Source organism: Heterocephalus glaber, unplaced genomic scaffold (assembly GCF_053883595.1).
Source record: "Heterocephalus glaber isolate CG9 unplaced genomic scaffold, H.glaber_assembly_v1.0 deba00000768, whole genome shotgun sequence".
NCBI lineage: Eukaryota > Metazoa > Chordata > Mammalia > Rodentia > Bathyergidae > Heterocephalus > Heterocephalus glaber.
The window spans coordinates 2,833,045-3,727,004 of NW_028258162.1; the positions used below are offsets into that span (position 1 = coordinate 2,833,045).

At 38.5% G+C, this 893,960-nt stretch overlaps 5 protein-coding genes, 3 long non-coding RNA genes and 1 pseudogene across 26 annotated transcripts; 4 read left to right on the plus strand and 5 right to left on the minus strand.

Annotated features, from left to right (window-relative positions):
• Positions 1-22,913: 22,913 nt before the first annotated feature.
• Positions 22,914-107,204, minus strand: Mindy3 (MINDY lysine 48 deubiquitinase 3). 7 transcript variants are annotated; one of them, XR_002387798.2, is made up of 16 exons: positions 106,871-107,045; positions 95,846-95,925; positions 91,413-91,473; positions 89,423-89,596; positions 86,181-86,232; positions 85,176-85,290; positions 82,570-82,643; positions 81,001-81,080; positions 68,804-68,874; positions 63,795-63,875; positions 41,381-41,453; positions 34,969-35,041; positions 32,094-32,181; positions 26,922-26,993; positions 25,528-26,340; positions 22,914-23,897 (listed from the first exon to the last, which is right to left on the minus strand). XR_002387798.2 is itself a non-coding variant. In XM_087207088.1 (15 exons), exons 6-15 carry the CDS (start codon positions 85,230-85,232, stop codon positions 23,748-23,750), a joined length of 819 nt encoding a protein of 272 aa, XP_087063214.1. In that variant the 5' UTR covers positions 85,233-85,290; positions 86,181-86,232; positions 89,423-89,596; positions 91,413-91,473; positions 95,846-95,925; positions 107,129-107,204; the 3' UTR covers positions 22,914-23,747. The 7 variants fall into 7 exon arrangements, 6 of the variants coding, with proteins under 6 accessions (XP_087063214.1, XP_004860039.1, XP_087063215.1 ...); XM_087207088.1 differs by lacking the exons at positions 25,528-26,340; positions 106,871-107,045 and adding an exon at positions 107,129-107,204; XM_004859982.4 differs by lacking the exon at positions 25,528-26,340.
• LOC110344879 (uncharacterized) lies at positions 107,101-572,209 on the plus strand. 5 transcript variants are annotated; one of them, XR_015449604.1, is made up of 7 exons: positions 107,101-107,253; positions 109,678-109,769; positions 113,092-113,204; positions 481,670-481,799; positions 482,313-490,231; positions 493,299-493,450; positions 500,880-501,136. It is a non-coding gene; the product is annotated as an uncharacterized LOC110344879 (long non-coding RNA). The 5 variants fall into 5 exon arrangements; XR_002387799.2 differs by having other exon boundaries at positions 490,132-490,231; XR_015449606.1 differs by lacking the exons at positions 481,670-481,799; positions 482,313-490,231; positions 493,299-493,450; positions 500,880-501,136 and adding exons at positions 564,511-564,651; positions 567,724-568,290; positions 569,620-572,209.
• Positions 161,467-248,548, plus strand: LOC147829064 (uncharacterized). The gene is made up of 2 exons (XR_015449607.1): positions 161,467-219,069; positions 219,155-248,548. It is a non-coding gene; the product is annotated as an uncharacterized LOC147829064 (long non-coding RNA).
• A 7,804-nt stretch (positions 572,210-580,013) lies between the features above and the next one.
• On the plus strand, positions 580,014-633,532 carry Pter (phosphotriesterase related). 6 transcript variants are annotated; one of them, XM_087207091.1, is made up of 6 exons: positions 580,041-580,062; positions 606,532-606,681; positions 608,541-609,014; positions 610,291-610,556; positions 627,126-627,266; positions 632,724-633,532. In XM_087207091.1, exons 3-6 carry the CDS (start codon positions 608,583-608,585, stop codon positions 632,932-632,934), a joined length of 1,050 nt encoding a protein of 349 aa, XP_087063217.1. In that variant the 5' UTR covers positions 580,041-580,062; positions 606,532-606,681; positions 608,541-608,582; the 3' UTR covers positions 632,935-633,532. The 6 variants fall into 6 exon arrangements, with proteins under 6 accessions (XP_004860038.1, XP_087063217.1, XP_004860036.1 ...); XM_087207090.1 differs by lacking the exon at positions 580,041-580,062 and adding an exon at positions 580,093-580,202; XM_021240446.2 differs by lacking the exon at positions 580,041-580,062 and adding an exon at positions 580,747-583,366.
• A 1,473-nt stretch (positions 633,533-635,005) lies between these two features.
• On the minus strand, positions 635,006-642,833 carry C1ql3 (complement C1q like 3). The gene is made up of 2 exons (XM_004859977.4): positions 641,914-642,833; positions 635,006-636,297 (listed from the first exon to the last, which is right to left on the minus strand). The coding sequence occupies exons 1-2, from the start codon at positions 642,499-642,501 to the stop codon at positions 636,118-636,120; spliced, it is 768 nt and encodes a 255-aa protein (XP_004860034.1). The 5' UTR covers positions 642,502-642,833; the 3' UTR covers positions 635,006-636,117.
• Positions 642,834-643,396: 563 nt separating this feature from the next.
• On the plus strand, positions 643,397-645,892 carry LOC147829065 (uncharacterized). Its single transcript, XM_087207092.1, has 3 exons — positions 643,397-643,680; positions 643,779-643,877; positions 644,653-645,892. Exons 1-3 carry the CDS (start codon positions 643,397-643,399, stop codon positions 644,858-644,860), a joined length of 591 nt encoding a protein of 196 aa, XP_087063218.1. The 3' UTR covers positions 644,861-645,892.
• Positions 645,893-650,443: 4,551 nt separating this feature from the next.
• On the minus strand, positions 650,444-651,496 carry LOC106007548 (purine nucleoside phosphorylase pseudogene; annotated as a pseudogene).
• A 47,291-nt stretch (positions 651,497-698,787) lies between these two features.
• On the minus strand, positions 698,788-887,710 carry Rsu1 (Ras suppressor protein 1). 4 transcript variants are annotated; one of them, XM_004859976.4, is made up of 9 exons: positions 887,539-887,709; positions 887,233-887,344; positions 863,751-863,801; positions 848,018-848,138; positions 843,384-843,502; positions 841,667-841,749; positions 841,281-841,395; positions 788,236-788,368; positions 698,788-701,230 (listed from the first exon to the last, which is right to left on the minus strand). In XM_004859976.4, the coding sequence occupies exons 2-9, from the start codon at positions 887,339-887,341 to the stop codon at positions 701,128-701,130; spliced, it is 834 nt and encodes a 277-aa protein (XP_004860033.1). In that variant the 5' UTR covers positions 887,342-887,344; positions 887,539-887,709; the 3' UTR covers positions 698,788-701,127. The 4 variants fall into 4 exon arrangements, with proteins under 4 accessions (XP_004860033.1, XP_021096055.1, XP_021096054.1 ...); XM_021240396.2 differs by lacking the exon at positions 863,751-863,801; XM_021240395.2 differs by lacking the exons at positions 887,233-887,344; positions 887,539-887,709 and adding an exon at positions 873,514-873,610.
• On the minus strand, positions 762,288-785,264 carry LOC147829066 (uncharacterized). The gene is made up of 2 exons (XR_015449653.1): positions 775,689-785,264; positions 762,288-774,727 (listed from the first exon to the last, which is right to left on the minus strand). It is a non-coding gene; the product is annotated as an uncharacterized LOC147829066 (long non-coding RNA).
• Positions 887,711-893,960: the final 6,250 nt, after the last annotated feature.

The window sequence follows — 893,960 nt, forward strand, 5'->3', positions numbered from 1 at the left end:
AGTACACTTCATATAGCTTCTAGAAAAATTGTTTAAGAGTGATTTTCATAAACCTTATCTGAATTCTTCAAAAATATCTACCTAGTGGCATTCTTCTTCAGTTTGCACATAGAGAGACTGGGGTTGGGGTGAGTGAGGTAGTGGAAAGGAAGGACAACCTGGGAGATGTGTTTATGGCACTAAATTGGGAGTAATCCCTTGTGTGCTCCTTGGCTTTGTATTGTTTTTGAAAACAATAAAGCCCAAAGTTCAATTTGTTTTTGATTAGCTGAAATTGCTGAAAAGAGACCCTTTGTCTCTGGCAAAGCCAGGGAGGAGTTTATATAGCAGTAATCCAATTCCAGATATTTGATTTGGGCTCCATTATGAAGCCCAACAGTGATAAATGCAGACAATTCTCAGGAGGAGCACTAAGGCGATAATGTGTAAAAGGCTGTGCATGGTGCTACATTCGAAAGGCAGGATTTCAAATGCTTCTGCAATTGCAAATTTGCTCTTGTAATGTAGGTAAGTTGTTTAAATCAGAGGCTCTGGACTTCTGAATAGTACCAAGTTACATCTCAGTCCTCATGAGGTTCTACCCCACAGCTGTGTGTGTGTGTGTGTGTGTGTGTGTGTGTGTGTGTGTATGAAGCTTAGCTCTCTACAGTTAGGATGTGAGAGGCTCTCTTGTATTCTGTCATTGTCCAAAAAAATTTTTTCTTTTAAGACTCAGACATTCTAAATCTCATGTGGAAGTATTCAGAAGCACCATAACTGGAAAGACTTTAGTGAAGCGATTAACGGCTTGCCACTGCAGAATAAGGAAATGCAAAACGATCTCACTGGTACTGCTGAACCTTTGTGTGGATTGCAAAGCTTTTCTTGGTCACAAGACATGGCTGCCTAGCCTGCTGTTTGTCCTCCTCCACTACATCTGTCTTCCATGCAATGCTCAGCTCTCGTGGACCTGGACATAGAGAACACTGAGACATCTTTTTTGTTCTCACCAAAGTTCTTGGATACACACACACACACTTCCAAGTAACTCTTTAAATTTGGCACACTTCAAATTTTAAGGAAATTAAATCAAAAAATTAAAAACCTCAATTTAAATATAAATTCACAAAATCTTTCATTTACATTGCCAACTTCATTATATAATCTCATAATCCTGGCAGCAAATGGACAGATTTGAATACGTAAATCAAAGTCTTTGAAACAAGGATATCACATTATATTAAATGAATCAGATACATAATCTGCATTTTTTTTCCTGGAAGCACTAAAATATTACATGCTAATATAATGATATAACTTGCCTTTTATTAAAGCAATTACTTTGTATTTCCTGTGCTGATTGCTAAAACATAGAAATAGGTACATGTAGCCTTTCTATAGTGCTGGGCAAGTTTATACCTACCAGGACTTGGGGCAAGAAGATTTTCTCATGAGTTGCTGATATTATCCTGAATATTGCTAATATTCAGCCTGTATTTTAGACAAATTTCCACACATATTAATATGCTAGAGCTGTGTGTAATTACTTAAAAAGTCAAATTGAAATAAATCTATTATTTTCCTTACAAAACCAATACATTTGTGGAAAAAATAGGATATACAACTGAGCATAAAATAGAAAATAAAAAGAGTTTAACTTTCCCTTCCAGAATTAAGTACTACTAAAGCCTTAGGGCACATTCTTCCAAGTCCTTTGCTATGTGGATACTTAAGTGGAGGGTCTACATGCCCCAGGTTGCCTAGAATAGAGGTGTTTCCTGGGGTACTCGGCTTTTACTTTCAAAATTGGACAGTCCTGGGTAAACTGGGAGATTTGGTTTGTATAGAGACTCTATGATTTGCACACATGCACACATTATTTGCACACATATATAAAATCATTCTTATTGAGCACTTCAAGTGCAGGGCCAACTCCAACCTTTTTTTATGGATTATCTTTATTCTCAATTTCCAAAAGGATAAACAAGATGAGGAGAAGTGTTTTTTATTAATAAATGTCCGTATTACCTGAAGTCTATTATGCTACTGAGGTAGAGTGTTGATCCTCAGCTTCATTTATGTATTTTTTTCTAGTTTGCCATTTCCTTTTTAAATTTACTTATGATTTTCTATACACAGAAATTACAAAATTGTATGTCAGTGCTGTAATTTTCCTATTTTGTATAAAGTTTAGAAAGTCATTTTCCCTCTGAAAGCCATATACTTCTAGGACTACCTTGGAAATTTTACCAGTACTCTTACGGTGTCAAGTCCATTTGGATTATATTTTAGTACCAGGTGTGAGGTAGGGATCTAATTTTTTTCCTTGTATGGAGACAGAATGGTACAGAATTAAATACCCTATTCTTTCTCCTTGGATTGAAATCCACAAATTAAACACATACGTAGATTCACATGCATGGGCTCATTTTTCACCTATTCTGCTCCAATTGTCTCTGTCTATTTCTGAGATCATGTCACACCGTGTTAATTATTGTAGCTCCACCTGTAGGGAAAAAGGAAAGGGGACATTACCCGAACTCCTGCAGTGAGTCCTGGTCTCCTGTGAGTCTCAACAGAACAAGACAAATTAATGAATAAAGACAGGAAACAAAACTTAGAGAAGCTGAGCTTTGGGCCCCATCAATGCTGCTCTGAGTGGCAAAGATGAAAGCCCCCCAAGTTTGCCACACCTGTATTTGCTACATCTCAAGTAACAGATGACTCAGAGGGTGGTAGTGATAATCTAGAACAATGAGGAATTTATGCAGATGAAGATCCTAGTTCAATAAGGAACTTAATGTTGATTAGGAATGTGTCCCTCCCCACCATGTCTTCAGACTATGTAATCCTGCCCTGGAGCATCACAGAATCATGGGGCCATTGAGGTTTTAGCTGTGACCAGAGGTGAAAATGGAGTTATATCTCAACATGCCATAGCTGGCCTGTAGGCAGGAAAACTAGGTTTAATCATAATTTAATTGTGAAATGATTTTTCCCAAAATTATGTAGAATTGCTCGCAAGATCCAACAGGAGGCCAAGATGGACAGAAGTGTTAATTCTGGCATTAATTTAGGAAAGAGGAAAGCAAAGGTGTTTTTTTTTTCTGGTCCAGGGGAGACGTTCAAGCATCAGTTTTCTTTTTTTGTTTTCCCCCATTAAGTTTATTGGTACATTTTCGGTATACAATACAGTTATATTCATCATTGGGATCTTGTACCATTACATGAGTCTCTTGGTTCTTATTTTATTTTCCCCTTCCCTTGCCCTCCCTTCACCCCCTCCACCCCTCCCTATTTGCAAAGACCTTGTTTCCATTTTTTTTCTCTTCTCATATTTTTTCCTTTCTCTTTTTTCCCTTCCCTTACCCCTCCCAATTCCCCTGCTCTTTTAGACCTTTTCTTCCTGTTACACAATATCAGTTATACATTTTTTAAAATTATAATATTAAGATCTAGGAGACATTACCACAGATTTTACAGAATTTAAAAGGATATAGAAAGCATATTACAAAAATCTGTTTTGAAATAAATTTGACAACTTCTAAGAAGTACCTTGGAAGGCAAATGAATGAAACTAACTCTGGAGGAAATATAAAATTTGAATAGCACCTATTAAAGAAAGTATATTCCTAGCTTGAAAACTTACCTATATGACAATAGCAGGCTCATAAACATTTTAACTGATAAATTACATCAAACATTTAAGCAGAAAAAAGAAGGAACACTTCTCCCCTCATTTTAGGAAATCAACATTCTGCTACTCCAAAAACTGGATAAAGATAATAGAAGATAGAAATTTGTTTAACAAAACAAACTATTAGAAGTCAGATCTGGCAGTATGTAGAAAGTGGTTTTGTTATAGGGATGGCAGTGTTGGTTCAGTATTGGAAGATCCACCCCCAAAAGTTATCATTTAAACAGAGGAAAGGAAAAACCCATATGACCCTGTCACTAGTTGGAGAAAAAGTATTGGAATTAATTCTACAGCTGTTTGTGGTAAAAGCTATCAGGAGACTAGAAGTAGAATAGAAACTTCTCAACAGATTGACATGTACTTCATACTGCCAGCAAGAATGCCTTATATAAATGGAGAAGATACAATGCTTTCTCCTTAAGGTGGGGAACAAGGGCAGATATGCTTACTCTTTATCTGTCCATTAAACTTTGAAACCTAGGCCCCACCAAAATAGTCTGGCAATAAAATGATACAACTAGGATAGAATTGGCATGGCAGAAGCAAAATCTTTATATGTAGATGAAATGATCATCTACAGAGAAAATATTAAGAAATCTCTAGGAGCCCCTAGAACTTGTACTTGAATTTAGCAGGATTAGAAAACACAAGGTATATATAAAAATTCAGGTCTGTGTATATTTGCTATAAATGAAGAATTGGATATTGAAATTTAAAAGTTATGTAGGAGTACAAAGGACCTAGAAAAGTTTAAAAATAAAAAACAGTGTTGGAAGACATTTAGTACCTAATTTTAAGACTTCTTCTAAAGCTACAGTAATCAAGGCAGTGTTGGTGTAAGGAAAGACATATAGATCATTTGAATAAAACAGAGAATCTAGAAATAGAACCACACTTATATGGTCCACTGAGTTTTGAAAGATTATTTAACATCAGCATTTTATAGAATATAAACTAAATTCAAAAGCCGAGGAAGAGAGAGTGTTTTCAGCAAACGGCACCAGAACACCTGGTGTCCATATATAAAAAATTAACCTGAACCCTTTTTTTCCATACATGAAAATAACTTGAAGGGATCTATGAACCTAAATAAGAAAGCCTAAAAGTACAAAACTTTAAGAAGAAATTATAAGGGAAAATATTTATGAATTCAGGATAGGCAAGAACTACCTAGGATACAAAATACATCATGTATAAAAGAAACAAATTGATAAATGAGATTCCATCAAAATTTAGAACTTTAAATGACATCATTAAAATGAAAAGTAGTCCTTAAACAGACCATATTTACAATGCATATAACCTATGACCAGAATATATAAAGAATTCTTAGAGCTCATTAATAGACAACCCAATTAAAATGTAGATATAAGAAAATGATAAATAGCCAGTATAGCACAAGGAATGATGTGCAACTCTAGAATCAGAAAAATACTAATCAGTACAATAATAAGATTGAATTATACACTCATTAGGGAGATGAAGTCAAAAGTTTTAAAAGCCTTGTCATGACTTTTTCTTTTTGTTGGATTCTCCCCCTTGGCATTTAATTTGTCATGCCCAGCGGATTCATTCTGCTGGGTTTCCTGGGGTTGTGATCCTCATTGTCTTTTCCTAGGGTATTGTCTAAAATTTTTTGGAGTGCCGGTTTGATATTCATGAAGTTCCTGAGGTGCTCTTTATCATGAAAGTATCTTATTTCTCCATCAATTTTGAAAGATAGTTTTGCAAGGTACATCAATCTGGGTTGGAGGCTGTTCCCTTTAGGGCTTGAAATACATCACTCCAAGCTCTTCTTGCCTTGAGGGTTTGCATTGAGAAGTCTGCTGTGATTCTGATGGGCTTTCCTTTGTATGTGATTTGTTTCTTTTCTCTCACTGCTTGTAGACTTTTGTTCTTCTGTTGGATTTCTGGAATCCAAACTATTATATGCCTATGTGTAGATTTTTTTTGATTAAGGCTAGCTGGAGTCCTACATGCCTCACTTATCTGTATGTCAAGTTCTTTTCCCCTCCTTGGGAAGTTTTCTGCCATCACTTCTGTGAACAGATTTTTATGTCATCTGCACTCTCTCCTCTTTCTTCATTGACTCCAGTCAGTCTTATGTTATTCTTCTTTGCATTGTCTAGCAGCTGCTGGATTGATTTCTTGTGTTCCTTTATAATTTTAAAGCAATTTTTCTTTTCCTCCTCACTAATTGCAATCTTACTTTCTATATGTGAAATTCTATCCTCACATTGGTTCATTCTGCTGTGCAGACTTTTGATGGAGTTTTTAATCTCCTGAAAATCTGTTTGTATCTGTTTTATAGATTCCATTTGTTTCCTATGTTGGGATTCCATCATGTTCCTCAGATCCTCTATTTTTTATCTGTGTCCTCTCTAGATTTATTAATCATGTCTTGCACCATGAGCAAAATCTTTGGTGTTATCTGAGTAATTATTTCTGATTTCATTTTTCCCAGATTCTCTTTTGTTGCCATTTCAGAGAGTCCAGGTGGTTGAGTATCAGATTGTTCCATCATGTTTCCCTTTGGGGTTGCTGTAGGTGATCTGGAACTCTGTTTTTGAGGCTTGCTTATGTGTTTTCTCATTTCCATGGGGTGGGGGGTGCTTCTGGCGCCCATATGGCTCACCTTCCCTAGGGAGCTTCCTTCCGGGTGCTGGGACTGGCTCACCTTCTCTGCCCTAGGAGCCTGGGATGGAGGCGGGGACCTTCCTAGCAAAGGTGGTTTTACAGATAATAATGTAGCCATGAAAGCCTTCTTCCAAGTCAACTATGGGACCAGCAATGGGAACAGTCTATGCTTCAAAGTCATGTGTTGTTGTTTTGCAGTTCCCATAGAGACAGGCCAAGGAGACCTATAATGAGATTTATCCTTGTAAAGTTTTTAATAGCTCTAACAGACCACTTTTAACCTTAGCCTCTTGTTCATTTTGTTGCTACACAGGGGCTGAGCTTTCAGTGTTCTTTCACCTTGAAGGTTCCAAGTTCATCACTCTTGAGGGGGGAGGGTTTTTCTACTGTTTAGACAAACATGGAAACTTAGAGGGTGATGAACACAATGATAATGAAACTGCAGAAGGGAAATGGCTGCAATTGGAAGGGTCTCACAAAGCCTAGACTTCTGATCACATTCTCAAATTCCAGTCTTGGCTTCCTCTACGTCCTTAGAAATAATGGTAACAAGAATAAGATAAAAACGGAAATATCAGGGGCACTGTTTAATTGCAGTAATAAATACATTTTTCCTTATTTAGTGATACTGCTAAAAGCCTTAAACTGGTTTGATCTGTTTGCTCAATAAATGTAATTTAAGCTTTTTCACATTTTTTAAAGCACTGAGAATAAAAGACAAATGATTTCTCATTTTGCTTATAACATCTTAGTGGTAACAAATAGGTATCTTACAAAAACATGCTCAGCCTGTTTACAATTTGCTTTGGCTATAAACTAGTGATAAAAGTAGCTTTAAAAGTTCATCAAGTTTTGATAAACATGCCAATTGTTTTGTAGTCAAGTCCTTGAGTGTGTGTATAACTTTATGTCTTTCCTTTCAGATGTGGTGTTGTACTGAGCAGGCAAAGATATCCAAAAATAGCCAACTGAAAGACAAAATGCTTCTACAATTAAGGCTTTGTGGGAATTTATAATCAACTCCATGCATGCTAAAAATTTAATTTAGTTCATAAAGAATGCATTAAGCAAATGAGCTTTAAAAGTCAAATATAAATCAAACATGCAAAACCTATACCAGACTGGTTGCTCAGTACACAATAACCAAAAGAGGCAGGGACTTTCTTTATCAATGCAGTGGTGGTATTTGTGGCCAAACTGTCCTAGAAGACAAGCTAGCAGCCTCAGTCTCTCACTTTTCATTTCTTTTTCATGTTCACCTTAAAAAATTAGAAATGTCTTTAATTCGCACATTCATTAATCTATTCAATAATTTTCAAATGCCTGGGGCATGCCAGATACCAGGTGCTTAGGATATAACAATGAGCGGGTAACAGTCCTTGCTTTCATGAGGCTTATATTCCAGAAAGAAAAGATAGGCAATAAAGTAATAAATCAGTACAGACATAAAAATGTCAAATAGCAAAAAGTGCTGCGGAGAAGGATGGCACATGTTAAGGGAGACAGCAAATGCTTGCCTGACCATTAGTGGTTGAGTGGCTGCTGCTATCTGATTTGGAAGAGACTGAGAAGGACTCCACAGGAAGGCGACATTGTGTAATCTCTGGAGAATACAAGGACTGATCAAAACATATGCTATGTGTTCAAATATTTTTTTTTAATGTTACAGTAAAAGACACAATGCCATGAATCCCTCTCAAAATATTCCCCTTCATTTCTTACACACTTATCCCATCCTTCTTGCCAGTTCTGGAAATCATTTCATGAGTGTCAATAGGAGGTGTGATAAAAACTTTGGTTGAGTGCTGTTGTCACTTGCCATTCAGTGAAAGGGTAGGCCCATGAAAACATGACAGTGTGTCCTCATACAGATGATTCACTTGACCTGACACTGCAGCTTCTGACTCCTCTTGGCCAAAGTCAAAATGACCATGAAAAGTGAATGTTTTGAATTGATTTGGAATATGGAGTTAGCCAGGACAGTGCAACTAAAACACAAAAGATGACTTCCAGAACTGCTTCAGAAAGTGGCAAGAGCAATGGTATTTGAGCAAGGGGGAGTATTCTGAGGAGGATTCATGGCAGTATGTCTTTATTTAAACATTCACTGTATATTTCGATGACTCCTCATATGAGGAAATAGGTCATGTGAGGATCCTGGCCAATAGCATTACAGGAAGAATGAGCCAGAAGGGCCTGGCCCAGCAAATTGCAAGTAGAGCAAGAAGGTGGCATTAGATGGCATTCAGGCAGGGAGGGCCAGGGGTATCCAGGAAGAGGGCAAACAATTTGGGATATTTTGGCCAGGTAAGGATGTTGCTTTTAGTCTAAGTGAGATGGGAAGCCTTCAGGGGATTTTGAGTGGAGAGACAACTTTTTAGTAGGACATAGCTTGGGTTTTACTAGGGTCACTCAGCTCCTATATTGAGGATAAACCCTAGGGTCTCAAAATGGGATTCAGGAGTCTCAAGAAGCTGGGTAATAATCTGAGAAGATAAGGGGGGCTGGATTGTGAAGATGGGAGCAGTGACTGGTTCACAGTGCATTTTGAAGAAATGGACAGTGCCATTTGCAGATGGAGTAAATGTTGGCTATAGGAGAAGAAGAGGGCTGAAGGAGCACTGTGGCTTTGGGTTGGGCAACTGGAAGAGTGGAGATCACGTAACAAATGGTGGCAATTGTCCTCTCCCTGATTTCCTTCTCTTTTCCTCAGCCTGACCACTCTACACATCCCATTTTTTTTTATATCAATGAAGTCTAATTTATTAATCTTTTTCTTTTATGGATCATGGTTTTCTTTTTTTTATTTATATATTAATTGGTACGTTTTAGGTAGGTATACAGTACATTTACATTTATCATTGGGTGTTTGTACCTGTACATGATGTATCTTGGTTCTTATTTCTTCCCCATTACCTGTGCTCCCTTCACCCCCTCCACCCTTCCCTATTTACATAGATTTCATTTCCATTTTTTTCTTTCTCATAATTTTTCCTTTCCTTTCTTCCCTTTCCCCTTCCCCTCCCTCCACTCCTCCACCTTTGGACCTTTTCCTATTTCAAATTATCAATTATTCATTTTAATCATTTTCATCCTTATTTACACTTTCAGTTCCTCACACTAGAGAAACTATTCAGTATTTACACATGTGTGTCCTATTTATTTCACTTAAGAGTATGGCCTCGATATGCATCCATTTAGCTATAAATGACTTTAGTTTCTCCTTCTTTATGGCTGAGTAGTACTCCATTTTATGCCCATCAACTGGAAACTGGATAAAGAAGATGTGGTTTTTTTACACATCCCATTTTAAAAAATTAATAAAATATATTTTTAAAGCAGTTTTAAGTTTATCACAAAATTGAGTGGAAAGCACAGAGAACTCCCATTTGTCCCCTTGCTCCACCAGACAACTCCCCACAAGTGTAGTGTTTGTTATAATTGGTGAACCTACATGACACTGCATCAACAGCCAGAGCACATAGTTTACACTTGGGTTTGCTCTTGTTGTTGTACATTTTATGGGTTTGAACAAATGTACCTACCATTGTAGTATCATACAGAATAGTTTCATTCACCCTAAAATGTCCTCTATGCATCTATTCATCCCTTACCTACCAACTTCCCCTGGCAACCACTGATCATTTTCCTGTCTCCCTGGTTTTGTCTTTTCCAGAATGTCATACAGTTGGAGTCATATGGATAGGCTTCTTTCACTTAATAATCTACGTTTCAGTGTTCTTCATGTCTTTTTTGGCTTGATATCTTTTTTCAGTACCGAATAATATTCCACTGTCTGGATATACCAGAGTTTGTTTATTCATTCATCTACAGATATGGTTGTATTAAAAATGTCCCTCAAATGTTTCACCCATGTATTCACAAGTAGGGCTTTTGGAAAGTGACTAGATCATGGAATGGAAGGTGATTGATCACTGATTAATCTGATGAGGTTGTTAGGAGGGACAGAGGGAGTAGTTCACTGTGGGAGCATGCCTGTGAAGCTGTGTATCGCTTCTCTGCCTCCTTTCCTCACCTTCTCTGCTTCCTGGATGGCCTGACTTGCACAGCTTTCTCCCACTATGATATTTCTGCCTTGGAGCCAGGTGACCATGGACTGAAACCTCGGGAACACTGCACCCAAATAAACCTCCTTCTGAGCTGGCTCATTCTTCTCGTTCAGGTCTCAGGCTTTCCCTGACCTCTCGAGGCAATGCAGCTCCCCATCAGTCCCATTTATGCTGCAGCCTGTTTCCTAGTTTTACTTTTTGCATAGCACTGATATGTTACCCCTGGAAATTATCTTGCTCACTCACCTGATTGCAGTCATGCTTCTCTGTAGAATGTTAGCTCTCTGAGGGCAGAAGCCAGGCATTATTTGCCAATGAAGCTTAGAGTAAGCTTAGAGTTTAGAATAGTGCCTGGCTCATTCTCAGACCTTAAAGATATACCTCCTGAAGAAGTAAATGCTTTGAAACTCAGTACAGCCCCAAATAACTCATCATCTCTTTCCTTCCATTTGATTCCAGATGATTTGCTTTGCCAAATCCCTTTTCTCACTCAAATACAAATACAGCAATACCTCAGCTCACAAACTTAATTGTTGTTCAGTTTTGTTGCAACCAGAATCATGGAAAGAATTAAGTTCATGAAAAATATTTTGGATCATGCTTATTTCTTCCTTCTTTTTGTATACCATATCCAATCCTGCCCTCAAACCAAGTCCTGTTCATCCTTATATCTCTGTCCTTTTTAGATTCCTTCTTCTCTTTCCTAGTCATGGCCCTCATCATTGTTGGTTTTTCCATCTTTGGTCTTTCTATATTTTCCTAGCATTGTGATGAGTGATGCTGGACTGACGTTTCTAAATATGTGTTTGCAAATTTCTGCCCTTATAGGGTACATTCCTTTTAAGAATTAGAGGCACGTTCGACAATATTGCCCTGTGTCACTGATACAGTACTAACCAGAAACATCACGAATCCGATGTGATTACTTGGTAAGGGTAACTAATGAACTATGAGGTGTTAGGTACATACTTTGCTATTAAAGCCGTTATCCTTGAATTTCACCCAGAAACTACCAATTTAAATTTAAATTAGTAGGAGATGTGTCCTTGGTAACATGAAGGTATTTAAATTCTGAAACAATAATTACACAGGTCCACATTAAGTCCTCAAAGAAGAAAGGCAGAGAAAAGTCTGGCTTTGTTGTCCAGCGTGGTATAGGGGCTCGTTACATTGATTGTAATAGCCAGTTCCAGTGACTGAGACAGAAATAGTCTTTGACTCCAAAACTAGCTGTAAATATTTTCCTGATGACATACTTTCCGTTTTTTTCCTGATGCTTTGCTGACCAGCAACTTGGAATTTGTTCTCCTGTTAAGCCTCCCCACCTCCATGGCCTACTGCGTGCATATGCATATATTTGGTACTGAGTTTGATATAGGCAGATTTCTCATGGAAAACTAAGAGACTGATGTTCTCACTTGTAAATCTGGCTTTTGAGAAGTGGGCTGGTGTATAATGGTCTCCTGGATTAGTCCACACTTGGATAAAGTGGAAAGTTTGAGGTTGTGAGTGCTGAATGGGTATTGGTACAGGTACTTCCTGAGATGCTGCGGTAGACCATGACCTTGGCTGCCCCAGTGACTTGCACTTCCTGGTGCTCATGCCCTGATGTAGCCAGCCTCCTTTCTGACCCTGAGCGAGCTTGGCCATGTGTATGACTTTGGGCAAAGGAACATGAGCAGATGAAGCCCAAATGGGTGTTGGCTTCCCTGGATACTTTGGGACTTGTCCCTTTGGAACACTCCTCTTTGGAATCCAGCTTCTGTGCTGTGGAGATGTTCCAGCACCCATGGAGAAGTCCACGCAAAGCAAAACTGGTGACTCAGGATGCAACCTAAGTTGAATTCCCAGCAACCAGTACATATGCACACCAGGGACGTTCAAATGTTTTCACTTTCCTAGTGAGTCCTCCCCAGTTGAGTTCTCTATTCTCAAAACCCCTTCAGTGTTTATATCATGATTCCTATTACATATAGTCTCTGCCATACCAGTAATGATAACAGGCAAAATAGCAAAAGTTTACACAGCATTTTCTATGCAGCAAGTACCTATCTCATGGTTGGCCGGGTGAGCGTAACTCTGCAGGAATATATGTGTAACAAAGTTTTATTTATTTCTTCTTGATCACTTCTTAAAATCATACTTTGATAAGTAATTCATTCAATCAATACTTATTGAGCTCCCCCAGGGTACTGTATACTGGTGATTTAATAATGAACACAGAAGTGAACAAGCCTTATTCTAATTAAGCCTACTTATATCATAGTGGAAACATGGAAAACGGTAAGTGGATCAGCTAGCTTAGAATGCATTATAGCATGGTAACCACCCATGAAAGCAACGAGAATGATTATGTTACATGGCCTTTGTAGGTTGACTGCTGTTTTCTCTGTATTACATTCAGAGAGTAAGAAAAACCCCACTCTGGGACAAGCTGGGTTCCAGGTGGAGGGAAGAGGACAGTGGAGGAGCACTGCTATGGTTCTTACTGCTTCTGCTGGAGAGCAACATATATCCCTTTTTCTCACACCGTGTTGGTCAAAGCAAGTCATGTGAATAATCTTTATTGGGCAAGGAGACAGATAATTGGGAATATTAATATACTGTATCACATTTAGTAAAATATGTTAGATGTAGGTAAGGGCTAAGTGGAAAAGTTAAGAAAATGAAGAAAGGCAGCGCTATAGGACCTCATTTAAAATTTAAATGTCATGGTCAGGAGTGGACTTATTTAGAGATCTAAGAAAGATCCAAAATAGCAAAGAGAGTGCATTGCTTTATCTTCCATTGCTATAACAAAATGCCTGAGGCTGGATAGTTGTGGTAGATTAACTAATGGTCCACTTGGAACACCCAGGTGAACTGAGTCAGCATGGTTCTGGGCATGGAAGACCCACCTGAGGATTGTTGCCAATGGAAGGGAAGATCATTGGCTGTTGATTTTCTTGGAGAAGCTTGCCATGGCTGGTTTTCCTGATGCAAACTTGGCTGTTCTCTCATCATTGAGGAGCTTGGGTCCTCACTGTCACTGGGAATGGCTCCTGTTCTCATCAGCGGACTCTGGTCTTCATCTTGAGTGTCACTTCCTGGCTCCAGTGCAGATCCCTCAAGATGGTGGCATAAATCCTTTACCCCACTTGCACAGGCCTTCTGGCTTCCACCACTGGCCTTTGGGCCTTCCTGGTGCAGATCCTCAATATGGACAAGCATGAGACATTGCGTGGGCTCTAGGCCTATGACAACTCATGGAGGACATTGCCTTAGGGTCTAGGCCTTCAACTGGACATTGCCTTGGGATCCAGAGCCTTGGCTGGATTCTTCAGGTCTCTAGTGTGTGGACAGATCTCTTGTACTCCTCTGCATTTGACTTTTTGAGTGAATATTATAAAATAATCCTATAAATTATGTGTCCTGTATTAAGTCTATTCCCTTGCAAACCCTGACTACAATATTGGTGTATAAAGAAAAGTTCATTTAGCTCACAGTTCTGGCATCAGCTTGGCTTTGGGGAGGGCCTTGTGGTAGATGGTATGACAGTGGCAGGACAGGATGCCAGGGTAGAGAGGCCAGTCTTGCTCGTGTATAACAACAGTAAGAACTAATCAAGGTCATGTGAGAAATACATAAATTTCTCCCAAGGGCAGTGCCCCTTGATGACTTAATCACTGTACACTAGGCCCCACCTCCTAGAGACCTCTCACCTTCCAACATCGCCACACTGAGGACTGAGCTATGAAACCATAGCAAGGAGTAAGCCTGAAAAGGTCTGGATGAAGAGTCTCCATAAGAAGAAATACAAGCGCAAAGCTCCTAAGGCAAGCACATGCATAGTGACTGGAAGAAGAGGAAAGAGGCCAGTTGCCTCCATGGTAGATGCAGACTATGTATACAACAACCCTGGGAAGGTTTTGAACAGCAGAGTGCCTCCATCTGACTTACATTTTAGCACAATCATTCTGCCTTCTGTGTTACACATAGGTCATGATGGGACAATGCTGGAAGCCAGGTTACAAACAGATATTCCATTTGAACCAGCATTTCCCCTCTAGGTATCTTCCTGAAAGAGTTAAAGACATCATACTACAGTCATCCATGCACACCCATGTTTACAGCAACACAACTCATAATAGCTAAATTTTGGAAGCAGCATGTATGTCCATCAACAGACAAATTGATAAAGAAAATGTGGGATTTACACACAGTGGAGTACTACTCTGTCATAAAGAAGGATACACTTGAGACATTCACAGGCAAATGCATGCAATTCCAGACCATAACACTATCTGAAATAAGTCAGTCTCCCTCACCACCCCACCACCACCACCTGGCTGGGAGAGCACAAAAAAGAAGATAGAGCAAGTAGAGGGACAATTTTCAAATGATAGGGGAACAAGAGATGAAGGGAGAGGGAAGGAAGAGAAGGGAGGGGAAAGGAGATGAAAAAGAGTTTAAGGGGGGAAATGATGAAAATAGAACTTTTGCAAATGGGAAGGGGACCAATGGTTGGAGGGAGGGGAAGGGTAGGGGATGAAAAAATAGAGAAAAAAGGATTAAGATGTATTATGCACATGTACCAAAGCCCCATGATAATTATAACCATTATGTACTGCAAACATGTACTAATAAAAAATTGAAAAAACAAATAGAGAGGCTTCCTTCAGTACTCCAGGCAAGACATGATGGTGGCTTGTATCAGAATGGAAGTAGCATGGTGGTGAGAAGTAGTTGCACTGTGCCTATTTTTGAAGGTAGAACTGACACGCTCTTGTGGGATGCAGAGAGTGTCAGGTTACAGTTGACTTTAAGGTTCTTAAAAAATACAGCTCTTGGGCTCATTCTGGCCCATTGTCAGCACAAGGATGCCCCTGCCTGCTTCCAAACCCAGGACAAGAACGTCACGACTATTACACTGCCCCAAAACAACAATCTTAGAGACATCTCTAATACCCCTTCCTCTCCTCTAATTTTCTTCCACAAAGCAAGAGAGGCAGAAGAGGTAGGACTATGGCTTGGGAACTTAGAAGAAACAGCTGGAGTATTTGTGGTCCAGGTGACAAGGTACTGATTGCAGAGGAGGCTCTTGCCCCCGAAGACCATGGACTCTGTCTCTCAGTGTAGCCTGGGCACAAGTAGGTCCTACCGAAAGGCATGTGTTGGAGTCCCTACTAGTGTGTGACCTTGGGCCTTAACTTCTGGGTTTTACTTTATCTTCTGTGAAGTGAAGAGGCAACATGAACTTTGCCAAGTATGCTCTGCCTTTCTTTCTGGATGGTGCCTTTCTGCCCGGTGTTTGGAAGTTCTGCCATCTTGTATTCCTTCGCTTTGGGGATCATTTTGGCTCCTAACTACTCCTTCTCTTACTCATGCTGATTATGATACCTTTTCTTTAAAGTTGTAAATGAAGGTGTTTGCATTTGGTCTCTTCCCACCTCCCTTTTAGCCAACCCTCACTCAATTTCCACCTCTTCCCGAGACACACAGGCCCTAGTTTCATACTAATCAGCTTCTCTATTCAATGGTCCATCCTAGGCCCCATATACTCCTGCTCTAAAATTACGAAACCCTTCTGCAGCCAAACCAAAGCTTTGATTCCCTTGAGATTTGGCTTAGTATTAGGAGAGATATGTTATCCTTACCACCTAAAGCTGTAATTCCTATCTCATTTGGCCAGAAGCTTTTACCTAATCTTCCAACCAACCCTGCTTCCAGTTTCATTAATGAAAACCCATCTGTGGCCTCATTTGTGGCGTGGGAGAACTGCAGTCAGCTGAAACTTCAGTATGTTACCTCCTTCCATATTCAGCTCTTATCCAAAGGTTACACTGGATGTTACACTCCTGAGGACAACTGGGGAAACCTCTTTAAAACCCTGAGTTTAAGAGAAAAATCAACTCATGTAATTGCTTTTATTCTGTGGATGAGGATTATAATGGGTAGCAGATGGGTATTGTGTTGAATACAATTCAGTGCACCACTGTTGAGACCCAGTTTTGTTCCATAAACTGATATTGGAACAACGTATTGCAGTGATTATTAACACTGTCAGTGAGGTTACAGAACTGTTTCTAGGAATCTGCTGAATACTGTTCCCCATTAGTTTCATTCTCCAAGAAGCTGGACTATTTGGGAGCCTGATTATTTTAAATATAGTTATATTTTTTGTCTACTACACAATATATTGTTTGTACACCATCTCTTTTTAGGGAGTAACACCCCACTCCATGCACACACATTCCTGATAGTTGGTATGAAAGGTAGTATACATTTTATTGGTTGAGTCACCGGTTGGAAATACTGAGTGGTAAAAGCTGATAACAATGCTTGTAATACCCACTGTTTGCTGAATACTTACTGTGAACCAGAAAATCCATGCTCAATGATTAGAAAGCTTGCAATAGCCTATTTTGCAGATGAAGGGAACAGAATAATTTTTTTTTTCTTTTCTGGCTGTGCCAAGGATTGAACCCAGGGCCTTGCATGGAATAGGCAAGAACTCTACAACTAAACCACATCCCCAGCCCCTCAGAAGAGAAACCAAGTAACCTTCTAAGGATATACAGTTGGTGATGTATGCACCATGCTAACTTCTGGCTCCAAACCCTTGCAAAGAAATGCTACGCTGTTAGGATCTGGGAGAATGTAACAGCAACTTTCTTGTAAGAAAAAAAAAATAAGGAGATAAAAAGGTGACGGTATGTAAAAAAGATGATATAGGAAGCAGAATGAATAAAAAGAAATAGTACTTTTCTTCCTTTTCCTAGAGCAGTGTGATTTTGATGCGCTGTGTTTCCCCAATAAAAATTTAACAAGATTATGTATGCATTTATAGACAAAACATTTTAATTTAATTCCGTAAGACAGCTGGGAATTACACACATTTGGTTTTTCACTCAAAATATTTGTTTAGAATTAGTCAATTGATTTAATGTGTAACATCAGTTAGTGTGAACAAGAAAAGAAGGGTAATTGACAAGGGAGGAAAATATTATTGCATAATGTAACCATTGTGTTGATAGAATGAATTAGTGTTCTTCAGTAGAGAAGTTTAGTATTAACTTTGATTTGGAACACAGTGAAAAAAATATTGGTACTGTATTGAGATCAAAATACCTTCACGGCAGAAACTCTTTTTATGCTCAGAAAAATGTTGCAAGTTACATAACCTGATAGAAATACGACATTATATAGCAGTGGGATATGAATGTATTTTTCTCCAATTAATTTGATAGCTCTATAAATTATATGTTTAATTGTAAATTATCTTTTTTGGTGCGTGTTAATAATATAGAACTGTGGTGTTCTTTTTGGCAGTTTGACACATGCAGTTTTCATATCTTCATTTTCAATCCCATTACTCCTCCATTTTCCTCCTTTGCCAACCCGCTTCCCCATCTCTGAAAGTCTCCTTTCTAGTTTTATCATCTTCCCTTTAATTATTTAGTTTTCTCATGTAAGAGAAACCATATATTTAATTTTCTGAGTTTGATTTATTTTGCTTAATACAATCTATGTATCTAGTTCCATTTATTCTCCTGTGAATAACATGGTTTTATTCTTTATTATGGCTGAATAATATTCCACTGTGTATGTATACAACATTTTATTTATTCATTCATCTTTTTACAGCCATCTAAGCTGTTTCAATAGCTTAGCTATGGTGAACTGTGTCACTATAAATATGTGTGTGTATGTGTCAGAATAGTTATGTTGCCTTTCATTCCTTTGGGAATATACTCAGAAGTACAGCTGGATCAAATGGCATTTCTAGTTGCAGTTTCTTGAGAGGTCTCCATACTGATTTCCCTATTGTTTGCACTAGTTCACATTCCCACCAGCAACCTTCCACCCAGCCTCCTCACATCTTTGCCCGGGATTCATTGTTTCTTGTATTCTTGATGACAGCCATTCTGATTGGGATGAGATGGAATCATTAAGTATTTTGATTTGAATTTTCCTATTGGATAAGAATGTTGAACACTTTTTCATATTCTTATTGGACATTTGCCTTTCTTCGGAAAAGTGCCTATTCAGTTCATTTGCCCATATTCTGACGGGTTTGTTTTGGGGAGGTTAACGTTTTTTGAGTTCTTTATATATTTATTCTAGATATTAATCTATTGGAAGCATACTAAAGATTCTCTCTCACTCAGTAGGTTGGACTTTCACTCTAAGTTTTTCTTTGCTGTGCAAAGGAAAGCGTTTTAATTTGATGTAATACTCTCTGTTGATTCTCAATTGAATTCCCTTGCTTTTGGACTCCTATCCAGGCAGTCTGTCTGTGCCTATGGCTTCAAGTGTTTCCCCTACATTATCTTCTAGCAGTTTTGTAGTTTTTGGTTTTATGTGGAGGTCTTTGATCCATTTTAATTTGCTTTTAATACAGAGTGAGAGATAGAGATCTAGTTGACTCTTCTGCCTGTAGATATCCAGTTTTCCCTGCGCCCTTTGTTAAAGAGGGTGTCTTTTCTGCTGCATATTATTTTGGCCCCTTTGTAAACAAAACAAAACAAACAAAACACCAGATGGATGTAGATGCATGGGTTTGTTCTGTTTTATTTCAATGACCTGTTTTGTGTCAGTGCCATGTTGTTTATGTTACTATGCCTTTGTAGTATAACTTGAAATCCAGTATTGCTTTTAGCATTGCTCTTTTTGCTCAGGATGGCTTTGGCTATTCTGGGTCTTTTTTGATTTCATATAAAGTTTCATCAGTTTGAGGTAGTCCTTTTATACTTACTTTCATCAGGGTTCTTATCATGAAAAGATGTTGAATTTTATCAAAGGCTTTTTCTGCATTTATTAGGATGATCATGAAATTTTTATCCTTGATTCTATGTGGTTTATTACATTTTTTGATTTCGGCATGTAAAACCATCCCTAGACAGAAACCAACTTGGTCATGGTTTATGGTTTTTACTTGATAGGTTGTTAAATTTTGTTTGCAAGAATCTTGAGGATTTTTGCATCTATGTTCGTTAAGGAGATTGGTCTGTAGTTTTCCTTTTTTTGCTGTTGTTGAGTTATGTGGTTTTGATATGTAACAGAGATTGGATATTTGGGAACAGGCGGTGAGAGGTGCCATCAGTCCTTGTCCTGTGGTCACGGTATGTTATACAAAGCTGTTGGATTTTTGCAGGTATGGGTGACGCTCACTTGATTCCATGTGACCTCCATGATTTAAGGAGAAGTCGGGGGCAGGTGTGAGGGCAGATTCAATCCTCTGGCCCATTAAAAAATTTAGTTATCTTTTTCTTTGATTGGTAGGAGTTCTTTATATGTTTCTTTTGCGGGGGTTACCGGGGATTGAACTCGGGTCCTTGCGCTTGCGAGGCAGGCGCCGGAAACACTGAGCTAAATCCCTGGCCCCTAAGAGTTCTTTATATGTTCTGGGGAAAGTACTTTTAATACACACACATATTTAATGCAGATATCTTTTTCTGGTGTTGCATTTGTACTCTCAGTATTGTCATGAACAGAAGTCCTTAATAAGGTCCAATTTATCAATCTTTCTTGATTAAATTTTCTTTCTTTTTAAAGAAATTCTTGACTACAAAGTCACAAAAATATTGCCCTGCATTCACTTCTAGAAAGCTTTAGTTTTATATTTCACATTAGGTATACTGACCATTTCAATTTTTGTGTATAAAATGAAGTAGGGCTTAAGGTCTATTTTAAAAAATACTCATAAACACCACTTATTGACTAGCTTAGTGATGGTGAATCTTTTTGAGCTTTTAATGATACACACAAAGGTTTTGATCAGACTGTGTGTGGCAGGCGTGGGAGGTGGAGGTGGCTGACAGGTGCCCTGCCCTACCCAGTGCTCCTCGTCACCTGCATAGTGGGCCCCTAAGCACTGCAAAATTCTCATAAGCAAAAAAATCACAGTAATGTTAACAGTTTACCATCTTGCGACCTGCATTACAAGCTGTCTGGGTTCACATGTAGTCCCTGGGCTGTGGTCTGAGCATGTCAGATAACTGCTGTACAGCCTCTATTGAGAGTCAGATGTGTTTGTGAGTCTGTTTCTAATGTACAGGTTGAACATCTCTAATCCGAAAATCTGAAATCCAAAATGCTCCAAAATCCAAATTGTTTTGAACACCACCATGATGCCACATGTGAAAAGCTGCACACCATGAAACTTTCATGCACAAAATTATAAAAAAATATTTGATACACACAGGCATGGTGGTGCACACCTGTAATCCAAGCACTCTGGGAAGCTGAGGCTGGAGGATCACAAGTTCCAACCTAGCCTGGGCAACTCTGCATTTTAGTGAGAACCTCTTGCAAAAAAACCAATAAACAGAAAAACAAACAAAAAAACATATGAGTTGGGGCTATAGCTCAGTGCAAAGGCCCTGGGTTAAATTAGTACTGAAAAAAATTGTATAAAATTTCCTTTGGCTGTGTCTATGAAGTATATATGAAACATAAATGGATTTTGTGTTGAGTTGGGTTTCATCCCCAACATATCTCATTATTGTATGCAAATATTCAAAAATAAAACAAAACTGAAACACTTCTGGTGTCAATCATTTTAGATAAGGGATATTCAACTTGTGTTTTGTTCTGTTGGTTTATGTGTTCTTCCTTGTACCGATGCTGCATTTAATTATTATAGCTTTATAAAATACATTGAAGACACATTGGATTCTCCAAATTTGTTTTTCCACTTCAAGGTTATCTTAGCTACTTTTGACCCCTTTCATGTATAAGTTGAAGAATCAGTTTATTAAATCCACAAATTAAAAAAGAAACTCGATGAGAGACTTTAATTAGGATTTCACTAATTTTTTTTTTTGCAGAACCAGGATCCAACTCAAGATCTTGCACTTGCCAGGCAGGTGTGGCGCCACTGAGCTACATCCCCAGCCCACACTGAATTAAATTTTAATGTGGGAAGAACTGACTATAATTCTATAAAGGTGGCATATTCCTCCAGTTACCTATTGCCTCATCCTTTAGCAATGCTTTCTATTTTTCAGTATAGAAATGTGCAAATCTTTCATTGGATTTATTTTTGGGTATTTAGTGTTTTTGATGTTACTGACAGTGAGTTTTAAAAAGTTATTCTTGTCTGTTTTTTTGTCTGCTAAATTGTTTTTAAACGTTGACCTGTATGCAGAAATTGACTGAATTCACTTAAGAATTCTAAATGTTTATGCAGTCTTTTGTACAAGTATATTATTTATGAATTGTTACCTATGAGTGACATTTTAACTTTTTTCTTTCCAATTACTTCAGACTGTTCTTCTTACTGCACTGGCTAGGATCTCTGGGAGAGAATGCTGTTCAGAAATGAAAGCTCATATCTGTCCTACTCCTGAATTTGAGAAAGCACTTAATATTGTACCATTAAGAATTTTGTTTGTAAACAGCCTTTATTACATTTAAAAAGTTTCCATTTTTATTAAATTTCTTAAAATCATGAAAAGTTTTCAAATTATTTTTCTTCATTGTTGAGATATTTTTCTTTATATTTTTAATGTGAAAACACACATAAATATGTATAATTAATTCATGTATTTCATATTTGTGTAGGAACTCGTGTCCATGATCATGGGAAATAATCTTTCTATCTTTTTTTGTGGAACCTGGGATCGAACTCAGGACCTTGTGGTTACCAGGCAGACACGACACCACTGAGCTACATCCCTGGACCAGAAATAATCTTTCTTGTCTGTCAGGTTTCAGTATTGTATTAGGGTCATTCTGAATTCATAAAATGAATTGTGAAGTTAAGTTTTCTCTATTTCCTGGTAGTATTTGTTTAGAATTGGTATTTTTTTTCCCCTGATGTGTTTGGAAACATTGCCAGTGAGGTTAGGTAGGATGGTTTTCTTGGAGGGAAGATTCTTAATTATTGACTACATTTCTTTAACAAATACAGGAAATTTTTTTCTTGCATCAATTCTGCTATGTTGTGTTTCCAGTACCAACTGGTACTAGAGAAATTAATTCTAGCATAATGTACATTATAGACATTTGAAAGCAGCCAAGGTAGGCCAAAAAGTATCATTTACAGCCAGTAGTATATTCCTGGAACAAAATGTCATCAAAAGTTAGACATAAATCTCATGGCACTTTTCTCCTGTGCTAAAATCCACTTAAATAAAACCTCAAACAGAGAGTCACAGAGGAAATATATTGGTGAAGATAAAGTTCAGTTATGAAGCGTAAATGAGAATATTAAATAACTGTCTCTTCTCAAGTGAAGGGAAGAAAGTATTTCTGGTTACTCAGATTTTAAATTGCTGGGCAGCAAACCTATTGGGATAAAGCAAGTATCACTCTAGAGGAAGTCCGACGGGGCTTCTGGATCTTTCTCTCTGCCACCAGCTGCCACCAGGCTCTGGTGCTTCTGGCTATGGGAGTTGGCAAAGCTTTTAGGCAAGCATTGTTTTTTTTTGTCAAGGTCCTTGGAGTCCATTAGGAACTTTTTGTACACTGTATTCTCGGGGTCCCAGGCAGAATATTTAAAAGTGTTTATTTTGAACAACTAATGTAAAAATGCAAGGACAGAGTTAAAGAAAAAAGTTTTTATTTATGCTATCAATTAGGACCATAATAAATAATGCAGTATACTAATGTAATAACAGATGTTCTCATGCATTCATCACATTTATAAATATACAAGAAAGCTGGCTTATGGGGCTTTGAAACAAATTTGGAAAAGTGTATTTGGCAATACACAGTGAAAGTTAACAGTGTCAAGACTATCAAACAGATTCTTGTTTCTATCATTTAAGAAATAGATACACCCCCACACACCTGTGAATAAATGGGAAGTTTCCATATAGTTTCTACATTTTGTAAACATGCCAGAGTCAAGCCAATTTTCAAAGGATCTGGGCTGATAATTTGTTATTTATCAATATTTCTAATGAAAAACAGAATTTAGAAAAAAAAATAAAATTAATTCTTCTGCGCTTCAGTATGGAGCTGATATAAGCCAGAATTATTCAAACAACAAATACGCCCAAATGAAATAAAACCCAAAAGTAAAGGTTGAAAAATGGTGATTCTGATATTTATTATAAAAATGCTACAGTATTTTGGTGTTTATAAGTAAGTATTTGATAAGTCAATGACCAAATTATCTGACTACAAGTGATGGACTTCGATGAAAGGTTAATTTTGCTAGTAAAAGTCACATCACGTGCTAAAATAGTATAACCTTTAACATAAAGCTTTAAAACAAATAATTTAAACATATCTTAAACACTAAAAAATGTGTTTTTAGTTATATTTACAGTTAATCAATGAGGAGACCACCGTTTAGCTTAATGTAGCCATGTGCCAGTCACAAATCTCTCTTTGCACATCTGTTATTACGAGCTTATAAATACTTAGGCAAATCAGTTCAGGGAAGGTGAGCGATCTGTGGACCAGAGCAGTTCAATGTATGGCCACTTGGTTTGGAGACAGCCTTTGATAGGAGTGTCATCTGTCTGCAGCCTCGGTTCTTCAAAACCCATAATAACTGCAGTTCCTTCTACATACATTACCTGTTGGGGAACAAAGGCACCAAGGTCAAGCAATATTTCCAGCAAATTCTTATGTGAGATACACTTTTTAAAGGCTGTCAAATGAGTTATTGCATGCCAGTGGAACTTCATTTCTAATTTTGTTTTGACAGAAATTATGAGCAAGAATATCTGCTACTAACATGAAAGAAATTTCATGAATGAGATGGTGACAAATTTTAATTGCTAGATGACCACGTGATTTTTACAGTTCAACAGGATTTTTTAAAAAGTCTATGTGAGTCACAAAACACATATAGTTTCAGATAAGAGAAAAATTACTTTTCAAATGATATATGCTATTTAGAGGAAATTTTAAACTGAAATTTACATATCACATTTATGTAGTTTCTAGCACTCTAACACTGAGGCACTTGGACATGAATGCTATCTCATGAAATGGAAATCCACAGTTAAAACAGAAATACAATAATTATTTTACACATTCTAACGAGGGTTTTATTTTTCTTCTTTCAATTTAAAGATTGAATTTCTGGAGCTGAAGACAATTGGCATGTTTGTCAATGACATTTGCTATTATTGTATTCAGTATTTCTGAAATGCAGTTCATGAGTGTACTTTGTACTGCATGAAAAATTATGAAAGAAAAAAAAGGGATGTCAAGACAGAAGCAAAAAACAAGAGGGTGAAGGATCAAATTAATCAACATTAGCTAAGTTGGGGCAATGATGACATAACATGTAAACTGGCAGACACCAGAAAAAATTTATTCTGATTTCTTTAAGAGAAAATAAAGTACTTAAGACATAATATACCAAACCAAACCAAACCCTAACTCCTTAACAAGGGTTCACTATATACATGGAAGTACTCTGTCATTCGTTTCTTTTAGTACCAAGAGAAACTAACTATAATTTAAAAGGAACAGACAGAGTTTATCTCCTTACAATGCATAATTACTTTTTCACATTCAATGGCTGACACGTGATTTTGATTATGTTCTTCCAATGCAGAAGCCATAAACTACTTGACCAAGTAGGCGAAAGAAATAACTCTACCAGCCTTAAATAAGGGTTTCCTTAAAACAAAGATGGTAGAAGTAGAGTGTATTACTATGTCAGATGATTTGGTTTCATAAATCTCATCTTTAAGAAGGTCTAAAGACATTGTTGAATGTAAAATTCATTTTTTTTGCATCTTTATTTTGGCTAGTGTTGATGAAATAAATTTACTATTCAAACTACAACTCTCACTTTTCAATTCCCCAAACCCAAAGTGCCTTTTCCTGAAATGTTTTCTGCAAGGCATAGAACTCAAGTTTTCACACTGGACAAATAAGATAGGGCCTACTTTTTTTGAAAAAACCTTCCACTGTGCCCAGTGTGAGACAGAAGTGGCTGGGCACAGCATGGTGACCTCCTCTCGGGGCAGGCTCAGTGGTCCTCATCCATCTGTGTCCGTAGGTGTCTTAAATAGTACCCTACTGTGCACTTATCACATTTCTGGCTCCCGAGTAACTTCATAACATTGTTTCTGCAACTTAATGACATACATGCTTTGCTTTATTGTTACTCTGTACTCCTGTCTCTTGATTTCTGATCTTTTGGTTAGTATGGCAGATGCTTGTCACAGGCATGATTTGAAAACTTACTAGAGACAGGCAGTGTGGCCAAGCAGACCAAGGACAGGATTGGCAGTCAGGAACTCAGTTCCAATCCCTGCTCTGCCAAGGACTTGCTGTGCGACCCTGGGCAAGTCACTTAATCTCCCTGTCTCAGATGCCTCATCTGTAAAATATGGGTAATATTTGACTGGCTACCTTGCAGAGATTGTGTCAGTGAATAACGAGTTAGTGACTATAAAGTACCTATTACAAAGCTATGTGAAACTTCATAGTCTACATAAAGCTCTCATTAATACACATTAATAGCATCCAAATTTTCTTGTTGACAATTTTTATTCTCTGCTATATTTATCAATAAATTACATTTTTGTGAAAAGATTTTGGATATAATAGTACTTCTCATTTATATTTTGCTATGAAAAAAATCAAAGGAAATTTTAGTCTTTTCAATTTGGTTTAATGAAAAGTATATGTTTAATTTAAATTATAATCTATTTTCTGCAAGCATCCTTCAATTTAGATACTTATGAAACCAGCAGTATAAATCAAATTTTAAAAAATATTAGGTATCATTCCTTCTAATATTAGCTATATGAACATTGTTACTTGAATAGATGCAAACAAGCACATCGCATATATACACAAGGCTGGTATTTCACCCAGAAACAGTGACAAGGTGAGACAAAGCTTCTGCTTTAAATGAGGCAGGTACATTTGGAAATGAGTCACTTAGGTGTCTTTGATGTACAAGGGAAAATAACAGCTGGGTAAAAATACAGGCTCTGAGCCAGGCTTCTTGTTTCAATCCCAGCTTTGCTGCTTCCGGGCTGCTTCCTTCCTCTGTAAAATGGGGATATACAGGGATATTTACTTCATAGTATCGTGTGCTATTAGGACAAAACAAACACAATTCCAAGTAAATCCTCAATAAATCCTCACTACTCTTACTCTAATTCTTTAAAATATTATTCTCAATCAGACATCTCCATTACCTTTTCTGTACCTAAGTATATCAGTATCAGCTTCCATTGGACTAACCATAAATGTTGATTTATAGACACATGCATGGCCAAGAGTAACAACGTGAATGTAGATGCAATTATTTTGTCACAGTGAATTTACTGGCCCAAAGTCCAATGAAAACCTTCAATGTAGAGTATCCTCTAGTGCTCAAAATGAAACATAACCAATTCAAAAATATGTTGTGGGGTCGGGGATTTAGCTCAGTGGCACCGTGCTTGCCTTGCAAGTGCAAGGTCCTGAGTTTGATCCCTGGAACCAAAAAAGAAAAAGTTGTGATAGCAAAGAGAGGCTTGGAATAGTCTTGGGTAGCAACTGTATGAGAATGGGTCACTGTTAGATACTCATGTATTTATTTCATCAATCCAGTTGAAGACAAGTTACTATGTGAATTATCATACCTTTTCATTATAATTTGATTGCTTCAGTCCATTGTAGTGGTAGACAGTAAAAGATTCTGGACCACTGGAGCCCTATTATAAATAAAGTACTATTAAAATTAAAATTTTATCTTTATATCAGGCAATTTCTAATGAGCAATGAATGTAAAATGCAAGTTTCTTAAATCCTCATCCTTTCATTAGGGAAGCATTTGGTAAAGCAAGAGACTTAGATGGAATTAACCACCAGAAAACCCAAAAGCAGAAATAGCTGCTTCTGCAGATGAGGCTGGAAAGCAGGGACCTGCTGACTGTCATTATGAGCTCTTCTGCACTTGTTTTTAACTGTGTGCATGTATTACTTTAATTTTTTTAAAGGACAAGCTTCTAAAACACAGTATTTCCTACAATATATCTGTGCTTTTTCTCTGTCAATAAATTGTTCCTCTCAATAAATATGAAGAACAGTAATATCACTTTTACTTAGATTACAAACATATATGCACAATAACTTCCAATTTATCACACAATACTGAATTCGGGGTTTGTGCTCCAAAAATATCATTTGAATATTGTTAACTTTTAATTAGTGTAAAGAGCACTATGAGAAATGAAAACAATTATAATAAAGAGACTTTAATGATTTTCAATAAAGAAAGGATATCCTAAAAATCACTATCCCACTAAATTGGCAGAAAAACCAATTACATTATGCTTATTTACTGTCTTAACCCTGATTTTCACCTAGATAAAGACCAAGTTCAACGCCCCCAGAGTGCAGGGCCATGGAGGGTCTGGCCCCCTGAAGGTGCCTGTCTCCCAGTGATCTCCATTAGGGCCCACATCCCGTGTCTTCTGCAAACTGCAACTGAGGGAAGAGAGCCCCTGTGGCTTTAGCTCCTAAAGAAAGATGGTGAAGGAAGCGCAGCTGCTTCAGAGAGGGAGATGGGGAGAGAGGCTCGGGCAGGGTCCGAGGCTCTGCTCCAGTCTCCTAGGCGCCAGGAGCCACTGGGCAGGGCTGGCTTCTTCCATTCCTTTGAGCTACCCCTGCCCATCTGTGCATCCTCCCCCATTCAAGCCAATTCAGGCTGGGTTCCTGCAATTTGCAATCAAGAATCCTAAAATACTGCAGGACTTAAACTACCTTTTCAGTCTTAGCTTCAACTTCTCAACTTTCTGAATCCTGTTTTGGACAAGCATATGACTCATTTTCCTGCAAAAAAGGCCTTTTGCATATTCATCTTTTTACTCCTTTCTAAAATTCCTCCTGTCCTTCCTCCTTTCTCAAGACCTGGTTCAAATCTTACTTTTTATGTACAGTTTTCCTGAACAGACCAGTTAGGTTCTTGACTAATTTGGAAGCTTTATAAAGAAAAGCTGTCTGAGTAATTAATTTGGGAATAAATAATATACTACTTTGTATCAACTCTTCTATCGCTATTTTGGCAGATTGTTTACATTTTTAATGTTTTTACTTCTCATGCTTTGTATTCCCAACTAAAATCTAAGTGCTCTTATATTTTTGTATCCTACTCAAAATACACAAAACAGAAAAATTCATAATTTATTTGATGATCATTTCCTTAGACATAAACATGAGTCAATTCAATTTGCTACTTGGATGAGTAATTTGACTCTTGTTTTTTGGAATTATTTTAACTTAGTAAATTTTTACTATAATTGAATACAATTTTCTCTAGCTTCAGTAACTAACAATTGGCATGAAATACAGAAACACCAACAAAAGGCACTGTAACACAGAGGGAAAGAGGTGAGACTTGGGTTAGACAGGCCTATGCTGGACACCTGGATCAGCCACTTAAGAGTTAACTCTGATCTTAAGCAACTTTCTGAAGTTCTCTAGTCTTCCTTTTCTCACTGTCAAAATGAGGCAAATAATAGCACTTAGTTTATAAAGCACACAGTGCTGGTGTATAGTATGTGCTTAATAAATGGTAGCTACTTCTGCAGGTCTCATTATACACAAAATGCCTCAAAAAGCTTGTGAATATTCTCACTACCCCCAAGCCCAGCACCTGAGCCTACCTCATAACACAGAAGTGCTTTTTTACTGCATCTAACTGTTGCATCTGTAAAGTCTACTGAAGTGAAGTATGTTACTAGCTGTGCTTCTGACTAGTTTTGCAAATTTATTCCGGGTTGGTTAAGTGTTTACTGAGTTACCACTATACTGATGTGTTAGGTACAAAGCAGTCTATGAATGATGGCTGAAATGAGTGACAGAGCTACTATGTGTTTATGATTACAGAAACAGAGGCCATCAGTGGTGTGGGCTATGTTAGAAAAGATGGGCATTGCGGAGGGCATCTGACGGCTCACAGGATGTGCACAGATTGAGATGGGACAGATCCTCCCCAGAGCAGCTGTCCTCAAACTGGGATTCCTGCCGGGATCTGCTGCAGTGCTCTGAAGACAGGCTGCTGCTACTACTTCCAAACCTGCCTGATTCAGTAGGTCTGCGGAGAAGCTTGAGAATTTGTATTTCTAATAAGCTCTTGGAAACCACACATCGCTGTAAAGGAAACGAAGAGGAATGGGAATGCTCTGGGTGAGGAGCGAGCATGAACTATACAGGGGCAAAGAACAAGCCAAGTTCAGAATGAGCTCGAAGAAGCAGACAGGAAGAGATGAAGCCAGAGGCTAAGCAGGACAACTACAAACAGGAAATCTGCTCCCTGCAAAATGGAGGGGCCGGGACCCTCTTTGTTACTTGAGAATACTAGGTTTAAAATAGTACTTCCTTGGACTAACAAGCTGTTAAAATAGATATAAGCAGCATCACATAACTAAAAATAAGAGATACACTTCCAAAAGAACTGGTAATGATCTCATACTACATTTCCTAAGTACTTTTCAAAATCTTGCCAAAATTAAATTAAAAACAGGAAAATTACTTTATTTCATTATACTTAAAACAAATAACTATTTCTATCAAATGTTCTGATAGCAGCCTAGAAATATAAGGTAAAATTAATATTATTGCTTTAAAAGCTATAATTTTAAAAATATTTATCAGGATATCTAAAGACATTAGATTCCAAGAACTTAAAAAATTGTTTTTAAAACTCTAGTGGCTGAAATGTGAACAAGGAGCAATCATAGTCCAATGTCAAAAAATAACATTGTAAGAATTAAAAGAATCATACCACAGTGATATATGTGCACCCATGTTCATAGCAGCACAGTTTGTAATAGCTAAGACTTGGAAACAGCCCAAATGCCCATCAACTGGAGACTGGATAAAGAAAATGTGGTTTTTTAATAAAATGGAGTACTACTCAGCCATAAAAAATGAGAAATTAGAGACATTTATAGCTAAGTGGATGCACATTGAGGGAATACTCTTAAGTGAAATAAATAGGACACACATGTGTAAATACCAAATAGTTTCTCTGGTGTGAGAAACTGAAAGTGTAAATAAGGACTAAATGTATAATAGGTAATGTGAAATAGGAAGAAAAGGGGCAAAGGGGAAGGAAGTGGGAGGGCTAGGGGAAAGGATAGAAGGGAATGGGATTAATATGAGAAAATGGAAAAATTGGAACAAAATCTTTGTAAATAGGGAGGAATGGAGGGGTTGAAGGGAGGGCTGGCCAAGGGTGAAAAATAAGAACCAAGAGAGACTATGTCAAGGTGCAAATTTCCAATGATGAATGTCATTATATTGTATACCTAAAATATACCAATGATTAGACTGAATAATCGATGATGTAAAATAGGAATAAAAGGTCCAAAGGGGTAGGGGTAGGGGGAGGGGCAGGGGAAAGGAAAAAAGGGAGAGGAAAAAATGATGAGAAATGGAAAAAATGGAAATAAAGTCTTTGTAAATAGGGAAGGGTGGAGGGTGTGAAGGGAGGGCTAGGAATGGGGAAAAAATAAGAACCAAGATGCATCATGTAAAGGTATAATTCCCAATGAGAAATGTAATTGTGTTGTATACCTACAATGTACCAATAAAAGAATTTAATAAAAAAAAATAATAACAATGTAAGAAAATAAAATGAATCTTTTAAAAATTATTTATTTATTTATTTATTTATTTATTTGGTACCAGGGATCGAACTCAGGACCTTGTGCTTGGGGGGCAGGCACCAGAACCACTGAGCGAAATCCCCAGCCCCGAAATGAATCTATTTTTATGAAGCATCTACCAAAGTTTGAAAAAGTCCAACTGCCTATACTGTGATAACCAGGTACTTTCTGAATTTTATCTTTATTCACAAAGACCATAACAATTAGATACAAGCTTAGAAACTATGGGTTCCTTTTTAATTATAAAGATTGAACACCAATAATACTGTGTATTCTGCCAAAGGTAATTTAAATCTGAGACACTACATTAATAATTACATCATGAAATTCAATAACTATATCTTGATGTTTTCCTTGCTGTCGTTTTTTACCATTTTTCTACTTATCAGTATATTTCTTTTAAAAAAGAAGTAGAACATTTCTATTGGAACATTTCTATTGGAAGTAGGCATTTTTATTGGAACAATGAACTTACACTATACTTTTATCTGATGAAATGACTACAATATAAGTACCTAAACAATTCAGCTCAATGGTAATGTACTTCATTTAGGTAAGAAATGAAGAAAAGGGAAGGGTAGGATAGACATGGCTTGGCAGTAACAGATATAGCTCAAGGGATCTGAGACAAGTATAGCTTCTTAATAACTGAGCTATCAAAGGCATATAGAAAACATGTCCCAGTAGCAGAGTTCTACTCAAACAAAAAGGTTTTCTTCTACTCAGGTGAAATTCTGCTGGAAATTAGGTTCACTAGTAGGAGTTCCACTACCTACTACTTTACCCGACTATCTTTACCTTTTTTTTCTGTATTTAAAAAGTTCTAAAAAAATATAACAAGAGCTGCCTGGGAGAATGAGTGTGGGGTGAGAGGTAGTGGAGAATCTTTTTATTCCACATACCTCTGAATTTTATTCTTGTTTTAGAAAAATAGTACCATTTGCAAGTGTTGGCCTATGACCATTCCCTGCTGTCCCTCTGCACCCCTGTGTCCCCGTGCTGGCACACTCACCCTTCTGGCCTCTCTGCATGGAAGGGAGTTAGGTAACAGTGGCTTTTCAAACTCATATTTGCATGTTAGGACATCGTAAAGGCAGTTGAACATCTCAACGAACAAGCAATACATATTAATTCTGTTACCTGATCAGGAAAAAATTCTTGAAGAAATGGACCCAATAATATGATTCCTAATCCTTCTGGATCTAATTTATTCTTCATGAGGTTTATACTACGGGAAGAAAAAAAGAAAAACAGTAGATACCAAAGAGAAAAAAAGAAGCTTTTCTTTCTCTTTCATGATTAAATTACTGGTAGTATAACACATTTGCTGCCAAAATCCCTAAGAGTTGTTCTTTTTAGAAACTTAATGACAAATACATAGGAATGACATTAAATTTGCCAAAACTTGGTTATTTTTAAACTAGTGTAATCTGTTACTATTTAAAATTAAAATTATGATGATGACTTTGGAATATTGCTCCTTATTAGGTAAAGTAATTTAAAAACCACAGCTTATAAACCCAGGCTTGTAACCTTCCAAAGGCAAATCCCCTTAGCGTCATCATAGGTATGCCAGAACTGACCAACCAAATGAAACATTTAACTTGAAAAGTTTATTTTAAAGTCCAAGGAGAAAAAGAAACATGTCAGCAGGCAGTGAGTGGTGAATCGGACAATATCTTAAAAAGCTTACTTCAAGAACTAAATGGGACGGAGGCTTACAATTCATGGGCAGCCTAACAGGAAGGCTAACGAGCAAGACAGTTCTCCTAGAGCTGTAGTCTGGTGGTCTGCACCAGTGGCAGGAGCTCCACCTGCCTGCTCAGCCTGACGCAGCCAGAGCTCTGGACAGCCTGTCCGCGGAAGGGCGTCAAGCTGTGAGCAGTGTTGTTAAGGCCATCTAGAAAGGGGGCTGAGTAAAACAGACTGTGGTTGAAAGGGTTTTACAAATGGCAGGGGGGGCGGTTCTCCATGTTATTTCCAACTAGAAATGCCCAGTGAAATTTAGCTTATTATGCAGCAAACAAAGCACTGACTCGGAGGGGTCAGGAGGTCTTGGTTAACCAACTTCCTCCCTTCACTTCAATTCCAGTCAAAGGCCAGTCTAGACTCCTTCCATGGCTCAGGGTCTCAAGAGGGGGTGGGAGGAGCAGGCAGGTGGCAGAGCCAGGCACAGTTGGGTCACAGTACCACCTGCCAGGAAGGTCTCTGTCTGGAGAACGTTCTTAGAGTTTGGGGGGGGGGGGTTCCTTGTCCTTTTCTTGGCCTGTATTCAGTCGGGTCGCCACCAGGTATTCCTTTCATTAAAGGAGGCTAAGGCTTCCTTGTAATGTAAGCTTTGTTTGAAGCTTTCAGAAGGTTGCATTTGCCTCCTGCTACTGCCCCGCAAGGCAGCTTCGTCCTGCCACGTGACACAGTGTCAGCACTGTGAGATGCTGCAGTGGGAGCACATCAGTCCTACAACCAGGACCTGCTGCTCTTGGTTAGCATGGTATGCAAAGGAGGAGACACAGAACTTTGGGTGTGCTCTAGGCCCGGCCCAGGGATTATACAGAGCAAATGAAGGCAAAGTCACATTATATTTACTCTATTTAGCTTATTTAATCTTTCAAATGAGCTGGTTTATAGGCTATCACATTAGAAAAGGTAGTAGGCCAAAGTATGAGTAAATAACTCAGTGCACTCTTTCAGCTACTTCTCAAAATATGATATGAATGAGTCAATTGTACTATGCTTCAAGAATCTTATGTATTCTGACAAAACAAGGACAATGAGCTATCTAGATAAAAATTTGAAAAACATCAAACCCCCTAGCAAAAAATTAAAAAAGAAAAGAAAAAAAACCCCCTTTTTCTTTGTCATTATCCACATCTTAAGAATCACCAAAAGAATCAAAGAATCACCGAAATTATGAATTTGATTCTCTTGTGGATAACAGCAAACGAGATGGGCTCTACTTGCAAATCTGATTAGAAGAAATTAGTAATTACTATTTCACCATTTATTGGGCTCATCCAGTTGTTTCTTTTTTCTTTTTCAGCTGAAAATGACATTTATGTCCAACTACCGAGAATCCAAAAACACATACCTGAACTTGTTTAAAAACCAAACAGGACCAAATTCTAAAAACTCGTGTTTCATGGTGCTTTTGCTGAACTCACTGTTTATAAGCTAAAGTTTGTTTGCTGTCAGAAAAAACTTGCAAAACATACAAATTGTGCAGAAAAAAATGGATGTTAGTACAGATCCTAAGTTAGTATAGACTCTTTATTTTTATTTTCAATCAATTCCTGTACCCTCTCTAACAAGGTAATATCTGATGGGTAATGAATATACTAAATTGTCTAGCTGCAGTGGTGTACACCTGTAATCCCATCACACTGGCAGCCTGAGGCAGGAAGACTAAAGTCAAGTCCATCTGGGCAACTTAGCAAGACCCTGTCTCAAACAAAAAGGACTGGGATGTAGCTCAGTGTGAAGACCCAGGCTTCAATCTCTAGTACTACCAAAACAGAAAAAAAAAAAAAAAGAAATCCTAAATTGATGGAAGAAGTTATAAACTTGACAGGGTATAAAACATTACAGTGGAGAATGAAGACAAGGCCAAGACAGTAAGATAATACTAATTAGCTACATTCTTGATATACTGCAGTGACCCCGAGCTCAGAGCAGTTAATCCAATCATCTGGAAATGCTCGGTGTCTTTAGTCATCTTTAAGATGGAAAGTCAGAGGCCCGCTGGTTACTCAAGCAGCACGACCAGCAATGCTGTATTTACATTACCCAGAACTATCGTTATTTTTACTGAAGCTGCAAAAGAAATACATAAAATATTAAAAAATGGAAAAGTCTTTCCAGAGAGAAAAATTATATTTAAAATTTATAGAAAAAGACATTTTTAGCACTTCTAAATCTTCGCTTTACATAAATTGCTATTATTTTGTGAATATTTTTTAAAAGGTACATAAATGTAGCTAATGTCCTAGATTTAATGGAATCCGTCTCTTTAGCTTACTATTCAGGATCTGAAACAAGGTCCAAAGCTTTCATTACATCTTCCAGAAGTGAATCAGGTATGAATCCATTGTCTGAGGAAAAAAAAAAAGAAAAGCAGAAAAACTGAAACAAAAATTTATTTCAAGAAATGCTATTGTTGCTGATCAGATTTTAGGAAAAAAAATCACATAAAGAGAATACAAAGAGTTAAGGAATGTATATTATTGGTTCAATGCACATTATTATTAGGTACTGTCATTATTTTCAAGGGAAATTTCATCTTAAAAAATCAATTATATAACTTCTACCTGAGAACTCCAATGAAACTTTAAAGTCAAATCACTTCTTTAAACACCTTACAAATATGTGCAGGGGATGTAGCTCAGTGGTAGAGCACATGCCTGGAATGTACAAGGTACTGAGTTCAAATCCCGGTATTCCAAGAAAACAAATCTGTGCTTTTTACTTAAAATTATAATAACTTAGTAATTGGGCATATCTTTCAACAAAGTAAATATTTAAATTCCCATTATGAAATCCAGTGAAAACAATTGTTTTTGACAAATTTTGTTTTGTTACAGTGTTATTTAGCTGTCCAAGGCAGGTAGTGATCCATTGTTATTTAGATAACTGACAACATAAGAACAAGAAAAGATACAACAGCCTTGGTGATTTAAATAAAAGCTATAGAGTTAAAGAGAAAAATTCAAAATTGAAATACAGAGTAGAATCAAATGTTGACAGTGACTTTTTATGGAAATTATTTTATGGAAAGTATTCCCTTTTTTCTTTTGTGGCTTGATGAGGAAACAGCTTTGGCAAGTGGCCCAAACTCTGATGACACAATGGCACATGACACACAAAATACCTTGTAAGGTAGTTAGAAATGATAGTAGTTTTAAACAAGTTGTTCATTACCTTAAATGTACAGTGCCCGAGTTCCCATACCCATTTACCCATTCCTAAAGACTGTTTCTGCTTCAACTCAGCATTTAACTCACAAGGTCTTTTCAGGGATTATATGTTTTTAAAAAAAATCTTGCCATGGCAAACAAGATGTGTAGAAGCCCTGGTCCTGTAACTAAACTACAGAATAAAGTGTGCAGTTGCTAGTTCAGGACATGCAATTGTACCCTCTCTCCATCACAAAGGAAATGGAGAAGTTGTAGTATACTCAGATCTTTCCTAGTTTTAAACATTGTAGACACGTTTATCCATTTGGAGCCAGATTTGCCTTGACTAAAATGCTATGAATCACTTAGGACAATTTAAAATGTACAACTTTTAAGGGAAGAGTTAGAGTAGTAATTCCAATTCGTGAAGTTACGAGTAATTTGAGATATAGAGAATAAAGAACTTGTTTGAAGGTACTTTTGAAAACACTCAAGCTTTGTGAGCTTAGCTTTGATGAGTCTGAAAGGTGGAAAAACATAACTTATTTTGCTTAGTCAAAGCCACAGCTAAGCGTCCATAATCTTTAAAAGAAATGCAATCTTTTTTTGTCCACCAGCACTCAAGAACAATTACTTCGATAAGGTGCTTTTTTATGGGCTACCATGTGTATCTACTTGATATTCAATGTTCTTGAGGAGGCACTACAAAATTCTGCAGTACAATGTCTTTAATATTGACTAATTTATTTACATCCTTATTCTTCCTGTTATTTTACAAAAATTCTTATATATACTTTAGTACAAAGCAAGTATTAGAAAACTTTCCCTGACAGAAAGATAAAAGAAAGAAACAAGGAAAAGAAGAATGCAAGGGAGAATGAGAAAGAAAGAACTTTCTCAAAACTGAAACACTTTGCATTAACTGGATATCTGATTCTTTTTTTAGGCTCTGAGCACACATATTAGTGTTTATTTTCATTTCTTGGGTTGAGATTACTCATTAAACCAAACCAAGTAATTAGAGTGATATATCAAGGTCCTGCTGAAATTAAAATTTTGGTGGTATTCCAAATGAGAAATTAACACTTCAAAAGTGTATTTTTGACTTTATAAGTATACTTGACATACTTAAACTAGCTCCTAAGATCCTAAAAAATCTGAAATGGAGATTACTGTAATTACTCAAGTAAATGAGTCAATATCAAATCTTTATTCCATTAAATTAGGAATGACAGTTCAAAGTAACGTCAAATTTAGAAAGATTAAAAGGTGCTGCTTTATGCCTTGAGCCTTTACGAAAGACATTGGTAGTGGAGGGGAAAGAGGGGCACTTGATCTCCTACAGAACACCAGAATCCTACTCTGGGTTCTCACAACCACATATGGTCCAATTATCTCATTTCCTAAGGGCAAAACAACGACGATAATTCCTATCTCCCAGATTTACGGTGAGGTTTAATGAGTTGATGGAGGAAAAACACTTTATAAACAGTAATGTTCCATGCAAATATCAGTCACTGCTATTATTTTTATGCAGGTCCTCCTTGTAAACTAGGCGTATGTCCCAACAGATCAATACTGAGGCACTTGTTTAGAATGTGAACGATGTAGTCTCCTAGAAGAATCAATGCTGTATATGGTGGTTAGCCTGCTGGAACAAGTCCAATAATTTCTTTTATAACATGCCTAAGGCATGTGTGAACACCCAAAGTCAGAACCACGAGGAGCAGCCAGTGGTGGGAGCTGAGGTGGCAGGAGGAATGAGATAAAGACACAAAGGCTTGTGGGTACCAGAACTTGACCTCTAGAGGAAGTGTGAAAAAGGACAACAGTCCCCATACCAGCCTCTGCTGAAGGGACACTAGAAACACTCAGAAGCTTCTCAGGATTGTTAGTGTATTACCTGTTCTGAGAAGACTTGATTTGCTCTTACCTTGAAACAAAAGCATGCTATGTTTGGGAAAAAATCACATTAGTGATGAGCAGATTAGTCTGTAAATGACTGAAAAGAGTAAAAATGAAAAATTATTTTGGCTTCTAATCCATCTGCTTCCTACAGTCGACTATAAATAGCTAAACTATTAGCAGTGACAGTCAAATGAGAAAGTAAAATATATCTTCATGGTAAATCATATACAGAAAAGATATCTATTGTGAGGTAGCTGAACAAATTCTGCTTAACAATTCAGTTTATAGTCCTGCTAAACTGAGACATATACAACTTTGTAGATGAAAATCATTTTACTCAATGAATAATTTCTTTCTGTAGTAGAAACACAGCAAATTTCCATATTGCATCTGTCATGCCTCAATTTGGAAAAACTCAGTTTAAAATTTGTGATTTAGTACTGGCAATATAAGAATTCTAATTTTCTTTGGTTAATTGGTAAAAATAAATGAATAGTACAAGCCTGCTACCTCATGAATGATTCAAGTAATTTGCAAAAACCAAATATATAAACCTACCTATGGTAAATATCTCCTAATTTAAAAACTCTTAAGTTTTGGTATCTTTGTATTATTGATGAATTTTTTTCATCCAGACTTTCAGCAAATGTTTTAAAGTTCAGATCTCCTCTTTTTGCAAATACTCCTGCTCTGAAGGCACTTCGCTATCAGTATGGGTAGAAATATGTCCCCACAGAAGTACTGCAACCGAGCAGGCATTTATGTGTATGTGCAGGACTGTGAGGTGGTTCGCTACATTGGAATGTGAGGTGTGTAAAAGCTTCTAAAAGGAAGTTTGACATATCAGGAACACTCAAAGACTGGGCAACTAAAATGAATAGGTATTTCTCAGACGACTAAGTACAAATGGCCAATAAATACATGAAAACATGTTCAACATCTCTGGCCATTAAGCAACACTGAGATCTCATCTTATCCCAGAATGGCCATCATCCAGAATTTAAAAAACAACAAATACAGGTGAGGAAATGGGGAAAAAGGAACACTTCTACATTGTTGGTGGGAATGTAAACTAGTACAACCACTACAGAAATCAATATGGACATTCCTCAAAAAACTAAAACTAGAAATTCCATTTGACCCAGCTATTCCACTTCTAGGTTTCTTTTTGAAACAGTTAAGGACATTATATTGCAGTGATACATGCATACCCATGTTTACAGCAGCACAATTCATAATAGCTAAATCTTGAAGTGGCCTGTAGGTCCATCAACAGATGAATGGATAAAGAAAATGTGATATTTATATATACAATGGAGTAGTACTCTGTCATAAAGAAGGATAAATTTCAGTCATCTGTAGGAAAATGGATGCACCTTGAGATCATAATGTGAAGTGAAATAAATCAGGCACAGAAGTTTAAAGATTGTGGTTTCTTCTATATGGAAAACCCAAAACATGAATAAATTAAACAGCAAAATAAAAGATGGGTAAATAGGAAGCCAGGAGATAGAAGTTCCGCAAAGGGGAAGGGAACTAACCGAGCAAGGGGGAGAGAGGGAAGGGGAAGCAGAGGAAAAAAAGAATTAATACACATTATGTATATTTATCAACTTCTCACAATGGATGCAATTATGTACTGCAAACATGCACTAATAAGTTTTAAAACGTTAGAAATGACAGAAAACAAAATTTTTGCCTTAAATACATCTTTAAGAGTATGCTACACAAAATTGCTCAACTTATTTCCTGAAATGTAGTTTGTTAAAAGAGAAATCAAAACCTTTATTATCATTACATTCCTTATTCCAATAACCTCTTGCCTCAAGAACACTTCACTTTAATAAATTCTATCGAATTCTTTTTCTTGTACTGTCTTCCTACTCAGGCTAAAACCTTTATTGGCTTTTCTGGGATATAACTTGCTATCTCCTACCTACATTCACAGATGTAACACTTTCTCTTCTTCTAGCTTCCACTTACCAATGTGACCTTCCCTCCTCAAGTCTTCAAGATATTGCTCCAATTTATGTTCAATTTATTTACAGCATTTCTTTCAATCTTGTAGTATACTATTTTTTTTTTGGTACTGGGCATTGAACTCGGGACCCTGCGCTTGTGAGGCAGGTGGTGGCACCACTGCACCACTGAGCTAAATCCCCGGCCCTTGTAGTATACTTTTTATATCAATTTTATTTTCATATTAAATTGTTACTGTTCCTAAACTCATCTTTTGTTAGATTTGGTGCTTAGGAATGATTACAAGTTGTTGCTTTCAATGGTGTAAGTGAATGTGCTACACATAGCAAAGATTCTAGTTAAAAGTTGGTTTGCTATAAGGCTAACATTCAGTGGTGGGAAAATGTGAGTGTGTAAATAATCCCTATAACTTCCTTATCTAAACAATCAGAAAGAAACACTACCAAAAGTTTCAAAGGTTATTACTTCTGAGGAAAAAGAAACTTATGTTTCTTCAGTGAAGGAAAAGGCATAATGAAAGAAGAAAAGAATGTAACTCAAGAGTCAACACATCAGTACAAGCAACAATTCACTCAGAAAGATGAGACTGCATATTGAAAAGGACCTACTCACATTATAAAGTGGCACTGGAAAACTGTTTTCCACAACATTATTCATCTGATCTTTATAATGAATCTAAGAAATAGGTGCAACCATTTTCATTTGGTAGCTAAGAAAACAGATTTATGGACCGAAAAGTAACTAAACTATTATACTGCTTATACGTGATGTGAGGAATGATATATTCCTAGAATCTGCGGGATTCAAATTTCCAGAGAGGAAAAGACAGATTTCAAAGAGCAAAAAATTTCAAGAGAGAAAAAAATGTATCTACAAAAATTCTAAATCAATTCAAAAGTTCACACAGGATTTCCTCTATCCAACAACTCTGGCTTCTGGATGGTGATCTACAATGAAACCCACAGCGTTAGTTTTTAAGTTATATTTGAAGTCAGTGAGTTAGCTGTGATAGTTAAGGCATAACTATTACCTAAGTACATGAACAGAAAGGTGACTAAAGCAACTCAGATTATAGTGATGAGACATTTAAAATATACATGTATATATATATATGTGGAGATATATATATATATATATATATATGACTATACACACACATATACACATGTATTGCTTATAAAATGAATTTTTAAAAACTATACTTTGGTAAAGCAAATAAGCACAAGTTCAAAAGGGAATGATAAAGATGATTTTCTTCCACACCCATACCCTGGCACAGTCACTCATACAGAAATAACCTAGAAGGTCTGTTTATTTAATATTCATTTAGATAAATAACTGAAGAAAATCATTTATTTGACTCTCAACCCCGGTATTCAGTACCAAACAGGGAACAATACCACTTTCTGAAGTTCTTTGAAAAGCAATTATCCCTTCAGGAGCCCAAGAAACACAAACACCACAGTGACAGGCACTTAATGTGCTATTTTTTTGGTTCCCATTTTCATTATTTCTCTTTCAAAATGTTTGAGAAATGCAATTTGCACTTCATTTAGTAATTCAATAAGTCTTTTGAATAAAACTCTGCTAAGTGTCAATATATTTCAAATACATAAAGGTATAAAACACAGAATTAACACATCTTTTTACCTTCTGGATCATAGGTTTGAAAAACCCTCCTGGCTTGTTCTGAAGGGGCTTCAGGAGCAACTAAAGCCATATCCTGAGAAGATAAAATGCCTAACGTCAACCAACTGTAATATTAAGACATTAAATATGAAATGCTAGGGTAGGATGAAGAGTTGATGACAACTGGGCTGAGAAGGACTTAGAGCTGCATTTCTATCTTAGGTCACCAACTCTCTAGAACTTTATTTTCATCTGGAAAATGGGAATACTACTACTTCCACCACAACGAACTGTTTTGAGAATTACATGTGAAAGTTTGACACTTGGCAAACCTATAATTATACAAGTAATTATCATAATGCAGTCTGAAAAAAACCCAATGATTTATAAATTTACTTTACATTATTGTTTAGGTGAGAAATATAACTTAAAATGTATTCTAGCTTTCAAATACTCAAAAGTATGGTAGTGATTTTTGTAGCGAAGGATAATACAATTACACATATTAATGCATATAGAATTCATCATGTCAGTAAGCATGATATAACAATATCTAAGCAAAGATTAATAAATCAAGTCTGTATGCCTAGCATTTTAATTTTTCTTAAAGGAAACATCCTCAGGCAGAAAAAAATGATCACGGCTAATTTCTTTATCACAGTGAGAATTACTAATTTATCAAAATTCATAACACAAAAATTCAGTCATTATTCACAAAGCTTTATTCCCTAAACCTTAGCCATTATAAAATTTTATTTGACCCTCATGAATATAAGTCGAGGTTCTTGTTGTTTATCTCCAGTTGGAGCTTTGGTCTGAGCTTTTGTTCATCAAGCTTGTGTTCACTTAGGCAATGTCGACAGAGAACAGTTTCCAAGTATCCCTTCCCTTCCTACCATCTTGAAATAGTTGTAAGAAGTTGTGGAGTATAAATGTTAAATAACATTTAAAATGTTTTTCTCCTGTGGAAAAATATTTTTGTAAGAAATGTGCTAACTTTTGCCCTAATCACTCCACCCTTAGCTTGTTCACAGACAAATGAATAAACTATAAGAATCAATTAAAATAATTTTGGCCAGGATTTAGCTCAGTGGCACTGTGCCTCCCTCACAAGTGCAAGGTCCTGAGTTTGATCCCTGGTGCCGAAGGAAAAAAAAAAAAAAAGAAGAAGAATCAATTAGAGTAATTTTTGCTGACCATGAGGAATAAGTTCCTCAGGACTTTAATAACACATTCAGTTTTTATGATAAAATAGGATCAGGAATCAAAATAAGGCAAATTATAAAACTCCTTATACATTTTTATATATTCTAATCAAAGAGGTGATACAAAGACCATCTGATAGTTTATAGAAAAGCTCAATAATGTTCGGTTATTTCTCATGTACCATCCCTTGACAACAATTTCTCATTCTCTTGCTTTCCTACACTCTGACATTATTTTCTAATAATGCACATGTCAAGTGACATGTACATCTTTGACTTACCTTTCAATGACTTTCTAATTTTGTGATCCAATCTTTTATTGCTATACACTAGACTGTATCTAATCTTTCTGCTATTATGAACAAAACTGCTTCAAATAAACAAACATGTAATTTCACATATTTGTAATTGTAGGTCAGATCAACAGAGAGGGATTGCTGGGTCAAAGAAAAACTGTGCTTGTAATTTTGGTAGATACTGCAAGGTTCACGAGTAATGTTTGCCTATTTAACCTATATCAATATTATTGCTTCAAAGTCTTTTTTTTTTTCCTAATGCATCACCGTTACAGCCTTTGCTCTATAACTAACTTTGTGCCAAACCTAGGATTGTTGTGCCAGCTCTCAGACTCAGGGACCAATTGCTAACATGGGAGTTATTATTTCTCCTTAGCTTATCACTGTCAAACCTTAACTGCAAAACATTTCCACATTTATTCTAGTATAAGCTTTAGCTTCCTAACTCTTTAGAACCCTACTATTTTCTTTTTCAATTCTCTTCTTTAGAATAGATGTTCAGATTTGATGAACACTACAAATAAGGATCTATGATAGAGTGATCCATGTAGCCAATTTGGTAACATACGAATTTTAAAATTTTGTATGTTGCATAGCAAAATTGAACAAAAATATAGAATTCCATTTAACTGACAGGCTTTTACAATCCTAAGGCAAGATATTTTAGTGAAAGTAGTATTATAACTTCCATTATCTTTCTTATATATATAAAGAAAATTATTTGATTAAAAGGAGAGGTAAAATAGAGCTTTCATGTAGTAAGTGCTATGAAGAACAATATGAAGAGGATTCTATTCCTCAGATTTTCCATTTTCAAGATTTAATATAGCAATACAGTTTAAATTTCATATTGAGTATATTTTCCCAGTCTAAGAACCCTCGACCCCCCGCGACGGTCAATCCTTTTAGATGGTAGAGACTTTGTGTACTGGAGGTCAAAGCTCAATAAATGAAAGAAGAAAATGTGTAACTATTTCTGTAATTATTAAAATTAAGGAATGCTGTATTTTGTACATGTACCAACTCCATACAAGGAATGTAAACATAATGTATTGTAAACATATATTATTTACAAAGAGAAAAGTATCTCCTTCAACGAAAAAATAAAACATACACTAATCTTCCACACCTCCCCCAAAACAATGAACTGTAATTCAGTAAAGAGATTCTAATACTGTTATTCTAAGTGATTTAAGTCAATAGAGTTACTTGTAAGTATTTTCTTCATCCCTAGTGGTACCATTTAGGAAAAACTTTTAAGGAGTAGGTGCAGCATCTGAAACTCTTAGGTAGGAAAACATCTGAATTATAAGAGTCAAATATCTAAACACTGTATTAGTTAGCTATTTAGGTTCTGACTTACCATCATTTATTTTCTATATTAATCAGATGCTTTAGTCAGAAAATATCAAGCAATTTCCAGAGAGAAGCTGAGCTGGTCCAAGCACCTGGAAGGAAGCTCTCCCGCCACCATCCCAGGCTCCTAGGGCAGAGAAGCTGTGCTGGTCCCAGCACCCAAAAAGAAGCTCCCCGCCGCCATCCCAAGCTCCTAGGGCAGAGAAGGTGAGCCGGTCCCGCACCCGGAAGGAAGCTCTCCTGCCGCCATCCCAAGCCGCACGGGTACCAGAAGCACCCCCCCACCCCTGCAGAAATGAGAAGACATGTAAGCAAGCCTCAAAAACAGACTTCTGGATCACCTACAGTAACCCCAAAGGGAAACGAGATGGAATAATCTGATACTCAGCCACCTGGACTCTCTGAACTGGCAAGAAAAGAGGATCTGGGAAAAATGAAATCAGAAATAATTACTCAGATAACAGCAAAGATTTTGCTCATGGTGCAAGACATGATTAATAAATCTAGAGAGGACATAGATAAAAAAATAGAGGATCTGAGGAACATGATGGAATCCCAACATAGGAAACAAATGGAATCCATAAAATAGATGCAAACAGATTTCCAGGAGGTTAAAATCTCCATAGAAAGTCTGCACAGTAGAATGAACCAATGTGAGGATAGAATTTCACATACAGAAGATAAGATTGCAAGTAGTGAGGAGGAAAAGAAAAATTGCTTTAAAATTGTAAACAAATATGAGAAATCAATCCAGCAGCTGCTAGACGATGCAAAGAATAACATAAGACTGATTGGAGTCAATGAAGAAAGAGAAGAGAGTGCAGATGACATAAAAAAAACTGTTGACAGAAGTGATGGTAGAAAACTTCCCAAGGAAGGAAAAAGAACTTGACATACAGACAAGTGAGGCATATAGGACTCCAGCTAGCCTTGATCAAAAAAAATCTACACATAGGCATATAATAGTTAGGATTCCAGAAATCGAACAGAAGAACAAAATTCTACAAGCAGTGAGAGAAAAGAAACAAATCACATACAAAGGAAAGCCCATCAGAATCACAGCAGACTTCTCAATGCAAACCCTCAAGGCAAGAAGAGCTTGGAGTGATGTATTTCAAGCCCTAAAGGAAAACAGCCTCCAACCCAGATTGATGTACCCTGCAAAACTATCTTTCAAAATTGATGGAGAAACAAGATAATTTCATGATAAAGAGCACCTCAGGAACTTCATGAATATCAAACTGGCACTCCAAAAAATTTTAGACAATACCCTAGGAAAAGACAATGAGGATCACAACCCCAGGAAACCCAGCAGAATGAATCCATTGGGTGTGACAAATTAAATGCAAAGGGGGAGAATTCAACAAAAAGAAAAAGTCATGACAAGGCTTTTAAAACTTTTGACTTCATCTCCCTAGTGAGTGTATAATTCAATCTTGTTATTGTACTGATTAGAATTTTTCTGATTCTAGAGTTGCACACCTTTCTTTGTGCTGTACTGGCTATTTATCATTTTCTTATGTCTACTTTTTAATTGGGTTGTCTATTAATGAGCTCTAAGAATTCTTTATATATTCTGGTCATACGTTAAATGCATTGTAAGTATGGTCTGTTTAAGGACTACTTTTCATTTTAATGATGTCATTTAAAGTTCTATATTTTGATGGAATCTCATTTATCAATTTGTTTCTTTTATACATGATGTATTTTGTATCCTAGGTAGTCCTCGCCTATCCTGAATTCATAAACATTTTCCCTTATAATTTCTTCTTAAAGTTTTATACTTTTAGGCTTTCATATTTAGGTTCATAGATCCATTCAAATTATTTTCATGTATGGAAAAAAAGGGTTGAGGTTAATTTTTTATATACGAATAGCAGGTGTTCTAGTGCCGTTTGCTGAAAACACTATCTCTTCCTCAGCTCTTGAATTGAGTTTATATTCTATAAAATGCTAATGTTAAATAATCTTTCAAAACTCAGTGGACCATATATGTGTGGTTCTATTTCTAGGCTCTCTGTTTTTTTCAAATGATCTATATGTCTTTCCTTATACCAACATTGCCCTGATTACTGTAGCTTTAGAAGAAGTCTTAAAATTAGGTACTAAACGTCTTCCAACATTGTTTTTGTTTTTTTTAAACTTTTCTAGGTCCTTTGTACTCCTACATAACTTTTAAATTTCAATATCCAATTCTTCATTTATAGCAAGTATACACAGACCTGAATTTTTATATATACCTTGTGCTTTCTAATCCTGCTAAATTCAAATACAAGTTCTAGGAGCTCCTAGAGATTTCTTAATATTTTCTCTGTAGATGATCATTTCATGTACATATAAAGATTTTGCTTCTACCTTGCCAATCCTATCCTAATTGTGTCATTTTACTGCCAGACTATTTTGATGGGGCCTAGGTTTCAAAGTTTAATGGATAGATAAAGAGTAAGCATATCTGCCTTTGTTCCCCACCTTAAGGAGAAAGCAATTGTATCTTCTCCATTCATTTAAGGCATTCTCGCTGGAAGTATGGAGTACATGTCTTTAATCTGTTGAGAAGGTTCTGTTCTACTTCTAGCCTCCTGATAGCTTTTACCATGAACAGCTGTGGAATTTAGTCCAATACTTTTTCTCCAACTAGTGATAGGATCATATGGCTTTTCCCTTTCCTCTGTTAAAATGATGACTTTTGGGGGTGGATCTTCCAATGTTGAACCAACACTGCCATCCCTACAATAAAACCACTTTCTACATACTGCCAGATCTGACTTCTAATAGTTTGTTTTGTTAAACAAATTTTTATCTATGTTCATACTTTTTTCTTCTATTATCTTTATCCAGTTTTAGGATTAGCACAATGTTGATTTCCTAAAATGAGGGGAGAAGTGTTCCTTTTTTCTGCTTTAATTGTTTGATATAATTTATCAGTTAAAATGTATATGAGCCTGCTGTTGTCATACAGGTAGGTTTTCAGGCTAGGAATATACTCTCCTTAATAGGTGCTATTCAAATTTTATATTTCCTCCAGAGTTAGTTTCATTAATTTGTCTTCCAAGGTACTTCCTAGAAGTTGTCAAATTTATTTCAAAACAGATTTTTGTAATATGCTTTCTATATCCTTTTAAATTGTGTAAAATCTGTGATAATGTCACCTAGATATTGATATTGTCATTTTAAAAATGTATAATTGATATTGTGTAACAAGAAGAAAAGGTCTAAAGGAGCAGGGGAAGTGGGAGGGGTAGGGGAAAGGAAAGAAGGGAAAAGAAAAAATATGAGAAAAGGAAAAAAACAGAAACAAAGTCTTTGCAAATAGGGAAGGGTGGGGGGAGGGTGAAGGGAGGGCAGGGGAAGGGGAAAAAAAATAAGAACCAAGATACTCATGTAATGGTACAAGATCCCAATGATGAATGTGACTATTTTATACCTAAAATGTACAAATAAACTTAGTGGGAAAAAGACCAATTTCCATTTAGCTAGTTTACTGGTCAATAGGGATAATAAACAATATGGCTTTTAAAATTACCTAGCCTCACCCACCCTTATCTGGTTGGCAAAGTGCTACTGAAAAGTGGGGACTCTCTAATATCCTATAATCATGAGTCACATATCTTTTTCACATAGCTCTTTCCATGTTGTCAGTGTAACTATTCACTGATCACCATAAACCTTTTAAAAGGTAACATTAGCTACCCTTTTAAATGTGAAAAGGTCTTTAACATTTATTCATTATACTGTTCATTATCAAGTGCAGTCTGCTTTCACGAGTAATTAAAGAACCTCCAAGAGGCTTACCTGACTTACCTAACTTCAGGAATGACTCTGTAGCTTGCATTTCATAGTGTTAGTAAGTGTCCCTCCAAATAACAAAAGTTAAACGGTGGATAATTATTAAGTAAAATTTTATTTTAAAATCACTTTATAATCTGCTTTACACTGACTCTTTGCCCGTTAACTACAGTCATACCTTGGCATTTGAGTGCTTTCAAACTCTTTGAATTTGGTACTCTATACATTTTTTTGCTAGGGATCAAACTCAAGGCTTTGTTGGTCCCAGTACTCATCCTTTGGTACTCAACCTGCGAGCTACAATGTGTTGGTGTCCATTGCCTTGTGTCTTGTAACCATTTCCAGCCAAAACAACTAGTCTGGTATTGATCATTTTTTGGTACTAATTGTGCCTTTGAGACCCAATTAAGGACAATCACCGAGGTACCATTGGACTTACAAACTGATTTAAAAATGGCTAAGAAACAGATGTCAAGTCAATTACCAAATGCTCTCCAAATACATAATATCACTTATGCATAGGTAAGAGGCAGTCTATTTTCTTTCTCTTTATTGTCCAAATGATGTGTAAAGCCCTAGGCTATCTCCAAAGCAGCTGACTGATGTGTGGCACCAATTTGTGTTCTGTCAGCAAAGTCTCTGGTAGGAAACAAAGAGGAGCCTTTTGAAGTTCTTCTTCCAGAAAAACAAAGCCTAAATAGCCAAGTAGAAATAAGGCAGTAGGAATATGTGAGGGATATGAGCTACTCTTACACTGCAAATCATTAAAGTTATTCATATTGAGTAGGCTTGCTTTTCTCCCTATCACCATAACTGTAAAACTCACTTTAACAATCTTTTCACAGCCTTTTCTCAACTGGTTTCTGCTAGAGGATTCATTCTTAATACCTAAGGTGTCCGTGTTGGTCAGGACTGTGCTATGCATCTAGAATGCTGTGGACCACCTTTGGGAGGACTGAGACAAGTCCTTCAAATCACTCTCTATGTTCTCTTACTGAGATAAAGAACCTAGTTAAGAAGAGCTGTTGGCATTTTAACTACTGTATTTCTTTAGGAAACCGGTTAATATAAGCCATTATCTCTAGGCATATGAATACTCACATTTAAAAAAAATGTATCTGGGTTGTAGATGGTGGAAATTAATATACACACTTACCTGGGTCAAAGGCTTAATAAATCTAATAGCCAAAAACTTTCTTTTTATTTCCAGGTAGAGACTGGGTCATCAGAATTCAAACCGTTAAATCCCCTGGCTGGACACGCAGTAATCTTTAGTGGTAGACTGCATTATTGTCCCAGCTCCTCCCTTCCTTTAAAGGATTATATATACCTGTCCGCTGCTGAGGTCCTGAAGGGTGTTTTTGTGGCAGGGCCTGCTTACTGACATCACGTTTGAATACTGTGAAAACCACTGCAATTTGAGCATGGATGTCTGTTACTGAGGCAAGTTGACACATGGATTTAATATTCTGGCTGGGGTTCGATTCTGTTTGCGGCGTGCATACTGTATGTGCTTTCTATTCACATTGGGCCTACTTTCTCTTCTGGTCTCTTCCCTCATGCTACTCAGTGACACTGATTTTAACAACATAATCTACAAGGAAGAAGGAAGGAAGGTAGTTGCCACAAATAGCAACTTCCTGTGTTTCACATGGAAATGAAGCTTAGGTCTACTGGGTCTCGGGTCTGCGTCTCGGGTCTCAGGAATTTATCCTTGGTAGGCTTCATTAGTATAAATGAAGAGCGGGGCACCCTCCACACCCCGCCCTGGCAATCCTGTCACCTTTGCTAATATTGTAAACTGTTTAAAAGACATAATACTCAAATTGATAACATTTTCAAATGTTACCGTGGCTTTACAGAGAAGCTTTTACCGTTTAGAGGTCTGCTTTACATTCATGTCTTGGAAAGTCATGTTTAACTTTTCATATTGAGATAAACTGTCATATAACAGAGATGATTTGGGAAAACTTTCATATAATAAAGACGATGGGAATAAATCGGATTATTCAAGCTGATGTGGGCTTTGCTGATATCTTAATATCTTAAGATGACTATATGGTTTAATTATAATAAACTAATTACTGTTCTCCAACTAATTACTAATTACTCTTCTCATACATCTTTGCTTTTCCTCAAAACCTAGAACATAGTTATCATTTCATATAAATCTAAGGACGCTTACTGCGTCCTTTCGTGCATGTCCTTTCATGCATTTCATTTCTTCTGCACCCAACCCTCCCTTTTTCCAGTCTCTACTCCATTCTAAAAGAAAGGAGGTAAAAGCATAGTTCAGAACTCAGAATACTGAATTAAGTTTGAGTCCTGGCTTTAGCATTCACTAGTTTATGATTTCTGGCAGTGGCTATATACCAGTGGTGGCGAACATATGGCACGCGTGCCAGGCTGTTTGTTATCACTGAAAGCTTGAAAAGGTTCGCCATCACTGCTATAGACTGTTCAATGTAGAGTCTATAACAGAGAGTTGGTTTGAGAATTAAATGAGGAATGCATATAAGAGACTTAGCACAGTGCCCAATACAGAGACAACACTCAGTATATGATGACAACGTATTATTAATCCTTGCATTTCAACAGAACTTAGCACAATGCCAAATGTTTGCTACATTGAGTACTGTAGGAAAACAAAGATCAATCAGGTAGTGTCTCAAGAAGGTAGGCAACTGGAGCAGCAGAGGAGCAAGTAGAAAGTGGGACTGGCAGCCACAATACAAAGGATGTCAGGACTAGCCCATGAATCTTAAACAGGACTTTAATAAGCTCATTCTAGGTGGTGGAGAACATGAGCAAAACATACACACATGCACACAAAAGGAAACCAAGAAAAATCAAGCTTACTATCATTCACTGACATTAAATACATAAGATTTTGCCCCAATGTGCTATCAACTCCACTGACTACCATGTTCTTCCTTCACTTATGGACACATCGCTAGAGGTGTGGACTGATCAATAATCACTCTAATATAAACTCTGACTTTATCCATGACAGGACACCTTTATCAATGATAGTTTATTTTTAGACAATTATTTGGCTTTTATGAAAACCAAACCAAAAATAACAACAACAACAACAAAAAAAAAACAAGAAGAAGCTGAAGGGAGAAAGGGACTTACTGTCAAAAGTAGGATGGTATCGCTAATATGGCTGAGAAGTGACAACTAAAAGAAAAGGAAAATTCAGAAATACAAAAACCAGATACACAAATCTAGCTGCATGAGGGCATTCAGAGTTATATAGCAAAGAGAACATAAAGTCAATTAATGTCGACCTTAAGGAGGCAGGAACACGTATATTTTTAAAGATTTCTGTTCAAAATAATTAAAAATTAAATGTTTGAGTGTTATGATGATACAAATCATTGTCATAACCCTAAATGAGGGAAAAAAATTATTCTCAAAGTGTGCAAAACAGAAAACAGTTTGTGGTTAAAAACTCATGTTTTTAATACTGAAATAATTAAAAATGCCTAGTCTATGTAGACTTCTTCCCACATTGCCAATCTTATCTTTTAGATAAGATTAATTTCAATGTTTTTTGTTGTATTCTTAAGAAAGTAGTTGTTCAAATCACTCAAGTTATAATTTAGACTTTAAAACAAATACTCTAGCCTCTTAAATCCATCTCCTTTGTCTCATAGATAAGGCATGAAATCTAAACATCAAACTCTAAAATTTGGTTAAAATCAACACATGGGAAGACTAAACTGCATAAAACTATAGAAAAAAATAACTTACAAAATGTTTGTGAATTTTTCTGCAACAGTAAAGGCAATAAAGCATTTTTTTGTTAACGCAGAACTGTGCACTTTTCAAATGCCCAACACAAAGGGCTCTAACACTAATTGCAGCGTTCTTCCTGACGTTACACAGGACAGCAACAAAGCAGCCTGCTCTGTAGCGATAACTGCACCTCCACTCCCAGTAACGGATCCCACTGCAACAGCACTGCCCACTCACGCAGGAACAGCTCAATGCTTTGTTTCTCCTTCACATTAAATTCAGTTTCTTTCTAGATTTTTAGTTTAAATGGTAATGTGTTTTCATGTGTTCTTACCTGAAATGAAAACTGCTTTATTGTACGAAAGGTCAAAGGTGACTGTAGGCACACATATACAAAGAGTCCTTTCTAACTGCAATAAGAGGAACAGAAAAGGGATGTAAAACTCATCTCAGCTTCAAAGGGAGTTTGAAATGGATTACAAGGAAATTAGTCACTGATCTTCTGCAGATGAAACTAGATGCTATAGGTAGGGTCCAATTATTTTCATATTCAGCCAGCAGCTGTCACCCCACAGTGAGATTCAAATACACAATCAAAACTAAAAGACGTATTTATTTTGCCCACCATTTATGCACATAATTCTAATATTAAAAGTATCATGTTTTCAAATTTAAAGACCTTATCTTGACTTTACATTGAAAATTAATTTCATTATTAGTTTTCAAAGAGGAATTCATGAAAGTTGCCCAATTGTTTTATTCTTAAGACCCAAAACTAAAAAAGACAAAGAACTTTGGGAAAACAATGGACAGAGAGGAGAAAAAGAAGAGAAGTGCTCAAATATTTAATCAGGTAATACTTGAGTCTTTAAAATATTCAAAAAGATAAATTTAAATATAAGTTTTAATTCTTTAAACATCTACTTTTCAATACATATTTCTTTTTTCTTTACAGGTTTGCAAGTTCTCAACAACCCTCATCCAAAGTACCATGGTAAGATTTCTCAAGACCTGTGCCCACAAGGCACATTCTCTCCCATAATACAGCTCTGAAGGTTTTGTTCTGCCGGGGCTCAGGTGACCTGCTGGGAAAGTTCCCCATCCTACGTAACAGGAGTTGAGTTTCCTTCCTTGAAGAGGTCCATTTATGTACTACATTTCACCTCACCCATGTCCTCTCAGTAGAAGAGTTGGTGGGAATTTGCTGTTTACAGTTCCTATAAGGTTCTTGCAGTTAGATGCTGTGATATCCCCCTGATTACTAACTACAAAATGCCCATTCACATAGGATGCATATCTGCATTTCTCACAAGCAGACTCCTGAAGACACTGTGTCATTCAGTATAATATCAGTTTTGTTGTTTCAGAGGCTGAAGTTAGATTTTTTAAAAGGCCACTTTCTCTATATCACATAGAAAAGATGACTTACAACACATAGTCTATCAATTTAAAAACTTTACAAAAAATGTCTTCATAAAAAGATAGAAAAGCTGTATATACTGGTACACACTGTAATTCCAGCTACTCATTCAGCTGAGGCAGTCTGAAGCCAGCATTCCTGTATACAAATTCACTGAGAGAGGAATTAAGGAAAACACACCTTTCACAATAGCATTGAAAAAAAAAATGAAATGCTTAGGAATCAATCTAACAAAGGAAGTAAAAGACCTTTACATTGAAAATTACAGTACCCTGAAAAAGGAGATCGAAGGGGAGATCAGAAAATGAAAAGATACCCCTTGTTCTTGGGTAGGAAGAACCAATATAGTGAAAGTGGCCATATTTTCAAAATTGTTATACAGATTAAATGTAATACCAATCAAAATACCAACAGCATACATCACAAAACTAAAGAAAATAATCCTGGGGCTGCCATAGCATCGCTCCCAGTGCAGAGGAGGTGAGCTGCATGGGTGCCAGCAGCACACACCCCCCATGTCAAAATGAGAAGACACATAAACAAGCCTCAAAATCAGACTTCCAGATCACCTACAGCAACTCCAAAGGGAAACGAGATGGAACAATCTGATACTCAACCACCTGGACTCCCTGAACTGGCAACAAAAGAGGATCTGGAAAAAATGAAATCAGAAATAATTTCTCAGATATCAGCAGAGATTGTGTCCATAGTGCAAGACATGATTAATAAATCTAGAGAGGACACAGATAAAAAAATAGAGGAGCTGAGGAACGTGATAGAATCCCAACATAGGAAACAAATGGAATCTATAAAACAGATACAAACAGATTTCCAGGAGATTAAAAACTCCACTGAAAGCTTACACAGCAGAATGAGCCAATGTGAGGATAGAATTTCACATATAGAAGATAAGATTGCAATTAGTGACCAGGAAAAGAAAAATTTCTTTAAAATTGTAAGGGACCATGAGAAATCAATCCAGCAGCTGCTAGATGATGCAAAGAAGAATAACATAAGACTGATCAGAGTCAATGAAGAAAGTGGAGAGCGTGTAGATGACATAAAAAACTTTTCACAGAAGTGATGGCAGGAAATTTCCCAAACAGGGGAAAAGAACTTGACATACAGATAAGGGAGGCATACAGGACTCCAAATACCATGATAAAAAAAAAAATCTACATATAGGCATATACTATTTAAGATTCCAGAAACCTCTTAGAAGAACAAAATTCTCCAAGCAGAGAGAGAAAGGAAACAAATCACACACAAAGGAAAGCCCTTCAGAATCACAGCAGACTTCTTAATGCAAACCCTCAAGGCAAGAAGAGCTTGGAGTGATGTACTCCAAGCCCTAAAGGAAAACAGCCTCCAACCCAGATTGATGTACCCTACAAAACTATCTTTCAAAACTGATGGAGAAATAAGATACGTTTATGACAAAGAGCACCTTAGGAACTTCATGAACACCAAACCAGCACTCCAAACAATTTGACAATATACTAGGAAAAGACAATGAGGATCACAACCCTAGGATGGCCTGCAGAATGAATCCGTTGTGCGTGAGAAGAAATTAAATGCAAAGGGGGAGAATCCAACAAAAGAAAAAGTCATGACAATGATAAGTCAATATGTATCAGTTATAACCATCAATGTTAATGGTCTCAATTCACCAATCAAAAGAAATAGACTGGAAGAATGGGTCAAGAAGCAAGATCTAACAATATGCTGCATACAAGAAATACACTTAATTCAAAAAGAAACTCATAGATTGAAAGTTAAAGGGTGGAAAACAATATTCCATGTGACAGGAACCCCCCCAGAAAAGCAGGAACATCTAACCTCTTTGCAGATCAAGTGGATTTCAAACTAAAATCTGAAACACTTCTGGTCCCAAGAATTTCAGATAAGGGATAGTCAACTTGTATGTACAAATCTATTGTGAACATGTGTTTTCATTCCTCTTAAGTAAAAACTTAAGAACAGAACTGTTGGTTCTTAACAGTAACACAAGTAATTTCTATATTGTTTTCCAAAATGGTTTTATAATCTTACATTCACATTAGCAGTATTTGAAAGTTCTAACTGGTTCACACCTAAGCTGACATCTGTTCTTTTAAAATTTTTAACTTCATCTCCCTAATGAGTGTATAATACGATCTTGTTATTGTACTGATTAGTATTTTTCTGATTCTAGTGTTACACACCTTTCCTTGTGCTGTACTGGCTATTTATCATCTTCTTGTGTCTACTTTTTAATTGGATTGTCTATTAATGAGCTTGCCAATCCTACGCTAATTGTTTTTTTTTTATTGCCAGACTATTTTGGTTTGGGCCTATGTTTCAAAGTTCAATGGACAGATGAAGAGTATGCATATCTGCCCTTGTTCCCCACCTTAGGAAGAAAGCATTGTATCTTTTCCATTCATATAAGGCATTTTTGCTGGAAGTATAGAGTACATGTCTTATCTGTTGAGAAGGTTCTGTTCTACTTCTAGTCTCCTGATAGCTTTTACCATGAACAGCTATACAATTTAGTCCAATACTTTTTCTGCAACTACTGACAGAATTATATGGCTTTTTCCTTTCCTCTGTTAAAATGATGACTTATGAGGGTGGATCTTCCAATGTTGAACCAACACTGCCATCCCTATAATAAAACCACTTTCTACATACTGCCAGATCTGACTTCTAACAGTTTGTTTTGTTAAACAAATTTTTATCTATGTTCATATTTTTCTATTATCTTTATCCAGTTTTACTATTAGCACAATGTTGATTTCCTAAAATGAGGGGAGAAGTGTTCCTTCTTTTTTCTGCTTTAAATGTTTGATATAATTCATCAGTTAAAATGTATATGAGCCTGTTGTTGTCATACAGGTAGGTTTTCAACCTAGGAATATACTTTCTTTAGTAGGTACTATTCAAATTTTATATTTCCTCCAGAGTTAGCTTCATTAATTTGTCTTCCAAGGTACTTCTTAGAAGCTGTCAAATTTATTTCAAAACAGATTTTGTAATATACTTTCTATATCCTTTTAAATTCTGTAAAATCTGTGGTAATGTCCTGTAAATTTTGATACAGTAATTTAAAAAATGTATAATTGATATTGTGTAATAGGAAGAAAAGGTCTAAAGGAGTAGGGGAAGTGGGAGGGGTAGGGGAAAGGAAAGAAGGGAAAAGAAAAAATATGAGAAAAGGAAAAAAAACAGAAACAAAGTCTTTGCAAATAGGGAAGGGTAGAGGGGGTGAAGGGAGGGCAGGGGAAGGGGAAAAGAATAAGAACCAAGATATATCATGTAAAGGTACAAGATCCCAATGATGAATATAACTGTATTTTATACCTAAAATTTATCAATAAACTTAATGAAAAAAAAAAGAAAATAATCCTAAAATTCATTTAAAACCAGAAGAGACAACAAAGACAAGGCAGGGGGCATCACAATCTCTGACTTGAAATTATACTACAAAACTGTTATAAAAATAGCATGGTACTGGCAAAAACCAAAACCATACAAAACAGACCCAAGGGCCAATGGAATGGATTAGAAGATGCAGAAACAACTCCAAACACACTCAGCCACCTTATCTTTAATAAAGGGAGCAAACACGCTCACTGGAAGAAAGATAGCCTCTTTAATAAATGGTGCTAGAAAAACTGGCTCTCCACGTGCTGAAGATCAAACCTACAGCCATATTTCTCACCATGCACTAAACTAAAATAGAAATCGATCAAAGATCTAAATATTAAAACAAAAAGCTTTTTTGTTTTGAGACAGGGTCTCATCATGTGGTCCAGGCTGGCCTTGAGCTCATGGCAATCCTCCTGCCTCAGCCTCTCAAGTGCTGGAATTACAAAAAAAAAACTAGAAAGAAAAAAATGGAAACAAAACTTTTGTAAATAAGGAGGAAAAGAGGGGTTGAAGGGAGGGGAGGGAAATGGGGATAAAGGAGACGTGAGATACCTCATGTACAGGTACAAATTCCATATGATTAATGTTATCATTAATGTATATCTAAAATATACCAATAAGAATTTAAAAAAACAAAATATAAAGAGAAATATTGAAAAAGACAAAAGGAATTAAAACAGAAACATTAAATATATTGGAAGACTGAATAGGTAGAACTATTGAAGACATAGGCATAGGTAAAGACTATGAACAAAACCCCAATCTCATAAGAAATAATACAAAGAATCAACAAATGGCATTTCATCTTATTAAACAGCTTTTGCACAGTGAAAGAAACCACCAACAGAGTAAAGAGACAACCCACGGAGTGGGAAAAAAATTTTGCCAGCTGTTCCTCAGACAAAGGACTAATATCTAGGATACATAAAGAATTCAAGAGAATAAGACCCTTCCCCCCAAATTTAGAGACCCAATCCAAAAATAGGCATCCGAAATGAACAGACACGTCTCAGATGAAGAAATAGAAAAGGCAAATAAATATATGAAAAAATGGGGCCGGGGATTTAGCTCAGTGGTTTCGCCGCCTGCTGCACAAACGCAAGGACCCGAGTTTGATCCCGCGTACCAAAAAAAAAAAATTAATTAATTAATTTAAAAAATATATATATACATGAAAAATGTTCCACAGCTCTGGTCATTTGAGAGGTGCAAATTAAAACACCGAGGTTCCACCTCACCCCAGAGAGAATGGCTGTCATCAAGAAATCAGCCAATAACAAATGCTGGTGGGGCTATGGGGACCTATAGAATTCTTATGATCAAAGACAGTTCAGCACTCCTAAGACTGCACCTACCTCTCCATACCCCTCCCCGTGGCTTGTCATAACACAATTAGGGGTGAAATCAATCTTCAGTCTCTGGAAAAATCGATCTGATGATCCTGATGCCCTACTGATACACAGGAGAAAGCAAAATGCGAAACTTGGAAAGAGAAACACCATTCGCATGGGTAGGATTTGTAAACCTCACTGGGGGGTTATGTGGGCTGTTTGAAAAGTGATACCCCAAGCTGTGGTCTCTTTATCTTTTTTTTTTGGTCTGGTCAATATGCCTAAAGGAAACTCGTGTAGTTTTCTGCTCTCAGTCTTCATAATTGAGATTTCACCAACCAACTCTACATGTATCTTGTTCCACTGCCCAAACATGATATCTCACAGCTGCTTCCAGACTCCTCCAAATGATCTCTGTTACCAAAGAGTTAGCGCATATCTGTTTTGGTTTGTTTTCCCCCTTCAGTACTGGGGATAGAACTCAGGACCTTGCGCTTGCCAGGAAGGTGTGGTGCCACTGAGCTACCTCCCTGGCAGTTAGATCATTTCTAATAGCCAAGTCCCAGTGGTCAGCCTCGCTTTGTAAGATCAATACAATGGCTCAGATTGTGCGGTCACTGAATCTTAATTTTATCTCACATTTGTCAATGTCCAGCTGTGTAATCTTGACCAAATCAATGTGCCTTGTTTTATATGAAAGGATACAAAATCCAACATTTATGTATCATTACGATGGAGCCTACTGACTCAAAAGCTCTAAAGCTTGATGATGCAAGATTAAAGTCACTTTGACATTTTTGAAGATTGTTAAATAGGGGGCCTGGGATTTAGCTCAGTGGTGCCACAGCCTGGCTCGCAAGGTCCTGAATTTGATCTCCAGTACAAAAAAAAAAAAAAGATTGTTAAATGGGTCTGCACATGTTTACTTTTTATAAAATTATCTATAATAAAAACAACTTTTTGACACCAGATGAGTAATTTAGGAGAAATGCACCCAGGAAGAAAGCATAGCAAAGTTACTTCCACAGGGAAACTCACAGACTTTGAAAGGTGCTATTTTATCAAGTCACCAAAAGAAGCAGGGTATTCTAAGCCAGCCGTTTTCATATTACATGTAAGGAGAAATTTTAAATTTTAATGAATTCAAAATAGTGATAGATTAAATGGTGATAAGTACTAGCATATGTATATAAAAGGTACCACACTAAATTTAAGGCATTCTCGAACCCTTAACAAATAGCATTCAGTCTGGAAAATTACTTAAGGCTTAAGACTGAATTTTGCAGTTTGCATTATTGCCAGAAAGTTTAAGTTAAAGAGATTTACTACACCTCTAATTCCTTCTGTGGGTCAGGTAGTTAAGCAAGATAAGTACACGATTATCTGGCTGAAGTAAGAATAATGTCAGTAAGATAACTCTTAAAACTGTTTACAGTTCATGAGATTCTATTATTTCCTCTACTCCCTCACCTTAAAGTCTTAATTTTTCCACTATGCACAATAAAACACTGTATCAAACCAATATTATTCTATTAGAAGGAAAATTGTAACTCATTGATAATTTTCCTTTCAAGGTGAATCGGAAATAATTTGATCAGTGGATTATCTATAAACATAAAATACAATAAATGCCATAAAAATCAACATCAGAAACTGAGGTCAAATTCTGAATTAAAAAAGATATAAACAGCTACAGTACAGAAAATTTACTTGGATCTATTTTTAGAGAAAAAATGCTGAAAAGAGCATCTGTGGGATTATTCAGAAGGTAAATTATTATTATTCAGGTGGTAAAACCACTCAATTCTTACGTTGGTATCTTCCTTTTCTGTATTTTAAAATTAACCAAGCCAGGTGTTGTGGCACATGCCTGTAATACCATTTGGGGAGCTTAGGCGGGCAGATTGCTGTGAGGCTAAGTTCAGCATAGGCTAAAGAGGGACTTCAAGGGCAGCCTGAACTACATAGTGAGACCCTGTCTCAAAAAGCAAAAATAAATAAAATAAAGCAGCATAAATAGATTAATCTTGCAACTGGAAAATAAGCCATGCTGTTGTAAAACAATACTAATTAAACCGTTCATTTTCCAAACTAAGTTCATTATTTTGATAATATAAGTCAGCATGGGAAAGTAGCTTCAATTTCTTAAGGAAAGATGGTTGGAAATACAAAGGGTAAAGAAGAAACTAAGAAAAACCAAAGTAAGAAATTAAATAAATTTGAATAAATATAATGTACAATAAAACTGAAGTTGAAATATGAAAGATTTTTTAGGAAAGAATATGATAGAATCTTAAAAGTTGGTCAGTATACCATTACTTCTATCATATGCAAAAGATGAGGCCTTTATTTATCTTGTACATAAACATATAAATATTTGGAAAATTGGCACATTTGCAAAATTGGGAAAAGTGAGCCAAAGTCATTAACCACTTGACAATGGAATATTTTCAGTCAAGAGGCTAGGTGAAGAATTGATGAAAACTTAAACGTAATATTCTTTGGCACAACATAAATACATATAATTCCTAATTCAATATATGTGGGGAGTTTATATACACACATAACACATCTTAATCTTTTTTGTCGCCTTCCCCAAATGTAATTATTCTGTAACTCAAGCATGTACTAATAAAAAATTTAAATAAACTTAAAAAAATTCAATGTATTTTAGAATATCATTGACTTAAAAGACATACTTTTGAGAAAAATGAACAGAAATCAAAACTGCTACTATTATTTGATAAAAAGTCAACGTATGCTTTAGCTTACTCTACAATGTAGTTAATATTACTCATAATTTTTGTTCAAAGTAATTAATTTTCAGGGTGAAAAATCACATTTCTGCCTTTTCTTTTTATTATCAGGGTCTAATAAAGTATTCATTTCCATAAAAATTTAATAACATGCATATGGAGCACATAAAACAATTATAATCTAAAAATTAAAACTAAGTCCCTGTAGATACTTAATTCAGTTTTCACTCTACATCTACAGTGTAATGACAATCTGTCATTTTAGTAAAGCAAAATCAAGTTCTATTAATTTCCATACCCCATAATTTCTTGGAAATAGTATAATTATTCTTTCTCCATTATTTGTGTGTTAAATCTTCGAGTAATGGTTTTTACATTGTTAGTTTGTTTACACACATCTTTTCACCCTATGCAGGTTAAATTCAATACAGCTTCTAGTTGATTTCATCGTATCGTACTCTATCTTGGCTGTCAGCTTTCTACTTTCCTTGCCATATACGTAATGTTAGAAGTTTTCATTCCTCTACAGACTGTTTTCTTTTGACATAGAGAATGGAATTTGGGTCAAATGAATTCTAGTAATTCTTACTGGCACTAAATTTCAATTAAAAAATGAATATTGTTTCTATCTTCTACAAAGACAGATATTCTCCTATCACTCCTCTTGAGGGAAATACAAGAAAAAAGTGATCCCAGAGCACCTACAGCAATGAGAGAAAAGCAACTAAGACATTAGTCATCACAGCTGTAACATTCTAAGTATGATCATTTGAGCAAGGCTATCCTTCACTAGAATGTACACCTCTTTAAGAACAAGAACTATTCCTGTTTATGAACACCTCTATAATCACAGCATCTGCCATAACGCCAAGCACAGATTATAAGCCCATGAGTATAAATGCCTTGATAAGTGAGCATAACACTAAACAAAGGCAGTTAAAAGTTATCATCTTCAGTGGATAAAAAATTCCACTGCTTTCCAATGGCACTGCACAACACTAAATTATAGGTTGCCTTGAAAACAGAATGTGCTTTTCTTTACTTTATTATAACCAGTATAAGGAAGTCAACATTTAAACACAAATACAGATACACAAAACAGTTTCATAGAAGAAGACATCAATATTTACAGTAAGCTGCTGAAGAAAAAACAATATTGCTCATTCAGGCCATGGAACACATAACAGAGAGTAAATAAATTCACCAAAAACAAATAACTCAAAATTCAAAAATAACAAAAACAAACCCATGGCCAAATGATTGCTCAAATGTAGAAGGACCAAATAATGAATGATTCTCGATACAATTCCAGGAACAGTAAAATTTCCAGTTCTTTCTATATGGCGAAGAACACAATAATCTTCCTTTATATTTAAAGACATCTAAAATTGGAGTCAGTGAGTGTTATTATCAGTCTCACTTACCATTTACGTGATGTTCTGGCTTGATCTTTATTTCAGAGGGGAAAAAAATTCTTAACCAGAAATTCTTTTTAAAGATTACATGTTTAAACAATCCAAAGTTTCTAAAATATACTGAAAAGAAAATGCCTATGCTTTTTAAGAACTTCAGAATGAGTCATGAAGAAATATTTTCAGGGCATTCTGGTATCACTGGAAACCAAGGGTGGGAAATTTGTGCAAAAACCATTCATTTAACTAAACAAATCCTGTACCAAATGAGCCACACCATACATTAGATCCTGAGACTATGAAGTAAGCCTCAAAAAAAAATTAGTATGAATTCAAAAGTTCTATGCTGGGCAGCAAGAGCAGCTAAAAGTTTTGATGTTATTTAATGTATTTAAGTCTTTATTTAAATAAAACTTGTTTTCAAAAATAAGAAAAAACTTATACAACTTACTAGTTTCCTATTGAAAAAGAATAGTGTTGGTGATTGAAACAACTGGCTTAAAATATATTTAGTAAGTAAACTGAAACTGATTTTTCTTTTGTTTCTGTAGATCACATTTGGCTTTTAACTTCTTCTGCCTTACTTTGGAAAGGAAATAAACAGCAAAAGCTTTCAGACTAAAAGTAACACATCAGTAAAGCCAGTTAGAGCTGTACTTGGAGCCTTCTTGGTTTTTATGGAAGAGGCAGTAAGTATGTATCTTGCTCTAAATCTACTAGCTGTATATTTGCTAGCACAGTAAAAATAAAGAGAATATATAATGAATTATACCTATAAAATTTAGCTTTATTCAGTCTTTGGTACAATTTATACAATTCACACTTGCAAAAAAACACATTGATAAATACATTTGAAAGCTCAGGGAGTAATCAAAAAAGTGTGTTAGAATTAAGAAACTTTAAAAACTACAATTTTCTATTTCTCCCCTTCAGTTCCACATCTAACAATTTTTTCCTATGATACAGATGTTTGATAAATGTTAAATGAATAATACAAAAAAGATAACATCTAAAATTTACTGAGCATTTAATCTGCACCAGGCACTGGTAAATATTTTACATTTAAGCCCGAGAACAACTCTAAGAGCTTTTATTAACCCCCAAGTTAGAGACATAAGAAAAAAAAAGAGATGTTAGTAACTGACAAGCTGAGAATTAAATAAAGGATGTCTCATACCAAAGCTCTTTTTAGTCATTCAATTGTGGAAAAATATTATAGTTAACAAAATTCAGAAATAGTTTTTCGAAATTTCTATATGAATTTGATGTAAACATTTAAATGGATTTCGTCTAGTTAATCTAATAATCAAGTACATCTTAAAATTGTGGAAAATAGTCTATCTCAAAAGAGCACATGGCTTTAAAACCACTGAAATATTAAGATGTTTAAAATTATATTTTAAGCAGATGTTGCAATTCAAATATTTTATATCACATAAGTTAGACTTTTACCCTTACAAAAAAAGCCCTTAAATTCAATTGTTTGCTTCATAACACAAATGATTTATGGAAAAAATAATGACAGATTTTATTGAAATGATTCTAGAATTAGAGCAATAGGGCACTATGTTCGTTAGTGTTGATTTTTTTAGATTTTTGGAACAAGTCATTTATTAGTGGGAATAGACGGCATCTGCAGCAAGATCCAAACTAAATATGGACTGCTAGTCCTTGTTTTCCTGATGTCATACTGCAAACTAATCCTTCCATAAGCATACCTTGGCAAAAAACACAGTGAGGTGAGTTTCACTGCCAACAATCCAAATAGGGTATTTTGGAGATTTCAAGTAAGATCCAACCTAGAAAAAAATGTAGCAAAATAAAACAAATAAATGAAAAATTTATACTGCCTTTTAAATATCTGTCCACAAATATTTGAAACATAACTAAAATGTCCAAATCCTATTTGAATATAATAACTTATTGTGAGAGTACTTTATCTCTAGAGATCAAATTTTGAACATATAAAACAAATATTTCTCTTCTTATATTGTACTTGTATATTAAAATAATACCAGGTTTTACTAAAGTGATAGAATGATTACTTTTCTTTTTGACTTGGTACCTCAAACCCAAAGCCATAAATTTCATAATTATTTTATAAAGAAAATAATTATAAGTTAACAAGATGTATGAACAAGTAAAGACAAAAAATAAGACCATTCTTTTTGTCAAAGAATCTCGGGTAATATGATAATCCCTTATGAAAAAGATGCCCTCCAAAACATTTCAGAATATGAAAGAATTCTGTCATTTGGCTTTTCATGATAGAAGAGTTCAAGATTTTACAATCTCAATAGTCTTTTTAAAGTCTACATAAAGTCACATTAGAGTCTGCCTTCATGGTTATATATCTATATAAACACTACAGTAACCAAACACTTGAAAGTATTATTTTGTGTGTGTGACTAAGAAAAAGAAGGTTTGATACTCAACAAATAAAATGGATTTGCACAGCCCATCTTGTCCACAGTCAACTGCATGCTCACATGAGGACAGAAAGCATTACTTGGAAACAACTATCTTACCAGTCAAAGTTGCTGAATTTCTTTCCCCACACAGACTGACTATAATTGGGAAATTCCAGTGACTACTTGCAGTCATTCTTTCCTAATCAGCCAGCCGTTCCCATTTCACCTACCACCATGTCCCTGTGGAATGTATTCTTATCGCTAAGAGAGAAGTGGAAAATAAGCACTTTTTTGTATTCGTGGGTAGAAAAATTGGTATGTTTGTCCTTTGACAGGAGGGATGAGTTAGCTGAGCTAACATGAGAATAATGAGCCAATAAAATAGGAAGCATAAGTTGGAGACAGCAGAGAAGAATAAGAAGAAAAGAGTAAAGGAAAAGGAAAAGCTCTCATCAGCTTTAGAGTATAAGCTGTGAGCAGTGCAAATTTTCCAATTTATATAAAAGGAACTTGAGAAATGCACAAGATAAGAGCCTAGGTATTGCAGGGCTAGGATTTAAACTTGGGTCACCTGACTACTACTCTGGTGGATTTCTAAAACATCATGTTGAGTTCTGTGGAAAAATCATTTAGATATTGTTTCATTTCTCTTTCAGAAAAAGCATGTATATGTATTTAAAATAATAAGCTAAACGATAAGATTTTATATAGAGGATCGAAGGTAAATGAAGGTTGATCTTAAGTGCTTTATAATAAAAATAAATTGAGTGCACAAATATAATTACTTTGCAAAACAGTTTGACAGTTTCTTAAAAAGGTAAATAAAGAATTGTCATATGGTCTAATTTTTTTACTCCTGGGAATAAACTAGAGAAATAACAACATGCTTACAAAAAAAATGTACATGAATGTTCATGGCAGCATTATTCAGAATAGTTAAAAAGTAGAAACAACCTACACATCCATCAACTGATGAATGGATGAGCAAACAAAATCCGTACATTATACAGCAGAGTGTTATTTTATTTAATTATAAAAAGGAAGTCAGACACACAGGTCAGACACAAAGATCATGTATCCCATATATCCTAAGAAGTCAAAGGTTATATATCCTAAGTTTCCATTTATATGAACTATCCAGGAGATGGAAAACCATAGAGACTGGAAGTAGAACAGTGGCTGCCAGGGACTGGAAGGAAGATGAAGGGGCATCTAGTGGTTAGAGCGTCTCCTTGAGGTAAGGAAAACATTCTAGAATTAGATAAGGGTGACAGCCGCACAGCCTTAGAATATAGTAATACCCACTACATTGTGTACTTCAGAATGGTGAACTTTATGATACAAGTGTAAGAAACTTAGTTTCTTAAAAGCGCACAGTCAAAAAACCAAGAATCACCTTCTTTGTTGGGCTATGTGTGTATGCGGGAGGGGTAGTGCTTCACTTATATTAATGAATGTATGGTCAAAATGATATGCAAAATTTAATTTCACTTTTAAAAAGCAATCTGCTACACTGCCATGCAATAAGGAAATGTGTTTACGTTTACAAAAATAACAAGCATAATTATTTCCCTTATGCCATTGCTCTGAACATCTGGTAAAAAAAGAAAATGTACATAGATGATGAGAATTTATATATACAAATGAACATCACGGTCTAATATAGTTTTGTTTTGTTTTTTTAAATGTTGACTCAGTTTTGAGGTTCTGGCTAGAAATTAGTCAGTCTCCTTAAAAAGGATAACAGATGAAATTCACTTGGCTTACAGATCTCTCCCAATCTTAAATTAGCCTGATGCCAGGTACCAGACAACTAGGGGCAGTCCTTCTGCTCAGAGGCTACTGAAATAAACCAAATCAGCTGCTCCACAGAAGCGCAAGAAACCTAGCTAATCCCACGCCACTTTCCACGTGTCAGGGCTCCTACACCTCCAGCTGGCTGTTCCTCTTCCCCCAGATGTAACTGCTGCGTGGCCTTGCCCAGAAGTCTTCTCTACCTTCTACTACCCATGTATCAGTGTACTGTATTGTGCCACTAAAAGAATGTTTTATCTAACTAGGAAAAAAACCCATGTAACTGCTAGTACACTACAGCAATACATAAACAAATAAATACACAGCAGGTATTAACTTCCTACTAAGATTCTGATGAAAAATCACACTCTTCTGTTCTACCTAACAGTGAAAAAAAGCAACAGGAAACATTTAGAAAACTTTATATTTCTGGTAAAATTGTCCATTCATTCAACAAGTATTTATTGAGCACATAATATGGACCCTGCAAGACAATGCTTTTCCTTCAAAGAATCTATATTCCTTTAGCAAAGATAACAGAAAAACAAATATTTTTTAAAAGCGACTAAAAAGGTAACCACAGAGTAGTTCTCCCTATGAAAGAATGTGAAAAAGAGTAACTGAGGAAATGTCATGGAAAGAGTCATTCAGACATGATCTGAAGTACAAGCTCAAGGGGAGAGTGAAGCATCCACTTAAGGAGCGAGAATGCTCCAGGTACAGAGGGCAAAGAGGTGGGCAAGTGCAGGCAAGTGACAGCAAATAGTGTGGCTGGGGCACAGGAAGGAAGAACAATGCAGCCCAAAAGACGCGATCTACATCATCAGCTCTTAAGTTACACGCTAAAGCTTTCAAAGTATAAAATCCCTATAACTCAGCCTCCTGCAAAACACATGGGTCTGCATGCTCACACACACACACCTAGACAGGCAACTTACACACGTACTTCCTTTTAGGATACAGGAACGTGCATGCTGGGGGGGAAGGGAACACAGTTTGATTCTCTGGTTGCCAGGATGTCTCAGAGTAGCTTTAGCTTGTATAATGAAAGTAATGGAAAATAAAGAAGCTGCTATTGTTTAACCATATGATAACTGCTAAGGAGTTAAGGGCAGGATAAATCCTATTTGATTACCATACCTGTATCACCTGTTTAAGTGTCATAGAAGAGGAATGTTGTCTGGTAAGCAGCAATAACACTACCAGCACTATTAAAATACATTCATTTGTACATGCATGCATGCATGCATGCATATAAACACAGACAGATGACAAGACACTGTTGATATTACTAAAAATAAACACGACTACCAGAACTACTACTATGGAACTCCTTTAAAATGGGAAAATAAAACTATAATTCTTCTTCCTTTTTCCAAAATTATGGCATCTTAGTAAGTGCAAACCATTAAAGATTTAAACCCCACTTAAAACTATTTGGCACACTCGATGGTTATTTCAGATTATTTCAGATTCTGTAGGAAGGCAATTAAATGTATAGCAATAAATGAGCATTTTATGGCAATTCCTGACCTTAGCACATGTGCTAAAGAGTTCAATGTTGTGAAATGCATGGAATTTGTGTGTGTGTGTGTGTGTGTGTGAAATCATTTTTCAGATGGGAAAAATAAAAGAATTTAGACACTTGGAAAATTCTTTATCTTTGCCTGTTATTACCAGTTGTTTTCGTAAAGCATCCTCTTTTTTATTTTTTTTAAGCATTCTCTTTTTAGTAAAAAAAAAAAGTGCTTTTTCTTCAGCTTATGAAATACATTTTTTAAATAATACTTGTCTCAATTTTTATGTATTTTTTGTGGGTTCTGTCACCTATTCTGCTCACAGGAAATGCAGCATGGTCAGTCAGTTTAACTATCCTTAGTAATCTGTCAGTTTAGGGTGGGAGATCAGGAAGGAGGCGAAGAGAGTGGCATATAACAACAGGCCTCAGTTAAAATGTGCCATTATGGGGACAAAACTAGTATCCAAAAAGCAGTGGGCCTGAGCATAAAAACTGTTGAGGACCAGCCATGATATGTATATATTGGTGGGGTCCAGGCTGCAGAACCTGCAGTCCTGAGGCTGGTGTGACTTGCTTTAGGAAAAGGGAAACACGTGGAAGGCTGCATGTTTCCTGGCTGTTATCAGGAAAATGCATGATAACAGCACTCCTAAGGAAAGATAACATCTGCTACGGACAATGCAAAAAACTGCACAAATCCAGGTATGGGGAAGGACTTAATCCCCATTAATTTGTTCCTCACTGTTGTTGCCCCATTCTTACTGCAGTCGCTATTCCAGGAAAAAGTACATTACCCTCCCCCTGTACTTCTTGCTGGCTAATAAAAGTAGGTCAAGAGTAGAAATCATTGAGTCTGCCCACTAGAGTCAGGCTCCCCAAAGTGACGCCTTGAACCTTGAATATTGTCTGTTTCTCTTTATTCCTTGTCATCCCCCTACATGTATCTGGGGTTCTGATCAGTCCTGGCAACAAACTATCTAAAATATCTTAAAAATCAATTTACCTTACAGTATCTTAAAGCTTCCATTAATGTTAAGAATCCTACAGCTGCTTGCTCATGTATACCAAGAAGTTCTGCAAAAAACAAAGAAATCAAACAACACTGTGTTAGTATATATACTCTAAAAGAGACATACATGTATGTGTATAAATATGCATATACATTTATACTATACCAAGACTTTTACTTTTACCCAAAACTATGAGCATAAAAACATAAAAGAACTCTGGAGAAGCTCCTTCTGCCATAGTCTATCAGTGATCAGTTATTTAGACATATATTACAGTGTGTTGTATTCATTCTAATACCTCATATATCAATCAACTTTTTCAGACAAGAGCTAAGGTCGGATGTAGAGATTTGGGAATCATTATGATAGAAGTGAAACTTAACATCATGGAAGAAGACAAGACAGAGAGACAAAGCATAGAGAATGAGGTAAGAGATCACTTAGAGATGTGACTGATGATGATAAAATCTGTCCACTGACTACAGCTTTTAGCTAATCTACATTAACTAGAACTATAATAGCACATTTTCATCTACACATATATCTAGAAAACATTTATTTTCTGGTTCAAACTTGTGTTTATATATAATTTTTGTGTGTATATATAATTTTGCATTTTTTTCACCATCTGGTCATTTCCAACTTTCTATTAGGATACTTTTTTATCAGTTAATGCAGTAAGAATATTAATTCCGGCATTTTTGTTGCAAATATTTTACTAAGCATTCTTGAGTACACAGTATCTCTATAGTAAAAGGTAAGAAGCAGTAGTTTAATATTTTGGATTTGTAAGTTCAAATCTAAAAGGTGGTACATATACTATCATTTTATATTGAGATGTGACTTTGTGCTTCACAGGGCCTTTGAAGACACTACATCAAGTCAAAACATTTTTGTAATGTGACATTAATTGCCCTTTTTTATTCTCACTCTGTCATGACTGCAGAGAAAATTGAGAGGCTAAATATTGTGCTCTATCACAACAGTCTGAAATCATAAACAGATATAGAAATCTACTGTCAACTAACGAACGAGGCTTTAAGGGGATTTGCAAAACTTTAAAACAATGCCACTACTAATTTTGTTTTTAAAAATAGTTTCTTTAAATTATTTAAAGTGATTTTGGAATCAGCATAAAGATGAGAGTTAATGTTATGGAGATCAAAAAGACAGACAAAGCATAGAGAATGTTATTTATATTGAGAAGCAGGGGGCATATTATTTTATTTTTAAATGAATTAGCATACATTTTAAATTTTTCTCAATTTCTCACATGAAAAATATTGATCATTAAAAAAATATTGATCATTGTTGGCTTATAATCTATAAGTAAAACTTCTTTGGGATCCTCAATAATTATTAAGAATATAAAGAATACATGACCAAGAGAGTCACAATTTCTAAAATCAATTACCACCACCTAGTGTTACAACCAGATACTACACCTTCATTTAAACAAACATATAGAATAGTGTGTTTATATCATGTTACTAAATACAGCAAACTAGCTTTTCATAAATCTTGTGTGATGAATTATTTGGATTATGTCAGTAATCAGATGCCTAAACATCCAGTTTGGATGGCAATGTTTAAAAATGTATTATACCTATTTCTTTAAGCAGAACATATACTTAAAATTAATCTCTTTAGATAATTTAAGCACATCATTAAAAATATTTATTTTTATACCAAGCTATAATACAGTGAGGATATAGTATTCTCACCTATTACAACATGTAGAATTTAGCTGTGTGAGGCTTTCTCAATAAGAAGTCTATTTACTCTTGCAGAAAATTCTACTAAGTTTGTAATGATATATTTTTATTGCCAATATTTATCTTATAAAAGACTTAAAAAAGCATAAAGACTCATCCTATTTCTGATTGAATTTTTAGGAGTATTGCATATTAGAGTACTACTAGACAGCACCAGACATTAAGACTATTCTTTGGCCTAACTATAATATCCATGGTTATCTTTGACTTTTAATTGACAAATGTGTATATATTGATGATGCCTGAAAATACATATATTGTGGAATGGTTAAATCAGGTTGATTAATATATGTATTAACTCATGTACTTATTTTTATGGTGAGAACCCTTAAAATCTATGTCAGTGATATTCAATAGTTGTCCCTCCAATATGTTGAATAACAGATCTCCCAATCTTATTTCTCTTTTCTAACTGACATTTTGTATCATTTGACCAACAAATATCTTCCAACTCCCTCGTATCCCTGGTAACCATCATTTTGCTCTGCTTTTCTGATTTCACTTTCCAAAGATTATGGGAATATTTTAGAATTTCTATCTAATCTGGTTTTCGTAGCCTAGCAATTAAGGTTAATCATTATCAGTCCCCATCACCCTCAGACTGACCATGTGTCTCTAACCCTAGTTTTATACTCTTCATACTTGGATTTGCTGTGGTATAGTCTTTTCTCCTTTCCTATCAATCTGTCAGGGTGTCTACAGGAGTCTCTCTTGGACCTTTCCAAGTGGACCTGACTTGGAAACCAGGGAACTGTTCTAAATTGATTTAACAAACATAGCCTGAGTGTCGAGGATTGTAAAGAACACTGCTAACCACAGTTCAGGAATGCAAACTACAACTGGGAAGATGATGATCAAATCCTTTCAAAGACACTTGAGTAATAGGCAGTAAGGGACAAGGGAGGATGTGGTAAGTGGCAGGTAAGAAAACTTCTCAGAGTTAAGATCATATTCAGCTGTGAAAATCAGAAGCTGTGCTGTTTAGAAATAGCACATCAAATGGACACTGAGGGACAGGATAGGTATAGAGAAGAGGGATATAATGTGGGACTTTAGACACAGGGACAAGCATGAACAAACATTTTTTTAAAAGGCAAGTAGCAATATTTTTCTCAAGTAGCTTGTGATGGCTGAAAAATAAGCTAGGATGAAACTGAGTAATGAAAAAAAATCTGTAATTAAAAATTAGCAAAAAGGGCTTGGGATTTAGCTCAGTGGTTCCACCGCCTGGCTTGCAAGTGCAAGGTCCTGAGTTCGATCCCCGGTACATAAAAAAAAAAATTAGAAAAAAAAGACTTTACAAGACTATTACAACAAAAACAGAAAGCAGTAAGATACTGAAAAAAGCCTGAGTATCTCACCAATAGGTAAAGCTGCCTGCAATTTGAGGCATGAATTTATGTTTGATAGTAAGCTTTTTAAATCCACTTACCAGTTGTTTATCATATTCTTGTTAGATTGCTAGACTAGACAACCATCTAGGATTGCTAAATTTAACAAATAAAAAAACCATGATGTCCAACCAGTTAAATTTAAGTTTCATATACAAAAATCAACTTTTAATATCTTTGAAATATTGTACGGGACAAAATTATTCCAAAAACATTGTTTCTTTTACAACCTGAAATTCAAATTTAACTGGACAATCAGTATTTTATCTGGCAATCTAATTCCAGTTAATATATTTTTGCAAGTAATAAAACTCACGGAAAAGAGCATTTCTGATCTTTTCTCATATTAATTCTGATAAACAAAATACAATTCTAATTTTTATAGTACTAGCCATGCATTTGCAACTTATATCAATTAATAAATATCAGAGCTTCAAAATGATCTTATTCTTTGGTGTTTAGATTCACTTATTTTCTGTATATCCTAAGTTCATGAACTTCAAATAACTGTGGTCAATAGGCTCTAATACTGATTTCTGTTTTTAGGAAAACCAAGAAAAAAAGACAAAAAATGAAGGAACCTTCAGGTTTCTTGTTCAAAACAATTGACACTTGCTATTCCAATCCTATGAAATAAAGAACGTATTAATAAAAATAACCATCAAATAAACATCCCAAAACAATAAATGTGTAACACAAAGAGTGTACATATATAAAGGATTCCCTTAAAATAAAAAAGAGAATATGGAAAAAACTGGCCTACACGAAAACCAAATCAAAGAAAACCTTAGCTTGAAATACATATATTACTACACAATGAAGACAGACAAGGGTAGATAGGGGACTGACCCCAAAATGATCTCAGTCCCTTAGTAAGGAATTTGGATTTTTTTTTTTCAGTACATGGAGAAGCCAGCCATTGAATGGTTTAAGTGAGAAAGAAACACGATCTAGTCCATAACACGTCACCTCAGCCACTATGAAGGAGTGAGGGAGTAGGCAGGAATGCAATCAGAAGATCAGTGCTACTGCAGTTTATTTCTGTCCATTGCAGAAGCAAAGGCTAGTTTAGCAATTCAAACAAAATGAGGAACATGGATTTACGACCCATATGATCTTTATGATAAACTTTTTTACTAAAGCACACACAAGACAATCTGGATGGGAAGACTTACTACTGTAAAGATGTCCTTTGATTAAAATAATTTACAAGTTGAATATAACCTCAGCCCAAGTCCTCACAAACTTCTTAAAACTAGAACTGAAAAGCTGGGGGGAAAGTTCAATTGGAAAAGCAAATACAGAAATGACTATGATAATTGTGTGTGTGTGTGTGTGTGTGTGTGTGTCGCGCGCATGCACGTGCACATGCATGGGCATGCTGGAGACTGAAACCAGGGTTATGGGTATTTGTCACTCAGCTAAATCTCCAGCCCTGATAATTGTGAAAAAGTACAATATCAGGAAATATGTGCTAACAAATCTCAAAATATATTATAAAGCTACATAACAGTAGTTTGGCAGAAGAACTCACAGATCAGTAGAATAAAAGAGTTCAAAAAGTGACTTAATAAACATGGGAAATAATGTTTTTTGATAAAAGAAGTGTTTTGTACTTGATTATATGGAAATCAGAGCTTAGGTAATACTTGAGAAAAAGTAAAAAGGTAGGGCTTGTAGCTCAGTGGCAGAGTGCCTGTCTATTATGTACAAAATTCTGGGTTCCATCCTCAGGATTAGGAAAAAAAAAAAAAAGAAAAAGAAAAATGTTAGATCCCTACCTCAATACCACTCAAATCAATAATCTAGATAAGCTAAGGACCTAAATATTAAAAAAAAATAAATCCCACAAAAGAATCTGAAGAAAATATTAATATTAATTTAATCTTGAGGTGAGAGAAATATAGAATTGATACAAAAGGAAAAACAGCACAAAAAAACAAGCCAAAACAGTAAAGATCAAACAATTTAACTGCATAAAAAAGAAAACCCTGGGTACAATAAAAGACATCATTAGCGAAACTAACAAGAAACAGAAAGCACTGGAAGAAAATATTTGCAACATAGAGTTAAGACACAAAGAACTAAAAGAATCTATAAAGTCCTGGACGTTACAAAAGAAAAAATAACCTCTCCTCAAAATACCAAAGGCTAGTAAGAGGCAATTCCCAGAAAGAACATTAAAGGGGACAAACTCATGCAAATCATGATGAAGCTCAGGTTCACTAGGAACCAGAGAAATGCACCTTAAAACAGGCCGTCCCTGGACAGTAAACTGGGCAAACAAAATGTTAAAGACGGTCAATTCTGAGTGTTACCAGGATGCAGAAAAATGGGGACTCTCCTTCACAGTTGAAAGGATAAGTTTTTACTTTAGTGGTTGGTGATACAGATTTCAGAAGGAAATTTAGCATTATTTATCATAATTTAAAAGATGCTCTTCAAAAGGTTAAACCTTATGAGTTAAACTATGAGACAGGATTTCAACTCCAAGGCATATAATAAGGAAAAATGAAAACTATGTCCTCACAAAAAAATTACACATAACTGTTGTTAATAGCACTACTCATAATGGTCAGCTAGATACACTCCAAATATCCCTTAATGATGAATGAAGGTGGTATATCCATGCAATGATTTATTCATCAGTAAAAAGAAGTGATGTGGTGATACATGAAAAACACTACATTAAATGAAAGAAGCCAGTTACAAAAACTAGACACTGAGTGATTCTATTTATATGAAAGATCCACAACATGCAAATATGTAGAGGAAGAAAGTGGAAGGAATTAGAGAGAGTTGCTGTTAATGGGGACAGTTTATGTTCTAGTTTAGACCTCTAGTGTCCCCCAGAAATCTCATGTGTTCAGAGAAAGCTTTTGGAAGGTGGGGCCGTGGGGATTAATCCACTGATGAGTTTCTAGCTAAATATGCTGTTAGGAGGTAGGGCCTGGTCAGAAGGGATGTGTGACTGGGGATGTAACCTCAAAGGGTGAAGTCTTGTCCTTGGCTCCTTCCTTCTCCCTCTGCTTACTGACCACTGTAAGCTAAGTAGTTTTCTTCCACCAGGCCCCTATGCCATGGCATTTCTGCCTCAGAGCCCGCCAACCATGGGCTAAAACCACTGAAACCATGAGACAAATAAATCTTCCTCCGTTAAGTTGCAGGTGTCAGGTATTTTGTCCCTGCAACTGGAAGAGAACTAATAGTTTCTTTTTGTGTAAGGAAAATAAGTAGAAACTGATTGTGGTGATGGTTGCACAATTCTTGAGAACATACTAAAAGCTATTTAATTGTCCATTTTAAATGGGTGGCATGCATGATATGTCAATTATGTTTCAATAAAGTTATTAAGCATGTTAATAGATGAATAAATCTTTAACACATAGTCTACTTTTAGAAATTAATTCTGAAGGAATATTTGTAGAGGCAAGATTTAAACATAATGCTTATGATAGCCCTGGTAGACTACAATTCTGCCTGAAAATTCACATAGGCAAAACTAGAAACAATCTAAATGTTCACCATAAATAAACTCAAGGCAAAAGAGAGACTACAAAAAACATGCTTACTATCTATGACAGAGCAAGCATTGATAGTTGTAATAAAGATGAGAAAAATGACCTAGTCATATCTTTTTTCACCTCATTCCTGGGGTTGGAACGCAGGCTCCTGTGCATACTCCCTTGAGCTGTATCCTTGGGCCTCCCTGTTTATCTTTCATGGAACCGTCTTATTCTTTCCTGAGTAATACATAGTATCTACTTTCTCTACAATTGCCAGATTGATGATTATACCTAAGAAAATAAAACTAACTCTAATTTAGAGTGGTTGGGTCTACTTAACATCATCTAAACTCTTGCTGCCAACTCCAAAATTGAAAAAATTTCTCTTGCAATGTCTTTATCTGTTTCTCCTTCCCAGCAGTTGTGCAACTTTTCTTCTCTGCCATTCTCTAACTTGACTTTTGCCCATTCACATTCAGCAAACTTCCAAATCTTGAGGTTTCAGAGTTTAAAACTTTCACACATCAAATTGCCTTTATCTTTCTTCAGCCTGTTATTTCTTTAAAAAATTTTCATCTTCCCAAGACTACTGCTAATCTTTACCCCGTTTACTAGTTTTATAAAAGTGGTTCTCCTCCTAGGTTTTAAGCAATTTAGGCAACTTCTAACCCTTAAAAAAAAAACCTATGTACTCCACTTCTTGGCTTTGTTACCAGGCAAAGACAATTTCATTACCTATATTTCTAAAATATTACTCCCTATGATCTGGCTGCCATCACACCTGTTCTTTTAAAAAAAATCTTGCTAACTACTAAATTCATAGCTTTTTCTGAGGCCTCATTCCCCTTGAGTGACATACATTTCATGGCTCATTCACCTATTCTTTACCATGGACACGAATCTTTGGATTAAATCATTAACTTCAGTTCTTTCTCTATAACACAACAATCTAACACTCAGGGTTCCCGTGAAATTTAAATAAGATAAACATCTTCCATGTTACCCCACATACAAAGTGTGATTAAAAAAATAAATATTTAAATCTAAAAATACTCAAGACAGTAGAAGGCATATTACAGTGGACCCCTGACTTATGAAGTCGATTCATTCCTAAGGCCTGGTTGTAACTCAAGTTGGTCAACTGAAGGCTCAGGCACAGCCTTCATTCAGTCTCTCTCCACAGCCTTGAAAGTCTCTCTCCTGTGTACAGGCTGATCTCAGTGTCCTTAGACAGACATTGGGCCAGGATTTCTCAATTTAACCCCACACAGGAAAGGATGCTGTAATATTCCTTTCAGAACTCTTTAAGGATTAAATCTGTATCTGAGACCATCTGAAAGCACAAGAGGCCAGCATTCAGGTCATAACGCAAGACTTCGTTCGTAAGTTAAAATTGAAATACTGGTCATAACCCAAGTTGTTAGAATGTCAGCCAAGTTGTAACTGGAGGGTTCACTGTACTATTAATCTCTCTCAAAAAACTCTCTCTTGCTTCAAACACGCTTAGCTCATCATTCTCGCCACTTTCTGAAGCAGTTCTAGAAGTTCTCTTTTGTCTTTGGTTGCTCTGCTGTGGCTGCCTCCTTGTCCTGAATGGATTCAAAACATTTATCGTTCATGGTCATTTTGACTTTGGAGAAGAGCCAGAGGTCACATGGTGCGTGATACAGTGAGGAAGGTAGATGATGACACACTGTTTTTAGGAGTCTACCTTTTCACTGGATGGCACTGGGTAGCTGAATTCACCAAATTTTTGCTCACACCACATAAGGACACTCATGAAAGAGGACTTCCAGAACTGCTTCAGAAAGTGGCAAGAACGATGGGATAGGTGTGTTTGAAGTGAGTGAATTTTCAGGGAGATTAATGGCTAATCTATAGAGAAACATGTCTTTAACTGTAATCATTTCTTTTTAAAGTAAGCATACAGAATTTTTTTTATCAGCCCTTGTACATATTTTACACTAAGGAAGGAAATGCAGTACAAAAGGCAGTGTAAATTGTAATGATTAAGTACCCTGGCTCTATAGAATCATACTACCATAGATCAAATCTTAGGTCTATTTACTACACTGTGTGAAGTTAAGCAAGATACTTTACCATTTGGTACTTCAGTTTCTTCATCTGTAAAATGAGAATAATGAGCATAGGATAATTATGTGAACGAAGTGAGCAGGAAGAGATGAATATCTGTTATTTGACTTTAGGCAAATTACTAAGTTTCTAAGCCTCAGTTTTCTTAACAAAATTGAGTGTAAACATACCTATCTAAAACACACTGCTCGGCATAAAGTACATCAATAGTAGTTTCTCTTTTTTCAAAGTGCATGAATGGCAGGTAGCTATTATCATCATGTCCCCCTCTCACCTGTTTAGGCTACGTTCTACAGCTCTCAATTGGTGACTGCACTGAAACTTGCTTCTGCTTCACAAGTCTGCATTTCTCTGCTCAATACCTTTAATGACTCTCTTCCTAATACTTGCCAATTAAAGTTTAAACTTCTTAGTGTTCAAGAGCCTCTGAATTCTTACCCAATCCTATGTTGATAATCTTTCTTTTTTATAGTTTGTCAGAAATCCAGGGTTCTAATTCACTGGTTCTCAAACCTGGTTGAACATCAGAACCATCCGAGAGGAATTTTACAATATATACCCATAGCCCACCACCTAGAGATTCTAACTTCACTGCTCTCAGCTGGGGTCTGAGTAGTCCTGTATTTTGAAGCTTCCCAAATGGTGTTACACAGTCAGAATTAAGAACCATTCTTCTGCTCAGACTGCTTTGCCTGGCTACTCCTAAACATAACCTGTACTTTTCTTCAAGTGCTCCGCTGTTCATTGCACATGGTTCCATTGACATGTGAACTCCTTTTTAAAGTCTATTTACCCGGCATAACACAGTAGGAAAGTTTCCTCCTTCCTCTGAACGTTTTGTCCTCTGAATATGTCTGGCGTTTTATTTCAACATGCTTCATTTGCCCGTGAACCATAGGTATTTGGGTACATTTTCTGCTTTCTCTAACCCAAGTGCACAACCACTTGACGGAAAACTGTGTTGTTCCTATTGGCCACTGTAGGCATTTTAGAAATCTGATCTTAATTTCACAACAACCCTTTGAGGACAGTATTACTTCCATATTTTATAAAGATGGAAACTGACACCGAAAGAAATAAAGCAACTTGCCTATGCATTTTAAAATTAGCATTGTTTATACTTTTTTTTAATATTACACACCCCCTACCATGTTGCCAGAGCAGGAAATAAATCCAATAAATGCTGAATGAATGTACAGATTTTTAAGTTTAGTTAAGTGAAAATAGATTCAACTTCAAGTCAACATTCCTCATGACTGAGGAAAAATGCCAAAAAGATATTCTATTTTCTTTTCTATTCTAAAATAATTATTTCAAAGTCAGTGCTTAGTTTTGATCTTTAAACTACAGTGGTACTTCAGTTTGCAAACTTAATTCTTTCCATGATTCTGGTTGCAAACTGAATTGGAAGAGAACCTAATCATATTCAATGATTAGGTTTAATGTTGACCTTATAGGGAAATTTATTTAGTTTGCAATCAGAATTGTGGAATTAAGTTCAGGAACTGAAGTACCACTTTTACTTATCATGTATCTACAGGAAGATGACAGCCTTGAAAGGCAATAGTTCAAGAAAGAGAAAAGATAAATTTGTATATATCAAGAGCCAAAACTTAATAAATGACTTACATTTTCAATAAGGCAGTAACTTCGGGGCAAGAGGAAGAGCCTATGGAACCCAGAGGATGTGTGGTGAGAAGCCCAAGGCGAGGAAGGAGAAGTGCATTGTGGGAGTAGGACAGGCTTGGCAGAAACTCAGATGAATATAAAAATGGACCACAACAATTAGTAGTGTGTGCCAGAATAACGTGGCTGAGTTATGGCCATAGCACACAGGAGGAGGTAACAGGGACAGAGGCCACATGGGTAGAGAACCAAGTTCAGTAAGAAACAGATGTTCCTTCCCTAATCGATTGAAATGATACACTTCAGAGCCTAGAAACCATTGGGAGAAGGAGAAAGAGGGGCGAGAGGGGGTGAGACCAGAGAAACCTGAGTATTACCCAAGAGAAACCGAGATTCTTTTCACTGGGAGGATCCCATTCTTTCAGCTATGAATCATAAAAAAATTTCAAGAATAGGATGCACTTAATTACACAAAACAAAGCAGAATAACCTGAGATTCTTTTGTTTTGCTTTGTTTTGTCCATGAATTTCACCGCTTAAATTTTGACCTTTACCAGAAATTGGCAAACTGAAGTTCTCATTCTAACTTTATCACTCACTGAATAATTTTGCAAATATTAAATAATATAGAGAGGAAATTAGTTCTTAAATTTCTGAAACAGTAAAATGAAGAGTTGGACAGCACTACGATGCCTTTTAAGTTCCATAATTTTTACTGATTTTTTTTCTTAACGTTTTATTCCTTCATGTTTCTGCTAATTAACTATACATATTTCTAAAATGCAAGAAAAAGTCAAATTGAAGATCAATAATCAATTAAATGGGAGCAAAGAGTAGTAGCTTATTTTCTCAGTCATATTTATTGTTTTTATGATGGTTTAATCTAAGTATAAATTAGCAAAAAATTATAGGATAATTTTTCCTTGTGAACTATAGTAACTACGGAGCTTTGTGTACTATATTATACACTTCAGTGAGAGGTACACAGTAGTTAGTATAGGTTGAGCAAGGAAACAAATAAATTTAGACTGAGCCAGGAATAGCCAGAGTAATTTTATTCACTGTTGTATATCAGCTCCCCTTAACGGAATAGAATGGTTGATGTATTTCTCTTCAACATTCATAGCGACATAAGAAGTTTCAGAAAAGAAGTAACTGAGATCAGAAAGTGGTGATGGAGTTTAAGTATTTTAAGTCTCAGCTGACATTAAATTATCCCAGCAGTTTAAAGAAAATTATGCATATTAAAAGTAACACAGGCAAACTCACTGTATTCTCTAAGCAAATGTTTCAAGTCACTATTTGATTTGTAATTTTCCTCAATTTTATACAACAAACTCTACATTGTCTCTGGATAAATATGTACTGTTTATTATTTTAAGAGACTTATTATTCTCTCTAAAGATGTTAGTCCTAAAATCCCTAATCTCATACTAGAGAAAACAAAGGGCTCGAGAAGTTCGGTACACTCTTGGGAATGAAACCCAAGATTGCCTGGCTCTAAAAATTCATGCTCTTAATATTTTAGTACCGAAAACTGTTGTGGAATCTTCTATTAGGAAGCACTTACCTTAAGCTCTAAAGTAGGGCCATTAAAAAGATAATATAATCAATTATGTTGTAATGATATATTAACCACCAAAGATATAACCACAATAAAAGCTGGGCATGGGGCACGAGCTTGTAGTCCCAGCATTCTGGGGGACTGAGCCAGGAGTGTCGCAAGTTCAAGCCCAGCCTGGACAACTTAGCGAGAGCCTGTCTCCAAGAACAAAACCACAGCAAAGAATATACTTACGCATTCCTGAACATTCTCTATCACCATCCCATACATTGGAAACAGCATGCCCCGTCAGTAGGAGGTTAATTAAACTTTGGCTATTAATAAAAATTAAAAAGTAATTAAAATATGAATAAAACAATGTTCAAGTAATTCCTATGGTAAGGCATTAAAATAATGACTTTTTCCATTAAATTATATTATGAAACAAGGGGAAAACTTACCTTTTCCACTTTATATACTCATCTTTGTTAAATGAAACATGAAATGTATCATCACAAAAGCATCTACTATTTTACATAATCATACAACTTTAAGATACCATTAATTAAAAGGATGAAAAAATAAACAATATTTTGATAATTTACTTAATATTTATAATCGGCTTCTAAAACACATATATAGTTACTAATAACATGTTTTGTTTTTGATGGAAGACATGTAAATTTTAACCTGTGAGGCAGAAAGGTCTACAAAGAAGGACTCACTATAAGAGTACATTAACTATCATTGTCTATTGATTTCAATAAAAATAAGCTGTGACAGGCTTGAGAGGGACAGTGGTCCCAGAGGAAAATGGAATTTTGTTTTTCCTTCTACAGAGGAAAGTATTGAAAAGTGGGTTAATAACATACTTCTCAGTTGGCATAAGTAAATTTCATCTTTTAAACAATTTCATAAATGAAACAAAGCATTTTTCTTAGAATACCCCCTCCATTATTACCTTAAAATACCAGAATAAATGCAATGCATACTTAAACCTAAACTGGAAATTAACATTTAATGCATAAAGCAAGCAATGCATAAAGCACAAGATATTCAAACCTATACACATTAGGCTCTCAATAGTATTGGCAAGAAAAACCACCTGACTCAGCTGTGTTTTATCTTTTTCTAACAATGGTTAATACATGGTTTATCATTATCTTCCAAGTAGTTACTCAGAGTTCAAGACATAGATAAAAAAAAGATTCCCTTTTACCAAGAAACAAAGGAATTCTAGCATAAAGATTTCTTTTCAATGAACTAAGAGAAACTAGAAGTAGAAATGAAACAAACATATACATTGAAATATTTTTTGAAACAACAGAATAGGTAATTTGGAGAATTATTTAAACTTCTCCCTACTTCCTATTTATGTTTCTTCTATTTTGTGCTTTATTGGTATACATATTTTGAGTTTCTCATATAAGGGAAACAATGTGATATTTAAGCTTGTGTGTCTGACCTATTTCTTCATTTAACATTGTGTTCTCAAATTGCATCCAATTTCCTACAAATGACTTAAATTTATCTTTCTTTATGGTACAGTAGTACTCCATTTTGTATAAATACCATGTTTTCTTTATCTATTCATCTGCTGGTGGACATATATGCTGTTTCCAAGATCTAGCTATTATAAACTATACTACTATAAACATAGGTATCTGTGTACCCCTGTAATATGATTATCTTAGCTCTTTTGGGAAGATACCTAGAAAGGGGATAGTTGGATCAGATGGAATTTCTATTTCTAGTTTTTTGAGGATTATCAAGTCAAGTTTCTAAAACTAAAGCCAGCAAAAAGAGATAATAAATTTTAGTTACCTGCCATGTCCATATACAGGATCTATCAAAGGTTCACTTGCATCTTCAATTTCATTTTTTATGTTTTCAATGCCCTGAAGAAACCAAGAATTCATTTACTTGAAGTAGAATTATGGAACACAAACTAGAAATGTATGAAATATAATTACTTAAGTAACTTTTCTTTTAAAGAATTACCCACTTTTGAAGTGTGGGTGCATTTGAGACGATAACTGTAAGATGTAGTTCTTCAAAGTATATATTTTATTGTTTTTCATGGGCTTTATATAAAGGACACTAATAGACACATGGGTACTTAAGTCTAATATTGGTTAAAGGAGTAGAAAGAGATATTTAACTTCCAAGAGGAAAGAGAAAAATACTTAATACAAAGGTAGATATTTGTTTAACTTTAGGCTAAATTAAATTTAAAAATAATATTACCTGCTAAGGCAACTGACTATTTCAAGTCATTTAAAAAACACATCAGTAGCAGATACATACACAAGGGAGTACTGACAAAGACATAAATGTAAATACACAAAAGATATAAATGGTACATAAGAAAATGGAAAGTTTACTTCCAACTGTGCTTTCTCTCAAGTATTGATAATTCAAATGTATACTGACAATGTAAGATATAAATTAGTAGGGCAAGAAGTTTCTTTTCTTGAAGATCAGTTTCCTGATCAATTTTAATCCCCCCACAGGGCACTCAAATTTCAAAAGTTCTGGATAATGAATGAGTATTACAAAATGTAGGTAATTTTAACTTCACCAACTCAAGAATGACCTAGATGGAACTGACATTCATTGTGCTATTCACTCCCTTTCCACCACTGGTTTTATCCTAGGGATTAAATAGTTGATTATGCAACAATGAAAATACTTAATCACTGCCTAAATGTTGCTGGGGTAAACAGTGTAAACAATCTTGCACTTGCCATCCTTGAAAATAACAACACAAAGAAAGCTGACAGGAAGAAGGGACACAACCACTGGGGAAGAAAGGGTATCATTTCAAAGAGCACAAACACCCAGCATGTTTCCTGACTGTCCAGGACAACAGACAAAGTATCAAAAATTTCAAGCATAAAAAAACTGGGAGCAATACAGTCAAGAAGAAATCCTACAATCATCTAAGGTGCCACCATCATTGCTATTCTCAAAGTATAGCCAGCTACCAAGTACTTCGGTTCTTTCTCCTGTTTATATTTAATAAGACAAAGAAATATGTATATTTCTCTTGTTATTTGTATTTCCAAATGTGTTTCCCTTCTTCCTCATTCTAGTCACGTTTCTAGTTCAGGTTTACCTATGGCAATACCGACTTTTCTACTTTCCCTGACTCTAGACTTTTATTCCAGATACCAAATCTCTTCATTCTAAATTCTTACCCTAGTTTAAGGCATATTTTATCAACAGAAAGATTCTGTTACTCCTTTCTTCAAAATTTTATTGAGTTCTAAATTCTGAGCAGATGAAACCGAAAGTACTTTTTGCACAATGTCCAAGGACCTTCATATTCTGAGATTTGAGTCCAGTTTCATTCTTTACAATTGCCCATCTAGAATATTATGCTGCAGTAATACTGAATTCTTTACCCAAACCTGGTTATACCCCAGTGCCTTATGACCCTTAAGACTTGCTGTTCTCACTTCCAGGAAAATTTTCCTACTACTTTTCCACAAGAAAAACTGATTCATTCATCAAGTCCCTGACCTACCAAATGGTTGCTACTACATAAAGTCTGTCCTTGATTACACTCATTAAACTTAGGCTTATCTTCTATTTTCCCATCATTCTGTGTATATTAAAAAAACACACACACCAAAACACTAAAACTTCCATAATGGTTGCAATTTTTAACATATCATTTTTGTACAACTCTGAATATAAAACATTAAAAAGTATGAAGTCAATGCTCAGTAAATATTTGTCAAAGGAACAAGTTTCAGTTCATACAGTATATCCAGCAGGATATTCAATTGAGCCTAACAGGCTACGAGAGATACGAGATTGGCATTTGGCAAGAAAATATCGGACTGGAAGTGTACACGTTGGAATCTGCCATACGGAGAGTGAAAGATCTGAGAGAATGAAATATTCAAAACAAAATAATATATAATATCCAGGGAATGAAAGTTCTAGAACACTAAAATTCAGAGGGGGATAGAAAAGAGTCGAAGATACACATAAAAAAGGAAATGAGGCTAGTGAAAAAAGTGACAATATTAACCAAAAAAAAAAGAAGCACTAGCCAACGATTTATCAAACAAGTGAAGAAAGGACTGGGGGTTAGAACGTGTTCCCAGAAGCAGTTAAGAGTTTGAGCTCCAGACATTGCTAAGGTCAAAGAAAATAAAATTTGGAAGAATCAACAGCTTTTCTTACTTAGGATATTATTGATAAACCCACAGACCAGAAGAGTAAAGGTGAGAATCAGCTGGGAAGTGGTTACATAACAGGTGAATAGAGAGGAAAGTGGAGTTAGTTCCTTATTATTGACATAAGAGATCTTTATTCTGAGATTTAGAAACAGCATAGGAATAAAATTACTCCACATCACAGCAGGAAAAACAGTACTAAACTAACAAAGGGTAGGAGAAACAGCTGCTTACACAGACCTTTGTCAATAAGACAGAATACAGAAACAGCAAGACTCCAAATTTGTTTCCCCACATGGGATACTGGTCCAAAACAGCATCTTTTAATTCTGATAAATTTCTGAACGATCTTTTTCTGGGGGAGAAAAAAGAATTAAGTATTAGTATCATAATGAGATTTATTACATTCATAAGTGGGAAAAATTTAAATTATCTTATGTACTAACACAGATAAACATAAGGGATTTTCCCAGGTATCTCAAATTTTCAAGTACAAATTTAACCATTAAAAGCAAAAACTATAGCTCTGACAACTACCACTATAAACAATGTTCACCATTAAGAGAAAGGCTACTTAGCAGGAAAGCCTTTCAAATATCTGTGTGCTCATGCTATCTTATATATTTGTGGCTTCTTTTAAAAGAAACTAATGCTAAATTTCAAAACAAATGCCACCTGTAATTCTAATAACATAGACATCCTTACCTTTTATTTTGGAATAAAAATAAATCCTCCAATGAAAACATGGGTACTTTTAACAAAAATGATAGAAAGCATATTTTGAGATATGAAATAATTTTAATATTTATCCCAACAGATATATTTATATTCACCCAGGACAGAAAAACATTAAGCTAAAATGCTTTTTCTCATTGTAATGATGAACAGGCTTTTAATGTTTCTTTAAAAAGTGTACTTGGGAGTTAATTTAGGGCTAGAATAATTAAACGTGTACAATTTTATTTTTTTAATTTGGAAGCAAGACTTTTTTTTTTTTTTTTTGGTACCGGGGATCAAATTCGGGTCCTTGCGCTTGCGAGGCAGGTGGTGGAACCGCTGAGCTAAATCCCCGGCCTTTCCATTTTTTTTTAATTTGGAAAAATTAATCCTCCAGCTAGGGATTTAAAATTCAGGTTTAAGTAGTACAGTACTATATAAATTTAAGAACCTTTCCATAGTATGAACAGACTCAAAATGGCAATGTGTCCACAAGGTAAGTATTTTAAATGTTCCAATGTTACTTACTGAATTAATGCATGAAATCGCTCAAAGCCAAGCTCTTCGACAGCCAAGGCAGCTATACATAAAAGACACTTTTCAGCACTACACACGGCAAATAAATGACACAAGATACACACAGCAGGCTGTAAATACTTTCAAGCAATCAAAATTTTCCCTGTTTCCTTATTCCCTTAAAATTCTCAGTTTATCTGTAACTTTACTGTAACATGAATTTATATCTCGACCACTTAATTAACCATAGTTATAACGAAAATGGGTTTAATACTGAGAATGTAGAAGGGTTCTGAAGAACAAACATTTCTTTTCAATTCAGGTATGCTGGTATAGTTTATAGGAGGAGAAATTACTGACAGTCAGTGCGTCACACATCACTGACACGAGTCTGGCACTTTAAAATACAGTCAACTCATCATAGCTAATTTTCCTCCTTTAGAACATAAACCTTTTAGGTTTAATGCTTCATTATTAAACAAATGTGTACAAAAAGGCATAGCATTGAAACTACAGAGGTTCAATGACAGCTTCAAGTTTGTTTCCTCGTTCATTTGTGTAACTGTTAAGAAGTTTTCAGTAACTAAAAGTTTAAGAAAAGAGAAGAAAGCATTTTAATCAAAGATGATGGTTACTGGGATTGCAACGAGTCCCAGACCTTTCTTTTGTCACTGCTGGCAGGGCTGATTTCATTTAACCCTCTTTAGTCCATTTTATAGACCGGGAGCTTGAGGCTCAGGGAAGAATCCGCACAGTGATGGAGAGCAGTGCTGAGATTAAAACTCAGTCTTGGCTCCCGGAAGATAAAGTCTTTTCTAATATCTCAGCTGAAATGTCTACTTTATCACAACCAACAATGCCGCATGCATTTTATAAAGCAAATCTTCACACTTTCAAAGATAAATTCTCATGAAGGATTAAGGAGATTGATTCATTCACAATTCATAGTGAAGATTGTTTTACTTACAATTTATTTTTTTTTTTTATTTTATTTTTTTTTGGTACTGGGGATCGAACTCGGGTTTTACTTACAATTTAAAATGTCACATTATGCCAGCCCTTCAAATGTTAGGTTTGATTTTCAAATGTTTCAAATTACTGTTTAAAATCTTTAAAAGTCCTAACAGTTAATTTAAATAATCTTTTATGTGGGAAACAAACTGAAATTGAACCCAAGTATTCACTACTGCAAACAAGTGTGCGTTACCAACAAGCCAAAAATATACACACCACATCAGCCAATGAAATTAATGTCTGTACAGAATGTAACATTAATGAAGGGAAACACTTGACATTTAAAATTTCAGCATAAAACAAAAATTCTGTCTAGCCTTTTCTAAATTATACTGTTGTGCAATGCATGATTATCTCAACGATTTCACTAAGAATACCATGAAAATAGACATAAGGAGAGTAATTCAGAGAGAAGAGGCAAGCAAAATAAAAAGCTTAGCAGGCAAGGATGGTAGGAAATAAAACACAAGAAAAAAGAACATAGCTGGGAATAAAGAAAAGAACAGGTAAAATAGATTGTTATATGGAATAAAAATTTTAATGTAAGTTCAATTCATTTGTTAATATCTAAGGTAAAAATCTCATTTTTTCAGTTAGAATATTTTAAGTATGTACAAAATTAAAAACAGATTTCAAATATGGCGTTAGGTCAACTTTTAAAATGTGGCACAAAGTAAACTGGAAAATTACTACAACATAATCTTCAGAGAGGAATTCAATATAATATGCCCATCTAAATTAGTTACTAAAGTTAACAAATGTAAAGGATTATGGGATCATTTAATATAGCCCAGTTTATCACTACAGAAAATACAGATAATTCCATAGTAAGTACAAAATATACTATCAAGATTCCAAGTGAAAATGTTACATAAAAAGATCTTAGTATTTTTTCATAGATTAATATATGGACTGGCTTTAAATACATAGTCCTTAAAATCTTTTACATAATTTAATTTTTCCTCTCTCAAAATTTTAATATCCTAAATAGAACTATTAAACATGCTTACATGCAATGTAGAAAACTTGGAAAATATTTTAAAATCCATCTTAAATGACATGTTTTACTATCATCCTTGTGAATGCTTTCTACTTGTCTTCAAATGTCATTATCAACTCTAAACTATGAAATTCTTTTTGAAAGGCAATGTTTGAAAAGTCTGAGAAAAAATACAATTCAATTGTTTAAGTTTTAAATTTTACTTCTTGCACATACAGTATTAGAGTTTGCTAGGCTTAAGGCATTTAAATGCAGAGGTAGGAGAGAGAAGACAAGGACAACATGAGGACATTTCAGCCCAGGGAGCCAATGGCAACTTACTAATCCTATATGGAAAGCAAGATGCCTATCACAAGCAATCCAACTTTACTTTCTAAAAATCAGATAGCTAATTTTTTAAAAACAACTTTTACAGAGATGATAGGTAATGGAATATATTATAAGTGGAATATGTCATTTATTCAATATGAGGGCTTGAGACTACCAACTGTCAAAAATCACTGACTACCATGATTGTTCTTCAAAAGCAAGTCAGAAAAACAACTCTTATTTAAATTCCATACTACCAGAAGCCTCCATTTTGCTAGTATACTCTGGCAGATTTTAGTCAATCATGTAAGAATTTTCAAAGATTAAAGACAATAGAGTGTATAATTTTCATTCATGAGAATAGCTGTTATTTATTTTAAAGAGAAAAGTCTTCAATCAACGTATAAAACTTAAGACAAAATTAAATCATAATTAAAATTACCTTAAAATAATCCACATATATAACAATGTCCAACAATTTCAGGAGCAAAAAAGTCAGCGTGTAATTAAGAAAAATGTCCCCATCTTTGCTCTAGAAGCAACTAAAGATATTTAAGAAATTTACTGATGTCAAAAGTCCCTTTTATTTCCAATACTAAAGAAAAACATTAAAACATCTGAAACTAATGTTTAGAGATTTATGTTATTTAAATTTTCTAAAGAGTTCTAAAATCAAAAGATTGTTATCAAGCAGAAGATAGCTAGAACTTTTCCAAAAGTCTAAGAGATAAATGCATTTCTTGTTTTGAAACATGTAGTATCTTCTAGTAATTAACATAACTGAAGCATAAATAGAAATTATTAAGTCATTAATTCAGTGTATGCTAGAAAAATGAGATAAAATTTAAAAATATTTTCTCTTCAAAATTTTCAGTAGTTTAATAAAACAAAAAGACAAGAAATCACTTCATGAATTAAAAACATATCTTACAAGAGTGTTCCACTTGGCAACTAGACTCTGCAGGACTTCCAGAAATACTAGCAGTTTCCTCAGCTGTCCTTCCTCTCAGCCACGAAACCAAACAATATGATCCAGAATTGTCACAGCAGGTGCTTTCTAAAATATCACATAAGGTGTGACAAAGGAGTTCCTTCTGCTCTTCCTCTAAAAACAACCAAAGTAGAAGTTATAATCCTTTTCCTTGAAAAACAATTCTGCCACCCACGAACAACAATACTGAGAATGTCTTGATTTAATGATGGAAATTAACTATTTTAGGAAGGGAAAAAATCCACAAACAACAGAGAGTAAAATACACTTTGTGAAACAGTGTGCTTTAGGGACTAAAATACCCCCACTTTATATACTGCCATAGATTAGAAAAAGAATCCTAAAACATGCAGAATTAAACATTGTGAGAAAGAATGAATATGCTATTTGGAGCAATCTGACACTGATCATCCCTATCTTAAGCTGCAAATGTAGCATTTAAGCCATGAGGTTCTCTTTACTGCAGAACCAAGTACATCAAAGCCTGTTGAGACCTCTATTGTCCCCTACTCCTGAATTCTAATGTCATTGATCATCCTGTTCCACAAGAATGAGATGGGACATCATCAGCACATATGAGACCACAAACCATTACATTTTCAGAGGCCACCCAATAGCACAGAAGCTACTGACACTATATTGTGATAATCTGAGCATTAGGATTGTTGAAATTAGCACATTCTGACCTTTTCTTTTCTCTTTCTGCAGTACTGGGGCTTAGTGAGCTTTACACCTCAAGGTCACTACCACTGAGCTACATTCCCAGCTCTGTCTGCCATCTGTCTCCCTACTGACTGGCAGGATCTCGCTAAATTGCCCAGCTTGGCCTCAAACTTGTAATCTTCTTGCCTCAGCCTCCTGAATGGCTAGGGTTACAACCCTTCGGCCCTATGCTGGATTGATCATTTCTGTCGGAACCTTAGGTGCCCCTCTTTTTTACAGGTATTGTTATTCCCTAGAAGTAGTTCTATTTTCTGAATCTTTCTAACATAGGACATGTGTGCACATTCTATACAATGTCTTGGGACACAAGCAGGTTTCTGTCTCTTCTAATTGCTTAAAAATTATTTAAAGGCAGGATCTGTGCCATTTATAACCACCGCGGCCTTTATGATATTTATGACAATGCTTTATAGATTAACAAGGTGAGTATACTTCTGTGCAAGAAATATACGTTTTATTAATAAGATTATATTGATAAGATTCTCTTGGATAGTTTCTTTACAAATAACCTGCATGTTGGTAAGTTATATGTTAATAAAAAATATATGAGTATGCTACCTTAACTCTTAAATTAAAAATCATTAGTAGGTTCATAGTTTGGAAGGGAAGCTGTTACGTCCTTACATACAAAACTGGGATACATCCTACCTTCTTTCAGAAATTATTTTGAGGTTCACATGAAATAGTGTAAATGAAGGAAAGACCTCTGTAAATTATCAAGTGGAATGCAAATGTCTGCTATTATCAGGTAGCACCATATATCTCTGACTTAGGGTTGCAGACAGTTTAACAGCTTCATTTATAATTCAATTCAGATTTCCGGTATTTGCACTGTAAAATGCATTATATTAAAATAAGCAGAAATAAAGATAATTCTGAATTCTTGATCAGAGATAATTAAAAGAAATACCCCATAAATGTCTATTCTTTATGGTATGCTAGTATCTAAAAGTTCTAGGAAGTATACATTTTAGCAAGAGGCCAAAAGGACTTCCCTTAATCATAGAAAAACTGAATTCAGAAACAAATGTCTTAAAATTTGGAGTTACAATTCATAAAACTTTCTGAAACATTTAAAAAAGAACCTCAGAAAAAAAATCCCACTGATAGTTTAATTGAAAAGTTTTATCTTAGAAAAGTAAACTTGACAATGATCAGCTTTAAAACAGAATGGCATAAAAGTTTTAAAAGATAGCTATAATTATACCTGAGCAATCCCGCCAAGATGACTTCTCCGAAGAAAACAGGAGCTTCTTCAAAAGAAATGCCTTTACACAATTAAAGCAATAATTAGAATGCATTATAAACATATCTCATTTTTTTATTTTAAAATGGGAAAGCGAATATGCACCACCTTCTCTTTTAAAGTTTTAGACAAATTTCAAATGTTTTTTCTTCACAATGGTGCATAGTAGTTGTTTACTCAGAATACACTACTATAAACTTTATTCTAGAACCATAAAATTAATCATTCTTAAGTGGAAGAATTGACTCAAGTAATTAAGACACATAACTTGAAATTACAGAATCTTACTGCTCCATTCATAAAGTGAAGGCCTGATGGAACACAAATAAGTTGACAGTTCTCTTACATTTCTTATAATAAAAGAAATCTAAATATAAAGGTGATTCTTCAAGTTGAGCTCTGCATGTGATAACAGGCTACCACAATTAGAGTCAACACTTTTATCATAAAGAGCTCCTAAATTCCTTAGCTCATAATGCTATTAAGATTTAAAAGAAAAAAACAAACTGATTTCTCATCTTTCCTTCCAGCAAGTCAACTAGCTGTTACTTGCGTAATCTAACAGAAACGAGTACAGGACAGTGTTTACTCCTCAAAGCGTGGTCCATCTAGCTCATTCATTTAAAATGCAGATCATCTATTGAATGTGAACCTTTCAAGGGCAGATCCAAGAAAAACAGGTTACTAAGTTGATTCTTACCTGTGGTTGAAACCATGAGAGTGCAAATTAAGAGGACTGTTTTTAGTTAGACAGACCTGTTGGAATTCCGGTTCCAATACTAACTACAAATAATAACAGTGCAAACTTTAAAAAGTCACAGAAAGGATTATATGAGAAAATTTATGCAATGGATTCAATACAGTACCTAATAGCTAATTATCAATACACAGAATTTTTTTAAAAATTTCATATTCACATAGAAATAAAGCCTACAAGTACTATAGTCAAGTACTCCTGATTTTTCTCCAAAATATCCGCCACCATAAAATTGAGTAATATAACTACATTACAAAATTTTGGAAGTGAGATAAAGATATTCATTATTCTTTCATTAATACAACCACCACTGGCATTGTGATATATGGTATTTTCTTCCAGTCTTTTTTTTCATATTTATTTTCACAAGGACAAATCATAATATATATATATATATATATATATATATATATATATATATATATAAATATAAATTTCCATTTGGTTTTCCTAAGAAATTCATAAATATAATTCTTAACCACAATTTGTCTACCAAGCTATTGAAATTTACTTATTTTTTCATGTTTACATTATATTATTGTATATTAGTACAATACACAGTAGCATATTACAGTTCTATTATAATGTGAAATTCTTTCCCAAAATCAAAGTACAAATTTACTAGATAGTAGTATATGAGTGTGCCAGCATCATCCCATCCACACATCACTGGTAATTATAATTTTATGTTTAAATATTTTTAAAAATAAGAAAGAGACTCTAGTTAGTTTTACAGTTTTATTTTTCCTTTCTTGGAGTCTTAGTGGGAGTTACTGTCTTGATTCTTTCATTTTCTAACATCATTCTACTAATCCTAACTGCATGCCCATGTCACCAGCAGGGGTCTTGTACCAATTTGTACAAATTCCTTGCATAAGACAATATCCTCTTATTGCTAATAGTCACTAAAAAAAAATTTTTTTTGATGGTATTGGGGATTTAACCCAGGGAGTTTGCACTGAGCTACATCTCCACTCCTTTTTTGAGATAAGGGTTTTACTAAGTCACTAAATTTCCCAGGCTGAACTTGCAATCCTCCTGCCTCCGCCTCCCAGAGTGCTGGAATTATAGGAATGTACCACCACACTTGGCTAACTGCAACTGTTTTTCAGCTTAAAGGAATCTTTTCTTACAGTGTTGACAATCCATTAATTTGTTTTGTTTTGTTTTGCATGGTTGAATAGTCCAAGCACATGTCTGGTACTTGGTATGAGATGACCTAAACTCATTTTTTCCTCAAATTGTCAACTAGTCATATTGATGGCATTTCTGGAACTTCATGTTATGCCACCACTGACCTCACTTCTCTCTTTACAATGGAATGCTATAAACTCTGCATGCAATGCTGTACAGAGTAAGGGCCACGAGTGAATTACCTATTTGACGCCACTCTCGTAGCATCATGCTGTAAAGTTTATAGTTTTAAAAAGTTAATATCCATACTCATATATTTCTCATGACTCTTAATCATTTAGTTTTGACATTTAAATTAAAATACTAATGTAAACAAAATTCTTTTATCAACTGAAAGGATTTACCTGCCTCTTAAGCTATCTCACTGCCTCAGAGGTCCATAAGGACAGCTTCAGGATTTAACAATTAGCCCTTCTCCCCCACTTACAAAACTATCATCTCTGAAACTGACTGAATTTTAAACTGCTGTGGTCAGTAAACATTGCAGTTAACTACACAGAGTTTCACTAAAACCCTTGGGTCCTATCACTGGCCGAGAGGGGTGGTCTTTATAAAATCTAATTTCCATATGGACAAGACAGAGTCTCCATGTTCACATAAGGTTCCTACTGGTGACCAAAACATGCCCAGTTACTCAGCACAACAGGTATAATTATTAATTCATAGCTAAATTCCATTCTTTAGGTTCAGTAATTCTGAGCTAAAATTCAGACATTCAAATTTTTCAAATAATTTTATTAATGCAAATAAATTCAATTTTACTCTGTAAAGAAACAGTGACCCAACTAGGATTAGAAGTCCCATTTGACTCAGCTATTCCCCTGCTGGGTATCTTCCCCAAAGAATTAAAAGAATCATACCACAGTGATACGCGCACACCCATGTTTATAGCAGCACAGTTTGTAATAGCTAAAACTTGGAAACAGCCCAAATGCCCATCAACTGGAGACTGGATAAAGAAGATGTGGGCTTTTTTTTTCTAAAATGGAGTACTACTCAGCCATAAAGAATGAAAAACTGAAGATATCTGTAGCTAACTGGATGCACACTGAGGCTATACTCTTAAGTGAAATAAATAGGACACATGTGTAAATACTGAATAGTTTCTCTGGTGTGAAAAACCAAAAGTGTAAATAAGAATCAAAATGTATAACTGATATCGTGAAAGAGGAAGAAAATGTTTGACAGAGTAGGGGAAGTGGGAGGGGTAGGGGAAAGGAAAGAAGGGAAAAGAAAAAATATGAGAAAAGGAAAAACATGGAAACAAAGTCTTTGTAAATAGGGAAGAGTGGAGGGGGTGAAGGGAGGGCAGGGGAATGGGGAAAAAACAAGAACCAAGATACATCATGTAAAGGTACAAGATCTCAATGATGACTGTAACTGTATTGTATACCTAAAATGTACCAATAAACTTAATGGAAAAAAAAAAAAGAAATAATGACCTAAAAGTATGTATTTTGGAATCAATTGCAAGAGGAGATTTTTTTTCTTTTAGAGAAATACATTTTCAATTTAATAACATAAGCACATTTACGAGACAAATTTACTTTTAGCTAAAATCCAGAAATGTATTTTTATGCTTAATGAATAATAAATTAGGTATTTTCAAAATATGATTAAAACATAAACTATGAATTACAGCTTCATTTATAGTAGTTCTAATGTTATACTGCTGTTTAGACATTGTTAGCAAAATGGTAAACTGAAAATTCTGGATTGTAATAATGTAACATCATGGTACATTAGTCTATGATTCAAAAACATCAAGATTCAAAATCAAGTAGACATTCAAGTAAACCTCATCTTTTGTGCAAAGAAAAATTTATTTTTGAAATTCTGCTTGAAAGCAGTTGCTACTAATTCTATTTAGAAAGCTCAAAGCTACAATCCAAAACACTATATAAATATTTGAAAAATATTAACTCATCTTCAATTTTTTTTGGGGGGGTACCAGGGATCGAACTTGGGATCTTGCGCTTGTGAGGCAGGCGGCGGAACCAATGAGCTAAATCCTCAGCCCTTCATCTTCAACTTTTAGGCCACAAAAATATTAATTCATGTTCTTCTTTTCAGGAAAATCTTTTTTATGGAAAGGACAAGTGACAATAGTATAATTACTATAATTGTACCTATTCAGTGTAGAAAATGTTATTACTCAGTAGGATCTTTGTTTCAGAAAAGATGACAAGACTAGTAATTCCTAATTTTCTTAAAAGTCAGGGAATACTTACTATTTTTCCTTGAAAGTTAGTTCAAAAGGCTACTACTATGCAACTCACCCACATTTTGAATGGATTTTAATTTTAGATATTTATAGCAATTTATATAAGCAAAAAACTTAACTGACTGCATCTCATGATTATGCTGAATACAGACATTAGATAACAACAGCCAAGCATGAAGCATGTGAACTGTCCCTCCAAGGGGTTGGTAAAGTAGTTACCTGAACAGGTGCAATGACAGCGCAAGGACCACCTTCAAACTGTTCTAATGCAGATCCCTCTGATTCACTAAACACAAACCCTGAAAATAAAAGCAAGTAGCAAAGATTAAAAATAGAGTTCAAGTAGCAGCTGAAAGAAATTTTTATGTACTCTGCTTTGGGAAGGATCACTTAGCACTACAGCAAAATATCTACAAGTCATCAGCAACAGTGATTGTTAACTGTCAGGAGGATAGAGGAACCCTTTTGAAAACACTACGCAACCAATCTTTGCCTTCCCAAAATGCAATAAACATGTGCATGTACACATGCTCACAAAAACGCAAATAAAATTCCACACCTACAGACCACCTAGAACGATAGTGTAGATTGAGTAAAAGGACACTACATCTGACATTTCATTCATTCATGCATTCATTCATTCATTTAAACACGTGTTATGCCACTGAGCTATACTCCCTGCCCCTAAAAATGACTTTTGGTAATTCAATTTTCTATAAAGAAAATTAGATAGTCTACTGAATTCTAACAGAATTATAGGACTTATTCTGCACAATAACTTTTTTCATTTCAATCTTTGAGTCAGATTCTGTAAGTTAAAATTTAAATGACATCACAGAAGATAAATGTACTTAAATTGGCTCTGTCTTACTTTAAATATCATCCAACCAGTACTGACTGATGGCAGCTAGTAGAGGATCCCCAGAAGGCCGAGTAAGAAGTCAGAGTTATTATCTGCATAACCTTGGGGAAATCATACTTCCTTCCTACACCTCAGTGCTCTTACTCTTAAATCATCACTTTAAATCAAATTTCATTAACGATTATAATCTCATCTCTCAGCCACCAAATATTTAACAAACATTAGCTATATGACAATCATCCAGGATATGTGCACATGGATGTCACAGTCCCTGGTCTGGAGGAGCTAACCGGCCCAGACAGATCAGTACTAACACAAAGGAGTAAGTTAATGCTCTAACAGAAGGACAGTGTGCAGACGGTGTGGTGGATATAGAAACCCATGACTTAGTCTGCCCAAGTTAGAACACATGACTGCAATGCTAGCATTGCATAGGAGTTTGCCCGAGAAGCAAGGGTGAGGAAAGGAAATGCAGGTGAAGAAAGTATCTTTAGTAAACAAAAAAGGTTTGTAGGGCCGAGGAGAACTGATGAATCAGAGGGAAACTCAATGTCGCTAAAGGGCAAGGTGACAGTAGGGTAGTGATAGCGGGGACAGTAAACGAGCGGAGGGAGTGACCTGAGGTTCATCCGCACAGGGCCAACTATGACTGCACCAGTACTCATATCATCATACTGAACTTTTTCAAAGGAGGAGAAAGGAAAGAATGTTGCTTCAAGAGCCCTACAAAGATACTGTCAACCTAATAAATCTACTTAGTGGGGAAGAGGAAAAACTGTTGTCAACTGATATTTCTGAGGTAAAATTAAGATTTGACAAATATGTCAAATCAGGCTTGATGAAGAAGGAATTACAGCTCACTCTGAAGTGTTCAGATTGAGACTAGCAACACTACCTACAGAAGATCTCATCCCATCCTACTTTTCTTTTCTTTCAACCGCTCTCTTCCAAACACCATTTAATCCTGTATCTAACATACATTTCTTAAAATACTTTGGGAGATCCCACCAAACACTCCCACACTCTCTCATTTTGTCCTCTCAAAGTCCCCCAAGATATCTATGTGCAGTAACTCAACTTTTTTATCTCATTTCAACACACGGTAAACTGTTTTTTGATCCACGACTACACCAAATTCATTCTTCCCCAGGTCCATGGATGACCAATACAGGCTACTTTTGAAACTTTACTTTAACTGCCCAGAAAAATCACCTAAAATGCTGACAACAACTTCTAAAAAAGTCACATGTCCCTTGGATTTTGGTCCCTCTTGTTCCAAGTTTTCCTTTTCTGTTTCTTTTTAGTATTGTCGATGAGCTTTTAAATGCTGATGTTTCTGTGCACTAAGATGTATGCCATTTGCATGCTATATATTCTCCCTATGATGTCATCAACTCCTGGCTTTCTGTTGCTGGTTATAATCAGGCAACCCCAAATATAGCCCAGACTAGACCTTCACGTGTGGACAGAGTCTAAATTTCCTAACTCAGTCCTGTATGATCTGCCTTGTGCCTCTCTGTCATTCTTCACTCTGTCATTCTTCCTCAAGCATGCTGAGTTTCTTTCAGGTCTTCAAATATTGTTTTCTCTCAGGTTTCTTGCCCTTTATGAATGATGTTCCTTCCGTTGGAAAGATCTGCTAACCTTTCCTCTGGGTAGTTCTAATTTTTCTTCTAGGCTTCACTCTAAGACAAGGTCATCTTGGTTCAAAGCTACAAAATATACCTTGTCCATGTCCATTTCTATATCATGTCTACAGTCCACCCCTTAGTTCAAGCCACCATCCTCTCTCGCCTACAAGACTAAAAATTTCCAACCAGATCACCCAGCTGCTCCCTACATCCCTCTTAACTCTCATCTACTCACTACAGTTGCCAGAATATTTTTTAAATGGAAATCAGATTTTTTTCACAATCTGCTTAAAACATTTCAATGGCTTTTCAGTGCAATTAGAATAAAACCCAAACTCCTTTTCATCCTCTAAAAACACTTTGCGATTTATCAATCCAACTGATCCTCAGTTAACTTTTACTTTTGTTATCTACAACGACCTTGGATCCTTGGACCTCCCAAGGTCTTTTCTTGGGTTTTCAATGCTAGCAGTTCTATAGGTCAAAGGTTCTCTCCCCTATTTTCTTCATATACCTGAGGCTTTCTCATTCTTTAGGACTCATTTTAGGTGTTCGCTTTTCAGATAGTTCCTGACAAACCTATCTAGGTTGTCTATCCTATCATCTCCCAGCACAATCAGCATTCATCACCATCTAAATAATACTGTCAGTTTACTCATTTGTTATCCACCTCGCCTTACAAGTTATCTTGCTTATTTTACTGAAAACTGTTTTCACCTAGTATGTTGTAAAGTCATCATTCAATTAATGTTGAAGTTTTTGAAAGGGAAGATAATGCGGGTGTTTGTTTCCAGAATGCAAAATACAGTTTCAAGAAGCGTGAGGCAACAATTTAGAAGTGGGAGATATGGGTCCGGCACTTAGGGGAAGAGTTGGGACTAGAGATAGCAGTTTGAATCATCTGAAATCATGCACAATAAAGATAATGAAGTTGGGAACTTTAAAAAAGTGAGCACAGGCTGAGTAAGCAATGGACACTGATGGAGATTAGAAAAATAAAAAAGAAGGGAGGAAACACATTAACTGGGGTTCTATAAAGCAAAAACCAGAAGCAAAGAATAATCACTTGTTACAAATGCTACTAAGTAAAGATGTCAATTCTGGATTAAGGATGTGACTAGAAATATTTTTTTAAGAGAGAAAAGAGAAAAAGACATTTAGAGTGCTAGAGAGATTAGCTAAACTTTAAAAGACTGAAGTGTGGTTCAGAATAGGAGAAATAGTAAAAGTGAACAATTTAACAAGCTTGGCAGAAAGGAAAAAAAAGCTCGAAGGGTAGGTGGACAAAGAAATACCATTTTGTATAGACTGAAGAGTAAGTGAATTACAAAAAACGAAAAGGAATATATATGGGGAAAAGAAACTACTAGGATTTCAAGTGTTAAAAGAGTTGACAAAGTATGGTGTGGTAGTGGTGGGACTAGCTAAAGACAGAAGTTCTCAACTGTGGTCCACAGACCTGGAATTCCTAGAGATTCTTTCAAGTGATCCAGTAGTTTTCAAGAATTTTTTTTTCCGGTACCGGGAATTGAACTCAGGACCTTGCATTTGCCAGGCAGACACAGTGCCACTGAGCTAAGCCCCAGCTCATAACAAAAAGAAATTATTTGCCCTTTTCATGCTGTTGACATACACAGTGGCCACACAAAAGCAATGCTGGGTTAAATTGCTGGTTCCTTAGCACATATCAAGGCAATGACATCAAGGTGCACTAGTACTTATTATACTAGTAAACACCACACACACACACACATTTCCCACACTCCTCACACACTCTTTAAGAAAGCCCTTACTGTGCTCACTTCGGCAGCACATATGCTACGAAAGCCCTTACTAATGTAGTAAAAACTGCTAAATTCACTAAATCTTGCCCTTGAATGCAATGTCTTTTTCAAATATTGCATGTGACAAAATGGAAACTGCCCATAAAGCACTTCTGCTACATACAACAGTAGGATGGTTTATAGCAGTGGTAGCAAATCTATGGTACAAGTGCTGCAGCTAGCTGTTAATTATCATCAAAAGCTCTAAAAGGTTCGCTGTCAATGGTTGATAGTTATCTTTGGTAAAAGCACACGTGTAATCTTTTAAATTGCAAGCTAAATTTGGTGCTTTATAAAATGGAGTATTGGTTTTTGGTTTTAGTTTTACTCTGAAGAACTATCAATCAAATATAATTATTCAGATTTGAGTATCTTGCAGACATCTTCTCAGAAATGAATTACAGATGACATGGGAAGGAAAACAACTGGCTACATTTTTGCCTGTGGTAAAATTTCAAGTTTTCAAGCAATAACCTAGAAAAACCTGTATCCATGACTATAAGTTTGACAGTTTCTCAATGCTTAAAGATTTTTCTGAGATCAGTGCTGACAGTAACAAAAGTGACTTTTAATACTGTATACTGTATTACACATTAAATTTAGAAGGGCTGTCATAATCCAGTGGACCGAGTTTCCACATGACCGAGGCATGCTGTTACAAATTAATGTATAGGCGAGAGATCCATTCAAAGTACAAGACAGACCAATGGATTTAAATGTAAGAGTAAGAGAAGTTAACGATGTGCCTTCAAATTCCACATTGTAACCAACTTCAAAGACTTTACCACCTGTCAAGTTCCATGGTGGTACCAAAGAATATCCACTTATTTGAAAGGGCTATTGCAGTATTTTTTTCAATTACCTATCTGCGTGAGACTAGATTTTCTCTATACACTTCAACCAAAACCACATATTGCAACAGACTGCATGGAGAGGAATATCCAGCTATCTAACGAGCTAGACTAAAAAGATTTGCAAAAATATAAAGCAATGCCATTGGTTTTATACTAATTTTGTATTTTTCATATTGAAGCCCTTCATTTTTAAAAGGATAATGAAAGCCTGTATTCAAAAACCTTTAAAGCCACTAATCTTAGAGCCTCACACCAGCTCTAAGATGTAAATCTTAAGTGCTTCTAAGTTGAGTAGACAGGCAAAGAGGAAGTGAAGAGATGCTACTTACTGGAAGTGAGAGGAATGAGCAGGGTAAGTAAGTGAGGATGCTAATCCTGAAAAGCACAAATAAAGCTGACAGAGATAAGAGCTAAGAACCACTGAGAGCTCAGCTAAGTTTTAATTACTGCATTTGTATTGATCCTGGGCACAATTTTCCCCAGCAATGCACAGTAGACTGAGAATCAGACAGAACAAATGGGAGAATCAAAAACAGATAAGGTAGATGGGACAAATTTAAGAAGGACAAGTGACAACTGAAGGTGCTATTATTGCATTAAGACAATCAAATCTGAAGTCCAACCTGGCAGCAAGGGTGAAGGCAAGAGGCCTTCCATTTGCTCTGTGGAAATAAGGGCTCCTGGCGCTGTAATGAGTGGAGGAGAAAGGCTCTGCTATATTTCCAGGGTGTGCAATGAGTGTTAATTAGTGATGGATTATAGCTCTCCTTAAAAATTCTAATAATGTGATGCAATTTTCAAGATCCATGGATGAAGCCTATAGTTAGACCTACAGCACAGTGGGTTGCTTTTGCATCTTGCATATTAGAATCCACGGTGAGAACTCTAGGCAGATAAGCTTTATTTCAATTTTTAATGCTAGTATATACATTTGAGTGCATTAATTAATTATGACGAAGGCTACTGGAGCATAAAATTAATTAAAGTCAATCAAATGGAAATTAAGTATTCTGTACTAAAAGATGACTATGGTAAGTATTCGCCTGTAAGTTTTTTTTAATTAATTTTAATTTGAATTTCTTAGGACAGAGCTACTTTTCTTGTCTGACATTTTCAATTGTTTTCTAGTTTTAAAAAGAATTAACTTATCACAAAATGGCTGATTTCTTTCTGATTAGAATATTACCCATCTCACAACTGATCCGAAATATATCATTTTATATCACATTTCAAAGTACTATAGACCAAAGAAAAGTCTGTTTCTCATTTTATAGCCCATAATTAATTTAAACCTGAGCCCTATCTTCTTTGAAACTTTCTGCTGTCTTATTTTCATCTCTCCCTCAATATATATACACATTACTCAAACCAGTTTGACAACTGGGCCCTCAATTATTCTAGCCTCCATATAAACACAGGCCATAGAAAAGCTTGATCTGACTTTGTGTAAGTTAAATGATCTTGGCTGGGTCACGAATTTGAACTGGGCCTTATTTTCCTTATCTACAGAAATGAGGATAATTACAGGTGTCCTTCCACATCTTTCAGAGTTGCTGTAAGAATTAAATACGACTTTCACAACTGTTAAGCATAATACATATGCTTTATGATGGCTATTTTTTAAGTCTTTGAATAAAAAACTTAGGTATTAAAAGTACCATACAACTAACTTTATTACGTGTGTTTACAACTTGTGAATTTAAAAAAGTTGGCTGACAGGTGGATTATGATTTTATGTTGGAGAAAAGAAAAAATATACTGGAGAGAAATAAAAGGCTTCTAACAACAACAAAATCTTGGAAAGGGTGAGATCCACACTACTCTCCTCAATTTAAAGAAAAATTAATGCTAATGTGTATCTTTTTATTACTTTGGTATAATTCTAATTCTAACACTATAATAAAAGCCCAAATATACTTTCAAAACTTTAACCCAAGCAAATTAGCTAATACATTTTATACATATATTTTTAATTCACCCTTTACTTTTATTAAGTAATGTAATAAATCTCATTTTTCATATCATGTAATTAAGAGTGCCAACTATAATAAAAACCTAAAACTGTAATTTCAATCAAATACAGCTTTTGTCCTTACTCCTCCTGAATCGCCACACCGCCCCCTGCAAAAACAAAACAAAACAACCTAAATAGCAAAATTCAGTTTTTCTCTTTCTGGCTAATCTTTAAGTGCAACAAGAAAGTAACCTAAAGGCTTTAGTATTAAAGATAGAAAAATGGTATTTGAAATTCATAATCTAAATTAGGGACTGGCAAACTACAATCTTCATATGCTTTTATAAATAAAGTTTTGGAAGAGCCATCCTCATACTGTGGCTGCAATCACAGAGAGGAGGAGTATTAAAAAAGAAAAGAAAAGGCCACTGGCCTTTCATAGAAAAGATGTGCAAAAACCACTATGCTGCACAATCAATACTGAAAAGAATGAATTCCAGTAAGTAAGTTCAATGTTTTCGTTTATAACACTGACACCACCTCTATTAGATCTAGATGATTCTCATTCTGATGTCGCTGGGATGTGGTCAATCTGAGCACTTTCTTCCACTTTCTCACTACTACTGTTCTCATGCAAACCATCATCTTTTCTCCCGAGTTACCGCAATGATCTCTCATTTGACCTTTCTGTTCAATTTATCCTTAAACACAGCGACCAGTCCTTTAAAAATTTGAAAGATCTTACTCCAAACCTTTCAAAGACTTCCCACTTCAGGGTAAAAGCAGAAGAACTGGGAATGGTCTAGAAGCCAACTATGACTTGGCTCATACCATTTCTTTCATCTTTTATTACTCTCCCTTTCCCTCCCTCTCTCCAGTCACTCTCGCCTTGTTCAGAAACCCACATGATCAGTGACTCCAAGCAGCTGGTCAAATCACATCGCCAAAGCAGGCCCATCCAGGCTACTCCACTCCAGAATCCCCATCCCTTCACCTTCTCAGGACTGTCTGTGCTTAATGTGTGCTATACTACGTTTACTGTCTTCCCTTCCACTTTACCAAGTCTCAGCTGAAAGGGCCTTAATACTCATGTAGTTTAGTGATGGTGAACCTTTTACGACTTTCAGTGAGAACAAACAGTCCACTGCCACATGTCATAGGTTCGCCACCACTGGAAAATAAGTGGTGCTAATAAACTAAGAGAGTTGAAAAACACTTGCTTGTCTTTAAACAGTACTATAGGCAATTGAGAAGGAGGAAACATGGAGGAGAGAATACATTTCCAAGTTAATTTTTATTATTGTTTTGTGTTTTGCAGACAGGGTCTCACTATGTAGTTCATGCTGGCCTTGAACTCACTATGTAGCCCAGACTGGTGCCCAACATGTATCGATCCTCCTGCTACTGTCTCCTGAGTACTGGATTAAGTGGGGGCAAAAAAGGCAACTTCAAGCCTTTAAATTAAGTGGTTTATTATTTTTAAAATAAAAACAGGCAAGCTGGGCATGGTGGCACATGTCTGTAATCCTGGTACTGGAGAGGCTGAGACAGGAGGATTGCCGGGAGTTCAGAGCTAGCCTGAATTACATAGTGAAACTTTGTCTCAAAAAATACAATGAAATGAAATCTGGCAAAAATGAAACAACAACTACAAAACCTACCTCACATTTTTTAAACATAAAAGATTTGCAGAATTATCTAAAAATGTCAAATCAATTTTAAAACAGTAACTGTATACCACTCTTATAGCTTATTTTAACAACCACATCAAAATAATTTAACTTAACCAATAAATGCAATTTATTATACAGAATGGAAGATCTGTACATAGAACTTTTCATTTATTCTACACATTTTCATCTATAACTTGCTTCCAAATGACGGAAACTGCAGTTGTCAATTCAAGTACAGTTATCGATTATAAAAATAAAGCCAGTGTTGATGACACATGACTAATGCGGCAAAGCAGTGTCTTGTGCCTGTTCCCACAATCGCAAGTGACTGCCACAGCAATATTTAGCAATGACCTCCAGGGATGAAGGAATGAATACAACAGTTTCAATACTAATTAATAGCATTCCCTTCTGATTTAGAGGTGATAATTAAAAAAAAATGTTGCCTTAAAATCTTGACCAGTGTAAAACCAGGAAGAATCGTAGATCCACAATATAACTATCTATACTCTCTGGGGGAAAAAATTCTTTATTCTTGAATGAGACTCATTGAACTAATCTTTAATCTTGTTAAGAAACTTTCCCCTGAGTAAAGGGTGGTAGGAAAAGCATTCTAATATGTCATGATAAAGTATTTTTTAGAATAATGATTACCTATCAAATAAACAATCATGTCTTAAAATTGTCAGGGCAAAGTCACATGATCTTTGGCTCAGTCCACAGTTACATGCTTTTTAAATTAATACAGCAATAGCTATCAATTGCTGAGCATTTACTATTGTGCTAATCAGCTAAATGTATTTATGTGGCCTTTAATCTTCATGACAACCTTATTATGTCGGCAATACTTCTATATGCATTCTACAGAGAAGGCAACTGAGGCTTTAAAAATTAAATAATGTGAACCCATAACCCAAGTACATACTTAATCCAAAAACTGTGCTCTTACTAGAATTGCCTAAAAGTTTTCCTTGAATTTGTATCACGTTATAAACAAACATATCAACGTATGCTACATTGTTAAATGCATAATGAGCCTTGACAGATTCCAATGCAAGTAAAACTTTCTGAATCCTTTAGTTTGTGTATTTAGAACTGTTCACTATTAGAATAAGTAAACCAAAGGAGTTAAGTTTTAAAATAAAATCTGCAAATGCAGGTGTCTAAGATTTCAGAAAATATTAGTTAAATGACAAAATGTGTAAAAAGGGCCAAACTAAAAAAGTGGAGTTTAGAAACTCAAAGCAAAATAATGAAAACAGAGCTGAATCGGGAGCTGAGAGACTTGGAATAATTCACTCCTATATCTATCAATTTGTGCAACTTTGGCCCAGTCATTTAACCTCCACCATTCACTTTTCTCATTTGGAAGACAAGAGCAATATACTAATTAGTCCAACTGACTCTAATAAATCATTATTCTAACTTTACTGGCTCTTGAAATTGACAGAGCTATAAGAGAAGAAAGGATTACCTAAATCCTTAATTTTTGTTACAGAGTTACACATTTGGAAATAGGGATTCATATTTACTGTGCTAAAAAATCATCCCAATTCTTTGGGAATAGATTTCTATAAATAACAATAGTGCTCAACATACATAAGTGATCTGACTCCAAAAGTATGTTCTTAACATCACCGTATTTTTCTTAAATTACCTTAAGAATGTGTTATATTTTATTATGGAAATTTAAAAACTAAAGATAATTACTAGTATAAAATGCCCAGTATAGAGGCCGGAACAGTGAAGAAATTCAATACGTGGTATTTTAATTTCCTTATTATCTGTACCATTAATAAAGCTTCTTATATAAGCCAAAATCCTGTCTGGATAACCCTAGACTGGCACGAGAAACGCTGTGCCTGTTTCTTTTACACAGTAACAGATACGATCAGATACTAATACATTATCTCAAAACCAGGGATGCCTGGGGCCAAGGGAACACTTCGGAGCAAGCAACCCTGCGTTTGCACTCAAGGTACCACCCTGAACCACATAACTACAAGACAAACAACGAAACTGCTTTCTGGCATGGGCCACCTTAACCTTCCTGTGGACTCCTCTCCCAAGAGAAAACAGACCAAACCTTAATCACATAGCGCTGTTAGTGGGTAAAGGTCGGGGCGGCCACAACAACAGGGGCTGGGAAACTGCCCCGCGGGCAGGGGACACACCTTCGCTGTCCACTGCAGGCCAGCAGTGGGATCGACCTCTCTGTCGCCCCTTGTCCCCAGCTGCAAGGTAGCACGGAGACGGCAGTGGGCAGCTGTGGCCGGGCTCCAGCCAGCCAGCCCCACCCCCACCCCCACCCCGGGCGGACAGGGCGTTTCTAGAAAATCCAATTCCACGCCGGGCATCGGGACCGGGGCAGAACGCCGGGCACCCGAGGGGCTGCAGCGACAGGCGCCACAGCCACACTCTCGCAGGTGACAGACCAGCGAGGGTACCTTGCGTCCAACGGCAGAAGATGGTATCCGAGAGCCCGGGGCTGCTCTTGGTGCCCCACACCAGCTCCATCAGCTCTTTAGTCACTTCGGACATGACGGGGAACCGGCGGGCGGGTCTTGGGTGTCAGGACTCCTGCCCCGGAACATAGGGAAGGGGCGCGTTCGGAGACAGAAGCTGCGGGACGGTGGCGGCAAACCAGTTTGAAGGTTAGACAGGAGCGAGGGGAAAGGAGAGAGCGCTACTTGCAGGAACCGCACCTGTCAAGCCGGGTCAGGGTAGCAGCTAAGTTTCCCGTACCGGAAGTAGGGCAACTTCCGGCTCCTCTCTAGCCCCGCCCCTCATGCCGGAGGGCCCGGAAGTCACATCCCCGGAAGCGGAAATGGTGAGCGAGAAAGGGCGAGGAAGGGGCTGGTAGCTTTTTGAGCTATCCGGTTCCTTTAGGCGGGGCGGTAGCTTTTTTTCCCAGCAGGGTAAGCTCGAGAGTGTTGTAGTATTTCTGCCTCTCTGAAACACCGCTTCCTGTCTCTCTCCTAACCCGGCCACTGCTGCAGTTTCAGCTGGAGGCCATGAGACTCAAGCTCTAAGGCATTGAACGTATGCCTATTCCTTAAAATTCATAATATTAATTGTGCAAAATTAAGGCACTGGCTGGGTCATGTACAGATAAATATCTTTAGCCCTGTAGAAAGCTGGCGTGAAGTGAAAGCTGCGCTTCTATGCCTGAATAAATTACATAAAATCAAACTACGTATCTGGTACCTGCAAACATCTGAAAATTAAGGTGATTAGTGCACCAGAAATAGCTCTGCCAGGGCTATTTGTAGGAAAACAGACTCAAAGCAACCTGTTCATAAATTGTATATCATTGTCACACCTAATTTTGGGGCAACATCTTGACTCAAAGACTTTCATTCACTGACTGGAATTAAGTTAAATTTAATTTATATGAAAGCTTGTGTTTGCACGAAACAGGTCAAAATCTGGCTTTGTGAAGCTTTTGTTTTTGTTTTTGTTTCATTTTTCTGCAAAGTAGAGACATTGAGGTGCTCCTTGGAAACCACGCCCAGGCAGACCTTAGCTTCTGCACTTTGTAGCAGCTTACCTAGTTTCCACCTTAGCTTTTTTCTTTCTAAAATAGGGATAATGTATATCTCATATATGGGATAAATGGAAAAATTAATCTGTGCAAAGAATTAGGTATACTTCCTGGCATATGGAAGGTATTAATAAAACAGGATATTTTCTTACCTGAGGAAAGCATTTTGTAGCAATTGGTTGAAAGACTAAGATTTTCTGACTTTTTAAGTCATAAATTTTAGGCACATGTATTTTAGTATAGTTCAGAATATGTAGTTCCCAAATTTCAAAAGCATATAGCTTCATGTAGAAGAATACATTAGCTAATTAAAATTAACTTACTGAAGTTCACCATGTTACAAATAAGAGAGGTTTATACTCTACAATATTAGCACCCTTTTCTATAGTTCAAGGGAATTACTCTAAATGTCGCTACTACATATATCCATAGTTTTCCTCGTTTTTATTCTCTTTAGAATTTTTTCCCCACTGTGCATATTTAATCTTACCTATTATTCTTCAAGAAAGAGCATGCATGATATATTGTAATAAAACTTTCTCCAGTTATTTTAATCTAATAATTACAGTTTATCAATTTCACAGTAGCTTATCTCTAACCTTATGACAATTGTAAATCTTGTATTTGCAGATAATTACTTACTTTTCTCCTGGATTCAAGCTTAAGGTTGCCAAGGATTTGTCTTATGCATAGCTCTAGCATGGAGCCTTGAACTGCACTGTGTCTCAATAAGGATTTACCAGAGGAACAAAACTCACATGTACTGAAATTTAAAAACTTCACTGTCAGTGGAGCACAGTGGTACATGCATATAATCTCAGCACTCTGGTAGACTGAAAGAAGGAAGATCACAAGTTTGAGCCCAGGCTGGACAACTTAGCAATGTAGTGAGACTCTATATCAGTATTTTTTTAAAAAGCAGGGGTAGCTAGGTATGTAACTTAGTGTGAAGGCCCTAATTCATCCTTACTACCAGAAAAAAAATTCTTTTAACTGTGCTTTCATCAAGTGAGAGCAGGGGATGTAGTACTGACTGGTTCAGTCAAATGTCTAATATTTGCACATTGCTGACAGTTTCTGTAATTCTTTCACTTTCTGGAAGACATTGGAGAATCCATACTCATAGAGCCCTTTAGTGACAGACCTATAAGTTCAGAGGTATTTGCATATTCTATTTCTTTCCATTAATGTATGGAAATAGTAATGGTATAGTATATACTGTATAATTCTATATCAATTGTTCTTTCCATTAATATACACATAGTAATTATGGATTTGATTGTATAAATACAGAGAAAAAACTACTTTCAACATGTATTTTTAAAAGTAGAAAGTTTCTTGACTTGTGATTTTTCTTAATTTGTAGCTATAGTGAAGCTGGCAAAATCTTGAGTAGACATTTATGTGGATGGCCTTTTCATCTTTCCATTATATTGCTTATTTGTTGTGTTTTAGATTTTTTAATTAACAGGACATTTTTAGCAAGTAATATTTGATTAATGTTAAATAATTCATTGGCATGATTATTCATTTATTGTAATATTTAAATTGCTTGCTTTATAGTAGAAATGAAAATTAATATTCATTTAACATTTTCTTAGTAATTTTACAATTACAAATGTGTACCACTTCACAGCAACAGTATTACTTATTATCAAACCCTAATACCATTTAATTTATTTTCCTGTCTCCCACAAAATGAAAACATAGCAGCTTCATTATCCAGTTCCTAACATGAAAAGAACATGAAAAAAACAAAAGAAGAACAGTTCTCCAGTTGGAAGCCCTGAACTCCTGATTAGGTATACAGTTTTGCATTACTACTTATGTAGGAGAAATCAGATCTTTCAGACACCCCCCTGCAATGATCAATAATTTCTGGGTAGCTCATTACACAACTCTATACTAGCTTTTTCTTTAGTTTTTATTTTTATTAGGACATATTTGCTGCACATAATGGTTATATTCTTTGTGGGGAATTTGTACATGTACTTAACACATCTCAATTCTTTTTGTCAACCCCTTCTGATCCCTTCCTCCTCCTATCATCTCTGATCCTCTCCTCATTTGAAAAAGATCAATACTCATTTATTAATGAAACATACTCATTTATATACTTTCTGTTTCCAATAACAGCACAAATCTGTCAAAATGAATGAACGTCTTTTGCATCATTCTAATTTCAACTCATCAAGATAATTCTACTGAGCCCATGAGTGCCTTTCAGACCCACCATGGTCATGCCCAAGAATGGCATGGTACATCATTTTCCACAACATTCCCTACTGACACTAATACATGGTGGGAAAGGTATTCTGCCATTAAATTCTGGGTCACGTAAACAGATTGTTCACTGCAACTCTCCAGTAATGGAAATTGTAGCCAGTATTAAAATGACATTTCGGTCATTTTATTCACTGAGCTCACATAGTTTATGCTCTGAGAAATGCTGCTAGAGAAATCTGGGTAGTAGAATAAACTTTTGAATGAAATTAGAAAATCTGAATATTAGCTCCACTTTTGGCACTGTAACCTTGAGTATATCACTTAACTAGGTGTAGTTTATTTTCTTCATCTGTAACTTAATAGGACTAAATTCAAATAATCTCTTAAAATGCACTCACTCCAGATCCTGTCACTTCTATGATTCTAAATATTCGCTGTCTTACACTTAAAATATATGGAAATTATGGGAGTAGAGAAGAACTGTGAGAAAGAATATGGAATCAACAGCTTGCCTTATTCTTCACTAAGATATAGAAGAAAAGAGATTATTTTCCATTTACCACTTGTGCCAACATTATGGAATGAGGACATCAAATTCCATCTTGGGTATTAATCCAAGATAGGATATTAAGGGAACATCGAATATTTGCACACTTTGCTGTTCACGGGCACCTTAAATTCAATATGTGCTAAATCAACCACATCGTTTTCCTTAAACCTGCTTCATTCTCAGCACTTCATATACCAGTGAATGGTACCATCATATACCTTAAAGCTCATTCCTTTGTGTTCTTAACTGTGATAGAATGAATAAAATGGATAGAATCAATCTCTTTGATTCTTGATTGATTAAACAAAGTTGAAAACAGGTGGTTTGATTCTAAAGCTGATGGCCTTAATGTGCTCAGTACTACCTTGTTCTAAACCTATAAAGGTAACAGGAGCTAGTAAAGTTTCTTGAGCCACGGAGTGAAAAGACCATATTTACATTTTTAGTGATAACTGGCAGGAAGCAGGGAAGACAGTGATTTAAGATAAGACCCAGAAGTGACAAAACCAGTTAGAAAATGACTGTAATAGTCCATAAAAAGATGCTTAGGGCTTAATTATAGCAGCAGCAGTGGTGATTTCATGAAGGGGCGGATTTCACATTTTAGAAGCTGAATGGGTGAGACTTGGAGATTTACAAAGAAGATGATAACAACTAGGCTTAAACTGTTATTTCTGGCAGGATCTCACCAGGTCAGTTGGCAGAATAAGGAAGATGGTTTGCACTTCTATCTGATTTACTGAATGAAATAATACTGGTACTTTATGGTGTGAAATCTGGGGCTCTAGGACAATGGATAAAATATTTTTATGCAGGAAGGGCTTGAATCTGCAGTTCTGAGGGGCAGACTGTGGTAGCCAGTAGCCTTTGAGATGGCAACTAATGATTCATGCCTCTTCATACTCATGCCCTTGAAATACCATTGAAAAGGACTGAATTGTGTGGCCAACACAATATCATATAGGTAGTGGTATATAATTTCCAAAAGTAGGTCATTACATGTATTGCAGTTTTTGCCTGGTGTTCTGGCTCTTGTTGAAAGCCACCTTCCATACAGTGAGAACATGTGAGTTATCTGTGAGAAGCACCCATAGATAAAGAAGAACTGTGACTAGATATTTCCATTCCATATTCTAATCACATTTCTTAGGAGAGGTCTGATGTTAGCAAAGAGTATTATGCTTTCTCTGAAGTTCTGCTCTCAGTAACTCTGACTTCCAGCCTCCTTCGTTTTGCTTACTGCATGCAATAAATTTTTGTTTGCTGTTTGGAAAGGCTGCTAAGAATTTTTTACTTTCGTACTTTGTCTTAGATTAATGATCACTAAATATGAGCATGTTTCTTTCAACATCTCAATGGTATTTACAAAGCAGATAGTCAATTGTTACCTCTGATTACCCCTGAGGCTGTAATTTGTTCTAGAGCATTTCTCTGTATAAAGGAACACTTGTAGACTTTAAGCACCAATAATTTACAGTAGCTTGACGATGGATACATTCACTGGATCATTGAGAACAATCTAGATGGAAACTAGTACCTGCTGTTTTACAGGCACCAAAATTTAAAAAGCCTTTGGCAACATCATATTAAATGAAGAAATTTAGAAGGCCTCTCCATTTAGATTGGCAAGAAAAGGAAGATGCTCGCATATAGTCATTTCTATTCAACATCATAAAGGAGGCCCTAGTCAGCAAGGCAAAAGACAAGAAAGAAAAAAAGAACCATAAGTTTGAAGTAAACTGATCATTGTCCATCACCTGTCCTGTGTTTCATTTTAGGGTTAACACTTTATGGATTTCTGTATTACATTTTGTCTTTAATGCTCAGAGTCTCTCTTGTTGTTACTTATGGTTCTTTAGGGGCTTATCCATCTGAAGTCCCTCAGAGCCCCTATCCCATCCCTGCTGAACAGATTGAGGCCCAAATAAAAGCATATGGCATTCACCTTCATAATTTTTGCCAAGATAATATTGAACTTCTATATTGTAGATGAAGAATGGCAGTTTCTTTTGGGCTAAGCTCAGAAACTTCATGGACTTGGATAACCAGAAAAAAAAGTTGTGTATGTTTTGAACCAAGTAATAACAAAACTGGATACAAAAAATCAGTTCTCTTTATTGAGACTACCTTTAACCCCAGATGGACCTCCGTTATAATCTGGGTTCTCTTAATTAGGATTTTAAATGTCCTCCAGTGGCCTACATTTGGATGACTTAGTGCCGCTGGGAGGTGGTGGTAGAACCTTTAAGAGGTGGGGCTATGGGGAAGTGCTTATGTCACTGGGAGTGTGCCCTTGAAGGACACTGTGGGACACCAGTCCATTCCTCACTCTCTTTCTTGATTCCCAGCCATGAACTGAGCAGTTTGCTTTGCTTCATGCTCCTGCCATGATGTGCTGCTTTGCCAGAGGTCCAAAGACTACAGGACCAATCAATAATGGACTTCTAGAGCCTCTTCAACTGTGAGCCAAAATAAACATTTTCTTTTTATGAAGTTGATTTAGTTCAGATATTTGCTATAGCAATGAAAAGATGAATAATAAAAAGGTATACAAATTTGCTTGGTTCAGAGTTGGCGTTGGAATAAGTTCAAGCCCAGCCTGGGTAACTTAGCAAGACCCTATATCAAAAGAAAAAGTAGATGGTGCTGAGGATGTTCCTTGAGCCCTAGAGTGCTTGCCTAACATTGTAAGATGATAGGTTCAGTACAGACACCCAGATGAGGACATGTCTGATCATTGACTCCCCAGTTTGATTAGTGTCATGATCATCATCATGGTTGCTGTCCAGGCAGCATACCGTGCTTTCTAAAGAAGAAATGCCTTCTGCTCTGAACATTTCATGTATTCTGCAGCTTTAAGAAGCAGCCTTAGGTGCCTCTGGGGCCCACACAGATAGACAGACAGACAGACAGAGACCTAGCTCAGCTCAGTATCTTCCAAAGCAAGTGATAGCAAAGCCCCAAGACTGCTTGCATTATCTTTGGTTTTTATTTGTGAAATTTATTATTATAAGAATTTCAAACATGAAAAAATAAACAGAGGAATCAAACTGATTACCTATATTTAATAATTAAATCATGAGTTTCATGTATTTTTGATACATTTTAAAATACAAATTACAGATACAACTACTCCTAATTTTTCCAGTATGTTTCTCTAAAAATTGACATTTTTCTACATTACTACAACATTGTTTCTAATTAGCACATATTTCCAGGACATAATGATTCCATTTACTGTGGTTACATCTCAATTCTTTTTCCCCCTTCTCCTCTACCTCCATTTAAAATTTTTTTTCTTTTTTTTGCCACCATCAGATTTACCTGTTATGAGTTATGCTCCTGTACACATGGGTATACATGTATTACACGTAATAAAATTAATAATAGTTCCCTAAAATAAGTTAATATCTGTCTTCACCCTTCCCTCCATTCAGTTCCATGTGCCTTTTAAAGTTAGTGTCAGGCCATGATTCAATCAGTGACAGTATATGACATTTCTGTAAGGAATATTTAAGTGTAGAACATTCCTCTTCTAGTTTTTTTTCCTTAATATTAATATGTTCAAGAAACTAGATCAGTATTCCTTTAGATTATCCAATTTTATAAACAAGTGTGATTATTTCCTGGTGGGGTTGTTTAATTTGGGCTTTCACCTACATTTTGTTTTCTCTTGAAAATGTCCTGTAAATTGGAAGTTTACATGTAAAGGTTTCACTATATTAATTGATTTTAAGAAATTAATTAGCAAAATATTTGCAAGAGCACTTCAGAATAATGCTATCCACTTCTTACTATACCATATCAGAAGTGGCCAGCTGTTAAGAGTGCTGTCAGCATTGATCAGTGGTGTCAGCTCTGTGTCAGTTGAATCATCTGTTACCCTTTTACTTAACGGTTACATAGTCAAACCTTCTTATCTAAATCAGTTATTACATTGAGAATTACAAAATTATCATATTCTATTTATTGGTTTTTCTTCTTTCTACCTTTTTGAGTTGGGTGATTAATTCATTATTTTCCAAACTTTTAAATGCTTTCTAATATGGGATTTAGTGATATAAAATTTCCATCTAGATTCATAAGTGCTTTGGTATATATCTTCATAACTATTAAGTTCAAATATTTAATGATTCCTATTATTTTTTTGTCTTTCTGAACCCATTAATTATTTCCAAGTATTAGATTTTTCTTGTGTCAAACATTGCTTTGTATGTTGCTGTATTGTGTACTAGGTGCCTACACATTTAGAAATGTTATATTTATCTAAAAAAATATTCTTTTTACCTGTAACATCATACTAGAATAAATAGTTAGTGATTGTGACCAGTATTTCTTTCTTTCTTGTCTGTGTAATCCCTAAATTAGTCTTCATGTCTTTGTTTTTGTTTTTGGTACCAGGGATCAAACTCAGGAACTTGTGCTTGCGAGGCAGGTGCAGTGCCACTGAGCTAAATCCCTGGCCTATTTTGTTTTTTATCATTAAAGTTTGCATAATTACCACTTTCTCTGTTTACCATTCCTCCTTTTTGAATTTAATTTTTCACTTTTTAATCATATCTTTTTATAAAGTTATTCCAATGAGAAATTTTTATGATCACTACATGTTTATAAAAGAAATGTGCTTGACATTATTCTTAAGCAGTAATTTTGCTGAGATAAAACTCCAGATTCTAAGATTTTTCTAGCCATGAGACATTGAGAATAGTACTTTAATCCCAGTACTCTCCAGTTTTCTCACTAGTAAAATGAAAATATTACTCCTACTTTATTCGATTATTATGATTATCAAATTATGTCAGTTAATTCACTTTTAGAATGCCCTTTGAGGTAAGTGCCATATAAATGTTAGTTAAATAAAAATAAAATACTTGAATAGGGCAAGAGTTGTTTTCTCTTATCCCTTAAAGATAGCCTTCTCCAGTTGTCGGCCTTTACCATACTTTTGAAAACTCTGTAGTTTATTGAATTGCCATTCCTCTTTAGAAAATTTCCCTGCCTTGCTGTATCCATTTGAGATGACTTATTCATCATTGGTTTGCTGGGTTTTCATTGCATTCCTTATGAGCTTCATTGCTGTTTATCGTGTTTGGTGCTCGGTATGCATTGCCAACTGGGTATTCATTTTCTTCCTCAAATTAGGGAAAATTTCAGCCATTTCATTTTTTATATTTTCTCTTCATCATTCCATTTCTTGTCCATCTTTGAAAATCTGGATAGATATATGTGGGCTTATTTACCCCATCTTCCGTGTCTCAACTGCACTTTTATATTTTCGATTATTTATCACTCTGTGCATTATATAACTCTAACATGGCCTTCCATTTATTTAAGTATTGGTTTAGCTCTGTCATACCCGCTTTTAAACAATCTATGAGTTTTCAATCTCAGTAGTTATATTTTTTATTTATACAAGTTCCATTTGTTTTCAAAATTTGCTTGAGCTTTTATGTTAAAAATCTCACATATTAATGAAAGGTTTCCCAGTTAGTTTTTTGATTTTTGAGTTATGAGCTCGTCTTCAGTGGGAATTTTTTTGTGGGAATCCTGTATAGCTGTATGGACTAAAGTAAGTATGTGTTAAAGTGAGTATGTTTCCCACAGAGGTGTTTTGAATTTGTTTCATCCAAGTATTTCCAGTGATGCCGTGCAGTGATGCAGCCATCAGTAAGTTTTATCTTAATTCTCAGCTGAAACATTCCTGGAAGATATAGTGGGAATAAGAACTTCAGCGTGAGTTCTCTCATGCCAAATAAATCATAGAGCAAAAAACAGATAATAGGAAACAAGGCAGTAGATCTTCTGCAAAAGGGAAGGAGGCCAACAGATAGAGGAAGGAGAAGAGAAGGGGATGAAGAAGAGTTAAGATGGGTGAGGTACCCCAAGGTGAATGTAATAATTTACTGCAAATATGTTAATGAAATGAATTTTCTCCATACAAAAGAACTTCAGCTCACATGAGGAATATTCCATCATGGTGAATTCTTACACGTGACATTTTATTTGCCATCTAGATCCCAGATCTAGACAGAGAAGCTTCCGGCTATCTTTCTGAGTTGGGGGGCAAGTGTTTTCTATTACACACTCTCACTAAGGGTATAAACATGTGAGTGGCTGTGTTTCAACTAGTGGCATCACACAAGTTCAAGTTATAATCTTTTGATTATTTCTGCATTCTATTCCTTGATTTTTAATTCCAGTAAATGTTTGCTATCATGTTGTAATTTTAGGGTTTCAATTCTGCCATTCCATCGATAGGTGGTGCTGTTGTATTATAGTTTGGATTTTGTGAAAGAAAAAGAAAAGCACTTGGTGTTGCAGCTGTAAGCATTTCACCCTCTGTAGATGCTTTGATCACTGCTTGCAGTCCAAGGAAAATTAATTTTAGAGTTTAAAAACATGTACATAGTACTAGATTCTTCTAATGTAGAATTCTAGAAACCGCAGGACTTTTGTGTGCCGTTATGTCTGCAAAACAGTTAATAACCGAAATGACATTTATAATAAGCAACTATATGTTTTGATAACTAGAGATTTGTTTTAATATTTTAGATCATGGCTATTTTCATGTTATATTTTTTAAAATATTGTGTGTATTTGTAAAAAGAAACCTCCATTTTTTTTTTTTTTAATTTCAAGAGAACCACAACAATGCCCAATGGCTTTTTGTGTTTCTTCTTTCATAAATGCTATTAAATACAACATTGGTAATGGCTCTTCCAAGAAACTCTTCATAGTAAAGTTTACCAGAAATAACGTTCTGGAGATCCTTTCCGTGTTGTAGCAAGTCAGTTAGGAAGAGTTTAGGATAGGTAACTCCATGCGCCCTGTCCTGAAGAGAATGACATTGGGCTCTCACATTCCTAGCTCTGCCTTCCATTTACCATATGAGCAGGAAATGCTCTTTGCACAAGCGTAGTTGTCAGAGTCACAGTGTGATCACAGAAGGTGGTAATAAGAATTTGGCACAAGTCACTGACAGAGAGATTGGCTCAAGGCTTGTTGTGATTTTCCTTAGGGATTTCAGAAGCAGTGAGCTTTTCTGAGCTAATTAGTTCAATGTTGTTGATATGGATGATCTGAAAAAAAAAAGCATTTGAAAATAATGCAGCTCTTTAGGAATACTAAAACTGTTGACAGCTCAAATATCAAGAAATGAAATAAACATATTTAGAACCACTTGGATCAATTAGATAAGCTGGTCAGCAGAGGGAAAATTCACTTTCAAAATAGAAAAATAATGTATTTTGGAGATGAAATGTAAGTTAGGGGATATATGTTAAATGATGCAATATCAACACACTAGGTACATTTTATTAATAAACTAGGAGATATTCTTAAAATAATTTCCTTTAGTCTAATTTTGAATGTGTAACTCTCATAGTATATTTCTGTAGTTCACAGAAACATTTAAAAATTTGTTCTCAGATTTATTCTCATTCATTTTTATTATACAGCTGTGTAACAATGCCCATTTCACAATTAAGATAAATTTTCAAAAGTTAACACAGAGAGTAAATGATAGAGCCCAGACTAAAAGCTAGAGCTCAAAATTATGTGCTTTTTCTTATTGCACAATGAGGACTAGACAGATTAAATTTTAACTATAACTAACTTTATTTGCTCTATGGAAGAGTAAGTGAGGAAGCTTAGCAAAAACAGCAACATCTTCCAGACTATTGCAAATATTACTTTTAGTAAATTGTGACAATAGAAATTATTTACCCTAACCTCTCCACAAATTGTGGCACCATATTTTTATGTCTTAGGGTTTAAATTGGCTGGGTAGAATCTCTTCAACCTTCAGATCTGGCATTTTTTTCTAGTTGGAGCCGTAAGTAAGGGGTGGGAAATATAATTTTCACTAGGAGAAGAGTATGTGGGGAAATCCAAAACTATTTTGTTAATATTCCCTTGTGCCATTATACTCTTTAAGAATTGTTTGCAGTTCTTTATCTATGCCTTAGTTATATTCCTCATTGCTGAGTCACAATAGCCAACACTTACAAGTTAGAGGAGGAAAGGTTTATTTTGGCTTCTAGTTTGTAGACGTTTCAGTCCTTAGTTGGCTGACTCCAAGACAGAATGGCATGGCAGAGAGACATCACAGAGGAGAAACAGTCCATGGCATGGCAGACAGGAGGAAGCAACAGTGAGCCTGTCTTTTTTTCTGCTGTTTTACATTCCATTCAGGCTAAAAGCCTATGGGTTGGTGCCACCCACACATCCAGGATGGGTCTTCCATTATCCACACCCAGAACTATGCTAAACCAATTTAGTTATCACACATCCTTAATCCTAGTATCACATACCCTAGATCAGTGATGACAATCCTTTTAGAGCTTTCAATGATACATGCCCGCTGTGGCATGCATGCCATAGGTTCACCACCACTGCCCTAGATTCAGCCACCTCTGTAAAACTCCACCTATGAGTGCATGAAGCTTTGAGGAGACATCTAGATACAAGCCATAGCATTCCACCCCTGCCCTCCAGAAGACTCATTCACATCCCTTTATGCAAAATGCCTTTGTACCATCTCCAAGAGTTGCCAAAATCCTAACAGTATTAGCATTGCTTAAAAGTGAAAGTCCAAAGTCTCTGAGATTTAAAGCAAACTCTTTTAACTGTGAGCCCCTGTACAAATGAAAAGTCAAACACTTCCAACATACAATAACACAAGATAAACATTCTTATTCGCAAAGGTAAAAATATGGGCATACAAAGGAATGGGGTCAAGCTCAAAATCCAGGAGGGGAAACATTAAGTCCTGTAGTTCCACGTCTAGTGTCCTGGGCAATCTGTGGCAAGGTGTAAACTCCAAAGGGCTTGGATGCCTCCACCCCTATGACATGGCAGGTGGTTGCAAGTCTGACAGCTTCCGTCTTTGGCCAGCTCTGTTCCCTCCTTGCCACTTTCCTCAGGCAATCCATGTTTCTGGCTTCTCCAACCTTCTAGGGTCTCTATGAAATTTTCAAATGCACACTCACAACTTCACATACTGCCCTCTCTGGGGCACACTGCCTGGCCTCCCAGGCCTTCTGAAATCTAGATGGAAGCCTTACTGACCCAACAACTCTTGCATTCTCCATGTGCCTAAAATCAGCACCACATGGCAAGGTCTGCTGCCAGTTGGAGCAGTAGCCAAGCTTCCTTCTCTGTTAGCTGTAGGGATCAAGTACCTGGATTGCTGAGCACTGTGAACCAAATCCCTAGGAACAAATTCCCTAAGCCTTCTGGAACATGGTGCTCTGGGATTCTCTTCTCAAAGGAAAGTCTTTTCTTTGCAATTTTGAGGCTGCACAGGCTAGAGTCCTGCTGTGTCTTGTGATACCCTCTGCCCATCCTGTTGTTCCAGTTCCAAAGTACATGGATTTTTATTGCTAATCTTTTCAGCAACCAAGTTCTCCTCTCTTCCATTCTTGAAGGCCCAACTTTACTGGAGCTTTCTTTCTGGCCAAACTCAAAACTTTAAAAATCATTCTGGTAGACCACTTGCTCTCAGTTTTTAATATATGTCTGGCTAAAAACCCCCAATAGTAGCCATTCCACCTTTTCAACATTAGACTGCCTTGGAAGTTCTTCCACCAGATTAATTAGTCCACAGCACTTAATCTCAGTCTCCTCCAAAGTCACACTGTACATGAGCAAAATGCAGATAAATTGCTGTGAAGCATAACAACATGATCTGGAATCCAATAGCCAGTAGTCCTTCTCAATTGAAACTCTTTGAGCCTAGTCTTTTCCAGCTGCATTGTAGTCAATATTCAGGTCTTCTGGGCTTCTATCAAGCTCAGCTCACACCATTCCAGGGCTGCTTCTTCAGCCAGCATCTCCAAGCCTTCCTAAACTCTTACCACAAGCCATTTCCAAAGGCTTCTGAACCACATGCGCAGGTACAGTCACAGCAGCAACCCAGAATCTGGTACCAAAATCTATATCACTCAGTGCTTACTAGAGATACAGATTTAATGACATTTAATTTATATATATATATATAATATATAATATATACTATATAAGGATTTTCAAGGTACGGTTGCAATTGCTGTGCATAGAGTCAGATGTGGAAGAGTACAAAAGGGCTGTCTGCACGCGGGAGCTCTGAGGGAGCAAGTTAAATGTCTAAGGCCTGGTGCTCACTGTAGTGTCCTGATCCATATCAGGAGGCAAAGGGTCTGCAATGGAAGGTTGAAGAGTCTGTGGTGGAAGCCAGGAGACCATGTCCAAGGTGTGGTGAAGACGAGCTCCCCGGAAGGAACAGAAGAGAGCCTTCCTTCTTCCTTTCCCTTTTAATTCATTCAGGCGGCAAGCCTTTTGGCTGGTGCCATTCACATCCATGGTGAATCTTCTGATTTCAGTAAAACCCTTCAGCCACAACCAGAACTATGCTGATCCAATTTAATGGGCATTTCTAACTCAAATCAACACAATCAGTTAACTCTCACAGTCTATTTTTGCAAGAGACAATGTATGCATTTCTCCTTTATCCTTTACATTAGGGAGGTGAATGATGGTTTTTTTAAATGAAGGTAAACTTTTTATTTACTTTGTCTTTATATTTTTTGATAGTAGAAAGCATTTGAAATAATACAGTTCTTCAGTGTGCTAGTTACTTTCTCATTGCTGAGACAAAATACCTCATTGCCACAAGTAAAAGAAGGAGAGCTTTCTTTTGGCACACAGTTTGTAGAGATGCCAGTGCATAGATGCTGGCTCCATGGCAGGGCAGCATGGCAGTGGGGGAGTCAGAGGAAAACCAGTTCATGTCATGGCAGGCAGGAAGCAGAAGTGGATCAAGGGAGTAGGCATGATATATACTTATATACTTCCAGGCCACACCCTCAGTGACCCACCTCTTCCCAGCAGTCTTCCTCTCCTAACATCACACCCAGCTCTAAACCCATCAACAAACCAATGCAGTGTCCGACACCCATGATCTATCACCTCCCAAAACCCCCACCTATGAGGGCATGAGGCTTTGGGGGACATCTAGACATGAGCCATAACATCCAGCATTTTAATTCACTAAAAAATGTGGCTCAGTTTTTCCCCAGAAGTTTTATGCAGACTGGTTATAGATATTAGATATGACATTAAATATAATAATTAGAGTTTATATAAGGACCAGATGAAAATAGTTTAATTTGTTGTTGGAGGTCATAAAAATGAAATTGGAGCTGCAAAGATGACAATGTGCTTCCACTGGAAAATATACCAAGAAATAAATTCGAGGGCAGTGTTTGCACCCTTAGTCTGATACAAGACTGTATGCCTTTTATTAAGAAAACAAAATCGTAAGGATAGAAAACATTGGGTAACATATCGATAGGTAGGGAGGTAAAGGGAGGGGGATGATACAAAAGCAATTTAGTTGGGAGAAAATTGAAAAGAAATTAAAAATAGCACAGGAATAAAGATGTACCAAAGAAGCAATAAGGAGCATAATTAGTATTGTAGAAAAATCAATTCAGCACTGAAGTAGACTGACTTGACTAATCCTTCCAAAATGCATGTGAAAGATTCAAGCAACACATAAATTGGTTGCAGGTAAGGTAAACAGAAAATGGAATAACAAATGAAAATAGTTGGTTAAAATAAGCTGTACAGAAGGGGAGAAGTTATTTTTGATTTGTTCACTGCATATCAGGTAGTATCTGGAGCCGTAATGGGTAGTCATTATGTATTCCTTGAAAGCATGATTTGAATTTTTGAAAGTTATTGAAAAATTAATGACTGCATCAATACTTTTATTTGCAAGCCAAGGAAAACTCCACCTGAAGTGACTTAAAATATTAACAAATATAGTTAGCATAACAAGAAGCCCAGGAATAGGATAAAGCTCAGAATGGGTTGATCCCGTGGCTCATCAATATCATCAAGGTCCTATATTCTAAGTTCCCCTCTTCTAGCATTTTAAATGTGTGGTTCATAAGGCTGGTTTCTAGCATGTCAACTCCCTCAGCCACACACAGTGAGATAAAGAGAATACCTCCCCCTCAACCTTTGAACAAGCACCCTTTCTTTTAACTTGGACAGCTTGGTTTATACACCACCACCACCACCACCCCACCCCCCCGCCCCGCCAACTCTTGCCAGGGGATGCTGTACTGTGACTGGCTTAGGCTTGAAGTTAGAAACCAGTCAACAAATTAGAAGCCATTTTTGGAGGTTGGGCCAGTGCTCCCAACCCTCTTGCTGTTATAGGATGCCAGAAGAATAGAATTGGACTTTGAGGAGTTAACTACAACGATCTTTACAAATTTCATGAAAGAAGAAGTTGAGAAAAATAATATAACAAAGCTGTAATTTTTACTATTCTGCGGAAGATGCATGCATATGTGTGAGTAAGGTGATGTCAGTTCTTGGTGAATATGTATGAGGAAGGTGATGTCAATTCTTGTCTTCCCCTTGACTTTCATGCCTGGACTTCAAGTCTTCTCCCTGATGCTCGTGGTTGTCTGTTTGGTCTTGTGGTTTGCTGAACAGCGTATGACACATTGGATGGCGTAAACAGCAGAAATTTATTTTTGTGTAGTTCTGGAAACTGAAATTCCAAGATCAAGGTGGTGTCAGGCTTGATGTATGGTAAGACCTCACATCTTGGATTGTAGATGGCCTTCTCTCTGCCTTCATATGGCCTTTCCTCTTGCATGCATAAAGAAAGATCACTTTCTCTCTTTTGTTTTCTCATAAAATTACCAATATTATCAGATTAGCAGTCTATGCCCATAACCTCATTTAATAATTAATTATCTCCTTAAAAAGTCCTATCTCCAAATCTATTTACATTGAGGGTTAGATCTTCATCATATGAATTTTATGGAGACACAATATACTCCATGACAATGGCCTTAAAAACTTCAAAATTACAACAAACTCTTCTGTAGAATATCACTTATTTTGAGTTTGTTTTATGTTTTTGTATGATGAAATGTGTATGATGAAATTCATCTTTGGTGGCAAATGTCACAATTGTGACAGCCTTTCTGGGGGCACATGATTTCAATTTATACCATAATTTTCCCTTTGATTACTTAAGGCTTTCTGACTATAAAGTTATTGTATGTATTACCATGTAACAGTTACTGAGCATGGCTCCTAGCTTGGAAGATCTAATGGCCTACATTAAGTAAAGTTGAGATGCTAGAACAGTCAAAGGCTTTTCAGGGGATCAATAGGATTAAAGAAATGACAGTGCTACAATGATTCTACTATACCAGATAAACTGCCAATAGCTTTCTTCAGGAGGGCCAGAAAAATATTACATTTACCAAGTTGAAAAGACATTCCTCTCTGATCGGAAGGGGTAATAACATTTCAGGAACCTCAGTAGTATCCTTCTTCTGTAGGTTGGGGTGAAGGAAGCTGATTTTATTGCAGAGCAGAACTTCTTTTTTTTTTTAATTAAATTCTTTTATTGGTACATTGTAGGTATACAACACAATTACATTTCTCATTGGGAACTGTACCTTTACATAATGCATCTTGGTTCTTATTTTTTCCCCATTCCTAGCCCTCCCTTCACGCCCTCCACACTTCCCTATTTACAAAGACTTTATTTCCATTTTTTTCATTTCTCATCATTTTTCCTTTCCCCTGCCCCTCCCACTACCCCTACCCCTTTGGACCTTTTCTTCCTATTTTACATTTTCGATTATTCATTCTAATCATTGGTACATTTTAGGTATACAATATAATGACATTCATCATTGGAAATTTGCACCTTTACATAGTCTCTCTTGGTTCTTATTTTTCACCCTTGCCCAGCCCTCCCTTCAACCCCTCCAGTCCTCCCTATTTACAAAGATTTTGTTCCTATTTTTCCATTTTCTCATATTAATCCCATTCCCTTCTATCCTTTCCCCTAGCCCTCCCACTTCCTTCCCCTTTGCCCCTTTTCTTCCTATTTCACATTACCTATTATACATTTTAGTCCTTATTTACACTTTCAGTTTCTCACACCAGAGAAACTATTTGATATTTATACATGTATGTCCTATTTATTTCACTTATGAGTATCACCTCAATGTGCATCCACTTAGCTATAAATGTCTCTAATTTCTCATTTTTATGGCTGAGTAATACTCCATTTAAAAAAAACACCACATTTTCTTTATCCTGTCTCCAGTTGATGGGCATTTGGGCTGTTTCCAAGTTTTAGCTATTACAAACTGTGCTGCTATGAACATGGGCACACATATATCACTGTGGTATGATTCTTTTAATTCTTTGGGGAAGATCCCCAGCAGTGGAATAGTTGGGTCAAATGCGACTTCCAGTCCTAGTTCTTTGAGGTATCGCCATACTGATTTCCACAGTGCTTGCACCAGTCTACACTCCCACCAGTAGTGGAGCAGGGTTCCTCTTTCCCCACAGGCCTGCCAGCATTTGTTATTGGTTGATTTCATGATAGCAGCCATTCTTTCTGGAGTGAAGTGGAATCTCAGCATTGTTTTCATTTGCATCTCTCGAATGACCAGTGATGTTGAACATTTTTTCATGTATTTATTTGCTATTTCTACTTCTTTGTCTGAGAAATGTCTGTTCATTTCAGCTGCCCATTTTCAGATATGGTCGTTAAATTTGGGAGGTCTGATCTTTTTAAGTTCTTTATGGATTCAAGATAGTAGACCTTTGTCTGAGGAAGAGCAGGTGAAGATTTTTTCCCACATTGTGGGTTGTCTCTTCACACTGCTGGTGGTTTCACTTGCTGTGCAGAAGCCTTTTAATAAGAAGAGATCCCACTTGTTGATTGTTTGTGCTAGTTCATGGGCAACTGAAGTTTTGTTCATAAAATCTTTTCCTACACCAATGTCTTCACGGGTTCTACTAACCTCTGTTCCAACTGATTCAGAGTTTCTATTTTAATATTTAGATCTTTAATCCATTTTGATTTTAGTTTAGTGCATGGCAAGTGACACAGGTCTAGTTTTAATCTTTGGCAAGTTGAAGCCCAATTTTTCCAGCACCATTTATTAAAGAGGCTATCTTTCCTCCAGTGAGGGTGTTTGGCTCTTTTATTGAAGATGAGATGGCTGAGTGTGTCTGGTGTTGTTTCTGCATCTTCTAATCTGTTCCACTGGTGCTCAAGTCTGTTTCTTTGCCAGTACCATGCTGTTTTTATCACAGTAGCTTTGTAGTATAGTTGCAGGTTGGGGATTGTGATACCCCCTGCCATGTCTCTGTTACCTAGAATTGCTTTTGCTATTCTGAATTTTTGGATCGTTTTCTCAAGGTCCATGAAGTATGCTGCTGGAATCTCAATTGGAATTGCATTAAATCTATAGAGCAGTTTTGGAAGTATGGCCATTTTCACTATATTAATCCTTCCTACCCAGGAGCAGGGGATGTCTGTCCATTTTCTGATATCATCTTCAATCTCTCTTTTCAGAGTGCCATAGTTTTCAGAGAAGAGGTCTTTTATTTCTTTCATTAGGTTGATTCCTAGGTATTTCAGTTTTTTGGATGCTATTGTGAAAGGAATTATTTGCCCCATTTCTCTCTCGGTGAGTCCGTCATTGGTGTAGATGAAAGCTATTGATTTTTGTGTGTTGACCTTGTAACCAGCTACTTGACTGAATTTGGTTATGAAGTCTAGAAGACTTTTGGTGGAGTTCTTGGGGTCTTCTATATAGAGTATCATGTCATCTGCAAATAATGACAATTTGACTTCTTCATTACCTTTCTTCCTTTTATTTCTTTCTCTTGTCTAATTGCCATGGCTAAAGTTTCCAGAACTATATTGAACAAGAGTGGTGATAGTGGACATCCTTGTCTTGTTCCTGATTTTAGTGTGAAGAATTTCAGTTTTTGACCATTTAGTATGATACTGGCTGTTGGTTTTTCATAGATGGCTTCTATCAGTTTGAGGTAGAGACCATCTATTCCAATTTTTTGTAGGGTTTTTATCATAAATGCATGTTGGATTTTGTCAAATGCTTTTTCTGCATCTATGGATATAATCATATGGTTTTTGTCCTTGGCTCTATTGATATAGTCTATTACATTGATTGATTTTCGTATATTGAACCATCCCTGCATCCCTGGGATGAATCCCACTTGATCAGGGTGTATGATCTTCTTGATGATCTTCTGCATTCTTTTTGCCATTATCTTATTAAGGATTTTTGCATCTATGTTCATTAGTGAGATTGGCCTGTAGTTCTGTTTTTCAGTTGGGTCTTTCTCTGCTTTGGGGATCAAGGTGATGCTTGCTTCCAGGAATGAATTTGGGAGTATTGCTTCCCTTTCAATTTCATTGAAGAGTTTAAACAGTAGTGGCAGCAGATTCTCTCTAAATGTCTTGTAGAATTCAGCAGTGAAGCCGTCAGGGCCCGGGCTTTTCTTAGTTGATAAGTTTTTAATTACATTTTCAATTTCATTGGTTGACATTGGGTTGTTCAGAATTTTTAGGTCTTCTTCGTTCAACTTTGGTAATTCATATGTATCTAGGAATCTGTCCATTTCTTCTGTGTTGTCCATCTTATTGGCGTATAGGTTTTGGAAGTAGGTATTGATGATCCTCTGGATTTCTACTGGGTCTATTGTAATTTCACCCTTTTCATTCCTAATTGCATGGATTTGGGTCTTTTCTTTCCTTTTTCTGACAAGGTTGGCTAAAGGTTTGTCAATTTTGTTGATTCTTTTGAAGAACCAACTCTTGGCTTCATTGATTTTTTTTGTATCATTCTCTTAGTCTCCATTGCATTGATTTCTCCTCTGATCTTTATAATTTCCTCCCTTGTATGAGCTTTGGGGTTGTCCAGAGCAGAACTTCTTAGTAATGAAAAGGATGCTACATACCAGGATTGCAGAGGCCAGGAAGCAGACTGTAAGACTCAGAAGCAAGAGGACCATGATTACTGTAATCAACACAAGAATGGAATTGCAACTAGGGGAGTCTGACCTGGAGGGATATTGGGAGATTTTATAAGGGCCAAGGTCAGGTTTTCTAGGAAGAGAGCAGATTGTGTATTCAAGTATGCTCTTGGGATTGAAACTCATAGAATAAAAGGGAAGAAAGTAGCATCAGGCAGAGGGAGATGCATATGCAGGTGAGGTTGATCTCATGGTGAACTGTGAACAAGAATGGTCTTGGAGCATCACCCCCGACTGAGCTGATATGACCAGGCCTTTGTTTCCCACACTGGTCAGTGGAGTAGGTTGCTGTGGGTATTTGTCAGGTAGGGCTTCTCAGAGAAACAGAAGTAACAGGAAGTCTAAAAATCTAGCTCATTTTCTCTAGAAATAGATTTGGTACAGGGTATTGCTTCACATGATTATAAGGAATTTGGATGCTGATTGTGAAGGCAAGTGTAATTCTGCTGCCAGCAAACTGGAGACTCAAATGCTAGTGCTATGGATTCCAGTCCACATCTAAGTCTGAGTCTTAGACTTCCATGGGAAGATGAGGTCCCACTTCAAGCAACCAGATAGAGAATTCAACTTCCTTCCACCATATTTTCTCTTCGTGCACTCGGTGAATTGGATTGGATGATGCCCACTCACATAGGTGAGGGCCGTCTTTCCTACTCAGTGTACCAATTCAAATGCCAGGCAGTCTCTTCTAGATTCACCCACACAGACACAACGCAAAATAATGTTTAACCACAAGAGTTTGGCAGCTGAAAACTATCTGACAATAACACTCCTAGGACCTGGTGCAATGAGATTTTTTTTACTATGGAAACATGGATGATGCCTTCGGGTGTTGAGTGCAGTCTAGCTCTTTTATATAGTTCATCATATATTTTCAAGGAGATGCTCCTATAACCAGCATACCTCTCACCCTATAGGAAACTTAGAAGAGACAGTTCTGAGTGCTGTATTTAATTCTGAGTGTACACAAGCTAAATCCTGAAGTTTCTGCTTTCTCTTTCAGGTCCAGTGTATTTGTGACTGTATTATGTTGTGGCTTAACCCGAATTGTGGACCTAGAAATCAGCAAAGATGATAGGAGCAAATCCTAAGTGGGGCATACTTTGTTTTGCAAGAAGGAAACTTTTACATGGTCCTCAAGTAAGGTGGGGAATGCCATCTCTAAGAGAGAGAATGGGGTCAGGCTCAGAATTCAAAGGAACCTAGAGATTCAAGATTTGGGGACCATCAAGCCAGACATCCCTTTCCTATGTGTCAGAAGCAGTTCTTTCCAAACCAGATCCTGATGTCTGTATAGACTGATCGTGGTTTTGAATTCTCTTTCTAGAACAACAGTTTATACCTCAGCGTGGACCTCAGGTTTCATGACCGTCCCAATGTTTGGTGTACTACCTAGGATGCCATCTGGGTTTCCAACTCAGCTTTCAATTGACCATGAGTCACTCAGCTTTTCATTATCCTTTTCCAGAGTTTAATACAATTCAATAATATCCATTCAATTTCATTGTGTAGCTATTTCCCCGCATTTCTCAAATTCTGACACCCCACATTAGATAGTGCCTTCTTTTCTACTCTTTTGCTATCTCAGTTTCCCACCAATGAAAGTTCCTGGGACATTGGTTCTCTGCCTACCACCAGTGATGTGGTCCTCATTGCCACGCAGTGCCAAGTGTCAGTTCAGAAAGCCCCCATCTCATCTTCTCCTTTCACAGACTACTGTTATACCAACTTTTGCAGGTTGGATTCCCTGTGGGACATAGTTAGATGGTATGATGTTCATAAGGAGTAAACTTGGAATCAACACCTGTGAAGTTGTGGAGGCAGGACTGGGTACATAGAGATCCAGCCGTGTTGCAGACTTAATATCAGTGTTGGCCAGTAATCCAGGAGTTCTAGAGCCAAAATGGCCCAGAGTTGTCTTGACTTGAGGTGAGATCCCATGCATTTATATTCCTGCCACAAGCAGTCATTGGCCATAGGCCACTCTGGGAAGGAGCACAAATGTAATTGATAGTCTTTCTGCACTTGAAGCAATACAGAAGGGTACTGGCAGCTGAAGGCTGTCTGCAGTTAGTGCTCCCAGTATCTGGGACCTCAAGTAATTCATTGAAGGAACATCTGAGGGGTACATCATTCCCCATAATGGTGTCAATAAGGCCCTGCTTACTGTAATCAAAAAATGTAAAGAGTAGATGTGCATAGGCTGAGGTTTCTGTCCCAGTAAGAAATTTGGAATCTTTGCCTGGTATGTAAGTCCAAACTGTTTTTAAGATTCTGAAGTCACTGACTAAAAAAGAGGTCTGGTCCCCATAGGGAATTTTTCTGTGATTTCACAGCAATTATATAAGATAGAAATTCTCTTAATTCTTCAAAAATGGCATCTAGGTCAGTTAACTTGGATAAATATACACTGGGGAAAAGGACATGCCCAGATATGTTATATGTTGTTGGATACAGGATCTAAGTTGGTGCTGATATTCAGAGACTGAATGTGGTATAATTCTTCCACATCCCTCCACTCCCCACTCCTTACTCAAATACATGTATATGTGGTAAGGATAATAAAGTCCCATTTCACTCTGTGTCCTCTGTTTCCACTGAAATTACACTTAATATAATTGTCAATTTGATGAGCTTTAAATCTATCATCTCACAATTAGTTTGCTATTTGTTCTATCTGTTCTTTGCCCCTCCGTTTCCTGACTTCTCTTAGAATAAAATGAGATTTTCTTTGAATTCCACTTTGTTTCCTCAGTCCATCTTCTCTTGTAGTGGCTGTTTTAGGTCTACTACTTATCTTTAATCACAGTGTACTTTTACCTCTTCATACAGAAGGTGTGAATTTCACAACAGTGTACTTTGATTTCCTTTTTTCTGTTCTTCTGGCTATTATTGCCTGACCTTTAACTTTTACAGTTATAAACCCGACAAACTTTACCAAGTGTGGAAGTGGGTATATCATTTCCAACTACCTTGGGTAGGTGTGAGGCCTTATATATTGTCACCTCCAAATATCATAAAACACTTGATCAATAAACTCCAGCCTTAGCAACCACACACACACACACCCTACCTGTATTTTACTCCTATGAATTCTCCTTGCTTTTTTTTGAAGCAGAGCTTTTCATTTAAATAGGTTTGTTTTACCTATCATTTCTAGTTAGTTTGAAGTGGGAGAATTTTTTAGGATGTCTAATCCACCATAGTCCTGGAAATATGAGTATATATGAATATACTAATATAACATGTCAGTTTCATGCATGTATGAATATAACATGGTTTGCTTTTCAGAATAGTTATATCCACTTTCTCTAATAGTTCCTTAGAACAGGGCGCCCCAACCCTCGGGCCACAACCAGTCCTAGACCTGTTAGGAGCTGGGCCACACAGCAGGAGGTGAGTGGTAGGCTAGCAAGCAAAGTATCATTTGTATTTACAGCTGCTCCTGATTTCTTGCATTGCGTTATGACCTGGGCCATCAGATTCTCATAGGAGTGGAAACTGTTCTGCTAACTGTGCATGCGAGGGGTCTAGCTTATACACTTCTCATGAAAATCTAATTACTGATGATCTGAGATGGGGCTGAGGCAATGATGGTTGGGGAGCAGCTGCAAATATAGCTTAACATTAGTGGAGAGGTTCGATGACATAGAGACCATAATGCATCAATTGCTTGCGGATTCATATCAAAATTTTATTGATGAGTTAAAAGTGACAATTAAACTGCATCAGACACTTACTTTAGTCTGCATGTGGCCCACCCATTACTTTATTCACTACTTCTATCTGTGCCTCTTTTCTCAGTCAAAATTTTGGTAAGCCCACAAGCTAACTCTAGACAAAGTGAGTAAAGAACAAACATCACTGGAGAGCTGCTTTGAAAAATGAGAGAGACCCAAAGATGAGACAGCAGCACACTCTAATACTGTCAACAAAAAGAAAGCTGCATCCCTACTTGAATTCCTGCATCAGATGATTCACATTCTGCAGCCCTGTTTTGTAAAATATGTGGTGACCAGCTATCCAACAAAGCAATGAAATGTTCAAAACTACATCATCACATGGAGATCAAGAACTCTGTATTAAGAGACAAGTCTTTGAAGTTTTTAAAAAGAAAAACAGGCAAACATGAACAGAAACACTTATTAAAGGCCACCACTTCATCAAATGTGTCTGCATCATTCTTAGTGGCCAACTGCATGGGTAAAACTAAGAAGCCATTTACTATTGGTGAAAAGTTGATCCTGCCTGCTGCTGAGAATTATTTGTCATAAACTTTTAGGAGAGGCTACTGTTTTCAAGTTGGCAGATTAAGTGGATGCACTCTAAGCCAAACTGGAATTATGGGGAGGGGATGGGGAATGAATGAATGTTGGGATTTTTGAATTTTGAATATTTCAGACATTGGCAGAGATTTTGAAAGGGACTGAGGGAGGGACTTCTTTCTCCAAGTGATGCATGAGCACCTGCCTCAGCTTTCAAAACAGTTTGAGCTATACTTCCCAACCACAGATGACTCTCAAACTGAAAAGTGATGGATGTGCAACCAACTTGTGAATAAGTCAGGTGAATTGACTCTATCCATACTAAAAGGGGACCAACTGCTTGAGATGGCAAATGACAGTGATCTTAAAAGCATTTTTGTATCCATACGTTCCGGGTTAAAGTCAAGGAAGACTATCCTGAGATTGCCACAAAGGCACTGAAAAGCCTGCTTCCATTTACAATATCCACTGTCTGTGAAGCAGACAAAAGAGCAAAGTTTTGTTTGGCTCAAATTTTTTTGTAGGATTCAGCGCAAGGTCACTTGGCCCTGTTGCAGTTGTTCTGTGGGGAGGCAGCACAATATGGTGGAGTGCACATGGTAGAGCAGAGCTGCTAATATCATGGCTGAGAAGCAAAAGAGAAGGAAGGGGATAGATTCCCACAATTCTCTCAAGAGCACGACCCCAGTAACGGAAAACCTCTCCCCAGGTTCTCATCTTAAAAGTTCACTGGCCAGAGGTTTAGCTCAGTGGCTCTGCCGTCTGCCTCGAAAGCACAAGGTCCTGAGTTCGATCCTTGGTACCAAAAAATAAAAAGTTCAAACATCTCTTAATAGTGCCAAGTTGGGGACCAACCCTGTAATACACAGGCCGTTGGGAAATATTCTGGATCCAAACTGTAGCAAAGATCTACTTTCAGTCTGCAAAAAACCTCCTAGGAAACTGAATAACAAAAGCTTTCTTAATGTAAAAAGTGTGCTTCTGAGTCCACTTGTCAGAGGGCGTACTTAATAGAAAAACCCTGGATGCTGGAACAAGATGCCTGATATTTGTGCTATTTTTTACTAGTATTGTTTTAGAAGTTCTAGCCAATGCAAGGAGATGGAAAGAAGGAAAGAAGCAGGGCGGGAGGGAAAAGAGGAGGCAGGAAAGGAAGGAAAGAAGGAAGGAAGGGAGAAAGGAATAAAGGAAGGGAGGCAGGAAGGGAGAAAGGAAAGGTCCTAGTCACTTTCTTCTTGGTTACTGGGACAAAATACCTTGACACCCACAACTTAAAGGAGAAGAGGTCTTGTATGGCTCACAGTTGAAGTCCATGGTCGTTCACTCCAAAGCAGGAATAGGATGACAGAGAGCATAGCGGAGGAAAAGTGCTCCACCCATGGCAGCAGGTAGCAGAGAGCAAAGGAAGGAGCAGGAGACATGAACGTGCCCTTCCAACTTGCCCCCAGTCACCCACCTCTAACCAGACCCCACCTCCTGACAGCACATTCAGCTACTGAATTCACAAAGGACGAACCCATTGGTGGGTATACACTCTCATGATCCAGTCACCTTCTAAACACACAGGGCTTTGGGGAGACATTTGAATCTAAACTATAATAGGAAGGAAGGAGGAAAAATAGTTTTAAATAACAGAATGGAGATAACATATGAATATATGATTTTTTCTGTGGAAAGACTAAGAAAACCAACTGAATGGATATATAATCTTGGAATACAAGAGATACTTCTAACTTTATGCTCAGAAGCAGAAATATAGATGCTAAAAATTGCTATAGGTTAAGTTCAGATAAATTTGAAACAAAATGGTCATAAATCTACTATAGTGAAACTAAACATCAAATAACACTCCAGGAAATATAGATGCAACATACATGCTAAACAAAGAGCTGATTTTTTATATTTAAAAGACCTTTATAATCAGTGAGGAAAATGTGTATCCTTATAAAAATGAATTAAGACCATAACTACAAGAGAAATAAAATGATTCATGAATGAATGAATATTGTATGCTTTACTGATCACAATGCTGTGCCTCAGAACAAGATACTTCTCTACTTCTATTGAGCTATCTAATGTTTACGGCTGTTTTGATAAATTGTCACATATTTTTGGACAATTATGCAACATTTCTAAAAAGTTTTCAAAGATGTACTTCTCTTTGATCTAGCATCTTTACTTCCATAAATATGTCTTAAGAAAAATTTCAAATTAGTATGTAGATAGATGTGTATAGATTGTTTATGTAAGGTAGGCATTAGTTAAATAAATGATAGGGCATTTATCAATGTAAAACTAATTTTGTGGTCATTAATGTAGATGTGATGAAACTATATTTATTAATATAAAAATATCTCTAATATATTACTGAATGAGAAAAGGGAGTTTACCAAACATCTTTGTGTGTGTGTATGTGTGTGTGTGTGTTTGTGAAGGCGTGCGTGTCACTGCAAATGATGACGCCAGTTCTAACTAGCCAAAGAAGAAAAATGAGGAATCTCTTTAAAATACGAAGATATAGCTCAAGGATTCCATGGCCACTTAGGAGAAATATCTCCAGGGAAAGCTTAACCACGTATTCAAAAGCTGTCTGGATTCTTTATTTTTCATTTTTCTTTTACTCTGTGTATTTAAGTCCATGATTCATGTGGTAGATTACATCCATCCCAGAAATCCCAAATTCATATATTCTAGTCAAGCTGTATCTCAAAACTGCTTGGCATTCTATAAATTCCAGTTCAAATTCCTAGAGAGAGAGCTGGGCAAAGAATATGTGAATCTAAGATGTCTATCCTTAGGGTAACAAGAAAATAGACTTGGGCCATGACAAAAGGGGCTGCCAGAAGCCAAGTGAGTTTGGGGAATTGATGCTGTTACTGGAAAAGGAGGATAAGCTGTAGCCAGACATGAGTCCCACAGGTGTCATACAAGCACATGTAAACATATTCCTAGAAAGCCGAATCACCTATCGGTCTTCATTCAAATAAATCAGAAAATGACATCTTCCAAAATTGGACATTCCTCTAAAATTTGAAGAGCAATTTAAATCTTCGTTACTGTAGCATGTGACCCATATATTTTGTGTTAGTTTTCTGTCGCTGTGACAAAATCCTCTAGGAGGAAAGATTTATTTCGGCTCATGACCACCATAGGCCTGTGGTAGGGAGAGCACATGGCAAGGCAAAGATGACCTTGCCAAAGAGGCAGTAGTCAGGAAGGAGAGAGTGCCAGTGAGCTTTGTTTTTTGATAACAAAGCTTGTCCTCCAAACCCTTTAAGCTGTGAACTCAAAAGTGGGTGGGTTACTCTTTTCCTGAGATCAGATCCTTCATGATCCAATTGCCTCCCAAAGGCCCCACCTGGAATACATCTGCTCCTTCTGTGGCAGGCCCTACACGTTCAACATGGGGGTTTTGCAAGGGGACATTTAAGATGCTCCAAAAGCGTGAGCAAAAATAAATATTTTCTCTTTATAAGTTGATTATCTCAAGTACTTGTTATAGTAACAGAGTACTGATTAGTATTTTTGGTTAAACTTGATTTTCTCATTTTGTTTGAGGGTTTACTTTCCATATACCTATTAGTATTATGAGAAACCTTGATAAACTTGAGACATGAGTATTTCCCAGAGTAGTACTTGCCTGTTTTTGCCCCAGGCATCCATCCCCCTTTACTTTTCTTTCATTTGATTTTAGTCAGTAACTATTCCTCTCTTCTCCTCTTCCTAATACCGAGCTGTCCAAACAATGGCTGCTAAGGTGCAAGAATAATTTCACTTCCCTTGACAGTAGCTGATTTTCCTGCTGTCCTTCTGCAAGAGTCTTGGAAAACATTCCAGACTCCTCTGCAAGAGGAAGTACCCATTGGGAACCTTCTCCTGATGGGCCTTGTTAAAAGCTTTGGTTGAGGGTACTCAACCAAAAGTTGGTTGCTCTGGCAGATTTTTTTCCAAAATATGAATGATGATTAATATTAGGGAAGTCAGGTTAAAATATGACTTGTTAAAGTTTTCCTGATCTAATAAGAACTCTGATATGTTAGAACAGTGGAGTATAGTTGAATATGGTAATTATGTTATTTTCGGTATGTTTATACCTCATGCAAAATGTAATATTAGGTACCTAAAATCAAGAAAATCATTCCCAAATCATCTCCCACTGTGCTTGATATCAAGAGTAGAAACTACTTCCCAAGCAGCAGAACTCCTGCCAAAAGATAAATCTTCTAGTTTGCATAAAATGTTTGTAATTTGGACTCTGTTCACAGACTAAACAAATTTTATTGTTGAGGATGATTATTTAAGTTTCCAGTGTTCCAGAAAGCACTTTATTTAATTCTCCAAAATATCTGAAATCTTCACCGATATATTGAAATGAAGATTTAATAAATGCTTAATGAAAGTATTCTTATAAATATTAAGATAAATTATCTAATTAACTTTTTTAGGCAAGGAGAAGTTGTCTTTCCAATTTGTAAAACTGTACAAGGGTCTTATTGTATGGAAATTTGCCTGCCCAGCTTTGTGAATGACAGCTACCCAGGATGTATTCTTTGAATAGGTTGAGGCATCCCTTAGATTGCAGAAAATCCATTTACTAATATTGTATCAGAAAATAACGTACCATGCCTTAGTATGATTCAATAGGCATTATGTTTTTAGGCAATTTTTCCAACCTTGGAAAAGTTTGTAATTCTGCAAGATCATGGGAATTGAGAGCCTTGATTCTCCAAGAAAACAAAAACAAAAACTCCTTGGCCGCCTTACTCCTCCACATCATACCCTTGGAATCTTTATTGTGCCATTGAAGTTACACATAACAAAATACAATTGACTGAAATATTTCAGCTTGAAAAAATGTCTTCTTCCCATTTATGCGCTGAGAGCTGGGGAAGAAACAGAAACAATCTGTCTCATGGGATTTGCAGTTCATAAAAGGGCCTGTTGGGGTGAGTCAGGGAATAGCAAGCTGTTAGTATGAAAATGGTGATAAAAAGAGCAATTGCATAAATTATTTGAATAGGAAGAAAAATGGGCTAAAGACTCCAAGAAAAAAAATAAAATTCATTGGTGTCAAAGTTATAGCATCTGGTTGGGAAGATTGCTAAAACTTCCTGGGGTGGCGTGGGGTTGGGGTTTAAAGGGTGGACAGGATATCGACTCCCAACACCCATGGCTAAATTAGAATCTAACAAGGTGCCTTGCTCTGTGAGTTCTCCATGCCCAGTACACTTCCTGCACATAGTAGACACTCAGAAATATTTTTCTTGGATGAGCAAAACAAAATTCTTCTTGAGCAATTTATCAGAAATTATAAAATCTCTTTAAGTTTTTATCTTGTGGTGATTTAGATTTTTAAAGGTAGTATCTATGGAAAAGATAGCATTATGCTACTTCCTACTCATAAAGGTTGTCCTCTCATCTTGGCAGTTAGAAACTTTAAAAGCTCAAGGCTCTTCCATTTCTTTGCCTCACAGATTTTAACAGAAAATTCTACTGTGGGAGGAGGGCAGTTGAGCTGAAACCTCAAATAGAATCTCATGAGTCATACACATGTCTGGTAACAGGAGGAAGAACAGAGTGGATGTATAATCTGGGAAAGTAATGGAAAGGGAGTTACTTAATTTTTTCCTTCTCATATTAATCAGGAAAAATCCTTCCCATTCCTGTTTTTGTATTCTACTGAAAAGAAGTACCTTAATGATGAGTCACTTCTCAAGAGACAGGGATTTGATTTTCTAAATACTTAGTTCTTTGTAGTTAGCAGAAATCCAACTGTGACATTTAAAAATTATTCTGTTTCTATAACTTGGCCACTCTTTAAACCAAGAGGACTTTGTATGTTGAATGGTGTACACCTACCTGATAATTCATGTCAACCATGTACTCACTACAAAATCTCAAATGCTTTCCTATATAAATCAGTTCTGAAACCTAAGACGCTAACTCATTAAAATTTACTTGAGATTCCTGTAACCTTTTCTCAGGAAGCAACAGCAGGTATAAAATGTGCAGGCTTTTATTTTTTTTTATGTGTGCGAAGCTTTAATTCTAGCCTATAAAAGAAATTCTTTTTTGTGAGTAGTCGAAAAATCTGGCAGAGGGTGGTCAAGAAAGTCATGAAATTTTGGTAGGTTGACATAGTAGATTATGGTAAATTAGAAAATTGTCACAGACTACTGATGGAAGGATGTCAGGCCGAGTCAGATTTTTCCAGTGCTTAGTGACAATAGAGTTATAAATTGAGTTCCTTTGAAAATTGCATTAACCTTTTCGGCCACTAAGTTGATTGTATTCACTTCTCCCAGATGCAGTGATGAAACCAGTTAATTTTGTATAACCCTGAGCACTTTGTCTCATGAAGTTGAAGAACAAAATCAAAGACAAAAGGAGGAAGTTGGAGCAGTGTTTATTAGAAATAATAAGAAGAAATAATAAGAAAAAAGCTCTTGGTGGATACTCACTACGAGGGGATAGAAGTACCATGCTCTTTCTTTGTTTGACCTTTTATTGATGAGCAGAACAGGGGACTTGTTTCAAATGAGTGGTTTTGTGGGTTTAGAATTTGAAAGAAATTAGTTATTTAGCGGATTCACTGGAAACTGAGTTCAAACTGGTTACACTGAATTTTTGAGTTTTTTCCAGTACCATTAGGAGGTTACGGAGGAGCTGCCAATTAACTTAGCAGATCTTCTTCATGAGAAGATAGATTCTTGTCTCTCTATTCTTGTCCTAACCTTTTATCCTGTGTTTTTGAGTTTTCTTTTATAGTTCTAAGCTTAACCAGCTGCTCGAGTTAGTTTTTAACGATGGGCTATTTTCTTTTATCCAACTCTGTTTAACTGCTCTATTTAACAATGCTACTCTGATTGGCTACTCTTAATAACTAAACTAAACTACCACAGTAACAATAATAGTGAGTCAGACTGCATACGTTGTAGCTGGTTTGTACTATTTATTGATAATTACAGTGTTAAACTCTGGCTGTCTCCTGTTTGAAAGAATCTCATTTCATTCTCTTGCTTACCAGTGACCAGTGACTTTACATCAACTACAGAATAATGTCACTACTCTTTAGCATGAAGGCCCAGGCCCTCCTGCCAGCTGGCCTGCTGCTTAGATCTCATTGTCTCACGCTAGTACTCACTGAAGTCCCACAACAAAATTCACTGCTATCTCTCCCTCCTTTATGCCACCACCTTATTTAAAGCCCTCTGTTAATGCATTCATCACAGTTATAGATTTATCCATAAACCAATCACATTGAAGACAGAGGTCATGGATTATTAACCTTTGCATAAGTAAAATGTGCTAAATAGAGTGCCGTAAATGCTTATTAAATAATACAAATATGCTCAGTTTTTCAAACAAAGCATAACAACTAACAAAGGAATATACTTGATAGGTGCAATAGGCAGAGACTATGAAACACCTCAATGACCCTCATCTTTGTGCAGTCCCATGGCCTTTTAGTGAGGTGAAACTTCTGCATCACATGAACTATCTCTCCCATTTTATAGATTACACACATTATACATAATTATAAGTTTCATTTTGTGTAAAACGGGAAATTATCTGGTTAGGCATAATCTAATTACACGAATCCTATATGAGCCAGGCTTCAACTGGTAAGACAGAGAACTCAGGGTCATTTGATGCTCCTTTTCTGGTTTTGAAGATAGTGAAAACCACATGCCAAGAAATGTCTGTGGCCTGTAGGAGCTCCTGCTGACAACCAGCAAGGAAATGGGAACCTCAGTGCCACAATTACAAGGGAAATGAATTCTGTCAATGTCGTGAATGGGTTTGGATGTGGATTCTTTCAGATCCTGCAAACCTCAAGCTGCTGACACCTCATTTCAATCTTAGATCCAAAACATAGAACAGGTTATCTCAGACTTCTGATCGACCTAGCAGTGATATATCAACCGAGTGTTATTTAAAGCCAGTAATATGTAGGAATTTTCATTGCAGCAGTGGAATTCTGGTATACTTAGTGCGCAACTTCATCAGATAAATTGGATATGTATAATCCGCTCTCTACTTTTATCATCTTTAATTTGTAAAAGGTTTTGCATATATCCTCTTTTTATTGTGTACTTAGAAACTCTATTTGATGCATTTAAAAATGTTTGCTAATTTTTTCCTTTTCTACTGCTTTACTCTTGGTGTTTTCAGGTTAACTAGTCAATAATATAGATAGAAATAAAAGTATTAATTCTATAAGCTTGGAATGGTTGAAGTGACTGTATATTAACTTGGGCATGCATATATATATGCCATATATATGGCATATGAAGAATTCTACACCAGCAGCCTGAAAACATAAACATAATATTATCAAACAGTCCATTTATAACATCTCTAAGACTTCTGAACTAGATATATCAGGCAGCAGTATGGTGATGACTATTCATGATTATCGTAAAACTCATCAAGTATTGATTGAGAACATCCGTGTGCACTGAATCGTGATAGATCCCATGGTGAATGCAGAACATCGGAATATCTAGGCCTTTTGGCTGGGAATCAAGACTTACTTCAGTTATAACTAGGGCTGGCTATGGAGTAGGCTAGCCAGGCAACTGTGCTGTTACCAGTCTGTAGGGTGTGCCAGACAGTGGTAGAAAACAAGACTGAGAAAATCGTATTATTTTTATGCACTCTGTGTACTTGGAATGAATATTTTTGAGTAGTTTCTTGAATAGGAGGAGGAAGAGGATGGTGAAATCCTTAGAGGACATGCCTACTGCAGGGCTTGTGTTTTGGGGAGAGCTGTATGAAAGTTTTGGGAATTGTAGGAGTAGCTGAGCTCTGAGTACCTCCTTCTTCTCAACCTCACCTATACATCAGGGTTGGAGTAACATTTAACCACTATTAGAAGGGTGTCAAATTATTAGCCTGTCTGATGTGCCCACGTATATGTTGGCCCATCAGTTGACAAGAATGCACTAAATACTACACAGCATATAGGAAGGAGTCTAAATATGAAGAACAGGTAGGATTGAGAGAGTTAAGATAGTAAGCCTGTAGCAATTAATACAATAGCTGTTGAGACTTCAGTAGACTTTGAAATAAATGAAGTTCCATTTTAATGCATGGGCTGTTTTTCTGCAGGAGACACACAGCAGAGTGGGGACCTGTTATAGATTGGATCTTGAATGTCTTCTCAAAGGCTTGTGCATTGCAGGTGTGGTCTCCAGCTGGTGGTACTACCGGGAAGTAGTGGGAACATTAGGATGTAGGGCTCAGTGGAAGGAAGCTGGTCCCAGGTGTGTGGCCTTGAAGAGCACTGCCCCTCTATGATGGGGAGGGAGTTCTGGCTACCATGAACAGAGCAGCTTTCCTCTGCTAGCTCCCCACCTCGATCCTCTGCCTCACTCCAGGACCAATGCATTGCAGCCAGCTTACCATGGGCTGAAGCCTCTAAAACCGTGAGCCAAAATAAACCTATCCTCCTTTAAGTTGCTTATCTCAGGTATTTTAGCACAAGGATGAAAAGCTGATTAACACAGGGCCAAAGAGAAAGAAACCTCACTGGAATTGGGGCCTGGGAGAGGAATGTGAGCAGGAGAGACAGGCCCAGCTGGTGAAGAGACTGAGTTCCTGCCAGGGAGAGATTTTTAGAGCGGATCTACTAGACCATGGGAACTACTGACTTTTGCTAAACAGGTGGTGCTAATTAATTGAGGATGCCAGGAGTCAGTCAGCTGTTCCGCAACAAGTTGGTAGCTGGAGAGTTTTATTTATTGAGCAGTATTTGGATTGCAGAAGTGCTACTCCAGTGGGTTTGATAACAGTCGCTTAGGGGCAGTTGTTAAAAGCAGAGATTGCTAAGTCCCTCTTGTGGTGCTTATATTTTACTGAGTTTAGCATGGAAACAGTACTTTTAGAAGCTCACAGAATAAGCCTTATTTATGCATAACTACCTTCTAGGAAGTTAGACAGTGTAGTTAATAACAGATTTACTGTTTTTCCTCTGACAAATTTCAGCTGGATTATGCAGGAAAAAAATTGATAAGGAAAGGAAGAACTTTGGTGAGGTTCATTGAATCAATTTGACACGAACCATTTAATGGTGAATTCCTCAACTTTTTGCGTCTTTGTTTCACTAGTTTCTGAATTGAGGTATCTGTGAAGGAGAAAACAGTTGTACAATTTAAGATAGTTTATGAAATTGTCAATATTAACAAGTGATTTATAATGCAACCTTCATATTGCTTTGGTATCACCTATGTTTTTCTTTTTCCTGCCAGTAGAGGGAGCAATAACTCTTGATATAAGTAGCTGTCTTTTTTTCCAGGCAGAAATACCACCAACTTACATATTACTAAATTATTATATCCTTGAATTTATAATTAATGCACTGGAAATATAATTTGGTCTATTTTGATTTCATAATTTATAATCTGGGCTTACACACATTGTTTATGATAGGCCTTGTTACATGTCTCCCAATATGAGCTGCTGTGCCAGCCCCAGTGGAATGCATTCCCAGATGTGTGGCTCTCTCCTGGCTTCTACCTTTACTCATGCTTTCCTCCTTCTTGGAAACATCAGTAGGATCATCTGCTTGCTGGACACAAGACACAAGGTTCAGAAACAGCTCTAAGGAATTTTTCTCTGACCTTCCACCTCTTGAGCATGGTTAGGTTCCTATTTGTTTCTTTGTTTTTGGTACCGGGGATTGAACTCGGATCCTTGCTCTTGTGAGGCAGGCAGCAGAACCACTAAGCTAAATCCCTGGCCCTAGGTTCCTATTTTGTAGCACTTATACAGCTGTTTGCTTTACGTTTATTAGAAGAGAAAAAGGGCTTTTAGTACTCTATTATATCACTATTGACCTGCCAAGTAAAAACAGAAATCTCCAGTGAAATTTCTAGTGAACAATAATTTCATTTTTTAGTATATGTCCCATGAAATATTTGAAACGTGCTTATACTAAAATTTTTTTATCCAGGATTCATATTTAACCAGGTATTTTGTATTTTTATTTGATGAGCTTGGAAACTCTAATCATAAACCAGTTTTTATTGCAGAGTTTTTGTCTCTTTCATATTCATAACTGCAAAGCACTGTGTCAACCCACAGTGGTTGCTCAGAAATGAAAGGGCCAAAAGGTCATATGTGACAAAGTTATGACAGGATGAAGGACTAGTACTTTTGAATGCTGTACCTGCTTTTAAATAACCTGCATTAATAGTACATTAATGTGTTGACAGTCAATTTTATTCACTCTAAAAAAGAAAATAATCATTTGTGCTAAGTAGAAATTTAAGGATTTAAAAATAAAAATTGGAGGGAACATTGAAAGATATTTAAGTGCCTTAAAATATCTCTAAGTTGTTAAGAAACATTATGCGGTTTAAGAAAATTCTCTTGCAAAATGATTATGGATCCTTTACCAAAAAAGTATGATTTTAAAAGATGCATTATGTGTTGAACCAAGACAAGTTATAAAAAGATGGTACCAGTACTATTTATTGTTAAGAATAAGGAGTTTATTTCCTTACTTTGGCCTGAAAGAGAAAGAAAGGTGTTGCTTCGTTATTACCCCAATTGAATAAATACATTTTGCATATTTAATTTAAAATATCTGTAAGTCTAGTTAGCCTAAGCCAAACTTGGGGCATTTCTCTACCAGCATCTTAAGGTTTTGATTTAACTGATCCAGAAAAAGTAGAGTAATCACTCATAATTTCCCTCATACCAAGCAAATAGTATACAGCCTGCAAAACTTCTGTCTTGTAACTGGAAGTCATGTGGAATAATCTCATGACCAAGTTTCATTATACTCACCATGACATGATGTTAGTATGTAGGAAGATGAAAATACATTGATGCGGCCAGTTCAAAAGGACAGCAATCTAAACTAGTTGTGGTGGCACTTGCTTGTAATCCCAGCACTGTGAGAGGGTTGAGACCATATCAAAAATTTGAGTTTAGGCTGGGCAACTTTGCAACCCTATCTCAAAGTAAAGAAAATCTTACCCTGAAAATAAATGGCCACCATTAAGAAATAAAAATAATAACAAACGCTGGCAAGGCTGCAGGAGAAAAAGGAACCCTTCTACATTGTTGGTGAGAGTGTAAACCAGTACAGCTGCTATGGAGATTCCCCAAAAAAGTAAAACTAGAAATTCCATTTGACCAACTATTCCCCTTCTGGGTATCTTCCTGAAAGTGTTAAAGACATCGTGTTACAGTGATACATGGATTCCCATGTTTATAACAGCATAATTCATAATAGTTAAATCTTAAAAATGGCCTATCTGTCCATCACCAGATGAATGGAAAAAGAAAATGTGGTATTTACACATAACGGAGTAGTACTCTGCCATAAAGAAAAGTAAACTTGAGTGATTTGTAGGAAAATGGAGACCTTGAGACCATAATGTTAAGTGACCGGAATCAGACACATAAGCTTAAATATCACATGGTTTCTCTTACATGAGGAACCCAAATTATAAATAAAGAGCAACATAAAAAATAGAAAATAGGAAGTTAGGAGAGAGATCTTTCTCAAGGGGCAGGAGACCAAGAGATGGGGGAGGATTGAAGGGGAAAGGATGGAAACAGGAATGAAGATGCATCCTGTACATGGGCCAACTCCGCACAGGGAATGGAAACATCATGTGCTGCAAACGTGAACTAAAGAGGGGGCAGGGCTGGAGATACAGCTCAGTGCGAAGGCTCTGCGCTCAACTCCCAGTACCATGAAACAAACAAAAACGGAAACAGAACAAAACTGAAGCAGTGACAAGCAGGAAAAAGACACAGGCAAACATACACATACAAATCATTGGTGATTGTAAATTGAAACTCTTCAATTCTCATTATCAACAAAAAATGAAAATAAAATTTATAACATTGTGATAAAATTCTTCACCTGTTAGCTACCTTGGTTATGGCTATGTACACGGCAGGGTACATGGCTGTGTATACACGGAGTACAGGCCTTTACCTATGAAGGGGCCCTTTCATAAATTCTCACTAAGGAAATATGCAGAAGCTAAGGCAAAGGCACATGTGCAGATAATCCCATTACATTGAGAGGAAGGAAGGGGTATTTATTGCTCTTGGTGGCAAGGACGAGCAGAAGTGCCCCTCAGAGTGCACAGTGCTGGCCTGCTTCTGACAGTGGTGGTCAGGAAGTAGGAGCCCAGGCTTGACTTTTTCTTAGGGCTTTCCTCTCGGCCCTGCTGGTTGAGATCTTTCCTCCTGCTGGTTGAGATCTCATTCATCCCCCACCCTAATCCCCAGCCCTGTTTTGCAGATGGCCTCACCGACTCATTGTGTTTTGATTGGGAAAACCACTCTTCTTTTTGTCCTGTGACCTGGAAAGACAGACTCCTTCCTCCACCCCTTTTCAAGTGACAGCTGAAATAGACTGGAGGATTGACAAAGAGGAACTACAGGCCCATCTACACCGATCGCTGAAGGGATCCAGAAGACCTGTGGAAATGTAGACATTTTCCACAGTATTCAGGATTCTGCTAACAATAGATTCCACCCAGTGCTTCTGATTATTCTTAGTTTCTTGGTTGAGGGAGACAATAATTCCAGGTTTTTCTCTAGTTGTATCTCACTCTGAGAATGAGATAAACACCACTCCTTGGCACCTATATTATATGTATGTTATCTACTTTGCAGGCATTCATATTTGAAATGCATTTTAAAGAAAAATTTTAATGTGACTAATCTTCCAAATTAAACAAAGTTTGGGACTTCAGATCCTAAATTAAACATTTTCTCGCCCCTGGCCTGCTTTTTTTATCTTCAAAAATGTATTCTGCAATTTTGTAGACCTTTCGGTATTCCAACCACTCTTGTAGTCCTCTAATTAAATTGATTAATTCTTTCTACTTTATTACAATAGGATAATATATTTCTACATTATTCCTTATGATCATTAAAAATTTAAAATATCAGGTATCCAGTTCTTACGTGTTCAAAATGAATCCAGATGTTTACCTCCTGAAAGGGTGCCAAGTTTTTTTTTCTTCATAGATTTAACTTGGGAAAATAAATTTGGAACAATTCTGTAGGGACTGTTGGTCACAGATGGCTGAGCGATAATAAATCCTCGAGTTGAGATAGAGTCCTTCTGGCTTCCAACACTTGAACTGATTTTAATAATTTAAAATACTCTACCTTGCATCCTCCAAGTAAACAAAAGGTATCTTAAGTTTTTCTTTTCTTTAAACACAAGATATGCAACGGTTTTTGACACGTTAACTTTGTTCTCACTCTTCATGCTGTAGTTGTATCTCTTTCAGAAATTTTCTCCTTCTCTCTGAGCTGTATAAAAGATTGGGTTTCTTCCATGTTTAAAAAAAAATCACTTTTGTTGCAGGAAACTTTCACTTGTATCCCACGCTGAGCTACAGTGTTCTTTCTCATATTCATCACTGTCCTCATCATATGGCACAGTGATTACTGGCTATTCTCTGAGCTTCTGAGAGGTGGGGACTGTTTTTTTTTTATCAATTGTTACATCTCCAGTGCTTAGCTAAATGGTTTAGGTGCCCACTAAAGGATGGAAGATAGTCTTTTAGGCCCATGATTTATATTGAGTCATTTAGGTTTCCTGGAAAGGATAAAAGAAGGATTTAGTAAGCTCTTTAGTCACCTTAGTTAAAATTTTTTAACTATTTGTTTTTTAAGCAAAAGAAAGTTTATGTACTCCATAAAGAAAATTTTGAACACAGTTTCTAGATGTGATTTATTAAATTTGAGAATTTTTTTCTGATGTTAATTTTAACCAAATTCAAGTATAACCTGATGGCACATCCAAATTAAGATAATTCATGTGTTGGGGGTAAAGGGACCACATTAGCGAAGTGGTCAGTAGAGAGATTACAAGAGCAGTGTTCTGGGTCTAACAGAAGGAATGTACCCACCATCAGACCAATGAGAAGAGCAGACATAGGGTGTGGGCAATTGGAAGGAGAGAATCATGTGTTTTGAGAGCTGTGACCTTCTGTGGAAGGTCATGACCACCTCGAGTCAGCCCAGCTACGCTCTCCTCTCTCCCTCTGATCTCTTGGTTGGGCTTACCATTGCCCAAGAGCAAACCTGAGGAGAGGCTAGGAGAGCCTGTTACTGTGGCTCTTGTCTGTTGGCCTCCCAAGGCAAAGGGCAGGGTGCAGGGAGGATCTTCAGGGACATTAGATGTCCTGGGGCACAGTAATGCTGTTTGTTAAAATGAAGGTACTTTCTCTGTAGAACGTCCGCATTGCTGAAAGAGAACCCCAACCAAGCAAGCAAATGTCCCCGGTAGCAGGACTTGCCATGTATGTAAAAATTTTTTTGGAGAGATTAAAGGAATACTGGTCTTCAGAAACTTCACAAGGTGACAAGATATGATAAGACCATGAATCTTCAGTTGTGCAATATTAGCCCAATTGTGGGTAAATTGTGCACCACAGATTGCATTGCCTGTGACCTCAGGTCTGCCATCTTATGAGAGTCCAGGATCACATCTGCACTAATGGGATATTTTATCTCATAAGGGAGTGCATTTCTCAATGTGCTAAAATGCTTTTCTCTTGCATCACTCTTTTTAATAATGTGGAGAGATATTCTCCAATGGCATTCACTGTGGATTGCCTGGAGTATGCAATTTTTTCCCAAATGCTAACCATCTTCAATTTAAATTTGAGTAAATGATGCTTTAGTTCTGTGAAAACTCTCTTTATGCTTTGTGTTGGATTTAAACAGATAACAATTTTCACATCTGGCTAAAGAGAATATTGACATCTAAATAAATTTGAGAACAGAAGGTTTTATACATATTGATTGCATCATATCACAGATAAGAAGCATATATTTGACATATGAAATTGGCATGCTGACATAGCAAATAAATGTCCTTAAAATAGGTATGTGGAGAATAGAAAATACAGTTCTCTATTCCTACAAATATGCCAATACCCTTCAAATGGGAAGGGCCACGAGTTTAGGCAGTGGGTGCTTGACTGACACTAATAGTTTAAAAATAATTAGACTATGTGCAAAATGGAGTAGTCAAACTACTGTGTCATAAGAAACATTGTATCTCATCACTGCAATGTACAGTGTTTAAGGTTGAAAAATATGAAGTCTTTTGGGAAAGATTAGTTTAACATGGCCGGCCAGTTAACCAGCACGTTTTAAGTAAAACTTCTTGCTGTGAGAATGTATTATTATTTTTACATATTTGGACTTTGTCACAGTTGGGCTAGGTTTTGTAGCAGACCCAACTAGTTTTCACTAAGAAGTAATTCATTCAGGTAGCAGTACCTATTGATTCAATACTTCAAAAAAGTGGATAGAGTAGGTAGCCTTTCAGCTGCTTATGAAAGAAAGCTCAGTCATTTAAGATGAAACTTTTGCAAAGAGAATAAGATTCGGAGTCAAGACACTACCGATCAAGCTGATTGCATTTTAGGAAATGGACAGCATACTGTGATAGAACTCACTGGGAAAAAAGAATCAAAGGTTACATCCATAATATTCCCATTGAGTTGGGGGTGGTTAATAGCTTGAACTCTGGGGCCTGACTGCCTGCATTTGAATCCCTACACTACCTTTTTAGTAATCATAAGATCTAGAAAAATTACTTAGCTTCTCTGTGCTTCAGTTTTCTTATATTTACAATGAGGGTTCTCATTTAACTACTAAATAGGGCTGTAATTATCCTTAAAAGTTCGTATATATAAATTCTTTTAAAAAGTGCTTGATATATTGAAGTGTTATTAAACTATTAGCTATTACTATTAATTGTGGAATTGAGTACCATTCTGTTCACTGATTAAGTAACAGGGTAGATTACTTAATCTCAGTACATTTCTATTTCATTAGCACCAAAATACATGGAGTGGCTCAGCTAGTAGCGAAGTTTTGTGACTATGCAACAAACATCTGTTGAAGCTCCACTTAGTACTGGGCACTGTGATAAATATTGGGGGAAGGATACTGAATAAGAGTGACATAGTCTCTGCTAACATGAAACTTTAGGTCAAGTGGGCCACGATGATACTATGGTAAGTAGAGCTCATGGTGATATGGTTGGGTCTGAGTGTTGGAGGTTATCCAATCTCTTATGAATAATTCTAGCTCCACAGCTGTCTTGTACTTCTTGCATCTCTTGAAGTTGGCAAAGATGTCCTGTCTTATACTGTAAGTCCTAGAGAGCTTTCCAGTGTTTAAAATTTAATGTCAGCAATCTTCAATTATGTAGAGAAGGTCACAAGACACTCAGAAACCTGATAGATACATCACCTCGAGAAGAGTGTGGGTAGTATGAGATTCTTCCTTCTCCACTGCCATCCCTCAGGGGTCTACTGCATGACGGTCCCATGCCGAGACCTTGTTGGATTGGTCCCTTCAGTGCCCAGGAACAGCACTTGGAGACAGAGGATTGCCAGACCCTTGTCTTGCTTCTCATTTCTCTAAGGATGCCTCCTAAGTCAAATTATTATGGACAGTATTTGCAAATGGAAATACAATTTGTTTGATTGGTTGACTCATTTTATTTTAAAATCTGTATCTGTTAAAATTAATATCTGGAGCTCTTTCGGACCTGATTAAGTCCTATCACATTTCTGCTTATGCTCTTTCATGTTTTCATGTCTCCTTTGGTGCTTAGCTATATTTTAACTGGTGCCCAATATTGCAGTCGCAGAATTGTTTATAGAAAATAGTTTCAGGCTTAGAATATCTTCCTGCAGAGGGGTTCCATGTGACTTTGACAAGTCTCTGAGAGCTCTAGAAAATGAAATCATCTCAGACCAAATGTCACAGTCTGAGGTGCTCTGATCTGAACTGTACTCCCTGGGAAGGCTGCTCAGTTTACACTTCACCTTCGGTTCTTATTTTGGGGTGCAAAACTTTGGCTTCCCAACCTAGCAATCCCTCTTCCCCAGTACAGAGCCTGTAGTCATTCTCTCTGCCATTGTCTTACTAGGCTATTAAAGTGCTTCTCAGTCTCTCAGAGGCCACTCAGTGACTATCTCTGGAATTAGTGGAAAAGTGGCCTCAACACCAACAAGCAGTAGAAAAAGGGGAGAGACAAAGGTATATGTGACGAATTCCTATCAATGTAGGGGCATGGGTTATTTGAAGAATAATAGTGCCAGGAAACTGGGTTAGAAAAACACAGTAAAAAAGGTGCAGAGACATGAATAAAAATAAGGGTTTGGAAAAAAAATAAGGGTTTGGTGTCTGTCTTGAAACTCACTGTGGGACACTTAAACTCTTTCTTCCTTTCTAGCAAACTCATTGACCAATCTGTACAGAAAATACCTGTCCAGTTTGCAGGTTACCATACAGTACTATGAGTTGGCTAGAGATTCCTTTGTAGACATTGCAGTGAAAGTAAAATTGGCCGGTTTGGAAGGAATAGGGAGGAAGAAAGACAGTAAATAAGAATGGAAAAAATGCACACTATTTTTGGCTTAGATTTAGGCTTCGTTACAGTCTGAATGTGCCACTTAAAAATTCATTTATTCCTAATCTCCATTGTTGATGATATTAAGAGATGGAGCCATGGGAAAGTGATTAAGTCCTGTTGGCTCTGCTCCCCTGAATAGGATTAAAGCCTTTATAAAAGAGATTGGAGAGAGCACGTTGGTTTCCTCCCACTATTTGAGGACAGACTGTTCATCTTTTCTATCATGAGAGGATTCAGGAAGATGTGCCATTTGGGGAGCAAAAAGCAACAGCCCCGAATCTGCTGATGACATGATCTCGGGCTTCCCTTCCACTTTTGTTAAATAACTTAAAGAATTTCTTCACCCATTTTATGTTTTCATTTCTAAATAAATTGTAGACTCAGCTTGTTAATTTCTTTTTAAAAAACCTGCTGGGATTTTTGACTAGAATTGTGTTGAATCCAAAGATTAGTTAGGGGTAGACTACCAAAAAATGTATATATCAGGAAAAGAAAACCTTGTATAAATATATTTTAATACTAAATGTATTGAGATATCATGAAAATAATACAAGTTACCTTTGGCCTCTACAATTACACGAGGTGCTCAAAGTGGTGGCCATTGGGTTCCAGACACTGATTAGTACAACAAACAGCTAAAGTGTGCATACAGTTTTATTATATATATGTTCTATATATGTTATATATAATGTATAATATATATTATATATATGTATATATAATATATATGCATATATATGCATGTAGATATTTAACTTTATCTATCCTATTAAATCTTTCATTTCTACCAGTTCTAATTTTTTATTTTTTGAATTTTTTATCAGCAATCCTTTTAATTTTAATTTCCACTTTAGAGTTTTGGCACACTTTTTATTAGCTAAATTACTAGGTAGTTAATGTGATTGTATATGATATTCTGATATTCTCTTTTTATATTCTAATTATTTGTTGAACTTATGTGGAAATGCAAGTAGTTTTATATATTGATTTTGAATCCTGAGACCTGGCTAAATTTTCTCATCAACATAATCATGTCTCTTAATAGCAGCAATGTATCAATCACTTTTCTTTCTTGGGGCAAAATATTCGATGGCCATAATTTAAAGGATGAGAGGTTTATTTTGGCTACCAGCTTCAGTGGGTTCAGTCCATGGTTGCCTGGCTCTAAGGAATGGTGGAAGAAAGCTGCTCACTCCATAGCAGCCAGGAAGCAGAGAGAAGGAAAGAGCCAGGGACAAGAACACACCCTTCAGTTTGCTGGCAGTGACCTACCTCCTTTAACCAGAGCCCACCTCCTAATAGCACATTCAACTATGAACTCATCAATAGATTAATCCATTGATGAGTATAGTGTCCCCATGATCCAATCACCTTCCAAAAGCCCCATTTCTGAACACGAGATTTTGGGGAATACTTTAGATTTAAACTGTAACAAACAGTTTCAGTCCTTATTTGCCAGTTAATCTTAATTATCAACTTGACCATGTTGTCTCCTGGAAAGGTGCCTGGACCACAGGGGTCACTCATCAATGGATGTAATTGAGTGGTGTTCATACCTGAATGTGCTGTTAGAAGGTGGGGGCCCACTTGGAGGAGTTAAGTCACTAGGGGCATGCTTTTGGATGGTATAATATATCTCTTGTTCTTGTTCTTCTCCTGTGCTCTACTTTCCCTGCCATGAAGAGAGCAGCTTTGCTCCACCATATCCTTCCACCATGATGTTTCTGCCTAGGAGACAGTTTTGATCCTGGATTGAAACCTCTGGAACTGTGAGCCAAAAAGAAACCTTTCCTCCTTTAACTTGTAGGTGTCAGGTAGTGTGTCTTAGCGACAGGAAAACAAACCAATATACCTTACTTTCCTATACTTATGAAATGTTAAAATATTTTAATTTTCTGATTGTTTTGAGTAAATCCTTTATTGTATTTTTGTATGCGAGGTTCATACTCTTGGCTTTTTCCTGATGTTGATTAAAGATTTTTCTTTGGTTTTTTTAAAAATGTAAGTGCTTTTATAACTACAAATTTCTCTTTTAGCATTACTTTTTGCTGTGTTCTTGTTTTGGTATGTCAGATTTTTATTTTCAATAATCTAAGTATTTTGTAATTTGCCTTGTGATTTCTTCTTTGATCCACTCATTGTTTAAGAGTACAGTTTAATTTCCATAACTTTGTGAATTTTCCAGGTTTGCTTATGTTATTGATTTCTAATTATTCCATGATGAGCAGAAAGAACTATATTGTCTTTCTTTATGTGATTTTAGTTTACTGTCTTGTGTCCTTTCATTTCATCTTGAAGGACAACCTTGGGTATTTTTTGCTTGCCAGATCTAATAGCATTAAGCTCCTATACCTTTTGGTTTATTAGAAAATGTCTTTAATTTTCCTTTACTTTTGAAGGGTGGTTTTGCTAGATATAAGACTTTTGGTTTACATTTTTTTCTTTTATTACTCTGAATGTATTGGTCCCACTATATCCTTGCCTCCATAGTTTCTGATGACAGATTTCATAATTCTATTGAACATCCCTTGTATGTGACAAATATTTTCAATATTATACCTTCAGCTTTGAAAATTTTGACCTTAATGTGTCTTGATGTGGGTTTCTTTGAATTCTATTTATTTGGAGATTTTTGAGCTTCTCATATGTTTATATTCATGTCTTTCATCAAACTTACAGTGTTTGCAATCATTATTTATTTAAATATTCGCTCTATGTTATAATCATAGAGTTTTCAAAATGTATATATCAGTCTGCTTAATGGTGTTCTACAGGTCCCTTAAATTGTATTCCTTATTCCTCAAACTTTTTTCCTTAGATTCAATAATATCCTTTGTTCTATCTTCAAGTTTACTGATTTTTATCCTACCTCTTCAAATCTGCCTTTCAATCACTCCAATAAATTTTTCATTTCAATTATTTACCTTTCTTTTTAGCTGTAGAGTTGCTTTTTAGTTTTAAATTTTTCTTTATTAATATTTCCATTTTGTTCACCTATTTTTTTTTTCTTGACTTGCCCCTCATTTTCATTTAGTTCTTTGAACATCTTCATGATAGTTGTTTCAAAGTCTTTGTTGGGTAAATCTGTCATCTGATCTTTTTACAGATAGTTTCTGTTGATTTATTTTATTTTTTTTCTGTTTTCAGGGGATGGTATGGCGATTGAACCAATGGGCTCATATATGTTAAGTATCTGCTTTACTCCTGAGCCATAATCCCAGCCCTTATTCCTTTCTTTTGAATGGGCCATAGTTCAAAATTACTGCCTCAGACAAATTCTGTCAATGCAACTGTTGTCTAAGTATAGAGATAGATTCTTGGTGCTTCCTTGTATTCACTCTGTTCAGAGTCTTCTGTCTTAACTTTAATGGACATTTTTGCTGGTTATAGAATTCTAGACTAGGGATTGGCAAATTATGTCCCATGGACCAAATATGGTTAATGGCTTATTTTGCTATACTTATAGACTAAATGTGATTTCAACACTTTTAAGTTTAAAAAGTGAAAAGACTATTTGTCATGTATTAAGCACTATTATCAATGTCTTATATGTATTAACTTATTTAAATAAAAAAGTAAAAAACTGTCATTTATTGAGAACTAGTATAAGTGCCTTATGTGTTATTTAATGCTAATAGAGTTAGAAAATAGGTACTAACATTCATGCAGAAAACATTAGAGGGAACACTTAAAGTCTAGCATTTGTTATTGGTTTCTGATATGCTTTCCATTCTGAGTAGATAGAAAATCTCTTTTCATTCTGAATAGATGATAAATGACCTCAAAAATGATCTAAACTATAGATGGTTATAGCAAATTGTCTTTAGGTCTCCTTGCATTCCTGAAAAAATTCCTATTTGATCTTGGTATGTTAGTTGCTGAATTATATCTTCATGCATTTGCATATTTTAAGATACATGCATAGTTTTTTAAAGTGTCCCCTTTCAATAAAAAGTTAGATTGATATTAAAGGATTAGTTGAGTGATAACACTTTCTGATAATACTTTTATTACCTTTGCATAGACCTTTAATTTTGATAAACATTTTATCTTGCCTCATCAATCATCAGATGATATGTAAATTTAATATATTAATAGATTATTTAGCTTGTGCTTTTTAAGGAAATATTAATATAAAGATTTGATCTGATTGAGCTTATCTTTGGAATATATTTGGCACCTTTCATGAAGCTTCTGTTGGGATACATCTTGGGAACAGGGCAGTTTCCATCACAGAATATGAACACTTTTAGGACAAAGACCATGTTCCTTTTCCTCTTTGCATTCTCTGATTCTAGCATAGTGAGTGACCAGTAAAATCTCACTGCCTATTTGTCAAATAGATGTAATTATTATAGCTTGGGTGTGAAGATAGCTTTTCTTTTTTGTAATCGACTAGAACTTCTTAGACATACTTCTTAGACAACCAAACCTTAGGATGACAGTGGAACCTAAGTGGAGCTATAACCCTGGTTATAAAAAGTGGTGTCCTGGTAAAAATATAGCCGAGAAGCCACTGATTTTCTGTTACGGTGTCAGTATGAGTGATGCTTGCTCTTCATTCTCCATTTTTTGTTAGATTAAAAAATCTAAAGTAATTCATTAGGCATGCTGCCATCAAGCACATAACCCAGTGGTCTTTGGTGGCCTTTATTATGTAAGATAGATTTTTCAGTGTCAAATCAAAATTTTTTAGCATATGATGTTATTATTAGTTTTTTGGTAATCTAGTGTTTATAAATGACAAAAGTCTGTTACTACTATTTTTTTGAGCTGAAGTCTCTGTAGTTTATAAATTTAAATCTGATCTTAATATAATATATGCCTCCTATAGCTAGAAAAGATGTTCTTATTCACACTGGTATAGTTACTTTGGATTATGATTTTCAGTGTCACATTTTTTTAAATAAAATGTTTTAATTTTCTTTCATCTGAACACTGTAAGCTTTATTTTTAGGACTGAAGATTTAATTCCAGTAGGATATGTTTAGAGCTCTCGTGTACTGGCTTTCTGAAAACATTGAGTTTCATCTTATTATGAAAAGTGTAAACAGGTTAGAGCTCAGGAACAGGTGCTGGAAAACTGAGCTCTTTGAACTTGATAGGGTGTCTTCCAGCTGTGCACAGCAGAGTGTTCACATGTGATTTAAAATAACGCCAAATTAGGATCTCACATCTTTCCATCCTTTTTCTCTTTGTTACCTGGCAGTACACAGGCTGAGCTCCATTCATATGTAAAATAAAAAAGCATCTCCTTCCCCATATTGTCAACACATTGCCAAAGGAAACCACACATCTAAGCAAAAGGAAACTTCAAAACAAAATGTTCATGAGTACAACGTTAGCTGTGATTTTTGCATGTGTATTTTTAATGAATTTAACAATATTTACTGAACATTTGCTGTGTGCCATTATTTCTTTAAGAGCATAAACACAATTGTGAATATGACAAGCAAGATCCAATCTCCTGTAGATTGCATTCTGGAAGAGAGAGATAGGCAACCAACCATCTCACCACCCAGCTATCCAACCAACCAGCCAAAAATGTCTTTCTAGCTAATGAAAACTGCCTTGGAGAATACAGTACTTCCCAGAGGGTAGAACATGGGTTGGATCATGGAATAGTTGGAATAGAGACATTTCATGTTTGATTTTTTTAAAATTTTAAAGTATTTTTTAAAAAATTGCTAGTGTTATACTGTTCCACCAAGTAAAGTGACCTGAATTTCTAAGAAGCAAGAACATATCACCAAACTGACAAAATAACATTACAATACTTAATAAAATTTATAATTAGTGTCATTTGATACCTGATGCACATTTAATTTTCCTTAATGGTTCACCAAATTTTTTAATGGTTGGTTTCTACAAACATAACTGAATCTAGGGTCATATATTGCATGTCTTGTAAATCTGTGTTTTGATCAAAAGCAAGTTCCTAACCCAGAGACTTAACCAATTTGTATGTTGAATATTCCACCTTGTGGACATTGTCTTATTAGTTCCTCATTGTGTCCTTTAATTTATCACTCAATACCTTGCATTTTCTGAAACCTGGAATTTAGTTCCAAAGTTTTGATTAAATTCTAGTTAAACATTTTTAGGTAGAATATATCAAAAACAATATATATTTTATACTCCATTATACCTGAATACATGATTCTAGTCATCCTATTATCACTGAAACTAAAAACCGATCAGTATATTAGGAAAATGACGGCCGTGTTATTCCATTATACATATAAATTTCCCTTTACAACAAGAAAATGATATGTATAGTGACACTGGTGCCATGTGTACATCCAATTCCCAATGAACCAATCATGTAATGGTCTTAAAATCAATTTTTAACCCTTGTCTGAATATATAATTTTATTAGACGTTTCAAAATAATGATTCTTTTCAGTTTTATTTTTCCTACTGTGACTATTAGATGGGAGTCTTTTGTAAGGTAGTTTTCCCTCATGAAAGCGGGATCATTGTGTTGCTCTGAAATATGGCTCCTATGGAAAGACAGAAAAACATGTTTAGTTGTTTACTCTGATTTCTAATTTTCAAAGATAGATAGGCTTAATAGCCTAATACAAGAGGCAACAATGAGGCATTTTTTCAAGATATTTTAGATGTTATTGTGGATTCATAGATTTTTATTGGTTCAAAGTTTCATTGAACATCCAATAGTCATCATGATGGTGTTCTTTTCAACGCTCAACCTATCGCAGTTTTGGCTGACAGAAGATCCTTAAACCTGCCTTTGGTTATTTTGATGTGGTAGTGGTTTGGAAAAGGAAGAGTTTGTGGAAATCACATCTATAAAATAAAACTTTGTTACAATAGACTTCATTTAAACAAAAACAAACAGATAGATTTCCCCTTCCAAAGACAGTACTGACCTAATGAGACAGCACTTGTAAGACCTGGGGGCCACGCTACTTTGACTGGTCAGATCCAGTCTTCCACAATGTGTACTTGTACATTCTGATGACAGGTGGGTGCACTGGAAAAGTACGACGAGTGAGTAGATTTTCCGAAACCCTTCATGTTAGATTAAGGAGAGGACTGGACCCTGTATTTCTATATACCCGTAAGTGTGCCTTTTGGAAGAGAATGTCTTTTCGCCAAGTCATTGACATAATGCCATTGTATCACTGGATGAAATGCCATGACTTTTGTCTTGGAGCGAACTTTCTCTGCTAAAAAAGCCTCTGATTTTGTAGGGTGAGACATTAAAGTCCTTGGTTCTCAAGAACTTTTGTTCACGTCTGTATTAAAAAAGAGGTTTATGAAAACAAATCCGTATTGAACAAAGCAATACAAAGCAGTGTACAATTTAGCTGTAAGGCTTGTCACTGCGCCTAGACTGAGGATTTACTGAAAGGACAGCAGTGAGTGACTGCAGACAACTCACTTTACATTCCCTATGTGCTGCACGCCCACTGATTTATGTATCACTGATTTTACCAGAAATCAGTGCAAGGAAGAACTGTGCCCCTATGCAGTGTGTAGGTTGAGGCAGTTTGGTTTTGTCTCTCCTGGTTCTTCTCTGTCTAGTGGCTTATGATTCTTGTCACCTTGCTTGGCAAAAGCAAAAGCCAAGCCTCCACTGAAAGATGTTTTGTGCTGTTTTCGCATTTTGGTACTGTGAACAGTACTCTAATGAATGTGGCTATGTTAATATCTTTTCAAGACCCTTATTTCAGCTCTTTGGGATAAGTATTCAGAAGTGGCATTGCTGAATCACATGGTAGTTTGTTGGGTTTTTTTTTAAGAATCTTCATACCGTTTTCCATAGCAGTTGCAGCATTTGGCATTCCCACCAACGGTGTACAAGGATTCTTTACATCCTTGTTAATATTTGGCTTTTGAAAAACAATGCTGCATTGTACATTAAACAGTTTGTTGAGGGAGTAGACTCTATGTTGTGCAGTCTTACTAAAATGAAATAAAGATTTTTAGAAAATGACAGCCAAAGGTGTGTGTTTATCACTGTGGCTAGTTTATATTTTGCACAAATATTATGATTCATATTTGACTGTGCAAATCACAGTTTAGCTTCAGGTTTTGATAGTGAAATCTGTATGGTATTAAAGTCTATTAAATAAATATAATTTCTGTTCAACAAGCAAATTATTTCTTGTGTACTGTTCGTAAATAATAGATTGTAAAATGAATACTTAAATAAGCCTATTAAAATAATGCACCATTTGCCTAAGTTTATGCAGTTAGCAGGATTTACTATAACCGTAAATCATTTTAAAATTGACTCTGGTGTTCTATAAATTTAATGTGTGGATAATTTGGCAAGCAGCCTACTAACAGAAATATTGAGTAGTTTCATTTACTTTTCCTGTTAGACTAATACACCAAAAAACTTGGCTATATTAATGGTTCTTATAGACATTTAAATATATTCTGTGAATATCAGCATGTCTATGAAATTGTGTTTGAGTGCTGTGCATTTTCACTCATATCTGCATATGGGCACACGTGTATTTGCGTGCATGCAGCTGCACAGTTGGCCCTCTGCTTCTGTGGCCTCCACACCAACACCTTCCACCAACTGAGATCAACAATATTTAAAACATTTTAATCTGTATATGTGATAATTAACTGAGAAATGAACCTGATGCTGGAACAAAAAAAGGGGGTGGAGGGATGAGGAAAACAAGAACTGAAATGTGTTATGTGCATGGACCAATTCCCTACAATTGGTGTAATTATATACTGTAAACATACACTAATAAAAGTCCAAAAAAGAAAATATTTGAAAAAAAATGTGTTTCTACTTAACATAAACAGACTTTTTCTCTTGTTGTTATTCCCTGAGTAATACAGTATGATGACTATTTACACAATATTTATATTGTAGTCTTAGACATTATACCTAATCTAAAATGGTTTAAAGCATATGAGAGAGTATATGCTTAAGCTATACACAATTATTGTAGCATTTTATCCAAGGGACTTGAACATCTGTAGATGTTGGCACCCACAGGGGGTCCTGGGATCAACCCTTCATGCATACTGGGGAATGATTGCAAGTATATATACATATACACATTCAAGAACTTTAAAATGATAATATGTTTACATGCATTTGTATATAATTACACATACATATATATATGTATGTATATAATAAAAAGTTTCTACCTTACAGAGAGGCTTTATTTTCCTTTTTTACTGTCAGTTTATAAGTCTTAAATCTTGGAAACCCAAAGCAGATCATGATTTTTCTGCCCTGGGACTACATTCTTGGGTTAGTTCCATTTTGACGAAATCTGTCATTGATAAAAGAGAGTTCAAGCTTCTCTAAACCAATTAAAATGTTTTTGCCTCAGGAGGTAAATAAAAGCACATGATAGAACTAACGCAGAGTGGAGAGTGGTAATCAGTATAGTAGTTCAGTATTGAACAATATTGAACACTATAACAATAACATCTAATAAATCATTCTGAAAGGTACATTGGATATATTTTTTCAAGGATAAATAAAGTATACTCATGAGGTTCAAAAGGATTCCTGTGTTATTTTTATGGTCTACTTTAGAAATACTGACTTTTTTCTAAAGTAAACTTTAAATTCCTTTCATATTTGGAACATATTTGAAATCTGCCATATTATGTTTAGGTGCATTATGAATTCGGATGTAAATAAACCTAGAGATTTATGAAAATCTATTTGGAATTCTACTTAAATAATTTAAAGTTCCTTATGTTTCAAAATATTTGTACTACTTTTGTCACAAAAAATTTTAGTGTTTAAGGCAAAGCATAGCTATTAGTTTTATTTTTAAATGTTATTTTTATTTAGCTTCAGTTAATGGAACTGTTAAAATATTCTTACAACACAATTAATACCAGTATTTTCCCTCTTCCTTTTATTACTGCTTTTTGGGTAGGAATTTTCCCATAATCTATGGCTTCATGATTATGATGCTAAAATTAGGAGACAGTGACTTTGAGGATATGAACCTAGTGACTTTCAAGAAACATGTTTGCCTATTCACTCATTTGTTCATCTGTTCAAGCTACCATCTCTCCCTCCCTCCCTTCTTAATTTTTAACCTCTCTGTCTTTTCATTTATCCATCGATTCATCAGTCCATCCGTCAATCCATCCATCTATCCATCCATCCATCTATACAATCAATCCATTCTTCCATCTGACCATCTATCCAGTATCTTTGAATTCCTGCCATGTCAGTCAGTTTCATTTCTCTGGAAGATTATTTTGATAACAGAAAAGATAAAAACTCTGAAAATGATAGGAATTTTGAGAAAGAAAATCACATAGTACAAATAGTAGGTGTTAATTTATTTCATGTTTGATGGGAAATGTATCTATTTGAGAACAAGTGTATTCTATCACCAGACTTGTTAGTTAAAAGGCACTGATTAGAAACTCAATGGAGGTTTTCTTTAACAGATTTTTATAAATATTTAGATATTGTTAAGAATTTGGAATAAAACATAGCTCTGTAAGTTGATTTAGTCTTATAGTTGCACTAATTTAGAGGTAAAATCTCTGTTTATCAGAGGTTCAGAAGAGTAGGGGTAAGGGAGGGCAGGGAAAGGTTGGTGGATGGGTAATGAGTTTATACTTAGATAAGATAAAAAAATTTCCTGTACTTTATTGCACAGCAGAGTAAATATAGATAGAGACAATGTACTATGTATTTTAAGAAAGCTAAAAGAAAGAATTTTGAGTATTTTTACCACAAAGAAATGATCAGCATTTGAGGAGATAGACCTGTGCTGATTTTAACATTCCACCTTGTATACATGTGTTGAAACATCATATGACGTCTCAAAAATAGGCACTTTTTATGTGTCTATAAATAAAACATTAAATAGGATAATGACTGTGTAAATCTTGAGTGTTGAATTCGTGTCATAGGGGTATGAGAATAGCTAACATACCCTTGCCAGTAGTGGATATTTCCATTGTTTTTATCCTTGTTAATGTAGCTGGCAAAAATTTGTGTCCACTTAATTTTAAAAATCATTTATTATGTGAATCTACAGTGTTTGCTTAGTGATCACTTACACTTACACTCCAATTATTGTGTGTTTGTGTTCTGATATTTGCCCATTTTTCTATTTAAATATTTTTCTTACAGATTCATAAGAGTTCATTGTGTATTAAATAATTATATATAAATGTGTTAAACTTGTTTATTGAAATTTCACATATGTATTACATAATTCTTTATAGGTAAAATTTACTTATTAAATTTGTAAATTTATCTTTTATTTGCTATATTTGATATTTTTCTTTGAAAATAGTTTCCTTCATTGTACAGATATCCTTGTGTATTTTATTCTGATAAATTTCACTTTTTATTTTTAACTGTTTACCTCCTAGAAATAATGCCAGTTTGTTGTGTGAGGTGGAGAGCACATTTTTATTAACATTTTGCCATCCAGTTGTCCCCAAATGTGGGACTGCTTCTATTAAATCAAGTTTTAACTTTAGAATAAATTTAGACTTGTAGAAATATTCCAAATATAATAAATATTGTTTCCAAATGCATATAGTTCCCATATATAACACACCCAGTTTCCCCTATTATTTATATTGGTTCATTCTCACAATTAATATAACCAAGATTGATACATTACTATCAAGTAAAATACCCAGTTTATTAGATTTGCATTTTTATCTAATATCCATTTTGTTTTCCAGGATCTTATCCAGCATAGCACTTTATATCTATTTATGTCATCTTAAGTTCCCCTTGGCTATGATGGTTTCTGAGACTTTCTGTGCTTTAATGACCCGAAAGTACTGGTTACACGCTTTGTGGAATGCCCTTGACCTTTCTCACCTAGTATAGGTAGTGTTTATTAGGTTTCTTCACTGTAAGTTTACTTCTTGTTCCCTTTCCATGTTGCACCTTCAGAAGGAAGTCACTACATGCCCACAAGTACAAAGTGGGAGAATTATAGTCCCTCCATTTGAGAGCAGAAGATCTACACAGATTACTTGGACTCTTCTGAACAACAGATTTATCTGCTCTCGGAAGAAGCACTTTCAATCTCTGTTCTCCACAGGTGTTGAGTGACCACAGGTACCATTGTTAGATTTCGTGGTGGAGGAGTTTCCTATCTGAGGATTGGGACAGATGGGAAAAATCTGCAGCCATTGTCCAGGTGGGCTCCGTTTCACTGTCCAACAGGTATCAGCAAGTGATTCGTCTCTAACTTGTTTGACTGTGGTATTTATTACTCTGAAGAGTGTTCTGTATGTCACTGCTTTGGGAAGCAGTACTCTGTGAACTCTGTCCTTTAATGCCTCAGGCTATTTAATGATACTTTCTGGTCATGAGAATCCTCTTGGAGAAAAATAATGTATTCAGCCTCTCTGGTTAACAAATTCTGGACTGATGAAGAAAAACATTTAGCTCTTGAGCTTATGACAAGATTGTTAATTATATTCAGTGTTTTAAAATTGTTCAATTCTGTAACACACAGTTTGATTCACTTCTAGGGTCTCCCTGTAAATATTTAAAAAAATCATTAACTCTGAGAGTTTATTTTATTCACTTAGATTATCCCAGCTAGTCTTCTGTTTTTGCTTTGCCAATCCAAGTAGTTCCAAGTCTTTTAGAGTTTGTAAGCCCTAATTGTGTGTCTAACACAATTAGAAACATGCTTATATTTATGACACAGTGTGGTACCCTGTAGGAAATTGATCCTTACAGATTGGTTCTTAAGACTTGTCCTTAAAATAACAGAATTCATTATTTGACTTTGATTATTCAAATGTCTTCTACAGAGTTGCATATATAGTAAGACATGTATAGTAAGATGTTTTGTTAGTAAGCATAGACTTAATAGTGATTTTGAAAGTGTTGTAGGAAAACTAATCAAATATTTGTAGAAATAAATATTGTATTGTTTATTTATTAAAATGCTTTATAATACACTAAAAGATTATTGGGATTTAAAGATCTTTAACAAGAATGTAGAACTATTTCAGTAAACCAAAGTAAGATTATTTTGTATTTCATTAGGGAAGAACAAAGGACATTCTGGTGGTAAAATACTCTTACAGTATTGAACTTTTAGAAATAAAATAAATTAAACTGAAAATAAAAATTCCTTTGTAGCTCTTCCCTCTTGACCTGAAAATGAGCAGCTCTGAAATGTGAGCCATGTGAATCCTGCTAAGAGTTCTTCTGATGACATTTTTAAACAATGGGATCTTTTTAGGAGGTTCCTTTCAATGTCGTTTATATGTTTAAAAAGCAGATATATATAACTCAAAATTTTAAGCTGCTACAGTTGATCCTTGATCAAGTGTCTCTCATATTACATATTTATCTTACTAAGTTTATTTAGCTGGAGTTCTTTCCTAATATCACCTAGTCAAATGGACAAGCCTAGTCTTTATTGTGTACAGGTGGAAAATTATTTTCTTGACCTGGGATGGATGGACCCATAATTTCATTTCTTGAGAGGAACTGAAGAAATGTGTCTAGTCTCCTTAGGTGCTTGAATGGTGGTAGAATTCTCTGCCAAAGCCAACATACTTAGCAGAGGCTCTGCCCTTAGCGTCCCTGGACTGTGACCTGAGCAGAAGCTTCAGACCTAAAGTGAGAATTCAAAGGGACATAGAAAGTGTCTGAAGTGCTTTAGTTAGAACATTCCAAGGGAAAATGCTGTGTGAGGTTTTTTTTTTTTTTCAAGTGTTGCATAGCACATTACAAGCTTAGCTTAAAATGAATATTACCACAAGCTTAGTAGCTTAAAATAACATATATTTATTATATGTTATGGCTTGTACCTAGCTGTCCTCCCAAAGCCTCATGGGATCATAAGTGGGGCTTTTCAGAAGTGGCTGGATCTAGAATGTGTAATGCTGGAATTGATTCATGGTGCAAAGCTAGGATTAAGGGTGTGAGTGCCACCTGCCCTAAGAAGCCTGGATAAGATATAAGGGAGAGAAAGAGCTGTGGTCAGCCCTTGTTGCTTTGCTACCTTCTGCTTGTGTGCTATGCCACCCTGCCTTGGAGCCAGCCAATTATGGACTGAAACCTTTACAAACTCTGAGCTAAATAAACCTTTTCCCCTTTAACTTTGGGTGTCAGGTATTTTGTCAGCAATGAGAAAGGTAACTGAGACAGAATTTGGTACCAGAGAAGTGGGGGGTCATAGCTGTGACTATACGGTTCAGCAGCCTTTGAGACTAGCTTGTGGGAAGAGTGGAATGGTTCAGAGATACCAGCTGAAAAACTAGAGCTGGAATGCCTTAGGCTATACTTGCTAGGAGATTGTGGTCAGAGGTCAGGAGACTGATAGGCTGGTAGAAATCTTGCTGGTAAAGACCAGGCTTGGGAAGTCTCTGATGGGAAGAAGGACTGCATTGGCTGTTGGACTCCAGAACATGTGTGTTATGCCTTGGCAGAACATCTGTCTGCATTTTGCTTGTGTTCTAGAGACTTCCTGAGACCGAGATTAAGGGTGGCACACTAATTAATCATTAAGGCAGTCTAATGTTGAGGCCATGGCTTCGCTGCGGTTGGGGGCTTTTAGCCAGATCTATGTTGAGAATCAAGAGCAAAGAGCTCAGCAGAGTGATTTAAAACGCTTTGAGTTTGGCCAGAAAGGAAGCTGCAGTAAAGCTGTGGACTGCAAAGACAGGAGCTCTTGCTTGTTGAGAATGAAAAGGAGAATGGAAAAGATGGCCCAAGGGCATCACAAGAAGCAGCAGGACTCCACCCTTTGTGGCCTCACAACCGAAAAAGTGAAAGACTTTTCTTTGAGAAGAGAGCCCCAGAACACCATGTTCCAGAATGGCAGTGGCCTAGAAAAGTTGTCCCTTGGGATTTGGTTTATAGTCACTGGACACTTACAGCCAAGAGAGAAGGAAGTCTCACTACTGCTCCAGCTGGCAGCAGACCTTGGCATCATCCACATGGTGCGCTGATTTTAGGTGCATGCAGAATTGTACAGCTTTGGGGTCAGGAAGGCTTCCACCCAGATTTCAGGAGAAGGCCTGGGAGGTCAGGCAGTATGCCTCTGAGAGGTTAGCATGTGAAGCAGTGAGTGTGAGGGCAAAGGTGCAGTGGAGAACCCAGGAATTTGGAGAAACCAGGAATGTGGATCATCTGAAGAAAACTGCAAGGAGGGAGCAGAGCCAGCCCCAGAGAGAAGCCATGGGAGGTACAGCCACCAGGAGTACCCTAGGGTTGGAGCCACCCAAGCCCTTCGAAGTTCACTTCTTGGCACAGATTGCCTTGGATGCTGGAAATGGACCTGTGGGATTTGATGTTTGCCCTGCTGGACTTTGGACTTGCTTTGTTCCATTCCTTTGTAACTTTTGGAATGGAAATGTCTATCTTGTGCCATTGGATAAGGAAAGTGTTTAACTTTATTTTTATTTGTACAGAGGCTTGGAGCTAAGAGTTTGCCTTAAATCTCAGAGGAGACTTTGGATGTGGTCTTTACAGTAATTCTGAAACTGTTAGGACTATGGCAACTTTTGGAGATGGACTAAATACCTTTTGCATAAAGCATTGTGCATGAGTCTTTGGGGAGCCAGGGGCAGAACGTTATGGCTATGTCTAGATGTCTCTTCATAGCCTCATTCAGTTATGAGCTTTTTCAGAGGTGGCTGGATCTAGAGTGTATAATGCTGGAATTGATTCATGGTGTAGTGCTAGGATTAAGGGTGTGAGTGCTACCTGCCCTAAGGAGCTGGATAAAATATAAGGGAGAGAAAGAGCTGTGGTCAGCCCTTGTTGTTTTGCAGCCTTCTGCTTGTGTGCCTTACCGTCTTGCCTTGGAGCCAGCTGATTATGAACTGAAACCTTTACAAACTCTGAGCTAAATAAACTTTTCCTCCTTCAACTTTGGGTGTCAGGTATTTTATCTCAGCAACAGGAAAAGTAACTAAGAATTTATGTCAGAGGTGGTGTGGATAGGAGTCTGCTAGAGTGGAGCTTCGTCCTTTGCTCATGGTCTCATAAGGGGCTTCCATCCGTAAGTGGGATGAGCTCCATTCCTACATGGAGGCGTGGCTTGAAGAGTCCTCATCCAAGCTCAGTCCTGGTTCCTCTGGCTTTCAGCTGGTCGCTGCCCTCAGCATTCTAACTCTGCCGCATGGACTTTCTGACATGGCCCATTGACTCCTTAAATCCAGCTAGGGAGAAGGAATCTTTTATATGCTAGCCAAATAGAGTCATACACTGTTAAGATGTCAAACCAATCTTTGCCCTATTGGTTAGAAACAATCTTGAAGTCTTGCAAGCACTCAAGGAGAGAGGACTACACAAAGACAGGGAACAGCAAGAGGTAAAGATCATGTCTGTTACCACAAATACTATGTTTTGTCTTAAGGAAGAACCAAAGGAAAAGCTTAGCATTCTGTTGACCTCTGATAAGCCCAGGAATTGGCCGTATGGTAATATTATATGGAACAAAAGACAGTGATGATTTTTAAGATTTTGCAATGACTGTTTTACTGTTTCAATTGCTGTTCCTTATGAAAGGCCCAAAACTGAGCTTTTCATTTGTCAAGTGACTTCTAAGGTCAAAGAATAAGTTCTTTTTTGAGGCACTAAGAGTGACTATCACTCAATCGAGTAGTTCCTTGCATATGGCAGGTTCTATTTGTAATTTGCCAACTTGTTGATCTTCTTGGATATAGATACACATATTTACTTTGAATAAAAAAATAAGAGATCTGGTCCAAAATTTAATTCTATTTGATTAGAAAAGCATGGAAATATTGCAAAAGTATATATTTTTTACTTTTATTAGGACATGTTTGCTGTACATAATGATGGCATTCACTGTAGGGAATGGTACAAGTACATGACACATTTTAAGTCCTTTTCTCCCCCTTCTCTCCACTCCCATTTTGAACAAAATATATTTTTAAATAATAGATTTTTCAAATTTAAGTATAATTTACATATCATGAAATACGTCGATCTTAAGTGTACAAATTGTTGAGTTTTGAATGAAGCATATATCTCTTTAACCAAAATCACAAAAGAAATAATGCACTTTCAGAAAATCAGATTTCAAAAATTAAAAAAATAAAAATTTCAAAGAGAGACCTGCACTTCCATGTTCATTGTAGCATTATTCCCAATAGCCAAGATAGAGAATCAACCTGTGTCCACTGATAATTGAATGAATAAAGAATATGTGGTACATGCATACAGTAAAATGTTATTTACCTTTTTTTTCATTAAGTTTATTGGTACATTTTAGGTATACAATATGCTGATATTCATTATTGGGAATTTGTACCTCTATATGATGTATCTTGGTTCTTATTTTTTCCCCATTCCCCTGGCCTCCCTTCAACCTCTCCACCTTACAAAGACTTTGTTTCCATTTTTCCCTTTTCTCATATTTTTTCCTTTCCCTTCTTTACTTTCACCTATCCCTCCCACTTCCCCTTTCCCTTTAGACCTTTTCTTCCCATTTCACATTATCTGTTATACATTTTGATCCTTATTTACACTTTTAGTTTCTCACACCAAAAAGAAACTATTCAGTATTTACACATGTGTGTCCTATTTATTTCACTTAAGAGTATGGCTTCAATATATTCACTTTTTAAAAAGAAGGAAACTCTGCCATTTGCAATGACATGGGTGAACCTTGAGGAGATAATGCTACATGCAATAAGCCAGACGTAGCATAAGAAATATTGGCATGATCTCACTTTTCTGTAGAATCTAAGCTACCCTAACTCACACAGGTAGACAGTAGAATAGTGGTTGCCAGAGGTTGGGGTATAGGGAAGAGGATGGTCAAAGGATACAAATTTTTAGTTTGGCAAGATGACCAAATTCTGGAAATCTATCATATAGCATGGTAACCATAGTTAATAATAGTCTGTGATATACTCAGAATTTAAGAGAGTAGGATTTAATATTTTCTTTTCCCCCTCCACATACATGAACACACTGTGTTAACTAATGGATATGTTAATTAGTAAACATTTCACAGTATATACATATATCAAACCAGCACATACACAGTAAATATATAGAATTTTCTGGTGAATTATATCTCAATAAAGCTGGGGGGAAATAAACAGCATATTTCCATCATTCCAGAATGTTTACTTATGGGCCTTTCCAGTCAAGCCCTACACCGTAGATAACTATAGTACTGGTGTATATCACCCCTGACTAGTTTTACCTGGCTATATAGCCCATAGTCTTTTGTGTTTCCTTTTTTTCGCTCCCCAAGATTTATCCACAATGTTGTGTAATTCAGTAGATCATCACATTTTATTGTCAAACCACTGACTTTTGAAACTAAAATACTACTCCCACACCATACAAGTTTATATATGTATGTAATGATAATAGCAATATCTCAATAAAGGAAACCCATTAAATTTAAAAGATTAGAGGTTGAAAATATTTTACCTTTTTTCTTTTTCTAAATTATTTTAATTGGCATTGTAATTGTACATCATTATGAGGTATGGTGTGATATTTCCACGAATATATGTGTGCTGATCAAATCAGGGTGAATAATATATCCACTGTGTTTGATGATAGATAATGTATCTATTTTCTCAAACATTTACTATTTCTTTGTGTTAGAAGCATTCAAAATCTTTTCTTCTAGCTATTGTGAAATATGCAACAAATGACTGTTAGCTGTGATTCTCTTGCCCTGCTGTGAAGCCCTAGAACTTATTCTCCTGGCTGCATCTTTTACCTGAGAACCAGTCTCTTACTGTTGCCACCACCTTTCCCAGCCTCTTGTAATCACTATTTCTGTGCCTGGCTTGCTTCACTGAACTCCTCTAGGCTCATCCATACTGCTGCATATAACAAATTCCTTCTTTGTATGGCTGACTAATATTCCACTGTGTATATATACCACTATTTTCTTTACCCATTCAGGTATTGGTAGACACCTGAGATGATTACACATCTGGGCTCTTGTGAGTAGTTCTATAATAAGCATGGGAGTGCAGATGTCTCTTTAACATGACACCGTCACTCCCCTTCCTTTAGATATGTGCCCAGTAGTGAGATTGCTGGACTATGTGGTAGTTCCATCTTTGTTTTTTCATCTTCTTGAAGCATTTACATTTCTTCTGAGTACTAGCCTTCTGGTTTGGACCAAAATGTTCCCAAAAAGGATTATGTGTTCAGAGATAGGCTTTTGGAAAATGATCATGGGGCTTCTAATCTCATCTGTGGATCAATCTATTGAACTCATAGCTGACTAGGCAGTTAAGTAGGGCCTATTTCGAAGAAGTAGGTCAGTTGGGCATATCTTGTTCTCACTTCTTCCTCCCTCTCTCTCAACTTCCCACCCTTCATGATATGAGCAGTTTTCCTCTTCCATGCTCTTCTGCCATGATGTTTCTGCCTTGTAGCCAGCCAACCATGGAGTGAGTCCTCTTAAACTTTGAGTCAAACAAATCTCTCCTCTTTTTTTTTTTTTTTTCCTTTTTTTTTTTTTGACCGGGGATCGAACTTGGGACCTTGTGCTTGTGAGGCAGTCAGCAGAACCACTGAGCTAAATCCCTGGCCCTCTCTCCTCCCTTAAATGGTGTATGTTATATGTTTTTTTCCTAGCAACCGAAAGGTGACTATCACAAGTAGGTACATGTTTACAAGTTCTAGTTGTCTTTTATTTTGAACTTAGCTTTAAAAGAAAGACATAAGACTCATTACCAAAAACTGTGATCAATTTATTAATGTCCCCTTTAGGACCATTCTAAACTTGCCATTTTTTACTTCACTGATTACATTCTTGGATTATGCTAAGCAAACCTCGCTCCATTCCTTTTTCAAAATTGTAAAATACTCCAAATTATCACAGTATTTTCTTTTTATAATTCAGCAAAATTTTTTATATATTCAGTCCTTTTCATTGTTATTTAAGAATCAATTCCAGTGCCTCTCTGTCTTCTCTAATGTTAGCTGGTATTTATGTATACATTTCCTTTGGGAGTAGTTATTTCCATATCAGTATTTTATTTTACAGCTTTCTTTCTTTTCCAGTGCTGGGAATCAAGCCCAGGGTCTTGTGAATACATGCTAAGATGTACATGCACAGTCATCCTCATCAGTATTTTAGATGCATAAAAGCAACTCTCACATAAAGGGAATGTTAAGACTTTGATATTACATACATATGTTTAATAGATATTCTGTAATCCTCCCAGATAATCAATGTTGTACTCCTACATTACGTACTTTAAAGAAGTTTTTAATAGTTCCAGGTAAATTATTAAACCACATTTTTGTGGTATTAGGTATTTGTGGTGCATCTTATTTGAATTTTCAAACTTCATTCAAGTTGTGATGGAGGTATTGACTAAAGAAACTCATTATGGAGAGGTTTATTCTTGTCTGAAGTTGCATATATGACAGATCAAATGATGTCCCCTAAAATAACTTAAAATTCTTAAATTCATTCTCACTGTGGATCTGAGGAATATTGATAACACTATACAGAGTTCCTCATTCAATTCAAGATATGTTGACAATGTGTTACTAGAAAATAGTTTCACAGCATCAAGTGATATTTATTTCATCTTAAGAGTTCTTTCAATTAGATCATGTTCACTAAACCAATTACAAAAGCCTCCAACTGTCTGGTTTGAACATGGTGCTAGTTCCTTTGAAATAACAAGAATGACTTGTGTGATTTGCTTATTTTTGGTTACCATCACTGTTGAGTGAATTTAATATTATTCTGATGTTAAAAACTCATACCAATGTTATATATCTTGTCCAAAGCAGAGAGCATTGTTACTGATAATAACCAAATAAAATTTTTGGTTCTTGAGTGATAAAATAGATCATGGAGAAACAAATTGATAGTATATATTCAGAGTTTGATGCTACATGACTCTTTTATCAGATACTTTGTCTCCCACTTGTGCTTTTTAAGTTCTTTAGTATTATGCTTTTTTATTCTTCACTTTGTATTTTATCTTCTGAAATGTCTTTTGTGCTTATTTTTCTTCAAGGTAGTTATGCTTTTTTATTAGATTAGTATATAAAGGTTGCTTGATTTCTGTCACTTGATTTGCCTTTTGACTCATGTTTATAATCTATTTGCTTTACAGAAATTTAAAATTTTTATGCAATGAACTGTTTCAGTAACTTTATGGATCCTAGGTTCTGTGTCTTGTTTGGAAAAACTTTATCACTTAAAAATTGTATAAAAGTTTATTTTAGTTTTCTTCTCCATCATAGTCTCATATTTTTATCTTTAGATATTTAATCAATTTATAGTATTGGCTATAAATATATAAGAACCTTGCTTTTTAGAAAACTCACTTGAGATATTCTCAGTACTATTTATTTAAAAAGCGTATCTCCTCACTTATTTGAAATTCTGTCCTTAAAATATCTTATTTATGTATGGGCAGTTAGGTGCATTTTTAAATTCCCTATTCTGTTTCACTGACCTCTTGTTATTATGGGGAAATCATAATCTATTTTATTGGTACAGTTTTATAAGTACTCTTAATACCTAGCTGGATTATCCATCGCTCATGGTACTTGTTCTCCTAGCTATGTCTCGTAATTGTCTTTTCCTATGACCTTTAGAATGTGTTTGTACTTTGGCATCTGTTTGGAGATTGCTTTAAAGGCACAGACTTTCTTTCAAAGAAATGATAATTTTTCATTAATGAATCTCATTAATGAAGTATGTCCTAAAATTTATTCTAATCTTCTCTTATGTTTGTCGGTAGGGTTCTAAAGTTCCCTTTTAAAAAATTTTGATGTAAATCCTATTTATTTGTTGCTAATTTTATCAGTAAAATTTTATATCTAATATTGCCAATAAAAATGAGATTTGTTTCTATTATATTTTCTAATTTCTTATTATATAAGGAAGAGTTGCTTATATTTTGTACATGGTGAGATATTATTTTGAAGTTTTAACAAATTCTCGCTTGTTATGTTATTTTTTTCTTAACTTTTAGCATTCTTTCCTTGGTAAGAAAGATGGAAATAACACAGAAATGCAAAGCAAATAAAAATAGACCTTTCTAGCCATTTGAACTTTGGAGATGTAATTGCTGAGAAGTAGGGTCTTCAAGAAAGCCCCAAATTTTGGGAAACATGTAAAAATATAAACATCAAATCTTCCTGTTTTTCATTTATTGAAATGATTCCTTGGGTGATAGGAAAAGAAGAGTGGGAGGGGAAGTAAGTGGTATTAAGTGATGAATGGGATCCCAGACACTCTTTTGGGCCACCTGGTTAGGTTCTGGGAAGGAAAATAGATTAAAAAATAAATACTGAGCTAAGTGTGGTGGCATACTCCTGTAATTTTAGCATTCTGAGAGGCTGAGACAGGGAGACCACAAGTTCTAGCTCAGCCTGTGCAACTTAGTAATTTAGGAAAAACTCTGCCTCAAAATAAAAAATGAAAAAGGTCTGAGTATGTAGCTTAGTGTGAAGGCCCTGAATTCAACCCTCACTCCTCCTGAAAACAAACAAACAAACAAACAAAAACTCCTAATAGGTCTGGGAAAAGCCAATGAAGAGAAGTCTTGTACTTTATCTTTCTGGATAGAGGCCTGGGAAGCAAACATCAAAAACAAGTAACAAACAGCAAGAGTAAACATCTCAAATGAGAAAAATGGTATGGCCAGTCTAGGCAGAAGATGGAAACGCTTCAAAGCATGGTGTGCATGCAGCAAAATGATGTCTGTGCTGAAGAGTGGCCCGGTCAGCGGAGGTGCAGCTTGGGGCTGGCGGGCGAATCCGACTGACTCCCAAATAGTAAAGTTTTCAGGCTCCCTGGCACTGAGCTCCTGGGGCTGCATAGTGCCACGTGAGGCAGGGACTGGACCCCTTCGAGGGAGTTAAAGCTCATTCATCCCGGATTCCGCTTCCTAGAAACACCGCGCTCTGGTTGCAAGGGGCGGTCCTGCTTCTGTGCAAATTAAGTTACACTTGGATGGCAGGAAGTGCAGAACACTAGCGCTTTGAACGCCCTGCGTGCCCCCAAGCCTGGACATTGTCCCCAAGGCGTTTGCTACCTTAGTTTCATGGATAGTTTTAAGATAGGACATGCGAGATAAAGTTGTGCGTCCGCCTCTCAATTCTGTTTCCCTGCCTGCCAGAGTCACTTTGAAAAGCCAGGAACCTTCTCTTAGTCTCCATTGCATTGATTTCTGCTCGCATCTTTATCATTTCCTTTCTTGTACAAGCTTTGGGTTTATTATGCTCTTCTTTTTCTAGGAGCTTGAGGTTCTGCATCAAGTTATTTAACTGAAATCTCTCTGTTATCCTAATATGGGCATTCACTGCCATGAATTTCCCGTGTAGAACTGCTTTCATTGTGTCCCACAGATTCCTGTATGTTGTACTGGCATTTTCATTTACTTGTAGAAACTGTCTAATTTCTTCAATTTCCTCTATGACCCATTGGTTGTTCAGGAGGGTGTTGTTTAATTTCCATGTGTTTGTGGGAGTTTTACGGTTTCTTATGTTACTGATTTCCAATTGTATTGCACCATGGTCTGATAATATACAGGGGCTAACTTTGATTCTTTCACATTTACTTAGATATGTCCTATGAGCTACCATGTGATATATTTTGGAGAATGACTCGTGTGCAGCTGAAAAGAATGTGTTTTCTGATTTTGTAGGGTGGAACGCTCTGTAAACATCTATTAAGTCTATTTGTTCAATAGCTTCGTTTAGTTCTAGAATTTCATTGTTAATTTTTTTCCTAGTTGATCTGTCTATTTGTGACAGAGGGGTGTTGAGATCCCCCACTTCAATTGTATTAGTGCTTATTTGGTTTTTCACGTCCATTAATATTTGTTTTGTATAGTTGGGGGCATTTGTATTTGGTGCATATATATTTAGTGAAAATGGCCATACTTCCAAAACTACTATATAGATTCAATGCAATGCCAATCGAAATTCCAATGATATACTTCACAGAACTAGAGAAAACAATCCAAAAATTCATTTGGAAACAGAAGAAACCTGGAATAGCAAAAGCAATTCTAGGCAACAGAGACATGGCTGGGGGCATCACAATCCCCAACTTGAAACTATACTACAAAGCTACTGTGATAAAAACAGCATGGTACTGGCAAAGAAACACCCGAAGATCAGTGGAATAGATTAGAAGATGCAGAAACAACTCTAGACATACTCAGTCACCTCATCTTTGACAAAGGAGCCAACCACCCTCATTGGAGGAAAGATAGCCTATTTAATAAATGGTTTTGGAAAAACTGGATTTCAAGCTGTCAGAAATTAAAACTAGACCCATACCTATCACTGCACACTAAACTAAGATCGAAGTGGATTAAAGATCTAAATATTAAGTCAGAAACACTAAACTTGCTGGAAGATAAGTTAGGTAGTACTCTTGATGACATTGGCATAGGAAAAGACTTTATGAACAAATCTTCAGTAGCACGGGAGCTAGCACAAAGAATCAACAACTGGGATCTCATTGTATTAAAAAGCTTCTGCACTGCAGGGGAAACTACCAACAGAGCTAAGAGACAACCTACAATGTGGGAAGAAATATTTAGCAGCTGTAGCTCAGACAAAGGTCTACTATCAAGAATATATAAAGAATTGAAAAAAAAATCAGACCTCCCAGATTCAAAGACCCAATTCAAAAATGGGCATCCAAAATGAACAGACATTTCTCAGACAAAGAAGTAAAAACAGCAAGTAAATATATGAAAAAATGTTCAACATCACTGGTCATTCAAGAGATGCAGATGAAAACAACACTGAGATTCCACCTCACCGCACAAGAAATGGCTGCTGTCAAGAAATCAACCAATAACAAATGCTGGCGGGGGTGTGGAGAGAAAGGAACCCTTCTCCATTGTTGGTGGGAATGTAGATTGGTGCAACCACTGTGGAAATCAGTATGGCGATACCTCAAAGAACTAGGACTACAGGTCCCATTTGACCCAGCTATTCCCCTACTGGGAATCTTCCCCAAAGAATTAAAAGAATCATACCACAGTGATATATTTGCACCTATGTTTATAGCAGCACAATTTGTAATAGGTAAAGCTTGGAAACAGCCCAAATGCCCATCGACTGTAAACTAGATAAAGAAGATGTGATTTTTTTATAAAATGGAGTACTACTCAGCCATAAAGAATGAGAAACTAGAGACATTTATAGCTAAATGGATGCATATTGAGGGAATACTCTTAAGTGAAATAAATAGGACACACATGTGTAAATACCAAATAGTTTCTCTAGTGTGAGAAATTGAAAGTGTAAATAAGGATGAAAATGATGAAAATGAATAATTGATAATTTGTAATAAGCAAAGGTCCAAGGGTTTGGGGATGGTGGAAGGGAAAGGGGAAAGGGAAGAAGGGAAAGAAAAAAAAGTATGAGAAAAAAAAATGGAATCAAACTGTGTAGATAGGGAAGGGTGGAGGGGGTGAAGGGTGCACAGGTAATAAGAGTAAAAATAAAAACTAAGATGCATCATGTTCTGGTACAAACACCCAATGATAAATGTAAATGTATTTTATACCTAAAATGTAGCAATAAATATATATATATATATATATTTTTTTTTAAAAAATTAAAAAAAGAAAATGAAAAGCCGGGAACTTTGGAGTTGAAAACCGGGCTTGTGCAGTGAGCCTTCCAGTTTAAGGGACTTCTGATTTTTTGGATTGAGTTTCCACCTGGAAAGGAAAAGTTTGGTAACACTGTGCCAGGACTTGCACTTGAGGTTAGCTAGCATCCTTCTGGCAGTTCTAGCACAGCAATAGGTCCCAGTGACTTTAGATTTAGTTTTCTGAACCATGAATTGGTTTTTGGGGAAAAGTTTTAAGCCTAAGTGTTTCTTTTTTTTTCTCCATTAACTTTATTGGTACATTTTAGGTAAAAAATACAGTTACATTCATCATTGGGATCTTGTACCATTACATGAGTCTCTTGGTTCTTTTTTTTTTTTTTTCCCCTTCCCTTGCCCTCCCTTCACCCCCTCCACCCTTCCCTATTTGCAAAGACCTTGTTTCCATTTTTCTCCTCTTCTCATATTTTTTCCTTTCCCTTTTTTCCCTTCCCCTACCCCTCCCAATTCCCCTGCTCTTTTAGACCTTTTCTTCCTGTTACACAATATGTTTTACATTTTTTAAATTACAATATTAAGATCTAGGAGACATTACCACAGATTTTACAGAATTTAAAAGGATACAGAAAGCATATTACAAAACTCTTTTTTGAAATAAATTTGACAACTTCTAAGAAGTACCTTGGAAGACAAATGAATGAAACTAACTCTGGAGGAAATATAAAATTTGAAAAGCACCTATTAAAGAAAGTATATTCCTAGCTTGAAAACATACCTATATGACAACAGCAGGCTCATAAACATTTTAACTGATAAATTATATCAAACAATTAAAGCAGAAAAAAGAAGGAACACTTCTCCCCTCATTTTAGGAACTCAACATTGTGCTAATCCTAAAACTGGATAAAGGTAATAGAAGAAAAATGTATGAACATAGATAGAAATTTGTTTAACAAAACAAACTCTTAGAAGTCAGATCTGGCAGTATGTAGAAAGTGGTTTTATTATAGGGATGGCAGTGTTGGTTCAGCATTGGAAGATCCACCCCAAAAAGTAATCATTTTAACAGAGGAAAGGAGAAAGCCATATGATCCTGTCACTAGTTGGAGAAAGAGAAAGAGTATCAGACTAAATTCTACAGCTGTTCATGGTAAAAGCTATCAGGAGACTAGAAGTAGAACAGAACCTTCTCAACAAATCAAAGACATGTACTCCATACTTCCAACAAAAACTCCTACTATGAATGGAGACAACACAATGCTTTCTCCCTAAAGTGGGGAACAAGGGCATATATGCCTACTCTTCCTCTGTCCATTAGACTTTGAAACATAGGTCTAAACCAAAATAGTCTGGCAATAAAATGACACAACTAGGATAGGATTGGCATGGCAGAAGCAAAATCTTCATATGTAGATGAAATGATCATCTACAGAGAAAATACTAAGAAATCTCTAGGAGCCCCTAGAACTTGTACTTGAATTTAGCAGGATTAGAAAACACAAGATCTATATAAAAATTCAGGTCTGTGTATATTTGCCATAAATGAAGAATTGGATATTGAAATTTAAAAGTTGTGTAGGAGTACAAAGGACCTAGAAAAGTTAAAAACAAAAACAAAAACAAAAACAGTGTTGGAAGATGTTTAGTACCTAATTTTAAGACTTCTTCTAAAGCTACAGTAATCAAGGCAGTGCTGGTGTAAGGAAAGACATATAGATCATTTAAATAAAACAGAGACTCTAGAAATAGAACCACACTTATATGGTCCACTGAGTTTTGAAAGATTATTTAACATTACATTTTATAGAATATAAACTCGATTCAAGAGCCGAGGGAGAGATAGTGTCTTCAGCAAATGGCACTAGAACACCTGGTATCCATATATAAAAAATTAACCTCAACCCTTTTTTTCCATACATGAAAATAACTTGAAGGAATCTATGAACCTAAATAAGAAAGCCTAAAAGTATAAAACTTTAAGAAGAAATTATAAGGGAAAATATTTATGAATTCAGGGCAGGCAAGAACTACCTAGGATACAAAAAACATGATGTATAAAAGAAAAAAATTGATAAATGTGATTCCATCAAAATTTAGAACTTTAAATGACATCATTAAAATGAAAAGTGATCCTTAAATAGACCATATTTACAATGCATATAACCTATGAGCAGAATATATAAAGAATTCTTAGAGCTCATTAATAGACAACCCAATTAAACTGTAGACATAAGAAGATGATAAATAGTACAGCACAAGGAATGGTGTGCAATTCTAGAATCAGAAAAATACTAATCAGTACAATAATAAGATTGAATTATACACTCATTAGAGAGATGAAGTCAAAAGTTTTAAAAGCCTTGTCATGACTTTTTCTTTTTGTTGGATTCTCCCCCTTTGAGTTTAATTTGTCATGCCCAATGGACTCATTCTGCTGGGTTTCCTGGGGTTGTGATCCTCATTGTCTTTTCCTAGGGTATTGTCTAAAATTTTTTGGAGTGCTGGTTTGGTATTCATGAAGTTCCTGAGGTACTCTTTATCATGAAAGTATCTTATTTCTCCATCCATTTTGAAAGATAGTTTTGCAGGGTACATCAATCTGGGTTGGAGGCTGTTTTCCTTTAGTGCTTAAAATACATCACTCCAAGCTCTTCTTGCCTTGAGGGTTTGCATTGAGAAATCTGCTGTGATTGTGATGGGCTTTCCTTTGTATGTGATTTGTTTCTTTTCTCTCATTGCTTGTAGAAGTTTATTCTTCTGTTGGATTTCTGGAATCCTAACTATTATATGCCTATGTGTAGATTTTTTTCGACTAAGGCTAGGTGGAGTCCTATATGCCTCACTTATCTGTATGTCAAGTTCTTTTCCTCTGCTTGGGAAGTTTTCTGCCATCACTTCTGTGAACAGTTTTTTTATGTCATCTGCACTCTCTCTTCTTTCTTCATTGACTCCAATCAGTCTTATGTTATTCTTCTTTGCATTGTCTAGCAGGTGCTGGATTGATTTCCCATGTTCCCTTACAATTTTAAAGCAATTTTTCTTTTCCTCCTCACTAATTACAATCTTATCTCCTATATGTGAAATTCTATCCTCACATTGGTTCATTCTGCTATGCAGACTTTTGATGGAGTTTTTAATCTTTTGGAAATCTGTTTGTATCTGTTTTATGGATTCCATTTGTTTCCTATGTTGGGATTCTATCATGTTCCTCAGATCCTCTATTTTTTTATCTGTGTCCTCTCTAGATTTATTAATCATGTCTTGCACCATGAGCAAAATCTTTGCTGTTACCTGAGTAATTTTTTCTGATTTCACTTTTCCCAGATCCTCTTTTGTTGCCAGTTTAGAGCGTCCAGGTGGTTGCATATCAAAGTGTTCCATCTTGTTTCCCTTTGAGGTTGCTGTAGGTGACCTGGAAGTCTGGAAGTCTGTTTTTGAGGCTTGTTTATGTGTCTTCTCATTTCCATGGGGGTGGGTGGGTGCTTCTGGCACCCATGTGGCTCACCTTCTCTGCCCTAGGAGCTTGGGATGGCAGTGGGGGAGCTTCTTTCCAGGTGCTGGGTCCGGCTGAGCTTCACTGCCCTAGGAGCCTGGGATGGAGGCGGGGAGCTTCCTTCCAGGTGCTAGGACCAAGCTAAGTGTTTCTAATGGATATTTTGTTCAACTGAAGTATGAGTCTTAGCTACGTGTTCCTCTGTGTTGTTCAATTGGTTTCCTAAAAAAGAATCGAGGCTGCCACTATAAAAGCAAAAGGCAACCACCATGGCATTGTCTATGAAAACAAAATTGAAAAAAAAAATTAAAAATTTATCACAAATTCAGCAGGTTATAGACAAGGCCTTATAGACAAGGCCAATTCGGTTTGCAACCAAAATTATGGAAAGAATTAAGTCCGTGAGCCAATGTACTACTGCAATTATCAAGTTACCAAAACCTTAACTTTCCCACAGCAGTGGGAAGCCGTGGTAGCAGCACTTGAGCTCGTCCAGCGCCCTCTGTCTCAGTGACTTCTTTACTGCCACCAGGGCCGCTGGGCTCTACACTCTCCTCCATCTTTTTGTTCTTGACCTTCAGGGTCTGGAGTCATGGCTGAGAGGGGACAATGAATGCCAGCCACACACAAGAAGGTACTGGCCCCCCGATGAACACTCTGGCTGCAGCAGAGCCTCGGTGTCCAGCGGCCACTGGGCTCAGCTCTGAGGCACAGCTACAACTGTAGAAAAATTGTGAGAAGAGAAATCTTTGCCATATTTCTGATTTCAGCAAGAAAGATTTGTGCTTCTCATCATGCACAGCAGCGATCATATCCATCAGTGTCTTGTAGATGTTCTTTCAAGGGTTACTACTGAGAATGTCCATTAATGAAATGTTGCTCCAAGAATGATGCAGGCAGGGTCAGCTGAAGAAGCCACGATGCAACCAGACTCATGGTCCCTAATATTGAAGATATTTGAAGTCTTTGTATTCTGAGATGGTTCGTTATGCAGTGATAATTGAACCAGAATGCTGATTTCTGTGACATCAGGATCTGGGAGTGAGGGGAGCTGTGCTGCCTCCTCCTGGACATCAGAGAGCCCCTGTGATGGAGGTGTGGAAGCCACACCAGCCCTGTGTACAGGATCTTGCTATGCAGTTTGGGCTGGCCTTGAACACAGTATGTAGCCAAGGCTGACTTCAAATGGATATCCTCAGTCTCCTGGTGCTGGGATTACAAGCATCCTCCACCACATCTGGAAGCAGTTAACAATTTGATGGCAACACGTGACCTGATACTCTCTTCCTGATAAACACTGCTGCTCTCAGCTGGCCACACAGTCATGAGGGGCAAATAAGCGGTGCTCTGAAGGGGACTTTCCTGTACAAGCTATCTTCTTCAGGTTCACCTCTTTGCAGATCCTGAAATCAAGAGTTCAGTAGCTCAACATTGCTGGTATCAGGTTGATCCTCACGTAGAAGAAATTTGTTATACAACTTTCTAGAGTAGGCCCAGGGACACCATAGCCACCTAAAATCCTCAGATGTACCTCTTGGTGCAAAACAGCAAAAAACTGGAGGAGCAGAGCCCCCACCCCCACCCTGTGCCAAGGAGGTGAGCTGCGTGGGTGCCAGCAGCACCACTCTCCCCCACCCTGGTGGCTGCACTGAGACAGTATTTGGATCCACAGCACAGAGGTGCAGGGGGTCATAAAGGACATTGTTCTGAGCTCCAGAAGATAGAGCAGAAGTGAGCAACAGAAAGAGGGCCTCTCTCAGGCTCCTTGATGAAAAGGGAAGCCCATTGGAAAAGTGAAGAAAATCTCTGCAATAAAGGCACACCAGACCACTGTAGTTGCACACTGAATCAGGCAGGATGGTGTGTGACTGCAGTCCCAGCACTCTGGACAGCTGAGGTAAGAAGGTCACATGGTGGAGTCCAGCCTGACCAATTTAGTAAGTTAGTGAGATCCTTAGTGGGTATCTGAAGTAAAATGTCTGAGGATATAGTTCACTGAGGAGATGCAGAGTACAAGCCCCAGTAATGCAAAAGTGAAAAACTAACAGATAGATGATAAATAGATAAAAATATTCATAGATACTTAGATAAAAATAACAAAATAAGTGGCCACTGATTTATTTAGTATGAAGAAAAAATGGCTGTCACAGGCAGAGACAGGGAGAGAGTCCCCACAGTCCGGGCCTGACTGTCCCAACGATGCAGAAGGTTGTAGAAGAATCAGATAGAGACCGAAAGCATAGAAGCAAAATTGTACTTTTATTCAGCAAGCATGCAAGAGTACAGCTGCCTTCTCACAGAGAGACAGGCAGGGGTGGCTGAAACAGAGCCACCATTGCAGGGGGGCTCAAGATGCTGGTTTTATAGTAGTTGGGGCCTATCCTGCCTCTGGCCTGAGGGTACCGCTATTTGATTGGCTAATGATTAGCTTAGCTCATTTCTAGGGACAACAAGGAAGGGTCTTTTCAGGGGCCCTTTACATCTTAGGGCCAAGGTTCTTTTTCCTTTTGATCTTATCAAACCAAGTTTTGCAGGGTACAACATGAAGAGGAGGTGCAACCTCAGCAGACTGTAAGCTTTTTATGGGTGGTTAAACCTGTTCTGCCAGCTATCTGAACTCCTTTGGGGAGGGGCTCATCTCTCTCTGCCTAGGAGTCTCTATCCCTACAGGGCTATAGGCTTTTCTATCACATGGAGACTCAGGCTATGGAACCCCCAAGACATGAGCTCACTTCCTTGGCAACAACTCCAAACAGAACTTGGAACCCTTGTTAATGGGTGTCACAATCTAGCAACAGCCGTCTCCCAAGCCCACTTGGCCGGAGACAGTCAACAGTGAACATGCTGAGCTGCTTCTCCACTTTGAGAGACTGCAGCCTCAGGACCCCAGGTAGAGAAAGTATCTGTGAAAGATTAGGAAGATGGCTGACTCCATCCAGATGCCACACAACTGTCACAGACACCCTAGGGACGGACTCCCTGGGAGTGACCACCGGTGACCTACCACAATCAAGGTACCCCAGCGAAGGCTCCCTAAGCCCAAATACCAATGCCACAGAAACTGGGGAAGTGTGTGGGGCAAGTATCACCAGACCCAGAAACACCCAGTAGCTCTGGGCGGCCTCCCCAGAGCCAGGCACAGGAAACCTAGAGAGTCAAAGTCCAGGGGGGAGACCAAAGTCACAGCCACCAGCCCCCGAGAGACAATGAGAAGCCTGGTGTACATCCGTCCAGGCCTGTCCGGCACTATTGGAAACAACTTCACAAAGAGCCTTGCAGGATTCTGGCCAGTGTGGTCCCTGTAGACAATCAGACCACTCTCGTTCTCTGAGCCCTGCCTGCCTGTTTCCCTGGGCAGCCAACCTGTCTATTTTCCCTTCTTCCCAGGCACCTCCACCACCCACACCTCTACCCAATCGGCCCTGATTTTGGGAAGAGACATCATGATAAGGTCTCTTGAGAATTCCATCCACTTTGAGGGCCTGTGTGATAAAGATCGAGATGTGTTGTGTTTGGGCAATAAACAGCTTTTCATCACACACTGGGTAGAGAAGGAAGGAGACCCATATACTGTGTCACCTCAGTTGGAGTGAGAAGAGGTCATTAGGCTTTCTGAGCTAAAGAAAGATTCTGAGCTCTTAATTCATTCATCGCCTTGTATACCAGAACATCCTAAAGTGCCTTGTCCAGGAGAAGAGAAATCCATCCACCACAGAGCTGCAGGCTGCTGGAGAAAGCTGTATTATGCAAATGGCCACACTTTTCAGGCCAAACGCTTTAGCAGGTGAGCTCACTGTGCTGTCTGCACAGACCGTGTAGGGGGACTTGGCCGCTAGGTGTATAAGTGCGCCAGCTGCAAACTCTCAGTTCACAAGAAGTGCCACAAACTTGTCACAATTGAATGTGGGCAGTGTTCTTTACCATCAGAGCCCATGGTGCCAGTCGATCCATCATCCATGGCTTCAGACCCTGCACACACAGCGATCCCACATAACCTTTCAACTCATGAGGCTTTAGAACAAGTTGATGAAGAGAATGAGGCAGGGAACACCAGGGAATGTGGCAAAGCTTCATCTGCTTTAGGTCTTGAGGACTTTGACTTGCTCTGCGTGATTGGCAGAGGAAGTTATAGGAAAATACTGTTAGTCCAACTGAAAAAATCAGATCATATGTATGCCATGAAAGCAGTGAAAAAAGAGAGTTTGTACATTCATCGGGTACAGAGGGAGAGGTGCATTCTACGACAGACTCCAATTGTCCTTTTTCTAGTTGCATTGTATGCTTGCTTCCAGACAGAAAGCAGACTGTTCCTTGTTCTAGACTGTGTCAGTGGGGGAGATCTACTGTTTCATGTGCGGTAACAAAGCACGCTTCCTGAAGAACATGCCAGGTTTTACTCTGCAGAAATCAGTTTAGCAGTCAACTATCTTCACCAGCAAGGAATAATTCACAGAAATTTAAAAATGTAAAATGTATTACTGAACTCAGAACGGCACATTAAACTCACCAATTATTGCTTGAGTAAGGAAGGCTTACAGCCAGGAGACACAACCTGCACTTTGTGTGGCACTCCTCATTTCATGGCTCCAGAAATTATAAGAGAGGAAGATTACAGTTTCGGTGTGGACTGGTGGGCTCTTGGAGTGGTAATATTTATGATGATGATCAGAGAGTCTCCATTCCATCTTGATGAGTGCATCAACGTGTATTTATCCCAGTGTAATAGATAAGGAAGTAGAGCCTGTGAGAAGTTAATATGCATGATTACACATCAACACGTGGGCCTTCCAGCCCTTACACTGAGGCTAGAGTCTGTCCAGGTTTCCTGACGCCATGCTGCCTTTGGAAAGATCATTGACGGCTTGACAGAACTAAGGTAAGACATGTTACCTTCTCACATTTGTGTGCAATTTTAGAAAAGCAGTGCCCACTTCTTATATTAGTCTAAAATTTAATCTGACATCAAATCCTCTTGGGGGTCTGTTTTCTCAAGGAGATCTAGTGCTTCTGCACCTACTGATGTTGCTGCTCTCAACAGTATTTCCAGGCTTCTCTTTCTTTGCTTGCCCCTCATTATACCAAACAAAGAACAAGTATGATGCTTGCTCATGCTTGCTGTCCTCGAAAAGGGACTGTTGTCTGGATTCTCACCTTTATAGGTTTTATAACTGGAAATCAGGCCTTGGCACGGTATCTTGCATGTACTATGTGCTTGTAAAGCATAGCTGGCCTCCTATAAAACACTTAGTATATAATTATGCAGTAGTGGAAAGTTTAATTTAACTGAGCAGTGGAGACCCATGCCTTATTCATTTTAGAAGCATGAAAATTTGTGTCATTGGTTTTCACTGGTGTTTATGATAGTGTGCATGTATGTATTGCCCCTAATTTTGAGAAACAGAGTCCTTTTCCTTCCCTTTCCTTAGTGTGAAGCATTTTTTTAAAAATCATGTATTTATTGGAAATGCATTTGAATTCTACTTAGCTTTAGCATGGTAACAGAAAAAAGAATTGATAAAATTACAGAAACAATTTAAAACTACCTAGAATTGAATTGGGGTTTAACTTGATTCATCATGATTATGATACAATATTAACTATATCCACTGAGAGAAGGTTGGCCGATAAATTATTAGTACTCATTTATAAAGCTAGTTTCTGAATTTCAAAGGTTTCAAAGCTAATCCTATATGCAAAAATCTCCTGAAGGCAAAGCTAAAGAATTAAAAAAATTATACTCCAAACTCAAAATTATATTACATCAACATGATATAAAAATTAGGTGCTAGAATATATCAGAATTTAAAGGATGGATAGATAGATTTTATAAAATTAAAGTTTAATAATAGCTATATTATTTTCAATTAATAGTGGGAACATATTGATATACTTTTTATGAGTGTAAAGGTAAAAGTATTTCCTCACTAATAATAATGAATGGTAGCATTTAGCATATAAATGATGCAGGCTCTTAAATTACCTTTACTTTTGCTTTGCGACTGCAGCTGAACAGAATTTAATGCCTTTTTTATGTGGTATAATTTTATCTTGCTCATACAATGTGAGACGAGTAATAATGATATTCTAATATTAATATAAGTACAAAATATACATATTGATGAATAATAGTCATGTTTTTCAGACCTCCTTGCCAAGTCATATTAAAATGACAAATAATTGCAATTGCTTCTCAGAGAAATGGTGCAGAATCTGTAGTCAAAAGCACATTAGGGACCAACAGTATCCATTTGTTATCCTTTGTCAGGAAAACATGGCTCCTAATGAAAGTGAATGAAGGGATGCTGGTTGAAGATGGTGACACTAACCCTTTTTCTTGACAGGAGTCATGACATGGGTATTAATAAGAGGACTGAAAGGTGAAGGCAAAGCTTTGGTTCTTAACAGCCTTGTATAATCTGGATTTGATTTTTGTTTGACTTATTTTCTTTTTATTACATCTGATAATTTTCATGGTTTGGGGGAGCATATCCATGGGGGAATGAAGTACAGTCAAAAATGTACAGAGATGCCCCAAAGACATTCCAGGGTCATTGTGTTCAGGCAGGATTCCCCACATGGCTGGAGACAATGTTATTTAAAATCCAAACAGCTCTCAAATCAGAATCTGAATACCTTTTTATTAAAATGTAAAAATCCTGCTGTTTCTCTTTTTCACCATTACATATTATGTTTCCTCTTAATTGCCTATTTTTTAAAAATTATGATTTCTTTATACAAAATATTGCTGTAAGAAAAAATTTTTTGACCAGGAAAACAAGTAGCCTGTTAAAAGGAAGCATAAAAACATAATTCTAGGTCAGGGATTTCCTGAAACAATTTTCAGGAATCTCGATGACTTTGTTATAAAAATAAGCATATACACTTTTGTTGCATTTCATATCTGCTGATTCTTGTTCCAGCAGTGTTTAGGACTAGCACTTCCTCTTTCAGATGGTATAAATATGCATGTACATTTCTGTGAACATTCAGGAAAATCACCTTGTAGTTTCTAGCAATTTATGCAACATTTTTGTATATCATATATCCTATGCAAGGCACTGTGGTAGGTTTGGGGAATATCATTGCTCACCATCTAGTGGGAAGACAACAGTTAGCAAATAACACCAACTATTACTAACTGAACACGTTGAGTAATAATATTTTGTCTCTGAAATTGCTTAGGATGGGGTGGGGATAGGAGCTAAGAAGAAAAAAGACATGTAGCAAAGGAAACTTTGGGTGAGTTTGATTATCAAATTGTTTACAGTAGGGAACAAGGAAAGGGGATGTTACCAGAACCCTTGCAGTGTGTTCTGGTTTCCTGAGAGCCACTACAGCCCAAGGTGAATTAATGAATAAAGACAGGAAATGAGATTTAGAGAAGTTGGGTTCTGGGCCTGATCAGTGCTGCTCTGGGCAGCAAAGACAGAGGCACCCCAAGCTTGCCACTATTTATTGAGTTCATAGGGATAACAGATGACTCAGAGGGTTTTGATAATCCTACATTGATGAGGATCTTATAGTCAGAGGAAGTATCAGATGTCTGCTGATGGTGGCGATAATCCTATGATCATGAGGACCTTATGCTGATGAGGATCTTATGTTGATTAGAATGGTAAGATGAGCAAATCATTCTTACAACAGACAGTGGGATGAGTTAAACTGATAAGGAATTTGCCCCTCCCCAGGTGAAACCTTTCTCTTACTACTTGGTTCTCAAGGAACCAGGATATCTGCAGTTGATGTAATCTTGCCCCCCACCCACAGTACCACAACATCACATGACCACTGAGGTCTCAGCTGTGACCAGAGGCAAAAATGAAGTTATATTTTGGCATGTCATACCAGCCTGTAAGCAAGAAGACTACACCCAAACATAATTTAATTCTGAAATGATTTTTCCCAAAAATTATGTAGAATAGTTCGCGACAGTTTACCATATACACTGCTAACTGTAAAAGAGCACAGAGCACATGTTATTTCAGTCCTCCCATATTTGTTTTTGTTTATTGTAGTGTTGTCCTTTGCTTCTTTCTATAAGCTTAATATGTGGACACAATAAAAATTAGTGTTAGGGTGAGTAAAGTAGATCATTAGGTGAGGCAACAGACTTTTGTAGACTTTAATTAAGTGAGATACATTCCTCCTAGTTAATAAAGACACTTCATAAGGTAGAACAAACAACAGTTTATGAGTAGAAAAAGATAATTCAGGTTCAGAAAAATTGAACAAATAAAATTGAACCATTCTTGAACTATTCAATTGAAATTTCTTTATATATGTTTATGTGTCCACATATGTGTGTATATTAAAACTTCATTTTTATCTGTATACATTAAAATCTCATTTGTCCCAATGTATTAGTAGATTTTAGTTGCTATAACAAAATACCTAAGACTGGGAAATTTATAAAGAACAAAAAGATTTTTTTCTCACAGTTCTAAGTCCAAGATCAAGGTACCATCATAAGCCGAGGTCCAGCTTGCTGTGTTTTAATGGTAGTAAAAGGCTGAAAAGCAAAAAGGGGTGAACACTCTCGGTCAGTAACTCCTTTAGTTAAGAATTTGGAGGGAACCATTCAGTCCAATACATACATGTATATAGAACTTGCCCTGAATTCAGTTTCCTGACCACCTCAAATTTTTCTGATAGAGCTAAGAATCAGAAAGTCAATAAAAACGAATTTGAGCATCCTAAATAATTTTACTCATTCGGTAAAATATATGAGTCCCCAGGTGCTCCTGCACAGTTTTGATGAAGGCAAACTTAGCCTGGCTCAGCCTCTTTGTTTTTCCCAGTGCAGGGACCCCTTAGCTTGTCACTCAGGGCCACTGTCTCTTACTGCCCAGAAAACTTGCATGTTATAAGTGACAGGATTCAAAGATGGGAGGGTTGGACTAGAAAGAAATCTAGAAATAGATACAGTAATAATAAGAAAAAGTAGAAACTAAGAAAGAAACAAATGACCAACAAATGAAATGAATGTCATTAAAACTCAAGAGCTTTTAAAATCTCTTGTGAATCATAAGTACTTTACAGTGAAATATACCATACAGTAACACTAGTGGCTCCTAATGATAATTCTAAAGTAATAAAAACAAATGATATGATTAACATTTACTTAAGATAAAATACATTTCATTGAAAATTTTGTCAACATTATACATTAAAATTATAAATCATTTTAACATTTAAAGCTCCTTAAAGGGATGGACCATAATTTACTTGGGATAAACATATACTTTTGTAACAATTGCCATGTGACTAAGGTACAGTGGCACTTCACATATTTAGAAAGATACACTGATATGCAGTTTTTCTTCTTTTGCCAACACCCCTGATGTCTTTGTGGAGCTCTTTATTCCTTTATCTCAGATAATCAGGTTGAGGCTCTATCTCTAGATCTAGGATAGATGGAGCATGTGACCCACACCTAAGTCTATCAAGATACCACATTTTCCCAACCACATAGTTGGGAGAAACCACACAATGGTGGTAAATAAATTTGTTCAATTGATCCAGTAGGAATACATCTCAGAGCTAGTGCTGGGAATGTGAAAAAAATGGCTATGCCCTTTCTTTCTAGATGTTAAATTGGAAGAATGCAGCTCTAGGAATTGTTGGCTGCCATTTTGTGACTGGAAAGAGATGGCTGGTCTGAGAATGGAGTCATGGTAAAGGAAGACCTGAGAAAAAGGGTAGCAGAGATCAAATCTTTATATTAGTATATACCTTTGTGAGCAAATCAATTCCCTTTTTGGTTAATAAGTCTAGTAGCTTTCTTTTAAAATGTATGAAGAAGAATCTTGACAAATCCAACAGATAATATATACATGGTTCAAATTAAAAATAACTTCAACACTATTTGTGGTGGCAAACACATATGTACACTTTGCAGTAAAAATGTAAAGTATTACAGCATTTCTAGAAACTTTCATTAGCCTTCATCTTTCTCCTGGGAATTTAAAGCTTAGAAACAAAAACATTTACAGGTCACATATTTCTAGGAACTGAAGTTGTTAATTGCAGCATTTTTTTTTAGCAGCAAAAAGGTAGAAACAAAATGAATGCCCATGAGTGGGGTAATGGCTGAATGTGTGACAGCAGAGTCACAGCATGGAGAGTTGGAACCATTGCGGAGGTTTGAAAGAATGAATTAAAGCCACATCATATAACTTGGAAGAATTTTCACAAAGTATTTTAGCTTAAAAATTGAGATGTAGAGAAGCAGTGAACCATGACCTCGTTTTTAAAAAACCAAGACAATCCTCGATGTGTTCTATGCATGCCTATATAGGATTATAGGAGTACAGAGAAAAATTGAATATTATTATTTTTTAACATGCATTATTTGTGAGGAGGTGTTTGATATCAATGAAGAGGGAAGCATAAGGGAAGAAAGAAACAAAACAAAAATATTTACTTGAAATAAGCATGTTTATGTTAATGCTTGTACATTTATGTATAATTGTATATAGGGTATTTGCATGTATATTATGTATTCAGACTATGCATAAAGAAATTAAAGATAAAGATATTTTAGATAGACTCCAGTTTTATTATTTTATCCCATAAAAAAGAAATAAGCAATAGCTGATTGAATTTGGAGACATCACGTGTCCATTTTGTTATGAGTAAATCTTCATTATGAGTCTGAACCACCATTGTACCAACACAGCATAAGTAAAGTCCCAGGGTTCTAGGCCACCATGTTCAGCTTCTACTACTAGAGGAGCAATCTGGAGGTTCTGGATGTGTTCATCACATGCTAATACCAAGGTGGGAGCAGAGGGAGGGGAAAGCAGGCATGGTCAACTGTTCCCCCATCTCTGCCGGGCTACATGGGTAGCCTTGTTTCCCAGTGGGCTGTTGTGATCCTTTCCTAACTACATTTTCAATATCTAGAGTCACTTTATATTACACACTCTACTATGTTATAGTGTACTCTGCTCTCATGATGTTTCATTGTATATCATTCTACTTCTTCTGCTCATATATATTGTTTCATGTCATATTTATACCATATCATATTTTTTGTGATATATACCTTTTACTAACACCTTAAATTACCTCCTTGCTCAATTTCTTAAAATTTAGATCCTAGTTTTAGTGTCTAATATTTTTAAGTCCTTTTCTTAATAATAGTTTTGTTGCAACAGAATTCACATACAGTAAAAATAACCATTTAAAGTGTATAATTGTTTTTTAGTATACTCACAGACCTTTGCAACAATCAGTACTGTATAATTTTAGAACATTTCATCATGCCATAAAGAAATTCCATGACTGTGGCAGTCATTCTCTTTTCTCTCGTCTACTAATCTACTTCTGTCTTTATGGATTTTCCTATTTTAATATTTCATATAAATCAAATTCTTTATGACTAGCATAACTTAGCATGATGTTTGTAGCATATCAGTGATGCATTTCTTTTTATTGACAAACAATATTCCATTGTATGGCTATACCACCATGAATAAGTCTTCTTATTTTTACATAGGATTTATTTTAATGTATTTATCCTTAATTTTTTAATAGTTTTGTAGTTTTTAGGCTATATCTTATACTTCTTTTGTTAATTTTGTTAATTCCTGAGTTAAAAAAAATTTTATGCTGTAGTAAATGGAATTGTTTCCTCAATTTCATTTTCAGATTGTTCATTGCTACTGTTGTGAAATTGATCTTGCATCCTGAAAACTTACTATTTCTAATTTTTGTGGAAACCTTAGGATTTTCTACATATAACATCATTGAATATGTGAACAGAACAGAATTCGTTTTACATTTTCATTTTTTATCTGCATAACTTGTATGTCTTTTTTCTTGCCAATTTTCCTGGATAAAACTTGAATTACAATGTTGAATAGAAGTCACATGAGCAAACACCCTTGTCTTGCTCTGGCTCGTGTGTTTTATTTATTTATTACTCTTTGAAACAGGGTCTACTCTTTGAAACAGCCTGTCTTTGCATTCAGTACATGGCTCAGACTGGCCTTAAACTTGTGGTGATGCTCCTGCTTCCGTCCCCTTGATGCTGTGAGTAGACATGCACATCACTATCCTCAGCTAGTTGTTCTAGGTCTTAGGGGAAAATATTCCATCCTTTACCCTTAAGTTAGTTAGTTGCAGGTTTTTACTGATGCCTATTCCTAGCTTGTTGAGAGTTGTTTGTGTGGATGAGAGTGCATTTCACTATTTCTGCATATATTCAGATAGTCCATGTTTTTCACTTTTATTCTATTAATATGGTATTATACATTAATTGAATTTTTGATATCTTATAGTCCTAGAATAATCCCCACATGGCAATGGTGTATACGATGCTTGAGCTAATTTGCTAGTATTTTGTTGAAGAGTTGTAGTTCTATTCAGTTGCAGTTGCATTCATAAGGGTTATTGGTCTGTAATGTATGTATACATTATATGATGTTCAGTTCTAGTGCCAGGGTAATACTACCTGTAAAGAATTAAATAGAAAGTATTCCACATTCTTCTTTTTGGAAGAGTTTGTGAAGAATCAGTATTAATTCTTTACAGGTTTGGTAGGATTTGCCAGTAAGCCATCTGATCCTAAGCTTGTGGTCCTCATGTTGTACACTCGACCACCTTGGACCAAGGGTCTTCAAACCTGGGGCTATGGACAGGTACCAGTCTGTGTTCTGCTAGGATCCAGGCTGCCCAGCTGGACAAGTGAGGGTTCCAATCTTCATCTGTATTCACAGCTGGTTCCCATTGCTCACCTTGGCACCTGAACCTCTGTCAGATCAGCAGAGGCATTAGATTCTCAAAGAAGCATGAACCCTACCCTGAGCTGTGGTTGCTAAGGATCCAGGTTGTGTATTCCTGCTAATCATTTCAGAGCCCACCCTCTCCACCTCCCACCCCACTTATGGAAAAATCATCTTTTATGAAACTAGTCCCAGTCAAAAAGGTTGGAGACCACTTTCTGAGGTTTCTAAACTTATCCACCCACTCACCTACATATCCTCATTTTTTCTCTTCCAAGCTCTGATAGCCACGGTTTACTGATCATACATTTTGAGATTTTTAGATGCACACTACAATATGTGAGATTATGAAATACTTTTCTTTTTGTGTCTGCTTTATTTCCCTTAGCATAATGTCCTCTAGGCTTATCAGTATTATGGAAAATGACAAGATGTCATTCTATTTCAGAGCTGATTTCTTTTATTTTTTCTACTTGCTTTAAATTTAGTTTGTTTTTCTGTTCCTGTTTTTAAGGTGGATGGTTAGGTTATTATTTACAATATTTATTTTTTATTATATACATTTATAGCGATATATTTTCTTCTAAGTACTACTTTAGCTACATCCATAAGTTTGGATATATTATATATTCATTTATCTGAGTATTTGTGTTTCTTCTTTGATCCATTGACTATAGAAGAAAAAGTTGTATAATTTCTACATATTTGTAAATTCTCCAAATTTCCTACCATTACAGATTTCTAATTTCATTTGCTTGTTGTTATAGAATATACATTGTATGATCTCATTCTTTGTAAATATTTTTGAGGCTTGGTTTAGGGTCTAATTTATTCTAGAGAAAATTCTGTAGTCCTTTCTAGAAAATGTGCATTCTTCTGCTGTTGGATGGTGGAATCTATTATGTCTAGTTGATATATGATAGCGGTGCCACAATGTGCTGTTTACATCATTGAAAGTTCTAAAAGGTTCGCCATCACTGGTACATCACGTGTTGTGGGAGCCTGAAAGTTTGTTCATACACTACATGTCTGACAATTTTTAAAAACATTTTTAAGATGGGGTCTCACTAAATTGCCCAAACTTGGTTCAAACTTGTAATTCTCCTATCTCAGGCTCCCAGAGTGCCGGGATCTAGTTGCGCACCGCCACATGCAGCCTGACGTTATTTTTGGCCACATTGTAATGCATCTGGTAAATAGGAAAAATATGTATTTGGTATTTGTTGGTATGATTTGTTATTTTACAGTTGCAATTTATCTTCTTAGGTAAACTAGTTCTCAATCTCTTAGGATTAAAGAATTAAATTGAGCCAAAAAGCAATTAAAATCACATTTGACTTTTAATACAGTAAAATAAATACATATTAGTAAGCTCTACATTAGCATATTTAAACTAAAGAGAAGTAAAAACTCCCTTCTATTGACCTAAAGGGATGCCTAAAAGTCACCTTATCCACCAGGACTTAACATGCATTTTTCTTTATTATTTTTTATTCTTAAATTCTTTTATTGGTACATTTTAGGTATGCAGTATGTTTACATTTATCATTGGGTGTTTGTACCTGTACATGATGTATCTTGATTCTTATTTTTTTCCCCATTACCTTTGCGTCCTTCACCCCCTCCACCCTTCCCTATTTACATAGACTTTGTTTCCATTTTTTTTTCTTTTCTCATAATTTTTCCTTTCCCTTCTTTCCTTTCCCCTTCCCCTCCCTTCACTCCTACCTCTTTCGACCCATCCATCCATTTTTTTTGAGGACACACTCACTTTCTAGAATCTAGGGTCCCAGAGCACCAGCTCTTTCATGATATGTTAACATATGGGCTGTTCACCCTCCTTTATGAGACAGGATATACATAAGAGTGTGTGTAGGGGGACGATGTGATATAAAGGGCATGGATGTTGCCTTGAGGAAATATTACATATCCTTTGTAGACTAATTCAGAACCACTTTCCTTGTAAAGTATGAGAGGCTCATGTACAAAGCAGGAAAAGATTAGGGTTCTAGTTCTGGCTATTCAATTAATTATTTATGTGATCTTAAACCAATCATCTAATTTCTGTCTGCTTTGCTTCCTTTTACTATAAAATGAGAAGTGTAGACAAGATGTCTCAGAGGCCTCCTTTCAATTTTTGTACTATCTTTTAAGGTGGAGAAATTACTCTGACCAGAATTGGTTATAAAATGTCAGCATTAGAGTGGGCATCAATAATTTGTGAGAGAGGGCCAGGGATTTAGCTCAGTGGTTCCACTGCCTGCTTCACAAGCACAGGGTCCCAAGTTCGATTTCCAGTAACAAAAAGAAAATTTTTTTGAGAGAAAAACAGGAAATAATGGAGAATTTAGAGGTGTACCCTCAAGCCCCCAAAGAGATTTAAATTCTGTTCTAGGAAAGACAGACTATAGATAGGTTGTAGGTTCCTTGCTCTATGCTTTCATTTCTGGGACTGCTTATTCTAGCTAGGCTGATGCCTAATCTTTTCAAAAGAATTTTAGAGATAGAAATCTCATGATTTTTTTTTGGATGCTGTCTTGAAACAAATGACAAGTATTTAAGCTCTGAACATGGCTTGTTACCTCTAAAAGCAAGAATTATCAAATGTTATGGTTAGTGTAATGATTTACAGTATCAAGTTGCATGCCTCTTCATATGTTTTTGTTTCTAGATAATGAAACCTTGAAAGATAGGAATACCCAGTAAGCAAGAATATTTGCTCCATGTTATTTTTATAAGGTCAGAAATTTCCCAAAAGCAAAATAAAAATCTAAGAATATCTAGGTCTACCCACACTAAATTCAATCTTCTGCATGGTTTTTCCTTCACATTTATAGCTTTTTCTGGTTTTTTTTTTTTTTTTTTTTTTGGTTTTTTGTTTGTTTGAGGCAGTGTCTCACTATGCAGATCAGACTGACTTTGAACTCACTGTGGAGTCCAGGCTCGCCTTGAGCTCATGGCTATCTTCCTGCCTCAGTCTCTCCAACTGCTGGGATTATAGGCATTTGCCACCACACTCAGCTGGAATTTTTACAGAAATATTTGATGTGCTTAATGAGCTTCTGCAAGACCTTAAAATCATCACAGAGGAAATGAAATATGGAACCATGCTAGTTCAAACCTTAGCAAGACCCTGTGTCAATAAATAAATAAAGGGAGCAGGGTGGTAGCTAATAATTTAAATAAGATCTTTCTTACAACTGTTCTAAAAATGTGACTGATTGAAACCTATTATTTTCAGAGAATTCTACTGCATAGTAGTAATTCTGCCCATTCTTTGCTGAGAATAATGCTCCTATTTTCTCCCTATCTTCCAATGTATTTGAGTTGAAGTTGTCAGGCCATCAATACTCTGCTCTTCCTTTTCCCCTGTGTACTACAATCTTCTTAATGTCCCTGCCATTTGTTATCCTCTCTGTGTCTCTAAAACAACCACAGAAGTACCCCTGCCAATTTCTTAAGTACATATACTTAAGCACGTCATAAAATGAGTATCATTAAGCCCTGATTTGAGATCATTAGCTATATATTTCCCCCCATCCCCATGGTACTAACCAGCAAAAAGATGCTCCCAAGGATAGCCAAACCTCCAAAGTATAAACTTAAACAGTCAAACAAAGAGGTACAGAAGAGCAGAGAGAAATTTATTTTTAACTCTTGACAACCTGCTTATTTCTTCACATATAAAAGTGATTATTCTCTTCTAAGTAACATTCCTACATAAGTAATTATTGGCTATAAAACTATCCCTAAAAGCTGTTCAGGATTTTGAATAATTAAAATTGTTTTTTGGCTATAACTAGATTAAATACTCAAAAGTGACACGTTAAAATTTTCCAAAAAAAAAAAAAATATTATCCAACTTTAGGTTTGTTTTAGGCTTGAAAACCTAGACTAAAGTGAACTTGTTGAAAGTAATTAAATGATGTCTATATTTTTGTGCAATTTTTTTATTTTAAAATAATGAAATAGTAAAAATAAATAGGCATTTGAGTATAATATATTAATATGTAAACTTGAATATATATATACCATATAAAATCTTTAAACTTTCTTAGAATTGTCAAATTTAGACTTTCTTTTTTTCTGTTCTATTCTAATCTTGACCTTTTCCTATTTTAATTTGATAGAAAAAGTATGTAAGGTTGCTATGCAGACAGACATACACTAGTCCTGATTGCATTTAATCTCTTTTTTAAGAAATTCAAATATCGCTGCTGATGGGACTAGAGCCTTGTTCAGTAATTTGGGGGCCTTGCTCATTCATTTTTCAAGGTGTGTCCATTACAATCACTCACTGAAAATTGTTATCTAGAATATTTGTTCTTGATGAAAACAATAGGAGTAAGCTATAGGGCTTTGGAAAATTGCTTCCATATTCAAGCAGGGCTACAAATACGCAGACACCTTGTTGATGATTTTACTGCCTCAAAGAAAATGTATTGCCACTGCCACAAGCCTGTCTTTTGGCACTTTATCACTTACAAGTGATGATAAAATTGTGACAAAGAGACTTCTTTTTAATCTTACAGGTCACTGCTCGTTGTCTGCGCTGTCCACCTTTTGTCCTCTTACTTAGGCTAGGTAAGGTAGAAAATTCCCGTTAGTTGTCTCCAAATTTCATTGATACTGTATCAAGCACAGACTTTGTCTTCTGATTTTCATGTCTCCTAATCTTTCAATGTATGACTTTTATTTTCCATATTTTAAAATTAATTTTTAGAAAGTTTTGAATGTGTTTGAAATGGTTTTATAAAACTGAATTACTGGATGTAATTTGAAGGGTTCAGATACTTTTATGAATCATCAGTATAGAAGATAAACCACTTGACATCATGAGACTGTTGAGTATAAAATGATTTTGTTATTGAGTTTCTTTTTATTATTGTAACCATTGGTTTTCATTAACTACTCATACAAGAATATAAAGATATTCAATCTAGCAACATGTCATTGCCAAAAAATAGACATGTCTGAGTAAACTTCTCTAATCATTGAGAAATTATTTCTTCCCTGTAGAAGAAATAGTAAAACAAATAATGAAGAAAACATTGGGGGAAAACACCTGTGCTTGAAGCAGTTTCTTTTGCCCCTTGATTCCTGAACTTTTTCATATGTTTTCTTCTGGGATCTTTCTTGGAAGCCAGGGATGCATAGTGTTGCAGTTTATTTCTCTGCCAAAGATTTTATGTGTTATTTTACCAATCTTTCAGCAATAAAGGAAGTTTTTATAAATATGTGAAACCTTATAAAAGGATATTTTAAATTATATAAATGAGGAAAAACTTACTCCCAAGGTAGCAAAGAAAAGCACTGAGGATACAATTCAGAATGTCTTTCTCTCATCAAGGAGTTCCAAACTATTTAAAAATGTAATTTCTGTCTCTGATTTGAATATGCTCTCTGGCTTCCTAGCCTCATTTTACAAGTGTATAAACCATCAAAAAGGAAAGTTAGCAACTTTTCAGTATCTACTAGGGTAAGTTAGGATATATTGTTTAGGTAGCAAAAACAGGCAAGGGATGAAGTCTTACGAAATGTTATTAGCAACAGCATCCATTTATTGCCACTCTGCTATATGTCCAGTAGAGATGTATACATTATGTGTGGTATTTACCCACAATGGAGTACTATTCTGCCATAAAGATAAAACTTGAATCATTTGTAGGAATATGGATGTACCTTGAGACCATAATGGTAAATGAAATAAATCATTTAAAAGTGGCTTCTCTTATATCAAGAATCCAAAGTATAAATAAAGAGCAAAATAAAAGATGGATAATAGGAAATGGGGAGATAGGTTTTCTCAAAAGGGAAAGAAGTCAAGAAATGAAGGAAACAGGAGAGAAAGGGAGCGATAAAAGGAATTAAGATGTATTATGTACGTGTACAAAATCATAAGGAATGTAAACATTATGTACTGCAAATATATAATAATACAAAATTTTTAAATTAAATGAATGATTATAAAAGTTAAAAAAAAAAGATGAGAGAACTGATGTATGAGAAGTCTGTCCAGCTAGTGAAGGACCAAGTCAAGATTCAAGATGTAGTTTTCTATTGACCACTAAAAATGATCTGAATAAAGTGGACTGTACTTTTTATTAGTAACAAACAGGCTTGGCAAGTAAGCAAAATGACAGCAACTCAAAGGCACAGTGTGGTGGAGCTTCCATTCCTCAGCCCTGCTCTGTGGAGGGCTGCTATTGGCTTTCAGTCTCCAGGTCTGCAGCTCAGAACCCTATCTACCATGTCCACTGACCTCACCACCATGAGCTCACCTTCTCAGCTTGTGTTCTGGTGAGTCAACACTGCTTGTAGGGCAGAGTTTGTTGGAAGAGACAGTTAACCGCACTAGATTTGCTCTCTCATTCGCTTTTATTTGAGCTTGAGAGCAGGGCCTGTATCCTACGTGGTTGTTTATGGCAGCATGGTTTCTCACCTGGGAATATGATGATGTACATTTGCCTTTAGAGGATGCCACCTACTCTTTGCTTCTTCTGTGTGGCTCAGTGGAAGTCTTATCTTTGTTGAATGACTTACAAACTCACCTATGCTGAAGAAATGGCAAGCAGTGCATTCAATAGTTACTTCCTTTTCTTTTCTCCCTGCTGTCACCATGAAGTCTTACCTGAAAACATGGAAAAGAGATGACCTCTTCCCATTGCACTGACCCTATCTAAAGATGCAGCTACTAGAAGTGCACTCAGGGATAAACAAGGTCAAGCAGATGTTCTCTTTAAATATGATTATGTTTGTCAAATATGTCTTAGGTGACAAGGGGTGACCACAGGTATTTAATACAACTTTGCTCAGTGCCTAGAGCAGCATTCAGGATGAAAAAATCACAGAAAGGCATTAACTAGTGTTTATGAAGCTAGAAGATTGCCAGAACCTTGACCTCAGGTGTTTTCTTTGTACAAATACAGGGGCCAGGCTCAGATTTATTGTGGATAGAATGACTGGATGCTGTCTCAGAATTTTATTTCCATAAATATTGCTTGAAAATCAGAAAAATACTTCTAAATCCTAAATAACTGTATTTTAGCTTTGAGTCTAAAGTCTTATTTTTGCTTCTAGTAGCTCTTTTTGAGTTTTCTTTATAACTATAACAAATGTCTGTATGTGTGACCAGAAATTCATTAATGGTGAATGCTTAAAAATCTAAAAGAGAAGTAATTGGGTCATTTGTAAAAATATCACAAACTGCAACTTTCTAAAGCATGTTTTTGTCTTATGCAAATGGAGAGGGACTCAGGATTTCCTTAAGAAAATGAATATTTCCTTAAGGAAATGTAGCAAAAGCTTTCAAATCAGAATCATCCTACTGAAGCTTTCCTTGAAGAGAAATTATTATTTGGGGGGCCTGGGAGAAGGGTAAGACTCAGAATCAGAAGCCTCCAATAGTTACATGGCTTAGTAATTTCACTAGGAATTGAGGTTTATTTCTTTAGACTTGTAGGTATAGAAACTGTATTTCATTTGTAAAAATCAAAGATTTTATTAATAATCGACTTGTGTTACAAAAGACTGATATATAAACCAGAAAGGTACTTTACTAATTTTAATGTGGAAATTCCAGCAACAGGAACACACATATTTCCTAGTGAAGTCAAGCCTTTAGCTCATGTCAGGATTCCCAGGAAGGCAGGCGGAGATGTCCTTAAGGAGCAAAATTTCAGAAATATTTCAGAGTGAAAGTGTGGGAGGACCACCCTATTGATTATGTCCAAGGCAGGCTGTGAGCAGTGCAGGCTGTAAATAGTTAACTCCACAATTGACTTGTTTATAGAAGTGAATCCGACCAAAGCCTACATGCCGAGGTCAGAGTGACTCTTACCCAAAATCTGTTCCCAGAATTAAAACCTTCTTTACAGGTTAATTATTAACCACAACCTGTATTTTTTTCTGTTCTGTTCCTAATTCAAGAATGCTTTGTCTTTTCCTTTACAAGCCTGGCCTGCATCAGTAACATGTCCATATCAATTACAAGCCCTAACACTTAGCCCCTTTTATCTCAGTCTAACTATGAGGTCACCAATAAATATCAACAGCTCAGGGTGTTCTGGGCTTTTGCTTGTTCACCCTTGCTTGCACAAGCATTGGTCATCCTGGCTCCCCTTATCTGTCTCTTTAACTCTGTCTCTAAGTCTTTTTCTTGTCATGCATTGTAGCACTGAGCAGGAGATCAGAACCTGCCACAAAGGTCTCCCATATGAAAGTCTATGGAAATATGTTTTATGCAAAGAAGACCATAGATGTCTCATATAGAAATATTTGCACACCCCAATCTCAGCCCTTCTCCCACTTATACAATGCTAAAACTCAAGGTGAACATTTGGATTTTTCAAATACAAGTTCTGTGGAAACCAACCTTACTAGGTTCTCATTGGTTCTTTGGATGTGTGTTTTTAATGAACAAAGCTGAAAGTTGAAGTCTAATTTCTTAATGGAACTGCAATGTTAATGAAAAATAAATAGCTTTACTTAGGTATTATTATTAAACTTCACATTTTAAACTGCATATATTTAAAATGCACAATTTGATAAGCATTTGTCTTTTCTTTTTATTCAGTTTTTATTTTTCCTTAGCACACTTGTAGTACAGAATCATTATATTCCTTGGGAGAGTTGGTACATATACATAACACTTCTGAGTTTCTTTTCTCATTCCCTTTCTCTCCGCTCACTTCCTCCTCCCCCATCTCTTAGTGCCCTTCTATCTCCCTATTTCCTGTTGGCTATCTTTGATTTTGGTCTTCATTTATATTTTAGGGGTTTTTTTTGTTTTTTGGGTTTTTTTGGTACCAGGGATCGAACTCAGGTCCTTGCACTTGTGCAGCAGGCGGCGAAACCACTGGGCTAATTCCCTGGCCCTATATTTTAGGGTTTTTTATATAGGAAAAAACATGATATTTAGCCTTGTGTATGTGATTTATTTCACTTAATATTATAAGGTGCATCCATTTTCTAAAATGACTCAAATTCTCCTTTATGGCAGTGTACTACTCCATTGTTTGTAAATACCCCATTTTCTTTGTCCATTCATCTGTTGATGGACATACAGACCTCTTCCAAGATTCACCTGTTATGAATTGTGCTGCTATAAGCATGGGTATGAATTTATATTATACACAATGAAACTAATACCACCACCCAGAGAGTGAACACTCATCATATCCCATGGTTTCCTCAAGCACTCTGCTTTCCTACCACCATCTTCTCCTATCTCACTTAGTAGGAAAGGATAGGTTGAATTTTCTAGAGTTTTATATAAATGAAATCATACAGTGTGTACCCTTTTCTGTCCAGCTCCCCTCACATGGCATAACTGTTTTAAGATTCATCCATTTGTTTGTGTGTCTCAATAGCTAATTCTTTATATTGTTGAGTAGCATTCTATTATATGGTTATGCTACAAATTTCTGTCCTTTACTTATTATTGATAGATAATAGATGGTGAGTTGTTTCTAGTTTGGGGCTCTAACAAAGCAGTTTCCAATGAATGCCATCAAAATTATTTATTACCATATAAATTATGGCATACAATTAAATAGAATGTGTTTTAAATACTTTACTAAAATAGTTCCCTATTATAATTCATTTTCATTGTTTTCAATTATTTTGTTAATTATGAGAATGTAATCATATTCTTTTTCACATATAAATTATGTTAATATGGGCCAGGGATTTAGCTCAGTGGTTCTGCTGCCTGCCAGGCAAGCACAAGGTTCGGAGTTCCATCCCTGGTACCAAAAACTAACAAACAAACAATAAATTATGTTAATATTTGGACATAATTTTAAAACAAAACTTACACTTTTACAAATTCACATTGCAGACCATTTCCTTAAAGTGAAGTATAAAGCAAAATGATTATGGCAAGTATTTCAACAAATTAGTTTCTAAAAAAGTTGGACAACTCATACTTCCATCAGCAAAAACGTAAGGGTGTCAGTCTCACTGCATGTTTCTCATCATGAATATTGTAGGTTTTTTAATTTGGAGAGATTAACATTTTGACATTTATTAGTAATTTGTCTCTCCTCTGTTTCCTCTGTGGGATGGTAGTGCTATTCTTATCAATTCTATGAATCATTACAAGTATACTAATGCTTATCAAAAATATTTCTTAAAACTCTTTCCCTTATGGTTAGTATTTAAAATTTATTGGTGGTATTTCTCCTTGGTTTTGTGCACTCAGGTATTTGAAATTTAGTAAAGTCTCATAAAAGTCCCTTTCTTCTCCTACGTCACATGGTTGATGTGAGGATTAAATGAAATAATGTACATAAAATGCTTAAAATAATATTTGATACCCATTAGTGACTACAAAGCAGGAGTAGTTTCTTAGCTGCTTCTCTGTCCATTTTTATGTAATCAAATCAATGCTTACTTTTATTTGTAAAGTATTTTATTTAGGTATAAAAAAAACATTTTCTCTAAACACCAGATTAATATTCTCTCTTTAGCCTCTTGATCTAATGAGGTTAGGTTGTGGCTTCTGCGCTTATCAGGCTGAAAATAAATGCTCTTCTAAAGGGAAGAAACTTCCCAGTGGCCCTCTCTTGCCTTCTTCAATTCAGTATCAAGTCCTCCATGGCTGCTAGAAATTCTTCAAGATTCTTGGCCATGCATAGCATTTTTCTCCAGCATGGATACAGAGCCTGCAATAAATAAACAAACAAACAAACAAACAAACCCAATTTAATCATTTCCCCAGTACTGTGGAAAGTAAGAGCTAGGTACCTTTACGTCATCACCTTTGACTTAACAACTATTACCATGCAGAACAGTCTTCTACTACTTGCCAATGATGGAATGACTTTCTGAAATTCTTTTGAACTACGTAGGGCTATTGGTACCACACCACCAGGCTACAGGAACTCATTATTATTGAGTTATCTAATCTATACTCTAATTTTAGGATCTCTTCCCTTATGCTCAGGTTAGGTGGTATCAGTTTTTGTTGTTGTTGTCAGTTTGCTTCCTTCAATATCACCAGTATCTAACTCATTGTATCTAATTTACTATAGAATGGGAAAGCAAATAAAACAGTAAAGTTGTATCTAAAGTACAATGCTGAGAGTAAAGGCCTGCAGATTTTATCGGTGAACATGGAGCTCATAAAATTTGGTTTATGTGTTATCTTTTTGATGTATTCAGATGTCTTTCTTGGTTTCTATTTGATATTTTCTGATAGTTGGTGTATTCTAGAGAATTGAATTTCCTAGACTAATGGCTTCCATATACATGAGATGTTACTGCATTTCTGTCACACATGGTCACTTTTAATCCTACAGGCCTCTGTGGGATCTGCCAAGCTAAGCTACATAGTAAATGGATATCTCTTAAAAGACACATGCTTGTGCGCACTCGCGCGCGCGCACACACACACACACACACACACACACACTTTCTCCAGGGGAGGTGTTATGGTTTAGCTCTAAAATGTTCTCCAAAACTCTCGTGTGCTCACAGGTTGGGCTTTTGAAAGGTGAGTGGACCATGGGGTGCTATACTCATCAGTGGATGAATCTCTTGATGAGTTCATAGCCAAATGTGCTGCAAAAGGTGGGGCCTGGTTGGAGGTGTGTCACTGAGGGATGACTTGAAGGGTATATTTCTCCTCCAGCTCTGCTTCCTGGCTGCCCTGATGTGAGCAGCTTTCCTCCGCCATGCCCTTCCACTATAACATTTCTGCCTTGGAGCTAGTTGACCATTGACTGAATCATCTGAACTCTGAGCCAAATCAAACCATTTCTCTTTTAAGTTGTTGTCAGGTATTGTTTCTCAGCAACAAGAAAGCTGACTAATGTAGGTAACATGTCATGAAGAAATGATTCCTCAAGATGCTTTAGCCTAACACTACTGTAACTTACTTCAAAACTGAGACTTGTAGTCATTTTACCATTAAATTATGACTTTCACCTAGAGAAAAATATATTATCCATTTTGAAATATCTCAAAATATTGCAAAATGTCCATTAATCAGGGCTCTAAAAATATTTATGATTTTTATCCTTTGGAAACCTTTAGCTAAAATTTTTTTGCTATTATTTTAAATAGCGCATTTTAAATGATCAACTTGCTATTGGTTTTGGTTTTTTTTAGCTCACCAAGTTAGCAGCTATACTTTCATACTATCTTATAAAACTTTACCATATAATCAGCATAAGGTCAGGAGAAGTTGGATCAAGTAATGAAACAGTCTTCAGGTGCTGACTTATTTTAAAGGAAACTCTCATTATTTTTAAAAAATAAATCTTATTTTTAAGATGACTCAAAAAGTTTTCTACTGAGTAACATTTAAGTTTATGGAATATTTTTCTTCTGCACCTTGCAATGGAAAGGTAATTAGTTTTCACTTTTATCAGATACATTTTTTCTATCAAGATATAAATTCTAAGTTAGCTCAGTGGTACCCCATCTGCCTTGAAAGCACAAGGTCCTGAGTTCAATCCCCAGTACTGGAAAAACAAACAAACAAACAACAAAAAAAAAGACATAAATTCTAGTAAGTTCCTTTGCTGATAATATTTATACAGTATATGCTGATACCGATGATTTGTAAATAAATAATTTTATTCCATTTCTTAATGTTATATGAAAAATTTTCCTTTCTGTTTCAGTTCAAATTTACTATTAAACAATACTCTGCAATATAATTCTTGAGTATAACTTCTGAATTAATTCAGTGTTCAGTTTTCTAGATCAAAAAAGGGAATAAGGGAATGCTAAATAGTACATTTCAAATAAGTCATATAAATTATTAGAAAATCAAGATTATATTTAACTTTGAAATGCTTTATTTTTTTCCATTAAGTTTATTGGTACATTTTAGGTACAAAATACAGTTACATTCATCATTGGGATCTTCTACCTTTACATGATGTATCTTGGTTCTTATTTTTTTTCCCCTTTCCCTGCCCTCCCTTCACCCCCTCCATCCTTTCCTATTTGCAAAGACTTTGTTTCCATTTTTTTCCTTTTCTCATATTTTTTTCTTTTCCCTTTTTTTCTTTCCCCTACCCCTCCCACTTCCCCTGCTCTTTAGACCTTTTCTTCCTATTACACAATATCAATTATACATTTTTTAAATTACAATATCAAGATCTAGGAGACATTACCACAGATTTTACAGAATTTAAAAGGATATAAGAAGCATATTACAAAAATCTTCGTTGAAATAAATTTGACAACTTTTAAGAAGTACCTTGGAAGACAAATTAAGGAAACTAACTCTGGAAGAAATATAAAATTTGAATAGCACCTATTAAAGAAAGTATATTCCTAGCTTGAAAACCTCCCTATATGACAACAGCAGGCTCATATACATTTTAACTGTTAAATTTCTTTTTGTTAAATTCTTTTACTGGTACATTTTAGGTATATAACACAATTACATTTCTCATTGGGAACTTGTACCTTTACATAATGCATCTTGGTTCTTTTTTCCCCATTCTTAGCCCTCCCTTCACCCCCTCCACTTTTCCCTGTTTACAACGACTTTATTTCCCTTTATTCCATTTCTCAGCATTTTTCCTTTCCCTTCTTTCCTTTCCCCTGCCCCTCCCATTACCCCTACCCCTTTGGACCTTTTCTTCCTATTTTGCATTATCAATTATTCATTCTAATCATTGGTACATTTTAGGTATACAATATAATGACATTCATCATTGGAAATTTGCACCTTTACATAATCTTTCTTGGTTCTTATTTTTCACCCTTGCCCAGCCCGCCCTTCAACCCCTCCATTCCTCCCTATTTACAAAGATTTTGTTCCTGTTTTTCCATTTTCTCATATTAATCCCATTCCCTTCTGTCCTTTCCCCTAGCCCTCCCACTTCCTTCCCCTTTGCCCCTTTTCTTCCTATTTCACATTACCTAGTATACATTTTAGTCCTTATTTACACTTTCATTTCTCACACCAGAGAAACTATTCCGTATTTATACATGTGTGTTCTATTTATTTCACTTGAGTATCACCTCAATGTGCATCCACTTAGCTATAAATGTCTCTAATTTCTCATGTTTTATGGCTCAGTACTCCATTTTATAAAAACCCACATTTTCTTTATCCAGTCTCCAGTTGATGGGCATTTGGGCTGTTTCCAAGTTTTAGCTATCACAAACTGTGCTGCTATGAACATGGGCACACATATATCACTGTGGTATGATTCTTTTAATTCTTTGGGGAAGATATCCAGCAAGATCAAATGGAACTTCTAGTCCTAGTTCTTTGAGGTAGCTCCATACTGATTTTCACAGTGCTTGCACCAGTCTGCACTCCCACCAGCCGTGGAGCAGGGTTCCTCTTTCCCCACAGCCCTGCGAGCATTTGTTATTGGTTGATTTCATGGTAGCAGCCATTCTTTCTGGAGTGAAGTAGAAGCTCAGCGTTGTTTTCATTTGCATCTCTCAAATGACCAGTGATGTTGAACATTTTTTCATGTATTTATTTGCTGCTTTTACTTCTTTGTCTGAGAAATGTCTGTTTATTTCAGATGCTCATTTTCAGATTCGGTCTTGAAATTTGGGAGGTCTGATCTTTTGAAGTCCTTTCTAGATTCTAGATAGTAGACCTTTGTCTGAAGAAAAGCAAGTGAAGATTTTTTCCCACATTGTGGGTTGTCTCTTCACACTGCTGGTGGTTTCTCTCGCTGTGCAGAAGCTTTTTAATAAGAAGAGATCCCACTTGTTGATTGTTTGTGCTAGGTCATGGGCAACTGAGGTTTTGTTCATAAAATATTTTCCTACACCAATGTCTTCAAGGGTTCTACCTAAACTCTGTTCCAACTGGTTCAGAGTTTCTATTTTAATATTTAGATCTTTAATCCATTTTGATTTTAGTTTAGTGCATGGCAAGAGATATAGGTCTAGTTTTAATCTTTGGCAAGTTGAAAGCCAATTTTTCCAGCACCATTTATTAAAGAGGCTATCTTTCCTCCAGCGAGGGTGTTTGGCTCCTTTATCGAAGATGAGATGGCTGAGTGTGTCTGGCGTTGTTTCTGCATCTTCTAATCTGTTCCACTGGTGCTCAGGTCTGTTTCTTTGCCAGTACCATGTTGTTTTTATCACAATAGCTTTGTAGTGTAGTTTCAGGTTGGGGATTGTGATATCCCCTACCATGTCTCTGTTACCTAGAATTGCTTTTGCTATTCTGGGTCTCTTCTAGTTCCAAATAAATTTTTGGATTGTTTTCTCAAGGTCCATGAAGTATGCTGCTGGGATCTCAATTGGAATTGCATTGAATCTATATAGCAGTTTTGGAAGTATGGCCATTTTCACTCTATTAATCCTTCCTACCCAGGAGCAGGGGATGTCTGTCTATTTTCTGATATCATCTTCAATTTCTCTTTTCAGAGTGCTATAGTTTTCAGAGAAGAGGTCTTTGATTTCTTTTGTTAGGTTGATTCCTAGGTATTTCAGTTCTTTGGATGCTATTGTGAAAGGAATTATTTGCCCCGTTTCTCTCTCAGTGAGTCTGTCATTCATGTAGAGGAAAGCTATTGATTTTTGTGTGTTGACCTTGTAACCAGCTACTTGACTGAATTTGGTTATTAAGTCTAGAAGACTTTTGGTGGAGTTATCATGTCATCTGCAAATAATGACAATTTGACTTCTTCATTTCCTATCTTTATTTCTTTTATTTCTTTCTCTTGTCTAATTGCCATGGCTAATGTTTCCAAAACTATATTGAACAGGAGTGGTGATAGTGGACATCCTTGTCTTGTTCCTGATTTTAGTGTGAAGGATTTGAGTTTTTGACCATTTAGTATGATACTGGCTGTTGGTTTTTCATAGATGGCTTCTATCAGTTTGAGGTAGAGACCATCTATTCCCATTTTTTGTAGGGTTTTTATCATAAATGCATGTTGGATTTTGTCAAATGCTTTTTCTGTGTCTATGGAGATAATCATATGGTTTTTGTCCTTGGCTCTATTGATATAGTGTATTGCATTGATTGATTTGCGTATGTTGAACCATCTCTGCATCCCTGGGATGAATCCCACTTGATCAGGGTGTATGATCTTCTTGATGATCTTCTGCATTCTATTTGCCATTATCTCATTAAGGATTTTTGCATTTATGTTCATTAGTGAGATTGGCCTATAGTTCTCCTTTTCGGTTGAGTCTTTCTCTGTTTTGGGGATCAAGGTGATGCTTGCTTCCAGGAATGAATTTGGGAGTATTGCTTCCCTTTCAATTTCATTGAAGAGTTTAAACAGTAGTGGCAGCAGTTCCTCTCTAAATGTCTTGTAGAATTCAGCAGTGAAGCCATCAGGGCCCGGGCTTTTCTGTGTTGATAAGTTTTTAATTACGTTTTCAATTTCATCAATTGATATTGGGTTGTTTAGAATTTTTAGGTCTTTTTCGTTCAAATTTGGTAGTTCATATGTATCTAGGAATCTGTCCATTTCTTCTGTGTTGTCCATCTTATTGGCGTATAGGTTCTGGAAATAGGTATTGATGATCCTCTGGATTTCTGCTGGGTCTGTTGTAATTTTACCCTTTTCATTCTTAATTGCATGGGTTTGGGCCTTTTCTTTCATTTTTCTGATATGTTTGGCTAAGGGTTTGTCAATTTTGTTGATTCTTTCAAAGAACAAACTCTTGGCTTCATTGATTTTTTGTATCATTCTCTTAGTCTCCATTGCATTGATTTCTCCTCTGATCTTTATAATTTCCTCCCTTGTATGAGCTCTGGGATTGTCCTGCTCTTCTTTTTCTAGAAGCTTGAGATACAGCATCAGGTTGTTTAATTGGGCTCATTCTGTTTTCCTAATATGCATATTCACTGCTATGAATTTCCCTTGTAAGACTGCTTTCATTGAGTCCCATAGATTCCGATATGTTGTATTGTCATTGTCATTTAATTGCAGGAACTGTCCGAATTCTTCTTTAATTTCCTCTGTGACCCACTCGTTATTCAGAAGTGTGTTGTTCAATTTCCATGTGGTTATGAAATATTTCCAGTTTCTTTTGCTATGGATCTCCAATTTCACTGCACTATGGTCTGATAATATATTTCCTTTGCACTTACTTAAGCATGTTCTAGGTGTGAGTATGTGGTCTATTATTGAGAATGACCCATGTGCAGCTGAGAAGAATGTGAATTCTGATTTTGTGGGGTGGAAGACTCTGTAAACATCTGTTAAGTTCATTTGTTCAAGAATTCAATTGAGTTCTAGTATTTCATTACTTATTTTTTGTCTAGATGATCTATCTATTTGTGATGGTGGGGTGTTGAGGTCCCCCATTACAATTGTATTAGTGCATATATGACTTTTCTTGTCAGTTTGTATTTGTTTTATATAGTTGGGCGCACTAGTGTTTGGTGCATAGATATTTATGGTTGTCATCTCCTCCTCTTGGATTGTTCCCTTTACCAAGGATGTAGTGTCCTTCTTCATCTCTCTTAATCAGTGTTGGTTTGAAATCTACTTGATCTGCAAAGAGGATAGGTACTCCTGCTTTTTTTCAGGTTCCTGTCACATAGAGTATTGTTTTCCACCCTTTAACTTTCAGTCTATGAGTTTCCTTTTGAATTAAGTGTGTTTCTTGTATGCAGCATATTGTTGGATTTTGCTTCTTGACCCATTCTGCCAGTCTATTTCTTTTGATTGGGGAATTGAGACCATTAACGTTGATGGTTATAACTGAAACGTATTGACTTGTCATTGCCATGACTTTTTCTTTTTGTTGGCTTCTCCCCCTTTACATTTAATTTCTTGTCATGCCAGATGGGTTCATTCTGCTTTGCTTCCTGGGGTTGTAATCCTCAATGTCTATTCCTCGGATATTGTGTAAAAGTTTTTGGAGTGCTGGTTTGGTATTCATGAAGTTCCTAATTTGCTCCTTTTCATGAAAGTATCTTATTTCTCCATCAATTTTGAAAGATAGTTTTGCAGGGTACATCAATCTGGGTTGGCAACTGTTTTCTTTTAGGGCTTGGAATATGTCACTCCAAGCTCTTCTTGCCTTGATGGTTTGTGTTGAGAAGTCTGCTGTGATTTTGATGGGCTTTCCTTTGTATGTGATTTGTTTCTTTTCTCTAACTCCTTGTAGAACTTTGTTCTTCTGTTGAGTTTCTGGAATCTTAACAATTATATGCCTATGTGTAGATTTTTTTTTTTGATCAAGGCTCTTTGGAGTCCTATATGCCTCACTTATCTGTATGTCAAGCTCTTTTCCCCTGCTTGGGAAGTTTTCTACCATTACTTCTGTGAAGAGTTTTTTATGTCATCTGCACTCTCTCCTGTTTCTTCATTGAGCCCAGTCAATCTTATGTTATTCTTCTTTGCATCATTTAGCAGCTGCTGGATTGATTTCTCATGTTCCCCTATAATTTTGAAGCAAGTTTTCTTTTCCTGGTCATTAATTGCAATCTTATCTTCTATATCTGAAATTCCGTCCTCACATTGGCTTATTCTGCTGTGTAGACTTTCAGTGGAGTTTTTCATCTCCTGGAAGTCTATTTGCATCTTTTTTATGGATTCCATTTGTTTCCTATGTTGGGATTCCATCATGTTCCCCACCTCCTCTCCAGATTTATTACTCATGTATTGCACTCGGAGCACAATTTCTCTATTATCTGAGAAATTATTTCTGATTTCATTTTTTTCATATCCCCTTTTGTTGCCAGCTCAGTGGGTCCAGGTGGTTGAGTATCAGACGGTTCCATCTCATTTCCCTTTGGGGTTGCTGTAGGTGATCTGGAAGTCTGGTTTTGAGACTTATTTATGTGTTTTCTCATTTTGACTGGAGGGGTGGGGTGGGGGTGCTCTTGGTGCCTGCAAGGATCACCTCCTCTGAGCTGGGAGAGGTGGGACAGGGGCCAGGAGCAGCGGTAGGGATGGTGGCCCAGGAGCCACTTCCTCTGGGCTGGGAGCAGTGGGACAGAAGGTGGCCCAAAGTCCCTTTCCTCTTCCTGGGAGCAGTGGGAGGGATGGTGGCCAGGAAGCCCCTTCCTCTGGACCAGGAGCAGGGGTACGGCTCAGAAGCCCCTACCTCTGGGCTGGGAGCGACAGGCCCAGTATTGTGGTCTGGTGGTCCAGTGTCCTCTGCGTCTTTGTAGTGTGGAACCAGGTGGCTCTACAGAGGAGCAGTGTGGGGAGGACTCCTGACCTCAGTAGGACGTCCACAGACCTGCCTATCTGCAGCAGGCTGATTCGGCATGTTCTGCGTGACTCACTTTAACTGTTAAATTATATCAAACAATTAAAAGAGAAAAATGAAGGGACACTTCTCCCCTCATTTTAGGAAATCAACATTTTGCTGATCCTAAAACTGGATAAAGATAATAGAAGAAAACAGTATGAACACAGATAGAAATTTGTTTAACAAAAAAACTCTTAGAAGTCAATTCTGGCAGTATGTAGAAAGTGGTTTTGTTATAGGGATGGCAATGTTGGTTCAGCATTGGAAGATCCACCCCCAAAAGTCATCATTTTAACAGAAGAAAAGAAAAAAGCCATATAAACCTGTCACTAGTTGGAGAAAAAGTATTGGACTAAATTCTACAGCTGCTCATGATAAAAGTTATCAGGAGACTAGAAGTAGAATAGAACCTTCTCAACAGATTAAAGACATGTACTCCATACTTCCAGTGAGAACGCCTTATATAAATGCAGAAGATACAATGCTTTCTCCTTAAGGTGGAGAACAAGGGCAGATATGCTTACTCTTTATCTGTCCATTAAATTTTGAAACCTAGGCCCCATCAAAATAGTCTGGCAATAAAATGACACAATTAGGATAGGATTGACAAGGTAGAAGCAAAATCTTTATATGTAGATGAAATGATCATCTACAGAGAAAATACTAAGAAATCTCTAGGAGCCCCTAGAACTTGTATTTAAATTTAGCAGGATTAGAAAACACAAGGCATATATAAAAATTCAGGTCTGTGTGTACTTGCTATAAATAAAGAATTGGATATTGAAATTTCAAAGTTATGTAGGAGTACAAAGGACCTAGAAAAGCTAAGAAAACCACAGTGTTGGAAGATGTTTAATACCTAATTTTAAGACTTCTTCTAAAGCTACACTAATCAAGGCTGTGTTGGTGTAAGGAAAGACATATAGATCATTGGAATAAAAGAGAGAACCTAGAAATAGAACCACACATATATGGTCCACTGAGTTTTGAAAGATTATTTAACATTAGCATTTTATAGAATATAAACTCAATTCAAGAGCCAAGGAAGAGATAATGTTTTCAGCAAATGGCACTAGAACACCTGGTATCCATATATAAAAAATTAACCTCAACCTTTTATTTCCATACAGGAAAATAATTTGAAGGGATCTATGAACCTAAATATGAAAGCCTAAAAGTATAAAACTTTAAGAAGAAATTATAAGGGAAAATATTTATGAATTCAGGGTAGGCAAGAACTACCTATGATACAAAAAACATGATGTATAAAAGAAAAAATTGATAAATGAGATTCCATCAATATTTAGAACTTTAAATGACATCATTAAAATGAAAAGTGATCCTTAAATAGATTGTATTTACAATGCATATAACCTATGACCAGAATATATAAAAAACTCTTACAGCTCATTAATAGACAACCCAATTAAAAAGTAGACATAAGATGATGATAAATAGCCAGTATAGCACAAGGAAAGGTGTGCAACTCTAGAATCAGAAAAATACTAATCAGTACAATAACATAACAAGAGTGAATCGTACACTCATTAGTGAGATGAAGTTAAAAGTTTTAAAAACCTTAAAAAAAAAAGTTTTAAAAGCCTTGTCATGACTTTTTCTTTTTGATGGATTCTCCCCCTTTGCGTTTAATTTGTCACACCCAATGGATTCATTCTGGTGGGTTTCCTGGGATTGTGATCCTCATTGTCTTTTCCTAAGGTATTGTCTAAAATTTTTTGGAGTGCCGGTTTGGTATTCATGAAGTTCCTGAGGTGCTCTTTATCATGAAAGTATCTTATTTCTCCATCAATTTTGAAAAATAGTTTTGTAGGGTACATCAGTCTGGGTTGGAGGCCATTTTCCTTTAGGGCCTGAAATGCATCACTCTAAGCTCTTCTTGCCTTGAGGGTTTACATTGAGAAGTCTGCTGTGATTCTGATGGGCTTTCCTTTGTATGTGATTTGTTTCTTTCCTCTCACTGCTTGTAGAATTTTGTTCTTCTGTTGAATTTCTGGAATCCTAACTATTATATGCCTATGTGTAGATTTTTTTTTGATTAAGGCTAGCTGGAGTCCTATATGCCTCACTTTTCTGTATGTCAAGTTCTTTTCCCCTGCTTGGGAAGTTTTCTGCCATCACTTCTGTGAACAGATTTTTATGTCATCTGCACTCTCTCCTGTTTCTTCATTGACTCCAATCAGTCTTATGTTATTCTTCTTTGCATCGTCTAGCAGCTGCTGGATTGATTTCTCGTGTTCCGTTACAATTTTAAAGCAATTTTTCTTTTCCTGTTCACTAATTGCAATCTCATCTTCTATATCTGAAAGTCTATACTCACATTGGCTTATTCTGTTGTGCAGACTTTCGATGGAATTGTTAATCTCCTGGAAATCTGTTTGCATCTGTTTTATGGATTCCATTTGTTTCGTTTTTTGGGATTCCATCATGTTCCTCAGATCCTCTATTTTTTTATCTGTGTCCTCTCTAGATTTATTAATCATGTCTTGTACTATGAGCACAATCTTTGCTGTTATCTCAGTAATTATTTCTGATTTCATTTTTCCCAGATCCTCTTTTGTTGCCAGTTCAGAGATTCCAGGTGGTTGAGTATCAGATTGTTCCATCTCATTTCCCTTTGGGGTTGCTGCAGGTGATCTGGAAGTTTGTTTTTGAGGCTTGTTTATGTGCCTTCTCATTTTCTGGGGTGGGGGTTGCTTCTGGCTCCCATGCAGTTCACCTTCTTGGCCCTAGGAGGGTGGGATGGCAGCAGGGGAGCTCCCTTCTGGGTGGTGGGACTGGCTCAGCTTCTCTGCCCTCAGAGCTTCGGATGGTGGCAGGGGAGCTTCCTTCTGGGTGCTGGGACCAGCTCAGCTTCTCTGCCCTAGGAGCATGGGATGGCAGTGCGGGAGCTTTCTTCCGGGTGCTGAGACTGGCTCACCTTCTCTGCCCTAGCAGCCTGAAATGCTTTAAAGATATCATAGAAAAAGTAACATAGAAAAAATGTTCAGACTTTGTTCCAAAACACCATCATACTTTAAAGTAATTTGTATTTATCTTTAGAAATTCCTTAGCTCATATACTATAGTAAAGAATATTAAAGCTTCATTGTTTTGCAGTATTTTCTAAGTTCATTTACATATATTAATCAAAGAATTTTATTTCATTTTAACTCAAGTTTTGTTTTGTTTTATTGTTTGTTTTTGTTTGAGACAGGGTCTTGCTATGTAGTTCAGGCTGTTCTTGAACTTGTGACAATCCTCCTGGCTCAGCCTCCTGAGTGCTGGGATTACAAGTGTGTGCCACCGTACCTGGCTACACTATTTTTCTTATAAAAATAATTGCACAGGTAAAAAATTCAAGTTCCAAAAGAAAAAAACTTAAAGCCTCAAGTCTGTTTTAAACCTTACAGTGTCGCAATGCTCAATGAATATATTATTGGCAATAAAAGAAATCTTAGCTTAAAATTTTGCAATTACCAGAATATAGTGAATTTGGTTTTTCAACAAATTATGAAATATTAGATTTATACTTGGAGATTATTTAACCTGAGCAAATATGAACATTGGAAGTTTGTTTGATGGTGTTAAAAAGTAAGTATACTTGAATGCTAGGGGCTAAGGAAGGAGAAAAAAAAGCTAGAGAAATGACCCATGGAAATGTAATATGATTTGTATCTATGTATATCTGCATGGTTTAGCTATATCTATTTTTTTTATCTGTCTTCCTAATCTAGTGTTCTTTTCCCTTTAATAATACTAAATCTTATTTTTCTGTTTTCACGTATTTCACTCATTATTCTTCACTGTTTATAAAGATAAATATCAGAGCTTGCTAGGAGTCAATTTAACAGAATACTAGATGATAAGGACAGCTCATCGTGGGGTATTAGGACCCCAGAGTTCATAATAAAATCTCATTTGTTTTATTGAGATGATGCACAGGAATGGAAATGGAGTAATCACTTGTAAAACAAAGTTCTTAAAACCATAGCTATACTTACCAGGGAAAGAGAAGACCATAAAAATAATTTGCAACATTTATAACCAAAAATGTCTCTTAGAAAGTAAATGTCCAAATATTCAACCAGTAAGATAAAAGTGAGTTGCCCAAAGTAGAAAATATGTGTAACAACTTTCTGTTAACATAGTGAAAGGCTGCCACTCACATTCACATGGTCTAAGGGTGGGAGGTTGTTTGAACAACCATGCTGTAGCAGTGCTATGGAATATTATGCAACCTTTTAAATAGGAATATATTCACTTTTGTAAAATCATATTATGATCAGCAGTATCTTTTCATAAAGTGTTCTAGTTCCTAACTAAACAGAATGCAACTTCTTTTTTTTTTTTTGGTATCGGGGATCGAACTCGGGACCTTACGCTTGTGAAGTAGGTGGTGGAACCACTGATCTAAATCCCCAGCCTGCAACTTCTGAGAATAAAAACTTGAGCCAGAAATAGAAATGCGAACCCTTGCTTCTCTGAGAACCATTGCACTCTTCAGGCTAACTAAACTAGTGGACAGAGGGTTCCTGTGTGGTAGTCATGAATGCCATTCACCACATACATCCACTTAGTTGGAAGAACTCCACTTCCCTGGTCCCAGGAATTAGGATTGGCTGTATGATTTCTTTTAGCCCATAATATATGGACAGAAGTAATAATGTCAGTTCCAGGAGAAAGGCTTATGACACAGGATGATATTGCACTACATTCTTCTGGTGACTGGTAATATTCCAGAAGGTAGCTCTCCTATCAACCTAGCCTCTAGAATGAAGGCAGGATAACACAGGCTCTCAGCTGATCCAGAATGATAGGTAGCATGTATGAGAAATAAATCTGTGCTATTACATCACTGAGACGTGGCGGTTGCATGTTACTGCTGCATAGCCCAGCCTATTCTTACTGATACACTCTCTTCTGCAGTAGCAACTTGCATGTCTCCTGGAATATGTCCAGCTGAGTCCTTATCTTGGAAATACCAGTAAATAACTGTGGCCTTGAGCAAATTATCTCAATGCCATTTTAGTCATGAAGATAATATTTCATGTATTGTTATAATGATTATCTATAATAGTGCTTAACATAGTACGTGACAAATAATAAACCCACATCAGACACCAGCTATTATAAGTACTACTATTATAAGGAACAGTTAAGAAAAATATCCCCACAGCCTACTTCTGATGGACACAAATTGGTAGAAATGTGTGGGTGTGGCAGGAGATTCTGAAAAAGACATGCAGTTATGCAGTTAGATCCTAATACATAAATAAGACCCAGTAAATAAAATGGGCCCAACAGTAGCCAAGTCATTATGCTAATGAACAGAAAACTGTCTATCTCTAAGCATGCTAAACCCAAAGGAGATGATGATGAGAAGATTTTAGTTTGGCAGCATAAAGATTAGAAAGCACAGCCAATCACTGCTATTACTTTCCTTTACCTCTCTCGTTGCCCATCTACCAATAACTAGGATTCCTCCTCCTTTGTTTATTTTCATCAGTATGATACTAGCAGTGTTCACATCACTCATACCTATAGGTGGCCTGGGAGACAATAATGTAAGGCACTTTGTTTTTTAGGTTTTCTCAGAAAAATCATCTTGAATGGGACCAAAACATTGCTAGAGGCTTTTTCCAATATGCTGTCCATCTTCATTATTTTGTTAGTTCCTTATTTGTGATGTTACTGATTCTCTACAGTTGTACGCTTTATTTCTAGACCCCAAATCAACAGTGAAAACCATTGATTTTAGGGTTATAGCTGGATTTTAGTGAGTGTGCAAATGTCTGTAGATGGGTTCCACACTCACTCATAGACATTGTAATGTCAGGATCTGAGTCATCCCCCAAGCAGCATCTCCAACTGAGATCGGACAGACAGCACTCTGGCATCTTGTTTCAGTCTGTAAACAAGTGTCTATTTCGCAGTCTTAGTGCCATGTTTTTTGCGTTATTCTGCTTTTTGTCTGTAAGTTTAATATTTTAAATTGCCCAGAAGAATAGTGCTAAAGTGCTGTCTAGTGTTATTAAATGTAAGAAGGCTGTGATGTACTCTAAAGACAAAATATGTGTCAGACATTAGTTATAGCCTGCTTGGCTGTGAGTTGATAATGAATCAAAATCTAGACTAAGTAAGGAGTCTGTTATAGCTTATGTTTAGGTGTCCCTCAAGACAGGTCTTAGGTGGGGCTTTTTGAGAGGTGGCTGGATCTAGAGGGTGTGATGGTGGAATTGATTGATGGTGCAATGCTAGGTTCAAGGGCACTAGGATTAAGGGGGTGAGTGCTACACACCCTGAGTAATCTGGATAAGATAAAAGGGGCAGAAAGGCGCTGTTGAGGTCTCTTGCTGCATTCACTGTCTTTTCCTGTAATGAACTGTTTCTCCTCTGCTATACCTCTCTGCCACATGCCACTCTGCCTTGGAGCCAGCCAACTGGATTGAGGCCTGTCCTCCTTTAACTTGTAAGTGTTGGGTATTTTGTCTCAACAACGAGAAAAGTAACCAAGAGGGTGCCTTTAGACACAAATACATGTAATCCAAGATTATGTCTTGATTAGTTGATAAAAATGTCAACCAGAGGCTCACAGGAATTTAATTACTATTTCTCCTAAGAAAATGGCTGACACAATGTTCTCAGGAACTACAGAGAACATAATTGTGAATGAAAGAGCATCTTTCAAGTTTGTATTATTTGAGCAGGCATGTAAAATGGCGAAGGAATAGGAACAGAGTATGGCGATAAAGTTAGTATCTACCATTTTCTAGGGACAGGTAGGAATTTCCACCAACCACAAAGCAGACAGAGACAGATTTTGAGAACCTTTTTCAATGCCATTGCCATAGCTAGTAAGATCCAACCTGGTTAATCCTAAACCGGGTATGTTCCAGGCCTGTATCTCTGTGGCTCAAACAGGGTGGAGAAAAAGATGCAATCACACTAACTGGACCACTGCTTTCAAAAGTTGCCTGCAAATGCCATATATCCCTGATCACACCTTTCTCTTTTATTCCTCTCTCTTCTCTCTGCTAATGATATGATCTTTAACCACTCCTCCTTAAACCTTTGACATCCTATTAGCAATTCTCACTTTTTCAGATGCTCTTGTTTCTCCCTAAGTGGAAAGATTCTGAAGAGCTTCCACAAGCTCCACCCTGCCTCACCTCCTGTTCTCCTGGATGGACTGTCTGTGCCCTTATAGAAAGCCAGCAGGTCTACTTATATTTTAGACATATCCTCTGTTGCCTATCCAGAGACATCATCGTCATAGTCTTTCTTCCCCTTTTAAAACAGAGAACCTTTCCGTGCTTCCATATGCCTATTTAAAGCGCTTGTTTCTCAATTTCTTTTCTTTTTCCACCAAAACTCCTAGGAAGAATTGAATCTCCTTGCAACGTTCGCTCCTTCTTTTTCTATCCTTTTGGTATTGATTGGAAAATGCTCTCAACCTAGAATTCAGTTACAGGAGAAAGGAAAGTGGATGAAGAAAGAAGAGATCCAGTACAGACAAAGCTTCCAGTCACACTTTTACTTGGTTTCTGTTTCTTTGAACTCAGGTGTAATAAATAACCAGCTGCCTGTTTCAACCCTGCCCACATCTTTCTTCCCCTCTTTTGTACCATTAAGAGAATCCTTGTGTCAGTGCCGGGGTCCTAATTTTAAGGCTGCTGACCTAAACTTTTCTATTTGGACAGAATCAGAAGTGGACTCTTTAAGCAGAAAATAAATCCCATGTACCATATTTCTCCAAGTTTCTGTTTCTGTTGGTCACGAAGAAAACGATGAAGTCATGCAAATTCAATTTTGGGTAAATAACAATGGTTTGCCTTACAAAATTATTCAGGTATGGGATACAAATAAAAATACAAAATTTTCTCCATTTTATTTTTCAGATTTTTGGATTATTCTGCTTCTCAACTAAAAAGAGCTATGAGAATTCAATGGACAATACAGCAGAATATTTTTTTAAAATTAAAAACTAACAAATACTTTTCTAAAGCTATCTTTGTGTGCTGGAATACTTACACTGTTCAGGCTACATGACTTGTGTAGGTAGTTGTGTTCTCTAAACAGTATGTATTTTTATGTGTATTTTTAACTAGTGCTAAAATGAAAGTAAACTCACACTTTACCGAGTAGGAAACACTTCTGCACATATTCCTAAAATTCTATAGGTTTAAGCTAATAGATTTGCAAATTACTTTGTTTAATGAATTATGTGTCTTCTCTACAATACCTCAGAGTAACAAATAGATCCCCTTTTCAAGGTCCCTTAAGATGATCCTGTAGCCTCTTTTGAATATTTATTTTTAGTCTGTCTGATAATGATGAAATATTTGAAAACATCTAATCATAAAATGCAGAAAACTTTTTGAACCTGAAAAGTCATGGATTTTGCTATTTTTTGGCCACCAAAAGTTCAATTTGTGTGTCATGTCTTTTTTTTTTTTTTTTTTTTTTTTTGGAAGAGAAGGGACCCAATTAGTCACATTCTGATAAGAATTCTTTGTTTGAATGTGTAATGAATCATTTCACTGGATCAATCATTAATTTTTCTCCAAGAGCCAAAGCTGACAAATTAGGGTGGGTGGTTTAAAAAAGGATAACAAGAAGCACACTTTACCAAAAATGAAATATCTATAATTTTTAGGCTTACCTCCCAGAATCTGTCCTATCCCAGAAGACAGAGTCATCGGTATTAAATATTTCAGAGTGCTTTTAGATTTTCAAAAATGACCTTCTGGTCTGGGAAATCATACATGGGAAACTTATCGAGACATGACTGAATCATAAGGGTATCCCAGGCTTATTACTCTTTCTAATTAATAGATCATTGGATGCCATCAGGTCACCCCAAGACCTATTACCATTCTGGAGTAAGAGTGCTTAGTTACAATATTTATTCCTTTCTCTTTTCATTCACCAAACACTGGTTGAGAATGTCTGGCTCTGTACCAAGCGCTAAAGACATGTGCAATTAAGACATAGCTGGCGCCTTCAAGAAGTTCAGGTTTAGTGCAAGAAACAATACAATCTAGTATCGAGTTATTGTGACTCTATCTGGATATCTCATCACAGTTCTGCCAGAATGATTTCTGAGTGTATTTTTGGCCATTTCTCTTGTCAACTCTTGCCTGAAATCCTTCTGTTATGAATCTTGGAAGGAGAAAGTGTTAGATATATTATATATGTAATCTTTACTTTCCCACACTTTCTTGTAGCAGGAACTGGACTTAGGCGACTGCAGTTAAATGCCTCTGTCATTTATTTTGAGGTGTGATCCTTGGGGTACCAGAGATTGGTCCTGGTGGTACTTAGCTTTGCATAGCACTGAACTGATATCTTCAATCTTCTTAATAATTTTCTAGGATACTTACTATCCTACTTTTTTCTTGCATATATCAGGTAGATACCTGAAGTTTAAATGCATTTTTAGGCAAAATTTTCTGTTTGTTTGTTTTCTGGTTGTTGCTTGCTTTATTTTGGACAGTAATGACCTAGATGCCAAGTCAATAGAAAGGAACTATGCTGTAACACTACTAGAACTTGATTTCACTGGAATTCATCCAGAAATTCACTAGGATCTTTTATCTTAAGCCAGTAGCTCCTGTAACTATGGAATTTTAAAGCCATATTTATCAGAAATGTCCTCAAGCTTTAAAACAATTGTTGCTGATCAGAATAATTCAAACTCTTTAAATATTGGTTGTATTTACCATTGCTTTTAGGCATTTTCTTGCAAGATCATTTTGATACTTTTTACTACAAACATGGTTCATTATTTTTGTCATTTTTGTTCTCTTTTTAGTTTTTTAGAAATACTTTGTTTTTGTTCACTATTTCTAAAAGTCTATTTTGAATAACTTCAATCATTTTATATAATGCTTTAAAATAATCATGCTGGAATAGCATTGTTGGGCGTAACATAGCACAGGTGATGAAAGTGTACTTGAAATTACTTTAACTTTTAATGTGATTATAAAGAAATAAGATGCCAGAGAAATGCAAAAAGTGATGTTCTAACAAAGTATATCTAAATTCCAATGACCGTCTAATTTGGGCAGTTATAAATTTAATTATGACCCTGATTTATTCCTCTATTCATGTTAATATCAGTGCTTAATTTTCTTTTCTTTTTCAGCTAATGGCTTATTGGCATCAGCAAAGTTTTTGGTAATCTCAATTATAACAATTATTTTTTATGAGGAGAGAAACTAACCCATTTTCTGAAAATAGTAACACTTTCACCTTGTTTTTATCTTTAGTCTCTAAAAGAAATAATGACCAAAGGTCACTTATTTGCATTTTTTACTATCCTTCATACTATTCTTTTATTTCTTTTTTTCCCCAAATTTTTTACTGTAGTAAGTTACATAAACTTCATCACCATAGCCATTTTAATTGTACAGTTTAGTACAATTATTTACTCATAATGGTATATGATCATAATTACCATCCATCTCCAGAAGTCTTTTTATCTTGTAAAACTGAAATTCAGTATCGATCAAACAGTGATTTTTTCATTCCCTTCTGTCTATAGTCCTTGGCAACCAACATTCTACTCTTTGTCTCTAAAAATCTGGCCGTTCCAAGTATTTAATGTAAGTGGAATCAAACAGTATTCTTCTTTTCATGACTAGTTGATCTCAATAGCAGAATATCCTTGAGGTTGAGCATTCATGCCTGATTATGTTCCATGGTGTGTATGTCTTCCATATTTCTCTTACCAATTCATTCATCAGTGAAGACCTACATTTTAGCTATTGCACAGAATGATGGTAGGAACATGAGTGTACGGATATTGCTCTGAGACCCTGCTTGTGATTCTCTTGGGTACACGTCCAATGGTAGAGTTTCCAAATCATGTGATAACTCGTTTTAAGTGTTTTGAGGCTCTGTCATACTGTTTTCCACAGCAGCTGTATGATTTTCCACTTCTATCCACAGTGACAAATGGGCCTATTGCTTCACAACACTTGCTATTTTTTTTAAATAGTGTCCATGCTAATGAGTGTAAGGTGGGAAGCCATTGTAGTTTTGACTTGCATTTTCTTAATGATTAGTGATGTTTAACATCTTTTCATGTGCTTACTGACTATTAATATATCTTATTTGGAGAAATGTCTACTCCAGTGATTTTCCCTTTTTTTTTTTTTTTTTTTTTTTTTGATACCCAGGATTGAACTTGGGTCCTTGCACTTGCAAAGCAGGTGGCAGAACCACTGAGCTAAATCCCCAGCCCCAGTTTTCCCATTTTTTATGAGATTGTTTGTTGTTGAAATTTAGATCTCTATGTTGTCTGGATTTTAAGCCCCTATGGGATATATGATTTGTAAAATTTTCTCCTATTCTGTGGGATGCTTTTTAACTCTGTTGATACTTTCTTGAGATATACAAATTTAAATATTTTAATGAAGTCTGTTCTTCTACTTTTTCTTTTGTTGTCTGTATCTTTGATACAATATCTAAAAAATTCATTCCCAAATTCAATGCTGTAAAGCTTTGGCTTATGCCTTCTAAGAGTTTTATAGGTTTATGCCCTATATTTATGTCCTTGACCCACTATGCATTAATTTTTATATATCGTATTTTATACAAATGTATGTTTTCATATATATGAGTGTTTTATTTTTTAAATTTTTTTTCTTCTTTTTCTTTAATTTTATTGGTACATTTTATCTATACAATATAATGACATTCATAATTGGAAATTTGCACCTTTACATAATCTCTTTTGGTTCTTATTTGTCCCCCTTCCCCTGCCCTCCCTTCAACCCCTCCATCCCTCCCTATTTACAAAGACTTTGTTTACATTTTTTCATTTTCTCATATTAATTCCATTCCCTTCTTTCCTTTCCCCTACCCCTCCCACTTCCTCTTCCCCTTTGCCCCTTTTCTTCTTATTTCACATTTCTGTTATATCATATAGTCCTTATGTACACTTCCAGTTTCTCACACTAGAGAAACTATTCAATATTTATACATGTGCATCCTATTTATTTCACTTAAGTGTATCGCTTCAATATGCATCCATTTAGCTATAAATGTCTCTAATTTCTCATTTTTTATGGCTGAGTAGTACTCCATTTTATCTTTAAAAAAACACATTTTCTTTATCTAGTCTCCAGTTGATGGGCAATTGGGCTGCTTCCACGTTTTAGCTATTACAAATTGTGCTGCTATGAACATGGGCACACATATTTCACTGTGGTATGATTCTTTTAATTCTTTGGGGAAGATACCCAGCAGGAGAATAGCTGGGTCAAATGGGACTTCCAGTCCTAGTTCTTTGAATATCTCAATACTGATTTCCACAGTGGCTGCACCAGTCTACACTGCCAGCAGCGGTGGAGCAGGGTTCCTCTTTCCCCACAGCCCTGCCAGCATTTGTTATTGGTTGATTTCATGATAGCAGCCATTCTTTCTGGAGTGAGGTGGAATCTCAGTGTTGTTTTCATTTGCATTTCTCAAATGACCAGTAATCTTGAACATTTTTTCATGTTTATTTGCCATTTCTACTTCTTTGAGAAATGTCTGTTCATTTCAGATGCCCATTTTTGGATTGGGTCTTTAAATTTGGGAGGTCTGATTTTTTTAAGTTCTTTATACATTCCAGATAGTAGACCTTTGTCTGAGGAATAGCAGGTGAAAATATTTTTCCCACATTGTGGGTTGTCTCTTCACACTGCTGGTGGTTTCTCTTGCTGTGCAGAAGCTTTTTAATAAGAAAAGACACCACTTGTTGATTGTACTAGTTCATGGGCAACTGAGGTTTTGTTCATAAAATCTTTTCCTACACCAGTGTCTTCAAGAGTTCTACCTAACCTCTCTCTGTTCCAGCTGGTTCAGCATTTCTATTTTAATATTTAGATCTTTAATCCATTTCAATTTTAGGTTAGAGCATGGTGAGAGATACAGGTCTAGTATTAATCTTTGGCAAGTTGAAACCCAATTTTTCCAGCACCATTTATTAAAGAGGCTATCTTTCCTCCAGTGAGGGTGTTTGGCTCCTTTGTAGAAGATGAGATGGCTGAGTGTGTCTGGCATTGTTACTGAATCTTCTAATCTGTTCCACTGGTGCTCAGGTCTGTTTCTTTGCCAGTACCATGCTGTTTTTACCACAGTAGCTTTGTAGTATAGTTTCAGGTTGGGGTTTGTGATACCCCCTGCCATGTCTGTGTTACCTAGAATTGCTTTTGCTATTCTGGGTCTCTTCTTGTTCCAAATGAATTTTTGGATTGTTTTCTCAAGGTCCGTGAAGTATGCTGCTGGGATCTCAATTGGAATTGCATTGAATCTATATAGCAGTTTTGGAAGTATGACCATTTTCACTATATTAATCCTTCTTACCCAGGAGCAGGGGATGTCTGTCCATTTTCTGATATCATATTCAATCTCTCTTTTCAGAGTCCCGTATATTTCAGAGAAGAGGTCTTTGATTTCTTTTGTTAGGTTGATTCCTAGGTATTTCAGTTTTTTGGATGCTATTGTGAAGGGAATTATTTGCCCTATTTCTCTCTCAGTGAGTCTGTCATTCGTGTAGAGGAAAGCTATTGATTTTTTTGTGTTGACCTTGTATCCAGATACTCTACTGAATTTGGTTATTAAGTCTAGAAGACTTTTCATGGAATTCTTGGTGTCTTCTATATAGAATATCATGTCATCTGCAAATAATGACAATTTGACCTCTTCATTTCCTATCTTTACTCCTTTTACTTCTTTCTGTTGTCGAATTGCCATAGCTAATGTTTCTAAAACTATATTGAACATAATTGGTGATCCTTGTCTTGTTCCTGATTTCAGTATAAAGGATTTCAGTTTTTGACCATTTAGTATGATATTGGCTGTTTGTTTTTCATAGATGGCTTTTATCAGATTGAGGTAGAGACCATCTATTCCAATTTTTTGTAAGATTGTTACCATAAATGTGTGTTGGTTTTGTCGAATGCTTTTTCTGCATGAATTGGGATGATCATATGGTTTTTGTCCTTGGCTCTATTGATATAGTGTATTACATATATTAATTTGCATGTGTTGAACCATCCCTGCATCCCTGTGATGAATCCCACTTGGTCAGGGTGTATGATCTTCTTGCTGATCTTCTGCATTCTATTTGCCAGTATCTTATTAAGGATTTTTGCATCTATGTTCATTAGTGAGATTGGCCTATAGTTCTCTTTTTCAGTTGGGTCTTTTTCTGCTTTGGGGATCAAGGTGATGCTTGCTTCCAGGAATGAATTTGGGAGTATTGCTTCCCTTTCAATTTCACTGAAGAGTTTAAACAGTAGCAGCAGCAGTTCCTCTCTAAATGTCTTGTAGAATTCAGCAGTGAAGCCATCAGGGCCCGGTCTTTTCTTAGGTGATAAGTTTTTAATTACGTTTTCAATTTCATCAGTTGATATTGGGTTGTTTAGAAGTTTTAGGTCTTCTTCATTAAACTTTGGTAATTCATACATACACAGGAATGTGTGCATTTCTTCTGTGTTTTCCATCTTTTTGGCATACAGGTTCTGGAAGTAGGTATTGATGATCCTCTGGATTTCTGCTGGGTTCATTGTAATTTCACCCTTTTCATTCCTAATTGCATGGATTTGCGGATTTTCTTTCATTTTTCTAATAAGTTTGGTGAAGCGTTTGTCAATTTTGTTTATTCTTTTGAAGAACCAACTCTTAGCTTCATTGATTTTTTTGTATTGTTCTCTTAGTCTCCATTGCATTGATTTCTGCTCCAAGCTTTATAATTTCCTCCCTTGTATGAGCTTTGTATGTCCTGTTCTTCTTTTTCTAGAAGCTTGAGGTTCAGCATCAAGCTGTTTAATTGGGCTCACTCTGTTTTCCTAGTATAAGTATTCACTGCTATGAATTTTCCTCATAAGATTGCTTTCATTGTGCCCCATAGATTCTGATATGTGGTATTGCCATTGTCATTTAATTGAAGGAACTGTCTGATTTCTTCTTTAATTTCCTCTGTGACCCATTGGTTATTCAGAAGTATGTTGTTCAATTTCAAGTGCTTATGAAATTTTTGCAGTTTCTTTTGCTATGGATCTCCAATTTCATCACACTATGGTCTGATAATATACAGGGGATAACTTCAATTTCTTTGCACTTACTTAAGCATGTTCTATGTGTGAGTATGTGGTCTATTTTTGAGAATGACCCATGTGCAGCTGAGAAGAATGTGTATTCTGATTTTGTGGGTTGGAAGACTCTGTAAACATCTGTTAAGTTCATTTGTTGAAGAGTTCGATTGAGTTCTAGTATTTCATTACTTATTTTTAGTCTAGTTGATCTATGTATTTGTGACAATGGGGTGTTGAGGTCCCCCACTACAATTGTATATATGACTTTTCATGTCCATTAGTATTTGTTTTATATAGTTGGGTGCACTAGTGTTTGTTGCATAGATATTTATGATTGTCATCTCTTTCTCTTATATTGTTCCCTTTATAAAGATGTAGTGGCCTTCTTTGTCTCTCTGAATTAGTGTTGGATTGAAATCCACTTTATGTGTAAAAAGTGTAGCTACTCCTGCTTTTTTTAAGGTTCCTGTTGCATGGAGTATTGTTTTCTACCCTTTAACTTTCAGTCTATGAGTTTCCTTTTGAATTAAGTGTGTTTGTTGTATGCAGCATATTGTTGGATCTTGCTTCTTGACCCATTCTGCCAGTCTATTTCTTTTTATTGGTGAACTGAGACCATTAACATTGGTGGTTATAACTAATACGTATTGCCTTATCATTGTCATGACTTCTTTTTGTTGGGTTCTCCCCTTTTGCATTTAATTTCTTGTCATGCCCAATTCAAATCAAGCCCATTCTGCTGGGCTTCCTGGGGTTGTGATCCTTATTGTCTTTTCCTAGGATATTGTATAAAAGTTTTTGGAGTGCTGGTATCGTATTCATGAAGTTTCTAAGCTTCTCTTTGTCATGAACGTATCTTATTTCTCCATCAATTTTGAAACATAGTTTTGCAGGGTACATCAATCTGGGTTGGAGGCTGTTTTCCTTTAGGACTTGGAATACATCACTCCAAGCTCTTCTTGCCTTGATTGTTTGTGTTGAGAAGTCTGCTGTGATTCTAATGGACTTTCCTTTGTATGTGATTTGTTTCTTTTCTCTAACTGCTTATAAACCTTTGTTCTTCTGTTGGGTTTCTGGAATCTTAACAATTATGTGCCTATGAGCACATTTTTTTTGATCAAGGCTATTTGGAGTTCTACATGCCTCACTTATCTGTATGTCAAGTTCTTTTTCCTGCTTGGGAAGTTTTCTGCCATCACTTCTGTGAACAGTTTTTTTATGTCATCTGCACTCCTGTTTCTTCATTGACTCCAATCACTGTTATGTTATTCTTCTTTGCATCTTCTAGCAGGTGCTGGAGTGATTTCTCATGGTCCCTTACAATTTTGAAGCAATTTTTCTTTTCCTGGTCATTAATTGCAATCTTATCTTCTATATCTGAAATTCTGTCCTCACATTGGCTCATTCTGCTGTGTAGACTTTCAGTGGAGTTTTTCATCTCCTGGAAATCTATTTGCATCCTTTTTTTGGATTCCATTTGTTTCCAATGTTGGGATTCCATCATGTTTCTCAGCTCCTCTCTAGATTTATTAATCATCTCTTGCACTATGAGCACAATTTCTCCTGTTATCTGAGAAATTACTTCTGATTTCATTTTTTCCGGTTCCTCTTTTTTTTGCCAGTTCAGGGAGTCCACGTGGTTGAGTATCAGAGTGTTCCATCTCGTTTCCCTTTGGGGTTGCTCTTTGTCATCTGGAAATCTGGGTTTGAGGCTTGTTTACATGTCTGCTCATTTTGATAGGGAGGGAGGATTGGAAGGTGTTTGGGGGGGTGCTGCTGGTGCCTGTGTGGCTCACCTCCTCTGCACTGGAAGCAGTGGTATGGCCATGAGTGGTTTTTTTTTGTTTGTTTGGTTTTTGGTACCAGGGATTGAACTCAGGTCCTTGCGCTTGTGCAGCAGGCGACAAAACCACTGAGCTAAATCCCCAGCCCCATGAGTGTTTTAATATATAGTGTAATCATCAGGAAAACGGAAGGCCAAACCATGAGATGTCATCTCACTCCAGTTAAAATAGTTATTACCAAAAGTCAAAAAATAACCACTGGTGAGAATTTGGGAACAAAATAACTCTGAAACACTGTAAGTAGGAATATATATTAGCACAACTGTTATGGAGAATACTATGATGGTTCTTCAAAGAACTAGAAATAGACCTACCATCAATTTGTTTAAGTTTTCTACTTTACACAACATATATTCTAATGTTAAAAAAGCATTGTAAGAATTATTCCTGTGAATATAAAGTGTATTTTATCTTTAAATCATCATTTCTTTAAAAATTATATTTAAAATATAATTATGATCACTTGGGTATATTTAATTTTGTATTTCTTAATCCAGCTTGGTATTACTATGACTTTTCATGGGAAAAATCAGAAACATAACTTGGTTAAGCCTAATTCAATCACTTTAGCTATCTACAAATACTTGATTTATGTGGTACAGGCAGTCAAACATCACATTCCTTTGCTGTTTTCATTTTAGAATTCTTTCATGGAAATATCTATATTTTTTCTTAAACTACATATTACAGAACTGGAAGTGTATATTTTATTGTAATTAATAGAATCACTTTAATGCTACAATGATACAAAATTATTAACACTGTCACAAAAGCTAAGACAAATATATTTGTTATAGAAGCAGAAATTCATGAAAATCATGTTAGAATGGGTTTGAGAATAATTTAAGATTATTTACAATGCAATTACCTAGGAGGTTGAAACTGAAAAGAAAACAAAAAGGACATAAATAGATGAAAAAATAAATGATAAGGAGAACACCTGATTTTTTTTTCTTTAAAGTGAAGACAGTTGGGAGAGGAATCAGCAGCATTTAAAATAGAGCTGTGTGTGGTTTTCTTTAGGTCTGAGAGCCACACTGTTGTCCTTTGAAGAATGAATATGAGACATTTATTGCTGCCAAGGGATTCCCTGGACTGCCCATGATAGGCTTGGACTGAAGCTGTGCCTGAAGGTTATGCGAAGAGTTTGTCATTCAAAGTCGGAGCACTGACAAGCACTATCCTCAGTAGGGTTAGACTGAGCTCTGGTGGATAAACAAAGGGGCAAGATATATTAGAAAGTGTGTGGAGTCCTCTTTCTCCTTACTATTACTCATTCAGATTGATGGTGTGTGATTGTGACTCCCTCTGGCCAGGGTCACTGATCGTGCTGTAAGGAGGGTCATGATCAATAAATACACATTGATCACATGTGTTCAACCATGCACAAGGCAGTGTAGACATCACTAAAGCTGGTTATTAAATTATGATCACACTCATATTAGATCCAACACGATAATTCTCTATTTTAATCAACCACTATTTTCAACAGACACAGTATTACATTATTTTCGAATGTTTCCAAACAAATCAAATTCATCCTCATAGACAGAGATTTACTGCTGGAGAGGATAGTAAGAAAAAAGATTATACAGACTTTAATAGCATTCTGTAAAAAGGAGTTCCCAAATGTTTGTAAAATGCCAGCATTTTTGAAATAAATGAAAGTTTTTCTAGGATGATTACTTTGAAATAGGCAACTCGTTTGCATTAGTAAGTTCTGAAATGTTCTCCAAAATATACTGCTTCAACTCTTGATTTTGCATTCAACCTCTGCTAGTGGAGTTATATATCCACAGATCTTTACCATTCCTGTAAATGACTAGTTTGCCAGTCTGGAACCTTATAGTTACCCCTGACTCTTGAATTTCTCATATCCTGCAACCAATCTAACAGAAAATCTTACTAGGGTAATATAGCTGTTTAAACATTCCTAAACATCTATCTAGGGATATTATCTATTAATTATAGCTGAAATACAGTTTATTTACTTATTTTTATTAGATTAAATTAGTTTTCAGTTGACATTAAAAACTGTAAATATTAATGAGATAATGTACTTGCATATATTGTGGAATGTTCAAGTCAGACTAAACCTATCTTTTTCCTCAAACTTCTATCATTTCCATTTTGTGAAAACTTTCAAAATCCTTTCTTCTAGTGTTTTGGAATGCATAGTGCATTGTAGTCACCTCTGGTCGTCCAGTGTGCAAGAGCATACCAGAGCATCCTGTCCCTAATTATAGCTTAATGCCCACCAATCAACCATCCCTCGTCCCTCCCTCTTCCAGTCTCTGCTAACAACCATTCCACCCTCAATTGAACACAGTACATTTTTTTGACTCCACGCATGAGTAAGATTGTGTGCTACTCATCTTTCTGCACCAGGCTTTAAAATATAATTTTAATGCACTGTTAAGTTGCTGGAAAGTGAAGTGATTCTTTGTCAGACAGTAATGAAGAGAATATACAAATCTTGAGTATTAAGTTTGTCCTGGGTAAGTGTGTATGACCAGTGGCCCATACCTTACATTTTAAGGGATTAGGAAAGCTGTGCAGAAAAATCAAATGAGAAGTCTGGGGAGCTATGAGATGGGGCTGAAGATTTGGTCCATGTCCTGTTAGGGTAGGGATCTGGGTAAAAAAGGAGAGCATAAGGAGTTTCTGAAGCATCCCTTACCATGAGCTCATATTCAGAGGAGTTAGGGCCTGAATTCATAAACTGTGTATGGTTTGAAAACTTCAAGCCCAAATGTTTATTTTGTTGAATCGCTTCTCAGGAGCCTGGGCACACAACAGTTCGTAGTTCTTTACACTCACATTTTGGTGCATGCTCACTCACACACATGTCTCCCTTGGGCCTGCACTCCACACACATGCCCAGCTGTCCCTAGCCTTCTCTGCTTTGTCTGAGGGGCACTTCAAGATCCATCACTGAGTTCCCAGTTTCCCCCCACTTTCCTCCAAACCAACTTCCTCCCAGACTTTCCATCTCAGTGGCTCAGACCAAAACGTTGGAATCATCATTCACCCTTCCTCTTGCATCCCAAATCCAAGATGGCAAGAAATGAGGTTGAATCTGTGTTTAAAAAATTACCTATTTTTGGGCCGGGGATTTAGCTCAGTGGTTCCACCGTCTGCCTTGCAAGCACAAGGTCCCAAGTTCGATCCCTGGTACAAAAAAGCAAACCAACCTAATTTTCTCAACCACTCTCCTACTGTGTCTGGTCTCTTAGGTTAGTGCAATAGTCTTGGAAAGGCCTGTGCTCCTCCCTTTGCCTTCCTATAGTTCATTTTCAGCCCGGTAAGTAGACAGAATGAGCCTCTCAAAATATAAGCCAGAGCACTTTGTTTCTACTCACATCTTACATTTCCCTCAATGAAAAGTCAAATTCAAAGGAAGTGGCCCACAAGATCCATGGAAGGCAACTATGCACCTCTCTGACCTCGTATCTTATGACTTTTCTCCTCACTTAATCCATGCAGCCACATTGCTGTCCTTAATGTTTTGGGAACACATTACAGACATTCCTGCCTTAGCAGATTTGCAGCAAATTTTCTTTTTCTCCAGACTGCTCTTGTTCAGATAGTCACAAGAGGTTTCCTTCAAACCTCAACTTCTCAATGACAACTACCCCAAACTCTTTCTATGAAATTATGACTTGCCCCTCACTTGGATCTCTAGTTCTTTTCTTCCTATGCTCCATTTGTTCCCTCATAACAATCATTTTAATATATAGTTTAACTATTCACTACATTTATTATTTATCATGTTAAAAGGTAAATTCTGTAAGGGCACAGATCTTGACTTCTTTGTGATTTCTCCAAATCCCCAGAACAGCAGTTAATGTACCAAACACTCAGAAAGATCTGGTGAAGGAATTAAATGAAACTGAAATGTGTGATGCCCAACTGAAAAAAGGACAGCATGAAAAAAAGGAAATCCCAGGTCACTTTCACTCCAAAAAAACATACAAAAACTCCAGACAGAATTCTACCAATCTGAATTGTCCAGTATGTAAAATTTAAGTTGAGTATAAAGATCTAAATCTGTTTCAATAAAAAGTTCATTCATTTTATTAATTTGTTATATGATTATATCACTAGACAAGGGAAATCACTTTGTACAATTCAAAATTCATATGAGTCTCTTAGCAAACTAGAGTCTAAGAAAATATTCAGAATCTCTTAAAGTGACTATAGTAATATCATGCTCAGTGGAGAATTTTCTTAAAGTTTTCTTTAAGATTAAAGAATAAAAACAAGGATGCCTACTATCAAAACATACATGCAAAATTTTCCAGATGGCATTAGTTAGTGACCTAAGGCAAGAAGAATAAATTAAAATCTTGAGGGGAAAAAGAAAGGGAAAAATAATGAAGAAGAAGGGGAAAATACTATTATTCATCAGTAATATAATTTTATATCAAAATCTGTAATAATTGATAAATTATTTGAATTAATAAAAGTTTAGCAGTATATCAAAATTCAGTATGTTTCTACACTTCAACAGACAATTAGAAAATATATTTTAAAAAGCATTGCCATTTACAACAGTAACAGCAATGTCAAAAATAAATACCTGGGTATAAATTTAGCAAACTATGTATAAAATTTTTGTTTGGTAAAATTTAAATGAGAGAGAAATAGAACATGCTCATGGTTTGAAATATTCAATATTGTAAATATGGCAATTCTTTCCAAATTGATGTATGACTAGATAACACTTCTAGTTAAAACCTAATTAAGATAGTTGCTTTTCTTCATGTAAATTGACAAGCTGATTCTACTTGTAAAACATATTTGGAAAAGCAACATATTTAAAAAATGAGGGACTCAAAGCTTCCATACCTGCAAACAAGACTTATTGTAATACTATGATAATCATTTAACTATGGCAATGTATAATTAGCATTGGGGCTGGGAGTGGCAAATAGACAAGTGGAACTTAATAACATAAGAATAGGCCTATCTGTATGTTAAAATTTGATATATGACAAACTGGCATTTGTAGGTCAGTGCAGAAAAAGGATCAACAGCCTCAAAGTGTACTCTGATGATTTGTTATGTACGGAGAAAAAACTAATGTGGGTTCTTACCCCTTGACATACATAGAAATCAATTCCAGATAGCTCAACAATTCAAATGTTAAACATAAAACTTTAAATTTCAAATGACAGTAATAGAAAGATAATTTTATAATCTGAGGAGGAGGGAATAATTCTTAAATTAGATCCCAAAACCCAAAGAATAAAGAAAAACATTGTTTTATTGCATTAAAATAAAATGTCTGATTATTAAAAGATATGATAAAGAAATGAAGGGAAGATATTTGCAACTCAAACAACTAATAAATGACCAGGCTCCATTAGAAACAAACAACTCCTTGAAATTAACTAGACAAAGATTATCAACATAATAGAACCATAGAAAAAAAACATCAAGTGGCCTCTCTTGGAAGAAGAAGCTATAACAGGTACAATATATATGTCAAAAATCACTCAATTGCATTCGATCAGGGAATTGCACGTAAAAACCACCCTAAAATGTCATTTCATACCCATTAGGTTGAGAACAATTTAATAAACTGGAAATGTCTACTGATGAAGAAATAAAACCAAAATCTCTTTAAAATTATTGGATAGCGTGCACGTTAGCTTTACCACCTTTCAAAAACAGTTTAGTGCTATCTGGCAAAGGTATAACCTAGGAGTTCTGCTTCAACATGTATCCTGAAAAAATTCTTGACCAAATGTTCCAAGAGATGTGGACAGGAACACTGGTGTTAGGCCATGATGCCAGGAACTGTGAAAGGGTTTCAGCTTGCATCTTGTTTGCAGGTTAATAAGTTACTCAGTCATAGTTTCATAGATGCTGGTTGGAAGACCAGAGATGTCAGAGTAAGAAGCAAATTATAATTTCTTATTCACAGCAGAAGCAACAGAGTAACTTTGTAGCTCCAAATCCCACAAATATTGAGTTGAAGGTCACGTGTCGCCTTTACAAACAATGGGAATACATTGGAGAGAGGAATCCTGAGATTAAGAGAATAATTTGATGCAAGGGCTCCTGGGAAAGCTGCCCTTCCTCCCTTCCATTATGCTATTAGTCTAAAATCTAAACAAATCTCTCTAGAGAGAAGAGGAAGACATCTCTATTTTTATTACCTTGGAATTCCTTTGAGAGAGCAATGCCTCTCCCTTTATTATTTGGGAATGTAAATAAATTATCTTATGAGAAAGTCCCCATCTCCCGCTTTCAAGGGCTAATTCCTTATAACATTCCTGAAAAGACAGGACTAGAATCAATTGGTTGTTAGGGCCTAGATGTTCAGCTATGAGAGAGATCAATGAAGAAGTGTATGCCAGTATTTCAGAACACCATGGTTTGTAATAGCAAAGCAATGCAAAACAAAAGCCATGAGGATAGAAGTTTCGGTAAATACATTATGGAGTATCTGAAGAAGGGACTGTTATGCAAGAGTTAAAAGTGAAATGAACTATGAAAATTGTTATCATGAATAAACCTGAGGTAAGAAAAGGAGAAATGCACAGAAGTACTGTACATACAGTTATCAGAGTATAGTACTAATAACATACCTCGATTAGAGTGGTACACATAAGAAAGTTGTAAAGGAAACAAAAAAAAGGATTAACTTAAAAATACTGTTTAACTCCAAGGGGAAAGGATGAGAATGTGATGGGGGGGATGCACGATATTCCAGAGGGTTTAGCAGCATTGTATTTCTTGATCTGGGAGAGGGTATCTTCTCATTAACACTCTTTACACTAAACAAGCAAAGTACTATACAGGATTTTACATATGTGATATATTTCACAATTTAAAAACAACGCAAATATTTTAAAGACAAGATTGTAAGTCAGGGAAGAGGAAGAAAGTAATGCAAACTTGCACATGAAAAATCCCAAGGCAGTACTTACTGTAGGCCACCATTTTCTGAATGAACTTTGTGATGATTGGAAAGATATATAATTCTGTAATGATCGATAATTATGCATGGTGGCCACATCACTAGAATAATAACATAGCAAGTTGCAAATCTTGTCATTCACTGCTTTTTACAGGATGTAGCTCAGTGGAGCCATGCCTGCCTGGCAAGTGCAAGGTTCTGAGATCAATTCCTGGTAACGGGGAAAAAAGGAAAAATTCAAACCTCATGTTATTTCTTATCACCCAATTGTTTTTAGTATCATTTATTATTACAATTGTATTATATTTTTCTTCTTTTTTAATTAAATTCTTTTATTGGTACATTGTAGGTATACAACACAATTACATTTCTCATTGGGAATTGTACCTTTATATAATGCATCTTGGTTCTTATTTTTTCCCCATTCCTAGCCCTACCTTCACTCCCTCCACCCTTCCCTATTTACAAAGACTTTATTTCCATTTTTTCCATTTCTCATCATTTTCCTTTCCCCTGCCCCTCCCCCTCCCCCTACCCCTTTGGACCTTTTCTTCCTATTTTGCATTATCGACTATTCATTCTAATTATTGGTACATTTTAGGTATACAATATAATGACATTCATCATTGGAAATTTGCACCTTTACATAGTCTCTCTTGGTTCTTATTTTTCACCCTTGCCCAGCCCTCCCTTCAACCCCTCCATTCCTCCCTATTTACAAAGATTTTGTTCCTATTTTTCCATTTTCTCATATTAATCCCATTCCCTTCTATCCTTTCCCCTAGCCCTCCCACTTCCTTCCCCTTTGCCCCTTTTCTTCCTATTTTGCATTACCTATTACACATTTAGTCCTTATTTACACTTTCAGTTTCTCACACCAGAGAAACTATTCAGTATTTATACATGTGTGTCCTATTTATTTCACTTAAAAGTATCACCTCAATGTGCATCCACTTAGCTATAAATGTCTCTAATTTCTCATTTTTTATGGCTGAGTAGTACTCCATTTTATAAAAAAACCACATTTTCTTTATCCAGTCTCCAGTTGATGGGCATTTGGGCTGTTTCCAAATTTTAGCTATTACAAACTGTGCTGCTATGAACATGGGCACACATATATCACTGTGGTATGATTCTTTTAATTCTTTGGGGAAGATCCCCAGCAGTGGAATAGCGGGGTCAAATGGGACTTCCAGTCTTAGTTCTTTGAGGTATCTCCACAATGATTTCCACAGTGCTTGCACCAGTCTACACTCCCACCAGCCGTGGAACAGGGTTCCTCTTTGCCCACAGCCCTGCCAGCATTTGTTATTGGTTGATTTCATGATAGCAGCCATTCTTTCTGGAGTGAAGTGGAATCTCAGCATTGTTTTCATTTGCATCTCTCGAATGGCCAGTAATGTTGAAGATTTTTTCATGTATTTATTTGCTATTTCTACTTCTTTGTCTGAGACATGTCTGTTCATTTCAGATGCCCATTTTTGGATTGGGTCTTTAAATTTGGGAGGTCTGATCTTTTTAAGTTCTTTCTAGATTCGAGACAGTAGACCTTTGTGTGAGGAAGAGCAGGTGGAGATTTTTTCCCACGTTGTGGGTTGTCTCTTCACACTGCTGGTGGTTTCTCTTGCCGTGCAGAAGCCTTTTAATAAGAAGAGATCCCACTTGTTGATTGTTTGTGCTAGTTCATGGGCAACTGAGGTTTTGTTCATAAAATCTTTTCCTACACCGATGTCTTCAAGGGTTCTACCTAACCTCTGTTCCAACTGGTTCAGAGTTTCTATTTTAATATTTAGATCTTTAATCCATTTTGATTTTAGTTTAGTGCATGGTGAGAGACACAGGTCTAGTTTTAATCTTTGGCAAGTTGAAATCCAATTTTTCCAGCACCATTTATTAAAGAGGCTATCTTTCCTTGAGTGAGGGTGTTTGGCTCCTTTGTAGAAGATGAGGTGGCTGAGTGTGTCTGGCGTTGTTTCTGCATCTTCTAATCTGTTCCACTGGTCCTCAAGTCTGTTTCTTTGCCAGTACCATGCTGTTTTTATCACAGTAGCATTGTAGTATAGTTGCAGGTTGGTGTTTGTGATACCCCCTGCCACGTCTCTGTTACCTAGAATTGCTTTTGCTATTCTGGGTCTCTTCTAGTTCCAAAGGAATTTTTGGATTATTTTCTCAAGGTCTGTGAAGTATGCTGCTGGGATCTCAAATGGAATTGCATTGAATCTATATAGCTGTTTTGGAAGTATGACCATTTTCACTATATTAATCCTTCCTACCCAGGAACAGGGGATGTCTGCCCATTTTCTGATATCATATTCAATCTCTCTTTTCAGAGTCCCGTATATTTCAGAGAAGAGGTCTTTGATTTCTTTTGTTAGGTTGATTCCTAGGTATTTCAGTTTTTTGGATGCTATTGTGAAAGGAATTATTTGCCCTATTTCTCTCTCAGTGAGTCTTTCATTTGTGTAGAGGAAAGCTATTGATTTTTGTGTGTTGACCTTGTAACCAGCTACTTGACTGAATTTGGTTATTAAATCTAGAAGACTTTTGGTGGAGTTCTTGGGGTCTTCTATATAGAGTATCATGTCATCTGCAAATAATGACAATTTGACTTCTTCATTACCTATCTTTATTCCTTTTATTTCTTTCTCTTGTCTAATTGCTGTGGCTAATGTTTCCAGAACTATATTGAATAAGAATGGTGATAGTGGACATCCTTGTCTTGTTCCTGATTTTAGTGTATAGGATTTCAGTTTTTGACCATTCAGTATGACATTGGCTGTTGGTTTTTCATAGATGGCTTCTATCAGTTTGAGGTAGAGACCATCTATTCCAATTTTTTGTAGGGTTTTTATAATAAATGCATGTTGGATTTTGTCAAATGCTTTTTCTGCATCTATGGAGATAATCATATGGTTTTTGTCCTTGGCTCTATTGATATAATGTATTACATTGATTGATTTTCGTATATTGAACCATCCCTGTATCCCTGGGATGAATCCCACTTGATCAGGGTGTATGATCTTCTTGATGATCTTCTGCATTCTGTTTGCCATTATCTTATTAAGGGTTTTTGCATCTATGTTCATTAGTGAGATTGGCCTATAATTCTCTTTTTCAGTTGGGTCTTTCTCTGCTTTGGGGATCAAGGTGATGCTTGTTTCCAGGAATGAATTTGGGAGTATTGCTTCCCTTTCAATTTCATGGAAGAGTTTAAACAGCAGTGGCAGTAGTTCCTCTCTAAATGTCTTGTAGAATTCAGCAGTGAAGCCATCAGGGCCTGGGCTTTTCTTAGTTGATAAGTTTTTAATTACATTTTCCATTTCATTGGTTGATATTGGGTTGTTTAGAAATTTTAGGTCTTCTTCGTTCAACTTTGGAAATTCATATATATCTAGGAATCTGTCCATTTCTTCTGTGTTGTCCATCTTATTGGCGTGTAGGTTCTGGAAGTAGGTATTGATGATCCTCTGGATTTCTGCTGGGTCTGTTGTAATTTCATCCTTTTCATTCCTAATTGCATGGATTTGGGCCTTTTCTTTCCTTTTCCTGACAAGGTTGGCCAAAGGTTTGTCCATTTTGTTGATTCTTTCGAAGAACCAACTCTTGGCTTCACTGATTTTTGATATGGTTCTCTTAGTCTCCATTGCATTGATTTCTCCTCTGATCTTTATAATTTCCTCCCTTGTATGAGCTTTGGGGTTGTCCTGCTCTTCTTTTTCTAGAAGCTTGAGGTTCAGCATCAGGTTGTTTAATTGGACTTGTTCTATTTTCCTAATATGCATATTCACTGCTATGAATTTCCCTCATAAGACTGCTTTCATTGTGTCCCATAGATTCTGATATGTTGTATTGTCATTGTCATTTAATTGAAGGAACTGTCTGATTTCTTCTTTAATTTCCTCTGTGACCCACTCGTTATTCAGAAGTGTGTTGTTCAATTTCCACGTGTTTATGAAATTTTTTGAGTTTCTTTTGCTATGGATCTCCAATTTCATCACACTAATGTCTGATAATGTACAGGGGATAACTTCAATTTCTTTGCACTTACTTAAACATGTTCTGTGTGTGAGTATGTGGTCTATTTTTGAGAATGACCCATGTGCAGCTGAGAAGAATGTGTATTCTGATTTTGTGGGTTTAAGACTCTGTAAACATCTGTTAAGTTCATTTGTTCAAGAGTTCAATTGAGTTCTAGTATTTCATTACTTATTTTTAGTCTAGTTGATCTATGTATTTGTGACAATGGGGTGTTGAGGTCCCCCACTACAATTGTATGTATGACTTTTCATGTCCATTAGTATTTGTTTTATATAGTTGGGTGCACTAGTGTTTGTTGCATAGATATTTATGATTGTCATCTCTTCCTCTTATATTGTTCCCTTTATAAGGATGTAGTGGCCTTCTTTGTCTCTCTGAATTAGTGTTGGATTGAAATCCACTTTATGTGTAAATAGGGTAGCTACTCCTGCTTTTTTTCAGGTTCCTGTCGCATGGAGTATTGTTTTCTACCCTTTAACTTTCAGTCTATGAGCTTCCCTTTGAATTAAGTGTGTTTCTTGTATGCAGCATATTGTTAGATTGTGCTTCTTGACCCCTTCTGCCAGTCTATTTCTTTTGATTGGTGAATTGAGACCATTAACATTGATGGTTATAACTGAAACGTATTGACTTGTCATTGCCATGACTTTTTCTTTTTATTGGGTTCTCCCCATTTACATTTAATTTCTTGTCATGCCAGATGAGTTCATTCTGCTTTCCTTCCTGGGGTGTAATCCTCAATGTCTATTCCTAGGATATTGTGTAAAATTCTTTGGAGTGCTGGTTTGGTGTTCATGAAGTTCCTAAGGTGCTGTTTGTCATGAAAGTATCTTATTTCTCCATCCATTTTGAAAGATAGTTTTGCAGGGTACATCAATCTGGGTTGGAGGCTGTTTTCTTTTAGGGCTTGGAGTATGTCACTCCAAGCTCTTCTTGCCTTGATGGTTTGTGTTGAGAAGTCTGCTGTCATTCTGATGGGCTTTCCTTTGTATGTGATTTGTTTCTTTTCTCTGATTGTAGAACTTTGTTCTTCTGTTGTGTTTCTGGAATCTTAACAATTATATTCCTATGTGTAGATTTTTTTTGATCAAGGCTCTTTGGAGTCCTATATGCCTCACTTATCTGTATGTCAAGCTCTTTTCCCCTGCTTGGGAAGTTTTCTGCCATTATTTCTGTGAAGAGATTTTTTTATGTCATCTGCACTCTCTCCTGTTTCTTCATTGAGCCCAGTCAATCTTATGTTATTCTTCTTTGCATCATTTAGCAGCTGCTGGATTGATTTCTCATGTTCCCTTATAATTTTGAAGCAATTTTTCTTTTCCTGGTCACTAATTGCAATCTTATCTTCTATATCTGAAATTCTGTCCTCACATTGGCTCATTCTGCTGTGTAGACTTTCAATGGAGTTTTTCATGTCCTGGAAATGTATTTGCATCTGTTTTATGGATTCTATTTGTTTCTTATGTTGGGATTCCGTCATGTTCCTCAGCTCCTCTCTAGATTTATTAATCATGTCTTGCACTAGGGGTTCACAATTTCTCCTGTTATCTGAGAAATTACTTCTGATTTTATTTTTTCCGGTTCCTCTTTTTTTTGCCAGTTCAGGGAGTCCAGGTGGTTGAGTATCAGAGTGTTCCATCTTGTTTCCCTTTGTGGTTGCTGTAGGTGATCTGGAAGTCTGGTTTTGAGACTTATTTACATGTTTTCTCATTTCGACTGGGGCGAGGGGCTGTTAGTGCCTGCACAGATTACCTCCTCTGAGCTGGGTGAGGTGCGACAGGGGCCGTGAACAGCAGTAGGGATGGTGACCCAAAAGCCCTTTCCTGTGGGCTGGGAGCAGCGGGAGGGATGGTAGCCGGGAAGCCCCTTCCTCTGGACCAGGAGCAGTGGGATGGCAGCACAGAAGCCCCTACCCCTGGGCCGGGAGCACTGGGAGGGATGGTGGCCCAGAAGCCCCCTCCTCTGGGCCAGGAGCAGCAGGACAGAAGTCGCCCAAAAGCCCTTTCCTCTGGGCTGGGAGCAGCAGGAGGGATGGTGGCTGGGAAGCCCCTTCCTCTGGACCAGGAACAGTGGGACGGCGGCTCAGAAGCCCCTACCTCTGAGCCGGGAGCAACAGGACTCAGTACCGTGGTCTGGTGGTCTGGTGTCCTCTGCATCTTTGTAGTGTGGAACCAGGTGGCTGCCTGTCTGCAGTGGGGTGATTTATTGTGTTCCGTGCCACTCTGGAATCGGTAGGGCATGGGCAGACCTGCTTGTCTGCAGCAGGGTGATTCGGTGTCTTCCATGGGACTCGGAACCTCGGTAGGGTGTGCACAGACCTGCCTATCTGCAGCGGGCTGATTTGGCATGTTCCGTGCGACTGGGGACCTCGGTAGGGCGTGGGAAGACCTGCCTGTCTGCAGAGGGCTGATTCGGCGTATTCCATGGGACTCAGGACCTCAGTAGGGTGTGGGAAGACCTGCCTGTCTGCAGCGGGGTGATTCAGCGTCTTCCTTCAATTTCTGACAGAGTAAGAAATATTGCTCTTAAGAGCTGTAGCCAACAGCACTACATTCTCAGCTAGACATTCACTTTGCTTCCTAGAAGCAATCAAATTCCTTCAGTAAGACCTCTTCCATCTCTAGGTTCTTTTTTGCTCTGCCGTTTTGCTTTCCACAGTTCAGTACTCTACCTCTTCACATATGTGAAATTCTGAATAAGTCTCCTTTTGTTGACAGACAGGCAGGGATAATGCTTTATTGATGTCCACTTCTTTAAACTGATACCCACATTCATAGTTTCAGCTGTCTCAGTATGCACCCTCCTGCATCCAAACTAGAAATATCTGTCCCAGTGCTGCGGTGGAACAAAGCTGCTTACTTCATGGCAACTACCTGTATTATTTTCTTTTGGTCTTCATCTCAGAATTACTTCAGGTAAAGACAATAAAGAGATTTGTGCCAAAAGAGTGAAAAATTCGAATCCATCTTTGACAATTCAAAGAAAAAGAAGCTATTTATTTGAAACTAAAGTGAATTTTTGAAAAAGCCACTGATCTATGCCTACTTTTTGTAAAGTAGCTGCAAGATATGTGTGATATTTCAATTTAAATTACTTAACATTAAAAAATGTGATACGGCTCTTAAGATGCATGAGCTAGATTTTAAAGCAGCTACTTGCTGTGGTCTGCTCCATTCTTCAGCCAGGCTGAACTGCTACTTGCTTCATGCTTCCGCTGCACCACACTTATTCCATTTCATCTCTGAACCTTCTACGTGTTCTTCCCTCCTTCCTAGAGCACTCTTTCTTACAGTACTTATATTTATTATGTATGTTTATACTGTAATTGTTACATCTTTATCTGTCTCTGTCCTGTGCTAGACGGTAAGCTCAGAGGAGCAAAGGCCCCATGTCTTTTCACTGTCATATTTTAGCAACAGTGAAGTCTCACCTAATAGTTGTTCAGTGAATATTTGTGGACTGCACATATTAAGCATGAACACATACAACACCTGACCCTACCCTGCCTCCTAACATCCCTTTTCTTGCTTTTCTTGTTGACTTTAGTTTAGTCTTCCTTTATCTCTCATTTCATCATAATAGCCTCTTGTCTTATCTCTATCTCGGGGTCTTTCCATTGTTTTGTGCATCACTGCAGAGTGCTGTTGGTAAGGTATAGCTCTGGTCATGTCATTTCTTTGCTAAGTAATTTTCACTGCTTGTATTATAAGGGTCAAAGTCCTTAATATACTCCCACAGAATTTCTGCAAGGAGCGATAATGTACTTTCTTCGTTTTATCTCTCGTCTCTTATTCTACTAATCTCCACTCCAGTAACCCAACTACATGCTCTGTGATTTTCGGTTCATGCTATTCTCCTCCTGTGCAATATACTTCCTCTCCCTCTAACAGAAGTTTAGCCATCCCTCAAGGCTCAGCTCAATTGCCGCTCCTTCACAAGTATTACTCTGACTTCCCCTAAGGACAATGCAGTTTCTTTCTTCAGAATCCCAAAGCAGTTTGTTGTTACCTTTTTAGGCACTGTTATATCCTACCTTCTGCTAAAGAATATTTTTGTTCTTGAGATTCAGCAATAAGGTAAAAATGGATCTTACCCACTTTCATATTCTCCAGAGGGCCTTGCCCATATGTTTTCAATATATGTTTGTTTGATTGAAATGTTAATTAGGGATATCAAGACTTAATCTTAAGTTTTAGAAAGTTATGCGTTTTACTCTTTATCCAGCAATCTATGGATGATGACCACACTTGCAAACTTAGTGCTGGTTTCATTCATGCTTTCTTCTTTTAGGCATAGTAGCTCCTTACAGTTGTATGAAAGAAAGATTAGTTTGACCAAGGTGGGAAATTCATGCACTGCTTAAAATATCATAATGAATAAAAATCATGCTTCCCATGTTCAAAAATTAAGTTAAAAATACAAGAGCTAAAGTATTTGGAAAACAAATGAAGCTCATTTAGTATTTCAGAAATTGTCCTCTGTGATGTCTTAAACTCTTCATATATAATAAGGTTATCAAAGGAAGAATTGTTCTTGCTATTGTATTTTACAATAGAGGCCATTCCTCTTGGAGTCTTCATCCAGTAAGAATTTTGGTTGCTTAAATAAATAAGCACCTATTTTACAGTACAACAACCAGGTGTCCATATTTTCTTCATTTCATTTGTAACCTAGGAAAAATTATGTCTCCTCTTCAGAAGGGATTCATCCCATGAGTAATATGGAGCAACCAGTACTTTATTGTAATGAGTGAGGGCAAGGAGCTTCTGTAGATGACCTAAAATACTTTCTTACTTTATGCTCTTTTCATCCCTCTGAAACTTTCATTTAGTCATACGTTCCCTGGCATAGTGAATTGACAAATTCTGCAACACTATCAATGCCATCATGATCACAAATGGTTTAATATGTTATTGATGGTGTGCTCAATATTTTGTGGAACTTATTGGTAGACTTAATTCTCTGCCCAATAGAAACACTTTCTGGGTAAGTTTGAGAAAGTAGAGGCCTCTGTACAAGAGCTTGCAGCAACTTGGAGCTATCTTTGCCCTTGCCATGCCTAGGAGTGGTCAAACATCACATAAGATTATTCTCTCAGCTAAAGAATTTGCTTTTCTGAACACTCCTGCCCCCAGGATGAGCTCAGGCCAATCTGACATCTGCTGTGAAGCACACACATCCTGGCCAGCTACTTCAGGTCAGTAGTCAGGAAATATTTCTGCTAGAATGAATTTCATGTGGAAATATTCTCTGAAATATGAGCCCAAAGCCATATCGAGTGTCAACTGCAAGTGACAAAAATTATATCTGCTCATTAGCAGCGTTAATAGACACCTTTCAGTAGGTCTTATTTCAAATCATGTTTTCCCAGGCATGAAGGAAGGGGCTTTTGAAATTTAATCAGGCACAGAAACATTACATACACTGTTCTTAGGATAACTGTGTTCACCTGATAGCAGTAGTATAAGCAAACTATGTTTTAGTGATCTCGACATCTTTTCACAGAGATCTATGGGCAGCCACAAATGGACTTTAGCAATCAATTCAGCATTTCATGGGTGGTCTCCCTTGCTAACCCCAAGCAGTATACAGGCAGCCAGGTATTCACTTCCTCTCAAGAGGCACCAAACTGTGCAGTGAGACACTTTCAGCTGCTGTGACACTTCTTCCCAGGGGAACTGACAACCACCCTCTCCTGAGTGGGTGGGGAGCTTCACATGGATGGAGGTGAAGCCACACCTGTCTGGGACATCCAGGTGGAGTTTGCTCATGGATGCTTGGGTAGACTGGTATTTGTATCAGATCACAGATTAGTAGTGGATTTTCCCCCTTACTCACCCTGGGCAGGTGAGCTAGGAGAATAGAACCCATCATCTTTCTTCACAATTTTTAATTGACACATTGTAATTGTGGGGTATGGTATGATTAGTTCAGGGTAAATGGAGTAGCCATAACCTCAGAACACCATTTCTTTGTGTTGAAAACATCCAGAATTCTCTCTACTAGCTACTTTGGAATATAAATTAACCATTGTCTACTACAGTTATTCTACTGTGCCACAGAACATTCGAAATTATTCCTTCTCTATAAAAACCTTTTTACTTCTTAACCATTCTCTCCCCATGCCTTCCTCCTCACTCTGGCAACAACCATCCTATTTTCTCCTACTTTAAGAATGGCTTTTTAGTTTCTACATATAAGTGAGAACACATGCCAATTGTTTTTCTGTGCCTGACTTGTTTTACTTAGCATAACATCCTCCAGTTCCATCCATGTTCCTACAAATGATAGAACTTCATTCTTTCTATAGTTTAATAATATTCCATGGTGTATATGTACCACATTTTCTTTATTTACACATCTGCTGATAGACAACTTGGTTGAAACACTCCTGTCACTACTGCCATAGTAAACATGAGAATGCAGATGTCTCTTTGATGTATTGAGTTTTTTTCCTTTGGCTATCTACACAGTAGTGGGATTGCAGGATCATGGCATAGCTCTTTTTCTAGTTTTGTGAGGAACATTCATTCTGTCCTCCATAATGTCTATACTAATTCACATTCCTCCCAACAGTGTATGGGAGCTTCCCTTTCTCTGCATTCTCATAGCATTTACTATTTTTGTCTTTTTGGTAATAGCTATTCTGAGAAAAACTGATATCTCATTGTGGATTTGAATGGAATTTCCCTCATGAGTAATGATGAACATTTTTTCTTAGACTTGTTGGTCATTTGTGTATTTTCTTTTCAAAATGTCTATTTGGGTCATTTGCTCATTTTTAAATAAGATTTTTTTTCTACTGCTGTTAATAAGCTTCTCTTATTTTTACTTTTAAAAAACTGTAATAAGAAAATTAACATGAGATCTACCTTTTTGTTACATATTTTATGTGAAAAATACAATATTATTAATTATGAGCACTGTTGTTCAACAGACATTTAGAATGTACTCATCAGCAGCAACTGAAACTTTAAATTCATGGTTATGCTGAAGACCCAGAATGTCCCATAAAGGCCTCATGCATTCACAAGCATTGTTTGTAGGAGGTAATTGGATTAGGGGGGCACTGCACTCATCAGTGAAATCAGCTACTGCTGGTTTCAGCAGCTGTGTGCTTTTGGAAAGTGAGGCCTGGCCAGAAGAGATGGGTCACTGGGGGAGGGTATGTCTCCCTCCCTGGCACCCTCCTGCTCTCTATCTGCTTCCTGTCCACCATTACATGAGCAGCTTTCCTCTATCAGACCATTCCACCATGACTTCCTGCCTTGGAGCCGGCCAGTTTTTTGTGAGCAAAAATAAACCTCTCCTCCTTTAAGTTGCAAGTATCGAATATTTTGTTCCAGCAATGAAGAATGTGACTAAGATACCCACTAAATAGCAACTCCCCATTTTCTGTCTATTTGTCCTCTGGTACCACCCTGTTTCTGTGAATTTGAGTGCTTCAGAAACGTCATACAAGTGGAATCACACAGTATTTGTCTCTCTGTGACTGGCTTATAAAGTTCGACAGGTTCATCTATGTTGTTGAATATGGCAGAATTTTCTTTTCTTCTTTTTCTGAAGCCAACTAATATTCCATTGATGTGTATACTATATATTCTTTATCCATTTGTCAGTCCGTGGACATCTGAGTTGTTTTTGAATCCTGGCTATTGGGAATAATGCTGCAATGAACAAGACATGCAGATGTCTCTGCAAGAGCCTAATTTCAAATAATCTTTATATATATTTAGATGTGGGTCATATGTTAGTTCTATTTTAATTTTTAATCATATGATACCTCTAGCTTTAAAACTAAATTTAAAGAAAACTGTGCTGTTGTTCATAATGACTACCCTATTGTACATTTCTACCACCCATTTACCAGGCTTTCAATTACTCTATATTCTCACCAGTACATGTTATATTGTTTTAAACAGTCATCTGAATAGATGTGAGTTGATACCATATCATGATTTTTATTTGCATCCCCTGATGGTAAGTGATGGGGAACATCTTTGTATATGCCTGTTGGTCATTTGATGAATTCTTTGAAATGATATCAATTTAAATCATTTGCACATTTCAAAAATTTGATTACCTGTTTTTACTACTGTATTATAGCAGTCTCATTTTCTTGCATATTTTCCTCTTATCAGGTAGATCTACAAATATATTCCCTCATTCTGTAAGTTGCCTTTTCATTTGATTGATTGTTTCCTGTGCAGATGCTTTGTAGTTCTGTGTAATCCCATTGATCAATTTTTTTTTTTTTTTTTTTTTGTACCAGAGATCAAACTCGAGTCCTTGTCATTGGTCAATTTTTGCTCTTGTTATTAGTGATTTTGCTGCCATATACAAGAAACCAGTGCCAACAGCAGTGCTATAAGCATCCATCCTATGTTTCCTCTATGAGTTTTACCATTTCAGTTTGTATATTTAAGTCTTTAATCCAATTTAGTTGACTTTTGCATGTGGTATACAACAGGTTGAGAAACCTTTTAGAGCTTTCAATGATAACAAATAGCTGGCTGTGGCATGTAGGCCCTAGGTTTGCCACCATTGATATACAATGTTTCCAATTTTTTTGAATATCCATTTTTCCACATTATTTGATGATCATTTGCCCATCATATATCCTGTTGATGATCAGTTGTACATGTATCATAGGTTTATTTCATAGGTCTATTTCACTCATCTGTATGTCTGGCGTTAGCTCAATTCCATACAGTTTTAATTCTATAGCTTTCTTGTATGTTTTTAAATCAGAAAGTGTGATGAGCCCAGGTTTGTTTTCTTTTTACTTAGGATTTTGCTGACTAGCCAGGATATTATGTAGTACCATATGAATTTTAAGATTGTTTTTCTATCTATAAAATGTGCCATTTGAATTTTGATAGAGATTTTATTGAATCTGTAGATTGCTTTGGGCAGAATGGAGATTTTGCCAATATGGAGTCTTCTAACTTCAGAAGTCAGGATATCTTTTTATTTTTTATTTGTGTCCCTTAAATTTCTTTTATCAATGTTTTGTAGTTTTCAGTGCATAAGTCTTTTACCTCTTTGATAAAGTGTCTTTCCAAGTATTTTATTCTTTTGATGCTATTGTAAACAGAATTGTTTTCTCAGTACATTCAACTGTTTTTATTTTAACTGTGTTTTTCTTTTTATGAGCAATTACTTTTATCAGCAGAATTCATCCATACCCATAAGAAAATATACTTGGTGATAAATGGCCAAAGCAAAATGTCTGTTATCAATGTATTAGTCTTTTAATTTTTAAAGGTAAATTAGTACTTTTTAGTACCTATCAAATACCAGGCACACTGTTCACTGTATGTGTTTTATTTCATTTGATCTTAGGTTTTTTTCTAAAACAGATATTTTAAAACTCACTGTAAACTCATACTTAGAGGGGTTAAATACCTTGCTCCAATTCATGTAGTCAGAAAGTGATGGAAGCAATATTACATCGTGGTCTACTTCTTCCAAAGTCCAAACTCTTGTCACAAATCAAAACTATCCTAAAATTAAACATAGGTCTTGCTTAGTTGTGTCTATTATACTGTGTACCTGAAACTATTTTTAATATAAAAATTTATCAAGTAAGGGATGATTAAAATTATTTTCGGTGTTGTTCACAGATATCTGTGAAGTCAAGATTTTTCTGGAATGAAATTCTGTATTTTGGCAGTTTTTGTAAACTTGTACCATTCATTTTTTGGATGAGGGAGTATCTGGTCTATTCATAGCCAAAGGATTCTCTAACTCTTTACTGTTGGCTCCTTTCTCTTTAGATTATGGAGTTAGACATCTCCTTGGAGGTCACAAGATCAAACCTCTCATTTTATGGAAAAGCAATTGACAGAAAAGCCTAGAAAGTCAAGTGAATTGGTTAAGACCACATGGCATGAGTGATAGGGTTAGAACCAATTTCTAAGTTTTCTAACTCTAACTCTGGTGCTTTCTTTTTTAGTGAAACCACTGCTTTCTGAACCAGGGCTTACATTCTTTTGGTACAAAGCTAATTTGGCCAATTAATTTTTTTGATAAACACTTGTATAGATTAACTACTTTCAACATGTTTACCACTTTTTGTTTTTCTTACATGTCTTTGTCACATATTCTGAGATGAATTGTACATGTGATCCCTGTAAACACAGTATGGCTCACTGAACATCTGTCTAGACTTTTTATACTGGAAACTAAATTTCTTAAGAATTTCCTTCTTAACTACCCTGTAAATATTCAACCAGTCATAATATTTATAGATGCTCATTAAACACAAGTTGATTACACTGTTTGTATGACAGTATTTATTAATGTCAGTACACTTCAAAAGCAATCTTTTAACAACTTTTATCAACAATCTTTTAACAACTCATGGCTTTATTGATACCTCTGGGACATAGGCAAAGAAGTGGAAGCAGTAATTTGTGCAATTATTAAGATCTTGCCTACACCTTTACTAATATAGCATGTGACTTTTTATTCACAGTAAAAACCAAATCAAAACAAAATTAAAACCCCAAAATTCTCATAATCTCCTATAACCATGTTGATAGGAGTTAGCCAAGACCAAAACAAGAATACAGAATGGTAGCCAGCATGATAAGTCTAGTAAGTGATGGAGTTGTACCATAATGTATGGTGTTTGTTTCAAACCTGGGAGAACCAGCTAAGGAAGAAAACAGATATAGGACTGCAGAAGGCATGAACAATCATGAAATGTTAAGTTTGTTTGAAAAATGAGCTCAACACAGCTAAGCTGTGGAATGAAAGCAAGTTGATTTATGTCGAAATAAATTACTGGGTGCCATTTCTGAAGACCCAGAAGATTCTGTAGGTTGAATATTAGTGAATTTATATCTAATTTTAGGGACCAGGACATTTCTGTTCTCTTCACCATTTTTCTTGCCATACAAAAGCAGACGAAAATAAATGCCATTTTCTGGGAACTAACTGATGGTTTCCTCAGGATGCAGTGTTTTAATTAGACAGATGAAAAGAAAAGGCCAGACTCTGCCGTTTAATAAAGAGAATTTCTTATAAAAGGCTTATAAAAGCATGTGACTGATTTTTATTTGGTAATGAAAAATGAAATGTGTAAAAAATAAATTGAAAAAAGGCGATAAGCAATGGACTAGGACTAGATAGAGTTTCTTTTTTGTAAATAACATTAGAGGAAGTTGGCACCTTTTGAAGCTAGATTTACATTTTCTATATGGAAAAGCATCAAAACCATTTGGAAATGACTAGATTAAGAAATAGAAAACAAAAACTCTCCACCTTATAGTTTGTAATATTTGTTTCAGTTGCTTTTCTTTTTCTCTTCCTCCTCGTTGTCTTCTTACAAGAAAGAACTATACATAAAAAGATTTCAAACTATGTAGTTTTTCTAAGGAAGAATAAATGTGGGTTATTAAGAGGCACTTATTTGATGTATTTTAATTGGATTATTTCAGTTATGGCAACCAAAGTGATTGGAAACTAAAAAAATTTTCTAAAGCCAATTTTGTGTACAATATTTTTATAAATAAAATATTTAGATTTTATAAAAAATGAAATTTGCATTTATATTAAATTTCAGCTCAGTTTTAATAATGCCCCTGCTAAATTTTACAACCACAGATCTGATCATCTTAAAAAATGAAATAATTATCTCATACATGTAAAGAAAGGTCAAAAAATTTTACATGCTTTCTGACATCCACTGAAATTAAAGCAAATTAAAAAGAGCAACTGACCTTTACTTTTTCTATCCTCTCTTGCAAATATAAGACACCATGTCAATATTATTTCAGTAAGTAGGAGGCAAAGCAAAACAAGTAAACAAAGCATGAATCTTACTTATTCATCTGGTCTCCTTAGCCTGTAGCCTTGGACCAGGATATGGATATTTGGAGTAAGAAGCCAGGCCTGCTCTGACTTTCTATCTAATTTTACAGAAAACTAGGACAATGGCAACATGTCATCACAGAGGGCATACTGTGGAAGATTTATCTTCCTGTGTTCAAACAGATCATTAGATTTATCCTTTTTGATATCATAGGTCTTCATCGAGTCAAATAAACCATATTTTGTTTACTACACTGGAAAGATATAAATGCTAAATACTGTTTAACTTTATTTTATGAGAGTGAATATTATATTCTTCTTTCCAGTGACCTTTTACTGCCTCGTGAATAAAGAAATAATTTGCTGGACAGAAATAGCAGCAAGAGAGTGATGGAATTTATGAGCAGACAAACTCTTTTAAAACTGAGAGATGAATATGATAGTTTTAGAATAAAAATAAGGAATTTTTCTGTACCCCAGTCTCAAAACTTTTAAAAACTTTATATCATCCAGTAAATAATATGTAAGTTTACATGGTAGACAACTCATCAATCTTTTGTAACAGAAAATAGAGTCATGATAGAAATGTTACTTTGCCAAATTCTTAAGCATTTGCTCCTTTACAAAATATCGAAAAAGAGCATAGAAAAATGGATGAAGAGATTACTTGCACAAAAGAAAAAATAACCTCCTAGCATCAGAAGAAACAGTATAGCATAGTGGTGAAGAGCTGAACTATAATAGAACTATAATAGAACATTTTATAGTTGTGTGACTTCAGTAAGAGATGTATATGAGATGAAAGATAAAAAATATTTTCATTCTACCTAGTGCATTTCAAATACTTGATGAGTATTAGCCAGGGTTGTTAATTTTACCAAATGGCTGTGTTTTATTACCAGATCCCTCTAAATTATGGTGGCATATATTGGAATTGTGCCCCTTTAGCAAAAAATTGCACAATTGAACCCTTCTATGCATTATGCAATCTTTCTCAAAATGTTCTGGAGAAATTTTGTAGTTTGAGTTAAAGTTAAATATCAAGTATTCAAGAATTTCACTTAAGCATACAGCTGGAAAGAATATCGCTAACATGGTTACGAGAAGATAGTTTATGGAATCTTAACCTTTTCTGAATGCATTAGAGAGCTGAAGTCACAGAGAAAACCTGAAGCAGAAGGTGGAACAGGAGGAATAAGAAAAACAATCCCCAGTTTCCATCACCACCCTGAACACGAAGTGTCAATAGAAGAATTTTAATCCTTGGGCTACACCGAATGTCAACTTGGCAAAAATAAAAGCCTAATTTCCTGAAGCTGAAGCTTCATTGACTCAACTCTGTACCGTAGTACTTTACCAAACAAAGAATTTGTGTCCATTTGTAGGCACAGATGCTGAAACATCAGAGGCTAGTGTCCTAAAAAAAAAATGTCCAGCATTCAAACAAAAATTATGAGAAACTTAAAGAGGCAAGGAAAAAAACCGCAAAACATTTGTCAAGAAAATTGACATCAGACTCTTACGTGATCCAAATACTGGAAGTCATACAGAGAATTCAAATAACTATATTAATGTGTTAACATTATTAATAGGAAAAAAGCATACAACATAGTTAAATAGATGGGAGTTCCATTAACAAGCTAATAGTGGAGACAAGAATGGAATCATAAGCTACTGAACCTACTATGAGTCAGAAAGACCAAAGAATAGATGGAACAATGTCAAATTACATTAAATATAAATCATATCAACATATTCCTTAAAAGACAATGATGATCATATTGCGTTACAACCAGAATGACCCAAATATATATTATCTACAAGTAACCCACAGTATGTATAAAGATGTAGATAGATGAAAATGGTTTAAAAAACCCAATTGATAACTACAATAAAATTATATCTGACAGATTTGATGTCATAACAGGGAATATTTTGAGACAAAAAAAATAATATTTAATAAAAGATTGGTGTACCAAGAAGAAACAATGATCCAAATCACGTATGTACCCAAAATAATTCATAAAAATACAAGAAGCAAAAACTTATAAATTTACAAGAAAAATATACAAGACCAAAATTATGATGGAAACTTTATGCTTCTCAGGAATAAAATAAATAGAAAGTCACAGCACCGTGAACCAACTTGATCTAATTGACACTTGTAATACATTCCATGAAATAGCAGCAGACTAAACTTTTTTTCAAGTGCAAATGGAACATTAAGGTATTTTGGGCTATGAAAGAAAACAGCAAGTTTAAGAGACTAGGAATCATGCTGGTATTTTTTAAAGATAATGAATTGTTAGAAATTGATAGCAGAAAAATATCATAAAATTCCTAAATAAACTTTCATAAGACTAAAGGAATAATATATTCAACTTTGTGAGAAATCCTACAAAACAAAGATAAAGAAAACCATGTAACAACTCAGAAAAGATCAGCTGGGTGTGGTGGTAAAATTTGTAACCCTGACATTCTGGGAGACTGAGGCAGGAAGACCGCAAGTTCAAGCCCAGCCTCTGCAATTTAGTGACTTAGTGAGATCCAGTCTGGAAGTAAAAAAATAAGAAAAAGGGTAGAGTTGTAGTTCATTGCAAAGGTTCAATCCATAGTACCGTGACCACCACCACCACCACCAAATAAATAAACAGACAAATAAGTGACACATACAGGCAAAGTGTAGAAAAGGAAATCAAAGTAGCTAAAAAATTAACATCACCAGAATCCATACAAATGTAATTTGAACTGATCAAATGCAATGTTATTTTCATCAAATTAGTACAAAATTCAAAATCCCAATAACCTCAAGTATTGACTAGCATATATTGGAGTAAGACTACTTTTTTGTGGTGGTGGATACATTTCTTTTAAAATAAATTTGGTAGTAATGAGTAGAGTTGAGGCAGCATGTGTCCAGTAATTCCATTTCTGGGAACATTACCTAAAAAATGTTTAATAAGTAGACAAAGCATTCTATTGCCTGATGTACATTGTTTGGATGAAAAACTAAGAACAATGTAAATATCATCAATAAAGGAATAAATTGTGGTGCAATCATTTAATGAAATTGATACATATATTAAAATGAATGAATCATCACAGACTAATCTCAAAAGTATAATATTAAATGATAAAAATGGTTATGAATAGGTGCTATATACTATTCCCGAACTTTACAAAAATATAATCATACTCTATATTATTAATATATCTAAGTTTACTAAGACTATAAAAATGGCTGGAAGGATATTTCCCAGTTTTAGAATGGTAATTACTTGGGAGGATGGAGAAGATGTATGTGTAGTAGTGATAGTAGCAGAGATCAGAAGATGATTTTTCAGTGCCTTTTTTAAAAAGGACCTGTGTTGACATGGTAAAACATTAATCTTTGCAATGTATGGGTGTTTCATAGCTGTTTCTTAAAATAGTATACTTGCAGATCTGGGGAATTAGGGAGAGGGGTCATGGTACAGAGCATAAAGATTTCTGTCTTTCCCCAGGTCTACTCCTGCATTATCATTTTCTTCTTTTTGATGTGATTTGAAATTTTCTTTTCTGCCTCTTACAGGATAAATTCAAGTCCTGTTGTGATCCAGGATTCTACCACAATTGGTTTAAGTAGTTTCCTCAAAACTAGAACAATGTTCTCTCTATATATTTTTTCCTTAATTTTTATGTATTTCATAAGCCAAAGAAAAATAGAGTTAATGTATCTGACATAGAATAATCACATTCAAATAAAGAGATGAGGAAAAATTGAAACTGGCAAAGTGGACAAGTCTTGGCACCTGGTTAGTTAATGAGGAGAGACAAAGGGAGGGAGGGAGGGAGGGAGAGAGAGAGATCAAAAATAAAATTAAAGTGCTAATCTTAGGTCAGTATGGATGTTGAAGTGGGTGGAGGGAAGCTGGATTGAGAATAATGCTGCTCTCAGCATGGGGCAGAAGGATCATGAAGGAGAGGAGGAAGAGTTTAAATTTTAAAATTCCTGATTTGGAGATGTGATAAGATACCTAGTTGTGGATGTCAGCAGATAGTTAAAAGTGGTCAAAGTGGGAACAGAAATTAGGGATGGAGCTGTAGTGTTGGAGATCAACAGACTTGATAACTGAATCTTTAAGTTAGAAACATTCCCAAGGAGGTGCAAGCTATGAGAAGAAGAAAAAAGAGTCACAGCAACATTCTTACTAGGACATCTCCATGGTAATATAGACCGAAGGAAGCCAGGACAAATGAAGGAAGAGACTCAGGAGGAAAATCAGGGAAAGGCCTGGCCTGGAAGCCAGTGGAGACGGGAGCTTCCTGGAGTGGTACTCCTCAGTGTTCAACATCGTGGAGAAAGGAGGGAAGACAGGAATGGCAGTACAGCTGTATTGTGCAGCAGCTGGGTACCTAATGACCTCAGGAAGTAGGAGAGATAATGATAGCTACCAGGATGAATTCCTGACTAGTAAATATATGCAGGAAGGATCAGTGGGCAGAACCAACCCCTGCTTCCTGGACCCTGTGTCAGCTGCCATCATCCTCTCTGCCCATTCTGACAGGACTGGCATTCCTCCAGGCCTGATGAGTTCTCATCCAGGTGCTGCCATCCGTCCTCTCACCTTCCTCTTGTGGGTCTTAGCCGAAAGGACTCAGAGAACTGACTCAAAAATAAAATGATTTATCCCAGCCCTGCATAAATAAATGTCACTGTACTATTCCCTGCCCCTGAATCACAAATATTCTATATTTCGCTGATCTTGTTTATCCTTGAAGTTGTCCTCAAACATTCCCTAGTCTCCTGCATCGCATACAAATGGGTGAGTATTTGAAAAGTGTAATTGCTGTTGTTTGTTATTTTGTCCTGCCACTGCACTTCCTTATGCCATCTGGACTGGAGGTGGACTTGTTAAGAAAAAAAAAAAAAACAGAAAGGACAGTCTCAGTAATTTGAGCCTTAAAGAGAGAAGGAAGTCCTTAGTCTCTCCCCAGAAAATAGATCTGTAGAGAGTTTCCTGGTTGAACAGGCAGCCAAGATGTGGCTAAATCTGGGAACCTTATCGAATGCAAACTGCGACTCTTCTCTCACAACTCTGTTCAGGTACACACAGTCTGCCTGTTGCTTTAAATAAACACCATAGTGATAATCATCACATACACCTGTGTGGTACTGTGCACATCAGTCACATTTTTTTCAACACATAGAAGATAATTTCATCATCTCAACAGCTCAGTGAGGTCCTGAGACTCTGAAAGGCTACACAATCAAGGCAAAAAGGATGTGAAATCTGTGATGGTCCCAGGTTTTGCCATTCCCCATCCACACTCTTCACAATCTCCAACTGTCTTCATGCTTGAACCCAGAGATATTTATCTTTGTCTACAACAGCAATTAGGAGGAAATGAAAGGGTAAATTTCTACACTATGTTGATAGATATAGGCACTATTTCTTTGTGCCAAAGACAGAACCAAATATATCCACTGATGTTCCTTCGAAGGAGACAACATTGTGTTTGTTTTGGAGAATTACTTAACCCAATAGGGTATAAGTGAATAGTGAATTTGCCCAATAAGCAGCAAGTGAATTTGCCTGATTACATTTGGAAGAAAGGGAAGGAAAGAAGAAAAAAGGAGTAGATCCAGGGGAGAACAGAAGCCTTTATGTCCTGTATCATGACCTATCTCTCTGATACCCCAGATCTGTAGGTATACAGTATTATGAAGCTTATGGAATGGTTGGCATGAATGCGTGTCTTGTAGACAATAGATGGATACTTCATGTTCAATTTAGTGGGATAGAACAATTTGAGGACAGAGAGACAATTTAGAGTGTTCCGTCAAGGATGTCAGTAAAATTATGGGAGGGGTCTGTGTGGTCAGAAGCCGTGGATTTGGGATTTAGGCCAAGTTCAACCACATTAATGGCAGGGCCTTGAGCAGACAGCTGGGTTACTTTAAAAATTAACATTTCCAAAGTTCTTATTTGTGTGTCTCTGATATATTATCTAATTAAATGCACAAAATAAAATGATCTGCATACATAGGTACACATATACAAATTTCCTTGGAATAATGTATTTATCCAAGCAAATTGTGATGTAGAATTTTAGTTTAAATGAGGAAGAGCATTGCAGTTTCACTTGTACTCTCTCACAGAGACAGCTTTGGCTAACAATGAGTGTGTACTGGGTGAAGATATTTAACAAGATGCTGCTAACATCTGTGAAGCACATTGTAAAAACAATGCCTTGGCTGCTTGTGACATCGATTCCCACCAACATTAAAATCTGTCTTTTATTTGTTTCAAGTTATGAAGGAAGAAACAAGCCAGGAAACAATGTCTACCTAAGACAGTTTCCAAATCTTTTTTTTTTTTTTTCGCTTTTGGGGACTAAACCCAGAGCCTCGTGCATCCCTCAGCTACATACCCAGCTCTCCAAATCTCAACAGCAAAAGGCAAGCATGGGAGGGAATTAGCATTCAACTGGACCTTAAGTTTCAATTCCTGATAAGGTTAGTCACTTTCTCTGCCAAGTTGCCCAACGTCAGCTTGATACTGAATCTAATTGTTTTTTAACCCAGACTGATTAGATTCTGAGGGAACGGGTTATTCAAGTTTCAGTACATTCATAGGATCTTTTTCAGATCTTTTATTTCACACTACAGGGAGACCTTTCCTCTTCTTCATCACTGCTGAAAAAAAAAAAAAATGTGTGTCTACTTCTCATTGCTAAAGAGACACTATGCAAAGATATTACACAGCATGGAAAATTCAAGTATAAACAAAATAAAAATCCCCCAACAACAACAAAACCCCTCTTTCTGTTTTGTCTGTTAACTCTGAACAGTAAAACAACCCAATGAATGGGGTCTGGGTGAAGGAGGTAGGAAACAGAACTGGCAGCCTGCTACCTGTGCAAATAGAGGGGTACAGGGAGAGGCTGTGGGGTTTAAACATCACATTGACAAAAGCATGAACATGAATGACTGGAGGCAGGAAAGAAAAACAGCTTAGGTAGAAATGACCTCACAATGAAGGAAGTGAAACAAAAAGCAGAGAAGAAACTTTTGGAACATGAGGGAGGTATTACAGGTGGACAAGGGGACATGAAAATTATATTGGTTTTCTGTTGCTGCTGCAAAAAATAGCCACAAACTTAATTGTTTAAAATAATACAAATGTATCATCTTACAGTTCTGCAGTTCTGAAGTCTAAGATCAGTCTCAATGGGCTCGGATTGAGATAGCACAGGCCTGTGTCCCCTCTAGAGGTCCTAACAAGAAAATTTCCTTGATTCTTCCTGCTCCTCAGGCTGCTGACATCTCTCCTCCGAGAGTGCTTTATTCTAATATCCACTTCCATAATCACTTCTTTCCACAGCCCCTCAAAAGAGTCCCTGTGATTGCACTGAATCCAACAGGATAATGTAAGATAACAACCATATTGCAAGACCCTTAATTTAATCACAGCCACAGTCATTTTACTATAGAAGCTACCATATTCTGGGATTAGAAAGTGGAAACCTCTAAGGGGCCACTGCGGGGTCTATCACCGAAGGTGTCCATAAATCATTATCAGGAATGTCTGTGATGCTCAGTAAGTATATGAATGGGCATTTTGGAAAACAGGAACCAATCAGACTAATTATCCTGGAAATCTTCCTCTATTACAAAATAGTTGATATCAAAATTGGTATAGGAACAATGTCAGGGATTTGGATGGAGAGGAAACATTTGGTCCTAGCTATGGGAAAGATACCTTTGCTCCACTTCTTCTTTCTTGTTCCTTTCCTAGAAAATCATTTAACCATCATTTCTCTACCTAGACGTTTATTTCCTTCAGAAAGTTTTATATGAGCCACCATGTCCTCCTCCAGAAAGAGGTTTCCTTGACCTTACCTCTCTCAGGAGGTGAGGAGGAAGGATGTTCTCTTTCCCGAGGCCCAGGAAGAAGGCAAGACTCCAAGAGAATCTCTGGTGAAGTTGATGAGTACTGGGGCTGTCCTCTGCTTCACTTGATCATACCTAGTATCACTGCTCGGACACTGCAGTGTTCCTAATTGTTTGGGGCTCATGGGAACAGAAGGATCTAGAACTAGATGGCAGTGATTGCAGGAATGGTATTTAAGCAACCACTTTCCCACTACTTAGCATGGTAATGTTGTGTAACTTTCTAAAAGTCATGTGGACACGGGGGGATGTTATTGAGTCAGCTTGCTGGAATTCCATTGAAGAGCAAGAAATGGCACTTACGATACCCAGCAGCCAGAGACTGCAGGACAATCCACCTGTTTTAGAAGCTGTGGAGTGAAGGGCGGATGGTGGAATTGCTCAAATCACAGTAACATCTCCCATATTAGCAACTGAGAAGTGGAAGTCCCCATAGGTTTTCCAAGACCCAGCAGGAGTGCTACAGCTGAGTGTCATTCATACAACCCAACCACTGTCCCCATAATCACACCCACCACGAGGCGGAGATCAACCATGTGCTGGACACACACAGTGCAGCCACAGCCAGTCCATCTTCAATGAAGAAGTCACATTGACAATCCCAGTGATGTAAAGACGCGTTTACCCTTTTCCATTTCCTTCCTTTCACCAATCTCCACCAAAGAAGAGCACAGATGTCAAAGAAGAGGAGGAAAAGTATTTGAGAGCAGGTCAACCCCTTCCCTCCTCTATGGGGACCACAGAGGGACAGCTTTGAGTCAGATGAGGAATTCAATATTTTAAATAAACCAAACTGAAACTTAAATACTGGACTAAGGAGTTTTCAAATAATTACAAGTGTCAGTAAAAGTAGAGAATCTAGTCAATATGTTATTAAGGGAGATTGTTATTGGCATAAATCATTTCATTCTTACAGCCCAAGAAGTTAGGTCCAGTTCAAAAACTAGTTAAAGAAGCAGTTAGACTACAGATTGTATTTAAGTCTTTGCTTTCACTATAACTTTCTGGAGTACAGGGATTATTGTGTCCTAGAGGATATTAAATGGCTAGGAATTTAAACCTGCTCAAATGATTCCACAGAAGGATATTAAGAGATGTCGCTGAAATCAAGAAGGACCTGAAAAAACAATCCTTGTGAACAAAGTAACTCTCAGTATCTCAGCAGCTGAGAGTTCAAGTCCAAGCTAATGCTTCACCAATAATGAGACTCAGCCAGCATTGTCAGGAATTTGTCACCATGTGCCACTGCAATTTTTCCACCTACTTTTTGAGATGTTTATCCTGAGAACCCTCTTCCTTTACTCCTTCCATGATATTTCAATACTTGGTGGAATAAGTATGTTTTAGTATATTATGTGCAACATCAAGAGATTAAGAAGATAATCCAAACTGGATGACCTCTGCAGTTTGGTGGGAGTGGGAAGTGGAAAAACTTGTTCACTCTTTTCCACTTGCTCACTCAAGGAGTTTTAACAAGAACACATGCAGTTTTAAAACGACCAACCTCCTTTACCAAGAAATTCTAATACGCCGTCAATATAATGTAATTCATCATCCCGCCTGCCCCAGCTATTCCGGAACATTTCTTCCAAGAGGCAAAGACAACAGGGAGGGGCCCAATAAGACTGAGAACCCCTGAGCTGAGTCAGTACCTACCTAACAGTTATCAGATGAGATCAAGTGCATGCAGGGTGGTATGGCCATAGACCTTAACACTCATCAGAGCACAGATGACACAGAATTACAATGGGATAGTTGTTATGGTTAAGTATGAAGTGTTGCCCAAAGACTTCCTTAGTGAGGGCTTAATCCCCAAAGCAGCAATGTTTAGAGGTGGGACCTAGAGAGGTTAGTGTGTCATGAAGACACTAACATCATCAATGGATTGATCCTTCAGTGAGTTCACAGCTGAGGTAACTAACAGGGGCATAGTTGAAGCAAAAAGGTTCCTGGGGGTGTGCCTTTGAAGGCTATGTCTTGTCCCCTCACCCTCTTTATCTCTCTGGCTCTTTCCCATTCTCTTTACTTCCTCCCCTCCATGAGGTGAGCATCTTTCCTCTGCCATTCCCTTTCGCCATGATGCTTCTGCTTTGCCTCAGGCCTAAAAGCAGTTCAACTGGTCAACCATGAACCAAAACCAAGGAAGCCATGGGTGAGACTAAATCCTTTCTCCTTTAAGTTGACTTTCCAAGCTATTTTTCACAGTGATAAAGAGCTGACTAATAAAATAATGAAAGAGACAAAATGACAAGAGATATTAACCAAGGTGGCTTTGAATGTAAATTTTCTCAAATTAGGAAAATTCCAGACTATCTCTCTCAAGGTTGTCTTTATATGATTGCTCTGAAGTAAATGGCTTTGTCTTCAAAGGTTATTTTTAGACAACTTCAAGTTCATGTAAGTTATTTCTTTTCTTTTTAATTCACAAAGACTTCCTCAAAAACCTTGATAGATATGGGAGGAGAGGAAGCATATGGAGGTGTCACAAAAAAGCTGCTTCTGCTGTAGAAAAGGCAGATATAAACGTAAGGTGTCAGAAGATGATGGAAAAATACAGCACAGGAAGTCCTTCCTCTTCTGGCACCGTTCCAACTTGCGAGTGTCATGGCTTGATGAGCAAGCTCTGATCTCAGAAACTGAAAAAGTCTGTACTTTCTCTCCCATGCTCCAAATTCAAAATTGCATGGATTTTCAGTTATTCTGTCAGGGGAATTATAAGAAACTATGAATGGAAAAAGAAAAGATGTAAAAAATAAAGGAAACCAGAATGCACTATGAAAAAGTCATCATACGGCAAATATGTATACATAGTCCACACAGATATACATGTTTATGTATAGATCACAGCAAATTGGTAGCAATAGAAATAGTCTTTCCAGTTCCTAAAGATGGAGCAAGGCAGTAAAGTGCAGCCCTCTCATATTATTCTCCAGGAGCTCTGAGCTGGATGTGACTCCACATACAAATGACCCATGCTCAGACTGTCCTGCATGTCTCACACCAGCACCTCTCTTCCTCTAGTGCAAGTCTTACTTAGCCTTTGCTCAAGGAATGAGTAAATAAACTGTAAACCAAAATATCTCTCACCTTGGTTTTTTGGCTATTAGGGCAAAAAAGCGATGAGATAGTAGGTAAGGAAATGTGGTTTTCCTGGAGCTAGCACAAATAAGTCATAGACGTGTTTTGTAGCATATTTCTTTAGATGAAGGATTCCTTTGGCAAATGAGCCATCACCTGGAAATCCAATCTCACTAAGACAGTCAGTGGGGAACAAATGCATCTCCCTCCACATCCTGGGGTTCTGCCCCAGCAAACTTCATGTTGTGCTGAGCAAATTTGAAATCTACTGTCCAAAGAAACAGATGCATTACAAAAAGAAAGTCTCAGTTCTTCAGTTCCAAATATTTACTTTCAATTCATGAGGAAAATGGCCTTATAAGAATTACTCTGATCTGGTCTATAAGATCTGTATAGTATATTTTCATAAGCAGTGGTATTATATTTTTCTCATCTGTAAGATGGGAATAATTTTACAGACTTCATAAAATTTACTGAAGAATATTCTTGAAAATAAAGGTAAAATCACTTTGCAAACAAAGTGTGAAGTAACTTTGTTCCTCTCTTTTACTACTCTTGACAAGAAAAGCAAAAAAAAAAAAAGTGGAAAACTGGGGCCTCTGGATTTAGGTGAATTGGAACGTTATTGGAATTAGCAAGATATTATCAAAGTCATATTTTCTTCTTTTCAGATAGGGACGGAATAAAGGAAAAATCCATAAGACTTCTATAAAAGGGAGTTGAGGGTTCTTTTTCTTCTTCTTCCGGAAGTCACCAAAAACCCAAGGATGAATTATAACAACAACAAAAAGATAAAACCCATCTTTAGCAATCTTCAGAGAGACATCTAATCAACAGTCGCAGACATGTGAGAGCTGCCTAAACAGCTGCAGTTGGGAGGAAGAGAGAAAAAGCATGAAGATTGGCAGGAGGGCTCTCCACCAGCCCACCTACACTGTTCTCCAACTAAGCACCAGCAAAAGTACACAGCTTGAAGGAAGGGGCTCTCATAAAGTACTGAAGCTGTATTCCTTGCTTACAGACATGGGTGTAGGAACCTGGATGAGAAGAGCTAGTGGTAGAAACCATTGGAAAGGTGGCTTGACCCAGAAAGACAGAGGCCGAACTATACATAGAATCCTGCAGAGGAACCGTTTCAGGAATGGGAAAGTTAAAGAAATTAGGTGAATCTTTGAAAGGAAAAACTAAAAAAACCAAACATCCCATGTTTTCTCCTTCGCCAGCCCCTCCACGCCCAAATTAACCTCATGGAACTATCTGGCTCAGAAAAGTTCATCTTCCTTTATGAGAAGTAAGGAGAAAAACAACAGACTTAGGAATGATGGAAAGATATCGTAAGAAAAAAAAAACCAGGAAGGAAGGAAATAAAGCAGTATTTGTAAACAGAAAGAAAATGAAGAAAAATGTAATCATGGTACAGAATAAAATTATAACAATATTTTGGCACAAATTTTAAAAACTTAAATAACCAAGTGAAATCAGTCTTTGAAGGAAAAGCAAAAGAAACAATATTATAATAGAAAATTAAATATGACTTAGCAGAAAGTATGAATGCAGGAAAGAAAAATAAATGTCATTTCAAAAAAGAAGACAAAATTTGAAGGAAAAGAAGAAATAATAAGTGTAAAGAAATAAAATAAAAATGTAAGAGGTCATTAAACAAAATGAAAATTTAAAATTTCTTTAAAGTGCTAGAAAAAAGAATAACAAATAAAAGAGACAACTCTAAGATTCAAAATAATCATAATTATGGCCTCTGGTTGGAACCAAAATAATAACCAAACAATAAATTAGGAAAACAGATTTAAAGCTCTAATTTCAGAAACTGTGTGAAATAAGAAAAATTTGAGTCTACATTTTATGTGAGCACATTATATTATCAAATTGTCTTGGGACTTTTCAACATCGCTGTGTACCATAAGAAAATTATTGAATTTTAAAGCTAAGTCAAGTCTTTCTGTCAAGTACACAAACAACATGTCACTGTAAGGCGGGATGGTTGTAGGATTTATCATCCAGATTAGGACACTTGAAAATGAGAGGAGAAAAGGTAAATGCTAAAGGAGATGCTGAGATAGGAACATGGAAGGACTGTTTTGGACAGGTCAGGACCTAAAATTATTCTACTTTAAGGTAGGAACATTAGGCTGACATAGAGCAACATTCAAGATTTTCAAAGAAAGTAAGCAACTTGTTATTTTAATAAATTTTCAAGTATGTAGACAAGGAGCATGAAATCCACCAGAACTCCAGGAATATCCTCTCCCAAATACTTCTTGAATAAAGTATTAGAGGATTAGTTTGGCCATCCAAGGCATGATTTGGGAAACTATGGTAAATGCATTGTTAATAAGCACACAAAGTATTTAACTGAAGAACTAACAAGATGTGCGGACAGGTGGAACAGAAAGGAAAGTAAACGCTGTAAGTCCTGCTAATACTAAATACCATAATTGTCAAAAATTGATAAGAGATTAAAAATGGGAGGTGGAGTCCACAAATCTGTGAGAAATCTGGGAGTTATAGGATACCATTTAAAGACAACAAATCTAGTAATGAAACTTTTTAATTTAAATAAAAGTATTTAGAAGAATAAAAGTAAATCCTAAAAACTGACTGAAGCTAAATGATGAAAGAGAAGGGAGGTAGAGTAGGATGAACTGTACTAAACCAATCAGTGGTTTGGGTAGATTACAATTATTATACAACTGTGAATAAATAGAAACCTTTAGGAGAAATTAGTGGTGACCAGATGGTAGAGAAGGTAGTGGGGAGGGGATCTAGATATTAGTTTATGGGTACAAAGGCACAGCAAGATACGAGGAGTAAGTTCCAGTGTTCTCTTACACAGAGGGTAAGGATAGGTAATATATAATTCAAAAGATAGAGAATAATTCAAATAGAAAGCATTTCTGAATGTTGTTATCACAAAGAAAAGATAAATGTTTGAAATGGTGAAAATCTAAGAATCCTGAGCTGATCGTTTTATAATGTATTACTGAAAATTCACATCATATTGCCTAAAGATGTTCAAGGCTATCAATCAGTCAATAACTAAACAACTAAATCAATTTAATAAGCCAACCTATATATAAAAGCAGCTAAATTTTAACAAAGCAAAATAAAACAGTTCAATTCTTACAACACGATTAATGAGCTCTCAAAGTAGATTAAACATAGAAAAATGAACACAGGTCATGAATGCAATTCACAGAGAGAAACAATTTTCACTCATAGTAAGAGAAATAAAAACTGTAACTACTTTGAGATACCATTTTCATCAGCCATATAGACAAAAACTTAAACGTGTCATCATATACTCTGTGGGTGGGGCTCTGGAGAGACATTTTTAAAATTGGCTTCATTTTTTAAAAGCAGTTTTTGTTTCACAACAAAACTAAGTGGAAAGTACAGAGATATACCGTATATCCCTACTGCATGCATGCATAGTTTTTTCTATTATCAACATCTAGTGCCAGAGTGCTAAAAGTGTTAAAATCAATAAAATTACACCAGTGCATCGTTATCCCCCCAAAAAACCATAGTTTACAATACAGTTAACTCTAAGATCTCTGGAAAATCCCCTGCATTTTGATTTAAAATTATGTAGAAATTCACCTACCATTTTTCCTAGAGATTAAAAATGGCAGTGGAATAACAAGATAAAAGAAAAAATTAATCATAAATCAGTGGATCAAGTAGCACTTAAAGAGATTCAGGTGAAATAAAAGACTAAGATTGTAAAACAGAAAACTTTTACTCTATGTTCTGCTCTCTTGTGGACACAAAGACACAAAGGCCCTGGAATATAAACAGATTTGAACTGAAAGTGTACATATTTGTGTTCATCAGCTTTCTATCACTGTGACAAAATACACGGGAAAATCAGCTTAAACGTGAAAAGGTTTATTTTGGCTCACAATTTCAGAAGCTTTAGTCCTTGGTGAGCTTGCTCCATTGCTTTTAGACCTGTGGCATCATCAGGGCAGAAGGATGTACCTGAGAAAAACTCCTCACATCATAACAGCCAGGATACAGGGAGAAAGAGAAAGAGACAGACCTGTGATCTCTAGTCTCCCTCTTCTTCCACTTTTTGTTCTATCTGGGCCCCTGGCCTATTGGATGGTGGTGCCTACATTCAGGACAGATTGTGCCCTCAGTTTACTGTCCTGTGTGCCAATTGTCTCTGGAAGGTCCCTTGCAGATATACCTTGAAGTGTGTCTTACTAATTTCCTGGGCATTTCTCAATCCAATCAAGTTGATAATCAACATCACCCATCACTATGTTCTAATAACTCTACTGGAAATCATGAAGAGACATGCCACCAAGCCAATACCTACTCTACTGTAGACACAGTGGAATCAATGATGAGAATATAGCATCCAAATACACTCTCTAATGTGAAGTTATTCCTACATAGAATTATAGAGCAATCACATCGTCTACTGAAGCATAAATACTGTTCTATCTAAGCCCCTTGGTTAGAAAAATTAGTCCCAACACCTATTTGTTTCTCTTTTCAGAGGCACTGTGGGCCAAGTCACATTAAAGAGCATCTCTAAATAGTAGACAGATTAGACATATGAATACTAGATATACTACAACTTTCCGTTTCCAAAACATGATGAATCCAGTCTGTATTGGTCACTTTTCTCTTGCTAGTACTAAATACCTGAAATCCATAACTTAAAGGAGGAGAGTTTTCTTTTGACTTATAGTTTCAGAGGTTTCGATCCATGGCCATCTGGTACCAAGGCAGAAACAACATGGCAGAAGGGGATGGCAGAGGGAAGCTACTAAACTCACGGCATCTTTGAGGCAGAGAGTAGGGGAAGATCCCAAACAGGAAGGGGCCAGAAACTGGATAAAGTCCCCAAAGCCATGCCTACACTCCTCACCAGAAACATCCAAAAGTGTGCTTTACTAATCTCCCAGCCATCTTTTGAACCAAACAAGTTGATGACCAAGAGTAACAATTACAATCTTGCTATAGTCCTCATAATAAATAATTTTTCATTACTATTACCATGAGTTCATTAGTGGTTAAAAATCATAAGCAGTTAATTTTCAAAAGTGCTTATATTTTACATCCAAAGTAAATGAAGTGTTTGAAAACTTATTCTCTTAAGTCTCCCATTCTTCTACTCTTGTAATGGGAAAACTTATCCCAAGATTTAATATAATATTGTTGGAATTAACTTAAAAAAATGAGAACAAAGATAGATTACATAAGGGCACAAATTTCCAATGATGAATGTCATTATACTGTATACCTAAAATGTACCAATAAAATTAATTTAAAAATTCATGTGAACAGAAAGTCTTCCTGCCACCTACATAATGGCCACCTACATAAATTTGCTGCATTTGTCCAGTAACCTACATAATGTTATATTTCTTTATTTTCTTTTTCAGAAATTGCAAATGTGAATCTCTAATTTTAATAATATACAGTTTGTTTTAGCTACTGAATCGTAGATCTTATAATATTAGGAATTTGTTTATGTCCTAGTGCTTTATTAAAGACATTAACTTTAATTAATAAAGTTAATTAATTTTAATTACTGTTAAAAAAAACCCCAATATAACCCAGATTTGGGACTGAAGAACATGAGAACCTAGAAATGTCAATCTGTGTGGATGAAGAAAAGCTTTGATAAAATCCCATTTCTAAACTGTTACTGCATTACTCCAAACACCACAGAAAAGCTGTAGTTTCACCCTTAGCTGTACTAAGAAAGATGAAGTTGAAGCCTAGACTTCTACTCTTGCTCGAATGAAAGGAGGCACCCAAAACCCTCAGCTGTGCTAGTGTTACTGTCACTCATGGGGAGGCAGGGCTTCTACCATGACCCAGGTGTTGTGTTACCATTCCTCCTCTCAGGTTCTAGTGACAGCCAGCTGGGTAGTGATAACAGGGCACTTCCACTTCTCCAAACCAAGGTGATAATAGGAACAACACAATGAAGAGTATGAACTTTCTTTGCGGAAAAATTTTTGACTGTCATTTCATTTTCTTTAAGTTGTTTTTGAGACTCTTATATGTTACATATCTTAACAAATTTATTCTAATTAAGTTTTCATGTTTTGGGCATAAAATTGCCCATAATATCCTATTACTATCCTTAAAATATGTGTACAATCCATAGTTTGCTTCCTTTTTCTTTAAAAATCTTTAAACTTTATTAGCCTTTTCCCTTTTCAATGAACAATGTTCTCTTTGTGAATTATTTTTCCTCTAGCCTCTCTTTCTTATTTTCTTTTTGCATCTTTATGCTGAATTCTAAATAATTTCTTTAAATATAGTCCTGCTTTCTATTTCTCTTTTGCTGTGTTCAGTATTTTATTAAATCATCTGTATATTTTTTAATTTTAATAATTATTTTTACATTTCTCTTTGGTTCTATTTCAAATTCTGCTTGGGTATTCTTTATGATTTCTGTTTTCTTTTTTTTATTTCTGTTTTCTTTGCATATATTTTTAAGTTTTTCTTTTCTTTTGTGTGTGTATTAGACATTGTTTTCTATGGTTTGAGTTTGATATTAAAGTATGCATGTGCTTTTTCTTTTTCTTGTGGATAATTCTTTGGGCTGAAATCAGAATTATGATTAAAAATATTTAACAATGGCTATTGTAGGGATACTATGAAATTAGTTCCAAATGAGAGGATATTAAAAATATTTAGCAACTTGTGTGGTGTTTACATCAAGCAATTTAAAGAGATTCTGACTCATTTGGAATTAGCACCGTGAAAAACCCACAGCAATGCAATAGTGTGTTCTGTATAATCAGTGGCATTTCCTTACAATTAAGCTAAATTCCCCTAGAGGGAATCTGCATTTGATTTTTATAGGTGGATTCTGGAAACTTACTTCCCAAGATCATTTTGCCTTGACATACTTTGGGGTCTAAAATCACATGAATTTTAGCTACAAGCTGTCCTGATGTCCATATTTTGGCTTCTAAATGTTCAGTGGTTCTGCTAACACATGTCTTGATATAAGTTCATTTTTTATGGAAATTCTTCCACAAGATGAATTTTTTTCTGGGTCACTCTTACAAGGGGATTCTTTACAGCTGCATCTTTAAAGGAGGGAGATGTTGATTTAGACCTCATGTTCTAGATGGTCCTTGAGTTTTGACTTTCAGGCTCTGTGCCATGAGAGTCCTGGAAAGTGGAAACACCAATTGTCTGAGGCAAAGGACCACAAGGCAAAAACCGGCTACAAAGAGAAAGGTGCCCAAAACCCCATGGACTTTTTGGACTGAGAAATTCTTATGTTCCTTCCTACTGATCAATAAATGTAAACAGTTTTTAAAAACTTTATCCAGAAATGTTTATTGTTTTATATCTGTGCCTGTTGGATCTAAGTATTCCTTGCTATGATTGGAAATGAAATTTCTGTGATGTTTCTTAATATAAGGTAGTTGAACTATATGTTGATTGAATCTGAGATGATAGCATTGTTTATTTGTTTGTTTTTTGTGATACTGGGGATCGAACTCAGGACCTTGCATTTGTGAGGCAGGCGCAGTGCCTCTGAGCTAAATCCCCTGCAATGATAGCATTGTTTTGACAGGACTTGGTCTACAAAGTTAACTAGAAGGGCACATTGATTTAATTATAATTTGGTATTTGGTGCAATTAACAAGTAGCAAAGAAAAATTTAAAAATTCCCAAAGGGCTTTGTTTTCTTGCAAGAAAAATAAAGTTTGCTTGCTTCTAAATTAGATTTAGTTGTTTTTGTGGTGACCAGTGTACATATGTAATTGTAAAAGTAGTAGGCACTTAAAGAAAAGAAAAAAAGAACACATATCTTAAAAGTTAATAATTGTAGTTGGAATTGTTACAGTGATTACACCATTTAAAAACTCAAATATTGATTTGGAAGCTTATTGGTCTTTGTGACATATGGTAATTTTTAGATAATCAATGAAAGAGTCATTAAACCTCCCAAAAGATGTAGTATTATATCCAGAAGAGGTACAAAACCACTTCCGAGGAAGATCTATCAAAGATGCAAGGCTTTATTACATGCAGACTAAGGAATAAACATTAAGCTGAAAGTGCCTAATAAAATATGGGCTCAAATATTTTCAAAGGGGGAATGTCAAGTCATTCTTGCTGTTTTTCTGAGTTTGATTCTCTAAGTACATTCTACCGGAATCATTTGGCCCAACCACACTGAGGAAACAGAAGTAACTCTGAATACAAAGGAATGTGGATAAGAGATATTCCTCACTTTCTGGTTTTCTGGGCAAATTAAATAAAGGAGAGGAAAAGAAGAATGTGACAACTATTTTAAGTGGAAAAAAAGGAAATCAAATTTCCATTCACATTGAGAGAAATGTGAAGGTTGCAGAATAATTACTGTTTAACTCACACCTTCTGAGAGCAAACAAAACTTACCAAAGAGAGCAAAAACCAAATATTTCTGATTTTTGAAAAATAGTTTTATTTAATACGAGTCAAGTGCTCAGGGTAAGCGTCTCTCTGTATTATGTACTATATGTCATATACATGTGCATGTGGGATATATATTTATATTGAGAAATAATGTATTTTGATTAATATATTGTGAATAATTACTGCTTTTTATTTCACTCCAGGACACTAAAAATGACTAAGAAAGATGTAGCACACAATACTACCTTTCCACTCCTGTAAAAGCACACCAGCAGTTGATAGCTGCTGATAACTTAGTCAACTGTTTTGGACATTTTTTTCTTGAAGCTGTTCTATTTCAGTTTTTCCCAGATGATTGGTCTAGAACAGGATTAAATAGCCTAAATATGTCTCTATCTTCAGAAACCAGTGCATTTAAAAAATATTTGCACGAAGCCCCTCTTAGAAAGACACCAGACAAAATGAAATTATTCTTACAGGCCTGGAAAAAATGTGTTTATTATGGATTTGGTGAATATTAGATTTCTTTATATTGGGTGCTAATCAATTCTAAGTCGCAGTTCCTTTCGTTTCTGAGGCATTTCTCTTGTTAGATTGGAGCCTCTGGCCCCTCACATGGCACTCAGTCCATGCCAGGTAGAGCTCTCCAAGGAACTGGCTGCAGGTTCAGTCATAAATCAGAGCCTTCTGAATACCCACTATGACGTATCTCTAAAAACAGGATCAATGTGTTTCATCCCTGAAACCTGAGAACAAGTGTGTCTATGAAGCAGTGTCAAGAGAGGCAATATTAAAAAAAGGTCAAACCTTAATTCACCTTGGTTCCCAGAAATACTCCTCAGAGCTTTTGGTTGAAAACAATTTCATAGCTCTTGATGATTACATTATGACAGCACCAGAGTGAGAAACATTAAAACTAGATATATGTTTGTTTTTATTCTAAAAATTCTTAGCTTTGGTAAGCAACATCCCCTGTTCAAGCCCAGGGAAAAATATAGCACTTCACCAATTTCTTGAACATAGATTCTCACATAAATATTGACATGAAAGTATGTTCAGGAGGCAGCTTCTACCAAAAAGAGATAGAATTTCAAGATGCATGTACTGTGTATGAAATGTGTATGGTAAAAAAACCAAAAAACTAAAAGAAGCATATTTGTATTCCATTTCACTGTCTTTCTTGATGCCTCAATAGCAATTATATTGCAAACATTCTCTTGAAATTCATCTGTGTAAAATATCGGTAAAATTATACCTTCAAGAAGAAATTGGAAGAAACAACTTTACATTTTTACTATCTTAAAAAGTATTCCTTGTCCCAGAGTTCTCGATGTTCCAAAAGATGCAGTTTGGACAAATAGCATTAACAACCTCTTGTCTTACAACTTTTATGAGTGCAAACTTTGAGTGATTTTCTGGTAAATCTAATTTATTTAAATTAGCTTTATTTAATTATACATACAGCTGTTCTGTGCCTTGAACATAGCCCAAGGGACTATTTAAAGTGCTTAAGTCTAAATGTCATGTTTTATCACTATGTAACACATAGCAAATTACAACAAGAAACTTTGGTTGTTCAATGGGTAGGACTTCAGAAAGAGAGCTTTCTTTTTATTTTTTTTTCTCCATGATGTGATAGTGATTATAATGCTATCAGCTATATGTAAGCAGGACTCTTTCCTTTCCTTTTGGGGTTTTTTTTTTTTTTTTGGTACTGGGCATCGAACTCCGGTCCTTGTGCTTGTGAGGCAGGCGGTGGAACCACTAAGCTAAATCCCCGGCCCCTCTCTTTCCTTTCCTTTGAACACTATTGATTACATAATTCAGCTTACAACTCTGCCCTCATTTAGACAGGACTCTTTTATTCCAAAAGCTCTATCCTTATTCCAAAATCCATATCAGAGCCCAAATTTTTATCTAGTTTTTTAAACTCCTATATTCAATGCCAACTGAACACTGCCTCATAAATAATCCCTATGTCCAGAATAGAATTTATCTTTCAAGCATCTCACATTGTATTCTAACCTTGTGAAATGGGGCTTCGGTTACCATTTACAGGTCCTCAAATACTTTGGAGAATAGTATGGCTCAGAGCTGATATTATGTATTTCCTTACGTGGAACGAACTGTAGCAGTATTACAGCTTAGCATATCAGAAAGAACTTGCATTCTGGAATCAGATAAGCTGGATTTAAACTCCAGCCCTACTGCTACTGACAAAATGATTTCAGCAAGTTGCTTTTCAAAGTCTTAGTCTCCTCGTCTACAGTATAAATAACCACCAAACTTTCCAATGCTATCTAGAGAATCCAAGGTGGAAATACGTATGAAAATGTTATGCAAAACCTAAGGCTTCATCTAAAAATTGATAAATCCTTTAAAAATATTCCTAAAAGAAGAATCCAATCAAGATGATAGGCCTAAAAGTTGCAAACCATGTTAGTTTATATAACATTAGTATATGAGCACCATTACCAAACAGTCCCCTAATACAAATTGGTTCTTTGAAGTTGCATTGAGACTGATTCAATTCTAGTGCAAAGGGGAAAAATACCTGTGAACCAAGCAAAGCCATACATTTAGAAATACAGGATGCATTACATTAATCTTTAGAAAAAGAAGGTTGTGATTCCTGGTCTTGCTAATATTATGGATCCTTTTACTTCAATAGAAATTAATGTGTAATGATTTTTATTACAGGAGAAGTCAGACCATTTCTTCTCTAATTTATAATTAGGAAATTGTTTAGGAATTGGGAAAACTATGATCAGGATGGACTCTCCTCAGAATTTAACTTTTATTAAAAAATTAAAAGACTCTTCCAATGCAACTTAATTTAAATGAGATGCTATCATAAGCTTAACTGTATAATCATGTCTCTTCATTATCCCAGGAAGCTCACCTCTTCCTGCCCTATTTTGGTGTATGTGTGGTGCAGATGGCACTTATTTAAAAGGATATGATTTCCTGTCATGACTATCTGACATGGAAGACCCACCTTGTTTTGATATCTCCCAAAACCAGCAAAAAGTTCCTATGTCCAAGTAGGACAGAACATCACTTATGTGGTAAGCCAGGGAGCCACACATACAGTCATTGGACCTTTTCCATTTTGAAAAACTCACTAATGGTGGTGTCTGAGACACTTTTCATCTTTTCCTCCCAACAGAGCAACTCAAGATGGCTTGCAGCACGCATTCCCAACATGCATGCTGTCACCACACTGTAACTGAACTTGTTTGTGCAGGTAGTTTCATCTCATGTTCTAACTTTTAGCCCATGAGGGTTGACAGTTTTATCTCTTTATCACATTATGCCAGTCCTTGGAAATCAGGATGTAGCATGCACCTGAACATCTTGGGGGTAATTATTCTTCCAGTAATTTTCAACACTAATGACACTTTTGTAGTTTTTTATGGTGTAAGTATTTTATGCTTTTAAAATTTGCAGTTGGTCTTTTCTTTGATATTTTTCATCCTGTTTGGGAATTTTACAGGTCTACTGTTTGTGCTGTTCATATGAAGAGTGTTTTCTACTCCAAAAGAAAGAAAATTATTACAATAAAACTGAAAAGGCCAGATGATGGACTTTATAAGAAAAAACACATATCATAAAACATTTATGTCTTTACTAGAATAAGAGGTTAAGGAAGAAATAGAATGAGACTATTTAAGGAGTTTGTGCCTCAAGGCACTGTATATACCTACACGATATCTGCAGATGTTATATCTTTAAAAAAACAAAACAAAACTATGTCAGACACCAGGTATGGTAGAGCATGCCTATAAGTCCAGCACTCTGGATGCCAAAGCAGGAGAATCACACGTTAAAGCCCAGTGTGAGTAACTTAGTGACTTAGTGATAACTTGTCTCAAAATAAAATAAAAATTTTAAAGGGTTGGGGATGGCTCAGTGTGAAAGACTTAGGTTCAATCCCCAGTACTGGAAAAAGAAAACAAGAGAAAAAGAAAAAGAAACAGAAAAAACCTGCATTTTCTGCCCCTATAGCTTTGCCTTCTCCAAAAGGTCATTATAAATAGAATAATATAATATAATTACCTTTAGAGTCTGGCTTACTTAACTTAGAAAAATGAACTTAGGAATCATTCATGTTGTTGCATGAATAAAATTTTTGCTTTATATTGCTGAGTAGTATTGTATTATGTGGATGTACTATAGTTTGTTTATCCATTCACTTGTTAATTGGTGATTTCCATTTTTTTGTAATTATGAGTAATGCTGCAATAAAATTTTATGTTCAGATGTTTGTGTGAACATGAGTTTATATTTCACTTAGGTAAATACCTAGAAAGAGAATCATGTATTTATTAAAACTGACAAAAATATAACTGGCAGAGATATTTTTCACAGTGACTATATCATTTAGCATTCCAGTAGTTATGAATGAGTAATGTTAATATTCTGAACTCTCATCAGCAGTTTGTACTTCCAGTTTCATTATAAAAAATATTTAGCCATTCTAACAGGTATGCAGTAGTGTCTTATGGTTTAAATACATACTTCCCTAAGGACTAATGATGTTGAACATCTATTTATAGGCTTATTTCCCATCTCTGTATCTTCCTTGGTGAAGTATCTTTTTAGATCTTTTGCTTATTATTTATTTACTTACAGTTTAATTTTAAGAGTTCTTCATATATTATGGATACAGGTTCATTAAAGGATTTATGAATTGCAAATATTTTCTCTCCATCTGGGGCTTGTCATTTCATTTTCCTACTGGTGTCTTTCCTACTGTTGATTTTGATGTTCAATTTATCAATTCTTTTAGGATTTGTGGCTTTCGAATAGTGTTGAAAAATTCAGCAACTCCAAAGCCACTCACATTTTTAACCCATGTAGAAGTTTTATAACTTTATGTTGCATATTTGGAGTATAATCAATTATGGGTTAGTTTTTACATATTATGTGAGATTTGTGCCGATCTCATCTGTCTATATATGGGTGTCTAATTGTTTTAGCTCCACTGACAGGATTATCCTTCCTCTTTTGCACTTTCCTCAAAACTTGGTTGACTCTGTGACAGTTTAGTTTTGGCCTCCTGTTCAGCTTCATGCTTCTCTTTTTTCCAAAACAACACTATTTTTTATTACAGCTACCTATAGTGAGTCTTAATATCAAGCAACAAACACAGGTCCTGCCTCCAGTAATATGACTCCATTGGCTTTGTTCTTCTTTTGAGAATTATTTTGGCTATTCTAATTCTGTTTGCTTTTCATGTAAATTTTAGAATTCAGTTTGTTATTATCATTTTAAATAGTTTGTTGAGATTTTGATTACTACTGAGTTGAAGTTATAGATCAAACTGGGGAGAAGTGACCTCTTAACAGTCTTCTTTATGAGCCTGTGTTGTTTTCAGTACACAATGATTACATTTATTGTGTGGAGTTGGTACGTGTACCTAACACATCTTAATTCTTTTTTCATCCCTTACACTTTCCATAAATACCACATTTTATCAATTCAGAATATGTTGAATGGGTATATAGGCCATTTCTCTGTGTACATAACACATCTTAATTCCTTTCTTTATCCCTTTTCCTCCCCTTCCTAACCCCTTCCTCCTTTTCTCAGTCTCCTTCCATGTTTTTTTCCAGTACCAGGGATTGAACTGAGGACCTTGTACTTGCCAAGCAGACACTGTGCCCCTTGAGCTACATCCCCAGCCCTCTTTCTCTTTTGCAAATGATCTATCTCCCTAATTCTTATTATCTACCATTTGTTTTGCTCTTTATTTATATTTTGGGTTTCTCATGTAAGAAAAACTATGCAATATATAAGTTTGTGTGTCTGATTTATTTCACTTACCATTATGGTCTCAAGGTGCATCCATTTCCTTACAAATGACTCCTGTTCATCCTTCTTTATGGCAGAGTAGTACTCCAGTGCATAAATACCACATTTTCTTTATCCATTCATCTGTTGATGGACATATGGACCACTTCCAAGATTTAGCTATTATGAATTATGCTATTATAAACATGGTATTTGTGGACCACTGTAATATGGTATCTTTAACTCTTTTGGGAAGATATCTAGAATGAGAAGGGAATTTGTGGGTTTAGTTCTTTGAGAAATCTCAGTACTGATTTCTGTAGTGGTTATATTAGTTTACATACCTACCAAAAATCTTGAGCATTCCAATTAATAAATATAGTCTATGTCTCTTTGCATACCAGTTTGGTTTCTTTCAATAGTGTTCTATAGTTTTCAGCTTACAGATCCTGCAAATATTTTGTAAGATACTTCATTGTTTTTGGTTTTATTGTAAGTGGTATTGTTTTCAAACCACAAATTTCAAATACCCATTTATGGTATATAGGTATATAATTATCCCACCTTGATATTGTATCACCTTTCTTAATCACTTCTTTAATAACTGGATTTTGGGGATATTCTCTGCAATATCCTACATAAGCACTCAGATTGTCTGGAAATCCCATTATTTGTCTGATGAAACTATACTCAATATCCAATGTACACTTCATGTAAAGGAAACCAATTCCTCCAACCACTTATAACACTTTGCACACAGTCGTGTCTGTATTTATCATGCTGTAACATAATTTATTCACATGTTTCCTCCTCTTCTAGACTATCATATCTTTACAGGCAGGACCTGCAGCTGTGCCTTGCATTCCATACACCTATAAAAATGCCAGCACATGAGAGGACTGTGTTAACTATTTATTTAATAAAGGACAGGCAACAGGAAGGATAAGAGAAGAAATCAAGGAAATAAGGAAATAAGAACAGAAAGAAAGAATGAAGGACTAAAGGAAAGAGGAAACAAGTTAAAAAAAAATTAGACCACTGATTAGATGTTCAAGGAAAATATAGTTTACATTTTTGTTGCTTATCTCTTAATCTTCCTTATAACCCTCACCCTACGTGGACAGCAAGAAGGGAGGAAAGCATTAAACTTTCCAATTGAATATCTCCAAGTCTTTTCATTAAAATAATTTCATTCAAGCAACTTAATGTGTTCAGGTACATGTTCAGTCTTTCAGATGTTGCTCTCCATCCTTTTATTTCCAAGATGGGACCTTGGTAGTAGAATCTGCAGAGGCCCCATACTGGCATGGAGAAAATCCTGGGATCCCAGAACCATGTCTTTATGCTGCAGTTGTGACTTCCGATTTCTCCTGCAGTGTCCTTTGATTGCCTTGTGGTATGATACTTACTTTGCTGGCATCAACCTTTGAAGTCCATACTTCCCAGTGGCTTTCTCCTTTTTTAGTGAATCCAAACTTGGGTGTTGCTGACTATAAATCCTATTCTAATTTTCAGCTACATTCTCTTTCTTAGGAATTCTTTACCCCACAAACCCTGCAGTAGTTATCCTAACCCTTATTTGAACAACAACACTTCAGGCCTCACTTTCTCTTACTCCACAGGATGCATCAGGAAGCATTTGGATTCTTTTCACAGTTCCTAGGAACCACAGCAGACTCTGGAAGCCTATCCTCTGCCTAACAATCTAATGGCATCAACTCCTTCAGTACGGTGGTCTCCACTCAGAGTTGAGAGCATAACATTTTTACAGTTCAGTGTGATCCTTTCCGTGACACTTTAGAACTAGAGGAGCTTTCAGAATGGAATGAATGTATAGCCTTCTAATTAGACTGGATAGTTATTTGTTTGGCAGCACAAACCAACCTTCGCTCCAGTCTGGCATAAAGGACTACAAACAAATGCAAATAAAACCTGACACAATAAGTTCCAGCAGGTCAATTATTCAATGTAGCTACCAGATGATAAATGCATTTATAATTTTTGGATTGTAGTATCAATATGGTGGAAGCTATAAACATGACAGATAATATTAAAAATCATACTTTTCCTCCTACATTTCTTGAATTGGATTTTAAATTGGACTACTTTAGCAGTTATATAAAACACTCTACTTTCACTAGGTCTCATTATGACTCCAGTTTGTAGCACCCATTTCTAAAAGTCAGTGGTAGACAATCTCTGGATATAACTTACATTTTTTTCAAATTATCAAAGGCATAAATGAATATTAGTTAAAATATTTATGACCATATGCATATATGTCTGTTATATTGTATTATGTATGTAACTTTATGTCTAATATTATATGTTATATACATATATGCATAAGATATATTCTAGTAGCTGATAGTTACCTCATTTTTTTTGTTGTTGTTCTTAAATTCTTTTATTGGTATATTTTAGGTATACAACACAATTACATTTCTCATTGGGAACTTGTACCTTTGCATGATGCATCTTGGTTCTTATTTTTTCCCAATTCCTAGCCCTCCCTTCACCCCCTCCACCCTTCTCTATTTACAAAGACTTTATTTCCATTTTTTCCATTTCTCATAATTTTTCCTTTCCCTTCTTTCCTTTCCCCTGCCCCTCCCACTACCCCTACCCCTTTGGACCTTTTCTTCCTATTTTGCATTATCGATTATTCATTCTAATCATTGGTACATTTTAGGTATACAAAATAATGACAGTCATCATTGGAAATTTGCACCTTTACATAATCTCTCTTGGTTCTTATTTTTCACCCTTGCCCAGCCCACCCTTCAACCCCTCCATTCCTCCCTATTTACAAAGATTTTGTTCCTGTCTTTCCATTTTCTCATATTAATCCCATTCCCTTCTTTCCTTTTCCCTATCCCTCCCACTTCCTTCCCCTTTGCCGCTTTTCTTCCTATTTCATATTACCTATTATACATTTTAGTCCTTACTTACACTTTCAGTTTCTCACACCAGAGAAACTATTTGGTATTTATACATGTGTGTCCTACTTATTTCACTTAAGAGTATCCCCTCAATGTGCATCCACTTAGCTATAAATGTCTCCAATTTCTCATTTTTTATGGCTGAGTAGTACTCCACTTTATAAAAACCCCCACATTTTCTTTATCCAGTCTCCAGTTGATGGGCATTTGGGCTGTTTCCAAGTTTTAGCTCTCACAAATTGTGCTGCTATGAACATGGGCACACATATATCATTGTGGTATGATTCTTTTAATTCTTTGGGGAAGATCCTCAGCAGTGGAATAGCAGGGTCAAATGGGACTTCCAGCCCTACTTCTTTGAGGTATCTCCATACTGATTTCCACAGTGGTTGCACCAGTCTACACTCCCACCAGCAGTGGAGCAGGATTCCTCTTTCCTCACAGCCCTGCCAGCATTTGTTATTGGTTGATTTCATGATAGCAGTCATTCTTTCTGGTGTGAGGTGGAATCTCAGCATTGTTTTCATTTGCATCTCTCCAATGACCAGTAATGTTGAACATTTTTTCATGTATTTATTTGCTATTTCCACTTCCTTGTCTGAGAAATGTCTGTTCATTTCAGATGCCCATTTTTGGATTGGGTCTTTAAATTTGGGAGGTCTGATCTTTATAAGTTCTTTATAGATTTGAGATAGTAGACTTTTGTCTGAGGAAAAGCAGGTGAAGATTTTTTCCCACATTGTGGGTTGTCTCTTCACACTGCTGGTGGTTTCTCTTGCTGTGCAGAAGCTTTTTAATAAGAAGAGAGCCCACTTGTTGATTGTTTGTGCTAGGTCATGGGGAACTGAGGTTTTGTTCATAAAATCTTTTCCTACACCAATGTCTTCAAGAGTTCTACCTAACCTTTGTTCCAACTGGTTCAGCGTTTCTATTTTAATATTTAGATCTTTAATCCATTTTGATTTTAGTTTAGTGCATGGCAAGAGATATAGGTCTAGTTTTAATCTTTGGCAAGTTGAAACCCAATTTTTCCAGCACCATTTATTAAAGAGGCTATCTTTCCTCCAGTGAGGATGTTTGGCTCCTTTGTAGAAGATGAGATGGCTGAGTGTGTCTGGCATTGTTACTGCATCTTCTAATCTGTTCCACTGGTGCTCAGGTCTGTTTCTTTGCCAGTACCATGCTGTTTTTATCACAGTAGCTTTGTAGTAGAGTTTCAGGTTGGGGATAGTGATACCCCCTGCCATGTCTCTGTAACCTAGAATTGCTTTTGCTATTCTGGATCTCTTCTTGTTCCAAATGAATTTTTGGATTGTTTTCTCAAGGTCCATGAAGTATGCTGCTGAGATCTCAATTGGAATTGCATTGAATCTATATAGCTGTTTTGGAAGTATGACCATTTTCACTATATTAATCCTTCCCACCCAGGATCAGGGGATGTCTGTCCATTTTCTGATATCATATTCAATCTCTCTTTTCAGAGTCCCGTATATTTCAGAGAAGAGGTCTTTGATTTCTTTTGTTAGGTTGATTCCTAGGTATTTCAGTTTTTTGGATGCTATTGTGAAGGGAATTATTTGCCCTATTTCTCTCTCAGTGAGTCTGTCATTCATGTAGAGGAAAGCTATTGATTTTTTGTGTGTTGACCTTGTAACCAGCTACTTGACTGAATTTGGTTATTAAGTCTGGAAGACTTTGGTGGAGTTCTTGGGGTCTTCTATATAGAGTATCATGTCATCTGCAAATAATGACAATTTGACCTCTTCATTTCCTATCTTTATTCCTTTTATTTCTTTCTCTTGTCTAATTGCCATGGCTAATGTTTCCAGAACTATATTGAATAAGAGTGGTGATAGTGGACATCCTTGTCTTGTTCCTGATTTTAGTGTGAAGGATTTCAGTTTTTGACCATTCAGTATGATATTGGCTGTTGATTTTTCATAGATGGCTTTTATCAGTTTGAGGTAGGGACCATCTATTCCAATTTTTTGTAGGATTTTTTTCATAAATGCATTTTGGATTTTGTCAAATGCTTTTTCTGCATCTATGGAGATAGTCATATGGATTTTGTCCTTCGCTCTATTGATATACTCTATTACATTGATTGATTTGCATATGTTGAACCACCCTTGCATCCCTGGGATGAATCCCACTTGGTCAGGGTGTATGATCTTCTTGATGATCTTCTGCATTCTATTTGCCATTATCTTATTAAGGATTTTTGCATCTATGTTCATTAGTGAGATTGGCCTATAGTTCTCCTTTTCAGTTGGGTCTTTCTCTGTTTTGGGGATCAAGGTGATGCTTGCTTCCAGGAATGAATTTGGGAGTATTGCTTCCCTTTCAATTTCATTGAAGAGTTTAAGCAGTAGTGGCAGTAGTTCCTCTCTAAATGTCTTGTAGAATTCAGCAGTGAAGCTATCAGGGCCCGGGCTTTTCTTAGTTGATAAGTTTTTAATTACATTTTCAATTCTATTGGTTCATATTGGGTTGTTTAGAATTTTTAGGTCTTCTTCGTTCAACTTTGGTAATTCATATGTATCTAGGAATCTGTCCATTTCTTCTGTGTTGTCCATCTTATTGGCGTATAGGTTCTGGAAGTAGGTATTGATGATCCTCTGGATTTCTGCTGGGTCTGTTGTAATTTCACCCTTTTCATTCCTAATTGGATGGATTTGGGCCTTTTCTTTCCTTTTTCTGATAAGGTTGGCTAAGAGTTTGTCAATTTTGTTGATTCTTTCGAAGAACCAACTCTTGGCTTCACTGATATTTTGTATCATTCTCTTAGTGTCCATTGCATTGATTTCTCCTCTGATCTTTTTAATTTCCTCCCTTGTATACGCTCTGGGGTTGTCCTGCTCTTCTTTTTCTAGAAGCTTGAGGTTCAGCATCAGATTGTTTAATTGGGCTTGTTCTGTTTTCCTATTATGCATATTCACTGTTATGAACTTCCCTCATAAGACTGCTTTCATTGTGTCCCATAGATTCCGATACGTTGTATTGTCATTGTCATTTAATTGAAGGAACTGTCTGATTTCTTCTTTAATTTCCTCTGTGACCCATTGGTTATTCAGAAGTGTGTTGTTCAATTTCTACATGTTTATGAAATTTTTCCAGTTTCTTTTGCTATGGATGTCCAATTTCATCACACTGTGGTCTGATAACATACAGGGGATAACTTCAATTCCTTTGCACTTACTTAAACATGTTCTATATCTGAGTATGTGGTCTATTTTGGAGAATGACCCATGTGCAGCTGAGAAGAATGTGTATTCTGATTTTGTGGGGTTTAAGACTCTGTAAACATCTGTTAAGTTCATTTGTTCAAGAGTTCAATTGAGTTCTAGTATTTCATTACTTATTTTTAGTCTAGTTGATCTATCTATTTGTGACAGTGGGGTTTTAAGGTCCCCCACAACAATTGTATTAGTGCATATATGACTTTTCATGTCCATTAGTATTTGTTTTATATAGTTGGGTGCACTAGTGTTTGGTGCATAGATTTTATGATTGTCATCTCTTCCTCTTGGATTGTTCCCTTTACAAGGATGTAGTGTCCTCCTTCATCTCTCTTAATCAGTGTTGGTTTGTAATCTACTTGATCTGCAAACAGATAGCTGCTCCTGCTTTTTGGGGATTCTTGTCACATGGAGTATTGTTTTCCACCCTTTCACTTTCTGTCTGTGAGTTTCCTTTTGAATTAAGTGTCTTTCTTTCTGCAGCATATTGTTGGATTTTGCTTCTTGACCCATTCTGTCAGTCTGTTTCTTTTGATTGGTGAATTGAGACCATTAACATTGATGGTTATAACTGAAACACATTGACTTGTCATTGCCATGACTTTTTCTTTTTGTTGGGTTCTCAACCTTTATATTTAATTTCTTGTGGTGCCAGATGGGTTCATTCTGGTTTGCTTCCTGGGGTTATGGTCCTCAATGTCTGTTCCTAGGATATTGTGTAAAATTTTTTGGAATGCTGGTTTGGTATTCATGAAGTTCCTAAGGTGCTGTTTGTCATGAAAGTTTCTTATTTCTCCATCAATTTTGAAAGATAATTTTGCAGGGTATATCAATCTGGGTTGGAGGCTGTTTTCCTTTAGGGCTTGGAATATGTCACTCCAAGCTCTTCTTGCCTTGATTGTTTGTGTTGAGAAGTCTGCTGTGATTCTGATGGACTTTCCTTTGTGTGTGATTTGTTTCTTTTCTCTGACTGCTTGCAGAACTTTGTTCTTCTGTTGTGTTTCTGGAATCTTAACAATTATATGCCTATGTGCAGATTTTTTTTTTGATCAAGGCTATTTAGAGTCCTATATGCCTCACTTATCTGTATGTCAAGTTCTTTTCCCCTGCTTGGGAAATTTTTTGCCATTGCTTCTGCAAAGAGTTTTTTTATGGCATCTGCACTCTCTCCTGTTTGTTCATTGACTCCAATCAGTCTTATGTTATTCTTCTTTGCATCCTCTAGCAGCTGCTGGATTGATTTCTCATGTTCCCTTATAATTTTGAAGTAATTTTTCTTTTCTTGGTCATTAATTGCAATCTTATCTTCTATATCTGAAATTCTGTCCTCACATTGACTCATTCTGCTATGTAGATGTTCAGTGGAGTTTTTCATCTCCTGGAAATCTATTAGCATATGTTTTATGGATTCCACTTGTTTCCTATGTTGGGATTCCATCATGTTCCTGAGCTCCTCTCTAGATTTATTAATCATGCCTTGCACTAGGAGCACAATTTCTCCTGTTATCTGAGAAATTATTTCTGATTTCATTTTTTCCATATCCCCTTTTGTTGCCAATTCATTGGGTCCAGGTGGTTGAGTGTCAGAGTGTTCCATCTCATTTCCCTTTGTGGTTGCTGTAGGTGATCTGGAAGTCTGGTTTTGAGACTTATTTATATGTTTTCTCATTTCCACTGAGGGGTCAGGGGGGTTGCTCTTGGTGCCCACGTGGCTCATCTCCTCTGAGCTGGGAGAGGTGGGCCAGGGGCCAGGATCGGCAGGAGGGATGGTGGCCCGGAAGCCCCTTCCTCTGGGCTCGGAGCAGTGGGAGGAATGGTGCCCAGGAAGCCCCTTCCTTTGGACCAGGAGCAGTGGGACAGTGGCTCAGAAGCCCCTTCCTCTGGGTCAGGAGCAGCAGGACAGACGGCTGCCCAAAAGCCCTTTCCTCTGGGCCGGGAGTGGCGGGATGCATGGTGGTCCAGAAACCCTTTGAGTTACGTCATTTCTTACTACACTGAATGATGAATAGAAAGGATTCCCATGGTTTCTTTTTCTTTTCGTTTCTGGTACCGGGGATCAAACTCTGGACCTTGTGCTTGTGAGGCAGATGCCAGAACCACTGAGCTAAATCCCTGGCCCGCCTGAAGTTTCTTTTCTCTAAATTTGAGAGATATAAAAAATTTCCACACATTCACCTTCTTTAGTCCTTAAGGAAGAGTTCTCCAGTTCTCAAACCACATGCTTCTTTCTTTATAATTGCTTGAGATGGTGCTTTTCCATACCAAGAATTCTTGTGAATAATAAACATTTAAGTACAGCAATTCATATTAAATTTGTGCGTCTCTGAAGTTAATTTTTTGATACTGCTCTGGTTCCATTGAATTAGGACATAAAACTGTTCTAATCAGTACAATCCTCTTTCCTCACATTCTCTCCTTTTCCTGCAAACACACAAATACCCTCATTCCATAGAAGTTTACAGTCAATATGGGAGAGATGGTATTTCTTCAGTAGATAAGGGTCCTGTAATTTAGGGGTTAGTACACATCAAATATGATGATCTTGGCATTTATATTTCACCATGGTTGTATAATTACCCTGAGGAGCACAAAGACAAGGAAGAATGAAAGGGGAAGAGAGGAAAGAAAAGGTGAGCTGGGGTAGAAGAGGGGTCAGGAAACCGATTTGGAGCTAAGGCAAAGGTGTTGGACTCCTAGGATCTTGGCAGCTGTGAGCTGTGGTAGGAGATGTAGCTAAACTTGGGAGTAGGGTTCATGGCTGGGTTGATAAACAAAATGCTAGCAGGGGAGATGGACCCTAGAGATTCGTGTTGACTTCTTAGCCCTTCCATGACCCCTGAGGACTCTGACTGCAGAACTCAGCACTCTAACGTTAGAATGGAAAACACTTGTCTAGTCACACACCCAACTTCTACAGAGATTAGAATCTGGTATCCTTCCAGTTTCACCTGTTTTTTCACAAGTGTTTACCTTCCCACTGTCACCAGAGCAGGCAAACTAAAGCAGTTTTGCCAAGACCTTTATGGCAAGAGGAGGGGTATGCCCTGTTAGCAGAGATACAGTATTATGGACAGTATAACCAGAAAAATTGCAAAAATAGTCATTTTCTTTAAGATTGCAAATATTTTCTATCATTTCATGTGTGAGAAGTAATACTGACTCTAGTTTTTAGAGGAAAGGAAAAAGTCAATGAGTGGGTGCCAGTGAGAGACACAGAGAGTGATGGTGTGTTTCTCTTCTTGCAGCAGATAATCTTGCATTGTTGCTAACCTACTGTTCTCAGCAGTGGATTCACTGCGAAGGCTCCGCAACTCTTGATTCACCCCTTAATAGATTTAAAATTATTAACTTCTGCTGCCACCCTAATCATTGGATTATAGAGCCTTCCTTTAACCTGTCATCGCTTATTAATTAATTAAATGAATAAATTGATTGCATTACTTTCATTCATATTAAAGTGTTCCAGCTTGGTTAATATGCACACACACACACACATGCACACACACACACAGACACACGCATGCACACACCTAGCCAGAAGACACATAAGGGTAAAATTAATGTTTCTTTAGAACTGCTCCTACTAATTCGCTTTCTTAAAGCAATCAGAATATGCACCTGTCATGTGGAGCTGGCTGTTTCCTGAAATGAGTAATTGTGCCCTTGTTAGGAGCTTCTTAAAAGCTTTCTAGAAAATAAAATTTGAAATAAATAATGCTGATTAGCCTGAAAGCAATAATAGAAAGGGATCCAGTGATAAATGGAATGAATGTTGTGGTGTCAAGGCAAATGGTGATAAATGGAAGGCCCGAGCTGTTGCTTACACGGGCACTTCGGTGCGCTGGTCAGTACCATTTATAATTGTGCTTTAGTGTTTTGCAGCCCAGTTATTTCATTTACACTAACAGTAACACTGAAATGACGAATTAGGAAGACGTGGGTTGTCTAATCAGCGGATGAGCAGCGATGCAGCTCAAATCAAAAGGAGAGCCATTCCGTTGCTTACCATGTTAATAATTAAGGAATGGAAGGATCATTTGGTTTGAAGGGCAATTTGCCAAATAGGCAATCATTCACATATTTCAGTGACTCATATTTTTAAAGTCAGTTTTCTTTTTATTTTAGTACTTCTTCAAATAGTCTACCTTTTATTTTAACCATCTAAAATAATAGCAGTGGAAGTGTTATAGAAAAATAGTGTATTATACCTTAACTATTACTGTTTCCAAAATATAATATTAACTGCAGACCATTCTGCTGTGACTTGGGACTTTGTAAGGAAACCATTACCAGCAATTCTTTTGCTAAAGTTTTTTTTTATTAGTACATATTTGCATATTCTTTTTTTGTCCCCTTCCCCCTCCTTGTTTTTTTTTACCTCCATCTTTTGCCCCTCTATAACCAGTAATTCTGCACCATCTGTTACTTTTGTATCTCTTAAGTATGTTCTTAATTAAGATTATGCATACCTTATAAGTAATGAAAACTATTTCAAGGTATATATTCTCACATTTTCCTTTATATATGTTCAGTAATAAAAATAAATATGCACTACTACAACTACTAATCATTGCTGCAGATTTAATTTTGTGGTTTTACAAAATAACTTCATTAATGACTCAATAATAAAGTTTAATCATTTTCCAGCAGAAAATTGCATTTAGGTAAACTCTTTGCAATCTGAAGTGATTTTATTCATGTTCAGAAATAACTTTTCTTTCTGTTAAGATTAACAAAATGAAGTGATAAATGTTAGAAGTGATGTGGTCATTACATGTTCTATACATGTATCGAAATAGCCTACTCTACATTCATAAATATCTACAGTTATTATATGTCAGTTTCATAAATTTAAGAATTAAGTATGATACTGGACCTGTTTTCCACTTTGAGGATTTGGATTTGCTCTTATTTCCAGTCAAACTTCAATATTATATACCATTGAGTTTCTTATTGTTTTATCCTTGCTCTCTGTAGACCATTAGGTTTTGTACTGGCCTGTTTTTCCTTGATGTCTATATACCACAAATGCAATCACAAATATCACTGGTTCCACTGCGCATATTTTTATGTTGAATCTCTTTTGCAAAGGTATTTTACTGTGTCTTATTTTGACCTGCCTGTCTTTCTCTCACTTTCAACCTGTTTGACCAATTTCATTGGAACTGTACCATCAGCTATGGTGTTTATTTATCTGAAACATTGCTTCTTTGTCATGAATTTCAAAGCAGTAGCGAAAACACACCTGCATGGAAGCTCAGCACTAACATGTGTAATAGGGACTGCTGGTGGGTAAAAGAAAGCCATCTATTTAATTAGATTTGTATCAGTTAAGTGTTAGCATTTTAAGTCCACTTATGGATATATAAAGAAAACGTGGAAAAAATAGAGAAAAAAGTGACAAAAGAAACCAGTGATTTGGAATATAATTATTGCTTTGAATGATACTCTCCTCTATTTTCTTTCATTTATAAGTCATTGGTTTCTATTTGTCTTCAGTTTTGCAGCTTGGAAGCCACTTCTCCTGTGTCACCTCTTTAATCCATCAAGAATGGATTAGGTATCTGCTGTTTACCCCAACAATTCCTGTTCACAGGCCCTGTTGTAGCACACAACCCTCTTCCTTCGTGGTCTCTGTGTCTGTCTGTCTCCAGCAGCATGTTACCACTTGAGGCAGCAACACTTGAGTTCACCCTTGAATCACCAGCACTAACTATGGAGAAAGAGCTCAGTGCACTGTGGTTTTTGAAAATGGCAGTGATTTTGTTGAGGATGTGAACTCAATACAGTACAAAGAGTGCAGTTCTGTACTGAACAGCCTTGAAGACTACTGATTTGGAAGACCTTAGATCATGAGCCTGTAATTTATGACTAAGAGCATTTACTGATTTCTCTTGTCCGTGTTCTCTTTTATAAAAGGCAAGACTACTAGTCTGATTTCTTTTATATGGGACCTTACAATGTTCAAACTATGAAGTTTTAGTACAATTGATATTATTGCTGTTCTTTTAGATGGTAGAGAAACCCAAGAAATGTATTTCCTATAACTTAAAAATTTTTACAGTTTTTAAAAATAGTCCCAGCAAAACACAGGAAAAGATTCAGATATCATATTTTCACATTTTGTGTCTTGCATTTGTGAACCACTTTCAGTGACACCATCTTTTAATCAAGGTGATGATTTGACTTGTCCTCCTTAAAGGTAATGTTCAACTTGGGCAGAGTCAAGATTGTGGGGGAAGAGGGAGAGAGATGCCCAGTGGAGACTGACCTGGGAAAGTGGTCACTTCTTTGTGTCTACTTTTGCAAAATCAAAATCCGACCAAAGGGACAGCTTGAATAGCTTGAATTAATGTTCATGTACATGGGGATCCCATTTGGTTTTCTGATTTATTTCTTTTTGGGAAATTAGAAAATCTGCCTCTAAATGGAACCCATGACCCATTTTTCCTGTGACACAGACAATCACTTGGGTGGTAACTAAACTTTTTCCTTGTGACTTTTCTTCCTACCAAAAGTCTAAATGGTTACTTGAATGGCTGGCTGCAATGCCTTTGATAGGCCATTTGCTTTTTCTAAAAATTTATATATTGTTGAACAAATACTTAGTGAATACATCCTACAGCAAAGTGTAGTCTCATCAGAAGGGCTCACTCTGTGGTGCTTACGGCACCTGTTATTTAGTTGTTAGAAAGATTTTTAAGTATGCTAACAATGTGATAGAAGGGTCTGAATTGTGTAGGTGTAAAAATGAGGTTCTAAGTTCCAAATTGGAATGGAACAAGCTCTGAGTTTTAAATTGGAAAGGATATGGCTTTTCTTAAGTCCAGAACTCAAAGCAAAAAGCCATATCAAGTAAGGGTTAGGGTTCTTCTTAATCCTATTGCAAACAATAAATATATCTGGAGGGTTCTCTTGTTTAGAGATGAGCAATGTTCTAAAACCAGATACTGATTCATCCTTACAATTCATCTAATTAATAAGCTAAGTATATTTGTTTCATATTCAGTTATTTTCCTTTTTTAACAATGACTATTAGTAATGAATATCAAACAGATTGGGATCATCATTTTGCTTTGTTTTGTTTTTTGGCAGCTCAGCTGGTACCCTGGGCTACATGTAGAAAAATGATGGGAGCTGAAACACAAGGCCACCAAACATGACAATAGAACTTTTCCAAGGGCAACAAATAGGCTTCACTTAACATTAAAGCATTTGGAAACATGCTCATTATTTCAGCTAGATTAAAAATGTACAGGAACCCAAAAATGTAATTAGGCAGAACCTAGAGTAAAGCATTTATAAATACAGTGGGTGAAAAATAATGAAGATGGTTATGAGGCACCTGATTTAGTTGGTCTCTTTTTCTCTCCAAACAAAGAATTAATTTTTCAAAAAAGAAAACAGAATTCTTTGAGTGAACTATTTCACTTTCTGCAGTAGAGCCTCAGCTCCAATAACATTAGGCACTTGGGATCCTCAGCAACTAAATAATGCAAGCTTTTATTACACATGCTTTCCTTGATAAGGGGCAAAAATTACATTTCAGATTCTGCTCCATCTCTTGTATCTTTGCTATAAATTGTCCCTGGATTAGTGTCATTAATCATATTTTGTAGACAAAGAAATTAGATACACAGTAAAGTGTAATTTTTTTCAAGATCTTAAAAGTTTGAAGATAAAAGACTTTACCAACTTCTAGTTTATACCAGTCTTTCAGGAAAATGCATTTAGCAATTTGCAAACAATCTGAGGAAAAACAACCAGAAACATAGGAAAATGGCCTAATTTTCTGCTGGCTTTCCTTTACTCATAAGGAAGTTGCTAAAATAATAATTTATTATAATCATTTATAACATTGAAGCTAATACTTTTATTAGAAAGTGGTTTAAAGGAACAAATTGTATATAGATGACTTGATGACATGGGCAAACAATTTGGGAACAGTGAAATAATAGCTCCACATTTTTAGTTCATATTCTGTTCTGGCAAACATCCTTCACTATAGAGACTGTATTTGAATTCAGATTCTACTCTTCAAATGCTGAAGCTTGAGCAAAATACTTGTCCTTGAGAGCAATCAATGAAATTGTGATGCAAGTGCAATGTATAAAAATAAATCACACTTTAATACTGTAATAATTCAAAGATATACTTTAAAATGTCATTTAAAATAGATACAGACCTGTAGCATAGCTAACGAATAAACCTCTTAAAAGATGAGTAAGACCTTAATGTGGAGAATTATTAAATTTTAATTAAGGAGCAAAAAGAAGAGCCTAGTAAATTTATATACTTGTATTTGTAAAATAGCAATCACAGTAAGTTGAAGCAAAATCTCAAGATATTGTAGATGGAAATTGTTAAGCTGATTCTCAAACTCATATGATAAAATAGAGTCAAAAATACACAAGCGATGGCTGGTGAGAAAGAATGAGACCAGAAATGCAACCTAAACAAAAACATAAATAAAATGTGATAATTAATACACTATGATATTAACATCAGAATAGTGAAAAATAATCACACAGGAAAATTTGTAGAACAGAGATATGATATCAAAAAGGGAAAATTTAAATTTTTTTTAACTTTTATTATATGTTTGTAGTATATAATGATTACATTCACTGCAAGGAATTGGTATGTACATAATACATTTCAGTTCTTTTTTTCTCTTTCCTCCACCCCCTTTTTATTTTTCCAGCATTAGATTTATTTATTTATAAGACTTTATAAGGTTGATTATCATATATTGGTAAAATAGGGAAGAATTTTAAATAAGCCACAATAAGCCACAAATTTCTGTTTAAAGAAATACTATAGGAAATGGACAAAATTAAATTTATGTTTAGAGACTCACTACAAGTGCAGTTAAAAAATAGTCACTGGAATATGTACCTAACATATATATATATATATATATATATATATATATATATATGTATTGCTTCTAAAATATATAACCCAATAAGAAAAGTGGATAACAGATATGCTGAAGTAATTCATGAAAGAAGAAATCTGAATGACTAATTTATATATATTTTATGCTTACCTTGTGAGTAATTAGGGAGTCTGAAAAATACTAAAATAAGATATCACTTCACAATCATCAGATTGGTGAAAGTTACAAAGCCTGATATTTATTTGTAAGAGATCTTTGCAAATTAAGGACAACAGCATTTGTTATCAATTATGTTGTAAACATATTCTTTTTTTTTTTTTTTTTTTGGTACCGGGGATTGAATTCTGGACCTTGCACTTGCGAGGCAGATAGCAGAACCACTGAGCTAAATCCCTGGCCCTATATTCTTATATTTTGACTTTGTACATTTTTTCTCATTAAGTTCTTTTAATTTTTATGAAGTCATAAAGATACTTTTCCTTATATTTCTCTTCTCTAATGCAGTCTAATGAGTTTGCAATACTATCACATCACTACTCTTGTATATTATACTTTTCCTTGTCATATTTTATCAATCAGAATTCCAAGTAGAAGGTTGAATATAAACATTAAAAGTTAGCATTTTTGTTTTCTAGTCCAAACAATTTTAAGTACTTCATAATTTAGTAAATTTCTTGCAGGTTTACTTTTTAGGACTTCATTATATTTGAATTTGAATACTTTTATTTGTAGTTCATTAATTTTGGTAGTTTAGTTTTACATTTATCATGAATGGTGTTGAAATTTATCATGTGCTTTTTACTACAGCTATTGAAACATGTTTTTTCCTTTAATGTGTTAATATGGTGCATTGCATCCATAAATGCTCTAATGATGAACCAACCTGCATCCTGTGGTGAATCTTGGTGACAAAATATAATGTTTTTTATAAATTACTATATTTCCTTTATGATTTTTTGTATATTTTAACAATGTTAATAAGGAAGATTTGCCTAAAAGTATGCTGTTTTGAACTGTCCTTGTGTAATTTGTATATTGAGGTTGTGTTAGCATTATTAGATGAGTTGTGTTATATTTCTCCTTTTTCTATTTTCAGATGCATTTATTGATACTAGTAGAACTTTCACTCTTGTATAGAACTTCAGTAAATCAGCCTGGGATTAAATTTCTGTGGTGGTGTAGGAGTGGGAGGATATTTCCAATTATTATTTGACATTTGGTTTTTTGTTGTGTGAGTCAGTTTTAATCATTTTCCTAAACATTTTTTTCATTTAATTGAGGTATTCAAACTTATTGGTATAAATTATTTATGGCATTCTTTTCCCATGTTATCTTTTCCATGATATTTATTTTTTTACTTTTATTTCTAACAGTTTAATCAACTTTATGAGATTCAATTTATGTGAAATTAAGTGTACTTTACAGTTGGTTGAGTTATGAGATATGTATAAGCATGTGTACCCCAAACAGGATAGAATTGTCCTCCTCTAGAGTTATGCACCACTTATATATCACATTGTCTTTCTGGTGTAAGACACTCAAAGTTTAAATAGGGACCAAAGTGTATAATAGTGTGAAATAAAGAATTGTTCAAAAGGAGGGGAAACTAGAGAGGTGGGAGAGGAAAAGGAAGGAAGAAAAAGAAAACAAATGGGAAAAAATGGAAACAGTGCTTTTGATAATAAGGAGGGGAAGAGGGCTTGAGGGAGGGGAGGGGAATGGGGAAAAAAAGGAATCAAGATACATCATGTACAGGTACATATTCCCTATGATACATGTGATCATTATGTATACCTAAATTGTACCAGTAAAAAAATTTTTAAAAGACATTATTGGTATTCCTGATTCCTGGGATAAAGGATAAACTACTCAATAAATTGTGTTGAAACATAAGAAAGAGAGAGAGAGTTAGTTATGCCTTCTTACCACCTCCCGTCTCCTCAGGCCAATGCTGTCTCTACTAATTCAGCTCAGATCAACTGACTTGGGCCAACTTTTTTTCAGATTAGAAGAGAGATATTTAAATATATGTATATCACTGTTACATATATGAATTTTGTTCATTTTTAATGGTGAGTACTATGTCACTTCGTTGATGGTTTTTAAATAAAAATTCATTTTCTTAAGTATACAGATATTCCAGTTATCTATTTCTTCTTCCATGAACTTAGTCAATTGTCTTTCAGAAACTTTATCTGTTTTGTCTGACTTACAGAATGTATTGGAATAAGTTTTCATTATATTCCCTTCTTACCCTTTAAATACCCATGTAGTTGTAATGATATCATTGATCTCATTCCTGAGATTGTTAATTTATGTCCTCTCTTTTTTTTCCCTGTGATCAGCTTGCCAAGAATTGATCACTTTTCATGATGTTCTCCAAGTAGTTTTCTTAAAAAAAATAGACTTTGAAAGAACAGTTTTAGGCTCACAGCAAAATTGTGTGGATGGTACAGAAGGTTTCCATATGCCCCGCTCCCCCAAACATGCATAACTTTCCCAGTTATCTGTATTCACTACCACAGGATATATTTTTCTTCTCTCATTTTTTACTTAGTTTTGAGCCTGGCTACAGTTTCTAGATTTCATTGATTTTTTTTTAAAACAGCATCTTTTGGATTCATTGATTTTTCTCCACTTATTTCTTGTTTTGAATTACATTGACTTTGGCTTTAATTTTCATTAGCTTTTATGCTTACTCTGGATTTAATGTGCTCTTTTCTAGTTTCCAAAGGTGGAAGATGGCAGAATCAACTTTAGATCTTCCTTCTAACATATGCATTCATTGCTATCAATTTCCCCCTAAACACAATTGTCACTGTATCCCACAAATTTTGATATATTTTGTTTTTTCATATTCACTCAGTTGAAAATACTTTTTAATTTATCTGGAATTGCTTCTTTGACTCATGTGCTATTTATAAATATATTGTTTAATCTCTAAATGTTTTGAAATTTTCCAATTATGTTCTTGTTATGGATTTCTCATTTAAGTGGAGGGTAGCATAAAAGCAGACACTATGTGATTTCTGTTATTTTTAAATTTGTTAAGGTGCATTTTATGGCCCAGGTGTGATCTAGCTTGGTGAATGTTCTTTGTGAGCTTGAGAATATTGTTGGATGAAATGTTCTATAGATATCCATTTTATCTGGTTGGTTGATGGTATGGCTGAGTTTAATTCATGTCTTTAGGTTTAAAGTGGATTTCTTGTAGACAATACCTAAATAGGTCTTTAATCCATTACTACAATATGTCTTTTAATTGATGTATTTAGGCCATTGGTGCTTAAAGTTATTATTAATATAGCTAGGTTAATATTTAAGATTTTTTTTTACTATTTTTCTATTTGTTGCCCTTGTTATTTGTTTATTTTTTGTCTTTCACTCTATGTGCATTTATATCTTAGTGGGTTTAATGTAGCATTTATATGATTCTGTTTTCTCAGCATATGAGTCATAACTTAATAGACTTTGTAGTGGTTGCCCTAGTATTGGCAATTTTCAACTAATTTACAACAGATTTAAAACTAATCAGAGTCTACCTTGAAATAACACTGTACTTCTTTACAAACAGTGTGAGTACTGTAATGCCTGATTTTAACAAAATAATCTTACTTCCTCCTTCCTGTCCTTTGTATCATTGCTGGCAGGAATTTCACTTGTATATAAGCATATACAAATATATACTTTAAGATAAAAAAATAAGCATACACAATTAAATATATTTTAAATATTATTTTAAATAAACTTTTTGGTGTCTTGTTTTTTGAGACAGGGTCTGGCTATGTAGCTTGGGCTGGCCCTAAACTCACTGTGTACCCCAGGCTGGCCTGGAACTCGTAGCAATCTTTAAGTAAACTCTTAACCAGGCCAGGGATTTAGCTCAATAGTTCCACCACCTGCCTCACAAGCACAAGGACCCGAGTTTGATCCCTGGTACCAAAAAAATAAAATAAAATAAAATAAAAATAAACTCTTAACCTTTAGCTCAATTAAGAATAAGAAAACCAAAAGTATTTATTTTATCTTCACTTGTTAACTTTTCCAAAGCTCTTTCTCTCCTTTCTTTATGTGGAGCCAAGTTTCTAACTCATGTCATTTTCCTTTTTCCCTAAACAACTTCTAAGTTTTCTTGGAAAGCAGGTCTCCTGGAGACAAATTCCTTTTCTTTCTTTCTTTCTTTCTTTCTTTCTTTCTTTCTTTCTTTCTTTCTTTCTTTCTTTCTTTTCTTGGTCTGAAATTTTGAAAGATAATTTTGTTGAGTGCAGAATTTCAGTTTTGTAGTTTTTCTCTCAAAATTCATTTAGTACCCCTGGAGTTTTAAATCTCACTGATTTATCCACACTACCTGAACTGTTGCAGGAAGGATGGCACACATGCCACCTCTCCATCAGATGGAAAGCAGACATGGTGACCAGTAACTGGATGTAGCTCAGTGTCACATGTGTGTGTGTGTGTGTGTGTGTGTGTTTGTGTGTATGTGTGTCTACAGTAGCTGAACCACAACTAATAAGAAAAGGTAATGTGCACTGGGTACTTACTATGTTCTTGACATGACAATCTCTTTCTGTTTTCACAATAAACCTATGAGCCCACACCTTTTAACAAGTCAGAGTCCAGCAGGGTTAAGTGATGGTCAGAAGGCTGTCAGATTTTAACAGTAGAAAAAGAGCAGGCAGTGTGACATCTTTGTCCCTTGTGTGCATCAGTCCGTTATGTTTGCTCTCATAGGGTCAGCAGAGAAGGGGCTGACTGACAGCTTTGAAAAGAAATAGCATCGTAGAGGAGTTTAATTATTTATTTGTTTAAATACTAATTTATTGTACATACGTAGGTCTTTTCTCATGTGATCATGCTCTCTTTTTTGGTTACTTAAATTCCCTGCCAACCACATCCCTTCAATCAGGTGATTTGTTCACACAGTGTCCCGTGTGGACCCCTTTATGTGGTGGAAGGGCTCATGAACACTGCACTGACTTGAGGACTATTGACTACTGCTGAGGTCCCAGCTCCCCAAGATGCAGAACTGTCTTCCTTCGAGCTGACCCTGCCATTTGTTCATTTTGCCCCTGAAGTAATTTTGAAAATTATTTTAACTGATATATATAAACAAAATTGTACATATTATTGGAGTACCATGTAGTGTTTTGTTCCACGTGTACACTGTATAATGTTGAAACCTGGTTAAACATCCCTACCTCCTCAAAACTGTCATTTCGTTACGGCGAAAACTTTCAAAATTCTTTCTTCTAGTTTTTGTGAAACATATACTACATTACTGCTGCCTGTAGCACTCCACTGTGCAATTGTGTGCTGAATCTTCTCACTGTGGTACGAATGTTACAGATGCATTGATAATTTTTCCTCATATTTCCTTCTCTTCCCAGACTGGTAACATCATCCTCCTGCCAACTTCTATAAAGTCAGCTTTTTTATATCTCATGTCTGAGTGAGATCCTGTGCCACTTATCTTCCTGTGCCTGGTGTATCTCACTTAACACAATGACCTCCAAATCCATCCAGGTTGCTGCAAGCAACAGGATTTTCTTCTTTAAAAAAAAAAAAAAATTATACCACTGATTTTGAGATGAAATTGTCCCTGGGAGTCAGAGAAGTTAACTGATATTTCATTTCATTATTTTAATGAAAAGAAACAAAAAAGCATCATTTTTCTTTCTTTATTTTTATTTTTTAATTTTTTTTGAGACAGGGTCCACTATGTAGCCTAGGCTGGCCTTTAATTCTCAGTGATCATCCTACCTCAGCCTCCTAAATCCTGGGATTACAGAGGTGTGCCATCATGCCCAGCAATCAAGCATCATTTAGATTTTATTACTATTTTAATTGGTTTATAAATTACATGTGTGTATTTATATTCTTATAAAAGAATGCCATTTATGGGTCATTTTCTTGCATGTACTGTAGGATCCCTCAGGAAGGGCCAGGGGACAAAGTGCGATACCAGCACACTTGAAAGCATTTTCTGAGTTCCTTCCCACCTGCTCCAGGAAGAAACCAGACTTTTCATTACTAGCGTTGCAATAGTTTCTTCTCAGAAGAGAAGTAGCGGTATTTTGCTGAGTTGGGTTATCAGTGGAGGGTCTGTAACATCTGTCTTGTAACCAACTGTAGTTAGACCATTTAATTAATGGCTAGGGAATCTGCTTTATCTTTCAAAGGACAGAATCTCATTGTGGTTCAAATTAAACAGTTTAATGAAAGTGAGTTCAGAGCAATTGATCAAAACTAATGGTGAGTATTTTGCTTTAGTTAAAGTAAGCCTCTTGTTTGTTTAGCATAAATACCTTTTGGGTCTGAACTGAGATTATTGATGTATCAGAATCTCTAGAGGAGGTACACAGCCAATTATTGTATGGAATTTTTTAAAAGGGAAATTGATCTAAGAAAATGTATTTTTTAAATTTTCCTATTCAACAAATATTTATAACATTTATAATATATGCTACATCCTAAGGACAAAATAAAGAATAATACAACCCATGACAATAGAAGTTAGAACAATAAGTATGAAAGCAGTGAATTTTGTCACCTTGAAATGATTCTTTTAAATTAATTTTATTCTTTGTATTTTACTTTCAAAACTTTTCTAAATTCCAGATTATTTTTAAAATTTCCAAATTTAATAAATAAATAAAGCAATGTATTCATTGTTGTAATTAAATCTACAGACGACATTATGCATTATTATTAACCCTCTTCTAATATTTATGGCAAGAAAAAATTAGAGAGCCTGAGGGGTTCCTAACACTGGTACTCCAATTGGTAGGTAATTTTCTGCCTCCTTTTTCTCTAGTGTATGACTCACTTTTTACCTCTAATTATCAGCAACTTAACATGATAGCTATAAAAAATGAATATCTAAGTAGAGCCATGTTCAAATTCACAATTTGTATGAGTGACGGAATGATAGGCCGTGTTGTACAAAAATATCTTAATCTTACAATTTAATGCCTTTCTTGAAGGCATTTCTGGAAGTACTAATTCTTCTTTTTTGAAAGTGTTCTATGGAAATGTGACTATTGAGAATGTTTTTGAAATGGCAATATATTCCCCCCCCGCCCCTTTTCTTTATCCAGTCCTCTAACTTGTAAGTATCTAGACTGATTCCTTGTAGAAAGAGAAAATTAACATGTTAAAAGCTGTATTTTATTTCTAGATGAATTTAATTTTAAAGAATGAAAGATTATGGGTTTTAGGAGTGTGTAAATAAATGATTACATTGAACATTAAGGAATAAAAAATAAAACATATGTAGGTATCTTAAGAAAATGAGCTTGGAATTGATATGTAAGAGACTTGTTATGCAGAGACAGGCTCAGAAACCAGTTACACCAGCTAGGCATGGCCAACCTACAGCCCATGAGTTAGACATACCTGATATAGTAAAAAATATTTTTAAATAAAAAAGAGTAAACCAATAACCATATATGAGAAATAAAATCCAAAATTAAAAATGGTCAATTGTTTTCCACAGAATTTTAGGTACACAGAAAGAATTTATACTAGCTCTAAGTATTTGTTAATGACATCAGTGACTGGTCTTCTAAAAATTATTCTGTAAAACTCTCAGGAAGTGTTTGCTTTTATGAAAACACTCCTGAAAATTTGTGTGTGTGCTTCATAACAGAAGCAAACATCTATTGGTGATATTTTTTTCTGAGTAACATTTTCCACGTTCCAATTTGCTTATTCTGACCATTATGATGTGTCAGCTTGACTACATTAAAGGTGTGTTCAAAGATAAAAGAGGTCATTTAAAAATATTCAATGTTACTAGTAAGAATAGTTTGTTGGCCGGGGATTTAGCTCAGTGGTTTCGCCGCCTGCTGTGCAAGTGCAAGGACCTGAGTTTGATCCCCAATACCAAAAAAAAAAAAAAAAGAAAGAAAAAGAAAAAGAATAGTTTGTTTACCATTTCTTTAATTACCTGGTCATAAATCAACCTCCTTATAACACTAGGAAGTTACCATTTTTTACTTTAAAATTGCATTATAATAAATTACTGTTTAAAAAATACACATACTGTAAACAGACACATTTTTGTCTTTTATAAGGTTTGTAGACTGAATATTTTCTAAAGTGGTGTTATGTTAAATAGTTTTAGTTTTTTATAAATATTAGTAACCATTTACTGACCTTTGTTTGGTCAGGTGTGTATCAGTGAAGAAGACAGGGAGAAACTGAGGGTCCAAAACTGTTCCCTTTTTCATTTCTTGAAATGTTACCACATCAGACATTCTGTTTTTTTTTAACCATGAGTGATGAGTTGGGATTGTTCTGTACTTACAATCACTTTTAATCATCTAAAGAAACATTTAAATACACATATGCAGTAAACTATAGAAGTGTGTCTCTGTGATTCACTCCAGATCCCAGAATTCTGGGTTTTAGTGTGGAATGAAACTATCCAGATGACAACTGAAGTATTTTCTGCCTTGTGAAAAATTGGATATTTTGTTGCTGTTAGAATGGGAACTTTGGACATTTTATATCATCCTATAATTTCAGAATTTAGTTTCCAAATCTTTTGGAAAGCATGATTATAGCACAAACATAGAATATAAGTAACCCATTACTATGACACCATAAATGTAAAACTAGTATGCTTGGCTGATAACTCTAACGATGTCTCTTATGTTTGTTTTTAAAATATGCATGTATTTAACAATTTTATCATAGTATTGTCATGAAAAAAATGTATTTTCTTGCATCTAAAGAAAAAGAAAAAAAATCTAGCAGATTAGTAAAGCTGGGTTCTGGTGTGTCTGTGGATGGTTGACATGTAGGCCAGTAAACTGAGGGGCAAAGATGCACCCCGGAAGTGGCTGGCACTGACCAATGGGCTTGCAGTCTGGAGGGAATGAAAAAGGGAAAGAAGGAAGATGTGTGCTTGGTCGGAGGGGCTCCAGTCTTCAGTGAGTGCATCCTTTGTTGCCAATGCACTGAGACATCACTCACTCATCTGTCACTGGAACAAAATATAGGACACTCGACACTCACAGTGCAAAGGAGGAGAGGTCTTTTGGCTGACATTTCAGAAGATTCAGTCCATGATTGGCTGGCTGTAAGGCAGAAACGTCTTGGCCGAGGAAAGGTGCTCAGCCAAGGCAGCCCAGGAAGCCAGGAGAGAGGGTGGAGATGGGGAGGAAGATATGCGCTCCAAAGACAAGCTGGAGTGGCATGTCCCTTCCAACCAGCCGCTCCCTGACACCACAGGAACTGCTGAACTCATCAGTGGATGGAGCACCTGATGAGCACAGCGCCCCCGCGACCCAGTTACCTTCTAAACACATGACACTTGCGGGGGATATTTTATACCTAAACCAGAGCACCTTTAATCCATGTGCTTTCATTAATCCTCACATTAGTGGTTTCCAGTGTCAAAGATAAAAGCAGACCTTCACACTGTACCTCCACAGACATAAACTGCTGCCACAAATCCTTTTCAACAAATAGTTACGAAGCACACTATGTGCCATGGATTGCTGTGGGCACTTGGGATTTGGGAGTAGCCTTTGTAGAACTTACACTTTAGCAGTAATAAAGCAAAAGATGTACAATATACATAATAAATTAGTAATTTACAAAGAATGCCGGAAGTTTTTATGTACTCTAGCAAAAATATTGAAGAGGTTGTGGAAGTCAAGACTAGGAGAAGCAGCATAAGAAGCGAGTATAGGGGAGTTCTAGGAGATCCTATTTTGGCAAGAAGCCATAGCAGTGAGGAGATAGGCATACAGAAGCCCAAGAGCAGAGCATTTCAGGGAGAAGAGGCATTCATTCACTGCAAAGGCTGCTTTTTACCCAGTGAGAAGTTTTCAAGAAACATGAAGGATGCCAGTTTACCTAGAGAGGAGTGGAGAGAAAAAAAAAAAAAAAGATGAAAGAAAAACATAGCTGGGTGTGGTGGTGCACACCTGTAATCCCAGCACTCTAGGAGGCTGAAGCAGGAGGATCTCAAGTTTGACCCCAGCATCTGCAACTCTAAAAATTAAAAATAAACTTTAGAAAAAGAGCTGGGAATGTAGCTCAAGGCAAAGACCCTGGATTGAATTCCCAGTATGGAAAGGAGGGAGGGAGGGAGAAGAAACGGGGGGAAATGTGAATTTCTGAGTTCAGAGAGGGAAGGAAAGAGGGCCCAATCATGTACGAATTAAACACCTGGGGGCATCAATTTTAGTTGCCTACAATTATCAGAAGACCCCCTCACAGAGATTTCCATCCACAAGATCTGAGGGTGAGGTGTAGGGCTCTGAATTTTAACTAGCACAACCCACTCCCTACCAGGTATCCTGATGCAGCTGCTATTCAGTTAGTGGTCTGAGAAGTACTTAGAGTCATTGTAGAAATGTTGGCTTTTATTGGAAGTGAAAGAGGACATTGCAGAATTTTGAGCAGTGTCATGGCCTGAAATGCATTTTAAGCCAATTATATTGACTCCTTTGTGGAGATTAAATAGTGGTAGTGCAATTGTGAAAGTGGGTAATGCATTGAAGGTCAATCCAAGTGTCTCAGATGAGAGTCACAGCAGAACAAGTGGTGAATGTGGGTTCCAGTTAATAGGTTGATCTTAAAGAAATTGATAGCAGTTTATATGTGGAAAGTGAAGAGAATAATCAAGAATGAGCCTAGGTCTTTTGCTCTGAGTTGGTAAAAGTCTGCAATGAGCAGAAATGGTGAAGCCTTCAAGAAGACCAAATCTAAAGGATAAGATTAGGGGTTTTATTTTGGAAACTTCTATTTGCAATTCTATTTGCAGACTTTGGTGTGCTTATTAAATATACAAGTAGGATGTCTAATTAGCAGTTGGATACAATTTTGAAGTTTGAGAAGGTCTGAACTTTAAATACACATTTAGCAATCCTCACCATATAGATGGATGCATTTTTTTAAAGTAAATGGAGAAAAGAAGGAGTAGAATATTAGTTTAAGAAAATGAGAGAGTGAATAAAATGAGAATTACAGCATAATTGTCTAGCAACATTAAGAATCCACTGAAATTATGGTCTTGAAATTAAATACTCATCAGTGTGGTTGTCTATTTTGCTCAACTATACTTATGCTGGTGAGTTTGGGGAAGAAAGCTGTAATCAACAGAACTTATGGTTTTTCTAAGTAAGAGTTACACAAGAGAACCAAAAGTGTAGGTAGTGTTTATAGAAATCTGAGAAGTTGAGGAGGAATGTGAAGAAGGGACAGAGAACACCAAAGTAGATGAAGGACAATAACGGGTTGTAGAATCAAAGAATTGGTCCTCTCAGTTACTACAAAGGAATTGAATGTTGGTATTGAAAAAATAGAGTGAAGATGGAGCTATTATAATGGAATGGGATGGAAGAAATTGACACTTTGGAGAAATTTTACATATCTGCCATGAGTAGTTCTAGGGTCCATTCATGAAAGTATAAGATTGTTGCTGGAGAAGGGTTCATAGAAATGGAAGTTCAAGGGATTTAAAGGATTATCTCTTCATTGAAATTATTAAAAAGAGGGGGAGAATTACCACAAGGGAAGAATTACAGTTGTAGAAAAATAAAGGATTCATAGATAACAGCAATACTGAGAAGTGGTAGATGATACAATCTTATCATCTCAGATATCATTAAATATGCTGAGTGGGAGGAAGAAAAGTCTAGAGTTACAGAACAGAGCAAAGACTCTTATGTACAAACTTAGAATAGGGCCGTGGAAGTAACACAGATCCAACATCCAAGAGAAGAGCCTGGCTGTCATCAGGGCAAGAGGGGAAGAGGAACACAGGGAAATGAAGTTAAGGACTAAGGAGATCTTTATGTTTTTTCCTTAAATTCTTTTACTGTTACATTTTAGGTGTACAATACGTTTACATTTATCATTGGGTGCTTGTACCTTTACATGATGTATCTTGGTTCTTATTTTTTCCCCATTCCCTGTCCTCCCTTCACCCTCTCCACCCTTCCCTACTTACAAAGACTTAGTTTCCATTTTTTCCTTTTCTTGTAATTTTTCCTTTCCCTTCGTTCCTTTCTCCTTATCCTCCCACTTCCCCTACCACTTTGGAAATTTTCTTCCTATTTCAAATTATCAATTATTCTTTTAAATCATTTTAATCCTTATTTACACTTTCAATTTCTCACATCAGAGAAACTATTTGGTATTTACACATCTGTGTCCAATATGCATCCATTTAGCTATAAATGTCTCTAGTTTCTCATTCTTTATGGCTGAATAGTACTCCATTTTATAAAAAAAACCCCACATCTTCTTTATTTAGTTTCCAGTTGATGGGCACTTGGACTGTTTCCAAACTTTAGCTATTTCAAACTGTGCCGCTATAAACATGGGTGCACATATATCACTGTGGTATGATTCTTTTAATTCTTTGGGGAAGATCCCCAGCAGGGGAATAGCTGGGTCAAATGGGACCTCTAGCCCTAGTTCTTTGAGGTATCTCCATACTGATTTCCACATTGGTTGCACCAGTCTACACTCACAGCAACAATGGAGAAGGGTTCCTTTTTCCCCACAACCCCACCAACATTTGTTATTGGTTGATTTCTTGATAGCAGCCATTCTTTCTGGGGTGAGGTGGAATCTCAGTGTTGTTTTCATCTTCATCCCTTGAATGACCAGTGATTTTGAACATTTTTCATATATTTATTTGCTGCTTTTACTTCTTTGTCTGAGAAATGTCTGTTCATTTTGGATGTCCATTTTTGAATTGGGTCTTTATATTTGGGGGTCTGATTTTTTGAAATTCTTTATATGTTCTAGATAGTAGACCTTTATCTGAGAAACAGCTGGTAAAAAATTTTTCCCACATTGTAGGTTGTCTCTTAGCTCTGTCAGTGGTTTCTCTTGCAGTGCAGGAGCTTTTTAATAAGATGAGATCCTACTTGTTGATTCTTGTGCTAGTTCCCGTGCTACTGAGGTTTTGTTCATAAAGTCTTTTCCTATACCAATGTCTTCAAGAGTTCTACCTAACTTATCTTCCAGCAAGTTTAGTGTTTCTGTTTTAATATTTAGATCTTTAATCCACTTCGATCTTAGTTTAGTGCATGGTGATAGGTATGGGTCTAGTTTTAATCTTTGGCAGGTTGAAATCCAGTTTTTCCAACACCATTTATTAAATAGGCTATCTTTCCTCCAGTGAGGGTGGTTGGCTTCTTTGTCAAAGATGAGGTGGCTGAGTATGTCTGGAGTTTTTTCTGCATCTCCTAATCTATTCACTAATCCTCACATCTGTTTATTTACCAATACCATGCTGTTTTTATCAGAGTAGCTTTGTAATATAGTTTCAAATTGGGGATTGTGATACCCCCTGCCATGTCTCTGTTCCCTAGAATTGCTTTAGCTATTCTAGGTCTCTTCTGTTTCCAAATGAATTTTTGGATTGTTTTTTCTAGTTCTGTGAAATATTCTGTTGGGATTTCAATCAGGATTGCATTGTATCTGAATAGCAGCTTTGGAAGTATGGCCATTTTCACTATATTGGTTCTTCCTACCCAGGAACAAGGGATGTCTTTCCATTTTCTTATATCCTCTTTGATCTCTTTTTTCAGAGTGCTGTAGCTTTCAGTGTAAAGGTCTTTTGCTTCCTTCATTAGATTGATTCCTAGATATTTCATTTTTTTTGGATGCTATTGTAAAAGGGATCATTTCCCTAATTTCTCTCTCAGTGAGTCTTTTATTTGTGTACAAGAAGGCTATTGTTTTTTGATTGTTGACCTTGTATCCAGCTACTCTATTGAACTGTCAATTAATACTAAGGAGATCTTGCTCACTGTGAGCTATGAGTTCAGAGGACACTGTGAAAGTGTTGGGTGGAGATGCCAGACAAGGACAGAAGAAAGCATGTACAAATCATTGGGGAGGCAAAGTGTGGGAGAAGAGGGCTGACCTGAGATTCTTGGGGTTTTCTCATGATTGATACATAAAGGAATAAAAGGCATAATGGAATTAGTTCTGGTGGATTTGAAACAGATGGTGGTAGTGAGCATGTGGCTGAGAGTGCTTGAAAGTCAGAGGGCCAGGTGTTTGGCCTTCTGTTCTTCTAAATCACTAAGGGTAGGGCCGGGGATTTAGCTCAGTGGTTCCGGCGCCTGCCTCACAAGCGCAAGGTTCCAAGTTCTATCCCCGGTACCAAGAAAAAAAAAAAAAAAAAGAAAGAAAAGAAACTACAATCACTAAGGGTAGAAGGGCTATAGAGGTGTCATCTTAGTGTACAGGTTCACTGTCACTTCTCTAATGATGGAAGGGAATTTGGGGTCCACCGGGGTGTCTACCCTGCTTCCAGGTGAAAGATCTGAAGGAACTCGGTGGATTGTGTACAATCTGTGGATTGTGTTACCTATAGAGCTCTGACTTGCCTTTTAATCTAGTGAGAATGAATAAAACAAGGGCTTTTTTCTCTTCCCTTCCAAATTTTGAGTTGTTATTTTTCCTTCTTTAAATTCTGCCATTATATGTAGGTCATCAGGTCAGCATCACCTATAACACAAAGTATATCCAAGGCGAAGCACCCACCTTGAAATGTTATTTTTGGGTTTATTTTTTAGGAATGTCTAGCACTGCTTTGGGGTGCTACAAAGTGAAATTCGAGAAAAATATTTATAATCAAAGGAGAAACAAAACACTGTGTAAAACAATAGCGTAATATATTTTTGAGAGACAGTTTTTCACAAAATATCACCTTTTTTAATGCCATAAATTACACAGTTTAATTGTGCTATAAATTCTCCATGAGGTATATTTGAAGAATTTTCATTTCCTTTGATCATGGTTGAATGTAATTTATGGTCTTTCTTTCAACTGTGTGTGTGTGTGTGTGTGTGTGTGTGTGTGTGAACAGTTGAAATTTTCTCTTCTTTTAGTTATATTAAAATTTGAAAAAACATTGTCCTAATGTATCTAATGTTTGCTTCCTAATTTTAATCTTACTCCTATATTTTAATTTTGCCAATCATTATGTAAAATTCACATGGTTCTTTAATTTAGCCATATTCAGCTGCTCATCACACCCTATGTCTTCTCTGGCTTGCAGCTTTTTCAGAGTTTACTGAGAAGGCTAAATTGTTTCAGATGTCAATTAAAAAACAACTAACCATATAGTCCAACAGGTATTGTGAATTTTGCAAAAATTCTAAGATTTTTGTAGATATTTTCTTTGCCCAGTTAAATCTTAGCCAAAAAAGCATGAATGTACTGCACATAAACCACTGCCAAGTGAACTTGTTTCAGAACTTGCTTCCCCAAGTACCTTCCAATTCACCATATGCCACGGATATTTTTGTGCATTAACTCCAGTTATGTGACAACATCTATTCATATTGTTCAACAAGCAGTTCTGTGGAGAGAGAAGCCATGGTTTTTTTAACCCAACTGTCAGTAAGGATAATTATTTATGTAAAGTATTGAAAATAAAATAAAATGTATAATAGCTTTGTAAGTCAGGAAATATAACAATTTTAAATGGTGATCTTTATTTTCCAGCAAATCAAATTTCTGTGTTTTTAATTTTCAAGGGTCTATAATTTGGAAGGTCATAAATCATAGTAACAAAAAGTGAAATCGCATTGATTCACTCCAAAATATAAGAAAATTAATGCCCCAACTATGGACTTGTCTTCCTAGTGAGGAACTGTTAGGAAGGATGGTATTGATTTTTTACATATATATGCAATAAATGCTTTACTTATATGTTACTGCATAAAGTTCAGGGAGGAAGTGGAAATAAGAAAAATGAATTTTCTTTTTTTGTACACAAGATCAATCTGTAATTTATGATACTCAAGAATAAAACCATTTCTCAACAAAGAAGTAAAATCAGCAAATAAACATATGAAAAAATGTTCAACATCACTGGTCATTCAAGAGATGAAGATGAAAACAACACTGAGATTCCACCTCACCCCAGAAAGAATGGCTGCTATCAAGAAATCAATCAATAACAAATGCTGGTGGGGGTGTGGGGAGAAAGGAACCCTTCTCCATTGTTGGTGGGAGTGCAGACTGGTGCAACCACTGTGGAAATCAATATGGCGATACCTCAAAGAACTAGGGCTAGATGTTCCATTTGATCGAGCTATTTCCCTGCTGAGTATCTTCCCAAAAGAATTAAAAGACTCACCTCAGCAATTATATGTGCGCCCATGTTTATAGCGGCACAGTTTGTAATAGTTAAAGCTTGGGAACAGCCCAAGTTCCCATCAACTGGAAACTGGATAAAGAAGATGTGGTTTTTTTAATAAAATGGAGTACTACTCAGCCACAAAGAATGAGAAACTAGAGGCATTTATAGCTAAATGGATGTATATTGAGGCCATACTTTTAAGTGAAATGAATAGGACACACGTGTGTAAATACCAAGTAGTTTCTCTAGTGTGAGAAGCTGAAAGTGTAAATAAGGATTAAAATGAGTAATTGATAATGTGAAATAGGAAGAAAGGGTCCAAAGGGATAGGGGAAAGGAAAGAAGGGAAAGGAAAAATTATGAGAAAAGGAAAAAATGGAAACAAAGTCTTTCTAAATGGGGAAGGGTGGAGGGGGTGAAGGGAGGACAGGAAATGGGGAAAAAATAAGAACCAAGATGCATCATGTAAAGCTACAAGCACCCAATGATGAATGTAAATGTATTGTATTCCTAAAATGTACCAATAAAAGAATCTAAGGAGAAAAAAAGAATAAAACCAATGAATCAGCATCACAAGAAATGAAGTGGGATTGGGGAACAATTCCTCAATAAAAGTGGAAAAATTCTAAAAATACTAAGCTGACAAATTGAAATTTTTTCTGGAAATGTATCTGTCACCTTCAGTTCAATTTTAAGAAATTTCTGAAAGTAATACTCATTTATCTGCCTCCTTGCATTCTGCTCTTGAGGAAGGAAATTAAGATACATATCATTTGGCAATATATTCAGAAACTGATTCTTTCTCATTTGGCAATCCATTATTTTGTTTTCTGCTCTACAAAAAGGACACTTTGGTAGGCCTATGGCCTCCATACTCAGTAATGTACTAGGTTTCTTAACAATTTTTCTTTCCCCTCATATTTTCACAAGTCTGATTTTGAAATTCAATGAAATATTTTGCTCCCTTTCCGCTGCTGTATTTCCTCCTCTGGTATATGTCACATTACTACCTGAATTTTTAGTGTTTTGATTTTATTCTTGTATACTTTTCATGCTATTCATGCCAGTGCTATACATTTTATTTTCAAGTTTCTAGAGGCTAATTTGCATAGTTATTGTGCTGGGATTCTCTTGAAACAGCTGCATTCTTAATGCGTATTGATATTTTTGTGGTCTTGTCACAGAGAACACAAAGAAGTTTGAGACAGTGTGAATGAATGACTTTTGTTATAAAGGTAGCTGAGGATAGGTAGTTACTTTAAGAACAGTCATTCTGTTGTTCCAAGGGAAAATTAATGGCATGGATAGGACAGTCACTTTAATTGTGGCTGCAACTAACTGAAATGCCATCCAATAGTGGATAAACTTCATTTTGTCATGTAACAAAAAGCCCAGAGATAAGCAGTCCAGGCAGAGGTGGCTGATCAACAGCTGGGTCTGTCCGAGTTCCTTTCTGCTTTCTGCTCCTCCTTGTTAAGGCCTTCATGCTAATGCTCACTGCTTTCATCAGTGAAAGCTCTGGAACATATTCTCTGGAAAATAAAGTTCAAATATACAAGGGGCAAAGGAAGGCCTGGCGGTGTACCTCAGTGGCAGAGCCCTTGCCTAGCATGGGTGAGTTCCCAGATTCCATCCCCAGCAGGAAGGGGCAAAAGGAGAGAGAGTAAAAGAGCTCTCTCCTTGAAGGATGAGGATTTCCTGGCTGTGATTTTATCGGCCAGAAATACCTCACTCATCATCCCCAGCTGGCGTCAGACTGTAAAAGTGAGAAGAAAAAGTTTTATTGTATTTTCTTAGTACCTGCCAATGTCAGATGATGGGATTTATTTGGGGGAATCGACACATGTATTTAATTTATTTTAATCAATTTCGATCCCATCAGCCTCCCTCTTCCCCTCCCCAGATATCCCTTTCCCTGTCTCCGGAAGTCTACCTCCTGTTTCTGTCATCTCTTCTTTATTTTAATTGTCTATTAAATTTATGTATTTTAGGTTTCTCATGTAAGAGAAAACGTGACATTTAACTTTCTGGGTCTGGTTAATTTCACTTAACATGATGGTTTCTAGTTTCATCCATTTTCCTCCAAATGGAATGATTTCATTCTTCTTCATGGCTAATATTCCATTGTGTACCACACTTCCTTTATCCATTCATCTGTTGACAGGAATCTAGACTGTTTCACAGCTTAGCTCCTGAGCTGCTATAAACATAAGTTTCCATTTTTCCAGACCTCTCCCTAGACTAAGGTGATAAAGAAGGGATTTGCTGATAACTTCTGACTAGCATTCATAGTTTCCCACTATTAGTGGTGGATCCTCTAGAACCTAATATTCCCCTTACACAGATAGGGATGTTGCATGGAAGTTGTTCCCCAAATAGAGAGTTCAGATTATTGCTTACCCACACTACTAACTGCACCCACGACTGGCTATTTGTCTAATTCTTACCAAAGTAATGTAAGTGGAGTGCTTCGTGTCACTTGCAGGCCAGTATTTTGAAGAATAATGGATATATTTTCCATAGCAGTCTTCTTTTACTGCCAGTGGAATGTAAGGAATGCCTTGATTTTAGGCAATGATGGAGCCATAAGATGAACCAAACTTGCTTTCCTAAATCTTTATGCATTGGTGGATCACTATTAAGTAGTAATACTTATATATGGATATTTTGTTAATGAAAAATAGTCACATAATACATAAATCCACTAGAAGTTGTGGGTTCTACTAATTTTACCTTAATTAATAACCTGCTCCCCTTAGAGTATGTCCAAAATTGCATTCCTTTAATATGCAATGGTTATATATGAAGAAGATTTTATAATCCTACTGTTAGTAGGAATTTCTCTTTCCAATTCTATTCTCTGATAGAAAATATACAGAATATATTGGGAAGGTGTTCTGTTTTTTTTCATATTCTGTTGTATGTTTATCAAGCTGAGATAGAAAATATTCACATTTGTTTTCTTTTCTCAGAAGAAACTTAAATGACAGTTTTAGATAACACATGTACAAATGGTTACACTTAATCCTCCTGTATTATTCAACAAAGGATTGCAGCTAGTACTTTCCCACTTCCTCATTGTTAATATAAGCCTTCCACAGTGACCACATATCTTACATTTTCTGGAGCTGTTCTGTTTTTCACCCCTAGCTTTGAACACACAGAAAAACATACCACATTTGTTTTTTGCTTCCCACTAAAAACAGCCCTTTGGAGGAGATGATAGATTATTAGAAGAGAAATGGGCAGAAAATATAAATATTATGTACATCATTGGGTAGCCACAAGGTAGGAGCCATTGGATAGAGCAAAAACCAAAGGTTCAGGAATTCAAAATGATCACCAACCTTGGACTGAAGAAATAATCAAAGAACCTCACTAAATGTAAAAGAAAGATATGTGGATGTCTGGGTCAGCGTGAGAATGGATTTTGTGGGCCTTACATGTTGATGCTCAAATACCAAAATAAATAATCTGTAAAAAAGATGAGCCAAGCAATAAGAATACCAAAAAAACAAATCCTACTGAAGTTAAGGATAAAAATATTTTAAAAAAGTATTCCACAGAAATAAAGAGGATTATAATAAGAACTATGTATGACTATGTCAACAAATTGGAAAACCTAGAAAATATGGTTAAACTCCTGTAATCACACAATTGACCAAAACTCCCTCATGAAGATAAAGTATTAATAGACGTATGAAGTGAGTGAGGAAATTGAACCAGTCATCAATCCCCCTAAAAAAGCACAAGTCCAGATTCATACTGGTGAATTCTACCAAACAGTTAAAGAACAATACCCATCCTTTTCAAGCTCTTCCCCAGAGTAGTGAAAATACTCTTCCAAAACTTTACTTTTACCAAAAACAAACAAATATAAGAAAAAAACTTTATGGGCCAATATATCTAATGATCATGGACACAAACTCCTTAACAAAATACTAGTGAACCGAATTCTGCCACACATTAAAATGCATGGGGCCCGGGATTTAGCTCAGTGGTTTCGCTGCCTGCTGGGCAAGCGCAAGGACCCAAGTTTGATCCCCAGTACCAAAAAAAAAAAAAAATGATCATGCATGGAACCAAGTGAATATTTCCCTGGCACACAAAAAACACTTAATGAGATGCACAGCATTAACAGAATGAAGGATAAAAATCATATAATCATCTCAATAATGCAGAAAAAAGTATTGAGGAAGATTGAATATACTTTCTGTCAGTAGCCATTCTACATAATTTGGGGGAAAAATCATTTCACAGTTAAATTATGATTGGGGCTTTCTGAGGCCTCAATAGTCCCATGACGCTGTGACACTCAAGGGCAAGATTACATCAGCTGAAGAAACCGTGGTTCTTTGAGAACCCAGTAGTAATACAAAAAGAGAACCTGGGGAAAGACAAATTCCTTATCAGTTTAACTCATCCCACTTACTGTTGTAAGAACACTTTGCTCATCTCACTGTCCTGATCAACATAAGTTCCACATTGGCCTAAGATCCTCATCAGCAGAAGATCCTCATTGTCATAGGATTAATGCCACCCTCTAAGTCTTCTGATACTCCCTAAGAACCCAATAAATAGTGCCAAGCTCTGGGTGTCTTTGCCTTTGCCCATTGTGAGGCACTGACCTCCCCTCCCGTGAGGAAATTACTCACTATAGTAAAAGCCACATTAGAAAAGCCCACAGCTAATATTAACTCAGTGGTGAAAACCGGAGGCTTTCTCTCTAAGATCTAGACCAAGAACAGTGTACATTCCTACCATTTTTATTAAACATAGTGCTGGAAATCCATGCCAAAACAATTGAGGAAGAGAAACCAATGATATTTAAATCAAAAAAGAAAATTATCTCTATTTGCAGATGAAATGATGTTATAATGTAAAAAAATCCTAAAGATTTCACAAAACAGAACCTGTTGGAAGTAACAGATTCAGTAAAGTTGCAGGAAACAAAAATCAATATAAAAATAATTTCTGTTTACATATATTAATAAGCCATCTGACAAGAAAAGTAAGGGAAAAGTTCAATTTACTGAATTAAATATAAAGGGATAAAATAATTAAAAATTATGAAATACTGATGAAAGGCAACAAACACAATTTCATAGATCAGAAGAATACTGTCCAAATACTGACCATGGTTTATATCTTGGGGCTATTCATGATACTTTCTTTATACCACCATGATCTCATACTTTTACTTTTTATGATTTGTAGTATCTTTTTTGTGTATAAAGGCTCATAATTATATACCTTTAATTTTATTCTTGCATACCAAGTGACTTTTACTCCTTTAATATTTTTTCTTAAATTTTACACTTTAACTTTATATTGGCATTTATGTTGTTTATGTATTTATTTGCATTTGTCTGAAATATCATTGACATTTAAGTTGTTCTATGGATATGAAATTTATAAGCTCTTATATTGCATTTTGTTTCTAAAAGTCTGAATCTTTCAGTAAAGGAAGGATAACTAATTTAATTTTAATTGAAACTATATCTGTATCTCTTACTCTGTATTACAATCAAATCAAAATTGACCAAAGACCTAGATATAGAAACAAACATTTTAACTGTTGGAAGACAACATTGGAGAAACATTTGAAGCCATAGGCAAAGGGAAATACTTCCTATGTTGGACTCCAGAAGCAGAAGAAAGAATATTGATAATTAACAAATGAGACTACATCAAATTAAAAGGCTTCTGCTTGGCAAAGGAAACAACTGAATGAAAAGATAACACACTGAATGGGATACAATCTTCACTAGCTGATTTTCTGATTGAGGGTTAATGTCTAGAATATATAAAGAACTTCAAAATATTAAACTCCATAAAAAAATGAACCCAATTTTTTTAAGAGTGGGAAATGAGCCAAATAAACACTTCTCCAAGAAGTTCAAATAGCCAAAAAGTATATGAAAAAAAAATGTTCAACATCTCTAACCAGCAGAGAAATGCAAAGTGAAACTCTATTAGATTCCATCTCACCCATCAGAATGCCTATCATCAAGAATATAAAATTGAAAAAATGAATACTGGCAATTATTTGATAAAAAGGAATCCTCCTACATTGTGGGTGGGAATATAAACTAATGCAATTACTATTAAAATACGCATGGAAATTCCTTTAAAACTAATCCTAGAAATACCATTTGACCCAGCTATACCACGCCTGAGCATATTTCTGAAGGAATTAAAAACTGCATACTATAGTAGTGCATGGATATCCATGTTTATAGGAGCACAAATCACAATAGCTAAGCAGTGAAATCAGCGTAGATGCCCATCCACAGATGAATGGATAAAGAAAAAGTGATGTATATACACAATGGAATGTTACTCAGGCATAATGAAGAATGAAATGATATCATTTGCAGGAAAATGTATGGAACTAGAAAGAAAACATAGCCAAACTTAGAAAGTTAAGCATCATATGTTTTCTGTTACATGAGAAATCTAAAGTTATGTAAATTACTATATAAATAAATGAAATCATGGAGAGATGACAGGAAACTAGGAGGCAGAATTTTGGAGATAGGAAGGAGATCAACGGGAAGAGAGAGAAAGGGAGACAGAAGAAATGGAATTGAAACTGATTCAGATATGTTAAATGGATGTACCAATTTCTCAAGACAAACCCTACCATTATGTACTATTAACAAGCACTAATAGAATGTCACTTAAAATGAAAAGCAAAATTAGAAAATCTGCAAAAAGTAAACCAATTTTATGTCATGAAATCATATCCTAAAAACTAAAATGAAAAATTAATAGCTAATAGCATAAAATTAAAATCACTGTAGTATGCCATAAAGATTTGTATTTGTAATTCAGTTGAGCATAAAGTAAAACATATAGATATAATTTCAAATAAAAGCATACTTTTATTTTAAAGAAGAAATAAAAAACCAAAAACTTCAATCTTTTGGAAAATAAAATGGATATATTCCACATCAAAATTCATGAAGTAAAAAATCCTCGTTTGAGCTATGACCACAAAAGTAGTATCAGATTAGGTTTGGTGTAATAAACAACTATAAAACCAACAACATACATGTGACAGTAACTTTCAGGGATTAGACAATAGGAAGTATAAGACAAAAATTCCTTCTGGACTCAGCACAATTATTCCCATTTTGAGAAAAATTTCAAGATGTCATAGGTATCTGATGCTCAATATTACATGACTCTCCTGCTACATTGAGGAGGAGTGACCAGATTTCAAAGCAACTTAATTGTCTGGATTACAGGTTACGCAACAGACAGGAAAGCTATCAGAAGAGCAAAGAAGAAATACTTAGATAAATAGTGTCGGGTAACTGGACTGAACATGTACAAAGTCTGACTACTCTGATAAACTGTTAGTGGAAAAAGATACTAGAATTTGAGCACCACAAGAGGATGTTGGATTTCTAACCGAATCTAAATGGAATGTATCTGTTAACAGTTTGGATCATGGGAAATCTACACAATAAATCAAAATAAGTGGAATGTTTTCTTCCTATTTCAAATTATCAATTATTCATTTTAATCATTTTAACCCTTATTTACATTTTCAGTTTCTCATACTAGTGAAACTATTCGGTATTTACACACGTGTGTCCTATTTATTTCATTTAAGAGTATGGCCTCAATATGTATCCATTTAGCTATAAATGACTATAGTTGCTCATTCTTTATGGCTGAGTAGTACTCCATTTTATTAAAAAACACATCTTCTTTATCCAGTTTCCGGTTGATGGGCACTTGGGCTGTTTCCAAGCTTTAGCTATTTCAAACTGTGCCACTATAAACATGGGTGCACATATATCGCTGTGGTATGATTCTTTTAATTCTTTGGGGAAGATACCCAGCAGGGGAATAGCTGAGTCAAATGGGACCTGTAGTCCTCGTTCTTTGAGATATCTCCATACTGATTTCCACAGTTGTTGCCCCAGTCTGCACTCCCACTAGCAACGGAGAAGGGTTCCTTTCTCCCCACACCTCCGCCAGCATTTGTTATTGATTGATTTCTTGATAGCAGCCATTCTTTCTGGAGTGAGGTGGAATCTCAGTGTTGTTTTCATCTGCATCTCTCAAATGACCAGTGATGTTGAACATTTTTTCATATGTTTATTTGCTGCTTTTACTTCTTTGTCTTAGAAATGTCTGTTCATTTCAGATGCCCATTTTTGAATTGGGTCTTTGAACTTGGGGGATCTGATTTTTTTTGAGTTCTTCATATATTCTAGATAGTAGTCCTTTGTCTGAGGTACAGTTGCTAACAATTTTTTCCCACATTGTAGGTTGTCTCTTAGCTCTGTTGGTGGTTTCTCTTGCTGTGCAGAAGCTTTTTAATAAAATGAGATCCCAGTTGTTGATTCTTTGGGCTAGTTCCCATGCTACTGAGGTTTTGTTCATAGGGGTGATAGGAGAGGAAGGGGAAAGGAAAGAAAGAAAAGGAAAAATTATGAGAAAAGAAAAAAAATGGAAATGAAGTCTGTGTAAATGAGGCCGGGGGTGGTGGTGAAAGGCACACAGGGAATGGGGAAAAAATAAGAACCAAGATGCATCATGTACAGGTACAAGCACCCAATGACAAATGTAAACGTATTGTATACCTAAAATGGACCAATAAAAGAACTTAAAAAAAATAAGTGGAAGAAAGCTAAGGTATCACTTAGAAGAAAATTTGTAGCACCAAATGCTTAGAAAAGAATGAAGTTCTCAAGTCAATAATCTTAGCTTCACATACTCAATGTATCTAGAATAGACAAACATAAAAGAAGTAGAAGAGCTTAGGAAAATAATAGAAACCATGAATGCTCAACATAGGAAAGAAATAGAATCCATGAAACCAATTCAAACAGATATCCAGGAGATTAAAATTTCCATGGAAAACATATGTAACTGATTGAACAAAGGTGTGGACAGAATATCTGGTCTAGAAGAGAGGATTGTGGTCCAACACCGCATTCAAAAAAATTGGAATAGAGGGTCTTTAACTCAATCTGATACAAAGCCATTTATGACAAACCAAGAGCCAACATTATACTAAATGGTCAAATCTGAATGAAAGCTTTTACTCTATAATAGGGAACAAAATAAGGATGGCCACCATCACCACTCCTATTCAATATAGTTCTGGAAACATTAGCCAGACCAATTAGACAAGAGAAAGAAATAAAAGGAATAAAGATAAGAAAGGAAGAAGTTAAATTATCATTATTTGCAGATACATGACACTGTACATAGAAGACCCCAAAAAATCTACCAAAAGACTTCCACATTTAATAACTAAATTCATTAGCATACCTAGATACAAAGTGAACACTTAAAAATCAATAGCATTCCTGTGCACAAATAACAAACTCACTGAGAGAGAAATTAGATAAACAACATCTTTCACAGTAACATCAAAAAAAAGAAATATTTAGGAATCAATCTAACAAAAGAAGTAAAAGATCTTTACTTTGAAAATTATAGAACTCTGAAAAAGGAGGTCAAAGAAGGTATTAGAAAATGGAAAAATATCCCTTGTGATTAGGTAGGAAGAACCAATATAATGAAAATGGCTTTACTTCCAAAATTTTTATACAGATTTAATGCAATCCTGATCAAAATACTTTTAGCATATCTCACAGAATTAGAAAAAACAATCCTAAAATTCATTTTTAACCAGAAGAGACTTAGAATAGCAAAAACAATTCTGGGCAACAAAGGCAGGGCAGGGGGCATCATAATCCCTGTCTTGAAATTGTACTAGAAAGCTACTGTGATAAAACCAGCATAGTACTGGCAAAAAAAAAAAATCAGATCTGAGGATCAATATAACATATTAGAAGATTCATATATAAGCCCCACAACACTCAACCACCTCATCTTTGACAAAGTTGCCAAACAGCTTCACCGGAAGAAAGACAGCCTCTTTAATAAATGGTGCTGGAAACACTGGCTTTCTACATGCTGAAGACAAAAACTAGACCTATGTCTCTCACCATGCATTAAACTAAAATCAAAATGGAACAAAGATCTACATATTAAAATAGAAACACTACATCTCCTGGAAGAGAGAATAGGTAGAAGTCTTGTGGACAAAGGTTTAGGCAAAGACTTCATGAACAAAACCCTGATCACACAGAAAATACTACAGAGAATCAGCAACTGGGATCTCATCTTATTAAAAAGCTTTTTCACACCTAAAGAAACCACCGACAGAGTGAAAAGACAACTCACAGAGTAGGAAAAATTTTAGCCAGTTGTTTCTCAGACAAAGGACTAATATCTAGAATATATAAAGAATTTTTTGAAAATCAGATCTCCCAAATTTAAAGACCCAATCCAAAAATAGACATCTAAAATGAACAGACACTTCTCAGATAAAGAAGTACAAATGAGAAATAGACATATGAAAAAATTATCAACATCACTGATCATTCTTGAGATGTAAATTAAAGCAACACTGAGATTTCATCTCACTCAAGAAAGAATGGTTATTACCAAGAAATCAACCAACAACAAATGCTGGTGGGCCTGTGGGGAAAAAGGAACCCTTCTCCACTGTGATGGGAGTGTAGGCTGGTGCAACCACTGTGGAAATCAGTGTGGAGATTCCTCAAAAAAAAAACACAAAAAAACAGGATTAGAGGTTCCATTTGACCTGCTATTTCCCTTCTGAGTATCTTCCCAGAAGAATTAAAAGCATCATACCACAGTGATATATGTGCACCCATGTTTATAGCAGCACAATTTGTAACAGCTAAATCTAGGAAATATCCAAAATCCCTATCAACCAATGAATGGATAAAAATATGTGTTTTTAATATAATGGAGTACTACTCAGTCATAAAGAAGGATAAACGAGATATTTCTAGGTAAATGGTTGCATCTTGAGACCATACTCTTAAATGAAATAAATCAAACATGTTTAAATACCACATTGTCTCTCTGGTGTGAGAAACTGAAAATGTAAATAAGGAACAAATTGTATGATACATATTGTGAAATAGGAAGAAATTGTTCAAAATAATAACAAGTGTCAGATAATTTGTCAATAATTAATAATTATTAATAATTAAAATGTTTTATGCAAGAAAGGCATAATTTTCTTAGGAGGTGAATTGAGAGATAGATTAGCAATTGAAAATGTATTCTTTTAAGATCATGATAGACAATGTATTTATCATTATTCTCTAATTACTTAATTATGAAATTTTATTTTTTCATAGAAGCATTTATATTTATTAATACTTATATTAAAATAAAAATAATCTTGGCTTCAATCCTAAGCAATTTTAAAAAGAAAGGGGAAAATAAACCCAAGGCAAGCAGATGGAGGGAAATAAAAATGATAAGAGTAGAAATCAGTGAAATCGAAAACAGAGAAACAATAGAGAAAACCTCAAAAAGCTTATTGTTTGGAAAAAATCAATATAATTAATAAACATTTAGCAAGACTGACAGAAAGAGAGAAACAGAGATACAAAGAGAAATAAATAACATCAAGAATGAAAGGGTCTATCATTACAGACTCATTAATATCAAAAGGATAATAATGAAATAACACAAATAACTTTATGCATATAAATTTGACAAGTTGGATAAAACAAACCAATCCCTTAAAAATCAGAAGTAAATCATACTCACTGAAGATAAATAGAATAGCCTTAGGATCAAGTTTTTAAAAGACCAAAACCAACAAAATAACAAAAAGACTAAAAAAACTCTATGCCCAGATTGTTCATTGTTTCACTGATGAATTCTACCAAATATTCAGGAAAAATTTTACATAAATTCTACACACTTCTTCCCAAAGTTATACAAGTGAACAGTAGCTAACTCATATTAAGGTAGAAGCAAGGCCCTAATTTAAACCAGAAACAAAACAAAGAAAACCAACATACTAGTGAAAGAAAATTACTAATATCCTCATAAACACAAATGCAAAAATATCAATAAAATTTAATCAAATGCAGCAGTGCATAAAAAGAATAATGCACCATGAGTGGGTTTTAGCATAGAAATATAAAACTAGTTTACTATTTGAAAATGAGTGTTTTCACCATATTAGCTATCAAAAGAAGAAAACTATGATCATGTCAATTGATACATCCGAAATTGAAAAAATTACAAATTCACTTTTGAAAGATTGAATACTTTCTCCTTGAATTTGGGGACATTTTTGAGGTCTACCCATAGATAAAGATTTTTTATGTTTTATATAAAAAGTGTGAGCCAGAAAAGGAAAAATTGGTAAATTGATAATTGATAAAGTTAGCAACAATCAAAACCTTTGCTCATCAAATGACACTTAAGAAAATAAATTATACAGTTATGGATTGGGATATAATATTCTCAATACATCTATCTGGCAAAAGAGTTGTATCATGGATATATTTACATATTCTACAACTCAATAATTAAAAGATAATAAATTTTTTTTTTTGGCAATACCAGGGATCAAACTCAGGACCTTGCTCTTGTGAGGCAGGCGCGTTGCCACTGAGCTAAATCCCCAGCCTGATAATCAATTTTCTTAAATTAGCAAAAGATTCATAAGATGCTTTGCAAAGGAAGATGCACAAGTATACATTAAAAAGAAGAAAAACCATGGGGAGAAAGGAACCCTTCTCCACTGTTGGTGGGAATATAGACTTGTGCAGCCACTGTGGAAATTGGTATGGAGATACCTCAAAGAACTAGGGCTAGAGGTCCCATTTGACCTAGCTATTCCTCTGCTGAGTATCTTCCCAAAAGAATTAAAAGCATCATACGACAACAACATATGCACACCCATGTTTATAGTGACACAGTTTGTAATAGCTAAATCTTGGAAACAGCCCAAATGCCCATCAACTGGTGACTGGATAAAGAAGATGTGTTTTTTAAAATATAAAATGGAGTACTACTCAGCCATAAAGAATGAGAAACTAGAGACATTTATAGCTACATGAAGGCACATTGAGGCCATACTCTTTTTTTAAAAAATTAAATTTATTGGTACATTTTGGCTGTACAATATAATGACATTCATCATTGGAATTTGTACCTTTACATAATCTATCTTGGTTCTTATTTTTTCCCCATTCCCCTGCCCTGCCTTCAACCCCTCCATCACTACCCATTTACAAAGATTTTTGTAAGTGAAATAAATAGGACACACATATGTAAATACCAAATAGTTTCTCTGGTGTGAGAAACTGAAAGTGTAAATGAGGACCAAAATGTATAATAGATAATGTGAAATAGGAAGAAAAGGGGCAAAGGGGAAGGGGAAAGGAAAGAAGGGAAAGGAAAAATTGTGAGAAAATGAAAAAATGGAAACAAAGTCTTTGTAAATAGCGAAGGGTGGAGGGGGTGAAGGGAGGGCAGGGAAGTGGGGGAATAAGAACCAAAATACATCATGTACAGGTTCAAATTCCCAATGATGAATGTCATTATATTGTATACCTAAAATGTACTGATAAACTTATTAAATAAAAAAAATGAAGAAGAGGAAGAGGAGGAGGAGGAAGAGGAAGAAGAAGAGGAAGAGAAGAGGAAGAAGAAGAAGAGGAGGAGGAAGAGGAATTCATAAGATTAGGTTTTAGGGAAAAGCAACTGAAATCAAACTGAGACTTTACTCTTCACTCACTAGAATGAGTAAACTACATTTAACCTGAATGTCCATCAGCGGGAAAAAAAAAGAGTTTTGTATCTGTACAGTGGGATATTTTCAGGCAGTAAAAATGAGTGACCAGTTTATGCATGATGCCATACGTAAGCACCTTTATAATGTTATCCAGAATGAATGAAGCAAAGTAATTCATACTGTATGATTCTACTTGTATGACATTCTAGAGTAGGTAATACTAAACTAAGGTGATAAAAGTAAGAAAGGTGGTAAAGTGGGAGGACTTAGAAAAGTAGCATGAGAGAACATCCTAAAATGATGTGAATGTCTGGTCTTCAAAGAAGGAGAGATTATGCAAGTTTGTACATTTATACATTTAAGTTCTACTCATTTCACAATATATTCTTAAACCCTATTGATGACTTGGATAGCAACTACAATGAAAAATACCTTTTACCCAACTAGATCAGTGAAAATCTGAAAACTAGGCATTGTATTCCTTAGTCAAGCTGATGGGCAATAGATACACTTATAAATTGATGCTGAGACTATAAATCCAAATTGGTATAATCCCCTATGGTAGAGAATTTACAATATCTAGAAAACATTCATATGCATTTACCATTTGAAATGCCCACCTTTTGAATCCTATTCTAGAGAAGTACTTGCAAAATACAAATGACTGATGAATAAATTTGTTCATTTTAGAACAGACATTTCTCAGACAAAGAAGTAAAAGCAGCAAATAAATATATGAAAAAATGTTCAATATCACTGGTCATTCAAGAGATGCAGATGAAAACAACACTGAGATTCCACCTCACCCCAGAAAGAATGGCTGCTATCAAGAAATCAACCAATAACAAATGTTGGCGGGGGTGTGGGGAGAAAGGAACCCTTCTCCATTGCTAGTGGGAGTGCAGACTAGGGCAACCACTGTGGAAATCAGTATGGAGACACCTCAAAGAATGAGGACTACAGGTCCCATTTGACCCAGCTATTCCCCTGCTGGGTATCTTCCCCAAAGAATTAAAAGAATCATACCACAGCGATATATGTGCACCCATGTTTATAGTGGCACAGTTTGAAATAGCTAAAGCTTGGAAACAGCCCAAGTGCCCATCAACTGGAAACTGGATAAAGAAGATGTGGTTTTTTTATAAAATGGAGTACTATTCAGCCATAAAGAATGAGTAACTAGAGACATTTATAGCTAAATGGATGCATATCAAGGCCATACTCTTAAGTGAAATAAATAGGACACACATGTAAATACTGAACAGTTTCTCTAGAGTGAGAAACTGAAAGTGTAAAGAAGGGTTAAAATGAATAATTCAAAATTTGAAATAGGAAAATGTCCAAAGGTGTAGGGGTGGTAGGAGTGGAAGAGGAAAGGGAAGAAGGGAAAGGAAAAACTATGAGAAAAGAAAAAAAAAAGGAAATGAAATCTATGTAAATAGGGAAGGGTGGTGGGGGTGAAGGGTGCACAAGTAATGGGGAAAAAATAAGAACCGAGATACATCATGTACAGGTACAAACACCCAATGATAAATGTAAACGTTTTATATACTTAAAATGTACCAATAAAAGAATTAAAAAAATTTTAAAAATTTGTTCATTTTATACTATTTTTAAAAATGGAAATACCGGAAAGCTCCACTGACAGAAGGTTGACCTATAACTTTTATAATTCACAATGTGTTTATACAGGATTGAAAAGTAGTCTTTCCTAAAACCGAGGAGCCACTAATTTGCATAATAGTACACAGTACTGGTGATAAGTGGAAAAAGAGGTGTGTGTATACAGTACTTCTCCAAATAGTATATGTTTGTTCCTAATAAGATATTCATAATAAGTTTGTTCATAATAAGATCTGAGGGGCCGAGGATTTAGCCCAGTGGTTCCGCCGCCTGCCTTGCAAGCTCAAGGTCCTGAGTTTGATCCCCAGTACCAAAAAAAAAAAAGTTTTGAAATTTTATGGAATTTTTCTAAATTATACTCAAGAAAATTTATGTAAATATTTTCATTATTAAACATGAAGGAACTAAAGGAGAAACAAGACACAAGAGCCATCATTTTGAGCAAATAAAACACAAATGTAGCAGCCATCATAGAAAAAGCAGTCATTCTGATAAATAAATGTAGAGGCTACCTCTTTAAAAAGTTACACCTATAGCAAATAGGACACATATGTGTAAATACCAAATAAAACAGGGTAATGGAAACAGATTGAGGGAACAAATCTAGAGAGAATTAAAATCATATTCATGAGTGTTTCATATATTCAAAAATTTTGACTTTTTTAGAAAAAAATAAGATGACCAAAATTTTATTCAAAAAAAGGAAATTTGAATAAAATTTAAAATTTGTCAAAGAATATCCTCCTCTAAAATAGACCTCCTAGACAGTATAATGAATGATTTCATTCAAATTAAGCTTGTAGTGTTAAGGAACAGAATGCAAACAAGATGATGGAGCTATTCATAACCCAACCAAGCACAGAAAAGAAACTATACTAATCTCATTTATGAAAGTGGCTGTTAAAATCCCAAATAACACCAGAAGCTGAAATCCAACTATATTATATAATAATCCAATATAATCAAATAGGGCTTATCTCAGAATTGCAACTGTAACTTACTTATTTCTTGAGTTCTTTATTTTCTCACACATACCTTAGAATGTCCCAGTGGAATACTTGGTGCAAGCATTAGAATTTAAGAATAGCTCTCTAAACCCATCTTTCTGGACCATGCATTCTGGTAGAAGTGATTGCAAATTGAGTGGTATAGGATATCTTTGGAGCAGTTCAGCCTAGAGGCAGATCCTAAAGAAAGAAACGATGGACAAAGGTATAGTCATGTTTTTGAGAATTGTCCAAGATACATGTATCTCTAGTTATAGGTAAAAAATATCACAGGGTTCATAGGGATAAAATCAATAAGAAATGCATGTGGGAGCAACTTTGTGTGTAACATAAAATTAATCTATTTAATTAAAAACCATTTATCATGACCTTAGTTTAGCCTATTCCTAGACCCGGTTAAAATTACAAATGCAGAGCCCTTAGGAAGTGGGGAGACTCACTAACCCTCATAAAAGATTCTGTTATATAAGAGTATACTATTAAAAATTCTTCCTATATTTTCTAAAGTGATATGAAGCCATTAAACTTCATACAAATACCCAGGGAAAGGAAATAATCAAATTTTGGTGATGAGGGAGAGATGAGAATGTACTTATGCTAATTTAGTACTGAGGTTTGAATATGGTTTATCCCCACCAAAGCTCATGCTGAGTCTTTGTCCCCAGTGGAGTTGGGAGTGGGAACTAGAGGAGGTATTGGGTGATGGGGGAAGAGCTCTCCTAAATGGGTTAATGGAATTAATGACTTGCTTACCTGAGTGAGTTCTTACTCTTGTGCACCCTGAGTAGTTACTGCAAGGGAGAAAGCTTATGATAAACTGAATTTGCTCCTTGTGTCTTGCCTTTTCCACAGCACTCATTTGGCCTTCTGCTCTCTGCCATGAATTGAAGAAGCAGCAGCTTGTAACCGTTGTATTCCCAGCTTCCAGAACTGTGAACTAAAACACACCTTCTTCCTTTATAAATTATTTAGTCTCAAGTTTTCTGTTATAGCAACAGAAAATAGGGCTGGGCAATACACTGAGGAGCAGCAAAGAAATGTATAGGTAGCAGAGTATAAGAAGTAAACCTTTGTAGAGATAACAAAGCTTGACACAAGCTCATGGCCAGTTTCTCCTTAGAAATTTGCCATATTTTGAAGCTGCGTGGGGGAAGAACTAAAGAGCTGAGCCTAAATTCTGCAAGAAAAGAAGTAATTCTTGCACAATTTCTGAGGGCTAAAGAGATGAGATTAACTAACCACAATCTCACTCTGAAGCTAAGACCTGCTAGACCCAAAGAAAAAGGGCACACCAGAGTTGAACTAAGATTCACTGAGGGTAGCAGGAGATAGAATAGTAAAACTCAAAAAAGTTTAATAGAAAATTTCTAAAACTTGAGAAAAAAACCAAACAAAATAGATTTCAAAACATATGTAACTGGAATATTAGAAAGTGTGTGATAAAGAATGAAACAGAAGCAGCATTAGAAGATATAAATGTTTAAAAAATTCTAAAACTCATGAAAGATAACTCACAAATTGAAACATCAGGGAAACTCAAGAAGGATAAATAAGGAAAAGAATACCAGGAATGAAAAACAAAGTATCTTTTATAGTTTTCAATTTGCTTTCCTTTCTTGAGTGTTTAACTTTGTATTTTTAGTGATTAGAGGCTACAACATGCATATTTATTTTATCAAAGTTTACTTTTAATTCATACTATAAAACTTGACAAGATAATAATTTTATAGTTGTGTATCTTGCATCACCTCCCACTAAACTTTACAGTGTTGTTGACCTACATTTTATATCTGGTTATAATTAAAACTCCATGATACATTAGTTCTGTATTTGTCAATTGACATTTTAAAATTAGAAAATAAAAGGCTTTTCATGTTCACTCATTTCTTTTTTTACCCTTCTTTGTTCCATGTCCATCTAAATATTTTTTAGTATTTTATGTAGTATCTTTCTATGGGTGATGAAGTATCCCAGCTTTATTTTCTCTTTTGACTCTAAAATGTAGTATATTTGTTTTTATTTTTGAAGTGTATTTTCTCCATACATATAATTCTGGTTTGATAGGTTCTTTTTCTTTTGTTTCCAGTGATTGAAAGATAATCTATTCTCTTCTGGCTTCTATTGGTGTTGTAGCAAGTCTGCTGTTAATTTAACTGTTCTTTGAATTTAGTGTTGTTGCTGCTTAACAAGTTCTTATCACCTTTGATTTTTAGCTGTTTGATCATGATAGGCCGAGCTGTGTTATCTTTGTGTTTATTCTATTCATCATTGCGATTGTCTTGGCTTTCATTAACTATTTCATAGATTCTGGAAAATTCTGGACTATTAACTTGTTTTGAGGTAGAAAAGTTATATTGAAAATACAAAGAGAGTAGCTCCTGGATTCTCAGGAAGGGACTTGATTGGACTGGGTTGCCAACTGGCCCCTCAATTTAGAATTATTTACAAGTAAACAGGGCACAGGAATTGCTTAATTGTTTAGTGGATCCCTATCACAGATGTCTCTGTGACATTAAAAAAAAAAATGACCAATTGGAACTCATGGTTCTTAGCCCAGTTCCTTTACATAATATTTACAGTACACTGGGGTCTTGGAGAGAAGTAGTTATTTTGTATTATAATTTCTTCAAAATCTTTAGGAGGCAGTGGGCTATGTTTCATGTCACAGGGGAAGTTTATTGTATTTTAAATTCCTCAAATGAGGTAAGTAGGTGATGGCATTTCTCTTTAAAAGGGAGGTGCCACATTTTCTAATTTTGTTTTTGCCCTACTCTATGTCCTCTTTTTTCTTGAACTGAAATTGCACATATATAAAACTAGTTAGAATTATTACAAAGATCTGTTAGCCTTTTCTGTTTTATTCATTTTATTTTCTCTCAGATTCAGGTAATTTTTTTAACTGTTCACAAATTCTATTTCTAATCCCTTCTTACCCTATCCAATGAATTCATTTTTCTTATATTGTACTTTTCAGTTATCTTTTGATTTTAAAAAATAAGTTTTCTTATCTTCATTGTAATAACTGAAAGCTTCACCCATTTTCTCAACTTTTCTTCTAACGTTTGTAATATAGTGTTAGCAGAGTTAGGCTAATTCTCATCATTCTTGGTCAGCCACAGGTTTGCTCTTTTTCCTGACTTTTTTCTTGATTAATGGGCCATTTACTTCTTCTTTGTATGTCACATAATTTTTATTGTATACTAAACAATTTTTCATTTTTAAAAAGCCAGTAGATGCTAAACTATTATTATTTGGTCCCCAGAGAAGACATCCAATAGGATCAGCTGTCTCTTCGAGCTAGTAGGTAGAGCTGTGTCTTTTAGGTTATTTCAGTTTACTTCTCATTTCCAATGTACAAGAATGGGATCAACCTTCTCCCTACAACAGGACTTTGGGATCAGAGTACAGCAGAATTAAGACTTCTCTGTTTCTATCTTTTTCTTTCCTGATTTCCTTTTGCTGATTTCCACAGCTCTTTCAGTTTCTCACACTGCTACATATTTAAGAGAGAATTGGTAAGTACAGTCCTGCTGATTCCAGTCTTCTATGCCACCACGCTCTGGGTAGCTGTCCTTGCTGGGTAGTTTCCGTCTGCGGACAGCAGCACACTTCTTCTGCTATGAATACCCTGAGTTTTTGCAAATGTCCTAGTAATTAAAACAGTTACTCATCCCTGATCACCAGTGAAACACTTGCCCCACTCTAGAATTTTCATTTAGGTTTCTGTGCATCCACAGCTTTAAAGATCTTTTTTGTAGGTTTTCTTAGCGTGTTCCTTTTGTTATGGCAGAAATGATGGAAATGGTGGTCTTTTTTAACACTAGAACTTTTCAGAAGCACAGCTTTCAGTTTATCTTTAAAATTATTTTTAATTTGAGTAACATGATTATTCCATCTTCTCTGTTTTAGGACTAGGAACTCCTAATTAACATATTTTCCTTGATGTTCTGGATGTAGATGTGTATGTATAGGTAGAACACAGTGATTAGGAGTTCAGGCCCTAGAGCCCAACTGTATATATCCAGACTCTTATTTGCTTGAGCAATAAAATCTGTGGATCCATTTAGTAATTTCTTTCCTTGTTGCTATTCAGTAATATGAGAATTTAGACCAACAGTCATCTCTCCCCAACCACTGCCCTTATTTGGCCTTTTGTCCCCAAATCCCTGCTATGAATGAGACTGAAAATGAAATGTGAAGCTCAGTCTGACAATGCCCTGTGATGATGCTCCAGCTAAGACTCGAGGTTTTATTATGCAGCTTGGAATGGGAAGGCAGATTGCTGCTGGTTGGGCAGCTATCTACACTAATCCAGGCCTCATAAGATTTCAGTGTAGTTTTAGTTGCAGATATTTATTTTGAATTTACTACATGGCTAATGGTAGGGATATTACATTTATTTTTTAAGCTGATAGTTATTCTTTCAAGCAGATGATCAATGTCAAACAAATCACTTAGCTGACTAAAAGAATATTGCTTATATGAGGCTTTCCACTACCTGAGGCAGAAGAGGAAAGAATAGAATTAGGATCTAAAAGAGATTTGATGGCTGTCATTTCCACAATAGGAATGTTGACAGGTGGAATAAATAACTTCTGGAGAGCAACTTGTTAAACTGGGTTAAAAGAAGATCTGTATGAATGTGGCCCTGTCTAATGCCGACTGCCAATCTGATTATGTTTTATTACTCAGCTGAACTGTACTCCATGATTCAGTTTGTGGTTATCTAAAGGGGTCACAAGCTGCAGCAGCTCATATTTCCTGAACATATTTTGGCAGAAATTGTGGATTGCTTTAAGAGAATGCCAAACAGTGTCAGAGATAAAGACAAAGGGCTTCTTTATAGTTATTTAACATTATCAAGCTATCAACCGAGGAGAGGCAGATAGTCTCCTTTGTGGGATTCCAGTGCACATTCAGGCACATCACAGAGCCACTGCATATCCTCTTCACTAGAAAACCAGACTTTACATGCAGAGGACTTATGCATATGTACCAAGAAGACCTTGACTTTAAATCTGGTTCCTCTGGGTAAATCTCCCTTGTATTATTTTGAGATTGCCATCCTAATCTAATGTCAATAGCCTCCCCTGGGTCTTGCCATTATTTCTTTTCATATTTTCCTAAAATTATTAACTTGGGTATTTTGTTTTTTTATATATCTTATTCCCACTATGATTGGTTTGTTTTCCAGTTATTTGGGTTCTCTTTCTTTCTCTCTAAACGATGTCTCTTCCTACCTTCACATGTTTACTTACCCTGTCTACATCTCAGGGTTAACCAATTTATTTACAATCTTAGTAACATCATCAATCCTTTTCCCTTAGCTTCCAGCAACAACTGTCCAATCTTAGGTAAAGGTAAACATCCATCTACTCTTCCCACATTAAAGCTATTTATGCTCCTGAAAAGACGAATAATATCCTAGAAGTGCACAACCCTGGGACCTAGTACTAGAATACTCTCATTGGGTACTCAGAAAATATTAAATATAAAAATAATATCTATCCTTCATCCTCCTCTCTCAGGAGCAATGTTCCTGGTTCTATGACGCAATACTAATTTCTCTGTATGGACTCATTACATTAGTGCTCCCTATCAGTGGTTTTGCTTTCCATGGTATTAATCATCACCAGTTGAAAATACTCTAAAATATTTAATGGAAAGTTCTTGAAATAAATGATTTTAAAATTGCATGCTGTCCTGAATAGCATAATGAAATCTTGCTCTATTCCATTTGGGAAATAAATCATTCCTTTGTCCAGTGGCCCACCTTGTATACACTACCTCCATGTAGTCACTTGGTAGCTGTCTGGATTATCAGATGGACTGTTGCAGCATCATAGGGCTTCTGTTCAAGTAACACTGACATGGTAGCCTAATGCTATGTCACGATGCTTACATTATTTACCCCACTTCATCTCATCATGTAGGTATTGCATTTTCTCACATCATTTCAAGAAAGGTGGGAATAGTACAAGAATAAGTTTTTACAAAAACAGAGGCAAAATTCACATAACTTTATCATGGGATATTGTTATAATTATTCTATTTTTCTATTATTAATAAGCTTACCATAACTAATTTGTAAATTAAACTTTATAGCAGATATTTAGGTACAGGCAAATATGTATATATTTCTTGACCATCCATGGTTTCAGCCATTTTGGGGGGCCTTGGAGTATATCCCCTCAAAATAAAGGGAGAGGGCACCACTGTGTCATTTCCTCATGATCCTTAATACCACATTCTACCATTTCTGCATCTTAACCTGTATTTTTCTGTCTCTCATAAACAAAACACACACACACATTCATTCTCTCTCTCTCTCTCTCTCTCTCTCTCTCTCTCTCTCTCTCTCCCTGCAGCCCCATGTGCCCTTTAAGTTCTGATCTTGTTTCACAATGATGGCCCTATGAAACTAGTTCATACTCATCTATTTCCCTCTTGCAACTCATGTCCTATTAGTCCATAGAAATTTGAAAAAATAATAAATACTTTTCAAGTTGTTACATTTATAGATATTAAATGCCACTTTTATGTTACCATTTATTGAATGTATGTGCCCAGCATGGTGCTAAACAATTTGGTGTATATTCACGCATTTAATTCTCACCACAATCCCAAGAGGCAGATATGAGGAAAAGAGGAAACAGAAAGCAGGTGGTGTCATCCACTCAGCCATCATCACCATTCTCCTTTCTGTGGGAGCTCCCACTTTGGGGAAGGAGACAGATTGTAAACTACTTACTTACACCAACAGAGATGAAAGCTGTTGAAGAAACAAAGAGTGTTCCATGATTGATTAAAAACAAGATTAAGCCCAGTGAGGAATATCAGGAGATCTCGCTAAAAGGTGCAGTTAAGCTGGTGGCTGAAGGTTGGAGCGTGGCTGCCAAAGAGAATTAGAGAGAGGTCCAGGGAAAGGAGATGCCATGTTCGAATTGAATGCCATGGGTTCAGACAGAGCTTTGGAAGTTGAAGATTTGTCTGGTCTTGCCTAATGATTTCAGAGACAGCCATGGATCTTCCTTTCCTGTGACACTGCATGCTCCATATCCATGTTTTGCCACCAGGCTACAAGCTATTTTAAGATAGGTATGCAGCTTCTAGCATGTGCCTCCCATATAATGAACAATTTACCAAACTAACAAATGGCAATCTATCTTAATGGTTAGTGACTACCTGATTCCGGGAGGTTTGAGAGCTCCCTGATTCGACGTGGGATCTTCACATTCTGTCTGGCCACTGTCTGCTCCTCAACTTTCTTTTACCAGGTTAATCTGTGGAGTTGTGTGCAGTCAACTGCTGGTAATCTGGATGATTAATGAGACTTAGAGACTGAGGTCCATGTGCTGTCTTAATGTCTTAATACAACTTCAGTATTTCCCCATCAGTACTTACCGTTGGGTTTTATAACAAATCACCACCAATTAGCATAAAAGTTTGGCTCCTAAATATATTGAAAAATGGTAGAGTTTTCTTGGGAGATTTATGAATATGCATGTTAGAAGCTGTTCTTCCTTCAGTGTGGCCTCCTGGAGAGAATACTAAACTGGAAGGTCAAAGCCCTCAACTTTATTCTTGGCTTTGCCACTCACTCCTTCAGTGACCTTGACAAGTTGCTTAGCCACTCTGCAGGCAACCATTTCTTTGTTGATAAAGATGTGAGTAATGAAAGCTGAAACCTCCTTCCATATAGGGAAGTTGTGAAGATTAATGAGATACTGTTTATAAAACACTCTGAACTCTCTGAAGAAGAGGAGCTGTATAAATACAGAGTGTTGCTGTTGTTATTCAATAGCTTCTTTCCTCCAAATTCTCTGTACTTACAAATCTGGGAAGGTAGTAAAGTCAGAATGTATGATTATTTCATATGATATCCACCTGCGATGTTTTTTTGTTTGTAGAACCTTTTTTTGGAAAAAAATCGATATAATTTTTTGAAAATTCAAGTGGTTTTGAAAAACATCATCTTTACTGATCATTTATAGACCTAGGACAAAGGGGAATCATTGAATAGTGAAAGTATATGACGTGACCCCGCCATACATTTTCATAGTAAGCTGCTTAAGAGACATGATATGGTTAATACTTACTGATTGATGACAATTTCAGTCTGACCTTGCATCCACATTTCCCAAGCCACTAATGGAGCAATAAATTGGAAACAAAATTGCCTATTTTCATTTACTTCTTCTCCCTGAGCTTGAAAGTCCTTCAGTGAAAGGAGCTATAGAAAAGGAAGGGGAAAACAAAAGACAAGAATCACATTAACTCTCATTGATTAGACACTGAATAGTTAAAAGTTGACTCTGTTGTGGACATACATACTAAAAAAGTAAAACTTCTTGTCATTCCTTTCATTTGTACCCATTATACTTCAAATATTGTGTTTTTCAGAACGAGCTAGTCTCTTAAATGAAATGCCTTAATATTCAGAATATATGAAATGTGGGAAAATTGATGTTCCTCTGAGAATCTCAATCTTGCATTAGCGGACTCTTTTGAATTTAATTTTATCCCCTGTTTATATTAAAGGCAGAAGAGGTTTCTTTTGACATAAGGGATTTAAAAAATGTGTGTAGGTAAAGTCCTTGTAAGTATCCTATTTTTCATCTTCTTGTTGGTACTGATGGGAACAGTGCTTTTCTCAGATTCTAAAGTTCCAAGTGACCCACAGTTGTTCTAAGTACATTGACCTTATGCTGTATTTGTTTCTAGAGAAAAGAACTGGAACAAGTAATCTGCTAAATGCATTCAGTGGCAGCCATTGTGTCAGTGTTTGAAAATCACTGGCTGTCTCTACATAAGACATGCCAATATACTTTTTTTATTATTACTATGGAAAAACCAATAGTTTTAGGATTTTTTAAATGATAAAGAGCGAGACATTTCAAAATAAAGTTATTATTCTTACATTTCAGAAAATACTAGGCATAACTTTGCATTATCTTTATTTTAGACAATTTCCTTGAAGGAAGAGAAAGGGAAATGATGTACATTTTCATGACAATAAAATGCAGGTCTGTTACAGGCAAATCAGAGACTAACCTTTCTGGTTCTTTGACTTCAGTTATAGAGTCAAAGCTGGGACCCATACTTCATAGTTTATCATGCCATCTCATCTTTCCAATATCCTCTAGCTTATCGTGCCTACTAGAGTCAGAACTCATGTAGAAAGAAAGGAAGAAGGAAAGGGAGAAAGAGAGTAAGGAGAAAACAGAGCTAGAACCAATGTTTTTGTATCAGTCTTGCTATCAACATGGGAAAAGAAACCATGCACAGTAGGCTGAAAAAAGCTCCCACTGATGTCCATGTCCTAATCCCCAGAAGCTGTGAATACTTTGCTTTATATGGTAAAAAGGGACTTGTTAGATGCTGGGGAGATTAACCTGGATCATCTGGGTAGGTCCAATATAATTCCAAGGGCCATTATAAGAGGTGTAGTGGGAGGTGGGGGGAGATGTAAGGACAGAAATGGAAGTTAGGAGCAAGAGAAAATGCAATTTTTCTGGCTCCTTAGGCACTATCAACCAAATAAAGCAAGCAGCCTCCAAAAATTGGAGAAAGCAAAAAAAAAATAGACTCTCCAGAAGAAACACAGACCTGCTGACACCTTGATTTGAGCAGAGTAAAACTGAGTTTGGAATTCTGACCTCCAGAGTTAATTTGTTACAGCAACATCAAGAAACTAATGCACCATTAAAACGGTGATCTAAGCCAGGGTCACCACCACTTCAAAGTAAGTTAATGAACAAAGTGTTTCTAGTGAATTACCACCAGAGGGAAGTGATTCATAGTTTCACCTCATGGTTTCAAGATAAGCTCAGAGTATTATTCCCCAGCATGCCACACAATGGCTAGGTTTCTGACTGTTGCCTGGCTTGCTTTTGGAAAGAAAGAGTAGAGCCCTCCCACTCTCGGAAACTAAAAATCTCCACAAACGCTAGATGCACCTTCTCTTACCATCCCACACGGCTCAGATTTACATAAACCAAAACAAAAAAAAAGAAAGAAAGAAACTAATTGGCCATGTCAGATCTCGTCTTTAAATATGATTTTAAATATGATTGATGTGACGGTAGCATCCTAGAAAATAATTCTTAGGAAACAAGAATATTTCACAGGAAGGCACTGCATGGGAAAAAGTTCACGTGACAGCATGAGATAACCAGATGCTAAGAAAAAATACCTCTAATGAGAACAAAGTATGTAAAGAAGCAGAAATCTAAATTTCTCAAATATTTACTAAAAGAGTCACCAGAATCACTATTTAGTGGTTCCCAGAGTAGTTGGTGTGACTTACAGTAATACCTCATAATCATATCAAATTTCAACTAAAATGTATATGATCAAATTGCTAAATTAAATTTTACATTGGTCCTTGAAGGCTTTATGGAGGCATTTCATTAATAACATTATGACCAGGAGGAATTCATCATGGCACAGAAGAAAGAGCCAAAGATTTAAGAGCAGGTAGATTCTAGTTAGAATCAGCATTTTTTAAAAAGTCAACAATGTTTTTAAGCCTTATTCCCATATCTTAGGATGGGTTAATCACTTCTTTGGGCCTCAATTTTCTCACCTATAAAATGAGGGTAGTGATGTCTTTATTTCATTGGCTGTTAAGAGAACTATGATAAATAATGCCTATAATATATCTTTTAAAGTCTGCCCTAGAAACCATGAAATGTTTCTTTTCAAAAGACTTCAGAAGTCAGTGGGAAGAGTATGATTAGATCACACAGGATAATTCAGGTGGACGGGAGCAAGGATCTGAAATGAGACTTATTCACTGAGTCAAGACAAAGTGAAATCAAGGAAGGAGGGGGCTAACTGCAGACGTGTGGGGGCGGAGTGACCAAAGAGGCTAACGTTGTTAAAGCGTCTCACCTTGATGTCCAGTTTTAGTCTAAGGAAGCGATTGACATCATGCAATACAGCCTAGCAGAATAAGGTTAGATTTGTCTACGGGCTGCAGGAGAACAAGGTAGAATTTCTTCCCATCAGGACATGGGATGTAATATAAGGTCAGGATATAAGATAAGAACGAGGCAGCTATCCATAAAGAAAATTGAGAAACACAGGCTACAGCCAAGTTCCATCATAAAAACTAGGACATACTGAGAGGAGTGAGGCTTGAGTTAGGCTCCACAAACCAGGTGGAGGATCATTTACATCATGGTCAGAAGAGCAGCAAAGTGGATCTAAAATCAGGTAGAACTCCTTCTGTTTCCAGCCACGATTAGTGTAAGCAGCGGGAAACGGGTGCGGACTATAGACGGTATTCAAGAAAACTGCACTAGGTAGAATTAAATAGGCACTGAAGGCTTCATTCAAGATATTTGAAGCAGTGGAGTGAGATTGAATTTCACCCTGCTGAAATAGAAGACAGGAGTGTTGTTAAGCAGTGGTGATGAAGGGGAAAAGAAGATATTAGAAAGGAAATTGACCGATATGACTGGGTCATCTGTCTGGTAACTAATGTGTATGGAAGGTCTGGGAATGTGCTGCTGTCTTTCTTGATGCTTACATGTCACTGAGAGGTCTCCCAGGTCCTTGAGAAACATGTCTCTGGGTATACGAACGGCAAGAGCTCATTCCAAGTGTTGTTAACAACACTTGTTACAATTGCCGGTGTTGTCAGCTAGCACTCTAAGAAAAGGAAGTTTCTGGGTCTATAGTTAGAAAGAAACCTATCCAAAGTTTAGTTGAGAGGAAGGGAAAGTTAAGTCCTTAATCAGTAGAGAATATACAGCTACAATTATGAGACTTTTAAGTATGGTTCTAAGATGACCTAAATGATACACAATTCCAACATGCTAGAGTAAAAACCTAGATTGCCTTTTTAGTGTCTGATAGTGACAAAACAGAAGAGATAAGGAGTCATGACTCACTTTGTTTTTATCAAAGCACTGTCCTATTGCCTACCCAACTGACTTTAATGTCCAAGTCACATCATCCTAAGAGTAAAATAGGGCCACTGAACAGCATCTCCTGAGCCTTGTTTCCTCAACTACAAAACCTGTGGAACTTCTTTAATTCCTATCAAAGTCTCCACCTCCTTCCAGAAGCTATTTGTAGGAGCCCCCAAGGATCCGTTATGGGTAATCACAAATCCTTTCAGCTAGCAACAAGCAACCGCCACTCTCCCTCTCTCCTCCCCTGAGCTCTTTTGAGATTTTGGAACTGAGCCTTGTCCCTGCTCTTGCTGAAGGTCCCTGTCAAGGAAAGTCTGCGCCAATGTCATCCTTTGTTCCAGTGTCTAGCACCACCAGGCTTAGCTGGCATCGCCTCTGGCTGCTGCTGAAGCTACAGTATGGATACTGCCAGGAAAGATGCAGCTCCCTGCTCTGACTACAGCTGCAGCCCCTGGAGGAAACGACGTGCTGGAGCCCAACGTGGTCAAATCCTGCCCAGGAGAAATGTTTCAGTTTCATTATACTCTGAGATCCTCTGGGTTTCCAGTGACTCCAGGGAGCTTCCAAGAAAACAGTGCTTTTGGTTTACTTCAGCAGCTCTTTTCCTTTCCAGGTCTCAAGGTCAATTTGTTGGGACAAATGCCAAGCAATGTCCTGTATTAAAAGTTACCTTGCTTTCTAGTAGGTGGAACACTCTAGTGAGCCAAACTTAGCAGACACGTCTCTCTCCCCTTAAGATGGGGTCTTCCCCAAGAGGCTTGTTTTTCTTCCTTTTATAAACAAATGTTTCCAGGGCCTGCCCCATGCGTCATCCTTGTTTACCCAGACGAGTGTGGCTGCCAGCGGTTTTCTCCATCACAAGAGCCACCAAGGGGCTCTGGGTAGACATAATACAGCCAGACAGATGAAAGAATAGTAAGAGCATCCTCTGTGCCTGTAATGGCCAACTGTGTGGTTAATGTCTGTGGCTAGGATTCAGTGTCAACTTTCTTTTTTTCTTTTTTCTTTTTTTTTTTAGTTCTTTTATTGGTATATTTTAGGTGTACAATACATTTACATTTATCATTGGGTGTTTGTACCTGTACATGATGAATCTTGGTTCTTATTTTTTCCCCCATTACCTGTGCACCCTTCACCCCCTCCACCCTTCCCTATTTACATAGATTTCATTTCCATTTTTTTTCTTTTCTCATAGTTTTTCCTTTCCCTCTTTTCCTTTCCCCTTCCCCTCCCTTCACTCCTTTGTCTTTGGACCTTTTTTCCTATTTCAAATTATCAATTATTCATTTTAATCATTTTAACCCTTGTTTACACTATCAGTTTCTCACACTATAGAAACTATTTGGTATTTACACATGTGTCCTATTTATTTCACTTAAGAGTATGGCCTCGATATTCATCCATTTAGCTATAAATGACTCTAGTTTTTCATTTTTTATGGCTGAGTAGTACTCCACTTTAAAAAAAACCCCACATTTTCTTTATCCAGTTTCCAGTTGATGGGCACTTGGGCTGCTTCCAAGCTTTAGCTATTACAAACTGTGCCACTATGAACATGGGTGCACATATATCACAGACATTTCTCAGACAAAGAAGTGAAAGCAGCAAACAAATATATGAAAAAATATTCAACATCATTGGTCATTTGAGAGATGCAGATGAAAACACTGAGATTCCACCTCACCCCAGAAAGAATGGCTGCTATCAAGAAATCAACAAATAACAAATGCTGGTGGGGTTGTGGGGAGAAAGGAACCCTTCTCCATTGTTGGTGGGAGTGCAGACTGGTGCAACCACTATGGAAATCAGTATGGAGATAACCTCAAAGAACTAGGACTAGAGGTCCCATTTGACCCAGCTATTCCCCTGCTGGGGATCTTCCCAAAAGAATTAGAAGAATCATACCACAGTGTCAACTTTCAAATCAGTGTTCTTCTGCTTAGTTAAGTAGGCAGTTTTAATGGGAAGAATTTACATTGCTTTTCCATCGTACTCAATAAAACAATTACCACTGTGGATTTTGAGGGAGGAGAAATGGCCTGTGAATTGTTCCCTTTTCTTATGCAAAAATTTTACCACTAATTTAGGAATGGAAGGGTAAAGTGACTAGCCTAAGATCACATGGTAATCAGCTGGAACCTGTATCAGAACCAATGTGTAACCATTATTTTCTCTATATACTTATGTATTTGTTTGAGGTGGTGGTCTTATTATGTTCCCCAGGGCAACTTCAAACTCCTAGGCTCAAGTTACACTCTTGCCTCGTCCTCCCTAATGTTGGAAGTTGTATGCAACCATGACACTTATTTATAATCAATTTACACTTCCTTAGAAGACTAGTTCTTCTCATCAATCTAGGGACAAGGAGAAAAGCTATAATAACACTATGTTCTGAGCAAAGGCAGGAGGGCATTGGCTCATGTGGGAGCTAGCCTCAGCTAACCGGGACTACCTTTAAGTTCAGAACTGCTTGAAGACTCTTGTGCATTCAGGGAGAAGTACTAAGGAACACATGGGCAGTCTCTCTTCAAATCTGCTTAAAATTCTTTTTCCTTAGACAGTTGAAGTACAGTCTTCCTCTTTTAAAATATAGATCACCAGCCTGGATGAGAGAATCTTTTTCCCTGTGTGGAGAAAATGTATCCTAAAAAGTAATATATGTTTATTATTATTAATAATATTTTGCTGTTGTTTTTATTAAAAATGAAATGATTGTTTGGGGCAAAGTTAATTTCCTTACAGAAGCTGAAAAGATTTTTGAAAATCATTGCGGAGTGATGATATGTTTGCTCCCAAAGTGTCCTCAGTGCCAACAATAGGCCCCGGAACACAGTGCATTCTCAATAAATAATAAATGTATGCTTGGATAAGTGAATGAATATCAGGATTTATAAAGAGAAGGAGTTAAAGGTAAAGACTTAATAGGGTGCACAGCTTAGGGCAGCTCTAGATTTCCTTCTGTTTCTTCAGTTTTCCAATCTGGACCTGGTTAGATGGTGTCTAGGACCTGGGATCTCTCGAATCCCTGTGCTTTCTCCATTTTCTTATTTGTATACTGCAGGGATTGGACAAGAAAGCACTAAGACTCCTTTAAGTCAAAAGATTTAATTTTCAGTTGCTAGACTTACAGGTGCTAAAAACCAGCAAGCCAGTGCTATTTCTTTCTTTTTCATTTATTTTCTTTTTTATTAATACATGTTTGCAGTTCCTAATGAATACATTCATTGTGGTTAGCTGGTACACATACATGGCACATCTTAACTCTTTTTATGGCCCCTTCCCTTCCTCTCCTCTGCCCTCCTTATATCTCTAGGTCCTCTTCCCATTGGCAAGCAGTCTGTCTCCCAGAGCCAGGTATAAAGTACTGTAGTTTCCAAATTCCTTCAGGTCTGCTAGGGGGCAGCTATTGAGACACAGTGGTTAAGAATGATTAGAATACAAAACTGTACTGCCTGGGTGTCTGTGGCATAGACATTCGAATTGTATAATACTTCACACTTAAAGATCCACGGTATTTTACAAGGAGAAAGCATTGACTTTATTTGGCAGATAACAGAGTGACTTGGTTGAGCATACAGAAATTCCACCAAAAAATAGAGGCTAAGATTGCAACATTTAGTTTGTTAGCTTTGAACATTGACCATCCCATGGCTGAATTACACAATGGTGGAATCTGAAGTTGTTGGGAAACTTAGAGGTTGTTGCACCCAACACTTAGGACACAGTGAGTAACTAGCTCACCAGTTTCACGTTTCCCCAAGCAGTCAGCTGCAGAGCAAGCTGAGGACCCAGGCTGGAGGTGCCCTTCAGGGTGACTTCCTTTTGAAGCATTCAGAAGGGATTTTTAAAAATCAAAGAAGAAAACATCTTGAAAAAATTGGCTGCTGGTGGTACTGTCTGCTCCAAGTTGACATCATCAATCAACCAACAGTGTAGGAGAACTGTCAGATTCCGGCAGTGTGAGGGACAAGAGAAATAGTCAGACATTTGAAAAATGGCGAGCCTCTCCGTCACACAGCTGGATCCCTGCTTGGTTGTTATTTGGGGAGAGAAAATATAATGGGGAGGGGGGAGCAGAAGAGGGGCTGTTTGTGAAGAAAACATCAATTAAAAATGCATCTGATTCATAATTTTCTCTGTCTCTTGGCAGAATAACTTTCTGCCCTGCCTAGTGCATTGTTCATGGCTACCTCAGAATTCATTTCTGAGCTGTTATTCATACTTCAGTTTGGTCTTCCTGAATGTATTCTTCCTCACAGTAACTGTTGACAGGTCCAGCCCTGTAACCATCTGGCTCCTGAAGTAATGAGACCAAATGAAATGGAGCTTGAAGAAATTAACATTCTTTCCTTAATCTATTAATAACTGAAAAGTGTTGATTTTGGTGACAGCTAGATACTTTATTATGAGGCATATTGGTTAATTAAGAGCATCATAATGAAGGTTATAGGAATGCACATCCCTCCAGAAATATACATATTTTTAATAAGCATAATTTGATTCTTCTCACAGGCTCAAAAAGAGAAAGTGAAATGTTATGCACAAAGAAAGTCTCAACAAAGAATAAACAGACATTCTGTGTGTATGGACCGAGGCTACTGTTGTTTTATTATGTTAAATGTGGCTGGGTGTATCAAACACAGCTGCTGCATATCAGTGGATGTGGCTGTTAATTACAGGTCTCCTAATTCCATCGCTCCACTCTCCTACAATTCTTTCCCCATCTATTTACTCTCAGCTGATGTTTATGGGTTTGTAGGATCCTTATGGGAGTGGGGAGGAGGGGTACAATCCACTTTGCCAAAATTGAAAATGCATAGACTTTGATATTTAGATCGTAGATAATGGTATTTCCTTGCTCTTCTCTGATGTTTGCAAACATTTTCTCTTTGCCTGTGAAACTTTTACAAAATCTCTGTCTTGCACACAGACCTGTCATTAATAATAGATTGGGTGTTGTGTCTTTTCTCTCACCTTTCTCTCACAGGGAGCCCAGAGAAGGTCTGGATGCCCCTTGCTGCGGTGTCGAAATGCATTGCTGATGCTCATTTCCATCCAGTTAGTCTAAGAATTTGCTCACAGACCTTATTAAGAAATTTCATTTTTCCTGTATTTGCAATCTTCATTCTACTTTAGTTAACATGAATGTGTACTGTTTAGGTAAGTTTGGCATCATTTTTCTTCCTGACTGGTATCCCATTAAAAAAACTAAACCCACAGGTAAATTCCCAAGGTTTTCCCTCCTGAGAATCTGAAATGATGTGTGAGTATGTTTCATTGCACACATTTCCTGCACTATCTCCTCATCCCCTTTTCATTTTGCCACTGCCTTTCCTCCAGCCTGCCAAGAATCCCCACAGAACAGCTGATTCGTCCCATTTCCTCTTCCTCTCCCAAGATATACTATGGACATGGAGTAGAAGAGTTAAGTTAAAGACATAAATAATTCAGGCAAAAACTACCTAAAGACAATCAGGAGTGTTTTTCTACTTTTGAATTCAGTTATCCAGTTTGGTTGTCAAAGCTGAAAAATTACTGAGGACCAGATCTTTAGTATAAATACTGTCTTTTTGAAGCGAGGGAATATATTTTGGTTTTCCATTCTCTTTGTTGTGTCCAATTGCCATTTAGGTTCTTCTTTTTATTATACCTTCTGGCATTTTCTCTATAGTGTTTCTTTAATCCTTTGCATTGTCAGGGCCAGGTGTGTGTCAGCACCTTCATGACATTGTGCTGTCACCATTAGACTCAGGAGACAGGCAGGGAGCTAGCTTTCCCATTCTGGGATAAGCACTTCTGCGAGTCTCTGGTACATGCTTATTCCTGTTTGCTTAGAGAAGCAATTCTATCTTCCGAAATATAGCTAAATAATATTATTAAGCAGAATGTTAGAGTCAACTTTGCTTATGGTATATGGCCTTCTAGAATTCCCATCCAGGGCTCTGCATATCATGACAATTAGACTGAGGAAGTGGAAATTGCTTCAAGACCATTCAGTGGTAGGTAATTCTGTGGCTGCAGTAATGCTTGATTCCAACGCTCAGGTAGAGGATCCCCAAGCTCATGGTGTGAGATGAGGGCCAGAAAACTCATAAGGCAGAGTCAAGAGCCACGATGGCTAAGTCAAGGTCATATTTCTTGGAATATACAGATACTGATGTAAAGATACAATGTAGAAGATGATATGTATCCAATATATGATTGGAATAGTCATGCTGAATTTTCCTTTCAAAGCATTGGAAATAAGACAAAAGAAAAAACTTTGTTCTGTCTAAGTCAGTGACACCTATATCCATGATAGAGTAGACTTCAGACAATGATCAAAAGATATGCTTTGTCTTTATTTCAGTTATGCCATAATGGCCCTCTCTGGACTGCTTTAAATGGATCTGTCCCTCCCACATATATACTGTCCTTAGGAGGGTAAAAAAGCCCAGCATCAGGCCAACTCCTTGGCTCTCAGATACTTCCAGGATTTTCCACTTTTCTTTTTCATCACCGTTAGAAAATATTTACTTTAGCCTTTCTTGGACCTCTTACCTCTTAGCTTTCACTCCTGTTCCCAGCAAACACCTTCCTTCTTCCATTCTCCTCGCCCTATAGTGGTTTAGATACTTTCTCCAGCTTGATCCCACAGTATTATCTCTTGGTCAATACTGTATTCTTCTCTCCAAGCACCATATTATATTAACTATAGCTAAAGTTAAGAATAGTTTTCCTATTGGATTCAGATTTATACCCACTTGTCTTAGTCACTGTCTTATCACTGGGACACAGCACTCAAAACTTAGAGAAAGAGAGGTTTATTTTGCCTCACATTTCAAGAGGCTCAGTCCTTGCATTGTTGGCTGGCTCCAGGGCAGGATGGCATAGCACAGATATGTGTCTGGCTTATCTCATGGTAGGGTGGCATGGTAGGATGGTAGAGTTCATCTCATGGTAGCTGGGAAGCAGAAAGTGAAGAAAGGAGCTTGGGAGGGAGATGAACCTTTCTAGAACATGCCCAGTGTCTGGCTTCTTCTGACCAAATCCCACCTCCTAACAGCAAGTCAACTGTAAATGCCTGTAGTCCAAATCACCTTCCAAAAGCCAAGTCTAAGACTGCATGATGCTCTTGGGAAACATCTAGACATAAACCACACCAGCCCATCAAGGTAGCAGAACTGGATAGCATTCCTTATATACTCTAACTCCAGACTTAAAATATTACTTTATTCTGGAGACCCCTGCATTTAGGATCCAGTATCCTGTTCAGTATGGGACACAGACCTGAGGGAAAAAAATACATTAAAAGACAGAACTAAGAAAGAGAAAGCAGGGTGCCAGGACAACCAATGCCATTGCAATTTGACTTTTATTGGCAATCAGTTGGGGTAAAGGCAAGCTCCGTGCAAGGCCAGGACTACATGAGGTTTCTGTGTAAATTAATGTAAACAAGGTTCGTAAAGGACAAGACAAAGCATTCTCAAATGAGGAACAGAATGGACAAAATATATGGTTGTAATTAGAACATCGTCCTTCTGGTCAGATGGTTTTAGCTGTGGGAATAGAATTTGGGTGTGAGTTACTGTGACCTTGGCACATAGCCAGACTCACTTCTATAAATAAGCCAGTTGTGAGGTTAACTCTTCACAGCCTTCGTTGGGCATAATCAATATTATGGTTCCCTGCAACTTTATAGTTTCTTTAGATCTTCAAGAAGAAAATAGCCATATAAAGCATATAAGACTGTGATAAGGCTTGTAGATATCTTTGATCACATAGTACAAAATGGTGTATTCTTATGAATGCTTCCTCATCACCAAAGGTGAGCAAAAAAGTTGGATCATTCCGTTTTGTTACAGATAATTGATACAAATAGAGGTCTGCTAATGTTAGGTTAGAAATTAGAGTACTATATGATACAAAATAGAATGATGAGGAAAGGAAAGAAGGGAATGAAATTAATATGAGAAAATTTTAAAAAAGCAAAGTCTTTGTAAATAGGGAGGGGTGGAGGGGTTTACGGGAGGGCAGGGAAGTGGGGGAAAAAATAAGAACCAAGAAAGATTATGTAAAGGTGCAAATTCCCAATGATGAATGTCATATTGTATACCCAAAATGTACCAATAAAATTAATAACAAAAAGTGAAAAAAAAGAGGGATGGCTAATATAAGCTTATAAAACTTGCCAAACTCATGCTAAGAAATTGAAAAAGCTAGGTATATAAAACCAAACAGGGTGAATAGCAACATAGACATATTCTGACTGGAAACAAGTAACTCTGAGCATTAGAAGAATGTTCCTTAAACATGTGAAAGCTATCTAAATGAAGCCTAAAAACAGATGTTGAGAATTTAGATGTTATGTTCCACACTACAACTTACATTTTCCTCAAAACATTTTACTTTGATAAATAAGAATATAACAATAGTATTAAAAATGTAACTCTGAAAGACTAACATTTTTGGAAGGATTCTAATTTCCTCAAGTTTCAGAATATTTTTCTTATTTCTCTTCACAAATGGACTATTTGATAAATTCACTAATTTAAATTGTGGGAAACCCAACAACATTAAGGAATATATTTTATGTTACATTTTTATCACTCTGAAGTACTTGCTATAAGTGGCGTTATCTAAACAAATAATGTTAAAAGGAAAGTCTATTTTTCTATATGAGTGGTTTTGTATAAATTAAGAATAGTATAAATAAAAAGTAATTATTGCTTTGAAATAGTGTTATAGTTGAATATCCCCAAAAAGTCTTATTTTCAGAGGTAGGATTTGTGCATGGTGATTGGATCATGGGGTGCTAACATCATCAGTGGATCAAACCATTGATGAGTCTATGTCTTTTAGGAGGTGAGTTCTAGTTGAAAGAGGGGATCTTGAGAGTTACCTAGAAGAGTGTATTCCCATTCATGATTCCTCCCTGCTCTCCCTGCTTACTGGAGGACACCAGCTTTCCTCCATCAAGAACTTCTGCCAAAATATTTATGCCTCGAAGCCAGACAACTATGGACTGAACCTCTGACAGTGTGAGCTGAATAAATCTCTCCTCCTTTAAATTGAGGATATTTGGTATTTTGTCCCAGCAGCGGGAAAGCTGATTAATACAGATCTTTGTACTGAGAATAGGGATGTAACTGTGACTATACCTGATCATGTTGTTTAGAAGTCTTTGGAACTTATAGATATGAAGAGTTTAGAAAAGTTCGGGGATGCATCAGGACAATAGGAAAGATGGCTTGAGGGCATCTCAGGAATTAGCCAGAGCATACTTTTCACAGGCTCAAGGGTATTATTGGGGACTCCTGCAGAGGATCCCAAACTCCTGCTCAGTGCTACAATCCAAGGAGAGAAGAAAGACTTAGAGACAGAATTAAAGTGAAACAGGGAGCTAGGATGGTCAGAGCTGAGCAAGCAGCAAAGACCCTGAACAGACAGAACCACTGATATGTATTGGTGGCACAATAATTCATTAAGTTGGGATGAGGTGCTTACATGTGGTTATGAGGGATAAGTTGCTGATAGAGGCAAGGCTTGTAAAAGAAGGGACAAAGCACTCTTGTGTTAGGAACAGAACAGATCAGATATATGTTGTGGTTAACATTAAGGTTTCATTTCTGGGAATAGAATTTAGGTTAGAGTCTCTCTGACCTTGGTTGAGCTCACTTCTTAAAACAAGCCAATTGTGGGGTTAACTCTTTACAGCCTGCACTGCTTACAGCCACTGGACATAATCAACAGGGTGGTCCCCCACGGGTTATAAAACAATAAACCCTTTTGAATGACTTTGTTTTGAAAAGAGATCTCCAAGGCAACTTACTCATTCAAGGCTTCCTAAAGAAGTTCACCCATTCAGGCACTCAGAGGCCTCTACAGCCATGGTCCAAGGAGGCCTAGCTATGCTCAAGTTGATGGCAGATATTGTTGTCATCCATATGGTGCTGATTTTTCAGGCATGCAGAATGCAAGAGTTCTGGGGTCATGCAGGCTTCCAACCAGATTTCAGAAGAAGATCTGGAAGGCCAAGCAAAAATGTGTGACAGTATCACAGTCACTGCCAGGAACGCATAAAAGGGTGATGTGTGAAGCTCTGAGAATAAAGCCACAGTGAAAACCTCAGAAAGTCAGAGATGCCACAGGAACATGGAACATCCACTAAGGAAAGCTGCAAGCAATGAGTAGAGCCAACCCAAGTGAGAGTCCATGTAGCTGCAGCTGTGAATGCTGCCAGGGTTGGGCTGCCCAGGGCCTTTGGTATTCACTTCTCACCACAAGATGCCTCAGATACTGGACATTGAGAGCTGAAGGATTTAATGTTTGTCCTAATGGGTTTCAGTCTTGCTTTTTTCCAACTCCTTCTATCCCTCTGTTCCTCCATTTTGGAATGGGAATGTGTACCCTGTGTCATTGGATGTTGGAAGTGTTTAACTTTTTTTTTTATTATTTCAAGGGCTCACAGCTAAGAGTTTGCCTAAAGACTCAGAGAAAGCTTTGGTTTTGAATTTTCATCAATCTTGGAACCTTTAAAACTAGTGACTCTAAGGGATGGACTAAATACATTTTGCATAATTAGATGGGCAGGAGCCTTGGGGGGAGCAAGGGCAGAATGTTATGCTCTAAAATGTCCCCTAAAATCTCATGTTCAAAGGTGGAGCATTTTATTGGTGACTGGATCATGGGAGTGCTATACCCATTAGTGTATTAATACGTTGAAGAGTTCATGTACCCTAGTTTAAGAGGTGGGTCACCGGAGCCTAGCCTGGAATGGTGTGTTCCTGTTCATGGGCTCTTCCCTTCTCTCTCTGCTTTCTAGCTGCTGTGAGGTGAGCAGCTTAATTCCACTAAAACCCTATCGCCCATGTTTCTGCCTTGGAGCCAGACAACTATGAACTGAACCTCTGATATCAATGTCCAAATAAAAACCACCTGTCCTCCTTTAAGTTGGGTGTTTGGGGGTATTTTATACAGCAACCTGATACTTGACTATTACAATGAGGAAGCTATTCATCCTCAGATTTTGCTTACTTGGTATGTTCTTATTTCACAAAGTTAACTCTTTGGCTCAATCATTTCAACTTCAAATGAATAAAATAGCAACATTTTCATTCAGTTGGGTTTAGAAGTTCCTAAAATCTCATTATTCATCTGAACCACTTATTTCATTTTCCAAATAAGCACTGGAAGCCTTACAATTTGTACTAACATATGCAAGTCACACAAGTTAGGTTCCAAAGAGGGAAGCCAAGTACCTATGGATAGTGTGAGATAGCAATGATAACACAAGTGTGTGGACATGACTGTGGAGAAGCTGTACAGGAGCAGCAGTGGCACCTGTTCTTGACAGGGGAAGATAGACAAGTGGAAGTTTTTCACAGAGCTGGGATTTCCAGCAAGCCTAGTATCCAGGGTGGGATTATGAAGGAGAGCTAGAAAGGGACCATAGATGGTCATTGCCTGTACATCAAGCCAGGAAGGTGGGGGTCGCTGGACGTGCAGTGGGGGAGAATGACAGCTTCACTGGCTGCCTTTTTGCGTGACACCCTGCAGAGTGAGGTGACTACTACTATAACCCCACCTTCCCAGTTCCAGGTGAATTGTTCTTCTGTACCCTCTAACTTAGTGTTATGGCTTATATCTAAGTGTCCCCCCAAATCCTCATATGCTCATAGGTGAGGTTTTCTGGAGCTGGCTGGATCTAGGATATGTGATGCTGGGATTAAGGGTGTGATATTAAATTAGTTCACTGATTGGAATTAGTCTAGTTCTGGGTGTGGCTGAATGGATTTACTAAAGACAGAAGCCCCACCCTGGGAGTGAGTGGCAGCACCCAAAAGGCTAGTAGCCTGGATGAGATAAAGGGAAAGGCAGGTTGCTGCTTGCTGCTGCCTGCCTGCCTTGCCATGGACTGTTTCTCCTCTAACATATCCCTGTGCCATTCCACCCTGCCTTGGAGCCAGCTGATTATGGACTGAAACGTCTACAAAATTGTGAGCCAAAATAAACCTCTCTTCCTTTAACTTTGGGTGTCAAGTATTTTGTCTCAGCAGAAAATAACTAAGACACTTAGGAACATCTCAGAAACAGGATTCAGGGAAATGCCATTCAAGTTAGTCCTGTTAATATAATACAAACCACCACAGTCATCTAACTGCAGTTAGTGCACTGAACATCCTGTGAAGTTGTTCCGGGGACAGAGTGTACAATGTATACAGCCCATCTTTACCAGGAGAACTTCATCTCAAAGGACAAACAAATGGCCTATTCAACAACACAAAGAAGCTTTCCACAAGTGTCAGAATGAATGCTCCAGGCAAAAATGCAAAATCTGCCACAAAATTGCACCTTCAAAAAGAATGATTTTTAAATGAGTTTGTCTCCATTATCTTAATAGCTTTTAAAAATTCTGTGTGAGAAAAAATAAAACACAGAAGGTCTAGAAAATGTGGAGTGATCTGAATAGCTTGCCTTATTATATTCATCAAATTAAAGATTTCATAAATTTTTCAGGTTTCAGACTAACCTTTGTGGTTATCACATTTGTTGAACATATGCTCTTTGAGTAAATGTGAACCCATTTTGTGGAAAGAATAATGTCTTTTCTTTAAGTTTAAAACCTTTTCATTGGTATCCAAGAGAAACAGGCCAAGAACCATAGAATAAACAGCATTGAAATCTATTTACCAGATGTGTAATTTTCAAGACTCTCCTTTCTTGTAAATACCTCATGGGAGAGGCACAGCCTTTGAGAAAGAAGCAGGAGAGAAAAGATCAGTTTGGATGATAATGAGATGTGCAAAGAGAGACCTTTACCTTTTTTACACAATGAGATAGACAGCTTTTTGATGTCAGTTTAGAACACCCATTAGCTATGATAGGAGTTATAGGTCCATCAGTGGAAGAATATACCCCTATGGATTAGGTAGCAAAGGTCTCCCTCTCTGAGCTTCATTATTATTACAAAAGGCTCATTCATACAATGCTAATAGGAGGTAGACACATGCTTCGGAGAATAGATCTCATGGGATAGAGACCACTGAGCTATGCTCTAATTCATGCACATATGGAAAGGGATTGTTAGAATGTGTTTTGTATAGATCAGCACCTTTGTACCCTCCTCCTTTTCTCCTTTTCTCATTGATCATCACCACCTCCTTCTCATTCCTCATAGCCACCCAAGGAAAGCAGCACTGTCCTTGTCCACTGGTGATCTTAGCAAACCTTCTGGGTTTACCGGAGAGGAGACGTCTGAAGGGACCTGTATCCTGAACTGTGTAGATTATTCTCTGCTCATAAAAAAAAATCAGCCCTCAAGATGTATTTGGTAATCAGATCCTGGGGGAAGAATGACCTCCCTGTTACTTTTTTCTTTCTTCCCTCTTTTTTTTTTTTTTTTTTTTTTTTTTTTTGACAATCTTTGACACAGCCATGAAGTCTTAAGTATTACAGTTTTTGAGGGGTTAGGGAATTGGTTGACATTATTCATCACAAAGTGGAAATCAGTTTGTGAGCATTTCCAAACAACATTTAGGAGAATCAAAATGATCTTTTCTGGCACCTGCGGGGAGAATTCAAAGTTTCCAAGTCTTATGTAATCAAGTCCAGGCACCTTGTGGGACACAAACATGGTGAAATATTGTGGTACCTAAAGAAGTTTGTAACTTTTGTAATTGTTTTACCAAATAAAGCTGTTTGGAAATTTAATCTGAAAGTGTTTATGAGATAACTGCTGTATGATAATAGCAAGAAAGGGTCAACTGAAAAGAACAAGGCAGACAGAACTCACAGAATTAATTAGGACCGCAGAGGCTCAAACATCTGTATGTAAAAAGAAAAACAAATACATGATTATTGCTACAAAGTAATTAGTCTGTATGACAGAGGGCTCTACTAACTGGCACTGGCTTAGATTTTCCTTCTTTCTTTTTAAACAAGCCTATATTTTTAAATCTGTTCTTTGTCAGGTCATCAAAATAAAGGCATCTGATCTAAACAATTGTTAGCCTCAGCTCAGATTTGGTGCAATCTCCTGGGATTTGCTGAGCATTCATTCCTCAAAAAAAAAAAAATTCTGTTTCCAGTGGTCAGTGAGGAGCTACACATTTGTGATGCATGCATTCATATTTGTCTATGCAGATATAAATATTCTAAATATATTTTATAGGAAGAGAGAAATTGTTTTTCATTTTTACTTTCCTCTTATGAGCCAAAACCTTAATGTGTCTCCTGTCTTCAGAGACAAGTACGTTCCCTAACGCTCTGTCGTCTACTGACATGAAGCTAAAGGGCCTCAGCAGGTCATCAGAGTAATTTTTTTCTAGCTAGTCTACTCAAATTAATACCTCTCACGATGAGCCTTGGGTAGGCTTCTTATGTCCATAGAGATGGAGCCTAGCTTGTAGCATATCATTTCTAAATAGTCTAACTTTAAACCCCTGATTATATTAGGCACCATCTCCTCTTTCATGTACTAAATGAGCCTTCTTATTTTTGTCTTTTTCTTATAAGACTGATTTCCAGCCTTCTTCCTATTTCTTCCTCATATTCTCTCTTTCCTCCTTTAGCCAAGAAACAGTAAGAATCTCTGCTTTAGAATGGATCAAAATAGAGATGAATAAATTTTAAAAGACCACACTGACAATGACCCTGAGAATCCATGTCTATTGTAGAAAGAATTCTTACGTCTAGTGAGAGTGCAGTCTAGAGCCTCAGGTGCAAACTGGCAGGCTGCAATAGAATACAAACTGCTTGTTTTTTAGGTTATTCTTCTGTATTCTATAAAAGTTTAATTTTAGTGCTTTCCAATAAAGCATGCACTCTCCCAAACACCATGAAGTGCTTCTCTCTGTGTTTTCTTGATCTCGTCTAATTCACAGAAAAATGATAATTACCCACTCCCAGTATCTAGGTTTAGTATCTTAGTGTCATTGCTACACTACTGACCCATGCTCAATTTGTGGTCCTCCATAAGTACTTTATCTTAGGTTATACACAGGATCCAGTGATTGCCCTTCTTTAATAATCTCCCTTTCCTTATTAGTCTACATGGGCTGCCATAACAAAATATTATGGGTTGGGTAGTTAAAACGTCACATATTTATTTTCTCACAATTGATCAAGAAGTCTACAAATTCAGTTTCTGGTGAGTGCTTGTCTTCTAGACCTACCTTGTTCTGTCTGCACATGGTGCTTCCTCCATGTTTGTGGGGAGAAAGAAGCCAATGATATCTCTTCCTCTTTTTATAGGGATATCAATTCCACTCAATTAGGATGCTATACTTATAATAATCCTGTTTAACTTTAATTATATTCCTAAAGACCTATCTCCAAATATAGTTACAGAAAGGATTAGGGCATAAAATATAAATTTTATGGGGACACAGTTAAGTCCACAACACTCAGTATAGCTGAAAGAGTGTTTGTTCTCTGCATCATTATCTAGGTCGTGGATAGATGTCCCACAAAACCAATAAAGACCCTTGTTTGGATTACCCTGGCAAAAATGTGTCTTTGGACTATGAACAAAGAGGTGACTAGCATTTATTTGATGACAGAAATACTAAAAGATCAAACAACATGAAGGTTTTATCTGAGGTTTCTCCACTTACACCAACATTATCTTCTGATAGCTTGAGTTATTTTTAAACAAATGTAATATCCCCACCTTCTCCCTACAGTGGACAGAATATGCTTCTCTGACCACTGAGCTTGCTTTGATAATGGAATATTAGCAGACATATTCCAGGCTTAGGGAATATGTGCTTCAGGCCTGGCCTGTTGTGCTTCAGCCATGGCCATGAGGAAAACGTGTAGTTGAATGAAGATGAGAGATGTTTAGACCAGACCAGTGTTCAACTCACATCTTAAAGCCAAGGTCAAATATGCACTTGACCAACCAAACCCCAGCCAATCTCATAAGAATAAAACAGATGATAATTCTGTGCCATTTAGTTTCACTGGGTCTCTTTTAGGTTGTGATCATGGAGATATTGTTATCAGAGACCAGATACTTTGGCACAGAAATGAGAATATGAATGAGACTGAGCCAACTGTTTCAAGCATACAGGTAATGGTTTATTGGCCAAGAGTTTAGCCCAGGCTGCCTGACTCCAGCCTGAGATGAAGGGGTAAGCACTGATTGAGAGAGGGACCAAGCTGCTCTCTGAAAGAAGGGGAAAACAAGATTTTGTTTTGTGAAGGTGAGCTAAAGGGCAATAATTTCCACTGACCAGTAACATGGTTTGAAAAGACAGTTTCCTTCTTCCACAAGATTCAGGCCACCAGGAAGTCATGGTCAACTTGCCCTTGGAACTCTTGAGTTCTTTTTGTAACTGGCACCATCATCTTGCATGAACATCCTTGTGGTTTGGTCTGGGCCTTCTGATAAGGCTGAAGTAAATGCATCAGCTCTGATGGGCAATCAGCAGGCAGAACTGTAGAATTTGACTCAAAGGCTAAGGTAGGAAGAGAAATAGCACAGTATGCCCATAGAGACGCCATGCTTTTTCATCTCCCTCCAGTCCTCCCTCAGACATGTGCAGGAAAGAATCAGTGCTTTTAGCAAAAGCAAGCTCCACGTCCCCAGGAAGTAACCTAGGCAACTGTTCTCATAACCCATGGGTCAGCAGTGTTGTCTTAGAGCAAATCTGGAGGGATGTTAATAAGATGTTACTTGTTATCTGTTAAGTAAACGAACAGCAAATGAAGCTAGAGGGTTTATTATTTTTTTCTTCTTCTTCTTAATAATTTCATCATCTTGCACCATCATTCTCTTTCTGTGGTTTTATCAGGGTCTCATGAAGGATCTTTTGAAATGATTACAAAAGCAGAAAAGCAACATGCCATGCTGTGTAGGATAGCAGTTTATTGCACCGAGAGGTTTATTTTGTTGTCCCAGCCTTTTGTCCCACCACAATGGTTCCTAACAATGTCAGTGTCAGTCTCAAGTGAGGTCCTTCTATAAAAACAAAACCTAAAATATACAGTAGACTCAAGATGTGGACAGTGAGGGATGGACAAGCTGTTTTAAAAAAAGCTAGATGAGTACTGAGAACATTTTAGGAGGCTGGAAAAATAATAATCTATGTTATATATTGGCACACTTATGATTAAGCTGTCATTTGCAATAAAGTAGAAAATAGAAAATTTGCGGAATGACATTTAGTAGTTGAGTAAGGAGATTTTGAGACAAAAATCTTGGGTCCGGGTTAGTATGTTAACAGAAGTACCTAATTATTGTTATCTAAGAATTACATAGAGTCCTTCATGTTGTTTGGCAAAACTTATTTTTCTTCAGTAGTGTGACAATGTGGCAAAGTTTTTCTTCTCTTTTTGTACATTGAAAGATCGCACCAAATACAAAAATAGAAAGAGTAGGGCATGTAAACTTCCCTTCAGTAAGCTCCATGTTTGCATGGATTGTGAAAATTTTAAATGTTTTGAAACCAAACTTGAGATAAGATAAAAGAGGTATAATTCCAGATCCACAAAACATTACAAACATAAAAATATGCAACAGCAATTATGCAAAATACTTTTACTTCCCTTTAAGGTAGAAGGGTTGTTATAGACTCAGCTTTAGCTTTCTCTAGACAGATCCAGAAACCTATGAAATTCTTTGCCTGGGTATCAGAGTTGACACACTTGAAGGGATTATTATGATTTGGATCTGAAATGTCAAAAAGCTCATATGTTGAAGACTTGCTCCCTAGTGCAGTAGGTTGGCCGGGGGTGGGGAAGGTGCTTGGACCATGGTGGCTCTAGCCTCAGCAATGGATTCATCCATCAATAGATTAGCAATTGGATGGCCTTAGTGGGAAGTGGTGCAAACTTTAAGAGGCGGGCCCAGCTGGAGAAAGCAGGTTGCTGGAGGACATGCCCTGGAAGGGGATATCTTGTTGCCACCCCCTCTTTTTCTCCTTAAATTCTTTTATTGGTACATTTTAGGTGTACAGTGCATTTACATTTATCATTGGTTGCTTGTACCTGAACATGCTGTATCTTGGTTCTTATTTTTTCCCCATTACCTGTGCACCCTTCACCCGCTCCACCCTTCCCTATTTACATAGACTTTGTTTCCATTTTTTTTCTTTTCTCATAATTTTTCCTTTCCCTTCTTCCCTTTCCCCTTCCCCTCCCACTTCCTCTACCCCTTTGGACCTTTTCTTCCTACTTCAAATTATCAATTATTTGTTTTAATCATTTTAATCCTTAATTACACTTTCAGTTTCTCACACTAGAGAAACTATTCGGTATTTGCACGTGTGTCCTATTTATTTCACTTAAGAGGATGGCCTTGATATGCACCCATTTAGCTATAAATGTCTCTAGTTTCTCATTCTTTATGTCTGAGCAGTACTCCATTTTATGAAAAAAACACATCTTCTTTATCCAGTTTCCAGTTGATGGGCACTTGGGCTGTTTCCAAGCTTTAGCTATTACAAACTGTGCCACTATAAACATGGGTGCACATATATCACTGTGGTATGATTCTTTTAATTCTTTGGGGAAGATATCCAGCAGGGGAATAGCTGGGTGGAATGGGACCTCTAGCCCTAGTTCTTCGAGGTATCTCCATACTGATTTCCACAGTGGTTGCACCAGTCTACACTCCCACCAACAATGGAGAAGGGTTCCTTTCTCCCCACAACCCCGCCAGCATTTGTTATTGGTTGATTTCTTGATAGCAGCCATTCTTTGTGCGGTGAGGTGGAATCTCAGTGTTGTTTTCGTCTGCATCTCTCGAATGACCAGTGATGTTGAACATTTTTTCATATGTTTATTTGCTGCTTTTACTTCTTTGTCTTAGAAATGTCTGTTCATTTCAGATGCCCATTTTTGAATTGGGTCTTTGAACTTGGGGAATCTTATTTTTTTCAGTTCTTTATATAGTCTAGATAGTAGTCCTCTGTCTGAGGTACAGTTGCAAACATTTTTTTCCCACACTATAGGTCGTCTCTTAGCTCTGTCAGTGGTTTCTCTTGCAGTACAGAAGCTTTTTAATAAGATGAGATCCTGCTTGTTGATTCTTTGTGCTAGTTCCTGTGCTGCTGTCTCTCTCTCTCTTTGTTGGTCACTCTCTCCCACCTGTTCCTAGCTGTCATGAGGTAATCAGCTTTGCTCTATGAGTTGCTCCCTGCCATGAAGTTGTGCTTCACTTCTGGCCCCAAAACAGCCAACCATGGACTGGAACCTCTGAAACTATGAGCCAAAAGAAACCTTTCCTCCCTAAAAGTTGTTTTTTGCAGGAATTTTGTCCACATGATGGAAAGCTAACAACAGCGATAAAAACTTGAAGCAGAATGCTCAAACTAGGAAGAGTGACACTGAGGGAATTCGGCACTAAAGTATAAAAAGCAGTGACTCTCTTAAAATTGTTGTAGTCATTTGATTCATATCCCAAGAAACCAAAAAGACCTATACATATGATCACTACCACTAAAACATAGATTTTCATGATATGTTATTTTTTTAAATGTGTTCAACAAAAAATGAAGTAGTGCTTGATCCTGAAAATGGGGGGAATATTAAAAATTAGGGAACTAATTTACATATACATTTTTATGTTTGTATGTATCAGCTAAGTATAAATTTGAATTTTAAAAGAGTAAGTACTATAGGAACCATAAATCAGAAAGATTTAACACTAGACCTCTGTGAAGTTGTAGAATTATTTAACAGATGGTATGTGAGAACTTAGAAGAGAAAAACAATCATTACCAGGGTCAGAATGTTTGCTTAAGGGGATCATTTTATACTTTTAAAAACACTATACTTCATAAAATTAAAGAAACATTAAACAAGCACCATGATTTTATATGGCATTAAGGAAGAAAAATAATACCACTTGAACCATGATACGACATCTATTCATGCCAACTTCAAATATGGTTAAATGTGAAATAAGCATGCATCCCAAAGTGAGAAAAATGAGATGTGATGATTTTCTTTTCAGCTGACTCCTTCTTAGTGAGGAACCAAGGGCTCAATGGAAGGCTAAAGGTGGTATAAAGACATTTGTTCTTCCAGTTCTGGTTCCTGTTTTATCTTTCCTGTTCTTTCCATCAGCCCTCCAAAAGTGCTACTTCATCCTGGCAGCAGTGTTGTCTTCCAGTAGTGGCAACTGTTTGCAGTTTCACAGCATTCTCAGAGCTGGCATCAGTGCCCTCACAGAGCCAGCAGCACCAGGCAGGTTCCACACCCTTCTCGGAGGACTTACATCAGTTCGGTTTGGCGGCTTCTCTAAACTACTGTTTTATGTTACTTGCAGTTATGCCTTTTTTTCTCTTCCAGCCTTAGGGCTGGTGGCAGATGCCACAGGTGCCATTCTGTGACAGCTTAGTGTTCAGTATTTGCCTTTTCCATTATCTAGTGTTTCATTGACTACAATCTATATTAAATTATCTGTTAAAATGATTCATGCTGTTTCCACCTCCTAATTAGAACCCAGTTGATAGAATATGTGCACACACACAAAGGAGATTAGGGAGAAGAAATGGGTACATGTTTCACTTAGATAACTCTACTAGGTTATGAGGAGGGACTTCTAATATGCTAAGCAGAAAAATAGGGAACATATTTTCTTAAAGAAGCTGTCCTAAAATGAAGGTAGATTTCTGAGCAATATAAATTAAATATTCATGAACAGTCAGTTGCTTGTTATTATGTACACATTCTATCAAATGTCTACTATAAGAGGGAAGTTGAGAAAAAATTGTTAAAGCAAAGACTACATGTGTATATAGTTGCTTTATTATTCACATACAAATTTGTGAAATACAAATTTAGAAAACCTAAGATGAGATTTGCTATTACTTTAGGATGGACCCCATTTGGATTGATTTTGTAACTTCCAATAAAAAAATACCAGTTACACTAGGTTATAGAAACAAATAGTAAAAACAAAACATGAGAGAAAAACAGATAGTGGAAACAAATAGTTATGAAGAAATACACTTTAAATACACATATTTCAGCATATTCAAGAACATATAAGAAAAGATAGAGATGTTTTATAGACTTACAATTAAACTATCATGGAGATCCTAGAACTGAAAAGTGTGACTATTAAAACTAAGTCGGATTTGGTGTTTGGTTTTAATAGCATATTAAATATGGAAAAGGGGATTCAGTACTGGTAGGTCACTGGAAACAAGCCTAATTAAAGCATGGGGAGAAGAAAGAGGAAATGAAAAAAAGTATGAGTCACACATCAGATAATGAAACTGAAAATCACAAATTGTTTACAAATGCTCGGAAATGAAGGTAACCTGTAACTTAACATCTATGTATATAAGAGTCGCCCGGAGGACTTGCGTGATGTTTCCTGAGCTCAAGCTTTAAGACTCTTGAGTTCCAATCCAGTGGTTACAGATGAAGTCTGAACAGCCAGTCTCCCACCTGGTGCCGTGCAGGTATCTGCACCGGGTTCCGTGAGGCATCAGTGCTTGCACACTTCTGGAATTTCTGCCTGGGACTGAGTTTCCGGGGGGCAGGAGTGTGCCTCTCCTATCTCCCTGTCCTCTCACCTCCCAGACAAATGCAGCATGTGCACAGGCTGGAAACTCATTGTCCAGAGATAGCTTCTCCCAGACTGGTCTCTGGATTGCAGGGCAATCACAGTACCAGTCTCAGTAGGGTTTCTATGCTTGCTGACAAGCTTATTCTAAAATACATTTGAAAATTCAAAAGGTCACAAATGACAAAAGAAAATGTAAGAAGAAAAGTACAGGGATTTATAGTCCTGAATATCAAAACATAGTACCGAATATAATAGTTTTTGCTATTAGTATGATAATAGTTGAAGGACCAATGAGTAGATTAAGAGATCAAAAGAGAAAGTCAAGAATATAGCAAAGGGTGGTTTTGCACATCTGTAATCTTCCAGCACTCAGGAGGCTGAGGCAGAAGGATCGCTGCGAGTTCGAGACCAGTCACATGTCCATTAACAATAAATTGTTTAAACAAATATGGTATATTAATGCAATAAGACATTACATATAAATGACAGAATGCTGCTACCTGCAGTCACAAGAGGAAAAGAAATCAGACACACAGAGTGGTTGCTGCATGATTCTGTTTATATCAAGCTCAAAATAGGGAATACAAATCTGTAGTGATGGCTGTCAGATTGGTGGCTTCCTTTGGGGCTGCAGTGATTGGGAGGGAACCTAGAAGAGACTCCAGGATGCAGACAAAACTTTATAGCTTGATTGAGGTACAGGTTATACTACAGTTCATAAAATTTTATCCAGCTGCACATTTAAGATTTATATACTTTTCTGCTCTTACATTAGGAGTGTGTGGTTGAAGCCCTTCTGCACATTCCAAGTACTAGGCAAATTTGAGGTTCATTTTTTTTGTATTTCCAGACATCAAAATAATTTCAACTTTATAAACAAAAGACAATGAATGTTGGCACAGTTATAGAGTAATTGGAACCCTTGTGCATGTTGGTAGGAATGTAAAATGGTGCAGCTGCTGTGGAAAATAGTATGGAGTCTCCTCAAAGCATTAAAAATAAAGCTACTATCGATCAAGTAATTCCACTTCTAAGGGTTTATCCAAAAGGGTTGAAATCAGATCTGAAAGAGACACTAAGCACTTCCATGTTCACTGTAGCCCTATTCACAGAAACCATGGTGTATAAATAAATGGATAAAGAAAATGCGGTATATTCATGGAATATTATTCAATGGAATATTATTCAGCTTTAAGAGAGAAGAAATTCCTTTCTATGCAACAACATGGATGAACCAAGATGACATTATCCATAGAGAAATTAGCCAGTCACAGGAGGACAGATACTGTGTGGTCTCACTTAATATGACACATCAACATTGTGCCTACAGTTAGCAATACTGTACTATCCACTTAAAAATCTGTTAAGAGGACAGGCATAGAAGTACTTATCTGTAATCCCTGCTACTGGGGAGGCTTGGCTCAATCCCTAGTACTGAAAAAAAAGGTAGAAAGAAAAGAAACAAAAAAATATATATTTTTCTTTAAGAGAGTAGATCTCATGTTCACTATTCTTAGCACAGTAAAGTAAAAATAAATATGTCCAATGAAGTCTCAATATCATCACAATTTAATGTTCACACTTTGCATTTTAAAAACTCATTCGTAAGCTCATCTTTATTAGGAAAACTTTACAACTTTCCACTTTTCTCCTTGAAATCCTATTTTATTTCACCTTCTTTGTATTTTATTCTCTTGCAATATGATTTTATTCTTGTGTCTTTTATTGGTTTTATAAAATATATGTCTGCCACAAACATATATGTATAAATTTAAATTTTATATTGTTAAATTATCTCTGATTAAAAGGCTCTTAGGGCTTGGAAATTATTTCTGAGTTCATTAAGATTATTAGTAATACATTAATATAATACAACTAATTACAATAAATGTATTGCAAATTTGGGAAGTGATTATAACACAGTAAAGGTTAAAGGCAGTGAATTTCATAATGAGATAACTAGAGTTGCTTTTTATTTTAAGAAGTTCATGTATTCATAGATGAATATTATTTATTGCTATGATGAGATGGGGCAACACAAATCCTATGAATTCATTGTATTTATGTTATAAAGCTGAGAGATGCTGCCCATATTAACTAGTAGATGTGAGTGGAAAGAATTTTATACCAATGTCATTCTTTTCTTCAAATTCTTCTTGAAGTATATGCCAAGTATCATATAGTGATGTATCAGCAAAATTATTTTTAATGATGTATGAGCTGACAATTTGATTAGGTCTTCCTTCAAGTGTTTTGAAAGGAAAGAATTGGGAGTGTCTTGATTTGTCCATAGATTCTTTCCACTTTGGAAGGGTACCAAAAGACTTCACTAAGATTTATCAAGGATCTATTAATTATGCCTGCTTGATGCACTTTGCACATCTAAATGCATTCAAAAAGAGTTTGAAAAATCAAAACATTGATTATTTCAACACTCATTTGCTATAATAGTAATTTTGATTTAGTGCTTTTATTTGATCATATGCTTAAATAACTTTTTGATTCCAGTATCAGAGATGCAGACTTACTGCCTTCCATTTGTGAAAAATAGTCTACATAGAGTGTAGTAAGAAAATTTAGTCCTTTTTGTTGAACAATCACCCCATTCAAACTTAGAGGAAACATCTGAGTTTATAAGGTGATAAAATTAATGTTCTCTAATATATTTTATTAATATACATCATATAAATTTGGTAAAAATAAAAGTTTTCTTTCCTCAACATGCTATAATCCAATATATTGCCTAGTTGATATTATAATTCACTGATGAAGTAAGATGTAGTATATCTTTTGTATATTTTGCTTAGCATGCATGCTTAGCACATGGGCATATTAAATAAAACATTTATTTTTGGTGGTACTAGGATGTAACCCAGGGGCCTTCACCCTGAACTATATCTCCAGACCTTTATTACTTTTTATTTTGAGACAAAGTCTCACTAACTCACCAGATTGCCCAGGCTGGGCTTAATTTTGCAGTCCTGCCTCAGCCTTCCAGAATGCAGGACATGTGTCACCATGACTGGCAAAACACATTTTTTAAATCATAAAAATAACAGCATCAATATACTAAAGCATTATCACTGTACTTTTCCTAATATTTAATGAAAAAACTATTCCTTAAAAATAGTTGGCTATGTAGTTAGAATATAATCAAACTTTTGGATAACAAGATAGAAGACATTAACCATTTTGTAAGATGAAGTAAGTACATTGTTAGATTGGGTTTAACATAATTGTACTATGATACAATTTTTGTACAGTGCACTTATCTTTACATATTTTTAACATTTTGTATAGTGCAATTCTTTTGTATAGTTTTTAATAGTAAACTTGCTATAGTACAATTATTTATCTGATTTGATAGGTTTTTAAATTCCTCTTTGAATAACATATAGACTCTAAAAAAATCAGTAAGCTAAATCATAAGTGGTCATTTGCACAAAACCTTACAAGGCCAGGCCTAGCAGGGGCCAGGCAATGTGGTCACATTATATTTGGTCAGTTATATTTTCATGTGGTCAGTTATATTTTCCCAAAATCTATATTAATAAGATGGTTTAGCTATTCTTCCTCTATACTTCTGCTACAGTGGCTCAGGATGTGTAAAGGTTCTGACTAAACAGAAGATGAGTTGAAGATATGTTCACTTTGGGTTGAAAGGGATATTTTTATACAATTCCTGACCATTTATGCTTCTTACTTTAGCTTCTCTGAACACAGAAATGTCTTTCAGGATTACTCCGCACACTATGATAGTAAGTGAACTTGAGTACTGTAATATGAACTTATCTGAAGAACTTGCTATTAGAAATTTGTAGGTAATGTGGGTAAAAAAAATCCTCTGGGGAAATTCTCCCATATCTTATAGCTCACATGAGAAAGAAACCTCCTAACAATTGTCCCAATTTGACAATAATCCTAAGCAATTAGGCCAGATATTAATGAGTCATAAAGCTGACAGAGCATTTTCCACATTATCAATACTAAGAAAACAAAAGTTTCAATCAATCATGCTAGAGGGAAGATTGGGTTATCTTTCTATTCTGTCCATGAGTCTATTTTCAATTTTAAAATTGGGTTATTTGTTCTTTTTGCTATTGAGTTTATTGAATTTCTTTTATGTTCTGGATATCAACTCTTTGTCAAGTGTACAATTTGCAAATATTTTCTCTCTTACTGTAAGTTGTATCTTCACTCTGTTGATTGTTTCCCTTTGCCGTGCAAAAACATTTTTAGCTCACTGCATCCCATTTGTCCATTTTTGGTTTTGTTACCTGTGCTTTTAGAATCTTGTTCAGAATTTCCTTGGTCATTTGTAATGTCCTGAAACATTTTCCTCATGTTTTCTTCTGATGCTTTCAGGTCTCACATTTAAGTCTTTAAGTACATTAAGTCATTAAGCACATTAAGTACCTTTTCAGTTAATTTTAGCAACTGCTAAGAGACAGAGGTCTAGTTTTCTAGTTTCGTTTTCCTGCTTGTGACTATCCGATTTCCCCGGCACCGTTTATTGACAACTCTAATCTTTATCCATCATATGTTCTTAGTGTCTTCTTTGAAAAGTAATTGGTTGTAGACATGTGGATTTACTTTTAGGCTCTCTGTTCTGTACCATTGTCCTATGTGTCATTTTTTATGCCAATACAATGCTGTTTTGATCATTACATCTTTGCAGTATATGTTGAAGTCAGGTACAATAATACCTCTTGAAAATGACAGATTAATCATTAAGTTAAGGAATGATCAAATCATATGCAGCCCAAACACAGAGAAGAATTATGAAATTTTTCATACATTTTGTGAGCATGTTATTTTTTCTGAACTTCGTTATGTTTTTGGCACTTGACAAAATTTTCTAGTTTTAAAAAATTAGTTATATCTAAATAATTGCTTTAATATGTAATTTTATAATATAATTTTTAATGGTTAGTTATACAATGGTAATTTATAATGGTCTTTTTTTCATAGTGAAGGATCCTCAAATTTTATAAGCTTAGCTTCTATACTTGAATTTAAAAATTCTTGTACAAAGAGACATACTTTTCCAATAGTTTGGGTATGAAAAAGGTGAAGTAATTAAACAAAACTGGTCATGATTCCTGGTCCCCTTGTACTATAAAATATTCAGTTTCAGAACATCCCAACAACCACAGAATATTTTGTTTCTAATACAATTTAACAGAAATATGTATAGGAGAAAGAGGAACGAGAAGGTTTATGAGTTTATGGCAACTTGTTTTTCCATTAAAAATAAAATCTCCAAAACAGTATCTTATATTTTCTTTTTATTTAGTTTCCTCATTTTTAATTTACATTAAATTTGCTTTTAATGGATGCATAAAGACATACAAGTCATACCTTTATTTATTGGCACGGGAATCGAACTCAGGACCTTGAGCTTGTGAAGCAGGCAGCAGCACCACTGAGCTAAATCCCCGGCCTTTACCTCATTTTTTAACAGCTCAGGAAATGCATGCCTGAAAGATTCAAGACTGGGAGGGGAGACTGTTCTTTAATAAACCCTAAGAAGAGCTGTTTTGAAGGAGAATTAGGAAGAGAATTCAGAGACCTGGAAATCAGTCACTTTAGAATTCCCCAACCAGTACGTCCCATGGAGGGTCCCTGAAAGCCTTCCTGGGCAGGTGCAGCCCCTAGAACCGTTGCTGTTCAGGAGATAAAATGGGACAAACCCTGGCCACTCTCACCAAGCCACATGCTAGCTGGCTCTCAATCTGTATTGGGTTCCTCCTTCTCCCTCCCTCTCCCTAACCTAGTTTCCCTCTTTCATAGTCTCCCACTTCATGTCCAGCCTTCTCCTTCCTTTTTCCTCTATTTGCCCATAATTCACACTTTGGTTCGGATGTCTCTATCAATTGCACACTTACTTTCTTCTTCCTTTTACTCCCACCCTTCTTCCTTTCTGCCCTCCTCTTTCTCCTTGTGTTCTCTTTATTGTTTAAACAGTTATGAATTAGAATCTTTGTAAGTCAGAGCAATTTTAAAGAAGGTTTAAATTTAAAGAAAAATACTGTTGAATGTACAAGAGTTCCCACATTCCATATCCCTTCCCCAGACACAGTTTTTCCCTTAAGCACATTAGAGTGCTACATTGTCACAATTGATGCACCAGTACTGATACATGATTATTAACTCAAGTCAGTAGTTTACATTGGGATTGACTCTGTACTATGCAGTTCTGCGGGTTTTTAAAAATGTCATTTTCGTGAAGAACAGTTTCACTTCCCTAAAAAATGTCCTGAGCTTTACTTCTTTATCTCTCCTTCCCACCCCTGAAATTATATTTTCTTAAAATCCAAACCCTCAAATTTGCTCTACATGGCCATCAACAGAATAAAAAACATCGATTTATTATTCATTGTCAAGTAGTCTCATAGATGTTTAATAACAATAGCTCATATTCTATTTATTATTGCATTTGATTAGCATAAGTATAATTTTCTGCTTTATGGATGAATATATCAAAGCTCAGAAAAGCTATATGACTTAGTCCAGTCTGTATATATGGCTAGTTGAAGATGGATGTGGCGTGAATCTAATATCCATGTTTTCTGAGTATTGACTGGCAGATGATCTTTTCACACTGCCACCTTTTAACATCGCTGGGCCTTATCAGAACTGATAGGAGTATGTTAAAGCAGACACTCATTTGTAGCTCCTAACTTTCCAGGATTTTTGTCAGTCCCTACTGATGACTTATTTTTTAGGAATTAGATAGAGCATGTGTGCCCCTAAACAGATGGTAATGCACAACAATATTTAATAATTTATATACCTAAAAATCGTTTGGAGTGAATTGTTAGCTAGCCTATATTTTATCAACCATAGTTTAGAGCATTTCTTCCTGCTCTTGTCCCTCCCTCCCAGTATTTTGGGGTTTATTACCTTAAGGGAAGAGCCAATACCGCATGTTTTACAATCAAACCAAATGTGTTAGCAACTTCCCAGGACTTTTGGTTTCAAATGCAATCTCTTACCCATGTATTTTTGTTTCATGTTATTCAGCCATTCTGTATTCTGCTGACTCATACACAAAGAATAACTTTTTAACCTGTGTGGGGACAGACTCGGTTATGCTTTTGTTTTAGTTTTTACAAACACTCTCAATGTGATGCACAGAGCACAGTTTTGTTTATGCTGACAGCTGTGTGTGAATATTTTTACTATTTTGAGAAGTGAACAGGTTGAATTTCTGGGTGTACAGGCAATTCAGTACATCATTACTGGCACAGTAGCACTTCCTTGCAGATTAATAATAGATTTTCTTTTCAATTCCAACTTTTTTCAGTGATACCAGCAGATCATGAAATGTAGAACTCTGTATAAATTCCAAAGTTTTCCACTAAATGAAATGATGAAAAATCTTTAAAATGCAATTAGTTGAGTGATTACTCATATGGCTGATAGAATTAAGGGTGCAATGGTGCAGAAGGTAATACCTGAACCAGACATTTAATCCACACTCTCTTTTGGTTGTAAGTCAGATGTCTTTAGGAGCTACTGGTAATTCTTTCAAGGGACCAGGATGCTAGGACATCAGAATGACAGCTCACTAACATGCACCCCCTGTATGCTACTAGTCATTCTATCTTGTTTCAAAGTTGCTTCATGACAAATCAACTTGTCCTGCTAGTCATCAGACTGATTTTTTAAAGTAATAGACTATCTTCCCCTCCTTCCTTCCTTCCTTCCTCCCTCCCTCCCTCCCTCCCTCCTTCCTTCCTTCCTTCCTTCCTTCCTTCCTTCCTTCCATTTCCCAGTACTGGGGATTGAGCTACATCCCTGGCCTTTTTTTTTAATTTTGAGACAAAGTGTTTCTAAATTCCTCAAGATGGGCTCGAATTTGAGGTCTTCCTGCCTCAAAATCTCAGAGTATGGACTCACAGGTGTGCACCACCAGGACCAGCTTGATAAATTATTCCTTTAGAGTAGTTTTGAGACGATGAAAGTATTACACAGAAAATACCTAGAGCTCTCCTATTCTCATATATCTCCTCTTCCTCTACCACAGTTCACTCCTATTAGTTTCTTGCCTTCATTTAGTACATTTGCTAGTCGTTGGACGAAATTTGATACATTATTATCAACGAAAATCTGTAGTGTAAACTTGGGTTCACTCTTTGAGTTGTACAGTTACACTGGGGTTTGACAAATGCGTAATAGTGTGCATTTGCCGGTACAGGATCATAAAGAATCATTTCATCGACCTAAAAGTACACTATTCACCACCTGTTCGTTGGTGTGCTTTTGATCCTTTGGAAATGTTGACCTTCTTACTCTGTGTATAGTTTTGCCTTAACAATACATATTTAAGGTGTTCCATGTCTTTTTTGCAATTTTTAAAAAAATTTTTATTTGTATTAGTGCGTGTTTGCAGTACACAGTGATCACATTTATCGTGGGGTGTTTGTACATGTCCATAACATATCTGAATTCTGTTTTTGTTCCCAGTCCCCTCACCTCCCCACAACCTTTTTCTCCTTCCTTCCTTGCGTCCCTTCTCCCTTTCCTTCCTTCTTTCTGGCTCAATACCACATAGTTTCATTGCTTAATAATCTTCCATTCTATGGAAACATTAATTTGTTTATCCACTCACCTGTTGAGTGGCACTTTGCCTGATTCCATTTTTGGCAACTATAAATACAGTCTCTATAGCTATTTTTGTGCAAGATGTTGTGAGAACATAAGTTTTCATCTCACTTGGGTAAATGCAAGGAGCACAATTTCTGCAGGAGATAGGAATATGCACAGATCTGTAAGAAACTGCTATATTCTTTTCCGAAGTAACTATCTTTTTGTATTCCCACCAGCAATGAACCAGAGCTCCCATTTCCCCCCTAACTTGCTGATATTTCTTATCAGTATTTTGGATTTTCACTGTTCTAATAAGTGTGCAGAGTTATCTTATGATTGATTTCTATTTCCCTAATGACCTACAATGGTTGCACAACTTTTCACATGATTATATGTTATCATGTGCTCTTTTCTGGTATGTTGTCTATTCAGTTGTTTTATCAATTTTTAAATTTTTTTTCTTATTGTTGACTTTTACTAATTTTTAAAATTTTGGATACATATCTTTCAACATATATATTCACAAATATTTTTCCCAGGGTGTGGCTTATCTTTTCATTTTCTTAATATGTCTTTCACAAAGCTGGTTTAATTTTAATGAAGTCCAAGTTATCATTTCTTTCTTTCATGGATCTTCCTTTTGTAGTTGTATCTAAAATCCCATTGTTGAACCCAGAATATCAAGCAGATTTTCTATTATCCTATCTTCTGGATGTCTTACAGTCTTGCATTTAAGATTTAGATTTATGATCATTTATGAATTAATTTTTACGTAAGTTATAAGGTCTGTGTCTAGATTTACTTTTTCCATGTAGATGGCCAGTTGTCACAACTCCATTTGTTGAAAAGAAAATTATTTCTCCACTGAATTACTTATTTCTCTTTGTGAGAAAGAAAGTTGGCACTTTGTGGGGGTTTATCTCTCAATTTTCCATTCTTATATTTTTATCTATTCAATTAATGAAAATATTAATTCTAGTAGTATTAACAACATTAACACCCCGATTTAATTATGGATTCAGTCTTTTTGATGGTGTGTTTCACCAAATATCTATTATTTAAGAATAAAACAACATTTGAAATATACTTTGAAAATATGCCTACCTGTTCTGCTTGTCTATTCTTTCACGAACTCCAGATTGTCTCGACTGCTGTAGCTTTAATATGTTTTAAAGTTGGATAGTGTTAAACTCTTGGGTATTTTGTTGCGTATTCTGGGTCTTTTTTTTTTCTTAAATTCTTTTATTGGTATATTTTAGGTGTACAATACATTTACATTTATCATTGGGTGTCTGTACCTGTACATGATGTATCTTGGTTCTTATTTTTTCCCCATTACCTGTGTGCCCTTCCCCCCCTCCACCTTTCCCTATTTACATAGACTTTGTCTCCATTTTTCCCTTTTCTCATAATTTTTCCTTTCCTTTCTTTCCTTTCCTCTTCCCCTCCCACTACCCCTACCCCTTTGGACCTTTTCTTCCTATTTCAAATTATCAATTATTCATTTTAATCATTTTAATTCTTATTTACACTTTCAGTTTCTCACACTAGAGAAACTATTCAATATTTACACACGTGTGTACTATTTATTTCACTTATGAGTATGGCCTCACTATGCATCCATTCAGCTATAAATGTCTCTAGTTACTCATTCTTTATGGCCGAGTAGTACTCCATTTTATTTTAAAAAAACCCACATCTTCTTTATCTAGTTTCCAGTTGATGGGCACTTGGGCTGTTTCCAAGCTTTAGCTATTACGAACTGTGCTGCTATAAACATGGGTGCACATATATCGCTGTGGTATGATTCTTTTAATTCTTTTGAGAAGATCCCCAGCAGGGGAATAGCTGGGTCAAATGGAACCTCTAGCCCTAGTTCTTTGAGGTATCTCCATACTGATTTCCACAGTGGTTGCACCAGTCTACACTCCCACCAACAGTGGAGAAGGGTTCCTTTCTCTCCACACCCCCGCCAGCATATGTTATTGGTTGATTTTTCTTTTTTTTTTCACAAATAATTAAACATATTTTTTATTATCTTGTTTAATCTTGCATATTTTTAAGTCCTCATCATTTAACTTGTTCACCCCTTCTTTTGCTTTTGTAGGAATAAAAGTAGGTTTAACAATTTGCAAGCTTGTTTTAAAAATTTCAATTTGCCAAAAGCTTCAAGGTCTTAAGATTTTCTATTCTTTGGCAACTTTGATGAAAAATTTCCAACTAATATTGGTACATTTTAGGCATACAATACATTTATATTTCTCATTGGGAACTTGTACCTTTACATGATGCATCTTGGTTCTTATTTTTTCCCTATTCCCACCCTCCCTTTTTGGTTGATTTCTTAATGCAGCCATTCTTTCTGTGGTGAGATGGAATCTCAGTGTTGTTTTCATCTGCATCTCTCAAATGATCAGTGATGTTGAACATTTTTTTCATATGTTTATTTGCTATTTTTACTTCTTTGTCTGAGAAATGTCTGCTCATTTCAGATGCCCATTTTTGAATTGGGTTTTTGAATTTGGAGGGTCTGATTTTTTTCAGTTCTTTATGTGTTCCAGATAGTAGTCCTTTGTCTAAGGTACAGCTGATAAAATTTTTTTCCCACACTGTAGGTTGTCTCTTAGTTCTGTCAGTGGTTTCTCTTGCAGTGCAGAAGCTTTTTAATAAGATGAGATCCCAGGTGTTGATTCTTTGTGCTAGTTCCCATGCTACTGAGGTTTTGTTCATAAAGTCTTTTCCTATGCCAGTGTCTTCAAGAGTTCTACCTAACTTATCTTCCAGCAAGTTTAGTGTTTCTGTCTTAATATTTAGATCTTTAATCCACTTCAGTCTTAGTTTAGTGCATGGTGATAGGTATGGGTCTAGTTTTAATCTTTGGCAGGTTGAAATCCAGTTTTTCCAACATCATTTATTAAATAGGCTATCTTTCCTCCAGTGAGGGTGGTTGGCTCCTTTGTCAAAAATGAGGTGGCTGAGTATGTCTGGAGTTGTTTCTGCATCTTCTAATCTATTCCACTGATCCTCAAGTCTGTTTCTTTGCCGGTACCATGCTGTTTTTCTCACAGTAGATTTGTAGTATACTTTCAAGTTGGGGATTGTGATAGCCCCAGCCATGTCTCTGTTGCTTAGAATTGCTTTTGCTATTCTAGGTCTCTTCTGGTTCCAAACAAATTTTTGGATTGTTTTCTCTAGTTCTGTGAAATATATTGTTGGAATTTCAATCAGCATTGCATTAAATCTATATAGTAGTTTTTGAAGTATGACCATTTTCACTATATTGGTTCTTCCTACCCAGGAACAAGGAATGTCTTTCCTATTCTGGGTCTTTTGCCTTTTAAACCACAAATAAGTTTGTTTTTATCCACAAAATAAGTTGCTGAGATCTTAAGTGAAATTGCCTTGAATCTTTAGATCAAGTTGGGAAGAACTGATAATGTTAATAATATCACATTCTGATATCCATAACCATGGAATATTTTTTCACTTATTTAGATCATCTTTGATGTATCTACTGAGCATATTGTAATTTTCTTTATATAGATTTTGTCCATACTTTGTTAGAGTCATACCTAAATATTTTAGTTTTGTGCTAATAAGTTAATATTATGCTTCCAATTTCAAATTCCAATTGTTTGTTGATTCTATAAGAAAGCTATTTTTTTTTATTTATTTGTACATTGACATTGTATCTTGAAACCGTGCTGTAATCATGTATTTACAAGACTGCTATTGCTGATTCATTAGTATTTTCTACATAGACATTCATGTAATCTGCAAATCAAGACAGTTGTAGTTCTTCTTTTCAAATAACTATATCTTTTTTTTCCTTTTCCTTATGGCATTAGCTAGGACATCTAATGTCTACATTGAATAGGATAAGTTGTGCTATTTTCAATCTTGGGGAAATGTCTACTTTCTCATTAAGTGTAATGTTGGGGTTAGGGTATTTCTCTTTGTTTTTTATCAAACTGAGGGAGTTCTTTTCTATTCCTAGTTTGCTAGAATTTTTATCATGAATGAGTGTTGGACTTAGTTGGACCTAGTTTTTGGTATATGTTTTTTTACATCTTTTGATACAATCATAACATTTTTTAATTAATATATTGACAGATGGATTATTTTAATTGATTTTCTAATGAACTAGTATATGTCTGGAATAAGTCCCATTTGATCCTTGTGTATAATCTTTTTATACATTCTTGGATTCAATTTTCTTAATATTTTCTTCAGTACGTATCAATGTTTGTGGGAGATTTTAGTTTGTAATTTGTCTTTCTTATAATATTTTCATCTGATTTGGGTGTTATGGTAATCATAGCCTTGTAAAATAAAGCCATATTCCTTCTACTTCTATTTTCTAGAGGAGAGTATAGATAATTGGTATTTCCAGTAAGTTATCAATTAAACATTTTGTATTTGTTAGAATTCACCTGTGGAACTATGTACACCTGATGTTTTTAGTTTTAAAATGTTATCATCATCATTAGATTTAGTTTCTTTTTTTCCCTCTCTAGGATAGATATTTCAGTTATTATAAGATGGAAATGTGGTTTTACCTTTTTTCTCCTTTTGCAATGTTCACAACATCTTTTGTTTTCTTCTCATTTTTTAAGCATATGTTTGCAGTACATAATGATTACATTCATCATGGGGGATATGGACATATACATAACACATCTTAATTTTCTTTCTTTGTGGATTTAATTTCTGTAATAAATATCAGCTGTTCAGTCTATGTATATCCTTTTCATTTACTAAATTTGTGGGCATAAGTTTTCATAACATTCCTTTGCCATCCTTTCAATGTCCAGAGGATCAGTAGTGATTCCTCTCTTTCATTTTTTAAATTATTAATTCTTGACTTCACTTGTTTGTCTTGATTAGCTCATTTAGAGGTTTCTCAATTTTACTGATGTTTTCAAATATCTAGCTTTGGTTTCACTTCCTCTATTAATTTCTAGTTTTCAATTTCACTAATTTGTGCTTCAATTTTTAAATTTTTCCTACTTAAATTGGACTCAATTTGTCCTTCTTTTTCTAATTTCCAAAGATAGAAACTTAGATTTTTTATTTTAATTTGTTCTTCTTTTCTAGTATATGCATTTAATACTATTTTCTTCCAAGAAATACTTTGATGTATCCTGCAAATTCTGTTAAGTTGCATTTTCATTTTTATTTAATTCAAAATGTTTTTATATTTTTCTTAAGACTTTTTATTTGACTCGTGTAATTTAGAAGTGTGTGCTTATTTACACTTTCAGTTTCTCACACCAGAGAAACTATTCGGTATTTATACATGTGTGTCCTATTTCACTTAAGAGTATTGCCTCAATGTGCATCCACTTAGCTATAAATGTCTCTAATTTCTCATTTTTTATGGCTGAGCAGTACTCCATTTTATAAAAAAACCACATTTTCTTTATCCAGTCTCCAGTTGATGGGCATTTGGGCTGTTTCCAAGTTTCAGCTATCACAAACTGTGCTGCTATGAACATGGGCACACATATATCACTGTGGTATGATTCTTTTAATTCTTTGGGGAAGATCCCCAGCAGTGGAATAGCAGGGTCAAATGGGACTTCCAGTCCTAGTTCTTTGAGATCTCCATACTGATTTCCACAGTGGTTGCACCAGTCTACACTCCCACCAGCAGTGGAGCAGGGTTCCTCTTTCCCCACAGCCCCGCCAGCATTTGTTATTGGTTGATTTCATGATAGCAGCCATTCTCTCTGGAGTGAAGTAGAATCTCAGTGTTGTTTTCATTTGCATCTCTCAAATGACCAGTGATGTTGAACATCTTTTCATGTATTTATTTGCTATTTCTACTTCTTTGTCTGAGAAATGTCTGTTCATTTCAGATGCCCATTTTTGGATTGGGTCTTTAAATTTGGGAGGTCTGATCTTTTTAAGTTCTTTATAGATTTCAAGATAGTAGACCTTTGTCTGAGGAAGAGCAGGTGAAGATTTTTTTCCCACATTGTGGGTTGTCTCTTCACACTGCTGGTGGTTTCTCTTTCTGTGCAGACGCTTTTTAATAAGAAGAGATCCCACTTGTTGATTGTTTGTGCTAGTTCATGGGCAACTGAGGTTTTGTTCATAAAATCTTTTCCTACACCGATGTCTTCAATGGTTCTACCTAATCTCTGTTCCAACTGGTTCAGAGTTTCTATTTTAATATTTAGATCTTTAATCCATTTTGATTTTAGTTTAGTGCATGGTGAGAGATATAAATGTATAATAGGTAATGTGAAATAGGAAGAAAAGGGGCAAAGGGGAAGGAAGTGGGAGGGCTAGGGGAAAGGATAGAAGGGAATGGGATTAATATGAGAAAATGGAAAAATAGGAATAAAATCTTTGTAAATAGGGAGGAATGGAGGGGTTGAAGGGAGGGCTGGGCAAGGGTGAAAAATAACCAAGAGAGACTATGTCAAAGTGCAAATTTCCAATGACGAATGTCATTATATTGTATACCTAAAATGTACCAATGATTAGAAAGAATAATCGATGATGTAAAATAGGAAGAAAAGGTCCAAAGGGGTAGGGGTAGTTGGAGGGGCAGAGGAAAGGAAAGAAGGGAAAGGAAAAATGATGAGAAATGGAAAAAATGGAAATAAAGTCTTTGTAAATAGGGAAGGGTGGAGGGAGTGAAGGGAGGGCTTGGAATGGGGAGAAAATAAGAACCAAGATGCATTATGTAAAGGTACAATTCCCAATGAGAAATGTAATTGTGTTGTATACCTACAATGTACCAATAAAAGAATTTATTAAAAAAATTATTTGTGGAAAAAAAAAAAGAAGTGTGTAGCTTAGTTTCAGCTCTTTATCACTGGGGCAAAATTCCTCATGTACAAAATTTAAAAGAGAAAAGGCATATTTTGGCTCATGGCTTCAGAGGTTTCAGTCCATGTTCAGCCAACTCTAGTGCAGAAATGACATGATGAAATGACGGAGGGAAGCCGATCAACTCCTGGCAGCCAGGAAGCAGTTCTTTGAACCAGATCCAGCCTCCTAACAGCACACCAGCTATCCAGGATTAATCTATTAATGAGTTCATAGTCTCCAAATATTTATGGATTTCCCAGGTATCATTCTGTCTTTGTGTAATTCATTTGCATTCTGAGAGTATAACTTCTCCTTCTTCAAAACCCTATTATGACAAAGCTTTGGGAAAATGATAACAGATTATTGCAACAGAAAGAACTGCAAAGCTCAGACTCTATTTAAGAAGCAGTCAGAGGGGAAACTCAGACAATATACCAGGGTGACAAACCTATGGCGGTATGTGTGTTGCTTTTCTTTGAAGACAGAAGATTTTAATGTATGAGTTATTTTTTTCTAAATTAAAACCTCATGGGCCAGGAATTTAGCTCAGCGGTGCCATGCCTGACTCGCAAGTGCAAGGTTCTGAATTCAATCCCCAGTACAGAAAAAAAAAACCCTCAGTATTCAGGTTTAATTGTGGTGTTGGCACTTTGCAATAAATAAGTGGTTTTTGGCTTGCAGCTTGGGTACTTGTTGCTAAAAGGTCTGCCATCACTCCAATAGAGGAAACAAAAGCAAGGACACTAACAGGGATAATAACCTTTGAGCAGTAAACATAGTCTAACTCCTATCCACAATAAAGCATTAAAGTTCTTTTCTTTTTCCTTTTAGCCTGTCCTTTTAGCTAATATGTCATTTCTCTGCAGATGATATGGGATTTTGAGGCCAAGAATTTAAAATAACTACTATTAATATAGTAAAGATGCTACTGGAAAAGTGGACAACATATAAGAGGGGATGGGTAAAGAGAAAAAGAGATGGAAATGTTAAAAGAATCAAAATTTAAATATGTTAATATATTATGGCTTGTAAGTAGACCCTCATGTGTTTACAGATGGGGCTTTTTAGAGCTGGCTAGATTTAGAATATGTGATAGTGGGATTAAGGTTGTTTGGTACTAAATTAGTCCACTGATTGGAATTAACATAGTTCTGGATAATGGAAGCCTCACACTGGGTGTGGGTGGCACCAATCAATAGGCTTATAGCCTGTATGGAATATAAATAACAAAAAAGGAGGCAGGCTTGCTGCTTGCTGTGGCTGCCTTCTGCCTGCCATGGACTGTTTATCCTCTGCCACACCCCTCTGCCATGTTGCTCTGCCTTGGAGCCAGCCACCTGTGGACTGAAACCTCTACAAACTGTGAGTCAGAATATCCCTTTCCTCTTTTAACTTTGGGTGTCAGGTATTTTGTCCCAGTAACAAGAAAAATACCTAAGATACAATATAAAAATATAGTAACAGAAGTGAGGACTATCTTCAATGGGTTCATTTGTGCACGTGAAGCTATGTTCATAGAAACATCTCAAGCTGAAAAGCCCAGAGGGGGAAAAATTGGTCTGAGATTAATACAGCTATCAGAATATAGCTCATTTTCTGAGGTTCATTTTCTCTCTGCAGACAAGTTTTCTTTTGCTTTTATAGCATTTTGCAATTTTTTAAAAAAAAGTTAGACATATGCATTAGCTAAAAGGAACTGAGATGAAAAGTCCTCTCGTGTTCACTTTATTGGGAAGAAGACATCTGATGACTGGCTTTAGTGATTCTGTTCAACTGGACTGTGATTTCCACAGTTTCTTCTCAGCCTCATTTCTGGAAGTCACAAGAAAGAGCTGGAGTTGACCCTTTCCCCTCACCCATATCAGCTGGTCCCTGGTAAATACCTTTCCGGGAGGACAGGCCTTTGTTAAGGAAAACAGGTCACTCTGCATGTATAACAAAAGGGTCACTTTTCCTCTCCTTCATGGAAACAGGAAGGAACTTTTCTCAGATCTTTGCCTGGAAGAAAAAGTCATGCAAATATGCAAGTCCATCAAGGATATGTCTCAGCAGTTCTCATTCCTCAAAGTAGTCCACACTCAATCTTTAGCAGTTGATCAACCATCACTTAAGTATTCTTACTAGTTTCTGACTCCAGCAACTTTCTGTTAAGTTATAAACTAACAACTCATTTTACAATGGAGACCCCTTTAAATGTGAAGTCCTCTGAAGTACAAGCATGCCAAAGCCTGAAATAGATCATTGATCTAAGGGGTAAGAAGTCCTTCATCCTAGCCTCTATAATTGGTGTTTGGAGCATATTTTCTGTAATTTGTTTAAATGTCTCTGTCTGGAATCCAGGTGTTAAGAATGGTAGGTAAGAGGCTGTGATACTTATTCAATAAACATTAAGTACTAGAATTTTTATTAATAGTTCTTTTCCCAGCCAATCAATTTCTTACTTCCTTTAAAATTGAGATAAATGTTTATTGATGCAACATTCTTCCTTTTTTACATACAAGAAAAGTGTGGAGCATACAGGATTTAGTAAATCTCTGTAAATACTAGAATTTAGCAAATAGAAATAAACGGTTGCATGGTGCTCCCTTTTAGGAGAATATAATTTTATATACTTCCATTTGGGCTGTGTTTGAGCTTATTTTTAGGCAGTGAGTCACTCAGATTTGAACTGTTGTATCCCCCAAGAGGTTGATGGTTGCCAGACTCCTGCTTAGGATAATAAAACAACACCTCATTCCATCACCCCAAACATAGAACAGTTGGAGAGCAAATGCTGACCAGATTGGAGTCTTTTCCTCAGCTTACACTCATTGATGTAGTTAAGTGCAAACTGCAGTTAGCAAAACCTGCCTGATATGATTTTGAAGGTCAGTGAGGAAGGTGAAAAAAATAAAAGGCTCTGGTACTGCCCATGACACAGTTCCCTTAATTCCAAAGTAATCTAGAGTAGTTCTGTCCAATGAGATCCTTCACAATGATGGAAATGCTCTGTGTCTCTTCGGTCACACGATTGCCAATGGACACCTGCAGCTAGCATGCATTTGTAATGCCACTAATGAAACTAAGAAACTTAATTTTTAATAAAACTCAATTTAAATTAATTTAAATTTAAATAGCCTCCTATTGCTTTTGGCTACAGTTGTTGAACAGATTCGGAGAGAACATCATCACATATAATAGGATTAAATTCACGCAGAATAAAGTTACTAAGGAATGATTACATAGAATAGGAAATTAGATTTAAGAGATTTGGGGATTTAGTAAAAATGGATATGTATCTCAAAGTATGTCAGGCAAGGTTCAAATCTCTGTTTTTCACTAACTGATTTTGTGATCTTCAACAACTCATTATACCTTCTGTCTTAGTGACTTTCTTATTTCTGGGACAAAATGTCTGACACCCAGAAGTTAAAGGAGGAAAGGTTTGTTTTAGCTCACAATTATGTAGAGGTTTCAGTCTATAATTAGCTGGCTCCAAGGCAGGGTGGCATGGCAGAGGGGCAACAGTTTGTGGCAGGGCAAATAGGAACCAAAAGGGGTTCAAGGGAGTAGAAAGAACATATACTCCTAGGCCACACCCCCAGTGACATGCCTCCCACCAGTTTCACCTCCCAACATCACACTCAGCTATGAACCAACCAATGAACTGATCCAGTATCACACACCCATGCTCCAGTCTCTTCGCCGAAACCCCACCTCTGAGCATGTGAGGCTTTGGGAGCATCTAGATATAAACCATAATACCTTCCTCATTCTTGGTGCCGTTTTATAAAACAAGTTAATAAGTGCAGCAGTGCTCAATAAATTGTCCTTTGGGAAAACAAAGCATTCCTTACAATATTTTCCTCTTGCTTAAAGAAAAGAAATGTTCGTTATACTGACTCGATCAGTATACATTGTGTACATGTATTCAAATCTCACATTTGCCTTAGAAATAAGTACAATCATTAAATGTTAATCAAAAGTTTTTAAAGTTTAGGAAGGAAAAAAAAGAAATAGCTTGATATTTGCTTTTTAATGACAGTGTGAAGATAACTTTATTACTAACTTTATAAATAATAACATAACTCTCTAACACTTAGTGACTCTTACAATGTGCCAGTTATACATATTATCTTCTTACGTCCCCACAACTGCTGTAAAAATTAAGTATTGATGTTTTTAGCTCCATTTTCACATGAGGATATTCAGACTGTGAGAGTTGTAATAACTTAATCAAGGTGATGTAGTTATTAAATAGTACAAACAGAATTTGAACTCAGATCTCTTCAGTTCCCAAGAAACTTCATACATCATGACAGTAGGAGCTGTCATACCCATTGGGAAAAATAAAGTGTAGCAGAAATTCTGATCATTTCTCCCACTACAAAAATCTAAAAGTACTAGAAAAATAAGCTTCCTATTAAGTGCATACTCGAGCATACACAAATGGAAGAGAAATCCCTTATGGTAAAACAATGAAGAGGAAGTTGTGACATAATTCATTAGAGAAGAAGATCTCATGCTTATTAGACATGACACCTCAGGGAGAAACCACTGAAAACATTGGACTAAAGATTTAAGATTTTTAAAATTAATTTCAAGGAACCATACAAGAGAGCAAAAAGACAACACATCTTCAAGCCAGAACTCACAGGACAGCTGCAGATTGAGATGAACTACATTTAAACTCTCAATCTAAAAGAATTAAGCTCAAAGAAACATGTAATTTAGGTTAAATGTCTATGGAAACAAGAAAAAAGTGTAAGTATAACTCTCAAAGATGTCAGATACTGGAATTACAAGACATTATTCCTATCATTATTTTTAATAATTATAAGATTAAAGAAATGATATAATTGAATATTATTTGTATTGGCATCAAGAACCATAAAAAGTGAAAAACAGGTTTATAAAAGAAATAAGTTGAGCTTCTACAGAAAAAAATATATAGAATCACAAATTTTTAAAAATTTTAATTTATCCTTTAGATAGGATTGCTATACCTAAAGAGGAATTTGTTAATGGAAAGATAATTATGGGCAGAAAACTGCCTAAAATGTATATATAAAGATAAAGGTATAGGAAAGACAGAACAGTTAAGACACATGAGAGAGGGAAAGAAATAAAGATATGATATAGGTGGGGTTCAAAAAGAGGGGAGTAAAATGGAGAAAAGAAATTATTGTTTCATAGCTGAGAATTTTTTAAAATTTATGAGATTTGAGGAGCTGCCAAAAAAGAATTTAAAATAATACAAATAAGAAAGATATTGCCTACAGATAAGTGACTAAGAACTGGGAGCAACTGTCTCAAAGCAGCCGGAGAAAGACTGAAGTAATTAGCTAATAATTTCAAAGTGAAAAGCAAAAATAACTTCCAGTCAAGAATTGTGTTCCAGGTGAACTATTAAGAACAACATTGAATAGAGATATTTCAGGCTGACAAAAGCAGATTTGCATTTCCAAACACTGTACCTCAATGATCCCATTTGTAAGATCTGAGATGAAAAAAGTAATGGTAGCCAAAGAAATCATGAATATTTACTTAAATGAGAGAAATATACTACTTCTACATCTTTGCACTTACATGGGTCAAAAGTTAGCCCTTCATCAGTTTCCTGAACTATCTACAGGACTCAGTTTTGCTCCAGATATTGTCAAGGAATGCCCAGAATAGTCCATTTTCAGCCACTTCTGTGTGTGTGTGTGTGTTTGTGTGTGTGTGTGTGTGTGTGTGCACGCTCACACACATGTTCCAAGGGCTCATACTACCTGACAATATTTTAATTCACTGATTTCCCTTTCTTCCTTTGCCAGAACCATGCAGTGAGTTCATCTAGGCCTGAATGGGCAGCACCTGCTCAGTTTCACACACAATTCCATCTACCAGGTGGTCTGACCAGTGACAGATATTTCCAGAGCTCGGCAATCATATGATACTAGAATTGCAAATGAGAGCTTGCAATCCATTATTCAAGCTTCAGAGATAATTGAAAACAAAGACTGTATTCAAATACACAGTCTCTTCCTTCTGTGGGATAGTCATTTCATTTATAATATCTGCTGAAATGATCATAAACTGGTAGGTTTTAAAACAGTGAAGCCCGACGCTTGCCATCCTATATGATATCATTAAATTATCTCATTCTTTTTCTTGAAGTCCAAGTTCTATGATTTCCCATTATCAATAATTTACTGCTGAAAGTGAAAGAGCTGAGAGAAGAATTTCGCCTCTTGAGTAAGCTTTCTGAAGAGGCCTTAGAGATCATGATGAGGTGGAACCTACTGTGAGTTTTCTTTGAACTACAGCAACTGCCCAGTATAATGGTGATCCATGTCCAACAAATGGTTTGCCATCTTTAAGGCAGACAAGAACAAAGCAAAAGATAAACTCAAGTGGAATTTGTAGCTTCTCAAAAATCTAATATGTCAGGAAGGAATAAGTCCTAAGAGTTGTCTCAGTTCCATCATAGAATTTTAGATGAAAAAAAATTGTAGACATTCTATTAACTCTGCTATTGAAAAGCTTTCCTTACATCATCAACCAAGCAATAAATAAATAAACCCCTGAGTAAGTTTTAAAAAACATATGGGTGAAGCTCAATATTCCAAATGACCAACTTCATCTAGAAGAAGTTGGCTTTGTAATAAACGTAGGTCACTTCCTTGATGGTTCACTGCCTTTATACACAGGGTGCGCAGAATACATTGCAAAACATTTATTTTCATTAGCTTTCCAATTGTTTAATTTCTTTTGGCAGTTGTGGTTTTTACAGCATAGATGATTTGACTAATTTATGTTTTCCTAATTGGACAGCTAAGTATTCTTGTATATATTAATTTTGCACAGCGCCTAGATATTTCCAGAGAACTTTAATAAACTAATTAAATAAACCAACACACAATCCAATTTATGATTCATCCATCATTCATCTGCTACCGATTCCAATATCCCCTAGCTTCCCTGGTGTGTGTGAGTTAGCAGATTATATAAGGAGAAAAACAAAGGTATAGTAATACTTTGTATTAGATTTCCTGTGACTGGCTGATAATTAATATTAAGATGATTATCCCTTATCCAAACTGCTTGAGACCAGAAGTATTTTGGATTTGAGATTTTCTTTGAATTTTGGAATATTTCCACATACATAATATTTCCTTAGAGGGGGAACTCAACTCTAAGCACAAAATTCATATATGTTTCATATACACCTAACACACATAGCTTGAAGGTAATTTTATACAACATCATTAGCATGCCTGTGTGTTTGACTTAGAACACAATAAAAACATAGTAAACAAGTTAAAAAAAAGGTCAGATGTGGGATTTTCCAATTGTACATCATGATTGTGCTAAAAAGTTTTGGGATTTTAGAGCATTTAGTATTTCAAATTTTTGGAATAGATATGCTCACCCTGTAGCAGGTGATATGTCCATTAGAAAGTCAGCTATGCAAATCTAGCATTGGGCTCCACGCCTTTTGTTTTGGGTTTTAAGGTGGACTAACTCGGAGTTACCAATTTATGAAAACATGTATGCCCCACACTCAATTAAGGACAGTTCCGGAAGGAAAAGAGACAGAGAAGACCCTGTAACTCTTGTATGTTTTGCAGTTGGGCATTGAATTTAACAAGAGAACAACCATATTTAGCCTGGAAATAGAAGTATTTGCTTCCATTGACGCCTCTTGAAATAACCCAATACATACAATATAGTCCTCTTAGAATGTTAGTGTAAAATTCTAACATATTTTGGGAATCCATTTTGAAAAGATTTTACAGGCATTTAGTATTATACAATTATCAGGTGCATATCAAATTAACTTAGAAAGAAGTTTAACATTACTGTTCTGAATTTTGTTTATTGTTAATAAAACCCTAAATCCTAAGTGTTAAAAGATTCTCCGATTGCCAGACTTGGGGGAGCACTCCTATAATCCCAGCATTCTGGAAGACTGAGGTAGGAGGACCTCAGGTTTGAGGCCGATTTGGACAACTCCGTACTTAGTAAGCATCTGTCTCAGAATATAAAATTAAAATGGCTGTGTGTTTAGATCAGTGGGAAGGTCTTGGCTTTAGTCCCCACTAATGCAAAAATAAAAATAAAAATTTCTCCAAGTTAACTTTCTAGTCAACTTCATTTCAAGGAGTTATGTTAAAAATTGGAAACTGAAAATTCCGGTGATTAGTATCTCACATATAATACCCAGACAGTGGAGAAAATTTTAAATGACCTGCCAGAAAATTTATTGGAAACACTAATACATTAAATTTGCTTTCTTTTTCTTTATTTGATTTGAATATTTCCTTACCCCTGAACCAAACTAGCCTTGGCAAACCAAATTACGAAACAATCTAACAGTCTTTTGTTTAGAATAACCAATCAGAGAGCCAGAGAGAAGTCTCCATATTGCATCTGGTGGTTGGTTTTCTGAGCTTTCATTACCTCGCTAGGTTTTTGAAGACCACATTCAAAAATAAGACTCCACAAATAAGCTTAGTATTAGAAGATAAGCAATGACCCATTTCATTTTGTTTTATTAAATGACTTCTTTGAATACATCACAGCTTGAAAACATAAGTGTGTAGCTATGTCACCGATACAGCGGGTTTTCTAAGTGGTTTTTTCACCTTTCTCTTTCCTTGATTATGGCTGCTCATTGTCAGTTACTCTAAATGGAGCAGCGAGACCAACCGTGTACAGGGGAGGCCAAAGCCGAAGGAAAGAAGACCTGCCGGCTAGCACCTGTAGGGGGTGACACCGCTTGTGAGGCACGTCTTGAAGCATTTCAAATTACACCTGGCAAGTGTATCATAAACAGATCCTCAGCCTGTGCCAGCGTGCTAGGCCAGTGTAATTAAAGTTACATTATAAAAAGCGCCTGCTGTTTCCTGTTGCTGAAAAATGCTGACAAGAGACTTCCTCCAACAACTATGACATTATTTCCAACACCTCTGCGTTTGCTATTCCTGTGGCTGCAAACACTGGCATCCGCATTTACGTGGGTTACGATGCAAACTAGAGAGTGTGGCGAGAAGCAACCAGCAGCGTAGCTGTGGATGAGACGGGAGAGCCTCCTTTGGGTCGGAGTTCAGCCTCCGCGGAAGGCGACAAGGGAAGGAAAAGCCATTTGGCTTTTTAAATCTCCAAAGGAAAAGACTTTTCTGAGACTTTTCCTAACTACAGTATCGTAAGTTAGGATGAAACAGAAATGTTTCTAAAGTTGAGAGATACAAAGCTTTCAGCGGGATACCAAAGAGGAAGCGTAATTTTGTTTCACAGAAATTTACAGAATTTGGTAGACAGCTACCTGGAATGGCTGAATACCTGGAAATAGAGGAACACATTAAATGAGTTCTTGAAGACTCAGTCATATAATTGGAAATGACAAATGCGTGCAAGAATGCTTCAGCACTCTGTGTCTAAACTTAGTACTCTTAAGAATTAAAAATAGTGACAGAAAGGTAGCAGCCGCTTTGTGGATCAAAATACTAGCTTCGCCTTTACTAAAAGAAAATGTGGGATACTTTTTTTAAAAAAAGTGTAAATGAGATACTTATAGAAACATGAAATCAATAGCAAATATCATAAATAGGAATAGGGTAGGAAACACATGGAGAATCCTCTCTACCCTCTTTAGTCTTGATATCCCACCCTTCCTAACTTGGTACCGGGCATCGAACTCAGGTCCTTGCGCTTGTGCAGCTGGCAGTGAAACCACTGAGCTAAATCCCCAGCCTGGACCCTTCCTAACTCTTAATGAGGTTGTCTGAAGAATTGTTTCAACTGTATGATCACAACAATCTCACCATGAAAGGAATAGTCTTAAATTGTTAAGTATAAACTACTTCAGTCAGATTTAGTTGCTGTAAACAAAAAAAAAAATGCCTTTATTTGATAATCTAAAATGCAACATTTCAGAGCTTTCCTGTGCTCATGAACCCCATTTCAAAGGTCATTTATTCATTCATTCCCACCTGAACGCTTACTGAGTATTTCAGTCTATGTCAAGGACAGATTAAGTTACTTGACATACAAAGGTAAATAAATTAGATACAGACTTTCTTCTTATAAAATATATTTTGCTTTAAAAGTCAGATAATACAGAATTAAATTTATCATAAGTAGAAGGGGTGGAATGAGTAAAACTTTGGAACACTAGAAACACTGATTGGAGTTGATCTAGAATATTATCATTCAAAAGTGTAGATACACAGTTCCATAGAAAATAAACAAGAAAGCCTTGTGGAAAAACACCATAAGTGCATATATACATTTGAATCAAAAGGCCAGTCTTTGACATTTAACCTTTATGTAGAAGTTTCTCTTTTTGTAAATTTAAGGTATTTTTTGCATCTACTTCCTGACCAGAGTTCATTGATCAGAATATTCAGTTTCACGACAAGACAAGCAAGCTTAGCCTCTTGGAAGTCAGCATACTCTTACCCTCCAGAGTTTTAATATTTTTCACCACCACACTTTTCTGTTTTTATCAAGACTTCCTCTTGATCACACTACTGTCTTCAAGGACTGTGTATCCTCATGATGCATGATTTGAAGAGAAGGCTAAAATTCTAGATATGATTTCAATGTTCACAAGATGTTATGAAAAAAGGACAGAAAATACCAAGTCTCTGCAAGTATGGAGCAACTGGAACTTTAAGGCATATTGGTAGGAATGTAAATTATTTTGACCACTTTGGAAGACTCAGTGACACAACCTTTTGAAGCTGACCATGCACAACCTTATGATCAAGCAATTCCTTTAGTAATAAGCCCCAAAGGAAGCAATATATATGCTTAACAAAAGACAGGTATTAGAATTTTCTTAACAGTATTATATGTAATAGCTAAAAACTATAAACTTCCTCAAACATTTCTTGCCATTTGATTGCAAAAATTGTGATATTTTTATAAAATCCACTACTCTACATTAATAAAAATGAGCAAACTATAAACATAAATATGGATAAATATCACAAATAATTGAGCAAAATAATCCAGGCACAAAAGAAAAAATATGAAATTCCATGCATATGATGCAGGAAAGCAAGGAGTAAGAACCAATAGCAATAGAATACATAAATGTGGTTATCTTTTGGGTACTTGTGGCTAGAGAGAAGAAAATTCGGTGTTTTTAGGTCATTATTACTATTCTGTTACTTCACCTGGACTCTGGTTGGACTGCCATACAGTGTTTGCATTATAAACACTCATTCATATGGGCCCTTATATACACATGTATTCAAATGCTGTTACATCTCAATGAAAACTCTCAATTAATTATTTTTAATAACAAAACACCCATCAATGCTAAGAAGCTTTAGTATTCATGGATTTTCTGGTCTATTTTAAGAGCTAATATCTATTAAGTCAGTCTCAACTCCAAAATAACCTGCATTCTTTTCCCTATATCAGCAGCCCTTTATGAAAACCAACCAATTTTTGAAATATTTGACAATTTTTCTGTGCTGTTGCCCTTCCTTTACCCTGACCATAATTCATCCATCCACTTTAAAGTCAAACTGTGATAACAATTTGCAAGTAAAGATCCATTATTTTAATTGACAATTTTCCAAACCAGATTGTGATGTGTTGCTATTTCCGTGGCTTGTTCTGCAGACAGGAGTGCTTTGGGGGGCTCTATGTATAGTCGTTCTAGAAATAGCAGGTGAGCAACTCTACTTCTAGTGGGGAATAAATAGTGACTTCTGAATGGAGCAGCTTTGGGGAATTGGTGGCCAAAATGAGGCATCATGATGTGTAAAAGTCCTGCCGAAAGAAATGGGATAAACTGGTGACTTAGAGTGACTTCAAGGTTGTTAAACCTCTCTTTCTCTGTAAGTCCCTTCATGATTTCCTGTTATCTCTCTCTGTCCAATTCTCCTCCTCTTAGAGTTGACTTGAACGTGTACTCCATGCCATCACTCTAGAGTCTAGTGTGGTGTTCAACAGGCATGGTCCCTTTGCCTGGTCATTTTACTACTGAGACTAGTAGTACCGAGATTATTCTTTTACTCCTAGTAGCTCATACTCTGAATTACAATTTCACCTCTACTTATAAGGATTCTTGTAAGGAGCCTTGCTAAATCATGAATGGAGAAAATTCAGTTTGTTGCTATTTTTCAAGCTCTGGATGTCCAACCCCCACCATTCCTTCTGCCTTTGCCATCCATTTTCCTGTTTTCTCTAGAATCATTAGAATGGAGTGATTGAACTCCAGCTTCACTTGAGTTGGCATCCTGTGACATTCTTCCCTATGAGGCTAAACATCTGCCCAGGTATTTCCATGTTCTGTTCTGGCTGTGATGTGATGCTATATAAAATAAATGTCCCACTAAACTTCTTGTTAACAAAACAGCGGCTTGAGAACTGGGATAAAGCAGACAACCAGCACTCTCAGAGTTCCAATGTATTCTTAGCTTTTAGGCTCTTCTATGGGAGAAAATTAAACTGTAGCAAGCTGAAGAGTCACACTGAACAATAATACAGATTCACCATCTTTTAATTCAAAGGGCTCTTAAAGGCAGCATGATTGAGGACAGCCAGATACCAGCAAACAGGTTCAGATGAGTACTGAAACAACCTATATCAGTGTAGTTTATCTTTTGGGACTAAAAACTGGGGCCACCCATTTCAACATGATTCAACAGTGTACTGCAGGAAGATAAAACCTTAAACCAGTGCATTACTTTACTATTTGCTTCAAGAAAATCTTGCAGAAAATAATGCTTTGAGACTAACAAGCTTGCTTATGTGTGCAAATGGTCCTTCTGTTGGGACAACAGCTGAGTGAACAGCTTACTTTTCACAAAACAGCTTAGTTTTTGAGACTTCTGCAAGACCATGATCCTGCCTTATCCACCAATCCAATTTGTACCACAAATCTGTCCAGTTTAAGCAGCCCCCACTCCTGATACACCACTGAGACATATCTATCTCTCCGTCTGTCATCTGTTTATCATCATCCTCTTCATCCTCCATTATTAATCATCATTATCATCATATATTTTCATCTATCATCTATATCTATCTTCTGTCTGTAATCTATATCTAAATACACATTTTTTTCTAGGTAGTATTCTTTCTTAGTCTGACAAACTTAGTTTTATGCCACTGAGACACATTTATCATTTTATCACTTTATCACCTATCTGTCTACCCTTCATTTATCTATTGTCTAACATCTATGTCTGTATTATATATTCATCTGTCATCTATATCGACCTATTGTCTATCATCTATATCTAAATCCACATATTTGTCTACCTGGTATCTTTTCTTAATCTGACAAGCTTAGCTTTGTTTGCTCAACAGGTTTTACTGATAGTCTTCTTAGGAGTCTTTAGTCTACAAGTAGTAGGAAGAAATGTTACTACATTATTATCAATGCCAATAAGGGGTTGCATTAGCCATAATGAACACACATTTAATGAATTCCTTTCTTTCATAAATTTCCATCTTATTTGTTATTAATGTTTAGATGTTGAAAGTTGCTAAGTATGTAAATATATCCAACTATTTTTAAGCTCTTGACTAAAAAGGAAATAAACTCTCTGATCCCATAGAAAGTACTTTAAATCAAAGGCATTGTGAAAGTGGACCTTAATTAGCAAGACTAATCTAAGGGTAATTATAACCTTATTCAATTTATTTTTAACATACAATTAGACTACAGAATTCTTAAGAAGCTAAAGCTTTTCAATAAGAAAAAGAAAAGGCAATCCAACCCCAACTGTAAATATATTTTTGAAACTTCACTCAGAATTGAGACAAAAAAAGCAATTTATCTGTCAGGTAACATGCACTAATGACTTAATTTAACCTCTAAGTAGATGTAAAACAAGGTATTAAAATAAAGTACAATCATTCTGTAACTAATGAACCTTCAAGCCTGTCTTTCTCCAGAGTGAACTGTGGGCATAGGCTAAAGATGCTCCTCTGTCCTTACTAATGTGCGGCTCCACTTCTAACTGCTGCAGGCTCCTACCTGCTTGTACATACAGCAGTACTAGAGTACACAGATGGCTTTGAAGACTTCATACAACAATGACCAAAACATTAATTGATTCTCAAATACTTTTTTGGGGGTTCCTACTCTTGGTCTACGACTCCACGTCTTAATCATTTTTAAAGAGTTATTTTTAAAATGGTACAGATTTGAGTACAAAACTTTGTTTATTACTAGTAGTACACAGAGGCTTTAAGGAAATATACTGTCAGTGTCAGTAGAAGAAGAGGTATATACTATTCAGAAATTTTGAATCAACACAACAGGGAAGAAATAACAAGAATATAACAGTACTGTTAGAAAGAGTTTCCCCTGCACCCCAAAGCATAGACCCCTTCTCTGGGTTCATAATTCCCCACCACCCACCCCTTCAGGGCTCCATGACCAAGCGAATGGCTGGACCACACCAATACCCAAGTGCCACACTTGACATTGTACCACCAGAAACTCAGGAGAAATGTTAAGATACTTTCTATTTCAGGATACCAGTGGGATAGGGGTGCAGCTCAGTGGTAGAGCACTTGCCTGTCATACACAAGGCCCTGAGTTTGATCTTCAGCATTGTAAAAACAAAATAACAACAACAAATTAACAAACGAAAACCAGAATGTCAAATGTACCAAGAAATAAGTCCCTTTTAAGGAACTTCTTTCAAAATGACCGAAATTGATCTTTAGGATACTCAGTAATGTCTTTGTAGTGGTAGCAGAAATCCCTTCAGCAGTGCTTTGGAAAGCAGAAAATTTTATAGTCAAATTTTGTAGGGAAAATTCAGAGCCATCTCAGAGTTAAAATAATCACAGAAACCTTTACAGCCTTACTACACAAGAAGGTCACATGCAGATAATGTAATCTGTCTATCTAGGTAAGAACTTGGGTGTGATGTCAGCTCCAGAATACTTCTTTCCTTTAGAATGAATTTGTTGACTTGCCTACACAAACAATTAACTCAGACCCTTGCTGTGCTGGAGTTGTAAAGTTGCACTGTGATAAAGTCTATGTTGAAATCCTCTACATACACAAATGTCCATGGTGTATAAACTGCTTTTAGTTTTGGTGGCATTTCAGTAGTGGTAAACTGATCCGTCTTTTTTAGGACATGTTTGCAGTACATAATGATTATATTCCTTATGGTGCGTGTATAGAACAGGTTGGTACATAGATGTAACACATTTTAATTCTTTTTACATCCCCTTCACACTTCCCCTCCCTTCCACACCTCTCTATCTCTTGATACCCTTCCCTTTTGCAAAAGACACATTTCTCTGTTCCTTTTTATCTGTCTTTTATTCTGCTCTGTAATTTATTTACACTTTGAGTTTCTCCTGTAAGAGAGACTACACGGTCTTTAAGCGTGTGTGTATGATTCAGTTTTTATTATGGTCTCAAGGTGCATCCATTTTCCTACAAATGACTCAAATTTATCCTTCTTTATGGCAGAGTAGTACCCCATTATGTGTAAATACCACATTTTCTTTATCCATTTATCTGTTGATGGAAATATAGGCTGCTTCCAAGATTTAGCTACTGTGAGTTGTGCTGCTAAGAAGGCAAGGATGAAGACACAAACAAAATGGTAACAAATATCCACTCACGTGCTCAGAAGTTTTCCGTATGCATTTCTCCTCCCTACTCTTAAAGATACACACTAAAACACACGAGACATTTAAAATGTTTGCTTTTCTGCATTCATCCTACTCATCATAGGACACACTGTTGTTTTTATATTGCTCCAAATAGCCTGTGATCATTAATTGTGATTGTCAACTTGGAATATGAAACACCGACTAGAAAAGCAAGCCACACTTCTGGCTGTGTCTGCGAGGTGTTTCCAAGATGACTGGCATGTTGGCCAACAAATTGAGGGGCAGGAAGAGCCCTGACTACTAATCCGGTAGGCTTGGGGCCCAGATGAAATGAACGGAGAAGAAAGTGAAGGCCTGCTTGCCTTTTAAAGCACTCCCTCCTGGTGACACTAGATGCAGCATCGTCAGCCTTCCAACACACACACACCAGGGCCTCTCTGGAGAGCTCCCAGGCCTTCATTCTTAGACGGGCATTGCGTTCTTGGTCACTCTTGTTCTGTGGCTTCCAGTGTCTTGATCTGAGCAACTCTTAGATCCTCTTGCTGTCCAGCACACAGGCAGTCCTTAAGGACTATCCTGCCTCTGACCTGTAAGATCTAGCTATCTAAGATATCTATCTATCTATCTATCTATCTAATTCTATTTGGCTAGCAAACTCTGACCAATACATAGCTCATCCAGATCATTATGACTAGGAGATAGACTTTATATATAATTTTATATGGAGGTAGATTTTATATATAATATATATTATAGGTAGATTTTATATATATATTATATATATATAATCTCCAACATTGGACATTGGTGATGGATTTACATTAATCTCATATCTGACACGATCGTTAAATGAGAATAAAAAAGACAGACAACATCTATTTGAGGATTATGTCCCTTCCTGGCACATTAGCCTATTTGTGTTGGATCCAACATGTCCATGTGAAGAAATAAACAATATCATATCTGTCCAGGGTTCCTTTTTCAAATGGGAAAACTACTTTAAACTATGGATTTTCTCATCATCATTTTCTTTCACTTTGAAAAATTTGAGATATAGACTAACTTTTCTCCATTAAACAGATAACATATACTGCTTTTAAAAGACTAAACACTGTGATTTTTAGTTGCTTTTTCTCTCATTCTTTCTATTTTTATGCCTCATATTTTCTCTTCCCTTGCTTCATACACTTAACCAAAAAAATATGAAAAGGTCAGACCCAAGGCATAGTAAGTGTAGACTATTAATTATAGTTTTTTGTCTTTTAATTATAAAGCCTAGGTCAATATCCATATCTTTCTATATATCATACAATGGTGCTATCAGACAAGGCACTTTGGAACTAATCACAAGTGTCCACAGTATTTTTCTTGGCCTAGGTATTTTTGTTGAAAAACATTTGACCATATAACATGATGGCTTGCTTCTAGGATCTCTGTTCTATGCCATTGAACTAAATGTCTCTCTTTATGCTAGTGAAAACAATGTTTTGATTACTGTTTCTTTATAGTAAATTTTGAAATTAGGAAGTGTTAGTCCACCAACTGCTTTTCTTTTTCAGGATTTCTTTGGCTATTTGATATCCCTTGAGACACCATTTGAAATTCAGGATAGTCTTTTTTCCTGGAATTTCATCATTGTTGGTATTTTGGTACCATAGAATCCATAGATCTATGATCCTTGAATCCATAGATCACTTTTAGTCCTATGAAATCTATATATTAAGTCTTCTAATCCATGAACATGGAATTCTTCATTAGTACATTTAATTTCCTTCAGTAATGTTTTATTTATACCATTATTTTGCCTCCTTGATCAAGTTAAATCCTAAGTATATTATTTTTTAGGGTACAAAGTAAAATTGATATCAAAATTTTCAGATTTTTTATTGTTATTGTATAGAAATGCAGCTGATTTTCTATGTATTGATTTTGAGTCTCACTACTTTGTTAGTTCATTTATTACATCTAAACTGCTTAGGAAATATTTAAGATTTTATACACACAAGATCATGTCATGTTTGAACAAAGGTAATTCTACTTCTTCCTATCCAATTTGAATGTCTTTTAGTTTTCTTCTTGTTGGACTGCTCTGGCTATGATTCCTACTTCTATTTTTCATAGAATTGTGAAGGTGGCATTATTCTCTAGTTCCTGAATTTAGGACAAATTTTTCAGTCTTTCACCACTGAGTATGCTGTTAGCTTTAGATTTTTAGTGTAGGCCTTCTGATATTGAGGTTAATTTTCTTTCTATTTCTAATTTATTGATTTGTTAAATAAAAAGGAAAAAGTATATATAATCTTGTCAGCTGTTTCTTCCGCATTGAGATGATTATAGTTTTTCTTCATTCTGTTAATGTGGTATATTGAATGATTTTCATATTTTTACTATCTTTGCTTCCAAGAAATAAATTGCTCTTGACCATAGTATATAGTTGTTTAAATGTGCTACTGAATTCAGTTTGCTAGATTTCATTGAGGATTCTTGCATCAGTGTTCAGAAAGGACATGGTACTCCCATATTGCATGAGTTGGCTGGCTTGATTATATTCCACAAGGCCCTTAGGATCTGTTCATTTTTCCTCATTCTTTTTTCTTTCTGTTTTTCAGATTTGATCATTTCAATTGCCCAAACTTCAAGTTTGTTCATTGTTCTTCTGCTTTCTCCAATCTGCTTTGAATCCCTTTAGTCAGTTTTCATCTTGGTTATTGTGCTTTTCAGTTGCACAATTTATATTTGGTCCTTTTCTGTAATTTCTACCTCTTCATATTCTTATTTCAATCATATTTCACTTTCCATTTTTGTAATTTCTTTTAGTTCTTTGTCCATATTTTCCTCTGTGTGTGTGTGTGCACACGCGCACACGTGTGTCACTAGGGATTGAAACCAGTCTTTGCCCTGAGCTGCATACTCAACCTTTCTCATTTTTTCATTTTGAGACAAGGTCTTACTAAATCACTAAGTTGCCTAGCCTGGGCTCAAACGTACTCTCCTGCCTCAGTCTTGGGATTACAAACATGTGCTACCATGTATGGGTTCCTTTAGCTCTTGTTGTCTATTTAAGACAGATTTTAAAATTTAGTATCTGGATTCTTAGGGAACTGTTTCTGTCATAATTAATATTTTGTAATTTTACAAGGGTCATAGTCTCCTATGCCATGTCATGTTGTGTATTTTTTGTTGAAAACTAGGCATTTGTTTATTATACTGCGGTAAATCTGTAAATCAAATTCTCCCCTTTTCCAAGGATTTTTTGGGGGCAGGTGTTTTTTTATTTTGTCTTATTCATTTGTTTTTAATTGTTGAAGGCTATAGTAACTGTCTTGTTTTATGACTTTTTAAATTTTTTTCAAAGACTGTTCTTTTTTGTGAGAAGTCTCTCCTTTAACCCGTGTTAAATTAATAGTTCGATGGATTTTCTTAAATGTTAGAAGAAAGGAGAGAGGGAGGCAGAAAAGAGGGAGGGAAGGAAAGGAAGAAAGAATAAAGAAAATAAAAGAAAGAAAGGAAGAGAAACCTCTTCCAACCATTCCAGATTGGTTCTGAGTTGGCTCATCCTTCTGTGGGGTGATGTCAGCTTGAAGTGAAAGCTTAAGATGTCCTCAGCACAAGTCCTGCCCTTGAGTACATGTGGCTAAGTGAGTCTTCTACACAGCTTCTTCTGAATATCCTAATTTCTCAAAATACCCACCCAAGGCTCTCCTCTGGGCCTTTAGTGGTCCCTTGTATGTCATAAGGCCTTGCTCCAGGAGTCTGTGGGCCTGGAGTTCTACCTGTAATTCTGCCACTTTCTGCACCTGAGTTTCAAATCAGGTGAGCCATGCACGTGCCTCATCCATTAAGGCATCTCTCAGAAAGGTTGGAGCAGATGTATGTGATACCACAGAAGCAAGGTCTGCTCCTCTTCCTTTGAAGGAGGAAACTGGGAACTGGGAAGTGGACTGCACCTGCTTGATACCCAGGACCACTGCCATGCCAGAAAGCACCCAGCCTGGGTGAATAAACAGAGTAGAATGGATCCTGCAGTGATCAGGAGGACTGACCCCTCCCTCTCTCCCTCCCTCTTTCTTCCTTTCCTTTCTTCCTCCCTTCTTCTCTCCTTTTTCATTCCTTGTTTCTTTCCTTTGCCTTTTCCTGACTGGGTGTTTGTTTGGTTGCTATAAATGTTTTCTAAAACACCAACAAAGTTTATTCTGCTGTTTGCTAGTTGGTTCTTCAGTGTTTGTGTGGGACAGTGAGAGCTTGGAACTATCTAGTTCACCGTCCTGCTGATGTCACAGGCTCCTATGTCCTCTTGATAAATTCTGGTTATCACTAATTGCTTTGTTGCCTCTGAGCACTTGCCTCAGTGTCATCTTGAGCAGGTCCTACTTCAGACCTGGTACTGGCAATTTCTACAGTGAACTGTGGTTCTTCTTAGTGTGGACGATGCTTGGAAATACAATCTAGCTGCTCTATGGTGCCTGCTGCTACTGAGTTGCCACTGATACTACAACTCTTTTACTGAACAGATTTGATGATGATTGATTGATTGATTGATTGTGTCAACTTGAGTAAGAGAAGCTCAACTATATTGGCTCAGCAATTCCACACCCTAGGAAGCCCCACCCTAGGGCGGCTCGTGGCCTGGGTGTTATAAACAGGAAACGAAGAGGACCTGCTTCTATTTCTTTGGAGGACCTCCAGTCTTCACCTCCACCTTGGACGTCATCTCCTGGCTTTCAGCGCAGACTTCAGCTTCTGGCACAAATCCTTCAGCCTTGCAGCATAGATGGTTGAGCCTTCCATCACAGATCCACCACAGACCCATTGGCCTCCTGATGCAGACTAGCACGGGACACTGCAGTGAGCTCCCGACCTTGACTGGATCCTTCAGTCTCCAGCGCACAGACAGACCCTCTGCCCTCTTCCACATCTGACTCTGTGGGTGGCCACTGTAAGCCAATCTTGTAAATTCTTATATATTCACATATTTTTTATTGTATCTATTTCTCTAGTAAACACTGACTGATACAACAGAGCATTTGTGTCTTGATAATCAGTATAAACCGTGAGCACATATTGATGGATCCAATTCAAAAATGTGATTCTACATTTTAATCTAACTTTTTACAATTTTGTGGTTGAATCTCTATCTTCTTCACCTTAATTCCTAGAAATTTAATAAGTTACCTTTTGTTGTACAATAAGTTACTTTAAAGATATTTGAACCAATTTTCCTCTGTAAGCTTATTATAGCAATTTTATAGACACATTGTCCATTACTTTTCACTTCCTTTCACCCTATAGGAATTGTTTCTCCTCTTTTATAAAATTGTGTTGAATTTTGTCACATGTCTTTTAAAATCTATGGAGATCATAACTGATATTTTTCTCCTTAAACCAAGTGTTTGGCTGAAATGTATCAATATATTTTCTACTATTGAGACATTCTTGTAGTCCTAGAGTAAACTACAATACTATTCGTATGATTTGGGTTCTTTCGGTTAATATTTTAAGATTTTAATATCAATATTTATAAGTGAAAGTGACTTATCGTATTTCTTTAAAATGCCATCTTTTTCAGGTTTAGTGTCAATATTGTATTAGTCTTATAAAAAGACTTCAGAATGTTCTCTTCTTTTGCTAAGACTTGATAATATGTGAATTATCTGTCTGTATCTATCTGTTCTTTGAAATCTTTGTCTTTCTTTTACCTCCAAAATTTTTCTTTCACCTTTTAAGAAATTAATTTTTGTATTAATTGGTTTCTCCTTTTTCTTATTTCTGAAAGTGTTTCAGTTTATTCCCTACATGTATTTTTAATCTTTATAGTTTATGTTTTAGAATATGTCTACCTTTTCTTTTTGCCTTTCTACCTACCCTCCATGTTCTTTTCTTACCTCTTTATTTCAATATCCTTTTGAAAAAGTTCATTTTATTTATTCTAAAGCATAATCATCTTAGTTTTGACTATCATAAAACCAAGTTCTCTTACATTTTATTGAGAACACAAAGAAATTTTACTTTTAAATAACTTGTTTTCTTGTGATCAGTCATTTCAAAGTTTATAATTGCCATGTAAAGATACACATGGCAATTGTATTGAAAAATGTTTTCCTAAATTCAATGATGATTTTTGTTTACCCTTAAGTGAGAAAAAGTCTTTCAAGGCTGGAGATTTGCCCATAAACACCATTGTTAATTAATTCTGTTGTTCCTCCTCACTATCAAGATTTCATTCTGGTGGGTTTTTAAAAATGAGAATTCTTGTGACCAGAGTGAATTAACATTTTTCAGCAATGGATACGAACCTGGAGTCATGGTCTTAGCAGTACAACATTTTTTGAAAAATGAAAAGCTGGAGAAAATGAAAAATACTTATAAAACTGTGTGATCTACAGTGTAGCAGGTAGACATTTTCCCCTTGGATGAGCTTTAAGTTATCCCTTCTTTCCAGATCCTACACATAGTTGTTTTCTTGAGAAAAATAATGTTTGAGTATTTGTCCTTGTTACATATTACAAACTCAATATCTAAGTATAGCCTGCCTTATAACAAAACCACAATTCCTTTTTTTTTTTTTTTGGTACTTTGATCGAACTCAGGACCTTGCACTTGCAAGGCAGGTGGCAGAACCACTGAGCTAAATTCCCACTCCAAAACCACAATTTCTATAACTTCTGAGTATTATTTTTTGCTGTGACTTTGTGATTTCCCAACTGTAAAGTAGGAATAAGCAATGTCTACCTCACAGGGGTGTTGTGAGGATTTGTAGTAAAATTGTGTTAACTTCTGTCAGTATTACTGATAAAAACCAACAATATACAAAAGTATTCTGTAGCTAAACCTATTAACTTCAGAGTTCCAACATGTAAATTCTAGAATGTGTTAGAAGCAGACATGTACTATTTAATATTCAATAACTGACAAAACTATTTTTTACAGATGCTGTAGAAATAATATTCAATTCTTTGAATTCCTATTGACTTATAGAGTAATTAGCACTTTTTTTCTTCAGCCTGCAAGGGAGAAAGCTATTGAAATAAAAACTTTGTGAATTTTAGCTTTATTTAAAGTTTGTTCAAAACTGGTTTTTTCACATGAAAAAGTAACAGAGAAAATGAAGACATAGAATTTTCATTTCTTTGATGAAGATGATCTGAATAGTAGATAGGAATAGAAAATTAGACAAAGATATAGTAATTCATTAATATCTTTTTAAATAGTAGTGGGAAAGCTTTCACAGAAAACCAAAGGAAGTACATATTAATCATGGAAAAAGATAATCTGAAAAATGTATACTTTCATTAAAATTTACTTGTACTGTACAGACAAATTTTGATGTTGTAACTCAGGTCCTAGATGATGAGTATCAATTTTTTGTAATAATTGAGGTTACCAATAGGCTAGTGAAGAGTTTTCATAAAGTAACATGTGTCTTTGTATGTTTTAAACTAAATATAGGTCTGTGGCATTTTAATGTAATTTTTAAATTCTTAAGAGTGAAATCTGTAAATGATGATTCTCTGCTGTATATCTGTATGTGGTTTTGTCTTTTGTTTTTGTTTTTGAAAACTGATAAGGTTACACAGTCCTGAGCCTGGATGTCTTAAATACAAGGAATCCCAAACTGTGATCTTTATCTTTAAGACCTAGAGGACTCCATTGTGCTTAAGTAGGTGTCTGTGGCATGCTCGATAACTTAGAAAATATTCCACCAGTGCAATTGACTTTAACTGTCATCAGCTCCTCTCTCTTACGGCAAATAATTTAGTCAGAATAGTTCAAAGTATAAGCTTGAAATATTTTAAAAGAAATAGATCATAAAAACATATAATAAAAAATGCTGGGCAGGGGATTTAGTTCAGTGGTTCTGCTGCATACCTGGCAAACATAAGGTCCCGAGTTCAATCCCTGGTACCAAAAAAAAAAATGTTCACTGAAGAAATCATCAAATTACAAGTAATACATAGCAAATACAGGAGACTGAAACGAATAATACATTGTCTAAACTCTTTCCCCTAATGCACTGTGAATTTTCTCTAAAAATCTTTTAGAAAATTTGTATCTTCTAGCTGGAATAGAAACAATGGGTTTTATGTATTTTATTAAGATGAATAAATTAATGTGACTTAATTACAAAGAAAAACTGTATGATCTAATGGAAGCCACAGCTTATAATGAATAAACTGCTTAAGCATAACCTGTTTCACCAGCCTCTGTTCACATCGCATTACCTGGCTGAGGTAGTGTTTATTAGGTTCCTCTACCATAAAGTTAGGTCTTCCTCTCCATGCTGTAATCTTTGGGAAGATGTCACTACTCCCTACCCACAGCTAGGAATAAAGTGTCATGCTGGCCCTCCGAGAGAACTAAGTAGCTGCATATATTTGGAATTGTTCTGTACCAGAGATTTGTCTCCTCACCTCTGGTTATTTCTTTACCTCATCATTTATTTATATCAAGGTAGACTCAAGAAGTTTATTTTGCACTTTGGGTCATAATGCAATACTATTTATTTAGCTTAAATTGTTTCACCTTTGGCCATTGGAATCTGTTTTCAGTGAGCTCCTGTTTCACTTTGACATATCCCCATCATGGTAGGTTTTCTCTTCTTTCTGTCTTTTTTTAGCACTTTCTTAGTTTCTGGATCAAATAAATGCTTCAGGTTCATCTTGTCTATTTTCTACCCCAAGCCTAGACTCAGTCATTTCTATGAGGAACCGTGGCTCCTGTTATTGGAGAATGGTATGAGAAATGAAGCTCTGGCTAGCAGGTGTGCTCATTATACTGAGCCTTCAATTGACGACAACTGAGTCCTCATTTGACAAAGCAAGGAAATACATGTTCCTATTTGAACCAAAGCATAGATACAAATACCTAAAAACAAGTACCAATGAGTACCTATAAAAACACTTCCATGTGTAATTATTTGTATCTATATTAAGCTAAATACAAATTTATACTGATGCCTCCAACTCTATGCAGTCACTACATACATGTAGCTTCTTTCACTCGCTTATCTGAGTTTTTCTGACCCATAATCCACTTTCTTGATGGTGCTACCTGCCATGAATCTGAGTGGCCTCATGGGGACTTTCTACTCAGTGGAGTCCTTGGCCCCTAGTACAGCTGATTTCAACTGAAACTGGTCGTCACTTTCTTCTGTGTGGTGGCTTTCCAGCCCCTTCAGTGGCCCACCCTGGAACCCAGCCCTCCCCCTTAACTAACTTTGGTGATGCTGCTTTAATTTCTCAGGATATTTTGTCTCCTAGGATCTGTCTGAAATGTGACTGAAGAGTGAGAAACCGGCAATCCTATGGCTATCACAACCAAAGGCTACGTATTTTACATAAGTCATTAGGCTTAAAGCAGAATGAAGCAAACTTAAAAGCCTGCCCCCTCTAGGATGAGCCACAAAGATGGATAAGGAATACAGAGTCTCCTCTATAATGACCCAGCTTGAAATAAACCTACGTGAGAGACCACCAGGTACTGTTGTATGCACGCCTAGTTTTATTCTGGGAAGCTACATTCAAATTTTAACTCACCTCCTTCTTAATAAAGAAGAAAATGAGCATAGGAAAAACATCTCCCCATTTTATTTTATATTATTAGTTAGATTTCCAGTTCTTGTTGCTTTTGCCTCTTTCATCCAGCTAATTGTGGCAGGCACTGGTTTCCGCTTCCTAATTAGGTTTTTAAAAATTATTATTATACTATTATTTTTACCAGATTTCCCTTGTCTTCTCTCATGTAGCTCAGTCTGTACTCCTCATGTTCTGCTCTGTCTGATGAACAATGCCTTTGCTCTGTTTCTTCAGAGTTAATTCTACTTTTTAAAAATGAATGACTCATGCATCCCTGAGCTGTAAGGCCTTATTACCATCCATGCCACCTCTCTTCGAAGAGAACGATTTCATGCTCACTAATCTTCTGCTTTGTTGCAAAATACCATGTGGCTTTTGCTAATGTTGAAAGTAACAATGTGTTTTTAATCTAATTTACTGATGTGGAACAGCTTTCTTCTGAATCACAGTGATGTAACTATTGACAACCAAGGCTTTGGCTCCTGTTGAGTGTGAGTGCGTAGGATCAGGAAATAAAATCTTCCAGTATCTCACTATCGCAATTGAATCTTTGTCAATCTTATTGAGTTAATTAGCAAGTAGTAAAATGATACTACATCGCTAAATATTTGTGACCGATTATGTAATCTCTTTAAATGCTCTTCATCCAAAATAACATGCCACTGAGTTCAACTAGGCTTTTATCATTGCTCTCTTACCTTCTATATGATTATTTTTAAACTTTGTGTACACAGGACAGGTAGTCATTCAACTCATTCTTCTGCAAGTCCTCCATATCATTCTGAAACTGCCACTGTTCACCTGTCACTCACTTTTCTCTCTAGATCTGTGCTCTCATATTTCTTTTCCTGAGAGAGGAACATTACTTTCTTTCCAAAGTGAATCCCTTCTATCTTTACTCTTTTTGTCATGGATCCTCTTTTTGACATCTATAAAATTTTATTCCTGTCTTTTCAGCTTAATCTCTTTTGCTTAGGTTCGGGGAGCATGGCCATGTTGAATTTTCAGACTTATTCATTTTGTCCTTGTGTTCATTAACAGTTTCTTTAAACCTAGTTTTCTATTCCTTTCCATCCATTATTTCCTTGGCATCCAGAAGTCTGCCTTTCCTCCACATCTTTGGGCTGGTCATATTCCTATCAAAGTCACCAATGGGTGAATTATTAAGACAAGAAGGAAACAAAGATATTTACTTAGATAAATAAATACACACAAACACATTAATAACAAAATAGGAAAGAAATACTCAAATTATAGTGCTCATTTCTATAACTAATCATGCAATTGTAGTGGGTATTTATAATTAGTTTTTTCTACTACCCATTTTGTACTCCCTCTGCCCTTCAGCAAGCACTAGAAGGTCTTGGTTCTTTTTCTGTAGGGATAACTCACTTCTTCATTCCTGAAGGACCTGGGCCATTTGTTATCCTGCCTGGATTAGGTAGCTGTAGTTTCCCATTGACCTTAATCACACCGCATGGTAATACTAAAAGATCTCTTGCACTCCACACATACCCTCCCTGATTTCTAGAAGTCCAGTTTTCTTGTGGTAGTCTGGACCCATCACCCAATTCAGCACCATAACTCTCTCCATAGACTCTTGACTCAGAGGCATGAGGAGTTTGAAGTGGCCTGGTGGGGATCTTAACTTCCGATTCAATGGAATCATTGTCATGTCTCCTGATGGAATCATCCCTTATTCTGAATCTAGTACTTGTAGATCAGCAGAGCATAGAGTCTTGGAAACAGGAAGAGTAAAATTATTGTTAGTGTGACCAGGGGTCATTTCCACCACTTGATTCTTAGATGCATGAATCCTGGGTGTGGGAGTGTTTGAACCATATTTAGATGCTGAGTTAGAGCGTAACTACACAGCCTTCTGGAGAAGCTTTCCTCACCCCTACCTGACATTTTAACTGATTCTTCAAGAGGCCATTCCACTATTCTGTCAAACCAGCCACTTGAGGACTGTAAAGTACATAGAAATAGTGGTGACTTTTATGAGCATGAGCCAATTCCAACACTTCCTTTCCACGAATTGAGTTCCTTGGTCAGAAGCAATGCTGTGTGAAACAATACAGTAGTGATAAGGCACTATGTACACTCATCAATAGTAGTTTTTGCAAATCACTGCAGGCATGAAAGGCAAATTTGTATCCAGAGTAAGTGACTATTCCAGTAAGAACCCCTTCCATAATGGAAGTGGTCCAGTGTTATCAAGGTAGCTGGATGGTCACTGTGGGGATGGGGCCATAGTAACCATTCAGAATTGGTCTCTACTTCTGATAGATAGAGGATTCATCAGTAGCCATAGCCAGGTTGGCTCTGATGGAACGAAGCCCATATTTCTGATCCTGTGCATAGCTCCCAGTGCCACTTTGTTCATTAGCCTTTTGGGCAATGACAGCAGTGGCTAGGAAAAGACTGACAGGTATCCATGAAGTTGCCATCTTATCTACTTATTTTTAGCTCTCTCTTCTGCAGAAGTCACCTGTTAGTAAGCAGTCAACCAATCAGAAAGGTCTATCCACATATCACTCCTCCAAATTTCTTTGCCACTAATTTTCTTATGATGTTCATTCTAAGCCCTGACCATCTGACCAAACCATTGGCTACAGACAATAAACTCGTGTATAGTTACATAGCTGGTCATTGCTTTTTTCAAGATAAGCACATAGCCAGGTACACTGCCTGAGGTTCTAACCACCGGGAGGATTTTCTTTCACTTCTGTCCTTCAGGAATGTCTCAGATATAGTCTGCAGTCACCCACTTCTAGTGTATATCTGCTTATTAGTGCAGAACCATCTATAAATCAGGCCTGGGAGAGAGAAGACAGTACCAGGAGTGGGGACCATGAGAATTTGGGTCATTTTTTCATATAACTTACTTGTGCCTTCAGGTCCTGCCTAGGCCCAAACATATATAAATATTCTGCCAAAAATGTATCAGGAAAAGAAAATCTTGTATAAATATTTCAATACTAAATTTATTAAAACATCATGAGATTAATACAAGTTACCTTTGGCCTCTACAATTATAAGAGTTGCTCAAAGTGGTGGCCATTAGCTTCCAGACATTTATTAGTATGGTAAACTGCTAAAGTGTGTATACATTTTTTTTGGTGAGAGAATAAGTGTGTCTGTGTGTGTGTGTGTGTGTGTGTGTGTCTGTGTGTGTGTTATACACATTTGACAATGAAGTATTGCTTGGCATGGCTTGGAGGATCAGATAATCATGAAAGATATCCAATTCATGAAAATTAGCTCAAGTCTCATGGTTATTTGGTGGCACACAATCAAGCATTCAGTTTCTACTAAGGCTCAGTGGTAGGCCAGTAGTTTTCTCTTAACAGGAGACTAATTATCTCTGGATAATTACTCGGAATCTCAATGGCCTGTGCAGAGCAGACTGGAGAGACTTCTCTTTCTCTAGGCTCCAGCTTTTCCAGTCATTCAGTAAGTGAGAGAGTAACATGCCTGAATGAGGAATATGCTGCCTCTGAAATCCAATGAGTTCAATGGACATTGTGCCTTTTTCTTGATAATAGAGGGGACAAGATGTAGCAATAGCCACCACCTTAGAAGGGATCCACCAACATATCCCATACCAGAAAACCTCTAAAAGTGTCACTGTTGTAGAAAAGCCTTAAATTTTAGTTCAGTTTATTTCACTTTTTTGGCATGCAAATGTCTTACTAATAAATCTAGACTAACTGCTATTTCTCTCTTATTAAATCCAGTCAGGAAAATATTGTCAATGCAATGGATCAGTGAGATCTCTTTTGTAAAGAAATGGTAGTCAAGTTTCCTTTGGACTAATTCTGACACAGGGGTGGAAAGTTGGTGTACCCCTCTAGTAGGACAATGAAGCTGTATTGTTGGCCTTAGTGAAAGGGGATGAAGAAAAACACATTTGCCAAATTAGTGGGTACCCAGAGCTGTGTTCATGTGTTCAAGGAATAATTCCATATCTGCTACAGAAGCTGTAACTGGAGTCATTATTTGGTTAAGCTTACAATAACCCACTGTCATTCTCCAAATTCCATCTCTTTTCTGGCAAATAGGAGAAGTGATTAGGATGAGACAGGAACCACCAGCCCTACATATTTCATTCCCCTAATAGTGGCATCAATCTCAACAATCCCTCAAAGAGTACCATATTGCTTTTGATTTGCTATTTTCCTTGGAAAGGCAGTTGTCATGGTTTCCACTTGGTCTTTCCCACCATAATAGGCCTCACTCCTTAGCTCATGAAACCAATGTGAGGATTAGTCAAGCCACTAGGTATTATTACAACTATGCATTCTAGGATTCAGAAGATGACCACAGGGTGTGCTTGGGAACCAAGTGACCTATCATAAGCTAAAACTCCATTGATCCCTTGACCTTCATGAGCCCCCACTCTGACTTGAAGGTCACAGTGATGTTTTGGCTTCCCTAGAATCTGAAATTAGTCACTTTACAGCTTTGTAGTCCCCAAAAGGAGAGAAAAAGAGAAAGAAAAGGGATTTTTAAAAAAAGAGACACACATGATTATGGAAGTCAAACATCCCACAGTCTACCTTCTGCATCCTGGAGAATCAGGAATGTTGGTGATGTAACCTAGTTCAAGTACAAACTGGGATGGAGCTAATGATGTAAAGTCCCAGTGTGGGAGAGGATGAATGCCCCAACTTAAACAGGGTGTGATTTCCCCCTTCCTCTACCTTTTTGTCTATTTGGCCCCTTAATGGATCAGACGAACCCTACACACACAGTTGAAGGCCATCTCATTTCAGTCTACTGATACTAATGCCAATCTCTTCAGAGACACATCCAGAAATAGTGTTTTACCAACTCTCTGGGCATCTTGTGGCCCAGTCAAGATTATACACGTATCAACCTTCCTTCATGTGTGTGAAGCGTGTGGGGGGTATGCCCTGACTCACATGCAGTATCTTTCACATGTCTTAAGAAGAGACTTTACTTCTCTGTCTTTCTACAGTCTGTTTCTGACTGCAGAGAACTGGACCCCATTTGTGTCTTATTATACATTAAGGGAAAAGACAAACATATTAGTATGGCTCAACGGAAGTCGTACTTAAATCTGCACATTTGTACAAAAGTTCAAAAAGGATAACATTCTGGAAATGCAACCAGAATCGCCTTTCAGCATAAGACATAATCAATTATTCTTATAGCTTTGGGTCTTTCTTCAACAAGATTGAATGTTATGTACCCTCTGAACCTGCTCCCAAACCTTGTTCCTCATCAAAACTTGCCTGTACTTTGTCCTATTCCTCTGGTTTCACACAGCCTAATATGAGTCCAAAGGTATGAATAGCTGCTAAAAATATCATATTGTATTCTTTTCAAAACTTACTTTTCATTTTTTACAAGAGATATCAATATCTTAATTAATGAGATAAATATTATAGCTGCCTAGGTAATTGTGAAAGATATTTGGACACAAAGGCCATAAACTCTCTTTCAATTGCTCACATACTCTTAATATATCAGTTTTACCAATATTATTGACTTTCTCAAAGAGCTGTCTTTTGGTCTCATTGATTTTTCCCTGTTGTTTTTCTGTTTTCTCTTTTAAGGACATCTTCTTGGTTGTTTAAATGTAAGTGGCCTCCTCTGCCTACATCTGAGTAAGGTCTCACCTGTAAAAGTCAGTAATTACCTTAAATTATCCTGCTTCCATCCTACTGAAGCCCATAGCTCATATTTGCCCTATCAAATACCCCTCACTAGACCATTGTCTGACATGAAATATAAATACAAATATGAGCATGACTCTAGGGGTAAAATTCCATCTGAGCAAATTTTAACCTCCGATTACCTCTAATTTACTTTATTTAGCTTTTCTCTAACTTAATCTCACTTTCAAGTAGCCAGCAGGATTTTAAATTATAGCAAACTCTTTTCAGGGTCAAGTTACCCATCATTTTACATTTAATTTTCCCTTAAATCTGAAGGAATAAAAAATTTCAGCCGCTTTTGAAAAATAAACACTAATTACAAACCTAGTATGTGTCAGGTACTGTTTAATAATATGCATCATTCCTTTTGTTGTTTGCAATTTTGATGGGGGCATTGAGTCATCAGGTCCTGCTTTTCATTGTCAATGTGCTTTGTGATCTCTGAGTAATTCAAAAGAAAAGGAGCCATGTGCCTGGAAATAACTTGGAAGGTTTTATTTTCTTTGAATAGCTGAAGAATCACATGGGAGGCTGCCAATGCAGATTTTAGTAAGACTTGCATAGACCCCAAAAGCACCTTCCAGTAGAATAGCATTACTCACACCTTTTCTCCACTTTCAACCCCTTGCCTGGACAACATCCCAACTGCCCACAGCATTTGACAGGGGCTTGAGGGATTAGGCAAGCCAAATTACCTGCCACTGCTGTATTTACCTGCTAGCAGAAAGATGCTAGTCTTGTCTGTGATCTCTTAACAACTTGTGACACTCTGCTTTACAAGACATCTTTGTACTCATGACACTCCACAAAGCCATCTTCACTAGGTACAAATATCTAAAAGTACCAGATCCTACTTCTCAAATATGTGAAAGACAGAGAGAATTTTAAAGGTATATATGAGGAGAAGTTACCAACACATGTCTTTTCAAAACACATAAAGAAAACAGAGGAATATATATTGCTCGAGCCAGAAAGGCAGGAAGCTGGAATGTTGCCTAAAAAACTGAAACTGGGCTGGATATAAAAATGACAAGTTCTGGCTTTATTTTCTCCTTTCCAGAGCCTTAGAAATGTTTTGTTTGAAAAAAAAAAAAAAACAAGTTACAGTCTAGTGGGATTTCTATATCATCTGGAACCTGTTCATAGGAGAAATACATTTCAAGATCTGAATAGAAGAGGTAAATTGTGTTATATTCAGTGTTTCAATCAAAGAAAGGTTGAAGTAAGAGGTTTTCTCTGCTGTTGGAATTTGTGGACATACTATTTCTGTTCAATTATAGACAAATATTTTGTTAAAAGTTAAGAGCATGTTTATAGTTTTAACTGCTAACACACATGTGCAAAATGTTGTAGGCTGAAATTCTACTCATGATATACTCAAAATCCTAACAAAAGTGACCATTTTCATAGTGTCTAGAAAACAAAACCTGGAATTTATATTTAATGAGGTTTTCCCCAATTTCTAAATCCTTCATTAAAATTCTGTATCTCCAGACGTTATGAATATAATACAAGGTTTCTGCAGTATATTGAGAGGAGAACAAGATCATAGTTCCTCTGTGTTACAAATAAAAAAGTTTATTAAACACTTACCAAAGAATATTGTGAGAGAATATCACTAATCTCTCAGGGGCTGCATTAGTCACTTTTCTGTCACTGGGAAAGAATACATACCTGACACCCACAATTTAGAGGAGGAGAGGTTTATTCTGGCTCACAGTTTTCAGAGGATTCAACCTATGGTTGGTTGGCTCCACAGCAAAATGACAGAGTAGAAGACTGTGGTAGAGGAATTTGACTCAGTCCTTGGCAGCCAGGAAATAGAGAAAGAAGAGAAGATCCAAAGATGAGAATGACTCCTTCTAGGTCTCTCCCCAGTGACACAACTCCAACCAGGTCCCACCTCTTAACACCTCATTCAGTTACTGAACTCATCAATAAATAATCCACTGGTAAGTATAGAATCTCATGATCCAATTACCTTACAAACATATCAGACTTTAGGGGGATATTTTAGATCTAAACCATAACATTCCACTTTCAGCCCCCAAAGCTTCATATCTATCTTATTATCTAAAATGAATTACTCCATCTCTAAGACTCATGAAACTCTTAACAGTTCTAGCATTGCTGAAAAGTCCAAGCACTAAGTCACTCCTGAGACTCAGGGCAAACTATTAGCTGTGAGCCCCTATAATGATGAAAAAGAAAGTGAAATACTTCCAACATACAATGGCACAGGATAAACATTCCCATTCCAAAAGGGAGAAATCGGATAGAAATGAATGGGACCAAAACAAAACAAAAAACCTGCAGGGAAAACATTAAATCTTGTAACTCCATGTTCAATATCCAAGGCAGGCTGTCCTGAGATGTGAGCTAAAACAGGGCTTGATCATTCCCTCCCCTATGGCCTTACCAATTGCAGCCCACATGGCCTCTCTCCTGGGCTGGCTCTCCTCACTGCCTACAGCTCTCCTTGGCAGAGGTTCCATTTTCCTGGCATCCTTAACTTCCTGGGGTCTCCAGTGCCCTTTTGGCTTCACTCTTACAGCTTCACATACTGCCCTCTTTGGGGCACACTACCTGTTCTCCTAGGTCTCCTTCTGAAATCTGGGTAGAAGATTCTGTGACTCCACAACTCTTGTATTTTACATGCCTGAAAAGCTAGCACCATGTAGATGATAACAAGGTCTGCCACTAGTGGGAGCAGTAGTTGGGCCCCCTTAGTGCAGTGGCCTCTGGAGGCCTTGTATGGATGCATTCCAGGAAGCACTTTCCTAAGCGGTCCTGAATAAACTGAGCTTTCTGGGGTTCTTTTCTCACAGCAAATCTTTTAAAGTTGTTTACCCTTTTCACCCCTGAGCCTATTAAGGGTGGAGTCTGACCAATTTCTGAGATTCCTTCAAGCCACTTTCCTATTGTCCTGATGCAAAATACTTGGCTTCTTTTTAATGATACTGTTTTTCAGCAACCGTACTCTCCTTGTCCATAACTTTGCCAGTGCTTCCTTTCTGATAAACCTGCAAACTTTTTGCATATTTTTGTTCATAATTCTCACTGTAGATCAGACTAAAAGCAGCCAGCAATACTTATGCTACAGCCTGAACATTGTGCTACCGTGAAATTTCTTCCACTAGATTAGTCTACTGTCATTAAATTTAGCCTCACACAAAGTCTTAGAACATAGGCAAATGTAAAGAAATTCCATTTTCCAATAGAGTCCTCATTTCCTACTGAAACCTCATGAACCTGCCCTTTACCATATGCATTCCTATCACCATTCTGGTTTTCTCTGCTCCAACTAGAATTTCTCATCAACATCTATCTACAGCATATTAAGGCATCTCTAGCCAACATCTACAAAACTTAGATGCCTTTCACAAATCAGTTTCAAAGGCTTTAAAACCACAGGGTCAGGTACAATCACGGAATGACCTTACTTCTGGTAGCAAAATCTGTTTCAGTCAATTTCCCATCGTAGAACAAAATACGCAATACCCACAGGTTCAAGAAGAGGTTTATTTTTCCTCATGGTTTTCAGACAATTCAGTCCATGGTTGGTTGGCTCTTAGGCAGACACTTCATGGCAGAAAAGCATAGCATAGGAAAACTTCACACTCATGGCCTCCAAGAAACACAGAGAGAGGGGAAGAGCCAGGGACAAGAACATACCTTATCAGGTCATGCTCCCAGTGACCCACCACCTACTAGGCTCCATTAATAAAGGGATTAATCCATTGATGAATATAGCACCCCCATGATTCAATCACCTTCCAAATACATAAGACCAATAGATGTTTTATATCCAAACCATACCAGGAGCCCAGAGTGTAATATGAACTTCTGCATCTTAGCACCTGCCACTTTGCATGACACAAAATCACACTTAGTGGTTTTATTTAAATTGCTTTGGAATAAGTGAAAAGAAAAGATTTCTTCTGTCTGAGTTTACAATCATAATATGTACATTTAATATGTACAAAAGAGCTTGAGAATAATTGTAAAAGACAAAATATGTTCCAATCAAAGGAAATGGAAACTTCAAAGTGCAAGCAAAATTTAACATGCCCTTTAACCTGGGCAGACTTGCTGTTGCCTCTCTCCATTCTGTTTCTAAATCACAGATGTCAGAAAATAAGAGAGGTGAGGTTTAAGGGAAATGTCCACCACAACCAAGACAGAACCTGAGTTCCTAGGTGACAGACCTGGCCCACCTGACTGGGCTGCTCCTAGTACTATTAGGTCAGCAAGCAATAAACTTTAAATTATTTAAGCTGCAAAATGTTATATTCTCATTTTTACATCAGCTTAGCATTTTCCCCAACAAACATAACATGTATAGTTCTAGTTTGTTCATTTTAACTACACCAAGGTACCCAAATTTATGTTTCCTCATTTATGAATATTGGCAGTATTTCCAGTTTTTAACTTTTAGAAAAAATACAGCATTGAACAACTTTCTTTTTATGGATTAAGTATACACATGAGAGTTTTTGTAAAGTTGTGCTAATGCAGTAGCATTTAGCCAAGTGTAATTATTTTTTCTTTTTTTAATAACTTTATTATCAAACACACACATACAAAAAATTAAAACCTTTCAAAGAAGAACAATGCAAGGGGAAAAAAACTACAATAATATTCAAATACAGTAGACTCAACCAAAACAAAACTGAAAAGCACTTAAACATTTTTGCATATACCTTAAAAATAGCATCTCAAGCACCAACAAGACACCAGAGGATGTGATTTATTTCAGAAAGATCCCCAAAACCAACATTGAACAAATAATGATCTGGAAAAAAACTCCAGTTAGTTAGCAGACTCCACATAAGCCAAGCTTCTCCTTAATTTAAATTTTGATGTGGTCATATGACATGCAATGGAAACACAATATGAGAAATATGTTATTAGGCCATTTCATCCGTGTGTATCCTTAATTACACTTTCAGTTTCTCACACTAGAGAAACTATTCGGTATTTACACATATGTGTCCTATTTATTTCACTTAAAAGGATGGCCTCAATATGCATCCATTTAGCTATAAATGTCTCTAGTTTCTCGTTCTTTATGTCTGAGTTGTACTCCATTTTATTTAAAAAAAAAAAAAAAACCACATCTTCTTTATACAGTTTCCAGTTGATGGGCACTTGGGCTATTTCCAAGCTTTTGCTATCTTTGCCACTATAAACATGGGTGCACATAGATCACTATGGTAAGATTCTTTTAATTTTGGGGGGAAGATACCCAGCAGAGGAATAGCTGGGTCAAATGTGACCTCTAAGCCTAGTTCTTTGAGGTATGTCCATACTGATTTCCACAGTTGGTGCACCAGCCTGCACTCCCACCAGCAATGGAGAAGGGTTCCTTTCTCCCCACACCCCCGGCAGCATTTGTTATTCAATGATTTCTTAATAGCAGCCATTCTTACTGGCCTGAGGTAGAATCTCAGTGTTGTTTTCATCTGCATCTCTCGAATGACCAGTGATGTTGAACATTTTTTCATATATTTATTTGCTGCTTTTACTTCTTTGTCTGAGAAATGTCTGTTCATTTCAGATGCCCATTTTTGAATTGGGTCTTTGAATTTGAGGGATCTGATTTTTTTTTAGTTCTTTATATTTTTTAGATAATAGTCCTTTGTCTAAGGTACAGTTGCTGAAAATTTTTGCCCACGTTGTGGGTTGTCTCTTAGCTCTGTTGGTGGTTTCTCTTGCATTGTAGAAACTTTTTAATAAGATGAGGTCCCAGTTGTTGATTCTTTGTGCTAGTTCCCATGCCACTGAGGTTTTGTTCGTCAAGTCTTTTCCTAGGCCAATATCTTCAAGAGTGCTACCTAACTTATCTTCCAGCAAATTTAGTGTTTCTGCCCTAATATTTAAATCTTTAATCCACTTCGATCTTAATTTATTGCATGGTGAATAGGTATGGATCTAGTTTTAATCTTTGGCAGGTTGAAATCCAGTTTTTCCAACACCATTTATTAAATAGGCTATCTTTCCTCCAATGAGGATGGTTGGCTCCTTTGTCAAACATGAAGTGGCTGAGCATATCTGAAGTTGTTTCTGCATCTTCTAATTGGTTCCACTGGTCCTCGGGTCTGCTTCTTTGCCAATACCATCCTGTTTTTATCACAGTACCTTTGTAGTATAGTTTCAAGTTGGGGATTGTAATACCCCCAGCCATATCTCTGTTGCCTAAAATTTCTTTTGCTATTCTAGGTCTCTTCTAGTTCCAAATGAATTTTGGATTGTTTTCTCTAGTTCTGTGAGATATATTGTTGGAATTTCAACAGGCATTGCATTAAACCTATGTAATAGTTTTGGAAGTATGGCCATTTTCACTATATTGGTTCTCCCTATCCAGGAATAAGGGATGTCTTTCCATTTTCTTATAGCCTCCTCAATCTCCTTTTTCAAAGTGCTATATATTTTCAGTGTAGAGGTCTTTTGCTTCCTTTGTTAGATTGACTCCTAGATATTTCATTTTTTTGGATGCTATTTTAAAAGGAATTTTTTCCCTAATTTCTCTCAGTGAGTCTATTATTTGTGTATAAAAAAGCTATTGTTTTTTGGGTGTTGACCTTCTATCCAGGTACTCTACTGAATCTGTCAATTAAGTCTAGAAGTCTTTAGGCAGAGTATTTTGGGTCTTCTATGTAAAGTATCATATCGTCAGCAAATAATGACAGTTTAACTTCTTGCTTTCCTATTTTTATTCCTTTTATTTATTTCTCTTTTCTACTTGCTGTGGCTAATGTTTCAAGAACAGTATTAAACAAGAGTAGTCATAGTGGGCATCCTTGTCTTGTTTCTGATTTTAATGTGAAAGTTTTCAGTTTTTGACCATTTAGTATGATGTTGACTGTTGGTTTTTCATAGATGGTCTTAATCAAGTTGAGATAAAGACCTTCTATTCCAATTTTCTGTAGGGTTTTTTATCATAAATGGTGTTGGATTTTGTCGAATGCCTTTTCTGCATCTATTGAAATGATTATATGGTTTTTGTTCTTGACTCTCTTAATATAGTGTATTACATTTATTGATTTATAAATGTCAAACCATCCTTGCATCCCTGGGATAAATCCAACTTGGTCAGGGTGTATGATCTTCTTGATGACCCTCTGTATTCTGTTTGCCAGTATCTTGTTGAGGATTTTTGCATCAGTATTCATTAGGGAGATTGGCCTATAGTTCTCTTTTTGGGTTCTGTCTTTCCCTGGTCTTGGTATCAAAGTAATACTTGCTTCCAGGAATGAATTTGGAAGCTTTGCTTTCCTTTCAATTTCCTTGATGAGCCTAAAGAGTAATGGTGAGTGTTCTTCTTTAAATGTCTTGTAGAATTCAGCAGTGAAGCCATCAGGACCTGAGCTTTTCTTTGTTGGTAAATTTTTTATTATATTTTCAATTTCACTCATTGTAGTTAGGGTGTTTAGAATTTCTATATCTTCTTCATTTAACTTTGGCAATTCGTATGTATCTAGGAATCTGTCCATTTCTTCTGTGCTTTCCATTTTATTAGAGTACAGGTTCTTGAAGTAGGGATTGATGATGCTTTGGATTTCTCCTGGGTCTGTTGTGACTTCACCTTTTTCATTCTTAATTGCATGGATTTGAGCCTTTTCTTTTCTTTTTTTGATAAGGTTGGCTAAGGGTTTATCGATTTTATTTATTCTTTTGAAAAACCAACTCTTTGATTCATTAATTTTTGTATCATTCCCCAGTCTCCATTGCATTGATTTCTGCTCTGATCTTTATAATTTCCTCTCTTATATGAGCTTTGGGTTTGTTATGCTCTTCTTTTTCTAAGAGGTGGAGGTTCTGCATTAGTTTATTTATTTGAGTTCTCTCTGTTTTCCTAATATGGGCATTAACAGCTACGAATTTCCCACATAGAACTACTTTCATTGTGTCCCATAGATTCCTGTATGTTGTACTGGCATTATCATTTACTTGTAGAAACTGTCTAATTTCTTATTTAATTTCTTCTGTGAACCATTGGTTGTTCAGGAGGATGTTATTTAATTTCCATGTGTTGGTGGGAGTTTTGCAGTTTGTTATGTCATTGATTTCCAATTTTATTGCACTATGGTCTTATAATATACAGGGGGTAACTTCAATTCTTTTACATTTACTTAGACATGTCCTATGAGCTAGCGTGTGGCCTTTTTTAGAGAATGACCCATGTGAGGCCGAAAAGAATGTGTATTCTGATTTTGTGGGGTGGAACACTCTAAACATCTATTAAGTCCATTTGTTCAATAGCTTGATTCAATTCTAGAATTTCGTTGTTAATTTTTTGTCTAGATGATCTGTCTAATTGTGATAAAAGGGTATTGAGATCCCCCACTACAATTGTATTAGAGCTTATCTGGTTTTTCATGTCCATTGATATTTGTTTTATATAGTTGGGAGCATTCGTGTTTGATGCATATATATTTATGATTGTTATCTTTTCCTCTTGGGCTGTTCCCTTCACAAGGATGTAGTGACCATCTTTGTCTCTCTTAATTAATTTTGGTTTGAAATCTAGTTTGTCTGCAAATAGAATTGCTACCCCTGCTTTTTTCTGGGTTTCTGTGGTGTGGAGAACTATTTTCCATCCTTTTTATTTTCAGTCTATGTATTTCTTTTTGAGTTAGGTGTGTTTCTTGTATACAGCATATTGTTGGATTTTGCTTCTTAATCCATTCTGTCAGTATATTTCTTTTGATTGGTGAATTGAGACCATTAACGTTGATAGTTATAATTGATAGATATTGACTCATCCTTGCCATGATGTTTTACTATTGGTGGTTCTTTTATTTCTTGTTTTTTCCTTTCACTTTTGTTTCTTACCTTGCCTGGTGGCTTCCCTCCGTTGGGCCTCATGGAGTTGTGATCTTCATTGTCTTTTTCTAGGATATTGCTTAGGATTGTTTGGAGTGCTGGTTTGGTATTCATGAAATTTCTCAAGTGTTCTTTGTTGTAAAAGTATCTAATTTCCCCATTGATTTTGAAAGATAATTTTGCAGGATACAACAGTCTAGGTTGAAAGTTATTTTCTTTTAGGGCTTGAAATACTTCACCCCAGGCTCTCCTTGATTTGAGGGTTTGTGTTGAAAAATCTGCCATGATTCTGATAGGCTTTCCTTTATAGGTGATTTGTTTCTTTTCTCTAACTACTCGTAGGATTTTGTTCTTCTGTTGGGTTTCTGGGATCTTAATTGTTATGTGTCTAGGCATAGATTTTTTTTGGTCATGGCTAATTGGAGTTCTATATGCCTCACTTGCCTGTATGTCCAATTCTCCACCTCTGTCTGGGAAGTTTTCTATTACTTCTGTGAACAGTTTTTTATGTCAATTGTATTTTCTCCTATTTTTTCGTGGACTCCTATCAGTCTTATGTTATTCTTCCTTGCATCATCTAGCAGCTGCTGGATTGATTTCTTGTGGTCCCTTACTATTTTTAAGAAATCTTTGTATTCATGGTCCTTAACCACAATCCTGTCTTCTATATCTGATATTCCATCTTCAGATTCCTTCAATCTGCTCTGCATGCTTTCAGTGGAGTTTTTAATCTCCTGAATATCTGTTTGAATCTGTTTCATGGATTCCATTTCTTTCTTATGTTGGGCAATCATGGTTTCTATTTCTTTCTTATGCTGGGCATTCATAGCTTCCAGCATATTTCTGAGCTCATCTATTTTTTTATCTGTTTCTGCTCTAGAGGCTCTAATTATGTCTTTCACTCTGCTCACCATCTCTGTAGTTATCTGGGAGATTATTTCTGCTTTGAATTTTTCTAGAGCCTCATTCATCTGTTTTGTTACTTCCTGTGCTATCAGTTCAGGGTGTTCAGATGGTTATCATACTTTTCCAGCTCGTTTTCCCCAGAAATTTCCTTTTTTGGGGTGGAAGCCTGAATTTGTGATTTGCTTAAATGTCTTCTCATTTTTGTTTTTGGTACTGTCAGTTATAAGTCAATGAGTCCCAGTAAGCCAGTCACAGACCCATGAGATTCAGACAGACTTCCAGCTGTAAGTCCCAAATTGAGCTCTCTGCCTTCCCACAGGGCCGAACTCCACAAGGCTCTACTATAGGTTCCAGCTGTCTTTACCCTGAAAATTGTGCAGGATCAAATGAGAGGTGATGATCCCTCCAACTTACCAAGTACAGTGGTCTGGTGTGCCTATATTGCAGAGATTGTCTTCACTTTTCCAGGGGCTTCAATTTTCATCAGGGAGCCTGAGAGAGGCCCTCTGTCTGCTGTTCACCTCTGCAACTCAGGACAATGGCCTTTATGTTCCCCTGTGCCTCTGTAGTGTGGAACCAGGTAGCTGCACAACCAAGAGGCCAGAGGGGGGGAATGGGGAGCCTGTGTTTGTGGGGGTGTCCTCATGTTCTCCTGGATGCAAGTGGGAGGGGCAAGACAGATGGAGCAGGGTGCAGCTACCCACGTCTGACCACAAGGCCAAACTGGCAGCCAGTATGCCTGGGGGGGGGGGGGTCTTCACAGTCTCCTGGATCTAGCCACATGTAATTTAAATTATTAAAATTTTTAAAATTAAATTTTCATTTATCAGCCACATTAACTATATTTCAGGTACTCATTAGCCATAGTTGCCACTTTCTGAATTGTGACGACTGTATCAAACAGTACAAATGTATAACATCTCAATCATCACAAAATGTTATTTTGAATAGTATCACTCCAGGATATGAACCTAGTAGTACTTTTAAGTCATAGAATAAATACATCATTGAGGTTACTAATAATGCCAAATAACACATCAACATTGTTAGAGCAACTTATAGCACCTTATAAGAATTTCAAATTGCTAGCATTATCACCTACACTTCATATCATCAAATTTTTATTTTTCTATACTAAATAATATGATTGTATGACTGATCAACTTTTTGTGTTTCTATATTTCGTGGTCTCTCCTCTATGTTCATTATTCTATAAAGGTTCTTTTCTTGGTTTTTCTTAAATATTTGCATGAATTCTTTCTCTATTCTGCATGCTAATCCTTTGAGTGACTATATAAACTCTAAATACCTCTATCTCTGGCTTATAAACTTTGTTATTGGTATTCTGTTTTTGAACCAAAGAAGTTTAAAAATTTAAACTAATTTTCACACATCTCATATCTTTTTACCTTAAATTGTGTGATTTCTTCTCTTAATCAGTCCTATTTTATATCAAGTTAAGGCAGATATTTTCCTTTAAAGATTAAGAATTTGCTATTAACATTGAGATCATTAATCCATATGGAAGTTATTGTATGTCACATTGAGTAGAAGTTTCATTTTATTTTCTACCATCTGGATAGCTAATTGTCTAAATATCATGCATTGAGTAATCCATCTTTTGCACATGGATGTGTAATGGTACCTCTGTCATTTACCAATGCCCTTATCTTTATGAATCAGTTTCTGAGCCATCTATTCCAATCCAACATTCTCTTTATTCTTCTGCCCATATTGTACTTTCTCTTGTCTTAAAGAGTAATTACTTGTGAGTTTTGAATCTCCAAGGACAAATGTCCTCTTATTATTTTGGTACATCTTGACACTTTATTCACCATCACAGCTCGAGAGAGAGCAGAGCCTTGTCAACATCTTGATTTTAGGCCCATGATACTGATTTTAGACTTCTGGACTCCAGAACTTTGAAAGAATTTTCAGCTGTTTTAAGCTACAAAAATTGTACTGATTTGTTACAGATAACAAGGAAATCAATGCAGATTTTGGTACCTGGAAATATTATGCTACTTTAACAATTCTGAGAATGTAGAAGTGGATTTGGATTTAGATAATGGACAGAAGTTAGCAAAATTTTGCAGTACATGAAAGAAAGAAGTGTTAACTGCCTTGAATAGATTGTTGGTAGAAATATGAATGTTAAATGGGATCACAGGAATAGTAGGCATACAGTAAAGAAATTCTGTATCATCTTAAGAAAACAACTACATTCAGCCTGTCCCAGCACCCAGAAGGAAGCTCCCTGCCTCCATCCCAGGCTCCTAGGGCAGAGAAGCTCAGCCAGCCCCAGCACCCGGAAGGAAGCTCCCCCACCTCCATCCCAGGCTCCTAGGGCAGAGAAGGTGAGCTGGTCCCAGCACCCAGAAGGAAGCTCCCCACCTCCATCCCAGGCTCCTAGGGCAGAGAAGCTCAGCCAGTCCCAGCACCCAGAAGGAAGCTCCCCCGCTGCCATCCCAAGCTCCTAGGGCAGAGAAGGTGAGCCGCATGGGCGCCAGAAGCATCCTCTCCCATGAAATTGAGAAGACATGTAAACAACACTCAAACACAGACTTCTGGATCACCTACAGCCACCCCAAAGGGAAATGAGATGGAACAGTCTGATACTCAACCACCTGGACTCTCTGAACTGGCAATAAAAGAGGATCTGGGAAAAATGAAATCAGAAAGAATTACTCAGATAACAGCAAAGATTTTGCTCATGGTACAAGACATAATTAATAAATCTACAGAGGACACAGATTAAAAAAATAGAGGATCTGAGGAACATGATGGAATCCCAACATAGGAAGCAAATGGAATCAATAAAACAGAAACAAACAGATTTCCAAGAGATTAAAAACTCCATCGAAAGTCTGCACAGCAGAATGAACCAATGTGAGAATAGAATTTCACATATAGAAGATAAGATTGCAAGTAGTGAGGAGGAAAACAAAAATTGCTTTAAAATTCTAAGGGACCATGAGAAATCAATCCAGCAGCTGCTAGACAATGCAAAGAAGAATAACATAAGACTGATTGGAGTCAATGAAGAAAGAGGAGAGAGTGCAGATGACATAAAAAAACTCTTCACAGAATGGCAGAAAACTTCCCAAGGAGGGGAAAAGAACTTGACATACAGATAAGTGAAGCATATAGGACTCCAAATAGCCTTGATCAAAAAAAATCTACACATAGGCATATAATAGTTAGGATTCCAGAAATTCAACAGAAGAACAAAATTCTACAAGCAGTGAGAGAAAAGAAACAAATCACATACAAAGGAAGCCCATCAGAATCACAGCAGACTTCTCAATGCAAACCCTCAAGGCAAGAAGAGCTTGGAGTGATGTATTTCAAGCCCTAAAGGAAAACAGCCTCCAACCCAGATTGATGTACCCTGCAAAACTATCTTTCATAATGGATGGAGAAATAAGATACTTTCATGATAAAGAACACCTCAGAAACTTCATGAATATCAAACCGGCACTCCAAAAAATTTTAGTCAATACCCTAAGAAAAGACAATGAGGATCACAACCCCAGGAAACCCAGCAGAATGTATCCATTGGGAGTGGCAAATTAAACGCAAAGGGGGAGAATCCAACAAAAAGAAAAAGTCATGACAAGGCTTTTAAAACTTTTGACTTCATCTCCCTAATGAGTGTATAATTCAATCTTATTATTGTACTGATTAGTATTTTTCTGATTCTAGAGTTGCACATCATTCCTTGTGCTATACTGGCTATTTATCATCTTCTTATGTCTACATTTTAATTGGGTTGTCTATTAATGGGCTCTAAGAATTCTTTATATATTCTGCTCATAGGTTATATGTATTGTAAATATGGTCTGTTTAAGGACTACTTTTCATTTTAATGATGTCATTTAAAGTTCTAAATTTTGATGAAATCTCATTTATCAATTTGTTTCTTTTATACATGATGTATTTTGTATCCTAGGTAGTTCTTGCCTACCCTGAATTCATAAATATTTTCCCTTATAATTTCTTCTTATGGTTTAATACTTTTAGGCTTTCTTATTTAGGTTCATAGATCCCTTCAAGTTATTTTCATGTATGGAAAAAAAGGGTTGAGGTTAATTTTTTATATATGGATACCAGGTGTTCTAGTGCCGTTTGCTGAAAACACTACCTCTTCCTCGGCTCTTGCATTGAGTTTATATTCTATAAAATGCTAATGTTAAATAATCTTTTAAAACTCAGTGGACTATATATGTGTGGTTCTCTTTCTAGATTCTCTGTTTTATTCAAATGATCTATATGTCTTTCCTTACACCAACACTGCCTTGATTACTGTAGCTTTAGAAGAAGTCTTAAAATTGAGTGCTAAACGTCTTCCAACACTGTTTTTGTTTTTGTTTTTGACTTTTCTGGGTCTTTTGTACTCCTACATAACTTTTAAATTTCAATATCCAATTCTTCATTTATAGCAAGTATACACAGACCTGAATTTTTATATATTCCTTGTGTTTTCTAATCCTGCTAAATTCAAGTACAAGTTCTAGGGGCTCCTAGAGATTTCTTAGTATTTTCTCTGTGGATGATCATTTCATCTACATATGAAGATTTTGCTTCTGCCATGCCAATCCTATCCTAGTTGTGTCATTTTATTGACAGACTATTTTGGTGGGGACTAGGTTTCAAAGTTTAATGGACAGATAAAGAGTAAGCATATCTGCCCTTGTTCCCCACCTTAAGGAGAAAGCATTGTATCTTCTCAATTTATATAAGGCATTCTCGCTGAAAGTATGGAGTACATATCTTTAATCTGTTGAGTAGTTTCTGTACTGCTTCTAGGCTCCTTATAGCTTTTACCATGAACAGCTGTAGAATTTAGTCCAATACTCTTTCTCCAACTAGTAACAGGATCATATGGCTTTTTCCTTTCCTCTGTTAAAATGATGACTTTTGGGGGTGGATCTTCCAATGTTGAACCAACACTGCCATCCCTGTAACAAAACCATTTTCTACATCCTGCCAGATCTGACTTGCAGTAGTTTGTTTTGTTAAACAAATTTCTATCTATGTTCATACTTTTTTCTTCTATTATCTTTATCCAGTTTTAGGATTAGCACAATGTTGATTTCCTAAAATGAGGGGAGAAGTGTTCCTTCTTTTTTCTGCTTTAAATGTTTGATATAATTTATCAGTTAAAATGTTTATGAGCCTGCTGTTGTCATATAGGTAGGTTTTCAAGCTAGGAATATACTTTCTTTAATAGGTGCTATTCAAATTTTATATTTCCTCCGGAGTTAGTTTCATTCATTTGTCTTCCAAGGTCCTTCTTAGAAGTTGTCAAATTTATTTCAAAAAAGATTTTTGTAATATGCTTTCTGTATCCTTTTAAATTCTGTAAAATCTGTGGTAATGTCTCCTAGATCTTAATATTGTAATTCAAAAAATGTAAAACTGATATTGTGTAACAGGAAGAAAAGGTCTAAAAGAGCAGGGGAATTGTGAGGGGCAGGGGAAGGGAAAAAAGGGAAAGAAAAAAATATGAGAAGAGGAAAAAAATGGAAACAAGGTCTTTGCAAATAGGGAGAGTGGAGCGGGTGAAGGGAGGGCAAGGGAAGGGGAATAAAATAAGGACCAAAATACTCCTGTAAAGGTACAAGATCCCAATGATGAATGTAACTGTATTTTATACCGAAAATGTACCAATAAACTTAATGGGGGGAAAAAAAAGAAAACAACTACATTATCATAACTAGAATGTAGAAATATGAACTTTAAAGCCACTAAAGAAAACAGAGAGCACATTATTGGAAAACTGGAAAGAGAGATCATCTTTGTTATAAAATGGCAGAAAAGTTAGCCAAAATGGATGGAAATGAGAAATTGTAAATGATGTTTGGATATTCATTTGAGAGGATTTTTAAGAAATATGCTGAAGGTGCAGCCTTATTTCTTCTTACAGAGTATAATGTGAGAGGAAAAATGTGAGAGGAAAATTGAGGAATTAACTATTAAGTAGAAGAAATTAGGTTCTGATGATTTTGGAAATGCTCAGCCTAGCCAGATTTCAAAAGACGTTACAATTGTGAGACTTACTGTTAGGAAAGAGGATCAAAGCTGTGGTTGGATAAGCATTTGATAGTGATAAAGAAATTGGGCATGGAACTTGTGTATCACTTCAAACATCTCATTAGAGGCTGGAATAGAGATGGGATTGCTCAGGGAAGGTCTTGCCTGTTGACATTAATCCTTGTAACATATATAGGTGACCCATAAAACTTGGTTGAGAATGCTATATTAATTAAAAGAAATCTTGTCAGGTTGGAATGGAATAGACAGAGATAGTGTGAAATGGAGAGCACTATTGAGCTTTCAAAACAAGCTAGAAAGAAGCTGACAAAAATGTTCAGCTACAAACACATATTACTCTTTAAAAGGAGGAAGAATGACTTTGAGGGTAGAGCTTGGGGTCTGAAGGCGGGAGCTGCAGCCATAGAGGCACAGACTAGGGCCAGGAGCCCAAGCGAAAGAGCTGCAGACTTGGAGGGCAGAGGATTGAGCCACAGAGAATTGCTCTTGGGCCTTGAACCTAGTGGAATTTGCCCTGCTAGAATTGAAAATCACTTGGGACTAAGTGACCCCTTTACTCTTTCTATTTTCTACTTTCTGTAATACAAATGAGCCAACTATGACACGGTATCTATCCAATCATTGTGCTTCAAAAGTGTATCAATTATTTCCTAGTTTCACAGATCTACAGATTGAAACACATTTCAGCCCTGGACAGATTATGCCCAGTCTCACCCATACCTGATTTAAAAGACATTTAAAAATTTGAACTGATGATAATTTTATGGTAGTTTGGACTGGAGTTGATACTGTATGGTTTGAGACTGGTGGGGATGTTGAGATGAGGTGACTTTGTTTTGCATGTGAGATGGATATGAATCTTTGGGAACTGCAATCCAGCCATGGAAGGCAAAAAAAATGCCCCCCACTCCCAAGACATCCATTTACTAAGCACTGGAATCTGTGAATCTTTCCTTATTGAAAAAAATCTTTGCAGACATGATTAAGTTAAGGGTCTTGAGATGGGGAGATTTTCCAGCTAAGCCTAGATACAATCACATGCATGCTTTAAGAGAGAGAGATAAAAGATTTGAACACATACAAACATAGAATATAAACTGGAATGGTACAACCATAAGTCAAGTAAATGCAGCAGCCAATAAGAAAATAGAAGCACTGTGGCCTTATCAGCACCTTAATTTAAACTCACTGATAGAGTTTGGATTGTTGGTAAATCTTTATTGTTTTAAGCCACCACAACTGAAACAACTTGTTACAGTAGCCATGGGAAATTACATTTTTGGAATTTCACTTAAGGTAGAAATTAACTACATAAGATAACCATCTTTATAATATTCCATCTTTTCTATATAAACATGAATACTGCAAAGCATTTTCATTAAATCTTCTCTTACATTTTTGACAAACTTTTAAAATTATTCACCATAAAGGTCATATGCAACCCTTGTTAAAATTATTTCTAGAGAATCTGTAATAATCATTGCTATTATGAATGGGATCTTTATAGTATTATTACCTTTTCTATTTTATTACTTTTTGAGCCTATCAATTTTGCAATATGAAAACTATATTTGATATGCTTCTAAAATCATATTTTTTTCAGTGGTCTATAGACTTCTCTGGATTTTCTATTTGGAGAAGCATAGTGTTTGCAAATGTTAAGGGTTTTACTTCTCCTTTTATAATTGATTAATTTTTTCCTAAGACATTAAGATTTATGACTTTATCAAATACAAATGATAAAAGAAAATTTCTTCCCCTCTTATTATAAAGATAATTATGTTCCATAACAAAGTATGATGCTTTATAGCCTTTTGTAGATAAATATTATCAGTTGAAAGGGATCCTTTTTATTCAGAGTTTAGTAAGAGATATTATTATTTTTTTAATTAAATTCTTTCATTGGTACGTTGTAGGTATACAACACAATTACATTTCTCATTGGGAATTGTACCTTTACATAATGCATCTTGGTTCTTATTTTTTCCCCAATCCTAGCCCTCCCTTCACACCCTCCACCCTTCCTTATTTACAAAGACTTTATTTCCATTTTTTCCATTTCTCAGCATTTTTCCTTTCCCTTCTTTCCTTTCCCTTGCCCCTCCAACTACCCCTACCCCTTTGGACCTTTTCTTCCTATTTTACATTATCAATTATTCATTCTAATCATTGGTACATTTTAGGTATACAACATAATGACATTCATCATTGGAAATTTGCACCTTGACATAGTCTCTCTTGGTTCTTGTTTTTCACCCTTGCCCAGCCCTCCCATCCAACCCCTCCAGTCCTCCCTATTTACAAAGATTTTGTTCCTATTTTTCCATTTTCTCATATTAATCCCATTCCCTTCTATCCTTTCCTCTAGCCCTCCCACTTCCTTCCCCTTTGCCCCTTTTCTTCCAATTTCACATTACCTATTGTACATTTAGTCCTTATATACACTTTCAGTTTCTCACACCAGAGAAACTATTTGGTATTTATACATGTGTGTCCTTTTTATTTCACTTAAGAGTATTGCCTCAATGTGCATCCACTTAGTTATAAATGTCTCTAATTTCTCATTTTTTATGGCTGAGTAGTACTCCATTTTATATAAAAAAAACACCCACACTTTCTTTATCCAGTCTCCAGTTGATGGGCATTTGGGCTGTTTCCAAGCTTCAGCTATCACAAACTGTGCTGCTATGAACATGAGTGCACATATATCACTGTGGTATGATTCTTTTAATTCTTTGGGGAAGATCCCCAGCAGTGGAATAGCGGGGTCAAATGGGACTTTCAGTCCTAGTTTTTTGAGGTATCTCCATACTGATTTCCACAGTGCTTGCACCAGTCTACACTCCCACCATCAGTGGAGCGGGGTTCCTCTTTCTCCTCAGCCCTGCCAGCATTTGTTATTGGTTGATTTCATGATAGCAGCCATTCTTACTGGAGTGAAGTGGAATCTCAGTGTTGTTCTCATTTGCATCTCTCGAATGACCAGTGATGTTGAACATTTTTTCATGTATTTATTTGCTATTTCTACTTCTTTGTCTGAGAAATGTCTGTTCATTTCAGATGCCCATTTTTGGATTGGGTCTTTAAATTTGGGAGGTCTGATCTTTTTAAGTTCTTTATAGATTCGAGATAGTAGACCTTTGTCTGAGGAAGAGCAGGTGAAGATTTTTTCCCACATTGTGGGTTGTCTCTTCACACTGCTGGTGGTTTCTCTTGCTGTGCAGAAGCCTTTTAATAAGAAGAGATCCCATTTATTGATTGATTGTGCTAGTTCATGGACAACTGAGGTTTGGGTCATAAAATCTTTTCCTACACCGATGTCTTCAAGGATTCTACCTAACCTCTGTTCCAACTGGTTCAGAGTTTCTATTTTAATATTTAGATCTTTAACCCATTTTGATTTTAGTTTAGTGCACAGTGAGAGATACAGGTCTAGTTTTAATCTTTGGCAAGTTGAAACCCAATTTTTCCAGCACCATTTATTAAAGAGGCTATCTTTCCTCCACTGAGGGTGTTTGGCTCCTTTATCGAAGATGAGATGGCTGAGTGTGTCTGGCATTGTTTCTGCATCTTCTAATCTGTTCCACTGGTCCTCAGGTCTGTTTCTTTGCCAGTACCATGCTGTTTTTTCACAGTAGCTTTGTAGTATAGTTGCAGGTTGGGGATTGTGATACCCCCTGCCATGTCTCTGTTACCTAGAATTGCTTTTGCTATTCTGGGTCTCTTCTTGTTCCAAATGAATTTTTGGATTGTTTTCTCAAGGTCCATGAAGTATGCTGCTGGAATCTCAATTGGAATTGCATTAAATCTATATAGTAGTTATGGAAGTATGGCCATTTTCACTATATTAATCCTTCCTACCCAGGAGCAGGGGATGTCTGTCCATTTTCTGATATCATCTTCAATCTCTCTTTTCAGAGTCTCATATTTTTCAGAGAAGAGGTCTTTGATTTCTTTCATTAGGTTGATTCCTAGGTATTTCAGTTTTTTGGATGCTATTGTGAAGGGAATTATTTGCCCTATTTCTCTCTCAGTGAGTCTGTCATTTGTGTAGAGGAAAGCTATTGATTTTTGTGTGTTGACCTTGTAACCAGCTACTTGAGTGAATTTGGTTATTAAGTCTAGAAGACTTTTTGTTGGGGTCTGTTGGGGTCTTCTATATAGAGTGTCATGTCATCTGCAAATAATGACAATTTGACTTCTTCATTACCTATCTTTATTCCTTTTATTTCTTTCTCTTGTCTAATTGCTGTGGCTAATATTTCCAGAACTATATTGAATAAGAATGGTGATAGTGGACATCCTTGTCTTGTTCCTGATTTTAGTGTGAAGGATTTCAGTTTTTGACCATTCAGTATGACATTGGCTGTTGGTTTTTCATAGATGGCTTCTATCAGTTTGAGGTAGAGACCATCTATTCCAATTTTTTGTAGGGTTTTTATAATAAATGCATGTTGGATTTTGTCAAATGCTTTTTCTGCATCTATGGAGATAATCATATGGTTTTTGTCCTTGGCTCTATTGATATAATGTATTACATTGATTGATTTTCGTATATTGAACCATCCCTGTATCCCTGGGATGAATCCCACTTGATCAGGGTGTATGATCTTCTTGATGATCTTCTGCATTCTTTTTGCCATTATCTTATTAAGGATTTTTGCATCTATGTTCATTAGTGAGATTGGCCTATAGTTCTCCTTTTTGGTTGGGTCTTTCTCTGCTTTGGGGATCAAGGTGATGTTTGCTTCCAGGAATGAATTTGGGAGTATTGCTTCCCTTTCAATTTCATTGAAGAGTTTAAACAGTAGTGGCAGCAGTTCCTCTTTAAATGTCTTATAGAATTCAACAGTGAAACCATCATGGCCCAGGCTTTTCTTAGGTGATAAGTTTTTAATTACATTTTCAATTTCATTGGTTGATATTGGGTTGTTCAGAATTTTTAGGTCATCTTCATTTAACTTTGGTAATTCATACTTATCAAGGAATCTGTCCATTTCTTCTGTGTTGTCCATCTTATTGGCATATAGGTTAAGGTAGGTATTGATGATCCTCTGGATTTCTGCTGGGTCTGTTGTCATTTCACCCTTTTCATTCCTAATTGCATGGATTTGGGCCTTTTCTTTCCTTTTTCTGATAAGGTTGGCTAAGAGTTTGTCAATTTTGTTGATTCTTTCGAAGAACCAACTCTTGGCTTCATTGATTTTTTGTGTGTGTCATTCTCTTAGTCTCCACTGCATTGATTTCTGCTCTGAGCTTTATAATTTCCTCCCTGAATGAGCTTTGGCTTCGTCCTGCTCCTTTTTCTAGAAGCTTGAGTTTCAGTATCAGGCTGTTTAATTGGTCTTGCTCTGTTTCCCTAATATGAATATTCACTGCTATGAATTTCCCTTGTAAGACTGCTTTCATTGTGTCCCATAGATTCTTATATGTTGTATTATCATTGTCATTTAATTGAAGGAACTGTCTGATTTCTTCTTTAATTTCCTCTGTGACCCATTGGTTATTCAGAATTGTGTTGTTCAATTTCCATGTATTTATGAAATTTTTGCTGTTTCTTTTGCTATTGATCTCCAATCTCATCACACTATGCTCTGACAATATACAAGGGATAACTTCAATTCCTTTGCACTTACTTAAACATGTTCTATATGTGAGTATGTGGTCCATTTTGGAGAATGACCCATGTGCACCTGAAAAGAATGTGTATTCTGATGGGGCGGAATACTCTGTAAACATCTGTTAAGTTCATTTGTTCAAGAGTTTGATTGAGTTCTAGTATTTCATTGTTTATTTTTTGTCTAGTTGATCTATCTATTTGTGACAGTGGGGTATTGAGGCCCCCCACTACTATTGTATTAGTGCTTATATGATTTTTGATGTCCTTAGTAGTTGTTTTATATAGTTGGGCACACTAGTGTTTGGTGCATAGATATTTATGATTGTCATCTCTTCCTCTTGGATTCTTCCCTTTACAAGGATGTAGTGTCCTTCTTTGCCTCTCTTAATCAGTGTTGGTTTGAAATCCACTTGATCTGCAAACAGATAGCTGCTCCTGCTTTTTTGGGGATTCTTGTCGCATGGAGTATTGTTTTCCACCCTTTAACTTTCAATCTATGAGTTTGTTTTTGAATTAAGTGTGTTTCTTGTATGCAGCATATTGTTGGATTTTGCTTCTTGACCCATTCTGCCAGTCTATTTCTTTTGATTGGTGAATTGAGACCATTAACATTGATGGTTATAACTGATACATATTGACTTATCATTGTCATGGCTTTTTCTTTTTCTTGGATTCTCCCCGTTTACATTTAATTTCTTGATGGATGCATTCTGCTGTGCTTCCTGGGGTTGTGGTCCTCATTGTCTGTACCTAGGATATTATCTAAAATTTTTTGGAGTGCTGGTTTGGTGTTCATGAAGTTCCTAAGGTGCTCTTTGTCATGAAAGTATCTTATTTCTCCATCAATCATGAAAGATAGTTTTGCAGGGTACATCAATCTGGGTTGGAGGCCATTTTCCTTTAGGGCTTGAAATACATCACTCCAAGCTCTTCTTGCCTTGAGGGTTTACATTGAGAAGTCTGCTGTGATTCTGATAGGCTTTCCTTTGTTTGTGATTTGTTTCTTTTCTCTCACTGCTTGTAGAATTTTGTTCTTCTGTTGGGTTTCTGGAATCTTAACTATTATATGCCTATGTGTAGATTTTTTTTTTTTATCAAGGCTAGCTGGAGTCCTATATGCCTCACTTATCTGTATATCAAGTTCTTTCCCCTACTTGGGATGTTTTCTGCCATCATTTCTGTGAACAGGTTTTTTTGTTATGTCATCTGCACTCTCTCCTCTTTAATCATTGACTCCAGCCAGTCTTATGTTATTCTTCTTTGCATCAATCTAGCAGCTGCTGAATTGATTTCTCATGGTCCCTTACTGTTTTTAAGAAATTTTTCTTTTCCTGGTCACTAATTGCAATCTTATCTTCTATATCTGAAATTCTGTCCTCGCATTGGCTCATTCTGCTGTGTAGACTTTCAATGGAGTTTTTAATGTCCTGTAAATCTGTTTGCATCTGTTTTATGGATTCCATTTGTTTTGTATGTTGGGATTCCATCATGTTCCCCAGCTCCTGTACTTTTTTATCTGTGTTCTCTCTAGATTTATTAATCATGTCTTGCACTGTTGGCACAATCTCTGCTGTTATCTGAGAAATTATTTCTGATTTTATTTTTTCCAGATCCTCTTTTGTTGCCAGTTCAGGGACTCCACGTGGTAGTGTATCAAAGTGTTCCATCTTGTTTCCCTTTGGGGTTATTTTTGGTGATCTAGGAGTCTGGTTTTGAGACTTGTTTAAGTGTCTTCTCATTTCAATGGTGGGGGAGTGGGTGCTGGCACCCTCCCCCATACTGGGGGTGGCTCTGCTCCTCAGTACTGGAAGTGGTGGTACAGTGGTGGCCAGGAAGGTTCACCTCCTCTGTGCTGGGGGTGGCTCTGCTCCTTGACAAGAGGGGCAGTGTTAAGGTGGCCCAGAATGTTCCTACTTTTACTTTTAATGTTAAGTATTATTTATACAATGTTCAAGAATGTGTTCTGCATTAAATCACTCATACTATTTTCACACTAGATAACAACTTACCACAATTATGCTTTATGACTGGCAATAATGTACATTTTATAATATGGATTCTATACATATAAGTTTGTTGATTATGTTTTTCAGATACTGGTTAATGATTGATTTTTTTATTTCTTTGACCTAAAAATTACTGAGAGTGATAGGTTAAAATCTTCTATTTTGATTTAGGTTTGTTCTCTCATCTTTTTTTTTCTTGGTACTGGGGATCGAATTGAGGACCCTGTGCTTGCAAGGCAGGTAGCAGTACCACTGAGCTAGTCCCCAGCTCTGTTAGTTCCTCTTTTTAATTGTGGCTCTGTGGTTAAAGGCAATGCTATTAAGATTGTACAAGATAATTTATTTAAGATTGCTGCTTATTTTGCTGCTTTACTTTCTATTTTGGGTGATCTTGATATATTTATTCAATTTAATTCCATTCTGTATTTACCAAGATTCTTTTCCATATCATTTTATCCTTTTTCTTTTTTAAATTAAAAAATGCATGTACAATTTAAAGAGGTACATCTAATTATCTTTCTTTTGTAAATGAATTTAATTTGCTTACATTTATTGTGATTACTGAAATAGTTAAATTTATTTTGTTTTCCATATATTCCATCTCCTATTTGTTCTCATTTGCTATAATTTATGATGATGATAATGTTATTTTGTCATTCATCATTTGATTAGCTATATTATGATTATGCCATATTTTAAAAAGGATATATATGCATATCCTATATATGTTTTATGTATGAAGGGTTGCATGCTTTAGGATATCTATATTTATATTACATGACTGACAATTTCCTTAATATGGAATTCCTGAATCCTCCAGATAAACACAAAACCTTTATCTAGACTGAGGCTTTCCCATATGGTAAGCAAATGTGCACCTCTGAATTTCCTGGCAAGCCTTCCATTTGTAGTTATGATCTTCATTCAGATCTAAAATTGCCAAGCTGATGAGAGTAATTTTTTTTTGTGAGAGTAATTTTTAATTTAGTCATTCCTAAACCACTGTGTGACAATGGATAAAAAGATGGGATATGTAGATTCCCAAGCAGAGAAGTCTTATCTCTGAGCAGGTTTTTGTCCATGCTTGTTACCAAGCTAAACAATTGGGCTGGTGCTCACCTTTTTTCTTTGGCCTCCATTGTGTCCCTTCATCTACCAGGCTCCCCAACTACTGTATCTTAAAGCACCCCTGCACAACTGACTTTCTGTGAACCATCACCATGGATACCCAAGAATCTCCATGCTGCTTCTGTAGACTGCAGCTTCTCTGAACTAAGGGATAAGATTTCACATTTCACACTCCCTGTCTCATGTCAACTTTTTTTTTCATTGAGTTTATTGGTACATTTTAGGTATATAATACAATGACATTCATTATTGAGAATTTGTACCTTTACATGACATATCTTGGTTCTTATTTTTCCCCATTCCCCTGCCCTCCCTTCAACCACTCCACCCCTCCCTATTTACAGAGACTTTGTTTCTATTTTTTCCTTTTCTCATATTTTTTCCTTTCCCTTCTTTCCTTTCCCCTACCTCTCCCAATTCCCCTTCCCCTTTAGACCTTTTCTTTCTATTTCAAATTATCTATTATACATTTTGATCCTTATTTACACTTTCAATTTCTCACACCAGATAAACTATTTGGTATTTACACATGTGTGTCCTATTTATTTCACTTAAGAGTATCTCCTCAATGTGTATTCCTTTAGCTATAAATGTCTGTAGTTTCTCATTCTTTATGGCTGAGTAGTACTCTATTTTATTTTTTTAAAAAAACCACATCTGCTTTATTCAGTCTCCAGTTGATGGGCAATTGGGTTGTTTCCAAGTTTTATCTATTACAAACTGTGCTGGCAGGGTTGTGGGGGAAAAGGAACCCTTCTCCGTTGTTGGTGGGAGTGCAGACTGGTGCAACCACCATGGAAATCAATATGGAAATTCCTCAAAGAACCAAGATTGGAGGTCCCATTTGGCCCAGCTATTCCCCCACTGGGTATCTTTCCAAAAGAATCAAAAGCATCAAACCACAGGAATATATGTACCTCATGCCAACTTTGACCCCCATGTTGGTAGGTGCTAGTGAGGCTCTGCCATGAAATGCTTTTTCTATTAACTCACACCAACACTGTTCTGCTTTTTCTACATGCTGAGAAGTCTCTTTAACCTATTGCTCGATGGAGTCTTGTTTGCACAATATCTCACAAAAAAAATTCTAGACATTTGTGGCATAGGATGACACCATCCTCATTTTTCAATTTGGATGTAGGCATTTACTTCATTCCTTCGGCCATGTCCTTGGGGACTTCAGAGGATAGAAAAGTCACACAACTCTGAGAATTTCATCTCTCTGAGAAGTTTGGCCTTTGATTTGGGGTTTGTTTTTTTGTAAAGCAATATGGTTGTGCACTGTGATTTCCAAACTTTTGCTTGTATAGAAATTACCAATGGTAACTGAGAAAAATGGAGACACCAACACTTACCTCTAGAGATTCAGTAGCCCGAAGAGACACCAGATAATTTACATTTCTAATAAGCACTTCTAATCCCTACTCAGGGTGATTCTTACACAGTTTCTACCACTTTACAAAACCCCAAAGTAAAGGGCAAAAGCTAAACCAGTGGTTTTGCAACTTTAACCAACAGACTAGTTGCATCAGTTTCACCAAGGAACTTGCTGAAAAAAGATTTATGGCCACAACCACAGAGCTACGGAGCAAGAAGATCTGGAGATGGTGAGAGTGGTCTGTATTCTCACAGCCCCACCACACACAAGCCTTCTGATGCACACTCAACTTTGAGAATTCCTTAAAGTGTGAACCAGAAACACAGATTATAATTGGATCTGTCTCCAACTCACTGACCAGAGAAATGTATTCATTCTCTCTGGACCTCAATTTCCTGATTTACAGCATGAGGATGAGAGATTAAATATCTCCAAAGTCCTTAGAGCTTAATCTCAAAATATTTTGTAATTTATTCTGAGCTATATTTTTTTCAAGAAATAAACTTCTGCATTTGATTGAACTTTTAGTACTGTCATTTGTATTCCATAGGAATGACCCAGGATTTCATTGCATGTATGTCAGTAGAACTAATCAATCACACCCAAAAGAAGTATATAAATGTTAACAATAATCCCAAATCTCTAGTCTGTTGGCAAATAGTTGGAGGGCCCTCCCCGCCCCCTCTGTGTGTGTGTGTGTGTGTGTGTGTGTGTGTGTGTGTGTGTGTGTGTTTCAGAGGCTGGGTTTCATTGCCATGTGGCTCACCCAGCTCATTTTCTTCATCTGGCTCATTTGATCTTAATTACTAGGGCTAGTTCTTGAATTGTAGCAGCTTGTTTTAAGGAGCATATGGCAGAAGGTGCTAAGCACAGGCAGCAGACAATGTGTTACTAAATAGAGAAGAAATTTTCCTTTACATAAGAAGCCATATGCAGTCCAAATTTATCCCTACTGTATCACTGAAATGTGTATTTAAAAAACTTCATCTATGATTTTTCACAGGTATTAGTTTCATCCTCTTCTCTACTTAATGAAGTCTCTCCAAAATGCTAGCTTGCAGGGGTTTTTTGTTTTAAATTTGTCTAAAATATCTACAGATTGTCCTTTCACATCAGCAACACTGAGGGTCACTACCCATCACCTCCCTTGGAAGGTTTCTGCTGAAAATCTCACATCTTCCCTGCATCTTTCTCTCCCACAGCGCCTTCCGCTCTCAGGTCTCAAAAGGTCTTGTTGTCAAGGTGCTCTTTCCTTGAAAGCAGCAAAACTGTGAAAGCTCCCACACTTATGCTCTGCGAGGGAGCAAAGCAGTCGATTTGCTCTTTCCCTTGGTCTTGAGTCTCTGTCTCTCTCAATGGACAGCGGGTCTCTGGAGCTCCCTCTTTATGCCTTAGAGAACACCTGTGAAGCATCAATGCTACAGTTTGTGGCACTGTGCCAACAATCTTGATGTGGCCTTTTGCAAGTTTCCTTCATCAACATACTTCACCTTTGAAATTTCATCTTGAAAGCTGTATCCCTTTTCCCCTTGCCCGGGAAAGTTCACTTGCTGTCACCTTCCCTTGGCTGCGGGCCTTTGAGAGAACATATTAGACACATGGTCTATAGAGATTCTTTTTCATTTACAGCAACTTCTCTGTCTCCCCATCTTCCTCAGAGCTCCGTTTTTCCAACTGTGGCACCTACAAAATCTAATTGCTTGGCACCACTGCATTTCTGACATCACAGTCTGTTGCCATGGCAAGTGCCACCAATTCAACATGATGACTTCTCTGCCAGAAGGAGAGGATGCGCAGAGAGGGAGACAACATTTGTTTAAGCATAAATATCTTTGATATTTAGCAAAGAGGCAAGAGACTCTATGGAAGACAACAGAAGAAGCAAGAATTCAAGTTTTTATGATGCCTGGCTTTCAGGGTTTCTGTTTGGTAGAAGTCAGGTGTTCAACTTTCTTTGAAATGTACAAGAATGTCAAGGTGGTTATTTCTTTGGCTGTAAGGTTCACTGGAAATAATGTTGGTGTCCAAAAGCACTTCCAATTAAAAGTGGAATGTCCCTTAAAATGCTGCATCTGCTTTGTCATTTTGCTGTCAGATGATGATCTTGGTAGAAAGATGAGCAGCAGTCATTCTAAATAGAATTGCTCATCTCCCCACAGCCTTGCCAATGGAGCCGGTTTACCGACAATTGAAGCTGTCCTTGCCTTCTTGTAGTTCTGCTGAGACTCACCCCACCAGCTCTGCCAAGAATAAACCCTCCTAATAAGGTCTGCTGTTGAATTTACAAAGGTTTCCACAAGCGGTTTTTGGAAGGGCTCTGGCAAAACTCAAAACCTGCTCTCGAGGATGCAACTATTACAATGAAAACTTGAGAACATTGTGTCTGGAAAATTATTATGTTAGAATCTAGTTTTCACTGCTGTTTTTTGTTCACTACAACTTGCTACTTAGAATTCTGGGCAAAGAGGCAATTGAAGTGAATGTCCCTAACTCTCTTGGACACAACTTTTCTTGATTTCCATTGAAATAGATTACTTATTTGTTGATTTATTTTGTGGTACTTAGGATTGAGCCTAGAGCCTCAGAATTGAGCTACATCTCTAGCCCCTTTTTTATTTTTTATTTTGTTACAAGATCACGCTCTGTGGCTAAGTTGCCTCAGCTGAGCTGGAACTTGTAGTTCTCCTCCTTCTGCTTCTGAGAGTGCTGGGATTACAAGTGTGTGCCACTTATGGTGGGTTAAATGGAATTTTATAAAGAGAAACTAGATACTACAGATTTTCAGCTGAAACTTTGGGAAACTGCTGTAAATGGAATGGACCACACACGGCCTGCATGAAAGGTAATAATGTGTACCCACTCCATCGGTCAGGCAAAAAGTGTAAGTGGGTCAATTAATAAGTTTTTCCCAGTCTCTATAAGCCTGGGAAAAGATTTACCAGGCACCAGAGTACCTTCCTACCTGGAAACCTAAAGAGAGGTTTGCTGCTCAAAAGATGAATAGACAAAGAAAATATGGCATGTATGCATAATGGAGTAATATTCAACCTCAAGGAAGGATAAAATTCTGTCATTTGCAAGAAAATGGGTAGATCTGGAAGCCATAATGTTGAGTGAAATAAGCCAGATACAGAAAGACAAATATCACATGTTCTCTCTGATACATGGAGTCTAAAAAAGATGACAAGAGCGTAGAAGGGAGACTTTATTAGATTAGAGAAATGGCACAAGAGGGAAGGGACAGGGTGGAAGAGTAGGCAATAAGGGGTGTGATACTCACGAGCCAAGCGTATTGTGCACATTGACCCCTCCCAAGCTGAAACTGGGAGAAGGGCAAAGGAAAGGGGACAATGAGGTGCTGAAAATGATCAAAGTATGCTATGGAGTTGAAAATATGCCAAAATAATCCCCCCTAATAAAAACGTGAGCATACTTAAGACAGTTTTCATTTGTAATAAGGGGTTCTATGAAAAGTTCGAGAGGCCTGAAAGAAACAAGAAGATTGGGTGAAGACTAGCAGCGACCGTGTCCAATTCAGAACAGAAACACTTGAGCAGAGGAGGGAACCCTTGGCTGAGATTCTCTTCTGTTCTTACCCCTTGTTCTTCCACAAATTGCTGGGTGTTGCAATCATGTAGAACACAACACCTCAATTGACCCACAGCTCCCTTCTGCCTTGGGCTACCAGAGGATTAGGACAGGGCTCCTGATATGTAAGAGAAAAACCAAATTTGTTCACAACACTAATGACAGAGAGAGAGAGAGATAGAGAGAGGGAATATATGAATGTATATTAAAGTTCAAAGAAAACTAAAACTCTTACTTCAATTTTTCATTTTGTAAAATGGGGTGGTAGTAGTAGTCACCTAAGTTTTGAGTGTTTTAAATGAAATAACTGATGTATACACTAGAAAAATACATGTGATACATATTGCTTATGTAATAAAAAGCAATTATGAAACTAATACAGATAATCATAGTTAAGAAACCCAAACCAGCAAGGACACCAGGAAATAAATACACAATTGCTATGTTTTTTAAAATCAGGTAAAAGGAAGTAAAGAGCAGATTGGATATTCCTGAAACAGAGTTATGAATCAGGTAACCAATGGCAGAAAAAAAGAACTTTTTTTAAAGTTATAAGCATATTTAAATAATAATAAAGGCAATATAAATGTGCACATACCATACAATAACCAGTCGAATGTCAAGAAATAGCAAGCAGAGAAAGAGCACATCAGAGTAAAGATAAAATACAAATTTAATTCTTGATTGTGCAGTAATTCCTGACGGTGCAATAATTTTATGCTATCCATATTCCCCTTTCAAACAACCCAAATAAATAAAGTAGAACAAGAGAAACCAAAAAGGGATTGAAAATATAGATAAAATTTAAATAAATGCCAATAAGAATATTAGATAGCAATTTCTAGACTAGAAGCAGGTAATTAATTCCACTGCTAAAGGACCAAGGGGAGAGAAGTGTCCCACTGAGGGTGAAGGACATTCGCTCTTTCAACTGCTATTGTTTTCACTGTTACCATATTTATTCTTATTTTTTAATTTTTAGCATTTCCCAACTTCTTCTTTTATTGATTTTTTTATTAGTAGAATAACAAGTATGTAATAATTACTTTCCTCGTGGAGAGTTGTACATGTCCTTAACACATCTAATTCTTTTTTTGTCCCCTTCTCCTCTCCTCCCTCAACTGCTATTTATTGAGCCTGGTGCTGTTGAATAATTTGGGACACAGCGAGGATCCAAATAAATCTCTCTTGGACTTTACATTCTAATGAGGAGGGAGGAGATCACTGGCTGGGTGTAACTCACCAGCAGCCTTGCACACATGGGGGACCTGTCCAACTAACAGGAAGGAGGAGGAAGAAAAATTGTTGGGTTGGTTCAGAATGTGGGTGCAAACTGAGAAATGTGAAGTACCTCCAAAATGGACAATACCTTCTCTACAACCCTGCTCAGGGTCAGCTTTGAAAGACTAGTCAAATAAATCTTCTCAATGGGGAAAGCTTTCAGCTGTGAGCTTGATCATTCACTCAGTGTGAGAAGAGAAGTAATCTGAGATAAAAATATATACAGATGTATGCTCAATGGAAAATGAGTTAGTGAGATGGTCTAGTGCCTGCAGGGAGAAAGACTGAATTAAAGAGAGGAAGTCTGGGATGGAGACATATAAACAGGTCTTCAGGGGTGATCATGATATTGAAGATCTTTGATTGCATATTATCTCCTGCCCAAGAGCAGGAGTACCATGTATGTTGCACCAAACAAGCAAGTAGACAAAATAACTTGCCCAGTTGATGACAGCCAGCATCTGTCATGGGCCATGCAATGCTGGCAAAGTGAGCATACGAGCAGCATTTCATGGGTGGCAGAGTTGGAGGCTCTCTGAGCCCTGCAGCATGGGGTCCCACAAGGCATTGCATTAAACTAAGGGACCTCCAGCAATGGAGATGCATGAGTTGGTGCCTGACTATAAGTCCACTGCTAATATCATGTTCCACACCATCCATAACCTGCTGTCTGAACTGGAATTGTCTACTGAGAGCATAGCTGAAGTGTCATCTAGGAGACATACTCCTCTAAGAGTATTGTCATCCATCCTCTACAATGCAGTATGTTCTAAATTAATGATTGTCAATTTATTCTATGCTCCCAGTAGATAGAAAACATGAGTCCAGAAACAAAAGGGTGGAAGGACAAGTAGTCCTGCTTATCTCTACTTCTAGTGACCCACTTCAGAATTTGGGCTTCTTATCCACACAACTCTGGCCTCTGCAGATTTTGAAGTCCTAGTTCCCCTGGGAAGACCAATGATTCCAGAGGAGACATTGCAAGAATTTCATTGAGCTTTAATTTATAGTAGCTACCTGGGCCACAGAGTTCCTGCACCAAGGAATATCCTGGGAAGACAAGAAGTCTTAACATTGGCAGAGATAATTGGCTGGGATCATCAGAAAATTCATAATGAAAAATGATAACAAAGCAAAAGGTCTAACTATATCAATAAGAAATGTAATATAAATGGATTATGGATCTGCTTAAAGACAGAGATTCTCATGATAGGTTTAGAGCCAAAAAAATTATCTGTTGTGCTAAAGAACTACAATTAAAAATAAAGAAAACAACAAAATTTTAAAATGAGGTAACACAAATCCATAGACCAAGGGAATCAATCAATATTCAATGGTTCAAATCTGCAAATTACAAAAATGCCAAAAGCTGAGAAAGATACTCAAGTTGCATTACAGCCATCTCACTAATCCAAGGAAATCTCAGGGATTTAAAAGAACCCTTGATTATTAAATCAGAGTCACAAAGGATCTTGGAAGCCTATAGCACTGTTAGAGTGTGAGAGACAGAGAGAGAGAGACAGAGAGAGATGGAGAAAGAGAGAGACACAGAGAGAGAGAGACAGACAGAGAGAGAAGAGGGAGAGAGAGAAAGAATGAATATGAATGAGAATGAGACAGAGATTTGTGTGCAATGATATAGGAGATGTGGCACTGGTCCAGTGCAAACACCTGAACTTGAGAACTCTGCATATAGCTGGGTACCCTGGAATGGTTTCAGTAAAAATTTGGGCTAGAAAAAAATCATTTTCATCAGGAAAACAAGAAAATCCATCTCTGACAAAGCTCCAAAGTGCTGAGAGAGCAGTCAGCTCTAAGAAGCTATAACCATTGGTTGCTCTCCAGTCATCAAATTTCAAATTTATGTTTCCTGTGAGGTTTAGGAAACCCTAAACAGAGAAATTAAATTAGAATGATCCTCAATATTTGAAAATCAATGTCTTTACTACACTAACACACTAAAGAAAAAACCTCTATGCTTATCTTAATGCATGCAAAAAAAGCATTTGACAAAAATCTATATCCTTTCAAGAAAAAACCTTCTCAGCAACCTAAGAATACAAATTGCTTAACCTGATAAGAAGCATTTACTAAAGAGAGGAGAGAGATACAGAGAAGAGAGAGATGGGAGAGAATGACAACTGACATTACTCAATGTTAGAAGATTGAATGTTCTCCCATAATATAAGAACAAGTCAGAGATGTTCTCTTTCATAACTCCTATTCAGTGTTTTATTGAAAGTCCTAAGCCATGCAACAAGACATAATAAAAATTACATAAAAAGGACAAATTGGAAAAGAAGAAATAAAAATGTCTTTATTTGTATATTACATGATTTTCTTTTTTTTTCCCCATTAACTTTATTGGTACATTTTAGGTATAAAATACAGTTACATTCATCATTGAGATCTTGTACCATTACATGAGTCTCTTGGTTCTTATTTTTTTCCCCTTCCCTTGCCCTCCCTTCACCCCCTCCACCCTTCCCTATTTGCAAAGACCTTGTTTCCATTTTTTTCCTCTTCTCATATTTTTTCCTTTCCCTTTTTTCCCTTCCCCTACCCCTCACAATTCCCCTGCTCTTTTAGACCTTTTCTTCCTGTTACACAATATCAGTTATATATTTTTTAAATTACAATATTAAGATCTAGGAGACATTACCACAGATTTTACAGAATTTAAAAGGATATAGAAAACATATTACAAAAATCTTTTTTGAAATAAATTTGACAACTTCTAAGAAGTACCTTGGAAGACAAATGAATGAAATTAACTCCGGAGGAAATATAAAATTTGAATAGCACCTATTAAAGAAAGTGTATTCCTAGCTTGAAAACCTACCTATATGACAACAGCAGGCTCATAAACATTTTAACTGATAAATTTTATCAAACATTTAAAGCAGAAAAAAAAAGGAACACTTCTCCCCTCATTTTAGGAAATCAACATTGTGCTAATCCTAAAACTGGATAAAGATAATAGAAGAAAAAAGTATGAACATAGATAGAAATTTGTTTAACAAAACAAACTCTTAGAAGTCAGATCTGGCAGTATGTAGAAAGTGGTTTTGTTATAGGGATGACAGTCTTGGTTCAGCATTGGAAGATCTACCCCCAAAAGTCATCATTTTAACAGAGGAAAGGAGAAAGCCATATGATCCTGTCACTAGTTGGAGAAAGAGTATTGGACTAAATTCTACAGCTGTTCATGGTAAAGGCTATCAGGAGACTAGAAGTAGAACAGAACCTTCTCAACAGATCAAAGACATGTACTCCATACTTCCAACAAAAACTCCTTCTATGAATGGAGACAATACAATGCTTTCTCCCTAAAGTGAGGAACAAGGGCAGATATGCCTACTCTTCATCTGTCCATTAGACTTTGAAACATAGGTCTAAACCAAAATAGTCTGTCAATAAAATGACACAACTAGGATAGGATTGGCATGGCAGAAGCAAAATCTTCATATGTAGATGAAATGATCATCCACAGAGAAAATACTAAGAAATCTCTAGGAGCCCCTAGAACTTGTACTTGAATTTAGCAGGATTAGAAAACACAAGGAATATATAAAAATTCAGGTCTGTGTATACTTGCTATAAATGAAGAATTGGATATTGAAATTTAAAAGTTATGTAGGAGTACAAAAGACCCAGAAAAGTTAAAAACAAAAACAAAAACAGTGTTGGAAGACGTTTAGCACTCAATTTTAAGACTTCTTCTAAAGCTACAGTAATCAAGGCAGTGTTGGGGTAAGGAAAGACATATAGATCATTTGAATAAAACAGAGAATCTAGAAAGAGAACCACACATATATGGTCCACTGAGTTTTGAAAGATTATTTAACATTAGCATTTTATAGAATATAAACTCGATTCAAGAGCTGAGGAAGAGATAGTGTCTTCAGCAAATGGCACTAGAACACCTGGTATCCATATATAAAAAATTAACCTCAACCCTTTTTTTCCATACATGAAAATAACTTGAAGGGATCTATGAACCTAAATAAGAAAACTTAAAAGTATAAACCTTTAAGAAGAAATTATAAGGGAAAATATTTATGAATTCAGGGTAGGCAAGAACTACCTAGCATACAAAAAACATGATGTATAAAAGAAAAAAATGATAAATGAGATTCCATCAAAATTTAGAACTTTAAATGACATCATTAAAATGAAAAGTAGTCCTTAAACAGACCATATTTACAATGCATATAACCTATGAGCAGAATATATAAAGAATTCTTAGAGCCCATTAATAGACAACCCAATTAAAATGTAGACATAAGAAGATGATAAATAGCCAGTATAGCACAAGGAATGATGTACAACTCTAGAATCAGAAAAATACTAATCAGTACAATAATAAGATTGAATTATACACTCATTAGGGAGATGAAGTCAAAAGTTTTAAAAGCCTTGTCATGACTTTTTCTTTTTGTTGGATTCTCCCCCTCTGCATTTAATTTGTCACTCCCAATGAATTCATTCTGCTGGGTTTCCTGGGGTTGTGATCCTCATTGTCTTTTCCTAGGGTATTGTCTAAAATTTTTTGGAGTGCTGGTTTGGTATTCATGAAGTTCCTGAGGTGTTCTTTATCATGAAAGTATCTTATTTCTCCATCCATTTTGAAAGATAGTTTTGCAGGGTACATCAATCTGGGTTGGAGGCCATTTTCCTTTAGGGCTTGAAATACATCACTCCAAGCTCTTCTTGCCTTGAGGGTTTGCATTGAGAAGTCGGCTGTGTTTCTGATGGGCTTTCCTTTGTATGTGATTTGTTTCTTTTCTCTCACTGCTTGTAGAATTTTATTCTTCTGTTGGATTTCTGGAATCTTAACTATTATGTGCCTATGTGTAGATTTTTTTTTTTATCAAGGCTAGCTGGAGTCCTATATGCCTCACTTATCTGTATGTCAAGTTCTTTTCCCCTCCTTGGGAAGTTTTCTGCCATCACTTCTGTGAAGAGTTTTTTTATGTCATCTGCACTCTCTCCTCTTTCTTCATTGACTCCAGTCAGTCTTATGTTTTTCTTCTTTGCATCATCTAGCAGCTGCTGGATTGATTTCTCATGTTCCCTTACAATTTTAAAGCAATTTTTCTTTTCCTCCTCACTACTTGCAATCTTATCTTCTGTATGTGAAATTCTATCCTCACATTGGTTCATTCTGCTGTGCAGACTTTCGATGGAATTTTTAATCTCTTGGAAATCTGTTTGTATCTGTTTTATTGATTCCATTTGTTTCCTATGTTGGGATTCCATCATGTTCCTCAGATCCTCTATTTTTTTATCTGTGTCCTCTCTAGATTTATTAATCATGTCTTGCACCATGAGCAAAATCTTTGCTGTTATCTGAGTAATTATTTCTAATTTCATTTTTCCCGGGTCCTCTTTTGTTGCCAGTTCAGAGAGTCCAGGTGGTTGAGTATCAGAGTGTTCCATCTCATTTCCCTTTGGGATTGCTGTAGGTGATCCGGAAGTCTGTTTTTGAGGCTTGTTTATGTATCTTCTCATTTCCACCTGGGGAGGGGGTGCTTCTGGCCCCCACGCAGCTCACCTTCTCTGCCCTAGGAGCTTGGGATGGCAGCAGGGGAGCTTCCTTCTGGGTGCTGGGACTGGCTGAGCTTCTCTGCCCTAGGAGCCTGGGATGGAGGTGGGGAGCTTCCTTCCGGGTGGTGGGACCAGCTCAGCTTCTCTGTCCTAGGAACTTGGGATGGCGGCAGGGGAGCTTCCTCCTGGGTGCTGGGACTGGCTGAGCATCACTGCCCTAGGAGCCTGGGATGGAGGCGGGGAGCTTCCTTCTGGGTGCTGGGAACGGCTTCTATTACATGATTTTCTTGATAGCAAAATCTTAATCTATAAAAGATCTTCTAGAACAAATAAGCGATTCAGCAAGTCCTCAGGATAAAAGGTAAATTTTTTTTTTTTGGTACTGGGAATCAAACTCGGGTCCTTTGCGCTTGTGCAGAAGGTGGCGAAACTGCGAAGCTAAATCCCCGGCCCCAGGTAAGTATTTTTTAATCTATTGCAACTTTATACAATTGCAATGGAAAAACTGGAATTAAATTTTTTAAAGAGTCATTTAAATGTCACTAAAATCTCTTAGGTATAAACATACAAAAATACAAGTAAAACATGCATATGGAAAACTATAAAATACCAAATGAAAGAACTCAGGAACAATACATTTTCATGGAATGAATGACTCAGTATTGTTAAGAAGTCATATCTCCCCCCAATAGAACCATATCCATAGATTCAATGCAATCTCTATCCAAATAGCAGTGGGCTCTGTTATAGATAACAATATGATTCCAAAAGTTCTACAAAAAGGAACTAGAATTATCAAACAATTGGGAAAGATAAAGACAAAGTTGGAGGATTCAAGCTACCTGATTTAAGATTTTGTATAAAAACTTTATAGTACTGTAAAGCGATATAGATTTACACTGTACTTGCTATCAAGACATTATAATATTGGCAAATGGATAGAAGTATAAGTCATAATAAAAATAGGGAGTCCAGAAATAGACCACATAAATATGGTCAACTGATTTCTGAAAAAAGTGCAAAAATAATTCATTGAAGAGAGGATATTCTTTTCAAAAGCAAATAGTGAAAGATTTGGATTTTCATATGCAAAAAAGACTCTCTGACATGTAGTATGCAATAATTAACACAGAACTGACCAAATGTAAAACATAAAATTAATAATACTGGTAGAAAAATTCTTAGAAAATCTTTATGACATTGAGATTGCAAAGGAGTTTTACATATACACCTAAAGACAAATTTGATGTTTATTAAAACATAGAAAATCTGCTCAGAGATAAAAGAATAAAAAGACAACTTACATGTGGGAGAAAATACTTGCAAATTACATTTTTGACAAAAGAAATATAGCCAGAATATATAAAGGATTTCCAAAAGTCAACAACAAGAAAAGAAAAAAATCCAATTTTCTTTAAACAAGAACAACTTCTATTTCAATCCAAATTGGCAACATAGTACTCAGTTCTACCTCCCCAGAGAGAAAGTGTGGTGTATTAAATTTATTGATTTACATATGTTGACCCATCCTTGCATCCTTGCAATGAATTCTACTTGGTTAAGATGTATAATCTTGATGATTTCCTACATTTTACTTATCACTATCTTATTGAGTATATTCACATCTATGTTCATTAAGGAGGTTGGCTGGTAGTTCTCCTTTTTTGGGAAGACCCTTTTCTCATTTTGATATCAGAGTAATACTTGCTTCCAGGGATGATTTTGGGACTGATTGCTTCCCTTTCAGTCTCATTAAAGAGTTTGAGAAATAGTGGCATTAGATCTTCTCTAAAGTTCTTGTAGAATTCAGGACCCAGCCTTTTCTTTGTTGATAGTTTTTATTACTATTGTTATTATTATCATCATCATCATCATTATTATTATTACTTCTTCAATTTCATTGACTGATATTGGAGTATTTAGAATTTTTATATCTACTTGATTCAGCTTTGGTAATTATATGTATCTAAGAATCTCTCCATTTCCTCTGAGTTTTCCATCGTATTAGAGTACTGGTTCTTGAAATAGGTATTAATGATCATTTGAATGTTTGCAGGATCCATTGTGATTTTGACCTTTTAGTTCTTAATTGTATGGATTTGGGTCTTTTCTGTCCTTTTTTTATTAGATTGGCCAATGATTTGTCTATTTTATTCAATATTTCAAACAACCAACTCTTTGATTCTTCCTGTTGTTTTCTTAGTCTTGATTGCATTAATTTCTCCTCTGATCTTTACAGTTGCCCCTCTCATATACACTTTGGGTCTAGATTGCTCTTCTTTTTCTGAAAACTTGAGGTTCAGTATTAGGTTATCTATTTTAACTTGCTCTGTTTTTCTCATGTGGTAATTTACTGCTATAAATTTCCCTCCGAGTATGGCTTTCACTGCATACCATAAATTTTGATATGTCAGATTGGCACTTTTGTTTAATTATAGAAACTGGAAACTGTCTAATTTCTTTTTTAATTTCATTTGTGACCCATTGGTGTGATATAATTTCCATATGTTTATGTAATTTTTATCCTTTCTTTTGCAATTGATTTCCAGTTTCATATGATCTGATCTGATCCGATAGTCAACTCATCAATTTCATATGATCTATAAATTCAATTCCTTTGCATTTACTTAAGCACGTTCTATAAGTTAGTATGTGGTCTATTTTAGCGAAAGTCCCATGTGCTCCTTGGGAGAATGTGTATTGTGTCCAAAGGTTTGGCTCAACTCTGAAATTTCTTTGTTGATTTTTTTTGTCTAAATGATACATCTATTTGGGATTTTCTTTGTCTCTTCTGATCAGTTTTGGCATGAAATCCACTCTGTCTGTAAATAAGATAGCTACCCCTGCTTTTTGCCAGGTTCCCATGGCATGGAGTATTGTTTTCCATCCTTTGATTTTTCAGTCTATAAATTTCTTTCTGAGTTAAATGTATTTCTTGTATGCAGCATATTGTTGGATCTTGTTTCTTGATTTATTCTGCCAATGTTTTTCTTTTGCTTGGTGAGTTATTATTTGCTGATGCATAATATTTTACATAGAAGATCACAAAAATTCCACCAAAAGACTCTTAAGATGAATAACCACATTTGGAAGTGTAGTGGGATACAAAGTCAACACTCAAAAACAATAGCATTCCTGTACACAAATAACAAACTCACTGAGAGAGAAATTAAAGAAACAGTATCTTGTACAATAGCATCAAGAAAAATGAAATCATAGCAATCAATTTATCAATGGAAATGAAAAACATATACATTGAAAACTATAGCACTCTAAAAAGGAGATTGAGGAGGATATTAGAAAAAGGAAAGATATTTCCTGTTCTTTGATAGGCAAAACTGTTAGAGTAAAAATGGTCATACTTCCAAAACTGTTATACATATTTAATACAACCCCTATCAAAATATCAATAGCATATCTCCAAGAACTAAAGAAAATAATCCTAGAATTCATATGGACCAGAAGACACCTTGAATAGCAAAAGCAATTCTGGGCAACTAAGGAAAGGCAGATGGCATCACAAGCCCCAATTTGAAATTATACTACAAAGTTAACATGATAAAAACAACATAGTTGTGGCAAAAAAAAGACAGACCCAAGGATCATCAAAACAAAACAGAAGATGCAGAAACTACTCCAAACACACTCACCCACCTCATCTTTGACAAAGGGGCCAAACTCCTTCACTGGAAGAAATACAGAATCTTTTTTTCATGTACTTATTTGCTATTTCTACTTCTTTGTCTGAGAAATGTCTGTTCATTTCAGATGCCCATTTTCGGATTGGGTCTTTAAATTTAGGAGGTCTGATCTTTTTAAGTTCTTTATAGATTCGAGATAGTAGACCTTTGTCTGAGGAAGAGCAGGTGAAGATTTTTTCCCACATTGTGGGTTGTCTCTTCACACTGCTGGTGGTTTCTCTTGCTGTGCAGAAGCCTTTTAATAAGAAGAGATCCCACTTGTTGATTGTTTGTGCTAGTTGATGGGCAACTGAGGTTTTGTTCATAAAATCTTTTCCTACACTGATGTCTTCAAGGATTCTACCTAAACTCTGTTCCAACTGGTTCAGAGTTTCTATTTTAGTATTTAGATCTTTAATCCATTTTGATTTTAGTTTAGTGCATGGTGAGAGACACAGGTCTAGTTTTAAACTTTGGCAACTTGAAGCCCAATTTTTCCAGCACCTTTTATTAAAGAGGTTATCTTTCCTCCGGTGAGGGTGTTTGTTCTTTATCAAAGATGAGATGGCTGAGTGTGTCTGGCATTGTTTCTGCATCTTCTAATCTGTTCCACTGGTCCTCAGGTCTGTTTCTTTGCCAGTACCATGCTGTTTTTATCACAGTAGCTTTGTAGTAGAGTTGCAAGTTGGGGATTGTGATACCCCCTGCCATGTCTCTGTTACCTAGAATTGCTTTTGCTATTCTGGGTCTCTTCTGGTTCCAAATGAATTTTTGGATTGTTTTCTCGAGGTCTATGAAGTATGCGGCTGGGATGTCAATTGGAATTGCATTAAATCTATATAGCAGTTTTGGAAGTATGGCCATTTTCACTCTATTAATCCTTCCTACCCAGGAGCAGGGGATGTCTGTCCATTTTCTGATATCCTCTTCAATCTCTCTTTTCAGAGTGCCATAGTTTTCAGAGAAGAGGTCTTTGATTTCTTTCGTTAGGTTGATTCCTAGGTATTTCAGTTTTTTGGATGCTATTGTGAAAGGAATTATTTGCCCTATTTCTCTCTCAGTGAGTCTGTCATTTGTGTATGGGAAAGCTATTGATATTACTGGTCATTGGAGAGATGCAAATGAAAACAACGCTGAGATTCCACCTCACTCCAGAAAGAATGCCTGCTATCATGAAATCAACCAATAACAAATGCTGGTGGGGCTGTAGGGAAAGAGGAACCCCGCTCCACTGATGGTGGGAGTGTAGACTGGTGCAACCACAGTGGAAATCAGTATGGAGATCTCAAAGAATTAGGACTGGAAGTCCCATTTGACCCCGCTATTCCACTGCTGGGGATCTTCCCCAAAGAATTAAAAGAATCATAGCACAGTGATATATGTGCACCCATGTTCATAGCAGCACAGTTTGTGATAGCTGAAGCTTGGAAACAGCCCAAATGCCCATCAACTGGAGACTGGATAAAGAAAATGTGGCTTTTTTATAAAATGGAGTACTACTCAGCCATAAAAAATGAGAAATTAGAGACATTTATAGCTAAGTGGATGCACATTGAGGTGATACTCTTAAGTGAAATAAATAGGACACACATGTATAAATACCAAATAGTTTCTCTGGTGTGAGAAACTGAAAGTGTATATAAGGACTAAATGTACAATAGGTAATGTGAAATAGGAAGAAAAGGGGCAAAGGGGAAGGAAGTGGGAGGGCTAGAGGAAAGGATAGAAGGGAATGGGATTAATATGAGAAAATGGAAAAATAGGAACAAAATCTTTGTAAACAGGGAGGACTGGAGGGGTTGGATGGGAGGGCTGGGCAAGGGTGAAAAAGAAGAACCAAGAGAGATTATGTCAAGTTGCAAATTTCCAATGATGAATGTCATTATATTGTATATCTAAAATGTACCAATGATTAGAATGAATAATTGATAATGCAAAATAGGAAGAAAAGGTCCAAAGGGGTAGGGGTAGTTGGAGGGGCAAGGGAAAGGAATGAAGGGAAAGGAAAAATGATGAGAAATGGAAGAATTGGAAATAAAGTCTTTGTAAATAGGGAAGGGTGGAGGGTGTGAAGGTAGGGCTAGGAATGGGGAAAAAATAAGAACCAAGATGCATTATGTAAAGGTACAATTCCCAATGAGAAATGTAATTGTGTTGTATACCTACAATGTACCAATAAAAGAATTTAATAAAGTGCAAAAAAAAAGAAATATAGAATCTTTAATAAATGATGCTGGCAAAACTGGCTTTCTACAGGCTGAAAATTGAACCTAGATGCATATCCCTCACCATGCACTAAACTAAAGTCAAAATTGATCAAAAATATAAATATAAAAACAGAAACACTGACTCAATCTACTGGAAGATAGAATAGGTAGAACTCTAGAAGACATAGATGTAGACAAAGACTTTATGAACAAGTCACCAATTTCACAGGAAATAATACAGAGAATCATCAACTATGATCACATCAAATTAAAAAGCTTCTGCACAGCAAAAGAAACCACCAACATAGTAAAGAGACAACCCACAGAAAGGCAAAAATTATTTGCCAGCTACTCCTCAGACAAAGGACTAATATATAGAATGTAACTAAAAAAAAAAACCAATCAAACACCTCATTTAAAGACCCAATCTGTTGTGTGCACCTTCACCAGTGGGACCACCCAAGTGGGCCATCACCCACCAGCAGGACTGCCCACTTTGATGTATCCTGCAAAACTATCTTTCAAAGTTGATGGAGAAATGAGATACTTTCATGCCAAAAAACATCTAAGGAACTTCATGAATACCAAACCAGGACTCCAAACAATTCTAAACAATATCCTAGAAAAAGAAAATGAGGACTACAATTCTATGAACCCCAACAGAATGAAGCCATCAGGCAAGGCAAGAAATTAAATGAAAAGGGGGAAAAATTCAAAAAAATAAAAGAGCCAACAACAGGAAAATATCATTACAATGATAAGTCAACGCATATCAGTTATAACCATCAATGTTAATGGGAAATTAGACAAGTTTCATGGCGCAGTGTTGACATCAGCAGTACCACTTTGTTTTTCTTAACCAGATATGAGGCCAATGTTATATTTTTCTGAAATCTAAAGATTGCATTAATACAACTCTCTGTTTTGAAATTGCAACATTTCATTTGGGAGATTGGAGCAACAAGTCTGTTCACAACATTGTTCAGTTTATTACTATATGAATATAGACCTAGTGACTGAATTCCAGGATAAATTTCTAAATTGAAAACATAGTAAGTCTTCACATCTACAAGGGCATAAATTTTCATGCCATATTTTGACCCATTGCTTTTCCATAAATCTTTTACATTCCTGCAATTACTATGAGAAATCACTGCTAAGTACAGCAGACCTATGAATGCTTTCAGCTCAGCTAGTGAGGTGTCATAATAAATACATTTTTTAATGTGGCTACTGGTGCATAGAGAATGTTTTACTTGTATTTCAGCCTTTGTGTATTTCTTAATATCTTGTAGCATTTTGTTTGTTATAATTTCCAACACTGAATGGTAGTGCTGACATTCTGTCCAATAGGTTTCACCCCTACCAAAATCCTCACTATATTTTTGGACCTAGTTCTAACATTAGATCATTTCTTTCGGATGCGAGACCATTTTGCAACATTTTGACCAGTCAAATATATACTTACATTGTTGTTTTCCTCATCATCTGAATCAAGGAGGTCTACATTCCCTCTGTCTGTATCGGTTGATTCTTGCTCCATTTCACTGTTACAGGACCTTTGGCTCACATGGCCAATGTCAGAGTCATTATCATCTTCATCATCCATGCATGAGTAATCTGATGATTCACTTTTGACCTCCTCCAAAACTTCCAAATCTGCATTTTCATGAGCAATTGTACTGAATTGGGCTACTTCTACCAGAAAAATCAAAAGAAAACTTTTTTTAAAAATCCTAAATGCATGGAAATTTAGCAATGAGCATTTCATGGGTACAACACCTGTTGCTGCTTTGGAGCTCCTGTGCACACCTTGCCATTTGCCACAAGTGGATGAATGCACAGATGGGTTTCTTCTTTCCCCAGGTGCAGCTGAGTCATGCCCACATTCCATTATGATAAAATACATGTTTTCATAACAGATGAGTGGTGTGGGGTTATTTTACCCCCTGTGATGCTCAGGTAAAGATATTCAGGACCTGTTAGATAGAGCAGTATATGGGTAAAAATCCCCGTTTGACCCTTTTGCACACGTTCACAAACTTTGCTGTTTATCATACCAAGTGGGTAAACACAAGATTGCTTCCTGTATCCCCCAGGTGCAGCTACTGAGATGCACATCTGGCTACTATTTTGCTAAAGTACAAATTTATAGTAGAAAAGTATGGAATGGGTTATTGTAAACCATTTTTATGCCCTTTGGGACTTATTAAATATTGCATTGTTTCTCTGATGTGAGAAACCAAAAGTAAATAAAGATAAAAATGTATAATAGATATTGGGAAGAAAATGTTCAAATAGAAAGAGGAAGAAAGGAGGATGAAGGAGAAAAGAAGGAACAAGAAAAAATAGAATAGAAGGAAAAATAAAACAAAGCTTTTGCAAATATGGAGAGGAGGGGAAGAAGGGTGAAAGGAAGGAAGGGAATGGGAAAAAAGAAGCAAGATATATCATGTACAGGTACAAATTCCCTATGATAAATGTTATCACTATATATATTTAAAATGTACCAATAAAAAATTTTAACTATAGCATATATAACACAAATTCCCTATGATGAGTGTGATAAATGTGTATGACAAATATGTACTGGTAAAAAAATAAAGTTAAAACGTTTTAAATAGTATAGAACCCAGCATATAATAACAGGTACATAAGATTCACTTCCTTACCAATATTATTACTGAAAGAAAACTTGACTTATTGCAAAGTACCCCACTCACTGGTACAAACCACAGAGAAACTTGTGTAGCTATTGTCATATAAAAGTCCCATATAAAATGTACACTGGAAAAACAGTAAGACTCAGAAACATGTACGATATGATTCCATATATAGTTAAAGTTAAAACATGTAAGATAATGACTTACATATCTTGAACTCATATATATATAAGATAAAGAAATATATAAGATCAACAGAAAAATAATAATGTTCACATTTACATTTCAAAGGAGAGTAATAAGAAAATTCAACTACTCCTATAAACTTGACAAGTTATAAAACTACTTGAGGCATATGTGGTGAAATATTATGATTTATTAAAATTTTATGGTTCTCTTCTATATGTTTTAAGTATTTCATAAGAAAAATAATTTTATGACTGGAAGAAGCAAATATTAAAATTAGAAAGGGTCAAGTATTACAGACAAAATTAATGAGACAAAACCAATATCCAGACATATCTAAATATAATTTTTCATTCAAGGATAGGACATATTGGAAACATCCAGGCGGAAGAAAAGAAGTTGCCAACCAAGGAAAAAAGTCTTAGGGGACCCTCAAACTTTACTGCACACTAAATAGCTAAAGTCACCAGGACAAAGTCTGTACAGATCTTAGAGGAGGCTTAGTACAAGAATTTTATGCCCAAATCAATTGATGATTGTGTGTGAAGGCAATAAGGATATTCTTAGTCATCCAAGGACTCAAAAATTGTGCTAAGCCTGAATTCTTCCTGACATATGTAGTCAAATAAATTTCAGCTGCATAACACATCAATCCATGTAAAAACCTGTATGCTACAGTATAGAATTAAGATGAACAATGTAAACTATAAAATGTAGAGTTAAATCCAAATAATTGTTACTAAACTTAATTCAATGTTAATAATAATATTTAACAAATAGATTTCAGAAATTAATATTATAGCTCCAAATTCACAGTTTGAATCAACAAAAAATGCAAAAATAGAGAAAAGAATTAAAGAAATGTTTCCAATGTCACAGGAAGAAAAGAGTTACATGTCTTTGGGGCAGACTTTTATTTATAAGTCTCGATAAGCAGAGTGATTTCAAATATAGTTGTGATTTCCAATTTCAGCTACAATATGTAGTGAACATAGACACCATTACTCCCATGTTAGCTAAGGTTCTCCAGAGAAATAGAACCAATATCCAATGTTGTGTGTTGTGTGTATGTGTGTGTGCATGAGAGAGAGAGAGAGAGAGAGAGAGAGAGAGAGAGAGAGAGAGCTGAGAGAGGCTGAATATGAAGAAGAATTGGCTCGTAAGATCACGAAGGAGGCTGGGAAGCCCCAAGATCTGCTAGGTGACTTGGTAAGCTGGGGACCAAAGACAGCTGAAGATGTGGTTCCAGTCTTAAGGCCAGCAGACGGGGTGACCCAGGAAGAGCTGATGTCTTAGTAAAAAAGGGGAGGCAGGAAAAAAACCTGGCTCCCAGTTTTAAGGGAATCAAACAGGAAGAAATCTCATACTTGGGTAAGGGTTGATTTTTATTTTATTGTATTTTATTGAACCATTCAACTGATTGGAAGAGGTCCACTGAGATTATCAAGGGTTATCTGATTTATGTGGTCTGATTATTTAAATCTTAATTTTATCCAAAAGTACCCTCAAAAATACAGAGAGTAATGTTTGATCAAATATGTTTGCACCCTGCTGCCCAGTTAAAACATAAAACTAGAAAACTAAAACTCACTTCTTACAAGGAGAGGTTGGATGAATTGAAAATTGTCACATCTCTTAGTTCCATTAGGAAATAAGTTTTCAGGGCAAACTGATAGCTTAAAATCTGGAGAAAGAGATAATCTAGAGATTCAGATCTGTTAAACTGAAGTAGAAATTATTGAAGTTATAAAGTAGTAGCAATACTTAAATGATGATTTTGATGACTTGCCAGAAGCAAAATGTGAATGCAACATGCCTAGGGGGTCACAGTCTTACAAGGACCCTACATTTTCCTAGGCTTCACTTTCAAGAATCCTACCAGAGGTGAAGTCCAAGAAAGAGCCTTTCATGGTTGTGAAGGTGAGAAAGAAAAAGTAACCCTTGGAATGTAGATGGAGGTTTCCCCATAACCAATGCCTATTGTCCAGGATAAAAAGAATTCCTAGAACCTTGTCTAAGATCCAGGGGGAAGGGTATTTATCTCACTTCAGTGATCTGTCACTCTTCTGCCACACTGAAGAGAAGACAAAGTGATCCATCTGCCCAAAATCCTTATATTGAGCTCCTAACCCTGAGTACCTCAGAATGTGTCTATATTTAAAGATATAGTCTTTGAATAAGTAATAATTTAAAAGAGATAATTAGAATGGGCCCTAACTCACATGGCTGGTATCCTTACAAAAAAAAAGAAAGAAGAAAGAAAGAAAAAAGAAAGAAAGAAAGAAAGAAAGAAAGAAAGAAAGAAAGAAAGAAAGAAAGAAAGAAAGAAAGGTTAGTACACAGACAAACACAATGGTGGATATCTGTAAGTCAAGGAGACATGCTTCCCAAGAAATTATCCCCACTGGTACCTTGATCTTGGACTTCTAGCTACCCAATCTTTTGCTCTTTGTTATGGAAGCCCCAGAAAATTACTTATGCCAAAAAAGCCATTTGTTAAAGTCATAGACCAGAGATGCTGGCTTACTGAAAGACTAAGATTTCATTAGAAGATTATGGAATAATTCTTCTCCTCGACACTTAGCAACACTAATGTGGGCAATTCCCTATAAGGAATGTGATCATACATACTACAAACATTGTTCTAATAACATTGAATTTAAAAAGCTGAAAAATCTAAAAGTAATAGTGGATTGCAGCAGAAAACACTGCAAAACCCAGATTCCCTCTGTTGAAGAATACTTAGTATGCCCAAGTCAAGAAGGGAAAAAATTTGTAACATCTGTGCATATAGACACAGAAAATTTAGAACAAAGCTCAATTCCAAGCCAGATGAACATAAATCTGACAATAAAGACTTACTTACCTCGGTTCCTATTATACAGTACAACAACTGTATAATCCAACTCTAAATTAAAAATTAAGACACTTAAAAAAAAAAAAAAAGAAAAAATAGCCTGGAGAGCAAAAGCAAGCATCAGATTCAGATATGACAAAAAATGTGGGTTTATCACACAGGGAATTTAAAATAAGTAGTATTAATACATTAAGGACTCTAACAGAAAAAGCAGGCAAAAAACAAGAGCTGTTTGGTAATATAAACATAAGAGATGGACATTCTAAGAAAGAAGCCAAAGGACATAGAAGAAATAAAAAGCCACTTAAATAAAGAATGCCTTTGAGAGGATCTCTGAAAGACTTAACACATTAAAGGGAGAGCTATTGAGCTTGGAGGTAGGTCAATAGAAATTCTAAAACCGAAATGAGAAGGGGAGAAAAAGAATGAAGACTAGAATGCAATACTCAAGAATTACAGGACAATTTAAACATAGCATATGCATAAATGGAATAACAGAAGGAGAAGAGCAAAACAAATAATTGAGGAAATAATAGCTGACAGTATTCCAAAAATTAATTGTGGACAATGAATCTTAGATTCAAAAAAAAAATTTTATCACTTCTCAGCCTTTTGGCTAAGATCAAGTGTAGATTAAATTTTTTAAAAAAAAACAAAAATCAGACACTAAGCATATTATTTTATAATTGCAGGGGAACAAAAACAAAAGTGAAATCTTGAAAGAAGCTGGAGTGTTACACACATGTAGCCAGTCCCCACAAGGAATCCAATCATCACGTACTGCAAGCCTGTATTAATAAAAATTTTTAAATGTTTTAAAAAGTAAAGGAAGCTGAAGCATAAATATACCTCACTTGTAGAAGAACAAGATGAGATTTACAGCAGATTAGTATTGGAAAACATGCAAGCAAAATGAATGACAGCAACATCAGAAGAAACAGAAGACAGAAATTCAGAATGCTCTGTTATAAGGCTCCTGTACCAGAGGCAGAATAGTGCCATTTGAAAGTAAACTTTAATTAGTAAATATGAGCATTGTAAATTCTAGGAAAACCATTAAAACATTTTTAAAAGAAGTATAATTTAAATGCTATAAGAAGAGATAAAATTAGATCATATAAATGCTCATTAAAAATCAGAGAAAGCAGGCAAAGAAACCTCTGGCAATGAATATGAATAGGAAGCGGTTACAAATGTTACTATTAATTCAGATATATTAGTAATCACTCTAAATATGAGTGGTATTTACTAGTCTAAATACACACACAGAGAGAACGTCAGAGAAGTTTAAAAAATAAGCACAAGACACAACTCTGTGTTATTTATAAGAAATTTTGCTTTAAACAAAATGAAAATTTGAAACTAACAGGGCCGAAAAGAATATATCTTTACTAAAAATAACCAAAAAAGCAATCTTTAAACACACACACACACAAACAAAAAAACAAATGCTGGTGAAGTTGTGGGGCACAAGATATTGTGCCCAAGATATCGTCCATATTTTTGGTGGGAATGTAAACCTGTACAACCACTATGGAAATCAGTATAGAGATTCCTCAAAAAGCTAAAAATAGAGGGACAGGGATTTAGCTCAGTGGTTCCAGCTCCTGCTTCAAAAGTGCAAGGTCCCGAGTTTGATCTCCGGTACCAAAAAAAAAAGCTAAAAATAGAAATTCCATTTGACCCAGTTATACCTCTCCTCTTTTCCTGAAAGAGTTGAAGACATCATACTATAATGATACATCAGTACCCATGTTTATAGAAGCACAGCTCAGAATAGCTAAGCTCTGAAAATAGCTTAGATGACAAAAGACTACATGTCAACAGATGAATGGGCAAAGAAAATGTAGTGCAGGCAGATGATCTGGTGAAGATGCTGTTCAGCCCCGAGGAGGTGGGCCTCCCCCGGGAGCAGCTCCCACATGTCCAGGTCTGGGGGATGTGCTCCAACCTGGACAGGAGTCTGCCTCAGGCAGAGAGTTGAGGCACAAGGATGGACTATGACAATGCCAGGTCACACGTGGACAATTGAGAGGACCCGTGGGGAGGAGCTCTGTCCTGCATGCTGGGCTGCCCAGCCTCTGAGAGCCATGGACCAGAGGGGTGCCTTGGTCTGCTGCCCAGCCAAGGGGATCCTGCTCATCACCTTCTGCATGGTGCTGCTGTTCTTGGAGTGGAGGTAGGAGGATTCCACTCTCCTGTGGTCATGGCTGAAAGCTCAGGAACGGGCCCAGAGCCACAGAAGGCCTGTGTGACAGCAGTAATGTATTTAAGTGCCTCTGTAGACCACCGAAGAATAAAAAGAAAGAAAATGTGGTATATGTACACAGTGGAGTTTTATTCAGCCATAAAGAAGGATGAATTCCAGTCATTTTTAGGAAAATGAATGGTTCTTGAGACTACAATATTAAGTAAAATAAATCAGCCCCAGAAGGATAAATATCACCTGGTTTCCCTTACATGAGAAACCCAAAAAGTGAATAAAGAATAAAATAATAGAGAGATGGTGGAAAACAAGGAGGTAGATGTTTTGGAGATGGGAAGGAGATCAAAGGAAGGTGTAGGGGAAAGGGGGACAAAAATGATCGACATATGATACATATATGTACCAATGTCCCAAAGTGAATGTATTTGTTAGGTATTATAGATATATACCAATAAAAATAACAGTAACAATAATAGGAAAATTGTGGTAACTATATTAAATATATAGGCATATATTTAATGCATAGGCAATTGGAGTAACTAATTAAATATATAGGCATAACAATCTTAAACATGTATGTGCTTAATGAGTATCAAAATAAGTGAAATAGAAACTGATAAAACTGAAGGATATATATATATATATTCACCATTATAGTTTAAGACTTTGACATTCTGTCAATAACTGAAGATGTAGTTGACCTGAACATTATCAATCAAGTTGAACTAATTAATAGACTATTATAGGATATTCCAGAAACAGCATGCCAATTTTTCTCAAGTTCTCATGTAATATTCCTCAACATGGACAAAGTCCTAGACCCTGGGACACATCTTAAGAAATTTAAAGTATAGAAGTCATAGAAATAAGTCCAAAAGAACACATGGACCAAAGAAGAAATTTCAAAATTAATTCAAAAATATTTAAGTGGAGAAGGTTTTTAATTTGATATGATTCCATTTGTTGTTTCTCAGTACTATTTCTCATGCAATTGGATTCTGTCAGAAAATCTTTGCCCGTGCTTATGGCTTCAAGAGTTTTACCTATTTTTTTCTTTCAGCAGGTTGTTTTTATTTTAACATTTAGCTTTTGGATCCATTTTGATTTAAGTTTAGTTCATGATGAGAGATATGGGTCTATATTCAATCTTCTGCATGTGGGTAGCCAGTTTTTCCAACACTATTTATTGAAGAGGCTATCTTTCCTCTTTTATATGTTCTAAACCTCTTTGTCAAAGATCACACAACAAAAAGTAACAGCCAAAACACTGAAAAGACAACCTACAGACTGGAAAAAAAATGCCAGCTATTTATCAGACAGTGAACTAATATATAGAATATATAAAGAAATAAAAAGACCCCCAAAATAAAATGTCCAATCAAAAATGTCCACGTTAAATGAATAAATAATTCACAGAAGTATAAATGGCCAATAAATACATGAAATGCATGACAATGCTGGTTATTAGAGAAATCCAAATTAAAACAACATTGAGATTCTATCTTACCCCAGAAAGAATGGCCATCCTCAAGAAACCAAATAATAATGCATGCTGGTGAAGTTGCAGAGAAAAAAGAACACTTCTACATTGTTGGTGAGAATGAATGTACAATCACTGTGAATGTCAGTATGGAGATTCCTCGAGAAACTGAAACTAGAAATTCCATTTGACCTAGCTATTCCCCTTCTGGATATTTTCCCAAAAGAGATAAAGGTATCATATTAACAGTGATACAAGCATACCTGTGTTTATAGCAGCACAATTCATAATAGTTAAATCTTGGAAGTAGCCTATATATCCATAACAGATGAATGGATAAAGAACATACGGTATTTATACACAACAGAGTACTAATCTGCCATAAAGAAGGATGAACTTGAGACATTTGTAGGAAAATGGATACATCTTGAGACCATAATAGTAAATGGAATAAATCAGGGACAGATTTATTTAGCTCACGGTTTGGTGACGTTTCAGTCCATAATTGGCTGGTTCCAAGAAAAGGTGGCTTGGCAGAGGGGCAACACAGAGGAGAACAGTGCATGGTGTCCAGAAGGTAGCAAAGGCAACAAAAGGACCTTAACAGCATCTTTCTGCCCCTCTTATCCTATCCAGACTGCTTAGGGCAAGTAGCACTCACACCCTTAATCCTAGTGTCCCTGAGCCTAGCATTGCACCGTGAGTCAAACACGTACACTCGACATACACATTCATGGCCACCTCTGAAAAAGCCCCACTCATGACCACATGAGGCTTTGGGGGACATCTAAATACAAGCCATAACAGATATTTTAGATAAAAATTCCTTGAGAGACACAGGCTACCAAAACACACCAGGAGAGATCATCTAAATCCTCTAATGCAATTGCAGAAAGCCAATCAGTAATTAATAACTTTCCCAAAAGAAAACATTATGCCCTAATGGATTCACAAGTCAATTCTAATGCATGTTCATTGATAAATTTTTACCCGTTCTTCACCATCTCTTCCAGAAAATAGAAGACAACCTTACTCTATGAGGTTATAATTACCATAATACAAACACCAGATAGAAGTATTACAAGAAAGAAAATCTACAAGCCAATACCTGCATAACATATGCATAAATAGGAAAATTCTTGAAAAATATTAAAACCCAACGATGTATTAAAAGAATTGTATACCACAACCAAGTATGACTTATTCTAGATATGCCAGGCTGATTCAACTGTGCAAATCAATCAATATAATATATCACATCAACTTTCTAAAGGAGAAAAAGCAGATGATCATATTAATTGACACTGAAAAAGTATCTGACAAAATCCAACAAACATTCATAATAAAAATTTTCAGTAATCTCAGACTATAGATAAAGTTTCTTCACTTGGTAGAGAACATCTACAAAGAAGCTGCAGGGCTGAGGATGTAGCTCAGTGGTTCTACCACCTGCCTCGCAAGCGCAAGGACCCGAGTTCGATCCCTGGTACCAAAAAAACAACAACAACAACAAAAAAAAACCCAAAGAAGCTGCAAACATCAAACCTAATGGTGAGAAATTAGGTACCTTCTCACCAAAATCAAAGATAACACCAGGACTGCCCCTCTCACCACTATTCTACGTAGTACTGGAATTCCTACCTAAACAATAAGACAAGAAACAGAAATTTAGAAATATACAAAATCAGAAGGAAAATATAAAACTACCCTTGTTCACAGATGATATTATTATTTATATAGAATATCCAGAAAATCCAAAACAACAACAAAGGTCTGCTAGAGCATCTGGGAATGTTGTTCAGTGGTAGATCAGGTGCTCAATATGCGCAAGGCCCTGGGTTCAAACACCAGCACCATAAAACAATGCAAACAAAAAAACTCCTAGAGGGCTGGGGATTTAGCTCAGTGGTTCTGGCGCCTGCCTCGCAAGCGCAAGGTCCTGAGTTCGATCCCCAGTACCAAAAAAAAGAAAAAAAAAAACGCCTAGAACTAATATGTGATTATAACTTGATAATTTCCTGCTGTGGTTGTTGTCTCAAAAACTTATTAGCCCAGATAAACTGTGAGAAAAATATTGAACAAATCCCAATATCCAAATAGAGGAAATTTCTACAAGATACCGATGCTTCTGAAAAAATACAAGATCATCAAATACAAGCAAAATCAGAAACTGCAACAGTCAGGAGGACGCTAAGGAAATATGACTAAAAAATATAATATACCACTCTGGGTAGAATACTGTAACAAAAAAATGGGCATTGGGGGAAACTGAGGAAGTCTGAATAAGGCAGAGGCTTTAGTTAATTTAATAATAATGTGTCAATATTGATTCATTCATTGTAGCCAATGTACCATTTTAAGAAAGCATAATAGGGTAAACTGGATAGGGGATATGTGGGAACTCTCTATACTATCTAAAATAATTTCCTAAAATAAAAGTATGCACAAATTAGGAGTTTGTTTAAAAATATATAAGCAGCTACTTTTCTCTCAATAATACAAGTGTGACTCCTGTGTTCATTTTTAAAACTCTAGTAACACTCAGTCTTGGTGAGGAACACTCATACTTTGCATGGAAATATAAAATGGCACAACCACTTTACAGTATAAATCTCCTAATGTATCTTTCCTCCAGTAATAAAAACATGACTACAAGAAGACTTGGGCAAGGATGTTCACAGCACTTTTATACATAATGGCCAAAAGGTGTAAGTCAATGTCCATGAATATGGATAGCCACTTGTGATACAATCATACACCAGATAAAGCTTAACATTTGAAAAGACTGGACTACGTATGTTTCCAACAACATGAAGGAGCCTCAAGAGGCTATGCTGAGCAAAAAGCCAGACACAAAAGACCACACACAATAGGATTCCATTTATATAGCATTCTAAAACAGGCAAAAAGAATTTATAGTGAAATAATCCAGGAAAGTTTTATTTCTGGGTGAGCAATAGTTAACTTGGAAGGACCCAAGGGAAATGTCTTGGGCGATGAAAATATTTCATGTCTCAACAGGAGTGAGGGTTACATGAGTTCATGAGTCTGACAAAATCCACTGCACTGTACATTTAAGATTTACACACTTTAGTGATGTAAATCTTACATTTAGAAAACACTGTGGGCTGGGGATGTAGCTGAATGGTAGAGCACTTGCCTACTATATACTAGGACCTGGGCTCCATCCCCAGCGGAGTGAAGAAAAAAGAAACAAAAAGAAAGATTGAAAAGGAACTGTAAAAAGAAAAAAAAAAAACAGGGTAGGGGATTTAGCTCAGTGGTGCTGCACCTGCCTCATAAGCACGAGGTCATGAGTCTGATCCTTGTACCAAAAAAACACAAACAACAACAAAAAGCAATGACAATGTCCATGTACCTGTTCTACTTTGGCCCTTGAAATAACCAGCCTAGGATTATGTTTTAATTATCTCCTTAACGTCATATTTGCCTTCAAATATGTCTTAGTGTGCGTTACAATTGTTTCCAATCCAATGAGGAATTTAAAACTCAATAATGAGAATTTCTTAACATTTGCTATGAACCAAGCCCCATTTGCTATGAATCATCACCCCATTTTACAGATGTGTAAATTAGGGCTCAGAAACAAAGAAGAAAGCTAAAATTCCCACTAGCTTCCAATATCTCCTAGCCAGGTGGGGAGTTCCACGAATAGCAATCAAGGACAATAATGCAATTGAGTGGTGAATTCAGCTCCAAGTGCTCAGGAACACAGCACAAAGGGACATGAAAAAGGGATGTGAGGCTTCTATTGCCTGGTATAGGGAATGAAACCAGCTCACCAGGAGAAGCAAGCATTTTTTCTAACACAAAATTCAAGAAATATAGAACTTAACCCTGTGAATCCTTGTATGAGAGCCAGGGAATAATCTCCTGCACAGAGGATTCAGTAAGTAGTAGTGATGCACGTTTTTATCTAACTGGTTCTCCACGAACTGAGAACCTGCTGCAGCTGCTTTGCCTTCCTAACACTCTTAACTCTGTGGATGCAGGCTTCCTGTGGCTCTATTGCCACAAACCCTGTTTCATTTATTGTAGCCTGGATTAATCAGCCTATTAGTAATCATGGTAACTGAACTATTTGTTGTGAGTTCATCAGATCTGCTATTGAGGAAAATAAACATCTTGGTTTATCCGTGACATGTGTTCCCAAGAAATGCTTCACTTAACACCCAGCTGTAAATCTGAATAAAATTGAGAAGAGAAATTTCCATAGACAAATGTTTTGGCTAACTGTCTCCTTTGGCATTTCAACTGAAATCTTCTCTTTGAAAAATATAGCTGCCATTTGAACCAAGATTTCTTTAGTTTATTCCACTTCCAATTAGTGGCTCAGCTCTGCGTTGGCATTTCTGTTCGAGCAGCTGCAGTGAAATCACTGGGCCAAATGCTGCCTCCCCAATTTGCCTTCATGCCACATATTCTGATGGACCCCAGTGCCAGGGGGCAAAAGCTGCCCCAGAATATCTACTGTCCTATTCATTAATGCTTCAGTGAGCCCACAGTGATTGCAACAAAAAGTTTTCTGGAGAATGTAATCTGTTTATAGCTCAAATAAAGGGTCTTTTAACAAGGGAAAGCATTGTTGAAGCAATCAAACAATTGCAATTAAAAGGACAAAGTATTCTCTTTCCCCCTGGCCTTGATAAATCATATAGTAAAAAAAAAGTCATAATTCAGGAAAATTTGGAACATACGATGAATCTATTTAGTAAGCATCTTTGAACTAGAGGTTCTATACTGGGCACATCCCAGTTGCAAATCAAAAAGAGAAGTTACACTTTCTCCTTATATCTTGAAATATTTGCATTGATTGGATTTTTTTTTAAATGAAATGGCACGGAGGCCTAAATGGCAGTGGATATATCTTTAGCCCAAAGGCCTGAGGCATTGTTCTTTCCTTCAGGTGACATTTTCTGCTACTTGAGAGTTTGAAGTTCACTTCAAAGGGTTAAGTTAATGACTGAAGAATATTTCTGTAATGTCAGAGTAGGAGGTTGTACTTTTCTCTTAGGAGGTGATCCTACATGAATACCTACAGTAGGTAACCCCAGTTCTCAATAGTTCTGTCCAATATAACAGCCACTATCCATGTGTAGCTTAATTCATTAAAATTTTAAAATCCAGTCCGAGTGGCACTGGCTACATTTCCCATGCTTTGCTGTCAGAGGATAGAACATTTCCATCAGGATGAGAAGTCCTATTCATCAAGCTTGTTCTGTCTGAATTAAAAGGCCCCTAAAGACATGGAGTCATGCAATTCTGGTATTGTTGAATTCACAATGCCTCCATTATAGAAAATGTCCTCAACACATGATAAAGGCTTTGACTCTCACTGCAAACTAATACACAGTTGGGGCTGAGGGATGGGGTCCTATTTATCACAATACCAACATGACCATATGCACCATCATGTTCAATGGAGGAGCCATATTGAAAATCTGAATTTTGACCTCAGGAAGCTTTCAATTCAAGACATCTCTCTCCATCTTGTCTTTCTTCCCCCCACTCTTTGTCAATGTACCTGCCTTTATCAGCCACCTTTCCTTGGTTATCTTTGCTCTTGCTTACCCATCAGTAAAAGAACTCTATGCTCATTTATGGCCTGTGACTATGTGACTCAACATGAGAGGGCCTGTTGCTAGGTTTGAAGACAAAAGTCTTGATGCAATATGCCTGCTCCTGAATGACTTCTTTGTGTAGTGCTGTAAAAACATTTCTATTCCCCTTGTAGGAACCAGTGGCATCCACCACAATACAGATAATTCTTCAGCTATGCAGCAATGTCTTGCCAGACCAATGAACTGGTAACTGTCCAAGCTTATCAAAATGCTAGTGTGATGTCATGACAGCAGTAAGACTGTCCCAGAAAGCCTAATTACAGTGGCTGGGAGATGAGCTTGAAAGGATAAAATGTTGTCCCTAAGTCAGATAAGCAAATGGAACTTTACAAATATATATTCCTGTTGTCCTATTCTCCTCTGTTCCCACGGGCAGCCAAAAAGCCAGCAGGGTTCTTTCAAAGGCTGTCTTTCCATTACAACTTCAATGCCACTGGCAATAAAAGGTGAGACAGAAGGGCATGCAAAATGGAGCAGAATGCCACCCTGGATCCAAGTTCATTATGCGGAGAACATACTTGTTGCTATGCTAATGGGATAAGATTATAGTTCTCTGCCTATTTAAAAATTTCCAGCACAAATGAGGCAGTGCAGTGGGGCTGTTACATCGTGTCACTTTCTGAAAATGCTGGTGGCTCCTCTCCATTTACACCTCCTCCTCTTGCACATGGTGAGAGGACACTTTTGCTTTTCACAAAGTGGTCCCATTTGCTTGGAAAACATCATGGGACTCAACCAAAATTTATAACAGCCAGGCTTCATCAGGACTCAATAAAGATAAAGATGCCGTGGCCGTATTCCAAACATGTTCTTCAAGTCTTCATTCTTCCACCTCTCACTGCTACATAGCTGATCCTCCAACTCATGAGGCAGAAAAATAGACCATGCAACTGAAAAGAAGAACCCAAGTTGAAAGGTTTGGTTTAGGTTATTTTTTTCTAAGCTAGACTGAGTTCTACTGTGTAAAGATAACAGCAAAGGAAGATAAAGCTGGAGAAAGTGGAAGAGGAAGAAAAGAGGAGTATTGTGTTTGAGAAATGTATCATTCTGTAAGGATAAGGTTAAAAGCACATGCCAGTCATAATGTACCTGAAATGAAGCCTACTCAATACTGATGCATACAAGTTTGTGCCTCACAGATCCATCCACCCATTTTTCTTAATCACTACAACTATCCTAATCCAAGCCATCATCTCCTCCTAACTGGACTCTATAGCCTTTCCCAAGTTATGAAACTATAGCTGCTCTTGCTCTACTCCAGCTCATTCTCCCCTCTGCAGAGAACAGATTTAGCTTCTGCTTAAATTTCAAAATTCTATAGCACTTTTAAGATTAAGATACAATGAGCTTCCTTAACACAAGTCGAGGCCCTATAACTTCTAGTCCCTCCTTCTTTGGGTGAGAACTGTCGGCTGACCCGCAGGCTTCCCCAGCCTAGCTGTCTACTGGTCCTTCTCAATCACTCTACTCCATCCAGGTACAGGTTGTCTCCACAGACCTCTCTTCTTTGCCTGGAGTCTTCTCTCTTCCTGTCATCACCTTTATATCTTAGCTCAAGGGACACTTTATCAGAGAGCCTTTCTAACCTCCACTGTGCTTTTTCTTCTCATCCTGGTTTGTCACTGTTATCAGACTTCCATTCTCACATGATGAGTGCAGTTGATTGGTGGTTTTTTTCCCTGCCATCTGCAAGAGGTCAGGGAATAGGTCCTGCTTGCTGACATTCTTAGGGTTTATCTAACACTTGGTAGCACCTCAAAAATATCTGAGGAATTTAAAAAAGAAAAAGAAGTAAAAAAGAAAAGAATGAAAAGGATGGAAAGGAAGAAAATGAGGATTAGGAAAGTAATGTACGAAGACATAATGAGATATATTCTCTGAAGTTTAGGAACCATTACATGATTCTGTTGGCAGGAGCTTCTTGATAAATAACCATTGCTATATTTACAGATTACTGAAAGTTTATGGTAAAGACTAAGTGATGGAAGGTGGTGAAGGTAATTAGAATGCTTTCCTGGCTGCCAAAGTGTACATACACAGAGCATTAGTGAAGGTCAACATAGCTGTGACTTACTCACCTTGGTTTTATGGATTTGGGCTGAAATAAACTAGACTCAGTGTGTGCTAAGAGAACAGGGCCAAAGACCATTGTTTGATCTTTCCTTTGAGGAATCAGACCTTGCTGAGGTTCCTTTCATCAGACACTGGAAGCCAAAGGATGCAGTAGATGGTCTCCGCCAAACCCTCTGGCCCTCAATTAAATTATTCAAATGCTACCAGTGAGCTCACTGAAGGGCCAAATGGACAGTGTTAAAAGGTATGCTTCCAGGGCCAGGGTTTAGCACAGTGGTGCCATGCCTGCCTGCCTTGCAAGTGCAAGGTCCTGAGTTTGATCCTCAGTACAAAAAAAAAAAAAAGTGGCCTTATAGTTATTGTCCAAAATTGTGGAAATTTTATCCCTCCAAATAAGGTAATTAGTATATAGAGGAGCCTAATCCTTTCCATACTACATTATTGCATAGTATTTGTTCAATCAATTTTCAAACTACTGCATGTCATACAGTGATATTTTGTCTGGTATTTGCTGAGCTGAAATGATAATGGCTCCTGGGACACTGACTAAGTGTGGCCCAGATCTCTATCTAAAACACAGTGTCCACTTCCAGTGCTCCACCTGAGTTTTGGGCTGTATCAAGTTTGTAGCTCCCTGGCAGTGTGAGTGACACTGGGCTCCTAATAACATAGACATTGGCCTGCTCTACTAAATACTGTACTGGATGCCATATTTCTGCAGTGCAAAGTTGCCATTTCTAAATTGTATGACCTCTGCATGGATCAATACAGTTTTAATTCACAATACATAAGCCATTATTGATCTTCCTTATTGCAGTCCATGGCTAAGGAAAAAAATGAGCACAAAAATGTTAGTTAAATACTTTCTATATGTTCCATTTTAATTCCCACATTCAAATAAAGCAAAAATATTGGATTAAATGAATGATTGCATAAGCAGAATTGTCCTATAGGATTCTAACATTAGGGAGGATTCTAACATTACATTCTTGAATTTTAGTTAGCAATTTTATTTTAAGAAATAAAAACAAAGAAATATTCAATTTGTTTACATGATTCTTAAACAGTTAATTGTAGTATAAACACTATGATTTTGCATACTAAAATAGAAAAAAAAATCCTTAGAGACATATTTAATCATTTGGATCTAGTAGTACAGTGTTTGTTCATTCATTTTTAGTCTATTAGAGTGTAAATTAGTTTTGATTTGCTTGCTCTGATTGGCTTAATTGCCCCAGTTACAGTTGAAGTACAAATAAAATCATAATAAATTGAACAGATGTTTAACCTACTCTTCCAAGATCTTTAATAGTCAATTCCAATTGCAATTTACATTCAACAATTTAACAAGACCCTTAGGAAGCATATTTGATTATTAAAACAAGCTGTTTGGTTCTGTTTGTGATGGAAACAAGATCACAGTGTCACATGTTTTGGCCTCTTGCAATTTTTAGTATATAATTTTATCTGATTGGAAAAATAATTCACATACACTGTAGTCAGTGGCTTGCAAGGGAATAGATTTGACCCAGGAGGTATAAATTTATAGGAGTATCTTATAATATTCACCCAAAAAGTCAGATGCAGAGGAGGGCAAGAGATCTGTCCACACACTAGAGACCTAAAGAATCTAGCCCGGGGCCTGGATCCCATGGCAGTGTCCCACACAAATCCATCTGGAGGCCAAGAGCCCACAGCAATGTCTCGTGCTTGTCCGTATCAAGGATCTGCACCAGGAAGACCCAAAGGCCAGAGGTGGAAGCTAGAAATCTGAGCTAGTGGGGTGAAGGATCTGCACTGGAGCCAGGAAGCGATGCTCAAGGTGAAAAAAGGACCTCCCTCAAGAGAACAGCAGCCATTCCCAGCAACAGCAAGGACCCAAGCCCCTCCGACAATGAGAGTTCTATCAGGAAAACCAGCCACAACAAAACTTCTCCTGGGAAATCAGCAGCATGCAGTCTTCCCCTCCTGTTCCCCTTTTATGCCATTGGCAACAGTCCTCAGGTGGGTCTTCCACACCCAGCACCACACTGACTCAATGCAGCCGGGCATTCCAAGTTGACCAGTAGTTAATCCACCACAATATATTATATGTGTAATTATATATAAACAATTTATAGATCTATAACTAATGCATAGTTATAGAAATTTGTTTGCCGGCCTAAAACATAATATTCAAGGAGATGCTACAAGGGATATTTTACAGAATTAGAAAATATTTTATAAAGAAACAAACAAGTCCTATTACATTTCCCTCAGGCGTATTCACTAACAGCCTTCTTGATAGCCAATGGGAAACACTTATCTTAATTAGAGCATCAGCTAGAAAACAACCAATTCCATTATTTGCATTTTGCATGTTATTCACTCCCTGCCTATATAGAAATAAAATATTCTTCTTACCAAAAGAATGCACGGCAGTGCACTAATGTCTTTTGCAATCTTTTCACTTTAATGTGGCTCTGAAGATAGTGAACTGGTCCTAGGAGTGCTTGGCAGAAACTGGCACACTGTAGCTCTTATATTTTCTTAAAAAAGAAATTTAGGATGAATTGTATGTCTAGTTCTATAAATTTATAAACTTCCAAAGAGATTCCCAGCCATTGTACACCAAGGCCATGTTTAGGTAAAAGGAAAGTTGGTTTACTAAAAAATCAAGGTTGCATTATGGTTATAGAATCACAGAATTGCAAATTGAATGTTCGGTAAGGATCAGCTAATTCTGGGGCCAAAACTCAAACATGTACAGGAATCAGGAAAAACGCCTATGTGAGTGAAGCTGCCAGACAGAGACAATAGTGAATGGAGAGCACTCTGCTCCCCTCGAGGTGACATTAGGTGCAGTTAATTATTGCTATGATGGAATCCAGGCAAGCAAGGACAGAGAGTTTGCTTGTTTAATAAATAGCCAGCAACCCAGATTTTTATGAGAAGTCTATTGATTTAAAAATATTTGTAACTACTTTTAAAAAGTTAATGAATTTTATGTAAAAAAAAACCAACAAAAATCTGTGAACCAAGCATAACCCCAATCTATGCATTGCTCATTACTCATTTATCTATCTAGTCCAGTCTCAACATTTTACATTGATAACCATCATACGTTAGTGGAAAAACAAGAGACTAGAACTCCTGTGACTAGATAGTCAAAACCATCCAGTTTGGGATCAAATCTCAGTTATGACTCAACAGAGTTGTAAAGCCTTGAGCAAATGGCCTAATTTCTCTGACCCTTGGTTTCTCAATATGTAAAACAGGGACAGTGTCATTGTTTATATATAAACTGTTACCCAGTTTTCTCATGTGCTTGGAAGATGATTGGATCATGGGGCCCTGTACTCATCACTGGACTTACTCATTGATGAGTTTGGTAGCTGAATGTGCAGTTAGGAGGTGGGGCCTGGCTGGAGCTGGGTCACTGGTAGCATGACTTAGAAGGTTCTTCTTTACTGTGCTTCCTGTCTGCTGTGTGTTGAACATCCTTCCTCCATCATGTCTCTCTGTGATGTGTTTCTGCCTTGGAGATATGGACTAAAACTGTGAGGGAAAATAAACCTCTCCTATAAATTGTGGGTGTTGAATATTTTGTCATGATGTGCCTGTACTTGACCATGTGGTTTTTAAGCCTGTGGAACTGGCTTGTGGGAGGAGTTTGGAAAGATTTGGAGATGCCAGGTAGAGTCGCTCTAAATGTTGTAAGTCAAGGTTGATTGGAGATTCTGGTCAGAGTTCAAAAGAGAAGAATACTAATAGGAGTACAGATAGGAAATGGCAGACTCAGGAGGTTTCAATCAGGAATAAGGACTCCATCGGCAGTTAGACTAGAGGCCCTGTGTTTTACATTGTGTCAGAAAATTTGTCTTCATTTTGCTCATGACTTAAGATTTTGTGGGAGACTAAGAGCAGTAGACTAAATAATCTGGCAGGGAAAAGTTCAAAGCAGCTCAGCATTTAGGTTGTGGGCTGGTTACTGCTGCTTTTAGCCAGATCTACAGTGAAATTCAAGAGCAAATGATAGCTATGGAAAGTTTACGGTTTCATCAGAAAGGAAGCCCCTGCAAAATTAAGGCAAAGGAAAGCATAGTTTCTAGAGAGATTACCCTTAAAAAGAACCCAAGTACATGACATCAGATCAATAGGAAATATGCCCTGACAACATCTCAGGAATCAGTAAGATCTCACCCTTTGCAGGCTAAAGGGTACAAAACTATAAAACTCACTGGGGAAGAGAGACCTGAAACACCTGCTCAAGAAGGATCACCAAGGAAATTGGTTTCCTGGGATTCATTTCAGTGTGCTTGACCACCCAGGCACTCAGAGGCTGTGGCAGTCAGGATTCAAGGGGGCCTAGCTACTACTTCAGCTGGTGGTAGACCTCAAAGTCATCCACATGGTGCTGGTTCTATAGGAATTCAGAATGCAAGAGTTATGGGGTCATGGAGGCTTCCACTCAGATTTCAGAGGAAGGCCTGGGAGGCCAGGCAGTGTGCCCTCCAAGAGAGCACTGTGAGAAAGAAGCTGAAAATGCAGTGAAGCCAGCCTAAGGGAGGGACCTTGTGGGTTGCAACTAACAAGGCTATAGGTGCATGGCTGCCCGAGACCTTTGGATTTCATACCTCACCACCACCTGTCCAGGGTTCTAGACATGAAGTTCCAAGATTTAATATTTCCCTTGCTGTGTATCAGTTTTTCTTTGGTCTGATTCTTTTCTATCCTCCTGTTCCTCCCTTTTGGAATGAGATGTTTACCCTGTGCCATTCTAAATCAGAAGCGTTGAACTTTCTGATTTTTACAGAGGCTCATACCTAAGAGTTTGCCTTGAGTCTCTGAAGAGAATTAAGACCTGGACTTTTCAGCAATGCTGGAATTGTTAAGACTTTGGTGACTTACAAATGGACTAAATGCTTTCTGCATAACAGATTAAAAAGAGACTTTGGGGGGCCAGAGGGAGAATGTTATGGTTTATATCTAAAGTATCTCTCAGTGTTCTCTTGTGTTTTTGAAGTGATTGCATCATAAAAGCACTATACTCATCAGAGGATTCATTCATTTATGAGTTCATTAACTGAATGTGCTATTAGGAGGTGGGGCCTTGTTGGAGGGTCACTGGGGATGTGACCTGGAAGGATGTATTCTTGCCCCTGGATCCTCTGTTCATTCTCTGCTTCCTGGCTGCCATGAGGTGAGCATTTGTTCACCACAAAGCACCTCCACCATGCTGTTTCTGCCTTGGAACCATTGGAAACTGTGAGCTAAATAAACCTCTCCCCCTTTAAGTTGTGAGTTTGGAGGATTTATCCAAGCTATGAAAAAAATGACTAATAAAAACAGTAGTAGTACCTACAACATAAGCTTGTTGAGAAGACACAGTCAGATATGAGATAATGCATCAAGAGTACCTAGCAAAATGCATGGTGCCTCATAAGCATTCACCTCATAAGCATTTAATACCTAAAAATGACAATCATTGTCTTCAGCATTATTATGTCAGATATTCTGGAAGAAAGGAAGCAATTTTAATGATAAAGCCCAAATTCACACAAGGACTTTTTATTGAAAATGCACAGCTATGTGCATTTTTACTGCTATGAGAGTTCATATTGAGGAAATACTTTTTCCATTTCCAGCTCTGAGAGGATAAAGAGGAATGATATAAAGGGAGATAGTGGGGGAAAGGTATGGGAACCAATGTCCTCAAGAACCAGTGTATTTTCAGGAGGCCACCTCATAAACTTTATCTCCAGTTAGTTAAGCATCCTTGGCCAAAATGTTTCTCCCCCTCTCCCGTCCTTCAACATGTTTGAAATAGATAATAACACATTCTTGGGGAGAAATGTTTAGTTTTTTTATAGATGTTTGTGCGTTCAGGGTAACAACAATTCCAGGGCACACCAAAAAGTGAAAAATAAAATTAAAATGCAATGAAAAGTTTTAAGCCAACTGTTCATTTGGAAACTGTTTCATTTCATTATGTTCTTTTATTCTATCTGAATCCATGGTGACATAACACTCAACCCACCTTTATTAGAAAGGACTGTTTTTTTATATCCATTATGTAAATGTGACACAATTGTTCGCCATGTATGATCTACTCAAAGCCCAAAACTTACTTCACAATTGTACTCTTCTACTCAGAAGAAAGAAAATACTGAGTGTTTCCAAGTAAAGTATTAAATATGATATTTTTGTTATTTTTCAAGAGATCAAAAAAGAGGGTTTGAGTCACTGTGAACAAAACTTGAAAAAAGAAAAAGTATATCAGGATATTACATGGCAAAAATTCTCTTTACTGAAAGTCATTGTTAGGTATTCATTCAGCACAAATAATGATATGCTACAGGTAAAATGGACTAAAATTGTGGATACATGTTCAACACTTGGAAATGTAAAAAGAAAAGAAAAGAAAGAAAGAAAGAAAAAAGAAAGTGCTGTTTTCTTGTTAGAGATGAATTATTTCTAAAAATTGCAGTACTTTTGCAAATAATATCCTAAGATTTTTAAGAAAGTACTATCTGTGGTTCTGCAAGTAACTCTCTTTGCTTTTATTGCATAATGAAGTGAAACAATAATGTCAGGTAGAAAGTGACACTTAAGGACAGAGTGGTTGGCATTATGTGATAAGTAACTTCAAAAGAAGGCTCTGTTGGCCTGCATTAATAGGGAAGAATATATTCTCCTGGCAATCCCTAAGAAATCGTCTAAATATAGAGCAATAAAAGAATTAAATTACATCCTCCTCAAATAAATTAAAGTTCATGTAACTTCCTAGACCCCCCAAAATAATCCTTTAGGTAAAATTTGAACTATGAGATAGATGGATGGATGGATAGATAGATAGATAAATAGCTATCACAGGGATAAAATTCTGGTAATTAAATTGGCCTCTTTTGGGGGAAAAGTTGTAATAGATCCCATCAGATCTAAGATACGATATCAAGTGAAAACATTATTAAGAACCATCTAATTGTGCTCAGTATTTTAGGCAACTTTTGCTTACAAAGTATCCCATATAAGACAGATCCAGGGGATGTGAGTTAATTCTGTTAATTGGGAGGCTCCTTCCTACAAGATATTCTCTTTGGATTGAGGGTAAAGCATTCCTCCATCTCATAATCTTCCCTTAGTTCCTAGCTAAGGAATCCATGGTAAACTGACTAGTCTCAGGATTCTACTTATCATGCATATATGGGAACCATGAAACAGTTCTTTTAAAATGTTTTTCTATATTTTTATCTCCCAAAGAGCTCCCATCCAATTTATTTGGAAATGTGGGGACTCCGGACTGACAGACAAGATTTTGCTTCTGTGGCTAATGAGACATTTGATGATTCCCAGATATCCCCCACCTTGACTCAGCGACATTATACCCCTGCTCCTCTAGATGCCCACTCTGATGCTCACATGAAGTTGGTACCTGTGTAGCATCCTTGGACAAAGTTTTAAAGCCTAGTGTTTGATGGAAAGACCAGTGAGGATCCATGGTGAATGCCATTGCCTGAATTAGCTGAGGAATTGTTACTTATGCATCAAAATGCATTCTAAGATTTTCAGTTCCTCACCAGTTAAGGAGCTACTCATAAATTCCTCTCAACTTAAATGAGTATACAATTTCTGAGGTAGCTGAAGCCTCTTCACATGGAAATCTATAGAAGTCAGCATGTGTATGTGCTTGTACAAGTATATGACCATATGTACAAATAGAGTGGGAAGGCTCCCTGGGTGACCAGCACCTCTGCTTTAGTGAATGCACCTGTAATGCCAAATCTGCCACACAGAAGGACAGGCTTTGTAACTGGGATTATTGTGTTAGTTTCCTATGGAAGATACAACAAATTACCATTAATTTGATGGCTTCAAGAATCATACATTATCTTACACTTTTATAGACAGAGGTCTCACTGGACTAAAATCAAGGTGTCAGAGAAGCTGGTTCCTTCTGGAGGGTCAAGGGAAGATTGCATTTCCTTGAGTTTTCCAGCTTCTAGAGCCTACCTACATTCCTTATCTCCTGGACCCTTCCACTATCCTCAAAGCATCAGTGCAGCCTCTTCGAAGCTCCGTCTTTCTCTCTCTCTGACTCTGCCACCCTAAGAATCCTTGTAATTATATTGAGCCTACACAAACAATCAAGCCCATCTTCCTTTTTCAAGACTGCTAACTTAATCATTCATGTGAAGTCTTTTTTGCTTTGTGAGGTAAATGTGCATGTGTAGGATATTGTGAAAAGGACATCTTTGGGGATCCATTATTCTGCCTACCACTATGTTGAAATACAACACAACCAACTCTGTAAGCCAGAGCATTTTTTCTAATGTGAGTCCCTGACTAGTAAAAGTAGGCATGGCTCTGATGCCATTCTGTATAGAGAAGACAAGGGAGTGGCTTTAGGTCAATGGTCAATTTACTTCAGTCTGAATTCAGAGGTGAGATCCAAGACTTAACTTCCTCAGAATGGAAATTTAAAATACCCCAAGTCTTACCCCACCCTGTGAAGACTAGTTTGTGTTCATAGAGGTTCTAGCCATCTACAGTCTTGCTGAAGTAAAAGGGAGGACTCTCACAAGAGAACATGTATACATGTAGGATCTGCCACACTGAGAATAAGGTAGATTAGTACGTACTAAGTGTTTATAATGTGCGGTGGACTAAACTAACTTAGTCTTAGAGTACTCACAGTCAAATGACTGTTTCCCTCCAAAAATGTTTTGGATGATGGTATTGTAGCTCCTGAATCTTTTTCAAAGCATATGAAATGTGGTATTCCCTAGCTTAGGAATTAAATACAATTCTTCTAGATTCTACATAACTATTTTTGCTTTAATATTTTCCTTGAGTCATATGCTCTAACTCAATTATACATTTCTAATATTCTCCTCTGAGTTCCTATTTACCTGCATTCCTTTTCATTATAAATGCCACAAAATAGAAACCATAATATACTGCCATTCTACTGAAATATTTCACTGAGCTTTTTTCACTAAGATTTTTAATCAAAAAGATGGATTTATACTAATTCACTCATATCTAGGCCATCTTTCTTCAAATCTTATGTATTTGCTTGACAATCATGTAGCAGAAGAGCACCCAGACTGCTGCCTGCTGGTGATGGACACCCACATGGAAAGACGTGGTTTCCAGCCCATGGAGGCAGCATTTGAACCTTGTACAATTAACTTTCAGTTATGATTTCCCATCGACATTTTCTTTGCCCTGCTTATAGCTGAATATTGTTTTATAAATCCTCTGTTAAAGCCAGAAGGATGATTATGAGTAGATCACAGCAGCCCTAACAAGGTGGGCCAGAAAATTTCACTAGGTCAGTAATTGAAACTCTGGATATTCAAAAGAAAAATAATAATGATGACGTGAAGAAAAACCAACTAAAAAGTGATTCTTGCACATGAACTGTCATATGTTTAAAATGTGGTTTTTAGAGTGCCTCAGTCTTACTGATTTCAAATGTTTTCTTCTATGCATTCCTTTTAAGAGAACCGTCAGTTAGTTATCAGACTCTAGGTTGATGCATTTTGTACTTAGCTGTACTGTGTGATATTTTTCATTATTTTAGGACACCAACATGAGACCTGCAATAAAATATGTAATGGGGTTGAAAGCTGGGGAGGAGGATCTACTGCTGTACAGCTAATAAATCATGACAGATTAACAAGTGAAAAAAATGGCAGGGAGATAAAAGCGTGTAGACTGAACTTGTCCTTCCTAGCAAAACCCCTCTCCCTTCTGCATCAGAGTTGAGTGTGGCTACTTCCTATGAGCCAGAGAGGACTTTGTAGTCCTAATGAGTCTCACCTTTAACACACTTCATGCCTTCAAATAGAGCTGAGGGTCTCAGAGGGAGAACAAGTTTATATAAATAAGACTTTAAAATTGTATGAAAAACTTTTTAAAAGACGTTTCTGGTGAATTTAATTCTATGGAAAAGCTGTGGAGTAGACTGTAACTATACGAACAAAGTAAAGTGGAGCCCTGAGACAATTATTTAAAAACTCAAAGCAGGTTTCTTCTTTGATCTGTCAAAATTACTTCAAAAATTTCCTTCTTTCTTAATTTCATGCTGTATGTTTTGCCAGAAAAATTATATTGGAGTTTTGTTCCAAAAGTAATACTACTTCAGATTTGAATTTTTTAAATATTTTAGTTACATTGCTTGACTTGTCCTCATAGTTTGTGTTTGCTTAATATATGATAGCTTTATTGAGCTATAATTCACATACCACATAATTTACCCATTTAACATAACTCTGGTTCACAATATGTTCACAGAGTTGTGTCACTGTCCTCATAATTTTAGATTTTGTCAACTCAAAAAGAAACCCCATATGAATTCATAGTCATGCTCCATTACAGGGCATCTCAGTTCACAAACTTAATTCATTTCACGATTCTAGGAAAGAAGGCCACATTAGGCCAATGGAGTAGAATTGAGTCCCAATAATGGAATTCAAGAATGGAAGCAAAATTCTACCCAATGCTTCTGTCCTGGAACTGAATTGTTTACAAACAGAAATGTCCATGAACCAAGGTATTACTGCATTCCCTTATCCGTTAAGATCTAAGCAATCATGAATTTATCTTTGTCTCTATAGAATTGACTGTTACAGACATTTCATATAAATCTAATAATACAATAAGTGTCTATTATGACTGGTTTCGTTCACTTAGCATAATGTTTTCAAAGTTCATTCATACTCTAGCATGTGTTCCTACCCCGTCCTTTTTTATTACCAAGTAATATTCCATTATATGGATATGCCATATTTTATTTATTTATTCATATGTAGTTGGACACTTAGGTTGTCCACATTTAAGCTATTATTAATGGTACTGCCATGAATATTTATGTACAGATTCTAAATTTGGGCATATGCCTTCCTTTCTGTTAGGTGTCTAAGTAGAAATGGAATGACTGGATCATTAGGTAAATATATTTTTAACCTTTTAAGGACTATTACTGTTTTCCAAAGTCATTGCATTTTTTATATTCCCACAAGCAATGTACAAAGATTACAATTTTTCACCAACAGTTATTATTTTCTTTGTCTTTTATCACTGCTATCCTTCTGAGTAGGAAGTAGAATCTCATTGTGGTTTTGATTTACTTTTCCTTAATGAATATTGATGTACATTTTTCCAATCTGTTTATTGGCTATATCTATTCAGATACTTTGCTCTATTTTCAAAAATTGTGTTTTGTTTTTTGTCATTGAGTTATTTGAGTTCTTTATATATTCCCAGTGCAAGTCCGTTATTAGATATATGATTTTCAAATATTCTTTCCCATTCTGTGTGTCATTTTTTTAACTTTCAGCACAGTGTGCTTTGAAACACAAAATTTTAATTTTGATAAAATTAAATTTGTCTATTTCTTTTGTTGATCATGCTTAGGTGTCATATGTGAAAAATCATTGGTTAATACAAGGTCATGTTTATGTTTTATTTTCAGAGTTCATAATAGGATTTGTAAGAGTTATTATAATTTGGTATTTTATCTACTTTTTGTTAATGTTTGTATATGATAAGGTTGGGATCCAACTTCATTCTTTTACATATACATATGCAGTTATCCTGGCACCATTTGTTGAAAAGGCTATTTTCCACCACTGAATTTTCTTGGCACTGTTGTTGAACATCAACTGATTATGAACACGAGAGTTCGTTTCTTTACTCAGTTCTACTCCATTGGGCTATATGCTTATCTTTCTGCCACAGTGTTTAATTATTAAAAAGTACCTCTTTCACAGAAGTTGTACTTCATGCAAACTTCTCTTTCACAGAAGTTGGAACTATTAGTGATGCTTTTATGTTGAAAACAGTGAAAGCTAAGGAAAGAAATAGACCAAATCAGTATGAGTACTATGACTAAGCCGTATGATCCAAAGATAATGTATCTATTAAGGTAAGGTTATTTTTTTCTATAATCACAGCAAATTCTTCTTAGTCATTAAAGTCAATTCATATGGTAAACTAGGTAGAAAGATTAAAGCAAATACTAAATCTAAACTCCAATATATAGGTAACAATACGAATTCAAATGGATATTTTAAGAATTCAAAGGGATACTCAAGAATCACTCAAGTAGTATTTATTGTGAACCAAATATTTTGCTTACATTGATGCATTTAATCTTCATAATAACCTCACAGCCCAGATAATAGGATTGCTTCCATTTATACCTGAGAAAATAAATGTTAGGTTAAATAGTTTCTCAACCCCACAGAGATAGTGAACATTAGGATTTGAACTGGAATTAGTCTAAACTCAAAATAGTTGGTAATACTATGCCTTTTTTTCAAGACTAGCTTTTAAGGGCTTCAACATTATTCAACCTAAAGGATGAAATCCAACATAACACTTGAAAATGAATTTGTTTTTATTTAATCCAGTCATCATATCAGGTTTTTCTTAATATCAGAAGGATTACTTACAGCAACTTAGAAAGATAAAAACAAATATAATAGGTACATCCAATAATGATGATTTATAGAGCCCCTATAAATTTGCAGATCTTAGCTGTCTGGTTGTCCCTCTGGTGCAACCCTAGAGTTTACTTTTGTTTTTTGTTTTGTTTTGTTTGGGGGGGTTTTTTTGTTTGGTTGTGTTTTTTGGGGGTTTGGTTTTGGTTTTGGTTTTTTGGTGTGTGTGGGTTTGTTTGTTTGTTTCTTTGTTTTTGGGGGTACTGGGGATCAAACTCAGTACCTTGTGCTGAAGAGGCAGGTGCGATGCCACTGAGCTAAATCCCCAGCCCTCTAAGGTTTACTTTTGTCAGAATAGCACTCAGAGGGAATAAATAACTTGCTCAAGACCACAGATGCACTTGGTAGAGAAGCCCAGCATAGATTTTAAATATCACATTCTTTTCAACCACTGACTCCACTCTACTGAATTTCATCTGTTATCAATTGCTGTGTGAAATGACTCTGGGTCACATCCAGGATACACTTTCTCTTGAGCTTTTCTCATTTTCAGAGCAACGACCATAGGTATCGATAGATAAGAATATTCCCTGGGTCCACACTGGCTCTAAGCGGCCTCCTCCATCCTACACAGCTCCAAATCCCTTCTCTGCATGTCTCAGGGAGGCAGCTTTTGTCTCCCACTTTTTCCAAATTACCATTCTAACTTAACCTATTTCTTGAGACTTGCCTGACAAGTCAGCTCTCTGACCTTTTTTGTTTCCCTTATTTACCCCTTTAGCCAAAACACAAATAAACGAAAAACACCACCAAAGGTGAGACACCAAGTTTCCATCATATTTCTTACCTTCCAACTGATAGGTGTGATCTCTCCCTGCCTTCGTCATTGAAGGTCAAAGATAATTTTTAGGCTTTCTTTAACAAATGCTGAAGTGGGCACTTTAATAAAGTTCTTTGTCTTCTGAAGCATCTCAGTACATTTGGGGGGGGGTTAGGACAAAAAAATATTCTTCTTTAATGGTCTTGGCACTTGTGCCTATGAATAATATAAAATTAGAACCAACATAAAAGCTACAAAATAATACAGTTCACAGTATTTCCTAACAGTTCACAATGATTCAAGAAAAATCCAAACTCTTGTATTTATTTCTATTTTTCGTGTAAACAAGATCCACTGAGTTAAATTATTTTAATCAATTTTTCTATGCAGAGGGCATTGAAATTAGTTCTTTTTTGTGTCAAAGTCAAAACAAGGGGCATAAAAGTAGCTGGTGATTTACATTTTCAGTTGTCTTTTCAAAGTTTCCAGTGTATTCTAGTCTTCTGCAGAGAGGATGATTCCACTTTGAAAGAAGCGAACATTTTATTAAAGTGAGATTCCGGCACAGGGGGAACAACACAGAAAGCTGTGATTGGAGACGACAGTTGGTTTACTGTTACCATTTGATCACAAAATTTCTATGCCATCTGTGGGAAGCCACACAGGCAAAAATGTGTCATCACTTCTAATAATGAAAAGAAAAAACAGACAGAACGTGCTGGAAAAACAGACTGCTTTAATTACCCTCTCACAATGCTCCTGGAGAATTTGGAGGAAAAGCATTGTCCATGCAAGTTGTTTATACCAAGAAGGTAAGCAGTGCTGAGGATTTTGTAAAAATCGGGATGTATACCCTGATAATTTCAGTATATACAGTTCAAAATACAAACAAGTATACAATTGAGGTTATAGGAGAAATCTTGTGAAGAAAAGAAATAGTATGATTATTATCTCTAGTTCACAATTTATAAGCTAGTGTCTCAAAATTATGCTTGGACCATAGTTGTTCAGTGGGAATGCAGGAAAATATTGCAGTTACAGGAAGAGGACAGAAGGTGCTGACCTGGTCAGTGTCTAACGGAGAAGCAGTTATTGGTCCCCAACACTTAGCCGTCCCTCTTTCAAGCCAAGAATAGTGACCAGGTTGTAACCATGTTCTTACTCCGCATAACATTGGTGTTCTCAGAAAGATATGAGAACACAGCAGTCTTTTTTTTTTTATCAAGAATAATATGAGTTGTGTCTTGGACAGCTAAAACAGATGGGGACTAATGACTTCATCTTTGTCAATGTCGACTTCTATGACTCAGGAAAATTCTAATCATTTTTCTCCTTTGGCTCTGAGATGAACATTAGTTATATATTTCTCCTTAACTGAAAATAAAAACAGTTCACTATTTCTCAATTTCTATTCAGTTGGTTAATTTTCCATTGTATTTCTGTTCATGTTTACACAACTTTTCTTTATATCTCCAATAACCACCCATTGCTACCTCCCACCAGTAGAGTAACTTCTACTCTCGGCAATGGGCAAATATCCCACTGACCATCTCTTTAGCTGACATTGGGACTACAGTGTTAGGGTAAACAGGGATGAGGGAACTGGAGGCTGGGGCAGTAATTGATGAATGCACACTAGATGTATGATCTGAACAAGATGCTAGGTTTACAATACATGTCTTACAGCATGATCACATCAGTGTGCTCCGAAAATTCTTTCTCATACTATCTTTATCTTTCATTCATTCATTTATAATTTATTTCTTTCTATTCCCTTGTGTTCTCCTTGCTCTGTTCCAGGATGATGGCCAAGACTTTGGGAGAGGGACTTTTTTGGTGGGGAGGGGGACACAGACTTTTTCAAGTTGGGAGGAGTTTGCATACCCACTATGGGCTGTGTACAAGCAGCAGTAGAAGAAAAAAGAAAAAGACATTTTGAAATGAATAACTATGATTATCCATAAGCACTCACAGTCTGAAGAGGATCTAAACTATAACAGTTCTTTCCATCATATTTTTCCTGTATTATATGCTTTGAAATTAAGATTTCACATTGCAAACCCCATAAAATGTTAAAATATAAAAATATCAGTAACATATCATATACAGATGTATTTGAGTATAAAATATCTCCCCCTAGATCAGTACATTGAAATATTTATTAGAAAGTTATCTTATTCTTTTTCAAAAATATTTCATTGAGCATCTGCTAAGGGACAGACACTACTCTGCATCACAAGTACAATAACACACATGACAGACAAGGCCCCTGCTTTCATGATGATAACTAATAGGATTTTTTTTAAAAAATAGTATCTATTGTATGTAAGAGAGTGAAAAATGCTAAGGGAAAACTAAACCATGGAAAGAAGATGGGTGAAGAAGATGTTAGAGAATGTCTCTCAGTTTAAAACTGAGTGATCATGGAGGAGCTCACCGAAACAGTGACTTTAATAAAGAACTGAAGTAAATGGCTCTGAACCATGTAGATATCTGGAAGGGAAGCTTTAATAATACTCAAACTACGTACAGAAACATTTTGATTTGTTTTCCATTTAACATGTGTCACAAGAGATTCATTGTATTTTAAATTTTGTAAGAAAAGGCATAATCTGTCAACACATAACTGTAATCATAACATGTTTGGTTTGAGAATTAAATATATATTTAAATGTGCATTACATTTTAACTACATGTTAAACATTTGAAAAGATAAAACCTGTTTTCAGCATCTGATATTTGGTATTTTGCATTTTGTGTTTCAAAAAAAATCAACAGGTTTCAGACTCCCATTTACAAGTGCATTTCTGTAAATAACATATTGTGAGGGGGAATGTCTTAGTTCTCAATAAGTAAAAAATCAGATTGGAAATGATCATTAATATGTTTTCTTTGTAATACTGGATTTTGAAGTATTGTTTTTATCTTGAAGTTCAACATAAGATACTTAATCATAAGTATGATTAATGGCTCTTAGGAGTTTGTGGTGAGGTAAATATGTAGGCTTAACATCATTTATATCTCCCTATGTACTTACTGATTTTCAAAATTGGGTTTCTTTATATTTCATAGAATTGATCGAATCTGTTATGATTTAAATTAAACATTATATAACCTACAATAAACACACACACAGAGAATTAAAGCTAAGAATAGTCACTGACTCCCACAAGGGGAGGTGCACGGTTTCAGTGGATAATAAAACACTGAAGCTATTGAATCTGGATCATGGTTACCGATCTTCAACAACCACCTCTCATGATCCTCAATCCATGCTTGGAACCTCTCCAGTGAATATTTTAAAGGGAAGAAAAGGTTCAGATAATTATTTGACTGCTTGACAGGTTAAATAATTATTTTCTTGCTGAATATACACCATTGCTGTCTTTAACACTGCGAACCACCATTTTGGGAAACATAAGTTGGGAAATACTCCAATTCATCAACTTGACCGCAAAGAAAGAGCTATGGTGGGAGTGAGTACTGGGCTCAGAGGGGACAGAGAGGAAAGACTTCCACTCAGAGAAGGCTTCCATGAGTTGCTCTGAAAGATATGTAGAAAATAGGACAGTGGAAGGAGAAGACAGAACTTTAGCACAAAGGCAGGAGGTCATAAAGGGACTCAGTGGGTTTAAGGAATGGTCTCTGCTTCAGCAATGGTTAAGTCTAAATGTCAACAGGAAGAAGCAGGAGAAGTGAAGGGAAGAAGATAGCAGATTATAAACACCTCCTGTGTGATACAAATAAGTGTGAGTTTATCCTAAAGTTGTAAGGAGCCATCAAAGCATTTTTTCCCATGGCTATAAAGTATTCCAATTGGTATCCTAGAAAGAGCACTGGATCTAGGGAGAAGGTAAGGACTAGAAACCAATAACACCTTGTTTTCATTCTAAATCCTATGCAGTCACATGATTTAAGGATATTTGGACAGTCTTTGTCAAATAAGGCCTTCTGCCTTGTGTTCCACTCTCCTGTATATTCCAGTGAGATGAAAATATTCTCTTCATGCATTATTGGTTAAATATCACCAGAGCAACCAAAATAGAGCAATAAGAGTTATTAGTCCTCAATGATTTTGTGTATTATTTTTCTCCTATACTCAAGGGAAGCCAGTGAGATGAGTGGAAGGAACAGGCTTATGATTCATAATGATGAGTAGCCCACACTTAGTGAGTGATCAGCAGAGAGTTTGGTGGTCAACATGAGCCAAGGGTGAATGATATATGAGGCCGTGACTTGCAGGAGTCTTCAAAACGTACAAAAGTCAACAGGAAGCCAAGTCATTGGGAAGCACCTTCTGGTTCTGAGGCCCGAGAAAAGCAAAAACTATTAATTTACCAACCAGAGATATCAACAGCAGGAATCAGTGGGTTCCCTAGGATCGGAACTGGCTTAGCCAAACTATAGTGGATCTCAGTTCATATCCATCACCACACAAACCCTTCCCAATTCAAAAGAGTTGTGGTTTTTCTCAAAACCTTTGGCCACTGTCTTGGGAAAAAGCAAAGAGAACATAAGGGAATCTGAAATAGTGAGCAGTTATCCAAAGAATCAAGTTAAACCTAAAGAAACAAAATTATTTTGTCTCATTTTGTTTTAGATCAGAGTAGACTCACTTACCTTTGCTATTTCCCCTCTGGCCAACAGGTAGACATTTGAGAAGGATTTGTAATCCCGGCACTCTGAGAAGGTGAGGCAGAAAGACTACATATTCTAGCCCAGTCTGAAGAATTTAGCAACGTAACCAAAAAAATTAAACAGGACTGGGAATGTAGCTCAGTGTGAAGTCCCTGATTTCAATCCTAGGACCACACACATACAAACTTCAGATCAAATAAAAATATAGTAGCTACTTCCGAGAGCCATTCTACATAATTTTTAGGGAAAAATAATTTCATAATTAAAGTATGACTATAGCTGTCTAAGGTAACCAGTGTCACCAGAGCTGGCTATAGCATGTAGGAACATAACTGTTTTGTGACCTCTGGTCACAAGTTGAGGCCTCAGTGGTCCTGTGATGCTGTGACATTCAAGGGTAAGAGAACAGCAGCTGAAGACCTCCTGGTTCTTTGAAAAAGAGAAAGGTTTCACCTTTATTAGCCTGCTGTCTCATCCCACCTACCATTGTAAGAATGCTGTCCCTACTGCCCTTGTCAACATAAGATCCTCACTGAAGATCTTCAACAACATAATATCCTCATCAACATAGTATTACCACTGCCTCCAAATCACCTGATACTCCCTCTATTTATTTTGTGTACTTAATAAATAATAGCTATCTTTGTCTTTGCCCACTCTGAGGCACTGACCTCCCAGATCCCCATGTACTTTGAAATCATGCAAGTCTCCATTGTCCTTCTTTCTTTAGACCTAGCTGTCCCCCTTTCTAGGCAGCCAGAGGATTGATTGCCCTCCAATAAGCTAAAGTTTCTTCACACACCCAAATTATCACATGAACCGAACTATTTAGCCATTACCTATTTTTTTGAGCTCTTCAAACATTTTGCATTATTACTGGGGAGGAAGGAATTAGAGAAAACCCCATGATAAGAAAACAGAATTCTTGAGTTGTGTGAGTTATGCAGGATTTCAAGTTCCAGTCTTGGGTTATTTTTTTTTGATGAAGCATCAGCTGTGACAATCTTAGAACCCAAAGTTATGAAATTAAAGAAAGGGGCTGTAAGTAGTTGTACACATTGCTCATTAAAGCTGATCATTGTTTTTATTGCCTTCAAAGCTTTGGAGAGAGGAGGCTAACCCAGCTGAAAATCTGTAAATGGTATTGTGCATAACCTGAACAGACCAGTAGTAGACCTTCATCCTGTCAGCATCTACCATCAACCTCATTCAAATGAGATAAGTAAAAAGTGGGTCTGACTTATGAGTAATGTAAAATCTGACTCCTGGGGGAAAAAGTGGAAAAGTTTGTAGTGATTTAGAACTTAGCCATTTGAAAACTTGATTATAGGGTAAAATATGCAGACACTCTAAGAAAGGTCAGGCAGATACTGTAGCAGTCTGGGGATGAGCTAAGATCAAATAACTGTGTCACATAAGGTGTGCAGCTTTATTTTCCTGTGCCAAGAGACAGGACAGTGTGACAATTAAGGGCACAGGCCCTGAAGCCACACTTCCTGGTCCTGAATCCAGCTCTGGGCCTTACTGACTTTCACAACACCACTTGACCCTACAGCATCTGGGCTTTCTCACTTGTAAATATGGACAATAAAAATATGAATTCACTGGTGAATTCACATTAAGTGCTAATGTGTGTCAAGCATTTAAGGAACTGCATGGAACATAGTAAGCACTGCATCAGTCTCTGCCTGTCCTGATCATTATTCTCCTTACTGATGTTTTTACACTGATACCACTTCTAGGGTGTGAAGTATGGATGATAATCATGGAGACCAAGATCAGATGACCCCTGGCTGCCCTCACAGAGTTTCTAGTCTAACAACTGGATCAATTAGACTGGACAGCTTGGGATGTTTTCTACTCAGCATGAATATGAATTAACTTTTAAATGTAAAGTGCCATATTGAAAATTGAAAAATTCTAGATGGTTTTCAAACTGTCTTCTAGACATCCCTGGGATTTGAGTAGTGATTCTACTTAGATGAGAGGAAAAGGGGAGTAGAGAACAAGGATAGGCAAAGATGGTAATAGAGTATGTATATATCTTTTCAAAAACCTATCTTTTCAAAGATTAACAATCAAGAAATAAGATATTTGACAAACAGGTTGCAAATAACATCTCTGAATGTGTCTAATGTGCTGGGAAAATTGAAAATCTTAAAGGGGTTAAGAACTCTCCTTTCACTCTTGTTATTGATACTGTCAATGTACCATTTAGAATCTGACCCTTAGCAAATCATCTTGGAGCAACAAAAAAAGTTCAAATTGATCATTCTGTATGTTATTTTAAATTTCTAAAGTCACATTTGCTTAATCCAACAGCATGGATTTTGAAAGATATTTTCTGACAGTCATAGTATATTATCATCCTAGAAAAATCAAATAACAGCAGTCACCTCCTGATTCACAGAAGGAAAAGATTACTAGATTTCTGTGTAGAATTCTTCCATTTAATTTTTTCTCCTATAAATTTCCTTCAGTGGTTGCTACCTATGATCATTGGTCTGGTAACAAGTGGTAACAGAATTAAATAAAAAATAAGTGAATGAAAGCTCATTAAAACCCTGGAAATTGATCAAGCTTAGCTTGTTTATTTTCATGGACACATGGGCTATGAATTTAGAGAACACACATGTTATATTCATCTATTTTTGTTTCCATTCCACTTGGCAGAATTGCACATGACAGGATTTCATGGGGTCCCACACCTTTTAACTCCTAGGAGCTCAGACCTATGAACAAGTCTGAAACCACAATAGTATTCTCTGGTCTCAAAAGCTTTAACACAATGATAGGGGAATCTGTTTCCATGCTCAGGTGTTCTCCTGCCAACTTTGCAGGTCATTTGAGAGGCTGCTGGGTGATAAGCAACCATTAACATCAGCCGTGCTATTTGTGATCTGTGGAGACTCATCCACTGGGAACAGGACTGAGAACATTGTATCCCAGAACATTTCATCTTTAGTCTCGAAATGAACAGCAGCTTGATTTGATTGCAAGGCACAGTGGGAGAAATTGGAAAAGCGTGTTGTAGCTCTAATTCCATGGAGCTCGTCCACCCTCCCAACACCCTCTCAGTGATTAGGAAGGCCTTGCAAAAGTTGTAGGAGTAGTTATATAGCGTACTTCACCTCCAGCAAGAAGGTTGCCTTTCACAACTACACTGTAACCTTGGGGAAAGTATTAACTGTACTCGGTGAAATGCAAAGGGAGTTGATCATGACATTTGCACCACACACATTGTACAGGGACTTGGGGAAAGAGAAGGCAATAATATCCATATTTAAAATCTCCAGCCTCAAGAGCCAGTGACAACAAAACAAGGTTAAATTTCCTAACTCCCAGAAGTTTGCCCACTGCAGAGTCCTCCCAGGCCTCTAGAGCATTTCTCAGGAATTTCCTCTTGAGTGCCCAGGTGCCAGTTCCTCAGGTTCTTGAATCCTGCTGCCTCTGCTGCTGTCCATTTGCAAGTCACTATCCCTGAACGGTAGGGCTGCTCCCTGCTGATGAGGAGCCTTGGGAGAGCCAAGAAAACGCCAGGGTTCTGCCAAAACTTTGCAATGGTCAGGGAAAAACTTAAGAGCATTCACTGTAAGAACCAGCTTTGAAGAACTGCAAACCCAAACTAGCTGTCTGCATCTCACTCTAAAAAAGGTGCTGTCTGCATCTCATGCTAATTCTGTTTTTCTTTCTTCTTCTTAACTGGGACTTAAGGAGGGCTCTTAAATTGCAAAGGTATAGCTTATTTTTCAGAGGTTGCAGAAGCTTGAAATCTTGTAAGTATGCACCAAGAAGATAAAATAAATGTGATATATTATTCACGAATGCAGTCTGAAGTATATGTACATGCACACAGAGAATTGCAAGCCTATACCTACTTGCAAACAATATCCAATATATAATGTTGTTTTGAATACTATGGAAACCTCCTGGGAGTTCCAATCCTACCTAGATTTCTTATCTCTTTCTCATCTTGAAGAGTCTTGCAGATCATAGCCCTGTCAAGGTTGATTCTACAATCTCAAGGTTTTGCTTTGTTTTGTTTTGTTTTTGAACTGGGGATCAAACTCCAGGCCTTGGACTTGCAAGGCAGGTGGCAGAACCACTGAGCTAAATCCCCAGCCCTTCAAGGTGTTATTTTTATCTGAGTCTCAAATCCAAGGCCCATTTACTTTAAGCTCGAAGAAAGATATAACAATAAGGAAAGATTTACAACTTGTTGGTCCCATTTTCTGAGCTTTTGCATCTTATCATTCTTTACCTTTTCCTTGTGTCTCATATGTCTCCCATTGGTCTGTAAGCTGTGTGAGAACAGAAAAAATATGTATTTTGCTTATTATCAATTTATTCCCAGAAATTAGAACTAGCACATAGTTGGCACTTAAAAATGGTGCTGAAAACAGAGAGGGATGAGTGAGGAAAATCCTAGTTCATCTGGAGAATAATAGGGAGATGAATAAACCAACTGGGAGATTGGTGAATACTGGAGCAGGTCCCCATTCTGCGACACACCCACTGGGATAACAAGGAGGAATGGAGAAGAGAGAAATTGCACTTTAGGAATGACTGGGAATTGGAGAAGTTTCTAGTTAAAACGTATAGGAAAATGGATTAGTGGCTTCTCTATGAGGCAGAGAAGAATGTGGACCTCGTGACTCCTGCTCAGAGATGGATGGGAAGTTCTGATGGCGCTGGAGCTGGGATGATCCTGATTGACCTGCCAACTTCTTCCCCCCATGGAGAGCCACTGTGGCCTCCCATTCCAAAGACTCAGATTTCAAAGAGAAGAATCAAAATTTGCAGAGTTGATTCTTGACTTGAACAGAGGTGAGAGCTGGGTCTTTGGAAGCTGGAGGAGAGGGAGAAGATGCCAACATCAGCAGGTTGGCAGGAACAAAGGATTGAGAATGTTCTGGGCTTTGTGGAAAAGGAACTGTACATAGTTACTGCAGCCTCTGAGGAGCAAGGGAGTCCTATAAAGAGGTCCCACAAAAGGAATCTGGGGCAGTCTCCATAGCGGTGAGAAGCCCTGGATGGCTCAGCAGAGTGACCAGGAGACCTAGGGCCCCCCGCCAGTATCTGGTCAGGAGTTTCTGCCCCACCCCCACCCAGGTCCTAGCCCCAGTGGCTTATGGCCCTTTTGATAGCCCTGCTTTTCCTCCAGCCAGCAACAAGTCCCTCCCTCTAAAGGGCTTCTCAGCTCACTTCATCAGAAATGTAACTAACCCATCATTCACATTATATCACTACTAACTCTAAAAATTGAAAACCTTCTCTCTCATTGCTCCTGTATGTGCAGCAGTCGCTGCTTCACCTGCAGTCAGAGGCTCAGCAGAGAGGTACAGAACTTTATGTGGAACGAAACTGAAACAAAGTGTGTAAACTAGAAAGTGAGCAAAGGGAGAATCTCCAGGGTCTTAGACTATAGGGCTCTCGGAGAGACTGATCCTACTAATCTGAGCTTGGAGCTCTGCATTCCACCTGCAAAGTGACTTGTGACCCCTTTGCTCTCCAACAGTGACAGATTGAAAATGCAGACACATCCCGTGGTTTTCCTAAGATTTAAACAAGCTATGGGCAGTGGCTATATCCTTCAGCATTTGTTCTGTTTTGTAAATTGTGTCATTCCGATCTTTAAAAGCACTTGAACTTATTTGGCAATGTTCTTCAGAGAACCTCAGATTGCTTTTCATAATGCCTTTCCTTTACTCTTTTAGAACTTTCATGAAGAAGATTCTTAGAGGTTTGCACAAAGTAAGAAATCTTTCCTCCAAAGCATTTCTAATGCCAATAAAATTTTCTTTGTGTGGGCCCAGGATTTAGCTCAGTGGTTCCGGCACCTGCCTTGCCAGTGCAAGGTCCTGAGTTCAATCCCCAGTAACAAAAAAAATTTTTTCTTTGTGTGTACTCCCTGCATCCACTATTCTAAACCTCTTTCCTCTTAGAACTGCCTCTTCCTGGCTCTTTGGATTTCATGCCAGCTACTTGCCACGATCCCATTCTTTCCCCTTTGAATAATATCAGATGGGAAACTTTTGTGAAATATTCTGTCCTCTGTGTTTTTCTCCTTCGCTTCCAAACCAATATGTGAAATTGTAATTCCAATTGTAAGTGAAATTGTGGACTAACTTTCAGAGCTAGTCACGGTGAATGAGCTGGTTCAACATTTTAAATATTTCATCTCAGAAAAGCAAATTATAACGTCAGCAGGAGCCCCACATAGCGGTTTGACCCAATTTTTAAAATCAGATTTAAAACTAATTGATGAAAAAAATGTGCTACATGGATTTATGCCCATTTTTTCTTTCTTTTTTTATGCTCCTCTTCAAATCTTCAGTGAGAATTCACGTTCTGTGTAGTTAACAACTTAATTAAAGACTTTTGACTGGGATGCTTCCCTTGCAGTGAAGAATTCACCAACTCGTCAGCTACGCCCAACCTCTTCGCAAGTCCCATCACTACTATTGCACTACTTTGTTTGCATCCATTCTTTGCATTCATTTTAAAAAAAATATTTGTTAGCATTTGTTGTATATGAGGACAACGTTAAAATCTATAATATGGTGGCGATCAAAACTATTCACACTTCCTGATTCTATGTAGGGAGCTAATCTACAAGTCACACTTTCAAACTAACACTGCAGAGAAGTTTTCCGAGGGAAAGGACATGGCTCATACTAATAAATCAAGGAACAAGAGGACAAGATCTACAGTGGGTAGAGGTGGAAATCAGGCAAGGTATCACTAATTAACAGCATTTGATCTGAAATCTGTAGAATGAGAGGCATTAAATACAACAATACTGGAGACAGAGGTCCAGACTTTTAGAATGGCTTGTAATCCACAGTGTTATAGGAAGGACTCTGACATTTTTTAAGACAAGAAAAACGACTAGTGTGCCTAGACACAGAGAGGAAAATCTCTAAGCCACATGGGTGTATCTAGAGCCACTTAGAGAAGACTTGTTTTAATTGTTGAGGATAGAGGCTCAGGTGTATTTGTTGGTGGTGGCAGGATTTCAATAATCATGTCTGGTTTATATTTTGAAAACACTCCTGCAGAATGGAGAAGAAAATCAAGATGGTCTAGGATAGGTGACTCAGAATCTATTAGGCATCTAGAAGAGTAAGGAAAGAAACATAATTAGATGATTGCAATTGCGATAGGAAGAAGTGAATTCATGTGTGAAGTATTTAGGAGATAAAACTGAGAGAATCGGTCACAGATTGAATTTAGGAATAAGAGAGAGAAGAAAATGTCAAAGATAGTACTTCAGGATAGTTCCTAAGTCTAGCTTTCATAATTAAAATATGATGACTGGGTAAGTAAATGGAGAAATTATACAATTTTGAATTTTTCTGTTTCTGAGAGAACTGAGAGGAGAGAGAGATTAGTAGCTAGATAAAGAGTTAGAGTCCCAAAAGGTCTGGGGGAGAAATATAATTTCAAATCTCATCAGTATAGATAGGATTAAACCTCTGTTCTTATTGAGACTTCCCAGAAGAAAATTCTCAAGGAAGAGAAGATAAATTAGAACATACTGTGAAAAAACATGGCATTTAAAGATCCAGAGAAATGTATCTGAAGAAAAAAATGACTAACAGAGACCATGAAGGAAACTGTGGTTTCTTAGAAATCAGGTTAAGAGGATTTTTCAATACTAATGGATGATGCCATATTCTGTTGGCCAAGACAAGTCAAAGGACCAAAATTAGAGGACATGGGGGAAATCAACTTCATCCTTCACGAGAGGAGTAGCAATGTCACAATGCAGAAAAGTCTTCATATAGGAATGGGGAGAAGTACTGCAACCATCTTAGCAATCTATCAGTTATGTTGGACCTAAGTCACACAGCTGGGTTTGGTCTCCTGTTACTCTCCCATGAGATCAAAGATGGCTCTAAGTCATGTTTCCTTGATATCTTTCTCATACAGCCTTGTCCCTTGCCTTCTGAGTTCCTTTCTCAGTTTGAAGTTGAAGAGGTTACTTGTTTGTTTTTATTCACTACTACTAAATCACCAGCACTTAGAATTGTAGATGTAACATAAAGACTTCAATACATTTAATTGTCTTATTGGATAAGTGAATGAATGAATGTCAAACCTATGATAGAGGTAATACATGAGCTATGACTTTTATAGGATAAATTTGATTCCATTAGGAAGACGAAAGTCAGTTGGACTATTAATGCATATGAAAGGATTAACATGCATACTTAATAGTTAAGATTTCAACATGAATCCAAAGACCTTTCAAAATGATTAGCATATTGGCTTATTTGAATATAGTACTATGATATGCTAGAATTAACAGAAAATTATTAAAATATACAAAACTAAACAAACATATACATATAATATATAGTATATAAAATGAACAAGTTTAAATATTTTTATTTTTTATTTAATTTGACTATGTATATTTGCAAGGTACAGTGTGACATTTTGATATATTTTTACAGTGTGAAATTATTAAATCAAGCTAATTAATATGCAATCTCACATACTTATTTTTTATGTGGTAAAAACACTTAAAAACTATTAGCAATTTTGAAATAAACAATGCATTGTTTTTAACTGTGGTTACCATTCTCTACAATATACACTAAAACTTATGCATATTGTTTAGCCAGAAATTGGTGCTCTTTAGCCAATATCACCCCTTTCCCTGTCTGGCCTCCATCCTCAGCCTCTGATAACCACCAATCTACTCTCTATTTCCATGTGTTCAACTTTTTTATTTTCCATGTGTAAGACTGCACAGTGAAATACACATTTTAGTATATGTGCTGCCGAAGTGAGCACTGAAATACACATTTTAAAACTATGAACATATATCCAGAAGAGAAGCTAACATATACATAAAGATGAATAGTTATTTTATTAAAATACAGGAAATAGATTAAGAAATATATAAATATCAGCACAAATCAGACTACCACCTATATCAGTATATTTGGTTGTAGCTACTATGTAAAAATCATAAATGTTAGCAACTAGTCCAGCAGGAACTTTTTTCATAGTTTGCATATAAAACCGAGAAAATATTCTGAAATAAGAAACAAACAAATTCACATATATTGTTCTTTTAAAGGAGGTCTTAAAGGAATTTCATCCAAAGAAATTTAAACAGAGGGCCGGGGACTTAGCTCAGTGGTTTTACCACCTGCTGCACAAGCGCAAGGACCCGAGTTCAATCGCCGGTACCAAAAAAAAAAAGAAATTTAAACAGAAAACTTTGATAATACTAAGGATATTTTTAGGCACAACATATATTATTATAAAGAACCAAAAAAAAACCTACCAATATATGCATGGGTTAAAGCACAGTGAAATCAGAAAAGTTCTGTAAGAAGTATCCTAAAAATAAATGCATCCCTTTCTAAGTACTCTAACTTAATCAGAAGAGAAAAATCAGAAATAAGACTAGACTGTCTCTAACATTTGGGAAAAAGATGAAATTAAACATGGAGGTCTACAGACTGGGCATGGAAATATTTAAGTTAAAAGCCATGATAACAAACTATAAAATATGTTATTTCTACCATTTTGTATTTTCAGCCTTTCAATATTGATTCTGGGATTCTTCAGAGTGTGATCCACCTGTGGAGGCCCTCTGGACTTCCCACTGCTGCCTCCATCCAGTATCATGGAATCTTAGGTATAGGCATCTGAGTGCCCAGGCTCAAATATCATACTCCCATCTACATGATCTGCAAAGTACTCTCCCTTGTCCATCCTTTGGCCCTAGTGGCATGCACCCAGCAACAGAACTGACCTGGGAAAGAACTGTGTGATGCCTGGAACCAGGCATGGGCAGATGCAGCAAATCATTCAAAACAATCTAAAAGGAGACTGTATAAGTTTAGTGTCAGCATGTTCCCCAGCTCTATGAACTCCTCACATTACTACAAGGACATAGCCACAGTAGAGGCACAGTGGGATATTGTCTTACCTAGTCTTACCTAGGTTGTCCTAGATCTCACCACATCTATGAAGGGTATTTTGTTTTTAAATTCACTTTTAGATCTCAGAAATTAAGATACTTAGAGTTTTAACACTGGAAAATGCTGATAATCCAATCACACTGTATAATATTTATTACAGCGGACTGTAGACAGAGGACTATGAGAGTTGCTGTGAGATGGAAATAAACAAACTATACACCTGCCTCAAAAGCATACAATCTGGCATATAGGCTATTACATATCCTTAATTAACTATCATAAAATAGCAGTGATATGAAATAATGATACCAGATGATGCTTCACTATTTGAATGTAACCTTTCTTAGGCCAAAGATTTAGTGGATTTTTTTTCTTCACAGTTTTCTATACCAGCACCAAAATTAATGCCTATCCAGAGAAAGTAACCAATAAATATTGTTGAATGGATGAATGAAGAGGAAATAAATATTGAGCATCTGCTATATCTTTGTATAAATCATAGGGTTGCTATTATTTCTATTGTGCAGCTGAGAAAAGGTGATTTAAACAAATAACTACCCTAATTCAAAGAACTGGTAAATAGCAAAGGTGAATCTAAACCCAGTTATAGTCTCAAAGCTCATTTCCTTTCCACCTCTTTCCTATAAGACCCAATGCCTTCTTTCTATAATAAATATTTTATGTCCCCTTTACTGTCCTAAAATGAATTCACTGAGAATATATCTTTGAATACATAATTTCAGAAAAATAAATGCAGTGTCCTGAATCTAAGATAAAGAAGAAATAAAATGAATGCAATTCATAGTAAATTAATACACACATGATACTCACATAGGACCAAAACAGAAGATGTAATGAAACAGACACTTGCCCTTATGCATGGAGTCATCATTACTGGGATAACAACAGCTACAGAATAATTTAGAAGATAGGTATGTGTGGCTCAAATGTATGTGTGCCACTACCATTGACATTTGGTAATATTTAAAATGCAGTACACAATCTACTCTCCCTTTACATGACTAGTTGAACTTCCTGAAAGTTACTCTACATCAATATTGTGCTAAAGTGCTTGACACAGAACACTTTTTTATTGAACAGAGCTAGTTGATACCCATTAGTTGTCAAAAATGTTCATTATCATTCTAACAAACAAAATATCCTCCCATATTTCCAAAATACCATGGAGGAGACAGTGGTATCCTCTAGGAACTCTTGTCTTACTGATCCTCAGTAAAGACCTATGAGAAGCCAAGCAGAGATATTTTAATTTGGCCTGCTCAGTCTGGGGGTCAGAGGTCAGCAAAGGTTTGTTCCTCACTGAAGGCAAAATGTGAGCTGGGCTTTGTAAACCCAAGAGGACCTCTCCAGACCAGCATTCTTGGAGCAGTTTCATACAGACCTCCTCACACTCTCATCATCAATCTTCTTATTGCAGAACTAGGATATAGTAAGAAGTTCCAGGACTCTGCCAAATTTGGGTGGAGAAAATGCAATTTTTTTGTTAAATTCTTTTATTGATACATTTTAGGTATACAACACAATTACATTTCTCATTGGGAATTGTACCTTTACATAATGCATCTTGGTTCTTATTTTTTCCCCATTCCTAGCCCTCCCTTCACCCCCTCCACCCTTCCCTATTTACAAAGACTTTATTTCCATTTTTCCATTTCTCATCATTTTTCCTTTCCCTTCTTTCCTTTCCCCTGCCCCTCCCACTACCCCTACCCCTTTGGACCTTTTCTTCCTATTTTGCATAAAATGCAGTTTTTGACCTGAATATATTTTAATGACCTCAACTGGAACTATGAAAGTCAAGTTCTTAACCCAGAGCTCTACAAAGATTTTAGTGTGCCTACTCCATACACACTGAGTGGGTTTTTGTTGTTGATGTTGTAAGTCTTTTTATTAACCTATGCAGTGATACAGTTCCTCAGTAACATTTTGAGCACCGATTTGGCTACAGATTCTGATGAGGAAAAATGACATTCAGTATCAGTGAAATCTGTTGTTTTTCTTCATAAGCTGGATTGTGTGCTTTTTATATTTTTGGGACACAGTTTTGACCCTCTGATACCTTGGGCAAATCTTAATCATGATGCTATGCTTAATAAATGTCTGTTTGATTTGAAGCTCATCTACTGTATTGAGTCAACATAGCCCTGCATTTGTGCCTGCATGTGTGATGATGCTGTTTAAGCATCTGTCCAAATTAGTGCAATTAGCTTCATTTCCTTCCTTGGGGGAATCCTACAATCTTTCTTATTATAGGGATTTTTAAGAGGCCCTAATCGTCTATATTCCCTATTGTGAATGAGTCCCTTGGAGCTGTTAACAAATGATTCATCATAAGTTAGTCTAGATGATCTCTAAAATTCCTTCCCAGTTCAAACATTCTATGATTTTGTAAGTGGAACATTAATTTCTCTAATTTCTACAGGACTAAAATGTCACAGGCAGATATTGAGAATAAAATGGAGCTTGGTGGACTGTCATATATTTGGACAAACTGAGTACAAAGCAAGCAGGGAAAGGTACTTAGGGACAAAGAACTTCTTGGTGCTTACAGTGATTAGCTTCAGTGTCATCTGCAAAGATCTTACAGAGTGGGTTATTTTTTAAGGCTTGTATCAGAGAAGAAGTCAAACAAATTCTTCTGGAAAAGTAAAATCTGAAAAAGGCAAAGAAAGTACAAAACAAAGATATTAGAGATGACTTCATAGATTTAGGTAGTGAACATTGGTGATTAAATTCCACAATTAAGATTTTTTTTTCTAGTCTAGGTAATTGTAAACTTTAAAAATGTCACTGCAACGGTTTGCAAGGCCCCCTGCAGTGAGATAGCTGCTGATGAGTCCATCAGAAACACACTATCATCTTGGGGCCGAGGAAGATTTCACTGGGTTATAGAAGAGGACGCATGTTTGGAGGTACCACTGTTTCACAATTTGGCCATTTTCTAGTTTTATAAAACCTATGTGTTGACTTAGGTTACTTTGACTTTTGTTCTTGTTTATATATGGCTGTTTTCACAGAGCTATCTACTTTCATTTCTAACACCTGGATCTTTGCTGGATTTTTCATTTCAAAGCCAGTAAATAATGAAAATTCACATTTAGATGATTCCAAATGTAATAAATAGAGATATGATAATTAAGATTATTCCACCCTAGATTATCTCTATGAATTTTCAGTGGATTTCTGTATCTTCTTAAGTTCTAGCTACATTCCCAATTCTTCCCACTATATTCATTTTTGTCTTTTATGTGCCCTTCTAAGATTTTCTTATTGAACTTTGGTCCCATCTGTTCTGTACTTTGTTCTTCACCTAAGACAATCTCCTTTCTCATAGCTTGATTATTTTTGTATTTATAGTTTCAGGCAGTTTCTACTGTTGTCTATCCCATTAGATTTCTGTTTCAGGATCAGTTACATCTTTTCTCTGTCCTTTTGTGCTAAACTTTACTCTTAGTTAAGTTTTAAAAAAAATCTTATTTGAGTGTATTGGTTGCATCCTTTTCAATCACTCTTGCTCCTATCCTTCCATTCTTACACACACACACACACACACACACACACACAGTCACTGCCACCGCCACCACCATACACCTCTTTTCCATTCCCTTTTCCCTCAGTTCTATTTGATATCCTAAGATGAGATGTCTAAGTCCTTCATTCTTGCTCCCATTTAGTTTCCATGTCTACCTCCTAGCTTCTCTTTCAACCCTATCCCATTTTGCACCTATCCATTCTCCTCTCTGTCCTGTCAGTAGCTCGTTTAGTAGTGTTTATAGAAAAAGATCACTCATTTGCTGCTTCAGTGAAAACAAACTCCCCTAAGCCGCAATTCAAATATTAAGGCATGGAATTGAGGAGAACTTTCTTTTTTGCTTAATAAACATGTGTTCCAGCTTGGGGAAAGATGATTATCAGACATGGCATCAACCCTCAAAGAACTCTCTGCTTCTTTAGAAATCACAAAAGCACAAACTCATTGTGATTGCTCTAAAATGTCTGATATTGAGGAGCTGACCAGACAAGAGGGCTGTGAATGCTTAAGCAATTTAATATAGAGAGGACTTCTCATAGCAGATGAGAGACTTCACTAACTATGCAAATCTGCATTATGGATCCCTAAATGAAGTCACTGAAGATTAAAAGGAATGAAGTGAAATGTGTTCAAGTACTGTAGTATGATATGGAGAAATAACACTTAGGGGAAACTAACTCTAAAACTCAAACTATTCCTGAGTATTGTGGAGAACAGAACAACATACCCAGAATATACTGATGGCAAGTATATACTGGGACTTAAGACAAAAGAGAGGACACAGGAATTATAGGTGAAGAGGCTTTGAGTGACCCAACTTGTTAAATCCAGAACAGCTACTTATAGCTCTTCAAAGCTGCTTCTCCAAAATGTTCAGGGTCTCCTCCCAGGGGAAAGTATTAGCGTCTAGGAGCCACTGGGGCTGTCACCTCTCAGAACTGCCAAGAACTTACCATTATACCTTTCCTTCTTCCTTCATGACTTCTACTCATACATAAACTGGAGTTTTATTAGGTAGTGAGTTTCTTGAGAAGTAGAGGACATAATTATTCCAATTACAGCATCAGGGCAGTTATTTGAAAGACTGGACTTAATTTCCAAAATTGTTGAAGATAGAACTCAATAAGAAATAACATATGGTCAAGAACTCTCAGTGATTTGCTCATAGATGAATGGGGTGCCTTAGAAGATAAAACACTTGGTGAAAGATTTTGGATGTATGTGTGTTACAGCTGTATCTAGATGTCCCCCCCAAAGCCTCATGTGCTCATCAGAGAGGCTTTTCAGAGGTGGCTGGATCTAGGTTGTATGATTAAGGGTGTGTGGTTACTAAATTAGTCCACTGATTGGCTTAGCATAAGTCTGGGTGTGGATAATGGGAAGGCCCACCCTGGGTATGGATAGCACCATTCAATAGGCTTGTAGCCTGAATGGGATAAAAGGAAAATTAGAAGGCAGGCTCACTCCCTCCTGCATGCCCTGCCTTAGGGCCACCCAACCATGGACTGAACCCTCTAAAAACTGTGAGCTAAAATAAACCTTTCCTTCTTTACTTATGAGTGTCAGGTATTGTTTTCCCAGCAATGAAAAAGTAACTAAGACAATGTGAAAGGACTGATTGGCAAGGATGCTGTGAAAGAGATTCAGGCCTTGGTTAGGAAGTAAAATTAAATGACTTCTACGAGAATTTCTGGAATTACATTATTTTACAGGACGAGAAAAAGACAAGTTGGTATATTAGACTATTATTCTCTTACCTTCTTGAAAATTCATTTTGTTTATCTATAAAATGAGAGCGTAATCTTACAGTTTGTTGTATGGAATAATGAGACCATGCTTACTTATTATGTAGTGAGCCATGACCAAGAACTGTCAGTTGATGCTTCCTTAACTCTGATACAGTAATGCCTTGGATTGTGAACACTTCTGTTTGTGAACAATTCAGTTTGAGAACAGAAGTATTGAACAAACTTTTGCTTCTGTTCAAGAACTCTGCATTAGGGGACCACAGACATCTTCTCAGAATTGTGGAACTAATTAAGTTTGTGAACCGAGATACCACTGTATCTGTATAGTGATCATTTTAGTAAATAGGAAGTAAAAGATAGACTATTCACAGGATAGAAATTCTCTGCTTTTCAAAAAGATTCTTGATACTACTCATTTGGATGAACACTTATACTTCATACTTGGTGGGGAAACCTGGCAAACTTAAAATGGGCTATAAAGAGGAGATTTCCAGTAAGACACAGAGAATATCCTACAGCGCCTAACTTTCCTTTCATAGAATTCCAATGACTCTGGATTCCTCTCATTTGGTGGTGGTAGTGGTGGTGGTGGTGGTTGCTATTGCTGAAAATTTGCCTCAACGTTCCATCAGCTACAAAGTTTTATAGAAGGCTTCTTACAATAAACAATAATCCCCAAGCAGTGCTATTGTTCTGTTTATGGTCTTCCATTGCAATTGTGAAAATAGGAAAAAAATCTATGAAAAGAATCTGCAATATCAAATAGAACATTGCACTGAATTAAAATAAAAACACATGTTTACATATATTTATGATTGGAAATGAAAGAAAATGTCATCCACTGTGTCCCTTTAAGGAAAAACATAAGAGATTAAAATAAACAATAAGATAATTCAGTAGTGGGGAGGGAAATGGCTATAAATCAGGTAGAAATAAAAAGGAAGCAGAAGAGGCAAAGAAACAGTGTGAAGGACAAGCTTGAGTCATTAGGCCAGAATATAACAAAAAGAACATTGAACTATGCTTGAATCAATATCACACTTTTAATTATTATAGCTTTAGAGCAAACTTTAATATCTGGTTGTATTACTCACCTTTCAATATTCTTTTCTAAAATATTTAAAAATTGTTCCACACTTCATTTCAATAAAAATTTTCAACATCTAACAAAAGTAACACTATACATTTATGTAAACAAAACATGTTAATTTGAAAAGAACTTATATTTTTACTTGCATAGAGTTTACTTGGTATGTGGTCTCATTTCTTTAAGTCTGATTTCCTGTCCATTGACTAAGGTACCACACACTTTCATTAAGCTGTTATTAAACTTATGCATAAAATTCTTATTAAATTTTCTATAATTATTTAACTCTTATTAAGACCTTAAAACAATACTCCCTTCCCAGGGATTTAGCTCAGTGGTTCTGCTGCCTGCCTCGCAATCACAAGGTCCTGAGTTCAATCCCCAGTACCAAAAAACCAAAAAGCAATACCCTCTTACAGGTGACACACTAGGGTTTTTAGGATGTGATTAGAGTTATTAGATGTGAAGTCCCAATTTCCCATGACCTTTACGGTAAACATTGTTTCAGAAATTGCAGACAAAAACTAAGACTCCAAAAAGCAGTGTGTGTATAAATACTTCAAATAGGAAAACAAATTTATAATGATTCACAGAGGACTAGAATTCTACTTTCAAGAGAAAATTAGCTCAAACTTATAACCAACATCATAGTGTTGTAGGATACTAAGTGACAACAGGATTACATATTTATAGTGGTAAAGTGCCTGGAACAAACAGCAACGCTCAGTATTTGTTAGTTTTTAAGTTATTTCCTTAGATATACAAGCATGTTTGCCTGCTATATTAATGCCCATTGGAAGAAGCCTCTGTGTCACTGGAGGAGGAACTGAACCATAGGTTGCATATTTCCAACCTTATTAGATATGGCAAATGGTGGACCAGTTTAGACTCTCGTCAATAGTACTTTATATATTCTAATTAAGTCACTTTACATACTAATTTTCAAGATCATAGCACCACAAAAAGCAAGGCACACCTTCAGGCTATGCCAGCAGTTGAAAAACATTTTAATAAAATTCTCTATTTAAACATAATTTTTAACAGAAAAAGTTATATTAATTGCTTTTTTCAGTCATAGATAAAAATGTATCAGTGCCCAACATAGTTAAGTTAGAATAACTGAAAGGTACGAAACTATTTTCTTGTTAAATCTGACATAGCTCATTAATACCAGAAATTCTTAAGTTCTGTGTTATGCATATAACTTTGTGTATGCATATATGAAAATACACTATAGTTCTCTCTATATATAAATCTATGTATTATTAAGAAATATGTACTCTTCTCTCATCTTGATGTACTTTGATCATGGATAAACTAAATAAAAACTGAAGATAAAAGTTTAGAATTCCCACAGTAATTGTATGTAGAGAGAAAATATAGGAACAAATAGGAGAGAATAGCTGATAAAATAATCAAGAAAGGAGGGCATCTGCCAACAAGAGCTCAGGGACAAATGCATAAATACTATACAAAAAATACAGAAACATACCACGGAACATCCAAACCCAGCAGTAATAAAAAATGCTACTAAGTCCAAAACTTTGCATGCAGTTTAAACAAGATCATATTGCACTGAGCAGAATGAACAGTAGTTTGTAATCTTTTCTCTTTTCCAAACATGTCAGAAAGTCTGTCTCAGTTTCTTCCATAAGGAATGAGTAAAACATGTTTGGAAGGTGGTAGGAAGATACACCTGGGTGGGCACAACAGAGTCCCTACTTAATCAGAAGTGGGGTCCAGATAGGAACTTATTACCCCAGTCCAGGATCATGGGGATGCTCTTTCAGCTACACACTTGAAGTTGGGTTTAGTGAGTGGCCAGATGTGAATCAGGGAAGAAAGGATCATCCATGACTCTGAGACCTGAGATTGTCAGCACGATGGTACTGCTGACATAAATAGTAATGTCAAGATGTAGACCTTGTTAGAGTTCCTTGGAGATAAGGCTTAGCCTCAGATCTTAGGGAGGGATTTGTCTGTGCCTGGGGCAAGCTATTCTTAGAAATCCAAGCTGGTCTGAAACTCTGCAAATCAGAGTGGAGGGCTTGTTGGGATGTTGGTGAGTAAGCCCAGGGCAGAAATGATACCTAGGAATGATCAGCCTGGAATATAATGAGCAAGGTCTGTAAAAGAATCAGAACAAACAGTATCATTGAGAATGTTACGGTATGTGTATAATATTTCATAAGAATGGTTTGGTATAATTTCTGAGCATAAAGAAATCATACAGCAGTGTTTATACCAGCAACTAAGTGTATTGCTATTGAAATACACTGGGGAAGCAGTAGCAGCGTGCCTTATCACCACAGCCCGAGGAGGCAAGGTGAGAACAATTGAAATTGCAGGGCGGAATGTGATTGGGAAGGCCAAATGGATAAGAACCTGCACATGCAGGACCTTTTCTGGTTGCTACTAAGAAGTTAGTGCTGAATTACTCAAATTTCTCCAGCAAAAATGGCTCAAAACATAAAGGAAGGAAAGAGAGAAGGAAAGAGGAGGTGGGATGAGAACAAGGTAATCATAAAAGGGCAAGTGGAAGGAGGTTTTGAGGAGCAGTGATTTGAGGTATAGCCAAGATATCTATATTAAGATAAGGTTAAAGACCCGAAAGGGTCCTTGAGAGATCTCTATGCAACTCAAGGACCCAAGGCAGAGAAGTGCCCCCAGAGAGTACAAGTCCATTGGAATTGTTGACTGGAGCTACACGTCATGTGTGTAAGCTTGGTTCATCCTGGGCTGTCTCTGGGTCCGGAGATTGGCATAAAGTACCTCTATTGACCTTTGGACAGCGTGTGGCCCTGTGTGTGGAGCTATGCCAACCCCTTCCGTAAGGTGCAACACAGCAGTAACAAATCACTGCACACTTCATGAATTTTGGCGTATGGATCTGGAATGTGAATTGTGTTAGTTACTTTTCTCATCGCTGAGACAAAACACCTGACACCCAAAGTTAGAGGGGAAAGCGTTTATTTGGCTTAAGTTCATAGGGGGTTCAGTCCATAATTGGCTGGCTCCAAGGCAGAGTGGTACATGGCAGAGAGGCCTCTCAGAGGAGAACAGTTCATGGTGCCCACATGGTAGCCAAAGCCACAAGAGTTTAACAGTGTCTTTCTGCCCCTTTTATCTTATCCAGACAGCTGGGATTAGGTCTGTGCCAAACCAATCAGTGTACTGGTTTAGTAATCACACACCCTTAATCCCAGCACCAAACACTCTAGATTCAGCCATCACGTGAGACTTTGGGGGGACATCTAGATCCAAACCATAACATGAGTGAAAATAAGTTCCATGCATCTGGAATCCTTTGAAATTAGGAAGGCTGAGTAAGGTCATGCTTTCCAGGTAACTAAAAGCAACTATGAGTCCAGTTATCCATAACAAATTTAAAAGCAAACCAAACAAATGTTGTTTAATAGTTTGAAAATTAAACTATATGAAAAGAATGAGAAAAAATAAGTTTTAAGACTTTGAGGTAAAATAAATATCATAAAAATGGATTTTCTTTAAAATTTAATGCCCAGTATCATAGATGTGTTAGAAAAATACTACTAATTTCAAGAAAATACAGTAAACTCCAGAAGGAAGAATCAAATCAAATGTACCAAACTGAGGAAGAATTCACAAAATCAAGACACGTCATTTTGTGCATAGACCAACAATTCTAGAATATTTCATCCATTAAATACTGTAGCTCTTAACCAGAGAGTACAAATGTCATATTTCTTTTAATCTCTTTAAACTAATATAGTTCAGACATATCTCAAGGAACAGAAAATCTTCACACCCAATAAAATTGATAAAAAGATTTTAGAAAACACTGTGTACTTTCCTTTTGCCCTTTAAAAATATATACCCTAATAGCAGATATACCTTTGCAACTGATTCTGGTGGTTGGGAATATATAGAGTCTGCCCCCCAAAAAATGTACACACACTTCAGGAAAAGAAAAATAGTATGATTTTTTTCAACAGATGGTGTTACCCTCCTATGGGGAACCCTAGAGGATGTCGTATACCACACAAAACCCACTACACTACTGGTCCTTAGAGAAGAAATTGAAGATGCATGTGCAGTAATCTCAAGGACGAAGGTTACCCAAGCAGCATTTGCCATACTAATAAATGTCTGGAAGCCAATGGCCACCACTTTGAGCACCTCTTGTAATTGTAGAGGCCAAAGGTAAATTGTATTAATTTTATGATGTCTCAATAAATTTCATATTAAAATATTTATGCAAGTTTTCTTTTCCTGAAGTGTGTATACATTTCTGGCAGAGTATATACATATATATGTGTGTGTGTATATATATGTGTGTGTGTGTACATATGTGTGTGTATGTGTGTGTATATGTGTATAAATTTTTATATATATATATACACCCAATAAGCAAAAATTTCATGAAAACATTTCTTCAATTGAAATTAGCCAGTTCAGAGCTATGCAGAGTAAGAACTGAGGCCCTTACTGAAAGGATGCTTGTAACAATATTTTATATGAGGTTTAACTAAGACAGAAACCTGCATAAGTACTTCTACTTAAGGATATAAGAAAAAATATGATTTCAATAGTGGCAGAACCTTACTAAATTATTCTGAACATTTTTGCTCATCAACTTATACCTCCACATGGTTTTTTTGGAGAGGCCAAAACACTGGGTCATTTCTGTCTTTGCTAATCAGAATGTTAATAAAGAAGAATTTAGCTGATTGGGTTATTTGGAAGTTATAGTAAAAGTGAACGTGACAAATGAAATGAAATAGTTTGATGAACAATGGCACTGTGGAAATAGCCATTAGGGTTGTGATACTGAAATTTAAAATCGAATCGGTTAAATTCTGCAAACACTTTTTAGCTTTATATGTAAGGCTGTAGAATTTGGGGAGATATGAAGATGAACAAGACAAATTTCTTTCTCTTAAAATCTTCATGACCTGGAGGTGAAGCCAGGGATATAAACTCCATAGGAAGGTGTAATCATAATCTTACATACGCTCAACCCTCGTAAGAAATTTTCTTTTGTCTGGGGAATGAGAGTAGGTCTTCAAAGGGGGTAGCATTTGTAGAAGTCCCTCAATGGAAAGAGATTGGAAACAGAGCAAAAAGAAGAGTGGGTGTGTTGTGGAATGACGGGAAATCATGTGAGATTGACACAGAGACGCAGGCTGAGAAAAAGCTGACCAGAGCGTTGAGGATTAATTGTGTGGGACTATCGAACCCTAAGCTGAGGACAGGAGCTTTGTTCTGAAGGCAACAAGAGGACATCATGGGCTTTTGACAGAAAAGATGTGATTATATCTGTATTTCCGACCAAGTATTCAAGCAGCCACATATAAGGTGGATGGCAGCCAGGAGTGGCTGCCACAGGAGGCCAGGAGATTGTTATGGGATTCTAGGTAAGGGTATGAGAGCAATGGGGACAGCAAGTGGGACATCACCAGAGAAAAATGAGATGAGGCGCTGGGTACAGTCAGATGGCAAACTACAAGCAACAGTCAGAGAGCCAGTTGGCCACCAAGATTAGAAGAAAAGATGGAAATGATGAAGCCTGAAGTAACTGTCTTGACCTATTGTCCAGAAGTAACTTTAGACTACACAAAAGTTGCAAAAACTAGTATAAAAGATTCCCTATAGCTCCTCATCCAGGTCCCCCAAATGTCACATTTTACCACATTCGCAATATCATCCTCTCTGTAGCTCTCTTTCTTCTCCATTTCACAATTACTTTTTCTGAACAATGTTCTTGACTAAATTCTAAAGATGACTGAAATTCTGAGCCTTGAGTTTTTGAGAAACTTGCTCCAAAAGTAATCAAGGGCACAAATATACAGGAAGAAAAGGAGGTTGGATGAAGGACTGTATAGTGCAAAGAGGTAGGAAAGAGAATCAAAATGCCCCACATCTCCTTTTCTCGTATACACCTCACCGGTGCATGGCACCTTCCTAATGAGTATAAAGGGCGGTCCTAAAGGACCAGTCAGAGAAATGACTTAGTTGGAGGATACCCATCTCTCTAGCTAGCTCAGTCAAATGCATTCTGGTAAGCAGATACCACAACTGGTCAACCCAGACATGAAACCAGATGTTAACCTAAATATTAGACCTCTCTCAAGCTCTGAATCATTCATTCATTCCTTCATTCAACAGATATTTATTAAGGGCTTAATATGTCAAGCAGTGTTCTACATACTGGAAATTTAGCAGTAAACAAAACAATCCCTTGCTTTCATGAGATTTACATGATAGTGGGGCGAAAAATAAAATAAATATGTATGATGATACTAGAGGTGTGAAGAATAGTTTATCTGAGTAAAAGGTAAAGAATGATGGACCAACTTAGGGGGTTCCTTAGATTTAGATTAGGAAGTCAGAAAAGGCTTCTCTGATAAAGTGATATTTGAACACAGACCCATTGAAATGAGGGGAGGAGTCCTGGGGATATCAGCACTGTACAAGGAAAGCATTTCCAGCAGGAGCAACAGAGAGAACAAAGTCCTGAAATGTGAGCATGTTTAGTGGGTCCACCCTACCTCCAGGAGACTCTGGCTCCACTGGGAATATGCCTAAAACATTACCAAAACTGTGAAATGAAGAATTACAGCTAGCAGTCAACAGAGGAGATTAAATGGAATAAAGAAAATACTGAGAGAGTCTTAAAGTAAATAGAACAAGAGAAAAAGAATAACAAATAACAAATTACACAAATAGAAAACCAATAGCAAAAGGATAAGCTCAAATATAACCATGTTGATAATTATAATCTTAAATATAAATGGTCTAAACACCCAAATAAAAGATAGAGATTTTTTTAATTCTTTTATTGGTACATTTTAGGTATACAATACATTTACCTTTATCATTGGGTGCTCGTACCTGTACATGACGTATCTTAGTTCTTATCTTTTCCCCATTACCTGTGTGCCCTTCACCCCCTCCACCCATCCCTATTTACATAGATTTTGTTTCTATTTTTTTTCTTTTCTCATAATTTTTCCTTTCCCTTCTTCCCTTTCCCCTTCCCCTCCCACCACCCCTACACCTTTGGACCTTTTATTTCAAATTATCAATTAAGATAGAGATTATTGTATAAAATGTCTGTAAGAAATACATTATAAAGACACAAGTAGCCTGCAAACTCTTATAAAAAGAAAGTGCCATGCTTCATATCCACTCAGGGATGCCTCCTAGCATTTGCTGGTGGTGCAGCTCGGTGATAGAATGTATGCTTGGTAGGCACAAGGCTCTGGATTAAATCCCAAGAACCAAGAAATAAAGAAAAAAAGGAAAGGAGGGAGAGGGGAAGGGAGGGCGGGTCTTAGTTACTTATTCATTGCTTCGACAAAATACCCAATACCAATAAGTTAAAGAAAGAGAGGTTTATTTTGGTTCACCATTTGTAAAGGTTTCAGTCCATAGTCAGCTGCGTCTAAGGCAGGGTGGCATGGCAGAGGAGAAACAGTCCATGGTAAGTCAGGCAGAAAGCAAAGAGGGATCAAGGGAGGCAAAGGGCTATATACAGTTCCTGGCCACACCCACAGTGACCCACCTCTTCCCACCAGGCTTCACCTTCCTACATCACTCCCAGCTCTAAACTCATCAGTGGACTGATCCGGTGTCACACACCCATGATCCAGTCACCTCCCAAAAGCCCCACCTATGAGTGTATGAGGCTTCAGGGGGACATCTAGATATGAGCCATAGCAGAGAGGTAGAGAGGAGAAAATTAATATCAGACAAATAGGTTCCACAGAAAAGACTATTTTGAGGGATAAAGATCATTTTGTAAGGATAAGGAAGCAGTTCGATGAGGGAACATAAAAATAATAAGTGTTTAGGTCCCTAATAACATAGCATCAAATACAGGAAGCAAAAACCTGATAGAATCACAAGAAGGAATACAAAAATTCATGGTATGAGTTGATATTTTCATACTCCTCTCTCATAAGAACATAGTAGACTTGAAAAAATTGACTTTATTAATATTTATAGAATCTTCTATGGCAAAATAACAGAATATATTCTTCCTAAATGCATTCAGAGCATGTACTAAAGAGGGATGGATATATGTAGTACTTGTATCACTCTAGGCAAGAACATCCAATGATCAACACAGAGCCCATTCCCACTCTGGCTCACAGGGAATCACTTGTCTTCTGATATCTACTTTTCTCTTTAGTTTCAAAGGAAAAATCAAATGCATTCATAAAGTTCCTCTGCTATTAAGAAAAATCCATAGTCCAGACCAAGACTACAGATAGTCCAGCCATCCTATTCTTCTGGTCCACATGGTTATTTCTTCAACAAAACAAGGCTTACTCTGTTTCTCCACTCTAAGATAATCATCTACCCTGAAATTGTGAACTGCAAGCCAAAATTCGAGTCTTACGCACATTGTTGTGTTTGGGGAAATCTCATCACTAACCACTTGGAGTTCCGATAGACATCATCAATTTGCTATGCTAAAATAAAAATCACATTTCCACCATCAAAATACTGAAAATATCATCTAGATGTAGAGTTTCCAGATGTAGCAAGTAACAATATAGAACAGACTTGAACTTCACATAAAAATAAACATTTCAGTGTAAGGATATCTCAAATTTTGCATGGAGTGTATGCATCTTAGATCAGGAACTCCCACCCTGGGCCACAGCCCTTCACAGATGTGAGGCCTGTTAGGGCCTGCACTGCGCAGCAGGAAGTGAGCAAGGAAGCTTCATCTGCATTCACAGCCTCTCCCCATCTCTCTCCTCACTCTCCCAGCTCCACCTTCAGTCAGATCAGTCGTTGCCTGTGATTCCTACTGTGAACTGCACATGCGAGAAATCTAGCTTGGGCTCCTTAGCTTCTTATAAAAACTGAATCTGGAAACCAACTTCCCCATCCTCGTCTGTGGAAAAATTGTCTTCCACCAAACTGGGCCCTGAGACCACTGTTTTAGATTAATGGGGAGGAGGAGGTAAACTGGTAAATTCTTGTAGTGAAAAATAAGAAGCTCATAGTAACTCTATGAGGTGGAGAAGTGAAAAACGATGGGATTTAAAACAAACCAAAGGGACAGAGAGCAGTGATAAGAAGCACAGACTCAGGAACCTGTATTTAGCCCTGAAATAGTCATTTTTCCCAGGAAATGGCCCTTGACTGTCAGCATGACCCATAGCCAATCAGAGGGCAGCTCTTGAAGCATAAGCTACAGTGTTGTATTTGTCTTGATCTTTCTTGTGCTTCTACATGCTGTAATTAAAATAATTTTGTTATTGCTATTTTTGCAGCTGTATATTGCTCTGACTTTCCAAATGAATGCTTTAGTCTATAATCACACACCGAGGCTCTTCAGCAAAGGATACGAACTTTATTCATAAAACCATTCCCTCCAGTAGCCATTCTATGTGGACTAGATTAGGGGAGGGAGGAAAAGGGAGAGGGATAAAAGAGGCGGGAGGGAGAGAGGAAATATGAATACAATTGCATTTGCCACTAATGAACTTGTAGTTACAGGAAGCAAGGAAAATGGATATGCTTTAAGAATTCCTCGGGGCTAAGGCACTAGTTATTTTTACATCCTCAACCTTTAATTTGGGATCCATCTTATAAGAAGAATAAAATCATACAGTCTTAGAATAGTAGTTGGCTCCTATAGAATCGAACTCAGCAACCAACTTACTGAAGATGAAGACATCAAAATACCATTCTGCTCCATGTCTCAGACAAGTCTGTTCCTACAACTCCCAGGCCAAAGAGAATTGGATTCTAACTTGGGAGAAGGAACAAGAAAAACTGTTAGAGGAATGAGATTGTACATCTTCTTTGCCAGATTATTTTAGTCTTTCCTGCCAAAACAAATAGGGAGTTCTTTCTCATACGTCTCCCCAATCCCTCCCATTATAGCTCAGGTTGACATCCTGTGAGATCTATTAATATATTCCATGCAGACAAAGGCCAGCTAGTTACTATCTTCTGGACAAGCCTCTTTCAGGCACTGAAAAATCCTAACCAAATAAGTCCATCGCCCCTCTTCTAGATATAATAATTTCAGATATTGTAACCTTTGTTAATAAGTCCTATTTTTAAGCCTTTGTTCACTTTTAATCATTAGTTACACCATCGCATAAAGATCAGTACATAAATCCTTTGAAAAGTGGAAAATTCAACCAATTCATTCCAACAAATGAAATGCTAATGTTGTTGCTATGTAGCAACGCTGGGTTCATTAGATGCCTTTGCCCAGTGTTCCACCTGCGGAGGCCCCACTTTTATCCCACCAGCCTCAGAACATTGTATAGGGTGGAATGTGTCATAACCCATTTATTTTGACTAAATACCAAATCACATCTCTGTTTTCAGTAAGACAGAATGAAGCTTGTCACACATGGCCCAGTAGCTCTCAGCAGGGATATAGTCTTCACGATTTTTTTTAACATTTTCCTATGAAAGACATTTTCATTTTGTGTAATTGTTTAATGATTCTACAGCAATCTAATGATACAAAACACAAATAGCGGTTAGCACAATTTCTAAACAATCACAAATATTATTCTCAGCCAAATGGGCTAAATTTTCATTCTGTGACGCACATTAATGAAATCATTTCTTATGAGCTTTGACAGATCTGGGCAAACTTGTAAAATAGAGCAAGTAAGTTTGTCCCTTTAGCCTTCTTACTCTGTGTTCTTTCCTTGCCTCCAACCCGCAGCAGGACCTCAAAGCACTGCTGCCCCTTCTGGTGTCAGGTCTTCCCCAGATGCATGATACACCTTCACCCACCACCACTCCAGGACTCATGCAGTGCTCTCTGGAAGCAGAGATCCAAATATTGGCCAAACTCTACCTGTCCTGCAATCTAGTCACTTAAGACTCTGCTCTGCAGGAGGTTGAATAGTTCAGTAAATTCACCTGTTCTTGTGACTAATAGATGCTTTAGGAGAAAATGCTGTATCTTAAATAAGAATTTTAATTGGAGGATCTTTGATCATTAATAGAGACAGTTCAGGCTTTTTTGGATCCATCTCATGAATCCCCAAAATCAGGCACATTTGCATTTGTCCATAGCTCCATCACACACTGCAGATACAGCCACTTTCCAGATCAGCCTTACATACAGTCGGGTAAGTTTTCTCTTCATTTTGCTGGATGTACCATATTGTTGATTCATTAACATTGAACTCATGGCCAATAGCACCATAACTCCTGTCTGAGCGAAGCTTATTAACACAGGAAAGGCACAGCCCCCCTGTTTTCTACTTAGGAACACTGGACAGCACTTCACACCCTGTGTAAAGAAAGACCACTCTAAGCAGCAAAAGCAGTCAAAACGGGCACCGCAACTCGAAAAACTTGGTACTAGATTGTGAAAAGGACACTTGTTACAGTCTGAATGATGAATTAAGAAGGCAGAGTTTCACCTTATTCAACCTCAGGTGAAAACATACACATTGCACAACTCACATCTTTCCCTGCTCCGAACATAACTTCGAATGACCGAAGAATTTCAAAAGCGTTGATTTGGGGTTATAAATAAACGTTAGTGAGTAGGCAAATTTGCAAACATGGGATCTGAAAACAGTGAGGGTTGACTGCTTTATTCTCATTTTATGGATGAAGGAGCAGAAATAGGAAAAATATTTTGTTTCAGGTAACATAGCTGGAAACAAAAGCAGAAGTCAATTGCCAAGCCTTTCTGGATCCAAATCCTAGACATCAGCTCTTATGCTGTAATGCTTTCCTCAAGACTTTCACCACCATCAACACCATTCGATTACATGACATCTCTGCTTGATCTCGGTGAACAGCAAAAACAAGCATTGGGTACCCCCAAGCTTGATGTATTTCAGAACATTGACCACCTCACTTACAGATTTATTCTAGGCCCTTCCTTTGTTCTCAGTGAGACTAAGGAAACCCGTATTCTATTCAGTTTAAATTCCTGGGCATGGGTTCAGAAGTGGCAACATAATAGATCATGGAATCACAGACTTGGCTTTTAAAACAGCTCCTCTCTATTGTCTATACTCTCAGGATCCTCTGCAAACCAGGAATTGCAATGCTGATTTCATAGGATTATCCTGAGGGATAAATCAGATGGCACACATAAGGAGGACTCTCATTAGGAATAAGTACTTGAAAGCTAACATGTACTACTCTTCAAAATCTGTTCTTTCAAGGCCTTCTAGAAACTATTCTACAAAGGGAACTTTCTTCATTTGGTTTCTGTATATGGGCTCTTAAGAATCAAATGCAAAAACAAACAGCTGTCACTTTTGCTATCACTGTGATCATAACAGCCGCATTACCCTGTGAAAGTCTAGAGCTCAGCTTCAACTATGCCCCGCTCTGTCAGGACAGTATATATATGTGATCCATATATAGTAGCTCAAGGATGGAGATTCCAATATTCCACAGTCAAAGACAGCTGAAAACAAACTCAGTCCCTCTTAGCATTGAAGTTAAGTCTGCCATGAACAGTTGCTTCTAAACTTCAACCACTTTAAAAAGCATTTGTGTTTTGATTTTCAATTCTAGTTCAGAAATCACTCCATCTGGTCTGGCCAATCAGGATGCACAAGAAGCACTGAATTTAGTTTATTTTATATATATATATATATATATATATATGTAACCAGAGGATGTGTTAATGTAAAAATGAACCAAGGTTTGAAATAATGCAGGAAAAAAGATGGAACAATTTTATGAACACTTCTCAAAACCCAGAAGGTTTGGGTGAGATGTAGACTGAAGCATTTTCAAAAGAAAGGTCATGATTCCTTCTCAAGATGAGGCTGAAAAATTGTTACCTTTCGGTAGGCAAAGTTAAAAATAGAACAGTGACACTATTTTGAAGTATGAGAGAATAGACAAGGAGAGATACCTTTATCACTTGCTTTGCCCTCATCTTCCTTGTAAGGTAAAGAACATGAGGAATAAGACCTGGATTTGAATCCATACTCCTTTATTAGTTGTGTCCAAGTTATGTCTTCCCATCTAGCCCAAAGTTTTAGCTGTAAAAATACTGAGAATAAAATTCACATCATAGCCTTGTAGAAGGATAAAAATCAGAAAATGCACATGCCACAGGAGAGATTTCAAATAAATCTTAAGTTTTTATTTTGAAAATGAAGAACTGTTGGTTATTAAATATGTATTTGAAATGAGTTCTTCAGACAGTTTTAATCACTTATCCGAATTTCACTGACCCTCTTCTGTGTGCTGTCCTAAACCTGTGAGTCAGAAATGCTGGCTTTTGTGTTTGTGCTTGGAAGGAGCAGTTGGTGAAGAGGGAACATGATAATATGAATGGATATTGTTTCAGAGATGCATAAATCTTTGTCTTTTCTATGCTATGAACTTGACATGTTAGCAAGGACTCTATTCCTACAATTATCACAAAAGGAAAGCAAAGCTATTTCTTTCATAAAACCATCCAGTGATACTCAAACCAGAAGTGATCACTTTATATTCTAAGTCCCTATTGTACCTCCCACTTATTCATTTAACAAAAATTTACGTAGTCACTATTTTCATTTGATAAACATTTATCAGACTCCTTTTACAGGTGAAGCATAAAATAGACACAGAAAAGAAGCCAGATATCTAAGTTTACTTCTTGATCTCCAGGAATGTTTCCCATACATATCACGTTGAGTAGGGATATTAAGATGTAAACATAAATAAATGCTTGAATTCCATAAAAGTGGTACTTAGTGCCACGAAGATACAAATGGGAGTAAGAGCACTTCTCAGCATTATTGAAGATGACTTCTTGAAAGATGATCCTTAAAGAATGGATGAGATTTCAATAAATAGACAAAGTGAAAGACAGAAAATGCAAGATCCATGGTTTCAACAGACTCTGTAGTACCACCGTGTATAGTTTGCTATCGATTTCTGTTCACAACGCATCTTTCCATCCAGCATCTAACCTCCTGGACAGCCACAAGGACTGTGCATTATTCTTCCCTACTGCTCCCACATCACGTAACTTTATGTACACATGTCTAGTGGTTGATTTTAAAATCCAGATTGGATAATCAGTGACCTCAGTACTTCGCAAGTTGTTCAGTTCCTCCCCTGTACCCTGAAATGCATTCTTCCCTATGTGCATTTTAGGCAAGATGAGCCCAATTGAAAGAAACTCATACTTAGTGATGAAAATATACACTGCTCTTACAGACCTAGGGAAAGAAACCCTACAATACCCTCAAAATGGAGTGCCTTTATAGGGGTTATGCCACTGTCCCCAAACCACAAAAAGCTCGGTCACTCGTCATGACATGTCTGCAGGTCGGTACAGAAAATGAGCATATTATAGACAGGATATGTGTCTCTCTCCAACTTCTGTGTTCTTTTAGCTTCCTCCTTCTGTTGAGTTTGACAAGATGCTTCCAGGGGATCTTATCCATCTCTATGCAGGAGCTGAGTCCCTGGCCTTGTGCAGAAGCAGCACTGCCCACCTTCTTTGTTAGAATTTGTTTGATGGGTCAGAATCGAACCCTGCTTCAGGGCTGCCTCATTTCTAAGGCAATATCAAGTCACGAAATTACCACGCACTGAATTAGCAAATGCTCTTGGGGGTTTTTTTTGGGCATGAATGCACTTTTTATGTTGTTAGAAAAGGTTATTACTGTGGTTTTTGGAAGGAAAATATAAATGGTTGGAGAAATAGGTCTGGTATCATTTTTTTTTAATGTATGTGTTTGAAACCCCCAGCAGTTATCTCAGTGCAGAAAGCATGGTTCTGAATTTCAATGCATTTGGAACCAGCGCCCCAGCTTGCTACGTATCAGAAGCCTTAAGGTCATGTCAACCAATCCACATACTTGAGTTAGTATTGAAAAATACCTTTCATTTCTTGGGATGCTCTAGGATTGTTTTTATTATTGTTTCACTTTCACATTTCCCATTCATTCTGATTGAGAAAGATAGAGTTAGCTAATTCCTAAACCTTGGGAAAAACTTTAATCATAGAGTACAAATGACCCTATTATTATTTTAATGGCATATTCTGGTTTTAAACAAAGATAATGATACTATTGTAAAAGTAGAGACCAAGTTTCAAAGTCAGCATGGGTCAGTAGACAGGTTGCGTGGGGAACACTCATAAGTCTGAATCAATATCACCATTAGTTTTGGTTCTATGACTATACCATCACAATTCTTGGCTTAACGTGTGAGAGGTAATGTTGGAAAGATATTGGTACACATTGCTAATAAATCTAGAATTTCCCCTACTAAAATAATAAGTAAATAACAGCATATAGCCTTCCTTTTAAGTACTAGAACTTATTTTTTATTAACAAAGTTTTCCATTTTTTTTATTAGTCCATGTCTACAGTACATAATGTTTGCATTCCTTGTGTAGAGTTGGTCCATGTATAAAACACATCTCTTTTCATTCCCTTTTTTCCCTCTCCCTCCACCTCTTGACCCCCTTCACATTTAAGAAAGATCTATCTCCCTACTTCCTATTATCTTTTATTTTGCACTTTATAATTTTGCTTTCTCATATAAGAGAAACCATGCATTATTTAAGCTTGTGTGCCTGATTTATTTCACTTAGCATTATGGTCTCAAGGAGCATCCGTTTTCTTACAAATGACCCAAATTTATCTTTCTTTACGAGAGAATGCACAACATTGCCGGCCATTAGAGAAACTCAAATTAAAACAACACTGAGATTCCATCTTTCCCCAGAAATAATGGTCATCATCAAGAAACTAAAGAATTACAAATGCTGGCCAGGCTGTACAATAAAAGGAACCCTTCTACATTGCCGATGGGAATGTAAACTAATATAATGACCATGGAAATCAGTATGGAGATCCTTCAAAAACCTAAAAGTAAAAATTTCATTCCACTCAGCTATTCTCCTTTCCAAAAGAGTTAAAGACATCATACTACAGTGATCATGAATACCCATGTTTATAGCAGCACAACTCATAGTAGCTAAATCTTGGAAGTGGCCTACATATCCAACAACAGATGAATGGATAAAGAAAATATGGTATTTAGTACTAGAATTTTAAATGCATTACCAGTACCAATTAAATAAAACACTCACTATCTGTCAGAATAGGAAAAAAACTCAGAGTTTGCCGGCTATAACTGTTACTTTCTCAAGTCTCATGTGTAATTGGTGTTAGAAGCATTCTCAGAACACATGCTTTGTAAGTTACCTGAATTCCTATCTACACTCCTTACCTCGTCCCTGAGCTTCTGTAGTGACAGAAACTTAATGTGTTGATTTATAGAGCTGCATCCTTTTCTATATTGTCAGGTTCTGGCAAGGGGCAGAATAATGTCCTTCCCATGCTCCCCACCCAAAGATGTCAACATCTCAGTGCTCAGAACCTATAAAGATGCCATGTTACATGGTAATAGAAATTAAGGTGCCGGTAGAAGTCAGGTTGCTAATCAATTGACCTTGATCTGGGGAGATTATCCCGAATTACCCACTGGGGCCCACTGTAACCACAGGGTTCCTCATAAGTGAAGGAGGGAGGCAGAAGAGTTAGATTTAAAGTGAAGTTGTGGGGAAACAACTCAACCAGCTATTGCTGGCTTTGAAGAAGGAAAGGAGCCGTGAGCCAAGGATGTGGCCACTTCCAAAAGCTGAAAGAGGCGAGAAAAATGGTTTCTCCTCACAGGAAGTCCCCACAAAGGAATGCAGTCATCCTGACACCTAAGCTCTACAAAAAGGTGATATTTCCAGTTTTGCTTTGGCTCTTTGGTGCCTCCTGTATTTCTACACAAATTTTAGGATTTTAAAAAAATTTTGTGAAAAATCCAATTGGAATTTTGATTGGATAGTATTCAGTCTTTAGAAGGCTTTGGGTAGTGCAGGCATCAGCAGTAAGTTTGTGGTGGTTTATTTTAGCAGCAATAGGAAACTAATGCACTGCCCATGTGTGCATTTAACTCACTTTGCTCTTTGGCATACGGGCAGTCAGATATACTAAATAACTTCCCTTCTATCAGGCACAGCTAATTTTTTTGTATAAATTATCAGATAATAAATATTTTGTGTTTTGGGTGCCATTCCAGTTTCAACCAGTGAAAACCGGTCACAGATTTAGAGGCCCTGCAGATCAGCCTCCAGTTCTACTGTGGTTATATATGTCCTTCAGCGTGGAGAGGGAGGAGGTCAGCAGTAGGACCATCTACAGAGAGCAGCACCACATCCAGTCCTAGTGGAGAAAATACACAGGGACAGCTGAGGACAGAATCTGCCTCTGTATCGAATACATTCAAAAAACCAACTTTCCCCTCATTTGAGTCCCTAATTATCATTAGTTTCCAAATTGGCTCTCCTGTCTATGCTGCCTTTCCATCTAGAAGAACTGCATCATATAAATGCCACTTTTAACAGTACTAAATTCCCATTAAACCTTGATTTCAACAACAATTTTACAAGCTGTTAAATTATGTCCAATAGTTGTGGAACGACTCTGTTTCCCATTGCCAAATATTTGGAGAAGGTAAACTCAACATCCAAACATACAGTGGAGTAAAAGAACTGGGTAAAAAGGTTTTCATAATTAATATGTACAATGATATTCACATTAATATGTTCTGAAGGTGTCTAGACCTCTGCTTCTTCCACACACATTGGCATAACTTCAGTTTTAAAAACTTTTGACATTTCATCTACTTAGCAAGAAAATCTTAATTTTCCTACTGAAATCTTGGTAGTCATTAGTACTCTGCATGACTCTTTATAGTTCTCTTCCTCCTGAGTAGGTGGCAGGCTACGTGCTCCTTATGAGTTGAGATTTTCTTAAAAAAATCTGTCTTACTTTAGCCAGTGAAGGGTGAGTGGACCCAATGTGTATCGATTCTGATCAAAATCCTATAATGTGATGCATTCCTGACCTATTCCCTCCCCACTGCCATAAGAATCTGGGTACCCTATTAGCTGGGGCCCTTTAGCCTGAGCTTCAGAGTGGGAATGACAGGAAGCAGACCCTACCGATCTGCAATGAACTAAGAATGTGACTGAGAACCCCATCTGCACTCAGCTTCCCTCTTTGGAAAGTGATTTCCATAACTCTTAGAATCTCCAAAACTCTTAGAATCACAAAAACATACCTGTCCAGCCCCACAGTCCAAACCCCTTTCATAGCAGTGTATATAGCAAAACCCATGTTGGTTCTTAAACTAGTTGAGATTGCTGGGGATGTTACTGTAGCACAGCCACGCATGCCCCTTCTGACTGATGGAAGACAACTTTAACTCATCACCATTGACATCTCTCACAACTGTCATTTGATAATAAAGAGGACATGGTGTGTTCTAATGAAGGAAGTTTTGTAGTCACCTCTACCTCATTGAAATCAAAAGGGCTCTTATTGCTCTTGTGATCTTCTCAAGCTACTTAGATATGTTGAGCTTTATTTTCCACCAAACAGGCTAGTATTACACATCTACTGTGGATATGTGTTTATTTACTGCTATAAAAAATAAATAAGATAATGTCAAGTACTAGCTCAGGGTATATAGTAAATATCAGTATCTATCCTTTGACCCACACTCCGATCCCTTCTGATAATGAAGTACTAATTGATCAGAGAAGCACACAGACAAAATCAGGTCCACTTCCTGTTTCTATAAATAAAGTTTTATTGGAACACTGCCATACTCACTCACTTGTACACAGACTATGGTTTCCTGTTGTACACAGACTATGGTTTCCTGGACACTACAAATGCGGAGCCTGTATGGCCCACACTGCCTAAAATATTTGCTCTCTGAATCTTTACAGACAAAGTTCCTTGGACTAGATTCAGTCATACTCTGGACAACTCAGTTTCTCATATGAATCTAACCCTAAGCTTCTTTGCCTTTGACCAGTCACACTGTATTGTTCTACCTTCAGAAAACTGCTAGTGGGAAACTTGAGATCAAATGATTACTCCTAGATGTGGCATCGCTCAGGATTTTATAGTAAACAGTGACACCTACCACAGAACAGCCAAAAGATTGCTCTAACTTCTTGAATATCATAAAGAAGCAGTTGTGTATTCAGTTAATAATTCATTCAACAAACATTTGCTTAAATGCCACTTATACACCAGTGAGCTAAGCTAGGCACTGGAGATTTGAAGATAAAAAAGGTGCAGTCTTCAATTCCAGAGGCTCAGAGGCTGACAGAGTGGGAAATGTGTAAATTAGTACAATGAAATACAACACAACAGCAAGCAAACAGTCAATAACTATAAGCCATAGAAATAAGACATAGACACACATAAGCCAACTACAGCAAGAGGATGAGATAAAGTGACAGCTGAGTAGAACATGTCAGATTCCATGAAATAACCCCATCCAGACTGAGAACCTCTGCAAACGGGGCACACAGAAGCAAAAACTAGCTGGAACTTCAACAAGTCTTCGAGGGAGATGGAGAATGCACTTTCCCTTACCCCTGTGGTAGGCCTCAGAGAGCGCATTGGTCTGAATCGTCTTCATTCCCCAGCTCTCATTTCTGGAGAATGTTTTTTTCATCCTTGAAGTTCTCTCCCCAGTAACACCACAACTTCTTTATGGATAGATTTGACTTGGTTCTTGCCTCTAAAACCCTAGACTTGCCCAGAGCCATTTCTACTGTTCCTTTTGGCTCAGAAAACTTCACTCCAAGATTTGGACAGTCTCTGAGGCAATTCATTCAACAATCTGTACCAGCAAGTATCTTTGGAGCACCTATGCTGTTTCAAATACTGCTTTAGAGTCTTGGGAAAACACAATGAACAAAATAAAATTCTCTAGCTTTGTGGAGTATGCATCATGAAATGAAGACTTTAATGTAATATTAATATTACTATAATATTATCATATTAAAGAGTTATGATTTATTAAGACTAAGCATAATTTTAAAGTAATATTAACATCAGCAAGGAAATAGAAACAACCTGTGTCTATCAACTGATGGATGGAAAAAGAAATTGTGGTACCTATACATGATGCAATACTATACCTCATAAAAGAGAACGTGATCCTGTCATTTGTAACAACATAGTCGAACATAAAAATTATTATTTTAAGTGAACCCTAACACAGACCCTAAACCAGGCACGGAAAGACAGGTACCATCTGACTTCACTCCTCTGTGGAATCCAATAAGCTATTAATCTCCTAGCAGTTGAAAGTAAAATGGAGGGCTGGGGATTTAGCTCAGTGGTTCCGGTGCCTGCCTCGCAAGCGCGAGGTCCCGAGTTCGATCCCTGGTACCAAAAAAACACAAGCAAAACAAGACAGTAAAATGGAGACTACTGAAGTTGAGGGAGAGGAGAGGAGAGGGAAGGGTGGAGAAAGGTTGACAAATTGGTGCCAACTCATAATTAGACAGGAGCAGAACCATTTTGCATGCTACTTCACAGTAGGATGACAAGAGATGACAATAATCCATTGTGCTGTCTAAAGATAACCATAACACATTATACATTTCAAACATCGAAAGGAAAAATTTTGAAAGTTTTCGTCATGATGAAAGGATAAAGGTTTGAGGCAATAGATATGTTCGACCTGATTGGAACATTACACAACCTATTTCTGTATCAAACCATCACGTGGGACCCCATCGTGTGTAGGTTTGGATGTATCTATTAACAATAAATTCAAAGATTTAATGAAAAATAATAAGCATAATAAATAAGTAAATTATATAGGATATTGGAATTTGATAGGTGCTATGGGGTAAAGTGGCACAGGTTCAAAAGGATTTAGGATGTGGACTGGAGGAGCTGCTTACTTTTTTTTTTTCTGTACTGAAGATTGAACTCAGGGCCTTTGCACTAAGCTACATCCTCAACCCATCCTTCTTTCTCCTTCCTTCCTTCCTTCCTTCCATCTTCCTTTCCTTTCCTTTCTTCCTTCTTTCTTTCCTCACTCTCTTCCTTCTTGCTTTTTTCTCTCCTTCCTTCCTTCCTTCTTTACTCTCCAAGACAGGATCTTGCTACATTGCTTGCGTGGGTCTCAAACTTGGTGATCCTCCTACCTAAGCCTCCTAGAGCACCAGGATTTCAGGCTTGCACCAATATGCCTTCTTTGCTTGGAATTTTAAATAAACTTGTCAAGCTAGAGTTCTCCAAAAAGGTGGTATTTGAACAAAGACTTGAAAGGGATGAGGAAGCTGACCAAGTGGATGTTTGGGGGAGAGCATTGCAGGAAGAGGAAAGAGCAAGTGCAAAGACCAGGAGGCTGGAGATCAAGTGTTCAAGGAATGAGGGAAGGCCAAGGCAGTGGAGTGGAGTCAGCAGCATGGAGGAGAACAGGAGATGCATTCAGAAAGGCAATGCAGAGACCTAGAAGGGATTAGGCTTCTACTCTGAGTGGAATGGGGGACTCCTGAAGGGTGTGAGCAGGGAGGGATGTAATTTGTCAGATTCCCAAGAGGCTGCTTTATGATTATGTTGCGATCCCAGCATGGTAGGAAGGCTGGAGGGAGAAGGACCAATGAGGGGGATTCCGATGGGAGAGAAGGTGGGAGATGCATCTAAACTCTGGGTGTATTTTGAAGGTAGAGCTTGTACTAGTGAAAGTGTGAGACAAACATGAGATTCAGGTGATGTCATGGCTTTGTCTTAAACAGGAAGGATGGAGAGAAGATCAGCTTGACAGGGTTGACTGTGGGCCAGATGTTGGTGAGACAGTTCAGCCTCCTGCTTTTGCTCCTTGGCCACATACCTGGTCACTGCTACCTAGGGCCAGGTGTGGTGACCACCACACAGCAGGTTGAAAACAGATGGACATGGGCCAAGGATTTAGCTCAGTGGTTCTTCCACCTGCCTCACAAGGGCAAGGACCCGAGTTCGATCTTTGGTACAAAAAAAAAAGAAAATAAATGGACAATAATGGACAAGTGGGAGAGTGAACAATTCCAGACAACCTCAAAGCAGGCAACCAGGGGTCTTGCTGCTTTCTGGGGTTCTAACCACACAGAGAGCAAAATTTCTCTCTGCTTTCAGATTCCCAAGAACTGTCAGAATTCCTTTCATCCCATTTCATCCCCATCTAGGATTTTCAAGTCTGGCCTAGGACAAAGAAGCAATGGTCTGATTCCCAGAGGCAAATCGCTCAGCTCTTCTGCTTCCTCTCCAACTGGCCTTTCCTAATCCCCCATTCAGACAATCGGTGTCTGTTTTCAGGAAACAGAAAAGCTGTCTAATTGTGGATTCTTCAAAATCAAGAGATTTTTATGCTTGGTTTTTCATCTGTGAAACTCTAAAAATTAAAGATCATATTCTTGTTCTCTAAGTTCATACCAAATGATCCAAATGGTAGCAAGGTATATTTCAAAATTATTTGAAATTATAGTTGTCATATTGCTGACAAAAGGGAGGATGCAAGAGGTACAAGGGAACACCGGGGATATAAAACACACCAGTTAAAACCAGAACCTCTTATGCAGCTACTTTTTGATCATTTTGAATAGCCTAGAATAGGCTATGCCTACACAATCTTTTCATGATTGGTATCTGCCTGCTCGTTGATCCAGAGTAAATTAGTCTGTTGATATTTAAGTAAAACAGATTCTGCCTATGAAATTATACAAAATGTAACAACGTTCACACTGGTCCTACTGTGCAAGCTAATAATTAGACATCGTCTGTGTCATTTTCTGAACTTTCAGAGCGAACATTAAACAGTCAGGCATTTGTTAATGATAGAACATTTCCAGGGGAGAATGGCCAGCAGGAGAATTGAGGGGACTGGATCCACAGTACACAGTGCTGACAAGGAAATGTGAAAAGGGCTTTTGGGGGAAAACCCAGGAGGTGGAATCTTCCACAACAGGGACAGGACATCCTTTACCTTCCAGTTCTGCCAGTGCTTCTATCCTATCTAATTCATTTTTATAATTCGGTCTCCATCTTCATTTGGAAACATGTTAACTCTCTATTAGCTCATAAAAGAACAATAGATTCTGTAACTCATGAACAAAAGTTCTATAACTCTTGAAAATCTCCGAATTTGTAAAGACCATCCTAATGTTTCCTTTTCCTTTATGCAGTGGAGTTTCATACAACTGAAAGAGTATGTGTAAATTATTCAAATCTCACCTGATGATCAGTTTCTGTCCTGTAAGAAACACTTACTGGATCAGTTTCACAAATTTGGCTTTTTAAAATTTTCAAAAAGAACACATGGCCAGCTTGTTTATATCATAGATTCTGGTCATCATTGAATTTAACATTTATCCCAAAGGTCTATTTTCTGGCAAAGAATGAATTCTTTTCAGTCTATCACACTTACTTCATTGGCTCCTAAAGCAGTCTTCTTCAATTCAGGCATCATTTTGTGGCAGAGTAAGTATTTTCATATATATACAAGGTCACAAATTAAGTCTCGTCTCACACCCAAATGTACACACTTTAATCTTTAGCTACACACTGGCTTCTGGCTACATTATTCTCTGAGATCATCTCCTTACCAGCACTTAGTATTCAAATTAACCTCAGCAAAATTGCAAATGATTTCATGTCATGAACTTCCATGTCACCTGCAGAGACAACCACAAATGTTAAATTCGTGAAGACAAAGACTCTTCTCTAGTTTCCCTAGAAAATAGAACCATTCATGTGAAGTGAGCTTACACGAAATTATATTAAGAGAGAATAAATTTGAATAGCTCTTCGTTTCATAACAAATATTCAAGATAATCTTATAGGTATATAAATCATAAAGAGATGTGTTTCTCTTAAGAGATTCTTTCTCTTAAGAGTATAGAGTCTGGCCTGGAATTTAATCATTCAATAAACATTTGTTTAGCAATTGTTGTATGCCAAGTACTTCCGTAAGTATTAGACATACAATAGTGAATGAGATAGGTCATGTTCCTACTCTACTGCAGGAAGGCACACAACAAACAGACCAATAAAATAGTAGGTTGCGGTAAGTTTTGTGAGATACTTGTAAGAGGATATTATAATTAAGAATGACCTGGGAGTGTGTTAGCTGTGTGCTTGTCATATAAGGGCCTCATTTTGGGGGGTATATTTCTTCCACAACTAATTTGCTCAGAATTTTCATCAGGAAATATTGAGTTTTGTCAACTTTTTCTCTCCATCTGTTGAGATGATCATATAATTTTTGTTCTCAGTATGTTGCTCTGAGGTATCACATTCATTGATTTGTTGAACCATCCTTGCATCCCAGGGGTAAATCCTGCTCGGTCTTGACATATGATCCACTTAATGTGCTGTTCAACTTAACTTGCTAGCATTGTGCTGAGGCTTTTTACATCTATGTTTATCAAGGTATTGGCCTCCAGCTTTCTTTGCTTAGAGCATCTTTATCTGGCTTTGGTATGAAGAGAATGCTAGCTTCATAAAATGAATTCAGAAATATCCCTTCCTCTCTATCTCTTTGGAAGTGTTTGAGATGATTGGTGTTAAATCTTTTTTTAATGTTTCTTATTTATTTTATTAGTATATGTTTACAGTACATGCTTTTTACATTCAGCTTAGGGAGTGGCTACATGTGCTTCTTTTATTTCCCTTCCTGTCCCCAACCACCTCCCCTCCCTCTGTCTCTTGGTCACATTTCCCCATTTTCATTGCTATGGTTTTTTTTAGTTCATGGTTGCAATGTATAATGATTATATTCACTGTGGGTAGTTGCCAAATGTACCTGATGCATCTTACATCTTTTTACATAAAGGCTTATTAGAATGTATCCATGAAGAGCATTTGGTTCTGGCCTTTTCTTCACTGGGAAGTTTTAGCTCAATCTCCTTATTTTCAATCTCCTCATTTATTATGAGTCTGCTCATGTTTTCTAGTTCATGATTGAATTTTGATAAGTTTTATGCCTCCAGAACATCATCCATTTCTTCTAAGTTTTCCAAGTCATCTAAATTGTTATATAATTTTTCATACTGGTCTCATTTCTTAGGTATTAATTGTAATTAATGTCTTCTTCTTCATTCCTAATTTTATTTAAGTTCTCTCTTCTGTCTCTCTCTCTCTCTCTACATAAATTTATTGGTTTTGTTAATCTTTGCAAAAAAAACTTTAATTCTGTTGATCCATTATCTTAGTTACTTTTCTTGTTGCTGAGACAAAATACCCAACACTCAAAGTTAAGGGAGGAGAAGTTTATTTGGTTCACAGTTTGTAGAGGTTTCAGTCCATAGTTGGCTGGCTCCAAGGCAGGTTGGCATGGCAGAGGGGCATTGCAGAGGAGAAACAGTCCAAGGCAACCAAGCAGACATGTTATGGCTTGTGTCTAGATGTGCCCCCAAAGCCTCATGTGGCCACAGGGCTTTTTCAGAGGTGGCTGAATCTAGAGTATGTGATTACTAAATCAGTCCACTGATTTGTTTGGCACCACCCTATTCTCCATAGCCTAAATAGAGTATAAAAGGGGCAGAGAAAAGGCTTCCAAGGCCCCTTGTTACTATGCTACCCTCTTCCATGTGCCACTCTGCCTTGGAGCAAGCTAACTATGGACTGAAACCTCTGCAAACTGTGAGCCAAATAAACCTTTCTTCTTTTAACTTTGGGTGTCGAGTATTTTGTCATGGCAAGAAGAAAAGTAACTAAGACAAAGCAAAAACACATTAGCCCTCTTTCCATCCCTTATATTTTATGCAAAGTAGCCACCTTAGGACAGGTGTAGCACTCACACCCTTAATCCTAGCCAAAACTATGCCAAACCAATCAGTGGACTGATTTAGTAATCACCTACCTTTACTGCCAGCACCATACACTATGGATTAGTTAACTCTGAAAAGCACCCCCTATGACTGCATGAGGCTTTAGGGGGACATCTAGACATAAGCCATAACATCTTTCTCATCTCTATTTCTCTTTTTTCTGCTCTTATCTTTACTATTTCTTTCCTTTTGCTGACTTTGGGCTTAGTCTGTTCTTCATTTTCTAGTTTGTTAATGTGTAAAGATGGATGTCCACACTATCCAAAGAAATCTACAGATTTAATTCTAGCCTGTCAAAATTCCAATTGCTTTTTTCTAAGTAATGAAAAAAAATCATAAAATTTGAATAATCTGTGGAAGACACCAAATAGCCAAAGCCATATTGAGAAAGAACAAATCTAGAGGCAGCACACTCCCTTATTTGAAACTATATAACAGAGTTACAATAATCAAAACAGCATGATACTGGCAAGAGACCAATGGAACAGAATAGAAAGACCTGAAATAAATCCACACATCTATGATCAACTAATCTGTGATGAGGGCACCATGAATACACAATGGCAAAAGGCAAAGTCTCTTTGATTAACAGTGTTGGGACAACTGGATATCTACATGCAGAAGAAGGAAATTAGCTCTGTATCTCATACCACAAAAAAACTAATTAAAAATGCACTGAAGACTGAAACTATAAAATCAATAGACAAAAACATGACCCTGTGACTTTATTCTGGGTGATGTTTTTGGATGTGACACCAAAACCACAGGCAACAAAAGAAAAATAGAAAATGGGGTACATCAAACTAAAAAGCTTCTGCACAGTATGGAAAATGATCAACAGGATGAAGAGAGAACTGACAGAGTGAAAGTATTTGCAAGCCATACATCTGAAAGGGTTAGTATCCAAAATATATAAGCATCTCAAACTCAATAGCAAGAAAACAAATGGACAAAGACTTAAATAAACATTTCTCAAAAGATGTACAAGTGGCCAACAGGTATATGAAAAACACATTTAATATCACTAATCATCAGAAAAATGGTCTATAGCCTCATTTTACTTCTCTGCTTTTCATTATACTATCTACAAATGGCTCTGTTTTGTGAAACCTGGTTTTTAATGATGGAATAATACTCCCTTGTTTCATTAATTATTTAACCATTTTTCAACTGTTGGACATTTATGTTATTTCCAATTTTACATTATTTTAAATAATGCTAAAATGACTAACATTAACATCACACATAAATATTTAACTATAGCTCTGATTATTCTGTGATATTCATACATTTCTAGGAAGCTGGCTAGCATAGTACTTTAAAGAAAAGTCCAGATTCTAGACACTGTACCCTAAATTAAGAATTGATCTCTACTATGAATAGCACCTGTGTGTCCTTAGGCAATGACTTCAACTTTCTGAGCCTCAAAAACATATAAAGAAGAAAGGACACTTCTATGTGTGCATAGTTATGAACACAAGCCTACAATTATGTGATATAATTAAAATAGTAAAAAAATAATACCATTGTTCACATACTATATGAGTTCTTGTTTTAAATACCAGGACACCTGTTCCTGGTGTAGTTGAAACATGAATAAGCACATAGTCTCAGAGTTTCACACATTTTTTTCAATGTGACTATTACTTATGTGTTCAAATAGATGAGGAAAGGCAAGAATGAAGTGATATATTTCACTGAATGCTGTTAAATGAGCGATTTTTCTAATTAATACACTACATCCTAGCAGTGAATGACTTGCAATGTTTTGTCTTTTTGGTTACAGAATCAATGCCAAGGATGTGAGAAAAAGACTATTTAACCCCCGAAACTCTGGTTAAAGAGGGAGGTAGATGTTCGCTTATGACTTTCCTGATCTTTTCGTGATCTGAATCAAGAAGTACTTCTTATAGCTTTGAGTCATATGTCTAATTAATCATTTTCTTGGTCCTACTTGACAAAGTAAAATATAAATCAAATCGTATTTGTAAATTCCAACAAGCTTCCTGACTCCATGCCATCTCAATAAAATAGTTTAAATGTCACCCACCTATTAAAATGTTTCCCTTGTGCCAAGATAGTTATATTATCAAATTTAAATTGCATTAGAAAGGAAAGAGTATTTTAAAAATATAAATAGTTAATATCATGCTCTTATAAATAATGGGGTATATGACAAGTAAGCTCACAAGGAAATTTTAATCTGTATATGTTAACAACTTCAAAATAAAAATTAATAGACTGTGATAATTATGAAAGGATAGTGTAGGTGGCATGTCTAATCCAGAAAAAAAATGTTCAGAAGAATAATCACCCACAAAAATCCTTTGCTTTGCCAAGATACAAAAATCAAAACAGCAAAGTGAACATTGGCCCTGAGTTTTGCCCAAACATTTAACACAACCGCACAAAATTAAAGAGAACTTTTTCTTCAAAATCATCAAATCCTTTTCAGGAAATGGAAGAGTCTATGTAACCAGTTTATGGTTAGCTAGGAATCCTTTATTCTGCTGTGAGTTACGGGTGAGATCCCCATAGTGCAGATCAGCAGAGAGGTTTGGTTGCCAACCTTTGTCCCTGGTCCATCCATGGTGGCTACTAAGTGTGACCTACATGACTAGCCACACCTTTAATTGGTTATTCATTGGGATGCTGTAGTCATTGTGTAAACTTGTACCTGCCCCACTCTGGAGGAGAGCAGGTGTTTACAACATATGTGTTCTGTGAATGGATGCATGAATAAATGAGTTGGTTCGTGTGTCTCTATCTTCCCTTGTGTGTCAGTCCAGGGAGAAGAAATCTCCTATTTCCTGGCTCTTAAAAGTTGCTAACTCAGATTCCTACTTTCTGAGACTGCCTCCTGAATTTGCCCTAGTAGCTGCTCCATTTCATGAAAGGCTCCCAATCTGCTTGTGAATGGGAGTCACAAAGGGGATCAGAATGAGACTGATCATTATTTGGTGAGGTATTCCTGTAGCACACCGTCTTTGTAGTGCTTGATTCCACATCACAATAGTATATTAACATATGTGTGTGTGATGGAACACACATAATCTAACAACTCAAGAATTTAATAAGCACCTAAGTCTCTTTGGAATCCAAAGGAAAGTTCCACACTCGCAGGGGGTCCTATGGGTTTAGGAATTACTGAACTCCACCTCTTCACCAGGTGAGCAATTTTCTCTGGAGCAGGCACTACCTCATCCACTCTTCTTGATTTGTGGCTTTGGAGACCCTGGAGGCATCAACTGCATGGTTGTTTAAGTCAGGAAGATTGAATGGGTCAAATGGTTGAGAAGTCCCTAGAGCTACACAAAGCAAAGAGGGAAATCCTGAGCTTTTTTTTTTTTTAATCAAGTAACTACCATTTTAGTGGCAACATATTAGCTTCACATTCTTCACAATATTCAAATTTCTTGTGTTGAACAAGCAGGATAATTAATGTGAATCCAAACACAACAAAAAACATCATATAATCTCAGACATTTCCTTTCTACCATTCTCTTGTGTCATACAGACTCATTCATTCTGTTTTGATACCTTTTTTAATGTACCTACATTAGTAAAACACTGCTTAGTTGCTGCATAAATACCACTGCTTTCATTTTTATTTTTTAACTTTATCAGTAAGTAAAGAAATTGCAATAGCTTATTGGGTTTAAGGAAGAACCTGTTAGATATGCTGTACAAGAGGGCATGTAGCAGGCCAGTGACAAAGGCAGTAAAAGAATTTGCCAATAATCAAGAAATATAGGAAAAAGAAGAGTTCACTCAGATCAGAATACTCTGCCAGGAGGCACAGAAGAGGACTTTCCAAGAAAGGAAGAACTGTGCAGTCAGAGTGAGAGACTGGAGTTTTTATAAGGGATTGAAAATGCAGGAAAAGGTCCCACCAAATCTAGATATCTCAGTAATGTTTCTTCCTGGATGCCTGCTTTCTGCTGTGCCTGTAGGAACACCTTTACTGTTTCTCATGTTGTACACTAAAGTTGCAAACTGTCAAGACCTCTCCTTCAGGGCTCACAGAAGGATAGATAAGGATATCTGTTTATCATGATTATTCCTTTTGGGGATAGATGGGGCATTGGCTCCTTGGAAGGAAAGAATAGTTTTTGTATTCATTTTTATCTTGTGCCATTTCTAGTCAACATTAGTGCTGTGCCTCATAACTGCTACTGTGTGGTGGATCAGAGACATTTGTATGCTGAAAATTTTAACCCTTCCATCACCACAAGGCATCCTCAGCTTCAGCCTGGGGAGAAAGATAGTGACTTTAATTACTTCATCATTGCTAGGACAAAGTACCTGACAGTCACAAGTTAAAGGAGGAGAGGTTTATTTTACAATTTGTAGAAGTTTCAGTCCATAGATGGGTGGCTCCAAGGCAAGGTGGCATGGCAGAGGAGAAAGTCCATGGCAGGGTAGGAAGAAGAGCAGCCAGCCTGCTTGCCTTCTTTCTCTTTTGTTCCATTCAGTTTACAAGCCTATCAGTTGGTGACATTCACAATCAGCATGGACCATCCCATTATCCACACCCAGAACTATGCTAAACCAATCAGCAGACTAATCCAGGTATCATACATCCATGATCCAGCCAGCCCCCAAAGCTCTCCATCTATAAGCATGTGAGTCTTTGAGGGGACATCTAGATAACAGAGGGTTTCATGGAGGCAGCAGGGTGGAGAGTCCAGAGTCACCTCTGGATTTGTTATCATATCTTTACTTTTCATTCACCAAGAAGAGGCTTATCACAAAATCACTGGACTCCTTTGATTGCTAACCTTGTTAGCTCACAAAGAACATTTACTTCATAGGGATCAGATGGAGCCTGGAAAGACTTATATAGACCCTGGAGGGAAAGTTGCTCAGGAGAAGTATTTTTGTGCCCCTGAGAGGCACACACCCACCTTCCTGGCCAGCGAAGCTGCAGGAACAGATCTTGAAGCAAATGAGCTGTCCTTCCTATCTTGAGCACTGTTTTCTTCCATTATTTTTACTGTCTATTTCAATCTGGATGACTCCTTTTCAACTATCTTCAATTTTACCAGTTCTTTCTTCTACTATATCCAGTCAGACATTAAGTGCTTCCAGTAAAGACTTAACTTCAGAAACTGTGTGTTTTAGCAGTTTCCTCTATTTTCTTTAAAATATTTATAATTTTTCATGTCTTTAATGTGTTGATTCTAACATGTGGATCATCTGTGGATCAGCTTCTCTTAACTATTTTTCCTTTTGTTTATTTTCTCATTTGGCTCATTTTCAAAAAAATTGTGTCTTAGATATCCTGATTGGAGAACTACTGGAGTAAAGAGTTGTTAGGGTTTCTATCCAGATGTCTGCCTAAAGCCTCATCCACTCAGGGCAGGGTTTTTGAAATGTGAATGGATTATGAAGGAGCTATGGCTGACTTGCCACTAGGAAGTGGGGCCTGGTCAGAGAGGTGAGTCCCTGGAAGCATGATATCCCCCCCCATCTCCCTCAGTCTCTCCTCCCCTGTGGTCCTGCCTTGCTCTTTGCTTTCCAGCCACTATGACATGAGCAGTCGGCTTCCACTGCAGGCCCTTCCACCATGCTCTTCTGCTTTGGAGCTAGCTGACCTCTAAAAATTGTGTTTGATATCATGATTACCTTTTGTGTATTTCTAGAGTACTTTATGACCTTAATACCTAGTTTAGTGATTTGTACGCCAGAAAATTAGATTAGTGCCAAAAGAATTTAGTAAATTCTTTTTCCTAAGCCACTTATCTCAGCTGTGGAGACTTATTTTGAATGTCAAATGTTAACATTATCTCTAGTCTTATAACAAATCCTAATTCAGTTCTCCTGGAACCCTCCCATAGTTATGAAGATGGATCTTCAAACGAACGAGAGCAAAAGTTCGTGCAGAATAAATCATATTACACATTTCAAAATACTACTTCTTTCTGTGCAACTCAACTTCATCTACGGTAGTCACAATGAAAATCTGGCTAGAAAGTGAACTAATATAAATCACCACTTAGTAGCCCCTTCTCATTTTAATCATTTCTTCTTTTTAAAAAATCATCTTTTGTCTGTACTCATCCAAAACTAGTTGGCTACTGTTCCTCCAAGATTTATGAAACTCAGAATATGACCTTACAGTATTTAGAAACATATTTTGTAGATGTAATCAAGTGAAGAGAAAGTCATACTGGATTAGGGTGGTTATTCAGTCCAATAATTAGTATCCTTAGAAGGAGTAGAAGGTTTGTAAACACACAGAGACACCAAGGAAACAAACAGAAGAGAAGGCTATGTAACGTGGAGGTAGACTGACGCATGCTTAGCAAGGAACACCAAGGATGGTCGCGCCACCAGAGAAGCCAGGAGAGGTATGGAACAAACTCTCCCTAAGGACTCACAGAAGGTACCAAGCCCGATCCTGCCAACATCAGGATTTCAGGCTTCCAGTTTCCACAGCTGTGAGAGAATACAATTCTGTTGTTTTAAGCCACCCAGTAACTAGTAATTCATTATAGCAGCCATAGTAAATAAACACAGTCTAGTACTTAATTCTCTCCTTTAAAATGACTCAACAGAGTGGGGTGGGAATTTAGCTCAGTGACACCATGTCTGCCTCTCTAGCCTTCCTGCTCTCTGGGAATCAGGCCACTGTCCAGAGGAGAGTGGAGGCCTGGACTCCTACTGCTCACTCCACTTGGGCCCACAACTGAGGCTGCTTCTGATGAGGGGCATGGCCTGCCCCTCTTAGTTAAAGCTTGGCTGTGGCCCTGCATGACTCTGGGTCCTGGGAACCCTATATTCATCACCTGTAGATCCACCCAGGACAGCGGTGTTTGAAGCCAGACCACACTACCTGCCTCCTTCCCTTTGCCCAGCAGAGGCTCCAAAGCTGGTCCTTCTCCAGAAACGTGAAGATGTCCAAGAGCCTGGAGGCACTGTTGTCCTTCCTGCAGAAAGTTTCTCCTCCTCCCTCACAGTCTTCACATGAGGCCCCATGGCTTTGGCTGCCCTGGCACTTGCTGTTAGGGCATAAAGGGACAAAAAAGAAGACTCGGGTAGTAATCTGTGGGTTCAGATGGGTCGCACCGGGCCAGCCAGGCTAAATATACAGTAAGGTCCTGGATCATTTACCTCAGACTTGAGGAAAGGGAAAATGAACCTCAGTCCATCAGGCAGGAAGGGTTGATATTTAATAAACAAGGGAAGACTGAACTGAGACCCTCCCCCCTAAAACAAAATGACCCAGGAGAAAAAGCAAGAAAATTCTCTGGTTTTTTTATCTTTATGTTTCTGATATTGACAATGACTTTTAACATGGGAGAAGGATTTGTTTGTTTGTTTATTTGTATATCAAGGATATACAAATAAGGATAATCAAAGTTATAACTAGGAAAACAAAAATAAATAATAGTTAAGAATGATCGCCAAATTCTTTGGCTGGAAAACAAATGAAAATAAATAAATATTTCGAGATACTAGGTAAAGGAAGTCTTTGACAAGGAAAGGATATTAGCAGGTTGGTGAGTGTTTCAAGCTGACGAGGCCAATGTGAAGATAAGTCAAGAAGTTGTACACTTAGCTAGAAATGACACAAGCTTAAATTACAACTACAATGACCCCATTTATTCACACTCTGTGCCAGACACTGCTAATTGTTTTACGTCATCTAATTTAAAACAATCCTATGGGGTTGATATTATGACACCAGCATTCAAGTGAGAAAACTTAAAACTGAAAATTTTAAGTAATTTGCTACATCTCATATAGACAAGTGATAAAGCAAGTATTGGAATCCAAAGCCTGTAGGATCTTGAAAACTGTTGTAAGTCTAAGCATTTATGCTCTACTATTTCATTTCACAGAAGAGGACGAAGAGAGGAGAAAGGAGGAAGAGAAAGAGAGAGACAGAGACAGAGAAGTACAGCACTGGTTTAGAGGAAAATTTAGAATTATTCTAATTGTCTTTGGAGATGATTATAAATGATTTACATGATCTTTTCCTAAATCTTTCCTGAAATGACACTTGATTTGATATTTGATTCCTAATTCTGATTCTCTTATAGAAATGGAAAGCTCTACTTCTTAGGGGTTTACCCAGAGTGGTTCGTGGATCCATTCTGTAGGATAATTAGAGAGGCAAAGTGAGATGTCTTTGCAAAAATTAAATGAAGAATGACAAATTGACATCATCAAACATTTGTAACCACATCTTTTAACCAGAGAAAACTTTTTGCAAGAAAAACACTGCCTTCCTTCAAGGCAGGGAAAGTCATTAATAGTTACAAGGCAGCCACTTTCTAAAACTTTTTGTGTGTGTGTGGAAAATATTCTTGCGAGGTGGTTGTTGTTGTTGTTGTTGTTGTTGTTGTTGTTGTTTTTTTCTGGCCTGAAATGGAAAATATGAAGCTAGAGAAAGGCTTGGATTGGGTTTCTTTAAAAATGTTTACCTTTTCCATTAAAATTGTACAAAATTCAATTATACGCCTTCTCACTGAATGTGAGTCTTGCTCAGGTACACTGAGGAAATTCCAAGATGGTTATTGTCACTGATTATAGACCACAAGTCCCACTAGTTCAGTTCGACTCAGTGTAGGTTTTATAAGAAGGATGGCTGGATCTCAAGGCATCCACTGAGATAATCCTCTAGCCCAAAACTTCCATTCCCAACTGTTATATTGCTCATTCATCTCTAGGGCTTTTTCCAGAGCTGCTATTGCCCGATACTTAGGCAACTGAGTAATTCTATTGGTATGAAGTTCTACTATTCTTATACTCAGATAGATAGTAGAATTGGTTACTGAAGTCACATGCAAGGCCAGTATTCAACTATCGCTGTACTCATACACAGTGGAATTTGTGATGAAGTCACATAAGAAGCATGTTGAGGAATACAAGTCTACGTCTAATGCTTTGCTTAGACTTTGAGGTAGACATCAAAAGCAGCCCTTCTCCCTGAAAGCGCAGAATGAGAAACACACCTCCCAAAAATTAAACAGGTAATCTTCAGCAAATCTACAGTTACCTAAAGATAAAAAGCTTTTTGAAGAAAAGACACTATAAGGGCCAGGGATGTCGCTCAGTGGCAACTTGCCTGCCTCACAAGCACAAGGTCCTGAGTTTGATCCCCGGTACAAAAAAAAAAAAAGTTACTATAGAGGTCCTTTTTGTTGTTGTTGCTGATACTTCTTACATTGCTGTCTTAGTCAGTGGAAGCTGCTAACAAGACTTTAGTTCACTTTTGAAATTCTTACCTGCTCTCTTGACATTTACTGGTATTGATGTAAAAGATGTTTCACTGATAATGCATATTTGTTCTCCTTTATGGTTGATATTTCCGAGAATTCTCTACAATGTACAAACAGAGGTGTTATATAAAATAAGGCAAAATGATATAATTGGATGTGAACAGATTACTAACTCCTATTAAATAATTTTAATAAGTGTCCATGAATTAATTAATGAGTATAAGAGGAAGGTTTGGGATTAGGAAGAGCACTCTAAAAGGCCATGTCTTCCTAGCATTATACATACACAGCTAGACTGCTATGGCTTCAGATAAATAGTGCTGGTATTTCTAGGATTCCAGCTTCCCAGGAAAATCAGACTGCAGCTTTGTTTTAATAAATGAAACACTGTTTGTTTCCTTACATTGCATCTCTAATCTTTGCTTAGTCAGTATCATCTGTACCTCTGTCTTCTCTCTATCTAACCTTATCTATCATTGAAATGTCACCAATTACCATGGTATCAAAGGCAGAGTAGCAACCGTGCAGTGGATTGCAGCAGGGGTCTTTTATATGAGCTGGTGCTTATAAGGTGAACTGCCCTGGATCACAGAAAAATACTCAATAAAAGGTTCACTAGCAGACTCACCCATTTATCTATAAAATACCTCTCATCGGAGGAATTGTTCCACCTTTTCTTCCAGAGTCAGTAAGATTCATTTGGAATTCATTTCCAATCTTTCCCCAGATTCTCAATAGCCAAAACATTGGATTTCAGCCTCCATGATCTTTAGCAGTTCATTTCAAAGAGAGGCTGAAGTAGCATCTCGGTTTGAGGTTTAAAAAAAAAAAACATTTAAACCCAAAGTGTCAAACATTAAAGCAAGCCATTTTTCTGCTTAAACTGGTAGATATTTTTGTGAGACTCACAAATGATTGAAGCAACACCTTCAATATTTTGAGCAGATGGCAATACGGTGACCCTGTTAGTCGCTTTTTCAGTATGTTTGTGCTGAGGATTCTCATCTGTACCTAGTCCTCTGTACTCAAGCCCTCACTTGCCATATCTGCCATATCACATTATCAGCAGTGAGTACCCTTTACAAATGCAAATATTTGCAAGATATTCTCCAAGTAGGTAGGGACAGAATTCGGTGATAGTTTAGAATAATTAAAGGAGCTCCGTGTGCAAATGTCAAAATAGAAAAAAAAAATAGCAGAAAATGGGGCAAAGTGACAATACAAATGGCCAGATCTCCCTATTATCACTTGCTGTACATCTCGCAAGACAGCTGATTCCCCACTCTGTATGGGCTCCAGCATCCAGTGATTTATTGGGTAATTCAGCATTTGCCAGTATGTCTTGTGCTAATTAAATGCATCGCACTCTATTCAGAAATGTCACAATTGATTTGTCTTCTGCAAGCACTGACTTTATTTCAATCTTCTGAAAAAGATTTTATGAGCCTCAAATAACTTATCCTGGCACATTCATCTCCCAGGGTACCTTCTGTGTGTGAGGGCAGTAAGGGGGGAAACCCTCGGTGAACATTCAATACAAATACCTTCCCATCTTATTTATCCACTATATGCCATATATCTGAGCAACAGCGTAGGTACAGCAAAATTACAAACTGCCCCATTAGCCTCTAAATGCGTTTAAACATGACAGAAGTTAGTATGAAATGATATTGGCAGAACTTATTGGATGATGTGAGATCAATCCAAAATACACGTACTTTGAAAGTGTGTTATTTATTGTGAGGTGTTTACTTATCCACAAATTGATTTTGACAGAATTTAGCTATTAACTAACTTGCATACAAGAGGAAATCACATAATGTCATTTCAGGGGCAAGGAGAGGAGAAAATGAATTGTAGTGTAGTTTTTAGGGGACGTTACATATCTCACACTCTTGTACCATAGCAAAGGTCACAGAAGACTGATGAATAGCTGTTATTTAATCCGGAGGAGGGGGAGTTTCCAATGACACATCACCCTCTGAACCAGGGTGCAGCTTCACACTCACAGTGTTAAGATCAGCCATAGGAAAAAATATCCAGCTTAGTCCATGAGAAATTAAAGTTCAGCCTCAAACAGACACTACTTATGAATTTATAATCTGTGCTGAAGAAAGAGAAAGATGACCATATATTTCCCATTGGAAAAGAAAGATTACTGCATCTACAAAACTAGGAAAAGATTATTCAAAGAAGAGTTGCTATTGCAGTCCAGCAGAGAAATTTTAGAGGCCATGCTTCTAGAAATGGGTAACTCATTAGCATGTATTCTTCCATTTATCTACTTGTTTACATTAATATTTGGATTTGGGTACCAAAAAATGCATCACTGAACAGTCATAGTATCTGCAGAGCCTATTATGTCTTCCAGCAAAGACGTACTCTTCCTTTGAGACTAAATGTACTGCTAGTCATAAGAGCAGTGCTCTCCACGGGAATCAAATAGGTATTGTCTTAAAATGGCTGCTGTCTTTTAGTTTCTAGCTATTGTACAGAAAGCCAGGTGTATGTGAGACTAAGACATTCAGAGGTACTTCAAATCAGCCCCTAAACAGTGCAATCTAATTTTAAAAGTCAGTCTGCGATTTCATTATGAATAGCTAAAGGAAATTATAAATATCAACTAAAAAATTCTCCAGCAAAAATACAAAAGTAATATATGCTCGCTAATATAAGTTTACTAATTTCTTGTGCCTTTAAACTTTAAGATATATGACTCTCATTTTATTTAATAGCATAGGAAACCAAGATGCAGATTCCTTAAGTGGCCATACTTGCAAGTATACAAACAGCTGATAATTGGCAGAATTGAAGCTAAAAGCAGCCTTCTATCTCCAAATTCTGTATCTTTTCATTGTAGCTCAGCTGAAATTGAGCACTGTACATACAAAATCAAAACACTCTCAAGAAATATAGCTTAGCTCAACCTTAAAATATTTTGACTCAGTGTCCTATGTTCTTAAGCATCCAGGCAGTGTAGATGATGGTGTGCTGCCCAGAAATCCCCTTCAGGAGTGAGGTCCTTTTCCCTAGCTTCTGTCAAGGTTGGCATCTGACTCCCTAACTCCGTCCATCACTGGGAAGTGTCTTCCGTTGGAGGATGCATGCCCTTCTGGAGGGCAGAGCCACATCCAATGGCTGGCGAAGGGAGGGGTTAAGTCTTGGCCCCTTGCAACAATAGGTTGATTCTGAAGACCAGCTGAGCTTTGGAACTCCCTGTGGAAATCACTGCGGTCTCTGTTGTGACTGCCTTGGGTTTGAACTTCTCCATTGACACAGTTTAGTTTCCCTCACTTCCTTATATGTATGATTCTTCATAAATTTCCTTCAATTTAATCTCCATCTCAGAACCTGTTCGCAAGACAATGTGACCTCTGATAATAAACATGAGATTGATCCCAAAAGGCATAAAGATTTTCACGTTTTAAGCACATAAGAAATAAACGTCCAGATATATATTTTCTAAGGGTCATTTTTATAGTCATTATCTCCCTGTTCTAGGTCACATGGAGTTCACACTTGGTTAATATTATTTGTGCTAAAATTACTTGCAATAATTATTTAAGATGTAGGCTTACAGGAAATAAAGCAACTCACATATATATTTTAGCAGACTGAAAACATAAAAAAGGTATGAGACAAGTTCAATCCCCAATAACAAAAAAAAAGGTATGAGAGTTTAAACACTCGTAAAAACATGTAAAGTGAAAGTGATTTTAATCAAAGTTTATAAAAATAATAAAATATGAATTGAGTTAACATACTTTATTTTACTCACCATTGCAATAGGAGTTTTCTCAGAGGTTTGGGAAAAATATGTAAGTAAGTACATATAAGAGAACATAAAATTAAATCACTATCCAAATGATGGTAAAGGCGTAGAGTAATGGTCAATTTTTTTAAAATTAAATGAATCTGTAGGTAATAAATCTATTTAAAGATAGTAAGAGATAAGAATCTAAATAAATCCCAAAAATGGCATTTGTGGAAATTCAATATTCATTCATAATAACAAAAAACATCAAAATATAGAAAGTATTTCCTTAATCTCATACTGTCTCCCCAGAATCCAACATATAATTGTGAAATATTCAAAGCTTTCCCCAAATAGAGTTTCAAAAGACAAGGATATCACAAACAAATCTACTGAAAACCATACAGTCCTAGCCAATGGGATGTGGGAAAAAAAATGCATAAAAATTATGAATAAAAAATTAACTTTTAATTATTTGCAATTAACATGGTTTTCACGTAAATGAAATTCAAAAGGAAACGAATTTATTAGAAATAGTAAATATACCAAGGTTGCTCATTCCAAAATCAGCATATAAAAGCCAACTGTGTTTCTAAAGATTTGTAACAAATAAAATTAGAAATCTAAAAATTGTGCCATTTGGAATAACATCCACAAAAAAACAAGTTTGAGATAGATCTAAAAAAGGGCATTCAAGATTTATACACTAAACTGTAAGACTTTAGGGGGAGAAATTAAATAAAATTTAGGTAAATTGATAAATATGTCATATTTATGGTTTTTAAGACCAATATTATAAAGATTTCTGTTAATAAAGCTAAACATACACCTTCCTTATAATCTAGCAATTCAACCCAGATATTTATCTAAGAAAAATGAAAAGATACATCAATTAATACACCATTAATATTCATACCAATTTTATTTATAATAGCCAAAACTGGAAATAACTCAAATGTCCAGTGATGGAAAAAAACAGCAAATTGGAGTATGTTTATACATTGAAATGTCTCTAAGTCACAAAAAGGAAAAAAACACACTGATAGACACAATGATGAGGGTGCATCTCAACATCTCAAAAGCATCATGATGAGTAGGAAAGAAAAGATAACACATGAAAGTATATATTTCCATTTATATAGAATTGTAGAACAGGCAAAACTAATCTGTAGTGACAGGAAGTAGATCGATTCTTACACAGGGGCTGTAGAGGGAGTAACTAAGGGAAAGAACTTCTTGGTCTGATGGAAATGTTAACTTGACTATCATATCAAGGTGGTAACGCAGGTACGTGCTGTTTTCAAAATTCATCAAACGATATGCTTAACCTTGGTGCGGTAAATTTTAATTCAAACTTTAAAAAATTTTTAAAATCACTAGCTACAAGAATACACAGAATGAGAACGTCTTCAAAATAAACTCAATGTAATCACAAGCTATATAATAATGCGTTGTCTCGGGAACAGAGATCTTTCAAATTTTAGACCGTGCTTGAACTCCACATTAGTATTCTGGGACAGGCAGGAGAGGGAGACGGGAGCAGAGGAGAGAGAAGAAACACTCAAATTGTGTAATTTAAGGAAAATTTCATAAAGAAAATATTTAAAAGACTTAGACTAATTATAAGAAAACGCTAAGGGAAAATGCAGTGATTCCGAAGGTGAGCACCCTAAGACCAGAGGGAAGGAAGAGAGCCAGCTTGGAGGGGAGGACAGATTCCCAGGGTCACTCTCCTCCACCCATCCTGGGTACTGCTGGTGCCCCTTGGAGCCAAAAATGCTCAGTAATGTTCATACAGATCAGCCCCTTGGGTACAATGCAGAGGAAAACTAGACTGTGTGTGCCTGTGTGTGGCATACCTCCCAACTCTCCTTCTGCTGTCCCTCAGCTTGTATTTTGGGGAGGTAAACAGTAGGCCCAGGAATTTGAATTTTTAAAAGCTACGAAGGTGATCCTGATGAACAGGTGGATCACTTCACAGAATTCCTCTCCAAGTGAACCATCAGCATTTAAATTTATAATACGGCATATATGGACACCAAATTTCATGAGATTCCACTCTTAATTGTGCTTATTTGTTTCCTAAACATGTTAAAAGGCATTGATTATTTATGACTCATGCTTTGTAGGAGTCTGATGGAATCAATACTGCAGGCAAGGGCCGGGGATTTAGCTCAGTGGTTTCGCCGCCTGCTGCGCAAGCGCAAGGACCCGAGTTCAATCCCCGGTAGCCAAAAAAACAAAAATCAAAAAAACTGCAGGCAAAGGCATTTCCTTGACCGTTAGACGCTTAGAAAATTATTGTTTCGGAGACACGTGGACAGGGGAGAGAAGGCTCCCTGTTCTCTGGGATTTCAGGAGCTTACTAGTGAGCTGTTTCCCCTGGAAAGTTCCCATAAATAACCTGCAGGGTCACAGGAAGCGTGAGGCATCACCAATATCGAGGTATTCGGCTGTTGGGAGGACAATAAAATAGAGTCAACACACAGAGACGGGCAGCCTCTTCTTCCCATAAAGGTAGCAGCTGTTGGATTTAAGGAATTGGGTTTCCACAAATCATCCTTTATCTTTTTAGGAGGATGTAGGAATAACTGGGAGGGATCAGCTCCCTTCCCAGAGTTATTCCACTGCTCCATTCTTCATCAGGAGTCTCCAGAGAATTCGAAGAGCAAAGAAGCAAGAAAGAGAAGCCCTTTTCCAGGTTCTAGATAGGAAATTTCGAGACTTCCCTAATGACAAGTTGTATGGCCTACACTTAAAATCCTCCAGATCAGTCTCATGACACCCTAGAGTAAGATGAAAAGCGTTCAGTCAACTCCAACATCGGCACAGGAACAATCACATTTTCACAGATGTATTTTTTGATGGTACAAAAAGCTCTGTGTTTTTACTTTAATGTACTTAAAAGGGAAAAAAGTGGGACTAAATTAGACTATACATTCTGTAAAGAATGTACTTTGAATATTTTTTTGTCTCGGATACCCATAATAGCAGTATGATGCAGGCTTCTCACAATAAGACAGTTACTAACACATCCTCAAGGCTTCCTTTTTCATGTAAATTTCACAGTCAGTAGGTGCATAACATTTTTGTATAGAAATAGTACATAAATATGTTCATCCCCAAAATGACACAAAATCTAAGCATAGCTTTAAGTGAAATGACATCTTTAAAGTGTTTCCAATTTTTCCTGCAATATGACATCAATGCTGCTTTTTGTGAGTATTATTAATTTCACCCTTTGATTTCTTTTTGTTCTGCACATCAGTATTTGTCAGTTTCACTATGAGAGGACATGTTTCTATTGACAGAGTTGGTAGAAATGACAACTCTAGAAACTACTTTGAATATGGAACTGCAGTTAACTGACAGAGAGAGATGCGTGGATCAACTTCTATAAAGGGGTGGTAGAGGAAGCAATTTCTACCATGCAGCCATAAAGAACATTTCTGTAAAGTCATCTTTAAAATGCAGAAGGGAAAGGAAAATGATGGTTTCCCTGTGGATGTTCTGCTATGCTTCAGTCTGAACCTGCTGGTAACATTTATAGGTTCAGGTGCGGGGGGGTTAAATTGACAAGTGTAGACATATGTGATATTTGCCTAATTATTTTCACACTAAAAATCCAGCAAAAAATGTAGGAAAAAATCTTTCCCCACCTCGACTAATATACCTTCATAATATCAAAAGAGAAATCAGTGTATAAAGCATAAGTAAGAGCAGTTAATTCCTCTGTCAAGGTCATACAGCTAGCTAGTGACAGGGCCAGGAATTTAGACTGCATCTGCTAGATTTCAGAGTCCTCATCCTTCCCCTGTGTGCTTGCTGGAAATACTTGCGTCTCTGATTTATCACTCAGACAATGGCCCTTTATTAATCTTAACTCTTTACCCCACTTAAGCATTTTTTGTAATTATTAATTCAGATACAATGTTTAAATGTACTTATAAAGAATATATGAGGCCTCATCTCTGATACAGACTTCTTTGAAAAGAATCGAAATATTTTCTGCATCATAACATTTGAACATTTCATTAGAAATTAACAAAGAAGCTAAACAGATATAAACATGTTTCTTCAAAAGGAACTCATAACTCCAGTTCATATCTCCTAAGAAGATTGAGGAATGACTTTGAAGATTAATGGAATTAACTTTAAAAAGTGATGAAATTTTCATAAGATGGAAAGTCTCAAAAGACATAAAACAAACTTAAACACAACTTAATGAAAATTTTAGATATGAAACTGTAGGGCCTTCTGAAATACCCTTACTCCACAGAATTCTTCAACAAAGAAATAAAAAGGTATGTTAAAAGGAAAAGAAGAAACTGGGTGTGGTGGGCACACCTATAATCCCAGCACTCGGGGAGGTTGAGGCAGGAAGATTGCAAATTTGAGCTCAGCCTAGGCAATTTAGTGAGTTACAGAGACTTTGTCTCAAAAGAAAAAGGGGGGTGGGTGGGCTGGGTATAGCTCAGTGTGAAGGCCCTGGGTTCAATGTCCACTACTGAAAAAAAACCAAAAACCTTACTGGAGTACAAAGGGCTAGAACCACTGGAAATTAATGTTTACCACATTGTTAATTTTCTTGACCTACACATTACTTTCTGTACTTTGAGTCAACCAGAGGTTTAACCTAGACCCAACCAATGATTGACCTTTACTTGGAAAGTAATCAACTACAGAAGCTCTTGATGTAGAGGTGACTCACTAGTGACCACTGTCCGTGAACATCTGCTTGGTGATTAATCTCTGCTATGGGTCCAGTTGACTTGGAGACTGGGCAAATGATTAATAAGTCAAGAATTTGTTTTTTCTACTCTGCTACATATAATGTCTCCACGACAGGAGAATGCTATGGCAACCAGGCTACAGAAAAGTGATTGAAGGATGTTGCTCAATTGTGATAAAAGCATTTTTCAGGAAGTACTGAAGCTTTAGAAAAATGAATATGAAACAGAAATTAAGTCTTAAAGAGAAAACAAAAAACAAAAAATGAAAGGGTAGGGGATGCAAGAAAGCTTGGCTTTTAGGAGAAAGAACAAAACTTCACAGATGTCAAATGAAATGAGAGAAGTGGCTGGATAACACAGAATACAGAATAGTAATAGATCCACAATTTGGAGAGTTTTGAGGACATCAACTAAAATTAGGTAACTTCTCAATCACACTTTGAGCAGGTAGGATTTGCTAACTGATTGTCACAAACCATCACCATCATCTTCCGGAAGCATCTAGTAAATGATAATTGTGGATGACTGGATAGATCTTGTTTTTGTTTTGTTTTTGCTATATTTTCGTACTTTTATTTTTTGCCTAGCACATCCTTTTATCACACATTGTGTGCACAAAAATGTATTAGTTGCATTGTTAGGGTGACAAAGATTATCATGTATAGGAACACAGAATGGAAAAAACAGTCAGGAATGGGCCAAAGTATGTCACTTGGTAACTATTCAAAGGACATGTCTTGGCAACACAAACTGTGATGTGCGTGATCAAGATGGCACCAAGTAAGGACCCAAAGAGTATAACTCGAAGTACAGGAGGAGTTTTATTCTCATTTCTGGGAGGCTCATGGGGAAGAGGAACTATGTAAGAATATTTCTAATGATGGACGAAAGAGAATCAAACCAGTGTTCCAGGAGGAAAAGAGGGTTCTAGGTGGGGCTCATCCAGTTTAATGAAACCCGATAGATAGATATAGATGATACATAGATATAGATAGATATGATACAGATGTAGATGATAAAGATATAGATATAGATGGGAACCATAGACTGGCTTATAGGAAGACGTCAGGAAAGATGGTGGCATGTAGCAGATAGCTTTGAATATTTATGAAGAAATAAGTTTAAAGCATTTTAGAATATTTCTAAAATGGGATAGTCTTCTTTGTTGACATTTCTAACATCTAGGCATGGAAATCCCCATGGTGGGGGGGAAGCATTTGCACACAGGAATTAGCATAGTTGGGACTATGTAAGACTAGCTCCACGCACATTGAAATTAGAAAATATGAACAGAAAAAGAATAGCAAACAAGGCAAATGCAATTCTGTAACCACCAACTGCATTTGATTTAAGCCCAAGAACTTTAATATTAGTCTGACGCCCTCCATTAATCATCTGTATGACCACTCAGAGCAAGTCACTTTGGCCACTTTTACTTCATGGCCTATAGATAGAGCATCTTATGGTAGAGAAATTAACCAATTGGCCAAACCTACGAAGCAACATAAACTGGGATTAATGGCCTAAGTATCCACCTACAGCCACTGCCCGAAGACTGTGGTAGGAAGTCACAGGGCACTGGGATGCTCAAACCCACCGCGAACTTCATGGTAGCAGAAGAGAGTTGATTAGACAATACCTGCAAAGGCAGGGCTGAGGGTCTTAAGGTCCCGAAAAGAGCCTCAGTGGGAATGGTTGGCTCATCTATGGCAAAATCTCAACAAGAACTGGAGAAGGAGGGAATGTGGTCTCCAGCTGAGCTGATGTCTAGTAACTGGTCTCTAAGAAGCAACAATTACTTTTCAGGTGTCCTGTCAATGAAGACCTAAATGCATGCCGCACTCTAAAAATTCCCCGAGTATTTGTTATCTGCAAATCCATTACTTGCAAATGGCCTATCGCTTTTGGCCCTAAAACACTGAGATTCACCTCCTTCCTGCTAAATACCTTAAAAAGGGGGAGGAAAAGGACAATGGAGCAGAATGTGACTAGCCCATCAGTCAGTTCACTTCTGTGACTATATTCTCCGATCCTTTGTCCCCTCTCAGTCAGTATTAACTATACAGTCCAATTAAACCTAGCGCTGCGCGTCCACAGGGATTCTTTTCATACAAAAATGCAATTCTGTCCAAGATTCTCAGCATTACCTAATGGCCTGCATAGAATCAGTGTGATGGTCTCAGCCTGGTTCCCAGGGGACCAATTGATCACCATGGCAATAATCAGAGGCTCTGGCCCTATAGAGGGGCAAGGTAAAAATCCACAGAGACGAGCATGAAGCACATCTGATTTTCGCCGGAGAAGACTGCGCCCCCTTTCCGGAGTAGGCTGTGCTGCCGATTAGGCTGTTCCCACACCTGGTCTGGAGGCCCGCGCCAAAATGAGGAAAGAAGCATGTGGTTGGAAAGCGAGTCGGGAAAACATGCCAACCTCTGATACCACCCAGCTGCCTCTGCTCCAAAGGCCCGGGTCAGCACTGCCTGAGTAAGACTTGCTCAGCCCCAGGAAAGGTACTGATGGATTTTCACAGAAATCCAACTGGATGGAAATCAGTCAGCCACGTCACTGACACAGCAGTAGGAGGACAACACAGAAAATGTGATCCTCTAAAAATGTTAGAAAAACCAATACGAGTCTAAATCTAAATCCACTGCAGTGACGAATTGTTAGATTTGTATAGTACATCTGTAGAGAACATAACTAGTAAAGGATGCACTATATTTAATTGAAATATTTTTCTGCTATATTTATTTATACTTTTTTACTTTTGAGGTTCTAGGAATTGAACCCAAGCCCTTACACACACTAGGCAAACGCTCTACCGCTGAGCTACATCCTCATGTCTTTATTCTGCTATACTGACCTTAAAGAGAATGGCAACATTAGCTTGAGCCCTCCTTTGAAAAGAAATATTAATTAAAATATGGCTAAAGGGGAAATATACAAGAAAATATGCTTGTATTGTATAACGTTTCTATTATAACTTAAATGTCCAGTCTGCCAAATAGGAGCAGAAATGCAGTTTTTTATTATTGTGTGAAGTTGGGATGTTCTTCCTGAATAAAGCTGGGATAAAATTGCTGCAGCAGAAGTGAATGGTTGCATCCTCATGGCTACCTGCTGTGAGACACATACATGCTTTTATTTCTCTGTGCATGCAGTGACCTTCAAAGCAAACATGCTCACCTACTACTTCCCTTTCATGTCATGAATACTCTAGGGATGGTCCTGTATAGATTATCAAGGGAGAGAAATATTTTCCAAGTCCCCATCCCTCTGGGGTCAGAAGTTGACATATGGCCCCGTAAGACAGAAAAGACAGGCGCTAACAGTCAGATGGCTTCTCAGGGCTCATGCAATCAGCTCTGGGTAGAGAGATGGTCCCTTCCAGGACTTTAATGAGCTCACTGAAAATTGCACTGAACCTAAACACAGAATAGTTTCACAATTAGAAATTGGAATCATCTGCTCTCATACTTTTCTGTCACATTTTTGTACTGGGTGTTAATAGGTCCTTCCAGCTCCTTTTAACTAACTCTTTCAATAGATTGCAATTAAAGAATTTCAGTGATGCTGTACTACATGGGATAAATCATCTTTCATGTCTGTAAAAATAAAGCTCATCTTTTTATTCTCTTTCAGAAAAACTCTATATTGTGTTAACGTAATCTGTTTAAAGTTAATTGCAGATTTGATGCCATGTTTTGTAGAAACATTCTTTGTTTTAAATCACTGCCACTTAAAAATCATCTCAGCCTCCTCTTTGCTGTGATAGTAGCATGGATTTGACCATTTACTTGATCTGTGAATTTCCTTTTCTTCAGTCAATGAAGACACTGAGATCTGTATGTCTACCACACAGGTTCACAGTGCGGACTACAACCTCAGTATGTAACAGTCTCCCCAAAATACGGACTACCTTATTGTCCCTCTCATTTACTAACAATATTTTTTATCAAAGCTTTCTGTTAATATCCTTAAGTAACAAATTCTCATTTGCTATTTCATGATCACAAAATGCAAAAAATAAAAGAATAGTTTTCAAGTTGTTGGGCTTATAATATAGTGAGTCTTTGGGAAACTGAGGCAGAACACATGCATCTCCACCCCTCTTCACAAATATGTTTGTCTTCCAAATCAACTAAATGTCCTTTCTCACTTCAAATCTCTTCATTCTTCATTGTTCCCAAGTCAGGGTGTGCAGGGGTGTCCTAATACACAATACCAAACACAACTGGGAGTGACAAGCATACTTTGTTTGAAGAAGCCCATGGTTCCTTGGAGTGTGTGACCCCTGGAGCAAGGGATAGCTGAGTTCAAATCCCAAGAAGGTGGGCGAGCTTGCTGAGTTTCAAGTTTCTAGATCGCACCACAGGTCAGACATGCTAATCTGGCATTGTCAAAGGTCCAGGTGGATTTGCAGAATGGATGAGGATTAATGTCAACTCTGCTCACTGCATGGATACCTTCCAAGGCCCCATACCTAGTACTGTATTTGTACTTTTTATTTATTTTCTTTCAGAGGGTGGTTTGAAACAGGGTATTGCTAGGAAGGCTAGTCTGGCCTCCAACTTAGGGCAATCCTCCTGCCTCAACATCCCACCTACTGGGGTTTCAGGCATGTGCCACTATGCCTTGCATTTTTTAAATTAATTTTTTAATTAGCATATGTTTGCAGTACATAATGATTGCAATTATTTTGGGGCATTGGTACATGTACACAACTTAATTCTCATTCTCTCTCTCTCTCTCTCTCTCTCTCTCTTCTCTCTCTCTCTCTCTCTCCTTTACTCCCCCCCTCTCTCCCTGCTCCTTTCACTCTTAGTCTCTTCCTCATTTGCAAAAGCTCTATTTTCATCATATTCCCCCTTCAATTCTTTTTTCCCATCCCCTTTCCCTCCCTTTCCCCCTCCATCTCATGTTCCCCCATCCATATGAAAAAGATCTTGCTACTTCCTATTTAGCTATCTTCTGTTTTGAGGGAGACATAGAAAGAGAGAGAGAGAGAGAGAGAGAGAGAGAGAGAGAGAGAGAGGGAGAAATTTTCTCATATAAGAGAAACCCTGCCATATTTAAATTTGTGTGTCTGACTTATTTCACTTAATATTATGGTCTCAAGTTGCATCCATTTACCTACAAATGCCTCCAGTTTATCTTTCTTTATGACAGAATAGTACTCCATTGTGTATAAATAGCACATTTTCTTTATCCATTCATCTGCTTGGACATACAGGCTGATTTCCAAGATTTAACTATTATAAATTGTGCTGCTATAAACATGGATGTGCATGAATCACTGTAATATGATGGCCTTAACTCTTTTGGGAAGATACCTAGAAACAGAAAAGCTGGGTCAAATGGAATTTCTAGGTATAGTTTTTTGAGGAAACTGAACACCAATTTCCATACTGATTGTACGAGTTTACATTCCCACCAACAATGTAGAAGAGCTCCTTTCTGCCCACATCCTTGTCAGTATTTTTTATTATTTGATTTCTTGATGATGGCCACCCTTTCTGTAGTAAGGTGGTATCTCAATGTTTTAATTTACACTTCTCTTATGGCCAGAAATGCTAAACATTTTTTCATGTGCTTATTGGCCATTTGTACTTCTTCTTCTGAGAAGTGTCTATTCCTTCCTGTTGCCCATTTTTTGATTGAGTATTTTGTTTTAGGGTGTTCTTTATATATTCTAAATATTAGTCCACTGTTTGAGGAATAGCTAACAAAACATTTTTTCCCACTCTGTAGGTTGTCTTCACTCTGTTGGTTGTTTTCTTTGTTGTGCAGAAGCTTTGTAATTGAGTATGATCCCATTTGTTGTTTCTTGGTGCTACATCTTGTGCCATTTGGGGTTCTGTCCACATAGTCCTTGCCTATGCCTGTGTCTTTCCAAGTTTAAATTAATTTTCTTAAACAAAACTTCTCAACTTCAATAAACTTCAGGCTTTACAAATCCTGCATGTACTCTTGTATGATGATCTAAAAGAATAATAAAAATAAGGAAACTGGCCCATAGTAATTCCTCCACAAACGCTGTCATTCTCATGTTTGGCTCTGGCTTTAAGAAGTGTAGACAAGGCACTATATAGTGACATTTCTTCCGGGTTATACAGTTTTACTTGTCCTGGACTATACACACCTTAGCCTGCTGAGACACCTGAACCAACCTCTAACAGCACATGTGGTTTAAATCTTAATTTTAAATACATAAGCCCATTTGTGAGTATAAGGATGTTAGGCTATAAGCAAATGGGTAAGAGCGGTGAATGTCAAAAACAAATAAAACCATTCCCGAGGCTTTGCAGAGGGGGCTGTCATAATGGGCGGTAGAAGGGGTGGTAAAGAACCAGAGTAAAATGAGAATTTCTATGTGAATCAGTGTGGCACTGTCTGTCCGCATGTGACCCATTGTGGAAACACATGAGAACCCTAAGGAACTTCCATGAAGATAAGCCCTCCTAGCTCTCCAAATCAGGGATGCCGAGCTTTCAACAAGCCCGAGTCGCATTTGGCTGAGGAATGCCTAGTTAAGAATTAAGCCTGCAATCTAGAGCTGATAAGGTATTTTTCAGTATTCCATATCTGTTCCTGCTTAGCTCAGAAGATGACCAATTTTCTCCTGACAGGACAACTTTTCTTTTCCACAGTCAGAGACAGGTGTCTAATTTCTACATTTCTCTTCCTGAGTTCTACTATGACTGCAGATGAAGAACATGCTATTAGACACACATCACAATTTCAGCAAGGTCAGGCATCTCTTCATAGTCTTACAGGTAAGACAGCTGCATGACAGGTGAAATGTGTATCTACTTCACAGAGAAATCCCATCCTCCTTCAGAAAGTGGATTAACCTGGATGAGGCCTAGAACAAGTTTTCGAGGGGGAATGACAAAATTGCTGCTCTGTGCAACCTCGTTATCAATAACTTCAATGAAGGGAGACCTGGCAGCCATGCTTACCTGACCTGGAAAGATGCAGAACTAGGAATGTGCAGATGATGAAAATCTAGAAGGAATAAATACACAGAAGTGGATGATGATCAACCTCAACAAGCTGGAATGAGAATCACAACCAAGATCACGGAATGGATGGGAGCATGAGTGAAAAGGGAAAACAATCAGAACCGTTTCAGAACCATGTCATTGGTGAGAGTTTTATTTGAGCCAACAGCAAAATACTGTTAATTTCATGTACTTATTGTTATTCTTACATGTGCTCGGGCTTTCCCCCCAGTTCTTGGAATAGAATAATCTTACTCTGTTCAATTCTGATAAAGTTGCTCTTTTGTTTTGTTTTAACAAATTCATTTCTGAGTATGACATTTTAAGAAGAGATATCCTCACATTACCAATGAGCCAAAAATGAATTGCAAGGAAACTACTATATTTAGCTTGAAGGGAAAAAGAATTGACCTTCTTCAAATAACGGATTGTCCACTGACATACTCTTTGGCACTAAGTAAGTATGTGAAAGTGGTGAGGAGGCATATTAAGTTAAATATAAGAAGAGACAATAAAAGGAACAGTTAGATATCTCCAGAAACACAACTGAGAACCCAGAATGGGAGGTGAGTGCCTTGTTGTGAAGGTAATCAAGCATAGAGTAAATGAGCCAGGATCACTACAAATTCGATTTTGTCTACCGACAAGTCCTGCTTTCAGTGCCAAAGAAAGGTCTCTGTTATCTGTGTTATCCTAGCACCTCTGGTTTCTGGCAGTGAGTAGAAGCAGGACAGTGAGCAGAGAACAACTAGGAACCGAAAGAAAAAAGGTGAAGGTAGAGATTCAGCAAATATGTATGGACCCGAGACTAAGTGCCAGATTCTGCTATAGTTACTAGAAATGGGGGGGGGGGGGTGTCCACCCCAACCCCCACCCTCATAGAGCTTATGTTCTGCAAAGAGGACTTTATGAAAGGTGATTTTCTCTCCTGTTAGAAGAACACAAAATAAAGTTTTGTAAAAAAAGGAATGTGGGGAGTGAAGTGGAAACATAATTGTGCCAAGAAGGACTTCTTCAAATGGAAGAAGTTTCAGTTTCAGTCTAGATACATCCCAAGACTGCTTATCAGTGAAATTTATTCCACATTAAGATTTCACCAGCTTCTCCAAAGCACTGCAGTCTATTCATTCAGAAAGGGCAGCACCTTTCTGCCCCACCCCCTTTTTAAACACCCCCAAATGACCATCTAACTCCATCAATATCGACCGCCTTCTAGGGTCACCACTTACCAGATGTTCCATCCATCAACGCAAACAAGTGACCCTTGACATATTGATTTTTTCATGTTTCTTGTCTTTTAGCCGAGACCCTCCTTTCTAATTAACGTATCGTTGGTTCTGTCAATGTGTACACAAGACTGTACTGTCTACCTAAATTACACATTCGGCTGCCTGATTCTTGTAGCTGCTGCTTCTGATCTCTCCCTAAATGATCTTGCTGAACCCCGGATCCGCTGGCCTCGCTTTAAGAGAAATGTGAACCCCATGCCAAGTCCCTATTGGAGAACAGCTTCAGTTTACTCTTGTATTGTTTCAAAGTCAGCTTCGTCTTCATCATGCGTAATCATCTTTGGCAGTGAACTGCTCTAACACTCAGAGTCTTAAATACTCAGATAACCTCCCTACTTGCTCTGTTTTTATGTCTGGTTTCTGCTCACCCCAGGAGTAGAGCAGCTGGGCTCTGGAGGTCAGCTGTAGGGGTGTTTGCATTCATAACCTCAGCAAGTGACCACAAACAGATTTTAGTTTCCTAGTGCACTCACATTTCTCTCCCTGGGATGAGAAGCACAACAGTCTGCCAAGGGGACATTTTCCCAGCACTCTCTGATCTGAACTAGTGGAGGACTCCTCATCAGGCTGTTAGGGAAGAATAACAGCCACAAAAGCTCACAGAGTACTTCCATTTTGGTGAAGTTTCTTGCATTCTTTCCCACCAATCAAACCCAAACCTCAATAAAGAAGATTAATATCACCTTGCTTATATCCTTGAAGGGGAAAAATGGCTGCTGCGATTCCCTCCTTCATGAAGGCTCCTATGCAGGAAGTGGCTGGGATTAAATTATACAATCACTTCATCTTTCTGTTGGAAAACCTGTCACTCCTCTGCCACATTTGTCAATTTGTCCCTTTAGTAGAGGGGCTCAGTGCTGTGAGAAGTGGAAAAGGGAGCATGATGATGTTGGGTAATATAATTCTAAATACCATCAAGCCCATAAAATGGGGAGTAAGTGATAAATAATTTATATTTACCAGAAAGACTGAATCGTATTACAAGTTCGGCAATATGATATCCTCCCTCACAGCACAGATGTGGATAAGGAAAGGCATCAGAATTTAAATAGCTTGCCAGGCTTGGATTGAATTCCTGTTCAAAGACCTACCAATTTGATGTAAAACTGGGGGGTTTTATTTTAGCAATCCCTAGAAAAGAAGGGGGCTGGTTTCATGAATAGAGATCAGCAAGTTAAAAAAAAAAAAAAAGAATCTTATGCAAGGTAATTGGGAAAGATGATGAAATATGGCAATGAGAAATAGGGCTAAATCTTTTTGATGATAAGTCCCTCTCGAATTGAACACACTTATCCCGTCGTTTTTGACACTTTCTGGAGCAGTTCTGGAGTCCTCTTTCATGAATGCCTTTAGTTGCACTATCCCGGCTGCTTCCATATCCTGACTCAGTTTACCATGTCTATCTTTCATGCTCATTTTGACTTAGAGGATGAGCCGGAAGTCACACGGTGCCAGATCCAGAAAATAGGGTGGATGAGGACACATTATCTTGTTTTTATTTGATAGAAATGGCCATAAACATTTTGAATGGATTCAGGGCATCAAGGCAGCTGAGACAATGCAAATAAAGACACTCATGGATACTTCCAGAACTGCTTCAGAAAGTGGCAAGAATGAATAGTGTAAGTGTGTTCAAAGTGAGGAGTACTTTTTGGGGAATTAATGGCAATGTGACTTTTACTGTAATATATTTTTTAACTTAAACATTCATCGTATTTGCTGACCATTCTTTATACATTTATCCTTTTAACCTACAAACATTTCTTCATTCACTCATTCATTCATTGTCTTGAACACCTCCAGATTGTAAAATACTGCAAAAGGAACTTGTGGAAGATGCAACAATGGAGACTAAATATGGTTTCCACCTTCAAGTAGCTTCCATTCAAATACAGCACTCAGTCTAGACCTTAGGAAGCAGAACTCCAACTTTACAAAAGAAAAGAGTCCCTATGTCTAAGTAGACAAATAAATTTTCTTTTCTTTTATCTTTGTATTTTGTTAGTTGCTATCTAAATCAGAGAAGGTTACACTTAAAATTTTTTCCCTGAAACCAGGTCCCTGGTATGAAATGCAAATGTTCAAATTCACTTTCACTTCCTATATAATATCATCAGAGCAAAGTAATTTATTAAGTGAACAACCACACTTTATGTCACATGTATTCTTGACAATCTAGGAAATAACCAGTGATCATTGGCATACCTGTCTAAAAACAAATTAATCTGTACACGTGTGATCAAAACTCCAGATTGCCTGTTTTTGGTAAGATACATCTCATCCAAGAGCACAGTATATGATACTTTTTAAAGAGAACATCTGATAATGTGCTCCATTGGAAGCCACGCCCTCATTTGCCTTTTCTATTTAAGGGGCAGCCATGTGCTTTGAGTTGTAATGGGAGGTCGGCTCTGTGGTCGCTCTTTTGACATGTGGCTGGGTCTTCTTTTAGTGTAGGTGCCCACAGTCTATTTCCTCATCCAGAGGAGGTTATCAAATAAATTAATGCTAAAAGCACGAATGCTCTTGTTGCAACGTTTCTCACCATTCCCTCTGTAAGCTCCACTGAAGAGATGACCAAGACGGGAGACTGAGGGACATAGCACAGAACTCTAGCTACCAAATTTCAGTGCCAGTGATCAGAGGTGCTGGGTTGGTCCCCTTTGGATCCATAAAGAGGAAATACTGCCTTATCACCCCCATGACATAAAAATGTGCAGTTCCCCTTCTCTATACACATCCTATTGCATGTTTCGTCCACAGACTTGCTTAAACACGACCATATTAACTTAGCAAATCTATCTAAATTGTCCAAACACACCAAATTTGGAGCCTCTGAATTTGTTCTTGCCTTGCTCGATCTGTCTAGACTGGCCTTTCTTTCCCCAACACTTTTCTGCCTTCAGAACAATACCTTGTCTTTCAAAGCCTAGTTCAGGAGCTCCCTCCTCTGGATCCTTCCTACAGCCCAGTCACCCACAGAATGAGGCCCCACCCCTGTTATCATGATCCATGGCTGCTGTAACAAATTATCATAAATTTAATGACTCTGCACAACACACATTTATGAGCATACAGCTCTGAGGTCAGAAGCCATGAAATGAAGCCTCAGTGGGATCGAGTTCCTTCTGGAGGCTGTAGGGAGAACTCGTTCCCTGGTTTCTTCCACCGCCTAGAGGCTGCCTATATGTCCCCAAATCACGCCGATCTACTTCTGAGTTACATCTCTCTCTCCCACAGACTCTCTGCCCTCCTTTTTTTTCCTAATTAAGATCTATCTGAGTGCTTTGGGCCCACCCAGACAATCCAGAAAAATCTCCCAATCTCAAGTTCCTAACTTCATCAGATCTCTGGAATCCCTCCAGCCATGCAAGGTCACATATTTACCCTGGATATCCTCGAGGGACCATTATTCTGTCTACTGCAGGCCTGTGAGCCAGATAACAATGCCCATGTTATCTCCCTAACACTCAGACACATATTTCCATAAGTCCCCTGAACAGACTGTTATCTCCAGAGAGCAATATCTTGAATCTCCAAGTTACTTCTCTGTTGCTTAGGATCCTGCTTGTTACATCACAGAGATTTAATAAATTGAATGTTTTAGGAGAAGAAAAAAGAACAAGGATAAATTTAATTGTAAGGATATTATTCGATTAAAAAATATAACAAACAGATTTTTGCATCTACATGGATGCCAAAACAAATGGTTGAAAAATGCAAATTAATCATTTTGAAATAATATTTGGTAGCTAATCATGAAACAACAAAATCCAGCTGGTCTAAATGAGGTGTCAGCAACCTACAGCCCAACCAGTGGCTGCTTGTTTTTGTAAATAAAGTTTTATTGGAAAACATCTTTGTTCTTGTTTACATATTGGCTACAGCTGCTATTACGCTATAATGGCAGAGTTGAATACTTGAACACAGATTATATGCCCTATTATATGCCCTGTGAGCCTGAAATATTTACTATCTGGATGTTACATAAAATGTTTCCTGATACCTGGTTTAAATCATTAAAAAGATTAAATTAGAATTTGGTTCAAGGCAAGTTGGATTAACCATTCTAGGAGTTGACTTCACATACTCAACTATCATGGCCATTCAATATCCATCTATTTAGCTGGACTGCCTCTTACCTATTAAATTAGTGTGCTTATGCAGTATTCTATTCCATGGTCATGAAATTATAAAGTTAGTCTGTTCATTTGTTTTAAATATCTTGATGACTGGGATAAGATAGTGGTATGGTGATGTTCTTAATGATTGAACTTAAAATTTTCTGACTCTTTCAATATGAATGGGAACCAGATCACCCCCAAAGTACTAAGCCCTGGCACCCTTAAAAAACTATTTCAGCTTTCAAGGAACATCACTTCTACATCCTACTTACCTCTTCTGGACATATTCACAGACTCTGGAAAGAAACAGTTACTCAACTCTTTTTGATAGACATTAACTTGTTTGTAAAAAGAAATAAAATAAAGATGTGAAGAAAAATCGATAATTAGAGTTTTCTTCTAAAATACTTCCTTTTAATAAAGATGACTTTGTAATATTTTAAAGCCTCTATTTATTGTATTTACACAAAGTTAGAATTACTGGTATGTTTGGACAGACAGCAAATATTATTGATCAAATCTTTTTTGGCATATCACTTTAACGAATACCGCTTTAATTTTAAAAAGGTAAGATTGAATATCATAAACTGCTATTATAAAGCTAACCTAGTTTCTAATTCTCAGGAATTGAAATTCAGGGTTATGGATAATTCCAATTTTATGACTTAACTTGCCATGTAAATTAAAACAAGTCACATAAGTTCGATGGCCTCATTTCGATTCCCCATATGTAAAATGCTTACAACAATATCTTCTCTGTCTCATTCATGGCACTACTATTATGATAAAATGAGGTAATGTTTGTAAATTTGTGAAAGCAGGATACAAGTGGAAGATATTATTATTATTATATGATTATGGTCTTAACATCTTCCCAAATTGTCTATGGTGTTAAAAATGTGATGGTTGTAAACATCTAAAATAATGTTCCACAGTTGACTATGAGATTCTCCTCATGAATTTCATGGTCTGAATTTCATTTTGATGTAATAAACGAGCATAATTAACTTTTATTGTGTGCATTATTTGTGAGAATGTTTTAACGCCTTAAGTATGGCTATATATCTCAGCATTACACAAGAATTACCAAACTGAGAAGCACTGTCCTTAAAAAAGGGATGATTTCATTTGGAGATTTGAGCCTAGTTTTATTGCTGAAATTAATAATATGTTGCTGTTTAAAATGAAACTGTTTTCTTTCCAGCACTTCATATTTTCGCTTGGTTAAAGAAACAGCAGTAACATGATTAGATGTCAGTAATTAAATATCTGTGTAGAACAGTATCTTAATAGCATATATTTAGAACACAGCTATACCGAAAACATTCAATTACATGGATACAGCTTTAATATTTAACAGCTTGTTTCTTAACTACCAACCTTCTGGCGAGCCCATGTTGACTATGGATGAAGGAAGGCGAGACGCTTAGTGTCAAATTAAGAGGAGTGGAATATATTATAATAGTGCTTTTCATGTTTTGCCATTCTCATATTCAGCTAAACAAAATGTTTTTATTTAATACATCAAAATATCAATTCATCTCTCTTAGTTTTAGCAATAGAAACCTTCAATTTTCTCTAAACAAAATGAAGATTTTTTATCCAGGGAACAAAAGACAAAGCAAACAAAAACAAAACAAACCCAAAAATCCCAATCACTTCACACAAACACCGTCAGAAAACAAACGTGTAAGAAACAATAAACGTTAACTTGGGACCCAATAAAATTCTCTGAAATTAAAATGCTGGAGCCACTAAAAAGTCATCTTGGGAAGTAGAAAAGAAAATGACCTCATCCCTGCCTTAGAGATGGAAAGAGCCAGGAAGCCAGATTCCAGTCAAGAACCTATGATCCTCTGTTTCATATAGGTACATGTGTATTTGTAAATAAATGGAATTAACCCTCATTCATTTATGCGCATTTTGATTTTTTGTAAAGAATTTAACACTTGCTCAAAATTTGAATTTTGGTTCTACTTTCATGACTATTTACTACAATCTTTGGCCTCTCCTTAAGGAAATCAGAACTCAGTTCTCTTTACTAAGAAAACTAAGAACTGTCCATTTGCCTTGGTTGGGAGGGTGATGATTGCCAACCATCCATGAGCCTAGAGATGCTGTTCATTCAGTGTCTAGTTCTGCGGTGTGACAGTGCCAGAGACTGTTCAGGAAGTAAGATGCTCACCAAACACTGATTCACTTCTCTGATAGTGCAGGAATAAAGGAGGTAAATACAGAACGCATCACCACACCTGAAATTAAATAATCAGGGTCCAAAATCTAGAGCCACCACTTGTTCACTGGGTAACCTTGAGCGAGTTGCTAACTACCCACATTGCAGAGAAATGAGAGATAATCACAGTTCCTACTTTCTAGAAATATCCAAGTATTTAAGCCTGTATGCAATTAGTGCTTAATAAAAGTTAGAAGAACAAAGGTGAAACATAACTAAAGAAAAATAAGCAAAGGGGAGATTGTATATGGTGAGGGACTGCCTGTTTAGAGAAAATCTTGTGGGAGGTGGGCAGGAAGGAGATGTAGAGAGAGATGACTTTACAATAGTTGCAAAGAATGGTAAAATGAGACAGTACCTCTGGCAGGTTTTGACCTCTCATATCAATTACAGTTTCACAGATATGAGAAGGTTTTGACTTAAGTGCAATGTATTTCCCTCTTGACCTTTGATCCTTAAAATAAACTTCAAGGCATCTGGACTTCGGACTGAACTCTAACACCAGTGACCACGGATGCTGATTTGGAGCAGCCGATGTATGTTACTTGGGAAAGCTGTGTTCAATCCTCATTACTCTGGTTATTAAGGAGAGCTTGGTAAATACTCTTTGAACGGTTGATACTCTGGTGACCTTGTAGCTATTGCACACCATTCTAAGCAAAGTATGAAGTTCCTGGAGTCCAGATGGGCAAAGCCCCGGGGACAGCTCACATTACTTTCAGCAAAGGAGGACACTGGGGCCCCAAGTGAGAAGCCACTGAATGACAAACTAACAGTTTGTCTGGGGGGCAAATGAGCCACGCAGGGGAGGATGGCTTCCCTCCATTCTTCAGCTGTATTCTCTATCCAAGATCATAATCAATATGCTTTAGCACTGAATGGCCTATCAATAGCCAAAATAGAAAAAAAAACAAAAACGCTCATCTCTGAGTTGTCTTTCAAGAACCTCCAGGGCAAAAGATTTTGATCAAGAAGAGCAGTAAACATCGTCCATGCTGTGGGGCTACAAGAGGACAAACATTGTCCTCCTTCAGTCTGTTAGGAGGGGAAAGCAAATCCTGCTATAGAAGCAATATTGCTGTGAAATCCCCCTTGATCATTTCCGCCAGGCTCTGTTCAGCTTAAAAGCTACACTATTTAAAAAACAAAGAAGAGTAGAGTATTGCTGTGAATAATGTGAACATGGAAAGGGAATGCGCTGGAGAGTAAGTAGGATAGATAGCATTAAAATGCCTTTTCAGAGTCGACATAGAACCTTATCTTCCAAAAAAAGAAGTGCTTGGTGAATTTACAAGCTGCTAATACTCTGCTGGAGCTGAGATTCCATCTTGGAGGGGGAAAGGAAGGATTTCATTGTGGTGTTTTGAAAAGAAACCCACAGAGAGCGAAGAGCTAGCGTCCCCACTTTGAGATTGGCTGGTGTGATACCACATTCCCAGAAGCTGTCATAGCAGCCCAGATCTGAATGGGATTTGACAAACAGAGGAGAAGTTACAGAGAAAGTGTTTTTGATTTTTACCTCTGGTTTTAAAACAATGCAAAGGGTGAAGAAGTTGCCTCCATCGGAGACAAAGCAGGGAGCTATTTTAAGTTTGCAGTTACTTCAAAGTCATTAGAGTCAAAGAATCTCAGGGGGAGAGATATCACGAGAGTTTGCACCTATACCTTACCCGGGAATCAGCCATCAACCCACCAGAAATGAATCAACTGAAAAATTACTTCACTCATTTTGCAGTAGTGTAAATCCAAAATAAATCAAAATGATTCAGTGTGAACAGTTGACCCCACGAAGAACACAGTGCAGTGAAATGGACCACATTAAAGATGTCAATGAATGGGGTCCCAGGAAGCCCCCCAAAGAAGAGATGGGGATCTCAACTTACCCCACCCAACAAGATAGGTTGTGGGTTTGTGCACTTCCATCACAGAAAAATAATTTTCAATAGGTGTCATTAAGAGGCATAAAGAGGTTTATTAGGCAGCATTTTGAAAGTATACATTCAGAATAGAGCGTGAGGCCTCAAGAGAGATGCATTATAGCCTAGCCCTGGGTATACCGTGTGACCTTTCAGTGTCTTCAAGACAGGGGATCTAGGATGCATACTCTCCTGTCAGATTTCCCATTGGCAGGCTGTGCCGAAGTGCAAACCACGTACATGTGTTTGAAATGGAAATCTACTGGCCAACTAGTATCGCTGCTTCCCTGAGGAGGGAGGTCTGCAGGACGGAGCACAATTCACAGTGAAAAAACACAGGCACAAAACCCAATTTACAGGCTTCTCGTGTCTTTGAGGATTTTTTTAATTTGTGTGCATGTGGAGTTTCCTGAGAGGGAAAAAGACTTGAGGAACTTTTGTGTCCCAAAGGTGCAGTTTTTCTTAAAAGCACAGTTTTAAAACCACAGTTTCTCTTTGTCTCTTTTTACCTCTTTATTTCTTCTGTCCTACGTCAGAACAATATTCTCTATTTCAGATACCTTCAAACCACCCTCGCCCAGAGTTTCTCAGACCGAGTGGTTACAACCAGAACTGTCCCTAGAATCGCCGAATGTTCTAGGAGTACAAACTCAGCCCAGCTCAGAGCCACTGCCTGAGACCCCATCCTCTTCCCATTGCTCTGCCATCTGCACCCATGCAAACTCCACAAGACATTACTGATGTCACCTCAACTTCCCATGTACCTCAGGACTCACCTCCAAGTCACCCTGAGCAGTATTTCCCCTTAGATGGTCCTTGCACCAACCACTTCTGCTTTCTTAGGCACTTGGCTGATGACTCTGCTACCATGGTCTGAATATTTGTATCATGTGCTGAATTGATACATTGGACAAATTTGTTTTCAACAAATGTATCTGTTGAAAACTAATCCCCAAGGAGATGGTAATAGGAGGTGTGGCCTCTGGGAGGTGATCAGCTCATGTAGCAGGGACCCTCATGAATAAGATTAGTGCCCTTAGGAAAGCATCCTTTTCCTTGCCTCTTCTGCCATGGGACACAAGAAGACCATCTTTGAAGCAAGAAGCAGGTTCTCACCAGATACTGAATGGGCTGTCACTTTGACCTTGGGCTTCCCAGCCTCCACAACTATAAGAAACAAATTTCTGTTGTTCATAGCCACTTGGTCTATTCATTATAGCTTTCAGAGCAACTAAGACATCCACCAAAATCTTGTAAGATCTCTATCCGGAGGGAACAGAATGACCTAGCAAGAGGGAAATAAACAGTGCTTATTTCAAAGTATCCTACTCTTGGGTTCAAATCCTACTTCTGCCACTTAGAAGCTCTGAGGGTTTCAGGCAATTCATTTTCCCTCTTGAGTCTTGGCTTTTTATATGAGAAAGAAAAGAAAATAGAATAAGTATAACTATCCTATGGAAATATTGCTGATTAAATGATGTTGTATATACAACTCCCATGAACCCTAGACATACTGCTTACGTGAGAAATTGGAAATTTATTGCTTACAGTTTAAGGGTAATAAGAAGAGTACATTTGGAGCTGAAATAGTATTTGATAAACTAAGCTAAGAGTCCAGCTTGCCCCAGATCGGTTGGTCATTTGCAAGTATCTTTATGATTACCAATCAGAGCCAGAAAATACTAAATTAGGGATGTGCCGAGATGGAAATAAAATTCACCAGTGTTGAAAAAAAAACACTACAGTGCACCTAAAATAGACAGAAATGAATGAAGCAGTAGATTGGTGATCAATCTTTATTTGCTCCATTGTATTTCCCTGGCAGACTATTTTTACCTCGACTGATTTTCTTGCTAATTTAGAAGTGGTCACCTGTTTGCAAAAGACCTCTCCATTTCCTTTAGATTAATTTTTACCTGATAAGCATTTCTATGATTGGTTCATCTCTTCAGAATCAAAATATATTATTGGTAAAATGACATTTCATAGTATTTATTTTTGTATTACATGAAAAGAAAAGGTGTCTAAAAATGTCAGTGCATATGAAGCCATCCTATTCTACATCTTTAAAGGAAATTAAGTATTAAAATTCTAAGTGGTTTAAAGAATTGGATTTCAGAAAAAACTACAAAATGCATTGCACTGGTAAATTCATTTGTAAAGTAAATTTCTTTGTCTAGACTAACACAATAACAATAATTAGGTAAGGTTTGACGATACATGCATTTACAATTTGTCCTTTAAATCCAATATTAATATAAAATTTCATTGTTGCTTCATTAGGGGTTGAGATATATCAATGTATCCTTTTACTGTTACAGCGGCTGTGAAAAAAAATGATCGCATAGTGTCAAAATTATGCAGCAGCAACTGGCAGTTGTGTTCTTTTCTATCACATGCATCCCTAATAGCCCCATGCAATCACCATTAGACCAAATCTCAGTGAGGAGTGTTAGGAAAATTAAAACAGACAGGCATCTCTTTAAGGCACTTGGTACAATTTAGTTTGATTTAATAGGGTCTTTCTGTAGGAGTCCAAATGGAAGCATGAAGTAGTTTCGCCAACACTTTCGGGTCTTGGTGTTAGAAATGTCAGTGGCTTTTGATCATATTGAGCACAGACTCCTTTAATTTGCCTTGTACAGAAGGTTGGGCTCTTACCTGCTTACGGGATACTATTTTGTGTCTCGACTCAAGTGTTTCTCTGCTTTTTGTTTCAGTTTAAGCAAATGCGCATCCGGCAGTGGCCTGCCCATCAGTATTCTGCACATACCTCTCGACCTCTCTCTCCTGTTGTTGTGTGTGTGTCCCTCACCACGGCAGCTCTAGATGTCATGTATGTTATCTCTGTTATCTCCAGTTTTATCATGCTATTTCAAATAACTACATAAGAGAGCGTGCCCCTATAAAAATTACAAATGGAGCCAACTTCACTTTTCATCTTAATAGGAGAGAAATCCTATAAATTGTATTATCAAATACCACCTATGCTTTAAACTTTAGAATTACAATGAATTTTACTTTTATTGCATTGTCTATTCCATTTTTGCAAAGAGATTCAGGGACACACACAAACTGTGCAACTTTCCATAGCAACAAGATGTAAGGTATGATATGGCTTTCTTGTGCATTTTCTAGGAGAAATGGCTGTGAGCTACTTTGGTTTTTGCTTTGTAAATGCATTTCTATAACATTCACAAGTAAAACAAATTCCAGATTTTGGGGTGTGTGTGCCTCAAAACTGACTGAGTAAATTATTTCTATGTTCTAACTGTATTTTTAATTATGACTCGAATTAGGTACTGAATTTCGGGAAAGTAAAATTCTTTTTTCTATGAGATACGAGAGTCTTTTCTTTTGATATAATCTGGGGGATAGGGGAGTTCGATATGTAATTAAGGAACTTGGTCGTACACGCTCAAACACAGAGCTGCTTGACTTCCTGGAATTGAATCATGAATCACGGAGGGGATTTGGTAGAAAAGAAAGTGAGGCGGTGTATTTGGATGTTGGTAAATGTTATGGTTTATATCTAGATCTCCTCCCAAAGCCTCAGAGCTCGAAGGAGGGACTTCTGAAAGGCATTGGATTACACAGCCTGGCACAAGAGCTGACTTCCTTTGGGGAGGCGAGGTCTGGTCCAAGGGGAGGGTCACTGTGAGCGTGGCCTGGAAGGATTTATTGCCTCTTCTCGCTCCTCTCTTTGCTCTTCTTCTTGCTTCTTGATTACCAGGCCATGAGCAGCCCTTCTCTATTGCAGACCCTTCCACCCTGTCTTCCTGCCAAAATAAACCCCTCCTCTTCTAAACTGCAGCATTGGGTATTGTGTCTCAGTGACAAGAGGGTCACCAAGACAGCAAGCATAGGACTATATTGTTGGTGGTCAAATTCCTTAGACTTGGGAGATAATTCACAAGTTCTGAATCTCGGTGATCATATCTGTTCTGTTGTTTTCTCTACCCTACTGAGCATTTTATCCTCTATGAGCTGAGAAGACTGGCCAGCTGCAGTAAGGAAATCATAAATGTTCAGGATATATTCTAAAGCCCCACAACCTCTCAGTCCACTGGCGGGAGACTCCTACATTCAAGAGTATGGCAGGAAATCCAGACTCAACAATCATACCCCCTGGTGTTCTTTGAAGAAGAGTTGTTGCAAAGCAGTGCCTGGCTAATGATATTTTAAATAAAAATTGCATTTATGACAGACAGAGGAGCTGAGGAAGAGTTCGCCTTAATCTTCAGTATTTATAAATAAAAAGTGGGTTTTTTGGTTGTATTTTGTTCAAATATAAAAACTAATAATAACGGTAGAGGGTGATTGTGTGAAAATCTGGCGCTTAACTTCTCTGTTTGCACAAATGCACACTTGTCACAACACATGCTTATACAGTTCTGGTTTACTTTAGTGAAGGTACCCATTATATCCTTGTTGATGTTCTCTTACTTTGTGTTGATAATGCTGTTTTATTTTTGATATGAAGAATGACCAAAGTAAGAGGATCTGTTTCATATTTCTCATGCAACCTGTGTTTACTTAAATTTAGAAGAATTTAGAGGAAATAGAGGAGCAAGGAAACATGAAATAGATAAGAGAAATCTATTATGTTTTAAGTAATATATGTTTGGACTCATTTTTTAAAACTAAAAACTGAATGAGCTGGGCATAGTGGTGCATGCCTATAATTCCAGCAGTCTGGGAGGCTAAGGCAAAAGGAACACAAGTTCAAGCTCAGCCTAGGCAACTTGGTAACTTACTGAAACTTTGTCACAAAATGTAAAAATCAAATAGCAAGGGGGTGGGAGGTGTAGCTCAGTGGAAAAACCCTGCGTTCAATTCCCAGTACCATTTTTTTTTGTATTCATTAAGTTTATTGATACATTTTAGGTATACAATACAATGCTATTCATCATTGGGAATTTGTACCTTTACATAATATATCTTAATGCTTATTTTTTCCCCATTCTCCTGTTCTCCTTTCACCCCCTCCACCCCTCCATATTTGCAAAGACTTTGTCTCCACTTTTTTCTTTTCTTATATTTTTCCTTTCCCTTCTTTCCTTTCCCCTACCCCTCCCACTTCTCCTACCTCTTTAGATCTTTTCTTCCTATTTTGCTTTGTCTATTATACATTTTGATCCTCACTTACACTTTTAGTTTCTCACACCAAAGAAACTATTTTTTTTGGTATTTACACATGTGTGTCCTGTTTATTTCACTTAAAAAGTATGGCCTCAATGTGCATCCATTTAGCTATAAATGTCTCTAGTTTCTCATTGTTTATGGCTGAGTAGTAAAAACCCATATCTTCTTTATCCAGTCTCCAGCTGATGGGCAATTGGGCTGTTTCCAAGCTTTAGCTATTACAAATTGTGCTGCTATAAACATGGGTGCACATATATTGCTGTGGTGTGATGCTTTCAATTCTTTTGGGAAGATACCCAGCAGGGGAATAGCAGGGTCAAATGGGACCTCTAGTCCTAGTTCTTTGAGGTGTCTCCATACAGATTTCCACAGTGGTTGCACCAGTCAGCACTCCCACCGACAATGGAGAAGGGTTCCTCTCTCCCCACACCCCCACCAGCATCTGTTATTGGTTGATTTCATGATAGCAGCCATTCTTTCTGGAGCAAGGTGAAGCTGAATGAATATAAAGGAGTGTTTATAAGATGTATATATAGTATAATAAATTACAACAAAATTGACAACCATGTGTCTGCCACCCGACTTAGGAGTGGTTTTGGTACCTTAGAATATAAAGTATGACACTTTTTAGTACATATAAATGTAGGACATCACCTGCCACTGCATGATATCGTATTATTCCTCCATAGAGAAAATCACTACCCTAAATTACGGCTTGTCATCTTCTTGATTTTCCCTATAGTTTGGTGCCTCTGTTGAATGATTTCCATTGATATAAGTAGAACCACTATCTGAGTTCTTCCACAACTTGATTTTTTTCACTAAATATTATTTCCTGAGGTGCATCTAACTTGATGTGTGTAGCTACTTTTTATTCTTTATCATTGCTATATAACATTATTACTTTTTTTCACTTTAAGAAAGAACATAAAAAAGGAAAATTGGCTGTAAAACAGCATATACCCTCACTATTTGTTGCTTTAGAAAATTCCTACCTTGATTTCCATTTTAGCTTCTGATTTAGTTTTATGCTTCCCTTGGAGAAAAGAATGATGGAATGGATATTAGTAATAAAGGGGAATTTAGAAATAATTTTGTTCAATTGTCTTTCCTTGTGTATGAGATAACTAATACTCAGGTAAATGAAGGGATTTAGCCAAGGTTACCAAAAATAAAAACAAAAATAGGTTTTTGGGCAACTAGACCCACAATTCAGATTACCTTAACAGAAAAAGAGCTTTTTTTTTTTGGCCGCCTTTTGATACCTTTTCTTTTATTCAGGAATAATTCATCAAGATACTGAAAGAGAAGCTATGCCTAGACTCACTTCAAAATGATCAAAGACCCCAATTTTTAGAAAAATTATAGGAAGCTTTATTCCACAATGCAGTTTCTTGCTGTTAACTAATTGTTTCATTCTGTCATCTGGAAAATAGATGTGGATTGCAAAGTTTACTTTTCCCACTCATACTGGAAACAAGTGGTAAAAGTAAGTTAAAGAAAAAATGTAGTGGCTCTCAAAATTACATAAGCACAAGAATCTCTTGCTAATTCAGAGTTGGGGACCACAGCTTCAGAAACACTGATGCAGAAGGATTGTGGGAGACTAGCAGTGGGCACTTTTAACAACCACCCAGGTGATGGACACAGGTTATCCATTACCCCCCTGGAGAGAATTATGAAGGAATTGAGCTTGTACATTGTATTGGGAAACTAGTTCCCAAGAATATTCTTGGATGCCAAGAAGAATTTTTTAAAACCTATAAAAGACACAATAGGACCATGTGTACTGGGAGTAGAACCACAGGTACTGGGAGTAGAGACTAACAAGAGTGTAAAAGCTTTTGCTTTCAATGGTAGCAAAAGTAAATTTCCTGAAAAGAGTTTTTAAAGAAAAACATTCAATATCCAAGCATACACCAACCACTCTTGCAGCACAGTTCTATTTCTCAAAGAGCACGATGTGTACAGCGAGGTATACCAGATTCAGAAGTTAATTGTTTTCTCATTTTGTTTTGGTTTGATTTTTTTTTTTGGCTGTCCGTCATCTGGATCTTTTCTTACATTTGAGTAGTATTTACCATGTGGAAATTGGTTGGAAGCAATGTTTACCTCCAACTATGGAAGCTCAGTATACCAAATATTCACTTTCACAGCCTCTCTTGCAGCTACACATGAGTTATTCTCTTTCATCTATCAGTACATAAACTCTTGACTTAATTTTGGGGCCTAATGAATCAAATTCTTGGCTGACAGTGAGAGTAACATCCAGAAACAATAATGACAGGCTAGACCTACATATATACAAACTTAAGAGTAACGAATTCAAGACACAAGAATTTCCGTAGTTTCCATGTATAACTACAGTATGAGAGCCACATTAATCAAGCATCTTCAGGACCACAAATTAAAACATAAAGGAAAGCAAGAAAATGGATATTCAGCACTGCCAGAAAATGTGATTTACTATGTAAAAATATAGTTCAGTGATAGTATCTGAAATGGATCTGACAAGTTAATTTTGCTCTCCAGTAGGGAGAAGAAGTTCTTTTGCTGCTCCAGGAGTTCTTTTGCTGCTCAAGTTCTCTCCGTGTTTGGAACCAGCGTCCACCTCTAATGTTGTCAGGAAGGCCACCCACAACTGGCCTTTTGTTTCAAAGATGTAGAGTGAAGGTAAAGAAGTTTTTTCCTGGAGCCGTGCTTAGGATTGAGTCAGGCTATGCCAGCCCTGGATGACAGATCTCAAATGTCGAGGGTGTGTGTGTGTGTGTGTGTCCCACTAAACATCAGGACCCCAGCATCTCTGGCCTAGGTTCAAGGCTGTTCTACCCACAACAGTGTTGAGAGTTTGGAAGCAGTGGTACAAATGGCAACTTCCCTGAGGACCAGCAGCGGCAGTGATGCCCCTCCCAGCCTGTCTCTGTGGTCTTGCAAGTGGCACAGTCTTTGTTTACTCATATTTGTGACCTTATTCCCCTGCTTTTCTGACATTCTTGTTATTGGATATCCTTTCATGAATGTGGGTATTTTGCACTTTAGACCCACCAATGCTATGTACAAGTTCTATAACCCATCCCCATATTCCACAGGCACTATGGATCCAACTGAAAGTGCTAAGTCATAAGGACCTGGGACCAAATTACTTGCATTAATATTTAGTTCAGTTAGGAATCCTTCTCCTCCTGGTAAATAGTGTAGAGGAAGAAACTTGCTCTGGGATTTGTCAATGTTTCTGTAAAAATCTCTACATCCCATCATCTTTCATGTCCCAAGAGAATTGGATCTGTAGCTATATGTTCAGTTCATTGCTCTGATCTGAAATTATACTAAGTATTTTTCCCAATAGTGTGGATCAAGTGGAGCCCTGAGTAGGTTCCTAGGCTAAGCCCAAGGTGCTTGGAAGACAGCCTGCTAGCTCCTTGTAAGTTTGCATTTCAAAGAGAAGGCAGCCCTGGAATGTAAAATGGTCTCAAGGTGAGGGACACTCAGGCTTTCAAGCTGCTGGGGAGATTTTATTTATACACAAAAAGACTAGAGTGAGGAGGAGACCTTTTCAGGAGCAGAGGGAGCAGCTGCTTCCCATCCCTTCAAGAACTGGGAAAAGTCATTATCCTGACCTTCCCTGTTCCTACAAGACAAATGACCTGGTTATCATCTTATCACTCAGGGGCAAGACTGAAGCAGGGGAACCCACACACATTATTTATTACCAGGTTTTTAACAGGAAATGTGTTTCTGATCCAAAACACTGCATGCATGTCCTCAGGATAAATTGGATAAAGCTGAATTTTAGCAACCCAGTGGTTAGATACAGGCAGAATTTCTCAAAGTGCATATGCAGACATCCTGCATCCCAATCACCGAGAGAGTTGGGGTAGGAGGTAAGGATATGAGGGATGGGGGCATCATGATTTCTGTTTAGGAAAATCCTTGGGCTTTATCCCAAATCCACTGAACCAGAATCTCTTGGTGTGGGACCTAGAGATCTACATTTCAGCCAATATTCCCAAAGCGATTCCGATCCCCACCAAGAGGTCAAAGGGACTGGATTTTAAGAAACCATTTCTGTTAAGACAGTGGTTCTCAAAGTGGGGGCTGGAGACCCTTGCAGTTTGTTGAGCCCTTCCTAGGGGTCAGGATGTCAAAATTCTTATGCAACAATGGGATGTGATTCACCTGTCCACTTTTCTCTGACCTGTGGACGGTGGGGCTTTGCTGAGGCTGCGTGCTACCGCATGGCAGCATCAATGCTCTGACACCTCTCAAATGAAGCACTCAGCATTCCTGGGCTCCAAACGTCTCCTGGCTTTCATTTCTAATATGACAAATGTGGAAGACATAACCAACATACACAAAATTTAGACATCCTCCATACAGTTTGAGAATATAAAGGATTCTTAATATTTAAAAAAAATGTTTAACAAAGGCTCTACTAGGTAACCCAAGGCCTACAGCTTGAGCTTATATAGAGAGAGCATTTCCTCTCTGAGATTAGATTAACACAAAGAGCCCCTAATTCACAGAAGCTGACTGTTCTGTGGAAACAGTGAAATTAGAAATTAGAATGCTGATACCTGGGTGTCGTCTCAGGCACAACCCCTGCACTTTGCCATCTCAAAGCAAAGGCCTAGCAACTTGCTACCCTTTTCCAAAAGCTCACTCTTCCCCTGACTTAGAGTAAATGTTCACTGAAATGCTCTGTGTTCATTTTGAACATGTTTGGTAATTTTTAACTGCAATAAATTTCTGTGTAAGCCAAGTCAAACCAAATGCTCTTTTTCGTTTAATCCTTATTGTTGAACACCTTTCCAACATGCATGAACTCTTTTTTTCATTAATCCAGAGCCTGCTGTGTTTTCTGACAAACATTCAGAAGCTATTTCTTGTCCTGGAGAATGGATAGGCTGCTGGCATATTGGCATGGGGTCATGGTTTGGTTTTGATATGTTTTTCTAAATAAATAGCCTGCTTTCTTATAACTTTAACTTAAAAGCAATGTGAATTATTACAATACTAAATTGACCTACTTAAAATGTTTCTGTTGTAAAATGCTTTCACATTATGCCTAATATGGTGCCACACTCCTGTTATCCCTGCTACTTAGGAGGCTGAGACAGTAAGATCACGTCTTTGAGGCTAGCCTGTATGACATAGCAGGATTGTGTCTCAAAATAAAAATAAAAAGGGATGGAGATATAGCTTGGTCAAAGCCCTGGGTTCAAACCCCAGTACCACAAAATATATACATAAATACTTTCACATTAATTATAATTTGTGAAATTTACTAAGTGTCCAGGGGGTAACCAAGTGCCCCCCTGGTAAACTTCAACAAACCACCCAGTTAGTTGCATTTGACCAAACATCTTTAATATTGAGCATTTTATCTAATTTGTTCTTATTAGTAATATTTAAACATTTTGAGCAGTATTTTAGGTCACATTAAAGGCTAAGGAAATATATAGATAAATGTAGTATTTCTACATTGTTTTAGGACAAAGATTAAGATTCTAGTGGGTATCTTTTTGTCAAGCATTGTTTATTTTGGTTCACTTTTGGAGAATAATATCTTCCTCCTCTAAATTCTCAAATAATATTCAAGAATATTATTGTCAGATGTATGACTCTGCCTTTCTGTCCATACACTGCTATATGATCATATCCTTTCTAAAGCAGTGCATTTATTTTTCACCAGAATTATATATCCTACAGTAGTTTAAATCAATAAATAATTGTGTTTCTATTAAGGTTTCTTTTTCCCATTTAACTTGTGGAGGAATAAATTGTTGGAGCCATCATAAGTGAGATCCAAGTCCACCAAATGACACCAACTCTGAAGTGAAGAGTGAGATGCTCCCCAGATAGGCAGAGCTGCTGGTGGGGGAGAGAATGTGGATTTCATGGGCAAAGGTGGCTACCCTGGCAATCTGCCATAATCATGGAAAAGAGATGCAATCTCCTCAACAGTGATTCATCATCCTGACCTCAAATAAGTTGAAGAAAGTACTCTAAGTGAAAGGCATTGCTTTGGATGCACCTTGCACTGTGCAGCTTGGAAACAGCAACTTGAGTCTGACAAAGCAGCCTTTCCACCCCACCCATGCAGAGCCAACCAAGGCGAGGGGACAAGAAACACATTGCCCGTTTCAGTTCTCCAGGCAACAGGATGGTGGCTGGTGGCACAGAGTTGAATTTGGTGAGTTTTACATGCTCAAAGCAATGCTCTGTGATACTGCAGACTCTCTTCTCAAGATAAAAAGAAATCATCAGCATCTGGCCAGGAAACAAGATGGAGCCTTTGTGCTCCTCTCTCAGGTGAGTGGTTGAAAGAAGGCTTGAATGTCTAAGGTGGCATAATGGGTGTGTGAATGATTTGTCTGAACTAAGTTAAAAACAGAACTGTTCATCTACTTAAATAAACTGGTTAAGGAAGCTACCCGCACAGGGCTGGAATAGGCAGCTATTTACAGAGTATGGCTTTAGAAATATTGACTCTCTAACTTCAAAATGCTTATCCCAAAGAGCCATCAAAGTACCTGAAACCCAAACCATCAGACCAATCACTACTTTGCACAAAGACAGCATATATCTCTAAGTCTACTCTCCATAGAGAATCAACAAGCGACATACTAAGCGGGAAAAACACACAATAGATGCTGATTAAAGTCCATAAATTTGGAAAAGCCCCAAATTTAAACAGATAGCTGTCTTAGTATAGAACTTATTCGTGCTTGGAAAAATTAAGTTTTATGGTCTCCAATAAATGAGACAAAATACAGAGTTTTCCAAATTCTGTTGGCCATGGGACCTTCCATTTAAAATACAGACATTCTTTAGTGACCTAGTTCCATTCCTGTGACTAGGTGGTTCAATGATCACAAAATGAGGAATTTTATGTAGTATGAACGTTACAATATTCAGAACAAAAAAACAGTCAAAGGAAACTCCAACTTGATGACTTTGCTTTTATTTGCATAACTCTTACATGCAGTATTGTTAATGTAAAACAGAGCATAAAACTATAGTTTACAATCAGCCAAAATTACAGTACTGTATAAACAAGGTATACTGTACCCAAAAAAGACATTGGGGGACCAGAGATGTAGCTCAGTGGCTCCGCACCTGCCTGGCAAGTGCAAGGTCCTAAGTTCCACCCCTGGTACTAGAAAAAAAAAAAAAAAAGAAAAGAAAAAAAAAGACATTGAGGCTCTATAAATAAGATGTACAGGACTATACCAAAAAAATGATGGGTCATAAGTCTGAGCAGTGGGTCATAAATCTGAACAGCACACCTTGGTCTAAGTACAAATGATTGATAAACAGATAGGTTGTTAAATGAGGAATATCTGTAATACATCTTGATAGACTCTTTTTACTCAAATTAGAAAAGATAGGCGCTATCTTAGCATACTGGGGCTATTGTAACAAAAAATACCATAAAGTGGCTTCTTTATAAGCACCCGAAAGTTATTGCTCACAGTTCTGGAGGCCAAGAGGTCCAAGGCTAATGCACCAGCAGAAAAGTACCCATAATAGTTTCCCCACGGAATATTAATTTATTATGTAGAGTGAAGTTTTCGTCAAGACCTTGAATTAATAGGTAAACACCAATCTAATTTTAAAATTAAAAATTTTAATTTTCAGTGATTAGGGATTTGCTTGATCCTAAGAGACCTTTTCAACATCGCCTCTCACAATAACTCAATGTAGTTCAAAAGAGAGTGGTGACCAGGCTTTTCTTTTGTGAGATGGACATATCATTTCAGCATCAAGGCCCAGTGGAGACATCGTATACACGTGGACTGTGACACTGAACTGAATCCTCTCTAAGGAAAGGAAATCTGTTTTGCTGTAGCAAGAAGTTTTTTCCTTCTTCTTCCCACCTAGTCATGTTTTCCACCTTAATACTCAGCGGTCAATGAAATGTCTGCACGTGAAGTTTCTCCTGCTTGTCAAAAAGGACAACCTGCCTGCTACATGATGAGCTAAAATACTTGTACCTTAGCAACTCTTAATTAGAATGACAGACTGCAACTTTTTTTTCTTAAATTACTGCCACTCGTCGTGTCTGGGCTTAGGTTAAAAGTTCAGGCCGACATAACTGGTCTCCTTTGACACTTACTCCACATTCCCTGGATGCTGACAGAAATATGTTTTCTGCTGATAAGTCAGCCCGTCCTGTTATCTGAAAGAGGAAAGAGGGCAAGCAAAATAGTTAACAAAATAAACACTTCCGTGACTTCACCCATGCCAGAAGGAAAGTAATAATGACATCTCTGAGAGGTCTAGATGATAATTTATTCCCACTTGATTTACTGGGAATAAACATTGAGGGTCCAAGGTACTACGTTGTCTCCTATTTCTTTAATAAATATTGTGAGCGATAGTAGGTAGTTAGTGCATATAGTGTTGATAGTGAACGTAGTGCTTTTAGATAAGTCCTTGATGAACCTCAACACTTGTCTTTTGCTCCTCTTCCTCTTTTTGCCTTTCTGTCTATCCCCTGTTGGTTAGGAAATGGTCTTTAAATCAGACTGGCTTCAGATCTCAAGTCTTCAGAGAACCCTGGGAATTGCTCATCACACGTCAGTTGCAAGGCCAAGTGTGAACAAGCCATGATGGTGCACACATGCAATCCCAGCACTCTGGGAGGTGAAGGCAGGAAGATAGCAAGTTCAAGTCCTGCCTGGGGAATTTAGTGAGACTCTGCCTCAAAAAATAAAAGAAAATATGAAGGGGTGGGCATGTAGCTCAGTACAAAGGCCTTGTGTTCAATCTCCAGTACACAAACAAATAAACAAAAGACTCACATTATGTTGTCATGCAGCTCATGAGCAAGAATCAGCCTGCAAGAAAAGCCAAGGGGCTTCTATTTCATCTGCTAATCCCGTAGAAGAATTTTACAGCAACTCTCACTAGCATGTGACCACTTTCAAACAAAACCCAGCATCAGTGTCTCAGGGTAGACACAAATTATCTACCAGCATCTCCATTTGAGGAGCTTTGCCAAGGTTATCACTGAAACATGACTTCTAAGACAGAACCAGAGGCATCAAGAAATGTGTCAAAATAAGACAGAGACAGCATCACCTCTCAGACCATTGGTATTGAAATCTTGTTTCACTTAAAATAATGAAACAAATTATTTACCATCATTGTTTTTCTTTCTTCCTTTTTTTACTTTCTTTTCTTCCTTCCTCCTTTCCTTCCTTCCCTCCTTCCCTCCTTCCTCCCTTCCCCTCTTCCTTCTTTTCTCTCCTTAAGTGTATGGACTAAAAGACCAAGTCACCACATTCCTTGCATTGTCTTCCCCTCTCCATTTCTGCTCTGCTTTCTGACAAAATCACATGAATTCTGACTTAGTTACTTTTCTTGTGGCTGAGACAAAATACCCAACAGCCAAAGCTAAAGGAGGAAAAGTTTATTTGGCTTACAGTTCATAGAGGTTCCAGTCCACAGTAGGCTGGCTCCAAGGCAGAGGGGCACACAACAGAGATACATCGCAAAGGAGAAACAGTTCATTGCAGGCAAAAGCAAGCAAGGGACAACCACAGCTCTTCTATCCCTTATATCTTATCCAGGCTACTTAAGGTGGGTAGCACTAATACCCTTAATCCTAGTGCCCTTGGTCCTAGCATTGCACCATGTATCAATCCCATCATCACATACTCTAGATCCAGCCACCTCTGAAAAACCCCTACCTCTGATTGCATGAGGCTTTGGGGAAAATCTAGACACAAGCCATAATGCTTTGCTATTTCAATTCATCATTGGCTCCATCCAAGTCTCCGGTTCCCATGTTTCTTTCTGTTTCATGGCCTGGCTCAGGATGGTTTATTAGGAATGCCCAAGGAGTGGCATGAAGGACCTACCCTATATGTATTAGTCACTTTTCTGTTGCTGCTACAAACACCCAGCACCCAAATCTAGAAGAGGGAGAAGTTTATTTTGGCTCATGGTTTCAGAGGATATAGTCCATGGTTGGTGGTTCCAAGGCAGAAATGGCAGGGAAAGGGGCATGGTGGAAGAAAACTGCTCACCTCATGGCAGCCAAGAGGCAGAGAGAGAAAAGCAGAGCTCAGAACAATAATATACCCTTTCAAGTCACACACCCAGTGACCTACCTCCAACTAGGGCCTGCTCCCAACAGCACATTCAGCCATGAATTTATCACTGGATGAATCCACTGATACATCTAGTGCCACCATGATCCAACCACCTTCCAAAAGCCCCATATATGAATACATGAAATTTGGAGGGGACATTTTAGATCTAAGCCTTAACAGTGTATCTCACATACCTTAGGGTCCACAGAAGTCCTGCAGGTCCAATGTAACTTACAGTCATTTCTACCTTATTTTTCATATCTTTGAAAAGTAACATCATTCACTAATTTTAAGGACAAGATAAACCTGGATAAAAACGTTAATCACTTTGAAACTTTTTTTCAGTGGCAGTATTTTTCTACTATTTGAGATCCCACATGAAGGAGGTGGTTCGTAGTAGTACAGGTGCATGGAATATTGGTGTCTCTAAGAATCACAAAAGTTCTGGACAGTGGTTGTCTGAGTGGAATGGAGATGGGACAAGAAAGGGGCATGTAAAAGACATCAGTAGTTTGCAGAGAATTCATAGCTGTATATTTTATTCCTAGGTTTTGTAACTTAGATATATTCTTCTGTATCATTTAAAAAAGGCTGCATTCCAGATATTCAGCTATGACTGTCTGTTAAAGCTTCCAAACAGGAAATAGCCCAAGTGCCCATCAACTGGAAACTGGATAAAGAAGATGCGGGGGTTTTTTATAAAATGGAGTGCTACTCAGCCATAAAGAAGGAGAAACTAGAGACATTTATAGCTAAATGGATGCACATCGAGGCCACACTCTCAAGTGTAATAAATAGGACACAGATGTGTAAATACTGAATAGTTTCTCTAGTGTGAGGAACTGAAAGTGTAAATAAGGGTTAAAATGATTAAAACAAATAATTGATAATTTGAAATAGGAAGAAAAGGTCCATAGGGGTAGGGGAAGTGAGAGGGGAAGGGGAAAGGAAAGAAGGGAAAGGAAAAATTATGAGAAAAGGAAAAGATGGGAACAAAGTCTATGTAAATAGGGAAGGGTGGAGGGGGTGAAGGGCGCACAGGTAATGGGGAAAAAATAAGAACCAAGATACATCATGTACAGGTACAAGCACCCAGTGATAAATGTAAATGTATTGTATACCTAAAATGGACCAATAAAAGAATTTAAGCAAAAAAATTAAAAAAATAAAGCTTCCAACCATTTACATAGCTCTTGTTAAAAACAGATAGTTCTTGGGCCAGGGATTTAGCTCAGTGGTTTCATCGCCTGTTGTGCAAGCGCAAGGACCCGAGCTCGATTCCTAGTACCAAAAAAAAAAAAAAACGATAGTTCTTATGACAATGACCAAACTATCCTCACATCCTATTATCATTTAAGTATCAGAATAATGAAATATTCCACTGAAAAATATTGTAAAGAATTTTAGAAAAAGAATGCCAATGCTAGGATGGAAGTTTTCCTATTACATCTATTATTAGGAAGACATATTCTCACCATACTTGTACACACTTGCCATGATTATGACATGCTTTCCCACTCACCCTGCTTCTCTGCGGTTTAAACCTTTCTGTGGGACTTCAACTGCTTTGAGTTAAAAGCCCTTTTGTTTTGCAGCAGTTGGGGATGTTTTTAAAGTGCCTGCAAATCTTCTTTGCCCACTTCCAAGAGACGCAAAACATTTTACTTACATTTCTGAATAATTCTTAGAGTTTTAGAGTTGTCAAATTCTAGATTTGAATCTCAATGTAGCCACTAATTAGCTATAAGACCTTGACCAAAAAACACTTTGTGTCTCTTGAGTATCTGTAAAATGGGGATTATGCAGGGGTAAAATATTAAAAATGTTTGCAAAGGGCTGTTAGAATGCAGACTGGGACACAAACTATCAATGGCAGTTATTTTTATTGCTGTTGTTATCAGTATTGCAAAAGTCTTTGAATTGGCACTATGTTGTCCAGAATTCCTACACCCTTGGTCTTAGACTCATGGTTCAGGCTCTTGATTTTCCTGCACAGACTCTAAGTCAGGTCCTTCCTTCTGCCCTGTGGATTCCCAGCTTCTGTCTGCCCTTTCCATATAGCCTTGGGACCAGCATACCCTGATGTCTAATAGCACACTGCATACTCAATTTTGTTTGCTATTTCCAATTTCTCTGTACTTAAACCTTAATTACTCTTTCCCTATCTAGCAAAACTCATAATACAGTTCTGAAGCTGTCAGATAAGACAAATAGTGTATCATTTAATCCATGCACCAACTTGATGAAGGTACAAGGCCTTGGCCATCCTCAGACCATAAACTCTCTGAGGTCCCAAGATGGCTTCCTCAATTCTCATCATCTCCCAGTAGGATGGAACACATTAATTCTGCTGGGTTACATGGCCATGCTGAGCTGCAACAGAAGTTGCAAATTAGAATCTCTAACTGAGTGGCCATGAACCCCACTAAATTACCAGAGATACATCTCAGAGACGACCAGGAATCTGCCAGAGAGATGTAATAGTATTCCCATTTTATATGAGGACACCATCACTCAGAGAAATTAAAAGTTCTCACCTCAAGAAAACAGAGAAGTCAAGAGTCAAAGTCTGTTCCGTCAGGCTGCACAACTATTTGTGAATGTGCTGATGAGCAGTGCCTCAGTCCTCATGTTCACTGAGAATACAGCTGCCTCCAGCAATCTCACTAGGAAATCTGTTTCAAATAAAAGGCCGAGATTTTTCCACCCTTATTCTAGCCAGGGGATTAAAACAAACTCTTCAGTTATTTTAGCTACAACATGATTTTATAGACCCTAGAAATTCTCTTAGCAATATTTACAAAGTAAGTGATACAATTTTGCAAATGCAAAAGAGGTCTTCAGCAACTAAGGCTGCAAAGACTTGTCTTCCTTGTATACTGCAATGATTACAAAGTTGTATTTAAATAAAGTTTCTGATTAAAATTTTAAACTAATTCCATGCAAATTTTTAAAAGATCTTCCAATGCAAAGAAAGAAAATATTCACATTGTTTAAAGAAAAAAATCAAGTTATTTTACTCATGTTTGGTTCAAATCCACACTGCTTAGTTTTTCAATACTGGAAAAACTTCCATTTGGCATTCTTCACAGGTAAATACAGACTTAACAGTTAATGACTAGCTTCCCTGCTGACATTTTCAGATTTAATTCATTCTATTTAACCTAATTCTCCACACTGTTTATTAAAGATCAATAATCACATTATTGTGTGCTAACAGATGCTTCTAATGCATAAATAATTCTCTCAAAGATTTGGAAACCACTGTGGAAGCCATTTAATATTCATTATTAATGATTGGGTAATGGGGTAGTTTTCAATTTGCATATGGGTACTGTTAATCAGAGTAAACTATCTGCTGTAACAGATATATAATCTCCAAATCTTAGCGACTTAAGACCATAGAACTGCATTTGTTATTCACGTTTTTGCATAGTTAGGGCTCATATAAAACTTCCGCTCAACTAAATCATTCAGATATAGCTCCCTGCCCTCTTGCAAGATGGTTTTCCACATCCTAGGAATTCTTTCCATCCAGCCCACAGATAGACAAAGAGAGCAAGATGGGGGCTGAATGGGAGTTTTGTTGATGGACCATTTCTGGAAGGCACTTGTTACTTCCAGCATAACCAATTGGCTGGCACTCAGTGGCAGGACCACACCTGAACTGCAAGGGAGTCTGGGAAATGTAGTACAGCTATGTGTCGGGGGAGGGAGACATGGATTTAGACATGGATTTCAAATACAATTGAATCCTTATCACAAATACCAAAAGAGCTTGCTAGGCTAGAAAAAAAATTAACAAGGCAATTCAATTAACAAGTGTTTTTTAAAGTTAATGATAATATAATTTTAAATTATGGCCTTTATTTAACACTAAAAAATACTAGTAAAATAATTGTAATTGAAGTCTTTGCCATTTATTTACAAACAACTGTCTAAAAAGTCAAGTATTTTTATTGCAAGAATATGTACATAAAATAAAATTGACATTTTAACTATTTTTAAGTGGCATTAAGTACACTCACATTGTTGGACAACTATCACCACCATCTCTTCTTTTCTTTTTTTCTTTTTTTTTTTTTGGTACCGGGGATTGAACTCGGGTCCTTGTGCTTATACAGCAGGCAGTGAAACCACTGAGCTAAATCCCCAGACCAATCTCTATAACATTACATCATCATAAACTGAAACCCCCTACCTATTAAATAACTTCCCCTATCCCTGGCAACTACCACCCTGCCTCTGTGTCTATGAATTTGACAATTCTAAGTATGTCATATAAGTAATATAATACAATATTTGGCTTCTTGAGCCTGACTTATTTCACTTACCACATTGCCTTCAAAGTTCATCCAAGTTTAAGGTTAAATAATATTCCATTACATGTACTGCCACATTTTTTAAAATCTGTCAGTGGACATTTGGGTTACTTCCACCTTGTGGGGATTACAAATAATCTTGAATATGGATATACAAAACGTTCAAGTCATTGCTTTCACTTCTTGGATTTATACTAACAGGAGGAATTGCTGTGTCACATGCTAATTTGATGTTTAATTTTTTGAAGAACTGCATGCCGTTTTCCACAGCAGTAGTAAAGTCAAAATGTTTTTAAGATAAACTTGTAATCAGTATCTACCCACAAAATGTTGTAATAACTTCTTGATAAGGACATTGTCCCCAGTAGAAGTTTTGCTCATTGGAGGATTATGTGCTTTCAATGTAGCTTCTTAAAAATCAGAATTGTTTTAATTTCATTTTCCCTTTGCTTCATTATTAAATGAAGTAATAAAATGTGTTGAATAGTTTGCTGTGTTCAGGAAGAGCACAAAGAGCAGAAATTTGATTGCAAAAATATGTGCTTAAAGTTCCATTCTAACCCCATTATGACACTGCTCTCTGTATTAGTGACTTTTCAGGTGCTGGGAGAAAATATCTGACACTCACAATTTAAAAGAGAAGAGGTTTATTTTGGTTTACAGTTTCAGAGGTTTCAGTCCATGGCCAGCTGACTCCAAGGTAGAAAGGGCATGATGCAAGAGGGCTGCGGAGCAAAGCTGCTCAAAAAAGGAAGGGTCAGAGACAAGAACACATGCTTTTAAGTCACACCCAGTGACCCACCTCCTCTCATCAGGCCCCACCTCTAAACAGACATTCAGCCATGAACTTATCAATGGATTCGTCCTCTGACGAGCTCAGCACCCTCCACAAGCCAGCACCACTTCAGAATAAATGAACTTTTGGGGGGACATTTGAGATCAAATCATCACACTATCTAATAGATTTCCCAGAAATAATAGGAATGATGCATCACACCATGCCCAGCATTCAAGGGAAGAACATCTCCACTCCACTGTGTTAGCTTCTAATTAACACTTAAAACCTGATGGCAACACCATTTACAGAATTGACATCTTTAGCTGTGCGCCTTTTCTGTTGCTTATCTGATAATTATGTAGGTTGCTTTATATTTCATCCTCTCTAGATTGTTTCTACAGATTAATTTTTGTGTAAATACTTAAAACAACCAGCTAGGGTGATGAAAACCTACAAGTTTAACCTAAACAGCAAGGGTCTTTGAATGTTTGGTTTTGATTTCATTCTCCCTGCCAATTTAATGTTTCTAAGTACAGGTACTGTCGAAATTCAAAGAAACTATGAAAATGAAAAGCAAGTACTATAGAAACGAGAGTGTATTTGAACTAAACCCTTAACTAAGAGATTGATTTGGCAACCTTTGGTGCTTTAATAATGTGATTTTTAACTTTGGTATTTCTTCACAGACATATGATAGAACATTGGTATTCTAGCTTTCAAAAAATAGTTTGAAGTTAAGTTTCTCCAGGAGGAAAGAGTGAAAAATTAAACTGGACACAAGTTTGATGCCAGATTATTATTTTTGACTGCAGAACATTATAAAAAATATTTTTCACCCATTCTTGTTCACCTATCTCCAGAGCTAGTCGATTTTGAGGCCAATGCTGAAGCACATTTATTTTACTTATTTTTAAAAACACAATAGCATTTGGTGCTTAACAGTAGTGCTTTAGTAATTTACCACACACAAAGAGTATATAATCAGATACTGTATGCTAAAAGGTTTTCCACCGTTGTTGCCGCTTATTGGAGCATACCTATTCATAACAGTTTGATAGAGTTCTGATATAAATCTTTTGCATATTAATTTGAAGGCTTTTTGCAGCTATTTCTTTCAAAGAGAAATACAATCTGGAGTAGTTTCTCTTTAACATTACCTTTTTAAAGAATAAAATCATAGAAATAAGAGCCTGCAAGTGAAATCCATCACAAATCTTGCTCAATGGGTTTAATGTGGGCAGCAGAGAATTTAGTAACTTCCCTAAAGAAAACCTGAAGTCATTTTCTAACGTGAACCTTGTGTATAATTTCACGTCTGGCAGCATGGGCCGTTAAAATGCATGACATTATAAATAATGGACTTTTAGGCCTCTGCTTAACAGGCATTGTCGGGTACCCATTTACACGGCTTCGTGGTTGCAGCACACACAATCGAGTGGCAGCTGGCACTGACATCACCCTGGGAGCCTCCCTCAATCCGTCTGTTCATTACACAATCTCAGTGTGAGTCCCAGTCATTCTAGGGACATTCAACTCTCCCCAGACTCGGGCCTTGCCGTTCTTCCCCTCCACATTTATTGTCGTCTCTCCTCTTCTCAGGCCTGGCTTTTCTGCCCATCCCTGTTGCTAGGGTTTACTCAGCCAAGCTCCCTAGACCCCTCGTTCTCCCTCAGTATCTTCTCCCTGCCAACAGAGCTCTTTTCTCAATAACGTCTCATACTTTTCACACTCCTTGAAAACAAAATGAAATTATTTTAAGTAAGAAAAGAAGACATGTTGTTCTCTTTTTTTCGGCCTTAAATGGATTCATTCCCCAGCCTCCTCGAGAAGTGCCTCATTCTGCAGTACCAAGAAGGATGGTTTAGTGGTTGATATGAACCAACCCAGATTCTAGTGCTGCCCTCAAACAAGGTATTTCTTTCTCTAAGTCTGGTTTTTTGTCTGTAATTGGAGGGGAATAACTCCTCCCACTCGCAGGCTTCTCTAAACTCTAACAAGTTACCATACACCTGTTACAGAGCCCTGCCCCATTTGCCTCAATCTACATCCTCAATTATTATTAAATCTTTCCCTTCCTTTGAAATGGCTCCTGTAGGGTCTTCCCATCCGCACTTTTTTTCTTCGCATTTGGGATTAAATCGATTACAGTGCAATACTTCAAGGTCTTACTCTAATGTGAGAACTGCTTCTGGTACCACGGTTTGCGCACGCAGGCGTAGTCACTAACCCTGCATTCCCGGATCTGTATTCACTGAACCAGATGAAGTACTACAGCCAGTCCGAAAGAGGAAACTCAGGCCTAGGAACAAGAAACAGAGAAGAACCAGGACCGCAAACCCAAGGTTCTCTGTATGAAGGGCACGGACGCAGATCCTATGGTGACACCGCCTCTGGTGTGTCGGCCCTGGAGAAAACTAAGAGCCACTGTAGGCCCGAACGTATGGGGTTATTCCGTGAGAACTGGGATCTGGGGAGAACGCAGCTAATGACTTTCTCTTGGCGGGGCTGAGCCCCTCGTTCTTTCAAACCGGCCAAAAAGAGAAAAAAACCCTCTCCTTCCAGGATATTTGGGGTTATCTCTCTATAACAGACTCTAGCCCAGAGTAAGTGGGCTCCCAGCCCAGCCCAGGAAAAGACCTGGCAGCTGCAGGCCCGCCGCTTGGGACGGAGGAGGCCTGCAGCTGGCTGGGGTCCAGACCTGAGCGCAGGAGGGCGGGGCGGGGCGGGGGCCCACCGGGTGTGTCCTAGGCGCTAAAATGGGGCGTGGCTAGCGCCAAGTGAGCGTGGGCAGCGGCCGAAGGCGGGGCTCCCGGGTGGTGGGCGTGGCTCGGAGCCTGGTGGGCGTGGCTGGGCCGGGGACGGGGAAGGCCTGGAGCGGAAGGTGAAGCGGGAGGGGCGAGGGGCGAGGGGCCGGAAAGGGCCGGGAAGTTGGCCGGGCGCGGGGTCCCGAGGGCGGCGGCGCGCAGCGGATCGCAGGCGCCCAGAGCCGGAGCCGGAGCGGGCGCGGGAGCGCTGGGCGCGGTAGGAGGGGCCCCTGGCGCCCTGGGACCGCCGGGAGCTGCAGGGCCGGGCGCAGGCTCGAGCTGGGGCCTAGCAGCGGCGCGGGGCCCGACCAGGCTCCTTAGCCCCTTCCCTCGCTTCCGCCTCCCTGCGCCCCGGAGCCTCCGCCTGGGCGTCGCCCGTGTGTTACGTCCATCCCGAAGTTTCCCGCCCACCTGCCGCCTCCCGGTGGGAGCGAGTGAGGCGAGCGCAGCTCGGGGTGCGGTTTTATAAAGGCGCCCGGGTGCTGGGCTTCCTGCCGGGAGAACCCACCGGAAACCCTGGCATTCGCTCCCAAGTCGCCTCCACAGGGGCACCTGCAGCACCGTCGCCTTCCTGGTCACAGAACGAAAGGAAGGGATCTGAGGACTTAAGTCCCAGTTCATTTTCCGTAGACAGCACGCACGGCAGTCACCTCAAGGCCTGGTGTCATTTAAGAAACACCTACCCCCTTCCGAGAAATCTCAGTGCCCTGGAGGGAGAGAAAAGAAAACCTTGCTGGCTGTTGATAGGAATTCAGTGTTTAGAAGAACAGTTCAAACACCAGATTCACAAAGTGCAACTTGATGAGGTTGTGTTTGTGTTGTTGGAGGTTGCGTGTTGGTTTAGGGTTATAAACGTTACCAAAACATGGAATATAGCTTTCTGGAGTAAAAAAGCAAAGTATTTTATTTCAGGTCCTTGATTCTAGAGTCATAATTGGAATCCCCACGCCTATACCTTTTCACAGTAAAAGCTAATTGCCGGGGTGGTGTCTGGGTCATTGAGAGATTTTCATGGTACAGATGAGAAAGTTAAGACACAGAACGGTTAAACCACAATGCTGGAAAGTTTAAAGGTGGGGGGGGAAATATTTTTCCGACTCCAAAGCCTGTGCTCTTACCCCTTAGGCCACCCCACACTTTGTATATCACAAGTCTGCCCCGTCACCAATAGGAACTAAAAGTACACTCCTGAGCAGGGCAGTCAGAGGATGAGAAGGATTTAAAGATGTTGTTCTTTTCTTAGAGACCTGTAAGGTTAGAGGAAGCATCAAAGAACTTGGTATGTTCTAGAAACTTCCAGAAGGACAGAGCAGCTGGAGCTTGGGTGCTTGGTTCAAGGGGAAATTGGAGAGCTGGGTAGGACTAGGTCATAGGAAGCTTTGCAGCCTGATGAGGGCTTAAGATTTTCTTGTAAAGCTGTGGGAAGCCACTCAGGGGTTTTAGGCAGGGGAGAAACATGAAGTGGCTATGATGAAGCCCAAACAGAAGCTGGTGGTGGCTCTGGTTAGGGTGGTGGCGGCAGAGACAGAGGAAATGGACTTTGCAGCTATCACCGTTGGTAGCGCCTTCCTGAGCACTGGTCTAAAATAGCACTCACAGACCATGGTATCCTCCACCCCACGCACTTCATTTTACTTCCATATTGCTTTGGCCCCCAGGGGATACTTCGGTTTTATTTCTAAATCATTATTTACTCCCTGGAATAAGAATGTCAAGTACTTGAGGACGGGATGGTGGTGCTTATTTTGTTTACTGTGGTTTCTCCAGCAGCTGTTGGTGCACAGCTGTATGCAAAGTCAACTCTTAATACATATTTATCGAATGAATGGATTCATGTTAAATATTTTGGATTTGGATTCCACAGAACTTCCTGAGGTATTGAATGTGAATGTGAGAAAAAGGGAAAAGCCAAAGATGATTCTTAGTTTCTTGGCTTGAAAACTGAGTAAGTTGTCACTGGCAGTTATTAAACAAAGGTTAGGGAAAAGACAAATTGGGGATCAGATCGGAGAGAATATTCTACTTGGTACACATTGAGTCTGTGATGTGTTAAGATACTGCTGCATTTTTAAAAATCCTAAAATTTAACAGATTAACATTTATTGTCCCACAGTTTCTAGGGATCTGAATGTTAGATGTGATTGAGTTGGTTGTTTCTGGTTAAGGCACAGGAAGCTTAAACCACAATGCTGGAAAGTTTAAAAGTGGGGGGAAAAAATCTATATTTTTCTGACTCCAAAGCCTGTGTGCTCATCCCTTAGGCCACCCCACACTTTGTACATCCTGAGTCCACCACCACCAATGGAAGGTAAAGACCAGGGCTCCTGTCACGGCAAGGCGTGATAGGGGCTGAAGTATCTGCTTCTGCACTCTTCCCATGGTTGCTGATAAACTACATGGCTGTTGGCTGGAGAACTCAGCTCCTCACTGTGTAGACCTCTGCACAGGGCTGATTATAGTGTAGCTTCGCCCACAGTGAATGATCCAAGAGAGAAAGAGAGCCCAAGATGGAAGCCGCAGTCTTTGTAGAGCCCAGACTCAAAAGGGACAAACCCTTTCTTATGCCAGAGGCTGGTCACACAGACCAGACTTGAGCAGTGTGAGAAGGAAGCACACAGGGTGTGAAAGCCAGGAAGGACGAAGTTGCTGGAGGGCACTGGAGAGGCCGCCTGTCCCTAAGTCTGGTTGCTATGATCTGAATGTGGTTTGTCCCCAGAAGTTGATGTGGTAGAGGACGGGTCCTCCATGTCCCAGTAGTGAGAGAGAGTGGAACTTTAAAGCGAGCAGCCTTCTGGGAGGGGATTAGTTCACAGGGACACTACTCTGTGAGGAAGGAATTAAGACCTGCTTTGGGGAGTGGGTTGGTTCTCGTGGAACTGGACAGGTTACCAATGGAGTGGATTGGTACGGAGCACTCTACATATTTCTGCACCCACCATTTGTCCACTTGTCACTGTCACACCTGCTCCTGCTCTGAGATGCCACCTGCCATGTGACATAGCCGGAAGTCCTTACTGGAGGCGGGACAGGTGCCATGTCCTGATCTTGGAGTCTACGTCTCTAAAACTGTGGGCTAAACCAGTCTCGGGTATTTTGTTAAGCAGCACAAAAAAGGACTAAGTCAGATATCCACATGGAAATGCCACATAAGCTTGTGTGGCTTATAAGGGGGATCTGGATAATTATGTGGGAGTCATTGGTTATGATACATGAAGCTGTTGGTACAAAGGTCCAGGGAGAGAATATTAACAGAGGAAAGAATAGGACTTTGGCCTCAGCACCAAGGAATCCAACATTTAGAGGCAGTAGAGAGGATCTGGTAAAAAGCAAGGCAGGAGGAAAACCAGGAAAGTGTGTGTTCTGTGAGTAACTTACTAAAAGGTAGGTTTCACTGTTCAAGTTTTCCTTTCCCCAGAAAGGGCAGAGAAGACTTTTAATATGGCTGAAATGAAAAGCATTGCTGGAAAAAATATATATAATTTAATGCGATTTGAAGTGGGAAGAGTTAAATTTTGAGCCAGATAGGACTCGAAAACATAAGAACACACATACAGAGGGAAGTCAGTCTCAGGAAGTACGGACCTGTGTACTCCTTCCCTTCCTGGTGGGGGTCTTGGCCACAGGTCCCTGTGGTTATAGTAGGCTGAGAACTTTTAATTAAGCTTGGAGACAAAATGGTGAGCTGTATGATATTGCATGAACTTGGACAGTGTCCACCCTTGCTTCCTTATACTTTAAAGTATTAATCTACAAGGAGTCTTCCCCTCAAATGCCTGAATTATGCCAGTAAAACATAGCAGCAGTACTAAAAGTTCCTGATTAAACTTTACCCTGCTCAGGGGCTCTATGAACTTGACTGAAGTGGTTGTTGAATATTTGTTTCCATACAGCAAATATGCTTCATCCTTTCTTGTGTATTTTTAGTGGAGTAGGTTTTTCCAGTAAGATTTTTGTAAAAGTCTCATTCATCGGGATTTTGTCTCAGGAAAGTAAGAAAGAAAAGAAAAGCAGAGAGATAAACGATCTGGTTTCACCTGGCCACTTGGCATAAAGTGGGTCTGTGGCTCTGACTGTTGCATGTTCTGCCTGCTCAATGTGGGGGTCATGGTCATTTCTGTGTCCCCTTCCAGGTAGGTCTGGCCCCGTGAGTGGTTTGCCCAGTGAAATATAAGTGGAGTGACATATGCCGCTTCCAAGTGAAAGTCTCCGGAACCAGCAAAGGCTCTGTCACCTTCTCTTTCCCTCTGTCACGGTGACCACCCAGACGACAACACCTCTGTCAGCCTGGGTCATGGAATGAGCTCCTCCCACCCTCTGTTAAGCAGGAACAATGAACTAGAAATAAACTTTTGTTGTGCTTAGGCCTTGAGATTTGGGATTGTTTCTTACTGCAGCCTCACTTCACCTAGCCTACCTAATACACTGCATGGAGGTTGGAACCACAGGTATCCAGGGATTTCTACCAGACACCTTGGGAACCTCAGAGAAGGTGCTGCAGACAGGCCTGTCTCAGGACTACTATGCCTCTCAATGCTGGGAAGGTGGCAGGTGCACTGTTTCCCATGATGCTCTGCTCAGCTTCGTAATTCTATTTTTAATTATTTATTTATGTATGTATTTATTTATTGCAATACTAAGGATCTAACCCAGGGTTGCACTCCCATTGAGCTACATTCCCAGCCCCTTTTTGAATTTCGAGACAGGGTCTCACCAAGTTGCCTAGGGTCTGCCTCAGCTTCTGGAGTAGCTGGGATTACAGCTGTGCACCAAAGCACCTGACCAGCTCTGTGATTTTCATCAAAAGGGGCAAAAAAAATCACATGTGGATGCTTAATTACATTTTATTAGAGCAGTTGGTGTTAAAGTATAAAATGTATAGGTTCAGGAAAAGGTAGAGACTAAAATTTTCAGGTCTAGTTTGAGAAACACAATATATATTTTTAAATTTTCAGTATACTGCCACTTTTTCCAAGATAGAGGAGTGTTCACATGCAAGTTGTGAAGAGATGATTCTTGCCAAATGTATCAGTGGATGCATTTCAGAAATTATTTGGTCACCAAAGGACATTTGAAATGAATCATCCATACTTAACCATTGACTGATTTCTTTTTTCATGCAGCATGAAAGAATATTTTAAATATGATTTCCTGACTCTTTTTATGTCAGATCCAAGAGGATGAGACTTAGGTTTTGCTCTCAGCATCCTGGAGGAAACATGTTCACTCTTTTACTGTGACTTAAACAGAAGTGAAGCCGGAAGCATTTTGTTTTGGGCAGAGCTGAGCTGTATTCTGAGGGCCACTGGCCATAAATCCAGGCTCCCCAGAGGTTAACCGTCAAAGTTCTCCCCTCTCGCACTCCGACGAGTGATATGATGATGATAGATTGCTTGGACATGACGGCCCCAAGCACTGGTGTGATGAATTATGTTGTTCAGGGCATGACCAAAGATTCTCTATTGTCAGTCTGCCATACTGAGTATTGACAATATTCATAAATAGCCTTCTGCCAACTTGGGTCTGCACTTTGCATATTAAATTCTTTATTTTCACAGGTCCTGGTTTTTTAGATGTTAGTCATCTCTGTATTCCACTGAATTCGCGTAGCTAATCAACCTTTTATTTTATCTGCTCCCTACTCATTAAAGGGGAGTGAGGTGTATGCGGTTGTATAGAGTAATTTCTCTCTTTCTTTATAGAAACTGTTAAAATAGTAATAATTAGTCCTTTTCACTAAATCTGGAGTAATAACAGCTTATTTTGCAGGGACTTAATAGGGTAATTAATTGATACAGTATTTGAAAAGCTCTTTGAACAGAGTATTGAAAAATATTGTTAATTTAATGTCCATTGCATCCACAAAATCCTCAATACTATTGTGTATACCAACAAAGATTTTCTTGATGTTGCTTACTAGTAATGTTATATATATGTTGATTTTGTAAATATTTTAAATATTTTCATAAACTGGCAAAGTTATCTCATGCTTACACCTTCATGTTTCTACATGTCTCATGTATACCATAAATTAAATGGATTAAAATAACAAATTCAGTTAAAGAGACAGGTAATAATTGTCAACATGTCAGCAGAGTTGGCTTCTCGTGAGGCCTCTCTCCTTGGTTTGCAGTTGAAACACTGAAATAATTAAATAAAAACAGAAGCAACACTATTAAACTGAGTAGGTAAAGTTTATTATTAACCAATAGACGTGCATAACCAAGTACAGCTTCCTGTACAAACTACAGTCGTCCAAATATTTCTTTAATAACTTGCTGATATTTTTACCCAGTGTTTAGTCTCTGAATAAAAAATTTGCTGTGATTAGTCCTCATAGTCACATTATCAAAAAGGGCAGAAGGATACCAGTATGCTGTGCTCCTGTCTCAGCTGTCCCCCTGGAATGTGGCGTTAGTGCTGCAATGTATTGGGCATTACTGTCTCCCATCCTATCACCTGGAAATTTCTAGGGAGGCAGAAAAGTCGCTGCAGAGAGACGTGAGCCCAAGGACCTAGCAAAGCTCTTATATTCAAAGAAATCCTGGGAAATGGGAGAGAATCAAAGAACTTTCACCGTTAAGTTATCAGTCCACATCTGCCATGCATAGCATTGTAGATTCAGGAAAGCTTTGCAATCCCTCAGAATAGAATCATAGAGGGTTTTTTTCAATCCTGAAAAAGATTTTTTTTGTAGTAAATTAGTAGCCAAAACTCCTTAGAGGATTGTCATATGAGTATATAAGACTATGTTAGTAATATTTGAGGTAACTGATGAGTGGTTTTTAGTAAGTTGCAGAACATTTTTCCCTTGTAAAACTATTGTAAATTAGAAGTTATTGTTAATGTTGAGTGGTGGATTCAGTATACTGTTCTTTTGTGAACTTTTGAAAATGTCCATATGAAAAGGCTTAAAACCTTTTTTAAAAAAAGAAGGAATGAATGAAATATATCGCCTCCTGTGAGTTAAAATTTGATACGTTTTCAAGGACAGATTAAATGAGGTGTACATGCAGGGGTTAGACAATATATGTGTAAGTAGAATGTGGCTTTAACTACTAATTGCTCTGTAGAAAAGTACTGTTGAAATGTGTATTAAAGAATGGCTACAGAAATGTCTATCCTAGCTTTGGTCTAGATTATTTGAGACACGTTTTATCATTCTCTAACATATAGTATATCTAGTACGCCCATGAGTCAGTGCTTTACAGCCTGTTAAGAGTTTCCTAGGCTTCGAGGCTGCAGCCTCTGCAAACTCAGTCTTTCACTTGGGAGCCTGTTCATTTGCCAGAGCCGAAAACCACTGAACTCAAGAATTTAAGAAAGAGCGGTACACCATGCCTGGCTAGTGCCCACGACCGGATACTTTCTATGAAAAGTCCTCTGCTGTGACAGCAGTCTGACATTAGGCAAGAGTGTTCTTCCGAGAGGTCACGCTCTATCTCCTGCAATCAGTGCCTGTCCAAGTTCTCTCAGCCTCCATGTCTAGGTCTGGAAACTACCATGGGTCTCACTCATGAGCCTCACCCACATTTGCACAAATCTCAGGCCCGATGCAGATTTCTTTTTATTTCTGTGCCACTTTGAACTTGCCTCCTATCATTCAGTGAAGTGCATCTTCAAGGGCATTCCTCTCTCTCTGTTATGTACCACATATTTTGCAGCAACTCAGTGCATCAGTATTGAAGCATCTTCTCTTGAGACTGAGTTTGCAGCCATATTCAGTCTGGCAGATGTACATAAAGGAGAAAGTTCTTGCACATAGAATCGCAGTGCCCCAGTTTGACATTTCTCATTCCTCTTAGGCATTATCCTTTCACTTTTTGTCCATCAGTGTATTTGGGTGGAGGGATCAAAATAGGCCAAGCTAACAGTTTCACGATTAAATGATCTCCAGGGTGAGTTATAAAGGTCTGTTTATAAAGGTCTTGTGGATTTCAATTTAATTCATAGCTTTGTAACTTATAAAAGAACATATGTAGTTTCTTAGCATTTGCAAGACTTCTTTGCTACTAATTTTTGCTACTAATTATTTTTGCTATGTTACCAAAGGATTAATTTCTAAATTTCTTTATTTTTTGAAAGACCAAATTAGGATTATAAAAGATTTTATGTGGGATTTTCATAATGCTTTATGTTGTGACATTGTAATTTTTTCATGACCCTGTTTCCACTTTATTTGAGTTTTTATTAGTAATAGCTTGGCCAAAGTAAGTTTACATGACCTATTCCTCTATAATATAATAATTTAATTTTTTTGTTTGCTTTGTTTTTGGTGCTAAATGGTGAACCCAAGGCCCTATGTGTGCTAAAAATGTGCTCTACCACTGAGCTATAACCAACCTCCAAGCTCATAAAATTGAGGAGAGTTTCTTATATGTCATTTCTACACAAAGAATAATAATGTATTAAACTTTAGAGTTTTACTCTACAAATATTGGTAAGCTTAGTAAGTAGCTGTACTCTGACAATAATGTCTTGATCCATATTCAGTATACCCCACCTCATATTTGTATTTTTAAACCAACATCATTTAGAATAATGTCAACAATTACAGGATCAATAAAAAGGTCTGTGAGTTGGAATTGGATAATAGATTTCTCTGCCTAATTAAAAGTCAAGATTATATTTCTGATGAGTTGACGGGGATGGTAGGAGTTAATTCTTTAACAAGCCAAAGAAAATTAATAATGGGTTACAAGACATTGTAGAGATGTTGCTAGACCCTTTAATTTTCACCAGTTCTCATAAAACTTGATTAATTTTCATATCATCTTCAGGAACATCTGCTATGCTTATGTGCTACCTTTACTACTAATTACTTAATATTCATTTTTAAACCAACCTACTTTTCCATGTTAGCTTTTTCCTAAGCAATATCTATGGCTTTTAATGTTTATTACTGTTTTTCCTAGAGCACATTAAAATAAATAAAAACTTGATTAAAACATTTTAAAATTCACGTATACCACCTAAAACCATTTTGAACTGCTTTTGTAATATACATATTTTTAAATAAAACATTGACAAAATCAGCAGATATTTAATTTTTTATTTATATCACTATCCATTAAAGAAAAAAAATTCTTAGTTGTTCATTTGGCACAGAATTTTCAGTAAAAGTTCTGTATTCTGCAATTATTAGAAACTTTAAAAACTATGTTTTTATGTATATGTGCACATGTGTGTGGATTGCTAATGGGTGATTTAGCTATTATTTGGGAAATAATCAACAGTTTTCAGTTCCTTAGGATAGTGTCATATATTTGAGGGCTAATAAAGCCTTCATTATTTTATACTTGTGCCTCTGTTTGATTCTTTTTCACAAGCCATATAAAGGCTGATAAGTAACAATCTGGACCTTCTGGTTTGTGAAGTGTTTTTATTTCATTCATCTGTTAGTAATAATCTGCTGTTTTTAGTAAGTCGATAATAAAGACTGTAACATGGTTTGCTTGAATGAGGTTTGCCTAATGAGACATCAAAAAAGAATTCATGGGGCCAGGGATTTAGCTCAGTGGTCCCGCTGCCTGCCTGGCAAGTGCCAAGGTCCTGAGTTCGATCCCCAGTACCGAAGAGAAAGACATCAATAGGCTTCATATTCCTTGTGTAGAAATGTTCTGTCTGATCTTCCACTACATATATGTCCTTGTTTATTTAATATGTAAACAAACTGAACCCGTGGAGAAGCTGTGGCACCCTATCCACGTAGATTCATAGAACTTGTGTCTGAAAGGGATTTTAGAGATCACTTTAACTCTTTTATTAATGAGGAAACTGAGTTCCACAGATCCATTTGTCCAATGACACACTTTTGGCATTTCAACTTTATTGGTAACATTTACACAGTTGGTAAAGTTCTAGTTTTTCTTCCTCTAGGAGAAACAGTATATTCCGATGATCATTATGCTGTCCAACCTGTCTGCATTATCACAGTAGGTTTAACATTAATTTTGGTGACATCCAAGATATTTTATAGCTATTATTTGTATCAACAAAATATTAACTTACCAAATTAGAAAATTAGCCTATTGAATCAGAAATCATTTCTGTTTCCTTTAGTATATTTGAAAGAGAGTAGAAAAGCCTATGATACTTTTCTAATTTGTGCCAAGGTATATTGATATAAAAAATCTAATATCTGTTCCTAAGACAAGTATACGTGGATTTAAGCTTTCCAAATTCTTGATTTTTAATCTGTGATTATAATAAAAACTGATAAACATGTAATAGATATACATCTTGATATTAATACATAAAGAAAAATATATGAAATTAGTTAAAGTATTAAAGAATAAGCTAAGAAGTGAGAGTTTAATTTCATGTGATATCTAGACAAGAATTCAATAGAATAGCAAATGCCACAAAGACTTTACCTGTGAAGTTAATAAGTTCCAAAAGAAGGAAGCTAATTTTGTTTATGTAATAGGTTTATATTGCTCCACAGCTTGTTGGTAAAAGTAGCATTGTGCACTTAGAGAGCGTGTCTTTATCCTTACTGTGTTCCAATTAAAAAAGCGTTATTAGTGCTTTTCAGAAACCGAACCTCAGAGTAATTCTGAGGTTTCCCAGGCCCACACAATCCAAGAAAGGGAAAATTAGTGACCATTATCCCGCAGAATGTGGTGATACACCATAAACAAGAAGCCAAGCAAGTCTTTAATAATACAAGATGCTTTTACCAGTTGTTAATTCTTCTGCACTTAATGCTACCAGAGAGTACATACTTCAAATCTGTTCCCTGTGTTTTCAGACCCACAGCAGCTCCGAAACCTGTGCATTCTTTCCAGTCAAGTTAATTTGTTCATCTTCTCATGGACATTTACAGAATGCCCACTAGGGGCTAGGCCTGGTGCTAAATATTGGCTGTGACGTTGTCCTCACTTAAACATTGCCCAGAGGAGCAGAGGCTCGTGAGTTATGATAATCCGTTTGCAGTTCTCTGGTGGTGTCCTCCGAGAATTCTAGAAGATTAGAGGCCCCTCAGATGCACACAATATCCTGCCAGTCTCTGCAGTGTGTGCCATTTGTCACGGACGCGTGATGGTCATTTTACGCTGTGTTTTCAGCTACGCCCCGCAAGCCGAGGAGACTGTTGGGGGCGGGCTGGTGCTTTTCTGAGTAGGAGTTTCTTTCTTCCGGTCTTTGATCGGATGCCTCGAGAGACAGCTTGCTAGCACTTCTCTGAACAATAAACATGATCCAGCATCTCTGCATGGAAAACAGTAGAGGTCCCTGTAAAAGAAGAAGTTTCCTGCCTGTATCAGTCCATTTCTGTGACTATTACGAAATATCTGAGACTGGCTAAGATATCAAGAAAGAGGTGTATGTAGGTGGGTGTGGACAGAAGGAGCAAGTGTTGGGGGAGTGACAGGCAGGGGCCAGGCCCACGCTTCTGCAGCAGTCTCCTCTCTTAGGAACTAACCCACTGCTGTGAGACCCAGGCCACTCGCAAGACCAGAATAATCCCTTCGTGAGGGTGATCACGACTCAGTCATGTCCCAAAGGCCCCACCTCTCTGAGGTCTCACCACTTCTCCCTGTGGTTCCTGTGGGACCTAAGCCTCACCGGAGTTACAGTAAGGACAGAGCATCTTCCACCCTGTTCTTGCTCCCTTCTTGAGTGGGGCTGTGGCTGTGCCTATGGTTGGTGTCCCTAGAGGCTTTTCTCCCCCAGAATTAGTGAATAAAAGACGCTGGCCAGAAAGAATCCTAGTGAGATGCACCCTATTTCTGCTACGCAGTCATGATTATCACCTGTAACCTTTTACTTATTAACCCTTTCTTGCTCAGGAAAACCTAGTTTGGTTGTTCTTACCCCTAGGTAATGGCATTGACTTCGGAGTACTTTGTTTATCGTAAGAGTATTCATTATGTTTACTTAAATGCTGTAGATAATTTGTTGTAAACCTCATTAAACTGTAAACTCCTTGAAGACAAGAAGCAAGTCTGCTTTTTCTTTCAATACCACAGAGAGGGACTGACCCAATTTATTACTAGGGTGTGAATGCAAAGCAAACAAACAAAGAGAAAAACCCAAACCGTAATATGTTAGGAAAGGATATCTGTTCAGTTAAGGTGATGAGGGGCTCTGTCCTGACCGTGGTGCAGAATGCAGTGACCTTTTCCAAAGTTGAAATGCCTCGATGCTAAACATCGCTTTCTTCTTAAGCTCTTCTATCACAACAATTCGGCTCCATCGCAATTAATCTTATATGGTAATGCAATGACAATTAGATGATTTCTCTGGAGAATCTGTACTAATACTATTAAAATGCTCTTACAATGTCAAAATGATTGCAGTGAAAGCATGTGGGGATTGTGCTTATGTGATTATGATATCATAGTGATGGGCGATTACCATAGGAAACTACTAATTCAGCCCTGCAGGGACTTGCATTATGAAGCCATTATAACATGAGATTATAATGACACAATAGCATGGATGCACATTCGTGATGTGAAAACCAAAAGCAATTAGAATGCAAGTAGTATTTCCATTAAATTGTAATTAAACACTGAAAGCAATGCTTGTTTAAATTTGAGACAGAGACATACAATTCAGAAATGAAAACAGTAGGTTTAAAAAAAATGCGTGCTGAGTATATGCTGAGAAATGGTTGGAAATCATTTACAACTCGCTCTTTAGTATTTACTAGGAGGAAAAGCTCACACCAGACTGGCTTCCATAGACAAGTAGCATTGAGACTAGTACCAAGCATTGGATCCAATTCCCATTCCTATCGTAACTACTAACATTTCCAGCCTTCCTGTTTCATTTTCAATGTGGACATCATAGTACCTTATTTCCTTTAATAGAAGAGACCAAAAGAAATTATTTTTTCCATAAAAAGTAACATTTTTACATACATCGTAACGAATCCATGTTAAAACAGATAAGTACAAAAAAGAAAACTCACATCAAATCCAGGGCCTCATGCATGCTGGGCAAGTGCTCTACACTGAGCTACACCTCAGTCCTTAGCCTATTTTCTATACATAGTGTATCATCATTTTGTTCAAAATTTTGCATTCTACACCACTTTTAACACCTACTTATTGGTTCTTCCCACCCTTTCCAGTTGCAAGATCTATTTCTTATCTAAGAGAATACAGTTGATAAGTTTTTATTGGCTCTTTAAAGGTCAGCTCAAGCTGGACAATTTTGTATGTCACCTGGAAAACTATATTTTACTATTAGGGAAAAATATTTGGCAGGGTTTCTGCTCTGCATGGATCAGTTACAGGATGAAACTATAGTAAATTCCGCAGGTCTTAGTAGCAACAGTAGAGGCCCTGAGTACTGCTCTCTGGTTAGGGTTCAGTGGTTTCTTTGAGAAATCAGAGTTATCGTTGGTTCCCAACTGATAATTATTGCATGGCTTAGATAAACATAAAGATAGTTTATAAAATAAGATGCTTTCTTAGCTTATGAAAAAAACTAAGAAAATCTAGGAGCTCCAGAACTTGTTAGATATATGGCGCCATTAACTTGTTCAGATGTTTTAAGGACACACAGTAGCTCATGTGTACTCTTTCCTAGTTATGACTCAAAGTGGTTATTGCTTCTTGGTTTAAATATAGTTGAGATGGGTTTTTGTTATTAAGCATTTAGTTTGCACTTAGCTATGCTCTACCCTTTAGGGTTATTTTTATTATCACTTCTTGTAGCAACTGAATTAAGTAGGTTAGTCTAAATTACCAGAGTCCATATTTTTATAATTAAGAAAAGGAAAACACTGTGTACTCTGATGGCTTGCTTCATGTCATCCAGTAAAACGGGGTTGGGTCAGGTTTTTTGTTGTGGATTATCATAGCCTCTCTTTTAGGCCAATAAGTAATGTTATCTGCTGAGTAATTAATACTTCCATGTCAGGGGAGAACATGGTAACTAATTGTGATCTTCATAGTAATCATCTACATGGCTTGACAAAGGCCAACAAGTTGGAAGACTAGGTTCTAGTGTAAGTTCCTGGACATTCAAAAGATCAAGGATTTCAGTTATAACATCCAAAAATTAAGAAATTAAGTTAAATGATCCCCATTGTCTCATCCAATTCAAAAAGTCTAAGATCAAATAGCATTTAGCATTAAATTAAACAAGTATTTTCACTATACATATATAGGTACACTTTAATATTTAAATTAAACCATTTAATGTTTTATTTACTTTAAGGCCACTAGTCTTAATTCAAAACCATACCTTACTTGGATAGCATTTAATAACTGGGTGTTTTGGGAGTAGATTTGTGATTTGACAGAATGTATTTTTTCGTCAGGCAACTTACTGGAGTTACTAATGTTGCAGATATAAATCAAATCCAAAACAGATTTAAACTATAGTCAATTGGTATGCAGGCAATATTACAAAAGTATAGTTAGTAACTATCAATATTTCTACTTGCTAATTGTATAAATATATAGCTAAACAGTTGTATTGAATAATACTTTAAAATACACTTTTCCATGAATTCTTAAGCAAGTAATAGCCATGACTGAGGTACCAAATTAAACTATAGTGATAGACAAAGATTTCTGTATGTATCAGTGTACCTTGTTTTGTGTTTTGTTTTTTGTTTTTTGGTACCGGGGATCGAACTCGGGACCTTGCGCGTGCGAAGCAGGTGACGGAACCACTGAGCTAAATCCCCAGCCCAGTATACCTTGTTCTTAATGTGAAAAATATATAAGTGATTAAATTCCTTTCATCTTTTACATATATTATATATATATAGGTTAGTTAATTAGAAATTTGTTATTTGATGGTAGATATTTTCCTTAATTTTGTAAGGCTTTGTCCCTAGTGAGTATAGAAGTCCATTTCCAGCCATCTCAGACTGGAAAGAGTAATTATTGCTGTAAAACCACATAGTTATTACAAATTTGCCCTTGATCCCTTTGTAGTAAATTAGCTTTTGGGAGTAGAAATGACCTATACCTTACTGGTAGTACATCAAATACTGGTATTTCCCAAAAATAGGTGTCTGTATCAGGCACCATGCTCTTGTAAGTCTAGGCAAAAATTCATTACCTTGAGTTCTTTCGTGGACCCATTAATAAAGCCTGTTTCTAAACCAGTCTTTTTCCAATGTGAGATTTGACCACTTTTCAAACTTTTTTGAGTGTTTTCATGGCTATGATAACGATAATCTAAACAATTTAGGCACATCCTGGATTGCTGCATTGCTTTTACAACCAAATACTCTTATAAAGTTTCATTTTGCACCTATATTTCTCTTGAAGACCATGATGATACCAAATTATCAGCTAAAATAACAGAATCTATCTTTTTTTAATACTCTTTTGCTAAACTGAAGACTCTGTCTCTCTGGGAACCATAAGTATATTTCTGGGGAACCATAAGTATATTTCTGGGGACATTTGAAAGTACTTGGATCAAGAGAGTAATGTCATAGTGTGATAAAGTGGTTAGGGCCCTTTCATTTCCTTTCGTAGAAATGGAGTTGGTTTATAAACTAGATCATATATGAAAGTTGCATGTATGTTTGTTTTTCCAAATCTGGTTTTAGGGTCTATAGCACTATGCTAAGGGAAGTACCAAGACTCAAAACTTGTTCAGTCTTCTAGTTTGTATTGGTCCATTTCCCATTGCTATTACAAAATACCTGCTGCTTAGTACTTCATAAAGAAAAGGACTTTGTTTAGCTCCCAGTTGTAGAGGTTTAACACTATGGCACCAGCATCTTCTTAGTTCCATGAGAGGGCTCTGGCTGTCACACAGTGGCAAGTAGCATAATGACAGGAGTATGAGAGAGAGAGAGAGAGAGAGAGAAACCACATGGCAAGATAGGGACCTGGAGAGATTGGGGTCAGGCTTGTTCTTTTATAGCAACCCTCTTGTGGGAACTAACCAAGGTCCCAGGAGAGCTAGGTCAGTTCCTTCCAAGGACAGCACTTCCAAAGAGCCAGTTACTTTTCACATCATCTCTGACATCACCATTCTGAAGAGCAAGCTTTCAACACGTGTCCCTTTGAGGACACAATCAAACTATGGTCTTTTCAGCCATTGTAGCCTTATGATTTTACTGTGTCTTCAGCCCTACTCCTAGCATTAATTCTTTTAGACTACTAATCACTCACCTCTTTGAAGCTAAAGGAAACATGGGGATATAGGGAGAGAAATACTGATATGCTAGTTAATTGAAGCTAATGGACTACATATCATGATACATTGGGATTCATGCCTCGTGTTCTTTCATAATAAAAAGGCAGGGCTGGGGTATAGCTTGCTGGTGCAGCACTGGAGGCCCTGGGTTCAGTCCCCAGCACCACACACACACACACACACACACGAGAAAGAAAGTACAAAGTGGTGTGTATTTCTTTGGGCCACATATATGTGTTGTTCGACTCTCAGAGGAGAAGCCTCTGAGGTCATGGTGGTTATGCTATTTTTAAAGGCCTCCCAGGAGATGTTTCTACAGCCTACAGCAGTATCTTCTGCCTCTAGCCAAAATGGAATACAGCACCTTAGCCCGGTCCGAATAATAACCCCATTTCCTCATTGGAGAAATGGGAACAATAATACTAAAAGTGGATTTCATCTCAAAGTATATCCTGTGATCTGCTGTTGGATCCTTTTTGGTGACTCACCATCTGCGGATCCCTTGCCTACTTCTCCTGGACATTAGGAGATTTAATTAAAGTGTGTAGAGTGTCTTAAGCTCTTCAGGGAAACATCCAGCATTCTTACTGTAAATAATAAAATCTCTTGAAGGAAATGAAACGAGCAATATAGAAAATGGGCTTTGATATGGGTAGGGTTTTATGAAGACACATTTATTCCTGCAACATTACATTAATAATGGTCACCACTACTGTAGGTTTAAGAGTTCAGAGTTCAATTACTGTGAACTTTCTAACTGTTCCAAGTATTCTGCTTTAATTTTTCCCATCAGTTAATAGCACATTTTAGGGGTCAGTTAAGTATTCTAGTCATGCTGCTTTCAGTCACCTTTTTAACCAGTTTTGTTTTCAGATGACAATTACAACACTTTTGTATGTTGCAAGATGAAAAGAGAGAGTTCTCATCCAAGCTTGCCTTTCCCCTGAAATGTAGTCCTGCTCTTCAGAACCCTAAGGAACAAGGAAATTTGCTTCCGTTTACTAATCATCTTTCTAGCTGCCTATCTTTACACAAACCCCCTACACTCTGCATTGTCCATTTAATTATTATCCTAATCCAGGTCTCAGGCTGGGATTTAGCTCAGTGGTGCCACCATCTGCCTTGAAAGCATAAAGTACTGAGTTCGATCCCCAGTACCAAACCAAAAAAAAAAACCACAGGGAGGGGGTTTGAATACAGGTCTCGCTCTTTGTGACCACATGCCCATGTGTTAAGACTTTTTACATTAGACCAGATGTGCACACCTATGTACAAACTCCTATTGGCTGTTTACAAGTCCTGAAGGGTGTTCTTAATAACATGCCACCTCCCTCAGGAAGCCTTCTTAGTTCCTCCAGTATTGTGAATATTTCCAGACCTACCGTAAAAGTCTTGCTTTGTGCCCCCTTCCTAACATTCACTGCACTCTGCTTTGTAACCAAAGTATCCCGTGACTATATGAAACTTATCAGTCCCTCTTGAATATTCCCAATATGCCAAACACTGTGTTGAGGACTTTTCAGCTTGTTTTATGGTATAGATCTAAAATGTCCCCAAAAAGTCTAGTGTGTTCAGAGTTGGGCTTTTGGAAGATGATTAGGTCATGGGAGCATTATACTCATCATCAGTAGATTAATCGATTCATAAGTTCCTAGCTAAATATTCTTTTAGGAGGTGGGGCCTAGTTTGAGATGGGTCACTAGGGTGTACCATTGGTGTGCATATCTCTTCCTGTGGCCATATTTCTTTGCTTCTGGCCATCACAAGGTGAACAGCTTCCTTCTGCCATGTTTGTGCCTTGGAGCCAGCTGACCATGGACTTTGACCTCTCAAACCATGAGCCAAAATAAACCTCTCCTCTTTAAGTTGTGGGAGTCAGGTATTTTATCCCAGCAATGGGAAATCTGACCAATCCAGCCTCCTAGGAACAAGACTGTTTCTTTCTCATCCTTGTTTTCTCAATATCTTCCTTGGATATAGTACATCCTTAGTAAATATTTGCTACATTGAACTGAAATGTTTTCAGATGAACTTTGTGGGTTCCTAGAAGGCTGGCTTCCTTGAATTTCCTTCTCATACCCCAATACCCTAAAGGCCCAAACTGTTCCCTCTGATCTGTAAGTTACAGCAGGTTTTTTTAGTGTTGCAAGAAAAATAGGAAGTCAAATGTGTGTGAAGAGGACAAAATACTAATGAAAACATCAGCTTGCTTGTACCTAAAATGACATTCCATCGGGGTACACTGAAAGGGGGATAGCACAGAACCAAAGATCTGCTGTCTGGTATAGCAGAAGTTTATTGAGTAGCGGCTTCTCATAGCTCTTTGTTGGTACCCACACCTCAGAGCACGGAAACAATTAAAGTGATGCCAAATAAGATCTAGTTAAAAATCTAACTCAACTTCCCTTTTTATCAAGCATGGCGTAGTGTTTCTCAAATAGGTATCAGAAGATAAGTCACCAGGGCAAGCAATATGGACTACAATCAGCCTGGAAAACTCTCTTGTGCTCCTTAAAATGACTCACAGACCTTTTGCCTGCATAACTCCCATTTTTTACATCAAACTAGATCTGACCACTTAAAAACACATAGCTGGTACTGGGTCTTTTTAAGTCTGAATTAGCTGAGCAGAGTAGCAAAACTGAAGACTTGTTAAAAGTTAGTGTGCCTATGTGGTCTTCAAACTAAAGGAGCTGAGAAGATTTTTCTGGGAAGTTGGTTGTGTAACAGAATCACAAAGGCTTTCTGGGATTCAATGAATATTATTTTTAAAATAAATTGACTTAAAAATAAATTAGAGTGGATGATCTGTACCTTTAAAACATTAGCCTAAAACCATTATCCAGTTTTACTCCTTCCCAAGGAATAGCGGTAGCCATGAATCACCTGCTGTAATTTTCCCAGGTATTTATAGTTTTCTGAATTACAGTTAACTCCCACTAATTCAGATAGGAAATGTCTTGGAAGATGAAGTCACTTGCGGTTATTTTTATATGCTCAAAATTCTTGCTCTTGTTTAGTAAGAGAAAGTTTAAAAATGTTTTCCTGTGTGAAACTCTATTGGGCATAGAAGAATAAGCTAAAAAGGCATGTTTAGGGTTTTCTGAGAGCTTGGAGTGTGAAGATATAGGAAAGTTAGGGGGGAAAAATCATGGCTTCAAAAAATCCATAGCCCAGGGCTGGGGATTTAGCTCAGTGGTTCTACTGCCTGCCTTCTAAGCACAAGGACCAGAGTTCAATCCCCAGTTCCCCCAAAAAAAAACCCAAAAAACAAAACAGAAAAAAATCCATAGCCCAAAATCTTTCAGGAAAACAATTTCCATGATTTTTTGTTCTGTGGTACTGGGGATTGAACTCATGGCCTTCACACTGAGCTATATCCCCAGCTCTTTTTATTTATTTAATTTTTTTAAATTCTTGAGACAGGGCCTTGCTAAATTACTAAATTGCCCAGGCTGCCTCAGCCTCCCAGAGGGCTGGGATGCCAGGGTGGCATCATCACAACCAGCTTGATGCATTTTAATAATTTTTAGCTGTTTGATTTAGGCAAACAAGGTGATATTCCATAAAAGGAGTATGCTATGATCTCACAATACTCTATTGTCCAAACATTAAATGAATATTCTGGGAAAATATTTGGCCCTTTGCTAACAACCATTAACCTGTATGGACCATGGATTTATGTTTGTTTTTTTTTCTGGTCCTGATTAGGCTTCTATAATATATAGGGGTTTTGCTCCTGCTTTAATTATTTGTTTTCTTATGTCATTACATGTTTCATTTGTGCAAGTCACTGGCAGAATAAGTCGGAAACAAAAATAAGCAAACATACAAATGTTAATTGAGTACTTATATGTGCCAGGCACTGCAGAGAGCTGAGAACTAAGTGACAGATGAGATGGACTTGCCCTCAGACAGCTCAAAGTCTGAGAGACATAAAACAGAGGAAGTGGATTTTCAGAGGTAAGATTAGGGTGCTATAAGAATCCAGCACCTTATCCACCTTGAACGATAAAGAAGAACATGAAGGAAAAGCTCTAACTAGAAACGATTCCTGAAGGCCAGGTAGAAGTTAGCTTTGGCAGGAGAAGGGCCAGGGAGGCAGAGTGAGAGTGAGTTGGATGTACATGCTGGGACCCAGGGGCAGCCACCCCTCCCAAGACCCTGTCAGGTGAGCTGTGGGATTCAGGCCACGGGGGCAGTAAAGCCAGGGTCCTAGCAGGCTTTACCTTTGACCTGTTTCTAAAGGCTGGACGAGTTCTCGGTATTCGTGTCTGCATTTCATGAAGGGCACTATGTGTAGGTTTGGTAAGGTGGGTAGGAAAGCCAGGAAGATCATCGAAAGCTCTCACGCTATACCCTCTGTGAGTTGATGGGGTCCCATTGGGGCAGTGATTAGCAGGTGAAGAGGAGAGGGGCTGAGTTAAAGAGCAGTTACAGCCGAGGGATTTATCGGACTTAGAAACTGGGTGGACCCAAGTGAGGCAGGAGTCCTAGATGACATCCAAGTCTGTCTGTCTGTCTGTCTCTTTCCTTACATCGGCATTTGTAGATGCGATATCAGAGAGAATGTAGACATTTAAATTGTAAGGACTAAACAGGATGACCCGTGTAAGCTGCCAGAGCTGCAACTGGCATATGATAATCATTCGATAAATTTGCCATTATTGTCACCGCAGGCTACGTGGGTTTGATGAATCTTAACAACCATCTATGAAGGGCTATTCATAATCCACAGTTGGCCGTTTTTAAACAGACTCCAGTTTAAATCGCAACTTTCCAGCCCTGTGACAAGTTTATTACATTTTCTTGGTGGCAGTTTCTTCATGCAGCATCAAGCTAGTAGCATTTGTGAAAATTGAAGACTAGAGATGTAAAGTGCTTCAAGTGTCACCTTGCATATAGTAGGAACTCAAGAAATGATAGCTTACTAAATGAATAAACTCCATCATTATTGGTTTCTGGCCTCCAAATGAGGATGGAGCATTCTCTCCTTTGTGTCTCCCATAGACCTGCCCCGCCTAATACAACATCTTACATTTAATAGATGCTAAATAAATATTTATTTAATCTCTCACAACTTTTATTTCATCTTTATTCTTGATTTTCTGCTAATCTATGCAGGCTGCTCATCATCCTTACAAAAGGATTTTTTTGTGGTTCTACACTGACATGGTTTACCTTAACTTGAAATTTCTTTTGCTTGATTCCTCTTTTTCACTTACAAATAACTGATGACCCACACTCCTAATTCCAGCCACTTTCCACCAAGAAGGCTCCTTGAAAACCCCCATCTTCAGTCCTAACCCCACACAAGATTGTACTCAAGTGGTAGCTTTGTTCTTCCTTGATTGTGATGAAAATTACTCAGCACCCTAACCTTTGCCAAAATTGTGTTTGGGCTCCAAGACTTCTGCCTGGAGGCCAGCACTTCAAGGTCATTCCACTGAGGACTTGCTCAAACAGCCTGAACTTAATTCAAGTGAACCACAGCCACTGACAAGCCATGTAATTTAATGAAATATATGCACGAGAAACAATATCAAATCCCTGGCAAGACTGGCAATTAGCAACATTGTGATAATAAGATTTCAAAGTAGCTCTTGAGTTCATATATCTTTGCCTGCTTGTGTGCTTTAGTTGAAAGATTCAAGATCTATATTCAGTTATTTTAGATGTGACATTAGTATAGGCATCTGATGGGGTACCTAGGTAACAGTGATCTTGTTCCATGTCACTCCCTTGCATTGATGATAAATATAACACACAAACATAAAAACTGAAGAAATATATAATTGTAACAAAGATAAAAGTCCTTGCTCCTTCTACCACCCAAAAGTAAACATAACATCTTATGTCTAGTCATCAGGTTTTACATGTATTATGCATTAGTTTATCACCCTTAAAGTACTTTTGTATTTTACAGTTCACCTACGAGCATCTTTTATATCATTAAATATTCTTTGAAAATATGATGTTCATTGTTACGTAATTTTCCATCATATATGGAAACATTCAGTCCATACCATCTTCCTTAAACTGGAGGTTTAAACAATAATTGTATTATCTCCCACCACTCCATTAAGGGCTGGTCACACTGCTGAAGTATGTGCACTCACTTGGGGTCTTTGGCTGAACTAGAACATCAAAGATGGCTCACTCACTCATCTGCCACCTACACAGGTGCAGTTACAAGGCTGAGCTCAGCGGGAGCCTTGGATGGCTGGGGACCCCACCCACTCCGTGTAGTCACAGGGAGAATAGCCAGACTTCTTACACCGAAGCTCAAGTTTCCTCAAAGCATAAATGCAGAAGCTCCTTCCAAGGATTTAGGTCCCAAAAGGCATCATATCACTTTGGCTATGTTCTTTTGGCTAAAATGAGTCACAGGCCAGCTCAAGATCAGTGTGGAAGGGGGCTACAGAAGGATGTGAATGTTGGAAGCCATGTTCACTGAAGGCCATCTTTGGAGACTGACTAACACACTGTATTAAGTGCATTCGTTTAAAAAGGCATTTCCAGTTCCAGTAACCCACGGATAATGAGGACCCCCTGGAGCTGTAATCACTTTGGTGGGCATTTCCAAAAGCCTAATGAGTTCTGATGTCAATCGCCACAGCCAATCTGCTTTTAACAATCACAGGCCTCCAGTGCAGGAATTCGTTTATAGGCAAATTAGAGCCTCAGTTTGATTCATAAACTTCAACCCCTTATTGTTAGTTTTTTAAAAGAACAAGTTTAGCCTCATTTGTCTAAGGATTCTAAGCAAATATTTGGAAAATAATTCAAAGTTTGGTGTATAATAATAATTCCAAGCATTCGAATGATGCTTTATAACTTAAATAGTGCTTTTAGGAATCATCCTATTTGCTTTCCATCTCAAATCTTATGCAGGAGTTCAGGCAGATATTATTCTAATGTTTAGGTGAGGAAACCAACTTATCTGAAACTTTTAAATTTTTCACAGTCCTTTGAGGAAACAATGGAGCCAAGACTCCAAGGTCCAGGTTCTTTCAAACCATCCGTCCCTCCTGGAATTCACTTTAAAAATTTGAAGAACCTGAAACTGAAATTTATAACCCCCATTATATGTATTTGTATGTATATCTTCATGGACATATAAAATACCTATTTTGCTTCATCGACAGTGATCTACAGAAAGCTGATAAAATTTATTTCTGTTGAGTTAAAGGATATCACAGAAGCATGCCTGTAATCGGGAAGTTGATTTAACCTCTGCATTTCACACATGGAAAAATAGGCTCACAGGGGTTAAATCCCTTGCCCAAAGTGACACAGCTATTTAGTGCAAGAGCCAAGAGCTCTTGACTCTGAAAACACTGTTCTTCCCACTAGAACTGGCTTTTAGCCCTGAGGATGCAGCTTGGTGGTAGAGTGATTACCCAGCATGCATAAGGCTCTGACTCCAATCCCCAATACTGCCCAGAAAAAAATAAAATAAAATCATGGACTTTAAATGTAACTGTAGAAGAATATAGATATTTTAAATGTTTCAGACATTAACTTCTGGTTTGGCAGGAATTAAAAGTAACAAAAAATGTTAAGTTCTTTGATGACCAAATACAGTTAAGAAACAGCTGTACAATTTGCTGAAAATGCTGCTGTTTCTGGGGGACAAACTATTACTAGGAGTCCAAGAGACAGAAAATCCCATTTGTAAAAAGCTGAGGTCTAGCTTCAGTGTGGAGAATTTTCTGTGAAGGAAAAGACTTTTGGAAATTTTAACTTGGTATATATCTTGCTCTCAGACAAACACATTTGGTGAAATCAAGAAAATATTTCAGACATTGTCACACCCTTGAGTGTGGCGCCTTCTTCTAAGGAGAAAGTCTGAAATGAGACATACAGTGTTATGTAAATGTCAGTTATTCCAAGTGTTTGCACAGTACTACTGCATCATGCCAAGGCTAAAGTCTTATGATAGTAAGTAGTGAGTAATGTGTTTTGACCTAAGTGGAGATACAGTTTTTCCTTCCTTTCTCCTCCTCTCTCTTTCCCATTGTGGTCTTCCTTCCCTCTTTCTCTTTTTTCTCTTTTAACAGGAACATGTTTTCAGTTGATTGATCAAACAGGTTTAAAAAAAAAAAAAAAAAAAAAAAACTTCAAGAAGCCAGTAGTGCTAGTTACCAAAATCGACAGTGTGAGAAAGACTTCAAGAGTTGACCAGATGGCCCATATTTGTTTGAACTGAAAAGTCAATTAAGCCACAAACTGAATCCATTCAGTCCAGCAGCTTGATGGGTTTTGTGGCTTTAATATCCCCAGATTGTCTGTCTATTTCTTAGTCAAATGAAAAAAAAAAAAAAAGCTTGGGAATGAAACCCACCATTTTCCTCTGAGTTTAAATTGTATCTTGAGCAGTTTTATTTTATTTATGTCACAGTTTGAAGAACTTGTGGAGTCCCTCTATTGTTCTGTGTACTGATGTGGTTGGATTTCTTTCTCTTTATTCCGGCATGGTTATTGATTTTTTGACAGTGTTTAATATTAAAAGTTATAAATCTGCATGCCATGGAACTGTTTTGCCATAAATATCTGGGGAAATGAAAAAGTGGTGATGAGGAGAGCCCCCCAGTGTGGTCATTCTTCAGCCACCAGACTCTCACTCTTGGGGAGAAGATGTGTCGCAGGTTTGAACCTGCATGATGGAAGTATTCAAACAAGCTTTTAAAAATGTTTCACAGTTTTAAAAATATTTTTGTCACAAATCAAATGTCAGCTTTAAGGGCTGTGTTTATGGAGTCCTGCTGCACTGTGTGATGTAACACATAAAAAAAAAAAAAAAAAGAAGGGCTGATATATTTGGGCCATTTATTTGAAGGATACTTTTTTAGTACCAGCAAGTCAGCAAGTCCAGTTAGAAAGTCCCATCTGCTCTTCCTCTTACTGCCTCTGCTTTCTTGCTATCTTCCCTGATGTCATCTTACACCAAGCCACTGCCTGATTTTTATCAGGATTGTAGCAATGCCCTTCTGGGCTCTTTGCAGGAACAGTTCGCTTCCCTTTCCCCCCTTCCCCACATGACTTCTGGAACACTCACTTCATATCTTCTCCCGCATAAAACCCTGAATTGCCTTTGCATGTGTTATCAGCGGGGGGTTATTCAGGGAAATAAATGAGTGAAATAGAACAAGTTAAAGGAGAAGTTGGAGAAGTATACTGAAAATGCACTAAAACTCAATTTGCAGATTTGCACATTGCATCTAAAATTGCAAGACTATTCCGTCAACCAGCTGTAGGACCAGTGCAGTAGCATCGGGGCAGGGAAAGAGCCTGTGTCTGCAGAGAGAGGATGGTGTATGTGTGTAGTGCATGTAGAAGAAATCCCACCCACTACATGTGAAATATTCAGAGATCTGGAGTCCTTCCATTGCAACATGAAATGCAACTAAGAAGAATATTCCACTTAGGTTGACAGAATTATCTTAAGCGTAATGGCTAGGGAGGAATAACTGGCAAAATCTCCGTGAAACTGATGTAAAAGTGCCTCCAACTCACCCCCTTCCCACCAAATCTTCAAGAATTAGAGAAATCTTCTATATATTTTGTAAAAGTTAACTTACCCATGCATTTTTTTAAAATAGGCAAATCCTACTTAGTGGTCTCTGGTTTCCAATTGCATGGTAGTAGTATTGTTCTGCTTCTGATTTTCTTCCTCTTATCCACTTTTTAAATGTTCTTTGCATTCTAGACTCATCGGGATTAAAGGGTTGTGTCCTTTGGCTAGGCTCTGTGAATAACTGCGGACTCTCCTCTCAGACTATTCCATTTCCCTTGTGAAGTACAACAGAGCTTTGGGCAACTGCTCATCGCTCCAGCTCTCCCTTTTCCCACTAGCTTCTGTGTAGGATTCGCAATACCAAAGCTTCCTGTAGATGTTCTGGAAGGTGCCAGAAGCTACCTCTTGCACCACCGGTCACTTCTGTCTGCACAGCTATAGTTCATGACTTCCCTCTTCCTAGCTGTGTGAATTCTCTACATTTTGAAAAGAGAGCAACTTCCAGGCTGAATATAGGCAGAAGCGGGCTCCTCAGCAGTACAGCAACCATGAATTCCAGATGCATACTTCCCCCCACCCAAAGATGCATTCCAGTTTAAAGCTGCGTTGGCTACAGTTTGTTCTTTAATCTTTCCTTATCCTTGAGTGTCAGTTACATTGAGTGTGATCCTGGGAGGAGCCAAACTGCTCTATGTGTGAGCATCAGAGGAATCTCCCAAAAAGGGTGGCATTTCTTAAGTGATTTTTGCTTTTTTACGGAAAGACTCAGAGCTTGTGAGCTTGAAACATACCACATTGCTCTTTCAAATGTAAATCAATTAAATATGAAGTTTGGCACTTTTCTAGTAAAAGTGATAATGTTTTATCAATTTATTCTAATTTCTGCCTATCTGTGACTTTCCAGAACACATCTGTAACACTGTCAGCTGGAAGGAAGGAAATAGCAAATTGAACCATACAGAGGATTGGATCTGTTTAATTATTAAGGGTGCTGTGGTTCCATCAACTGAAAGAATAAAATACATCCTCTGTGCTCCCAGTAAGAAGGAATAAGGTATTGGACAGCGAGTGCCTAGATGCCCTGGGTAGGGACCGATGGTGCAGAGATTCTCTGAGAAGGAACCGCCTTCTTTCCTTGTGGCCACCATGTGAACAGCCTACCTGTAGGAAGCTCAACTTGCAGAACAGCACTTTCAAACAAAATGCAGTGATATTGGCCACCAGTACCAATATCCTCTGACAAAAATCAATATCGGTCACTTCTGTGGGCCAGTATTTCTCAAACACCTGAATTCAGGATAACTGCTTTGGCTGGATATAAATTGGTGTATAATCTCCTAACACTCTTTCTTAACCTCTGATCTTATGTTCACTTGGTCCCTTGAGTGCACTATATGTACTACAAACTTCCATCGCTCCCCCAAATCATCTCCTTGCTGATCAACCACTTCCTGTGAAAGGAAATGACCCAGGAAGTACAAAATAATTCTTAGCACTAGCACTAGTTTTAGAACAAAATTACTATTTGTTGAGCAGGGGCTGTGTACAAAATATTTTTACCCATATTATCACATGCAATGCTTAGGACAACTTTTGAAATGTACATTGTTATCTTAATTTACTTTTTAAGAAAACAAATTCTTAAGAGTGTCGCGTTGTCAAAAAGATACGGGGGAAAATAATGATTTCAGAATGTCTTGTGCAAGAACAATTTGAGAATTTCAAAAGGTGCTCTTTTCTTCTCAGTTCCTGGTCATTTTTTCCCATCATCCTCTGACCACATTTGCTGATCCCCAGTGTAGAACTTCCGGGCAGTGGTTTTGGTCTTGGGCAGGTGGGTGTTTGAAATCACCACTTTCAACAGCCTTTTTCTTTATCAGCCACACCTCTTCACTTAGGGAATGTGCTTGTAACGCACAAGTGCTAAAATTGGAGTTCTTGCTGCCCATCATAGAATTTTGGTGAATACTTCATTTGTGTTACAAATGAAAGTTTATAAAGGATAAAGAGGTCCTTGCTCTTTTTAGAGACAGCAATTTCAATTTCAATAGCATCACAGTTGCTTTCATTATGGCTTAAGAATTTCTGCCTTTAAGTACCTTTTTGCAGTGTTCCTTTCTATGTGCCCTGGACAATAAACCATCTTAAGTGGGGGGCTTTGTTCTTGTTGTTGTTGTTTTTTCATTATGAAACTTAGATGTGCTCCTCCCATCCCAGTTGTTTTAGGGACTTCCGTGAAACCATGCAGTTTGGAGATCTCATCTTTTGTTTCTTTATAACTCCAATTTCTGGCACATAGGGACCTTCAACAGAAGTTTGTTCACCTGGATCGCAAATGAATGGTGGAATAATTCGTAGCCCCTATAGATTTAAGTCAGCTAAAAAAATTGCTGAAACAGTACTGATACATGACTGGTTTTGGTGTTCTTGATTATGAAAAATTTTTTAAGGATTACTATTGAATTATCCAAGAAAGTATAGCTATAACTAATGAGTGAAAATCAGATGAAATTTAAATGAGAACTGAACATTAATGAAATATTTCTGGTGGATGAGATTAGGACTTAATCAGGTAGAGGAGTCCCCGTGGAAGTGGTGGGGGACACATAATACTGTACATGTCACTCAAAACTGGGTAGGGACAGACTCTGCCTGAAAGATTGGTAAGTGAGGCCATGGCTCTAGTTCTGTGGATTCTCTTTCTGACACAGGTACACATTCACAGCCTCCCACCCCTTATAGACAGCATGTATGATGTGATGTGTTAAATTTTATTTTTCTTTTTTCTTTTTTATTATTTTGGTACTGGGGATTGAACTCAGGACCTTGCGCTTGCTTGCAAGGCAGGCAGTGGAACCACTGAGCTAAATCCCTGGCCCTTAAATTTTCTGATTATAGTTCTCTTTTTTCCAGAAAACACTCCTTTTAGAGCACATCCTGGTGGTACCATCAGAAATGTCTTTCCTAAGTGGAAAAGTGCAAACTGTTCTGGGCCTTGTGGATCCAAGCAAACTGGGCCGGACCCTGACCCATGAGCATTTGACAATGACCTTTGATTGCAATTACTACCCACCTCCTCCATGCCATGAAGTCACCTCTAAGGAGCCTATCCTGATGAAGAACTTATTTTGGATTCAGCAAAACCCTTACTCCCATAAAGAGAACCTTCAGTTGCATCAGGAGACAGCAGCCATAAAGGAAGAGTTGTTGTATTTCAAAGCCAAGGGTGGGGGCGCTGTGGTGGAGAACACAACCACTGGCATCTGCAGGGATGTGCAGACCTTGAAGTGGCTGGCAGAGCAGACTGGAGTCCATGTCATAGCAGGGGCTGGATTTTATGTGGGTGCAACTCATTCTTCAGAGACCAGAGCCATGTCAGTAGAGCAGGTAAAAAGTCCCAAGTTCTTCGACAATATTTGTGTATAAATTCAGAATAACCTAAATCTTGGAGATGCCATTGGCTCAGAAGGAGCTGAAAGTACAGAAAGTCGCTAGCCTCAAAGATATCTGCCAGTTGGGATCCAAATTAGTGACATTTCACATCCTAAAGAAGCAATGTTACGGAAGGAGAGCTGGATGCACCGGTTGCCGCTGGTGAATTGATTTGCATATACCGTATCGGTGTCCAGTAGTGATGCCCCCAATTATTTGTAGCCCTCACTTTTCCATCATAAACTTCAGCTATGCAGCTGTGATATTTCCCCTCTGGATTTTATCATAACCAGCAATGAAAACTCACCAGGGGGTGAAATTTGGCATGCAGAGACTGGACACTTTTGCAAATACGTTTTCTTTTTGTATGAAATGGGAAGGGTGAAAGAAAATCTATTCTCTTGTTTTTGTTTTCATTTTTTAAATAATATGATCTTAATAAAGAATGGGCAGAAGGAAGTAAAACTTTCATGGACAAAAAGAAAGAACAAGCAGCAAAGCTTTTTCACATGTGTATGCTCTCTTCCAAACACGTGTGTGTATTTGTGTGTATTTATACATTCACGTACATATTCCTGTGTACTCTTTATGGCCTGTTTGACAGGCACAGAATGTCACTTGACATCTTTACAAAGGATCAGTTAAAGTTTAAAATGATTTGTATTTAAAACTATTATTTTTTCATCAAGATTGTAAAAAATATTTAAGTTATTTGAAGACAAAGCTAATTAGCAAGCATTAAAAATTTGTCAGACCACTCTTAGCAGTTAATATACAATTAAGCCACAGTGTATAATGTTGGTATTGTGTGCTGTGAATTTTCTATGCCATGTAGGACAAAGGACTGAATAAATAAGGGAGACTTAAAGAATTACTTGATACAGCTGACAGAGATTCAGAGGCATTCATCGATGCTACTCCGAGATTAAGTTATAGTTTTGTTTTTTTTTTTCTCAAGCGCAATCTATGCTCAGAAATTCACTTTTTCCTCCTGGAACTTCCTAGACTTCAGACATTAATGAATCTTGAATCTCAAATAACTTGTTGAATTTGGTACCGAGAACTGAACTCAGAACCTTGCGCTTGTGAGGCAGGGGGCGGAACCACTGAGCTAAATCCCTGGCCCTCAAACACGCTTTTAAAACAATGCATGACTAAATGAATGAATTCGTTCATTTATCATGATGAATTCCACAGTCTATAAAATATGTTCCTTCTCACTCCTCCTTAGCTTACTGAGGTCCTTACTAAAGAAATTCTCCATGGAGCCGATGGGACCACTATCAAGTGCGGTGTTATTGGAGAAATCGGTTGCTCCTGGCCTTTGACCGAGAGTGAAAGAAAGGTTCTCCAGGCAACAGCGCATGCCCAGGAGCAGCTTGGCTGCCCTGTTATTGTCCATCCTGGACAGAGTCCGAGTGCACCATTTCAGATTATCCGAGCACTGCAAGAAGCAGGTGCAGACATCTCGAAAACAGTTATGTCCCACCTTGACAGGTAAGCAGGCTCTCTTGCCGATTGGTGCAAACCACCGTATGATGAATGGATAGTCAAATTTTAAAATCATCAAAAATCAGGTCAATTAATCACGTAGGGACACTCACTCGCTACCTGGAAGGTAGTACTTACAACTAGCATAAATACAAGTTAATGCTGCCGTTTTTGTGAGGGATGGAAACATGCTGTGAACTCTTGGGTAGCTGCAGCTGAGTTGCAAACCATGTGTTTGTGGGTGTGCCCATAATCCCAGCTACTTGAGAGGCTGAAGCAGGAGGATCACCAGAGCCTAACGTAGGTCATCCTGGGTAACACGGGGAGACCTTCATCTCAGAATGAAGACAAATATAAAGAAATGAAATAGTACGTTTGACCGTCCATATTGTTAAATTTTCTAAACGTTTCATAGATTCTTAAGAACATCGTTAGGCAGTGTGGACTGCCAGTATATGTAGCATATTTAATAAATATGATGTTTGTTGCTGGGTTTGTTCCAACAAACCCCGATGAGAGAGACGGATGAAAACACAAGGGACAAAGAACATCTGTGTGGGGAGGTCAGGGGCGTCACGGGATGAAACCTGGAAATGAGGTCACCTCCCAGTTCTACTGAGAAACAAAGGGATTGTGTCCTGCTGAACACAGGTGCATATTTTACTTTATTTAATAAGTTTATTGGTACATTTTAGGTGTGCATTATGGTCATGGTCATCGGGAATTTGTATCTGTACATTATATATCTTGGTTTTTGTTTTTTTCCGTTCCCCTTCCCTCCCTTCCACTCCTATTTACAAAAGCTTTGTTTCTGTTTTTTCCTTCTTTTCTCATATTTTTTTCTTTCTTTCCTTTCCCTCATTCCCCTCCCCGCTTCCCTTTCCCCTTTGGACCTTTTCTTCCTGTTTCACAATATCTATTATACATGTCTGTTCTCATTTACACTTTCAGTTTCTCACACCAGAGAAATAATACAATATTTAAACATGTGTGTCTGATTTATTTCACTTAAGAGTGCAGTCTCAAAGTGCATCCATTTACCTAGAAATGTCTCAAGTTTATCCTTCTTTATGACAGAGTAGCACTCTGTTATATATATATATACTCTATTATATATTGTATATATTATACTCTATTATATATAATGTATATTATATATAAAATATATACCATAATATAGTAATGTATAATAAATAATAACACCTATTATATAATATATAGTTATATAATAATCACATATTAATTATATAATAATATAATAAATTAAATTATTTAAATTATTAAAAATAAAATAAATATTATATTAAATAAATTAAAATTTTAAAATAAATTAAATTACTAAAATAGTAAATGTGTTATTAAATTATTTATATTTATTATATAATAAATATATAATAAATTTATTATCAAATTTAAATTATTAAAATAGATTAAAGTGTTAAAATTAATAAATTAAATAATGTATAATAATTATATATTATATATTATATAATACACTCTATAGTTATATATTATATAAATATATAATATATAATATAAATATATATAATATATATTAATTTTCTTTATTCATCAGTTGATGGGCATTTGGGCTGTTTCCAAGATTTAGCTATTACAAACTGTGCTACTATAAACATGAGTATACATGTATTGCTATGATATGATGCTTTTAATTCTTTCCGGAATATAACAAGAAGGGAAATACCTGGGTGGAATGGGACCTCTAAGCCTAGCTCTTTGAGGTATCTCCATATTAATTTCCACAGTGGTTACACCAGTCTGCACTCCCACCAGCAATGGAGAAGGATTCCTTTCTCCCCACACCTCTGCCAGCATTTGTTATTGGTTGATTTCTTGATAGCAGCCATTCTTTCTGGGGTGTGGTGGAATCTCAGTATTGTTTTCATCTGCATCTCTAGAATGACCAGTGATGTTGAACATTTTTTCATATGTTTATTTGATGTTTTTACTTCCTTGTCTGAGAAATGTCTGTTCACTTCAGATGCCCATTTTGGGGTTGGGTATTTAAATTTGGGAGGTCTGATTTTTTAGTTTCTTATATATTCTAGACAGTAGACCTTTGTCTGAGGAACAGCTGGTAAATTTTTTTTCCCACATTGTTGGTTATCTCTTCACTCTGTTGGTGGTTTCCCTTGTGGTGCAGAAGCTTTTTTAATAAGATGAGATCTCAGTTGTTGATTCTTTGTGCTAGTTTCCGTGCACCTCAGGTTTTGTTCATAAAGTCTTTTCTTATGCCAATGTCTTCTAGCGTTCTACCTAACCTATCTTCTAGCAGGTTTAGTGTTTCTGTTATAATATTTGTTATCCATTTCAATTTCAGGTTAGTGCATAGTGAGAGATATGGGTCTAGTTTTAATCTTCAGCAAGTTGAAACTCAGTTTTTCCAGCACCATTTATTAAAGAGGCTACCCATCCTCCAGTGAGGGTGTTTGGCTCCTTTGTCAAAGATGAGGTGGCTGAATGTTTCCTGAGTTGTTTCTGCATCTTCTAATCTGTTCCATTGATCCTTGGGTTTGTTTCTTTGCTAGTACCATGCTGTTTTTATTACAGTAGCTTTTTAGTATAGTTTCAATTGGGGATCGGGATGCCCCCTGCCTTGTCTTTGTTGCCTAGAATTGCTTTTGTTGTTCTACACAGGTGTATATTTTAGATTAGAAAGGCATGATGACAATTATACCAAATTGTTAACTTCATCAAATTGTTCCCAGGATATTTCTCCTTATTTCACCAGCAAGATTTGCTTCTGCCTGAGCTGGTAGAATGCCTTATCTTCAAGTTGTTCCAACTCCTCAGGGTCAGCAGTTTTTTGTGCCCTGAGACAACTTGAGCAGGCATTAACCCATTGGGTGCCACAAAGAACTCCACACTTTTAAATCATTTTAAATTATGTTATACATACAAAAGAATAAAACCATAATGCACATTGTTAAATTTTCAAAATGTTTCTTAGATTCTTGAAAACATTGTTAGGCAATTAAATGTCTTCTGTGTCTATTAGTCTATAATTGTTGATGTTGCTTAAATATTCTATATGCCTACTGATTTTTGGGCTACTTGACATACTGACTACCAAGAGACTACATAACGTCTACTGTGATGGATTTTTATTTCCTTATACATATGTCAACTTCTGGTATATTTTGAAGCTATATTAATTACTGCATATATATAAATTTTTACGTCTTTCTGTTGACTTGCTTTATGTCCAGCAATTCAAGTCATGCTTTTTATTTCAACGACTATTATGTCTGCTATTGTTGTAAAAGTATATTTTTTGTGTTAGCATTACACTTACATTCCCCTCTTCCCCCGATTGTGTTTTTTACCTTTCAGAGTCTTCATGGTCTAGATGTGTCTTAATGCAACGAGCAAGTTTCTGATTGGAGTGCTTACCTATTGAGATATGCCTCATTCCTTAAATGGAAAATTCAGTTTATTTACATTGAGTATGTTTGCTAGCAGGATTTTTCTAGTGCTTTTGTCAGAGTTATTGTTATCTCTTCTTGATTTCTTTCTTTTTGGGGGGGGGCGGGTACTGGGGATCAAACTTGGGACCTTGCTCTTGCGAGGCAGATGGCAGAACCACTGAGCTACATCCCTGGCCCCAATTCTTGATTTCTTTTTAATAATTATTTTCTCTCATTCTATTTTTGCCTTTTTGGAAGGTAATATACATTATTTCTAGTCTCTAATGGTTATAATGAAAAACTTAATATATATAACTTATAAAAATTTAAATCTAAAAAGTATTTTTGCCATTTTTCATAGTAATACAATCATCATAGAATTCTCCAATTCTATTTACTATCTAGGTCATACACTATTCTTTCCAGAACTTTGAGTTTACCTTATTGTTTTGATCCCAGTGATTAGACATTATTTTATTGTTATAAAACATATCAACATCTGTTCAGTTTAACCTTTCTGTTTGCTATTTTCTTTATTCACTGTTTTGTCTTGCATCCTAAGTCTTCATTCTGGGTTTTTTTCCCTAAGATACATTTAAATTTCCTTCCGTGAAGGTCTGTGTTAAAATGTTTAGCTGTTGCTTGTCTAGAAATGTCCTTATTCCTTTATTTGTAATAGGTAATTTCATAGAATTTCTTAATTTAAATAGATAATTCTGTTTAATTATTTTTCTAAACTATTCAAAGGCATTCCATTTTCAAATAACATATATTGTTATGTTGATAAGTCAGCTGAAACTAGTTATCCTCCCTTTAATGAATTTTGCTTTTCGTTCTGGATACTTTTAACATCATTTTTTCTGCTATTCTGCATTTTTACTATAATACAATTTAGTATGAATTTGTCTTTATTGTATGCTTCCCACCCTTGGGATTCCTGATTATGAGGATGTGTCAGTCTTTCATTGTTTCTTGAAAACCTCGGCCATTGTCCCTCCAAGCCTTCCTTCACTTAAGCTAGAAAACCCCGAGCTCACTGCTATAGTATATATTGCACCTATATTATGGATTGTCAGGGATTCTGATGCCTGAAAAAGAAGTACATGGAACTATGAGCATTTCTATGGGAAGGCAACTGGGGAAAATGGCTTTAGACAAGGTAGTGCATTTGGAAAGACCAAATAAAGTAACAGGAAAAGATAACCAGGGTGGCAGATGCAAGCTGTGTTATCCCTTTGAGCTGGACCCAGCAGCCTTTCCCAGATTCTGGGGTCTGCCAGGCCTTGCACCAACCCGGCCTGTGCTGAAAGGGCAAGGACATCAGCTCTTTACAGCTGGCACAACTCACAAAAGGGTCTGGGTTTTGTGCAAGAAAATGTAAATGACACACACAAAAAAAGAGCATCCTGCAAGCAAGGCCTCTGAAACAATCCCCCAGCCAAGCAGAACTGCACTTCATTCCTCCCAGCTTGGCCTTTTGGGTGTAGAGAAGAGGGTGCTGAAGCCCCGCACTGTTGTGGTTGTGAAGAGAGAAGCTTGGGAGTAGGAGGAAGCTCTGCCCACAGCTCCTTTCAGGGCACCAGGGCTCCCCAGCAGGACGAACCCTCAGCCTGGCTTCCTGCAGAATCAGTTCATTTTTCCCCTTCAAAGTAATATTTCTGTCCTTTTTATTTTTTATTTTTCTCAGGACCTTGCACTTGGGAGGCAGGCTAGGCGCCACTGAGCTAAATCCCCAGCCCCACCGCGCTATTAAGGAAGCTGTAAATAGTTTTAAGATAAGAAAATTCATTCATTACCGAAGAAAGCTGAGTAAAACACCATGGCTGGTGGATATTTGGGTACGATTTACTAATTAAACTTTTGAGCTTCTTGGAGGGGCAACAGACAGGTGCCCCACCTAAGTTGTTTTTGTTTTGTTTTGTTCTGTTTTTGGATGTCCGTTTAATAAGCCAATGGGCTTTGATGGATATCCAGAGCCCAGAGTCTGATTAGGGGCACAATAATTAAGTGTAGGAAAATAGTGCATTGCTCTCTTTGAAAACTGTTCCTGTGGAAAGTAAAGGAATCAGACCCAAGGCTATCTGGAAAACAAAAAGGGAAAAATCAGAGAGTGGGCCAACCACACATTTTATTCTCTGATCATTTATTTTATTCTCTGATCATTCAACCCACATTGGCCCAGCTCTTGGAAGGATACAATTTTGACACTTTTTTCCCATGCTCTTAATTTAATGAATTAAGAATTAAACAATGTAAAAGTGGAATATCACTTCATTCATTTAACAAATTTTTGAATGACTAATTACCTTGCACACTGGGTCGTAGCCACAAGAATATCATGCTCTTGTCCACAAAATGATTATTTGATTATAATTATGGCAACTTTCAGCTTTAAGACTGCCTTTGAAAAGCCACAAAAATAATTATGCAGTTTCCTTGGATCTGTATAATTTTAATTTCTGTGAATACTAGTGAATTAATGTGATATCATTCAAAAATAATTCCAAGCAAATGTTTGGCAAATGGAAATTGAACAAAGCATCTTTATGTCATTAAATAGTATGGTAGCATTTTTTAAACAGTAATTGGGATGTTGTACAGATGCAGTGGTTTATAACATTTAGAGTCTTATGAATATGGCATTGTATCTTAACAGTTCACTGTTAGGCTTATGTATATCCATGCGTTATCTATGTGATGTCTGCAATGAATTGATAATAATGAGTGTGCATTGTATACTATGCATATAATATGTAGTAAAAACAACTTATTTCAGTCATTTTGCCTCAGATTCAACCAGAGTGAGAAATTAAGGAAACTAGTTCAGGCAATGAAGGAGAGGCCTAATAAGCAAGTGAGAAATTTTCATAGAAAATATTTACTAGTAACACTTCCTGTTTCCAGTTACCAATGTCCACTGACATGTTCTCTGCTTTTACTACCACAGAAGATAAAAAGAAACATATAAGAAAATCTAGATTCTCTTAAACATGTCATTATGGCCACTTCATGTATATGTGGATACAGAAAAGAAATTTTCCATAAAAATATACAACATTTTGCCAAGAATACTCACTGACACAAACCTTGAATTCATTTGAGGTTGAAATAATGTAATGACCTTGGCAACAGCTGTGGTATTCTTTCTTTAGTGCCGTGTAGATTTGACGTCTGTGGGGCACAAGAGAGAGGTGGGGACAGAGTCAGCTTGCCTGGCTTCAAGTTCTGACACCAGCACTGTGAGTACTTGGTCTGGGACTTTCAAAGCAACAAAACCTTCCAAGTGGGCTTGCTCATATGCCGAAGGGGTTAGTAAAAATTATTTTTAACCGTTAAAGTATTACATGCAAATTCCCTTCCCTATTATTACTTACTATGGATTTCCTCTTAATGTGGAATTTACTCAAAAAGAAAAAGAGAGAATGAGGAATAAAAAGAGACAGAGAAAGAAAGAGAGACAGAGACAAAGAGCGAAAGAAAGTGGGCAAACCATTGGTAAAGTGAAATTCAGCAGAACTTCTTCATATACCCAAGTAGTGCCTAATAAAATGCAATTACATTACGATGGGAATCGATATTTGTTGAGCATCCCAAATTGCACTCTTTAACAAAGACATCATAGGATGACCAGACCTTCCAATGTGAAGGCAAAAATCACTGGTCATGTTACTCTACTCCCTGAAACCTTCTACTAGTAAGTTTTTTTCTAAAGCAATTTTTCACGACCCTGACACCATTCTCATGAAATGTGACATTTTAACAAATAGGATTGCCGTGTCTATGAGATTTATCTTTACTTTCCACAGTACCATCATTCCCTGAACTGTGGATCACCCTACATGAAAACGCAACCTCTTTTATGCTGTGTGGCAGCTGGAAAGTTCATATGGTAAAAAGCTCTCCCTAGGATGTATAAACTGTGATATGTATTTTAAAATAACGTTTTAATTACACTTTACAATTCAGAGCCAACTTCTGGCTTGGTCTAATTTAACCAAGGGTTTTTCTCTCTTGAAACCATCTGTTCCTTCTGCTAAAACCTACACTTAAGTCATAATATTGAAAATGTGACATCATCTCTTCCTATGATGTCATTAAACATGGACGCAAGCAGTCAGAGAACCAAGACATGTGGGAGGACGATGTTTGTTAAAATCTAGATAATTGCAATTTGAATTTTTTTATGTTTTACCTTCCCAGTTAATCTCTAATATTGAAAATACTATTCCTGAAAAGTTGTGCCTTATTGAAAAATGAGTCTATGAAATGGCAAATGAGTCTTTAAAAATACCTACATATGTAGCCATAAACTAATACATTGATGTGAATTCACCGTGGTAATCAATGTCTTTCTTGAGTTTAGGTGAAACTAGTATTCTTGGTAAACATTTAATTGAAGTAGTAAATTCTGTTTTTTAAGTCATTGGCCACATTTCATTTTTGACATTCTAATTTATTCTTAGTTAAATTGAAAGTCATCTGTGAAGAATATTTTAGAGAATAGATGTAGAGCTCAGTGGTGAGGTCCTGGGTTTAATCTCTCCGCACTCCCAAAATAATAATTTTTTACATTTTATTGTTGAGGTGGTGTTACCATTAGCAGGTAGGACTGTATGTGAATAGAGTTTTTAAAATGGGTTAATATTGAATTTATCATAAATTTAATGATAATCATTAAGTTACAATAATTTATATATTACCCCTTTAAAAAATATGTTACAAATATTTTAAAAATCATTTTAAGTTATTTAGATGACTACATCCATTTTAGCAATTCTTTTAAGTAGCTGTTGAGAAACTTTCACAAAATAATAAGAGAATTATACATAATTATGTACAAATGGCATTGGTTTTAAAATGAGAAACTCCATAGGGAAGGGACGGTGGTTCTTTATAAGAATTACTTCTTGTAAATTTGTATAATGATCATTTCTTGAGAGTCACTGCTTTTAATAAATCAGTTGCATAGATGAGTATCTCTATTATGTTTGTATGCCAATTTTTAAAAATAATTAGTTGATTAAGGATGTACGATCAGTTGATCATGGATGTACGTTTTAGCAGAAGCACATGCTTCTCTATGCACCTGAGCTTAGCTATCTTAGTGAGCAAAACAGCTACCAGCATGGTAGCTCAGGAATTCAGGAACTCAGGAATTCAGATCGGAGTGGCTAGTGAATTACCATGATGTCTCAGTGTAGAGTAATCAAAGACGAGGAGTTGAAATACCTGGGCTGTGTTTCACTTAAAAGGTCCATCCATCAGTGTCTTTGTGTATGCAGTGACCTTAATAGGTGGCATGATTATTTCACCAGTTCATTGTGAGTTTTAGAGCCTACTCCCATGTTCCTGGTATCATTTCATAGTAACAAGCAATTGCCCAAGATAGCCTTGAGGCTCCTCCTCCACCACTGTCATTGTACTGACAATTCCCCACCAATGACTCCTTTTGCTGGTGCTTTGCCTGTTCTAGCCACTGATGGTACTGTTCACCCCAAGTTGAGCCTAAATTCCTCCCTCCCCTGCAGCCCTTCTGATGAAACCTATCCACCTCACTAAGCCCTTCCTATCTACTCCTCCATTAGTCACCTGAATTCAGGCCCTCATTTGTCACTTGAACTCCAGTGAGATTCCAAAAAAGAATCAGTCACTCCCTTTGACTTCCTCCAGAATCTAGTCTCCACAATTCACCTATTGAACTTTCCAAATACAAATCCCACTGCATGGCCTGCTGCCTGATTTAAAATCCTTCAGTGAGTCCCATGCCCTTGGCACAAAATCCAAACATCTTGGTCTTCTGGCCTCCATGTCTCCTTCCACTCGATGGCCCATTATTCTCCAGGAACCACATAGAATCTGGACAAAAGCCACACTGCCCTTGTCCCTGTGTGCCCTGTGCTAATGTCCTTATGTGCTTTTCACAGATGCTAGACCCTCTGCTGTGAATGTCCTAATCCTTTACTTCACATCTATTTGGCAGCCTTCTTCCAATATGTAATAAACCAAGGATTTTCTTCCCTACAAAATCTTTTTTCAACCAACCAAGCAGTGTTTGTTATATTTCTCTCTTTGCCAACCCAGTTCCTAGTTGTAAATTCTCTAAAACAATTATTTGTTTCTATATCTCTTTTCCCAAGTACATACTAAACTTCATAAAGGATGGGGCAGGGTGTTATTTGTCTTTGTTTTCTAGCTCATGCCTTTATAGTAAGTAGGTGATCAACAATATCTTATTAAATGGATTGATGGATGGATGAGTGGGTGGGTGAGTGAATGGATGGATGATGTTTCTTCTTTCATTTGCTTTATCTCTGATAAGCTACATCAGCAAGCTCTTCTTTTTTTTGACTCTCAATAGATATTTCTCTGGATTATCCAATCCTCACCCTACAGTTGAACCCCACAAACTTTCTGTGAGTAGGATTCTTGAAGACTCAGTTCAAATAAATCACTCATTCATTGTTCTCTCATAATGTGTTTATTTGTACTATAAATGCTTTTAACACATTTAATTATAATCATTAATTTAAATATCTCTCTTTTAACAACTTTAAGTTTCGTGAGACAGCAGCTATAGATTCTCATTCATATTTGTATTCCCAACACAGAGGATAGCACAAGTGACAGCAGATATTTACTGAATATATTTATGAAGGTACGCTTGAGTATATGGAACAAAATAATATATTTGAGGGTTCTTTGTAAAGATGAAAATAAATGGTAGGTGTTTTTATCATCTTCATCATACCCACAAATCACATCCTATCCTCTTCCCTTAGTTCTTTCTACATAGAAAGCCCACAGACCCTTGTCTAAATTATCAGTTCATACAGACTTCCTTACTTCTACTCAGAGTACATTCTGACATTAAACTAAACCCCTCAGCACATGGATAAGATCTAGAATATAAAGCAGGTTGAAGAACAGAATCAGTTGTCTTGCGTTTTAGTTTCAGCCTGGAAACACTAGGTAAATGATAAGAATATTTTGAAAATGAAATCACTTCAGATGCCATTTTCTTAGCTGATGGCAATATGTTTTTCCTAAATTTATGTCTGTCCCTTATATAGGCGAATCAATTCATTATATACATTATATATAATGTCGATTTTTTAGGTGAGGAGCAAAAGTATAAGACACACAGAAGAAATTATTTCATATGAATGATAAGAACAAACACTTGACACAAAAATCTCGCTTCCTGCGGGGAAACCCTCAAGATACTTCATAAATGACATAGCAATTATTACATTCATCCTAAAAAGGGACTTTCCTCAGTGTGAAATGCAGTAGCTACCCTGCATGACACAGTTACCTCGCTGACTGTTCAGAGCATATTATGAAAAAGACCTGCCTTAGACGTGGGGGAGATCAGAATTAGGAAAGAAGAAAATTACTCATGGGTATAGACTGTGCCATGAAGAAGACTAGGTGAGGCTAACATCTCCACGCTAATGAGATGTGTGATGCGATGGTTGATGAGTGGGAGGGGCAGGACCTCTGTTAGACCGCATCTGAAGGACATCCACCAGAGTCCTTTTTCCCAGGGTGCCATACTGACATTTGAGGTCAAACCGTTCTCCAGGTGCGGAAAAAACTGAACCACTTGCATAAATGAAATTTCAGTAACGTGTTGGCAGTCCATGGAAGTCATCCAACAGAATGTCAGTTTCATGTAACTAAGTCACCTTGTGAGATGTTCAAAGAGCTGAGTTCTCCTAGATGTCGCTGTGGCAGTGTGTGCTTCTCGGCAGAGGGGCCAGGGGCTGTGCAGGTGGGTGAGTTCATCGTGGAAGGAACTTGTTTAAGAACACGGTTTCTGAATACAAAAGCAATCCGGGCTTCCTCAGAGCTCCTTAGTTCAGAAACTGAGTTCCTCATATTTTTTGAAACTTAGTTTTCTCATCTGTAAAATGGGGGTGCTTATAAATTTTTCATATAATTTTAATAAGGATTAAAAGAGCTAAGGCTGTTAAATGTTGATTTCTAGCATCCTCTATATCTTCCATCCTACCTTCCATGAAGATCCAACACCAAATTCCTTTTTTAAAGACTTTCCTTTGAAAAATATATGCATGACCAGGAACACAGTTTTACTTCCCTTAGCTTTCACACTGTTTTCTTCAGTAAGGAGAATTTAAATGAATTAATTTAGTTGACTTTACACTAATGCTTAGATATTCAGAAAACAGGGTCATATCACTAAAAGTCAGTAAAATAAATAAAAACTGCAAATAGACACGTGAGGCATAAATAAAAATACAGTTGACATTTAATTTTTTTTAAAAATTTATTACTGCAAAAGATATATTGCCATTAATCCCCTTCACTTCAAACACACTTATCCCCTCATTCCTGCCACTTTCTGAAGCAGTTCTGGAGTCCGCTTTCCTGAGTGTCTTTGAGTTTTGCACTTCCATGGTTGACTTGATGTTTTGTGGCTGCTCTGATGTCTTAAACTGATTAAAAACATTTACCTCTTATGCACATTTTGACTTTGGGGAATAATCAGAAGTTGCACAGTTGTGCGTCCAGTGAATAAGATGGATGAGGACACACCATAATGTTTTTATGAGCCTACCTTTTTGTTGAATGGGACTTGCCATGTAGCATTCAATGTATTTTTATCACATTCAATAAAGAAGCTCACAAAAGAGGACTTCTGGAACTGCTTCAGAAAGTGGCAAGGACAATGACATAAGTGTGTTTGAAACAAGGGGAGTATTTTGAGGAGGATTAATGGAAATGTGTCTCTTACTATAATTTTTTATTTTATTCAAACACTTTATGAGTAGTATATGTTTGTAATACATAATTACATTCATCTTCAGGAATTGGTACATAGACATCTCACATAACCATATTTTTATTGCACCTCATTGTATATATGTAATGAAAATGAATTTGTCTATCCCTCCTTTTCAACTACATTTTTAATGCCAGGAATATCGGTTTAATTGCTTTCCTTGTAAAGAAATTTTCTGCTCTACATATGACTATAAATTTTTAAAGAATGTTTTACAGAGAAACCAATTCTCTCAAAATCACACTCCTTTCCATATGTTTTTCTGCAGGGCGAGAGTTCCCAGGGACTACTTTAAGAATGTACATGCGTAGACAAAGCTTATTGGACAGTGTTAGTCTTCCTCTAGAAGCAGACCTCTCTCTGTGGTAAAATTCTTCAGACAACATTTACAGTGTAGGTAACAATTGTATAGTTTGTGGAGAATTGGGTCCCCACTTGTTTTTAATGAGACTTTCACGAGACCACAATGAAAGAGATTTAAAATGTCCCCCCAAAGTTTCATGGATTCAGAGGTGAGGCTTTCAGAAGGCGAGTGAATTAGGGGATGCTGTACTCATCAGTGTATTCGTACATTGATGAATTCCTATCTGAATGTGCTGTTAAGAGGTGGGACCTGGCTGGAGGAAGTGGACCACCCAAGGCAGTGGGGAGTATATCCTTGATCTGTCTTTTCGCTGTCTTTCTGTTTCCTGACTGTCATGGGGTGAGCATGAGGTGAGCATGGGTGAGCTTTCCTTTACCATGCCTTTCTACCATGATGTTTCTTTTATGAAGCCAGCTGACCAGGGACCAGAACCTCTGAAACTGTGAGCCAGAAATAAGCCATTTCCTCCTTTAAGTTGTATATGTGAGGTATTTTATCCCAGCAACAAAAGCTGACTAATACAAGGGTGTTGTGGACCACCGTGAGGCCTTGCCTTTTTCTCTGAGGGAAATAGAGAGTCATTCGTGGACTTTAATCTGACTTAGGTGTGGAGGATGACACATTTGTTGCTTTGTTTAGAACAGATTATAAGAAAGCAAAGTTATAAGTGATAGAGCAGTTGAGAATCTGTCACAGAGATCCTTCATAAAACTGTGGTGATTTGGACAAGGAAGGTAGCAAGGAAGGCAGTTTTGAAGATTGAGCTAAGAGCCTATCCCAGTAGATTAAATGCAGCATGTAAGAGGAGAAAAGTGATCAAGAAGGACCAGAAGGATTTTGGTGTGAGAAGCCAGAATAGAGTTTGTTTAGTCCACTTTCCATTACCATAACAAATGCCTGGGATGAATCAACTTGTAAAGAGAAAAGGTATTTTGGCTCACAGCTTGAGAGGTCCAGTGCATGATCCTATGGACATAGTGTTTTTAATCCTCCAGTTGGGCTTGGGAGAGCCATATCAAGGCAGAGAAAACTTATTCACTTCATGCCTGGATGGTAAAAAAGGAAAAAAAAAAAAAAAGAAGCTAGGGTGACCATATATCCTTCAAGGACACACACCAAGTGACTAAAAGACCTCCCACTAGGCCCCATGTCTTAAAAGTTTGACCACTTCCCAGTAGTGCCATGGGATAGTGACCAAGCCTTAAAGCCAGGGAGTTTTGGCCTCACATAGTTATGCCATAGTACAGTTGCCATCAATTGAGATAGCAAAGGGTGTTGCAGCAACCAATTGGGATGTTGGATGCAAGGTTCAGTATATGACATATTAAGCTTGAACTATTCGATATCTAGTAGAGAGCTAGAGCAGGCAGCCAAAGTGATCTGGTGACAAGTGTTGTGTACACTGTAGTCTTTATAAGGGGCTTACGTGTGGCATTCACAGGAGTAAAGTAAGTAGTGGTTTTGACTAATACAGTCCCTTCTCCTTTGACTGTGTCACTCAGTTTGTCCAAAATAATTGTAAAGCTTTGCTCTTGCTTATTAGATGCAGTTTCACTCTGACCTAGCAATTACAGACCTCCTCAGGGAAGAGCTCCCTTCCTTGCCTTTCGGGGCTGTTCAATTCCTTACTCGCATACTACCCTATGGTGGTAAATCCCAATTTCTCAAGTGTAGTTTGAAGGCACTGTGGAGAGAGGTCAGATTTCAAAGTGAAAATTAAAATGCACTATTTATGCATTCAATGTATGTAATTCTGCAAAATTTCTAAAAAAATTAGCAATAGAAGAAGACATACAGTAGGATGATTTCATTTCAAGATTCCAGCTTTGAAATGAAAGCTTCTCACTCTGAGTGATCATCTCATCTCTTAAATTCTGGTTTCTTCATTGGTGAAATTGAGAGCTGATAGGATTGTGGAACACACTAAGTGAATAATAAATGTAAAACACTCAGCACACTACCAAACACGGTAAGTTCTTAAATTGATAGCTATTACGATGATGATATGGAACTTTATTTTTTTATTTTCAGTGGGAACTAAGACTAAAGATTTTCCTGAGGCTTGATATCTACTATAAACTTTTTAATTAAGAATACACCTTGATAGATCACTTAAAATTTAGGAAACTTAGCTTCAAGGCATTAAGCCAAAGGAAAGAAGAAGGTGTTGGGAACAGAAATAAGAATTTGAGCTGCCTTTGCTGCCTCCATTCCCCTCTTGAATTTCCCCATCCAGTGCCTTGACCAGATTGGGTAATTAACAAATCGAATTGAATTAACTCAAAAGGGGAATACTAAGCTTATCTCTTCTCCCTTGTGTTTTTTGTTTTTGTTTATTGTTGTTGTTGTTTTTGGTACTGGGGATCGAACTCCGAACCTTGCGCGAGGCAGGCGGCAGCACAACTGAGCTAAATCCACAGGCCTCCCTTGTGTTATTTTAATTGTGTATAGATTGTTACTAAGCATGATTCTTTGGAGGAAACAGAATATGTTTACTATAGAAAGACACATATTCTTTTAGCCCAGCAATTTTGGAAACAGAAGATGGTCTCCATGGTAAGAAGATGGGAATGGAGTAGTATTAATAGAAGATAGCACAGAAATAATGCACATTATAGAGTATAAAGGAAAGATTTTTTTTTTTTAGCTTCTCTGCCTAAAATAATATTGTGGACTATAAGTTATGCTAAATTGGTGCATAGAAAAAAAGAAGCAGCCATAATATGGTATCTCAGAGTGAAAGTCAATAGTCATCTCTCTGAAAGCATCCGAGGGAAGCAGGAGCCTCTCACGCCCTTGGCACATGGACTCTAAACCGGCCCTCCCATGGTTTGGAACAAAGACTTTGAAAATACTCTGACTTCTTCGAAGCACATTTTTAGACGTATAATAGTGATTTAATCCTTGCATCCAGGAGCTACCAAACAAACAAAATATGAGCATGAATAAAAGCCTAATAAGACAATTATCATCTGGTATTCTCAACTCTTCTCCAGTCCAATTTTGGATCCCAATCACTTTCTTTCTACGTCCTTAGCTCCCTTTGCTCAATGTCTAATAGAGTACTTTTCTCTCCTCTTTTTTCCCGTGTTGGTAGGATCTATTTATTCTTTCTTATTTATCTATGTGATTGAATATCTCTAGTGTTATTTTGGGGTTACCTTAATCCATTCTCTTTCAGTTGTTATAATCTAAATTTCTTGATGAATTTTCTTCTACTTTTGCTCTGCACTCTATTTCCCTATCTGTAACCTGTATTTATCTTACCTCTCCCTCTTTCTCCATTTGCTCACACAATTACATCCCAAAATAATGATATTCCTAATATGACACCTATTGAAGTGAAAAGACACCCATGGAATTTACCATAAAATGATAAATTTTATTTTAAAATAAACAGACCCAAACATATATATTTGTATGAGTACATATTGTCCCTTTTAAAAAATAGTTGGAGTGATATTCCTACAAGGCTTTGGAATTAATTTTAGAATCACTTTATAATCTTCATAAGAAAATCATACTGCTACATTACAGTAAAAGCTTCCTGCTCACCCAGATCAGTATTACCTAATTTATAGATCCAATGCCAAATTTACTTTGATAGTTCACAGCAATCCTTAGAGGGTGAAAATTTCACCTGTTAAGGATTTTTCAGAAAAATGTGGGACTTAACCTAAAGACAATTCTGATGAAGAGTTACAAAATTATTTTTGAGTAATGGCAGCATAATTAAAATAAATCTATAGTCCCAAGTACTTTAGAAGGGAAAACTCCCTTTTGGATGGATATATATATTTTTTTGTTTCTAACAAATTGAACTCGCTATTTTATAGTCATGTCGTAAGAGCTAACTCAGAAGTTCTTTTATTTGATTTAAACTATTTTCTAGTACATAGCATGCTTAAAACTTCTCATCTGTATATGTGGGAAATAGACACTTAATAATAAGCATATGCCTGTCTTGTTGTCTCTAGGTCTATACTTGATAAGAAGGAACTACTGGAGTTTGCTCAGCTTGGCTGTTACTTGGAATATGACCTCTTTGGTAATAAATTTCTTAATTACCAGTTCAACCCGAATATTGATATGCCTGATGATAACAAAAGAATTAGAAGGTAAATATGGTTACATTTCTCATAGCACCCTCACTTACCATCCCTTTTTTATTGTCAGACCTGGGTGAGTATTAGCAAAGATTCAGAAAACAGTGAGCAGGCTGAACCACAGAATTGCAGAGAAAAGTATATCTGCGCTCTTTCAGGGAGAAAATTTCTATATATTATTTCAAGGAGAAAATGAGTCATCCTAAGTAGGGCTAAAGCTTAGCAGAGCCTTAAAGTTCAGTGCAGATGGGCAACTGACAAGAAACACGGATAATGCTCAACCCCTGCCATGACAGGAAGAGAACAAAAACCACTTTCCTCCTTTACTCCTAATGAAATAAGCTCTTTCCTTCCCAGGCTGACCACCCGAAAGTCATACCTTCCTGTGGTTAATATATGAAATGCATTTAACCTTTCATGAAGGGGAGATTGTAACTTAAGTGCTAATAGTGCAATGTCTAAACACCCAATATCATACAAAATGTAATCTCCCCAAATTGTCTAATGTGTGATCAAGCAAACAACTGTAAGATTCATTCTTGGTAATCAAGTAGAAAAATTCAGAAGCCAAGGATGTCTACTGGGATGGATCTTGATTATGTGGTAATATGAAGACTGAATGAACTAAGCTAGGGATTCTGGGAGGAGAAACAGATTTGGGATTGACCAGAGAAACCTCAAGATGTCTAAGTGTTGTTATCCAGTGGGCCCTAAGGTAAGGATATGAAACTCAGAGCAGAAATTCGGGCTGAAAAGTAAGTTTAGACATCATTGGTGGTAGTCAAACCGTGAGAATGGAAGAGATTACTCAGAGAGAAGATAAGAGCAGAACCTGGGTCACAGGAAGAGCCATCCAAGGACAGGTGAAGAAGTTCTCAAACAGGTAAAATCATGGAAATACATTCTTGCAGATGTCATGGAGAGATATACCTTGGCAGAAGAGCTTGGGGTATCAAGTGAGATCAGGACGAAAAGCAACCATTGGATTTCACAGTTAGGAGGGTCTCCTTTCACAATAAGTGTGCGTCTCAGTAGCAGTGGCTTGAGGAATGAGTCAAAGGTGAGGAACAGTGTGGTGGTTACTCTTTCAAAAAGTGTGCTAGCAAAGGGAAACAGGTAGGTGAGGCTGAAACCAGGAAATATAGGAAAAAGGGAAACTTTTATTAAGAACCGAGCAATTTATGTGGCTATGAGCAGAAGAACAGAGATAGAAGTGGATCCAGGGAAGGAGTGCCATTCCACAGCATTGTGATAGAATTTATATGAAATGAGTTTATGCAAAGTTTTTTTTTATCTGAGTGTCTGGTGCTGTAGAAGAAGTGTTCAATAGACACGTTGACTTCAAAAAGTCTGGAGAGATAAGAAATACAGAGATAAGCTCCTGGAGGGGACAAATAGATGGAATCTGGGGAGCAAACAGAAAGTTGGTTGAAAAGATAGTTTCTCCATAGAAAAAGAGCACAAAGAAAGCAATGATATGAAGACAGATAAATGTATTGGCCAGAGGGACAGGAAACAGACCAATGGCCATGCATTCTCTAGTGTCCCTGTGAAGTAGACACAGTCACCTCCTAAGAAAGAAAGAGTGGATTCAGGGCAGGACCTTGTAAAGGCGAATGAAGTCTTGGAAGGGCTGTTAGGTGAATGAGGGAGACCCTAACAAAGCCATGTGTGTGAGACCCCCTTGAGTCTGGAAATCACAATTGAATGACTGTATGTTGCTAGCAGTGTACATGTAATGTTTTGAGTGTTGGTAGTAGGACAAGAGAAGTTTTGTGAGTAGAAGCAGAAAATGTCAGCAGTTAGAGTGATATAGGGTTCAGATTCTACTGGGAAAATGTGGGTGATCCCAGGGGAACAGATGAAGCACAGAAATGAAGGCCCCAGAGTCCAAGCTGGAGAAAAGAATATACAGAGAGAAATAGGTGGGTAAATAGGAATGACAGAGCAGGGCAAATGAGAGGCTTTCTTGAGGTGGGGGAATAGATACATGAGTGAGTGGAAAAAGAAAGAGGCTGTGATCCGAGTTGGAAAGTGAAGATTGATTTCAGAGAAAAAGCACTTCTATGTGATTTCAAGGTCCAGAATATGTTTATAAGGGTAGAAAGCCAATTAGAATGAAAGTAAATAAAACTGTACTTGAGAAATAATGTCGAGAAACCATGAGGCTCAATTATGGATGATTAAATGCACGCACATCAGGGAAGAGAGAAAGATCCTGAGCCAGTAAGAATATCCTCCTTGATGACCTCAGTAACAGTAAAATGTGCCTGAAATTTAATGTCATGGGAGAAAGCTCACTGATAAATGTTACACTTGTTATGTAAGGCGGCAGCCACTCTATTTAAGCAGACTGCTATGACTTAAGCAATGAAGCTAGGTCTTTTTTTTTTTTTTTTAACACTTACACCAGTTCTTTGGCAAATAGATTTATTGTTTCTTTTGCTTTATGTTTTTAATTTATTTGCTCGGGAGCACTATGAATGTAGGCAACAGGTTTCCCTGAGGCCCTACTCCTCTGTGCCCTACTCAGGGGGTGAATATTATTTGTTCAAAGACAGCTGGAATGTAAAACATGGTTGTGTGGTAGGTCTTTCCCATCTTTCGTGATATGACAAACATGATTTCATGATGAATGCCCATTTTACCCTTCATCTTGGACATGGAAAGTTTGCCTTCAGGATCTATTTCCTTTTCCTAAGCCACTCTGTTGCAGTGAGGTGTGTTTTTTGCACTAGTGATCCTTCCATGATGTTTCCCAACCTGCTGGAACAAGAGAGTGGAGATTTTTTGTTTTTTTGGCTTTCAGTACCAGGGATCCAGCTCAGGACCTTGTGCTCACGAGGCAGGCATGGTGCCACTGAGTTAAATCCCTGGCCCGAGAGAGAGATTTTTAAAGGAAAATCTATGGAGATATACAAAAAGAATCAAAGGCTTCCCATGCATTCCTGCTTAGATCCTTTTAACTATTAGTTCAAGAAAAAGAATGTGATTTTGGCTCTTTGATTGTGTTAAATGTCAACATTCTGAACATATGAAAATACATTAAACATACATATATATGGGAATGTATATATATGATATGTTTGTGCTATTCTGTGTATAGATGCAGGTGTGCATATGTATGTGGGCTTAATCTTCCTTAAATTAAAACCGAGCATTGAGTAACTTTACCCAAGCACAGCTCATGTTGCCTTGTGTTTGTTTCTTAGCTTCGTTTTGGGGGGAGCAGGGTCTCACTGCGTTCCAAGCTGGCCTTGAACTTGCTAGGTAGCCCAGGATGGCTTTGAACTCTCAGTTCTCCTGCCTCAGTCTTCCAAGTGCTGGGATCCCAGGCCCGAGCCACCACACCTGGCGAGTTCATGTTAATCACTGAATGACCCTTGTGACTGTGTGTGACCCACTACCTCATCGTCCTGCGCACTTGGTTTTTATCTTTCATCTGCAGACCCTTTTTGGCCATCATAGTCTGAAATCTCTGCGGTTTCAGAACACAAAAGCGCGCTTCTGCCTACCTCTGGCTTTCGGCACCAGAAATTCTGTGTCTAACACCTGTTTTCAATCTTATGCTCCATTTCTCAAATCTTATTATATTTCTGCCTTTTCACACTTTGTAGTCTCTCTCTAATATTTGTTTGCAAAACACTAACTCATTTGTATTGCTATAATTACTGTAATTTTTTTGTCTTCTCATCTGTAGTGGTTCCTCCCTTCTGGCAGCATTGCTACGACTCCTATTCTTCCATATCGTGGCAGGAACACATGGAAATGATCTCTTAGTCACGGGGTAACCAGGCAGATTTCCTTGGTAGTCAGGATGGAACTGTGTTTCTAGAGCTAGAACATTATCTTGCTCATAAAACAGTCTCCCAATCCTTGACTTTAAGGACTTCTAAAAGTTTCATTTTTAAATACGAGTATCTTATTCACCATGCACCTTCTTTACTACCCTCCACATGGATAACTTTGTGTTTCAAGATGTGGTAAAAGGCATCTTACGGGAATTTGTTTATTCATGTGTATCCCTGTATGGTAATGAGATATCATAATTTTCAGTCAAGGAAAAGACATTCAGAACTTTGGGAAATGCTTAGAAAATTTCAGGAAGAAATGGAATTTAACCCACTTTATGGGACAGGCATGGGGACCACATGGCAGGAGCCCTGATTTCTAGACAAAGTGCCCATCCTGGCTCTTCCACTCTGGCATTTACATTCCTTTGAGCTACAAATGTAAGGTCTAATCTTCAGTTATACTTTATTTCATAATGTGTGTTCTCAGAGGCCAGGGCTTTGTGCTCGAGTTATGTGTGTGTGTCTGTGTGTGTGTGTGTGTGTGTGTGTGTGTGTTGTATCACACATCTTAGCATAGCTGTTGTTACATGGAACTCATGCCCCAGAATCCCAAGAAATGCTGCCTATAGAGACCAAAAGGATGCCTTTAAAGTACCCGGGCCCTGCAGGAAGGTACTGTCCATTCCCTTCCACCCATTCAAGACCCCTGAAGCTGTACCAGAGTCCCGGGAACATGCCATGTCAACAAGCTGCCCCCCTGCCATCAGAGACCCTTGGAAGCCAGGACAGAGGCTGCCCGGAGTGCAGCCATGAACAGGAGGCTTCAGGAGGTGACTCACACTACAGACGACTGTATCTAACCAAGCAAAGAGGACTACACTTTTAGACAGTTGTCAGGAAGCTGTTCTGTAGTCAACTGACTGTAGATTTAAAGGAACAGCTTATTGTTTTAACAATCTTGTAGACAGCAAAGGAAGACAGAGTAAAGTTTGTTTTTTGGATTCTTTCCTTTTTTTCTTTTCTTGTTTTTTTTTTTTTTTTTTGCTCAATTTAATCCAATGCTCAGAGGCTACTACTAAGTCAAAATTCCCATAGATTTCAAAGAGATAAATGCTCAAAATACGGAGGTGCTTTTGGCAAGCCCACTTCACTGACTCTGTAGCTCCTCTCATGTGGCCCTCACTTGCAAAGCTACTGATTTGACTCTGAGGGTTTTATTTGTATGAAGATTCCTTTTGTTTCCATATTTTAATCACAAATACCCACTGATTTTATTTGCCAGATAAAGAAAGAAACTGGGCCTACTAAGATAGGCATTTGAAAGAGGAGAGCTGAATACCAAACCAGAACAAAGTTATTTAGTAAAATGCTAAAGTGGTCATTCATTTGAGCTGGCAGATCCTATTAGAAGCGATCTTTAGTGCAGCATTGCCAGGCATTGTCGTAAATATCACAGGCTGGAAATTTCTGTGTGCATGGAATAAGGATCTTGTGCCTCCTTGGAGGCAGCAGTATCTGTATCATCACCACATAATATTTATTAAGGGTGTCCAGGTACACATGCCCCAGTGGAAGGCCTTGTCCTTACAGCAAACATGATGAGCAAGAAGTTTAAGGCACTCAGAAAATCTAATGTGTGAGACAAGTGGCATCTAATGAGTTAACATTTTCACAGGGTGCGTCTCCTGGTGGAGGAAGGCTACGGAGATCGAATTTTGATGGCCCATGACATACACACGAAGCATCGTCTGATGAAATATGGAGGTCATGGCTATTCTCATATACTCACCAACATTGTGCCTAAAATGTTACTTAGAGGTATAACTGAGGCTGCGCTTGATAAAATACTGATAGAAAATCCTAAGCGATGGCTCACTTTCAAATAGGATGGTTGCTTATGAATCAACACTGAGTATAAAACTTGCAGAAAACCTTCAGTGATTTCAAGCCCATGGTACGATATTAATCAGATCTACATAGGATGCACTGACTGATTATTTCCTTCTCATGAGAAGAGTTTGCCTTCTCTGTAAAAGGCTATTTGCATCTGTGGGGAGTTGCTGAGCCTAACTGAGCCCTTTTGTTTTGCCCTAACAAAATAAATACAGAAAAATCCATATTTCCAAACAATGATTTGAAGTCTGTATCCCCTAAGAGGAGTTTTGGGGTTTTTTTCCTAATCTATCAGCTGCACTACTTGAGACAATTTAAAGTGTTTCTGGTTAAATTGCCCCCTTCTGGAGCAATCTAATGTTTCTTGTAATATTGATGATCCTACTAATTATCCTGCTGTTCTTTAATTAATGCTTAATGAATAATATGGTACTTTCAAATAGCTTTTGCTGCAAGGAAGTTAAAATTGGAGAGTTTCTTTTCCAAAGGATACTGTAATATAATTACCAACACACAACAATAATAATATTTTGGAAAGTTAATTGTATGCTATCTACCTATCTATAATAAATCAGTTTTGATGCCTTTGGCTTTCTGGTGTCCTTTTTTTTTTGCTGTAAATTTTGTTGTGTTTTGCAAAGTTTACAGAAGAATATGCAACAGTGATGGATTATAAAAATTCAATCATAAAAGTCAAAATATATTACATAATATAGTTTAATGAATCATTACATTTATAATAACAAAGGCCACAATTTAATTATTTCATAAGATATAATGCAAAAAAGAGAAATGTTTGCCTTTATATATATTCCCATTATTTCCCTTACCATTTTTCCTCGGGCCTAAACAGAGAAAAATAATGCTTATTTATCTGAAGAAAAGGCCAGATCCATTGGAAATGACAGTGTGATTCTAAAGCCTTCTCTTTAAAAGGTGTCCAGGCCTGATAATTCGTGTAAATAAAGCCTTTTAAAAAATATTAGTTAAAACTCTTAATGGTTCTGCATTGCTGTTTATAAACTAATATTTGGACTGAATCCTCACTCTGTTATTTGGTACCTAACACAAATCTCCAATCTGTTGCTGCCAATTCCTCTTTGATAAATATACATTGTTAAAGAGAAAAAAACTGTTACAATTCATTGATGAGTTATCTTACATATTAGAAAGGCCAAAGAGAATTAGTCATTCTTCTTGACGAATGGACCAAGAGTTTTTAATCATATAAATCATGACAGTTGCTCAGACCAAGGCATTTAAACACAGCAAACCCCACCTTCAGATGAGAACACCATGCATAACTCTTGGAAAGTTGAAGTTGGCTAAATTAAAGATATTTTAGCTGATCAAAGATGATCAAGCTTTCTGTGTATTAGAACAGTAAGTACCAAAGAGGAATGAGCCATGAGAACAAACCAATTCCTTTAAATGAAAAAAATGCAAATCTCCTTCACCAGTAAAACAAGCAGATTTTTAAATCTTTGTTTTTGAAATCTACTTGTCAAAGAGTCTTCAAAGGCAACTGAAAGGAACAGATTTTTTTTTCATTGTAATAATGGAAATTGTGTGATAGTTAGGATGTAGCAACATGCATTTTAATCTTTTTCTCAGATGAAAGAGATGGGTTTTGGCAGTGGATTTTAACTAGAGAGAAAGGGTTTGTATAACATCCAAAATGTACTGTCAGCTTCCATCCACCTGAGAAAAAAGAAAAATTGATAACACTGTGCATATAACTCATAAACATTGTGAAGGAGCGCCCCTTGGCTGCTGCAGTCCTGATATTCAGAGTCTACAGAGAATGCAGTACAGTATTGATTGGCATATGGTAATGAAGCAACCATAGGCTTAACTCACACAGGTGAAGTGTAGGGCACTTTAACCTACTAAGGTTTCATTTTCTGGATAACTCTTAAAGAGAAGTCACCTTAATTATTTTGCTACACCATATATTTTTGTCACCTAAAATATATTTTGATCTAAAATAAGTTCAATAATTCACGCATGTTTCTCTGTGTGTGTGTATACACATATTTTTTAAATTAAATTTTTGAAGCTCTGTAGCCACTGTACACCATGGACTGAAGCCATATGTATATAATATTTCATCTAACATATACATGTATATGTATATAAATATGTGTATGGTGGGTATTTCTAGAAAATATATACACTTTGTTGTCATACTGATTATATGTGAAATTGTTACTTTTGCGATAACCTCAGGCCACAGATTTGTAGTAACTGTTTGAAGGTCTTACTTAGGGTCCCTTCGGTGATGCATGCAGTATCTCAAATTAAACCTCTGTGCATTGGGTTATGCGTAATCCCTTGTTCCAAAGAAGGCAAAAGCCCCAGTCTGATTTAATACCAAAGGATAAATTTCTCTGACTTTCCAAGTAAATCTTAATGTGTTCTATTGACAAAATGGACATAAGGGGGATTTTCTACGTACCATACATAATTACACATTTTCACACTTAGAGAGTAATCCTATGATACAATTTCAACCTCTAATTTTTAATGACTATCACCAGAAAAGGGAGAGAAAAAAACTTGTAAGAAAAGGAAAATGTGAAAATGATCATAGGCTTGGGAATTCCCACAAATCCAGAAAATTCCAGGTTAAGGCTTGAAGTTGAATCATTCCCAGGTCTAGCTCTAAAGTTAACAAGAGCACAAGGCAAACAATTTCTTTGGGGACAAGCAGTATTACTTCAATTAGACCTTCTCCTGCAGGGTAAAATGATTTTCCCCACACTATGAATGGACTCCAAGTATCATAATAAGCAGGTAAACTCACAAGAACCAAAGCTGACATATGGATAAAAGCAGCAAGATCACAGTACACCAAAGTATCATATATATTGAAGAAATAATTCAGTGTCTTAGATTTCTCTATAAAAATTTGTGATCTATATAGGACTTCATTCACATGGACACTAACAATAAGGAGTATTTGCTTTGGCGGTAGTGGATCACACATCTGCTTATCTTGCTTTAAATATTTTTTTTACATAATGTTTCTGAGTGATACAGATGTGAGTCAGGTAGCATTTGATTTCCCCACATATACACAACTGAGGTGCATCCCCCAGGATCCTTCATTCACTGACGTTAGCCATACGAATCCAGTGTTCAGACTCAGAATAATAAGTTTAGTTTCTGCATTATCAGTCAGCATAAATAATAAATCCAGAAAACGTGCTGTATTTGTTGTTGTTTCCTCCATGGGCTTTCCCCCCATCTAATTTGATGTAGACTTCGTCTCCTGGTTCCAGATGAAGAACCACACTGTTACTGGCATAGTCGTAATTCTGATCAGCATCTTGGGCAATTGCACTAGCACGCACCTATGCACAACAGACAAGAATTAGGGTTAGTGAAAGAGAAGTCGCCGGTTTTCTTTTCTGCTAGTCACCTCGCATCCTAAGCAGACTTGCTGTCATAACAGGGAATGTGGCATAAGGACAGGGCCATCCACCTTGGCCTCAGAGCTTTATAAGAATATGTCTGTCACAGTTTCGATTATGTTATTGGAAAGGAGGAAAGAAAAAGAAAATATGCTTTATTAAGGTACCTCTCGGCAATCTTTGCTACCACTGTAAACAAAGCAAATCAATCTTATCTCTGCCTACACCACTACTTTTTCTAATTCCTCGAAGAATCCCTATGCTCACTTCTTGAAATGTACACAGCAGTGCTGTTTTGCATTTTGATTTAAGGCAAGTAGCAATACTCTAAGCAAATCAGAGTGCAGAAGTTCAAGTCTAACTGAAGTGGCTCATCACATCAGAAAATTGGGATCGGCACTAGGTGAAGACCCAGAGAAACATTACTATGCTACTATACAGGAAGAAATAAAGGAAGAAAGTCCTTTAATTTATGGCTTTCAAAACGTAACACAAGCAAAGTCCCTTTTACCAGGCTATTTCAGAAACTAACTCATTTAAACATCTTTGGTGATATCATCCACATCTTCAGAGTTTTTCTATTTGTACCTTTTATCACTTAACTACATGCACTGAAGTCAATTTCAACATATCTAAAAGTTATAGAACTAAATTTCTGATTTGAAGTCTCAAATCTCTAGAATTTTTGAATGATCTCATTGAATATCTTATTATATGTAGATGATGCTAAACACGTGGTTTGTTTTGAGGATGGAGGTTGCTTAAATCTGTACATAAATATTTGCAGTCAAATTGCCTATCATACCACATAATATGGACATTCTGTCACATTCTCAAATTAGTCTTCATATTCATTTAGACATATTTTGAGTCTCCCCTGGAAAATCTTCCACTAGGCAGACTTGTATTTTGATTTATTTCAATAACACATCTTCTACTTTGTGGCTTGTTTCTATTCAACTATAATGATATTTCCCCAAATAACCCAGAATGATTTAGTGGTTTTGTGAACCTGCACTATGTAATAATGCATGACTTGGGGTACAATATGCCAGATTTTATCACTTGGCAACATGAGAGAAATGAGACATAAGTCAAGAATTCCCATGCATTTCTTTCAAAATTTAAATGATACGTTTTCAAATTAAATTTTCATGTGATATGTTCTCACATTAATGCTGAAATGTTAAAAAAGGAGAAGGCTCTTTGACACTGCTGAACTTGTAAAGTAATTTGAGTAGCATTTTAAAAATTTCTTTCTGGGTATCATGTAGCAAAAGGAAAAAAGGACTTAAAGGATTTAGAATTGCTTAACACTGTGCTAACTGGCATGAATATAATGAAAGCAATATGCCATGTAATTATGCTTTGCAGCACTGGGTCTAATGTATATACCAATAGTGAGGTGATCTGTTTTGACCATTAAATAATAATATATTTGAACTTCATAGTATTAATGAGGAATTAGTCATCAGTTTATAGAAGTTGAATGCTTTGATTAATTTCATTAATTTCTTCTAGCCATTAATTCCCAGGGGAAAAACATTTACACAAGGAACCATATGACTTGCTTTTTTTAACGTAGATTTTTAATGGATGAGAAAAAATTAAAATACAAAATTGCAATTAGCTGTATCAGTAATATATTCATTAATTATCAAACAAAATATACTTCCTAGCTATTGTTAATAACCAGACACACGTTTTATTCAGTGCTTTGAGTATTTAGTAAATGTTCCATGGGGACTGTCCTTTATCATTTTTTTCTTCATGAAGGCATTCGGGAACCAGGACACACTAAAAATCTCTTGATTTAGAGATAGCCATCTTTTTAAAAAATGTAATGCAGTTTTTATTCTATAGGATATAACCCCAAAACCAAGTAAATGTCACCATTTCTAATTCAGTAGGTGTAACCACAAAGCCCTGCAAATGCATTAGACTGGAAGGTTACCCTCACGCTTTACATTTTCTTTGTTGGATAAAGCCACTGTGATTGCTTTGTAATGAAAGTAATTCTCTAAGATTTTAACCTGCACTGTACCATAAGATGGTCCCAATACTAATCGCCCTACTTCAGGCTACAGGATTCAAGTGTGCCTGCTCACCTGATGACACTTTAAAGGTAGAATGGGACTGAAATTTCAAGCTCCAATATCTAGCTAGCTCAGTGACTTTAGCAATTCTTCCTTTAAGCCATCAAACCATTGAGGAAGGTAATGCTTTCCCTCTGGAGGCTATTTTCCCCTTCCTAAATGTACCCTGATTTCAGTAGTTGGTCAGAGAATATAATGCACCTTTTCCTCAATCCAACATACCTATTTCTACCTAAATTTACTTTAATGTCTTTTCTTATTATGTTAACCTTGTAGTTTCTGCTTTATCTTTACCCTGTGTTTCATTGCTCCTAAAATACCATCCATTTGACATGTATTAGTCTAAATGACTATCAGACCACAAACTATTCATTCTATTCAGTACGGTTCAGGTCCATTGGTGCCAGAGTTAATAAATTGTTAAAAGTGAAAATTAGTCTTTAATTATTTTATAGTTCTAATCCTAAACCAGTTTAGTTTTCTTACAGTGACTTATTATAATGACATAGTAATGATATTAGGTAATAGTTCTTTCAGGTTTTCAGCTATAAGTATACAAATATTAAAAATTTTCCTTTTGTCTATGTAAGTCTGTTTGAGTCCGGGTTTGACCTTTAATGTGCACTCTTACAGGCTTTCCACAAATGGAGAGATTAAATTGAGGTTGATGGTTTCATGGGGAACATGAGACTTGTGGTCCCGTTAGCGATGTGCTTGTGAGAATGTAATAGGGTTGCATAGTTTGAGCATTATCCTATTATTGAGGGTTCATCATTAGACACAGTATTCATGGTAACATTTGGTAATTTAATTAATTGCTGCTGATGTTCTCCTAATTTCATTTTCATTGTGCGTCTGTGGAATCATAAGCAAAAGGTTAAGTGGCACATTAGGTTAATTTACTGGCCTTTGATGTTTCCATCTGTGGCCCTACGTTCAATACAAAGCATAAGTAAAATGGCTCTCCTATGGTTACGGTCCACAGGCATTGCTCCCTCCTACAGTGAACTGTCTTTTTTTTTTTTTTTTATGCTTCTCAAAATCCACTCAATCCGTAGACCATTACACTAATATGGATCATGGACTTTTTGGTTTATGAAAACAAATTAGATCAACTCAGAGGGGAAAACTGCCATTCGAAGAAGAGATCAGACAACAGTATAATTGAAAATCAAGGATAAAGTATTACTTAAAATTTTTTAAAAAGGGAGATTTTTACAAGATTTCTCATTCATAACTGGCTCCAGGCCAGATTTTACAGAATAGTGCTATCCTAAAGATGAAATTCCTTAACAGTAATATTGCAATAACCATTTTCTAAAGTAGTCCACACTGGGCTAAAAAAAATATATTGTTTGCCACTATATTTATTTTTCTGAAAAACCTGTTGCACACCTTTTTCAGAACGAGTAGCCCAGCATCGCCAGTGAAAAGCATTATACATTATAAGGTCAGCTGGTCAACCTTATTTTTTCCCTGCTTCTCATAGACTATGTATGGTGGAGGCATTTATACCCCAAGCAAGCATTTTACTTACTTAAAAAGTAAAATGAAGAGAGTGGTTGTTGGTTTTTTTCTTTAGAATCAGTGCAGTATGCACAGCTTTCACAGTCTAGACATCGACATTTAAACTAATTTAAATGAATTATTCCCTGGCTTTTCATGGAAGTGCCGATATTGTTTAATGCGATCACGTTAATACATCTGTACAAAACTGGAATCTTATTCCATTTTAGTTGATAGCTGTACAAGAAATCTCTTCCTCCTGACAGTATTTTCCAGACCTAAGCTTTGAGTCAGAAAAGGGCCAATTTGTAAACAAGGGGGTGCCTCATGGCTGCCTGCAGGGGTCTATTCATAAACCAAGTTGTCAGGTGACACAATGACTCTATTTTGGAACAGTGACACGGGCCCTTTACATTTACCTATAACTCTCCCACTGCTCTGTGCATAATTTTTATTTATCTTAATATTATTTTCATGCATAATAAATATATAAACAACCCTGTCAGTGCCTCCTGGTGGCCATTTTCTCTCTTTTTGTTTTACGTGTCCTGAGGGTCCCTTAAGCTATTTGTAGCGAAAGGAAGGGACAGGACTAAAAAAAAAAGAGAGAAAGAAAGACTCATACATTTAGGACAATTGTCTCTCATTTTTGAGAGAATTCTGACACTGAATTAGGTCTTTGGAAGAAATCCTGCTGTCAAGGTGCTTAATAGAAACCTGGGTTATAGCTGAATTTGCAGGGGTCCAGTGATCTGAAGCTCAAAGGCCCTTGTTAAGTCAAAAGTTGCTGCACAACAGAGGGCCTGGTGAGGGCGACGGCAGGGTCGCGGGCCACCCCCCGTGCCACTCAAAAAGCACAGTTAAAGCCCAGGCCCTGAGCAGCGAACTGCAGGGCCCCGCGCAGCTGACTGAGCGTGTTGGAGAGTAGGTGACACTGAGGCAGTCGCACACGCTCTGTTCCTCCTCCGAGAGATCCAGCATGCCTCGGTTTTGCAAGGTCTGCCAATTTCTCTGGCAAACGGTTAGGCGGCCCTAGCACGGTCCTGCAGACCCGTGGTCCCTGTAGCCACGCCGACCGGCTCAGTAGAGCAGGACCTGGGGGCCCGGACTCATCCGACGCGATTTCAGTCAAGGCGGAGGCCGCTGCCCTGTGCAGGCCACAAGGCTTGGTGGGGACAACCCTCTCGCGGGTGTCCTAGGGCGCGCTGGCACGAGACCCACGGCCACGGGGCTGGGCTCGGACGCGTCTCCCTCCTGGCCGCCTGCCTGTGCGTCCTCCGACCCCAGTCACTAGCTTGGGTTCCTTGTCGGGGCGCGTGTGGTGTAGCCATGTAAACTGCCACTCTCAACTTTTCTTTTGGTTAGCGCGCCTTGCCTCTGCCCTTCCTCTGGGGCTGAAAACTAAGCTGGAGTTTGCGTCCTGGAATTGACTGAGTCTCACCGCCTGGGTCCGGGACTTCACGGCCCCGCCTCCGTCCTGGGTGGCCCCGCTAGACCTCAGTCCTTCGGGTCCCCTCTTTCCGCCCGGAGCCTGTGTGCTTCCCCCGAGTTGTACACCCTGACACGCCCATTGCGGGCTCCTCCAGTCCTCTCGGCTCCGGAGAAAGTCTGTAAGCGGCCCCGCGCTGCTGGGGTTCCTGCGGCCAGGGGTCGTTTTGGGGCTCCGGGACCCGGCAGCTCCAGAGCGGTCCGGGGACCCCGCGCCCGGCGGCGCGTACCCCTGCGCTCGCGCACGGAGAGGGTCCGGGCTCCGAAACCGCCCTCTCTGGGCAGCGGGGCGCCCTCCTCCCCGCGCGACCCCGCCTCTCCAGCGTGGCCCGGCGTCCCCTGGCCAGGGCTCCCGGGTGCTGCGCGCACCCCTCTCCGCGAGCTCCCACCCCTTTCGGGGTCTCCTCCCTCTCGTCCGCACCTCGGCTCGCTCGCTCCCGCCCTCCGCCCGCCCGCCCTCGCTCACCTGGTTGTTTTTGCAGAGATCAGCCCACATGCTGGTGCCGTCCCCTCCGCGCATCAGGACGTGGTAGGTGAAGAAGTAGATGCCCGGGATGGAGCAGGTGAACTTGCCCGTGGTGGGGTCGTAGTGGTTCCCGAGGTTGGTGACCACGTCGTCGAACTTGAGCACCTCGTAGCCTTCGTGCTGCCGCTTGAGGCCAGCGTAGAAGGCGATCTTGGGCACCGTGCTGTAGGTGGCCGCGCTGATGGCCCCGGCCGCGTTCAGGCCGGGAGCCCCGGGCGGGCCCGGCAGGCCTTGGCGGCCGGGCTCGCCCTTCTCGCCCGGGGGCCCCACGGGGCCCGGCGGCCCGGGCTCTCCGGGGGGCCCACGCGGGCCTGCCTTCCCGGGCCTGCCGGCCTCGCCCTTGGGGCCCTGGATGAAGGTGGGCAGGGACTGCATGAGGCCGCGGTCGGGCGTGGCGGCGGTGCTGGGCGCCTTGGTGCCGCCGTAGGGGTCGCAGACCATGCGGCAGGTGCCCAGCATCTCGTAGTGCGCCGACGTGCCGGCCGAGCTCACCAGCACCGGGATGAGGATGACCAGCAGGAGCACCATCACCACCCCCAGCGCCCCGGCGGCGATCAGGCGCCTCCTGCTGCCCACCAGCCGGCTCAGCGCGGGGCGATCCTCTTGTCTGCTTTTGGACAAAATTTTGAAGGTTGGGCGGGGACCTCTCAGAGCCGAAAACAATCCCCTCCGAGCCCCAACTCCCCCGGCGGGCGCGCGCGGGCCGCTCCTCCGCGGCTCTGCTCCCCGCGCGGAGGCTGCGCCGAGCGACTGGAGCCGAAGTCCTGGGCGGGGTGGGGGCCGCAGGCGGGGTGCGCGGGGCGCCCAGTCGCCTCCCGCGAGCCCCTTCGCACCTGTGGCTGCCGCCGCGGGCGCGGGCACCCGGAGGGCGCAGCCGGCAGCCGCCGCGTCTCGCTCGTCCCGGGCCGCTCACACTTTTATGCCCCCGCTGCCTGCGATCGACTTTCCCGTTTTTGCAGACTGCGCCAGTTCGCACCAACTTTCCGTCCGAAGTTGCCTTTTTCTGCCTCCTCCTCCTCCTCCTCTTCGTTCGCAGGCTCGGCTCGCCCTTCCCCTGCGTTTTCTCCCCCTCCCTTCTCCTTCCTTCTTTGCAGACACCACAACTCCAGCAGGAGCGCCCCTCCCCGGGGCCCCCGGCGGCGTGGCGCGGGCGGGCGCGGTCGGCTCGGCCCGGCTCGGGCTGCAGCGCGGAAGCAGCCAGCGAGCAGTGGCGAGCGCCTCGCGGCCGGCAGCGGAGCGCGAGAGAGACTGAGCGCAGGGTTCTGCCTGGGCACCACCTGCCAGGAGGAGAGGAGGCTGAGAAACGCGCGCCGGAGCAATTTATAGGCACCCGAGGCACGGAGGAAGGGGAGCCGCTTTGGCATCTCCGTGCGGCATCTGCTGCGCTCATCCCACTCAGACAGAGTTTGGCATTACTCTGACAATGTGGGATTTTTTTTTTCTCGGCCTCTCTTTTTTTCTCTCGCTGCACATGGATGAGCAGCGAGATCCTGAATACTCCCTTGCCGAACCCAGGCGATGGCAGCGCTCTTGCCGGACAAACCTGGGGGAGGGATCAGCTGTGCCCAGCCTTGGCCGGGGCACACCGAGGCCGCCTGTTTCCCCCCTGCCCGAGCCCCACTTGGAGGGTCAGGGTGAAGGTGGAAAGGAAGAGGAAGGTGGCCTCGTTGCCAGTGTGTCTCTCCCGGCCCACTCACCCACAATCAGGTGTTTCTGCAAAATGCCACTTTTAACATAAGGAGGGCCCTTTAGGGTTTTCCAGATGGTACATATGATTTTTTTAACCTTCTGATTTTCCTCTCCAGCTTTCTAAATGAAATAAAACATTACCCCGAGAGCAGGAAGGTGTGTTACAACACCAAAGGACATTTCTCTATGATTTTCAATGGACACGTCCACCCCAGGTAGAGGGGACGGTTGGTTCTTTTTACAAGTGCTGCACAACACGAACTCGACTAACAGGCTTGCAATTCCACCAAGTTCTTGGCAGATACCGTCACTGGGCTTGAAGCTGCATCTACTTCAGGGTGCTACATGCATGAGAAATAATCACTTGTCAGAATGCCTTCAGAAGTCTTACGATAAAGCAAGCAACCTTTACATGAGTGCGAAGCAAGGTCTCCCCTGAAGATACAGAAAGAGTTCCATAAGCTCCTTAGCAGATTTCCCAAATGTACATTAGGGGAGGGGGAAACAGGGAAATATAACACCCCTCTCCCCCATTGGCAATGGGAGAGCAGAAGAAACAACCCGGATTTGGAATATTAATAGAAAGCCCTCAGAGTAGATATTAGCTGAGTTATCCCACTCACAAATACAGAAGGCACCCAAGAACGGCTTTAAATAAATAAGGAGAATTGATTCCTAAATCATACTTTTGCATTCAGGAGCAACGGCTGTCAATCAAACATAGGTGACATTTGCTTGTCAATAGGGGATGATGGCTGGGAAGACCATCACTTATTACATCCGGGAGAGAATCTGAAGTGAGAGGCAGGAACAACTAGGAGGGCGGGGAGCAAACAATGACATCCCAGAAGACAGAGAGAAGCCCTGCCTGTGGGCTCCACAGCCCAGATATTTCCTTGGGGCTTCCTCAGCTCCCCTCATTCTGTGCACCTCAGTTCACTCCAACCCCTTTAGCTCTTTCTGTCCTTCTTTGATTCCAAACAAAATAAGGTCAAATGAGCAGATGGGAGGAAACACATTCATTGATTGCATTAAGAGGAATGCCAGCAGCTCCTCAAGGTCTTCATGTGAGAACCAACATGAAGGTGATGGCCTCGCCGCTCAGCACGGTCCAGATGTCCATGTCATCTTTCCACCCTCATGGATGCTGAGAACTCCTTGGATCCTGGAACTGGAAAATGCCCCTTCTCACTTCTGAAAACTTTAACCTTTACTTTAGGATCAAAGGTTTCATAAATGTGGGTCTGGACCCTGAGCATAATTAGATGTGTTGTTCTGTACATTTTTATTCTCACGAGCTACCTTTATTTTCATATTTTTAAGCAGCATACTTGTGGTAAGATCTCTCCTGGCTGTAATACCTGTTTTCATAACACATTTTGGTCGCTTCTCGAAAGTCATCTTTCTTTTGGAGGAGAAAATGGCATGATATGGTACAAGCAAGGGAGGCTCATGTGTCCCTGAAGTAAACTCTTTGGTGCACCAAGTTATCAAAATCCATTTGGCCTCTACAGCTGAGGGGAGATGGGGGATAAAAAGGAGTTTTTAAAAAGTAGAGAGGTATAAATAAATTCTCATCAAAACTCCAAGAGACATGGAGCTGTCTCCTCGAAGAGTGTTTGTCCCATGGAGGAACCTGATAAGGGTTGGTATGAACCCTGGAGAGGTAGTCTCTACCAGATAGAGAAACTGAGTCAAAGAACTCTGCGTAGAATTGGGTCTATCTTTTGAGCTTGCTCTCTATTCGATATTAATATATCCATCCCCCACCTCTAAGACTTGTGGTTAATACTATTAGTAATTGAGATTTTTCTCCTTCCTCTTTCCTCTGATGCCAAAGCCAAGCTTGACTTTGCAATTCTGCTAAGAGTTAGAAAGGGGCTCAGTAGTCACTGTTGATAGTGAAGCATCCTCCCCCAAAGGCCCAAGCCCAACCCCAGATTTCATATAAAATGTACATACATTGGTAGCAACGGATATTTGGCTCTTTAGTGAAGTAAGTTTAAATTGTTGGTCTCCTTCCTCCCTTCTAGAGATACCGCATCATAAACTTTGAGGGAAACCCTTTTCGGTGCCCCTGAGATTTTCCAGGATGATTTGGTAGTAGGCAAGTGTAATATATAGCCGGTTACAGTCACTTTCCACTGCGTGAATTTCACAGAAAGCTCTCTGGAATGTTACTCATGCTCCAGGTCTTGCTCTGGCAGTTTGAATAAACCATCTGATATGACATATGACTCATCCTCTTTATATGTGTATAATAACAGAATATGTGTCAATTAAAAAATATTTAATTTTCACCAGCTCTCATTGGAGAACCAAGTTTTCTCTTACATTTGATATTAATCCTGGAAAAGGCCCTGGAATCCCATTTTTATAGCATCTCCAAACCATTTCTTAAGGAAACACCCTGCTCTACATTCCCACTCCTTCACCAGCTGGGACCTTTCGGGTGACGGAGCTCAATTTGGAAGCCCATGATGGGAGCTGGGTGGCAATCCTGTAAATTTCATCTTCCCCCACCTCAATTTGTCACTTTCGAAGAGCTGAGTCGATCTTAAGCCCACGCTCCCACGCAGAAGTGCTTAGCTATCTATCAGACTTCACTGAGCACTCACTGGGCAGCATGGCCAACCCCAGGCTCTTACTAGGCAAACAGATACTTAGTCATGAGAATGATTTCCAAATCCAGCAGCACTTAAACAGAAATAGCATCTCTTGTAAGAAGGAAAGAAACACCAACTTAACAATTCAAGGGCTAGCCAGAGAAGCAGGCATTAAAAAATATGGAAAATTAGGACTGGATCAGCTATTTACCTTTAATTTCTTGGTCTTTGAATTGTTTTTGAGAACATATAGTCTTTTGAGTAATTATAGATTTCCTATCAGGAAGGGTCTCCTTGGCATTATGTAGGAAAGTAGTATATCCTATAGCTTTTTGAACCAGATATGTCTTAATCTGGACCCTAACTTCATTTAGTAGCTGGGAAAGTTGCTTAATCTCCCTAAGACTCAACTTCCTTTTCTATAAAATGGGAAGAACACTCTTACCTAAATCACAGGGTTGTTCTGAGGACTAAATAAGTTAATACATATAAATAAATGATACCAAACTCTTAATAAGAGCCCAATAAAAGCCAACTTGCATCTTCCTATATTGTGGGATTACTGAGTAGTGCATCTGTCCATGAGTTGCATGGTAGAAATGAGACTTAGTACAAGAAGCTAAAGCTAAAAGGTTAGACTTAAAACTGATAGCATACAGTAGACGATAAGTATCACAGACTTAGATAAAACTAGAAATGACAAAAGTGCTCCCAAAGAGTTACCTGTCTTCTCTTCTATGATGTAACTCAAAGCAAGGCAAAGCTCAAAATAAAGGTCAATTTACCTTTCTCCAAAGGAAAAAAGTGAAGTCTCATTAAATCAAGATTACTTGAATTCACTTCAGTTCAAGAGACTGAGTGTTCAGACACAGGAGCTAATGTGAGTTGCTTTTTTTTATCCTCTAGATGGTCCCCCAGGTCAACAAGTTGTGAATCTGTTTTTAAATTATTGGGGCAGTTATTCGAGAACTCTTCTTATGGATGATAACTCTCCAATAAGCAAATGACAGAGAGGGCTGCTTTATAATCAGCCAGAGAAGCAATCACTTCACGAGACACAAAAGTCATAACCACATCCTGTAAGAACTTCTCAAGACAAAACTCTCCATGAAAGAGGAAGCTAGTTGGACAGATCTGTTGTCACAAATTATCAAATAGGCAAATAAGAGGGTGGCAACTAGCAATCACTGAAGATTTGGTTACAATATATGGCTTCACACTGGTCTCACATTCTAGCTATATCAATAAAAATATCCCATCTTCATAGGGATATATTTTGTGCTTACCATGGGTAAAAGGCTTTATCCTTCTGCCCTTCCTGATGGAGAATTGAAGGGAAATCACCAACAACGAAGTCTGAGGAGTCAGTGTGTTCTCTTAGGTGATTCTTATGAAAACTCAGTCATAAAGGAAGATAGAGGCAGTAAAGAAGCCAAGAGCAGCTGCCATTAGGCTGCAAGGAATTTCAAGCAGAAGAATATCCTAGGGACACAACTGTGCAGTGACCCACACCCCTTCTCTTCCATGAGTGTCACCCCACAGTGACACAGCTTTCTATATGAACAACACGTCCCATGAACAAATACCATGCTCCTTGTGTGCCTGTCTGCAAACAGACACACCAGCTTTCCCCTATGGCAGGCACTCTCTCAGGCTTAGTTCTCAACTAGGTAAAAATAGATATAACTTAACACCTCAATCCTAAAAAAAAATGAATTGTGGCAGTTATTTTAGATTTGTAATAAGCTGCGGGGGGGGGGGGATAAAGTGAAACAACCGATTGTAAGTAGTTGGATGTAGTAATATAAATAGTTATAAACGGCATTGCAATGTTTCCCGATGAAAGTAGTATAATAATCCATTATTTAGTTCATTAATAACTTTATCATTGCTTCTGAAATATAGGAGAGGATTCAATAAGAGTCCTACTTAGATCAGATTTTTGCATTTGTCTTTTTTCTGTATAGCTCAAGGTCAAGTGGAAACTCTTCCACTTGACAATATCCTCAGCAGGGCCTATTTTTTCACTCAGGTCCTTCTAACCACACATCGACAGAGAGGAGGCTTCTGGTATAAGCTGCTTCAGAAATGCTAAGCGTCCCAGGCATTTCTGCCTCTCATTACCTGATGTTGCTGTGTAGGGACCATTGTAGAAATCCAGCAGCTTCACAGAGGAATAACAGAGGCAGAGTTGTTTGTTTTCTTTTTTTTTTTTTTACATGATACATAAATCTATTCAAAGGAAAGTTCAAACTAGTTAAATACATAGAGACAGAAACACATTAGTGGTTTGGGGCCACAATGGTGTGGGGCAAGGAGTTGGGGAGGTTGGAATAGATATGGTTTTCTGATGATAATTGCATTTATCTGTGAATACACTAAATATTGTAAACTGTAAATGGATGAACTTTGTGCTGTGTGAATTTTATCTCAATACAGATTTTTTTAAAAAGAAAATTGTCTCCATATAATGCAGACAAATTTAGTATACTCACTAAGTCTAAAAAGCTAAAAATGCCTTACTATCCTATTCAGGTTTCTCCAGAACATATTTTTCAGGTGGCACCATTCTGGCTCCTGTTCAGTCTGAGCAAGAGGCAGATCAGAGGTAGGACAGCCCAGCAGCTCTCCTCAGACTTCCAATCACTTCTCTACATGCCTTGGCTCCAGGTCTGTGCTTTGGCTTATTCAGATGTGAAACCCTCTTCTTTTCATCCTTCAAGACTAAGCTCAGAGGCTGTGAGTATAGTTCTTGGGTTCCAGCACACAAGCAAAACAAAAAAGACAAAAGCTAAAGACTTGTATCTATTTTGTACAAGTCATATACAACAGATGCTTCATAAGTGTCTTAAAATGGTGGCCCCTTGCAAGGACCATTTTTATAAACTCAGTTTAGCATTTTACTAGCCAAGTGCTGCACTAAGAAATATCCAAAGATTAAAATGCCTATAAACCATCTCATTGCATGAACAAGTTATAGTTATGTACATATCCAAAGGAAGGGCAGTACTTTCCTTTAAACTAGGGACAAACTCATTCGGGCAGATCTCCTGGAGGTCCAGGGAGAGCTAAGTGGTAAGTGGAGGTACAAAGAGCAGAAGAATGGTAGTGATGCACCCACTCCAAGATGACTTTTCTTTTGGCTGGACTCATCTAAGTAGGTCAGTTACCAAACAAAGGATGATTTGAAAGAGTTCTCAAAAGTCTCCTTTCCAAAATACTTCTTCCATGTTATACCACTAACAACTGAAATGTCGTTACAAACAGAAGCTTATCTAGCACTAGTGTTTTTGTTTTGTTTTGTTTTATGGCAGTCCTGGGAAGTAAAGATGAAGTCCAGGGGCACTGTAGCACATCCCCAGCCCAGACAGACTCTCACTAAGTTGCCCAGGCAGCACTGTCGTTTCTTAAAAGGCACACAGGCCTGGAAGGGTGGTGGATTTCCAAACATGCCAGGCAGCTGAATGTAAGCTGATAAGCAAAAGCATGTGGTGAGCCAACAAAGAACTATGCCTGAATGCAGAGTCACAGGGAGGTTAGACCAAGCAAAAGCAAGCAGAACCCAGGAAGAAAGCAGTAGGAGGAAAGCAGGTGCTCCGAGAGAAGCTGAGTTTGAACCAATTTCACAGGTTTTCCTGGGGCTGGCAGGAAGGAATCTAGTCGGCAGTGGGGCGGCTGGCAGCAGACAAAGGGGTCCTTGCACTACCCTGTAAGAATACAGAAAGTAGGAGAGAAGGAATGTAAGGAAAAGGATAATGACTAGATAATGCTTAATAAAGAAGTGACAACTTAGGCCATAATATCCTTTATCATTTTATTTTTTCTTCGTTTTTTGCTGCTCACATATTACCTCATCTCAGTTCTTCACTATTGTCTGAGAACAAGATTACAGCCACTTGTGTCAATCTTGGCCTGTGCTCCAGCCTCATCCCAAGTTACACCAAAAAGTTAAAAAAATTTTCATATCTTTATTCTCAAAATATTATGGTATATGACCTGGTCCTTATTTGCTCTCTAGTGCTGTAAGTGAAGCACAACAGAGCCCCAAGAACATGAGACTGTGCTCTCAAAGAGCTCATAGTAGCTACTGTTAGGAGTTCAAAGGCCTATGCCCAATCATAGGCCTGTCCCCAGGTGTGACAGGACATTGGGCTCCGGCTCTTCCAGAAGAATGGGGTAGAAAAACTCCATTGAGAAGAAAACTGAGCAAGGGGACTTGGTACCAAAAAGGTCTGGTGGGAGAAAGTAGGGAATGTGAAGGATAGAGAGCTCCTTTTCTTTCTACTACCCAAAAGCAGAGGCACCTGACCCCAGCAAGGGGCCAAAGTAGGTAGTAGCCACTTGGATTCCAGCAGGGAGGCCCCTGGCTGGTCCAGGAGTGGTCATTAGGCATTGTCAGAGGGTGGAATGCTAGTCATGAGAAGGGAGACAAACCGTTCCAATTTCTTTGCAGCTTGTCTCCCGGCCTCCAGTACTTCTTCATGATTGGCCTTCTCCAGGCTTTCATAATCTGTGACGACTTTGTTAGTGATGAGTGAAAAGTCAAAGACTCGAAGTCCACTGTGCCGAGCAACTAAAACTTCTGGTACTGTGCTCATGCCAACAGCATCTGCCCCCAGCTTCTGCAGCAGGTGACATTCTGCCACAATCCAAAGTTGGGGCCAGCCAATATCACATAGGTGCCTTCCTGGAGCTCTCGCTTCTCGTTCATTTGTTTCCAGACACTGAAAGCCTTCTCTCTCATATTCCAGTCATAAGCATCAGACATGGCAGGGAAATGAGCTCCAAACCTTTCATCATTGGGCCCTATGAGAGGGTTCTGACCAGAGAAACCAAGTAGGTTGATATAATCACAGATCAGCATGATGTCTCCGACCTCAAACTTAGGGTTGAGCCCTCCAGCTGCATTGGTGACCACCAGGATATCCACTCCCAGAAGCCGGAAAACCCTCACAAGAAATATTACCTGTGCTTTGGGGAAAGTTAGGAATGTTGCTGTAGTCAAAGCTCTGGGCCTGAGTTAATCTAGCAGCCAGAGACCTCCTAACCCAGAACCACAGATCACTGCCACTTGCGGCCGGTGCTTGGTATGAGAGAGAAGCCATTGTGCAGTGTTCTGATAATCTTCATATGTGAATCCGTCCTCCATGGTCCCAACGTGCTCCCAGAGATTCTGCTCTTCCTGGCTGTGATCGATCGGTGGAGCTAGGTGGCGGTCGCCAATCCAGTCCACACAGTTTAGTTGTTTGTTTTATCAATAGGTGCTTTTGTAAGAGTTAAAACTATGTTACATTATGAGATTATCTGAACATGTCTATTATCAATACCTGCCATAATGTACTTGTTTACATTTGTGGGTATATCTCCCATGATACATCTGTGATCACACAAGTCTGTTTTATATATGTTTATATCATTTCTTTTACATTTACTGTTAAGGATTTGTTTTTGTGGATGGACAGAAGGTCTTAATGGCCTGATGATGAAAGCCCAGATATTGACTATCTATGATGTTATCTCTTTATCCAAATCCTCAGAACATGATTTCAGCATCACAATACCCAAGACCATGTATTTATTCTGCCATGACATAAAAACCCTGTGTCCATCCCCCCCAGGGCTAAGGGTGGCATAGACATGGTTCTTGTTTAAAAGTCCTAGAATAGGAAGGAGAAAAAGATAGGCCCTCCCCAAAAAAAGAAATGTTAGAGAAGGGTATTTCTCAGGAAAAAAGAAATACTATGCATTAGGTCTAAACTACATAATCAATTTTCCCTTCAGAAATTCTGACCGGGCTCACAGGTCATAAACTAATGTTTTATCTAGTTTTCTGCTGCACTGGTTAGAATGAATACTCTGAATAAATCAATTCTATTATCTTTTCATTAATATGTTCCATTTAATTCGATACAATTTAATTTAGAACATTGATGAAGCAGATTGAACTTTGCCGCCCATCTCCTTGAGCAACTGCTCAGAGCCTGTGACCAATCCACTCAGAAACAGGGACTTCCTCATTGTCCCCATAAGAAAGTTTAACTCCCTAAGCACAGAATGCTAGGATCTTTAAGACAATCCAGACGCCTCTTTAAATTTCCAGCCTCGATTTGCGTAACTGGGTCCTCTGACTCACTCCATTCTCCAGTTATCAGTGAATCATACTTCAGATGGCCTTTCTTGCCATTTCTGGTTTTGTTCTTGCCATTATTCCCTCTATCCTTTCAACTCACTTCTTTCCTATCCTTCCTCCTCCTATTGATACCTCTCCCTCCATCAAGGCCCTGCTCCCAAGCCACCTCCTTTGTCTCTCCTCCTAACAGCTCCCTCTTATCCTGTGACCCTCACTGCCATCCACTGGCGCTTTCTTCTCTGGACTTCCCAAGCATGTTGAGTTTCTCTTCTTGCAATACTGCCTCATTCTCCTTTGTTATAGGCCTTGTCTTTTCTCTGCTAATTGAGAGAAGACTTGGCGTTATCATTTCTGGCCTTCCACCCTCGATCACAGTTCTGGAGGCTGGGGCATAGTGCCTACATCTGTTGAGCATCTGGTGAGGGACTTTTTGCTGCATAATCCCATGGTGGAAGACAAAAGGGTAAAAGAGAGAGAATAGAAGGGAGCCAAACTCATCCTTTTATCGGGAACTCACTGTTACAATAACGAACTCACTCCCATGATAATGGCATTAATCCATTCATGACCTGGTCTCCTTTTAAAGTACTTACTCTCAACACTGTCACATTGGGGATTTAGCTTCTAATCCATGAACTTCAGGGGATGTACCCTCCTCTACCAAAGCAGGTGCTAAACTATGTTTAATGGGGACTACATACATGGTTGTGGATTGCTAAATTAAAAACAAGCAACACAGCTTTCAAAAGAACTCTCAGATTTATGAACTCAAGATACAATGAGCAACCTTGGCTTAGAAACCAGGTGTTTCTAAGACCCAGCTGCCCTAAAAGACTGGACAATCTTTCAACTCTGCCATAAAGTATAGATTAAGAACCAGTCTAGTGGGCTGGGGATTTAGCTCAGTGGTTCCATCGCCTGCCTTGCAAGCACAAGGACCAGAGTTTGACCCCCAGTACAAAAAAACAAAAGAACGAGTCTAGTATTAATTCATTATTTCAAAAAAGAAGATAAGAAGTGAGAAATGACTTCTGCAAAAGTTGGAGTCCAAAATGTATTAGGGCATTAGGTGTTTACTGTATAGGATGGGATACTTGCAGACCTACCGGTATTTTTCCCAGTCCTAACAGTTTCAAAATATAATTAGATCTTTTTCAGCTGTTGTGTTTTCAAAATACTTTTTGCCATGTGTGTGGTGAGGAACGGAAACCCCGCTGTGATCCCTGATGGGAACAAATCAAAGCCTTGGGGATTTTTGACTAAGGGTGGCCACACAAACCACCTAAACTGTGTGCCTAGTGGATCCCTTATGGGGTTATTCACCTCACTTATTTAAGATTTGTGGAAACATACTTTGGCTGTACCTATTAGCTTTAAGAAATGGAAAAGTATATTTATTCTAAAATATAAAATGGTCATATTCATTCTTTTCAATTTCAGTTACCTCCAAAGAAGTACTGGAAGTTTCTGACAAGAAAAAAAAAAAAGAAATAAAATAGTTCTTTTAAAACAAAAATAAGAAAACTAGAGCTATATGATTGAATGAAGGCCAGGGAGAAAGAATTGTACTACAACACTATGTCAAGAACTTTCTGGGTTCCATTTAAAACAATAGCATGGATATCAGTTTATAGTAGCTTTACGGAAATTGAAATGTTTCTAAATGAAGCAACCAAGTGTCACATAGCTCACCACTCCCTAGCACGTCTTGGAATTTATTCAAAGAAAGCTGACATGCCAAACAAGAGGCAAATACTACTTCCAGAAAATACGCAATTAACAACAACAGAATGGGTGAGAGAGATCAAAGAGCAGACAGAGAAGTTTAAATCAGAAGGGATGACAACTTATTTTCAAATAAAAATCAAAAGTACCATAAATACTAGCACTGGAACGAGGAGGTTCAGCTAGAAAAAATGCAAATAAATTCCACATTTTTTGTTTCTTCTTAGTATGTAACTTGAAAATATCAGTCAAATGTGACTAGCTACAGAAAATAAAAATAGTTAAACCATTTGACAGATTTGTTCCCAAGTCATGCCTACAATATTTTGACCCATGAATTACTACAGATATAAATGTGCTACTGCGTGTATTATAAAAACACAGCTGGGGCTGGGGATTTAGCTCAGTGGCCCCACACCTGCATTGCAAGTGCAAGGTCATGAGTTCTATCCCCAGTACCAAAAATAAATAAATAATTAAATACAAAAACACAACCTTAAGCAAATAGGAAGCTAACTAAGTCACACCAAAATCTCCAGTTTTAAAAACAGGAAATTATTACATATGTTATTTGATATCAATATTCACAAACACTGGGAACTACTCAGATACCAAACCAAAAAAAGAAAACCCCTCACCCCTGTATGCACCCCTTGAATCTGTAAGCACTGCTCTAATTACTGCAAATATGAAAACCTCTTTAACCTTCTTACATTTAATTTGTTACTTATAGTTAGAATACTTATTTCAACGCCAGCGACTCCTTAATTTAGTTTATAGTAAGTCATTGCATAATTACACACAATCTCCAAAATACAGACAAGTATTTTCAAGGTGAAATCATCACAGTACTCCTGAGACAGTCAATGAATTTTCTTCAGATTTTTAAGCATGCAGTGTAGTACAAATTCTAATGAGTCTCAGCTCCTCTTAGATCTACACACAGATATAGAAATATGTATCGTGCAATGCAAATGAACTTGAAATGGGTTGTCCCTGTGATGGTTGCATTGATACCCATGACCAGAACCCACTCAGAAGGTAACATTCTTCCAGCAGCAAAAGATAGCAGGAAAACCAGTCTTCCAAAGTGATAAACAGGCCACAGCACAGAGGGAGGGATAAATACTCTTATACACACACACAAAAGGGAATGGAGCTGGGGAGATACAAACGCAAGCACAAATACAGGTGGCTTCAACTAGTCAGAATCTGAAGGAGAGAGAAAAATGGTTTGCTCGTTTCCTTTCTTCAAGGGAGGACTTTGCATATCAGCTTTCTCAGAATAACTCAAGTTTCAAATATGGTCACACATTTCTGGTCAGTGATGAAATCTCCTGGTCAGGGACAGGTTTTGAAGCACGGTGGGTATATCTAAGGAACAAGAATCTTTGTGATGCGACAATGACACCCTTTGTTGGTACAGTTAGCACTGACCAATAGGGGAGGAGGCGAGGAACAGTGAAGATTTGCCATAGGATCACCTGCCATTTCCTTCCACCTACCCAATATCTACTATTACGATTACTCAGCTCTCTTGAGACAACTCCAAATTAAAATCTTCACTGTTTTCTTGGCCAGAAGATTCATTTTTTGCTGTCAACCCCTCCATAGCCGCCACGCTTTGCTTCCTGACTATTAATTCAGGAATCATTGAGGATTTAATTTTTAAACCACAAATGCAATCATTTTAATTATTCATTTATGTAACATTTTTTGATTTAATGTAGGAGAGAGTTTAATCAAAACTGAGTCTCCCGAAATGAAGTGGCCTCTTTATGGTAGACAGCATATTTTAAAGGGATTGGAAGTCTTTGTGTGGAATTTAGCTGCAACCACAGAGCTCAGTATTAAGAGAGGATTGAGGTGGGCCGGGGATTTAGCTCAGTGGTTACACCACCTGCCTCACAAGCGCAAGGACCTGAGTTCAATCCCCGGTACCAAAAAAAAAAAAACAGAGAGAGAGGATTGAGATACACCTACACAGACTTAAGTAAAATGTGTAAGGCTGAAGTTGCAAAACTTTCTCCTGAAAGTGGAAAGTTACAGGATTTTTCTCAAGTATGATGGTGAAGGTACCATCATACCCGATATCGGCAAGAAGAGCTTGTTAAAGAAAAGGAGTTGATTGACTTAAAGGGAGGGTCTCAGATTTGAGGGCTGTTTGCTTGTTTTTTTAGTTTTTCATAATAGTGAATCAGCAAAGTGTTAAAAGTATTTATTAATGTTGCTAAAGTAAGAAGCAAAGACTCAGTGAAGCCAGCTTCCTTTCAGTTCTCTTGTTTGGGATAACAAGGCAGCATGAAAGATTACACATATTTGCAACAAGAGAGACCTTACTGCTTTTTATATATCTCATAGCATCCATACCAGCACCTGAGCACCCAGTAAGTACTCTTTTTTTTGAAATGAGTAAAGAGAAATGTATTTGTTGCTTGTGCCCTACTAAAAGTAAAGATAAAAACACAAACAATGCTTGCTGTAAGATGGAAACTTCCAGACCACACGTCAGAGAGACACCTTACCCAGGACCGTGGACAGCTACTGATGAGGTAGTGTTGCTCACGGTAAATCCTCACTCTCCAAGATCCTTGGGAAGACTCTTGGGTGGGCTACCCAGGGTCATCTTGTCCTCAAGGACCCAGCTGTGATCTCCTCATGAGCCACATTTGATTAAGTAGACCCTTGTTTCAACAGGGACCATTCAGTCCCCTTCCTAATTTTTGAGACTTGGAACAAAAAGATATGGAAATTGAAGAAACTGAAGACCATTGATGGCTTCATAGCAGAAAGGCCACAGAGGCCATCTGCTGGAGTTCATGGAGCTTCCCTTGGATCTTTCAACTGTCCTGATCCTGTACAATATACCAGTAAGGCTCCCATTGCCTTCCCTTTCCCTTTTCCGCCCCCCCTCCCTCCCCCTTTTTCTTGTTAATTCTACCTTGAGTGTATTTATGCTGCTTACAACTGAAAACCTTATCAAATACAACTATGTTAGGGCTTTAAGAAAGGAGGCTATGCTTTCTATACCAGCACCATCCACTAGAATTTTTTATGATGATGGAGATGTTCTGTACCTGTGCTATGCGGAAAGATAGCCTATAGTTACAGTGGCTAGTGAGCAATTTAAATACAGTTCATAGAGAAACTGAATGTACTAGTCACTTCCTTAACCTTGAGACAAAATACTAAACGCTCATAACTTAAAGGAGAGGTTTATTCTGGCTCATGGTTTCAAAGGATTCAGTCCATGGTTGGCTGCCTCCAAGGCAGAAACAGCACAGCAGAGGGGTATAGTGGAGGAAAGCTGTCTCTCTCATGGCAGCCAGGATGGAGAGAGAAAGAGAGAGAGACAGAGACAGAGAAGGGAGGAACCATGGACGAGAATACACCCTTCCAGCTCACTTCCTCCAATCCCCCCAACCGGGCCCCACCTCCTAATAGCACATTCAGCCAAGGAATTATCAATGGATTCATCCACTGATGAGTAGCGTGATCCCATGAGTGACTCACCTTTTAAGAACCTCACCTCTGAACACATGAGACTTTTGTGGGACATTTTAGATCTAAGCCATAACACAGAATGTTTAATTTTATTTCATTTAAATAAAGGTCAATTTAAGTAGTCAGAGATGACTAATGGCTGTGTACCGGATGATGCAGTATGATGACGACAAGAACTATTTTTCTAAACTGAGTATGGTGGTGCCTGCCTGTAATCCCCACACTCCGGAAGGATCAGGCAAGAGGATTGCAAGTTTAAGCCCAGCCTTGGCCAACTTAACCAGACCCTGTATTAAAATGTTTAAAAGGCTGGAGGTGTAGCTCAGTGGTAGAGCACTTGCTTAGCACAAGTTTGACATGCAGTATCACAAAAAAAGAGAATTATTTTTTTCTATACTGAAGGAAAGAATAAGAGAAAACTGACTTAATCTGAAGCAACAAAATTCCACTTGCTAGCATGACCAGAAACTTGCCATCCCTGAAACCAGAAACCTGCTCAGCTTTTCCAATCTGTGTTTGGCTGGATCTCATGCATTCTAATTGCCATGTCCTATGAACTATAGATATGGGCATAGCTCTCTTCTAGGTCACTATTTCCAGGGAGTTTAATGAGTGTGACTTATTTCATGTAACTAAGAGATTTCAATGCTGATTTTGACTCCATCGATGCTTCCTTTGAAATTACCTTTAGGTTTGTATTTTTCTCCCTTCAATTGCTTTCTAAAGCAGGTCTTTATGACCGCATGCTGGAGCCCTCATAATAGCTTCCTGCGTGGTCTCCTGGCCTCCAGCTTGTCCCAGTTCTCATTTTACATACCAAGTTTAGATTCTTCTTCCCAAGAGACTGTGCTCATTGTCCCTCCCATTTCTCAGAAGCGTTAAAGCACTCAGTGGCTAGTTGTCTCCGGAAAAATCTCTAATTCCAAACTTCATACTGAGTGCACTTTATGTATGCGAATGACCTTAATTTCTATGGTTAGTGGAAAAAATTCCCCTGCACCACCCAGATCTATTTCTGCACTTGTCGTGAACATATCCCACACGTGTTTCCGGCTCACATCTCTTCTCCTGGTACCCCACCTGGAAAGTCTTCAAGACCACCAGCTCTGGTGAAGCTTACCCTTCCATTAAAAAGCATTCACTCGAATTTCACTGCATCAGAAATGTCTTCTCTGATCATTCTAGAACACTGCTCCAACAGTCAAGATTATGTAACCTGTCTTTCTTTCCGGTGGTGGTATGGGCTGAATCCAGTAACTCCACCCTATTCATATGTGGAAGTCATAACCCCTAGGATCCTTCAAAGAGTGGTTAGGTTACAATGGGGTCCTTTGGGTAAGCCCTGTTCCAACCTGTGTGAGGTTCTTAGGAAAAAGGCGATTAGGACACAGACACGGGCCCAGAGGGGCACTCTGTGAAAGGAGGAGACACTGGTGTGCCAAAGACAGAGGCCTACTACAGATCCTCCTCTGCAGCCCTCAGAAGGACCCAACCTTGCTGACACCCTGATCTCAGGCTTCCAGCCTCCAGAACTGTCTGAAAATAAGTGTTTGCTCATTGTACCATGCAATCCATGGTACACTGTTACTGTGACTCTAGCACACCAATGTGGATGTAGGTATCACTGTCCAACTATTTGTGTGTGTCCCCTCCACCAGAAAGGGAAATTCATAAGGGCGGAAAGTTTGTTCACTGCTGCAGCTCTATGTGTAGAGCAGGGCCTGGCACATAATGGGTGTTTAATAAATGAAGCTCAGAATATCATTCTATGGGTTATAGAATGGTACTTAGTAAAACGGAGCAATTTAGTAAAAGGAAGCCTACTTTCCTGCAGAAAAACTTAGCCTTTGTTGGTAATGCAAGCAGTACTTTGGACTCTGTTTGCATTATCTTATTTCTTACTTGGTTTAGAACTTGGGCAAGGAAGAGGGATGCTAGTTATTAGTACTCTTGCTCCCTGACACCCTACAGTATCTTGCAAGTGGCAGGTACTTGATGACAATATTACAAAATAAGGTTCTATTTACATGCTTCCGGAAAATTTCACACATGTGTATTTTGTTCCCCAGCTACAGCCCCAGTTTCTAAAGGGCAGGAATTGCCCTTCCTACTTGCAATTCTGTGCTGCCATAGTAGTGGTTCAATAAATCTTTAACGAATGAATGATCAATATGCCCACTTTGTGGTGCTCTTGGGGAGTAACAGGGCCACCCATCAACAATTCCCCTTCTCTGAGGGTCACCTCACTTCCACAGCCCTCCCAGGCTCCTCCACAACGGAGAGTGCAGACAGAGGCAGAAGCAGCAAGATTTGTACCACGTGTCTCTGCTCCCTGCGTCTCGGCCCCATATTCCAGACCACAGAGAGACACTGTGCCACATAAATTCCTTCCCCCAGAACTTGGGTGGGGACCAAAGGATTCACGACAGCCTCTTGTGGCTGCAAGATTTATCTTCTGCACACTTAGGCAGTAGAAGGGGGCAACAGATGCCCACATTATGGAACGAGGAAGAGGGGTACGAAGTCAGGCAGAGAGGAGCAGCCAAAGGAGCCCTAGGAGCACTCCGGGAGCCAGCTTCCGGTTCTGCCTTTCCTTTCCACTTGGCACTTCTGTGTCTGCCATCCATTCCTCTTTCCTTGCTTAAATTGGCTTGAATTTATTTCTATTGTTTGGGAAAAAAACATAACCGACAAAACAAACAAACACCAAAACGAAGCCATTAATTCATCCCTGTGTTTTTTTTTTTTTTGAGAACCAAGGGTGATTTCCTTCAGAGCAAGAGGTATAAATGCCTGCCCCCTCTTCACCTCTCCAGTCTCCAATTAAGGCCCGTTTACTTTGAGCTAATTTAGGAGCCTCCCCATGCATCATCGAACACACGGTGTTGGACAGCGTTTCTTGCAGTTCTTTCCAAATTGAAGGTGGTACACCTGTGCTCCCAAACCTACCAGGAACACTCAACATTTTAAAATCTCTCTCTTTCTAAATTGCCTCATAAATCCTCACTGTTCTCAGGATCACCTTTCTGAACTATCCCAGCTGAGATCAACTCAGGCGGTTACCCAAACAGCGCCAGGGTGGTAAATCTGGAACGCTAGCGAAGGTCTTTATGGGAAGGAGGAAGTGCATTTCTCTTTTTCCTTCTCCTGTTTACCGCTACACTGTTCAGGAGGAAAAGGTGCAGAACAGAAGCACGATCCAAAGTTAAATGTGAATTGCACTGAAACGGCAAAATAGGCTTGTCTTCGAGGATGTGCAGCCTGCCCAGTTGGGGCCTCACTGCTCACCAGATGGGGGCAGCTGCGGAGAATCAACCAGGGGCAGAGGGGATCGGGTCTCAGCGGAGACACTGGCCAGTGGTCAGCTAGGGTTCAGTGAGAAGAAAAACCAGGGGACAAGAAGCGGAGAGACCCATTAGGATGGACGTGGGGATCAAAGGTGACAGTGGGAGATTCTGTGAAGCGAATCAAACAGGGGACTGGGGCATTGTGCTCTCTGAGGATGTGATGTGGAAACTGAGACTTGGACCAAACGGGGAAGGAAAAAGACTCTGGGCTGGGAGAACAACTCGCCCGAGGCCCTGCGTTGCCAGAGAGACTGATAAGCCCAGAGAGAGAAGGAAGGTCAGACAGGTGCCCAGCGAGGCGAGGGCAGGAGAGGTCAGAGAGGCAGGGAGGGCCAGTTCTCAAGGCTCCTGGTGGCTCCTGTAATGTGCAGTCAAGGAGTCTTTTCTATCGATATAGAATTTAGCCTTAAAAACAAAACTTAATAGACTATTAGGGACAGTTTGCCCAAAAAAGAGCAGGAAACAGAGTTTCCACATATTTCCTCCCCTCTCCTCATACTCAGCTCCTCCTGGGATTAACATCTTTGCCTTGGTGTGGTGCATTTGTTATAATCAAGGAACTGATACTGACACATTGTTATTAACCAAGATCCACAGTTTTACATTATAGTTCGATTTTTCAAGATCCGGGTTCGTGAAGTCATTGTTATGGGCTGAATTGAGTGTCTCCCCAAAGTTCATATACGAGGTACCCCTAGTACCTCAGAATGTGACCTATTTGGAAATAGGATCATCACAGGTGTAGTCAGCGAGAGTGAGGTCATACCGGAGTGGGGTGTGGTCCCTAATCCAATATGACTGATGTCTATACAAAGGGGGATTTGGGCAGATGCAGGAATATACACAGAGAATGCCAAGTGAACCACCCACAAGTCCGGGAGAGAGGCAGGAACAGACTGCAGCTTCCTTCATAGCCTTAGAAGAGACCAACCCTGCTGACACCTTCACCCTGGACTTCCAGCCTTTGGAATTGTTAGACGACACACTTCTATTGCTTAAACCACCCAGTGTGTGCTACGCTCTTACAGCAGCCCTAACAAACTAGTAAACTGTGAAGACCTGCTATAAGGAAATGTACCTAATTTCATTCAACCAAGCATTTTCCAATGTTTAAAATCAGACCCTCTTTTTTTTTTTTTTTTTTTTTTTTTTGCCTACCAGCTACTGACTCTCTATAGACTAGCACTTTGTAGGTTACACTTTGGGAATCCTGAACTAGAAGGTATGCTCTAGGAGGGAAGGGAATTTGCCTTCATTGTCTGAAATAGTACCTGGCCATCAATAAACATTTGTCAAGTAAGTGAACGAGGCACGCGACTATAGGCTGGTCCCTATACATAGACATCCTTCCCATGTGCTCCATGTATGATCCCTTTACAAATCTTGGTAGCTGCTTTCCTCCAATTAAAGGTGACAATTATCTCCTCTATTTCCTTTATTTTCTACAAAAAATTCACAGGGAATCGGAACCAACAGCATTCCTAATCAGTGCTATGTTGTTGCCCATATCTTCAACAGGGTGGACATGATATTTGGCAATTCTTGTCTTTCTAAACTTTCTAATCTTTCAAAGTTATTTTAAAAACTACCCAAGTAAAAGGAACTGCAGTGAGCAAACATATAGCAGGTCTTTCTCGCCATCCTCTCTGGAGAAGTGAGTGTTTAGCGCACTTGGGGCTCTAGATGGCTATGTACCAGATAACTGTATTCTCCAAGACCTGGTTAGAAGTCTGTGGAGTTCTGGTGTGGTAGAAATGTCCTATTCCCGGATGTCAAGTCTGTAGAGTACCAAGGGAAAATCAAAAGTGAACATCTTTGTTTTGTATAGTTTCAAAGCACATTTATGAGGTTTTTTTATTAATACATTTTTGCAGTACATGATGTTTGCATTCCTTACATAGAGTTGGTACAAGTGCACGACATATCTTCATTCCTTTTTCATCCCTTTCCTTCCCCCTCCCTCTGTCTCTTGATTCCTTCTCCTTTGAAAAAGATCTCTCTCCCTGCTTCCTACTATGTATCTTTTATTTTGTCCTTTATTTAGAATTTGAGTTTCTCATATAAGAGAAACCATGCAGTATTTAAATTTGTATGTCTAATTTATTTCACTTAACACTGTGGCCTCAAGAAGCTTCTGTTTTCCTACAAATGACTCAATTTTTTTTTCCGGTACTGGGGATCAAACTCAGGACCTTGTGCTTGCCAGACAGGCGTGGTGCCACTGAGCTACATCCCTGGCCCTTCAAATTTATCTTTTTTTATGGCAGAGTAGTATTCCATTGTGTGTAAGTACCACATTTTCTTTATGCATTCATCTGGTGATGGACATATAGGCTGCTTCCAAGATTTAGCTATCACAAATTATGCTGCTGTAAACATGGGTGTGCATGGATCACTGTAATATGATGCCTTTAATTTTCAGCAAGATACTTAGAAGGGGAACAGCTGTGTCAAATGGAATTTCTAGTTTTAGTTTATTGAGGACCCTCCATACTGATTTCTATAGTGGTTACGCTAATTTCCATTCTCAACAACAATATGGACAGTTTCCTGTTCTTCTCAACCTCATCAACATTTGCTGTTATTTGATTTCTTGGTGACAGTTATGAGATATTTAAGAATAACAATATCTGTTCTAGTTTTATTTTTTTCCACTGTGGGAATTTCACACAGGCTTGGGCAAGCACTCTACTATTGAACTACATCCCACCTGTCTTCCAGGGGTTGAATAAGGATATTCATATTAGTCTCCATCTGTGATTCTAGGATTATTCAAAAAGAATCAAAGTCTCTCTCAAGTAAATTAAGCAAATGAATATGTATCATAAAAACATACATGGGCTAGAGCAAAAACCATTAAGAAATAAGGTATCTTCCCAGACTGATTTTCTACTGATTTTATTTTTGAGTCTACCTGTTGTTTCTTAAGTACATTGTACCCCTTCTTTTGATTTTGCTTTCTCAGGTTCCAGTTACCCATAATCTACTACTGGCATGGACTGAAAATATTAAGCGGAAGATTCCAGAAATAAAGAGTCCATACATTTTAAGTATCTTGTATTATTTGATATTGTTATAATTATTCTATTTAATTTTTAGTCATTGTTGTTAATCTTGTACTATGCTCAATTTTGTAAGTTACACTTTATCACAGGTCTTTTTGCACTGGAAAAAACCATGATAGATGCAGATGTACCCCTGCAGATAAGGGGAGACTGCTGGGAGCAATAGAAGTGTGTCGTCTTACAATTCTAGAGGCTGAAGTCCAAGGTGAAGGTGTCAGCAGGGTTGGTCCCTTCTAAGGCTATGAAGGAAGCTGCAGTCTGTTCCTGCCTCTCTCCCTGGCTTGTGGATGGTTCACTCGGCATTCCCCGTGTATATTCCTGCATCTGCACAAATCCCACTTTATATTCTCTGTAGATGTAGGCTTATTTCTCCTCTAGGTCCTAACTGACCATGCCTTTACAGTTTCTCCCATTGTGGATGGAACTAATCTTCTTCATTTCGTGGATTACAATAGTGGCTTTGAGCAGAGTCCTTTATTGGAGGTCATCTCGGGTCCCTGGACAGACTCAGGACCAGGCTGCGGCACTAGGTTGTCCCCAGCGGCTTTTGGGTTCCCTGTCGGTCACTTGCATAGCCACAGGTTGGGTAGTAGCCACTCTTGTGGAAAGACAAACTTTTCCTGACCGTGACAGGTACATTTGGGAGGCCTTGGTTTTGCCTTTTGTTCACTTGAACCTCAGTTACTCCAGAAGTTCTGCTTTAAAGCTCATCAGCCTGAAATAGGCAAAAACTGGACACAAACTTAAGGAAAATGATGATCTCTTTATTGGTGGTTTTTCCATCTATTAACTTTTAGTCCACTTTAGAAATTGTATTTCATTTATATGTTACATCAGATACACCAAACTCAAACTTGCTTGCAAATTTACAGAAATTCTAATAACTTCAAACTTGAAAAGTGCTAATATTCAAGTGACTTGAATGCAGTAGCCTGACAGGAGACCTGATAGTGAGTGAACACATGGTTACACCACGGTGAGGGGAACCATCTTTTAAGACAGTGCCAGTGCAAGTCATGCCTCTACTTCCCTCGCTACAAAAAGGAGCGCTCTGAGTTAGCTCACATGATCTCGAAGGAGAGTGGAAAGCTTCCAGGAAGAGAAAGTGCACCTCCCTGCCAGTCCCCTTCTCTTTCCACTAAAGAGGGACACGCTGTCATTGCATCTCAGGTAAATGTCCTCATCCTGGTCCACTGGCCTCATCTGAAGGTAGTCAGGGAGGACACAACCTGTCTCCTGGTACACAAATGCAGAGGCTTCCAAAGTTCATCTCCAAGAATCCAATTTATTTTCCAGCCACCTCTCAGAAACCCAAGGGCTACATGAATCACAGTTAAAAAAAAAATTACACAGAGCATGTGAATTTAAAAAAATTATAAAAACATTTAGTCACTTAAAAAAACATGTAGATAGTACTTTATAGATACATAAATATCTTCTCTGTAAAACCATCGCGGTTATTGGAAAGGGAAAAGGTGCCAAGCTTGGGAAATGGCAGCTTCTACCAAATGTGTGAATGAGGAGAAAAGCTGATTTCTTCTCCCTGCCTCTGTGAATCCTGTTCTCACTGGGAAAAGGCTGTCCTGTTTCTCTTTTCACTCTACGCTGAGCAGCTCCACAGCCAGATTTCCTGCCCAGGAATGAGAGATGCGTGAGGAGTGAAACATGATCTTTCCAGCTGTTTGGTTGGCACGTGCTTATTAAAATGGGTCGAATCACTTACACTCCCCCAAGCCCCAAATCTTCTATTCACAAAGAATGGAAGCTCAAGACAGCAGTCAAGCATTTGTTTATTGGTTTCAAGAGATTAAGAACAGCAAGAGGCTGTTGTAGATTGTAACTTGATCTTTGATAGTTGGACTTTGATCTTAAAATTTTTTACACACCCAGTATGAACAGTGACTCCTTTTCTTTCTGCTTCAGCCTTAGCCCCTTTGGCAAGCACTTGTCTATTTCTCTTGGCTCCCGAAACAGCACATGACAGTTACGGTGTTTCCTGTGTATTTCCTGGTTGTCAGAGCGATGTTGGTAGACTGCATCTTCAAGCAGCACTGTTTGTTAAGGGAAAGGGTTGTTGACAGCAAAAGTAAGCTCCCTCCGCTGGCTGTGGGCCCTTACAGGACCAAATGTCTCAATATCCACTTAGAGGCCAATGCTGTCATCCTCTGCCCAGCTGCAAAAGCCTTTGTCATGAGGGAGATGAAGAGGACCCAGGAACACGAGGCCTCAGACAGCCCAAGGGGCAAATACTGGAGTCAGTCCCTCTGAGGATGCTGTCTGGGGCTCTACGTGCAAAGTCTGTGATTCTGGACAGTGTTAAATGGGAAGTTTTATCACTCTGGAAGGGACAGATGGCAGACCTACCCTGAAATAGCTTTTCTGGAAGGGTAACACATGGTAAATTGCATTAATTGTAATAATTGCTTTTTATGCCATGATAAAAACTGGCAAAGACCTTCAAAGATCTTCTAATCGTGGCAAATTAGCACAGCTCCCTTCAGCAGTGGCAGAGCTTCAGAGTTAGGGCGCTGGTTTTTGTTTAGAGACCGCAGTATCAAAAAGAGCATGGGAACGGCTCACTGGCTTGGGGAAGCGACAGGCAGCTGAGGCCTTGGATCTAGCACAGGCTGGAGGAGTACAGAGTCCAATCTCGGATCTGGATGTGGGCGTTGCTGGTAGGCAGTTATCTGGTGAATCCAACAGCCAGGATTTGGGAAGGCTCATTAGCATGTGCTGCTGGTAAGGATGATGTGATGATGCTGGTGTTATTATTTTCTCCTTTCAACTCCAAGGAATAGCACAGGGTGGTGGAGGGCTGGACTTACTACAGTGCTGCTCTGCTTAGCTTCTGTTATCTGATCATGTGGTTGTAGCTTTGATAGTAAATGCCCGCTGCAGGCCCATGTGGGGCTTAGATGTGTTCAAGGTGTGGCCACCAGCCTGGTGCTATTGGAAGGCAGTGGGACCTTCAGTAGGTAAGGCCTAGGAGAGAGAACTGAGTCATTGGAGGGGTGCCCTTCCCCCGTCTTTCGCTCCCCAGACTGCCTGAGGTAAGCAGGCCTCCTCTGTCACACACTCTCGCCATGCTGTCCTGTGCCACCCTAGCAAGAGCTCCAAGTGACCCTGGACTGAAACCTTTAAAACTGCGGGTGAAAATAAACTTTTCCCCAAGCCGGGTGCAGTGAAACGCAGCACTCCAGGAGGCGAAGGCAGGGAAGGGGGAGTGCAAGTTTGATTCCAACTTAGTGGCTTAGCGAGACCCTGTCTCGAAATTTTTAAAAAATAATAATACAAAGGGCTGGAGATGTGGCTCAGTGAAGACCCTGTCCCCCACCCCCAGACAGCTAACTAACTAAAGTTCCTCTTTCTGGGTTATCTCAAGTATTTGTTACAGAGATAGGAGGATAACTAACACACAAACCATGTTACACAAGGAGAATATATTTTGTTTTATTTTTTAAAAAAGCTCTCCAGGGCCAAGAATTTAGCTCAGTGGTTCCGCCCCTGGCCTTGCAAGTGCAAGGTTCTGAGTTCAATCCCTGGTACCAAAAAAAAAAAAAAAAAAAAAAAAGCTTTCCAGTTTCTTTTTCTTTTTTTATGAAGATTTTTAGGACTTTGTTTTAACATACCTCCCTGTCCCAGAGATTAGCAAACTACAGTCTCAGGAAACAAATTCAAGGATCACAAAACAAAACAAAAACCATCTGTGTTGATAAATAAGGTTTTATTGAAGTACAGCCATTTCCTTTGCATGTTGTCTATGAGTACTTTCTTGCTACTGTATAGAATTTCTTGAATATATATGCAGGTGCTGAACTACATCTTCACCCCTTTTGAAAAAATTTTTTTTTTATTTTGAGACAAAGACTTGTTCAATCATTAAGTTGACTGGGCTATAGTTAAACTTGCAATTCTTCTGTCTCAGCCTCCCAGAGTGCTGGAATTGGAGACATGTATCACCATGTTCAGGTCCTTTAAATTTATTGAGTCAAACTTCTACTTTGTGCATGGGATAGGCACAAAATTTTAAGTATTTGCCGTTATTTTCATCTTAATCTTCCAGGAATATTTGTGTCTTTTTTCTTCATTCTTTCTACCAACAAATGCAAGAACCTTTGTGGAGAATGCACTAGATCTCAGGCACTCTGAGAGCGAAAAATATTTCAGTGGAGTATGGGATAAGAAAGATTACTAAGAGCTAACATTATTTGTTCCTGACACTACTGGACGCTCTGCAGCAGTATCTCATTTAATCCACACAGCAGCCCTATGAGGTCATGATTATCTTTATATTCCAAATAAGAATCCTGTGGTACAGACATATCAAGTCACTTCTCAAGGCTACACAGCTTGTAAGTGGCAGAGCTAAACCTTGAAATGAGGTGGTCCAGCTCCAGAGACCTTGTTCTCCACAGTCTGTATTTTGAAGGACAGAGATAATTATGTATGTAGTCAAATTCCATCCGAGACATTAAGGACCTTTTTACACATGTGCACGTGTTTCAGGGCAAGGCTCAGTACAGTTTTTCTGTCATGTTGAAAGGCAAATTTCTCTGTCACATAATTACTATGTAGGTTTGGTGGGTTAAACAATCTGCATTGAAAGCATTCAACCCTATACACTACCAAGAAAGTACTCGTGGACAAAATGCAAGTGAGTGAAGTGGCTTCATTTCAATAAAACTTTATTTACAAACACAGATGGCTTTTGTCTCATGACAGCTGGATTTGTCCCATGAGACTCTAGTTTGCCAAACTCTGGGACAGGGGCTTATCAAGAATCAAGCGCCAATTCTGCATAAAGATAAGAGACAGGCTTTTGATTAAACCTTGGCATTAAGGCAAAAAAAGGGGAAAAAAAGTAGCCTAAACAGAGAGAAACATGTTTGAGAATTGGGGAGGTCTGGTAGAAAGTGAGCTCCTGGAAAAGGTGTGAAAGTATCAATGACAAAGGGCTGTATGAGACCCTGACAGAATGTAAGTTTGGAAAGCAGGATTTGTGCCTAAGTCAACAAATAGTTTATTGCAAAATAACTGCTTTATAAGTGCAATTTATTTACTTTACTTACTTATGAGCCTTTTGTTTTCCTCTGTGAACAACTGGTTTCTCATTACCTGACACAGCTTTGATATTTTCCTCTTGTAGCATGGGAAATGTCTTCATACGCGATTTTCTCAGTAAAAGAGGAAAAAAGGAATTGCCAATGGCCTACCATCTACATTCAGATAAACACAAAGAAGCGTGGTATTTTGGAGACAATGGACTGAAGCATTGTAGAGAATATTCAGATAGAGGACAAAGATAATTTTTTTGTCTTTTGTAAAACCCTGTGGGTGTAATTTTGCCAAGATGGATGGTACCACATTGAGACAAGAGAAATCTTTGAGACACCAACAGCCTAACAAGAATTCTGCAGGGAAACAACGTTGATTCTATTCTTTTTTCTTGGTCTGTAAGTCAACTACAGTTGATTATGACAGATTGCTGATGAAACATGATTTATAATGTTCACAGACACTTGTCTAAGTTATTACATTCATTAATATCACTGCATCCATGTGAAATCTGCTGAGCGTGATGTCGGATTCTACTCTAAAGTCAAGCGATAGCCCCAGAGGCACATTTAGGCTAGCTGCTCCCTGGGAGAAGAAAGGGGGAACCAGGACTGGAAGACCCTTCAATTTCACTCAAAATGTGGGCATGTCCTCTCTATGCAATCAGGAGATTTCCTTAATTTAAAATTCCTCACATAGAGAATAGAAAAGTTTCCACTGAGGCTTTGAGATAAAAACAGATAATTTTCCTAAGTCCAGTGCCAAGCCAAGATGCAAGTTTTATGTTTTATTTTGATTTTTTTCTGTTTTACAGAGCTGGGGATCAAACTTGGGGCCCCATGCCTGCTAGGCACTTGTTCTGCTACCGAACTATCCCAACAGCCTGAGATGCAAGTCCTTACGAGAGAAAACCGAAAATGTTGCCTGATTCTTAACCCACCTATTCACATGTAAGGAATAAAGGGATATGAGAGACAGCTATTGGGGTGCGTGGGGTCCTACTCCACCATGCCTATCCAAGGCAGAGGGGTGCAGAGGCTCTGCCCTCCTCTTCCAGTGGGGGTTCCTCAGCACGCATAGTTAGAATGATAAGGTGGGGCCCAGTGACAGGGAATCTGGGAGTCACAGTGCTCGATGGCAGCCTGTCATTGCAAGGGATGCTCCACAGTCTCTTTTGTAGCCTGGAAATGGGCTGAGAGGGTGCTGATGGGAGTGGTCCTCATCCACTCTAAGTGGGCTGCACAGAAGGTGAAAAAGCCTTCAGCGACAAGAGGCTGGGGGTGAATCCCAGGTTCACAGAGTTAAGCAAAGAGCCATTGGAGACCAGCAGGAAGAGAGACACATTCTCTGCCATTAACGGAACTGTAGCTGGGAGATCCTCAGCCCTGAAGACAACTCCAAAGAACCCGCAGAAGTGTCCTCAGCTCACGAAACCAGTCTTGGAAAGCATGCAGCCAACCGTCAACAGCACGGTCCAGGTAAGGACTTCCCCGTCATGCCCCCCACCTGCTCTCTGTGGTTGTCCCTTCCCTTTGTAGCCATAATGGAGGGGTCAGACAGCACTTAGAAACATGCAGGAAAAAGAGGAAGAAAGCAGAGCAGTCATCAGAGCAGACACTAATCACACTCCCTTCCCTGACACAGCTTCCTGAGCCCATTGGGCCTGAGTTAGAAGAAGGAGGAGAAACATTAACTTTGATCAGCTTAAAAGAATCAACTCTGCCATGCAACTGGACACTCTGATCACTACATTGATGTGGTGTGTGATGACACAGGAATAGGTCGGCCCAAGGAGGCCTGCCACCATTGTCACACAATATAAAGCATTACTGATGAAATTCAAGCAAAAGACAAAAGGAAAAGCAAAAGTTGATTTAGTTCTCTGTGTGTGCTCATTCTGGATCTGAGTGCTCGGATCCTTTTTAAAAATTTTAAATATTACTCTTCTGTTTCTTTTCTGCTCATTGTCTCAGGGCTGTGGTAGCCGAATTGAATATTGGACCTCCAAATCCCAACATCCAGCATCTACACTAGAGTTTCCTCCCCTTGGGAGTGGGCAGGATTTGTGACCACAAAGGGATAGTCACCCCTATGATCGTGTTATGCTGTAAAGCAAGATTCTGCCTGGGCAGATTGGATGGGAAGAGCCTTGTGCTGGCTTTGAGGCATTGAGCTGCCATGTTGTAACGGGGCCACATGCCTTGGGACCTGTGTGTGGCCTGTTGGGACCTTTCATACACCACAGCCAGCAGGAAAGCTCAGTCCTACAACCTGAGGGAGATTAATAAGTGAGTGTGGAAGAGGAGCACATCCTTGCATGAGATCACCGTCCTGGCTGGAGCTTGATTTCAGCATGAAGAACTGAGGAGCGGACCCAACTAACCTATCTGGGCTAATATCTCTGGCAAGGATGAAATCATAAATGTGCATTGTTCTAAGCCTCCATCTTTGTAGTCACCAGTTATAACCATGGATAATTAACCCAAGGCAGTTGATTTTGGGAGGCCACTTTCCCAGCTCCCATCTCAAGGTCTCCAGCTTCATTCAGCCAGTGGGAGGTGTTGCAGAGAAATGGGGATCATAAGGGAAGAAAATCTTTGCCACTGATGGTCTCTGATACAGTCACTGTATGGTGGTTCTGGCTCCCATCAGGTGACCAATCAGGCAAGAACTGTCTCCTTTCACCCCCTTCTCTCTTCTAGTTGTTTGAGATGTCAGAAATTGCAATCAGCAAGATGGAGGAGTAGAAAAACAAAGCTGGGGGTGGAAATTAGAGGAGATGAATAAAGAAGAAGCTCAGAATACCTTGCTCCTCACTGCAGGCTGCAGTAATCCACCCCCTCGCTCTGTCCTCCTTGCTTCCTAATGCTGCCAATTTCTGGTTCACCTCCCCATCTTCTGTTTAGTTACTTAGCAGCTCCATGCTGGGGTTACCCACTCCTTGCAATAAAGTTCCTCTGTGAAGAAACTCCAAAGGTTTATTATTCCTGGCTGGACCCCAACTGATAGAACATTCTGCAAGTCACGTGTGTGTGTGTGTGTGTGTGTGTGTGTGTGTGTGTGTGTTCATGTCTATTCTATGTCAGTACTGCATATTTCAATATATGAGAAATATTTTGTAAAATCTAACCCAAAGCTACCACCACTTCCAGAATGCTTTCGGATTAATAACAAACTGCTAAAAGAATTCACTTGCTTAACACTTTGAAGGTTTTGATAGACAGATCTTTGTCCTAATTAGAAATCCCAAGTCCATTTTTGCTTTCTAATCTGTGAGACCACAAGTCTTGGATGTCTTTGGGCCTCTGCACTAGAAGTTGAGCAGTTCCAGAGACTCCAAAGAAGAATTCCAATTCTTCCTCCCCTACCATCTTCCCTTATGTTCGGTAAGAATTTGCATCACTGACCTAAATCCACAAAGGTGAACAAGCACAGAAACCAAGGATACACTGAGTGTCCTATTCACTCAATGACATATTTCAACCACAGGTAAATGAGACATTTCAGAAAGCCATTCATTCGTTCATGCAGGCAGATCTCCCTATTACAAGGTAGAGACACTTCCTCAAAAGGATCATGTTTCTAGACTGTTACAGAATTTCAACTTTCTGGCTCCTTTGACAACATGCTACTGATGACTTAAAATTCTAAATAAAAGTGGCCATATACAACTACCCAGTAGCCCAACCAAAAGGAAGCTGCTGTACCAGCGTTTTATTTAGCGTGTGTGTGTGTGTGTGTGTGTGTGTGTGTAGAAAGGCTAGTTAGTTGCCTGGACTGTGGATTAGGGCTCCAAAAGGTAAAACTGTTTTGTGAGTGCTGATTTGTACCTGATCACCAGACCTAGCCAGATGCCTTACTTGTCAATGACATTAGCTAGCATACAAATAATGTAAGAACAATTCCATTTGTTCTAACTCATAATCAGAAGTCTGGAAGGAAACTGTGCTGGAGGATCAGTAGGGACACAACCTTGTAGGCAAGTTTTTATGTGCAGTGGTGGCCTAGCCAGTGCTGCTAGAGAGAATCCTTAACACTGCTCAATAAGGCAGCCCTGTATGTGAACTTTAGGGCATGATCAAGTTCCTCCCAAGAGCAGATATTTGGTTCTAAATCAACAGGTAATGCAGAGCCTTCGCCTTTCTTTGACTTTGAGCTCATGATGTTTCTGCAGAGAAAACAAAACAAAAAGAATGAATGCAAACATGAGCCAGTTGATGCTACAGGATGTTGACTTTTTGATGAATTCCTGTATAGGATGGCTGTGAATGATGAATGGGCTGGGCTCTGATATGAATGTGTGTTGGTAGTTTCATCACGTTAATGAGTAAAAGGAAAGTCAAACAACAAAGAAAAGGTACGTTGGAATTTATTTCATTTGTCAGTGACATGAGTGACTTCTTTGCTGAATCAGGCAATGATTTTTGAATACTAGAACATCGATTCAACTTTTTGTGATGTTTGCAGCATAGAAAGTACAAACAACACATTTTTAAATTGAGTCTGAGTGATTAACATTTACCCCCTCACTTCCTTAAATCCAGAAAATCAACAAAAGACTAAATCAAGCTCTGATTGATAGTGTTTGCCCATTTCTGTGGTGTAATCTTAGTAAGTCATCCTCAAATGTCAACCACTAAACTGGAAGCTTGGTGAGGGGAGGAAAGACCCTTACCTGCTATGTTCAAAACAATGTCCTTGGGACTCCATTCAGATCATGGTACGTGGGAAATTCTCCTTGCCATACTGAAAGAAGGAGTAAATTCTCTCTATCTTCCAAGTTCTCACATAAAGAAGAAACAAAAACTCCTCCTGTTGGGGGAGTTATTTTATTAACTTAAACAATTTCTGTTACTTTTTAGTCCAAATTTGTGACTGAGATCCAGTGACCTGACAGAGGCCTATGGGAATCTTCCAACCAGTTTTTCCTCCCGTAGTCAAGAAGAGGAATGGCTAAGGGAAAGAAGTTGTTATGACTGATATCCAGATGTCCGTGAAAGCCTCATGTGGTCATAGTGGGGCTTTTTAGAGGTGGCTGGAGTTAAGGTGTGTGAATGTGGATTAAGAGTGTAAAAGTGTGTTTAAGGATGTTGATAAGGGAAGCCCCATCCTGGGCATGGGTGGCAGCAATCAATAGGCTTGTAGCCTGGATAGAATATAAAGGGACAGAAAGAAGGCAGGCTTGCTGCTGCTTGCTGCCTTCTGCCTGCCACACCATGAACTGTTTCTCTTCTCCGATGCCCCTCTGCCATGCTGCCCTGCCTCAGAGCCAGCTGACTATAGACTGAAACCTCTACAAACTGTGAGCTAAAATAAAGCTTTCCTCCTTGAACTTTGGGTGTTGGGTATTTTGACTCATCAACAAGAAAAGTAACTAAAACACCAGTGAATTGGAAAACTCAGTATTTTTGGCACTTAGCTCCATAAGAGTTCTTGGTTGAACTTGGGGGCTCTTATAATGAAGAAATCATCAGTCCATTCTAAACTGGTTTTCTTTCTCCTCCTGTTTCTATCAGTGACAGTTTTCACCCCTCACCATCTTCATTCTGGTCTTCAGTGAACTCTGTTTCCTTTAGCTATTTTCTTAAATGTTCAGTCCCTATTTCACATCGCTGTAATTTCTACCTCTTTCTTTATTTTTCTCTAAAACATACTATGTATGATTATTTTTGTATATTTATATAATTGTACAATTTCATGTTTTTCTAAAACACCTTACAGAGCATATAATATATACACTGGTAAAATATATGAATATGTAAAACTTTGTAGTTTCTAAAAAACACCCTGCATACCGTATAAATATACAAAATCTTATAACCTAAAATACTCTATATACTGCACATACTTCTTTGTTCATTTTCTGTCTCTGCCTACCAGAACATGATCTCTATGAGGGCAGTGATATTTTATTGTTGGTGTCTATTTTAATTCTGCTCTATCTCCACTCTTCAATGGGTGTTTATTAAACAGAAGAACAAATCTATTGAGCACTTGCTCTGAGCCATGAACTGTGCCAGGAGATGGTGGTGGGCAAGATGGACATAATTCTTACCCTTAAAGTACATATAGTCTAGGAAGGTGAAGAAATCACACCCATAATTAATGAATTACATCATAATTGTATAATCATATGTAATTTGAAGGAATAGTACAGGCTAATTTACCTAATCTTAGTCACAGAAGGCCTTCCTTAAAAATACATCACTTCTTTAGGCAGAGATTTGATGGGAGACAGGCAGATGCAACCAAAACTCCAGACTGATGACAACTGAAAGCTGTGACTAAGCATGCGAGAGCTTAGCAAACAGTGTTGAGAGCCCTTCCTGAACCAAGTTGCTTGTTGCAGAGATAAGACAAGTTGTCAATAATTAAAAATTAAAAGTTGAGGAATAAAGAAGATTTGGTGGAAGACCTGGCCGTGGTATTGAATCTATTTAGAGAAAGGACCAAGAATAAATCGAGGGAGTTATGGTAATGGAGCTTATGAAAATGTTAGAAACCTTGAACACATAACCACAAAAATGGAAGGAGAGGGAGAAATAGTAGGAGAAAATATGAATGTAATTTTTTCATGTTTTGTAGTAAAGAGTTAACAGTCTGTTAAAGTAAAAACGTGTAGTCTGAAAAATTATAATGGTTGTCTGTTTTCATATTATTGAGATTTTGCTGATCCTGGTGATACTCTGGATAAAGTCCTTCATCATTTTGTAAATATTTTTCTGCTCACTTTTTCATTCCCTTGAAAATGTCCTTTAAAGAGTGGTGTCTTTTAAAAAGATTTTTCGAGGTATGGTGGCACACACCTGTAATCTCAGTACTTGGGAGGCTGACGCAGGAGGATCACCACAAGTTTGAGGCCTGCCTAGATTATAGTGAGTTCAAGGACAGCCTGAACTACAAAGTGAGATCCTGTCTCAAAAAAATTTTTTTTAAGTTTTTATGACAGTTAATGGTTGTTGTTGACTGGATTAAGAGACACCTAGCAAATCAGTAAAGTACACCTTTTTTAAAATTTGTTTTTCATGAGTATACGTTTGCAAAACCTAATAACTACATTCATTGTGAGCAGTTGGGACATGTACATAACACCTTGTAATTCTGTTTTTGTCCCTATCCCTCCCATCCCTTCCTGTTCCTTTCATCCCTTCGTCCTCTTTCCATTTGCAAAATCTCTGGTTTCGTTTGTCTTCTTTCAATTCTTTTTCATCCCCTTTCTCTTCCCTCTCACTGCATCTCTTGTTCCCATTCCCATTTGAAAAAGATGCCCCTACTTCCTATTATCTATCTTTTATTATCTTTTTTTTTTTTTTTTTTTTTTTGGTACTGGGGATTGAACTCAGGATCTTGCACTTTCGAAGCAGGCAGCGGAACCACTGAGCTACATCCCTGGCTCATATTATCTATTTTATGATCTGTCTTTATTTACATTTTGGGTTTCTCATACAAATCATATGATACTTCAGCTTGTGTGTCTGATTTAGTTCACTTAACAGTATGGTCTCAAGGTGCATCCAGGTTCCTACAAATGACTCAAGTAGGTGGCACCATCCAATAGGGTTGCAGCCCGGATGGAACGGAAAGGGGAGAAAGTAAGACTTCAGAGTGCATTACAAAGCTCCATTCTGCTTCAACAGGTGCATCTTTTGCTACTCCCCTCACCCGTGGACACCAGACTTCAGCTTCTTCCGCTTTTCAGTGGGGACTCACACTAGGGGCTCTGCAGGGAATTTCCAAGTCTTCAGTCCTCGAGTGGCTGGTTGCATCTGCCTGCCTCTTCTTCTACAGCTTCCCTCAGCAGCTGCTACTCCTCAGGTTCTCAAGCATGAAGATGGCCATTGTGGACTCTGCCACCTCTGATCCTGTAGGCCTACCTAGTAGATCTCCTTATATAATTAAATATTCTGTTTCTCTAGAGAGACCTAACCGATACAGCTCTAAATTTTTGATGAAGTACTATTATCATTGTGTCAGTGAAGAGCTGGAAACAAATATTTGACAAGAGGTAGTGATAAACAAATTGTGGATTATACGTGCATATGAAGGAGTTTTATGGCAATTAAAAGGAGTAAAGTGATATGGGCAGCAACATAGATACATCTCAGTATAATTATGCTGAGTGAAGTAAGCCAGACCAAAAAAGAGTACATAATACATGATTGAATCCATTTATATAAAACTCTAGAAAACTCAAAACAATCTGCAGTTATAGAACGTACATTTATGTGACTGGGAAGGGGGAAAGGAGGGGTGAAAGGAAAGTAATTACCAAGGCACATAAAGAAATTTGGGGGTGAGAAAGGTGTGTTTACTCTCTCTAATTTAGTGGGGTTTTTTGTTTTGTTTTGTTTTGTTTTTTGGTACCAGGGATCGAACTCGGGTCCTTGCACCTGAGGGGCAGGCGGCAGAACCACTGAGCTAAATCCCTGGCCCTAGTGTTGGTTTTATAGGTGTATATAAATGTATAAAACCTAACTGTATACTTTAAGTGTGTGTACTTTGTTGAATGCCAATGTAGCTCTGTAAAGATGTTATAAAACAGGAGCCTAATCCTATTGTGTCTTTATTAATTTTAGAGGGATTTTCTAGGGAGCAACATTACTTGTAGTGAAGAAACAACTGAAGTTTAGTTCTTTCAGTTTTCATCCTATTCTTATATAAACTCAAATAAATGTAAAACATTTCAGTGCTATGCATGGTATAAAACCCACTTTTAATACAGTTTTGAGAATTGATCCTATTAACCATTTGAGTAAAAACTACATGTGTGAAAATATATACACATATACTGTTTATATCTGTTCATGTCTTGTATAAGTAATATACATTGCACTTATATATATGTATATACAAATATACACATACAGTTAAATGTATAATATACATATAAGTACATGTGTCTATGCAAATGTATATACATTTATGTGTATATATTTTATAATATACATTTTAAAATATATTTTGTATGTGTATATATATATATATATATAAACAAGATTTGAAATAATGTGTTTTTTTCAATAAGTTTATTGATTCATTTTAGGTGTAACGTTATGGGCACATTCCTCATTAGGAATTTGTGCCTGTACATGATATATCTTGGTTCTTGTTTCTTTCCCATTCCCCTGCCCTCCTTCCACCCCTCCACCTCTCCCTATTTACAAGTCTTGCTTCCAATTTTTCCTTCTTTTCTCATATTTTTTCTTTCCCTACTTTCCTTCCCTTCCCCCTACTTCACCTTCCCCTTTGACCCTTTTCATTCTATTTCACATGATCTATTATACATTTTGGTCCTCATTTACACTTTCTGTTTCTCACACTAGAGATACTATTCGGTATTTACACATGTGCATCTTATTTATTTCACTTACGAGTATCGCCTCAATATGCATCCATTTAGCTATAAATGTCTCTAATTTCTCATTCATTATGGCTGAGTAGTACTCCATTTTATAAAAATAACCAAAACACATCCTCTTTATCCAGTCACAAGTTGACGGGCATTTGGGCTGTTTCCAAGATTTAGCTATTACAAACTGTCCTGCTATGAACATGGGTGCACATATATCACTGTGGTATGATGCTTTTAATCCTTTTGGGAAAGTACCCAGCGGGGGAATAGCTGTGTCAAATGGAACTTCCAGTCCTAATTCTTTGAGGTATCTCCATACCAATTTCCACAGTGGTTGCACCAGTCTACACTACCAGCAGCAGTGGAGCAGGGTTCCTCTTTCCCCATAGCCCCAGCAGCATTTGTTATTGGCTGATTTCTTGGCAGCAGCCATTCTTTCTGGAGTGAGGTGGAATCTCAGTGTTGTTTTCATTTTCATCTCTCAAATGAGCAGTGATGTTGAACATCTTTTCATATGTTTATTTGCTATTTCTACTTCTTTGTCTGAGAAATGTCTGTTCATTTCAGATGCCCATTTTTGGATTGGGTCTTTAAATTTGTGGGGGAAGGGGTCTGACTTTTTAAAGTTCTTCATATATTCTAGATAGTAGTCCTTCATCTGAGGAACAGCTGGTAAAAAATCTTTTCCTACGATATGGGTTGTTTCTTCTTGGTGTTGGTAGTTTCTCTTGCTGTGCAGAAGCTTTTTAATAAGAAGAGATCCCACTTGTTGATTCTTTGTGCTAGTTCATGTGAAACTGAGATTTTGTTCATGAAGTCTTTTCCTATACCAATGTCTTCAAGAGTCCTACCTAACCTCTCTTCCAGCAGGTTTAGTGTTTCTGTTTTAATATTTGTATCTTTGAACCAGTTCAATTTTAGGTTAGTGGTGAGAGATACGGGTCTAGTTTTAATCTTTGGCAAGTTGAAACCCAATTTTTCCAGCACCATTTATTAAAGAGGCTACCTTTCCTCCAGTGAGGGTGTTTGGCTCCTTTGTCAAAGATAAAGTGGCTGAATGTGTCTGGAGTTGTTTCTGCATCTTCTAATCTATTCCACTGATCCTTGGGTCTGTTTCTTTGCCAGTACCATGCTGTTTTTATCACAGCAGCTTTGTAGTATAGTTTCGAGTTGGGGGTTGTGATACCCCCTTGTCTTTGTTACCTAGAATTGCTTTTGCTATTCTGGGTCTCTTCTGATTCCAAATGAATTTTTGGATTGTTTTCTCTAGTTCTGTGAAATATGCTATTGGGATTTCATTCAGGATTGTGTTTTGAAATAACGTTAAAAGTGGATAATAGTTATTACTTAGTAGTGGGTTGATTTTTTTGTTTTGTTTTGTTTTTAGAGACAAGGTCTCACTGTGTAGTTCAAGCTGGTCTTGAACTCACTATGTAGCCCATGCTGGCCTCAAAATTGCTTGACCTACCTTCCTCTTCCTTTTAAGTGTTGAGATTACAGGCAGATGATACCAAGTTGGGTAGGTTAATTGTTTTTAAAGTATATTTTGAACTCAGTTGCTTAGCTTTTTGTCAAGCATGTGTGTGCACTTTTTGGGATAAAGAATGTGGTTATTACTTGATTTTGAAGAAGGAGGGGATGGGTGAAGGAGGTGCCAACAGGAGAGAAAGAGGAGAATTTTGGGCAATGGAGGACTTGTGGGAATAGCATGAAGTAGGATGAGCTTGTGTGAAAACAAACAAAAACCCAGGAGTGAGCAGGGACATGATAGAGTAGTCACATAGAGTGATCCTAGTTATATAGGATCTTGCAGGCTGCCCTGAGGATTAGAACTTTAGGTCTGAAGCAAAGAAATATGACTTGTAAAATTAAAAGATCACTATTTTAAAATGTATTGAGGGGGCTGCTGTTTTACAGTGGTTTAATGCTGGGAAAATAATTTCTAGTAAACTTAATTTAAAAGTAAAAATCCAGAACATATTAAGGGTTTTCCCATCCATGAGCTGGATATTTTCAGTCCTCTGGACACAGCTACACAGTCTGCATTTCCACCCTTGCTGGCATCTGCCAGACTAAAGCCGGTTCTGATCTTAGCTTTGGTTCTACCACCATCAGGAGATTATAGAGACATATGCACACGTACATTTCCATACACAACATGAAAATCAAGCTTTTATTAGCTATAAAAGAAGAGTTCTTCATTGAAGATTGGGGTATTAGGGAAAAGGAGAGAAAAAGAGAGAAAAATTGCAAAACTAAGCACAGCTGCATTAAGTGCATGAGGGAACTGAATACAGATGAGAGAGAGAGGGAAGAGAGAAGAAGAAGAAGAAGAAGAAGAAGAAGAAGAAGAAGAAGAAGAAGAAGAAGAAGAAGAAGAAGAAGAAGAAGAAGAAGAAGAGGAGGAGGAGGAGGAGGAGGAGGAGGAGGAGGAGGAGGAGGAGGAGGAGGAGGAGGAGGAGGAGGAGGAGGAGGAGGAGGAGGAGAAGAGAAGAGAAGAGAAGAGAAGAGAAGAGAAATGAAGGAAGGGAATGAAAGTGGGGGGAAAATGAAGAGAATCAATAGCAGCCAACCTGGGATAATCCCTTCAGGCCCCAGTCTTGCTGTAATTATTTGGCTCAATGGGTCCCGGCACCAGGCATGGACCCCAGAGGGCTTGGATTAGATCGTCACTGTGACCAATTAGTTCCCTGCATCCCAGGTCTGTCTCACTGTTTTCATCACCTCAGGTCATGGACTCCAGTTTTCACACCTCAGATTGTTTTCCTATAAAATGGGACCAGAAATATTTTTTCTACCTCAGGAGACTGCTTTTTAAAATTTGCGTAATTTACTTGAAGGAAGCCAGAATGTCAATATTTAGAATAGAATTCTCAGTTCAGAGCTAATGTTTTTTGCCTTTCCCAGTTTGTCAATAAAAGAAAATTTGCTAAGGGTTTACTTTGGTGTTCAAAAAGCTCTGTTAAAAGTTCAAAGTGGTGAAGGAGACAGTGTAGTATGTTTTTAAAAGTTCCCTTTCATCAAAATTCACAACTTCTGGCCTTGAAATAACAATATTTAAAAAGTGAAAAGGCAAGGTACAGACTGAAGAAAATATCTGCAATACATATATCTGGCAAAGGCCTGGGCCTAGAAAATACACAGAACTTCTATGACTCGAAATAATCCAATTTTTTTCTTTCTTTTTTTTTTTTTGGTACCAGGGATCAAACTTGGAACCTTGCACTTGCTAGGCAGGCGGCAGTGCCACTGAGCTAAATCTCCGGCCCTAAACAATCCAATTTCTAAAAATGAGGTAAAGATATGCACAGACACTTTACAAGAGAAGGCATATTCATGATCAGTCATCACATAAAAAGATGTTCAACATTATTAATCATTAACCATAATTAGATACCACTATATACCCATTGGAATGACAGAAAGTAAAAAGATTGCCAATTCCAAGTGTTGGCAAATCTATGGAACAACTGAAACTCTCATTTATTGCTAGTGGTGATATAAAATTATCGAATCCTTTTTGAAAGTAGTTTGGTAGTTTCTGATAAAATCAAATATATGAGCCAGGCATGGTGGTGCATACCTGTAATCCCAGCTATTCAGTAAACTGAGACAATAGGATTGGAAGCTCATGGCCAACAAGGAACCCTAGAGAGATGCAGCCTCAAAATTAAGGAAAAAATATTTTTAGGGGCAAGGGATATGGTTCACACTCCTGGCAAAATTAAATGCATGGTTACCATGTGCCATATTACACTTTCCTAGGTATATACCCAAGAGAAATTAAAAAAAAAAAAAAATATATATATATATATATGGGCTTATTCACAAATGTATAGAGCAACTTCATTTACAATAGCCAACTTTGTAAAGAAACCAAATGTACATTATACTAGATTCATATTATAAAATACTAGCAAACCAAAAAGAAACAAAAAAGAATGAACTTCTAATACTTTCAGCAATGTGAATGAATCTCAAAAGCATTATGCTGAGTGCATCGGTTACCCTTCCTGTAGTTGTACACAAGGCCCAACACTCACAGTTAAAGGAGGAAAGGTTCAATTTGGCTCACATTTTAGGGGAGTTTAGTACATGGTCAGCTGGCTCCAACACAGAAAGATCATGGTAGAAGAGCATAGTGCAACAAAACTGCTTAGTTCACAGCAGCCGGAAAGTAGAACAGGGAGACAGTGCCAGAGAGGAGTGGATGAGGGTACAGTACCTGAGCTCTTATCTCCAAGATCACACCTTCAAGACCCACCTAGAAGTATACTTTACTAACCCCCAGGCAGCTCCCAAACAATCAAGTCGACATAATCAAGCTTAACCATCGCATCGGGTAAAAGAAATCGGACACAAAATACTGAGATTAACTTTAGCTACAACTCTAGAAAAGCCACATACAATTTATAGTGACAGAAAACATTCCGTAATCGTTTAGGGCTGAAGGAGAAGGGAAGTTGGCGGAGAAGGGATCAAAGCAAACTTTTGGGCTGATGAAGTGTTCTGTACTTTGATCGCGATGGTGGCTTCATGAGTGTATAAATTTGTCAAAGTTATTGAAATGTATACTTAAAGCGGGTGCATTTTATTATATGTGAAGAATATCTTAATAAAATTGATTTAACTTTCTAAAAAAAAGAATCCTTATGCCAAGGGGTTTGTGGGTCCAAGAAGCATTATATCCTTTGGCATTTTATTCCAAATTATAGCAATTTGAGGAGGGGGAGAATTTCTAGTAGGGAATCTTAAAGCCTGTTCTAGTATTAACATACTTTCTATATTAATGTTGCCATCAATCAAATCTCAATCTATAAAGTGACAAAGATGCTAAGTAAATCAAGTTGCACACCAAGTCCTGCTACTGACATCTCGACTGTTCTTTATAATGTCATCTGTCTTCAAACAAATCAAATTTTCTCCTAAGAGGTACTATTCATAATATTTGTGCCATCAGTTTTACATTTACTGTGCATACTGGCTGATGGCAAAGTTTTTAAGCTTAAGAGTTCTAAGTGACATTTGAAAAATATCTGAGATGAAAAATATTGCAGATGAATAATTTCCTTAATCAGTATAATCACCAAGAAATTGATTATCATAGTTTATAACTGGTTCATGGGAATATTTTTAAAGTCTTGGGCTACTGTCAAAATATACCTATGTTACAAATGATCATTTATATTATAAAGAGAAGAGAATTAATAATAAAAATCTACTTTTTCATATCCCTGCTACTCAAATTACTTCCAATTACTGTCACTCATTCTATTGTCAAATTTCTTGCCATTACCTTTTTATGACACATTTGAGTTCTGGTGTACCCAAAGGAGCAAGAATATTTGTATTACTGCAAAGAGTGCTGGATCTAGCAAAATTTTATAGACCTCCCTCAGCTAAGAATGACAATATTTCTTTGTCACCTTAATCCTTGCAGAATGCTCCTTGGCTGGCTCATCCTTTTTAACCTTGTCATCTGACACTTGGAGGAAAGGTCCCCAAATCTCCTTTGAACTCAAGATACATCTGGTTGCAGTACAAGGGAATCCAGGAATCTCACTTTCCCTCTCTCTCTCTCTCTCTCTCTCTCTCTCTCTCTGTGTGTGTGTGTGTGTGTGTGTGTGTGTGTGTGTTTCCATACACAGCAATTTGAGAAACAGTGATATGGTCTGGATGAATTAAAAGCCTTTAGAGTTAACAAATCCCAAGTTCCTCCATGAGGTGGAAGACAGGGTTTGTGCTCTGCCTTGTACCTACTGGCATGATTTCCACTAATAGGCTTCATTCTTACTAGAGCAGTAATTATTACATTCTTAAAGGAGACACAGCCACCAAATGCCTATTATGTGTGAGGTACTGTTGAAAACTTTTCAGTTTAATCCTTCACGTGAGATTAAGAAAGCCGAGGCTGATAAAACTGGTACAAAAGACAAGAATTGAGAGTCCTCAGGGCCACTCCAAGTTCTGGTCAGTGACTCCTATCCACTTCACTCAGATGGATGCATCTTCATGTGTCATGTAAAGTCAGTGGGCCACAATGCCATGAAGTCTCTCAGTCCTTCCCCCAAATTCATATGTTGACATTCTAACCTTTAATGTGTTGACTTTTGGGGTGTTTGGGAGGTGACTGGGTTATGAGAGTGGAGCTCCCATGGACAGGATTAGAATTTCATGAATGATCTCTCACGAAAGAGACCACAGTGATATCCCTCACCCTTTCCATCAGGCAAGCTTACAGCAAGAGACACCATCTATGAACCAGAGAGCAGGTCTTCTCCAGGTGCTGAATTGGTCAGCACCTTGATCTTGGACTTCCAGGTCTCCAGAACTGTGAGACACACATTTCTGCTCTTTATAAGCTACTCAGTGGCATTTTGCTGAAACTGCCAAACAGACTGAGACTTCCACAATGAATAATGTTCAAGGGGAATGGCAGGCAGTGTACAGAGACTGCCTGGAGGACAGACTGGATTTGGGAGAACAAGGCACATGGTGGTAATGGGAACCAAAAAGAGTGGCAATAGCATATGTGTATTTTACAGGGTAAAGGACAGGACTCGGTTTGATTTGAAAGGTGAAAAAGGTGAATGAATCAAAGATAACTTAAAAATTTTGGTCCTGGGTGACTATGAAGGTGAAAGTAAAGGTGACATGGGACTGGGGATTTAGCTCAGTGGTTCCACCACCTGTCTCACAAGCCCAAGGTCCCCAGTTTGATCGTTGGTACCAAAAAAGGAAGTAAAGGTGCCAAGATTTGGAATGCCGGGAAAGGAAGTTAATTTTTGTTTAAAGGTGATCATGGGTTTCCTCATTAATATGTTGAATTTGCCATCACAATGAGATAGCCAAAAAGAAATGAGCATTAGGCCACTGGAGATAAAGGCCAGGATTTTTAAGATAATCATTCCACATTGACCCAAGTATGGAGATATGACCTTGAAACAGGGATACTAATCTTGTGGAAGTCAGTGAATCTCTTCTCTACAACTACACTTGTACAAAGTACAAAGAACTTGAATTCATAAGTGCAAAAATAAGTCTATGTGGTTCAGACTACAGGTCCGAAATGTCTCCAATCCTGTTAATTTCCCATTGATCCTGAAGAGGATATAGGACAGGGGCCGAGAAGAGATTATTTCTCTGTGGAGTTCATTTTATGTTTTCAGATCTCATCATCATCCAGAGGGATTTATTTCTTGCCAACTGGAGCTATATCAGGTACTGCACAGAGATAACAGCACAGATGTGGTCCCTGGCTTCTCGGCTCACTCTTACACAAGTAGGTAAAGTATTTACAGAGAGAATAAGAATTTTGAAACAGTGCAAAAATAGTAAATGCATACTTCAGCGATAGGTTAAAAGTACTGGGAGGAGAATGAGACAGTACTATATTAGAGATAGTATATTATTATTATCATTATTATTTTTATCAGGGATACTACATTAGGGACAGTACTACATTAGGGACAGATTGCCGAGAGCACACCATAGTAACACAGTGTAGTACAGAAGGCAGCGTGGTGTGAGAATGATGCAGTCCCCATCATACCACAGAGGCACTGCCCAATCTTAACAAATCCATCCTCTTCACAGTGTCACTCACTCTGTCAAATGCCACTGATATCTGTTAAAGGCAAGGCTCTCTTATTTAGTCAACACTGGCTGGACTTAACCTCCATAGGCTGGTTCCTCTGGGTAGATACGCACATGCAAAAACGAAAGCAACATAATTCTTACCTTCAGAGAAGTTGGTAAAAGAAGATCTAATAGGAAGGAAGTATATCAGTGAACGTATTATTGATTGCCTGCAATAAAAATTCTAATAAAATGTATCTTAAATGATAGGTATTATATCACTTTTTCTGAAAAAGGGCTCAAGGTAGAAGGGTTTAGGGTTGGTTAATTCAGTAGCCCAATGTCATCATAAAGGACCCAGACTTTTTACTGTCTTTAACCCCAGATATGCTCAGGATATTGCTTCAGTCTTCAGATTTGGCTCCACTCATGGATAAAAATAGCTGCTATAGCTCCAGCCATCACATCTTGATGCAACTAAAGATTAAAGCTGTGAGGAAAAACAAGGTATAAATAAGGAATAGGCCCCGACACATAGAAATAGCTCAATGGATGTTAGCTTTAATAATTTTTATTATTTTATGTAATAATATCTTGCTCCAAAAAGACTGCTTGAGTTACTTTGCTAGAGTTGCCATAATTAAGTATCACAAACCAAGTAGCTTAAACAACAGAAATTGTCACATAGCTACAGAGGTTACAAATCTTAAATCAAACAGCAGGTGGTTCCTTCTATGGCTGGGAAGGACTGGTCTGTTGCAGCCTCTCTCCGACTTATACATGGTCACCCTCTTTCCATGTTGCTTCACCTCATCTCTCCTCTGTGCGTGACTCTCTTCCTTCAATGTTGACTTTTTTTGGTACCGGAAATCGAACTCGGGACCTTGCACTTGCGAGGCAGGCGGTGGCACCACTGAGCTAAATCCCCTGCCCAATGGTGACTTTTAACAAGGGAACCAGTAATGTGGGATTGTAGGATCCTCTTATTCTGGTATCATCTCATGTTTTCCAACTACACCTGTGATATCCTCACCAAATACGTTCATATGATGGCGCTGGGACTGCAACATACGAATTTGGGGGCGTGGTTAGGAGTCTGACGTATCAATTCAACTCACCACACAGATGCATTTATTTACTAGTTTTTTTTCTGGTGTCACTTTCTAGAGTAAGAGAAAAAGTGAGGAAATAAAAATGTGGCCGAGTGTTCGGTGTCCCAGGGCTCCCTACTCAGTAGCAAATTCTCATTCTCTCACAGGAACATTTATGATCCATACAGAGGAGAAAAGTGTTATTGGCATTTTTGCACATATTGAGACCTTTCTATAAAGAGTTATGTTGTCCTTCCCTGGTTTTGTTTTTGTTACTGTTTTTTTCCTGTCCAACTTCATTTATTTGCTTGCTCTTAAGAAAATGGAAAGAAAAAAATACTACTGTATTCCTTTGCATTTGCAAGGACCAGAAGCCTGTGAGAGTGCATTCGTTCTTGCCCTGTCACTATTCTTGCCCGCCATTAGGCTCTGTCTGGAAGTTAGTCCTGATGTATGTGGAACGCCAAGCAAATGACACCTTTCAGTAGCTTACAGCCTCTCCCGGGTGTGGAGGGCTTTGAGAGCTGTTCCAAGTTGAGAGAGTATTCTCAGATGTTGGAGGGAAACACAGACCATGGGATGACCCGTCCATCTCTCACAGAAGCCACAGTCCCTCCACACTTAGCTTGGAGGGAAGCTGTCTGGAAGATAGTCCTGGAATTCATTTCTAGCAAAAGATGGAACCAGGGGACAAAGCTGGGGCTGTCCCTCTTGCTCGTTAGCATGACTGCAGGCTTCTCTTCCTTGTGCCAAACTGAGAAATTGTCTGATCTCAGCTTCTCACTTACCCCTGTCTATGCCGTTTTTTCTGTCCTCTTCATCCACCAGACCTTCTTCTGTTTGAGAGACAGAGATTTTTAATTTTGTTGCTCTGAGCCACCCAGCCCAGAGCTCCTGCACTAGTGCACAACACCATATTCTCTGCTCCCACTCAGGGCCGCAGAGCCCTTGGCACCTGGCCTGCCCCTTCATAACCTTCGTCAGCTTGGTCACTGATTGTGCACAGCTGCCTTGTTCCCAGGGACAGGTACAATCCTCAACTCCAAACGAAGCTGTCTGAAAACCAAATTAAATGCTTTTGCTTTCTTTTTTAAATGCTTACCATTAATATTTTGAAGGAGAAAAAAAAAAAACTTTCAGCATCTCCGACAGTGTGTTCCATGAGTTTCCTGGTGGGAGGTGATAAAGGCATTTTTTTAACTGACTAAAAATGGTTAGCCACAACACCATGAAAATATCTCAGAATGTTTTAAAATGAAAAAAAAAAAAAACCAAAAAGCCCTGTGACATGGAAATAGCAATGGAGCGGGGGTCCAGGGGTTGCTGGCAGCTTTGAATGCCTGATTTTATTCTTCCCTGGACCTCCCTCATGATTTCCACACCAATTTCCAATGACTTAAAAAAAAAAAAAGCCTCCTGAGGTTCAGAGGGGAAAAGTATGGGACCATTTGTTATTCTGAACACAGATGATTCCAACTGAGGGAGGACATTAAAATGTTTCAAGAAACACAGGCTTTGAAATACAGCAATAGATTCTCATCCATCACAGACTCTTCCAAAATGTGAACCCCTTCCAGAGTACAGAACCCCTTTTGTGACTCTGCAGGCTTCACAGCACATTCCCTGGGCATCTTTTTAAGTAGTGGGTTTTAGCCAGAGCCTGCAATGATGTTTAATGACTACTCGCACCACTCACAGATCTAAGCATAAAATTATGGCAGACAACATCATTCTAAAAACTTCTACCATTTTCAACTTTTCTGCTGAAAAGAGGGTGAAAGTCTGCTGCTTTGCTATATATTCCCAGAGAGAGAAGGCTTAACATTGGACTTCAAAGTGCTTTGATTCCCTTAAGGGGTGGATTTCAGTTGATCAAGCTGGAAACCAAAATTACTTGAATCTAATTTACATACCCAACTTGGAGGTGTGGAGGAGACTTAAGTCTATTAGTTCACATAACATGAATGGAGTGTGAATCTTATTGTTTCAGTTGTTCATGAAGCAAATTATTTTATCGATGTGCACATTCTTCAGGATAATCTTCCTTCTTATTCCAGTAGTTCCATGCTCTTGATGCTCATGAACCAGCCTATTCAAGGTCTTTCCCTTGAACGTCTTTCTAGATATTCATCTATTGTGGCCAGTCCTTGTTTATCATTTATTCAAGCCCCTCTTGTCCCTTACTTAGGGAGAGCAGCTCATGGCTTGGAACCTTCTCTTGAAGGAGCCTGGGATGGAAGTATGGGTGGGAAGGGATAGAAGAGAAAGAAGGAGGAAAAAAGACATAAGACCTGTATGCATGTTAACCAAATTTAATGTCCAACCCCTCCTAGAAGAAGGAAAAAGAGCAATGAACTGAGAGCTATGCAGACCTAATGTTTACCACTGCCATACTATGCTGGGATTAGGGACCAGGTAAAAGGGTAGCTAGATGCCTCATTTGTCTTTTGTCATGTTGTTAGTTTGGATGAAAATCTAATCTCCAATGCACAGACTGGCCCAGAGCTACATGCGGACTACGTAGGTCTCTGTTAAGTAGGTTTAAATGGATTTTTAACATACATTTTGTTCTCTGCCTCAGGCTTCAAAATGTATATTTCTATTTCACTATGCTTCGATGTTTCTCAGGATTAATGCTCATCTTTGGATAAGTTCTACTCTATTTTTCTCATAACTAATGAAGGGGATTTGGATTTGCTTTTTTGGGGTTGTATCCTTCTTTCTTCTAATAAGTCTCTGGGATTATCCAGATTTATGTGGCAGTGCATTCCAGATACAGGGATTCTGCCGTGTGGTCTCTGGGTCTGGTTGTTTTCATGCTGCTCTTCTGCCTCCACGTTCAGTGGTGGGGCTTGCTCAGCGGCAAAGTAGCCATTCTACCATGTTCTGGGGTCATTGATCCATAGCCTTTCACCCCCAAATATCAGCATCAACTCCTCATTAGTAAGACGGAAGATTCAGATACTGCTTTTCCATTCTTTGGATGAGGAACAGGAGATGCACAGATATGTGGTAAGCTATGAAGTTCTGAGGGTGGGCCACATTAGCTCCCATCTTGCTGGTGTGTGTCTATACTTCTCCTTTAGCATTTTATTTAAGTGATCCCTGAATTATGCCCAGATGTCCAGATTCTTGTCCTGATTTTGTCATTCATTTGCTGTGTGACTCATATTTTTGGGCTCACTCTACCTCTCTGGGCTTCTATTTTCTTATCTGGCAAATGAAGGGGTTGGTCATGGTGGTCTCTCCAAGCCTTGCCTCAGTGTAGCCTGCAAGGTTCTCCAACATCTATTTTTCTACTATGATCTTTAAGACGAAGAGGATGTGGATAAGATGCTGAGCATATTTTATTTCTCAAAGGTTTGATTCAACTAAATCAGATGAGTAGGGAACTTATATCTATCTGCACTTGTCTTCATATATAATAGCATAAGCTGTTAACTATATGCAAGGAAGCATTTCTTAGGAAAATGTGAAAAATGTAAATGTGGTAAGAACTCTTTTTAAATGCATACATATGATCTCTATAAAGTTGGTGATCTCTGTTCTCTTGCAATCAGAAATCATAAAGACAAAAATCAACGAGCTGCTAGGAGGGCTATGTGAGTGCCCTTGACGAGTAAAATGGCAAAACAAAAATTATCTTCTAATAGAAATGTCATTAACTAATTCAATGTGACAATTTGGTTCCTACTGTCATTTTGGTGTCTATAATGACTGTCTAAAGGACCAGAGGTGAACGAATCCACAATGTTCTGTGTGCTGGAGAGCTGGAGGATTCAGTAGCTGCTCAGCCCAAGAAGATGGAGGTCACAGAACAAGAGAGAACAAGGACACAGGCCCCGTCCGAAGCCTGGAAGCTCATGTAGCGTTACGTATGCAAGTCTGTATAGGAAGGCTGAAGAAAGGGGAGACTGATATTGAAAGGCGATGGTGAAGACTGGAGCTTTTCCTAAATGAGACACTTCTTTTCCTTTTCATTCCATTCACGCTACAAGCCAATTAGTTCGTGCCACCCACATCCGGGGCAGTCTTCCCCTCAATTTGCCGGCCTACATGTCAATCATCCTCAGACAAACCCAGAACCCAGCTTTACTAGTCTGCTAGGTGGTTCTTGCTAAAGCCAAGCTGATGTCTCGCAGTTAATAGTCACAATGGTTAAAAGAAATAACCAGAGTGAAGAGCAGCTTTCCCGTTCTTGGTTTCCTACAGACTTCTTCAGTATGAATATACAATTGCCACGCCTCATACTGACCACCATTTTGCTGAGGGCAATTAAGTAAACATTGGAATTGTTCACTTTGCTATCCATGCAGCAAAGTGGCCTGTTTAAGTTTGTTATCCTGATGTTAAATTTTCTTAGGTCATCTGATGCATCTCTGTTCCACTTCCAAAGTCTTTCAAATATCTACACGAAATTTTATGCATTCTCTGCTTCAAATTCTCAACAGATTCCTTTTGGGGTTGTCATAAAGCTCAAACTCCATAAGAAGGCAAAGAAAGCCCTGTGTATTTTCATTGCTGTGTCTCCAGTGTTGGAACAGAACCAGGCATGGAATAGACATGATTTGAGGATTGTTTTGTTTAGTGAATGTGAATGAAGACCTCTGCTCCTCTTTCCCACTTCTTCACTCTGCTCCAGCCACATGGACCTTCTTCCTTTGGACAAATCTATCCTGTCTTGCTCAAGGGCTTTAGCCTGAAAACCCATTCCTTTTCCCATCCTGTGGATAAAACATCACCGCCTCAAAGAGTTTCAGTGATACGCCAATCTTATTTGATCCTCTTTATTCTTTCACGCAGTATTAAATTCTTCATTTTCAGAAGCTTGTCAAATTTGTAATTACATAATTATTTCTGTGAATATTAATTTAGAGATGGATTCTTAAATGAGACTGGACTTTATACTCCAGAAGGGCAAGGACTATGTCTGTTTTATTTAAAACTGTATGTTCCACAGTTAAAACTATATGTTTTACACAGTGTATGTATGCAGTAGTAGTGCTCAGTAATATCTGCATTAAACGTTATTTTAAAGGACCCACTGACATGTTAAAAATTAAAGTTGTATTTAGACATTTATTCTAAAAACTCCATACATATTGATGATTTTTTAAAAATTGATATACCATGAAAAGTAAGTCCCTAGTGTCTATCCCCAGTGGCAGCTTCTTCTACATTTTTATTCTTCTTGAGATAACCTGTGAAAATAAGCACATATTTAACATACGTTCAACAAATATTCTTTTGGTGAATAAATTAATGAATCGCACCTATTATTACAAACCTGTTGTGAAAGTTTTTCAGGGGCAAATAGATGAGTTCTTCTTATTCTATTTATGAAACTACAGATTAAGCCTTTCCTAGGTGATAACAAAAAATAATATGATTTAGCCATCAGAGGGAAAAAAAAACCTTTCCCACATTCTTTTTGTCTTTGTTCAGAGCTATAGATGAGTGAATAAATGTGAAAACAGCTTGTCATCCTCCATGTAAAGAAATGAGACTTCTTCAGTGCGATAACTGAAAAGAGTTTTCTTTACTCAAAGGTGCAACTGCATTCTTAAGAGTTCTCTGTAGCAACAGGAGCTATCTGACGAAACAGAAATCACTTGGCCTAAACCAGGAACAAGGCACCTCCCTACGGCATTCTGGGATACTCAGTCTAGGCTGATCTGCTGGATCCCAGAAAGTTGGTTAAATACCATCCTGGTGTGCCAACAATGAAAAGAAAAGTGTAGACTATTCTGGTTTGTTCTGGCTTTTCCATTCTGATTACAGGAGGCATCACTGCTGGCCATGCATTATGTTATATGGTCAGCTCTGAGCTGGTTCTAGGTTCTGGTATTTGTTTCCTAGAGATGCTAGAGCACAGTAGCACCAATATGGCAGCCAAAGTCAGCAGAAACACTTTCTCACAGTATTGGAGATGAAAAGTCCAAAATCAAGGTGTCGGTAAGAGCATGTTCCTTCAGAAGGCTGTAGGGAGGATCCTTCTTTGGCTTTTTCAGCTTCTGATGTTGCTAACAATCCTTAGCATCCTGAGACTTAGAGCTGCATCCCTCCAATCTTTGCTTCCATTGTCCATGATCTTTTTCTTCTCTGTGCCACCGTGTCATCGCACAACAGTCACTGTACAATATTTAAGGCATACCATCACCCAGGATGAACTTGTTTTAAGAAAACTAATTTCACATGCAAATATTCATTTCCAAACTAGGTCACAATCTGAGGTTCCAGGTGAACTTGAATTTGGGTGGGGGGGTACTATTCAACCTAGAACTATGCTCAAGGCAAATAGCTTGTGAACAAGACGAGCCAAAGCTTGAGCCCATCTGAACTTCTCCATTAACATGGTCTCAGCATCTTCCTGGCCGGCAGACCCCAGCGTCTTCCTGTGTGTCTCTCACACATATACAACTTAAAAAAACAACTGCTCTCCCAGACCGTTTGCTTTTACGACAAATATCGCTTTCATTGCCTTTCACTGAAATCTCTTCAATTACCCCTCCTAACCAACACCACTCACAAAGCTTCTACCACACACTGGAGGTGCTACGTGGTTAGACAGTCTCCGATTTAAAACTGATTCTCCAACAGAGGCTTCCTTAACAAAAACCCTGGTCTCGCTTCTGCATTGTGCATAATTAAAGTGGTTCTTTGTTAAAATAAAAATATAGCAAGCAGCCCACACAAGTGGCGGAACTGTCGCCTGGTGTGGCAGGCATATTTTGGGTGGTGCTCCAGAGGAGTTATGAATGGATTGTGGTTCTTCTCCTACTTTCAGCTGTTAGTCACCGGTACCGCATTGCTCCTGGGAATAGGAATGAATTCTTCTTGCTGGCAACACCTGTATATGGAAGGTGCCAATTTCAGAGTGTTCTGGGAAGTATATGCATCCAGAAGAGGTTGCCTCCAGAGACAGAGTTGCTCCTGTGTTTTGAAACTGGGATGCTTTGTGGGGTGGGTGTGGTGGTAAACACGATTCTCAACCCCAGAGCAGTACATACTCTTAGCTACGTAACCGACGGCTTTGCTCAGTGCTCCTATGAAGAATCAAGCCATTCCCTATGTCTTAGTCACTTTCTTCTTGCTGGAACAAAATACCTGCCACCTGCAATTTAGGAGGAGAGGTTTAGTTTGGCTCAGTTTCAGTCCATGTTTAGCAAGTTTAAACATAGACATGGCATGATGGAAGGGCCTGGGGGGGGGGGAAGGTGCTCATGTCATGGAGGCTGGAAAGCAGAGAGAAAAGGGAGGAGCTGGGAAGGGAGATGTGACCTTCCAGGCCACACCCCAGCTCCTGTGACCAGACCTGCTCCCAACAGCAAGTCAGTTATGCCACTCCCATGATTCAGTCACCTTCCAAAAGCCCCATATATGAGTATGTGAGCCTTTTAGGGGCACATTCTTGATCTAAACCCTAACACCCTAGGTGGTTGGTGATGAGCAATTCGAATTTTAAGACTTTTCTGATAGCATTTCATTCTGATCTGACTCTGATTCTCTAACTCATTCCTAAATCCTGGGTGTGTAAACCTATTAGAGGTAGTTCCTGGGTCTTCAGAAGGCCTCTAAAAATCCCATAAGATGTGACCTTTCCATTAATAAAATGCGTGTAAATTCTAGGGAGAAATGGTGATAGAGCACTATAAATATCCAGTGGAAACAGCATGCACTCATGTAGTAATATCTGAATGTCTAATATGCTTCAGGGAGTATGTTCTAGATGGTGATACAAGGATGGATAAGGTCTCTCCATGTCTGGCTGAGCCATCACAGAGTTTTAAGTGGTCAATCATAGCAAGCCCACATTGCTGGAAAGGGAATCCAAAGCCACTTCCCACCATTTTAAGAGGTGGATTCTTTGGGTGGGTTCAGGGTTTGGGTGGGAGGAAATTCCTTTAGGAATAAAGTGTTTCCTTGGTAGAATATCATGGGAAGTGCTGTATTTCCAGATGACACAGGAAATGAGCAAAGCTGTTCTCAGGAGTGAAGCTCATTTGTCTGCTTGGGTAAGCAGATTGACCACTTGGCCAATAGGGAGCTGGATCGCCTGACCAAGCATGGGGGACAGAGACACTAGAAATCCAAGGTCCAATATTTCTTGAGAAAGAGTAATGCTTCACTGTGCCGGCTGTCAGGAATGCTTAAATACTGACTTAAATGTATTACGACACTGGATGTTGGAGGAACTCTAAAGCAGAAACTCCAGTGTAAAAGACGACAGGAAGAGCATGGCTATCTCTTGGGTAGACTAAGGGGGTCTTAATTGGCTGAAGAGAGGCACTGCATGCCTGAGGAAAGGGTGTTTGCTTGAAAGTCAGAGGAACCTGTGATACCCTTGCTCTGCCACCTGTTAGCTATGCACCCTTGGGGAACTTCCTTAATCTCTGAGGTCAAGTTTTCTACCAAATGAGGATGACCATGGAGACCATTAGCAATGCCAAATTAGCAAATTCTATTATGAATAAAATAAGGATGAAATTAAGAGGTAATATCACAATATAATTATATGTAGTATTAATAGAAATGTGACTTATTTCTAAAGAGCATAGGGTTTCTCAAAAACATTGATGGGAAGATATACATCCCATTTGTATATAAATATGGTATATAAACTATAGCATCTATAGGATGATAATATAAATGGAAAGATGTACACATGATTAATGTCTAATTTTAGGTCACAAAATGTTCCTAGGTAGACCAGAACTTTTACTTGCCAGACCTTCTCCCTGAAACGTCACTTCCAGAGAAAATGTATTTTGGTGAAAAGCTACAGGTTCACTTGAAATTAACTCACACTGACAAGGCCACTTTGGATTTTGCGTCTGAACTTGGCCCTTCCTCTAACTCATAACAGATAATCAGGGCTCAAGGTTCTTCAGGGTCTTAGCCATTACAAAAGAAACTGTTGGTTGGTTGAGGAAAACTTTAAAGAACCAATAGTCTAGCAATTGAATTATTATAAGACAAAGCCAACATTAGGCTAAAAGTTTATTTGAAACTTACAGGGTTGAATAAACTCACGTTTATAACAATATTTGAAGATTTTTTTCCTTAGAGGAAATTGACTTTGGTAAAGTGGATCAAGTTATGAAGCAGAAAATCTTAAAGGAATGTGTAAGGATTTTTCCCTTCACTTTTCCTTAACGTTAGCTTTTTATTATCCAATTAACAATAATATTTAACTCAATTAGACATTTATTGAGCCGTTACTGTAGACCAGGTTATAATCTAGGTGTTGGTCTATATAATAGCAACAGAATAATTAATAGAGTTTTTCTGTAAAGGGCTAGATAGTAAATCTTTTGGGCTTTGTGGGCCATATAGTCTGTCTCAACCAGTCAGCTCTGCTGGGATACCAGAAAAGCAACCATACACAGAATGTAAATGAAAGGGCATGGCTGTGTACCAATAAAACTTTATTTACAAAAATCAGGCCTGGATTGGATCTGGCCTGTAGGCTCAAGTCTGCTGATTTTTTTCCTCATGCAGCCTACACTCCAGTGATGATGGTACCTAGCTTCTGGGCGTTGAGACAGACATTCAGCAAAGTGAACTGCAATTCATAATGAGGTCAATGTATTTGAGAAAGTGACTTTTCAACCAAGAGTTGAAGTTGGTGAGGGTGTTGGGAGAACATTCCAGAAGGACCACATGCACAAAAGCCCTGAGCTGAGAAGAGGCTGGGGGCTGGGGGCTGGTGTAGAGCAAGGAAGGAGAAAACCAGTGGGAGGGGAGGGGAAGAGGACCACACCCTGCAGGACCGCAGGCCACAGTGACCGGGCTTTCCCTCTGAGGACGCAGACCAGGCGCTGATGAAGGTTATGAGCGGAAAGGCGTCCTAAGCTGATGCCAGCTTTACAGACTCATTCTGTTGAGCAGATTGTAAGAGGGCAAGGGTGCAAGCAGGTGGTCCACTGGAGGAATTTCAATAATCCAGCTACGATCTGAGTGTGCACCGGGCCAGGGCAGAAGTAGATGGTGAAGGTCTTCAGTGCCCATTGTATTCTGAAGGTAGAGCTTAGTGGACTTTCTACCAGGCACCTATGGAAAATTGCGATTATGAAGGTTAGGAAATTAATTCAAGAAAAAAGTATTAAGTACATTGTTTAAGTATAAAAAGTCAGGGGCCGGGGATTTAGCTCAGTGGTTTCGCTGCTTGCTGCACAAGCACAAGGACCCAAGTTCAATCCCTGGTACCAAAAAAAAAAAGAGAGAGAGAGAAAAAAAAAAAGTATAAAAAGTCAATTTCTATTGTTTTCATAGTTAATATTGACATGGCAATTGAGACAACCCAGTTCTCTCTGGGTTCATGTGATTTTCATCCTGTATCTATTCCAACTTATTAAAGTGAGGATTCACCTCTGCGAAGTGGTGTCCAAGTAGCTTCTAGTCCAGTGAGTGAATCTGGTGTGACTCTAGGCCAGCTGTTTGATTCGAGTTTCCTAATGTGAGTCCCACAGGTTACAAGTGCCATAGCTCTTAGTGAGCGAATGGTTCTATGATCAAATAGCCCTGTACATCATAGCACCTTCTCAGAGATGCAAAAATACACATTAAGTTGGTAAACCTCTGAGCAATCTTGTAGGAAGAAAACATGAAAAACTAAAACATCTTTAACTATGTCTCTCCCTATTCTTTTTCTACTTGATCCTCTTTATTAAAAACAAAATCAGTACTAACGATAAATAGAACATGTAACTTCTAGTAAATAAATGCTTTTCTCCTAGACCTCAGACCATTATAAAATTTACTAACCTGTCCTTTCTCACAGACTGCTGCAAAAACCAATGTAATTATGTGCGCGAAGTGTTTTGCACACCATGTCTAAGATACTCAGCCACATGGGCAAGGCCAGTGTTTCACATAAAAAGGAGAAACCCTGGGAAAGATGTTTCCATCAAGGAATAAAAAATATCCCTGGGTTCCCACACAGGCTCTCAGCACTAGAATAGAGGGCACTCTGCAGTTTGCATCTTCAATGTCTCCACTGGAGCACATGTTGAAGGCTTGTCTCCAGGTTGTAGTGCTTTGGGGGGTGCTGGAATCTGTAGGAGGTGGAGCTCGTGGGACCAAGCTAGGTCACCGGGGGTGTGTCAGTGCAGGGGATACTGGGACCATGGCCCCTTCCTATCTCTTCCTGCTTCCTGGCCACATGAGGTGAGCTGGCTTCTTCTGACACACGGTCTCACTGTGTCACAGGTGCCACCACAGGCCCAAAGCAACAAGGCTAGAACCTTCACTACTGTGAGCCAAAGCAGCTTTTTCTCCTCTGAATTTACCTTGGGTATTTTGTCACAGTGATGGGAAGCTGACTGGCACAGTGGCTAGCGCAAGTGATTTGAGAGCTGTGTGGAAAAGGTCACATGAGGTTTGTTATAACCTTTGGGCCGGAGATTTAGCTCAGTGGTTCCGCCACTTGCCTTGCCAGCACAAGGACCCAAGTTTGATCCCTGGTACCAGAAAAAAAAAAAAAAGACTTACCTTTTAAGCTATGACATTTTGTTAAACCAGATATAAAACAACTAGAAAACACTGTAGAAAAAGATCTGAAACCTATTTTAATAATAAAAGAAAAAAAGCCAACCGAATATTTTATATTGTGGTTTGCATTTAAATACATGATCTTATTTTCTGAATTACATAATGTACAATATGCTAAATTCATTTTGAAAAAAAGTGTTTAATGTTTCTGATTACAAAAGTGTACATGCTCATTACAGAGAATTTAAAGCACTGTATATAAAAAGACAATTAAAAAACTTAGTTTACCATCCAGAGATAATTTATCAGCCTTAAAATGGTTTCATTTCCATTTAATATTTTTATGTTTACATATTTTACCCACGATCCCTTTACACAACTGGGCCATTGTGACGTAGTTTTTAAAATCTTTTTTTTCTACTTAACCAGATGATACAATTATTTCCCTTTTCCCTTAGATTGTTCAACAATTCTCAACGTCCTCCTGACAGTCCATTGCATGGATGAGCCAGTTCATTGGACCACTCTTCCCTGGTGGGCCTCTAGCTTTTCCCCACATGCTCACTGTGTACCTAATGTTATAAAGACAATTCTCACACAGTGCTTTGGGTGCTAGGATAACGTCTTACGAATGAAAATTCTGGATCCAAGTACACAATTTTAAGGTTTGGTTTCATGTTGTCAAACTGCTACCACCTTGTAGGAGAAATTTATATTCCCCATAGCTGTGTTCAAGAATGTTTATCTCACATTACTCCTCTAACACCTAATACTGCCCTAAGAAATATCTGCACATTTCTCAGTGCTACACTGCTCACACTCACAGTGATTTGTATTTTTTTATTAGCAGTGAGCATTTGCCCCTCCCCTTTTTTTTCTGTTTCTTGCCATATCTCTTCCTTGTGAGTTTATAGGTATTGCTCGTATTTCTACCTGGAATGCTGCAGAAAAAATTTATTCAATAAGCCTGTAATACTGTTGATTTTAGTAGTGCTTTACTGCTAACTGCAGTTAAACCTTTCCAATCAACCACAGTGGAGCCCTTGTTGTTCCTCCTGCAATCCCATAAGCTCTTAGATGAATTTTAAAAATTTAGGTAGGGGCAAATACAGTATTCCATCTCTGGAAATTGTATCAACTCTACCCTCACAGATGAGGGCACCTGAGGATTTCTCTTCCCAAAGCTAATTCTTGGTAACTGACAGAAGTTATCCAGAGGCAGCAAACAGAAATCCAAAGGTCTTTGAAATGGAAAGTCCACATGCTAAAGAATTGAGGATGTTTTGTTTTGATTCTGGATTTTCAGGGTCCCAGTGGTCTTGGTGCTGGGAACCTTTGTGAGAAACCGAAAGACACCCTAGGAGAGCAAGGCAAGTCCAGTCAGGCAGGCAGTCCATGTGGGCTACACCTCCTCTCTGCACACCTGTTGTTGGGAGGCAGGGAGGCATTCGTAGCCCTCTTAGCACAATGCTACTGTCCATAAGAAAGCGAGCTGCCTGTCACAGATGTGAAGTAATTGGGTGTTTAATGACTCTGCCAAGGCAGTTTCCACACAGGGCGTGGTGTAGACCATGCACACTGATACAACTTCTTTGGCAGCAAAGTCTCTCAGAAGAACGCTTTAGTAGGAGCAGATTTTCTGCAGTGACAAAAACATACTTGGGTTTTTCCTCCCTCCGTTTCATAGCTCTTGTCTACCAGCCACTGGCAGAAGTCGCTACTTCTTCAACGAAGGAATGCTGCTTTCCAAAATCCTTTGGCAGAATCTCCTAGAGATTTGTTTTTCTGCAGCTTCCTAATTTTAGAAAGTCTTCAAAGAAAGAAAAAAAAATAAAATAAAACCCCTGACAAATTGATGTGAGAAGAAACTAACTGTAATTTTGAATTTGTTTCATGGAAAGTTTGAATTTATCACCTGCAACCAGTAAAACTGGAGAAGGTAATTCTTTTTTTTGGGGGGGGCAGTAAACAAAAATGTGTACACCCTAAAATCTGACTATGCTTTATTCTCATCAAAAAGCATCATGTGATACAAATTCAAGATTTCATTAAAATCATTTGTAAGCTAAGTGAACATAACAGCTCGGTAGCGAAGGAAGACTTTTAATAAGGCAAAATAATGAGTTGTGTGAATAAACAGAAAGAATGAAAAGTGTTAACTGTGACATTTAAGTGGTTACATGATTTTAATTATTCTTTGGATAATAAGCAGCCTTGTGATGTCTATTCAGGGAACTGAAACCCATGCCTACTATGGAATTTGCAGTTGAATTAGAGCTCTGTTTTCTGCCCTTGGCGATTTCAAGGAAACAAATGGAAATGGTTTCAACACCGTATAAAAATCTACCACCTACCAAAAGAACTTAAAAGGTAAAGCGGTAAGAACTAGACAGAGGGAGTGAAGAGAAATGTTTTTTAAAAAGCCACACAAGAGCATTGTATTTATTTGTGAGAAAGAGCAAGAGAGGTCAGGGGAGTGAGTCAGGAAGAGTCCAGAAGTCCAGAAGCCCCGCACGCCCTCATTTGTTTTTGGCTGCGAGAGGTTTCCGGCTGATCTTTTTCGATTTGTCATTATTCTTCTTTGGGGGTTCTGGGTTTGCCTGCATGTGTCTGCCGTAGAGGCTGCAAAGACAAAGAGAGGAAACGGTGACACCTATTTTTCCAACCCAAATTTCTACCAGTAAAGCTTTAAGCAATATATTAATCTCTAGAAATATTCAATAAACCAAAGAATGCCTTTCAGAGGTCACCTGTTTTACTACAGTGAAGAATTTAAAGGGCTAGATGCATAGCTCAGTGGTAGAGCATTTGCCTAGCACATGTGAGGTGCTGCATTTGACACTAGCACCATAAAATAATTAAATAAGATTGTCTTGTACATGCACACACACACACACACACACACACGTGTGCACATGTTCAATAGTGGACAAGCTTCCTGGAATATCCCACTCACTGGGCAGGGTGTGGAAATGGCACAGGAAGAGGTCTTCTGGATTCTGGAGGCCAGGACATGCTCAGGACAATGTACCAAAGGCTGTGAGTGTGTACGTCGAGAAGTGACAAAAGGTGGGTCGAGCAGAGGAGTCAGAGTGTCTGTTTCGTGACAAGTAAGCATCATAGCTGGCCTGGGAGCCCAGGGGCTGCCTAATGTGACAAAGAGCCATGCAGTCCCAGTCCGCAATGGCTGCTCACGCGTGATTGATGCTGCAGGGATGGTGGCCACACATCAATGCCACATTAATAAGTATCACTGATTAAATGTTGACAAAGTGCCTTACAATCACAGTGGATGGCATTCACTGCAGAGAGGAGCTGGCTCCACGGCTGAGAGGATTTGACTGAACACAACAGTAATTAATCCATAATTTATGAGTAATTTTGATTAAACTAAATTAAAAGCCACCCTAAAATAAATACAGCTTAACCTTAACTCCCCTTATCGATATAGCTGTGTCTCCCAGAGAGCCCGATGCATGTCTCGGCTCTCCATTTCTCCAAGGAGAGGCACGAGCTGACTGTCGCCGCAGCTGGCTTGCATGGATGGGACGCTGGTGCAGACTGGCCTCCTGTTCACACTGGTGCTAAGGTTCACTCGAGGAATCCCATCCATTCTTGACATTGGCATTTTGTGGCCACACACAGTGTGGTGCTCTTTAGCATGAACTGGCGCTCTTCATGACACCACACTGTGGCTGGCAGGCTGAAGGGACACCTGGCACGTGGAAGCTGGCTGTGCTTGCGTGGTGAGGGAAGGATGCACCCCAGGGTTTGGGGAGGTCATGCTGTATGCTTTTCCCTGGCGTCTTCCAAGTGTCTCCTTGGAAACTGTACTAGCAGGGTCCCCCAGCGGTGGTGATAAAGAATTTGTGCCCTCATGGGATTAGGGATGTAGAGTTTGGAGATGCAGGAGATGGAGTTAGGAGTCAGAGGAGGAGTCCCTAGCCAGGTGCTGGGATCGCTCTGCAGCTAAAGAAGGTACCATCTTGTGCTGGATGGTAACACGAGAGCTCGCACATGGGCCTCTAAGCTCTGTACGAATCAACCGTTTGGAGAGCTCTGTGCTACATCATGGAGAGAACAGCCCAGTGCTTCCCAGCCCGGCAGGCCCCACTCGGTGGCCACAGCAGAGCCACCTCCTTCTCCAAGAGAATCTGCCACCTAGGAAAAGGCATCTTTAGACTTACACAGGCTCCTCTCTGCATGTCTAAAAAAGACCAAGCCACGGCCACCTTAGGGCCCTGGAACCCAGGGAAGAAACCATTGCTTTAGACAGAGAAGAAAGCAGGACCTGTGTTACCTCTGGTGCCACCCCCATTTCCCAGAGCTGTCCACTGCTAATCCTCAACACCTGTGAGCGTGCCACCTTCAACAGTACGGTGGAGTCAGGAGCTTGCGATGTGAAGATCGTCCTCCAGTATCGGGGTGGCCCCAATCTTGCATCCCTTCCTTCCCAGCATCTCCCCAGATAAGCCCAAGAGGTAGAAGAAGCCCTGAGCTCAAGAGGAGCCATCTGCTACACTGCCCTCCCTAATCAACACACTCGGAAACATACTCTTCCCTGAGGATCCTCCGGTCCTCTCCTCCTAGGATGCAGCTTTGCTGAGGGCCGTGGGCTCCATGCTCAGGAGCGAGTGACCTCCCCTGGAGCCCTCTGCCTGTGCCCGGGTCACCTGGCACAGAGTGAAGGTCTGACTCTGTTCTGTGCTTTCACCCAGGCACCCACAGTCTTAGCAGCTGCAGCGGCACAGCCTACTTACAACTTCTTTTACCTTTTTCCTCTATTTTTCTCATCGCTTATTACAAGAAAGGAAAAAGAAATAGACAACATCAAACTCTAAGGATCCTCAAAAGCTCAGAAATATGATGCCACAGGTCATGCACCTGGAAACTCGGAAACTCGGGTGCTAGGAGGGAGGGTCCAGGAGCAGTGACAGGTCAGGGGAGGCCGAAGCTGCAGCTGCTAAGGCCTGGCCTGTGTCATGTCCTGGAGGAGTGAGGGGTAAGCTGGGCAGGGAGCTTCCAAGGCAGCGGGTGTTTGGCTGGCCTCGGGCCAAATCCAGTCACCTCACAAGGGGGTGCACAAGCCACCTGGCTCTGGGCAGCCTCTGCTTCCATTAAGGAGGGATCTGGGGTGTTCTGGTGTTTCAGTTCCTGCCTTTTATATTCAGACGGACTGTGTGTGTCTGGATTTCCCAGGGCTACCCAGCAAGTCACACAAAGGCCAGGCCGGGGCCTGCCACCATGGATGTTTAAAGCCAAGTTTTGACACCTGAATGATCAGCAACTTTCCTCTCTCCCCAACCCCACCGTACCTCAGTTTCTTCTTCTGTCAGACAACGATGTTGCTTTCCTTGCAAGGTGATCTAGTAAGCCCCACGCTGAGGCAAGTCTATTAGAAACGGCCACTGCAAGCTTTTGAAAGGAAGGGCTGATGTGGTTAAATACTCAAGGTGATTAAATAAAGGTAATTACATGATTACCTTATTTCTTTAGGGCTTTTTCCTCTGAAAAGAACATGGTATTTTCTATCAATGTTAAATCCCCAAACACCTCTGGAAGAAAGGTTTTTGTCCTCTTTGAAGTGAGCAACTAAGGCCGACCTAGCTAAATCCATCGTCCCACTTCTTCGGTGAGTCACTGGCAGGGCGGGAGGACACAGGGTCCGCTGTGACATCCTTTAACTCCGCCACCTGTGTGGGCAGATGAGAGCCAGCCTTTTCTTGGGCAGCCACTTCCACATGGGGACCAGGCTGGGACAGGGCAGTAACCAGATGCATCTCAGGATCCAAAGTCTTGGGTTCTGTTCCTGTCTCCACCGGTAATTAGCCACGAGGCCTCAGTGTGGTAGAAGTGTGGCAGGCAGATCAGTGGGCTCCAGAGAGGGCCATATCCTAACCCCTGGTACCATGAACTTGGAATTTTACATGGCCCAAGAGACCCTGTAGATGGGAATAAGTTAGGGATCGCGAGCTGGAGAGATAAGGGCTTCAGGGTGAACCAAGTGCTATCAAAAAAGCATTCTCATCCAGCACTCTGGGAGGCTGAGGCAGGAGGGTTGAAAGTTCAAGCCCAGCCTGGGCAACTCAGAACCTGGCTCAAAATAAAATAAAAATAAGTAAATAAATACACAGGGCTGAGAATGTAGCTTAGTGGGAAGGCTTTACTTTCAATCTCCAACAACTGAAAAAGAAAACATAAATAAAAGGTTCTGGTAAGAAAGAGAGAGGCTGCTGCCTGGGAGATGGAAGAAGGAAGGGCCAAGCAGGGGAGTGGGACTCTGAAGCTAGGAAGGGAGGGACAGGGTCCCATATTCTTCCCTGGAGTCTCCGGAGGGATGTAGTGCCACACTGACCCTGACTTCAGCCTTGCACCGTCCAGAACTGTAGGACAACACATCCTCTGTTTCCAGCTCCTAAGTTTGTAAATCTGTGGTGATCTGCTGCAGCAGCAAGCGAGAACTGACAGGTTGAGTGAAGCTCTGTGGGCCTGCCTGGGTGGTGCGTGCAGGAGGATTCTGCTTCCTTTCATCAGGTATAAAAGCCAGTTCCTAGGGCAGCAGACCACCGAGAGGAGAAGTTCAAGAACCGAGCAAGGTGTGACCGGAAGACAGAGTGGGGTTCTCTTCCCACCAGGCAGGCAACCGGTCCCCTCTGTAAAGACAGGAAGTCTTTGTCCCCCATTCGCTGAAAGGAATGGCTGGTGGCCCATGTTCTGATTGTCCCTGGATTTACTTTGTGGAGCAGACTGAGTGATAAGGAGAGGGAGTTAGCTGCCCTGGGAGGGCTGGTCTCGCCTGGCCAGCAAGACCTCTAAGATGTTAACGCATCAGAACATCCAGGAAATAATGGTTGGTATGGCTCACGACAGTAGAGGTGGATTTTGTCTTCCTGACCACACAATTCCCTCCTCTTCTGACATGCACTTTTTCTTAGGGCTTTGGAGAATCCAGCTGCTCTTGCTTGGCCCGTTCTTCCCAACTCCTGCACTTGGGCAAACCTCAACCATCGCGTGGCCCCTGGCACCCTGTCCCTTCCCGGACAGCATGTCCCCTCGGCGCTCTCTGCCCAGGGAGCAGTTGTCTTGTCTCACAGGAGCCCACAGCCCCTGTAACTGGGGATTCCCGGAAAAGAGTTCCCATCTCTCTATTCCGCACCTAGCTCAGAACTGATGACAGGTGGCCTTGGGAATGCCACCAACTTGCCGCAGTCTGAAGTCCTCACCTGCGAAATCCAGGCAGAAGCTGTCACTACTTTGGATGGCATGGGGAAGATTAAATTAGACATGGAAATGGGCTTGTCCAGGTGGGCACACACAAGGTGCTCCAGAATGGCAGTGGCGGCCTTTGACCTCTTATGAAGCTCTGTGACGCAAGCCATCCGCCAGGTGCTCTCACTTCACACGTGCTGTTGCGTGGAACCTGCACTGCGATCACGCGCTTTTGGGCCAGGAGCCCTGGAAGAAGGGGCACCGCCACCTGGCTATGCCCCCTTGAGAGGGGACATTTCGCTGGTGGGCAAAATGCTCAGCCCAAAAAGTAAAGGGGACTTTTTGCACAGAGCCCCTAGAAAACTTTTCTCTCCTGAAATCTGAGCTTTCGAGACGATAATTGGGAGATGATTAAAGAATGGGAAAAACCAACAAAGAGCACTTTAAAGTGACAGGAAAGGATGCTGTACTCTCAGGAGTCTGACGAATAGGCTGCTGTCGCCAAAGACAATTTCAAAGGCGAGATGCCTGTGGATGCTCTCAGCTAGGGGAGACTAGGGGTTGGCCCTGCTCAGGCTCACAAGAGAACTCATTCCAGGCTGTGAAGGCCAAGGGCAAACGTGAGGCTGGGTCCTGCCTGAGCACTGACTGAAAAACCCCTGCTAAAGACCATCACTGGAGGAGCCACTGTGAAATGGTCCTGGGTTGCCTGGGTCAGCAGGCGGGTCACATTAAAGGCGTGTCACTGAAGTAGGCCACAGATGGGCCACTGGAAGCTCCATGCACCCGACCAATGCTGCCGGTTTCATCAAAGATTACACAGCAGAAGAAAATCCCACCCCACTCTAATCTGAGCTGATTTAGCAAACAATGTATTTATTAAGCACTGTGACATGCATGGTTTTCAATTACTGATCCATGAGTTTCATCTGCTATGGGCACCTTCTGTTGTGGAAAAATCCACGAGTTGCATTGTTTCTGCTGGATGCTGTCTCTGGCACTGACCGTCACCTCCTTTTTCTGCTGTGGCAATGAAGACCACTATGGGCCACCTCTCTCCTCCACAATTTCCTCTCTGGGATACAGGGCCCTGTGCTCGCTCTTCCTATCACTCTGGAGACCGCTTTAGATCTTGCGTCCCTGCTTTTATCTCTGTATCCTCTTCCCCAGAAAGATCATCTGATTTTACAGCTCTAGTGATGATCTTTGAGCAGCAGCTCTCTAAGACACCATCCTCTTCAGTCCACTTGGAGACTCTGCTATAAAACCCAGCAAAGCAGGTGAGACGCCCCTCCCAGCATCCTCCATGTCTCCAAACTGTCAAGATCAAATGTTGGCATCGTTTTGACATCTGCCTCTTTTTCTGCTTGCTTTATTAGTCAAATCTCATAGCAGTTCCTCTGCACTAGCAATTCTTAGGCTGGGACCATGGAGCTATCTGAAACCCTAGGCAAAGCTGTGTGAGTGTACTGCAGACTATAGGGCTGTGGCTTTTGTCAGTTTTTTAAAAGATTCCTAACTCAGTGGGTCACTTAGCCACTTCACGGTACTCGGTTTATTCTGACTTCCATCATCCTCGTTCTTCTTGTCCTCCTACTTCGGCCATGTGGCCAATAGTTTATGGCAATGGTTCCCTGGTTGGTCTCCTTGACGCAGGTACTTTGTCTCCTCCAATGTGTCCTGCACCCAACGAACAGAACGGTCTCTCCTTGGAGTGTGCATAGGGAAGAGGACCCAGTGTCCCCTAGACCGAAGGCTCAGCCTGGTCCCCTGCACTGAGCAGCCGTGGGACCTGGGCCAGCTTCCCACTTCATCGCTCCTGCACACCAAGAGCACCAGGGAAGCATGGCTGGTCCTGAGGCGGGCGGTGCGGAGAGCAGGAAAGGAGGATCCAGCGTGAGCTCTGCCACCTAGGAGATAACTTCAAATCTTACATCTTTCCGGAAACACTGCTACCGCAGCTGGAAGATGGGAACATCTGCACACTGCTGACCTCTCTGGCAACCAGACTGGCATGGGCTCTTTGGGGGTGCTCTGAGAGGAATAAAAGAGTGCCAACTCATTCCGAAGAATGGGATTAACATTTCCAGCCAGGCAGCCAGCCTGCCTTCCTTCAGGTCTGCTTTTGTTTGGCTGTTGTTGCTTTTACTGTTTATTTTGGCTGATCTGTGTTATTATCGTCTAGAATGTGTGGCTAGGTCCCTTCTACCACTCAGGTCCCGTTCACATTTTGAGTACTTGAGATCTTCATTGCTTCTTCCATCCCCACCCCTATTCTGCTTTTACAAAGCATCATGGGATTTGTCAGGATTGCCCCATGCAGCCCCTGATGATACACAAAGTGATGCTTGCCCTTGGCTTATTTCAAAACATGAGCAGAGCACCTTGGTGACAACACAGCATCTACCCTGTGACTACTACGCAAACACTATTCACTGCCACAAGGATCCACCGAGGTAGGTCCTGTTATGATCTTTCTTTTTCAAATGAGGAAAGTGGTGCTTTGCAGCTTCAGGCCTGGGTCACACCCAGGCAATTTCTCCGAAGTTCAACGTGACTAAGTTATCTTGTCAGGCATCTTCTTTGGCTGTCTCAGTTTTGCTTTCTTAATAACACCACCCCTTTCTTGAGAGTGGGGAGTACAAGTGTCACTTCTTTTATATTCCGTACATTCAAGGCACTGCTAGGAACACACTGTGTGCGATGTAAATATTGTGTTTCAGAACGCCAGGTATGAGAGAGGTGCAATATGCTGTTCTGAAGTCATTTGTTCGTGTCATATGCCTCCCGACTGTTGTTTCGGGAGTTTCCATGGAAAGTCCTTATACAGACCAAGAAAAGAACCAATTTTAAAATCTAAGTAGATGGCCAGCAGGAATAATGGAGAGAAATAATTCTGCCTGTAATTTGTAATCTTATGGTAGGATGCTAAATTTAAAATCTCTGCAAATAAATCTGTGGACAAAGTGTGAAGCCAAATTATTAATAAGTATTTGCAATATCTTTATCCTAACTAGCAGCAGTGAGGGGCTGATGACAGAATCTTAGCACATAAACTGCTGAGTCTTAAAGAAAAAAAAATTAGTTATCCTGGTCCTATGAGGAGTCTCATTCATTTAAAAGGCAATGATTTTTGGGGATCAGAGCTCCAAGAGACAGTTGCATGCAATTCATCAGTGGTGGTGTGGGTCTGCCACAGTCTTTCCCATTATAATCCTCACCATTCTTGGTTCTTAAAGCACAGTGTACAAAGGAAGTATAAACATACATGTCAACTGGCATCTATAAAAACAGCCAAAAGGAGTGTGCAGCTGGCTGAACACAGTATCAAGCTGTATAAAAATATGAACTATAAGGCAGTTTTAAAAAGATGTTATACATTCCAGACTTGCTCACTGCCCCACGAGAGGAGAAATGAGGATTCTAGCAGAGCAAAACTAACAGTATCATGCACAAAATATGCTCATTAAACTTCATCATCCTGTCTACTCTAATGATGCTTTTACTTAATAAAAATTCCCCGAGCAGTTGCAAGGATATTAGGCAAGGTCTTCGGATATGTATCAGAGGTCCGAGCTGTCACTAGAAGGCATGCAGTTCAGGAGGCATGCTCCCTGGGGAAAGAGCAAATCCAGCTTCCACGGAATGCATGCAGAGAAAAATCAATAACTGCGACTTGCTTCCCTGCTTAAGCGTTTAAGAAAATAGGTAATCCTTTTAAATTAAACTGCAAAGTGCTAAATGTTGCAATTTCCAGAATAAACTCAAAGGCAAAAGGAAATAAGTCCAAGGGCGCTGGTAAGTTTCTCAAACAAGCTACTTCCCTGATAGACTTCGCACCTGGTGTGCATATTTCTTTATGGAAGAATTATTTTAGTAAATGGCATGTGTAGCGATGAAAAGGAGACACTCAGTTGTACACGTGTATGTTTGCAATACATACCCAGATACACAACCCTAGTCACAGATATGAGGAAGGACACAAGGAATTATTTATCTATGGGCAATTAACCCCTTTAAAATTATTCTTAAAAACCAGTACTATAAAAATCTACTATGAGTTCGATCCCTGGTACAAAATAAAATAAAATAAAATAAAAATCTACTAAATAGTAAATCAAGTTACAAAATAATAATTTTCTAATCAACCTCTTAACATACATAGTCAGATGCTATCCTCTATCATCAAAGATTATTATGATATTTTATCTGTATTAGATGACCCACTTTAAGTTTCATGTCTTGCCAATACAGAATTAGCTGAAGAGATGATTTCGGGCAAGGGGAGACTGAGGCACCACCTGAAAACATGAATTTAAAGGAAATTGACTGTCCTCTGCATGCTCCACGATAAAAATAGTTCAAAATGGATCAGAGCCGAAACCCCACAAGTCACTCAGAATAACAGGATGATTCCCAGGCCCGCAGGAGTGGCTATAAGCAGACCAAAGCCACTGACAAAGCTGGACAGGGAATCCGTCCATCAGAAGGGAGTCAGCAACCGAAACAGCAGGGGAAATGCAGGTGGTGGGGACCAGCAGGCGGTGAGTCCCGTGCATGCCCTGTCAGGGCGGTGTCTCCACAAGGGTGGCACCAATCCTACCCTGCAAATGCAGACCCCCAAACGCAGACTGTGGTCCCTCCTCAGACTGCAGCTTGCCCTCCCCTGCACCACTGCCCTCCCTGCTCCCATCCCAGGCTCTCTCCACTTCTGAGATGGGCCCTGCTTCTCCCCCTGCTCTCCACAAGGTCTCCCTGAACTGGGCCCCATCACCCACCCCACTTAACTGGTGGAGGAACGGAGACACCAACAGCTTAGACACCACGGATAGGAATACAGCCCTTGGCCTCCAGGGGCTGAGGCTGCTGGGCTGGCCCGGGTCACATGATTCATGGCTCCGCCTTGAGCCACTGGGATGTACCATCGCCCGGCCACAGCCACTGTTCACACACAAGCATGTGGTCCGGGAGAGCCAGAGAGCAACAGACGAGGACCTCAGCTCCAGCAGCTGGACAGCAAAGTCCTTTCCTTCTCTTATGTGAATTAGGAATGGTAGGAATGTGCTGGCTCCCATCTTGGCCAGGTGTGAAGAATCTACCCAGGACAGAAACCAGCACAGGCAAAGGGCCGAAAGGTGGAGTGCTTGGGACCAGTGACACCGTTTGGGTGTGGCAGGAGTCCACTGTATGGATGGGTTATTTTTATAAAACTGTCAAATAATGCTCTCTGTCGCTTAGGCTTTGTGTTTCCTGCAATCAAAGGGAATGCTGAGTGCTGAGTGTCTCTGGATGTGGATTCTGCCATCCAGTCTTCCATGCCCACATCTCTGACCAAATTAATCTTGACATCATGCGTCACCGTTTCTGTTTATTAGATCACTATTGTTTCCTGTCTGCCCTGACAGAAGATTAGTTCCTAGAGAGTAGGAACCTTGTCTGTCTTCTTCAGTGCCCTCTGTCCACTGCGCTATGCATACACTACAGCTGTCTGCTGACTGACTGAATGAAAGCATATATCACTGCATTCACTAGGATGTACTAAAGCGATCAACTGTGTATAACTTCCCAGCTGGATCACTGGTCCTGCGGTACAAGGACAGTGTGGAAATCACTTTTGCTTTTCTAGATCCAGTGCTTGGCACACAACAGTCACCCAATATACGTGGACTTAATGAGAATCTCAGTTAAGGAACATTTCCTGATGTCCTCGATTCCAACCCCATTGGCGACTGTCCACTGCTGTTCCACTGAAAGCCATTTACTGAACATGTACTGTGCAGGGCAGGGTGAGGTGTGGGAGGTAGTTATCCTCTTCCTCAATTCCTGGTTCCTACATCACTTTTTTTTGTTGTTTGGATTTTCTGAGACAGGGTCTCTATGTAGTTCAGGCTGGCCTCAAACTCATGGTGATCCTCCTGCCTCAGCCTCCTGAGTGCTGGGGTTACAGGCGTGCACCCCACACCCAGCCCTACTCACTTTCCTCAGTGTGTTACAACTTTCAGGGAATACTGGTTGCATCCACTGTTACCAAGAACTAGTGAAGACAGAGTTTTAATGAAGGAGAATGCCTTCATAAAAACATTATACAAGTGGTATTCTTTTCCCTTTGCTCTGGGGACACATTAAAAATGAGAACAAGCTTTTCTACTCACGGAAGACTCTTCTTTTTGGTTGTGCAAGGTTCCTTCATGAGGAGCCCAGCGATGGTGCTGACCTCTAAAGTCACTGAGGGAGCTGGCACAATAGCAAGCCATGTAGCACTCACTACACACTCCCGTCCACACAGGAAGCTTCCCCAGCACTCTCTGTGTATACCTTATCTAGGCCTGAAGCAATGCCCAGCAACACCAGCACCCAGGGCCCACATCTGTCCGGTGGCTGTCGATGTAAACGATGCTACAATTACAGATCAGAGGTCGCATAACTAGGAATACGAGTGTCGAAAAGAGGCCTCTGCTTTCTCTCCTTCTTGTGTTTTTCAGGTAGGCACAAATGGTAAAAGCAGGCAGGGAATATGGGTATTACTAATGCCATCACTACTGCGTCTCCTCTGCCTCTTTGTGGCGGGTAGTGTGGACTCTGTTCATGATAGTGTCCTTCCCTTTCAGTTTCTCTCCTTCCTGAGATTTGACCACAGCAGGTGCCACGAAGCCGAGTGAACAGAAGGCTGGACATCTCATTAAACAGAAACACGGGCTATCAGTGTCAGGGGCCAGGGCTACAAATACCAATGGGGACTCAGAAGGTTCTGGGAGTAACCCTGTAACTGGACGCTCTTACGTTTCTCCAAAGAGAAAGGGAGGTCTTTGGATTTGCAAGGGGGTAGAAACTACCAAGCATGTGTGATGCCACACACCCTGTCACTCCAGGGCAGACCCCACATATTGAGGGGGTGCTCTGTGGGGCTGAACCCAGAACCCACTGCAAAAGCACTGTGGGACGGGCTCTGGTCGGTCAGAGCCGGGCATCCAAGTGGAACTTACACACTTGACCTCTGAAACCTGCAGGGCTCCACAATGACAAGCTCACTTAATCCTCGACCAAATTATGGTAAATGAAACCTTACGGGGCTCGCATCTCTGGGGTTCCTCCTCTGCTCTGGTTAGGATGGGGCACGGTGCCAGAGATTTCAGACAGCACTATATTATTTTCCCCTTCTTCCATTATCCAAGGATTTCTGGTGAAGTGAGTCACATTTTACATTTGGAGCAAAGATAAAAACAAAACATGCAGAACAGGCTTGGGAAGCAAAACCACAAAACCTCCAGCTGCCTCCTAACCACATGGCATGATGCCCACGAGGCCCTCCTAGGGGAAAAAGCAGCAGCAGGCACCCGGTACCTTTTGCTGTTTCCCTGGTGAAGCCAAATTGCCATTATGCCATCTCTGCAACAGGGCAGCTAAGTCAATTTGTGCGCTTCCTACACTCGAGACCCCAGTCTTTGGAAGACTGGCCAGAGACACAAAGGAGACGAGCCCAACTTCTGGTGGCCAAGGGGATGTGTTGGTGTCCAGAAAGAAACAAGGTGGTATCTGGGGATAAGTCACCACCTATCCCAGGAATGACAGAGAAGATATCTGTGGCAGCTTAATAGTAAATGCATCTTTGGATTCCACCTATTTAGTTTTAGTTATATTTTGAGTCTCATGGAAAAATTAATTAAAAAAAAAAATTGAGACAGAGTAAAGAGTTGCTAAATGGTCCAGACTGGGGTCAAATTTGGGACCTTCCTGCATCAGCCTCCCAGACTTAGGGGATTAATGGCACACGTCAACACGCTCAGCTTCTATTTTTAAAATCAGATTTTAAAATTCCTAGAGAAACTTTTGCTCTGCAAGTACACCAAGGTTTTAAAAACTAAGATGCGTGGTTTGTTATTCTGTAAGATCAGTGAAGGAATTCCAGGCACCAACAAGGAACCTGCTGGGGCCTCTGGGGGATTCCAGAGAGCCCAATTTTCTGGCGGGAATTCTCCATGTCAGTTGCCCCAACAGGCAAACTGTGGCTGTGGGTCGGGAGTGAAGGGCTAAAGCTTGTCACAATAGCACCTAGCGTCCAAGAACCTTTAGTGTTTCATCGAAGAATCTCACCCAAAACACCCCTGGGAAGGTGCTGGAATATTCTAAATGCAGATGGCGGAAGTGAGGTGGAAGTAAAGTGATGCCAGAGAAACGGGGTGGCTGGGAGGCTCTTCGCCGGCCCGGAATGACACTGTGGATGTAAGATGCCAAAGGGAAAGGCAGTGGTGACCCCCAAATATCAACAAACCATGTTCTGGGGCAACGGACAGACTGAGAACCTCATTTACTGAGGGAGCAGGAGAATGAGTGTATGAGAGAGCGAATAGGAGTCTTTCTTTAAGCTCAGCACCTGTGTGGAAATCAACCCAAAGCAGACTGTGGGACACTGTTCTGAAACTCATCTCTAATTCTTGGCAGCTGGGTAACCTTGGACAAGTTACCCAGCCTCTCTGAAAGTTCTGCCTCATCTGTAAAATAGGATTGATAGTAACAGTGCACAGCTCCTAGGGTACTTGTGAGGAGGAAATAACAGCGTGCTTAGCAGGTACCAAACAGGTGTTCAATAAACCATGGCCACTGCACACTGTGCTCAGAGTCAGGGCTGTCGAATCCACACTTGGGTGAAGCCACAGAATCGCAGAAGGCCTTATGGTTGTCTGCCCGAAGTTTTACACAAAACATAGTTTCTTTCCAAAGAGATATTTTTTAAAAATGTTGTATTATGTATGCTTGAGGAAAATAGCAAATGGCAGAGAACATAAGGAGAGTCCTTGGATACGGAACTACCAACAAGTTTAGTCGCTTTTTGAGCCTAGTCGCCACTGAGTGATGACAGACAGCCCTGGTAGCCAAGGCAAAGAGAGTCGGGGAGTCTTCCAGAAGGAGGCGGGAACTGTGCTCTGTCCAGGGTCCTGAATGGGTAGCTGGCCAGCACCGATGGAAAACATGAGTGAGGGAATGGAGTGTAGCTCAGTCCTCCTCGGGCTCCAGCTCTCCCATGCACCGGCTAAGCTGTTCCCCAATCTATTCAGATGGGAACCACATTACATAAGAGTCAATAATCTTTATGGTAACTCTGCAGTGAAAGTGTCGTTTGTTGTAATGAACACTGATCATAAGTTAAGCCCTTAGCTACTCTTTCTGTTATTTTTTATTATACTGTTCCTTGCTCTGTTATATTTCAGGGGTACTGAGGGAATTCATCCAACTATGTTCGCTAGTCAGCTCTTCATTACTCAGATTAGATTCTGCTAAGATGCAATGGAGCAATTTGCGAACACACTGATTCTTAAGGAGATGCATCAGACGCTGGTTATATATTCTCTTTGCTGATGCCAGCAGGCAACCTTCCCCCTTCCTTTTCCCCCTGATTATTTGTCCCCTTAATTTGCTCCTTTCCTCTCTACTTATCTTGCACTCCATTCACAGTATGGTTCTCCAGGCCCAAATCCAAGAGCACATTAACAACGTGATTGGGGGGATTTTTTTTTCCTGCAGTAATAACTCTTTGTTCAGCTCAACACCCAGAATAATGTTTCCAAAATCATCACTGCCTCTCCTACAGCTCTCGGTTGCAAACACCACGCTGCTTACATTACAGTCACCCCTCCCCCCCGCTGCCTTAATGGACAGTAAGTCCAAAAGGCACGCCAGCGAGGAAAAGCTGGAATGCTTCCATTTTTTAAAAGAGCCAATATGAAAAATTCATTTTGCACGTTGTATATTAAGCATGAGAGTGGAATTTCCATATGCCTCTGCTCTGTGCTCTTGGAGCTGCTCATCAGTGGGCTGTAGGTCCCCAGAGAGGCTGTGTCACCGCCACAGTTTAGCGGCCAGCTCAAAGGCATGGAGACCTCATGGATTCAGGCCAAGCACTGGCCCTCTGGCAGCAACATCAGTGGGCTCTGCTGGGTTGACTGGGAAGGGGGCTTCAGCCAATCCCCACTGGATACTGGGCATTTAAAGCAAGCACTTTTTATTAGACTATTAGCTTTGATCCTGTTGGCCACAGCACCAGGGAATAATTTAAGGATAAGAAATCAGTACCTACAGGCATTGCAGACCTGGACTCGCTGCTCTGGGTAGCTTTTTTGGGGCAGAGTTGGCTGGGAATGCTGTTTCTCAGGGAAATCAAGCTCAGTGGGGAAACTACTCAGGCAGGCACACCACAGTACTGCCACACAGTCTCTCTTACTATGCTTTCCTCCTGATACAGATTAGAGGAGAGTTGAGAAGAAACTTTTATTAAAATGTCTACAGCTCTTTAAAAGCAACATTAATTTCCTTTTCCAGACAAGACAGAGTGCTCGTGGTGAGGGCAGAAGACTATTGATGGATGTGAAGGTTACCTGTACAGTAAGAATGCAAGAAACAGTCTCATCCAGGGCACCTTTCATGGGAGTTTGGGGTTAAGGGGAAAAAATTACTGAGTTGGATTCTGGGGTGCCTGCATCAGGATGAGCACAAAATCAAGGGTAGAAAAAAGCAGTGAGTTCAACATAAGGGTAAGGAAGGCATTTCTGATAATGTTATGATGAACTAACTATATGCACCTAACTTATGAACAGGTGCATAAAAGGTAAACGAAGTGTCCCTGTACTTAAGGGAAAAGGTCGTGCTGAGTAGGTAAAGCACAGATATGATACCTCAATTTACAATTAGGTGCAATCTATGAGGACTAAATGCCAGGTACTTATTAGTACTTTCCTGAAAAGGATAACCGATGAGCATAATGTTCACCATAAATTTCAAACTTAAAATGCAATAATTATGGAATACTAAGAAATTAAAAATGAATGGAAAGACATACATGGAAGGATGTTTATGTAAAAACAGTATCACTTGGGATGACACACAGTTGAAACATGTCCTGTGGATTCCACCGGCACACATACAGTTATCTACCTGCTTGCGAGTATGTTATGAAGCATGCTATGCTTTGACCTCGTCGTCCTGTCAGCTAGGGTCCAGTTTCAAGTCCTCACTAGGGAAAGACTGGACAGTGATGTGCTCCCTTCTGTGACAGCAGCAGGAACAAACACTCTGACTAGGAGTGAGCCAGTCTAGACACCCAGTATGTTTCTTGCACTTTCCCTTGGTAGGTGAGGCAGCATCTCCTCCCAGAGGTGTCTGTGTTAAAACAGGAGCTGCAGATGTAGCCCCATGGTAGACAAGAGTGCTTGTAGAGCAGGTGCAAGGACCTGGGTTTGATCCCCAGCACAGCAAAGAAAACAAAAAGAAAAGAAAACAACACGACCAAGGTAGCAGATCACCCAACTATTTTCATCAGTGTGTATTTTGGCTGGGTACTGCAAGGAAATGTTCTGTGTGGTGCCCAGGATGCGGTGAGTCAGCCCTTGGCCCAAAGATACGGCAAAGCAACTCTGAAAGACTGCTGAGCCCAGACATCTGGAGATATGTGCATTTGTACATGTATAGAATACAGACATGCCTTAGAATTACAGCGAAAAAGGAACTTTGACAATAACACTGACTACATCTTCTTTCCCTTTTAACTTGTAAATTTCATTAAAAAAAAAATAGAAACTTATTATGACCCAGAAAAGGGTCGAAAGAAAACTGCCAGAAGTAACCCACTGAAACATAACTTCTAGTAGTATTTTCGTAAATATCTTTCAAGTTTTCACTCTATGTACTTTAAAACAGCAATAATCATAGTGTACTGACAGGTTTAACATTTATCTGTTTGAGGACAGATTGCTTCCAAATTCTGTTTTAACTGAGCAGCAGCTGTAGCAGTGTGGCTTTAGGCAAGTTATTTAACTTAGCTTTAGTTTTTCGTATTAAAAGAAAGAGGGCTAAGTAATATCAACTAACATCAGTGGGCTTTTGTGACAATTACAAGACAGAATATGTTGAAAGCAAGCAGTATCTCATGAAATGCAGGCCTCTGTTAGAGTGAAGGGTGGATAATACCTGAGACAGTTTCTCATTGGGTTTTTCTGGCAGGAATCATACCTGCACATAACCCAGAAACATAAGGGAAGGGTCGGGAGGATCCAGTCTTTCATCTACCTTTGAGATTGCTTTGGGAACTGATGTCAGTAGGCGCAAACTAACTCAGCTCCACGGGAGGGGTGAGCTGGGCCCAGCAGAGGTGAGGAGAGACCAGAGCACTTTCATGCCAGGGAAAGGGAGTAACAAGCCTATTTAAAAGAGTGCTAAAATATGCCTTCAAAAACTACAGCTCGTGTATTTTAAATATGCATACCTAACGAAGTAACGACTGAGGATCAGTTATAAAAACAAGAGTAAAAACAACACAGTGACCCATGTGTGACACAGTGCTTCTGAACCAGCACAATTCTGCCCCTGCCAGCAGATATCTGGCAATGTCTAGAGTGATATTTTATGGAGTTGTCACCCCTCGGGGTGTGAGCGGAGCCAGGGATGCTGCTACAAATCCTACAAGGCCCACGGCAGTCTCCAACAACAAAGAATTATCTCTCCCGCTTAGGGTTTGAAGATGCTTTGTTCCCTACAGAAGTCATGCTGAGATTTAATCCCCATTACAAGATATTCAGAGGTGGGACAAGGCGGGACCTGTGAGAGGTGCTTAGGACTCTGCCCCTGTGAATGATTAATCCATTTGTGTGATTAATGGATTAGTGGCTTATGCAGAAAGGTGGTCTGCTACAAAAGCCAACTTGGTGAGGTCTCAGGCCCTGAGATTCTTTGTACCATTTTAGAGCTCAGCAAGCAAGACAGCCATCAACAGATTTAGCCCCTTGACATGAGACTGGGACTGTGAGCCAAAATAAACCTCTTTTCTTTATAATGTACCCAGTCTGTGGCATTGTGTTATCAGCAACAGAAAACAGACCAGGCCAGGCCTCAAACATGCGTAGGTGAGAAGCTGAAATATCTGGTATAAACAAAGCTTAGGAGTGCAATTCAACCTGAGATCCTTTTTGAATATTAAAACTAGGGAAACTAGCTCCGTTTCCTTTACACTGCCTGAGTCCTGCCAGACAGCACTGCCTTCCACAGCTTCCCAAAGACATTCTGTGAGACATTCTGTGTACAGATGCCAGCTGAAAACTGTAATCACCATGAAAGTATTTTTACTAAGGCAAGTGACACCAACTTATCATTTAGAATGCAGCTATAGTTTCTTTGAAAGGTACATTTTGGGATGTGAACTGACTTAAGGAAAGGTAATATAAAAATACAGGTACTATTTGGATGGGAAAATTCCCTCCTCTGGAGAACAGTGTCATTGTGTTTACTTTGTCTTTATTTTGCTTTTCCTTTGTACAGATATCATACACATTCGCTATTGAACAGATTTAATTCTATTGGTGATGACGACATAGGTCAGTAAAATTCTCCAAGCTATAAAGTGAAAAGCATAGATCCATTATTTCCAAGGGTTTTTTTTTTCCTTTTCCTTTTCCTTTTTTAAATGAGACTGTGCCTGCCATAATATTCAGGGGTTTCAGAACCATGGCATTGGGGCAGCACTGCAATGGTAACAACTAGTGATTGTATCTAAAGCAGCAAGTAGGTTATGGAAAATGCTTAGTTAAAAAGTGTTTAGTTGGAAAAAAGATTGCTCTGATGTCTGATTTAATTTCAACAGCAAGAGGCTAAAACTAGGGGTAGAATGGGCTTATACTTATATACAAATACATACCCTTGCCTTTGCTATCTGAATAAAGACTAGCACTGGTGAGAACAGATGTGGAAAAAAGAAATTCAGTGGCAGGGCCTGAGAAGAGAAAAGTACATCAGACTCAGCTCCCTGAGTTTAAATCTATTAAGGCTTTGTGAGTTTCCATGTCCTGAGCTCCAAGTCTTAGAACTCTTGACCACCAGTTCTTTCTGGATGATTTAAGAGAAAACACTAATCAAGCATGTTTGTAAAGGTGCTTCAGAATCACAGGTTCCTGGATTTGAGCCTTGCAGGAAAAGAACTGGGGCACCAGGGCAGGCGGTTTAACATACTGCCATTAACAGAAACAACTCAACACACTGAATGTCTAGGTATAAAGTTCAGAGCGAATTGCACATTAAATTACAAATCATGCCTGGAAAAAAACAACAACCCTGTGATCATTAAAGCTCTCTGTAAGGGAAAGTAAAATTTAAAAAGAGGACATTACAACTTAATCTTCATGTGATCCTTCTTCAGTTGCTAGAGATTCAGAAAAGGAGAATTCAGTGGGTATTAACATGTCAATGTCAGAAGAGACTTAGAATGCAGCAAAGTGGATGAGGTTTGGGGGTGCTTCCTAGTAAGCCCTTGTTCCAGGCATAATTTCATTAAGAAGCTGAATGATCACGCCAGGTATATAGAGTGCATTAAGTCCCCAGCTCAGGGTGTTAAATCTCTGCAGGCCTAGTTTGTGTGTGTGTGTGTGTGTGTGTGTGTGTGTCCGTGTGTGTGGGTATGAGCAGTGTCAGCAGAATCAGTAAGAGTGGACAGAGAGACCCGGCACTTGAGAGAGGAAGTGCACATCCCAGGACGCCGTTAGCAGCCCGATCTCTTTCCTTCTGCCTCTGGGAGCTGCCCATTGCTCTTCTCTAACTGGAACTCTCATCCTTCCACCTTAGATCCAGTTCTAGCCAACTGAATGAAGTCTTTCTGTCAGGACCCTCAGTCCCTCCAACTTTCCAATTTGCCGGGCGTGCTCCAACACTCCCAAGGATGCCGCCCATCACTTCCGCTGAAACCTGGGGAGACAGGGAGGGCACCTGCCATGTTGGAAAACCTCCCTCCCGAGAATGTCCAGAGGACGCTCAATTCACTGTCAGAAATACCGCTTCCCTCTGTGCTCAGCCCTCAATTAGGTGCGGATCCTGTGGGCAGAGACAGTATCTTATCAATCTCTGTCCGCCCAGCCTGGTCCCCCACACAAAGTATACTTAACGGTAACTGCTCAAGAGTTGATTGATTAAAAGAGCCTGACTTACTCCTTTCACTGGCTCCCAAGAAGAAATATACCACGAAACGGAAGGACACAGCTGGCTTCCTAATTAATCTGAGTCACTTGGCAGTTCTTAATTAAGAACCCTAAAATAAAGACCCACCTTTCTACCCTGCCAAGCCGGTATCACCTTCATTAGTATTGGACTGATATAACTGCAACTTCATTTTCATGCTCTTTCCTCTCCCCTGCCAGATGGGAACATTAGCGGCATGGTATTTATTAATATAATAAACAAAGACAAGTGCAGAGGCTTGGGGAAATTCAGGCAGAATCAGTCACTTATCCTCTTTCAGGACAGGCTTCCTGTGTAAGCTGAAGGGAGGCTTCCTTGCTTTTGTTCCTAAAAGGGAGTGGACCAGGCTCGGCGTGGGAAGCAGGCTCTCTCCCATGCTCCTGGGGTCTGGGGACCCCCAACTCCTCCACTTACTCTCCTGATGCCCCAAAAGAAATATTCAGGGCTTATCTGTCCCTGCCTCCTGAAAAGAGTGGAAAACACCTCAAAGGGGTAAGGTTACAGGCTTCTTCAAGATGGCCACTGAGGGTACCTGTTTCTTAGTCACCTTCTTGCTGCTAGGACAAAATACTCAACACCCACAACTTAAAGGAGGACAGGGGTAATCTGGGTCCTTGTGTTTAGAGGACTCAGCCCATGCTTGACTGGCTCCCAGGCAGAAGGGGCGCTGTGGAAGGGCCTCGGTGGAGGCAAGCAGCTCGCCTCATGGTGGCCGGAAGGAGAGAAAGAAGGGAGGAGCCAAGCGGCAGGGAAATGTATTCTTCCCGGTCACACCCCCAACAACCCTCCGCTTCCGCCCAGTGTCCCAACAGCATACTCAACCGCTGAACTCACCCTGGGATGAAACCATCGATGAGTACAATGCCCCCAGATCTAATCACCCTCCAGAGCCATGCCACGGAGCTCAGGAGAGTTTTGGGGGGCATTCTAGAGCAACACGGGGACAAAGCAGCGATCCCAAGACAGCAGGGTCCACAGCGTGTGCTGACCCGGAAGTGCACGGCACTTTGCCAGCTCTGCGTAGGAGCATCAAGTGTGAACTGGCCACCCAGCACTCTTCTCTGAAGCCCTCAAGTGGGCATCCCCGAGGGGCCACGCCAAGGCCCCGGTATAGCAGTGTCCTCCTGCACTCTCAAGTGCCTTCATTCGTCCAGTGAACTATTTGGCTACCCTGCTTATTAGGTAAGGAGGGAGAAGGGCGAGGGAAGTCGGAAGGGGTGGGTGGCTGGCATCCATATGGTGTACACACTTTCTCCTCGGGGGTCCTTTCCTGCTCTATGGAACCAGGCAAGAGCCTGGGCTTTGAAGGAACTCTAGTCCAAGTGTGGAACCCAGGGCTTCTCCTCCTAGGCTGGTAACTTGGAGAAGGAGCTCAGATTAACCTTCATGAGTGGCGGAAAGGGATGAGGCACAACAGTACTGCAGGGTTGGGAAAGCTCCAGGCATGGTGGAAGGCAAGCGCAAGGGTGCACACATTCTAGTCTACCCGAGATCCATGCAGCCTACTCCAGCCTGTCTTGATGCACAAGGAAGGGTCCAGCAGGGGTTAAATGCAGGCCAGAGTCTGCATCCCAACTCTGCAACTTCTTGCCTCTGTGCTTTGGGGAAGCAACTGAAGAATAAGCTGCCACATCTGAAAAAAACAGGGATGAAAACCAGCGTACTTATCTCATGGGGTGGCCATGCACCCCTGCAGCTTTCCAGGATGCTATAGGCTGTCTGCTTGTCCTCACGAGTAGGGGAAGTCTACTCTAAGGATATAGGTGTGGGATGCCAGGTGTCTTTAAAAGCAAGCCACACCGGTGGCCTTAAGGGTGGTCTCCCCGGCTGCATGGCTCCTCAGTCAGTGTCCCACTGGGTGGTCAGGGAGGTGAAAACCCTATCATCCCGGCGGTCTAGACCCTCAGTGAGGTTTACACGTGGACACAAAGCATTTTCCATCCAGTATCAGTGTAAGCTAGACATTCCACAAGTGTCATTTTTGTACAAATCAAGGTGGGACTAAATTTTGTTTTTGGAGCTTTTCTAAGAATTGCTTGCTATTTTATATAATCATATCACTGACAGTGTGGCCCTCTATGGACTCTGAGTAGCTGGTATATCATATCTGTCAGTCTGCTGTTAGAGCCACCAAGTTCATGGAATTTTTATGCACAGACATAAATGCCTATTACTTCCCACCCTCAAGGACAGCCAGGATCAGCATTTATATATTGAATGTACTAAATAATAAACTCGATTCCTTTAATTTCTCCATTGCACTATAGCTAGGGAATTCTCATGACTTTGAAACATTACCTGGCAGGTCACATTATTTATACGATCTATTTCAGGACTGTAGCGGCACAATCAAAGCATCTGAAACATAAAACCTCTGAGGGTTGGAGAAACGGATCCTCTCACAGGGCTGCTGGGAAAGTTCAGTGAGGTAAGTGAGGCGGAGTACTATGCAGCGTTTAGTATGAAACAACTGCTGAAGAAACCTGGACAGCATTATCATTGCTGGCATCACCACTCTTCTAGCAGCCGCTCATTCCCTCATGTTGCTTAACTAACTGCTGATGGAAAATGAAATTTACTTTCCGTTTCTCTGGATACTCCATCCAGAGGTGAGAGCTGAGAGGTGAAGGGCATCCTGTCTGAATCCCAGGGAGACTGATCACATATGGCAAGCCGCCCAGAAGGGAGAGAGATTTTTCCCAGGAGCTCTGACACTCACAGAGGGCACTTCATTAGCCTGTCCATTACAAACCACTTAAGACACATATTTATTGACAACAATCTGTCAATTGATTAAACATCTCAATACATGAAGCTGACTTTACATTAATTAGCAGTTTGGAGAACATGGTTCCAGAAGTTAGGGTGGAAAGTTTTGGAAATTTTTGCAATACCTCCATTTGCTTTAACAATTTCATTGGTAAACAGAATAAGTTGCAAGAAATTTTACATTTTTTTTTTTACCAATGCCATGTAAAATTTTATGCATTTAATAAACAGCTCTAGAAGACAGGTAGAAAAGGCACCAACTGATGCATGCTGTGTATTTGTTCCATGATTTCTCATTTTGGAGTTGTTTTATAAGAAATGTGAAGATATAGGGGAAAAAGAGGCAGATTTTCCTACAGTTTAGCTCAAAATGAAGGCCTTGAGAAAGTTTGGTTTATAATCAAGTTTCACCTTCTTCCTTTTTATTAATTCCTACTTTTTATTAATTGAACTTTATTGTTTGACCTTTCAAGCAATCTATAATGAAGCTCTCGAAAGGGACATTTCTTCCTCAACTCCAGAAGAAGCAAATTCCATGAAACAAGATGTTTCAGTTTTATGGCTTCTCTTGGGTTTGGGTCATTTTCACCGAGCCTGATTATCTTTAGCACTGTCCACGTTACTGTCAGGAAGTGGCAATTCTGAGTGTGTCCCTCTGCCCAAGGACAGGTTCACTCAGAAGCCTGCTAGACACTCACAGCTTCTCAAACTCAACCCTGTGCCTGTGGAGATTCCGATTCAGGGGGCTGAGGGGTCCCTGAGATTCTGCACTTCTGACAAGTGAGAGGTGGCACCTGGAGGTTGCTGGCTGGAGGTCGGGTGAGTGTCCACCTGCTTGGTCCTTGTCCTTTTGCCCCGTCCAACAGAGCCACACTGTCTACTTCTCTCTGCACCGAGCGGGGCTCTGCTACAGCACAGCTTCCCTTTGCAGAACTAGGCCAGACTGGAGGCTCTGAAGCTCATTAAATACACAGGGCTTTCCTCTCCCACTCGTGAGAGGGAGAACTGAGGTCACTGAACTGCTGCATGATAAAAATTCAAATTATCAAGAAAAAAACCCCTGGATAACATGTAGGGAGAAATGAGATTCAATAACTGCACTAAACTCTCTATTAGTACTGTCTCGCATGCATACTTTGGAAGCAAGAGAAAGTATTAGGAAATTCAGCCCTAAGTGCAATTAAAGAAAAAATTCAGAGACTTTAAAATACTGTGACTCTTCATAAACATCTGCGCTTTCTTGGCCATAGCCTGCTCCACTGTGGAACAACAAAGTCTGTGCACCAGGCTGTCTGGTTAAATCCTTGCAGAGAAGGGTCCTGTGCTAAGTGGGGCATGATTCTCACACAGAACTGAGGGCTCCCGGGCCTCTGCCCCAAGTAAAGCCTGTGTGCGTCTGGCAGACAGACTTAGCTGATGCGTAAGGACCGCGATGCAACAGAAGACACAAATTCTTTACGCGGCTACTTTATATCAGCCATCTGATGTAAGAAATCATAAATTACTTTGAGGGAAAAAACACCTATTTGAAAAAAAAAATGCCATCCCCTCAAAAGCATTTATGAGTGTGTCTGTTTACTCATTCATTAAGGAGCCTTCCAGGACATATGCTTGGGATCTTGCCTATCTCAAGCACTGCCAAAGAAAGCCAGTCCATTCGTACACCCATATGAAATTATTATGTAACTTCTTGTCCCTCTTTTCTAATTTTCTTTCTTTTGTGGACAGGGTCTTGCTATATAGTTCTGGCTGACCTCAAACTCATAACGATCCTCCTGCCTCAGCCTCCTGAGTGCTGGGATTACAGGCGTGTACCATCACGCCCCGCCTCTTCTCTAATTTTCTGCTTTCTCCACTATACTTGATCTCTTTCCTATTTGTTTACTTTACTAACATTTTCACAACATATATAATAATTTCATCCAGTGACCCAGGTTCTGAAAGTCTTGTCGCACTGACAGCCTGTGACAGCCATCTTCTTCCGTCACGCAGCTCCGTGAAATATCTGCCTGCCTTTATCTCTAGATCTCGTTAATGTAACAGCTGATGGGAAAGAATGAAACGACACCCAAAGCCAGCATGAGCACAGCCCACTCCCAAGCAGTCCTTTGTGGCTGAGTAACTCTGTTCCCTGCATGGCCTCACGCTCCAGGCGCCTTTCATGGTGGCTTCTGCAGTGGTCATGATCCATTTAATTGAAAATAATTCCTCCTGGGTGGAACCTGCTAGAAAACTATCACAAACCTGGGACACAGTGTGAAGTGAAACTAGATAATCAAACTTAGACATTCTGAGAACATCACCCCAAATGTCGCCTTACATTTAATCAATGCCAGCTTTTTGCTTTGTGTTGAAATATCCCCAACTCAATCTCCTGTCTACTAGGAAGTACAGTAATAAATTAATTAACCTCTTCTCTAATCCCTTTGCCTACACCACAGGTTGATCACAGTCAATTCAGGAAAAGCGTCCTGACCCTAATGTGCATTGTTGTCTACTTACTAGAAAAAAATTTTCTTTCTTGTTTCATTGTTTTTCATTTTAATCACCACCAACAAACATCAATGAATTTGCCTTTCAGGACCCTAAGGATCCACTCATAATTAGCATCCAACTGTCTGGCGGCAAATCGTTCCTGGTAATTAATTCACCCATCACAGAGAAAAGCGCCATGTTCCACACAAGGCCCAGAAGGCATGAGAGCGGCTGGTTCAAAACAGGTCTCCAGAGGGCCGCATTTGGGGCACCCCGGGAATGTAAGCCATGAATAAGCCCAGGGTGCACCTGTGCTGGGTCCGGGGTGGCAGGGACACACTTACAGCTCACAGGTGCAACTGCCAGGGAGGTCACCATCAGGACCTGGTCCTGTTTCCTCCCAGTGAGAGGAAACACAGCGGGAGGTTTTCACCATGAAAAAAAAATTCACAGGATGGAAGGAGCTCCCCACCCTACGCTCCGGAACACGGTGGAGTCCTAAGTGTCCCACCGTCACCACCATTAATAACAGCTCCCTTCCCTTCTTTTTCTTTTAGTTCTTCCATTCTCATTTAAAAGCGAAAACAGTTATTCAAGAACCATGCTCACCAACCAGAAAAGAAAAAGGCAAAATTGACCTAGAGGGACAGTTCTAAATCCCAAAGTCTTATGTACCGCCAGGTTAACCCTGCCTGTCTTATTTCACTGAGTTATGATTTATGATTCACTGTGAGCCCAGGACTCCTCCCTTGACCTTGCCCTTTGTGCCCCTAAAGAATGCACACTTCCTGTTTCCTCTCTAATCCCTGGCAGTGAGCATACAGCTCAGAAATCCACTGTCAAGTCTGGACTGGCTTAAGTCAAAGGGATGGGGGACAGGGACCTGAGCTGATGTCCCAGGCAAATGTGACAGGGCGCATGCTTCTGGAATCAATCCAGAGAGGCACTGGGGCTCATCTAATTAGCTCCTGCCTCGACTGACAAGCTCTTCTGCGTCCTCTCTCAGCATGGCTCCCACCCCCGAAAGGGTGTATGGGAAATTATTCAACACTTATGTCTATCAAACCATGATTATGCATCAAAATGTCCATCAATATCGTACATTACTTTTGTCTTTGAAGACAATGGGGAAAATACCTCTGATTCTCTTTCAAAACTGTCTCCTTTGGTCTCACTGTTACACAAACACTACCAACCAAATAAAATCCCTACCAAACAATAAACAAGACACCCGGTTTAGAACTTGGGGTCAACTATGCAAAACAGGTTGATTTCTGAAACTACATGGATAAACTATCCAAATTACAAAGCCTTTAAAACTCTGATTCTACAAGGCTTGATCTTCTCATTTAATTGGAAGTAACATACACAGTCTTGCTTTATTAGTAATGAGTTGGAAGTGTCTTAAAAATCCTGACAGCCCTTTCAAAAATAAGCTCCTATTTATGATTTGAAGGTATCCACCATTTCATGAGGACCACGATGGTTTAAACTCAGGAGATAAAAAGGATCAAGTTGTGATATGTATATATACCAATTCGTCATGACAAATATATTTATTAGGTATCACAATATATACTAATAGAAACAAATAAAACTAGTAGACAGTGCTGTCACACACTACAGAATAGCCCCTCCATCTGCTGATTTTTCAATGAATCTTTCCTATTGCGAACTGCTCAGTTCTACTCTAACTATAAGAACCTTGATGAGGAACAGAAATGCAGAAACTCTTCTGTTTATAGCATTTTAAAACTCTTTTAATTTTCCTAGATACTACTAATAAAACTGGGGCAAAAAAATGTCAACTATGCCGGCCACCATCTGACGGTACTGTCGATGCCTTCAGCCCAGAGTTTCCTGATCCTGGTGCTGGGACACTGTGGGGCAAGCCATTCTTTATCGTGGGGGCCATCTTGTGCATGGGAGGGTGTGCAGTAGCAGCTCTGGCTCCTACCCACTGGCTATCAGTAGCATCCACACTAGTTGTGGCAGCTGAAATGTCTCCAGCAAGTGCCACATGTCCCCAGCGGGCAAAACTGTCCTCGGTGAGAATTGGTGCTTTGGAGTGATAAATAAATGGGCTCTGAATAGAAGGTACAGCAGATGTGAAGGAGGAGTCATACTTATTGACCAATAGGATGTCACTCGGGGCCACTGAGCGTCAGGGTGGTCCCCAGGAAGGAAAACAGAGTGTATTTCTGCTTCCAAGAAACAGAGGAAATCAAAGGTTATGATGTCTACTGTCCATCCTCCTAGGGGAAGAGAAACAAAACTGAGTAGAGCTGCTACCCCATGAGAGTAGTGGTTATGCTTTTGTTTTAAATCTTTCCTCTTGTCACGGAATGCACTGAGAAGCCGCAGGTCCTTCAGTGAATGTGCTAAGGGCCACTTGGAGGTATTCAAGCAGAGGCTAGGTGACAACTGGCTTGGGGATACGGTGGAAAGGAATCTGCAGGGGACAAGAGTTTGACCTAACTCGCCTCTAATGTCTCAACTCCAAGATCCCAGAGGTCTATGTGCACCTTCCCATGCTTCCACGTTGCAGAGTCCATTTTGGAAAAGCTGTGACAAGCGCAGAGCTTGGGTCCTTTCATGGGCGGGTCCGGACCTCACTGCCCCAAGACTCTGAAGGGTGACTGACAGCAACTGGACATCTACCTCCACCACCGATCACCACCTGGTTCAGAGCTATCTCCAACTGGCTTTCTCCTCCCCACTCCTAATTCTCATTAACCTGGAAGACAAACTACAGCAGTCTGGGATCTCACACTGACGTTCAATCTGTCTTTTCTAGCAGTCTCTATTTATCAGATGGCTTCAACCAAGTGAACCATGACTCCTCAGCCTTTGCCGAGTGAAGCACGGAAACAGACAGGAAGGAAGCTGACAGAGAGAGAATGGCACTTCCAACATGGCAGTGGGACTGTCACTCCCGTCTGGTGGAAGGAAATGGGGGGATTTTCTTAGGTCTCGGTTGTAGAGAGCCCAGGTGAACATATTTGGCCAGTAGCTCTGCAAAAGTAACAGAGACATATGTTTCACCACTTTGGTTTCAAAACAAGCCACAGCCACCCAGACAGTGAATGTGTAAGCATTTTTCCTTAACCATCCAATTGCATCTCCCAGTATTTGTTATAATTAAAACAGATGGGAGCTATTCATAGGTATACAACTTTTTATGTAAAATTTCGAGTGGAGTTCCGTATCACCTTATACTGTTTTCTTTTAAAGATTTTTCACACACAGCTATGTGCTTTGTACAAGCCTAATCCTTTTGCCCCTGCATCTTGTGTCCTTACTGTGTCCAGTACATTAAATGCTGTTCAACGCCCATGGAATAAAAACCTGCAGAGATGTGGCTTTCTGTTTCTTTATTACCATGTGGCAGAATTCCACCAAAAATCAAAGAATGTGGGGCTTGCAAGGGAACTTACAGATGACCCAGTTTATTTCCTTTGTATAGTCTTTGGGGGAAGTTGAGTCCTTAGAAGTTCTGTGACCTAAGATTTGCAAAGTTCTGTGATTTGCTAAGATAAGCCTGCACTTTCCACTTCTTATACCTTATTTACTACCTACAGGAATGAAGCGTTTGGGTGGTTACCTGTGCAGAGCAACTATTTCAGAAATCTGGTGATTTCTTAACAAGTTAAACAGATACCTATTCAATGACCTTTAAATTCTTCTTCTAGGAATTCACCTGGGGAAATGACAATGTCTGCCCACAAAAAGAATTTCACAGGACTTGTATTCATGATCACCTCCAACTTGAAACAACATTCATGCCCAATAAGGGGTGAATGGATCAACAACACATTGTGGCATATTTAACAATGCAATGGTGATTGCTTTTGAGGATATCCTGGTCAGGTTGTCCTGTCGCACAAGAAGAAGAAAGAGATTATCCTGGATTACTCCCAAGAGCCCTTGTATTCCTGGCCATCTACCTCATTTCTTCATTCCATTCTTTCTCCCTCTGCTAGTCAACTATGTTATACTCCTTTCTTTCACCTCAAACCTGTACTACTATAATATTTTCTCTTTCATCCACCTCATTGGCTGATAAGCCTGCATCTTATTTTATTCAAAAACTTGAAAACACTGAAGAGAACTTCCAACTGGTCCAATCACCAGTTTCCCAACTTGCCTGTGTGGGTGCCATACCCTCTGGCTTCTTTCCTTTACTCTGTATGAGCTGCTTGGGCCAAGGCCAGTCCTTCCACTTGCATTCAAGATTCCAATCCTATACAGTCTTGGTAACGTCCACGTGCCTGTAGGCCCAGCTCCTCAGGAGGCCAAGGCAGGAGGTTTGTCTGAGTACAGGAGTTCAAGGGCAGGCTGGGCAACACAGCAAGACCCTGCCTCAAAACCAAACCAAATCAAATGAACCCCCCTCCCCCAAACCTATCCCTTTTACCTGTGTTGAGATTGCTCCAGCAACATTCCCCTCTCCCATGTCATCCATTTTCCATTCTTTCTTCTGGCCATCCACAGTCACATAAAATAGTCTAATATAATAATATCCTGCCATCTTAAAAACATCATTCCTTAACCTAACAGTCTTCAGCAACTGCTATTTCTTTGTCATCTGAACAAATTCAAAGACTTCTCTGTGCTGAACCCACTCCAGCTAAACCTTCAGCTCCATTACTTCACCAAAGCCAGCTCGGGACCATGCCCTCGATAAGATCTCTACATCATTAACTCCAAAGGCCATTTCTCAACTTAACTCACTCTGACCATCAACAGCAATTGGAAAGTTGATAATGTCCAGCTCCTTGAGGTACTTAATTTGCGTGGTTTCTGGACAACCACTTTCTGTTGGTTTTCTTCATGACTGGCTGCTCCTTCTCAGTTTCTTGTACAAGTCTCCCCCCACTGCTGGTGCCTTGGGGCTGAGTGTCTGGACATCTCCTCTTTATACTCACTCCCTAGATGATCTCCTCCAGGCTTCTAACTAGGAACCAACACAGCTGTGTCTGCAGCCAAGATCTTAATCCTGCCTGCAAACTCCTGCAGCCACCTGCCTACACAACAGCTCCTCTCGGGTGTCTGGAGGAAGCTCACCCTTAACCGTCCCCAACTTGCCCCCTCCTTCAAAGCTGTTCCACTCTCAGTAACCCCATTCTAGCAATGCCAACTTCAGTCTCCGAGTTGCTCAGCTAAATTGCAAAGTTATCCCTGACTCCTCTCTCTCTGCTATCCCACATCTACTTCATGGGCAAATTCTGTCAGCCTCCCTTCAAATAAATACCAGGCATTTTACAGTCTCATTTTTTCCACTGTGGCCACTTCATCTCTTGCTTACATCACTGCAACTGCCTCAAAATTGTTTTCTCTGCTCCTTCTTTAGCAGTGATATTTTACAAGATTGGCAGGGTCTTGTCCCTCTCTAGCTCAGAATATGCCAATGGCTTCCTGATTCATTGTGAACAAAGGCCCAGATGCATTACAACAGTGCAAGAGCCTTCCACCATCTGTCCCATGTCACCTGTTTGACCTCCCTCCACTTAACACCGTGTTATGGCTTGTGTCTAGATGTCCCCCCAAAACCTCATGCGGTCATAGATGGGATGTTTTGAGAGGTGGCTGGACCTAGAGTGTGTTATGCTGGGATTGATTCACAGTGCAATGCTGGGATCAAGAGCACTAGGATTAAGGGTGTGAGTGCTACCTGCCCTAAGTAACCTGGATAAGACAGAAGGGAGAGAAAGAGCTGTGGTCGGCCCTTGTTGCTTTGCTACCTTCTGCCTGCCACAAACTCTTTTCTCCTCTGTGATGCCCTCTGCCACGCCACCCTGCCTTGGGCCCAACCGATTATGGACTGAGACCTCTACAAACTTTTCCCCCTTTAATCTGGAGTGGCAGATATTTTATCTCAGCAACAAGAGAAAAGTAACTACGACATACTGTTCCCCAGCTCACTCTGTGGAGGCTGCTTTTTCCTGGGTGCACACACTTGTTGATCCCCCTTTTGAAGCACTCTTCCTGCACAATTCTGTACATTCTTCAAGAACCCCAGGCCTCGCTTGACCACTACAAAGAAATTAGCAATCCCCTTCTATTGCACCACCTCACAACCATCGAACGATGTGCATTCCTCCATTCATTTCGGTCTCACCCACCACAACGCAAACTTCATGAGGACAAGCACTGCTTCGTTTTCTCTGCTGCTTTTCAGGCAAGTAACAGGTGGGATCTAAGCCAGAGCCTTCTGTGTGGCAGGCAAGTGCTGCACCACTGAGCTACACCCGTGATGTGTTTCTTCTAGTTCCTGCAACCACAGCATTACAGTTGAATTACATTATCAATAAATTAGCTCACAAAGACCACTGAGCTCTAAGTTCTCCAAGTCAACAAAAGCAGAATGGACACCACAGAATCAAACCATGGAGAAATCCAATCTTGCCGGCATGTGAAATTGAAACAGCTTTTTATGGTGCCCAAAGTTGTTTGTTCGTTTAGCAAACATTTACAGACATGCTAATGTGAGCACAGACTAGGCAAAGAGAAAAAACTCAGGTGGCTAGAACTAGAGAGGAGGGCAGTACTGCTGAACCTATGGCACACATGTTATTGTTTTTAAGACAAAAGATGTTGATGTATGAGTTGTTCTCTCTAAACTAAAACCTCAGTATTCAGGTTTAATTGCAGCGTTGGCACTTTGTGAGAAGTAAGTGGGTTTTGGGGTGCAGTTTGGGACTCAGTCTATAAAAGGTTTGCCAGCACTGCAGAGTCTAGGGTATGATGTCTACCTATGTGTAAATACGGATCACCAACTTTCAGTCTCCTCTTTTTTTAAACAAACAACATAGACCAATCTAGGAAAGCTGAGTGTGGAAAAGAGAGGAGACATACAATAGTTATGGGGCTACATTAATATAAAGAAAAGCCACTCTGGGCATTGTAATATCTGATATCAGGCATTTAGAAGATGGTACATAACCAGTAAAGCAACTTAAAATGAAAGGTTAACTGCAGACTAATGACAATTTTCTGTAGTTAGGAATACAGGATCCTTAAAAGCAGAAGTGATTTTCCCGGCATAGAGGAGAGGGTCAGGAAGAAAGGACGGTTTCCAAAGCCCTGGACTCTGAACAATTAAAGAATTCAGTTATCACCTCTTTCATTCTCTATTTCAAAAAAGATCAAAGGAGAAAAAGAATTCTAACTTTTTTAGGGTCCCTTTTGCTTCTAAATCATAGGAGCATACCTTAGTTCTTCTATCATGGCAAAATCTGCGGGGTAGACAGAACAGCGTAACTGTGTAATGTTAATATATTTTGATTTATATATTTTATAGAGGAAGAAACCAAGGTAAGACGCTCTTCCACAAAAGGTTCTTCGGTCAATTAAGTTTGGGAAATGCTGCAAGCTAGGTCGCCTCCATGGAGGTATCTTGATGTACAGCAGCCTATCAGAAAACAGCTCCCCAAGGTTTCTCAAGCTCCCTGCAACCTAAATAACGTCTCACTTATTATTATTATTTTTTGGCATAGCGCCTATTAACTTCTTTGCATCTTAGGAGGATCACCCTGCCTAAGGATTCTCCAACACTATCACATCATGGCCTCAAAAAATTGCAGAATTGAAATGCCAGTGGGCTTATGATTTAAAACAAAATCCTTATGGAAACGCCAAGTGTAAACTCGCACGGCACTTGCTATAAAGGCGTCAATCTTGAGGGATAGTTGCCTTGCTGTGGTGCAAGGATGGGGGCTGTGAGAGGCTGGCCAGGGAGCAGGTGGGACCGCTGTCCCTGGAATGCTAACAGATGCCCGCAGGGCAGGGGGCACAGGGGCTTTGCAAACCCTAAGCTGAAGGATGACACATTCGCCATCAAAATAAACACAGCTCAATCCAGTCTCCACGATAGCTCCTGATGTGCACAGAAGGCGGCAGCGTGCAGAGTGGAGCAGAAAAGCAACAGAAGAGGATCTTCTACAACCCAGCACCATCTCCAACACCTTATGGCTTTCACAACTTCAAGAATGGATGTAGACTTCACCGGATAATTCATGCTTATTAAATATGTGTGAAATGATTGTGATTCATCTTTCTTCCCAGCTTCTAAACGATTTTCTGAAACCTAGACTTGGCATCATCAGAAATAATATAATGCAGTGTAAAATGATCTCATTATTATAAGTATCTTTTAATGCAAAATGAGCTCGGACAGTTCTTTGGTTGTGCTGCTGAGGGACTTTGCTCCTACTGATGAGTGGTAATGTATGGGATAAATTATTCCTTGGATGTCAACGAAAATGGAACTTCTAAACTCATTATGTATAAATTATTAAGTTACAAAACACCATCGCTAATAAAACCATGGCTACAATAAGAAGTGTGATTAAAATCACACGTAACTATGACCTATTAAACAATAATGTATTAATCCATAAAGCTGTAGGCAGCTTATCCTGTTACTATAATTAAAATATGCTTCATCACTAATTGCCCGAGCAACCCTTAAATTTCCCTGAAATCATTTTCAAGTGATGGGTAAAACAATAGCTCTCACCATTATAAGTCTTCTAGTGCTGGTAACTAAGAAAACCTTTGCAATAAAAAACTTTTGATCTCTGTTCTAATGCAATCCTATTGACTGGGAATAAATTTATAGCTGGTAAAAATATTTTGGCAAAATTCATGTGGTTAAAGGTAAGCAGAAATAATCCATGCACAGAAATTGAGGGGAATAACAATGTTTCACATATTTCTGCCAACATATTAACTAATACAGCAAAAAAGGTCCTTGATACGTCGTTTGCTGACTGATGAATGTACAGGGCTGAGACTCAAGCTCGGAATTTTATTGCCGAAGACATTTTCATCTGCAGCCAAATCACCAGGGAAACACTTTGTCAAACAACTTCACTCTGCATGGAGACTGTGACAATATTGGCATCCTAAGCATTTGTTCGGGTTTCTCTTATTGCACATACCTGTCTGTGCCCAGAAATATTTACACCCACACTGCAATCCATGCAGACACTCAGCTTGGCACCTAGGAACCACCCAGCCGGTTCATGTTTTACCTCACCAGCGAGCGCAGAGTAAGTGGCCAGATGCTGGAAGCTTTTAACAGAAATGAGACAGTTTATTTTAGGAAGGCTTAATATCAAGCCCGCACTTCATACGAGTGGGGACTGATGCAGTATCTGGGTATCTGTGAAGTTCTGAACCTGTTTCCTTACGAGCACCCAAAAACTTTCTGCTTGAGTTGAACCACAAAGTTAGGAAAATTAGGAGACGGAAGGGAAGAGGAGAGAGAAGGAGGGGAAGAAAGAGGGGTCGCGGAAGCAAGACAGGAGACGAGAGGAAAAAATACTTGCATGCTGGACTCTTGAAATTCTGAATCGTACTTTTAATTTTGGATTCTGCATTTATTTCACTTACAATGGGCCCCCCCTTAAGAAGCACCCCTTGACATTTCACTTATTGTTGCTTAATCATCACTTAAGGGTGGCTAAATCCTCACCCCTAAATAACTTTCTTAACCTCTTCAGCAGCCCTCTGATCGAAGCTCCTACTGTCTCTCACCCAAGCCCCTGAAATAGTCTGGCAATTGGTCTCTTCCGCTACTGGTCCCTTCACTCCATAACATGTGCACGGTCTAAGGCGATCTCTTCAAAAACCAAAGCTGATCCCAACTCTGCCCCTTCCTGTGGGCCACCAGGCCCAGAGGAGGTGGCCCTGCCCAGCATTGTGATGTCCCTGGGGACCATGATCAGGACAGACAAGTCCTCTGTGTGGCCTTCCTTCTGCAGCTACTGCCAGCGCCTTTGCACCATCTTTCCCTGATGGAAATGCCCGCAGGGCTCGTTCCTGAACACCACTTACCCTCCTGACTCCTTCATCTGGAGAGGAGCTCCTGCCGGTCTTCAGGGCTTTGTCAGCGGTCACATCCCTTGTTGCAAGCTCTCACAGCACAGCCTGCCTGTTTTCCCAAACTCGCTAGAGTTTATAATACACGTCTATGTTCAAGATCATTCGATCTGCCTCCCTGCTGCTCTGTGCACTCACATGGGTATGGAACACACCTATCTTCGAGTACTTTTGAACTGTTTACCTGAGGGTCTATCACAAATGTAACACAGGTGCTCAACCGGGCTGTGCACCGAAGGAATGGGGCTAAACAAAGGGTTCTGTCACAGCAATAATGTTAGGCAGGCAGACTTTTAATATCCTCCCCACCATTGCCTTGTGAGCCAGGCTCTAGGCTCTAAAACCACAAAGGGAATCAATCATCTGACAGGACTATCTGCCGTCCACGGACTGTTTATGCCATCAGCTTTTCCCCTCAGTGCAGTCTGAAGAATTACCTATATCAGGGATCAGTTGCTGTAATCACAACTTTATTAGGACAATCACAAGACAAGGCCTGGGTGCTGCCCACTAATGGACCCAGCTTGCTGAAATTTTTAGGCCAGATTCTCATCACCAACAGCAGCCCTCTCCTTCCCAGAATGTAACTTTTAGTCCAAAAGCCTGAATAATTCATAAACTTCTGCTACAGCCACCTGGGGATATGCATTCCAGGTCCACACTCAGGAGCAGCTGGCCTGCATTCACACCAGATCGACTTCCTGTCCAGGCTGGAAGTGGAAGGTTGAGGCTGTGATCCGCTCTTTGGCTCTGAGTATGGTAAGGGCTCAACAACCTGGCCTACATGGTGAAGGGGGCAGTACAGGAATGTCTTGGCACAAGGGCCTCAGCAAACTGGCTGCTCCAATTTGAGAAGTGTCCTATGTGACTCTTTTCGGCTCTAACAATCTAATGTACAGCTAATTTTTGTAAACAGTCTGATTTATTGGGAGTATAATTTACATTCAATAAATCTTCACACTTACTCTTTAACAAGCCCAAATAACAATTTATCAGTACTTCTAATTAAAATGTTAATTTGAAGAAATTATTTTAAGAAATTTTATTAAAAGGTAAAAAGTCCTTTCTGGTAAGTGCAAATGTTCACTGCTTAATTTTCTTAGAAGACAACCAAAATAGGTAATTGATATTTTCATAATGGGAATTTATGGAATGGCACAGCTATGCAGAGATCCTACCTTGAAGGACGTTTACAAATCTATAGAGCTGCTTTAAGAATCACAATACAGTGTGAGAAACCAGTCCAGTAATGCCTGGCTATGGGGATCATGCAGATTGGTAACACACAAATAACAATTTATAGAAGAGAAATACCATGATTGCCTTAAAAAATGATGGCTACCCTTTACATCAGAGTGGATTTCTAGTGGATACTTGAAGATGTAAAAATTATCTTTGGTATGTGAATAATGCTCACACATTAAAAAATTCATTAAATTAGTTAGCTTAGCACTTTGTGGACAATTGCTTCATTTATCATAATGAATGTGTTACTTAAAATATATGCAATGGATTTTACATAAAAATTAGGCTAGGAACAAGTATATGGTAAACTCATTATCTTTTCTTCCTTTTGAGAATTAAAATGACAACTTCCATATCATATTCACTGCCCCTCAAGGAACATAAAGGCACCAATATGCAAAATGGCCCATAATGTCCCTACATGAGCCTGGGAAGGTTGGCCAACTTTTCCGTGCCTCAGTTTCCCAATATACCCATCAGTGACACTAAGAGGAACTGCTTTAGGTTTTACCTGGCTGTATGCTTTCTGTGTACTCTCTCATTTATTCTTCACAGCAGTCCAAGGATGTGTGTGTGATTGCAGATTTCACACATTACCAGGGAAGAAACTGAGATACAAGAGAAGTTAAAGCACTCACTCAAGGCCATACAGCTTGGAAGTGGTGAATATGGGATCCAAACCAGACTCTGTGGCACTACTGCCTTACCTAGAGCAATATTCTGGCTTTGTATGCTACCTGAATCTGCAGAAAGAAGAAAAGAACTAGGAAATTTATGGTGAGCAACTAGGGTAATATGCATAGCAAGAAGGATTAGGGATGAATATTTTCTCTATGCTATTAATAAATGATTTTTAGAAGCAAAAATATGTATTGTGCCAGAGGAAATTACACTTAAGAAAACACCAGTGCAGAATTGAGCTTTGAGCATTTCATGGCATTTCTGCAGTAGCCTATTTGGTCATGAAAGCATTCCAGAAAACCTTGTATTCCCAATCTAATTTTAACTATAAGAAAATAAAATTAAAGGTATCCTGTGACAATATTATAGCTCTGACTCCTCAGCACACTTCTTCCTATATCTTAGGGAAGAAAGAAACAGCCAAGATGTTGGAATGGTTCCAGAAGTTTCAAGATACAAATCTCTTTTTCCTTAAGGCATCAAACACCATAACCAATGGGAAAAATCATGTCATATGGCTTTCTAAAATATCATGTCAGAGCTGCAAATTTAGTAAACATAAATAAGGCTTTGGGGTAGTCAAGGTTATTGAAAGTCACTTCTCCCGGACATCTTTTAAAGACTATCTTGGAGAACTTTTAAGAGGCAGAAATACTCTATGTAAGATTTAATGTGAAAGGTAGTATTTGCATTTTTCATAGAAGTGATCATTTCTTCCAAAGATATCATAAAAGATAATAGAAAAAGAAAGAATAATTATTTTTTTAAAAACCCCTGGGCATCCAAACAGTTCATTTTAGGTAAACAGTAATAACACTGGGGCCAGGGATTTAGCTCAAGTGGTTTCGCCACCTGCTATGCAAGCGCAAGGACCCGAGTTCGATCCCCGGTACCAAAAAACAAAACAAAACAAAAAACAGTAATAACATTTTTCAAAGGAAAAATAAAATCTCTCATATGCAAAGGACCTAGGGAGGTCACTTCATATTTCATAAATCGGAGAACAGAAATCACATTTTTTTCTGAAAGAATTTTCCCTCAGATATAAATCTGGCCCTAAAAGAGATTCCCATGTGCATTCAGAAACAAAAACCACAACCACAACAGAAGCAACAGCAACAAAACAGTTTTTGGACCAAAGCCACAAGCTCTTGTTCGGGCGCTCTGTGAGCCTCTCTGAATCGTATCTGACATGAGAAACCACATCCTTCAGCTGAGAGTAAAGGAGAAGACAATGCTATGTTGAACTGTGGTGCTAAAAACATCCTGTCAAGAATTGTAACCCAAAAGTGTTCATAGTCAGGAGCCGTTTCATCAAAAGTCAGGAGTCTTTTCATCCCTGAATCTTGCTGCTTGGTTCAATGATTGAAACAACTGTTTACAGATGAACCACGACCTCCTCTCTGACTCTTTCCCCCGATCAATCCCATTCTCCCAGCTGAATGAAACCCTTCCACCTTTAGGTTCCTGTTGGTCCCTGCACACACTTGTAACCTAATTCCCCAAAGACTTTATTTCATGTACTTACTGTGTTCCTTTCACTCTTTCTACCTCATAGTCACTGAGGGAGGGCCCAGAGGTCTGTCTGGCTACAAGGGTTACTGAGATACGGCACACATCAGGTGATCTTAGCAAGCATCCTTTGTTAGGTAGGTACCATAACTAACAATTTCCAAATGGAAACAAGCACAATGAAAAGATGCTCCACATCGGGGCTACTAGGAAAATGCAAATTCAAATCACACTGAGACATCATTTCCCTCTCACTAGGATGTCTGTATCTGAAAAGTCAGATAACATGTGTTGATCTTCATGTGGAGGTATCAGAACCCTTCAACACTGCTGGTGGGAATGTGAAATGGTTAAAGGTGGCTACAAAAGCAGACTGACAGTTCCTCAAACAGTTACTGCATGACCCAGCAATTCCACTCCTAGGTGTATGCCAAAGAGAAATGAAAACCTACGTTCACACAAATACTTAATATGTAAGCATGGCAGCATTACTCATATAAGAGCCAGAAAAACAGAAACGACATAAATATCTATCAATTATGAATGAATGAAATAGGATATAACCATAAAACAGATGATATTACATGGCCATAAAAAGGAGTGAAGTACTGATGCACGCTAAATAACATGGGCTAACCTTGAAAACGTTAAGCTACACAAAAGGAGACGTTCAAAAAGGGGCCCTATAGAGTGTGATTCCATTTAGATGAACTTTCCAGTGGTACCTCGGTTCAGGAACTTTACTCCTTCCAAGATTCTGGTTGTAAACCAAACTGGACGAGAACCGAATCATATTCAATGGTTAGTTTCAATGCTGACCTTATGGGGAAATTTGATTTGGTTCTCGTCCAGTTTGGTTTGCAACCAGAAAGGTTGCAGAAAAGAATTAAGTTCATGAACCAAGAGTTGAATACACAGGGACAGAGAGCAGGACAGTGTTGTTTTTTTTTTTTTTTTTTTGGTACCGGGGATAGAACTCGGGTCCTTGCGCTTGCAAGGCAGGTGACAAGAACCACTGAGCTAAATCCCCAGCCCCAGGACAGTGGTTTGCAGGCTTGGGGGAAGGTGGACTAGGGGTGAGCTGATGTGGAGGCTCCTTGTGGAGTAATAAAAATGTACTGTAATTGACTACAGTTATGAGTATGTGAAAAGTTACTGATCTGTACATTTTGCATGGATGAGTTTGCACAGTATGTGAACTCTATCTCAGTAAGGCTGTTACGATTCGGATTGGAAATGGCTCTAGAACACTGGCATATTGAAGGCTTCTTCCCAGCTGGGGGCACAATGGGTTAGTGGCAGCAACTTTAGAAGGTGGGGCTTAGGTGGAAGATGGAGTCACTGGGGGTCCTGCCTTTGGGACCCTCTCCCTCCCTTTCTGAGCCTGAATCCTGGCCACTATGAGGTAAGGAGCTTTCTTCTCACATGCACTCTACTCTCACAACGATGTTTCTGCCTTACCACAGGCTGCAAAGCAACCATGAACTGAAACGCCTGAAACCATGAGGCAAAAATAAATCTTTTCTCCTTTAAGTTGATTTTTCTCAGGTATTTTGTCATAGCAATGAAAAGCTGATTAACATAAAAGCTATAAAATAAAAGCATCACTAAGTCACCGAGAGGACTCTTTTCTTGAACCAAGGAGCTCTGCACTGAGTTACAACCTCAGCCTTTGTTTTTGATTTTGAGGCAAGGTCTCACTAAGTCGCTGAGTTGCCCGGGGTGGGCTCCAATTTTCCCTCCTCCAGCCTCAGCCTCCCAGAGTGCTGGGATTACAGGTGTGTGCCACCATATCCAGCTTGATTTCCTGACCAACATATGAGCAAGAACAAAGGTAGTCTAAAGAGTTAAATCAGCCAGGACCTCTCACATGCTGACCAGTTTGCTGACTGTATGAACATGGTATTGATCGTCTTCCTCCTCCACACCCACTGTGAAGAAATGTCGTGGCTTGGGGTGAGCCTCCACATGGGAGAGATGTGGAAGGGAAGCTTCAGTCTCAGATTAGTCGGGTCTGTAACTTGTCTGAAGAAGTAGGAAGGGCGGAAGGTTGAGGGAGGGTGGTAAACAGATGGCCGAAACAACAAAGATTCATTTTTCTGAAATTAAATGGGAAATTCAATTGTTCACTCATGCTTAAAAGCATTGTCTTCCAAAAAATTAACTGTACCTGGAATCAATTCAGAAGATTTGGGGAAAAAAGAGCTTTTATCATTTCCACCTCACTGTTGAAAATCAAGATACTGTTTTTAAAAATTATGCGTTTTGTTGAACCTAATGATTAAGAATAGCAAACAGTGGGCTTAAAACTGCTAAGTAATTGCCCCAAATTATAAAGAATTGAAACCTTAGCTATGGCGGATGACTTCTAGATTTCATTTATTTACAAGCCCCGCCCCCTGCACTTTTGTCATATACAAGATTCATCTTCCTGTTTCCACTAGATCCACAGCAGAATTAAAATGATTCTGTTCTGAGACTCTTAAACAGTTAAGGAAAATTCATTTAAATATTTCTTTTAAAAATGAGAATTTTATGAACTTTCTTAATCAAAGATTTAGACAATCTCATCTTTATTTTTAATTTATTTTTTGAACCATCAATGCAGCTTTAAACTTAAAAAGGTTTTCACTGTCATTTATTTGCAAGCAAGACAAATACCCTAATAAAACAGAGATTAGAAGTGGCCCTGCTGAATCATGAAGCCACATGTTCAGCATGGGCAGAAACTGAGAATTCAATTACTCTCCTTCTCTGAGATAGGCATCTTCGTTTCTTCAATATCCAAACAACTAGGACAACTTATTTATCCAAACCAATTAACAAAATTAAATATGAAATGCACATTCAAAGGGAGAATCTTATCAGTATTTCTTAAAATACTGTACCTGAAAGAACCCAAGGCATAGTTTTATTAATCCTAAGAGGTACTTAAAATCAGAGCTATTAAGAGACAAAAAAAAAAAATTGCTTTCCTATATGCACAAGGCAGAAAAGGAAAAAGAATGGATTAAAGTTCCTTGCAAATCGAGATGGTGAAACATCAAAGTAAAATTATCACCTTCCCTATTAAGTTCTTTATAGGCAAGATTTTTCGGGAGGGGGCGGACAGAGTACAAATGAATTCTTCACTGAACCCAGTATCAAAATTCTCCGCAGAAAAAATACAACAATCTTCACAAATCATTAATGCGTGATGAACATCCCAATTTTACTAGAAATCACTCCTTTAATCTTGCCTGAAATGTAATTTTATAAGAGACACAAGGAGATTTAATTTCAGAGAAAAAAACCCACTTTTACACACAGGGACAAAGTAAATTCTCAAGTTATCACTATCATCAAAACACAGGATTTAATACTATGCCAGGACTTCTGTTTAAAGGACCAAATAGAACATGTCCTGCCATTTAAAATGCCTTTTCAGGGCCAGGGATTTAGCTCAGTGGCACCATGCCTGCCTCACAAGTGCAAGGTCCTGAGTTTGATCCCTAGTACCAGAAAAAAAAAGAAAATAATAATAATAAAATGTCTTTTCAACTGCTAGTCCTTCCAAAGGAAAGTTTGGAATTAGACTTTTCTCATCACTGAGAGACACAGTTGCAGAGTGCTTTGTAAAATTACACACGTGCAATTATCTCATTAATTTTGAGAATAATTAATTTACTCTTTCCCCCAGGCTCAATTCGTAAGGATGGAATAAAGCTAATACAGAACTAAATTTAAAAATGCAGGCATGGCCATTTGGTGAAAGTTGCTCTTTAGCTCAGTGTTGTCATTTGGGGGGGGGGCACCAGGGATCAAACTTGGGTCTTTGCACCTGCAACAGGCGGCAGGCGGCGAAACCACTGAACTAAATCCTCAGCCCCCAATGTTGTTATTTTTAAAACTATCTGCAGGCTCATGAAGAGGTTGCCAAGAGAATAAGGAGACTCATACGGTCTCATTAACAACAGAAGCGTCAACAAAGACTGTATAGTAACGATGCTAACTAAGCATGCTTTAAACATTTTCTCTCAAATAGTGTTGACCTACTGTGAGTGGTTATCAAACACAGCAGAATTAAGAGCTCCAAAGATGTTCACTGCTGTTGATAAAGATAATGACAAATTTACTTTGAGAAGAAAAGAAATTCAAGAGAAACAAAACCAAGAATCTGGGTCTAAATGAACAAACTAGAAGTTAGTAAGAAAGAGTCTTGAAAAACTTTTTGTATTTTTATCTTAAAAAAGCAAGCAGTGAATTTTTCATAATATATATTTCATTCACGGTTTTAATATTTATAACCGACACATACAATTTATGAACAAAAATGTGGACTCTGGAATTTATTTAGGCTTGATTTACTTGCATCATCTTTATTAGATAAATTAATTTTTTATTGTCCTATAGCCAAGATGATCTTCTGCACATGAATTTTTACTATGAAAGAGTTTAAAAATTTAAATGCTGGATGCATCAAAGTTTTTACTACTGAGCTATCATGTTTCTTTTTATGTATTTATAAAACTTATTTTTCAAGCTGATGTCAAACAAGGCATGTAAGATTGAATCGATGATCTGATGTAACCTTTTATATTCTTTCCTTTCCAGGTTAAAAGGTGTTCTGTGTTTAATGATGAAACTTACTCATTCAATTATTTTGCCAACTTTTCATCTAAAATTTATTCGAGGAAGAGCCAGTTCAAATTTACATTATTTGAAGGGAAAAATGCCAAATGCTCATCCTTCAAGATTATGTTTTTTACCTTCCTTTTGCATAGGCAGATAAATTCTCAGTGTCACTGCTGCTGAGTTTCCTGCTATTTTTATTTTCTACTGACAGAATATTCAAAGCTGACAAATGCTGTAGAACAGACATAGTTATTAAAAGCTTCAATTTACAGCAAATAGTGACAGTTTGCTGTTGCTGCTCATAAAGCAAAATCGAAGAGGTGTAAATACATGGGAAAAGGTGGAGCAAACACACTTTAGATACCTTTAAGAACTATTCTGATAAGAAAAACTCATTTAAAACATTACTCCAATGGTATTCATTTAGGTTCTGATTCAAAATTTTTTATAAAAATAGAGTGAGGGCTGACAGCACCCAATAGTACTTCATAAGCTTTACTCATGAGCAACTTTTATATTTATAGAAGGCTTGGAAAAATAACAAATAACTGACTTGAAATGCAAGACAGATACTTTTGAACTAATCAAGAATCATGTGTTTGCCAAGATGGGAACAAAAAGCAAATAAGCAGAATATTTGATTCCACTTCAAAGAAATGGCTAGTTTGCTTTTGAGTTGAATTTCCTAAAATTGACAATAACTCATACTTCTACTACATTTTTAGGAAATGCAGGGGAGGGGAAGCATTTACATGTACAAACGTGATGGGAATTCAGGAGTCAGGTAAGGAAAGAGAAACCTCAGAGAAAATATTCCATGTTCCTTTAATCCTAAAGACCCTTCGGTGACACTGGAGGCTGAGCCACAGGAAGCTAAACTGCCACCACAGGAAAAGGAAGCAAACCATCTCCATTCAAAATGTGTGTTCTCCATAAAGGGGACTGGCTGGGAAAGTCTGAGTTGAGGCTGTACAAGGAGTCCTGACACCATGAAGAAGGGACAGGGAAACCAAGAAAGTGGACAAAGGAGTCACTCCCACACACAGACAAACTTTCCCTGATGATGGGAATGTTTGGTATCTTAACGAGAGTGTTGGATACACATGCTTGACAAAACTCAAGGAAGCACACACACACGCATGTGCACACACACATGCATGTGGACACACACAAACACACACTTATGGTCTGTGCATTATATGCACAGAAATTACACTTCCATTTTTTTTCAGTACAGAAGTCTTTGCACTGAGCTACATCAACACCCTTTTATTTTTTATTTTACATATTGAGAGACAGACAGGGTCTTGCTAAGTTGCCCAAGCTGGGCTCAAACTTGCGATCCTAAGGCCTCAACCTCCCAGAGTGCTAGGATAACAGGTGTGTGCCACCAAGCCCAGCTTTACACTTCCATTAAAAAGAGAAAACTCAGAGACTTATGCCAAATGGTAAATTAATCTTCATGGATTAGGAGGCAGAATTCAGAATCCTGTTAACAAATTTTTTGATAAGTCTTTCTTTGCCTAAAGAACAAAGATATAAACAGGAGCGCTAAAAATATTCGAGGAAGAAAACAGGAGCTGAGCAGAGATAAATCATTAATTAAACTTTGAATCACTTTTGGAAAAGATATTTCTAAAGGCTCAAATAGTGGGCAGAGAAAGGAAAGGAGTGGTCCTTATATTTGTCTAACTCTGACATACTTTTCCTACTTGTAATGAACACGCTTTTGTATCAGGGAAAGCTATTAGCAGTTTTCTCATTCTGAAGTTGATAAAATACACAGAATAGCTTAGTGATGTGCCTAAGGATGAACAATTAGGAAAGAACTAAGATACAAATAGATCTCTAAGACTCCTACACATAATTCCTCTCATAAAACAATACTCCGTGTGTATATTGTGTAGAGTATAAAAATAAAAACCACTGTAAGCTCTGTGTAGTAGTAACGCGGCTTCCTCTCCTCGCCTCCGCACAGCACGGACAAGGATAAATGTGCAGTGTGATTTCACTGGGACATGAACTAAAACAACCGAGGATGCTTTTCTGCTATATTCATTCATTCCTTGGTTAAAAATCTGCAACATATAATACCTACTCAAAAGCTATGCATTTAAAAAAATTGTTTTTCCAGTACTGTAGATTAAACCCAGGATCTTCGCCCTGAGCTGCGTCTCCAGCCCTTCCTGTTTGTTGTGCAGGATAGACTCTTGCAAAGTTGTGAGGCTGGGCTTGGGCTTGTAACCTTTCTGCCTCAGCCTCGTAGAGTGCTGGGATTATAAGTGTGTGTCACCAGGCCCAGGCAGAAAATATTTATTAGGTAAATACTTCTATTATTTCAGTACACTGTTTTAATTTGACTTGAGTGAAGTTAGATGCAGTTGACTTCTCCTAAGACTGGATGGCCTGTGGATTAGTAACTCAGGCATACCATTTAGAAACCTCCTAAAATATGTTGGTGGCAGGAGAATGGGGCTCTCAAAGGGATGTCACACAGAAGCTGCTGATGGGCAAAGTAACACCAGAGCTCATGGACGAGCCCTACGAGCTGGCCCTACGAGCAGAGCAGTGTCCTCATTTAGAGCCCTGGGGTTTCTAAACACACAAGCAAAGGTTCTGAATGCCCTTCTGCCCATACACCCTCCTGTAGCTTCAAACGCCTATTCCAGGAGGCTCAGGGTCACCCTGAAACACAATGGGTCGCATGTTGGCTTACTGTGCCGACTAACTTTGAAAGGAGTATGTGCATTACGTGTGTGTGTGTGTGTGTGTGTGTGTGTGTGTGAGAGACCATTTAATCACAATCTTGATAAAAACCAATACTCTTTCCTTCCTAAAGAGAGACATTTTGTATTATTCAATAAAATGTGCAAGATGCAATCCAATACTTGATTGGTCAATGGATATTTGAGGATATAAGTCTGAATGACCTGTTTCAATTCAAATTTTGTTAATCCTTAAAACACTTCCTCTCAAATAAAATTTGTACCCACTTCTCTTCCAGTGAGAAATGTAAGAGAAGAAATGGATAAAGGCAAGATTATTGCTAATAACAAGAAGTTTTTAAAAGTGAAAGACAAGAAAGGTAGTTCTACAAAGTCTGGTCTTAAGACTTAGGTGCTGGTTCAAAGCTGAGCTCGGGTCACTCGGTAGCTGCCTATGGAGGGGAAAGATATTGATCAACTGAAGCCTCAGTTTGCTGACCTATAAAGGGGTAGTAATTATGTTTTCTGTCAGCCTGAAAACATATAGAGGGCTTAGCTGAGGACACAGCATACAATAAATATTCAATAATCGTGTATAACTTTGTACATATGTACATATAAGATATATATAATATACACATATAGCACTATGTATGTATACATATAACCTTATGTGTAACAATTTTATTTATGTTTTGGGATTTTGCATATAAGAGAAACTATGTGAGTTTTAAGCTTGTGTGTCTGATTTATTCCACTTAACACTGTGGTCTCAAAGAGCATCCATTTTCCTACAAATGACTCAAGCTTATCCTTCTTCATGGCAGAGCCTTACTACACTGTGTGTAAATACATTTAAAAATGTATTCATCTGTTGATGGACACGTAGGCTGCTTCAAAGATTATGGACCAAAACAAGGTGGTAGGAAACAGAGAAATAGTTTTCTTGCAAATAGGAAGGGGACAAAGCAGAGGGGAGGGGAAGAGGAAAGGGAGGAAAAAAGAATTAAGATGCGTGATGTACAGGCAGCCGTTCCCCGTGAGGAGTGTGAGCATGACGTATCACAAACATGCCAATAAACATACGGATTAAGAAATGAACAATTTTATATGTTCATACGGAATACTGCTATGATAATAAAAATACAAGCAGCATGAAATTTATCGTTTTCTTTATAGTTTTTCTAATTATGAAGGTATATTAGAATGTACGTACTGCTTGCAAGAATGGTAAGTTATTAAAATGTGCTATTAGATAAAAGTAAATTATCAACTTGCACGTAAAGAAAAATTACAAAGAACTGGAAAGTACGAAAACAACAACACAAAAGCCACACCCATAAAATCTTACCACTTGAGAAAAGTACTATTAATATTGGGGGAATAGCCTTCAAATATTTCTCTCTTATACAAAGTTGCAGTTAGGACAGTTATATAGTCTGCTTTTTATATTTACGATATGCTATGAAAAGTCTCCAAGTCATTAAATGCTCTTGTACTACACAACTTGAAATGGCTGTATTAGCATTCAATCCTACGTTGCATCATTATTTATTTATTCAGTTGTGTGCTGTGGGGGTTCTGTGCTTTCCAACTGTTGCTATTACAAATGAGATTAAGTTTCTGTTGGCTTGTTGTTAAAAGGATTACCTCATGTACAAAATAAAGCCAACATCAGCTAAAGAATTCTATTTTATTTCAAGGTGGAAGCCAGTGCCTATGCAGTGAGATTGTATAAAATCAATATATTTAACCAAGTGATTTTTAGGTAGCTTCAGACCCTTTCTACCCATGTGCACATAAGTAGATGCACAATCACGTGTCTGAAGTAACAGAGGTCAAAGTGGAACGACTTATACCTGAGTAACAGAACTGCCTTATAATATATCTCCATAAACACATTCTGTAACACCAAAAAGAGGTGGCTGTACCAAAAGCCAGAAGTTTTACTCAGTCTTTTTTGGGAAATGTTGTATGTTAATTTAAAAATTCTTGATTTCTTGTATTATTTTATCAACAAAATTAATAATCGGCAGCAATAAAATGAGACATTAGTGGCTGACAATACGGTCTTACAGAATCATGCAAATAGAAGAACTCTACACACAAAGTTTCAAGGAAAGATGTCTTTCTCCTTAAATCCTGAAAATATATATGCAAACAGGACAAGCTTTACATGCTCAGAAAACTGGTACTTTATTCCACGGAGATTTTTCTGTCAGTGTAACAAGCTGAAAACAAAATATGAATGACAAGTGCACATACTTAGCTGATGGAGAACACAGAGTCCAAGGGGAGCTGCATTCATCTCTCTGAGAGGTTACACGATTCCCTGCAGAAGTATTGATTCACACCGCGTCTACTGCCACAAAGTTTGACAAGTATTCAAATCCAAGCTGGGAAATTTCTCCCCAAAATGGTAACTTCTCATACTTCCTTTACCTTTCCAGGCTAATTAGGGAACTTACTTGACTAGCTAGTTTAGCTCAAGCATTAAGAATTTTTAATGAACAGAGTGTTGGGTAATAAGAGTATGTACAGGTACATTTTCCTAGTTAGTGGAAGTTATTAGAAACTAAGAATTTAAAGAACCAGGCAACTCTGTCAGAGTAGACAACACTAGAATTAGATTTTGAGGGGTTCCCCCCGTTTAAAAATTTTACTATAATATCGTTATCATAAGCTCCAAAAGAACATTTTTGGTTAGATTTTACTCTTCTAGATGAGACTTCTGTCTCATCCCTTTATTACATATTTCCCTTTATTACTCTTCTCCCACACATCCTTGGGGATTCTCTGAGCAAACAATTGGCTGCTGTGACATGATTTCTCGTCCTCTTCAACAACAAGAATTTTAGTGGTTTATGCCAAAATAAATGTTTCTCTTTGTAAGTTAATTATCTCAGGTATGGTACAGTAACAGGATGCTAACATACCTTATGTTTTTCATTTTTGCTGACCAATTTGTCAATTTCAATTACAGAAATAAAAGCACATTAAATTTTAGGGGACTATTCCTTTGAAATTCTATTTTGAATCATTCAACCTTAGGAGTTGGGATTAAGAAAAGAAACTAATGCATAAAACTATAGAGTCACGTGCTGTGGATTTTTCTCTGCTGCTAAATCTTTCCCCCTGAAAATATATAGCAAGGCTATCCAACTTACTAGTCAACATTTGACCAAAGAATAATTTGGCTTACAAATAATTCAGTGCTTGATTGAAAAAGAAGAATAATACTTTTTGTTAAAGTACCTTCTCCTTCTGTATAATGCAACCTAAGAAAAGTTAGATTGTACTTACCTACTGGGTCTTTAAAAGGAATGGGATCATGAAAGGATGACAATATTTGTATGCCCTATATTCCTGCACACAAATGGTATTACTCTAAAATTTCCCTCTCCTGGAGAGGATTATGGTTTCATCTTCTCCTGGTTAATAAGGAGGTTGGGGCCGGGAATTTAGCTCAGTGGTTTCGCTGCCTGCTGTGAAAGCACAAGGACCCGGGTTCAATCCCTGGTACCAAAAAAAAAAAAATGAGGTTGATCAGTTTTCCCGTACATTAGTCATTTGTTTTCTTTTCTCTGAGATGCCTGTTCACATCTTTTATCAATTTTTATTTTATTTATATTAATCTCCACTTATCCAAGAGCAATACATTCCAAGACCCCCAGTGGATGCTGGAAACCTTGGAAGTAGTATCAAAGTTTAATTTCTATATTAGGCACAGTAAGAATTAGTAAAAATGATGAATAACATATTAGGAGAGTGATAACAATATACTGTAAATAAAGTTACAATAATGTGGGCTCTTCTTCTCTTGAAGTATCTTCTTAGACTGTACTCACCCTTTTTCTTGGGATGATGTGTAATATAACGCCCATGTGATGACACCAAGTGAATGCTGGAGCCTTAGGGTATTACTTAAAGGTTACTTGGACACAAGCACCGTGACCCCGTGCCAATCCACCTTATAACCAAGGAAGCTACTAAGTGAGTAAAGTGGGTGGCAGTATATACAATGTGGATATGCTGGACCAAAGGACCACTCGCATCTTGGCTGGGACACGGCAACATTTTATCCTGCTACTCAAAGTGGCATGCAGGTTAAAACTTGTGAGTTATTTCTGGAATTTTCCAGCTCATATTTTAGGACAATAGACTCATGCCGCGTGTTATGCTGCTAGTAAAATTGTGGGAAAGGGGGTTATTACATTTATTAGTGTTTTAGAGATGAACGTATTGCCAGTACTAAATGTTGTAGGCCACTTTTCCCAGCTGTGGCTTTACCTTTTAAATTTAATGTTTCTTTGATAAATAGAAAGTTCATTCTAATGTTGAATGTATTATTTCCTTAACAGTTTGTGCTTTCGTGTGCGTGTGTTTGTGTGTGTGTGTGTGTGTGTGTGTGTGTATGTGTGTGTTAAGGACAGGAAAGAAACCTTGCCCTACTCTTGGGGCTGTGTTTGTAGCTCAATGACAGAGTGCTTGCCTAGCACGCATAGGCCCTACATTTGATCCCCAACAGCACCAAAAGCACACATCAAACGATTATTTTTAGGTTCTTTGAAAGTTCTATGGTTTTCCTTTCCTTTTATAACTTTCTGTTCATGATGTAAACATTCCAATATATGATATACCTGGAACTGAGGTTTTGTACCTGTCATCATCTGGTTTCATGTTGTTTCTCATCTTGTAACTGCATCATTTATCAGTTTATCTTCTGCCTCCAGACCTGCAGGACTCATTCTGTCATGAACCAAGCTTGTCTCCATGCCTGGGACTCTATGGCCTTTCTGTCCTGTTGCATTTGTTGTTTGTGTCTACTACCATGCTGTTCTAATTGCTGCATCCATAACAGACTATGGTGCCTTGAAGGCAAGACATCCCTTCTCTCCTAGTCTGGTTCTTCCTCAGGAAGATCGTGGTTCTATTTTTGGTCCTTCACTCTTCTAGTTGTAGAAGTAGTTGGTCAACTTGAGCAATCTTTGCTTACTAGTTGCTTTTAATGTCTCCTCTTTTGTCCTTGGTATCCTATGGGTCCATCTTGATAGGTCTAAGTGTGGATTTATTTATGCTGCTTGGTATACAATGTTTGTCCTGTGAGGATTCCAATGTTTTATCATTTCTGAAAATGTGCAGGTCTTAAAATCTTACACAAACTGCCTCTCCACTGCTGGGGAATGATTCTGCATGGGGCTCTCATGCTTCCATAGTTAGCTTTAGTTCTAGAATAATTTTCCAAGGACCTCTAGAAGAGAGGGACGGGTGCTCTTGAGAACATGGAAGATCTGTTCACTGTCTAACACAGTAAAGATAATGTATTTCTCCAGGATAAAGGACACATTTCTGTAAAGCCCATTTAAAACATTTTGGTTTTCTAAAGCTCAGGTATCTGGGTATGAATGAAACTCACTGTGTATCTGGCATCCCCTGGGGGCCACTTTCTTATCACCTCCATGGGTCTTGGGAACCAGAGAGCTGGCCTGAATGTAAAACTAATGCTACCTGTGCTGTGAGAAATACAGTGCTCAAGGGCCAGGGATTTAGCTCAGTGGTGCTGCTGCCTGCCTTGCAAGCTCAACGACCCAAGTTCCATCCCTGGTACTCCCCCCCCAAAAAAAAGAAATACAGTGCTCTGTGCCTGACTCAGGAGTGCAACATCTTCAAACAGTATCTACGAAACTGATACGTCAATTTATTAGCTTGGGAGGAGGGTAAAATCTTGAACACTTCATTGTTCCTAACAGCTCTTATTTTCAATATTGTAATGTCCTGGAATTCCAAACAGACATATGTGACCTTTTTTTTTTTATCCTATCTTCCTTATGTCTTAATTTTTAAATTATCTTTCCTCTCTGTGTCTCTTTGTTTCATGTTGGGTAATTTTTCGCAATTTTCCCATCCATTAATTTGCTCTTTGGCTCCAAGAACCCGTACTTAACCTACTTCTGAGTTTTTAATTCTAATAATAATGTCACACTAAAGTCATTTCCTATGATTCTACTTGGTTCTTTTTTAAGTCTTCCTGGTTGTTTTTGATGATCTGATTATTCCCTGATCAATATACTTCTTTATATATTTCTCAATGTATTTTTCTCTATCTAGTATTCAGCCTACGAGGGTCATAAGACACAGGCGATCTAAATCTGTTGTTTACTGTTTCTGTTAAGAATTACGAATTTTGGCTTATGTTATTCTACATGTTAATTTTTGGATTGCTTTTGATATATTTTTCATATTAGCTGAACATGTAGGAATTTTGAAGGCATTGTGAAATCTTTCCTCCAGAGAGAACTTATGCTTATCTCTACCAGGTGTCAGAGGGCTCCGTCAACCTGGACACATGTCACCTACACTTTTAAGGTTAAGGTTTTATAAGCCGGCAATGAGCATAAATTTATGCCCCATATCCACTGAAAATAAGTTGCAAATAAGAAAGACGATTATGATGATTAGTATTTTTTCTTCACACAGAGCAACAGCAGAAACAGATATATTTGGTCATCGGCTCCCTTTCTGGATGAACTTTTTCCAGCTCTGACTTTCCCTGAAGATGGAGTCCAGCTAAATATTCCAGCTTTGTGAGAGTGGTTCCTATTGGGCCCTCCAGTTCTACTCAGATCCAGGCTGTCATCTCTCTCTCTTTTCCAAAGCAACTGAGCTGAAGTTTTTCACTTGGGCATTGTTTCTGTGGTAGTTCTGGTCTCCTTTACTACCGCCCCTTTGGCTTCCAATTACCAAGGGGTCATTGGCCACTTCAGGATTTCTCTCACTCTCTTACAAGTTTAACGGCACAATTATAAAGTATCTTTCCCTGATTTACCCTATAGCTAGTCTTCCATAGTGAAAAGGCTTCCAGAATATCTAGTCCTCATAAACTGTCACGACTATGTTTTCTTTTTTTGTCTACACACTCAAGAAGTGGACATCTTTCCCTCTTTGCTAGTACCTTTTACAGATCAGTAACATTAGTTGCCCGTACAAATGAACAAGAGAAACTTGAAGAAATAAAAAAATTTTGGAAAGTTACAAAATTTAGACTAAAGTGTATACCGTTTTGTAACACCCAGACAGCTAGTGCAAATCAATAGATTGCTCAGACAGACTAATTTTCACAAGTTTAGGACAAAGAATCTTCATGGGCCATTTCCACCTCTGTGCATACAGTGGTTTCCAATAGAGGTAGCATGGCCCTTTGAGAAACATAGGTGAAATTTTTGGGAATGAATTTGCAGATAACTGAAAGACTAGGAAACTTTGGGTCCAATCTTTAATTTGTTTGAGACATCATAAATTACTACTACATACTTGAAAGAGAGGTTATATTTTTGTTAAATGGGTAACCCAGCTTCTTCCTAATACCACAAAGACTTCTCTATGTTAATTTCATAATATAATCATACTGCTACTTTTAGCCTGTTTTTGCTGTGTATCTTGTAGCCTCCTTTAACTCTTAATATACTCCTGGGTGTCTTAGTTTTGGCAAATTTCAGTTTCAGCTTCAGAAGTATATTTTTGGTGACTTGAAACACATTTTTAAAAGTCCTCAGACTTTAGGAAAGAATAATCAATAAACAAAAATGCTACTGAAACTCTAGTTTTGTTTAAGCCAAAGAAGCTTCCAAACTTTAATCAGTTAGACATTCTCTGAAAGTCCATATGCTAATTCATATTTATCTTTATTAAAGAAAATATTGGTATTTTTTTCCTCTGTAATTTTAAAATTAAAAGACAAAATAACCAAAGAAATCAAGCATAAGATAACATCAACCACTCTGTGAAGTTAAAGATAGGATTAGATTTGACTATAATCCATGACTAAGGAGTTGGCTGTGGTAATAATACTTTGGAGGCATCTTTTAGCAATCTTTGAAAAACAAAAAAAGAGCCCTCCTCTGAGTCTGAAAGGATAAGAGCATATTTGTTCAGGACAGAAACAGAAAAGAGCCAGAAATAATGACGCGAGGAAAAGCCCATTCATGCCTCAGACTGCTGCTTTCATGCACGAAGCCCGAACACCTTTAAATATCTTCCATCCAGCTCTGTGTGCCACGGTGGCCTGGAAGACATGGCTGGTGGTGTTCTGAAGAATGTATTGAGGATGGTCCATTCAAAGGCTTCCTGCACCAAACGGGGGAGGTACGTGTTCACACACACCAGGGCGAGGACTTATCCGTGTCCTCCTTTCATGCCCACAGAATGGAGAGAGAAGTCTTTATCCTGGAAAGATGAAGGGACTGAAGATAAAGATGGATCACCATTTAAGGCTATAATTTGCTTATTTGGGTATATACCTTCTTCAATTGAAAGGACTACATCAAGACTCTTTGAACATTCCCTCCTAATGCTCCTGATAATAGGTTAAAAATATTCTTCAATTAAGCCTCAGAACCACTCTGTGAAATAAGGCCAGGATCATTATCTCTCCATTGTCCGGCTGCGGAGGCTCTGCAGCTGGGAGGCTTGCCGACTGCCAGAAAGGTCACATGAATGAGCTGTGTCATCAGCATGCACAGGTCACCACTGGCCTCACTTAGCTTCCCCCCGAGGCTGCCAGGGAAGTACAGAAGAAGGGCTCCGCACTGCACACGCACAAATGGGTGTGACAGCAGTCTTTTCACTGTAACCTCAAACACAAAAGTGCGGCTGAGCCAGAAGGGAGGCTCTGAGTCCCATACTGTTAAAGAGATGAAATCATCCCTCTTTTCAGATTCCCCTTTGGTGACAGTCAGGAACAGTTGGTGTCTCTAAGAAAGGGAGTACCCGGGTGGTAGTGGGGTCTTCTATTGCAGGAGATGGGCAAAGGGACACTGTCAAAGAAGAGCAGTTCAATTACTCTACGCTCTGGGAATCACGAAAGGACTGGGGTTAAATACGTCTCCGTGAACACTGTTTATGTTCCCAACACTGACCTTTCCTTTATGGAGTTTTACAGAACCCACTAAAATACACAGCACAGAAACATCTAATGCATCTCCTTCATGTGACTGTTTTATAAGGAAGAATGGCTTCATTTTACTTTTAGAAGTTTATAAGGTCTCAAAGGAAATTCTAGAGACTGCAGGCCAGATAGTTCCTTTCCCGTTCCCTGCCTACGGCCACAGCTGTCGTCCCTCAGAGAGAGCTGCTCACACAGCTTGCAGACGGTGACTCTGGGACAATCGCTTCCCACATAACTTCAGGTGTATGAAAGGTGTTTCTGGAGGACTAATCATCACCAGGACACTAAACCAAAAGGGGCAGGAAGTGTTACACACTGGTTAAGACACGATGTGCTTCTCAGTTCCTACATGATCGCCCCATCCAGGAAGTCAATGCACGTTATTCACTGATAAACCTGCCCTTGAGGACAGGCTGGGCCCTCAACCCTGAGCTGGGAGATCTGGTTAGACTCCGCCATCCGCGCTGGGTAACCCTGGAGAGGCCACTTTCCTCTCTGCCCACACAAAAATTAAGAAGTTATGAAGCCCTATTATGTGAGGCTTCTTCGAAGCGATAATTGACATTCTAGTTTATGAGACGCATCTAGTCTCCACACTTATCAAAGACATGTTGCCACAGATTCTTGTGAAAACTTTCGCCATACTTTCTGTAGCATCCCATGATACACTATGGTCAATATTACTATTAACATAGCACCTATGTTTATTTGATGCTTACTGTGGGACCAACCAGTTCTAAGTGCTGTTCTATACATTATCGCACTGTCAACCTACGTTATGACTTGTACCTAGATGTCCCCTCAAAGCCTCCTGTGGCCCAGAGGTGGGGCTTTTGGGAGGGGCTGGATCATGGGTGTATGATACTGGATTAAGAGTGTGATAATCCATTAGTCCATGGACTGGTTTAGCATGGTTCTGAGTGTGGACAATGCGAAGCTCTACCCTGGCTCGCTCCCTGGATGGAATATAAAGGGACAGAAAGAGGAAAGAGTGTGGCTACTTGCTGCTTGGTTCTGCCTGCTCTGCCATGGACTGTTTCTCCTTCTAAATGTCCCGCTGCCAGGTCCCCCGGCTTTGGAGCCTGCGGACCATGGACTGAAACCTCTATAACTGTGAGTTAAAATAAACCCTTTCCCCTTACTTGCAGGTGTTGGTTGTTTGGTCCTAGCAATGAGAAAGTAATTAAGACAACCTATGTGGAAGACACTTGTCTTAGTTTTTGGATTGCTCAGATAAAATACCCAATGCCCAAAGTTAAGGGAGGAAAAGTTTATTTCAGCTCTACAGATTGTAGAGGTTTCCGTCTATAATTGGCTGGCTCCAAGGTGGGTGGCATGGCAGAGGGGCTTCACAGAGGAGAAATGGTTCATAACGTGGCAGGCCAAGAAGAAAGCAGTAAGTAGCAAGTGATGGCAGAATTAGAAACAATGGCAGCAAAAACATCAGCCTGCCTCTCCCTGTCCCTCTGTATTCCATCCAGGCTGCAAGCTTATTCACTGGTGCCACTCACACCTGGGTGTGGGACCCCTGATCCCAGCAGCATACCCTTCATCTCAGCATCACACCCTTAATCTCAGTATCACATACCTTAGATCCAGCCACCTCCAAAAAACCCACCTATTACCTCATGATGCTTTAGGGGAACACCTAGACACAAGCCATAACAACACTATTATCATAATTCTTTAAAGATGAGATAACTACAGCTCACAAAGTTATATAACAGAAATAACAAGTAGTAGGCTCAGAATACGAATTGAAGGCAGCTGGACTTCAGAAGGTGTCATTGAGGCCGGGGATTTAGCTCAGTAGTTCTGGCGCCTGCCTCGAAAGTGCAAGGTCCCGAGTCTGATCCCTGGTACCAAGAAGGCGTCATTGCAAGCACACTGCTATATGGGCGGACCATCATAACACATTCAAAAGTCAACAGATAATACCTAAAGCAAACACAGTTCTTCACTGAAAATCTACCTGAAAATCAGGTGCTTCTACTATTTCCCCTACATCTTGTCCAAATCTTGAGTTAACAGGAATATATGATACCTAAATACTAATCATAAATTTTCACATTATGCAAGATTTTGTCAAAAATTTATTCCATATGAAAAAAGTTACAATTTTTCCACAGATATCAATGATTTCTTCCAATCCTATATAAAAGATCACATTAAGCAAAATGGAAAAAAATAAGTATTTAGGAGATGCTGAGGCTGAAGATATTCCATGGATCATTCTAAAATTTAGACAAGTTTCTAGTACCATGCCATGATAAAAATGGACAAGATAATATACCAGATCAAGGAATAAGAACAGTTCATTTAGGCAGCTATGCAGATATGATTAATTTTAATAAATATGCAAAGCTGGTATTCTGCCACATAAAATAGCTAGTCAGTTGGGAACCTGAAATATATTCTTAGACTATGTGTCCTTGGAATGAAATAATTAATTGTCACTTTCATGAATACCACTACTTTTTTTTTGTTCTGGGATATCTGCATTTTGTCTGGTGCTTTTAAAGATTAATTTTGATCTCACCATATCATCTGTGACTTTTATAGATTAATTTTATGACTCAATTTTTATTCCACAGCTAGGTTCTATATACTAGAATACACTGCTGATACTTTGCCAAATGCATCTCTATACCCAGAGATAGCACTGCCAAACTAACTTCAAGGATATGATTTGAAATAACAAATCAATCAGCATCATTCAAAACACATACAGGGAGAGAAAGAAGGCATGTCGAAACAAATACATCTAAAAGATCACAGAAAGAGTAAAGAATCAAGTACTTAAATTCTGCCATGACTGAATAAGAATCAACAGCCACACCCTGAAATGATGCAATGATTTAAAAATATTTTAGTCTGGGCTGGGGATTTAGCTCAGTGGTGCTGGCACCTGCCTCGCAATCACAAGGTCCTGAGTTCGATCCTCGATACAAAAAAAAAAAAATTAGCTTTTCCTAACAGTCTGCATTTGGAAGGCTGAGTCAGAAAGTGATCTGTCACCTGTAACTGGGTCACAAAGACTTTGGGTCTGTCTTACTTTTTTTTTTTTTTGGTACCGGGGATCGAACTCAGGTCCTTGCACTTGCGCAGCAGGCGACAAAACCACTGAGCTAAATCCCCGGCCCTGGGTCTGTCTTACTTTTAGGGTTAAAGTGATACTTACCAAGGATGAAACTTAGGGTTTAGCTGTCTGTCTAGTTAAGAATCTGAAATTGGCTCTGGAAAGCAATACACTAACTATTGCCAGTACAGGTAACAAAAGGGATAAGGTATAAAATTTAGGAGAATAAACACCCAGGTCTGGATTCTGTCTTGGGGTCTTAAACTAAGTTATCTCTAAGTCATTTGTGTAATTATACTCCCTCAGTTTTTGGGTACTTAGCCAGTGTCTGAACTAGTGAATACTTTATGTACATTTCCTCACTTAATTCTCAAAACAATGCGATTAGTATCACAGTACAATACAATCAGAACAACAGAATTCCACAAATGATATTACTCTCTATTTTCCATATGAAGTAACACACATAATGAACCTGCTAGATGTTAAGCATTTAGGAGCTGAGCAAAATGGCAAATCAAAAGATAGGTATTCAAAGCTCTCCTGAAGGTTAAGCCTGGTGAAAAATATGTGTTAATCAAATAATCACACAGACAGCAGCTTAGATAAGTGCTAAGAGAGGTCCAAGGTTGCCAGATAATAGGTAACTGGTAGACTAGAATTGAACCTGGATTTTGCAGCAAGAATATATGGGATGGAATTCTCGTTTATTAATTATAACTCTGAGCAAATTACTGAATTCCTTTGTATCCAAGATTTCCCTTCTGTACAATGGGGAAAAATACTACCAACCTCACAGAGTTCTTTTGTTAGACAGCTGTCCAAAACTGTGATAAAATACCTGAGAATAACAAATTAAAGTAGGAAAGGTTTCTTTTTGCTCATGGCTTCAGAGGTTTCAATCCAAGGTTGGCTGGTTCTACTGCTCTGGGCCCATGGCAAGGCGGAAATATCATGGCAGTGGCAGTGTAGGGTAAAGGGGGCTGCTCATTTCACGGCAATCAGGAAGCAAAGAGAGAAAAAGACCAAACAGGAAGGGGCTAGAGACAAAATATAGTCCTTAAGAGTATGTCCCCAGTGACCTGTGACCTCAAAGTAGGCCCCACTTCCTTAACACCATCAGATTACAACTCCATCAAGGGATTCATCCACTTGAAGAAATTTGAGACCCATGATGCAACTACTTCCCAAAAGCCCATCAGCTGGCAAGCAGACATCCTACACAAGGAACCTCTTGGAGGACATTCTGGATCCTAAACATAGGCGTTAAGATGAAATAGGAAATGTTCAACAAATATTAGTGTGGGATTGTTTCTGCTACTATATTATTTGACCTTGTCAAAGGGAAGAATGGTGGCCAGGACAGGCTCTTCAAGGGAATGATATCAATGGCCCAAATCTGTAAAACAGTAAGAATTAACCAAGCATTGGGTCAGGACAAATATTAAATAGGAAAAGTGTTTCTGTCAGCGGTAACTACTTGAAAAGGTCCTGTGAATGAAATATGATATTAACTGGGTAGGTCCCTTTAGGTCATTTAACCATTTTGGGATTCAATTTTATTATCTGAAAAATAAGGAGGGAAATTATTTCTATGGTTTCATGAACTCTGTAATTCTATGAAATTTGAAAATAAAACATTAAATAATTTAAAATGCTTTCTTCCCCCATGTTTTCCCTGGTTCCAAACGTAGCCAGAAAAGTCCTTAGATATAACTTTTAGGAACATTTCCATTTTATCTCCTTTTTATTCTTTTTAGTCTGATCTCCCTCATTATTACCTTCCCTACATGTGTAAATAAAAGGAGTCACACTGCAATGACCTCATTTCCTCTCTTTGATGTGGTTTACACTTCTCCAACTCTGATGTCAATTTGCAGTTTTAGGAGTATCATCCATCGACATGATTCCACCAGCCACATCCTATCAAAGGGCCTGTTCTGTACAGAGATGGATGGATGTACATTTAAATTTAACAAACTGTTGATACAACATTATGCATATTTATGTACATAAGATATCTTGACTCAGGGAGAAGTGATAGGTAAACTGTTGTGTACTGCTTTCTGTTAGAGTTTATGCCTCATTATTTCAACTTGCAGGTTACAGAAAGAGTATTTGGATGTTTCTACTATTTAAGATGAATATTTATACAAACTTCAGAATTGTTTTGTACTGATGGTAACAGAGCTTACTTACAAAATCCAAATGTCAGACCATGGCAAAGCAGAATGTGACTCACAACCTTGACACCTTTAACAAGTTACAGAAAGACACCAAAACAACATACTCTTTTTTTTTTCTTCTTAAGTTCTTTTACTGGTACATTTTAGGTATGCAATACATTTACATTTATCATTGGGTGTTTGTACCTGTACATGATGTATCTTGGTTCTTATTTTTCCCCCATTCCCTCTGGTCTCTTCACCCCCTCCACCCTTCCCTATTTACAAAAATTTTCTTTCCATTCTTTCTTTTTCTCATAATTTTTCCTTTCCCTTCTTTTCTTCCGCCTTCCCCTTCCACTTCCCCTACCCCTCTGGACCTTTTCTTCCTATTTCAAATTATCAATTATTCATTTTAATCATTTTAATCCTTATTTACACTTGCAGTTTCTCACACTAGAGAAACCATTTGGTATGTACTCTATTTCACTTAAGAGTATGTCCTCAATATGCATCCATTTAGCTATAAATCAACTCTAGTTTCTTGTTCTTTACACTCTTGATAATGCAATCACTCACACTGTGGAGGTGAGACTCAAATTCAGGGCTGCTTCACTCCAGAATACCCAAGTGATCTCTCTCTCTCTCTGCTGTGTCCTCCTGTAATGAATATTTTCTTTCATTTTTTCAAAGTACTACACTGGCTTTTAACCTTTTCCATCGAATTCCACCTTGGAATCCCAAATGGCTGCTGATCGTCTGTGCTTGGCTACCTTAATGCCCTAGAAAAACCCAATGTCTTCTTTCCAAGTCATTATAGAAAACACCCCTCTGCCTGTCAAGGACAGTGTATCCACAAGAAGGCTCATCTCTTCATTCTTGTTTATACATCCAACATGGGAATAAAGCAAAAATACTGACTAAAACAATCTCTAGAAAATACAGCCTATCATGAATGATATGTATTCCTCTCTTGAAATTATAACACTAAGATCTACATAAAGCAGCTTCCACTCAGGCCACAATTAAATTGCGTTATAAATTTGAGCAGGTACATGATTCCCAGTGCTTATTCCAGAAATCAGCTAAGGAGGTGAAGTTTGGTACATTTTAAGCTATGGAAGAAAGTATAATAGCCTGTAGATTGGGTTTGGTACTCAAAAGGAGAAGAGATAATGTCAATCCATGCTTTCTGTGATTGCTATATAATTATATATGCCAGAGATACTGTTTTATTCCATAGTAAGATCCAAAATATAAGTGCCCAACCTGTGATGAATACTTTTAAACAAGTAGCAATGTATAAACATAGACATAAATTGATAAACCAAGAGCCTAACTTTGCAAAGCACAAGGCCCTGACGGAAGACTGGCCTATTCCTGCAGCGTCTTGGGCTGCACCATACTGTGAGGCTGAGTTGGCCTGTTGGTGACCAGTGAAAGCAGGGGTCCTGGGAGGATACAGGCAAAAATAAGATGGGCTCAACTCCATCCTATATTGGCTTTCTAACTTTTAGGTCTACAGAACCTCTCCCTTGTATTCTTTCTACTTTAGAGTTTCCAGAAATCGCAAATTCAGTGTATGTAAGACCAAGCTCATCTTTCATGCCCTGCAGCCTCCCCTTTCTTGCAACATTTACTCCATCGGTCAGCACCACGGACAGCACCAAGGGCCCTTTTCCAGCTCCCCACTGGACTGAAACAAAAGACAGAGCCTTTTATAGTTTGGTAGGAATCTGGGTAGAGGGCATGGGATCTAAGCTAGTCTTCTGTTTTCTTAAGTCCAGTTATGTGATGAAGACTTTACAAATATTACCTATCTAATTCCATCCTCTTAACAATTCTATGATACAGGCGCTCTATTCATACTTTGATTATATTTAAAATATTTTAAACTTTACTTGGAGAAATTTTACCAAAATACAAAAATAGAATAACATTAAGTCCCCATTTATCTATCATCCACTTTTTTCTTTGTTTTTTTTTGGTACTGGGGATTGAACTCAGGACCTTGCGCTTGTGAGGCAGGGGGTGGAACCACTGAGCTAAAAATCCCCGGGCCCTCTATCATCCACTTTGAACAATCAGCTACTTAGGGCCAGTCTTATTTCATTCATTTTTATTTCCATTCCACTATTCCACCAGTCCCTCACTCCCCTAGATTATTCTTTAGTAAATCGCAGAAATTCTATTAGGTCATTCATAAACATTTAGGTACATAAATAATGACTAATATCATATATAAAAATTAAAATTAATAATTCCTTAATCCTTAATTCCAAATATCCACTATTCAAGTTTCCTGATTATTTCTTCCCCACTTTATTTTTTCTACATATGGATTTTCTGAATGAGAGTGTCTGACAACATACTTGTAGTGTTTTAATACAGTTAATATTCTTACTACATCTAAAGTATCCCAGTTTTGAGTCAAAAGGGAGCCTCTTCGCGTGACTATTTTGACCCAATATTCGACAGCTTTCTTGCCTTCTGGAGTGTCAAGATGTTTCAGGCTCTGTTGTACACACTCCTGACAGGGACCTGGGGTTAATGATTTCTTTAAAGATTCAGAGTTCTCTTAGTGAGAAACTGTATTCAAATATAACAAATCAAGAGTGGGCTAAGAGTGTCCACTGTTATTATAGTGGTCATTTTATCTAAGGCTCTTTGGTGTAAAATAAACCAAAGATTTTAAAAGAAAAAATACATTATGAACTCTTAACAATATTTCCAATTCAAATTTAGGACTGTAGAATACAATTAACTTCTCTCATTTAAAAAATGTGTATATTTCTGTTTCTCTGTAAGTCTGACTCCTAATGACAGTAATATAAAACTTATTTGCATTGGATTTCAACAAAATTAAAAATATAACCACTTGAAAAAATAAAATATAGGTAACAATATAATAACTGAATTTAATTTTTTTACAAAAAATTCTGTCATTGAGGTTTCATCTACTAGAATACACAATATATTTCCAAGTCATTTAGAATATATTTTAAACTGTAAAAGTATGACTGTTACCCAAAAGTGCATAAGACATATATGTTCATTTGATAAAGAGGAATGTAAAAATGAACAGTTATGTAACCATCTGGTAGGTCAAGGAAGAGAATGAAAGAGAGCTCCTCTCTCCAAAATCTCCCTTTCTTCTAGAGTTAAACAGTATTCTGACTTTTGGATAATGTAAAAAACTTGAATCACAAGAGATTATAATATACAAAATGAAGAAATAGAGAAATTCAAGCAAAGTAACAAAATATTAAAAATGAAACACAGAGAAAAAACTAAAGCAATGACTAGAACATATTAAATATAAATGGCCAAATAACCTAATTAAAAAGCAGAGATTACTGAACAAGATGAAAAACCAAAATGAATCTATACACTGTCTACAAGAAATCCACATTAAATATAAAGACATAAATACATTAAAAGAAAATAACTTGAGGGCCGAGGATTTAGCTCAGTGGCATTGCACTTGCCTTGCAAGTGCAAGATCCTGAGTTCAATCCCCAGAACCTAAAAAGAAAAAAAGAAAAAGAAAATAACTGGAAAATAATATTCCACACTCACACAAATCAAAAGAAAGCAAGGGTAACAATATTCGTAGCTGACTATATTTCTAGCTAAAGGATATTGCTGGAAAAAAAAGAATTTCTCTTTATCATAAAATAGCAATCTTAATCCTAAATGATTATTAGTTCAATAACATGAAGCTACAAAATACATGAAGCAAAACGTGACAGGATAATCAAGGAGAAGTAGAATTATTGTCTGAGATTTCAGTTCCTCATCTCAATAACTGATAAAACAAGCAGATGGAAAATGAAGATATACAAGACTTAAACAATACAATCAACCAAACTGTATCAAATGCTAGAGAAACAACTGGGTAGCTATATGCAAAAATATAAACTGTGACTCATACCTCATACTATATACCAAGAATAACTCAAAATGCATCAGACCCAAATGTGAAAGCCAAAATTATAAAACACAAAAGAGAATCTTGAATTTGGAATTAGGCAAAGAATACTTAAAACACTAACAGTAAAAGCACAATTCAAAAAAGAGCAAATTGATAAAATGGACTTCAACAAAATTAAAAAGTTTTATTCTTCAAGAGACGTGATGAAGAGAATGAAAAAAACCACCAACAGAAGAGGATCTTTGCAAAGCATATGTACTGGTCCATTCACGCTGTCTTAATAAAATACCATGTACCGTGTGGCTTCTAAACAACAGATACTCACTTCTCAGTCTTAGAGGCTGAGAAGTTCAGGATCAAGGCACCAGCAGATTTGGCATCAGGTGAGGGTCTGTTCCTCACAGATGAGACCCTCTCATGTCCTCACAGGGTGGAAGGGTAAACAAGCTCCTTCGGGTCTGTTTCATAAGGGCACTAATGCTATTCGCCAGGGTTCTGTCCTCATGACTGATATGTCTCCTAGAAACCTCACTTCCTGATACCAGCTTTGGGGTGTTAGCATTTCAACATATGAACTTGAGAGAGATGCAAACATCCAGACAGGAGCAGCATATCTCTGAAAAGATTTAATCCATACTCCCAGTACTCTGGGAGGCTGAGGGAGGAGGATTGCAAGTTTGAGCCCAGCTGGGCAACTTACCAAGACTGCCTCAAAATAAAACACAAAAAAAATTTAAAAAGGGTTTATGATGCAGCTTAGTGTAAAGGCCCTGAGTTCAATCCCCAGTACCACATACACAGACACACACAGACACACACAGACACAGACACACACACACACACATAACAGATTTATAATATATAATCTTAATACTCTCATAAGAAAATACACTAAACAATTTAAAACTGGAGAGAATTGCAAAAAATTTCACTAATCATGATATAAGGATGTCAAAAGTTCAACATCACTATTCATCAGAGAAATGTGAATTAAAACCACAAGGAGGTATTACAACAACCTATTAGAACAAAGAGAATTTTATTTTATTTTATTTATTTTTTTATTTATTTTTATTTTTTGGTACTAGGGATTGAACTCAGGACCTTGTGCTTGCAAGGCAGGCGCCGGAACCACTGAGCTAAATCCCCGGCCCTAGAACAAAGAGAATTTTAAAAACTGAATACCAAGGGTTGATGAGGATACGGAGTCACTACTGGTTGGTATGTATGGCACCACAACTTTGAAAAGCAGATTGATAATTACTTAAGCACGCAAATCCATGCAGCCCACTCGTTTTGCTCACAGGGATTTATCCAAGAGACATGATAGCACTTGTTCAAGCACAGACTTCCACACAAAAGCTTTGTGTATAGTACCCCAAACTAGAAACAACCCAAATGCCCATCAACAGACAAGTGGATAAACAAATTATGGTATATCCATTCAACAGGTCACTGATCAGCAATAAAAAGCAGTGAGCTATTGTTACATGCAACAACAGTAACTGTACTATAGATAGATGACCTAGGTAGAAATATTATAGGCAGTCAGATAGGGCTAAGTCCTCAAGATGGCCCAGACAAAGGTAAAACAAACCACAGTTCCATATCAGCTGAGAACCAGGCCTCAAGATGAAGACAAGATGACCAGATTCATATACTTCTCCAAAGAACGGGGCTTAGCGAAGTATAGATAGGCATCAACCACCCTGGGAGTGACCAGAGACCTCTGGGCCCACCACCTGCTAGAAGAATCCTTGTTCTTTCCATCCACACTTGCTACGTGACTTGCTTCCCAATTGGACCACTGTTACCTAAGTGGCTGTACTTGTAACCTTATGGGATGTTCATGGCTGTGGCCCACATTGTACCCATGTGGATTTCACCCTACAAAACTTCTCTGTAAAGTGGGGTTGGGTCCTTGGCTGCCCACTCAGGACCCCTCCTGCCCCTCAGGAGCTTCCCTATCAATAAATATCTTCCTCCTTTAACCTCCATCGTTCCTAGGACTCATTCTTTGATTTCTAAAAAACAAAAACTCAGTGTATCATACAGTCAACAGGTTGGGAGATATAATATTTCACATTTCCCACATTATTGGAGGTCCCACCGAGATAACAGTTAATAGGAGGTAAGAATTTACTTTTCTTGATTCCTAAATTATACTAAATAACCAAAATTGTCACTTGTTTGTCACTGCTTGTGCCTCTTGTAAATGCTTTGTATTTTGAGTTCTTATACATTGTCATTTTGTTAAAATGATGGTTATGTTTCTTTAAAAGGATATTTTACTTCTTTAGACAAGGTTTTATGTTTCTGTTCTATATTGATTGCTTGACTGACTTGTTAGACAATGCTTCAGCACTGTTAGTAATGTTAGATCATTATCTAATGACCTCTACCAATAATTACCAGTAAATTAGAAAATGTAGTAAACATAGGTCTCTCTATAAAATCTAGTATATACTTGAAAAATATACATGCCTATTGATAAAATACAGGACCCCAGGCGTCAATTAATAAGGCACTAGGCCAGCAACCACTTGGGGGACAGGTTTCACTGAGCAGTCTGGCCCAATCCTTCTCTATACTCTAGAGAATATGTTGAGCCACCTCTGCCTCAGTTTCCTTTCGGATCTGATCTTCCACTGGTGGGCAGGCAGTCTTAGCTCTTGAGATTCCCCACTCTCACCTTTCCAGGCTGAGAGTGACGACTCAGGAGCAAGTTGTCTCAATAACTCACCGAGAGCATGAGAAGTAAAGACCTCCTTTACTGGCCTCATTTCCAGTCTCTCCTGGGAATCTTATCCTCTCCTTTATATAAAGTCAGAAAGGATCTCTGAAGTACTCAATGTCTTTCTCTTAAGAACCTTTAAGTCCTTAGAAAATGAGCGTTCTTGCCAAGCCGAAGATAGGGAAGTCATTTTGATCAGGAAACATACCCCATCTCTGGGTTAGATGAGACATCAAAGTTTTGTCTGTCCAGGAGAGCACATGAACTTGGTGTCCCCACTTAGTGCTCTGGGCAAATCTTCCTCGGGAGACTGCATCAGAGACCCCGTAAAAAGAACCGACTTGCAGGTGAAACCAGAAGGAACTATTTCCATAAGCACAACAGTTAAGGGACCAAAACACATTTAGTTTAAGGGAGGATCTTCTCTCTCTCTTCATAGGTCTGGCTCTTATTATTATGTATGAAAAAAATACTTTGGCTAATAAATTGTAGACTAAATGCTGGCAAGACAGGCAGCTAGATTCATTTCCAGAGACAGTTCTCTGATTGTGTGGAACTAGTGAAACTTGGAGTGACAACTGAGAGGTCGTGGCCAGGGCTACTCTCTGGCAGATGCCTGAAGGTCCCCAGTGGAAACTGGCTCCCAACAGCCCGAATGGGTAATCAGTAGAAAAATCTCCACATAACTATTGTCCCCTAACTGGACTCCTGAGTGAGGTGAAAGGTAACCCTTCCAGTGATCATCAGATATCCTCTGTCTCAGAGTGACCTGAAGCGATGCTGGCAGGGCCCTTTCTCAAGCCTCCATTAAGGGTTGAGCTACAGGACGGGACTGTTCTCTTTCTGCTAGTAAGACAGACACAAATAAAAAACAGTGACTCAGTAGAGGTTGTTTGACAAATCTTTAGTAGGCTAAAAACTCTGAAGCTCTTGGGAATTAACTTTAAAACTCTTTGGCTGCTTTACTACTAGACCACACCTCTCCAGGAGGCCTTACATGGAACACCTAACAGAAATGGTTTGCATTTGTGCTTTGCTAACTAGGAATAAAAGGGAAATCAACCAGTTTTCTCTTTTTCTATGTGCTTGTGGAGAACTGATGAGTGTGCCTGGTGAACTTTGAACAATGTGTAGTCTTTGTCTTGCTGCTGGAGAAGGTTACCTAGGTGAACAGACAGCACAGCTGTCTAGGTGGTTTTCTTAGCAGGCAAAGATCCCCTGAGGCTTTTGTCTGCTTCTGTCTCTAAAAGCGATCTCTTCTGCAGGAAAAAGGCACAGCCCTTTAATCTATCCACTTCAGTCTCTCTCAAAGATTTAAAAAACAGTGACTTAGATACTTTTGATTATTGGTTTGGCTAACAATGTTTCCTTCAAAAAGACATGATTTTACAACTAAAATCAATTGTATCTTGGGCTTTTACATATGGGAGTAAGAACACAAGTTTCCTGGGGAAGGTAAGATCGCGCGCTGGTAAAGGGTGACCACTCCAGTCCAATTTACCTTCTGGGCTCTGTCCAGATGGCAGCCAACCATGGAGCTGTTGGTTTTTTCTTTTTTTTTTGGTACCAGGGATCAAACTCGGGTCCTTAAGCTTGCGAGGCAGGCGGCGGAACCACTGAGCTAAATCCCCGGCCCCCATGATTTTGATTGATTTTTTATGCTCCTACAGGACACTCTAGGAGCATAAAAAATCAATCAAAATCATAGGGATGCCTTATTTCTGCTTGTTTTTTCCAAAATATGGGAAATGCCAAGTCAAAGTCTCTTACTCCTTTGGAATATATTCGCAAACACTGGCAGAAGTTCGATCCTTACACACTGAGGAAGAGCAGCCTAATATTCTTCTGCACCCATGCATGGCCTGCTTATCCTCTACAGCCAAGATGGAATGCGGAGGAAAGTTTTAATTATGATGCCATTTCACAACTAGAATTACACTGTAAAAAAGAGGGAAGATAGTCAGAATTGCCTTATGTCCAGATCTTTTTTGCATTAAGAGATAATCTTGATTTGTGTTCAAAGTGTAAACATAAGCTGCAGGAAGACCAGACTCCTCTGGTCCTTATCACTAAACCTGAGGTTTTCCGCCCTCCTCTTTTAGACCCTGAGGACAAAGTTTCTGAGACAATCCTAGTGAAAGTTCCACCTACAGCCAAACTTGAAGTTTTCCCCACTTGCCCTTTAGAGACTGAGATCCCTCTCCCTTATCCTTTAGAATCTAAGGGTGAAATTCCCAAGCCAGCTGTAATTAAAACCTCTACAGAACTATAACCACCCATAGCTAATTTTGTTTAAACCCCTCAAGGTCAATATCCCTTACAAGAAGTCAGTCATGGATTTGGGCAAGCCGTGTCCATATGCCTTTTTCTCTCAGTGACCTCAAACAGATCAAACAAGACCTAGGAAAGTTTTCAGATGATCTGGATAAGTACCTTGAGGTCTTTAGGGAATTTACCCAAACCTATAAATTAGATTGGAAAGACATAATGTTACTTTTAAATCAAACGTTAAATGCTAATAAAAAACAGCAGCTTTACAAGCTGTCATTGCCTATGGAGACAAATATGTTAAATTTTAGGGAGCCAGGACACAGGCAGCTTGGGGAGCAGCCGGTCCCTCCCGGAGCCCAAGCAGTCCCTACACAGGATCCTAACTGGCCTACTAACCAGACAGGAGATCATAATAGGAGACATTTTCAGATGTGTATTCTTAAAGGTCTAAGAAGGACAAGATCTAAGCCTCTTTTTTTTTGTTTGTTTTTTTGTTTTGTTTCTTGGTACCAGGGATCAAACTTGGGTCCTTGTGCTTGCGTAGCAGGTGGAGAAACCACTGAGCTAAATCCCAGGCCCTAAGCCTCTTAATTATTTTAAATTGGCAACTATTCAACAGAAAAAAAAACCCTTCTGCCTTTTTAGATCGCTTACAAGAGGCACTGATAAAACACATCCTGGGCCAGGGATTTAGCTCAGTGGTGCCACTGCCTGCCTCACAAGAGCAAGGTCCGGAGTTCGATCCCCAGTACCAGAAAAAAAAAAAGTCTTAAAAACATACATCCTTAGCTCCTAAACAACAAAAGGACAGACTATTCTTAAGGATAAGTTTATTATACAGCCCAAGATATTAAGAAAAAATTACAAAAGATGGCTTTTTCTCCAGACAACTCACTTAATACTTTATTAAAAATCACTGCTTCTATATTTTACAATTGAAACCAGGAGGAGACCAGGGGAAAAAAAAACAACCCCCCCCCCAACAAAACAGGAACCTAGAGAAGGCACCAGCCTTAGCAGCTGCTCTAAGAAAAATAAACTCCAGGTCTGATTCTTGGGGCCCCAAAAAGACCTGGATGGCTAAACCTGCCTGCTACCACTGCAAAGAGCCAGGCCATCTCAAGAAGGACTGAGAAAGAGGGCCCTGGACGGTGCCCTGACTGTAAAGGCGACCACTGGAGGTCAGCCTGCCCTCTGAGGCGAAGGCCCCAGACTTCAGACCCATCCTTCCAGTTGGTCCAACAAGACTGAAGGGCCTGGGGACACGCTCTGGCTTCTCCCTCTAGCCGGACTGTCATCTCCACGGAGAAGCCCTGGGTAACCATGACGATAGAGGAAAAAAATAAGCCTATTTTGCTGGGCACTGGTGCCTCTCTCTCTGTTCTTCTCTTCAACCCTGGCCTTCCTTCTAGCCATCATACATCAGTAAAAGGAGTCACTGGAGAAGAGATAACTCGCTATTTTACTCAACCCTTAGGTTGTAACTGGGATGGCTTTCTCTTCACTCATTCCTTTTTAATTATGCCTAAAAGTCCCGTACCTGACCTGGGGAGAAATATCTTATCCTGTTTAAATACCATAATCTACATGTACCCAGGTCAGATACACTGCCTCCCTCTTGTAAAAAGAAAAATAAATCCTCAAGTGTGGGCAACTAAATGTAAAATAAAAAGGGCAATAAATGCTGCCGCGGTACAGATTCAGCTCAAAGATCCTACTGTTTTTCCTCACCAGAGTCAATATCCTCTAAGGCCTGAGGTTAAGGAGAGATTATTGCCTATAATTGACAACCTAAGAGCACAAGGTTTACTTAAAGCCTATATAATAGCCCAGGCAACATTCCAATCTTGCGAGTCCAAAAACCCAATAAAACATGGAGGTTAGTACAAGATCTTAGACTAGTAAATGAGGCAGTAGTGCCAATCCACCCAGGGGTACCTAACCCATACACTCTCTTCTCTCAGATCCCTAAAGATGCCTATTGGTTTTCGATGTTAGATCTAAAAGATGCCTTCTTTTGTATTTCTTTACATTTAGATTCTCAGTTTCTTTTTGTGTTTAAAAATCCTCATGATCAGACCTCTCCACTGACTTGGACTATACTTCCTCAAGGATTCAGAGATAGTCCTCACCTTTTTGGACAAGTATTATCCCATAACCTGGCATGTTTCCCCAGGTCACAGTCTTACAATACGTAAAAGCTATGTGCCCCCTCAGAAAAACTCTCTAGCCAAGATACCAGTGCTCTGCTAAATTTTCTAACAGACAGAGGTTATAAGGTTTCTAGATCTAAAGCACAACTTTATAGCCTTGAGGTAAAATTAATGAGACAAGCTATCCTCCAAAATCAAATGGTGCTAGATTTTCTAACAGCAGCACAAGGAGGTACCTGTGCAATTGTAAAAGCTAAATGTTGTGTATACATTTCTGATACTTCTGCTAATATCTCAATGGCTGTTCAAGATATTAAACAACAGGTTAAGGCCATGTCAGATTCTGAGATTCCCTGGGACTTCTCCTTATCCTCCCTGTGGAAGGCTATTACTAGCTCTTCCTGGTGAAAACATCTGTTGGCTTTCATAATAGTCCTGTTGATCTTATTGTTTGGCCCATGTATACTTAACTGTCTTTCTGGCCTTGTCTCCTCCAGACTTAAAGCGATATGCCTACCCATGATAAAAACGTGGGATGCCTATCGAAGACCTTTAGACAGACCTTCTGAAGGGTATCCCTGACTGCCAACCACAACTACGACCCCCTTCATCCTGAAGTAGCTCGAGTGGTCATCACCCCTTGCTCCCTCATGGCAGTTTGGCATACTTCTTCAGAGGGGAAAATATTACAGATAGATGAGCTAGGTGAAATTATAGGCAGTCAGATAGGGCTAAGTCCTCAAGAGGGCCAGGACAAAGGTAAAACAAACCACAGTTCCATATCAGCCGAAAACCAGGCCTCAAGATGGAAACAAAATGACCAGATCCACATACTTCTTCAAAAAACTGGGCTTAGCAAAGTACAGATAGGCATCAACCACCCTGGGAGTGACCAGAGACCTCTGGGCCCACCACCCCCTAGGAGAACCCTTGTTCTTTTCATCCACACTTGCTACGTGACTTGCTTCCCAACTGGGCCACTGTTACCTAGGTGGCTGTACCTGTAACCTTATTGGATGTTCATGGCTGTGGCTCATGTTTTACCCATGTGGGTTTCACCCTATAAAACTTCTCTGTAAAGTGGGGTCCTTGGCTGCCCACTTGGGACCCCTCCTGCCCCTCAGGAGCTTTCCTATCAATAAATATCTTTCTACTTTTAACCTCCATCATACCTAGGACTCATTCTTCAATTTCTAAAAAACAAAAACTCGGTGTATCATACAGTCAACAGGTTGAGAGATGTAATATTTCATGTTTCCGCAACAACTACAATAACAGTACATGGAGTAACTCTCAAAGTAGACAGATTTTTTAAAATGAGTAAACATGATATACCTATATTTTTATAACACCCTACAAAGTATAAGCCAATGTATCATCAGAGAGCAGGTCAGTGATTGCCTGGGGATGGAAAAGAAAAGTATTAAAGGATTGAGGGAGGAAAAATGGTTTATATAGGGGAAATGGTTTATATAGAGGATGATGAATATGTTCACTATCCTTATTAAGTTGACTGTTCTAGAAGAAGACGACTATGTCAAAACATCAAACTGTACACCTTAAATATGTAGTTTGTTACAGGTCAAGCATTCTTCAATAAAGACGTTACATAAAACAAGTTCTAACTGGCCCAACCGCACAGAGCTAGCAAAAGGTTAACAGTGGGATTTGAACGCAGGCCACCTGCCTCCAGCACTAGCGCTCATCCGCCTGGTCCACCCTGTGCATAGCACTGCTGGGCCCTGCTGGGGCTGCCTGTGTCCTAAGGTTGTGCCTGCTCAATGTTAGGCAGCTCAGCCCTCCTCGTCCTGGGCTACTTCACAACTGACGTACAGTCCTCGGAGGATGCTCATAAGCTCGCAGGCCCCACAGAAAGGCTTTTCCAGGGTCCTGGAATCCTGAATCCTGCAGGTAAAAGTGTGCACCTTCAGGATATACTGAAGAGGTCGAAATTAGGGCAAAAGTGGCTATGGTTCTCATAACAATGCTATGCATCACTTGATTCTTTTTGTAAATCAGGAAGCCACACTAATTCTTAAAAGCAGGAATTCTAATCTGATACCAGCAGAGCAGCTATAATTTCTTCCTTTTTTCCTTGCCTTTTTATTGTGCACATAATTAAAAGTAATGCACGCTATTTTCACATCTTAGGAGAAATATGAAATGTCATCTCCCCCCCAACACATGATTAACAATGAAAATTTAATTAGGATAATTTTCTTAGAAATACAGAACATTAATTCAATCTGTGAGGAAATGTAATTTGGACACTGTGTATTGGTGGGATTCTTCCTGGGCTGACATGTCAAACATTTCTTTAAGCACATTATCTTCCTCACCTTTGTCAGGTGTCCCTGTGTTGAAGAGGTCAGGCTACTTGTCAGATGACATAGGCGGGGGACAATTAATGACACAACCTACTTCAGGACACAAGTTCTTCTCCAGGTGGCTGATTAGGAGGTTCCTGTGTCCCTAAGACATGACGCTGAGTGGTTCTTATGCCCTTTCCCATCTACGTTCTTAGGTTCAGATATCAGGCTCTAAGTATTTTTCTGACTTGCTAACAAAACACCCACTTTTCTTATATTCCTCATCTTTGCTGTGTTTTTAAAGCAGTTTTTATAGTTCAAAGCCTGCCAATTCACCTTGTACGGGCTCTTTCACACCATCATGATGAGGGACAAAAGCCACACTCGCAGCAGCCAATATCCAGGTCCCACTCCAGAGGTATCTCTCAGGGGTTGGAAGTCTGGCTGATTCAAAAACAAAAACAATACAAAACAAAAGGCTGAGTCCAGGTCAAACAACCCTTTACAGCTTCTGGTATTTTTTCCCCCACTTTCCATGTTGAAATTTCATGTGCAGGAGTTTCTTTCAAAGCCCGGCTAGAAAGAGCTACTTGGTTGGATGGGAAAGAGCTGGCCAGGGAAGGCTGCAGCCTCGAAAGCCTCCAAGTAACATTTATGGTGATGAAGCAGCACTAACACTACCATGAAATCTACGCAGCTATGTGTAATGGATGTGTGATGGGAAGTTTCCCAAAATTTCTCCTTCAGCGGAAACATTGGAATTGCAGGCTACAATGCACAGCTGAAAGAACAAGAGTTCTCATTCATCAAATATTCTCAGAGCCACTAGGGGCTGGGCATTATCTGAAGATATTAGAGACGGAGCAGTCTGCAAAGCAAAGTAAGCCCTCGCACTTGGGGGAGCCCTCATTCTAAGGGTAAGCTGGACAATAAAATTGGGAACAGCAGTGGGGAGTGGGCTCTGGGGTCCACTCTAGATTGAATAAAATGAGAAACCTTTGGTTGAGATGGCATCGGAGCAGAAATGTGAATGAGATACAGAGCAAGCGCAAGGTCCCTGCAGAATTAAAGCTAGGAGTAAGCAGTTTATGTTAGACAAACACTAATGGCCATGAAAACAAAGAGGTCATACACACAACCTCAAAAGGTTGCATCTGTATGTCTTACTTCTCTCTGCTATTGTCCCTTAATTACAAGGGATCTTACCTAGAACCAGGTGACCCAAACCTTTGTATTACAGAGTGGCCGGTACTTTTGGCTTCCTTAGTATAAAAGCTGTTACTATTTCTCTTTCTTTTCAGGAAGGGGTACAGTGGGGACAGTGACAAAAAGATTTCTGGAACTTCAACACTTAGCAGGAGTCCCAGAAACACTTGAGTCCAGGATCAGGAAAAGAAAATGGTACCTTGGAAATGTGGGGTTGTGATTCACGTAAATGCGTGGCTTTCATGTAGTATTCGTGGCTTGGGAAAGAGCGGACTGATGAATGAATTCTGGTAATGCAGGGAGGCTAAGACAAACTTAAAAAAAAAAAGAAGTAAGGGTGAAGATCAATACAAATGCATTTAAAAAAAAAATAAAAGATACCTTTTCTGCTTCATCATTCAAATGGGTGGCAAATCACGCACTGCCCTGTCCTATCTTTGATGCTTATTTGGGAAACGTGTTATTGGGTCTCCACTTTTATATTTTAATAAGGACCAGCACTCCTTGGAGAAAGGGCAGTTCTTTGTTGAACCAAGAGAATTAAAAACCTAGCTGTACAGGCGGGGATTTAGCTCAGAGGACCTGAGTTCGATCCCCGGTACCAAAAAACCCCACAAAAACCTAGCTGTACAGATAATAATAAAACAAAAGACACAAAGAAGAGACCAAGGGGAAATCTTGGCAAGAGCTGTACTAGCCAATCTGATTTTAGTGACTGATACCAGATGGGCTGAGCAAGGTTGACAGTCTAGTACGAAGTTTAAAGGACAGAAATAACCTAAGGTGTGCTGGAGAAAGGTCATGCCCTTCAATTGGCACTAACTGACTGAAGTTCAACCACAAGTACAACTGTGTAGCCCACAGTGGATGGACACACAGCCTCTGAGCCAGAGGGTGCAGCTGGTCAAAAAATAAATCTGTACCTTTTCAATCAGAACAATCCAGATAAGAGGCTACTAAATTGAAATCAGGGTGAATTATGGGAAGTCAGTCTTTCAGTTCCAAAGAGGTGGCAACAGGGTTACTGTTTAGGAATCCTTAAATGTATATATAGCTTCAACCCTAAGGTGAGCACGGGAGCCTGCAGGAGGCGGAGTCTGATTCAAGAACCAGAGAAGTTAAATGACCGTGTACCTGCCCCTGCGCTCCATCACTGAATTCTTTTGAGTACATCAGCATAAAATGTGCATTTCCTCATTTTCTTCCTAGATATTACTGCCCAGAAACACCATGGAGAATGGGAGACCCTGATCTCTTTAGCACTGAGTTTGACTTCTGGCTCTGCTAGAGGCTAATCTACCAGTTCTTTTACTTGTCCTGTGACTGTCCCTGAAAGTCAAAGATGGAGTCATGAGCTGAGGAGGCAATGTGTGTGGACACAGCAGGAAGTCCACGAACACCAATTCCCGCCCCTTAGCATAACGGGCGGGGGCCAATTCTGTCGCACAGTTCACTAATCCATGTGGATGTTGGTACCAATGAGTGAAAAAAGACGGAAGGACTGGGGCCAGGTGACTTCACAACAATGCTTGCTCTGAATTTTTCTATTCCAAGCTGCTCAGAATTCTCAGTGTCTGAATCACACTAAAGCTAAGTCACCTTGAACAATCTATTCACAGGGCGGACGTCAGGGAGCACATCTTCCCCCATTTGCAATCATTTCTTTCTCAACCATGTTCCAGTGTAAAATTTATAAAGAATATTCTTACTTTATGATCCATATTTTTCTTTTGGCTCTGTTAATTAGACTTAAAAAAAATTAAAGCAGAAGCTATCTTCAGAAAACCTAAAACCACAGTTCCAAAATTTTAAGTATTACCAAACAAAACTTTTATTGACAAAATTTACATGCCTTAGAAATTATCTAGAATTTAGTATCAAAATAAATTTTGCCAGTTGCAAGACACATTCTATTAAAAGATCACCACTCACGCAGTTTCTATCGCGAATGCACAAGAACAGATTAAAAATGCTCATAATCTCGCATAAACAGTCTGAAACATACACGTCATCTTAGCTTACAGCCCCCAAAAATAAGAGAGAAAAGAAACAAAATGAAAAAGAATCCTTGACTCCTATGGGAATCTGAAGTTCAGTCTATTCTCTAATACACTATATAATCAACTCTTTAAAGATCCATTCTTTACTTCAAACCCTTAGAACCTTTCAAATTCATAAAATCCTACCTCTCAATCAAAATTTTAGGAAAGTGCCTCTAAACCAAAACAAAACAAAGGAATCCACTTTCATGTTTTTTTCCCTTATTCTTTTTTTTTGTGAAGTCTTAGTAAAGGACCATTTCATGTTGGGTTCTGAAGGAATAGATTGCTACAGATTCTTCCAATGAAACAAGCAAGACTAATATCATCTGACAGGTGTTGAAACCATGTAAGTCTGCACAATGCTTAAGTCAAGAAATGGAATGGTCAATGCATTAAGTGAGAAACCACCTTACCTTCCAAGTGCTCTCTCCAATCATCTCTTTCCGAGTCCCAGGACATTCTGGGGCAATGGTCAGAGAGAGGCTGGTAGAAAGGGGCTCCACACAGTCCAGCCAACTGAGTAGAAAGGGAGATAGCAGCACACGAAGCCAGTGGTAAAGGCACGTTCTTCCTGGTTTTTTTTCTTTTTTTTGTGGACCCCACTAGTTTTTGTTTTTGTTTTTTTTAAAGCAATGCTTTGTTTTGGTGCTGGGAATGGAACAAAGGGCCTCACATAGGTGAAGCATTCACTCTACCACCGAGCAACACCCTCGGCCCCAAAGCAATCTTTTAAATAGTAAATACATGTATAAAACAGAACATTTTCAGGACCTCCGGTAGGTTCCAAAGTTTAGAGTGAAGAGAATGTGCCCTCCCCCTACCTCTGGTCATCCATTTCTGTCCCAAGAGGTAACTAACTACCTTACTAGTTTATTGTGTATCCCTCAGAAACCCAGTCACTTACCCCACATACTCTGCGGGATAGTCTTTGGTGGACAAAGACTAGGCAGGCAAATGAGCCACACAGCCCTCAGACTCACAGGGAGGAAGCCCTCACTCTCAGACATAATTTATTCATCTGTGACAGACATGTTTCTTCGGCACCATGAGAGCAGCATGGGAAAAGAAGGCATCTATACACATAATGAAGGAGTGCTGGGAAGACCTACGCTTCAGTTAATATTATGTTACCGAGAATACTGTTTAACGTTCCAAGTACTGCTTATCATCTACCAGCGCAAAACAAAGAAGTACAAATGAGTCTATTCCAGGCCTCAGACTGGTTTAATTTTTCAGAAATCTCTGCATGAGATGGCTCATTTATATACCACATTCAGGTCATGCGGCATGCGAAATCCAGTCATGAGGAAATCCTGAATCTTACTTTCAGAAAGATTCCAGTCTCAAGGGAGAAAAGAAATACATATTTGACCTCCAAAGTAAAGATAGTATTCACATAAACGCTGAACAGTAAACTGATGAATAGTGCATACAATGCACACACGGTCTAGAACCTGGTATACACGCAATTACAGCTGTTATCATCATCAACATTAAAAATATTACTAAGGAAAAGGAACGGCTTTGAAGGAATGATAAAAGGGACCTAGAGTAGATGGGTAGCAGGGTCTCTGAGGAAGCAATATTTAAGCCAAGACTTGAAGAATAATTGGGCATTGGTGAAGATGTGAAGAAATTACTCCAAGAGAACACAGCACACGTGAAAGCAGTTATCTGTGATGGGTCAGGACCCAGACTTGTCATTTTGGGACCATTCCCAGTGGCTCTGTATAAAGGCTCTCTGGTGCCAGCTTGGCCCACTACCATGATCCTTCTGTTCCGATGAGTGGTGAAGTATCGATGCATTCAGGACAGGGATAAGAAGATGGAGAAACTCCCTTCCAAATAGCTCATCTAACAATAAATAGCCACAGCTATTTAAAAAAAAAATCTTTCCGTAGAGTAGCAAAACACTGCCAAGCACACAGCAGACATAAGCCTAGTCTTAGCAGTCAGAAGGCACATGAATGATGGCCACAGGAGACCAATTTGGATGCCATTATTTCCCTATGCCTTTCTAGAGAGCTCAGGTTTAGCCACCTTGCTCAAAGGAAGGACTGAGCTCAGTAATTCTTAACGTTGGATAACAACTGTGGTGACATTTGGAAGAAAATGCAAATCCTATTTTAAAATAAATGTTATAGGCTTAACATTGGAAAATGATGTGTCCTACCTCCTGTATAGTTAGCATTCTGAATTTTATGGTTAAACCAAACACAACATTCTACCGAAGAAAAAGAAAGGTTTCACTTAAGAAGATAACTATGGCCCTGCTGACTATTTGCATGGAATTATGAGTAAGTTCTCTGATATTGGTTGTAAATATCACATACCACTGGCAAAAGCACAGTCTTAAATGATCCTTTACATGCCTCTTTCTCTACCCTATTAAGATGCTTGTTGTTACTTTGATTTATCTGATAATAAATTTTTGATGACTGGTAAGTCTCATAAAATTGCTCTGGTGCTGACTACACTGATTAATAAGTCTGAAGAATCGAAAGTGTCAGGAATTCATGGGTAAGAATAAGTTACTGCCAAACATATATTAGATATTCCATGAAATATAGAATAAAAAGGTTGATCTGGTAATTTTATCTTGCATCCATTTTCCTGTAACAATTTATATTCAGGGTCATCATTGTCTTCCTTTGCTTAAAAAAAAAATCAATAAAGTAAATCCAGATATTTTGGGAAGGTGGAGGATGGTAAATTTGAGAATGAAAGTAAAATTTTAAAAATTATGAATTGTTATAACAATAAACCATGTTTCCAAAAACATAAAGAACTCAGAATTAAAATGAAACCACTGCCCCCCGCCCCGCAATGAGATGCTGGTGACTGAGTGTTTAAGAGGAAAACACCACAGCCAGCTCTGGAAGGGAGGCTGGAGGGTGGGAGAAGTTATGGAGCTGTGGGAGAAGAACAAGACTAGGACAAACTGATACAGAACTGAATGCTACTTGGGCTGAACTGTATTTTCCTACACCCATTCATTCCTGCACTGTGGAAGACCTAACCTCCAGTACTTTAGAACGTGACCATGTTTGGCATAAGGTTTTCCTAAAGGGAGTCAAGGTAAATGAATGAGGGCATCAGGATGGGCCTGTATCCAACAGACTGGTGTCCTTACAAAAAAGTAAAGTATGGGCACAGAATTAGACTCACATATGGGGAAGACCCCAGAGAAGACAACTATCCGGGAACCAGGGAGAAAGGCCTGGAACAGAGCCTTTCCTCATGGCGCTTGGAAGAAACGAACTCCACTGACACCCGGATGTGGGACTTCTAATCTCCAGAACTGTGAGACAGTGAATTTCTGCTTTTAAGCCACCTCGTGTGTGGTACTTTGTTAGGGTAGATTTTCTTAAAGAACAATGTCACGGTACTTATTCTGTAAATTTGCCATGTAAAATAGCCAAAACCTCAACAATGATTTACTTCACCACTAATACTTTAATTTGATAGAGAAAAAAAAGTGTGCATACATTTTGAAGGGAATAGAATTGTATACGTACCAATTGAGACTATTTAAAATTAACTGATAATGGAAAACAATATTTTCTCACCCACAACATTTTTTAATATGAGTCTTAAAAACACATATGAAATAATATATGAATATAATAAAGTATGAAAAACGATTTGCTTAATGCCTGGTAAATAAATTGGAGCACTGACAATTGCTTGGGAACAAAACTTATGTTTAAGCCTTTTATCTGATAAAGTTGACTGAAAGTCCTTTCACAATATAATGTATCCTAAACCAAAAGATCTGACAACACAGAAGAACTTTTAACCAAAAATAGTAATAAAAATCCCTTCAAAAATGCCCACCCAGAATAAGAGACTGGAGCTCGATAAAAAGCCAGCATGCAGTAAAACAAGATATTACTGTATAGAGAATAGAAATCACAGACAGTTTTGCTTGATTATAAAAGCGCCACTTTTTAATTTATCTCTCAAATAAAAACAGTAAATGCAGGCAATATTTCATTTCAGCTGGACAGAAAGCACCGAAGATTGAACTTTATGATTACTAGGAGTTAATGAAGGTTATCGATATGGAGGACTGACCAACTTCACTTCACTAAGTCAATATTCAATAGTTTAATATGATTATACCAAATGGCAATCATCTAAGAATGGAACACAAAAGAGCTCTTCTTGAAGAGGAAGTGGCCTGACCCATTTCCCCCATGCAGTGTGGATGGAATCTAGCTGAGGTCTATTTTCCTTTTGTCAAGTGGGACACATGATCTGTATTCCATTTACCTGAGTTCATACTGTAATGGATCACACTGCACATTACAGGCTATATGACACACACAAAGTACAAGGCAGGTAGTCAACAACCAAGTGGGAGGTGGTGAGGAGGAGGAAGAATAGAAGGGTTAGGAGGGAGAGGAAGAGGAAGAAGAAAGACAGAGAGAGAGAGAGAGAGAGAGAGAATCAGATTTCTTTTTTTTTTGTACCGGGGATCGAACTCGGGACCTTGCACTTCCACAGCAGGTGCTGGAACCACTGAGCTAATTCCCGGCCCAGATTTCTTTACTATGTATTTTTTATTAGTACATATTTGCAATACATAGTGGTTACATTTACTGTTGGGAGTCGGTTCATGCACATAACACATCTTACTTCTTCTGTCTTTGTCCCCTTCTCCTCCCATCTCTCCCTGCGCCCTTCAACTCTTGATTCTAGAGTCCTAATAAAAGCCTAATGTTCAGAACGCACAGTCTTTTTCCCACTGACGTAGCTGCATAGGAGCTGCGGTCTCCTTCCTCCTTTGTCCCTGTAATAGTTACTCAGAAATCTTTAATGATAAGTGCAAGAGTTGCTGAGAATAATTCGAACTGCATTGAGCCACATGCAAAGGACAGATCTTCTTTTTGGAAATGTGACTCCCCCCAAAGAGCCCTCTGGAAGCACAGAGTGCAGAAGGGACAGGGAAAGGAGACAGGAACGGACTGTGTCCCCGTCTGGATTTGTGTCTAAGCACGGGAGAGTGGAAACATTCCAGAAGGGGAGACGTGTAAAATGGGCTTACTATAGAGGCCTTCATGACTGTGCCCCTAGAAGCTAGGTTCCACCCCCCAGGAGGCCTCACTTTTCATCTTCAGAGGCTTGGTGGGGGGAGGACGCCAGGTGTAATGCTCACAGAATCCAAGGGTACTGAAAATGCCAATGGAATCATTTTGCATAAGCTATAAATTTACAGAAAAGTAAAGCTTCCCAAGCCTATTAAAAACTTACATGGAATAAATTGTGAAAATGCAGAGACAAAGAAAATGTAATAATTACCTGTGAAGTGCACGTGCATGCGCATACACACACATGCACGCACACACACACATACAATTATATATAACAGCGCTAACCAAGTCACAAAGCAGAGAAGGAAACTTCTCTCCAAATGCAAAATATATTAAGTGATCCATCACAAACTTGGAAGTGAGAGAAACATTTTACATATTCTTTCTCAAACAGTCCATATTCCTCCTGTTACCTTCGATAAGGAAATATTAAATCACAAAGGCAATTAATTAACAGCCAATGACCACACACAGAAACAGCTGAGCAACTAAATCGAAGACCAATAGTTGATGTTACATCCTGGTTTACTTTTATTCAGTGGGATAAATATTATTGAACTTGAGCTCATAACCTATTTACTATCTGGAGAAAAATTAATGCTGTGTGATTTTACCATCGAAAGCTGGCGACCTAGAATAAAGTCAACCTACTTGAGAACAAAGAGAATTACATTTATTTGGGGCTAATCAGGATTACAGTCTGGAAAAAAAAAAAAACACATTCAAGGGCCAGGGATTTAGCTCAGTGGTTCCACTGCCTGCCTCGCAAGCGCAAGGTCCTGAGTTCGATCCTCGGTACCAAAACAAACCCCCAAACAAACAAAAGTCACATTTAAGCAATCTTGAAAATGTGCTCTGAGGTTTTACAATGTGGCAGGTATATCCGTAGCTTTAGACTGGAAGGGTGGCACATAGTCATTATCTCAGCCCTCTGGGAGGCTGAGGCAGGAGGACTGTAAATTAGAGCCCAGCCTGAGCAACTTACTGTGACCCTGTCGCAAACAAAACAAAATAAAACAAAAATTCTGTGAGGGGGTTGGTAATTCAGATGAGTGGTGCGGGTAGAAGTTACGCTGTCTTAAAAGGAGGGGACCGTGTGCAGGCTCAGGCTGGGCAGGCTGGGAAGGGGTCGCCGGACAGCCAGTCAGCAGAGGTGACGGGCTTTGGAAGGGCTGGGTGTGCCTACAGCCCAGTTCTAAGGTTCAACTGGATGTGCCTGGGATCTGTTAGCCATGGGCTCCCAATTCTGTTTGAAGCGCCCCTGACCAATCCTACTCCATTTTGATTTTCCCCTCCTTGGCAAAGAGAACACGGGCTGTGAGATGTGGCCCAAGAGAGCCCACAACGTGGCATCGTTTTCATGGCTTTCTCTTTTGTTTGATAATTCTCAGTAACACTGGTTCAGGGCAACATATTCGCATGCAAATAGGTCCAGAGATGTCCAAAGTTGGAACTGGGTTTTATATTATGGAGGAAATGTGATAACACATTTATTAGCTTTAAAAAAGAAGCAAAACATACATATGTAGCATCTATAAAGAGAATGCAAATTACCAGGGACTGAACACATAGTCACCTTTTAAAAGTAAAAGCAATCTTTAGGGAAAACAGTCGTCCTTCATCCTCACGTCTGCCACACAGAAATACTGTTTGTCTGTGGCTTAATTTGAGCTATTTTCAGACACAGTAATAAAAACGAAAAGTCTACATTGTTCTGCATACTAACTGTCAGTATGTGAAACTCACTGGGAAGGTCCTGGCAGTTTGACCCCTCTCCTCTATTTTCTGAAGATATTTATAAAACCATTTGCTGGTTTTGTGCCTTCATTCAGATTTCACCAGAAAATAATAAGGTTTATAGGGCATTTGCTGGACATGATTTCTTTCTACAAAGAGCTGCCCTATGAACAGCCTCACCTGTTAGGTTCCAGATACAGTGGTTATTTAAGGAAATTGTAGGCCACTGATTCAGCAGCTGTTCGTGGCTAGAGTAGCTCATTAATAAGGCCCATTTATGTCCATTATAGCCTCTAATAGGTTTGCACACAGTGCAGAAGAAACATTGCTTAGTTTTAATTCCACAAACAAAACAACTTGAGAAACACTGACCAGCAGATAAAAGAATTCTTCCTTACAAATGCAACAGGACTGAGTTTGCTAGATTGCTTCTCAAGAGAAATTCCCAGCATTTTTCTCATCGTCCCCAACCAAGCACCAAGCATTGTTTCGTTGAAATGTTTCTATTAATGAACCTGAAAAACGGTATGGCTAGTTTAAGACGAAAAACAAAACATAAAACAAAAACAAGTGAGTTGGGTGCCTTTCCCTGGGGAGAAAAGAAAACCACACGAGAGGAAGGACGATGAGCGGACATTTTCTGAGTTCCTCCCGGCTGCGAAGGGGCCGTAGCATCGCCACACTTGGCAAATTGCAGCCTTCATGAGAAACCCTGTTTCCAAAATGCTTCTTTCAACCAACACATTTTTCTGCCTAGCATTTGTCAAATCTCTTCCTTTATGAGCTTGCTGACAAGAGTCAACCTGTCAGCTTTTTAAATGATCCCGGTTTGCTAGTCCCCTTCCTCGACGGAAATGTGAAAAGTGGGAGTTACTTCCCTTTCACACCGCATCTCCTCGAGAGCCCTGACTTCAGCCTGACTGCCCCTCCTGGGAGGAAAAAAAATACCCTACATTCTGGAAACGGAACAAGTGATGACTGTGCCATCATAATTCTCCTTCACAGGAAAACAGAGGCCAACACCTACAGAGCGAGATGTTGACACGCCTATGGGATGTGACCCTTAACCACACCCAGAAAACCCTTTACTTTAACAGAGGAAACAACTTGTAATGGGCAAAACAATGACACCAGCCAGTACATGCCCCCTGCGAAGAGTAGGACAGAGCATCAGAGTGCCACTTGGGCTTGAGAAATGAAGAGGAGGACATGATGGACGCCCAAATCGTCCTCCACAGAACCTCGGAAGAACGACACCTCAACAGCCCGCCTGCCACAACTACCCACTCCTCCTCCTGCCTCACGGAACAAGCTCCTATCTTCAGCAAGTCAAATCATCTCAGAGTGTTTCACTTCTTCCCAAGCGCCAAATTCAACGTTTTGTTTCAAACGTCCATGTCTCCTCCTGCAGTCCATTAGAGCCCATAAATCAGATAATCCATCTTCCCGCTGTCGCCTCCCCAGGCTCAGAAGGCCTGGAAGATGTGCTGAGAACACAAAGGTCACTGTGAAAGTCGCCCACAGCTGTGCATGAAAATAAAACATTCTGAACAGTTCTTTACCTCTTCACTGCTCTCATTTAGGTAATAGGTTAACTGGTTTGAAGAAGAGAAAGGAAGGAAGTTCACTGCCATTTCAAGAGCCAAAAGAAAATGACGCTTTCATGACAGTTCAGAGGTCTGTTTACAAATACACATATATATCTTTAATACAGAACATACTCATATAGATACCTGTAACATATAGCGTATAGTTCTATACACATACCCACGTAAATATAAGAGGATTTTTAATTGAAAGAGTGTATGTGGCCTAAGTAACAAGAAACAAAGACAAAACCATTAGGAACTTTAGAATTGAGGATCTAAAACTAAGGCATTAAATGTGAAATTTGCTTCTTATTTTTTTAAAAAAATGAGTGTCGGGAACAAATTGCTATCCCTGAAGGGTGTCACATGAAAAACTTTAAAAAGCAGCCGAGTTTCCACTAATAAGAACAGTATTTTTTTTGCCTGATAGTTGGGCAGGATACTGCAAATAAATATAAAATGGCTACTTAAAACAGTGGAAGAGTTAAGTTGCGTTATTAAACAAAGATATACTAATATGCAGCTATTCATCTTCCTATGAATATGACTTTTAGGAGGGCATTTAGAAGAATTTTTTAAATCAGCATATATATTAATCTGGCAAAACATAATGGAAACATTTCTGCACAGGTAATCTCTCTCTCTCTCTCCCTCCCTCTCTCTCTGCGGTGTTGGGACAGTATAATGGTTAGAAGTGATGCTGATTATTAGGGGAGATTATGTAGACCGAAAAGATGAGGGGCAGTCATCTTTCCTCTTTTCCAAGGAGACGAGGGCAGAAGTCATGAGCATCCCTGCCCTATGGGGGTATTTTTCTATATACTATCATATGCAGAAAGGTATCTTAAATATACCTTACAAACCAAGCCCTCTATAGCTTCATATTTACCAAGAAAAAAGTTAGAGCCCTATCTAAAACTCCTGATGGTAACAAGAGAAACAAAATGAACAATAATCTGCTAGTGTGCAATTGTATTATTTCCACACAATTTCATTAACCAAACTAATTTCTAAGGCTAGGCAATATTTGCATTTAAAACAAAGATCGAATGTGTAATAACTGCACATATCTATATGGCTCATGCAACTCTAATACATATTGTATACTTGTCCCATTTTACTCTGCCTATTAAGGATTATATTGTAAATGTCAGAGTATCATCTAAAAAATGTAAAGCATGCTTTAAGCTGCTTTCATCTGTGAGGATGGGCAATGTTACTGTATTTAATTTGAATGTCATTGTTTTTTGTGGTGCTCTGGGAAGAGGTAGCCATTCATAGGCAGAAGTTCTGTCTTGTTACTTGATTCAGTGAGAAATGCACTGAGTGATGGGCATCTTGAGAGAGAGAGAGAGAGAAAGAGAGAACGGAGAGTGATGGGGGAGAGGGGGAAGGGATGGGGGGGAGAGAGAAAGAGAGAGAGAGATTGATTCTCAACTGGACGTAATCTTCAACGATGCATTAGCCCCTCACTAACATAGTTGGGATGCTACATTCTCAAAAGCTGGTATGGAACTCAGAAACGGATTAAGCCTGACTATGGATATTTTTCCACATTTTTTTTTTTGTAGATATTTAAAACTAGCCTAGATTTCAGTTTCAGGGATCAGCTAAGCATTGAGATAAATGACTGTTGCTGGGGTGAGCAGCTGGGATGAGGTGGGAAAACAATGACAGAAGACAAAAAAACAGGAGCAGCTGGGAGGCGGAATTCCTTCCAGTCCTGACACAGGAGGAAGGGGTGGGACTGGCCAGGGGTAGCTCCTATAACTCCCCTTAACCTGAAGTCAGGATTTCAGAAATTTTGAAGCTGTGCTTCTCAGCTGATTCCTCCTCTCTTTTTCTGCCCTTTCTCTTCCCTTTAGAGATTATCATGTCACTAGAGTAAAACCTTCTACATAATAGAATGATGCTTTTCTAGTATTCTGATTTTATAAATAAACTGCTTAACAATTTTGTTCATAACACTTATAATTCTTTGCATCCACAGAAGAATAAAATATGTTCTGATCTTAAAGTGTCTGGTGAATTTCCTTGAAGCCATGAATATTCAACTAATTTAGTACCTTAAAAATTCCCCAAACAAAATTGGCAAAAATGTCCTTGAAAATGTCAAGTAAAAGTAATCTACAGAGGCAATTACCACATGCAGTTTTAAACATTTTAAAATGGAATGTTTTAACTGCCAGCAATAGGACAATATTATCTGATAATTCCTTAACTGGAGAATAATTATAAATACCAGAAAAACCACATTTATTTTAGAAAATCGGTCTACTTACTATTTGTATGTCTCAGAACGGATATATTCAAAAACGTGGGACACGCCAAGCTGGAACTGGTCAGCTATAGGGGTAACCCAGGGGTTATTCTCTGCTTTGAATACTTGCTTCTGACCAGTTAAATCCAAGTTTCCTGAAAGGAAGAAGAGGGAGAAAGCAAAAGGTGAAGGTCATCTCAACCAACAGAGATCAGGTCTAAAAAGTCCTATTCAGTAGCTACAGCACAACTTTACGTACCTTGGGGCCCTGTGGTCACTGAGTGGATTTTTAAAAAATTACTTACCCTCTGACACCACTGGTGCATAAATAATGTTAGTGACAATACCCTGTTTCAAGAAATTAAGACCAAACAGAAGAAATAGGAAGGAAGGGAGAGGAAATGGAGGGAAGGGGGAAGGAAAGACGCAGACCTGGGAGGAATCCGTGCCAGTGTAACATATGCCTTGCATTTCTAGGTATTTGCTACAGAGACTACAAAAGACTTGGTCAAGAATGAAGGAAGCGGTGGTATTGAAGCCCCCTGAAATTCTACCTTGAGAACGTCAAAGTGAGTATTCACTTTGATCCTAGTAGATCTAAGCTCAATCTGATCAACACCACTTTTTTCATCAAGCAATGCAGCATATGAATGAAGACAAGAATGCTACCCAATAAAATTATTTCTATATTTCTCAAGCACCAAAAGCACATCTCAGAATCGGCACTGAATGAAGCTTGTTAACATGCTAATGATGGAGACTAACACTTGTACAGCTTGTACGGTTTACAAATTCCCTTTTACAATCATCTCCTCACTGAATTCTCCAGCAGTCCCCAAAGTTAGTTATTAACATCACTTTATAGGTGAAGAAATGGAAACCTGAGGGAATTCATTAATATGTACCGAGGTCAGAAAATGTTGGCACAGGGATTTCAAGCCTGACTAGAAACCACCTTTGCTTTCTACAGGTAAAGCAATCAGGTTAAATCACATGTCAATCTAGATCAGTACAGAGGAGTTTGCCAGGCGTGGTGGTGCACACCTGCAATCCCAGCACTCCGGGAAGCTGAAGAAGGGGGATTGCAAATCTCAGCTCAGCACGGGTAACCTACCTTAGCAAGATTCTGTCAAAATAAAACATAAAAAACAGGCAGGGAATGGAGCTCTGGATATCACCTTGTTGGGAATGTAGCAAATGGACAGAGGGCTTTTCCCTAAAATTCCTACTGAGCATGTCCATTGTGGTCCACATGCCAGAGCTGCTCGAACACAGACATTCAACAATCACTCTTCCCAAGGCACAACCAAAGTAACATGTTTGTCCTATTGTGAGGCTCTATTGTCTATTTTGTCATAACTGATAACTCAGGATAATGAAAATGTATTCTGGGATGCAAGTATACGAGCACACAAATCATTTCTTAGCTGACCTGAGCTTTGGGAATGAAAGGATAAATGAAATTTTTACTGGGAAGATGATGCAATATTTCTTCTTTAAACAAAAGAATAGATGCTTTGAATCCCTTCTGCTTTTGTTATATGGACTTGCAACTGTTCAGAAAAATGGAGGAAGAAAGGCGATTATTCACAAAATTCACAGCATTCACAAAATGCTTCTAAGGAAGCAGATATTACTAAATATTAAGAGAGAATAATTCACCATGATCTTTCCAAGGAAACCGAATTTATTGGTGTCAAGTGCAAAAATAAGCAGATACATTTCTCTCCAAGATTATCAATAACATCACTGTCCTCATCTTAGTGGTTAAACATTATTAGTCAGATATTATATCACTTGGTAATTAATGAGCTTGATCCTTTAGGAGTCAGGAAGCTGTCTAGGGTGAATGAAAATACAAGGGTTACAGACATGCTACTCAGTTGAGTAACTTACCCCAGATTGATCTTGTTTTTAAGGAGCTGCCACTCATTTTTTTGTTTTGTTTCTACTTTTACTTAGGGAAGAGGTTGGTTTTTAGCTTCCCCAGAGTGACACTGATCTCTTGCTTACATTTCTCTATCATCCCTGTTTCCTCTTAGGATCTAGTTTATGATACTTCTATATCTACTTTTCATATCATTTCCTTTTTTTGGTACTCAGGATAGAACTTGGGACCTTGCGCTTATGAGGCAGGTGGCGGTACCACTGAGCTAAATCCCCAGCCCCCTCATATCATTTCTTTATTGCTTCTTTTTCTTCAAATTCCCCTTTTCCTAGATAGTAGGAATTTCTGGAAAGAAGTCATTCACTGACACATAAGTCTGTATTTCTGATGTGTCACATTTTCCATGCCCAATGAACACACTGCAGACTGCTCTTAGGATGGTGGCCACCGAGGGACAGGCACATGTTCCAGGCAACAGTAACCATGGTGCAGTAATTCACTAACAAACTGAGGATGCAAGCGCTATAGGTGAACAACCTCTCTTCAAACATCCACCTAAGAAATAACTGTGCTTACTTATTGTCATCCTCCTGCCTCCAAGCCATTCCCACTGACTCAGTATGGAATCAACCAGGAAACAAATTATGGAAACCCTTGGAAAAATACGTGTATCCAAAGTGGATGGGGACCACGGATTTAGTTCAGTGGTTCCGGTGCTTGCCTTGCAAGCGCAAGGTCCTGAGTTCGATCCCCGGTACCCAAAACAAAGTGGATGGGGAGGAGGGAAAAAAAAAGGTTGTGATAAACATTATAAATTCATGCAATTAAGTTGTGAACTAATTCCTAAGCCAAGGGTTTCCCTCATTATTGGCAATTCTGTCCTTAATCTGTTCCTTTCTCAACCCCAACAATGCTTATCCTACTGAGACATATAATTTGAATTTCTAGTCGGTAGAATTTTATTCTGTTGAACAAACACCTAGGACTTTCCATCATTCATGTGTTATCATGAATTAATGCAACTGCATGGCTCTCCTGTTAACATGTGGTTTAGATGGGGGTCGTGAGAGTATGGATTTGTTCTCTACTTTGGGGAGAAGAGCGGGGAGTGGTGGGGGGAAGTGGCTGTGTTTGGAACACAGAGCACTTCTGGCTGCAGTGTATTCTCAGGGCCCTCAGTCAGTATGACAGCAACATGGACCAGAGAAAGGGTCCGGGGAAGATACTATAGATAAGCCTGAGCTATTCCAAATTTGCACAGAAAGAAATTCTCTTCTTTCTCTTGAGTATATCACAAGCTCCCTTCTGCCAAGTTCCAAGGTTTGCCTCAATAATCCAGAAGTACAGGCACGATATGAGCTAAGTAGGTTTCAATGGACTATCCTGGAACTTACAATACAGGAGCCCACATTCAATTACCAACAACCCACAAACACTCTTGGCACGCACACGGCCTCTTGTTAACTTCTTAACAGCTTCTTATGAAGGCTGCAGGCTTTTTAATGGTAATCCTGCAAAAATAATGCACTGAAGTTCTATGCTGCCCGACTGCCACACATGGAAGACAGACCACAGGGAATAATGCCAAGAAAGGTCAGTCATGCCCTTCTGTCTGAAGCCTCTCACCCACTGGAGATCTGTCAGTCCTAAGCGACGTCTCTATTAGTGCTGTCAGTGGAGACGAAGAGGCATAAGGGACTGCTAATGACTTCTGCTAACTGGAGCACCTAGGAGACGCTGGATGCAAGCTAGACACACTCCCCTCTGGGATAAGGAGTCTTACACTGATGTCTGAAAGTCGGGAAAGCAGAAAGACCCAGGGCTATTCATGAGTGTCTTCATTCCCATCACTTGGAAACCACTGGCACATTCTGGCCAGGGCTGGGGGAGGAGGCAGGACTCTGGGTTACTCCAGCCCACTCCCATTTCCTTCTTTTAGTCTCAGACTTGCCTCTAAATCAGATTCACGGGTGCTTCATAAAGCTACAAGAACTGAGAAGCCTAAGAGAAAAGAATGATTCAAGTTCACAGGAGGGAAAACAGAAGGCAATCGCTTCTTATTTGACAGTCTCTTTAACCAAGCACCATAAAAACCTCACAGAAGAAACAATCGCCTGTGACCAGGATGGAAATCACGCATGAGCTTAACAGGCAATGCCTGTTCAGAGCTAGACGTTGGTGCGATAGGATGGTGTCACTGGTGGATAACACAATCCCTGCTTCTGGGTAGCTGTAATCCTCCCAGCAAGCTGTTCGTCTCCAGTACCTCTTACCTCACTCTGCGCCAGCCCGACACACAGCAGTTTCAGAAGAGGCCTAATTATAATTAGAGTAAAGCTAGGCCATTATACTGTGTGAAAAGATGACACCTCTCCTATCGGCCTAGCAACAAGTTCTCACTGCCTCGGCCCGGCTCGACTGTCAGCTGTCCGGGGTGGGTTCCCTTTTAAGCAATAACATGCAGGACGCATCTCACCCCGCTGTCAGTCAGCCTGCCGTCGCCCTCGCTCCGCACGCTTCAGTGCGCCGAGCACGCAGCCCTCACCCAGCCCCTTTATTAGGAGGCTGAGCGGTGCTCCGGTGCTGTTCTAACAAGGATCAGGCAGCAGGATTAAGCACTGTGACAAAGAGGATCTAATAAGCTCGAAAGTGGTGCATCTACAGACACGCTGGCTGGCTCCCAGACACCGATTCGCTTTGCTCACTCCTCAGTCGGAAGGCGCAGGCCACTGGGGAAGCCAGGCAGCGCCGTGATTAGCGGCGACCCCCTGACCGATGCTGCTATGAAGATCATATATCACTCAGAGGCTTATTCTGCAATTGCAAATTGGATTTTCCATTTTATTACCTGCAAAAGGACCACATATGCTTCTTTCCCCAGCCTCTAGTACAGCAAGCTTGGCTGTGCAATGGTAATTGTGTAAACATTAAATCATGCAAAACAATCATTCTCCTTGCTAGTTATAAACGTGATTGACTGCAATAGGCAATTGCAGACCCATTAATAAGCATGCTCATTTTCACTTATGGAAATTGGTTGTTTCCGTAATCACACTGAGCAAATTCTTCCTCAGTATTCAAAATCCTAAAGCATGTGGCCGAGGGTACCATTTGTCACACCGTGAGTAATCAGGGTGACGGGTGGGGGATGAGGGCAAATTTTTCACATCATCAAAGCCGCATTTCTTCCTTTTCTAATTTCAAAATAACGCCCCAGGGAGCACTTTAAATAATGCACTCTAAAAGCCAGGTTCTCTCTTACTCAGTCATAAAAATCTGAGACCATGGTCTAACAGGTAAACGTACAAAACAGGGGCTGATCGGGTAATCTATCATTACTATACCAGATTTGCCCAGATCCAGGTAATGGATTTGCTCACGAAGGGATACGGATGGGACGTCGTCATGGCTGAAAGATCACCTCTGCTCCGCAGTGAATTACCACAAGGAAGCTAGCCACAAACGACTCCAACTCGAAATAAAAGCTGCATTTAGGGCTGCTCTCTATATAAAGCGATGGTCCACCCATAAATCTGTGTAATTTTTATTACGAGGTGCTACGCTACTAATTACAGAAATGCACAGTGACAGACAATGGCAGACTATGGAAAGTTCCTATTTTTTTGCTTTTCTACCGAGTAGAAAATGATGATGAGGCCTATAAAAGGATGCTTGTATGTAATAGTGAATATTTTCAATAATTAAACAATGGAAACAACCAGAATGCTCACTACCAAGTGATAAGCACAATAATGTACACAACAGCCATACTATGAATTTTACTCAGTTATTAAAATAGATTTATCTACATGTACTGCCCTGGAGAGAGGTCTACACTATAAAACAGGGTATACTATATTGCCTAAGATCCACTTTTTTTGAACAAAAGAAGACAAAAATCCCATACTATGTATGTGAATAAATGTTCACGTGATAAAGTAAAAAAGGATACTTAGCATGTTAATGTTTTCTCCTTTAAGTGTTCCATGTTGTTTCAAGTATGCATTATCTTCAAAATTAAAAAAAGGTTGATGATTACAAGATTAAGGTCCACTGAAAGGGAATTTGTCAAAAACAAATTCAAAATACAGAATGCACACTAACTGGTGTCAAGGAGCATATCTTATTTAAAACAATGTTATCGACACACGGGTGGCCCATCTTTTTTGCCTGCATTGTTGACGACTATTTATCAAGCCCTAAATGGATTGAGAATGCAGGCCTGAGGTTGCTTCTCTTTCTGGGCATTATCAGTGCAATCAAAGTAAGCTGGGACGTCTCCTGACAGCTCTCAAATTTATCCTGCAGGGAATGCAAGGCCACACTGTCATTCTGGCCACTGTCTGCTCAGCTTTTCCCGCAGCACATTTTTAAGAGGCATTTTGCTCATGCATGCAATGCATTGCTGCTTTACAATGGGCGGGAAAATAAACTGCTACTCTTCTGATATAGAAAGGAAGAGTGCAATTTGAATAAGGAAAAACTGAAAAAAAAAAAAATCCCAAAACCAGTTTGCCAAATGGTTCCAACAAAAGAAGCACCTGATTCATGCATGTGCTGGTGCAAACAGATCCAGAAGTTCTTTTACCAATCAAGAAACATGACATTTTATATTGTTTCCAACTCATCCTCTCTGGGCCACTGCTCTCTGTGGTCCAGGGTGGGATGGGGCGGGAAGCTCTCTGTGACGTGACCTGTAAATATGATTAACCAGCCCCAGAGCCTCGCTCCCCGCAAGGCGCACCACCATGGTGGGCCTATCTTGCAAGCTGAAATGGCTCCTAATAAGTAATTCATGTGTTAACTCTGGCATCCCTTTAGGATTTCCCTATCATTCTCTAAATGTGGGAGGCAATCTCATTTTTGCTCGCCAGATTTCCTTTTTTTGGATCATGCAATGTCAGGTCACAATGGTCTTGGCTCTTGGTCCCGCACGCCTTTCACTGCCTTTGTGGTCTGGAGAGTGTGGGTGAATCTTGTGTTTGGCTGAACCTCAGCCTCCTCAGCTGCCAATGAGGATGACAGGGTCCACGGACAGGACTGTGGATGGGGACCAAAGAACAGTGTCCCATATGAAAATGGTTCCACCAAGTGGAAAGGAAATATAAAGTATTACTCTCATGATTAAAACTACCATGGGAAAAAAATGCCTATTTGGAGAATATCTGCCTAAAACAAGTGTTCCCTCAAGATATTCATAAGCTTCTGAAACTGAATGCCAACTTTGCGTGGGTATACTCTTCTGAAGAAAAGGTCCTGTTCTAAGATTCTCAAATGTTCACGATCAAAAGCAGGGCTAAGATACAATTTGGGAACACCAATTTCATTTTGGGGGGACTGAAAGATTTCTAGAGAGCAGCACTCTGCTGCATCCCCACCTGGTGGGTTCCCCAAGCACTGGCCAGTCCTTATTTTCCTCACCAAGATCCTCCCTCCCCTCGAGTTCCCCAGCTCATGGGCTGTGTGGAGGCCACTCTTCCAATCTCTTAGGAAGCTAGAAATGTCAGCACTGAGGGGCTGATTGATCCCAGGTCCTTGCACCTGCTAGGCAAGTGCTCTACCACTGAGCCTCACACCCAGCCCTGTCACAGCTAAGTTAAACATACAAGGGATTGCCACCTTAATGGGACAATATTTTTCCCAGTTAGTTTAGCATTAACACTACTTCAGACCACTTCATCAGTTCCCCCACTAGCAAGATTTAGTACTAACAACAGTTTTACTTAATTGCTTTGTGATACTAGGGACAAAAATGATTTGCTTTTCTCTTCCTGCAAGGTCCTCTCGTCCTTAACTGATTTCTAATGCTGCAGGTGCCAGGCCTACCTTCCCACCCATATTGCCCAGTTATTTATTTATTTTTTATACCAGGGACTGAACTCAGGACCTTGCATTTGTGAGGCAGGCAGTGGCACCACTGAGCTAAATCCCCGGCCCTGCCCAGTTATTTTTATTCTACGGGATTCCTTTGTAAGACCTACAAAATGCTTTCAACAAAGAAAACTTGTACAGACTATGGAGGTTAAGAGCCATACTGGAACAATAAATTTCAGAAAATATTAACCTTAACATTTATCATTAAGAGAAAAGCTCCAAGCCAGTAACTTCCTTGTATTCTGTGAATACACAACCATAGGCCAATATAATGACTAGAAAACATCAAGTTACTAATACTGAGCTGTATATCCTACTGATAACAATTTATATATGTATATATCCTCCCACCAAACTGGGACAGGCCCAAAACAACAGTAATTCCTTCAGGTGAGCAGGGTTTGAGGAATAAGCACTTTCCCTACACTGCTGGATAGTGTCCTCTGGTTGGTATCTCTTTTCTGAAAAGCAAATTGACTATTTATATTAAGAACTATAAAAATGCTCATACTGTTTGACCCAGTAATTTCATTCCAGCAATAAATGTGTGCTGAGGAAACAATGATAGATATTCCAAATGATTTATGATCATATATTTTCAATTCAATGCTGCTTATGTTCTGCTTATGTTCAACTGGAAACAACTCAATTGTCTCAGAGTTGGCTGATAAATTATGAGACACTTACAGGACAGTATAATATGTATGTCGTCACATGATTAAAAAGGTTTCAAAATAAAATTCAGTGACATGGGTTAATGGTCATGACATAATACTAAAGACTAAAAGGTAGACTGTAAAATTAAAAAAAAACAGGATCATACTGTTTTTAAAAAGCATTGACATAGATGTGTAGAAAAAAAGGCTAGAATATAAGACAAAGTCTAGAATAAAATAAACTTAGAATTTCAAGACTGGTGATATTTGGACTGTGGGATCATGAAGGTTATCCTTTCCCACATTTCCTACCTGTAAGAAATCTGGATTCTCAAGCCTGAAGTGCATCGGAATTTTCTGAAGGTCTTGTTGTACCTCCAGCATGTTAACGGTCCTGAGTGAAGACCAAGAGTTTGCATTCCTAACAATTTCCTAGGAGGTACAATGTTTCTGTTCAAAGGGATTATATTTCAAAAAATCATGGCACTTTCTTAACGGTAAAAAATAAACGAGACTAGAATTTTAAATAAAGCATGAATTTTTAATTTATTAATGGTACTGAGAAAGAAATTCGAATTTTGAGGTGCCATTACAAGTTCTATTAAGTGTCAAAAACTTCCACCCAACAATGAATGCTTATTCCTATCATCAGCTTAATCATTATAATTACTTATATCATATCGTAGCTATTATTTGTTGAGGATGTGCTATGTCCCAGGCTCTGGGAGAGCTTTGTATACATTATTCCAAGAAGTCATGCAGTCTTGCATGGAAAGTATTATGATGATCTCATCTTTAAAAATGGTAGAATAGAGCCGGGAATTTAGCTCAGTGGTTTCGCCGCCTGCTGTGCAAGTGCAAGGACCCATGTTTGATCCCTGGTACCAAAATAAATAAATAAATAAAAATGGCAGAATAATACATTGGACTGATATATTTTTTTCCCTTTTTTCTTTAGTTGTTACTTTTGTTCTACTTTATTGGCTATTATAAAAAATAATATCCATTACTTTCACTACTTTGGTAATTTTTTCTTATTTTTATTGCATTAAAATACACATAAAATTTACATTTTATTTAAAGAGTACTTTTTGGTGACATTAAATATGTTCAAAATTGTTGGCAGCTATGACCATCCATTTCTGTAATTCTTTTCATGTTGTAAAACCCCAATTCTAAACCCATTAATAGTTCCTAATTTGTCTTTCTCCTGAGTACCATCATGTCTCTGTGATTTTGACTATTCTAAGCACCTCTCATACATGTGGAATCTCACAGTGTTCTTTCTTGGACTGGCATCTTTCACTTCACACAATGTCTTGAAGTTTCATCCATGTTGCAGCATATGTCAAAATGTCATTCCTTTTGAAGGCTGAACAATACCTTACTGTGTGTATATATCACATTTTGATTATCTATTTATCTACTGACATGCACTTGGGCTGCTTCCATATTCCAGTTTTTGTGAAAAACTGTAATCCTGCTACAGTATGCACAAGAATTTCTTGGGGGCCTTGTGTTCAATTCCTTGAGGTATACACCCAGATGTAGAATTGCTGGATCCTATGGTAATTTCATTTTTAATTTTTTGAGGAACTGCCATATTGTTTTCCATAGAGGCTGGACTACTCAGCAACAGCAGACAAAGGTTCCAATTTCAGATCCTTGTCAATACTTGATATTTTGTGGGAGGTTGTTTTCATTCTGCTTTTTTCTTGTTTGTGTGGTAGTAGTTGCAGTAGCAGTAGTAGTAGTAGTCGTCATCTCCTCATGGGTGTGAGGTGGTATCTTCCTCGAGTTTTGATCTGCATTTCTCTAATGAATAGCAATGTAAAGCTTCTTTGCATGGTTGTTTACCTTCTTTGGAGAAATGTCTATTCAAGTCTTTTGTCCATTGTTCACTTTGTGTGTTTTTGTTGTTCTTAAGTTTTAGGAGTATATTCTGAATATTAATCCTTTATCAGATATGCCCCACTTACAAATATTTTCTCATTTTTCAGGGTGCCTTCTCATTGATTGATATTGTCCTCTGATATAAAACATTTTAAGTTTTCATGAAGCTCAATTTGTCTTTCTTTTATTGTCTATGCCTTTGGTGTTATATCTAAGAAACTGTCACCAAATCCAATGTCATAAAGCTTCCTGTGCTACACTTTCTTCTAAGAGTTTCATAGTTGTGGGCCTTTATTTAAGTCTTTCTCTCATTTTGGTTTAATTTTTGAACATATTTTTAGATAAGGATTAACTTCATTCTTTTGTAGGATGCTGTCCAGTTTTTGAGCATCATTTGTTGAAAAGACTGGCTGTTCTCCCACTTGCCATTCTGGTACAAAATCATTTGACCAGATATATGAGTCTTTATTTCTGGGCTCTATTCTATTCCACTGGTTTAGATGTCTGCCTTTATGCCAGTATGTTTCTGTTTTTGTGTGTTTTTAGTTTTTCTTTTTATTTGTAACACTGGGGATTGAACCCACGGCCTGAGGAAAGCTAGACAATCATTCTATGGTAAAGTTGCAGGCCCACCCCCTCCTGTTTTGATGACAGTAACTTTGTAGCAAGTGTTCAAATCAGGAAGTAAGAGTCCTCCAGCTTTGTTCATTTTCAAGATTGTTTTGACCATATGGGGCCCACTGGGATTCCACACCTACTTCAGGATGGGTTTTTATATTTCTGTAAAAAACATCATTGGGATTTTAACAAGGATTGCATTAAATCTGGAGATTGCCTTGAGAAGTATGATATGCTTCCATTAACAGGACAGAGTGCATGTTTATAACAGACTGCATTAATGTAGGCAGCCACTTCCCAGTTCAACAGTCAAATGCTCAGTGGAGAGATGTTTTTAGTTAATCTGTTAACTCATTTATATAGTTTTTTTTAAAGAATAAAATCTCACATAATTACATATGTAACAAATTTCATCAGGGCAGATTTGTTTAGGAAAATGATTACACAGAAATGCTGGGAGGGGCTGGGGACTTAGCTCAGTGGTGCCGCTGCCTGCCTTGCAAGCGCAAGGTCCTCAGTTCGATCCTCTACACCCCCCTCCCCCAGCAAAAAAAAAAAAAGATAAAAGAAAGAAATGCTGGGAAATGAAGCTATCTTGGAAAATTTTCATTGGGAGAAAAGGCAGAACAAGGTCCAGGCCAGGGAGGGGTTGGGAGGGAAGGCAGAGAAAGGTGGATGCCAGGGTCAGGGTGCGGAGGGTGAACAGTGCAGCAGCATCACAAGGTTCTGTGGGTGGCTTGGAGTTCTCAGATGTTGGGTGGTATATTTCCCTCTATTTTTATTTTTAAAATGGAAACTTCTATACCATTGCAGAGAAACAGCCATGACTCACACTTCACAATGTACATGGCTGATTACGAGCATTTCTGAGCACGCTTCCATGGGTTACGCTTCCTTGGTCCCTCTCTCTCGCCACCTCCCACCATGCCATGACAAGAGCACCAAAGGCAGATTGTGTTCCGGGGTGAGAAGCAGCCCCGAGACTCCTGTCTCCTCAGCAAACAGTTACACCCACCCTCTGCCCTTGGATTTGGACCCTCACGTACACATGCACTAACAGCAGCAGCACCCCGAGAAAGAGTCTGACCATGATCCAGACGCACACGCCACTACACAGCCCTTTCCGGGGTCTGCAGAGTATAGGGGTGATTAAAATTTCATTTCCAAAATACGGAAAAAGAGGAAATAATTTCCTAGATAACATCATAGGCGATAAAGGGCCAAACAAATACAGACTGATATAATCAGTCTGAATATGATCACACAATCTTAACAATGATCATCTTAATAAATGACAAAAACTTCCTTTTTAATGCCTACTGTCATAAACACTGCTAAAAAAAAGTATAGCAATTTTCAGCCAATAGGACTCACTGTAATGTATTACTGGGTACTTGGTCATATGGAACTGTGAAGCGAAATTAACTTTCTTTTTTATTTATATATAAATACCCTTGAATCCAATTTTATTAAAGGTTAAGTAAGGGATCAGCCCACTACACAGAACCTAAACTTAAGTTATATGTAAAAATGGCTTGTTCCGGCTTTGCTTCACACTCTGGAGCTTACATTTTTATTACTTTGGTGCCATGAGTTATACTCTGTAGAGATGGTAAGGGTGTGGATATTATGTCACATAAAATATGGGCTAAGATAATTAAGAATTGTGAGTGACACAATTACCAAGTCTACATAAAAAACGGCAATTGTAACTTAATTTTCAGTGCATCCAAAATTTTTCACGCTCAAAAAAACAGTCCAAATGTTTTTAGGTTATATATTAGCAATCCATTTTAATGAGACTTGATGAAACTTACTTTCCCTGGTTTTTTGGAGTAACAAGAATATCTCAGGAGGAGGCAATGGAAGAAAACCACATCCTGTGAAAGCTGTACTTCTACAAGCCCATGTGCATAAACACACAAGTACACACACACACACACACACACACACACCTTGTATCAGAACTAGAGAAATACAAAAAAGCAAAAACTACACACTATAATAGGAAAAAGTAGAAAAAATTTACAAACTTCTATTCATAGGGGTTACTATTATATATATTTTTGCATAATTGATAAAAGGCAAATGAGGGCTGGGGATGTAGCTCAGTGGCACAGCACCTGCCTGGCAATCACAAGATCCTGAGTTCGATCCCTGATACCAAAAAAAAAAGGCAAATAAGCATCCCCAAACAAATATCCATGAAGATGCCTCTTATCTACTGTTAATCCAGAGTCAAGCATAGGCTAAAGATATAACTAATATGTTTTAGAATTTTAGCAATAAGGATTAAGAAAAATGAAAACAAAATAACCATACAACTCAAGGGGAAAGTGTCCATCCTACCTTTCAAGGGTCTACTTAGATAATCTACGAATCCTAACATAAAAAATTACTATAAATAACAGAGTGAAAATAGAGATCTACCACAACTTTGGATGTGGGTGAGGACGATTACATCACGAATTTGTTTCCAGTATTTTTGGAAAACCAACTGCTTTGGGTTAAAAATATGAAATACTGCCACGGTAACAAATAACACAAAAAAAGAAAGTACTATAATACTCTACTCAAGAAGAAAACAATCAACAACTACAAAATCATTTTCAATGTGTGAGGGTGTTTCTGAAGCTTTTATTTACCAAAAAAACCAACCAACCAACCAACCAAACAAACAAAAACAACACAGAGCTTGAATTAGTCAAACTCTGCTTCAGAGCTAAGCATTACATTCTAAACAACCCTTCTGATTGCTACTGGTTTACACAGTGTTGTCAACTCCCACATTCCAACTGGCTACTGTCAATTCCCAAATTCTAGGCTATCCTGGGATTCCTGATCATTATCATCATTATAGCTTGCAGCAGAATAAGAGAAATCGAATTAATAAATATTCAATGGCAATAACTGTTTGATACACAAAATAACAACCTTGAGCAGTAAATAAACTCTTTACCTGTGATACTTTCTACATTATTCACACTTAATATTTTTAAATTTTCACCATCTAGAGGCCCCAAGAAACACCCAGAAGGAAAAACTGTTTGGTAGTAACCTGATGCCAACAAATAGGATGGAAGTGTGTCCTATAATCTAATCAAGAGCCAGTTCCCCCTAGTAATTTAAAATAGTTAATGGTAAAGCTTATGATAAATAATAGTCTGACCACATGGTGCTCAGACTTATGGCTTAAACTTTTAAACAACTGTTCAAGGGCAATGTCATTCAAGGTCATCACAGGACCATCCAGAGTCACTTCCCATCAGACAATGCATGGCTCATGTGGCCCAACACACTCCAGTCTCTTGTTTCTGCAGCCAAACACCTCCCTTTTGTTCCTCATGAAACTGAACTCACTCAATGTCACCCCATGGGAGAAGCCTGCCTAGACATCACTGGAAGCTGGTCCCCTTTACTTTTCTCTCTCTTAGCATGTTTTCACTTCACGGTTTGATTACATTTTGTGATAACTTTGTTTACTTTCTAACCCTTGGTCTGAAATCCCAGCTCTATTATAAGCTCCAAGGGCACCTAGTCCATGTGGTCTGGGTCACTGTGGTACCTCTCTTGCCCAAACCCTCTCCAGCATTGCTTGGAGCAATGAGGATGCGCTCCCGACACTAGAACACACACTATTGGTTCCTTCGCAGCAGCTTCCTTTATGAAGTAGGCAAAAGAAAACAAGGATATTTGCCTTGAGTGAGGATCTAAAAACTCAAAACTGGGGAAAACACTTTTCATACTTAGGAATGAAAACCAAGCCATGATGCCCTACATATATGGTCTCAGGGCTGCAAGAATCTGCAAAGTGAGAGGTGCTTCACACTCAGGGAAGACGTTGTTCCTGGAGGACTGCATCATTTCCCAAAGGAGCAGTAGAGGGAGAGCAGAGGTACAAACCCCTGTCGGTGCCTTCCTGCCAGGCAAGGTCAGTTGCCAGAAAGGTCTAGTTTGTCTGCTTACTCTTTCATTCACCCCCCTCCCCCCAGACCGGGGATCAAACTCAGGACCTTGCGCTTGCAAGGCAGGCACAACATCACTGAGCTACATCCCCCACCCTTCATCCAACTCTTACTATCTCCACCCCCCTCTCAAAGAAAGAAGTGACAATGACAATCACAAATACACTTTGATTATGCATCAGGGTCAGGGCAACAGCTGATCATGCCTAAGAGTACGTGCCCTGAGAATGACACCAAGCATGCAGTTTATCATATAGAGTATTCTGTAAGTCACTAGAATTTCCTCAACGTATCTGCAAACCCAAAGGCTGAATATAGAAATGAAATGGTAAATCAAAGTGCCACGAATCACTAACTCACTACGGAGTATAGCAGAAGAACACAGATGATCTTTGAATGCATCACAGTACAAAATACGTACACTATTAACAAAACTGTTTAGAGGTTAAGAAACTCCTACTAATTTTAGAGTTAACGAAGTAAGTAGAAACCCCTCTTCACTGCAATTCTTGCCGAACACTTTCTCTTACACCAGAGTTTGCCAGATTAATACAATGTACAGAAAATAAACTGCTGTGAGTAGTACAGCTCTGTTTCACATCTGTGCACGCAGTACACACACACACAGACACGCACACACACATGCACGCGCACACACACATGCACGCACACACACACACGCACCTGTCAGTGATCACAGAGTTTTACAAGTCATTTCATTCGCCACCCAGTTGGTTTACTGGGGCTGCTGTAACAAAGGACTACAGGCTGCAGAGCTTAAATAAGAGACATTTATTAGCTCGCAGCTGGAAGCCCAAGATGGAGGTGTCAGCAGGCCTGGCCTCTCCCATCTCTTGTGCCTTCTGGCTGTGTGGTCTTTCCTCCCTTCAGGCACAACTCTGGAGTTCCCTTGTGTCCAGGACACCAGTCCTATTGGATTAGGGCTCCCCCTAAGGGCCTGTCCCCAAATACAGCCTGAGGTACTAAGGATTAGCACTTTGGCATTCACCCTTAACCCATGACTCTACCCATCTCCTAACAGTTGAGCAACTGGAGTAGTAAAAAGACTGCTGGATTTCCTTCTGCTTCATCAATGCACTTAATCATTCACAAACTTTGCTTTAGTTTGTGTCACAAAGAAATTGTCCCTAAGGTGCTCATGCTTTAGTAGTTTCCATAAATACATGAGAGGGATGGTTAAAACAAGAAAGATCTAACCCAAAGTGAGAAAGCAAAGAAGTGGTTAAGAGTGACGCTGGAGGGGGTGATACATCACAGGCTCATAGAGAACAAGGCTAAGCCTCCAGGAGCCAGAAAATCACCAGAGGCCCAAAGCAAAACAGGGAGGCGGAAAGGAGTTATAACAAGACTGGCAGGGGTTGGATCACCAGGCACCCCATCAGCCCAGGAGCTCTGCTTGCTCGGTACATCCTAAGCAGCAGCAGGGAGGGACAGCATGCAGCAGAGCCAGGAGGTCTGACCTCAGTGCTCAGAGACGCACTGCTGTCCCTCTGTACAGAGTAGGTCCTCTTCACGCCGGCAGCCACTGGCACGTGAACTCTCAACTGCTTCCCCCAGCAACTTGTTACTAAAGATGGTGCAATGAGTTCACAAGTGTTCTTTATGAATTAGGTCATTAATATTTATATGGTCATGTGTTTGCATTTCAATGCACTTTTTGCGGTGGCTGAGAAATGGGCAGAAAACAGCTACTGTACCAATAATTGCAATGAAAAAACAATGTTCTGTTGATCTTCCTCCTTTTCCATTCAAATCTCATACAAACTATTTACTGACAATATAACACCTTGGCACCTCAACTGCATTATCTGCAAGACAAGGATTTTAAGTGTTTACCCCAGTGACTGAGGGATTAAAACCATTCATAAATGGAAAGTGTGTATGCTGGTGATGCCCATGACATAGCAAGTATGACAGAATACACACCACAAAGTCGTACTACACGACTGTTGCTACTGTGACTCAACTGCTGTCGAAAGCCATTCTACATAAATTTGGGGGAAAATCATCTCATAAATCAAGTATGAATACAGCTGTCTAAGGCTCAATGTTGCTTTGCCCTCCAGCTGGCTATGATGTGCAGAAACATAACTCCGTTTTGCCTAAGGTCACAGCTGAGGCCTCAATGGTCCTATGATGCTGTGACACTCCAGGAAAGATTACATCAGCTGAAGACATCCTGGTTCTTTGAGAACTGAGTAGTAATACAGAAAGAGAAAGGTTTCGCCTGGGGAGGAACGAATTCCCTATCAGCTTAACTCATCCCAACATACTGTTGTAGGAATGCTCTCCTTTCTGCCCTCATCAGCATGAGATTCGCATCGACAAAGGATTACCCATGCCCCTAAGTCACCAGATACTCCCTCCAATTGTTGTGTGTACCCAGTAAATAATGGCCAGCTCAGAGAGGAGAGTCCTTGTCTTTGCCCACTTTGAGGCACTGACCTCCTGCCCCCTCGTATATTCTGAAATTACCGAAGTCTCTCTTGCCTTTTTTTCTTTAGCCCTCACCCACTGACTGGCCTTCCATAAACTGTTAAAACAAAAAAGATACAAAGTAAGAGCTTCTGACCCAGAAAATTAATGTCATCATGCATGGGAGCTGACACCTTTGCTAGTGGGTGCCAAGTGCATGAATGGGGAAGCCACTAACATAAATACAAAATCCAGGAGGTGGAGTGGAGGGCCACAATGTCAGCCATGTTAAATGTGATGAAGACCATCAAAGTGGAGACATCCACCAAGCAGGAAGATTTATAACCTGGAACATCAGGTCTGAGGAATAGCTTGGTGGGGGATATGGAGTTAGAACTTGTGAATTTAAAAAATGCAAAATTAAAGTTCAGTATCTTCAAGAAATGGGTCGATATTGCACACCCAGAAGGGGCAAATAGATAATCTTCTGGACAACAGAGGTTAGAGGAAGTGAAGTCATCTGATGAACATATTTGTATATCCTAACATATATGTATTAATATGTAATTAATCGTATTAGTTGGCATGAGTGGGGCTAGGGGAGTAAGCCGCATGGCAATCTGACTTGATTATCCGTAGTGGCATTTCCAATCGTGGGTTACTGCCTTGGTGGAGTGAGAAGGGTACAACCAGACAGGCACAAAGGCTACATTTTCCTATGATTACACAATACCCAGTATTTTTCATTCTATACGTAAAATATTTTCTCCAAGATACTGCTGTTGCTTTAAATCGATAACCTGTATATTATTTTTGAAAGAATGATTGTGCCTTTTAAAAAGTTATGGCTCTGTCTTTAGGGGCTACCATATTGGCACCAAATTACACATAAGAGTGCAAGGCACTTCGCTGAAGTTCGATGAAGCATTTGAGCTGGGGCTCTGATGGCAATTTCCAGATGCTTTTTGATGATGAATGATAATATTAAGCTCATACTCGAAGGCGGCATACAATAATTCTTCATTCCCTGATATTAAAAACCTATAAAGGAACATAAAGCTAGCCTCAGACTATCGCTTACCCCCTCTGGTGAAAGCACTCTTCTGCATAAATCGGTCACAAAGAAGAAGGGGAAGTCTCAGACATGTTGGCAGGTGTCTCGGCTAAAGCAGGACAGCAGAGAGATGGGCCTACAGAGACACCAACTCGGATAGGTAGAGGGCAGGACGCTGGGTGGGGAAAGTAACAGCGGGCAGGCTGAGAGGGAACCAAGAGTTGCAGTATCGGCCTTTGGCTTTCTAAGGTACTTCCTAAGATGACACATGGGACACACAGTTAAGTAACATGGAATAAAATCATTTTTCTTTTTTTTTTTTGGTACCAGGGATCAAACTCGGGTCCTTGAGCCTGCGCAGCAGGCAGCGAAACCACTGAGCTAAATCCCCGGCCAAAATCATTTTTCTATACTCCCTTTCCTTAAAATCTATTGGGAGAGTATGAAACACAATAAAAGAATTTTGAAAATGAAACAAATGGTTGCTACCGCATTATCACAAACTATGATGAGCATTAGCTGAATACAGAGAAATTTAGACCAATGGCAGTTGACACACAACTCCTCAGAATTCAAACACAATACAGATGATTGTAACAGTTCTGAAAGCCCCTTCAGACAAGTCTGAGGGTGGGAGTGTGCTGGAAGTACAGCAGAGCAGTGGATACCCCAGAGACATAGCCTCTTATTGCGAGAGAAGCAATGGGAACCAGGGAGGGGAGACAGGGGTTCCACACCAGCACACCAAGTCTGTAATTTCACTGATGGACCCAAAGGGAAGGAACACGTGAAGAGTGACAGGGCTGTTGCTTACATATGCAGTCCAAATGAGAACTGGAGCTACTATGCAGAAAATTCTTATCATGGGAGCAGTAAGAATGAATGAAATGCAACAAGGTGGATAAATCTCAAGACATAATGTTATGTGAAGAAGACAGAATACATACCGTATGGTTCATTTATGTAAAACCGAAAGACAGCAAAACCCCAAAAAGAGTATTAGAAATTAGGGCAGTGGTGGCTGGGGATTTAGCTCAGTGGTTTTGCCGCCTGCTGTGCAAGCGCAAGGACCTGAGTTCGATCCCCAGTACCAAAAAAGAAAGAAATTAGGGCAGTGGTTACTTTTGGACAAATAGTAAGGTCCATTTAATCATTGGCAGATGGCCTACAAGGACTCCCAGGATGATGGAGGTGCTCTACTTCTTGACCTGAGTACTTATCAGTTGAGGTTTTACAAGTTAATAATTCACTGAGCTATAAGCTTATGGTGTGCTTTTCTATGTGCATTGTATTTTCAGAAATAGTGTGTGTGTGTGTTTATGTGTGTGTGTGTGTGTGTGTGTGAGTGAGAGAGAGAGAGAGAGACAGAAAGAAAGAGAGAGATACAGAGACTGAGAAGAGATGAGAAGCTATAAGGATGAATGGGAATAAATAATCCTATGGGTATCCTAGTAAAAAAAGCAAATTACTCAGGAAGCAGAAAAATCAGTCTGCCTTCTAATACTACTTTAGCAAAATTCAATCAATGCCAAAATACAATGTCTACAGAGTTTGAGAAACTGAAAAGGTGACTCAAGATTTTTATTTTTATACCCAGACAAATTATCAAATAAACCAAATATCTCCAATCTGATAGCTGAATGTTTCTGCCCCTTCCAAAATTCAAGTTAAAACTCAATCACTGATTAAGGAGATGACACGGCCTTCAGGAGATGACTCAGTCATGAATATGGAGCCCTTGTGAATGGGACTTGGTGCCTTTATAAAAGGCCCGAGGAAGGAAGCGCTTGGCCCTTGACCTTCTGCCGTGTGCCCAGTGAGGACACTATGATCCACCCTGGGAGAATACAGCAAAAAGAAGAGCAGCTCCCCCCAGACAAACCTACCAGGGCCTTGATTTTGGACTTCTCGGCCTTCAGAACTATGAGAAATGAATTTCTGTTCTTTATAAATTACCTCAAGTATTTTATTATAGAAGCACAAAACAAATGAAGACATCAAGTATGCAGAAACACAGGATGTATTTTTAAAAAGTACTTAGAAATTAAACCTAGCCAATTAAATAACACACAAGAAAGGTATCAATCTATTTTGCAAAATATAGCTTATAAATATAGCCATAAGTCAATATTGCCTAGAATTTCTACTTTTACTTTAAAGTCATCTTTTAGGAATTAATATCTTAATATTCTTGGGTTCGAGAAGTAAAACTTCAGAAGCTTTTTCATTTGATTTCCTTTTCTTAAACTCAAATAAAATTGACTAGTGTAAAAAATACTATTTTTATTATGATCAATAGAGTTACCTTCCTACCTCTTGATCTACTGTTTATCTTTGTCAGAAATGTATCTTGAATGATGGTCACTGAAAGGTAATTGCTATTTCAAGGTGGTAGGACATTGAATGCAGTTTTTTAGCTTTCTGAATGTTTTAGTTCTTTAAAATAGTTAATGTAAAATATATTTACGACAGTGATACAATCTTCTTTTGGCAAACTGAATTAATTAGCACCACAGGTTTTCCTTCCTTTTGTGTTCTCTACTTAGACCTTTCTTTTTGTGCACTCTGCCCTCCCCTTACTCTGCCCAACACACAAACAAAAACCCCTGCAATATTTAGTACCTCCAGAATAAGCATCCTTATCTACTATCTGTACTCACCCGATGAAGTGAGCCACTAAGTTTCAAGGGAGATCAAGTCCCTTAATGACAAAACACGATCCACCAGGTGGAAAGAAACTGCCCGATCTGACTGTTTTACAAACAAGATGATACGCTCTGATGACTACAGTTGTTTCTCCATTATCCAAACCAACACCCTGAACTCTACAATACTCTCCCTGACACTGCACCTGGAGTTAATGAGGAAAGACTTTCAAGGAACTAATTAATGTGCATGCCTTCCAACACAAGCTGCCGGGCGGGTGGCTGCTGCAGAGATGCCCTCCAGGGAAGGCAGGATGTCCCTTCCCCTCTTACCTGCAGTGACAGCAGCCATGGACTTCACAGTCCACCCACCAAGGCGAAGAGTGACAGTGTTCTGCCTGGCTGCGTCTTCTGGTATCATCAAACCCTGCTGATAATTTACATACACATCCTTTCAGAGCATCCACCTCAACTTTTACGCTAAACTTGTGTGAGATGAATACTTGTCTCTGGAAAATTCACGATCCCAATGAAGGCCAGCTCAAGTTCAAACAGGACCCAGCAGGAATTTGCTTTGCCTCAGAAGCAGCAGACCACTGTGGACTACAGCTCCAAGCAAGAAAGGGTTACTGATCACCCCTTGGGACTAATAAAGCTGGAATTTTAAAGTGTGCATCTCTAACACAGAATATCCAACAAGTGCCACTGTTTTGGGCATAAATTTTAGGAGACTCGTAAGGAGAATTTTTACAGGTTGAAACAGACTTTGAAATTTCCAGTGGTGAAATGAGTAAACAATAAGGTGATGAAATCAGATAAATTTTAAAACAGTATACAAGACACCACTAGCCAAACGGCATCGTGCTAATGACTTCTACTTTTAGATGACAAGTCGTGCTGTTTAAACAAGCGCACTTCACTGCAGACAGCCTTCAGAAACAGGTACCAAGGCAACCACACTGCTGCCAGGCTGTGGGTAGCTGTGGGCAGAACGCACTGATAAGGATCCAAAACACCACCACAAACTTAAAAAATTATCTGAAGAAAAGCTAAGAACTGGACTTAATTCAACATCCATCTGGCATCTCTGAAAAAGAAATAACTTAGGGCTCCCTTGTCTTCAACAAATTTTATATTTCAAAATGGCAAGTGAGGAAGATTCCAGCCCTCTGAACAAGATGACTTTAAAGCAATTTTTGTGGGTGACATTTTAGTGTTATTTCTGGACATGACATCTTTGGTTGACTACCCGGATATGGAATACGGGGTTAGTAGTCCCTGTAACGTACTCCTGTTAAAAGAGTGAAAAGCATGACATTGCTGCTGTCAAAATACGTCACCAAAGACTCGTATTTGAAAATAGTTTTGTGTCAAAAGCTATTAATCATAATATCAATATATAGAATGAGGGAGGCAAGCAATATAAATTTCATTTCTCCTCAATATGAATAATAAGAATCAGTCTTACATACACCTACATCCTGAATCATTCTGAGACACACATCCCAATGGATTAGGTTCCTAAAGTTAAACAGTATTCCCCACAGGAACCAGCTTCTCGGTAGGACCCACCATGACAGGGAAAGTGATCAATTTCCTGAAAGGTGAAGTTCACTGCACATTACTAAGGAGCTAGGAATGGTCCCCCAATACATCCATGTCCTCATGGCTAGAATCTGTATCAGCTGTAGCGCAGAAGGAACTTTGCAGAAGTATTAGGGTAAGGACGCTGAGATAGGAAGATTATCTGGGTGGCTCTGATATAATCACAGTTGTCTTCCTATGAGGGATGGGAGAGGAAACAAAGTGAGTGAGAGGAGAAGGTAAAATGATGACAGAGGCAGAGACTGATGCGACTCACTTTGAGGAAGGGACCAGAAGCCAAGGAATGCAAATGATCACTAACAACTGAAAAAAGAAGCAAAAAGGAAAAAAGAGCCTCTTCTAGATTCTCTGGAAGGAACCAAATTAGGCGACAAACCTTGATTTCAACCTAGCAAACCCTGTCTTAGACTTCTGACCTCCAAAAATGTAACAATAGATTGGTGTTGTTTGAAGCCGCCAAATTCATGGTCATTTGTTACAACAGCAATAGGAAACTAATACACTATGCAAAAATATTCTGGGTGCCTACCTAAGCTGGCTCTTTCAGCTACTCACAATGTTACTTTCTTCAATTAAACTATTAAAGATCTCAAAATACTATTCGCAAAATGTTTATCCAAGCTGTTACCTCCTGTTACACAAAGTGAGAGCACCTGGCTGGAAAGAAGAGTAGTGGTCGAAGAAGGCCAGCAGGGTGAACAAGGGTAGTTGTATGGCAGTTACTGGCTCACCTCTCCTCCATCCTTACAGCCACATGGAATCCAAAGATAAGGAGAACCTCAATGCAGTCAAAACATAAAGACACTGTGAGTCTTGGAAGCCTATAGTTAGGAGCCAGATGAGAGAGGGGCTTTCCACCTCTACAGCATTACTTCATTGTTTATGCAAAGATCATTTGCAAACATTGTTGCGATAGTCCTAGCCATCTCCTCACCTCCCCATGGTTCCTGTGGAGTGGACTGCGCGCTTGGTCACATGAATTCTTTTGGCCAATGGAACATTAGAAAATGTGAACACAGATTTGGAAAGGGCTTGTATCTTGCATTTCATTTCATCTTTTGCAAGATCACCATGAGCAAACCCAAGGTAGCTACCTCAGAAAAGGCCACCTGGAGAACTGTAGTGTGCTGGTGGACAGCATGCTGGACCCAGCCGAGAGGAGACCCTCCTAGGTCATCCCATGCCTTCCATCTTCTGCTGCCATAGCAGAATACCATGGGTTGGTAATTTATAAAGAAAAGAAATTTATCACCATTCCTGAAGCTGGGAAGTCCAAAATCAAGGTGCCAGCCTCTGGGGAGGAGGGCCTTTCTGCTCCACCATGACACAGCGGAGGCCATCACACGATGAAAGCGCAAGCATGCCAGCTCAGGTTTCCCTTCCTTTTCTTACAAGGCCACTAATCTCACCTTGGGGACTCCACCCTCTTGACCTCATCGAGCTCTGGTCCCCTCCGAAGGCCCCCACCATCAAATACCAACATAAAAATTTAGGGATTGAGCTTCTAGCACCTAAGGTCTGGGGAGACTTTTTCAAACCACAGCACCCAGCTATCCACCAGTTCCCCAGCTGACAGAAGAGAAAGCGAGTAAACAGCAGCTGAGAGTTCTGGCTGAGAGAATTGTGAGTGAATAGAATGGTTTTGTTTTAATGCACTAAGTTTCAGGGTGGTTAAGGTAACTAGAAACATTCTATAAAACTGATACAGGCACACTGGAGAAATTTTTAAAAATACAAACTCACCTAGAATTCTAATATACAGAGACATTAATAAATAACTTCTTGATTGTTTTGATATAGATATAGATGTGTGACTATTCTCCATAGGTGGAATCACATTACAAATACTGTCTTATAATGTGCTATTATAAGCATTCTCATACCACTCGACACTCCATAATCTATTATAGTTTATTTAATCAATTTCATATCATTGGACCCTAAGGTGGCTGCCAGTGTTTGCACTGTTACAGTTGCACTACAAAAGGATATATTTGTACAAACTTGAGTTTTGGATTATTTCTTGATGGTAGATGCTCTAGGGAACATTCCCAATCTCCTGTGGACACTGAGGGACAACTCCGTATCTTTTTCTAAAATAATTCATAGCTTTCAGTAGCTGCCAGAAGTGGTCCATGATCTCATAACCCAAGGGCCAGCTGGACAAAACAGGGAAGTATGATATTAGCAGACTCCACCAAGGTGATTCCTCAAAGTTATCCAACTAGTTGCAGAAGAGCCAACTGAAAGGAAGGTGGGATTGTTGCTGTGTGATCAAGGAAGGCACAACGGAGATGGGACCAACAGCCTCACAATGGATTAAATTTGTATTTAAGTCAATCAATGTAACATACCATTGCTTTCTTACTGTTTTTCCTTTTATTGGTGTTGGTTCTCCTAAGGCTATCTGCAGTCTCATCTTTACTTGACCTGTGCTAAATGTTCTTACACCCCAAGATTCATATTGAAGCCCTAACTTGCAATGTGATGGGATTTAGGAGATGACTGGTCATGAGGGTGCAGCCATCAAGAATGAGATTAGTGCCCTGATAAAAAGAGAAGAGAGATTCTCTATCACTGTCTCTCTCGCTGCTATGTGAGGACACAGCAAGCTGTCGACCTGAAAATCAAGAAGAAAGTCCACAACTGGAGCTGAACTACCCAGCATGTTGTTCTTGCATTTTCCAGACTCTAGAACTATGAGAAATAATTTTAGTTTGTTTAAGTCACTGAGCCTCTGGCATTTCTGTTGTAAGAGCCTGAGACAAGACATACTGATACCTCTTTAGACTATCCCAAGCCACAGTAATCACTGCCCAAATTGCTTTCCTGTCATAATTCCACGAAGCATTCCAATTAAAAGTTCTTTAAACCTTCTGCAGGTTTTATTAAATTAGTAGCTTTGCTAGAAAGAGAACTGTGTTACACAAAGTTTGTGTTTTTCACAAGGCCTAAAAAGATTTTAGGTAATAAATATTGAATAGATTTCCAATCACTCCATCCAAACTTCCACTAAGAATTATTTCCAAAGAAGTTAATGGTTAAAAGCTTGGAGTCTGACAGATAGGGCTATTTGAGGGACCTTGAAAGTTACCCTGTTTGAACTTCATTTCTCTCATCTGTAAGATGGAGGGAAGGACAGTCCACCTTGTAAGAGTATTTTATTTAAGATTATCTGATTTGGGAGGTAAGTACTCATTAGTGGAAGCTAATATAGTATTACTGTCATCATCATCATTTTCAACTTTACTCACTTAAAAGAACTGACTGATTTAGGGCCATAAAATGCAGAGGCATAAAAACCTTATTCAAACAGAAAACGTGACATTCTTTAAAGTCGTGTCTGCTGCAGTTCATGTATTCAGTCTCGAGGTTGTGACAGGATGGTGAAAAATCTGGTAGCATTCATGAAACAGGAAGTTGTAATTAAACTTCAAAGAATTATTGTGAAGGACACAAACACAGAAGAGATAATTTTGGTTAAAGTAGGTGAACAGCCAAAGTTAAAAAAAAAAAAGCTAAAGGTCTAGAATAGCAATTAAAGCACAAATGAAAAGAACTAGCTTGATCTTTTAGTTGAGAAATGCCATTCTCTGAAACATCAGTTAGGAAACTCATTCTTCTGTATTCTTTTACAGCGAATTATTTTAGCCAAATTTCTGGATAGCAATTGCTTTTGCTTGGGTCAACAGAAATGACCAAATAATGAACCTTTAACACTAACCATTGATCTTGCTAATTGCACCTGCCACTGTCTTTGCTTCTTTGGTTTCCAGCCAGCCCTCTTTTCCAACACAATTGCAATTGCTAAATGGTCAGAACACACTGTGTGACAGATTTAGTGTTTCACTAGCAATTTACGTAACTGACTGCAGCACTGTTGCTGTAGTGAATCGTGATTTATTCATCTCACTTTGTAGCACGTGACCTTTTAAATACAAGGGGACAAGAGGCAGGACCTCTTTAAAGTTTAATATATGACATCTACCACTGTACCCTATGAACTAGGTGTGTCGAGAACAGATCCCAGGAATGATGGGTTTCTTTTCCCTTTCTGCAGCTGCACTTCGTGTACGGCCCCACCCGTGGATCCCGAGTTCAGTCACTGTTCTTTATCTGCATGTGGTTCAGAAGAAAATCTGGGCATCTGCACCAGTCAGATAATAGAATTAGATTAAAAAGCTAAAACAAGGACTACTTAGGGTGGGAATGCAATACTGAAGGGCCCAATGGGTGGATCTGGGGGCATCTTAAAATTCTCCAAATTATAAGTAAACTTTCATATGTGAAAATATACATTTTGGGCAAAGTAGCTCTATAGCTTTCACTGGTTCCTCGAAAAGGTGGGCAATTCTTGAAGATTAACAATCATGGCTCAAGTTTGACCCATTATTATAATAGTGAAAAGGATTAGAGATATAAATATGCATTCAAACAATGAAACAATATCAAAGGGAATCAAATTTACACCAAAGTTTATAAAGAAGAGGTGAAGTGATCAGTGTTACATGCTGTGTCATTTCCTCCAAAATTCTTGTTAAAATCCAAACACCCAATATTTTAAAATGAGACTGCATTTGGGGATAGAAACCTGACAGAGGTGATTTAGATAAAATAAAGTTTCATGGGTAAACTCTTATCCAATATGACTGGTGTCCTTGGGAGAAGAGAATGTCTGGACACGTAAGGAATTAAGTTTTTATCACTGTAAGCAAATACCTGGGGAAAAAACTTTAAAATATGTGATTTGGGGCTCATGGCTTCAGAGGTTTCAGTCCCTGGTAAACTGGCTCCAAAGCAGAAACATCATGGCAGCAGGGCATGACACAGGAAAGCTGTCCATCTCATGGCAGCCAGGAAGGAGAGAGAGCAAGAAAGAGCCAGACAGGAAGAGGCCAGGGACACACACAATCAATCCCCAAAGTCAGGCTCCCAAGGCCCACCCAGGCATACCCAGAAGTTTGCTTTACTAACCTCCCAGGAATCTCTCAAGCCAATCAAGTTGACATCAAAATTAGGCACCACCCAACACGTACAGAGACAACAAAGGACAGAGAGAAGGCACAAGGAAAAGAGTTATCTGCCTGTCAAAGAAAGAGGCCTGGGACAGACCCTTCCAACTGATAACCCTCAGAAGGAACCAATCCTTTATACTGGACTTCTGCCTCACAACTGTAAGAAAATAAATTCCAGCTGTCTAAGCCACACAGTACTGTGGCGGCCTAGAAAATGAACATAGTTCACTGGCTTAGTCGTGACAGTGAAGTAAGAGATAATTTAGTCAGCAACAAAGATCAACAGATTTTCCTGGGGGTTAAAAACATGAAGGTAGAAATGGTCTTAAAGAATACATGGAAGCAATGTGAAAAATGCTATGTACTGCAACGCTTCTGTGTCTGCTGTGAAACCTAGCCAGTGAGTGTGAGGTGCAGGGACACACTGTGAAAACAACTTGTGAGTCTGTGTAATGAGGTAAGAAAGAGACAGAAAAATAACTATATTACACTTGTCCACAGTGGCAGTTATCAAGCATTAATCAGATCTCTGCATGTAGGCCTGATAACAAAAGGGACAAAATACATGAAATAACTGCTTACAGATTTGGGGCAATGGGCAGCAGAGGACTCTGGCCATGAGAGAAAGAAAATAAACAAAGGAAACCCTCAGAGCCACACCCTCGTGTTATCCTCAGGACAGCCGTGTAAGAAGCAGTGCAGGCAATGTGGTGGTCCTGCTGCCCAGTACAAAACCAGAAATCTGAATTTGAGGCTACCGAGAAAGCTGGCATTTGTGGGGATGGGGAGCAGAAAGTTTAAACTGAGAAAAGATTTAAGTAGCATCTAAGCTGCTTTTCCTTGCCCCTGCAAAAAAAGAATCTTGTTCTTAACCTGATCTGTTTTATTAAAAAAAAGAAAAATCTCATGTCAAAAATCTGGTCATTAGTATACATGTGATGGATGGAGTCAGGTCTACTTTTACTGTTGTAATAACCAAGTGAAACATTTTTCCTGATGGGTTAAACAGTAATAATGATGCTAGCAGGTCAGAAGCTTCTGTAGTTCGTTTTTAATGGCCCTCGGGGTTTTTTTGTTTTGTTGGTTCCTTGTTTCAGTTTGTTTTGCTTTTTCACCCTGAGCAGGGGCATCCACTTTGGAAAGCTGCCTGTGGGATTGTGGAGGGTGGTGGTACCATCTTACCGAGCACACCTCCACTTGATGCCTGGACTCCAGCCAACTACTGCTCTGACCCACAGCAACAGCGCACGTTACCCATCACCAGCATTGGTACAGAGCAGGGAATTCTGGTTTTAGTCAATTGATAACATTGCGTGCATGAGGAGATTTAGCACCAGACAGCTGCAGGACTCTGTTTCCATGGCTTCTTCCATCACAAAACAGGTAGAAACACATTCACTGCTTCAGGGCTCTAATCTGTGTGTCTTCTTATGGCTCCATATCTGTAAGATGCCCAGTGAATTTGCAACATGCTGTATTTCTTCTAAAAGTTGAGTTTTATTCAACAAGTTGGCCATGCTGCCGTTGTACCCTCTTCCCTTCAGTATGGTTGGAGAGTGCAGCTCAATCCTAAGGCTTCTGTTGTCTACTCAGTTCACACAAACATCTTCGTTGCCCAGAGGTGTTATAGCTGTCAGAGTCTTCATGCACCTGAAGATAATGTCTTGTGAACTTGAATGCAAGTGTACTGTCATTCACAGCGTTTATATAAAAATACCAGCAATCTTCACTTTTGCTACCTTGATATACCATTGGGCTATCATGTTAAAACAGATACACACTAATTTATTAAAAAATACTTTTATAAAAAAAAAAGAAAGGAGCAATGAGGAAAACTGCAGAAGGGGTTTCCATGAATCTTTGTCCGAATGATAGCTTCCATAGCTAAGGCACGACTTCCCAAATCTGGGAAAGAAAAACACAACAAAACAGAAAATACCAGGGAAAGTATAACTCCAGAGAGACTTAAACTGAGCCATTCCAAGAGTCTGGACAAGACTAGAAAACGTTCTCACTATGATCCTCCAGAGACCAGAGGCCTTATTAAACACCCTGGCCATGAGGTAGAGATCCTAGAAGGCTTAGGAGTCAGGAAATCCAGCCCAGGAGTAAAGAGGGGGCTGGATCAGCTCTAACCAACACTAAGAACAAGCGCCGGGAGCTGATGTGGTAACACTCGCCTGCAATCCCAGCACTCTGGGATGCCAAGGCAATGGGGTCGCAAGGTCGAGCGCCGTCTCAAAATAAAAATAAAAAAAAGAGGTTCAGGACATAGCTCAATGTGAAGCCCTGGGTCAATGCCCAGTACCAAAAATAAGTAAGTAAACAAATCTAAAAATAAAAATGAGCCTTGAAACAATCAGCTGTTCACAAATGAATTAACTGCTTGCCAGAATTAAGCTCAGCAGCCCACAGAAGCAAACAAAATTCATATCCTCAAAATAATGCTACTCATAATGTCTACTACATAGCAAAACATTTTTTTTAAAAATTTAAAATACTAGACATGTAGAGAACCAGGAAACGGTGATTTACGAACAGTACAAAAATCAGTTAATAAGAACAGAATCAGAAATTACCAAACAAATTTTAAAACATGTATTTAAAATATGTCCAAGGATTTACAGAAAAACGTCAACATCCTTGAACTGAAAACTTGGAAGATCTGAAATGAAAATTCTACTGAATAGGCTTAGTAGGATATTAGACATTATAGAAAGGAAACTATCATGAATAAAGACAGGGGAAACTAAACTACCTGGGCTGAATCAAAAAGGGGGTAAAGTGGAAGGAAATAAAACAAGATAAAGGAAGAAACTATCAGTTGATCTAATGTAAGTACAATCTGAATTCCAAAACAAGAGAGAGAAATGGAAAGTTAGTCAGCTAATCAATCGAGAAGTAATGGAAAAGTATAAACCAACCAATCAAGAAACAATCACTGAAAATCTACAATATTTATTGACTGCAATAAACTTATACATCAAACAAGTTCCACAAAGTTCTCAAAGAGAAATTTAAGAAAAGTTTACATACAAAATTATGATAAACAGAAAATTGTAAAAGAAAAATAGACACATTACATACAGAAAGCAATGGTAAGAATGACACCAAAATAACACAAACCTGGGATAACAGAACACCTTTAAGTGTTTGTGGAAAAAAAAATATTACCCAAAATGTCAAAATAACATTTGTATCTAGGAAAAGAAAATCTTCAAAAGATGAAGGCAAAAGTAAAGACATTTTAGAGGAAGACAGGCTGAATTTGTGATATAAAGAACTGTTTTTCAAGAAATATTAAAGAAAATTCTTCAGGAAGAAAGTAAAAGATAATAGCGCTGATCTGTACCAAGGAATGAAGAGTACCAGAAATGGTAAATATTTCAGTAAATACAAAATATTTTTCTCTTTAAGTTAATGAAAAATGACTTAAGAAAAAATTTAGTATTATAACAATCAATTTTACATGGCATTGATAGAACACTGGTAGAGTACATAGTATTTTCAAGCGCACCTTTAAAATTCACCAACGCAGACAATAATACAGAACCTTAAAACAAATCAACAAGTTTTAAAGGATTAGTATCATATACAATATAAATTCTGGTCACATTATTAAGTTAGAAATCAGTAACAGAAAAGATACAGGAATTCTCAAATACTTGAAAAACACAGTATTTCTAAATTTCTAAGTAACCACAAAGCCAAAGAAGGAACTAAAAGGGAAATCAAAAAATATTTTAAACTGAAAGCTAATGAAAACACAGAAAATGTGACATGCATCTAAAACAATGGTTAGGGAAATTTTTATATTTCTAAATGCTTAAATTAGGAAAGAATAGCAAATGAAAATCAATGATCTAAGCTTTCACCGAAAGAAGCTAAAGAGCAAAGTCAGAGCAAGTTGTACTTACAGTAAGCAGAGGAAAAAGAAATCAATGAAATTCAAGGACTACACATAGAGTAAAGAAACTCAATGAAACTAAAATGGTGGTTGTCTGAAAAAGTAATCAAGTTGATAAAGTCCCATCTAGACCAATCAAAGGGCAGGGAGAGGGGAAACACAAATTACCAATCTCACCAACAAAACTGGAGGATATTCTTATAGATACTATAGACCAAATTAAAGGAAATACCCAAGATCTCTAAGATGCACAATTACCAACTGACAGGAGGAGAAAGAGAACTCTGAAGAGCCTTAAATCTATGGGGGGAAAAGGAAAACTGAATGCATAATAATTCAAAGCCTTACCACAACGAATACTTAAGACTCAGATGGTTTTGCTAATGACTTATTTCAAACTTTAAGGGAATACAAATTTTATAAGACCAGGATAGTCCTGATATAAAATCCACACAAAGCTATGACAAACTACAGATAAATATTCATTAATAAAGTAGCAAAACTTTCAATAAAATATGAGCAAACTAAATCGAGTAACATATAAAGGGGAAAATATAAAAATGCAGAAATACACGCTCATCTTAATAGCTGCCACAAAAGAATATGACAAAATCTAAAATCTTTTTATGATAAAATACAAAGAAGGAATAGAATGGTGCTTCTTAAACTTGCCAAAAGCATCTTCAAAAACCTACTGACAGCATATTTAATGGAGAAAGACTACATGTTTCCTTCATAAGATCAAAAATACGGAGATGTCTGTTTTTGCCACCTACATTCCAAATTGCATAAGAGGCTCTAGCCAGAGAAATTAGCCAGAAAACAAAAGGCATGCAGACTGGAAAAAAAAAATTAATAAGGCTACCTCTAATCACAATGGCCTTGTCTTATACAAAGAAAATTCTAAGGAAAACATGAAAAAAAAATTGGAACTAATGAGGAAGATCAGCAAGGTTGCAAAAATATAAAACCAATAGTATTTTAATACTCTCAACAGTGAGTAATCTGGAAGTAAAATTAAGACAGTAGTTTCATATATATATGTATCAAAATAACAAATTTTTAATAGGAATTTTAACAAAATAAGTACTGTAAGTATATAAACTTCAAAATCAATAAGATACTGATGAAAATAATAAAGAAATTCTAAGTAAATGGAAAGATATCTAAGGTTCATACAACTGAAGATTTCATATTAGGAAAATATTGTTAATCCCCTACACAATCTACAGATTCCATGTGATGCTTGTCAGAATACCAGCTGGCTTCTTTGAAGAAACTGACAAACTCATCCTAAAATTCACTTGGAAACTCAAGGGAGCCAAAAGAGCCAAACAATCTTGATAAAAAGTTACAAGTTGTCACTCACATGTCCTACTTTCAAAACTGGTAGTGTGGCTCAACAGCACTGAAGATAGCAGGGCACTGGCATAAAGAATTGGTGGGAAAGAATTGAGAGTTCAGAATAAAACCATGCACCCATGGTCAAGCGACTGGTGACAGAAGAACCAACATCATTTGGGGGGAAAACAAGAGTCTTTTCTTCAAACGGTGCAGAGCCAACAGTAGAGCCACATGGAAATGAATGAAATTGAATCCCTAGTTCATGCCACCTGTAAAAACTAACTCAAAATGAGCCAAAGATCTAAATGTAAAAGCTAAGACTATAAAACTCTTAGGCCAGGGAGAGATGGAGGGATTGGGGCTTGAAAGCTAATGTTTATGGGGTTTCTTTTTGAGGTGATAAAAATGTTCTAAAATTGGGCTGGGTCTTATACAAGTGTGAATACACTATGAAACACTGACTTGTACACTTAAAATGTGTGAAGTGTATGACCCGTGAATTAAACCTCAATAAAGCTTTTATTCAAAAATGAATAATACACCATGATCAAGTGGTACTGTGAAGTAAAAATACAAGACTGGCTTAACATATGAGGTTTATCTTGTAAGGAAGCCAATGAACGCATTTTACCAGATTAGAATACTAAAAGCTTGTACCTGTTGCTGTGTGAACACAGGACCTAATATCATTACCCTACCCCGTCCCAAGGGCATCAGCCTCAAAGTGCCTTGGCTGGGCAGTTCAGGTCCGGAGCCTTTCACGTTGCAGTCAAGTTGTTAGTCTAGGGCTGTGGGTTCTGGTAGTGCGGCTGGGGTTGGATGACACACTTCTAAGTTTGACTATGCGGATGTTGGCACAAGGCTTCATTTCACCATTCATGGGCACTCCAAAGGGCTGTTTACAATATGGCAGCAGGCTTCCCCCAGAGCAAGTCATCCCAGAGAGGGCGAGACAGAGAAAGAACAAGAGAGCCCTCCAAGATGGAAGCCGCAGTCTTTATTTACAGGCTGAGCTCAGAGGGGACAGGCCACTATTTCCACTGTATTCTACCGGCCACGTAATCAACGAGGAGACAACCCAAGGAAAAACAATCATGTTCCTTCCAACAGATGCAGAAAAAGGATTTGACAGCATTTCACACCCATTTATAAAAACTCTCAGAAAATTAGGAACAAAAAGAAATCTACCTGATAGTATTTCCTAAAAATGTAGAACTAGCATTATATTTAAAGATGAATGGCTCGATACTTTCCTCCCGAGATGAAGACTAACGAAGGCGATCCCCTGTCAGCCTATTCTACATTTAACTGGAGGTCCTAGGCAGTGCAATAAGATAAGAAAATCATACAAAAAAGCATAAGAATTGGGCAAAAAGAAATATACAGTCTTTATTTGGAAATAACATGATTGTATCTATAGAAAATCTTGGAATATGCCCTCTATATATGCACACAAAACAAAAAAACAAAACAAAAATATAACATTAAAACTGATAAGTGAATTAAGACGAGCTATAGGGTTCAAAGTCAATTTGAAAATTGTTATATTTCTATATACTGGTGACTCAATACTCTTAAGATGCTAATTCTTTCCAGTTGATCTATCAATTCAAGTACCAATCAAAATCTAAGCAGGATGTACGAAGGCTACAGAATAGCCAAAACAGTCCTAAAAAATTTACTGAACTTCCTCTACATGATTTCAAGTCTTACTGGGATGCACTGGTTACCAAGACAATGTGGTAATGCCAGAAATGTAGAATAATGAAACATGCAGTCCAGAAATATACTCACACAGTAAAAATGACTTTTGACTAAGTCACCAAAGCAACTTAATAGAACAAGGAAATTCTATTTTAGAAATGGTGCAGGGGCAATTGTTTAGGTGAAAAAAAAGGATCTCATTTCATACACAAAAATTAACATGAGCTGATTATAGACTTAAACCTCTATGACAGCAGGGATTTATGTTTTGTTTTCCTTTTTCCACTGATCTCGGAAGGAACTAAGAGCAAGAGCACACGAGTTGGTGCTGAATAAAAGAGCTATGCATGGAAGAAAAAAAATGGCATAGTAAATGACAAAAGGGAAAATAACTGTTGAGACAGGGATGTCAGAAAAGAGCTCTTCTGGGCCGGGGATTTGGCTCAGTGGTTTTGCCGCCTGCTGCTCAAGCACAAGGACCCGAGTTCAATCCCCGGTACGAAAAAAAAAGAAAAAGAAAAGAGCTCACCTGTGAAGCTCTACAAATTCCAAGCAGAAAGCAAATACCATAACAAACCAAGAGGACATCACTGGGAGCATCCTGGGAGGGAGTAGGGAGAGCAGCGTAAAAAATCTGGGGGCCAGATCACCCTGGTTCCTCCAGCTTCATGGAATACATCCAAAAGTTCTCATCAGCAAAGTGATAGAATCCAACTTGTAATTTTCTAAGAACACTTTGACCACTGTGTGCAGAATGAACTGGAAAGAGCAAGGCAGAAAGCCAGGAAACAGATCAGGAGACTGTTATAGGTTAGCAGCCTTAATCAGAAATGTTTGGGGCCAGGGTGTTTTGGATTTCAGATGTGAGAATATTTGCACACACCTAATGAGCTACCTTGGGGACGAGTCCAAGCACAAAATACATTCATGCTTCACAGATATATCACACATGTAGCCTGCAGGTAATTTTATACCATATTGTTAGCGCACCTGTATTTTGACTGCAAACTGTCACGTGAGGTCAGGTGTGGAATTTCCTTTCCACTTGTGGTGTCACACTGGCACTCAGAGTTTTAGATTTTGGCGAATTTTGGATTTTAGATTAGAGATGTTCAGTGCATGCAGTAACCCAGGCAAAAGATGAAAATGTTTAGACAAGTGTAACAGGAGCATTGACTGTAGCAGATCTGGACTTGAGTTGTAATATCCATTTTGTAATTCTATTTGTTTAGCTACTTCTTTCAAAGAGTTTTCCTCATGGGGCCAAGGACTGTATGTTTCTTTAACCACTGTCCCACAAACCTAGAAGACTACATTCTGTACATTCTATCTATTATGACAGGGAGATTAGGAACTATCCAAGACGAGGTACTCTTTTTAAAAATATACAAAGCAACAGAGATAGTAATCGAGGCATATTAAAATCATTAAATGTATATAGAGAGTTAATCCGGGCTTTTCCCCCAAACATTAGAATGCAGACAACTGCCCATAACTTCAGAAAGTACAAATGGCACAATTTGATGCTTTCTTGTAGCAGGTAGTCAATTTATGAAATCAGGGCTCCAAGGAACATGTGAACATTCTAGAAAGGTCTAAATAAATGTAAATTCGAAAAGCTGAACTGCGATAAGTTATGATAAGGTATAGTTTCAGTTTCATCCCTAGATTTCTGCTATGGACAACATAAAAAACAACTACCCCCATCTTCACCCCTTTCCAAGCTCTGATACTGCAAAAGAAACATACGTGCAGTGCCATTCAGGTATGACTCAATATAACTCGGCTTATTTTTTTTTAGATCAGAATAATATAACACACAGGAGATGATTCGAAAGGAGATGCTATATAAGACTACGATACATATATTCAGGTGATAAGAGCTGTATTTACAGACATGCTTCTGGAATAACAAAAATTAAATCTGCAATCTTAGTAGTGCTAGCATTTCTTCCCAGGGCAAGAACACATTTAGTGTCCTATTAAATCAAGGATGTCCACTGCAAACAGTGGCATGTTTCACCAGCTGGTATTAACACAGATTGATGCACATGTTCAATTACAATGAACCCAAAACTGGGCTTCCTGAGATTTTTACTGCAGAATGAAACATTTTATATGTTTGCAACCTCTCACCCCTTTTAAGGCAATACCTTTCCAGGTAGAAATAGAATTCACTCATTCACTCAGTATTTTTAAAATCCATGCTCAAAGCATTTTCCAGGACGAAAGATTCACAGAAACAGAATATATAAAAAGAAACTTGTTAAAAAGTATCATGTAGGAGACTTGATGGGAGTCACTTTTGATTATCAACTAAGAACACGGGAATCAAAAGATATATTTTTTTGTGAATATGGCAAAAGAAATATTAGCACAGAAATAAAATGTAAGAACAGGCAATATAACCCAAGTCACAATTCAAAGTCAGATATAATTTATCTATTTCCTGCATTTTCTTTGTTTTTCAAATAAAATTAGGGCATATATTTAACATCACTGCAGTCTGTCATCTAATGATAAATTATGCCTCTATTGGCTCAGGACTGATACACTCATGGGCATATACTCTCAGGGGGATGACTTACTTTCAAAACTAAAAGATCTGAACTGAAAATGAGATTCCATCAATTATAAGCCATGTCAATAACGTCGCTTTGGGCACAGTCTACATGGGTTTGTCTTTGAGAAGAGGCCAGAGAGCTCTCCTTGCCTCCAGCACAGAACTGAGATTCAGTGTATGAAACTGTTTAGTAAACTGTGACATTTCTGTAGAAACTAAGATACCTATGTAATTATATTTAGCTTAAAATGGCCTTGAAAATGTCATCGATCAATTGACAAATTCAATTATAAACACATACAAGTGGCACCATTTACGACTCCATAAAGAAAGTCCTTGCCACTTAGGGCTCTATTCAGCTAGCACAACATCCCATCTGCCAACCATTCCATGGAGTGACCACTACGTCTTTTAAGGAATGCATCTTCACTAATACCTAATCCAGGGAGCTTTTTTATATATAAAATGTTATTTCTTCATATACACTGATGTATATGTTACCTTGATCTAAAAAGGGCATAAAACAAAGCAGGCAATAGCACATGATACTACCCCATTCACTGAATGACTTTTCCCACATGGTACAATCAGTTCTACACTCCAGCTCCAGGTCCAGCGCCGTGTATCCTCAGCAATCTTCACCCAATAAAACAAGGAGGAGGCCTCGACTTCTCAAGGCTGCTGGGAAACGTCAATGAGAAGATCTGTCTCCAATAACTAATGGGATAGGTTACATGCTTCAGAATTATTAGCATCCTCCTCTTACACCCTGTGGTTTCTTTGGGTCAACACAGTAACAAAGCAAAATAATAAAATATTTAACCAGAAATGATGTCAAAACACAACCAGGTGCTCAGGGACCTCTGGGGCCCCACTGGAGGAGCCTGCTGCCTCCTTTCTTTCCATCCATCCCCCTGGCACAGCTCAGAACATTCGTACCCACCCGTCCTGCCTTTCCAAAGCCCCCTGACAGGCTCTTCGACCGCACCTGCACCTCCTGTGACCTTCCCTGCAGGCTTCCGGCAGGAGCATCGGGGCCAGAATCAGTCCCCATCTTTTCTACAGGGCTCAGCCAGAGAAGAGGAGGACTGTGAAGAACAATGCCAAGGAGAGTAGTGGTCAGGGCCACCGTGTGGAGCAGCAGGGCTGAATGCTTTCTAGGTGCCTGGAGGGTGGAAGACCCAGACCAGCTCAGAAAACCAGGGTTTGCAAAACCAGGTGGCCACAGGGCCCAGTGAAGTGAGTCTCATGGGCAGAGCAGAAGACACAATGCAGGTGAGGGGACTGCACTAGTAGCACTCCATGAAAGTCTCCGCGGACATTCTTGACACTCTGTACCAAGGAGTGTGAAACAAATGCAGGAGAAAGTGTCCATCCCTATAGAGAAGACTAGAACCCAAATATGAGTCTATCAAGAGCAAGTCACCCAAGCCACGCAACACCGAGAAAGGAGGACCATGCAAAGCCATGCAGTGCGCATCCTCAGCTCAAGAAATGTGCGTCTCAAATGTGACTGAGAAAATGCAAAAGCAGAACAGAACACTGGTCACCATCACCGTTGTGGCTAGCAGCCTTAAAGTCACCATGGGGCTGGACTCTTGACCTTTTCTGAAGATCAGTCAAGATACTGCCTTACTTTGCTAACCAATAAATGCAGGCCTTTTATCCTCTCCACTAATTCTTCCACGAAATAAGATGCAAGGGAATGGACAGGGGTGAAAGTGGTTCATCACATGTGCTGCTTGACAGGAGACTGGAAGTTGGCTGAAGATACCTGCCCAAAAGAGATTTCGGAAGGGAAACAGGCCCAGGAGCAAATTTCTATTACATGCATTTCACTGCCCTTCACTGGCAGAATTCACTGCATCAGGAAAAAAGATGAGGCAGCCCCCATCAGCCTCAGCAGAGGAACCATCTTCTTTGGAAGCCATTGTGTATCACACAACACTATGAGGCAGCTGTGGGAACAGGATGGGGAGCTACCATCCTGACCTGGACCCAAGGTCTGCCTGGGATCCATGTGGACCCACACACCCTGGATCCCACTGGCTTCAGGGGTTAGGAATCAAAGAGCTTCACACTCTGCTTCCATCCTCTACATTCACATCCAAGGGTTCTCGTTCCACTTGTGGCACTAAATTTATACTGCTCCAAATTATACCAGCAGTCGAGATCTCTCTTCTGAGCTCCAGATTTTAATTCCCCTTCTCAATCTGATACCCAGAAGGCATCTCAAATTCAAGACACCCTAGAAGCAGCTCCTGACTACCTTTCCACTTCCTTTCCCCTCCTGCTTCCCCTACTCTTCCCCAAATCTTCCCCATCCTACTCAGGATCAAAACCTCACATCAGCGTGACTGTCTCAGCCCCTCAACCAAGCCATCCCCAATGTCAGCTCTGAACACACTCAAGCCTCTCACCAGTACCCGTATGACCACCACCGCCATCCGGAGGAGTCTGGCTTTTGCTCTTGTCTTGACTCTTACCACAGTCTCTGCTTCCAGGATTCTTCAGATGATTTCAACATAGCAGCCACGAAGGCCCACTGCAAAGTCAGAGGGTGCCCACCTTTGCTAAACGCCCTTCAATGCCTTCCCATCTGTATCAGCTTCTGCCAGTGCAAATTTCCAGAAGCAGAGGTTAAAGCAGCAGGAATCTCTCACAGCCCAGAGTTCACAAGTATGATGAGGGATGTCACAAAGCTAAAAACAAGTGCAAGCAGGTTCCCATTCTTTCTGGAGACTTCAGGGACAACTGAGTTCCTTGCCTTCTGTAGCTGCTGAAGGCATCTGCTTCCCTTGGCTCAGGACTCCTTTCATGCAGGCTCCCACCCTTTCACCTTCTCCTGGGCTCACCTGGCGGGATCATCCAGGATAATCTCCCTAGTTCAACATTCTAACTCATATTGACAAAGTCTTTCTCACTCAGAGAAGAGAACTTCCAGGAAGATGGCGCAGTGGTGAGCAGCAGAGAAAGAGCCTCTCTGAGATTTGGAGTCCAGACACTGGATAGCAACATGAGGAAGAGAAGGAGGGAAGTGGGTCCCTGGGACCCAGCAAGGATCTGAATTGGACCCCATGGGGAGAGCAAAGAGAGGGACCTCACTGCAGAAGAAGGAAGTGGCAAATGGAGCTTTCTCTCCAAGCCATGGTTCACAGTGTGGAAGGGGCAGACAGAATCTGTAGATACATGGTGACTCCTGAGACCCCAGAGGTCTCCACAGACAAAGGCACCAGTGGAACAGATCAGTGGACATAACTGACTGCACTGGCTGGTGAATTATTCAGGTTCAGATGCCCTCCAGGAGAGGGTGATTGGCTGGTTGCCATTTTGGAGAGGAGCCAACTCAACACAGAACTCAGAACAGCCGCAGGTTGACTCCATCCAGCAACTCCCAGTGTCATGGTAAGGTGCAGCTAAGTTCAAGATGGCAGTAGATCAGGGAGTGGAGTTCAAGCCAGCAGGAGGCACTTGGAAAGAAAAGACTCAAATACATGCAATTAGGAATGAAAAGGGTGAAATCACAACAGATCCTGCAAAAATCCAGACAATCAACAATACCTACTTTGAGAACCTATATTCTAATAAAATGGAAAATACAGAAGAAATGGACAGATTCCTAGATATACATGAATTACTAAAACTGAATCAAGAAGATACAAAAATTCTACATAACCCAATATCAGTCAACAAAATTGATGTAATTCAAAACCTACCGGCAAAGAAAAGCCCACATCCTAATGGATTCACTGCTGAACTCCAGAAGAAATTTAGAGAAGAACTACTGCCACTACTCCTCAAATACTTTAATGAAATTGAAAGGGAAGCAATAATCTCAAAGTCATTCCTACAAGCAAGCATTACATACCAAAACCGGAGAAGGAGCCAACCAAAAAAGCAAACTATAGGCCAACATCGCTAATGAAGATAGACACAAAAATCCTCAATAAGATACTTGAAAAAAAGGATGCAGCAAATGATCAAGAAGATTATATTCCATGACCAAGCAAGAATGGTTCAACTACGCCAATCAATAAACAAAATACACCATATTAACAGACCCAAGGACAAAAACCACATGACCATCTCAATAGACAGAAAAAAGCATTTGACAAAGCCCAACACCCATTCATGATAAAAACCCTACAGGAAACTGGAATGGATCATCTCTAACTTATTCTGATAAAAGCCATCTATGACAAACCAACAGCCAACATCATACTAAATTGTCAAAGACTGAAGGCTTTCACTCTAAAATCAGGAACAAGACAAGGATGTCCACTATCATCACTAATATTCAACATAGTTCTGGACACATTAGCCACAGCAATTAGACAAGGCAAGAAATAAAGAATAAAGATAGGAAAGGAAGAAGCTAAATTATCATTATTTGAGAATGACGTGATACTCTACATAGAAGACCCCAAAAACTCCACCAAAAGACTTCTAGATTTAATAACCAAATCCAGTAGCATAGATGGATACAAAGTCAAAACTCAAAAATCAATAGTGTTCCTGTACACAAATAACAAACTCACTGAGAGAGAAATCAGGGAAACCACATCTTTCACAATAGGATCAAAAAAATAAAATAAAAAAGCAAAATACTTAGACATCATTCTAACAAGGGAAATAAAAGATCTTTACATTGAAAACTACAGTACTCTGAAAAAGGATATTGAAGAGGATATCAGAAAAGGGAAAGACATTACCTTGTTCTTGGGTAGGAAGAACCAATACAGTGAAAATGTACATACTTCCAAAATTGTTATAGAGATTTAATGCCAATCTCAATCAAAATATCAATAGCATATCTCACAGAATGAGAGTAAACAATCCTAAAATTCATTTGGACTCAGAAGGGACTTAGGATAGCAAAAGCAATTCTGGGCAACAAAGGCAAAGTAGGGGGCATCACAATCCCTGACTTGAAATTACATTACAGAGCTACCGTGATTAAAACAAGATGGCACTAGCCAAAAAAACAAACCCAGTGATCAAAGGAACAAATTAGAAGATGCAGAAACAACACAAAACACACTCAGTCACCTTATCTTTGACAAAGGGGTCAAACACCTTCACTGGAGGAAAGATAGCCTCTTTAATGGAGCTAGAAAAACTGGCTCTCCACATGCTGAAGATTAAAACCAGACCTATGTCTCTCACCATGTACTAAACTAAAATAAAAATGAACCAAAGATCTCAATATCAAAATAGAAACACTAAAGCTGCTGGAAGATAAGTTAGGTAGAACTCTTGAAGACATAGGCGTAGGAAAAGACTTTATGAACAAAACCTAAGTCACATGGGAATTAGCACAAAGAATCAACAACTGGGATCTCATCTTATTAAAAACGTTTTGCACAACAAGAGAAACCAACGGAGTGAAGAGACAACCTACAATGTGGGAAAAAAATTTTTATCAGCTGCTCCTCAGACAAAGAACTACTATCTAGAATACATAAAGACCTTAAAAAAAAAATCAGGACCCCCCCCCCAATTTAAAGACTGAATCTCAAAATGGGCATCTGAAATGAACAGACATTTCTCAGACAAAAAAGTAGAAACAGCAAATAAACACATGAAAAAATGTTCAACATCACTTGTCACTGGAGAGATACAAATGAAAACAACGCTGAGAGTCCACCTCACTCCAGAAAGAATGGCTGCTATCAAGAAATCAACCAATGACAAATGCTGGCAGGGCTGTTGGGAGAAAGGAACCCTTCTCTACTGTTGATGGGAGTATAGATTGGTGCAACCACTGTGGAAATCAATGTGGAAATTTCCTCAAAAAATTAAAACTAGAGGCTCTATTCCACCCAGCTATTCTCCTTTTTGCTATCTTCCCGAAGAATTAAAAACATCATACCACAGCAATCCAGGCACACCCATGTTTATGGCAGCAGTTTGTAATAGCTAAATCCTAGAAACAGCCCATTAACCTATGAATGGATAAAGAAAATTCAGGGTTTTTTTTTTTTTTTGGTATAATGGATTACTACTCTGTCATAAAGAAGGATAAACGTGAGACATTCCTAGCTAAATGGATGTACCTTGAGACCATACTCAAGTGAAATAAATCAGACACACATGTTTAAATATCACATTGTCTCTCTGGTGTGAAAAACTGAAAGAGTAACTATGGACCAAAATGTATAACAGGTATTCTGAAATAGGAAGAAAATGTTCAAATGGGGAGGGGAAGTAGGGAGGGTGGAGGAGAAAAGGAAGGGAAGGAAAAGAAAAAAAAAAGACAACAGAAGGAAGAACTGGACACAAAGTTTTTGTACATAAGGTGGGGAAGAGGGGTTGAAGGGAGGGAAGGGGAATGGAAAAAAAGAATTAAGATATATCATTTGTACAGGTACAAATTCCCTATGATGAATGATCATTATGCACATCTAAAATGTACCAAGAAAATTTTTTTAAAAGTCCTTCTCACAAGCACAAGGACCCAAGTTCGATCCCTGGTACTAAAAAACAAAAAAGTCTTCTCACTCAGAGTAAAAGTCAGTGTCCTGGTAATGCCTCACCAACTGTCATTTTCCTTCTAAGCTCATCTCTTACAACTCACCTCTTTGTTCAATCTGTTTCGTTTCCACTATCCCTGCTGTTCCTAAATACCTGAGCCCATCTCAGGACCTCTGTACTTGCCTTCCTCTAGGCGTTTTTTAAATGGCGTCACCATAGGAGTGAGGCTTTCTCAGGTCACTTCTCCTTCAGCTTGGCATGTCCTTTCACACTTCAACTTTTCCAAGATCAGTAAGTACCACATCTTTTTCTCTCACATGGACCCCAGCATGAACATCAGTTCTATCTATAATGGGTGCCCTGTCTCATAATCCCTAGCAAATCCATGAAGCAGTCAATAAATACTTGCTGAGTAAATGAACTTTACATTATTATAAAGGTAATTTCTTTGGAGTCCAGACCTGGTCTGAGGCAGCAACTTCATAAATATATCCAACGCTCTACAGCTTCATGGGCTAACAATGAAAACTAGTGCTTTTCTGTTTAGAGCCAGACACCCTGGTGTAGGTAACTTGTCCATGGATGCACGATAAAAGCAAAGCGATGGAATCACGTGTTCAAACTCCAAGATTCTGGCTGTGTGCCTACACTGTCTCAGATCTCACAGGTCAGAGCTCAGGTGGAATCCTCTACGTGGCCGAAGCTCTCCCCAACAAGGTTTCAAGTTAATAAACTCCGGGTCTATTTCGAAAGGACATTTCACAGAAACCTTAGAAGCATTTACCCTGATGATTTAGATATGTGAAAAATAACAACACAAGAGGGGCAGCAACAGTATCCACGCTTGAAAGTGCACCAGGAGCAAAGCTGCAGCCAGTGGAGGCAGCAGGGGCAGAGAACAGGAGCTGCACGGGCATCAGCAGCCAGTGCTGCACATCAGCCATTCAGAAGCAGCTTCTGGTACCAGAAGGCGTTCCCTCTGTGGCGGATGTTTACCAGGAGGCGAGAACCATGGGACAATACAATGGGCTTGGGATGGGACAGCAGAAAAGAGCAGCTCACTGTTTGGAGGCCACCGTAGCTGCATTTGCAAAGCGTTGTTCCAGCCTCACTCATGCCCAACAGACCCCGCCATGCAACTGGTCACGTTCTCTCCACTCTCCCGACACTGCCATCCTGGGGGCATGGATGGTGCTGTGTTTTGTCCAAACATGGAAACTGCATTTCTGGGGATTTACTGGCATCCAGATGGGAAGGGGATAGCTACTGTGGTCAGGAACCTGGGTCAGGATGAAGAGACTATCAGGTTCAGGTTCTGCCTCTGTGGCTCAGGAGTGTGTCCCTACAGATGCGTCACCAACCCACCCTGAGCCTCAGTTTCCTTCCCTCTGAAAAGTCTGCTTACTATCCTCATAACAATTATAGGAGCTGCTGCGGGGAAGGCACTTATCCCAGTGCTCTGGCATAGGAGGCCTTAATATGTGCCAGCTATTATTATATTACTGTTGCCTTACTCTGGACTCTTTTTCTTGGTTTTCTGAGACAGGGTCTCACTGTGTAGTTCAGGCTGGTCTTGAACTCACAGCCATGTTCCTCCTTCAGCCTCCCAAGTACTGAGAAGACAGGTGTGCACCACCACACATGGCCTATTCCGGACTTTCAAAATAACTACTATTCAAAAATAAATAATACACTGCCTTTACCTTGAGTTTATAACAGAAACTCTCATGTATTTCCAACTAAGTGTTTGCTTCCCAGCAGAAAAAACTCCACCAGGCAGAAGTCAAGAGTAAGTATTTCTAGGTATGACTCGCAAAATTAAAGGATTTACTTGCAATTCTACTTCGGAATAAAATATACATAATTTGCTACTGGAGAATTTAAAAGATGTCAGACAAATGTGACTATATAGAGTACTTAAATAAAAAAGCAACAGGAGTAAGATTTAAAAACCTATAAATTGGTACATGTAGGTTCGATTAAATATTTTTCTAACAAACTGTCTAGTAAAGTAATTCTTTAATATCCTGCTTTGCCTCATTGTTTAAAAATGAAATAAAACAGCAATGAAATATGTATTTATTTTTCTGTTTCTTCTAATCACACTAACCGAGCACACACAGCAGATGCATTAAGTTAGCTTCATCAAATTACCCAAGAATTTGTCCCACACAGAGCTCTGATGCAACAGGTTGGAGAGCGAGCAGGTATTCGTATTCTGCAAGGACTACTGAAATCACTAATGCTAACATCTTTGGTGATTAATCACTGCAAAAAGTATTCCTTTTGACAAGATGTTTTGGCCTTCAAAACCTGCTAGGAAGCTTTTCTGGATTCTGCACTGTGTTCCTCCCGAAGCAAGATGTGGATGCTTGTAACTCATTAAAGAAACAGTGCTGAGTTACTCTTTAGTCTTTAAAATCATAATAGAGTCCTCTGGCCTCCTAACCCCAACAAGGAGCTAAATAAGATGGAAAAAATGGAACTTTGCATTTGTTCCACGACACTGTGTGGCCATTTTTCCTTTAGGTGAACACTTTCCAACAGAACTGCAGGCTGACAGGAACATCCTCCACCTTCGTTTTCAGTTTCCAACTCGGCAACGGCTCACCACCTGTGCAGCTGAGCATGGGACATGTGGCTGGTGACATCTGCTCTGGACAGCACAGAAGGTTAAGTGCCTGTAACCTTCCCAACACCGTGCCATCTCAGGTCCTCATTTCTTTACTCATTTGGTAAACTTTCCTTGAGCACATATTTCCTACCAGGTGCATGCTAAGCACTGAGGGTAAAGCCGGGGACAAATATAGCAAGGTCCTTGGCACCATGGTATAGATGTTCTAGTCTGTAACAGGCGGCTCTGCAGAACCACCAGGAGGTGTGAGTTAAATGCAAGTTTTAAAAATTATGAAAGGCGAATGATCAGTTTGAGAAAATGTGTTTCAAAGGATGAAAGAAATGAGAGGAGGGAGACAGCAGGCATGAGGAAAGGGACGTGAATCCATGACCCTTTTGCGGACGGGTGGCACTGCCTCAGTAACAGCCACCGTGGACTGGTTACGTGTGCAGGATGGACGCCCCCTGGGGCCATAAAAGTGACCAAGCAGAGAACCAACACTCAGCTGCCTAAGGATTCGCAGTGAGAGCATATTTAACAATTCTCACTGGAGACAGGACTGGGAAGAAACTGAATTTATGACTGGAAAGTGCATTTTCAAGAAGCTGTAAGAAATGTATTAGTAAAAGTTACTAATCACCCAATCAGAACCTAGAAAGCTCCCCCAGCTTGTAAACAAGGGCTCTCGGCAAGGCCATGACACTTCCTGCCCCAGCACGCAGGGCGCTGGGCCAGGCCACCTTTCATCAGTGGTTCTGGGACACCAGACCCTACAGCTGCAGGCACAGCATCAGGGCAGGCCAGATCCACAGCACTGAACTCTGGTCAATGACAAATGGGCTAAAAACAATCAAGATCGGGTCCCTGGGAGGAGAAAGTTTGCCAAGAGGAAGAGAGGCTGTTAAGAACTGCTACATTTGGAGTCGCGCGGAATACGCTGAATCAGCCCGCTGCACACAGGAAGGTTTGTGCACGCGCTGCCAAGGTCCTGAGTCACGCGGAAGACACCAAATCACCCTGCTGCAGACAAGCAGCCACTTGGTTCCACACTACAAAGGCGCAGAGGACACCAGACCACCAGACCAAGGTACTGAGTCCCGCTGTTCCCGGCCCAGAGGAAGGGGCTTCCAGGCCACCATCCCTCCCACTGCTCCCAGCCCACAGGAAAGGGCTTTTGGGTCACCATCCCTACCGCTGCTCCCGGCCCCTGTCCCACCTCTCCCAGCTCAGAGGAGGTAATCCCTGCAGGCGCTAACAGGCCCCGGCCCCAGTCACAATGAGAAAACACGGAAATAAGTCTCAAGACCAGACTTCCAGATCACCTACAGCAACCCCAAAGGGAAATGAGATGGAACACTCTGACACTCAACCACCTGGACCCACTGAACGGGCAACAAAAGGGGATCTGGAAAAAATGAAATCAGAAATAATTTCTCAGATAACAGGAGAAATTGTGCCCCTAGTGCAAGACATGATTAATAAATCTAGAGAAGAGCTCAGGAACATGATGGAATCCCAACATGAGAAACAAATGGAATCCATAAAACAGATGCAAATACATTTCCAGGACATGAAAAACTCCATTGAAAGTCTACACAACAGAATGAGCCAATGTGAGGACAGAATTTCAGATATAGAAGATAAGATTGCAATTAGTGACCAGGAAAAGAAAAATTGCTTCAAAATTATAAGGGAACGTGAGAAATCAATCCAGCAGGTGCTAGATGATGCAAAGAAGAAGAACATAAGACTGATTGGAGTCAATGAAGAAACAGAAGAGAGTGCAGATGACATAAAAAATGTCTTCACAGAAATAATGGCAGAAAACTTCCCAAGCAGGGGAAAAGAGCTTGACATACAGGTAAGTGAGGCATATAGGACTCCAAATAGCCTTGATCAAAAACAATCTACACATAGGCATATAATTGTTAAGATTCCAGAAACACAACAGAAGAACAAAGTTCTACAAACAGTCAGAGAAAAGAAACAAATCACATACAAAGGAAAGCCTATCAGAATCACAGCAGACTTCTCAACACAAACCATCAAGGCAAGAAGAGCTTGCAGTGACATATTCCAAGCCCTAAAAGAAAACAGCCTCCAACCCAGATTGATGTACCCTGCAAAACTATCTTTCAAAATGGATGGAGAAATAAGATACTTTCATGACAAAGAGCACCTTAGGAACTTCGTGAATACCAAACCAGCACTCCAAAGAATTTTACACAATATCCTAGGAACAGACATTGAGGATCACAACCCCAGGAAGCAAAGCAGAATGAACCCATCTGGCATGACAAGAAATTAAATGTAAAGGGGGAGAACCCAACAAAAAGAAAAAGTCATGGCAATGACAAGTCAATATGTTTCAGTTATAACCATCAACATTAAGGGTCTCAATTCACCAATTAAAAGAAATAGACTGGCAGAATGGGTCAAGAAGCAAAATCCAACAATATGCTGCATACAAGAAACACACTTAATTCAAAAGGAAACTCATAGACTGAAAGTTAAAGGGTGGAAAACAATACTCCATGCATGAAGAACCTGAAAAAAAGCAGGAGTAGCTATCCTCTTTGCAGATCAAGTAGATTTCACACCAACACTGATTAAGAGAGACAAAGAAGGACACTACATCCTTGTAAAGGGAACAATCCAAGAGGAGGAGATGACAATCATAAATATCTATGCAACAAGCACTAGTGCACCCAACTATATAAAACAAATACTAACGGACATGAAAAGTCATATATGCACTAATACAATTGTAGTGGGGGACCTCAACACCTCACTGTCACAAACAGATAGATCAACTAGACTAAAAATAAGTAATGAAATACTAGAACTCAATCGAACTCTTGAACAAATGAACTTAACAGATGTTTACAGAGTCTTCCAGCCCACAAAATCAGAATACACATTCTTCTCAGCTGCACATGGGTCATTCTCAAAAACAGACCACATACTCACACAAAGAACATGTTTAAGTAAGTGCAAAGGAACTGAAGTTATCCCCTGTATATTATCAGACCATAGTGTGATGAAATTGGAGATCCATAGCAAAAGAAACTCAAAAAATTTCATAAACACGTGGTAATTGAACAACACACTTCTGAGTAACCAATGGGTCACAGAGGAAATTAAAGAAGAAATCAGACAGTTCCTTCAATTAAATGACAATGACAATACAACATATCGGAATCTATGGGACACGATGAAAGCAGTCTTATGAGGGTAATTCATAGCAGTGAATACGCATATTAGGAAAACAGAATGAGCCCAATTAAACAACCTGATGCTGAACCTCAAGCTTCTAGAAAAAGAAGAGCAGGACAACCCCAGAGCTCATACAAGGGAGGAAATTATAAAGATCAGAGGAGAAATCAATGCACTGGAGACTAAGAGAACGATACAAAAAAAAAATCAATGAAGCCAAGAGTTGGTTCTTCGAAAGAATCAACAAAATTGACAAACCTTTAGCCAACCTTGTCAGATAAAGGAAGGAAAAGGCCCAAATCCATGCAATTAGGAATGAAAAGGGTGAAATGACAACAGACCCAGCAGAAATCCAGAGGATCATCAATACCTACTTCCAGAACCTATATGCCAATAAGATGGACAACACAGAAGAAATGGACAGATTCCTAGACACATATGAATTACCAAAGTTAACAAAGAAGACCTAAAAGTTCTGAACAACCCAATATCAACCAATGAAATTGAAAATGTAATTAAAAACTTATCAACTAAGAAAAGCCCGGGCCCTGATGGCTTCACTGCTGAATTCTACAAGACATTTAGAGAGGAACTGCTGCCACTACTGTTTAAACTCTTCAATGAAATTGAAAGGGAAGCAATACTCCCAAATTCATTCCTGGAAGCAAGCATCACCTTGATCCCCAAAGCAGAGAAAGACCCAACCGAAAAGGAGAACTATAGGCCAATCTCACTAATGAACATAGATGCAAAAATAAGATCATGGCAAACAGAATGCAGAAGATCATCAAGAAGATCATACACCCTGATCAAGTGGGATTCATCCCAGGGATGCAGGGATGGTTCAATATATGAAAATCAATCAATGTAATACACTATATCAATAGAGCCAAGGACAAAAACCATATGATTATCTCCACAGACGCAGAAAAAGCATTTGACAAAATCCAACAGGCATTTATGATAAAAACCCTACAAAAAATTGGAATAGATGGTCTCTACCTCAAACTGATAGAAGCCATCTATGAATAACCAACAGCCAATATCATACTAAATGGTCAAAAACTGAAATCTTTCACACTAAAATCAGGAACAAGACAAGGCTGTCCACTATCACCACTCTTGTTCAATATAGTTCTGGAAACATTAGCCACGGCAATTAGACAAGAGAAAGAAATAAAAGGAATGAAGATAGGAAATGAAGAAGTCAAATTGTCATTATTTGCAGATGACATGATACTCTATATAGAAGACCCCAAGAACTCCACCAAAAGTCTTCTAGACTTAATAACCAAATTCAGTCAAGTAGCTGGTTACAAGGTCAACACACAAAAATCAATAGCTTTCCTCTACACCAATGACAGACTCACTGAGAGAGAAATAGGGCAAATAATTCCTTTCACAATAGCATCCAAAAAACTGAAATATCTAGGAATCAACCTAATGAAAGAAATCAAAGACCTCTTCTCTGAAAACTATGGCACTCTGAAAAGAGAGATTGAAGATGATATCAGAAAATGGACAGACATCCCCTGCTCCTGGGTAGGAAGGATTAATATAGTGAAAATGGCCATACTTCCAAAACTGCTATATAGATTTAATGCAATTCCAATTGAGATCCCAGCAGCATACTTCATAGACCTCGAGAAAACAATCCAAAAATTCATTTGGAACAAGAAGAGACCCAGAATAGCAAAAGCAATTCTAGGTAACAGAGACATGGCAGGGGGTATCACAATCCCCAACCTGCAACTCTACTACAAAGCTACTGTGATTAAAAACAGCATGGTACTGGCAAAGAAACAGACTTGAGGACCAGTGGAACAGATTAGAAGATGCAGAAACAACGCCAGACACACTCAGCCATCTCATCTTCGATAAAGGAGCCAAACACCCTCACTCGAGGAAAGATAGCCTCTTTAATAAATGGTGCTGGAAAAATTGGGCTTCAAGTTGCCAAAGTTTAAAACTAGACCTGTGTCTCTCACCATGCACTAAACTAAAATCAAAATGGATTAAAGATCTAAATATTAAAATAGAAACTCTGAACCAGTTGGAACAGAGGTTAGGTAGAACCCTTGAAGACATCGGTGTAGGAAAAGATTTTATGAACAAAACCTCAGTTGCCCATCAACTAGCACAAACAATCAACAAATGGGATCTCTTCTTATTAAAAGGCTTCTGCACGGCAAGAGAAAACCACCAGCAGTGTGAAGAGACAACCCACAATGTGGGAAAAAATCTTCACCTGCTCTTCCTCAGACAAAGGTCTACTATCTCGAATCTAGAAAGAACTTAAAAAGATCAGACCTCCCAAATTTAAAGACCCAATCCAAAAATGGGCATCTGAAATGAACAGACATGTCTCAGACAAAGAAGTAGAAATAGCAAATAAATACATTAAAAAATCTTCAACATCACTGGTCATTCGAGAGACGCAAATGAAAACAATGCTGAGATTCCACTTCACTCCAGAAAGAATGGCTGCTATCATGAAATCAACCAATAACAAATGCTGGTGGGGCTGTGGGGAGAGAGGAACCCTGCTCCACTGCTGGTGGGAGTGTAGACTGGTGCAAGCACTGTGGAAATCAGTATGGAGATACCTCAAAGAACTAGGACTGGAAGTCCCATTTGACCCTGCTATTCCATTGCTCGGAATCTTCCCCAAAGAATTGAAAGAATCATACCACAGTGATATATGTGCACCCATGTTCATAGCAACACAATTTGTAATAGCTAAAACTTGGAAACAGCCCAAATGCCCGTCAACTGAAGACTGGATAAAGAAAATGTGGGATTTTTTTATAAAATGGAGTACTACTCAGCCATAAAAAATGAGAAATTAGAGACATTTATAGCTAAGTGGATGCACATTGAGGCGATACTCTTAAGTGAAATAAATAGGACACACATGTGTAAATACTGAATAGCTGCTCTGGTGTGAGAAACTGAAAGTGTAAATTAGGACTAAATGTATAATAGGTAATGTGAAATAGGAAGAAAAGGGGCAAAGGGGAAGGAAGTGGGAGGGCTAGGGGAAAGGACAGAAGGGAATGGGATTAATATGAGAAAATGGAAAAATAGGAACAAAATCTTTGTAAATAGGGAGGGATGGAGGGGTTGAAGGGAGGGCTGGGCAAGGGTGAAAAATAAGAACCAAGAGAGACTATGTAAAGGTGCAAATTTCCAATGATGAATGTCAGTATATTGTATACCTATAATGTACCAATGATTAGAATGAATAATCGATAATGTAAAATAGGAAGAAAAGGTCCAAAGGGGTAGGGGTAGTGGGAGGCACAGGGGAAAGGAAAGGAGGGAAAGGAAAAATGATGAGAAATGGAAAAAATGGAAATAAAGTCTTTGTAAATAGGGAAGCGTGGAGGGTGTGAAGGGAGGGCTAGGAATGGGGAAAAAATAAGAACCAAGACGCATCATGTAAAGGTACAATTCCCAATGAGAAATGTAATTGTGTTGTATACCTACAATGTACCAATAAAAGAATTTAACAAAAAAAAAAAAGAATTGCTACATTTGGATAATTGTTATTCATTAACTGAAGAAGAAAGATCATTCATCAGCAGCCTTACCTAGTTCTGGGGGCAGAACGGTCAGGCGGTTTCCCTGAATGTGGAGTTCCTTGAGCTGGGTCAGCTCCCCGATTTCCTTGGGCAGTGAGATCAGGTCGTTATCCCTAAGGCTGAGCTAAGTATTAGAAAACAAGCAGTTGTCAGAACAATTCCTCACAAAAAGGCGCTCAACAGAAACTCTTGCACTCTCCCACATTCTTTCTTTTTCTCAGGCTCAATTCTTTCAATTTATTTACAAGTGACTGCTGCTAAACAAGAAACAGTATCAGGAATGGTGGTTTATTCCTGCAAAACAAACCTTACTCCTGCTCAAATTGACTCCATTCTACTCTTACAAGGGCTGCAGAAGTGAATTGATTTTCTAAGAATTTAGATAAATTACTTACTATCTGCAACTTTGTGAGCTTCCCAATATCTGGCGGCAGGATTTCAAAATCGTTGTCACTTAGATAGAGTGCACGCAGGGTGGCTGCAAATTAAACAGCAATATATAAACAGGATGGCATGGAACCCAACCATTTGAGGTCTGATCAATACGTGGGAGTCAGCTTTGATTAATAACCCTGGCTTGGTGAAAAGCCTGTGACACACCTAGGCCTCACTATAATAACAAGCAGGTCAGACTTAGATGTACTGGCTGATTGTGTGGTTGGTGTGTCCAGGAAAACATCTATATCCAAGAGGACTGGCACAATTAACAACTGTGGACATAGACGGCAGTTTTGGGCATAGAGTTTCGTGCATTTCCAGAAAGGACAGCTTATTTTTCTCTATTCCTTGTGATTCACATTTATTACTCCATTTGCATTCAAAGTAAAAGGAAGAGAGCCACTGTGTCACTTCCTTTTGAACACAGAACAAAAGGGCTCTCGCATGGAAACAGGACCATGTCACAATAGAACTTTCGTATGTAGTACAATGATGCTCACAATAAATAAATAAATGAAAGGCTTTCCGGTGATGGGAGCCATAATTGCAGTTCACCATTTCCACAATCAAACTAATTATTACTACTTGTGTCTATGACCTCAATGACAAAAATATATAAAGACAATGGCATGGAGTTAAAAAGAATACAGCTAAATAGAATCTCGGTATTCCTTTGTTCATGATCTTACACAACAATGATATGATCCCTAACTAATTGCTAAAATCCCAGAGCATCTCTTTACTCTCAACACAAAAAGGGGCTACGGTATACTAAGATGTATGATTTTTTTTTGATTTGTTTATAGGCAGTAAATGTTCTAAAATTCAACAGAACTGTATGTTAATATGCATGACGGTAACAATTTTTTCCATAGCCCTAAGAAAGAAAATATTTCAGAACTGGTTTCATGTGCCTGAGAAAGTCTTGAGAGGCAGAGTACATAAGGTAAAAAATGAAATTAGCTACCTAGACTAGCTCAGAAAATTGAGAACTTTCTGGATGTCCCAGATGTCACTGGAAAAGCAGAATATTCATTAAAGGCATGCAACTTTTTCCTAAATTGAAGTATTTGGTAATGGGTTCGTAGAGAATCAATGTTTCCTAATTTTTAGGAGTACCTGCACAGACATTTATTTGCACATGAAAAGATCAAATGTGTCTGTCAATATTTTAATGTTTGTACAGTGGACAAAACAGGTTACATCAATAAAGCACTTTTCCAAAATAAAACAAGAATTCTGGCTGGAAATTTTAAAAATTCAGTTAGCAGTTTATTAATGGGTATTTCTGTAAGTAACTGTCTGGAGTATCTTTGGGCAAATATCTTACAAAGAATTAAGAGCAACATGGGAGTACCTTTTTGGGAGCACATTCTTAAAAAGAAAGTCAAGTTTCTTAGCTAAATGTGAGACTTGATCTCATTTAGTTCCAAAATCTCTCTTGGAAAGTTAATATGACATTGCTAAGTCCACTTCCGCCCAGAGGTGTCAGATGACTATATATCAACTATAAATACTGCTGAGCTACGAAAGAATATTCATAGGTAATCTGCAAAGAAAAAAATATATATGTCTCATAATTTCTCTTAAGAGTTTGGGCCCTGGCAAATAAATTTTATTCTTAGAACCCAAAGTACCATGCTAAAGAGATTTATAGAATTAAAAGTTTCTTACTAAGGTAAAAGAAATTTCCAGGAAGAGAATTTTCATTCAAGTTGTTGTAAGTCAAGTCCAGGACTTCGAGAGCTGGGAGTGAGCCAAACCCTCGAGGCAGAGTGTTTAGCCTGTTCATGCTGTGGGGAAGAGAACACGAATTATCACACACAAGACACATTTACATACAACACTGGCAATTTACACTACTCTTTGACTGGCTCAAAGCCTTAAAAAGTGCCAAGATTCTACATGTATTTTGTGTTTTTTAAACGTAATTTTATTGACAAATAAAAATTGTATGTGCTAATAATACTGCACAGTGTGAAGTCACTCAAGCCATCTCACAAGCATTATGTCATATTTATTTTGCATGTGGTGAGAATGCTCAAAAGAAGCTACTCTCTTAGCAATTCTCAAATACAGCATATATTTTGTTATACAGTGCACTCAGCATGATGTACAGCTGCTCTCTGGAACTTACTCCTACCCCCTGCAATTCTGTGTCTTGTGTCCTGTGTCTAACGTGCCCCAAGCCCCCACTCACTAGGCCTCTGGTGACCACCAATCTACCCCGCTTCTGTGAGTTTAGCTTTTTTCACAGTCCCACATAAGTGAGATATTTGTCTTACTCCATCTAATAATTGTAGTCAGAAAATCTATGTATTTGTGAAAGATTTGAAAATTTCCCAGTTGTCATTTTCTCCAGTGGTGAAGTTCAATTACTATTTTGTATAGAAACTGAAACCATCACAAAATATTTGTCTGTCTAGAGAAAAACTTCCTAATAAATGCAGCAATGCTCCCTCAGAAATGCATATTTAGTATTGCTGTTTTACAACCATTTGATTTGTTTTATTTTTATTTGTTTTATTTCATTTATTTCTTTTAATGGAAGGGAGAAAACTCAAAACTATCAGTATTAAAAATGATCTCCAATTAGAGTAGTGCTTGTCAGGAGGTGAGAAGGGATTATTGTTTAATGCTTATAGGGTTTCAGGTTTGCAAGAAGAGAAACTTCCAGAAATTAGTTGCACAACAATGTGAAAATACTGTACCACTACTGAATCTGAATTGTGCACTATAGGATGATTAAGATGGTAAATTTTTGGATACGTGTGTGCGTGCGTGTGTGTGTGTGTGTGTGTGAGTCCAATGAAACCCAAGGAAAACGTTTTTGCTTTTACCAACTTTTATCCTTTTCAAGATCCTTTTTTTAAAATGCAGTTTCCTTTGAACATACTTAAAAGTCAATTAAAAAAACAACTTTAAGTTGACAGATATTCAAAGATAGGAGCGACTGAGACACTAAAACTTCTTCTAGTCATTGATCTTTCTCATAAGAGATGCAGTCCTGTCCACCCTCACCAATCAGGCCTCACAAGAAATGACCGACAGCAGAAGGAAGACCAAAAGAGAAAAGTGAATTTCTATCGCTCAGGTAGACTTTTCACAGGGCAAAACGTGACTATTTGCTGCAGTGATAATGATGACCCAGATTTTCTATCAATTCACTATTTATGAAGCATGTTTGCCAAGTATCCTCCTCGGTTCACTAACTACGAAGTGTTCGTGAGATGAGCTCTACAAACAAACCAGGCTGAGAGTTATCCCAGAATCGGTGGAAAGGTTGACCCATAGTGAATTAATCCCGGAAAGTGTTACTGTACCATTGTGGCATCTGTGTGGTTTTACATTTCTTAGAAAATAACTCTGTAAGTAAGGTGAACCCTGTTTAAAGAATTAAGAACACAACAAAACATTCTTTTATTTAAGCAGGTGGTCTAAAATATTTTCAGGTCTTGCGCTCATCAGAAGAAACAGCAAATATGATACAACTTTAAAAGCAAATTCTGCTCAGGGTGTCTTCTGGATGCATGTGGCCTAACTGCTGTAGCTCCCAGGTCTCCAAGTGTAAGTTTTTATCCGGATGGTTACTCCTAATAGTCCTTCCTCTCTACAACTTGCCTTAACCCTGCATAGCTGCGTGTGTTTAATTCCTTGTGCCATTTCAAGATAGGGTATCCTTTACTGAAACCTTTCTTAATTTCTTTGCCAAAGAAATAAAAATTTTGTTCGAACTTTGACAACCCTGCCGATGTAACTATGTCACTAAATACAGAAAGCATTCTACAATCAATGAAGCTTCAAAGGCCAAAAATGCAAAGAACTCCACAGAGGACGAGGAGGAAACTGCGACATAATAAATCAAAGAGGCAAGTCTACCACCCTGTCCTAACACATGCCAAAACTAAGTGAACAAAACCAAGGTTCATTATCTTTTCCCCCAACTGGCCTCCACTTATATTTCCATTTTAGCTGCAAACAGAAATGTAGGTATCGTTCTACCCCATCCATGATTGTGTTGCCAACTTTTCCCTCCATATATTTGCACATAAAATCTCTCCCATGGCTCCACTGTCCCTGCCTTCGTCACCTGAGGCATTGATCTGGCATTCTTGCTGGCCTTCCAGCCTTCAGTCCAGTTCCTTCCGCCCCTCTCTACTCTGATCTTTCATAGAAAAATCTGACCTCAACTCATACTCACTACTCGACCTGCACCTTCCCCAATGGGCAGTAGGGTAAAACCAAAGCTCCTTTACATAGCTCATGAGGCCCTTCATTAGCACTTCTGATTCTCTGCCATATTTTTTTCATGGTTGGTTTCCCCAGCTGTCACAGAGCTCCATGGGGGTGGAATGGTTGCTACCTAGAATGGCAACTGGTATCCAGTTGGGAATTTCCCAAGAACTCATTAAATGAGCAGCAGACAGTCACAATGGCCTGTCCAGCCTCGCCTCTCACCTGACCCTCCTTGCCCCATATCGTGTACTCAGCAAGATCAATAAACTTGCAATGAAACTCCCCAGACATGCAGTGCTCTGAGCTTTTAAATAGGTCACCGATAATCTCAACCTGAGATGCCTTCCTTCTTTCTGCTTCTGAGTCTGAGAAATTCCTTCTTGCGTGTTAAGTTGGGAGTCCGGTGCTCCCTGTGCGAATTCTCCTGAGGACCTCACGTGTAGACCAGCGTGCTCCCTGTCTCTCTGTCTGCTGGGGTTCCATCAGCCCCAGTGTCTGGGACCCTGCTGTGCTGTCACTGTTGACCCACAGCAGGCCTGGCCCCTAACCCTAACCCAGACCACGACTTTCACCTTTGACCCCCAAGACGAGCAAGACTACTGGCACAAAACAGGCATTTCCATGTTCAAAAAAAAGAGGAGACACTAAATAAAACAATGATATCGACAATAACAGCTAATGCTATGCCCTGCTTACCATGCACTAGGCTATGTTCCAAAGGATGGAACTATATATAACTCATGTAATAAATGAACAAATTAACAGTACAAATATATCCCTATATCTAGTTTTAGCTTCTTACTTATGTGCCAATTAGGCACTGAGACTTAATAATCTTCAATAAATGTAGGATCCTTGCTTTACTGCTTTGCCAGATGGGAATAGTTTCCAAATACGCAGAGGGACGAATCATCTATTGTAAAGTGAGGTTTCTCCCTCCTTTAAACTCCACTTCCCCTCATACGTTAGAAAAAAGAATGCTCATGGGTCTTACAGAGATGGTCCCTTAGCCTGAGTGGGCTTCGCACTAAGAATGTCTAATCAAACTCCTGCGCAAAGAATAAATTAACAAGCATTTCATGGGTAAGATTTTTCGTCGTGCTTCCTTCCTGCTAAACTGATAAACACCTGGCCAGTTTCTATTGCCACTCCATGTAAATCACTGACTTGGCTGGAGCATTTAGTGGCTACCATTTAATGAATATTTTAGTCTGCACAGAGAATGAAGCATGAATGAGCACCTTCACCTAATAGCTATGACAATGAAGACAGAACTCAGAAGCCTCAGTTGTGGCTGGCATCTATGGAGTGTGACGGAGACAGAATGGAGCCACACCAATGGGATTCCCTCCTTTCAGCCACCCAAATGGGGTGTAAGCAGGAAGCAAGTCCTCTAATCCCTTGGCAAAGGCTCCGCCTCCTCCCATGAAACACAAGCAGTAGCGCCTTCCCTCCCTGCCTCACAAATGTGGAGGGCGTCAACAGCTGGCCTGAGGACTGTGAGAATGTGAAGCAATCCAGGAGTACAGGGAATTATTATTATTCACTGCTTCTTGGTTCTGCCACCTCGCCTGAATCAACGTTCCTCTCTTTATCTGTGCATAAAGACATAGGATTGTAACCTCCTGACCACAGAGGAGAACTGCAAGAATTAATAAAGCAGCACTAAAGAATGGTATCTTCCCCTTGCACTTTGTAAAATATTTCTACTTATGACAGAGAGGAAAAAAAAAATCAGCCATATTATAACTTGCTTGAACAGCTAATGCTATGCAAACAAGTCCCTTCTCGGTCAACATAAACTGAAATAAAAAATTCTATTGGAAACAAAATACAGTAAAAGACTCCCTTATTGTGCCAACAATTAGTTTCTCAATTAGTTCTCAACTAGATATGCACTGATGTAGGCCATTGAAAGGATATATTAAAACAATAAAACTTTTTTTAAAAACCCAAAACATACAAAGAAATTGGAAACGCACTTGTATGCAGCAGTCTGAGTGGTGCCCCTGGCCTTTGTTCCACTCCTCACTCCCCTGCTGCTCTCTTCCTTTCTCCACTCCAGTACTCACCCAAGGTTCAGGTGCTTGAGTTTCTGAAGGCTGCTGATCTGTGTGGGCAACTCTTCAATCTGGTTATTAAAAAGGTTAAGCACTTCCAAGTTCTTCAGCTCTGCTACGTTTGGTGGCACAGCTATGGAGACAAAATGCAGGCTGTGAGTCCAGGAGCCTCTCCTAGCCAGGAGGAGCACCAGCAACACATTTTGTTTTTCTTTCTAATGAAAGATGTAACTCCAATACGACCCTGTAATTCACATACAGTTTTTGCTTGTTTGCTCTAGGTTCTCAGGTAGTATCTCACCAACAAGTCGAAGCAGAAATGTTTCTTCTTGGATAATCAGATCAAAACACTTGGCATGAGTTGTATCAGATGAAGAGTGAGGAAGAGGGCAGAAAAAAAGGAGGGACAAAAAGGAATTTCTGCACCATAACTGACTGTAAGTGATTAATAGAGTCCACAGACTTCTAATTGCCATACGTCTAATAAGTGCAGCTGTTTTCTTCCTTTTGGTTCTCCTATATCTCCACCAGAAGACAGACTGCAAACCTCAAATCCCTTCCTGTGAGATGGTCCCACATTGAAGCTCTTTAAACAGTCCAGTATCTGAAGGGCTGTCCTCTTTAACATTGTAGTAAATCACAATTTAAGCTCAATCTTAAATGATAAAATATTCAACCTGCCTATTTTCTGATTTGGGCCTCTGGAGTAATGTACCTTGGTTAATACACACACACACAGGTTACATCAGATTAATAACAATCGGTACACTGTTATTACATAGAAATACAAAAAGCCAAACTGAGTAGCATGCTATGAATAGCAGTATGCAGATCAAAGTTGCAAAACAATCACTTGGGACCTGTAAGGAAGGGTCTTCCTTTCCTGTAGTCTATATCTGCAAATACAAATTTAAAGTCAAAGACATCGTTATCTCAAAAATACAGCCAGTCTTCAATGTCTGTGGGTTCCAAGTCTACAGATTCAACCACCGACAGATCCAACATGGACAGACTTTTGCCTTTTGTCATGTGTCCTTAAACAATGCAATATAATAGCTATTTATATGACATTTACATTATAGTAGATATTATAAGCAATCTAGAGGTGGTTTAAAGTATATGGAGGATGTGCATAGGCTATAAGCAAATACCATACTATTGTACACCAGAGAGTTAGCATCCTTGGATTTTGGTATATTAGGGGCTCCTGGAACTAAATACCCAAGGATACTGAGGGACAAATATCCAACTTGGAACTGGGAGCAAAAGGACTCTGCCCAGGCTGCAATTTACCCATCCCATTTGCTACTCAACCTTTCTACAAACTGATGACTTTGTGACATGTGCCTCGAGTCCAGCACGAGAATGTGGGTTCCACCTGCTGGCACCCACCAGCTCTCTCCTTCCCTTCTGGCCCCGAAGGCTGGAACAGCCACACTGCCTGCCCGATGCTCAAGTCTCCACCGAACCAGGAGCCCCTGGGCTTGGGCCTGTGAGCAAGGCACGTGTGAAATTCCAAGCACACTACAGCCATCGAGGACGCCAGTTGATAACTCCCAGGGGAACGCAGTAGAGAATGCACTGCCCATTACAGGCCTGAGGCATCATTTTCAGGGCTGAGAAATGTCTAAGATATCGATGATACCAATCAATCAATCAATCGATGCTTGATTTCTTTTGGAGAGAGGGAAGGCATGGCACAAGGGAAAGGAGATGCCTTCACGGGAAGGAGGGGCTGTGAAAACTAGAAATCACTCTGGATTACCACTCACAGGCAGCGGACAGTGGCCCAGTAACCGGGCTTTGCCTTGGCCCCTGAAGTGGCTGGAGATGAGCGTTTTCACGGAATCATGGAGCCAGCTGGGAATGTGTCACTGTACCTCACTTTGCCCTGTTCTCTCCCCACTCTGCGAAGTGCAGTGACTCAGAGACCTAACCCTTTCCTCCCGTCCGCCCTCCAGCAACCAGGAAACCCACCCTCACCACACTGATCTGATTAGTTTGAAGAGCAATAAAGGAAGTTTGTGAAACCAGGAGAAAATGATGATCTCACTTTAGCCACAAACAAAGAATAATGCGGCCCGAACTACTGCCGTCACCACGAAGTTACTCTGCCAATGCAATTAGATGCTGGTCTGAAGGTATCACCCCTTTGACAGGATGAGAGATTATTTCACTGTGTTTCCAAATCGGTCCAATTTAAAACCACAAATTATGCTAAATGTGATTTAGGACTCCTGTTTTGTGGACACAAACAATAACTCCACATTCAATTTACCACTCTTCTCCCAGCCTTTTGGTGTGCATGTGAATTTTCTGTGTGTATAAGACTTCATTTAAGCTAGAGCCAGAAAAAAAAAATCACATTGCTAGTATTTTCCCTAAAGTACAAACTTTTTTTCCCCAATCACAGTCAATATCAAAAGAAGCTAACGTTCAGACCTGTCTGAATGGGATGCATTCATTCTTTCCACCAATATTTAGCAAATGTTTATTATGTTCACAGCATCATACTCCTGGTGTGCATGTAGCAATGCTTTTGGGGACAAAGTGAGACAGCCATGCTATTTTAAGATAGAGTTACAAAAGAAAGGGTACCAGAGTTAAACCTGAAATGGACCTAGTGCTTGGAAAGCAAGCTAATTCCAACAAAACTGTCTACTCAAAAGGTTAACAATACTGTGCTCACTTCGGCAGCACATATTCAAAAGCCTAACAATACAAGTCATATGATGACTGAAGCATATATATACATAGCACAAATAATTTTAGCTATTATGAAAAGGTGGTAGCAATATTTCACCCAAGTTCTCTACTAAAACATTTCAAGGTATCTGTGTGACGCATTTGCAAGAAGCATTTCACAGACTAGGTGGGCAGTTAGCACTAGTGTACTTCATGTTACACCACTGAGACCTCCCTGTTCTTTCAATCTGTCCGTCTCCGAGCTATGACCCCCAGCTGTACCTGCGGGGCACAGAGGCAAGGCAGAACTGAGCACACAGAAGAAGTGTGGAGGGGCAGTGGGGTGCAGGGCTGACTCAGGCCCGCCTGACCCAGCCACGTCTTTGCTCTGTGTGCCCTTACTCAATGCACAACCTCTCTGGGCCTCCAATGTCTCAAGTGTAAAATGAGAAGGCTGGATAATGGCCATTTCTAAACACTCTTCCACCAGTTTTCAACATTTATGAGTCAAAGAAGAGATGGATTATGAAAATCAATGATAACGGATTTAAATAATGCAACAATAGGGTCCCCAATTAGGAAGCTCAGTCATGTCGACTTTTGCTTCTGACAAATTCAGCGTCACTTTCTCTTTTACCAAGGACAGCTCCTTCAGTTTTGAGACTCTGGTTGCTAAATTTGGGAGAAAGATTGCAGCCATGCTTGGGCTTCCCGGGCTCCTACACAGGAAGTTCCGCTCCAACCATAGGATCACACAGCCTCTGGGTCCCTCTCGGCCCAGGGCTTCTGCTGGTGCTTTGGAAAAGCGGACAGAGCAGTGGGCATGGCCCAAGAACTACACCCGGAGACTGGAGTTGCAACGTCTCCTGGGATTTTAACCAATTCACACTAACAAGGCTAGCCAGGCCCTCTCATCCTTCAAATCCTCCTAAATCAAAGATCAGAAATATTATTCGAGATTTGTCTATCTTATGTGTTGGCCCAAACTCAGCTTCCTTCAGCTGGCTGGCAACTTGTAAACTCCTGTCCTGCAAAAGGAGAATCAAAATAAACTAGTTACAGTGACAGGATTTTCACTCTTGGAGTTTGTCCCACAATACAAAGTTAATAACTCTACAACTAATAATTCTTTTAGAGCGTTTTAGGTGTCCATGTAACAACGCAGAGCAGAGTAAGTTCTGAGGCTGGGCTGTTCAAAGGGCACCCACTAATTGTGTGACTGTTTAAATCTAGATTAATCAAGATTAAATAAAACACACAGTTCCACTGTTTGGTCACAACAGCCACACGTGGCTGGTTGTTCCTGTACTGGACATGTCCATCACTGCAGGATATTTTACAGTGGATTTCAAACCGTGGAGGGTGTCAGACTTATCACAAGGCTCACTACGACACGGCAGGGGGCACCCGAGAGTTCCTGAGCCAACTGGGGTGGGGCCCAAGAATCTGCATTTCCCCAAGTTCCCAGATGCTGTGGTCAGAGAACCCTCCATTCACCGGTGACATCAAGATCATCAATTCGATGCACACATCCCTCATTCTGCACAACAATGGTGATGACAGCACAGTACCAGATCTTATGCAAAGTAAGATTCCTTCTGAGCCCAGGGATTGATGGGAAAGAAGAAAACATGCCTGGGTACCACACTCACACCGCAGCTGGCCAACTTCTGCTCCTTCACACAGATTTTACGGTGAAATCAGTCAAGGCAGACGACAACATCCAAGGGGAGAAACCCTGTATTCCCTAACCCACCAGATGACACGTCCACAGCCCACCGGTGACCACGTCACAGGAAGAGGTGCCACCCACTATACCTCTGTCCTCCGAAACACAGGCTACCCTTAGCGTGCTGGGTACAATACAGGCCGAGCTGCTTAGGTGCAGCTAATTGGGGGCTTTTTCTGAGCAAAACCATCTTGGACCCTGAGGCGAAGAAACAAACTGTGACGGGTGATAGGCTCCGGGAACAGCAGGCGCCGCACAAAACATACGGCTGGGAGCTCGCCTGGGTGCAGCCCACGGGAGGGCCAGGAGGTCAGGCGCTGGTCTTTACAACCATATGGCGAGCGCTCTGCTGCTATAGAAGGGCGGTAATAGACCACGCGCAGCATTAACACCCACGCTGCCAGGAAGCCAGAAGCTGCACAGAACTGTGTGGGTTTCCGGAGGTGACCTCTCCCACCACCTCCACCAAACTTCTGGGTGGTGGGGAGACATACACTCTGCCTGTTCCTGCAGAAGAACCAAGAGCTGTCTTGAGGTCTGGTGATTCCGGACTGGGTACAAAAGCAGGGGACTCAGCCCTCGTAGCTCTTTGAACAAGGGACTCACGGTCCAGCGTTTGCCACCTTTGAGGGCCTTTGGTGACATGGAGTGTGAATCCCCTGGGCCAGAAGAGGGAGGGTCGAGGCAGGGGCCTTCAGGTGCACACCTTGGTCCTGCGATGGGTAAACACCACCACCTCGGGCCCATTTCCAGGGATGCAAAGTGCCACCTACCTTGGGCTGAACAGTCCCCGGCGACATCACAGCCAAACGGAGCAGACAGAGCAGCTTCTAAAAGCTTGACGTGTTTACAGTGAAAAACAAGAGATTTCTGTCTGCTGCCATAACAAATGAAAACACCTAGTTGTAGTTTTGCAAAACTACATGCTTCTACTGCTTTGATTTTAAACAGAAAAGGACAGAAGATGGTAAAGAATATTAAATTAGCTTAAGTCACATTTCAACTTATTTGCTAGAAATATTACTAAAAACTCGAGAACACGTGAAAATGAGTGAGATCGCTCATTGCACATATGGTATGAGGGAAACAACCATTTAAGAGAAAATGATGAAAGGAGTATCTCTTTTTTTTTTTTTTTTTGGTACCAGGGATCGAACTCGGGTCCTTGCGCTTGCAAAGCAGGCGGCGGAACCATTGAGCTAAATCCCCGGCCCGAAAGGAGTATCTCTTACCCCAACTGATGAACACCATGTTGGATTACAACTGCCCCCCAGACCTGAATGAGGCAAGGTGAGAAGAATCCAAATGGACCAGAAATGATGGAAATGTGACTTGGGGAATCCTGAGCAAAGCAAAAAGCACAGGCCCTGTGATCCTTTGCTACCGTAGCTGGGAAACATTGATCCTATTCATAGAGGTGATGTCTCGACTAATTATATACACATCAATTCTTTCAGCAAATTAGAAATCCCAGTCCTCAATGCCGTCTTAATGACTCCACCTAAAGGATCTTTCCTCTTGCATACACATAATTATGTTCTTCAGAGTTCGATATGCAAAAAAGGTCATTTGTACTTATAGTGATTAATTACCTTTGTTTTCTAGCCAAAAACACAAGGTGGATAATGAACTAATTATGTATTACCATACGAGTGTGAAATTCAAAAGTATACTAACAATAACTGCTTCAAAGATTTTTATGGAGTTTCCCCAAAGCAGCTTTTAAAGCAGTGAATTACAGTAGTTATAGGTTATTTGAAAACATAAAGTTTATGAAACACTGAAGCAAAGTCTCATTTAGAAGGTTCTACATGTTCCTCGAGGGAAAAATAAAACAGCAAAATATCCAAATATCCACCTCAATAAAGGCCAACGTCCCCCAAATATTATTAGATTAACAAATGACAATGCTAATGTTACTTTTGGTTATTCAACAAGTATCTAATGGGTAGCCATGGCCAGAAGTATGTACTTATTGTATCATTTCATGGATCATCCTTCTTAGGGTTCTGCAGTGTAAGTCATTTTAGGAACCAAAATATCCCTGACTTAATTACTGGGAGAAAAAGAAAGTCGCAGTCTTTCAGCAGCAGTGAGAATAATCAATTATATTGAAATTAGAGAAAAAAAGGTACAAATAAGCAAGAAGACAAATTTTATAATATGAATCCAAAGATGAAAAAAAGTCCCTGGACTATAAAAAGTGTGTTTACATAACCAAACACGTCTCCCCAAAAGGTGATGAGCATTAATTTCTTCTCCTCCGAGGACACAAAACTTAGTTCCCGTCTGAGTCTTGCATTAACTTCTCAGAGAACACCCAGGAATTGGTGCAGCGGTTCAGGAGGATTGGCAAGCCCTGAATTCCGGTGGAAACTCACTGTGGACACTGCGCCCCGTTCTGATGTCCCCCAGCACCAGCACCAGGACCCGTCAGGAGGCAGCCTGATGGGGGGCTGGGAGGGAGAAGCACAGGGAGGAAAGGACTTGGCTTCCCGTGGCCTGGGGAGGAAGTGACACCTAGGGAAGGGGAAGGGAAGGTCAGAGACCCCACCAGGAAAAACGCCTAAGAAGTTCCAAACACGAGAGGGGGCGAGAGGGAAAAGCAGAGCACAGAAAATCTTCAACCAATCGATGCAGAAAGCAAGGTCTGTGTTAGAAAAAGAGCTATTTAGCTTCTGCTCTGTGCATGTGCCTGTTTACTATTATGCACCATTATAATACAGTGCATGAATATGTACATACGGACGCTCAATGCTCAATTATTAATCCCAAGAGGCAGGCAGTAAAGAAGTCCACTTTCCACACGTACAGTCACAAAGCATGCCTTGCCAGTGTTCCCCTTTCTGTACCACTGCGACTTCCTTCGCAGGTTGCCTCTCTTGCTGTCTGGCCATATGCTGAGAAGCTGAGGAGCAGAGGGAGTGGACGAGGAGGGAGGGAAGGGGCAGGGGGAAGATGCTCAGGCTGAGTGAGCCACTCGGTCGAGTAGTGGCTTTGATGTGCCCCCTTCAACTCCACCAGCTCTGTCTTCTGCCCCTAGCCATTCTCCCTGCTCTTTTTCTATTTACAAGGAAGATAGAGCCAAGGAAGGGCCCATCCTCAGGGCACTGAGCGTTCCGGGCTGGGGCAGGTACACTGCACACTCACAAACCAGGGGCAGGGAGGCAACACCAAGGGCAGGGGTTGGAGGCCCCACGGACACCCACAGCTCCCAGCCCTGGTCATGTGACTGTGTGATGTGGATTCCCACACCAGACACAGAGCAGGGCTCAGCAATCACAATCGCAGCTCTCTCTCTTCCATTTCACACTGAAGTTATTACACACACAGGGTGTCATCTTTCAGGTGCTTTCTATTTTACTTCCCACACAGTGCTGGTTCCATTGGAGGGGAGGGCGGACTTCCAGGAAATAGGATGAGAGTCCATCCTCGGTGTCTAAAGGATGAGCAGAATTAATCTTGCTAAAGGATTAGCAAGATTAGAGCAGGAGGGGTAGGGACTTCAGATGAGAAATAATCAGGTAAGTAGGACAAAAAGTACATAGGCAGGGAAGAAAGCTAAAAGAGATTCAGACTGAAGATTCAGACTGAAAGGGGAAATGAGATCAGCAGGTTTGCTGACTGGTGTCAATCACATCAGGGTGGTTTGTCCAACCAGAATGACACAGAGGGAGAAAAACAGAAAAGGGAAAAGCCCTCTCAAAGATTTTATTGGAGTTTTAAAAATTCACATGCACACACACACAGGCTCGCACATTCATATATACATATATGCACCGCATTCAAGACTGGGTGTTATAAGATTACAAATTCTTTCTTAAAAAATGTAAATTTAGGCAGATAAATAAGGTGAGGTGTATGAACATTTTTTAAAAGCTATCAAGAATGAATTTAAATTGTACTAAAAATCATCTTTTCAAGTTTCATATAAATTTCCAGGAAATGTCTCCTTTAAGAAATCCTATGAGTAGGACCAGGAATTTACCTCAGTGGTTCTGCCACCTGCGTCACAAGCGGAAGGTCTCAAGTTAGATCCCCAGTACCAAAAAAGAAAAAGAAATCCTGTGAGTCCCTCTGTACAGCAAATACAACTAGAGTTATCTTTCTACCAGCCTGGGGTCTCCCCGCCTCGAGATACAAAGACCCCTACAGAATTCACGATTAATGGGGTCCACAAAGGTGCTGATATTATAACCGCTAAGTGAAAATTCTGTGTGGACCACTGCCACAATCTTCATTCTGATCTTTTACAAGTCCCTGACTTAAGAAGATACGCTCTAGAAGAATGTATGTACCTATGCATTGCACACTGGACAGCACACTGCCCTACCCCATCCACCCTAACACACACACACACACACACACACACACACACACACAGCCCGCATTATTTAGAAAACATTCCACAGAAACTTTTTATGCCATCATGAGCCACATAAAATTTCAGCCGACAATGGGCTGCATATATGACTGTGGTCCCAAAGGTTACGGCGGACCTGAAATATTCCTGCCTCCCGGGGACACAGAAGCCATCGTAAGAGCCTTGCACAACCCTTGCTCACGCGCTGGCGTTGGTGGAGACCTTGGTGTAGTGACCCCTCTGCACTGCCAGTTATATGGAAGTACAGCACATACGATTGTGTGCGACAAATAACATGGAGTATGACAGTAAAGGACTAGTAAAGGATGGTCAGGTGGACTGGCTTATGGATCATCCTTGTAGAATGTCCTCCTACTTTTGAAAAGCGTTCACTGGAAAGCGGTGTGGCGTGTTACACGGGCAGTAGCCTCATCCCCTGGACTCCCTGGCCTCTCCTTGTGCTTAATTTACTCTTGTACTGTTCTGTTCTTCCCTGGCTCGCCCATCCCCCTCTTATTTACTCCACAGCCAGTTAGGACCATCACAAAGGAATGAGCAAGGCCACAGGCCAGACAGACACTGTGGAGAACAAGCCCCTCCCTGTGCCCGCCTGCCTCAGCTGCAGGCAGGGACACTCGTCCAGTGGGCCCTGAATGTGGCGTCTCACCTGCCTACTTCCGAAAGCAAGAAGCAGCAGCACACTCCCCAGTGCAAGCCATTTTTCAAGGTAACCTGACTCTTGAGACCAACAGATGGATATTGTTTAATTAATAGCTGTCAGACTCAAAAATACTATATATATATTTTTTCAACTCCAATCTCCAGAGGATGGCACAGTAACAAACTGATAAATGTGCATTAATTTAAAAAATAAGCTATTGATCAAAGCCTCTGTATTATAAATATATTTATACTCTGTTAAAATGCAAACAGCAAGTTGTTTTGATATTGTCAGAAGATAAATTCATGATACAGGGACGATTTATTTTGCATATCCCCCCCTCATAGTTTAATTTCATACAAGCCAGGCATGGGAACTTTTGCATAAGGCTTGACAGATAATCTATGGAAAAAGGAGTAAGTACTGACTTAAGAAGAGCAAGGTTGTGGAAGAGTGGTGAAGGTCAGTCTTAGGAATCAGGGCAGGTAATTTTTTTCATTCATCCCAACAATACATTAGATCTATAGAAAAGGGTTTTAATTTATCACTTTAAAAAAAACTGCTTCATTTTCTTCAGTATAATTGGATCTGCATATTTTGAGACGGCAACATTTTCATGTTCAACAAGCTTGGTTCGCTTATAATAAAACTTACTGTTAGACATCCTACCTACATACAGAGTCCACCAAAACAATGTACACACACTTCAGGAGAAGAAAAATCGTATGATTTTTTTTTTTTTTGGTACCAGGGATCGAACTCGGGACCTTGCGCTTGCAAGGTGGGCAGCAGAACCATGAAGCTAAATCCCCGGCCCCTCATATGATTTTTTTTTTCAACAGATGGTGTTACCCTCATATGAGGAGCCCTAGAGGATGTCGGATATCGCAGAAAACCCACTACCCTGCTGGTCCTTAGAGAAGAAACTGAAGATGCATGTGCAGCAATCTCAATGACCAAGGTTGCCCAAGCAGCGTCTGCCATACTAATAATGTCTGGAAGCCAATGGCCACCACTTTGAGCACCTCTTGTAATTGTAGAGGCTAAACATTAACGTGTATTAATCTCATGATGATTCAGTAAAAGTATTTATACATTTTTCTTTTCCCAAAGTGTGTATACATTTTTTGGTGGACTCAGTATACATGTTTAAAAGTATTACCTTCAGTTCTTTATGTACTTAAGAACATTACCCTTGGTGAAGAAATTTTTGAAATCACTAAAGGAAATACCCTAGCATTTTCTTGTTCATGATATTTCAAGTTTATACATACACTAAACTAATAGGAAACAGCTTTTCAAAAACCACTTATGTTTCACCACAAAGCTTGGGGTTGTTGCCATCCCAGCCATTTCTAATACGTTAAACAACAAGATACAGTCACAGTGAAGATCTGAGGCTGCAGGTACAGCAATACTACCGGAGAGTTTTCTCTGACAGTATAAAGGTCCAGTATAAACTGGATGTGGGGTGCCTATCCGTAATCCCAGCACTCAGGAAGGCTGAGGCAGGAGGCAGACAAGTCTGAGCCCAGACTGGGCAACTTCTGACTCAGTAGGACCTTTTCTGAAAATAAAACTAAGAAAAGGGCTGAGGATGTAACTCAGTACAAACAGGTTCAATCCCCAGTACCTTCAAAAAAAATTTTTTTTTCAAAGTCTAAAAGGAAACAATTTCACGCAGAGACCCCCAGGAATGAGCCTGTGCTAAACAGGAGGTCCTTGAAGTCTGCACGGAGCAGAGAAGCCTTTGTATTGACTGCACACAATGCTGAAGGCTTAATCCTCAATGCGAATGGGTCATAAGACAAAAAATACTGTTGTCCTATTTAAGGTGTTTTCAATATTTATAAATGGGTGTTGCTGTAGGAATAATTTTCAAAGTTATTTTCAAAAATCAAGAAAGCTTCATGTTTAAATATTAATACCAGACTGCTTTATCGCTGAGGCAGAACCTAATTCGCTTAATAATGTACAGTATTTTTCCCTACAAAATGACAGTAGAACAAGAATCAGTGTAAGTATGGGGAAAATGAACACTTTCCTGATTTTTACGTGGTTATTTTTGAATTAAGATCTGATTACATACATATTTTAAATCTCCGTTCACGGGAAAAGAAAATCTCACATATGTCTGATACAAAGTAATACAATATACAATATACATTGGGAAAAGAAGAAATATTCCTAACTCAAGAAAGTAGCCATGATAAACACTAAAAAATATATATGAGAAACTGAATATGTACTTTTAGGAGCCAAACAGAAAAACAATGTATCTTCTTCTATAAGTGTCTACTAAATGTGATAAAACTGTCCTATGTAAAGGGCACCATTAACAAGCCCTATGGTACAGGACCCAGCCAAACAGCCAGCAAATAATGTCCTCTGAACCCAAAGTTGGATTTTAGTTTTTAGGTGAAGACTGGATGGGGGGAGGAATGAGCATCTCAACAGTGACCTCTAGTGGACAAATTTTAGAATGGTTGTCTCCAAAAGAAATTTCAAGAGTGAAAAACATTTACAAAGCTTATACCCCTCAACCCTATAAAACCGGGCGATCAGATTAAGGAACAAACTGAAAAAGACCCAGAGCTAATGGTGACTCAAGAAGAGGGTCACTAAAAAGACCAAGGCTTCAGAAGGGCCAGAACAAAAGACGCCACAGGATGACCACCTTCAGATTGCCACGTGAGTTCAAAAAATAAAAGGTTCCTAAACTCTAGAAATCTAGAATACAATTAGTTGTATGGGAAAAGTAGTAAGTAACGTGTGGATTTAAATATATGAAACTAATTCTGAGTGGAGGGGGCACAGGCCCGCCCATCAGTGAGTCCCAGAGTAGAGAGGAGAGGGTAAAACTCAGCCAAGCCCGGGCAGGTTGCTAAGATCCCATGGTGGGGTCAGGATCCCAGCTTTCCTGAGCTGCAGATGCTCTGGGGCACCCTGGGACCTGACAGGCCCTTATTCTGCAACTACAAAAGGACTGGAAAGGAGAGGACACATCGGTTTCTTGGACAGGCTTCTCTAGGGTGCTCAGGTCCAGTGCGTTTGACAGTGGCACGTGATGACCAGGATACGGAGGTCTGTGGCGGCCAGAACCTCTCAAGTCCACACACTGGTCAGTACCAAAGAAATCGCCCGGTCACAGTGGCCGCCACCTCACCTGGGGCTGCGGCTTCCTGTGAGACCATCTGCTTCCTCTGGACAACGGTGGTCAGCGACGTGGCTGATTGCAGGGCCACCACTCCGTGGCTCGGCCACGGGCATTAACCAGACTGAGAAATGGTCCCTGCTCTCGTAAACGCTTAAAATTGAGCTGGGGAGATGGAGAAGAAGCCCGAAGAGACAGAAGGAGAAAGGGAGGAGTCCATGTGCAACAGGGCTGGGGAAGAAAGGGTGTGAGGGCCAGAGTGGCCGGGGCCTGGAGGGGCGGACAGGAGAGGGTGCTCGGGAGCAGGGACAGTGCAACGGCACGGCGGCCGGTCTGTGTCAGGGGACAGGAGGCTGAGCTGCAGCAGGAGGAGAGGGGAGGAGGAAGGGCTGGCTGGGGTGGCAGCTGGTGGAGGCAGCTGCTGGAAGCCAGACACAGTGAGCACCTTGCACCAGGTGTGCGGCACCAGGCAGTGCTCGGGGAAAGCGGTGTTTACAAAAATCCCTGCACCTGGGCTGGAGTGAAGCTCAGGGGTACAGTGTCTGCCTCGCATGCGCAAGGCCCTGGGTTTTAGCCCCAGTGCTCCAGAAAGTAAATTCATGAAAGGATATTTATTCTGAAATTCTGTCCACCGGAACAGAACGTGTCTATCCTGTTGGGTTCCTAGCTCGTACCTGCCCAACACGGGAGAAGCAAGCTTGCGGCTTGCTAGCTCCATCTTGAGCACACACGTGCCTGGGAAAGCTGCCGTCTACATTAATTCTCCCACCGACTTCACCCAAAACCACCAACATCGTCCCAAACCACATTTAAATAATCTTATTATAATATAAATAAAGCTCTAACAGTACATAATTAGCTTAGCAATCGTGAAACAGTTTTATGAGCTCCATTACAGAAAACTTCAGGTATTTCTGCTCACAAAACCTTGGGAATTTCAGGACCGTACAGTGCATCATCAGCTTCTTCGTGGCCTTACCTGCCCTACCCTGTCAAGGTCAAAACCACCAGCACCCATCAACCCAGTACCCCACTGATGAGTGGCCCCTGCAGACATTAACTCAAGTAAATGAAGTCCAATAGTGTCCCCAAATGGAAGTCTTGTTTGAGCAAGCCAGTCCTTCGCTCTCTAAACACTCCTGCAAGTGGAAATGTCGGACAGCAGTATAAGTGGCACACCAAGAGACAAACATTAGCGAGATAAAAGTGGGTGCTGAGGGGTTTATCTTTGGAGTCCCAGTGGTTTTAATATAGCGCTGTTGTCAGCCAGTCCCTATTAAAAACAATGGAAAGTGAAAGACACTGATTAGAATAAAAAGTGACAGGAGGGTGTGCTCAGCCACGTACATTTAATGCATATTTATATTTCCATCAGATGGACATATTTACTATAAACACTTGAAGAACCATAGGAAAAGTCACTCATTTAAATGCCAGAAAAATAGTAAAAGATGCTAATTTGACCTTAGTGGGACAGATCGGGTGGCAGTGACATGACTCACCGTGGCCGGAAACAGAATTCACCAAGACGATTAATTAGAGTTTACTAGATTAGGTCAAGAGTGTCTCATAGAGACAGAAAAAAAAAACCCAAAAAAACCAGAAAACAAAATATAGAAAAGAGAGAAATATGAAGTCTGGATTCGTTCACAGTCAACGTCTTTGACAGCTGACACAATTTAACTCCTTATTTATGCCTCTCTGTCTAACGTTCTATGCCTGTAGAAAGAAATTAATTCCTTGATCCCCGAGATTTCTATCTTTGCAGATACCTAAAGGAAATACACAACAGCTAGTTGGAAAAGTTTCCTAAAGGACAGATCGATGAATGACATAACAGGAATACAGCAGGTTTGCCTCTCTTGCTTAATGATAACCTAGTCTGCCATAATAACAACACAGATTCAACAATGCTTTTATGAACTCGGCAGTGAAGACCATCAAGGCTGTCTGCACACAAAGTCTTGGGGAATTTAGAGATCGTGCCATCCACCTTTCAAAACAAATGAAAATCCCTTCCAAACTGGGATTATGGTCTCTGTGGACAGCAGCACCACTTTCTATAGAAACAATGGAACCAGCAACATAGTATCTGTGCAAACAAGGATTACATGTGATGGGTAGGTCTCACCTTTTACCCTCTGTGGCCAAGACTTAAGGTGACAACTATGTCACTCTGCCTTTGCAGTCCAAATAGCACTTTGGCTAAAAATGAGCTAATCCACCCATTTCTTGAACATGAGGGCCCTTTCTCACGCCCACTCCTAATTCTCAATAATCAACAGCTCTGTGGCACTGCTTCAGGCTATCTGTAACGCACACACACACACACATAAATCCACAACACAAATCCCCCAACACGACATCCTGCTCAACTCCACTGGACTCGGAGGGATCCCTAACAAATGCTTGCCACATGATTAGAAAATCATTCAAGTCTGCAGGAAATACAGCAAGCACAAAGGGGTGACAGTCAATTAGGAATAAGAAAGGAGTGAGTCCCTTTCATTAAAATCTTTAAAGCCAGAGCAGTAAGAATGACGTACCCCATCATTCACATGCAATATTCTCATTAAAATTCTACTTCATGTTACCCATACCATGACACTGTCGATGCTCAAGAGAACCAGGCAGGTAGGGGTAGAGGGATCAGTCTCGAAAATTTGAAAAATGCAGATGCAAACGTACGTAATCCAACCAGCTTATGCGTTTTCCCTCATCAAGCAGGGAAAGAAAGCATATTCAACAGTTAAATTTTTCCCCTTTGAAGACATAATATAGATGAAAGCATAGAACTTGGATGCTGGTATTTTTGTTAAGTTTTATTTTTCATGAAATGGTAACGAGTGGTCCAGCATTTCTGGTCGTCAGATCGTTTACCATTTCTAAATGGATCCACTTTGAGATAAACAGTGCCATGGTGCCTCTAGTTTACACACGTGATAGGGAAGGAATTCTCAAAGTAGAGGCAAGTACAAAGCAGAGGAGGACAATATGCTCATGTATCACAGTTGTCATCTAAATCAACTTTAAGTTTGCCCAAGTAAGCATCTGTCATTCCTTTCTTCAAAGGAAACATAAAAATGGAGTCAGCATTACTGTAACATTACCTAAAAGCGAGAAACTATGTAACAAATGAGAGCATTAACTTACTTGTTAGCTTGTTGTGGCTGAGGACCAGCTGTGTGATATGGGCTAGGGAGACTGTAAAAAGAAGAAAGAAAAAAGAAATCACATTCAGGAAATGCATCCAAGTTATACTTGTGCCGATACCAGGTAAACTGTTAAATTATTTTCACAGGTTGAAGTGGTACCGCTTAAAAGAGAAATGCGGATTCTTATAACACTATCTTTTAAATGTTAAACCAAATGAAGAAAAGGCAATTAATGGTACAATCAGCACAGCGAGCTGGTGCTAATGAGATTAATGTCACAGGATTAAGCATTACAAGGACCAGCCAGCTTTGCTTAGCAACCTGGTCTGCTCGCCTTACCCTGGCCATCCTCCTCAACGTGTGCCACTCGACAACCAGCAAAGACTGCAGAGAAACACGGAGGCCCTACTGATGCTTAAAAACCATCATATCCGAACAAGGAAACAATCTTGGGGAAGACAGCAGCACACTGCTTCATCCATACCCACCATCCACAGGCAATCCTTCTACCTCACAGTCAGGTGATCACGGTGAGAGGTAAAAGCCCTCCATCACTGCCTTGAAATACATTTGGTTGACATTTCAAAGCACTGATTTGAAATGCAGATTACTCGCCAGTTTCAGACATTATTATAGAAGTTTAATCTGCTCAACCAGATTAAGTTTGCTAAAGAATGGTTTTCCTAACTATAAAGAAAGAAAATACACACAGATCCCCAAAAATTAGAGAGGGAGGGAGGGGGATCTGACCTGCTTTCCACTTTGGTTTCTAAACCTTCTCTGGGTGGTCAGCGTTATATACACAGATATCTACATGTTTATGTGAGAAACAGATTTCGGAATTTTTTTCAATATGTTTTCCATAAGAACATTCTTTTAATGCAGTAGTTTCCCTTAAAGGGGTAGAATTTTTTTGTCACTGTTGGATCCCAGTATGCTTAAAAGAAAATAAGTCTATCTTCTGACCACAACTTCTGGCTGGTTTTTTTTTTTCTTAACCCCATCACTAAGTTATAGAAAGGTCCAAAATATAGTATCAAGACCAATTTTCCTGGCCTGAATCTTTGAATCAAGCTGCTGGTCTAGTGTCCTCTAAACTAAGTGAGAATATTCTCATAACCGGAAGACAGCCATCAAAACAAAAGGTTACCCTGAACACTGAGGCCATCGAACCCCTGGTCTCCCCAAAGACGCTCCGCAACCATCTCCCTTATGAAAACGGACTCAGTTCAGAATCCATGCTGTGTGGAGCTATTAAATCTCTCCAGGCTCCAGTACTCCGGGAGCTTCCCTTCCTTTCCTGACACTGGCAACTGGGCAAACTGCAGGCCAAGTTATTTTCCAGGACACCCTTGCTATGGATGGGATGAGTGTCCCCCAAAGCGGGGTAAAGGCTTGGACTGTGGGGAGCGCTACTGGGGGGCACTGTGGACTTTCACGAGGCACGGCTTCCCTGTGGCTCCCTGGTCTCTCAAATCCCTTTTGCTGTCTCTCTGCTTCCTGGCTTGAGATGGAAACTCCAGCTTCCTGTTGCCAGGCTCTGCCATATGTGCCACCTTCATCAGAAGCCCAAACTGACTGGGCCCAGCCCAATCCAGTATCACAAGCCAAAATGAACCCTAATTTACTCCTGGATGGCTGGTGCCTGGTATTTTACCATGGTCTTGAAAAGTAGTCGATACAGTCACCGGTGGACAGGCTACTGGCTGGGTCTTGGTTAGGCTCTGGCTATGCAGCTTTGGGGAGAGCAGCAGACACACTGCGTTCTCACTGCTTCCTGTCCCCAAGGCACTGGGCTCCAATCTGCCCCACTGCTGAGGATGACCCCTGGTAACAGTGCGCATCTTCCGAGGAGGAAGAACATCTTCTGAGGAGGAAGAACAGTACCTCAAAACTACGCCAACATCCTGTTCCTCACCAAAGTCTTTATTTACTCATGTTTCATGGTCCCCAACTAAGGCACTTTTGCCCTGTGGGACATCTGACAATATTTGGAGACATTTTTCACGCAACAACAGCGACCACTAGAGAATCTCCACTCTCCTGAGTGCTTTGTATTACATTCCTGTTAGATGCCACTGGTCTACCACACTGGCCAGGCGGACAGAAGCCAGGGATGCGGACAAAGCCCGGACAAGGAGTGAGCCAGTCTAAAACGGGCCAGCACTGCTGCCAGGAAATCAGGACCAACTGATTTGTATTCAAGGGGCTTTGAGGCTTCGCATTTTAGCCATGGCATTGTAATGCCCATTATTTATGCTGATGCTCCGGCATCCGCGCCGGCTCTAAGTCCCCCTGACCAGTCTGTCACTCTCTCAGCACAGCCTCACTCTGATGTAAGCAGCTCAGGGTTTTCTTGTTCTGGTTCCCGATTGGGGGAAATTACATTTATAACCAAAATCTGGGCCCAGGTGTGCTCACTGTCCTTGGGGGTGAGGTCAATGTTCTCAGCCCACTAACAGCAGACAGAGCTAGAGAACACACACTCTCATACACTCACACACACACTACCTCGACTGATTTCACTACTTACATTATTAAGTCATGTGTTTACCCCATTCCATCCGATTCCAATACAACACAGGTCTCATTTCCATTTAATCCCTTTCCATAACTGCAATCCCCCTACCAGCGAGAACTCTGAAGCAAAACTCAACATAACCACACGGGACAGTCATCTTGCAGTGACACATGCTCATGTCACGATCACGCAGCTCCGGCTCTACCCGGAGACCCCTGAAGCCTGGTACTGATTTGGAGCCAGGAACAGCTTGGCTTAAAGCTGAGTAAAGGGCTGGGGATGTGGCTGTGCCCTGCCCAGCCCGGGAGATCTGTGAACCACGCCCGGCTCGGAGTCCAGGCTGGCCCCATGACCACACAGCTGAGACAGTGCTGGACATCTGTCCCCATTCTGCTCTCCTAGAACCACCACTCCTCACACTCGGCTCTGGGGTGTGTGATCTGGGCGTGAAATGTGTCCTGTGCGACTGAGGAGTGACCTGGGGGCCATGCAGTTCCGTGGCTCTAAGAAGACTCATGGGGGTGGCTTCCCGCGATGGCTGACTTTAGATGCTACAGAAAACCTCCCGTAGTTTTATTACCGAAAGCTAAGATTTTCTTGTCCACTCGATAAAGCATTCCTCTCTCCCTGAGGTGTGTAGTCAAGCACCAAAGAATCATCTCAGAAAGTTCGCTCACAGCAAACAATATTAAACAGCCTCAGAGGCATCGGTGAAGATTACGTTCCACCTCATGTGACAGCGATGACAAATACCCGGATTACACGGTGCAGGGCTTCTCTGTCGTGCACACATGCAGGGCAGCACCCCTGTGCCTGCTGCTCAGACACCCGCAAATGCGTGGCTCCCCACTGTGTGGACCAAAGGTTTCTGTTTCCCAGAACTCACACGTGGAAGCCCTAAGCCCCGAAGTGACAGCTTTCGGAGGGAAGATATAGTAATATGATATATGATCATATATATATGATCGCGGGTAACTAGGCCATGGGGGTGCAGTCCTCATGAACAGGCTTTTTGCCCTTATAAGAACAGATACGAAAAGACAACCTCTGTCTATTTCCACCAGGATACACCAAGAAGGTGGCCTTCTGTAAACAGGGACAGGGTCCTCACCAGACACTGAATCTCTTACTCTCGTAACCTTGAACATAACAGCCTTTAGAACTATGAATAAATTTCTCTTATTCAAGCACCCCAGTTTATGGTATTTTTGTTTTAACAACTCAAACTATTAAGGTGTACCTCATGAGATGCCCCAAAATGATTGCCTGTGATAAGCCATCAGGCCTACATCACCCTCAGGAGGAAAGAAAAGAAAAATAAATTTTCCTAGGGACACTCCCACGAAGATGTGCATGGTATTTCCACCGAAAGCACTTAATCCCATTTTGGTGACACAGGGATGCCTCCCTTACAGAGTACCTAGGAAATACAGTCTGAATTCCAGGTGACCACTGTCCAGCTAAAATTTAGGGTTTTGTTTTCAAGAGAGATGGGACAAACTAAAGCAACCACACAATCAGCAGTCTCTCACACTGCCATCTGAAGGTCACAGCAATCAATTCTGATTACAAAAGAAAACTGATAATCCTCCCATCTCCTTCTGCCTTGATTTTTCCTAAGATATTCACAAGTAACTACTTAGAAAGCAGAAATTTTGCCCTTCTCGGTGAAGAGGGGAGGTCACAGCGACAGTCTTAACTAGGGAAAGCTGGTTCTTTTCAATCATGTCACCGCAGCTGGCCAACAAGCAGCAAGACAGAGACTGACAAAATTGAAAGTGTGTGCGCGCGTGCGTGTGTGTGTCTCTGGCTTCACCTGATCACACCGACAGAATGTATTCTTCTTTCTCACCATTGTGATAGGGCCACAAGCTAGAAGGGAAGAGAAAATAGAGCAGAAAAGAAAAAGTTAATAAAAGACCTTTGAGAAAAATATTTAGGGCAACAAAGGAAAGCAGACCGGGTCTGCAGGGAGCGGCTGCCAAGCTGAACAGAATGAAGACAAAGCCACAAAGCTCCGCAGAGGCAGAGCCCCAGAGGCTACGGATGCATTTGTGCACCTGGACACGCCCTTCTACTTGAGCACAGCTGGTTCACTGTGAGCCGGGTATGGCAACTGCCCTGTTGAAAAAGAAGGAAAAAAAGGTCCACCAAAAATCGAATGAGTCATTTAAAAGCACAATGGCCACCCCAGTCCACCACGGCCAAGTAATGGAAGCAGGCCCAGGCCGAAGCTGCCACTCTCCCTGCTCTCGCTGGTCATCATCCTGTGGGCCAGAAGTTCCGCTGTTAATAACACACTCAGTGGCACCCGCGAACCTTAAACTGTCAAGAATGGGCCCCACCTGATCAGAGAGCGAACTGCTGTCGAAATTCCTACTGCCATACTCAGCTGTGCTTTGCGCAGGTATTTTCAGAGGAAAATTCATTTCAAAATGAACTCACAAATGATCAAGAAAGTGTTGGCATTCCTAGTTCCATGGAGCAGTGAACACCTTGACTATCATTCCGTCTCCAGCCTCTTTAGGAAGACTATTGGGTGAGCACTGGGTCGGACCGAAATGAACAGCAGGAAGCAAGATCACCGAGGGGAGCATTTGTGGGAGAGGAAGGGGTACTGCATGGCTGGGGCACTGTATGTCTGATTCGTAACTGTTTATTCTCCACCCAAAAAGAGAATGAGCAGAAAAATGCAGAAAAGGAATTCAACAGTTTTACCAAAAGGCAATCAAAGACTCGTTCATGTGTTTACAGACACAATATTTACCGATCACACTCAGAATGCCAATCAATCAATAATCTCTAACTCGGAGATTCTCTTCCCGTCCCTAACAAGCATTGATCCTCCACCCTGGTTGGGCTGAGACATTCTCAGATTATACCTGCTGTCCCTCTCTAAAATGGTCAACCACTTTAGGAACACACACCGACAACTTAAAAATGCCAGATATAAAAAGCTCACAGACTTGGAGAAGCAGATCTGAAAGGATAATGGGAATTTGGAAGGTGATGTCATGCTGCTAAGTAACACCTCAGGAGATGCCTCTGAGTGGGGGGCACATTATGCCATGTAGCTGGGCCTGCAGGACACAGGGATATGAGGTGGTGGTCACCACCCCAAGGTGACTGAGGACAGAAACGCAATCTGGGGAACCTGGCGCAGAACCTGGAGTGGGTGGTCAGGATCCTACTGATGCAAATTCAGAAACTCAACTCACTGAAAAGTAGAAAAAGCATCATCATTTCCAACTAACACTGGCAAGCAGGTATTTCTTATTATTTAAAACAGGTTCAGTGTTTTTCCTTCTGCATATAGTTAGACAGCATGAAAAAAAGAAAAATAAGCAGGATGAATTCTGCAGTACCTAAGATGACACTGCAGAATCACTTTCAAAATAAGCCCACATATCACAAAGATGTGGCACACTGGAAATTGTGTCTACCGCTTTCAACCGGGCAAATTAGGAAGCAAATTATTCCTTTGGTAGCATTTTAGAGATGGAGGAAAAGTCCTAGCTTAATGGAATGACATTTACATCCAGAGGGGGAAGAGAATATAAGGCTTGAAAAACACAAAGTGATACGAAACTGGAAATCTTCTCAAATCTTGCCGTGGGTTAGAACTAGCCATCTTTAGGTTCCAAATAACAGATTCTGTAATGCTGGTCACAAAAACTGGCGTGTAGCCGAAAGGTCAACGCACAGACTGGGCATCCCAAATGGAAGCAAAGGGAAAGAATGCTAGCAGCCAAAGGCAAATGGTTTACCACTTTTTGATGGCTCTTGCATAGCATACCTGGGGGGGTGGAATTCCAAGAGCTTACTATTCAGATTCTGCACAATTCCACAGGTTACCTGGGAACAGAACCCTCTGAACTCATGCACAGTGGCTGCCATATTCATTCAAATCAACTCACTGTTACAGATTACAAAGAATTAATTTGAACTTAATATACAGGTGTTCCTAATGGTTTTTCCATTTTGTCTCCCTGGTGGGCTAGAATAAGCAGTGAAAGCTGTAAACAACCCTGATGTGGAGACTCCATGGGAATGTGGGTCCTGGCCAGGTGTCTGCAGCCATGTTGACAAATCTGGGCTTTGCTCTCCATAATTCATGATTAAGATGCCTGCCTGTGTCACCTAGCTGAAGTTATGTCACCCTTGGTAGTAGGATACAGATTCCGATCTTAAGTATGCAGGTTCTGACAATATATTAAAATGAAGACAGACAATAAAATGCTTGATACCAAGATATAACACAAATATCATATTCATCAACATACCCAGAATCATCAAAACAATTTCTTTTGAATCTTGTCCATGATTTAAAACTTAAAAAAAAATTACTGTGGTATGGGAAGTTATTCTCTATCTTACAACTCATTACTATGCAAGGTTGGGAACTCTTTAGTAGGAAATGTTTAAAATAATTGGTTACTGAATTCTATTTACTGATAAAGGGTCTCTCCACCATAATGAACTTTTCCTTAATTCAACAAGAAAGCAATTTATCATGTATGACAACTGGAAAGAAACACAATACCTCTTTATACACACAGAGAAGTCCCACGTGTTAAGTATCCCCCATGAGCTTGTCAGTAACTGGGGGCAGAGAGTCCCCTGGGACGTTAAGTACAGTGACAGACTTGAGGCATCACTAAAAACGTGAAGCCCACACCATCCCTCTCCAGATTTATCATTTTATAGCTCTTCCTTCAGGAAAACATACAAAGAAAAACTACTTCTGCACACAGCTGCAAGAATTAAAGAGAAAGATACAGCAGGCCACCTATAATTCACGGTCATTAATTCCCTTTTAGGCTTAAGCAGGGCAGTATTAATAAAACTCAGGAGATTAAATTCCTTCCAAGATACCGGATGGAATGGGAGACAGTGGGTGCCCTCAGTAAGTGCCCTCTGTCCTAACAGGGATGAAATGAAATACAAGGATATGATACAGAATGTGACGGTGAACTCCATGTGTCACTTGTACTGGACTAAGGGGTGGCAGGACATTACTTCTGCGTGCCTCTCTGACATGTTTCTGGAAGAAATTAGCATGTGAATCAGGACACTGGGAAAAGAAGACCCACCCCACCCAATATGGCCAGCGATTGTTGAAGGTCAAAACGGAACAAAAAGGCAGAGGCAGCAGGAATCTCTCTCTTCTAGAGCTTGAATGTCCATCTCCTCCTGACCTGGGGCTTCATCTCCTCTGTCTCAGGCCTTCAGACTCTGGGATTTTCATCAGCAGCTCCCAGCTCCTGTGGTTCTCAGGCCTGCAACCTCAGACCGAATGACACTGCCAATATTCCCAATTTTCTAACTTGCAGATGGCAGACAATAGGACTTCTCAGCCTCCAGAATCGCATGAACCAATTCTCATAATAAATCTCACACACACACACACACACACGCATTTGTCTATAAAGAATCAGTTCTATTTCTCTGAAGAATCCTAATATGCAGAAGATGAGTGCCATAAAGGAGGTAAGCTGATTTCAAATTCTTATTAAGAAGGAAATGCCTGAAAGTTTTTTCAGACTAGTAAAATCTTCAAGGACCACAGGCAATTTTATTCTATGTCTACAACCTCCTCCTTCTCCTCAATGTACGTATTTTTAGAAATCACAATTACAGAACATTAGCGCCAACAGAATCCTGTGTCTTAGTCTATGATGTGTTGCTGTGACAGAATAGCACTGAGCAGGTCATTGATAATGAAGGGTAATTTATTTCTTAGGGCTCTCGGGGCTGCAAGTGGAAGGCCGAGGGGCCCCACTGGGGACAGCTTCTGACTGTTCCACCCCATGGAGGAAAGCAGCACAGTGCAAAAGGACAAAAGGCAGGACCGCAGGACGGACGGACTGCACTCCAGTAACAGCCTACCCTCCCGGTCACTCACCCAACTCCGTGGATAACGGCATCAACCTGTTCACGGGAGCGCAGCCCTGCGGTTTAACCACCTCTTCTTGGGCTCTCATCTCCCAACACTGTTGCCTTAGGGATGAAGTTTCCAACACCAGGATTTGGGGCACACGCAAACCAGAGCCCATCTGAAATCAAAGGACTTCAGCTCTTCATTTTACAGGTAGGAAAACTGTGGCCCGGGGGGTAAAAGTTTTCTAAGGTTACACGACCACAACCGCTAGAATTAGAACGCAGACTAAAATTATGCTTTCCAAATTCCCAGACTTGAGTTTATTCTCTCCAAACCAGGAAAGCATCACTCACACCTGGTTGGTGTAGACTTTATAAGAACGTACAAATTCCTATCATAGTAAGTGCAGTGTTTGTCTGAATGAAAAGTTCCTCTCTTGACTAATATATGACAGTTACATAAGGTCACTCAAAGCAAAACAAGGCAAAAACACAGTTCCTAGCAGTGTGAGATCCACATCATAATGCCATGAGAGGCTGACAGAAATCACTGGATCTTTCTGGAGCATGAATTCCAATTTAAAATGAAAGACCGAATTAAATTATTTGGCTCTATAAGGAAGGTATGTACATAATGCCCACTACATCAAAGTCCTATGTTGGAACAGTAATAACAATAGTAATACCTAATCCTTACCAAATGCCTACAAGGTGGCGGCACAATTCTAAGACCTTCACTGATTCACGGATTCCTCACAATAACCCTGTAAAGGTTGTACGCGTGTTCCCTTCCTCTCTCCCAGTATTAGCGGAGGAAAAAGCACTCCGGAGAGGCCAAGCAACCTGCCCCTGGTTTGTTTCAGGGCTGGTAAGCAGAGAAAACCCTTTTAAAGTTGTTTCCAAGTAAGAAAGCGATTCTTTCTGACACCATTTTGCTGCCCCTAAAAAATACAGCCAACAAATACGCCACTGGCTGTACTCATAACTTGCCATCTGACGGTGTCTGAGAGATAAAAGGATCGAAACCCGCAGGTTCAATGTTTGCTTTTGCTTTTCCCGAAGCTGAGCCACGGGTGCCATCACCGTCACTGCTGCGCTCTGCATTCAGATGCCACGAAGCTTTGCTGACTCCCGGGGATGTTCACAGGCAAACAGCCACCTACACGGGGCACAAGCACTTTGTCCTCCCTGGGTCTGGTGTCAGACGTTTCTCTCCGAGCCCTGCTTGCAGCTGCCTCTCCCCAACATTCCCCACGAGTCTCACCCAAATCCAGGCCAGGTTCCCCAATGGCAAAGCAGGAAGTGACAGAATGACAACGTGCTACCCGCCAGGGCCACCCCAGAGCTGTAAGTCCTTCACCTGTCACTGCACACCTGCGGGCCACCGGGTGCCACCTGCTCTCGCCAACACCCCACACGATCGGGTCACGTAGGCGCTTCATCCGTGCTCTCCCACCTCAGCTTCCTGCTTCTCTCCCGGAAGTCAGCCCCCACCCTGACCTCTAAGCAGCGCCTCCTCCAATCCTGCAGTGGGGCCCTGGCTTGACACTGCTCCCTCCATCACACATGGGCCTGTTTCTTCTGGCCAGCTGCAGGGCCTTGGCAGATCTCTTCTTTACACGATGTCTCTTCCCAGTCTTGCTACAGTCTACTCCATCCGCCTGTCCCCCCTCACCACGCACAGCTTCAGCAAGCAAGTATGCCTGTCACTGTCATGGCATCAACAGCCTCTTCTCAAATCCTGTCAACACGCACAGAGCGGGACGGTCAGCCATCAAGTCTCTGTGCCACAAGAAACAGAGATGCCCACGATCTGGGATATCCATCTTGCTCTATGATATGAAAAAAAAAAAACCTGTTTTTATTCAAGCAATCTTTTTGAGGGTCTCTTGTACATGTAGCTTAGCCCCTGACTCTAAATAAATCACCATTTCATTGCTAACAGTGAAAACTTAGGAAACTCACCACCACCGCATCTGTGCTGCAGAACAGGAAGTGGGGTGGACAAAGTGTGGGGCTTTAGGCTTAGGGTCCCAAAACTCAGGCCATAAGGCACAGCGGGAAAGGATGCCCTGTGACCGTGCCCGGCGCCTGTCACTTAATAGGCAAGTGTGTGTGCTGGTAAGACAGCAGCAGTAACAAAATAGCTTAGAAGTCTTGATCATACATAAAACCAGAGTAACTAGGAAGCAAACAAAATTTCAAGAACACAGCTTACCACAAAACCAAGTGATAAAATATCACCTCAAACTCCAGGGCACAAGCAATTGGGAACAAGGCACCAACAGGAAGACCAACACGAATGTAGCCCCTCTGGGTAAAAAGAAAATCAAAAGGGCGTCTGAGAACCCCCAAAGCCACCCAAATGCAGGAGAATCCACAGCTGACTGATTTAAGAAGAGCAGCAGAAATCAAATCTGGAAAGGCTGATCTCCCCGAGAAGTGGGGGCTGGTGGTAAGATCCGACCGGACAGAGCAAGTCCAGGCCTGTGACCTGGAAACGGACCATTGAGGGCTCCCTTCCATGCCCAGGTAAAAGCTAGGGGGAGGACTGTGCCTTGTGTGTGTGTGTGTGTGTGTGTGTGTGTGTGTGTGTGTGCACGCACAGATGTGTATTTACATGAAAACCACAGAGAACAGAGCCTTTGACATGAGAAAAGCCATGCAGAACAAACCCTCCCTCTCAAAAGTTTAGGAAGATCAGTTTCACACTAAATAAAATAATGAGCAGGGCCAGGGATTTAGCTCAGTGGTTCTGCCGTTTGCCTTGCAAGCAGAAAGACCCGAGTTCGATTCCTGGTACCAAAAAAAAAATAATAATAATAATAATAATAATGAGCAACCTAACAATACTGACAGCAAATCCCACACAATTAGTACAGGAAAAAAGAAAATAAAGTGCTACACTATAACATCTTTATTGATAACGAAAGCTCACTACCCAAAAGGGCTCCCCTGAAAACCAACCAACACTGTAACCAATTACTTCAAAACAAAATAAAAATACTTTAATAAAATGATACATGACAGGGTACAACAACATACATTAGAATTGATAAAGCTCGGAAATAAAGACAGAACTCATGAAATAATGAGAAATAGAATAAACATGATTTTCAGAAATTAAAAGTACAATAGTGTATCCAAGAAAAAATAAACACAACAAATAATGCCTTGTAAGAAATGAGAAAGTAGCTGGGGATTTAGCTCAGTGGTTTCGCCGCCTGCTGCTCAAGCTCAAGGACCCAAGTTCAATCCCCGGTACCAAAAAAAAAAAAAAAAAGAAACGAGAAAGTAAATAGCTAATTTCTGCAAAAATAAAATGAAATGACAAGACAAAAAGAATCTGTGAGGAAGTAACAAATATCAAAGGTGGGCAAAAAGTTCGACATATACTAAAAAACCTGAGGAAGAAAATATAAGGGAAAAGAAGATAAACTAAGAACCATAATAGAAACTTGCCTTAAATAAAAAAGAGAATTCTTAAACTATTAATTTAAGCTGTGTATTTACTCCTGGGAAATGATCCATCCAGAATAACCTATATGCTATGCCAAGATAATCCAGGGAAACTATAGAAAATAAAATTAGATGAACAGACTTCTGGACAACAATATGGTATTTTATGCCATAAGAAATAAAAGAGTAGATATAATACTCCAGGAAAGAAACTCTGAGACTTTATGTCCAGCAAAACTGACTTTGATGTGAAAAGGGCACAGATTTTTACGCACCACCCAACGGCAAGAACTCTAGGAGTATTATTCTTTTGATGCCAGTCTAATAAGACTACGAGCTTCAGACAATCAAAATAACTAGACATCACCAAAAGGACTGAAGATGAACATAAAAATATAGACAAAAAACTACATGAGGGATAAAACATAGAACAGTAAAAAATGGCTACATGTGCCGAGAATTCAGGTACAGTTCAAGTATCACAAAACCGAGAAGCACATGTGAAGAGCTACAATCAGATTAGAGATGCGTCTGGTTCCTGTTTTGCCAAGAAAAGAACTTAGAAGCTGTCACTACCATCCTCCCAACAAGAAAAAAACTGATGAGACAGAAAACCAACAACTCTTCATAGATTCATCATCGAACTGAGGTCACGGGTCAAACTGTGATTTGCCTGCCCCTGTCACACTGAAAAGTACGGAGACAGATAGCTACAGAGAATCGTGACATAACAGGAGCAGAAACTGCTGCTGGAACCAGCAACTGGCAAGAACACTGAAAGTATAACTGAGTAACTCCCAGAGATGAGCCTTTTCCTCTGAGATTTGGTCACAGGATTACACATTTCCCCTACTGAGCCACAAAACACATCAAGGAGACTTACATGCCTACTGCTAAGAGAAAAGCCAATCCCCAAGGTCCAGATACTACAGCGGTACCTCGGCTCAAGAATTTAATTCTTTCCATGATTCTAGCTGCAACTCAATTGCAAGGCAGGGCAAAACTAGGGACAAAAGGCAAACTACAATATTTCAGTGGTATCCTGTGGTGCAGAGTGAGACAATGAAAGAAACGGATATGGAAGAGAGAAACGTGAGGATCTATACGGCCTTTTACAGACACTACTCCATATGGTACTACAATGGTGGACACATGATAACGTCTTTGTCAGAACCCACAGGACTGCATTACCGAGAACCTTAATGTTAACTACAGATTTTGGTTGATACCGATATATTAACATTGCTTCATCAATTGTAGTAAATATCCCCCACCAAGGAAAGACAGTAGTAATAGGGGAAACTAGGGAGAGGAGAGAGGGAGAGAAATGGGAATTACGTGCTTCTTATATAATTTCTCTGCAAGTCTAAAACTGCTCTGAAAAACAGACTAGTTTATAAAAAGATTGGGCCAGAGATTTAGCTCAGTGGCAGCGCACCTGCCTCAAAAGCACAAGGTCCTGAGTTCAATCCCCAGTACCAAAAAATAAAAAATAAGAAAATAAAAAGGATGGGGAATGGGGTAGCACATGCCTAAGGCAACTGTTCATAGCAATATTGGCAATGGTGAAATTAGTATTGCGAATCATGTGTGATGCATCAAATAAGTGACTACGAGATAGTCTGTCATCACGGGTATCTATGAGGACCAGGACTCTCAGTGTCAAGAAAGGAGGCAGAAATGCGCTGGGCAGGAAGTGAAGTAAAAGCCTTGTATGGTACTGGAAGTGCCAGTGTGATCCAGCAAGAAGTGTTATCTTGGCTCCAGTTGGGAGACTGAAGGTTCCCCCAAACTCCATGTGTTAAAGGCCTGGTCACCAGGGTGGTGCTACTGGAGGGACCCAGCGAAAGGTTCTCAGCTCACTGGGGACACATCCTAGGGGCAGAGCGACCCTGGCCCCTTCCTCTTATGTTTGCTTCCTACCCATGAGGTGAGCAGTTTGCTCCACCACACACTCCTAGCACTGCCACCTGTCACCCTCACCAGAAACCCAAAGCGATGACTCCACCTGTCTTGGACCGAAACTTCCAAAACTGTGATCCAAAGTAAACCTTTTCTCCTTATCAGCTGATTACTGAGGCGTTTGTTACAGTAACAGAAAGCTGACTCACATACAGAGCCTTCTTAATTTTGGCTCTGTGCACTAAAAAGGCCTAAAAGCCATGACCAACCCATAATCACAATCACAATAATCATAATGATGACAATCATTATAATCTGGAGTCCAGGTGGTGTCCTCAGATGGTCCCTCCCCAAGAAACAAAAGTTTCTTAGCAGAATGAACGACTCTAGACCTGAGTCAGGAATATACAGAAACATCTAGAATACTTTGTCTAGAATATCAGAATGCAAGAAGGCAACTAAAGACCACAGTCCTGACCCAAGGATCGAAGACCCAGCTAGAAGAGGCTCCAGAAATGAACAGTTTGAGCTTGACCAAGGGTAATAACCCCAAGACTATAGTGAATAAGGATGCAAAACCAAATTTTTAAATTCCAAACAACAGGTTGGACCAGTGGTGGCGAACCTATGCCACGCAGGCTGCAGTGGGCTGCGTGTATCATTGAAAGCTCTAAAAGGTTTGCCATCACTGGGTTAGGGGTATGGACTGAGCACTGCAGCTATCATAAGTTCCCTGGTGATTGTAATGTGCAGCCAGGTTTGGGCCTCTGATATAGATGATAGTGACCCAGTAATGAGCTATGTCTCAGAAAGGGGCTTGAGGTGTCTTGTGTGCCTCGCTGCTGAGACACCGTACTGGAGACCACAAATTGAAAGAGGAGAGGTTTGCCTCATGACTATTAGAGGTTTCAGTCCATAGCTGGCCAGCTCTAGGGTAGGAAGCGCATGGTTGAAGGTCCTGCAGCTGCTCACACCACAGTGGTGGACAGGAAGTAGAGAAGGAAGGAGCCTGGGAGAGAGATACACCTTGTAGGTCAGGCTCCAGTGAGCCGCAGATTCCCACAGCCCCACCTCCTAAAAGCAAGCCAGCTATAGCAACTCCACAATCCAGTCCTCTCCAAAAGCCCGACCCAGGAGTGCACGAGGCTCTTGGGGAACATCTAGATAGAAACCACAGCAAGGTGAGAACAAGCTCTCTCCAAAGAAGCAGTGTTCCAAGTGAGCACCCTGCTTGGCCTGGCCAGCACCATCTGTGAAACCTCAGTACATATTAAGAGTGTGGATCTTTTGCTTGCCAGTTTTCAAGTATTTTCCCCAGTTTGGTGACTCTCATCTTCCCGTATAAAAAGCACACCACGTCGCCCAGGATTGTACTCTTATATATAACCTACCTAAATGTATGCATACATTCACCAACACATATCTCCATGTATTCATAGCAGCACTGTCACAGCCCTGTCTGGAAACTACTTGTGTTCCACAGCTTTCCATTACTGTTACAAGTATCTGAGATAACCATTTATAAAGAGAAAAGGTTGAGCTGGATGTGGTAGTGCATGCTCGTAAGCCCATGCTGGGAATCTTGTAATCAGCACCCTGGGGAGCTGAGGCAGGAGGATCACAAGTTGCAGCCTAGCCTGGGCAAGAAGCTACTTGTCAGATCCTGACTCAGGTTAGAAAAAAAAGTGCTGGTGGGGTAGCTCAGTACAAACGCATGAAGGCCCTGAGAGTTCAATCCCCAGGACTACAAAAAAAAAAAGAGAGAGGTTCGGGGTTTTAGGGGTTCCAGTCCACGGCCGGACAGCCCTACTGCCTTTGGGTTTGCAGCAGCTGTCGTGGCAAGACAGGAACACGTGGGGGAGCAAACCTGAGTGAGCAAACAGCCCCGGATCCCTACTGTCCCCTTAAGGCCTCGCCCCAGTGACCGGAAGGCCTCGCTCTAGGCCTCCTCTCTCAAGGTCTCCAACTCTTCACAAACACCACCAAGCCGGAAGCTGCACCTGGGCCTCTGGGCGACACATCTGATGGAGCTACAGCGCTCCCCAAATGGCACCAGTGGCAGGACAGATGTACAGACCCTGGGAGTCACCCTGGCGGTCTGTAAGCAGCATCACATGAATGAATCCCACACACCTGAGGCCTACCAGGAGAATCCTGAAGCCTACGAGGAGAATCCTGAGGCCTACCAGGAGAATCCTGACGCGGCAGGGCACTCTCTGCCTCAGTCCCTGTGTCTCTCTCTCCCTTTCCTGCCTTTCTCCCTTCCTTCCTTCCTTTTTCAAATGCTGAAACAAACCAGGCCAGATTCATCCACGATTCCGAGTCGGGAGAGGAGTCATCCCTGAGGGGACACTGACCAGGAAGCACGGGGCTCCTGGGTACTGATAACACGGTTTCTCAGTTTGGAAATCTGTCCATCTGTACTATTCTGTGAGCACTTACCTACATGAGGACGTCAATAAAGTTTTCTGTGAAATGATCTTTTTAAAGTACATGTAAGCGTTCTGTGAGGAAGATGGTTCTGTTCCCCCGGTAGGAGCACGGGTAGGTTCGCATCCCTGCATGCACTTCAAAAGCAGTATGGAGCGGCAGCCCAGCCAGGGCAGGCACCAGGCCTTCTAGAACAACACCAGCAGGCACTCACTAAGCGCGCTCACTGCATGAGCCATTCACCTCGGTTCACCTTGGTCTCCCCTTGGGGCTGAGGCAGGTCCGGTCAGAAACACTCACGGAAATGAAGAAGGGAAGACGACACGGGTTAGGCACAGACTGCAGTCTGGGTGACTCTAGCACTCGTTACCTGGGGGACACGCAGCAAATGACGGAAACTCTTTCAATCTGTTCCCTCAGCTATTAACCGGATGATCATCACAATAATGATCATGAGCAACCCACAAGAGTTTAGCACGGTGGTGCACGGTAAACATGCACGTGTGTTAATGCACTCTGCCTGCATACAGATGGTACTGTACGACCTATTATCCAAGCAGAAGGTGCACAACTTGGAAGAACACAGTACATATCATTAAATAAGTGCTTCTGACATGGACTGAAGGTTTAAAATGTACAGCTGAGAAGCAACAACAAGGAAACAGGTTACACAGGAAAATGCGCAAAGCCGCCATTCATACTGAACTGGGAAGACTTCTGATAAACCACCCCATCTGAGGATGCATGCCTTGCATTTGGCCCAGTTTCCCCTTAAAATCACAAACTACTCTGAGTCCAAAGGCATAGGTAAGAGATACACAGGGAGATGCACGAAATGAAAAGAATCTTTAAGAACGAGTCAACTACAACTGAAGTCGCTGTTTCATGTAACTCAGGTTTATTCCACCTGAATAGAAGCCAATATTCCAATACAATCTTTTCCAGCACCAGACTTCATAGACTATTTAAGCCAATGTTCTAAGTTTGAAGACAGAAGGAAATGCATTAATGTACAATGTAAAAAGACCTCACATGTAATTATCAAATTCCATTAAAAGTGATAACTAATAGTTCTTCAGGAAACATAAAGGAAGGGGAAGGGTCCAGCTAATATTGCTCAAATGGAGAGGAAGTTGCTTCTCATTTTTCTTAAAGCTCCATGATAATGCTGTAAATCCGTTTTCCAGTTGGCAGGTGAGCTCAGTGACTTATTTTATTTGCCTGGTGCAGTAGTTAAAGGGCCTTGAGACCGAATGCCTTGGGACAAGCAAGCCCTGGGAAGCATCTCCTCTTAGCCCCCTCCGAGCCCGGCCCTCGTGGTCCTGCAGGGCCAGGAACAACACAGTGGAGTCCGACAGAGCCAAGGCCGCGACACTGCCAGGCTGTGCAGAATTGACAGGCTCCTGCGTTCTCAGCTATAAACTGCTGACCACCTCACCAGACTTCCAATCCAGAATACTGTTCTCTATGATGAAGCAGGAAGACAGAGGCGAGGTGGGTGAAGAAGGAAGGAAGCCACTGCAGGGGCTGCAGCAGGCCCGAGGTGGAGGGCGTGGCTGATTGCCTAGAAACCCGCCCCAAAGCACTGCGGCTCAACACTGACCCCTACTGGCCAGACCCTTGCTCTGGAAGAACTGTTCCTCAGCCACAGTTTTTGCAATCTTTTTCTTTGAAAAATAGAAAATAAACTAACATCCACAAACTTGGTAGTGAAAGAAACAAGAGGCCTTTGTGAGATGTAAAGGAACCATCTCAGCCATGCGTGGTGAAGCAGGCCTGTAATCCCAGCACTCTGGGAGGCTGAGACAGGAGGACAGCAGGTTTGAGCCCAGCCAGGGCAGCTTAGCGACTCAGTGACATCCTGTCTCAAGATAAAGACATTGCAAAAAGGGCTGAGGATGTGGCTCAGTGTGGAGCCCTTGGGTTCAATCTCAGTACCAGAAAAATAAAATAAAACAGTCACTTCTAGCTTTTGCTTCGTAACAGTGGATGGATCTCCTTGTCTAGATCCGGCTCTCTGTCAACTTGGTTCATGTAAATTTATGAAGAGGATACGTACAGGGTATGATCTGCAATTAACTTCCATGCCAACTCCAGCGCGGATTCTCACAATTCAGAGCCAGTTATGACGGCAGAGCAGCTGTCATGGTTTCTAACGGTGAAAATCGCAGTACTTTACCCACTCACCACTTTCCAGCTGGGCATGGTGACGCATGCCTGTCATCCCAGCACCCAAGAGGCTGAGGCAGGAGAATCGCTCTGAGTTCAGGCCTAAACTACCAAGTAAGACTTGTCTCAAAAAATACTTCAAGTTTCCTTAGCGTGCAAAATATTATTTCATCACTATACAAAGACTGAACAGAAAGGAAGTTCCAAAATACTTGGCTTTGTCAGTGCCCATCACGAATACACACTCGACAGGTGTATACTACAGGACACATAGTATTTTAACTAATAGTTTAAAAATCGCCACCTGTCTTCAGTGTGGGTCTGTCACCCTCAACAGAGTCTCAGCTACACGCAGGTCACAACCAAACTCCTGTGCTACCATCTCTGCCTGTTGTTCTCCCACCTTCCTGCCATGCCCAGGGCCTGGCACTCACCAGTGTGAGGCCTCAGTTTCTCCTCTGGATCCTCTTTCTTTCCAAGAAATGAAGAGATGTAGTTTTCATCTTTTACACAATTAAAACAAAAACAGTTTTAAAAATCATGATAGCAAATACTAGGACCAAGATGTGCCAGACCGGATACTGAGCACTTCTCAGACTCCCTGTGGAAGGTGCTCTTCTTCAGTCTCCTTTTATGGGTGGGGAACCAGAGGCACAGAGACCTGAAGTGACTGGCCCGAGGCCGCACAGCTAACGACAAACAAAAACTTTACTGACCAAAAGAATAGTTCGTAGCGACTGCAGCGGAAATGAAAAATGATATAAAAAATAGAAAAAGTCATTATTAGTTCAATTACACCCAAAAGGTCGTAAGTTTTATTTCCCACCTTGATGACACATTTTCAAAAATCCAAATAGAACACTTGACAGAGGTGACCGAGTCTCAGACTTGCAAACTGCTTTCCCTCTGGAAAGTTTGGGAGAAACCTGCAAGGGCACAGGACTCACGTTCCTTCTCCCATTCCAAGCTTTCTACTGTAGTGAACCTGGATTTCTCAGCTAAAAACAATGAACATTCCTCCTTCAAGAAGCTCTTCCTGAGCACTACTCCAAGTAGAGCCGGGCTGGACGACGGGATGAAAACATCGGACACTGGGACAGAGTCCTGGGGCAGGTGAGGCCGGTGGAGCTGAAGAGAGACAAGTCATTCATACTTTCAACAAGCACTGACTGACAAGGGGTGGGGGCCACAGAGAGAGGGAAAAGTTTCCAAAGGGCTCCCTGGGGCCAAACCCTGCAGGCTTCATTACACAAAAGCGGGCAGAGACACACAGAGACACAGAGACACAGAGACACACAGACACACACACACACACACACACACACACACACACACACACGATGGGGGGTTAAAGGGTCTAAGCTAAAAACCACACATTCCTCCCAGCTTCTTGTATCTATCTTATCTCCAAAGACAGCCCACACTGATCACACGGTTTGCTAACAGAGGAATATTTCTATGGACAGGGCTTTTGAAATAGTACCTTCATGTAACTCCTGATTCTGTCTGCTGATTATTTTGCATGATTGTTTAGATAAACAGCTCCCACCCTCGGTAAAGGGTTCTATCTATTTATTGATTTATACAGTTCTGAAATCAAAGCCAGACCTCCTGTGTGCTAGGCACACACTCTACCTCTGAGCCACATCTGCAGCCTGCTTAATTTCGTTGTTCTTGTTTTTAAAACAGGGTCTTGCAAAGTTGGCCAGGTTGGCCTCAAACTTGCAGTCCTCCTGAGTAGCTGAGATTACAGGTGTGCACCAGATGAATACAAAAACAAACAAATAAGGCTTGACCACTCAGAAGGCAATAAACCTCAAGATATCAAAAGCCACAGAAGATTTAAATAAAAGAATGAAAAGAGTCCACCTGATCACAGCTGGAATTCTTGGCCTCCAGGGCAACGGATTACAAGAGTCTTTAAAAGTAACTTTTATCATTCATGGGAAGACAGTGGCTGCTAGGAGATAGCTTCCAGGGTAAAATCTCTTTAATAAAAAGAACAAAATGGTCAGCATTACTCTTAGAAACTTTACAGAAGAATGTGTGTGCAGATTATGTGCCTGGTAGAAAAAACAAGATAAAAAAGAAATAAGAGAATTAGAAGTATCAAGAAAACAGCGTTCATGGACCGGGGATTTAGCTCAGTGGTTCCACCACCTGCCTCGCAAGCGCAAGGTCCCGAGTTCAATCCCCAACACCAAAAAAAAGAAAACAGCGTTCTAATCAAATAGAACCCAGGCAAAAGTGCCAGACACTCCAAGTTCTAATAAGCAACATAAAAGATGCCTATAGACAACACAATTGATTCACCCAGCCTGATTAACCAAGTTAAATTCTTGTTTGGGCAACTGAGGACACCGGAACTGGTTACATCCAGGCTCTCAGCCAGTATTCACATAAACAGTTACCATCTGATGCAAATTACTGAATGTAGCACTAAGCCAGTCCTCCCAAGTGCTACTTAGTTCCCATTTGACAAGAACCCTGAGCTCAGAAAAGCTAAGTAACTTCTCTAAAGTTACATGGTAGTAAGCAGCAGAATTTGAACCCAGTCTATCCCAGTCCAATCCTGGTCCTAGCACCTCTCAGCACAGGGTCTTAGCATTCCTGCCCTTGGCTTCAGTCTGACATCTGCCTCCAGACCAGGCAGTTTTCCCCACGAGAAAGCATTCGGTACCAAATTCCTCAAAACACCTTTAAGAGGCAACTTGCTATCTCTGAGAAAGTAAAGTGCTGGGTTTGTAAGACTCTTATCTCCCAAGCATTTCATCTGCTTCAAACAAACACAAAACTTCCATTCTGACCCGAAGTTGTCTAAGTAAAGGAAGGCATTCACGTAACTGTGCCAAGTAAGCACTGCGTGCAGGGCTGATGAGCGAGCAGGCTTGTGCAGAGCCAGGCCCCTCTGTACCCTGAGGCAGGCAGAGGTCCCGGGATGAGCAGAGGGCAGCCTGTCACTGGGTCCCTACAGAAGCCGCAGGGCGTGGGCTCTCCAAGTTCCCTGCCACCGAACTTCCCAACACGTTCTCTCCCTTAGTTACTTCTCTGGGAAAACGGAAGGATGATCTTGCTTTTCGCTGCCCAATGCTGTACTGGAAATGCTCTTCTCAGGAAGCAAGTGGCTATCTCTGCTTCTGTCCTGAAAGCCCGTCCTTCAGAGATAATGGTGCTGAACAGAGATGGCGGCGAAGCCACACCCACCGCTTATAAATACTACAGGAAGCCTCTTCAAAAGCTGAGGCGCCTCAAGCTGCTCTAAGAGCAGACTCCTCTTCAGGCCCTGAGAAAAAGGGTGCTGTAAGGGAGAGGGACAGGGATGGGGGCCCAAGTGCAGCTGTGAGGTGCCTCCTCCTCCTCCTCCTCACCCTCGCCTTCCTCTGCAGCAACAGGGACCCGGGAAAGGTCTCGATCACAGCTGGGTCGGGGCAGTGTGGAGCCTGCCCCGATTCTCAGCTGCCAAGTCCGTGCCAGAGACCTGTGCCCCCCTCTAATGCAAGCGACCAGCATACAGGAGGGAGGTGGACGTGCTTATTAACACAGAGCCCAAGTTAATGACAGTGAGTCCATCGTGGTCCCCGAACGCAAGTCATCTGCAGCCTGTCACGCCCTTTCCCTGCGCCGACTGGACCAAGAGCATGGGCACCAAACATGTCCCAGGCACAAAGCAGGAATTCCCCGGAAACTCCATCCCCCACGCCTGCCAAGCGACCCATCACCCTTCAGGGTCACTGGGATGCCTCTCCCCTTCTGCTCCACAGCTTGGACTGCACTTCACAGACTGGGAAGCCTCCTCTATCACTCTTCGTTCATCAGACAAGTGGGAGCCCCCCTGTGTGTCGGGAACCGATGTAAAGAGTGTAAAGGGGAACACTGCGCAACGCTCAGTCTCCCAGTCAGGAAGAGACTTGTGGACCTGAGGAAAAGCAAGGCGTGTCCAAGTGCAGGAGGCGGTGACTCTGTCAGGTGCGCACAGAAAGGCTTCTACGCGCTGTGGCAGCTCAGTATTCTGGACAGAAGCAAAAGGACTTCCGGTGAGAAGAGTGCGGGAGGTGGGAACACAACGATGGCAAAGGCACAGGGATCTGAAGGAGGACGCTCTGGCGGGGGGGGGGGGGGGCGCTGTGCACACGGGGTTCAGGGACAAGGCTGTGGTCAGATTTAGAAAGGCCTCGCACCTGACGCCTGGGAACCTGGGCAGTGCTGTTAGTAAAGGACAAGTAGACACGTTTCAAGGAGAAGATCCAAGCTGAAGTCACAACACAATCAGCCTGGCGAAGTGCTTTATTTCACTCAGAAAGTGGTTTTCAAATGTTGGAATTAGTTGGTAATGTTTCAAAATGAAGAAATTTCTGTAACAATCTGGATTCTTGGCTCCTTAACAAAAGAAAATCGGGCAACACATGGTAACAACTCCCTGGGTTTGAGTAGCTCAGGCTGGAGCTGCCCCACTCAGGCAGACACCCGTGATGGAGTTCATGCCATGCCCACCTTCACCGGCAGGGATGTGAGTTTGTGATGCCTGGTTTTAAAGAAAGCAGCAACGGGACAAAATGGGTGCTATGGAGAATAACAGCTAACGTAACAAAGTGAGTGAACTGGCCACTCAGACTGGAGATAACGCAGCTGGTCAGGAAGCCATCACTTGCAGTACAAGAAAAAGCTAAGGAAGCGAGAATCAAATTAGAATAAAGACCCAGAAATAGGTAAGGAGTCAAGAAATGGTCACAAGCACTCTTATCATCATGTAACTTGTGTGCGTGGTGAGTTCTTGAACAAAGACTGTACCAAGAGAAAGGAAGAGGGATTCCAACTTGACCTCCCACTTGAAGGATGAGGGCCATCAGGGGAACAGGTGGAAGCCCCACCCATACAGACCCACGCAGCGGAGGGGCCACGGCGGCCAAGGCCTCGCGCGGTTCCGATCGCCGGCTCTCGCTCCTTCTGTGTGGACCAGACACGGTCTGACTGCAAACTTTCTGAGCCACGCGCCAGGCAGGCGGCGCTGACAAGCCAAGGGTGCGACCTGAAGCACCGCGGCTCGGGGAGGCCCGGCGGCCCCGGGCGAACTCCAACCCTCCCAGCCCCTGGGGCAGGCGGAAGGCCCCCGAGCACTCACACAGGCCGCTGACGTCCAACATGCTGGAAATGCCCCGGTCACTCATGTCCACTTCCGGCTGGCTCTTCTCCCGGCTCTCCTCCACCAACTTCTTCAGAGACTTGGACATGTTCTGCACCGAACGACAACAGAGCAGGTGGGCGAAGGCAGGAGGGCAGGCAGCGGCCGAGAGCTAAGAGCCTCGGGCGGCCGCGCCCCGACTCTGCCTGGGCGGCATCGCTGCCAGGGGCGCGGCCAGGGGCAGGAGGGTCCCGCCCGGTCTCGGCCGCGCACGGGAGCAAACCCGGGAGCAGTGGCCCCACTCACCCAGCAGGGCAGCCGGGGATCCGGCGGACGCGCGGCGGGCAGCGGGGCGCTCGCGGATGCCAAACCCGTCCGGTACTCGGAACACGCCCTGTCCCTCCGCTCCGCGCAGGCGCACGCGGAGCGCACGCGACACTTCCCAAATTAGGAGAACAGTCGATTAAACGCGGCTGGAGGGAGAGCCTCCGCCCATGAAAGAATGCGAACCCCGAGGCCAGCCAATCACATCCCTGATTCGGCTCCGAGGCTCCGCCCCACAACGAGGTCAGCCCGTCTCTCTCGGATGTGAGATGCTGATTTAGACAGAGGTGCGCGCATGCTCAGTCAATTAATGGAAGGTCGAGGTGTTGAGGGCGGAAGTGGGGAAGTTTGGAGCACCTCAGCGGGGGAAAAAGGAAAAAGGTCGTAGATGAGGGTGGGTCTTGGGAAACCTCCTTGCTCTCCTTCTTTAACTGCAGTTCCACCTACCAGAAGTTGCTATCCTTAGTCACTTCTGTGCAATTTTGCCTTTATCAGTCCTTGCCCAGGAAGGAACCTTATAGAATGAGTCGTATTCTCTGTATCTGTAGGTTTCAGCTCAAAATCGTACTTTTGAAACTCTTAAGCTTCTTGTCAGAAGCTGCTGGCTGTTTTGCACCAGATCTTTGGTCTTGAGCACTTAGAATCCCCCCTCAGAGTTAGAAGCTACAAGTGAAACCCAGATCACTCAAAAAGCCGTAGTTGACTTTTGTATCTGTTGAAACATGAAATTAGGGCTCCCAGAAATATCCAATTTCCTTTTCAAAAGGCAACCAAAGTTTTAATTCTGACAAAACTGGGCTCTGCTTCGCTGTTTCCTCAGGCAGTTCCAGTCATATCACTCAGTAATAGGAATTCTGTCCTCTCAACCGAAACTTGTGCCTAGAGACAATTACATACCATGAAACAGGATCGATAGAAAGGCAGTCCTTCTGGTATCGCCCAGATAGATGGAAGGAGAGGTAGGCTGACAGACAGACACACACACACACACATATACAAGCTCCGAGCCACCTAGGTGAAAGAAAAATCAGTACCCTTGAATGTGAAATGTGAGATTTCTTGTTTAAGGAACATTCCAAATGAAAATATGCTCACATTAGTCTTCTTTGATCTGGAACAGTTCCTCGGCTATCTTAATCCTTGAACTAGATATTATCTATGAGCACAGGCCAGATATTTTGTAGAATGGTATTCACAGTGGGTTCGTCTGAGGTTTCCTTGTGATAGATTTGGGTTATGAAATTTGGAGAAATACCACTAAAATGATAGGCCTTTTTCCGTGAACTCAAGGTAGAGATAACACTGTTTTCTCTTGAGATCGGTGATGTGAGTTCTGATCACTTGATTAAGGAGGTGTCTGCCAGGTTTATTCACCATAAAGTTGCTATTTTTCCCTTCATAATTAAAAGTAATATGTGGGTGGGATACTACAGGATGGTGTAAAAATTCCTTTTCTCACCTTTTTTTAAATTAATATTAGCATCCACTTATGATTTTCTAATTTCATTTCATTTCTACTTACTAGTTGACATTCTCTTATATATCCATTTCTTGAATCATTAGGATTTTTAAAGCAGAAATGCTTTTTGAAAAGTTGATAATTTGTCCTGTTTCATCCATTTCAACTACAAAGGTTGAAAGCACTAGTACCCTGTGAAAATTTTAGGATTGTTACAAGAAAATACCAGAGACTGAGTGGCTAAAACAATGGAAATATATTTCCTCAAAGTTCTGGGAGCTGGAAGTCCAAGATCAAATGCTAGCAGATTTGATTTCTCCTGGGGGCTCTGCTTGACATGAAGACAGCTGCTACTCTAGATCCTCACATGCTTTTCCCTGTGTAGATGCTGCTGCTTCCTCTTCCCACAAGGACACTAATTATATTAGATTAGAGCCCTAGCCTTCTTTCTTTACTAGAATACTGCTTTTATTTCACGAATGCTCTCTTTTCTCAAATCTCTCTGAGGATGATGGTTTTTATGCCCCTTTTCTGTTTACTAAATTACTTTCTTCAAGGGTCCCTTCTCACACATGTTTATTGTTATGGTTTGTGACTATGCCCCCCCCCCCCCGCCAGCCTCCTGCAGTCATAAGCTTTTTCAGAGGTGGCTGAATCTAGATTGTGTGATGCTGGGATTAAGGGCATGTGGTTACTAAATCAGTCCACAGATTGGTTTGGCACCACCCTAATCCCTGTAGTCTGGATAAGATAAAAGATGCAGAAAGATGGGATAAAAGACTTCGAAGATCCTTTGTTGCTTTTGCTGTCTTCTGCCACCATAAACTGTTGCCCCTCTGCCATGTGCCACCCTGGCTTGGAGCCAGCTGATTATGGACTGAAATCTCTACAAACTGAGCTAAATAAACCTTTCCTCCTTTAACTTTGAGTGTTGGGTAGTTTGTCCTGGAGTAGGAAACAGTGAGGACCCCTGCACAGATAACTTTTTAACACAAAGATAAGCAAAAAGCGGCTTGTAATGATGCCGGCAGCTCAGAGGGTGACTCCTGTCAGTCTCAAGAACCCCAAATAGAAGCTTGCGCTTTCTTGTATACCTCTTTTTATATCTATGAGGCTTAATCTCACTGGAGTTTCCCTGGGAATATAGCAAGCAGGATTTATACAAAACAGAACAGTAAAAAGGGGGAAAACTAAGAGTTCTGGCAGGACTTTCTGAGTCCCTTACGCTCTTTTGGTGAGCGATTACAGAAGTTGTCATGTTTACTCAGGTACATTCTACAAAGAGCATAGTCACCTAGTTAACCCATAGTTGCCCAATAACACAATTAACTGATAGTTGTCCGATTCCACATGAAGGGGTGGTCTCCTCTGTCTCAGGAAGGAGAAAGGTAACCAAGACATTTATTTAGTTCTTTTCTACTTTATGCTCCTAGGATTCTTCCTGTTATTAATTGATCTTGGCTGCCCTATTATGTTTGAACTGAAGACCGGAACTGATTTTTCTGAATACTTGCAGTGGATTCTTTCCTCCCTGTTTATGTGTATTTGTTGCCCTCTGGGGTCAGCATTTGGTTTCCCTGTTTACCGTTCTTTAGAGGACAGAACAGTTTCCTGTGGAAGATGGTGGTTGTGATGCCAGCTAACGTAGTTCCATTACTTCCCACCCACCTTCTCATTCCACACCTGCCAGCCCCCCATGCAGGCGGCACTGGAACAGCAGCTCCCAACCCTGCTGCCTTTCCTTCGGCAAGTTATTTGGGGCGGCAATTTCTTTCTGTTTCATTTGTCAGCAGGCTCCCATTCAGTACCTGAATTTTCTAGAAATTTGTCTTTACTCCTGTCTGAAATAGGAAAAATCGAACTGCTTTGGCTACTCATGATACAGGACCTCCAAATAATATAGGGGAGATAATATAACTCCCAACCTGCTAGATGTCAGATATGCTGCATTCATGTTCCTCGAAACTGAAAAATGAGTTCTAATGAACAAGAGAGGTTAAGAGTAGAAAGTATTTATTGAGAGAGTGAGGGAGATTTAAGCTCCTGAGAGACTGGAGGGAGCCTAGTGGGTTGGCAGAGACCCTACTTCACAGGGGAAGTTTTACAGAGCAAAATCACGAGGTGGGTACAACGTGGGAGAAGACTATGATCGACTGATAAGATTACAAGTATAGCCGCCTAGCTAATACTGATCCAGTGGGGAAGCAGGTCACGTAGCAAGTGCACACGGAAAGAACAAGAAACTTCTGTAGGAAAGAATGGCCTGGAGGTCTCCGTCGCCCGCCGGGGTGACTGACGTCTATCTAGACTTCATTAGACCACGTGTTACCACTTATCTCGTCCTTGGGAAGCATGTAGGCCTGGTCATTTCATCTTTATCTTGAGACCTAGGCTCCAACAGATGCACCTCTGACCACAGTTGTGATGTTTTCATCTTCCGCACTGACTCCCTGGAGGCCCCAGCCCTGTCTGACTGCCTAGAGCATCTCTACCCAGCTCAGCTGTCTGTAGCACTCACACACTCAGTTCTCAGCACGTCCTCACACTCCAAGCAATCCCGCAGACACCAGCTTCCTGTCCTACAGTGTATCTCAATTCTGGCACTATCCCCCTGCAGTTTAAAGTCAGATCCCATGGGAAAGAGCTCCGTCCCACAAGACTGCCCAGTCTTCCATGCCAGTCGCAAGTACTTAGTGAGTTGTTACCAGCACTTCTGATGACCTGCTATAAATGGAGTTCTCATGACCTCTTCCTCTAGTTCAGTTGTTAGTTTATTATATGAATAAAGGATATAATGAAGGACACATATGAACAGCTAGAGGCAGAGGTACATAGGACAAAGCTTGGGAATCCTGAGTGCAGGCTACAGTTGGGGTCCACCACCCGAATGTGGATGTGTTCACCACCAAGGAAGTTCTCTGACCTCGCACTTCGGGGATTTTTATGGAGACCTCACCACACAGGCATGGTCAGTTATACTTCAACATCCAGCCCCTCTCCCCTTGCTGGAGGACAGAGGGTGGGCTTGGACATCCCAAGCCGCTTCTCACCATAGCTTGGTCTTTCTATGACCAGTCTCCATCCTGGAATCCCCACGAGTCACCTCGTTCCAACTAAAGGTGCTCTTATCACCCAGGAAATTCTGGGGTATTGGGAGCTCTGTCAGGAACTGAGGTCAAAGACCAAATATCAGAACATGCACCTAGCACCTCAGCACTCAGACAATTGCAAGGGCTTTAGGAGCTCTGTGCTAGGAATGCGGGAGAGACACAGATAGTATCTCTTCTTACATCACAACCTCGTAGCTATTATCTTCTATCAATATATGTTTGGAACACATAATAGTTACACTTGTTCTGATAAACTGGTACACACACATGCATATATAAGGATACGTATATGACGTGACATAAATATATAAATATATTTATTGGGCTCATTTTGAATATAATTTTTTTTGGTAGTGGAAATTGAACTCAGGACTTTGTGCTTGCCAGGCAAGTGTGGCACCATTGAGCTACATCCCCGGCCCCAAAATCTTTTTATTTATTTTTTCCGGTACCTGGGATCAAACTCAGGACCTTGCACTAAGTGCAGCGCCACTGAACTAAATCCCCAGTTCTTGAATATAATTCTTAAAGAAATGTGTCCCAAAGTCCCAAATCTGAGTAACACAGAAAGCAGGGCCAGCTTCCTGGGTGGGTGACCTGTGCTGTTTATTCCACAGATTCCTTGGCCCCAGTGGACCCTACAATTGCTTTAATGCATTGCTGTCACCACTTGAAGTGTTTAAGAATCTCTGACAGAATTTCTCCTCAATATAAATGATAAATGTTAGCCTATTTCTAGGGGTTTATCAAATTCAAAACACTCGGGGATTTTTCTTGAAATGAATTAGCTAGTTAAAAATAACTTCTGGCTTCCACCTGAAGATTTTTCTAGAAGTGGCAGAGTTTTGACTGGTGGTAGAAATGTAAATTGTTGATTCTTTTAGACAGTAATTTAGCACTATAAGACAATAGATCTTCCCCTTTTCCTGACAACCTGTCAATCACAACGTTTTATGGAAAGTTGGGAGGGACTGGATGAAGAATCACCACTCTGTAGTGCAAGGCCTTTCAATTTGCTGTGAATCTATGTTATTTCAAAATAAAAAGTTTTTTTAAATTGTGCAAAAAGAATACACTGAATGCTCATCTATTATAGCAGTGGGCTGAGGATGAAGCAAACACGTGAAAAGAGGAAGTTATGTAAAATATACATAATAACATACACTGTACGATTTTAAAGTATAATGGAGAATACGAGAAGCATGAAAAATTATTTTACTATAATAAATGTAATATATACATTTTGTCCAGTAACATTTCAATGATGGGAATAACAATATTATGCACTAGCACAGACACAAGAGGAAAATTTAGAGAAAAATTTGAACACTTGCATTATGATATAGATTAAGGATTATATTTTTCTTTGGGAAAAACATAAGGAATACATTGCTTTTTTGAGGGGGAAGCAACCTAAAAAATATATAGTATCAAATTTCAGTGATAACATGTTTAGTTATCAGGCTGAGTAAGTTATTTTGAAAATAAATGGGCCTCCGAGGATTTAGGGAACTGCGGGCTCCTGCCCAAAGCTGATGCCTGCTTCTCCCCTGCTGCTCTCTATCTATAGCCTCACTGAGCAGGACTCGCTGCCATCCCTCTGCTGCTGCGGTGGTCACTGGGCTGACTCCAAGCCATCCTCATCATGGGGAGCGCATCCTCCTTGTGACCCATCTAAAACTGGCGAAGAGGGTGACACAGCAGGAGCACAGTGACGGTTCAGCAGTTGAGGCAGGGAATCCAGTTCATGTTTCACAACTGTGGGGATGCTCCACTGTGTGCTCAAGGAACACACAGTTTGAGAAGAGGAGAGGAAACAGACACAGCTAAATTGG

Excerpts from the sequence above, each read along its gene's own strand:
- LOC147829065 (XM_087207092.1), top strand. The coding sequence starts at position 643,397 with ATGTGGGATTTTTTTTTTCTCGGCCTCTCTTTTTTTCTCTCGCTGCAC. Across the intron at positions 643,681-643,778 it reads GCCCACTCACCCACAATCAG|CTTTCTAAATGAAATAAAAC; the intron begins GTGTTTCTGCAA and ends TTTCCTCTCCAG. Across the intron at positions 643,878-644,652 it reads AATGGACACGTCCACCCCAG|GTCAAATGAGCAGATGGGAG; the intron begins GTAGAGGGGACG and ends AAACAAAATAAG.
- Rsu1 (XM_004859976.4), bottom strand. The coding sequence starts at position 887,341 with ATGTCCAAGTCTCTGAAGAAGTTGGTGGAGGAGAGCCGGGAGAAGAGC. Across the intron at positions 848,139-863,750 it reads CAGCCACAACAAGCTAACAA|CTGTGCCACCAAACGTAGCA; the intron begins GTAAGTTAATGC and ends TTGTCTCCATAG. Across the intron at positions 841,396-841,666 it reads AGCTCACAAAGTTGCAGATA|CTCAGCCTTAGGGATAACGA; the intron begins GTAAGTAATTTA and ends TCTAATACTTAG.
- C1ql3 (XM_004859977.4), bottom strand. The coding sequence starts at position 642,501 with ATGGTGCTCCTGCTGGTCATCCTCATCCCGGTGCTGGTGAGCTCGGCC. Across the intron at positions 636,298-641,913 it reads ATCTCTGCAAAAACAACCAG|GTGCGTGCTAGTGCAATTGC; the intron begins GTGAGCGAGGGC and ends TGTTGTGCATAG.
- Pter (XM_004859981.4), top strand. The coding sequence starts at position 608,583 with ATGTCTTTCCTAAGTGGAAAAGTGCAAACTGTTCTGGGCCTTGTGGAT. Across the intron at positions 610,557-627,125 it reads GTTATGTCCCACCTTGACAG|GTCTATACTTGATAAGAAGG; the intron begins GTAAGCAGGCTC and ends TGTTGTCTCTAG. Across the intron at positions 627,267-632,723 it reads GATAACAAAAGAATTAGAAG|GGTGCGTCTCCTGGTGGAGG; the intron begins GTAAATATGGTT and ends ACATTTTCACAG.
- Mindy3 (XM_004859982.4), bottom strand. The coding sequence starts at position 106,964 with ATGTCCGAAGTGACTAAAGAGCTGATGGAGCTGGTGTGGGGCACCAAG. Across the intron at positions 91,474-95,845 it reads CTGTCATTGCACCTGTTCAG|GCATTTCTTTTGAAGAAGCT; the intron begins GTAACTACTTTA and ends AATTGTGTAAAG. Across the intron at positions 85,291-86,180 it reads CGATTTCATGCATTAATTCA|AAAAAGATCGTTCAGAAATT; the intron begins GTAAGTAACATT and ends TTTCTCCCCCAG.